Source organism: Heteronotia binoei, chromosome 10, assembly GCF_032191835.1.
Source record: "Heteronotia binoei isolate CCM8104 ecotype False Entrance Well chromosome 10, APGP_CSIRO_Hbin_v1, whole genome shotgun sequence".
Lineage (NCBI taxonomy): Eukaryota > Metazoa > Chordata > Lepidosauria > Squamata > Gekkonidae > Heteronotia > Heteronotia binoei.
In genome coordinates, this window is record NC_083232.1 from 51243524 (window position 1) to 52396956 (window position 1153433).

Sequence of the window (1153433 nt, forward strand, 5' to 3'; positions counted from 1 at the left end):
TAAATTCAGTTGTACTCATTGGTTTTTACCTAAAGGTAAACATACATAGATTGGTAGAGTGACGTAGTATTGCCTTATGCACCTAAATGGTTTTTTCAAGTGTGTTTTGAAAGGGAAAACTTTCAGAGGCATTTGAGATATGCCTACTTCGTTTCAGAACTGGGAATTGAGTTACCACTGTGTAGTGAGATAAGATACAGGGTGAGCAGTCGGGCTACAGTGCAGTGCTGGAAATCTTTGCAGAGCTGGAAATCTGCTCAGCTCAGTGGCTGGCCCTGCTAAGCCCTTGATAACACCAGCTGGAATGTGTGCAATAGAACTGTGGACAGCTGGAAAGAAAAAGGCCAGTCACAAATTAAATTAAGAGGTGTAAAATGCCCTGAGAAGAAAAACAAATTGAGATGGTGAAAACAGGTGCCAACTGACATTTACTCCCATGGTCAGTCACACTTTCTTTTCTCACTGTGTGATTAGCAGCTAAGCCGAATTAGGGCAGATTTCACGCTCCTGTGACCTCCAAGAGCACCCATAAAGAAAAAGGAAAAACACCTGCAGATAGATGTTGTTCCAAAGAGCTAAAACTGTAATATCCTCAACTACTGTTGAATTGGCTCGGTAACAGTGATATGCTAGTCAAGAGTTAAAGGGTAACTTTGCATTCAGGTCTGTGGAATCATTAGCCAGCTTACATCACTGCTTCCCATAGTATTAGTTATTAAAAGCATGATTACGTTGCATTAATGTGCAAACTAAAAAAGGGATGTAGTTGTGGCTATTCCAAGTTGTTGCAGAATTGGTTATCTTCAGACGCTCATACTTTTAAAAACCTTGCTTTTAAGATGCTGCAACAACCTGAGAGACAATACTTAACGGCATCCAGAGTAAACTGGTCTCTGTACCCACCCCACATGGCTTTTTACAGGTAAAAGTCAGACCAAAGACAAAAACCAGATTAACTACAAGATGCATACATTATAAAGAACACTATCATTTCATATTCACTAGGTCCCATGCACAATATTTGCCTAATTATGTAGTTATCATACAACTGTCATCGTCAGTTGTTTGATGGTATAACATATGGTCTAAATGAATGAAATTTGTTCCTATGATCTTCTTACTTCAGGGTATGAAAGAACCACAACAAAAATATCTTTGCAGGGACAAACCACAACATAAATATCCTTGCAGGAACAAACAAATGGCATATCAGCAACTTTGTAATATCAAGATATCCAAGATAAATGCGAAACAGCTGGAATGTATACATATTTCAAGAAGAACAATAGCGCTTGCATGCAGACCCAGCTGTTGTGAAAATAAAACGTAAGGGAAAAAAGCTAAAGGACATTATTTCACATTGTGGGTCTAAAGATAACATAATACTTTGTACAAGGTCTGCTAGTATTTATAGCTAATAGCGTGGATCCAGTGATGCGTGAGCGGAAAGTGTACTTAGTACAGTTCCGCTTGCGCAAGCAATAGCACAAAGGTTCCAGCAACACAGGACTTCAATGGTTTTTAACAAAATAATGTGCATATAGAACAATAACATTTACATATGATTTACATGATTGTTTTCAAGCCTGTATCAAAAGAATTTCCTTGTGCTATGAAGTAAGACTGAGTTAGATTAAAATTTATTCATTTATAATAATTTCTTACTAAGTGACAGTGTACTGCACATCAGCATAGGCTGTTAGTCTGTTTTAGTCAAAGCCCACAGCTCTGTGGTGCCTTAAAGACTAAAATTGCATTGTCAGATATGTGAAGGTTGATTATATATTTTATAACATGCAAACAGAAGCAGGGTGCAGAGAGGTTTATTACACATTTTGTCCATTATTTCAAGCAATGACCTGGATCTAGCCAGCTTTTTCATTCATTCTCTCTCAATTTCCCTACGTATAACAGCTCGTGTCCTTTATAGGTTTTGGACCTGCAGGTCCCATGATGATCAGCATAGCCTTTTTTTGGTGCTCCTGCCTTTGTCACCAGCAGAAAGCTGATTGGATCCACCCCAGTTATGTTATTCTTAGACCCAGATGAACAATAAAGTTTAATGCAACCTTCAAGCAAGCAACCCTGATGCCACCTCTGTCCCCCTATCTACTCAAGTGACACATTTCATATAGCTCAGTACCCCCAGCCAGACCATCATTCACCTGCACCTCCAATACTTTATGGTCAACAGTGCTCATCTGCTGTTTAAATTGGCTAAGCTGATTGCTGTTCTTCAACAAAACAATTAAAAATGGAGTCTAGCATGCAGCCACTGAACTGAAATTTATATGCAGATTCCACAATATCAGGCTTGATCTCAACAGAGATTGGAAGTGTCTAGCTCATCAGAGAAAGCAATTGTCCCTCTTTAAAAAAAAATTGGCCAGATAATCAGCAATTGGGAATGGTCCATCCTCACTGTGGTGGGAGCATTTTTTTTAAATGGGGGCTTGTTTTCATTTGTGCTCTGCAATATAAATGGAACTCATCTATTTCTTGGAATATCAATATTCTGGCCTCTACATAATAACTCCTTCCAGCCCTCCTTCTTGTATGTGTTTATATATGGCAACTGAGTGTAATACTTGAGGCATGTGACATTCTGGCTCATGAAAGCTTATGCCACAAAAAGTTTGTTAATCCTATTTACGATTATAGCAAGAACCAACAGTTTCCCCAGCACAAGTTTCCCAGTATCATAACAACTTTCTGCAGCCCTTTCACGCACAACACCTTAAAGTTCATTCTATAAAGTCACTTAAAAAAAAGAGAGAGAAACTCAAAGCTTTCTTGTTAATACTTTATTAGTGTATTTTTTCTGAGCTTTCTCTATTGAACAAAACATAATGCAAACTCCAAAGGAAAAACTTAAGAGTTCTTAGTTGTTCAGGATGGAAAAAAAACAACCCCGACCTTGCCATTCAAATTTGTTTTCATTCTTTGCTAAAGAAAAGGGGGGATATCAATAGAACCATTAGGCACACAGTTGACACATACTGTACAATGATATGCACAAGTCATTTATTAACAGCTATATTAAATGTGCTCTTTAGATTTTCTCCTTGTAATGTAAGAACCATGCTCATTTGAGCACAGGTAAGAAGGGATTTACAAGGAGTGACAACCAGACTTTTAAAACAAGTCCTTAAATAAGCCAACACAGCAGCAATAACAGAATATACGTTGTTGGTTAAGACAGTTTACCTTTTATCTCAAAACCTTTTTTAAAAAAGCTTCTTTTTGTATACAGTTATTCAAATACACATGCATTACATGAAAATATTGCACTAAAATTAAAACTGAGATTGTGGAATCCATATTTTACTTTTAAAAAATCCGACTGGTACACATTCTGGTAGCATTTAAAGTTAATCATTTTTAGTTTTAACAAACACCAGCAGCAAAGTTTCATGATGACCCATGTGAAATATTCCATCTTTATGGTTCATTTTCTTTTAATTAAGGCTAAAGTAAGTGCATTTTGTTGGACAATGGCACATTTATTTTCAGAGGCTGGTCACAGCAATTATATACCAGGACGTACCTGGCATAGACATATACACAATCAATTTTAGGGGGACTTTGAAAGGTGTAAATGACACAAACACAACTGATATAATGTGCAAGGACAACATGTGAACTATACACAACAGTTAATCAGGGAGAGACATTACGGATGGATCCTGCCTACAGACACACTCTGAACTTAAATATGGATGATGAGACCTTTATATGTAGAAAACGCATTAAATGAAGTGATACAGCATGATGCTCCATTCACACAGTTCAAGATTCTATAGATACTGAACCAACTTTAAAAATTCAACAGTTGAGTATGAATCTGTAGCCTAATATAAATGCCTACAGATAAGAGGCACTACATGTTTAATTGACTTATCATCCTCATTTTGAAGTACTGTAAACTAAACTGAGTATTAATGTATTAATTTTTAAAAAATCAAGGATTTGAAATGTCAAATGCTAGGGTTCTGCTATTATTTATATACACCCACCATGCTTTTGGTATCCAATATTCCATGTAGACTACAGTGTTTTGCCATGCTAGACATTAACTGGGCTAGAAGAACATGCAGACATCAGGGGCCAAAATACATCTTAAAGCAGATCTGGGAAGCAGTCTCCTGACATCTTTATTTGGACTCAAAAGCAGTTGCAGGAGCTCTGAACTTGTGTAACATGTAATTTGGCCCCAAGAAGTGATGTTGACCTTATTCTCAATACAGTATTAAATCTGTTACTGGGATGAATCACTTCAGACTCACGTGTGGCACAAAAGAAAAGCACATGGCTTGCATACAGAAAGTCCTGGATTCAATCCCTGGCATCTTCACTTACAGGACCTTAGGTAACAGATGCTGGGAAAGTCTTTTTTTCTGCCTGAGAACAGCTGGCAGTCAGAGGAGACAATATTGAGCCAGCTGGGTCGATATTGTGACAGTATAAGGCAGCTTCACATTTATATATGTTCAATGCTTGCCATATAAGAAAAAAAGAATCCCTGCACATAGAAAACTAGCATTCAAGTAAAAAGCTAGGACTTAACTGTCAGTTTTACTATGTGGAACGATTTCTTGTTTGTGAGGCATCAATTCTGTCTGAAGTGGTTCAGTCCTAGGACAGGTTTATCATCCTATGAGAACTAGGCCACAGACCAAGATGTGAGCCACCAAAAACGTTGGAAATATGAGCATGAGGGTCAAAATAGACTTGGATAGCTCTTCTTCTCTTTCTAAACACTTCTAAGCAATTACATCATGCTTTAATTTGATCAAGAAACCAAAAATGTGAGTGGCATCAACTTTTGCTTTCGTGGTGTTTCCCTCTGTAAATCACTGCCTCCTCCCGCAGTTGCTATTAGCCCTGTGGGAGGAAGACAGACAGCTTAGGGGTAATTCTGAAGTGAAGACAGAGGAAAAAAGGATGAAAACCCCCTTGTAAGGTCACTTTCCTGATCGAATTAGCAGTCCCATGCAGCAGCTTACATTTTCAAAAGTAAGTGGACTATTCTGATCACAGATCATGTCTAATTAAGCCCAGAGAACATTTGTTAACATTTTAATTGCAACCTTCACCTAAGAACCTGGAGAATGACAGACCAGAGCAATGATACTTCACATGTTATCTTAGCTCTCCTTTTACTGGTTTAAGAGATTACACATACAGTTTGTAGATATGAAGAAAAATGCACTTGAATACATACATGCTGTAATAATGATGGCAAAATATTTCTATTACAGCATGGCCACCTTGAAGCAGATGTCATAGTACAGAGAGGGTCCAAGTAGGGTGACAAGAAGGAAATAGGAGACCTGCTTATTCAGGCCTCAAACAGATGCCCTTTTTGGGTACACCTCACTGGACCTTCCCTTTTCTCCTCCAAGGTTTGAACTATTTTCTTCTGACTTTTAAATTACTACATAAGGATCTCAGTTCAAAGATCTTTAAGTACTGAATTTACACCCCCACTAGAATAACATAGCTTGGAAGTAAGTCCTTTGATAGAAATTAAGTTTCTTCCAAGAAATGTGCTTAATATGAGAGTATTACATGCTTCTTATTGCAGATGTTTGCACTTTCAGCTATGTAACAGGATAGTCAGAGGTTTATAACCAGTATCTAATAATTTCTTGCTTGTTGAACGTGCTCAAGAAGAGTCAGAAAAGGAGATGCTAAGTCCAAGATAAATTAAGGCTAAGCAAGTGCAGTCAATTATTACTTCATTCTCAATTAGACATTATGTTTAGAAGGAAAGAGGAAAGTAGACGGGGCTTTTTGTGTAGAAGAGGTTTTATTTATTAAAATTTTACATTATGCAAAAAAATAAAAAAGATAGTTATTTAAAAAAATATTGTAGTTGTGTCTCTTATTTTCATATATACACAATGGTGCATTCAGGAATTTGCAATTGTTTGCATATGACTGTTCAATGAAGTCCAGAAGACTTTCATGTCAGTAAGAAACTAAGTCATTTTAGTAGTTTTCCACGAGGTGTGGTATCTTAGGGTGACTTTAAATGGCATACAGTACAGTCCTTTTGAAACAGGTTCTCAAAGGAATTATAATTTGCTTCTCCCCTTTTTTTAAAACACCCCTTTTTTCTAGAGATCCACCCATTCCTTTAGTTGGTGGTTATTATGAATCTTTTCTTTTAAAATTATATACAGATTGCATATAAAGATGCTAATCCATACCACTGTTTATTTTCCCTATACTTCTGCCCTTCCCCACTGAATAATAAACCCAACCAAGACAGTTTATTTAGTTTATTTTCTAAATCCAGAAAGGGGATCATTAATAGGGATTTTGTGCCACAATTTCACAGCTTTCATTTAGCAAGTGTAGTTTTTTGGGATAACAACATTTCTCAAAACCAGCTGCTCCAAAAGACTTCCTGTGAGGTCAATTTGTCCAGAGCTGCTGATCAAGACTTAACAAAGCATCAATAGTCATAATGCAAATCAAATCACACCTGATTCTCACATTGCACAATCTCCCAGTTGCAAGCGAAGCAGTCAAGTCCTCCATTGCTATCACCATAAGTTGTGCTTTACTTATCTCCCAGTGGACAGTCTAGCATTTTTTCATTGCTGGCAATCATCAATTCTGTCAGGAGTGGAAGGAACAGATGTTCTCATAGAACAGGCTAGTATGCTTCTCAGTGTTGCATGACAATGCACCAGATCATTTAAGACACATGAACCCAGTTCATGGCATAGTGGCTGCGTTATAGATGAAGGATGAGGAGAACCACATTTCTTATGGATGTATTAATAATCTAATATGTGACACTAAAAGACTGGTGCAGAAATAACAGCATGAGAGTTTTAAGCCCCAGAGAATTTGCCCAGGACCAGGGCAAGTGGACACCAGCATCATAGTTTGGAGTGTCACCTTTTTTGTAAAGAAGGCGCTTGTGTAGATTGTGGTCTATGCTTGTATCGTTGCATCTGCTTGGAACGTGAATGCAGTTTGTTGAAGAGCTCACGGAATTTATACATTGGAAATAAAGTTTCCAAAAAGCCCTCCAGAAAGACATATACCATCCTCTTGTTGAGCTGGGTGTGCTGGAACATTTCAAAGACACGGAGAATGCCCTTTCTTGTTGTCTCAGCCCCAAGGATATGCTTCAATTCATCTAGACAAATCACAAGGTTATACAATTAAATTCTGTAACATTTTTATCTTAACTCCACTGCATTGCAGTTTCTTAAAACAAGATGTTCAAAGAAATATTACAAAGACAATGAGAATTAACACTAATGAAACGAAGTAAAATCCCTTAGAGAAATACAGTTTAATTTGACATTGAATATATTGCTCAGCTGCAAGTAAGCAAAGCACTGTTTCACTGAAAACATCTCCAACTTTGTCTCAAGTCATAAAAACAATTTTAATTCAATACTTCACACACCTGGCATTATTCCAAGCAATTTTGTTTTCCCAGCTATTCTTGTTCGCATTCTGATGGCTTTGTCTCTACGTGGAACAGCTTCAGCTAAAATGCCATTGGGCCAAAAGGCATCTCTGTAAGCAAAGTTTATGAATGAATATGAAAATCATGTTAGAGTTGTAATTTTTTTTAAAAAAACCTCACTGCATATCAAGAAGATTTCTATGACACCAACATTAGAGGCTAAACCCTAAGTAGATGAAGAGATGCTTTAAAAGATAAGTCAGTGTTTATTTCTGGATTCTCACTGCATGAGAATGGCTGCTACTGGAGGGATGTGGGCAGTGGAAGAACCAGCCTACACAAATAACCAAAGCCAATAGACTGTGCTCCCTAAACAAGAGTGGTCAGAACAAAAACGTGAAGGAACACCACCAGACTGGGGTATCTGCAATAGTTTTCCTAGATAGTTAAATGTGAAGAAAGTGACAGTCATTTTGGCAAGCCAGGGATATTAGAACCTTGAGCCATCCATATAAAGGAGAAGGACTCCCTCTCCCCTCTATATTGGAAAACTACACAACTACGGAAAATTGGAAAGTATGCAGAAGATGGCCTTAAAATCTTCTCCCCACCTCAGTATTTGTTATTTGCATTTATTTGTCTCCCACCACTATGCCAGCACCCTATCAATTATATTACACTATTCATTTTCCTGAGTGAGTACCAGTCTACTAGACAAAACACAGAAAATCAAAGGAATATATTAGAATGACAGATTGAGTTCCAGTCCAAATTTACAGACGACCCTGAACAACATGGTCTGCACCTTCAGTTGCAGTTTCAGCAAAAACAGGAATATATAGTCCCTTGGTATAATTTTTTTCTTTCCTGTTCAGAATATGTCAAGCTTGGCAGAAAGAGGAAGGGTAGTGGTAAAGCTTAGTGGTACAGCGTCTGTTTGGCATGCAGATGCCCCAGGTTCAATCCCTGGTATCTCTAGTTAAAAGATCTGGAAGAAGGTGATGTGAAAGACCTCTGTCTGAGACCCTGGACAACCACTGCCAGTCTGAGTAGACAACACTGACTTTGACGGACCAAGCGTTTTTGATTCAGTATAAGGCAGTTTCACGTGTATGACAGTTAAGTGTCATTTCTGCACTGTGGATTGCTTTGCAACTCGACAATGCCCCACAAGTATGCCACTGTAAAATCCAGATAAATCCATAACCAGATCTTTGAGATACACACAGAGGAACTTTGCACAACACACAGTGTCCAAAGAGGCCATGCTATTAAGTTGAGTATGACTAATAATTTATTTGCAATGCCGTATTACTACAAACAAAAATACTTACTCTGTATATAACAGTGGGAAAAATATTATTTTTAAGTAGTTCAGTGCTGTTTATGATAAATGTACATTCATACTACAACCAACCAAATAAACAGGCTATAAAATTACATCCAATCATCAAGAGGGAGATACATAAAGACATCATGAAAAAGACCTGTGAAACTGTACAGCTCTGCAAGCATCCCAAAAGACGGGTAAAGATAGAACTTTTCATATTGTCTCTGGAAGCCCATTCTGATGAGTGGGTACAACCACAGAAAATGTCTACGAACAGGCCATGGTAGAATGAACCAGCTTTAAAGAGGCTCCTGTGAGCTGAAAAAGCTGGGTGGAACAGAGCTGGCACTTGGGGTCAGAAGGCTGTGCAAGTGGACAGAATTACAAACCAGCATCTTTATAAATACTGACTTCCTAAAAAGCTATCTTTTAAAAGCCCAAGGTGATTTACTAGATCTAATGTAAACCACATAAGTTGTCAGTTAATATAGCACGGTTGTATATTGGCATGAAATATCTCTTGCTTTGAACACAGCATGTACAAAATGAACATACCTGAACCGTTTCACTGCATCTGCGACTTGTTCAGGAGAGGTCATCCAATCAACGTGATCAACTATTTTTCTGAAATAAAGATGGACATAAACTTTTGCTTTAATTATTTTAAACCAAAGATATTGCTTTAGTATCTTCAATATAAAACCAGTGTATAGAAGAAATCATGCAACTGTTTCTAGCCCAGCACTCCTAAGAACAATTATAACTGAAAGAGGAGAAGGGACTGATAATTCTGTCATAATATAAAATTTGGAAGAGAGAGTTAACAGGCCTGTAGTTACTGAATGTTTCTGAACCTTTGTTTGAAGGTGACTAAACAAGTTTAGCCTTGGCAGAGAACCTTTTATGTTTCTGTTTGTGGATTTCAATGGCTTCCCTGTGTAATCTGACATGGTAATTGGATGTGTTGTCCAGCATTACAGTGTCCAATTACCATGTCAGATTACACAGGGAGGCCACTGGAATCCATAAACTTAAATACAATTTCAATAGGATAGAAGAGAGCTTAAAAATGAATAGGGCATAGTTTCCAGTCTTGAAAAACACAAAATGCTCTACAGCACTACAGATAAAATTAGAATTCTAAAGCCATTTCATATACAAAAGAACCTCCTCAGGAAAGTTCCTCCATTAACATGTCACAGCCTGGGAAATTCCTACAAGATAATGACTCAGCCCTACCCCACTTGCAGCTGCTGGAATGGCCCTGAGTCAGCCATAGCTCTCCTAGCAGTTGTCCTTGAAAGGGCAGCTGCTGTAAGAGCTCTCTCAGCCCCACCTACCTCACTGGGTGTCTACTCTAGGGGGGTGGAAGGTAAAGGAGACTGCGACCGCTCTGAGATTCATAGTACAGGGTGGGATATAAATCCAATATCATCTTCTGAGTAGGTATAATTCCTAACATTTCTTTTTCTTTCCTCTCACTTTGACACAGAGAGGACTCTATCTTTCTGCGTTATACCTCTGAAAATACCTGTCACAGCTGCTGGTGAAACGTCAGGTACTACTATGCCAAGACCATGGCCATACAGCCTGGAAAATCTACAACTAATGAACTCTGGCCATGAAAGTCTTTGACAACATACAGTATGGAATGTTGTTTTATAGTGTTCTATAGTGTTATAGTTCTATATTAAATCAAATGTTGTAATTGAAATGTTATGTTGTATCTTATATTCTAATAGCAATGTCTAACAGCAGTGTTGAGAGTGTATGTGTGCAAGGCAGTGGGGTGAGAAGCATGGGAGAATGAAAAGGCTGCAGCGCAGGAGGGAGGAAAAGGCAAATCATTGCTGGCTTGTGGGGGTGGCCAAAATGGCTTAATGTAAGAGTCACATAGAATAAACGTTGGATGTTTGAGAGCTGCAAGATGGGAGGGAGGAAGATGGGGGAGGGAGAGGTGGAAAGAAAGAAACTTTAAATGCACCAGCTGGCTTGGTGAAGTGATTTAAAGAAACAAATGCCCTTTCCAAGCTAGCCGATGGGGTGGTGAGGGCTTAGAGAGCCAAACAATATGTGTGAAAGAGACACATGTGGCTGCCAAACTGAAGTATGGCCACCCCTGCCCTGGCAGATAACCATTAACAACAAGGAAGCTATTGGCATGATGGGGGGGATTGTTCTTGGGCTTGTATCTCAACCTGTATTTCTGCTACTCTCTTTAAAGAATACAAATTAATGATGCATGTGAATGAAGTATAACTGCATTAACAATCTCAGGTATTTATTTTGGGGAAATGTTAACAAATATAATAAAGTGATAGGTTCATAGGTATCAGCTATGGTTCATAGCTATTAGTTTCAGGCACAGGTTGCAAAACCACAAGGCATAAGAGAATTTTTGTCTGTGTTCAAGTAGGGTACATGGCTGTGACTTATCTGTCTGGGTCAATCTTTGGAGGTACTTTCTGAGGAAGTAGCTGGTACAATGTAGTTAGAGATGCCAGCCTCCAGGTGAGACCTGAGGATCTATTGGAATTACAGCTCATCTCCAGAATACAGAAGTCAGTTCCACTGGCGAAAATGGATGCTTTTGAGAGTGAACACTATGGTGTTGTACCCCACTGAGGTCCCTGTCTTCCCCAGGCTCTACCTCCAAGTCTTCAGGAATTTCTCAGTCAGGAGCTGGCAACTCTATCACCCATTCATGACTTCAGAGAAAGTTGCAAGTTTGGGGGAGTACACTGAAAGTGACATCATTGGAAGGGGTGGAATTTGGGAAGTGACATCAGTTGGCTGTTAACCTGGAAGTGACATCACAAAAGTGCCACAAAAGCTCCTGGCTCCACCCCCAAAGTCTCCTGGCTCCACCCCCAAAGTCTTCTGATGTTTTCTGAGTCAGACTTGGCAACCCTAAGCGGAACAGATATTTTCTCACATATCTCCCCAGTGCAAATCCACTCTTATTTCAATACATGGCACTGACTCCGAGATATTTCAATACATGGCTCTGACTCCGAGATAGTGGGGGATGGGAGATACTTATATTCCCATAATGGACCTCAGTCAGTTCATAAGCTATCTGGGTAAAAGAAAAAAAGAATCCAGAGACTCAGGAATAATAGGAAATGGATGACATGAGCTCAAGGAGAAAACTACACAGAACAGCCACGGTTCCCCTGAAGACTGTTAATAACATTGCTACAGATTAGGAAGAAGCATTCATCTCTGTTGAGGAAACACTTAGCACTGAGCAGATGGCCTTTATGCAGCTGGAATATGTCCTTGGCCCACCAATGCGACAAGACTATCATTTTTATTTTTAAACATTATTTATTCCAGTAAGAGTTTTGAGAGTTCACTTCTCCAGATGCTACATGAAGTGAGCTCTAACTCACAAAAACTCATGCCGGAATAAATTTTGTTAGTATTTAAATTACCACTGGACTTCTATTATATTTTGCTATAACAGACTAACATGGCTGCCCCTCAAATTTTATGCAATACTCACTGTAATTAAATCGCATTCTAATTAAAGTTTTTTAAAAAAACAATGCACTTAATATAACACAAAGGTTTTAAGAATTCAGAGAATAAAGGCAGTACTTGTTTAGTGTGTCTCCATGCATCGCTCTAATAAGCTGCTGTAGTAAGTTTTTAATATTTCTTCGTAACCACTGATTCCTCTCCTTCAGATCAAAGACTTCATCCATGAGTAGCAGCATTATTCTAAGGGGGATCGTGTCATCCACCTAGTAAATTGGGGAGGAAAAAACACTACAGTTTTTAAAGGAACTGAGAGGCTTTTAGTAATGCTTATCACTGAAGACAAAAATTATCTTGAAATGGTCACAATTTGGTAATGAGACAAAAAATAGCTCCAAACAACTTTTTTGTTCAAAAGTCCAAGCACAATGGAAAACTTCGGTTCACACAAACCCTACTTCTTCATGATTTGGAGTTGGGAGTAAGCAGTGAAGTGGCCAAGTTTGCAGATGACACTAAATTGTTCAGGGTGCTGCGAACCAGAGAGGATTGTGAGGCACTCCAAAAGGATCTGTTGAGGCTGGGTGAGTCGGGCATCAATGTGGCCAAGTGCAAAGTAATGCACATTGGGGCCAAAAATCCCAGCTACAAATACAAGTTAATGGAGTGTGAACTGGCGGAGACTGATCAAGAGAGATCTTGGGGTCGTGGTAGATAACTCACTGAAAATGTCAAGACAGTGTGCGATTGCAATAAAAAAGGTCAACACCATGCTGGGAATTATTAGGAAGGGAAGTGAAAACAAATCAGCCAGTATCATAATGTCCCTGTATAAATCGATGGTGCAGTCTCATTTGGAATACTGTGTACAATTCTGGTCACCGCACCTCAAAAAGGATATTATAGCATTGGAAAAAGTCCAGAAAAGGGCAACTAGAATGATTAAAGGGTTGGAACACTTTCCCTATGAAGAAAGGTTAAAACGCTTGGGGCTCTTTAGCTTGGAGAAATGTCGACTGCGGGGTGACATGATAGAGGTTTACAAGATCATGCATGGGATGGAGAAAGTAGAGAAAGAAGTCCTTTTCTCCCTTTCTCACAATACAGGAACTCATGGGCATTCGATGAAATTGCTGAGCAGTCGGGTTAAAACGGATAAAAGGAAGTACTTCTTCACCCAAAGGGTGATTAACATGTGGAATTCACTGCCACAGGAGGTGGTGGCGGCTGCAAGCATAGCCAGCTTCAAGAGGGGGTTAAATATATTGGCCACTGTGTGACACAGAGTGTTGGACTGGATGGGCCATTGGCCTGATCCAACATGGCTTCTCTTATGTTCTTATGAGCTATACATTTTGGGTTTCCTGTTCTGCACAGAAAACAGTCTTTTAGCTACTAACAGACAGTTTTTCCTTACTAAAAACTAGCTCCCACCCAAGATATAGTCCAGCACTGAATAAATTCCCATATAATTATTCTAGTCCATCAGCACTTGAAAAGGTAAGTATGCAAAAGTAGCATATAGCAATTCACTTCAAGTTCCTGCTTTTAGGAGCTCTTACATTACAGAACTTAACTGCAATGCAAATGGCACAACTGAATATCCGTCAACTCTGCATTTTAGAAAATGTAGCTCTCCCATATTATGCATTACTATAGCTCTTACACAATTAAAGACACAGAAATTTTGAATACTTCACTAAAATGAATATGTAGTCAGGCAAACTTCAGGATAATTAAAAATGCATAATATGAAAGATGTCATGTGCTAGGGGAGGCATTTGTCAAAGTCATAGTGACATAGTTGGTATACAGGAATACAAACTGGAATGCTTTGATGTAGAAAGTAAAAAAATGTGTGAAGTATAGAACAGGTGCAGATTTGTGACCATGACAAATCTGCATATAATCCGTAGTAACCTTACAGACTGTCTGTCCTTATTAAAGATAAAAGATTTTTTTCTTAACTGATTTTCACATATTCCATCAATGTTTCAACAAAAACACTTGAAAACTATACAGCTTTGAAGAACACCAGGGGTTCAGCTTTTTCAGCTTCTATATTATATTCATGTTTTCCTTCTGTGCCTTACATTTAATTATATAATGATGAGTCTCCATTCAAAATTATTTTTGTCAGGCATATACATTTATGAGAACTGTCACATTGAAACTGAGAACAGAAACAGAATTAGTAAAATTATTTTATGCTATTATCATATAAAATCATATATGCCTTCAGTTTTTATAACTATATATCGACTGGGATCAAAATAACTGCATAATTAGTTCTATAGGTTCAAGTGGGTTTAAGGCATTTCTGAAATAGGAGCCTTCAACTCCAAATACCAAATTAAACCCTTCAATTGAAATGGAGAATTTCAAAAGTAGCTCGGGATATGGTATACTCGATGACTGTTCAGGGAAATGATCAAATCACAGTGGGCATGCCCAAGTCCTTAGGTGTCCTTAAATTTGATTTTTGGATTTCAGCTATGGAATGATATTTAAGCACAACTTGCAGTAGTTTTCTAAATAAAAATGCACATACAGAAAAAAGAACATCTATCTCATTTAATAAGGCACAATCCACTCAATACTGACTTCAGCTCAAAACAAAAAGACAACAAACTCACAACGTCCTCAAGTTGTGCTCCAACACGGCTGTGTTCAGGATCAACATATGTCTTCTGCATTAAAGGAGACTCCTAAATTCCAAAGAGAAATACTTGACAAACAGCAGCCGTATCAAATGATATATATATATATACCTGCACCCACCCACGTATAAGTCAAAGAACTACAGATAATTCAACATTGCACTTCATACACAGATTTTACATGATAGAATTTAAGATGATTTTAAAACTGGAACAGAAAAGTAACACACTGAGATGCACTGCAAATCTAATGTTAATCTAAGATGGAAAAAACGGTTATGCTAATTTCCTGACCATGACCAATATTTAGTTGTGGAGGGGGGGGGGAGATCCTATGAGAACTATACACACATACAAACTCTTATTTCTAAACAGTCCACGGCAGAAAGATTTTATACTTGTAAATATTCTTAATTTGGGTACAGTACAAATCAGTCTTTTGTACTGATATAATAATCTAGCATTTTTCTGGTTTTATCTTATTATTTACAGAATATGTGAGACTTTCTGCCCTCAACAGGGTCACCACGGCAGCTAACAGATTAAAAAATACATCTTAAAAACCGGTGAAACCAAACAAAAACACATCACTGAAACAATCAAAACCAAGTTAAAGTACACACAAGATACACATTTTAATCCAGTTTTAACCAACTCTTAGGAAGATTCACTACCTAGGCTATTATTATATCCATTGTTAGATATTTACGCTTTACTTAAATTAACACAATGCTGATTCATGCAATACAAACAAGATGAGAACAAGGGGGAAAAGGAAGAGGGAATACAAGATAATCATTACGCTTGGCATGTGATTGCCATGCACCTTACTTCATTCTATTTCAAACTTTACACACTTGAAATATTCTGGTTTATAGAAAGATGCATTCGTGTGCGATAGAGCAGAAGCTGGGTTAGCAATGAAAAGGCTAAATGGGATAAGTGTACATATTCAGAGGGAAGGGAACTGATGAAAAGCAAGGTAACTAGCAAAATGGAGGAAAATTGCTTCAGACATTTTCCCCCATCCAGTGTCTTTAGCGCAAATATGCAGCCCTATTGCACTCAAGAGCTTGACTCAAGCAAGGAGTACCTCATTTATACTGATGCTAGAGTGCGCACTTCAAACACAAGGCACATCAAGCATTCCCTGCTAAGGTAGAGCAACATGTGTGCACTGGAGCCCTGCAAAGCTCTGGATTGCAGCCAGCAAGTGGAAACACAAAAGAAAGCAACCACATTGCCATAAGCCTTCATCTTGCAGTAATTTAGTCAGTGTCAGTAGGATTTGGAACAAGTGTTGAAGTAAAGGGCATGTGTACTGTTCTGAGAAGTTTGAAAGAAGGGATGAGAGGCCTGAAGCTGCAAGTACACAATTTTCAAGTTTGCCAGGAAATAGCCCCTAAATACCTCCTTATTTCTAGGTGTGTTTGAAAAAAAATCAACCCCTGTAAAATGACACAACGACATATGCAGCATGCTCGTGACAGGACAAAAAGGAAAGAACACAAGACAGACTGCCACTCATAGAGAAAATGATACTCCAAGCCTATTCAGCACAGTTTCAGGGAAATAATGGTTCCTCATGATAAAAGGGAGGCTGCTTTTATTTGCAGTTACATTGATCTTACATTCAAAAATGAGTGTTTCCCACAGTATTACATTTTATACAATAATACTCCTTATACATGGTGACCTCTCTGATAAATCAGCTGTGTTTACAATGAAAAAAGACCTGAAATCTAAAAGAATGGACAATCACCACAGCAAAATACAAGCTAACTTAGACCAGATCCAGTAAGTAACTGTTAAATTTCAATTTTCTCTGAATAATCTGATGATAGAAGGTTTCCTGCCCCATCATCTGCTATGTGTAGTCAGATGCTATATGAAACACCAGGCTTCTCAAGGTTAATGAGGCAGCAAAGAGCTCAGTGCCTATGACCGGTCTTCACAGGAAGAAATGCAGTGTACAACAGATTTCATTATCTTAAAGCAGACAGTTCTACCTTGCATTTCAAAATAATCATGGGAAAGAATTTCCAATTTTCAGAACTACTGATTTCAAACCTCCATTAAAAAACAAGCCAACTCTGTGCCTCCCATATTCTTGCTTGCTCAAAATGAGGTAGCCCCAAATCGAACAATCCGCTGTTTATTACTTCAATGCATTCTTACCTTGAAAAAGGATTGCTTTATGTCTTGTCCCAATCTTTCTGATATTTTGCCCATGTTGTCTGACATTTTAGTCATCCCCTCTGTCAAGCTGTCAGGGAGGGACTTGACAGCATTTGAAACATTTCTCATAGAATTACGCAGTGGGTTTACAAATGTGTCCATCTGAAGAGGAAAACATTTACCACGATTGCATAAATCTATGAGGATTACGACTACAGTCACCCTGTAATGTGTGCTGAAAAAGTCACACTGGTTTGGAGAACAGTAATACAAAACCATTACTACAATTTTTTTTTGTACTTTCAAAGCATCTATAAAGGCTCATTTCAACAAAGACCAACTTGACTACCAGCAGTGAAAACAAGAAACAGAAGCACTGCATGAAAAATGTAATCTGCTGCATGATACATTCCCATCACCCCTCCTGTATGGTCTATCCCCTCCTTCCCAATTTAAATTTAGACTACAGATTTTAAGGACAAGGATTTTCATTTTCCTTACAATACTATGCAACTTTCATGTATACTTATACTGAATAAATCATTACTATATCTAATAGTAAAGTGCATGGTGCCAGGCTACCCAAAGAGAAGGGATGGTTTTCAACTTATTTAGAGGACTTGATAGATATGCAGAAAATATGATTGTATAAATGAACTGCAGTAGCAGAAACCCAACCCCCTGAATTGCCTGCTAAGAATTAAGAATGTTTCAGGAGAATGTTGAGAGTAAATTAAGCTCTGAGGAGAGAGATGGAGAAATTTGTCTACTTCAAGTCTTGAAGAATTTCTATTATCCTAGATAATGAGCTCTGGATTGGGAAGGTGAGGTCCCAGATGATTTGTTCCCATTGCAGTTATTTGACCCTCAACTTGTACTAATATTTTACTAACTAAAGGGAAATTATGAAGATGTACTCAGAGATAAGAGAAGAAAATTAAACAAAGGAAAAACATTACAAATATTTCCTAGTCCAATAATCATATACTAACTATTGAGGCTCAGAATTACAGTAAACATCCTATGCACATATTATGTTATTTTGAAGAGCAAATATATTAAATAGTAGATAATACATGGGGAAAACTTCCTGGTACAATAAACAGAGGGCTGCTGTTTTCAGCAGAAATCGTGGGGTGAGTTTTTCGCTCCTGTGACATGTAGATATGTAACAGAATTTACCCATCCCCTTATTTCACGTGATTTCTTCACCACCACCAGTTTACTTGGGCCCAGGAAATACAACGTTGTGATATGAGAATATAGGTAATGTCTAAAAAACATTGTGAAAAGAGATGTGGGGATCTGAGGTGGGGCTGATGTTTTCAGCACTATACAAGTGAATTGCAATGTACAGTTGTTCAAGGTTTTTTTGCTATCAAATCATAGCTGACTTATGGCAAGAATCTCATGGGGTTTCTAAGGCAAGAGTTGTTCAGAGGTAGTTTGCCATTGCTTGCCTCTGATTCACAATCCTGGACTTTCCTTGGTTGGTCTTCCATCGAAATACTAACCAGGGGGCTGTCCCTGTTCAGGTTTCAAGATTTGACAAGACTGGACAAGCCTGGGCTATCTAGGTCAGGGCAATGTACAGTTCTTCTCGAAGCCTAGTTAAAATACTTACTTTTACTGATTTATGTGGCTATCCTGAATGTTTTCTTACAGTCTTAGAACAAGTACAGAATCTCACTGCTTCTCTCAAACTCCTTGCCTTTAAGTTAGGTTTGCAGTTTCCTATTTGTCTGAGATTTAAGTATTTATCTAAAGCTACTTTAACCACTATGCTGAACTGCAGTGCAGCTGACCTGCAGTGGGATGTTCTTAATGTGCACTGTTGCTAACTTCTGTTGCCTGCAATCACCTCTTTAAGACTCGATGGGACTCAGAACTTTCATCATCACAAAAGGAACTGACCACACCCCCAACTATAAGGCAACTTAGGACCATCTAAACCAGGGGTGTCAAACATACAGCCTGAGGAATGGCTCTGATCTATGCAGGGCTCAAATCCTTCCCTGAGCAACTTCCTTCTCCTGCTTCCTTTTCTGGGGCTGCTGCTGCAGCCACACCACAGCTTGCTCCCCCCCCCCCCCCCCAGTTTTCTCAGTGGCTTTTTGCTTCCTGTCCCCTCCCTCCCCCTCTCTCTCTCCCACACACACACACAGAGGAATAGAGAGAGCTCTGTGGCTATTTTCTGCTTTATCCGGAACAGATACAAAGACAAGACTCTTTCTCTCTCTCTCTCTCTCTCACACACACACACACACACACAGAACTTCTGGTTCCTTCTCTGGGGCTGCTCCTTCTCTTTTGGGGAAGGAGGAAGGAAAGAGAGCGAGAGAGAAAACAAAGCTGGAGTCCTATGGCAGATTCAAGACCAACAACATTTATATTCCAGGTATAAGCTTTTGTGTGCAAACACACTTCTTTGGAGGAAGGGTGGGTGGGTGGATTCTTCTGGCAAGCACAATGTACATTGAGGAAATTATTTTGGCTTATTCTAAAAAGTTGTTTAAAAAATGATTGGATTTCTCTTCCTATCTAGATTTATTTTATTTCAAAACAACTGTGATTAGGAATTAGAACACTTGGATCGGTTCTTATATCTTGGAGAGTAGAGTGATTTCAGATTCCAATTGATAAGAGCACATGTTGGTAATGAGACAAGAAAGCTAGCTTTCAGTTCAGTCCTGGAGGATGCATTGTCTTGAGCTTCATTATCAAATACAATTATCAAATTCAGCAGTCTCTCTTTTTAATCTCCATCTGAAATTCATTTATAAGAGCACTGCGACTGCTACTCTTAGGTCAGCAACTGAATGTCAGACTTATGTCCATTTATTATTTGCATCGTCATGGACGGAATCCTCCTGGATGGAAGTGAGACTTAGGTTTTCTATCTCATTACCAACACTGGTATCTCCATGCCTACTGCCCCTCTACATATCACACTAATCCAATCAAGCCTGCTATTGTCATTCACCTGCTATTTCCATTCAACATCTAAAATTACCTTTATAAAGTTTATTATCTCTGGTACCTCGTGTTACATTTTATGGCACGCATGGCCCAGTTCAAGAAAGCAACATTTATGTCAGATTCAGCCCTCATAACAAATGAGTTTGACACCTCTAATCCAAACAATAAAAACAGTTTGCAGTGAACTTCTGGGAGACAAGACACAAGGCAGCAAATAAGAACAAGAGAGATACACCTCTCTCTGTCAGGAGTTCCACACAACTGTAAAGCTTCATGAAGAGCTTGTGGAATCCTTGTGGAATCCTTGAGCTTGTGTGCTTCCTCTCTTCAAAATGTGGATAGAAAATTTAATGCTCCCATAATATGCAAATGATATTATTTTTGTTTTATCCACATAAAATTCTGACATTCTTATTTGGAAGGGTAGGGAACAAACCACAGTTTAGGATTTGGAAGCAATGAACTATGGCTAGCATTGGAAGTCCTTAATTTTCTACTCAAGCACAAGGAGAGGAAGTGAAAACCAAGGGTTTTCCAAGATTGTTCCTATGTTTCATTATTACACAGTAATCTTGCCTGTATGAGTGCTTGCAAGTGAGAAATCACAGGTCACATTCAGAAGTCACAACAAACCTCTGACCAGGATGGGCAGAGATGCATGTTGTTCTCATTCACTCTTGCCCCTCTTCCCCTGGCACACAGAGCATGACTGATATCATCCTAGTATGAGAAGCTCTGATTGAAGCTCATATTTGACCTGATGTTCAAAAATGTAGGCACTTAAGAGTTGTTTCTTCCCCACAAACTGGGATCAAAACAAGGTTTCAAATTCCAGTTTGTGTGGAGGCACCAGAACTGTAATTAAACTGTAGATACTATAGTTAACTATAATTAAATTGTGTAATTCATTGCCAGAGGACACAGTCACAATCACAGAGGTCTTGAAAAGGGGATTAGACAAATTAATGCAGCAGAGTATCCGTGCTACTCTGGATAGTATCCGTCTACTCGAGACAACCATCCAAAAGAAAGCAACATGAGAGGAAGTCCTTGGCCTCTATGCTTTGTTTGGTGGTCCTCTGGGGCAACTAGTTAGCCATCATGGGATACAAGATAGACCATTGGACTAGGATGGACCACTGGACTGTTCCAACAGGGCTCTTCTTGTGTTCTCAAGCATTTTGACCACTAGTTTCTGAGGAAAAGGTCAGAAACTAGTGGCAAGGAATTCTGGGGAAAAGATTACCTCATACCTCAAGCAAACCACAAACTGTGGAGCAACATGTAGATTAGTGGGGAAAACAAATACTGAGGAACAATAAAGACAATCTACTTGTTCTGAATAGTTAAATTAATATCTTATAAAGAAGTCAGTTCAGTTTCCAAGCAGTTATGGAAGTCTGAATATCAACACATGCACTTTAATTGGGTAATTTAAAATTTAAAAATTTATCACAGCAATCTGTACTTAACCTAAAAAAGAGAATTCTTCAGGCAAAATGAATAAACCATGCAGTGTAATCTGCAAAGGTATCAACTTCAAGCACAACTGGTGAATGATCAGCTCTGACAAAGTGCTGCATTTGTAAATTTGGTGCTTAGTGCCATAGATTCTTTGATGTGAAACAGCCTTTTAAAAAAAAGCAGTCTTAGAGGGAAACATGCATTTTTTCTTTTGCGCAGGAGAGTGGCAATTATGAAGCATGTAGCACTGGAAATGGACAAAGGATTTGAGGGTAAACAAAGGAAGGGAGTATTATAACATTCTTTTTGGATAGACAACAAATTATAAATAATTTATAATACTTTTGTACTACAAAGAACTCATTCTGGAAGTCTGGCTTCTTTGACAATAAGTGCCAATACAATAAGAGCCTTGTTAACTGTCATCCACAGGGAATTAGTTAACCAAACATGCTGGTTTACTAGCTCTGATCCAAGTCACTCAGCCAGCACACCAGTAAACTAACCTTCCTATTTCAAAAATGTAAATTCTTATCTATACAGTATTGTTATACCAATTATGCCTGGTGTAATATTAATTACAGTACATGAGCTTTCTTATATATACAGCAAATAAAAATGGACTACATCAACTAATTATGCACAACTAAGATCTACATCACTAAGATCTATGCTGGATGATCTCTTACCTTCCGAGCAAAATCTCCTTTTCCTTTATTGTAGGCCTTATTCTCCAAAAAGTCATATACACAGTGTGCTAAACCTGGGGAAGCTTTCATCGTTTCAGGAGTTAGCAAAAGCTGAGAAATAAAAGATGTAAGTAATTTTACCTAACAGTTAGGAAGGTCAATATTCAGAAACTGTAAAACAGAGCACAACTCAGACTATAATCTGTTTTGCTTCTGCTGCAGTAGTAAAAGAAATTTCTTTTTCATGCCGAAACCATGCAAGCTGCTTAACTTTTTTAGAACTAAAAATATTTGTAGAGGTACATTAATTTTAAAGAATATTACAGCATGATATATAAAGCATGTTCTGTGGAAGCATAATCATTAACTATTACAATGGTAGGAGGAAAACAAAAGACCTTGTTATCAACAGACATTCATGGTAATATATCACGAAGTTGCTGAAAATTGTACTTACTTGGGTTGGAATGCAACAATGAACTCACTGTGAGTGTTTCTAGCACTTCGAGATAAGGAGATACCTTGACTGATAAGTGATTTCTTCCACTAGGTCTTGAGACAAACTAAACAATTAGCTAAGTTGTTCCCAAACCTTTTTGGGCAGCTGCTTTCTTGGTCCCATAAACTCATCCCCAGTGCTCTCTACCCTAACCTATAAAAAACCAACAATTTGTATACAGAGCAGATAATGATCTATGGTGTTTACTGAGAACAAAGTGGAAACAATGCATACCTTATTATGGGCAGCTCAACAACAGAAAACTTTATTAACATTGAGACTTAGCGGAATAATTTTTCCTTCTTACTATGAAGCTCAAGAAATAAAAGCTCAAATAAGGTCAGTGACTGCGGAACATTTTTTTGTCCCATAGTTCTCATGTGGCTTGAAAATCCAACTACCTGGAGCAGTGGTATCAGAAATACACTTACTAGAACAATAGTTATTAACAGTGATTGGACTAGGAATGGTCAAAGCACCTTGTTATACCTGCACTACACCAATGTTGATAGACCATAACTAAACAATTTCTTATAATTTCAAGAGGTCAAATAAAAGCTCCAAAGAACAATACATGCATGCATTAAACAGAAAATGTGAATGAGAGAACATACCTGCAAGTATGTATTTAAATCTTTCTTCCTTCTTTCTAAAAATTCCCTGTCCATGTTATTGAATGTTTTTTTGCCAGGAAGCTTTAATATACTTGCTAGGTTTTCAAACTAGGAAAAAAATACAAGGCACAGCAGAATAACTGTTTAAATATATCCGTACCTAAAATTCACATCAAACTTGAATTACCATTCCTAGATCAGTGAAGATGTAACACTGCCAACCTCATAGCCACGGCTAAAACATGCGGTGGTGGTGGTGGTGGGAAATCCCTCCTTCCCTTCTCAGCATAAATCATGATATAACCAAGATTAATTATTAACTGGAGTTTCAAATAAATATTTCAATAATTTGAAAACCATAATCGATCACGTTTGATGTTAGTGCAGACATAATAAAACACGGGTAACTCTCACTAGGACTGGAAAGATTGCTGAACCTCATTTAATAGATTAGCTTGACATGTTTCAGGTGAGTACTGAGATTAGCTATGGATAATAACAAATAGAATGCACATTTCTAACTTGGGCTCCTAATTTTTGTTAAATTCAACAAAAAGGTTATTTCTACACAAAACCAATGGATTCAGCTAGGGGTCATTTCACAGAATACGAGGTGCCAGAGCTCATTGGCACAACTCATTTGCATATGCCACCCATACACACTCCTGACATCAATGGAAGGTTGTACTAAATTCTATCAGCATCTACCTTAAAATGCTTCTAGAATTCTAGTTGTCATAATAAAACCTTACTCCCATCATACTTCTTAAATTACTTTCTACGATGTGATCACAGTGGCATGATGAAGATTTCCATCCATCTGCTTTATATGTTTTGGTTATTTTCCCATTTTTGTGGGGAAAAATATTAGAAAGTTTGTCAAACCCTAAACTTACAGAGAATCAGAAACTAAGATTATAGAGCTGAAATATTTTACATATTTTATGTTTTTATATTATTCTATGGTTTATGGTTTTAATGTATTACTGGATTTACTCATGCACATGCATGTCTATGTGAGCTGCCCTGAGCCCGCCTAGGTGAGGAGGGTGGGATACAAATGGAATAAAAATTAATTAATTAATTCTTCTCCAGATCCTGTTTAATTATGTCTTACAGATTCACATATCTATTTTGCTACACAAACTCCAAGAAGTTGTAGTTCATAGCAGGTTCCTCTACTACATACACGTTTTTTCCTGGAGTGTTATATGCATTGAAGATTCTATTCAGGACCTCCATAGACAGAACATAAATTTTGCCACGCATTCTGGAAACCTGAAGTTCTACAGCACTTTACATACATACATACATACATACATATATATATATATATACATATATATATACATATATATATATATATATATATATATATATATATATATATATATAGGGGGGGGGAAATGGATTATCATTAAATGATATTAAGTATATGGCTTCAACTGAAATACATGTCCTGCTTAATTTTTCTCTTATTTATGTGTGTTAATGGAATAAAAAAAAGCAAAACAGAACTGATAACAACCAACTCTAAATTTTAACAACAATATTCAATAAATCATAGATACAGTGATGTGATAGTTACATATCTAATTACTAAGCCAGGATCCTGCAAGCTATGGCTCCAGAGCCAAATGTGACTCTTAAAAAAAACCCTTAAGGTATACTGGAAAGGTTGGTGAGATGTCAGCAAATCAGTATGTGATGGGAAAGATGTTTATGGGACAAGAAGTGTTACAGCTAGAGGTGAACCACTCTATGTGGGAACCATGCAGAGATTTATGCCTATCATACATGGTGCCCCTGTATATATTACTTACTGTGTTGCTTAGCATCAACCCTCCCCCCTCCTCTTTTCCACTGAAACATACCTGAGGGCAACAACAACATCTACTCTTGTACCCCTTCCCCCATGGGTTATTTATTTATTTATTTCATTCAATTTATATCCCACCCTACCCCACTGAAGCGGGCTCAGGGCGGTTACAGCAGTACTGTGATGCCATGACTCTTACAAAATATAGCTTTGAGCTTTTCAGGTCCTGAGTAAGGAATCTTGGGAAAAGTACAATTCCCAGGAATTCTGTAGCTCACAAAGCTGCTAAATGTCTGTCTGTCTGTGGGAACTTCATGAACTCTGGAGACCACCTTGCATTTTCCCCACTAGGAATGCAGTTGGCAAGAAGGTTGTTTGGGAAGACCTCATTATCTTCCTTATAATGAAGAAAACAACCACAAAAAGCTTTAAAAAGTTTGTAATATGCTCACTCATAGCAAATTCAGATCTAGTTTATTTTCAGTGAGTCCAGGCCAGAGGTGTCAAACATAGAGCCCAGGGGCCGAATCAGGCCCCCGGAGGGCTCCTATCACGCCTCCGAGCAACTGGCTGCCCACTGTTTTCTTCTCCTTCTCTCTTGCTTCCTTCTGTTATAACAGCTTGCTTTGCAAGGCTTTCTCAATCACAGGAGCTACAGAGCAAAGTCTCTATTTTCTCCATTGGCTGAGGCTCCTCCCTTGGGGAGGAAGGGGGTAAGGCAGAGCTTGCTTTGACAGGCTCTTTCAATCACACAGTGGAGCTACTGAACCAAGCCTCTCCTCCTTCTATTGTGAGGCTCCTCCTCCTCCTGGTCCCCTGGAGAAGGAAGGAAAGAGCCAGAGCTTCCTTTGCCCAGTTCCCAGGATTCCATGGAAGAAATACAAAGAAAGCACCTTTAAGACCAATGAGTGCTAATGTTTTAAGCATGTTTTAAGGTTGTTGTTGTTTTTTTAAAAAAAATCTTTAATTGTGTTTATCTGTGTCCTTTATAAAGTTTGTATCTCTGCTACATAGTCTTAAATAGGTACACACATGGCCTGGCCTGACATGGCCCCGTCTGACAAGGTCTCATTTATATCAAATCCAGCCCTCACAGTGAATGAGTTCAACACCCCTGGTCCAGGCCAAGAGACTCACCCATTTCTAAATTAAATTCAGGAAAGAGCTACCCAGCCATACGACCCTTTTAACTATGATAATTACCTGTTCAGTAATCCTCATGTGGAAGTCATGGAAATCACTGTAGCGACGGTATGTTTTCCACACTTCTTCACCATTTGGAGTTCGACGACGAACAGTGATAGCATACAGCGCATATGTCTTGCCATGATCATTACAAACTCCTGCCATGGCATATGGGTCACAGTCAGCAAAGACTAGCAATTTGAAACAAAGAAAAATGGAAAGAAAAAAAAAGGAGATACAGAAAAGAGAAGACGAAAGGGCAGAAGAGACATGAAATGAAAAGATGTTGAAAAATGACAAAATTGGAGACAAAATGGATAGAAAAACCGAGGAACAAAATGAACTGCCGTACAGTTTGTGAGAAATCCTTTGCAGATGCAGACATTTATCTATGCCTGAGATCTAGCACACTCCATTCAAGGAACAGAGAATACATCTTTGGGCCAATTACCTTCACTGATGGTGAGATGACAGAAAATTGTTTTCAAAAGCTGAGTTGTCATCTTTGTTTAATTAGCACAAAACACCTGACTACATTTGCCATTGACTATCCTATCAGTAACTGTGTGAACATGCATCACTGCTAGGTAAACTGGAAATTTCAGCATTGTATATGCACCAGCAGACCTTCGGGTGGGGGGACTGCAACTCAGTGGAAGAGCATCCACTTGATATGGAGAAGATGCTAGGTTCAAACACCTCCATCTCCAGAGAGCCAGTTTGGTGTAGTGGTTAAGTGTGTGGACTCTTATCTGGGAGAACTGGGTTTGATTCCCCAACTCCTCCACTTGCACCTGCTGGAATGGCCTTGGGTCAGCCATAGCTCTGGCAGACGTTGTCCTTGAAAGGGCAGCTGCTGTGAGAGTCCTCTCAGCCCCACCCACCTCACAGGGTGTCTGTTGTGGGGGAGGAAGATAAAGGAGATTGTGAGCCGCTCTGAGACTCGGAGTAGAGGGCAGGATATAAATCCAATATCATCTTCTACTTCTTAAAGAAAAATGATAATAGGTGATGTGAAAGACCTCCATTGAAGACCTTGGAGAGCTGCTGCCACCATTCTTGACAGAGCAAGGATATGATTCAGCATAAGGAAGCTTCACATGTTCATGTGATCAAAAAAACTGAATTATGGAAATGCATTGTGGAACAATACATGAAGATTTCCACTCATTTTTTGTAAAGGGGTCCATCAACCATGGGGCTTTTACCCCAGACAGGGCAACAGAAGATGTCTTTTGGAGTCTAGACCACTGCCTAGAGTATAAGCCCTCAGGACCATGAAGAGTGGCTTTTCCTATCATATGGAACTAAAATGTCAGTCATTATTACTGCTGATAGAATAGAAGGATTCCTGAATGAAAATGAGACAACTTGGATTTTACTAACATGTATCAACATATATTCTGGTCTGATCTGTTCAGTGATGACTTAACTCTAAAAAACTTTCAAAGTCACAAATAAAAAAGAATTGCCATTACTGTTTATGTTTGGACACCTTTCCTTATAGATTTTAAGAGCTGCTGTTTAATTTGTTACTAGAAAATAAATCAGGTCACAACACAGTGAAAATGTTTGCTTGGTGGAAATGCCAGATGAATGTCAGACGTGAATAAACAAAATTCTGATGGAATGCATGCAACTTAATGAAATTCATTGGTGACATTATTACACATTAATATGTTATAATTAGAAGAATAAAGTTTAATCTTAAACAGTGTTCAAGGCATTTAGGTACAAGTAAGTGGCATTTCAATAACTCAAAAAAGATTCAAAATTATCAAAGGAACTGTGGAACAACTTCTGTAAGTCCGAGGGGATTTAAGTTGGCTTTACTTAATTAGCAGTGCTCCCCAATAAAAGGAAATTTCAAAAGTGATTTGTGGTATGGTAATTGGGTCAATCTTTTTTTTAAGTCAAAAAAATCTGCTAGGCTTTGCTTAATACTCAGCAGCTCTTTGTTCCTGAGTTTAATTCCAATAACTGTGCTAAGCAAGCAGAGACCACAAAGAATGAAAGGTCATAGGATAAAGAAAAGAGATTCAGATGTAAATGATCCACAATGGTACTGAAGTACAATATCTATGTAAATATAGTGATAATGCCCAAATAACAGAACAGAATGTGTGTCAGTAGTGAACTCACCGGTATCTGAAATACATGCACGCAGTTGTACAAACTCATCAGAAGACACATTTGAAAGGTCATCTAATGACTGGAAGAAAACAATCACATTTAAAACTTTTATCATTTATTAGCAAGATAAAAAGAACTGGTTTATCAGACCAAGGGGCTCATCCTATCAGGAGTTTTGTTGCCAAAAGCCTGTTGCCTTTCATAACCAGCCAGCAGGGCACAAAGGTGATGATCAACCCTATGTTTGTCCCAGGCTTCCAGTATTCAGAAAAATAGTGCCCCTCAACATCAGCCATTTAATTATACCCACAAGCAGTCAGTAGATTCACCTTATAGGCATCAGCGCTTAAAAAAAAATTATCACACTTTATTCAACTGTTTACACCCCCTGTCCTAATCCCTCACTCCAGCAGATCTAAACTGCCAATTTAATGATAATACTGATTGTGGTTTTATTGGTTATTTAAATTAGATTGTTGATTATTGGCTAAATTGAAAGTTTGAATTGTGGCAAGTTAATTAGGGAAGAATTTATTGGGAGGGTTTTTTATAATTAATGAGCTTTTGGAACTAAAACTGATTTGTGGCAAATTAATTAGTGAAGGATATTTATTGGGAGGGTTTTTATAATTAATGAGCTTTTAGAACTAAACTAATTAAATTTTAGCTAATAATTTGTGGGAAGATTTAGGGTGGGGCTTTAGTTAAATAGCTATTTAGTTGATTGGCAGATTAGTTTTTAGTTTAGATAGATTGACTGGAGGGATTGGGGTGGAGGAGAGGGCAGCTTTAACCATCCCATCGGACTAGGTGGACATTAACAGGAGATGACTGGCCTGGGGATTCCAGTACTCCTGGGGAGGGGAAGATATGACGGTGGGACTAGGCAGAATTATAAGGGAAGGAGATCGAGACATACTAGTGCTCGACCCCCTTCCAGCCTTCGTCCCATCCCGACGGTGACAGGTAGTAGGGCCAGGTTGGATTACTCGCCTCCGTCACTGGTGTTATGCAATGCCAGGTCCATTAATAATAAGACCTCTGTCCTTCGGGAGTTCCTGTCCAAACAGGATATGGACCTGGCATGCGTGACCGAGACCTGGGTGCGTGAGGGGGAGACGGTAGCTCTCTCCCAGATGACCCCCCCGGGATACTCGGTCTTTCACCAGTCACGGACTAGCGGGCGGGGGGAGGGGTGGCAATACTCATACGAGAGGCTTACTCCTTTAGGGCACTTCTGGCCCCAGAGATTCTGGGCATTGAATGTGCTGGCCTGATGTGGGATGTTGGGGAGGGGTTGGCGATCTGGCTGGTGTACCGACCGCCTAACGCACCGGCCGGCACCTTACCATCCCTGGTGGAGGCCGCGGCGGGCTGGGCGTTGGAGTGCCCAAGGATTCTGGTCTTGAGTGACTTCAATGTCCATGCCGACGATGCGGCCTCCAGCCAGGCGATGGACCTGGTGTCATCTATGGCGACGCTAGGACTCTTCCAGGTTGTTACAACGCCCACTCATCAGGCGGAACACATGTTGGACCTGGTCTTTGCGGTCGGAATATCAGTGAACGATATTGCAATGGAAGCAGTGCCATGGTCGGATCACTTTGCCCTTAAGGCTCGTATGGATGTGTCACCCAAAACCTGTTTAGGCGGAGAGCGTATTTTAGCTCACCCGCGGAGCCTGATGGACCCGGAACGGTTCCTATTGGCCCTACGGGATACCTGGCCCACTGGCGATTCCCTGGATGATCTGGTAGAGTCCTGGAATGATGGACTCTCCAGAGCCATCGAGGTGATTGCACCCAGGCGCCCTCTGCGCCCCAGCTTGAAGCCGTCGCCCTGGTTTAACCGGGAGCTGCGGCAATTAAAGCGAGGACTCAGACGACTGGAGAGGCAATGGCGGCGTACTCGAGACGAAGTGACCCGAACATCTTATAGAGAGAGTTTGAAGGCCTATGAGATAGCAATCAAATCTACAAAGAAAGCATTCTTTGCGGCTAAGATTGCGTCCGCAACTTCGCGCCCGGCACAACTGTTCGATACAATTCGAGGACTTACAACGCTGCCGCAAGGCAGACCAAATTCTATTGAATTGGAAATAGGCTGCGAGGCTTTTGCGAAATTTTTTGCGGATAAAATCACGTCACTCCGCCCCGACCCCCCTGCCAGTTTTGAGACAGTTAGTGAAACCGAGGCCCCAAGCCTGTCTTCGGATTATACTCTGGATGGTTTTAGCCCCTTGAGCCTGGAGGAAGTTGACAGGATTCTCTTATCTGCTCGCCCAACAACTTGTAAATTGGACCCATGCCCCTCTTGGCTTATTAAATCCTGCCAGAGGGACGTTAGATATCCTGTACAGGATATCATAAATAGATCCCTGACGGAAGGGCATTTTCCAGTGCCGCTCAAAGAGGCAGTGGTCCGTCTCCTTCTAAAAAAAAATCTTTAGACCCGGCCCAATTGGCACATTATTGGCCGGTCTCAAATTTGCCCTTTCTGGGCAAACTTATTGAGAGGGCAGTGGCGATGCAGTTACAGACTTTCCTGGAGGACGCTTCCGTCCTTGACCCATTTCAGTCCAGCTTTCGCCCGGGTCATGGGACGGAGACGGTGTTGGTTGCCCTGGTAGATGACCTTCAACGGCATCTGGATCGGGGTGGCTCGGCGGTGCTGATGCTGTTGGACCTATCGGCTGCGTTCGATATGGTCGACCATTGGCTACTGACGTGCTGCCTTGCCAACGTGGGGATTTAGGGGTTGGCTTTACAGTGGCTTTCCTCTTTCCTTGATGGTCGGGGACAAAGGGTCGCGATTGGGGGGGGGAAGCTATCCCGGAGGTGCACACTCGATTGTGGTGTGCCCCAAGGGGCGGTTCTCTCCCCGATGTTATTTAACATCTATATGCGACCCCTTGCCCAGATTGCCTGAAGGTATGGGCTGGGGTGTCACCAGTATGCTGATGACACCCAGCTCTATCTGCTGATGGACGGCCAACCGGTCTACGCCCTGGAAAATCTGGATCGGGCACTACAGGCCGTGGCTGAGTGGCTCAGACTGAGCGGACTGAGACTAAATCCTGCGAAGACAGAGGTCCTTTGCTTGAGTCGTCGGGGACCGGGGGGGGGGATCCCCCTACCAGTTTTTGACGGTGCGCCGCTGACGGCGGCGGACAGGTTCAAGAGCCTGGGGGTACTATTGGAGCCTTCTCTAAAGATGGAGGCTCAGATAGCAGCCACTGCCAAGTCCGCGTTTTTTCATCTTAGGCGGGCAAGGCAGTTGGCCCCCTTCCTGGAGCGCGACGACCTAGCAACAGTGATCCATGCTACGGTCACGAGGTTGGACTACTGCAATGCCCTCTACACGGGGCTGCCCCTGTCCCGAACTCAGAAACTGCAGCTGGTGCAGAATGCCGTGGCCCGGCTGTTATTGGGTCTCCCAAAGTGGGGACACATCCGGCCGGGTCTTCGGACCCTGCACTGGCTTCCAGTGATGTACCGAGTTCGGTACAAGGTGCTGGTCATTACCTTTAAAGCCCTATATGGCCTGGGACCTGCCTACCTGAAGGACCGTCTCTCCCCACATGTTCCCCAGAGAGTGCTGAGATCGGGAACCCAAAATCTTCTCGCTATCCCTGGGCCAAAAGAAGCCAGCTCAAAAACCACTAGAGACAGAGCCTTCTCTGTTATGGCCCCTACATGGTGGAATCAGCTGCCGGAGGAGGTAAGGACCCCGCGGGACCTTGTTCAGTTCCGCAGGGCCTGTAAGACGACCCTCTTCCGGCTAGCTTACACCTAGCTGAGATGAGAAACTCAATGTAGCTTGCCAAACTCCTGTTCACATAGTTTTGGAATGTTTAATGGTTTTAAGGTTTTAACTGTTCTAAATGTTTTAATTCTATATATTCAAATATTTGTTTAATTTTATGTCTTACTAATTGTTGGGAGCCGCCCTGAGCCACTTGTGGGTGCAACTCAAAGCTGCTTACAATATAAAATAAAATAAATCATAAATAAATAAATAAATAAAATAAAGAAATGTGTCTAATCCCTTCTTAAAAACCATCCAAGGGCAGGGCCAACTATGCAGAGTGAGAATGCTTGAGACTGCAATGGAGAGTCATAGATGGAAAAAAAACCCTCCGCATAATAAACAAATAGATCATATTTAAAAGGTTTAACATATCCATCTCACTGATGTGCTGATTTTTTTCAATAACTAAGCTAGCTTCATAGCAGACATACAACATAACTAATACAGCCTGAAGAATGAGTCCTGAATGCTCAACCTGACCATCTAAGATCTCCTTCAGTGCAAGTGTGGTCACTTAGTGACTGGTGTGTTAAGAGATCAAGGTTCAAATCCTCAATCTGCCATAAAGGTTCTAGACATTCTTTCTTAGCCTAACCTACCTCACAGGGCTGTTGTGACGATAAAATTAGAATGGGCAAAACATGCAGCCCCACCCTGAGTTCCTTGGAGGAGGATGGGACAAAAATAAATTACATACAGCTATGAAAACCGGGTAGTTTTGTTTTATTTAATGAAGTTACTGTTTTATTTAAAACATTTATAAGCCATCTTCCCAGTGCAACTCAAAGCTGCTTACAATATAAAATAAAATGATTTTAAAAACACAATAAAATAATATGAATAAAACAATTATAAAAAATAAAAGGTCATAAATTAAAAACTCCAATTAAGACTGCAAATAATTTTTTAAAAAACTAAATCAGTCAAATGCAATTCTAAATAAAACTGTCTTCAGCTTGCAGTCCTAATAAAATATTTACCATCTAGTATCACAGAAATTATGCGGTAAAGATGCAGCAGGGATAAGCGACACATAAACATGTGGTTTCTATGGTGATACAGCATTTAAGTTAAAAAACAAACAAACAGGGGCACAAGGTATAAAATCCTGTAAGAATAAAGAGTCTGTCCATGCATATTATAACAAGCATTACAAACAAGCATTACAAAAGAGGTGCCCTCATACATGCAAACGTTACCAATAACTGCATAACTGCAGTGTCATTTATTCTTTTACTCCCTGGAAGATCAATTGTTAAATGTCTAAAACCTCATAAAAGAGCATGAGCACATTCGAAAGCCGTTGACATGTGAAATACAGAGTAGTCCCTGTTTTTGAAAGGGATAAGCAATTTAAGCTTCCCAATCTCAGACCTCTTAGACTGAGCTGACAATCCATTTAAGGAGGATCATAACCATTTACAAACTTATTTATGAAACAAAGGCTGAATTCATTGTCAAAATAAGCAAGAGTGTGACATGTAGTGTTTGAAGTTAAAGTTCTTTACAAATACAAAAGATCTATACCTGCAGAACTACACATATATACTTTTTTAAAAATACAATTTTCCCTATAATTTTCCAAGACACACTTACCAAGTTAATGCTTCCTGTAGGAGACCCATTAAATGATTCTGCAATAAAAAAGTATTTTATGACAAAATTCAGAACTACATTGTAGAAGTAAATAAACACGACATTCACTGTTACCTGCTGTGTGCGCGTGTGTACACAACACACACAATTTCTCTTGCTCATAATGAGATAAGCCAGGAAGCCTTGACTTATCTGCCTGAATCCTCCCAACTTCTCCTCTCAAGATGGACTGAGACTGAATATTTGTATCCTGCAGGAGCATATTGTTCTCATCAAAAACCAACCAAAGCCATTTCAGTATCTAAATGCAGCTAGCATTTAACCTAACAAAGTAGTTTAATTTTTATATACACAGAACTTATGCAGGCAAACCATTACATGCTTGCACCCAATGAACTGATGACACACTGTAGAGTAATAATGTATTCTAACTGATGTATCTGGATATACTCGTACTTAGGGAGGGACCATGGCTCAGTGGAAGATTCTCTGTTTTGCATGCAGAAGGTCCAAGATTCAGTCCCCATCTTCTCCAGTTAAAAGGACCACAGTAGATGATGTGAAAGACCTCTGCCTGAGACCCTGGAGAGCTTCTGCCAGTGTGAGCAGACAATATTGACTTTGAAGGACTGAAGGCAGTTTTGTGTGTTCATATAGTCACTAAAGAACCTGACAATCAGGCTGTCTCATTACATAGAATGACTGAAGCAAGCAAGTTGATCTTTGAAGGCTAAGCTATAATGCCCAAGTAGAATTATGGAAAAAAACCAAACTCTGCCAAAGGAGTATGCTGACTAATATTAAGTTGGATCCAACAGAAGGATGATCTCTTTCAAAAGAAGATTCCTGGAAAGGAATTAGTGGATCAATCCACTGTTTTCAAGCAGGATGAAAAATTTCCCTTGAAATTTCACAAAAAGCCAAACATCTGAAATACAGCAGGAAGGAAGTTAATCATAGCAGTGTGCATGATCCAAGGGGAGCAGCCTGTACAATTCATAGATTGTACAAGGGGCAGAAATAGTACAAAGGAGACTGAGAATATGACTGAAATTATTTTAGAAGTATGGTTTGGAGTATGAGTACAATGTGGACTACAAAAATTTACTGAAATATATGCAGCTGTTTTAGCATTCTGGTTAAAAACAGTATACTGAACTTCTTGGTTCACTAGATCTAGTCACAATTAAGCCATTAATATTATACACATAAAGCTATTAGAACAATACAAACAGAAATAAAAGAATAACGTGGTAATTCCTTGGACTAATGCTTTCAGGAACCAAAAGCAAAGGATTATTTGTGAAATCTATGAAGCTATGGGGTTCCCCCCTCATGTTCCAGACCTATGAAGCTATAGTTGAAAAATACTGGATGCTAAACATCCACTATATCACTCCCATACAATCAGAACAAGTTACAAGTGATGGAGTATGCTCCTTTACAACCAGTATATGCTAGCCTTGTCCCTCTTTGAAATTTAAGAGAAATCCACCTGTACTGATAATATGCACCACTAGGAAGCAGCAAAGCAAACTTCCAGTATTGGCCTTTTGCTGGATTTATTTAACTGTAGTGAAAGTGTTCTAAGGCAACGTAAGAGTATGAAACTATTACCAATAACAAAATTTTGGAATATGATGAACTTCAACTGAATCCTCTAATGTTCTTGCTAACCTCCAAGAAATGATTGCTGTAGCAGAGAAAAATAGTACCCTGTATGATTATGGCTGCCGAGCATGAACAATAACGGAAGGAAGAAAAACGTCATCATTGATAAATAATGTGAAAGTAAAATAAAATCAGACAAATCCCCCAAACAACAGAAGCAGTGTCTGTAGCTTTAAGAAATCAATGCCCTCAGTAACCATTGCTATGTAACCACAACAGTACTGCCAGTCTTCAAGTCTTTGTTCCTTTCAGTAAATGACAGACGTTTGGCTGCAGGCCCTTTTCCAGGGCAATTTTAGCTTTTGAGGGAAGACTCATCAGTTCCAGGGCAGCATCCACTGGGTGATGACAGTCCCAAGATGCTTACTTTATACTATTCAACATCAGCTATCCTACAAAAACCAGTTACAGATTAGGAATCTCAGAAACCCACATACAAATTCCTGCTCAGCCACAGAAACTCCCTTTTCCAAGAAAGAGAAAGAGAAAATAGTGGTGGAGAAGAAAATGAGATGCCCCCTGCAAGTCTCCCACTTGTAAGATTATAATTCAGTGCTTGGTCTGCTTATATTATATAAGCATATAATGTATACAATGAAATTCATTTAAGTTTTCCAACTAAACCCAAATGCAGATTGACTGCAAATTGCAAATGAACATGTGAAAACTCACATCAGTACTACACAAAACTTGTAAAATGAGGAAACTCCCTTGCTTTAATACTTATTTGTGCCTGGCCTCTCTGACAACTCTTTGTGTTTGAGTTACCTTTTGACAGAAAAGGATTTTGGTGTGGTTTTAAGTCTACTTTTAATAGATTCCTCCTGAATATTGTTCTTAAGGTGTTAAAAGATCCTGAGCCAACTGACTAGAGAAGGCAAAACATTTAAACAAACATAAAGGTATAAACTTACCTCCTTCACCATCATCTGATCCTCTGAAGCTAGGATCTTTCAGCATATCTAGTTCAGCAAGCATTCGTACATACAATACATGCTGTTTGAATGAAGGGTAGAATCTCTCATCCCGTAGCATCAACTCATATACCTTATGGAATTAAAGTGAAGGATTACCCAAGTTATATATATTTAAATTGTAATGAAATATCATATTCCATATATACAGTTTAGTGGCTTGTCCCATTAAAAGCTGCATGATGGACGCATAGGCTGCAGTCTTAAAGACGCCTTCCTAGAAGGTCACCAAGTATTAACATGGGACTTTCTGCTGAGTAGACCAATTTAAGATCATTCCTTAAGGATAAAATTGGTTCTCATCATGGATGTGAGACTTCGCTGAACCTCTCAACGCACAAATACATGCTGTTTGAATGAAGGGTGGAATCTCTCATCCTGTAGCATCAACTCATATACCTTATGGAATTCAAGTGAAGGATTACCCAAGTTATATCCTTCCTCAGGAAAGATAAAGCTGTCACAATTGATACATTTCAGAAATGTTGTGATATTGCATAAATTGGGCAGGTTTCTAGGCCCATGAAGCACATGGCTTCTAAATCAAAGGCAGAACAGGTTATGCATATTAAATTCAAATCCCAAATTAATGCACAGTTTAAATATGCTTCTGACTTCTTAGAAAATTAAAATTCAGTTTTAAAAATATCTTATACTCTATTAAGAAAATAATTGCTGTGTTGAACACCCGTGTGTGTTAAGTGCTGTCAAGTCACTTCCAATTTATGGCAATCCTATGAATTAATGACCCCCAAAACGTCCTATCATTAACAGCCTTGCTCAAGTCTTGCAAACTGAGAGCCATGGCTTCCTTTATTGAGCCAATCCATCTCCTGTTGGGTCTTCCTGTGGCCTTCAACATTTCCTAGCAGTACTGTCTTCTCCAAGTGAGCCTGTTCTCATAATGTGACCAAAATATGATAGCTTCAGTGTAGTAATTTTAGCTTCTAGAGAGTGTTTAGGCTTGATTTGATTTAGAACCCAACTTTTTTGATGTTCACGTCCATACACAGTGATGAGGAATACTAAAGTATGAATTTTCTTGATCTGGGTTGCCAGTGACACATCCTTACACTTAAGGATCTTTTCAAGTTCCTTCATGGCTGCCCTTCCCAGTCTCAGTCTCCTTCTGCTTTGTTGGTTGCAATTTCCCTTTTGCTTGGTGATTGAGCTATCTTGAACAATTTCAGTTTCTTTATCTTCAACCTTAAAGTTGCATAATTCCTAAACAGTCATTACTTTTGTCTTTCTGATGATCCCTGTAATACTGCTTTAACATTCATCAGTTGGATGGAATGTCGATTGAGCATTTCCAGTCTGGGGCCCACTGTTTTATTTTCCATATTTGTTGGCATATTCTTGTTAAGGTTTTGATGTTTCTCTGTATTGAAACAGCTCTATTGATACCCTGTCTACTCCTGATTTGTTTCTCCCAGCTGCTTTGAGTGCAGCTTTCACCTATGCCTCCCTTTTTCTGCACCTCAGTATCTCAGTACCTCATACTATGGTAAAATAATATGCACAGTCTTTGCTTTTTACATTTTCAAGATGGTAACCAAACAAGATTTGTTCCAATATATTTTGGAATTCACAAGATTATTTGAAACCCTTATTAAAACTAATCATTGCTGTTGTACAAACACAACACAGTATTTTGAGGACGGAGAAATCATATGTAAGAAGGGGAGGTTAGTAACTGTTAATTTTCAATTTGCACCAAGCCACAGAAAGCAAACTACAGTGGCTGTGAATAGAGGAAACTACAGCATATTGTTTTCTTGAGAGAATGTTTGATTTTACACTAATTGGCAAAATTACACTAATTGGCAAAATTGGTCCTAAATCAACAATTTTCACCAATCCACATGAAAAAGAGCTAAAACGTGCCATACCTTTCTTTGAACCTCATCAAATATTTCTGGGGTTGGGTCCTCATGATTCAGTTTTTCTGCCAGCTTTGCTACCAAGGCGTCATCAATATTAACTCTTGGTGATGCCTGTCACAGAGAGTTAAATAAATGTGTGTGCTTGTGTGACCTTATTTTAATGCCATCCATTTGGAAAAAAATTAAAACACAGCCACTGTTATTACAGAGAAAATACAGCAAGAGATAGCTCATATAAGGCAACAAATATGAAACAGTTCTTTAAATCAAAGAGAAAGAATACCCCTCAGTCAACTATCACCCTGAAGTGTAACACAGTTATGCAAGTGTAAATCAAGTTGCTTAGGACATGCTTACTAATGTCCACAATCACCACAATACAAGTTTGCTTTAACATAAAAGGTTTAAGCACTTAACATTCTTTCACCCAAACTGAGAGACACCATGGGTCCCCAGACAACGATTCAATCTGCGCCCCCATATGACCCTTATCCAAACCAAATATTATAACAAAATGAACAAACACATGGCTTATAGTAGTAATAAAATAACTGGCCTGGCCATGTTTTATTTACTTCATTTATATCCCCATTTCTCCCCAGTGGGGACCCAAAGCAGCTTACATAATTTTCCTCTCCTCCATTTTATTCTCACAACATTTTATTCTCACAAGATCTTGGGGTCGTGGTGGATAACTCACTGAAAATGTCAAGACAGTGTGCATTTGCAATAAAAAAAGGCCAACGCCATGCTGGGAATTATTAGGAAGGGAACTGAAAACAAATCAGCCAGTATCATAATGCCCCTGTATAAATCTATGGTGCGGTCTCATTTGGAGTACTGTGTGCAGTTCTGGTCACCGCACCTCAAAAAGGATATTATAGCATTGGAGAAAGTCCAGAAAAGGGCAACTAGAATGATTAAAGGGCTGGAGCACTTTCCCTATGAAGAAAGGTTGAAACGCTTGGGACTCGTAAGCTTGGAGAAACGTCGACTGCGGGGTGACATGATAGAGGTTTACAAGATAATGCATGGGATGGAGAAAGTAGAGAAAGAAGTACTTTTCTCCCTTTCTCACAATACAAGAACTCGTGGGCATTCGATGAAATTGCTGAGCAGACAGGTTAAAACGGATAAAAGGAAGTACTTCTTCACCCAAAGGGTGATTAACATGTGGAATTCACTGCCACAGGAGGTGGTGGCGGCCACAAGTATAGCCACCTTCAAGAGGGGTTTAGATAAAAATATGGAGCACAGGTCCATCAGTGGCTATTAGCCATAGTGTGTGTGTATATATAAATTTTTTTGCCACTGTGTGACACAGAGTGTTGGACTGGATGGGCTGTTGGCCTGATCCAACATGGCTTCTCTTATGTTCTTAACTCTGTGGGGTAGGTGAGACTGAGAGTGTGTGACTGGCTCAAGGCCACCAAGCAAACTTCCACTGGGAATTTGAACCTTGGAGTCACCAAGCAAACTTCCACTGGGAATTTGAGCCAAGATTTCACAGATCCAAGTCAGACACTTTAACACACTGGCAGGTATAATTAATCAGAGAATAAAGTTAGGAGAATTAAAATTGGCCACCAGGTTCAGGATGATTGTAGGAGTTTCATGGTCAAAACAGAAAGGCATGGGGAAATCCTCGCTGAGGTGAGACAAACCACCATCACACCATACTATTTGCAACTGAAGTTAAGGGACTCTATGGCAGGAATAACTCAGAAAACAATGCTACATGTTTGAAAACTAGCCACTATAGCCAGAATGATCATGGAAGTTACAGTGTCAAAAACTAAGGCAATTGGAATGCCCTGAAGCAGGTTATCATCACAACAGACAACATGTAATAAGAAAGCTTTTAAGCAACCTACCATGTATCTGTAATACTCATATCCCCAACCAGCCATGGAAGGTTGCAGGGTGACACATTCTCAGCCAGACTGTTGTGAGGATAACATGGAGGACAGGAGAACAGTGCAGCTTTGAGTTCCCAGTGGGGAGAAAGACTGTGTATGGTATTTGTTTTAAATCTAATTTTAATGATATTTTTAAAATTACATCATTTATCATATAGCAAAACAGCCTTTACAAAGAGTTATTAGATCTGCCACCAGCACAATGATAATTCTCTAATCTGATGCATCTGAATAAATACATGAAAGATATAGATAAGGTATTTTTCAAGTACTTCTTTGGCTTGGTATATACGGAGCACACACCACTAGCTCAGACTTCCCTGAGAGAACTACATTAAAAATAAATGGAAAGACATTCAACTGGATGCAGCGCGATATCCATGGAAAACTGTCTTCCCAATCTCCCTCTGCTAATCCAAAAGAAGGTATCAATTTGCCAATGTAGGTTCTATGCTGAAGTTTCAGTGTTCACAGTTTTATTTTAAGTTTGTGATGTAATATTTTTCTTTTATAATTCACTTCCACAAGCACATTCCCCAATGCCATTATAGGCTGCTCAGCTTTCTTTTAAAGGCAATTCCTACCTTCTCTGACAAATACTGGTCATAAACTCCAACTGCAGCTGTTCGTAACAGGTCTTTGGTTTGAGTTGTCTGATGCCTTCCATCTTTCTTAGGGCTTGATAGCACAGCTAGCTGCTGCTGTGCTGTAACCCTATATCCTTCTACTGTCATCCAGAAGAAGAGATGCGCTTGGCCTCCCACCTGCTGCATGTAATCTACCAAAAAGAAAACCCATTATCTAGGAGAATAAAAATATTCAGGAAAATTATGTGTCTTGATGACCTGCATGTGATAGTTTTTTAAAAAATGAAAATAGCAAAACTATGTTTTTCATCCTAGTTTTTCGACAAAAATCAGTACAAATACAATTGACACGAACTTGAAATCATCAGATTTATGACTCAGTACATAATACTGAATTCCTTACAGAAACAGCATAATGGTAACTAAGGAAGTAGAAACCCCAATTAATATCAGCAGAATTCTAGGTACACCTACTCAGAAGTACCTCCTATGCTGAAAGGGGCTTACTTCTATATAAGTATATTTAGGATTGAAGTTTATGAGTGAAGTAACTAAATCTAAAGTGGTTACAGGTTTTTCAAGGACAAAAAATACAGTAGGTTTGTGGGGGCAATTTTGCATGAAACATTTCTCAGAATACTTCCTGTCATTCCAAAAATAGTCTTTATTTTGCAGTGCTGGAGAGTGGGGAATTATTATCTGTCAGGCTCCACTGCAGCCTCAACCTGGAGGGCATTTCAGTTTGCACACCACCATCAAACCCCTGACTGGAGAAAAAAGACAACTACAGAACAGCTAGATGGATCAACAATGAAGTATTTTAAACACCAAAAGATCAGAACAGATGTGGTAGGGTTGAGTCCAGTGTTCCCTCTAAGCTGAGTTAGCATGAAGTAACTCACAGATTTTTAGCTTCCAGCTCACACATTTTGATCTTAGCTCAGGAAGGATGACCCCAGAGCACAATAAATTATGCAGTAGCTCACAACTTTAATGCTAGTAGCTCACAAGTAGAATTTTTGCTCATAAGACTCTGCAGCTTAGAGGGAACATTGGTTGAGTCTCACAAAGGCTTCCAGATCAAGCTGCTTCTGTAGTTTAACCATTCAAGGGACTATGCTGCTACTTTCCTTCCCATACTTGTAATCATTCTCTACCTTGCCTTTACCTCACTAAATCTCCTTACCCCACTCCCAGACCCTTGTTCTTCTTACTTGGCAGGGATGGACTACATCTTCATTTTGCTCTGCATATGTGATACAAAGTCTGAATTGGAAAGAGCGCTGAAATTTTAACTCACTGTTTTCTTCCCAAACCAAGAAGATGTATTCATTACTCCTCTGAAGACATCTCGGTTCATAAGAACTGATTTTTAGGACCAATACATCTGGTCAATCTTAATTTCCCAGTGTTAAAGCCTGAGAAGTAGCTGGTAAATGCTTGTGCTGAACATAGAAGGGGTGTAGGTGGGTCAAAATAATTTAATTTTTATTTCTTTGGTGAGGCAGTCCTTTTTTTCTTTGTTTTACTGCCTGTCCCACCCATTTGTTTAAATGAATACAGATATATGCTGACTCAGCCTAGGGAGCTGAGGAACTGACAAAAATCCTTTTATTCTTTGGTAATTTCACAATACTGGTGATAATTCACTTTTATGGGAAAATGGTCAGGTTGAAATCAGGTGTAGGACTTAGAAGGCAAACAGGCAATATGAATGAGGTAACTTTGTATAACATTGTTGTTGTTGTTAAAGTATTATTTATTGGATTTGCAAATTGCCCAGTCTCTGCATACACAGAGCTCAGGGCGATGTATAATGCAAGTAAAAAACACTTAAAAACAGAATTAAAATATATACAGTAAAAGATCCCAGATGGAGTCACTATATAATCTCGTGCTCATTCTCAACTGTGTCATCACCTCATGGGCACAGTAAGGAGGAGGAAAATAAAAGGAGGGTAGGGGAGAAGGAGAAGGGTGCCAGCCATGATAAAACCATCCAAAAGCCTGGCGGAACATCTCTGCCTTAAAGGTCCTGTGGAATTATAGCAAGTCCCCCAGGGCCCTGGTGGTATTTGATAGAGAGTTCCAACAGGTCAAAGTCAGGACCGAGAAGGCCCTGGTTGAGGACAGCTGGATATCTTTGGGCCAAGGGATCACCAGTAAGCAACAAGTTATTCTCAGCAGAGTATAGCATTCTCCCAGGGACATACTAGAGGAAATGGTCCTGAAAATGTGTGTCCCAGACCATCAAGGCCTTAATGGTCTACAACAAAACCTTGAACCTGACTCAGCACTCCACTGGAAGCTAGTGTAGCTGGCGCAACACATATGTGCTATCTGTGGCACTCCCATCAGGACTGGATCAGTTGGCGTTTCTGGGTCATTCTCAAGGGAAGATCAGTGTAGAGAAGTTACAGTAGTCTAGCCTAATAGTTTTGTCAAAATCAAGTAGTAGTTTTGTTATACAGACAGGTGTCTAAAACTGTGGAGAGAGATCTCTTAGTAGTCACTGCTTAAATAACCAAGCATAAGTTTCTTTGTCTCAAAAATACTTAAGTTTGTGAGGGGAGGTACATTCATATCAGTTCCAGTTTTCCTTACTAACCACTTGATAGAGATCACCCCACAAACACACACTTTTAGGTGCAATTTCCTTCAGGGAAGAGCTACTGGTCCCTCGTCCCTAATTCAGGATCCTCCTTGATCCCCTCACTCTGCTTAACTCCTTCACTATTCTCACTCTCAACTGTCATTTATGACTGACACTCTCAATTGCAAATTTCCATTTGAATTCCCGGTCACTCAAGGCTCTCTGACTGGGTTAAAGCATTACCCATTTACTGTCTGTTACAACATCCTATGAATATATTTCATAGAATTAAATTCATAAAACCAATCAGGATTTTTAAAAGAAAAAAACTAACGTTCTCTTACCCATAAAAAATTGTAGTGCAATATTGTGTACTAGAATGTTGTCCAGAGGGACTGTGCAAAGTTTTCCACATTTTACAGCCAGTTTCACAGTATCTATTTCCTGGATAAAGACCACAGGACATTAATGGGTTCCTTAGTTAAAAGAGATATCACAAAATAATAACATTTCAGAATCACCATGTATGCAATCTTCCCAATAACCTGCTCTTTCTATATAGCAACAAGAGTAAGTTCAGTACCTAATTGTCACTTGAGATCACTGGCAAGGCTTTCAAATTAGTAAACAAGGCTGGCACTGCAAAACCTTTCAAAATTTTGGTCTGTGATAACAGAATTATCAACAGAATATACTGAGCTCAGAATAATCCGGATTTCAAACTGAGTTTGTTATTTAACAAGCATGTAATAAAAAGCGGTATTGTTATAATGAAAGAAGATAAATGAATTTGTCAATTTAGAATCAAACTAGTGACATCCAATTGTCACCCTCATATAAAGAACTCAACAAGTTGGGTAAAGTGCATGAGAACGGTGAACTCCAAAATATTGATGCAATATTTTTCATTATTAACCTTTATACTGTTTTGTTAGAGATTAGCCAAAGTAAATATGCATTACTGTAAAACCTTATTGCAGAGAAAATGCACTTACTTTTCCTGTCTGCAATCTCAGTATTCTTGAATCACACACTTTCTTCACAAACAATAAGCTATTTATTTGATTTTTAATATTGTTGATATCTGAAAATAAACACATTAGTAAGTAAAACAGAAAAGCACAGAAGGAAAACTGGAATATTGTGATGCTATGACAATATAAGTATTATTTCAAGTTGGTGTTTTAAGAACACATACATTAGCGGTAATGATGGAAAAGACAACAAAAACACTGTTATTCTTGTTGAGAACAATAAATTACACAAAAGGTAGTGTTTTTCCAGGCACTTGAATGCTGGTAATGTAAACTAATGATATAGCCAGACAGTTTGGGCTTGCACTGAATTTTCAGAAAATGAAAAAGTAATAATGCTACTGGAAAGAACACTAACACCACAGAGCAGATGGTCAAATTGACTTGAGGAATTATACTTTTTGTTTGCTTTTAAATGAGCTGTATTTTGACAATGTCACTTTAGCTTCTCTTAAACACATCTGGCTAGAGGTCAGCTACTGAAATCCTACCATCAGTACTGTATGTATTACTAGATGCTGCGCCTGCATCACAAATATATGCAATTTATTACTAAGATGCTGAATTCATGCAGCCAAGAAGGTTTGCTTTTTGTTTATGGCCCTTCTGAATGCAAAGTTGGGTTTGAAAGTGCAAGGGCAAGGACCTAAAGATCAATCTCATCAACCAGATCTGGGGTATGTAAGATTTTCAGCACAGCTGTATGAGACCCCCATTCACTGAATACTCCTTGTCCCTTAAGATGACTACTACAAGAAAAGAAAAAAACCCAAACAAGCAAATATCAAGAAATCAATACATAATCCAGAACTTTAATTGTAAAGCAAAGTATATACAATCTTATATCCAATATTTGCATTTCTAAAATATTACAAGGTGTAGGTACAGTTTATATAATTTCTAGAACAACATTTGGTCAATAACTGAGATCTAAAATATGTCTATAACATCATCTTTTTAAGATCAACTTTTAAGGTAAGTTGTATCAAAGAAGCTAAACGTGTGCTTGAATATGTGCTTAAAAAGAGCAAGATTTTCAGGATATTTGGATATTCAATGTGCACCCCCCACCATCCCTATATAGTTAACTTAGGTAGAATAGCAGTGATGTGTGTGCTGAAACAGGATTGATATCCATGGGGCATGCCAGCATTCTGCGTTATCTATTCAATAATGTTTTGTTTAGGCAGTATCTCCTTTAGAGACCAAGGACTATGCCCTACAAAGGCTGAATAAGAAAGCATTCAATTACCAAGCAAAATGGTGATTCAGTAGTTAACATACTGTTTTATTTAGTCAGAGGATTCAGCTCCCATGTGACTGACACTCTTAATAGGAACGCTGAAAAGTTAAACTGATCTCTACTCCATTGAAACATATTGCAGCACAAAGTTGCAAGGAAAATTTTTTTTGCAGCTTTGCTTCCTGCTGCAGCTGGCAGACAAGAGCAGGGAACTTTGGCAGCCTTGGAGTTTCAAGGGGTGAGTGAGGACAGGAGGGGGGAGAAAAGAGACCCACAGATCTGATTAAAGTCGTGGGTGGGCTGGTTCTGGCCCATGGGACAGACATTTGACACCCCTGTTCTAGGTAAATATTACAACATCAGGGAAAAACAAGAGACTACATAGTGGACACGAAGAAGCTAGTGATCTAAGCTACCCTATAGAAGACCTAAGTGTGAATGAGAGGGAATGAACATACACTGATTCTATAAAAACAGAACTTTCAGATTTGGAGCAATGTTGTGAAATCTCATTCCACCCTTGCCCATAAACTACAAGTCACTATCACCTATAACTCAGTTGGTAGTACTGGTCTGAATCAGTCACCTACATTGGAATTCTTGCTCAACCATAGATTTGTTGGGTGGTTATGTGTAAATCACCATCTCTCTTAAAACATCATGAAAACACCGATGGCTTGTATCACTCAGTGTTTCACAGAGAAACAACCTGAAGCAGATAATTAAAAGAGACAATCACTTTAACCATATTAAACATAAGAATGACCATAAGTATGCCTTTGCAGCCTTCCTCTGTGTCTTTATATGAAATGCAACTGTTGATTTCATCAGAACTCTGATGCTGACCAATATGTTTCTATCCAGTCCCAAAACAACATCTTTTATCAAAATGTTATGAAAACTGTATTATCAGCTAGTTCTTATGTTTTGTTTAAAGATGATGCATTATAATGGTTTAGCTGTAAATGTAAAGCACTTAAAATACCAACCATCTCCAGCTGTATCTAAAGATCGAAGATACTGCAATTCTTCCACTGCTTTATCCCTTACTGCTTCCAGCTCCCCTACATTGTCACTCAGTTTAATAATGTTCATAAAGGCCTCATAGCTGCAAACGGAATCACGGATCTAAAAACACACAGAAGTAGTAAAAATATTTTAATTAAACAAAAATTAACTGTACATGTAATCATTATTTTTTCACCATACATCACAGTTACAGGGTTTTTCCTCCCTTCTCAAAAATCAGTGTTGTTAAACTTCTTCAGATTGTATTCTCTAAGAAGCAAACCTTATAATCCAACCCTTGTTATCTTACTTTATTTTAAAGGCAACCTTTATTGGCATAACCATTGTTATCTTATTATCAGCATTCACATTTCCTGATAAGGGAATGGAATTTTTGATGGTTCATGCCTCTACATTGTTTCTATTGGTTTTGGCCCCATACTGCTTTGTTTATCATCCAGTTTCTACACACATTTTTGTGCCTTTAGTTTTCACTTTGGGGTTTTTGTTTTTCTCCTCTTTCTACACCCCCCTAGTTCTTTTCAGACCACTTTTATTGCAATCTTCAATGGAATCTGATTTTGAGCCACCTTGTTCCTTGTGCAAAATAATTCTGTTGGTTCTCTTTGTCCCACCCACATCCATCATAATTTTTTTGATGACGAGACTATCATCTAACCACTCCCTCTCTTCTCCCCACTCGGAAGGCAAGTTTTTTTTAAAAAGGCACTAAAATATCGAGATAGTATTGCAATAATGGGTTAAGGGTTTGCTGAATTCCCAGTTTTTGGGGTTTTTTATAGCTCTAGCGACCCTTGCAGAGGTATATTTCATCACTTTAAAAAAATGCAGCCATGATACTAATATAATCAATATTTATCAATACACAAAAATGCATCTATCTATCTATCTATCTATCTATCTATCTATCTATCTATCTATCTATCTACCCACCCATCTATCTATCTACCCACCCACCCCCTTGAAAATCCTCATTATTTAAGGCACATGCAGAAAAAAAAAATAAACTGATTCCACAGCTGTAAAAATACAGAGGGAGGGCAGCAGAAGAACTCTGCTCAAACCGATTCCAATGCTTGTGGATCAACTGCCAAGAAAATCAGGAGTTAGTGGAGTGTGTGGGAAAACCCTAAGTATCACTGAAGGAACACAGTTATATTAAATAACTATATTAAATTAATACAGTTATACTAAAGAGTTAACAAGAGACATCCAACCAACTAGAAATCTGAAAAAAATGCTGAATAATCTCTCCTTAGTCTTTAAGACAAGCACAACCATCAGACCAGCTGTTGTACTTTCACAAAACATTTACAGTCTCATGAAATAAGTGGTCCAGTAAACAACACTGTAAGAGCAGACATGAAACACTCTTCTCATTATTACTGCATGAAATGTTAATAATTCAATGCTAGGTTCTGTTTAGATTCATGGGATAAATTTTCTCATTTTTGTGAAACAGTTTCCAGTCTAACCACAGTAAAATTTAGAAAGCTTCTGCTGGGAAAAAAAAGAACACTACAGCTTGGGAATGTTAAAAAGAACCTAAGATAATTTATTTATTAATATGTACACTATGTAAATATTTATTACATAGTCTTGAATATTAACTTTCTTTTCTGCTTCTGGAAGGTGCTTCCATCCATGGAAGAGTGGGCATTAATTTTCAGAAATTCCCACAGCAGATTCCCATTTTGCCTTATCATACTGTTTCATGGGGTCCACTGACTCCAGGGGTATGATTTTGAGGGTATAGCAGGCAGGAGCGGAAAGGCAGAGGCAGAAAATTTCTCTTCATCTAATGGAGCTCCACTTTGTATATGATATTATCCACCCCATGATCAATTTCTGCTACCTTTGAAGGAACTGAAATACACTGGGAAATTTAAGAATTGGTATGCACAGAGAGAAGTACAGTGAATATATATGACCATGGTCTACAAAACGTACCATCCATATGACATACTGATTAATATAATCAGGATCACTGAGCTGATTTATTAATGGAAGAAGAATTCCTCGAGCAATGATTTCCTGAAAAATAATGGACAATAAAATTACAGCTACCCTTCATGGTGTTACATTCTTTAAATATTCATTTTATCAATGTTCCTAGCTAAAACTAAAGTACGCAAAATAAAGTAGATACAAATGAGCAAAAATTCCCTCACATAAAACAAGAATCACAAGAAAATAAATGCATTCTTCAATCATCCTTTATGTTTCTTGAAAAATATTCCAATGATTACTAATTTTCTGCTTTCACCAACATACACTAATACCTACAACAAACCCACTACACTTTTTGCATTTTCAAGGTGGAATAAGACAATCCACCAAAATTTATAAACTCATTTATAAATTTACCTAAGCAAAAATTAAATTACGTACTTAAATGGACCACATCTCCAGTTATATTCCAGTCCCTTAGATAGCGCCTTCATTGCTGCACCCCACTACAGTTCTGCTTCTTCTTTATAGCCAGGCTAAAGCCATTTTGGTTTAAAGCACTGGTGGCAAGGAACAGCCCGCTCAAGGCAGTGTAGAGGGTATCATATCTCAATTTCTATAGGGCATGTTAACATGCATCCTATTCCAGAGAGCATTTTCAGAGGCTGTTGTGCATTTTAGGATGATTAGGTTTTTTTGTGCATGTCGTTGGGACTTATTGGTATTGATTTTACTATTCTACTAAAACTAGGTGCTAGAATTTGTAAGCTGCCTTGACTCAGAGAAAAGTGGGAAGTAAATGTTTAATAAAATGAAATATATATATTTAAGACTGAGATATAGGTAAATACTCGTCTTCAGCTAGGATTTCACCACAAAGCAAATATGGATGTAAGATATTTCTAACAGCTGCACCTCTGCAGTTGTTATTCTTGCTGTCAAACAGTGGTTTGGATCCAGCAGTGCACAAGCAGAAACATAACTGGACTTAATGCAGTTCAGCTTGTGCAAGTCCTAGAACTATATATTGCAGTACCCCCAAAATTGGTTGCACAACGTCTTGTGCAAGCTGAAATGCTAGAAGAGACAGTAAGTCTGATTTAGCACAAGTGGCTACTGCTGTCTTTTTCTTGGGTTTCTGCTTTCACAAGAGCTCTAGTGCAAGCAGAAATTCTGCGCTGGATTCAACCCAACAAAAGCTGAGGCAATGCAATTTAATATTGCAGTTAACACATTAATTAGCTAAATAACTGAAATTCATTAACAATGACCTGGTTTACAGAAATAAGATTTCATATAGGACCACTACAATCAAAGTGTCATCCTTTCCTGGGAGCATGCCCCACTGAATAGTAGGGCTCTGAGTAGACCTGCTTAGAAACGCTCTATCAGACATGAGCACTTGAGCCTCAGGTTGCTCACTCAGAAACCTGTCAAAACTTAGTTGAGCAGTTTCTGGGTGGAGAACTTGTGGTCAGTCTGAGTAGAAGTGATAATTACAGTTGAGGTGGAGCAAAGAAACTCAGCTGGGGCATGCGCAATGAAGGATAAATCCATGTATGCCAGCTCCATCCTCCTAGAGCCAACAAAATGGTACTTCCTTCTAGTTAGCATTCAAAGCTAACAAATAACATAATTTCATACTATCTATCAATGACAAAATACTGTCATCTTCATTTAGGACCCTCAATGTATGGGGTTATTTTTGTTTACATAATGGGAATAATCCAGTCTCTTGGTGGTGCAACGCTTGCATACATAGAATTCCAATACAGCCCTGTTGGCCCTCCTCCCTGCAACTGTATGTAAGCAACAGTGGGTTCTTAAGAAGAATGGAAGATTCTAGACTCCTGCCCTTCCCATCCTCTTGCATCAGCCTAATGGCCATTGATGTGAGGGTACCAGTGCATGCGTACAAGTACAAGAAGGGAAATAATAAGTCTACTATATACATGGGTGCTGAGAAACTATGCTCATTTAGCAGATCTATAGTAAGCATTTACAGTTTACCAAATAATCCCATAAAACAGCATTGTTGACAAAGATTAAAAAGGGGGTGGGGGGTGGGAATCTTTCATCAGCTCAGACCTAGACTTGGTTGCTGGTTATATATACAGTATGCATCTCTTAGGCCAAAAAAACTTAGGCAACTCCTATGATAGGGAATGAAACTAAATTTACCCTGACAAAATATCTCATGATCTTGTTCTGGAAGTCTCCAGGAGGTAGCAATAAATACAGTAAAACTTCACATAAATCCCTTAGGAACCCTAAAAGCAAAAGACAATATTGTATAATAAAATACATTGCAGAAAACATATTCCTTTCTTACCCTTTAAAAGTCAACAGAAACATATATACATTACAGGAGATTTTTTAAAAATAAAAGACACAGCAATAGCAGACCAAGTTGGCAATGAAAACATACTACACATGAAAAAAAATGGTAATACTAACTTGTAATTCATAATGCTACTTTTAAACAAATATATTTTCCACTGATTAATACACAGAACTAAATTCCAAACCTATCAAATACCAGTAGTCATTGAATCTCATTGATCCATCTTGAAATTTCAGTTTATTCCAGATAGCTGATTGTGGCACAATTTCTCACAACAAATCTAAAGAAAGAGAAATAACCTTCTTCATCTTTGGGAGATGTGCAGACTAGATCACGACAGACTTCCTTCTCCATTTCAACCTCAACTTCAAAAAAGGTATCTACAAGATCCTCCGCTGCATATAAACACAAATTGAAAATATTCACTTGATCTGAAGTATACACAGAAGCATCCATGTCTGTCATCCCTATTAAATTACGACAGCCACACCTCAATTACACCTCTACACTTATCTATTTGAATCTCATTTTTTCAGCCAGCTAGACTCCTTCAGTGATTTACCATTAACAAATCCATCATAATGTACAAATATATATGGCCGAGGACCTGCCTACCTAAGGGACCGTCTCTCCCCGTATGAACCCCAGAGGGCACTGAGGTCAGCAAGTAAAAACAAAATGACCATCCCTGGGCCGAGAGAGGCCAGGCTCCAAAGCACCAGGGTGCGAGCCTTTTCAGTTGCGGCACCTGCACTGTGGAACCAGCTCCCGGAGGAGGTGCGGGCCCTGCGGAACCTCGACCAGTTCCGCAGGGCCTGCAAGACTGCCCTTTTTAGACGCGCCTATAATGATACGGACTGCTGAGTTGCAATGAACGAAGAACCGCCATCTTTAACACCATTTAAATTGGCAGAATCAGCGCCAGAACAGCTATTACTGCCAGATATATATATAATGTAATGTAAATTAAGTATTTTAATTGAATTAACGGGTTTTTATGTGTAATTTTAATTGTTAATCTAATGTTTTACTATTTATGTTAATATATTATTTACTGTTAGCCGCCCTGAGCCGCTTTGCGGGGAGGGCGGGGTAGAAATAAAATTTATTATTATTATTATTATAAATAATAGCAACAATTAGTGAAATAAATTCTATCTGACTCACACTAGAGCTGAAAATGTAGCTATTCATAAATGTATCTATATTTTTCAACCTGGAATGTAAAGACTGCACAAGTTAAAAAGTATACTCTATCCTGTCAAAGCCAAGAAGTGAAGACAGTAAGGGAACTCATCCCTGTGCTTGGTGGTAATGGCAGACTGACACACAATCACTGCAGCTGCATTTCTTGGAACTGGGAGTATCTTGGGGAGTACGGAGTAATGGCCCCTTCAACCTTTATTTGAAAGGCTGTTTTATTTTTAAATGATGCAAATCCTCAGGGTAATGCTTAAAAACTATTCCACCTAATCCAGCCCATTAAGACATTCTTTCTCCATCCACATGAAGCATCCATGTTTGTCATCCCTATCAGAGGAATTCAAGGTATCTGAGATATCTTGCTTCTCTAGTGAACAGAAACAGTTTTCTCTAGCTAGTCATTTCTGTCCAGACAAAAAGTCACACAAGGCAATCCCCAACTATTTAATATACTGTAGTTAGTTTGTAATAATATGAACTAATAGTTGTGCTCTTGTCTCAGGCATTGTAGCCAATAAAACTTTAAGTATGCTTTTTACTACAAGTAGCTAATGATCTAATGTAAAAATATATGACATTATCAAAATAGCAGAAAACTACTAACACATGGATAACAGAGATCTGATCTGGAAGAAAATGGAGCCTAGACAAATTATTTAAGTTATCTGAATAACAAGGAAAATCTTGAATCAGAATGCTTAACATTAGGTGTTACCTTTCATTTTTTCATCTTTTTCTGTTATCCTTTGTTGAGCTTTTCTGAATATTCTGAGATGGGTGCCAAAATCATCTACAAGTCGAGTAGCAAAATAAGGCAGCCAATCTATTTCTTTTGACCTTTTAAAATAAAAACAACAAAAATGATTAAATTGTCTTTACAGTCTAAACTATTTGCAGTGAAGTGGCACAAGACAGAGGTTATTGAAAACAAACACCAAATGTCTGCAGTTTGTGGATAGAAACTTTCACTTCTAATGCTTAAAGTAGTACATACAGAAATCAGAACACTAGAGGGCAAGCTTTCTCAACTCTTTGCTCAACATCTTTAGAGAACAAAAAAAGTGATGGCATAATTTAGAAAGGATTTAGCAATTGATAAATTGATAGAGATGACATAACATAATCACAATATAACCGTATGCCATTAACAGTTATAAACACATTATCCCACTACTAAAAATAGTAGTGCTTTATTAAGATCACTCCAAACATCTCACAATACTACAAGCAAATGTTCAAGTTCTCCACAGCTCTTCATCAGAACAGATGTTAAGTATGGGAGGAGGGTGGAAGAAGGGAGTAGAAAGTATTTCAGGCCATGTTTGAGAAGGCCAAATGTCTACGGTTAAAGGTTTTCTAAAATGGTGACCAAGAGATGTTACAGACTTAATTGAACTACATGATGCAATATGGCAATCATAGTTTATAACAGGGGTGGCCAAACTGCAGCTTGGGAACCTCATGTGGCTCTTCTACACATATTTGGTTGGCTCTCGAAGCCCTCACCACCTTGTCAGCCAGCTTGAGGAAGGCATTTCTCTCTTTAAATCACTTAACCAAACCAGCTGGTAGCTTGGAGAATGCATCTAAAGTTGCTTTCTTTCCACCTTTCCCTCTCCATCTATTGCCTTCCCGTCTTGCAGTTCTCAAACATCTGACGTTCATGTCTTGTGGCTCTCGAACATCTGACGTTTATTCAATGTGGCTCTCGAACATCTGACGTTTATTCAATGTGGCTCTTTTGTCAAGCAAGTTTGGTCACCCCTGGTTTAGAACATTCCAGAGGCTTCTGGGATTTTTTAAAAAATGCAAAAAGACTCTTGCCCTTTGAAAATATAAAAAATTAGCACTGGTTCATCAAAATCTGACTTTTTTCAAATTGCGCATTTTTCTGAAGGGCTTAGAACAGCAGGAAAATGTGGAAGTTCTTGTATGATTTTTTTTAGATGCACTAAAAAGCTTGATTATTACATGCTTGAAGGGCACGTATCACCCTATAAGCAGATTTCTACTAGGAGATCCCCCCTTTCCCTCATAAATGGAGTCCCAATCTCAAGATAGCTACCGTATTTGCTGGCATATAAAACTACTTTTTTGCCCTGAAAAACATGCCTCCAAGTGGGGGGGGGGGGTTGTCTTATATGCCGGGTGCACTTCAGTTGGGATAGACATAGCTGCCCATAGTGGCCTTCCAATGCTCGCCCGGTGCCCATAGTGGCCTCCCGATGCCCGCCCACCTCATTCTACATACTGTCCAGTATCGCGCAGTATCCAGCACGGCCGTGGCGGGTCATCAGCGTGGCTGCAGCGAGCATCAGCAGCGAGACAGGGGTGCCAGCCTTTTCGGCGTGACCGGCCCGTTCTGCTCGGTGGGAAGCAGTGGCGCTCCGGCCCACCCCTTGTCTACGCAGAGCTCGCACATGCGCACTAGTGCCGGTCACAGGGAGATGCAGGGGCGGGCCGGATGTTCTTTTACCTTTTATTTGGTGTGTGGAAGGTGTGCGGAAGAGGGGGTAGTCTTATACGGCGAGTATATAACGAAGTCTATATTTTGAGTGGAAATGTTGGGGGGTTGTCTTATACGCCCAGTCGTCTTATACGACGGCAAATACGGTAAATATAACATGTATAGATCTAATTCTCAACATGGCCAGTGTGGTGTAGTGTTTAAGAATGACAGACTCTAATCTTCACCACTTAGTGGTGCATTATGCTAAAGGGCTAGAACTTAAGACTATCAGAAAATCATAGGATCTCCTGGCTATACTACATACCATGACATACAATATTTATGATAATTATTATTTCTACAAACTTGAGAAAAGTCCTGGATTTAAAGAAAAATCTGAAATATAGAAATCCCCGTAGCTTTAAGGACAATCCCCGTAGCTTTAAGAAACAAATGCCCTTTCAGTGGCCATTATGGGATTGCTAGAAAGCCACAATAGGATTGGCCAGCCTTCAAGCCTTGGTTTATGTCAGTAAAAAAGGGGTCTTTTCCATCTTGGCCCTTAAGGGAAGACTCATTAGGGCCAGGCCTGGCAGCAACTACTAGGCAACTTGATACCACGTAACTTGCATGGCTTACTCAGGACTGGCTGCTTCCTATTGTATAATAAAAGCCATCCAACAAAAGTCAATGTGATGTAATGGCTAGAATTTCAGAGTAGAATCTGGCAGAAACAAGTTTATATCCCTACTCTGCTATGGAAGTTCACTGGGTTACCTCAGCCTAAATTACCTCTCAGGGTTTTTATAAGTCTAAAATGGAGAGGAGAATGACATAAACTGCTTTAGGTCAGCAGCTAGCCCCTATCAGCACCACTTAGAAGATTCCATCAGCGTGTTGCTACTAAGGCAATGTTGGTTTTTCATTACCAATCTAGTTTTAACTTTCTGATTTTACATTGTTGAATGTAACACTGTTTTATTGTCACTACTTATGTGACCCCATACCCCACCCTGAGCCCACTTGCAGGGAGGGTGAGATATAAACAATAAAAGAAATAAATAATAAAGGGTCCCCAGAGGTTCAGTATAAATGACGTAAAAGAAATATAGTTCAAAGGGGGGGGCACCTAAAGATAGGCTGGTTATTGAGTGTGAATGAGAGAAGGAAGCAGAAAAAGGTGAAGATATGAGGGTTAACAAGAGGAGGGAAAGAGGAAATAGTGTGTGGAACGTGACACAGGGCCCAGCCCGGTATGCAGTTGAGAGTCTGGTGGCTGGCACTGTGTAACTGGGCCATGGTTCTCCCTGGTAGACTTGTCAGGAAAAGGGAAGGATGGGAAGATGAAGATGGGAGGGGGCAGATAAAGGAAGGCTGACGTAAGTGGAGAGGAGAGAAGAAAGAAGGAAAAAGGAGAGTAGCAATGGGGGCTTTCAAGAAAGGGAAAGTAAAAATAGTGGAGAAAGGATGGTGGAGATGCCACCCACTTGTTTTCCCAGACACACAAATATTATGTTTTCCAGCTTTGCAAATACAAGATTTTTCTGCTGCTCTCAACTTACATAGGAATTTGTAGGCCCAGACAGATCTGACAATGACTCTGATGAACTGGTAATTTTTATACTTTCAAGAAGAGAAATTCCAGGAGACTGCAAGATACTTTATGTGCATTCAGCAGCACAATGAAATTTTATTAAGGATGCAACACTTCCTGGTCTCTGTTGTAACAAAGTTGCAAAGTACAGACATTGGGACTCCTCCAACAAGCCCTGAAGCATCCTCTCTCTCTTTCTACTTACCCTTTTCTCTTTTTTCATTTCTGCTTAACATCTAGTCGGATGAGAAGCTCTGAGAAACTGGAAACTCTGTTATTTGATTTCTGATTTTTTTAGATTTTGGTTTTCACTAAGTACATGGATACCTTATGGTGATGTATGTACAGTCCTTTGAAATAAATCAGCTAAGAACAGAGATGTCAACAAATTCCATTGTTAAAAGAAAGTTGTATTTTACTGCCCAAAGAGAACTCACAATTGCCTAACTACAAATCCTAGATTTGTTGTTGTTCAGTTGCACAGTCGAGTCCGACTCTTTGCGACCCCATGGACAAAGTCACGCCAGGCCCTCCTGTCTTCCACCATCCTCCGAAGTCTGCTCAAATTCGTGTTTGTTACATCAGTAACATTGTCCAGCCGTCTCATCTTTTGTCGTCCTCTTCTTCTTTTGCCTTCTGTCTTTCCTAGCATCAGGATCTTCTCCAGTGAGTGCTCTTTTCTCATTTGGTGGCCAAAGTATTTGAGCTTCAGCATCTGACCTTCCAGGGAACAGTCTGGGTTGATTTCTCTTAGGACTGACTGATTTGATCCTCTTGCAGTCCAAGGGACTCTCAAGATTCTTCTCCAGCACCACAGCTTAAAAGCATCTATTCTTCTGCACTCAGCCTTCCTTATGGTCCAGCTCTCACAGCCGTACATTACGACTGGGAATACCGTTGCTCTGACTATACGGACTTTTGTTGACAGGGTGATGTCTCTACTTTTTATTACACTGCCCAGGTTCGCCATAGCTGTCCTCCCAAGGAGCAAACATTTTTTAATTTCATGGCTACAGTAACCATCTGCAGTGATCTTGGATCACAAATCCTAGATACTGTTAAGCTTTTTCCTAAACCTAGCAGATGGTGAGTTTCTTCTTTTTCTGAAAAGAAACACTAACTTCATTATCTAGAGTCAATGAAGCAGAAGTGAAAAGCCCAACTTCCTGAAAATGGAGCAGTGTATTTCACAGCAGAAACAGCGTAACATCACTTGTAGCATATTTCCATAAGAGATGGTTTCACCCAGAATTTTTTTTTTTTGCACAACCCTACTACAAACTGAAAAGCACACAGTTTCTCTTAATGGTGGAACTGAAACAATTTAATAAGATATTGAGAAAAGTTCTCTTTCTATTTGATTCTTTGTTACTGAACTTTCAACAGTTATTGAATTCATAAGATATTTCTGATACAAATTTCAGAGCTATTTCCCCTCTGTCAAAGAGTAATTTATCATTGTTAAGGGCAATAATAATTCAGTATACACAGATTCCGTCATCAGGCACTAGGCTATTGTTTTGTTATATGATCTTTTGTTTTCCACATACAATTATGAAAAAAATAATCCACTGGGAAATTTTAGGGAAAACTTTATGAGTTTGACATGTTTCAATCTTACCTAGTAGAAAATTTAATTAGTGCATTTTGAAGAGTCTTCCTGATTTCAACAAGAAAGGAATCATCATCACTTAGTGTGTAATACCAATACTGTACATAGTCTCTCAGAGAAAACTGAATAACCTAAAATAACAACAAATACAAAAATTAATCTTATGAAAACAACTAATTCTTTCTAGAGGTTTCAATAAACCCTTCCAAAAAAAAATCACCTTCTGCCACTACTTATAATGATTATAGTAGCAATTAAGGAAGGAATTAAATATTATAAAAATATCCAAAATTGTTGATAATCTGTGAAAACGTCAGGAGAGAGAGTGATCACTATTCTGAAAGTGATTTTCATAAGTGTACTTCTGGCACTCTTTTGCTAATTACAGAAATGCATAAGCTCAGCCTTCCATCTTCCATATGCATACATGGACAGGCAAAGTTTAGTCAAGGTTCTCAAAATGAACCATTGAGTAGAGACAAATGTGCAACCACCCTAGAACTTAATGAACTATATTATCTGGTCTACACTATTGTGTTTAGATGAGTGATTCACTAGGGAACTGTATTTGTCCCCCTGGAAGCTGTGAAGGAGCCAATGAATTTATAAACAGAGCATACCCACTGATTTCATTTCCCCAAACCTACACCAACTATGGTGCACATATAGAATATTTTCAATTTTTTGTGTGAATCTAAATAATTTTTGGCAACACTTACTATGTTATGTGTTTAAAGATCATACATTATTAAAGAGTTCAATTTTTTCAGTGCTATAAAGTTTAACTTATAGGGATGGACACAAACAAGGAAACCCCAGTGGCAGTGTGACCCAAACCAGTTTGTGAACCAGTTCAAGTGGGAGATGGCCCCCTGGGGTCCTAGAGACTCCAAAGTCACAGGGCATCTCCAGCCCACTCTTCTCCACCTACTCACCAGGTTTGTTGAAAATTGGACATCAGGGGTCTGAGTTACAGAACCCCAAACAAAGCACCCTAGGAAAGCGCTTTTCAGGGAGGTGTTCATGAATGTATAGAATGGATCCTGGATGATCTAGAAGCATCCAACTCGCAGCATACTTCACCAGGATGCCCCTTCACATGCCCCACAAGTTACATGCGGATTGGACTTGGGGGAGAGTCTGAGTTATGGACCCCCAAATAAGGTGCTCCCAGGAAGAGAGATGTCAGGTATGGGTTTAGAAATGCATAGACCAAACAACCTTCCATCCAATTGAAAACGTGATCACTGGGCAAGAGAAGCCTGACCAGGACCACATTTGTGGGTGCCTGCTTCTATCCAGCCCCACTCTTCCTTCCTCTGTGAACTGTCAAAGTGATGACTAGATAAGGACAACCTTCCCACCCCAGCTGGGACCTGGAAGCCTCCTACATGCTTTTAGGTGGCTGTTTCTACCTTGGCTCAACCACTGCTGACACAGTGACTGCTGGGCATGGCAAACACTCATGCCTTGCCTAAGGCCTGGGAAACCCACAGAGTTGCATCCACAAAGCCATCCTCCCTCTGCTGGGAAAGTGAAAACTGGAGAGGGCCAGCCTTTAGGCCCATGAGCCACCCCTGAGCCCACCGTCCTTCCATTAGGAACAGCATAACTGTCCCAGAGCACAGATTCTATGGCTAGGGACTATCATTCCTTTCTGGGGGGCTGTTATTTCAGTTCCAGAATGCTTCTGCTACTCCCAGAGGCTGTAACTGCACTCTGCAACCTGTCATTCCAGTCCTAGAGCACAGATTACATTCTCAGGGGCTGTCATTCTAGTTCCAGAACACTAAGCCTATTATCAGGGGATGTCATTCCACTCTGAGACCTGTCATTCCAGATCCAAAGCACTGAGCCAATTCCCAGGGACTATCATTCCACTCTGTGACTTGTCATTCCAGTCCAAGAGCACAGATTTTACTGCTAGGGACTGTCATGCAGTTCCTCTGCAACTCCCAGGGGCCATCATTCCACTCTGGGTGTTGTTATTCCAGTTCCAGAGAGCCTATTTCACTTTGTGACCTGTCATTCCAATCCCAGAGCACTAGGGACCATCCTTCCACTCTGGGGGCTGTCATTCTAGTCCCGAAGCACTTCTGCTACTCCCAGGGGCCATCAGTCTACTCTGAGGGCTGTCATCCCAGTCCCAGAGTAGTCTATTTGGGCCTGGATGCCTTAATGGAAAATTCATTCCACATGTTATTTGCAACTTTTTTTGTGCTGCAATATATTTCAATGGAGCCCATGCAAATCAACTGGCATTCCTGGCTCCCATTATTGCCAGTGGGCCTTCATTGCCAGTGTTTCCAATGGGCAATCCTGCCATTCCTTTTAGTACATCCCCTATGTTGAAGATCCCCCATGAAAGCAGCCCGAAAACAAAAACACCCACAGAGAAATCCCTCCACTACAACCCAAAGAAGGGGAAAAGAAAATGAAAAGCAAAGGGAAGGGAAGAAAAAGCCAAAAGCAGCAAACTCCAGTCAAACCAAAATGCTCCTAAGTGAATACTGATTTTCCCACCCTTTGCACCAAGCAAGCAAGCAAACAAACAAAAGAAAATGAATGGTAATTCAGAGGAAGCCAGGGAAAAGTTAAGCCCTGCCACCAGCGAGCAATGGGAAGGGAACTCTGTTATTGGCTGTCAGCATTTTCTGTCACACTTTGAGGGTCCCTATTTGTGTTTCCAGGGTTGGAAAATGTCACCACCCCCACCATTACCCTAGCATTTTTGTACCAGACATTGTGGGTGGGTTTTGCTTTCTGAGCCACTCTGAACCACACCCAAAAGCTCAAGAGATTTGTTCAGCTAATATGTGGGTGACAAACCTCAGCTTGTGAGCCTCAAATCAGGCAAAGTTCAGTTTGGATTTTGGCTTATCACCCGGTTCATCCCCTTCCCTATTAGCTTAACATCCAAACAGCCTGGTAGTCCTACCAATTGTGACTATATGAGAGTTCTGTCAATATACAGATTTTTAACATTTTTCCTGCCTCTCAGATGCCAAAAATTAATGATATACTCACTAAGCGAGCATGCAGCAACTTGCCCCTTTCTCATATTGCAATTTTTCTTACAGAAAATGAAGATATTTATACTTTTAAATTCCATAAGTATGCCAAATAGTATAATTCTATGTGCTAACTTATAAACAATTTCATATTAAGTCAGTAAAAATGTTTTGGTCTAATAAGTTAAGATGCTGCAAATACTTCATCCCCCCCAAAAAAACTTCCTCCCCCCCAAGGGGGGTGGAAACATTTTTAGCATTTTATCCCCCCCCAAATGGCTTTAAAATGTCTGGAAATTTTACAACTCTAGCCTTCTCTGAACAGAGCTAAAAACTGAAAACAAAAGGCATCTAAGGAAGAGTAGTATGTCTTGGCCACTGACTGTATTGATCGCTTGTCAATTTCAGAAGAATATCTTCTATATTTCATTCTACAATTAAACTACAGGGAAACGTCCCAGCAGGGCCTGCTTTGACTTCACCCAAGAACACAGAAATAGAAGTTACAGGTACTATGCTAATAAATTTTGTCTGTAACAAAGAGTTCTGCTAGAAAAGCACAGAACCTTTTACTTCACACAGGGAAAGTTCCTCATTTAAATTAACTCAGTATCAGACTTTTGAGGAACAGGCAAGATTTAAATAACTTAATTAATTAAATAAATCTATTCAAGGATAGACTAAAATATATGGCCAATCAGAGTATCAAGATTTCAATTTCTCAAGTTCCAAGATTCAATATAAGGGCAATGGGTGAAGAAGAAAAGTATGTCCCATGCACTTAATTCAGGAAACACAAATTCTATTCTAGGACTTTGCTTGCTGGTCTGTCAAATTTGTTTCCGGTTGTCTGCATTCACCATGTTCGTGACAAAGATCGTAAGACAAAGAGTTAAAGTCTGCCTGCTCCACACAAAATGGACAGAGATCCAAGGCCACTGAAAAGTAATCCTGAGCATACCCTTATCAGGGAGAATGGTGCATTATGTGCTGGAAATGCAGATGGGTCTGCTAGAATAGGTAGTGATTTTGGACAAGGGCATGGAGCAAGTAACTATGAAAAATTCCTGTCAGTTGCCCTCTCAGTTGATTTGTTCCCTGCCTCCTCTCCTGGAAGCTGGAAGTCAGAGTTGCTGACTGGCAAAGGTGAAGGAACTCTCTTGCAGCTAGGGTATGTTGTGGGGGAGACCTAAGTTTTCCCCAAGATTATTCAGAAAAGTTTGGAAAGACCTAGACCTTTTCTAACAAAGATATGAGGGCTGTATGCATCATTAATTTCATGTAGGTGACTAGGAAAAGAAAAGAAAAATTAAATAAATCCAATCATTATACGGAGAAGGGAAGTAGGAGGGTATGAGTGTACTCAGATACACCAACTTAACAGTTATTTCCAAAAAGAACATACACAGGACCAGCTCAGGACTGGTCAGCTCTTAAGGGCAAGTGAATCGACGCTTTAAAACTTATAATACCTTTTCCATCTTTTCCATATTACTCTCCCACATCAGAAACAGATTTGACAATGCTTTAATGTGGAGGTAACAAAATATTGTGCATATTATTATTATATATAAATATTGTTAAGACTTACTTGCTGTAGAGGTTCATCAATTATATAGGCACCGGTCAGCCTTCTATCAATTTTAATGGATTTGCTTTCTTGTTTCATTTCATCTATGCACTTTGAGAAAGGTTGGACATTTTTAGCATACATTTTCCACAGAGAAATAAAATCATGATAACTGACTAGGTTTATAATAAGAAAGCAATTATTTCAATAGTTCCCACCAGTGTGCCAGCTTCCTTCCTCTCTGAACAGCAGCCTTGTAGGCCACATCATCAGGTTTAAACCATCCTCCCCCAAAAGTCCCTTGTGATGTGGCACATGAGGGCTGCTCTTAGGAGGGGGGAAATATTGGTTTCACTTAGCTCACAGCACTAGCCATGCACTTCCCTGGAACATGGCAATTTAAAATATTTATTTCAGTGTTCAAAATTAGCTACTCTTTTTTAAAGGGGGGAAATTGTTGGGAACTCCATTCAAGTAACTCCAAGCATCATGTCTGGTTTGGCCTTTATCCAACATGCTTCTAGAAAATATAATAGCCTTCTGTTTACTTGACCTTATTTTCTTGTGGGGGGGGGGACTGAACCCAGAGGTACTGCCAATGCCTCAGAGTCTCACTCTGGACACAGCTAGTCCAGGAGTCAATGATGGGCATAAGCTATGCCTGTCACTTTCACCAATTCTGCTAAAGCATCAGGGGCATGCCTTGATTATTCCGACAGAGAAATGGCTCTGTATGCTATGCAAAATACTCTAGTGTGCTATTGTTTGGAGCATGTGCTATCCAAGTACTAAAATGAGGTTTTCTCAACCTCTTGTCTTTGTTAGTAGCTTTGGGTCTAACTAAAAAATGATTTACCCATTTTTAAAGTACTTGGAGTACAAGCATGCAATTTGCTGATGAACATTTGCTCTCTTTCTGGCAGCATCCCCCACTGGGCCATCTGCTCTTGTCTCCAGACTGGCAGAAGATGCAGTAGGGGCAGAAATGACCATGTGCTGATGTTAGGTCCAGGCAAAAACCCAGATGTAGCTTCAGTGTATCAGCCAAAGCTCTGGAAACTCTATGGCAGTAACCCCAGAGAAATTGCCATAGAGTTTCAGAAGAAGCTATATCTGGGATTCTGTCTGGTTGCGATGTCATGGCCACCCCTTACCTCAAAATCTTTTTTGGAGCATAATATTTCCTAGCAGTTAAAGTACCTCAAAGTCAATGTAAAGAAGGAGATGAGGCAACCTGGATAAAGGGTAATTTCTAGAACTGTTATCATGACAGAATGTGCAGCAAGAAGAGCCAGTAATGTACTTGGAGAACATACACACGGATAATACAATTTTGGGGGGGGGGGGGGGGGGCGGGGGGAGCTACTACTCTCATTTTATATATTTTATCTATGCCCATAAATCATTTCTGACATTACAAAATGTCACAATTCTTATTTTATTATCTCATTTTCATTGTCAGAGAAATCAACTTATTCACAAGCAGCAGAAGACAACAGAAGAGTTCATCAGACCTGGAAGAGGCACTGTGACAGAGCAGAAATACCACGAATTTCAATTTAGGAAACATGAATAGATAAAAATAATTCCAGAACATGTTGCTCATGTTGCTTACTTTAGTAATGCCAAATGATGTTGGAGGAAGGAAGGAGTGCTCACACTGTTCAAGGTACTTCTCTGAACTGGTTTTTCCAAACAAAAATGTTACCACAAATCCCCTAAGAAGAATTAAAGTATATTTTAGTCTTAGAATCTCAGACCATCAATTATTAAGATTCTCGTCAAAATAATTTACTGAAACGTTTTTTGACATTTTTGACCCTTTCCCAGTCCCACTCAATGCTAATACATTTTTGCTATACCTCAAAAATATTTCATAAAACTGAACAAGCATATTTCTGTGAAACCAACTCCTGCTTAATATCTTCATTTCCTCACTGTGAATAAATATCAACAGGTATTCCACCATATCATCTATAGAAAATTAAAATAATATATGGGTGCAGAGAAGTAATTACATGGAATAGCAGCATTCATAATGTGATACTGGTGTATAAGGTAAAAAACACAAGGCCAACATATTCATGTTCTTAAAAGTAATTTTCACGGCAATCCTAGATATGCCTACTCAGATGTAAACCCCATTACATTCAGTAAGGCTTACTCCCAGGTAAATGTGCATAGAATTTCAACCTTAGTCTCAAACCAAGCTTCAGAGGAATAGAGGTTCTAAACTATCTTAGTATTTAAAAACAACTTTTTCTTTGAATTGAACTCCAAAATTAGACTCAAGTGCATATATGTTTCAGCTGAGCGGCTGCATACAATGTATAATGCTTCATCAGCAAGATCCAGGTATAATGAAGCAACTTCTCAAATATGCTTGTTAATCTCAAGATTAGAACAAGATATAGGGATAAGTATCATCAAGCAATTTAGGTGAAGTTCCTAAAAGAGTGTCCTTGCAGACACCAAAATTTTGGGCACCTATTTAAATAACCTGTATTATTTAATGCATCTTCTGCCTTTGAGACAAATCAATTCATGACTTTCTGGTAAATTTGCCCTCCCAGAAATATCTGCAGGAGTACTGAACTCATTGAGGGCTAGCTCCAACATAAATGTGACCTCATCGGGCTGAGCCATGTGTGTCATGCAATCCCAGGTAGTGGAGATATAAACTTTATGAAGGACACAGACAAACACAGGTAAAGATTTTTTTTAAAAAAAAACTTAAAATAAAACATGCAAAAAGCATTAGTACTCAGTCTTAAAAGGTGCTTTCTTTGTATCTCTCCTGTGTAATAAAGGGAATTGGGCAAAGGAAACTCTGGCTCTTTTCTTCCTTCCCCAGGGGACCAGGAGGCGAAGCAGCATCAGCCAACAGAAAGAAGACAGGCTTGGCTCAGTAGTTCTGCTGTGTGACTGAGAGAATCATAGAATCATAGAGTTGGAAAGGACCTCCAGGATCATCTAGTCCAACCAGCTGCACAATGCAGGAAACTCACAAATACCTCCCCCTAAATTTACAGGATATTAATTGCTGTTTAAAAACCTCCACAAAGTCTGACAAAGCACTTCCCCGAGGAGCATCAACCAATGGAGAAAACAGAGACTTTGCTCTATAGCTCCTGTGTGATTGAGCAAGCCTGGCAAAGCAAGCTGTGATGCAGAAGGAAGCAAGAGAGAGGGAGAAGGAAGCAGATGACAGCCAGTTGCTTGGGGCCTGATAGGAGCTCTCCAAGGGCCCGATTTGGCCCCCAGCCCATATGTTGACACCCCTGATCTATAGTATACCAGTGTTAGTTTTAATATGGATAGCTTCTTTACATAATTCAAAATAATAACTATAACACGATATACTTACCCACCAACAAAGCAGAAGATGTAAAATATAATAAACGGTCCAAACTTTATTAAAAAAAGCACGATGACGAGGCTTCCCCATCCCCATATGGAAAGACTGGTCTGAAATAAAATAAATAGAATTAGTAATGTATATATTTTATGTCTAATAAAAAGTAATTACCACATTTATAAGGATCTGTGAAATGCACAGGTACCCATTAGAAGTTAAATCTTGAACATCTTTATAAAGAATTTAAAAGACTATTTTGACTTATTTTAACCATATGGTCATGCAGTTGAAACAAAATCACAGAAACAGATGTGAGATAGGGAAGTATGCAAGAATTGGGGAACAGAGTGAATAATTCTGTGATTAATTTCTGATCTTGGTTCCTGTTTGAGTGAACTTGATAGGTTACAACAGAATAGATAAATGTTGATTTCTATTGGTCCCCCCTTGGCCACTGGCGGATCTAGGTTGCAAAACTCCTGAAGATTTGTCAGTGGAGCCTGGAGAGGATGGGGACTTTAATGAGGTACAATGCCACCCTCCGAAATATCAATTTTTCAAGGGAACTTATCTCTGTAGTCTAGAGAAGAATGGTAATTCTGGGGGAATCCCAGGTCAAACAGGGAAGCTGACATCCCTAGTTTTTATGCTTCTTCTAAAATACAACCCCTAATCACACATATGAAAGCCAGCATTGCATAGTGGTTGGAGTGCTGGACTAGGATCTGGGAAACGCTGTTTTGAGTCCTCACTCTCCCACTGAAACTTAGTGGGTGACCTTAGGCCAGTCATGTACTTTCAAGCCTAACCTACCTGCAACATAAGAACATAAGAGAAGCCATGTTGGATCAGGCCAATGGCCCATCCAGTTCAACACTCTGTGTTACACAGTGGCCAATTTTTTTATATATATATATATATATATATATATATATATATATATATATATATATATATATATATATATATATATATATATATATATATATATATATATATATATATATATATATATACATACATACACACACACACACTGCGGCTAATAGCCACTGATGGATCTCTGCTCCATATTTTTATCTAACCCCCTCTTGAAGTCGGCTATGCTTGTAGCCGCCACCACCTCCTGTGTCAGTGAATTCCACATGTTAATCACCCTTTGGGTGAAGAAGTACCTCCTTTTATCCATTCTAACCCGACTGCTCAGCAATTTCATTGAATGCCCATGAGTTCTTGCATTGTGAGAAAGGGAGAAAAGTACTTCTTTCTCTACCTTCTCCATCCCATGCATAATCATGTAAACTTCTATCATGTCACCCCACAGTCGACATTTCTCCAAGCGAAAGAGCCCCAAGTGTTTTAACCTTTCTTCATAGGGAAAGTGTTCCAACCCTTTAATCATTCTAGTTGCCCTTTTCTGCACTTTTTCCAATGCTATAATATCCTTTTTAAGCTGCGCATTACCAAAGGCTGAGCACATCTCACAGAGGTCTGAGAGGGGAGAACAGAGCAGAGCAGCTCTGATAGCTGAGACAGCTGGAGAAGTTGCTGAGAATTTCTGAGTTTTTAAAGACTTCATTCTGAGGTTTGTGGGACTGCCTAAAATTATGCGTTGTGATAGCTGGGGAACTGCGCTTTGTTTGGTCTTTGTTTGCTCTTTATTTGCTTGAGTGGGCTAAAGGTGAAAGAGACTAAGAGTGATTGCTGCTGATTGCTTAGGAGTGCCTCTGCTCCACCCTCTTTGCATTTTCAGCTGCGCCTTGCTAAAGGCGCGAGCCTGTGGCTCTTCGCCTACGGGCTCGCTAAGGACCAGGAACCCAGATCCCTGATTTCCTTGTTCTCCCAATGAGGTAAGTTGACCCTCCAGAAGGAGAGCCACTTAAACAGCATTTAAAGAGGACTGTATATTTTAAATTGCACTGAGTGTCACATGTATGACAGAAGTCTTGGGTGTGTGCTCGATGCAAGGAGCTCCTGGTCCTCAGGGAACGAGTTCGTACCCTTGAGGCCGAGGTGACTGCCCTGGAGAAGCAGAGACGGTCAGTTAGGCACTTGGGGAAGACTCTCAGGGGTGTATTAGATGAGTCCCGCTCTGAACGTAGCAGCCCCATTGCTGCCAGAGAGCATGAGGGTCGAGAGGGAACAGGGCACCGTGCTGAGGATAAGGGGAATGCGCCCTCAGAAGGGACCTCTTCTTCGGTTGGTGAGCGGGAATCCTTTCGCGCCAAGGAACCATCCCTGGGCAGGGGGAGAGGGGGGGTTTGGTAGTTGGTGATTCGATCCTTAGGCAAGTAGACAGCTGGGTGGCGAAACCGCGTACTGACCGTATGGTGACTTGCCTGCCTGGTGCGAAGGTAGCAGACATTACGCGTGTAGTAGATAGGCTGATAGACAGTGCTGGGGAGGAGCCTGTGGTCATGGTGCATGTTGGCAGCAACGATGTGGGGAAATGCAGTTGTGAGGTCCTGGAAGAAAAATTTAGGCTGCTAGGCGGGAGACTTAAGGCCAGGACCTCCAAGGTAGCCTTCTCAGAAGTGCTACTGTTCCACGTGCAGGGCAGGAGAGACAGGCACAAATTAGACATTTCAATGTGTGGATGAGACGATGGTGTAAGGAGGAAGGGTTTAAGTTTGTTAGGCACTGGGATGCTTTCTGGAACAAGCGGGAGCTGTACAAAAGTGACGGTCTCCACTTGTCCCCGGATGGAACCAGGCTGCTGGCGCTTAATCAAAAAGGTGGCAGAGCAATTTTTAAACTAAATCTTGGGGGAAAGCCGACAGGAGATGAAATGTCTCTGGTTCGGGAGCACTTGTCTCAAAGAGATGAAGGGTTAGCTGCTATTTTTCTACCGGGTAACGGATCAGAGTTGTCCACTGTGATAGTGACAAACAGTACGGACTGTCTGCCAGAGTCTCGAGGCGGCAGGAGGAAGGTGGCGGGCCTAGCTTGCCTGGGAAATTATAGATGTTTGTATGCAAATGCTAGAAGTGTTCGAAGTAAAATTGGTGAATTGGAATGTTTAGTGTTGGGAGAAAACATAGACATTGTGGGAATTTCAGAAACTTGGTGGAATGAGGAGAATCAGTGGGACACGGTGATTCCTGGATATAAGTTATATCGGAAGGATAGGGAGGGAAGGGTTGGAGGTGGGGTGGCTCTGTATGTCAGAGAGGATATATGGTCCAGTAAGACTGAGGTCAGAGAATTAGATTCACTTTTAGAAATGCTTTGGGTTGAAATAGAAGGCCCAAAAGGAAATTTAACTATGGGAGTTTGTTATCGCCCACCAAATCAAAAGAGAGAGGATGATTATAATATGATGGAAGGCTTAAAGATAGCGGCTAAATGTAAAAACTGTGTCGTAATAGGTGATTTTAACTACCCGCAGATTGATTGGGTCAATATGTGTTCTGGTCGAGAGAAAGAGATTGAGTTTCTTGATGCTCTCAATGACTGTGCTATGGAGCAGGTGGTCTCAGAACCTACCAGGGGTGGGGCGATCCTGGATGTGGTCCTAAGTAATGCCCAAGACTTGGTGAGAGATGTAAAAGTGATTGCGCCACTTGGGAGCAATGACAATAATGTTATTTATTTCACCGTTTGTATAAATAGGGAGTTGCCCAAAAAGACCACCACAACCATGTTTAACTTTAAAAGGGGTAAATTCTCTGAGATGAGGAGGCATGTGAGGAGGAAACTGAAAGGAAAGGTAAATACGGTCAAAACCCTTGGGGAAGCTTGGAGACTATTTAAAACTATAATCCTAGAAGCTCAGATAAAATACATACCACAAGTTAGGAAAGGCACAAACAGAGATAAGAAAAGGCCTGCATGGTTAACAAACAAAGTAATGGAAGCTGTAAAAGGTAAGAAGGACTCCTTTAAGCGGTGGAAAACCAGTCCAAGTGAGATTAGTAAAAGGGAACACAGGCTGTGGCAAATCTAATGCAAGACTGTGATCAGGCAGGCAAAAAGGGACTATGAAGAGCATACTGCAAAAAACATAAAGACCAACAATAAAAATTTCTTCAAATATATTAGAAGTAGGAAACGAGCCAGGGAGGCAGTGGGGCCCTTGGATGACCAGGGGGTAAAAGGATTACTGAAGGAGGATAGGGAAATGGCTGGGAAGCTGAATGAATTTTTTGCCTCCGTCTTCACTGTGGAAGATGGGAACTTTTTGCCCGCCCCAGAACCACTAATTTTGAAGGGGTGTTGAAAGACCTGAGTCAGATTGAGGTGACAAAAGAGGAGGTCCTACAACTGATAGACAAATTAAAAACTAATAAGTCACCGGGTCCGGATGGCATACATCCGAGAGTTCTGAAAGAACTCAAAGTTGAACCTGTGGATCTTCTAACAAAAATCTCTAATCTTTCATTGAAATCTGCATCCGTTCCTGAGGACTGGAAGGTAGCAAATGTCATCCCCATCTTTAAAAAGGGTTCCAGAGGAGATCCGGGAAATTACAGGCCAGTCAGTCTGACTTCAATACTGGGAAAGTTGGTAGAAAGCATTATCAAGGACAGAATGAGTAGGCACACTGATGGACACGGGTTATTGAGGAAGACTCAGCATGGGTTCTGTAAGGGAAGATCTTGCCTCACTAACCTGTTACATTTCTTTGAGGGGGTGAACAAACATGTGGACAAAGGAGACCCGATAGATGTTGTTTACCTTGACTTCCAGAAAGCTTTTGATAAAGTTCCTCATCAAAGGCTCCTTAGAAAGCTTGAGAGTCATGCAGTAAAAGGACAGGTCCTCTTGTGGATCAAAAACTGGCTGAGTAATAGGAAGCAGAGAGTGAGTATAAATGGGAAGTCTTCGCAGTGGAGGACGGTAAGCAGTGGGGTGCCGCAGGGCTCGGGACTGGGTCCTATGCTCTTTAACTTGTTCATAAACGATTTAGAGTTGGGAGTGAGCAGTGAAGTGGCCAAGTTTGTGGATGACACTAAATTGTTCAGTGTGGTGAGAACCAGAGAGGATTGTGAAGAACTCCAAAGGGATCTGTTGAGGCTTGGTGAGTGGGCGTCAACGTGGCAGATGCGGTTCAGTGTGGCCAAGTGCAAAGTAATGCACATTGGGGCCAAGAATCCCAGCTACAAATACAAGTTGATGGGGTGTGAACTGGCAGAGACTGACCAAGAGAGAGATCTTGGGGTCGTGGTAGATAACTCACTGAAAATGTCAAGACAGTGTGCGTTTGCAATAAAAAAGGCCAACGCCATGCTGTGAATTATTAGGAAGGGAATTGAAAACAAATCAGCCAGTATCATAATGCCCCTGTATAAATCGATGGTGCGGTCTCATTTGGAGTACTGTGTGCAGTTCTGGTCGCCGCACCTCAAAAAGGATATTATAGCATTGGAGAAAGTCCTGAAAAGGGCAACTAGAATGATTAAAGGGCTGGAACATTTTCCCTATGCAGAAAGGTTGAAATGCTTGGGACTCTAGCTTGGAGAAACGTCGACTGCGGGGTGACATGATAGAGGTTTACAAGATAATGCATGGGATGGAGAAAGTAGAGAAAGAAGTACTTTTCTCCCTTTCTCACAATACAAGAACTCGTGGGCATTCGATTAAATTGCTGAGAAGACAGGTTAAAACGGATAAAAGGAAGTACTTCTTCACCCAAAGGGTGATTAGCATGTGGAATTCACTGCCACAGGAGGTGGTGGAGGCCACAAGCATAGCCACCTTCAAGAGAGGTTTAGATAAAAATATGGAGCAGAGGTCCATCAGTGGCTATTAGCCACAGTGTGTGTGTGTGTGTGTATATATATATAAATTTATATATATATATATATACATTTTTTGCCACTGTGTGACACAGAGTGTTGGACTGGATAGGCCATTGGCCTGATTTAACATGGCTTTTCTTATGTTCTTATGTTTTTGAGGTGCGGTGACCAGAATTGCACACAGTATTCCAAATGAGACCGCACCATCAATTTATACAGGGGCATTATGATACTGGCTGATTTGTTTTCAATTCCCTTCCTAATAATTCCCAGCATGGCGTTGGCCTTTTTTATTGCAATCGCACACTGTTTTGACATTTTCAGTGAGTTATCTACCATGACCCTCTTGGTCAGTCTCTGCCAGTTCACACCCCATCAACTTGTATTTGTAGCTGGGATTCTTGGCCCCAATGTGCATTACTTTGCACTTGGCCACATTAAACCTCATCTGCCACGTTGACGTCCACTCACCCAGCCTCAACAGATCCCTTTGGAGTTCCTCACAATCCTCTCTGGTTCTTACCACCCTGAACATAAGATAAGGGAATGATGCATGCTGTTTGGGGGTCCCCACCAGATAGAAATGTATAGTATAAATAAATTTTAAAAATGAAGCCTCAATAATGTAAATATAAATTATTTCCATGGATCAGCATTCCATCAAAGCATACAACAGATTAATAAATAAATTACCCAAGGGGGGGGGGACAGCAAATGAAAATCTGTATACAAGAGCTACTCAAAGTTAGGCACTTCTCATTTTCAATTTCAGAAAGACTTTGCTTCCAATGTTTGTTCATTCATTCTAAATCTACTGCCTATCCTGAAAGCAGACAGCAAAATGCAAAGAATTCACTGAAACATCTCCACCCTTTTGCACTTCAGGACCGGTGCTTGCAGGGCACAGTCCCAACTCCTAGGCAACCTCCAACCCATCTCTTTCTATTAATTTTCCCATATTTTCAGCTTTAGAGCTAACTACTGCTTAGCATTAAATCTGTACTAGGACTTTGGCTATTTGTTCTCATTGCCTTATCAGGTCACATAATATTGAAAGCAGGTGAGCATAGGGTTGCCAGGTCCAACTCAGACTATATTTGGGGATTTCGGGAATGGAGCCAGGAGACTTTCCCATTCCTTAAAATAAATAAATAAAAATACAGCAGTGCAGTTCTCCTGAATATGGTCTTCATTTCCTTATTCCCCAGCAGCTGGCTGCACTTCCACCAAATGAAAATGAACACACACACACACTCACAAAGCAACCAAAACAAATAGGGCACAGTTCTCCTGCTGAGATTTAAAGGCACACACAGAGTCCAAAACACAAGCAGTTTGCAAGTTTCTTATAAGCCTGCCGAAGTTCAAAGACACATGGTGACTGTTGGGGCAGGGCTTTCCCCCACTGGCCAGCTGGCTACAAAACTGGGGGATCCTCCACTGTGGCCTGGGGGTTGGCAAGCCTAGCTGAACACCAGTTAGAAAAGGAGGAAAATGGAAGGGGGGGGGGAAGTGGTCTGATGAAACCCCCTGATACATTATAGTATTCAAGGATGGGAAAGTTAGAATGCAGAGACCTGCATTCCCCGGCCTCAAATTCCCTCCTCAAGTCTTTCATACTCCAAATAGGAAGTAAAAAAATGCCTCCTTCCAGTGCTGTACCATTTAGCTTAACATCTGGGTGACTACTCACATGGCTTCAAGCTTCAGCAGTCAGGTCTTTGTGCTATAGCACAAGATTGCTGAGGTACAGACCTTGATAAAGAGGAAGTTACTCATCTAGTCTCAAAGCTCAACAGATATGTTATTATGCTACAGTGGCAGAGAGAGAGAAAGTGTACTGTAAATGTAGGGCAAGGCAGCTTTCCTATCATTTATTCTCTCCAGCACTTTCTCAGAGTCCCACTAACAAAAAAGATAAAAACACAAATCCACACATTTTCATGTAGCTTCATGCTACATATTTTAGTTTATCCTGAACGCACACCAATGAATTTCACTGGGTGATTCAGAGTTGTCTTGAAAGAAAACAGAAGAAAGTCTCGCAATTCACTTTGTCATGCTGCTTATCATTTTATAAACTTTTATCATGTTTTCCCTTGGTCTTTCTCTAAAATTAAAAAGACTATTGGGATGCCTTTCCTCAAAAGGAATTATTTGGGGTGACTTTTCTGGACCTCTTCCAGCTCTTTGATAACTTTAAGATAAGGGCCAAGAAAAGTCATAGTATTCAAAAAGGAGCTGTAATAGTAAAGGGGCTGAAAACAAGTGTATGACAAGTACTAACAACCTCTAACAGGGAATTTGCTTTTGTGCCAAGAAATTAGTATTCTAAATGAAGTTGTAATAGTAAAGAGACTGAATACAAGTGTATGGCAACAACCAACAACAACCTCTAACAGTGACTCATTGCACATTGAGGAGACATTTTCCTGAGGTGAACCACATAACCTTGAAATGTCTTTTCCTGGACAATATCATCTCACATTCCATGAGTGTATATGTGACAGATTTTATTTATTACATGTTTTCTGCTTTATATTTGTTTACATAGAATCTCATTTTCATTCTATTGTGTAATCTCCCAGTTTAGATACTTCTTCACAATGTGCTTTGGTTTATCACCATGAGCAATTGTTAGCAACAGCGAACCTTTGCAAGACCCCATGTACATGTAAGGCACTTAAGGCAGCAAGGCAAAAATGCCGCTTTTTCCTTTGAGGGGAGAAGGATATCCTGAGGTTTGGGTACTCCTTCTCCCACAGTCCATGGAGGCAAGATATTAGGTCACTTTCTTGCAATCCCAGAGAAGAGGAGTACCTCCTTCTTCAGCTGTTGTAAGAAAAAGCCCCCTACTTTTCATACACATGGACATCGTGATCACCAGTATGGTTGCCAGGGTGCCTGGAGTTTTCACTCGCACACATCTGCTCTAAGAAGTGGACTTTGCCCATGGTTTCTAAGGCTTATGTGGATACTATAAGCCTCAGCTTTGCAGCAGCATTCTACATCTCTGGATGGGTGTTAGCCAGAACTACAGATGAGCTTCCAGCTGCTCCCTGCGTGCCCAATCTTGGCCGCTGCAGTGGGAGAAGCCACGCCACCATGAACTGTATAGGCAAACATTTTCCAGCCTGTTTCCACGAACCAAAGGCTAATACCACCAGAATCCATCTTGTTTTCCTGACTCCATTACAGCAAAGCAAGAAACTCACGCATCCATCAGCTGCTTCAACTAATTCATAAGGCAATCAAGCTTTTCTTAGGCGTGGATCCTGCCAGACCGCCTAAGCCTTTGTCTAACGGAACTCAAGACAAAGACTGGGCACCAAGAAGAAGACAGAAGAAGAGGAAGACCATCTTCAGCCAGAGCCAAGTTCCTTTGTGTAGACCAGGTGTTACCTTAGATAACAATTTAGCCCTCTATTGTCACCTTTTAGATAAGTGTGATAAACTCAAGCACACCTCCACCCAGTGATTTCCTCCATTCTTCTATAGACTGTCCCCTTGGAGTATCCCCATCCTGGTCCATTTCAACCTGAAAGTTCACTCAGGTATCCAGGATCCAAGTCTGTTCATTGGTCAGTCATGGGCACCCAATTAGGTGCCACCAATTAACTTGCTATTGGCTACTGCAGAAATCCAGCCCTTATGGTCACTGCAGAGCCTCTCTTTTTCTGAGGTCATGTACCAGCTGACCACCTGTCATCCACCCTTGTACCTCCCATCCCCTGAGGGTCTAAGGTAGTCTATTTAACCTCTGACCCAACTCCACTCATGTGTGCTTCTAGCAGTATCCCAATTCCGCTGTCTAGATCCATCCCCGATTCTAGCCACAGTTCAGGGTCCCATTTCCCCTATCCTCTATCGTCATCATTGGAGCCTTCTTGAAGACTACGATCGGTAATTATCACCCTGTTTGTCTATCCATGTGTTGTCTCTATATCTCTCTCTATTTTTCTTAGGACTGTATGTGTGTTTTGTGAATTACTTGTCTTGTATGTAAGCCTATATTTTTCTGGAATAAATTTTAATTGTCAAAGATTTCAGGTTTTCACGGCTGGTAACATCATTAGGGTTTGTAGAATCTTTCGGGCTCAAGTGCTGTGTTCTACTGGAGAAAGTTTTCCTTCCAGACGTTTCGTTCTCAGCTGCGGAGAACATCCTCAGTGGCGTTGCAGCTGGAGCAGGCGCTCTGACTTTCTTGGCTGCTGTGCATTGAGTGGGGCCAGGGCTGCTGGAGAGCTGCTATTTATAGGCTGGAGGGGCTGTGATGAAAGGGCAATTGATTTGTGGATGTGCCCATTGTTTGGTGGGGCTTCCTGGAAGGGTAGTGATAAGGAAACTGGCTGTTGAATGTGGCCATTGTTCTGTGTTAATTGCTGGGAGGGTTGGAAGGGATGTGAAGATAAGGAAGATGGTTGTTGACTGTGCTGATTGTTCTGTGGAATGTGCTGGTTGTTCTGTGACTTTCTGCAATTTATAGTCTGTAGGGTGTTTTGCAGAGCAGGGTACCAAGATTGCAGAAAGTCACAGAACAACCAGCACATTCCACAGAACAATCAGCACAGTCAACAACCATCTTCCTTATCTTCACACCCCTTCCAACCCTCCCAGCAATTAACACAGAACAATGGCCACATTCAACAGCCAGTTTCCTTATCACTACCCTTCCAGGAAGCCCCACCAAACAATGGGCACATCCACAAACCAATTGCCCTTTCATCACAGCCCCTCCAGCCTATAAATAGCAGCTCTCCAGCAGCTCTGGCCCCACTCAATGCACAGCAGCCAAGAAGGTCAGAGTGCCTGCTCCGGCTGCAACGCCACTGAGGATGTTCTCCGCAGCTGAGAACGAAACGTCTGGAAGGAAAACTTTCTCCAGTAGAACACGGCACTTGAGCCCGAAAGATTCTACAAACCCTAAATTTTAATTGTTTTACTTTATTAGAGTCCCTAATATTTTTAAGCATTAATTTCTGGACGTGGAATCCTGTATACACAGGTAAAAGATCCTGATTAAGCCAGGAGCCCACCTGACAATTCCCCATCCTTGTTTTGAGGGCATTTTGGCTTACACGGTTTTCCTTTCTCCTTCCCATGTTCAGGACTCAGAGTAGTTCCAATTGCCTTTTGGCCTTTTTTCTGCTGTGGAGTTCTTTCTTAAGTTATCTTTCCTTTCCACATGTGCCTTAAAATTCATAATTTATTGATTTTATTGACTATCATTGTTTTAATGTTTTATATCTTGTTTTAATTGTTTGTTAATTGCCCTGAGGCCGTAACAGGGAGGATGGGATAGAAATCAAGTAAATAAATAAAATACTTAGTGTTTTTCTTCTCAACTGCCTTTGTTGGAGACGAGAGAAAAGGGGAGGAAAAAACCCTCTCCTAATCTGTCCTTCCACCTCTGCTCTGAGTGACTAGCAACCATGTTATTTGCATCTTAACTGCCTAAATTTGAAACAGCAGGCAGGTTAGCAGATTATTTATGGGTCATCATGCCAGACAACAGAGGGCTGCAGAAACAAAAGCAGAGGTGTAAACTGGCTGCTCACAGGGCTTTTGCTTTTAGAAAAAGCCCAGCAGAAACTCACTTGCATATTGCACCACACGCCCTGACATCACCGTTGTTCTATACAGGAATTAATTTGCACATTAGGTCATACCCCCTGACACCAAGTCAGTCGGAACTGAGTTCCTGTGAGTTCTTGCTCAAAAAAAAGCCCAGGCTGCTCACAAGGAAACAAGAGGTGGGGGGGAGGGGAAGAGCATCATGCTGAAATCAAAAGCAGTTCAGCCAGCTGTAAGGAGTTCTTTGGTACCAAAAATCCCCAAACCTTCTTGCATCCCCTGCATCACGTGCCACTTCCCCTGCAGCACAAACACAAACAGATCAGGAGATGGTGAGCGTGCAGGTCAGCCCTGCTACCCCAGGCCTCTCAGCTGCCAGCAGCCTTGCACTAGGTGCCACTTCCCCCTACAGCACAAATGCAAACTGATCAAGAGGTGCTGAGTGTGAAATATACAGTGGAACAAATAATTAGACTTGGAACTAGCCTGGAGGTGACTGTTGCATGGATTACTGTGGCTAGGTCTGCAATGGCTCTCAATTGTGGTTGGTACCCTCTCCTTCCCCCCCCCCCCACTCTGATCTGTGTCTCCTCTCCCCTTGCCCATAAAGTGGCCCAGTGGTCCAGAATTTGGGGTAGAAAGAAACCCTAGGGACACCATCTGAGATCTAACAGAAGAAGAAGAAGAGAAGAGATGGATGATGTGACTCAGCTGGGTTGGAGGAAGGTGCTTGTAGCTGGGACAGAACTGCTGGCAAGGGGAGTGTTAATTTTGCTTTTCCAAAACTGCTGGGGAAAATTACCAAAGGTTGCTGTGTGAGAGAACTGCATGAGGGTTGTTATGTGAGAGAACCATGTGAGTGCTTGGAGCCTGCTGGAGAAGGGTTTCTGATTGCTTTTGTGTGTTGTTTGTGTGGTTGTTGTTGAGAAAGTAAGGCCTATTTGCCTGGGGGTGGTTGCTGGCCCTGCCTGTACTGTTGCTCTGGCTGTTGAGTCAGAGATGGGGGCCTTTAAATTGTAACACTCCTCCTTGCCAGAAGTTTGAGCCAAAGGGTGAGAGCTAAAGAGCTGCAAGACGGAGCTGTTCCGCCAGGCTTATGGCTGAGGCAGTGGGCGTCCCATTATTCCATCAGTTGGCCTCCCTTGTGGTAACATTGTGCCCTACTACAGTGCTTTCTTACAACTACTACCATCATTTAACATGGGTCTATAACTATTTACCTATATGATGTGCCTTTCCTGTCGGTGGTGCACTTTATTTACTGTTTTACTTGTTTAATTTTAATGTAGTGTTTTAACTCTGATCTGTAGGTTTTTATTGTTATTATTGTATGCTGTGATCCGCCCTGAGCCCGGGAAAGGGCAGAATATAAGCCTACTAAATAAAAAAATATGTACCTGTGACTAGTTCACAGGTTTTGTGAGTTCAAAGGGTTATATGGCTAGTTTGCATTCACAAGGCTATTCAGATCATCCAGACTTAGGTGTAACAAAGTGCACAACAATAAAACCAGCAGTCATTAAAGACGAGAAAAGGCATTCTACAGTCATTTGTAACTTGGATACTCATTTCTGATTGTTGTTAGGAACAAAATTACTTATCTCAAGGAGAAAATTACAGCATTCACATATTTCTCAAGTGCAAATCAGTTTCTAGCAAAGTATTTAGATTCCAAAAGAAGAAGATGATGATGATTTTGGATTTATATCCCGTCCTATACTCTGAATCTCAGAGCGGTCACAATCTCCTCTACCTCCCCCCCCACAACGAACACCCTGTGAGGTAGGTGGGGCTGAGGGTGCTTTTACAGTAGCTGCCCTTTCAAGGACAGCTTCTATGAAAGCTATGACTGACCCAAGGCCATCTCAGCAGGTGCAAGTGGAGGAGTGGGGAATCAAACCCAATTCTCCCTGGTAAGAGTCTGCACACTTAACCACTACACCAAAAGGTGATCTCATCCAAAGCTACAAAGCAGAGAGCTTGCTGTTGTTTTATTCCAATTAAACAGAAGACAAAATAGACAAAGTAACAATTTTCCATCTTCTCTGTAGCTCAGATTAGCTTAAACCGTTTAACTCTGCATATAAAACAAAGAATTATTTAGACTAAGTTTGGATGTAGTTACTTTGCTAGAATTATGCTGGTCATTTGTGTGAAACTTTCACTGACATATGTTTTAAAGGAAAAACAAAATCTTTAATTTGGTAAGATAAAGACAATTCTGAGATATAATTACACTTCATAAAGGGGGAGAAAATGAAGAAAGCAATCGGAGAAAAGAAAGGACAAAGTGGATGAAGTGGGAAAGGGTTGGATAAGGGGAGTTCTTTCCAAACGCGTGGCTCAGCATGCCCCTTGCATGGCCCTCTCCCACTTCAGAGGGAGCTGAGAAGAGGCCGCCTCCTTCTTTCTTTGCAAGAAAGAAGGAGGTGGCCTTTTCCCAGCTCCCTTTGAAGCAGGAGAGGGTTGGGCATGGGGTGTAATGTAATGTAATGTAATGTAAAATTTTATTTATACCCTGCCCTCCCCCGCCAGAGCAGGCTCAGGGCGGCTTACAACATTTAAAATGGTGGGTGGGCTGAGTGTTCACACTTCTCGATGATGTCACTTCTGGTGATATCATTGGGCCCCGCGTGAGTAGTCCTGTGGGGAGGGGGTTGCCTGGGGCACCAAAACCCCTAGGCTCCGGGGCTGTGTTTAAATGCACCAGAGGGGGGGGGGGAAATCTCAGCATAATTTCATATATAAAGTTTAAGAAATCAATTACTATGAAAAGTTGCTAATCATTATCAAGTGGAATAATTATGCAGTAGTTTTACAGCTACAAACAGAAACTTTGACCCAGCTTCAGCCATGTTTTAAAAAAATGGTGGTTAATCCTACAGAATCCTACAAAGACCTTTTTTTCATTAAAGAAACTATGTTTAGGCTCTTTGTTATTAGATCTCCCTAGAACAAATTCTACAAGTGCCCAACATAAGGGAAGGAGCAGTAGCTCAGTAGTAGAGCACACGGTTTGCATGCAGTCCAAGTTCAATTCCTGGCATCTCCATATAAAGACTATCAGGTAGCAGGTATTGAAAAAGACTTCTTCTACCCTGTAGAGCCTCAGCCAGAATAGACAATACTAACCTAGATGAAGAAAAAGTTTGATGGTAGAAGACAGAACCACATAAAAAGAGATTGGAAGGACACAATGCAAAACTAGATTTCACACAGGCAGTGATCTGTCATGGAACAAGGAGCTACCAAAGGGGCTATGCTCTTCCTTATCCCTTCTGCAATTTGGACTAGCACAAATTTTATTTATTTATATTTCGATTTATATCCCGCCCTTCCCACCGAAGTGGCTCAGTTAAAATAGGGGCAGACAATCCCAGTAGTCAGACTGATGGCCAAGCTGAATCATTCTGCTTCACGAATTTGTGTGAAGCATGGTTCCTGTGCAAGGACAACACGCAAAATTGTGAAGCATTCCGAATCATTTTGCTTGGCATAACAACTACTCCCTTGCTCTACCCCAAAAGCAGAAGTGTAACCAATATGAAACATAGCCCTGGGACATTTGTGGACATGGTGCAGATACCTTCAACTAGTGTTCCTTCTAGTCCCTCCTCTCAGTGAATGCCAGCAACCCAAGCAATACAAGCCCACAAAGTTGTTTCTCAGTTTGCTAAGACTGTGAGAGGGAACACAGAATTGTCAGCTGTTGGTACAGCTGTCTCCCTGAAGACACCCTTTCAATCAGAGCCACTTTTATGGCCAGAAGGGATTAGGGATACCTACAGATTAGCAGACCCACTTTTAAACCAGGGGATCATCCACCATGCCCCATATGAGAGTGAAAATACTTTTGAAAATTGAGAAGATAACTATATATATTCTTCCCGTGGATTCAAACACAATTTTGGAGAAGGAAAAAAGCAATATGAGTTAAAGTGCAAGCCTTCTTTTGATGCTTCATATAGGCACCTCTAGGTTACTTACATTGCTAAGGGTTAGGAGGGTCTGTGTTATCATGCCAATATCAATCTTCTTTTAAAATAATAGATTTGCCAGGACGAGCTGTGTGGAGATAACTATAATATCCCTTACCACAAAAAGACATTAGGGCTAAAATGTATATGAAAATAAATATAAGAGAAGACAGAAATAAGTCTTAAAAGCAATAGACTGTAATGGATTACTGATTAAACCAATGACATTCACTGGTAAGCATTAACACTGCTCACATCCCACTAGTTTAAAGTCAGCCAAAATTTCTACCCTGAGAAGTCTTGTCTTAACCTAGCACCACTTTGCCAGGTTCTAATAAAAAATACTAGATCTAAGTAGATGAAGAACTACTTTCAGGAAGTACAAGAACAAACAGCACAGCTTAAACCTTACCACAATCTTATGGAGACAATTTCCATTCTCATCCAACATTCAGCAAAACAATTTCATATTATTAAATGATCAAAGATTCCAGAGCTTTGGCTTCCCCTGAAACGGAAACAGCACAAAGCATTGCTCCCAGTGCCTGAAAACTTCGTTGATGCTATACAAGAGTGAGTCAGAGCGGGAAGTTTTCTCTACAAGACAGATCACTTGCATCTAAGTGAGGAGAGCACTGCAGAGAATACCAAAAATAAAGCAAGTGCTATAAATATAATTTCATGCAAAACAGATGGAGAAGCCAAAGAAGCTTAATTATGCTAGAAAGGAAGTAAAATTTGGCTGCCAGAATACACACAAGAGCTGCAAGGCGAAATTATTTCCCTGTAAATTTCAAAAGTATAATTGAAAATGACATACACCACATAAGATTATATAGGATTCCTTCTTCCTTCACACTAAGGCTTCAGGAAGGGAAATTAGATATTCCTCTATTGAACAGTGAAACTGGGAAACTGAAGAGAAACAATAGCCCCATAGCAGCTACTGCTGCTGAATATAAAAGCAATCCTAAACAGGTCTACTCAGAAGTCTCATTCAGATGCCTTTGTTATGAAAAAATTAAATGGCAATGTATGGCAAGAAGTGATAATCTAACCACCCACTTCTCCCTCCACCACAAAGTTTCTTTGTATACCTCATCTGGTAAACATAAGGGATAAAGGTGTGTGTGTGAGTGAGGGAGGGAGTGTTTAACAGTGTTGGATAATAGAGACAAAGTTAGAATTGGCACAGTGCAACCAAAGCTGTTAGCTGTAATTCTCCTGATCTGTAACTTTTAGTATGCCTACAGTCTTACATGCCAGGATATTCATGGGTAGTCTAAAACTAGCTTGAATTATGGGGTAAGCACACAGCATAAAGCATCCTTTAGCCCAGCTATCCCAGGTCTTCTGATAGCACAAGAAACAAAAATGAAAGTCATGGTCAAAGTCTATATATACATACACGCACAGGTCTGGTGTTGGATCATCTGAGAAAACACAAGACTAGGACTATACAGTCATTCCTTTCATTTCCAGTCTGAATTTAAACCAAGAGATAAAGATTGTGCAGGTGTAATTTATTATGATTTTTGATGATCAGATTATTTCTATTTTGAGTTTAAGAAGTAGCATAGTGTTGAAAGCATCACAAACAGAGTATGATCCAGCCACAGCTCCACCAATGTTAAATCCCACTGATTTCAACAAAAGCATTGGGGTAGATCAATCATCCTCCAAAGAGCCTCCTCCAACTTTCTCTGACCAAAGAGCTGCTTAAAATGGAAGAAGACTTCAGCCTCTAATCAGTGGAGTGGACGGATAGTGGTAGAGCAGAAGTACAAATGAACCAGAACGGAGACATACTAATGCAAGGCATGCTATGGGGAAGTTACCTTGGTTAGGTGGAATGTGCTACATTTATGGGAATAAGTAACTCAGGTAGAGTAAGTGATGGCAAGAATGGAATACGCTGGTCTGGAATAACTTTCATCCAGTTTATAAGAAAAGAAACTAGAAGTCAGTTTCACTGGAAAATTTAGAATTAATTTGTATTAACTTCAAGAAGCATAGCCAATTGTTTATTGTTTATACTTATTACTAGAAGTATAAATGGAAGATAACATACACCCCAAGATTCTGCTTCTGCTGTCTCCTGGGATAAGAAAATAAAGAATTCAACAGTTTTGGAAATTATTTTTGGTTTCTTTTTTGACAATAAGATCCATCCCCACTTGCTCTAATTTATTTCACTGAAATGAAATCAATAAATCTCAGGTATTTAATCTTAGCATGTATATTTTCTAAGGAGGTATGGCCCAACTACCCTTTGTTCTAGCAGCAAACTCTTAAACATGCTTAGTATGCTTGTTTTAATATTCGCATTCTTTGTTAATCACACTGTTCTCTTGCACCACTATTTCCTTCCTCTGAATCCTCCAGACAGTTTACGTAACAGAACGAAGTCAATATGACCCATGAAAGGAAGAAAATGCTTCTAAACTTTACATAAAAAGTCAATCGTACTTTAACCTTTGCTTAAATAATTAATCACATAAATAAGCAGTTAGCACAACACTCTTAAGAGCATTGGCTGTGCTTCTTGAAGTTAATACAAATTAATTCTAAATTAATTTTGGACTACTTTATTGCATTGGTAAGAGCACAAACCATTTGATCCACAGATATAATAAAACTTTTTCTCTTCTTCCTCCATGCATGCACACAGGCAGACAATGTGATATAAGTACATCACTGGGAACTAGAAACCTGTTTACTTGACACCTAGCCACTTTAACTGACCAGCTGGTGGCAGTGGAAATACCAGAGAGAGGCAAGTACCCTTTTCTGAGAGTCAAGTGGACTAAGAAGAATGGCACAGTGCCAGGTGGAGACAGGTCAACAGTTGAACGCCTAGACACCTCTGAGGGCCAAAATGGAACGGGGTTCTCAGGACCATTCCATTACAGTTTATGGACCTGCTCACTTTACTGAAGAGAACAAGCCCAGAATAAAATATATGTTCCCTCAAATCTTTCCAACAAATTTTCTGCTATTGAGAGAAATAATCACTTTGGTTCTGAAAATGATTCTTATCTTCTACAAGCTGACTGGAGCAAATACCAGTGTTGTCTTAAATTTACATATGTACAACACAAACTACTTATACTTGATACTATGGTAACAGCCTTCTCACTTTACTTTCACACACAGAATTTGCATTCCAATTAAACCTCTTTTCAGTGAAAGTTTCTATCTTACTTTCTCTTCAATTTTTTTGTAAGATGATTTTAAGATCATTTCTACAGAAACAATATATGTGCACAACATTTTGTTGGGATTGGTCTTGATCATGGGTTTTTCATGGGGGTTGAAGATCTACAGACAGAAATCCAACATTCCAGATCACTTCTTAAAACATGATTAGCGATCATAACTTCAGTTTTGTTTTCCTTACAAGTTTTTGCTGTTGTTAACAGGAAAATATCAGTATGTCTTTAAAAATGATTCTGCAAATCTCTATCAGGAAACTGATGGCCAAAAGGTATATTTACTGGGAACTATATTTTCTCATGGAAAGAGCTGGGAGAACAATTTTTTTTTTTTACCCAACTATATGACTTTTTTCTCTCTCATGGATCACTGCCTTGATGCGGTGAGAGGGCTTGCACAGTTCAGTGAGGCTGCAGACTATGCCGTGGAGGCCATCCAAGATGGAAAGGCCACAGCAGAAAATCCAGACAAAATGCAATCCACTGCAGAAGGAAATGGCAACCCACTCCAGTATCCTTGGCCAGGAAAACCCTATGGACAGTAACAAAAGTCTAAAAGATATGACACCAGAAGATGAGCCCCTCGGGTTGGAAGGTGTCCACTATGCTACTGGGGTAGAACAGAGAGCAAGTCAAGTAACCCCAGAAAGAATGAAGCAGCTAGGCTAAAGCCGAAAGGACGTTCAGCTGTGGATGTCTCTCATGGTGAAAGGAAAGTCCGATCCTGCAAAGAACAATACTGCATAGGAACCTGGAATTTAAGAAGAGGCTGAAGTGAACCAGTTCTATGAAGACCTGCAACACCTTCTAGAACTAACACAAAAAAATAAAAGATGCCCTTATCATCATAGGGGACTGGAATGCTAAAGTAGGCAGTTAAAAGGTAACTGAAATAATGGACATTTGGCCTTGTAGAACAAAATGAAGCCAGGCAAAGGCTAACAGAGTTTTTTCAAGAGAACACGTTGGTCACAACAAACACCCTTTCCCAACAACCTAAGAGGCGACTCTACACATAGACATCACCAGATGGACAACACCAAAATCAGATTGATTATATACTTTGCAGCCAAAGATGGAAAAGTTCCTTACAGTCAGCAAAAAACAAGACCAGGGACAGACTGTGGCTCAGATCAAGAGATACTCATTGCTAAATGAAGAAAACTGGGAAAACCATTAGGCCATTCAGGTTTGACTTTGATTACATCCCTTCAGTGGAGGTGAAAAAGAGGTTTAAGGGATTAGATTTGATAGAGTGCCTGAAGAACTATGGATGGAGGTTCATGACATTGTACAGGAGGCAGCAATCAACACCATCCCAAAGAAAATTAAATGTAAGAAAGTGACGTGGCTGTCTGAGGAAAGAAGGAAAGCAAAAAGCAAAGGTGAAAAAGAATAAGACATATAGCTATGGGAGCCATTGCTCCCCCAGCATCCAGCACCCTACCATCAAGGTGTGCAAGTTGTATTGAAAGCTTCCAGCCTACACGATGTTGTATGGTTTGTTCGACTGACTACTGCTCTCGAATCTGTTGTGATGATGTTCTGAAGTGATTCATTTTAATGTTGTTTTAGTTGTTGTTTTAATGTTGTAAGCTGCCCTGAGCCCGCTAGTGGGATAGGGCAGGGTATAAATTGAAAAATCAAATTAAATTAAAATTTAAAAAGTTTACTGTGTCACTAATTTTAAGCAAAATTCACCAAATGTTTTATATGCCCTGCAGAACTGTAGTAAGTCCCGCTCTCCAGGGTTCATATGGGGCAAATGTAAAACTAAACTCAACAACAACCACCTTTATTGGCATAACAGCACCATCAACAAGGGAGAAAACATACTATTCCAACATTTGAAACATTCCTCCCCTCTTAGAAGCATAGCACAGATATTTTGCCACAGTCTCAATAATCTCAGGGTTATAAGAGGACAATTGTCATGAGCCCTGATGAGGAGGAGCTGGAAGGGTTAACAGACCTGGAAGAGTTGCCAGCCAGTTACTCAGCTGAACAAACAGCAGCTGGCCCATCAATCACTCTCCAGGCACCAGTGTCAGCTGTTGACAATCTCCTCCGAGCTCTCTTCCTCCCATCTCAAGAGTTCAAAGCAGGCTCCGGAAAGAATTTTCAGAGTGAAGACATGAGGCACGCCGATGCTTCAGATCTCTCAGTCCTGAGTTCCAGCAGAGTCACTGCCACCCAGGGAGCAGGCTTACTGAGACTCCCATATAGCTCCCAACCAGGACCTGGTAACCTTGTGAAGCAACAAGTCTATTCTCTGGATTGCATCCACGCTCCTTTCTGATCCTGACCTGCTTGATTTTTTTGGCACCCTGACCTTGTGGCTTTTGGCCATTGACCTCTGATTCCGGTTTGTGATTCTGCATTGGTGACTTGGTTCCTGCTTGACTTCCTGGACTTTGACCTTGAACTGGCTTTGGACTCCTGCCTTGGACTTTGACCTTGGACTGGCTTTGGACTCCTGCCTGCCTGCACCCTGAGAACGTGACAACAATAGTAAAAGAGCCTTACCACCATCAGATTGTCCCTCATGATTACGAAGAAGAGGATCTAAGTAAATGGCACATATATCACAGTAAAATGTACAATGCAGGAGAACGTGTTCAGTACTTTCTGTATCCCTTGAACCACAACCACAAATATGGAATATGGAATTTTCTTAAACCTCCCATACGGCACAGCAGAAGGAAGGAAGGACACCAAAGGGAGCTAACACGAAGGCTCTGCGAAGGTTAGGGGAAGTCAAGCAAGAAAGATATGTTGCCAAGGTTCCACTAGAGGCTGTGCGGGTATATGGGTCACTAAGGGAACTAAAGCAGCTTTTTTGGAACTGTCTGGGGCAGTGATGCTCTGAATTCTTGGTGCTTGTGGGGGGCAAAGTGGATGGGCTTCTAACCCACTTGTGAGCCTCCTGATGGCACTTGGGTTTGGGGGGGGGGGTTGGCCACTGTGTGACACAGAGTGTTGGACTGGATGGGCCATTGGTCTGATCCAATATGGCTTCTCTTATGTTCTTATTTAGCCAAAGTATATTATTGGAGAAAAGGTACATTGCTATCACCCCCTACAGGAGGAATCCCTAATCTCAGAGAAGAACATCTACCAGAGGCACGGCTACACAGTTCTTGCAACTCAATATCCAAGAGTAGTTGTTTAACTAAAACAAAAGCAGCTTTTTCTGACAGGGAAAGCAGCTCATCAAAGCCTATAATAGCCATCTTCTTTTCTAAAGATGTCAGCCAAGAAGATTGACAAAACTCTGTTAAGACTACAGAAACAAGACAGCTGGTTTTAAAATGCAATTTTAACCAGAATTTAAATGTTATTAACCATGACAGAGCCGCAAGTCATGAACGTCAGATGTTTGAGAGCCTGAAGGGAGGGAGGGAGGAAAATAGATGGGGGAGGGGGAGAGGTGGAAAGAAAGCAACTTTAAATGCATTCTCCAAGCTGTCAGCTGACTTAGCTTGGAGAGGTGATTTAAAGAGGAAAATGCTTTTTTCCAAGCTGGCCAATGGGGTGATGGGAGCTTTGAGAGCCACACAATATATATGAAAGAGTCACATGTGGTGCCCGAGCCACAGTTTGGCCACCGCTGGTATAGTATTTAGAACAACATATAGTGATTGTAATATAATGTAACATATAGTGATTGTAATGAAATAGACTGCACCTCAACCCAATTAAAAGAGGGGAGAGAAACGCTGTTTGTTACCATCACACTTGAAAGGAGATGAATGGGGCATCATAAAGAAATGTCAGTTAACTTCCCATAATTAGAAATGATTCTCTTACACACTTGTCTCCTATTTTGACATATTTATTGCTTCAACAGTTGTTCCCCCCCTAACTAGATCCATATAGTGGTTGACCCAGTACACTTGGCTTGTTCCTATTTTGTCTCAGAATGTCTTCATCATGTTATATGATAATTTGCTTTTCAGCCCTGTTTATGATTGGTTTTCTTCCATTTCAATTTATCTGAAGAAGTGTGCTTGCACATGAAAACTCATACCTTGAATAAAACTTTCTTGGTCTTAAAGATGTTACTGGACTCTTAACTTTATTCTTTTGCTTCACACCAACACAGTTACCAACCTGGAGATATTTGGCATATTGTCTTAGGAAGGAGAAGTAAAAAAAATAGTAATAACTGGTATAAAGGGGATCAAATTACATATATAAAAAAGAAATATAAGAATAATTTATCAATGCTCTCTCAAGATTATACAAGAAGTCTGTCTCAGAAAAAGGAATAAGAGAATATTTGTAAGACATCCCAACCTCAAAGTTTATGCCAGGATACAGGAAAATTTTAAATCAAACAATAATAATTCAAGAAAATTCCCAAGCATAAAAAATATGAAAAAAGACAAAGCTCCGGGCTCAGATGGACTAGCAGCAAAATAAACATTTCAAAGAAGTCCTAATGATACCATTACAAAAAGTTATTGTTATGATCCTAGGCAGGGGTCATTTTGTCGAAAAATAGGTGGCAGAGTCCATTAGCATAACTCATTAGCATATGTTGCCCCCCCAGCCAATAGCAACCCAATGCAAGAAAGGAGAGCCCCAGGCGAGTGAGGCCTACTTGGGCTGGCTAAAGATCCAGCCAGCCCAAGAAGGTCTCGCTCACCTGGGGCTCTCCTGGGCTGCCCCCTGCCCAGCCAAAAGGCCAGTAAGCCAACAACTGCCCAAAATCACATAAGTGGAGAAAGGGTGACGTGGGCTTCTCTAGGGGTTAATGAAGGCTGCTGGGGGCATGGCATAGCCCCTGGTAGCTGGCTGGCTGCCCACTCTCCTAATCCATGAATGCAGCTGCAATTACTACTCAATAGACAAGGTAGGTGGGGAGGAAGAGGGGGAACCATCAGAAAGGTTCAGGAGCTGTGCTCCTATGAGCTCCTGCTGAATCTGATGCCTGATCCTAGGCCTAGTGTGGCCTACTGGAGAAGCCTACCTTTGAGTTGCTGGTGGGCCTACATCGCTTAGGATCCCTTCTATCTCTCTGATTGGGGGAAAGCAGTTTTGGAGGGAAAACTGGCTCAGATGGGGATGGAACCTGGGAGGAAAGCATAAAAGGCCCAGCCACAGACAGGATGAAGATCCTGACAGCAATGAAGATCCTGTGAATTTACGGGGAGGTATTTGTGAATTTCCTGCATTGTGCAGGAGTTGGACATGCTGAACATGAGTCAACAGTGTGATGTGGTGGCTAAAAAGGCAAATGCAATTTTGGGCTGTATCAACAGAAGTATAGTGTCCAGATCACATGAAGTGATGGTATCGCTTTACTCTGCTATGGTAAGACCTCAGCTGGAGTATTGTGTTCAGTTTTGGGCACCACATTTTAAAAAGGATATAGACAAGCTGGAAAGGGCCCAGAGGAGGGTGACGAAGATGGTGAGAGGTCTGGAGACCAAGTCCTATGAAGAAAGGTTGAAGGAGCTGGGGATGTTTAGCCTGGAGAGGATGCGGCTGAGAGGTGATATGATCACCATCTTCAAGTACTTGAAGGGCTGTCATATAGAGGAGGGTGTGGAATTTTTTTCTGTGGCCCCAGAAGGCAGGACCAGAAATAATGGGTTGAAATTAAATCAAAAGAGTTTCTGTCTCAACATTAGGAAATAGAATAATTCTTCCTCCTCTCCTTTGACCCTGGAGCACCCAGATCTCCTCAGTTGGGATACTCCGAGAAGCGGTTTCTAAACTATCAACCTTACTCAAAAAAATTAAACAGTAATAACAGTAATGACAGTAATAACAGTCAGATAATATGCAACAAGCATAACAAAGAGAACTGTGAAGCAGCAAGAAAAAATGAAATAGATATGGCAGAACAGACCCTAGTATGAGCGATACAGTGTGGTGAGCAAGATGTCCTCCTGTACTCAGAGGAGAATGACCCCTCACAGTAAGTACTAATGGTCGTTCTCCCTCTGAGTTGGAGGCCATCTTGGGTTCTCCTATAGCAGTAGATTAATGATTGGGTGGGGTATCGCTCTCTTCTAGGAACACATGTTGTAGTACTTTTCTGCCAAATGCTGCTTCTGCTGAACTGTAAGCATTTAATTTGTAGTGACGAACAAAAGTTGAAATAGAAGACCATGTTGCAGCCCTGCACACCTTGTCTACCGAAGCGTATTTGTTAAAAGCCGCATTAGTTGCCGCGCTTCTGGCTGATTGTGCTGTAATCCCTCTGGGTACTTCTAATTTCATTGCCTTATATGCTTCAGTGATGCATTGCTTAATAGCATAGCTGATGGCTGGTGTTGACAACTTCTGTCCCAACTTAGGTTGTGTAACGTTGATATACATGGCATCTGTCTTCCTAATTGGTTCAGTTCTGACTAGATACGCTTTCAGACAAAGTCTAACATCTAAGTTGTGCCACATTCGCTTCCTTGGATGTTTAGGATCTGGGCAGAATGATGGTAAATGTAGTTCCTGCGAATTGTGAAACTTAGATACAATCTTGGGCTGAAAGGTAGGATCTGTACAGAGAACCACCTTGTCCTTGTGAAGAATACAGAGTTCTTTCTTTACCGATAAGGCATTAATTTCCAAGACCCTTCTTGCCAATGTGATAGCTATCAGAAATATGGTCTTCAAACATAGCCATTTTAGAGAAATATCCTGTAACAGTACAAAAGGTGATTTTGTGAGCGCGCACAGGACAGTGTGTAACCGCCACGTTGGAAATCTGTGAGTCTGTGGGGGGCATTTGAGTGTGGCCCCCTTCAAGAACCTCTGTACATGTGTGTGACTGGAAACATCTTTTCCCTGCATCAGTCCCAATACCGACGACAAAGCTGCTACTTGTCTGCGTAAAGTGTCTGGTTTCAATCCAGAATGAAGTCCATCTTGCAAGAATTCCAAAATGTATTGAATTGATGGATTTAGTGGATCCCTTGTCTTTCTGCGGCACCACCTATGAAAGGCCTTCCAGGTAGTATTTTAAATTCTGGTGGTGGACTCCTTCCTCGAGGCCAGTAGTGTGTTAGTAACTTCTGATGAGTATCCTAATTTTCGGAATGTAGACTGTTCAATTTCCACACGGTCAATTGCAGCCATTCTGGGTATGGATGCCAAATTGGACCCTGTGTCAGCATGTCTGGAGATATCTCCAACCATAGTGGCTGGGTGGTTGACAGTTTTTGAATAGATGAGAACCATGGGCGTCGTGGCCACCATGGAGCTACTAGGATAACCCATGCCTTCTGGTGTTGCACCTGACGAAGAAATCTTGATAACACCGGAATCGGAGGGAAGGCATATAATAGACCCTGGGGCCAAGTCACTGTCAGAGCATCCACTGCTGCTGTGGCGGGGTGAAAGAACCTGGTGTAAAATCTTGGTACTTGATAATTGTTGTGAGAAGCAAACAAGTCCACGACTGGTTGGCCAAACTGTTGAGCTATCTGCTGGAATACCGATGACTTCAGTCTCCATTCTCCTGGTTGTATGGTCGTTCGGCTGAGCCAATCTGCTTGGATGTTGACAATGCCCTTGATGTGTTCTGCTCTGATGGACAGAAGATGATGTTCTGCCCAGGTGAATAACGTCTTTGCTTCTCTGGCTAGAGCTGCAGATCTCGAACCCCCCCCCCTGATGATTCAGGTAAGATTTTACCGCCACATTGTCTGTTCGTACTAAAACGTGTTGCTTCTGTACTAGATTGGCAAAGAATAACAGAGCTAGACGGATCGCCCATAATTCTAACACATTGATCGGAAGTTGAGCCTCTGACGGTGACCAGCGACCCTGTGTTGGAATGTTGTCGAGTTTTGCTCCCCATCCTGACAGGCTGGCATCTGTGAACAGCTGTATCTCCCTGGGGAGGTAGTAGATTCTGCCTTGTCGGAGGTTGACATCCCTGGACCACCATTTCAGAGACTGTTTGACCTCTAAGGAGATCTTGACCTGTGGATTCTGTTTTTCCATGATCTGGTGTTGGTGGGGATGGAGGAAACTTTGTAAGCGTCTGGTATGTAGTCTGCCCCACTGAACCACATCCATGTTTGAGATGAATAGCCCCATCAATTTGGCTAGAGTCAATAGTGGGGTGTGGATACTCTGGATAACAAGGTTCACAAGTTATTTGGTTTTCAGGATCTTGTCGCTTGGCAGAAAAAGTGAATTTTTTCATGTATCTATGATCATCCCCAAGTGCTCCAACCATTGTGTTGGATCTAGTACACTCTTGGATAGGTTTATGAGAAACCCATGTTCCTGTAGACACCGGATAGTTGTTTGGATGTCTGACAGGGCTTTCTGATGGGACGATGATCTGATCGAGCGGTCGTCTAGATATGGATGAATATGGACACCCTGCTGTCTGAACAGAGCCACAACGTTCACCATCACCTTCATGAAGACTCTGGGGGCTGTGGCTAAGCCGAAGGGAAGTGCCCTGAATTGGAAGTGTCTGTGCCCCACGCAGAACCGAAGGAAGCGCCGATGGGATAAAAGAATCAGAATGTGTAGGTAGGCTTCTGTGAGATCCAATGACGTGAGGAACTCCCCTGGTTGCAGAGCCTCTGTGATTGACTTTAGGGTCTCCATGCGAAAATGTCGGAGATGGATGAACTTGTTGAGAAACTTTAGGTCGAGTATTGCTCTCCAGTCTCTGTACTTCTTGGGTACTGTGAAGAATACTGAGTACACGCCTCGAACCCTCTGCTACATGGGCACTTGTTTTATGACATTGATTTCGAGAAGATGTGATATGGCTTTGTTCGTTATTGATCTCCTTGTAGAATTCTTTCGAATTGGGGATATCAGAAAGCGCTCTGGTGGGGTGCTTTCGAATTCTATTGCATAACCACACGATACAATTTCTAATGTCCAACAATCCATCTGGGAAGCCTCCCAGGCGTCTTGAAAATGATGCAGTCTTTCAGTCGCGTCTTGATGAACTTCGGTTCTCGATCCTGCTTGTCTCTGCGGTCTGCGTTCTGTTTGGAGAATCTAGGATTATTGAATCCTTTTCTGAAGGTCTGTCTTGGCTGATTCCAGGATGATCTTTTATTATCTGCGTAGGATCTAGATCTGGCCAATGAGTGTGAAGAACGAAAGGGCTGGTTGTAAAAACCTCTTTTATCAGTTCTCCTAATGTTCTTTGGCATTGCCTTCTTTTTGTCTTTAGTTTCCACCAAAATTTTGTCTAAAGCACTGTCAAAGAGCTTTTCTCCTTGAAACAGGTAAGAGATCACAATTTGTTTGGAGTGATTGTCAGCCGGCCATGCTCTCAGCCATATACCTCTTCTGGCTACTGCCCCTGAAGCTAAACCTCTGGAGCAAAAGGTGAGCGCGTCTAAAGATGCATCAGCCGTGAACTCTGCTGCTTTAAGAAGCCTAGTGGTTCCCTCAATTAATTTCTTGCTGTTTTCCAACAGTAGTTGTGCAAGTCTCCTAGCCCAGACTATAGCTGCTCTAGAAACAATAGAGGATGCTGTACTTGCCTTTATTGCCATTGTCACCGCTTCGTGTGACCTCTTTAATGCCAGATCTATTTTCTTGTCCCAGTTGTCCCTGATGGCACCATGACCATCCTCTGAAACTAACCCCGAGTTTTGAAGTGCTGTCACTGGGGCGTCAGCTACTGGAACCTGTAACATTTCATTTGCAAAAACAGGTAAATCATATAACTTTTTCACCAACTCAGGAAATTGGCGATTAGAATTAGGTTTTTCCCATTCAGCCTTGAGTTGCCTCTCAAAGAATTGTGGAAATGGGAAAACCTTAGCAGTTGTGTGAGAGCCTGGAAAAAACTCCCTATTCCCAGTAGTTTTGTTCCTAGGATTAGTGTCAGTGCTGGTATTCTCCTCCTCAGAGGATGGATCCTGGAGTGCCAGGGCTGCCATAACTCTGGTTAACAAATACTGATAATTGTCCGCTTTAAAACAACGAACCGACTGAGGTGGAACACAGATATCCTCCACCTCCTCATCTGAAATAAAATTTTCTCGATCTTTGGGTTGAAACTCCATCTCTGACTGTGTCTCCTCTGAATCGTCCTCTAGTAATCTAGAGTCAGACATCTGCTTTCTGGCTGCCTTAGTTGGCCACCTGTCCTGTCTGGGCAAACTCTGACCTGTGCGATGTGAACGAGGAGGGGAAGGAGATCTGGATCCCACTGACCCCATGCTAATAGCCCCTGATTGACAGGCATTGAATAATTCGGCCCTAATAGTCTGCTGAATCATGGTCATAAAATCATTAGAAAAAAGCCCCTTGGGGTTGGGTTAATTACCACCCTGGCACATCAGGTCTGGATCCATCACGGAGGCTTGATCCAATAGGGGCTGGCCTCCTGGGTAGTCTCCCGGCTGGAGATTGGCAACCATGCCCTGTAATGCAGTAGATGGCTCATGGCGCCGATCGGGCAAAATGCGTGCCAAAACCGTATTTTCAAAATAGTTGCTGTCAGTCGCTCGCTTCTGAGAAGCAGGAGCCTCAAGTGCACCCGATGATGAGCCTGCATGCTTCTGCCCACGGTGACCGGAGTCACTAGAGCGGGACACGTTGCTGGGAACCGCAGCAAGCTGCAAAGACATGCCAGTCCCGGAGTCGCTTCCTGAAGTGTCAGAATGAGGGCTGAGGGAAGGTGCATCCTCCAAGAATTCATCCCTGAAGCTTTCCATTGCCGCGGCTTGCGCCGCTCAGCGAAGAAAGAAAGAGGGGGAAAAAATCAACCGCTTTGAAAATTAACCGTGGTATTGCTGCCTCCTCACAGATTGTGAGTGAAAGAGCTGGAATATAAGGTGAGAAGAAGGACAGGGCTAGAGGACTAAAGTTCAGGAAATAGTTAAAAGAAGTAAGGTTAAAGGAAGAAGAGTTAAGTAGTAGAAAAAAAAGGTAAGTTGCTTCCTATCTTTTTGGAGCTAAACTAGCTAGTTGCTCTCCCTTTAGAGGCAGGAAAGAAACTGAGGAGATCTGGGTGCTCCAGGGTCAAAGGAGAGGAAGAAGAATTATTCTATTTCCTGCCTCCCTGACAAGATGGTGGAAAGCACCCAAGATGGCCTCCAACTCAAAGGGAGAACTACTTTTTTTATTTCAAATGCTACCTATATATATATAGAAGAAAGAATACTGAAAGAGCGGCAGAGACAAATGAACAAATTTATTTGGAATGGTAAGAAACCAAGAATAAGCCTTAGAATATTGCAAGAGAGAAAAAGAGGAGAGTTAGCAGTTCCAATATAAAATTATATTACCAACAGAATCCCAATCCTGTCTCACACTCTCAACACTAGATACACACTCTCAAAACCAGAAGAGTACTGGAAATAATTAAATCCTGGATAGCTGCTGTTGTGCCTATAACTGACCTAGCATTTAAAAGCAATATATTTTAGTCCAGTAGGCTGTTGATCTGGTCACCTGTATACCCCTGCCTGGAAGAAGAACCAGACTGAGCAACATCCCACAAATGTCTGCTGTCACTTTGGCCCTTACTTGGCCTGGTTGTTTCCCACAATCATATCTTCCCCTGCCTCAACCCTATTGATCATGGCTTCACCACCTTCCTCATTTGCTCCTCTGATCTTGAGACTATGATCGATTTCACACTCAGTTTACCCCACGGTCACGATCCTCTTCTCTGCGCAGTGTCCATCCCAGTGTTGCGGGTTTCGCGCAGCAAGTGGAAACCACTAAAAACTAGTTTCCATTTGCTGTGCGAAAGCCGCAACACTTCCTGTAACTCTGGCGGAGATAGTGGGAAATCTGACGGACGCTGCACAGAGAAGAGGAACGTGACCACGGGGTAAGCTGAGTGCAAAATTGGTCTATTTTGTTGGACAACTGGGGAAAAGAAGAAGCTTATCCCATATATTTAGAACTGAGAGCCAATAGCTCTATTCTGGAATACAGTAAAGACAAATGACGATGTTAGAATGGATCTTATGATAAGCACAGGTCTGTAATAATGATCAAAACTCTTATTTATCTTCAATATCATCTTGATAATTTTTAGACTGTCATATTTTGTTTTTCTATTTCACTTTATTTAAAAAAAAAATCCGGTGGGTGGAGCCCAGATACTTGCAAGAATTCTCTTCCCTGAAGAATGCCCCAACAACAACAGCAGTATAGTTAAGAGAGGAACAAGATAAAGTACATCTAGTTCAACATGCATCTTATTCTTTAATTCCTTACATCAACTACAGCATCATATTAAAAATTAAGGACATAATCCAACCAAAATCAAATACTTCTAAATCCCATTGCATTCAATATGTTTTATTTAAACATATTTATCATCTACAAATGCAAGCACTGGAACTTAAAATCATTTAAATTTGGTTGGGCTATGTACCCTGATGGCTGAACTGGCTACATTCTGATGGGCTAGAATTTCTCTAATGTCTCAGTAACAATCCTTAAAAAAAACTTGTAGATTTTCTTGCTTAAATTTTTAAAAATTCATTTTTAAAAATTCACTTCTTCATTCACAGTCACCACCAATCTTTCACTATTCCAATTTTTAAAAACTCTGATGATTATAGGTTAGCAATGATAGCCTTCTACTCCTGCATTAAAATTATGTGCCCTCCTGTTCATTACAGCCATGTGGGACAATGACTATCAGTACAGAAAATTAAAACATATTTTAATAAAGATTTGTTCACTTTCTACTTTCAGAGAACATTTTGCACTTTAACTTGCCTGCTAAGCAACTAATGAGCATCTCTGATGTTCTCATGGCATATAGGGACGTTAGCTAGGCCTGCTGGGAATCACTGTCATATTGCATAAATTGCAAATTCAGCCGACAGCAGTGTCCCATTTCAGCTGTGTGTTGCAGGCAATCAGAAGTAGTAGTAGGCACAAGTTATCCTTCAAAGACGCTTATCCACATAAGAACATAAGAGAAGCCACATTGGAGCAGGCCAATGGTCCATCCAATCCAAGACTCTATGCCACATGGTGGCCAAAATGCATATGCCATTAGGAGATCCACCAATGGGGTCAGAACTCCAGAAGCCCTCCCACTGTTGCCCTCCACACACTAAGAATACAGATCATCACTGCTCCAGACATAGTGTTCCATCTATACCTTGTGGCTAATAGCCACAGATGGTCCTCTGTTCCATGTTTATCCAGTCCCTTCTTGAAGCTGCTCCATATGTTTATCCAGTCCCCTCTTGAAGCTGTCTACAGGACCAGATCTACATGTTTTTTGAGGGAGGGCAAAATGAAAAAATGGCACCCCCTTATGGGCTCATTCTGCCTTATAAACCCATAGAAATCCAAACCCAATTTGGCGCGCCCCCCCCCTCCGGTGGCACCCGAGGCAAACACCCCCCTATGCCCCCCCCACAGATCTGGCCCTGGCTGTCTACCACCATTTCCTACAGTAGTGAATTCCACGCATTAATTACTCTGGGTGACATACTTCCTTTTATCCACTCTAAGCCTATCCCTCATTAATTTCCTTCAGTGTCCATGGGTTCTCGTATTATGAGAAAGGGAGAAAACTGAATTTATTAGTTGAATCACACACAAAATTTCTAAAGACATAAGGGATTTCTCTCAATGAAGAACTTCCTTACCTCACCCCACACTTCAAATGTCCCTTGAAATGCTGCTGGTGAGGGGCAGGCAAATGATTTCCAAGAATAGCATGAGGGCACAGTCTGCCATAGGAAGGGGGAAATTGGCAAAAATCCAAATTCAACATCTCTCCCAACAGCATGAATTTCCATTGGATCCAACCTTGCATACACCAGTTCTCTCCTGCTACGCTCAAGAGAGGGAACAAAACTATTGAAGATAATAATCTCCTTGTTGGTACACGTGTAACATAAAGCCATCACATCTGTGGGTATTTTGAGCTGCCTTCCATCTCCAACAGTCTTCTGTTCTTCTGGTGCAGGTTGTGAACAGCAACTTGTATACTGATATAAACTTCATTCCACTTGTGAATTGTCCTTGCTGGTCCCTAGTGAAAGCCACAGTTCTAATGGTTTATGGGGGGATATATTCCACAAACGTTTGTGAGAAACTTCCAAGTAGTGAGCTTAGGATCAGTAGGAAAGGTAATAGACTGGGAAAGTCAATATGCTATAGTACTATAAATACAAAGAGCACTAGACGCAACCCACAAAAAATTTGGGAATGTTCAGTTGTACAATAAAGGCTGGATATGGACAAAAAAACTTGCCATACACTAAAATCTAGACCGTAAAACAGTAACAATGTATTACATCTGTTTTAATTATTGGTTAAATTAAAATGTTACAATTATAAATGTCTTGCTTCATTTAATATGCAACTTCTTCCCCAACATAACAATTATTTGTTTTCTGAAAACCTGACCTTATTCAGATCACATATAATTTTCAAATAAGAGCAAAATTGCTTAGCTATGTTACCAGGCTGAATTCTTTTTTTCCCTTTTTTTTAATTTTTAAAGCTTTATTGATCAATACACGGCATACAACAAACAAACATTGGTGACTAACAAACAACATTCCCTTGCATACCCTCATACACCACCACCCTTCCACCCATCCATACAAGGAGCTTAAAAGGTTTGTTATAATACAGTTTCTATTTTCTCATAACAAATCCCATACTTTTCGCCCATACATATATTGGTTCCCATGTCTCTCTACATTCTTGCAAACTTCCATCCCTTAACCTCGTAGTCAAAGTATCTAACTCAGCAGCTTCATGTAGTTTTAATAAAAATTCTTCTCTAGTAGGTATTTTGGGAGTCTTCCAATATTTCGCATATAAAATTCTAGCAATCGTAACTATATGGAATAATAATTTTTTCGCTGTTTTGGAGATGTTTTCTTTACAAATACTCAATAAATACAACTCTGGCAAATGATGGAATCTTATTTTTAAGATTTTTTGGGTCCAGATATTAATCTGGGTCCAATATTTTTTGGCGTGCCCGCATTGCCACCATATATGATACAGGGTCTCCTTATTTTTCTTACACTTCCAACATTTATTCGAATAGTTGGGATATATTTTAGCTAATCTTTCTGGAGTGAGATACCACCGATATATCATTTTATATAGATTCTCCTTAAAAACCGCTGATTTTGTCAGTTTTAGATTTTGTTTCCAAACTTTTTCCCATTCTACCAAATCAATATTAAAACCAAAATCTTCTAGCCATTTTATCCAACTTTCTTTCACCAATTCGTCTTGCATTTTAATTTGAAGTAACCAATTATAAATTTTTGAAATAAGTTTCTGATTACCTTGGATTATTGTATCAAAATCATTTAATTTATTGGGAAAACCTTTTTCCTTATCCTTGTGGTATCTCGATTTTACTTGACATTTTAACCACAAATCCAGCTTTACAGTATCATCTAGTTTCAAATTATTTTGGTTATCTAATAAAAGTCCGTAATTATACTGATTTTCCCAATCATACAAATTTGGATGCATAGCAGCCTCTACAGGCGATAACCAAAATGTAGTATAAGAATACAACATACTTTTAGTTTCCATCCACACTCGACTTTCTTATAAATCGACTTTCTTATTTCATGTCTCAAGAAAATATTGTTTTTCGAAGGGTTATGGTACCAAATATAATCGTGCCAACCTTTTGCTAGTCCTGCTCCTTCAAGTAACAATAATCTTTTGTTCTCCAGTACCAGCCAATCTTTTACCCAAACCATACAACACGCCTTATAATATAAATTCAATTCAGGTAATGCGAGCCCTCTTCTTAGTTTACTGTCCTGTAGGACTTTTAGTTTTATCCTTGGCTTTTTACCCTGCCATATAAACATTGTGACCATTTTATTGAGCTGTTGAAAAAAGCCCCTCAGAATAATAATTGGAGCCATCTGAAATAAAAACAAGATTCTAGGTAGTATGTTCATCTTAATTGCGGCAACTCTCCCCAGGAATGAGATTTGGAGGTCTTTCCATCTATCTAGGTCGATTCAAATTTCTTTTAGTATTTTTTCATAGTTATCTTGGTATAAAGTCTTCAAATCATTTGTCACGTGAATTCCTAAGTACTTTATTTTCTTTTCATGTTTAAACCCAGATTTAATTTCTAATTGAGTAATTTGTTCTTTATCCATATTTTTGGTAAAAAATTTAGTTTTCTGTACATTAACTTTAAATCCAGATATTTCCCCATATTGTTTTAATCCTTCCTTCAAGTGTACAATAGATGAATTAGGATCTTCCAATATGAATAATAAATCATCTGCAAAAGCCTGAATTTTAAATTCTTCATTCTTAATTTTGGTACCCCTGATTATAACATCCTCTCTTATTTTTTTCGTTAAAAATTCTAAAGTTAAGACAAAAAGTAAAGGAGACAAGGGGCATCCTTGTCTAGTGCCCTGCTCTATATCAATCAAATCCATAGTACATCCATTAAACTTTATTTTCGCGTTTTGTTTTGTATAGATAGCTTCTACTAATTTTCTAAAATTTTCTCTGCAACCGATCGCTGCTAAGGATCTTAAGATAAAGTTCCAATTAACGTTATCGAATGCTTTTTCTGCATCTAACATCATACCCGCAAATTGCTTCTGAGGGTGTTCTCTGTAATATTCTATGATGTTCAAAATAAATCTTGCATTCTGCCTCATCAGCCTTCCCGGTACAAATCCTGTTTGGTCTTCATGTACTATGGTAGGAATTACTTTTTTTAGCCTATTCGCTAAAACCGCTGCAAAAAAAATTATATTTAGAAGTGAGATCGGTCTGTAATTTTTGATATCAGATGGGTCTGTCCCTTCCTTGTGAATTAATGAAATCAATGCCTCTTTCCAGGATGTTGGCATCACTGCAGTTTTTTGTATATCTTCTATCACCTTTTTATATGGAATTGACAAGACATCCTCAAATGATTTGAAAAATTCAATTGGAAGTCCATCTGGACCTGGTGTTTTATTCTTTTTCTGTTTTTTAACTGCTTTGATTATCTCATGTATCGTAATAGGCTTCTCTAACATTTCTTGTTGCTCTTTTGTTAGTTGTCCGATCTTAACCTTCTCAATATACACTTCTTGAGGCTGCTTTAAGATCTCCTGTTTGTTATACAATTTCCGATAAAAATTTTGAATAATTACTTTCATTTGACCATTTTGTGTGACTTCCTCTTTATCTTCAGTTACCAGGCTCAATTCAATGTACTAACTGTCACCCACAAAACGCTTCATGGATTAAGGCCACATACCTGTAGTATTGCCTCTCCTACTATGCTCAGGAAGAAACTGCACCAAAGCCTCAAAGGAAAACTGAGAGTTTCACTGAGAACTTACCTCTCTCTAACCAGATAGCAACAATTAAGGTACTTGTGCTAAAATAGCATAGGGTGCATCAGCTTGCAGTTTTTTTCTCAAGTAAACGTTATATTTGTAATTTGCTTGCACAAAACTAAAGCTTTTATAACTTTTAAATTCCAAAAATATGTTAAACACTGCAATTTTATATGCTAAGATATAAATTAGGCATTTTATGTTAAAGCAGTAAAATTAGTGTAGATTTGATAGGACAGTGAGTATTGCATATATTTCCGTCCCCCCCCCCCCGAAATTTCCATTTTTTCCAGGGGGAAAGGGTTCCCCCATCCCATGGCTACAAAATTTCCAGAAATGTTATATCACTAGGCAATGTAATGTTGGCTCCAGCTCTCTCTCTCTCTCATGTGACCATCCACCTTAGCAACTGCTGCTCCTCTACTTGCCCCCACAGCCACCCTGAAGAGGGCACTTTAGTACACTTTCTTTGAAAGCACAAAGTCCTCTCTTTGTGGGGATTTAAAGTCCACTCCATGCCGGGTTCACATTTCTCTAAAGACCACAAGGTCTGCAGAAGAATACCTTTCTCTGAACCTGGCCCATTCTCTGTGTCTATTGGTCCATATGGAGCAAGGTTCAGCATTAAATATAGGATGCAGCATGTGTTTGACCTCTAAAATAGAATAAGCAGACCAACAATGGAAGTTAACAAAAATAACTGTCCTTAAAAAAATTATAAATATCATAACAGTTGATACTTACTATAAAGCTATACAATTCTGCTGATAGACTTGAATTTCAGCCTCTAAGATCACCACTCAAAAATCAATAGGCTGTCTTAACAATGAAAAGAAAGATATTGCATAACCTACGCCATAATAAGTGAACTTAAAAAATACTACAGCTACTCAAAATTGGTACATGACCTCTCTTAGTTCACAAGATCTGTATTACCCCCACAATTTTTTAATGGTGTGCCCTGCCCCCAAGCCACAATTTGAAAGTGTGATTTGAAGGGCAAAGCAAGTTTGCAGTTCAGGAGTTGCTTAGCTAGTTTAGCAAAAGCCTAAACTGGAGGAGGGGATCCTGTGCAAGAGAAAAGTAGAACACAAATGAGCCCACAGGAACACTCCCACAGCAAGACCAAATGATGAAACAACTATCATTTTAATCTCTTTATATCTTAATCACTTAAATTTCCCAAATAGGAAAAAAGAGAGTCCAAGACCAAACATAAAAGTTAAAAGTAAAACTGCCTTTGTCATTATCACTGTCATATCATTCTAAAAGCTAAGCTGACCTTTAGTTTTCAAAACTAAAACACAGAGTAAAATAACTCTTTTCGCTTCATATTAGCATCATATCACTATATCCACAGCTCCCCATATTTATCAGAGGTAAAAAGATGCAGGTCAGTTGGAGGAGCCTGCCTGCCAATGCTCTGCATACAGCAGAATTCAGCCTCACCCACTGGATAACAGAGCAGGGCAGTCTGCCCTCCAGACAGTAGGCATGCTGAAATAGGCCCCGCCCCAGAGTCCAGTGGCACACACCTCCAACCCCACAGTGTTGCGGGAGGGCACACCCAGCCTACCAGGCAAGGGAGAAACAGCCAGCACATGGGGTGGCTCTAAGCCTTAATGTATCAATACCAACAGGCTGAGGGAAGGTGGGGCAATCATTAAAGGAAGTGGATGGCAAGGCTGGAAGTCAGCCTAACCCAGTCAAGCCCAATTGGCAATAGCTCCTGGCAGGGGTGAAATTCTAGCAGGAGCTCCTTTGCATATTAGGCCACACACCCCTGATGTAGCCAATCCTCCAAGAGCTTACAAGGGTCTTTTGTGTAAGCTCTTGGAGGATCGGCTACACCAGGGGTGTGTGACATAATATGCAAAGGAGTTCCTGCTAGAATTCCACTCCTGGCTCCTGACAACCAACCTAGGGGGTAGGCAACCCTCAGAGAGGCAGGAAGAGGTGGGGATGGGCATACTTCAGGGAGCCTTCCTCTGAAGATCCGGGGGTTCAGGCATGAGAGAACTGTTTAGCTCTCCTGCCAGCTAACCAACTACAGGGGAGGGCTGTAGAAAGAAAGGAAGAAGATCTAGGGTATCAGGGCTTTTTTTGATCAGGAACACACAGGAATGCAGTTTCAGCTGGCTTGGTGCCAGGGGTTGTGGCCTAATATGCAAATGAATTCCTGCTGGGGGTTTTCTACAAAAAAAGGCCCTGCAGGGTACCATTAAGTCCTTCCCCTCTCTAGCCTGAGGTCCAAGGTGTGTCAGGCCCACCCAAATCTAACAGTACAGATGTTCACATTCTGCTTCTGTCCTATCTATCTGGATTTTAATCTAATAATCAAAAGCTGAATGGGAAGACAACTTAGCACAACAGCTGGCTCACTGCATATGTTCCAGATCAAGTCACACCACATATATTCACCTAGGTTGAAAATATACAAAGTTTCCTGTGGTTTAGGTGTGAAGCACAAGTACTGAAATTAATTTTTAGAAGCAGTGATTTAGTATATATTCTTGAAAGTAAACATATGAGATATTTAACAATTAGCAGACCACATGCAGTGCTATTATAGCCTTTTGTAAGAAAACTGGAGAAGAGCCTTAAACTCAACAGCACCTACTCCATCAGCCAGCAACAGTCCGCTGATGAACATCACACTAGCATTAAGAAATGACTATTTGTCAAGGCAGATGTTTGTTTTACTTGCCAAAGGCTACTTAGCATAAGGATAGTCTTTCAACCATATGCACATGGAATAAGCCAGATAGTATGATCCATTCATATTTTCCCATTCCTGTAGTGCCAGAATTTTTCCTACATACATTCATACAGAAAAAAACAAGAAGTGTGGTTACAACTGACATATTTCAAGCTTAAAGACAGATACAGGCAGATTAATCTCATGTTTACTTTTAAACCACAGATCACAGGAAATTTTCACCCCAATCATAAAGTATATTAACCAATAGAACAAACTCTGAATTATTTGGAAATAAATTCCTTTGAATTCAGTGGGATTTTTGAGTAAAAATAGTTAAAATTTCATTTTTAGTCCATCAGTGTCAGCCTAGCACTATCTTAAATATATGCACTTAGAAACAGCAATTGTTTCAATTAAACATGCTTGGAGCTTGGAAGGCAGCTTCTTATTTAAGCCCACTTTTGTATGTAGTAGCAGAAGAATTGCTAGCAAGAATGCCAATCATATTAATACCATTCTGTTTGATGAGCAGTGCACACAAAGCAATAGCCACATAGTTTGGTCTCTCCAATCTCACCCTAAACCAGGGGTGGGGAACCTTTTTTCTGCCAAGGGCCACATGGATATTTATAACATAACTTGTGGGCCATACAAAATTATCAACTTAAAAAACAGTGCTCCACCAAGGGAGAATGATTCAGGCCAGCAAAATTAATACAAATAATTGTTTTTCTATTTGAAGTCATGTGGGGACAGCCTAATCTGGCACACACACACACAGCCTGCCACCCTAGGCAAATGCATAGGTCCAGGGCCCAGCAGGAACTCAGTAGCATATTAGACCACATCCCCTAATATTAGCATATTAGGTTCCACACTCATTAGCACATTAGTCCACACCATCTGGGATAATCAATAAATAAAGAAATGGGAATAAAGGGGAACAAAGAAATGGGGGAAAGAAATGGAAAGAAAGAGAAATAAAGAAATGAGGGGGAAACTTACCTGAATTGTGACAGTAACTTTTCCAGGCCCTGCAGCAATTCTGGCTGGCCAGCCAGGCCCCTGCCAGGCTGCTGCACAGTACATCTGGGCGCTGTGATCCCTGCCTGGCCCTGGGGAGGCTGCTGCACAGCACGGCTGAGCCCCACGATCCTCGCTGGCCAGCCAGGCCCCAGGGAGGCTGCCACATAGCTCAGTGCAGCCCAGCAATCCCCGAGGGCCACACCAAGTGACCTCGAGGGTCACATATGGTCCTCGGGATGGAGGTTCTCCACCCCTGCCCTACACAAACAAACAATCCCTCCCTTAACAGTAAAAAAGTCAATGTTAAAATTGGCCTTAACTACACAGGCAGTGCTTCATATAACATCATGGACTGTAGAGTGGTACACATGAGTTAACCCCCTTAGGGTACCAGACACACACACCAGTTGAACCTGAGCTCCCACAGCCACTGACTTTCCACACAGCAAAGTCTTTCCACACAGTGACCTCTTTCCATATATTAGAGCAGAGGTGTTTTCAGATGCGACTGCACTACTGCTGTAACACATGAAGCAATTTTGAAGTGTTCTTAGGCTAAATGTACTTTGAAAGAAAGCCTGACAAGATGCCAAGATAAAGGTGAGCTCAAGATTGTAAAGCCCTATACAATTTCCATGTGGCTGCTTTCCAGTGATGATCTAATTCTGCTTATGTCCCAAATGCTAAATTAAAACAGTTAAAATATCATACTGCTTTTCTTCAGAATAAAGACATTTGATATCAACAAGCTAAGAAGTTTAATAAATTTTAATAAGAACTTCATTTAGAGTGAACAGCAGTATTATTAAGCATTATAATGTTCTAAATTACACTGGTCTGCTAAATTCTTGCTCCAGTTTACATTTATTATGGTGTTTACTGTGTGACATCAGCCTTGCACTACCTTAATAGCACATTGTTGTAGGAACAGTGATGCCATCACAGGCAAACACCACTAAAGCACAAAACTAACATTGAAAGAACACTTGCTAAGAACACATAAAGGTAGGACCACTCTACTTACCAGGTATCAGGCCTAAGGGCAAGAAACAGTGCATTGAAATGCCCTCCTATTTAACAGTAGTGTAATTATTAAAACCAAGTACTGTTCCTCACAATATCAATTCAGAAAACAAATTTTAAGTTTGCCTGTGGGAAAAGGAACAATCAAGAGAACAGGCTTAACTAGAGGTCAGGAGTAGACAATTATGTGTTATTTGGGAGGGGGAAGGTTAGTCCTCCTAGGGGGAAAAAATGATAGTTGTGAGTTTAACAATGGCCACAATCAGCCAGAGAGAAATATTGGAGACTGTAGTGGTAACAAACCACTGACCTAGAACACACTATCTCACTATCCTGAAAACATGTGCAAGTACACCCTGGGAACAATTCTTCAGAAAGAATCTAGACCACTAACTGAATATGATCTCTAACAAATAGCCTAAGACTGAACATCTGAACAAAACCACTTGGATGGAAATGGCTGGACTTAATCTAACAAGCTACCTTTTGCAATCCCACAGATTCTGTCTAGAATCGTAAGAAACTCAGCTTGCATTTTTTAAGTTACGTTTCCAGCCAATAAAAAGTACCGGAACAAGTGTACACACACATTTCAATGGAGAGCAGGAGAATCCAATAACAAAAATTGCGCAGACAAGATGTAGGAGTAGGTACTTAAAACTCCCAGAATATTTCAGCTAACAGACACAGAACAAATTTGTTAAGAATTCTAGAATACTCTTTCTGCTCTTCACAAAAAACAGCTGGGAGCCATTAAAACACTGCTTTCTGTTCCCTGTGGAAAGCCAGAGTGTTCTAGGGGAAAAGTCCAAAGAAAAAACCCCACGGACATAAATGCTCACAGGAAAAAAGCCCACACGGAAAGCAGCCCACACAGAATAATAATAATAATAAGCTTGGGAACATTGGGGGTGCAGCCAAGAGATATTGGGGGTAGAGTCAGGAGCAAGATTGTGACAAGCACAATTGAACTCCAAAGGGAGTTCACATCTAAAGGGACCACACTCCTTTTAAATGCCTTCCCTCCATAGGAAATAATGAAGGATAGGGACACCTTCTTTTGGGGCTCGTAGAATTAGACCCCATGGTCCAATCCTTTTGAAACATGGAGGGTATTTTAGGGAGAGGCACTGGATGCTATGCTATTCAGCCATGAACCGGGAAGTTAACCAAAACACAAGAATGTGGTTCATGCCCAACCCTAGTTATGACCTTTAGAGGTGTCTAAATTCCAAAGGTCTAGCAAAAACTACCTATATGATGACACTAAGAAGCACAACAAAAGTCTAACCTGCAATTCCACAATAATTGTCTACAGGCAATGATATTTTCAATAATTTGTAGCACTAATGTTGCACTGACAGATATATGAAGGCTTGGGAGGTCGGGGGAATGCATCTTTTGTTATGCTTTCCTAAGGACTTTCTTTTAGTTCTTCTGACATACTGGAAATTTCAGAAAGCTCTAAAAGCCTACTACAAAAAAGAAACCTTCTAAATCATTTATATTTTTAAATTTCATAAATATACCAAATAATACAACTGCATGTCTCAACTTGCACACACTGCATTTTGTGTTTTTAGAGGAATTTTCTTTTTTAAAAAAAGAAAGTAACTATTCCATGCATTTCAATTTTTAAAAATTTTATTCCTCCCCCCTCCAGGAGAAAAATAAGATTAGATAGAGGTCTGCCTCAACATTTACAGATTCCTGACCAAATGGTTGTTTGCAAACAATTTTATACTATGAGATGTATCAGCCAAGATGCACAATATAGCAGAACAAAAGGGATACAAGTCAAGCATGTCCAGAAAATTTCATTGTTCAGCCAAATGGGACCAAGAGGGTAATTACAGGATAGGATCAGAACAGGTTTAATAGAATCCCATGTAACAGAATGTAACCGATAAAATAATTTCACCTTGCTGGGCAAACAACCTATTTCTTACAGAAAGTGCTATTTAAAACTTACTGATACATTTCTATTCTTTGTGCATATATAAGCCCATAGGAGACAGATCTCAAGAAGTAATTGAGAAAAAAGTACAGGTGACTAATATACAGGGAAAACATGTGTTTCTAAGACTATGAAATACAATAATTCCTGTCATCATCACCTTTGAAACCACTTAATTGCGCTATGACAAGATGTGGAGAACAGATAATAGATTTATTCTCTCTGTGTACCTGGTCTATCTCTGAGTAAGCTGTCTAAGACTGCAAAGATGCAATTTACACACAAATTCTAGTGAACATAAAATAATATATTTATATTCACCAATGTAATTAAACCCACATCAAAGGATAATAGCTCTGTCCTCAACCTGGCACAAGGTATCTCAACTATTTACAGCTCCAGTTTAGACTATGAGACAGAACTCATAAAAGAAGTAGTCTCTCTAATTACCCTCTCCACCCCTATGCAGTTCAACTCTGATTGCCATGAAGGAAAGTAGCCTAAATAATGGTATACTTGTTAAGCAGCCTGCTGATTGTAAAGGAAAACATTTCAGGGAATTTATTCTGTATGATATAATGGGACAGTGTGATCTTCCTGAGGATCAATCTGTTTAGTTGTTCAGGCGCAAGACTTTTTAGTTTACTCTGTGCTTCCTTTCAGTTGAAAGAGTAAACAAACCATTTTTATAACTGATCCAATTAGAGAAGTATGAATCCATCCTCACTTCGCTATAATTCTATTCCGGTAACACTTTATGTGGAAGCAAGATATTACACAAGTGGTAACATTACAGCTCTGTTGAAACATAAATCTCCAGCTGTTTACAAAGTAAAAAAGAACAACAGCATTTTGACAACATATTAGTCTCAGTGACACACAAAGTAGTGGCTCATTACTAGGAACCTATCCCATTACAGAAATTAAAAGAGGCACCAAAAAGGGATTATTTGCCCACAGAACCCAAAACTGATTTCAGCAGATTATTTGAGTGATATAATGGTATGCATTATTGAACATTCATGCCTTATGAGTTTGGACATTATGAGCTATTTTAATAACTAATAAGTAGATTTTTTAAAGTGTGCTATTGTGAAACACTACGACAACATCTGACTGTTTTGATAGGTAACCTACACCCTGGACAAGAGGCTACTGTTAGAAAAGAATATGGAGAAACAAAATGGTTTTCAAGCGGCACAGGTGTCAGACAAGGGTATATTTTATCTCCCTGTTTGATCTGTATGCCAAACATATCATAAGGAAAACTAGATTAGATTTGGATGCTGGAGTGAAAACTGGTGGAAGGAACATTAACAATCTGAGATATGTACAAAATACCACATTACTGGCAGAAAATAGTGAGGACCTGAAATGAGTGTTTCTGAAGGTTAAAGTAGAAATGCTAAAACAGGGTTACAGTGGAAAATCAAGAAGAGTACTAAAGAATTTATCTACCATCCCACCATCTTATAGAACCAACAAATGTGGTACTTATTATAATGACCATGTTTGCAAGCAACATTGACAGATTGCCACTGAATTTTAAATTAGAAGATTCTCCATCCTCAAACCTGGCCAGAAACCGCAATGTGGAACTTGCTCTCTCCAGTCTCTTGTAAGTGTTCCTCTGTTTTAATCTTTAAAGCAAAACTGAAGATATTTCAGTTCTGAGTGCTCTTAGAACATTATTTAATACAAACTTATCCCATGCTTCCTCCAATTTCCACTCTTCTATTTATCCTCACAAACACTGAGGTCAGTTAGAGTGGGAAAAAATGGCTGACCCAAGGTCACCTATTAAGTTTCAACAGAACTATAACTACTATTACCACATCAGTGGTGTCTTTCCCCCATTAATTTATTTTTTAAAAAAATCACTAATTTTAGTTTAACTTTAGTTGTACTGCACTTTAAGCAGAATGTCTCAAAAATATTTGGCTTAAAATATACTGTTTCCACACCAGAACATCACACACACACACACACACACATTCATTTTTAGAATGCTATCTTCAAAATGATAACAAGAAAGATAAGTACTATACCTTAGTATAGTATACAAAGTGAATAACTGGAGGGTAAGAATGCATTTTGAAAGTCTCCTCTATAAAAAGCAACCTAAAAATAGCAGCACACACACTGTCATGAATGCTGTTTCTTTGTCCAGCAGCAACAGTATAGCTTTTCACTGAGAAAAATAAAAGTATCCTTGCCATCATTTCAACATTCAAAACAAAGGCAGGTATTTCTACAAACCGGACAGCTTAAAAAAAAAAGTTTGCTACTAACAATCAGAGACTTGTGAATTCAGCTGATGAAATATTTCAGAAAAAACGAAATCATAAAAATTTTAAAAAGGTAAAAAGTAAACATCACCTGTAACTCATAAGTTTGCATATTATTGCACATGAGGCATTACCAATATGCTCCTGACATCTTACTACACATTACACATTTTGTAATCTAACAGTACAATCCTAAAGAGACTTACTCCAGTCTAAGTCCATTAAAATAAATAGGCTTAGACAGGTGTAACTCTCTTTAGGATTGCACTGTAAGTCTCCAGAAGCAGCTGTCTCTATCCATTCCATCCAGTTTATGAGTGCTGTGGCTAAGGGAGAATAGGCATAGCTTAATTCAGACAAGATGGAGTTGATCCTGTTTAGCAAAACTGGAGCCTTGAAGGGGATTTGTTGTCCACCCTTGATGGGATGAGTCTGTTGATGTCTTCAGTTAAAAGTTGAAAGTTAAAAGTCTAGAGGCAGTTTTAGACACAGTTCTTTTACTAGAGTAAAAGGCCAAGGTAGCAAAAAGTGTCTTCTATCAATTACATCTAGTTTGAAGGCTGTTTTATTTCTTGGACTCAGTAAGCCTTGACACATTGATCCATGCCGACGTTAATGTCAAGAATAGACTATTGTATCTCGCCACACAGGGGGCTTCTGTTGAAGACAATTCAGAGTCTTCAAGCAGTGCAAATCACAGCAGTGGCTAGCTACTCAGCATATATAATACCAGTTTTAAGAACTCTGCACTGGGTACTAGTTTACTGCTAAATTCAATTCAATGTGATGGTTCTCATCTTTAAAGCCCTTCATAACTTATGATCCACATAGGATGCACAACTACATAGGATCTCCAGTTAAAAAGACCAGGTACGTGATGTGAAAGACTTCTGCATGAGATCCTAGAGAGCTTCTGCCTGTCTGTGTAGACAATACTGACCTTGATGGACCAACTGTCTGATTCAGTATAAGGCAGCTTCACGTATTCATGTATAAATGCTATGGTGAAACTGTGGTATAAGACTGTTTGAATTATTAAACTAGTACTAATACTCAGAAATTATTTCTGGTTCTTTGCAAATTATATCACATTTATTCAGAAAAACCTTTTCAAACAATGAGGTTAATAATGACTACTGCATAGCCTAAATGCCATTTTTGCTTCTGAGATATTTGGTTCTTTAAACTGCTACCTGTATCCAGGTACTCAGTGTCCTCTGATGTTGTTATCCACTAGTACTGCCTGGCAGCTTTCATTCTGGAATGGGCATATCTGAACAAAACAAAACTGGCAGATCAGAACAAAAAGTGCATATTTGACCTTATCACATCCAGGTTTACAGTCGCTCAGAAGCAGCATATGCATTTTGAGCATGTAGGTAAATATTACAGCTACTGAATACTGCAAACTTATCTTTTGTTTCAGCTCAGCTTTCTCTCAACAAGCAGGCAACCTTTTCGACCCTAACACATTGTTCACTGGTTGTGTGGCTGCATCATTTTATATTCTGTAGTTTGCCTTGAATTTCAGCAAAAAAGCCAAGTAGATAAATAACTGCTTGCAGAATAAACAGGAAGTATTGGAAGAATCTGGATTTTACAACACAGCTACAAGGACACACATCCAATGAACTCACTACATATAGTTTCAAGAGTACAATAATAACTACTGACTTCCCTTACAGGATCATTGTAAGGAGTATCAAGATAGTGAATGCAAAACACTTTGAATACAGCAGCATTATATACATTGCTCACAACCCTTTCAACACAGAACACCTTTTTGAACCAGTTTTGATACTGAAAAAAGCAAACAACTTTTCAAAGTTCCCTGCTGCTTACTGCTGGGAAGTGACTTCATCATATGTCTGCCACACACAGTTTCCTGATTCAAACGTTATTTGTACAAATGTAAAAGTACCTGCAGTTAATTAAACACCAGCAAGTAAGATGGTTTCAGTAATTCAAGACAACAAAGAACACAAAAAGAAAAGCTCCTTTGAAATAACTGCATTTTTAACACTCTAAAACTATTCCAGTAACATAAGATGTGCAATTGAGGACACGCCACAAGGGCCATAGATTATTTAAAAGATGAACAGGCACCTTTAGGATCTATCACTGGCTATCAGTCATGACGGCTAAATTAAATCCTTGAGCTCTGACACAGTGTGCCAGTTGCTGGGGTAGCAGTGAAGAAAGGATGCAGCTTTCATGTCTTGCACATGGACTTTTAAGACCCACCTATCTGGCCACTGCACAAAAAAACAATGCTGGCCTAGAACATAAAAAGAGCCTGCTGGATCAGACTTGTGGCTATCTAATCCAGCACTCTGTTTCACACAGCAGCCAACCAGTTGTCCTGGACTGCCAAACAAACAGGGCATAGAGGCTGCCCCCTCCCAACACTGGTACTCAGAGGTCTGCTTATATGTTTATAGAGGCTCCCTTCAATTACCATGGCTAGCAATGAGTGACAGTCTTCTCCTTCATGAATCTAACTCCCTTTTAAAAATGCCTGTGCTTGTGGTGATCACTGCATCCACTGGCAGAGAAGCCCACAGTTTAATTACTCATCGAATAAACAAGTATTACCTTTTGTCAGTCTTATTTCCCAATAACTGCATTGGGTACCTGAAAGTTCTAGTATTATCAGAGGGAGAAACACCTGCCTCTATCCATTTTCTCCACCACATGAGTAATTTTATAAACCACTCCAGTCATCTTTTTTCTAGACTAAAAGCTCCATCCCAACAAGACGGAAGGGTTACTGATGAGCAGAATGTTTGAACCAGGATTTAAAGTGCCCCCTGTTCTAAATGGGACTGTACTCCCCTTGAAGTAATAGGTCCATAATCCGGGGGTGCTCATGGAGCCTGACCTACTGCTACATAAGCAGGTGTCAATTGTGGCCAGGAGTGCCTTTTATCAACTGCAGACTTTCCTGAGCAGAAAAGATGTGGACACTGTGTTTAGATCTAGATTAGATTACTGCAATGCACTCTATGTGGAGCTGCACTTGTCCTACTATAGGGCCAACATCACTCCAGACTTGGCTCATCTGCATTGGCTCTCAATTTGACACCAGGCACAATTCAAGGCGCTGGTGTTGGCCTTTAAAGCCCTATATGGCTTAGGACCAACATATCTGAAGGACCACCTACTCCCTTCCAAATGTACCCAACTGTTATGATAATCATTCATGGCCCTACTTTCCACAACCACCCTAGCTCTTTTTCAATCTCAGACTCAGACATTTCAGAACCCATCAGTATATACATTTAAAAATAGGATTTTTCTTTGTTCTAGTATGTATCACCTAACACTTAAACACATTGAGCTTCATTTGCCAAACTGTTGCCCACTCACCCAATTCTCTTGCAGCTCTTAGTTTTCTCCATCCTGAATAATTTGCAATCATCTACACACCCTGGCTACTACATTGCTGACCCCAATACCAAATCATTTATGAACAAATTGAAACAGCGCTGATCCTAGAACTGACCCTTTTGGAACTTCACTGCTCTCTTCCCTCCACTGTGAAAATTACATGGACCAGCCTTGTATCCATTATTGTTTACTACTGCTCTAACTTGGAAGAGCAATCACTCTCTATTCCAAAGCACAGTAGTAACATTCAATGTCAAAGTCAGCAGCCATACAGTAAGAAATGCAGATCATTTAGATGGGCTGAGAAACTACCAGATGCCTGACTCTTTTTTTCCAGTCACACCTCCTCTAACAACTCGGGTTCGTTTCCCACATCTTTTTTGTACTAAGAGAACTCTGGGGAAAACACACACACCACTGACATCAGCCAATCAATTTGGCCCTTCCTTTCTAAATAAGCTTCAGGGTCACATGAGGGAAACTGAGGCTGATAAGGAAACTGCTGAATGGCACACAATGAAGCACTGGGAGCTGGAACCAGGAGTGCTCGTTTCTCAGTTCGCCACACAAAGCTGCTTCAACGTTCAAGTAATGGGCGCGGGAGACCATATTATTGCAAGAGAACAGCTGCTTCAGGTACAAAATATCCCACCTGAGCGCTGCGTCTGAAGGCAGTCTCCTATTAAAAGGCCTACAAGGGAAGGAATCATAACCTTCCGACAGGCGATAGCCCAATGATCGCTTTGATGCCTTTACGAAAACAAACACAAAACCTGCGGGCCTGGCTGCTGAGGGACGGGGACAGCCCCTGCCCAGAGGAGTGAGAGCACCAGGCAGACAGCGAAGCCGCAACTCAAGGGGAACTAGATAGAGGCCAACAGAGCCCAGCTTAGCGGGGCTGTTCTTCGCCCACCAGAAGACGACCAGGCAGCTGGCAAAGAGGCCGGAGATGTTTTGAGGCCGAGCAGCCAGCCTCCAGGGCAGCTGGCCACGGGCTCAGAAAACTCCCCAGCCGGGAGGCAGGTCATCACTAGGGCTCCGCAGACCCAGACGACAGTTTCCCCCCCGCAAGCCGCCGCCCTCTCACCTCAGCTAACATCATTACAGGCGGTGGAAGCCTCCGGCTCTAGCCCCGCCGCATGGTGGGCTCGTGCACAGCCGCAGCAGCCCACAAGATCGGCTCTCGCCGCCGCAAGGCGCACGGAGCCGGCTGTCTGTCTGGCTCCTCAGCGCTCCCTCCGTATCGCCAATCCCACAACAGCCGCCTCCGCAGGTCGCTCAGGAGAGGCGGCCATCTTGAGAAGGCTACGTGAGACGCCGACGCCGCTGCTCTCCCCGGCTCGTCCGCCCAATGGGGCGGTGAGAAGCCGGGCAGGCCCGGCCGCTTCGGCCGCCCGCCCCCTCCTACTGGCTCGCTCTGCCCCTCCTTCGTGCCGCTGTAACGCCTTCTCCGGTTTGGGTTCCTCCCCCGGTAAACGGGCTCCTCGCGTTAACTGAGGGGGTGAAAGAAAGGCTGGCGGAGGGCGAGAGTTCTGGACGGAGTGCGGCTTTCTAGTCAAGGATGGTATAGAGTAGCAGGCGGGGTGGTTGTTTGAAAAGACAGTGCTGTGGAAGCAAATCGCTGGGAAACGCTGGGCACAGGGCCACTTTAGACAGGCAAGGCACGAAGTCTCTTTCTGCGCTCAGTGCAAGTGACAGGTGGTTGCCTGCTCCCTCGTGTAAAAACAAATCCCTGCCCTGGCATGTCAGCGTGAAGGTTCGGTCTAGCAAGTTTTTTCCCGCCACCGCCTCCCTGGGTGAATGGAGCAGGGAGGAATCTTGCTGCTCGTAGCTTCTGAGCTGAATACTTGTTTTTCCTTCCTGTCTCCAGGTGTAAAGCTTAGGTGTGGCAAAGGGTATGAGTCAAAGTGACCCTGGCTCCAGATGTCTTAAAAAGGAAGGACAAGCATGCCCATTGGAGACAACTGGAAGAGCTCTCTGAAGGCTCATTTGATATAATGGGAGCCATGGATGCGAATTGAATTGAATGGGCTGTATTGAACTACAAAGGTATTGAATGGGCTGCACTGAACTACAAAGGTGCAAATAAAACAGCCACACACCCTCTGTTGGCATTTGTGGATCTCATAGCTAATTGTTCTTTAGAGAGTTCAGTTCCCATTCTTTTCAGACGCAGTTCTTGTCACTTGTTTCAGTATATTCCTCTTGGCCCTTAACCCATGGCTCATGCCTTGTGGCCTTTGATGAGCTGGTCAACTAGGCCCAAGATATGTTGTGATATTTGTTTTTGAATTTTATTTCTATTGTTGTATACTGTTTTGGGTCCCTTCAGGAAGAAAAATTAGAAATCAATAGGGTGAAGTTCTAGAATCCAGAAAAGACTTTGCCAGGTGATTTTATTTGAGCCTTCAGACTTTTAATGTGAAGGCTGAATAATCAAAAGAGAGCACATGAAGGGATATTGGGATAGGCTAAGGTGGGGTGTCAAACATGTGGCCCAAGGGCCAGATCAGGCCCCCAGAGGGGTCCTATCAGGCCTCTGAGCAACTGGTTGCCATCTGCTTCCTTCTTCCTCTCTCTTGTTTCCTTCTGCATCACACTTTGCTTTGCCAGGCTTGCTTAATGACACAGGAGCTATGAAGCAAAGCCTCTGCTTTCTCCATTGGCTGAGGCTCCTCCTTAGGGGAGGGAGAGCTTGCTTTGCCAGGCTCTCTTAATTGCACAACAGACCTACTGAGCCAAGCCTCTCTTCCTTCTATTGGCCAAGGTGCCTCAGAGCAAAAGTTGCCAGTTATCAGACTGTTAAATAAACAACATATTGCAAAAGTGCCAATGTTTTAAGCATATTTTATTTTAAGTTTTTAAAAAACCTTTAATTGTATTTGTCTGTGTCCTTTATAAAGTTTATATTTCCACTACCTGGCATTACATTTTATGACAGACATGGCCTGGCCCCACAAAGTCCCATTTATGTCAGATCCAGGCCTTGTAACAAATGAATTCAACGCTCCTGAGCTAAGGACACAATCACAATGGCTTGAGGTCAGTGAGATAGTCTTTAACACGTTTTTAAATGACTAGGTGTCATCCTGCTAAAAGGGTGTGTACTTTTTTCCACCCTTTCAGTATGTATTTATAGATGCCAGTGCAAATACTAATCCAGATTTAGTGACTAGTAAAAATTATAACTTTACCAAATTAAATACTACTGCAAGTCATCTTGTATGCATGGTGTGGGACAGCATGACATAGCAGACTTTTCCAAACAGGATGTGGCTCCTGGATTAGGTATTTCATAGAACAGACTGCTTGAATTGGAGATTGTGATTTGGGGTCAAGGGATGAGAGCTTCACAGAAGCAAGGAAGACTAGTTTGGGCATTCCAGGTTAGGAGACAAGGCTAAAAAGAGTACAGTTCATTTGAAATTTGGGTGCTAAATAAGTGTTATGGAACTTAAATTAAATATGGAGAAAAAAGAAACAAGTATAGGGAATAACCATTAAAAAATAATTGCTACTTGTGGAATTATGGTTGAAAACAGTAGGAATGAAACTGGCATAGTATGTTGACACTAAATACAGGTATGAGAGTTGACTGATTGTATTTCAAGTGGAGTGACGAGATGTGTGGAACGACATGACAGCTCCAGAATGCATCAGTGTGATGGGACCTGCGTGGGTGGCAAGGCAATTGAATGATATCTTGAGTGGAACTGCAAGATGTGGGCTGGGAGAAACCATTGTAGGATGGAAGAAATTATAATTTCCTCGATTTTAAAATGGGTGGGGGCATACTTTAACAACCTTGTTGGATGGATATGTAGTGCTTGAATATATGTTACAGTATTCCACTATTATGTAATTTACTTTAGCATGTTTCTGCATGCAGACATAAAACTTGGTATCTAAGTAAGAATGAACATGTGTAGATGGCCTGACTTCGATGTACATTTGTGCCTCTTCACAGATTTCTTCTTATTTTAAAGCAGTATTCAAATAGTACCTTACATAGTTTGAAAGTATTTAGAACACTTTTGAACTAATAAACCACAGTGTTCAAGAAGCTTGATAGCATATTGTGTTCTATTTTCCATCTTTGGTTTCCTTCTCCCCAATGAAAACGAATGTGGATTGAGTGGATGTTCAAACATGAGAAAATCATGACAAATACATACATACCATATTTTATGCTGGTATCTTGTTGCACTGCGTTTACAGCGTTCTTGATTTCCTTGATAAATGTTTGTGAGTCATACTGAGATCTTACATGAAAACATAGAATGTGGTCCTGAACGGGCACAGCAGTTTTTAGAGCAGACCTCACAATGCAATATCTTTTGCATTTTTCTCTCACACTTTGAAAATATGTGTTCAAAGCTGAGCTGGAGTAGAATTGTGTCTTGATTTTTTTGTAAATTTAATTTCAGTATTTTATAGTGCCATCCTAAGCAGAGCTACACAACCTGGGCTTTTTTTCCTGCTGGAGCCCACAGAATTGAAGCTCTGCCAGGGCTAGCCAGGACTCGGGCTGGCCTGACCCACCATGCGGCAGCCACGTGCTCACAGGCCAGGCATTGTGGCCTAATATGCAAATGAGCTCCTGCTGGGCCTTTTCTAAAAAAAAAAAGCACTGGTTACAACCAGTGTTCCCTCTGAGCAGAGTTAGTGTGAGCTTGCTCACAGTTTTTTAGCCTCTGGCTCACACATTTTTGTCTTAGCTCAGGAAAAATATCCCCAGAGGAAACTAATTTATGCAGCAGCTCATGACTTTAATGTCAGTAGCACATGAAGTAGAATTTTTGCTCACAAGACTCCATAGCTAAGAGGGAATATTGGTTATAACCTAAGTCCACTGAAATCAATGGGTTTAGAAGGATGTAGCTGTGTGTAGTATGGCACTGTCAGTGTGCAGAAGAGTTTGTATTACAGACAAATGCTGGGTGGGATGATTAAAGGCTTCACTTTGTTCAGTAAAGTAACAACACAGTCCTGTGTAGTTATCCTAGTATAAGCCAGTTGATGTCAGTGGGTTTAGACTGGAGTAACTCTGCATGGGATTGCTTAGGTTTCTTATCCAGGACCAGGTCAGACTGTGGAAATGTGAATGAGTGGTGGTAATGTGGTGGTAACCTTTGAACATGATACTGAGACAGCATTGTTCAGTGAAAGGATAAAGGAAGTGCATGGCATCCACTGTTCTCAGTATTCTCTTATCTTTGTACTTGTGCAATCACAGTGCAATCCTAAGAAGAGTAGCATTTTTTAAAGTACCGGTATATTGACTTCAGTTGACTTAGGGTATAACTGCTTAGGAGTGTAATGTAAGACTCTCATTACAAATGTTGCACTGCATTGCTAAGATGGCTGCACAACAACTCCATTAATCTATCTAGGGCACCAGATGGGGAAAAAATGGGTCCCGATAAAACTGTTAGGGCTAGCAAAATGTCCTCCAGGATAAATAGTGTTGTTCATTGTTACTGAAATAGCATATGCTGCTTCTGGTAAATCAGATCCTGCTTTTCTGTTACATTCTTTTGCCGTTTGTTCCCTTTCTTGGCTTTGGGGAGGGGGAGCTGGGGGAAATTTGAAAGAATGTGTTACAGTCTTCCAGTAATCACCTCAAGGAATTTTCAGGATGGCTACTGTATGATTCCTGCTACATGCTTCCCTTCATTAATTAAAAAAAGAATAGCTTTTAAAACCAATGCAGTTACTCAAGGCACAGACAACTTTTTCAAGACACTGCCACTGGTTAAATATTTTGAGGGAATGTAAGACCACTTGCAAATGATCAAGGATGCACAAGCACTGTAATTTGTATGCCATTCTGGCACAGAGTGGTAAAGCAACAGTACTGCAGTATTGAGGTCTGAACTCTGCTCACGACCTGAGTTCGATTCCGGCGGAAGCTGGATTCAGGTAGCCGGCCCAAGGTTGACTTAGCCTTCCATCCTTCCGAGGTCGGTAAAATGAGTACCTAGCTTGCTGGGGGGAAAGTGTAAAAGACTGGGGAAGGCAATGGCAAACCACCCCGTAAAAAATCTGCCGTGAAAACGTTGTGAAAGCAACATCACCCTAGAGTCGGAAATGACTGGTGCTTGCACAGGGGACCTTTCCTTTCCTTATGAGTAAAATGAGCATGAATTTATACATTCAGATTGGCATGCAGCCATTGTAGATCTGTGCCTCTTACCACCTTCGGGATTGTATTTTTGGATATTTTTTGAGGAGGTAAGAGACAAGTCCTTTGGTGACTGATAACTTATGGCAGAGTTTCACACATGTAGTTTATTCGCTTATAGTGGTAGCCTGCTTGTAAATAAAAGCAGATAACTTAGTGGCACCTAAAAGACTAACAAGCTTTAATTCTAATAAGCTTTCATGGGCCAGAGCCCACTTCAGTAGGTTAAGTGGTAGGTTCTTATTAAGAAAATCCACATTATTATGACAAATAAGTTGTAAATGGCAGAGTCAACGGGCTATGAAATGCAGGATATACCAGGGAGAGATATAACTATGTAAAATTCCAGTGTAGTCAAGAGAAGTATTGAAGCATTGACAACAGTAGCAATCAATAGTCCAAAGTCACCTAGTGAGCAGGAGTTTTATCCCTGCTCCTTGACCAACATTCTCACTGCTACATCACATAGTAGCATGCCACAGCTGGCACACTAATCCAGGAAGGGAGGCTGGAGGGCAGAAATGAAGGGGAAAGAAGACAGAAGAAAGAGGAAGACTTAAGACATGGCATGGGTCAGGAGACACTAACATGGGGATAACAGATGGAGATGAAGACAACAGTGCAGAGTACAGAAAGCAAGCGGAGTGCAGAGAGAAGCGGGAAAGTGAGATACCCTAGGTGGTAAGAACGTTGTAGGATGAAGAGGGGTGGCTAATGTTGAGGGATCTGTGATGATCATGGAGAGTGTCAGAGGGTGTAAAGGAAAGGTTGCAGGAAATGGGATGTAGAGCAGATGCTGGGGGGGAAGTAGATTCAGACATCATTATGGGAGGCTTGCAATGATATGAAGATAGGGTTGCCAAGTCCAATTCAAGAAATATCTGGGGACTTTGGGGGCGGAACCAGGAGCAAGGGTGTGACAAGCATAATTGAACTCCAAGGGAGTTCTGGCCATCACATTTAAAGGGACAGCACACCTTTTTAAATGCCTTCCATAGGAAATAATGAAGGATAGGGGCACCTTCTTTTCGGGCTCATAGAATTGGATCCTCTGATCCAATCATTTTGAAACTTGGGGGGGGGGGGTATTCTGGAGAGAGGCACTAGATGCTATTCTCTCTCTCTCTCTCTCTGTGTCCCTCTGAAACGAAAGCAAAACAAACCGAGGGACTGTATTGCTGACTGTTCCCATGAAGTACATCCTGCTCAACTTTAAAGGCACAGAGACACATGCACATTTTGAAATGGACCTGTTTGCAGGTTTCTAAACCTGCTGAAGAACTAGAGGTGCATTGTGGTTGTGGGGCCGGGGCTTCCCCCACCAGCCAGCTGGCTGGGGGCGGGGGAAAGCCTGTAAAACGGGGGGATCCCCCGCTGGGACCTGGGGTTTGGGAAGCCTATATGAAGAGAATGTGCACTATGAGGACAGGAAAAGCAATAGGGGTTATTAGTGGTACTGCAGGGAAAGAGTTCTCTGTGATGCTGACCAAAAGAGTGGTTAAGCAAGAATGAGTTTTCAAATGTGAACTGAGTTAAACTGTAAACATGGTTTTCTGCAACTGTCTTATAAGCCAGAGCATGTTATAGATAATAAAAATGTAGAAGTAGCCTTTAAAGTGATTTGCTGTAAATCCTTGCTCTAAAGAGTAACTGTGCCTTTGCTTTTTTACTTCTTCAGCTCAATGATTCTGGCCCCTGACCCTTTATTGCATCCATTTCAATTCTAATCTTGTTTTTGAGAAACTCATGCTGGACAGATCCTTGAGACACTCCACTAGTCACTCCTCTACAGGAGGATAAGGAACCATTAACCAGCACTCTTTGGGTGCGATCCGTCAGCCAGTTACAGATCCACCTAACAGTAACAGGATCTAAACCACATTTTTCAACCTTGTAAACAAGAATAGTAAGAGCCCCATGGCACAGAGTGTTAAAGCTGCAGTACTGCAGTCCTAAGCTCTGCTCACGACCTGAGTTTGATCCCTAGTGGGATCGATTAGTGAAAACTGGGTTTTCAGGTAACCAGGCTTGAGGTTGACTCAGTCTTCCATATTTCCGTGGTCGGTAAAATGAGTACCCAGCTTGCTGGGGGGAAAGTGTAGATGACTGGGGAAGGCAATGGCAAACCACCCCGTAAAAAGTCTGCCATGAAAATGTTGTGAAAGCAATGAAATGACTGGTGCTTGCACAGGGGACCTTTCCTTTCCAAACAAGAATACTATGTGGAACCTTATCAAAAGCCTTACTGAAATCAAGATAAACTATGTCTACAGCATTCCTCTGATCCAGCAAGGTAGTATCTTTCTCAAAAAAGGAGATCAGGTTACTCTGACATAACTTGTTTTTGAGAAACTCATGCTGGCTCTTAGTAATCATAGCCATCTTTTCTAAATGTTGAAGGACTGACTGTATGATGATTTGTTCTAAAACTTTTCCAGGTATAAACATCAAGCTGATGGGTTGGTAGTTACTTGGATCCTCCTTTTCCCCCTTCCTAAAGATGAAGACATTTTTCTACATGCCAGCTTCATGTATTGGGTTCTCCTCCATTCACTGATAACTTTTCATCTTCCTCTTGTTGTCCTCTTCCTCCTGCTGAACCTAAATCCCACATTCATAAAGTAATCTCCGCATATCAGGTTTTTATATTTACTGTATACATACACAAACAGTGCCACCCTAAACAGAGCTGCACTCTTCTAAGCACATTGACTTAGAAGAGCCAGTTGGCTTAGGCAACCAGTTTGGTGTAGTGGTTAAGTGTATGGACTCTTATCTAGGAGAACCGGGTTTGATTCCCCACTCCTCCACTTGCAGCTGCTGGAATGGCGTTGGGTCAGCCATGGCTCTCATAGATTTGTCTTTGAAAGGGCAGCTTCTGTGAGAGCACTCTCAGCCCCACACACCTCACAGGATGTCTGTTGTGGGGGAGGAAGGAGCAGGGGCGTAGCTAGGGCTTTGGGGGCCTGGGGCCCAAGATTTATGTGGGCCCCCCTATGTTTGTGCACGCCGCCAGAAACAGGATATGATGTCACTTCCTGAAGGTTGGCAACTCTACTGGAAAAAGAGTTAAAGAACTCAGGCACTACCACAGAAAAGCCTTGCCTGTGATGCCCTCCCCTTAGCATTTAAATGTGGGGATGGAGAGTAAGAAGATTACAATGTTGAACAATTCAATGGGGTGGGTCCTGCCCCTAGCCTATCACCCCATTGATCCAAGTGTATTTATTTATTACAATATTTATATCCCAGCCTTTCCTTTTGGCTCAAGTTTGAAACCTTCCTCCAATCTAAGTGGCTGTAAGTGGTACCGAATAGAGGAATATCTTACCAAACATGATATTCTCTCAAAAAATCGCTTCTCCCACGATCTGCTCTACTTTAAAAATGATTTATGTTATTAAATGTTTAATGAATAAGTGAGTTTATAATATAAATCTGTTTAACTTTATTCTTACCCTGTGGAGTTTTAAGTATCCAAGATTGTTTATTTCCATATTTGTATCCTTTGTTTTTCTCTTTGTTGTACACTATGACCTCACCAGTGCTTTTGTTTGATGTTTTTTTTGTTATATGTATATTGTTTTTTTTAAAAAAACTGATTATTATAATAATAGATACAAATAAATTTTAAAAGGAATAAGGCTTTTGACCCTTGTCTTTGGTCAGACAGTAATTATCAGAATAACTTCATCTAGGTCAGTTTAGGATAAATGAATGTGGTATAGTTATTTCAGGAGCCATGTTTAGCATTATTAGTTTGACTACAGAGCAAGGGTCAATATTTCTCACTTATAGATGACATTTTATATTATCAATGGTAATTAGGCTAATGTGGGGACCAATTCCTGTATATTTTTGCACATTTGTTTATATTTTTAATTTTTTAATTTAATTAACATTATTATTGGGCCTATACATTTATATTTTCTTAACCTTCTTGTACTTACTTCGGTTTGGATTGGGTTAAATTTATTCTCCTCACCCCCTTTTTCTTATTTTCAGTTAAGATTAAAAATGACCCATTATAAAAACTACATGTGTAATCTTTAATAATCTGTTTATATTTAGAGGCCCCTCATGATCTGAGTCCTTAAACTCAAGTTGGCTTAGTTTGGACATAAATCCAGCTCTGGTTCCTCCATACCTTTACCTGTGAATTCAAATAATCTTTCCCTATAAGGCATGCAAAGGCCAATGCTGGCACAAATTGGGGGAAGGAGGGGCTCCTATATAGTTTGAGTACACCCAAAGCTCAGCCCTACAGTTTTTTGTGTGTGGGATATTTTTGTATTTTCATGTGTGTGTGTCCACACTTGGAAGTAATGATGACCTCTGGTGACCCACCTCTACTGGAGGCCTGAAAGATATTCAGGGAGGTGGCTGAATAAGCCTGCCCCTCTCCTCCAGACTGGGTATTTCAAGGAAGTATCCCATCCAAGTACTAACCACAGTTGACCCTGCTTAGCTTCCAAGATCTGATGAGACTGAGTTTACCTGGGCTAACCAGCCATAAATCTGAATGTGTTCAACGGGGCTTACAGTCGAAGTGAGCCCAAATGTTCCAGCCTGAATCTGATCATCCTGTGTTGTCAAATCAAATAACAAAACAAAAACTAATCCCAGGGTTGCCCAAGAGGGAAAAAAGCCTCAAGTCTAGTTCTACCCAAACAGCAGCTCAGGTTGAAAACCTGCCTGTGACAAATTCCTCTGGCTCTGAAGGCCTCCCAAGATTGAAGGTTTTCAGTTTTAAATTAAAATCTCAATACAAAGAAAACTGCCATAGATGTATCTAAACCTACTGCACTGCTAACTGGCATTCTTGATGTCTAATCAATTCCACCACCACCACCACCCCACCCCCCACCCCGCCAAAATCTAGCAATCTGCCTTAAGTCTCAGCAGAAAAGCGCGGGTCACTTTAAAAATGATTACCAGAACTCCCTTCAGAGTCCAGTCCTGCTTGTCACAATCTTGCTCCACCTGCAAAGTCCCCAGATATTTCCTGAGTCGGACCTGGCAACCCTAGCGTGATGTGGGATTGTCATTGTACCTTCTTCACAACCAAGTCAATGACAAAGTAGTTTGGTTTGCCCGGGACGTAACTTGGAAGTACAAAAGAATGCAGCCTCACGCGTCTATAGAAACGTGTAAAGGAAAGAGTTCCTGCAACAGCGGCCGCTCCTTCCCCCCTCCCCTCCCCTCCCCTAACCAACCACGGGCTAGAAAGCCCCGCATCTTTGGATGTGAAGGCCGACCTGGCGTGGCAACTGCTTCCCTCTCCTCCCCCCCCCCACAAAATCCCCCCAAACCGCAACCCTGAACGCTGGGCGAGGAAGGCAGCCCGCCCTGCAGGCAAGGAGGGGGCGGGATTCACCTGCAACGCTGGCCGGGAGGCGCCGCGCTGGCTGGCAAGGTTGCGTTGGGAGGGCGGAAAGAGGAAGCGGGAGAGCTCTTGCTAGTTACCGGCCGGGGGCGGCAGCAGGCAGCTTTCCCAAGGGCACTCGAAGACGCAGCGCTTGCTTGCTTAGCGGCCGGAGCACTGAGCTGGGACACAGCCATTGTTCGGGACCCCCCTTGGCAATTGCGGGGGCCCCCCAGACCTGGGGCAACCCGCCCCCCCCGCCCCCCCTCCCTTCGCCACTGGGAAGGAGATTGTGAGCCACTCTGAGACTCTAAGATTCGGAGTGGAGGGCGGGATATAAATCCAGCTTCTTCTTCTTCTTCTTCTTCTTTGCTTAGAAGTGCACTGAGAGACTTCAGGAATGTGAATGCAACCCCTCTCATGATCTCAGACACCGAACAGAGAACTAACAAACAGGGAGTACTGGCTCCCTAATGAACATGCCTTTATAACGCACTGTTTGTCATGGCTCAGTTGAGAACCCATTCATACGTTTATGGGGAGGAGCCATTTTGCTTTAAAAATCTATTTTAAGTGCTAAGCTTCCATTTATGTGCACTTTAGAGGTATTATAAAATAATTATTTTTTAAAAAAAGATTTGGGATTGCCATATTGAGCTACATTTTGATTTTAAATTAATCCTTACTGTTTAGTCATACCAAGCATGCTCATCTCCCAACATTCCATCCTGTATTATCACATCTATAATTGTCCTCCCATTATTTTCAATTGTTTAATATGCTTTATTTTGGAACCAGCACCATATCAAAAGCAGTCATGCCATTCTAAACAAACAGAAATAGCCTTCTTCATGCTGTCATGTAACTGAGCCACAGTGCCCTCTGGGAGTGTGTGGTACAGTGTTAACTGATACGAAAGGAAAGCACAGTGAGAAGGAAAAACAGAAGTAGAACAAGTGTGTGAGAAGTGATATTAGTTTCCCTGTGAAGAGTAATCAGAAACCCAGGAGTTATCTCATACAAGAGGTAGCTATTATGACTAAGTTTGGAATGACTGAGTTGACTGTGCTGATCCTGCTAGCACATATGCAGCCTAGTCCTGCACACATTTACCTGGAGCTAAGTGTTGGAAAAGGTACATTCATGTACTATCTTGGGCATGAAACTGACAGCATTGGATTTCAGGCAAGAGGATAGAGACATTAGACATAAAATTAGGTCTGCTTTATTGAGAAGAATAAATATGAAATATTAGCCATTTTGTGTTCCATGATATCACAAAAAGTTGTAAGTGATCACAATATGTGAAACAACAGGGGCTTTATGAATTTATATTACTGCATATTTAGAAATGAAATAAGTCAATCACCAGTGGCAGGAAGTTTATGGGGGGGTCAGCAGGACTTGGGGAATTCCAGTAGCAGCTAGACAGGAGAGCACTCCCTGCACTCCCTAATAGCAGCTGCCGCTAGACTGGGACACATGATAGCCCCATGTGTTCACTGAAGATGCAGGGTTGGAGAGCAGGTGCAAGCATTCTAGCTTTGCCTCATTGCCTGGTCATCCACAAAGTGTGACGGTGCAAAGGATGTGGCCAGTTTCTAAAAACCCATGATCAGTGGTGCTGATTTTAGAAAGCTGCTGATCATGGGGAGGGAAGAGCTCCCTCAGTCATTTCCTCCATGCAGTCCCCCCTGCAGACAACCAGGTGACCATAGAGGAACCCAGTGTAGACCCCACTCTGCCCCCCTGCATATCCAGTGAACGCGGGGGCTGTCATGTGTTCCAGGCTACTGCGTATCTGTTAATCAGTACAATTTTTGAATGGTATCTGAAGTTAGAAGTACATTACATATTTCCAAAATGTAAATGAAAGGCAAATTTTGGCGACGTGCTTGAATGTTGAAACTGTGTAACCCAGCAGTTTCTAGAAACACATAGCAGGTACCTGAAGAGTGTCAGTGGGTACCATGATGGGAGTCCCTGCTATAGGCTCAAGGAAGAAAGATTGGAGAGGTCCCTACAGACTAGCCCAACCTAGGGAATCTTATACATTACCCAAGAGATTCTCCTTTCAGGAAAGTACCTCTAACTCTTCTGAGACTTTGTTATATCCTGGAAGTAAGGAGGTGATGTCTGTTTACCTAGCGATGGAACAGGACTGTGCCTGAACCAATAGGGGCCCTGGCACATTATTACAGGAACAAGCCTTGAATTCCTTAAGGTCCCCTCTGCCTTTGTCAAAATGTTTGTAACTCAAGAACTGAATATTTCTCCATGTCCAAGGAACCTTTTTGTTTGTTTGTTTTTCAAAACTGGATGAAATAATAAACTATGGTTGGTTCTCTTTCATAGAAGCCCAGTAGTCCAGGCCACAGTTTAATTCTGTTTTGGAATCCTAATTTGTAAGCAAGACTCATAATGTGAGCCTCTTGTTTCATATGTTTTGAGTGACAATGAGAAACTATTAATTGAGAATGCAGAACTGTTAATTTTCCATATATGAGAGGAGCAGGGGAGGGGTCTTATGAAACCAAAGACTTTGGTTTGCCATTATGTCATGGATATCTGTGGGGCAAGGCATCCTAAGTATCAGGTGACCCACATAATTATTTCTTCAAACATGCTTGATGGCATATAATAACCATCATAATCTTATGAAGCCTTGTAATACACTTTCATATGGGAAGGTATATGGTATCTGAGGTTAGGCTGGTAGGAATCATGTTTTTTTATTATTTTATTTCTTAAAAAAACAAAACAAAAAAGAACAAAGGGGAAAATCCAACAACTAAGTGACCCCCCCCCACACACACACAAATACATAAATACAAGACAAAATTATAACAGGTTGCAAATCTACCTATATGTTTCTATGAATGTTTTCCAAATATCTAAAAATAATTCTACATGCAATAGCTATCTGTTTGCTATGGGTTTAAGTGTTGAAAGAGTTCTAAAGTCCTTGATCCATTGATTTACCAGAGGTGGACTTTTATCTTTCCAGAATCTTTTAGCTATAGTAAGGGCACGGAGGGTCCATTTTCACTGATCATCAGTTACCCTCCAAGAGATGGGCAAATAGGTTACAAATAAGAATCCTCCAAATCAATAAACATTCTATTATGAAATTGATATGAGCAGTAACTTCTTACAAATAAAACCAAATGACTGGACAACCCAAGGCGTATGTGTAAGGGACACATCCTGTAAGTTACAATGCCAACAGCTTTATTCAGTCCTTTGCTAAAAAGACACTGTGGTGTCCAATACATTCTAAACATTTTTTTTTCCTGCTGAATAAGTCTTAAGACCCAGGAGTCATGTCTTAATGCTTGTTGTTAACAATGGAATGTGGCATAAGGGATGTAATAGTAGTGACTGGCTGAGCTGCCCTAAAGTCACAGAGGGGTTAAGCAAGCCAAGGTCCATGGATGCAATTGACAAAGCTGCTCATATCCCAGAGAAGGGAACAGAAGCCCCCTCCTAAAAATTTCCATTTAAAGAATGGGAGCTTGTGTTCAAAACTGGAACATTTCTGTTAAAATAAAACTTAATTTGCTATGACTGAGACCATAGTCTCAGGTTACCTATGGTTGGGTAATTTATTTAGGTACTTATACTCAGGCATCATTTCATAGAAAACGAGGTGCTGAAGCTCATTAGCACAACTTATTTGCATACCTCATTTGCATATGACGCACACCCCTGACATCACTGGAAGGTGTACTAAATTAGCTCAGCATCTACCTTAAAATGCTTCTTGAATTATAATTGTCATAATAAAATCTTACTCCCATCATACTTTTAAAATTGCTTTTTCCTGAGTGGCCAAAATGGAACGATGAAGATTTCCATCTGTCTTCTTTATATGTTATTTGGTTACTTTCCCATTTTTTTGTGTGGAGAAATATTAGAAAGTTGTTTAGAAATCCTATAGTTCAGCAAAATTTTCGCAGGGGGTTTGAACAATGGAGCCCAGAAGCAACTATCTGAAGAAAGAAAGAGCACAATAAAATTTAGAGCTTCCTGTGAGCTCCTGCCCAAAATGAGGTCTGCTTATACTCTGCTTTTCTTCCCAGGGGGGACATGTTCTCAGTCTTCTCTCCTCCATTTTATCCTCCATTTAGGTTAGGCAGAGGGAGAGTGACTGGTGCTGTGGCAAAGTTTTTGCAGGCTGCTCTTCTTATACACAGTAATGTATTGTAATTTAAATTTGTATTGACTTTTGACTTTTACAGATTTTAGACCCTTTTAGAATGTTCTTTTCTCTTGACTCATGTTGGCATGTTTTATCTTTGTATGCATATGTATGTACATCTATTTTTCTCTCTCTCTTTTCTCTCTCCTTTAACGCCTATAAAGGTAACTGAACTGAACTGAGTGGCTGGTCCAAGCTTCCATAGCAGAGAGGTGATTTGAACTTGGCCCTAGTCCAGCATCTTAAACTTGGCCCTTGTCCAGCATCCCACACTGGGTGGATATGGTGTAAGTCAAAGCAGGAATGGCCAGCTTCTTCATCCTGAAGACTGGATCCTACCCAGCCAAGCAACCTGGGCACTGGACTTCCCCATCATGATGTCATTGCTTCTCATCTGAACAAATGCACTGGGCAGGGCCTGGTCTTTCCTGGAAATGTTGTAGCCTGACCAAATGGAGGATCCACCCTGAAAATTACATCTCAGAAAAGAAATCTGGAAAAACAGGTCAGGAGAATAGGGGCAAGACAGCTGACCATGTGCTGATGTAAAACAATCGGTTATACTTTCGGCTGTGAGTCTGTAATAGTGTTCTGGCTGTTTGATCAGCTGTTTTTAATGTACATTCTCTATTGTCACTGCTTGGAACATTTTGGACTAGAGACGTTAAACATCCTAATAAACATTTGCATAGCAATAGTAAGTAGCTTTAAGAATAGTACCAAGACTACTACTTTACTGAGAAGATGGTAGAGGCAGAGGGGGCTCTGTAATATTTCTTCCCACTGATACTTTCAGTAAATTGTCCTGACTTCTGTTCCATCTGTCACCTAGTACACCCACTGTGCTAGACTCTGCTATCTGCAGGATTTCCTAGAACATTAGGACTCTTTATGGGAACCCCCAGGATGAAACAGATGGCAGACCTCACAGGGCATATTTATACTTCAGGAAAATGCTTGAGTTTACAGAGGGAATTTCCTAATGTTGTGGTATTAAGATGATGCTGAGCTTGTTTTATATCTTTTTTGTGCAGAAAGAAGGGAATGAATGAACTTCCTCTAGAAACTTACAGCACCTAGATAATTTATAGGTAAATAATAAGAATCCAGATCTCTAGGCTGAAAAATAATAAGAATCCAGATCTGTTAACCTAGGCTGAAAAAATAAGTTGGTAAAACTAACTTTGCAATCTTAAACATGCTTAGTAGAGATTGAATCCTATAGAACTCAGTATAACCGTATTGCTGAGTAGTCTTACTTGCAGCCTCAGCACATTTACTAAAGAGTAAACTATGAATTTCATGGGGTTTATTCCCAAATAAACATTCATGGGATTGCAGTCTTGATCATGTCCTAAGCATTTTATTGATATTTAGAAGTGATTTCCAGTGTAGTGTCTGGGACTTCCAAGTAAAAGGCTCAAGGAACACGGTCTAAAACATTTCTATAAATGCAGTTTTCACTGCTAAACTTATGAACTTGTTCTAGTGAACTTTGTCTAACTTCTCTTCTTTCAATACTTGGTATCAGTTGTCTAGCAGAGTAACTGATCCCTTGCAAGAAGCTTTACCTTGATCTAGTTCAATGCCTGCATTGCTTGTATTTATTTTCAGCCACATTTTATAGAACCTATACAGAATAAATTAATATTTTTACTGCACCTTGTATTAAATTGAGAGGGAAAATCAAATTCAGAATGACAAAAGTGTGTGGGTTTGTTTTGTTTTGTTTTTGTTAAACCAGCTGGGGGTTGATTAGCCCTAACCAGGGCTTTTTTTCTGGGGGAACACAGCAGAACGGAATTCTGGAATCTCTTCATTGAAACAAAATACTCAAAAAAACATTTAAAAGTTTATGAGGGGCACCCATGTGTTTCTCCTTCATTTTTCTCGTGACAGTTCTGGGATCTCTTTTTCCAGAAAAAAGCCCTGGCCGTAACAGTGATGGTCTAGTACCTCAAAAAGATCAAGTTGATAAAACAGTATCAACAATAGTAAGAGAGATTTACTTTGGATTACCTTGAAGGCTAGTATTCAAACCTGGAAAATTATTACAATAGCTCTAATCCCCCTGCTGGTCATTGTATTGTATTGCATATGCTAACATACAATATAGGTAGCAGGTTTTAAGAAATCAGAGAGCAACACTTTTATCCATACCACATGTATGTAATCCATACAATATTTTAATGATCACAAGCATTAACATCAACCTCTGTTATGTATTAAATAATTGAAATGTCCATGCTCAAAAACAGAATATAATCTAAATGGAGCACAGCCTTATGCCGAATGGGTAACATTCTTATACTCCATACATTTGAGCTAAAGAACCTGAATAATGCCTGAATGAGTCTTAAGCACATCAAAGAATGGGTAAATCAAGCGTACTACCGGTTACCAAAACAAACATTATCTCAGAATGGTTTTATTATGTAGAAAAATTAACTTCCTTTGACTCAATACTTGTTAAGTCTATTTTCCTTAGGATGTTGAGCTCTCAGGATGTGTAACATGGTCTTGACTCAAAATGTCTAAGCTGCTAGTTTATATTGTACAAATCCATGCTGTAGCACAAAGTCTGCAGAGTTCAAGACAGAAAACATTGTACACAAGCACAGGCATATTTCGAAGTAACAATGCTGGATGGGATTTAGAAGAAAGGTAGTTCGACAAAACAGAATTTTAGAGAAAAGACAGTGACTATTATGAGGCTGAATGTATAGAATGATTAACATTGACATATGACTCTGCCTTATACTAAATCAGACTTTTGGTCCATCCAGGTCAGTGTTGTCTGCTCAGTTTGGCAGCAGTTCTTCAGTGTCTCAGGCAGAGGTGTTTCACATCACCCACTCCCTGGTCCGTAGCAAGAGATGGTAGGATTTGAACCTGGGACCTTCTGCATACCAAGCAGATGCTCTTGCAGTGAGCCATAGCCCCTCCCAGGGGGTGCTTTTGTGATGTTTACCTCTAATCTAAGCATTATACTTCCAGTTTTTTCTCTCATGGATTTTAATATCATACCATACCATACCAAACCTTTAATGGCATAATAGATTCAGATAAAAATACACAGAATATAAAAATTTAAACATTGGAGATAAAATCAAAATAAAACCGAGCTTACAGATACATTCAAACATGCTCAGAATTAAATTTAAGGATATAAACTAGAGAAAAGTTGCTCTCTTATTCCTACTCAGAGCCACGTAGCTACCTGCTTAAAGGTGGTTTCTGTCATGGTTTTTGTACTAACAGGGAGGAAAGTATTGGTGTCCAGCATAGGGTCGCGGTAACATCACAACTATCATGAAGCCTGGAAAATGCATTTCCCCAGGGTTCCTAACATCTTTTATATGAATGACAAGTTGCTATTTGTCCTAGGGCATGATGCCAGGTACCCTGGGGCATGTTGTTTGTTGAATGCTTGACATCTATAAATGAGATCAGGTGCCCTGTAAAGGCTATTTTGATTGGTACATGACATGTTGCCATCACTGTGTCATAGCAGTTGCAAGGATGCTATTGCCACCACCAATGCTGCCATTGTCCATATGCTTGGTAATGGAAGGGAGGTTGTAGGGATGGGAAGAGATGGGACATCATAATGCTCCCAGAAATGACATTGGTTGTGGGTCAGTGTTCAGTTTTACTTCAGATAAACCGAGCTATTGCTAGGGTTTAGAAACATGGTTTTCTAGGCCTAGTACTTGCTCAATGCTGCAAATTTTGCCCCTTACTAGCTCCCATTCTCTTTCAGTTGTCTGGGAGAAGATGCCTGTGATGCACCTTATTCACAAAGAGTGCCTATCACACTCCACAATATCTCTCCTACACAGGTTTAGGGTTACAAGTAGTCAGGCTGTCACATGTTGCTACTTTTCTTGCCTCTTTTAAAATCTGTAGAAAGACAGGCCCAGTTCAACTCCCAAGTTCTCTCTCTCTCTCTCTCTCTCTCTCTCTCTCTCTCTCATATACACACAGAGAGAGAGAAAGAGACATCAATAGACAGAGTAGCCCATCCCCCTTTAAATAATTTCCCCTCACTCAAATATTGCACAGGGTTTTTGGGATTGGGATCTCAAAAACAGTTACATTCACATAGTGCCATCATTGAGTCATACCCAGAAAATATGTATAGACTAGGGTTGCCAGGTCCTACCTGGCTGCCAGTGGGGGAGTTCCCTAGCATGATTATGTCACCTGGAAGTGATGTAATTGTGCTGGGCATGTCATGCAGGGACACTCTAGCATTTTGGTATAAACACCATAGAGTTTTATACCAAAATGCTAGAGCATTCCCACACAACATGCCCAGCGTGATTTTATCACTTCTGAGTGATGTAATTGCCCCAGGCATATTGGGCACCATTGGAGCTCTTTGGGGTTGGGGCTCCCCTGCTGTCCAATCCTGTTTCCCCGGGACAGCCAGCCTACAGGGTTAAACAAACAAGAAGTTAACTTTTATTTGTGGTTGAACATAACACTGAAGAAAGACAGGCAGAGGTTACAAAGGTTTCTTTTCCATTGAACTTTTCAACTGTTCCCTATTTCAGCATTTTTTTTTTGGGGGGGGGGGTTGTTACACATTGACTCTTTAGCCAGCTTTTCACTGCTTATCACCACATCTTTGCATGTTCTAACGGCTCGCTTAACTGCCATTTTCCAACTGTTCCTCCCTAAAATTCTGTCACCTCCCATTAGTCGCTCTTAGAGAGAGGTGGAATCTAATCTGTCTATCGCAATGCCCTATGTCAGCATCAGGCACTTTAAGAGGAAAACAGCTGATGCAACATTATGTAACTCCAACTATACTAGCTAATGAGAGGCATGTGAAGCTAGTTAAGTGGGGTGTAACATAATAGGCCAGCTCCACCATAAGAACCAGCAGCCTAGTCCTTAGACTTTGCCTTGGGTTGATGGAGAGGAAGGAGTGTTGGAGACGTGGAGAGCTGTTTGATAGCAGAGACCGTTACTCTGTCCGTTTGACTGATGATGGTAATGACCCTGGTATGTGTAGACTAATCTTTGGACTTGTGACTCTGTACTTCTGACCTGGCTGGACTGACTAACTGTGCATTGACTACTTTGGACTGCCTTTAACCACTCTATTGCTGTATCCCCAATACAACTGTTTCAACTGGCTTACAGAAGTTGTGTCTTTGTAGACTTTTTACTCGAGGCTGCTCTTATCAGCACACTCACAACGCGGAACTTCCACGCACTACTGACATCGGTTGTGGGCCCAGCGTGGTCTGCGTGAGAGTAAGCACTGTCTGCTGCAGCACTCGCCAGAGGTTCTACTCGTGAGTAAGCGAACAGTTTGGGGCGTGGCACTTTGTTTGTGTTACAGGCAACAATGGAGTCCAGCGTTCATATCTCTGGCTTCTTGATACAGAGGCTTAATGGAGATAATTATGGGACATGGTCAGAGAAGGTCACCCTATTGTTGAAGTTCCAGGGGCTGTGGGAGTACGTGGCACACCCCCCAGACATAGCTACACTACATGCAGTGGATGATGCCGAGGTGATTGCAAAGCATAAGAGCAATGATGAGAAGGCGCTTGCATTGCTAGGCTTGACCTTGGAAGATTCACAACTCATTCATATCAAAGGGTCCGACACAGCCAAGTCGTGCTGGGATGCACTAAAGGCGATATATGAGAGAGAAAGTGTTGGGTCACACATTTTCTTAATGAAAAGGCTCTTATCCACACGTCTGGAGGCAGGTGGTGACATGATGACTCATCTGGAGCACATGACTCGTATGTTACACCAGCTGCAGGACAAGAAGGTAATTTTTACTCCCCTGCAGCAAGCCTACATAATCCTATGTTCTCTGGACAGTACGTATGACCAATTTGTGGCTAATCTTGACATTATTCCACAAGCTGATATTAACGTGTCCAGCATTACCCAACGCCTGTTGAATGAGGCTATGAGACGGAAGGACGCAGCTCACTTTCATTCAACAATGAATGTACCTGCCCGGGAGGTTCTTAAAGGGGCAGAGTGCAAGGCAGTAGTAGCGAAAACAAAGGCTGTGCGTAAGTGCTACTTATGTGGAAGCAGACAACACCTGCAACGCCAGTGTACTTTGTACAAGAAGAAACATTCTCCAGCTGTTACCAAAGGAGGTGGGTGCAATGTAATCATTAATAATTCCTCCTGCAGTAGCCAGCAATTCATGATTGACAGCGGTGCTACGGAGCACATTGCCAAGGACAGGAGGCTCTTTGAGACTTTTACTCCTACGCAAGGTCAGAGCGTGAAGCTTGCAAATGGGCTGACTGCCAATGTAGCTGGGAATGGTCTTGTCAACATCCCGAGCCTGGGGAGGAAATTCCCAATGCTCAATGTTCCAAGTCTGAATTATAATTTGTTATCAGTTTCTGCATTGACTGAACAAAAATATAAAGTTTGTTTTACAGCTACTGACTGCAATATATGTACAGGTGAAATAACTGCAAAAGCTAAGAGGAAAGGCGACCTCTATTTCCTGGAGAAGGAGCAAATAGTACAACATGTGAGTACTAATGAACCCCTGCATGATAACTGCATTCATCTTTGGCACCGCAGGCTGGGGCACCTTAATTTCCAGGCAGTGAAGAAGACGCTTCAGGCAGCTGGAATTAAGACCAAGCCGTGTGGGTGTTATATTGAATGTGAGGTGTGCAAGGCTGTGAAATCCAAGTCGACAGCTGCAAAATCACCAAGCAAATTTCAGTCCGATGACATACTTGACCTGGTGTTCCTTGACCTCATAGGTCCATTCCCTACAAGGAGTCTGGGCGGAGCAAAATTTGCATTATGTATCGAAGACCACTTTTCAAGGTATGGATTCTGCTACCTACTTAGGTCCAAGTCAGAAACATTCCAAGCATTTCATAATTGGCTTCGGTTTGTGCACCGCAAGACAGGGAAGTACCCTAAGACTATTTTAAGTGACAACGGTACTGAATTCTGTAATGAGCGGATGATTGCTCTGTGCAGGAGGCACGGCATTGAAAGAAAATGCACAGCTCCTTACCGCCCCCAGCATAATGCTTTCTGCGAACGCAGAAATCAAACCCTGACCAATATGTGCTTTTGCATGTTACAAGACAGTAATTTACCTATGAGTTACTGGGGTGAAGGCATGATGTGCGCTTCTCATATATTAAACCTGTCTTGGTCGTCAGCCACAGGTATGATTCCTGCAGAGGCGTGGTACGGCAAGAAACCTTCCTTAGAGCATGTCAGGATATTTGGGATTCCAGCGTACGTCCACATCCCAAAGGAGCTCAGAAGGAAAGGGAAAAATAAGGCAGTAAGATTATTGTTTGGCTATACTAACAACCATCGAGCTTTCAGGTTTTGCCACAATGGGGAGAAGAAAATAACGACTAGCGCATCGGCTAGCTTTCTTGAAAAAACTGTTGGCTGGCAACGAACGTCCTCAACTCTAATCATTCCGGCCGGAGTGAAACAAGAGCCGCTACCCGTTCCTGGGAGGGGGAGGAGGAGCCCGTCGCCCAGCAACGGAGACATCAAGGAAGAACCGTTAACTCCTACATCGCCAGGAGCCAGCGTTTCTGTGCAACCTGAGATGGCAACTCAACAGACTGTGTCTGATGCAGCTGAAGAACCCATTCTTCGGCGGTCCGCTCGAGAAACGAGGCCACCTGATCGCTATAGCCCAGGACAGACATGCGCTGTGATTGCTGAACCTTCGAGTTACGAAAGCATACAGCACCTATCAACAGCAGAGCAGGCTGGATGGCGCGCTGCAATGAAGTCTGAACTAGAGTCCCTGCAAAACCAGCACGTCTATGAGGAAACGACTCTACCTATCGGTCAGAGACTCATAGGGTGTAAATGGGTGTATAAGCTGAAGGCTGGCATAGATGGTACTACTCAGTACAAGGCCAGGCTTGTAGCCCAAGGTTTTTTACAGGGGGGGCAAGACTATGACGAAACTTTTGCGCCTACATTGAAGGCAACATCACTGTTTTGTGCTCTCACAATTGCTGCCAAACAGAAATGTTTAGTTAGGCATCTTGATGTGAAAACAGCATACTTACATGCACCACTGAGGCACAACATATATATGAGAAAACCACCAGGGGTCTCAGATGATGGTGATAATGCTAACACTTGCTGGTTGCTTAAGAAATCCCTGTATGGATTAAAGCAATCCGGGTTCGAATGGAACCAACATTTGGTGGATAACCTTAAAATGATGGGTTATAAACAAGGAGTTGCAGATCCCTGTGTGTTCATGAAGGGAACAGGGAAGCAACGCTCCATCATCTTAATATTTGTTGATGATCTGGCACTGATATGCAAAACTGCCAAAATAATGAGTGATACAATTGATGCTCTGAAAGCAAAATTCACTGTAAGAGATCTAGGAGAGATCAGGCAATATGTTGGATTGGAAATTGCTAAAGTAAAGGATGGGTACAAGGTATCACAGAGGGCAAAGATATCCCAATTACTAAAACAGTTCAAAATGGAACAGTGTAAAGGGGTACAAAATCCTATGCTACCATGTAATGAATCTGAATGTGAACAGAGTCCACTGTTTGACCAAGAAATATATCAATCCCTGATTGGAAGTCTGTCATATCTCGCAAACTGGTCCAGACCGGATATAGCCATGGCCACTAATGTTTTGGCTAGAGCTGTTAAAGATCCTAGGCAAGTGCATTGGCTAGCAGCCAAACACATATTGAGATATTTAAAGCAAACCATAGACTTAAGTTTATTCTTAACACCTACTGGTGATCTTGATATGTACGCCTATGCGGATGCTAGTTTCGCAAATGATCCTAAAACTAGACAGTCCACAACAGGAATGGCTATCTTTCTGGGTGGCGCCCTAATTGGGTGGAGATCACTGAAACAAAAACATGTGTCTCTGTCCACCTGCGAGGCAGAATACGCCGCATTAAGCGCAGTGTGTACAGAAATCATTTGGTTCAAACAACTATTGTTGGATTTTGGTATATGTCACATGAATCCCATTGTTGTAAGGGAAGACAATCAGGCAGCTATCCAGTTAGCAACCTCTCATGAAGTCAAGAGTAGGTCTAAACATACAGATGTACGCTTTCATAATGTTAAGCAATGTTTAGAGGACAAACTGATAGCACTAGAGTACTGTGAAACGAATGCCAATATCGCAGATTTGTTTACCAAGATTCAAACCCATGTAAAGCACAAAGAAAGTTGTATAGCTTTGGGGCTTAGAAAATGAAACAGTAAAGTCATGCTGTATAAATGAATGTTAAGAAAACTGATAATGTGTTATGATGACAAAATGTATAGTACATGTCGTTACATAAGGGGAGAATGTCAGCATCAGGCACTTTAAGAGGAAAACTGCTGATGCAACATTATGTAACTCCAACTATACTAGCTAATGAGAGGCATGTGAAGCTAGTTAAGTGGGGTGTAACATGATAGGCCAGCTCCACCATAAGAACCAGCAGCCTAGTCCTTAGACTTTGCCTTGGGTTGATGGAGAGGAAGGAGTGTTGGAGACGTGGAGAGCTGTTTGATAGCAGAGACCGTTACTCTGTCCGTTTGACTGATGATGGTAATGACCCTGGTATGTGTAGACTAATCTTTGGACTTGTGACTCTGTACTTCTGACCTGGCTGGACTGACTAACTGTGCATTGACTACTTTGGACTGCCTTTAACCACTCTATTGCTGTATCCCCAATACAACTGTTTCAACTGGCTTACAGAAGTTGTGTCTTTGTAGACTTTTTACTCGAGGCTGCTCTTATCAGCACACTCACAACGCGGAACTTCCACGCACTACTGACACCCTATAAACAGATTTCAGTGCTCTTTCGGGTTTTTTTATGGGTCACAGCATTTTTAGTTGAAGTGGAACAGGCTCTTTCCCACCTTCAGTGGTGACAGACCTGCTATTCCCAGTGCTGTGGTCATTGTGCTACAGCTGCTATGATACAAATATGGGCTATTTAGGAAAATAAAAGTATATGGTTATGTCTAGCTTGTATGTGCATTCACAAACTATAAGCAAATAGAAAAAGAAGAGGGAAAGGAAATACTTATTTTGAATTTTCCAATAAATATGAAAGATGCTACTTGTTAAAAGTGTTTTTGCCTGAAGATTCACTGACAGAGCAGCAATCAAAGTAAAATGTAATTTTAAAATGCCTTGGCATTCCCTGCTTAAATTGGCATGGATAATATTTCCAAAGATACTTGAGAAATCTAAATTCTAAAACAGGCCACATTCTTTAAGAAATTAGACCCTATCAAATCATAATAAATGAAATTAATAATAGTCAAAGGTCAATGTATACATTAATTGAAATCAAATGGTAAAGATTGTCTTACTGTGAAGCCATTCAGGCTTTATATATATATTCTGTGTATATATTCTATCTGTATGTAATATTATGGGGCAAAATGTTCTCAAGCAGCTGAGACACAATTTATCAACCTTGTGGCATGTCCTCAAATGAATCTTGCTTGTAATCAGTGTCAGTGTTGTACTTATTTAAGTGGTGCTTCAAGATGACACAAGACAATATGACCTGTGCCATCAAAGTTATCTTACTTTGTCAGAGGAATACATAAGATGAATTCTGCAACATCAATCTGGTTCTCAACTCTAGGTGGCAGCTTATTCCATCATTTTTCTAAAAATGAAAGAAGAAGCAGACCGTGGGTCTCTGTTCTTAATACATGTTTCAAAAGCTATGAATAATTTCAGAGTAGATCATCTGAGCAATAAAAAAAAGAAACCCATCCATTTCATTTTACATATCCCTAGATGAAAAGCACTACTTTAACCAAGATCTATTGTATGACAATATTTGGAATACTGTATACAGTTCCAGTAATCTCATTTTATAAAAGATGTTGCAAAGCAGGAAAAGGTACAAACAAGGACAGCCAAAACTGGAGCATCCTTCCTATGGGGAAAATCTTAAAGGGTTTGAACCTTCTCAGTTTAGAAAAAAGAAGCACATAAGAGAGGGCAAGGAATGATAAAGAGTTCTGATATTATATTTCATATGGATAAAGTGGAGAGAGAACCTTTTCCTCCCTCTCACCAAGATGCCAGAACCTGGGAGGCTTCCAATATACTTGATTGACATTAGACTTAGGGCAGAAAAATAAACTATTTCTTGACTCACTGCATAATTAATTTGTGAAGCACAGTGCTGCAGGATACACTGATGGCCACAAGTGTAGGTGACTTTAAAATAAATTAGTACAATGCAAGAATGATAGTTATGAGCTAGGATGACCAAGTAGAATCTCCATGTTTTGACATACTGTATCTCTGAATAAAAGCTCCTGGAGGTGCAACAACAAAGCAAGGCTTGGCCTCTCTGTCTCTGTTTGTTGGCCTACCAGGGCACCTGGTTGGCCACTTTGGGAAACAGAATGATAGACAAGATAGGCCATCACTCTGATTCAGCCAGGTTCTTCTTATGATGTGAGTGTGCTTATGCTTTCTTAACTCAATCTCCAGTTGGTTGGAAGAAAGAAAAAAGTACCATGTTATAAGTAAGTTTCCCCCAGATTCCAGGAGCCAGGCTGAAATTGTTTTAAGGTTACTTTCCTTGTCTACTCCACCACCAGAGACCGAATAGTGCAGCAGAGAGAAGTATGGGTAAGAAAAGCAGATGATCTAGCAGGATGAGGAGCATGCGGTTACAGAAGAGGAGAAGGTCAGAGCAAATGGATTTGTAGGGATAAGGAGGAAGGGGATAGAAGATAAGCAATGGAGAGGCAAGAAGCAAGAGGTAGCTAAAGGGGAGGACAGCAGGAGTCTACTTGCAAGTTCCTCCCTTCTACATTCCTATTTGTGCATAAACTGGACTGATTGTGATTAATGAGACTATGTGAGTTTATAATAGTGCCACTCTGATATTTGCAGAAGTAACAGTAGTGTTGATTCTCAGTGGTGGACTTTGCATGAACACACTTTTCTTCATGTTTTGGGTCCCTGGTGCTCTATGAAAGGAGGTTCACAGCATTAGTCACTACTGCTTATTCTTTACTTGAGGTCATAATCCTTGCTTTAAAAAAAATCTTAATCTTTTTTCCATTGCTTTCAGCTGGAATGTAAAAAACAAAGGATTATGACTCCAATTTCTGACCCCACTGTGTTTTGTAGGAGCTGTGAGGATTCAGTACTAGTCATAGAAGCTTGGTTACCTTCTATGGGACTAGTAGCCGGAAAACAGAATAGTCTGGTTCATCTGTTTGTAGAATGGACTGTTAAGTCGGACTACAATCCTGACCACGCACTTAGTGGGGAATTGGAAGTAAGAACCACTGGGCTAAGAAGACATGCGTAGGCTCAGACTATAGCAGTAACCCATTCTTAGCTATTAGTCTAACAAGACCTAGTTAGTCACTCACAGTAAACAATGTGCAGTGCCCATCTGCAGGGGCTAGTACAGGGATCTTTCTATTATCTTAGCTGAACAACATGAAGCCCATGTCTTGGGATTCTCTGGGATCATACCTAATTCATACCATGTACTTACTTAACTGTCACATTTGATATAAGTAGGGTTGCCAACCTCCAAGTGGTGGCTGGAGATCTCTCACTATTGGAACTTATCTCTAGGTGACAGAAATTGGTTTACCTGAAGCAAATGGCCACTTCAGAAGATGAACTCTATGACATTTTACCCTGCTGTGGTCTCTTACCTCCTCAAACCCCACGCTCCTCAGTCTCCACCCCCAAAATCTTGATGTATTTCTCAATCTCAAATTGGCAACCCTAGATAAAATATGGGCCTCCTTTGCCACTGATAATTGTACTTCATTTGCATGCATTCAACTGCTTCTGCCAAAACTACAGTATTAAAACTCCTTTGCACTTTGCTGTAGAAATCCTGTTCCCTGTTAAACCTGGTGACCCTTTATAGTGGAATAGTTCCAGAATATAGAAATAAAGTTGCTGTGTATCATTTCTAGGTTATCACACCTTTCAAGAGTGTTCAAACTCAAAGCAAGCTCCCTGGGACTTACAGCCTGAAATGGGACATAAACACAGAAAGAGTGGACAAACAGGATAAGAATCTCAAGGAAAAAGCAAAGCGAAGCCAGTCAGCATAACAGGAAGTGGATGTGACACATTTGTACTTAACAGTAAGGCTGCCTATAAAAAGCTACATTTTTATTTCACAATTCCTGTGTCATTCAGCTAGTGTTTCCCCTTCACTCTGAAACTATTTCAGTTCTTTCCCCAAATCATAGATCTGATGTGATGCATTTTCAAATCTAAGGATTGCTAATCCATGTAAAAAATTCCTTGTAAATTCAGTCAATTTATCCAGGGACCACAGGCAGGAAAGGTAACAGGCTCAGGTATACAGAAGAGTGGATCAACTTTTTCTCGGCAACATTGTTGTGACTTCATAAGGGATAGTGAACCTCTATTGGTTCCACTGAGGAAAACGTACAGACAACCCTTTGTAGGTCCTTCAACAGGACGTCCCAAGGGGTGAAGGTGGTACCAAATTTAAGAATTAATCCACCTTGGCTACTGTTTCAGTATGAATCGTGGAGGGGACATGACTGCTGTACTTACTCCCCCTCCCCCCAAAATGGAGACTTGGCAATTCACCGATCTCTCAGTGTTTCATTTAGTTCAGTTGTAGCTTAAAGGAACAGACATGTTCAACATAGTTGCCCATGGCTGAAATGGTATCATTCAATGGTTTTATTTAAGGTGGCAGGGCTGCAAACTATTCTACATCTCTATTGATTCAAGATAGGTTGCAGTGTTAGTCTGTCTGTAACAGTAAAAAAGAGCAAGAGTCCAGTAGCACCTTAAAGACTAACAAAATTTGTGACAGGGTATGAGCTTTTGTGAGTCACTGCTCGCTTCTTCAGATTCAGCTAGAATGTGAGTCCATCTATCCTCTATATTTGAAAGTGGAGTGATTTCAGATGCTGAATGACATTAGCAGGCAAATGACAATAGCAGGCATGATTGCATTAGGTGTGTATTGTATGATGCTGTGAGCTGCCCTGAGTCCGCTTGTGGAGAGGGCGGGATATAAATTGAAAGTAATAAATAAATAAATGAGGTAGTGGTCGTTGAAAAAGATGATATTGGATTTAGATCCTGCCTTCACTCTGAATCTCAGAGTCTCAGGGTGGCTCGCAATCTGCTTTATCTCTCTCCCCCACAACAAATACCATGTGAGGTAGGTGGGGCTGAGAGAGCTCTCACAGAAGCTGCCCTTTCAAGGACAGTTCTGTGAGAGCTATGGCTGATCCAAGGCCATTCCAGCAGCTGCAAATGAAGGAGTGGGGAATCAAACCCTGTTCTCCCAGATAAGAGTCTGCACACTTAGCCTCTACACCAAACTGGTTGGTAATGAGACATGGTTCAGTTATGGGAACTTGTAGGGATTCAGAAGAAGGAATGGAAATTTCACAATAACACTTCCAGAAAAACAACCTTTCCAAATGACCATTTGTTTTCCCATCTTATTTATGCACGTGTCTAAGTAAAAGATCTTGATTATATACCCTATTTTCACACTAATTGCAGCTGAAAGTGATTCAGTGAACACAAATTTCCTTCAGGCTTACTGACCTGACAGTACACTGCAGGCAAGAAACTGGACATGAAAAATGAAACAAAAACCAGTGTCTTCCAAGAATTGTATTCACAGCCTTTTGATACCTATTGCCTTGAAAGTTGTTCACTTTAAAAGCACAGCTTATTTAGCTTGTTTTCACTAAACAAAGCAAGAAACTATCTGTCTATTAAAAGAAAATATTTTATATCCACTTGGATTTTGTAGTTTCTTCACATAATATAATAAATCTATTAATTTTTTTAAAAAATTCCAATATACATGCATTGGTATTTCTGAAAGGATATGAGCAGGCCTTGAATTCAGTGCAGCTCCTGAACCTTTCTGATGGCCCACCTCCTTCTCCTCTAGGCTTCCCAATCCCCAGGTACCAGCGGAGGATCCCCCAGTTTTACAGGCTCCACCCAGTTCCCACAGCCACCATGTACCTCTAGATCTCAGGCAGGTTTAGAAACCTGCAAACAGGTCCCGTTTTAAAATGTGTGTGTGTGCCTTTAAATTTGATCAGGAAGCAGGAAGTACTTCAGGGGGAAGGGTCAGTAGGAGAGCCTCCTGAGAGCACAACCCCTCAGTTTGTTTTGCTTTTGTTTCAGAGCAAGTAAGTGTGTGTGAATGCGTGTGTGAGAAAGAAAGCAGCGTAGCCCCTGTACTTTTCAGATGTCCTTGTGGAGGAACCATAGCCAGTAAGTGTGTGTGAGTGTGTGAGAGAGAGAGCACACATAGCCCCTGTACTTTTCAGAAGTGTTTGTAGAGCCAGTAAGAGTGTGTGTTTTTCCGTGCTTGTTTTGCATTGTTTTCAGAGTCTTTGTGTAGGAACCTGGAGAACTCCACCTGTCTCTCTTTTTATTTGCCAGTGTTAGCTTGAAGAACAGCAGTTCCTGTGAGTAAAGCCCCAGTGAGATCACAAAAATGTGAGCTTTCTGACTCTGCATTTTGGCTGCTTTTTGTGTGTTTACACTTTCATTTACTAGAATTGCACCTATTGGGGGATGAGGAAATGATGACTATTCAGGTGAACTGCACTGCTGTATTTTTATGTATTTATTTTGGGAATGGGAAAGTCTAGCTCCACCCAAAGTTCCCTGGCTCCACCCCCAAAGTCCCCAGATATTTTCTGAATTAGACTTGGCAACCCTGTCCTCCTCACCTACCTTGTCCATTGAATAGTAGGTGCAGCTGCATAACAATCCCTGGTTTAGGAGAGCAGGCAGCCAGCCAGCCACCAGGAGCTTTGCCACACCCCCAGCAGCCCTCATTAACCCCTGGAGAAGCCCGCACCACCCTTTCTCCACTTCTTATGTGATTTTGGGCAGTGGGTGGCTTGCTGACCTTTTGACTGGGAGGGGGATCAAGGAGAGCCCCAGGTGAATGAGGCCTGCTTGAGTGGGCTGGATCTCTACCACCTATTTTTCTACAAAATGACCCCTGGGTACTCAAAGCTACCCAGCACACAAATGTTTCAGTGACATGTTGAAACATTAATATGTATCCTCCAATTCAAGAACAGTCAAATTTTTAAGCATCAAAGGCAGCCCTACTGTGTACACAGAGACTTGGAGAACATATTATAGCTATTATAGATATGTAATTGTTTTTTTAAAAAATTTCTATAGATTCCGGGGGAAAGCAGACCTGCAGCATTTTGAAGTATTTTTAAGCTGTACCTTGTAGAAGCCCTCAGGAGGGTGCTTTTGCTGTAAATGTCAAAACAGTTCAGTAGCTATTGGATAGTGCCCGTGATACCATACCACTACAACCCACTTACAGAAGTTCAAGAACATAGCTTGGAGAAACTTTGCTTTTAATTACAAGGCAGCATCCCTTGCCTTCTGTAATGTTCTTTCCAGGGGATAAATCAAGGGGGAGGGAGACAAGCTTGTTCAATGTTTTCCTCAAATTAAAACAAAACAAACTCCACTTTGCTGTTGTTGTTTTTTCCTCAGGGGGCAATGTAAAAGGAGGCAATAACACCAACACATTCCTATGTGATCCCTGATTGGCTAGAATCACTTGCAGAAGGAGAGAATAGAAAAGGGAAGTGGCATCAGATAGCAGCAGTAGCATGACAAGATGATAACGGAACAGTGCCAAAAAAGGTTAAAACAAACAATTTTGGGCCCTCAAATGTGAAATATTTATCCAAAAAAAATTTGTTGGCCTTCATTTGGAACATCTAAATGCTTCTGGTACTCTGGCTAAACATCGTAACTCTCAGTTCTTCACCAAATGAGCACGGTAGAAGTCTGGCAACAAAGATTTTGTTCTTGCGTTTCTATATCCTCCTTGATAGTGCAGAATGAATAACTATAATTGTGACAGTGATGATGCCAAGAAGTCACCATGATGAGAAGTCATAGAAGAGGAAGAGGCTTGCACGAGGATGCAGCACTACCTATTTCTCCCATAATACCCATTCACAGGGTCATTGTCTCATACACTAGTTCATTATTTTGTATCATTTGTTTTAACCTTGGCATGTCCTTAAGACATCTGGTCTCCTGCAATTAATAATGCTGATGAAAATAAATTGTTGAAGGGCAGTGCTGCATTGCATGACTAATTAGTCTCCTAAATTATGTGTTCATAAGTTTTTTAAAAATGTTATACACACACACACATACAAATGAAAGCTTGCTAAATTCTTCAAGTGTGGAGTAGCAGCATGCTGGCCTAGGTGATTTTTCAGTGGGAGTCCTTCATTTGTTTTACTCAGAAGGCCAATTGAGACAGGCGCTACCATAATGGCCTTCCATTCACATTCAATTCCTGTCTCTTTTGTGGAGAAGAGGAGTAAACTCATTTAAAATGATGAAAAGATACCAAAAAATGTATTGTTATGGTTCTGGTCAGAAAATATTTTGCTAAGCTTGTCCTGATCTGGATAGTCCAGGATAGCCCAGTCCCACCAGATCTCAGAAGCTAATTAGGGCTGGCCTTGCTTGGATAGGAAAACACCAAAGCAGCCCATGGCTACTACTCTGAGGCAAGCAATGGCAGAACACTTCTGTTCATCTCTTCCCTTGAAAACCCTACAGGGTCACCATTAAGTAGGCTGTGACTTGATGGCACTTCCCACCACCAAGCAGAGCTTGGCTATCAATTGTATCTATGGATACTGATCTTCTGCAACAGTAATTATTATTGTTAATAATTGATACAGCTAAAAATCCTGCTAGGATCAATTCTGATTCAGTTCCACTGAAAGTATTCAACCAAGTCAATTCTTATGCTTACATGAAACAGCCTTATATTGAGAATGGTCACTTGTCCTATTGTACCTGCTACTGTAGGTTCTTAAAACAGAAGATGTCAGCAATTGTATCTGGGACTTTCTTCATACAATGAATTTTATTTATTTATTTTAAAACATTTTTATGCCACTGTCCACCCAATCAGGGTCCACAAGGTGGCAAACATAAAAACATTTAAACAATTAAAATATAGTTAAAACATAAAAGTCACAAACACTAGAAGGAGGGCAAAAAGCATTAATGGGGGTATTCCAGATGAAACAAATAAATCTTCACCTTTTGGAACAAAACACCAATAGAGGGCAAAAGATGAATCTCTCTGGTGAGGGTGTTCCAAAGTTTTGATGCCAGGACAGAGACAGGTCATCAGCTTTCAAGCCTCAGATGGCAGGGCAACCAAAGCAGGGCATCTGATGATGCCCAGGGAGAGACTGTAGGTTCATATGGGAGAAGGCAGTCCTGTGTTAGTCCCAAGCCAGAAGAAAATTGAAAGGCAGTGTAGGTGAAACAAGGCTGGAGTGATACCATCCCTGTAACCCAATCCAGTCAACACTGGGTAGCTGTGTAGCATTCTGTACCGACTGTAGCTTCCTGATGGTGTTCAACAGCAGCCGTACATAGAGTGCACTGCAGTAATATAATCTAGGTGTCACCCAGGAATGCACTACAGCATCAAGATCTTTTCTGTCCAGAAAGAGTCGCAGCTGTTTTACCAGTTGAAGCTGGTGAAAGGCACTCCAACAGGAGGCCTGTCCAGGAGCACCCTCAAAGTATGAACGAGCTCCTTTAAGAGAAGTACAACCACACCCAGAACAAGGGATAACCCGTTTCCTAAGTCAGACATTCCCAATCTGCAGAGCCTCCATTTGGTTGTGATTAAGTTTCAGATTTTTAGCTTTCATCCATCCCCAAACTGTTCATGGTTTGTGCAGCCTCTTTGGGATCTGCTGGTAGCATAAGATAGAGCTGAGCATTGCCTGCTGGCAGCTCAGCCTAAATCTCCAGATGACCTCTCCCAGAGGCTTTACATAGACATTGAAAAGATGGAACCTTGGGGAACACCAAAGACCAAGGGGCAGAGCAGCAGTCCCCTTGCACCACACTCTGAAACCTACCCATGAGATAGGACCAGAACCACCACAGAACAGTGCCTTCCTGTCCTAGTCCAGAAAAGCAATCCAAAAGGATAGCATGATCAATGGTATCAAAAGCCACCAAGAGATCCAGAAGAATTAACAGGGTTGCACTTCCCCTGTCCTCCTTCTGGCACATGTCATCCAGTTGGGTGAGCAAGGCTTTTTAAGTCCCATAACCAGGCCTGAAACCAGATTACAATGGATTGCAACAGTCCTCTTCATTCAGGAATCTCTGAAGCTGACCAGCTACCACTTGCTCAGTAACCTTGCTCAAGAATGGTACATTTAAGATTGGACATTAGTTATTCAACCCTCCTTTAAGGGAAGGATATTTAGGAGTGGATGCACACCATCCACTTCAAAACAGGACTGACCACCTAGGGCTGCCAACTCCCCGATCCTGGTGGGGAATCTCCTGCCTGGGAGGTTCTCAACCTGCCGGCCCACATTGGGCTGGCGGGCGGAACCTCCCTCCAAGTCGCTGGTGCAATGACGTCACCCGGAAGTGACATCATCAAAATGGTGGTGCCCGTGCAGGGTCACTCTAGGAATTTCCAGGAAAACTCTGGTTTCCCGGATGCTCTAGCCATTTGGGAGGTAAAACTCTATGGTGCAATGGGTGCCATAGAGTTTTAACCTCCCAAATGGCTAGCGTGTCCAGGAAGACCTTAGAGTTTTCCTGGAAACGCCTAGAGCAGTCCCGCACGGGTGCCGCCATTTTGATGATGTCACTTCCGGGCTCTGTCATTTTAGCGCGCAGCATGTGCATGACTGTCCCCCGCTGGGGAAAGAAAAGGACTTGGCAACCCTATGACCACCCCATCTCATAGGGAGGCATTTACTGTCTCCTGGGTCCAGTTTGCCACCCCCCACCCCAGGAGCAGGCTCATAATGTCTTGCATTATGTAGTTTTATTACCCAAGCAGGTAGGCAGTTTTTTTAGGTGAAGGTTTTGTGTTTTATCTATCACTGTGCATTTTCCTTTCTGTAATTCCCTTTTTGTTCTGCAAATTGCTTAACTTGGTCTCTTCTCTGATTATTAAATAAAAATCATTTATGTTTAAGAAGCTTATTCCCCCCATTCTTTTGATTATTGGTCTGCATCTGGATTTTGGTATAGACAAGGCTAGATCCCAAGTATTGAAGTACCCCAAATACATATGTTTTGCTCCATGCTGGCAAGGGGACACCTTTGCAAGTTATAGGCCCTACATGTGTATGCTGATTTGGGTAACAGACTACAGTAACACTACCTTCCTGCCCGCCAACCCTATGTTGATGCGTTGCTGATTGCCCTGAGTTAGCACCTCTCCCCTCTTCCAACCAGGTCTCAGTGATACATGCTAGGTCAGGCCCCTCATCCAAAATTAAATTTTGGGTGGCTGCCATTTTACCATTAACTGACAGCATTTAAAGGCAAAATTATTAAAGCCCAGTGGTATATTTCTGTAATCAAACCAGTGTTTCTCATTGAATTTGTGACTAATAAATCCATTTCCTTTCATTGGAATTATACCCCAGTTAATTTTAGCCAAATTGACACCATATTTTATCTTTTTCTTTATTTTAAAAAATGTAATCCTCCAAGTCCAAGAACAAAAATAAAAACTATACAAAAACATAACTCTAATAACAAAATTAAAATCTATCAGAAAAAGGGGGTTTGAGAAAAAATCCTGGTGCCCACAAAGCAATCCCCTTTAGGCTCTTCTGAAGAATTCTGTTTTTAAAAGCCCTCCATCACTGAAAGAGAGACCTCCTGATTTCCTTTGGAAGGGAGCATTGGAGCAGTCACAGAAAAAAGCCTGCAATCTGACAGCAATGGAATGTTCCCTTGAAGGGCTCACAATGACTAAAAGGCATCGATGCCCTGAACATAGCTGCAGCTTAGGCTCATTTCAGTGCTTCAGGTATGCCATTAGAATGCCCATCAATTGTACCAGCAGAGATGCTGCTTTGACACAGCAAGCTATTTCTTTATCGCAACTCGCCTTGTGGGCAAACATAGTTTGGCATGCCACCATGGGTTGGATTCAAGCTTAATATTCTAACAACAGAAGGGGTGGAGATAATTTCACCCAATTCCCTTTTCCTGCTGCAGACCCCCAATTTCCCTCATGCTGTTCCTGAGAATCCCCTGTCTCCTAGGAGCAGTGGTCCGCAGTGAGATGAGGAAAGACAGGTATTTTCTGTTCTTCTGACAAAAATGCCTTGTGTGAGTAGAAAAGTTAGTCTAGATCCCACCCTGTGGTTTGTGAAGGCCTGCAAGAAGGAGCCAGTGTTGTGTAGTAGTTAAGAGTGCTGGAGTAGTAGTAGAAGAAGATGATATTGGATTTATATCCCACCCTCCACTCCAAAGAGTCTCAGAGCGGCTCACAATCTCCTTTACCTTCCTCCCCCACAACAGACACCCTGTGAGGTTGGGGCTGGAGAGGGCTCTCACAGCAGCTGCCTTTTCAAGGACAACCTCTGCCAGAGCTATGGCTGACCCAAGGCCATGTCAGCAGGTGCAAGTGGAGGAGTGGGGAATCAAACCCGGTTCTCCCAGATAAGAGTCCGCACACTTAACCACTACACCAAACTGGATCTGGGAGACCCAGCTTCAAATCCCCACTCATGCCATGGAAGCTTACTGGATCAGTCACACTCTCTCAGTCTAACCTATCCTACCTCACAGGGTTGTTGTGATAATAAAACAGAGAAAGTAAAATCATGAAACCCATCCTGGGTCCCCCATGAGGAGAAAGGTGGAGGGCGGGGTATAAATAAAATTGTATCACTATTATTATTATTATAAATGAATTAAATAAATAAGGGAAAAGTGGGGTGTGTAGATGAGCAGTTTATTGGGCAGTTTTAATTGCTCAACCACATGGCAATTTTTAATTTCTAGTAGCTGTTAGTGCCTTCATCTTTGTCAGTTACATTTACTGGGGGGGGGGGTGTTTCCTATCTGAAGAAAGAAGAACAGGTGACAATAAGAAAATATAACTTTTGCAGTAAATAAAAGCTAGTGTATTAGCTTGACAAGAACAACATTATACAGTTAGCCAAACTAGCAGCATATGTGCATATTAATTTTTTTTTATATTTTCAATAGTATATTACCACAACATTAGTCACATTTGAATTGTATCCATACCCTTCAAAATACGTTGTATACAGCAGTGCACAGAAATAATCATCTACTGCTTAAAAATCTTCACATCCACCACACATTTAAAGTGAGTAAAACCTTGTCTTAAAAAGCATTTTAGTATGAAAACCCTACAGAAGATTCCCCTGGCAGTGCTCTCCAGATTTTTTATTTTTCTCTTTTGGAAAACAGAGGGGGGAAGAGTTCTTGGGGGAAGGCCCCTCCCCTGTTCCAATTATGTTTTTTTTTCCCCCTGGGCCTTTACATCTTTATTTTTCATCCAACAACATGATGCATCTTCAAGCCATTTCATATTTAGCAATTAATTTTCTTAAAGGATGGATATTATATTCAGTTGATCGCTAAATTGGTTATCTGTTGTTACAAGAAGCAGAGTGTGAATTGCAAGCTTGAGTTGTTTAAAAGGAAATGGTTTGCCAAGTGGGATTTGTAATGTACTCTGCTTTGTTTTCCATCTGCAAAGTAAACATCCTTGCTCAATAAAATGTAAAGAGAAAAGCTGGATCTTCTACATGTTCACCAAGCTTTTAAAATATGTTACTAGACAATTTGCACTGTATGGCCTATTATGTATGGGTATTTTCCCTTGCTTTTACTGTGCATGTCCATCGGGTTTTCTTTGTCATTCTGCATTTTCCGTCCTCCCTTCAGCGCTCAGTTCACTTTCTGGTTGCTTTTTCTCTGGGTTTTCTGAGAGTGCTTTTGTGCTGATTATTCCCTTGTTCTAAGCCAAACGTAATTCAAACACATACAGATTCCCTTGGATTTCTCCTCCATACCCTTTTGCTGCCCCTTGAAGATCTCTCCCCTGCCCAGATCAAGGTAATTCCACCTACTCTGTACCTTCCACCTTCTTTCCCCCTTCATCAGTGTACATGCTCTATTTTCCCTTGATGTTTTAATATGTTGACTTTTTTTTACAAGCAGCATGAGTCTAGTGATATAAGACTGTTGCTAGTCTCGGAGTGTTGAATTAAAAAAAAGTATAACAAGGGGGGGAGTTTAAAAAGAGCCACATGAGGTTTAGTTCCCTGCTGGTATTAACTTGAAGGGCATTGGAGAAGAGGCAAATGGCAATGTCCTCAGTGTGAAAAAAAGAATTTCAGTGCATGCATGCAAACAAAATAAAAGGGGGTGAGGATCATCAGTGCAGAATGAACTTGACAGCAGAGAATCCCCTAATGTTTGACGATATGGAAAATGAGGCTTCACAGCTGCTTGTTAGTTAAATTTTTTTGTCAATTTCAACATCAGGTTTTCCCCCTTTGCTGCAGTTCTTTCTGTTCCCTTTCATTCAATGAGCTAACACTAAAATGTGCACACAAAACTTGAACCATGAGGATTTAAGGTGCTTGCTGGAAGCTATTGTGTAGCTGCAAATCAGCAAATGCATTTTAAAAAAAACCTTGGCCACTATTCTCCACACATCACAAGTGACATTGCACCCTGAGAACTTTAACCACAACCACATTATTACAGGGCCGGATCTAGGAGATGGGCAGAGGGGGGTGCTTGCCCCGGGCGCTGACGGAGGGAGGGGTGCCAAATTGGGCATGGAGTCCATTGTATCCTGTGGGACCATAAAATAGAATGGCCCATAAGGGGGTATCATTTTTTAATTTTGCCCCCCCCCCTCAAAAAACATGTAGATCCAGTCCTGCATTATTATTTGGAGTCCCAACACAGAAGGCCAGAGTAGGCAGGACTGCTGAGAACTGTTGTGAGCCCCCTGGAAAAGATTCCCTCTGGATTCCCTCACACTACCCTGATCCAAGCCAAATACCATAAGAGAGCAAATCATATGACTTCCCCAGCTCCATGGGTCCCTAGATTTATAAAGGCCCTAGAATTTTGCCCTTAGTCTCTCCTGCTTGACAATCCTAACCACAGCTAAAATATCACCTGTACTGGTGGTCATCATGACTCTTTCACAGATCGCTTCTGTATTGGCTCCATGTTGTACCTGAGTTTTCACACATGAGGAATCTGTAGTTCTTCTATAGTTCTTCAGTGAATATGTATAAGTAAATAAACTATAAATAAATAAGTAAATAAATAAAATCACTCCTTTTCCAAGCTGATAATGTTACGGACAGTAACTTTTCATGTTCATGTTTTGCCAACCCTTTAGGAACCAATATACACAGAAAACTGTGGAAAATAAATTACTAATGAGAATTTTACTAACAAATACACAAATTGCAGATGGTAAGTTCAACAGGTAAGTTCAGCTTGAAGGTAGTAAATTCAACAGGTAAGGAATCCAAATCCATCAATAGCAAATATATAAACAAATGTCTTGAATGGGGTGTAGAGAGTCTATAATGTAATATGATAGATGTGACTTCACTCCCAACAGACTTCTCCAGCATAGATAAGAAGGAAAAATCCAAGCCCAATGATCATTTCAAGGTGTTCTCCCCTTTCTCAAGATCTTGGAGTCTTATGCACATAATATTGACTGACAACATCAATTTCAAAGTAGAACAGTGAGCCTTCAGGCATTCAACAATGCCTCTGCAAAAGTTTCTTCATATGCTTCTTAAATAGAAGCATTGTTGAATGTCTGAAGGCTGGCTATTCCACTTTGAAATTGATGCACTCAGTCAATATTATATGAATAAAACTCCAAGCTCTTGAGAAAGGAGAGAACATTTTGAAATATCATCAGGCTTGGATACTTTTTACACTGGAGAAGTCTATTGGGAGTGACGCCTCATCTGTCCTATTACATTATAGACTCTATACCCGGGGCTTTTTTTGAGCAGGAACACACAGCAACACAGTTCTGGCTGGCTTGGTGTCAGGGATTGTGGCCTAATATGCAAATGAGTTCCTGCTGGGCTTTTCCTACAAAAAGTCCTATGTGAAACAATGGTAACATCAGGGGGTGTGACCTAATATGCAAATGAATTCCTGCTGGACTTTTTCTACAGAAAAAGTATTGTCTACACCCCATTCAGTATGTTTGTTTATATTTTTGCTATTGACGGATTTGGATTCCTTACGTGTTGAACTTACCACCTGCAATTTGCATATTTATTAGTAAAATTCTAGAAAAATTTAATACTCCTTAGTAATTTGTTGTCTATGGTTTTCTTTGTATATTGCTGTCTAACATACCACGGAGCTCTTTTTGTATTAATCCTTTAGGAACAGCAGATATGCACAAAGTTAGCACAAGGACGTCAGTCCTAAACTTGTGCCTAGTTAATTTTGCTTCTTTGCATTCCAGAAAGGAATATGCAATCCAATATCCTTTTAGATATCCCATAAGGTTTATGTAAGCCTAACAGCAGATTTTCCCAGTGTATGTTGAAATATCTGGATTCAGGATCATATCCTCAGAGTAATCAAATCTCATTGATCTAAATATAGAAGGCTGAACTTCTTAGTCATACATTCTAGCTTTAATGGGACAGGAGTTTCCTCTTCTGGAATCAGTGCCAGGGGAAAAAAAACCTCCAGTCCAGCAGTGCTCACAAGTTCTATTTTTGATTAAATCATCTATCATCATTAACTATGAGTCTTGTTCTCCTTCTTCCCTCCCTTTCTCCCCTCTTCTGCTGTGGTCCCAGTCAAGTCAAGTCAAGTCAAATTTATTTTTATATCCCGCCCTCCCCCGCCAAAGGCGGGCTCAGGGTGGCTCACAGACATGGAAACCATGATTTACATAAAATACAATACAATGTAAACACAAATTTTAAAATACAGTTCAAATACACAAATTAGTTAAAATAAATAAAAACAGATGTTATAAGGTGCTATAAAATTACAATCAAACATAAGATGACTAGATGGTTACAGGTCAATTCTAATTTCAATTTAGCCAGGTTCTATCTCAAAAGCCAGCTGGAAAAGATAGGTTTTGCAAGCCCTGCGGAATTGATTCAGGTCCCGCAGGGCTCACATAGTTTCTGGAAGTTGATTCCACCATCGAGGGGCCATTGCTGAAAAAGCTTGCTCCCTAGTTGTCTTCAGTTTAGCTTCTCTTGGCCCAGGGATTTGTAAAAGGTTTTGAGAACTAGATCTCAGTGCTCTCTGGGGGACATATGCGGAGAGGCGGTCCCTAAGGTAGGCAGGTCCTCGGCCATATAGGGCTTTAAAGGTAATAACCAGCACCTTATAGCGAACACGGTAGATGACCGGCAGCCAGTGCAGGTCCTGCAGCCCGGGCCGCACGTGTTCCCACCGAGGTAGTCCCATCAGCAGCCTGGCCGCCACGTTCTGCACTACCTGGAGCTTCCATGTTCGGTATAAGGGCAGCCCCATGTAGAGGGCATTGCAGTAGTCTAATCTCGAGGTGACCGTTGCGTGGATCACAGTTGCTAGGTCGCCGTGTTCCAGGAAGGGAGCCAACTGCCTCGCCCTCTTGAGGTGAAAGAAGGCGGCTCTAGCAGTGGCAGCTATCTGGGCCTCCATTGATAAAGAGGATTCCAGTAGCACTCCCAGGCTCTTAACCCTGCGCACTGGTATCAGTGGCGCACCGTCAAAAGCCGGTAGGGTGATCTCCCCTCCCGGTCTACCGTGGCCCACGCAAAGGACCTCAGTCTTCGCCGGATTCAACTTCAGCCCACTCAGTCTGAGCCAGTCAGCCACGGCCTGTAGCGCTCGGTCCAGATTTATAGGGACATCACCAGTCCGGCCGTCCATCATTAGATAGAGCTGGGTATCATCAGCGTACTGATGACAGCCAAGCCCGTACCTCCGTGCAATCTGGGCAAGGGGGCACATAAAGATGTTAAACAACATCGGGGAGAGAACTGCCCCCTGAGGCACCCCACAGTGAAGTGGGTGTCTCTGGGACAGCTCCCCCCCCCCGATTGCCACCCTTTGTCCTTGACCTTCAAGGAAGGAGGAGAGCCACTGTAAGGCTAGCCCCCGAATTCCTGCGTCGGCGAGGCAGCGGGACAGCAGCCGATGATCGACCATATTGAACGCAGCTGATAGGTCTAGCAGCAGCAATACTGCCGAGCCGCCTCGATCCAGTTGCCGCCGGAGGTCATCCATGAGGGCGACCAAGACTGTTTTTGTCCCATGGCCCGGGCAAAAGCTGGACTGACACGGGTCCAGGACGGAAGCATCCTCCAAAAAATCCTGTAACTGCAACGCCACAGCCCTCTCGATAATTTTGCCCAGAAAGGGCAAATTTGAGACCAGTCAGTAGTGTGCTAATTCGGCCGGATCTGATGTAGCTTTTTTCAGGAGAGGGCGGACCACTGCCTCTTTCAGGGGTGTTGGAAAAATACCCTCTGAAAGGGATCGGTTTATGATGTCCCATATAGGACACCTTAGTTCCTCCTGGCAGGCCTTAATTAGCCAGGAGGGACATGGGTCCAGATCGCAAGTTGTGGATCGTGCAGTGCCAAGAATTCTGTCGACTTCCTCCAAGCTGAGCGGGTCGAAGCAGTCCAGAGTTAAATCAAAAGACATGCATTGGGCCTCGAGTTCACTTACTGCATCTAAATTGGCAGGGCAGTCGTGGCGGAGCGATTGGACCTTATCGGCAAAAAATTTCGCAAAAGCCTCACAGCCTATCTCCAATTCCTTAGCCTTTGAATTGCCCTGTGGCAATGTAGTAAGATTCCGAATTATTCTAAATAATTGAGCCGGGCGCGAATTTGCAGATGCAATCTTAGCCGCAAAGTATGTTTTCTTTGCGGTCTTGATTGCCATCTCATAGGACTTCATAAACTTCCTATAAGATGTTCTAGTCACTTCGACGCGGGTATGCCGCCATTGCCTCTCTAGCCGCCTAAGACCTTTTTTCAGCTGGCGTAATTCCGGGGTATACCACGGAGCCAGCCTAATCCGAGGTCGCAGAGGGCACCGGGGTGCGATCTCTTCGATGGCCCTAGAGAGCCGGCTATTCCAGGTCTCAACCAGGCCATCAAGAGAATCGCCAGAGGGCCAGGGATCCCGCAGGGCCATTTGGAACTGTTCCGAGTCCATTTGGCTCCGCGGGCGAGCCATAATAGGCTCCTCGCCTAAACAGGTTTGGGGAGGCATATCTACATGGGCCTTGAGGGCGAAGTGATCCGACCACGGCACCGCCTCTGCGGTTATATCGCTCACTGCAACCCCGGCCGCGAAGATCAAGTCCAACATGTGTCCAGCCTGGTGAGTGGGGGTTGCAACAAATTGAGAGAGTCCCAGTGTCGCCATGGAAGACACTAGGTCCGTCGCCTGATTAGAGGACGGGTCATCAGCATGGACGTTGAAGTCACCCAGGATTATCAGCCTTGAGTGCTCCAGCGCCCAGCCCGTCGCCGCCTCGAGCAGGGACGGTAAGGCGCTGGCTGGTGCGTTAGGCGTACGGTACACCAGCCAGATCGCCAACCCCTCTCCAGCCTCCCACGCCAGACCGGCACATTCGATACCCTCGATCTTTGGGGCCGGGAGTGCCCTGAAGGAGTAAGCCTCCCGTACAAATAATGCCACCCCTCCCCCCGCCCGCTAGTCCGCGATTGGTGGAAGACTGAGTAACCCGGGGGAGCTGTCTGCGAGAGGGCTACTGTATCACCCTCCCGGATCCAGGTCTCAGTCACACAAGCCAGGTCCATGTTCTGTTCGAGCAGAAACTCTCGAAGGATTGAGGTCTTGTTATTAATGGACCTGGCATTGCATAACACCAATGACGGAGGCGGGTTATTCAGCCTGGCCCTACTACCTGTCACCCTTGGGATGGGACGCAGGTTGGAGGAGGACCGAGCACTGTCCTGTCTCTGTCCTCCTCCCTTATAACATCTGCTTCCACCGCCATACCTCCCCCTCCCCAGGAGCACTGGAATCCCTGGGCCAGTCATTCCTCGATGGCAGCAGCTGCTATCTTAACCACTGTCAGGGCTGTAATCAAGTATTCTCACACTACTCCGTCCCACTAGATCCTAATATTCTAGTCAGCTCAAAAAAAACCCCACCCAATTTCCTTATATATATTTGGCAAGTTAATTCTAATAGCGAATCAATTTTAGTCCCCCCTTATTAACTATAAATTAATTGGCTAAAAATTTATATAATCCAATCAAAATATACAATAAATAATTAAATAATTAATCAAATGAGTCAGTTAATAACAAATTCCTAATTTAACTAGTGGGTTACGGGTAAGTGGAGATAAGAGTTGTTAAAGTGCGATGTAGTGCAGTTCAAACTCTCCACGTGAGGTAGTGAGAGCACCAGCAGGGTATAGTGGAGTATTGCCAATGGGTTGTTAAGCAGACCACATGAAGTAGAAAGGCGAGATGCAGGTCAGATTCCAATTCAGATGCCAGCGACAGGAGCGCCGTGTAGATATCGTAGGCTCTGGGCGCAAGGGAATCGTAGGCTCTGGGCGCAAGGTTCGCGGTTGAGGGACTTGTCTGGTGTTTTTGCATGGGCTGGTGCGCCTGCGGTGGGTAAAGCCCCCTCTCGTGCTCCTTCGCCCTGCAGTAAGGCCCCCTCCCGCTTTGTCTATAGGGGCGAACAGATCATATACAGCCCCATTTTGCCTATGCACCCAGTTAATGTTTTTATATGTCCAGGTCACCTGCATCAGCTCCCGGCATTGTCTGTAAGCGCCTCGGAGCTCCCCGGGGCAACTCGGCCCCCCCGGCGCTCCTGCTGCCATCCCCACCACGTAGGCGTCGAAACCTCTCGCTGCACTCGCCGCTGCTCGTCGCACTTGCCGAGTAAGCGACTCCGGCCTCCACTAGCCCCAACCAGGCAGCCCAGCAACGATGCCGGCTCCACCCTCGGCCCCACTCCTGGCCCGAACGAGCGTCTCCGGCCTCCGTCAGGCCACCAGTCCACGTTGTCGATTTTATTCCTGGCCCGGGCGTCCACGTTGCCGCCCCAGTCGGGCTATCGATCTCACTGCCGCCTCGGCTGCAGTCGCAGTCAAAGCAGGTTCCCCCCTCGGCCTGGTTCGGCACGCTGGGATCGGGGTCGGGGTGCTCCGCGGCGTCGGGGAATGCTCCATGGCCGCCGGACCGCGGTGTCGGTTTCACTCTCAGCCTGGGTGCCCACGCCGTCGTCCCGGTCGAATGCAGTCCACGCCCCCGCCTCAGCCACCACCTTGGCTACAGACGCGGTCGGGGCGAGCCGCCCTCGGCTTGGTTCGGCGTTAGGAGCCCGACGTCGGGGTTGCTCCAACGGCACCCCAACTCTCCACAAGTCCTCTGGTGTTCCACCTCTCACCAGGGAGTCGGCAGCAGCCCGTCTGGTCTCCCGTAAAGAAGACCAGTGAGCAGGTAAGGACCTGGCTTGCAGGAGCTCTAGCACCTGAGCTTCCTCCTGGTCAAACTTTTGTCAGCACTGGTAGACCAGGGTCTGACTCTGGGTAATGCTGAGGTCTCAGATATGGGTGAGCTGGGTTGCTTAACCCTTGTAGTTTACTTCCAGTCTTCATCTTTCTTCCTCTCGCTCTGGTGTGTACTCTTGATCAATCCTCCCTAACCTAAACAGCTTTTTATATCCTCTTTCCCTGTCTGTGCCCATACCAAGTCCCTGTGTGTGTGTGTGTGTGTGTGTGTGAATCCCCCTGTCTATCCTCTCTTTTCCCTTCTCCTATTGGATTCTCTAATTCCCCTTTTAAGCCATCTCCCTCTGGCTCCACCCCCACATCTCCTCTGGCTGCACCCCCCCATTTGTGGCAGCACTTGGTGGGTGTGGCTGTGGCAGCACTTGGTGTCTTGTATTCCCTGCCATGGCTCCAGTCATGGTGCAAGGTAGCTACTAACATTTACTCTCCCCACTCCTTCCTCCCTCATTCCTTCATCCTCATTTGGGCAGCTGGCTTCTGCCTTGGGGACCCAAGAATACTGCAGTGTATCTCTTGAAGTAGCCAGGGCAGGCTCCTTGTTTCTCTGTGGGGCAGAATGTCATTCCTTGGCAGAGGAGGAAGAAGCTATCTCCCTGCCTGTCGTCAGGCTTTTTTGCTGGCCTGGGAAGGTGGGGGGGGGAGCTCCCTTTCCTCAGCAATTTCTTTGCTAGCTCCTGGGAGCTTGCCAGCCTCTCCAGCTCCCCAGGCCAATGTCTTGCCAGCCTGTGGGGGTGGGATGCATTTCTCCTTGATGGTCTCTCCTCTGTTGGCTGCCAGGGGTTCTTAGGCTGCTCTGCCACCTCCAGGAGGTGAGTGGGTGGCCCCATGGCATGGTAACATCTGAAGCTGGACATTAACATATGAGCTATAAAAACAAATTATCCCAGGAAGTGAAGAAATATATAAATAGGGCCAAACAGGTTTCTAGTAGTCACTTATCACATGACAGGCCAAACACAGTAAATAACAGAACATCACTTGTTGTTGCCACCTCTGTGTCTCAGATGAAATCTGTCGGATGTGTCATCAAGGATTTTGTGGATTAAAAAATCACTTGCATCCTCCCCACCTTGGAGGTCCCAGCTCTGCTTGGCCTGCTTAGAACATCTTTCTAACCGACACAGATAAAGAGGGAAGGCAAGCTATCTAACACTTTAAATATGGCTGAAGAACACCTGTTAGATATGAATAATTCCAGCCTGGGGAAGGTGGGCAAGATAAACAAACAGGCAATGATATGGGATAATTCCAGGAACTTCTGCATGAGACAAATAGCATTTTCTGGACCCATACCAGTAAGGATCCAGGGAGGAGTTTGAGACTGAAGGACCTGCCTTAGTCTCCCGAGTTGAAAACCTCCATCTAGGGTTGGACATTGCTAGTCTGCTCATTCTCATGGGCCTCTCACAGCCAAATTAAACATGAAATTGGCATACTGATATACTGAAATCAGATACACTGTCAAACTCATAAGGTGTGTGGGATTTTGAAGTACAGCATGAGTGCATAGGAAGGTAGGAGTTGTACCTCCCCAACCATGCCGTTGCCCTGTAGTCTCTGTCTTCAGGTGGCAATATCAAACTGGAAGGAAATCCTTTGGGGACAAACAATGAGGATGCAGTGATTTCAAGGGGTGGGGCATCATAGATGCAGAAGAGTTCAGGTCCTCCTTTCCATTGTGCACTTTCAATTGCTACTACCCTCTTCATATAGACTTGAGACCAGAGCTGAGTTTGCCACCCATGACATCTAGTTTGATTCTCAGCAGATATGATAGATTTCCAAATTCTTCTGAACTGCCCGAGATGGGTGGGAGTTGGAGGCACTGCTTGACGGTGTTTCTACTTCTACCTAAGGGAGGGCACAGTAGATAGATCAGAGTGACTGCTACTCTATGTGAATTAACTTGAGGGTACAACAAGATTCTGTCTTGATCCCAGTGCTTTAAAATTTGTATATGCACCTGGTAGGAAGAACAGTTAAATAGTTGTCACTGATGTGCTGATGATCCCCAGATCTATTTTCATTTTCTTCAAATCCTGAACAAGATTGTAGGCTGTAGTTTTTACAAATTAAATTTACTCCATAGATAAATGCGGGGCGGAGAGGGAATCTGTAAGAGTATCACTTAAGTAGACTTCTCAGGTGAATGCATAAGAGAGCCAGTTTGGTGTAATGGTTAAGTGTGTGGGCTCTTATCTGGGAGAACCGGGTTTGATTACCCACTCCTCCATTTGCAGTTGCTGGAATGGCCTTGGGTCAGCCAAAGCTTTTGCAGAGTTGTCCTTGAAAGGGCAGCTTCTGTGAGAGCTCTCTCAGCCCCACCTACTTCACAGGGTGTCTGTTGTGGGGAAAGAAGATAAAGGAGATTGTAAACTGCTCTGAGATTCTGATTCAGAGAGAAGGGTGGGGTATAAATCTACAGTCTTCTTGATTTATTGAGATGAATCAGCAAAGCAAACACTTATGGCAAGAGGCCTTCTTTGCCAAAACTAAAGCAAAACATGAAACTTAACTGTTATTTCTATACAGGTAATCTAATGGATTCAGATATATGTGCCAGAATTCTGGGTGCAGAAATCTAGCACCAAAATATATTTCAAAAAGTTCTCAGGTCTCTGATGTTTAGGTTAAGTCAAGGTTGCACATTCCAGTCCAGGGCCATCATCCCCTCTCTCCATCTTCTGTTTCCAAGGAGAAGTGATAACAGGCAATTTCCTTCATTGTCACCTTCCCCTGTCAGGGTCCCTTCTTCCAAGCAGTCTCCAAGTTAGTTGCTCAAAATGATTATGTAGAAAACCTAACAACTGGTTAAATCAAAATATTGTAAGTACACCAAGTGTTCATGATATATATCACAATATGCTATTATGTAAAAGGTACAGCATGAGTTTATGTATAATTCATAAGCAAAGAAAATACAACTTAGAGTATGATTCATAAGCAATGAAAATATTATTGAGAAGGTACAATTTTACTGTTAGCATTCAAAACCCTTGTCAGGAGCACATCCTGACAAAATCCAGACAAGATCCTAGTATCCAAGTTGTCTTTTTGGACAAAATGCTCAACATGGTATTTGATAATGAAGAAGAGTTGCTTTTATGCCCTGCCCTTTACTACCTGAAGGAGTCTCAGAATGGCTTACAATCACCTTCCCTTTTTCTCCCCACAACAGAGGTACGTGGAGCTGAGAGAGCTCTGAGAGAGATGTGACTGCCCGAAGGTCACACAGCTGGCTTTATGTGGAGGAGTCAGGAATCACACTCGGTTCTTCAGATTAGAGTCTGCTGCTCTTAACCACTATACCAAACTGGCTCTCCAATGTGTTCTTAGACAAAACAGATAATCAAGATCTAGATTTCTGACAAAACAAAGTGGTTTGGGTTACTGTTTCTGATGCTAGTACAATACATTTTATAACAACTTGAATCCCTTCAGGAACGGCTTTGATGGCAGAGAATGTACCACCCTTCCTACTAGGACCAATACACCAATTCTATCTCCACCTTTCCTCAGGCAACAGCCTCTTGGAATCAAGCAACATAAGCAGTATCATCAAGGGCTCATTCATCTGTACATTGTCATCATCTACTGACAATGGTCTTCTTACATATGCCAGGCAAGTCATTCTCTAAACTAGATAATAAATCAATACAATCAAACAGAATGGCAATTTCTCCAAAATAGAATTGTCCTTCCCTTCAGGTTGGGAAGTTCCTGGATATTTGAGGATGATGATATTGGATTTATATCCCACCCACCACTCTGAATTTCAGAGTCTCAGAGTGACTCACAATCTCCTTTATCTTCCTCCCTCACAGCAGACACCCTGTGAGGTGGGTGAGATGAAAGGACTCTCATAGCAGCTGCCCTTTCAAGGACAACCTCTGCCAGAGCTATGGCTGACCCAAGGCCATTCCAGCAGGTGCAAGTGGTGGAGAGGGGAATCAAACCCGGTTCTCCCAACGAAGAGTCCACACACTTAACCACTACACCAAACTAGCTCTCTCCGCAGGATGGAGCCTGCAGAGGACTGAGACCTCAGTGGAGTACAGTGCTATAGTGTCCACCCTCCAAAGCAACTATTTTCTCCAGGGGGTCAGCTCTGTGTAGTCTGGAAATGAGCTGTAATTCCAGGAGATCTCCAGGTCCCACCTGGAGGTTGTCATCTTTACTCCAAAATCAGTAAAGAGCATTTCAGACATCCTTCAAAAGACCTTGAGGTTGTCATACTCCAACACAAAAATATTTTAAGAGATATCCTAGTATGAAGTTTCTCACTCTATAAAGAAATAATAGCCTTCTCTTTAGGTGGCCCCTTCATGCATCTGACAAAATGGGTCTGGCCTACAAAAGCTTGTATATAGTATAGTATAGTATAGTATAGTATAGTATAGTATAGTATAGTATAGTATAGTATAGTATAGTATAGTATAGTATAGTATAGTATAGTATAGTATAGTATAGTATAGTATAGTATAGTATAGTATAGTATAGTATAGTAGTTTGAAAATGTGGTTCTAAACAAACCACAGTAGCCACTCTGCTTAAGATTGCACTGCAAAAAAAAAAAATGCTGCTAAACTACGTTCTTTCCGAATTTTTAGTGTGGTTTGAATGTTCTAGGAAGAAACAAAACTACCAAACTGGTCAAAGTCTTTAGTCCAGGTGACTTAGAAAACTTTGCTCTTTCCTAAGCTTATATAGGTAGAGAGACAGGCAATTTCTGGGTATTGTCTAGACCAGGGGTGGAATTCTAGCAGGAGCTCCTTTGCATATTAGGCCACACACCCATGATGTAGCCAGTCCTCCAGGAGCTTACAAGGCTCTTTTTTGTAAGCTCTTGGAGAATTGGCTATATCAGGGGTGTGTGGCCTAATATGCAAAGGAGTTCCTGCTAGAATTCCATGCCTGGTCTTGACCAATTCCACATTAGTTTTTGTCTTGGTCTTGTTGGGTGTTTTTACACTGGCAGTTTGCGACTCTCTATCTTCGCATTGTAAACTCACCTTTTACATTGCATAATGTTCTCATAACTGTTTCGCATTGTTGCTTCCCGAGGCATTTACATTTGTTCCAGTGAGATAGGTTTCGACGACGCCACAAAAGCGTTTTTCTTGAGACTGGTTTTTTTCTATGGGCGTTGCAAACTTGTATTGTAAAAGTTTTCCTGCGTTTTAAAAGACTCCTCCAAAAGTCACCACAAGGTGCAGTAATTTGCATGAGAACTGACAGCACTTGACATTTTTACATATCATTGCTTGCCTCATCAAGTGATTTAAATTTGTTTTGTTTTTGCAGTGTTGACATGATTTCCAAGCAATCGTATACATTTAACTAAGCACTGGTATTCCAGCTGCCCTCTGATCAGAGACACCCCCCCCCCAATTGAAATGCTTAAACGTAAAAGGAAAATAATTACAGCGGAACAGTGGCAGAAGAAGAAGAAGATATTGGATTTATATCCCGCCCTCCACTCCAAAGAGTCTCAGAGCGGCTCACAATCTCCTTTACCTTCCTCCCCCACAACAGTCACCCTGTGAGGTGGGTGGGGCTGGAGAGGGCTCTCACAGCAGCTGCCCTTTCAAGGACAACTTCTGCCAGAGCTATGGCTGACCCAAGGCCATGCCAGCAGGTGCAAGTGGAGGAGTGGGGAATCAAACCCGGTTCTCCCAGATAAGAGTCCGCAGACTTAACCGCTACACCAAACCGGCTCTCCGGCGATTTGAAGATTCTAAAACTCTGGATCAAACTGAATGTAAAAATACCTGTTATCAGCTCTCAAGCAATCAGGAAATGTGCAGCCCCACTCCAGAGATGCCAGTGCAGAATGCAGGAACAAGAGCCACCATGGGGTCTTGCACAGAAGGGAGTCAAGTGCTAAATGTGGAATCGGTGGTGGATTCTCACATTTTCTCCAGTGATTTATTATGGTGGGAAACCTATCAAGGTCATTTCTTACAGCCTGGATAACCAGAACTACATGCAATGGTCAATATATTTATAGATGCACAAGTGGTATTGGCACTGAATTATTAGTGGCTATATTATGCACTCCAGTCTTACTATGTCCCTGACAGGAAAAAAGCTACTAAGAAAAAAAAGAGAGTTGCAAACGCTAATGAGCAAAGAAAAGTTCTGTCAAGTCTTTCAGGAAGGGGAAAAAATAATGCTTTCCCTAAACACGAGTGCAGTTGACAAAATGCTGGATGTTTAGGTGGCAATTATAGCTCTTTTAAAGCTGTCAAATCTTGTCATAACACATGCCATAAACAAGGACAGATTTAGAGGTTCTTCATGACAGTTATGTGTAGGATGTAGACAGTTGGCAGCTAACTTTCAAGTGCAGAGGGGGGAAAAATCCCTCTTCCAAAAGATCTTTGCTTGTTTATCAGGAGGGTGTTTTCTTTTGTGAACTGAATCTTACATTTACTGCATCACGTATTTTCAGAGTTTGACATTTCCATTCAACTTTATTTGTGACAGTTGCTGAAGTGAAGATGGAGGTAAAAGCAAGGTACACTACTTCCAAAATGTGTGATGGTTTCAGAAATACAGGGCACTTTCTTCCGTTTTCTTTTTCATATTTCAATAATTTTTTCCCCTCAGTGTTCCATCCCAATTATATATGGATGACTTCTTCAGAAGAAAGCAAATGTATTTGAAATAACAATGAAAGAAGGAGGGCACATTGTGAATAAATCTAAAAAGCTGGGAGAATATTCTAGGCTCTGTACATGGCTTACAACCCACAACTATATTTAATAATAATAATTAAAGTAATTAATCATTAGTACTTTTAAGCCAGATATTTTCTAGATGTTTTGAAGTAAACACAAAGTCAGGAGCTCTAAACTTTATCTGCATAAAATGTTTGTAGTATGATGGGCCTCAATAAAAACTAGCACTAAACTGCAGAATCTCTGGATTATCAAGGCCTGGGCCTGCAACTTGGTTGGCAGTACCTCTGTGCTCACGTAGCAGGAGGCTCCATTGTTGATGAAACAGAAACTTTGGTCCAATCCAAGTAGTGATAAAAAGAGAGCTTTTGAGCATAAGCCAAGGGTATGATATGTTTGTGTTATTTGTCTAAAGAAGGAGAATGCTTTTAACAGAAAGATTACAAAGCTTATGTATCCACCAATGTACTCCGTGATGGGGGAAAACAATGATAGCAAAAGATAGTCTGTCTTTTATAGATTTTCTGGCTGTATATTCTGCAGCTGCTTGCTTTTCTGGAAGTCTGAACTGATCCTTCCACCCCACCACTTCTTGAACACATAAAGCTGCCTCATAACGAATCAGACTACTGGTCCATCAAGGTCAGCAGTGACTACTCAGACTGGCAGCAGCTCCCTGGGATCTCAGGTTGAAGTTCTTCACATCACCTGATGCTTTTAACTGAGGACAGCAGGGACTGAACCTAAGGACCTTCTGAATACCAAGCAGATGCTCCACCACTGAACCATGGCCCACAGCCTCTAACCTCTTCTGCAGTTTTGGCTATATTACCTTCCTCAAATGTTTTGCTCTATATACCACATTATTTCTATAAACAGTCCTTTAATGACACTATTGCTCCCCCACACACATGTTTGGCCCTGAGATACATGAGGAGATTTGAAAGTGTTTGGGTTAAAAGCGAGGGGGATAAAAGTACAGAATTTTGTCATAGGTTTTCTGACCAAGACCAGAAGGTAGACAAAACATTGTCCCAGGAGTTCTTAAGGTAATTGAAGTTCATAAACATAGGGCTTGGATATACCCCCCCCCAATGTTTGATAAGCAAAGAATGTAAATAAATATAGATTATATATATAATTACTGATCAGTACACACCCCAAAAGTGTACACACCAAAGTAGGCAAGCAGCTAGGGAAGGACCGGTTATCAACAGCTAAGAAGATGTCACACAGTAGAGAAGACAAGACAGAATACAAGATGGTTTGAATCTGGAAGGCTCAGAAACTGATATTAGATGTCACATGAGGTCTCTTCCAGCCGATTCTGTAATTGAAAGTCTTTGCAAATGCTGTCTTTCTAAATTAGATGCAAAATAATGTGGGGTTTTTTTTTGGGGGGGGGGGGGTGGAATCAAATGCTTGAATCAGAACTGTATGGCAGAGTATGCTTGTTTTTGTTACTATCTAATTGCCTGGCAGTGAACATGTTATATAACAAGCACCCTGAACTCACAAGATCATGAAATATTCAGAAATATTTATGAAGTCCTGGCTCAGTTCTGTCAAGTCCTTGCATTTTCAGTGGAGAGGTTAGGATTCTGAGTTGCAAACATTTTTTGACGGACACCCCCATAAATGGGGAAAGCAAATGTACCTTCCAATACATAGAGACATGTACTGTTTCGTTCAGGAAAACAATAAAGCCTCACTGGTTCATTTATATTTTTTTACCTTTAGAAGATTTCCTGCAAAACACTGAAAATGGGCCTTTGTAAATCCCATTCTCTTCCTTTCTGTTTTTCAGTTGCACAAATAAATATTTAAGGTTACCACATAGCTTATCTTGAAATGTACAATTCAATTTATCATGTAAGCTCTGTATAATACAATGTAACAATGCTTGATAACCACTGCTTTTTTTTTAAAAAAAAGTGTTAACATGGATTTGGGGAATAACTCCTAGCAGATAGAACAGAACAGGTGAGAGAATAGTAAAAGGCATTAAGCGAAAAAAAGAAGCCTGGTCACAGATGAATTTGCACAGAAAAATTATTTATTAAAACACTCACACCCCATCTTTCCTCGTGGTTCGTGGTGGCTTACAATTATAGTTACAAAACAGTTAAGTTAAAATAAAATAGCAAAACCCAAATACTTCCCCCAGGTGCCTGCCATTCAAATCTCTCAAAAGCCTTGGCAAACAAGCAAGTCTTGCAGCACCTCCTAAGAGATTTCCAAGGAGGGGGCTCCTCTCTACCCCCCCCTGCTATTAAGAGACCTGTGGAAACCTGAAATAATTCATGCAGTTGCTCCTCTGATCATGACCTGCAATTATTCATGGGAGGATGAAAGGGCATGTCTATACAGAGGTTTTCCTTTCCTCTCTTTGCTGCATCCTCACACATAGGGTTGTGAACTCCAGGTTGGGAAATACCTAGAGACTTTCGGGGTGAAGCCTGAAGAGGGTGGGGTTTGGGGAGGAGAAGGAACTCAATGGGGGTATAATGCCATAGAACCCACCTTCAAAGTGGCCATTTTCTCCAGGTGAACTGATCTCTGATAATAAGTCACCGGGTCCGGATGGCATACATCCGAGAGTTCTGAAAGAACTCAAAGTTGAACTTGTGGATCTTCTAACAAAAATCTGTAATCTTTCATTGAAATCTGCCTCCGTTCCTGAGGACTGGAAGGTAGCAAATGTCACCCCCATCTTTAAAAAGGGTTCCAGAGGAGATCCGGGAAATTACAGGCCAGTCAGTCTGACTTCAATACCGGGAAAGTTGGTAGAAACCATTATCAAGGACAGAATGAGTAGGCACATTGATGAACACGGGTTATTGAGGAAGACTCAGCATGGGTTCTGCAAGGGAAGATCTTGCCTCACTAACCTGTTACATTTCTTTGAGGGGGTGAACAAACATGTGGACAAAGGAGACCCGATAGATGTTGTTTACCTTGACTTCCAGAAAGCTTTTGATAAAGTTCCTCATCAAAGGCTCCTTAGAAAGCTTGAGAGTCATGGAGTAAAAGGACAGGTCCTCTTGTGGATCAAAAACTGGCTGAGTAATAGGAAGCAGAGAGTGAGTATAAATGGGCAGTCTTCGCAGTGGAGGACGGTAAGCAGTGGGGTGCCGCAGGGCTCGGTACTGGGTCCCATCCTCTTTAACTTGTTCATAAATGATTTAGAGTTGGGAGTGAGCAGTGAAGTGGCCAAATTTGCAGATGACACTAAATTGTTCAGAGTGGTGAGAACCAGAGAGGATTGTGAGGAACTCCAAAGGGATCTGTTGAGGCTGGGTGAGTGGGCGTCAACGTGGCAGATGCGGTTCAATGTGGCCAAGTGCAAAGTAATGCACATTGGGGCCAAGAATCCCAGCTACAAATACAAGTTGATGGGGTGTGAACTGGCAGAGACAGACCAAGAGAGAGATCTTGGGGTCATGGTAGATAATTCACTGAAAATGTCAAGACAGTGTGCGTTTGCAATAAAGAAGGCCAACGCCATGCTGGGAATTATTAGGAAGGGAATTGAAAACAAATCAGCCAGTATCATAATGCCTCTGTATAAATCGATGGTGCGGTCTCATTTGGAGTACTGTGTGCAGTTCTGGTCGCCGCACCTCAAAAAGGATATTATAGCATTGGAGAAAGTTCAGAAAAGGGCAACTAAAATGATTAAAGGGCTGGAACACCTTCCCTATGAAGAAAGGTTGAAACGCCTAGGGCTCTTTAGCTTGGAGAAACGTCGACTGAGGGGTGACATGATAGAAGTTTACAAGATAATGCATGGGATGGAGAAAGTAGAGAAAGAAGTACTTTTCTCCCTTTCTCACAATACAAGAACTCGTGGGCATTCGATGAAATTGCTGAGCAGACAGGTTAAAACGGATAAAAGGAAGTACTTCTTCACCCAAAGGGTGATTAACATGTGGAATTCACTGCCACAGGAGGTGGTGGCGTCCACAAGCATAGCCACCTTCAAGAAGGGGTTAGATAAAAATATGGAGCAGAGGTCCATCAGTGGCTATTAGCCACAGTGTGTGTGTGTGTGTGTGTGTGTGTGTGTGTGTATATATATATATATATATATATATATATATATATATATATATATATATATATATATATATATATATATATATATATATTTGGCCGCTGTGTGACACAGAATGTTGGACTGGATGGGCCATTGGCCTGATCTAACATGGCTTCTCTTATGTTCTTATGTTCTCTGTCACCTGGAGATCAGTTATAATAGTGCGAGATCTCCAGTGCCCCACCTGAAGGTTGGGAAGCCTACTCATAGATATCCACAGCAGTCACTTCTGCAGTGCACTACCCAAACTCTTACAATATGGCTCTTTCAAGCAAAGCTTACTGTGCCAAATCTTCTGTAAGCCTTCTCCCTAGAGTAACTGGCAAATGGACCCTGAAGGTACTACTACACATCCACTAGGTCCAAGGACTGGTTTAGCACAGGATACAATCAGGGCTTTTTCCCCTGGGGGAATGCGGAGGAATGGAGTTCCAGAACCTCTTTGAGGAAACAAAATTATCAAAAAAATGTTTAAAAGTTCATGAGGGGCACTCATGTGGTTCTGTTTCATGGTTCTGTTTCATGGTTCTGGTTCTCTTCAGAGTTCTGGCACCTCTTTTTCCAGAAGAAAAGCCCTGGATACAATGAACAGAAGCCTTAATCTATCTGACCTCACTTCCTGCTCAATCTGGCCCTTTTCTAGTGCATGTAATGCTTTCCTTTGTTTCTGGTTGAAAACAATATTGTTTTGAAAACATTAACAAACTAATTGTGACCAGCAGCAATTGACTATGCAACAGGTTCAGTAAAAGTTAAAACAGTAACTTAGTTTTATATTCTCACTTTTACTATCACAGTGTGGAAGGAATTGGGGGTATGACAGGTTTTTAAGATTTGGCAAGTAGCAGGATTTTTTTTAAAATCCAAACAAAAATCTTTTTGTTTTTTTCAGGTCTGCCAACTGGTGAGTTTGCAATACAGTCAAGCGGTATAATGCATTTCATTATATGAAATCACATTTTGATATTTTCTTAAACCTTCAGGGTATTGCATAATGTTCTCTCCATGGTTAAAACAAGTAGTGAATGGATTTTACTGCCCGTAACATAGGCCATCACAACAAGGATCTTTAAAAATTCATTTTCATAAAGGATACATTTTTATCTAAAACACCCAGTACATTTCAATAATTTTGTATTAAACTACAGGCACTCAACTCAGTGAGTGTGTGTGACATCTCTATAAGCATTCATTTTATTGCAGCAGAAGAATATACTACATATTATTAAAAGTTAATATGAAGTAGTCAGTGAACTGGGGGGAGGTGGAATCTCATATGGAAGATGTAATTTATTCCAGGTTAACCATGCAAGACTCCTCACTTGTTATTCTCAGGAACACCCGAAATAAAAACGAGGAAACTGTTCAGTTAGCACAATGGAAATCACAGTTGGTAGCAATTTACACTTCCTATCTTGCTATTCACTTGAATAATCCAGCAAAAATAATACATATCATTCAGAAGTTTATGTGAGACAGTTAAACTGGGGAGATTTTGGCTCAAAACCCCAGTTAGCCATGAAGTTTACTGGGTAACCTTAGGCCAATCTATCCCTAGAAGGAGTTGAGGATTTTTTTTTTTAATAATGAAGGAGTTGGGGAGGAATCTACCACCCTGAGCTGCTTTTTTTTTGGGGGGGGGGGGAGGAAAGACAAAATAAAAAGTAATGTCAGAAGAGACATTTTCCATAGCAGGCAGTGACAAGATGGGGCAAATGCTGGATCCCCCTTTAAAAGGAAATATAATATAATATAGGCATACCTATACACACATAGGAGTGTTTGTGTTTGACACATGTTTTACCTTTGTATTGAGATGATCTATGACTGTCTCTCTCTCTCGGCTTGACTTCGCCAACGAAGATTTAAGAAGGGTGCAGTAGTCCACGTCTGCTGCAGGCTCGCTGGTGGCTGACAAGACCAATGCGGGACAGGCAGATCCGGCCACAGTGGCTGCAGGGAAAAGTCTGATTTGGGGTTGGTGCTGTAGCAGTGCGATTCTTCCTCAATCTCCTTTTGTCCTCAAGACCAGCTATGCGTGCGTTCTCAAAGGAAGAGACAGCCTGGTGGATGGTGTGCCTCCATGCTTTGCGATCTGAGGCTAGGTCAGACCACTGGTGATGGTTGATGCGACAGGTGCCAAGGGATTTCTTCAAGGAGTCCTTGTACCTCTTCTTTGGTGCCCCTCTATTTCGATGGCCGGTGGAAAGTTCGCCATACAGAGCAACCTTGGGAAGGCGGTGGTTTTCCATCCTAGAAATATGCCCTGCCCAGCGCAGCTGCGTCTTCAACAGCAGTGCTTCGATGCTTGTAACCTCCGCCCTCTTGAGGACTTCAGTGTTGGTCACAAAGTGGATGTTGAGGATGGTGCGAAGGCAGCGCTGATGAAAGCGCTCAAGGAGTCGCAGGTGATGACGGTATAAAACCCACGATTCGGAGCCGTAGATGAGGGTTGTCATCACAACCACTTTGTAAACATTGATCTTTGTGCCTTTTTTCAGGTGCTTGTTGCTCCACACTCTTTTGTGCAGTCGGCCAAATGCACGGTTTGCCTTTGCCAGCCTGTTGTCGATCTCCTTGTCAATCTTGGCATCTGAGGAGATGATGCACCCCAGGTAGCTGAACTGCTGGACTGTCTTCAGTACTGATTCACCCACAGTGATGCAGGGAGGGTGATAATCTTCCTGGGGTGCAGGCTGGTGGAGAACTTCTGTCTTCTTCAGACTAACTTCTAGGCCGAATAGCTTGGCAGCCTCTGCAAAGCAGGACGTCATATGCTGCAGAGCTGATACCGAGTGGGAGACGAGTGCAGCATCATCAGCAAATAGTAGCTCTCGGATGAGTTTTTCCATTGTCTTGGAGTGAGCCTTTAGTCGCCTCAGTTTGAACAGGCTGCCATCGGTGCGATAGCGGATGTAGACACCATCGTCATCATCTAGATCTACTGCGGCTCTTTGAAGCACAAATAAATAAATGACACACACACACACACATTTGGGACAATGTTCCTTAAATCTTTTAATAGCCAAACCCCTCCTTCTAAATTTACTCTAATTTCCTGGCCCCATAACCCAGCATATTCCAATAAATATGTGGCCTCCTGCTGCATAAACGGGTCTTTAGATTGTAGATCAGGTATCTAAATAGTCAGAGGAGGAACAGGATATGCCTGACTCCCTCCTGTAACCATGCTCAAGAAACCATCATAAGAACAAAACAGCAGCTCTTTCGGAGCTGCTTCCCAAAGCACATTTAGATGATTGGGCAGCTGAGGCAATTGCCCCTCACAAAGCCAGTAGGGAATAGTGAAGGTCTTTTCCAGGCAGCATTCAGTCAACTCAAATCTTGATGGGATGTTGAGGGGGGGTGGGGAGGCAGTCTCAACCTCTCTCCTTCAAATCTTTGTCCTACCAAAGGGCATACTGTTCTAAAAATCTGTGTGGACCTCACCATCTGCAAACTGGAGTCTGCCAGCAGGGAATGTGAATTATTGCCTATACTGTTATGGCAGCTTGGAGGCAAAGAAAATGGTTCTATCATATTCTGTATCCCATCCTTCCTGCAAGGAGATCAGGGTGGTGCACATGAACACATGTGAACACTAAAGGCTTCCTAATACTGAGTCAGACCATTGACCAACCAAGCTTAGTACCGACTATTCTGACTAGCAGCCTATCAAAAATTCTCTGGCAGGTATCTTTCACAGTAATCCTGTGAAGTAGGTTAGGGAGGCTATGAGACTGGCCCACAGTCATCCAGTGAGCTTCGTGGCTGAACAAACATCTAACTTGTTGAAGCACACTTGGCTTTCTGGTCTCTGTTATGTTAATGATCAGGGAAGGTGTCTTAGCTAACATCCCAGCATGCATCTCTTGACACAAAGAGCAATGGCAGCTCACCCAGTCTTACATGGCTGCTGAATGTGGTCTGGTTCCATATTGACAAGGGGGGGGGGGACATCTGTAGATATTTATTTATTTGACTTAATTAATCACCCCATCCTGGCTCATGCTAGGCTCTGGGCCATGTACATCAGCAATACAAAATACATAAATTTAAAACAGTAAAAACATTCAAGCTAAAAACATCTTACAAACTTCCCGATGGTGCCTTATTAATTCCGTCTGTTCCATCACATGGCCGGTGTAGGGTGGGGAGACTTAGAGGGGCGGAAAATGACATGCTGAGAGATGAGGACTTTCCATTTTCTAATTCTTCAGGAATAAAAAAATGGAGGTATAACACATACTCTCTGAGAATATACACATGCCATAATATCTAAATATTGTTGCTAGTATTTTTTTTAAAAAAATAAAACAAAGTTATAATATCTGTGGGTAGAAATTACAAAACTGAGATGACAGTTCCTTTTTCTACTTGTGCTTGGTTATATTTACCCCTTTCTAATGGTGCCTTTAGGGCAAATAGGTATGTGTTGCATCTCTTGCATAAAATGCTAAAAGAAATTAATAGAACGTAATTAAGGTTATTTAACAACCTCAGATATGCAGATGATACCACTCCAATGGCAGAAAGTGAGGACCTAAAGAACCTCTTGTTGAGGGTAAAAGGAAAGAAAAGGAAAGGTCCCCTGTGCAAGCACCAGTCATTTCTAACTCTGGGGTGATGTTGCTTTCACAGCATTTTCACGGCAAACTTTTTTTACGGGGTGGTTTGCCATTGCCTTTCCCAGTCTTACACTTCCCCCCCCCCTCCCACCCAGCAAGCTGGGTACTCATTTTACTGACCTCAGAAGGATGGAAGGCTGAGTCAACTTTGGGGCGGCTACCTGAATCCAGTTTCTGCCAAACTTGAACTCAGGTCATGAGCAGAGAGTTCAGACCTCAGTACTGCAGTACTGCTGCTTTACCACTCTGCACCACGGGGCCGCTGAGGGTGAAAGAGGAGAGCGCAAAAGTAGGCTTGAAACTCAACATCAAAAAAAAACTAAGATCATGGTATCTGGCCCTATTCACTCCTTGGCAAATAGAAGGGGAAGACATGGAAGTAGGGGACGGCAAAAGATGAGATGGCTGGACAGTGTTACTGATGTAACAAACACGAATTTGAGCAGTCTTTGGAGGATGGTGGCATGAGGGCCTGGCAGGACTTTGTCCATGGGGTTGCAAAGAATTGGACTCGATTGTGCAGCTGAACAACAACAATTAAGGTTTTAATTCCTGATCTGCTGATCAGACACACATTGACCTGGGAAGGCCAACAGTGGGGGAGAGAGAGCTGTTCCAATATTAATAGACAATTATAAGCATGGTTACTGAGTGGGCATAGTGGAGTGGATGAACCCAAAATCACACATGCATTGTAAAAAGCAAGAAGGGTGAAATGTGGCTACAAATCAGCCTTTCTGCATGGCCAATCTATCAGCTCAGAAACCCACTTCAAGACTTCATTGCATTTTTATCCCATTCCGATCCTCCTTCCAAGGAGCTCAAGGCGGCATACCTCATTTATCTGTGTATTTATTAACTCCATTTATAGCCTGCCTTTCTCAAGGGAGATCACACAATATAAACAAAATAGTTAGAAAGTACAAGACATCCACTAAACAATGCAATAGGACTAGGATCGCAAAAATCAGGGGGAAAACAGTACAAAAAGAAAATGGTATCAGAGAAGATATACATATGGTGAATTTGAGAATATATCTCAGAATTCATTGTACAGAGAAGAAAACACCTAAATGATCAGAGTCTGTAGCTATCTGAAAGTGAGATGCTCTTCAACCGATACTACAGCCATTAAAGAAAGAGCTTTAGTATCCAGGATTAGCCGGGGGTGGGGGGCATGTTCTGATTTGGTGTCACATTCCAAATACAACAAATTGAGCTGGGAACAAAGTATAACATACCATCTTGAGGAGGATGGCTTCTCATTTCATTGCCTGTAGGAGAGTGAAAGTTAAGATCCAAGCAGGCAATACTAATGGTTAAAGTGTTATCACATAACTTCCATGAAGCCTCTAATACTCTTTGATTCACCCTTCTCCCATGTTTATTCTGTGAAGTAGGTTAATCTGAAAAAGAATGTCTGGCCCAAGAACCCCCTGTGAACGTCATGGAAGAATTGGACTCAAACCCAGGTAATGCTGCTGTTCCAAGACCAAATCACTGCTCCACCCTTCATTGTCTCCAAACCAACATTGTGTTCCAAACCAACAATGGGAGATGGGAGTTAAGGGGTGTGAGAGACAGTCAGGGACAGCAGGCAAAAAAAGGGACCACTTTGAATTTTGTCACCTTTACCCAGTACCTCAGGATTAATCTTGTCAGAAATAATAAAGGCACTGATAGCGTTTATAAAGTTCAAACCAAATAATAGATTTATGTACGGAAAGGCTAGGAAGGGAGAAAATGGATGTTTATAAAAATCAGTTGGCAGGCAGAAAATTCAAGTACTAGTAAACTCAAGAATGCTTTATACTGGCAGGTTGGTATTATAATATAACACAGTGTTTCCCTCACACTGGATAACACTCTTAACTAGAGAAAGACTATTATAAGTTGGTTTTGGCTTCTTGAATATGTCTTCACACTTTCTCACTCACTCAGAGGACTGACTGAACGTGTGACAGATCTTCCCTTCACAGACCCTTTTCCCTAGCAAAAAGGTATCCTCTAGGCTCTAAAGCTATACCCTGGACACTAACATCCTTGAAGGCTCTTCACACTAGCACCTCATTCACTTGTGTTAAGTCCCCTTACACAGCTAGGATCTTTGTCTGGCTTCTGTGATTTCCACACAACCACAAGAACCTTTTGTCCCTCTCTCAGTGTGTGTTGGTGTTCTTCCTTAGAACCAGGAGTCTGCGCTTTGCTCTGACAGAACTCCTCAGCAGAGTATTAAAAGTCTCACTCTGCCTTGTGACACTCTATGGGCGTTTTCGCACTGACCTTCAAGTGGCGCGACCACCCTCTTCACACCGGAGGATCTGCGCGGATTTCGCACAAGAAGCGCCGGAGCACCCAAAAGAGCCGGCGACTTCCGTCGCAAAAGCCGCTCAAACGTTTTCCTGCTTCTTGGCGGTTTCCGTTTGAGCGGGTTTCGCGACGGAAGTCGCCGGCTCTTTTGGGTGCTCCGGCGCTTCTTGTGCGAAATCCGCGCAGATCCTCCGGTGTGAAGAGGGTGGTCGCGCCACTTGAAGGTCAGTGCGAAAACGCCCTATGCCACAGCCTTGAGAGTTTACCCCAGAAAGTGCTATTATTAGTCCCTTCTCACAAATAAACTCTCATACAGACAAGAACTCCAATTCACAACCAGCTCTGTCTCAGGAATTGAACTGAACTCCCTCTCAGTCTGCTCTCAGCTCCAATCTCCAACCAAACTGAACACTGAGGAAATTTCTCCCCCTCGCTGCTTCCTCCCAGTTGATACATTAGTTACCATGGAAGTGGCTCAGCCAATCAGAGTAAGCTTCTCAACTCTCACTCAGGCAGATTAATTTCAGTCCATCACAAGAGGCATAAGCGAATCTGGCTTGTGTGAGCTGTGCTTTCTCACTTTATCCACAGCTTCAGGCAACTGTGAAAATTAGACGAATGTGGAGATAATAATATCGGCTTACCATTTAGGGCTGTTGTAAGGATTCCAATGGTAGGGAATGGGTTAAATGTGTTACTATTACATGGATAAAGGTCCCCTTCACTTTGATGTAGTGTTATCCTATACATGTTTACTAAGAAATACATCCCATTAAGATCAAGGGGATTTCTTCCCAAGTGGGAAAGAACATATACAAGAGCAATTCAAATAGCACCATAAGATATCTATCTATCTATCTATCTATCTATCTATCTATCTATCTATCTATCTATCTATCTATCTATCTATCTATCTATCTATCTATCTATCTATCTATCATCTATCTATCATCTATCTATCTATCTATCTATCTATCTATCATCTATCTATCTATCTATCTATCTATCTATCTATCTATCTATCTATCTATCTATCTATCTATCTATCTATCTATCTATCTATCTAAAATACTGATACATGATATCAGGACAAAGGATTGTGTTTTGCCATTTAACTCTATGATTTCCAGCCTAAGAAATAAAGGCTTTGGGAGGTAAAGTCTGGATCATTCATTTTTGTACATCATATTTATTGTAGATAACCACCTACAAAGCTTTTCAATGACATTGTATCCCACATGAAAGGTCACACAAATCAATTGTTTAAAACCCTTTCTTCCATTCCTAACTTGTACATATCCTGACTGAAATGACAGCACCAGGATCCATTTATTATTTTCAGACAGATTTCTGTCCAAGAGGAGTGCTTATTTTTCATAAAATATCTATTTTCACTAGATATTGGAAAACTCAATGGTGATTGGTCTAAAATGAGATTAAGTGCTTAAATTATTCATGACTGAACTATCGATATAAAACACTATTCCATGTACAATACTCATCCATAATTTTACAAATGCTTTTTGCAGGGACAGAAGTTGATGGGTTGTTCTCATGTTCCCAAAGAAGGGCTACAGAAACAAGGTAGGTGCTTCATTTGATAAGACCAAGTTCCATCTAGTCCAGCACTCTGTTTCCAAACCCTGGCTAGCCAAAATTCCCTATAAAGGTAAGCAGTGCGGGGCAAAGGTCAGAGGCTTACAAATTCACACTACCTCTAAATATGAAGACCTCATATAATAACTATGCCTAATAGACACAACACGTTCTAGCCTGATTGCATCAGATCTATGCTGCTAAGGACAGTTGGTACTCAAGAAGACCGCCAGAAAAGACTCTGGAGAAGAAGGCAATGGCAAACCACCTGTGCTTCTCTATTGTCATATTCATGCCATGAATGCTGCCATAATAAAGGTTTTGGTTTTGACACATGGGCCCCAATCATGTAATTAAACCAACCATGGTACTTGATTCCACCTCAAGTGTCCGCAGCTTTCCTGTGCCTGGTTCACCATGCCAAATTTCACTGGAGACCAATCCATGCTGCTCTTTCAGCTGTGCCAGCTCTTAGGCAAGCTCTTGAGTTATGATCATGGAGCACACAGAAGCCTATATGGCTGCCAGGACCTTTCCAGTTCTCCACTGATATAGCTTGGAAAGCTTTCCCTATCATCACACATACATTTAACAGTGCTTATCTTAATAGGTAGAAATAATTTTTTGAAGAACTTTGCACAATAACACCAATGCAGGTTAGTATATTGACAGTTGTTCATTGAGTGCCATTTCCTGATGGTAATTTTTAGCAAGTAAAATTCATTCAGATATTTGCTTAATTTTAAGAGAATGCTTTGCTATCCATTTTCAAAAAATGGAAAATTAAAAGACAGATCAACCTTATTCTTCACAGATAATTCAGCATTCTCAGGGTGAGAGACAAAACTTGATGATTGTTCTAATGTTGAAGACATTTAATATTCCATCTACAGTATTCCACACAAAGCCTATGCATGTACTCAGAAGTATTTGATCCATAGACCCAAGTAACTTATTCCCACATATATGTCCATAACACTGTAGCCTTAATTGAAAAGTAAAGTGGAAGGTCAGCTAGTTGCTTTCACATTTTCTGTCCAGGAAGGAAATGAAACTGGGGCAGGGGGGTGCTAATACCAAGGAATGTTATGTCTTTTTGCAGTGGATTTCCTCTCTTGAAATTTCCCAGTTGGCAGCCTTCTCAGGGCAGCAAAGGGAGTTATTTTAGTGTGACACTCATTATTCTGAATGCATTTTGAAGGACAGAATATTTCAGGCATTGAATATATTTGTGAAACAGTTCTGATGCAAAGGGGAAGAAATGCAATGCTGGTTAAGAAATGACACAACTAAGTTGTGTTGGAAAGACATGCACAAATTCACACCAGTCCTTTTGACTCTCCAGTGTCTTGTTTAAATGTGGCCTCAGAGTCATGGGCTGAAAAGTGACTCTCCTGCCTTTCAAGGTGATTTGGAAGGTCCAACATGTGTTGCAAATTAAGGAGCCTTGAACCACAGATGGTAGTCCTTGCAAGTTATTTAGCACATAAATTGAATGTGGTAATCTGGGGAAGGGGAGTAGTTTAGGGCTTACAGTGCACCTGTCACATCAGTGCGCTGAAGCAGCAACTCTGCTGAAGTTAATAAAACAAAAAACAATCTTATTGGAATTACTCCAGTTTAAAGAAAGCTAATGGATTTTGAGAGCAGGTAGTGACTGTACCACAACAAAATGGCTGCCATGGGGGCCAGGTCCAGTCGCAGAATATTTAGGAGGTTCCTAGCTAAACATTTTTCTGTAATGGTGGCAAGGCAGCTGTTTCCACACAAAGGCGATTATCCCCCGGCTTCTTCTGAAGCACCTCCTAAAGAAAGTATGGTCCCTTGCATTGGAGAAGAAGGCGCCGCTTAGGGAATTGTTGGCACGCGGCCTCTGCCGCCTTGAGTTCCATGAAATGCGAATGCATTTATTTAACCAATGTAATCATCATAACTTCCTTCCGAATCGTGATTTGGGGAAGAGGCTGAGTATAGTGGTTTATAGGGTTCCCGGCTCTCAAAACACCCAGTTTTAGGGGAGCTAGATTCGAGTCCAGACTCCAGTCGATTTTCGGGAGTCAAAGGTCCTTCTTCATCAGAGCCAGTTCTGAGTTGCTTTGCTTTCCTCGCGCTGGTTCTCCCCTGCTGCAGAGCAGGTAGAAATCTAACAGGAAAGCCTCTGCTTTCGGGGGGCGGGGCGACTAAGAAAACTACACCTGTTGAGCACCCCCCCCCCCTTCTGTAGCGCTCAAGGGACTTTCTGCAAAGAGCGCGTCCAAACCCACGGTCCATGTCAAGAGTCGCTTTTCTGGCAGTTTTTAAAGGCGCCTGCCCGCCCCCCTCCCCCGGTTCGTTTGAAAAAAGGAAGAGAAGAAACCTTGCAAAGGAGTGGAGGGCTCCATCCCCCGCCCTCTCCGGGAGAAGAGGCCCCCGGCCTTGCTCTGCCCCCCCCCCCACGCGGTGGGCTTCCCTCCCCTCTCTTCCCGCCCGGCGGCAGCCACGCTGTCCCCCCCCCCTTGCTATTTTTAGCAAATCCTCCCCGAGTCGCCGCAGCGGGCGAGAGGAGAGCGACGCCCCGCCCCTCGCTGCTCGCCCGGCCGCTGCTCACGTCAGCCTCCCTCAGCCGAGGCAACTTTTCCTCCGCGGCTGCGGGCGAAGAAGATGGCACAGGCGGGGAGGGCTGCGCCGACGAGGGGCCGCGCGGAGAGGGAGGGCAGCGGCAGGAGCAGCAGCCGCGGCCAAGGTGAGTGTGGCACCGCCGGGGAGGGGGGGACGAAGCCGCAGCTCCTGGGAGCGGCTCTCGGGGCCAGGCAGAGGAGGGCATCGCTGCCCCGCGCTCGGGGGACTGGTGACCGCGGCGCTGCCGGGCGCTTTGCAGCTCAGCTGCTGGGCCGCTGGTCGGAAGTTCTGCTCCGGGCTGCCGGGGGATGTTGGGGGTGCCTTTGGTCCGCAGGGGGCAGCCGCCGCAGCCAGGCAGTAGCTTCCTTCGGGAGAGCTCCGTCCCGAGCTGACCCGCCTGGCTGGTTTGCCGCTTGGGGTGGCCGGACTGGGCGAGGGGGCTGGCGGGAAGGACAGACGCGGCTCGCCGGTGTCGCAGTGTGCGGCGGCGGGGATCAAACAGGTGGGAGAAGGCGGCGCGGCGCTGCAACTTCTTTCGCGAGCTGCGCTTCGACTGGCTGCACCTGAAGGCAGGTTTGCCTTCCTCCGAGCAACCGTCTCTCCCAAGCAGCTTCTTTTTTTTCGGGGGGCTTCTCAAGGAAGAAGGCGGCCATCCTGACTGGGCTTATTTGGAAGTCTGTCCACTTGTACAAAAGCGGAGTGGACCTGGCGCACAGAATTGGGCTGCAGGTTGACCCAGAGAGAATCCGGCTATGAGTTCCCCGATAACGGCCGCCTGATTTCTTGGCTTGGACTCCTCTGATACATAGTTAAAGGAAGGGTTTTCTTTGTCTTTCTGTATCTCTTTTCGCCCCTGAAAGGAGTATGTATTTCCCCGAAGCAAACTTCCAGCCTGAGTAACTATCTTCTGTAACTATGGAAATAGATGTAGTAGCTTTTTTTTTGGGGGGGGGGGGAGGGAAGGGAGAAGCCTATGGAATAGAATGACTGCTTTGGTAATCCAACTTTAGACAAATACACAAGTCTGTGTCTATGAATAAATGTGTGTCTCAAATTATTCTGAACAGTTAAGGTCGCACTTTAACTGGGATGAACTTGCCTCAGTAATACCAAATTATTATTTGGGTAGTCTGGATTTTGCACTGCATTCAGAAGTCTTAGGCTTTATGGTAATAAAATCAACAAACTACATAAAAGTTGGAGAAAGAAAATAATGCTTGGAAGAAATGTTTCAACATGATGAGGAGAAACTTGAATGTCATAAGGTCCTTATTATATACTAATCTTGGCCATCATGAATTAAATGAAACTGGCAAAGGAAAGCAATATGCATTTTTCTGCTGGAAAATGGTTTTGGGGTACATTTTTTTAAAAAAATGAATAAGACTTTTACTAAATTCCCAGAATATAGTTTAAATATTTTGATGCACATTCTTTTTATGCTCATGAAAAACTAGAAAGGGAACGTCTTTCATGCTGCTTCTTTCTCAGGACCTTCCTTGGTAGGTAGGCAGGATAGATGGTATTCTTAATATTTATTTGGAGTATACCTGTGACAGGTCGCCAAGGATGATCTAAGGCAGAGGAAAGTAAACATAGACACCTGGTCTTCCAGGATCTCTGCCCTGTTCGGGCTTCGTTCACATTGATTCACACATCTTTTCCTCCCTCCCTTTGTGCTGGCCAAACTCTGGGTTGTGCAAATTATGGTTACTTCTGAGCTGGAACTATTCCAAACCATGGCTTTCTAGATAAGAATATGTTGGGAAGAGAATCCAAGTGGGAAGTGGTGCAAAGGATGTTTAAGAGTCACTGACAGGGATAGAAACTGCTTTACCTGTAGAAAGTCTCAGATTCAATCCCTGCTGTCTCCATTTAAAAACCATGGCAGATAGTTTTGCAAGGTAGTTATGTTGGTCTTCAGTAGAACAGCTAGCTGTGAGTCCAGTAGCTTTAGAGACCAGTATGCTTTTGAGAATTGATGTTTCCTTTATTAGGTACGAGTCAGAATGGAGATCTCTGAGTTCTTATATCCCAGTGAGGGATATGACAGAAGGTGATAAGAAAGGGGCTTCCTTGAGATGCTTGAAAGCCGCAGCTGGTCAGAACACACAACCCAGATGACTGGATTGACTTGATGTAAAGCAGCTTTGGATGTGAAGTTTGCTTATATAACATCAGATTACATCTAGTGTTGTATCTGAATCAACTATCGTGTTGGCTTGGACAAGTCAACATCAGTCAACGATAATTCTCCTTATAGAAGTGGAATAATATGATTTTGATCCTATATGCATATATACTTTGAAATGATATCTTCTTTGTTCAATGAGACTTGGAAGCAATTGGGCACTTTCACACATGCTAAATAATGTCTTTTCAATTCATTTCAGCAACCATTTGCAAGTGGATTTTGCCATTTCACACAGTACAATCCAGTTGCAAAGTGCATTGAAAGTGGATTGAAATTACATTATTTGTTTCAGAGCCTAACTACATGTTCTGTTTTCCTCATGTTCTCCCCGGGTTTGCTTGATCAAACATATTTACAGATTCCATGTTCAGAATTTAATTCCCAGGCATGTGTTGGCCTAATGTAGATAAGAAACATGGCATGCTGGGCAAGTGTGCTTAAGCCTTCCCCAGTGAGGGAGGTAGGGGACCCCTGCCTAGCCAGCCAGATCAGTCGAATCAACCCTGGCTACCAATGAGGTGATGGATATAGCAGCCAGATTACCCTCACATTCAAATTCTTTAAATTCTTTTAAACTCCCTTTTGATATTTGGTGGATAGTTATATATTCAGTTTGCATGGTCCTCTCTTATTTTATATTCTACTTGTACAATTTTTAGCTATTTTTATTGTAGATGTAATCTACTTAGATGCTATACTGGCCTGGTGCCACAATAAACCTACCTACCTAGATTGGGCTAATGTGTTCCATACTGGGAACTTGATTCCCAGACACACAGAGAACATTTTACAGTGTTCTTAAAGTTTTCTGGAGATCATGTGTTGGTGCTTACATTTTGGTGGTAGTGTTTGGGTTTCAGGCAGAGGAAGTTTTAATAAACTGACTTCTTACACATTGATATATGTTGCCATTTGCGGGGACATTATAAGGTGAGTGGGAAAAAAGCTAGTTGTGCGCAAACATGAATGTGCCAACAAATAAAAAGTGTGTAATAAATAAATCATAGTGTCTTTATATCCTGGGAGAAATGTATGCAACATTTTCCTATATATTTGTTCTGTTTTAAGCAAGAACTCTGGATGTGGAATAGTACAGTATAGCCCAATTTTGTCAGCTCTTGGAAGCTAAGCAAGGTTGGTACTTAGAGTGGGGACCATGAAGGAAGAATCTGCAGTGGAAGGCAATGGCAAAGCACCTCTGCTTCTCATTTACCCTGAAAGCCCCTTGCTGGGATTGCTATGAATCAGTTGTGGACTGGTGAAACATACATAGCGAGATCTGTCTTTGTGTGGAAGTGCAGAATATATCTTTGTGATTAAATTCCACTTATGCAAAAATCTGCTGAATGGGAAGCAATTTATTCAGCATCAGGAGCTGTATGCATACAGTTTTGGGTTGCCATGGGCTTGACTGATGAGTGGTCCTCTTGACAGTCCCAACCAAATGGAAAGACTGGTCCTAGGCAGCTCCTTTCCCCTCCTTCCTTCAAGTCACCAGCAGTGATTGTTTCATGGGCTGTGCACAAAGACTGCAGGATCAGGACCAGTATGCTCAGGAAACCTGGGTACACTATGCCTTTTTGAATGGAAGAACTGTGTTGTCTCTTTTCCCAGTGTATGTATTACATATTGTGTTATAGGAACATTCATTTCATTTATTCCTCATTTATACATGTCTCTAATTTCCTTCCATAAAAGTCTTAACATATGAAAGTGGCACAATGCGTGCATTCTGTAAGTCTTGTTATTTTTTTTTAAATTGAGCCAAGTCCTAATTATACATTTTTGACATCTACCATTAGGACTCTGGATTGCAAAGCTGTTAAATTCAGACTTTGATTTAAAAAAAGAACTGGATTAGCCAAAGGCAAGAGGGTACAGTATTCACTCAAGAGCCCAGATGAAAAGTGAAGTTTGTAATGAAGCGAATGCGGTTTGTTTGAGATGTGCTAATTGGTTAGGAAGTGTATTAGGAATGTCATGCTATTTAGTTGATTAAACTTTGAAATAGTTGGCGGTATGTTCATATGAAAGCAGGAACTGTATTAACTTCATCTTAGTAATATCTGCCTGATTTGAACAGACTGCTGTGACTTTAGTAAACTGCTATGTAGCAATTCCTAAGTTACATAGGTTGAGACTTGTGATGTCCTAGCATGAGCAGGTGGCACTTTCATTCATTCTCTGATGTGTTGATGTCTGCAGTGCTGCATCAAGTCTCATTATGGAGAGGCTGTTATGAAGGAGTGGCTTTTGGGGGGGCATGGAAGGGGAAGTAGGAAGCCTTGATTGCCCCTCTTCTTGTATTTCTTCCGATTCAAGCAATGGATTGTGGCAATATGTAGCAGATATGACAGAAATCTTTAGGACAGGAAATATATTCTAGCAAAGATCTGCATTTAAAGCAGAATTAGGTGGGCAGCTATGTTGGTCTGAAGCAATAGAACAGAGTTTGAATCAAATGGCACTTTTAAGGCCAGCAAAGTTTAATTCTGGGTATAAGCTTTGTTAGTTTTAAACTTCATTAGTCTTGAGACTAAAACTTTGCATTTAAAGTCTGAGCTCAGCACTAGAAGTTTGGTCATTTAGCTCTTAGCCTAAAGATTGCAGCTTCCAGCAAGCAGAGAACAGAATTTCTGAGCTCTGAAGCCTCCCCTTTCTATTGTTTATTTCCTCTTGTATTGTGAGCCACTTGGGTCTGCATTGGGCAAAAAACATGGCACAAATAATAAAATATTATACGCTGGAATGAATTCAAGAATTCACCAATGTGTATACCAGTTCTGTTGCCTAGTACCATGACAGTGTTTTTGCCTGGGCAGGCATTTAACAGGGCTGCAATGATCAGTTTATAGAATTAAACCCAAAGAGGCTATTTCTTAAATATGAAAATGTTAAACTAATATTAATGGAAGTTCTTACAGAAACTGTAACAGAAACCGTCTAAGAAGGAGGCACTCTTCCAGCTCTGGAAGTAAAGACACTTTAAGTTGTCTGTTGCAACACAGGGGAGGCATCAGTTTTCAGGAGCATGATTTTTCTGTTTCAAAAATATTTAGCTACATGCAGATTTAATAGATTAAAGAAATCTCAATCATGTGAGTTTTAAGCAGATGAGAACCCCAGTCCTTGCATTAGATTACTGGGTCTATTCATACAACCACTTTTAAACCATTGCCTGTTTTCTTTTTTGGCTGATCGTATTGTAGTTTCCTGTGTAGTTTCCAAGATTTCAAAAGCAGGCTTGAGCCAGAAGGTGGTAAGAACATTGCAGGTCGGTATGGTTGTCTATGCTACAGCTTGACTATCTGTTTCTGGGTGGATCTGTCCATGGCTTCTGCTCCTCTTTGCTTTCTTCTGAGTTGCTTTCTTGTAGCACTAGAAGAAAAAAGGGCACTGGTCATATCACAGCACTGTATTTACCTAGCTGAGAGAAATGGAATGGAATTCTTGGTTAGTGAGAGGAGCGCAATGTGGCTTAATTTTCTGTGTTCTGAAATGTCATGGGGCCCTTTTTGGCTTGCTATCCTAGAGAAGATAAAACTGTAATTTATATCAAGCAGTTGGACAGAGGCTTCATTATGTTGATCTTCCAGTCTATCATTTGAAGAATTGTTAAGATCCTTCCTTCTTGCAAGTTGCTTCATTTTCAGGTTTTTTAAAAAAATAACTGCCGTTTACTGTGACATCTGAATAACAAGCTGCAGTTAGCTTAGCCCCCTTAGTAGCCAGAACTGAAACCCACTTCAAAATATGCTTTCCTGTTCTGGTTTGGAAGAAAAAAGGCTGTCGTGCTGCAAGCAGTGCAAACTATATTCAACAAAGTGTGACTGCATGTGAGAAAAGAGGCGAAAGTGCTCAGTTGTCTGAACTGAGCCATGCAATCTGAAGTACGACAACAGGGATTAATTTTGAGTACCAGTATCAAACTACTTATTAAGTGGGTGGTTGCTTCAGACTGATTGGCAAACCAGCATTGTGGCCAGTGCATGTCTTCTAAGCTGTCTGCCTCTGTTACTTTGCAGAACCATGGTTTGGAGAACCATTCCTGCAAGCTGCAAAGTAACATTGTATTATAATTTGTGAACAATTGCCTTTAGCACAGATTCCAAAGCTAAAAGAAAGTGGCCAGCGGAAGGTTAATGAAACACAGAACTGAACCTAGGACCTGTGTAGCCACCGCACCTGTCAGACTTTGGTCTGCTACCCATAGGAGAATCATATACAAGCGTGGTACTGTCTACATCTTTCAAGCAAAGGAGAACTGAGACAGTGGACTGTAGAGTACTACCTTACAAGAGTGGTGTGAAATAACTTTTTGATTTTTCTGTGGACATTTAATTAATTTTGGTTTGTGATGATGATAATATAATTGCATAATTATGAAAGAAATTGCTTAAGCATTTACTTGCAACATAAAAAAGCAGTGGTTTATTTCTAGTGTTTGCTAATCAGTACACGGCAGTTTCTGGTTTGCCCAACTGGGGATTGGCAACCCTAATTTTACAGGCCCTGTGAAATGGTAAAAGGTCCCACAGGGCTCTGATCTCACGTGGGAGCATGTTCCACCAGGCTGGAGCCAGGACAGAAAAAGCCCTGTTCCTGGTCAAGGCTAAATGGATGTCCTTCAGACCGGGGACAGCCACAGATCTCGACTGGCAGAGTGCAAGGCTCTTCAGAGCACATATGTGGAGAGGTGGTCTCTCGGGTAAGTTGGCCCCAGGTCACACATGGCTTTGAAGGTCAATACCAGTTCCTTGAAGTGGATCTGGTACTCAATCAGTAGCCAGTACAATTGGCGTGACGCTGACTGAATGCGTGCTTGCACAGGCAGTGCATTGAACAGGTGCACCACCATGTATTGCACCAGCTGGAGTTTCCAGATCAGCTACAAGGACAAGCCCTTATAAAGTGAATTGCAGTAATCAAGCCTGGGTCACTGTGGCCAAGTCCGGGGGGAAGAGGTAAGGAAATAGTGGACACTTATGGACCCAATTCAACAAGACTGTTTCTGGATCAAAATATTATCTTCTATGGAATAAGGTCCACTATTCATACCAATTCAAAGCCCTACCCTCATTTAGATGGCGGTTTCACTTTGTTAATCTCTTCCAGAGATGTTTCCTTTGAGGGATGTGCTGACTCTTGGACTGTGTATCCTGCAGTTTACAGAGAACAAATCCTTCATAATTCATTTTTTCTCAATGTTTCTTCATAATTCATTTTTTCTCAATGTTTGTTTAATTTACAAAATGTTTGTTTAATTTACAAAATTTTATATCTCATCTTTTCTGCCTTCATCAGTGCCACCATAACATATTTACAAAAACATACAGAATGAATCACATCTTAACACACAATAAAACCTCACCCTTTAATGCCCTTCTGTTCCTCATGGTCCTCTCATCTGTTCTCATTTCAGATATGGGGGCATGGCTTCAAGAATTTCTCTGTGAAGCTGTGTAAAAGAAAGTGTGAGAAACAAGAAGGGTCCCCCTCATTGCTTCTTCTGCCCAGTGGCTTCTGTTAGAGTGAAGGGCAAAAAGGACATGTAGGGTACATGCACAGAAGACTGAGTTAATGTTTTGTGATCTGGAGATTCACAGGTGTACTGCAGCATCTTCATGAGACACTGTTCTTTTGCAGAAGTGGAGAGTCCTGCAAACTTGCTCTATATGCTGGAGCTCTTGCAGATGGTAGAGTTTGTTGGATCGAGGTGACTATGTGCATGCCCTCTCGGCAATGAAGTCTCCATTCTGAAAAGGTTCCTAATTCTTTTGCCAAAGTTTGCTTTGTTGCGCAAACATTTTCCCCATTCTGTGCTGGAATGAAACAATATGTTAGACTGCCACAGCAAAAGCGGTTGAGATACTGCTAATTAAATGACAACAATAAGGGTTAGCGACCAAACTGGTTTGAAATCTAAATCCTTCTAAATATTGTTGTGACAGTTACTTCCTGCCAATATGATATTGCCAAGTTTTTAAAAGAAGTGATCTAACACTGTCTGTTGTATGCACACGTGTAGAGTCTTTGCTTTAGAGATTTGTGCACAATGTGTAGCTGTACTAGCTTGGTGCAAAACAAAGGAAAAGAACAAAAGAAAACTGAGGTATTGTGTTTCAAAGCATTAATCCAAACTATTGAAATATACTTGCTTTGAGCAAGAGCTTTAGATTAAATAACGCCATGATGAGGAAAAAAGTTCCCTTTTATTGTAAAACCTTCAGATCACATATATAAAGTCAAATGGGGACTGAATAGGCTACATGGCTGAGTGTCCAGCAAATCATTTTGTCTGTAAGATGTGGTAATACAAACAGGACTGGAGAAGTGCTGAATATTTGGTATTTGGGTGTGCTTTATTTTTAATGGAAGGAAATGGAATGCTAACTTTATTGAAGGAAACTATTAGTAATGTCTTGTCCATGAGATTTATTAAACTAATTATGGGATATTATAATTATAGATTAACTTTGGCTTTGCTTCTTCTTTTTTTAACCTTTGGTATTTACTACATGGCTTTCAATGAAAACATGTTGGAATAAAGATATTTTAGCCAAGTGGTGAGACAGAGACAGATCTGTGGCAGTGAAAGATTTCTGAGTCGGTTGTGTGTGTAAGTGCTGTGTATTTGTATATGTAAGACAGAAAAGACAAATTAGAATGAAAAATGTTATGTTTTCAACTGTGGTTTATATTTTAAACATTTGAAAATTTTCAGTGCTTCACAATTTAAAATGTATAGAAGCTTAAAATACATTGAAAATAAGGGACTTAGATTGCATAGATAACTGCAGTTACATTCTGTCTCAAGGGGAGGAGGACACTTTGATAGTCTTGGGTTCCTCTTCCCACAATCCCTGGAGACAGGAAATGGACTGCACTTTCCATCTTGGGGTGGAGAGAAGAGGAGCCCACCCTCTGTCTTTTTCCTGCCTCTGCCTGAGAGAGCAATGGATTTAGAGAGCTCCTTAGGTTTTTATTTTATTAGTATATTTCTATTCTGCCTGTTCTCTGTAGGGTTCAGGGCTTCTTTAAGAAGCTCCTTTGGTTGCACTTTATTTTTCTCTTTCCATGAATGTGCCTTTTCCTTTGTTTAAAAAACAAACTTTGTTCTTCTGGCTTTATCTTTCCTGAGGCTGTTTGACTTTTGCCCACTGCTTCAGAGGAAACCCTGTTGTGTGCTGTTCAGGTCATTCAGACCATAATGGTGGCCTGGAGAAACTCCGGTTATTAGAATTTACAACAGTTCTTGGAAGACTTTTGTCAGATGGTGCTGGAGGAAACACCTGCAACCAGACATCCCAAATCTTCCTCAGGTGCTTTCCTTCCTACAGGGTAGAGTCTGTCAGGGTCTAAGAGCAAGTACTCTCTATTGCCAGGTAACTGCTCCGAGCACCATACTTTCATCAGCTAGCATCACTCTCCAGGCACCTGGTGGTGAAGAGATTTCTGAAGGGAGTTACTTTGTCTCAGCCCCCTACAGTGCACAGGTTTTCCTCTTGGGAACATCATGTTGTTCTTCAGGCTCTAAAACAATCCTCCATTAGAGCTGCTGAGGGAGGTTTCCCTGAAGTTCCTTACCCTGAAGGTACTTTTCCTGATGTAGGTGCCCATCACATCAGCAAGAGATAAGTACTCTTTCCATCAGAAAGGGCTTATGCATCTTCCATAAAGACATGGTGGTTCTGCATATATATCCGACCTTCATTCCCAAGGTCAACACACCTTTTCACAGCTCACAGGAGATATATTTACCATCCTTCTGCCCAAAGCTGTTTTATCCCAGGGAGAAGAACTGGCATTCACTTGAGCTTCACAGAGCACTTCACATTTATATTAGGACGACCAAGCCATTTAGGAAGTTAGATTCCCTTTGTGTGGCTTTTAATCCAGCAGTCAAGGGGAAAGGGTTCTTAAGGCTATGCTAAGCAGGTGGCTAAAGGACTGCATCTCCTTGGCATATGATTCTCAGGGCCTTCAGGTCCCAGAGAGGATCACAGCTTATTCAACAAGAAGTGCTTCTACATCAGCAGCATTCAACACTAATGCATCCATTGCAGATATCTGCAAGGCCGCTACTTGGACCTCTATGTCAGTGTTTATCAGGCACTACAAGATGGATCTATCACTAAGGCTGATACAGCATTTGAGCAGAGAGTTCTGCAGCAAGTCTTACTGTTATCTCTATGCTTGGAAGGTACAGTTCTTGCTGTGCTGCTGTAGCTGTAACAAGTTGTGAAAGGATCAGTTGTGAAAGGGTCCCTAGATCATAAGGTCAGAAGATGGCAGTCCTACGTGACCCTAATCGTTGTCTGCTTTCTTCCCTGTACCCCCAAAGTCTTAGTGCTTCTGGTAAAAATTCTCTTTTTGTCCATTGAAGGGAAAACTGCACCTCATAAAAAGTATCCAGATTCTGTTTTTAAAAAATGGATAATAAGGTTGTTTTTATTTTTCTGACACGGAGGTTAACTTTTACAGGGAAAAGTCTGTATTCCTTCCCATAATCTTCAGAAATTGTTACAAAATATTAATGCATTCTTTATTAAGAGAAATAATATATGTGCAATTGTATACATCTTTAATAATGCAACATCGAGAAATCTCATCAAAAGAAATATACAATTCAGAAAAGAACAGCAAATATAGTGGATAAAGCACTAAGTACGGTTCCCTTCTTGTGTTCTGTTACCATTGTTTTGCACATGTTACCTGTCTTTGAGCTTTCACCTTTCATTATAAAAAAATTACAAATGTATACCACACCTTTTTGCTGTTATGAGGGCCACCGAGGCAGCTAACGGCTTAAAAGGATGCATAAAACGTCAGCTGTTAAAACCAAATTAAAACCCATTATTGATACCAAACTAAGACACATAAAAAATACAAACACACAAAATTAAAACATAGAACAGGAAGGAGGAATCACCAGATGAAACAACAAAAAAAGATTCTGTGTATCTGTTAATTTGGTTTTGTTTCTGCTCTTCAAAGTATTGCTTTTCTTTAGATACATGGAGCTACTTACAATCAAATAGGGTTACCAGCTACCTGCTGCGCACCCCCATCACCAATCAGCTGGCCAGTGGGGGGGTCTTACCAGCACAGGAGGCTGGCTTAGGTCTCTGTTGCTAGCAATGTGCAGATGTCACTTCCAGCACTAACTGGAAGTGATGTCATAACGTTGTGATGTCAGTTTGACATTTGAGCAAAAGCACTGTGGTAAAAGCTATTTTACCATGGAGCTTTTGCTCAAATACTGGAGTGTCATAGTGACATAGCAACACACTGACGTCCCTTCTAATGCATGCTAGAGGTGACCTTGCCACATTTCTGGTGATGTAGCCAGGTTTCTCTCCTGCTACTGGTAAGTGCCCCCCACCCGTTGTCAGGAGGGTCCCGGCAACCTTAAAATCCAATGAGAAAGCAGAGTGTCATATACCAAGTATCCAATGAGAAAGCAGGGTGTCATATATGCAAATTCCCAAAAGAGGACTTTTAATTCGTTTGGGCAAATGGCTTTATGACTTTTACTACAGAGGCTGGTTTCCTTGAAGCTCAAAAGAGGTGATAGATCTCTCTCTATATGTCAGTATGGATGTCCATTAATCATGTGTTTAGGAGATGGCTTCACTCTGATAGCTTTTAGCAGTAAGGAAAAATATAGATTCTGTGGCACCTAATTTCCCTGACAGAAATGTGAGACCAGATTAAAGATATAGCACACATTCATACAACAAGATGGCACTTAGTCTTTAACCTTTGCGTTTCTGCTGTCTTTCCTGAGGGATAGCAGACCATACATACAGACCATTTGCTTAGGAGTTGCAAGGGGGTGTTTGTGTCCCTTATGTTGTTTCTTTGTTTTGAGAACAGGACTTGCAAGAGGTTGCCAAAAGGGTGAAGGAATTTTTACAGCTTTGCCCACTATATTTCCTTATCTGGGCCTGAGTTTCTCCATCCCCAGAATCAGAAAATCAGCCTTTCAGCACAGCTAAAATGTCTGCCAGGCCTGTAAACCAGACTCAGTGTCATGTCAGCCTGCATAGGGGCCTAGAGATTGGACTGGGTTTGCCTCTCTTCTGCGGAAAAGAGACCATCCCAGTTCAGGTGGGCTTTGCTATATCACAGGAATGGCCAACGGTAGCTCTCCAGATGTTTTTTGCCTACAACTCCCATCAGACCCATCCATTGGCCATGCTGGCTGGGGCTGATGGGAGTTGTAGGCAAAAAAAATATCTGGAGAGCTACCGTTGGCCACCCCTGCTGGTATATCACATTCCAGGTGCACATTGCTAAATCACATTCCAGGAGTATCTCGCTGAGTATCAGTAGTCTTTGGCAATGGGCCCTCTAAGCAGTGGAGTCTTGTGAGCAAACTTTCTACTTCATGAGCTACTGGCATTAAAGTTGTGAGCTACTGCATAAATTAGTTTGCTGTGGGGCCATTTTTTCCTGAGCTAAGACAAAAATGTGTGAGCTGAAGTCTAAAAAACTGTAAGATAGTTCATACTAACTCAACTTAGAGGGAACACTGGACGTTGGTGCCCACAGTAAAATTCCTGACGATCTGTTTTCTTGAAACATGGTGGTTCATACTTGATCTAACTGAAGGAAATTTCTCTCTTGTCTGTGGGGAAGGTTGAAAGAAATTAAAATTATCTGGCTGAAGTCAAGCAACCAGGACTGTATTTAACCTCTGACCACAAAGCAGAGACAATATAATACTTTTCTACATTTGAGTTGATTCCATTTTGGGTGGTGATTTCAGAAGCAGGTCAAGCTAGTCAGCGCTGGAAGAACTAGTAATTTCTATTGTGTTGCAAATTAGTTGTATGGGTTCTTACAGAACATAAGCTAATAATGCTTTTCCCCACTTGTGGTAGTATATCTTGTGAATGAATTGGAAGTTTAAATATAGATCACTACTGGAGAAATTCTGGAGAAATTTTTCATTTATGGAATGCTTCTTTCTTTGCCCCATTTGAAGGAAATGGCCATGTTTATCCTTAATCCTTTAAACTGAACTAAGTAGTTTTTAAAAACACTTTAAATTTAACATTATTTTCTTCAATATAGGCAGTCATCCATTAATAACTGAAATGGAAAGCTAATTTGGATTTTCCGTTCTGATATGTATTCTCTTCCTGAAGGAGGATAAAATCCATCTTTTCACAAGTCTGACCATTTAGTCAAAGATAAAGACAATAGTTGAAGAAATAGTTGAAGTTCCATCAAGTCCAGGAAATCTCACCTGTTCTAGTAGAGCACTGGGGCTGCAAAAGATGGCTAGTGCTCCCTGGAACTTATGCCAAGTGGCACAGTCTGTACTTCTACAAACTTCTACAAACCACAGCTGGATATGCATAGCACTGCTGTTCCTTGCATTGATTATGGAACACACAGGAAGAATTAAACATTTCAAGGACAGAAAGAACTAGATGCTTCCACAGCCCAAGCCTGGTCAGTCCTCACCCCACATGCCCGTGGTCCTTAAGGAGGAGACGAAACAGAAAAGACAGTGAGGCCATTACAGGCCTCTGTGTTGTTTGGCTTCCTTTCCTGTTTTGGTTGTGTATATTCACTTAGTTGTACAAAAGTGACTGGTTGGAGATTGCAATGTGATTTCTGTTGTATTTTCTAAAAAATCAATAAGGGTGGGGAATATTGATATCAGGGCTGTGGCACCTGGCATGTGGGGAGTAAACTCCCCCCCCCCACACACACCTCACTTCCTTTAACTGGAAAAGTCCTTATTATTTTTTTTTTTTGGCAGCAGTGAGCCCTAATATGGAAGGAGAATGGGCACCTTTGTCTTAGCCCCAGAGAAAGATTATGGTTCCAATCTGAATCTTTCCCTTCAACTGCTTTTAAGGGTCAAAAAACACATCAGGAAATCCTATCATGCATCTTCAGCCTAATATTGACCCAGAATTTTATTTTTTACATTAAAAAAAACTTTTCAAAGAAGACAAAACTCTTAATATCTTTGACATGGAAATTATTTCTTAAGGGGATTTTTTTTACATAACATTTCTTTGGCATCTTGATACCTTAAAGGAGTAAAAGAAAAGGGGAGGGGGGTGGAAGAGAAGAGACTGCCTGAATGTTATTTTAATAGACAAGAAGGTACAGACTGTGCTTGATGATCCATTTCCATGAATTAATTTTTTTTGTTGATTTTGTGTAGAACAGTCACAGTTGAACTTCCTTCTAATTTTCCAGGCTAGTGCCTATGACCATCAAGGTGTAGTGGGATAAGAGACATCAAAAACTGGCAGGTGAAAAATTCAATCTGGCGTACATCAGGAGGTCAGTGATGTGAAATGCTGTTCACTTGATATTCGGAATGGTGATACTGTGACAGGGGAAATGACTTCCCCTAGATGTTCCATAGGAGTGATTGCATGAGAAGGTTTTTGCAGGGAATACTTGGCTGATCCTGTTTCTGTGTGGAGTTTGAATAGTCCAGGCTGATTTTCTTATGACCAAATGTCAGTTTGATGCTGCATTTCAATGAGTGAAAACTTTTGGCGAGCTTTACTCTCTTGGGTTTTTGACTACATTAAAACAAATGTAGTCCTGTTCCTGCAAGAGCCTTAGGAGAACATTTCCCACTCTGAACTGAATGAACAGCGAGAGTCAGAATGCTGTAATATTTAGAGGCTAAGATGTGAGAGACCCACCCTGAAATCCCCTCACTGGGTGTGTGTCTCTCTTTCTTCGAGTCTAGCCTTCCTCAGAGGGTTGCTGTGAGGATAAAATGAGAAATGGAGAATGATGATCTCCTTGGTGTGTGTGTGTGTGCGTAAAAATATGGTCGAGATCCAAGCATATGCACAGATAAAGCTGCTATATTTGTACAATCTTATGTTTTCAGGGCAGAGTTCATCCTGTGTAGCTGATAACATTGCATTTTATGCTTTTGATGCTTCTTATTACAGTTGCGTGCAGATGCAGTAGGTATTAGGGTTGCCTACTTGTCTAATACATTTTTAATCCCATCTTCCTTCCTAGAACATCAGGGCAAGGAAATGATCCTCCTCTTCTCTATTTTGTTCTCACAACCACCTTTTCAGATAGGCTAGGCTGAGACTGTGTGACTTGTCCCAAGTTCATGCAGGGAGCTTTGTGGCAGAAGGGGGAATGCCCAAACTTGCTTAATGTAAGAGGCACACAGAATAAATATAATATGTTTAAGAGTGCAAGGCATGAATGCCAGATTTTTGAGAGCCACAAGACAGGCAGGCAGGCAAATAGATGGGGAAGGGAAGAGGGAAAAGAAAGCAACTTTAACTTTAAATGCATTCTCTAAACTGCCAGTTGGCTTGTCTTGGAGAAGTGATTTAAAGAGAGAAATCCCTTTTCCAAGTCAGCAGATGAGACAGTGAGGTTTTTGAGAGCCACACAATATGTGTGAAAGAGCCACAGTTTGGCCACCCCTGTCCTAGTCCAACAACCACACTATTCTCTTGGGCTGTTTGCTTTTTGAGGAGTGAGGAATACATCATATTGCACAGTTTTGTTGGTGGTCTTTTGAATTCTGTAGTCCCGTTTATGCTGCAGTGCCATTCTAAAATGTGAATCTTTGAGGAATCATAGCCTACAGCATGTCTGCTAATTAAGAAAATGAAGGCAAAAAAAAATCATCAAGTAGAGGCAATAGCTATAATGGTGCATTTATACACACTGACCATCCGCATGAGAAATCTATGATAGTTTCTGAGAAATCTATGGTAGTTTGTGATAGCAGCATACCTCCTTATTGATCTCATTTTCCCACGAACTACTTAAAGTTTTAGCTAGATATTAATAAACAAAAAAAATCCTGTTAACTGTTGCTTCAGCTGTACGGAGATATTCTTTACTAACTCAGCTGAACATGCAAGATATTTCCCATCCTCCCGTGAGGTGGAAGAAGAAAAAGAAGATACTGGATGTATATCCCGCCCTCCACTTCGAATCTCAAAGTGGCTCACAATCTCCTTTATCTTCCTCCCCCACAACAGACACCATGTGAGGTGGGTGGGGCTGAGAGGACTCTTCACAGCAGCTGCCTTTTCAAGGACAACCTCTGTCAGAGCTATGGCTGACCCAAGGCCATTCCAGCAGGTACAAATGGAGGAGTGGGGAATCAAACCCGGTTCTCCCAGATAAGAGTGCGCATATGTAACCACTACACCAAACCGGCTCTGTCCAATGTTGCACTGGCATTTGTTGATTGGCTGGCCATAGAAGGCTGCAGGAAATCCATTAAATGTTTCTCTGGTGGAGTCTTGTATTGAGTTCTTTGGAACATAACTAGAATAACCCGTAGTGGTTACCTTGTTGTTCTAATACCAAATTTCTTCTGCCTGTGATTGGCTCATAGGATCAGCCCATTAATCTAAATGTCATAACCTATGGTTACCAGTTGGAATACAGAAACACAAATGGTTTTCTTTACTGTTTCATGAGAGCTCCAACCTAATATAGAACATCAGCTTTGCCAGGGAAAATCTACTATTCAACAGGCTTCATTTAGTTCCAGCCAAAACCCTGCCATTTTTGAAACTGGAATTGGTTCCAAATGTTATAGCTGGAAAACTGACTAAGAGTATATACTATTTTGTCTGGCCATGGTGTCAAAAGAAAACACCAGGGCACACTGTTGACTCTGAAACGTTTCTCGGAACAGTGAGAATGTACACAGTGGCAAAGGACCATTTTGTCCAACTCTCAGCTCTTGTCAATCACACAGTGTTCCATGTGGGCAAGATCGTTATTTTCAATAACTTGGCCTGTTGTTCAGATAGGAATTGTAGAAAACTTGAAGTGACAATGCCGTCTTTGTGTGGTGCATTGCCAGTTTCAAAGGAAATACATATGAATGATGGACACAGTCTTGGGCATTTATGTTCTAGTCTTCATTCTGGATTTCAGTTTTACAGCTACTATTTCTTTCTCACTTGTTTTAGGTCCTTTAACAGCTCATTCTGGCCTTGGGACTCTTCTGTCTGCACCCTACTGTGGGTACAGTTTCAGTAACAACACAATTCCATTTACTGTTCACTTTTTCTACTTTTGTCTGGTATGAGTCGAAGTGGATTAGAGGAAGTTGCCTGCTGTGTACACCAATTGCTGTTTGCCATGGAACTTTCATGTTCAGAGGTATCTCTGAATATCGGTTGCAGGAGGGGTATTGCAGGGGTTTGTGCTTCCATGCCTGCTCAGAGTTGCAGGATGAGGTGACCAGTGGTGTTATCCTGAGACTCCTAAAAGGAGCCCCACCTCTCCGTCATTCTGATAACAAATATTCTGCTGATAACACATTCTGATAACACATATGCTGCTGATCATACTGGAAAGGATGGGATTATAGATGCCTTTGTCTTGAATCACTCACAAATGAACACTCATGAATCTACGTTGCCTTGAATCAGACTTATGGTTCATCAAGGTCAGTATTGTCTACTCAAACTGGCAGCAGCTCTCCATAGTCTCAGGATGAGATCTTTCACATCACCTGCTATCTGACCCTTTCAACTGGAGATGCCAGGGACTTGTGGCATGCAAAGCAGAGGCTCCTCCACTGAGCCACAGCCTGTCCCATACAATTCAGTGATGTTTGGAAGTGCATTGTTAACAGTCAGCTGGAGAGTTTTGGGATGTGTTCACCTGCATATTTGCATCAAGCCGCAGTCCAAAGCACTGTCACATATAAAGAAGTTCTAATAAAAAACAAACCAGCTTTTTCTAGAGGAATGTTACAGTGAGGTGAGAAATCTTTGTGATTCCAACCGCAGTTACTTGAAATAGGCCTACTAAAAATTAGCAGTGCTTGATCTCTGTTTTTATCTCTACTCCACCCCTTGCAGACACCTATGTAAGAACAAGAAACCATGGAAGAATTATTTCTCACTTTGAGGTGAGATTTTCTCATATTAATGTGTGAACTTCTAAGTTTAGGACTGGGTTGTAAAATATAATTTGGGTTGGTGGTTCATCAAGACATATTCTCTTCACAAGCAAAGGGTCTGCTTTCTGGCTTTCACACACAGAGGGGGTCTAATTATACTGGTCTAAACTGGTTTGTAATCCCAGTCTTGATGAATTATTATATGATTATGATATTTGTTGCTGTCCTAATGTTAATGTTTTGTGTTATGATGATTCTTATAGGATGCTGTATGCTTCCCACCAGGTACAATATGCCTTTCAGGAGCCTTAAAAAAAAGCTTTCTTAGCTGAACAGCTCACTTATCCTTATGATGGCTACTGTTATGGAGGATCCTCCTTAAGCATAATGGTTTAATGTTTAAAACAGGAGTGTCAAACTCAATTGTTATGAGGGTTGGATCTGACATAAATGAGAGCTTGTTGGGCCGGGCTGGGCTGTGTCGAGCTGGGCCATGGGTGTACCTAAGATTAGGTAACAGATATATAAACTTTTTAAAGGACATGGACAAAGGTTTTTTTAAAAAATAAAACTTAATATAAAACATACTTAAAACTTTAGCACTTTGTTGGTCTTAAAGATGCTTTCTTTGTATTTCTCCCATGGGCAAAGGAAGCGCTGGCTCTTCCTCTTCCTCCCCAGGGGACCAGAAGGGGGAGGAGCCTCAGCCAATGGAGAAAATTGAGGTTTTGCTCTGTAGCTCCTGTGTGATTGAGCAAGCCTTGCAAAGCAAGTTGAGATGCAAAAGGAAGCAAGAGAGAGGGAGAAGGAAGCAGACAAGAGCCAGCTGTTCAGGGGCCTGATAGGACCCTCTGGGGGCCTGATTTGGCCCCTAGCCACATGCTTGACAGCCCTGATTTAAAATATCTATACATTTAAATATGGTCCTATGATTTTATTGAAAGCCTTCTGGGCTAAGGCAAGACTACATGGATAACATTTCCAAATCTTCAAACCTGGAGAGTACTAGAGTTGCCAAGTCCCCCGCAGCCTCCATAGAGTTTTCCCTCCCAGATTGCTAGAGCATCTGGGAAAACCATAAAGTTAAACACCTAGAGCGGCTGGCGCACACTGGCACGATGATGTCACTTCCAGGTGATGTCATTGTGCCGGTTACATCAGGAGATTCCCCCCATCAGCCCACTGTGGGCTGGCGGGTTGGGAACTTCCAGAGCGGGAGAATCCCTGCCTGGCCCCGGGGGCTTGGCAGCCCTAGAGAGTACAAATGCAAATTGTGTGCAAATTAACCATACCCATTAGATGCATATTTTCTATCCTCTCTTTCCCACACCTCACCCCGCCCCAGTCCTGGCAAATAGTCCAAAAGTGAAGAAAGAGCAGTGGAATGATCTCTTTACCCATTTAACTTCATGCCAGATAAGAGCAGAATGATATAACTGTTATAAATTATATGTATCTGTATGAGCCAATACCAGGGGGGTGATGCAGATGCAGGCAATGGCAAACCACCTCTGAAACATTTCTTGCCTTAACAACTAGTGTAGCTTGTCAGCTAGTGTTGTGCTACACAAAAAGAGCTAGAACCTCTGGCTGCCAGACAATTTTAGGAACTCCTGCCTATACTACACACACTGCCAACAACAACAACAGTAGCAACTCAAAGTTATTTTTTTTGTGGGGTATGACAGTTGGAAAATGACAGTTGGGCTTGGAAGAGAGGGTGGAATAGTTAACAGGCTACTGTTTTCTTAGACTGACAGGAAAAGGTTGTAGAAACAGTGGAAGTGAACTACAATATTGTATAGTTTTACTTTGTAAATCTTTGTACAAACCTTCTGTTATTTGTAGGCCTCCATCTTGTTATGAAAAATTAATCCTTTAAGCCAGTGCTTTTCTTTATGTGTGGGTTAAAAAAAACCTGGTAGTATTCATAAAAGGCTGCACTAATTTCATCAATTTGCTCCTCAGGACTTTGGAGGGCCCCCCCTCCCCAAAGTGCTGGTTGGCACTCAGCACCAGTGAGTACCACTCCCCTCCAAAAGCCCCACTCTATACTGGGCTTTATAAAAGGAAAATACATTACAAACATGTGAGATTTTAAAATTTGTATATATTTATTATTCAATTTATATCCCACCCCTCTCGCAAGCAGGCGCAGGGTCGGTTATAACAGTTACAAATAAGCCAGGCATACAAACTTCCTCCCTCCTGGCAAAAACAAGTCTTACCCCGCCCCCCGCAACAACAGAAAGTAATAATGGAAATGATTTTTTTTGTATATTCAATGTGTATTTTCACTACCAGTATGTTAATAGCACATTTGTAAAGTTAATTTCTTATAGATACTTTCTTAAATTCGAAACTAAATTAATCCCCACTGCTGATCTGTTGAATTCAGCTAAGATTCTGATCAATTTGATATGAAACGAGCAATAAAGCTCTGCTATTCAGGAGAACAGTCAAATTTTGTTTGTGTCTTTTAAATCCTTTAAAAAAATGTTTCTAGGCTGAAGATCACAAGGATAGCCTTCATGTATATTGGCAAAAACGTGCGGAATCTTAGAAGGCAGGAAGAGGTGGTACAGGAGGAGTGTCCTAAATAGCTTTTTGTTCTTCCCTATTCCATTTACAGTTTTGCAAAATAAGTCAATGTTTATAATATTGCTTAACTGAGAAAAATCACAAAATTGAAAGCCTGTGATGTGATGATTAAAATTTTGGACTAGAGTCTGGAAGATCCACATTCAGATCTCTCCTCTGCCAGCGAATCTTGCTGGTTCACCTTGTGCCCTTTATTCTTTCTTGACATTACCTCCTTCCCAGAGCAGTTTTTATGAGGATAAAATAGAGGAGGGTAGAAGGGTTATAAACAACATTGTGCCCCCACTGTGGACAGAGTCCTAAATGGGCAGTTAGTTGGCGTTTGTTAATACATTTTCTTCATAGCATTCCTTTCCTGCCTTTACTAATTAACAGACTGCAACAAGGAACAGCTTCAAAGTTAACCACCCATTAAGTGGTCCAAAAGCTGCAAATAATGCTAACCCTAGCTACAGACTCTGGTCAAAAACCCCTTGAAAATGTCTTTTTATCTTCACAACAGACTTGTCAAGAGTTAGACTGTGAGAAAATGCTTGGCCCAAAGTCACCCAGAGAGTTTCATGGTGAGTGGGAATTTAAACCTAGTCGAGCAGGCTTGATTGATTCCACATAATCCTATCCACATTAGATCAATGAAAATAATTTGTTAAGACCCTCCCCCCCAAGCAAGTATCCTGACTGACTCATCAGTGCCCAGCCCAAACCCCTGGACCCAGAAACCCAAAATTCAGATAGTGCATTCCTTCCATGCTTGGCTGGTTGATGGCTGGCAGGGAAGGGGAAAGGGTTGCCAACTCCTGGTTGGGAAATTCCTGGAGATTTGAGAGGTGGTAGGATCTCAGACAGGTACAATGTCATAGACTCCTCCCTCCAGACCAGCCACTTCCTCCTGAGGAACCATTGTTGCCACTCCCCGGGTGAGGGCTGGAGATCACTCAGAATTACAGCTGCTCTCCAGATGACAGAAATCAGCTTCCCTAGAGAAAATGGCTGCTTTGCAGGCTAGACTCTGTGTTATTATACCCTTCTAAGGTTGCTTGCCTTCTGGTTTGGTCCAACCTGTGATTTCGACCACTCACAGACTTTCAGCCTAACCTCCCTCACAGGATTGTTGTGCAGACCAAAACAGGATATCAGCTCTAAACCAGAATAGGCATTTTTCATAACAGTCAGCAGGGCTTTTTTTGTAGAAAAAGCCTATCAGGAACTCATTTACATATTAGGCCACACCCCTGGCACTATGCCAGTCGGAACTGTGTTCACATAACAGAAAGTCACATAACAACACAGTTAGGATACAAATGGTTGGATCCCAATTCTTTGCCTGTGCTAAAAAAGGAATCCTTTCCACCACTGAATGGAAAGTGCCTATCTAGTCCTCCTATCTTAGTATGTATGTGAAGAGAGGCAGGAAGGTGGAGCCCTTGCTCTCTAGACAGGCACACATTCAGCAGTTGCTTCCACAAATGGCAGCTCTGTAAGCTACCTGAGGTTCTGAGCCATGATTTGAAGATGACCTCAATAGAGCCTTTTGAAACATCTGGCAGGCCTTTGGATGAGAAAATGGAACTGCAGGAGAATTGCCTGGGTGGGTGTCCACTAGACTGGATGTGACTAATGCCTATAGCCTCGAGAACATAGTTAAAGACACTGGAGTGTATTTGTAAATTGAGTGCAGAAAGTTCAACCTCTGGTGACTTGTGCTATATACAATGATACATTAAGTGAAACATAGTCAACGTGCATGGTGTCAGCAGCATCAGTTCTGTTGATTTGTACTGTTCCGTTCATCTGCAAATAACAAGCTGAATGGACAAAACCAGGACACGGCAAGATAAATGCTCAACAAACATGGGAAAGGCAGCATGCTGCTAACGCAGCAAGAAGGAATCAGAGTACACTGCAGCACAAGCAGAAATAGTTTATAACATTTTGACGGGAGGGGGATAAAATGAAATAAATATAAGACCTTTTTATGAATACTCCAAACTAAGCTGGAAACAGACAATAGTTTTATTAGTCTGAAAACTGGTTTGACAGAAACTTATCCTTCCAAGATGCACAGACATACTTTTCTTTTGACTTAATGTCACTGCTTTCTAATGAAATAGGTTCTGCATATGTTTTTAAAGGCTGCAAAATACTAAAATTCTATTTGAGTGCAGAGGCAACCCCTCCTTCCAAAAAACCTAAACGAACTGGCAGACTTGAGTGATAGCTCTTGTATCCTCTGACTTTCTTCTCTGATGGAGAAATGGAAACCATAACTCAGAGGTCTGAGGTTCTATCCTTTTCATGGTATAACAGTTAAAAATGTTGAACTATGCTCTGTGAAACTCATGTTTGAATCTCTACTCTGTCATGGAAGCTTGCTTGGTGACCTTAGGCCAGAAACATTCTTAGCCTATTCTCCTTCACAGGCTTGTTGTGAGGTTAAAATGAAGGAGAGGAGACTGATCTAAGCTGCTTTAGGTCCCCGTTGTGGAGGAAGGAAGAATATAGACAAAGTAAATAAATATTCAAAGATCCAGGACAGTGGATGTTGGGGGGAAATTAATTTCTGCTTGAGATACTGCTCCCAAGTAAGAATAGATGATAGCGGCAGGAAAATTATCCAACTCTGTATAAGGCAACGCATTGTGTGTGGGTGTCTCTAGCAAGCCCCTTTCTTCCTCAAACAATTACATCTCCCACTCTGTGTTTTTCTGGTGCTTGCTGGCTGTTGTCCAGTTGCTTGTCACAGAGGTCTTTTGCTTATTAGACTAGGAGTTTCCAGGTAAAATCCTTTTACTCTGCAGAGAATTACTGAAGGTTGGACAGCTCCAAATTGCTGCCTGAGAACTACAATCCTACTTAATTCAGAAGAACAGTTTTTGTTACAGCATCTTAAGTGTCTGAACAGCCCACTCAGATATTTTAGAAGGTGCTGAATAGTCATAAAAATGATGCTGATTATGTGTTAAAATCAAAGGGGTGTAAGAAGGACATGGAATATATATATATATATCTCCCCGTAAAGCTGCAGTACTGCAGTCCTAAGCTCTGCTCACGACCTGAGTTTGATCCTGGTGAAAGCTGGTAGCCGGCTCCAGGTTGACTCAGCTGGTAGCCAGCTTCAGGTTGACTCAGCCTTCCATCCTTCCAAGATAGGTAAAATGAGTTCCTAGCTTGCTGGGGGGGGGGGAGTGTAGATGACTGGGGAAGGCAATGGCAAACCACCCCGTAAGAGTCTGCCGTGAAAACGTGATGCGACATCACCCCAGTGTTGGAAATGACTGGTGCTTGCACAGGAACTACCCTATATATATATAATTCTCTTATCGCCAAGGCCTAACCAAGGAAGGCCATTTGCTAATATTTTGAGAACAAACGATTGGCCCGTCACATGTCAGTTAATGTCTCTGGCATACCATTGGCTGACTTCCCTGCCCTGTCTACTCAGACCCAGGAATGTAGAACAAACTGCCAGAAGCAGTCTTACCTCAAAGACAGCCACATCTCTTAGCTCTTCTCTGTCAACTGGCTTCAAAAGGCCCTATCAACAGCCCAGATAGACAGCCTCCCAGCACACACAGCCTCAGAAGGCCCCTGCAATAGCCAGGGCGCCTGGCTCTGCCTCAGAGAGTATGGCTGTCTCACCTTTACTGTCTTTCACTCCTTCTCTCCCTCCTCCCCTCAGCCTTGCCCCAAGATGGTTGCCTGAGAAGGAGGTATGGAAGCCTCACAGGGTGGTTGTTCAGATCAAAGGGGGGAGAGAAATGAGGAGAATGATGTCAGCTGCTTTGATCCCCCCCCCCCCCCCACACACACACACTGAAGAAAGACTGTCCTTTTTCTTAGAGGCTGCAGGGTTGGCAACTGCAGGTTAGGAACTTCCAGATGGCAGAGATCAGCTTCCCTTGAAGTGTGTGTGTGGGGAGGAATTAATGCCCTCACTTGGGTGGGTGGGAAGATAGCAAGTCTGGGGGGGGGGCACTCGCCCAGAGCCCTTTGGTGGTACCTTTCCAGGTTGGTGGAAAAAAACATGTGCATCTCCTGTTGCAAAGGCCATCTATGGCAATCCACTTTATCCTGTAATCTGGATGGAAATTTAAGAATGACGCAAAAGTGCATTGATTCTGGATCATGTCTTAAGGCTGTAAAGTGCTCAACAAGTGAAGCATCTATCACGTTCTTCATGCGTGATTTGTGTTCTAACATGCATGTGCGCACAGTGTGCATTGTGGAGTCCAAATAGATTTTATTACATGGACAGTGGATTATGTAAATACATTTTTTCGTTGCGGATGTTGTTGTTTCTTTTAAAGATACTCTAAAACCAGAAGTTGGATGTATAAACTTTTTGTTTGTATAGAGAGCGCACAGGTGGAACAGGCACCACATTTAAAGTGCCCTCCCATATTTTTAACCACCTCCTGTTGTACTGCAAAGTCAGATTTAATTAGAAGCTTCCCAATATTCCTGGTCCTTCTAAAACCCATCGTGGGGACTTCATGGCATCCCGAAAAATCCTTTACAACAAACCAGAATTTTCAAACCAGAATATATATATATATGACTGAACAATAACAATAAAAATATTCAGAACACACCAAATCCCTGAAAGAAGAGCCTAAATGTTACATATTCATAAGTTAGTCAATACAGTGTAACCACACAGGTATGAATCTTATAGGAGGACCATAGAATTGAACACCCTACGGCTCCTTCCAATCAGTTGGGATAAGAGATTTACATGGAAAGGGCTTGTTCAGAAGCAGGTAGGCTAGAAATGGTCAATACAGTGTTTCAAGAGCTGCAAGTCAGGTGAGAGAAGTGCTGCTTCCTATCATATACACACATTAATTCCATCCTTCATTCCATTCCCTTGTGGGGAGTGGAGTGGAGATCTAACTTACAGGGAAAACTCCTGGTAGGCCATTGCCCTGGGGAGCTGCTGAGCAAACAGCCAAGCACCCGTAACTCTGCTTAGCACTGCAGGAGCCACTCAGCCTGGCTTGCTCCAGGGCTATGTTAATTTTCCAGTCACGGACTGTGATCACAAACACTAAATGATGCACTTTCAATCCAGTTTTAATATACTTTCCAGCTGGATTTTGCCAGTTTACACAGGTTTGATTCCCTACTCCTTCACATGCAGTAAGCTGAGCGATTTTGGGTCATACACAGTTCTCTCAGAGCTGTTCTCTTGTTCTGTCAGAGCTCTCTCAGGCCCACCTACCTCACAGGATGTCTGTTGTGGTGAAAGGAAGGGAAGGATAGTGTAAACTGCTTTGAGACTCTACGAGAAGGGCAGGGTATACATCCAACTCGCCTCACCGCCACCACATTCAACTCCCCCCGACCTTCCGGGTTACGTTGCCTTGAGCTCAGGGGTGTCCGCAGATCATTCTCCCGCGGCACCATTGAATCAGGTGGCTGGAGGGGCACCACAGACATGGTGCCCCCATAGGAAGACCCTGGAGGGGTTTTCCTTCGGCATGGGACTTTTGCAGGAAGTTAGGGGCACAGTGGCAGCTGTTCCTGTCCTTCTTGCATGTCCCGAGGCTCCATCGCTATGATAGCTGACTGCAGCAGAAAAAGGTGATCGCCCGACTGCCTTCCTTTGCTCCTTTCAATAAGCTTTTGATGTATTGCTTCTCTACCCCAAGCATGGCAATTCTACTTGGCAAGTATGTGTGCTTTCAATACTACTGGCTAATGGGTCGTTTTACATAACAACAAGCGGGCAGCTCAAAGGAAGGGAAAGAGGTCGATTGTACGCCTACTTTTCCTGTGAATGAGGCCTCGAAAAATTAAAGAGCAATCTTCAGTATCGGTAACAATTTGAATTGGACTGAATACAGATACTTAAATCGATCCGGATTATAATTGGATATATGTTAAAGAGACATATATTTGGTTGCACTATGATCTGAACTTAAACGAGATATATTTTAGAGAGATTTGTCCCTGTCGTCCGACTGCAACTGAAATGATAACATTTAAAATCACAGCTGGAGGAGATTTGGAATGACAGACTAACTGGATCTTTAAGCTACTTTTCAATTTGGTTTAAGAGACTGAGTTTGCTGACAGAGAAAAATGGCACTGCTAAGCGAAATGTTTTACAAAAAAGATATACTATGGAGTATTACTTCTCTGAAACAAGATCTTGGTTCATTAACGCAGTTGATTAGAAAGCAAATGGGAGCTTTTATGCTGAAAGCTAGCGAAATCTCAAATCTACATGAGCAGAGTGCTAAAGACATTCTAGTGATGTCTGTGGAATTAGAATGGGAAAGTGATCCACTGCGAAGTGAACAAAAGAAAATCGAAATGGATCCCTATGGTGCAGATGCAAAACAAGACTGGAAACCGAGATTGAGTGAAGAGGGGTAATTAAATATGGAATTATTAATAAGAACTGATGTGTGATCTTAAAAGGTCAAGGGAGATCCTAAGGATGGAAAGGTTTTGTTAAAATGTTAGATAAATATACAGTTAATTTGGATCAATGGTTAAGAGGGCAGACAACACATTTATTTATTTTATCAGGCATATCTACTCTTAGTATGTTTGTTTGGAGAAATTGTTCATACTGAGACAGATAAATTATCATATTTTATTCTTAGCCTGTTAAGGGTAAGGGTATGGGCTCCATATGTTTATCTTAGGATGATATTATTAAATTAACAAGTCTGTTTGTGCCTTTACGATATTTCTTATGTTTACTCTAATGTTGATATTACTAAATTAACAAGTTAGTCTGTGCTTCCAATATGGTTTAGTCTAGCCAGCTAGCTTTCTGTTGAGACTGCTCTGATTTTTTATACTTTTATGTGTTGAAGAAGAATTGTTTAGACTTATATTTTAAGTAATGATTTAGTAAAAAAGATATAAAGAAAGATAAAGATGGTAAAATATATGGGGAGAATTTTATACTTGCGGGTAAAAAATACTGGGTATTTTATCTGGAGGTAGAACTGTAATTGATATATTTGTATTTTTCTTTGTTTTCGTCTTTCCCATTTTGTATCTACCCTTCCCCCTCTATACTGTATCTATGCTCATGCTTCTTTTCTTGTAGGTAAAATCATTTAAAAATGATAAATACTCAACTCCCTCCTCCTAAAATAATTTGTCTTCACCTTCAGCAGAGACATTCTGTTGATCAGGAGGGAAGTGAGAAGTGAACGTTTTAAATATGTGAAAAAACCATTTTAGCCTCATTTTTAACTTGTTTCCTCTAGTATTGCAGTCTGCTTACACAATGTGTAGCTTAAAGATCTCATGGGATGTAATTAAATGTCCACTGAAACTTCAGCAACCTGCATTTGTGTATGGATTTGAATGTCTTGTAGTTTCACCAAAGCTAAGATCTTACCAAAACATGTGGGGTGATTAAAGGTAATCTGTCCCTTAAAAAAAAAAAGAACATGGCTCTGAATGGAAGGGAACATAAATCTTTGATGTCTGCCAGAGCAATATCAGCTTTTCATATGCTTGGATAAAAGTTTGAAGGATTTGCACTTTCCCTATCTTCATCCATAATTCTTGACAAGTCAAATTATCTATAAATAACTCATGCAGACAAGATTATTTATTTAAAAAACATATACCTCCAGAATTTGTCAGCTAAAGTATGATTAGTTAAAGGTTACACTACCTTGTCATAACAGTGCATGATAAAATACACGCTTCTATTTCCTACTCATCTTTAAAACAGGTAAAATGTCCCTTGTCAAAAGCAGTCAAGAGAACTCAGGTGTAAACCTTTTGTTGATGTACAATGGCTAACACAAAAATAAGTGTCTGTGTGGTCTGTTGCATATTTTGGTCCCAGTCCAGGGATTCTCCGGTGCATCAGGATACTGTATTTTGTGCAAAGATCTAGGCAATTGGTCTTGTCTGCTCTGCTAGCTAGTGACTTAGACCCATTACACATGTACATCTTACAGCAGATTTTCAGAAAAGTAAGACTTGACTTCAGATTCTGTGCCCACCTTACTCACCATTCTTTCCCCTACAGTGTATTCTGCAGCTACAATTAACAACCACACTTTTCTGAATTGGAGTGGAATGTCACTTGTATGTGTGGGGGTGGCATCTGATTATTTAAAAAATTATGTAATTGCCCTATCACAGCTGCACATCCAGTGAAGCACCTTCCATCAAATCTTCATGGTTCAGGTTTTGTGCATGGATCTGGCAGTGACTGGCGGATCTGACAGTGACTGCTGTCTGGGCCTCCATTGACAGAGAAGGTTCCAGTAGCACTCCCAAGCTCTTGACCTTGGGCACCGTTGTAAGAGGTGCACCATCAAAAGCTGGTAATAAAATTTCCCTTCCCAGACCACGACAACTCAGGCAAAGGACCTCTGTTTTTTGACAGATTCAGCCTCAGTCGACTTAGCCAGAGCCACCCAGCCACAGCTTGTAACACCAGGTCCAGCTTGCGACACCAGGTCCAGATTGGGATGCAGCCCGACCGGTCATCCATCAGTAGATAGAGCTGGATGTCATCGGCATACTGATGGCAACCCAACCCATACCTCCAGGCAATCTGAGCAGGGGGGGCGCATATAGATGTTAAACAACATTGGGGAGAGCACTGCCCCCTGAGGCACACCACAATTAAGTAGGTGTCTTTGGGATGACTGTCCCCCAATCGCCACCCTTTGTCCCTGACCATAAAGGAAAGAGGAAAGGTATTGTAAGGCCAACCCCTGAATTCGTGCATCAGCGAGATGGTGGATCAGTAACTGATGGTTGATTGTGTCAAACGCAGCCAACAGATCTAGTAACATCAGTGCTGCCGAGCTGCCTTGGTCCAGATGCCACTGAAGATCATCCACCAGGACTACCAGTACTGTCTCTATTCTGTGGCCTGAGTGAAAGCCGAATTGGTGGGGGTCTAGGATGGAAGCGTCCTCCAGAAAGCTCTGTAACTGTAGCTATACTGCCCTCAAAATGATTTTTCCCAAAAAGGGTAAATTCAAGACCGGTCGGTTTGTAGGCCTTCAGCTTTAGCCTCTGCAAAGAGAAGGCAGAAGGAGCTGGGAACGTTGTCAGCAGCCTCGGAGCTTCACAGGGTGAGGACAGGACTGGGGAGGAGGGGGAAAAGAGCCCCATGGGTCTGATCGAAGCCCTGGGCAGGACAGTTTGGCCCATGGGCCACACGTTTTACACCCCTGCTCTAGCCTTTCCTTATAGGGAAAGTGCTCCAACCCCCCAATCATCTTGGTTGCCCTCTTTAGTATTTTTTACAACTCTTCAATGTCATTTTGGAGATATGGTGACCAGAACTATACACAGAATTCCAAATGAGGCCGCACCATAGATCTATATAGGGGCATTGCAATAGCAGCCATTTTATTCCCTACACCTTGTTGTGAGCCGCCCTGAACCTGCCCTTGCGGGGAGGGTGGGATACAAATAAAAAATGATAATAATACAAATAATAAAATGATAATAAATGGTAATAATATTATTATTATTACCTTTCTTAATAACCCCTAACACAGAGTTTGCCTTTTTCACCACTGCAGCACACTTGGTTGATGCTTTCATTGAGCTATCCAGTACAACCTCAAGATCTTTCCCCCTCTCAGTCAACAAGTTCAGACCCCATTAGCCTATACTTGAACTTGGAATTTTTTTGTCCCAGTGTGCATCAGCTTTGTTGTAAAATATTATTTGTTGCAAAATATTACCCTCTAATGAAAAAATGTTGTTTAAATGGTCAAAATATTACTTGTGGTGGTTTTTAAAAAAACAAAAAATCTGTTAATTAGTATTAAAACAGTGGGAAAGTCCAAAGGGAGGTATCAAAGTAAGAAACACTTGACGCAGAGTAATGCCAAAGCAAAAAGTATTATCAAACAAAGAATCTGTACTAGGTACTTGGCCAATGTCTATAGAGAGACAAAGGGATCTAGAACAGGCCCCTTCTTTCTTGGGGGACCGAGACCAAATATGTTATGAGGATGGCCAAGTACTTTTCTTATTTGGAGGTACCAGCTCACAGAAGAGCCTTTATATTAGCTCGATGCACAGTCATGCCCTCAAAAGTGTTAGAAGGGAAATATAGAAAAGTTCCATATGAAGATCGATGCTGTTCTTGTGCTATGGGAGAGGTGGAGTCGATGATTCATATGTTTTTTCGATGCCCATTCCACTAAGCATATAGGGACAGGTTTGTTTCCCCGTTTGTAGTCAAACCAATAGTAGATGCGGACAGGGCGTGTTTGGAGAAACTTTTGGTGGATGCAAGTCCATCTATCTCTAGACAGATAGCTAAATTCTGCCATTACCTGGTGAAGTTCCATACTAAGAAACAAGAAATGGTAGGTTTTGTGTGATCTGTTTGAATTTTAGGTTAAAAACGATTTTATATATTCGGATTTAAAGGATTTTATATTAATTTGAACTGATTCTGGATTTTAAAATTGGTTAAATTATATTTTAGTTATCCCCGACCTGTATAAGTGCGGAAAAGTTTTAAGTATTTTATTGTATTTTATGTATTTTAGGTGGGGTTTTACATGATGTGTTATAATTTTTATATTGGTCTATGACCGTAATAAAAAGTTCATTCATTCAAGTAAGAAACAAATCCATGTGTTAATCACTCTCTTGAACTTGGAATTTTTTTGTCCCAGTGTGCGTCAGCTTTGTTGTAAAATATTATTTCTTGCAAAATATTTGTTGTAAAATATTATTTGTTGGCTCCCTCCCTGGAACACGGCGACCTGGCAACAGTGATCCACACAACCGTCACCTCGAGGTTAGACTACTGTAATGCCCTCTACATGGGGCTGCCCCTATACCGAACTCGGAAACTGCAGCTAGTGCAGAATGCAGCAGCCAGACTGTTAATGGGACTACCTCGGTGGGAACAAATACGGCCTAGGCTGCGGGAACTGCACTGGCTGCCAATTGCATACCGAGTCCATTACAAGGTGCTGGTTTTTACCTTTAAAGCCCTATATGGCCGAGGACCTGTCTACCTTAGGGACCGTCTCTCTCCATATGTTTCCCAGAGAGCACTGATATCTAGTTCACAAAATCTTCTGAAAATCCCTGGGCCAAAGGAGGCTACATTAAAAACAACTAGGGAGCAGGCCTTTTCGATAATGGCACCCCAATGGTGGAACCAGCTGCCAGAGGAGGTGCGGGCCCTGCGGGATTTTAACCAGTTCCGTAGGGCTTGTAAAACCGCCCTCTTTCAACTAGCCTTTTAAGTTGAACTTAGTAGTAACATCAAGCCATCTTTATATATACTGAGTTTGTAGCACCATTAAGTTTTACTGGATTTTAGACTATTTATGTAATTTAATTAATGTATGAACAGTTTTATATTGTTGTTTGATTTTATTGTTGTTGTATCATGGTATGTACCATGTCCTGTAAGCTGCCCTGAGCCTGCCTCGGCGGGGAGGGCGGGGTATAAATAAAAATTTATTATTATTATTATTAAGGATGACAGATTTGAGCATGTTTTTCAGAAAATATGAGAGTTCATGGTTCAGATAGTTGACTTTGTTTTCTATGATGGATTCACTAAATAATGAGATGTTTGGCTATATCTTGTTTGAGAGGTGATGTTTCTGTAAAATGAAAAATGGGAAAAGAAAAATGAAAAACAAACCTTTGCCCTTTCAGTACATTTTCTGTGATGTATTCTTAAGCTTCATTGCAGCTTCTGTTGCTAAAAGTAGTTTAACGACAGATTCTCTGTACTGTAATAAAGGTGTCTCGCTTAGAGCTAACAAGGTTTTTCTGATAGGCAGAAGGCATAATACTCTGTGAGAATTCTGCTGTTTTTTAAAAAATATTCTAATCTTTTAATTAACTTTGAAGTTGTAGGCCTTCAAGAAGTGCTAAGTAGCTGAACACCTCCATTTGTTACCTTAATTAATGTCCAGATATCTTTCTCTTAGGATGCCATCCTCTTTTAATTTCTACTTGCATGTCTATTTGCTTATTTGATATTTCACAACCTTCTCTTCCTTATTCCATTTGTAATTCATAACTGATGCCATCTTTCTTATTTGAGGCTGTATTCAGATGTTATGAACAAACTGGAGTTTATTCATGAGAAGGATTAATCTTGCATATTTCCAGGTTTGTGTATTTCTCACCCATTGCACATGAACTGAAGACTGAAGACATTTTTTGTTTTTATTTCTTTTTGATTTCACTGTGTAAGATTCTAAGTCAAGGCTCATGTAGTCCAACCCCCCCCCCCACCCTGTGGAAGGCAGGAAACTCAAAACTACCCCCCACTATCCCAGTGACCCCTGTTTTATGCCCTGAGGAAGGCAAAAAACCTCCATGATCCCTAGGTGCCTGGAGGGAAATTCCTTCTTGATCACAAAGTGGTGATTGGTATGACCCTGGGCATACAAGAAGGGGTCACAAGAGCTGAGCACTGTTTCATCCCTTCCTACCCCCCCCCTCACAATCTGCCTAAATTCATAGTGAGTAGTCATAGATCAGCATTGCTGTCAGATGGCCATCTTGCCTCTTCTTAAAGACCTTCAAAGAAGGAGCCACCACTTCCCAAAGAAGCCTGTTCCACTGAGGAACCACTCTGTTAGAAACATCTTCCTAATGTTTAGCCTAAAACTCTTTTGATTCCATTTCAACCTCTTGGCTCTTGTCCAGCCTTGAGGGCAACAGAAAACAACTTCACTTATCTTCTATATGACAGCCCTTCAACTACTTGAGGATGCCTATAATATCATCTCTTAGCCATCTCAAGGCTAAACACACTCAGTTATCTCAGTCTTTCCTCATAGAACTTGGTCTGTGGACCCCTCACCATTAGGGATGTGCATTCGGCTCGGCCGAGCTGAAAATACAGCCGAATCAACGCTGATTCGGCTGTATTCGTAACTGGCCGCAGCCGAATGCCATTGCCGCCCATTATGCGGCTCCCGAACGCGGCCGCCGTATTCTCCCGAACTGCTATTCGGGAGAATACGGTACGGCTGTCAAAAGGCGGCTGTCAATGTAAAATCCCATAGAAAAGGCGGGAAGTGGCTTTTGCAGCCTCAATGGAGCTGCTTGCTTAGCTTCCCGCCTCTCCTTAGTCTCCTATAGCCTGCCTCCCTGGGATCAGGGAGGGGGGGGAGGGGGAAGAGGAGCCCCAGGAGCCAATCCAAAGCATGCATTTGCAAAATGCATTGCAAATGCATGCTTTGCAGGGCTGTTGATGTGTACTGTGTAGCTGATGGCCCAGCCATCAGCTACATTGTTATTTTGATCTTTTGCTTACTTGGGTATCCAAGTAAGCAATGTTCTCTGGCCAATCAGAGAGAGCAGTGCTATTTTTTGAAATTGCTCTATGTAGGGCCAGAGAACCTTTTTAAGGAGTCTTCCTGCTGGACTCCTCCATTGCTGTGTTGGTGTGTATGTGGTGTGGGTTGGTGTGAGAGAGATTGTGCTGCTGCTGGTGGCTGGCCCTTGGCTTCAGCTCCTGCCTGCTGCTCTCTCACTGCCTTACCAGAGACCTCCCTGGACTCAGAGAAGACAAGGTAAGACAATTTTGGGGTTCTTGTTTTAGTTTTTGTTGGTAAAAGGACTAGAGTCCCTTTACTTGTTCAGATTTGGGTGGGTGAGTGCTGGGTGGGTAGGGTAGCCTATTTGGGGTTGAGGTTAGGTTCTGCTGGGGGTGGGGAGGGGCCTGGGGTGGGGTGGTTTTGCTAATTTGCCCATATCTTAATTTAGTGAGAGGACTTTTTAAAGTGCAGTGTCCTTTTACTTCTCCTGATTTGGGTGGCTTGGATTTCTTGGGGTTAGGGTGAAGGGTTTTTTTTTTGGGGGGGGGGGAGTTCCTGTATTATTAAAAGTTGAGTTTTTTACTGTTTCATTGTTTGATTTGTTGCTGCTGTGTGTTGTGTTGCTGCTGTGTTACTTTTATCTTCAGGTTATTTGGGGGGGGGTGCTGTTTGGCCTAATTTTCATTGTTTTGTCCCCCTTTTCTGGTTCTGGTTTTAGGGGTGGGGGTGTTGTTGTTGACTGATTTGGCCTGAGTTTTCTTATTGGTGAAAGGCCACTTTTTAAAATCTTGAGTTGGTTTGCTTGGCCTCTTGTGATTCTCTGGTTTTGTTTTGGTTTTTTAAAATCTTGAGTTGGTTTGCTTGGCCTCTTGTGATTCTCTGGTTTTGTTTAGATTGTGTTGTTTGGGGGCAGGGAAGCTGGCACCTGGGTGAGAGACCCAGAGGCAGCAGGCTTTTTGTGGTTTGCCAGCTCTCCCCGTGTTGTTTGGGGCAGGGCTGGAGAGCTGGCACCTGTAGATTGTGTTGTTTGGGGCAGGGAAGCTGGCACCTGGGTGAAAGACCCAGAGGCAGCAGACTTTTTGTGGTTTGCCAGCTCTCCTTGTGTTGTTTGGGGCAGGGCTGGAGAGCTGGCACCTGTAGATTGTGTTGTTTGAGGCAGGGAAGCTGGCACCTGGGTGAGAGACCCAGAGGCAGCAGGCTTTTTGTGGTTTGCCAGCTCTCCCCGTGTTGTTTGGGGCAGGGCTGGAGAGTTGGCATCTGGGTTTGCTGCAGCCCGGTCTGCAGAGCAGACCTTGAGCAGATTGTGTTTTGTACTGCCACGACATTGGCAACTGGGTTTTTATTGGTGCCAGGCCTGCAGGGTTCATAGATTAGATAGAGGGATGTAGTGCTTTTGGGGCCTATAGAGATTCTCTGGTGTGAAGTTAGGTTTGGCTTTGGGTGCCCCAGGAATTGGACCCCCTGGCCCAATCTTTTTGGGACTTGGGGGGGTTGTAGGGGAGAGTCCCCTGCAGGTCCCCTGCAAATTTGGGGGCTCTCCCTCAACCCCCCCTCCTCCAGGCGGCTTCAAATATACCCTATTTGCCATTGATTTCAATGGCCCATAGGGTATAATAGGGCCGTATATTCGGAAATAGCCGCGTATTACCGTATATGCGGCTATTCTGAATACGGCATTCAGAAGTACAGGGGGAATCCGAATTTTTTTTCCCCGTGTACTTCCGAATCCGTGTATTTCCGATTTATTTTTTTTTTGCACATCCCTACTCACCATCTTTGTTGCCCTCCTCTGGGCATATTTCAGTTTATCAGCATCCTTCTTAGGCCCCTTTCACATATGTACTTTACCTTGGATATATAATTGTGTTAAAGTGTTCCTAATTTTTCATACTGCAACTCATTTTCTCCATATCAGGTCAATGTTGGAGTGTCTTTCTTTCTTTATTTGCGTTCTTTTCAGAGCACTTGTAGGACAATTTTATTTTTTAACTAGTTGCGAGTCAGCTTCATTCCATGTGTGAAATGTTTGAATTGTTATTCTTCACAGCAGTGATCTATGTCCCCCTTGAATATCCTACTTTGTATCCATGCCCCCTTCTATCTTTTTCATCTTGTTTCCCCCCCTCTGACACATGGTACACAGACACAGAGAGAGAGAGAGTTTTTAGTTATAATGAAGATATTTGATAATGTGTTAATGTTAGCTAAGTGCTTTTAGTTTTAGATAATCATACATGTGATTAAAAGCAACCACTGACCCCTTAACAATTTTTATTATTATTATTCTGAGTCTGGATTAGTTTGATTATTTTCCTGTAAACCCTGAGCCCGAATCTCCAAGTCTGTCTATCTAGTACTGCTTATATGGTTATTGCCTTAAGCTGAAGTTAGAATCAAAAATTATTTTAAAATATTTTACTCGGTATTATTTCTCTTGTACTTGATTATTGTGTGTGTGAATTTTGCCACTGAGAGCCTCGTCAAATCATCCCTTCACTTGCAAAAAATTCCTACTTTACTGCCAGTTTGCTAATTTCTCCAGCAGCACACAATTTTTGTGTCCCTCCCTTGTCTTTTCCTGTCTTTGGTTTTATCTTTTGGTTTATCCTGTCTTTCATCCTGGGCTACCTTTACTTGGAGTGATATGCAGTTACCCTTCGCTTGGAGTGATATGCAATTTTCAGTAGGTGGCAGTAGGGAAAACAATTTCACATTATTTTGCTGTAGATTTTTTGGGATGTTCTTTTGTGTTTATTTCAATGGACTTTCATCAGTGTGTTACTTAGAATGGTGCACGATAACACATGATATGTAGCCATGTTGTAGTAGTCTTTTTTAAATAGGGTTGCCAAGTCCAATTCAAGAAATATCTGGGGATTTTGGGGGTGGAGCCAGGAGACATTGGGGCGGAGCCAAAAGCAAGGGTGTGACAAGCATAATTGAACTTCAAGGGAGTTCTGGCCATCACATTTAAAGGGACTGCACATCTTTTTAAATGCCTTCCTTCCATAGGAAATAATGGATAGGGGCACCTTCTTTTGGGGCTCATAGAATTGTACCCCCTGGTTCAATCTTTTTGAAACTTGGGAGGTATTTTGGGAAGAGGCACTAGATGCTATACTGAAAATTTGGTGCCTATATCTCAAAAAGCAGCCCCCCCCCAGAGCCCCTGATACCCGCGGATCAATTCCCCATCATTCCCTATGGGAATCGTTCATGGAGGTGCATGATGGCTATGGGGGAGGGGCTTCCCCCACTGGCCAGCTGGCTGGGGGAGGGGGGAAGCCTGTAAAACTGGGGGATCCCCCTCTGGGACCTGGGGATTGGGAAGCCTATTTTTAAAACAAGTGACGTGTTGGGTGTTCATTCTGTTTAGTGCTAAGGTACAGTATTACTAGTGTGCCTACACAAATAAAAAGTGTGCGTGTGTAATTTAAATAAAAAGGTAAAAGGCAATGTGATGGCAGCATTGATGACATCACTGACGTTTGCTACCATTGGATTTTAAAACTGGATTGTGACTCAGTGTGAACAGAAAAACAAGCAATTTCTAAAGCAGGAAATGGTATGAAAAAAGGATGAGGTGCAGACTGCTTGGTTCCAAAACTTGAAGACTGACCACACAGGAGATAGGGAGTAAGGCCTAGGTCCAATTGGCCTTCCCTGCCACCGCATGTTGCAGTGGCCGTGCCAGCCACAAACAGGAATGCTGAGGTGGGCCTACCCTTGGTGAGAAGATACTGATCCCCCCCTTCCTGCCCTACCTCACCCCCCAGTGCTCCAACTGAGGCCATCACCAGACAGGAAGAGGCCACAGGCAATGGGCACTAAGCCTCTGAGTAAGGTATAGAGGGGGGTAGGGTTTGTCTTGTCCAGGCACCTCATTTTTAAAAAACAAAAAATAGACTCCACTTTCTACTTCAGAAATGAACAGAAGAATAATTTGAGAATTTCTGTTTTATATATTTGCCTGTTAGTTGCTTTTGGAGGTTGCTGTCTTCCTCACCGTGCTGTTTCTGGAAGAGAGAAATTTGTCAAATGGGGACCCTTTCTCCTAATGTTCCTGACAGCGAGGGTCCCTTCTATTTAGGGTGGTAGAATCCCTGTGAATTTCTTCCCAGCTGCAGAGGGGGAAAGTTGCAGTTGGCAAATGTGTTTCCCACTGGACCCAGCAGAAATAGGAGGATATAAGAAATATAATAAGAAAATAAACTTGTGTAATAAAATAATAACCATAAGCAACAAATGTGGGAAAGGTGGGTTATTTTTCATGCCCATCTATGGTGCTTTGCAGGTGCTGAAATTGCTAGTGCAGAACCATGGGCTTCAGCTGCTTTGCTTGTTAATTAAACTGTTTGTAAAACCTACCAAGAGACTGCATTGGCATGTCATTTGCTTCTTTCCAAGCAAGCTAAACAGAGTATGTTTAAACCAGAATTTATAAATGAAACAGAATGTGCTCCTCTGCATTAACACATAGAAATACAAGGTTTGCTTTTAGTGGGTCCTGAAAAATACATTCAGAAAGAATTCAGATTTTGTTTTCTGGGTTTGTGGATAAGGAGCCTGGGAATGGGGATGGGACGACCCTCCCCCAACCAAATTAGATATGTACTAAGGTTAGTAATCACATCCTCTCTCCTCCCTTGTACCATCTTTAATTTTAAGTTGAGTTAAATGTGTTTTTTTGAATAGGTTAGGCATTGTATATTATGTTGCGAATTTCTCAGCTAGAGATGTGAAGGCCTGGAAGAAAACTGGAAAAATTGACATTTTTTTCCAACAGATGTTGGAATCTTTAGTGTTACCAACTCCAGTGTGGGAAATACCTGGTGATTCTGGGGGTGGAGCCTGAAGAGGGTGGGGCTGGGGAGGGGAAGGACTTCAGTGGAATTTAATAGCATACATCCAACTTCCAAAGCAGCCATTTTTTCCCAGCTGAATTCATCTCTGTCACCTGGAGAAAAAGTTGTAATAGTGGGAGGTCTCCAGCCACCACCTGGAAATTGGCAAAACTAAAACATTGGACACAGCACTTGTTAAATATTTTCTCTTTTGGAATGAGGTAAATGTCCCTAAAACAAAGTTCTGCTCACACTGAGTATGTAGTATGAAGATTTTTGGCACAAAACAATCTATATCTTTACAGAACAATAATGTATTCTGTCAGACATGTAGATGATATTTTCATGGCTATGCTTCTTGGTTAAACTTGACTAATTTTAACCACAATATGCTGTGAAGTATGTGATAACATAGTATCAAGTGATTCCGTGTTTGAAATAAAGTCAGTACCTAAATATGCTGCTAGTCTTATTGTAACTATCCGAGACTGTTTCTGTCCTAATATTATATTTTCTTATATTTCCTAATAATTGTTCAAGATTTGCAGGGGGTTTTTTTCTTCAGATAGTTAAGATAGCATCTTGGGTTCAGCAGTTTGCAGCTGGTTTTCTGGTACTGAGTATAATTGCAGTTTTGCCGTTTGAAAACCAAGAAAACAATATTACTACATTTCAGGCAGAACAATTTCCTATGCTAGCCTAAATTATAAATCATATATGACACCTCCAGAGTGTCTACAATAGTATGATAAGTTTAGATTTCATCAGAAAGTAAGTACTGCATATATTTCCATTTCCTCTCAAAATATCTGAAGTGGAGTTACCCCTTCTAAACACTCTGCTTAGGATGCCACTGAAAGGTTCTGAGAGCTGCCACCCTACATCATTCTAGAGTACCATGATCACCACTTATACTATATTTTGTAGTGATACAGCACCATGAAATGAAATGTTTTTAAATCATTTTAAACTGCAGCTTTTTTATTGGTTAAATTGTAAACATGAATGTTGTTAGCCGCCCTGAGTCCGCTTGCGGAGAGGGCGGGATAGAAATTTAAAGTAATAAATAAATAAATAATAAATAAATAAAATGTCACATCTCTGTTCTTCATCAGTCCCTGTTATTGTACCTTTAACTGTGACTTTAGCTATAATAATTTGCTGAAGATAGTTTTTATTTCTAAGACATGAAAAACTTAATCAGCTGATTCTTTGAAATTTCACTGCTGTTAAAGGTGCAGTTACAGGAATGGGCTGAAAAGTTGGCTGCATAAATTGTAAACGAGTGAATAATTTTTAGTAATTTGTTCTTGATTGAGTTCTATGTGACTTTTGCAAGAAAAATATTATATTATGTAAAGCATACAAATTGTAAGAAGCTTTTGAAAAGTAAATATTATACAATGAGATCAACTAAAAAGTCTTTGTATGGTTGCAGAATAAGCCATGATAGAATCCCATGAAAATATTATTCAGTGTCATTTGAAATATGCCCCCAAATTTGATTTATAAAGAAGTTCTATGCTCTTTGAATGATCGGGAGAATGATATGTCTTTTGAAATGGTTCCAGTTATAATTTTGCAAAACATATGGCTAACAGTGCAAAGAATTTCTAACACTTGTGTGCAACGTCTAGTAAGATTCCAAGTGAATTAATGTATTTAATTATTTTCATTTATAGTCTACCTTTCTTACTGGGATTCAAGCTAGATTACAAGTGCAAAAGAACTGTTAATCAGGATGCCAGTTGCAAAAAATGACCACATGAATGATAACAACACTTGAATCTAACAGCAAAGATTTCTAGTACATATTTTAGCGTGGATGGGACTGAAGAATTGGAAGGAAAAAGATCCCTAATTAGGGTTGCTACCTGCCTGGAATGCCCCAAAATTATAACTGATCTACAGACTACAGAGATCGATTCCCCTGGAGAAAATAGAAGTTTTGTAGTGTAGACTCTGTGGAATGACATTCTAGTTAGGTTCCTTCCCTTCCTGAAATTCAGACCTCTCAAGGAATCATGCCTAAATCTCCAGGAGTTTCTCAAGCTGGAGTTGGCAGCCCTAACCTAACAGAGGTCACCTTCCAAGCTGATAAATACAATTAGTTTTATAGTAAATCCCAGTAGGGACTGAGTTTTCAAAACATGAAAGGCTCAGGGGCTGCATTCAGATGGACAATTTGGCCCGACACAGCCACCCCCACATTTAAAAGGCGCATTTACACATGTACATCTGGGCCCTGAGCCGCAAACACACCCACCTCATCTCTGACCAGCTCAACTCCACCTCAAAAAGCCTCTGGGTATTTCCTGGTGGAAACCTCTGAAGCACTTGCATGGTGTGTTCCTGGACTGTCTGAATGGCTGGGGTGTGCCATGCAAGTGTCTTTTAAGCACATGAGTGGTGTGACCACTCCTCCAGTTGTGCACAGCCAGATGTGTGCCGTCTGCTCATGGCTGGGCATCTCAAACTGTGCTGGCTTTTTAAAGCCAAGAGGTGGCCGCTGCAAGCTGTTCTTCCGAATCCAGCCAGGGAGAAGCAAACAGAAGGGTTTCATGGAATTCTTATTTGCCTTGCAATGCTTGCAATATTTACATTGCATTAATTTTTAAAACATTTTCACTCTGTCCTTTAATCCCAGAGTTGCTCACCACAAGCATTAAAAATAAGACAACACATTAAAAATAAGGCAACATGCACATGCATAGAGGCTGCACAGAACAGCAGATAAAAATACCCAAACCAAAAATCAAGCCTTGGTTGATGGGAGCAGCCCAGTGTTAATGGGAGAGCCAGTTTGGTGTAGTGGTTAAGTGTGCGGACTCTTATCTGGGAGAACCGGGTTTGATTCCCCACTCCTCCACTTGCACCTGCTAGCATGGCCTTGGGTCAGCCATAGCCCTGGCAGAGGCTGTCCTTGAAAGGGCAGCTGCTGTGAGAGCCCTCTCCAGCCCTACCCACCTCACAGGGTGTCTGTTGTGGGGGAGGAAGGTAAAGGAGATTGTGAGCTGCTCTGAGGCTCTTTGGAGTGGAGGGCGGGATATAAATCCAATATCTTCTTATATCTTCTTAATCCTCTTAAATGCCAAAGGTCTGCTGAAATGCCAAAGGTCTGCTGAAACAGAACAGCAGCATAGTGTAGTGGTTAAGAGTACTGGACTGTAATCTGGAGAAGAGGGTTTGATTCCTTACTCCTCCACATGAAGCCTACTGAGTAAACTTGGGCCAGTCACAGTTCTCTCAAATGTCTCTCAGCCCCACCTAGGTATCTGTTGTGAGGAAAGGAAGGGAATGCGATTGTCAGCCACTTTGAAACTCCTTCAGGTAGAGGAAAGGGTGGTATAAAAACCTTCATTATCAACTGTAAAATCACTATCAAGAAGGGAACAAACAAGGTATTCTGCAACCATCTTGCCACTTTAAGGAAGGCACTCATTTTGTTAGCCATCCATTGAATCTCTGAGGGTGGAGTAGAGTTTCCAACCTCCTGGTAGTCGCTGGAGATCTCCTGGTATTCCAGCTGTTCTCCAGAAATCCCTCCCCTCTCCAAACCCTGCCTTTCTCAGGCTTCAATCCCATAATTTCCCAGGTATTTCCTAACCTGAAGCTGGCCACCCTAAGGTGGAGGGCAGAGAAAAAAGGACTTCTATGGATTACCTCAGTACTCCATTTGGGAAGGATTACATTACAGGTGGTCTTTGAGGCATTCTAGATCCTATACTATTTAGACTTCAAAAGGTAAAAAGATTATTTGACTTTTGTTCAGAAATTCTCTGAGTACTTTTAGTATATGTGTATGTTTTCTTCGGACCAGATTTTGCCTTGCCTTACATGTGTAACTAGTGCCTGAGTGTGTGACTAAGTGAAAAATGGAGGAGGTGCCTCTGAGTGGAAAATGGAGGATTTGGGTTTTTTTACTATTGTGTGAAACAGAGTGTTGGAGTAGATGGGCCATGGGCCTGATCCAACATGGCTTCTCTTATGTTCCTTTGCACATCTCTTCACCATCCCTCACTTCCATTACCTATGGTGTAAAGTGGATGCTAAATGTTATCCTCAGTTTCCACAATTTGACTTTTCCTAAATTATTGGGAAGGGAATAGATTTCCTGCCCGTAAATTATCTGCTACTGTAAGGTGTTTTTGTCTGTGGAAAAGAACATTCCTGTTTTCCCCTTCCTACTGCAGCCCACTGAACAAAATGCTGTTCCTGGGCCACAGGGGACCCTCATTGCATGAGAGGCAAATTGGAGAAAATTACTCCACTCCTTCCATTAGCAGAAAAATTAGTCTGGATCCAACTCAGTATTATAGTGCCTGGAGAAATAGTGATGGCCACCAGCACAGATGGCTTTAAAAAAGGCTTCGACAGATTCATAGAGGGAATATGCTGGTCAGTAGCTACTCTCTATGGTGACTAAAGGAACTTCCACATTTAGAGGCAATAGGAAAGACCTTGCGCTTTGTGCCCTGTTTTTGGCCATCCAGTGTACTATGAGTGCTATGTAGGGTCATCAGCTCCAGGTTGGGAAATTCCTGGAGATTAGGGGTGGAGCCTGTGAAGGCTGAGGTTTGGGAAGGGGAGAAACCTCAATAGAGTATAATGCTAGACAATCCATCCCTTTAAAGCAGGCATTTTTCTCCAGGGGAGCAGACCTCTGTAGTCTGAATACCAACCAATAGTTTTGGTAGCTCAGGCCCCACCTTTAGGTGGGCAACCCTTATCACTGTGTGAAACAGGCTCATGGACTGATCCAGTAGGGGTGGGTGGGTGGTTGCATTCTTACGACTATACCCTGACACTGGCAAAAAAAAAAAAAAATCACAGCTTTTGCCACAGGACAATTTGTGCTTTTATGTAAAATACCTGTGTACATACTGTCTTTTCCTTTTTGTTTATTAGATTGAAATTCCAGGTCATCATCAATTGGGTGAACCCACTGGAATCAACACTCTCCGAATCTGATCTCTTTTTGTCATATCTTCGTCAACAGCAATGAGTTCCACAACACAACCAGGTCTGTTGGTCTTTGTTAGCCTTCTGTTGGTATGCTGCCTCAAAATTTGTGCATTCTTAAAATAGAATAGGGTAAGCAGTGAGAATACAAACCAGATTTCACTCTTATTCAGATGGAGAGAGAAACACGACCAAAGAGAGAGAAGAAAAACCCTTGTGTATATTTGGATAGTCTAAATTAAGCACCTCACTTGAATCTGTATTGATTAATTCTGTTGTAACTTGTCTATAGAATTTTCTTGTGGCCTCTCTGGAGCCAACTGTCACCATCAGTGTAAACTGTTATTAATTGGAAAAGTTGTTTTATTCTTATTTGTACCCTGAATGAATGAATGAATGAATGAATGAATGAATGAACTTATTTTAGACCAGCAAACAATTAATAAAAATCCAAGTCATAACAAATAAAGGGAATACAATTATAGTGTAAGATATCATCTAAAACAGGGCTGTTATGAGGGCTGGATCGGACATAAATGAGACCTTGTCAGGCCAGGCCATGTGTGCCATAAAATGTAATGCCAGGCGGCAGAGATATAAACTTTATAAAGGATACAAACACAATTAATTATTTTTTTAAAAGGAAAGTTAAAATAAAGCATGCTTAAAACATTAGCACTTGGTCTTAAAGGTGCTTTCTTTGTATCTCTGCCATGGGATCTAGGGAACTGGGCAAAGGAAGCTCTGGCTCTTTCCTAACTTTCTCAGGGGACCAGGAGGGGGAGGAGCCTCAACAAATAAAAGGAAGAGAGGCTTGGCTCAGTAGCTTTGCTGTGTGATTGAGTAAGCCTGGCAAAGTAAGCTCTCCCTCCCCCCACTTCCTCCCCAGGGGAAGAGCCTTAGTCAGTGGAGAAAGCAGAGGTTTTGCTCTGTAGCTCCTCTGTGATTGAGCAAGCTGTTATGCAGAAGGAAGCAAGAGAGCGAAAGAGGGAAGCAGACAACAGCCAATTGTTCTCTTCCAGATTTAAAGCTTTAAATCTAGAAAGGAACAGCGATGACTTCAGATCAAAGTGCTCATCTGACCTCAGCCTAACAGTGGCCTCCTAAACAGAGCTGCAACCTTCTAAGGCCACTGGAGTTAATGGGATTAGAAAAGTAATTGCTTAGAATTGTGTTGTATGTAAGACAGGGGTAGGGAACCTTTTTTCTGCCAAGGGCCATATGGATATTTATAACATCACTCGTGGGCCATACAAAATTATCAACTTAAAAAACAGTGCTCTGCCAAGGGAGAATGTTTCAGACCAGCAAAATTAATGCAAATAATTGTTTTTTTTATTTGAAGTCATGTGGGGAGAGCCTAATCTGGCGCGCAGACACACACACGGCCTGCCACCCTAGGCAAATGCATAGGTCCAGGGCTTTTTTTGTAGAAAAAGCCCAGCAGGAACTCAGTAGCATATTAGACCACATCCTCTAATGTTAGCATATTAGGTCCCACACTCATTAGCATATTAAGCCACACCATCTGGGATAATCAATAAATAAAGAAATGGGAATAAAGGGGAACAAAGAAATGGGGGGGGGGGAAATGGAAAGAAAGAGAAATAAAGAAATGAGGAGGAAACTTACCTGAACTGTGACAGTAACTTTTCCAGGCCCTGCAGCAATTCTGGCTGGCCAGCCAGGCCCCTGCCAGGCTGCTGCACAGTACATCTGGGCCCTGTGATCCCTGCCTGGCCCTGGGGAGGCTGCTGCACAGCACAGCTGAGCCCCACAATCCTCACTGGTCAGCCAGGCCCCAGGGAGGCTGTCACATGGCTCGGTTCGGCCTAGCAATCCCCGAGGGCCACACCGAGTGACCTTAAGGGCCTCATATGGCCCTCGGGATGGAAGTTCCCCACCCCTGAGGTGAGACAAAGAAGAAAAGGTGGAAATTAATCCTTCATATATTTGAAGAGCTTGACATAGTTGGGTGTGGTAACAAGAACATAACTCTGAAAACACAGGACTTTCCTCTTCATAATCCTTTAAGAATCCTTATAATGGGAAAGTGTGTGTGTTTGCATGCCTGCATGTGGATCTTCTATAGTAACGAAGAGGGAATCTGCTCCCAGAATGGAACTTTCATTTACCAGTATGGAATATGGCTACTTGTCAGTGACAGCACATGGTGCAATTCTAGCAGGTATGATGTATCTGTATTTCAACAATTTCTGTAATGATATTAAAAACTATTTTTAAATTGAAGTATATGACTAATGGATATTGTGTTTGCGACCTCTCATTAAGTGGTCTCTAGTTCAGAATGTGTTCTGCTGCAGTAACAATGGAATCCTAAATAGCGTTATGCCCTTAAAGTAAATGAGCCTAGAAGGTATAACCATGTTTAGAATTAGTATTTCTAGTCTTTAAGTTGTTACAGGACTTCCTTTTTTGCTTTTAAAGTAAGAGAATAACATGACTACTCTACTGGAAATTTTAAGGCTTGTCTATTTAGGCTTTGTGCAGATAATTAGGATTTAGGCATTAGAAAAGAAAAAAATATTTTGAAAGCAGTTAAAGAAGAAAAGCAAGAGTGTGGGGCTTTTTAATTTTTTTTTTGCTTTACCACCTTGGGAATGTTCTTCAGTTGACATTTGAGAAGATAATCTTCCTGCTGAACACCTTGTGTTACAATTGCTTATTTAATTGCATTTAGAAAAGCACAGCAAGGAATAATCAGAATTCCAAACTTTACATATTTATAGCCACATTATTCTCCTGAAATAAATGGGAGAGGCCCCAAATGGTGAGTATAGAATTCACTTTAGTTACAAAGTAGATGGGTGGTATTGAAAGCATATACTATGGTTTGTATGTTCTTGGGATTGGGTGGAATAAAAAGAAACCTGAATGTAATAAAAAATAAAAAAATGATTTTCCTGAGAAGCAAGAACCTTTGTTTTGCTTACTTGTGTACATAGGGTTCAAATATCAAAGAATTAGCTGCAATTTCATAGCATGTAGTGGCTCCCCAGGAGGAAATGAATGGTTTGGAGAGTGGAATGTATGACATTGTATCTGTCTGAGGCCCCATCCTTCCTCAAATCCCACCCTTTCCAGGTTCCACTCCTCAAATCTCCAGGAATTTCCTAACCTGGAGTTGGCAACTCTGTCTCCTTCCCTTTATTTGCCCCTCTGACTTTCCATCTCCTCTCCCTTCCTGCAATCTCTACCTAGGAAAGCACAGTCTTTCTCCACAGTGTGTGCGAGTGGGACCAAAGCAGCTTACATCATTCTCCTTTCCCCCCTTTGATCTGAACAACAACCCTGTGAGGTAGGTTAGGCTGCAAGTCTATGACTGGTCCAAAATTAACTAGTCAGCTTCTACAACAAGAACCTGGTCTGGCAGACCCTGCTCTGAAGCCTGAATTCCTATGCCACATTGGCTGTCATAGGGGAACTGCTGCTGAACAGTAGCAAGCAGCCAGGCCTAGAGTAACCAACCTCCAGGTGGAGCCTGAAGATCTCCTGATATTGCAACTGAACTCCAGACAACAGATCTCTCTCCCCTTGGAGAAAATAACTGCTTTGGAGGGTGGACTCTATGGCATTATATTCAGGGATCATTTTGTAGAAAAATAGGTGGTAGAGCTCATCCAGGGATTGTTATGCAGCTGCACCTACTATTCAATGGACAAGGTGGGAAGGAGGAGGGGGAACCGTCAGAAAGGTTCAGGAGCTGTGCTCCTGTGAGCTCCTGCTGAATTCAAGGCCTGATTATATTCATCTGAGGCTTCTCCTCTCCCCAAAGCCTGATCTTCTCAAACTCCACCACAAAATCTCCAGAAATTTCCCACCAACCTGGAACTGGCATCTCTACTCAGGATTGGCCCCAATGGGTTCTCCTTCAAAGGCCTTTAGTGATACCTTTCAGACCAACAGCCTCTCTGATAATGTTGTTGGTCTTAAGCACAGGACTTCATTCTCTCTTTCTCTTGCTTTGCCTCCCCCGCATTCTCCCTCCCTCCCTCCCTATCCCTGTGTGTGTGTTTGTGTATCTGGTCTGCTGTTGTGGGATGACATTTCTTTCCCTGTTTCTGGCAGTTTCTTTGGCTCTTTCCCTCCTTCTCCCTTCCTCAGCCAATTGAGGGAAGGCTTTCTCTCCTCTGTGAAGCAGAGGCACAGTCCTTGTCTGTCTTGGGGCTGGAGGCTGGGGGTTGCTCTCAATAGAGTTTGAGTGACAGACAGCTCAGCTAATGGGAGAGTAGGTGAACCATGGCCACTCTGTCTGGAGAATTATATTATAGGGGAGTCACTGTATACTTCCAAATGGTTATAAACTTCAAGTTGTTAGAGATCTTCCACTATTGCAACTGATCTCCAGACAACAGACATCAGTTCACCTGGAGAAAATGGCTGCTTTGGAAGGTAGACTCTGGCATTTTACCCTGTTGAAGTATCTTTCCTCCTCAGACCCCACCTTTCTCATCCTCTTCCTCCAAAATCTACATGTATTTCTCAACTTGGAGCTGACAATTCTACCCCTCCAGACTTTTTTTAAAATGTGAAAACAGACATGTCCAGAGATGCTGATGGGTGTGTTCTCTGAAACTTTTAATTAATGTATGCAAAATGTATGCATATATTTGCAGTTTCTTTAGTTCTGAGGCAAGCATGACTTCATTTGTATGCTGAAGTGTGCTGCTTTCACTTCTAGCAATTACACCTGCAGCTACATAGCTTAATTTTTTAAATTATTATTATAAAGAGTGAAAGCTATTAAACCTCCACTCAGGACAGATTTTTAATGAAGTATAGGTGTCTGAAATGACCTTTTTGCTTGCAGACAGAGAGTATTCAGAGTCTGTTCCAGCCATGAGAAGCAACCAGAGAGAGAGAGAGCATAAATAGCAACCCCCCCCCCCCCCGGTGAAACTATCTTCCAGGTACAATATATGGTTCTAATACTTAAATACAGTCATGGGGAAAAGGTAAACTTGTATTCTTCCTTCTTCATACTGGCATGTCCCTCATTATTTCTGTGTGTGAGCACGCTGCAGTATTCTGTATAATCTTTGTAATAGCTATTGAAGCATAAGATCCTTTCACAAAATTGGTGCATATGGACTTGATAACCATCTGTGTCTACTTGGTTAAGACTTCCAACCAGGACTTTTTTTTCTGCGAGAGCTCACAGGAACAAAGCTCTGGCTGGACTGGCCAGGATTCCGGCTGGCCTAACCTACCATGTGGCAGCCACGTGCTCCCAGGCCAAGTTGTGTGGCCTAATACGCAGATGAGCTCCTGCTGGGCTTTTTCTACAAAATAAGTACTGCTTCCAACTATAGTTCTGTGTAGCATGTGAGTTATATTGCTGTCAAAAGTGGGTTCCATTATAGAAAGACTGCAGATCTGTGGATCCCAGCTGTATCTTCCCCTCTACCTCCTTTTCCTTAACTTCATCTTCTATCCACTATTTTCTAGCTTCCTTGCTTTAATGATCTCTGCTGGCCTTTCTTTTAGAACTGTTGTTGTTATTGTTGTCCATCATGACCTACAGATACGTTCCTGCTGTCTTTCTGATTCTTGCACTCCATTCACATACTCCTGCAGCTTCTGCTCTCTACTTTGTGTTAGTAAAATCTCAGCCAATATTTGGAAGACAGTTCACAGTGTAAGATACAACAGCCAACCTGGGAAGAAACTCAGATGAGCTTGTCCCTGGTCTAGCAACATCATTTAGGAAACCCCCACCTCATTCTGGTAATCTCAGTGTCAGGTATTCAGCATTAATGTGATTGGCAGTTTGCCCCCGAATCCTATACAACCATATTTGATTTTCGAAGAGGAAGCTTCTAGGCAACAAGGTAATACATTGAAAGAAGGGGTAAAAAGGGCCAAAGCATTTTAGGATGCTTGGAAATCATTTAAAACCCTTTAAAAATTGAAGCCTTGCCTGAAGTAGGTAAACAAGAAGGGGTACAGTGTCAAGGAGTTTTTTTTAATTGGATTGTTTTTATTATTGTGATAAGCAGCCTTGAGCAGGGCTTTGAAGAGCCAGCAAAGAATAAAGCAAATGTTTAATAATGTAGGCAAAAGATAGAATGGGCATATTGCTAAAGATGTTAAGATAAACATAAAGAAATCATAAAAATACATCAGAACTAGGAAACTTAGGGAAACTGGGGGCATCTTAGGCCGAGTTCAGATGCACATAAACTGACGAGATGGGCATGGATGAAAGCCAGATGCATGTTGGATTTTATGTGGTTGTCCAAACATCAGCATCTGGCAATGGTTGTTGGCTCATTCGTGTCCTGAACTGCCACGACTGAGACGTGGACCTTTTTGATAGTACATTAAATCCGGAATAAGAATGCTTCCGACGACTCCCGCACATACTTTCTATGTTTGAACACTCCATTGTAGCTGACTCGTCGCGAGCGCACATCCGCTTCCCTGCGAGAGTCCAGTCCAAATGATATCATTGTGCCAGCAATTGTTAACTCAGCCTTCCAACCTTCTGAGGTCGGTAAAATATGTACCCAGCTTGCTGGGGTGGGGGAAGTGTAATGACTGGGGAAGGCAATGGCAAACCACCCCGTAAAAGGTCTGCCGTGAAAACTTTGTGAAAGCAGCGTCACCCCAGAGTTGAAAACGACTGGTGCTTGCTCAGGGGACCTTTCCTAAATGGGGGGGAGGCAGATCGGCCACCTTTGCCTTCTTCCCACCAGGCGGAGAGACGGCAAAGAGAGTTCCTGTGCTTTCCCCCATTTAAACACCCTGGTGGGGTGTTCATTTTTTTGTGACAGTCTACGTTGTTTGATGCCCATTCCTGCTTTTACTCTGCCCCGTTTAAATGGGAGGGGGGGAGGAAGATGACCCACCTTTGCTGTCTCCCCGCCAGGTGGAGAGACAGCAAAGAGAGTTGCCGTGCTCTGCCCCCATTTAAACACCCCAGCGAGGTGTTTAAATGGGGGGGGGGGAGATCACCCACCTTTGCAAAGAGAACTCCTGGGCTTCCCCTCCCTGGTCGGGTGTTTAAATTGGGGGGGGGGGGGGTAAATCACCCACCGTTTCTGGCATCTTTAAAAAAAACAAAAGCAAACCAAGCACGATATCCCACGGTACTGCGTTTGCGCGAGTACCGTGCAGAATGCCATCTCAAAAAATGAGGTCCAGTTGAGACCTCTGACCAACGCTGCTTAGAACTGAAGGATGGAGGGATGTCTGATCAGGAAATTCGTTGTAAAAAAGCTGCGAGGTATAATAGCAACGGGTTAGGGATGGATTTAATGGTGAGTGTGACCGTGGCCTTAGACAACTAAGAGGCAAAAAGATCCAAGTGGGCAGTTGTGTTGGTTTGAAGCAGTTGAACAAAGCAGGAGTCAAGTTGCACCTTTTTATTAATTTTATTATTATTATTTTATTTTTTAAAATTTTATTTATTTTTATTTAGAATGTAAGCTTTTGTTCTTAAACATAAGTTTTGTTTTTAAGAGCACAAGAAAGCTTACGTTCTAAATAAAAATTGGTTGGTCTTAAATGTGTGACTTGACTCCTGCCTTGTTTAAGAGGCAAAAAGATTAGTAAAGGAAGATGGAGCTATTGCAGGGAAACAGTCTAAATTTTTGGGTCAGTTTTCACTATGGAAAATGTGGGGCAATTACACCAATTACTCTGTTTTCAGGAAACACATTGGAAGGGTTGAGCTAGACAGAAATAATGAGATGACATTCTAGGGTTAATGGACAAATTAAGAACTAACAAATCATCAGGAAAGACAATGTTTCTACATTGCCCCAGGATATAGTGATGCCTGCTGTGTTAGGGCCATTCACTCAAGTACCTATGCGAGAATTTCCACTTTGCTTTGTCAGTGTTGGGTTTATACTCTATGAATGCTCAGGTGTTGAACTCAAACTGCATTTACAGGTAGACTGGTCAAGAGAAAAAGCTAGTTCTTTCCTTCTCTTTTCTCAGTTCCTTCTGAATTCCAAGCTGCATAGTTCAATGGCTGTAAAGGTGCAACCCAGAAAATGAAGGAGGATGCAGTGCTGGTTTACATAAGCAGTGATAGCCACAGGGGCTTAAATTCTTCCTTTCCTGGTTTTGTGTATTTTCACAAAGTGGTTTGTGGGAAGAAAAAGGGGGGCAGACATGCTTTTGAATAGTCTGAGGAAAAATGTCCAAGAGAACAGATATGATTTAGAGAATAGGCATATCTGATGGAGAAAAAGATAAACTTGATAAACCTGAAATGTACAGAGCCTGCATGATAGACTGAAACATGAAGTTTCTGCCTGTCTCTTTAATGCCACACAGGTAAGTTTAGATTTCTAGAAAGAGGATTATATGTTTACACTTATTGATTTTTAATTTACTTAAGTGCTGTAGTTGCTGTTCAACTTAGCTATTTTTCTATAAATTGCTTTTATACATAGACAAATTCTTCTTTTTTTCCTGAAGTGACCATGAAACAGCCTCATGTATTAACTCATACTTACCAAAAGATGAGAGAATAATTTGTTTAGCTGATAATATCTCTAACAAGTGAGGTTTCAAGAATTCCCTTCCTACACCCAAGTTGGCTAAATAAAGGAAGGTGTTCTGATTTTTTTTTCGTCACAGAGAGTCTTACCAACACCAGTCAGACTGCAAGGCTCCTTTCACATTACCATTCTAAACCGGATGTTATCTGTTGTTGGTCTGGTTCTAAGATAAGCGATACAGGGATGGAGGTTTCATACAGTGATTTTCATTCCATTAATGAGCTATCTCTGAAGTGATCTGGCCATTTCAAATAGCGCTGTACTTTTCCCTTGTCCTTTTTTGCCATGTGTTCTTTCTCAAACTTTTAAAAATGTTCTAAGTTGAGCACTATAGTACTAGACCAATATAGTACTTCTACGTGTATCTCAGTGGTGCCAAAGCATCTCAGTGGTGCTGCTGTAGCACTGAAGTGCTATATTGGTTTAGTGCTATAGCATTCAACTTAGAATGGTCAAAAAGAGTTTGAAGAAGATTGTGTGGTGAAAAAGGTCAGGAAAAAGTACAACAGCACAATACAGCAATTCAGAAGTGCAAAAAAGAGGCGAACATGGAAGCAAGCAGTTCAAGAATGGCTCAGCCACACTTTGCTAATCAGATGCAAGGAGCTTTGCATGAAAAGGTAAATAAAATCCATTAGCAGCCAGCTGATAAAACAGTACTGTTTAAAATGACACAAAAAATTCACTAGCAGATGGCTTCCAAAATGGATTACAAAGGCTGTTTGAAAGGGGCCCAATTCAATAATGATTGGCTGTTGGCAGTGGAGAGTAAACCCTGTATGGTGAAAGGGAATTAGAGGATAAACTGGAAGAAGTCAAATCCTTATTGTGGCCTAGTAATTTGAAGCCTGGGCCAGCTGAGTAAATCCTTCATTCTCTGTGGTAAAAACAAAGGTCAGAGGGGTTAGACAAATTCATATAAGAAATGTTCATCAATAGTTATTAGGCACAGTGACATGGAACCTCTGTGTTCAGCGATTAGATGAACATTCCTTTTGCATGCCAGTGCTGAAGGGCAGCAATTGGGGAGGCTTTGGACTCCATACTCTAGTTGTATGCCTTTGAAGAACACTTGGTTGGCTCCTGTATAAAGCAGGATGCTAGTCTAGACACGCCACTGATCTCAACCAACACAAATGCTCTTTCATTCTTAGGTAAAGGGTTTAGGTCAACACTGAACATCAAATAAATGTTAAATATCAGAGCTATGTAATTTTCAATGCTGAAGATTTCTTTTCTCTGTTTTAGGATGATGATGTAAATCCAAGTGTGCATTAGTTTAGCAGAAATAGCTGCACTTGCATCAATGATGCTGTTCAATGTTTTTAAAAGTATTGGCTATTTTTTCTGGTCCTTTTGACAGAAGGTGTCATTATTTTAGGTGCTTTCACAGAAGAATCTAGGTGTTTTTAAATGCTTTATGCTTATATTCTGTGAGGAATATTGAAGGTTTAATATAAATGTTCTTTCAGATAGAGGTTGCTTCAGAATTGCAAAGAAGCAGCTAAAGGGTGAGTGATTTGCACATTCTTTGTATTTAAGAAGGGAACATGTTTTCTTTGCATTTTGGAAGGGAACTCACTTATTTCTCCCATGCTGTGGTGTGCATACAAGTTGTACATACACCTGGCTGACCTTTTCAGGAGCTGCATTGAAAGTACCAAAAGTAGATATTCATTAACTACTTACATGTTCAAAGTTTTTTGCTACTTAGACATTCAAGACAAGTTTCCTTTCTTGCAAGGAGGACACACGTTGTAGGAGAAGCAGCAGAACTTTTTTTGGTCTGACTAGATTGCAACCAAGGTTGGTAAACTGTTTGTCCAAAAGTTTAACTATGAAGCCACTGAAAGAGATGTGTGCTATTCAGATGATCTGTTCAGAAACCTGCTTGATGATTTTCTGTTTGCCCTGCTCAGATCCACAATAAGTGTTTCCTTTGATTGCATGATGCAACAAACAGGCCTCCTGTGTAGTAACATATACTTACAACAACACAAGAACCAATTTAATTGAACACAGCTCTATGAGTCTTTAGGGACTAGGTCGTGTCTAAATGAATGGCTAATCCTTTCAGCTATAAAGCAAATGCCAAATCCCCCTGAGAAGAGGTGAATGCTTGTGTTTTGTTGTTTGCCATACTTGTTCTAAACTATGCAATCATTAAGGAAATGTTTACATCCTGTTGCTGTTGCATATTCTTAACCAATCAGTGCACACAAATTGTTCAAGGGAAAAAATTGTGTAGGTTCCTCCCTCCCTTTTAAAGCCCTGATTTCAGAGGGGGTGAATTGGTATTGCCAGGTATTGTTTGTAATTTTTTTCTGAACCTCCCCCCTCCCATTTTGTGTTTGCTTTTTGAAAGTGAGGAAATAAGTACAAAGTCCACAGGTGAATTAGCATGTTTGGAAATGTGCAGGGACCAAGGGTGCCCAGCAGTGTGTTGTATTAAGTCTTTTCAACAACAGGGATGTGGCATTTGCTTGTTTAATTCATGGGTTGTGGCTTGGGCTTTGTTTCTGGATAATGAACTTGGCCTTTGTCCACAGTGATGTCATAACAATGCCAAGTACAACCATTCATCTTAAATCATAGGAGAGTCTCTAAGTCAAACGTGTTGGCAGTGGAAATATTACTTAAGGCTTTGGTGAGAGAATTATGTCCACCTAAGTGAAGCAATTCAAGAAAAAAACAGTGTGAAGGCCTTAACATAATGTGATCATATATGAATACAACTATTTCTGAAGTGCAGGCCCATCTGCAGAAAGTTTTTTCTGATCCTTCTTTGTTATTATGCAGGAAGCAAGGTGATTTTATATGTTTCATTTATAGAACTATTTCTGAACTTGTTCTCCCCCACATTTTTTTGTTAACAGAAATATTGAATGTTTTGAGAAATAGCAAGAATTTCATTTTCTGTGTGATTCACCAAGTTTCCGGGGTGGAGGGGAGGGGGGCCAACCTTTTCTTGAAATGGTTTTGATGCTATCATTGGATGTGGAAGTGAGGGAAGGAAAATATGAAACTAATATAGTTGGACATGTTGCAGAGTTGGACAATTGTTTGTATCAAAGTTGTTTGAACGTTGAGCATTACACAGACCTTTTCCGCTTCTCTTCCCTTAGCCATCTTACAGCAGCCTCCAGCATTACATTTAATGGCATGGGAACTGCTGTGGGATGGGACTTCTTCATGATGCTCAAATGAGGTCACCTGGGAGGAGCTCACACTGCAGTTCCTTTTCTGCCAGGGCTCTCTTTGCAGGAGCAAGGCTGGCATGGGAATTAATCATGCCATGGGCTCATCCCATGTGCCTTAAGACATCTGACATTATTAAAAGAGATGCTGAAATAACTCCCATACTTTTTAAAGGTCATGTCAACAGGGTCCCTTTAAAAACCTAAGCAGGCATATTTAAGACGAAGATTGTCTCTCAGTACCTTCCTGTAAAGCTTGACGATCTATAGAGACTTTAATTTCTGACTTTGAAGGCCATACACAGATTCCCTACCTTTATTTCTACATTTATCAAGTATTGGTATTCTTTATTTTTTTGTGTGTGAGAGAGAGACAGATATCATGAATGTGTGTGGCATTTTACAGAATATAATATATTAATTTCCCAAGGAGAATCTAAAATTTTAAAGAAGAAAGACAACAGGAGGAAGAGAGGATCATGGTGCCTGTGGTATGTCAATGCATTTACTCTAGTTATAGGCTTAGGGTCAAATGTGTTTCAGTATAAATATCAGTTGTGCATATGGACAGAGCTGTGGGGAAAATATGGGCAAAATAGAGGTTCTAGGGCTAATAGCAGTATTTTGATAGGGGGAAACATACAGAGGGTAGTTTCGGTAAGGGAAAACATACAAAGGGGAAAGATGATTTTGAACCTCCCCCCCCACCCCCAGGAAACTTGCTGAATCACTGTGCTCCAGCACTGATTCTACTATAAAATATATGGTGACATCTCTCAGCACCTTTTGGGAAATTTAATGAGAATGAATCACTAAAGGCTTTGCCGAAAAGGTGGGTTTTGAGAATGAATTTGAAGGAAATGAGAAATGGGAGTGCATTGGTGTTCTGGGAAGATGTACCAGGCAAAAGAAGCAACAAGCATAATGGGGCAGAGCTGCTAAGAGTGGGGCATCTGAGGGTAGTGGAGCTTGAGGAGTATAGTTTATTGAGGGATTGTGCTAGATCTAAGTACTGTCAAGAAACCAGTGAATAGAATTTAGAGACACCTGTCATATTGTTAGTATTTTAAGAGAGAGAAATTGTTTTGGTGGAAAAATGCTGGATGGGGTATGAAACTGAAGATCAGTGAGGAAGAGATTGTGGTATTTAAAATGAGAGATTGCTAGAGGTTTTCGTTGAATGCATGGGTTTCATATTTTGTGCAGTGCTGTAAACATATGACTCACATTTGAGAAGGTGATGAAAATCAGGTAGCTCTGGTGAGGGCGGAAATGCAGGGTATACATTGTTTAATAAATAAACTAAAGAAAAATATCAAACAGACTATAGAAAGTTCAAGGGGCATGCTTAGGGGATGGATGAGGTCAACAAAGCAGTGAACTCTTAAAGTGAGATAGGAGAGAATTGAAGAAGGTATAGGAAGAGGGAGAGAGTTCGGGGTGGATAGTTTTCCTTGTTGTCGAGGAGGAGAAGCATAGGGAGATGGGCTATTGTAAACTATCAATACTGGCATAAAGGCACTGAGAATTCCTGGGGTTTGTGGGAATGAGAGAGGTATAATAGTGATATTGAGAGGCTGGATGGACAAAATCAGCTAGCTCATTGATTTTTCTCCTGAAGGTGTTCAACTGTGCAAGATTGTGAACAGAGAAATCAAGTAGAAGGAGCAAACCAGGTCTGGAAATGAGAGGGATAAATGGTTGTTTGAAAAACTGAGGCAAATTAGGTAAGGACTGGGATGAGCTAAGACAAAGACTAAAATGCCTAAGCAGTTAACCAAAGTTGTAAAAGAAAATCATAGAATCACTAGCCTGAGGTCATGGAAGAAGCAAGAGATAGGGTGTAGAGAAGATGTGTGCTTCTGAAAGAGAGAACATGATGGTCAGAGGGTATTTCATAGCAAATGTGTCTAAGATGGACAAGTTCTTGGTGAAGACAAGTTTAAAAGCATTCCTGAGAAAACAAGCAGGCAAAACTGTAGCTCTATATGCAAATTGTATAGTGTGTAGAACTAATGCACACTGGGATTATATTTTGCAAGATTTTTGCCCACCTCCTCGAGGTGCAGAGTGGTAAAGCTGCAGTACTGCCATCAGAGCCCTCCTCATGATCTGAGTTCGATCCCAGCGAAAGCTGGTTCAAGTCGCCGGCTCCAGGTTGACTCAGCCTTCCATCTTTCTGAGGTCAGTAAAATGAGTACCCAGCTTGCTGGGGGGAAAGTGTAGATGACTGAAAACGTTGTAAAAGCAATGTCACCCCAGAGTCGAAAACGACTCGTGCTTACACAGGGGACTACCTTTTACCTCTATATACATTGTAGTATAATGTGATGGATGCACATATAATCATGTATGTATGTAGGCTCAGCGATGTACACTTTACCTCTGATTTTGCTAGGTAAAGATTGTCACACATTGAAGTCTGCATACATATATGCCAGTTGGTGACCCAAAATATTATCTGAGGTAAACTTTGGACCAGGATGACGTGAACCTGCTGCTTGGCATTTTTGTACACTTAAATCAAAGCTAATATGTGTATCCTGTTTTTCTCTCCTAAAGCTCTAAAAAAAACCCCTTTAAAACATGTTACTATTTTAATGAATGTGATAATCAAACATGCAGTTCAAAAACCAGGAAGCCAAAAAGAAGGAAGTTATATTCAAGCCTGATCTGGATGGCCCAGGCAAGCTTGATCTCATTATATCTCAGAAGCTGAGCAGGGTCAACCATGGTTAGTATTTGGATGGGAGACCATCAAGGAAGCCCAAGGTGGCTACACAGAGGGAAGCAATGGGGAACCATATCTGAACATTTCTTTCCTTGAAAACCCTGTGGAATTGCTATAAGTCAGTTGCAACTTGACGACACTTTCCACCATCATCAAGTTATATCCAAATGCCCTCCTAAATAAATTGGTTTTGCAAAACCTCTCAAAAGATCATAGATGCCTTCCTGACATTCTTACAAAGGCCATTCCCACAATACAATGAACTTTGAAAGTCCAAGACCAAACTGATGGTTCTCACCTATCTGCACAAGCGGATGTAATTGATTAGCCCATTTGACAGTAAGCCTCTGCTTGTGCAAATCAGAGATTATTTAAATTCAAAATCCTAAATTAATGCAGTTCCTTGGCTGATAAATATGCTGGGTTGTTTATGTTAACTTTCTTTTTTTCTCAAAACAATCTGCCATTACTATTGTGGTTATACATAGATATAGTGCCTATTAAATCCATGCAGAAGAGCTATAATGGAAGTTGACACCCTAACAAATCTGTTGACTGGCTTTTCTGAGCAGACACCTTTTTGCTGGCAGTTGTGACTGCTTTCTCCCTCCCCTTTTCAGGCACCATGTGGTTGTGTTGCATACCCAACTGTGCATAGCTGGGATGTGAGACTTTCAACAATTCCACTGACTTACACAGGCAAAATGACAAACTGCAGAGCCAACACTGCTTGAATTTATTTTGAGACTGATTATTGCACATTCAATGTTAAGGAGTTTTTTGGGGAATAAACACTGAGAGATGACAAAAACAAAAAGGCAAATCCTTTTAATATATTTAGTTATGACTTCTCTACTGGAAACAGAAGCACAGCTACATGGTCTTAATACAGAACTCAGGAAGAATTTGGATAACAAGTATCAATGTATTTAATAAGTTTTTGACTGTAATGGAACTTGTTGATTTGAGCAAGAAAAAGATCATGCTGAAGCCATAAATATTTGCATATTAAGTCCTTTACTACAGTCCTTAAAACATTTGTTTTGGTTATGCATGGTCTTCTCATTTGGAAAAAAAATTAGCTATAATACTAAAAATATTGTCCTCTTCAAAATAAATATTAAAAAGTCCAAGACATATTTGAAGAACTGTTTGTTACCTTACCCTTTGCTTCAGGAAAAGCAGGAGAAAAAGCCCTTACACAGATCCCTCTAATTACCGTATTTGCCGGCGTATAAGGCGACTTTTTTGGCCTGAAAAACATGCCTTCAAGTGGGGGGGTCGTCTTATACGCCGGCAAATATCTGCCCAAGTGTGCTTGCACATGAAAACTTGGGCGCAGAATCAAACTTCCTTGGTTTTAAAGGTGCCACCAGCCTCGCCTGCTGCTCTTGAGCCAGTCTGTGCTGAATCTCCTCCAGGAACAGTGACTTTTGAGCAAGCATGCTCACCACCGGCCTCTTTTAACCCCGCACTTCACCATTTAGTTTATTGGAGGTGAGGATAAGGAAGAGAGAAAACTCCACGGCGGGCGGGAGGCGAGCGAGGGGAGTGGCGGCCGTTGCCCTCTCCAGGCGTTCCTCGTGGGGCGGCGGCCCCTTTAAGAGCCGGGCTGGGCTCTCCTGGAGCGGCCGCGAGGAAACCAACCCGCCCTGTTTGGCCCTTCTCAGCACCTCCCTCCGTTCCTCTTCCCCACTGCCCCCTCCGCCGATTTCCCACAGCGCGGCAGCGCGTTCGCAAGGGCTGAGGAGAAGGCGAAGGAGCAGCAGAGGGGGCGCGGGGAACGAGGCGAAGCCGTTGCCTCGGGGGCGGGCATTGAGCGGTGGGGTTCTTCTCCCCTCCCCGGAGAGGCGCGAGGGCAACAACTGCCGCTCTCGCGCCCCCTCAGCGCGGCCTGTGTGGCTTTTTTCTCCTCCCCCCCCTGCCTTTTCTTTCCCCCCTTCCTGCTTTTGCCGCCGCCTGAGGGGAAGCACCTGAGGAGAAGGAGGGTCGATGAGATGAAAGTGAGTGTATTTTGGCAAGACAGGGATAGTGGTTCCCTGTAAGGATGGACAGATCCGGGTCAGAGAGTTAACCCAGCAGGCTCTGCAGACATACTTACCGTATTTGCCGGCTTTATAAGATGACTTTTTTTGCCCTGAAAAACATGCCACCAAGTGGGGGGGGTCGTCTTATATGCCCAGTCGTCTTGTACGCCGGCAAATACGGTATTCCATAATAACTATAGAATCCAGGTTAAAAAAGGCATAGACCGGGCAGTTTTCACCATTCATTTTGATGCAGCCTTTTGCATGGGGAGTTGTTTGTAGTGATGTGGATGGAGACTTTGGTTATATAGGATCACTATACTTTGGATGAAGAAAAAAAAAAAGCCAAGTTCTGTGTGGATCACAGATTCCATTAGCAAAGCATATTAGCATCCTGGCTAGCATCTACCATACAGATGTCAATTCCTGGCCTGTGCAACAGTGACCTGCAAATGTCAACTCAGGGGATCAGTAGAAAGTTTAGGGTTGTCAGGTTCTTCCTGGCAACTGGCAAGAGATAAGTGGGAATTTACCAGGAGTGGGAAGGAGGCTCAGGCTGTGTCACTGATGATATGGTGATGCCACTTCTGGTGTGTCCTGGAAGTGATATAATTGCATTATGATGCTTCAGTAATGCTTTGGTATTTGGGCAAAAACTCTATGGTAAAATGGCTTCTGCCATAGTGTTTGCCCAAATACAAGAGTGTTGCCATGATATTGCCGATATGATGACATCAGTTCCAGTACATGCTGGAAGTTATGTCACCATGTTGCCAGCAATATAGCATGGGTCTCCCTCCTGGTAAGTCCCCCCTGTCAGGTGATCAGTGGGGGTGGAGCCTGGGAATTGGGGATTTCCTGCCTTCAGTTGGGGATGGCAAGTTTCCTCTGCTCTGAGACCCATTAACTCCCAATTAAGCCTCTTCCCTTTTACTCCATCATAAAAGAACTCTATGATTGGAAAATATTTCCTGCTCTATCAGAAGTATGAGAATTCCATTTTCTGATTGGGCCAAGAGGAAACACTCTTTCTGAGGGATACCTTGAAAATATGACCCAGCAAGGAGCAAGCTGTTGTCCCTTTTCCTATGCCCTCTTCTAGATACCGATTGGTAAAGATGATCCCTCTTTAGGAAGGAGACTTCTTAAGTCTTTTACAAGATTAAGTAGCTGTTGGTTGTTTGAGATACTCTCTAGATTATTTCCCCTTGGAAATAATCTGCTAATCAAATGCACTGTACCAACCTAAGGAAGAAAAGAGGGAGGTGGGATTAGGGGTTTGCAAAAATGGTATTTTTGAAATTCAGGTATATTGAATCTCCAAAATATTGGTATTTTCCTCTGTTCCCAAATTCCAATACTGTATGGTATTTGGATTAAAATTTTTTTTTGAAATCCCATTTTTTTTATTCCATTATGCCCTATGTGGACCATTATAGTCAATACCCTTAGAGTATAATGGGGAATAGATCTGGAGGTATCTAGGCTCTGGGGGACAGCTGATGTCTCTTTTCAACCCCCCCCCCCCAAAAAAAAAACAGTTTCAAAAAGATTGGACCAAGGGGTCCAGTTCTGTGGGCCCCCAAAGAAGGTGCCAATTGAGGGATAAAGTTATAGTTTATTCGATTTATATCTTGCCCTCCCCACTGCAGCAGTCTTAGGTGTTTAAAGGGATCATGGTCTCTTTAAATGCCTACTCCAAGCTACAAGTGATGTCTGAAGATGTTTGTAAAGGGCTCTCAGTCCCTTTAAAAGTCTTTTCCAAGTGGCAGATTCATATGGAAGATGATCCCTTTAAACAGCCTTTAACTTCAGCTATCTGGCAGTCCCAAAATTCCTGAATATTTTTGGGATTTTTGTGGCTAAGCCATTTTGAGTAGCTGGGAAAATACCCAAATCTGTAGCCACCTGAAAGAATAGTGGCTATTTTTCCAGCTCAGGTATAGCCAAATGCACTCCTCTAGGTGTGATTCTTTCTCACACATGAACAGAAATTACATTTTGAAAGAAGAGTGTTACTGGCTGACCTTTAGCAGCTGTATTAATAAACTTTTAAAACTTTTGGCTGGATCCATCCAGATTTTCTGCTGATGAAAATGGATGGTGTGGTTTCCTTTGACTATCAAAAAAGGTTGTGCTGTGGATCACAGGACTTTGGTGGACAAATGCCATGTGGCATGGGGCAGTACAGTGGAGGAGAACTGGGCAAGATTGAGTGAAAAAGCTGGCTGGATTCAACCATAACAGCCTTCACTAGGGGGCTGCATTCTGACAAATCGTACAAGTCCTGGCCAGTTTATAAGACTTACCATTCAAACTGTGGCTTGGTTCAGAAACCCTGGTTAGGTCACTTTTTCCTCCTTTTGCAGTTCCAAACAGAATTCTTGAGTGCTATCTTGAATGCTGTCTTCCCTTGCATTGGCTGGTTGCTGACAAATCATGCTTACATATTCAGCCCATTTGCTATTGGACATCTGCAATAATGGGTGGGGAAAAGGTAAGGAAGGTTGGAGCTATCAAGGGCATTTCATTTCCTAGCACACATCTGCCATAGATCACATTAGCTACTCTAGCTACAGTACAAAATAATACCTGCTGCTCATAGGAAGTACTTGCATTTGTAAAACATGGAAAAAGTCCCTTTAAAATATATTGCTCTTCCCTTTACAGACCTTATCATGTTAGGAGTCTTGTTTTTATGGACTGCTTGCAAAACTAACTCTATTTAGCATCCCACTCCAACCCGACAGTTAGAGCATGTTCCTGGTCCAGCCAGAACCATTGTACATGAAGTACGAGGCATGGCAGTAGGTAGAGGTGAACTGTTTTTGGCTAGTAATATTTTGTCTGCAGCAATATATCTGTATGATGTCTTAGAGATTGTGATCAGATATTTATCTTGCTGCTTTTTATGTTATACCTCTGGGGAGTTTGGAGCTGCAAAGTCCACGTTATGGTGATTTGTGATTAAGTACTGTTAGCGAGGCAGAGTAGTCTGTGAGGTGAACAGAAGGAGGGGGTGTTTCCTGACAAAGCACTATCAGTAGTCACTTTTGGAGCAATTAAGTTTTCTGGCTGCTCTGTGCTGCCAACTCTATATCCGGGTGAGTAGTACTAGAGGTGGTTCTATTAAACCAGGGGTGGCCAACCTGCAGCATGGGAGCCACATGTGGCTCTCAAAGCCCCCACTGCCCCATCAGCTGGCTTGGAGAAGGCATTTCTCTCTTTAAATCACTTCTCCAAGCCAAGCCAGCTGGTGGCTTGGAGAATGCATTTAAACTTAAAGTTGTTTCTTCCCCTTCCTTCCTTCCTTCCTTCCTTCCTTCCTTCCTTCCTTCCTTCCTTCCTTCCTTCCTTCCTTCCTTCCTTCCTTCCTTCCTTCCTTCCTTCCTTCCTTCTCTCAAACATCTGACATTCATGTCTTGCATCTCTCAGACATCTGACGTTTATTCTATGTGGCTCTTACATTAAGCAAATTTGGCCACCCCTGTGCTAAACAAACGGGGGTTTCTGACAAACTGAGAAACCACAGTAAGTACTAACAGTGCTGTTCAACAGTGATTTTGAATCCTGCTTTAACACCAACAAGCTGTAGCTTCTGGGTAGCCTTATTTGAACAGCATAATAAACTGGAGCTTAACAGTTTAATGCAGGCTTTAACTGTGTTGAGAGCCACTAAGTGGCCTCGTGGATTTAGAGTGAAGCAGCAGTAATTTACATATTGGCTCTAAGAACATTACTTTGAAAAAGTACATTTTTGAACTGCTAGAAATAAATACAACGAAGGGTCTGTTGTATCACCTTGGATTTTTAATCAGTGTCTGAATTAGAGTCATTGCCTTAAATACCAGAGTAATAATTAAAATAACAGATTATTTAAAACACCTAAAGAAAGCATGTTTGACAACTTTTAATTTTTTCCCCACCTACTCACCACTTTTTCATTTGTCTCTGGCAGCCCAGATGTGTGTGCTGCAGCAGAACTGATTCATTAATGAGACATACTTAAAAGTTAATGTATAGATCATGTATTTCATGAGTAGTTGGGACATAGTGCTTCAATGATGGTGACAGGACAGGAAGCTTTGGCACAGAGTTCTATGCAGGACTTCCCTAAGACATGTAAAGCACTCTTGTAAATGGACATGACGACTTATACATGACTTATGGTGGATTTTAGTCTTACTTACCTCTTTCCTTTCTTCCCTGAAAAAGGCTTTTAGTACAAAAAGGTCTCATATAGTATAGACATATAATGTAGCTTGCAATCTTGCTGAAGATGAGAAGACCTGGCTCTGATTAGTACTTGGACAGAAGACTTCCTGGGAGTCTTATCACTTTTATTTTGGTTTCCATGATGAATGAACAGCAGGGCATAAATGTGATAGCTCAAAAAATGTAAAGCTGTAGCAAATAGCAAATAGCAAGCCTTTATTGGCATAAAACAGATTTAGCAGTAAAATAGCAATATAAATAATATAAAATCCTAGATTATAGAGTACATAGGGAGCTAAAATACATAAAATAAGTAAAATATATATGAGTCAAGTTTAGCCAAATTAAATAATTTAAACAAATAAAATGTGGTCATTCCAGAACCATTCTCTGTTGTATTTCCATGGCCTGTTGGAGAAATCTAGCCACCATTAAAGTTACCTCAGCGCAAGTGTCATTTAAAAGTTTGTGGACTTTGCCTGAATCAGCACAGCCCAACATATCTGCTAAGATATCTTTCAGGTATATACAACGAATATCATCATAAAGAGGACAGTTCAGTAATACGTGGGGAATAGTTTCAATACACTTGGAATTACAAAGACAGTGTCTATTAGAGTACTCAATCCTGTTAAATCTACCAAATATGATAGCAGATGGTAATGCATTACATCTCGTTAACGAGAACGCACGCCGTTGCTGTGGAGCTTGCAGAGAGGAGACATACGACGCTGATTTCCCTACTGAGAGAGGAAGTTCGAAATTCAGCGGGGAGCAGGTCTTGTTGGCCAGGCTATATAACATTTGCCTTTCAATATCTAGAATTCTGAGCTTAAGTTTCAAAAAAGCTTCTTTTAAGGATAGCATAAGAAGTGAATCTAAATCAATGTCCATAGATTTTATTTTCCTTTCAATAAATACTAGCCAATTTGACAAATTAGATTCTGAGAGCAGTTGATATAAAAGGCTCTCTGAGTCAGAGTGGAAATGTAGCCATAGCCAGTATTTAAGTGACATTAGCCATGCTTGTGTTTCCACAAGATTCGTCCCTGTTTCTAAACACAAAACTACATATGGTATGCACTTTGGGAATCCCAGAATTTTCTGTAGGAATTTTGATTGGACACCTTCAATGTTATTATCCAAGGCTGTGATCCACACTGGGACCCCATATAAAAGCTGCCTTAAAGATTTTTAGCGCGGCTGGGATAAACTGATTGCCTCTGCTGTAAAAGAAGCGCTGGATAGCTGCAACGCCAACATTGACTGACCTAATTATACAGTTACGATGATTAGTCCAAAGTGTGTTATATTGAAAATGAATTCCTAGGTATTTGTAGTATTTTACTTGTTCTATCTCTTTGCCTCCTATTGACCATTTAGTTGGTTTCCCAGATTTGGAAAAAACAACAATTTTAGATTTGTCATAGTTCAATAGGAGCTTATTGTTGTTAAGGAAGGTGATACAGCGAACAAGCAAATGCTTTAATCTAATTCTGGAACAAGATAGTAAGACTGTATCATCCGCATATAACAGTAAGGGAACATGTCTGGCACCAAGTTTTGGACTATGATGGTCAGCATCTGACAAAAAGAGAGCAAGATCATTAAGAAAGAGGTTAAACAAAAAGAGGGTGTAAAGCTGTAAATAAAAGCATAGAGTCAAAATGTGATGCAAAGCAAAAATATAAACATTTGGGATTTGAAAGGGCATTTGAGGCACAGTGTAGCCCTGAAATCTGGTTTTAAAGCCTGGAACATGTAATAAATAATCACTCTAAGCTTATTCAAATGGGAGAATGCAAAGTCAGTTATGCACAGCCATGATTGCATCGTTTTGAGAGTACTACCTTATTAGCAATCAATCAGGCCCTCTGGCCAGCTTTTTCTGAAGCTTTTCCGTATGAATGTTGGACATTCTGTACTTTGCATACATGAAGATGATATAGCAGGGCCAGCTGTGAAAGAGATGAGTTGGGGGACAAACTTCTTGATGAAAAAATGGGGCTTTAATTCATAGTGGTCATTTACAGTATTCAAGGATATTGTTTTGGAGACAACAAAAGGAGGAAGGAGAAAACACAATCTCTGTTTCGGTTGAGCATGGGGTCTTGAAGTGGCAAAGTCTAAGCCTATTGAAATCACAAATGGAAAGGAATTTCTGTGAAACTTGGAACAGAGTGTTGTTGGTCAGGAAGGTAAGATAGTGCAGACTCTAGCACTGTAAGGGTGTCAACTAGGTTATGATGACCATGTGACGCTGCATTATACCAAGCTGCATCTAATTCTTCATTGACCACTCTGGCTCTCCAGGGACTTCCTGTCAGAGAGCCTTTAATTGGAGATGTTAAGGACTGAATCTAGGATGCTCTACCACTGAGCTATGTCTGGTCCCCTCTGTAAAACATCTCCAGCATAGAAACCAGATAATCTTCGAGGTGTCTGTACAGTCCCATACTTGGGTACTGCACCTCAGCAGGGTCCATCTAAGAGTTTGTGAAGCTCTAATGCCATGTGTCTCATGCCTTTTCCTCAGTTCTGGGGAGCAGGCAGTGTGTGCATACTTGGAGCTAAGGAAAGGCACCCTTCCACTCAGTTTAATACACATACAAAGATATTTAATACACATTGTTCTTAGGGGGGAAAAAACTCAAGAAGACATTTTTACCCTTCTCCCTTAATATATGCTAGTAGCTTGGATTCGTTGCTTGTTTGTTCTTCCATACTGTGAGGTATAGCTACGTAATTCAGGACTTTAAAACACTTCCATTGGACATTTGTTTCAAAATGAAAGCAGATTGGAATTTACACACGAGTGCAGCTTGAAGTACTAAATGATTAAGTTCAGTTTAACTGCTTATCATACACTGCAAAGGAATAAATCATAATTACTCATGCTCATTTGCTTTGCTTACTCTTCTATCTCCAACTTCATCCTCCAGTTGCTACAAACTAATTTCCTCTTCTTGCATGGATCAAATAGTGTAATATATTAGTCTGTGTGTCAGGTTGTTTATTTGCCTGCTCTGGTCTTTTGATTTATTTCCATATTGTTTATTAATCATATTAGGGGAATCACTCTTGTTTTTAAAAGAGAATGCCACAGTCAGCTTGTATAGCATCATGCAATAGATATAAGAGTCTGGAGAGCCTCTTTCATTTGAATGTTTCTTTTACATGAACGGAAAGAAATTCTGTTCTGTGAAACTTCAGAACAGGTTGTATTTGGTCAGGAAGGTCCATCATAAGGTAGTGCAAAGTCTGATGATATCATTTTTGGTTACATTAGTTTTTGGGGTTAATTGGTTTTATGTAGACCAGTTAGCATTTTTCTGTCTCATACACTGGAAGGGCCTGTATTTCCACTCTCACAGATTAACTCTCATTAGTAGATGACCGGAAGCTACTGCGTCTTTAACAGCAGCTTGATCTTCAGTGATTATTTTTTTGTGTATGTGTGGCATTGCTCACTGGCTATTTCATTTGTGTCTGACCCTTCCTTTAGCTTAGGAGAAGTGTACATGTTTCTTGCCTCCATCTTGTCAGTTCCGGACCCATACGGCTTCAATTTATTCCCTGATTTCTGCATTCATTTTTATGCCTTTTGGGGTTTTTTTGTTTCCCCCCTGTTTTTTCCCCCAGGTTCTTTTGAGACAACTTTTGCCCTGCTGTCTCTGGAAGGCAGTTTTGAGTCACCTTTCTACTTGTGTGTAATGTTTCCCAGTGGATTAAGCGGGTTATTGGTCTCCACCATCCTACCCTGACAAACATTCTGCACAGGAAAAGAGCTCTTGGACAAGCCTTTGGGTGCATGCAGATGGAAATCATCCTTTGCATCTAAAGCTTTAGTTCTAAGTGCACTGCTGCCAAGATAACTGCTGCAAATGCTTTGAAGATAAGGAGCCTGCATCAGTGGATTTCTGGGTCCAGTTCACTCTTGCAAGTTTCTGCTATGCAATTACTCCTGGCAGTCTCAAGAAATGAATTTGTGTAGTGAAAGCAACCCATGTTATCTATGGGCACAGCCAGCAAGTTCTTCAGGTAGCATATGTGAACAATTCCACAGATGTTCCTAGCTTCCTACAATCCTGTACCCAGGAAGCAGAGTTCATACATTCATACATCAACACAAGCTAATGCCTAGTTACAGAGAACGGAGGTGCCAGTCGTTCTGAATTACACAGTTGCCGTCAGCTTGGCCGAGCATCCCATGGAGACTTGGAACAGACCACCAAACCTATTTTTTGACTACAGTATGAACAGAGGTTTCCTGGAGGGGAGAAAAAAAAACTCCTTTTACATACTATGTAATCTAGCTCAGTTTTTCATAACAGTTTTTTTTTTTTTTGCTTCCTGCAGTGTCCAAATCTCCAAGGAGACTCCTTTTCAAGCAATTTTTTTTGGGGGGAGGGGGAGGGTTCCAGCAGTATATACATATATCTGTGTGTGAATGTGTTATTTAAAAAAAATAGGACAGGAGCTATTTTTCTTAGCTTTCTAATCCATCTTGCCTGATGGCAAGTCTGCCATAAGAACTGCACAAACCTTTTCTTAACGGTAGGTGGTTGTTCCTTTATTAATGTAAACACCATGTGCCTTGGATGTGCGAGCCCTAAAAATAAACTTGCAAAGATAAAAATAGATTTCTGGGGAGTTTGGGGATGCTGCTTAATCAGAGCCAGCTGCAAACTGTCTAGAAAATGTAAGTTATATGAGCCAGATGGCTTTTGCCCTTTTTTGCTTGAGACAGCATGCAATTTGGGTGACTGCAGCTTCCATAATGCATTTTGCCAGTCAAACTGTTTTGATAAACATATTTGTTTAGAGCAGACACGTTTAATTAGGAAGCTAGTAAAAATGTTAATTTATTTTAATCATTTCCTTCAGGGGTAAGTCAAAAGAGTATTTCCCCATTTATTTGTTTTTAGCATGGTATGGAATTCACAGAAACATATTGTGTGGATTGACTCCCAAAGCCATCATGTAAATATGTGGTTAAGTTCATTTAATAGGGGTACACACAATGCAATATACTGTAGGTAACACCTGGATTTGTATCTGTTCAATGGGAATTCACAAGGAGGGTGGAATTTCCAGCCTCATCCTTCTGACATGTGAATTTTGCTGTAATGGATGGTAGCAGCACCTAAGGTAGACACTGAAAAAACCATACCTTAGTTAACCAATGGCACAGCGAATTTTTCATATAACCCTGAATTTAAAGCCTCTTGCCAGTCTTCCTCCAGAAAGTCTTGTCCAGTAATTTAAATTAATATGTAGAACAGGGTGAACTGAGAATCATAGTGGCCTAGAAGCAAGATGAGAATTCTCTGTTGCACTACAAGCCAGCAGTGGAGGGTCCACACAGCTCAGACCTAGACAATGGTGTCAATGTAGGGTTGCTAACCAGGCTTTTCACTCAAGTAGGAGCAAAACTAGGCAGAATGATGTCATAATGTTACTTCTGGTTGCACCCAGAAATGACATTGTGATGCTTGAGGGATTCCTTAGTCTTTGTAGTAAAAACTATAGAGATCTGGGGAATTCTTAGAGCATCTTGACATCATTTCTGGGTACAACCCAAATATCCCTCCCCCATTTTTCTCACTTTCAAGTGAAGAGCAGTAGTAGAAGTTGTGCGCTAGGAATGGGAGATTGCTCACTGTGACAAACCTTTTCTACCAACTAATGGGGCCTACATAACTTCTTATGATTTCTGGGAACCAGGTTTGTTTAGAATGGGAAACCTACCCCTCACTTGTTATTAGAGTGGCAAGAGTAAAGGTTTTAGGTTCATTATATTTTATGCTTTCAGGTACAAACAGGCTTTCACTGACTGATCAAAATATCTCCCTGCAACATGCAAAAATATTAAGAAACACTGAACGATCCACTCATATGTCTCCCACTTAAATTACAATTCGACCCAAAGGCAGTTTTGTATGTGCCTGTGTTGATTGCCACCATAGATGGACACACATAGAATATAGCTCAGGCCTATAGCTACAGTGGGGCCCAGGGAGGGGGAGGCCACTCAGTTCAACCCCCCTTCCATCTGTATGGCCTCTCCATTGGAGGGCCTCCAATCTGCCAAGGGAGGAAGCCTTCCTTGAAGCAGAAAGAAGCCCATGCTAGCTGATTCTTGGCAGTCAGAAGCAGTGTGGGCCTTGGAATCTGAGGGGAAGCAGTTCCTTCTGAGAAGACAGGAAGAAGGCTTTCCTTTTGCCTGGCCAGATAGACCAGTGGACAGGGGCTTCAGATTGACACTGACGGCAGGGGGAGGGGGGAGAAGCCTACTTGCAGCTAGATTCCCCCGCAAGGGTTACTGAGTTAGACAAATGAGGGGGGTTGTTGCATTACTTGAGAAGCAGAGAAAGTGTTTAGGGTCAAACTGGGTGGCCCCCTGTCCTCTCAACCAAAAAATGCAGCGGACCCTCTCGAACGTGAAATCCTGGTTATGGCCCTGATATAGCTGGTATCTTGATTGGATAATGTTCCAAAGGAACACCAGAGCTACAATGCCATGTTGTTTAAAAATAAGTTAGAGATATACTTCTCTTGCTCTCACTGTCTCTTTGCTTTTGGGATCAGATGAGAGGGATATGGTTGAAAGTTAAGAGTGAAACATAACTGTATCTGTAGTCTGGGTTTATATAATAAGAGAAGAAAGTGGCATTTGCTCCAGTTTAAGATCTTTGCAGCATCCAGTAACAATAAGACATTTTGTATCCTGTCATCTTCTTTTCTAAACCCTTTCCCCCATCTAGCTTGCTTATTATATGCTTCTATTTATTACTTCAATTTTTTTAAAAAAATAATCATTAAAACTGTTGCTGGTAATCTTTGATTCAGAGGCAGCATGCCCTGTGTAAGTACTTATCTGATGAACTGCAGGCTTTGAATGTTTCTCTGAAGCCTTCATGCTAATACTTTTTCCTTGTGTCATAATAATTACACTTTAAGTCTCATGGCAGTCTTCTGTGCTCATAATGCATTCAAAAGATCTTATTTGCATCTCCATCCTGAATAAATTAAAATAATGCTGTTGGAAACGGCTTCATAGGAATTGAGTTTCCATATCTTTCAATTCCTGTTCGAGTTCTCTAATCTGGTGGAAAATGTTAACAATTCAGAGGCAAAAGAAATGCAAATACCTTTGATAGATGCATTCAGCAAGTCGCCTGGGTGCTCCTAGAGATAAGATTAATAATTAAATTTCTAAGAACTTACTAATGTTCCCCTTTGCAGCTGCAAGTTCTGGGTCGCTGATGCCTTCCTTTATCTTTAATCAGGAATAGGAACATTCTGAAGTGATGGCAGATCTTACTGTCATAGTAAGTGAAGGATAAGAGGTTGTAGCAATAATGACTAAATATTACTTAGGAATGCAGTGAAACAACCAAAGTATTTATATTTGAAACTGGAATAGTGTATCTGCCATTCTAATAGAAAACTTACAATCAGAACAAGAATCTTTTCTCCGACTTTTCAACCATGTTGGAGGGACTTTTAAAAGATTCTTTTTGTTTAACAAAATAATCAGCCAACGATTCAGTGCACCAAATGTTATCGGGCTTTGGTTTTAAAAAAAGCCAATACCAACTGGTGTCATATAATCTTAAACACATTTACATATGAGCAGGTCTTTTTGATTTTCATAGAATTTCACATACTTATGCATTGGATCATAGTTTAGTTAACTGTTCCTAATCTAAATGTACTTTTACTTTTGCAAGTAAGAACTAATTTTAATGTATTTATTTCTAAAATGTAATATCTCACTAGTTCGAGGTTCCCACAGCATATACAGCATAGGTATAAAACCAGTAAAGGATCATACATAAAATGTTATATATATTAATAATAATAATGAGGTCCAGCCAAAATAATAATAATAAAGAGGTCCAGCCATGTAGTTTACATCAGATTAGCAGCTAAAACATGGAACATTTTGCACATTTCTTGACTGGCAGGAGAGGATTCATCTGATGAGATTACCTCAGTAGGAATTCCATATGAGGGTGACACCATCATGAAAATGATGCTGCCTGAGTATCCTGCTGCAATATTCTCCACTGCTATCTGTATCTGATGATACCCAGAGTATCCCTACGGCTGATAGTAAAGTAAAGTAAGTAAAGTAAAATTTTATTTGTATCCCGCCCTCCCCCGCCAAGCAGGCTCAGGGCGGCTAACAGCATCCGAGAATAAACAATACAGTGATAAAAACATTAAATTAACATTAAAATCAATCAATACTTAATTAAAACATTACTAAATCTGACAGTAACATTGTTGTTTGACGCTATACCTGTCAGTGGTATAATGATAACAGATCCCTGAACCGGCCCATTTTGGCGTTTTCCTTTATTGTACACTTATTGTTCAGCCGTTCATAAACGCCAGTTTGAAGAGGGCGGTCTTGCAGGCCCTGCGGAACTGATCAAGGTTCCGATAGTATTCAGGAATGGGTGTTCAAGTTTTGGGAAAGTGCAGACTATAAATTCACAAAAATAAAAATTCACAAAATAAAATGGGATGCAGTTACAGGTAGTCAGTCTCTAGCTTCAGATTATCACTCTCATTTAAATTGATTAAAAAGGATCACATCAGATCCTCCTAGCTGTCTACCCTTCATAAACTCAGAATAGTCTTTCTCAGGTCTTTTTTGTAGCAGGAACTCCTTTGCATATTAGGCCACACCCCTCTTATGTAGCCAATCCTCCAAGAGCTTACAGTGCTCTTAGTACAGAGTCTACTGTAAGCTCCAGGAGGATTGACTACATCAGGGGTGTGTGGCCTAAAATACAAAGGAGTTCCTGCTACAAAAAAAGCCCTGGTCTTTACATCTGTTCATTTCCAAACCATGCCAACTGCTTTGCTTGATGGTCAGTACTCAAAAAAACTGTTCCGTTTGTGCTTTTATATATGCAGAACTCCGGTCCTGTAGGATTTACTCTATTATGTTCTTTCCTCCTCTTTTACACAAAGCCTGGACACAAATTTCTTGCTGTGTTCTTAAAGGCCTTAAACTCTTCCTCAAAAGCAGAGCTGATTTTTCTTCCTTTAGATGCTACCTCACTCATTTTATACAGAGTTTTGCTGTATCTGAAGGGTGAAATGTTTTAACATAAGTACTTTTACATCTGGTTGTTGTAATGATTTCTTATTATTTATGTTTTATCTTCTTGTGATCAATTATCAGGCCTCAGATTCAGAGGGAGCTCACAGGAGTGCAGCTTCTGAACCAGAGTTCCACCTCCTCCTCCTGAGAGATCAACCTCCTTGTCCATTGAATTGTATGTTCAGCTGAATAACAATCCCTGGTTGAGCTCCACCACCTGTTTTTCTACAAAATGACCCCTGTCATTGGCTATTGTATCATGACATTATGAAAACACTAGTCTAGGTAATATCTCTCAATGCATTTAAATGTTGAAGAACCCTAAGGAGAGCCTCCCCAACCAGACATCAGAACTGAAGGTCTTATACCTTCAAATGTTAGGGCAAATATGTTCAACCAGAGTATACAACTACAATGCAACAGAAATGCTTATTCACAGTCTGGATGTGAGGAATGTTTGCCTTGTTCTGGTCCTAATGAAATTTTGCAGCAAATCAGAAAGCAGGACAAGGATTTTCATTCACAGTACTTGAAGCTTTCTCATTGGACATTTCAGTGCTTCCCATATGTCACCCCAAGAAATGATCATCAGACCAAACCCAAAAGCAGTCTTGCAGCTATTATTTTATTTTGCTTTAATAGGGTAACATGGCTGCCCCTCTGGAGGTTATAATCTGGGGGAGACCTTCACCAGCATTGTTCGGCATCTCAGAAAAAGACACTGGCACAGCAGTTTAGCATTCTAGCCAAATGTTCTCCAGTATTAATCCATCCATGTTCTCCACTCCAGTAATAATCGATCAATGCATAAAATCAGTTCTTTCAGAAGCTGCTTCTGATAGTTTGATGCTGCCTTGTAGTGTGATTACAAATAGTATTCAGAGAACTGTTTGGGGAGAAGGTGACTGGAGCCAATGCATTAGAAATCAATTGAGCCTCTAAGTTTGGGTAGGGAAATCCATACAATGTATTCTAATTGTTTCACTACTGTTAACCCAAGAACATGTATTGGAACATATCTGGGATAGCTTTATGGAAAGTTAGGGAGTGAAAATAGAATTTCAAGGTTATGTGGAGGGGGGATGTGTTTCTGACCCTTCATTCCTTACCCAGTAACTGATGCAGAGTGTGTGAAGGAAGTGATGTGGCAAAGGGATGGTGGACTAGGGGACAAATTGAATGTGAGTGGCAAATTAGAAAAGAACTAGAGATCTCTCTTTCATCCCTGGCCACACATCGGTAAACTTGACAATCCCTTTAACTGACTAATAATATTTATTTACTTAGAAAATGTTGATGCTGCCTCCAGTGGCTTTGAAAGTTATTACGTAATTAAAATCCAGCATTAAAAACATAGACCATAAAAACAGACCACTGAGCATCTTAGTTCCCAGACTAAAAAACCACACTAAAATGGTGTTAAAGATCAACCTAGGGTTGTCAGGGCTGTGTTGGAAAATCCCTGGATACTTGGGGGTGGATCTGGGAGAGGGTGGGGTTTGGGAAGGGGAGCAGCCTAAGCATGGTACATTGCCATAGAGTCCACCTTTCAAAGCAGCCATTTTCTCCAGAGGAGCTGATTTCTGCTAGATGATGATCAGTTGAAAAAGTAGATCTCCAAGCCCCACCTTGAGGCTGGCTACCCTAAAAGTCTGGGTAAATAGAAGTGTTTAGGTGGGGTGTCTAAAGGAGAGCAATGCAGGTATCATCTGAGTCTCAAGGGGAAGGGCATTCCATAAGTAAGGTACCACTACTGAAAATGCCCTGTCTCTGGTTGCTACCTGCCTTACCTCTGAAAGTGGAGGCACCTAGAACAGGGCTTGTGAGTAGATCTTAAGTTGCTGAGTAGAGTCATAGTACTGAGCCAGATGGAAAGACAAAGTACTACTTTTCACCTTAACTTGTATCCTTAAAGTTATTGTCAGGCTGAGATGTTATGCTATCCTGATGCATCTCAACTGCTCGCTTCCAGCATGGTTTATGATTTTCAACAGGACTAATTCCTGCTAGAAGCAATTAAAAAAAAATATTTAGGGATTTTGCAATCACCAAGGCTGCTCTTCAGAATTCTGGTTCCAAATATGCAGAGCAAAAGGAGAAGATGGAATTAAATGCAACTAATTCTTCACTTTTCATTAATTTCCTTTAAATTGTGTGGGTAAAAGACAAAGAAGGATAGCTGATAGAGCTAATTAAAAACACCACCAGGAAACCTGGATTAAGTATAGATTTGGATGAATAGGCTGAAAAATCTACTCTAAACTCAAAGAGGATATTCTTACACTGAAATGGAGTCCATTATAATTGGAAGCAGTCTGAATGAAATAATCTGTTAACGAATTGCCTTATGCTATGGAACAGTTAGGAAAATATGGAAGAGTCTCCTGAGATAGTTTATTGGTTTAGAAAGATCCCAGTATGTAGTCAGTATTTGTCTGATATGGATTATTTCATTGTTTCCCACTCTCACATTCCTTTTTAAGTATTTGAGCTGGATGATATTAATTTAGTTAGAAGAAAGATGCACAGTGTATTATAGTAGACTATTGGGCTTCTGATTTGGTGCATTAAGAGGCTGAAAGCACTAGAAGATAGAGATCAAAAACAGGGTAGCATTCAAATCCACATAGAGCCCTACTTTGTATCACTTTTGTTTAATAGCGGAGATGTCTTTTTTGTCAGGAATTTTGTCAGGAAATCTGGACCTTCAAATAGAGACTTCAGGGTCATCTGCTGGGAGTTACATAGGACTGTGTGGGCTAGACCCTCTTCAGTCTTAGTGGTGGGGGAATAAGTAACATCAGCTCTTGTGATTGGCCAACAGTATAAAGCTTCTGAATTAGCATGCCATGTTCAAATACTAGACTCCTCTTTTTGCCTGGTCAATACAGCACTGTATTCTGTTTGCTGAACCTCACAACTCAAATCAGTAATCTAAGACCCTCAACTGGACTCCTGCTGCAACTGTTCCATCATAATTTTTCTCCTAAATGCCACTTGCTTTACACAAGCTTCTCTCCACACCTCCCGTCAAAGCTCCCTCTAAGCTGTGGAGTTTTGTGAGCACAAATTCTACTTTGTGAGCTTTGTGAGCAATTTGGCTACTGCATAAATTAGTTTGCTCTGGGGCCATCCTTCCTAAGCTGAGACAAAAAAATGTGTGATCTGGAGGTTAAAGAACTATGAGTTGCTCACTCTTACTCAGTTTAGAGGGAACACTGCTTTCAGTTACTATTTTGGGGGACTCACTCCCAAGAAAGAGTCTTCTGCATCCTGGGGTGAGTTAAACACACACTCTCATGTCTGCACACCAAAATGGAAAAGCCCCTTACTGAAAACTGTAAAAGGGCTTGAACAAATGTATTACAGAACTACACATATTATGCTGTTCTGCTGTCACCACAAACTGTGACCCAGTTCAGATGATATAATCAACCAATGGTTTTGCCACTGGGATTTTCCTTTGGACTCTTTCCTTTGGAGATTACTCTTCCTTGTGTGGGGCAATTCCCCCTCCCCTCTGTTTTCAGTGGTACTCTGTTTTCAGTGGTGTCTGAATCATGAAAACTATGGTTACCGTGAATGGTGGTTTGACTACAAACTAGAACCAAATACCACTGATGGCCAAGCCATTGATAGTGACATCTGAATGTGGCTAGTATCGTCTTGTGTCATACTCTGCCTTTCATCCTACAACTGACCTGGGCGTGGTCAGGGGTTATTTTGTAGAAAAATAGGTGGTGGAGCTCATCCAGGGATTATTATGTAGCTGCACAAACTATTCAATGGACAAGAAGGTGAAACTCTCAGAAGGTTCAGGAACTGCGCTCCTGTGAGCTCCCACTGAATCTGAGCCCTGGCTGTGGTTTTGTTTTTTATGCTGTAGACCAAAAACAAATGTTAGGTAATATCTTGTATGTTATTTGCTTGTATTTACTATCTGTTGTCACTTTATTGTTGTAGCCCCCCTCATCCCAGTCTTTTTAAACTAGTGAGATGTGCATGGGTAACTATAGAAATGAACAATTCTTTTAGGCTTGTGGTTTTACCTTGTGATTACATTAAGTGCTGGTGAAAATGGAAGATGCTAATTTCACAGCATGGGATGAGAGATTCAGCAAGAACACAGACTATTTAAGATTAGAAGTATCTATATGGCTGCAAGTGAAGTAATGATAATGATTATGTGATAATGGCACTGTTGCAATGCTTTATGAGGCAGTACTCTGCCCCCCCACTGGACAAACTGGGCTTACACCCTTATACCTTATCTCAATAAGGGAAATAGATTGTTTCTGAGTTACACAGCAGGACAATCACAGTATTGTCTTTATTTTACAAGTCAGTGCTTATGTAAAATGTGCTGCACACCAAGATCTGATGCAGCAAGAATGGGGGAGGAGTAGTAGAGAGAATACCAAGTATTTTTTGAGAGTGCTGAAACACAGAATAAATTATTTCCATTTTCCTTTCACTGTTGAGTCAGGTGGGTCTGTGGAAGTCTTGAACAGGTACTGGTTCTTCCTTTAAGAGCTTGAATGGTTGGGGACTAGGGTATCTGAAGGACCAGATCAACCCCTCCATGCTGTCCATGCTGCTAGTTGAGATTTTCCAGCTCCAATCTCCGCCGCCCCCCCCCCTACAGAAGTGGGCTAAGTTTCTCCCAGACACAGGGCTCTTTCAGTGGTAGGACCTTGCATCTAGGATGCTTTTCCTCTTGAAACTTACATGACTTCTACTCTACTGTTCAATGCACCAGTTGAAAACATTTTTCTTTACCCAAACTTTTAAGTTGGGGTGTGTGTGTGTGAGAGAGAGAGAGCGAGATCTTTTAATTTTATGTGCAATCTGCTTCTGGTCTGAGGACTGTTATGAGTCGGTAGGTTGCTATGGGTTTTAAGTGACTTGATTTTAAGTATATATGATAATTATCTTGTGAACCACCTTAAGCAGGTCTCTGAATAGGTGTCAGATAAATGTTTTAGATAAATAGTAAAAAAAGTTACCGATATTAGGCACTCAAATTAAGTCATTGTTTTGCTTCTGAGTGGTCACTTTGATGAGCTGCGCATTTGGACAGATAAGGGGATCAGATAGATTCATGGAGAATAAGTCTTTCAATGGCCAGTAGCCATGGTGACTGAAGGGAACCTCCATGTTCAGCAGCATTACACCTCTGCATCTCAGAGCCAGGTGACAACATAAGGGAAAGGTCTTGGCCTCTATGCCCTGTTGTTGGCCCTCCAGAGGAACTGGTTGGCCACTGTGTGAGACAGGATGCTGGACTAGATGTGCTATTGTTCTGTGTAGCAATCAACTTGTCTTGCCTGTTGCTCATTGTGATTAACTGCATCTTTTTAAAAGCCTCAAAGTACTGTACAAACAGTGTAAAAATATATGAAGAGAGCTATGACTGACTGGCTGCTCTGAACAATCTGATTGGATGGCATCAGCTGAGCAGACTCAGTCTTGAGAGAACTGGATGCTGAGGAGAGTTGGTCAGAATTCTATCTTATAATAATAATAATAATAATAATAATTTTTAATTTCTATCCCGCCCTCCCTGCCGGAGCAGGCTCAGGGCGGCTCACAACAGAAAACACACATTACATCAATTATACTTATAAAACATGGTTAAAACAATTACAAATTATTAAAATTAACTTAACAATATGGCGTTATAAACAGGTTTCAGTAAATTTCAGAGAGTAAAAGCATTTCAAGAATAAAAGCATTTCCAGCAGCATACCTAGTTTGTCACTAGTTTTCCACTAGTTGAAGGCCATCTTGAAGAGGTGGGTCTTGCAGGCCCTACGGAATCCATCTAAACATCGTAGGGCCCTCACCTCCTCAGGGAGTTGATTCCACAGTAATGGAGCGGTAATAGAGAAGGCCCGGTCCCGGGTGGCCTTCAGTCTGGCCTCCCTTGGCCCAGGGAAATTCAACTGGTTTTTCCCAGATGACCTCAGTGCCCTCTGGGGCTCATATGGGGAGAGACGGTCCCTTAGGTAGGTAGGTCCTCGGCCATATAGGGCTTTAAAGGTAATAACCAGCACCTTGTAGTGAACTCGGTATGCCACTGGCAACCAGTGCAGCCCGCGCAGCCCCGGCTGTATGTGCTCCCACCTTGGGAGCCCCAGCAACAGTCTAGCCGCCGCGTTCTGCACCAGCTGCAGCCGCTGAATTCGGCACAAGGGCAGCTCCATGTAGAGGGCGTTGCAGTAGTCCAGTCTCGAGGTGACCGTAGCATGGATCACCGTTGCTAGGTCGCGGTGCTCCAGGAAGGGGGCCAACTGCTTTGCCCGTCGAAGATGAAAGAACGCGGACTTAGCAGCGGCCGCTATCTGTGCCTCCATTGATAATGAAGGCTCCAGAAGAACCCCCAGGCTCTTGACCTTGTGTGCCACTTTAAGCTGCACACCGTCAAGAACTGGCAAGGGGATTTCCCCTCCCAGGGCACCGCGATCCAAGCACAGGACCTCTGTCTTCGTTGGATTCAGCTTCAGCCCGCTTAGTCTGAGCCAGCCTGCCACGGCTTGCAATGCTAGGTCCAGGCTTTCTGGGACGGAGCCAGGCCGGCCATCCATTAGTAGATAGAGTTGGGTGTCATCAGCGTATTGATGGCACCCAAGCCCAAACCTCCGGGCAATCTGGGCAAGGGGGCGCATATAGATGTTAAACAACATCGGGGATAGAACTGCCCCTTGTGGCACCCCGCATGCTAGTGGGTGCCTCCGGGACCGTTTTCCCCCAATGGCCACCCTTTGTCCCTGTCCTTCGAGGAAGGAGGAAAGCCACTGTAAGGCCAATCCCCCAATCCCCGCGTCGGCGAGCCTGCGGGCCAGTAACTGATGATCGATCGAATCAAATGCGGCCGACAGATCCAGCAATATCAGCACCGCCACGCCGCCTCGATCCAGATGCCGCTGGAGGTCATCCACCAAGGCGACCAGCACTGTCTCCGTCCCATAACCCGGACGGAAGCCGGACTGGTGAGGGTCTAAGGCGGAAGTGTCATCCAAAAAACTCTGCAACTGTAACGCCACTGCCCTCTCTATAACCTTACCTAAAAATGGTAGGTTCGAGACCGGCCGATAATTTGCCAATTCGGCCGGGTCTGCTGTACTCTTTTTTAGGAGAGGGCGGACCATGGCCTCTTTCAAAGATGTTGGAAATTGCCCTTCCAAGAGGGATCTATTTATGATATCCCGTATAGGATATCTAAGCTCCCTCTGGCAGGATCTGAGAGAGTCTGATATCAGCCTTAGCTGACAGTGGTTTAACACAGACAGGAGAATTTAGAATCATAGAATCACAGAGTTGGAAGGGACCTCCAGGGTCATCTAGTCCAACCCCCTGCACAATGGAGGAAACTCACAAATAGCTTCCCCTAAATTCACAGGGTCTTCATTGCTGTCAGATGGCCATCTAGCCTCTGTTTAGAAAACTCCAAGGAAGGAGAGCCCACCACCTCCCGAGGAAACCTGTTCCATTGAAGAATCACTTTAACGGTCAGGAAGTTCTTTCTAATGTTAAGCCGGTGTATTTTGAGGAAAGTGACTAGGAGGTTTTGGAAGTGTATGGAGTCTCCCATTCAGATCAAGGAAAAGGGAAAGATCTCCAGGGATATTGAACTCATTTGTTACAAAGGCTGTATCTGACCTTAATGGGACTCTGTGCGGCCGGGCCATGTGTGTTATAGAATGTAATGCCAGATAGTGGAGATATAAACTTTATAAAGGACACAGACAAACACAAAGATTATTTTAAAAAAACTTTAAACATTAGCATTCTTGCAATATTTTGTTTATTTAACAGTCTGATAACTGGCAACTCTTGCTCTGAGGAGCCTCAGCCAATAGAAGGAAGAAAGGCTTGGCTCAGTAGCTCTGTTGAGCAATTGACAAAGCAAGCGCCCCCTCCCCTCCTCCTCCCCAAGGGAGGAGCCTCAGCCAATGGAGAAAATAAAGGCTTTGCTCCATAGTTACTGTGTGATTGAGCAAGCCTGGGAATGCCCGTGATGCAGAGGGAAGCAAGAGAGAGGGATGATGAAATTGATGATATTGGATTTATATCCCACCCTCCATTCCAAATCTCAAAGTCTGGCAGAGTCTCACAATCTCCTTTATCTTTCTCCCCCACAACAGACACCTTGTGAGGTGGGTGGGGCTGAGAGGACTCTCACAGCAGCTGCCCTTTCAAGGACAACCTCTGCCAGAGCTATGGTGGACCCAAGGCCATTCCAGCATGTGCAAGTGGAGGAGTGTGGAATCAAACCCAGTTCTCCCAGATAAGAGTCCGCACACTTAACCACTACACCAAACTGGAAGAAGGAAGCAGATGACAGCCAGTTGCTCATGGGCATCTAGGGCCTGATCTGGCCCTCAGGCCGCATGTTTGACACCCCTGATCTAGGGAGAGAAGAAGATTCCTTATCCAGTTGAACAAAGAAAATAACTCTAAAGAGTGCAGACCCCTGGTCTGGTGTGAATAAAAACTGCCCATAGGGACCTAAAGAGTCCGTCAAAAACTGCTGTTTCAAGAGAAGGAGCTTGAGTGTACCAATCTTCTAGGAAGCCAAAGGAATTTGAGAGACACTAAAGAGAGTATTATGAAGTGTTAAGGGAAAATACTGGAACACAAGTCTCTCATTATAAAGTTTCAAGAAACTAAGGAAAAGCTTAAGATACTCTCATTAGCCTATATGTAAGAAATAAAGTATGTGCAAATACTGATTTTACCTCAGAAATTTCAACTCCTGAATTTTCCTGACTTTTCCCCTCTGTGTCAGATAAAATATTTTGTTCTTTTTGAATTTCAAAAACATCTCCAGTGCCATTATCGTGGTTTAAGTTAAAGAGGGCTCCTCCTTCCCTCAAGTTCCTGGGTTGTGCCCAAAAGCCAAAATACTGCATTGTCAAAGTGGGGGACAGCCAGACTTCTTAGCTAAAGAAGACATATTCCATGGATGGTTCAGTCACAGAAGTAAACAGAAAAATGGAGGGAACATGTTGCCTCTGAGGGAAGGCAGAGGAAGGTGTCTGTCATACTCACCTGTACCTTTGTAGTGGTGGAAAGGAGACTTTGTTTCGGCCACATTATTAATATGTGATTTCACCAAGGAAAAAATAGTTCTCTACAGTATGTTATGACTTAACCAGTATCCTTTGTTTTAGTTTACTACTGGCTGTGCTAGAAATAAACCACTTTTGGTAGATGTTTCTTTACAACCAGAGAGGTTTAAAATTATATGGGAAGTAAGCAAATATGAATTTAAATTTATCTTGAGCAATTTCCAGCTTGGTGGATGAATAATGTTTCAAAAATAGAACTGTATTTTGAGGCAGAACATATGTTCTGGAACAAAATAAGAATGGGCTTGTGGACAAAATAAATTATATAGGTAAATATCAGTTCCAACTGACAGGATCTTTCTGTGATAAATTAATGGAAGAAAAGGACATGGTGACATATTGAGGGAAGAATGGCAAATCTGTAGCTACCAGGAGGTAGAAATGTCCCACAGAAACAACACTGCTACATTTGTGTCTCGAGCTCTGTTAGTGCTGTCAAATGATTAATAAAATCAATGGCGTAATAAAATTATATCTATACATAAATAGAAACAGTGGGATATGGGCCAATATCCACTGGGGAGATTTTTCTGTTTAGCCCCATAATACTGTTGTAAACTTTATCTTTTCATACCCAGTGCATACACACAACACACACATTTCATTTTACTATATTTCTGTATCACTTTTCCTATATATTTTGTCTATATATTTTTATGTAAACAAACATTGAAAAAGATAAGATAGATACCACAGTGTTTCATTTATACATAAGCAGTCAAAAGCACAGAAGTCAATAAGGTAAAAAATCCATCACTTATAATTATCAGTAATGTTTAATAAATTGTGATTAATAACATTCTTCTATCTATAAAATTATTAAACAGATTTTACATTGTTAAATATAAATTAATTATATACTTTTGTTTTGGTCTGGTCTGCATATAACTACGTTTTCATTCCTAACATTCCTGATGTTAGGGTCATTGTAAAACATAAACATCATAAACATATATTGCTCAGTTCTGCCTCTTAGTCCTGGGCATATTTCAGTTTTTCATTTTTATGCCACTCTTGCTGCCATCACCATATATTTAAATAGTTCATTATAGTTCAAATAGTTCGAGGCACTGCTGTTGAAGACGCAGCTGCGCTGGGCAGGGCATATTTCTAGGATGGAAAACCACTGCCTTCCCAAGATTGCTCTGTATGGCGAACTTTCCACCGGCCATCGAAATAGAGGGGCACCAAAGAAGAGGTACAAGGACTCCTTGAAGAAATCCCTTGGCACCTGTCGCATCAACCATCACCAGTGGTTTGACCTAGCCTCAGATCGCAAAGCATGGAGGCACACCATCCACCAGACTGTCTCTTCCTTTGAGAACGCACGCATAGCTGGTCTTGAGGACAAAAGGAGATTGAGGAAGAATCGCACTGCTACAGCACCAACCCCAAATCAGACTTTTCCCTGCAGCCACTGTGGCCGGATCTGCCTGTCCCGCATTGGTCTTGTCAGCCACCAGCGAGCCTGCAGCAGACGTGGACTACTGCACCCTTCTTAAATCTTCGTTCGCGAAGTCAAGCCGAGAGAGAGAGATTATGAATTTTTGGTACATTAGATGGTAATATATTTAAAAGCAATTTTTTTGATTCATTGGGAAGTTAACTTTTAGTATCTTTTGTATCTCTTCATGGATCTTTATCTAATATTTTTTGGCTTTATTGCAAGACCACCATATATGATAGAAAGTTGAATCTGTGCTTTTGCATTTCCAACACTTGTCATTTATTTATTTATACCTTAATTTCTATCCTGCCCTCTCCACAAGTGGACTCAGGGTGGCTCACAGTCAGTTCAAACCAGTTCAGATGTTATATTTACAATTAAAACCAATAAAATACAATTACAATACCATACAATACAATTACAATTACATTGTAACTCTTATTTGCTTTTGCAATTTCTGTATCACTTTTTCTTGTTGCACAGTTGCCCAGACACCTGATGCATTAAAACATTAACACAGCTGAACATCATTAAAACTGAGAGGTACATTACTGCCTGCATTGGATGAGGTAGTCCATAGCGTTCAGAGAGTGCAGTTGCACTGTTAGTGCCAACAGATATTCTCAAATAATTGGATTAGTTATCACTGAATTGGAATTTGAGGACTCTTGCCTGAAACCAGCTACCAAATAGTTCAAACCAAAGATTTGGATTCCTCCATAATGGCACAGCCATAGTTAGCCCCAATTATTTTGGAATTCTAAGAAAATTCATTTTACTATATTTCTGTATCATTTTTCCTATATTCTTAGAAGATAGGATTGCATTAGTTGTTATGTTCTTGTAACATTAAATGTGAATAATATGAATTATAAACAGGGCTTTTTTGAGCAAGAATGCACAGGAATGTAGTTCCGGCTGGCTTGGCATCATTTTCCTACAAAAAAAATACCCTGTGCATAATAGTATCTTATACTAATTACATTTAGCTTTTTCCTTGTGTGCTTAGACATATGTTTGATATGTCATTTAAAAAATATGTATGAAAAGAATGTGTGATGTTATGTGAAGCTAAGTTCTATTAAAATAATTAGGGCTTTCTTCATGTAAACAGGTTACTAATCTCTGAAACATTTATAAACAACAGTCCTATGAATATTAAGGATAAAATTACAGTGCTGTTATAAGAAGAGCTGTACCATTCTAAGCCCATTGAAGTCAATGGTTTAGGATGGTGTAACTTCATTTAAGATTGTAATGCAAGTTTTCATTTATCCACCAATATTATCTATTGTATCTGTACATATCAATGCTAACCAGTGGAGAATTTTCTGTTTCTCAGATTACATTTTTACATTTTAACATGCCTTATTAGCTCTTTACAGCCAAATGATCCATCCAGTTTTTTTGAAAATATTCTAGTTATGCTTCCAAGGAGAAAGCTTTTGGTTTTGACTCTTTCCATTGCTAGTCCTGCTTTATTTATTCTTGGGCAACTGGAACACTCAAAGTATTCTTCCTCTCCTTTTCAGTCATCTTTCATTGCATGAAATTAGCAGTAATCTGTTTTAGGAACCAAAATAAGAGCAGAATTCAGCTACTGATCCCTCTCCTTCCATCCTGAGATTATGAGAAATTCTCAGTATGGGCCTAAGGAAGATGGTGAACAAACGAGTTCCTGCAAAAGCTTGTGTGATTCCTGGAGACTTGTGGAAAGCTTGATGTTTTTGTTGTTCTTGTTATATAAGTGCTGTGGTAAATGAGAAATCATGTACAGCAAACTGAATCTCATGAAGTATGCACCATCAACATACCAACCCTCATGCAAGAAGCACTGGTATCGGTGGGTTTGGATATGGTTGTGCTAAGAGTTTTAATTTGTAAGAAGTGGGAGAAAAGAAGTAGGAAGTGAAGACATTGATCTCATTTTGAAAGTTCTGTTCTTCTCTTGCATTTTAAAAACGTATCACTCCACTTACCTCTTTGCTCTTCTCAGCACATGTCAGATTATGCTGTGAAAAATAAGGAAATATACCTTAACAAGCAGAAACCTGTAAGGACTTGTGTATTATGTTTTTTCTTAACCACTATATTTATATATTTGTCTTCTGAAATTTATCATATCCTCTGAATCTATAGGAGACAGTAGTGGGCTGAATGGTTCAGGCACTCAGAGAAAAATGGATTATCTTCCAAAAGTGGCATATTTTTCTTGAGAATATGTCTCCAAAGTGTGTGAGTTCATAGAACTTAGGGCAGTTAATAACATAAACTGTACAATTTAAGGTCCAATTTAAAATCTAGTTTAAATCCCGTTTTCCTATTGCTTGTGTTTTTGTCACCTAATGGTGCCAGCAGGCAGCAAAATACGGTTTGCTGTGATTTCTGTGAGTCAAGGGAATAAAGTCACATACTGGTGCTATTTGTAGATAAACCTGCAAAAAGTGGGCTCCTTCCGGGCCACAAAGATCCACATTTTGTGTCAAGGAAGTCCAGACTCTGGGCTCAGAACATCTGCATTCTTGTAAGTTTCCTGACTAGTATATTCAGATTTTAGAATTTACACGCTGTAGAACATAGCTTTTCATTGAATATTAGTATCTTGAAAGTCAATGCTGGCATGCTTTTAAACCCTTCCTTGTGACCACGAGAGGGAGACACTTGTGATTCTTTTAAACATGAACGATGAGGAAAAATCTGTGTTGTGTTTTGTTTTACTTGCATTTTGATACATGAATTGCAGACAGAACTGCCAAGGGATACAATTTTTTTGACTGGAAGAGTCTGAATTCAAGCTGCCTTTATTCTTTAGCTGCTTATATTGGCAGTGAAAGGAGAATATAGCATGGATGACCTTTCTCTTTCCCTGCTTTCCAAAAAGGCAAATCTAGAAGTTGGGGAACTATAGCTGTGAATTTCAGACCATGTACTGTACTACCTCTAGGCTTGCAGGATGAGGAAAAAAGGATATAGTTCAAGCCAAGCAAGGAATATAGGGTGCTGCAGAGTTAACATGACATATTTAATAGACTTATTATAACCATTTTATGTCAGCGTGGTTATTAGTATGTTTGGAACTGTAGAATGATTGCCTTTATCTTTGTTTCCAAATTAACATTTGCTGTGTGATGATCTTGCAGGCACACTTATCCTTTCTAGCACCTGTAGACTCAAATGGAGAAGCAGAAATGTTTACAGTTCTCCCCTCCTCCATGGTGGATAAACTCTAGCTGTCTGATTACCTGCTAGCAGTTGTGCCCTGCCACCATACCCACTGCTTATCACTGCTTCTGTGTTCTTAGCTAGAATATTACAATGACCAAAATCATTGTTTCTCATTGCCAAATCAGCAGAGCCTTGGGCTACCCTCATTAATCCAACTGGGATATCTTCTTGAGCCACAAAATGTCTGTCTCATTTTTCACATTGTTTTAGTTGCACCTCAAAAGGTCGTAGGCTGTTACCTCTCTCATATTTTATGTTTGGCAACAATGGTTTAAATTGTTTTAATACTTAAAAGTAAAGGTTCTCAAATTGTGTCCATCTAGGAGCTGGGACATGAGATATCTGGAGGGGGTGGGACCAATTTCCTGAACCAGGCAAAGCCAGAAGAATTTCCTCTAAGATGCAGGGTTTTTGGTATGCTGTGGAATCTGCACTGAGGGTGTGGAAACATGTGGGAACTTCTGACCACAGCAGTGCCTCCCTTCTCCTGCTACATTTTTTGCCCAGCTGGATTTAGGAGGAAGGTCCAAAGCAAGGAGATGCTCTGTTTTCATGTGAGTGTGATGTGGGTGTCCCTGGTCCACAGATCCTTATGAGCACAGTAGCAGACTGCTTGAATGCTGTTTGTGGAATATGATGTCTTCTGAAGTCATACTGTTTTGATTGGGTGTGTGGTTGCTGGAAAGGAAAAGGGTCCTGAAAGCAGAATAAATTTAGAATGGGACCAAGGCGAAAAAGTTTGGGACTGACTTAAAGGTCATTTTAAAATGTCATTTTGTCTCCTGTCAACTATGGATGTTGTTTCATGTGAGAGAAAAATAGTGCTTTCACACATTTAAAAGAAAGAGCTGGAGAAAGGAAACAAATGTGTCTAAACTTCTGAAAGGTACACGCCTTCAAGGAATTAGGGCAGAATATGACAAATCAAACTGAAATGATGACTAGAACCCTTGTGGTATTATTATCACCTTTATTTTTAATATAGTCTAACAAAAAGAGGTAGTGGTGATTTCTCAACAGAACTACGGATGAGATTCCAGATGTTCACTGCAAAGTGAAAGTGCAGTTATTCATGATCTCTCTCTCCATATTTAGCGCATAATGCAGTTAGATGTCTAGAACAAATAGCAGAAAAATATCTTTTAAGTTAAAAAACACACACAAGCAAACCAACCATGTGGATACCTGTCATGCCATTTTTGTTTTTGTATAAAGCAACAAGTGCTTTAATAAGATTGGAGATCAGAAGTATTGCAACTATATGATTGACATCATGAGATTTTTTTTTGCTTGGTATCCTAGATATGTAGAGGTGTGAGGGATAATAAAAAATTGAGTAGCACTAGTCCATGTTTTGTCATCCATCTTTCTAGGTGTGTGGACTTGTAAGGGTATCCCTTTGAGGTGCACCAATCTGATTCAAGATATAAAAAAATGAAGCTACATATTTTATAGATATACAGAGTACTATATTATAGACCTGCCACAATTTGGGCATCACCCAGGAAGTTAGCAGTTTCGTCTGAGCAGTAGATCCAAGGAAAGAACTTGATGATGCAACTCCCCACTCCACCCAAGTCTCCACTCTCCAAAGTAGCACTACTTTAAGGAAGATTTGGTATGAGGAAGAATCCTGGCTAGCTACCACAGAATTCTAAGATTGGGTCCTAAAGCTCTACAAAGTTTTTTTCCCCAGCTGCCTCCATACAGAAGGCAGTGGATAGCAGAAAAGTACTGTACAACAGGGGTCCTCAACTCCCAGGCCATGGATTGGTATCGGTCCATGACCTTTTAGCTACAGGGCTGCACAGTGAAAGGGAGAGCAGCAGCAAGGCATGTGATGCATATCCGGATTTTTCCCTTCTTCAGACAGCTGCCTTTGCTCCAGCTCACCTCCCGCTTTCCCTGAGGCAGAAACTGTGAGAAAAAATAAGGGGCTGGGCTGGCTGGGTTCTTCCCCCTTTCGGCTGCTTTCTCTTGGTTACTTCCTGGATGCGCCAACCGGGTGCTGAAGTTGGAGGCAGTGGGCAAAACAAATTCTGACATGGAGATCTGGTCCAGCATGGAGAGGAGGGAAGGGAAGGGATGAAGAATGGTGGCAGGGTGGCTCCAGCAGAGGAAAAGTCCAACAAGCAGGTAGAAACAGTGAATATTTCAGCCTGCTGGCCGGGGCCCGTGCACTGAACGAGCTACAGCGAAGGAGCAGTGGGAAAATTGAGAGTTGTTGGCTGGGCAGGCCTAGCTAGTGCAACAGACGGGGCTCTTCTTAGAGGCATGATTTCATTCCACAGAGGGAGGGAGGCTCAGCTGGGAGAGAGAGAAAGGTCTGGTGAGCCCAAGGTGGGGTTTTGCCCAATGCAGGTGTGAGATCTTGCAGACTCCTTGCAGCCAATTTAGGAGGTGCTGCCTGCCACCCTGTTCCCTCTTTCCAGGGACTTCCTTTGGGTACAGGCACTTTGTGTTATATTCTTAGTCTGTTTTGGACCCTGGGTGGGTTATGCAGAGTGAGTTCTGAGGCATCACACCTAAAATGGCGCTGCAAAATGGATCCCCCCCCTCCTGTCTCCCAGTGTGGATATGTGGTGTGTTGTATAATTATTTCATTATATATTACAATATAATAATAGAAATAAAGTGCACAATTATATAATCCAGAAATCATCACTGCTGCCCTCCCTGCCCAACCCCCATCCTTGGAAAAATTGTCTTTCACAAAACCGGTCCCCGGTGCCAAAAAGATCGAGGACCACTGGTGTACAAAGTAAGCTGTATCTTTATGATGTCTTCTCTTTTATGAGAATGAAACTTCAGATGTCCTCTCAGCATCATTTCTAGGCATGTAACAAAATTCAGTGTAGTAGGTTGTAGCAGCAATTCTACTTTAACGCTTGCCACAGCAAGCTCATTTTTTAAAAAAATCCTGTTTTGTGTGAGTAACTTAAATTTATCCTCTGTGACCAGGACTTCAGAGGACTATCACAACTGAATTATGGTCCAGTATAAGAATTGGCCTGTGAACTGGGAATGATTATATAACAAAGAGAGTATATTGACAGTGGCAGTTAGCTTACTGCCCCATTGTGTCCACTGTGAAAATAAGCAAGTGCAAGTAGCAATGATATTATGAATAAAGTTTGTTTGCTCATTAGTATGTTTTCTAATTTTCTTCTCCTCCCTTTAAAACCTCATTGAGGAGTTCAGACCTTTCTTGGTCCACTTGAACAGAGATGAGTTAATCTGTATGGTTGCCAACCTCCAGGGGGTGACTGTTATTAGAACTGATCTCCAGGTGACAGAAATTAGTTAACCTGGAGAAAATAGCTGCTTTAAAAGGTGGACTTTATGTCACTGTACCCTGCTGAGGTCCCTCCCTTCTCCAAACCTCTTCCTCCCAGGCTCCACCCCCAAAGTCTCCAGGTTTTTCGTATCTCAGTGTTGGCAGCCCTAGTTAATCTAGGATAAGGAGTTGGAGAGACATTCTTTGGTTAACAAGACCTGTAAATGACCAAAAAATGCAGTTAATTAAGATTCTCTTGGTTATTAAAAACTAGATTCTAATGACAGTGAAAGAACAGCCTCAGGTGCGTGACTGCATTTTAAAGTGCTACATGTAACATTTCTGCAAAAGTCTTTCTTTTTTTTAAATATATATATATTTAAAATATATATATATATATTTAAATATATATATATATTTTAAAAAAAAGAAAGACTTTTGCAGAAATGTTGCATGTAGCACTTTTTAAAGATATATATATATCTTTAAAAAGTGATTAACACCTTAGCTGTATATCTCTCAGGATTTCCCCTCCCTTCTATAACACTGAATAACATTTTGAGATTTTGTTTCAAAATCTGACCTACTTGGGAAATAACATTCTGATTAACCCAACATAATATTCTCTCTGTTTTTCCACTGCCTTCGAGTAGCGTGTTAGAAAGGAATGTAACCTCATGAAGAAATGTAACCGTATCACATTTTAAGGAAGAGTGAATCTCCCCCCAAATAATGCTGCAAGTTCTGATCGTATATTGGTATAGGAATGTAGACACATCATCTCATATGATGCTTTGCTGGCATTGTGTATGTCATTTAATAGCCATAAAAAAGCTGAAAAGAAAATACAAGCCCAAAATAAAACCAAACCATCTAAATTTAATAAACAAACAAACCAAGGAACACTAATATTACATGAATAGCATACTTTAAAACAGGGGTCATTTTGTAGAAAAATAGGTGGTGGAGCTCATTAGTATATGCCGTCCCGCCACCAGCCAAAAGCAACCCAATGCAAGAAAGGAGAACCCCAGGTGAGCGAGGCCTGCTTGGGTTGCCTAGAGATCAAGCCAGCCCAAACAGACCTTGCTCACTTGGGGCTCTCCTTGGCCACAACCCCAAGTCAAAAGGCCAGCAAGCCCCCACCTCCCAAATCACATAAGAAGTGGAGAAAGAGTGGTGTGGGCTTCTCCAGGGGTTAATGAGGGCTGCTGATGGCATGGCACAGCTCCTGGTGACTGGCTGCCCACTCTCCTAATCCAGTGATAGGTACAATGAACTTCTGTTTTTTGGAAATCCCCTCCCCCCCCCCCCAAAAAAGCCCAGAAGCAGGCACTTCAGAATACTATTTTTCTGTTGCTGCATAAAGCCAAAATAATATCCCATGCTTCAGCTCCATTCTCTGCTCTGTTTTTATAAATAGCTCCATGAGAGTGTTTATTCTGGGTTTATGGGAAGCCACTAGTCTAAAAAACGAAACTCTTTGCAGGGAAGTTAAATGTCATCTTAGAATACAGGTGGAGAAATCCCAGCTAGAGATGAAATCACATTTTCTGTTTCTGCTTTGCAGCTTTTTGTATCTTGCAGTTGGGATTCTTCAGGGTTTTTAGACATATTTAGCTGAAATCGGAGACTCCGAGATCAGGTTGTTCAGTATTGAGCAGTTAATTTCAGTCCCACCCTTATTTACATTCACTTCCTCTTGGATCCTCAAACATACACTATCAGCTTCCAGCAATCTCTGGCCTCTCTGTGCTTGTTAACTTGAACACAGCTTTTCCTGTTGTGATAGAAGAACAAAAGTTATATAAGTAAGCTTTTCTTTTCTTTTCTGAAGTGAGCAATCATCTCCTTGGAGCAGTGCTCTCTCCATTCCCTCAGTTCTGAGATTCAAAACATGCTGTTTCTTGTATCTCAGTTTATTCTCCATAAAATAGTCCAGAAAGCATTTTTGTTAGATAGCTTAGACTTTCTCAGGCTGATCATTTAGGTGCGGTGAACTATAGTACACATACAAACACAATTAAGAAATCACAAAGCTCACATAATAAGAGAGTGATACCATTATTAATTTATTATTATTATCATTTAAAAAACCATAAGATATGAAATATTTCTACCAGTGTGGTACTTTTGTCAGAAGTGGAATGAAGATTTAACTGATGGTAATCTGTTGAGTGGTCTGGAAAGGTAGCCAGAAGCAAAGTGAACATTAACTTTTTGGTCAGAATGCATCTTACAAGAAATAGAAAATGTGTAATGGAGTTTACAACCTGAACTCCACATGGGCATAACATCTGCTCTCAGAGCTTTTGATGTCTCTGAATCTACTGGTTAGGTCTGCTGAAGAGAGTTCATTAAAATGTGCTATGGAGAATAATTTATGGTAAACAGAGGCTGTGAGACAGAATAATTTTTTTTTGTAAGAGAAGAAGGGAAACAAAGTCACAGAACCCAGATAGATACGTAAGCAGACTCATTTGATATCAATTACTGGTAATTGCCAATCCAGCTCTTCAGGCCTTCCCATCACTACTGGACAGCTTTATTTAACCCCAGCCCTGATAAATAAACAATTGAGAAACCCAGACCAGGAATTTTCTTGTCAGTTGTCTGGCTCCAAGAACTGGAATAGGAGTCAGAATTAAGCCAGCTCAACATAGTTGGTAGAAAATTAAATATGGCAACAGAAAGTTTAAACTTATCTGCTGCAGACCAAGCTAAAGTTGAAATTTGCTTCATACCCACCTCTAGATTTATTCTGGAGCTAGAAGCTCTTTCGCAGTATGGATTTCAACAAAGAGATAAATGAAAATGGAAGCCCGGGAAACTGAACAACTGGGCTTGTTCAAGAGGGTGTGCCTTCCTTGTGAATACGTTTTGCAAATGGAGAATAGACCTACTCTTTATTTTGCTGCATAGGGTTGCCAGGTCCCCTTGTTGCAGTGGTAGAGGAGATTTGGGGGGCATTCCAGGACATCCCTGATGTGATGACATCATCCAAAAGTAATATCATGTTAGGGATGTCTCACAGTGACTCTCTGGTTTTGGGGCAAAACTCTATGATAAAACTGGTTTCAAACCATAGATTTTTGCCCTCAATCCATAGCATCAGCATGCAACATCCCTGATGTGATATCAGTTCCAAGTGATGTCATTGTGCTGGGGACTTCGCACAGCAACATTGCTGTTTTGGGCTGGAATTTGGTGGTGGAGTTTGGGCTGGAATTTGGTGGTGGAGTTTTGGGGTGGATAAACCCTGAAAACCAGGGGAACCCCCACTGGGACCTGGGGACTAGCAACTCTGTTGCTGCACCATTTCTCAGTGTAGCACACCTACCATCTTGATGATGGAACATGCATATTGGTCCAGAAAACAAGAACAGACAACTCTCACAAATTGAGAAGCAAAAGTCCTAGTTGATGTCCAAGAACATCAAGCCATCCTTCACCTCCCTTGTCCCCCACATTGAAATGACTTGGAGACTTATCAGCGCTATTGTAATGAAAAAGTTATGCCAAGTCCTGCCCGCACCTGTGAAGAAGTCAATGACTAATATGCTGTAAGTTGGGAATTCAGGAAATGATAGAAAAGATACTCTTCGCATTACAAAACAATATCAAAATATAATTGCAATACTTTCCATTCACAACATAGTATTACAATGTGAATTTCAGTGACAAATACCATCCAAAGCACACAACTTCACTACTGTTCATAAGATGATAGCAGGTTCTTTCCAAACAGTACAGTCCGATGATGCAAAACTGGTCCGTTCTCGTTTCGGATCCTTATGATCCTTCCTCTGGGACCGTCGTATTAGTTTTGAATGCTGTATTCTGATGGTGCCTTATTTCTTTACTATACAGTTTTCTGTGAACAGATGTTACATTGTGATTATAAAGCACAGACTGAGCCTCTCTAAACCTTTTTCAAGGTTTTACTCCCAACAAGTTTGATTTTTACAAAATTGCAAACTTACTCAGGCTTTCTCTAATTCATTACTAGAATGCTACTGTTCTTTCTCCATCTTTCAGCATTTCATTACGTTCAATTTCACTTTCACAAGCTCTGGATAAATAAGCCTAGTAACACTGCACACCTGTTTCACTGTGCTGACTGCAATTTAAAGACACATTATCTATTTCTTAATAAATGTATTACAATACAGTTACAATTCATTGCATTAACATTTATACAGTAAAATCATTGTTATTCAGTTTATTAGCTTAAAAATACAATCCTACTAATACATGATTCCCATCTGTCTACATAATATAGAAATTATAAAAAACAAGACAAATCAAAATCTTGGTTCAGACCCCTGGGTTCCAATGACTGGTATCTATATATCAATTTGGCCTCTTGTTGCAATAAGATCTTTTGAACATCTTGCCTAGAATAGGGACTAGATTGATATTTATACACAATGCTGAATCTTAAATCTTCTGCATCATGTGCCATTGTACTAAAATGGCTGACCAATGGGGCATCTTTGACTAAATGATGAATGCACGATTTATGTTCCATAATTCGCACCTTTATTGGTCTAATGGAGTATCCAAAATACAGTAAATTGCATGGGCATTCTACAACATAGCACGTATTTCTTGTTGAACAGTTTCCAAAAAAGTTAAAAGAAATAGTGCCTCCTACTTGATGAGAAAACTCCTTACTTTCTATAGCGTTAGCACAGACAGCACATCCATGACATCGATAAAAACCTTTGGTAGTATTTTCCGGTATTGTTTGATGTAAGTTGGGAATTCATCTATATTATATCTGCAGCACAGTAATTGCCCCCCACGTCGGAATGAAGAGTTGGACACAAGGTATTGGTATAACTAAGGGCCACTTTATTAAGTATAATAATAAAAAATGGCAAGGGCAACTAGAACTGCAGCCTGGTCAGGGCTAGGGGTCTCAATAGACCACTCCCTGCCATTAGCGGGTGAGAGACCCAGCCCCCAGCCGGAGCTGTGTGGCACAGCTCCCACCAGGCCAGCCCAGCAAGGAGGCACGCCCCAGAGGGTCCAACCACCAGACGCACATCTCAATGGAAGGCACCCTCTAGTCGAGCCTCCAGGACGGTCTGCATTTACCCACCCCGGGTCGTGAAAACCCAAAGGTTGATCCTGCCAGACCCCTAACTCCCCAAAAGGGGGATGCTTTCTGGTCCTCCCCTAGCCCCATAGTACCATAAACCCAGTAAAAACCTGCCACTACTAAGGCCAATTCTCTGCTTAGGCCTTAACACCCACTGGGAGGCCCAAGGTCAGGGGACTGAAACTAGGGGCAGATGGTCTGGCCATTACTACAGCCAAGCCCTGCTCTCTCCAAAGCGTGCCCAAACGAGCCACAAAAATCCTCCCTTCCCCTCCAGGGAGGCAAATTAAGTTCCTGCAGCCTAGCAGCGATGCTGCCGGCTGCTAGGAACAGATTCTCCTTATTTTCAGAACTCTTTTATTGTAATGTGCTGTGAACGGCTATCTGGCTGAAGCCACTAGACAGCACAGGAAGACATCTCTTTCACTTGTTTCATTCTTCGATTCATGTGAGATTACCATTATTATTGATGTCATGAGTTTCTGCAGACTTTTCTGCATTTGCTTTCTCTTTTTTTGATCATGCATTCATTGCAAACTGTTTGATGGGAACTGCTTGCTTAACATTATATACGTTGTGTGGTTCAATATTTTGACATATCACCAGATTTATGCAACTTGAAATATTTTGACAGATGAGAGAATGTTTCAAGTTAGAAAGTAACTTGCTTCAGTCTTTTAAAAGTGAAAGAACAGGAAAGCTGCAATTCAAGTGCTGCTTTTGAAAAGAATATATAAGCTGTTATGAATTGGTTTGAAGAAGATATTGGCTTTATATCCTGCCCTCCACTCTGAATTTCAGAGGCTCAGAGAGGCTCAAAATCTCCTTTATCTTCCTCCCCCACAACAGACACCCTGTGAGGTGGGTGGGGCTGAGAGGACTCTCACAGCAGCTGCCCTTTCAAGGACAACCTCTGCCAGAGCTATGGCTGACCCAAGGCCATCCCAGCAGGTGCAAGTGGAGGAGTGCAGAATCAAACCCGGTTCTCCCAGATAAGAGTCCACACTTAACCACTACACCAAACTGGCTCCTATGAAGATAGTGGAGTCATCTATTTCTCTTGCACATGCTTTGTATTTTAACAAGAAGCCAGCTGATGGTAAAGACTGTGTCTATATCTTAAATTATTATTGACATTTCTAATTCATTAGTTTATTTTATGCCATATTTGACATAGAAATAGGCATTAAGGGTTTCTAAAATTATTTTTTGTTAGTATCACTGGGAGAAAAGGAGTGGGGACAACCCAGATCAAAAGCTGGGATTTTCAAAATATCTGACAACATCCCTAATCTAGGGTGACCATAATGTCTGAAGGCCAGCCAGGGACACCTGGGGGGGGGAGGTAGGGGTGCGCGCGCGCGCCGCCGGAAACAGGAAGTGACGTCACTTCCGGTGACGTCACTTCCGGTGATGTCATGCCACCGCCGGAAGCAGGAAGTGACACCACTTCCTGTGACATCATTTCCCCCGCGTCACCTGCCGGAAACGGGAAGTGACATCACTTCCTCTGACATCACTTCCCCCAAATGCCACTGCCGGAAACAGGAAGTGACTTCACAGCACTTCCTGTGACGTCCCCAAAAATCCCCCAAATATCACCGCCGGAAACAATTTTGTTCTCAAATCCTGTATATACTTCATCAGTATATGGGATAAGGCACTTTCTCAACTGTGCTGCATAATGCAGCCTATTTATTTTGTCCTGTTTGCTCTGTTGGCTCTATCTGCGCCACCTTCATCACTTTCGGGGTGTGGATCCCCCAGTGGGGTGCTCTCCCGACTCCCTCCGCCGGCTGTTTCTGATAGCCCTGCGCCCCCTCTTTCATTTGATATGTGTCCCGTGCGGGTGCCACCCTCCCGCCGGGAGATGCCGCAAAATGAGCCCCCTTGAGGCTTATGGCGGCAGGGCTCGGGGGAAGCGAGCTAGACTGCTGTTCTTTTGAGGGGTTATAGAGTGTTTCGAGCCCATCCCTGTGGCATTGGTCTCATCGTTGTGGGACCCAGGGGGCCGGCGCAGCGGCCCGCCGAAGCAGCCTGTCACTAATAACACAGGTCGAGATGCAGGACAGGAACCCGGAAGTGACCGACAGGCTGCTTCAGCAGGCCGCTGCGCCGGCCCCCTGGGCCCCACAATGATGGGACCGATGCCACAGGGACGGGCTCGAAACACTCTATAACCCCTCAAAAGAACAGCAGTCTAGCTCGCTTCCCCCGAGCCCTGCCGCCATAAGCCTCAAGGGGGCTCATTTTGCGGCATCTCCCGGCGGGAGGGTGGCACCCGCACGGGACACATATCAAATGAAAGAGGGAGCGCAGGGCTATCAGAAACAGCCGGCGGAGGGAGTCGGGAGACCACTCCACTGGGGGATCCACACCCCGAAAGTGATGAAGGTGGCGCAGATAGAGCCAACAGAGCCAACAGGACAAAATAAATAGGCTGCATTATGCAGCACAGTTGAGAAAGTGCCTTATCCCATATACTGATGAAGTAAATACAGGATCTGAGAACAAAATTGCACTAGAAGACACAAACACAAAGCTCCCTTACACTGAATCAGTGCTTGGGTCCACCAAAGTCAGTATTGTCACATAAGAGAAGCCCTGTTGGATCAGGCCAGTGGCCCATCCAGTCCAACACTCTGCGTCACATAAGAACATAAGAGAAGCCCTGTTGGATCAGGCCAGTGGCCCATCCAGTCCAACACTCTGTGTCACACTTAAGAACATAAGAGAAGCCCTGTTGGATCAGGCCAGTGGCCCATCCAGTCCAACACTCTGCGTCACATAAGAACATAAGAGAAGCCCTGTTGGATCAGGCCAGTGGCCCATCCAGTCCAACACTCTGCATCACATAAGAACATAAGAGAAGCCCTGTTGGATCAGGCCAGTGGCCCATCCAGTCCAACTCTCTGCGTCACATAAGAACATAAGAGAAGCCCTGTTGGATCAGGCCAGTGGCCCATCCAGTCCAACACTCTGTGTCACATAAGAACATAAGAGAAGCCCTGTTGGATGAGGCCAGTGGCCCATCCAGTCCAACACTCTGCGTCACATAAGAACATAAGAGAAGCCCTGTTGGATCAGGCCAGTGGCCCATCCAGTCCAACACTCTGTGTCACACTTAAGAACATAAGAGAAGCCCTGTTGGATCAGGCCAGTGGCCCATCCAGTCCAACACTCTGTGTCACACTTAAGAACATAAGAGAAGCCCTGTTGGATCAGGCCAGTGGCCCATCCAGTCCAACACTCTGCGTCACATAAGAACATAAGAGAAGCCCTGTTGGATCAGGCCAGTGGCCCATCCAGTCCAACACTCTGCGTCACATAAGAACATAAGAGAAGCCCTGTTGGATCAGGCCAGTGGCCCATCCAGTCCAACACTCTGTGTCACATAAGAACATAGGAAGGAAGGAAGGAAGGAAGGAAGGAAGGAAGGAAGGAAGGAAGGAAGGAAGGAAGGAAGGAAGGAAGGGAGGAAGGGAGGAAGGGAGGGAGGGAGGGAGGGAGGGAGGGAGGGAGAAAGGGAGGGAGGGAAGAAGGGAAGAAAGAAAGGAAGGAGGGAAGGAAGGAAGGAAGGAAGGAAGGAGGAAGGAAGGAAGGAAGGAGGGAAGGAAGAAAGGAAGGAAGGAGGGAGGGAGGGAAGAAAGGAAGGCAAACCCCCAACCGCCAGCCCCCCCCCCGCTTTCGGCCCCCTTACCTACGGCGGCGGCGAGTCCAGCGGCGGCGGCAGCGGCGGCGAGTCCGGCGGCGGCGGCGGAGAGGCCTTTCCGATGCCCTCCCGGGCCTCCGCCAGCACGGGGGGGGGGGGGGTGGTAGAGGCCGGGGAAGCGTCGGAAAGGCCCGCGGGGGTCGCTGGAGGGCCTCAAGCGACCCCCGCGGGCCTTTCCGACGCCCTCCCGGGCGGAGGAGGACGGGGGGTGGGGGTTTCGAGCCCCGGGGAAGCGTCGGAAAGGCCCGCGGGGGTCGCTGGAGGGCCTCCAGCGACCCCCGCGGGCCTTTCCGAAGCCCTCCCGGGCGGAGGAGGACGGGGGGTGGGGGTTGAGAGCCCCGGGGAAGCGTCGGAAAGGCCCGCGGGGGTCGCTGGAGGCCCTCCAGCGACCCCCGCGGGCCTTTCCGAAGCCCTCCCGGGCGGAGGAGGACGGGGGGGTGGGGGTTGAGAGCCCCGGGGAAGCGTCGGAAAGGCCCGCGGGGGTCGCTGGAGGCCCTCCAGCGACCCCCGCGGGCCTTTCCGAAGCCCTCCCGGGCGGAGGAGGACGGGGGGTGGGGGTTGAGAGCCCCGGGGAAGCGTCGGAAAGGCCCGCGGGGGTCGCTGGAGGGCCTCCAGCGACCCCCGCGGGCCTTTCCGAAGCCCTCCCGGGGGAGGAGGACGGGGGGTGGGGGTTGAGAGCCCCGGGGAAGCGTCGGAAAGGCCCGCGGGGGTCGCTGGAGGGCCTCCAGCGACCCCCGCGGGCCTTTCCGACGCCCTCCCGGGGGAGGAGGACGGGGGGTGGGGGTTGAGAGCCCCGGGGAAGCGTCGGAAAGGCCCGCGGGGGTCGCTGGAGGGCCTCCAGCGACCCCCGCGGGCCTTTCCGACGCCCTCCCGGGCCTCCCCCGCCACCGCCGGGCCCCGTGCGCGGGCGGGAAAGGCGGCGAGTGAGGGAGGGAGCGTCCCTGCGCGTGCGCAGGGTGATCTGCGCACGCGCAGGGTCGCTCCCTCCCTCCCTCGCCGCCTTCCCCGCCCGGGCGCGCGGCCCCCGGCTCTCTGGCTGGCTAAACCGGGACCTCTTAATGGTCCCGGTATACCCAGCCCGGGAGCCGTGAATTGGGGGCCAGAACCGTGAAAGTCCCGGGAGACCGGGACGGTCTGGCCACCCTACCCTAATCTTAAATGGCCAGATCTTTAATTGAACCTTTCTTTTTATCTATAGTTAATTGTTCTTAGCTACAAGATGAAGGGGGACTGAACCCTTGGCGTTATTTAATGAAGATAAAGGTTCTACTTTTATTGTGCCTTGTTCTACTCTAACCTGTCCATTAAACAGAAACAAATGTGATATGAGTATCTCCTTAGATGCTTCTAGAGAGGAAGTTGTAATAATGCAAAAAAACCCAAAAACCCTAAAGATCTACAACAAGAAAAAAAGGGGTATTATCCAAGCAAATTTAAATCCTTAAGACTTATTGATACTTAATATGTTAATGGGATTTCATTTAGTTACAAAACGTGTATCTGATTTAAAACAAAGCACCAGAAACCATTAATCCAACAAAAGAACAGCAATAAAAATAAATACTTTTATTAATAATGACTTTCTGAATACAAATGCAATGGCTGTCATAAAAGTTTTTATTCAGAGGAAAAGCAAGAGACAAAATCAAAATAATGTTATACAATTTATCTGTGATCAATAAAAATAAACCAGCAGATGGCCTTGGAATGTGTGAATCTGATTTATTCACATAAAATAAAGAATATTTAAAATTATGCATTACTGAGAGGACATTAAGGATATTTTGGTCTCAAATCAACATTTATTTATGGACAGCATTCATCCATCCCATCATCACTGATGTGTTGAAGAACTAGGAAGATATGTAAACACTTAGTTGCCCTTGTATAACCTTTCCCTGGTTCTTTATGTTCATGCCGTAATTTATGAGTCAAATTTCCTTTTCAAAGAAGTGTAGGACAAGCATTTTTGGAATTCATGCACTTAAAAGTAACTAGTAAATAAAACTATCAATGATATTTTTAGATGCTTAAGATTTAAAAAGACAGTTTTACTTAAAATATGAAAAGAGTAGAGGATTTTTTTGCCTTCAGATTAATAACATCTGATATACTCATATTCATCATTTATCATAATCAAATATACTCATATTCATCATCAGAGCATGCATAGGGACTGTGCATGAGCAGGCCTGCCATTGGAGAGATTTTTACAGCCTCCAGGGGGCACTGCACACAGGAGCCAAAACTTGTTCTCACCCAGGGACCACATGATCCTGTGCAGCAGTGCCTCCACCATCAGTTCCTCTATTGCTACCAAAGGAGAAGGTTGTCTTTTTGGTGTCTCCAGTTTTTTACATTGGTGAGGAATTGCTTCCCCTGTTCACTGGTGTTCTGGCTTCTGAGTTTGTAACATGCGCAGAAAGCCTTTAAAAAAAAATGCACCCACTGTGGGGAGAAGATCACCCAAACTGACTGACAAAACCTATGTCTGTATTGCTTGATTTAACAGGTATAATGCTCCCACAGCCTGCCAGTGCTTCACCCCAAAGCTCAGAGAGATAGGGCATCAAAACTCAAATCAGCATTGTGGGGGAAAACCCTCAGAACTTCAGAGACATCATCCAAGTCTGCCCCAAGAAAAAAAATTGTCCTTGCTGCATCCTCAGAATTGACACAGTTGGCTCTGCCTCCAAGATCCATGTTCCAATGGGTCCCATCTGGATCATGCTCCCATCCGTCTCATCACACCTCTTCCAAGCCACCAGCTAAGAGAGCAAAGACCAAATCCAAGGATAAGGACAAATACAGATCTGAGTCTCAGCTAGGTGCTTTTGTCCACACTCCTGTCTACCCCAACTCTTCAGGAAAAACCTAGGACTGTGTCCTTAGGTCAGAGATTCCTTTTGGTTTCAGTCTTGGACAAGGAAGTAGAAGTGGGCTTACTGGTGGGTCAAGTCCCACTTGTGACTCTGAACCAGAGCAAATGCCAACAGTTCCATGGTCTCAGCCTTGACGTGTTAAGTTTGAAGACAGGCTAGCTCAGTTTTACACTACCAGAGAGGCAATTACTTCTGATCCATAGTTAGACTAGGTTATAGGTTAGAATTTAACTTGGTTTCTCCATGTTCTTGGGTGTATGTAGTATGCAACATGGGACCTGTCCCAAACTTTAATCACTTTAATTGACAAGGGTGTGATTGAGGAGGTGTCTGAGTCCCAGGCACCGGAGGGTTTTTTTTTTTGCTGGATGTTCCTGGTCAATAAGAAAGATAAGGCCCATTCTGGACCTTAGAAGTTTGAATGTTTTTCTTCATTTATCTAAGATCCGCATGGTTTCCATTCCTCCAGTTTTACAATGATTAAAGTTCAATGAATGGTTTATCATTATTGACTTGAAATATACTTGCTTTCATGATTCCCTTCATCCTCAACACCACAAATTCCTATACTTTTCTTGTGGGGTGTGTGTGTGTGTGTGTTCCAGTACACTGCTTTGTCTTTTAGTTTGGCCATGGTGCACAGGTTATTTTCAAAGTGTTTAGCACCAGTGATTGCCTACTTTTGTTTGCAAGGTTGCCATATATTCCCTTATTTAGACACATGTTAGACTTGATCTTTGCGTCCGGGATTCTGGTGGACGGTATCGCAGTAGAAGCGGTGCCATGGTCGGACCACCTAGCCCTTAAGGCCCGTGTGAGTGTGCCCCCTCGACCCTGTACAGGCGGCGAGCCTATTTTGGCTCGCCCGCGGAGTCAGATGGATCCTGAGCGGTTCCAGATGGCTCTGCGGGACCCCTGGCCCCCTAGCAATTCCCTTGATGACCTAGTAGATACCTGGCATGACAGGTTATCCAGGGCCATCAACGAAATTGCACCCCGGCGTCCTCTGCGCCCCCGAAGTAGGCTGGCTCCTTGGTACACCTCGGAGCTACGCCAACTGAAACAGGGACTCAGACGACTAGAGAGGCGGTGGCGGCATACTCGTGACGAAGCGACGAGAACATCCTATAGAACGTTTATGAAGTCTTATGAGATGGCAGTCAAAGCTGCAAAGAAGGAATACTTTGCGGCTAGGATTGCATCTGCAAATTCGCGCCCAGCACAATTATTTAAGATAATTGAGAATCTGACCACTCTGCCCCAAGGCAGACCAAACATGAAAGAATTGGAAATAGGCTGTGAGGCTTTTGCGAAATTTTTTGCAGATAAAATCTCGTCACTCCGCCAGGACTTTCCTGCCACATTGAATGCAGTAGATGAACCCGAGGCTCTGTGCCTGTCTTCTGGTGTTACCTTGGATCACTTCGACGCGCTTAGTCTTGGGGAAGTCGACGAGGTTCTCTCAACTGTACGCCCTACAACTTGCGACCTTGACCCATGCCCCTCCTGGCTAATCAAATCCTGCCAGAGGGAGCTTAGATATCCTATACGGGATATCATAAATAGATCCCTCTTGGAAGGGCAATTTCCAACATCTTTGAAAGAGGCCATGGTCCGCCCTCTCCTGAAAAAGAGTACAGCAGACCCGGCCAAATTGGCAAATTACCGGCCGGTCTCGAACCTACCATTTTTAGGTAAGGTTATAGAGAGGGCAGTGGCGTTACAGTTGCAGAGTTTTTTGGATGACACTTCCGCCTTAGACCCTCACCAGTCCGGCTTCCGTCCGGGTTATGGGACGGAGACAGTGCTGGTCGCCTTGGTGGATGACCTCCAGCGGCATCTGGATCAAGGCGGCGTGGCTGTGCTGATATTGTTGGATCTGTTGGCCGCATTTGATACGGTCGATCATCAGTTACTGGCCCGCCGGCTCGCCGACACGGGGATTGGGGGATTGGCCTTACAGTGGCTTTCCTCCTTCCTCGAAGGACGGGGACAAAGGGTGGCCATTGGGGGGGGAACGGTCCCGGAGGCACCCACTAGTATGTGGGGTCCCACAAGGGGCAGTTCTCTCCCCGATGTTATTTAACATCTATATGCGCCCCCTTGCCCAGATTGCCCGGAGGTTTGGACTTGGGTGCCATCAATATGCTGATGACACCCAACTCTACCTGCTAATGGATGGCCGGCCTGGCTCCGTCCCAGAAAGCCTGGACCTAGCATTGCAAGCCGTGGCAGGCTGGCTCAGACTGAGTGGGCTGAAGTTGAATCCAACGAAGACAGAGGTCCTGTGCTTGGGTCGCGGTGCCCTGGAAGGGGAAATCCCCTTGCCAGTCCTTGACGGTGTGCAGCTTAAAGCGGCACACAAGGTCAAGAGCCTGGGGGTTCTTCTGGAGCCTTCATTATCAATGGAGGCACAGATAGCGGCCGCTGCCAAGTCCGCGTTCTTTCATCTTCGTCGGGCGAAGCAGTTGGCCCCCTTCCTAGAGCGCCGCGACCTAGCAACAGTGATCCATGCTACGGTCACTTCGAGACTGGACTACTGCAACGCCCTCTACATGGGGCTGCCCTTGTGCCGAATTCGGCGGCTACAGCTGGTGCAGAACGTGGCGGCTAGGCTGTTGTTGGGGCTCCCAAGGTGGGAGCACATACAGCCGGGGCTGCGCGGGCTGCACTGGTTGCCAGTGGCATACCGAGTTCGCTACAAGGTGCTGGTTATTACCTTTAAAGCCCTATATGGCCGAGGACCTACCTACCTAAGGGACCGTCTCTCCCCATATGAGCCCCAGAGGGCACTGAGGTCATCTGGGAAAAACCAGTTGAATATCCCTGGGCCAAGGGAGGCCAGACTGAAAGCCACCCGGGACCGGGCCTTCTCTATTACTGCTCCATTACTGTGGAACCAACTCCCTGAGGAGGTGAGGGCCCTACGATGTTTAGAGGGATTCCGTAGGGCCTGTAAGACCCACCTTTTCAAGATGGCCTTCAACTAGCGAAAAACTGTGACAAATCTAGATATGCTGCTAGAAATGCTTTTATTCCTGAAATGTTTTTACTTCTGAAATTTATTGAAACCTGTTTTAACGCCATACTGTTATGTTAATTTTAATATTCTGTAATTGTTTTAACTATTTTATAAGTATAATTGATGTAATGTGTGTTGTATGTTGTGAGCCGCCCTGAGCCTGCCCCGGCGGGGAGGGCGGGATAGAAATAAAAAATTATTATTATATTATTATTATTATTTAGATGACTTTCTGTTGGTGGTGGGCTCAGGAGACCAATTATTGAAGCATTGCTCCCTAGTGCTGGAGACCTACCAAAGATTGGGACTCTTTGAGAGCTAGTTTGATGCAGTAGTTAAGAGCAGTGGACTCTAATCTGGGAGAACTGCTTTTGATTCCCCACTCATCTACATGCAGCCATCTGGTGACCTTGGGTCAGTCATAGTACTCTCACACCTGTTCTCTCAAGAGCAGTTATCTTGGATTTCTTTCAGCTTCACCTTCTTCACAAGGGGGTAGTTGTAGGGAGAGGAAGGGAAGGAGATTGTAAACCCATCGTCATCATCATCTTCATCTTCTTCTTCTCCCCGCCCCATTTAGTCCTCTTGATTGTGTGATTGAATCAGATTCCTCTGTTTACCGTTGTAATCCGTGTTCTTACGTAGTAGTGTACATTTGCTAATTTCAAAGATAAAAAGGGCACAAACTGAAAACTGCTGCAAATGTACACATGTATAGTGATTAAAATAGTGCAGGAATCAACAATGAAATAATGACAACATTCCTAGCATTATTGGTACAGCTCTTCAAACATGGTCAAAAAAATTGGATAAACGATTTATCATAACAATCTTTTACTATGTATAACACTATTACAAGATGCCTTCTAAAGCCCTAACTGAACATTTTGAAACTGGCAACATTGTCAGTCAGTTTATACTGAAGTGTATAGATGCAAATTCATGCTTTCTGATCCAGTTGTACACTTATGAAGGTAGCTAAGAGGGCTTTTGGGGAGGAAGGGTTTGAAAAATTGCATAGTCCTTATATGTGATTGAAAATTTTAAATACTCATATTATGGTTTGGTTTTAAGTGTTGTTTACCATGTGGGGTAATTACCTGAATGCCTCTGCTTAATGGAGAACTAATAACTAATATTGATAATTAAGGCTGTGATGCAGCTAGGTTAAATGTTTTTATTCCCAATTGATTTCTATGGAAATTAAGCACATGCTTAAATTTCTCTCACTGGTCTGTGGAACTGAAATTGCTTCCCTTGGAGCTTGACGGTGCATAATTATTTAATCCTGAAAATTCTTTAAAGCCAAATAACCACCATTTGTGATTTAAGACTGAGTAAATGAATAATGTTGGAGTATTCAGGTATGTTCAGATATTCAGATATCTGACATCTGTTCTTGAATGCTGAGTCACAATGGGTCATTGTTTGGTTGCCATTTTGGGAGATTTGCCTGAGGTGACCAGCTGTGGTGACTCACCTATGACTCATGCTTATAGTTTCACACTGTTGAGGTATTGGGCAGAAGTTGTACTTGATGCATGATTCATCTAATTGTGAACTCCTCCTTAATATTATCAATATTTTTCTTTACCAGATTGTGATCATTTTCTGGTATCCATAAAATTCTCTGGTTTTGCATCCTGGGAACACTGTCTGAGCACACAGAAAACATTAATATAAAATATTAAAATGGGAAGAGAAAAAGCCTTTAGTAGTTTTTTATTAACTTTTGGTTTATTACTTTTATTAACTCTTGATGCTATTCACCTTTATCACTCTGCATTTTGGCTGAGAAATGTTCATGCCTTTTCTGGTGTCTTGTAAGTGCTATTCTCTCTAGTCTCTCATAGTTCTATGCAAACACAATTATAAAGATGTTATCATGATCTTTTCCATATGTGTGATTATTTTGGGGTCATAGGAATTATATTCATTACCAGTGATTACAGCAGATGATAGTAGAAGAAGAAATAAGTAATTCACTGGATAATACTGTGTTATAGCTTCAAAGGCTATAAAATAACTTTTCAGTTTAGAAAAAGGTGAGTCAGGTGACATGACAGAAGTTTATAAAAGTATGGGTTGGATGAAGTGGATAGCTTTTTTCTATAATACTTGGAGGTTTTCAATGAAGCTGAAGGCAGTAGACCTTGATTTCTGTGCCAAGTCACCTGGCTGGCTGCTGTGTGAAAGAAGTTGCTAGACTATATGGACTACTGGTCTGATTCAGTAGGGCTGTTCTTGTGTTCTCTGGAATTACAGGGTTTTTTTTAAAATTATGAATTTTCAATAGGGATACAGAAGGAAAAGGTGGAATGGAGGAAAGAGGGAAACATATAAGGACAGTTTTTTAACATGAATACTGAAGATATTTCTTATTCAGTGTACAATTATGTAAGGATATTTGGTCCAAATATCTTAACATAATAACATGGCACTATTTTATGACAATATAAAATAACACATTTATAAAGTAATATATTGTGACTATTTAAAGATCCAATATAGCCTCCTATTAAAGCCTTTATATATATTCTATAATATTCAGTAATATAATTCTATATATATTCCATAATATTCTCTTACAGTTTTATTATTCTGAATTAACATTTAGTAATAATATTGGCAGGAATGTTGTTAGAATGTTAATGTTGTTAAAATGCAGAAGGTGGAGTGTTATTTCCCCATATCTGAGTCTTCATAGTTCATATGATCCATGAAAAAACACACCACTGATGCTACATCATATTTCCAGTATTGCTTGTTTACATGTGAGGATGCAAGGCATGCTTGTTTCAAAATAAGTGCAAGAGACATTGGGTTGCAACCTGCGATTTCATTCCATTGCTACCTGCATATTCCTCCAGTGTTAAGAATGTCTACTGATATAATATACTTTTGCATGGATGGAACAAAATGTTAGGATCCAAGCCTCCCGCCCCCTTTTCTTTCTCCATCTAGTATCTTGGTGCTGACTGCTCTTGTATTTTTTAAAGATAAAATGCTTTATTTTCTCTTTAAGAAAAGAAAGTACTGGTTCATAACTAATATTCAATGCAATTCTCCAACCTTCTGATCAGAGTTTTGTAGCCTCAGATTTATAACTACAGGACAAACTGCCAGTTTAATGAGAATAGTACTGCCTTAATTGTATAAAAAGATCAGGACAACACATGCAGTTAATCTCATTCAAATATTATTCTCATTTTTAAAAGAACAGTAAGTTTTATCCTTTATCATACTATTTTAAGATATATAATATCTTTTACTGGAACAGGGGATGAATATGAGAAAACATTGGCAAATCAAGATTAAAGAGAATGTTTATTGTCTGTTTGTGATGAAGACCACAAAGGAGCTACCTCCTAGTGACCTGAAGTGGGAGTACCTACAGTCCACTCACAGCCCCATCCATAGATTGATTGTACAACTTGATAGACAGCAAGGCAGGCAATAGAGCGGAACATACAAGTCCAACATCAGAACCTGGGACAGCGCACTGTGGGAGCCTGAAAATAGACTGAGACTAGCTAGCAAGGCCTAGGTCATAGAACCAGTAACGGATTGGTTCTCCTGAAACATAATTTAATTTTTGTGTGTGTGTATATTCTAGGCTCTGCCTTCCTGGTACGTTTTCTGGTGTAACCCCAAGGCACCTCTTAACTAGATCAGCAAAGGTCAGCCAAATCCTATTGAAAGTTGGGAACATAATGTCCCTCAAGACCTCCACCTTCCCAACCAGCATTATCTCTGGTTTTCCAGGATTTATTTATTTATTCATTCATTCACTCTTATCTAGGGAGAGATTGAGGACCCCCATCACCTCACTAGAGATATTTGGGCAGGCCTGCTGACCAAACTGCCAGCCAGCCTGAGAAACATTAGTAGGGACCATGCTTGATTCATTCCTTCTCAAACAGTGGCACTGTTATTACTGCAGCCACATCCTGTAGGCTCAGTCTAGCATGGATCTATGCATGCAGCTGCTCTTGGACCCAAGCCAGCTAACAAACTGTCCTCCCAAAGCCTGCTTATGTTGTGGATTGCTCTTGTTGAAACCCAGTGTTTGTACTGTAGCAGGCACTTTTGGTGACAGGTTGACGGGGATTCAGTGTTGTCAACAAACCATTCAATGCTTGGCACACTATTATTCTGTTTCCAACATTTCACAGAACTAAAGCATTATGTGCCCTGACCTGGATGTTTCAGGCTAGCCTGATCTCATGAGATCTCGAAAAGAAAGCAGATTGGCAAGGAAGTCCAGGGTTATGGGCAATGGCAGCCACCTCTGAATGTCTCTTGGATGGCCATAAGTTGGCTGAACTTGATGGCACTTTCCAACACCACCAAAATGATATGTACTGAAGTGCCAAAGTTTACTGGGGGAGTGGAGGACTCATGACAATGGGATTTTAGATTAAAATATTTCCTTTCAGCATTAAGCTCAGAAACTAATCAGCACTTTACATACCATGTATTATGATGTTACATAACCCACTGGCCCCCGTCAGTAACAACAGTTCGAATAATGATGAGATAGCAATGCTTTATTAATGACAATTTTTTTGGCACTGATGATGGTACCACATGATGGTACAGCAGGGGAGGCCAACCAATCTAACAAATGGACGCCTGCTGCCTCATCCAAAAGCCTGGCAGAATAGCTCCGTTTTACAGGCTCTACGAAAGGCTAACAAGCCAGGTAGGGCCTGGATCTCCATAGGGAGCTGATTCCACCAGGTCAGGGCCAGGACTGAAAAAGCCCTGGCCCTGGTAAAGGCAAGACGGGCATCTCTTGTATGTTGGTCCCAGGCCACACAAGGCTTTAAAAGTCAAAACAAAGACCTTGAAATGGAACCAGTACTCTATAGGCAGCCAGTGCAGATTGCAGAGTGCCGGCCGCATGCTCACCCATACAGGTGATGCAGTCAGCAGGCGAGCTGCTGCACTCTGCACCTGCTGCAGTTTCTGGATCAACCTCAAGGGGAAGCCTGCCTTGAGCGAGTTACAGTAGCCCAGTCTGGAAGTGACCATTGCATCGATCGCTGTAACTAAGTCTTGGGGGGATAGATATGGTGCTCTGCTGTAGATAGAAAAAGTTCTGTAGATCCACTAGATTATCAGACTACACATAGTTATATGTCCTAAAGTATACAGGTTTTGCATCACAGGGATGAGCATGAACTAAACCATGAAGTAAAATTCGTTACAAATTTGAAGTTTAAAGGGACTGCACTAGACAGCCTGAAACAGCTGCTCAGCAGTTTCTTGGGCTTTCTGCAGATCCCATTAAAAAGGCCCTGTCACTGCAAGGCCATGAACCACAAACCAGTTCGGTTAGTGGTTCAGTTTGTGTTTTGGCCACAAATCACAAAACTGAACCATATGTCCTGGTTCATGCCCATCCCTAATTATATGGTAAACTACAAAGTATACCGGACATTTTTCTTAATAAAGCAAACACATAGTTTTCATGTGTTTTGTACAGATGTTGGAGCCCACATATGACCATCCATTTCAGAATACTCCTTTTGGTATCTCTTTCATAAACAGCATTTCTAATCCTGCTGTATGATCTGGAAAGGCCAGTTTATTGCAGTTGTATACTGCAGAACCATGAGGCTTTCCCTGTCTTTACTGCTGACATTATTCCCATTTTGAAGGTACCAATGTGTATATAGTGCCATACTAAGAACAGTTTCCTGTGAGTAAGACCCACTGAATAGACTTAAGTAGAATTCTTAGTAGACTTGTTTAGGATTGCTCTCAAAGCCAACCCTGGCCACTTATTTTCTGGGCACCACAGAAGGACTGGTAATTTCTCTCATAAAGATTAAAACAATAGGCAGAAAATCTGCCTTAAAATGTCCTTTTGAAAAGGTAATTGACCATTGCATCGATCGCTGTAACTAAGTCTTGGGGGGATAGATATGTCCTTTTGAAAAGGTTTCATTCAAAGTCCAGCATTGTTCAGCTAGCTCACAGTAGTTGAACAATGTAACCCTTAGCATCAATGGGAGGGCTTAGAGAGTAACATTTTAAGGACCCAAGCACTCCAGTAGACAACACAAAACTTGGACTTTTATCCCAGAATGATTAGACTTGCTATATTCATTGAGATGCTAATGAAGCTTTAGCCAGTTGGACATTTTCTGTTTATCAGTCATGGAACAGGGAGCCAGTTTTTCTTTTCATCATTTGGCTATTCTTGACCAGTTTGAGCCAATTTTCAGGATACTTTTTGTGTATCTGAACAGTAAAGTACATTACAGTGCAATTGGCAGTTTTTCACACAGCTTGATGAAAGTTCTAGAACTTTCTAGAAAGTTCTAGACCCCACTAGCCTTGTCCCGGTCTCATGCTCCTCTTCTCTGCTGGGCTTCTGTCCGCTTTTGCACAAGCTGCTCCGGAGCTGCAACTATCTCTTTCACGCGGCAAGCAAGAGCCTCTAAAAACCGGTTTCTGCTTGCTGCATGAAAGAGTTCCAGTCCTGGGGCACCTTGTGTGAAATTGGATAGAAGTCCTGCAGAGAAGAAGAGCGTGAGACTGGCACAAGGCTAGTAGGGAATCGTTCCTAATTTCCCCCCTCCTCTAAAGACTGGACACTACTTGGCAGTCAATCATAAAAACAGTGATAAAATCTGTCACCCAGTGATCATAAATAAATGTTCTGGGGTTTTTTTAGTGGTTTTTACAGTTTGTTATTGAGGTTATCTTGTGCATACACATTTGCATATAACATCATGGGAGGTGTAGTTCTTCTCCCATCTTTTAATTATCTAACACATGCATCCACGACATGGGGGAGAGTAAGTTTTATCTACTGGGCAGATGCAAAAGTATCTCCAAAGCAAGAAAATGAAATTCTACCAGCATAGCCTCTGCAGCCCCAAAGCTTTCTGATAGCTTTGTTCAACAAAGATGGCAGTGAACTGAGGTTCGGCTCATGAGTGATTGCAGCTGTCAAACACAGTATGTTCACCTTCCAGACCTGTTTGTCATAAAGTTTGTAGTTTTTACTCAGTTTTTAAAGAAAGATGTAAAACTTTATTTGGTAGCTTTCCAATTCTGACATCTCTTTCACTTCAGATAATTTTATTGGGAGCAAACATCCTTTTGCTGGAGCTAATTCTAATTAAACATATTTTAAGGCCTGGTCCGATGCCATATTACACCATTTGAAACAGATGTTCAGGATGGAATATAGGATCCTCATAGCATCATGGACTGTTCTGGCTATTCATTTATTTAGGTTGGCTGCAAGCCCTTTCTTTTAGGTTGATGATGGAGTACTTACATAATATTGCATGGCAACCTCAATGTGTGTGTAAAGTGCCATCAAGTTGCAGCCAATTAATGATGACCCCAGTAGGGGGCTTTCAAAGCAGCTGAGGTGCTTTCCTCTGCGATGTTTCCCTTGGTGGTCTCCCTTCCAAATACTGACCCTGCTTAGCTTTCAGGATTTCATGAGATCGGGCTATACCATGCCTCCTTCCTGGCAAGGCTCTATGGCGAACTGGATTTTTTTCATGTCAGAGGTGGGCAACATCTGCTGTTGTGAATTAACACTTGTCTCAAATAAATGAGATCAATACCCACTGGAAAAAACTGAAAAATCAATTTCTTACCTTTATGTTATCTTTCCTAACCATTACTATGTGACCATAAGTGGGTATTGACCATCTCTGAACTGATTTATAGTCCTTAACAAGTTAACTCAGAATGAGACCTCCACAAAAAAGGTTAATTTTTGTGTGTCATAGTAGGGCAGGACTGTGACTTTTTTTGAGCAGGAATGCAGTTCTGGCTGACTTGGCATCAGGGGGTGTGGCCAAATATTCAAATGAGTTCCTTCTGGGCTTTTTCTACAAAAAAAAGCCCTGGGCAGGACAATGGCTTTTTTAAAATTATTCCATCGATTCTCAGTAACTTTCTTGAGCCAAGATGTGGGATGTTAAGTGTTTGAGCATCACTTAATATTACAGTAAGAGCAGGTGCACATTAAAAACTTACATTCACCTGCTTGTATCCTGTGGTATGAAAGGTGGATACATTTTTTTTCTTTGCCAGATATATGCCAGGGAAGCAGTGCCTTGTGGGGTTTATGCTGTGTTAAAAAGGAGAAAACTTAAAAGAAGATATTTTAAATTTTTTAATGTAAAAAGTAACAGCTTGCTTAAACTGAAAGACTAGTACATTCATTTTACAACAAGGTTCATTTTTCTGAATATCTCAGGCTGCCAATGTATATAGAATACACCCTCTTTATTAAGTGGTCCCAGTAGGGTGGGATGATGAAAGATAGAATTTTAACTGAACTTCCTGACTAATGTTTGTGAAAGTCAGACCTCTGGAATTATTTAACCTATGCTAACTGTAACTTGCTTTTCTTTTTGTGTGTGAAATGACATGAAACAATGCAATGAAAACATTCTGGTGCAGAGGTGTGAGTGCTGAGACAACATTTTGGATGGACTACAGCCATATATCATATATTGTGTGTGTATGACTACTATTACATTGGAATGATGTATTTTTTTAAGTTAATTTCATGGTGTTTTTCCCCTTTTAGCATTGCAGGAGCTTTGTCTGGTTAGTTGCATTCATTTTCCTCCATTAGAGCCTCATTTTTGCTTCTGGGTTCTCATACACTGTTTTGTTTGTTTCCAGTACCATATTATGTAAATATATGTATATATACCATATATGTAAATACGTTTTCCATTAAGCTTCCCGGTGCTAGTGCAGCTGTTACATTTTATTGGTTCTTCAGTTTTCAAGGACTATCATTTAAGTTTTCACCTATATCCCCTTGGTTTGGGGCGGGATACAAATTAAATATTATTATTATTATTATTATTTATTATTATTATTATTACATGGCCTCTGTTTCAATCCCTGTACCCCCCCCCCCCCAAGTTAATCGGATCTCCAGAGCCCTTATTGAGATGCTCCAGGATTCAGTCAGTGGTGAACTTTGGGCTCTCATGCATGCTTTTCATCCTACATGCATCTTTTACCAATGTTTCATATCTGTTGGTTTAAAAAATGTATATGCTGCCTGTCACGGCCCGAGTCTCTGACACGAAGCTGCGGCTGCTATCGTCCTGGCAACGAGCCAGGACCTCTCGCAGACAGCTCAGGCGAAGCACAGGGAGTGGTCGTAAAACAGTCCAGTTGATTGATAACGTAAACAGGCAGGCTGGAGGGTGAGACGGAAGCTTGGTCAGGGAAGCCGAGAGTCAGAAGCCGGGGAGCCGAGCCGAAAGTCAGAAGCCGGGAAACAGAGCCGAGAGTCAGAAGCCGGGAAGCAAAGCCGAGATCAAACGATACCTAAGCCAGTCCGATAAGCAAAGCCAGAGTCCAGAATACCAGTCTATGAGTCAGGCCGGGTCAGGAATGCACAGGTTCTTCCGAAGCAAGGGGTGCGCGACGCAGACACATCCAAGGGTGTTCGCTTGTTGCCAGCACAGTTTGGCCTGAGGCCAGGATCCCAGATATACTGCTGGCTAATTGGCTCGTTAGAACTCCGGGCTCAGATCTCTTCTAGCCCGCATGCGCGCCTCTCTACGCCTGTTCCTGAATTCCAGGCGTCTCCTCTCGCGCAGGCGGGCCCCAGGTGTTGGTGAGTCTGGGGGAGATGAGCTAGTACCTGGTGTGGCCAGATTGGTTTCAGGTGGCCCCTGCTGCTGGCTGGCTCCTTCAGGACTTACGTCCTCTGTTGCTGAAGGCATCTGCACAGCAGGGGCGGGGTCAGAAGCAGGCACCTGCTCTGAGTCAGCAGGGGCAGGCATGACACTATCCCCCCCCTCAGGCCCCCCCTCATCCAAGCCGCCTGGCTTATCTGGGTAGGCCTCATGAAACTGCCGGAGCAGGTCAGGGGTATGCAGGTGGGCAGCCGGTTCCCAGGAGCGATCCTCGGGAGGGTAGCCTTCCCAGTCCACCAGGTACTGGAGTTGACCTCGGTGCAGCCGGGAGTCTAGGATCTGGTGGACTTCAAACTCTTCCTCATCGTCCACCAGCACCGGTGGCGGAGGCGGTGGTGGAACGTCCCGGTTTGGGTCCGGCGCTGCCGCTGGTTGGAGGAGGGAGCGGTGGAATACGGGGTGTATCCGGAGGTGGGCCGGAAGGCGTAGGCGGAATGCCACGGGGTTGACTTGCGCCTCTATGGGGAAGGGCCCGATGAACCGATCGGTTAGCTTGGAGGACCGGCCAGGAGTCCGGAGGTACCGGGTCGAGAGCCAGACAGAATCTCCGACCTTGAGGGGGGCTCCGTCCTGGCGATGTCGGTCCGCGGCCAGTTTGTAAGCGTCCTTGGCGCGCTGGAGCTGAGTGCGCAGGAGGGCGTGGAGCGCGTGGAGTTCCTCAAGTCGGTCGGTGGCTGCGGGAACGTTGGCGGAGGGGCCGAGCGGAGGGAAGAATCGGGGGTGCAGTCCATAGTTGGCGGCAAACGGCGTGGTCCGCGTAGAGCTGTGGACCGCGTTGTTATACGCGAACTCTGCCAGGGGTAGCAGAGTGGCCCAGTTGTCTTGCTGATAGCTGGTATAGCAGCGCAAGTACTGCTCCAAGGTGGCGTTGGTCCGCTCGGTCTGCCCGTCGGTCTGGGGATGGTAGGCGGAAGACAGGTGTAGTTCTGTCCCCAAACCGTGCTGGAAGGCCTGCCAAAAGCGGGATGTGAATTGTGGGCCCCGATCCGAGATGACCTGCGTGGGTAACCCGTGCAGGCGGAAGACGTGGTTTAGGTACAGCTGGGCAGTCTCCGGCCCGGATGGTACTCTGGCACAGGGGACGAAGTGGGCCATTTTGGTGAACAGGTCCACCACAACGAAAATGCAGGTGTGGCCCTGGGATCGTGGCAGGTCTACGATAAAGTCCATGGACACCACGTCCCAGGGACCGGCGGGAGTCGGCAGGGGTTGCAGGAGACCGGAGGGCTTGGCCGGTACGTTCTTGGCTCGGCGGCAGACCTCGCAAGAAGCCACGTAGCGACTAACGTCCGCTCGGACGCGAGGCCACCAGAAGTCCCGGGTCAACAGATGGGCGGTCTTGTGCTGCCCGAAGTGCCCAGCCGGGGGGGCATCGTGGGCCAGCCGGAGGATGCGGGATCGGAGGGGCCCGGGAGGGACGTACAACTGCTCCCGATGGTAGAGCAGCCCATCCCGGGTGGATAGTTCTCCGGCAGGGTCTTGCTGCGGTTCCTGCCGGTGTTTCTGCGCCCACGGGTCGGTGTCTTGGCTGGCCTGTATCTCGGCCACCAGGGCGGGTGCGGTCAGAGTGGCGGCAAAGACCGAGGGTGGCAGAATACTAGCCCTGGGGGCTTCGGTGGCACTAGAGGTGTTATAGTCCGGCCGGCGGGACAGAGCGTCGGCTCTCTGGTTCTGGGAGTGCGGGACGTAGGTGATGGTAAAGTCAAATCGTGAGAAGAACAGGGACCACCGGATCTGCCGCTGGTTCAGCCGGCGGGTGGTCTGCAAATGTTCCAGGTTACGATGGTCGGTGAAGACTTGGACCGGATGCCTGGCCCCCTCAAGGTGGTGGCGCCAGACCTCAAAGGCCACCTTGATAGCCAGGAGCTCTCTCTCCCAAATGGTGTAATTGCGTTCGGCAGCCGAGAGCTGCCGGGAGTAGTAGGCGCAGGGCTGCCATGGCTGGCTAGGCTCGTCCCGCTGGGAGAGCACGGCTCCGAGGGCCACATTGGAGGCGTCTGCTTCCACCATGAAGGGCAAGCTCGGGTCAGGGTACCGCAGAAGGGGACTGGAGGAAAAACTCTGCTTGAGCTGGCGGAAGGCCCGGTCGGCTTCGGGGGTCCACTGAAAGGGCTCCTTCGGTCGGAGGAGTCTGGTCAAGGGCTTGGTGAGGTCGGCGTAGCCCGCGATGAATTGCCTGTAATAATTGGCGAAGCCCAGGAGGCGCTGGATGTCCTTCCGACTTCGAGGGGCCTGCCATTGAAGGATGGCGTCGACCTTTCGCGGATCCATCTGGGTTCCCTGGGGGGAAATGATGTGCCCCAGGAACTCAACGGACTGGAGGTGGAAAGCACATTTCTCCAGCTTGGCATACAGGTGATTGGCTCGGAGTCGCTGTAGCACCTGGCGGACGTGGTGGATGTGCTCCTGTTCGGATGCAGAGTAGACCAAAATGTCATCTAAATAAATGATCAGGAACCGGTCTAGCAGGTCACGGAAAACGTCATTCATAAAATGTTGGAAGACGGCGGGGGCATTGGTGAGCCCAAAGGGCATGACCAGATGTTCGTATTGGCCATACCTGGTGCCAAAAGCGGTCTTCCACTCATCCCCGGCTTTGATACGAACCAAGTTGTAGGCCCCGCGAAGGTCGAGCTTGGTGTAGATCGTGGCCCCTTTGACGCGGTCGAGGAGCTCAGGGATCAGTGGGAGCGGGTAGCGGTTCCGAATGGTAATCTTATTGAGGGCCCGGTAGTCGTTGCAGAGTCGCAGGTCCCCGGTCTTCTTCTTAACGAACAGGACAGGTGAAGACAGGGGCGAGGTGGAGGGTCTAATGAACCCTCGGGCCAAGTTCTTGTCCAAGTACTCCCGGAGGGCAGCCAGTTCCGGGTCTGCCATGGGGTACAGGCGGCCTGCGGGTAGCGGAGCGCCGGGCACCAGGTCGATGGCGCAATCGTAGGGCCGATGTGGGGGAAGCTGGTCTGCTTCCTTCTCATTGAAGACGTCCGCGAACTCCTGGTAGGGAGTTGGGAGTGTGGTGGCGGCCCCCAGGAGGCTGGTGGTGCGTGGGGAACCGGGTTGGTTGACAGGCGGCACCTGAGTCGAGTCGGGTGGTAGCGGGGAACAGGGTGCGAGGGTACTCGAAAAGCTCAGTTCACGTTGCACCCAGTCCACATGGGGGTTGTGGGCTTGCAGCCAGGACAGGCCCAAGATAACAGGGAAGCGTGGCATGCGGGCCAAATCGAAGGTCTGCTTCCCTTGGCGCTGTTGGACCCACAAAACGAGTGGTAGAGTTTCGTGGCGGACCGGCCCCGAGCGCAGCAGACGACCATCCACTGCCTCGACCAGTGTAGGAGTTCCCTTTTCCCGAACGGGGACGCCATGCTCCTTGGCAAAGTGGCTGTCCATGTAGCAGCAGGCAGCCCCTGAGTCCAACATGGCATGGACGAAGATCCACCGGTCGTCGGGAAGCTGCAGGCGGATCGGGACCAGGAACGGGGTGGGTGGTGGATGGACGGAGCTAGAGGACCTCAAGGAGTGCCCCAGGCCAGGAGATCCGGCTAGACCTGGGGCTGGCCTTTTACCGAGGCAGCGGAGCTCGGGGTGCGCTTTGATTTGGCCGGGCAGGAGCTTGCAAAATGCCCGTCCCCTCCACAATACAGGCACAGGTTGTGGGTGCGCCGTCGGTTCTTCTCCTCAGGGGTCAGGCGAGGGCGGGCGCCGCCCAGCTGCATGGGTTCTACAGCCGGCGGTAAAGCTGGGGTACCTGGAACGGGAGCCGCCGGGGGGGACCTTGTTGGAGTAGTGCCCCTCTTCTGCCTCTGGCGCCGACCTTGCAGTCGCCCATCAATGCGTAGACACAGCAGGATCAGGTCCTGGAGGGCGGCTGGGCGGTCGGTGCGTGCCAGTTCGTCCAGGACGGCATCGGAGAGGCCTTCAGTGTACTGGTCCACCAAGGCAGCTTCATTCCAGGCCAGGTCTTGAGCCAGCAGCTGGAACTCTGTGGTATACTGAGACACAGAGTTCTGGCCTTGGTGCAGAGCCCGTATCTTGCGATTAGCTGTCTCAGCACGCACAGGGTTGGCATAGGCGGCCTGGAAGTGTGCCTTGAACCGTGTGTAGTCTGCTAGCAGCGGCGAGGGCTCTAGCAGCAGAGGAGTGGCCCACTTGGCCGCTGGCCCTTTAAGCAGGCTCAGGATAAAACAGACTTTTGTTTTGTCTGTAGGGAAGTCGCCCTGCCTTATCTCCATGTATAGTTCACACTGGGCGAGGAAGGCAGGGAACTCTTCCAAGTTTCCTGCGAATTTCTCAGGAATGCTCACCGGGCAGCGAGAGCGGGGAGCAGCGGCGGCAGCCAAGGCCACGGCATTGGACGCAGTCTGCTGCTGCAGAGTAATCACCGCTTGGGTTAATTGCTGCACCTGGTCTAGGAGCCCCGGCAAGGGGTCCATGCCTCCTGCCGCTTGGTCCGTCATGAGCGTGCCTGGTGAGTTTTGGGTGCTGGCAAGCTGTCACGGCCCGAGTCTCTGACACGAAGCTGCGGCTGCTATCGTCCTGGCAACGAGCCAGGACCTCTCGCAGACAGCTCAGGCGAAGCACAGGGAGTGGTCGTAAAACAGTCCAGTTGATTGATAACGTAAACAGGCAGGCTGGAGGGTGAGACGGAAGCTTGGTCAGGGAAGCCGAGAGTCAGAAGCCGGGGAGCCGAGCCGAAAGTCAGAAGCCGGGAAACAGAGCCGAGAGTCAGAAGCCGGGAAGCAAAGCCGAGATCAAACGATACCTAAGCCAGTCCGATAAGCAAAGCCAGAGTCCAGAATACCAGTCTATGAGTCAGGCCGGGTCAGGAATGCACAGGTTCTTCCGAAGCAAGGGGTGCGCGACGCAGACACATCCAAGGGTGTTCGCTTGTTGCCAGCACAGTTTGGCCTGAGGCCAGGATCCCAGATATACTGCTGGCTAATTGGCTCGTTAGAACTCCGGGCTCAGATCTCTTCTAGCCCGCATGCGCGCCTCTCTACGCCTGTTCCTGAATTCCAGGCGTCTCCTCTCGCGCAGGCGGGCCCCAGGTGTTGGTGAGTCTGGGGGAGATGAGCTAGTACCTGGTGTGGCCAGATTGGTTTCAGGTGGCCCCTGCTGCTGGCTGGCTCCTTCAGGACTTACGTCCTCTGTTGCTGAAGGCATCTGCACAGCAGGGGCGGGGTCAGAAGCAGGCACCTGCTCTGAGTCAGCAGGGGCAGGCATGACACTGCCTCTCCAGAAATCCGATAGAGGCAGCGCATACTATAGAGTATAGAAAATGTTCTGACACCCATCAACTCTTATTTTTATTTTTCATTACTGATTTTGCTTTTCTTAAAAGAGAAGGCACTGGCAGCTTCCTCCCTAAAAGACAAAGCTTGCTGAGTGTGAAATGGCTCTCCTTGAACATGCTTTAAGAGAACTCTGAAACCCCAGAATGTGTTGCCACTGTCAGTTTCAGTAGCAGCTGTCTCATTAAGAAATCTATCCTGTCGGGGGGGGGGGGGACGGGACTGCCAGACAGGGCAACAGGAAGGCTAGTCCTGTTGGGGACGCACTTAGCATCTGTGCTTGAGCTCACATATTGTGCAACATTGACAAACAATCTTGACAGGTATCACAAGAGAAATTAAGATCAAAACCTAAACATAAACAACAACAAATGATCCCACTTGTGTTGACTAATTAATAGTGTGCGGTGTTGATGCCCTCAATCAGAGCATTAACAGAAAGCCAGATGAGAATGCATTTGTAAACAAGAGCAAAAATGGAACTTAAGGCTAAATGGAAACAAAGTGAGCACTTATCTCTGTCCTGCTTATTTTTAAATTGTTCTTTCATTACTATTATTTCTCATCAGCCATATTCAAATTAGTTACCCAATTTTAGTCAGGCAGCCAAGTGTATAATAAATGCATGAATTCATTTCAATCTAAATATCCCCATTTAATTATCCTTTGCATTTGTTATTAATCTTGAATGTCAGAAGTATGATGACAATTCCCGCCCCCCACACCCTTGCAAGTTAAGACTATAGTGGAATTAAAGAGTGGAATAGTGCAGTGACCAACATATCCTTATTGGTTAAAACAATACAGGAGTGGCCAATGGTAGCTCTCCAGATGTTTTTTGCCTACAACTCCCATCAGCCCCAGCCATTGGCCATGCTGGCTGGGGCTGATGGGAGTTGTAGGCAAAAACATCTGGAGAGCTACCGTTGGCCACCCCTGCAATAGAAGGAAATGGTTTGAAATACAGAGGAATCTCTGTACCAAGAGAAGTAGGCTCTTGTTCATGGATGGATAGAACACAATGTCGTCTTTGGTCTATCTATGAAATTATTTCTCTTGGCCAACTTCTGTCTTTACTACAGTTTGCGGAGTGGTTTGAGGGATGTGTGTTTTTTCTCCCTCTTACCTTTCAGCATCATTGGATTTATTTGTACTTTCTTTTGAAGTCTAGCACTACTACATTAACAATGCATCCAGATCCTAATTTACATGTTTGTTTCAAGTTTTAAATTTCTGGCACAAGGACAATTCAGTGAGAGGACACCACTGTTGAGAAGGAAAAGGGGTGGAAGAAGACCTGTGCTCTTTCTGACCCAACTGAGCAGTGACCATGACACAAGGGATGTCCTTGTGGGACAAGTGCCTCTCTGCTTGATTTAGGTTGATCCTTGCAGCACATGGTTGTATCTCACTGCTATACTTGAAAGGCCAATGGAGAACATAACCAAGAAGAACCTGCTGGATCTGATAAAAAAAAAACATTTAGTCTAATCCTTGGTGGCTATGATGGTGGCAGAAAGGCAAGATATAAATCATGTAAATAAATAAATAAAATGCAGTAGGAACTTGACCACGCCTACATACATGTCAGCAGGTCTCAGATTCAGCAGGAGCTCACAGGCAGTGCTGGCACGTGGGAGTTGGTGAACTAGGTGACGGCCTAAGGCACTGACTCCCAGGGACGCCTCCCCCCTCCATGATCGCCTCCCCCCCCCACTGCCACCCTCCCTTCATGGTGCTGGAAGCCAGCGCCACACTCCACCCCCCCACTGTCATTGCTGCTGCCGTTGCTTCCCCCTCTCTCGGCACAATCGCCTCCCCCCTCCCTCCCTTCACGCTGCACTCCAGCGCTGAGCTCTGCCTCTCCAAGCCTAGGCTGGTCCTTACCAGCTGCTTCCATGTGCGTGGCTTCTAAGCCTTTGAAGGGCCCACGATAGGAGAGTTCGCTCCCCCTCACTTCCGGTTCCAGGAAGGAGGGGGAGCGAACTCTCCTCCCACGGGCCCTTCAAAGGCTTAGAAGCCGTGTGCGTGGAAGCTGCTGGTAAGGACTAGCCTAGGCTTGCGGGGGGGGAGCAGAGCACGGCGTGAAGGAAGGGAGGAAGGAGGGTGGTGGCAAGGGATCGTGCCGGGAGGGAGGGAGGCAATGGTGGTGGCAATGACAGCGGGGGCATGAAAGTTTTTTTTTAAGGAGGGGGCGGGGGGCAAATGTTGGTCTGGGGCACTGGAAACCTCAGCGTCGGACCTGCTCACAGGAGCACAGCTTCTGAACCTTTCTGAGAATTCCACCTCCTCCTTCACATCTTGTCCATTGAATAGTAGGTGCAGCTGCATAACAATCCCTGGATGAGCTCCACCACCTATTTTTCTACAAAACGAAGCCCTGCATGTCAGATGAACATAGTATCAGTTGAATTCTCTATTTTCTTGTATTCCCAAGGAAAGGCTTAGATATATATTCTCCCAACTGTACTTTTACCTTTTGATCACATTTAGTAAAGTCTAAACAAAGGGTCCATCAATGTAAAACTTAGGTACATGGATTGGTATTCAAAAGTCATAGCTGTTCATGTACATTATTTTAGTTAATATAGCAGTTTTATGAGGCATGTCAGTACCATTACTTGCATATTGCAGATCTGGCCACTGCGCCCAGAGTTTCTGCTTACCTAAGACTACCTAGAACAAATTTGAGTCTAGTGGCACCTTTAGGACCAACAAAGGTTTGCTCAAGTTTTCGTATGCAAGCACACTTCTTCAGATACAAAGAAATGGAAATTATCAATCCGTACGTATAAATACAGGGTGAGCAGTAAATCAGCATACAACATAATAAAGGTGTTTAACAGATTCAAGGGCCTTGCTCTGCTTCTAAGTTAGAATGGTAGACTGGAACATATTTTTCTGGTCTGGGAACAGTGGAGGTAACTCTACACAGCCAACTTCAAAAAAGATGCTGTAAGTTGCCTCCATGTTTGAGAGGAGACAGATGGAGAAAAATGGCAAGGTCTCAGTTAATTACTCCCAGCATTCCACAGTTAATGATACATCTGCCCATCATTCTCGAATTTTGACATATGTATTTCCAGGGCTTTTTTTGAGCAGGAATGCAGTTCTGACTGGCTTGGCATCAGAGGGTGTGGCCTAATATGCAAATGAGTTCTTGCTGGGCTTTTCCTACAAAAAATCCCTGTGTGAAACAATGATGGCATCAGGGGGCATGGCCTAATATGCAAATGAGTTCCTGCTGGGCTTTTTCTACAAAAAAGCTCTGTGCATTTCCTTCACTATGTTCCTTCCCCCCCAAATTAAATCCACACAAATAGTAACCATATAAACTAAGCTTTTTATTCTTGTTTGGTCCTTGAATCTGTTAAACATCTATATTATGTTGTATGCTAATTTACTGCTCACCCTCTACTTATATGTATGGACTGGCAATTTCTATTTCATTATATCTGAAGAAGTGTGTGTGCACACAAAAGCTTATGCCTTGAATAAAACTTCGTTGGTCTTAAAGGTACCACTGGACTCAAACTTTGTTCTGCTGCTTCAGAGCATCACAGCTACCCACCTGAATCTAAGGCTACCTAGTTAGTTTACAGTCTGAGGAAATATTTAATTCCGGATCCGGAAATATTTAATTCCGGATGCCTCTGCTTCAAACATGCAGAAAAATGAGGTGGCAGAGCCTCGATTGTTAGGAAAGGGTTCACTTCTTCCAACTACATTCGGTGATTTCTGGCTTTGAATGATCCTGTGCATAAACAACTACATGCAAAGGGAAAAGTAATATCTCTCATTTGCTTGCTCTGTTGTTTTTCAATTAGCAGGATTTTGGAGAGGGAAAAAAAACCCAACCCCGAATCAATGAGGAGCATTCTACACGGTGATGTTCTGCCTGCAGCCTGAAGTGGTTCTGTCCATTCTGCACTTCACTCTCCTGCATGTTTGGACTAAGCCTCCTACACCAGCTTCCAAATATGTAAGAGGGAGGAGGGAAGCAATACTGAAACTAGTCAGCTTTCAAACATCCCTTTTCTTTACTTCTGTATTTCTTATTAATAGAAAATATGGGCCTCCTTTATTTCACCACTGGCCACAGGGAACGTTTTTGGAAACAAGCATAAACACTTTTTAAAACGTCAGCCACAGTCAATGCGCCACCTTGTATAAGGTCCTAAAGAGAACATATATTATGTTTTCTAACATTCATTTTTAACATGAGGCAGCTTTGCTTAGAGTATTTATTTTATTTCCCCTTTTATGGCTTTGATACATTGTCATCTTTTATTATTCTGGTGGAGTTTTGAGATCAAAGGAATAGAGTTGGTTATTTGATAGCTGTAATTCCATATTCTGATAGCCTTCTTCAGGGGACAGCTTTGGACTTTGGACCAGGTGCATTCTGTTGATATCAATAACAAAAGAGAAGTCCTGGGGTAACGTAAAGACTAAACAAATTTCGTATCATAAGCTTTTGCCTGTAAAAACTAGATTTGTTAGGTTTTTTAATGGTGGGACAGCAGTTTTCTTTTCTTTACACTGTAAATATAACATCAGAGAATAAATGCAGAAGGCAGGTACAGAATTTATTTATTTGATTTATACCTTGCCTTTGTCCTCAGCAGGAACCCAAGTGGCTTAGATAGTTCTCCTCCCTGCCATGGTAGCTTCACAACAACCCTGTGAGGTAGGTTAGACTGTGAGTGTATGACTGGCCCAAAGTCACCCAGCAAGCTTCTGGGGCAAATTGGGGATTCAAACCTGGGTTTCCCAGATCCTAGTCTGATGCTCTAACCACTATAGCATACAGGGCAGCTCACGTCAATGCAGTGTCAGGAAAAATATCATTTCTTGAAACATGATTATCCTTATATCTTGTGGTGGGTAAATAACAAATTAAAAACCAGTAGAATATCTAAAATAGGCTACACTATCACAAAGCCTGAGTCAATATTGCCTTAAGCCAGGGGTGTCAAATGTATGGCCTGCGGGCTGGATCAGACCTGCAGAGGGCTCCAATCGGGCCCTCCAGCAACTGGCTGTCATCTGCTTCATTTTCCCTTGCCTGCTTTTTTCCGTCACCATTTTGTGTTTCTCCCCGGATAAGCCAGAGCAGCAAAGCAGCCTTTCCCTCTCCCCCCTCCCTTTTCCCAAAGGGAGGAGGAGGAAGGAGCAGCCTCAGCCAGTGAGGGAGCTTGGCTCTATAGCGCTGCTGGTTGATTAAGTTTGCCAGGCTCGATTAATCTGAATGAATGACTGATGGACTCGTCTTAAGTGATTCCGCCATCATACATACTTGCATCTAATAGAATAGCACCAGAAATGTTAATTTTAAATTGGAATGTTTTAAGTTGAATATTGATTTTAAAATTTGTTGTATAACTCATTGTACAGACTGATTATGTTGTTAGCCGCCCTGAGCCTGCTTCAGCAGGGAGGGCGGGATATAAATAAAATGTTGTTATTATTATTATTAATCACTGCAGAGCTACTGAGACAAGCCTCTCTTCCTTCTAATGAATGGCTAAGTTCCCCCCCCCCTCCTCCTGCCCTGGGGAAGGAAAGAAAGAGCCAGAACTTCCATTGCCAGTCCCCACCATCAGGAGAGCTACAAAGAATGCTTTTAAGACCAGCAACATTTTGGTGAAGGTATGAGCTTTTTGCCTTGCTACAGAGAGAAAGTGAGAGAGAGAGAGAGTTTTGTTGGGCTTGTAACTGGGTTCCCCTCCTCTTTTTCACTGTACTCATGCCCTCCAGTCTTTCTCAATAGGAAAGCATGTGAACTATTTAGAAGAGAAATATCAGCATTATGCTGAGAGTGTGTTCCACCCCAGGTTTGTCCAGCAAATTTTCCTTATTTTTTCTTTCACATTTTCCTTTGATTGGGGGTCTTGAGTTTAGACTTCCCAGATAGTAGGCTGACACTGATCACTGTACATGGCTGTCTCTCTGTTCTTGTAGTTGTTTTTTGGAGGGAAGTTGTATTTTTTTTTTAGTTGTAGTCATTTTTCTGGGGAAAATTATAGTTTTGTAGAGAAGCAAATAGCCCTCAGTCTGTACCATTGTGCCTTCACATGTTCTTGACTAGTACGTGAAGCAACTTCTGTACAAAAGCTCACAATGCCCAGCTACTTCATGTTCCTCTGGGTCTTAGGCTCAAAGCATTGACCATGAGATGTCTGTAATGTATGTCAATGAATCAAACGTAGGTTTGCAACTTACAGTTACAGATGTGCACACCTGAACAGCACATATTCAAGACTGGTACAGCAAAGACATTGTCTGCAGTTTTTGATGCAATAATTCATAGCAAGAGGTGACATTTATCAGAGACTGTAAAACAAAATATTGCAAGCGGGCTAATATTTTAAGCATGTTTTATTTTAAGCAAAAAAAAAAAAATCTTTAATTCTGTGTCTGTGCCCTTTATAAAGTTTATATGTCCACTACCTGGCATTACATTTTATGATACACATGGCTCGGCACAACAAGGTCTCATTTATGTCAAATCCAACCCTCATAACTAATGAGTTTGTCACCCTTGCCTTAAGCTCTCAACATCAGCAATGCAATCAGAGGGGCTAATGCTTACATATTTGGGATGTTTACAGATATGATGCTGCTACTAGCTATGATATGCTGTATCTTGCAAAATGTCCACTGGCAATCTCTTTTTGGGAGAAAACCAGATTAAATGAACATAAATATGACATAAGGGAAAAAAGTTCCAAAAACACCTGGAGATGAACATTTCAGTATCTCCACTCATGCTATCACTCAAGGTGGCCACCCTTATTCCACTATATTTCAGTGGAATTATAACAATTGAGGTGGTGGAACAGGAATTTATTCAGATATTTGATTGTGTCAGCTAACAGGGAAAAAAGGGTAACACTTCCTTCTCATAGCGTATGAACTTAAGGTAACATCATTTTTTACTTCCTTGAGTAAATTCCTTATTAGTGAATGCCCCTCTAAGAGTTCATGCATGTATTTATGCAGAACATTTGAACACTGCCACTCAAGAACCTGCTCAAGGTAGCTCACAACTAAAACAATAAAAGAATACCACCAAGTGAATAAAAATAAGTCCAACCAGTACAAATAATTTAAAAAGTCAAGCCAATAAAAATAAGCCAAAAACATTCCACCAACTGATTCTCCTTACTTGCTGCTAAACATTTTCACTATCATCTGCTGGAGCAGGTAACAGCCAAGAAAAGCTCATGTTGTCCATATAGAAAGAAGTTGTCTAAAATGAGCAATGGGATTTTCTTAATACTATTGCCTTAAGACAGTATCACTCAATGTCCATGAACAGCTACAAACTGTCTGGATTTGTACCGGTTTTTATCAGCGAGCCTGCAGCAAACGTGGACTATTGCACCCTTCTTAAATCTTTGTTCGCGAAGCCAAGCCGAGAGAGAGAGAATATATATATATATATATATATATATATATCACTCAAGGTGATATATATATATATATAAACTCTGATTAACTGTTTTTGTGTGTGCTATAAAGAAAATGGAGACTTCCACCAACGAAGAGATGCAGTTTACAAGCAGATCACGTTAATAACCTGACCATGACATTGTAGGATATGTGCTTCCTTCTACAGTGCTGGAGAAGTTATAGTTCACAGACTGGACAAATGCAGAAGTAGCTATAAGAGAGAAAGTTGAAATGTAGCTTAAGGCATGGCCAAGCTATGACCATGGAGGACAAATAGTAAAGCTGCTTGACATGGCATTTGAGTTAACTGTTGAGGCAGTCTGGTAAGGGGACTCAATTCTCATGCAAAGTTGGATATAGTAAGTTTGGCTGACAGTTGCATTGAATTTTTTGACATCTCAGGATTGGGTGTGAGGAAGTGTTGGTAATGTAGATATTTGAGCTTAGCAAGTAGATTGGATTGAAATAGAGGATTTCATTTTACTTAAATTGTGGATTGGACTTTTGATTATCATTTCCATTCCTGTTACCTGTTCTCTATTGGGTCTTTTAAAGTTAGTATTTCCAGTTATGTTTGAAGTGCTCATCCCCTCTCAGTAGTGTTTGCTGTATGATCATCATTGCTTGAAATTGAATTACCAGTTATATATAATAATCCATATGTTTAGCAGAATCTCTTTATGCTAATTACTGCTGGACCTTAGGTATTAACATAACCAGAAAGTGTTACTGTGACAGACTGCACTTTAAAAACTCATAAGTGCTTTGTAAATATACAAAGGACTGTGAAGAGTTATTGCCTCAAAGAGCCAGAGAGCTTGAATGACAGATCACTCAAATTAATTTGATTGGTTAGTATCAGTTGAGCAGAAAGACTTCAGAGCTGAATGCTGAACAGAACTTGGTCTGAGTCTATTGAGAAAGTTGGGTGCTTATGGGGTTTGTGCTTAGCCCTGACTGAGAGCAGTTTAATATGGAAGGAGAACTGGGAAGGTTGGCAGAAGGCGTGTGTAGATTGATAAAGTCCCCCATTTGGGCTAGAAAAAGGAATAGATCTTCTAGTGAGAGAAGAAATTCCTTATCCATTTTTAAAAGGGAGATAGCTCAAAGAGTGAAGTGACCCCAGCTCTGATGTGTTTAGAGACTGCCTTCTGAAACCTGAAGAATCAGTAAAACTTGAGACAGTGTACTAGTGTGTTAGTGAAGGAATTTGGAAACTGGATAGTGTATCCCTGCCTTCTGGAAACCAAAAGAGACAATTAAACTCAATAAAGTATACTGGAGTGTTGAGGAAACACAGAATTAAAAGCCTCTCAAAGATTCTAAGACTTTGTGAAAAACTTAAGAAACTCTCAGTTGCTTGAAGTATATGAATTGTAGTCTGTGCCTATACTGATTTTCCTCCAAGTTCATTATTGATTTACCTCAGATACTACCTTTGATTTCACCTGAACTTTCCCCCTGTATGTTGAATAATTTTTTTGAGCTTTTAAAAGCTCTTGATGTTCTGTTTCAGTAGTTTAAATTAAAGGGGTGATCTTGTCCCTTCCCTCACATACCTGAGTTGAGCCAGCATCAAAATATTATAGTATGACAGGGCAGGACAGCCCTAGAACTTTACAGAAGAAGAGACTAGGTTAAAATGGCTGCTCAGTCAGAAAGGGTGAGAAAAACTGAGGGAAAATTCTACCCCTGAGGAAGGGAAGTGGATGAGGTTGTCTTAGTTACAGTAGTCCTTGGTTGCTGCATTATTACACTGATTGTTGCTGCTGACTTTATGTGGTTAATTATGTATGGTGCACATTCTGTGGAGTTTGGTTAGTATCTCCACATATTCAAATGCAAGCTGCGGAACTGCAGTCAGCCACAGCTCCTTTGTGTGAGACCACTGCATATCGATAGATATGCATTGCCCCTTTGCACTCCATGTGTTCAACACTTCAACAATGATCGAAATGTGAAGATGCATGTTTTCAGATATGCAGGGAATGTGTGCTAAGGATCCATGGCTATTTACGGGTCAAGGCTTGAGTTTAATACACATCCTTGAGTGTTTGGAGACAATTATCAATACTAGTTTACATCCTGCAAAAACCCTATCAAAAATACAAATTAGGCTTGGAGTTATGTGTTGAAGTACCCTGAGTGGTTAATAATAATCTGTGTCTCTGCAGAGTGTGAACTGAATTGTTTTTGCTTTGATGTTACAGTTCTTTAAGACCCAAGGTCCATGTGTGTAGGGAGATATCTGGATACCATGTATAAAATATATATGATGTTATATGCTTATTGGATGGCCCAGGTCAGCTCAGACCTATTCCCACTCGCCTTGTTCTGGTCTTGTTGCTCCTTTTCTTGCGGTGCATCTGCTGGATTTTGCACAAGCTGCCCCGAGGTGGTGAGTTGCCCCACATCTTTTCAAGTTCTCTTCATGGCAGACAGAATCCTCTGGAAACTAGTTTCTGCCTGCTGCAGAGGGAACTTGAAAAGAGGTGAGGCAGCTTGTGTGAAATCCAGCAGAAGCCCAGCAGGAAAAGGAACAATGAGACCGGAACAAAGCGAGTGGGGAATCTATCTAGGTCTCATTGCCTCTTAGAAACTAAGTAGGGTTAGTATTTGGATGGGAGACCAGCAAGGAATTCCAGGGTTGCTATGAAGAGGAAAGTGATGGCAAACAACCTCTTGTTAGTCTCTTGACTTGAAAACCCCAAGGTCACCATAAGATAGAACTTTGCACAGACACACACACATCACACGCTCACACAGCCTTACATTTAAAAGTGAAGAACTATAATAATTAAGAAGCAGAGCTGTATGTATTTTGAGGATTTCAGTAGTAGTTTTACTCCATTGCTTTCATATAATATGCTTTGGGTATATATACAGTGAAAACGAGGAAAGTCTCTTCTTAGTTCATGGTAATACCCCATATACTGATGAATCTTGGAGTATGTAGCAAATCTTTTGGGAAGGGTGTTTAATATCCTTTTTCAGATGCAGAGGAATTTGTTCAGCTTTCTTTCTTATGTGCTTCAGTTGCATCCATTCCATTGGTTATTGCAGGCAGGTACATCAAGACAGCTCTATTGTGGCATTTTGTAAGCCTCTTAAAGATGAGCTAGTCAGTGTTTACTAACCAGAACCATGCTGCCTTAGCTTAACTTGAAACTACAGGCAGTGAAATCAAGGATTTTCTTTCTTTCTTCCTTTCTTTTTTTTTGCTGTGCTAAAGCAAACAACTGTCTTTTATTCGTCTTAGTTTTCATCCTGAGAAATTTCCATTAATTTCTCACTTGAAAAGTAGTTTCTTGCTTCCTGTTTAAATGTTGATTGCAACCCAAGTGGCTGTTATGGCGATAAGCATTTCTTATATCCCATGTTGTATTTTTTCAAAAAGGAGCTTTAAAAGCCCCAGCTTTTTCAGAAGCATTTTAAACATTTTTTAAATCCCTTTGCAAAATAAAGTCAAAATGCAGTAGTATAAATAAAGAGATGTCTGTCCTTTGTGCCACTGGATGTGTTCAAACATATTTATATTTGAAAATGTTTGCTGCATTAATGTAGTCCTGAAAGTTAAATTTGCTTGCAAGCCTGTTACCAATCAGCTGGTGGAAACTTGCCCTTGCAAGATCTAGGCAGGCATTGTGTTGTTTGAGTTGTGAGGCCTCTGCAAGTACAGACACTCTTTCTCTGCTTTTGGTTTTTTAAAAAAATCATTTAAGAACCTTTTTGCATTTTTCTATATATCAAGGGACTCCCTGTCATTTGCAGATTCCCTCCCCCATCTGTATATGGCCCCACTATATGGATTTTTTGGTTCACAGATGGGGACCATTTTCAGAATTTCATATGAAGATTATGGAACCTTTCCACATAGTTGCCTATTGTGGAAATTACATCCATACAAAGACATACATAGACCCTTCAGATGCCATCGAGCTGTAGCTCGGTACATGAAACAAAAATCCAGCCTCAGAGCAAATACAAGCTAGCTTCTAATGGACTATTATCTATAATGTATTGGCACATACATAATGAAATCTGTAGCTGTTAAATTGTTTTTTTCTTGGAACAAGCCTTGGAGTGTTTTGTTTTTCTAGGTGATTTGTTGCTTCTAATCCATTCTTAAAAGAAACAGGTTATTACTTTAAGTAAATGATAGGGAACTAATTTGCCAACTTCAAATGTTATGATTTTAGGCTTTAAGAAATCTGTGGCATGAAAACAAAATTATGGGGATTAGCTATCATGAAATCCAGTCTTTGTCACTTTTTTAAAAAAAGGTAATATAATTTTATAATAAATAAATCACTTTGCACAAGTTATGTTCTAGAACCTTCTGCTATGTTTCCTGGCAGAACAAAATGGGGTCTATCCTTGATTTACTGTAGGGCACATTTGAACTACAGAAGATTGATTGATTAATGAGGCAATGTGCAAGATAACCAGCACAATGCATATTTAACTATTCTGTGTGAACAATTTTAGTGGCAAGAAGCAGAGCCCAGTGAAATAGCATCATGTAAAGAAATACTATTGAATACTGTCCTGAGAATATTGTAATGACCAGAGCTGCCTTATACAAAGTTAAATCAAGGTCAGTAGTGTATACTCTGGCAGGCAGTGGCTCTCCAGGGTCTCAGGCATACAACTTTAACATCACCTACTACATGATATTTTTAATTGGAGATTGCAGAGATTGAACCTGGGGACTTCTACTACAAACAAAGTAGATACTGTGCCACTGAGCTGTGATGCCTCCCCAACAGTACATTCCATATCTGTATCATTATGAATTTACAAGACTACTATGCATGCTTATTATATACACTGCATGTTTACTAATTATATGAAACATCTTGTTTGGGAGACTCTTTCCTTATAACTGTGTGAAGGTTTGGATTATCCAGCCATCTACCTGTCCTCTTTCCCATCCTACTCTGAATATGATTTAGACTCTGGAAACCAACCAACAAACAAAAAAAATAAAACTTTCCATATCCCAGGCAAATCACCGGTGTCTACAGTTCCCCACAAAGCCTGTCCCCTCCAATCCCCTTCCTCAGGCTTGCTTCAGTAACATTCTCAGTAACTTCCAAGAAACTTTGGTGTTTCCTCCGCCTCTTAAGGGGAAGTCCTTAATCAGCCACTTCCTCTCTGCCCTCAGGAACATAACTAAATTCTGTGCTTTTCCTTGCAATACTCACAAGCCCTCTATTTGATTCTTGTCAAACACCTAATCAACAAGGAAGAGATTAAATGGACAGCAACTAAGAATGGCAAAAGCCAACAGCAGCTTCTCCCAACAGAAATTCCAGACTGCCAGACAGTATGTCTGCTTTGCCAGTCTACCTCACTCCTGGCCACCCTTTCCAGAAATGCACAACACAGGTAGGTTGCTAACACTTGTTCTCATCTGCCTTTGCAAATGGGAGTTTAATAGGTGGCATTAGAAGACACAATAGTATCTAGTTTTTCTGTCAGTTATGGGACAGTGGCATCGCTGGGGATGTGGTCAAGGATGGGAGGGAAGGTCTTAAAGAAATCTACCACTGCTTGGCAGCTGTTGCCTGTAATATCACGCTGAATTCATGATGGTTCCATAGCCATTAGTATGTGTGTCAGTTTCTTGAGTTAATTGTGAAAGCAGAACAAACAGGCTAACTTTCTTTTTCATACTTTCTCCCAGTTTCTCAGTAACAAGCCATACCACACATAATTAGACCAAAATTGAGAAGTTAGTGGTGAAAAGAAAAGGGAAGAGAATGTGGCTACTATTTTTGTCTGTTGACCTTGATTCTTTCTGTCTTCTCCAACTAATCCTAAATTTATCTGGCTGCAGTCGTTTGTACAATCCTGTATCACATTTTCTTCTTCCTTTATGTCTTCTGTACTTGTTTTTCCACCATTATAGAAATTAAGATTGTACCATCCTTCAGGCAGAAGCCTTTGCTTTATTGATCTGTGTTGATTGGTAAAGTGCTGTGTACATCACTGGCACTGTATTAATAATGACTGGGATCCAAAGAAGCCTATGTACATATGTGTTTCCTCATGTACATTGGAGAGCCAGTTTGGTGTAGTGGTTAAGTGTGTGGACTCTTATCTGGGAGAACCGAGTTTGATTCCCCATTCCTCCACTTGCAGCTGCTGGAATGGCCTTGAGTCAGCCATAGCTATCACAGAGCTGTCCTTGAATGGACAGCTTCTGTGAGAGCTCTCAGCCCCAGGGGTCATTTTGTAGAAAAATAGGTGGTGGAGCTCATCCAGGGATTGTTATGCAGCTGCACCTACTATTCAAAGGACAAGGTAGGAAGGAGGAGGTGGAACCCTTGGAAAGGTTCAGGAGCTGTGCTCCTGTGAGCTCCTGCTGAATCCGAGGCCTGCTCAGTCCCACCTATCTCCCAGGGTGTTTGTTGTGGGGAAGGGAGATAAAGGAGATTGTGAGCCACTCTGAGACTCTGAGATTCAGAGTGGGGGCGAAATATAAATCCAATGTCATCTTCTTCTTGGTTATGTTTCCTTACCAACAGCAGCCCATGGTACCTCATGAGTGACCACTCTGGAGAGTTCTCCAGCCTTTGGGAGAAATGTAGGAGGCTGCCATGGGAAAGAAAAAGCTGAAAATTACCTATGCCTAAGGATGACAATACTATGTGCAGCACTTTGGATCCAAGCCAGTAATTGAGTTGTTTCTATAGGTGCTATTCTGTGTGCAAAAAGCATCATCTGCTCAGAAAAGGCAAAGTTTATACCTTGCACTCATGCATTGCTTGAGAAAACTAACTCCAAAGATCAAAGTTTGAATCCAGTATAAACTTTTGTCTGCAAGCATACTTTTCAGATACAGTGAAACAAGACTAGTATATGAAGACGTGTGTATGCATATGAAAACTAATACCTTGAATAAAACTTTGCTGGTCTTAAAGGTGCCACTGGACTCCAACTTTGATCTGCTGCTTCAGACCAGCACTATACACCCAGGAGTGGCCCTGCCACTAGACAAACTAGGCGATTGTTTAGGGTGCTGACCTTCTGGGGTCCCAAATTGGGTGCCCCCCGCATGGTTAGCAGTGCAGGAGGCACCAGAAGTTAGTCTTGCCTAGGGTGCCAGATAGTCTATGGTCATCTTTGTACCCACCTGATTCTAACTCCAAAGAAGTTCTGCTTTTGTAAGAAGCTGTACAACCTGTTTCAGAAACATGAGATCTGCTACAGCAGGGGTCCCCAACCCCCGGGCCACGGACTGGTACCAGTACATGACCTGTTAGCAACCGGTCCGTGAAGCCTGGCCGACCCTCCCCCTGCGGCGCTGTGCAGCCTCACCTCCCCACCCCCTTGTGATGCCTTCTTCACCCTCTGTTTCTACAATTTGAAGGCCAGGGAAGGGGCGGTGAAATGCTGCTTTCCCCGGCTCTTTAAGGCCAACCCCCCCCCGGCGATCAGCTGATCAGTGGAGAAAACTGCAGCAGCGGCCGGCAGTCTGCTGAAGAAGTGGCGCTGCCCTTGCCTCCTCTCCACTTCCTTCCTGAGTGTGGGAGGGAAGTGGGGCAGAGACAATGGCGGTGCCGCTTCTTCAGCAAGTTGCCCACTGCTGCTGTGGAGGTTTCCCCCACCGATCAATGGGGGGGGGTTGGCCTTTAAAGAGCCAGGGAAGGAAGTGCTTCACCGCCCCTTCTCTGGCCTTAAAATTGTAAAAACGGAAGGTGGAGGAGGCGCTGCAAGGAGAGACGGGGTGAGGCTGCACAGCCTCGGGGGGGGGGGGAGGGCAGAGCAGAGAGGCTGCATGGTGGTAGGGGGTGGGGAGGCTGCACGATGCCATGGGGGGTGGTGCCAAATTTGGTGCCCCCACCCTGCCGGTTCTGGGGCCGTGGGGGGCAGGCTAGCCTTGGTGCTGGTTCCCGGTGCCACAAAGGTTGGGGACCACTGTGCTACAGAACTTGCCCAGTTTTGTCACTACTAGAACTCCTGTGCACACATTTGTGGAACAGCACTATTGGTTATTTTACTGTCACTCATGTCTTTGGTCCAGGCAATAGTGTATAAATATTTTCCTTAGTGCATCTTTACATGCATGATGGAGATTTGAGAATATTTTCCCCATAGTTTAAGAAAAAGGTTTGAATTAGTTCATTGTAATTAGGAATGTATCAACATAAATCTGCAATTCTTTCATTACAAAGTATAGGTCCTTACCAGTGTTAGCTATGATCATTTTCCTGGCAGTAAGTCCCATTGAACAGACTTGAGTAGGATTCTGAGTAGTCCTGTTTAGGATTGTTTTGTATAGCTACCAAATATGTTGCATGTTCTTATCCCTCTGCACATAGTTTCTCCTGCAATTTTTCCACCTTTATTCAAAAGTTAGACCTCTTGAGTCTGCACAGTTTACCATATAGCCTTCTGTGGCGGGGAGGGCAGGATATAAATCAAATCAAATAAATAAATGTACAACACAAGGTGATATAATGCAAGGTGATTTGATGCACTGAATGTCAAGATAACATCCAAGTTGCTAAAAATAATGATACTTTCAAACAGGCACAAAACAGAAGTTGAAAAAGAGGAACCATTTTTGGAAAAAGTGAAAAGCAAATTAAAAATGGTTCAGCATGCCTTTTTATATTTATACTTGATGAAGCCTAAAAACAGGGAGCTTAAAAATGATGTAAATCTATTTTTGTACAAAAAACATTTTTCTCCATGAATCTCACCAGGCAGCAAATGCAGCATTCTCCCAAATCTGTTCCTAATGACAGCACAGACACTTGAATTCATCTTGCAAATTAAAATACAGAAGAACTTTTATTGACTGAAAATAAAACGGTGCAAGGCAAAGAAGAAGTAGAGTTGGTCTTTATATCTCACTGAAACTGTGGTGCCTCTACCTCAAAAAGCAGCCCCTTTGAGCCCCAGATACTTATGGATCAATTCTCCATTATGTCCTATGGGAAACAATCTTCGTAGGGAATAATGGAATGCCCAGCAGACATTCCCCCCCTCCCCGCTTTCTGATGACCCTGAAGCAGGGGGAGGGCCTCCAAACTGGGGGATCCCCTGCCCCCACTTGGGGATTTAGGCAAACAGGAAACCACAGCATAATGATTGGTAAGGCAAAAATAGGAAAACACTGTGTAATTTACAAAACAAGACTAAATGCAACCATTACTCTTGCATTTACCAAGAAACAGGACATTTTTAGAAAGCAAGATATTGTTCCTGTATAGCATTGCATATTGATTTGGAACAACTATGTATATTGAGCTCAGTGAAGAGTCACTGTATTTTGGTTGAAAGTTGTGTTTGTGATGTTCCAGTGAGCTGAAAGCATAATAAGAGTGGTTGCATTTAGTCTTGCTTTGTAAATTACACAGTGTTTTCATATTTTTGCCTTACCCACCTGGGGATTGGCCACCGTACTTGAGCATTCTGAGAGACCTGTGACTGACTCAAGGTCACCCAGCAGGCTTTATGTAGAGGAGTGGGGAATCAAATCCTGTTATCCTCCAGATTAGAGTCTGCTGCACATAACTACCACACCACATTGGCTCTCAAACCAGTTACAGAAGAGGCTATTAAGCAAATCGCTAATAAATGAGAGACAATGTCAGAATATCTACTATCACACATTAAGCTGCCAGGAAAATACTCTTGTAAGATCAAACAGAATGGAGCTAATTATTTTACCTTCTTAATCTGATAGTCTGTCTTTGAGATGGAGTATCCTTTCCTTCTGACAAAACAACCTTCATCAGTGTTATCTAAAATGTATTAAATCAGGTAGTAAAGGAACCCTTTCCATCTGATTTTGCCTAAAATAAGGTGAAATGGAGAGACTCCTGTTCATTTGCTTTTCTTTATACATCTTGTTTCTGTAAAAGCTCTGTAGTGTTCAATGATTCTTTGGTTAATTTTAAAAATGTTTTTTAATTATTCCTTTTCTTAATGGAATATTTTATACTTTATAAGTATTCCTGGCTGTTTGGTTATTTTCTGTATTATTGGACTATATTATTCTGTTCCATTAGATTGTATTATTGGATTATTCTGTACCATAACAAATATGTTTGTTTATGACCCATTGGTCTGTGAGCAAGTACAGAATAAAAAAGAGAAGATATGCACAGCCACACACACACAAACACACCCTTATTCATGGAAGCAGGCCTGTAGCTTCTAGGCTTCCCAAATCCCCCACCTGGGCGGGGGACCCCCAATTTGGAGCCTCTTCCCCCCGCTGGCCAAAAATCCGGAAAGCGGGGGAATGGCGGCCCTTCCCACCCAGCCCCGATCCAGCTGTTTCCTGCCCCCAGTCAGCTGGCCGGCGGGGGAAGCCCTGCCCCTAAAGCCACCATGTGACTTACCCCCTCCCGAGGCTCCAGTCTCCGCTTCAAAAGGCTTCCTTTTGGGATGGGATGCCTGTGTTACTTGGAAGAAGTTGGCTGCAACTCATGAGTAGGCTTTTGCTTTTGACATGTATTGGCTAAAACTTGTGACTCTTGGTGGCCAAAGGAGAAAGGGCGGGAGACCAGCAGGCCTTGTGGGGGCTCGGGGTGGGGGAGAAAACCCAGTCTGTGTTTAGTGCCCTGTTCTGCCGCACTTTGGAGAGCAGAGGAGAAAGGGCGGGAGAGCAACAGGCCATTGGGGTGAGCAAGGTGAGTTTGCGGGGGCTCTGGGTGTGTGTGGGAGAAAAGCCAGTCTGCCCCTCGGAGCCCTGTTCTCCTGCACTTTTGCTGTTAGTGGCCGGAGGAGAAAGGGCGGGAGAATGGGTGGCTTGTGGGGGCTCTGGATGTGTGGGGGAGAAGAGCCAGTCTCCCTCGGTCCCCTTTTCTGCTAAACTTTTGTTGTTGGTGGCCAGAGCAGAAAGGGCGGGAGACTAGCATGCTGTTGGGCTGCGCATGGAATTGGCAGCTGCTGGGGGCTTGGGGAGAGAGAAGAGCCAGTCTGCCCCGCAGCCCCACTTTTGTTGGTGGTGGCTGGAGGAGAAAGGGCAGGAGAGCAGCAGGCAGTCGGGGTGAGTGGGGAATTGGTGGCTTCTGGGGGCTCAGGCTTGTGGGGGGGGGGGAGAAAAGTCAGTCTGCCTCTCGACGCCCTGTTCTGCCACAGTTTTATTAGAAGAGGAAGGGTGGGAGATTAGCAGGCCATCAGGGTAAGCGTGGAATCCGCGAGTGGGTTGGGGAGAACAGATGCCTTGTTCTGCTGCACTTGTTAGTGGCCACTGCACTGAGGTTGCCTGCCTCTCCTCTACCCATATCTGTCAGCACCGGTGGGTCAAAGAAGCTGCTTTTCATGGGGCTCTGGAATTGAAGTAACATCAGACATCTGCACACAGGGTCGGGCTACTGCAGGCTAGAACTCAGCCCCCTTGCTCTAGTAGCCGATGCCCAAAGCGACTCATCCGCCCCTCCCTTCATTGCAGCGCCTGAGAGCAACTAAGGCTGCTTGGCCCAGTCTTGTGTCCCTGGCAGCGCCTTAAGGGGAAGGGGGAGGAGGCGGAGTTCTCCCCTTCTGTTCCAGCAGCTAGGAGTCACTCCAGAGCACCCTTTCCTATCTGGGGTGAGCCAGTGCAGCAGAGTTGGTGCTGCCATTAGGCAAGCAGCGGAAGAGTCCTTCTTCCTCCTGGGGAGAAGCGAAACCTGCTACAGCTCTCTCGCCGCAGCCCAACTACTTTTTCATTTGGCGCCTGACAGCCTCTCCTTGCCTCCTCTGCAAGCTGCTTGCTCTCCTCGCCTGCTTAGCAGCTGGACAACTTTTGCTTTTGTTGGGAAGTTCTGCTGTGGTGGTCCCTGCAGCAGCTACTGCTGCTGGAGGAGAAGGCTAAGGCAAGCGGAATCCCCCCCTCCCAGAGAGGAAGTGGCTGATTAAGGACTTCCCCTTAAGAGGGGAGGAAACACCAAAGTTTCTTGGAAGTTACTGAGAATGTTACTGAAGCAAGCCTGAGGAAGGGGATTGGAGGGGACAGGCTTTGTGGGGAACTGTAGACACCGGTGATTTGCCTGGGATATGGAAAGTTTTATTTTTTGTTTGTTTGTTGGTTTCCAGAGTCTAAATCATATTCAGAGTAGGATGGGAAAGAGGACAGGTAGATGGCTGGATAATCCAAACCTTCACACAGTTATAAGGAAAGAGTCTCACCCAAACAAGAAGGGGCATAGGAGCAGGGCATTCCTCCTTCCCCCATGCCTTCTCCTTTCTCAGCAGCTGCTAATGGGCAGGTAGGCATGCCCCTGTGGCTGCGGAGAAGAAGGGGCAGGTTCAGGTTGTGCAATCCAGCCTGGCAGCTTGCGTTTGAATTGGGGGTGGGTTGGGCCAAACTGGGGAGAAAGCGGCCAGGGGTGTCTCCTTTACTTCCACCAGCTCCCACGGCTGCGCTCGGAGGAGAGCCGCTTCTCTGGAGGCCAGCTGGTGGAAAGAGACGCTAATCTTCTGGGGAAGGGGGGGAGAAAGGCACGCTCCTGCAGGTCTCCTGCTGTTGCAACAGACCTCAGCACGCCCAGCTCCTCAAGAGTAAAAGTGGTGTGGTAGGCTTAGGCTCTACCCAGAGTCACCAGAATTGGGGCGGGGGGTGGGGGGGAGAAGTCTGCTGAGCACTTCATTATTCCCTATGTGGAGATCGATTCTCATAGGGTATAATGGGGAATTGATCTGGAGGTTTCGGGGGCTCTGGGGGAGCTGTTTTTTGAGATAGAGACACCAAATTTTCAGTATAGTATCTAGTGCCTCTCCCCAAAGTACCCCCAAGTTTCAAAACGATTGGACCTGGGGGTCCAATTCTATAAGCCCCAAAAGGTGCCCCTATCCTTCATTATTTCATATGGAAGGAAGACATTTAAAAAGGTGTTCTGTCCCTTTAAATGTGATGGCCAGAACTCCCTCGGAGTTCAATTATGCTTGTCACACCCGTGTTCCTGGCTCCGCCCCAAAGTCTCCTGGCTTCACCCCCAAAGTCCCCAGATATTTCTTGAATTGGACTTGGCAACGCTAGTGGCTTCCCTGCACATGGTTGGTGTTTTTGGAATAGGCCTAATCTTTCAGTCTGGATCTCTCAAGCTGGTTTACACTTCCTATCCAAGACCACATGTCAGAGGAGGTCACCAACCTGCTCAAAATTAACATGGGTCATCAAGCGGGTATAGAATGAATGGATGTCCTCTGAATCTGTTTCTGACCAAGCAGGAGAGGCTCAGATTTGACCAGTAATAATAATAATAATAATAATAATAACAACAACAACAACTTTTTATTTGTATCCCGCCCTCCCCGCACAAGCAGGCTCAGGGCGGCTCACAACATAGGAATGCAATACAATATAATAAAATCACATAAAACAGTAAAATTAATATGCAGTTACATTAAAATTAACATTAAGGTGCTAATAGATCTTAATTCAGTAGAAGAGAAGAAACATACACAGCGACATTATCTTAGCTCGGTATGGGCGAAGGCTATTTTGAAGAGGTATGTCTTACAGGCCCTGCGAAATTGATTTACACATCGCAGGGCCCGTACCTCCTCCGGGAGTTGGTTCCAGAGTAGTGGGGCCGCAACGGAGAAGGCCCGATCCCGGGTGGTCTTTAATCTGGCCTCCCTTGGCCCAGGGATATTCAGCTGGTGCTTACCAGCTGACCTCAGTGCTCTCTGGGGCTCATATGGGGAGAGACGATCCCTCAGGTAGACAGGCCCTCGGCCATATAGGGCTTTGAAGGTCATGACCAGCACCTTGTAACGAACTCGGTAGACCACTGGCAGCCAGTGCAGTTCGCGCAGCCCTGGCCGTATGTGCTCCCATCTTGGAAGCCCCAATAGCAGCCTAGCTGCTGCGTTCTGCACCAGCTGCAACCGCCGAGTTTGGCACAAGGGCAGCCCCATGTAGAGGGCGTTGCAGTAATCCAGTCTGGAGGTGACCGTAGCATGAATCACCGTTGCCAGGTCCCGGCGCTCTAGGAAGGGGGCCAACTGCTTTGCCCGCTGAAGATGAAAAAATGCGGACTTAGCAGTGGCCGCTATCTGTGCCTCCATAGATAGTGAAGGCTCCAGAAGAACCCCCAAGCTCCTGACTCTGTGGGCCACTTTCAGTAGCACACCGTCAAGAGCTGGCAAGGGAATTTCCCCTCCCAGGGCACCGCGACCCAAACAAAGGACCTCCGTCTTCGCCTATAGCACCAGTTCTTTGATGTTGAGGTGGAGGATGGAGGTGACTGAAGAATGGCATCTTTAACCAGTTACAGTAGGCTTTTTAAAAGTTCCAGGATCCTTGGACTGAAAGCAGGGGAAACTCAATGGAGACAGAAAAGTCACTTACTCCTTCATATCAATGCTAGTCAAGATAAATGACAAATTAGTGGCTTCTGGCTCATGAAAGCTTATGGCATAATATGTTAATTCTGATATTACTACAAGACTCCTTTTTTATTGTGATGGCAGCAGATGAACACATTTACCCATCATAAATCAGAAAGAAATGAGATACATTTGTCAAATATCTTTGTCCCTAATTTGCATCTCTGCCTGTAGAATGAACTCCCCCTTATTTTAGAAAATGTACTGTACTATTTAACTGGTGTATCTGAAAAGGCAACCCCCCCTCCTTTGTGTGTGTGTTCTGGAGTTTGCCCTCCCTAAACTCTTATTTTTGCATTACATCCCCCCCCCTGCTGGCCACAGTGTGTTAAAATGAGTGTCTGTTGTGGTCTGTGTCTCTGATTCAGCTGGAGAGTGAAATAATTTGCATTGTAAATGCAATAAGAGTAAATTCAGAAATGTAATTGTGCTTTGCAGTGTGGTTATACAGTCAAATGATTTCAGCAGTTGTTCTTGTGCTTGGGAATTCTTTGTTAATTTTAAAAGAAACAGCGAATGATAGTTCCGAGGTGCTAAATCCTTCAAGTAATTGTTTGCATTAGAAAAGCTGTAAAGCTTTAATGTAAATACTTTGTGTGCTGGTCCTTAAGGAAGATAATCCCCCCCCCCCCCCAACTGTGTAATTTGTTTTACATAGTACTTTAAAAAACAAATATGCAAAAGAATCTAAAAGAAACACTTCACAGTTGTGATTTTAGGTGCACTTACTATTGTTACTTCATTTTGTGAGCCCCACCTAGTTTAGCTTGAGCTTTCACAACAAATAAGAGAAAAACGACAATGGAAAACAATTATTTCTTACAACTGTAAACCATCCAATTTGAGTAGCTGCTGAGCAGCAATTAAGGTCCTTGACATTGGTGCAGTGGCAAAATCACTGTCTCCCCTGATTGGGGGATTTCTGAAGAGCTGGGCATGCTGCCTGGGAAAGGCAGGGTTTGAGGAGGGGAGGAACCTCAGCAGGGTATAATACCATACAGTCTGATCTTCAGAGTAGCCATTTTCTTTGGGGAACTAATCTTTGTTGTCTGGGGTCAGTTGTAATTCTGGGAGATCTCCAAACCCCACCTAGAGAATGGTAACCCTCTAGTACATCTACTGCTCAGTCATGTGTAGGGTTTCAAAGTCCAATTCAAGAAATATCTGGGGACTTTGGGGGTGGAACTAGGAAACATTGGGGGTGGAGTTATAAGCAAAGTTGTGACAAGCACAACTGAACTCCAAAGGGAGTTCTGGCCATCACATTTAAAGGAACCGCACACCTTTTAAATGCCTTCCCTACATTAGAAATAATGAAAGATAGGGAGATCTTCTTTTGGGGCTCATAGAATTGGACCCCCTGGTCCAATCTTTTTGAAACTTAGAGAGCATTTTGAGGAAAGTCCTCAGATGCTGTGCTGCAAATTTGGTGCCTCTAACTCAAAACACAGCCCCTCCAGAGCCCCAGATACCCCCAGATCAATTCTCCATTATATCCTATAGGAATTGATCTTCATAGGGAATAATGAAGTGCCCAGCAGACATTTCCCTCCTAATTTCTGATTACTCTGAAGTGGGCCTGCTTCCATCTGAGGATTGGCATCTCTACTCACGAGTTGCTGAACTTTCAACTTCTTCAAAGTAACACAGAGCAACCAAAGGTTCAAGTTTATCTTTCCTATGCAAACGACCTTTGAAAAGATTGTGCAACCAATGCGGGGGTGGGGGCTGGGCTGCTTTCACAGCCACTGGGAGCAGCCATGTTGTTCTGTCCCCGCCCCCATTCAGCCTTAAAAACACAGACACACCATTCCAAGAGGAAGCCTTTCCAGTGGAGTCTGAAGCCTCCAGAGGCAGAAAGGCACATGGTGGCTGTGGGGGCGGGGCTTCCCCCCACCAGCCAGCTGACTGGGAGTGGGAAGGAGCCTGGGAAAGCGGGAGAACCCCCGCTGGTACCGGGGGATTGGCAAGCCTAGTAATGTGTGGCGGTGGATAAAAAGGTGTAGTACCCTCCATAAAGACTACATCAACTTGATGTCCTTGGAGGAGAGATGATATAAAAATGTTATGAACAGATAAGAAGAGAAAAATGGAAATCCAAGATTTGTTTACAGTGATTTGGTCTTTTCGCATAGCAATTTATATTGTCATGAATTAAGACCATTTCCAAGTCCTGTTTGATCTAGAAATCCTTAAATGCAGGGGAATGACAGCTCAGTGCAGGACTTCCACTTCCTCATCAAACAGGTAACTGGCAGATTGTGTGGATTCAGCCCCACCCTGGCTATCCTGCCAACTCATTGTCATCACTGCCAAAACAGCAATCCTCTTCACAGGAGCTTTCATTCTGACTACTGTGGGTCATGACAATAGCTGAGACCTTAAGAACATAAGAACATAAGAGAAGCCATGTTGGATCAGGCCAACGGCCCATCAAGTCCAACACTCTGTGTCACACAGTGGCAAAAAATGTTATATACACACATACACTGTGGCTAATAGCCACTGATGGACCTGTGCTCCATACACTGTGGCTAATAGCCACTGATGGACCTGTGCTCCATATTTTTATCTAAACCCCTCTTGAAGGTGGCTATATTTGTGGCCGCCACCACCTCCTGTGGCAGTGAATTCCACATGTTAATCACCCTTTGAGTGAAGAAGTACTTCCTTTTATCCGTCTTAACCTGTCTGCTCAGCAATTTCATCGAATGCCCACGAGTTCTTGTATTGTGAGAAAGGGAGAAAAGTACTTCTTTCTCTACTTTCTCCATTCCATGCATTATCTTGTAAACCTCTATCATGTCACCCCGCAGTCGACGTTTCTCCAAGCTAAAGAGTCCCAAGCGTTTCAACCTTTCTTCATAGGGAAAGTGCTCCAGCCCTTTAATCATTCTAGTTGCCCTTCTCTGCACCTTCTCTAAAGCTATAATATCCTTTTTGAGGTGCGGCGACCAGAACTGCACACAGTACTCCAAATGAGACCGCACCATCGATTTATACAGGGGCATTATGATACTGGCTGATTTGTTTTCAATTCCCTTCCTAATAATTCCCAGCATGGCATTGGCCTTTTTTATTGCAAACGCACACTGTCTTGACACTTTCAGTGAGTAATCTATCATGACCCCAAGATCTCTCTCTTGATCAGTCTCTGCCAGTTCACACCCCATCAACTTGTATTTGTAGCTGGGATTCTTAGCCCCAATGTGCATTACTTTGCACTTGGCCACATTGAACCGCATCTGCCACGTTGACGCCCACTCACCCAGCCTCAACAGATCCCTTTGGAGTTCCTCACAATCCTCTCTGGTTCTCACCACCCTGAACAATTTAGTGTCATCCGCAAACTTGGCCACTTCACTGCTCACTCCGAACTCTAAATCATTTATGAACAAGTTAAAAAGCATGGGACCCAGTACCGAGCCCTGCGGCACCCCACTGCTTACCGTCCTCCACTGCGAAGACTGCCCATTTATACTCACTCTCTGCTTCCTATTACTCAGCCAGTTTTTGATCCACAAGAGGACCTGTCCTTTTACTCCATGATTCTCAAGCTTTCTAAGGAGCCTTTGATGAGGAACTTTATCAAAAGCTTTCTGGAAGTCAAGGTAAACAACATCTATCGGGTCTCCTTTGTCCACATGTTTGTTCACCCCCTCAAAGAAATGCAACAGGTTAGTGAGGCAAGATCTTCCCTTGCAGAACCCATGCTGAGTCTTCCTCAATAACCCGTGTTCATCAATGTGCCTACTCATTCTGTCCTTGATAATGGTTTCTACCAACTTTCCCGGTATTGAAGTCAGACTGACTGGCCTGTAGTTTCCCGGATCTCCTCTGGAACCTTTTTTAAAGATGGGGGTGACATTTGCTACCTTCCAGTCCTCAGGAATGGAGGCAGATTTCAATGAAAGATTACAGATTTTTGTTAGAAGATCCACAAGTTCAACTTTGAGTTCCTTCAGAACTCTCGGATGTATGCCATCCGGACCCGGTGACTTATTAGTTTTTAATTTGTCTATCAGTTGTAGGACCTCCTCATTTGTCACCTCAATCTGACTCAGGTCTTTCAACACCCCTTCCAAAATTAGTGGTTCTGGGGCGGGCAAAAAGTTCTCGTCTTCTACAGTGAAGACGGAGGCAAAAAATTCATTTAGCTTTTCAGCCATTTCCCTATCCTCCTTCAGTAATCCTTTTACCCCATGGTCATCCAAGGGCCCCACTGCCTCCCTGGCTGGTTTCCTACTTCTAATATATTTGAAGAAAGTTTTATTGTTGGTCTTTATGTTTTTTGCAATATGCTCCTCATAGTCCCTTTTTGCCTGCCTGATCACAGTCTTGCATTTGATTTGCCACAGCCTGTGTTCCCTTTTACTAATCTCACTTGGACTGGTTTTCCACCGCTTAAAGGAGTCCTTCTTACCTTTTACAGCTTCCATTACTTTGTTTGTTAACCACGCAGGCCTTTTCTTATGCCTGTTTGTGCCTTTCCTAACTTGTGGTATGTATTTTATCTGAGCTTCTAGGATTATAGTTTTAAATAGCGTCCAAGCTTTCTCAAGGGTTTTGACCGTATGTACCTTTCCTTTCAGTTTCTTCCTCACCTTAATTGTTAGCAGATGGCCTCATGCACATTGGGGTTGGAACAGTTGAGCGCCCCCCTCCTGCTTGAATGGAGGGGCCAAACAGGTGTCTGTATGAACAGAAAGTACAGTTTCAGACACAGAGAGAAACAGACAGGTTCATTATCTGATGTGGGATAGTGACTCTGCTGCCTTGCAGGAGTGCTCCTTTGCTTCTATCTGTCAATTTGTATATTGCTGAATAAAACAAATAGTACCAAAATGGCACAAGTCTCCAGTGCTGCCCTGGAACTTCTCACCACTCCAGAAATTTATCCATAACAGTATACTTGATACATGGATAATGGTGATGCCATACCATTTTGCATGAGTGAACCTGTACCAGAAGAGATATGTGTGTGTGTATGTGTGTGTGTGTGTGTGTATGTATGTGTGTATATACACACACACACACACACACACACACATATATATACACACACATGCATACACACATATACACCAGCCGTTTCCGACTCTGGGGTGACATCGCATCATAATGTTTTCATGGCAGACTTTTTACCGGGTGGTTTGCCATTGCCTTCCCCAGTCATCTACACTTTCCCCCCAGCAAGCTGGGTACTCATTTTACCGATCTCGGAAGGATGGAAGGCTGAGTCATCCTTGAGCCGGCTGCCTGAACCCAGCTTCCGCTGGGATCGAACTCAGGACATGAGCAGAGAGCTTGAATTGCAGAACTTCAGCTTTACCACTCTGTGCCATGGGGCTCCATATATATAGATTTTGACAAATAAAAGGATGAAATGTTTTGAAATGCAAGTATGTGTTCCAGTCTATTCTTATGAACCATAGTGTCTAGGAATGCAGTGGGTGTTGTATCATAATGACCCCCAAACTTGATACCTTCATGTTTATCTAGATGAAAAAAATCTTTTATTCTATCATGATTACAAACCCCCCCAAAGATTTCATCAATTAAACACTTATAATGCCTGATTTAATTGTAAAAGGGATTTTTTTTCAGGATTGCATATTTTCTTCTCAAGAGCTGCTATAAATTTATGATACTTGGTGCACAGAGACTCCTATCGCCACCCTACTAACTTGTAAAAAAAATCATTAGCATATCTAAAATAGTTCTTCTCCAGAACGGTATCAATTAAGTACACTCTTGGAGAGGAGTGACAAGTGGAGTGCCTCAAGGATCTGTCCTGAGACCTGTTTTGTTCAACATCTTTATCAATTATTTGGATGAAGGAATAGAGAAAATGCTTATTAAATTTGCAGGTATGAAATTGGGAGGGGTTGCAAACACAGAAGAAGACAGAAACAGGATACAGGATGACCCTGACAGGCTGGAAAGCTGGGCTAAAATCAATAAAATGAATTTTAACAGGGATAAATGTGAAGTTCTGCATTTAGGTAGGAAAAATCCAATGCATGGTTATAGGATGGAGGAGACTTGTCTTAGCAGTAGTATGTGCGAAAAGGATCTAGGGGTCTTAGTGGATCATACGCTGAACAAGAGTCAACAGTGTGATGCGGTGGCTAAAAAGGCAAATGCAGTTTTGGGCTGAATCAACAGAAGTATAGTGTCCAGATCACGTGATGTGATGGAATCACTTTACTTTGCTCTGGTAAAACCTCATCTGGAGTATTGTGTTCAGTTTTGGGCACCACATTTTAAGAAGGATATAGACAAGCTGGAACGGGTGCAGAGGAGGGCGACAAAGATGGTGAGGGGTCTGGAGACCAAGTCCTATGAAGAAAGGTTGAAGGAGCTGGGGATGTTTAGCCTGGAGAGGACGCAGCTGAGAGGTGATATGACCATCATCTTCAAGTACTTGAAGGGCTGTCATATAGAGGATGGTGTGGAATTGTTTTCTGTGACCCCAGAAGGTAGAACCAGGACCAATGGGTTGAAATTAAATCAAAAGAGATTCCGGCTCAACATTAGAAAGAGCTTGCTGACCGTTAGAGCGATTCCTCAGTGGAACAGGCTTCTTCAGGAGGTGGTGGGCTCTCCTTCCTTGGTGATTTTTAAACAGAGGCTAGATGGCCATCTGATAGCAATGAAGATCCTGTGAATTTAGGGGGAGGTGTTTGTGAGTTTCCTGCGTTGTGCAGGGGGTTGGACTAGATGATTCTGGAGGTCCCTTCCAACTCTATGATTCTGTGATTCTAAGTACATTAAAAATAGGTGGGTATAGATCTGCATGTGAACTAAGCACTTCTGTGGTTTCTCTTGCCTCACTATGAGGAATGCTGGTATACAAAGCTGAGACATCTAAAGTCACAAAAACCGCTTCACTGGGAATGATTACATTTTCCATTTTACAAATAAAATCTTTTGTGTCTAATATACGATGGTGCTTTATAAACTAATGGTTTTAGAAAATGGTCAGCATATCGGGCTTAAAGCAGGGGTAGCCAAACTGCAGCTCAGGAACCACATGTGGCTGTTCACAAATATTGTGTGACTCTCAAAGCCCTGCCACCCTGTTGGCTGCCTTGTAGAAGGCATTTCTCTCTTTAAATAACTTCTCCAAGCCAAGCCAGCCAGAATGCATTTAAAGATCCTTCCTTCCACATCTGACATTTATTCTGTGGCTCTTACGTTAAGCAGGTTTGGCCACCCTGGGCTAAAGGTTCTGTGATTTTTATATGTACCTGAGGAAGTGAGTTGTGAGTGACTCATGAAATATCAGGTTTAAATAAATGCTGTTAATTCTTAAAGTGCCATTGGACTTTTGTTTTATTTTGTCTTTTTCACTGCCAGGGTTCTATTTTGACATTGTTTTCCTAGTTCTAAGTTTATCCAGTGGATAGGATGAAAGGGAATTCAGAGATGACAGAGAAACCAGAAGTACAGATGCTATAACTCCTGTCATCCACATAATGAGTTTCTTAAAACTATCATGTGAAATGACTAGGTAAAAATTTTGGGGATTCATTGGTTAAAGCACTTAGTTTCTAGAAACACTACAAATATTTCATGAGGTATGCATAGGGAATACCCCTAGAGGGAGCTAAAGCATTTATGTTTTGTGATGTGGCATTTAAATTTTAAAGACAATTGTTAGCTTCTCTCTGAATAAAGTTCTCAGGGTGGTATTTACTGCAGTGCCTTAACTTATATTTGGATTACTGAGGAAAAATGTATTTTTCAGTCGTTCTAAGAAGAGCAACATGATTGATTTATGTTTTGGGGAAAAATCTGAATTCCTTCAAATATTATTAATTGAAAACAAACCTATTTTCCAATAACACACGACCAATTTATTCTAGAACAGTTTTACATAGCCAGAGACTGCCTCAGGATATGTAGGTTGCAAGGTAGGTCATAAATACATGCAACTAATCTTCAAAAAGAGAATAAAATAGACAGTTTCTTTCTGAAAAGAACACTCCTGGATTTTAGCCATATATCCATTGTGCTTGAGTATGTGTTTTTCTTAGAAAGGTAGATGTTTATCTGCTATTTGGATTTGCTGAACAGATCTTGATATTACTGTAGGCTGGAGATAAGTTTTCTGTGCATGGAGAAAATTCACAGAAGTGGTTTAAAAACTCTTAATTAGCATTAAAGTGTGCCATATTGAAAAGCATGAGTTTAGTATCTTAGGCATCATTTTGGCCATAAGTTTACAAAACAGTTCTTTGACCTTTCCCCCTTTCCAATCTGACAGTATTTGAAGAAACACTGTAGTATGCCTAGCTGTGATATCATATCATTTGCATTCCATGAGTATAAACATTGATTTTATTCTGTGCAAAGCCCATCACATTTTATTTCAGGAAAGGTCACACCCACACAAGAACAGCCTGGTTGATATCAGTGTTGTGGGATGTGGGAGTCATTTGTATGGTCCTCAGGGTTGGCGACATTGTTTTTTTCAACCTCTGATGGTTCCCTGTTCATGACATTGAAATGGCTTGTGCTAAATGTCTTGAGCCCTGAGTATGGAGAAGTCTTCCTAAAAATACAATACATAAATAAAGTGTCAGAATAATTCCTGATAAAGGAATCACCAGACTCAGTTGCTATGAACTATTATGGCCATCTGGAATTCATATGAATTTGCCTTTGGTTGAAAAATTGTTTGGTCTCAGGCACGACACAAGGCTCCTCACTGTTTTCTTTTGTTTCAAATTTAATATCCATATATTTAGAAAATGTCTTTCAAAATCCATGACTTTCCAGGCAAAATTTTAATGTTGTTCCTTAGATCTCCAAAGGGGATACAGCACTGGGTGCATGAAAGGGATCTGAAAGTTCCTGCTCAGGAAGCCAATGCCTTACATGAGCTAGGACAGTGTCACATAATTTGACATTATTTTGGTGTTGCAGATACGCTAGGTCCAGCACTGAGACTTTGGGTGCTAGTTTCCAGGTAAGTCTGAATTCTTAATCCAGAATCTTTATACATGTAGAATACTAGTGGGAATGCTTTCTGGTAGGTTTTCACCATGACAACACATGTTCAAATTTCATAACTCCAGGAGTGCTGCAGAACTGAGCAGGTTATGAAAGGTTTCTCTCCTGAGCAAAATAAATGTGCTGTACAGCTATAAATCATGACATATTGTTATACTACATAGAGCCAAATAATGCTAAGCAAATGAGTGGACTCCCAGCCTGTGCTTCTGAGCCTCATTATAAAAGCTGGATTCTGTTGCTGAGTGATACAAAAGCTACTGCTGCAACCTTTTATTCCCTGGGTTCCCATGATCCCCTTGTGAAGTAACTGAAGGAAATTGATGACATAATTGGGTATATCTTGGGTATCACAAGCATGTGGTGGTGCTGGGGGGGAAGCTGAGGTAAAAGTTGCTAGTTTTCTGCACCACTTTTATTTGTACACACTTGATAAATTGCTGTAAATCCAATATCTTCTTCTTCTTCTGTTTGAATTAAGATTGCCCTTGAAATGTTTCTATGTGTGTGAAGCAGTATCTTTTGGAATGTATGATTTCCTCCTGTTTCAGAAGATGAGCAGATATTTATTCCCCTTGTAAAAACATACCAGCCAACAATTACAAATGCCAGTGATAAAATGTCACTTCATTTATACAAAACACAAAACCTCAACTCTTTCTGAACAACTTAGCTTAACTCCAAGACTGAGAGGCAGGGAGCAAAGATACTGCTGGCGTAAAGAATGACTATGACATGAAGAAAAAGGGAAGCAGAAACTTTCAGGTGTTGATATGTTGAGAGGATACACTCTTTGCATAATGCAAAGAGCTATTTTTACCACTGGTGTATGTGCCTAAATCTGGCACATGAATACCTGTGTGTTTCAGCCATTATAATTATTCAGAGGACAGTGGCCTACGTGCCTCAAAAGTTCGCAATATGCAGACCAGTAAAACTGATTCACCCAGCTCTAGGGAGAAAATTCCCCCATCCCTGGCAACCTCGTTAGGTCGTATGGAACTTTATGTATATCTCTATTTATAAGCCCCACTTCTGTTCCCCCATGACTGCTTGAGCTGCTCCCCATATTTTCCATGATAAGAGCATTTGAAGATATGGTAAGAAATAAAATGAGAAATGATAACTTCGCTTGGAATTTTTATTGAGGTAAGCATGTATTGCTGGCATCATGATAACTAAGATAATGATAAATCATACTACAGTATTCTCCATTTCTATGTATGGGTATGAAAGCTGCTCAGTGAAGAAAGCTGACAGAAAGTCGATTCAGTGAAAATGTGGTGTTAGAGGAGAATTTATAGATACCGTGGACTGCCAAAAAGACAAATAACTGGGTTCTAGATCAAATCAAGACTGAATTCTCCCTAGAAGCTAAAATGTGCATACTGAGTCTATCATACTTTGGTCACATTATGAGAAGGCAAGATTCAGGTTCATGCTAGGAAAAGCTGAAGGCAGCAGGAAAAGAGGAAGACCCAACATGAGATGCCCTCAGTTTGCAAGACATGAGCATTGATAGCCTGAGGCTATTAATGATCGGATGTTTTGGAGGTCAATAATTCATAAACTCACCGTAAGTTGGAAGTGACTTAATGGCACTTAACACACACACACACACACACACTGTATCCTCCTACTCTGCTCAGCTAAGTGTAGAGCCTCCCTCGCCATCCCCAGGAGCTTTCCTCCAGTTGAAGAAGTTTTTCCTTCAGAAGACAGCTTTTGGCTCTGAAGGAAGGCTTTATGCTTAACTTTGTGGCATGACAGAAGGACATACAAACTATATTTTTCTTCCATAAAAAATAAAAAGGTTTCACTTATTGCAGAAATCATTGACAGTGAATGTGTCATTTCTGCCTTTCCCACATGTCCTATCCACCTTATCTTGACTTCGGATTTATAGGCTAAAGGTCACAAATATACAGCAGTTGAACTATGGAGACTGGACTTCACTTCCCAGAAAGAACTGTTGTCTTTGGTTGTCTGAATTAACATACTCCACTGTTTATGAAACTTCACACCCTTTTGAAGCTGGAGGAAAGGACTGATGGTAGCTAAATGCACAGGCCTTAGAACATGAGGGTGCCAGATGTCATTTCTGTCTCCTTTGCTGGAATCAGCACTTGTTCTCCATTGAACATTGTAGTGCATTATGCGGTGAAATTTCTTGCCACGTTGTAAAATAATATTTAAAAGGGAATTCTAAAGAATATCTTCTTTAGCCTGTGTGGTGGCTGTACAAATTCAGAAATGCACCTCTTTTTTAAGTATCACTGGTGTCAAATCCTGTAGCAATAGAGAAGAAAAGAAGTAGTACCTTTTCCTGTATAGGCAAATATGGGCAGCCTTCTTGAGCCAAAATTACAAGCTCTGGTGGCAGCTTAAAAGATGCATTAATTCATTATGCCAAAAATGTTCAAGAGCCAGAGTCAGAGCACCTAAAAAAGTGGGTTGTGGATCATGAAAGCTTGTGTCACAATAGATTTTTCATCTTTAAGGTGCTACAAAAGTGTCATTTTATCTTGTATAATAATTCTGTTTCCACATTAAATGCTGCTTATGCCTCTTCCTTCTTTTTTTTTTTTGGTTTTCTGCTGTCCTTTGCTGACTTAGTTAAGAGCTGATAGGGTTCCAGCTTTACTGCTGGAGAATTAACTTGATTCAGTCATGAAAATGCTTTTTTTCCAGCTTTGTTTAGCCCAGAAGTTGCCCCCCTGCACTAACACAGCTGATCCACCCACCAAGAGCCATCCCATGGTACCGTCAACGATAGACTACTGTAATATGTTCTACATAGGTCTCCCCTCAAAATCAGCTCAGAGGTTCCAGTTAGTGAAGAATGCCACAGCTCAGTTATTACTGTGAGCTAGGCAGAGCGCACATATTGCATATTCTGCAGTCACTCCTTTGGCTGCCCACCAATCACTGAACTCAGTTCTAGGTATTGGCTATCACATTGCCTTCAACCCTCATATCTGAAAGACTTCCTCTCCACTGATGTATGCAACTTCACACCCTTTTGAAGTGGGAGAAAAGGACTGATGGTAGCTAAATGCACAGACCTTTTATTTACTGAACTCAGTCTTTAAGCTGAAAGTTAACCTTGGTCACTCTAACCTTGAATCTGATTATTGTAAATTTGATAAGAATCATAAAGAGGAAAAGCTTAGATTTCAGGTAACAGGGTATTTAAGATTGAATTCAATGCATTTGTACTCATTTAACTCTGTACTAGACCAGTGTTCCACAAACTTTTTATGTTCAAGGTACACCTTCCGAATCAAGAAATTGTAGAGGTACACCAAAGGAAAAAAAATGTTTATTTAATACATATTTATTATAAAAATTAATATAATATCAAAACATGTTTAATGGGATATGTGAGCCTGCTTAACTGAGCATAGGCGATCAAAATTTGGAGCAATCTTTGATAAGGCTGCTCTCATCTCCTCGTCAATCGTCTTCAAGGGTTCTCTTTTTTTTAATTTAATCGTAGTGAGAGTTGAAAACCCCAATTCACATAAGTAGGTCGTGGAGAATGGTAAGAGAATTGCAATAGCACGCTTTGAAAGCAATGGATACTCTTTTTTTATATGCAGCCAAAAATATGCTAGCTCCGTTTCGGAAAATTTTAGTTTTAATGTCCGATCTGTTTTTAGCTCCATGAATTCTTCCTGCTCGTTTATCAGTAAGTGTCCAAGGGTAATGCTATCTGAGAATGGATTTTGTACCCAGTCCATAGGTTGCAGGTCACACTTAGGAAAATAACTGTTCATTTTTTCTGCTAATAACTCCAAGTGTTTCACTATCAAAGCCTGCACCTTTTTTTCTGAATCGGCAGCCATGACATTTGGGAACATTTCATTACTACCATTGGTAGCGTGGCTGATCCATAACTCCAACTTAGCGCGAAAACTTTCAATCTTGTCTGATGACATTAAAATATTAGAATTCCTGCCTTGCATTTTTTTGTTGAGCTCATTTAAATGAGCGAATATGTCCGCCAGATATGCGAGTTTTGCTACCCATTCTTTTTTTTTAAACAGAGAAGCAATCTGATCCCTGGGCCTCTAAAAACGTCTGAGTTTCATTTTCTAGTATGTAAATCCGAGAAAGCACTTTTCCGCGAGAAAGCCATCATACTTCTGTATGAAACAGAAGTGACTGATGATCTGCTCCCATTTCCTGACACACTGCATTAAACAGATGAGAGTTCAGAGGTCACGACTTTATATAATTGACAATTTTGACAACTTCTTGTAAGACAGACAACAATTCCTTAGGCAGAGATTTCATCATCAGTGCTTCCCTGTGTAAAAAGCAATGTAAATTTTTAATATTAGGATTTTTTTCAGAAGCCCTGGTTACAAATCCCTTAATTTTTTCTGTCATAGCTGCTGATCCGTCTGTGCAAATGCTTATGCAGTTGTGCCATTCCAAATTATGCTCACTGAAGAACTGGTTTGTTACTTGGAATATTTCTTCTCCAGTGGTAGAATCGGGTAGTCGCAGACAAAATAAAAAGTCCTCTTTTATTTCATATTTGTCAGCGTACCTCACATTTGATATGAGATGCGCGTGACCACTGGTATTAGTAGACTCGTCGACTTGTAGCACAAAAACTCCACTAAGCCTTAATTTTTCAACTAACGTTGATTCAATGTCGCAAGAAATATCATTAATGCGACGTGAGATCGTATCTGCTGATGCAGGTATTTTTTCGATTTCCTTAGCGGCTTCTTGGCTAATCATAATCTTGACAACTTCTTTGCAGACAGGTAAAATTAAAGTTTCAGCGAGAGAATGAGGCTTCTTGGCTTTAACTAGCATATTAGCGATCACGTAGCTTGCTTTTTGCGCTTTGTCTGATGTTTTGAAAGACAAACTCATGAGAGTTTGTAGAATCTTTCGGGATCAAGTGCCGTGTTCTACTGGAGAAAGTTTTCCTTCCAGATGTTTCGTTCTCAGCTGCGGAGAACATCCTCAGTGGCGTTGCAGCCGGAGCAGGCGCTCAGACCTTCTTGGCTGCTGTGCATTGAGATGGTCTGAGTGCATTGAGAAGGTCTGAGCGCCTGCTCCGGCTGCAACGCCACTGAGGATGTTCTCCGCAGCTGAGAACGAAACGTCTGGAAGGAAAACTTTCTCCAGTAGAACACGGCACTAGATCCCGAAAGATTCTACAAACCCTAATGATGTTACCAGCCGTGAAAACCTGAATTCTTTGAATACTCATGAGAGTTTCCTGTTTCTTAGACTGGTCTTTCAAACATTGAAAAAAGGCTTTGTCTTTTTGAGCCACCAATGGAGGTTTAGTAGTTAAATGTCGTAAAAGTTTACTCGGCACCATTGAATTATTACCTAAAGTTTCTCCACAAACAAGACATTTTGGGATTGGGCATGATTTGTCTCCGCAATATATAAAGCCATAACTTACATAGCTCTCATCATATTTTCGATTAACAAGCTTAGGTTTTTTCTTCGTTGACTCTGCGTCTTTTTGGGAATCATTAGATTCACTTGACAAACTTATGGTACGTTTAACAAATTTATCCATTATATTACGTATTATGGTCTATTTATTTGTAATCAATTACTGTATTTTTCGCTCCATCAGACGCACCTGACCACAAGACACACCTAGTTTATAGAGGAGGAAAACAAGAAAAAAAATACTGTATTCTGAACCAAATAGTGACCTGACTTTGTACATCATAATTACGATAATACTGACACTAAAGTTTAATATGGCAGGTGTTTTATCATATATTTAATGCTCAAAATGGAACATCATATGTATGGTAATTTAATGAGTGATAAAAGTTTTTTTTTTTTTAATGAGGAAGGGGTCTAATATTTTGCTTTTTTTTAAATCATGGAGCTATACTAGTCACTGTTCTACACTTTGACCCTTCAGTGTTTTACTCGGAAATTTCTGTAGTTTCAACAAGCATTGATTTTACCGTAATCTGAAGGAGTAGAAAGTCACTTGGGACTAGAAGGTTACATAAAGCAGACATTCTAAAAGGTTTCATAGAGCAGGAAGCTGGATTTTAAGAACATAAGAGAACATAAGAACATAAGAGAAGCCATGTTGGATCAGGCCAATGGCCCATCCAGTCTCTCATGTGTTCATGCATACCTCACAGGATTGTTGAGCATCTGACAGCAGTAAAATTTTACCTGTTAGCCCCGTGAAGGATAGGGGCGCCTTCTTTTGGGGCTCATAGAATGGGACCCCCTGGTCCAATCTTTTTGAAACTTGGGGGCATTTTGGGAAGAGGCATTAGATGCTATACTGAAAATTTGGCACCTCTAACCCAAAGAACAGCCCCCCCAGAGCCCCAGATACCTGTGGATCAATGATTTTCTATGGGAATAAATCTCCATAGGGAATAATAGAGTTCCCAGCAGACATTTACCTCCCCTCCCCCCGCTTTCTGACAACCCTGAAGTGGGGGGAGGGCCTCCAAACTGGGGGATCCCCTGCCCCCACCTGGGGATTGGCAATCCTAGGTCAATTGCCATTTCCCAGTGACCTGGGAGGGATTTTAGATTCTAACACCAGCCTGCGAGGGGCAATTCTCTCTGCCTGCACAACTCAATGAAAACAGAGGTCTAGTTTCAGAACACACTTTACAAGCCTCCGTTCATTTATCCCCCAAACTCTGCTAGGCTAGGAGACTATCCAGTATTTTCTGTTTTAGCAAAATAGGGAAGCTCAGGCAACTCACCAAAAAGAACTTTTTGTGAAATGTGAAATGTGGTTCACAAAAGTCCCTGTCACAATAATAGGGGGCAGGGCCGCTCCAAACGTTGGGCTCGTCCGAGGAGGGGAGAGGAGAGGGAAAAAAGCCCACAGAGACCCCAGCGGCATTTCCCACTTGCGCTCTGCCAGGATCCAATTGGCTGAGGCCTCCGCCCACGCCCCCCTCCTCTTACCTTGCCGTTCAGCTCAGCTTCAACTGCTCGCTTGGCACAGTTTTTTCTTTTTTACGTACGGTACCTCCCCCCCCCCTTCCAACACGTTCCCCATTTATTTTTCATCCCTGGCTTACTCTCTTTTGCCCCCCCTCTATTTGCAAAACACATTCCTCCTCCCCCCCTTTACAAACCCCTCCTCCTCTCCCCCCCCCCCCGCGACTGCAGGGTTTGCAAAATAACAATTTCGCAAAAGGTGACAGGACGGCGCCGTAGTGTTACTGACGAAGCAAATGAAGGGGGGGGGGAGAGGAAAGCACCCCCGCTTGTGCTGCTGGCATCGCTCGGCGGCACCATTCACATTTCGCACACAATATCCTCATCCCTCTCCTCCCTCCTCTCTGGGTCCAGAGAGCCGGGGGCCAAGAGATTCCCAGACGGTTTGGCCTCCCTTTGGCAACTGTCTGGGGGAGAGAGAGAGACGGGGGGATCTTTTGCAGTTTGGAGGAAGAAGCTTCTTGCATGCATGCTCCAGGCTCGGCGGTGGCGTTGTGTGCACTTTGGAAGGGAGGGGGGTGGGAAATAGCAGCGATGGGGCAATGAGTCTAGCTTCTCCCCTGCCCAACCCCTAACGCGTAGCCATTCCCTGCTCGCTCTGCAGGACCGGTGGGGAGGGATGGAAACCAAGGAGGGAGCAGAGGAGCACGAGCAAGAGCCATCAGAGGCTGACAGACCACTTCGGCGGGCTGCCGCGCCAGTCCCCTTCGACGTACAGACATGGGACCAGCACCTAAGAGACCGGCTTAAAGCCATCTACCAGCCCACCCAATGGCGGGGACCCCCCCTCACTCCCAATGAGCCCCACTGCCATAAGCCTCGAAAAGGCTCATTTGGTGGCACCTCCCGCCGGGAGAGTGGCACCCACACCAAACAAACTCCAATCAAGAGTAGAGGTGGAGACAGCAGAGGGAGCCAGCGGAGCTCGCCAGGGGGGTACCCCACATGATGATCCACAGCCCCAAAGGGGCGCAGGAGTCAACCCTATTCAAACCAGAACAACTAGCGGCCCCCACATTGGGGGAGCAGCGAATAGACCCCTCCCCCCCACCTTCCGCATCATGGAGACAGCGGTCTACCTTGGGGACTTCTGGCGGGGGGGCAACCAAGGAGGAGCAGGCCCAACAGCTGCGGACACTGCAGAAGAGCATCCATGCCAAAGGCGACGCACAAAGAACAAGTGGGAAGTGGGGGGGGGAAGCGGCTGGCAACCGGGCGGTCCTCCAGCGGGGTGCCCCTGGAAAGGGGGGGGCCAGAGATGCAGTGCCCTACTGACAGGCGGAGGAGCAGCCAAAAGAGGTGACAAGCCTAGCAGGCACAATAGAGACCATAACTTTCTGACAAAACTTGACATTTTCCCGCAGCACACCAACTAATAACCACGGTACACCAGTGTGCCGCGGCACACACTTTGCAGAACACTGTACTAGACTGTCAAGAATTTCTTGGAAGCAAAGGGTTTGCTTGGGCCTTGTCCTACAATGTAACATGTGCTTGTGCTTCACAGTATAAAACTGAAACTTGGTGAGAAGTTGTAGTTCAGTGGTAGGTACACAGTTTGCTTGCAGAAGAGTTCATGTTTACTCCCTGACAGTGGCCAGGTCTATGGGCATAATGATGTCTCCCCCCCCCTCACCCCACACACTACCTGTTATCTGAAATCTAAGCTTCTCCTCTTTATGATTCTTATCAAATTTACAATACTCAGATTCAAGGTTAGAGTGACCAAGGTTAACTTTCAGCTTAAGGATTAAGTTCAGTAAATAATTTTTTTTAAAAAAAAGCCCAAATACAAATACATTTCTTGATATGAAATTTGAAATTGCAAATTTGGATTCTGAAACTCCAAGTGTAGCAGCTGAAATATAATTCTGATAAATTGTTATTAATCAGGGAATGCAAGATTTTGTTCCAATTGTAGCATATGTAAAACTTGACTCATGGTTAGTGTGTTGAGGTTGAGATACCTTGCATTTAGGGATGGGCATGAAGTGGCTCATGAACATAAGTTTGTGATTAATTTTGGCCACTTTATGGTTTGTGAACGAAGTTCTCAAAATGAAGAGTTGCCATGAACTTCAACTAATCCATGGTGATTAAATGACTCTAAGTGAAAAGCAATGGGAAGCAGAAAGCTGGGGTCACAAACAATACTTCCTCTAAGCTGTGGAGCCTTGTGAGCAAAAATTCTACTTCATGAGCTACTGACATTAAAGTTGTGAGCTACTGCATAAATTAGCTTGCTCTGGGGCCATTTTTCCTGAGCTAAGACAAAAATGTGTGAGCCAGAGACTAAAAACTGTGAGCCAGCTCGCACTAACTCAGTTTAGAGAGAACACCAGTCATGAACGGTTATGAACCAGTTCAGTTTGTGAACCAGTCTCACAGTTTGTATCAGCATGTGTGTGTTTGTGGTTCGGCCATGAACCAAAACAAACAGCAAAAGTGAAGTTCATCTCCATCCCTTGTGTCACACATAATACTGCAATAGCTTGTTTATTGTCATCTATTGCTAGTTTATCTTCTCTTTAATTTAGTCTCATTTCAAGGCAGTCTTCAGTTATAAAGCAGACTCCCGTACTCCTAAATAGTATGGACTTGCTGGGGAAGCTTTGACTCGTGTTGGTTCTGCAGTTGTGCAAAAGCAACACTATGCAGGGAGTCGGAAATAAAAATCCCATGACTACCTTGAGAGCTCTGTTTAGGACATCAGTTATGATTTCTGCAGACTTTAGCAATTATACTGTTTGCAGCCAAGTAGAAGCTTCAGTGCGTCTACTTTTTCCTGACTCCTTTGACATGTACGGCAGACACTTTGTAAAACACTCTGGAGTCAACAGTGGAAACTGAGGAGGTAGTATCAAGAATATTATGGTCTGCTTTTAGAGCTGGGACTGCATTTTGAAACACTAATTTGAATTGAATGCCTTCATTTCAATTTTGTTTCTCTTGTGCAACAAACTTGTATTTTACATCAATTTCTCTTGGCCAATTTTTCCAAGAAAATTAACAAATTTTTCGAAGTTATTTTTGTACCAATTGGATAAGAATTTAAAAAAATTAAAAATCAACAATGACAGCAGCAAAAGGGTGAAAAAATTTATAATAGTGAGAGCATTGAAAATAAAAATGAAACGGACTTCCGGTCTGGCTGGAAGACAGGCTGCAGCTCCCTAGATAAGGGAGATTTTATTTTCACAGTTCAGGGTATTACAGACCTCTGAGAGGGGGTCTATGCCCATTAATCCTAGTTAAGGGTTAAACCAAGATGACATTTCTTCCTTTAAGCTGTTGATATTGATCTGGAAGAGTGGGGAAACTCTCTCCTTCAGATTTTGATATCAGGCGTTAGGATTTGTCAGCCATTCTCTGCTGTGATAATATAAGTCATTAATTTGACTTAAGCCGGTCGAAAACCAGACACTCAATGACGGACGGACTTTAATTGACTTTAACTGCATGATAATGAGCTGGGGGCGTGAAGAATCTTTGCAAGGTACATTAATCTATTTTTATCTTCACTCTGAAAGACTTTGGGAGACATGGAAACTATTCTAACATTGAGTGGATTATAAACAGATGAAATAAAAAGCTACTGAATAAGAAATATTATCTTGTCAAGTTGGAACTCTGAAACTCTGAGAGTAAACAGCTGTAACAGAATTTAAAAACAAGAGGGGGAGTTCCCGGATGACGCACTAGTGAGCTCTGCTGAATATCCACTCTCATAAACTGTTGAATTTAAACAAACTGAACTGAATGAAGGCATATTTGGATAAAAACCCAGTCTGTGAAAACCAGAGGCAGTAAAAACAATAGCCTTGAAAGATAACTGAAGAAAGGATATATTGTTTTGGAATTCGGGGTTGCGGTTTCTTCATGAGCTTCGGAGGCCGCGAGATTTGGATGTGAGATCAGAGCAAGCTATAGCAGGATGTAAAAAGGACTGGCCAATAAAATAGAGTCTGTAAGGATTACAAAAGCTGTGACATCTGACCTTTGAACTAGGAAGGAATTGAGATCAAGAAAGACCTCTCTGGACTTGAGCTTTACCATAGAGAAAGAACGATTGCCATTTTAAAAGGGGGAAAAACTGCCAAATTTGTGAAAAATCAATATTTTTGCCTAGGAAAGTGGGAGGAAGACGAAATTAGTCTCATTTAAAAGAACTCATCTTAAGCTATTGGACTGGGTGCTGCATCCTAATTGGTGTTTTTTTTCAAGGTTTGGTGACTTTGTACATGTCAGAAGGAAGAGCAACTAGGGCAAGAACGCATTCATTAGACAAGATGCAGTCTCAATTTGATGCTCTGGAGGCAAAAATGTTAAAAGCTATGGAAAAATTGCAAGTGGCAATAAAAAAAGACATCAAAAAAGAAATTGGAGATTTTAAAAAAGATATAGAGGGTTTCAAGGAAGAGATACAAAATAGAGTTGAGAAGGTGGAGGTGAAAGTGGATGTGCAGGCCTCCTCCTTGTTAAAACTGCAAGAGAAGGTTATAATACATGACTCTAAGATGATGGAAACACAAGTTCGCCTGAGAGGGGTACCGGAAATGGAAGAGGCAGACTTAACGGGATACATGGTGCACAACATCACTGAATACTTAGGTGAAGACCCTGACGAATTCAAGAGGATGCTGGATGGTGCCTATAGAGTCAACTCTGCATATGCAAAGAATAAAGGTTTGCCAAGAGACATTGTTATAAGACTAAGATCAAAAGAGATGGCAGAGAAGATTGTGAGTAAAGGCTACCAGAAAGCATGGGCTATAGAAGGGAGTAAAGTCAAAATAATGAAAGAGTTACCAAGACAAGTGATCAGTGACAGGAAGAAATACAAGAAGTTAACCGATCAGCTATGTGCAGAGGGTACAAGATATAGATGGATAATACCGGAAGGTCTTGGATTTGAACAACAGGGAAGAAGGATCACAATAAGAAGCGAACAAGAGATGCATAGCTTTTTTGAAGAAAATAAAGAATCAAAATCATAATGGAGTACAAATTACTATCTTGGAATATAAATGGACTAAATTCACCACAGAAAAGAAGGAGAACCTTTCATTGGATTAAAAAACAAAAATGCAATATAATTTGTTTACAGGAAGTTCATATACAACGCAAAGACAGTAAATTTTTGTGGAATAAAAATTTGGGGTTGGAATTTTTTTCATTAGCAGAACAAAAGAAAAGAGGGGTAGTCTTCTACATCAAAGAACAACTTGAGCCAAAATTAATCTTTAAAGATAATGATGGAAGATACATCGCTGTTGAGGTGATGATAGAGGCGAAAAAAACGCTATTACTAGGATTATATGCACCCAATGGAGCAAAAGATAAATTTTTTAAAGATATAAATCGACAATTGGATGAAAAGACATATGATCAGATTTTGATGATGGGCGATTTTAATGGGACAATACAAAATAAACTTGATAGATCAAGCCAAAAGAAGAATGAAAAAGAAGGGAAGCTACCCAAATCTTTCTTTGAACTGGTTAAGCAAGAAAATTTAGAAGACATATGGAGAAAATTTAACCCTGAAGTAAAAGACTATACATTTTTTTCAGCGAGACATAGCTCTTTTTCGAGAATAGATATGATATGGGGCTCCCAAAATTTGGGCCTCATAACAAAAAAAATTGAGATTCTACCAAAGGTTTGGGCGGATCACAACCCAATATGTTGGTCTACAAAACTGCCAAAGAAAACAAGAAGATGGAGAATTAATGAGGATTTACTACAAGATAAAGACATTGTATCATTTTTAGAAAAGGAGACTGCAGCGTTCTTCCAAATAAATGAAACGGATGATATCGAATTTCAAACAGTATGGGACACTTATAAAGCAGTAATGAGGGGACTATTAATTACATTGAACAATAAAGATAAAAGAGCAAAAGAAGAGAAGTTGGCAACATTGCAAAAGGAAATAAATAATAAATAAAAGGATTTGAAAAAAAGACCAGGGAAAAAGAAATTAATAAAAGAAATTACAATATTACAATCCCAAGTTAAGCATTTGCTGAACAAAGAGTTAGAATGGAATTTAAAAAATTTGAAACAGAAATAGTTTGAAAGTGCGAATAAACCTGGTAAATATTTAGCCTGGCAATTGAAAAAAAAGAAAGAAAATAAGACTATAAATAAAATCACGGCAAATGGGAAAGAAATAGTGGATCAAGAAGGAATTAAAAGAAAATTTTTTAAATATTATGCAAATTTATTTAAAGGTGTAAATATAAGCAAAGAAAAAATGGAAGAGTATTTACGGAATATACAGGTGGCGCCTTTGACGGAATATATGAAAAAGATATTAAATGACCCAATAGAGAAAATTGAAGTAGAAGCAGCAATAAAAGCAATGAAAGAGGGTAAAGCCCCTGGACCAGATGGATTCACATCAAAATTTTATAAAAATCTTAAGGATGAAATAACACCCAAACTGTTGAAACTGTTAAATACAATAAGAGAAGAAGGGAAGATTCCAAAGACATGGAGGGAAGCTGCAATTTCTTTGATTCCTAAGGAAGATAAAGACATCACAAATGTAAAGAATTATAGACCAATTTCATTGTTGAACAACGACTATAAGATTTACTCAAGAATCTTAGCAGAGCGATTGAAACAATATTTGATCAATTTTATAAATAAAGATCAAGCCGGATTTCTTCCTAAAAGACAAATAAAAGACAATGTGAGAGCTGTTATTAATGTTGTGGAATACTATGAGAAGCATCCAGAAAAGGAAGCGGCCTTATTTTTTGTTGATGCAGAGAAAGCCTTTGACAACTTGAACTGGGACTTTATGTTTGCGGTAATGGAAAAAATTAATTTAGGGGAACAATTTATAAAAATGACAAGAGCAATATATACAGATCAATATGCAAAATTGTGTATAAATGCAGATCTTACTAAAGAACTGAAAGTGAGTAAAGGAACAAGGCAAGGATGTCCGTTATCACCACTGTTGTTTATAATGACCTTGGAAATATTGCTACAACAAATTCAAAAAGATGAAGAAATAGAAGGTTTAAAAATTAGAAGATTCTCTTATAAATACAAAGCTTTTGCAGACGATATAGTGTTTATACTGGAGAATCCGACTCAAGTGTCACCATTGCTGTTAGCCAAGATAAAAGAGTATGGAGAACTAGCAGGATTGTATATAAACAAAGAGAAATCAAAATTCTTATGTAAAAATATGCAACCAAATAAAATAAAAGAACTACAAGAGGTGACGGGTTGTGAAGTCACAACCAAAGTTAAATACCTTGGAATAGAGATAACAATGAAGAATATTGATCTATTCAAAAATAATTATGAAAAACTGTGGTGCAAAATGGACAACGATTTGATGAAATGGAATAGGCTTAATTTGTCCTTATTGGGTAGGATAGCTGCAATCAAAATGAATATTTTGCCAAGAATAATGTATTTATTTCAAACCATCCCGATTGTAAAAGATGCAAAACAATTTAACAAATGGCAAAGGAAAATCTCCGACTTTATATGGGCCGGAAAGAAACCAAGAATAAAGATGAAGATCTTAACAGATGCTAAAGAGAGAGGAGGTTTTCAACTCCCTGATCTAAGATTGTATCATGATGCAGTTTGTTTGACATGGATTAAAGATTGGATAATGCTGTTAGATAAAAAACCTTTATGGTTAGAAGCTCACGGAAATAAATTCAGCTGGCACGCGTATATGTATTATGGGAAGAATAAAATGGATGGTTTTTTCTCTCACCATTATGTTAGAAATACTTTACTAAGTACTTGGATAAAATATAAGAAATATGGGGACGAGAGAAAACCGCTGTGGATAGTGCCAGCAGAAGTAATAAAAATAACAGCTGAATCCGACGATAAAAGAGAAATGTCATATAACCAACTGCTCAAGATTCGAGGAGATAAAATTGAATTAAAATCTTCGGAAGAGCTAGACAATAAATATGATTGGTTTCAAATGCAACAAATTAAAAGCCTGTTGGAAAATGATATAAAATTGGAAGGAATTAGACGAGAACAAACAGAATTGGAAAGGGTCCTGCTTGGTGATAATGAAAAATTGATATCAAAAGTATATAAGTTATTATTGAAATGGTCTACAGAAGAAGAAGTAGTAAAATCTCAAATGGTCAAATGGGCAATCAATGTGAATAGAGAAATACAAATGGATGCATGGGAATACCTTTGGAAGAACTCAATGAAGATATCAACTTGTCAGAGCATAAAAGAAAATTGTTTTAAGATGATGTACAGGTGGTATATGACCCCGAAAAAATTGGCCAAGATGAGCAAGAAAATGTCGGATAGATGTTGGAAGTGTAAAAAACATGAAGGTTCTTTCTTCCATATGTGGTGGACATGTGAAAAAGCGAAAGAGTATTGGAAGATGATACAACAAGAAATCTCCAAAATATTGGGTTACGACTTTAAGAAAATTGCAGAGACATTTTTGGTTGGATTACAATTAGAAAAATATCCAAAGGAAGATAGGACTCTAATTTGGTACCTGCTATTAGCTGCTAGGACATTGTATGCGCAGCTTTGGAAGCAAGAAAAAATACCGGATAAATGGGATTGGACTATGAAAGTTCTATCGTGGAGTGAAATGGATAAATTAACTAGAACATTAAGAGACTATGATTTGGAGATATTTAAAAAAGAGTGGAGGAAGTTTAAAGAATACATAGAGAAAGAGTCGAATGTAAGAAGACATTGGACAATTTTTTAGTAATAATGGGGGGGGGAAACGAAGAAGCAAGAAGGGGGGGAAAATATATATATAACGAATTTTGATTAGTCAGATGTATCTTTAGTATTGAATTAGAATATATAACCTCGGGGAAGTCTATATTGGAGGGAGGGGGGATTGAAAAGTCATATGGGTTAGTATTGAAGCAACGAAGGGAAATTAAGTTCTGTAACCATATGCTATCAATAAATTGGTAAAACACGAAAATAAAAATGAAACAAGAATGGACATAAGGGAAGCTTTTCAGTGAGAACAAATGGAGCCATAGCCTCTGGTGGTGCAATCTCCATCCTTCCTTCATGATTCTTCTTCCACTTCTCCTCACTGTCACTGCCTTTGACTGACCTTGCCCTGCTGTCTCCCCTAGTGTCTGGAAGCTGGAGTAACTAATTCTTGTGAGGAACACAAGCTTTTAAAACACAATGTGAGAGGGCAGTTTGTTGTAGTGGTTAAGTGAGTGGACTCTTATCTGGGAGAACCGGGTTTGATTCCCCACTCCTCCAGTTGCAGCTGCTGGAATGGCCTTGGACTAGCCATTGCTCTGGCAGTGGTTGTCCTTGAACGGGCAGCTGCTTTGAGAGCCCTCTTAGCCCCACCCACCTCACAGGGTGTCTGTTGTGGGGGGAGAAGATATAGGAGATTGTAAGCCGCTCTCGAGTCTCTGATTCAGAGAGAAGGGCAGGGTATAAATCTGCAATTATTCTTCTTCTTCACATGCCTGCTGGTGGTGGAAAGGAGCCTGATTGTTAAGCAGCTGTTAAGTAGTGACTTGGGCTGCAGTGACAGGCAGTTTGGCCCAATATAGTTGCTTTCACCAAATGGATTAAATGGGCTTGTTCACACACCCACATCTGGCAGCCATTCCCCAGTTGTACTTACCCCTGAGCCTGTTAGGAGAGGGCAGAATATAAATTTGATAAATAAATAAATAAATAAATGACGAGTTGCCACCACTGAGTAAATAGCCACCAGAGAAAATCAAGTGCTGAGAAAATCAGATTACCATGCCTTCATTCCATGTTGCTGGATGCCTGACCTTCCCCAGTGCGCCCTCAATTGTTTGTTGGTCTGGCAATGATCATGTTGGCTGATTCTAACTGTTCAGAGTTGTGCTTATGATTCTCCATTTGTGATACTAACATCCACTTATTGTGCTATCTGTCTAAGAAAGCCTGGCAGTTTTAAGAGAGCCAAGGAATTTAAGAAAATAAATAAAACTCTTTAAGTAGCTGGTTTGAAAACAAGACTTCCACCTCATCTTTACTAAAAAGCAAAGGAAAGAGTTTCATTGTATCTGGAAAATATGCCTTCAATATTTTTAATTTTAAAAAAAATCAAATTAATTGAAACATATCCTTTCCTGTTTTTTACAGGATCACTTTTTTTGTTGTTGTTTAGTGATTTGTGGATGTTGTAGCTGTGGGTTTAGAGGTAGAATTCTTTTTCTTCTTTGTTAGTCACGCAATGGTAACTCATCACCACCTAAGCCTTTGGTTAGCTGGAGTGCATTCCTGTCTTTACAGGAGTTCATATCAAGAGAGCAACTAGAGCTGCAGCAAAAGTCCCTGGGGATCTATAGCTCTTCTAGTTGTGAGAAAACAGCCTGACTTGTTAAACTGTTTGAATGATCTAATCTGTTAGGCTTGGCTACCTGGTGTTCAGGTGGCAGCTAAGGGCACTTGAGTTTTCTTTGGACTGTTCAGAGACACAAATGAACCAGCAGCCTTGAGAGTCATAAAGCAGCAACTATTCTCTAATTGGGAAATAATAGATTTTTAGTGAACCTAGTTAACAGTTATATTATGACCATCCTAGGATTGCTGCAGGGGGGGAAGACTGTGCAGAGTTCCCAGTTCTGAAAAGAATGATTCTGATTAGAATAGATCCAGAAAATCTTAGAAATTTTGGAGCATGAGGAGATAGCAGCTTATTCTTTTCATGCTTCGGTGAAACTTCCTCAGGATTCTAGCAGTGCCCTGAGCTAATCTGTCTCAAAATGGTAATTATGTATATATGTACTAACCTGACAGTTTTAGTGTAAATGTGGTGTGTTGATAATGAAGGCCCTCTTTGTTTATAGAAAATCATGCTTGCTTCAGCAGCATATATACTAGATAACTGGCAATGGATGAACATTATTATTATTATTTTTCTTAATATGGAGGTCAGGCTCTGGAGGCCTCATAACCAACTCTAGTCCTCTGAAGAATATTGGTTGGCCTCTTGTTGCCCACACAGAGGCAAGAAAAGTATAAAGGAAGTGGTGGATGTGGCAATAAGACTTGAGGATTGGTAGATCCTGTAAAATTAATTGCCAGTAAAGCATTTAATGCTCTCCACAGTAATCTGTGACTGCCAAGACTGTACAGATGCTTTCTGACAAGGAGTTGTAGATAATCTAAGATTTAATAATTGCAAGTGTACTAAATAAGTTGCAGTCCATGGAGGAGTTTACCTATAACAAAATGGTATCTATCCTTCTTTGGTTTTAAAAACAATTTTATTGGTAACTGTGACGGAAAGCAATGGGTTAACCATAAGCTGAAGGCGCACAGGGCGCGTCAGGTGACCTGAGGGTGGGGGCAAAGTGCTCAGAGCTCTCATTTCTAGTATCACGTTGAAACTCAGGCCTTCCCTGAATCTCCTGGAGTTTCAAACTGTACATTTTTTCCTCATGTTCTCTCTCTCTTTCCGCTTCCCTCTCTCTTTGTTCTTTCTCTGCTTCCCTTTCTCTGCGTTCTCTGTCCTCTCTTTCTGATTCCAGCCTAGCCATTTGCAATTCTTTCTCTCTTTCTGCTTCCCTTTCTCTGTGTTCTCTCTCTGCTTGAATCTTGGCCATCTGAATTTCTTTTTCTGCCTCTATTCTGGCCAATTCCAACTGTATTTTCATAGCCTCTATGCTCTGACTAGGATTCTCCTCAGGAATCTCTTCTTGTGTCTGCCCATCCCCTGTGGCTGTGGTAGTTCTCTTAGGAGGAGCCATTTCTGACAGGAATTTTTCACAAATCTGTCTTAATTCCTTTACTGCAGTGTCCCTTTACTTTCTGTGTCTCTTAGTGACACTTATTTTGGGGTTTTTCTTCGAAATCCCGACACTGGCAACCAATTATAGCAGCGCCCGCCTCACGGCCTCACTGGATCTTCAGAGTTGTCACTAGGTGTCTGTGACCGTTCAGGTCTTAACTGACTCACACACACACAGCCCTCTTGGCTGGTTTTGTCGAGCTTGCAGTGTCTGGAAGACTTCCCCGTCTCCAGCTTCTTCACAGGATCAGCTGCCCTCTCAGCCCTTCTAGCCGGCACTAACTGACCCTCTCAGTCTCTGTCAGGTCCCAACACTGACAGACTTCTCTGACAGGCCTCCACTCTGTCAGACATCAACTGACTGAACTCCTCAGCAGGGCTGAGCTCTCAGGGAGGGAGGGAAAGTAGTTGAGTGAGAGAAACTGCTGAGGCAGGAGTTCAGTCAGTTGATGTCTGACAGAGTGGAGGCCTGTCAGAGAAGTCTGTCAGTGGGGACCTGACAGAGACTGAGAGGGTCAGTTAGTGCCGGCCAGAAGGGCTGAGAGGGCAGCTGATCCTGTGAAGAAGCTGGAGACGGAGACGGGGAAGTCTTCCAGAGACTGTCAGCTTGACCAAACCAGCCAAGAGGGCTGTGTGTGTGTGAGTCAGTTAAGACCGGAATGGTCACAGACACCAGGAAACTACTCTAAAGATCTAGTGAGGAGGTTGAGGGAGTGGATGTGGGTCTGAGACACCAAGAAGGGCTGAGAGGAGAGACTCCAGTCGAGGGGTGAGACTAGACACATCAATCCCAAGAGGCCAGTCCTTGGCTAGAGGTGGAGAGTGAGTTAAAGGGAACCGGTGAACTGTGAAAGATCCCAAGAAAGAAAAAGTGATTGTAAGCTTGAAACAACTAACTTTTTCCCTCCCTGAGAGCTCTGAGCACTTTGCCCCCACCCTCAGGTCACCTGACACGCCCTGTGCGCCTTCAGCTTATGGTTAACCCATTGCTTTCCGTCACAGTAACATATGGTAATAAATCTATTTCTTACATCTTTAATAATTTATTTTATCTATCCCATATATTCTACCCACCCCTCCCCCCGTTACTTGACCCCCACCAGTGTTATTTACTTAAAATGCTAATATTTAAAGGTACCCTTAACTATTAAAACAAAAATTTATATTCTTCTTATATTCTTAATCATTATCAAAAATTGTCCAATGTCCTTTTATTTTCCATTCTTTTTCCAAATATCTTCTAAATTTTTCCACTCCATCTTAAAAACTTCTAAATAATAGTCTCTTAATATTTTCTTAAATTCATATCCCAAGATCCTAGAAATTTCTTGCTGAATCATCTGCCAATACTTTTTTGCTCTTTCACAAGTCCACCACATATGGTAGAAAGAACCTTCATGTTTTTTACATTTCCAACATCTGTCTGGCATCTTATTGTTCATCTTTGCCAATTTTTTAGGAGTCATATACCATCTAGACATCATTTTAAAACAGTTCTCTTTAATACTATGACACGTCGAAAGCTTCATAGAATTCTTCCACAAATATTCCCAAGTTTCCATCTGTATTTCTTTATTTACATTAATTGTCCATTTAATCATTTGAGATTTCAGTACTTCATCTTCGGTAGACCATTTTAAAAGTAATTTATATATTTTTGCAATTAATTTTTCATTATCTCCAAGCAGAACTTTTTCCATTTCTGTTTGTTCTTTTCTTATTCTTTCAGTTTTGATATCATTATCCACCAAACTCTTTATTTGTTGCATTTGGAACCAATCATATTTATTATTCAACTCTTCAGCAGTTTTCAATTCTATTTTGCACTTTGTATTTTTAATAATTGATTATATGACAACCACTTTTCTTCACCTATCTCAGCCGTTATTTTTATTACTTCAGCTGGCACTATCCATAACGGTCTTCTCTCATCTCCATATCTCATCCATGTATTTAGCAAATTATTTCTTATATAATGGTGAGAGAAAAAAACGTCCATCTTCTTTTTTACATAATACAAATACGCATGCCAGCCAAATTTATTTCCGTGACCTTCAAGCACTAAGAGTTTTTTGTTTAACAGCATTATCCATTCTTTTATCCACACTAAACAAACTGCTTCCTGATATAATTTTAAATTCGGTAGTTGAAATCCATCTCTCTCTTTTGCATCTGTCAAAATTTTCATTTTAATCCTTGGTTTCTTCCCAGCCCACACAAATTCTGAAATTTTTCTTCGCCATTTATCAAATTGTTTACTATCTTCCACAATGGGAATAGTTTGAAACAAATACATTATTCTTGGTAGAATATTCATTTTAATTGCAGCTATTCTACTCAGCAATGACAAATTAAGTTTATTCCATTTTAACATATCTTCATTCATTTTACGCCATAGCTTCTCATAATTATTTTTGAACAGATCAATATTCTTCATTGTTATCTCCACACCCAAATATTTTACCTTGGAGGTAACTTCACATCCCATTAATCTCTGCAATTCTTGTTGCTTATTTATTTGCATATTTTTACATAGAAGTTTTGATTTTTCTTTATTAATACATAGTCCCGCCAACTCCCCATATTCTTGTATTTTGGCTAACAACAAAGGTGTGACTTGCATGGGGTTTTCATTTATAAACATTATATCATCTGCAAATGCTCTGTATTTGTAAGTAAATCCTTTTATTTTTAATCCTTTTATTTCTTTATCTTCTTGGATCTGCATCAGTAATATTTCAAGAGTCATTATAAACAACAGTGGAGAAAGTGGACAACCTTGTCTTGTACCTTTACTAATTATCATGTCTTCTGTAAGATCAGCATTTATACATAACCTTGCACGTTGTTCAGTATATATTGCTTTTATCATTCTTATAAAGCTTTCTCCCAGTTCCATTTTCTCCATTACTGCAAACATAAAATCCCAATTTAAATTGTCAAATGCTTTCTCTGCGTCCGCAAAGAATAATGCTACTTCCTTTTCTGGATGTCTTTCATAATATTCTACAATATTTACAACAGTTTTGATATTCTCTTATTTGCCTTTTGGGAAGAAACCCCACTTGATCTTCCTTTATAAAATTTATCAAATGTTGTTTAAGCCGTTCTGCCAAGAGTCTTGTATATATTTTATAGTCATTGTTTAATAGCGAAATTGGTCTATAATTTTTTACATTCGTAACATCTCTGTCTTCCTTTGGTATCAATGAAATAACAGCTTCCTTCCATGTATTTGGTATTTTCCATTTTATTCTTATCATGTTCATCATCTTCTGCAATTTTGGTATTAACTCATCTTTAAAGTTTTTTAAATATTTAGCTGTATATCTATTTGGCCCAGGTGCCTTTCCATTTTCCATTGCATTAATTGATGCTTCAATTTCTGTTTTTTCAATTGGATCATTCAAAACTTTTCGCATATTTTCTGTTAAGGGTTCTATTTTTATCTTTTGTAGATACTCATCCATCTTTTCTTTATTTATTTTAACAGCTTTAGACAACTTGGCATAATACTTTAAAAATTCTCTTTTTATTCCCTCTTGGTTAACCACCTCTCTTTCATCTACCACAATTTTATTAATAATTTAATTTTCTCTCTTTTTCTTCAGTTGCCAAGCCAAATACTTTCCAGGTTTATTTGCTCCCTCAAAAGATTTCTGCTGCAGTCTTTTCAAATTCCATTCCAATTCTTTATTTAACAAATATCTCATTTGCATTTGTAATATTGTAATTTCCCTTATAATTTTCTTTTTCCCTGGCCTTTTTCTCAACTCCCCTACTTTTTTCTTTATTTCATTTTGAATGTCCAACAGCTATTTTTCTTTTGCTCTCTTATTTTTATTATTCAAAGTGATCAATATCCCTCTCATTACTGCTTTATAGGCATCCCAGACCATCTGAAATTCTATATCCTCTTTTGAAAGAAAGCTTTAGTTTCATTTTCTAGGTTTTTCACTATTTCTTTATTCTGTAGTAAATCTTCATTCAATCTCCATCTTCTCAACTTCTTAGACAATTTTGTAATCCACATTATTGGGTTATGGTCAGCCCCAATTTTAGGTAAAATCTCTGTTTTCCTTGTTATAAGACCTAAATCTTTAGTGCCCCACAACATGTCAATTCTGGATAAAGTTCCATGCCTTGCTGAAAAAAAGGTATAGTCCCGCACTTCAGGGTTAAATTTCCTCCGTATGTCCTCCAAATTTTCTTGTTTGACCAATTTTAAAAAAGACTTTGGCAATTTTCTTTCTTTGTTATTATTCCCCCCCCCGACCTATCCAGTGAGTTCTTAATTGTTCCATTAAAGTCTCCCATTATCAAAACTTGGTCATAAGTCAGTTCATCAAATCGTTGTATAATGTCTTTTAAAAAAGCATCCTTTGCACCATTAGGCGGATACAGTCCCAATAACAACATTTTTTTTGCATTTAATATTATTTCTACTGCTACAAATCTTCCATCTTTATCTTTAAACACTAATTTTGGCTCCAATTCTTTTTTAATATAAAAAATCACTCAATTTTCTTCTGTTCAGCCAATGAAAAAAATTCTAAACCCAATTTTTTATTCCATAAAAATTTGTAATCCTTTTGTTTAATGTGCACTTCTTGTAAACAAACTATATTACAATTTTTTTAATCCAATGAAACATTGCCCTTCTTTTTTGTGGTGAATTTAGTCTATTTACATTCCAAGACAATAATTTGTAATCCATCATGGTGCAAATTCTTTATGTTCTTCATAAAATCTGCGCAGTTCCTGAGCATTTGTAATTGTGATTCTTTCCCTTGAAGTTCAAAGCTCAAACCTTCAGCTATTATCCATCTAAACCTCGTTTCATTATATGTTCTTCTATCATTTATCACTTGCCTTGCCAACTCCTTTATAATTCTTATTCTGCGGCCTCCCACTATCAATGTCTTTTCAACGTTTTTATTCATTATCTTTTCCACCATTTTTTTTGTCATGTATCTTATGACATCTCTGGGTCGATGCCCTTTCCACCAGGTACAGAGGGATAGGTTTGTTTCCCCGTTTGTAGTTAAACCAATGGCAGACGCGGACGAGGCATGTTTGGAGAAACTTTTGGTGGATGCAAGTCCAACTATCTCTAGACAGATAGCCAAATTTTGCCATTATCTTGTGAAGTTCCATACTAAGAAACAAGAAACTGCATGTCTTGTATGATCTCTTGGAATTTTAGTTTATAAATGTTTTTATATACTCTGATTTAAAGGATTTATATAAATTGGAACTGACTTGAATTTTAAAATTGGTTCAATTATATTTTAGTTATCTTGGATTGTATAGGTGGGGAAACGTTTATGTATTTTATTGTATTTTATGTTTTTTTAGGAGGGTATTTTATACTATCTTAGGTATTTTAGGAGGGTTTTATATGATGTGTTATAGTTTTTATATTGGTCTATGACTGTAATAAAGTTCATTCATTCATTCATCTCTGGGTAAATTATTTTTCTTGGCATAGAGTGAGTTCACTCTATACATATAGTCATACATATTTTTAGTCTCTTCAGGATCTTCCTCTAAAAACTCTGCAATTATTTTTATTATATATTCTTTCAAGTCACCATCTTCCTTTTCAGGTACTCCTCTCAGACGTATCTGAGTCTCCATCAATTTGCAATCATGGATTGTCACTTTTTCTTGTATTTTCAACAAGGTGGAGTCATGTACTTTCATTCTCCCTTCTACCTCCTGCACTTTTTTAGATGTTTCCTCTGTCTCCTTTCTGAGATCTTCCATATCTTTTTTAATCTCTTCTATAATTTCTTTTTTTGATGCAGTTATCATCTTTCATGCCTTTCATCATTCAGGCCTCCATTGCCTCTAATTGATCCTGCATTTTCTCCAATGAAGTAGCCCTTGTACAGGTTTGTTTGTGTTCTGACATTTAAAAACACTGAAAATTTTGATCTCACCAATTTCAAATTTGACTATCAGGTTCAGAAGATTAGAGCTTGCTTTTTACAACAAGCCTAATTTCGCCGTCCTCAGTGCTTTCCAGACCGAGATATTAATTTTAAAATTTTTAAATCCCTCAAAATGGCGGTCATGACTTTTTGCTTCTCTCAGAAAATTGTTTCCCTTTTTCTTTTAAAGGCTTCTAAAATCCATTATAAACAATATTTCCAATAGTATCTATCTTCTTATCATCTCAATTAATTCTAACAATTTTTAATGTCCCGAACACTTTAAAACATTATTTTAATTTTGACCTCCTTGCAATTGCCGCCAATGTTTCTCAATGGTATTATAGTCCTAGAGTAGGCTTTTTATCCGCTACTTCCTGTTTTCACTGGTAAAGAGATCTCACGATACTTCCGTTTTAAACAATTTTATTAGTAACATATGGTAACTAATTTCAATTTCAATAATAACTATTTTATCCCACATATTACTTTCTACCCACCCCTCCCCCCGTTACTTGACCCCCGCCAGTGTTCTCTACTTGAGATATTAATATTAAAGGTACCCTTAATTAATAAGAATCAAAATTAATATCCTCCTCCCTCTTCTACTTAATCATTGTCAAAAATTGTCCAATGTCCTTTTATTTTCCACTCTTTTTCTACGTATCTTCTAAACTTTTTCCACTCCATTTTAAATACTTCTAAATCATAGTCTCTTAAGGTTCTTGTTAACTTATCCATTTCACTCCATGTCATAACTTTTACAATCCAATCCCATTTCTCTGGTATTCTTTCTTGCTTCCACAACTGCTCATACAATGTCCTAGCAGCTGAGAGCAAGTACCAAATTAAAGTTCTATCTTCTTTTGGAAATTTTTCCATTTGCAATCCCAACAGAAAAGTCTCTGCAACTTTGTTACATTCGTATCCCAAGATCTTAGAAATCTCTTGTTGAATCATCTGCCAATAATTTTTTGCTTTTTCACAAGTCCACCACATATGGTAGAAAGAACTTTCATGTTTTTTACATTTCCAACATCTGTCTGGCATCTTATTGTTCATCTTTGCCAACTTTTTAGGAGTCATATACCATCTGTACATCATCTTAAAACAATTTTCTTTGATACTCTGACATGTTGACAGTTTCATAGAGTTCTTCCACAAATATTCCCATGTATCCATCTGTATTTCTTTATTTACATTAACTGCCCACTTAATCATTTGAGATTTTACTACTTCATCTTCCATAGACCATTTTAAAAGTAGCTTATAGATTTTCAAAATTAATTTTTCATTATCTCCAAGCAGAACATTTCCATTTCTGTTGTTATTCCTTCAGTTTTCAGATCACTCTCCACCAAACTCTTCATTTGTTGCAATTGAAACCAATCATACTTATAATTCAGCTCCTCATCAGTTTTCAACTCTATTTTACCGCTTTGTATTTTTAATAGTTGATTGTATGACATCCATTTTCCCTCTCCTAACTCAGCTGTTATTTTTATTGCTTCTGCTGACACTATCCATAGTGGTTTTCTCTCATCGCCATATTTCTTATCTTCATCCATATTTAACAAATTACTTCTTATATAATGGTGAAAGAACAAACCATTCATCTTTTTCTTCCCATAGTACTTGTAAGCGTGCCAGCCGAATTTATTTCCATGACCTTCCAACGTTAAAAGTTTTTTATTCAATAGCATCACCTAATCTTTTGTCCACACTAGACAAACTGCTTCATGATATAGTCTTAAATCTTGTAATTGGAATCCTCCTCTTTCTTTAGCATCTATTAAAACTTTCATTTTAATCCTTGGCTTCTTTCCAGCTCATATAAATTCTGAAATCTTTCTTTGCCATTTATTAAATTGTTTACTGTTTTTCACAATCGGAATAGTTTGGAATAAATACATCATTCTCGGCAAAATGTTCATCTTAATTGCAGCTATTCTCGCAAGCAATGACAAATTAAACTTGTTCCACTTTATCATATCTTCATCCATTTTACGCCATAACTTTTTATAATTGTTTTAAAACAAATCAATGTTCTTCATTGTTATTTCCACACCCAAATATTTTACTTTAGAAGTAACTTCACATCCCATTAGCCTCTGCAATTCCTTTTGTTTATTTACTTGCATGTTGTTGCATAAAAGTTTTGATTTTTCTTTATTAACATAAAGTCCCGCCAATTCTCCAAAATCTTGTATTTTAGCTAACAACAAAGGTGTTACTTGTGTAGGATTTTCATTTATAAACATTATATTGGAAGAAGAAGAAGATATTGGATTTATATCCCGCCCTCCACTCCGAAGAGTCTCAGAGCAGCTCACAATCTCCTTTACCTTCCTCCCCCACAACAGACACCCTGTGAGGTGGGTGGGGCTGGAGAGGGCTCTCACAGCAGCTGCCCTTTCAAGGACAACCTCTGCTAGAGCTATGGCTGACCCAAGGCCATTTCAGCAGGTGCAAGTGGAGGAGTGGGGAATCAAACCCGGTTCTCCCAGATAAGAGTCCGCACACTTAACCACTACACCAAACTGGCTATATCATCTGCAAATGCTCTATATTTATATGTAAATCCTTTAATTCTCATTCTTTCTATTTCTTCATCGTCTTTTATTTGCATCAATAAGATTTCAAGAGTCATTATAAACAACAGTGAAAGCGGACAACCTTGTTTTGTACCTTTGCTGATTATCATTTCATCTATAAGATCTGCATTTATATATAGCCTTGCACGTTGTTCAGTATATATTGCCTTTATCATTCTTATAAAGTATTTCCCCAACTTTATTTTTTCCATTACTGCAAACATAAAGTCCCAGTTCAAATTATCAAAAGCCTTCTCTACATCCGCAAAAAACAATGCAACGTCCTTCTCTGGATGTCTTTCATAATCTTCTACTATATTTAAAACAGTTCTAATATTGTCTCTTATTTGCCTTTAAGGGAGAAAACCCACTTGATCTTCCTTTATAAAATTTATTAAATATTGTTTAAGCCGTTCTGCCAGGATTTTTGTGTATATCTTAGAATCATTATTTAATAATGAAATTGGTCTATAGTTCTTTACATTCATGACATCTCTTTCTTCCTTTGGAATCAATGAAATTACAGCTTCTTTCCATGTATTTGGTATTTTCCCATTTAATCTTATCGCATTCATCAATTTTTGAATTTTTGGTACTAATTCTTCTTTAAGCTTTTAAAACTTTTTTTGCCATACATCCATCTGGTCCAGGTGCTTTCCCAATTTTCATTACATTAATCGCTGTTTCAATTTCTGTTTTTTTCAATTGGATCATGCAAATTTTTTTCCATATATTTAGTTAAGGGTGCTATTTTGAACTTTTGCAAATACGTTGCTAGCCTTTCTTTCTTTACTTTAACACCCTTAAATAATTTAGCATAATATTTTAAAAATTCTCTTTCTATTCCTTCTTGAGCTACTATCTCTTTTCCATCAGCCACAATTTTATTAATAATTTTACTGTCTCTCTTTTTCTTCAATTGCCAGGCCAAGTACTTTCCAGGTTTATTTGCTCCCTCAAAAGATTTCTGTTGTAATTTTTTCAAATTCCATTCCATTTCCTTATTTATCAAATGTTTCATTTGTGTTTGTAGTATTGTAATCTCCCTTATAATTTTCTTTTTCCCTGGTCTTTTTCTTAATTCACCTTTTTTCTTAATTTCATTTTGAATGTCCAAGATCTGTTTATCTTTTGCTCTCTTATCTTTATTATTCAATGTTATTAATATTCCTCTCATTACTGCCTTGTAGGCATCCCATATTGTCTGAAATTCTATATCTTCTCTATCATTAACTTGGAAGTAAGCTTTTGTTTCATTTTCTAAAGATGTCACTATTTCTTTATTTTGTAGTAAATCTTCATTTCATCTTCTTGACTTCTTAGACAATTTTGTAATCCACATTATTGGGTTATGGTCAGCTCCTATTTTGGGTAAAATCTCTATCTTCTTTGTTATAAGTCCCAAATCAATTCTAGAAAAATAATTATGTCTGTCTGAAAAAAAAGTATAGTCCCGTACTTCAGGATTGAATTTCCTCCATATATCCTCCAAATTCTCTTGTTTAACCAACTCAAAAAAGGATTTTGGCAATTTCCCTTCTTTATCAATTTTTTTTCTTCCCAGATCTATCTATTGTGTTCTGAATTGTTCCATTAAAATCCCGCATCAACAAAAGTTGCTCATAAGTCACTTCATCAAGGTGTTGCGTAATATTGTTAAGAAAATGTCCTTTGCACCATTTGGAGCATAAAGTCCCAACAATAAAGTTTTTTTTGCATTCAGTGTAATTTCCACCGCTATATATCTTCCATCTTTATCTTTAAAAACATATTTCGGGACTAATTCTTTTTTAATATAAAAAATTACTCCTCTCTTCTTCTGTTCAGCCAATGTATAAAATTCTGGTCCCAACTGCTTATTCCATAAAAATGTATAATCCTTTGTCTAATGTACACTTCTTGTAAACAAACTATGTTACAATTTTTTATCCAATGAAATGTTGCCCTTCTTTTTTGTGGTGAATTTAGTCTATTTACATTCCAAGATATCAATTTATAATCCATCATGGTGCAAATTCTTTATTTTCTCCATAGAATCTTGTGTGTTTGTAATTGTAATCCTCTTCACTTGAAGTTCAAAGCTCAAACCTTCAGGTATTATCCATCTGTATCTCATTCCATTGTCACATAGTTTTTCTGCTAGTTTTTTTATGTGTGTTCCTCTTGGCAGATTATTCTTTTTTGCATAGAGTGAGTTCACTCTGTACATATAGTCATACATATTTCTATTCCCTTCAAGATCTTCCTCCAAAAATTCTGCAATTATTTTTATTATATATTCTTTCAAATCAGATTCTTCATCTTCTGGTACACCTCTCAGACGGATCTGTGTCTCCATCAGCTTGCAGTCATGTATTATCGCCTTTTCTTGGAATTTTAACAAGGTGGAATCATATGTTTTCACTATCTCTTCCATCTCTTGTACTTTTTTTGTTATTACTACAGTCTCATTTCTGAGATTCTCTATTTTTTTAATTCTTTTTTTGAGTCCTCAATATCCTTTCTTATTTCTTTCTTATTTCACCCCCTTCATTATCCTGGCTTCCATTGCATCTAATTGGGCTTGCATTTTCTCCAATGAAGCAGACCTAGCACGAGTTAGCTTCGGGTCTGACATATAAAAAAAAATCAAAAATTTTTATCTCCCCAAATTAAATTTGGACCATCAGGTTTAATAGAGTGAAGCTTGCCCTTTTCAATACACCCAATTTCGCTGTCCTCTGAGCCTCCCAGGCTCATATATTAATGTTTAAATTTTTTATTTTCCCCAAAATGGCGGTCACAACTTTTGCTTCACTTTAAAAAAATTTCCTTCTTTTCCCTTTAACCAATTCAATCTTCTTCACCACTGTCCAATAGTCCTTATTTTATAATTGCCAACTCAATTAACTCCACCAATTTTTATTATCCCAGTCACTTTAAAAACGTTGTTAAAACTTTGTCCTCCCAGCAATGGCCGCCGATGTTTCTCTGTGATATTGTAATCCTAGAGTAGGCTGTTTACTTCTCTAACTTCCTTCTTCTTCCTCTGGTACTTCCTGCTTTTCCTGCCACCAAATCTCATTTCACTGGTAAAGAAATCTCATGATGTCTGACGTACTTCCTGTGTTGACTATGAGTGCTGCAGATCTGTGATGATGGGGCTGCCTCCTCAACCGCAGATAGACTAAACAATAAATTCCTTTCTCCTTTTAGCACTGTCTTTTAGATTTACAAAGTTCAAATTTAGCCCCTTTTCTTCTCCTTTCAGGTTTCCATTATATCCAACTTCCACCTTTTAACTTTGTTTTGTTTAGTTTTAATTAGTCCCAGAGTGAAAAGATAGCAATCAATACCATTTCTTTGTAGTTTATCCAGCTCAACACCAGTCTTTTGTAGATTAGATGTTTAAAGTTGTAAAAGAAGATTCAGATCCTGTCGAGCTTATGTCAAATATATGACTCTGGAAACTTCTGCAGATGATAAATATGCAACTTCTCTCCAGAGATCCCTCAAAGGAGCCCCCTCCGGGACTCCCTTTCAGCCAAGGTAAGTCTCCTCAAAGTATCTGTGCATATCTTGGACGATTCTCTAGCAGAGAAAAGTAGGCAGTAGGCATTAATTTGCCTTTTACTACCCCAAACAGAAGTGCCAGCCTGCCCCCGTTAAGGATAGCAGCTCAGCTCGCCATTTACTGATCCCGGAAGTCGAGATCTCACGATACTTGACATACTTCCTGTGTTGATTATATATGCTGCAGGTCTGTGATGATGGTGCTCTTTTTTCAAAACTGCAAGTAGACCAAACAATAAATTCCTTTCCACTTTTTAGCACTAAATTTACAAAGTCCAGATTTCACCTCTTCCTCCCTTCTTCTTCCAAGCTTTCTAGATTTCCATTGCCCACCTTCTGAATTCATTCTGTTTAGCTGTAAATAGTCCCAGAATGAAAGATAGAAATCTGTACCTTTTCTGCCAGTTATCCAGATTCACACCGGTCTTGTGTAGCTTTAGATGTTTAACGAAGTCCAAGAAGGTTAGGATTCTGTCGAGCTTATGTCAAATAAATGACTCTTGAGAACTTCTGCAGATTATGAAAATGCAACTCTTCTCCAGAGTCCCCTCAAAGGAGCCCCTCCCCTCCCGGGACTTCCTTTTAGCCAAGGTAAATCTTCTCAAAGTTTCCTGTGCATATCTTGGACTAATCTCTAACTGAGAAAAGTAGGCAATAGGCATTAATTTGCCTTCCACTACCCCGAACAGAAGTTCCAGCCTGCTCCCATTATGAGAAGCAGCTCAGCTAGACATTTTCCTCCCCCGGAAGTTGGTATCTATCCTTGACAAACTACAGTTAATCTGGCCTGGGTTCTTCTGTGGGGAAAGTGGCACTTTGTGTTTTGCGTAAGTTATATTTTTCTAATAATGAAGTCGCAAAGTTGTGACTCAGACTATCTGAACCAATGGGGATGTTTTAACGGTACTTTAAAAAGGGTCTGAGGGATTTTGTTTTAATTAGACCCCGTGGTGTTTACTTGAGGCAGCTTTTGAAGCTCTTTATTACAAAGCATTAGATTATCTTCTCTTTCTGTGGGAAAAGCTGGTGTTTATGCTTCTATTATAAGTGTCAACATTTCACTGTAATATTCACCTAAAATCATGGAACAGGAACTCTGTGATGGAGGCCTTTGTCCCAGGACATTTTATTTGGAAATATGTAGCTGTTTCCTAGTGGGGAAATGAAAGCAAAGCACCTGCAGACAAGTTAATGGAATCATTGCTCCCTGCTGGCCACCCTCCCACTTGCCAGACCCATGCAGAGTTTCCTATCTATAAATACCAGCAAATCCATGACAGTGGAACAAGTTAAAGCCAGAGTTATGACAATCATGTGAGGGAAGTGGGGTTCACAACAGCCTTTCCAAAAGCTGTCAAAAGTGTGTCCCCTTACCCAGCCTCAGCTGAAAAAACCATTAAGTCTTTGCCCATTAGAAATGAGACAACATTTATTTGCCTCTCATTCTAATTTGCTTCATGATGTCATGACATAGCTCAGCTATGATATCTCGCTGTAATTTCTATATGTAATTGCTATTTTGTCACACTGACTATGTGATCTCCATATGACTGGCATTGTGTATTTTCTCAGGGCTCCTGGACACCAGGATATTCCTAGCACTGTGTGCGCTAAGATGAGAATTGTAGTTTTCCAAGGCTTCTGAGTCCTTTGAAGCATTTGGAAGCCCCGGAAAAGGACTAGATTTCAGCACCACGGCACCACTGCTACTTCCTCTGGAATATTTTTCAACAGGAAAAGGAAGAGAAGGGTTGCAGCTTTTAGGAGGACTTGTGCTAGGCATATGGCTGGTACAGTTGCAAACTTCAGAAAGGTCTTGGGCTCAGGTTGTAATTTGACCCAAAGCTGAACTCCAGCTGTATCACTACCTTGAAATAACTCAGGCATAAAAAGGTAACAAAAGGTCTAACATATGCCCAACAAAATGGTGCATTTATACTGAGACTTCCGTGCTGCAATTAGTTTTGTTTGGCAATCATCAAGATCTATGGACAGTATTCTCAAATATTCATTGGACCTTGTGTTGGATGAGTGTGGCTGGTGAGCTATTTGCATTGGAATGGGTTACATTTAATCTCTTCAAGGTCCTAATGAGATGTCAGTTCAACTGCATTGATTGGAACTGGTGAATAGGCTCATTGAAATGCTAAAGATTCTTCTGGGGGGGGGGGGGCGGCGGCATACAGCTCCAAAATCACTGTTCAGAGGTTCCTATCACTTGAGCTCCGAAGCTGTAATTGCATAAACAGAACTCGCTTAGCCATCCCAACGTGTCATCATGAATTTTCCAGTTAATCTGTCCATTCATCTTAATGGTCCAGCACTTGTGCTTTATGTCAACCTCTAGTCTTTGTACCCTTCTTTGATCTCTCAAAATGTCTGTCACAGAGAAAGTGTTTATCTTGAATTATGTGTGTGTGGGGGGGGGGGAAGGGTAGGGTACACACTTTTGAAGCTTGGCATGAAATTCCTAAATAAATGTGGCTGGTCACTTCACATAATGGGCGATACAGGTTTCAGCTGAGTGCAAGGCTGTTTGTGGAAACTCTTTCAAATATGTGGCAAAATGGATATGTGGCAAAAGAACCCATCTGCAATACATGCTCCTTTGTACTAAATGAGTGCTATCACAAAAAATAGTAGAACAACAGATAAAACAATCATTACTTGTCATAACTTTCTCTTTCCCCTCATTTCCTGCTGTCATTTGCTACAGCCAAATGCCAGTCCAGACTGAAGCCACAAGCTCCCTTTGTGTATGTGTGGGTTTGAATTGAACTAATGCTGGTTATCCATCAGGCATACACACAGATACAAAAAATAGATTTTTCAGAAAGAGCAGAACTGCATGGAAAACATGCGGAAGTTAAGGAAGTGCTGGGTGCAAGTCAGTGTTTCTCAATGCAATCCCAAACAGAATTGTATCCTTCTAAACCCACTGACTTCAGTGAATTTAGAATTGTATAACTCTGCCTTGGATTGCATTTGTAAACACTCTTGGTGCAGTCCATGACATTTTTCAGGGGTGCTTTCTCAGAAAGTGTGACTCATTGTCATCTGCCCCTTATGTCAAATTGATACAGTTTCTGAAATTATATCATCTCTTGAAAAGACTCATCAGTAATGAACATATGAAGCTGCCTTATACTGAATCAGACCCTTGGTCCATCAAAGTCAGTATTGTCTTCTCAGACTGGCAGCGGCTCTCCAGGGTCTCAAGCTGAGGTTTTTCACACCTATTTGCCTGGACCCTTTTTTTGGAGATGCCAGGGATTGAACCTGGGACCTTCTGCTTCCCAAGCAGATGCTCTACCACTGAGCCATCGTCCCTCCCCAATGACTGGCCATGATAATAATTAACATTTATATGGTGATTTCAGTATTCAGAGTGTTTCATGTATATAATCCCAGTAATCTGTGTGTCAACTTTTTACCATAGGTCATTCTTTTTCCTAAAACAACTGGAAAGCAAAGAGAATCCTTGCTCACCAAAAGCCACCTGGTGAATTCTTGACTGAGGTGAAGCTGGAATCAAGAATTTCCCATCCTCACTTTACACATGCTTGTCCACAATACTGAACCAGCTGTCTGGTGGTTAAAGGAAGGGATTTCTGTCATTTAAATGGATTGCGAGTCTCAATTTTCAGCATGTCTTTAATATATTTAAAATAGTTCTAGATTTTAGTTTTGCTTCTTCCCCCTCAGATTTTTGACTGCATTTATTCTTACAAATATATTCTGAGTGTTTGGGGTCCTAACTGGGGGAAACAGAAGACTCTTATCCAACAGGTGCAGATTGGAAATTGCCAGGTTTATGTCATCTGTTAACCATGGGTTAAGCCTGGTTTACTGGTGCTGTAGTTTGTAAGGAGGAAAATATCTGAGCAGTTCTGAATTTACAGAATTATTTCTCATCATAGACACCAGAGAACATTATGCATGTCCTCATTTAAGTATAAAATGAAAGGTAAGTGGAAATCATAGAGCTGGATTATCTGTCTTCCGAGTCTGTGGAGTACTATTATACCTTTATTCAGCTCCCACTCATTTCAGTGAAGCTGAAGATGTTCCCTGTGGATTATTTATTTAGGAATAGGATAATAAACATCAGTAGAGCTTACTGTGTCTAACATTTGTAGCCTAGGATATTTATAGATGTTGTTCATCTTGTTTGGGGATGAAAGAAAAAGAAGCCCACACAATTATTTCCTGTGGTGGTTAAATCTTGGCATTATGAATATATTTTCAAGCTAGGTTAATTCTGGCAATTAACCTCTTTGATCTTTCCATTCATCATTTTATTGAATTTGCCAGTATTTAAATATAGTTACACGGAAACTTTTTTCCTCCCTGGGAAGTCACTGCAATTGTTTTTGGAGAGCTGGGGAGGGGGGAGGGGGAGACTTGAGCCTCAGCTGTTCTGAGAATGATGATTGGTGGATTTTCCTGGACTTGCCTCAATATATACTTGCTTTTTTGTAAGTGTTACTTGTGAGTGCTTTGGGGAAAAATAACAACTGTGAGCTCTCACAAAGAAAGTGTGTGTTAATTGCCTTAATGATATCCCATTTCTACATGCACATTTGCCCCAAACTTCTCCTTTTCCTGAGAGCCAGTTTGGTTCAGTGGTTAAGTGCATGGACTCTTATTTGGGAGAACCATGTTTGATTCCCCACTCCTCCCCATGCACCTGCTGATTTGACCACAAGTTCTCTCAGCTGTTTGCTCAAGATCAGTTCTTGGAGAGTTCTCTCAGCCCCACCGACCTCACAGGCTGCCCGTTGTGGGGAAGGGAAGGGAAAGGTGATTGCAAACTGCTCTGAGACTCCTTCGGGTAGTGAAGGGTGTGGTATAAATCCAATCTCATCTCTCCTTTTTTCAAATTCACACGAACAGGCCAGGAACAGTGGTGTCAGCAAAGTCTTTTCTATCTGTCCAATGTGATACCAAGAAACCCCTCCACCCAATCTTAATGTGATACCCAAATATAAAAGGTCTGACAGGCAGGCATCTCCTTCTGTATTGCTTCTTTGGCAACTGGGAAAAGTGGAGTACGAGTGGCTCCAGGCTGCACTACAGCAAGTGTCAGGCAAACCAATGCCTCCTTCTGTGCTTCTTGTCCACATCAGTGGTCTTCCAAGAATATTTCCTGTGAGTTTAGTGTTATCTGGGAATGGAGCTACATCTTTAATCCTTGAGGAGCCTTTACTCCTCTGTGGGGAAAGCAGAAGACTCCTGGCAAAGCACCTTTGCCTTTTCTTTAGTCTTCCTCACTATAACTAGCTGTTTTACTTTCCTGAAGACAACAGTAGAGGGAGACAGATGAATCTCTCTATGACACCACAACTTTTTGACACCACAGCCAAGAAGGCCCTTTCAAGGGTTACCGCACCCATCTAAGATGTATCAAATATGACCACAATGGACAAGTAGATGTTCAGTGACTTGGAGGGGGGGTGATTGCCCACTGCCCATTGTTCAATTCTGGGAATTTTTTATAGATCTACAGGAGCATTATGCCGTATATTTATGGGCCACCTGGATCTGACTATTCATTGTACAATTGTAGAAGGTTTTTATGTCCTGTTTTAATTGTATTTTTAATTCATTGTGAGATGCCCTGAGCCCTGTTTGCAGGGGAGGGCAGGATAAAAATCCAACAAACAAGCAAAAAAAAAAAGGAGAAGGTACGTTGTCCTCCAGCCATATGGTAAAGGTAAATACCAACACTTTGAATTGGGCCCAGAAACAAATTTGGATCCAGTGTAGATGGAACCAAAGTGATATGATCCATACAGCCTACTTCAGTCAACTTTCTGGCTGCAGCATTCTGTACCAATTGTCACTTTCAGACAGTCTGGCAGTACTACAAAAAGCATACTTTGCAATTACCATCAACCACATTTACTTCCATCCCTGGTGTGAGACCTGCACTTCAGAGAGGCTGTGCAGCTGACTTGTTCCTCTTGCAGTGGCTGATTCAAGGGTGGAGGGCGGGAACCCTCTGTCAACCACAAGCCCTACCAGGCAATGACCTTTCCCACTCCGCTGGAATATAGAGGAGGTCCTCCACTGAGGACCTGCGCTCAGAAGAACCACAGATGGAATGTCAAAAAGCCACAGGTGACCCTTGAGCTGCTGAGCATCATTGCCCTAAAATTTGGATTTCCTTTTGTACTGTATCATTTTTATGCTGATTTATTGATGAAGAAATGAGGAAAAATACGTACATTTTATGGGGAAAGTTTGTTATGAGAAAACAGAAAATGGAACCAAAGTAAAGATTTGCATAAGGGAGAAGCAAAACTGAAAAAGGCATTTTGGGGTCGAAACAGCAAGTATAACAAATTCAAAACCCTCCATTTTCTCCTAGCTACTCCATACCATGCCTGCTTCTGTTTTTCCACGTCCACCTTATCTACATGAAACTGAACTCAGCTTGCCTTTCCATCACATGATATTAGTTAGTTAGTTTATTCACAACCTAAGCTAGCATTTAAAACAGTAACATCATACAAAATTAAAACTGAATGACCATAAAATCATACATTAAAAAAACATAAAATGCTGTTGTAAAACTACAAATATAACAGAACATGGCAGTTACAGCAAACAGATTGGTAAAAGTGTTTAGCCATTTCCTGGCTCAATTATTAGAGTTTTCCTTACTCTTGTGGCAAGCCAGCCAAATTTTGCTAATTTATATGTAACCTCAGGGTTCTTATCAAGAAGATTCTTAAGGAGTTGCAGTTTTTGATTACTGGTAAAATGTATGGCCATGGAAAATGGAAGTACTTTGCGAAGATCATTATACGCCTCACAGTCAAATATGACATGGACTAAAGATTCGATACCATAATTGCAGAAGGGACATAATCGTTCTTGGAATGGCACTTTTTAATATCTCCCCACCACTACCGCTGAAGGGAGAACGTCTTACCTCATAAGAATAAATGTTCTCCTATAGTCATTATTTGTTAAGCGGTATGGGTAGGGCATCGGGGTCACCATGTTAATTGGTCCTGTCAGAGCTCTCCATTTGATTGTGCTATTAAAGTCATTTTGTCTATGTCCAATATTCTCTGTTTCACTATCTCCATAGTATTAGCATAAGTAAAAGAACTGAGATATTGTTTCGAAAGGCCATAATAATGAATTCTGTCCTCTATGGCCCTAATCCATTTTACGACCACGGTATCTTGCAGAATTAAACTGATCAAACCCTTAGGAAAAAACATAAGTTTCAACCAGAACTGGATGGCCAAAATCCAGAGCCTCGCTTCTACTGTAATCATGCCAGTATCTTAATTAATGCATTCAGAATGCCCTTTGGTACCTGAAGGACTGTTCTTAAACATTTTGATTGAACACTCTCCAGTTTTTTATAATTTGTAGTGATATTGATGGGGGCACCAAATGTTAGCTGGCAGAGGGATTTAGCCTTAAACAATCTAAGGGCCGCAATTACGCATTTACGCTCTTTGCCCCAGTAGAATTTTGGATAGCCCCAGCACTCCTTTTGACATTTGAGGTAATCATGTTTATATTGGTGGTTCTTCTTCCATTTGCTTAAAACATAACCCTCAGGTAATTAAAGCATGAAACTTGTTCAGTGGGAATAGAATTTAAGTATCAATGGTGTGATCTGGGTGTCCTTTTGCCAAAGGCCATTACTTTGGTTTTAGTGTAATTTACCTCTAGGTTGTTTTTCTAGGCAATATTGAGTGAAAGCTTTCAAGGCTCTTCTGAGGCCTAAGGGAGTGATCACATGATATTGTTTTGCCCCTCAATCCTCCTCAAATTATTGCATCTTATCCAAAAAAGCCCCAGCCCTGCAGATATTCACAAGAGCTCATGATGCTGCCTTATTTTGAGTCACACCACTATCAAGATCACTGTGGTCTGTCACTGGCCATATGGTGTCTGTTAGAGATCTTGCACAGAATATACTATACTGCCTGACACTTTTAACTGGAGATGCCAGGGATTGAACCTGGAGTGCTCCACATGCAAAGCAGATACCCCACCATTGAGCTGTGGCCTTTCCCTTAATTTAGCTTCAGATTTTAGATCTTCATGGAGGGGGTTAGGGAGGCATAGCATTGTCTAGTGTGTGTAGGGTTGCCAATCCCCAGTTGTGAGTAGGGGAATCCCCTGGTTTGGAGGCCCTCCCTCCACTTCAGGATTATCAGAAAGCAGTGGGGGAGGGAAATGTCAGCTGAGCACTCCATTATAACCTGTGGAGGTCTTCCCAGTAGGTATAATGAAGAATTGATCTATGGGTATCTGGGGCTCTGAGGGGGTATTTTCTGAGGTAGAAGCACCAAATTTTCAGCATAGCATCCAGTGCCTCTTCTCAAAACACTCCCAAAGTTTAAAAAAGATTGGACTAGCAGGTCCAATTCTATGAGCTCCAAAAGAAGGTGCCTCTATCCTTCATTATTTCCAAATGGAGGGAAGGCATTTAAAAAGTGTGCAGTCCCTTTAAATGTGATTGCCCAAACTCCCTTTGGAGTTCAATCATGCTTATCACACCCTTGCTCCTGGCTCTACCCCCAAAGTCCCCAGATATTTCTTGAGTCAGACTTAGCAACCCTAAGTATGTGTCATCGTGCAGCAGATAAAGTCCTTCTCCCACTATAGTAAGGCGTTTGCAACTAAACCAGCTCTTCAAGAGACACATGCTTAATACTGCTCTCATGCTTTGAATCTGTGAGGCACCCCCCCCCACACACACACTGATCATTAACATTCCTCAGCTGTTCCTTGAAATACCAGTTTTCTATGGATAAGATTCTGGTGATGTGTATGTGCCCCCTGCTTTTAGGATCATGATGTTTCTTGTAGAGAACTGTAAAGTGTTGCTAACAGATTTACTCCTTTGCTGTTTGCTGCTCCCTGAACACATCAGTCACTTTTTGCATTTGTTGCTCCAGACGTAACACTGGGGGGGCCTTGCAACTTTAACTCTTTAGAGGTTTCAGTTCTCTCCTATGTTATTGATATGGATTTTTAAAACTCAGCCCAACAATGACATTGTTCTTTAAAACTAAGAAAGGTCCTGGAGGGTGTTACAGGCAGTTGCTGAAGACAACACAGCATTGAAACAGAATGCCAGTGAATTGGAACCACAGATCTTGGTGAATTTTGCCCAGCAGCTTTAACAGACAGACATCTCAAGTGAGCCAACATGCTTATTTAATCATCTGAGGAATGCTGCACACTATCCTTGGAGCAGCAGTCTACCAGTAAAGAGGAAGTCATGTTTGCTTTCATAATAATACATCAATCAGGCTCAGGGACATTCCTTCATCCAAGTCACCTGCTAGTTACTTTAATATATTAGCCATATCAAAAATAAACTGTCTCTGGCTATAGGGTTTCATTTATAAATTCCCTAGCTTCCTGTCGCTACATGGAAGAACAAACAACCAAATAAACAACCCCAAAATGCTACAGACATCACCACACTGGAAAAAATCTTGTCTCTTTGGGCCAAGCTAGACAGGAGATTCTGGAATGGATCTTCACCTTCCTTCAAAAGGAGCCTGATTTGAATGGACCTATGACATGGGTGGCCAGTCTTGCTTAACATAAGAACCACATAGAATAAACATCAGATGTTTGAGAGCTGCAAGACATGAATGACATATATTTGAGAGCCAGAAAGAAGATAAGAAGGAAGGCAAATAGATGGGAGGAGGGGGAGGAGGAAAGAAAACAACTTTAACTTTATATGCATTGTCCAAGCTGCCAGCTGTCTTGGCTTGGAGAAGTGATTTAAAGAGACAAATGCCTTCTCCAAGCCGGCTGAGGGGTGGTGGGGGCTTTGTGAGCCACACAATATGTGTGGCTCCCGAGCTGCAGTTTGGCCACCCCTGGCCTATGGCATTAAAAATGTTTCACTTCCTCTATCTCCTAAGCTCAGCAAGAACTCCAGCCACTAAGTGCAACATTGGAGAAACTTGCAAAGTCTAATTGGGGCTTACCTGTTTTCCTGACAGGGCAAGTAGCAGCTCCAGGGGTATGGGGACAGACTGATATGGCAAAATGGTATTGGGGGTGGGGGATGAAATTCCTTCCTCACATCATATGGCCTGACCTGCTCTGAATTAGGGGCTCCTACTCTTTGGCAGATTGGTTTATAGATTTTTCCAGGTTTGCAACTAGATTTGCCTTTGACTTTACATAATTTGCTCTACATACTACATACTAGCTCTCACCATGTCATGCACGTGGCATTTAGTTGCTCACTTGGCATTTGATTTGATTTTCTGCACATCACCAGAATGGCTGGTAAATTTGGGGGGAAATTGAGGGTGATCACAGGTTGTAATGATGGAACAGCAATAGGGTTATTCCTCACACTCATTAGAAGAGTGGCAGCAGCTTCTTCTAAGTGGGTCAGGGGCCTTGGTGGCTTCCAGGCAGAAGGATCAGGCAAGACAGACTCTACCAAGCAAGCAGGACTGGAAGAGGCCAAGGCTACTGTGAACTGCCTTGGAGGAGGAGGTTACTGTGAAGAGCTGTTAACTATTGACTAGGGAAACATAACTCCCAGTCAGAGTCTTGCCCTAGACCATTGGAAATTGTTCAGGTAGCTACTGGAGAAATAGGTTTTGGGGCCACCCCTGCTACATGGCTACCACCTATGATTAAGAACTAAAGATCCATAAATGTTTATGCACTGGAAAACTGACTGTCCAGATTAAGGGACTGTGTTTTAAGAGTATTGTTATGCATTCAGCCCATATGCATATTATAGATATCTGTACTATATTTCCAGGACCCCAATGCATTGGCCTGGGTGTTTGGATTGCTTTTTTGCAATACTAATAATAGAGCAGGAACCAACCTTTAGGCCAGATTCTATTCTCAGATCTGAACAGTTAGATCCCACTTAAGTTAATGCCAATCTTACATCCTCCTGCAAGGGCAGAGTTTGTCCTTCATTTTCATATGATATTGGATAAGCAGCTTGGGAAATGAATTTTAAATGCCTTATTTTTAATAGCTAGCTTGGTAGCAGCTTCTTACAACCTACTGATCAACTATATTTCTGGGGTATGTTTTACTGCATTTTAGTTACTATGAAGGTTTTGAAGCATGAAGTTATGTATGTCTCCAGAGATGTTGCCACTGCTGGAAGAGAAATTATTTTTTATTATTCTAAGTCATTTTACTATAGAAGACTTTCTTTCTTTTTTTCTTTCTGTGCTTGTCTTTAGACCTTCTTGGGAATTGACTGTGGCAGGTTTGCGTCGGAGATGTGTCCATCTGGAGAAGCAATTTTTGCAGATGCACAAGCCTTTTTGCTTTCCAATTGGACGAGGCTGACTATATAAATGACTGCAGATGCCTAAGAAATAGAACCGTTTCCCTGATTAGTTATTCTGAGAATATATTTGGGTATCAAACTGGAGAAATTACCCAATAAGAAAACTGCTGTTTTGTGTATCGTATTTGCATTTTCACTTGGCCACACACTTTTTCTTTCTAAACGTAGATTTTTATAGTGTTTGTCTTCTGTGCCACCAGCACACAGTACCAGAAGAAGAACCTGCTGACCTGGTCTCTACTGGACCACCACCATGGATTGTTAGAAAGTGGTATTGCAGCGATGATTGCAACATGGATCAAGTGGCCCAAAGGGTCAGTTCCTTGGGTCCTGTAAAGCTGTTGACAATGCCTGGTTTTTAGTTTGACTACTTTGTTGCTGAGGCATGAATTGAGCTGCTGTGGACATTTGTTGTTCCCTTTCGTGACTTCAGGGCATTGATCCTGTAGTAGGTGGACAGGGTTTTGGAGGGGAGTTTGTTGAATGTTGTTTTCTTGTTTTCATCTTCTGATGTCCAATCAAAATTGTGTTACCTGTGTTCTAAGTGAGGAAAGGAAGATGAGACTAAAGCACAGTTGAGATTGCCCAGTGGGAGCAGCCCTTTCATCACTCCATGGCTCTTTTCTCAGCATGCCCACATGGAAAAAATGTGCAACAATTGGGAGGGTTTTGAAGGAAGAAACCAACTTAAATTAAAGTTTAGTACTCCCTTGTGGCGGTTTGCTTTTTTCTAGCCAAGTTCCCGTGTATGGTTTGCCAGGACAAAATCTGGGTTTCCTTTCTGAGCTGGACTTTGACAGAAAAGCCTCAAGAATTCTGATTACACAGGGATTGTGTAGAGGAGTTCTGAAATCTCACTATTGTTGACTGCATGCTGACATCTTAGCCCATGTGAGGGGTTGGCTCTGGGCTGTTATAACTGGTGTAGCTTCATTGATCTTCCTTGCTTTAGTGAGGCTATTCCTTTCTCAGACAATGTTGGCTAGGATCCAGTGAACGACTACTGTATGCACAAGGTTTTTACACAGACAAAAGTGCTGGAATTCCACCTTACCATCTTTGTGTATTAAAAGGATGTGATTGTATCCCCACTATCATTATCTCATGCACAAAACATGGCACAAGGTATTTATTTCCTCTGATACAGTTTCAGAAGTAAATAAATAAAATAATGTGAACTGTCATACATCCCATAGCTTTCAGCTATGTCATTTCATTATAAATTTAATATAGACACATGCTCTGTTTTATTACAGCCCTTGTGCACTAGGGGTTTCTGCTCATGTGTTACTGAATCCAACCCAATGCATGGAACCATGCTTTTCTCTGGGGATCTAAAGAGCAGGACATGCCTTTGGACTGTTGCTCAGTGTAAGTGTCAATAATGTTGACAGTTCATACTGGTTTAATATTGGCAACTGTTTTTAAGACAGGTGGAAATCCTACAGCATCTTTGGCCTGCTTCTGGGCCTTTTTAAAATAACCACTGGGATGCCCTGCCCTAAGCCATTTCTACCCCACCCATGTGACCTGGAAGTCCTGGGGATTGGAGGAAAGCACTCATTGACCTGTGCAGGTTCCTCCCACCTCAAGATGCCAGGTGCCTTTCTCTACAACCTGTCTGCAGAGCTGACCACGTGAGGACAGGCTTGGCTGACTGTTCAGGATGGTTATCCTGGCTGTCTGCAGTCATCCCAAAGAAGAAAGGAGGGGTTTGCATCGGTGCAGCGGGCAAAGGTCCTGCTGGCCAGCAGAAGTTAAAGTTGTAATGTTTGTTTTTGTACAGAATAATATGGATGGATCATGAAATGTGGAATGATAATAGTATGAAAACACACACTCTCTCTCTGTCTCTCTTTCTCTCTCTCTGCCAGAAACAATCCCATACTAAGGTGACAGGAACACTGTTTGCTTCTCACCAAAGGGCCATGGTGATTCCACACCATGTTTTCTATCAGTCTGGTTCATCCTAATGAATGAGACATGGATTTGTTCATGGTTTTGAATTTGGATTGACCAAAATTGTTTCCCCTTCCTGCAGATTTTTAATGCACATTCATCTCAGCACCTTTTTCTACTAGTCTGTAGACTAAAAATGTTACAGCAGAAGAAGTTTCAAGCATACAAATAATAAAGATCTTTAGCAAACTCAAGGGCTCTGGCATAGTTTGCATAACTAAGGATTTTTCTCTTCCGTATTTGATGATCTTCAAAGCTCAGAATTTGTTGGCAATTTGCTTTTGTAATTTTTCCCCTCTGGTTGTGGAGTCACTTGAAATACCAGTAGCTTGTCTGGCACATACATACTATTTTTTTGTTGTTGACAAATTGGACATTTTTTTTGTCCAAAAGTTTTTAAGAATGAAATTTGTAGATTGGCTGCATTCTAGTTTGCTGGTGGATTAGAAAAGTGATGGCCTAGCATGTGGATAGGGCAAAGCTTTCAATGCAATTCAGGACTAATTCCTAGTTTGTTTGTTTTTTTAAAAAAACTCCTTGCAAAAATAACGAGTTTCTGAATTGGCAGTTTTCTCCTTGGTAGTTTCTCTATGTTACCCATAGAGGGAGCTCTGGTAGAAGATTCTCCTGTTCTACTTTCAGAAGTTGATGAAAAAGTTTGCCTATGTCTGAAGCCTTTTCTGTTACTGTTTCTTGCAGATAATCTTTTGATCTTTCTTTGCCTGGCCCACAAACTTGTAAATCATGTCAGCCATGTCCTTATGGTTGGCAACTGTATTAGAGTTTAAAAATAAAGAAAGTGGCTATATATTCTTATGGCAGACATTCTGGAGCCCTCTGTTTTGGATGTAAGAGACATCATACCACACAACGGCTGATGTGGGTAATTTCTCTGTGTAAAATGATGGTAACACATGTACATATAGGCATCATATTATTTTTTTTAAAATGGAAAACAAATCTAGGATGACAGTTTCCCTGATAAAATGGCTCAAGGGCTGTTACTACTGTTGCTTTTCTTTCACAGCGCTGTGGGTTGCTTTCTCCACCTCTCTCAGGTGAGGACATGACCATTTGTTTTTTCTCTCCAGGAAGTATACATAAAGAATTTACAGTGTTCTACAAAGATTTGTTCAGTCTCATTCTCAGTTTATTTATTTTGACTGTTAGTAATAAGTAATGATTGTGGCTGATTTGAGACTTGTGGGGTGATATCAGACAGCTGGTTTGGGGCGGCTTGAGGCCGCCCCAAATAAAGCTGGCTGGAAATAGAGCACCCCGGAGCTTCCTAATGGTACTTGGAAAAGGGGCGGGCCCTGGGCACCTGGGGAACATCTGGAATGCCCACGCGTTCCGTTTGAGGCTCCCTGGTGCTTCCCAGCCTTCCAGACAGCCGGGTGCTGCCTCAGAGGCACCCCAGCAAAAAGGCACCACTTTTGACATGGTGCCTTTTTGAGGCGGGTGGATTGGCCCAGAGGACGGGGTGAGTACAGGATCGGGACAGCCACCAGATGTTACTGTGTGGATGTTTTTTTTTTTCCAGGCGCCTTCTGAGGCATCTCTGGGTCAGCCCAAAGTGCCGATCTGTTAGCGGCTGTGGAGAAGCTGGTCCCAAAGGCTGTGGCATGGCTTGTGAATATCTTCCTTAGTGGAAGCAGAGGCTGGATGACTATTTATCAAGGATGTTTTACGTTATCCTGCATGTGTGGGGGTTGGACTTGGATATTCCATAGGCCCCTTCCAACTTTTTTTAAATTTTGTGATTCTAACACCAAATGAGAAGGGAGCACTCACTGGAGAAGATCCTGATGCTGGGAAAGACAGAAGACAAAAGAAGAAGGGGACAGCAAAAGATGAGATGATGTAACAAACATGAATTGGAGCAGACTTTGGAGGATGGTGAAAGATAGGAGGGCCATGGGATTGTAAAGAGTCGGACTCGACTGTGCAACTGAATACCAAAGTGCAACTGAATAACAAAACCTGAGAAGGAGAAGGATAGATTCACACACCTCCTACCAGTGATTGACACTGTCACACCTAACTATAGTGAACTTCAGTAAGGGAATATGTGGAAAGAACCCCATCCAGTGAAGACTCTGCTTCCATGTCTGGGGACTTTTGCTTGATGTGGCTGTTTGTTTTGATTCGTACCTTGGCTATTCTGAAAGGTCATGGGATTGACAATTTAGATCTCTAGCTCCTACTGTCTGCTTGGTTCAAGTTCTCATTTCTATAGATCTGCCTACTGAGAGTCCCTCATAATTGATACTGCTTAATTTTTATTCATTTCCATGAGGTTTGCACCGAGGAGTTCTTGGCAGATTGCACTTGAATGAAGGTACAATAAACACGAATAAGGGAAGTAAAACTCGATCCATGGGATTTGGAATAATAATGCATGGTAAAACAAAGAAATGCTTTGAAAATATATTTCTGCAATGTGACAATTAAGCACTTGAGATTGTGAATGACCATTTTTAGAATATTTTTTTCAGTTTTAGTAATTAGGCAAACCAAGGTCAGCAAGTTGTAAAGAGGAAACAGGAGCCTTTGCCAATCTGAGGCTAATGTTATAGAGGAATATCGCTTTCACTTACAATAATATTTCCATTTTCTTTCCCACTGACATATTTTTAATGAAAATTCTTCAGCTTTGTATAAATCTCATCTAATCAGGGGTGGTGGTGGTGCAGCATTAGTAAACCAGTCAGAAACAATGGGAATTTATGTCAATTTCCAAAAATTAAAATCTAGTTAATTCATTGAAAACAGCATGCATCTTAAGGCAGCACTGATATTTTTACTTCTTATAACATGTTTCTCTCAAACCCAAATTATCCCACAGACAGTGGGAGACAATCTGTTAATTGAAACCTAGACTTCTTTCCTCCCTTTCTGAAGGCCTAATTTAGACTAGTTCTCAAAAGCTAAATAAACAGCCGTCTGCCTGCCTATTAAAAAATGAGTGTGTCAGGTTTCTGTGTATTTAAGTCCTTGAGTAAATCTCCATTTAGCTTTTCACAAGGGGCCTTGAAATATTAGAAAGAACCCTGAAATGCACATTTTGCTTACAAGGGAAGGATGTACATGAAAATGTCTCCCCCCCCCCCTTTTCTGTAATGAGGGAACTAGTAAGTTCTGGTTAAAGCACACACGTCTGTTATTCCAACTGCAGTACTGGCTATTAAGGCTCTGAGCTGGATTTATCATGCAGAAACCTACCTGGTGAAAGCAAGATGTAAGGCAATCTTGGTGACTGCAAAACTGACAATATACTGGCCCTTTTGCAAGCCTGAATTTGAAGCAGATTTCACCATGTCATAAAATCAATATGTGGCATTTGGGAGCAAGTGTCTGACCAGGTTCTTAGTGAAGGCTGTGCAGGTCTCAAGAGCTCTTGAAATCAGCATGACAGAAAAGCTTCTTTTAAATGACCAGCCTTCCCCACACCATCTGGGGTTGTCTACTCCAGCTTCTGAGATTCCTGGAGTTCTTGGGGCAGTGCTGAGGGAGGGCAGAGTTTGGGGAGGAGGCTCAGGGGAGATGTGAAGCCATAGAGTCTACACTCTGAAGTGGTCATGTTTTCCAGGGGAACTACCGTATTTTTCGGACCATAAGACGCACTCCCCCCCAAAAAAAAGTGGGGGGGGGAAGTGTGTGCGTCTTCTGGAGCGAAGGGACGATAGGACGTACCTTCCTTGGGGGGGAGATCCGCTGCCGCCTCCTCCGATCCCGGCGCTTCCCTCGCGCCTGCCTGCCTGGCTCCAGCTCTGCTTCCAGCAAGCACTGGGATTGCTCCACGCTGCCCCCACCGCAAACCCAGCACTTTGCGAGCACAGCCTGTGGAGGGGGCAGCGTGCTTCCTCCGTGCCTGTCTGCCTGGCTCCAGCTCTGATGCTTAAAGCAAGCACCAGGATCGCTCCCTCCGCCCTCCGATCCCGGCGCTTGCTTTAAGCATCAGAGCTGGAGCCAGGCAGACAGGCACAGAGGAAGCACCCGCCCCCTCCACAAACCCAGCGCTTTGTGAGCACTGGCTGCGGAGGGAGCAATCAGAGCTGGAGCCAGGCAGACAGAGCTGAAGCCAGGCAGACAGGCACGGAGAAAGCACGCTGCCCCCTCCACAGCCGGCGCTCGCGAAGCGCTGGGTTTGCGGTGGGGGCAGCGTGGAGCAATCCCAGCGCTTGCTGGAAGCAGAGCTGGAGCCAGGCAGACAGGCACGGAGGAAGCACCCGCCCCCTCCACAAACCCAGCGCTTTGTGAGCGCCGTCTGCGGAGGGAGCGATCAGAGCTGGAGCCAGGCAGACAGAGCTGGAGCCAGGCAGACAGGCACGGAGGAAGCACGCTGCCCCCTCCACAGCCGGTGCTCGCGAAGCGCTGGGTTTGCGGTGGTGGCAGCGTGGAGCGATCCCAGCGCTTGCTGGAAGCACAGCTGGGGCCAGGCAGGCACGGGGGAAGCGCCAGGATTGGAGGTGGAGGCAGCGGATCGTCCCCCAGGAGGAAGGTGCGTCCTATGGTCCGGAGCGCCTTTTGGACCAAAAAATACGGTAATCTCTTTAGTTTAGAGTCTGTTTGTAATTCCAGGAGAACTCCAGTCCCCATCAGGAGATGGTTAACTTTAAAGATGTTGTGTTTGGTACTGAATTCACCTTTCCTTTTCCTCTGACTAGAGCCAAGTAAGTCTAAGTCAATGTAAGGACAACAAAATCTGTGGTAATTTGTAGCAACATTTTTTAGGTACTGTATTTATAGCTTGCTTTTCTGTTGTAATGGCACCCATGCTATTATGTGGCAGGAAGGTGAGCAGTGGGTGTTTGTTGTGTTATTTTGCTCTTCCTCCAAAGAGTTCAGTGTGCAATATGCAGTTCACAACAACTATGGCTCTTGTAATGGAATAGCATGTAGGAATTTGATTTTTTATATATACTTCATATATATATGAAGTTAAAAACAAAAAGTTTTTCATAGTCTGCGTTTCTTTTCTGGCAACTGAATACAAAGTTTGGGTCTGGTGGCATCTTTAAGACCAAAAGACCAAACGTTGTTCTGCTGCTGCTTCAGACCAACACGATTACCCATCTAACTCTGTTTTCTGGCCACTATTGTTATTCATTTTATTTCATGATTATTAATGGCAATAATTTTGTCATAAAGAGGAGGGGCCCTGACCTGGATTGCCAAGTCTGATTTTGTTTGATCAGGGCCAACATGTAGGCAATGGCAAACCGCCTCTGAATGTCTCTTGCCTTGAAAACCCTACAGGTTGCCATAAGTGATCTGATGGCAAAAGAAAAAAAAAAGGGGGGGGGATTAAAAATTATCCACCCCAGGCACCAAATAGACTAGGTACACCACTGGCAGAGATAACCATTATAGATAGTCCTTTTGTATTGAGTGTGTGTTATGTGCTGTCAAGTCACTACTGACTTATGGCAAAAATGTAAATTTAGCAACCTCCATAATGTCCCATCATCAACAGCCTTGCTCAGGTCTTGCAAATCATGGTCCATGACTTTCTTGATTAAGTCAATCGATCTCATATTGGGTCTTCCTCTTTTCCTGCTGCCTTCAGCTTTCCTAGCACTATTGTCTTTTGCTGTGAGTCTTGTCTTCTCATAATGCGACCTAAGTATGATAGCTCCAGTTTAGTCATTTTAATTTCTTGTGATAGTTCAAGCTTGATTTGAACTAAAACCCTTATTTGGTTTTTTTTGGTGGTCTGTGATGCCTATAAAACTCCACATTTCAAATGGATCAGTAACCAACATAAATTGCAGTATGATTTCTAGCACTTCTTCCTTTTCTGAGTCCAGCCTGAACATTTGACTTTTCTGTTTTGATATATGGTAACAGCCTTTGTTGTGAGATTGTGAGCTTCACTTTGCTTGTATGAGAAATTAATGCAATAGTCCAATAGTTGCTGTGGTCTTTGATGTCTCCTTTTTTAACATTGGGATGTTTGCATTTTGTGGACTGCTGAATGATTCTTATTCTCATCTTTGATGTACATTAAAAGCTAGCACTATGCCATTGCAGTCTTGCTGTCTTGTCTTGGTAGTGATGGTAATGATAGTCTCCAGGAAATTATATGTGGTTAAAAATTTAGTTATGCCTTTCTAATTTTAGACTGAGAGCAAATTTAACAATGAGAAGTGTAATAGCTGCCTATTTTATTTTCTGAAAGCTCATCCATGTATCAAATTGCATGGAGAAGCATTAGTTGAATAGTAGCTGTTTGCCATTTGCACAGCTGTAGTACTTCTTTTCCCATCTGTAGTGTTAATGGAACTTGTTCTTGACAGGAATGCTCTGTGTCTGAGTGTAGCCTGGTTCTCCTAATGTTTTCTCCCTGTGATTACACTCATGGTTGTGATGGAGAAAATGAATGTCTCATTCTCAAGCATGAATTGAGCCGTCAATTGCTCTAACACAAACTATTTTGGATTAACTTTGGAAGATTATTCAGAAGCTGAATCTTGCAGTTTAGAGGGAGTAAGTGAGGAATACCAAGATATAGTGAGTCATGTATCCTACACACAGTAGCACATACTGTATGACTGTTTTTCATCTCCCTAGGAAAAACTGGGGAGGGGTTGTGGCTGAGTTGTACAGCATCTGCTTGGCATGCAGAAGATCCTGGGTTCAATCCTGGACATTCCACTTGAAAAGGTCAGGGTGTAGATGATGTGAAAGGCCTCTAGCAGAGACCTGGGAGAGTTGCTGTCCATCTGAGTAGATAATGGACCAGTAGTCTGATTCAGTGTAAAGTAGCTTCATGTGTTCATGTGTTCAATAGGGGCACTGAACATGGTAGAAAGGCTTCCTACAAGGTGGAAAGACTTCTCACTAAGCAATGGAAGTCACTGGGCCCAATTCAGCATGCATAAGTGGGTTTAGAGGGGACAGGAATAAGTGTGTGCTAATAAAATAACCCAATAATAAAAATGTTGAATCTGAGATTGTAGGTTGTTACATAAATGCTAGTAACATACACAAAAGTGGCAGTCACACATGAGAAATTCCTATACTTTACAATCAGTAATAAAAATAGGTTGGTAAAAATGGAGGGTTTTTCATTGTGTGCTTTAATCATAATGATCCTTTCCCTGAACGAAGATAATATTTCTCTTAGAACAGAACCATTCTCTTGAGATAATTAAAATTCACAACACTGGCAAAAATAATATTGTGGTAGTTCCATGCAGTGGTCTGTGTAGTGAGGTTAAATGTTGTGTGTACGCAATCCTTTGTACTTTTACTTTTAATTCGGCATGCTCCCAAGTGTTTCTGGACTTCAGGATTCGCATGCCACATTTGAGCCCAGCTGAATAATGAACCTCTGGAACCAGAGCTTTATAAGGGAAAGTGCAACTTAAGCTTAGCCGGAACAGCACCTTACAATAACACTTTTTTTTTTTAAAAAAAATGGCAAATTCCCTTGGTCCCAAGAGTGCTGTCATAGTGAGAAAGCTGTATAGTATAGTTTAATTTACCATAAATACATAACATATTTCATAATGATTTGGATATGCTGAAAAATTCACCATCTAGATTTTTAATAAAGCAGCCCACTAGTAAACTTATTGCAGTTGGCTTTTATTCCTCTTGCTAGTGGTCTCAGTGGAGAGAAGCATACGGCTTTTTAAAAAGAGGTTGGTTAATAAAAATATATATTTCCTCTTCTTTGGACTTGTTCATGAAGCTGATAAATGACGAGTCTGGCAGCTCCTTAGTGTGCGGCAAAGTTAATCTCTATGGTGCTGGAGGTGGCATTGAGTAAAACAACATGGTAAGCCGTCCACCCCTATCCAGCAAGCATTTAAAGAAGCATTCAGGCTTTCCTAAAACAAATACCAGGTTCTCAGTTGTTTCTCAGGCAAAATGGTGTAGAAGAGATTGCGCAGTGGCTTCTTGCTGATATGTCTGTCCAGTTGCTGCCTTCATTGACTGGTTGCACTGCTGCCTTTCCCTACTGCTATGCATGAATTTTTGTATGATGATTTGTTTTTTAAAAGGCCACTGTATGTACACAAAGCAGAGTGCATGCTGTGCATCTTGTGATAGTATGATACAGTTCAATGCTAAGCAGTAGGTTGGGCACAAGCTAAAAGTTCCAATTCAGTTCTGAGCAGTCCCCAAACCTGAGCCAAACATGCCCCAAACTGGCCAGCTTGGGTCTCCCTCTTTCCTGGTCATGGCTTGCCATGGCTGGGGAAAGTGGGGGGTTAACCCAGTAAGGGTTAAACATTTAAACCCAGTAAAGGTTTAAATGTTCAGGGAAGGCACCTTCCTCAAACATCAGGTTGGGGACTCCAAACTGGGCCAAGTTCTTGCTGAATGTTGGCTTGCAGACCTGTTCATAACCATCCCTAAGCAGCGTTATGCCCTTTGAAGGGTGTGCTTGGGGGGATTGCATTTATAGGCTACCAGATGGAATACAATAGATATACCAGGTCAGAAAATACCAGTCAGTCTATGAAATAGCAGTGCCATTTTTGGTTGCTTGATCACAGAGACAGCACTAGAGGAAAGAAGTCTTTTTTTTCAGCAAAGTCTTCTAAAGCGGTCATCCTGAAAACAGGTAAGATCATCACCTTCCCATAAGTGTGCATGCTTTGTGGCAGCTCTCACCTTGAAGAATGGATTCCCTGAGTATGTCAAGAAGGCTCCCATACTTCAGTCATTCCACAGAATGTGCAAAACAAATGGTGAAGATGACATTTTATAAAAGGATTATAATGGAACATTTCCAGGAGGTGTTTTTCTAAGGGAATAGGGTTTTTGTTTTGCTGTTAAGTCATAGCTTTCTTATGGCAACCCAATAGGGTTTTTAAAAGGCAAGAGACATTTCAGAGGTAGTTTGCCTTCACATTATGACCTTGTTATTCCTTGAAGGTCTTCCAACCAAATACTGGCCTAAGCTGATCCTGCTTAGAGCCACAATCTGACAAAATCAGGCTAGCCTGGGCTACCCAGGAGGTCTACTAGAATTATTTATTGCAGGGCTGTTTTGGTAGAAAAAGCCCAGCAGGAACTCATTAGTATGCGAGGCTACACCTCTGACATCACCATCATTTGCATACTAGGCCACACCTCTGGCATCTGCATACTACGCCACACCTCTGTCATTGCCATCATTTGCATACTAGGCCACACCTCTGACATCACCAAAATATATATAATGTCTTTTTGGGGTGTGGTAACAATTCTGGTCATCACACCTCAAAAAAGATATTCTAGCATTGGAAAAAGTCCAGAAATATATAGCCACATATATATACAAAGCCATAAATATACAGCAATCCCAGGGGAAAAAAATCAAATTCCAGCACACTACTACAGAGCCAGCCTGGTGTAGTGCTTAAAGAAAGAAAGAAAGAGAAATAAAGCAAACGGGAGAAAAGACTGATTGAATGAATGAAAGGGGGGAGAGAGTTGGAAAGAGAGAAGGAGAGAGAGAGAGAGGGAGGGGGTAGTGGGAAATAAGGCAAACAGGGGAAAGAAATAGTGACAGAAAGAAAGAGTGAGGGAGTGGAAAATAAGCAAATAGACAGAGAAAAAGAAAGAAAGAAAGAAAGAAAGAAAGAAAGAAAGAAAGAAAGAAAGAAAGAATGAATGAAAAGGGGGAGAGAATTAGAAAGAAAGAAAGAAAGAAAGAAAGAAAGGGATTGACAGAAAGCAAAAATGAATGAAGGAAAGGGAGGAAAGAGTTGGAAAGAAAGACTGACAAAAAGAAAGAAATAATGAATGAAAGGGAGGGAGGGGGAGACAGTTGGAAACAAATAGAGAAAAAAAGAAAGAAAAATGAAATAGGAAGAAAGGAAAAGGGAGGGAAGGAGTGAAAGAAAGGAGGGAAGAAAGCAAGAAAGAAAGAGAAAGGAAAGGAAAAAATAGACTGAAAGAAAGGGGATGCAAGCAACTCATCTGTAAAAATGCTGACTCCCACAAAGCCTCAGCTCTGCATATTGGCCCCTCGAGCCCCGCCAGCCAGCTAGACGTTAGGAGGCCCTGCCCCAGTGTGGCAGGCCTCCCTGAGCCCTGCCAGGCAGCGCAACGTCGGGAGGCCCCGTGCAAGTGCTGCAGGTCTCCAAAGACACCTGGATGTTGGGAGGCCCCAGCGCAAGCGCAGCAGGCCTCTCCAAGCCCCGCCGGACAGCGTAACACCGGGAGGCCCCTGCGCAAGTGCGGCTGGCCTCCCAGAGCCCCACCAAACAGCGGGGGAAGTCGGTGAGGTCGAGCCGGAATGCTGCCTGGGCCAGCCAGAACGGCATTCCGGTGCATTCCGACTCAAAAAAAGCCCTGATTTATTGTATGTATCAGGGGTGGCCAAACTGTGGCTCAGGAGCCACATGTGGCTCTTTCACACATATTGTGTGGCTCTTGGAGCCCCTACCATCTGCTGGCTGGCTTGGATAAGGCATTTGTCTCTTTCAATCACTTCTCCTAACCAAGCCAGGTGGCGGCTTAGACAATGGCTTTAAAGTTGCTTTCTTTTCATCTCTCCTTCCCTCCATGTCTTTGCCTTCTTCCCTCTTGTCTTGTGGCTCTCAAACATCTGACATTCATGTCTTGCGGCTCTCAAACATCTGATGTTTATTTTATGCGGCTCTTACATTAAGCAAGTTTGACCACTCCTGGTATATATCATCTTGATACTGTCTTCTGTCATTGTAAGCCAATCTATGGCTGTAATCACACACAAACACAGTTGACTAAATTGTTTTTTTTTTATATTTTGCAATCTGACTTGACTTTCAGTGAGAAAGGCTGCTGATAAATGAAGTAAATAAATCGGAGAGGAGGCAAAAACAGACCCACCAGGACCTGCTCACGAGCTAGAATGTGCTGTGTCAGGTAGATTAACTATAACTTGTTGCACAAATCACAGTTTAACAAATTGCATTCCATTGTGATGTCTGAATGAACAGAATAGTAGCTATTACAGTTTTGAGCTACATTTGTATGTCACTCGGAGATGTTGCTGAAGTTCAGTATAAGGTTGGTGGTACCACAGGACTAAAATGTGCCATGGTGGTGGTTGGTATTAGTCTGTTTAAATCAGTGTAGCTTCACCTATGGATACTTAAATCAAGAGACTGGAGTCATGAACTGGCAAAATGTGTCTTTCTACAAACTTGCAAAAAGTCTGAGGCTTGCAGAAAAATCTGAAATCCAAACAAGCAAAAGGTACATTGGGGGCCTAACTCGCCAAATAATAGAAACAGCACCTATACCTGTAAGAAACAAACATTTTTTGAAGTAGGCATTGTGAGAGTGGCTAGGCAACCACAACAATATTGCCAGCCTTCATATTTTTTATTTTTTTTTTCAGTAAAAGGCAAGGGTTGGGGGAGGGCTTATCAGGGCAGGCATAGCAAGAGCCACTGGCAGGCCTTGCTGCTTGCTACAATTTAACAGTAGCCGCTGTATGAAAGCCTGTGCAGAGTAGTGGTTAGAGTTTCTGACTAGGATCTAGGAGATCCAAATTCAAATCCCACCTCTGCCATGGAAGCTCACTGGGCCGGTCATACACTTCCAGCCTAACATACCTCTCAGGGGTATTGTAAGGATAAATGCATGACAGGAGAATGATGTCAATTGCTTTGTGTACATTTTGGGGAGAAAGGGGAGATATAAAGGAGAGTAAATAAATATTCAATATTGCTGGGGATGGGAGTAGAGAAAATGTAGGATGGCTGGTGAGTGGCAAGGAGAGAAGGGAGAAGGAAATGGGGAGGATATGGGGGTTTCCAGGAAGAGGGAAAGTTAAAATAGTAGGTGAGGAGATACAGGGGGAAATGAGATGTTATTTTTTTGCCAACCTAAGCCATTATATAAAAAAGAGAATTGTGCAGTAAGCAAAGGTGAAATACAGGAAGTATTCATTCCTCTCCTAAAGACATTCTGGTTACCATGGGCTGTCAACACTAACACAACCGTATATTGTTAACTTATCACTTTATGTTACTGAAACAAAGCCTATTGTGATGGGATGGGCATCTTTCACTTAACCTATCATAGGTTGCTACTGAGCCACTTGGTGGGAAGGGCGGGATATAAATCATTAAATAAATAAATATGTTGCACATAGGGCTGTTCCTAATATGTTTGTCTACAGGATTCTAATTTTAATTTGTGGAGAAGTGGAAGCTGGGCTTGCAGGCACGAATTTACCCCATAGTATATCTGGGGCTGACTGGGATTATCTGAGTTTCAATTGATCCTTTAGGATTAGGCAAATTCCACCAGACAGTTGAACAGAAGCCATCATGGGTTTCACTGAAAGAATGACCAGGGCTCTCACAGAAAGTTTTATATGTATTTTCCAGCTAATTAGAGCAAAGGAATTTAAGAATGCTGGAGAGCCAGGTCAAATCCCCATTTGTGCCATGGAGCTCACTGGGTGACCTTGGCCAATCACACTCTCTTGACCTAACCTACCTCGCAGGGTTGCTGTGAGGATACAATGGAGGAGAGGAGAATAATGTAAGCCATGTTGGGTCCTCACTGGGGAGAAATGTGGATGTAAACTAGACAAATACATGATCAAGAAGAAAAAGCTGGGCAAAATTTCTATAATCTTTCCTACTCACAAACTCACCACAGCTTCCATCTCTGGATCTGTAAGAAATCCTATAAACAATTGTAGCTTAATACTGACTCTCTAGAACTTTTTCACTTAAGAAAATTTGAAATGCTTTTGTCATCTGCAAACAGAAATAATCCTAGTGTTCGTTACTTTTTAAAGTCACTTTACCGTGCATAAATTGAGACTGCATTTTTTATTACTTTGCTCCATTTCCTCCCTCCTTCCCACTTTTTCTAAATATAAATCAGATCAGACCTGTGACTGATGGCTTGAATGAAATATTTTCTACAGTTGGACAACTCTTGCGAACCATCTACATTGTATAGCTCTGGAACTTTACCTAGTTGTTAATTGGCAGGTTAAACTTTTATGGGTTTCTGGTACCCTGGCGATACACGACTATTAAAAATTGCAGGTGGTTCATGGGGGAGGGAGAAGTAAGTTCCTGTGCTAGTAATATATCATAAAACTGTGTATTTCATGTGCCTGTTGTGAAAGCGGAGACATTAATACTCTTGTACAATGTAAGTCAATTAAGGAATGTTTATTGATCTCATTAAAGTATTTCCCTCCCTCTGGAAATACTGAAAAGTGCACTGCTTGTGGACAAAACCAGGGAAAAATAATTAGATGGAGTTGTGTCTCCTTTGAATTAAGAAAAACAGCAGGGCATTTAAAGGCACCTTTCAATTCTGAGTTCAAAAGTTTGTCACGTGAAAAGAAAAAAAGAGGACTCCTTCCAGAGATTTGAAAGTTTGCTTTTGATTTTTCCTGGTAGATAAGTCCTAAATAAGTACAATGTTGTTGCATCTGCCCTCTCACACAAGGAAGCTGGTCTCAAAGCACTTCCTGTATTTTAGGATTTGCAAGTGGTGGTAAGCAGTATTCTGTGAGTGGGCTGGTTTCTTAATTTATGGGTACATAGCCAAAGGTTTCCTCTTGCACACTTGTGGGATCTCATGGCAAGTTCCGCAACAGTTTTCTTTTATTTAAAACAAAAAACCATTTTAAAAAAGGATTATTTTTCCCATAGGAAGAAGAGAGTCACCCATGCTATGCCAGCTTACATGTGTAAACACTCCATCAAACTGGGGGTTCAGTAGAAATATTTCTTTCTTTTTTGGCTTGTCTTTTAAAACATATTTAAGCTTTCTTTTTTGACTTGTCTTTTAAAAACATATTATCATATGTTTATTTGAAGATATGATTCATTGAACATGTTTGCATGTACTTTGTTCTCTATATTTAGAACTGACTTTTTTTTTTTTTTGGCAGCTAGCATTGCTAGCTCCTAACCTGGGAACTCTACTTGCTTCTTTTAGATCTCTGAAGCAATAAGAGTCCATTCCTGGCCTGATTGTTCCAAGACTTCCTTTGTTCTACTCTCTCTCTCCTTGCCTTCTGCTAGGGGGAACTAGAGCCCTGCCAGAGAGGCACGGAAGGTAGATGAAAAGGATGGAAAGTGCTGGTCCTGAAGCACCACACACTGCTTCCTCCAGGTTATTAAAGCACAGGCAGCGTTCCAGATATGGACCTGGGAAACCTGTCTGCATTTTATATAACCGATGGAAACATTAATAATTAGTGGGATGGCTACAGTGTCCTGCTTGACCCCAAAGGAGGACATTCTTGATCTGACCTTGTGGCTACCAGACAGAAGGTGAAAGTTTTGACTCTATACCTTCATGTCACCATTAGGAATAATTGTGTTTCTATATACCACCTTTCTGGTATCAAGGGTACCATGGTAGCTAACAAATTAAAACTTACTTAATAAAATCACATTTTGAAAACATTAAAACCACCCCCTTAAAAACACCCTACTGATAATTAAAACAATTAAAGCCAAAGAAACAACAATTAAAATATTGGGCAGTAAAGAGGAATCCCTGAGGAAATGCCAAATACAACAATATCAAAAAAGTCTTCATCCACAGGTGTACTTGTGGCTTTCAAGTAACATGATAATGTTTTGTTTTCCAAATTTACATATAATTTGTACTAGAGCTGTTAAAAATAAAATTAGAATTAAATAAAATAAAATTAGAATTGCATTATAAAATAAAATTAGAATTGCATTATAAAAATCCTTAGAATTGCATTATTAGTTTATCAGCATAGGCATTAGCATTGTAAGGTAAAAATATATATATTGAAGAGTATGATATTGAGTTCTTGGGTAACTGGGAGAATTCCAACTCCAGTATTTAAGTAGAACTGCTAAAATGCAGTTTCCCCCTTCCTCTGAGTACTCTAACCCGCTATAGTTAGTAATACATTTTGCATCATATCCTGGAGAGAGGCATCAGAAGTCACAGGACTGCAGATGGAAGGAATCTATTTCGTCTATAAATTGGTAATTCCTACACAACAGAGGATTAAGGTTGCAGATGGGTTTTAAAGAAACAGAAATACAGGTTCACTTACAGGCAGAGCAAGGTTGATGATGGAGAATATTCAGAGGGCATCTGTCAAGGGCTGTGGTTCCAGGTCAAGACAGGCACTATTCTACCAGCAGACTCAATTGAAGCTTCATATAGTAGAGGACAAGGAGATATACGTCGTCGTCTTCTTCTTCCTCTTCTTCTCCTGTACCCAAGTTTGTGTCTTCTGAAGTATTGGCAAAGTGGAACAGACACCAGTTCCCATGATTGCCAGCTCCCATGCAGCCAGTCTTGAAAACAGGTTACTTCCCTCAAGATCTGTTGATAACAAGGTTGTGGGGATTTGGGTGATCATCTTGCTAAGGAGCTGGCCACAGAGGTGAGGTAAAAACTCTTAACAATTCCATGTACATGAATCAGAAGATGTTCATGAATCAGTCAGAACCATGGCTTTAGCAGTCTGAGACCCTCATACTTTTGGAAATACCTTCCCTATTTTGATCCCTGTGTACCCTTCATTCATCCTCATGAGGCTTGCTAGTGGCCCTGGGTCCTGGAGTACCACGACTTTGTTCCAAAAGAGGGAGGGCCTTCACATTTGTGGCACCCTCTCAATTGAATGCACTGTCAGAAGACAATCACAACAGGACCTAATGATGTTTCAAAGACTCTAAGGAAGAATTATTTCAATATACCTTTTGTTTGTAATATCTCTTTATTGTGAAGTATAGTTGGCTTGTGGGTAATTTTTGACATTACTTGCAGGGGTTCCTGTGGTTTTAAGGTGGTAATTAGATTGGTTTTATGAGGTAATTGTTGTAAACTGCATTGAGCTTTTAGCCGAAGAGATGATATAAAAATAAATACATAAAATAGTAATCTACAACATATCAATATCATCTTTGGGAAGGAATTATTCAAATAGTGGCTGACATAAAGCTTACATTTTCAATCTTACAAAGAATTATACTTTTCTATTTAGGGCAATGGGTTTAGAAGGGTGTAACTTTGTTAGCATTTCCCTGTCAGACCCCCCCCCCCAACCATTCAAGTTGAACACACTTAATTTCCATTGAAATAAGATATCTTTTTCAAGATTATAGTGTATTTATCAATATAAATATGAATATATAAATATATTATTTAATGTATTCTAGATTATGTGTTCCACTTAATTTACCTGGCCTTAATTTTCAGTAGTTTCTAATTGTTATTTTGGGGGTTCACAAATGCATTTGATATGTATTTGTTTCATTACCTCAGAGTATAGTTGCAGAGAACATGACATAGTAACATTTCTGAAGATGAAGTCCATGAGAGTGGCATACCCCCAGAATGTGCTGACACATTTATTAGTGCACTAATAAATGCTAGATGTCTGCAATGGTAATAATCTAGTGGGATGGTTTGTGATAAATTTAGTGACTGGATGGGAATCCTTCAGTCAGCTGTTTTGAGCTCTGTGATGGAAAATCGGGATATGAACATACTAAATACATATTTTAGGAAATTAGTTAAACTGAATATTGTATAGATTGAAGTCCTAAATTCATCATTTTAATGTCACTCCTGAGTGAAGGGGGGAAGCTGTATGTTTCTAAATTACCCACAAATCTAAGCTTGTAGAGCATTTTTATTCATACTCATATTTGTTTTTACAGTCCAATTATCTCAGAACACAGGAGTTTATTCAAAACAGGTATCTTGGATTTTGTTTCTAAAAAAATATTTTGATACATTTAATGAACTTTTAAAACCCCAGAGCTGGGCATTGTAAGACATTTTATGGCTTTCTGACTTTTTTGTCTGACATGAAAAGTGAATTTGCTGTGCCGCTCACCAAAATAGAGGTCTCTGGTCAAGAGCATAAGAATCAAAGAATTCAGTGTTGGCAACGGACAGTCTTCACAGCTGTTGCTGTATAACTGAAATAAAGTGAGTTCAGCCAGCTCTGAAGCAACCAAGAACACTTTATTGCAAGAAGAAACAGTCACAAACAATCCAGACAATTCACTCAATATATACACTGTGACTGAGTTAAACACGCCCCCTTTAGTCAGCTGCAGTTACTCCATTGACTCACTCCAGAATCCTTCATTTGCATCTCTTTGTTGCAATTTTTTACATGCCTAGCATCCTGATTGGACAGTTTTTCCAGGCTTCAGGATCCTGGTTTGCAAGGAGCGCCTGTTTCAAGATCAGGCAACAAGAACCCAGTGAGATGCAATACATAACAATAACCATCATAGGGAACACATTAATATTGCAATGGAATATGTGCTTTGGAGATAGACTTCATCTGCCAGCAGAGCCTAGCAGCCACTGAAATGAGAGATCCACCAGTGTTGATGGTGCACATTACCATAAATTGACATTTCTGACTTGACTGCTTGTCTACCAGTTGTTGGTGTGCACTGAGTTACATTAATGATGTTTAAGTGATGGGGAAAATGGCTGGGAAAATGCTGATTATTTGTCTCTGCCTTTGGGTACAATAGATAGCATTGGATCCTGGCAGCCTTTTTACTCCATCTCAATCCCCTTACTACAGTCCCGATCCCACAGGGTTTTGTCCATGCATGACCCACAGCATAGTCTTTGTGGTGGTCAAGGAGACCCCCTCCCCTCTTTTTCACTAGCAGAAGAGCTGATTAGATCCAACCCATATTTGTACATACCAAAATACTTGTTTATCACTGATGGCGGAGAAAGGAGTGCTATTGACCCACAAAAAGAACATAGCAACCACAGATATGGTTATCATGTGCAGAAGCCCTAATTGATTTAGTATGATGAGCTCTTTCAGGCAACAATCTATCCCAGTGCATGCATGAAATAGATGGATTGATTTGTCCTTAAAGCCTGTGGGACTGTTTTCCCAGAAGTACTGTTTAAGGTCTATGGCATAAATTTACATTGCTTCTTTCTTTCTTTCTTTCTTTCTTTCTTTCTTTCTTTCTTTCTTTCTTTCTTTCTTTCTTTCTTTCTTTCTTTCTTTCTTTCTTTCTTTCTTTCTTTCTTTCGAGGTACTGTTGCCAAACTGAGGTGGCTTTTTTGTTGTTATAGCTTAATTACATCTGCGAATGCCCAAAAGATTTTAGTTCATAATTTTAAGGGGGCTTCTATGACAGTTTATGTTTATGCTTTTCCTGATGTATATGTATGCAATCGTTCCATTTTATCTTTTTTTTAACCATATATATTTCTTTCTTTCTTTCTTTCTTTCTTTCTTTCTTTCTTTCTTTCTTTCTTTCTTTCTTTCTTTCTTTCTTTCTTTCTTTCTTTCTTTCTTTCTTTCGAGGTACTGTTGCCAAACTGAGGTGGCTTTTTTGTTGTTATAGCTTAATTACATCTGCGAATGCCCAAAAGATTTTACTTCATAATTTTAAGGGGGCTTCTATGACAGTTTATGTTTATGCTTTTCCTGATGTATATGTATGCAATCGTTCCATTTTATCTTTTTTTTAACCATATATATATATATATATATATACACACACCAATAAAGGCTAACTTGACTTGACTTGACAGTTTGACATCTTCTGCACATTCAGACCTTACAAGGTTTGATCAGGTATAAAGTTGCTTGCTATAAATTTTTATCCTAATTTCCATAAGTCTAGAAATCGGAGGTGCCATCCACAGTCTGTTTACTTCAAGTTATTCCCATTAAACTTATTAGAGCTTCAGTGCCATAGGTGCTTGAAGGCAAAATATTTCAAGTGAATTTGTGATGGGGAGCATGGGGAGGTAAGAAAATCCTCCTATTCCTTTTATTTACCGCCATGCCTTTTATTCCAGTATGCTTTATGAATCCACAAATTATTGCCTTTTATTGAAATAGCTATGTGTTGTTCAAGATTACTTGTAAACTTCACTCCCCTCTTCCTAAGCAAGGGAAACAGGAAATACCAGAGAACATTAGACTCAGCAAACCTATAAAATTTGAGAATGTAACCCATTATTTCTAGCAACTTTTCACATAACACTTGGGAAAGCAATGACTAATTAGTTTTTGGCTTTAACAATAACAGTTTTGGGGGCTTTTGTGTTTTGTTTTTATGGCTTTCATATTAAGTCGGAAGAGGGGAAAGTGGCTCTGAGTGATGAAATATTGGCAGGGTATGCACTTGTTTCTCAGTAGGAGCTCCACTCTTTGATCCCCAATACAATTATATTGGTTGGCCAGGCTTTATGGCCATTCCAAAGAGCTAACAAGCAGCTGCTGTAGTGACTGCCCCATCCTAATAGACTTTGGCTTCAGATCCACTGGAATACTTCGAATTAGCACAAGAGATTCTCTAAATTTTTCGGTAACAGCTGAAAGTTCGCAAGCATGGAGTTTCACAACAAGATGATGTGTCACAGCAAGCCTCCCTGTAGCTGCATAAAAATGCCATCTTTTCTTATTCTTTTCCATGTAAATATAGCAGCTGGAATGTTGCTTACGTCTGTGCTAGGCTTGTTAGTGTAAAATGCTTTGAGCGAACTCCAGTCTCTAGGTATGGCTTGACAGAAGCCCAGGAAGCTCCCTTGATCAGTCTACCTCCTATTGCCTACTCTGAGTATGACCATCTCTGGGAACCTTGGGCAAAGAAGAGAATCAGTAGTGCAATCTGGTGCAGAGTTACTCCATTCTAAGCCCATTCATTTCAGTGGGTTTACACAGGAGTAACTGCATAGTACATTGCAGAGCCAGTTGAACAGCTTTAATATGTCTTTTGATAAACTTCAGCTCAGAGGCCCCTCTGCAGCTGGATACTATCTTGGAGGTGCACTCTACAAACATGTTGAGGCCTAACCAAAGCATGTTTGGTACTCGCATAGGCATACCAAGTCTCCGACAGTTGTGGGAGATCTCCCATACCTCTTCCACTGCCTTGCATCTGTGGGCAGCAGAAGAAAAACTGAGAAGTGGGATGCGAGAGCAGCTAGTATGATAGCATCACTTCTGGCATGACCCAGTGTTCTGGCATTTTCTAACAACTCTATGATTAAACAACAGAGTTTGGGGCAAATGCTCCCGCCCAAGCATGATGCATTTCCTTCTTGGTCACAATGGAAGTGACATCATCACTTTAAGAATGCCACCAGCCCAGTAAGTCCCCGTCTCCCCCTTCTTCCACCAGTTGCCTGCCGTGAACTGGCAGCCCTATCTGGTACAGCAAGCATAGATCAACTCAGAGTTATACCCTTCTAAGTCCACTGAAGCCAGTTAGCTTAGACAGGTGTAAGTCTGTTTTGGATTGCACTGTTAAGTGTCTACCATTCTGTTTGCAAGTCCCAATCTTTTTTAGTTCTACTGAAAATAATACCAGAACAGATAGATTTTAGAAATTCCATCTGTCCTGATAATGAACCACAGCACTGAATTTAGTTAAAATGACTGCATTAAGGCCACTGGAAAATTATAACTCCCTGTACTTTTTATTTTATTTTTTAAAGTTTATTTTAGAAATGTTAGTGCTAATGCAATAATTATTGTGATAACTACTATACAGAACAAGGCAAGGTTCTTGATATCTGATGGGGAAGGGCAATATGTGAGAGGGATGGAAATGTCTGACGTTGTGCTCTGGAAATTCTATACCAGATAGAGCTAATTCATTGGTGTATCTGCCTAAACACATTAATAAAGCTAAAATGGTCAGAGGGACCTAATGACGCAAGCAGGGCTTGGGGGATAATGAAACAGTGGAGGGGTTTACAGAGGATCTGTTCCACTGGGAACAGAGACTTTATATCCTAATTAAAGCCCTGTAAACCCCCATTTAGTTCTGGAAATCCAGTATCAAGTGTGCTGAGCTGATTTTAATTAAAGCTGATGTTAGCCCCACTTTCATTTGGATTCCTGACTAAAATAATCTTTAAGCTGTTCTATAAAAGAAGATGTATGTATCCAATAGCTTTTCTAACTGGGGCGGCGGGGAGGGGATGTGTGTGTGCTTACTTGTGACTAAATGCATTTGTCTGACTGTTATGCTATAAACAAGTTTATTTTATGGTTTCCTTATTGAGTAAACACCAATGCCGTCCTCTTTGTAATTTTAACAATGGCATTTTGTCTTTAAAAATATTTTAAGCATATGCTAATGTAGATGTGTAAAGTGCCGTCAAGTCGCAGCTGATTTACGGTGACTCCAGCAAGGGCCTTCCAAGGCAAGTGAAAAGCAGAGGTGGTTTGCCATTGTCTTTCCCTGCAGAGTCTTCCTTGGTTTCCCTTCCAAGAACCAACCCTGCTTAGCTTCCAAGATCTGGCATCTACCATGCTGTTTTACCTCCAATATGCAAATGGTTAAGGGGAAAATGCAATTTGCTTTCAGTATTTTCTTTATATTTTGAACCCCACTAGAATTCTACAGTTCTTTAAGCTGTATTTCCAGTTTGGGAACATGGTTAATAAGGATGATCCTAGGGAATAGCAACTAAGGTTGGAAAAATATCTTATCACATGATAGGCTAATCATAATTATTTGTACCCTTGAGTACTTACACCCATCACCACTACCTTTGGCCATCTCTCAAGAAACCTTCTCAAGGAAATAAAAGAATAAAATCATAAAAAGCAATAAAATCATAAAAATCACCTATAAAGTTGTTAATGAAACCTCCATGAAAGGGCACAAACAATATAAAAACATCAAGTTCTTTCAATAAATTTAAGTAGAAGCCATAAAACCGTGGTAATCATAAAAACAGTACTATGCAGACAATAAAACAGCCAGATGAGAAAAAGGATAAGGTAAAACTTTGATTCAAAACCTGGGTAAAGAAAATCATTTGGGGCCTGAGGCCTGAATGACAGTAGGGGAGATGTCAGATAAGCCTCATGGGGAAAGGCATTCCAAAGATGATATGCCACCACTGAGAAAGTCCTGTCTCTGGGTGCCAGCCATATCACCTCTGCAGGCAAGGGCACACAGGGCACAAGAGGAAGTTAATGGATCAACTGGACAGTATGGGAGGAGGTGGTCTTTCAAGTACCCTTTACTGAACCCATTTGACTAGCATCTGGAATTGTGCCTGGAAACAAACAGACAGCCACTGAAGATAATTTACCACATGGCGTATACAGTCCCTGTATCCAGCCTTCTACAATATTCTGCCAGATTTTGGACGAGCTAGAATTTCCAAACTGATTTCAAAAGCAGCCCACATCTCTGGCAGTATTTCCTCTAAGCTGAGTTGGTATGAGCTAGCTCATGATTTTTTTATAGTCTTCGGCTCACTCATTTTTGTCTTAGCTCAGGAAAAATGGCCCCAGAGCAAACTAATTTATGCAGTAGTTCACAACTTTCATGCCAGTGGTTCATGAAGTAGAATTTTTCCTCGCAAGATTCCAGAGGGAGTATTGATCACAGGATAATGTTGTGTCCTCCCAGTATACTCTTGTCTCAAGTGCTACTTGATATTTTGAGAAAAAGGGGGACTCTAGTCTAAAAAAGTCAGGTGTGGCCTCCTCCTGCTTCCACTGGTCCATTTCCTTCTCTTCAGTTGTGACCACTCATACCACTAGAGGGCCTTCTGGGTTTCAGTGAGAAGAGGGGAAGGGGTTGCAACATCAGGATTGTCCTCTCCCCTGACTTCTGGTCCCCAGTACCCTGTGCAAGATCATCTACATACAACATTCTTGCTTGCATCTGAGCCCTTTTAAAATAATCACCTGTCTCAGTTGAATCTGGCTGCAGTGATTCATACCATGGTCCCCTCCAGACTACTGCAATTTACTGCCCTCAAAGATGCTCTGCCCTCAAAGATGCTCTGGAAGTTTCAGATTATCCAGAATGGAGCTGCTTGACTTTTGACCAGTTAAGTGTGGTCCCCCATAATGCCCCTGTATAAATCGATGGTGCGGTCTCATTTGGAGTACTGTGTGCAGTTCTGGTCACTGCACCTCAAAAAGGATATTATAGCATTGGAGAAAGTCCAGAGAAGGGCAACTAGAATGATTAAAGGGCTGGAGCACTTTCCCTATGAAGAAAGGTTGAAACTCTTGGGACTCTTTAGCTTGGAGAAACGTCGACTGCGGGGTGACATGATAGAGGTTTACAAGATAATGCATGGGATGGAGAAAGTAGAGAAAGTACTTTTCTCCCTTTCTCACAATACAAGAACTCATGGGCATTTGATGAAATTGCTGAGCAGACAGGTTAAAATGGATAAAAGGAAGTTCTTCTTCACCCAAAGGGTGATTAACATGTGGAATTCACTACCACAGGAGGTGGTGGCGGCCACAAGCATAGCCACCTTCAAGAAGGGTTTAGATAAATATATGGAGCACAGGTCCATCAGTGGCTATTAGCCACAGTGTATGTGTGTATATAAAATTTTTTGCCACTGTGTGACACAGAGTGTTGGACTTGATGGGCCGTTGGCCTGATCCAGCATGGCTTCTCTTATGTTCTTATGTGGTCAACTCAGTACTTGCTGCACTGATTGCCAATTGGTTCTGGATCAAATTCAAGGTGCTGATCTTAATCTTTAAAGCCCTAAATGGTCTGGGGCTATCATTCCTGAAGCATTGCTCTTCTGCTGCAATCCCCACCCCCCCACCCCATGTTGCCTGTCTTCTGCACAGAATCTTTTGGTGGTGTTTGGCCTTCTGGTGGCTTCTAGCAGAGCAAGGACTTCTCTGTGGGACCCCTGTCCCAGTGGAATGCTCTATCAAGGGACATATTTGCCCTATGGGACCTTTTTAGCTACCTCAGGGCTTGCAAGATAGAGTTCTACCAACAGGACTTCAGTTAGTCATATATATATATATAGCTATTGTTGTTTCCACTGCATCAACAACTGTTGGGTTGTTGGATGCGGCTATATTTTTTACATAGGAGTTTTATATCACTGATTTTAAATTATGTTATATTATATGTTTATTATTCTTACGGCTTTTAATATTGTGTAATGAATTGTATTTTACTTGTAAGCCACCCCAAGCTTTGCTTGTCAAGGGAGTGTTGGGGTGTAAATTTGATAAATAAATGAATAAATAAGGCATTATGCCAGATGCCTTTTCCTGCCACCTGTCTGCACGGCTGCCTCTTTCTTCAGAGGCTCATCTGTTGTTTACAGCGCTGCCCCTGCCAGATACCTGCTAAGCTGCTTCTTGCCTCAGGAGCAGTCACATTGGTACCAACCCAACAGAGCACCACTTGGTCAGTGGTGCAAGAGGGTTGTCCTGGCTGTCTGCTGATGCTATGGAAGAGAAAGGAGTAGCTTGTATTGTTATTACCAAACCCTCTCTTCCAGCTGTTCAGATCAGGCCCTGCTGCCCCAATACCAGAATTATCTACTTTTTTGGTAACTTATTGGTTTGCAAGTAGGAAATAGCTTGGAATATTAGTCTTTGAGGGACTGTGGTATTGTCAGCCTGCGAATCACAACAATCACACAGCCCTGTTTGGGCCATTTCTCCTTTGTGAGCCTTTTCTACCTGCTCATTGCTTCTTTATCTGCTGCATTCCTTTCCTTTGCCAGTGTGCCCTATGCCATAATCAAATGACACATTTGCCTTCAAAGTTTCTGGCAGAACTCTGTGGTGAGGTTTTAATCCAGAAATTTCTTCCTAGTTTGAAACTAGCCATGTTGTTTGTAATAGAACAATTTGATTCCAGACTGGCAGGACTCGAGAGACCAACAAGATTTTGGAGGTATAAGCTTTCAAGAGTCAAAGTTCCTTTCAATCATATAGGAATCCATTTTCTTTGTCTGGTCAATGAAGCCAGCAGTAATTTCTGCTTGTTCGACTTTATGCTGCATCTGATTTCAGAAACCCTAACTAGGGAACAGTAACTTTCAGGACTAAATTTGTGTTTGGCCACATGCTGCTAACCTCTTACCTTGGGGGGTGCTTCAGATTTGCCTCCTTTTCCTTCTTGGTTTCTTTAGCAGTGGCTTGGAGAGAGGATGGGAAGAGATGTTGTTCTCCCAGAGACTTCTTCCTTCTATTTCTCAACACTTTCATAACTGTCTCAGTTGACCTTTCCTCAGGAGACAAGACTATCTCCCAAACCAACATTCATATTTCTCTTTATGGCCTGAACACAAGGAAAATATCCTCATGCACAAGTTGGGGAGCAATTTCCTTTCCTCCAGCAGCCTTCAAACTCTCCCCTCATGTTGCTCCTGGGATCTCTCCCCCACCCTCCTGCAGGAGAAGCAGTCCAGAGGGCACTTTGGGCTACTTTCAGCAAGGAAGAAGCAAGGAAGTTGTGTTTCCATCCATGGTATTTAGATTGGATCCATCCCCATAATAATAGCCTGTGCTAAATAAAAAGAAAGTGCTTTATGGTGCATCATAATTTCCCAAAACAAGAGGATTAAGGGATAATGACAGTGATATTTGCAGACTGGAAGACTGATTGTCATGCTATCAAACAGCTTAGTCAATGGAATTGTACTTCATCAGTAATGTCACTGGTGTGTAGATTGCAGGATAGCAGGCAGGGCTCCTGACGGTATTATTCAGAGGGAAGCCTAAAGCTGCAGCGAAAGCTAGAGTGACTTCTTTGTAATATAACAATCTTGTTTCAGCCAACAGATTACCTATTTAATCAAGGGTAATCGGCTTTCTCAAATTGCAGAAAGGTAAAATTAGCTGCTAGTGTCAGGACACAACTTTCTTTAAGTAGCACTCACCCAGTCTAATTATGGCAAGTACCTCTAAACTGGCTGCTTTAATTCTCCATTGTTGTTCACAGAAGACTTTGTTGAACTTGGGGCTATTTATAGTGGACTTGATTTGTTATTCTTTTCTGCCTTAACACTTGGAAAGAACAGAGAGATTGGTATTTTTATATAAATGAGTTGCATGGTTAAAAAAAGATTTCTGAAGATATTTTGGAGTAGTGAAAGTCACTTTGTACATGTTTGCATACATATGCAATCACAAAAATGGCCTTGGGGATGCTCAAACCTGTTCAGAGAATCTCCAAGAATGTAAGGTGCTCTTTCCCTTAAGGTGCACTTAACAAATGTTTTGGTGTCAAGCAGGGGTGGAATTCTAGCTGGAGCTCCTTTGGATATTAGACCACACACCCCTGATGTAGCCAATTCTCCAAGAGCTTACAAAAAAGAGCCTTGTAAGCTCTTGGAGGATTGGCTGCATCTGGGGTGTGTGACCTAATATGCAAATGAGCTCCTGCTAGAATTCCATCCCCAGTGTCAAGCAGTGCAGTCAAGGGACAGAAGCAGCGTCATCCATTTTCTGTAGCTGGAGAAAGGAGCAACTAACTTCTTTCTCTTCAAGAATATATCCATCTAAAATATGAATAAAAAGTGTAGGGATTGGTTTGCTCAAAGAAACTGGTGTTACCTCTTCATAATGTCCCTCTAGGAGATGTAGAAGATCAGAGGTTGGTTAAAAGTTGCCTAAAGAGGCAGATTGTGTTACTGAATCTAAGGGTGTCCTAGGACAGAAGAGCATGACAGCTATAGAGATTTAGGGCCATAGCCAGCAGTGGGGCACTGGGGGTGAGGCCCCCTATGGAACATGCATCACCCCACCCATACTTCCCTGATCTTCCATTGCAGTGCAGTTTAGTGAAAGGGAAGATTGGGGAACACTGGGTGGGGGTGCAGAAGATTCTATACAGAGCACTACCCCAGTGCCCCCTTCTGGCTACAGCCCTGCAGAAATTTCATCCAAACAGCCTGCCCAAGGACTACAGTTTTGAGCATCAAGAAATGCAGTTAGGACATAAGCTTGCCAAAGCCTTTAAAAGCTGTTGCTAAAGATCTAAAGCAGCCAACTAACAGGGCAATCCTAAACAGAGTTATAGCTGTCAAAGTCCATTAAAGCCAATGCTTCCAGACTGGTCTCTAAGGATCTAGTAGACACTACTCCAGAAATATATTGACAAACCTACATATTTGTTCGTGATTCCAGTGGCTCACAGCATTCTTCTCAGTGATGATACTGAATCCATAGCAAGCTTCATTTGCTTGCTAAAGGGGGATGGGTCGTGATGCTGTGGAAGAAACTCACACAGATGCAAGAGAAAACATGGCCAAAGCTTTTTTTGTATAAAGTCAAATGAGTATTTGTGCAGCGTGTGGACAGATCCCAGCACCGGGCTACCTGCCTGCTGCCCAATATTATTTATTTATTATTTATTACCTTTAATTTATGTCCTGCCCTCTCCACAAGCGGACTCAGGGCAGCTAACAATCAGTTCAAAACTTCAAACAATAAATGCAGTTAAACAGTTCAAAACTTCAAAACTTCCAACAGTAAATACAGTTAAAACATTCTAAAACATTTTATGGTGCTGTTAAGCAACAACCTAGGCAGGATCGTCCTTTACTAACAGTGAGCCTGTAGTGATTCCAGTTTCTCAGTAGTGTAGAATGGCAGTCCTCTCCCAGTTTAGGTGCCAAAGGTCTGTCGAAATAACTTGGTTTTGCAGGCCCTGAGGAATTGAGAAAGGTCCCACAGGGCCCTTATGACCTCCAGGAGTGCATTCCATATTTCAGGTGCTGCCACTGAGAAGACCGTGTAGAGCACAGCCTGACCTCCCTTGGTCATGGACAATAGATGTTGCATCCCTGAATGCAGTGCTATCTGGGGAACATGTGGAGAAAGGCAGTCCTGAAGATAGACAGGCCCCCGATCCTATAAGGCTTTAAAGGTCAATACCAACACCTTGAAATGGACTCGGAACACAATAGGTAGCCAGTGCAGTTTTTTCCGCACTGGCTGAATGTGCTCCCATCGAGGGAGCCCCATTAACAGCTGCGCTGCTGCGTTCTGCACTCCCCCAGCCTGCCTGCTAGTGATGACACTATGGAGGAGCAAGACCCCAGGATCCATGAGGCAACAAACCTCACCCACAGCACACCTGACCCAGGCCTCTGCCAGAGGAAAGCAGTCTTCAACTGTTCTGTTGGAACTGGACTGTGTCAAGGGACAACGCACTATCAGGCAAGGTTATGCCATTGAGTTTGTCTCCTTCCCCCGCGCAAACATTTCTGATATCCCTCTTGTTCCAGCTGTCCTGCAAAATGACATTACGCATTGGGGGCAACTAATCAGAGAGGCAATCCTCCAGCACCCCCCCCCCTGACCTACCTCTCCACTGATTTAAGCAGCCAGGAGGGGCAAGGGTTGTACAAGAACGTGGTAGGTTTCAAGCTTCTAAGAATCCTGTCCATGTCCTCAGACTGAACAAGCTTGAATGGCATACCAATAACTAAACAAATTGGCACCCTGGGGCCATATGAGACTGCACAGATAATTACAATTTTTTAATGCCATTGTGTGTATGATCTCACTTTTGTCTCCTAAATTATGGGACCGAGGTTGTCTCAGAGAAGAAGGAGAGAATAAAATGTGCTGCCTCCTGTCCATTGGCTTCTGCCTCCCCTATTCATAGTGGCATTACCACTATGCATTTTTTAAAGGTGAGCCCCAAGATCCCATAATAAACTTGTACCCTTTCACAAAGAATATTAAAATTAAAACAGGGCTTATTTTTCAGAATTAAGGACAGGAAACCAAGTTAGAACACCATCTTCTTCCTCACTCACACACACACTGTTCACAAGGCTGCAGCACTCCTTACATGAAGAACTTTCACCTCAGCATCTCTCTCCTTTCCCCCTCAGAAATCTCCCTTTCTTTTGCAGACACTCTACATCTACCCCACAAGGATGGCAACTTTTTCCCTGCCAAAATCCCCCAGGTGGGCAAACACATAGAGAAACATATGGAATCCATTTTCAAATGAAAATAACAGTGACTGATTATATATGCATTATATATACATCCAGAACTGTTTCTGCAGGCACATGGATTTCTACCCACACAGTGTGAGTCTCTTTAGTCCTCCCTCCCCCAAATGTCCCTCAGTTGCATTTCAGGCTGTTGTGGGAGGGAAGAAGTGAGAAAGTTGTGCTCTGGAGGCAGAAATCCTCACAGCCACAAACACACACACACAAACTGTTCTGGATCCAAGCCAGACTCTTTTAAATTGGATGTGGCACAGGATGACCCATTGTAGATGCAATGAAACAACAGTTCCACAAGTGTGTAGTATAGGTTGTTCATCTATTTACGCATTAGAAAGAACTGGGGGAAATGACTTAGTATGTTCCCTTAAGCTGCCAGTCCATGTTTTCTACTAGGGGGGAATGGGTTAAAAGGTACTTGGTAGTTATGGAATCAAGCCATGCTGGGGAGTCCTTGCCAGAGAATATTAAGAGGAAATTCAAAGGCCATATGTAGAGTTAAGATCTCCGGATATAGAACTGAGGCCTCAGTAAACTGTGTTTCTTTATCACACCATGGCCAAAATGGTTATGTGTATCTGTTGCTTTTAGCAATATTGTTCTAATAATTGGAAGTGATTATACTGTATGGGAAACTATTAAAAAGAATGCAAACTTACTCTCTGATCCCAATTCAGATTTACGCAATTATTATTCAAGAAAGAAACACATTGTTTTATTCTCTACATTTTGCAGGAACTGAGTTGCTGCCAATGCTTGAGTTTATGGGATTAAGGTTTTTTCCCCCTGCTTTGCTATCACACTCACTCTATCCCTTTTCATTCTCACTCCAGTTCTATTTCTAGCATGGAATGTGTTATGAAAAGAAAAAAAAAATCCCTATAGGTACTTTTTCCCATGCTGCATCATAATTTTGTGTTTGCCTGTTTTTACATGATATGTGTGTTTTTTTTAACTTTTATTCTCAATGACTGTGGGATGCACCATTTCCTATCCTTCTCTATATCACAGTTCATTGCTAAAGGAAACATACTATGTTATCATTCATTTGATTTATTTGAACATTTTCTATCCTACTTCCAAACAAATTACTCTCAATCAATAATTGAAATGGTTTTTCAAAACCTACAATTGATAACAGAAGCAAATTAGAAGAATCTCAATGTTCCAGGAGTCCAAATGTCCACATTTGCAAATTGCTTATATCAGATCAGAGAGAAAAGGTTGTTTTGCAGTCCCAAAAGGTGCTTTCCAAGCTTCTTTTGGCTGCCAGTTTCATAGATGTAGTGCTACCACTGTGGAGGAAAAAAAACCCAGAGTTCTTTGATTCTGGAGGAGGGGATCTAGGTCATCTTACTGCTGCCACATGTTCTGCAAGCAGGACTATACTTATCAAGCTAGTTTTTACTAGCCAGCAGGTGGGAGTAGCATTCCAGCTCTGGTCCTGCATGCTCCACAGTTAGATTCATCTCCTCTTTAGTGTCTTTTCTCATCTTGAACTTTCTTTTCCCTGTCTTCCCATTTTTACCCTCATTCTTCTCTGCCTTCTTAATCTTTGACCATCCCAAAACAGGGAAAAGAGAAGAAGAAGAAGATGATGATGGTGATGATTTTGGATCTATATCCCACCTTCCACTCCGAATCTCAGAGTGGCTCACTATCTCCTTTATCTTCCTCCCGCACAACAGACACCGTGTGAGGTGGGTGGATCTGAGAGGACTCTCACAGCTGCTGCCCTTCCAAGCTCTGCCAGAGCTATGGCTGACCCAAGACTATTCTAACAGGTGCAAGTGGAGGAGTGGGGAATCAAACCCAGTTCTCCCAGATAAGAGTCCGCACACTTAACAACTACACCAAACTGGCAACTGAGCAAATATCAGTAGAAGAGAAAGTTTCCAACAATGGCATCTGAGGTTTCTAAGGCCTGCTTATCCTTTCCCACACAACAGCAGCTTAGTGGGACCCACCTTCCCAGATGTCACTGGAGAGGCTCCAGCCTGACTAGGCTGAGATATGAGCATTGGATTGCCAGTGACATCTATGGGGAAAATGACTGATGTTCCTGCAAAGAGGCAGCAATGCTTGAGCCCTTGTGGCAGAAGCTGCCTGTCAAGACCCACCATGACTAGGTGAGTGGAGGAAGCCCCCAGTTCAGGAGCAGAAGTTCTGCAGGCAGTTTGAGCACCATTCCCTGACCACTCCTAACATCAACGCTTGTACCGCACTGTGAAGGCAGCACTTTAAAAGGATCAACCCCTCTCCACACACTTCTGGAAGAAGATCTGCTCCTTGTGTGGCGCCAGAGCATGCCATTTCTCACACCATTAATCAAGGAGAAAAGTAGTACCATTCACACTGAGACTGAACCACGGTTTGTGGGGAGGAAGCAAAGTCCAATTTGCCTAGGTGCTCACATTCAAATATGGCACCCAACTGGAGTTTGACCAAAGGCTTCCAGAAGAGCCGCACACAAGGAGAGAAGGGACAGTGAATCCATACATAGCAATAAGCTGTGTTTGTGCCTGCCATGGACTGAGATTTGCCATGGCAGCCGAATATAACCTGAGTGAATAGCCAGCCACTCTAACCCACTCCAGTTAAGGGGAAAAAGGCAGTGACTTTTCTGACATGTTCTGGTTGGAAAATAATTACAGGTGATAGTGTTATATGATGTGCATGCAAGAGAGAAATGCACTGTCATGAAAAGTTGCAAAGGCAGAGATTGCGTTTAGGATTAGTGATCAGCTTTCTTCCTTTCATAGGACTTGATCCAACCAGCTTTTCTATTGGTGGGAAAGGAACCAGTGGTTCATCTTTGACCACCCAAAAGGCTATGCAGAGGATCATGGGTTCTGTATGGGCAAAAGCCATGTGTGGGGAATTGGGGGAGATTCTGGCTAGATCCAGCTCACAGCTGGTTGCCTGTTGAGTGGAAAAGAGAATGTGGAATCCCACACTTCAAAATAAATACCCAACTGGAGAGGTGCTTCTGGACAGATGCATTTTAATTATTTATATAAATACAGCATATAAAATATATTATTAATTATCTATTCAGAAAGAACAATACTATGAGTTCATTATTGAAACATTTCTGTAATAGCAATATGTTGTTAGGGATGTTTTAATCTGGATCTAGGGCACTAAATAGCAAAAGTTGGATCACATCCAAGGATCTTCTACTGCAAGAATTTATGCCACCTCTTACACAAGCAGAAACCTGAAAAACGACCTATTGTATTCTGTATGAACTCTTGTGCAAATCCTTTAGTAACTGTTTTCAGAATTTCATCAGTTATTGTCTTTCCACTCACTGTTCTTTGGATCCACCCCATATTGTTTGGCAGATTGCAGCAAAAAAAAAAATTGTGATAAAGAGCCTTTCACATCTAATTTTCAACTATCAGTAGAATTCTGTTCGCTGAAATTCATTTTTAAAAATTAAGCAATTGATTCCTCTTATTCTTCTTTCTTTCAAAAGAGGAATTTCTCTTTAATTTGTTTTATTTCTCTTTGTAGTTTTGTGTTACACCACATGGTGGTGCTCTATGCACCCTTTTGTAACTTTAGCTTTTGCAAAGTTTTTGTTTTCTAATATTACCCCAGAGTGGTGCTGCAGCAGGAGGCTAGGAAGGTTTGATAAGACATTGCCTGCATTTGTGTCTGTAACCCGCCCTAAGCCTGCCTTGGCAGGATGGGTAGGATGGAAATTCCATCAAATAAATAAAAATCTGAGTATCTGCTAGTGACACTTTGCAGAGAGCCTCCCTTCCTACCTTTTCTCTCTTCTAATGTCTCTATTGATCTAAGCAGAATTGATTAAGAACAAATCCAGATTCCTAGAAAGCATAAAGAAACAGATTATTGGATTTCAGTGAGAAATGGATAAAGAGGAATTAAGAGAACTGCTCTTAAAAATGCTACTTTTAGACCCCCCCCCCAACCAATGAATAATCAACCATTATCGACTCTGACTGCACCAGTTAGTGATTTGGGAGTGGCGGGTGCTTGTTTCTAGGACTCCTTTCCCTCTGGATGAAAGGATAGAGCAGGGCAAATGGTGTTAATGTTTGAATAAACAACTTTATTTACTTGGGCATTATTAACATGGAAGATTCAAGCCAGAGTTGTTGAACACTGCACAGAAAATGTTAAGCAAACATTGAGATAAATTGTAGAGTGTATTGAAAAGTGTGTCACAAATGAGTAACATACAGGATAATTATTTTTAAAAAGATAAGGCTTGCATACCTATAAATGAAATATCACTTGTGCATATCAGAAATGTTCATATATGGTGTAGGAAAAAATGGAGAAATTTCATATAGATTTGAAATTTTATTCCAGCCACAGTACTGTATGCACCATGATGTTCATCTATTTTTTTTACACAGCTTAGGAGGTTGTTTTCTCTAAAGTTATTAATAGAAATCTTTAAAATCACTTTGTACTAGGTGAGAGAATCTCAGCTACTAGGCAACTGCAATCCCCATTAAGTTATAGCTACATGAATTGCAGTTCCTGAGGGAACCTTTGTCTGACTTCAAAATTCATTTTCACTATGGTATATTGTAAGAACTTATTTTTCCTCTGAGATCAAAAACAACTGCATAAAAGTTATTTCTACTCATTTGGTGTTTCTGTTGATTATGTTTCAATCTGAAGTCTTTCTGCTCTGAAATTGATCCTTTTGATGGCATATAAGTTCCGGGACTGGGTCTCTTGAGTACAAACTTTTCAGGCTTTTTCAATCTGATCATGTAAATTATTGAGTTGGTGTGAACAAGCCACCAGGGCAATGTCAGATGCAGAATTTATTTTTTCTTCATTTATACGCCACCTTTCTCCCCAGTGGGGACCTAAAACACCTTCTGTCATTCTCCTCACCTCTGTTTTCTCCTCACAAAAATCTTGCCAGACAAATGAGACTGATATTGGTTACTCAGAAAGGTTCCCTGGCAGAGTGGGGATTCAAACCTGGGTGTCTTCATTCCTAACCTAACACATGGCCAACACACCATGCCAAGCCTGGCCCTCAGTAGTGTGAAAGTTGCTTGAAGTTGCTTGAGCTTTAATGTTGGCGGGGTTGCTGAGTTGGTGGGGGTGGGAGAAAACTTGAGAGATTTGTTCCAGGTGTCATGGTCACCATGAAGGCCCACAAAGCCAGGCCAGTGATGTAATTTCTTTTCATATGCTGCTTGGGCTGAGTCTAAAAGATATGATGAGAAACTATAAGGGAATCATTGTCCATGAGCCTTTGGTAACTATGTGCAGTTCTGACTACTGGGAGAAGAATAGTGCTGCTAACTGCCAGTTGAGGATCAGAATTACAACTGATCTCTAGACAACAGAGATCAGTTACCCCAGAGAAAATGGCTGCTTTGGAAGGTGGACACTATAGCATTATACCACACTGAGGTTTCTGCCTTCCCAAAACTTGACTTCCCCAGGCTTCACACCCAAATCTCCAGGAATTTCTCAACACAGAGTTGGCAGCCCTAGAGAAAAGGTCACAGGACATTCATACTCAAGAAACCATGTAAATTTTGTACCTTCAGAACTAGAAGTTGAAATCATCCTACTTATTAAAGTAATTCAAACATATTTCCAAATAGTGGGCTCATCTTCCTTTACCATGTATTAGAAGATGCAGTGGTTTCTTGCAGAGCATATCTGTAATAAGAAGGTGTATATCTTTTTTTTTCTTTAAGTGTTGCCTCTTTCTTCATTCTGGTTAGAGGCATTTTTAGTTTTTTCTGTTTATTATGTTTTATTTTTTATTAAATGTTGCACTGTTTTATTTTGATTAAGAACTGTAAACCTCCTTGTGGGAAAGTGGGTTATCAATTTTCAAAAATCTGTGGCAAAAGAAGAGCTGTAGAGAAAATATTCTGCTTGTCGATGTAGGTGTTGTCCACAGTTGTAGCAGTAGATCTATGAAGTATTACATTGATTATGACTAGAACAGAATGATACCAAATATAGTTTCTTGAACAACCTGGTGTTTCAGGCTATACCACAAAGGACAAATATGATAACCCACCCAGCCCCTGTTCCTATGTAGTGCACTCTCATATGTTCAGATTACATCTTCATGAGCTATCACAGATATAGTACATAGTTTTGCCTACCTTTTGTCATCTAAGCAGGATAATAAAGGAAAGAATTCCACACTGTTGCTTTTGGCAGTAGTCTTCCTACATTTGTTTTCAAGTCAGGGAATTACTGTCTGTATTTGCTTCTTGTTGAAGAATTTATGGAGTTGAGAGCTCAGCTTTTTATTGCCATTTAGAAGAGTCTTACAAGGTGTTCTTTAACAAAGGTATCAGCTGGAATGAAACACTTCAGAGATGTATGCTTTCAGTGGATCAATTTGTTAGAGGCACATCTCTTTGAATAAGTCTTGAAACATAGCTGTAAAAACAGTCACAAGTACCCACAAGTGCAACTTATTTTAAGTTGAATAAAACAGAAGTTAACAAAAAAAAACCACATAGAAAGAACTTAAGTATTGCACTACTAGTGTCATTGTCACAACAGGAGGTGATTCTACTAAGTAAGGAATCATCTGTTAGAAATGAATAGTTCCCTTTGGATGCAGGCAAGCTTACAATGAAGAAAGCAGAGGGAAATAACTGGATGCGACACAATGCAGTGGGGTGGAGCAGAAGACCACAGAAGAGTGGGTGACTTGCCATTTCAGATCAAGTAGGGTTGCCAGCCTCTAGGTGGGACCTGGAGTTTTCCTGGATTTACAGTTAATTTCCTTACTACAGATATCAGTTCCCCTGGAGAAAATGGCAGTTTTCAAGGGTTGAATCTATGGCATCACATTTCTGGTGTTGATTTCTTCTGACTCCTCTCAGTCCACTGAGCACACTTGGCATTGTATTCCTGACTAGGGATGGGCATGAACCAGGAAAATGGAGGTTTGTGGAGTCTCATGAACTTCTAAAAACCATTCCTCCAGTCCAAGGTTTGTGGTATGGTGCAGCTTGCAAAAACCATTTAAAGGGTTCCCTTTAAAGGCTTTTGCAAGCCAAGTTGCATTACTGCAGTGATGGCATGCAGAGCCATTTAAAGGGATCCCTTTAAATCACTTTTGCTGCTTTGCAAGCTGTGCCACTGTGACTGTGGCTCAACTCACAAGTGAACTTGCAAGTCGCACCACAGTGATGGTGGTGCAGCTTTCAAAAGTGAGTTAAAGGAATCCCTTTAAATATTTTTTGCAAGTTGAGTCATGCCATCACAGCTTGGGAGAAGGCATTTAAAGAGACCATTCCTGCTTAAAGAAGTTTAAGTGCCCTTAAGTTTTTGTGATTTTTAAACTATAGTTTTAATTCTGCTTTTCTCTCGATTAGGGAACCAGAGTGGCTTGCAAAAATACACTTTAAATAAATTTATATACAACACAATATAAAAACAAACACAAAAAATAAACAAGACAACCTGGGTTAATGTCTACTAGGTAAGCTGTCTGATCAAGCTGTCAGCCTCAAGCCAAAAGCCATTGGCCAAGTGTCCTTAGTCTCATGCCTGAGGCCTAGCAACTTTCAAGCTATAAATACCTGCAGCAAGAGAAAGGGGGTGGGGGGGAAGCACTCAGTTTACATGTTTCAAGCTGGTAGCCATCTTCCCTTAGTTTCTCTTCCCTCACCCCTGGCTGCCTTCTCAGGGTTAAGTTTGCCAACTCTGGCTTGGAAAATTCCTAGAGATATGGGGAGGGCAGAGCCTGAGGTGCCTAGGGAGGGCAGAGCCTGAGGACAAGAGGAAACTCAGTGCGCCTGTGATGCAAGAAGTATGCCATTTGCTCTTTGGGAATTGATCTCTGGTCTAGAGATCAATTGTAATTTCAGGATAATTCCAGGGCCCATTTCTGCAGTTGGTATCTCTGGATGTTGTTGGATTCAGGCCTCTCCTGTGTAAAAGTTGGTTCCAGTGGTACCCACATCCAAGGTGAAGGCTGGTTTTTTAAGAGGAATGTATAACTATTACTTTGGGCTTTAATGCCTTTGGTGACCTGTTAGAGTTGAGTTAACAATGAGAAATAAACAGGGAAATGATATATTATATGAAAAATTTATGGCACTGGTTAAATGATGGCCATGTTCCATCCACTGTGGCTTCAGAATAGCACCATCAGAGAATTTAAGTCAACTAATGTATTCCTAAGCATCCAAATCCTTCAACAGCCATTCCCTTTGCTGTACATTTGATATGAATATGGTAGGGTAGAGTTCCCAATCCTCAGTTGAGGACAGGGTATCCCCCAGTTTGGAAACCCTCCTCGCACTTCAGGGTTATCAGAAAGTGGGGGAGGGGGGTATGAATGTCTGCTGGGCACTTCAGTATGGAGACAGGTCTTCATAGGGTATAATTGAGAATCTATCTGGGGCTCTGGAGGGGCCAGGTTTTTTTTAGCTAGAGGCACCACATTTTTAGTGCAGCTTCTGGTGCCTCTCCTCAAAAAGCCCCCAAGATTCAATAAAATTAGACCAGGGTTCCAATTCTATGAGCCCCAAAAGAAAGTGCCCCCATTGTTCATTATTTCCAATGAAGGGCAAGGATTTAAAAGGAGCACAATCTCTTCAAAGGTGATTGCCAGAACTCCCTTTGGCGTTCAGTCGTTTTTGTCACAACCTTGCTCCTGGCTCCACCCCCAAAGTCTCCTGGTTCTAGCTCCAAAGTCCCCAGATATTTCCTGAGCATGATCTGGCAAACCTATTGTAGGGGTACGATCAAGTAAATGCAAAGGAAAGTTGAAACAGAAGCATTATGAATGCTATTCCACTCATCCCCCTCCCCCAGTTCTTTCTCTAAAATTATGTTCTTGGATTTCTGTATAGTGGATTCATTGGTTTTACTTTAAAGTTACATGAGCAATGAGTTCTTGCTGTGATGCTATTACAATCAATTTTGTCTTTGGAGAATTCATTAGCATTTGAAGCAGCAACAAGCAATACACCAACATTTCAGAAGAAAGCCTTTTATTGTGCAAAATTTAGAAGAAAACTGACAATTATGTTGTCAGCTCCTATCTCCAGGTGGCACAATAAAGTATTTAGAACGTGTAGGTTTATGGTTAAGAGATATTTATTTATAACCTTGAATTTATTTCTGTTTTCATATCAATATATCTAATTCTCAACATGGCTTCCTCTGTGGATATATAAATCTGCAAACTGGGGCCATGTAAATTCAAAGCATGTATTTCTACAAACCTGGGGAGATACCTGGTTTGGTTTGCAGAAAAATCCTAAAATAAAAAGAGGGTTACAAAAACAACCTGAAAACAAAAAACAGTTGACTGTGCTGGCACAAAGAACTGATACAGACAGATATACAAGATGGAGGAGGAGGAGCTGAAGCTGCTGCCCATGCCCCCATCAACTATTGAGGTGCACCCTTAGAGGAGGTGTGGGAAGTAACAACAAAAACCATTGCTGGCTTTGGGCTGCAAAGGCCATAGCACTGGAGGAAGGTAGGGGAGGAGATGAGGGATCCACTGGTGCTGGAGGCTGGTGGAGGAATGAGTAGCAAAAGCCCCCGATGGTCCCTTGTACCACAGTTGCAATAGAGCTGCAGCCACTGCTCCACCACCACATGAGGCATGCAGTTGGGGGAGGCATGCACCATGAGACTGACAGGTGGCAGCACTTCTCCTAGATGGGCTGACTTGCATGTGACCAGCCAGGTGAGCCAGCATTTGGTTATGGATAGAATTCTCCTCATCTCTGCAAGTGTCATAGGTCCCCCATCTTATAGAATGAGTTGTGCTGCTGTTTTGGAATAGCTGATAATTCTTCTAGCGCCTGTGCTGCTAGCCTAAATTGTTGAATATATTGGTGAATAAAGTGGGACTCACTTCTGAGTAGATATGAATATCTCTCTCTCTCTCTCTGTGTATTCATTTTCAGCCCAACAGCACCCTCTCATTAAAATATTAAACTGTAGGTGAGGTTAAAACTTAAATTCCTAATTGTGGTAAGGGTTTTTAAAACCAAAAACCCCCTCAAGAACATAATGTTTAACACTCCTGCTGTGGGGACTTGCTGGACTATAGCCAATGTCTGTAAAGGGATCATTGTCTGGGGGTTCCCTGGATTCTCTGTAGATTTGGGTTCAAAGTGGTAAGTGCCAACATACAAACTTCTTGATGTCCTCCCTTTATTCTCATTATTATGTCTTTGCTTTTTGAAAAGAAATAGTAATTCTCTCTCTAATTGTATATGTAATATAAGATCAGTGTCAGCAAGACCCTTTGACTGAGCTCTGTTCCCAGGTAGCTAAATGTGTAGGGATCATGTTACTGTTCATAGCAGGATTCTTCTAACCTTCAGACCTTGGAATTTTCTTTAAATCAGACAAGGAGGGGGAGGAAATTATAGTAATATTTATCACATATGGAAAGGAAAACATTCAGATAGATTCCTGAGATGTGATGTAATGCTTCTAGCTGGTGTTCTTCTCTCCATCCTCACCAGCATGCCCATGGATCTCAGCAAGGGAGCTGCTAGAGCTGAAACCAATAATATACTCTAGGTGTGACTTGGCTTTGTACCATGCATGCCTCTCATATTATGCAGCAATGCTTATTTTTGGCTCATCTTTTAATATAACCTAGCAATTTCTTGGCCTGTTAAGGACTGAACCTGCTTGTCCTTTGCACACCTAAACATCAGTATTGCATATCCAGGTAGTGTTCAGACCTTAATTCAGCATGAGTTACTAAATTAGCTCCAGTGTCCTGTAGTGGTTTGAGTGTTGGGCTACAACCTGGGAATCTCAGGTGCTAAATCTCCACTCAGCCATGTACCTTATTGGGAGATTGTGAGCTTAACCTGTGTTACAAGCTTTTAGAGAGGGGGACAGAGGGAGATGGGGGAGAGAATGACATGTGCCACCCTGAGCTCTTGGAAGAAAGATGGGATTAAAATGTAATTAGAGCCACATTTGTAATGGTTCTGTCTCAAAAATCTGTTTGAATATCTTTTTTTGAGTCATGTATGGTAAATACAAGCTCTTTCAAAATGCATTGTTGTACTGATAGGGGGACAGGGAATGAAGCACAGATTGATAAATGCACAAATGAAAATGCTTAGTAAAACCTTGGCTTCCGAACTGCAGAAAAGTAATGTGTTTGATCTGGGCTTTCTGTGCTCCAGTGAATAACCATGGCCAAGAGATGAAACAGTCTCCAAAGAGTTTTCTCACTGGCCATCCTATCCCTAACAGAAAGTGCCACTTCCCTACTTGGGAAGACCTTGTGTCCTGTAGCCATAGTTCTGTTTCCTGTTCTCTAACTACTGGTATGTAGATGCTTCAGTAATGCTGGTCTCCATTAGATGGATCAATATATCTCCTCATGACCAGCTGTATCAAATGTTTACCAGTACAGCAATATCCTCGAGCCAGGCTGAGAACAGCAATTTCAGTTCTATGATTTTATGGCCCTACTAAACAGGCTCATTTACTACATGTGCAGCAGGTACCAGGTAGTGACAAAAGTACCTGATAATTTTTATCACCATTGTAACTTGTTATAGTTCTGTTCTTTCTGCACCAACTTATTCTCCTTACCAGAGCTAATGAATCATACATACTAGCCATACACTCCTCAAAGATTAAAAATACCATGGTACCTTAAAATTTGGGCTTACTTGATTTCAGACAAGATCTCAGACTGGGTCAACTAATGTGAAAACAACACATGTTCTCAGTCTGATGGATAAGTGGTCCCCATTAATTAATGAACAAACTGGTCACTTTGCCTATAGAGACTGCTTACACCTCATTGAAGACTGTTCTCATTTTTATTTCATTGACTGATTAGTTCCTGTACTGCATGCTGTACACCGAGTCTGCTGACCAGCATGACTATACTGACAATGGATTCTCATACTATTTGTTTGATATTATACCATGCTATCTTGACACTCTGTACGGAGAGTGTATCATTTTCTCTTGAAACATACTTATGGTTGTAATATTTCTTCAAAAATGCAATAAAGCATTATTTTATTTTGTTTTTAAAAAATGATCTGGAAAAAAGGTTAAAAATATCTTGACATATTCCAGAATAAAAGGGGGATGTGATAACAGCAGGTTAGTAATTACCTTAACCGGTCAAATGATATGGAAAATTTCACACTCAGATATCCTTAGGAAACTCAACTAGACTTAAAGCTGTTTCAAACAGTACCTTATCCTTATCCCTTCCTTGTAGATCCTCAGTTTGAATATACCAGTCTGTCCTGTATGAGTCAATTGAATGTTTTTTGACTTCAATGTCCTATATTTCTTCCTTGCCAAGGGCATGGGTGGGTTGCAATATGGGCTTATCTTACTTTACCTTCATAATAACTAGGTGTTAAGTGAAACAGTGATAAACTGCCCAAGGCCACCCAGTAAGCTTCATGGATGAGTAGAGAAGGTTTGAATATCACTTCAAAGTCATTTTTTCTTCCATTGAAAGAGAACCCTATTACAATTGGTTTTAGAATATTGTGTTCAGTTTTGGGCACCACAGTTTAAGAAGGATATAGACAAGCTGGAACACATCTACAAGAGGGCAATGAAGATGGTGAGGGGTCCGGAAACCAAGCCCTATGAGGAAAGGCTGAAGGAGCTGCATATGTTTAGCCAGGAGAGGAGATGACTGAGAGGTGATATGATAAATATCTTTAAGTATTCGAAGGGCTGTCATATAGAGGATGGTGCAGAGTTGTTTTCTGTTGTTGCAGAACATCAGGCCAGGACCAATGAGCTGAAAACTCGAAAGGGTTTCTGGTTAAATGTTAGGAAGAACTTCCTGACAGAGTGGTTCCTCAGTGGAACAGGCTTCCTCAGGAGGTGGTGGGCTCTCCTCCTTTGGAGGTTTTTAAGCAGAGGCTAGATGGCCATCGGATAGCAATGCTGATTCTATGAACTTAGGAACTTATGAATTTCCTGCATTGTGCAGGGGGTTGTACTAGAAGACCTAGAGGCTCCTTCCAATTCTATGATTCTACAGTCTTATATTTTGGGCTCATAAACAGCCCCTCCCATCTACTCCTTCATGCAGGCTTGCATGCCTCATCTGGGCCATGCATGGGCTTGAACCATCTACCACCATCTGAAGGTCCCTGCCTCAAACAGATTAGTTCCATGCCATTTTTCCTGGTCCTTGAGAAGAACTACTTGCTGTACTTATTAGCTGGTCAAAGGATTGAGTAGGGTGAGTTTTGTGGCAAGGGTGTGAAGCTTGTCATTAGTATGCTGCCTCTGCTTTGTTTCAGTAGCTAGATTGTTACCAAAACCTTTTGTCAGGATGGATATATCACCTGTCAAACAAATAAATGAAGCTTGCTTCCCTTCTGCTAGTTAATCTGCCTTTTGCACTGTTCTAAAACACAGCTCACATAGAAGTTCTCCTATATGAGTCCCACTTACTGGAATGAGAACAATATAGTAGCACTACCGGGTTCTTGCTGTTCCTTTTGTGTGTGCAGGAGCACTTTCTAGTGAGGCATGTTCATTAAAGACTACTGTGGTCTGTAATTTCCTCACACAGGAAAACAGAGATCATCTACTGCTCTTGTGTAGTGAAAGAGAGAGTGACACTTCCAGTATCCTGATGTTAGCATATCTAAGGAACCATCTCTCCCCATATCCCCCTGGAGAGCCTTGTGCTCCATGAATCTACAGATCAACATTTACTGGTTGTCTCTGGCCCAAAGGATGTCCACTCAGCCTCAACCGGGGCTAAAGGCCTTTTATGTCGTGGCCCCACTTGGTAGAACATGCTCCCACTTGTTGCAGTTCTGCAGGACCTGTAGAATGGAGCTGTTCAACCAGGCTTTGGGTTGAGGCGGTGGACTCCCAGTTATTTGGCCTCCCTGCATAGAAATTGCCCTCACCATCTGCCCCATGTGGAGTTTTGATACAATATGAGTGCTGTACTTCTGTTACCATCTGTCCAATTTATGGGGGAATTTTGAATTTGTTCTTTCCATTCTGAATTTGCTCTTTTAATTGTTCAACTGATTTATCTGTTTTTAATGATTTTATATTAACTTTTAAAAAATGTTGCTTAACCTAATGTTACCTGTCCTGAGAACATTTTGGGAAGGGCGGGATATAAATTAAATAATAGCAATCACAACAGTAATAATAATAATACCATTTTGATTACTTTACATGGCTATACATTGATTTTTAAGCAATGATACAAGGGAAAAATAACAACTTGATTTTTGTCAGGGTACTGTATTTAATCAAAATTAAATTAGTCATAGTTGTATAGCCACTTTTTATGTTTTAAGAAGGCCAAAGAACCAAGTCTGACAAGTGCATATAGTTCTAAGACAGCCATGGTGAAATTGTAGTTGAATTAGTGTTCCTTCATTAAAGGCTTCATGGAGGGTTAGCATGATGTTTTCTGGCAGATTTTTTAATAGGGTGGTTTGCCATTGCCCTCCCCAGTCAGCTACACTTTACCTCCGGCAAGCTGGGTACTCATTTTACCAGCCTTGGAAGGATGGAAGACTGAATCAACCTTGAGTCAACTACTTGAACCCAGCCTCTGCCAGGATCGAACTCAGGTCGTGAGCAGAGCTTGGACTGCAGTACTACAGCTTACCACTCTGCACCATGGGGCTCAATCGTAGTTGATTTACCAGGTAGTTCATTTACCTCCATGCTATGGAAAGCTTCCAACCCATTACCTCATACTATCCCTCTGTTAAAGTGAGGGGACTTTTTAGGCTTGCCAGTCCCCATGTCAGGGCAGGGGATCCCCTTGTTTTTCGGGTTCCTCCCCACTGCCAGCCAGCTGGCTGATGGGGGAAAGCTGCACCCCAACAGCCACCATGTACCTTCAAACCTCAGCAGGTTTAGAAGAGGCTTGCAACTGCTTGTGTTTCTGAATGTGTGTGTGCCTTTAAATCTGGCAAGAGGAAAGCTGCAGGAGGGTGTGATGAGTACACAGAGCCATGTTGCTCTCAGTCCCTCTGTTTCTTTGGAGGAAAACACCACCCCCTAGGCTGTTCTTTTGCTTTCCTGTTAGTCTGAAGTAGTTGGTTGAAATAGAGCAGATGGTTATATTCAGCAACCTGACTAAATTGCTCCAGTAAGATCACAAAATGTGTGCTTGATAACTGTGTTCATTTTGGCTGCTTTGTGTGTGGGTGTGTGTTCCAGGATTGGAATTCTAGCAGGAGCTTCTTTGCATATTAAGCCACACACCCCTGATGTAGCCAATCCACCAAGAGCTTACAGGGCTTTTAGTACTGTAAGCTCCAGGAGAATTGGCTGCATCAGGGGTATGTGGCCTAATATGCAAAGGAGCTCCTGCTAGAATTCCACCCCTGGTGTGTTCACTTTCATTTAGTGGAAGTTTAGTGGCTGGGGGATGAGGAAATGATGACTGTATTCAGAGAACCTTCACTGCTGTATTTTTTTTTTATTTTAGGGAATGGGAAAGTCTCATGATTCCACCCCCGAAGTCCTCAGATATTTTCTGAGTTGGACCTGGCAACCCTAGGACTTTAAAGTTCAGGCCTGGTGTCAAACCTAGTTATAGCAACAAAAATACTCTGCTGTCCTACTCTTGCAGTGTAATCCAGAGCATGTGAAACTCACAGCTTACCCATCCTCAGTGACAGCCCCATAGGTAGCAACTTTTTGCTCAGGGGACCCAAGTAGGGCCAGCTATTATATGTCTGTGTGGAGCTGTCATACAATGCTTATACTTATAAATAAATAAATAATAAATACAAGTGGTTTATTGCATAAAAATGTTTCAGGGTTTATTATTTATTTGTTCGATTTATATCCCGCCCTACCCCACCAAGGCGGGCTCAGGGCGGCTTTTTATTATTATTTTTTATTATTATTATTGTTACAAATAAAAGTGGTTTATTGCATAATAATGTTTCAGGTTTGTTATAATTTATTACAGAAGGGAGAATCGATGGAAGTAATAGGAGGCTGAAGTTGGTTCCTTATTTCCAGTTCTTTATTAATTTCTTATTCAACCAAAAACACAGAAGAGCGTTTGAAAGCTCTGAACATCAAAATAAGGGGTGGACCACTATATAGTATACATCACCATATTCAGTGGACTTTCCCTTTCTAGGAAACATGTTCTGGTTCCCTGTCTAAAGAGCAGTTCTCATGCCAGCTGCCCTGAAGCAGAGTGCCTCCAAGACAATCACACAGACAGACACTTGGGCCTGGCTGCACCCCAAAACAATTTTTGGACTACCCCAAATGACACATCCCCACATTCTGGAGACTGTGTCCTCCAAGAAGTCATGCAGTGGTGCCAGTCCAAACACTGTTTGCTCTCTACACTCCAAAGTAAGGTCTGGACCACCGTATATCACAAGGGTGGCTAAACTGTCGCTCAGGAGCCACATATGACTCTTTCAGATATATTGTGTGGCTCTCAAAGCCCCCACTGCCTTGTTGGCCAACTTAGAGAAGGCATTTCTCTCTTTAAAACACTTCCCCAAGCCAACCAAGCTGGCAGCTTGGAGAATGCATTTAAAGTTGCTTTCTTTCTATCTCTACTTTCCCATCTATTTGCCTTCCTTCCTCCCTTCTCTCCCTCCCTCCCTGTGGCTCTCAAATATCTAACATTCATGTCTTGTGGCTCTCAAACACAAGACATGTTTGGGGTGGTCCAAATATTGTTTTGGGGTACAGCTTGGCCCCAGTATCTGCCTGTTTGAGTGTCCTGGGGGCAACTTGCTCTGGAGCAACTAGCATGAAAACTGCTCTTTGGACTATGAGACAGCACATGTCCTCTTGAAGGGCAGAGTCCCCTGAACATGGGGGTATATGAGATATGGTGGTCTAGATTTTATTTTGGGGTTCAGAGCTTTCAAACCCTCCTCAGTGTTTTCGGTTGAATTCATGAATAAGTAGCGAAAAAGGAATGATAAGGAACTGGGAATAAGGAACCAACTTCAGCCTCCTAGCAAAAGGCAAGATTTACATATCCCCAAGGCAGTATTTACAATAGATGGAATTTAGGCAGAGGCCTGAGAACAAAATAAGCGATTGATCTGGGAAATGGTTACTTTTATGGCTCTGAAGGTGTCAACAAATGCTAATTTCAAGGAGACATGATCTTGCAGCTGGAATTGGGAATCTCAAATTGCACTAACCCAGAGCTAAAACACCAGGCTACATTAGTCTGCGTTGAAAACACACGGAAAAGGAGTCAGACAGGCTCAATAAAGTGCTCTACTCAGCATTCTGTAGAAAAGATGAAGGGGGTGAGAGTGGGGAGGGGGCCTGTAATAAATGCTAGGAGGCCATGCTCTTTTGGCCCCTGGATAGGTATAGTGCTGCTCAGTGAAACTTACAGCTTACCCATCCTCAGGTTCTCCCAGCAGCTACTATTTAAAGCCTACCAACCACAAGCCCTACTGGGCAATGATATTGCCCACTTTTATGGAACATGAGAAGGGTGCCACATTTGGGGAAAGCCACAGGTATTCTGTCAAAGAGCCACATGTGAGTATCACTGATGTAGACATTGTCTATGCTCATGTCTATGCTCAGTTGGAATGTTGACTTATTGGTGACCTGATTTATCAAATGATAGTGTGGTGGTAAAATTCTGTCTGAATACCTACTGCTGCATATTTGCTTACATTGACCAATATCTCTGCTTTGCTTTTGTATACCTACCTACAGCACAAACAATGACAAGCTCTCAAAAATAACCTCAGCAGAGTGAGGCACGCAAGCGCGTAGACCCTTTAAACATTGCTGTGCAAATCTGAAAGCAGCTATTTTAAGTCAACACTTCCTTTTATATTTAGAGTCCTCTGCAGTATAAATTGTTTAGCATTTCTCCTCTCTCTTTGCTGGGGAGGGGGGGGGGGTAGCGGGTACTTGTACTGTAGCTTTCTGCTGTTTCCCATGCTGTGCTGTAACAGAAAGCTGACATTAAGGGGAACAATTCACTTCAAAAGCAAAGTATCATTCTTTGTGAGATGCCTTTTTGTCTCCTTGGGGATGTGATGGTTTTCCATCAGCTTCAACTCCCCCCCCCTCCCCAATTGCCTGTATATCCTGCAAGTAAAAGGTGCCAGCAAGATAGCAGCACTCCAACTTACTAATGGCAGCGTAGCCAGAGAAACAGGCAACCAAAATAGAACATCCAGGTTTGCTGTGCGTGGGTGAAGCAGAAACCACACTCTGAGCAGAAGCTTCCACAGTTTGTTATTTTAGAACCACCAGCGGGCTCTGGTCCCCTTTTTTCTCTCTTGTCAGAGACTGGCTGAAAGGGGAGGGGGAAGCATGCACTGTAATGAAGCTGGCTAATCATGGGCACACACAGGCACACTCACACACGGCACTGGGGATTTGGCGATAGGTTGAGGGACTCGCTTCTGAGGGATCGCACTTGGAGACCTGCCGCTTGAAAGACACAGACTGGCCAGCTGGGTTAGCTGAGGTATTTTTAAATGCATTCATGCAGGCTCCAATCATCCGGCCCTGCATGACCTATTTTTGGCTCCAGCCAGCCATTGTTCTATTTCTGTTGCCTGTGGGCCAGGCTGTTGTTGATCCGTATGCAAATGAACTTACACTGCCTGCTGCCAATTTTGCAGAGGGAGGGAAAGAAAAGAGGAGAGACAGAGACACTTGCCAGGGCAGGGAGTAATTGAAACTTAAACCCCTAGGGAATCAAGTCCCTAGAAACTGGGCTTGCTTGTTGTTGTTTTTAAATGGTTTTATTTCTCTCACTGGCCTCCCAAGAATAACCTGAGGGAGAGCTATATCCTTCTTCCACCTGCTCTTGGCTTGCAGAACACAGCTCGCTTCAACCAAAGAGGTGCATAATAAGCCATGCCTTTTACAAATATATAGATTATTTCTTGTTATTATGTAGCAGCAGGGTGGAATGATCTCCAAACTGGATTGCTGTTATAACTAATGCCTTTTTTTAAAAAAAAAATCTTGGCATACAAGTAGCATATCTCATTTGGATAATTTGTGCAATTAGTATTATTTTTAAAGATCCCCTCCTCCCAAGGAGGAGGAAACGAGAGCAAAAGGGGTCGTTTCCAATGCCTCTAAACGGCTGGTGATGAATCTTTCATGTAACTGAAGTGCAGACTGATTGGGATATGCTGCAGACAATTGATGAGAGTGAATCGTGTCTTTCCTCAGATGGAGTTTCGGGACGTGAACGGCTCCTGGCTCAGCAAAGAATGCACAGCATGATCAGCTCAGGTAAGGAGACCCTACATTGACTCTCTGCCTTGAGATCTCTTGATTTCTTTAGGAAATAAACCTGTCACCAATGGAGAACTTGCTGTCTGCAGAGCTGGGATCTGTCATCCCCCCCCCCCCTTTCGTTTTCAGCTTCTTGTTCAGGGAGCAGCTTCACAACACAATTAGGTTACCCTCCTGCTCTTCTTTTGTGGCTTTTGTTTCCCACTTCCAAGCAGCAGAAGTAATGCAAATGTCCTTTCTTGCATGTTTCCTTTCATGTCTGTGATGGGAGGGGAGGTTGCTGAGTTGTAGTCTGATACACATTTGGATGTGAGTCTTTTGGTTGCAATCCTCAGCACACCAAGATCAATCCAAATCAGTGATGTTTACTTCTGAGTATATATACTTACAGTTTTGGGACCAGGTTGGAATCTTAAAACTACTTTGTTGTATGTTACTTGTTTGCATGAGTACCAATGCTAATAGCTACCAGCAGAATTGGAAGGGAGAAATGGTTTTATTCTTTTGTCGTGCAGTGTAGTTCCAAAAGTAATGGTATGTCTGAAAACATCACAATAATGCAGAGACAACTTTTTGGATACCTTAATGGTGTCTTGAAAGGTTACTGTAAAGTTAATCTATTTGTATCAATTTGCTGTTCATTTCAGTTACTTTTAAAAGTATTTAGGAGTATTCAAATGTTAGCTGGGATGACAATCTGAAAGGAGTAGAAGCAGGTCGGTGTTTCAAAGAAGTAGTCATAGAGCTGCTGTTAATTCTTTTCTTTTCTTTTTGATAATTTGGCTGGCTTCTGTGATGCCTGTTCATGTGATCTGTGGAAAAACATAGCAACTGATTTTGGGGTTGAAAAAATTACAGAGAAATTGTGTTTCATAATACAATTAAGATATTAATAAATATGCAAATAGTCTGGAATGCAAGCTTCAGTAGCTGTCCTTGTTTGGACTAATGTGATCCAATCGAGTTTATAATGTTGTTTGATTATAATGAAGTTAGCTGCTTTGTGCCATAGCTGCAGTTCTCTTTGTCATTCATTTTTAATTGCTTAAAGCTTGCTGATCTGGTCTGTTGGATCAGTTGCATACTCTTATTCAAACCTTCAAGTGGCTCGCAAGTGTAATTTTCTGCAGGGAAAAGAAAGGTTTGGTTGACAACCTGCCCGTTATAATGTTCTTACTGCCAGGGCACCTGGTGATAAGGTTCCAAAATAGCTGTGACTTGATCACCTGTTGCCCTTCTTGTTTGGTAGGTAAAACTAAGCCTGGAGATGGACTCATGGGTAATTTCAGAGGATATGTTCAATGGGCAGCTTAAGCCAGAAGTGTAAGGGACAGGATATACTGCCTGGTGCCTCTAACAGCTGATGCCTCTTGTTTTGTTTTGTAGGCTCAAAGTGTGACTCATGACACGCTTATTGTGCTTAGCTTTGTTTCCATGCCTTTAACAAATGCATAGCAAGCACAAATTAGCAGCAAATGCTTTCCTAGCATACCTACTCATATCTGTTGATTTCTGACTGCAGTGCCTCAGTTAAAGGGAGAAGGCCTCTCTGACCATAAAGAAGTCAATTGTCATTTATTGCACAGCCTGTGATTATTGTTTCTTGTGGTTTTTAGATGAGGAGAGTGGGGGCCATAGACTGAAATAGTACATTCTGCCTCAAAGATCTGATGAGGCTGTACCTCATAACAAGCTGCAAAAAGAAGCAAGTCAGAAGTGTATTTGGCATTGTAAAATTGAAAATATTGAGAAGTTTCTTCATTTGAAATGATCTGATTTTGTACTTTACAGCTGCTGTATCAGAAAGATGCAGCTTTGCAGACTTTGATAGCACTAAGGCATAACAACATGATACCAAATGCATTTGGGAATCCATCCATTATACTCAAAGGTTAGCTGTTCCTGTTTGACATGCACTCTTAACTCTAGCAGCTGTAACAGTGCAATCCCATACAGAGTTACTCCAGTTGAAACCATGGTTTTAAATTTAGGTTAAGTACATGGAAGCCATAGATTATTAAAAATGAATAAGACTTTCTAGTTTAAGAGAATAATAGTTTCTTTGTGTGTGTGTACACACACACACAATCTTAATCTAATAATAAAAAATCAGAGGTATCCATTTCTCCTCAAATCTGTTGGTTTATGAAGAATTATTATATCTATATATAGAAATAGGGATATATTACAGTCACATGACTCCTGTAGTCTATGCCAGGCAGAACTATAAGCATCAGTTCATGACTTCTTAGTACTACGAAAACAAAGCCTGTAGTTGCAAGCACTTATCCTTAAGTTAATGTGAAGGACCTCCAGTGTAAGGTCAATTTATGTGTTAGTTGTTTACTGTAAAGTTTAAGATTACACAGAGAAAGGAGGAAAAATAGCATGTTTAGGATTATGCTCCCCTTGTGGACTCTCTAGTGCCCACTTTAATAATGTTTTTAAGGGAGTTTGTATCTCTCAAAGGTGGCAGGAGAGTCCTATGAATGTCAATAGATTAGGAAGAATAGGAATTAGCAGAGCAAAATTGGAGATAATACAGAAAAAGAGAAGACTGTGAAAGAAGAGATTACAAAAAAGGTGCTAATAAGTGAGACTGGATGGAGTAGCAGGAAGGAAAGGGGTAGCAAAGGACACTAAAGGTATAGAGGACTGAAACTGACAAGGGTTGCTAGCAAAAGAATGGCAATTGGCAAATGGAGTGACCTATGGTCTCTTTTGCCACTAGCATTGCACACACAGCTAGTCTAAAAACCTTCAGGCTCCACTTGAGGAAGGTAGCAAGAGGAGAAAGCATGTGGGGTTGCCTGGCAACTGCCAAAGTGCTTGCCTGCTGTTTCTGGGTTGCTGCATGCTTTCTGCTTCCACTGTCTCTCTTGGAAGATGCCCAGGCAGACACGGGGCTGATGGCTACAGACTGCTCAATATAGAGTGGATGGATTTGGTATGTGTATCCCATCATCACGTCCTAGTATAGGGTGGAAGGGATTTCCAAGGACCCTCACAAGCTGTTTGTGCCTTTTTAACTTCAGTTTTCAGCTGTTAGTTCTGCTTTTCTTGCAGTAGGCAAACCATCTAACAGAGTTTTAACAACTACAGAGATAACTTGAAGATCTGTACATTCCTTTTATGTAGCCTTTATAGCTTTTGTATACTCTTGTGCAAGAAAGCATAGTGAATACGACTGCTAGCTATCATATGCTAAATGCATGTTGGAGTGGTGTTCAGCTGGTATAAAAGCTATAGTCTGAATGACCATGCATTGAAGCATAGATATGTTTGTTTTCTACAGCTGCTTATTTTCTTATGCTATGATCCTGAGTATGCTTCCTTTGAAATTTGGGTTGCAATCTCCAGGCTGGGAAATTCCTGGGGATTTGGGAGTGGGGGCTGGAGAGGACAGGGTTTGGTGAGGGGAGAGGCCTCAGTGGGGTATAATACCATAGAGTCCAGTCTCCAAAGCAGCCATGTTCTGCATAACCATAGAGTTTTGCCCAAAATACTGGAGTGTCACTGTGTGATATCCCTGGCATGGTGATGTCACTTCCGTGTGACATCATCATGTTGGGAACATCACACATGGTAACGTTGCCCTGTCCCTCACTCCCAGAAATCTCCCTCCCACTCACCTGTTAGGACACAAGGACCTGGCAACCAATACTCCCTCTAAGCTGTGGAGTCTTGTGAGCAAAAATTCTACTTTGTGAGCTACTGACATTAAAGTTGTGAGCTACTGCATAAATTAGTTTGCTCTGGGGCCATTTTTCCTGAGCTAAGACAAAAATGTATGAGTTGGAGGCTAAAAAACTGTGAGTTAGCTCACACTAACTCAGCTTAGAGGGAACACTGCTGGCAACCCTATCGGTAGCATGGAGATCAGTTATATTCCAGAGGATCTCCTTTTTGAAATATGTTCCCATGAAATCACAGGGCCTTCTTTCAGTATCATTGTGTTTAAGATTGCTGCCAATTTTAAAAAATGGTTTGTTTGTTTGTTTTTCATTTTTCTGCATGTCTGCCTGTTGTAGAACTGCATGTAAGCTCCCTAATTGTCAGAGCCCTAATTGTTTGTGTGCTTGTTGGTTTTTCTATGAAATGCTTCATGCATTGATGGTGCTGTGTAGATCAGTGTTCCCAATAGCAGGGTTGAGACCCGGCACCGGGCCACGGAGCCCTCAACACTGGGCTGCAGGGCCTCCCATCCCTGGCTGCCTCCCACCTCCTCCCACATCACGCCTCCCCCCACGGCATCGCATCCCTCTGTGCCTCCTTCTCCCTCCCTTCTCCACTGCAGGCAGGTCAATTTCATACTGCGTAAAGCCCCCCCCTCCAACCGATCAGTGGGAAATTGGAGCAGAGCTCACTCCGCGCTGGGCCAGCCGGAGGCAGCTCAAACAGACCACAGCTGAAAAGGGCGTGTGGCTCCTCCCTTGCCAGCACTTCCTTCCCATCCAGGAAGTGCCGGCAAGGGAGGAACCACGCACCCTTTTCAGCTGCAGCCTGTTTGAGCTGCTGCTGGCTTGGCCCAGTGCGGAGTGAGCTCCGCACCAATTTCCCACCAATCCGGCCATTGGTCGGGGGGAGGGGGCTTTACACTGCATGAAATTGACCTGCCTGCAGTGGAGAAGGGAGGGAGAAGGAGGCACAGAGGGATGCGATGCCATGGGGGGAGGTGTGATGTGGGAGGAGGTGGGAGGCAGCCAGGGTTGGGAGGCCCTGCAGGCCAGTGTTGAGGGCTCCGTGGCCCGGTGCCGGGTCTCAACCCTGCTATTGGAAACACTGATCTACACAGCACCATCAATGGGGAAGGGAGGGAGAAGGAGGCGTGGAAGGGTGCAACGCCATGGGGGGGGAGGCACAATGTGGGGAGAGGCGGGGGTGGCCAGGGGACGGGAGGCCCCACTGCCTGGTGTTGAGGGCTCCGTGGCCTGATTTCCCACCAATCAGGTGTGTGTGTGGGGGGGAGACTTTACAGCCTGAAATTGACCTGCGGTGGGGAAGGGAGGGAGGCGGCGGTGGGAGAGTCAGCTGCATGGTGAGAGTGAGCAGTTTTAAAGGTGAGTTGCTCCCATCCCATTTCTTTCTGTTTTTCTTTTCTTTTCTTTTCCTTTCTTTTCTTTCTTCCTTTTGTTCCTCCTTTCTTTCACTCCTTCCCTCCCTTTTGCTTCCTTCCTTCCTTCCTATTTCCTTTCTCTTTCTTTTTTCTTCTTTTCTATATTTGTTTCCAACTCTCTCCTTCTTTCTTTCTTTCTTTCTTTCTTTCTTTCTTTCTTTCTTTCTTTCTTTCTTTCTTTCTTTCTTTCTTTCTTTCTTTCTTTCTTTCTTTCTTTCTTTCTCTCTCTCTCTCTCTCTCTTTCTCTCTTTCTTTCTCTCTTTCTCTCTCTCTTTCTTTCTCTCTTTCTCTCTTTCTTTCTTTCTTTCTCTCTTTCTTTCTCTTTCTTTCTTTCTCTCTTTCTTTCTTTCTCTCTTTCTTTCTTTCTTTCTTTCTTTCTTTCTTTCTTTCTTTCTTTCTTTCTTTCTTTCTTTCTTTCTTTCTTTCTTTCTTTCTTTCTTTCTCTCTCTTTTTCTCTCTCTCTCTTTTTTTCTCTCTCTCTTTCTCTCTCTCTTTCTCTCTTTCTTTCTCTCTCTTTCTTTCTCTCTCTCTTTCTCTCTCTCTTTCTTTCTTTTCCCCTGCCTTTTTCCCTTCTCTCTCTCTCTCTCTCTCTCCCCCTCTTTCTGTCAGTCTTTCTCCCTGTCTTCCATCCTCTCCTTCTCTCTCTCTTTCTGTCAGTCAGTCTTTTCCCCTTCCTTCCTTCCTTCCTTCCTTCCTTCCTTCCTTCCTTCCTTCCTTCCTTCCTTCCTTCCTTCCTTCCTTCCTTCCTTCCTTCCTTCCTTGTCATTGCTAATCCGAGTAGACCTGGGGGGGGGGGGAGAAGCTTGAAATGCCCTGCCATTTCATGTTTTCCCAGGCTAAGACCATTTTATATTTTTATTTTTCTGCTGTGTGGTCCTTGTGCTTTTTCTTAATGTTTTATTTTTAAAATTGCATTTCAGAATCCCACTATTCTCCTACCTTTCCTAAGAGTTTTAGACTTGTTTGTACATCATTTCCTGTATCCTGGTTCCACTCCCAAAGTCTCCTGGCTCCACCCCCAAATTTTAGTGGGCCACAAAGGAGAAATGGGCCACTGGGGGGGGGAGTTTGGGAAACCCTGGTGTAGATAATATTTACTGAAGGCAACCTGGAATATCTTCATCACCTACTGTAAAACATAAAAAGTACAGAATAAACTCAAATTAAGCATGAACTAAATAGATTCTATTTAAGTCACAAAGCCTTAAATAAACCACAAACATTCCTCAGCTTAGACCTCTCTCTTTAAATATATTCTATTTGAATTGCAGAGTCTTAAATAAGTAGTACAGAAACATATATATACAGATCTAGTTGGCATTTGATACTTGTTCACAAACTAAGCTGTCGCAGGAGTTTCTGAGGCTATGAGGGTCATGAAATATTGCTGTCATCTGAAGCAGCACTTCTAGAATTCCCTTAATTACTGCTTCCTCTGTTTGCCTCTCACCCTGCAGGGCATATTATGAATGGGATGAACTGGATAGGTACCAATCAAAAGTCAGGTTATGAATAGGACATTCTAGACAGGCGCCAAAGAAAGACGCATACAGGCTACTGCATGATAATGGGATTATTAAAGATGTTGCTGTAAACTTGCTCTCTCTCTTAATGCCATGCAATGTTTGCCAGTAGGAAAAATGTTAATCAGAATAACTTTGTCAAGTGTCTATTATTTTAGAGATAAAATGAATTCCTAATAAACAATAAGGGGGGATCCTAGATTCTTCTTACAATGTTTTTCACAATAGTAATCTTAAAAGTGGCAGTCAAACAACCAGATGTCCCTTGATCTTAACTCTTGGACAGTGCAGACTTGCACAAATTTTAAAGCTTCTGAAAATATTAGTGGTTGTGCAAAGGAAGGGCAAAGTAGTAGGAAGTATGTTGTGGTCGTTGCAAGCATTGTTGAAAGAAGAAGGCCACATATCTTGTTGATCACAGGTGGATTCAAACAAATAGAGTGGCAGTGAATGCCCATCTAATCCCATACCTGGGTCAAGTTGACAGCACCAAAGCAACTCAAGACATTGATGAAGCATGGATGTATTACAGAAATATTCCAGCCAACCAAGTATCTTCAGGTGGCTCAAGCAGGTGAACCAGTCACACACACCCCACCTACATCTTTAGTGAGTTTTGCTAGATTCAGGACTCTTTTCCAGGTCGCTTAAGTTCAAGCTGACATTCTCTTCAGAAGGCAAATAATATTTTCATCAGGGCTCTTTTTCTAGCAGGAGCTCCTCTGCATATTAGGCCATGTCCCCCTGATGTAGCCAATCCTCCAAGAGCTTAGAGGGATGTTAGTACATGACCTACTGTAAGCTCTTGGAGGATTGGCTACATCAGAGGACGTGGCCTAATATGCAGAGAAGCTCCTGCTAGAAAAAGAGCCCTGATTTTCATGATGGGAATAGCATGTTGGTCCCACAAAATGCTGTAAACCTCATCAATGCTGTAAACCTACCTAACTGTATATGGTTTGAGGGAGAGGGAGAAAAACAACTGAGTGTCCAATAATTCCAGTAAATCTCTTACAGTTTTGCTTCAGGTGCATGCCATGTCTTATTTTAATTTTTTAAGACATTATCTACTGGGCAATTCCTTGTTTTCCATTGGGAGATTACGCATTTTATAGATCTCATATTGGGGAGTAGGGGCCGGGGCTCAGTGTTATAGTATCTTTTTTCCATGCCAAAGGTCTCCAGTGCAGTCCCTAGAAACTCCAGTTGGAAGGATCAGGCAGTAGGTGATGTGAATCTAAATCCCTGGAGAGTTGCTGTCAGTCAGACTGAATTATCTGACTCAATATCAGAAGTAGCATCATGTGTGCATGTGTGATGGACTGCACTTTGAAGAAGTTTAGAAGTGCTGTACAAGTAACTAAAGGACTGTGAAGGTTTAATTCTTCACAGAAACTACACTCCACTTGATTTTAGCCAGAAGACTGAGCAGCGATTCTTCACAGAAGCAGAGAGCCTAGAGTGATAAGTTCCTCCAAGTAATCTGATTGGTTAGCATCAGCTGAGCATAGACAGGCTTAAGAGCTGCATGCTGAGGAGAGTCAAGTCAGATTTCTGCCTTGATGGAGTTGGGTCTGATTTCAGTCTTAGCTAACAGCAGTTTAACACAGATGGAGAACTGGAGGAAAGTTGTCAAGGAAGTTCAAGAAGTAGGCAAAGGAAAGGGGATAGATTTTCTAGAGAAAGAAGAAAATTCCCTACTCAGTCAAACAGAGTTAGCTCTGAAGAGAGTGTAGAGATTCCTGGTCTGGTGTGGTTAGAAACTGCCCTTGGAGATCGTAAAATCAGTTAAAAACTCAATATGAGTACTGGTGTTTCAAGAAAGGGGTTTGAGTACTGGAAAGAGTGCACCAGCCTTCTGGAAACCAAAAGAGTTAGAAAATACTCAAATAAAGTCAGGGATGGGGAGAGGCGACCCCAGAAAGGCTGATAGCCATCCCCAATCCGCCCCCAAACAGAGAATGGAGCCAATGATGGGCAGACCATCAAAGGCAAAGGAGAGACATCCCACCAACATGGGGAGGGAACAGGAGTGAGGCTGGCAAAGTAGAGATGTCCCACCAACATGGGGAGGGAAGAAAAGTGAGGCTGGCAAAGGAGAGACGTCCCACCAACACGGGGAGGGAACAGGAGAGAGGCTTGGCATGCGTGCACAAGAAGCCTGGCTTGGTGGCGAGGTGGGGGTGGGGGCCAGATAGGCCCGCACGGGACCATGGAGAAGCCGTCAGTCCCCTCACACCCTTCTGCCGTCAGAGACTCTGCCAATGGCAGGCAGACAAGCAGGAAGTACCAAGTGCAGGAGTTCGCTATCATAGGCAGCGGCTAGAATGTGTGTCTGGGAGTGAGCAGACCAGCAGCAGACACCCCCCCCCAGAGACCCCCTGTGTTGCCCTGACGCCCCCTGCTATCTGCATGGAACACCTCCCCCAGGGGCTGCAGAACTCAGAGTGCGAGTGCATCAGCCACAAAACTCTGAGTCCACTTCATCAGCCCCCTGTTAGTGCTCTGCACACAACAACCCTGTGGGGTCGGGTAGGCTGTCAGCCTGGGCAGGCTGAGGTACGGCACTCTCCTTCCCTGTCCAGCCACATGGGGAGCAGCGTGGCGGCTCATAGACCGTTCTCCCCCAACCAAGTCTGCCCACCCTCCCAGGCATTCCCTCAGAGAGGCCACTGACAGAGGGGGGGGGGTTGCCCAGGGAACATGCAGCACATGCCAAGCAGGAGAGACAACAGAGGGCACAGCTCAGACTTTATTTTTCCGGAACAGAGTGCAACAGTCTCCCTGGTGTGTGCTGGGCAGTCTCACCGTGGGCGGGGCTCCATTCAGAGTGGTGGGCAGAAACAGCTAAGGGAGTGGCCAGGCAGTGGAGCAACACACACGGAAGCCTCTGTGTTGGAATCCCACCTGCAAAATGGTGAGAGAGATCAAAAGCACCTGCAGGGGCGGCAACTGGAAGAACAGGCTGCATTTCAGCTGGGTGCTCTCTTAAAGGGACAGTCTCTGACCCACCTCCCCTCAATGAGGCAGCTGGCACACACACACACCCTGTGTCCTGCCAGGAGTGGGGAACGTGGCAGAGGGCAGACCAAGGGAAGGGAGCAGGTGGCAGCACAGGGGAGCGGGGTCAGCAAATGCCCCCTGCAGGAGCCCACTGCCTGGTTCAAGTGCCAGAGACGCTCGCACACCAAGTGGTCGAGAGCAACAGGAGGGGAGGCTGGGGGGGGGCAGTGGAACTTACCCAGCCATGGCCGATAGTCCTCGCATGCAGAGCCTCCAGGAGCCTGGAACCTGTGGAGACCTGGAAGAGACCTCTCTCTCTCCCTCGCAAGTCAAAGATACTGTCAAAGGAACCGTGCAGTGCAAAACCCATCACCAACATGCCTGCCTGTCCCTCACTCGAAGTCTGTATGGCCAGGAGCTCGCTTGCAGAGTTTCCCGCCACGTGCTCATCTCCCTAACAACTGGGTTGTACAAGGCCAGAGCGGAAGTATTTCTAGGAGGGGGGAGACTGCAATTGGGTGCTGGGGAGGGGGCTCATCAGCCCAAGGCACGAGGAGATTGGTGAGGCAATCACGCCGCTCCCTGAGGGGTTTGCGAGCTTCCCCAGCAGCAGAGGCGACCTTTGTTTTTGGTTTCAATGAGTGCCTATGGGACACGCCGCTATTTTTGCCGGCGTAACGTTGCGCCTTCTGGGGGGGGCATGTCATGGGCCAACCTGCTCAGGAAGCCACCTAAGCCTGGCCACGCCCCCAACTCCACCCCCTCCTCCACCTGAACGCCGTGCTCCACGTCACTTCCGCCCACGCTCGGGTAAAGCTCTCAGACGCTGCTGCCCTCGGGCGGAGCGGAGCTCAGGCGGCCCCCCACCCATGTAACTCTCCTCCACTGTGGCGGTGCCGGTCGTACATTGGTGCAAACCCTTCCTGTGCCCATGTAGCGGCTTGTCTGCTCCTAAAAGACTTCCCCCCCTCTGGATTGTGCTGTTAGTCAGAAAGGGAAAGAAAAATGGAGGGGAAATCTTGCCTCTGAGGGTGGGAAGTGGATGAAGGCTGTCATAGCATGCTACATATTTTAGATGTCTACTGTCCCCAAATTTCCCTTAATCCCTTCTTCTATCATTGTTCTGATGTAGCAGTTTGAGCCTGCTGTTGCCATATGAATATCTGCAGATGTGGTTGAGGTTTTGCTTTTGTGATGTAAATACTTGTCTATATGTTTTCTTCCCTATATGCCACTGCAACAGACTATATCAGTTCCTCTTTCAGCAGCAACTGGCAGATGCAACACATTTTTCTGTTGTTGGCAAAAAGGTTCCGAGCATTCATGCATTCATAATGGCTGTAGTTCTGAGGTTCCAAGACTTTTCCCCAGGAGCAAATATTATAGTCCTGGGGTTCCAAGGCTTTTCCCCAGGAGCAGATATTAGCATAACACATTCTGCAAGTCCAGCAAACAAATCACTTGTATCAATAAGGCAGTCCTGTGTATTTTTGTGAGTCATGTACAGAGTTATTATACAGACTTTGGGACTGTAGTTAATATATGCATAATCTTATTCCATCCCTTATGGAAATCTGTATTTTTCACCTAAGAGATTTTCAGACGGGTTTAGCAGGCACAACATGTCCTGTTTGTAAATAAACACGTAAGGCTTGGGTTTTGTGAGAACATCTGTGGTTTCTTCATTTTTGTTGAACATTTTCCCTGAGCGATTATATCTGTGTAAATATGTTGCACAATGCTGCATTCAAGAACAATAAATAGGCTTTAGCATGAGGTAAGTCTGCTTGGCATGTTGAAATTGTCTCTAGTATTATTTATTATTTTATTATTTCCAAAATGTTTACATCATCTTTCTGTCCAATAAGAGCCACTAAGGTGGCTAACAGTTAAAATAAAACATTATGGAAATATATTATTAATATAATTTATAAAAAAAAATGTAAGCCACCATGAACCAAGAGGAAAGGGGGGATATAAATGTTTTAATAATTTTTTAAAAAAAATAAAAGCAAAACTTAAATACATGTTTCAAGCATATACGACAGTAATTCAAATATAGGGTAGGGTGGAGGGTGGAAGGAAAAAAAAAGGCTTTATCTGCTGGTGGAAGACAGTGAAAGAAGAGATTAGAGAAATGGGGGAACAGTTCCTTAGTTTGGTTGCCACCCTCCTAATATCCAAAGGCATGGTATTAAAAGCAGGGCCTTGGAAGTTGACCTTAGCACTTTGGTAAGATTGAATGAGGGTCCATTAGGAAGGCTGGTCCCAAGCTACTTCAAGCTGGTCTCAAGCTACTTCAAGCTTTAAATGTCAACATTGATAACTTGCATTGGGCTCAGAAACAAATTGGGAGCCAGTATAGAAGAGACAAGACTGGAGTGGTATGGTCGAATGACCAGTGTTCCCTTAAGATTTATTAATGTGAGCTAGCTCATGGTTTTTTAGCCTCCAGCTCACACATTTTTCTTAGCTAAGGAAAAATGACCCCAGAGCAAACTAATTTATGTAGTAGCTCAAAATTTTAATGCCAGTAGCTCACAAAGTAGAATTTTTGCTCACAAGACTCCACAGTTTAGAGGGAGTATTGCCTATGACCCACTCCAGTCAACTTCTTGGCTGCAGCATTCTGTACTGATTGAAGTTTCAGAACTATTCAGACCCATGAAAACTGTATTGCAGTAATTTAGTCTAGATGTTACTAGAACATGTACCAGACTTGCCAGTTCATTTCTCTCCAGGAAGGGCTGTAGCTGGCTAACTAGTTGAAACTGGTAAACACCACAGCTGCCATCTTTTTATCTAGCAGCAGGCCCAGGCAACTAGTATCCTGTGTAAAAAAAAAAAATACTGGAATATTGTTTCTCCCTTGTGATTGGAAAGACTGTTTTTGAACTGTCTTCTGTGAATATCTTTTTGCTACATGCTCTTGTTTATTTGAAGTTCTATGTGCAAGCTCGGTCAGAACACCACTGACCTCTACATTACACTGTCTTGTTGTTTAAAATGTATGGTGTCTCTTAGCATTTTTTTACTTACACAGCTATATGCTAAGATCCTATAGTTTCACTACCTGGAGGTTGGCAACCCTACTTTATAGACCCGACAAATTTATTTTTCACATAGCAGTAGATTGCATTTTTGAATATCATTTAGCCAAAAATCTAAATTGTTTTGACTTACTCCCTTTTTGGATGAATTCTGATATCTGGGATTTATCCTAGTATAAAGTGACCTGAGTAAGTCTAATATCTAGTGTTTGACTTTATTGCATGTTCAGCTCCAAGTGGGGCGAAGAGCAGCCCTGGGGTGTTGGATGCTTTGGCTTAGGAAAATGACATGGGGAAAGGCAGAGGCCACTTCTCCCTACCAGGCCATAGTTGTGAGCCAAAGTGGACCCTTGAAATGCTTTAAAAAGCACTTCGTCAGAGTTTCCCTGTGGTTGCAGAGAAAGCAAGTTAGGTCTGAGGACTCTGAACCTGGCTCATTAGAATACATAATATGTAGTATGGCCCTTAGAGTTATTTTTTAAGGGCATGCTACAATATTTAGCAAGTTATCCAGTTCAGGCCAGAAGGGTTGCCAGTCTCCGGTTGATTGTTTTTGTTGTTACCATTGCTCCAAGCTGTAGCAGGAAAAAATAAATGAAAAAAATAGCTGCATTGGTTCTCTGCTTCTTGATACAACCCCAAAATGACAATGGGGTAGCTTTAGGAATGGTCAGAAGCTCTATAGTAGAGTTGTGTCATAGAGTTTCCAGTGATTCCTAGAGCTACTCTTTGTCACTTCTAGGTCATGCCCTGAAATGAAGTAGTGATGTCACTGATGTCACATACATCCATGTCCCTGCGCTCCCCAAACGCTAGGCCTGGCAACCCTAATAGAAATGCAGAAAAAAAGTTGTAAACAACCTTGTTGGTCCACAGAAAATCCAGAACAAGAAAAAAAATTATGTTACACATTTTATGACTCTGTATTAGGGAGCCAAAATGACACAAAGCATTGTGCAAGCTTTCAAGCTCATCGGAACTATTCTAACCTGATGGACTCAAAAGTAGAAATGTGCAAGAAAAAAGTTGGTTGTTTTTTTTTTAAATTCAGGATTGTTGGCCCCCAAAATATTGGTATTTCCCAATATTCCTGAATCCCAGGGTCAATATGGTATTCAAATTTGGTAATATTCTGGGGATGGGGAGGTTTGAGGGAGATGCACCAAATCTGCTGTTTAGCTTCTGGGACTTCTCATCAAAAGAATCCCCAAGTTTCAAAAAGATTGGACCAGGGTGCCAGTTTTATGGGTCCCCAGAGAAGGTGCCTCCATCCTCCATTGTTTCTGATGGCGGGCGGGATAGCAAAGCAATACAAGCCCAGCAGAATGTCCTAGAGAATCTCTAAGTTTGCAGTGGAAAGTTAAGTCAGGGGAGCATGTTGCAAGTCCAACAGCAGAACCAGTTCAATGTGCCCAGCAGAACAAGTGCCACTGTGGCAGTGCCAAAACACACAGGACTAAGCTCAAATCTGAGAGTCTCTGAAGTAGAACCTGAGTTGGAGGCATTTCTGCAAGGTCAGCAAACCAGTGCAATGTATTAGTGCCCAGTTGCAAACCCCATCGCCAACCTACAAGTGCCCTGCAGCAGAACCCAGTGCCATTGTGGCAAATGCCAGCTCAACAGACCTGATGTCAAGCACAGAATCATAATCCAAGCAAGGGGGAGGGGGATTGCAATGCAGTAGTGCCCAGGAGCACAACCCAATGCCAGCCTACTAGTGCTCAGAAGCAGAACCGAGTGTCATTGTGGCAAATGACAGCTGAACAGGGCTGATGTCAAGCACAGGACTGAATGAGGGGGAGGGGGGGTTGTAAGGACAGCAGAACCAGTGCAATAATTCCCATAATGCAACCCAGCACCAACCTATTAGTGCCCAGCAGCACAACGCATTATAGCAAATGCCAGCTGAAAAGGACTGATGTCAAGTACAGAATGACAATTTAAGCGATGGGGAAGGGAGGGACGGTGGCTCAGTGATACAGCATCTGCTTGGGAAGCAGAAGGTCCCAGGTTCAATCCAAAAAAGGGTCCAGGCAAATAGGTGTGAAAAACCTCAGCTCGAGACCCTGGAGAGCCACTGCCAGTCTGAGAAGACAATACTGACTTTGATGGACCAAGGGTCTGATTCAGTATAAGGCAGCTTCATATGTTTATATTGAGTTCTCAAGGACAACAAAAATGCTGCAATGTACTAATGCCCAGCAGCACACACTTGGAACAGTGTGAGCCAGTTTGGTTATAGTGGTTAAGTGTGTGAACTCTTATCTGGGAGACCTGGGTTTGATTTCCCACTCTTCCTCATGCACTTGCTGATGTGACCTTGAGTCAGTCACAGGTTCTTACAGAGTTGTTCTGTTCAAAAGTATTTCTGGGATAACTCTCTCAGCTCCACCTACCACACAGGGTGTCTGTTGTGGGAAGGGGAAGGGAAAGGAGACTGTAAACTGCTCTGAGATTCCTTCAGGTAGTAAAGGACAGGGTATAAATCTAATCTCTTCTTTTTTCCTTCAAAAAAGAACAAACTTCTGCAATTGGCTAAAGATCAGTGTTCCCCTTAACTTGAAATCATATTTGCCAAATTGCCAGTGCTCCTTTTTCCCTCCCTCCTGTTCCCTGGGAAATGGGTGGGGAAAGCAAGGTGGTTACTTAGTTGGACTTTACGTTTGAACTCAACAACCTTGCAAGTTGCAAACCTGCAATACAATGCTATTTGCAAAAGCATTTCAGTGATTGGTTCTAGGGCACTACAGCTCCCCGTAAGATGCGTTTTTTCATTGGGCTGCAGAGATGCCTCTTCCCCTTCCCTCCTGTTGCCCTGGATACCAGAGCAAAATGCAAGAAAGAGCCCTAGAGGAAAACTGAAAGTCTCTCTGCAGCCCTTTAAACCTCTCTACCACTAGCTATCTAGTGTAGCCAAATATACCCCAAAAGCACCCCCCCTCTGCCCCCCCCCAAATAACCCAGCTTTATTTGGGATCAGCTATAGCAGTAGCTGATCTGATTCTCTGATCTGAATTTTGCTTTAAAAAAAACCCCATGGTTAAGATATTTTTCAGCTCAGATACAGCTGAATGCACAACCCTACTCAAAAGCTTGTATAGTGTTGTGTCTTTGTAACAGAAATGCAGACCTGCTTTGTTCTATGTAAAACAGGAATACAGAAATAGTAACCTACCTTTCAGGTTTGCTGTGGGGACCAATGAGATAAGAAAAAGTTACTAGCCCTGAGCATTAGGGTTGTCCTTTGGGATTAAACAGAGGAGTTTTCAAAAAATAATTTGATTTTCTTTTTCATGTTTTTGCATAATATTTGAAAGCAAATTCTGTAAGAAGGAAAATAACTTAATACTTACAAAAACATTAATGCACATTCTTGGTAGTGGTGGGGCATTGTTCTATAGAGTTTTGTATGTATAAATGCACATTCAGTCATTTCAGTGGAACAAGGTTGTTTGTCGTGCAAATCTACAGCATGTCAATTTAGACTACCTAGATATGGTCTACCATCTTAATTTTGTTTTTTTTAAATATTTTATTATGCCTTTTCCATGTCTTCCATTATATCCTTCTAAAGCAGTCTGGTGGCATAATAACATAAATTATTTTGTATTGGATGCTAATCTAAAGCAGAGTTTTCTGTGGAGCAGGCAGACTCCTCTGGGTCAGTTATTCTTAGCTGAGTTTATTTATATCTTATGGCATGTCAGGTCTAAGATTAGTCGGTTAGGCGTTATCATGCCATCTGAGTTACCTCCTAATATAACTCTACACCGGAATGATTATTTATAGACAGAGCATTCTGTCATTTTTGAGTTATTTGTAGTAGTTTAAATAAAGGAGAGTAACAGTGAAGAAAGACCACAGATTCCTTCTCACTGACAGAATAATGATAACTGCTTGTCAAGGGGGCAATGATATTGTTTCAGATGTGTGTTTGGTAGTGGATATGACAATATCTCCACCATTTTTGACTAAAATGAGATGTCCTGGGGGTATAGTTCTATGTTGTTTGAACAGAGGAAGAAGACCAAATTGAAACAACCTGTCAGAAAGAACAGAATATCCTGGTTGATGATGACAACAATGGACAACCAAGGTCTATTTTTAGGTGACATCTTGGTTGACTTCTGCTTTCAATGCAAGCATGTCACATAGGTGTAGCTCCTCCAATATCTAGTTCCAGTGTGGTGTAATAGTTAAGAGTGATCTGAGAAACTGGGTTTAATTTCCCAGTCCTCCACACAAAGCCTGCTGGGTGACTTTGGGCCAGTCACCGTTCTCTGAAAACTCTCTCATCCCCACCTACCTCACAAGGTGCCTGTTGTGGAGAGAGGAAGGGAAGATGATTGTAAGCCACTCTGAGACTCCTTAATGCAAAGAAAAGTGGGGTATTAAAAAGTATTCTTTCTGGTGAAAATCCACTAACCACAGAAAAAATATGGTGCTGTGTTATATAGGACAGCATCCTCATGTATGCATTGTAACTGTCTCACACAAACAGTTGTTGCACCATTGTTCATCTCTTGTCTTTTAATGTGACAAATACCCACAAGCACCTACACTGGTTTCTTACCCCTTCTTCATACAGCACAAACTCTATGGCCTTATTTGTTGACTTAACCCTATAGGCTTTATGCTCAGTTAAGCCTAATTACACTTCCCTTTTAAATTAATCCCATTACCTTTCCCTTCCCTTAGTTTTGTTTCAAAATCTTGATGGATCAGTTTGTGGCATAATAAAGAAAAGGCCAACTTGAGTTGTCCTTTTTCTGTCCTTTTATAAACCTTCACGTTTGAAAATGGCATCGCCATAGCAAAGCCTTCACCTCTTCACTGCAACATTTACAAATGTTGTATGAAGATCATATAGAATATTCCTTCCTCTGCCAGTAGCCATAATTTAAAGGGATAGCTATTATGTAATGATTTCTATTAACTGATCTGTGCAAAATAGTAAGCTTTTTATAGCATTAACCAGGTGTTTCAGTAGCTACCATTATGACTCCTGTTTGAACTAGGGATGTGCTAAAAAAAAATCCAGTAAAATTTGGATTCAGGGTAATTCAGGGCAAAATATTTGGGGGGCCAAATGTCCCTGAATATCAGATTTGGCAACCCTCGGGAGATATCCAGCTGTTCCCAAATATACTGCTCCATTTTATTCTATGGGCCGTTGAAGTCAATGGCAAAATAGGGTATAATGAAATGTGACTGGGGGAACAGCAGGTTAGAGGGAGAGGCCTCAAATTGCAGGGCAGCTGCAGGAGCCTCTTCTACACAGAACCCTTAATTTCCAAAAGGATTAGAACAGGGTGTCCAATTCTAGGGGCGCCCAAAGAGGGTGCCATCATTGTTCCCTATCAGCCATTGAAATCAATGGGAAAACATAGGGTAATGTATGGGTGCTGGGGAGGAGGCAATTTGAGGGAGAGGTCCCAAATTTGCAGGGCAGCTGCAGATGTTTCTCCTCCACTGAACCTCCAGGTTCCAAAAAGATTTGACCAGGGGTTCCAATTCTAGAGGCACCCAAAGAGGGTGCCCCATTCCTCATGCTTTCCTAAGGCAGGGGGAAAATGTGAGAATATGCCCCATGGTGGGAAAATTGACAAGAGGAGAGGGTTCGAGGGAAAGGCACCAAATTTGCAGTGTAGTTGCAGGAGCCTCTCCCCCAAGGAACCCCCAAGTTCCAAAAAGATTGGACCAGGGGTTCCCATTTTATGTCTCCTATGATGGGAAAATAACTTGCAAACACAGGCAGCAGTCAGATTCTTCTAGAGAATCTTTGCAGTGGAAAGGTGAGGATGGTTGTTTGCAAGGAGCATAACAGTACTATGTGCCCAGCAGAACAAGTGCTTTTGTGGCAGTGCCAGTGCTACACACAGGACAAATCTGATAATCTCTCTGAATTACAAACCTGGGGGGGGGGGTGCTTTCTGCAAAGGATTCCAGCTCCCAATCCTGGATGGTACATCTTTAGTGCCAGCTCAGAAGGTGAAGAGCTTGGGAGTGACACTGGAAGCCTTAATTTCAATGGCGGCACAGGTCACAGCAGTTGCTCGGTCTGCCTTTTATCATCTTTGGCAGGTCAGGCAGCTAGTGCCCTACCTATCCCCCTGGACCTAGCTACAGTGATCCATGTGATGGTCACTTCCAGGTTAGATTACTGTAACTCGCTCTACACAGGCTTACCCTTATAACTGATCCAGAAACTCCAGCTGGTGCAGAATGTCGGGCACACATCCAGCCACATCTGGTGCAGAATGCCAGGCACACATATAGCTAGGCACACATACAGCCAGCGATGCACAAACTTCACTGGCTACCAGTTGAGTACCGGATCTGTTTCAGGGTTTTAGTCTTAACTTTCAAAGCCTTACATGGCCTGGGACCAACATATCTACGGGACTGTCTTTCCCATATATGCCCCAGAGAACACTATGATCTGGCACCCAACATCTGCTGACTGTCCGGCTCAAAGGACATCTGACTAGCCTTGACCAGGGCCAGGGCCTTTTCAGTCTTGGCCCCAGCCTGGTGAAATCAGCTCCTCTCAGAGATCTGGGCCCTTAATGAATTGTTACCTTTCTGTAGGGCCTGTAAGACGGAGCTATTTCACCAGGCATTTGGTTGAGGCAGCGGACGTCTTATCTCATCGGCTGGCTCTATGCTGCAATATCACCTCTGCTGAAATACTGATTTTATCCTATCTGATGTTTGAGACTTCCAGCAGGGCTCTTTTTCTAGCAGGAGCTCCTCTGCATATTAGGCTGCTGTGCTTAACTGAGAAACCAAATTGTATTGCTTGCTTTCATTGGTTTTCATTGTTGTTTTACTGTTTTTAAAATGTTGTTATCTGCCCTGAGCCCATTTGGGAAAGGGCAGAATATAAATTATCTAAAATTAAAATAAAATAAATAAGGACCATAGTGCAGAAACAGTGTGTTGAATGCACTGGTGCTAAGCAGCAGAGCCCTGTGCCAACCTAATAGTGATCAGCCCAGTGGCACAACCCTACCAACTACTGAACCCAGTATCTTTGTGGCCTAGGTATACTAAAAGATGAATGGACACAAATCTGAAATCAAGATTTGCAAAGCTGAGCAACCTGTTTTACTGCAACATCATTTCAGAAACAGATTGGAATAGGAGATTGCTGAATTACAATCATTACAAAACTCAGAGCACTGGAACCCCCTAGCACCCACAGAAGTTGCCTCCATTCCCTCCATGGCCTCCTATGGTTTTCTATGACAAACAACTTTTTAATTTAAAGTATAAGCTCCTGTGTGCAAGCACACTTCCTCAGATACATTGCAATAAAAAAGGCAGGTGCCCAAGTTTACACAGTAAATCAGATTTCTTACATGCAGGTAGGGGTGGGTTAGTAGCCAGAAAGAGCTGATTAGAGTCAAGATGCATAACTAACAGAGCAATAAACACAGTAAGATTGGAATAACACATTTGCTAGGACATGTAAAGGCAGCAAATTGATATTCAGATAATAAAGGAGTTAAAAGCATGTATGAGAACCAAGTTTGAGTCCAGTGACCCCCTTTAAGATCAACCAAGTTAAAATTCTCTGTATAAGCAAGAAATGAGTGATTTAGCTTGTGTAGTGAGATGAGAAGCCAATATGTCTTTTGGGCCCTGGGTGTTCCATTGCCCTGAGTTTTGCAATGATTTAATTCAGCAATTGCCTGTTCCAGTCTGTTTCTGAAATGATATTGAAAAGGAGCCACTTACCTTAGATTAGAAGATGGAAAACCCCAGAGCAGTCTCTGAGGATAACTTTAACCAACGTTGTTTTCATATGTTTCTTATACTAAAGCATCTGACTCCTATTCTAGTCTTAGCTACCCACAAACAAGATACTGAAAACTGAGAATCTGAGAATCTATTAAAGGGGAAAAAAGGCGAAAGAAAAATTAGCCTGGTAGATTATTGGGAGATTACAGAATCCGGTGTGTGTGGATAGATTGAGGTTGGGATTTCCCAGTTTTCTTCACTCCTCAGTGATTCCTTGCCCCCCCCCCCCCATTGTTATTCCATCAGGAGATTGTGAGCACTTCCAGTTCAAAATTTTACTTCAATAAAGGCTAGGAAGAGTTTGAACTCTGTTGTCAGTCACAATATCCTTGAAACACTTTATCTGATTATAGTGTTCTCTCTCGGCACTAAGGACTACAAGCACAAGTCAGGAAAATGTAGTTTGTGTGTCAGGTCATGGTTCATTGCCAAACCATGAACCAAATCAAACCAGGACTTGGATTTCACAAATTGAACTAGTCCATGGTTCATGGCCCCACAAACCCTGTTGAAAGGGACCACAGTCCCTTTCAACAGGGTTAGCAGAAAGCCCCCAAAACAGCTGAGTGGCAGGGAGCAACCTGCTCCCCATTGCTCAGCTGTTTCAGGCTGTCTTGTGCAGTCCCTTCAAAGTTTATGGGGAGTGAATAAGTAAGCCCAAAAACAGCTGAGCATTTCCTGCAACTCAGCTGTTTTGGGGTCCTGTCTTGTGTAGTCCCTTTAAACTTTAAAGGGACTGCACTTAAAAGGACTGTCCCTTAAACTTTAAAGGGACTGCACAAGACAGCCTAAAACAGCTGAGTTGTTTTTTGCCGCTTTCACAGGAACAGAAAGCGGTAGTGTAAAGAGACCTTAAATCCTTGTAATTCCCCGCTTTCTGCTCTATCCACAGACTGCCATCAACTGCTTTGAAAGTTCATGGAAGTTCATGATGGTAGACCTGTGTTCATGAATCATGAAGAGGGCAAAATTTGTGATGAATTTTACTTCAGTTCATGCCCATCCCTACCAATGTTCCCTCTAAGCTGTGGAGTCTTATGATCAAAAATTCTACATTGTGAGCTACTGTTTTATTTATACCATTCATTTCTACCCAGTGGAGCCCCCACATCAGCTCACATTGTTGTCATCTCCTCCATTTTATTCACACAACAATCCTGTGAGGTAGGGTAGGCTGAGTGTGTGTGACTGACTCAAAGTCACCCAGCAAGCCTCCATTGCAAAATGGAAATTTGAATGTAGGTTTCCAAGATCCTAGTTAGATGCTCCAACCAGCACTTTGCTAAAGTTATAAAATCGACCATTATTTAGGAGGCTGGTGGAGACCAATGCAAGTTGGTTTTGTCTGGTACACCTTCATTCTTAGTAAAATGACAGAATATAAAATTAATTTAGTCAAAAAGCCTTTCTAATCTTTTTTTTTAAAAAATAATTGCAGGTTAGCATTTATTCCCTTAATGCATGCTGTTGGAAGTGCACATACTCCAGGGATGGATGGTAGCAATTTAGTTTGTGTATTTTTGGAAAGGATTAAGGAATAATAATTTCTCCCATTTGTGCTATTCTGTAATCCAGGCTTCCTCATTCCTTCATTGTTCTAAAGGCCAACACTCTTTTTTTTGAGCTTGAGAAACAAGGGTAAAAATAATAATTTAGAATGCGCAGTCCCAGTATTTCCAAATATTATAGATCAACTGTATTGGCATTTTCCTTTCATTCAGCACAAGTATAACCTATTAGAAATAACAGATGTCGTTAAAATTGAATCTAAGATACAGCAATCAGGTGATAACTGTTTATTTCATCTGGCATTCCCTCAGTGACCCCTTCTTTCTGACCTAAATTTTAATTTTAATATGTCAAGTTTCTTCTTTATATATGGATTTTAGTTTTGCTTTTAATTAGTTTTATGATCGGCTTTTAATTGTTAGCTGCTTTAGTGGCTCTAATCGTGCAGAAAGGCAGGATATAGAATTTGTAAATAAAATAGAGTTTAAGTAACTTGTGTAAGGGCGAGGATCATCTGCCACTTAAAGTGACTATAACTGAGGGTCCAAGTGAGCAGCAGTGAGGGGAACATTTTCACAGTCTAGGGGCTACCGTGAAACAGGCCCTTGCTCTAGTGGCCACCTGTTTGCCTCTGAAGGTGAAACAGGGTCTCATAGAGCATGGTCTCTGTCAAACAGATTTTTGGCAGGTTGGTAAGAGAACCAATACCCTAGTCTTTACAAGGCATCATTACATCAGCATCATCAGTTCAGAGTAAAATTGACAACAATTCCTGGAGATTTGGGGGTGGAACTTAGGGATGGTGGAGTTTGGAGAGGGGAGGGAGCTCAGCAGGGATCATGTGACACCATAGAGTCCACTCCCCACCCAATGGCTACTTTCTCCAGGGGAACTGGTATCCATAGTCTTAAAGCAAGTTGTAATTTTCCATGCCCAGCCTGAAGGTTGGCAACCCTGTTCAGTACTCTTTTATATAGCTTTAAAAAAAAAAAAAACCCTAAATGACTAAATAATCTATTCATAAAGATGGTTGTTTTGACAGTCCTATTTGAATCTGTTAGAAATTACTTGGGAACTGTCTAAGATGTGTTTGTCTTTTGTGAAATAGCGTTTAAATTACAAGAGCAGCTAAGATGAAAAGCCTCAAAATGCATGCTTTTTTTGAATTGGTGGTAAGATGAATAATTTAATGACAACATTAATATCTTGGTATCCAAGTGTTGACAGGGAACGAAAATTACTTCTGCGAGATTTCATGAATGTAACCAGCACAAAGTAATGCTGCTATAGGTGGAAGGTCTAGTTTACCTGTGGGAGGAATCCGGTATTTGTTGTCATTGTTTCTCCTAGGCATTTTCTCACAGTTGCATCTTTAAATTAACAGCAGTAGCTTAAGTTTTGGGTTATTTTTTTTTAAATCATTGTGAATTGCATATGAGTTGATTTTACCCACAGGATTATCATTAGGGTAATTTTGTCTATATTTAATGATGTGTTAACATATGAATCACAGGTCAATATTGAAGATTAGAAATTTTCTCCAAAGGATTCTAAAAATCTGCAGCACCATAAAGAATCTAAAAGAAAAATGTTATTGTTAGGAGGTTTGGCGTTTTGATAGAAAAATCAGGGATGCTTAAAATTTTTAAAAGAAACCTTATAGATGAGGGGAAGATACTTTGTTGAAAATATCTGTAAAAATATTGCCAAGTATATAACTATGTAAACTGTATGTCTAAAGTTAATGTGGTATAGTGGTTTAGAGTATTGGACTAAGATCTGGGAGACCCGGGAAGTTCTGCCATGGAAGTTCTTTGGGCCACCTTGAGCCAGTCACACACACTCAGCCTGTGGTTGCCAGCTCTAAGTTGGGACTTGGGGATTTGGGGGGTGGAGCCTGAGTAGGGTAGGGTTTGGGTGTAAGGCCATAGAGTCCATCTTCTAAAGCAGCCATTTACTCAAGGTGAACTGAACTCCTGAAGTGGGAGATCTCCAATCACCCCATAGATGCTGGCAGCCCTGTCTCAGCCTAACCTACCTCATCAGGTTGTTGGGACGATAACATGAAAGAGAAGAGAACAAAGTAATTTGTAGGTTCTCACTGGGGAGAAAGGTATAGGATATAAGTAGAGAAATAAATTAAATATTGGAAATATATCTTATTTACTTTTATACAGGTTAGTTTGTTGCTTATGTCCCTCTTCTGTGCCTTATCTTACTGTGCTTTGATACTTCCAAAATTTTTCTCCTAGCCTAACAAGTACTGGAAGAAAACTGCTGAAAACACAGATGGATACTTGTTTAGCTTCACTGGTTCACAAGGTCTCATCTTGTGTTAAAGCTAGGCCTCCATCTCTTCCTCCATGTGAAATGCAAGTTGCATGTCTTTTACCTGTACTTGGTCTAATACCAGCTGCTATTCCTCATGCATTGGGGAACATGTCATGGCTATTTTTATGTCAAATTAAGGACATCAAGAGAGCTTGTAGATTCCATCCTTACAAGTGTAGCTTCATAGAGAGGGAGAATTTTGATATGTAGCAAAGAAGATCTCTTGTTCCTTCTGTTGTTTTCCTTTGTCTGTGATGGGGAGGGGGATGCTTACCTCCAGGTATCAACAAGATTTGAGTTTTACTGCATTTGTAAGATAAGTTGATAGAAAATATGAGCAACATCAGTAAGTATTTTTTTCATGTGGCATGTGAAGAATATATATATATATATATATATATATATATATATATATATATATATATATATATATATATATATATATATATATATATATATATTATGATTTTCTGTTTGATTAAAGTGCTTAAGGGGGGAATCAGGTTTTTGATTAATACATTTGAAGTATAGTACAAATTCTCAATAGAGAAGTGGAAAGAAGAAATAAAAGAAACATATTTGACTTATTTAAATCTATTGGAAGAAATGTGTGAATTCGGGGAGCTGTGTAGGTAGCCCAAACCTGAAATCATCTGGCTGGAAGTATGGATTTTCTCACACTGGTGGGGACAGCGGGCATCGTGGTATAGACTGATTTTGTCATATCTTGAAAGCTAAGTAGGGTGGGTACTTGGATGGGAGACCATCAAAGAAGACGCTGCAGAGGAGGGCAATGGCAAACCACCTCTGCTTCTCACTTGCCATAAAAGCCCCTTGTTGTGGTTTCCATAAGTCAGTTGGAACATGACTGCACTTATATACATATGTATGTATTTCCAATTGGTGCCATCTTGTACGCTGCTTTTGTTCCTTTCTAGTTCATGTCAGGGAAGAATCCCCTTCCTCTACAATGTTTGCATCTTAGGAAAGGGAAAATATCATTTCCCCCAGGATGCCTCTTTGTTTGCAAATGTGTGAATCTGGCTAATTAGAGATGGGATGGGAGGCTAAGGTTACCAGGCTCTCTCTCTCTCTCTCTTTCTTGATGGGAGTGTGGGGGATGGGGGAATGGTATGCGAGATGATTGCTAGAGCTACTAATGCTGCTTCTGGGTATTCCCCAGAAGTGATGTCATCCATTGGTGACACCAATGAGCTTTTAAAATGTTTAATATATCTTAATTTTTAATCTCATATGGCAGCAAGGAATTTGAGTCAGGGGATCCCTTGCCCTAACCTGGGGCTTAGCAGCCTTAAGAGCTACCCATCATTGCTTACTAAACACAATGAAGACAGAGCCAGGGCTAGCCATGTTGGTCTGAAGCAAAAGAAAAAAGTTAGAGTCTAGTGGCATCTTTAAGACCAACATAGTTTTATTCAAGGTATGAGCTTTTGTGTGCATGCCCACTTCTTCAGATATAATGGAATTGAAAAAAAACCCATTCAGACTTATACACAGAGACTGAACAGCAAATTAATTTATTACATGATGAAGATATTTTCAGATATGCGGAGACAAAATAGGAGTAACAAGTTAAGTTATAGGGTCAACAGTTGTAAGTGTTTAATTAAGGGGGAACAAGCGTTGAAGCAATGGACGTTGACAACCCTATCAGTAGGTTATGATGCCCCATCCAGAACAGCCATTTTCTCTAGGGGGACTGATCTGTATAGTCTGGAGATCAGCTGTAATTCTGGGAGTCTCCAGGTCCCAACCAGAGGCTGGAAACCCTTTGCATGAGTGAAGCGTCAAGCAGCATCATATACCCAAATCCCATTGGCTACATTATACCCTACCATCACCCTAGTGTCTGGGGTATAGAAAAGAAGATGAAATGGCATGGCAACAGGAAGAAGTGCTGTCAGTGCAGCCTGTAAGAGGGGCAAAACCTTTGCTCCTGTTTGCGTGTTCAAAATCCCCACTACCGTCAACTTAGCTTGCAAACAGGGCTTCAAAGCAGCGGGAGGGGACATTTCGGCTCAGCATTAATGAATTCCATCATTATTACATTAGAACTACAGGCCCAATTTCATTCAGTGTTTCTTAAATGTCAGTAAGATTAAAATAAGCCAAGTGTAAATGAGGTTGTTTCAGCTGTTGCTGATTTATGTAGAAGAATGTGTGGGTGATGTGTATCTCTTTATTCATAACACATGCAAAAATTGTCACATAGCTTTTCCTGGAAATTTTCTTTCTTTCTTTCACATCAGTAGAGGTTAGTTTGGCAAGACAGTTTTAAGGCTAAAACAGCCACCTTTTAGCCTCTAAATCTGCATATGTGGGATGTATTCATAAGACATCTTTTGTTGCGCTGTTTGCTCATCCACTTCAAAATGTATATTGTCAATTTTCATGGTAGATCTCTCTCTCTCCTTACTTTTTAAAACATCTTGCCATTTAAACACATTAATAATCCTAGGTAAGTTAATACTAAAGCATCATAATTTAAATGTATGTAAATATAAAGGGATTTTTTTTGCTTTGCTCTGGAAATGAGGGATTTTATTGAAAAATCATCTGTTAATCACTAAGCCATATGAGAACATGAGCCATTTTCATATCCAAATAGTCAAAAAGACTTTTATTATTATGATTTCAATGGTATAGAGGCAACTCTGCTTTTCTCTGTACTGGAAGGTGATTTTATTTAGAATGGGGAAATATAATTATGCCATTCTGCACAATGAAATTTCTGGTCCAGGCAATTTAATAAGGATAAAGGAAAACTGCTGAAAAATACAGCTGAAAGTTACAAAATCTGATAGGCTGGAGGATAAAGCATGTGTGTGGGGATTAAGGGAGCTCTATTTATAAAAAGAGAAAGCCGGTGGTTGGGGAGAAAGCATAATCATCTACTATAAATAGCTCTAAGGTAGCAATATAAATGAAGGGTAGGAATACAGGCTCTTAAAAGACAGTGTGAGCTGTAGGTTTGGCCTGAAGCTGGTTATTAGGCCTCTCCCCTAATGATAGAACACATGCACACAAAAAACCCCCTGTGACACAGTCCATGTGAAGTCACTGTTTAGCGTGGAATTTGACGCACTTGAGCCCTGTTGATTTTAAAGGGTCTTAAATGTACATAGTTGGGCACAGGATGATGAACACCTATCTGTTTGATACTTGTTTTGTTTACAGTAGGCATGAAAATAACTGCTATGCAGATGCCAGCTTGGCCAGTGTGCAAAGTTGGGTTGCCAGGTGTGACTCAAGAAATATCTGGGGACTTTGGGGTTGGAGCCAGGAGACTTTGGGGGTGGAGCCAGGAGCAAGGGTGTGACAAGCATGACTGATCTTTGAAGGGAATTCCAGAAATCACATTTAAAGGGACAGCACTGAGAGAGTTTAGAAGTGCAGAAATGAAAAGTGCCATGCAAAAGAGAGAGGCAGTGTTTTTTTTTACACTCACTACCATTTATCTCCTTGAACATAAAGCCATCCTCAGCAGACAGATGATTTAGTTTTAAATTTTGGAATAATGATCTTTGTGAATATTTTATATCTAAGCCAATATTCATTGTTTTTTTCAAGCATTATCCAACAAATGTTATTCAGGCCACAATGATTTACAAGTGTGGTGTGTTGGTTAGAGTGTTGGGTTAGGAACTGGGTTCAGATCTGGACTAGGAATGGACCCAAACTCGAACCATGAACCAGGCTGGTTTGTGGTTCGCAAACCAGGGCTTCAGGAAATGTGCCTCCCATGAACCTTCCCTGAACCTCCCATGATTTTTGCCTACCCTTGGCTTTCCCAGGCACCACTGCTCCCAGCATCAGCTTCCACAGGCACCCCGATCCCAGAGGGGGGCAGTTTAAACTTCCCCAGAGAAGGCAGTTTGAACTGCTGTCCCTCTTGGGATCGGCTTCTGTAGGCACCCTGCAGATTTAGAGCACTTGTGGAAGCCAATCCCAGGAGGGGAGGCAGTTTAAACTGCTCCCCAACTTCCCAGGGTCTCCCCCCGGGGGAGGCAAGGGAAGGCAGCTTAAACAGGACACCTGTGGAAATTGATCCCGGGAGGGAAGGCAGTTCAAGCTGCCTTCCTTCAGAGCCCCAGCTGAGCCCATAGGGAGACCTCTCCCCAATCTTTCTTCCCTTCCCCAGCCAGTCTGCCAGAGCTGCTTGACTGAGGAAGTGAAGAGAGAAGGAGAGAAAGATATCTCCGTTGTACCCTATGAGCCTGAAGGGTACAATGGAGAGATTGTGGGCTGGAGAAGGGAGTGGTGGCATTTAAATGTTGCCTCCTTCCTCCGCCAACCATGCCAAACCAACAAACCACAAACTGGTTTGGGAAAAATGATGGTTAATTTGCTTTGTGCAGTCAAATGAACCACAAACCACCATTTTCCTGGTTCATGCCCATCCCTCGTCTGGATTTAGCCACGAAATTCACTCAGTGACCTTGCATAAGCTACTCTCTCTTGGTGTGACCTACCTCACAGGGTTACTCTGAGGCTTAATTGGATCTGGGAGAAATGCAGGATAAAAATAGATAGATTTATTACTTATTGCAAACTTTTTTCTTGTTTATTTTCTCCTCTATTTTTGTTGTTCTGCAAGGTTGAATGACAAATATGCACCTCCATTCTGACAGTTTTCACAAGATTAAAGGAAGCATGGGTTTCAAAATCCAGTTATCGAAGACACAGCATAGTACATATCAATGTTTAATTACATTTTGAATGAACCAGCTTTTCTATTGTTCTGCAGCCAAGGGGCATTTCTCTCTGACTGTAAAAATCTTCATCATTTTGTGTAGTCATTGCATACTGATGACTGCAGTAACTGTTTCATGTAAGTTCAGACTTTATTCTTATTCTCATTATTCTTTCTTTCTGACATCTCTTCTCCATAGTTGCAAAATCAATTATAATGTGGTCTGAGTATATGGATATTGTGGAAAGCATTTTACTCACATGGGACATGGTCGAAGTCCATTGATATTGTTTAGGTAATATGCTTCATAAAATACAAACATGATAGCTAATCAATTTTTAAGTGGTTTCGTAAGTAGGTTGATAAAATAAATGTCTCCACTTCCCATTTTTGCTTAGGTTGTAGTTCCAGCACAAAATCTTCCTGGTTTTGATAGCACTTTGAATTCCCTATTCATTGCCAAATTTCTAATTCAGTATATTGCAATGTAATCATCTTTAATGCTTGAAAGGCATGTCATTCAGAATAAACAAAACACTCCTCCTTCAGACATTATGATCCAGGTTGAGTGTGCATTTGGGGCTAATTGTTGCCCATGAAATGCAAGCCCAAGATGTTCTATAGCAAGTTTCTGTGTTTGTTGTAATTGGCCACTATATAATAGCTCATATAATTGGTTTTCACGTGATTCATTGTGGATGATCTACAAAACTCAGTATGTGCCAATTCATAAGTGCAGCTAAAGAAACTTTGCAAACAGCAATACTTCAGATTTTCTTTAGGGGTATTTGAAGAGATCTGTGCAGATACTGAGTTCCCTAATTTCTCAGTCATTCTTTGTATTAGTTCATCTTTTCTTTCATTTCTGTAGCAGAGGCCCCATTTTGATCTGAGAAAAGGTTTGTCCCTGCTTTTCTGTGTCTAGCAATGGATTGCACATTGGATGTGTGGAATATTCCATTGAAAGGGATGAGCAGTCCTTGTTAATGGCACAAACCCTTTGGATTAGCACCTGTATGATTACAAAGAGGTATTTAAATTAACATTGTAAAGAAGAACCCTGATGGATTAAACCAGCGGTCCATATAGTTCAACATCCTGTTTCACACGGTGGCCCTGATGATGCTTTCTAGCACTGGGTTTCAGAGGTTTACCAACTCTGGATACTATCTATTGATGAACCTCTCCCCCGTGGACCTGTGTCTGCAATACCTAGAGTGCAACTCCCTTTTAAAACCATCTGTGCTTGTGGCCATCAGTCTCTCCACTAGTAGTGAATTCTGCAATTCAGATTGAATGAAAGTATTTCATCTGTCCTGTACCAACCAACTTCATTGGTTGCGCCTGAGTTCTGGTATTATGGGAGAAGAAAAAATTCTCTCTCTTCAGTGTCTTTACTGCATGCATAATTGTGTAAACCACTATCATGTCCTTCTCAGTCACCTTTGTTTCTGAACTAAAGTGTTCCAGGCTCTTCAGGCTTTCCTCATAGGCCTGGCCATCTTGGTTGTTCTCTTCTGTACTCTTAAGTCTGCAATATCCTTTTGTACACAGTATTCCAAATGAGACCACACAATATACAAAATGTATATTAAACTTCAGAAACAAAGCCACAATTATTTCAAGAGATAATCTATTTACAACATAAACTCAAATGCAACAGCAGAAAAAGAACCTTGTAAACTCTTGGAGGATTGGCTACATCAGGGGGTGTGGCCTAATATGCAAAGGAGCTCCTGCTAGAATTCCACCCCTGCTGGTGGTCATATAGAGCTCTCAGCTCAAACTGCTTCAATGCATCACTAAAAACCTACAACCTAGGCTGGACAATGATACTCCTCTCTCACAGGCATTGGAAGGCAAACCTATTTTTGCCTACAGACAGCCATCTAATCTTAAACAATATCTCACATGGATACTGACTGTGGGAACAGGGCCTGCAACAAACCAAGATGCCATAACTGTCCCTATATTCACTCTGACAACGCAATCACTGGACCTAACAACACTAGCCAGTACCATTTCAGGTTTATTAACTTATTCATCTTCCAGTGTTCTGTATGTCATCAAATGTCAGCAATGCCCTTCCACTCTGTACTTTGGACAAACAAGCCAGTCCCTACGCAGAAAGAATTAATTGACATAAATCTAACATTAAAAACCCCAACAGCAAAAAATCAGTGGGAGAACATTTAATTTTAATCTTCAAGTAATTCCACTGCTGAGCAAAGAGTGACAATCCTCAAACAGAGAAGCTTCAAGAGGAGACTGCTGAATGTGAGTTCTTCCTCAAGTTTAAAACAATGGAACCCCACCCCTGCCCCCACGGCTGAATAGGAGCATAGGATTCTTATCTCAATAGCTATGCTAATTTTCTTCCTCCAAGCATTTCCCCTGCACTCTAATCAAGCTGATTAGAATGTTTATTGTACTTCTGTATCCTCAGGTTTTATTTCTTTGAAAGCTCCCCCCCACCCACCCCAAAAAAGTAAGAAAGATCTCCATTCAGATTCATATCTGATGAAGGGAGCTTTGACTTTCAAAACTTTATACTCTGAAAATCTTGTGGGTCTCTTAAATTGCTACTGGACTTAAATCTAGCAAGTCACTTCTGGATTCTCTATGTGCGTGTGGGGTGAGAATGGGATGTCATTTTAAAACCAGGGTCCTCATATGAAATAGCAGCTAAAATCAGTGTTAGTTTGTTTTAAGCAGGAACACACAGGAACACAGTTCCTGCTGGCTTGCCATCAGGGGTGTGGTTTAATATGCAAATAAGTTCCTGCCTAAAATATAATTACTAACCTGATGCAAATATCTATAAATATATTATTAAATGTACTACAAAGTTATACACAGTATTAATAGTACAGAAAAGATCTAGGTTTGCAGAAAAGCTGGCCATGAGACTGTGTCTCTGTAAACTTAGTTGAAATACATCTAATTAAATTTTCTAATTTTCCAAGAAAACACATGAGTGGCTGAAATATTGTTCATTATAGAAAATAGTATCTTTGAAATATTTTTGTGTTGGTTAAAAATTCATACTTTTTATTTTCTATTGTTTGTGAATTATGTGAGATTATCACTTTCGGCTCATACTTGGGGGGACTGAAGTCTACTTTTTAAAAAGCAAATCAGGGTAGATTGTCATTTATTCAAAAGAGTTTTTGTTGGTTGGTTTCTTTGTTGCACTATTTGGGTGTTCAGTAATACTGTGTCTCACTTTTACAGACTGAAAGTGAGAGGCATATCTCAAAAGCTTTAATGCTTCTATATCTCACAGTGATGGTTTTAACTGGAGATAACCAGTAGGGCAGCCTGAATTCTAGGTCTAGTGCAGGTCATTAGAAAGCTTTCTAGCACAGAATATTATTCTTCCGTATGGATCTGAACTTCCAGTTTAGGTCTCTTTATTATTCTGTTTCTCCTGCTTCTCATACTATAGTTTACGATAGTCTACTGTAAGGTTGCCAGCTCTAGGTTGGGAAATACCTGGAGACAGGGGTGGCCCAAGGGCAAATGGAGTCCTAGGCTAACTCCGTTCCCCCCGCAGCGCCCCCCCCCTCAGCAGGGCTGCTGCACCCCGCCTCCCCCCCCCATGGCCGCACCTCTTCCTCCTCTTCCCTCCCTTGTCAAGTTCAGTGCCTGGAAACCGGAGCTCGAGCGCCGCACTCCCTGGTGGGCCATCTAAAGCCACCGCTCCCTGCTGCCTCCAAACACCTGATAAAGACTGCAAATGTGAAAGACTCACTCAAAGTCAGTGCTGTGGGGCCAGCCGGCTGGCCGCAGCGAGAAGAAAAGGGCACGCACTGCCACCGCCTCCCACTTCCTAGATGGGAAGGAAGTGGGAGTAGGGAGCGGCAGCGCGCACCCTTTCCTTCTCGCTGCGGCCAGCCGGCCGGCCCCGCAGTGCTGACTTTGAGTGAGTCTTTTGCATTTGCAATCTTTCTTGGGTGTTTGGAGGCGGCGGCAGTAGGGGAGCGGCTTTAGATGGATCACCGGGGAGTGCTGTCTGGGGCAAGTGATGCTCTGTATTCTTGATGCTTGGGGGGCAACAGTGGGATGGTTTCTAGTTTCCTGACCCCGCTGGTAGACCTCCTGATGGCACCTGGATTTTTGGCCACTGTGTGACATAGTGTTGGACTGGATGGGCCATTGGCCTGATCCAACATGACTTCTCTTAGGTTCTTATGATCAGGGGATCAGGAAATGCTGAAGAATTTTCTGTGTTTTTAAAGAATTTAGGCTTTTTTTAATTTCCTGTAGTGTTACCTTTTGAATTACTTAGTCCATGGCCACAGAATGATGGTCAAAAGAACATGATACACTGTGTATTCTTCTATACAGCTACAGAGCCAGTTTGGTGTAGTGGTTAAGTGTGTAGGCTCCTATCTGGGAGAACCGGGTTTGATTCCCCACTCCTCCATTTGCACCTGCTGGAATGGCCTTGGGTCAGCCATAGCTCTGGCAGAGGTTGTCCTTGAAAAGGCAGCTGCTGTGAGATTCTTTTCAACCCCACCCACCTCACAGGGTGTCTGTTGTGGGGGAGGAAGGTAAAGGAGATTGTGAGCTGCTCTGAGATTCAGAGTGGAGGGTGGGATATAAATCCAATATCATCATCTTCTTCTACAGGAGCAAACACATTTCTTGTCCAGCACTATTGTTCTAGGTACTGATTTCAAGCTGTATTAACATCTAGGTCTGATCATTTTTTTTTGTGGGGGGGGAGCTTGTTTAGCCCAGCACTATGACATTTATACAGAAGTGTCTCTGGAATGGCTGACTTGGACATCAGTAAAGAGATTGGGCCTTTAGTTCAGTTTTTTGGTCTTTCGTTAGACACATGCAGGCCTGCAGTTGGGTTGAAGAGACCAAAAAGAGAAATATCTGGCTGTGGTAAAGAAGAGTTGTATGCATAGCTTCAGATTACTTTCCCTAAACAACACTGGAAAGATTTTGGGGATTATGAAGGCCAGTATTTGCAGAAATGGACTCTTATTCTTACTGCCATGCCATGATAAATTCATGTTAGTTCTTCTCAGAATAGCAAATTTTTCATTGAAAGAATGAATGTTGCCTAAAATATAGAAGGAGATTATGGGCGTTTTCCCACAGAGTTTACCTTGGAGCGACGTCCCTCTTCACCGCGCAGCATCTGCGCGGATTTCCCACCAACTGCTCTGCATAACCAGGAAGTGCCGGACCTTTTGCGTCGCAGATGTAAACCGCTAAAAACCAGTTTACGCTAGCGACGCAAAAGCCACGGCTCTTCCTGGTTATGCGGAGCAGTTGGTGGGAAATCCGCACAGACGCTGCGTGGTGAAGAGGGACGTCGCTCCGAGGTAAGCTCTGTGGGAAAATGCGCTATGACAAAACAATTGCTGAAAATACCTTTCCAGACACGTCCAATTATAGACTTAAGCCAAATCTTCATTTTATAAGCAAGGACATTGAGTAGGCGGTAGAGCAGGGATGGCCAAACTGTGGCTTGGGAGCCACATGCAGCACTTTCATACATATTGTGCAGCTCCTGGAGGTCAAGGAGGAACTTAATGCAGGCTTACTCTCAAGTAATCATGCTTTGTATTGGGACCTCAGTCAGTCTCTGAGCACTGACCTATAGGTAGGCAACTATTTCCACTGTGTGTGAAGTGGAAAAGGAGAGTAAAAAAAGGCAGGCTTGTAAACTTTTCTCCACCCCCACAGAGGTCACCCAGATACCTAAAGCAGGGAAAGAAAGCTCAGGAGCTGAGGGAGCCACTGGACGGAGGGACGGAATTAAAGAGTATGGCTCAGGGTTCCCCTTTAGATTCATAACTTTTGTAGGAGCTGTATTTACTAACCTTGATGCAAACAGTGGTCAGTGATTTATATGGTATGTGTGTGTTTCCTTCTCCCACTGGTGCCAGTAGTTGTAATAAAGATGTTTTAATAAAGAGTTTTAATTAATAGCTTTAATAAAGGTGTGTATGTAATATTTGTTTATGTCTTGCAGCTCTCTAACATGTCATTTATTCTGTGTGACTCTTACATTAAGCAAGTTTGACTACCCCTGTAGAGTTGTCAGCTCTGTGTAGGAAAATATCTGGAGGCTTTGGGGGTGGAGCCAGGAGATGGTGGGGTTTTAGGAGGGGCCTCAGCAGGGTACAGTGCCATAGAGCCCACCCTCCAGAGCAGCCATTTTCTCCAGGGGAGCTGATCTCTGCCAGCTGGCGATCAGTTGTAAAAGCAGATCTCCAGGCCCCACCTGCAGGCTGACAACCCTACCTGTGGTAGAGCAACTTCAAATGTATCTGGGGGACACACTTCCCTTAACCCATTTCAGTTGGATAATCTCTGTTTATAAATGCACGAGGCAGCCCTTCATTAATAATCCTTTTCAGTCTGACTGCAGATGTTGATGGAGCAGATCATTCAGTCTTTTTAAGTATTTGGAAAGGGGGTTTGGCTCATATGTACAGTTTTCCAATAGTTTCTATCATTTTTTCCCCAAGAGGACACACAATTCCTACTGGGGAGTTGGGAATTCCCAGTTTGCTGATGTCACCCAACTATGTTGATCACAATGCCCCCAAAACTAGTTGTCTTGGTCTTGAATGTCTTGCAGTGGTGCAAATAGATGGAGAGCAAACTGAAACTGAAATGTCTTGCTTCTGGTTCAGCAACAGGAATAAAATGGGAAGGAGCTGCAGTTGTGGCTCTTCTGTGACATGGTTGGCATGCTGGGCTAGCAATCCCCCCAAAATCCTATGGTTAAATCATAGACATGTGAGATTGCTAGAGCATCACAATGTTTCTATGAAGGCACAGTTAGATGTCACAGTTGCAGAACTGGAAGTGATGCCCCAGAGCTGTGCCTTGCCTAGCCCTGCCCCCAAATCTCCTGGGAGTTGCTACTTTAGGACTAGCACCATATTTATAACCTGTAGCCTAATTTTTTTAAACATGCTGTATGTAGGATAGCTTTAAAGTTTCAGCTAGTACAATATGTTGCAGTCTTTTGTGCAAGATAAAGCCACTCAGCATGTATTAAATCAGCTGTGAAGCAACCACACTGGTTACTGTCTTTTAATGTTTCTAGGTTAAATCTAAGTTGCTGTTTCTAACTTTTAAAGCCCTTCACAACCTAGACTCTGAAGGAATACGTCATCCAATACCAACCATCCAATAACTGTGATCCTTTTCTATTATTGGAAATATTGCCCAGCACCTTGTATGCTAATATTCTTCCATTTATTTCGTATTTTTTTTCCTGACCAAATGAGACCAGTCAGTAGGAGACAAATTTACCCACACCCATCCTCCCAAGTGGAATTGTTCACCACCTTGTTAGAACTTCTAGTACCTCTACTTCAAAAAACAGCCCCTCCAGAGCCCCAGATACTCACAGATCAATTCTCCATTATATCCTATGGGAATAGTCTCCATATGGAATAATGGAATGCCCAGCAGACATTTCCCTCCCCCCCGCCCCCGCTTTCTGATGGCTCTGAAGTGGGAGGAAGGCCTCCAAACAAGGGATCCTCTGCCCCCACCTGGGGATTAAGTAACAGAGAAGAGAAACGCGGAAAGTGGAGCAGGAAAAAAGGTAAATACCTCCTTGAGTAACCAGCCTCAAAACAGAAAAACTATAGAAAAAGAATAAATATTTATAGCAATATGACGTGAAATCAGTCACAATATAGAAGCCATACCCGCACCCCAGTTTCAAAAAGGCGAAATCGTCCAAAATTACAGTGCAGAGGTCTGAGTTCTGACAGAGCAGTAGCATTCACAGGAGTCCCAAGCTCTAAATCTTCTTTACAACAATTTGATGGAAATATTCCTGTGCAGCGAGGCACAAATACAACGCTACAGGGTTGTACTAAATTCCCTGTTTCACAATAAAAGCGTCCATGAGCTTTAGTTTCTTTATACATTTTATAAGAGCACTAGGCTTCAAAATTCTTGGCTCTCACAGGAGCCCAATCAGATGACATCAGATGAAACAGGGAATTTAGTACAACCCTGTAGCGTTGTATTTGTGCCTCGCTGCACAGGAATATTTCCATCAAATTGTTGTAAAGAAGATTTGGAGCTTGGGACTCCTGTGAATGCTACTCCTCTGCCAGAACTCGGACCTCTGCACTGTAATTTTGGACGATTTCCCCTTTTTGAAACTGGGGTGCGGGTGTGACTTCTATAATGTGACTGATTTCATGTCATATTGCTATAAATATTGATTCTTTTTCTGTAGTTTTTCTGTTTTGAGGCTGGTTACTCGTGGAGGTATTTACCTTTTTTCCTGCCCCACCTGGGGATTGGCATCCCTATCACAGGAGCACAGCTCCTGAACATCCAGCGGGGGGTCTGCATGCAGTGGGGAGTTCTCTCCCTGCTGGACACAGATCCTGGGGCATATGCAACTGAGACATGCACCTTTTTTTCTACAAAATGACCCCTGACTAGAAGATTTCTGTTTTGAAGATCCAGAATAGCAAAGTCAGGCATAGTTTAAAGATGATATTGTTGATGAGAGAGTAGGCTTGCTAGTCCCCAACTCCAGGTAAGGAATCCCCAGAGCTGGTTTTTTTAGCAGGAACTCCTTTGCATATTAGGCAACACACCCCTAATGTAGCCAATCCTCCAAGAGTTTACAGGGCTTCTAGTACAGGGTCTGTAAGCTCCAGAAGAAGAAGAAGATATTGGATTTATATCCCGCCCTCCACTCTGAAGAGTCTCAGAGCGGCTCACAATCTCCTTTACCTTCCTCCCCCACAACACACACCCTGTGAGGTGGGTGGGGCTGGAGAAGGCTTTCACAGCAGCTGCCCTTTCAAGGACAACCTCTGCCAGAGCTATGGCTGACCTAAGGCCATGCTAGCAGGTGCAAGTGGAGGAGTGGGGAATGAAACCTGGTTCTCCCAGATAAGAGTCCGCACGCTTAACCACTACACCAAACTGGCTCTCCAGGAGGATTGGCTACATCAGGGGTGTGTGGCCTAATATGCAAAGGAGCTTCTGCTACAAAAAAAGGCCTGAGAATCCCCCAGTTTTGGCTGGCAGGGGAAGCCCCACCCTAATAATCACAATGTGCCATTCCACCTCTGACTTGGAAACTTGGAAGGGGTGTGTGCCTTTAAAACTTACTAGAAGGAAGGCTGGATGGGTATGGGGTGAGCCAGCAGAACTATGTGGCTGTTCTCAGAGTCTGTGAAGCTATGAGAAAGGAAGGGAAGGCAGCCCAGACCCTTCCATTGTTTTGCATTCCTTTCAGAAGTTGTCTGCATAAGAAAGGGTTTAGTGGACATACAACAACTCATGAGTAAACTGCCCCAGTGAGATCACAAATGTGGATGCTTTGCAAACTGTGTTTATTTTGGCTGCTTTGTGAGTGTGTGTGTATGTTCACTTTCATTTAGTGAAAATGTAGCCAGCTGATGGGGAACAAGGAAATGAAAACGGTATTCTGGGGAACTGCACTGCTGTATTTTCATTTATTTCTTTTAGGGGATGGGAGAGGGTTTCCCCATGTGATTTTACATGGGTTCACTGTCCCAATTCAAAACCACACAAAGCAGCTATGCCTGCTTAGTTTGCCCAGAAGAGATCGCAAGTATTGTGCCTTACGGGTATCATGCCAGCATGCCAACAAAGTAAGCTTCACTGTTTGCAGGGATTGCTGCACAGTTAAATTAATAAATTACAAAGTCATATTTGGAAGTGCCTTCCTTTCCAGCCTTACATTTATTAAGAATGGCCTCAATTTATCAGTTAAACATTACACAGAATGAGGTGGCAAAATTTTGAACTGAGGTCTGGGATTGCATTTGTAAATGCTTCCTCAGAAAAAAGCTCCCTACATGTAGCAAAAGGGAACAATAAACGAAGAACTGTGATGTGCTAGCTTGCTACATAGATAGGGGTTTTTTTTTAAAATGATGGGATGTTTCCAAATGCAACCCCCACCTGCAGCCTCAGGTGGCATGGTGCACTTCAGAATTCTACCATTTTATTCTGTTATCAACACTCCTTGAATCAGTAGGCCACAGTGTGGTACTTCCATTTAGCTGTGCCAGGCTGTTAGTGTTCCCCCCACTTCAGATAATTATAAGTAACAGTGTTTACTCCACTGAATTTGATTTCTCACAACTAATTAAGCTGTTACGTGCTCTCATGCTGTAAATGGCAAAGCTACAGGATTGCTTTGGAACAGATACCATCGTCCTCAAGAGTCAAGCATACATCAAATCGAAATGTTTGAACAAAGTTTACAGACTGAACTAAAAAAAAGGAGAAAACTCAAACGCCATAAAATGGAACAACAAATTAGCAGCGGCATGGCAACCTTCGAGTTTTCTCAGGACTGCAAGAAAAAGAAAAAGACAGACTGTGGGTATTACTTCACTACTTTGCAGCAACTTACAGAAGACATTGAAGCAAAAATGTCATGTCTAATTGGTTTTCCTATTACAAGAACACAATGTAATTATTTATTTTAGTTCTTTTGTTGTTGGATAGGATTTCTAGCAAGTCTCACTGGGGCATTGAGTTCTAGATGGAAATCCTAGAGTGTCTCACCAGCTTGCAGATGGAATCAGTACCAGGTCATAGAACCATATTTTCAGCACAGTATCTGGTGCCTCTCCACAAAACATCCCCCAAGTTTCAAAAAGATTGGACTAGTGGGTCTGATTCTGTGAGCCCCCAAAGTAGGTGCCCCTATCCTTCATTATTCCAAATGGAGAGAGGGCATGTAAAAAGTCCTTTTAAATGTGATGACCAGAACTCCCTTTGGAGTTTAGTTGTGCTTGTCACACCCTTGCTCCTGGCTCTACCCCCAAAGTCTCCTGGCTCCACCCCCTGAGTCCCCAGATATTTCTTGAGTTGGACTTGGCAACCCTATCCTGTGCGCTCCTGCTGAATTCAAGCCCTGATTCTAGTAAAATGATAATTGCTTGCTATTTGAGCAAAGCTCTTGTGGCGCCTTATAGACTAGCAAATTTATTCTGGCATAAATTCAAGTTTCAAGTCTATTAAACAGCCTATAGGCCATACACTAGTTTTTCTAAAAAGCTAAGAGTTACGAATCCCAATAAAACAGAAATTTGCCATGTCGACAATACAATTTTCACAGAGGCTGCTCAGGAGTAATCAAACTCATTGGGTATCAGGAATGGTTAAATATTTCAATATCCATTTTCTGAGATATCTCTTGAGCTGCTGCCAGGGCTGGGGCTAAGGGTTCTGCCGCTAGAGGCAGACCCCCACGCCATGCCCCCTCATGTTTTTTTTTCCTGTGCGTGCAGAGCATGTGCATGCCATGATGACATCACTAAAAGTGACATCATCATGAGGGGGACTAGAGTGCTGCCACTTTCCCCCTGCATTACAGCCTTGGGACCAAAGAGTGTAGTTTTTAAAAGGCAGTCGGCTGCTTTCGGGTTGGAAGTGGCTAAGTGGCACCTTCATGGAAAGGCGCTGCTCGGCCACTTTCAACCCAAAGGCAGCCGGCCACATTTAAGATACCGTGCACTTTGGAGAGCGCAGTGTTTTAAAGGCGCCCAGCCACTTTTGGGTTAAAAGCGGCCGAGCAGCACCTTTCCATGAAGGTGCTGCTCAGCCACTTTCAACCTGAAAGAGGCCAGCTGCCTTTAAAATACTGCACTCTTCAGAGAGCACAGTGTTTTAAAGGCGCGTAGCCACTTTCGGGTTGAAAACGGCCAAGTGGCGCCTTCATGGAAAGGCACCGCTCAGCTGCTTTCAGCCCGAAAGTAGCCGGGTGCCGCTAAGAAATTACACTCTTTGGAGGCTTCCAAAGTGTAGGGGAGTAAGGGGGTGCCTTGTAGCATCCCCAGGTGGGGTAGTGCCCGAGGCCACCCCCTACCCCACCTACTCCCACACGCCAGCCCTGGCTGCTGCATACTTTGGGCAATAAAAGAAAGTGTGGGATAATGAATCAAGTTCTGCCAAAACATAGTCGTTGAAGCATTGGTCTGAAGGTATCTTAAGGAAACAGCCCTTATTCTGGCATAAGCATTTGTAAATAAGAGCTTCACCAGGTCAAATTAAGTAGGCTGTGTGACTCACAAAAACTTCTGCTACAATAAACTCATTAGTCTTTAAGAGGCCGCAAGAGCTTTGTTACTTTTGTTGCAACAGACAAACCACTCTGGAATTTTTCATGTTAATGGAAGCTTTGAAGTTACTAAATGTTCAGCCCTCATGGTGGAATGACCAAAAATGAACCTGTACAAGTAAAGATATATTCTTTGACCTTAGCTTTAGTCATGAAAAACTGGTGGATTTTGATCAAGTTGAGCCTATTTCTGGTTCATTGTGGTAATAGAAGCAAGCATCCAAGGTCATAGCTAAGGCTCTGGCATATTTTGAGGAACATATGTTTTATAATTCAGAAGCATATCATGATGATGCATCTCAGGGGGTTTTTTTGTGCCATTACCTTAGCATCCATCTAGTTTAGCATTCAAATTTCTACAGTGGCTAACCAGGTAGTTTTGAGAAACCAATAAACAACACACAACTGCCCTACTTTCAACTGCCCTACTATCAGCCTAAAGCAAGTGGTATTCCAATATACACAGCCTTTGCATATGGAGGTTATATTCTAGCCTTGACCAATTTCTCCATTACTTCATCTAATCCCCCACCCCCCCGAGATTCTGAGAAACTCACTCCAGTAATGATGAGGACATGTTTTACTTGATCAACATGTATATGCAGTGAAAAGAAATACCAAATAATGAAAGACATGGAAGATGCTGTTTCCAGGGACAGGTCTTGGTTGCCAAAATACAAAAGAGAGCAATGGAAAGGACAGAGGCAACCATTAGGGAGGGCTGGCCTGTGACCCACTTTCAGAGGCTTCGCAACCTAATTTTAGGTTTGAACCCACAGGCTGGAAACACTGCCTAAGTCTACATACCTGGTAGGCTTACTGGAATATGGAGGAAAAAGAGATATTCCATCTCATTTTGTTTCCACTGTAGTCTGGTCCTTCCTCTAATACCTAGAAGTCAGGGTGAGGCTTATAGGGTGACAACCTCCAGATGTGTCTTGAGATCTCCCACTATTGCAACTGATCTCCAGATGACAGAGATCAGGTTCCCTGGAGAAAATGGTGGCTTTGGAAAGGAGGACTCTGTCATTACACCCTGCTGAGGTCCCTCCCATTTTTAACCCCTGCTGTCCGCAAACTCCACCCCAAATCTTCAGAAGTTTGCCAGCCCAAGTTGGCAACCCTACTCTTCAAGTCCTTTATGGACTCCACCATTTACCAGTGAAGTCAGTCTCTTGTAGCAGCATGTTTGCCTGCAGTAGGAATGCTGAACATGGTAGGACTTGACAACCTGATAGCCTCCAGATTAAATGATTGCCTGTAGTTCTGATGGCTATTTATTATTCTTAAAATACTCAGGAAAAGGGCAGTTACAGCTTTTATAATAGAGACATGGGAAATGGTATCCGTATGATTCTCCACATCCTCTATGAATAGATAGCAGCCAGTGGAGGGGGGGGGGAGGAATCTTGCAGAGAACTGAGCCAAATAGCAGTATTATGCTTTATGTAAGAAGATAGTTTATAAAGCTCAATCTCTGCTTTGCTGCATTGACATATCTGGAGCTCAAAATAAAGTGGAGTTTCCTGCTTTAGCTATAGCCAACCCCTAAAATAACCTGAAGAAATTATAGTTCTGATTACATAGAAAGGAAAGGACTTAGAGCATTTTCCTAATAAAGACATGAGAAGACAAAAAGTCTGAAGTTATTTTGCAGTCTCTTTTTTTGTTGCAAAGAGTTCAGAGAGGAAAGCAGAACCTTAACACTGAGTTATTTTATTTGTGGTCAAGCATAATTATGAAAGACCACTCTCTGCTTTTGTTCCAAATGAGAAAATGAATTAAATCTCCATTCCTCCATATGAAGGAGCAATATGAAGGAGGGAAGAGAGAGAATTCATCTGCCTCTTGATATGGAGGAATCTTTTTACACACACTCATGGAAGCGCAAACTAAAAAATTGATCTGGGTAAATTCTCCATCATTTTAATATTTGGGGCTCTGTGTACAATTGCACAGTTAGTTGCTCTGTGTGCCTCCCTTCATAAATGGATTTTCTTTCCTCAGTCTTCCACACATGAGGCATTTTAGATATTGCATGCACTGTAATCTGTAGGAAATTTCTATGGGTCATAATCATTGCACATATTAAGGGAAGAATATTTCTTAATGGATCCAGTCATTTCAATGTATTTCCCTCATAAGTTAGAAAAAGGCACCACTGCATATTGTATTTCAGAAAAACGTATTATCAGCGACTTTTAAAATGAATTACTAAATAAACATTAAAATGTGCGTTTGCATTCCTAACATTGGATAATACTTTTTATCTTTCATTCTTCCATGCATTCTGAAGGTGCTGTAAGTAGTTCCATCTCTGAAGCTAAGAGCCAAAATGCATTACATTTGTCCCATGGTTGCCATGGGGACTTGCAGGCATGTGCCAGCTGCAAATTATGCACGTGAACTCTGTTTAGCAGTGTGGCCAAGCCCCAATTTGAACTGCAGCGGGGGGGGGGGGGGGGAGGAAAGGCTCCTGCCTCCCCACTGCCATTTTACCAAATGAAAACTATGACAGGAGCATTATTTGCTATCACAGAGCTACATGTGCATATTCAGTGCACATTCAGCTGCCCAGTGGGACAAATAATGCCTCCTTAGCTGTCAGCTTCAGAAAATGATGTTTGAAATATGTATCTGTTCTGTATGTCCTTTGCAATGTTCTAAAGTTCCAGTCATTATAGGGTTAACACTGTGCCTGATTCCCTATTGTCTGCATGACCTGGGAAGAAAATACTGACTGCTGTCAATCAAGGTCTAGAAGTGGGAAAACCTGTTTTGTCTGTTTGGTCAGTTAGGTGACTTCCTTTGTTCAGGCAGAGAGGTCAAGAAGGAGGAAGTAGTCTCCATTAAGCATATGGTTCTCAATGTAGTTCTTTAGTGTTCGTTGTTTTATCTCCCAGTACCCTTTCCCTGTAGAAATAAATACATTTTTGCTTTTTCATGTTAAATGCCTCTCAATGATTTTTTTTGATCCAGTGATTATTTTTGATCCAGTGATCTATCGCACTGTTTGAGATAAAGAAATAGAATTTCAAACAGAAATCCCTAACAAAATTGGTAGCATGGACGGGTTTTTTTGAACTCTACATGATTTTAATCTGGATCGCCTTTGAGAGCAATTGGGAAGCAAAAGCTGCAATGCTGTGCAGTCAAGCCTCATTTTTTAAAACAATGTTTTTTTTTTCCTCTGGCCATTACTGAGAGCATTCTGACTTAAATGAGCTTTGAATTCAGATTGTCTCGATCTGGAAATGCTGCTACTTTTGTCTAAAAGCCTCAGATGTGCTAGAAAGGAAATTTTTGGAGCTTTTTAACCCTTTTTCTGTGGATTATGTCAGAGACCTTGGAAGAGCTTTGCTGCAACCATGCGCGCACATTCAACTGCCTTTTCTCTCCAATGAGGAAGGAAGAATCTTTAACCCTCCCCTGCCTGCATGCTGTGAAAAATGCCGAACCCAGAGAGAGGAGCCACTGGATCTTCTGTTTCCACATCTTTAGGAACAGCCACTGCAAATCTTGGTTTTGGTACCGTGCGTAACCTACCAGTGATAGGATTTAGTACCCTGAAGTTAACTAAGAATAATTTCTCATTCTGGCTCTCGCTCCTAATGCAAAGACTTGAGATTTATGGAGCTGAAAGAGTTTTGTCTGAAAATCCCCAAGAATGAGCAAGAAAAATCAAATTTTAAATGGCTAGATGGTTTTGCAAAAGCTCTCATTTTAGAATCTCTAGAGGCATATGAAATTCCTGAATTGCACACTCTTAAAACTGCAAAACAAATGCTTGAATGCCTTAAAGATAAATATAACAAAACTCCCATAAGCACTAGTCTTGATTTAAAGGGCAAAATATTTGGTTTTCAAGTGCAAGAAGGGGAGAATGTGACTAAACGTCTGAAGGAACTTATGTGCATGCAATCCAAACTACAGGAGTTTGGTGAGGCTATTGCAGAACAAGACTTAATCTCAACTATATTGAAAGCTCTACCCAGTATTTACAAGCCAATTAAGATGATTTTGAGACTGCAAAAAGATTTGAGTCTGGAAGGCCTATTAAAATGCTATCGAGGAGGAAGCAGTCTCCAGATCTGGGGACAAGGACACTGAACAAAGGAAAAGCAATTTTAAAGCACGTTTCAAATTAGGGAACACGGTTGCCATCTTGTGGCCATAGAAATAAAGCAGCCAGAAATTTTTAAACCAGAAATTTTCCAAGCCACATGGCCCAGATGGGAACAAAAAGAACAGAGAAAGTACCATGCATGTTAATAATGTGAATTTTATTGGTGAAAGAGGAAGATTTTTGATTGATAGTGGATTTTCTATGCATATTTGTTGATATAAAGGCATGTTTTTAGAGTTGGATGAAAATCAGAGACCTGAAATGATAGGTGCCAACCAGAAACCCTTACAAGTTTGTGGTGTGGATGAGATCAAAATGAAATTGCTTACCACTGATGGAGATTTAATGCCAATAAGACTGAAAATGTAGCTTATGCACCTGAATCAATTGAGAATTTACTTTCAAGCCAATTACTTATAAGAAATAATTATGCTGTATATCTTGATAAAGGAGATGATGGTGAAATTATTCAGAAGAATTCTTGAAATAGCTTTAAACTGGATGAAAGAAATGGAGCTCATTATATTATGGACTTAAGTGAAAGGTCACATGCTGTTGATATTGTGGAAAAGACTGTTTGCCAGACTGAAGGCAAAAAGTGTGACCATAGGAGATGTGCTTATGCTTGGCATGTAAAGATAGCACACAGAGTGTTGAGAAGTTGGTAAAGGATTGTGGACTTGATGTTGTGCATTGTGATAAAGGAAAGCTGTGATGTTTGTCTGACAGCAAAAGGAACTGCACCTTGCTTCAGTGGAAAAAGCAGTGTGCATAATGAAAGGTTTTTGGAAACAATATTCAGTGATGTTGTTGGGCTTATAAAAGCTTCAATTGGGAGAAATAAATTTTTCTCAGTATTCACAGAGGCAAAGACAAAATATAGTACTTTCTATATGCTCAAATCAAAAGATGAGACTCTTGATGAAGTTAAAGAATATGTTGCCATGGTTAAAAACAGATTTGGGCGTGCGCCTCAAAGCTTGCTGACAGATGGTGGTGAATATTGCAATACTGAGTTTAAGAAATTTCTGAAAGCAGAAGGGATTGAACACAAAGTGACTGTCCCATACACTCCACAGCAGAATGGGAGTGCAGAGAGACTTAATCGTGTGTTACAGGAAATGACCAGAGCAATGCTGATGCATTCTGAATTACCTAAAGGCCTGTGGGCTGAAGCTGTAAATACAGCAGTGTATATCCACAATAGAATACCTTCAAAAGTAACAGGAATTACTCCGTTCCAGGCTTGGTTTGGCAAGAAGCCAGGACAAGCATATTAAAACTTTTGGAGCAAAAGCCTATGCATATTTTCCTAGAGAAAATAGAGGGAAGCTTGATGCAAGGACTGAGGTTGGGTTCATAGTAGGATATCCCTCAGTGGGAAAAGGCTACAGAGTCTATGATCCAAAACTGATTAAGACCAAACATTGTAATGTTGTGTTTGTGGATGACAGTGATTTGCCTAGAGCACCCTGTGTACCTGAATCTGATCCTGAGGTTACTGATGATGCTTCTGAAGAGTGGTGTACCTGGTTACCTGTAATGACCACCGGTGAACCGGCAGGTCTACCTTCTGAAGACTCTATTGAACCAGAAGGGGAAATGGGGACCACACCGCAGGGAGCAACAGAACCTCCACTCATTTTAAGACGATCAGAAAGGAGCACAAAAGGGCAACCACCACGAAATATGGATACTGTGACACTGAGAGATCTATAGAGACTGTGAAACCTAAAGAGGAACCCAAGAACGAGAAAAAAGTGTGTGATTTACCTAATGAAGAAAAGGAGAAATGGATTTAAGCAATGGAGCAAGAGATACTATCAATTTATGAAAAAGATGTATGGACTCTTACAAAGCTACCTGCAGGAAGAAAGCCTGTTGGATGCAAATGAGTCTACAAAATAAAGTACAGAGATGATAGAACTATAGACTTGTACAAAGCAAGGCTAGTAGCCAAAGGTTATGTACAAGAATTTGGAACTGATTATTCAGAGACCTTTGCACCAGTTATCAGTAGTGCTACTCTTAAAATACTACTGAGTGTGGCGTCATCTAGAAATATGCTCGTAGAGCACCTAGACATTAAGACAGCGTTTCTTAATTGTGAGCTATCAGAGGAAATCTATATGGAAATACCTGAAGGTTTTCAAGTCCCTGGCAAAGAGAACTATGTTTTCAAATTCAACAAAGGACTGTATGGTTTGAAACAGGCCGCAGAAAGCTGGTAAGACAAAATAACTGGACTACTACAGCAACAAGGATTTGAGCAAGGGAAAGCTGAACCCTGCATGTACACTAGACTCAAAGATGGAGAATATCAATACATTCTGGTTTACGTTGATGATTTGGTTGTCAGCTGCAAGAACAAAGAGGACATTAAAGACATTGTTGAAAAGCTGAACAAAGAGGTCGAAGTCAAAAGACTTGGAGATATTAAACACTATCTAGGAATACAGACTGAGAGACTTGAAGATGGAACCTTTCAACTGTGCCAAAGACGAAAGATTATGGACTTTATAGAAACTCTTGGCATGAGAGACTGTAAAGAATCTAAGATACCTCTTGAACCTGCATACCTGAGAGCTCAGGGTGGTCAAACACTCAAAGACATTGGAGAGTACAGAGAAGCTATAGGAAAACTCCTGTACCTGAGTAAAACTACCAGACCTGATATCACAGCTGCTGTTGGAATACTGAGCAGAAAGGTAAATTCGCCTAATCACCATGATTGGAATGCAGTAAAGAAACTTGCCAGTTACTTAAAAGGGACTATGGATTTAAGACTGATCATTGAACCTTCTGAGAATCCCAGACTAGTTGGATACATGGATGCCAGCTATGCAGAAGAATCATGCAATTACAGATCAACCAGTGGATACTTGTTCTTCTACGGAAATGGACGTAGAATGGACTAGCAGAAAACAGACTATAGTGACACAATCTACAGCAGAAGCTGAGTTTGTGTCAGCAGCCAGTGCCTGCAGTGAACTTGAATGGATTTTTCATCTACTGAAAGACTTCAAGATAGAGGAACCTGTACCTATTGTAATGTTTGAAGATAATCAAGCTTGTATTGCTATATGTAAAAGAGAAAGTAGAACAACCAGAAGTAAATCTGTTGGTATTAAATGTGAGCTAGTGTAAGATCTACACCAGGGGTGGCCAACAGTAGCTCTCCAGATGTTTTTTGCCTACAGCTCCCATCAGCCCCAACCATTGGCCATGTTGGCTGGGACTGATGGGAGTTGTAGGGAAAAAACATCTGGAGAGCTACCGTTGGCCACCTTTGATCTACACCTAAAGGGGCTGATTAAATAGAATATTGTCGTACAGAAGCTATGGTAGCTGATATACTTACAAAGCCATTACCTTGTGCTAGATTTGATTGTTTACATGAAATGATGAATCTAGTTGATGTGAATGTTACAGTGAATAATGAGTAATGACTATTGAATGTATAATGACTTGCACATTAGGCATTGAGAAGGGGTGTTGGAACTATGTATCTGTTCTGTATGTCCTTTGTAATGTTCTAAAGTTCCAGTCATTATAGGGTTAACACTGTGCCTGATTCCCTACTGTCTGTGTGACCTGGGAAGAAGATACTGACTGCTATCAGTCAAGGTCTAGAAGCAGGAAAACCTGTTTTGTCTGTTTGGTCAGTTAGTCAGGTGACTTCCTTTGTTCAGGCAGAGAGGTCAAGATGAAGGAGGAAGTAGTTTCCATTAAGCATGTGGTTCTCATTGTGTCAGCATGTAGTTCTTTAGTGTTTGTTGTTTTATCTCCCAGTACCCTTTCACTGTAGAAATAAATATGTTTTTGCTTTTTCATGTTAAATGCCTCTCAATGATTATTTGATCCAGTGATCCATCGCACTGTTTGAGATAAAGAAATAAAATTTCAAACAGAAATCCCTAACAAATGGCCCTTGAGGGAAGTCAGGTACCCTTCTCCCCCCGTGCATAGTTCCAACCTGAATTGGGACCCTGTAGTGCTTTTACATAGAATTGCCTCTGAGGACTTCCCAGGGCTTCTTTTTAAGCAGGAACGCACAGGAATGCAGTTCCAGCTGGCTTGGTGTCAAGGGTGTGGCCTAATATGCAAATGAGTTTTCTCCAAAAAGCCCTGTGTGAAACAATGGTAATGTCAGGGGGTGTGGCCTAATGTGTAAATGAGTTCCTTCTGGACTTTTTATACAAAGAAAAGCCCTGGGACTTTCAGTGGCAATATGGGTGCCTGTGCCTGTTGGGAACTCATGTAAAACATCACACCTAATTTCACCTTCAGGAGATTTTGAAGCTGGGTAGGAGGGTAAATGGGAGCACCATACATGCTATTCTGAGCAGAATTAAGTGCAATGAATAAATAAATAACATTCTTTGCAAACAATAAAACAATCATAATTACCATAATAATTTTTTTAAGTTCATTTTTTTTAATCGGCAGGCTCATTGCTGTTGCTAAACTTTAGCCATAAAATGTCATATGCCTAGAGACATGTTTGTAGACTGATAGTCCCTAATTATGGGTTTCTGGAATCTAAAAATAAATGACAGTCTAATTCCATGTCCATGCCCTCTAGTTTTTGTGAATTGCTTTCCCCCCCTCTGTATTATGAATCCTCATTATAGTTCTATATTGTTATTTATTCTGTTTCTTTTGGTATTTAAAATACAATTAAAAATATAAATAAAATGTAATATTCTTTTATGTTCCATGAGGCTACTGAGACAGAAATTCCATGTCTAAAAAAATCCAAGAAACCATATCCTTGTAAAGTAATGATTGCTTGCCACTGCTAGCCAGTATGACATGGGAACAGGCTTCTGTGGTTTCTATGTTGCTGAGGTGCCTGCTCATGCTGATGAAGTGCAGTGGCAATCGGGCTTCCCCAGGGCAGGTTTCCTTGTAGTTTCCTTGTTCCAGTTGTTAGGGGAACTGCTCTCAAAATGAGATTGGGGAATTAGATTGAGAGACAGTTAGCCCCACAACGGAATCTTTGTTATCTGTGTATACGAGGCTCAACCGATCAGAGAGTCAATGCTCAATAAAAAGACTCTAATTTAATAAAATCAATTGTGGTTTATTTGAAACAATAGTTCTTTCATTCAAGGTACAAAATCAATCACACATTCACACAGGTCTAAGAAATATAGAGAGATCGATAGGGGAACATAAAGGATGGACATACAGGGTAATACTACCTCTCGCAGACTCCAAAGGAAGGCTCCGATGGCGACGAATGAGGGAATGGGGGAAAGGTCCCGAAACTGATCAGGAATCGGGGGTGTAACTACACAGCGGGAATGGGGGTTACTGAGTAGAAGGCACACCTGTGGGTAGCTAGTCCACAGGTTATATAGAGTCACCTTAGTCCTGAGGGGATGGGAGGTGACTGGGAGTGGTAATGGGAGGTTCTGCTGATGACCAAGAAGGCTGGACATCGGCTGGACCAATGGCGAGTCAATGGCGACACCTGATTGGGTGTGTGCTTCAACCAATGAACATCACCTTCATCCTGGGCATCCTGGAAACTTCCAGGTTGCAACAGGGCCTGAGGCGGCTCCGTTGGTATCAATGTGGGAATGGTTGGGAGATTGGGAGGAGATGGGATTAACTGGGAAAGGGACAATAGAGAATCAGATATGCACCTAGGTATTCCGGTGTAGACAAAAGGGCTTGGCTGTATCAGGAGAGATCCTTCCTCTTTCTCAACTCTCTGGGGTGAAGACAGTTGTTTAGGAAATCACTGGGCAATCAGGATTAATAGTGGAGCCATTAATCCATTCATAGACTAGGTGAGTTGCTTGCGGGCTAGGAATGACTCAAAGTGTGTACGTGAGGTTCCCACATAGAAGGAATGAAACCCAGTCAGGCAGGGAGATGGCTACATGTGGTGTTAGCGAAACACAGTGGTTTCCATGCTTAGCGCTTCAACACCGTTCGCCTGGACAGCTCCGTGGCGGCGTAGCCTCCTCCTCGCCATGGCGGGTTCCACGCGATGGCGGGGAGACGTCAGAGCGCGGCTGCAGACACTCGGTGCCTGACTCAAGCGCTTATGTTCTTGTTAATAGGTACACGGGAGTCTCACACAGTCCCTGGATAGCTTTGCTCGCATACACTGGCCAGGCGGATGCAAGCTTACTTCTCCAGGCGCCCTGGCAACCATGTTTGTGACAGAGGGGTCATTTTCTCACAGTTCCCCCCCTCGAGACTGACGCCACCGTCTAGTGGCAAAGTCTCGCATACAGGAAAAATAGGAAAAAAAAGGAAAACGGGGGCTTCAGTAAGCGGGCGGTGAGCCCTTGAAGCGTGAAGTGTCTACTAGGGAATACCGGCTACCTGCAAAAAGGTTGGAGCCACTATCTTAAAACTACTCAAAACATAATTTAAAAATGCCAATGGGCCATCAGATCCTTCCTTGGGGTTCATGCTTACAGGGAGGCCTTCTGGGATACATTGTACATATTCGGTATTTCATATAGCATTATTAAAATCCATAAACACATGGTAAAATTTCATAATACAAAGTATTTGAATCAAAGGTTACTTAAAAGCAGAAATCATGTGTGCAGTCTAGGCCGGCTAGGCTGCAATAATTGATTAGGCAGGCAATAAGCATTTCATATTATCCACGGATTCACAAGGCAAATCATTTTAAAATCACCGGGTTACATTTCATACATATATATATATATATATATATATATATATATATATATATAAAAAACAAATCCTACCACTATGCTAGTACATAACTCATCTGTCTGGCCTTTGGTCTTCGGGCTTCTTCTTCTCCCCCCCTTGATAACTTCCACGCTGGGGATAGGGGAGGCTTCCCTTCTCATTTGGCTTGTCTGTAGTCTCTTTCTGGAGGGGAGGAGGCTGGCGGCGCCGAGGAGTCTGCGGCGGATATCCCACCCCCCCTTGTATCCAGGCCGCCCACAGTGAAGCCAAGTTACACATGGAGCATGCCCAACACGGAGGCCTCCGATCCTGCTCGGACCCAGTCGGGGGCCCGTTCACATGGTATGGGGAGACCCTGTCAGAAGGAGTTTCCTGTATATTTATGTAAATGTCATGGACAAAGGATTCTGGGAGAGATTTTTGCAGGTTTTTGTCCAAGTTTATACAGTCCTAGTACAATAATAAACTCTTCAGGAAAAACACTTATACACAGTCAGAGTTTCCTATGATTTTGCAGCCCTTTCCAGTTTGTCCCCGGACAGTCCTCTTCAATCTTAAAGTGAGTCCATTCCCAGGCCCTCTAGGTTTGGCAGAGGGGGAAAGGCATACGATGGACGTGCGGACCCATGGGTCAACACCCCGAACCGGGGAGTGCGGCCACGGAAAGGCCTCTCCTGGTGTAGTAGGTTCGGGGAAGTTGACTCAGGGATCGCTTCCCATATTTTAATCGGGAGCCCGTGTGGGCTCCGGAGAACCAGCTATAAGCGTGGTTCTCTTTTAGGGCCTCTTGGAGTCCCTCCCTGGCTGGGAGGGGGGGACTCCCCCTTTATTTGGTAAAAGATAGAACACAAGCAAAAACAAACACATAGGGGAAAACTTCGGTTCCCATTGACACTTAGCCTAAGGGTCCCTGTCTGTCAATCAAAGTTTGGACTGGCAGGGGCGGGTTCTGCGTTGCCTGATGGTTTCCACTTCCTGTGGAGTCGTGCCCCTAACGTGGTGCCAGTAGTCTATCGGTGGGTGTGGGAGATGCAAATGACCCCTTGCAAAGCAGCGTGGGAGATTTTCCCATTCCTTACGCTAACCTGACCATGCGGTGGAAACCATGGGGAGGAGGGTTTTGAGTTCGGCCAGTTACTCCGTTGGGTAGGCTTCTCCGAACCTACACTACCAGGAGAGGCCTTCCGCCAGGGAGATGTTTCTTGGTGAAACGCGGAAAGAGCCCGGCATCCCCACGATGGAGATGCTTCTTGAGAAAGCTTGATGAAGCCCTTGTCAAAAAGGGCTAACTTGCTTCTCTGGCTCTTCCGCCACCACACTCTCCGGTTCGGCCTTGTAATTCTCAACCCCTCTAATTTTTGAAACCAGCCCACCCGCAAAAGGGTGGGCACCCTTCTTTTGGTCAAAAATAGATTCATAACATCCTATAAACATAGATAAACATGGCTGGTTGGTCGAAATCCCATTTTCCGTCACTCCTCCCGCCCGGGAGATGGCAACGGGTAGACTGACACGTCATGTCTTCCGCTGAGCGCTGCCTTCTACTGGCAGACAGGGCGGTTTACAGAGGCGTCAGGCAATGAGGACATACAGTTCATTAAGCAGACCAAGTGGGAGGCACATATGCAAATACCCTTTTGCCTTGAAATGGGTTTCTTGGACCATTGTGGGGCACCCCCTTATTCAGAATCGCCCAAAAAGGTTTGCGGTCATACTCCAGCGGTTTTCCTATTATTGGGCACTTCTTTCTTGTGGGGAAAGCCAGAGTCACTGTGACTTGAAGGTGCTTCGGTGCGTTTGGCTCTCCCGGTGGGGGCCGGGTTCAAGCATTCTGCCTGGTCTCGTGTGCGCCTTTACAAACTCAGGGTGCCCCTGCAAGTATGGCACCTGGTGCAGAGTCTGTTCTGGCCCCCTGAGACCCTAGGTGGGCGGAACTTTTAGCTGGAGCTCCGCGCTCCGGAGGGCAAGTGTCAGTGCCTGCCCTCTTTTAACCCTCGGGCTGCTTCGGCGGCCCAACCTTCTCTGGTAAAAGATGGACAAGTCTTAATAACAACAGTTCATTACCCACATAGGGTGTTGGAACTCTAAGTCCCAGGTGTCCCCAATCCTGTGCCTTGGGTTAGTGCATGCGCATGATGTGTTTATGCAGATGAACTAAGCCCAAGGCATGTTGGTAATAGGATATTATAAAATATTTTTCAAATATATATGGACCTAGGTTCGGTCCGCTCCTGTGGGACTAATGGCTTGTGGAAGGGTCATAGTTCAGGTGTATTGGTCCCAAGATCGCTCTACACCCACATTGTCTCTTTAATCTAAAAGGCAGTTGACGGACACAGGGTGCCCGCGGGAGGTGGCTTCTCCTAAGCTCCTCGGTTCGGGTGCTCATGCACAGCCTGAGTCCCTTCCACAGTTATGTGGGTAAGGGCTGCATGCTCAGGCGTCCCAATGGGTCAGAACAGAGGCTGCACCAGGTCCCTGATGCTTTGAGTGTCTGCAACTTCTTCCCCTCTCCGTTCCCTGTGTTCCTTCAGGATCACGGAGCGCCGGAAGAGTCACAGAGTTCAAACACTGGACTGCTGGGAGTCTCTCTGGGTCAGAACAGGTTCTGTCCCAGAGTCACTTCGGGCCTTGTAGTGATGGATCACTTGGTGGGACTGTTATCTAGACCATCAAGAAGCGATCCAACACTTGCAAGAATGCCCTGAGTTTGTTCTGCCCAATTTGGGCTTCCTCTCACCCCATCCCCCTGGGCCAACGAGCCCACCCTTTACTTGGTAAAAGATAGAACTTCCCATAGGAACAGAGCGGGGCTGAGAGGTACTGACATGCATAATGTAAAGGCTGGCTGTGGGGACTACATTTCCCATCGTCCTCCGATTCCCATCCCAAAAGTTGGGGCATGTGCAGGAGAGATTTATGCAAATGCCTCAAATCCAAGGCGGCCTGGGAGCGACGGGGCAGTGAAGTTTTCAACCATTAAAAGCCTTATTCGGGGGTTAATGAGGAGGGAGGTATTCCAAATCTATAAACAGGATGTATGGATTTAAACTATATATATATATTGGGCCGAGCCTCCATATGACTCCCAGTGACCTTTTAGTCACTTGGTGGGATTGAGGCATCAGAGGGGGTTGGTCGGGCGGCTTTAGCCTGTGACCCGACCGGTCCCCGCTGTTATCAAACATGTGGGGCTGCAGAACCGGGGGTCCCAGTGGGCCTGTTGAACTGAAGCGCCCGGTGCAATCCAGCTCAGCGGCCCAAATCCGGGGCTGCCTGGAAGATCTCGCAGGAAAGCTTATGGAGATCCTCCAATGCACACTTCCGTTTCTTCTTTGAAACAGAAAAGTTTTGGAGTGATCGCTGGCACAGTCCACGGTTCGGTTTCGTCGCCTTTCTCCCCTCTCCCCTTCCCTTGGGCTTCACAGCCCCCTCTTACAAGTAAAAGAAAGATCTTGAAAAAGGAATAAGGAACGGGGAGCCTTCCCCCCCCCCCTCGCACGAGTGGGGAGAGGATTCAAGGCGGTTCCTTTAGGGCTTTTCAATGACGAGGGGACGATATCTCCACATGGTTTGGAGCTCGTCCACCTTCTTTAGCTGCTTTCTCAGCCAGCACCCCAAGACAATTATTACAACACAGAGTATAATCTGGAAGACCAAAATGACCACAATAGGGTGCAGGGCTACGTTAAGTATCGCTGACCCAGTAGGGCTCCAGCCAAGGAGTGCGTCAAGGAACGAATGCTTTCCCGTGTCCTTGATTTGTGTTAAAAGCCCGGAGATTTCCTGTCCATCATGTTTAACCACCATGGACGCAGTGTCTCCGCTCCTCTTGATTTCTTGCAAGGTCTGTTTTAAAAGGGGATGAGACAGCAGCGATCTAATCGCCCGCAGCCCCATGCCCAGAAAAACTGGTTGAATGAATTTGAACAGACTAGGGGCCAGCAGGATTTCCTCCCTAGTCCATATGGGGACTGTGAATTCTATATCGCATCCCACAATGGAAGATAGGTTGCAGAAACATCTGTTGACATCTGGCAACATGGGTTGGATGTGGAAGGTATTTATGATGAGGTACTCACAATATGTCCTCACGCAAGCACACCCTCTTCCCAAGTACACAAAAGCGGAGGCATTCTCTTGCCTAAGCGCATATTTGCATTCCTGAGGGGAGTCCCTTAATGGGTTCACACAGGGGTGGTGAGTTTGTAGAGTTTGCTCATCACAAATAAATCCCAAGTTGTCTTTGTGTACACATGCCTTGAGATCCACAGCTTCCCAACTTCCGTTGTCATTCCTGGCCCATTTATCTGAGTCCGAAGAATACAAAACTTCGGTTGGTCCCACTTGCAGCCCTAGTGGCACAACGGGGTGTACATAAAAGAACCTTTGTGCAGTGGGCATCAGGATGAGAAGTCTCAATTCCTGCTTGTCCACTGAGAAAGATGTATTCACCAGAGTCCACCAGGCTTCCAATTCCAGTTGTGGGGTGGGAATTTCTGGTCTAATTAACTGCTTGATTTCCAGGGGGATATTTCCCTCCGTGGCTTGCCTGATCATGCCCATGGTCACTGCTAAATTCATAGCTTGAGCCTGGGTGCATGCCAGCGCTAAAGAAATATTTAACTGTAGGGATTGAGTACCTCTCAACAGTAAGGCAAAATCTCTTTCAATTTGGTTTTCCCAATTTACTAAAATGGAGCTGATGGAATGCTGGACTTCAGAGATGGTGTGGAAAGAGTCATTAATGGGTTTTCCCAGCTGGGAAATATAGGAGGTAGCGTAGGCAAATTTATTTGCGAGGGTTTCTATATTTATAGAATCTAAAACCGCTACTCCTCCAGCAACTGGTGCAACCCAGTCTCCTACAGATCGTTTCAATCTGCGAGGCGTGTTCCCCACCCATAACTGCAGCCAAGCCTCCCAACCCTTCTTACTGGGTTCCAAGTAGGGAGCACATTGTGGCAATTTTTCGATGGTATTTAATCCCGTCAGGCTGACCCTGATTTCCTTTAATACCATCTGTGGGCGAATTAAAACTTGTTCCCTTATATCCCGCTTAATCACATGGGAGCCAATTATGTGAGAGTTGGCACTTAATGTACTCTCAGCGTCTGGAATGAGAGGGTTGAATTGGAGCTGGGTAAAATTCCCTATCGTGAGGGTGTAGTTTCCTTCCTCCGATGGAAGCTCTGTATTGAAGGTGCCCAATTTGGTGAATTTCATTCCCATCGCGGACTCCCGCTGGCATAGAGGGTCTATTACTATAAACCAGTCAGGAGGTCCCTGTGTCCCTAACTCCGAATCAGTAACGATCCAATTTTTATTTGACCATGCGGTTAGCTGGTGATGATGCGTCTCTCCACTAGGTGTCTGTATTGAGAACGCAAGCGGTTTTTCTATCCTCGAGCCAATTGATAATATAAATTTGAAAGGGTCCTTTGCGCTCCATACTGCGGTCGACACGATTGCAATTTCACAGTATGGCCCCATGTCCTCAGTAAACCCTTTAGAGGCTGGAGTAGCGCTAGGAGTTATTGTGGGAGTTGTTGTTAATTTCCGTGGGCCCTTTGGGACATAAACACAATGCATTGGCACTAGAGGTCTCATGGTGTCCTCATGAGAAAAACAGTACAGTTCCTGCGTTAACATTCTAGTCCCAGCACATAACAAAATCATATTAGGTGGTCTAACCCACTCTTCATCACAGCTGCGAAAGTCATAGCTGCTTCTGGGGAGTCTGCTGTCATTTTCCCCATAATTAGACTTTATGACTTTGCACAGCATGATTTCCTTGGGGTATAGGCTTGTTTTACATCTCCAATGAGAGAATGGGACTATAGTGGGCAATACTGCTCTATCAGCTGTACATTTCTCCAGCATTAACATCAACACTAAATACATTGCATACATTACTTCCCATAAAAATCTCACCTTTGTTTTCTGGTAATCCATATTGTGTACCTAGAACAAAAATAAAGTTGTGCTGTAGACCCTTGTTGCTGCTTCTACACACAGTGAGGGGTTTTTATAGGGTATGAGGGGAGGGTAGGAAAGAGAAAAAAAGGGAAAAAAAAAACTTGCTGCAGTTCCTAGCATTATATAGCTGTGTTTGTATTTCCTCCACCCCCCCTAGATTTCTGTGTACAGGTCTCTGTCTCAGAAATCTCCGTGTGTTTTAGCTCGCTCAGGTTACTCCTATAGAGAGGAATGTGTCGCTTAGGGAGAAGTCTACTGGTTCGGGGCATGGCATGACAGAGATTTGTCGGATCTCCGCCCTTTTCTGTGGCGGCGCCACCTCAGGTTGCTGAATCGGATTAGCGTTGGCGGGGGCAGCTCCCTTCCATTCCTTGAGTTGGGAACAGTGGAAGTACTTTCGCCAAGTTTCTCCGTTCTTTTTCTGGATCTCCACTTGGTAGACTGCTGGGCTGATCCTCAGTGTTATCGGGACCGGACCTAACCATTTGGCTTCCAAGGAGTGCTCGTTTTGCGAGAATCTCCTATATAGCACTAGCTGGCCTGGATCCCACACTCGAGGATTTTTAACCCAGCCTAGTCTCTGATCCATTGCCTGCTGTGTTTTTCCTAGTTGTTTAGCTACCTCCAGGTGGATATTGTGGACCTCCGTGACTAGCGATTGCACCCACGCGTCATTCACAACCACCGGCATCCAGTCAGATGGAAGTTGTGTTTTGAGCCAGAAGGCTTCCGGCAACACCATTTTCCTTCCTGTCATGACCATATGCGGTGTGTGACCATGGACGGCAGTAGTTCCCCTCAGCGCCATCAGGATAATGGGTAGCTTCTCGTCCCAATCCCTGCCTGTGGATTTTACTACTTTCCGTAGGGCTTCCTTGATTGTCCGGTTAGTCCTCTCAATTGCCCCTGATGCCTGGGGGTGCCCGGCAATGTGAAACCGCTGTTCCACCCCCAAGGCTTTGCACAATTCCTTTGTGACCTCCCCGATGAAGTGTGACCCCAAATCCGAGTCCATGACCCTCGGGATTCCCCATCTCGTCCATAGATGGTTGAATAAAATTTTAGCAGTTGTAGCGGCAGTATTATATTTACAAGGGAAAGCCTCCACCCATTTGCTGAAAGGATCGATCACCGTGAGGCAGTATCTATTTCCTCTTGCTGTGCGGGGAAGGGGGCCGATAAAATCAATTTGTATACGAGCCCAGGGTCCCTCTATTCTTTGGTGTTGGATGGGAGCTTTGGGTCCTGATGTGTCGGCATTAACCATAGCACACGCAAGGCAATTATTAACCCATTGTGCGACTTCCTGGCGCATGCCCGGCCACCAGCCCGTCTCCTTTACCCGTTCCAAAGTTAGATTTGCACCGCGGTGTCCCTGCTCGTGCACAAACTTGATTAAATCCCCTCTGACTTGCAGGGGCACAATCCAGTGTTGCTCCCCCTGGCTATCTACTGCCCAGTAAATGCCCTCTTTCTGAATGATGGTGTATTTCCCCGTTTCATCCTTCTGGGCTTTGGCAAGCTCCAGGATCTCTGGGTCGTCTCTCTGGAGCTCGCCCAAATCCATCAGGATTTCCCTCCCTTTGCTCTGGTTCCGGGTGGTGACCGGGTGTAAAGGAAAGGTGGGGGGTGAGCGGAAAGGATTGCTGTCTGCGAATGCAGCTTCTTTGGCAATAGCGTCTACTCTATTGTTCCACATCCCTTCCTCTGTATATTGTCTCTGATGTCCCTTAACGTGAGTCACGTAGGTGGAGTCAGTTCGCGCCTCTATTCTCTCCGCTATTTGCAGCCATTTCTGAGAGTGCGCGACCGTTTTCCCCTCGCTATTCAGCCAATTCTGTTTCTTCCAAATGGGCAGCCAGGCCGTGATCGCCTGCACCGTCCAATGAGAATCTGTAAAAATGGCTAGGGGAACATCCAGAGGCTCAAACTGGAGGATTGCTAGCACTGCCTCCACTTCTGCGGCTTGGCTAGAATGAGGGCGAACGGTTCCTTTAAGGATTAGGGAATCCTGCACTCTAATGGCGCCGTAGCCGGTTCGAGCTGAGCCATTTACATGGAAAGAAGATCCATCGCAAAACCAACAAACAAGCTCTTGTTGTCGGGCTTCTGCTAGGGTTATTCCTCCATTAACTGGCCAGGGTATATGTTGTACCACTGGCAGCGGACACTCATGCTCTTCCCCTTCAACTACGAGGCCATAGGGCGAGGGCGGTTCCTTTTGCTCCTTCTGGAAATCTACCCCTCTATTAGTTAACGCCAGCGTCCACTGGGCAATCCTTTGGTTCGAAACTTGCCCATCTTTAACTTTCCCGGAGAGAATATACTTAAGAGGGGAATGAGTGGTTTGAACTACCACCCTTGCTCCTCCTATTATAAACTCCCAATGGGTTAAACTCCAAACCAGAGCGAGGCAGACCTTCTCGCAGGGGGAGAACTTCTCCTCCACGGAAGAAAGGTTCCTGGAGGCATAAGCCACCACCCGCTGAGATCCCGCTCGTCTCTGGATCAAAGTAGCCCCTAGACTGTGCTCCGAGATAGCCAACTGAATGAAAAACGGCTGGGTAACATCGGGGTGGGCAAGCGCCGGAGCCTTTGCGAGGTCATTTTTGAGCTCTGCAAAAGCCTTTTGCTGCTCCGGTCCCCAGTACCACTGCACATCCTTCTTCAGGAGCTCATAAAGAGGTCGGGCTTTCTCGGAGAACATCTCGATGAAATCCCGGGAAAAGTTAAAGGTGCCTAACAAAGCTCTTAGCGAATGGGGGTCTGTGGGGGCGGGGAGTTTAGAAATCACTTCTACTCTCTGTGAATCCGGTGTTCTCCCTTCTGCTCCTAGTGTGATGCCGAGGTACTTCACCTCGGTCTTTACTAGCTGGGCTTTCTCCCTGCTTGCTTTGAAGCCCGTTTCTTGGATGAGGTTGAGGACCTCCTCAGTGACCTCCCGGACCTTCTCCTCTGTCTCTGCATGGATCAGCACGTCATCTACATAACTGAGCACGCAATCCTTTGATCCAGGCAGCAGTCGGTCCCACATCTGTACAACATGCGCGTGACAGATGCTTGGGCTAGAATGGAAGCCCTGCGGTGTCCGCTTGAACACGTACTGTTGGCCGCGGAAGGTGAACGCGAATTTATACCAACAGGATTCGTGCAAGCGGATCGAGTGGAACGCGTTGGCCAAGTCCACCACGCTGTAAAATTTAGATCCCGCTGCAATGGCTGCCACGATTTTGTTGTATTTAGCGACCACCGGGGCCACCGGGGGAGTCACTGCATTGAGGGCTCTGAAGTCCACCGTCATCCTCCAAGTTACTTCATCTGCCTTTAAGACCGGCCACAAGGGGGCATTGCAGATGGACTGCATTGGGAGGATGACATCCCACTTCAACAGACCCTCAATTGTTTTCCCTATTCCTGCTTCCGCTTCCGCGGGGTATTTGTACTGACGCTGGGGAGGAGGATCTTTGCCCTCTATGAGAACACAAGCGTTTCTCACAGTCCCACACTCCGCCTTGTCAGTAATCCATACCCCGGGAAACTTTTGAGTCCATAGATCTCCCGTCACTGAACACACAGGGAAGGGAGCCTTTAAAGCGGCACATCGGTGTATAGCATTAATAAAGTCCGGGCCTCCCGGGATGTGCCACAGGAGTCCGTTGGCTAAATCCACAGTTAAATGGTTTTTCTTTAGGAAGGGAGCCCCAATCATCCCATCGTCTTCTCCTGCATTATTACAGGCTGTCATGGTGGCTTTGAGTCTCCCTACAGTGGTTGGAATCTTTTTCCAGATGTGTGAGAGGTGGCTTCCTCCCGCGTACCCAGCCAGTTCCAGAGTTCTGTCTGTCTGAGTTCCCTGAGTAACTAGCGTTGGATGGAGCACGCTAATCGATGCCCCTGTGTCTACTAATAGAGTGGCAGGTTTAATGTTCCCTGGAGCCCCAATGCCTGCCTTTACCATTGGTCTCCCCCAAGTGTCTGGCTTAAGTTTAGCCACTACTCCTTCGGGGAGATTAGTGGGCCCCGGGCACCCCTAGCGCAAACCCTGTTCCTCATATTCGGGATTGCTGACGACTGCTACTTGATTAACTGCCGCCACTGGTGCTGTGTACAGTGAGACGGTAGGGTACATTGGAGTAGGCGGGTTCTGGGCCACTGCAGCTACGGGTGGTGAATACCCTTGAGGTGCCGCAAAATGAGGTTGGGTTGGCGGAGGTGGGGGAGCAGACGGCTGCTGATTTCCCCACCCCTGCATCACTTGTTGTTGCCTCTCTATCAAAAGTGCGGTGGGTGCTAGATCCATATTGGTCATGTCGCACCCTGCATGGAGTAAAAAGTTCCAGAGCGCTTTTCGCTGAGTCTGTTCTTCGGGCGGCATTGAATTCCAAAAACGAGCTCGCTCGGCCTTTCTGTTATAGGAAGGCTTGTACCCTCGACTCTGATTCTGCAGATCTTGATATGCCTCCCCATAAGGGCCCGTCATTATGTTAGGCTGTGGGGCCGGAGGTGGCTGCACTGCGGGAGAAGGAAAAGGGGCCGAGGGCTGCACGGGTGGAGGAGGGGCTCTCGGTTGATAGTTAGGGTTCCCTCCCCCCGCTCCGGGTTTCTGCCTGGCCGGTTTCCCATTGTTCCGCGCCTGAGCGTGCTTATTTTGTCCTGTTGGAGGATTGACTGGAGGCTGCGATGGGTTATAGGGGCCCGGATTAACTTCCCTCTTCTGATACTGAGAGTGAGGCCCGTTGTTAGCATAAGTAACTGTATTAACAGCTTCCTTAGCCCGGTCTTTCTTACTACTCTTTTTCCCTTGCGCAACCGTGTCCATATATCTGCTAATATTTTCCAGATTGGCATGAAGTGTGCTCCATTTGGGGTTAGGTGCATGTGTGGGTCCTAGTGCCTGCCGCGTTTCTGGGTTGAGACCTTTAATGACATCTGTTATAAAATCAGCGTCATCGTAGTCGGGCTCCTGACCCTCTTCCTCCGGGAATACTACGTCGGCAGCTAAGGCTAAGAATTGTTTCTTTGCTAGATAGACCATAGGGTCTTCATCTGGACCTTGCACAGTCTGGGTATACACATATTTAACATTCTCTTCGTTCCAAGTAATTCTCAATAGTTCAGCTATCCACTCCAAAGTGGTTATGGCGCCTGTGTGAGCGACTAGCAATTTTTCTCTCACCTTTTCTACATGAGGGCCGTTTACAGCCAACCTCAGGACCTGATTTAACTCCCTGATGGTTATGTTTGGGTATTCACGGTACATTTGCATCATCCATCGGATGGAGGTTTCTCTATTATATGGGCCAAGAATTTGGTGTGCCATTTTAATATTTTCAATTTTCCAATCCTTAACCTCCTTAGTTATCTGCACCGTCTCTTTACCGTTCCCCTGTCTAGTGGTAGTTTGCCGGGTGACCACCGGGCATACGGGGGCGGGGGCAATCTCACAGGGTTGTATTTCCTCCTCATCCTCACTTTCCTCATCGGATGAAAACTCATAGAGGCCAGGTGCCGAGACGGCCGCTATGAAGGTTTTCTTTAGTTCTAATTTCTTCTGTAAGGCCTCTATTTCCTTTTTACACGCTTCGTGATTAACTGCCTCCCTTGCCTTCTTATTTTTCTCGGAGGTGTATTCTAGCGCATATTGCAATTTGTCATTTCGGTCTTTGGTTTGCTCTAGCTCTTTGCTCAATGCCTTTACTTGCAATTGGGCCTTCTTTAGAGCTGTTATTGTATCTTGATATGCTATAGCTATGGTGAGTTTCTCAGCCTTAATCTCCTCTACGGTCCGACTTGCCTGTTGCCAGTCAAGGTCCAGGGTATTATTCTCCTGCGCTATCCTATCTATTTCTGCAGCGTGTCTCCTGTGCAGCTCTGCCTTTTCAATTTCGTGATCCTGCTGCACTTGTTCCAATTTTTCCGCATGGCTCTGGAGTAGGAATTCCCTTTCTGCAGTCTGCCTCTGGAACTCCCTCTCCATCACCGCCGCATGGTTTTGGAGTATTGATTCCCTTTCAGCATTCTGCTTTTGGAATTCCCTCTCCAGCACCTCTGCGTGTTTCTTAAGAATTGTCTCCAATTCTTGTTCTTTCTTCTCTGCCTGCACTTCGTGCTGCTTTATTTCCTGATTTCTCTGCGTAAGCTGCTCCCTGAGTTGTTTAATCAGGGCGGAGCTATCCCGCAGGGCTTCAAACAAACCCCACGTGGCAAAAAGGTCTCTTTTGCCAGTGCTAATCGTTTTGTTATTGCAATTTTCTTCAAATATATCCCTAAAGGACTGGAGGGGATCAGGGCCTTGGTCAAAGACTCCCTTGTGCCAAGGGTTGTCCCCTTTCTTTAACAACCATTTTTCCAACTTGGGGACTTCCTCCTTTTTTGCGAAAATCTCCATTTTAGCGTGGATGTGGGTTTTTCTTTTTGGTTCTACTTATATTTTGCCTACTGCCAACCTCCGGTGGTGCTTCAGCTAAGGTTACGGGACACCGAGCCGATCCAACGATCGCGTCTCGGGTGAAAAAGGGAGCCACGGGCCGACCCAACGATCGCGTCTCCGGGCACAGTTTTAGGCAATGAGCCGACCCAACGATCGCGTCTCAGCCAAAAGGGAATCCACGAGCCGACCCAACGATCGCGTCTCGGGTGAAAAAGGGAGCCACGGGCCGACCCAACGGTCGCGTCTCCGGGCAGAGTTTTAGGCAACGAGCCAATCCTATGATTGCGTCTCAGCCAGAAAAGGGCGCCACGAGCCGACCCCACGATCGCGTCTCGGGTGGAAAAGGGAGCCACGGGCCGACCCAACGATCGCGTCTCCGGGCAGAGTTTTGGGCAGCGAGCCAATCCTATGATTGCGTCTCAGCCAGAAAAGGGCGCCGCGAGCCGACCCAACGATCGCGTCTCGGGCAAACAAAAACAAAATAAAAGTTGCCCAGCAGTCAGATTGCAATGGTCCTGTGACCCGCCTGCCTTCTTGACTGTCGGGTGCCTTAGACTAGCCTTGGCCTAGACTCGTGTAAGGACTTGGGTGTGTGTGTGTAAGTGTCTGAGAGTGTATGTAGTGTGTGTGCGTGTGTGCACTAAGCTCTAAAGAAAAGGGAGAAGGGAAGGGTGCTCTATCCAGATCTTAAACAATCCTAGCCTGTCCTGACATTCCCTCCCACGATAGACGCGTTTAGAAGGCCTCGGGACGGCGGCCGGACTTCACGGGACTCCCCCCTTGCGTTCTATCGGGCTCAGTCCTCTTTCGAGGTGTCTGGCCTCCTAGGGGCGGCTGAGGAGTCCAACGCTGAATGATAGAAAGGGGAGCAGCCCAACCCACAATTTATAGAAATGCTCGCTAGAGCCGTTCACACAGAACTCATCCACTCAATCATTCATGCAATAGCCTCGCTAGCAAGACTTTCTGAACGGTGCAACCTTACATCTGTCTGTATGAAGACACGCGTGTCGACTCGCGTGCGTTCACACAAACAGGATAATGCCCGCATTCTCCACCAATTTCTGTTAGGGGAACTGCTCTCAAAATGAGATTGGGGAATTAGATTGAGAGACAGTTAGCCCCACAACGGAATCTTTGTTATCTGTGTATACGAGGCTCAACCGATCAGAGAGTCAATGCTCAATAAAAAGACTCTAATTTAATAAAATCAATTGTGGTTTATTTGAAACAATAGTTCTTTCATTCAAGGTACAAAATCAATCACACATTCACACAGGTCTAAGAAATATAGAGAGATCGATAGGGGAACATAAAGGATGGACATACAGGGTAATACTACCTCTCGCAGACTCCAAAGGAAGGCTCCGATGGCGACGAATGAGGGAATGGGGGAAAGGTCCCGAAACTGATCAGGAATCGGGGGTGTAACTACACAGCGGGAATGGGGGTTACTGAGTAGAAGGCACACCTGTGGGTAGCTAGTCCACAGGTTATATAGAGTCACCTTAGTCCTGAGGGGATGGGAGGTGACTGGGAGTGGTAATGGGAGGTTCTGCTGATGACCAAGAAGGCTGGACATCGGCTGGACCAATGGCGAGTCAATGGCGACACCTGATTGGGTGTGTGCTTCAACCAATGAACATCACCTTCATCCTGGGCATCCTGGAAACTTCCAGGTTGCAACAGGGCCTGAGGCGGCTCCGTTGGTATCAATGTGGGAATGGTTGGGAGATTGGGAGGAGATGGGATTAACTGGGAAAGGGACAATAGAGAATCAGATATGCACCTAGGTATTCCGGTGTAGACAAAAGGGCTTGGCTGTATCAGGAGAGATCCTTCCTCTTTCTCAACTCTCTGGGGTGAAGACAGTTGTTTAGGAAATCACTGGGCAATCAGGATTAATAGTGGAGCCATTAATCCATTCATAGACTAGGTGAGTTGCTTGCGGGCTAGGAATGACTCAAAGTGTGTACGTGAGGTTCCCACATAGAAGGAATGAAACCCAGTCAGGCAGGAAGATGGCTACATGTGGTGTTAGCGAAACACAGTGGTTTCCATGCTTAGCGCTTCAACACCGTTCGCCTGGACAGCTCCGTGGCGGCGTAGCCTCCTCCTCGCCATGGCGGGTTCCACGCGATGGCGGGGAGACGTCAGAGCGCGGCTGCAGACACTCGGTGCCTGACTCAAGCGCTTATGTTCTTGTTAATAGGTACACGGGAGTCTCACACAGTCCCTGGATAGCTTTGCTCGCATACACTGGCCAGGCGGATGCAAGCTTACTTCTCCAGGCGCCCTGGCAACCATGTTTGTGACAGAGGGGTCCCCAGACAGCAGTCATCCCTTCCCCCTGCCACCAGGACTTTGCCAGGGTTTTAAGAAACCCAGCAATTGAATATTGCTATATCCAGGGCTTTTTCTGAGCAGGAACGCAGTTCTGGCTGGCTTGGCATCAGGGGTGTGGCCTAATATGCAAAAGAGTTCCTGGTGGGCTTTTTCTACAAAAAAAGCCCTGGCTATATGACCATAATAATGTCAAAACAATCTATGCAGTTTCTCTGCATTCCTAGATTTCATTTTTGAACACTTTTTCTTGTAGAGATATAAGGAGAAAGGCATAGCTATAGAATGTGAAAGGGGCTAGAACTTTTCAGCGAACCTGATAATTGATAGTTATTAATGTGTGTTATTCCCAACATAGCCAAATCTGTGGACATTGATATCTGTGGATCAGAGCCAAGTACAGACCAGCAGGCATTTTCCTGCAAACTCGCAGCACTCCTAAAGTTTGCAGAAAAATTGGAAACCTGGGGGGAAATGGGTGGTGATGAAATCACTCCAAAGAAAGGAGCATTTGCATGTGCACATGTGCATACCTCTGTTGGAACTGCTGCTGCATTCCTCTTTCTCCCTTTCCTCTGAGGAAAAAAATCTGCTTCCTCTAAGGTCAAGAGAGAAGTGTTAGCTGGGTTGGGCATAGATGAGGCAAAGGGATACAGAGAACCTGAAATGACCCTAGTAAGTCCTAGTGGGTTCTCTTCTTTTAATATTATACTGGGATTCAATTGCCCCATAACGCAGAGTGGTAAAGCTGCAGAACTGCAGTCGGAGCCCTCTTCTCATGACCTGAGTTCGATCCCAGCGGAAGCTGGTTCAGGTAACCGGCTGCAGGTTGATTCAGCCTTCCATCCTTCCGAGGTCGGTAAAATGAGTACCCATCTTGCTAGGGGGGAAGTGTAGATGACTGGGGAAGGCAATGGCAAACCACCCTGTAAAAAGTCTGCTGTGAAAACGTGAAAGCAACGTCACCCCAGAGTCGAAAGTGACTGGTGCTTGCACAGGGGACTACCTTTACCTTTTTTATTCAATTGTCAATTAAAACAAAATGAAACAAAATGAAAAAAGCCCTTGGTGGCAAGAACAGAGGAAATGGCCACTGTTAGGACAGGGGCAGGGAAAATAACTACTGTGTGGAAGGACCACAAAAATCTCAATTTTCTCACCTGCACAGCACCCATATAGTCTTTTCTGTGATCTTTCCAAAAACTTCAGAGCAAAATGTGTTTGGGAAAATGAAGAAAAGGTGGTGGGGGGAACTATTTGGTAACATGTGGTACTACTACCATAAGTCTGTACCTGTGTTGCAGTCACATTAGTCTCTGGAATTATTTGCTGTTTACATCACAAAATATGATGTGAAAGGTTGTTGCCTCTCTGATGCTTTCTGAGGGAGTAATAATTGCCACTAGTTCTGGGTTGTCAGAGTGATCTTGTCTCCAACAACCAGAGTAGCTTGCTAAATGCAGCATCAGGGAAGCCTTCAATTAAGTGTTTTGCTTCTATTTGTGGTTTGAAAAACACAATCAAACTATACAGTAGAAGTTAAAGGGGACTGGCAGACAAGCTGTGCCTTGCCTTTAGAAAGCAACAGAAGAATTGCTGTCATCAGTAACTAATTCAAACATAATATGGACTGAGCTCAACTTATCTAACAGCAGTGAAGGAGACTGTTACGCCTCCCTTTTTGCCTCAAACCCACAATGCTGTTATGACAGAATCCGAATTGCCAGTGACCTTGGAGAATGTAATACAGACATTAGGCAGCTGGAAAGTACATGTCCCGGGGTTCTGGTGCCATGAGTCCTGGAATATAGTTTTCAAGGTACCTGATGTCCATGATGAGGACTCAAGTGCTGTAGAAAAACATTTTCCAATGTCATTACCATCAGGAATGCTGTAATCTGGTTCATAGAAGAACTCTTAGTGGAGCAAGCATCACCTCAAACTGAACAAGTGCATTTAGAGTCACCAGTGTTCACATTTCAAGTTGGGTTAATTATGAACTTGAGTGGCCTTGCTTTCTCATATCAGGCACATGCCTGTATGAATAAAATCTGTTCAAGGTGTAACTGCACAGAATAATGCCGGGTGCAGTAAGGTGCCTATCAGGCTAATCTCAAGCATGCAGGATCTATTTCAATTGAATCTTTTCCCAGTTATGACTACAAAACTTATGTTTCTATTCAGACTAGGCAGAAAGTCTTTGTGGTCCAAATTTGAGGGTTTATATAACTCTTCCTTCTCTAGATACAGTTTTTTAAAAAGACCTTTAAAAATAATTCATTTTCTATGTCACTAACATGCTCTGGCAGATGGGCGGGATGCAAACTATGGGAATAAATACATTTTAATGTTAGTGATCTAAAGATAATGCCCAGCCTCCAGTTGCAATTAGACCTTCTAAATCTCTCTAATTCTCTGTCATAAACTGTCCACTGAATCACCATATATAATTTACTGTGCTGCCAGATAACCTCAAGTTCCAGATCTGAAAATGTGATCTAATAAATGTGTGTGAGAGAAAGTAAGTGATCAGTTTATGTTAGTTAAACTGGAAATAGAAAAGCCAGAAATTAATAGTTTAGGGATATTTACATTAGAGATTGCTTGTACATTTTTTTATAAAATCGTCTCCAAATTCCATTGTCTTGAGTTGTTGCAACATAAAATTCCAGTCTAAGTTGTCAAAGGCTTTTTCGGCATCTAATAAAATCAAAGCCAATTGCTTATCCCTCTTCAACTCATAGTATTCCAAAATATCTAAAATGTTAGATCTCATATGTCTTTTTGGAAGAAAACCTGATTGATCCGAATGGATCAGTACATTCAGAATCTTCTTCAATCTGTTAGCAAGAATAGAAGCATAGATCTTATAGTCGACATTAAGTAATGCTGTAGGTCTATAATTTTTAATTTCTTCATGATCACAATCGACTTTCGGGATGAGGGCTATATTTGCTTATCTCCAAGAATCTGGTATCTCAGCAAATGACCACACTTCCTCTATCATTTTTTTAAATTGTAAAATTATACTTTCTCTAAATACAATATAATACTCCGCAGGGAGGCCGTCTGGACCAGCCGCTTTATTTTTCTTTAGTTTGTTCCACGCCTCTTCAACCTCGAACATCGTGACAGAACTATTTAATACTTTCTTCTGTTCATCCGATAATTTAGGAAGTGATCTACTTTGGAGATATTCCTTTTGTTTCTTCTGATCTATTTGCACCACGCCAAATAATTGAGAATAAAAATCCTTAATTATCCTTTTCAGATCTTCCAACAGAAATTTATGTTTCCCCTCTTTATCCTTCAATACCTTTATTGTTCTTTTCTTGCGCTCTTTCCTAATTTTATATGAAAGCCATCTTCCTGCTTTATTGGCATTCTAAAAAAAATATTGTTTCGCCAATCGTACTTTTTTCTCCATTTCCTCCAAAAACATCACATGTATCTTATGTTGCAACAATTTTATCACGTTCTTCGTCTCCTGTATGTTTGGCTTTTCCTTTAATTGCTTTTCCTGATGTTTTAATCACTCAGTTATTTCCTCTAAGTTTTTATTATCTTCCCTTCTCTTATATGCATTAAAATTCATAACTAAGCCTCTAAAAATTAATTTTTAGAGTTTTATCGGTTTTATCTGTTTTAATTGTCTATTCCCTCACATGTTTAAATATTGTTTATTGTTATGTGGGATCTATTGTTGGAAGCCGCCCTGAGCCATTCGTGGGAAGGGCGGGATATAAATTCTAAATAAATAAATAAATAAAGCCTTACTTGTTTCCCATATGGTTTTCGCGAAGACATCCTTTTGATCATTAAATTAAAAAAACCATCTCATCTCTTCTATATATTCAATAAATTTCTTATTTTCTGTTAATCTTGGGTTCATCCTCCATCCACTTATTTTCCTTACCCCTTTCATAGACAACAGGATTGGATTATGATCAGCCAATGTGCTTGGGAGAATTTCAATATCTTCGACTAGTTTCACCAACCTCACTGACAACCAACACATGTCAATACGTGACCATGCATTGTGTCTATGGGAAAAATACGTATAATCTCTCCTTTCCGGATTTAGAATACGCCACAAGTCAACCAACACAAATTCTTCAGCCATCTTGAAAAAAACCTCAGGTAAAATGTTACTACTACTAATCTTCAGTTTATTATTCCCCCCCCCCCCCAAAAAAAAAAATTTCTATCAATTCCCGGACAGTTTACCGCGTTAAAGTCTCCAATTATGCACAAATTGTCATAATCATAGGTGCCCACAGTCTTATAAAGATCTTTGTAAAAAACTCCCAGTTTCTCATTTGGTGCATAGATATTTATTAATAAAAATTTCTGCTTTCCCCTCATTATTTCGATACCTTAATATCTCGCATCTTGTGAGGAAAAAATCAAATTGGTTTGAATATCTCCTTTAATGTAAGTAACCAATCCCCTTTTCTTTTTCTCTACCTCTGATGTTATTATCGCCTTCCCTAATCTTCTATCTTCTAAAAACGATTCATCTTTTTGTTTTATATGTGTCTCCTGAAGGCAGATAATATCCACATTCATTTTCTTTAGTTGCAGCAACACCCTTTTCCTTTTTCTGAGGAGAATTTAGATCATTTACATTTAATGATAGTATTTTCAGTTGTTTTGTCATATTTAACTTTACAACCCCCTAAAACTCTTTTTGTTGATTTTTCTTTTTTTTCTGAAGTCTTGTTTCTATCTGGCTTGATTCCTCTCCAGGAGTGACCTCTCCCTCCTCTTGTTCATACCTATGCAATGGGTCTACCAAATCTGGTGATTCACCCGACCCCAGCCTTCCCACTGAATCTTTTAAATTCTTTTTTCCTATTCTATTCATCCAGTTCTTAGCCTGGTTATTTAAAAAGTCTTCTAACTTGGGTATAGAGTCAATTTTATATCTGGTATTTAAGAATGTAAGCAGTAACCCCTCTGGGATAAGCCATTTATACATTATCTCTTTTTCTTGTAACATCAACGCCAATTTCATATATTCTTTCCTTTTGTGTCTTATTGACCATGGAATTTCTCTCATGATTTTAATTCGTACCCCTTTAATTACCAGTGGTTGTTCTCTCATTAATCTCCACACTCTCTCCTTTATCGCTTTCCGGGCAAACTTAAGATGTATTTCCCTAGGTAAATCATTCTTCTTTGCATATAAAGAATTAACTCTCTACATATGGTCAGATTCCTTTTCTACCATTTTCTCTTCCATCTCCAAAATAGGCATCAACGCTTCTCGAAATAATTTCATCAAATCCTCATTTTTCTCCATGAAACATTCAGAAATCTTAAAGTATAGTCAGCATTCCCCATTTCTATCTTAGCCATTTTCTCAGGTAACTCTAACTGTTTTGATTCTATTATACCCACACGATGATCAGTAACCCTCAATTTATCTTCTATAGATTTTGTAATCCTGACCAACTTCCCTATGTCTTTTTTTGTATCTTTGGCACGATTATCAAGACTTTCTAGCTTATCTGCCAATCCATTCATCTGCTTACTCAATGTTTTCTGCATTTGATTTAAAGCTTCCATAAATGTCAGTTGAAGTTCTTTGACCGTCTCTTGAGGTATTACAGCCCCAACCGACTTAGGTTGTCCTGGGGAGAACTTAATTTTAGGTAATTGAGACATCCTAATTCCTAGAGCTTAGATAAGCAATAACCATAAACAATAACTAAGTATGTTTGATTAATTATTCACCTGCCAGTAAACATTTTCAAACTAAAGAAAGAAAAAAAGAGAAAATGCCTTCCATATAACACAATATCAACCTGAAGTCCCTTCAGTTATTACCCCCTTTTCCTCTCTCCTGGGTGTAGTAGAAGGACTTTCCCCTTTGTGTACAGCAGCCAACACACTTCCTCAACTGACTCTTTAGTCTAAAATAAACGCTTCTGTCATTAATATTAAGTTATAACACAAATCATTTATAATAAACCAGTTTTTCTTCAACACCTATTCCAATTACACACCCGTTTTCGCCACAGTCATAAATGTTCAGAATACTGTCTTCTTATCTGTCCATCGATTATTTGCGCACTACTTCACACCTTGTAGATTTATTCTCTCAGCTCACAACTCAGTCTCACACCGCTCTGTATTACTTCTTCGCGTCACGTCTCTACCTTCTGGAGATCCTTTCACTCGCCGTCTACCGTCTTCTCCATCTTCCATCTCCGTTCTATGTCACTTCAAATCGAAACCGTCCTCAGTTCTTCAGATCTCACTCCCGACATAGCCCGCTCCATACCAGTCCTTTCAATATATACCAATCACTCAACTCTCACCCCGCCCACAGCTCGACCAAGCAGAAGCCACAATAGGGCAAGTCCAGTATGAAGGGCGGAAGAGAGAGAGAAAAAAAACAGAAACAGAAAAAGAAAAACACCTTCAAGGAGGTTCTCAGAAAATAAATAAATAAACAATAGCACGGCACACGAATTGGCTCGGACCCAGCAAAGTCGACCACGCCCTAGTCCGTATCTTTTTCTGCGTGCTCTCCGATTCGTTCCTTCTTCTATAGCTTCACAAACAACGAAGAGGTTTACTGGGGGTCCTTGCGCCACCAACAAAAAAAGAAAAAAAAAACCTAAACCATTTTCACACCGTCTGCGGTTTTCCACCTCTGTGTTCCGGATATTTACATTAGAACCAGCATTCAGATCTGTTGAGTTATGCAAGTTCTGGAAATTTTGCAATATTGAAAGTCCATATATCGTATCTTCAGTAACAACCTCAGAAACTGAACTTGAGTTCAGATGTAATGCTGAATTTTGGTTTGGTGGTGTTATTTGAATTAATTTTGGGATTGCATGTTCCTTCATTCCTCACACAATCCATTTCCTTTCCTGATGTTTGTTTCACAACAATTCCTGGTTTGCTGTTGAATTAACTATGGTTTATTATTACAAACCAGAACTGGAAATCTGAGTTTGATTGTGGCTTCCAGTTTTGTTTTAGGTGGCAGGCCCAAACCATAATTTGGCAATTTGGGTGTGAAAGCCAGGGTTTATCATGAAAGGGAAGAAATCTGAGGGTGTGAGGGGATGAGGAGAAGGGGAGATATATGAATGAACCATGAGGGCTGATGAGATAAAGTTGAAAGAAACAATCCGTGTGACTCCAATATATGCTGGATTTCACCAGACAGGATTTTTAGTTTATTAGAATTAGCATCATGATCAAAGTCTAGAAAACTATTTTTAAGAAAAATTGCAGTTTCTAAATCAATTCACAATGCTAATCAAGTTTCAGCATCAGGCACAAAATGTGCTGTTCAAGTTTATCTTTAGTCCAGTTGCTTCTTTTGTTGTTCAGTCACACGGTCGAGTCACACTCTTTGCGACCCCATGGACAAAGTCATGCCAGGCCTCCACCATCCTCCAAAGTCTGCTCGAATTTGTGTTAATTACATCAGCAATGCTGTCCAGCCATCTCGTCTTTTGCCATCCCCTTCTTCTTTTGCCTTCTGTCTTTCCCAGCATCAGAATCTTCTACTCTGACAGAACTTAACAACTACCCCACAAAGAGGGATTTTTAAGGTTTTATTATATAAAGAGCAAGTTCAGGAAAAGAGGAGTTCTAGGAAGAAAAGTTGTTTGCAATCCTGAAGTTTATCTGGCTAAGCAGTGAAATCATGTATTATGTAAAATATAGGATTTTATATTGCCATTGGCTTGTGAGCCGCCCTGAGCCTGCTTCAGCAGGGAGGACGGGATTCAAATCTAATAAAACAAACAAATCAGAAAGCAGCAATATGATAAAATCTTGCTGTGTTTTTCAGTGGTGTGAGTTACCTGTGTGGTAAAAAGCCATTGTTTTATGTCTACCGAACAGTCTCACATCATCGCCACCAAAGCTCTTACATTCTTCACTATATATGGATTTTTAAGGCATCTCTTTTGGTGGAAGGGAGGAGCTAGAAGTAGTAAAAGGTAACACAACTTATTTTTTAAAATTTCTCTGTTCATGAAATAGATATTTGCTGTTTCACATTTGTATTCTCAGTATGGCACAGCTCTTTGGCAATGTTGCTTCCTTGTTTGTGTGCAAGAGACAAGAGGAGCAAAGAAGATACTGTATAACAAAGAGTGTAAAGTCCTGGTGTCAGGTAGAGTAGATGGAGAATTGTTATCATTGCTGGCTCTTGACATTCTGCTGGCTTAGATGGAGCACAAAATGGAATCCCCACTCATCATCTGTACTTGTCTATCATGTCTCCTTTAAATGTTCAAGCACCGTTGAGTATATGCGCTTTTGCTGCCACCATATCCATATGGGATCTGGAACAGCTGATACTCCTGGCCCCTCTGCTCTCTTGAAAAAGAGCACAGCAAGCTACTTAAGACTTCCTGAACTCAGAGGAAATTTTTCCTCGTGTGAGAATTTGAGCCATCATTTTGGTTACTCTGGTAACCCAGCTGATTACCATGGTTACTAAGGAAATCATAATGAGGACCCGGCTCCTATAAGAGGAACAAATCTCATGGGAAGATAAGAGCCCACACAATCTAGGAAGGCCTATAGGCATGTGTGGCCATAGCTGTGGCCATCACTACATCCTCTGTCAGCAAACTCCACATTTTAGTCACATGTTCAGTAAAGAAGTATTTCCTTTGATCCATTCTGAATCCATAGTCCATTGACTTCACTGGATGCCTTCTAGCATTTTGAATAAAAACGTTATCTCTGTGCACTCTGTCTGCATGGGGCATATTTTTTTTATGCCCCCCTTTAGTCATTTTTTAAAAAACTGAAAAGTCCCATATTTTTCATTCTTTCCTCATGGGAAAGATAATCCAGCCCCTTAATCATCCTGGTTGCCTTCTGTACTTTTCCAGCTCTGCAATATCCTTACTGAGAAATGGTGACCAAAACTGCACACAGTATTCCAAATGAGGCTATGCCATAGATCTGTTTATAATATTGATGTTTTATTTTCAGTCTCTTTCTAATAATTCCAGGATAGATTTTGCCCCTTTTTTTTCCACTGCTGCAGCACACTGGGTTGACATTTTCATTGAACTATGGTGTAAACTAAGCCAGTGCTTTAGTGGAAACTTAATCAGCAGTGATAACAACAAACCTACCCTGCAAAACAAACCTGCACTACAAAATGGCGGCGAGGCGAGGGGCTCCGTACTAAGAGCTCCAGCTATAGCAATAACAACTATTAGAATGCTGGAAACGCCACCATAACATCTATAACATCTATCACTAAGATAAGCTACATCTTCGGTGAACTAATTTGCTGCTGATACGAACGGAGCAGACTGAAGTGCCTACCAACGAGGGTGGAGACGACTGAGACGGCCCCGGCCCCCGGCCCCGACGCTGAGACGCCGGAGACGGTTCTGCTGGAGGTGCGGTTTGAGCCGGGTTGTCGGCTGATGACGCCCGCGACTGGCAGCTGCAGACGTGGGCGAGTGGAGACGATCGGAGAGGGTGAGAAACGGTGTGGCCTGAGGAGCGGATTGAAGCGGGCGGACGGCTGACGGCGCGGCCGACTGGCGGCCGCGAATGTGGGCGAGCGAAGACGGCCAGGAGTCTGAAGCGGGAGTTTGAGGTGGTGGAGCCCGCAGACTGACTGTTTGGGGACTGCCCGCTTGGGAACCAGCCGCCTGAGTCTCCGCCCTGCCAGAGACCACGCCGGAGATTGCACAAGGCGGGGTGCGAGGCGGAGAATGTGAGAGTAGCGAGGAGCGCCTAAGAGCGGCATTTGATTGGGAAGATTGTGGTTTTAGGGTGTTTGGAGTCAGCTGTGGGTGAAGGGGGGCGAAGTACCAGGTAGCTAGGCTACCAGTGGGACGACGGCCCTCCCTCTCCTCCCCCCACCCCCTTCTTCCTCTTTTCTCCTCTCTTCCCTAGCGGAATTGCAAACACCTGGAATCCGCATACAGGGTGGAGAGTGAGCTGAGGACACCCAGTGGGAGAAAGGGTAAACTACAACCTACCCTGTAACTGAGATATTAGGGCGGCAGCCGCACGGTTGTGGGAAACAGGGAGGATTAATACCCCCCCGGAGCCCTAGAGCTGGGTGGAGGCTGCCTGGGTTCTCAGACTCTCCCACCTCCCCAACAGGAACATCAATGGGAACATCAATACCAGCAATTATAAGAACTATGCAAATATACCAGTCAAGAATAAGATCAAGACTGAGAACTAATTTTCACTTCCTTGCCGCCTTGCACCTACTGGACACTATCGCACTTTAGACTTTGCCGCCTTACACCTCTTTGGACACTACCGCCTGCACCTCTGTGGACACTACCGCACTTTAAACTTTGCCGCCTTGCACTTTTTGGACATTTTTTGCACTTTAGGTTTTGAGCTTTATAACATAAGAAGAACTGCACTTTAACACCTTGCACCTACTGCCCCGTAGTTTGTACACAGCAGCACTTTACTTCCGAAGTACTGCTACCATCAGTCGACGAACTGGTGTCCACTATAGAAGATGACTGGCCTGGGGATTCCGGTACTCCTGGGGAGGGGAAGGTATGACGGTGGGAGTAGGCAGACTTACAAGCGAAGGAGGCTGAGACATGAGAGTGCTCGACCACCTTCCAGCCTGCGTCCCATCCCGATGGTGACAGGTAGTGGGACCAGACGAATTCACCCGCCTCCGACACTGGTGTTGTGCAACGCCAGGTCCATCAATAATAAGACCACTGTCCTTCGGGACTATCTGCTGGAGCAGGACGCGGACCTGGCCTGCGTGACCGAGACCTGGGTGCGAGATGGGGAGACCGTCGCTCTCTCCCAGATGACCCCCCCAGGCTACTCGGTCTTTCACCAGTCCCGGACTAGCGGGCGGGGGGGAGGAGTGGCATTACTCATACGAGAGGCTTACTCCTTTAGGGCTCTCCCGGCCCCGGAGATTCCGGGTATTGAATGTGCCGGCCTGATGTGGGATGTTGGGGAGGGGTTGGCGATCTGGCTGGTGTACCGACCGCCTAACGCACCAGCCATCGCCTTACCGTCCCTGGTGGAGGCCGTGGCGGGCTGGGCGTTGGAGTGCCCAAGGCTATTGGTCTTGGGCGACTTCAATGTCCATGCCGACGACGCGGCCTCCAGCCAGGCGACGGACCTAGTGTCATCCATGGCGACACTAGGCCTCTCCCAGGTTGTTACAACACCCACTCACCAGGCGGGACACATGTTAGACCTGGTCTTCGCGGCTGGAGTACAAGTGAACGATATTGCAATGGAAGCAGTGCCATGGTCGGATCACTTTGCCCTCAAGGCGTCTATGGATATGTCACCCCAAACCTGTTTAGGCGGAGAGCGTATTTTAGCTCGCCCGCGGAGCCTGATGGACCCGGAACGGTTCCTGACGGCTCTGCGGGATACCTGGCCCACTGGCGACTCCCTGGATGATCTGGTAGAGTCCTGGAACGATGGACTCTCCAGGGCCATCGAGGAGATCACGCCTAGGCGTCCTCTGCGCCCCCGCCCTAAGCCGTCTCCCTGGTTTAACCAGGAACTGTGGCAATTGAAGCGGGATCTCAGACGACTAGAGAGGCAATGGCGGCGTACTCGAGACGAAGCGACCCGAACATCTTATAGAGAGAGTTTGAAGATCTATGAGATGGCAATCAAATCCGCAAAGAAGACATACTTTGCGGATAAGATTGCGTCCCCAACTTCGCGCCCGGCACAATTGTTTGATATAATTCGGGATCTTACTACGCTGCCCCAGGGCAGACCAAATTCTTTTGAATTGGAGATAGGCTGTGAGGCTTTTGCGAATTATTTTGCGGACAAGATCGCATCACTCCGCCTCGACCTCCCCGTCAACTTAGAGACAGTTAACGCAACCGAGGCCCCGAGCATGTTTTCGGATCATATTCTGGACGGTTTTGGCCCCCTCAGCCTGGAGGAAGTTGACAGGATTCTCTCAACTGCCCGCCCAACAACCTGTAAATTGGACCCATGCCCTTCCTGGCTTATTAAATCTTGCCAAGGGGATCTCAGATATCCTATACGGGATATCATAAACAGATCCCTGACAGAAGGGCTCTTTCCAGCGCCGCTCAAAGAGGCTGTGGTCCGTCCCCTCTTAAAAAAACCATCTTTAGACCCGGCCCAATTGGCACACTATAGGCCGGTCTCAAATTTGCCCTTCTTGGGCAAACTTATCGAGAGGGCAGTGGCGAGGCAGCTACAGACTTTCCTGGAGGACGCTTCCGTCCTTGACCCACTCCAGTCCGGCTTCCGCCCAGGTCACGGGACGGAGACGGTGTTGGTTGCCCTGGTAGATGACCTTCAACGGCATCTGGATCGGCATGGCTCGGCAGTGCTGATGCTGTTGGACCTATCGGCGGCGTTCGATACGGTCGACCATCGGTTACTGACTTGCCGCCTCGCCGACGCGGGGATTCAGGGGTTGGCCTTGCAGTGGCTTTCCTCTTTCCTTGAAGGTCGGGGACAAAGGGTCGCAATTGGGGGGGAGCTATCCCGGAGGCACACACTTAATTGTGGAGTGCCTCAGGGAGCGGTTCTCTCCCCGATGTTATTTAACATCTATATGCGACCTCTTGCCCAGATTGCCCGAAGGTATGGGCTGGGGTGTCACCAGTATGCGGATGACACCCAGCTCTATCTACTTATGGACGGCCGACCGGTCTGCGCCCCAGAAAACCTGGACCGGGCACTACAGGCCGTGGCTGAGTGGCTCAGACTGAGTGGACTAAGACTGAATCCTGCGAAGACAGAGGTCCTTTGTTTGGGCCGTCGTGGTCCAGGGGGGGAAATCCCCCTACCAGCTTTTGACGGTGCGCCGCTGATGGCGGCGGACAGGGTCAAAAGCCTGGGGGTGCTACTGGAGCCGTCCCTAAAGATGGAGGCTCAGATAGCAGCCACTGCCAAGTCCGCGTTTTTTCATCTTAGGCGGGCAAGGCAGTTGGCCCCCTTCCTGGACCGCGACAACCTAGCAACAGTGATCCATGCTACGGTCACCTCGAGGTTGGATTACTGCAATGCCCTCTACATGGGGCTGCCCCTGTGCCGGACCCGGAAATTGCAGCTGGTGCAGAATGCCGCGGCCCGGCTGTTATTGGGCCTCCCAAAGTGGGGGCACATTCGGCCGGGTCTTCGGGCTCTGCACTGGCTTCCAATAATATACCGGGTCCGGTACAAGGTGCTGGTTATTACCTTAAAAGCCCTATATGGCCTGGGACATGCCTACCTGAAGGACCGTCTCTCCCCACACGTTCCCCAGAGAGTACTGAGGTCTGGGACGCAAAACCTTCTCACCATCCCCGGGCCCAAAGAAGTCCGTCTCAAGACAACCAGAGACAGGGCCTTCTCTACAATGGCCCCCACATGGTGGAACCAGCTGCCGGAAGAGGTGAGGGCCCTGCGGGATCTTACTCAGTTCCGCAGGGCCTGTAAGACAAGCCTCTTCCGGCTAGCCTACGCCTGACTAGATTAATGTGGCTTATCAGACTTTAGTGAAATATACGGCATAGTTTTAATGTTAAGATTTTAAGGTTTTTAAATGTTTTGACTTTTTAACTGTAACAATTTTGCACTTTGTGTATTGTTTTATCGTTTGTTGTGAGCCGCCCTGAGCCATTTTATGGGAAGGGCGGGATATAAGTCATAGAATAAATAAATAAATAAATAAAATGCACAGCAGAGCTAGGTGTGAGGAATTCTGAATGTAAATGTTTATGATTATAGTTTATATAGGGTTGCCAGATCATCCCTGGCAACTGGCAGGGGATGGAGGGGACTTACCAGGAGTAAGAGGGAGGCCTAGGTGATGTTGCTGGTGACATGGCTATGTCTGTTCCAGCATGCGCCTGATGTGACACCATCATGTTGCACCATCACAACACTCTGGTATTTGGGCCAAAACTCTATGGTAAAAATGGTTTCTACCATAGAGTCCCCTCCAAATACCTGTATAATCATGACATCACTTCCGGTGTGCTCTGGAATTGATGCTGCCATGTCCCTGGTGACATTGCCTGGCTTTCCTCTTTCTCTTGTTAAGTCCCCCCACCAGCCAGCTGATCAGTAGCAGGGGGCAGGGCCTGGTAGTGGGGGATCCTCACCTCCATAGGCAACACTAAGTTTATAAGGTTTGGTGTCACTTATGTGCAGTTCCCAGTGCTCTCTCCGTTTACTGATCAAGTCCATGTCTTCATTTCTTCAGCAATGCCACAACAGCTGGTGGTACTGATATAACTCTTAAAGCTGGACTTTTTCCCCAGGGGAATGTGGAAGAATGGAGTTCCAGAACCTCTTTGTGGAAACAAAATTCTCAAAAAATGTTTAAAAATTCATGAGGGGCACCTGTGTGTTTCTTCTTCATTTCCATCTTGAGAGTTCCAGCACCTCTTTTTCCAGGAAAAAAAGCCTTGCCTTAAAAAAGAATTCAAATAATATCTATTGATCTCAAATGTTTTAAGCTAACTGTAAATGCAACAGGCACTATGACTGGTTGCAGGAATCAAAACAATGGTTTTGAACATTTGTAAGACTGAAATGTGGGAGAGGATTTGGTTATTCTATCTGACCTGGGACTCTTTGCTCTTCAGCATCTCAGCTTCACAGCCAGATTGTTTTACAGTAGTCCTGAAATTCAATGCTTCTACCACTTTACCTTAGAGTAGTGTTATTTGCTTGTGGCAGTTTTTATTGTAAAATAAAAAGCTTAAAGAATCCTACTTTCAGGATGCACCCCTTTCCTAAAAGAAGATTATAGTCACTCTGAAGAGAGAATGACTGGATTTAATGGGACTGAAAGATGCAATGAAATATAAATCAAAGTAATTGTATATTTCAAGAAGAAATGTTTAGTGGGTACATTTTTATGGCAACACAAACTACAGTCTCCAAAATGCCTAATAAAACCATTAGGGACATAGCGTGCTAGAAAATGCAGTCTTTTGGATCCATTAATCACTTTATCAAGCAATTACAGTAATGTGCTGACACTCAAGGGATTGTGGCTGAAAGTCTTTGGTGCTTGTGGTTGGTTGGGAACTGGGAATGGTGGTATTTCACCAGGAAGTTTATGCTGGTATTGAACATACCTTGGGATACTGTATAAGCTCACTGCAGAAAGGGAAGCCACACAGGAAAAGAATAAATGAGCTCTGCATCTACAGACTACTTTTATCAGGGCTTCTCACATCATCACAGCCTGGAAAGGTCCTACTGGTTGTTCTTTACGTCTAGGAAAAGTGGAAATGTACCATTAGAGATAATTGACTCTATTTTTAAAATCTATGCAATAAGATAACATAACTGTGCAAGTCACTGTTTCCTGCTACATTTTTAGATCTCCCTGTTTATCTTCTGGAGGCTCTATTCTGAACGAACTTATTTTTCATCTTCCTGTCTGCATTTCTGCTTCATTTGTGGCTAAGGAAAGAGACACATGAGTTGGAACTTCAGTTCATTCAAATTAGTGGAAGTTTTGCTGCTGGCTCACAAGGACTATCACTTACATAAGAACATAAGAGAAGCCATGTTGGATCAGGCCAATGGCCCATCCAGTCTGTGTCACACAGTGACCAATATATGTGTGTGTGTGTATATACACACACACACATATATATATATACTGTGGCTAATAGCCACTGATGAACCTCTTCTCCATATTTTTATCCAATCCCCTCTTAAAGCTGGCTGTGCTTGTAGCCGCCACCACCTCTTGTGGCAATGAATTCCACATGTTAATCACCCTTTGGATGAAGAAGTACTTCCTTTTATCCATTTTAACCTGACTGCTCAGCAATTTCATTGAATGCCCACGAGTTCTTGTATTGTGAGAAAGGGAGAAAAGTACTTCTTTCTCTACTTTCTCTATCCCATGCATAATCTTGTAAATCTCTATCATGTCACCCCGCAGTCAATGTTTCTCCAAGCTAAAGAGCCTCAAGCATTTTAACCTTTCTCCATAGGGAAAGTGTTCCAAACCTTTAATCATTCTAGTTGCCCTTTTCTGCACTTTTTCCAATGCTATAATATCCTTTTTGAGGTACAGTGACCAGAATTGTACACAGTATTCCAAATGAGACTGCACCATCGATTTATACAGGGGCATTATGATACTGGCTGATTTGTTTTCAATTCCCTTCCTAATAATTCCCTGCATGGCGTTGGCCTTTTTTATTGCAATCGCACACTGTCTTGACATTTTCAGTGAGTTATCTACCATGACCCCAAGATCTCTCTCTTGGTCAGCCTCTGCCAGTTCACACCCCATCAACTTGTATTTGTAGCTGGGATTCTTGATCCCAATGTGCATTACTTTGCACTTGGCCATATTGAACCTCATCTGCCACGTTGACGCCCACTCACCAAGCCTCAACAGATCCCTTTGGAGTGCCTCACAATCCTCTCTGGTTCTCACCACCCTGAACAATTTAGTGTCATCTGCAAATTTGGCCACTTCACTGCTTACTCCCAACTCCAGATCATTAATGAACAAGTTAAAGAGCATGGAACCCAGTACTGAGCCCTGCGGCACCCCACTGCTTACCATCCTCCACTGTGAAGACTGCCCATTTATCCTCACTCTCTGCTTCCTATTTATTAGCCAGTTTTTGATCCACAAGAGGACCTGTCCTTTTACTCCATGACTCTCGAGCTTACTAAGGAGCCTTTGATGAGGAACTATCAAAAGCTTTCTGGAAGTCAAGGTAAACAATATCTATTGGGTCCCCTTTGTCCACATGTTTGTTCACCCCCTCTCAAAGAACTGTAACAGGTTAGTGAGGCAAGATCTTCCCTTATAGAACCCATGCTGAGTATTCCTCAATAACTTGTGTTCATCAATGTGCCTACTCATTTTGTCCTTGATAATGCTTTCTACCAACTTTCCCGGTATTGAAGTCAGACTGACTGGCCTGTAATTTCCCAGATCTCCTCTGGAACCCTTTTTAAAGATGGGGATGACATTTGCTACCTTCCAGTCCTCAGGAACGGAGGCAGATTTCAATGAAAGATTACATGTTTTTGTCAGGAGATCCACAAGTTCAACTTTGAGTTCTTTCAGAACTCTTGGATGTATGCCATCCAGACTTGGTAACTTATTAATTTTTAATTCGTCAATCAGTTGTAGGACCTCTTCTCTTGTCACCTCAATTTGACTCAGGTCTTTCAACACCCCTTCCAAAGTTAATGGTTCTGGAGCGGGCAAACACTTCTCATCTTCCACAGTGAAGACTGAGGCAAAAAATGCATTCAGCTTCTCATCCATTTCCCTATCCTCCTTCAGTAATCCTTTGACCCCCTTGGTCATCCAAGGGCCCCACTGGCTCCCTGGCTGGTTTCCTGCTTCTAATATATTTGAAGAAATCTTTATTGTTGGTCTTTATGTTTTTTGCAATATGCTCCATAAGCTTGAACCATAAGCATTGTTGCCAGTTGTGAGCACCATTTTCCTTTGCCTAGGTGATCCTCTGCTGCATTGTGCATTCCTCCAGCCTTAGTCACTTGCACTGATTAAGATCCAATGTCTTTCAAAGAGCAAAAAGGGACTTCCTTGGAGGAATGCTGCAACTGCTTCTACAATGGGCAAAGACGGATGTAAGCAAAAACAAAGGTTAGGATTCAAGTCTATAGATTTATCCCATCATGGTGTGTATGAAAAATATAGCTAATATACTTTGTTTCAAATGCTATCAAGTTGCTTCCAACTTCTGGCAACCCTATGAATTAATGAATGTATGTATTTATTTCCACCAAGCAGGCCTCAGATTCAGTGGGAGCTCACAGGAGCACAGCTCCTGAATCTTTCTGAGAGTTCCACCTCCTCCTTCTGAGAGTTCCACCTCCTTGTCCATTGAATAGTATGTGCAGCTGAATAACAATCCCTGGTTGAGCTCCACCACCTATTTTTCTACAAAATGACCACCAAGCATTATATTCTAGGCAACCTGCACAATAAAAACCATGGACATGGTCTGTGGACACACGATGCAGCTGCATCTCTGAACTTAAGTCTAGGTTTGGTTAGTGTCTAGATGGGAATACTTCGGGTGTGTTCACACTACACTAAATAAGGCATTTTGCTGTTCTTACACAGTAAAAATCCAGTTGCAGTATGCATTATTTAGTGTAGCGTGAACATACCCTTTGTGGGAACCATATGTTATATAAAAAAGTAGAATACTGGACACAATCAAAGTTGTGTCTTTTTTGTCCAATTGCTTTTGAGAGAAAGGTGGAACAAATGTTCAGTTCTCTTCCACTGAATACAGAGGTGCTTAAGCATTTGATTTTGGTAGATTGAACCAAAAAAACAAACAGAAGCACAATCAAACCAGTACAGGCAAGGAATAACCATTTGAAAGAGCTATGCTATTTAATGAATGCTATTTATCTGAATCTGTCTCTGTGTTTCTTCCTAAATGAATAACCAACTGTGTGTGCAAACAAGTGTGGCATGTGTGGTTCCTTTCTTCTGCAGGTTTGCAAAAGCTGTGTGTGTAGAACTGTCTCCAAAAAGCCGTAATCACACCTATTTGGTATTAATGTGAGTGAGGAGGATTCGTATTTATTATGAAGTCTGCTTCATAATGTGCTTTAGCACAGTTACTGCTTTTTGAAGAGGACTCCAAGTACATACTTCAGATTGCAGCCTTTGTACATAAATTTGTGATGCTCTGTTAAGTAAGACAACAACATATTTTAGAAATGCCATTTTTTCCTACTGCAATTCATATTTTTATGGCATTTTCAGCAAAAAAAGAAATTATTAAATATGCTCATAAACGAAAGTAACAGCATTGTGAAATGCAGAGGAATTTTGCAGAACATTGTGATGACTGCATAAACTGTGTGTAAAACCAAGCGTTAAATAAAAGACTGTTTTATACAGCATTTTCATTTGGGTATGCTATCACTGTTATTTATCAAATAATAATAATAAGACATTGGATTTATATTCCGCCCTCCACTCAGAGTCTCAGAGCAGCTTACAATCTCCTTTATCTTCCTCCCCCACAACAAACACCCTGTGAGGTGGGTGGGGCTGAGAGGGCTCTCACAGCAGCTGCCCTTTCAAGGACAACCTCTGCGAGAGCTATGGCTGACTCAAGGCCATTCCAGCAGCTGCAAGTGGAGTAGTGAGGAATCAAACCCGGTTCTCTCAGATAAGAGTCTGCACGCTTAACCACTACACCAAACTGGCTCTTGCCTAAGGACAAATGAATAGAGGACAATTGCCTAAGGACAATTGAATAGCGGGCAGAAGCACCTTATAGCCTTGGAGTACCTTTAACTATATGTATTAGAAGTCATTCCCTACTTTTGTATGTATTATTGCCAAGTCCCACCCACCCCCATTAGGGAAGATTTCTATAGTCTGGAGATGAGCTGTAATTGGGATCCCCAGGTCCCACCTGGAAGCTGACATCTCTACTCCAATGTTAGGAAATATCCAGAGATTTTGGGGGTACAGCCTGAGGGCAGGGTTTGGGGAGGGGGAGCAGGATATAGTGCCACAGAATCCACCCTCCAAAGTAGCCATTTTCTCCAGGGATACTGATCTTGGTTGTCTGGAGATAAACTGAAATAGTGGGAGATCTCCACACGTCACCTGGAAGTTGGCAACCCTAGGAACACAGCTTAATAAGCAGGGCCAGCTCTCCCACTAGGCAAACTAGGTGGTTGCCTAGGGCGCTGCCTAGGGCGCTGGCAACCCCCTAGGCAAACGCCTAGTTTGCCCACTCCCCAGCTTCATCCTCCCTCCCTTCCCCACCCCAGATCTATTTTAATGCCCAGAACAGCGGTCGAGCGCCACGCTTCTGGGCTATCTAAAGGTGCCCCCCGCCGATCAGCTGATCAGTGGGTAAAACCGCATTGTGCGCTCACTGTCTGTCAGTGCCGGGGCAGGCCAGTAGCAGCAGGAAGAACCAGTGTCCTGAAAGGGTGCTGCCACTGCTGCCTCCTCCTCACTTCCTGGATGGGATGGAAGTGGGGAGGAGGCAGCAGTGGTGGTGCCCTTTCAGGATGCTGGTCCTTCCTGCTGCTACTGGCCTGCCCCAGCACTGACAGACAGTGAGCGCATCACACGGTTTTACCTGTTGATCAGCAGGGGGGGGGGCTTTAGATAGCCCAGGAGCACAGCACTCGACTGCCGTTCCAGGCATTGAAATAGACCTGGGTGGGGAAGGGAGGGAGGAGGCATGGGGGGCATGGTGCCATGGGGGAGGCATGGGGGACTCTGTGGAGGGGGGTGGGTGGGCTGCGAGTCTGCCTAGGGTGCCATGTGCCCTTAGGTTAGTGCTGTTAATAAGTCAGGTTCTTTCTCTGTGTGGAACTGCAGTGACAACAATTTCCTTGTCCTCTGTTTCTGCCTACACTAGGACCCAGAATGGACCAGGCTAAAACATTGGCCTGAATTAAAGGAATGGAGGTGCCAAAAATACCACATCTAAAATTTATTCTTCTACCTCCCTGAAGAAGAAAAGTTGGTTTTTATATCCCACTTGTCACTACCTAAAGGAATCCCAAAGCAGCTTAAAACACCTTTCCTTCCTTTCTCCACAACAAGCATCTGGTTAGGTAAGTGGGGTTGAGAGAGTTCTGAGAGAACTGTGACTGGCCCAAGGTCACAGCAGGCTTCATGTGGAGAAATGGGGAATAAAAACCTGGTTCTTTAGATTAGAGTCTGTCGCTCTTAACCACTATGCTACACTGACTCCCCTAAAAAGGGGCCAGCCCTTAAAAGAGGACTTGATCCATCTTTACACAAGTTTTATTCTTAAAGGAGGCCCATCTGAAATCCGCCAGGGACAGGGCCTTTTCTGTAACGGCTCCTTGCTGGTGGAACCAGCTGCTGGAAGAGGTGAGGGCCCTGCGGAATTTGGCCAGTTCCGCAGGGCCTGTAAGACAGCCCTCTTCTGGCTGGCCTATAATTAACTGGCATTAGAAATTCTATAGAAGGTTCAGTGTAGTATTTTGATAGATCGCTGTTTAAATGTTTTATTATTTTACTGTTTTAACTGTTGTAATTGATGTATTTTAAATTTAAAATTCTATGTTAGATTTTATATGTTGTGAGCTGCCCTGAGCCACTTTGGTGGGAAGGGCGGGATATAAATTGAAATAAACTTAAACTTAAAACTTAAATGCGTCCTCTCACACGCTGCTTCAGCAATTGTTACTGAATTGCTTGAGTAATTGTTAAACTTCCGAAGTATCTTATATGTCATTAGTAGAGACTAATGATATAGTTCAATGTGTGCCTAGTTGCAACTGAAACTGTCATAACAATATTTTAAAATCTGAACAGGTTATTTCCTTTTTTCTCCATTTCAAATGATGCCCTCAAAATGAGAGGAAACACAGGGATTTTTAAATAATGTGGCTTCTAAAGATCTGAATAAGGTATTGAGCAACATGAAGAAAAACAAAGCACTTCTTAGGTCACCCTGACATTTTCTTCAAATGAATTATTGTTATTTAACTGCTTTTAGCACTGATTAGTATTATAGAAAAACTTCCATGGAAAAAACGGTTTGAGCAAAAATTGTACAAAAAATTGCAGAAGTCATTTTGAGAGACAGGCTTAATTAATCATCCAAATGTCACAATAGCAAAGTACAAGCAGAACATGGTGGACAAGAAACCAAAATAAACTCTATTAGAAGGATTTTTAGCATCCTGTTTAGGCAAAAGTATTTAAAGAACCCAAGCCCTACCACACCTGCTAAATTTCACATAAAAAGTTACAGTACTTGATTTATTTTGGATTATTCTGTTCAGATGATGGGCAGTGCAATCCTTAACAGAGATAAGACCTTGTAGGTGTATTGACTTCAGTGGATTTAAAGGAGTGTGATTCTGTTTACAACCACTGTAAAGATTCAAAATCTGATGGTGATAGTTACAAAGAGTTGGTCTGTGTCTCTTACATTTTCTAATTGGTGATGGAGTGTGACACATGGTCTGTTCTGCTTACTGTCACCACTTGAGATTTCTGGCCCCCCATAACTCTCAGAATTAGAGTACTGACATAACTAAGGAGTTATCATGAGAAATTAAAAAAACAACACCTAACCTAGAACCCAATGCCAAACAGATTTTGTCACTGTTGGCTCTTCCCACATTATTTACATAGAAGGGGATAGAAAAAGAAGAGGGGAAAGACATGGGATTAAATCCTTTCCCTTATTCCTAACTAGGCAATCAATTCTATCAGAACTGATCACATGTACTGCCTGTTGTAGATGTGTGGTTGCATGTGAACACAATTCAACAAGGGTGTCTGCAACATGTTAGATGTGAAATATGTCAAGTACTCTCATACAATGCACAGCAAGAATGTTTCATGTGGATGAGGGTGGTGGAGTTTAAGATTAGGCTTTCTTTTTATATGGGATTCAATGGAAATCAGTAGTGCAGAGGCACTCCTATGAAGCTTTAGTTATTAGATCCAGCATGTTTTTGTCAGAAAGTATATTCTTGCCAAATTGCCTGACTGTGAAATGTGTAGAGATAAAGATGCCTGAGGATAAATAAAGCAGCAGGAGCTCCACTTTGGGCCATCTTTGTCAAACTAATTTGTGCAGTTTGTAGAAATTGTCACTGTGCTTCAGAACAGAGATTCACAAAGGGTGTTAGAAATGATTCCTTGTCAAAATGAGGGGAATTTTTTTTTTTTGGACTCTAAACTGCAGCTCTTTTCTCCAAACTGAGATATTTTCCCACAAAACTTCCATCTGTAGAATGTTACATTATTAGAACATCTGTTGGGCATTTAAGGATTGGAGGTGGAGCTTCTGGATGCTATGTGCAATAGCATCCAGCCTGAGTCAGTTTGATTTCTGTTGGTTGCAACTTGTGTGCAAGTATCCACCACATATGTCAGTATTAAAGCCTTATATTGATATATCTAATTTTCAATATGGCCCCATCTGTGCATACATCAATCTGGAGATGGGAGCCATGGACAGGCAAAATAGATATTTCAACAAACCTGTGGTTAAGTCTTCCCGAAATAGCAATTGTAGCTTTAAGAAATCTTGCCAGCTCTGGGTTGGAAAATCCCTGGAGATTTTTTTGGGGTAGAGCCTGATGAGAGCAGGTTTTGGGGAGAGGAGGGACTTCAATGGGGTATAATGCCATCGACTCCACCTTCCAAAGATGCCATTTTCTCCAGGTAAACCGATCTGTATCACCCAGAGCTCTGTTGTAGTCCTTGATGATCTCCAGTCACCACTTGGAGGTTGGCAGTCCTACAGCCACAGCTGTATTGCTGGCCTTGGTTTCTGTCAGTAAAAGGCAGAAGAATGGGCAGGGTCCTTTTAGAGCAGTTTTGGCCTCTGAGCAAAAACTCATTAGGACAACCAAAGTGCTACTTGTTAGCACCTGACTTGCATGACTAAACCAGGCCCAGTTGCTTGTTATTGTTCAACAGCAGCCACCCAATGAAAGCCAGTGTGGTACCATGGTTAGACGTTTGGACTAGGAACCCCATTCTGCAAAAAAAAAAAAATCTCAACTGGGTGACCTTTGGCCAATTACTCATTCTGATTACTGAGTTGTCATGAGGATAATATGGAGGAAAGGAGAATTCCGTAAGCTACTTTTGGTTCCCATTGTGGAGAAATGGGATATTAATAAATTAAATTAAATTAATAATAAATATAGCTAATGATAGCGATGTGATACAACATCACCCCAGAGTCAGAAACAACTGGTACTTGCACAGGGGACTATCTTTACCTTTTTAATTATAGGGATCATACAAAAGTTTGATGGGGGTGAGAAGGAGGAGAGGAAGCATAGAAAGAGGATATTGAGGTTGCCAAGAGGAAGGAAAGAATAAATGATGTGGGGAAGGGAAGAGATGACCCCCCACAAGTCTTTGCAAGTTTAGCACCATATAACAGGGCCAGTAGCCAGCCCAGTCCCTGGAACCATGTTGTGTTTTCCCAAGAAGAAGTTGCCAGGGAAGGAAAAGAGGGAAAGCTGAAGAAAGGGGGTAGATGAAAGGTAGGCTGGCTGGTGGGTGGGTGGGATGGAGAGAAGGAAGCAGGAAAAGTGAAGGGGTTTTCAGGGAAGGAAAAGTTGAAATCATGGGAAGGGGAACATGAGATGACCCCACCCACAAGTCCTTGAGGGTTTCCCCCTTGTAATCTATGAAATATGGTTTGTTCATAAATTTAGGAATTAATGATATATTCTGCAGGAAAATGTATCAAATGTAACATATTGCTAAGTTATGAGAAAATTAATGCCACTGCTTTAAGGGTCATAGCTGAAAAGGTTCAAAAGTCTATCACATTTTCATCCCTCCCAAGAAGCGCAAAATTTCTTCATTTTATCCTCATAATAACTCTGTGAGGTTGGTTAGATAAAGTAACCTGTTCAGGTTCTAAAAATCTGGTGATCCCTGTCCTGAGAGAGATCTGGCTGTCCTTAAGTGGCTGTTGCACTTGCCTGGTGGAACTCTCTGCCAGAGAACATCCGGACCCTGCAGGATTTACTACTTTTCAGCAGGGCCTGTAAGGGGTGGATGAGGAGTGTCAAACTCATTTGTTATGAGGGCCAGATCTGACATAAATGAGACCTTGTTGGGTCGGACTATGTTGGGTTGGGCTGACCCATGTGTGTACCTATTTAAGATTATGTAGCAGAGATATAAACTTTATAGAGGACACACACACACACATTTAAAAACATGAAACATGCTTAAAATGTTAGTGCTCATTGGTCTTGTATTTCCCTCATGGGATCCAGGAAACTGGACAAAGGAAGCTGTGACTCCTTCCTTCCCCAGGGGACCAGGAGGGGGAGCAGCCTCAGCCAGTAGAAGGGAGAGAAGCTTGGCTCAGTAGCTCTGCTGTGTGATTGAGAGAGCCTAGAAAAACAAGCTCTGCCTTCCTTCCCAAGGGAGGAGCCTCAGCCAGTGGAGAAAATAGATGTTTTACTCTGCAGATGCTGTCCAATTGAGCAAACCTGGCAAAGCAAGCTTTTATGCAGAAGGAAGCAAGAGAGAGGGAGAAGGAAGCAGATGATAGCCAGTTACCTGGGGGCCTGATAGGAGCCCTCCGGGGACCTGATTCGGCCCCCAGGCTGCATGTTTGACACTCCTGGGGTAGATGTTCTGCCAGGCCTTTGGCTGAGGACAGCAATGGGACAGGAAGCAGTCTAGCACTCTCAGGTCTCCCATGCCTGCTTACCTGCCAATTAGAGGTTTGGAGGCAGCTTTATTTCTATCCAAATTAGTCACCACCTTGGATTTGCTTTATACTGAACTGCACTGTGTTTTTTAAGTTGATTTAATTTAACTTAATATTGTTGTATTACATTCTGATGTGAGCTGCCCTGAGCCCTGCTTACAGGAAAGGGCAGCATAAAAGCCTAAATAATAATAAATAAAATAAAATAAATGACAGACCTCAGCTGATGCAGAGAATTTCATGGCAGAACTTTGAACCCAAGTAGCCCAAGTCTCAGTCTAAACACTGTAAATGCTACCCCACACTGAGTTTGCTTGAAGTCAGCTAAGCATCAACTGGAACCATCAGAATTTCGGTTAATATACATAACTTTTTATGGTCATAAGCAGGAACAATATTGAGGAGTTCAGACTGTAGAGTACAGAAAATATATCTGCTGTCTACTGGTGAAGATGCCCCCAAATTGTTGTCATTTAAATGCAATACTATTATACAGCTCTAATTGACTTGTCATTTGTGGTGCGATAGGGAGGGGTTACAATTAGGAAAACTGAGCAAATAGGGTCCCCATTGTCTTTACACATAGATTTAATTCTGAACTTAAAATAGTGTCTTAATAATAGTAATAAAGGAGAAGAGACAGATTGAATTTTTACTGCGTCTATAAAAAGACAAATGTAATTGTAAGATTAGATTTGCCAAGAACCAGAAAACAACTAATAGGAAATAATTTTTATTCCTCTGAAACACAGTGCTCTTTTTTTGGTCATACTTTACATTATCAAGTTTATTTTTAAATCTGCTGTATATAATATACATTTGTGTTTCCTGTTACCAGTGACTAATTTGTTTAGAGTGTTATGGAGTTCATAGAATGATACATTTTCAGAATTACTGTATGTCTGTGTAAAAGTTCTTAATCCACTGGAAAGCTCCCGTTGCTTGCTTGTCCTGAATAGAGTTTATAAAAATAGATACATTCTAGATAAATTTCACCCTTATGTTAGATTCTTCGCCCTTGTGTTAGATTCTTTAAAAGACAACAACCCTGTTAGTTAGCAAGATGACAATAAAAATGATCTGGACAGACAGCTTTCTGTGTTTGTAATTTCTGGAAATGCCAATGTGCCATCTAAAATGCTTGGATCAACAGCAATGGCAAGTAACAAGAAGTGAAGCAACAAGAAAATGTGTTAGATGAAAAATTGATAGTGCTTTGCTGACACTGTCAGGCCTATACAGTCTGCCAACCATTATTGCTGAGAATCATCTATCAAATTACTGGGGCTTTCTTTGAGCTTCAACTCAATGAAACAAGGTTGCAAATTAGCAACATGGAATGGCTTGCATCCCAGGCTGTGATTCTTTTTTCTTTCTTTTTTCTTTCTTTCTGCTTTCCTCAAAACTTGCTTAAAAAGTATGATAAAGTTTGAGTCCATTGGCACCTTTAAGACCGACAACGTTTTATTCAAGGCATGAGCTTCTGTGTGCATGCACACTTTTTCAGTATGCATGGACACACACAGTATCTGAAGAAGTGTGCTTGCATATGAAAGCTTACATCTTAAATAAAACCTTGTTGGTCTTAAAGGTGCCACTGGATTCAAACTTTGTTCTGCTGCTTCAGACCAACACAACTGCCCACCTGAATCTGCTTAAAAGTATGTAAACTCTAGAGCAAATTTTCTTTATTTTATGTCTGAGAAACAAACAGCACTTAAAATGAAACTTTCCTGTTCACATTGCTGTCTTACTGATGCCATCTGGCTGATCCTTAAGAATCAAAGTGCAATATTATTGCTCCAGATTACAGGATTTTAAATTGGATGCTTGATTTAACTTGAACACCTAGAGGACTGTGAGCCAGATAACAAATATCAATTTGTGCTTACAGCAAACACAAGCAGTATTTTCACAGTGCAATCCAAAGTAGTTACACCTTTCTAAGCCTATTGACTTCAATTGAGAGCCATATTATTTTCACTTTGATTATATATCTGAATGTTAAAGAAGACCCTGGATATTTCTTGGTTTTCCTAACTCAACCATCCTGCACTGATCTGCTTGCACCAAGGAAACTCTGATCAACTACTGAAGCAGAACTTTGATCTTGGTCTTTCTAAATTAAAGAATACAAGGGGTATTTTAGTATAGGGTGGTTTTATTTTGAACTTGTGGACTTGCATTGAGTACCTTATTCCTCAATTATGTGGCTTAGTAAAGAGCAGATGAAGACATATTAATTACACTTATATTAAGTATTACTTATATTAAGTAATGCTTATATTAAGTATTGCTGCTTGCCATTCCCATTTGTCTGATGAAGTCTGCTTAAGAGCATACAAAAGCTTACATTCTAAATCAAACTTAGTTGGTCTTTAAGGTGCACTTGTCTACTGCTTTCTTCTACTGCTTTTTGGTTGTATCACTTAAGATTGTGTTCTCTTCTATGCACAATTTAATTTCTTGCCCAAAGAAAAATAGATATTAGAGGTTCTTCTAGACCAGAGTTCTTGCTGACTCCCTCATTTTCTATACACTTTGAACTGTTTCTAGAAAGAGCAATCTATCACCTGTCCCTGAAGTGGTAATGTTCACACTCAGATCTTACAACCTCATCTGCTGCTTGTGAAAGTTAATAATTTGCAAATTTAAACCCTGTCCTAGTTGACTGGCTAGTTAAATGTGCATGTATTGAAAAAAGCTAGTGAATATAAATTGTAATATACCTTATTTTAAAAGTCCTTACTAAATAATGTGTTTATAGTATTTACAATTATATCAACATGTTTCTTGCATTTACATGCATTTGTTTTGTATATAACTCCTGAAATGAGGTCAGTAGTATAGGGCAAGCAATCTAGGCCCGAGTCTCCTGAATATTTAAGTAGTTGGCATTTCACTCTAATTTGGTGGTGTGGGTTTCTTGGGCAAGAGCCCTAAAACTTTCTGCAACAGCATGGAAGGAATAATGAGATCATTATGTAACGGAATCATGCATTTCACAATTGCTTTACATAACTTTAGTCCCAAAGTCATTGAGTCATCTGCATCACTGAGGTCACGGGAAACCTGACCTCAGTGACCTATCCTTCCTTGTGAGCAAGTCCTAATTTGAACTCAGTGAAACTTGCTTCCAACCCACAACATCCATGAATGCTGGATTTGGTGATACTTAGTGGCATGCAATTTTCCAACCGCCTTGGGTCAGTAGGACATCTCAGCTGCAATCTAGATAATATCCTTGTCAGTGACTTGAGCTGCCAGTCTCTCTCTGGTTAAGTCAGACAGAACAAACATAGGGGGCTGTTAGAATTAGGGGATGGGCATGAACAATAACATGTGATTATGTTCTGTTTGTGGTTTGTGGCATGTGTGGCTAATGAACCGAACTTTTAGCCACCAAACAAATTGGTTTGGTTCATGATGCAGTAGACACACACACACCAGCATCTCCTTGCTGGTGCTTTCTTGTTCTCTGGCTTGCACTGGATAAGCAGAACAACAACAACAAAATCATTATTTATTTATTTATTTATTTATATTGTACTATCTTAGAAACAACAGTGCAGCTGGAATAAATTTGGGGTAGAAAAGGATTGTGTGATATCTCTAGGGGGGATTGATTAATGAGAACAGGAATTGAATTGCCTGGTATTAGATATGCTGAGTGCTTTGTCCCACAAGCAACTTTCTGATATTGCCCTTCTTCTTTTTCCTGATGATATTCCTAAAAGATCTCTAGAGATCTCATCCTGTACATTTAAAACACTACTATCCTATCTCCCCAAATTTTTCACTTACAGGTATCCCACCAAATCAGTCTATACTCCTTCCCTGTCACTATATTGATATATATATATATTAGTCAATATATCATATTATAGAGGATCCTCCCCATCTGGACCTGGTCACTACCCAGCACCACCCATTTTGCTGAACGTTTCTTGAGAATTTGCCACCAGGCATTATGATGCTTTCCAAACATAAACCCTATGGCTGTTGGTAACAGGGCAGCTGAGATGGAGGATGCCTAACCAGCTGCCATGCTCATGATAACTTCGGCAAACAAAATGACAAGCCAGTTTACGGAGGCAATGATGTGTTGACACTGAGCTTCCAAAGAAACAAACCAATGTGCTAGGGACGCAGCTATGTGGTAATGTGGCATGCTTCCAGGAAGCAAAAGTAAACCACAGAAGTAAATTAGTGACAAAAAATAGCAAAACAGTTTAAGAAGAGTGTGTGAACAAAAAAAGTAGTTGAAAATAGCTGTTGCCTTTTGCAGATAGGTTCACATGTGGGGAGAAGGAGGAGTTCAATTCTAAATCACAATGATATCACTGACATCAGTCAAGTGACAGGGAACTACCTTAACCTTTTACCTTTGCTTTTTCCTTAGGTGCTCATCATCATAGTTTTAATGATCAATAAAAAGGTAAGGGTAGTCCTCTGTGCAAGCACCAGTCGTTTCCGACTCTGGGGTGACATTGCATAGCAACATTTTCACAGCAGACCACAAAAAAGAAAAAGTCCTGATCTTAACTATAGGCCTAAACTAGTTAAATTATAATAAAGAAAACAGCCTGATAGGATGGCTGTTTAATTACCAACTATTTATCTAGTGACCCCTGCCATAATACAAGTGTACAGACAACATCAGGAAGATCACCGCCGTTTAAACTATAGAATGATCCAGACATTTGGAACTGGTTTTAGATTGTTGTTTTAAATCAATGTATAACTTAAATGTTGTTTTAAATTACCTTATACGGTATATTTTATATTGTATAATTTTATCGAACTCTTGTCAGCCGCCCTGAGCCTGCCTAGGCGGGGAGGGCGGGATATAAATAAAATTTATTATTATTATTATTATTACTTATAGATTATGCTGGCATAATATACAACAAACAATCTTATTTTGTGATCACTTTTGAGAGACAGAAGGGACCACAGGTTTCCTTTTCTTTTAGTATTCATGTGAGGAAATGGTCTTGTGAAAAGGACTGTCCAAACGGTAAGAGTGTATAATGTCTGGGATGTGAAGAGTACTATGTGCATGCCATATAAGCATGTCTAGGCATGTATGGAAAAATGACTGGTGTCCCCTACTTGTTGCATCTTAGTGTGTCACATGGAAAGGAGGGTTTGAGGAACTATCCAAGTTCCACAGGGCCTGTAAGATGGAGCTCTTCCACCAGGCTTTTATTTAATCTAGCAGGTGTCCTATGAAGCCATCGCTCTCCCAGCATACAGCACCCTGCACCCTACCAACAAGGTGCGCAAGCTGTGTTGAAAGCTTCCAGCCTACACGGTGTTGTGTGGTTTGTTTTTCTGACTACTGCTCTCAAATCTGATTGATATTTTTGTAGTGATGATGTTTTGAAGTGATTCATTTTAATGTTGTTTTAATGTTGTAAGCCACCCTGAGCCCACTTACAGGATAGGGTGGGGTACAAATTGAAAAATTAAATTAAATAGTCGGAAATGAGGTCAGAAATGCCTAGGCAGGGTGAATGGTTCCTTTCATGTGTAACTTTTCTGGACCCTTACAATTTTTCCGGCAGTTATGGAAGAGAAAAATACCAACAAACATACACAGAAGCCATTCTCTTGACTAAGGCAAGGGTTATTTTTGATGGATTTGGATTGTCAAAGAAGCGTAGTGAGGCAAGGTACCTTGGCAACACAATAGAGCCAGTTTGGTGTAGTAGTGTAGTGGTTAAGAGTGGTATACTCTAATCTGGAAAACTGGGGTTGATTCTCCACTCTTCCACATGCAGCTGCTGGCTTCAATGCATACAGGTCTTTATATAGAGCTACTTCTTCACATGTGGTGTATGTTGGGGAAAAAGGTAAGCAACACAGCTGCTACTTTACTACCACTTGGGAAACATATAAGCCACCCCATGGCAATAGTTCATTGCTGAACCTTCTCAACAACAAGTTGCTAAAAGTGTAGGTTTGAGGGCAAGAACTCCATTGCTGGTGTGGTGTCTTCACATATACTTGCGTGGCTTAGCACTGTGATGCCACTAATGTCCACAACCCTCAGCAGAGATCATAGCATATACGTCTGTTTACAATGCCAACTAGCTGGCAGCATAATGACAACTTCTAAAGCACTCAAGTAAATCTGAAGGTTAATTCCATATTTATCTTGGCTTATTTTTATCTTGCCCATAGAATAAGATAGCAGTGTGAAAGATGTACAGGTTCCTTGTAAGGAAAACCAGTTTTCTTTGAACAATGACAGTTAGTCAGTTGGCAGGACAATGCAGAAAAGAGTGGGTCTGCTGAAGTATTAAAAACATCATAGAGGCCAAGATATATTTCAAGTATGTAATACTGTTGGCACATTGTTGTAGATTTGACACAGGATCTTGAATTTGTTCCGCTCAGACTCTCCGGTTTCCTACAGAGGACTGACTTGAAACTTAAATGCAGGACAGGAGGTCAATCAGTTTTCTCACTTCTTAGTGCTCACTAAGTGAAGAAGAGCTTCTTTGAGTGCCTGAAATCAGGAGACTTTCATGATTGGGCTACTAGGATTTGTTTGCATGTACCCAGCGGTCACTTTGTAGAAAAATAGGTGGTGGAGCTCATCCAGGGATTGTTATGCAGCTGCACGTACTATTCAATGGACACGGAAGTGGAACTCTCAGAAGGAGGAGATGGAACTCTCAGAAAGGTTCAGGAGTTGCACTCCTGTGAGCTCCCACTGAATCTGAGGCCTGCATGTACCCAAAGAATACAATAAAGGGATTCATCTTCAGGCTGCCAGCTCTTCCACTTCATAGGTGGCATTTCTGTGCCTCTTAGTGATAGCTTAGAAGTATGTGGTTCTTGAGAAGTATGTGGTTGTCTCTATTTCCCTTTCAGATGCTTGGGCGGTGGGGGGGGGCACCCTTGAACTTCAAAGTTCTGATCACTGTTTACCTTTATTTACTGCTGATTTTTGAAGTATATACTAACATTTACAGAAATTATGATGGGGGAATCCAACTGAAAATAGAGCTTTGGGGAGGGACTGTGGCTCAGTGGTAGAGCATCTGCTTGGTAAGCAGAAGGTCCCAGTTTCAATCCCCAGCATCTCTGACTAAGAAGGGTCCAGGCAAATAGGCATGAAAAACCTCCGCTTGAGACCCTGGAGAGCCACTGCCAGTCTGAGTATACAATACTGACTTTGATGGACTGAGGGTCTGTTTCAGTTTAAGGCAGCTTCATATGTGCATGTGCAGGGACTTTTTTCATTTATCTCTCCAGGTAGTAGTTCCAGAAGCCCCCCTCCCATTCACAGATTGAGGGTACTCTGGAATGATGCAAAAGGAACTGCAAAGTGATACTGCTAGACAGGACTTTTTTGTAGCAGGAACTCCTTTGCATATTAGGCCACACATCCCTGATGTAGCCATTCCTCCTGGAGCTTACAGTAGGCCCTATACTAAGAGCCTGTAAACTCATGGAGGATTGGCTACATCAGGGGTGTGTGGCCTAATATGCAAAGGAGTTCCTGCTACAAAAAAGCCCTGCTTTTAAATGAAGGGGGAAAAGCCAACACTTTCGCCATTCAAAATCATTCAGTATGTTTTAATTTGTTAAAGTGATTGTGCCATTTTTGTGGTCGCCATTTAATTAATGCTTAACCAGTGCTGTCATTGATAAAGCATATTCCATCAGTTGGCAGAACCCCTTCCCCTCGGTGGATGTGGACTTGAAGATGTGGGCAGAATTCTTGGAAGTTTGAGACCTACTGCCTGCATATATGACCCTTGCCCCTCCTGGTTGCCTTAATTTGCTGGGATGGGGGGCTGGCAGACTATGAGAAAGGGAGTTCAGAAGAAACATTGTATTTTCACAGCACACCACAACCCACAGCAATGAACTCCACCATTGGAGGGGTGGCCATGCATCAATTATTTCTGTCCCACAGCAGCAAATCTGTATATCCAGAAAGAAAGAAATGGACTGCTGAGGCAGCAGTGAATATATTAGCAGGGCTAATGGAAGTGATTCCTTCCTAAATTTCTGCCATCAACTTGGGACTGAGCCAGTTCCAAAAGTAATTAATAATCGTAATGTACACAACCCCAAACCTATCAGCAGCTTGCTAATGCAGGTAATCATCAGAACCTGTAACCTCTCACATACTTCCACCCCCCAAAATCTGATTGGTCCTTAAAGTGCTACTCAAATCTAGCTGTTCTATTGCAAACTAACACAGCTGCCCTTTGAAACTATTATATGTCCAGTTATCTTTCTGGAAGGATGTCTTCTGCATTGTTGTCTTGGGATGGATGTAAAGATTCTGCTACTAAGGGCGGCATCTTCCTTCAGTGCAGTGATCATTCTGGCTGTGCAAAATGCCAGTTTCTTTGGAGGAAGACTCCAAAGGACCTTTGGGTCCTGCCCATCTTCAGCTTGGCTTTGCATTTTTTATGACTGCCTAGAATATAGGCCACTTAATTGGTCACCAAGAAGTTTAGGTGTGTAGTTCTTTTAGGGAACACATTAAAGTCCTGGGATTTTTTTTTAAAAAAAAACCTTAATGGTGAAGAATTGTAACTGTGAATGAGTGGGTCATTAAGCTGATACATTAGGAAAGGCTTTTTAAAATGTAGTGTCACTTTGATGACCCTACAATTTTCCCTGTTCTTTTTAAAAAACAATCATGTATATGTGCTTTATTTGTAACATGTTCCTGTTTCAGTATCTGGAATATGTCAGATTGAGCTGTGAGTGCAGAGAAGTCTGGAGGAAGGGAAGGAAGGAGAGATTTTCACTCAAATTGTGGGGTTCAGTTTGCCCCCCCCGCCAATGCAGCTAGATTTCGCAGTGCTCAGGTAACTTGTGTTGTTCCCGGCGAGGCTTATTATATGGCAGAACGGATGTAAGAAAATCCATCTCTCCACTTTAAACATGATAAGCCTTTGTCAAATACAATGCAATTAATGCTAAAAATAGAATGCCGCCTGTGATAAGGCTGTGACTTGAAGGGGGATGAGCCACCGTCCAAATAAAAAAAGGCTTATCTGCAGGGCCGGAGAAGTCAGCCTCCACTGAGCTGTCAGTTTGCTGATTGCCATTTCTCTGTGAGTTTGATGAAATATTCATGTCTTTGCTCTGCTCTCTCCAAGCACTATTGATTTCTTGTATAAACGCTGCTAAATTTAGTCTAGACAAATGGAATGTGGGTTGCTGCAGAATAAATTGGATGAAAAGGCTGGGATCTTGCTGTCCGCTTTCTTTTCTTGGGCTAGGACAATTATTTATAATCAAGGGTAGTTTTTGGAACTTAAGGGTGATTTTTTGCAATTTTGTGATTAGTACAAAAGCCAGGAGTTGGCGCAAGATAATACCCTCTGGGTCAAAAACTAGGCATGCAAATTACTCCCTAGGATTCACAATAGCTGTTCTGAATTTTTTTTTTAAACCCTCTATCTGTTTATTGATAGAAAAAGTACAAGGCACTCAACACCTCCCCACCATTTTTTTCTTTTCCTGGTTCATAAGCTTAACAATACTGATGCAAGTGTGTGTGTGTGTGTGTGTGTACACACACACACACACACACACACACACACACACACACACATATATATATATATATATATATATATAAAGAACTCTGCATTTGTATTGCATGTTCTTGTTTGAAGAGCTTACAAATCATGTTACTGCCTAACGTTCCTATTAGATTTTGAGTTCCATCTTCTCTGTCGTGATCTATTTGAGAAAATGTAAATTAAACAAGAAAAGCAAATGTTCTATTTTGTGTGTGTGGGGGGGGTTTAATAGAGAAGAATCTTACTGTCCAAATCCACATTTCTCTGATATGTACATCTGGACACTGAGCCTAATGAATAGTTTTTGTTTTGCAACAGCTGGCTGATCTACTTGTGTACTACTGCCCTCTACTGGATGAAATGTCACTTCCATTTTGCTCCATGGGTCCTATTCTGCTCACAATTTTCTTTTGGGGCAAACAATATGGAGAATTCTGATTTTATGGCTAAATCAATGACAGTTGGAATGAATTCTAAAATGTTTCAGTGGTAAACTTCCCACTGATCTTCATTATGGAGTTGCTGGTCCCCATTAGGGAGTTGCTGGATGATCCACGGGTTGTATAAATGAAAAGTCAACTCTTATCCCTTGTGATACTGTGCTATTGGACTTAATTATGTTCTGTGTTACTGCCATAATTTGAGGCAAGGAGACAGCCTTTCCAAATGACAAATGTGGGACTACTCTGCTGATTCAATTTTAGTTTGCATGGTTCTTAACTAAGGCTGTTTCGTGATATTCCTGGTTGTGAGCTGCACTTAAAGGTAGTGCTCTCATTGGGAACAAACACTGCAGCACCATAACAGAAACCTTCATGCTTCTTTATCCTTCCGAGAAGTAGAGGGAAAAACCAACACAGATTTTGTTCTCCCCAAACCTTGCTAGCATACTGTAGCTCAGTCCTCTGTCTAAATATAGAACCATAATGGTTTGGCTTGGATGTCAAAGTAGGAAGAGTGCAGAGGAGTGAGTGAGAGAGAGAGTGTGTGTGTATGAGAGAGAGTTACCCTTTCTAAAATCTTATTTGTGTTCCAGACGTTGTTCCTATTCATGGAAACCAGGCTGAAATCCTGCCTTTGGCAATAAACCCCTTTCCAAGCCTTAGACATACTTCCCTCACTTCTGAGAACCTGAATTTAATTCCTCATCAAAGAGTGTTTTTGCTCTGGAAATGTTCCCACCCTCACATCCCCCTCTTTCTCCCTACCTCCCACAGTGCTGGGAAGTGTCACCACAGCAGTTCCTGTCCTGAAACATGCTTGTAGCAAGCTGTGAGAAAGTGTCTAGTGGCTGCAGAAAATTAATTAATTGGATAATTAAAAGTTCCCCTGAACCCTGAAGTATCATTGCACAGAGAAGGCTACCCTCTGCATCTCTGTTTACGCTGCTGCTGTAAGTAGTGTCCTTCCAATCAGTCTCTGCTGAGGTGGCAGTTTGGGTGGCTAATTCGGTTGTAGATCTGCAGTGGGTGTGATCAGAGCGCTCAGTCACTTCAGATGCAGGTTTACCCAGTTTTCCAGGAAGCTTGCTGTGGCATTTCCCCTTGAGTCCTGGCTGTTGCTTCACTTGCTTTCAGTTGGGAGGCGTAGCTGGCTCCTGTAGAAGCATTGGGGGGGGGGGGGGGGGTGTCCTGTGCATAGTGGAGGAGACCTAAGCAGAAATGAGTAGGGCCAAGCTGAAGTTGCTGATTGCCCTTTCTCTGCTAAGGGATGAAGACACAGGACAAGCATCTGACAGGAGAGGCTTTCAGATGAAGAGCCCAGGGAAGTGGAGGGAAGTGCCAGAAGCAAGGTCTACGAGTACCTGTTTGGCCACAGCAGCCGCCAAATGAATTCCTATCTGTAGCCCTGACTCCTCCAGCCTCCCTTCTATCCTTCTGTCCTGATATCCCAGGGAAGCCTGATCTCGTCAGAGCGCGGAAGCTAAGTGGGCTGATCCTGGCAAGTACTTGGATGGGAGACCTCCTTGGAATACCAGGACCGAGAAGCAGAGGCAGGCAGTATCAAGCTGCTTCTCTGAATGTCCTCCATGTCCCAGTAGGGGTCGCCAGAAGTCTTCCAAGCATGTATGTACACACACACAAAATACTAAAAATACTAAAAACAAAAGGGAGAAGGCTCCTGAGGCTGTGAAGCATTAGACTGGGGACCTTGTCCCACAGTAAGATTCCTACAAGTAGGATTCCTGAAGTACCCATAAGAATGAGAAAAAGAAAATAGAACTGTTGAGAGCTGTTGACAAGTGAATGGGGAACTTACAAGAGAGGCAACTTACAAGGCACAGCTCAGTCCATCTGGGCTCACGTATACACCCTCTCCAGAAGTTTCATAGTAGACTTTTCTACTACTAGGGATCTACTTCTACTAGGGACAGGTAGTTCTTACTTTTATAGATTATGAGGCAAGCCTCAAGAGTGGGGCAGTGAAGCACACTTCCAGTTTCACTGAATGCCATCCCTGGCTAGCAGGTGGAACACTGTCTTACACCAATAAGGGAAGTCATTGCTGTATGCATGTAACTCAAGAGCAGTGGAAACCATAAAACCTTTTAAAGGTAGCTGCTGAATAGAATACATTCAGTAGCTAGCATGAACATTATGCATCATTCACATTATGCATCATTCACAGTGACAAACGAAGAAAATCTCGTTAGATTGGGGGGGTCTTTAGTACATAGTGTAAATTTAGCCTTGTCTTCATTATTTCTAAAACTTTTAAATGTCAGGAAAGCCTTGTGGGATTCAGACCAAGCATCCATTTAGACTAGCATCTCACTTCAAAGAGTGGCTTGCCAGATGCTTCCTGGAAACCCACAAGAGGGCTTTGAAGGCAAAACCCTCTTGTTAGTTCTCCAACTAGCCATGGATGGTCCTGTTTTCCTCCATGAGTTCCTCTCAGTTCTTTCTAAAACCATCTAAGCCAGTGGACTTCTGCCCATTGTATGATAGCAGATTCTGTAAGCTAATTTAGTGCTGCGTGAAGAAGTGCTTCTGTTTGTCACTCTTTGTTTTCCTCCATGAGTTCCTCTCAGTTCTTTCTAAAACCATCTAAGCCAGTGGACTTCTGCCCATTGTATGACAGCAGATTCGGTAAGCTAATTTAGTGCTGCGTGAAGAAGTGCTTCTGTTTGTCACTCTTTGTTCCACAGCCTATCAGCTTCAGCAGCTAACCCCAAGTTCCAGACGCAAGGGAGAAAAATGTGTCTCTACCCTCTCTCCACACTGCTTGGATTCTTGTAAACTTCTGACATGACAATATCTTTTCTACTTTTTTCTTTTTGCTCTTACCTATTGATAGAAGTGAAGTCAGAAGTACCACTGGGATTAGAACCAATCACACCATTAGACTTGCGAACAGATCTCAGGATGATGGTTCCCATGGTGGACCCAATTCTGCGGGAAAAGCAGCTGCAGCAGGAGCTGCTACTCATCCAGCAGCAGCAGCAAATTCAGAAACAGCTCCTCATCGCAGAATTTCAGAAACAGCACGAGAACCTGACCCGACAGCACCAAGCACAGATCCAGGAGCACATAAAGGTAGAAAGGTGTTTCTTCTCTCTCCCCCCCCCCCTCAGATTCCACCATAATGAGATTAATGTTGAAAGACTAATGGTGAGGAATGGGCAGGCTCATGGGAAAGCTTTGTTCAGTAACTGAGCTTGAACTATGACTTTTAGACATGAGCACAGCATGCAATGAAAGTGGATGCGGATGATGCTTTGGCTCTCTTTTGTAAAGAATGTCTTCAGGAGCACACAGTAAATGATACTATCTGAACTTGTTGGTCTTATAGCAAGCCTCCCCCCCCCACCCCCTGAACAAGAGATTCAGAATCACAATATCCTGAAAACCTTCTAGCCTATTAGGGAGCTCAGTTAGTGCCATGTTGATTTTTTGAACGTGTGTGTTTCGTCTCTGCTAAAATCACAGCTCATGAGGCCCATTTTTACTTCACTGTCATATGAATAATTTATGCTATACAGTTTGTATTGAGAACGGCAGCCAGATCTGTGAAGTGTTTAGCTCATAAAATAAAAGTTGTGACTTTTGGAAGTTCTGAGCACCCTTCACTAAGGTGTATGATTGCCAAAGATACGCAAACATGCTTGGCTCCCACATTGTCTTCCATTTTGTTCATATATAATATCTTTGGGCTGTCTGTTACTGTTGGACTGCCTGCACACATAAAAATGGAAATAGCTAAAGTGACATTTTATATTGCCTCCCAAATAAGAATAAAATTTAACTGTGGACTTTCAGTGAATCAGTGCACATGGATGTTTGACTGCCTCTTGTGCTTTCTGTTTGTTGCACACAAAACTGTAAGTAGTTGGATGTGCAGAATTTCTTGTTGCTTGAAGACAGCAGTCAGAGCTGATGGCCGCTGTGATGAATGTGCAGAAAGTGCCCACAAAAGTCTGGCTGTTAGAAGAAGAACCACTAAGGGAAGCCACATTTACTATGCTGTATCACTTTTAATGGCATATTTCTCTTTAAAAAACAAGAGGAACACTAAACTAGAAGACAAACATGAAATTAAATAATAGAGATTGATTTTCAGCCCTGGTCTGTTAAAGTTAAGCATTTGGTCAGCACTGAGTTCCCACTGATTTAGTGGGGCTAACTTTTGAATGAACATGCATAAGATCAGGCAGTAAGTTCCACTGAAATGAATGGCACATGAGCTGTAACTAACGTGTCCCATTTTGTTTGATGGGACCATGATGCTTGACTTTAATTGGAATGTAGCCACCGTCAACAAGTAGAATGAAGTTGGTTTGGCTTGTGATTTCTCATGACTTTGTCATCTTTGCAAGTTACAACAGGAACTCTTGGCCATTAAGCAACAACAAGAACTCCTTGAAAAAGAGCAGAAGCTGGAGCAACAGAGGCAAGAACAGGAACTGGAGCGGCACCGCAGGGAGCAGCTTCCTCCAATCAGAAGCAAAGAAAGAAGCCGAGAAAGTAAGATCTGCTTAGCCAAGGCCCAGTTTCTGTTGGCCCGCTGCTGCCTATACCACTCCTGCCAACTATTAGCAATCAGAATTTATCAGCCATTGCATATCTTAAAACATGGCCTGTCAATGGAGTTCTGTTTGGATTCACTGTGCACCAGTTTCATCCTGTCCATGAACTGCATTGCTAGGATTTGCACACATCTATATATCATTTGTTTTCATGTGTTCATTGGTATGCAGCTACTCTTTACATAACTCTGTAGCTTGGTGTGTGAATGTTAACTGACTCAAGCCCCTCTTACTGTGTCTTTATGGCAAATAAATTCAAAAAAAAAGGACAAGACTGGAATGTGATACTCACTAGGGGGAGGCAGATACATATAATTCCCCTCAGATATGGGAGTGGAACTCAAAATAGTTCCTCTGCTTCAGAATGCTAGTTGAGGAAGTAACCAGTTGGAACCACCCAACAGATTTGTTGTCAATAAAAAATATCTGGGGATAATGAAATGTGTGTTAATTTTCAACAAAATAGAAGACTTTATGGCATACTAAAAAGAGATGTTTAGCTTATATGAGAAATCATATACACTAAGCAGTAACATGCCACCAAGTTCTGAGACCAGATTCTCTGGGCTCTGTAGTACTTTGCTGTTCACACTGGCACATGTGCTTCATGGCAGATGTCTCCAGTTTGCACTGTGCTTTTGAAAACTCTCCTCTGCAATCATGATATAATGTTCAGACTCTAATCGGCATGTGGTTGTGGCTGTCTCTTCCTTTCCATGTGAAGGGTGTGCATGCCCTTTGCTAATTAATCATGGATAATTGTGTCTTTGCATTGAAAGAAGAAGCTCATATAGTCGGTGAGAGTCTCTTCTGACATCAGGGCCATTATCTGCAAATTTTCCAGAAACTGTTCCACAGTTATTTATTTACTTAAAATTTTCGTGCTGCTCTTCCTCCTGAACAGGACTCCAGCACCATATAAGCAAATCAGATACATTCATACAACCATTATCCATTCCCCAAAATAAGAGCCATCTAATTAGGTTTAGCACTTCTGGGTTGGGAAATATCTGGAGATTTTGGAGATGGAGCATAATAAGGAGGGCAGAGTTTGGGGTATAACACCACAGAGTCCATCTTCCAAAGCAGCCAGTTTCTTAAGGTGAACTGATTTCTGTCACCTGGAGATCAGCTGTAATAGCAGGAGATTTGCAGACACCACCTGGAGATTGGCAACCCTACATCAAATCAACAATAAATTAAACCTCTTCTTTACCCCAATGCCTGTTTTAAAAGCACTGTCTGATTATTGTTATTTTTACCATCTATGAGGAACTCTTCTTGCAAATGCTTCTTGGAAGAAGCCATATCACTGCATTGATTTCAGTGAAGCTATGCCAGACAATCTCCTTGTGGATTTAATATGCTATCTACAGTTGCCCGAACCAAATCAAACTCCTTGCTACAGAATTTATAATTTGAATGGAGTCTGTGGATGCAAACCTTATTGGCACATGGCAGGGAGGACTTTGAAATGCTTTTTGTGAATGTTGTTTCTGCTCAACAAGCAATTTATGTCCCATGTGGATTGCATACTTTTGGGGGGTGATCTACAGTGGTGTGGCAAAAATGCCCTAAACCTCATGGTGAGCCAGTGCATATAAATAGCTTATTGAGCGAGACCATCGTTATAAGGAACAACTGAAAGTGATCTCCACTTGGCATCCATTTTGTCGACTTTGGCTTTTAGCTTCAGATCATCCAGCAATTATAAAATTACAGTTTTGCAGGAAGCCACCTTGAACCACTTCAAGGGGCAGAGAGAAGTCAGGAGAAGACAGTTACAAAGTGGTATGAGTATTGCTTGATTCCACAGAAATCATCTTTTTATGGGTAAATCAAAGCAATGCACAATAGAATATATACTTTAATAAGCCTCTTCACCTGTATGATATTTTTATGAATTAGGTCCAGAAATTGTAGAGAAGACAGAAGGCCTAATTTAAACCAAATTCAATATAATGGCTCTTTCATTGGACTTTTGGACCAGGATCAAAAGAACCAAGTTGCATGGAGAGGCATCATTTGATTAGAACTATTGCTTGACTGTCATTTTCACATTTTTTCTGACAATAACTGATGGATGTATTCCTAAAAATGAATTGTCAGCACTCCATCTTATTAAACCATTTTAAACACTTCTGTATGTTCTAGGAGCAGTGGCCAGTACAGAAGTGAAGCAGAAACTTCAGGAGTTCCTATTGAGTAAATCAGCAACAAAAGACTCTCCAGCCAATGGGAAGAACCATTCCATTAGCCGGCACCCTAAGCTTTGGTACACGTATGTTCATCTTTCTTCTATCTTGAACCTGGCTTAGCAGGCAGTGTGGTCTGAGCGGGAATGCACAGGAATGCAGTTTCAGCTGACTTGGTGTCAGGGTTGTGACCTAACATGCAAATGCACTCCTGCTGGGCTTTTTCTAAAAAAAAAAAAAACACTGTGCAAAACAATGGTGATGTCAGTGGGTGTGATCTAATATGCATATGAATTCCTGCTGGGTTTTTTTTCTTTTTTTAAAAAAAGCCCTGTGGCTTAGCATTGTCTGATCTGACTGGAAGTGGCTTTCCAGGTCTTTCCCCTACTATCTAGAGGTCTTTTACACCCCCTGCTATCTAACATTTTCAACTGGAGATCTTGCGAACTGAACCTCTGCCCTTGTACAGGCAAAGCATCTATACCATCACTGAACCATGGCTCCACCTCAAAATCTCTAGTCTTCCTTAAAGCATCTGCCTAAAAGGATACTGGAAACTTGCATTCCAATGAAAGCTAAAAGCCTAACTAATAGTTAGTAGATTTTTGCAATCTCCATATGCATGTTGTAAACATAAATATGTTTTTTTTTATTTTTTACATTTTTATCTCACCATTCCTCCAATAAACAAAAATGTCCCAGTGCAATTTTATCTTCACAACCCCATAAAATACATTAGGCTAACACACTGGACTTTACAGCTGAGGGAGAGCTTGAATCATGTCTCCCTGATCCTAGCCCAACTTTCTTAGCAGTAGTGGTACTGGTAGTAGTAGTAGTACTAATAATAGTAATAATAATCTTAGTAGTGATAATAATAACCATTAATCAAAAATGGGTATCAAAAAGAGACTTCCCACAGGCAAATACTTTATATTCCACATTTCAGTTTTAAGGCTATGGCCAATAAATCCATTACCACTGAAGGAAGGAAGGATCCAAGCTTTCTTAATTTCTTGTATATTTCTGTAATAATGTGGAAGATGTAAAAAAGATTTCCAGCTCTATCTTGAAGGTTCTTTTGATTCATGTAATTAAATCTTTATGTATTCAGAATGCAAATAGGAGCTGGTCTTTATTAATCTGGTATAGATTAGAAAGCATGACATTGCTCATCCAGTGGCAAATATTGTCTGCACTATCACAGCATTTATCCAGCATGTCTTTTGTAAGCTGCTTGGAAAAAATGATCCTATAAAACAGATTGTTGCTTTTTTTGTAAAATCAGAGCTATTGTATGAAACATTCACTTCTGCCCACTTGGAGAAAACAAGATGCATTGCAAATGCAGCTGAGAGATGTGTTCAGCATGGTTTCTGAGTCACAAGTTAGCTATGAATTGACCATTTATGTGTTGCTTCTGTAGGGCTGCCCACCATACCTCATTGGATCAAAGTTCTCCACCCCTTAGTGGGACATCTCCTTCCTACAAATACACATTACCAGGAGCACAAGACGCCAAGGATGATTTCCCACTTCGCAAAACAGGTGAGTAGAAACAGCTTGTGTTAAACTCCTAGCCATTTCATTATCTAGAATGTGGCTTGATTTCACTCCTGCGTCCTAGTGGACATTAACAAGATTGGCAAATATTGAAAGGGGAGTTCATACTGGCTTTGTAATTTGAAAATTCTCCTATTGTTGCCACATAAACAGCAGTGATTGAGATCCAAGAGCTACTTGAATAATGCCTATGGGCTTGAGAGTGCTGAAGAGGATTCCTGACTTTCTTTTGTCCAGTAGCAGACCTTTGTGTCATATCTCAAGCTGCTTTGAAAAATCCTTAGAGGTTTACCATGTGGAATGCAGGGCTGCTATTTGAGAAATAACCCCAAACCTCCTTAGAAGTACAAAATTAGTTGCACTGGATCCTGGCCAGTAGCTCTTCTGCTTGCATTAGCTCCCAGTTTATGTATATGCATCTCTGCTGTCATTGGAGCCATATGCAAAAAAGTGCTCTGTTCATGGGGCTAAGTCTGTGTACTTGGGTTGCCACATGTATTTGTTCCAGTCACTCAAGCGGTGCCTAAAAGGGAGATTATCACAGTTCATGATTAGATTTGCCACTCCAGTCAAATTCTTAGCAGTCAGACCTCTCCTGCAAATGGGAAGCTTAAAACAAAACAACTCTCTTTAAATGTCACTCCCCATATGTGTACTGTGCAGCCTGGTCTAGAAGAGGAATCAAAATTCTGCTGGCATAAACAAAATGGATGCTGGTCAAAGACAAGCCTGGAAAATGTATTTTGGGAGGTAAACTTGGGCAGCTGACTCACTAATGACTCTCTGCCATAAATGAGGTATTTAATCTCAACAATGGCTTTCTCAGGAAAACAACAACAACAATGTCCACCTTGACACACCTGGTCATGCTTCCCCTTGCCCATTTGCCCTAATTAACAGGCTATTCATATAACCTGGTAGCCCCTCAAATCCTGCTGAGAACATTTACACCAAACAATCTCATCAATTTATAGCTCAACTCATGCAAACTGTCACGTGTTTCCCCAAGTCTTTGTCCACTCTGGGAGAATTCATCAAGATATTGTTTTAGGGGCCAATGCATCAGACTATCCCAGGGCTAGTTTTGCCTATAAATGGACACACTCTGCACTGCAGATTTTGTGTGTGTTCTTTCAGCACCAAACATCACTCCCACATCAATTGTGGGCTTCCTCCTTCTCTCCGGGAAATGCTGGCTGTTTCTCTCACTGCATTCTATGGATCTCGCTTCTCCAAGACTTGGTAAATATCACCTTCCCTGAATCAATTTCCCCACTAACCCTTTAATTTTTCTTCTTAAATGATTTCTTTGTTTCCTGTTGTGTTTCAGCCTGGTTTATTTGAGAGTTCCTAAGGAATAATCCCCATAAACATTGGTGGAGATTCCCTAGATATCCCCTCTTGCTTGTCTGCAGTTATGCTAATTCCCTCAATTAATTATGATACTACCAGTTTAGGTAACAATATGGTTGTAAAACTGAAGGACTAAATGGGGGATTCTGCATCCTTTCATATGGGTAAAAGAATAGTGTGAATTAAGTTTAAGGAGGATTTGAGTTCAGACGTCCTCATTCCAGCATTAAGGACTGCACTAATTGCACTAGTTATCAGCTGAAGACATAGGCACACACAGCAAGGTGTAACTGTGTGCTTGTCTCTGGCTTTGGTTTGCAGAGTCTGTTGAAAGCGTCACACAGCGGTCAGAGTAGGTCTCAACCAGACCTGCACAGTGCCAGGGCTGACATGAAAGAAAATAGAAATTGAGACTTGCAAGCATTCAAAAGATACTGTAAAATGTATACAATGCCCAATAACATTTGTAGAAGTTTCTTTTGCAAAAAAACCAAAACCCAAAACAAATCACAAGCTGCTGGACTGGTCAACCTGCTTTTGATGTGCTGGCAAACATGAGAAACTGCTACAAAACACTCACTTAGTCTCTCTCTTACAGCTTCTATATGAAGGATGCCAAGCCTTTTTAATGCTTTGTTTCGTTGTATTTCCCTGGCCACAACATGGTGCGTGTACGTCTGAATCATACTATATTTAGGAAATGTAGGGTTCCCTCCCTCCCCCTTTAAATATGCATTTTTAAAAAAACAGAATTATTGATATTTATGAGGTGCAAAATTGTTGATTGGTACAGCCAAACATTTTCAAACATTTGAACAGTAACGTTCTGGTGCAGCTGTTAATACTTTTACATCTCTGTGGGGGTTTCAAAATATTCCTTAATTCAATTCTCATTGTCTGTATAAGAGGACTGCAATATAATTGAAGCCAGATGTTTTCTATACATTATTCCAAATATTTGGGCACACCATACGTCAGCTACAGAGAGAACACACAACTCTGGGGTGCTTTTAAAAACACAGCATATGACATACATGGATGAATAATGAACTGATCTCATTTTGGTCACTTCTGTTGTTGTTTAGGTGACAGGCTTTCAAAGGGAACGTATAAACAGAACATCAGTACAGTAGGCCACGTGCTAGGGAAAAAGAACTTTTTTGATGACAGCTCTAAGGATTGGTTCGCATATGACATGTATCCTGTTTAAGTCACTGCCTTTTGCTTACTAATTGAAGGGACCTCATGTCAGCCCTCAGCAATAGATTGACAAAGCTCCCAATGATTGCTTGCTGGTTTTAGGGGGGAAAACAACAGGAACCAGGATAACACAAGTCAAATGACCCTAGACTGATCAGAGTGGCCATAGGGCTATCCCTTAGGCAAAAGGGACATTCTGGAGCCTACAACATCCTCATGGGGCCACTTCAGACAAAGCTTTCCATGAAACTTTCCTATACAGAGACAGGTTCTTTCCCTGCAAATATTTGACCTTTGTCCCAAGGAGAGGAGATCCTTTTTTTAAAAAAAATGCAAATGGTTAGTGCTATTTCAATGAGCACTTCAACCAATGTGATATTTTAATCTTATTTGGAAGCTTCTTTGCTACAGACTAGCATATTTTGTAATATTCAGTTAATTCACAAGACATTTCTAGGGTTAGAAAGATGAACTTATTAAGAGCATTGTGCATGGACTGTCTCCAGATGATTTTGTATATACCCATTGTAATTGAGCATGGTGGATGGATTTGAATTGCTATAGGGCTTGCTACTGCACCCCCCCCCCCAGTATTATCTGCATGTGCAATCAGAAGCAAAACAGGATGTATTATGTGAATGACAAAAGCAATGGGATCCTGGTGGAGGAAATATCTAATATGTTGCATTAGACCTGATCCAGCATTTGACTTCAATCCACTGGAGAATTTCCACATGCTTTGGGGGCAATTTGTGCCAATCCTCCCTCCCAAGGCAGAGCTCCAGATCCCTCTCATGCTGTTCTGGGGGTCATTTTGGATAATAGCAAGAGGGGTGGGTGAGGAAGTCAGACTCCACAAATGGAAATTCTTTCAGTCTTCCAGTAGATACAAGCCCTTATCCAGAGCATAGACAGAAGTGCTTGTGGCTGGACTGGATAGATTGTGTGAACAGCAGGGAAGCTGCTTGAGGTCAGTAGGAACCATCTGAATATGGCTTGGAGGCTGACAAGAATATCTAGAGCCAAAGTGATTGAAACTGGATAAAATCTTGTGAGCAAAACTGAGGATTGTCATCCACTTTCCCAGGAAAGGTTACATGATGCTACTCATATTACCTGTTTTCCTAAAGATGAAATCTACTAGTTATACTAGAACCAGCCCTGAGGCCATACAGTATAAATAGAGCAGGATAGCTTGTTGTGCTAGAGTCTTGTAAAATATCACAGCCAGATTTTTTTGTAAAAAAATAACTACATAACAAATGTTAATTTCCTTTGAGGTACACATTATCCCTGAGCAGAAGCACAGATAGTCTAGGACTAAAGCCCAACTTCAAGTTGATTTTTAAATGAATAGACTCTTGGGGTTGTGGAAGAATTGTGGATATCATAATCAGAAGGCAGTTTTGAAAATGTTTCTTGTTGAAAGGTCTGAAGAACTTGGAATGAGAGAGATAGTTTTATATTTGCCTTAAATCTTTGTTCTCACATACCCTGTGATACATAGGGTGACTGCTTTAATTTTTAGTCCTGAAGTAAAAATTACATAGTGTATCAACTTAGTAGAAAACTCCAGTTATCTGCACCTACTGATTTTTGTGCAGTTAGCATTGGTGTACAGGCTCGGGTATGTATGCATCTCATAACTTCCAGTTTCATTTGACAGACCCTTTGATCTCTGCCTGATCTTCCTGCTGGCCACAGCCAGTCCTGCTGCTAGCAGCAAATGAAGAAAAAAAGGCAAAATATGATGGGTGAGGCCAATTGCAGTTGGTAGGGCATGCTTCATGAGGGCACTGCCATATACTATTGATAGCAAGTCCGATAACTGCTTGAAATTCAGTCTGTGTGCAAATATTTACTGCGTACAGAATAACATGCCCCTTTTATTTCCTTTTAATTCCTGTGGTTCCTAATCAAGGTATACTCATAAGTATTAATTTCCTAATTAAAAAGCTTGTTCCTTTCTTATGTCAGTTAATTTGCATGTGCCCCATGTCTTCATTTGCTTGTTCTCTGTATTACTTGCATTGTTGACCAATGTCTGATTCTTACAATGTGAAGCCATCTTCTCTAAGGAGAAGGGTATGGGCAGCTTTCTTAGTCCTCTGAGTAATGTTTTCATTGGATCAGATTGCTTATCCTATGATGCACAAAGTTGCACATTCTGAGGACCTGATGAATCAGTCTGATGGTTCAGGAATGAGAAAGACTTATAAATGAAGAGAAGAATCATACAACCCGAAAGCTCCCATAAACCTTAATGTGCTCAGGAGTATCACTTCTAAAATAAGGGAAGCTTTGGCCCATGAAATGGTATTCTGCACTCTGCACAGCTAAGGGCAACTTGGTTTGTGGCCATGATGCTAGAACTTCTCAAATAAAATATGTTGATTATTGATGAAAGGCATTTCTCAAGTTATTAAGACACATGTGTATATATGCGCACACTGTTTGGTTGGGCTCACAGATGTGATTAAAGACTCTTTCTGCCAAATCAGATGTCTTGGCCAAGTATTTTGGAACTATTTATGAAGAATGACACTAACTTTATAGTTTGCTCTTGATTTTCTCATGGGAAAGTAATATAAATGAGAGTGATTCCTCCCAGTTGGGTTTCACTGTTAGCAATGCAAATCATGCTGAAATTGTACATAATTCTCTTCCAAAGAAAAGGAAATAGCATTTCAATGGTTTTCCTCAGTGTCTCGTTGACTTATGGTGGTATACAATTAATTCTGTGAAATTACTCTACCAGATGGAGGGTTACATTGTATACGAAGCTAATTAAAATTGCACTGGTATTATATTTCAGACATAAAAGACCCAAATCTGAAGCTAAGCTTGCTTTAATCAGTTTTCTTACTGAGGTAAAGCCCCTCTGCTGTGAACAGGTAGCATTTCTCCATTGCTTTTAACAGCATGCCAGAATACAAGTTTTTGGACCCCATGTAGAGACCACTTCATATTGCTCTGGCAGCTTTTTTCCACTTGGTGAGCTTTCCATGTGGACCAAGCCATTCTCTCCCTTTCACCACACGCCTGGACTTTGTGATGATATGCAGAAAATGGCCCAATTTACATGGTGGTGAGCCGATGCACATGAATGGCTGAAATTTCTCAATGCAGCACCCATGTTCACAGGCTCTAATTTTGTAAGAATAGAGTACTGCTATCTGTAAAAGTAAAGGTAGTCCCCTGTGCAAGCACCAGTTGTTTTCGACTCTGGGGTGACGTTGCTTTCACAATGTTTTCATGGCAGACTTTTTACGGGGTGGTTTGCCATTGCCTTCCCCAGTCATCTACACTTGTAAAAAGTGTAGATGACTCCTATCTGTAGAAGGATATAATTTTTTTAAAAATTGTGAACTATTCCAGCTTGTAAGGAATGCTTTTGAACAATAGTCATTGGATGAAATAGTCCTCTATGTAGCAGAACTTCTGCCTCACCTTTGAGCAGCTCTAAGCAGCATGCCTCTTTAGCTTTCTGTGATAGCCCCAGTTGTGAAATCCAACAGTTTTTAATGTATAAGGAAAAAGTGATGGAGTTCATTACTTGCCAGCAGTTGGCAAAACATATTGTATCTATCACATTGCATGTTGATGATTATTCTTTTCATGGATTAAAGTCACTAGAGTTTAATCCTCATATTACAATCTTTTCTCATTAAATAAGGGTCTGGGGAAATTAGTATGCTCTGAAAAAGAATATAAGCAAGCACTTGGGGATCAAATTATATCCACCTACAACATCAGGTTGGGATTTTTGAAGAAACTGTGGTGGTACTTCCAAGTGTTCTTATACCTGTAAATCCTCTGCGGATATATAGGAGGAAATATAGAGAAAAAAATATAAATGCTATGCAGCATGTTGAACATAACCTTGGGGAAATTAATTCCAAAGCCCTAGTCAGTCATGGACTTACTATGCAAGTCTTTTCTTCATTTGTCCATGTGTAAATCAGGAAGAACAATTATTGTCAAAGGTATAGCATGTAAGGTGTAGTCTAAGTAACGTAAAACTCTATGTCCACTCATTGTAGCAGAAGCATTCTGATAGCTCTGCTTGATGTTTGCCTCTGAACATTCAAAGCATGTGTGCCTCTCTTGCCCAACCATAGTGAACATCTATTATTACTTCCTTCTTACGTACATTTAGGTTCCATTTGCCTTTATTGATGGTAGTAACACTGTATAAGACCAATAAAATTGCAGTAGTTCAGCTGGCAGTGCTTATTGTTGTTCAAAGATCTGGACAGGCAGATTTAAGAATTGGGGAGAAGGAACAGAGTGGCTTATTTGTACACTGGCAGCAAAACAGTTGCAATAAAACAGGCATTTACATCAGTGGCCCCTGGCACTAAAAGAAAGATGCTATGCAGCCTCTTGCAATGTCATCTTGGACCCATAATGACACCCCTGGCAAGAGTGAGTCAGTAACTGAACAGGACAGTACGTTTGTATGTATTGAGTCCCTAGATCACTCCAGGTAAGGGAATTTGAGTAGCAGGGTTTGAGAAAGATCTTTGTCTGGAGTCATTAGAAAGGTTCAGCCACTCAGGCTAGACAGCATTAGGCTAAGTGGACTATGTGAGTGACTGGCAATGCAGTCCAAAGTATGCATGCACCCTTCAAAGCCCATTGACTTCAGTGAACTTAGAAGAGTATAAGTCTGCTTTATATTGCACTGTCAGCATATTAAATTGGTTCCTTATAAAACTTTTATCACTCACACAGTACTGGCTTTCACTTGTCAACCTATCCCCCTTCTCTCTTACCTTTCAAATTAGAGTCCCATACGATGCTGACCCTGCCCTGTCAGCTTTTAAGTGGCAGCAGCAATCTGCAGGGCTACTCCATCTCCCCTGTATATTTTATTCAACTATCAAACACCTACATGCTGGCACATATACTGGAATTACAACTGAGGTCATGATCCTAACTGAAAAACTGAAAGAAATAAATAGGAGGTATCGCAGCGCCAGCTTCACGGCCTCACTAGATCTCTAATTTTCAGTCTCTTCGGGGTATTTTACTTGTTTCGATGGATGGGACCACTGCAGCTTTGTGGTTTTTCTCACACAATATAGGCTCACGAGAACTTGAACTTAAAACCACAGATTTATTGTTACAAACAGTCTTAAACTGGGGATATGGGAGATATTTACACAGGTTACTATTTTGTTTCAGGCTTCACGATTACTTTTTCTTTTGTTTTGAGTCTTTCACCGTTACACAGTTCACCTTCAACTCCCTCTCCACCTTTTGTCGAGGTCTGGCCTCTTGGGATAGATGTGTCTAGTCACACCCCTCGACTGAAGACTCTTCTCTCAGCCCTTCTTGGTGTCTCTGACCCACATCTACTCCCTCAACCTCCTCACTAGGTCTTTAGAGTAGTTTCCTGGTGTCTGCGACGGTTCAGGTCTTTAACTGACTCACACACACACACAGCCCTCTCGGCTGGTTAGGTCAAGCTGGCAGTCTCTGGAAGACTTCCCCGTCTCCAGCTTCCACTCAGGATCAGCTATCTTTTCAGCCCTTCTCAGGCCCCAACTGACCCTCTCAGTCTTTCTGTCAGGCTCCAACTCTGACAGACTCCTGACAGAACTCCTGCCTCAGCAGTTTCCTGTCACCAACCAACTTTTTTTTTCCCTCCCTGAGAGCTCAGAGCACTCTGCCCCCCCACCCTCAGGTCACCTGACGCAGCCCTGTGCGCCTTCAGTTTATTCTTAACCCACTGCTTTCCGTCACATGTCCCTCCCCCTTTTGAGACATTGCGCAAGGCGAAAGGTCTCAGCCTTTTGCTGAGCAATAGGACATGGGCACACTTGCTTGGGTTACACTACGTTATAACACTTTTGTCATAATACCAACTTCAAAATTATATACATTCTTACTCAGTTATACAGTCTAATACTCTTTAACATTACTATACAAACAGACTTTTAACACTTCACATTCTTCTTGATAGCGCATCTGCTATCACATTTTGCTTCCCAGGGATATGCTGGATGTCAAAGTTGTAATCTTGGAGCTGTAAACTCCATCTTATCAGTTTGCTGTTCGTATCTTTAACTTGGTTCAACCATTTCAGGGGAGAATGATCTGTACACAGTGTAAACTTCCTTCCCCATAGGTATGGTTTCAATTTACCTATTGCCCACACAATCGCTAAACACTCTTTTTCAATTACTGAGAGGTGTTGCTCTCGGTCCAATAACTTTCTGCTCAAATACAGAACTGGATGATACAGTCCTTCCTCTCCTTGCTGACTTAAAGTTGCACCAACCCCAACATTAGATGCATCAGTAAAGAGGGTAAACTCCTTTGAAAACTCTGGAGTTTTCAACACTGGTTCCGTGGTCAGAACCACTTTCAGATGTTCATACGCTTGTTCACACTCTGAATTCCAGATTACTGGATCAGGGTTCTTCTTCTTGGTGCACTCACATAGCGGTGCTGCTATCGTGCTAAACTCAGGTATAAACCTCCTGTAGTATCCTACTACACCTAAAAATGCTCGTATTTGTTTCTTGGTTTGGGGTCTAGGCCACTCATGTATGGCTTGCACCTTTCCCCAATCTGCTTTGATCTTACCTCCTCCTAGCACATGCCCTAAATACTTAACCTCGGCCATGGCTAGTTGACACTTAGATGCCTTGATGGTGAGACCCGCATCTTTCACTCGCTGTAATACAATGGCCACATGCTGCAAGTGTTCCTTCCATGTAGCACTGAAAATAGCAATATCATCAATATATGCGAGCGCAAATTCTTTCAGTCCTACTAGCATTTTATCAATTACTCTCTGGAATGTGGATGGAGCATTCCTTAACCCAAATGGTAACACAGTAAACTCAAAGAGTCCCTCCTTGGTTATAAACGCTGTTTTCTGTTGATCTTTTGGATCCATAGCTACCTGCCAATAACCTTTTGTCAAATCTAAGGTGGTAGTAAAATTGGCAGCTCCAATTGTCTCGACTAACTCGTCTATGCGAGGCATTGGATACACATCCGGTACTGTTATTTTATTCAATCTCCTGTAGTCTACACAAAACCTCATAGTTTTGTCTGGTTTGGGGACTAGGACTACAGGTGAGGCCCACGGACTTTCTGATGGTACAATTAAACCCAGTTGTAACATCTCTTCTACCTCCTGCTGTACATACTTGGCATTCGGGCCAGTCACTCTGTATGGTTGGAGTGCTACAGGCCTCGAATCCCCTGTGTCAATCTTATGACACGCTAAGTTCGTCTTCCCTGGTACATCTGAAAAGATTGTCTTGTACCCTCCCAATATCGTTTGTAATTGGGCTCTCTGTTCTCCATTAAGAGAAGGGGCGAACTGAACCTCCTTAATGGTTTCTTCCTGGGATATTTTCCCCCAACCCGACAATTCAGTTCCCGCACTCACTCCCTTCTTTGCAACTAAAACCAAATTACCCCTGTCAAAATAAGGTTTTAGCATATTTACATGGAACACCCTACATTGTTCCCCATCTTCACTTAAGTTCACTACATAGTTCACGTTGGAGACCTTATGGGCGATGGTATAAGGTCCCTCCCAGGCCACATCTAACTTGTTCTTCTTTCTGGGCTTCAAAACCAGTACTCTGTCTCCTGGCTTGAACTCTCTGTCTCTGGACTTGGAGTCGTACCACTGCTTCTGCCGTCGTTGTGATCTTCTCATGTTGTCTGCAGCAGCCGTCCTCACCTCCTGCAGATGCTGTTGTAGTTCTTGTAGGTAAGAGATGACATCTGTCTCCTGGATGTCCTCGTTCCCGGACCACGCCTCTTTCAGAACATCAAGGGGTCCTCTGGCTTGTCTTCCATACAACAGTTCAAATGGACTGAACCCGGAACTTTCTTGGGGTACCTCCCTGTACCCGAAGAGCAGATGTTGCAACCTCTGGTCCCAATCGTTGGGATGCTTGCATGCGTAAGTCTTTAGCATATGGTTCAGGGTGCCATTAAACCTTTCATTGAGTCCATTTGCTTGTGGGTGGTATGCTGTTGTGGTCACATGCCGGATTCCACAAGCTCTTAACAATTCTTGCATCACATTTGACATAAATGTGGTGCCTAAATCAGTCACCATCTCTTTTGGGAAACCCAATCTTGAAAACACAGTCAATAAGGCTTCCGCCACTGTCTTTGCCTCAATGTCCTTAAGTGGAACTGCTTCTGGAAACTTGGTGGCATAATCTACGATGGTCAGGATGTACTTGTTTCCCCTTCTGGTCACTCTGGAGATAGGACCAACAATATCTACTCCTATCTTCCCAAAGGCTTCTGTGACTATAGGGACTGGTTGTAATAGACCCTTAGTTTTGTCTAGAGCTTTCCCCACCATTTGGCAGGCCTGACACGATTTGCAAAAAGCCCTTATGTCCTTGCCCATATTTGGCCAAAAGAACCGTTCTTGCACTCGGTCCCTTGTCTTATTGATGCCAAGGTGAGAGGCCATGGGTGATGCATGAGCCAAATCCAACACTTGCATCCTATACTTTCTTGGCAGGACTAATTGCTTCTTTCTTTCCCACACTATGTTATGTTTTCTTTTTAAAGCCACCCGGTATAGTTTCTGGTCTATCACTTTAAATTGGCATGGGTGTTCAATTGTGATCTCAGTATCACTCACCCCAGTTCTCTGCCATAGTTCCCTCAGGCTGTCATCTTGTTGCTGCTCTCTGAGGAATTCTGCAGCAGGGATGGTCTGCAACATTGTTTCCTCTTCTTCTGCTGGTTGCTGTACACACACCTCAGTCGTTGCTGCTTCTGGCCTGCTTCTTGTAACAATGTTGACAGGATTAGCTTGCTGTCTCTTTAACTCATCAGCTAAATCATTGCCCAATAGAAGCGATGTTCCTATGTCACTCAGGACTCCCACAATCCAATCACCTTGGAACTCTCTATACTTGATAGGAACTTCTGCTAGGGCCACTTCAAATGTAGGTCCTTTAATGCCTTTTATGGTGTAAGATTTTCCAGGCAAATACTGATGACTTTTTACTAATTCTGGCTGTACTAGGGAAACCTGCACCCCTGTGTCCCTATAAGCCTTGACTTCCTCGTCATTTACCATCACAGTCTCAGTATATTCCTCACTCAAGCTTTCCTGCACTTTCCACACCTTCAGAACACTATTGGGTCTTTCCGGTGGTGTGTTCTCTGGAAGTGAGGGGTTTGTTTCTACTTCTTTCTGTTGACTTTGCACTATTTTAACTGTCTTAGCTGGTGGGGTCTTTTTCCCTTTTTCTGGGCAAAATTTGGCATAGTGCCCAATTCCTCCACATTGGAAGCAAGCAGCTTGGGTCTTCCTGTATGGAGGTGGACTGTACCGCTTTGCAGGGTTGTTGTTACCCGCCCCAGACTTCTCTGGAGAGTTCCAGACTCGGGGGTTTTTAGTTGGAGCAGTCCACATTGATCTCCCTAGATCTGATTCAATCTCATCTAGAATCATAGCTGCTTCTTCTACTGTCTTCAACTTCTTGTCTCTCAGAACCCACCTATACTGAGAGGGGACTTGGTTATAAAACTGTTCCAAGCCCACTAAGTTTTTCAGGTCCTCTAAAGTGGAAACTTTACTCCCTTCAACCCATCTGTTCAGGGCCCTGTCTAACCGACAACCTAGTTGAGAGTATGTTTCTCCAGGCTTTCTTCTGATTTCTCTAAATTTTTTCCTGCTTTGCTCTGCTGTTAAGCCAAAGCGGACTCTGACCCTTTCCTTATACAATTGATAATCAGAAGTCTCCTCATCCCTCAGTTCAGAGTAGATTTCACTCAACTCTCCACAGATCTGAGGTCTCAAATAAATCATTCTGTCCTCATCAGCAACTCTTAAATCTTTACATGTTCTTTCAAAATTAAACAAAAAAGCTTCTACATCATCCCCTTTTTGATACTTGGGGAATTTCTTTTGTTCTACTGTGAGGCGCCTCTCATTTCTAGTATCACGTTGAAACTCAGGCCTTCCCTGAATCTCCTGGAGTTTCAAACTGTACATTTTTTCCTCATGTTCTCTCTCTCTTTCCGCTTCCCTCTCTCTTTGTTCTCTCTCTGCTTCCCTTTCTCTGCGTTCTCTCTCCTCTCTTTCTGATTCCAGCCTAGCCATTTCCATTCCTTTCTCTGATTCCAGCCTAGCCATTTCCATTCCTTTTTCTCTTTCGGCTTCCCTTTCTCTGTGTTCTCTCTCCTCTCTTTCTGATTCCCTTTCTGCTTGAATCTTGGCCATCTGAATTTCTTTTTCTGCTTCTATTCTGGCCAATTCCAACTGTATTTTCATAGCCTCAATGCTCTGACCAGGATTCACCTCAGGAATCTCTTCTTGCGTCTGCCCATCCCCCGTGGCTGTGGTAGTTCTCTTAGGAGGAGCCATTTCTGACAGGAATTTTTCACAAAACTGTCTTAATTCCTTCACTGCAGTGTCCCTCTACTTTCTGTGTCTCTTAGTGACACTTATTTTGGGGTTTTTCTTCGAAATCCCGACGCTGGCAACCAATTATCGCAGCGCCAGCTTCACGGCCTCACTAGATCTCTAATTTTCAGTCTCTTCGGGGTATTTTACTTGTTTCGATGGATGGGACCACTGCAGCTTTGTGGTTTTTCTCACACAATATAGGCTCACGAGAACTTGAACTTAAAACCACAGATTTATTGTTACAAACAGTCTTAAACTGGGGATATGGGAGATATTTACACAGGTTACTATTTTGTTTCAGGCTTCACGATTACTTTTTCTTTTGTTTTGAGTCTTTCACCGTTACACAGTTCACCTTCAACTCCCTCTCCACCTTTTGTCGAGGTCTGGCCTCTTGGGATAGATGTGTCTAGTCACACCCCTCGACTGAAGACTCTTCTCTCAGCCCTTCTTGGTGTCTCTGACCCACATCTACTCCCTCAACCTCCTCACTAGGTCTTTAGAGTAGTTTCCTGGTGTCTGCGACGGTTCAGGTCTTTAACTGACTCACACACACACACACAGCCCTCTCGGCTGGTTAGGTCAAGCTGGCAGTCTCTGGAAGACTTCCCCGTCTCCAGCTTCCACTCAGGATCAGCTATCTTTTCAGCCCTTCTCAGGCCCCAACTGACCCTCTCAGTCTTTCTGTCAGGCTCCAACTCTGACAGACTCCTGACAGAACTCCTGCCTCAGCAGTTTCCTGTCACCAACCAACTTTTTTTTTCCCTCCCTGAGAGCTCAGAGCACTCTGCCCCCCCACCCTCAGGTCACCTGACGCAGCCCTGTGCGCCTTCAGTTTATTCTTAACCCACTGCTTTCCGTCACAGGAGGGAAAGTGGAACAAAACATCCTTAGACTCCCCTAAGTAAAGAAGGCCTGTCCCCTGCAAATATTTGCATCACCTCTACAGAAAAACACTCTTGCTCTGATATGATCTGTCTTCAGAAGGCCATGATGCTATCCACAGCATTGATGACCTGTCCAAAATAATTCTTTGGAAGTGGACACTTCCCAGAAGGAGATCAGATTGTGAAGCAATCTCAGTAGAGGTATTTTTCTCTAGGATAAAATTACCTTCCCACCAGTTTGTGCTTGATCACTGGCAAACAATTTGCCTTTTAAAATCCTCTGTAGTGAATATGCAGTACTCATATTGTTTTAAAATGTAAGCATGACATAAACACACAGATTCACCTCAGTTCTTTTTATCAAGTTGGTCTAAATTGTTGGGTGGGTCTGGAGAGATGAAACTGATGCACTGTTATTTATCTCCACACTCTCTTTGCATAGTCCTGAACTAGAAATAGGAACATCCTGTCTGTCTTACACATACAAATTTTCTAGACAGTGCTAATGTCTAATTATATGTTTAGGTGTTAAAGCACAACAAAATAATTCTTCAATATGTTCAGTTCATTATGTAGATAACTGACAATATCTTACTTTGTCCTGAAAGCCAACTACTGTTGTCCAAGAAAAGGCATCCCTTTCCTCAAACATGTAGCTGTAAATTATGGGATCATTCAGTTAAGAAGAATTGTTGCATAAGTTCAGTGACACGGTCTTTCTTTTTTTTTCCTTCTATTTTATGGACTTTTATGTTCCTGTGATTTCCCAAGCACAGCCTATATTTTATATCCATCTTAAACCATGACCAAAGGTCAAGACAAAGGATTTATTCACTGTATAGCGACACCATCCACTGTTTCCTGTGCAACTTCATTACATGCTAAGATACAGTTGGGGTTATCTCTGTTGATTTGAAATGTTGCATAGATCCTTGGGAAGCGACATCCTATTTCTTATCAGAGATCCAAGAGAAGCATTTCCAATTAAACTGGAAATATTTTAAGTGCTTCTGGGGGAAGATGGAAGGAATGGAAATTCATTCCTGGGAACTGCACAGCTGTGGGTGATAGCTGAGCCAAGAAGCAGGCCTCTTTCCCTCTTTCAGGTAGGGCTAATAACCTTTCACCTGCCAGTCAGGAACTGGTCAGATGACACAGCACCTATGGTGGGGTTAAGGGAGGTGGCTACCTACTCTGATGCCTTTTCCTAGGGCCATTTTAGCTAGAACCAAATAACCTGCCCCTGTCATTTGACAGCTGGGTTGACCTGTAGCTTGTTCCTTGATCCTTTTCTGATCCCATGGGTAGTCTGTCTTTTGGTGACATGTGTGAAGAGACAGCCTATGCCAGGTAATTAGAAGCTGGTTGCTGCAGTGGCTGCTGCCTGCACCTCAAAACTGTTTATGTCAAAAGTCTATATTCAGCTGTACCTGGCCCTGACACTATAAAGTGGCTGTCAAACTCTGTTGCCTGTTTTGCATGATTTTTTCTTAAAATGCTGAAGATTTCCAAGCTGTATTTTCCTCTGCTGTCTCAAACCAAATCAACCTCTGTGTAAATACAATAATCACACTAACTCATCTTTTTCTTGTCCAGTTTCCATGATCTGTTGAATCTCTCAAAGGGTATTCTGGGTGTGGCATTTCTGAGACACTTGTGGTGGTGCTTTTAAAGCTGATTTTATCCCTTTTCCTTTTATTATAAAATACTTTTCATTTCCATAATGGCACTTTGTCTTTTATGGAAGGGTTTATCTTTTCCACTGGAGCACAATTCCAGGCAGCTACATAAAGACCGTCTTCTCTGTTTATGCGATTGATTGAAATGCATGGAGTGATGGGGTAGGAGGTTAAAAATAGAAAGGCAATCAAAGCAGCTGGGCATGAAAACACATTCAGAGGCAAGTGGGGCTTCTCCCTGGTGAATGCTGAAGAGCTCTTTCTCTACATCCAGCATATTACATCACATTATTCAGGCACTGACTTGGAAATCATCTACAATTGGGGAGCATGGAGAGCTATAAATAGAACATAACCCTAAATGTAAACCAAGTCAGTGCCAGAAATTACTGTACTCCCCATTGCAATTATTGCAAAGTTGAAAAATAAAAATAGTGATAATTCAGTTTCATCACATGTCACAGAGCAATTTAATGCTACGGAGAGCATTAATCTTAAAAGCAGAAATTTCTGTACCCTTAATAGACCACTATAGTGTTTAGTGATAGGTGAAATGACAAATATAAAAATAGTATTTTGATGCAAGGTGACAATTCGGTTCAGAGCTGGAGCTATGTTAAGGAGTCATTGCAAACTATGGGAAAGATTTTGCCAGCCATGATTTAAGTGTACTAAACTTTTTTTTTTTTCTTTCAGACAGTAGCCACATTGGTCTGCAGTCAAACACCTAGATTAAAGTCCAGTAGCACCTTTGAGACCAACAAGATTTTGGGGATATGAGCTCTGAGAGTTAAGGCTTCCTTCATCAGATACCTTTGACTCTTGAAAACTCATACCCCTAAAATCTTATTGATCTTTAAGGTGCTACTTGAGTTGAATCTTGCTGTTTGACTGTAGACCAGCACAGTTACATTTTTGGTTGTTTTCCAAGACTGACTAGCATTACAGCAGCTCACTGATCAAACAAAATATCAAGAGGAGGAGGAATATGTATAGTGTGGTCCAGTGGAAAAGCTTTTGGGTTTTGGTCTGGAAATGGCTGTAATGGATTCAATGTAGTCTTTGGTCTCTTGATCTCAGAGGAATAATGTTGCTGTCTTGCAGGACTCTTGGGTGGGTAAGCACAACGAAATCTTAGAACAGCTTTGTGAATGAAATGTTCAATATAAATAAGTAGTAGATGTAAATGAAAACTTATTATGCTTACTTATTTGCTTGTGATTGAAGGAAGAGGAATCAGCTATTTCTATTTTCTAACTTCCTGCAGTTTTTTTAATGTGGTAATGGATATTTTTGTGGTCTCCCTTTTCAGCCTCAGAGCCCAACTTGAAAGTTCGCTCCAGATTAAAACAAAAAGTAACAGAAAGGAGAAGCAGCCCTTTACTCAGAAGGAAGGATGGAACAGTTGTTGGCACATTCAAAAAGAGACTGTTCGAAGTTACAGGTAATAGAGGGCTGGAATGTTTATCCAAACATTTCCTGCTCTAAAACAGTTTGTTGAAAATGCTATTATAATTGATTGCATGTAAGTTTACATAACATTTCAGAGATGCAGGTAAGATTTGTCTTTTGCTCTGTGATCTAAATAAATACATTACTTATAGGCTGCTTTTTGATGTAATGACAAGCCATGGTTTGCTGTTCTGGGAAGGAAGGAGTCTTTGAAGTTTTTAGGCTCATCTATGGCTCAAAGATTTAACACTTTCTGATTTGTGACAAGCCAAAGGTAACATTCGGACCAGACAAAATTACAAACTATGGTTTTCTTTTTTGAGGCAAAAAAGGTCATTTGCTGTTTCACCAAGTTCAGATGCTCTTGTCAAGCATTGATTTGTTGCAAAACAAGAAATCTGTAATCTCCAAACAGTGTGTGAATCGAAGAAGGAGGGAAAGCAAGCAAATGAAGGAATTTCAGGGCTTGTTCTTGTAACAACAAACTATAGTTTATTTTTACAGCTGATTCAAGGTATAGAGAATCTTTGTTTCTTGCCATGAACACTGTTTAATACAAGCACAGTACCTTCAAAGATTATCAGGAAAGGCAAATCCCATTTTCCTTTTTCTTGCAAGGGCCTGGCCTTCTTCTATGTGACTGCTGGCCATCTAATGAGGGGGGGCCAATGAAAAGAAAGCACTCAAGGAATGCTGTCCACTGGTTTTGTAGGAAAATTTCCCCAATATGTATCTGCTCACATTATGCAAATTTTATTATTCGCGTGATAGATGCCAGATTTGAACTTATTTATACGATAGGTGTGCTACAGACTAACAACGGAGTGTATTCTATCAAAATATGATCCCATTGTCACTGTCTGCCTGAGAGCATTTGGCCCTTGTTCTGGATTACTAGACATACAGTTTTTTGTTTGTGATGGCCTTTGATTTAAAATAAATAAATAAACATAGCCAGAAAGATTATGCACACATTTTCAAGAAATAGTGCCAAAATAGTCTTTCACATAGGGTTCAAAATTTCTTTTTATGGGTGATGCTGTAGACCCATCTATTGATTCAATTCAAATGGGACAGAGATTCATATGTTTGCTCAAGGCAAAGTAGTGGCACTGAATCACATTGAACTGGAAGAAGCATTATTTTTATGTAAAAAAATAACCAATTGTTCAGTAGCTATCTTAAACTTCATTGTTTTTTTAGGCAGGTGTTCTTTTCTTAAAAGTTTTTTTTTAAAGATCCACTAATGTTAACTGAAATCTGTGAAGTCTTAGACAGATGGACAAAATAAACAGTGTTGATCTTTGTTCTTTGCCCATCTGGAAAAATGAACATTTGATTCCTTGAGACATGTTGCCCTGACTCTTGATGCTGATGAAAGAGATTGGACAATTTTATAAAATGAAAGGATTTAATCTATGGATGGTTCAGAGCATTTTTAAAAAAGCAGTTTTCACTGCAGTTCCTGATATGCTTTGTAAGAGTTGTGGAATTTGCTATGATCTGAAAAACTGCGTAATCCTCCATAAATATTCAGTGCCAGATTACCAATCTCAATAGAAATGTCTATTAGTAATTCAGTAAGGGGGAAAATATATTATTTTGTAATATTATAAGAGCTGAACAATATGAATAATTTTAGGCCACTTAAAATTGTTATATTTATTCCATTAAACATAGTTACTTGTCTCTTCTTTAAAATACATCAGAGTGAGGGCAAAACCAGATGAAATTTAGGAAGTTCTATTAATGAAACTCCCAGTGATTTTTCTTCCTCTTTAAAAAGTACACATGGAACAAGGGAAGGACACACACAATTCTGATCTGGATCATGGTGCACTGGGAGGAAGGCTTACCTGGTGTCACTTTTGTAACATAAAACAGCCCCACAAAGCCAATGCTTGTAGCATCAAAGCAAGCATGCATGTTCTAATTTAGGAACTCATGTGTTTGATTTTTGAGTGAAACAGTGGTTCTGTGAGTTCTTTTCAGGTACATTAGGAAGGCTTAAATCCTCTGAAACCTGGGTCTAATCAGAATTGGATTTCTGTGTACTTAATAAATGATTGAAAAAGATGCTGGAACTTTATTGCTTGTCTGGTTTGCCCCTGAGGTAAATGTGAAATAAAGGATGCACATCAAGTAGTCTGAGGACCAAACTAAACATAAAGGCCAACATGTGACCAGCACAAGTTTGCTGTCACCATTTTAAAGTTATTTTGAAATTTCATGAGGGCCCAATCCTGATTGAGCCTAGGTTGCAGAGCTCTTCTCTCTCATACCTTTTCAAGTACCAAAAGAGTCATGAGGGTGGCACATCTTTAGCTCTTGAAAAGTCACAGTATGGGGGCTAGAAAGAGCTCCATGCTGCAGGCCCTCACAGCATTTTGTGGTCACTTTAAAATGGTGACGAACTCATGGTGGCTATGAGTTTACGATCATGTTTCATTTGGCCCTGAGTGCACAGATACATGTGAACTTTGGTTTATATAAATAACATACCAGTGGCTCCCTTTCAGTAACTGAGTTCTCTTCCTCCAGAAAGTGTACTTCAAACCAAGGAAGCCTTCTTCTGATGGAACAAGGATTTCCCATACTAGACTTGGCTCCTTCTACTGGAGCAAGACCTCATTTAGTGGTAGGGTGTCAGTGGATCCAACCCATTATAGCTAATATTGTTTGTTCCCTTTTCTTTCCAATTCATTCTTGGTTTTCAGTATAAGAAACAACAGTAATTTTTTTTAAAAAAAAAATGATTATCCAGCAATGCTGTCCAGCAATTATCTCTTCATGTGACTTATTGTAGTTTCTTAGGGTGCTTTCACACTACACTAAATAATGTGTTTTGCAACTGGATTTTTGCTGTTCTAACACGGTAAAAATCCAGTTGCATAATGTATTATTTAATGTAGTGTGAACGCATCCTTAGATCAGCTAAGGATACTGCATATTGGGGTTAGACAGCAAGAACGTGCAAAGAAGTGGTATCTGTACATTTCCTTAATATTATTGTTGTATTTCTATTGGTTTTGACATGTTCAGTCGTGTTAGTGAATTCCACATGCCCTTAAAAATCATGTGCTATTGTTTAGATCAGTTGCCATAGAGGTTAAGCCCACACATTAAGCTAGATGAGACCTCCGTATTCAGAGGCAGCACACATCTGAATACCATTTTGGAAGCTATGGCAGGAGGCATTTAGTTGGCTATTGTGGGAGGCTGGACTAACTGGACCATTGGTCTGGTCCAGCAGGGATCTCCTAACCCTACTATCTATCTAATATAGGGGGAAAATTGACTTTTGAGAGAGAGAGAGAGAATAAGCAATAGTTCCAAAAGATGCCTCAAAAACAATGTTGTCTATTCATTAGTTTTCCATCAAAGATTCTTTGTAAAATAAGTACTTTTGCATGATTGATCACATCAGTTTAAGTCTATGATGGTATCCTCCTTGTCTCCATTAAGACATTTTGCTGGTATCCATCCTTCAACCACTGTATGCAGTTCTGCTAACAAAAGAGAAGGTTACTGTTTATTGTTAGCAAAGCATGCAGGATGTTCTGTCGCAAAACAAAATAAGATACAGCCATTAAAATGCTAAGACATTTCCAACTTCAGAGTTCATTGACAGAGATGCACTGCAAATAAGGTATTGTTTTTTATTAGTTACTCATATAAAGGCTGGTTCACAACCGAGTCCTCCAGGGGTTTATCCAAACAGCCTAGGAATGGCAGTAGGCCTCATGAATTGATGACATGTTTTCATGACCTTTGAGAGTCCAGTATCTTTGTCATGCTGATCTCTCACAGAGGCAGCAGAAAATGCAGCTAAAGGTACTTCCTTTTCCTTTGCTCATTAGGCATTTCTTTTACAATATCTTGCCTGCCACTGAGTAACCTGCCATCTCTGAGGGAGGGAAAATGGTCAAGTAATAAATTATGGCCTTTGTATATCAGAAACATCATGAGGAGGGGGGGAAAGCAGTGAATAAAGGGTATATTGTAAACTCATGTTGTCATATATGCTGATGTTTCCTAATTACTCATCTGTGCTTATTTTTATTTTTTCCACAGAATCATCAGTCAGTAGCAGTTCTCCAGGATCAGGTCCTGGTTCACCAAGTAATGGTCCCACTGGAAATGCAGAAAACGAAACCCCAGCATTACCATCTAATTCCCAAGCTGAGGTAAAATCACAGCTCTATGTAACAGGGGAGCAGCATTTATGAGGCTGGAAATTGGTTTGCTGATGCAAGCTGCCTTGAAGGCCCGAGAGACTGAACATAGATGAGAAAAGCTGGGATGGCTCAAGAAGTCTGTTTAGTTAAAATGTATATCTGTCTTCTAATTCATGACATTGAATCTCAACATGGCTTGCATAAAATTAAAATATACAATGAAATCAAGGGGAAAAATCATTTGTGCTTTCAGTGAAAGTAAATTAAATTGGCTTACATTGGTCCTTGGCATAGCTGTTGAAGGAATATGGGGGTTATGATAAGGCCTTCTGTGCTCAAGTTATGTAGACAAATGAAGACAGAATGGGGAAGACCACTGTTGTCTTTTACTTTGTAGCTCAGATGTCTGAAAGATTATATTGTTTGGGGGATGTTGTGAAATACTCAGTAGAATCTCTTCTGCCCATTTGCAGATTTGCAATAGTATAGATATTTCTTTTGAATTCGATCCATTTACTAGTGGTAGCCAGGAAGAAGAGACTGCAAGTGGAAGGAATTTTGAACAATCCTAAACTATACAAATGACTTTGTTGTAATATAAAATAGAAATTGTCTGCATATGTCTTGGAAGATTTATTCAAGTTTTCCTGAGAATCTGATCAAAATTATCAACTTTCCAAGTTTCACCCAATGCAATTTTTTTTAAAAAAAATTCCTAGATGTAATATTGGACAAAGCTATTGCTTTTGATATAAAGGTGAATTGCAAAGAGATGCATTTCTTTGTAAACAAAGATTGCAAAGTGAAGAAGGAATAGGGAAAAGGTGAAATGATCTGCATTTACAAGAGTTGAGGATGAGGGAAAACCTTCTTTCCTTACTTCCTTTATACCTTTATGCCTTTCCCCCAGTGGAGACCTGAAGTGGCTTATTTCATTCTCCTTTCTTCCATTGTAGCCCCACAGCAACCTTTGAAGGCAGGCTAGGTTGAGAGTGTGTGACTGAACCAAGGTCATCCAGCAAGTTTCCATGGCAGTGGGTATTTGAAACCAACTCTCCTAATTCCTGCTCCAAGAATCTATCTATAACATCACTCTGACTGTCAGAGAGCTGAGGGATTTATTATAGTGATCACCAGCAGATGAAAGACCTGGGGAAATCACTTATCCTTTCCTTTATCAAACTTTACAGCCCATTCCACCAATTTTCCCACCTCTGATCCTCTTGCTGTAGCTGTCAAATCAACCAGGCACAAATACCAGAGTAATGTTCTATGTAAATATAGCTTGCTGGTTTGGGGGAGGGGGGGATGAATGCAGGGAAAGATAAACCTATGGCAGGACAATGAGCACAGTTCTACTTAGAGTTTCTAACACTGTAAAGTGGTTGTGTGATTTTGTTGCTGCTGTTCATTCCTTAAGCAGTATTTACTGCCCTAGCTTTCTGGCTTAGCGGTGGCACATCGAATGTAGGTTGAATCAAAAGTTGGATACAAAAGGCAGTCATGCCATTGTCATATGTCCAGGTTTTGCGTGAGTGTTTTGAACTCTGAACATTCAGTCTTCATCATGCTTTAATAGACCAGTTTACATTCTATGAGGAACTGGAAGTACTTCTTTATTTGTTCATATCCCACCTTTCCTCATGGCTCAAGACAACTTAAAAATCACATTTCAAAACATATAACATACAATCAAAAATACCCCTAAAGTATTCAGAAGAGTTCATATATCTCAAAACTGAGGACATTTCCATAAAGAGGTATTCAGAGCAGTTTTCATATTTCCAGCATCTGTAAAAGAGTCACATTAATCTAGGGTGGCCATAATATCTGCAGGCCAGCCAGGGACACCTTGAGGGGGGAAGGAATGTGTGTGTGTGCGCGCCGCCGGAAACAGGAAGTGACGTCACTTCCAGCGACGTCACTTCCGGTGACGGCATGCCACGCCGGAAACAGGAAGTGACATCACTTCCTGTGGCATCATTTCCCCCGCACCACCTGCCAGAAGCAGGAAGTGACATCACTTCCTGTTACATCATTTCCCCCAAATGACATCATTTCCCCCAAATGCCACAGCCTGTCACTAATAACACAGGTCGAGATGCAGGACAGGAACCCAGAAGTGACCGACAGGCTGCTTCAGCGGGCCGCTGCGCCGGCCCCCTGGGTCCCACAACGATGGGACCGATGCCACAGGGACGGGCTCGAAACACTCTGTAACCCTTCAAAAGAACAGCAGTCTAGCTCGCTTCCCCCGAGCCCTGCCGCCATAAGCCTCAAGGGGGCTCATTTTGCGGCATCTCCCGGCGGGAGGGTGGCACCCGCACGGGACACATATCAAATGAAAGAGAGGGCACAGGGCTATCAGAAACAGCCGGCGGAGGGAGGAGGGAGCCCACCCCACTGGGGGATCCACACCCCGAAAGTGATGAAGGTGGCGCAGATAGAGCCAACAGAGCAAACAGGACAAAATAAATAGGCTGCATTATGCAGCACAGTTGAGAAAGTGCCTTATCCCATATACTGATGAAGTAAATACAGGATTTGAGAACAAAATTGCACCAGAAGACACAAACACAAAGCTCCCTTACACTGAATCAGTGCTTGGGTCCACCAAAGTCAGTATTGTCTACTCCAGGGGTGGCCAGAGTTGCTTAACAAAAGAGCAACACAGAATAAAGGTCAGATGTTTGAAAGCCGCAAGACATGAACATCGGATATTTGAGAGCCACGGAAGGAGGGAAGGAAGGAAGGAAGGAAGGAAGGAGGGAGGGAAGGAAGGAAGGAGGGAGGGAAGGAAGGAAGGAGGGAGGGAGGAAGGAAGGAAGGAAGGAAGGAAGGGAGGAGGGAGGGAAGGAAGGGAGGAGGGAGGGAAGGAAGGGAGGAGGGAGGGAAGGAAGGAGGGAGGAAGGAAGGAAGGAAGGAAGGAAGGAAGGAAGGAAGGAAGAAAGGGAGGAAGGAAGGAAGTAGGGAGGGAAGGAAGGGAGGAGGGAGGGAAGGAAGGAAGGAAGGGAGGAGGGAGGGAAGGAGGGAGGGAGGAAGAAAGGAAGGAAGGAGGAAGGGAGGAGGGAGGGAAGGAGGGAGGAAGGAAGGAGGAAGGAAGGAAGGAGGGAGGGAGGGAGGGAAGAAAGAGGGAGGGAAGGAGGAGGGAGGGAAGGAAGGGAGGAGGGAGGGTAGGAAGGAAGGAAGGCCGGCCGCCCCCTCCCGCCAGCCGCCCCCCCGCTTTCGGCCCCCTCCCTCCCTCCTTGCCTGCCGGCTTACCTTCTCCCAGGGCGCGGCCTCCCCTCCGGGCGGGCGGGCTGGCCAGGAGGCGCAGCGGCGGCTGGTGCTGCTGGCGGCGCTGCTGGCGGGGCTGGCGGCGGCTGAGGAGGAGGCGGCCGAGCCCACCTACCCGGGGCCTCATGCCGCCGCCGCAGGCGCCACTGGCCCGCCTCCCCCTCTGCCGCTGCCGGGGCCCTACGCCAGCGAGAGGAGCCGGCGGGCCCCGTGCGCGGTCGGGGAAGGCGGCGAGTGAGGGACTGAGCGTCCCTGCGCGTGTGCACGGCGGTGTGGCGGGCCCTACGCCGCCCACTCTCCTGGCCCCGCGCATGCGCAGAGCCCGCCACACCGCCGTGCGCACGCGCAGGGATGCTCGGTCCCTCACTCGCCGCCTTCCCCGACCGCGCGCGCGGCCCGCCGGCTCCCCGCTGGCTAAACCGGGATCTCTAATGGTCCCAGTATAGCCAGCCCGGGAGGCGGGAATTGGGGACAGAATCGGGACTTTCCTGGGTGACCGGGACGATCTGGCCACCCTACATTAATCAGAATGTGTGTCTGCCTTCAAAAGTTAAAACTACATGTGCGAAGCTCAAAAGTGATGCGTTGGTCTAGGCTCTTATCTCAGCCTGTGAACTTAAGCAAACCAGTTTCCACTCAGCCTTAGGCCCTCTTCTGTAATACAGAGATAATCATACTGTCCTTACTTATGGGACATTTGTAATTATCATAATGATGATGAAATGGAATATTCAATATGAAATCTGAGTTTTATTATAATAGCAAAATGCCCATGTTTATGACAGGTGTGTTTTGGGGTGTGTTTTTGTGAAGGGGGGGCCAGTGGACTTTCATATCACAAGGTCCCTGGGAAGTATATTGCTTTCTGGACAATGCACCTCTTACTGGACTCCCCTGGGAAGTCACAGACAGCTTTCAAAGGGAATTTTAAAGATAGATTCATGGAGGATAGGAGGCTACTAACCATGGAGACTAGTCTAGAGGCAGTACCAGGAATCCCATCTGAGGAAGGCCTCCAGAGGAACTGGTTGGTCACTGCATGAGCCAGGATGCTGGACTAGATGGACCACTAGTCTGTTTCAGCAGGGATCTTCTTGGGTTATAGTTTTAGTGTCTAGGCAATGCTGTCACTGCAGCAATGTATTTAGAGTAGAATTCTGACAGGAGCTCCTTTGCATATTAGGCCACACACCCCTGATGTAGCCAATCCTCCAAGAGGCTCTTTTTTGTAAGCTCTTGGAGGATTGGCTACATCAGGGGTGTGTCGCCTAATATGCAAAGAAGCTTCTGCTGGAATTCCATCCCTGAGTGTATTTCAGTACTCTAATTATTGTTTCCCACAAAAATTGATGCCAACATTTTTCTCTTTGTCTGCACAGACTGATTTCCTTAATCTTGGGCTCTTGGTCATTCAAGAACTTGACAGAATATTGGTAACCAGACTTTTAACTTTATGTGGTAGACAGGTGGCACCAGTAGAGATGGATATTTCTTGCCTTAGTTTTCCCAAGCTGCCCTAAAGACAATGCCAAGGGTTGGGGGAACCCATGTAAATTAAAAACTGGAAAATATAGGAAGAATACTAAGGAGGGAAAATTGCAGGGCATTTTTTTTTCTGGAGCCCACAGGAGCAGAGCTCCACCTGAGCTGGCCAGAGCTCCAGCTGGCTTGACCCACCATGCAGCAGCCACATGCTTCCAGGCCAGGTGGTGTGGTCTAATATGCAAATGAGCTCCTGCTGGGCTTTTTCTACACACACACACAAAAAAAAACCCTGTAAAATTGCATTGAATTTTCCCTGTCTGGCTCTTTGGTCCTCCAATGGATGTGTCACTGGAAGCCTGGATGAAGAAGCGATTTCATCCACTTTCTCTTCCTCAGCGCAGCCACCCTTGTTGTGTGGCTTTTGTTCCAACCTCAAGTTTTGTATTTTGAGGGGTTTACAGACAGCTGCTGACAGGACAGGAAATATGGTGAAAATCTGCTTCAATCTGTATCTTTATATGGTGTAAGTGAGCGTTACTACAAAGCATTCTTACCAGCACCCTAAAACAGACACTTGTTCTGCAGCCAGAAACACTTAGACATTCCTAACTTGTACATATGAGGAGATGTAGATTTATAGTAGTATATCCCTGAAGGTCGTGTTGGCTCACCCTTTTTGCAAACCCATAGTATGCCTGATTTATGTGTGATGCTGATGAGGCAAAATATTTGCCTTTCATGAACAGCCTCTCATCTCAGTTGGACTGCTAACTGCACAATACACCTTCTCATGCTTAGTTAACATACTTGATATCTGTAGCCCAGTCTGTACCAAAGCACTTGTAGCTGCTTTGCAGAGTAGTTTAAAACCGTAGCCCAGTTTTAAACAAGGAAGTTCAATATACTTTCAAGAACAATAAGAAAATGTTAAGGAAGTGATGAGTGTAAATGTTTGTTGGTAAAATTACGGCTGGCTAGAGTAAAATAGTGAAAAACGTGTGATGAAAACATGACTCATTGGATAGTGGTCAATCCTATACAAATTGCTCTGCTAGATTCCAGTGTTATATTTCATGGATAAAATATTTTAAATTTGGTTTTATGTCTACACAGTGGTGTCACAATGGAGACATCTGAATTAGAATCAAAACTGTATAAAGTTATTTTTTTTCATAAGGATGCCAGTCTCCAGGTGAGACCTGGGGATCTCCCAGAATTTCAGCTCATCTCCAGACAACAGGCATCAGTTACCCTGAAGAAAATGGATGCTTTGGAGGGTGGACTTTATGGCATTGTATCACACTGAGATCCTTGTCCTTCTCAGGCTCCATCCCAAAATCTCCAGGAGATTCCAAACTTGGATCTGGCCATCCTAGCCCCCAACCCCTGCCAGTGGCCAGGAGGACCTGGCAACCCTATTGTTCACCATATTAGACAATATCCTTCACACACGGCTTGCTAATCTTATTTTTGCAAGAAATATCCAAAATTTCTTTGCAGATTTGCAGCCCTAGGTGGCTAACTCCTGAATAACTATAGCAGCACTAGTCTATTCCCTGTGGACATAAGTTATGCAACAACCAGCAGACAAAGTCAGCAGGTTAGCAATGTTTTTATTGTAATCAGGGTAGCATCTATAGCAACCTCACTTCTGTGGTCAGTGGAGGTGTTGTGTGGAGGTGGTGGCACTATGATAAACAGAGCCAGCAGAACCAATCAGGGGCCATATGGCAAGGGAGTGGAGTCCAGAATCCATCTCAGGCAGGGGCAGAAACGGGCGGGCCACAGGAGTTCCACTCATTTCCAGGAGCCTACCCCCTTAAATGGACCAATGCTTGTCAGCAGATCCAGGCACCTGATGGTGGGGAAAGGGTTCAAGCTGTCTCCCCCAAAGGCATCTACAGTTGCTTCAATGCCCACACAGAGCACAGGGTCCTCAACAGACAGAAGGAGAAGGTGGGTTGTTGTTTCCACCCTATGCATTTGCTCACTCAAGGGCATGCTTCCCAGAAGCCCAGCTTTATTGCTGGGGAAACTCCTGCACTATCCTTGCTAGTGGTGGAAAAGAGAGGGCCACTGGGGCGGGCTCAGATGTGAGGACATGCAGGGATCCCCCAGTTTCCTCTTTAATGGAGCAGAGATGGTCTTGGAATGGAACGGCCATCGTTCCACTCTAGGTTCTGTCATTCCAGTTCCATAGAAATCAGTGTCCAGAGACTGTCATTCCAAATTCATTCTGCATTCATCATTACTTCCATGTGTGGTGGTGGTGGTGTAGTGATGTATTGCAGTGGAAACAATGCAAATCATGCGTCATTCCTGGCTGCCAGTATGTCCAAAGGACATACCCCCCCCAAAACCCACCCCTTCCAAAATCATCAAGTCCACCACTGTATCAGCTCCCTTCAGCCACTGACTGTGAGAACCCTATGATCCCCTGCCCCCTCACAGATGTCTTTTCCTTGGGTGACAGACTCCACCACCTCTTCCTAGAGCAGGCACACAATTATGAACTTCAGACAGACAGTCTATTTATTTCCCTTCACATCAGACCCAGGGTCCTCCTAAGAGCCAACCCCCCAGAAAAACCAGGCAGGAATTTCTTGACAGAAGATACAACTCTGTACCTCTTGGCATGAAAGGAAATTTCAGCACACTACCCAATCACTCTTGCCAGATCACCATCCCAGTTCTGGAGCCTGTGAAAAAGTATGTTTCAGCTTAGGCTGACACTTAGACTCTGATTTCTGTTAATGAATTATTCCTCAGGATAGGAATACTACCGTTAAGGCAAAGGAGTCTTTTTCTTTCACTCTAAGGTGAACCTGTCTCACTTTTCTTGTCAGATTCACTGACTCCAAACTCAGAAACCAACTGACTGTCTTCAGAATGGTTCCAACTGACAGAATCTCCAGAATGGAAATAAATAAACTCAAACTCTCTCTTTAGCACTGGGCTGATCATACAGTTTTTCTCAACTGGCCTGACACTGGCCAATCAGAGACAAGGAACAGGCTGTCTCTCAAACTTTCCATTCCAATGAAGTGCCAACCCTTCACTTCCCATATCTCTGATTCTGCTACACTAGTTACCTGGTTTTTAAGTGCAGTCTGTCACAGCGTCCAAAGCCCCATCCTTCCTATACCAGTTATTTACCCCCCTCCACTTAAAACAAACATTTAAAAGGAGGTTTCTGTCCTGCTCCCCATCTTGTCCTGATCCATCATCCCATTCTTAGACTTTCATACTCCTAACACCCAGCTTGTGAGCATGCTAGGATGGCCTGCGAGAGTCAAACATTCCACATTAAGTGGATCTTGGATAGAAGTCCCAGATAAACAGACAGAATTTGTATCTTCTCCCTGTAATAACTTGAGAAAAGAACTTTTTACTTAGTAGCAGACATTGGTCCACAGCCTTTTTAATTTATTTGATATTGGGAAACATATCCTGATATTCTTGTTTAACAAATGTTACTTTGATGCTACTAGTGTTCTGGCTGCTGTTGCTACCATTATTTCATATTTATTTGGGGACTACAGCAGAGACAACACTCATGTATATTTATGTCTATTATTCCAACACCTGTACCTTTCTACAGAATTTCTGTTGTGTAGGGCCAATTTTTTTTTTTAAACTATTGCAGGGGTAGGCATGTTTCTAAAATTGCAAAATACCTCTAAGCAATAATGCTCTGTGCACAGATAGTTGTTGATTTTTAAAGCTGCCATCCTCTGCACAGTCACCTTTATGCAATTTCTAAAGTGTTCTGTGACCCTAATGTGTGGGTCGCTGTGTGCAGGAGTAGAACCCACATAATTTTCTGCTTCAGGAGGGGGTGGGGGGGGACAACATAAGGGAAAGTAATTTGTCTGATACAGAGCTAATGGGATAATGTCTCCAGGTCATTGGCAGGACAATAACCTCTGAAAACTGGAAAGCTCAGCTCAGTCTCCAACAGTGACTTTTCTTAATAATGAATTAATTGTGTGTGTGAACTCTGATCCAGGGGGCAGGCGTGTGACCTCTTCACACTGATAAGTAGCTTCTCTTTGGCCCAGAACAAACCCCATGCCCTAAAAGGCTACATTGATAGCTACCATGTGGAGTTTTTGGATTCATAATCCTCTGGATGAGATTCCAGGAAATTCAGACTGTGTAGAACTTAAAACAGAGGCTATTGCATTCCATTGTGTTCACAGCTCAAAGAGTTCTATTTGGACAGCTAAATCACACTGTAGTACTTACGCATCTTCGATATGAAAGTTCTTGAAAAGTAGGGCTTCTGGAGAAGCTCTACTCCACATCCCTTGACTTTGAAAAGTAAAATCTTATCATATTTGGATATAGGGCTTCTCAACCCTGGTCAGGAGGGTTCCCAGTTTCCTCATAGTTCAGTCTCAGGCAGCTTGTTAAAATTCTTTGAGGGAAGAGAAGACAGGTTCTTACAAATGCTTCCAGGAGTGTACCATTTTTTAAAAGGCATTGTTTGCTTTATGTCATCTGTTATTGCTTTGTGTCATCTGGTATTGTCACCTGAAGTAACTGCTAGAAAGTAACTGCAATTTAAGACATTTTCAGTAGGCACTATAATAATTTCTAAAAACAATCAACAAATTAAATGTGCTAAGAAATATACAGTTATAAAACCAGCTTAGCCAGCAGAAACTAATTAAAACAATCCAGACAAGCACACCAGGAAGAATAATCACTTTGCTGTTGAAGGCTAACTAAACCAAGGCATAATAAAAGCACAAAAAATCTTGCTCATTGCCATTTACTAACAACCTGGGCAAATAAAAAGCTCAGCATCTGAAAACCAAGAGAGTATGCATCAGATAAGTCTCCAAGGGGAGATCATTCCACTGATGGGGCACCACCTCTGAAAAAGCCCAGTTCCTAGTTGCTGTCCACTCCAGTTGAATGAATGGTGGCACTCAAAGTAGGGTTTGGAATTAAGATGTGGTGAAGAGGATGATAAAAGAGAAGGAAATCCTATACTGTGCTAGAAATAGGCCTATGTGGTGCAATAGTTAGTCTATTGGACTAGGATCTGTGAAACCCAAATCCCACCTCTGCCATGAAGCTCAGTATATGACCTTAGGCAGGTTACTTTGTCTTAGCCCAACTTCCTTCACAGAGTGGTTGCTAGGATAAAATGAGGGTCCTAGGTACACCTTTTTGAGCTCCTTAAAGGAAGGGCACCATAAAAATGTACTAAATAAGAAGATAGAAATAAGATTGAACTACACAATGTCCCCTGGTAAGCTGTTCCAATATAAAAGAGTATCTCTGAGCACTTTTCTAGAGGGTTTTCAGTTTTCACACAATATACTGTTTAGCACTGTTGGTATCAGTGGAGTTTCAGTGAAGAGGAAATGAGTTGGAGGATAACAGATGGCACACGGTAGTTGCAATGATCTTCCTAATTTCTGTGCATATATCTGTATTATTAAATAACAAGCCTAGTTTTCACAGAGGAGGCATGTCTGGGGCTGAGCTGTACCACTTCAATTAGCAGATGAGCTCTTACATGACTCTCCCTCGTACTTGTCAATGTAGAGAGGGTCTTGTTAGGGAGATCTGTGTAATGAGTCTCCCGAGATAGCAGCCATAGGGGCTTCAGATTCAGATAGGGAGGGACACGAGGAAGCGAAAGTATCCTTTTCCCTCTGTGATGTTTTCTTCTGCTCAAACATCCCTGTACTTTCAATTAAACTGATATTTTTCCCATTAGGAAAAATCTGTTGTTGTTTTTCATTTATTTGTTTATTCATTTATGATATTGCTATGCTACCTCTTTAGAGTCCTGAAGATTGTCTTATGTTTCCTGCAATGTGCAAATAGTGATTCTCTAAGCAGTTGAGGTCAGAAAAACAACTAGAGGGGGTTCTGTTCTATAGCCTTTATCCAAATATAGCAGCTATTTACCAATACAAATATTGGGAGATCCATTCATGTATGCTAGGTTGCTTGGTCATGCCTGGTAAATGGGAGAAGTTTAGGATATGGGGTCATGGGGGGCAACCTTGCATGCACCATGACATCACTTCTGGGGGATACTAGAAGTTAGGTCATCATTGGATTCATAGAGCTATATGACATAAGAAGAACCTGCTGAATCAGACCAATGGGCCATCTAGTCCAGCATCCTGTCTCACATAGTGGCCAACCAGCTCCTCTGGAGGGCCAGCAATACCCCCTGGCACTGGTATTAAAAGGTTTATTATCTCTGAATGTGGAAGTTGTCTTTAGTCACCATGCCACTGATAGACCTATCCTCCATGAATATCCCTAGTCCCCTTTTATAGTTGGCTATTCCCATAGCCATCACCACATGCACTGGTGGCAAATTCCATGTTTCACATTATGTAAAGAAGTATTTCTTTCTTTCTTTCCAATTTCTCCCAGAAGTGACATCATGCTGCACACAACAACCATGGGTTTTTGTTTGTTTTAGAAAATTCAATTCTACCACTATCCTTTCCTTTTGTACCCTTAAAAGCTCATTGATTCACAAATCTTGAGCAGCAGAAGACACTTTTTTCTTATTTCTTGATTCAAAAACTAAAAGGATTGAGACAGATTTAGCAATTGCTAGCGTGTTCTTAGGATCCTTATCACTGAGCAAAAGAACCAGGGTTTTCTGTAGTGGTGGGGGACAGTTGGTTGAATAAAGGCTCAATATAGTAATCCCTCATAATCTCAAAAATCTGCATTCCAGTAGAGCATGAAAGGATGTATCAATCCTATTATAAAACCACAGGGGCAGATTCTCAGTGTAAGGCCTATTCAAAAATCATTCCCACTTTTCTTACAAATGGTGGAGGGCAAGGAGAGGTGCTGGTGGGAGGCCTTCTGCCATAGTGGAAGGCCTGGCATCCCAACATGGATCTCCTAACATCTTGTCCACTTTAACAGAGTCAATATAGTATGCTGTGCTGTGTTTACAGTGTCTTTGGAAAGATGGCTGTGACGCTAGCAAGCTTCTGAATATTCATGGGATCCTGTATTCACACATCCTCTTCTCTCCTGCCAGTTTCAGCCATATTAGCCCTCTTCTCCTGAGACCTGAAATGTGTCCAAAAGGGTATTTTAAAGCTCCAAATACTGGAACCACACTTACAGCTCATTGGCAGAGATCTTAAAAGCTGAAACCACTGCTTTCCATTTGTGGCTCCACTCAGAAATTTCATCATGTGTCTAGTTACTTGATAGTTAATGTTGTGGTCCTGTGGGTTGAAACATTTTTCCAAGGACAGTCCATTTGATTTGAGTAAGCTCTCTTTTGATGGTTTAAAGGCAACCAAACTGCAAAGAATTTCCTAGTTCTACAATTGACTGCTGGTTCTCAGAGGTTAGCTCTCAAATTGATTCTTTGTTAGACTCACAAGGTACAAACATTTCTAATAATAGGTAGCATTTTTTTAAAAAAAAAATCATTCACCATGTCACTGTTTCCACCATAATCCTGCCTGACTCATTCTTTTGTTGTTTCATAATAGTTGTTGTGACAGTCTGCTCTGAGTGTGACTTTCACATCTGAGTGGGTGGATGCTGCTGTGGTTTTCATGACAGCAAGAAAGACTGGGGGAACAGACAGGTTGCTATGACAGAAGAATCATTTGCCAGCAAAAATATGAGTCAGTATTGTAAATGATCACTCTCTGCCATTTTTGTAGCAGTTTTCTCTCATTTACTATCATTCTGCTGTTCTATTTACAAAGTAATTGGACTTTAAGTGCCCTGCCATAAAGATTATACAGGTAACCATGTTTTTTTTTCTAGAAACACATTAACAGATAATTCCTTGCTAATGCCAGGGATGAGCTGATAGGCCATTTCTTTTTCTTTTTGGTTTTCTGTCTCACCGTTGTCATTTCCTTCAGCCTGCCACATTTTCATTGCTGTTGTTGACATTTCTTTTCTAAATACCATTTGTACATATGCACCAAATGTAATTCATTTTTATACCATTGATGTGCACCTTAAGTACAAATAGTACTGAAAAACACATGCATTTTAAAAGAGAAATCAGCACAAGGTAACAGAAAATGGTTCAAAAATTGTGGACCAGCCTTCATTCTAAATGAAGATGGAAAAAAGCATTTTTTTTCCACAGCAGATTTAACTTGCTTCTCCAGCAGTCATGCTGGGTCAAAAATAGCAGCCATGAAGGGTATCCATTCAGATATGTGTGAGGTAAAAGGTTTAATCCTTCCCTGATGCTATTTCCTGGTATCACAGGGTTCCATTTCACCATCAAGGCACTGCTTTGTGCCTTGATAGTGAAAACATAAAGGTTGTCAATATGTTTCTACCAGCAGAGCACACAAGAGAAAGGTTTTGATGTTGGGAACAGGACATGATCAAAAGAAGAATCTCCCATGCACCACAACCTTGATCTTTATCAAGCCTTCCTGTGGTGGCTATTTACCAACCAAAAATGTCCTGGAGATCCAATTAAATGTAGCTTTACAGTATCTCACCTAGTTTGGACCTCATATGTTCAGATTTTAATGTCTGATTTATTTATTTAGCATCCAGACTAAAACAATCCCATTGAACAGAAGCGTCAAAGTTGACTGAAGCATCCTATTCATTTGCTGCAGTGCATCATGTAGACTTTGAATGAACTGCTGTGCGTGGACCACATCCAAATTCTATTGCTTATTCACAGCTAGCTCTGACATCAGTAGGATGAGGAACAATTTCCCTTTTTATGTTCCATGCACTGTGGACTGCAATTTGGTGGAGAACATTACATGGAAGAGAACCATCTACCTATTAATTAGTCCCTGGCCAAGACGGACTAAAGAATTTTGTTGGCAGCCCTTACGTGTATCGAGACCACCCTTTTCATTATACAGTATAGCTCTAAAGTTCTTTCCTGCCCTACCCTTCCTTTTTTGCCATTGCTCTTCTTTTGCACCACTGCTTCTGCTGATTACCCCGCTGCCCAGTGAAGAACCCTTGGCTCCATGTGTTCCATAGGGACCCTGAGTGGCTAGATGGCAAAAGAGCCACTTCTTGCTCTTCCATTTCTGCCAGCAAGACTGAGAGAGCCATGCTGTCACTTCATACCAGAATGACTACTCTGGAGCATTATTGGCAATAACAACTATAATGAAATATACTGGAAAATGCTGAGTTTAAATTAAACAAAATGCAGTTGACTATTAGCAAGAAAATAACTGAAACGTGCAATTAAAGTGTGCTCAGCTTTTAAAATCTATATGCAAGTGCCTTTAATAGCCAACTGCTCTGACGTAATATTTAAAAGATGCTTAAAATGTTAAGGATCAGTATCATCTATGTGTGTTCTAAAGTATAAAGAAAGAAAAGTTGTGCCTTTTGCAGTCCACTCTGTAAGCCAAAATGCCCTCAAAACTGAGGTTGGGGAATTGTCAAGTGGGCACCTGGCTTAATCAGGATCTTTTACCTGTGTATACAGGATTCCACGTCCAGAAATTAATGCTTAAAAATATTAGGGACTCTAATTAAGTAAAACAATTAAAATTTATTCCAGAAAAATATAGGCTTACATACAAGATAAAATACTCATAAAATCATTCACACAGTCCTAAGAAAAATAGATAGAGAGATAGGGGAACACAAGGGTAGACGAACAGGGTGATATTTACCGATCGTAGTCTTCAAGGAAGGCTCCAATGGTGACGAGCGAGGAAGTGGGAGAGGGGACCTGAAACTTGGCCTTAGAATCGGGGATGGATCTAGGCAGCGGAAATTGGGATACTGCTAGACGCACACCTGTGGGTAACTAGTCCACAGGTTATAAGGACTACCTTGAGCCCTTAGGGAATGAGAGGTACGAGGGAGGAGGAAGGTGGTCAGCTGATGCATGACCTCCCAAAAAGGGGAGGCTTCGCAGTGACCATAAGGGCTGGACTACTGCGGGAGCCAATAGAAAGTTCATTGGTGGCACCTAAATGGGCGCCCATTCCTGACCAATGAACAGACTTGGATCCTGGATACCTGTGTGAACTTTCAGGTTGAAATGGACCAGGGTGGGGATGCTCCAAGGGGACAGTCTAGAGAAGAATGGGGGAAATCACTGGGTGGAGGTGTGCTTGAGTTTATCACACTTATCTAAAAAGGTGACACTAGAGGGCCAAATTGTTATCTAAGGTAACACCCAGATTACACAAAAGAACTTGGCTCTGGCTGAAGCTGGTCTTCCTCTTCTTCTGTCTTTTTCTTGGTGCCAGTCTTTGTCTTGAATTCCGCTGGACAAAGACAGTGGCGGTTGGGCAATTAGCCACGCCTGGGCTGGGTCAATTGCCTGCAATCACTGGTGACATCTGGCAAGTACGTGATCTGTTCGCTTCGCTGGAATAGAGTCTGGCCTGGTAGGAAGATGGCTGCATGTGGTGTTAGCCTTTCACAGTGGATTCCATGGTCAGTGCTTCAAAACCGTTCGCCTGGATAGCTCCTGGCGGCGCAGTCTCCTCCGCTCCACGGCCGAGATGGACGTCATACAGAACGACGGAAAGCCCTCTGTTCTCCTGGTGGGCACTCTTGTACCGGTCTTGAGTGCCTTTATAGCGTTATGGCTGCTAGTACTGCATGGGTCCCTGGATAGGTTTACTCACACTCTCTGGCCAGACGTGTGTGAGTCACTTCTCCAGGTGCTCTGGCAACCAAGTTGGTGATTACGATGTTCTGTAAGGGGTTTTTCCTCACAACTCCTAAGCAGAGTTACACCTTTCTGTGCCTCAGTGGGTCTAGAATTCAACTCCATTTAGGATAGTGCTGCAAAATGTGTTATTTAATTTTTCTACATAAGCCACAGAATTTAACAGCCATTCATTCAGTTAGCAAGCAAAGAGCAGTACTTTTCTTAGCATGCAGTTAGTATAGATGGGACCATGGAATTTGTGTGTATTCTGTGTCCGTTTGATGTGTAATCCCTATCTGATGGTATCTTTATTGCACATGAGCATGATTAGAAGTGTGTTGCTGGGTGTTTTCAGTTCTGCTCTGGTAGGAAATCAGTAAAATATAGGAGCAGTACCATTCTTTCTCTCTCAGAGTGCTTCCCTTTAGTTTCCTAGAATTCTGATGTTGGACAGCTGAGGCATGGGAGGGATGACATATCTTATAGACTAGTTCTGTTATTATGTCAGTGATAGGTTTAGTCTCCAAACAAACTGCATGGGAAGGTTATGTTTTGGAATAACATCCTGTGTTTTTGTGCTGCTCCAGTCAGTAATGACAGTCTGAGGTTGCATTGTATTAGCCCAAGGTATTTTCCAAAGTTAATTGATATCCCAGGTTTGTCCAGAGGAAAATCTACAGCTCCCCACAACATGCTTGACAAGTTATTATATTTATTTTAGTCAAAGCCTGAGTGCACAGGATCCCTCATGGAGGTGGTCTATTATTGGAGTCCCATATGCTTTTTGTTTGGGAAGAAAGCAGTCACTGTGTCATACTGTTACACAAGGTATTCTTTTTCAAGGATGTTGTTCCCTGGAGGACCATATCATGCCAGAGTTCCGAAGTCTAATAAGACCTTTTGTAGCTCTTATTGTGTAAAGGGTCTGGGAGGGAGACAAGCATTAAACAGAAGAGGGTAATTCAAGGAACTGTACTAGACCACATGTTGAAGAACATGAATTTTAGAAAAGTAAAGGGCGAAAGTATTTCAGAAACTATAAAAAATAATTCTACATAGATTATTGTCACAGATGCCACATTCACACACACACTTCATTGCAGATGTGATAAAATGGTAAAATTCCAATTATCTGTTTCCTGCGTGATATCAAAAGTGCATGAATAGTAAAAAGTTTGGGTGAAAATGAGTATGTAGAGACATCAGGCTGCATGTGAAGGCTTGTGGTAACAAAAGATCAGGAACATATTAAAATGAGAAGCAAGAATATTTTCCCTAAAAAGGGACAAAACCACGGTGAGAGACTGTGGAAAAGGCAAACTTCAGCTTTGTTCCTGTTGTACAACTGCTGACTAACCAAAGCTAAACACAGCACAACACTCATGTTGTGGCAACACTCACATATGGCCCACTGACCACTTTTATGGTTCCTCAGATTATTGCAGTTCCAAGCAACAAAATTTTCTTAGGCACTGGTGGGCATGACCACTAGACTGTGTTCAGCTTAGCAGGTCTGCATTACGTTCAGAGTGTGGTCTTTTGATCTGTATAAGGCCAAGGGTTCTGCACAAAACCAGAAGTCATGAGGTGGCCATGTGATTCTTCTCATGGTGCCTTTTGGCTCAAATGTTCACTGCTGACCTTTAAAGTAAGAAGCTACCTTCAAGACTTCAGATTTTAGGGAGTTAATTCAGTTTTGAGGAATCCTTCTATGCACAGATGTCCTGAGTTTAAGACCTGTATTCAGGAAATTATGGTCTGAAATTTATTAAGCTATTTTTCCACTGTTAGAGTTTTAGCAGGATACATAGGTCCATGTGAAAGATAAATACATTTCTTTTATTTGCACAGCACTTGGGTGGAAATCTGTCTTCCCCATCAGGATATGATTTTTTTCCTTTTATTTTTCCACAGCATTTGGTTCCACAACAACGCATTCTTATGAATGAAGAATCAATCAACCTTTTGAGCCTCTATACATCCCCTTCTTTGCCCAACATCAGTTTGGGACTTCCAGCGGTTCAGCCTCAACTTAGTGTAAGTAATTAACTAGTATCTTCATTGGGTTGGCTTTAATTATTTTGAAATTGGTTCTTTTACATCTTATTATCATCCTCTTAGGATATTACTTCAAGAAAAAAAGTTTAAATAAGGTGACCTGCACTGTGAAATTCTGCACCATAAAGATGTTTGAAGGTTAGGGGGGTGGTTTTTGTTCTAAACCCTTTCTTAGTAATGCTTGTATCTTACAACATGTTTTTTTTTTTTTTTTTTTTTACAATTAGGCTATAAGAAGTCATTGTCTTCCAAGTGTTTCAGTTTTTGCTGCATCATAGTATGGTTCATTGGCTGACAATTGCCTATTACTTTTCAACTAGATTACTTCTTTTTGTGTTAATGTGCGCTAAATTTCTCCTGCTCATTCCTTTTCAACACTTAAATCAAGTATCAGCTCTCATTGGCTTCAGCTGAACTGTACAGCCCATTTACAGCTGGCTTTAAATAAAGGACAGCCAGCAGCCAGGAAAAAGATTTTTTGCATGGGGAGGAGGGGTTGGAAAAGGAAGATTTAACCCAGCTGTATTGCCAACTCTAGCAGTCTAGCCTGGCACATCTAGTGTACCAATTGTCTTGTTATGGTGAAAATAAGCTATTTTCATTTTTTTACTCAACTGATGAGTACCGGATGGAGAAAAGGGCCCTTCATTCCTGAGCCAGTGCTATAAAAACATCATAGATGTCCCTTATGTGTGAACTCTAAATGGATTCAGATGATCAGACTCCATGTGGGAGCTGTTTAAAATGATACCACAAGGTGCAAGGGGGAAGCAATCATTTGTAGCCTCTAACCACAAGATCAAGCACAGCATAGCCTCTCTTCCCCAAATGCTGGGAAAGGGAAGGGATGGTGTCTAATGATGGGGAAGCTTCCTTTTATTTCACTGTAGAAAGGATTTGGCTTAAATGAATTACTTTCCAAAAACTCAACCAATACATTATATTTACATTTGGAAAGTTGAGCTCTATTGGACACCTGATGAGATCTTTAGGAGTGCAGCAAGGTCTTGGGTTTCCCTGCAGCACTCTCCTATAAGCCTCCTCCCAGCAACCAACCTTGAACCCTTTCCACCAGTGATGTCGGAAGCCTCATCATGTCAAGGAGCATCCTCAGAATTACTGCAGCAGAATTATAGCCTCCCTGAGCCTGCTTAGGTGGGGAGGGTGGGATACAAATCAAATACACTAATAAACTTTTGTGCATAACCAAGTCAGAGGGTGTAAGAACATAAGTACAGCCTGACAGATCAAACCAGTGATCCATTTTAGTCCAGCATACTTTCATACAGCAGCCAACATGTTGCCCTTGAGGGCCAAACAAAATGGGCATGGAGGCCTCTGATGCTGTCTCCCAGGTTTGTCACCTTATGCCACCACTGCGTAAGCTCAAGTGGAAAAGGAAAGCTGGCAAAGCTGGGACTGATCCCATAATGAACCAGGCTCCATCTTCAGAAAGAGTTCTGGCTTAGGAATGGCCTTAGGAATGCTGAACTGGGAGAATTGGTTTCTGAACCTTTCCAGTTCTGAAATTTACCTCTATCATCAGCAGTATGTCAGCACTTAATGAGCCATCGTGCTTAAAGAGCACTTAAACAGCAACTGGTTTGCAACCCACCATGCTGTTAGAGTAAACTTCTAAGTAGCAAGGCTCCTGCTGATTTTAGGGTAGAGCATGACATCATTGACAAAGAACTACTGCCAGAATCAAATCATGCATTTTCCTCACACCCACTCTGCATCCCCGATTGCTGTTTGGGGGAACAAACATAAGATGGTCTCTCTCTCTCTGTAAAATACAGACTTCATCAACATCATTCAAAGAAAAACAGAAATGTGAAACTCCAACAATCAGACCAGGAGTGGTTTTGCCTGGACAATACAGGGGAAGCATCTCTTCACCTTCAGCACCTCAGCCCATCGTTCTAGAGGGAAAGCCAAATAGCAGCCACCAGGCTCTTCTCCAGCATCTGTTACTAAAAGAGCAAATGAGGCAGCAAAAACTCCTTGCTTCAGGTATTTATCAATGGGATGATTCTTCTGAAAACCCACTTGATTGCATTTCCTGCAAGTGTTTTGTTTTTCGGGGGGTGAGTATGTCAGCATAGAGTTGCCAATGTAGGGTTGGGAAATACATGCATATTTGGGGGGAGAGTGGACTTTGAAGAGGGGACGGACCTCAGCAAAGGTATAAGGCCATAGCGCCCACCCTCCTAAGTATCAGTTTCCTACATGGGAACTAATATCTGATGTCTGGAGATCAGCTGTAATTCAATGAGATATCCAGGTCCCTCTTGGAGGTTGACAACCTTGTGTAGGCACAGCTTTTGCTGTTGGATTACATAATATTGGTTTTTACTTCTGTGCTTTATTATGTAAAATCTATCTTAATTTGGGAAGGACATTCCATATCCAATGACTACTTAGGGATACACCTTAAGTGAAGTTCTCAGGCTTCTCTTCCAACCCCTGTGTGAATGTAACATCATAACAAGGCGTTTGTTTTGTTGGCCGCCTTATTTGATGAAGGAATGTCATTGGCTTGCAGGTGGGGTGCCTCTTCATCCACAGTCACCTTTGGCAACAAAAGAAAGAGTCTCACCAGGCCTCAGAGTTGCACACAAGTTGCCTCGGCACAGGCCGCTGAATCGAACACAGTCAGCTCCACTGCCTCAGAGCACTTTGGCTCAGCTTGTAATTCAACAACAGCATCAGCAGTTTCTGGAGAAGCAGAAACAGTACCAGCAACAGATCCACATGAACAAAGTAAGTTTGAACACTGGAGCCTAGTTCACAATATGAGGATTTGTGCAGGTGAGAAAAATGAAGGGGGATGGGGGGAGTTCCCTAAATATCAGCATTTCCACTTGCAATGTAGTAAATTTGTAGCAACACTGTGCAGATATCGTCACCAAAAAGTTCAGAGCTATGCTGCATGCTATATTTTCCGGATATACTGTTGAAATTTAATTAATAGATTTACATCCTACTTTTTTATTTGTGTGCTCAAAGTGGCCAACCTAAAAGTAGTCATAAAAGTTATATTAACTGAAATATATTATGTAATAAAAGTAGTTAAAGTCCTAAAAATGCAGCAGCAGTAAAAAGCCAAAGAGAATGGAATAGACAGTAGCAGACAGCTCTCTTAAAGGACCGTCTAAAGTTGGGGGCCAGAAGGGAAAAATTCCTGTCTCTGGGAATCATCTACTTAATCTCTGAAGATGGGGGAGGGGCTGGAAGTGGGATCTTAGTGAATGGGCAGGAGAAAGTGGTTTTTTGTCCACAATTATTCCTTTGTTAATATTAGATTTTTTGTAATGTCTTAGTAACAAGATTTCTAAATAGCAATTATTACCAATTTGCATTTGGTGTCTAACACATGCCAATATAAAGCTTTTGCTGTAAATTTATTGAGTAGGCTTAATTTGCATTCTCAATAGCACTTGAAGATTATGTACCCTCTAAGCATTTCATTTTGTATCATTCTGTAAGAAATCTGGCATGTGTTTTGGGTCTAAAGATATATTGTAGAGCAGGGCTTTTTTGGTAGAAAAAAGCTCAGTATGAACTCATTTGCATATTAGGCCACACCCCCTGATATCACCATAGTTTTACACAGAGCTTTTTTTGTAGAAAAAAGCCAGCAGGAATTCATTTGCATATTAGGCCACACCCCCAGCACCAAGCCAGCTAGAACTGCGTTCCTGTGTGTTCCTGCTACTGGGCTCCTATTCTTTTCTACATCATCCAGAGTGCTAGAAACTGAACATCTGGCTTTCAGTGTAGGAAATCATGTTGTAAAATTTGCAGTGCAATCCTAAGTAGTGATAGCCTTCCAAGCCTCTTAACATTCTATGGATATATAGGATTGCACATAACATGATAAATGTAACTGAACATGGTTAGGATTTTCAGATGCATAGCTGTCCATATTAATACAAATGTGGTGTCCTGTTTCCTGCTGCATTTTCTTGAGGGATAAACATTGAGGTCCTGTCCAAATAGTGGCTTCTCAACATTTCCCACACAGATGCTTATCCATGTTTGTAACATATATATAACTATGGCTGAGATAACGACCAGTATAGCTACTTTAAGATTACCAAAGTATTTAACGCAAACAAGGTAGAATTAGTTCATGCCATCATCTGTTGTAATATGTGAGTCATCCTGTGACTTGCTGGCAAAATGACAAGCTGATCACACCTGCTTTTTATGGTTCTACTGTGCTTATTTCCATAGGCCAAGTTATTTAGGCATTCCCAAGGCTCCTACATGTAACAGCATAACACTGCAATCAAGGTTAACCCGCTCAGCAATCAATAGTGCTTTCTCCTTTCCTTTGCGGCAGTAGATGTAATCAGCAATCACATGAAAGAAAAGAGGATGCATTTTTTTTGCTTCAGAAAAAGCATGTCAATAGGAGTGTCTCCTGTGGGGTGCTGATTTCTTGGAATCTCTTAAAAATTCCCAACCAAATTAAAAACACAACCTTGAAGTACATGGTTTGTACAGTGGGTTTGGTTATTAAATCTCATTTTAATTAGGAAAAATGAAGACTTGAGAACTTCAAAGTTCAGAACTGATCCTTGCATGTTAACCCCTCTCAGCTCGGGTGTTTTGATTACTCAAGTCTGACTCCGCTTGGCTTTCCATTGACTATCTGTTCCATATGTTTAATCAAGAAGGCATAGGTACATCTTGGAACTCCAGGTTTTCAAAATATTTCACCTTCCCTCAACAGTCTGAACAAAAGCAAAGTTTTTATTGCTGGTTAAAAAACAGACCCTCTGGGAATTTTTTTTTCCTCCAAGGATATCCAGAACAAATAGTGATTAGCTATCATCCAAGTTTTCATCCTAATGGCTAAGCTAGCATTTCAACCCATATTTTTTTCTCAAGTCTTTTTTTTTTATTATATCAAGCCTGTACAACTGGTGTTCAGCTAAGCAGTGCTTATAATCCATCTTCTCATTATACTAGCCTTTCAAGTGCTTACCCTTGCCTTAGATTTTTGTACTACCAGGCAAGCATAGGCTTCCCAACCTCCCCGCCCTGCTGGGGGACCCCTGGATTAGCAGCCTCCTCCCCCGCTCTCCAAAAATCTGGAAGCGGGAGTGGGGAAAGGTGCCATGTCTTTTTCCCTGCCTCCCTCCCTCGCAGGCTTCAGGCTTCTCCCTTTCTCCGGGTCACAAAGACCCGCCCACAGCTGGCCTGCTATTCGCTCTAGTCTGGCCTCCCTTCGCGAGGTGCATGCTGGGACTCGTAGTCCTTGCATCCTCTCTGGCTGCCAGGTGGCGTCTCCTTGGGGAGTCTGGCTGGCAGAGGGGGGGGAGCTCCGCCCCCAGAGGACCGTGTGTGTTTCTACCTCCGGAGGCTTCAGTCGCTGATTGAAAGGCTTCCTCTTGGGATGGGGTGTCTGTGTTACTTTGAAGAAGTTGGCAGCAACTCGTGAGTAGAGAGGCCAATCCCCCTTCAGTGTTGCCAGAAATGGGGGGGGGGGAGAGTCTGCTGAGCACTTCATTATTCTCTATGTGGAGATCGATTCTCATAGGGTGTAATGGGGAATTGATCTGGAGGTTTCGGGGGCTCTGGGGGTGCTGTTGTTTTGAGGTAGAGGCACCAAATTTTCAGTATAGTATCTAGTGACTCTCCCCAAAGTATCCCCCAAGTTTCAAAATGATTGGACCATGGGGTCCAATTCTATGAGCCCCAAAAGAAGGTGCCCCCATACTTCATTATTTCCTATGGAAGGAAGACATTTAAAAAGGTGTGTGGTCCCTTTAAATGTGATGGCCAGAACTCCCTTGGAGTTCAGTTATGCTTGTCACACCCTTGTTCCTGGCTCTGCCCCGATGTCTCCTGGCTCCACTCCCAAAGTCCCCAGATATTTCTTGAATTGGACTTGGCAACCCTAGGCAAGCAGCGTAAACAAGAGGTGAATTTTGCCCCAGTGAGCCATTGTAAGTAGCATGTAGGATGTATTCGGTTTTGTGAGCCAGAGGTTGTACAAATCTGTTTTATGTGGCTGAATCTTAAGAAGCCTATACCAAATAGAATAGTGAGAGAGGAATTGAATGCATTCTAACTGATTTGAAAGAGTGTTTAAAAGACTATTACAGTCTATCCCCCTCCCCCAAAACTCTTGTCTTCAGGTTACTCAGTGTGGTATGCATAGTTCCTTTCACATTTTGTCTTCTGTAGCACCCCGATGAGGGTGGTTAGATTGCTCATGAGTGTGGTTGGCCCAGAGTCTCTCACTGAGCTTCATGGCAGCTGGGAACTCAAACCAAAGTCTGCCTTTCCCTTTTTCTTTTAAATAATTTTATTATTAATTTTGTAACAGAAAGATAAAAAACAAAGGGAAAGAGGGAGAGATATACAGAAATAGAAAAATATAAAGACAAGACTTCCAATTTTTTTCCATGACAAATATAAGTGACACTGTAAATTTAATGCTCTATTATTGCAACCAGTGTTCCCTCTACGCTGAGTTAGTGTGAGCTAGCTTACAGATGTTTAGCCTCCAGCTCACATATTTTTGTCTTAGCTCAGGAAGGATGACCTCAGAGCACATTAATTTATGCAGTAGCTCATAATGCCAGTAGCTCACAGCTTTAATACCAGTAGCTCGCAAGGTAGAATTTTTGCTCACAAGACTCTGAAGCTTAGAGGGAACATTGATTGCATCCAAATATTAATTATCTTTTTCCAGGTATTTACAATTTTTTACTTTCTTACAAATCCGCAAATCATCAGTTCCCATTTGGCAATAAAGGTAGATAATGCCTTTTCTCTGATCAAAGCAGGAAGTTTAGCCATCTCTATACGTTCCATTATTTTGCATCAACCATTTGTCTTTTATAGGTAATGTTGGGACTTTTCCACTTTTGTGCATATAGTAATCTCACCACCATTGTCATGTATAAAAACAAATTTCCATAACTTTTTCCCAACGGTCTATCCACTAGGCCCAGAAGAAACACCTCTGGTTTCATTTGTACCTTCATCTTTAATATCTTCTCAATTAATGAGTGTATTTGCATCCAATATTTTTAACTTTATTCAAGTCCACCATAAGTGATAAAATGACCCTTCTTGTTGTCTACATTTCCAACATCTATTTGAGATATTTTTATGCATTTTAGCTAATTTCTCTGGTGACATATACCATCAGTTATTCATTTTGTTAAAAAAAATTATCTTTAAGACTAGAATGTAATATAAATGTAAGACCTTCATAAGAACATAAGAGAAGCCATGTTAGATCAGGCCAAAGGCCCATCCAGTCCAGCATTCTGTGTCACACAGCGGCCAAATATATATACACACACACACACACACACACACACTGTGGCTAATAGCCACTGATGGACCTCTGCTCCATATTTTTATCTAACCCCCTCTTGAAGGTGGCCATGCTTGTGGCCGCCACTACCTCCTGTGTCAGTGAATTCCACATGTTAATCACCCTTTGGGTGAAGAAATACTTCCTTTTATCCGTTTTAACCTGTCTGCTCAGCAATTTCATCGAATGCCCACGAGTTCTTGTATTGTGAGAAAGGGAGAAAAGTACTTCTTTCTCTACTTTCTCCATCCCATGCATTATCTTCCTTCCACGTATATTCCCATTGTTCCATTTGTATATTATATTCAACTTCTTGCCTGTTTATCATACATTCTTTCCCTCATTCTTCCTCAGTCTTGAATTTCAATAGTAGTTTATACATTTTAGCAATAACATGTTTATTGTTTGTACTTAATTTAATTTCAATTTCAGTTTTAGATTGTTCAAAGCCATAATTTTGCTTGTCTATTTTAAATCTGTATAGTAATTGTGCATAAAAGAACCATTGACAAGCATATCCTTCTGTTATCAAGCCTTCTCTTAATTTTTTTTTTGTATTTTTTAATGTGTGCACTTGCATTCCTGGAAGTCATGATGACTTCTGGTGACCCCTACTGGTGCTATGATGTTTCAGAGAGGTAACTTGATTGCTTACCTCTATGTTCTGGCCCTGGTATTCCTTGGAGGTCTCCCTTCCAAGTACTTGCCAGGATCAGCCCTGCTTAGTGTCCGATATCTGATGAGATTGGGCTTGTCTGGTCTATTCAGGTAAGGGCAAGTCTTCTCTAAATTTCATTTTACATTCCACTTGAGAAAAGTCTACTATATCACAGTATGTTAACCAATTATGTTTAGTTATCATTTCTCTTCTTGTGTAGTTAGTCATAAAGGTGTTTTGGGACATGACCTAAGTTTATATTTATTCCATACTTTCAAGATGGCACATAATGGTTTTTAAAATCCACATTAACCTTAACTTTATCATACCACAACTGTGCCAACCAAATCTCAGATCAGGGTCTTCTAACTCCTGTAACCTTCTGTTTCTCAACAGTACCCATTCTTTCATCCATAAAAGTTTGCTTTTTCCAAATCTACTTTACTAACCAAAGCATCATACTGGCTCACCAATCAACCAGTAGAGAGAAATTAATTGAGAAAAAAACCCACTTTTTTACATGTCCAATGATTCCCATCCTCCTTAGTGCAGAAAGTGGTGTTTGTCACCCTTTCAATAGACATGTAATCTTGGGAATCATCAGTGAGGGCCTTATCATTTTTTGCAACCCTCTGACTTCTTCCCAGTCACCTGAAAGAATGCTATTGGGTGGGGCTGTCTGAGCCATGTTCTCCCACCTTTTCCCCTGTTGCATGTCTTTGCAGTGATGTCAGAACTGGGACTCAAAGTTGCATACTTTCTATCTTTCTCTCCCCGTATGAACCCCAGAGAGCACTGAGGTCAGTAGGAAAGAACAGACTGACTACCCCTGGGCCAAGACAAATTAAATTACAGAATACTCGCTCTCGGGCCTTTTCGGCCGCAGCCCCACATCTCTGGAACCAACTCCCAGAGGAGGTGCGGGCCCTGCGGAACCTTGATCAGTTCCGCAGGGCCTGCAAGACCACCCTTTTTAAATTAGCTTATGAATAACGGAAAATCCGCCATCAGCATCAACTAGAAGAATGTCAAGGATAGCGTCATAAAATGTTTTAGTTAATTGTTTTAATTCAGGCTTTTAAGGTTAGTTTAATGTTAATTTAATGTTTTTAATGTAACTGTTTTACTGTTGGTGCACCATTGGTCACCGTATTGTTAGCCGCCCTGAGCCTGCTTCGGCGGGCGAGGGCGGGGTACAAATAAAATTTATTATTATTATTATTATTATTATTATTATTATTATTATCTTTCTACTGTCATCAAAAATATTGGCGATCCAATGTAATGTGTGAAAAGATGCCCATGGCACTTTAACTACATAAAGGAAAATGAAAAATAGAGATGTACACAAGTAAATTGCCTCTTTGGTGGCAGCCAAATACATAAATAGTTTGTGAATCAAGCTACAGTCCCCATCTGTCAAGGGCAAATGGTTACAGCTCCCATAGCCAGCTATGAAACTCAAGCTACTACAAAGATAAGAGTAGAGAATCTGTGGCTACACTCTTGGAAGTCATGGTCCACTTGTATAACTTTATTCTGTATTGAAAAACTGTGATGTAATAGTGAAGCAATCTAAAGTGACGTCGGAAAACCTGACCTCTGAAAGAGTGCCTTTGGAGTTTTTAGTCTCACAGCACTGAATACATCAGTCACATTCTTGCTCTTTGATAAAGTCCCAGTATTCAGTAATAAGCTTACATTGTGATTGGAGTGATAAGTAGTAAAAGCTAATGCAGACCAAAGATAAAGTTAGTCCCCCCCCCCACAACAAATTGTTTCTGCTATAGAAAGAAACAATCAGTTGGCTCATGAAGTAGGCTTTACTTCTTTGTAGCTGGAGAGGATCCCCTATGGTTTCCTCAGTCATTTGTCAGAGGCCATGTTTTTGATGTGGGAAACAGTATACCTTCTCATTGGAGGCTGACGTTTATACCTAGGGGATGCAATACACTGACCTTCTCAAAACATTCTAGCTGAAATGCAAATTTTGACATCTCATCCAGAAGTCAGCGGAGAGTTTTGCCCTTGCTTTTGAAAAATGAATTTGTGGTAACCTGAACTGGGCTTTCCTTTTAAAGATAGTATTTGGTGTTGCCAGATTTAATATATTTCTGTCTAGATGACAGCTTGTTTCCTTATAGACTCCTTTGATCACATTTTTTAAGAACTCCATTCCACCCAATAAAAGGGATAGGATGTCTGGCAACCCCAGTTAAGCTAATTGTCATAGGTACCAAAAGACTGACTCTGCAACAAAACTCTTACTGTTTTGACTCCTGTAAATTATCTCTTCAAATAACTTAAAAGAAGCCATTTTAAAATGTTCTCTGTGTACCAGGCTGTTGGCACTTATCTTGACACATTAGAGGTGCTAGGAGAAGAGCAACACAGGTGATCTTTTGAAGAGCCTGAATAAGCAAGTAATATATACTGGGCATCCTGGATTGTGTTTCATATCATATTATCATATATACTGTATAGTATAATGATTAAAAAATGTTGCATTGTGAAAGGAAGTGTAGTGAGATTGTGTTGGAACCTATTAACCGACTTTATTCTGTCCAGCACAAGGAACCTTCCACTTGTGCAAAATGTCCTTCTACTGTTGTCTTTAATGTCCTTTGTAGTCCACCTTTCTCACTGAGACTCAGATTAGATTAAACAATTGACAGCAATGCAATCAAAAGCAATATAGGACATACAATCATCAGGAAAAACCAAACAGGATTACAGAATAAGAGAGCTAAAATTAACAAATTGGATCCAGACTAAAATTTCCACTAACGGAAGGGGTGGAATAATTTCCACTAATTTTCTCTTCTGGATGCAGACCCCTGGTTTGCCCCCATGGTGTTCCCTCAAGGCCTGCTGTCCCCAATGAGCAGCATTTGGGGAGAGATCAGTAGACTGCTGTGAGATTGGAAGGAACATTGTTTCACTGACAGAAATCTTTTGTGTGAATGCATACCTAAGTCTGGATCCAGCCTAATATACCCAGTGTACACATATGGCAAGACAATGTATGCAATAATGAAACAAAACTGGATGACAGAATTAGAGGCAGTCCAACAGTATAATACAAAGCAATGAAAGCTACCTAAAATTTCCAATTATGTTTTAATAATTATAATTTAAAACTTTTAAATGCTTTCTCCTAAATTCAGAATGCTTATAATAATTTTTGTAGTCCTTTAAACAACCATGACACAGAGCTGGTATCATTTCCATAGTATAATACAGGATCAGATATATAGACCTTGCCTGATCACTTAATGTGCAGTGAGAACCAGAGAGATAGCTTTATTTTAACACTGCTGCTCTAGACTGCTATTTTTGTTCTTTGTAAGTATTTGATTTGGAATGCATAGGTTACCCATAATATATATTTTTTATTTTTTTTAAAAAACCCTAGAGGTAGGAATTAGCAGTATGATCTTTAGAAATAGTTACAAAATACAGCCAAGACATTGGGTGATTCCACACTCAGCTTGCTCTGAGGCAGGCTTCCTTTTCTGCCTGGGGCAAGCTGGCGATTTCGCACCAGCTGCTCCGCACCGCCATTTTGCCCCGGAGCAACCTGCAATTTGCTGCGCGGCAGCGTAAACCTGAAAAAACAGGTTTAACCTGCTGCACGGCAAATCATAGGTTGCCCCGGGGCAAAATGGCAGCGCAGAGCAGCTGGTGCAAAATCGCCTATGCATTCCAAAAGCTACTTCCAAGGGGGAACTTTGTAGAATATAGGATATATTCTGGCATATAGGATGTGACTCTAAAGAAGGGCACCTGGAGAGGAAGAATCAGCGAGATCTTTTCCTGGTAGGCAGAGGTGGCTTCAGTTCATGAAAGGAACTGTCTAGATTCAAATGCTGAATCCAATATTTAGTAATTACTACTTAATAAGAATTTGTGCATTAGTTTGTATATCTCTGGGTATACATTTGCTGGGTAGATGGTATACATTTGCTGTTTCTATAATTTTGTATACTGTTCCTATAATAACTCCAAGCTTTTTATTATTATGAAAAGCTGCTAGAACAGTGATATATTAATCCACCCTCTGTAAAGTATAGTTTTAACAGAATGTTCAAAATACTGAATAGGCTAGGGGTGTGCTGTGCAAAAAAAAGTATTTTTCAAATTTGGGTGTATTGAACCTGAAAAATATAAGTATTTCCCAATATTCCTGTATCCCAGTACCATTATGGTATTTGGATTTAGTAAATATTCAGGATTACCATTTGTTTTGCTCCATTATACCCTATGAGGACCATTATAGTCAATGGGCTGCATAGACTATAATGGAGAATCTGTCTGGGGGTATCTGGGGCTTGAGGGAGCTGTTTTTGAGGTAGAGGCACCAAATTTGCAGCATAGCTGCTGGTGCCTTTCCTAAAAAAAAAAAAAAAACTCCCCACGTTTCCAAAAGATTGGACCAGGGGGTCCAATTGTATGAGTCCTCAAAGAAGGTGCCCCATCCTCCATTATTTCCAATGGAGGGGAAAATGCATTTAAAGGAACAACATTCTTTTAAAATGCCTTTTGCAAACTGTGCTGTGAATTAACTCCAAAGCAATGAGTTTACCTGGGAGGTGTTTAAAGGGAAGGGAAGTCCTTTAAACACCAGCTATCCCATGACCCCGAAAAATCCTGAATATTTTTGAGGATTTTTGAGGCTCAGCCATTTTGGATAGCTTTAGACAATACTGAGCTTTATTTTTCAGTTGAAAAAATATCTGTAAAATACCAATAAGGTATTTTTTTCAAAGATTTCAGGTTTTCACGGCTGGTAACATCATTAGGGTTTGTAGAATCTTTCGGGATCAAGTGCCATTTTCTGCTGGAGAAAGTTTTCCTTCCAGACGTTTCATTCTCAGCTGCGGAGAACATCCTCAGTGGCGTTGCAGCCGGAGCAGGCGCTCAGACCTTCTTGGCTGCTGTGCACAGCAGACAAGAAGGTCTGAGCGCCTGCTCCGGCTGCAACGCCACTGAGGATGTTCTCCGCAGCTGAGAACGAAACGTCTGGAAGGAAAACTTTCTCCAGTAGAACACGGCACTTGATCCCGAAAGATTCTACAAACCCTAAGGTATTTTTTTGCTCAATTTTGCCCAAATCCACACCCATAATGGAGAGCAGTCTGATTCTTCTAGAGTCAGTTGCAGAATCATTGGGGGGGGGGGGGGTGGGGGGGGTGGTACACCTTTCTGAAGGATCTAAACCACTATGTGGACATCACACATTTCACAATCAGAATGACTGTTGTGAAATTTAGTTCTGAATATGGAAACTGGGTACTGTGAAAATCTTAAAGAAAAACATATTTCTTGTCCTTCTGATTACAAAACAGAATTGAAATTGTATCCCAAGGGAAAAGCATGGGCTTTTGCTGCTGTGAAAGCCTTTGAATTCACAGCATCAAACCTGGGAATTGTCCCTGTGTGAAAGCAAACTAGGAAATGTTGGATGTTTTGCTTCTGTTTTGCTGTGTCTGTGTAGGTAGCTAATCTTGAAAATCATTAGTAGGTTTCAGTGAACAGAGAAGCTTTAATTGAGACAGAACAGCAACGAAAAGGCAGTGTTTTTGTTGGATGGGCAAGTGGCTGCTTACAGCTACAAGTGTGGACTGATTTGTGCATAACATTGGTTTTAGCCTGCCTAGTATAAACCATATCCCTTAGGAATTTATGTCATGCTTTTTGGATTAGCCTGCAGACGGCATATAGGCCAGCTCATCACTGCACAGACCTCTCCGCTGTTCCTGCTAGTAGATACACCCTAACTGCTTTGTTCTTTGAATGTGTAGGCATTTCATTTAAACGGTCTCAGGAAATTATGGATTTTATCAAAGCTTCCACTTGGGGAAGGAAAAATGAAAAGACCAGCTAGGAGTGAAAGATACATATAAAGGCCTGGGTTCTGTAGCCAGTTTATTTACAATGAAACAGGTATGGATGCCTTTGAAGTCCTTTCTTGGATGGACTAATTTTTCAAAATACCTTCTCTGCTGCTACTACTATTGTTTACTTTGGCTTATGCATATGCCTGACTGTTTAATTTCCTGAAAACAAAGGTAATAAAATAAAATAGGTTCCATTTGCTGGAAGCTATTCATTAAGTAGTGTTTTTAATGTTGCATAATTTACAAATCCTGATTTGGAGCAGATTGGTTTGTATAATGTTAGTAATTGATGTGGGAAGAAGAAGAGGAGGAGGAGATTGGATTTATACCCCACCCTTCACTCGGTGGGGTTTACAATCTCTTTTCCCTTCCGCTTTCCACAGCAGACATCCTGTGAAGTAGGCGGGGCTCAGAGAGCTCCTTTGAGAACTGCTCTTGAGAGGAACAGCTCTGAGAGAACTTGTGACTGACTCAAGGTCACATCAGCAGGTGCATGTGGAGGAGTGTGGAATTAAACTGGATTCTCCCAGATTAGAGCCTATGCACTTAACCATTACACCAAACTGGTAATGGTCATTCAAATATGCTTCAAATATTGTTTCATTAGTGTCCCAGTTAAGGACTCCAACTGGACTGATTTTCATTCTGTATTCAATGTTAAAATCCTATGAGTGTGATGACAGGCTAGGTGTGATCTGACCAAGCCTCTATTTTATCTGGTGTTATTTATTCCAGAGAGGTTTGTCCAAACATGCCACCCTTAGCCTGACTCACTGCACACTCACTCCATGGTTGAGCATTCAGATTATTGCTGCATGGTAGCCATGTTGGTTTACCATGGGCAATTGGGTGGCATCCTTTTTTTTTTTTGTCTTTCACATATGTGCATAAGTGTGCATTAGTGTGTATTCTAGGCTCTGCCTCTTTTTTGATAGCTCCACAATCCCTCTGCCAAGTATTGTGGCCCTTTTCAGATTTCGTTGTTTAGAAGTGTAGGCATTATGCAGATTTACATGACAGTAGCCCATTAACTTCAGTACATTTATACTCATGGGATGCTCTTATTAAACAGGAACCCTTTTTCTGCTAACACAATTTGTATGAGGGAAAGTATGGGAAGTTTGCATGGAGAGTAGGGTTGCCAGCTCCAGGTAGGAAAACTCCTGGAAATGGAGCCTGGGGAAGACAGTGGGTTACAATCAATGTTTCCTCTAAGCTGTGGAGTCCTGTGAACAAAAAGTCTACTTTGTGAACTACTGGCATTAAATTTGTGAGCAAGCAATTTGGCTACTGCATAAATTAGTTTGCTCTGGGGTCATCCTACCTGAGCTAAGTCAAAAATATGTGAGCCAGAGGCTAAAAAACTGTGAGCTAGCTCACACTAACTCAGCTTAGAGGGAACACTGATTACAATGCCATAGAGTCTACCTTCCAAAGCATTCATTTTCTCCAGGAGAAAAGATTTCTGTAGTCTGATTAACATCCAAGTCCTACTTTAGCCAAGGTTCATGCCCAGAAAACCCTGCACACAATTTTGGGGCAGATATTCAGCACAAGTTTACTCGGAAGCAAGTCTGCCTGAATTTTTAAAATGTTTCCAGCTTTACCCAAGTATCCCTGAATGAGGGATGCCAGCCTTCCTAAGTTCCTTGCTGGTATAGGAGCCTAACTAGGATGTATTTCCATGGCTTGCCAATCCCAAGTAACAGGAGAGAGGAGTTTTTGTGTGTGGGGGGGGTGGGGGATTGCTCCTGATCTGGACAGAGTGTTGGGGTACAGAAACACACAAGAGGTTATTCAAAACCCTGGGGCAAAAATCCATTTATGTACATATCACTAACTGATTCCCTCCCCCCCCCAACAAAACAAAACAAAACAGGAGGCAAAAAATGGAAGGGATGGGTCAGACTTCCCATCTGGCTTGACTTCACAACAGGGAAGTTCAGAAAGCCAGAAATGTGGGGTGAAAGTGCTGACATCCATAAAGACTGGACTTTCCCCAGTGCCTAATAATTCCAAAAGGCAGGTCAGAATGGGATGTCAACGACTGGGGAACAGGAGGCAGATCTCGCTTTCTGATTATGTACTTTAAATCCAAAGGGAACAAACTCCTCATTTGACCACAGCATTTTTTTCCAACCCTAATATCATACAGAGTTAATTAAATTTCTTCCATTAAAACCCAGGGAACTTTAACCGCAGTTGGATCATACATATTCCACAGGTTTTTCTAGAATAAATTATAATATCAAACCACCTTGTAATAGTTATGAACAAAAATATACATGGAGACCACTTCAGATATAGGAGCATGTGCCTGGAGCCAACACCAAGGTATTGTGTACTTCGTGTGCCCAACATTTGCTTAGAGTTTCTTGTGATACTTTCTTAGATTCATTTTAATATATGATTAATGAATCCAGAATAGCTGCAGTGGGGGGCAGGCAGGAGAGTTCGCACAACCTTTTCCCTACAGCAAAGAACAAAGAAGCTTTGTCAGTGCCAAGTGGATGGTGGGTTGTTGAAGCTAACTTTCCAAATAGCTATCCAAGAGGAATTGCCAGAATCTGGCTTGTAATATATTATGCTCTCTCTTATGATGAGCTTATTCTCCTCTAGCCACTCCTGATTATCTTAAAATGGCAGAAATCCTGCTTAACCTCTTCTTCAGAGTTGCTTTGCTAGCTGCCAGTCCCACTATATAAGCCCTATCAGGACCATTATGTTTCACCATCTGTTGCCCAGTTTTGCCTACTAGATCAAATGTGCCATATTTTGCAAAGAAAAAAGAAAATCAAATTTTGGGTTCCCTTGTGCTGGCTTTGATTCAGCAAAAATTAGTGTCAGCATTAGTTTTTAAGCTGCTGGGAAAATAATTCCTAATTCCAGCTCCCATCCCACAAAAACAGGTTTCATTTTCAGTAACTTTCCACCGATCACCATATGTTGCCCCTGCTGCCCTTAAAAAAAAGAAAAGAAGTCCTGATCTGGAACTGGAAGCATCTTGTGGCAAATACGTGGAAGGAAGTACTCAGTTACACTTGGAACAGCTCAAACGTTTGCTTTTTAAAATTTATCTTTGGACACCTTAATTGGATCATCTTCTGAATGTCATCACTAAGTTGCAGTAAGGCCTTGAAAAATATGATCATCATATTTATGAAACAGGGACAGTGATACTTTCCTTTGTTTTAGAAATGCATCGGTACGTTCTTTGTGGATTTACAAAACACTTCAGAATAAATTTAAACCTTTTTGTAGTTCTTAATGATAAGGCTGCTTTTAGCGTGCTCTTTACATGAACTACCCCAGATGTCACACGAGGGTTGCAACATCTGCCTTATCAGGTCTGCAGAAATAGTACCATAATGCATCACAAGAAAAGAAAGAGATCCCCACTTTGAACTTGAAAGCATGCAGAAGGAGTGCAGTGAGGAAATAAATATGTTTCCTAACTGGGCTGCAGTCTGGATCTCATTCTCTCTTGGATTGTCTTTAAGGGTAACCCACCTGATGCTGAGCAACTGGCATATGGAATGTTTTACAGATGGCCCTTCTGCATCAGTGACTCATGTAGCTGTAGATGATTATCTGCCACACAGATGTTTTAGCTTGTATGTTTCAGCTAGCCAGTCAGCAGCCAGACGTTCCTGGTGGCTCAGCAACAGATGTTTCAAATGTCAAAATATCTTGTCCATACTGAATAGAAAAGGTTGGCTTCTTTTGTGTACTTGATCATCATCTTCAACTTTCAAAACAACCAGAGAATACCTGTATAAACAGGGAGGGGGGGGGGTTTCCCCCCTATACCCATGTTTGCATCAGGCCATTTCATCATTAGACGTTCATCAAAGATTGGTACCTTGTCTACAAGGAAAATATGTTTCAAACAACTGTTTCATGAAGACAGTCTGTGAGTGGATCATTGCAGGGAGTATGAGCTTTCAAAAGTCAAAGCTGCTCCCTTGGTCAGATACAAATAGGGATGGAGGTCCCTGTGTCCTTATATACCAGAAGGTGGGAGGGATGTTGCAAAGGAAGGAATCAAAATGCAGAGGTACTATGCAAAATGTAATCGGCTTGATTAGAGTAGGGGAGAAATGTTTGGGGACAGAAGATTAGTGTCTGTAGTGAGATAGTGAACAAATAGGCCATGTCCCTGTTCAGCTGAGGGGGGTGGGTGGGTGGGGAGGGACTCTATTGTTCTGAATTTCTGAATGAACTCAAGTTCAGTAGTCTCACGTTGTAAGTTGATTGTGTTGTCAGATCCCTGTTAGGAAATGCATTATTGTGGATGAGAAGTTGTTTAAGGTCTGTGGGCAAGAAAGGGCTTGCCTCTTGTGAGAGAGGGGTATCACTGTCCAGCAAGTCATTAACAATGTGCTAAACTGATTTGAGCTGAAAGCTGCATTGTTCATTCCAATTGTGGCCAATAGGTTCAGTGTCTACAAGCAGCCATAGACTACAAATAATTTTATGCTGTGATTTTCTTAGATTTACTGCCAATAAAACAATGGGTGTCCTCAAAGTTGCTGTTTTGCTGCAAAGGAACTTCAAGAACAGAATGGAGAGGGGAATTGCTGAATTACAAATTATTATGAAACTTGGAACAAACACCTCCCCAGGACTGAACAGGGATATTGTTTTTTAATCTCATTACATATACTAAACCCACTTTCACGAAGTATATCCACGGTATTCCAATGTATTTCTCTTTTTAGAATAGTGTATCAGAATAATGTTTTTTGTATTGACATACTCAAATAAGGGATATTGTCTGTTTATCTCATTACGTATACTAACCCATCTTCCACTATATTTTAATGTATTCTTTTTTCTAATGGCAAACTAAAATTATGTTTATATGTGTGTTACATGTTTAAATTAAACCTCTCAGAAACTTATGCCCTCATTTTAACCCAAAGGTAACATTACAACAGACTCTCATTTAATGCACTTCACACCCAGGATATTTAATGACATAGACATCAATCTGCTAATCCAATTTATATTACCCTTCATTGTTGTTTCAGCCCAGTCAACACAAACTAACAAACACCAGACCCCAACTTGTGATTCTTTTAATCTGCTAAAAAACATTTCCATGACTTTGCATACTAACTCACTGCTCACTTTCTCTATATTTAAGACCGCTTGCCATTCCATACTATTGTCTGATGAAGTGTGCTTCTAGCACATGAAAGCTTACATTCTGAATAAAACTTTGTTAGTCTTAAAGGTGCAAGTTGTCTCCTTCTTTGTTCTGCCAATAAAGCAAGCATTTATGTTTGCCCTGAAATTACTCAGCAGCCAGGGCAGACTGGTCATTTAACTGTCCTCATGGGCCATGGGTGGCTAGACCAAGCAAGCCAAGCTCTAGCAGCAGTGTCAATGTCTCAGGGGCCACTTGGCTCAGGTTTTTTATTAGCAGCTGTAATACCTCAGTGGTCACTCTGCTTGGCTTGTTTCAGAGCTGTTTACAGTTCCCAGTCCTGCTCAGCAGAGGTGTGTGGACCATAAACTACAAGCTTATGGCCAGAATTTGCTTGGCCAATCTTGACTACTATAGAAAGGATGAGCAAACCCTAATAAACTGATTGCTATTTGTTTGTTTTTTAAAAAAATCAATTCAGCAGAAAATGGATTATTTTGCATTCCATTGTAAATTGTGGTATACATTATTATTACTGTTAAGTCTTCTCTGTGGCTTTCCAGTGTTAGAAGGAAATAACAGGACTGATTTGGTGCAACTGTAGTGAGAAATCTGCCTCTGGAGAAAGAGTGGAAGTGATTTAAATAGACCTTTGCATGCTACTCATAAATTCTGTGTCTACTTGGGGTGAATGTCTGTTGTCAGTTTTGTCCTTGCCATGTGAATCAATTTGTTTCCATTATAAACATTTTTTAAAAAAAGCACATAGCCAGCCTTGGGTTTGAGAGGATGTTTAAAAGTTACCTTTGGTAGCTGTTCTATTAATGTCATCATTAGTCATAATTTCAGTAAGACTTGTCAGTATGCCAAGGCCTTTATCATTCTCATCTAGTTTCCTTCTGGTATGAATTCATTTTCATTTTATGTCGAGCTCCGGTTCCAAACCATAAACTGTGTTTGTTGAAAATACTTTGTACATAGTAATGAATATGGATCTTCAGACATCAATGTTCCAAATTACTGAAGATAAGTTTCCTTGATAAACTGGTGTCAGTGGGTTGCTGACATGGTAAACTGGTATTTTTTTTTCTAAAAGGAAGGGCTGAGCCCACAATTTGCTCTTAATAGGCAATGGGCAGCTGGGGGGGGGGGGCACACAGGCAAGTTGATCTTTCAAAATGTGATCCTCCAGCCCTGTCTCTTGAGAGGGAGATCTCAGGCCACATAATAATAATGATACACCAAACACATGAATCATACAATGACAGCAGTTAGAATAATCTGATGGGAAAATGGAGGTCTGGTTTTGGATTTTCCTTCAGCTACTGGCAGCTGATGCCTTCCTGTGGCAGCAAAAACAGTGCTGACAAATGGTTTTGGTTCTCACAGAAAAGCCAGGATGATGCTAAGGAAAAGGCTGCATTAGAAGCTAGGAAATGTTATGCTTGTGTGAATGAAAATAAGCCATAATAGGAAAAACTCAGGTGTTCTGCTAACCTCTTAGGCTGGAAGTATAGGCAGTGTTAATTAGGTCACCTGAAGCAGGAGGCCTAGGCCTCTGAAGTGATGGGTGCACACTACCCCAGTGGGTACACCACTGTCAGTAGGAAGACACAGACTCCACAGTGTTCCTGATGCAGATTAAGAACTCTGCTGGAAGGGAGGCACTGTTGTATAAAACACTACAAAAGCAAACCGTGGCCAAATAGTAAAAGCAATATGTGAACAAATGGTAAAAATGGCAGGGATATAGAAACAACAGGAAGATATATTTGGCTATAGAAAATCACTTTGGATACATAGGCACATTGGGGATGGAAGGTGGCATGGTAAACCCAATCTTGTCAGATTTCAGAAGCTAAACAGGTTAGTATTTGGAAAGCTGACCACCAGAAAAAACTCAGCAGAGAAAGACCACCTCTGCTTTTCAGTTGCCTTGCAAGCCTCTTGCTGAGGTTGTCATAAGTTGGTTGCGACCTGACCACATTTTACATGCACATAGGCAGTGAGTGCGTAAGAAATGACACTACAGTACAATCCTAAATCAGTTCCCACTAAAGGACACACTAGATAGTGGAGAAACAAGCCATAAATTAGTATGCATTGCGAATACAATGGATGCAAAACATGAGTGCAAGTTGAATGCGTGTTTGCTATTCTGCATATTTAAATATTGCCTGCTTATTTTATTACCCTCCTGCCCTTCTAGTTACAGCTCAGTTCCCTAGCAAGGAAAAGCAGCTTCATGGTTATCTATTCAAGGATCCAGGATGATTAGAGAGACAGGACACTTTCAGGTTTATGGGCTTCTCAACCCTCACACTCCTGATGGCTTGGAGGCAGGTCTCAGACACAGCAAGACTTCCTGAAGGCAGTTGGACCTTAAAAAGAAAAGAATACTCTGTGTCTGTTTTTCTCCTGGAGTTTTTCTGGATTTCAGGTAACTACCATGGTAGTCACTCACTTCTTAGAGTTAAGGACAGTATTGGTTACTTTGGCATCCAGGGGACAGAAGTCCCTATACTTATAACATTGACAAGTATCCGCCCCCCCCCCCCAAAAAAAAAACCCCAAAAAAACAAACCATGCCTATCAGAGCTCTTCTCAGAGGCTATCAGTCATGAGACTGTTCTTGCTTGTCAGAATTGCTGATGTACCTTTGTGTCCTGGGGGCTTTTTCACTTCCCAGTAACCAGCAGCTAGGGCTGAAGGAAAGGAACTCCTGTATAACTTACTTTGGTTTACGCATGGTCTGTGGGTCTTCCCCAATTCTGTGAAGTCTGGTTGCATGTAACATTGGTTTCTGATGCACTAGGACTCCTTTTGGCATCTCAGCAGCTGCTTATATTAACTCATTTGGCCCATTTGATGCACCATTTTCTGCCCTCCAGAGAGTCTCACAAAGCCATTGGAATAGTTGCACCAAATAAAGTCAAAGGCCAGCATATTGCCCCCCAAACCATAATATCCTGCAGGGCCATACATTGGTGATGTCCTGTGCAGGGAGGGCATCTTTTGCTGTAACCATCTGTCTGCACAAACTGCCCCTCTGAACAAAGGTTTTTTCTCAGTTTTATTAAGTCCCTTCCAAGTGTTTACAGGTACTTGTATGAAGGTTTCCCATGGAATGGGGGTGAGAGGAATGACCTTGTACTATATTGCTGCAGTCCCAGCAAAAGTTACAGTTTCTTGTGAGAAATTATAGAGTCAAGATGTGAAATCAATTTTGTTCAAAGGTGGGCCAATCCAGGGCCAAAACCAGCGAGACTAACAGACAGTAAGTTATAGACAATGAATCTGATGGAGTGTCTGGGCATCATTGACAACTGCAGCCATGATACCTTGACAATGTTCCCAGGTGTTTTATGCTTACTTTACCCTTTCAAATTCATTTGCTTCCCCACATTTCTTCCTCCTTGTCCCATTAATATCATAATTCATAGGCATTTAGCTATTTCAGCACTAGGGAAGCACTGCAATAGCCCTTGAGCCCCTGATGAACTCTCCTCTCTTCCCATCTTGTCCTGCCTTGATTTCATAGCCATGCAGCTTGCTAGTGTGTCATGCTCTGGGGATCCTGGGTTGGCTAGTGGGGAGTTCAGTTGATCCATGGTGTGATTTTTCCTCAGATGAAGTGACACAGCATCAGACCATGGGAGGAGGGATAGCTCACCCTGGTCCCTCTCTCCCACACATGGATTCAATTGCTCTTTCTAGATAGCAGGTTTGGTTTGAATTCTGGGCTCTTCCTCCCCAGATAGTCTTTCTCAGCTGAATGAAATCCTGCACCCCTCACCTGCCTCTCCCCCCATTACCAATCCTGGGGCCAGACTACAACAGGGAGAGAAATGGACAGGAGCCAGGACCACTCCAAGGCTGGACATTGGCCCTGCCTCCCACCTATAGCCTTGGCACTGGGTCGGATGTACAGCCCAGCCCAATCTGCCTCTCTGGCTCCATTGCCCCTGTGTGGGCATGTTGGCTGAGGCTGCTAGGTGGACAGGCTTGTCATCCCTTTTTTTCCACAGCGGGGTCTCCCTTTGGCTCCCTGGTTTTCCTCTGTGAAGGGCTTGTGCTCCCACAGTAGAATGAGGCAGGAGGTATTTCCTCCATTGTGGTAATGTCTCCATCCTCCTCTATAGCTGTGTTGGTATGTGAAAGAGCCAAGAATAGAGGGGGTGGGGGGCAGACCATTTCTGGTCACAGTGGTTTAATACAGAGGACAATGTTGGATTTGTTCAAGTGGAAGAAGGAAACAAGGATTTCCAATATACTGAGATTGAGAGCCAAACACTGGACCTTGAGCTTTAATGCTACTATATACATGGTTGGTTTGTCAAAACAATCCTAGATTAATGCTGGGGGGTAGGGAGGATATAAACACAAAAAAATCTTCAGAAATGTGTGCGTCAATATTTCTGGACCATCCTCAAAATATAGGTGGAATTCAATATGAGTAAAGATGGTTAGTGTCACACCAGTACCTGGAAGATCCAGCTGTGAAGTTCACTGGGGGTGCAGCCAGACGTACCATTAGTGGCGATACAGCTCCATCTCGCTGACGGATTAAATGTGTTCGTTCAGACATCCACATCTGGCAATCAAGCGTATTCCAGTACCATCCCGGCTTGCTACGCATCTATGGCGCATTAATTTGACAGCTCATAAAGTCCGGTCCTTTTTCAAAAAAGCTGCACAAGATCGGCTTTTTCCTGTTTGGACAGCTCACGTGCAATACTGCCTCTCACCTTTTTTTTAAAAAAAAAAAAGCCCCAGCAGACATGCGCATTGCCAGATCATCCGGGAATTTGAGGTGACGCTTCTGCTTCTCCAATCAACACAGGATCGGAGGGGGGGGGGAGAACATTATCCCACTATTTAGAACAGGAAAAAGTCTCTTTTTTTCAATGTGGAGGATTTCTGGAAACTCCCCCCCTCCTCTGAAGTAACGTTTGATTTCCCACCTCCAAACAGTTGGGCACATGTTCAATGGACCCCCCCTCCCAGAAATCACCACCTGATCACGCATGCTCCAAGAAAAGAGCGTGATAGTATTGGATGTCTGAACGCTCAACAACAGAATGAGTTGCCTTCTTGGATGCTCGTCTGAATGGCCCTGCATCGAATCAATATTCAGCTGTTCAAATTTGAGCGCTACGCACACGCTTTTAATGTGAGGTGTGACCGCACCCACTGTGGTACAGGCATATTCTTAACCTAATCTATCTCATAGATAGCTGTTATAAAGACAAAGTGAGGGGAGAACATATACATCACCTTAAGATCCTTGGAAAATTCGTGGAATAAAATGAATATAAAATAGATTATCTGCATCTATTAATATCGCTACATGACCAGTGGAAGATTAAAAGAAAGCCATGGGTACTTTAAGTGGAAGAAATGCAGGAAAGCAACCAGCCAACAACAACAACAAAAGATAGCCAGCAATACTGAGGGAGCATACATAGTAATGTATACTTCTGTTGCCCAGTGCATAATTCTGACTGCAATTATGCATGACGTTGCATAGGATGGGCTAAAAAAATTAATTTGTCAGCATTGCCAAATGAATAATTATCCAGATGAAATAGATGCAGCTGCATATCAGTTGCTCTGTTATCACACATTTTTGTTAATAATTTTCATGTTATTCCACACAGTGGCACACTAGACTGTAATAAGAGAAGAATATGCAGTCATTGTTACTTCAGGTGAATTACAGTAAATCTAAAAGGTTTAAAATCCAATTTCAGTGTTTAGCAATACAGCTGCCTCAGTCTGCTTTATTTTACTATTTTATGCCTGTTCATGTTTGGGATAATTCCGCATGCTGAGCATACGGTGGGATAATACACTCAGCCCCTTTGATCTTTACTTTAAACTTGCCTCACCTCCATGCTTTTATCTGTAATATATAAACAGTCTAATTTCATGTGTTTGGGGGTGTATGTGTACAGTAGTGCATGTGCCATTTATATGATGCAGCAACCATGTGACAATTTGATGGTGGCCTGGTGTGAGCTCATTGAGAGATGTTTGGTATTAGGGTTGGCATGTTTGGTATTAGGGTTGGCAGGTCTGTGTTGTAAAATACTTGGAGACTTTGGGGGTGGATTTGGGAGAGGATGGGGTTTGGGGAGGGGAGGGGCCTCAGCAGGATACAATACCATTGAGTCCACACCACAAAGCAGCCATTTTCTCCAGGGGAGTTGATCTCTACCTGCTGGAGACCGGTTGTAAAAATGGGAGATCTCCAGGCCCCACCTGAAGGCTGGCATCTCTATTTGGTACATGCTATATGTTGAGTGGGTGCAAAGCTCCTTGGGCATTTCTTGGTAATGCTCACAAATAGTGTTATTTACTTACTTACTTAGCCCACCTTTCTTACTGAGACTTCAGGCAAATTACAAAATATAAAATCAAGTAAAGCAGACAGTGTAAGATGTCCAGTAAACAGTGCAATTAGGACTGGGATTACAGAAACCAGGATACAATACAAACAGAAAGCTGTCTAAGGCTGAGAGCGGCTTACAAAGGTAGAAGACGATGCAGTAAAAGCAAGGTGATACATACAATCAGAATTGCGGTAAACTTCAGGCCCATGCTCTGTAAACAGTGCAAAAGGAAAAAAAAAACCTGTGTTAAAAGACAATGCAGTAAAAAACAGATCATACATCAGACAATGCCATAAACTACAGCCATCCTGAACAACTCCATTTTACTATAGCTCCTGGGCTTTTTTTCTGGGGGAACACAGCAGTACAGAGTTCCAGAATGCCTTCGTTGAAACCAAATTTTCAAAAAATGTTTAAAAGTTCATGAGGGGAACCCATGTGTTTCTCCTTCATTTCCCTCCTGAGAGTTTTGGCAGTCCAATGTTCCCTCTAAGATGTGGAGTCTTGTGAACAAAAAATCTACTCTGTGAGCTACTAGCATTAAAGTTGTGAGTTACTACATAAATTAATTTGCTCTGGGGACATTTTTCCTGAGGTAAGACAAAAATGTATGCGCTGGAGGCTAAAAAACTGTGAGCTAGCTCACACTAACTCATCTTAGAGGGAACACTGTTTGGCATCTCTCTCTTTTTTCAGCCCTGCACAGACCTATTTTCATAAAAATGCCCTCTGACATCTTCATTTGTGACCTCTGTAGGGAACTATGCAAAGTAGATATTTCATTTTTTTGTTACTGTGTCTGCTCCCTCTGCCCCCATCTTCTTTCTCTCCATTTCAGATGCTTTCTAAATCTATTGAACAGTTAAAGCAGCCTGGCAGCCTAGAAGAAACAGAAGAAGAACTCCATGGAGAACATCCTATGCAGGAAGAAAGAGCGCCCTCTGTGACCAGCAGCATTAGGGATGACAGCAGTAGTATTTCTTTGGATGACAAACTGGAGCAGCCTTTGGGGGCTGTGAAGGTAAAAGAGGAGCCACGGGACAGTGATGACGATATTCAAACTCACCAAATGGAATCTGGGGAGAAGGCTGCTTTTATGCAACAGGTAATAGGCAAAGATTTAGCTCCAGGTTTTGTCATTAAAGTGATTATTTGAGTACTACCCTAATGAGTGCTTTTGAATCCTTGATGAACAAAAACTGTTTTTTCCATCCACAGAGATAAATTGAATTGCATTTTATTAGCGTTCAGCGGATGTAGCAAAGGCAGAGACGTGTTTGCAGCCTCAACATAGTGAAAAAGTGCTTGTTAAATCAACGAACACTCGTTGCTGTGTAAGCCTTTGGGTAATGCTTAGAACTTGTATTAGCTCAAATGGATTCTACCACATTAGTTAGTTCTAGTGACATGGAACTCATTGTTGTATGAATTTATTGTGGAAATCAGCTCCAGCTGGTCAGACCCAAGAATTGCTTTCTCTCTCTCTCTCCAATGCTAAACTTCTTTGACTTGTCTCTCAATGTATGCTTTCATCAATTTGTATATAATGTACCATACTATAGTCCTAAACACTGTTAAAGGGGGGCGGATGTTTCCTTCCCTTGCTAGACAGGTACTGGTCCTAATATTGGTGGTCTGAGCTTTGTATATAGAATATGATCTTGAGGAGACACAGATGGAAGGCAAAGGAAGAAAATCATGGATGCACTTTGAAAAATGGAATTATTTTTCCTTTCTGGATAAATTAGATTACTGCCCCATCTTTGATCTCTAGCCGGGTCTGTTTTATTTGAGGATATTTCCATGTGCAACCTTTTATGGTCCAGCCAAATTCATAATAATGTCTTTATTAGTAAGGAGCAGGGGTGGGAGGCAACAAAATAGTTCTCAATTTAGTCTTCATCAGTTTGCTTCTGTAGTAGAGATGAAATAACATGATATGTTTACATGCATACTAATGAAGTTAAAGGGTGACAAATTTATAAGGTTTCCAAAGCCCCGATTTTGGAGTCAATTTTTTCTGATTGACTCCTCTTCTAGTTAGAAGGGCAATAACCAATTCATTCCAGAGTATCCTATCAAAGCACTGGGACTGCTCTGAAGTAAATTTGGTCTTAGTGTGCTTGACTCATCCAGAATCCTGTCCACAAGTGAATCCCACAATGTGAAAGAGCAACAACTTCAGTTATTGTGTGTACCAAGGCCAGGCAGGGCCAGACTTCCTCGGAGAAACTTGTCCAAGGATGTATAAAAACAGAAGCCAGGTTGGCAGATGGTATTTAATGGTTTGCAGTGTACTTAAGCTGCGATTAAGGCATGCCTGAAGTTTTACATCATTGTGACTCCAGAAGGATCATAGTACTTTTTGAAGGCTATCAGATCAGAACAAATCGGTATGCAGTAGAAGTGGCTGTTTACTTAAGTCAGCACTGTGTCAGGTCCCTGCTGTTCTCCAGCAAAAAAAGTAATTTTGTGAAGGTGGACAGGAAATGCCTTATGGAAACAGGAAGTCCAAGTGATTCATGCATTATGGAATGTAAGAGGGGGCAGGGGATAGTGTTTTATTCTCTATTTTCTAAAGGGCACTCTATGAGTTGATTTATTGTCAGAGAAAATAAGAAAGCAAGTAGGGAAATTGTTAAGGAAGCTTTCCAGTGAAACATTTCCTTTATATTCCCTTTTGATATGTTTACTTTGTTATATAGGTTTACTTTTGTTAAGCTACAGATTCATTGTATTAAGACCCCTGTAATATGAATAATCCAAAACTGACCTGGAATTCTTGTCAGTTTTTTTCTATTAAAATATTTATATTTCTAACGTATTTTAAGGTGCAGTATCCTTTTCAAAAGAGAGAGCTGTTTTGCCAAATGGAAAAGATGTTTTAATATAATCAAGTGGTGTTTACATTTTCTCTTACTTCTAGAAGCTCTTATGAAATGTTACGATTATTAAAGGTACATTATCCTTTTTCCCCTTTAAAAAAATAAGTATTTGCAACAGCACAATCTTCAGAACTATGGGATCAGCATATAAGGCCTGTTTCACAGAGGGAAAAGGCATGAATGCTATAAGCAGGGCTTTTTTTTGTAGCAGAAACTCTGATGTAGCCCCCTGATATAGCCAATCCTCCAAAAGCTTACCGGGGTCTTAGTACAGGGTCTACTGTAACCTCCAGGAAGATTGGCTATATCAGGGGTATGTGGCCTAATCTACAAAGGAGTTCCTGCTACAAAAAAAGCCCTGGCTATATGTATGCTGTCATGTGTGATAAACGTCTACACATAGAGAAGTGATGATAACAGTGGCCATTGCACCTTCCCATCACATCTCTGTAGAGCAAAACAAACACATGTATTTGCATGTGATGACGTGCATGCAGTTTTGTGTACAGAAGTCGAAAAATAAAGATGTATGAAGAAACCTCAAGAATTTAGGGAATTACAATAGTACAGCAATCTTAATATGTTCAGAAGGCTATATTGTGGCAGTCAAGGAGATCTGTTCAGCATTCCTATTCTCTGGAGTCCAGCAGAGTAGGGAGCTCAGTTGGTATTTGTCCTTAGCAGGCAGTAGTCCTCAGCGATTCTCATATTCTAGACAGCTAGCTTTCCAGAATCTCTGTAATGCTCACTTACGTTCCTGACTCTGTGCTCTGCTGCTGAACCAGAAGCACAGATAGTTCTCTAAACATGCAACACTTATTTTTCTTTATTGGTGTTGCAGGTAGGCATGCCACTGGTGATAGAGATCACCCAATGAAGCCTTTGCTGATCATGGTGAGGTTTGAGGGCTTAAATGCTACCACATAATATGCTCTTGTTCCTTAACAAAGAACTGCTAAAACTGGCATTTAGAACCACAGCACAGTTCCAGAAAGGTGTGGGTTGGATCCCAACCAGTTTTTCAAAGAAGACTTTGCTTGGGATCATAGGACCTGCATGAGCTGTAGTATAGAGGGGAGTTGGGCTAGATTGAGTGGAGATGCTGGCCAGATACAGCCCTGTGTTTGCTTCTTGTATGGATTTTAAAGTCACACAATCTGATTTTAGCCCACTCAAGCAAACGAACAAAAAAGGATAGTGCATCCTTTAAAATACATTTTATTTGGGTAGGAATCGGAATACATGCAACCTTTTGTACAAGTTTCAAAAAGATAAGTGTAACTACAAAGATATTTTTATAATGCAGTTGAGGGGAATGACCTAGTATAGCCAGAAGGCTTCCATGCCACTGAAATTTTTAAAAGTGAAGCTACCTGGAACCAGTGAAAAGGAAAACTGGGTTTAAGCAACCATATTTCTAATTGCTAAATGTCACATTTTAAAATCTACTGTATTTATTATAATTTACACCTTTGGTGATCTCTTGTTTTGTGTTGTAAATATATTCTGTTTGTATGTTCCATATTTTGCCTTCCAATACCAGTCTATATATTTCTTTCTCAAATAAAGTTTTTTTTTCTCAAAAAATCCCTTTCACATACTTGGCTTTGTGTAAAGTTTATAAATCAAAGTAAGTACTTTCTCTTTCATATAGGCAAATATGTTTGCTTATTATTATCAGAGCTGATTTAGGACCACATGTCTTTAAACTACACAAAGTCTGTTTTTGGTCTGTTACTTGATCCCACTTCAACCATTATGCATTGTACAAAAATGGAAATCATATCTGTGCATGTTCACTTCTCCTCATCCCATTTGTCATGTTCATGTGGATCAGCCAAAGTATCTTCTGGAGAACCACCACAAAAGTCAATGCCAATGGCATGCACCATTCCCAAGAGTCCCCTAAGTGTCTCAGGATAGGGATCTTCAGAGGGAAGGAGAAAGTGACAAAGATCCCTTCTACAAACTCTGTTCAGAGCTATTAAGATACAAGCAAGTGATTTAAAAATGTATGGTTCCAAATCCAGAAGCCATTAGTCACACTTAAGCTCTATTGAAACCAGTGAGGCAAGTTAGCCATGACTGAGTTAAAATCCCAGTAATGTCAATGCAGTTGAAACACAGTTAAGTTGGAGAGTTTTCTGAAATTAGAGTCAAACAATGCAGTTGCCCTCCATCAAAGTATACACTTATTTCTTTCGGCCCATGTGCTCTCTGATCAAAATGATTCTTGAAATATTGCAAAGATTGGGTAAAAATGATGGTATAGGTGTGATAAAGGCTCCATCACTCTCAAGCTTTCTGAAAAACTCTTTCCTGCCTCCAGGCTTGTTTTCATTTAGAAATCAGGAGTCCACCACCATCTTCCTATAAAGGACTTACTTTCAGTGTCAGCATTATATCACAATTTGGAAAGTGGGACTTCCACTACTGTTGATATTCCACATCCAGGCCTCAGATTCAGTGGGAGCTCACAGGAGCACAGCTCCTGAACCTTTTTGAGAGTTCCACCTCCTCCTTATGAGAGTTCCACCTCGTCCATTGAATAGTATTGCAGCTGCATAACAATCCCTGGATGAGCTCCACCACCTATTTTTCTAGAAAATGACCCCTGTCCACATCCATGAGTGTCAGAAGTTTTAGGACTGAATCAAAGCTATGTCCATTGTGCCTGGAGTGGGGACCACCTAATGGGGGAAGGGGAGAAGGACAACACAGACACACTGTGACCGGAAGAGTCAGCCCACAGCTTTATGGATTACAGCTTCCACAGTTTTATTGATTACAGCATGGAGTAAGGAGAATGGGTGCAGTTGGCAGCCCAGCTGCTGTCAGCACTTTCCCCAACGTGCATGTTGGGTAACAGAGGGAAGAGAAGCTCTATGGAACATTTATATTTAGACTGACAACAGGACCACTGGGTTTTATTATCTGTGCCAACAACCTAAAGTGAACTTACTAGGAAAGGATCGAGATAGACTTTACCTTCAAATCAATCATATATAAGAACTGGGCCCAAACTGATCGGTGATGATGTTGTACTACTCTTGATAACAATCCACGCCTCCTTATGGTGGTCATCCTATGTATGGCTTTTTAAAGTTTCATATTATTATACTGCTTTATATATGTTACTGTGATCTGTATATTTTGGAGAGCTATTTCTCTAGAGTTTTTTTATCATATTAATTGGACAATGATGTAAAAATAAGCTGACAAGGTAAAATTAACAGTCTGAAGTCTAGATCTGGACTTTCAGTCCTTTTCTGTGGATTCCAGCTGTTAACATATAGGAAAATGTTTCTGGAAGAAGGTTCTAGATCCTACCAAAACTGCTTCCACTCTTAGATCTTCCAGAAATCATCCACTGCTAATGTGTTTGATGCACCTATGATTAATTTGGTGACAGTCATAACTTTTAATCATTCACACAAAAGTAGTAATTGCATTGAATTAAATGCAATTTTATTTGTCTTTACCATCTTCATTTCCATCATGCTAGTTGCACTGAATCAAGGAACCGCATCTCTAATGATTTCTGTGCAACTAAATTTCATTCAGCATCCTTATTTGTATCACTTTTTGAAATCCAGGTTGCCATGAATGAAGCAGCCATGATATGACTGTTTCTGTGTAACTAGATTTCATATATCATCTTCAAAATTCAAGACATGGACTTACTGCTCATGCCCTGTTTTATCTTCACTGGCACTCTGAGGTACTTTTAAAAATGTTTGTTCCTTGCAAGAACTGAAATATCAAGATATTCCTTTCCCCCCCCACCACCCATATGTTAGCATACAAAAGTAATCATTTAAATGAAATTTAACAGCTTTAAAAAATTAACTACCATATTCTTTCATTCAGCTATCCACTGTTTGCTACCAATACTCTTCTGATTGCTTCATTTAGTTTCTGGTCAGACTTCCTGTCACTGGGGTAATAAATTCTGCACTGTGGTTAGAATCCAAAGAACTGTTGTGCACCAGAGGTGGGACAATATTCCAGATGGGGAAACTGCTGCACTAAAAAACAACCAATGAAGGGTAGTTGTGCAGCTCATTCATCTTCACTAGTTGTTTGTATCTTGGGTTGAAATAAAAAATGCTGGTCTTCCAAAATAACGGCCCTTCCACTTGCAAAGCAACACTTCCATAGGCAGAAGAGAACAGTGAGTTTTTGCCAGTTCTCCCCTTTCACCGGAAAGTCCAAGAGCATGATCGGAGTGGCTGCAATGGCCGTGGAGGAAGTAGGAACTCTCATTCAATGAGCTTTGCTCTTTTGGGTCTTTGAATTCAACTCCTGAAATAGAAAGGGGGTTGCTTTGAATTTGTACAGTTGTTATAAATGTCAAGTTATAGTATCTTATCCTCCCAGTAAGTTTGCATGATATAATGCTGGCCACTGTTGATTGTTGCTTATCAAAAGTGAAAAACCACATCTGAGTTGGATAGTATTGATTGATGCTTATCAATCATTCCATTGCTCTGACTTGAGAGAGTGATTGCAGTCCTGCTGTTTCCTTACATTCAATCATTTCCAAAGCATATAAACGACAGAATATCTTCTGCATTCTTCTTCCAGTTCTGCAATCATTTATCATTTTAGTTCCCAGACCTTTTGTGGTCGAATCTTAGGAGAAGAACTGCTAATAGAGAATTCTGTATACAAGCCTGGAGAGCAAGTGTTGCTATCAAATTCTATCTGCAAATATACATGTTGCAGATACGCAGTCCAAAAACTATTTATCTCAAAGATTTAAAGTCATGTAAGCAGAATTCTGTGCACAGAGCCCTACTTAGATGGCAAACTATGCATGCAAATTGACGCTGTATGCATAGTTCTGCAACTCACTGCATAAACTGGCCTATGTACTACATACAGAAATCCTGGAGCAGGATTTCCCAAAATTTTCTTTCCTGGGGCCCAGTTATTTTTATACTTTGCCTTCATGGCCCACTAAAATTTGGGGGTGGAGTCAGGAGACTGCGGGGTGGAGCCGGGAGATAGGAATTATATCATTTCCTGTGGTGTCACTTCCAGGTCAAGGGCCAAGTGATGTCACTTCCAGGGCACACTGAACCAAAACTCCACCTATTCCTGTGATGTCACTTCCAGGGCACTCCCCCAAACCTGCCTCTTCTTCTGAAGTAACTTTGTTTTCAGAAAAATCTATCTGAAACTCATGCTGAGCCAAAATGAGTGTGGAAGGTGGGTGGTCTGCAACTTTTTCATATATTCCCAGGGTCCTCTCCTTCCACCCTCACACCTGCATGCACCTATCTGTTTGTGTGTTCTTCTCCAGCTTGCAAGCATTCCTAATACTCATGTTCAATTGCCTGCACCACCTACACACCCCTTCCTCAACAGCACTGGCCAGTGTGCAGTTGGAAGTGCTGCTGCCATTGCCATCAGGAATGCCAGTGCTGTGTACCACCCACACTGGGCCCTGGCAGCTGCTGTACCTCAAAATATTCTGAAACATTTAGTAGGCCCTTCTTTCAGCTGCTACTACTGGAACCCTTCCTCTAGCTACAACCAAGCTTGCTTGGTTTCAAGAAAATCTTTTGACAGCTATTTTTCATACTTTTCCTTGACTGAAACACTGGGAAATTACTGTGAAAGGTAGCAGAGAATTGTACTGCAATTAATGAATTAATTTCAAGTTATATAAAGTTCATACAAGCTTTTCTGCAGTTATCCCAAAAAAGATATTTACGAGGAGCTTGCAGTTTTTCATTGACAGAGCTCCTATGTCTGCAACAACAGTATGATGAACAGAAAAGTTTCATCCAGTAAAAATGGAAGGAAAGAAAGAAAGGGAAAGAATGAAATGGAAGGAAAGGAAAAAAAGACATGGAAAGAAAGAAATAAGAACATAAGAGAAGTCATGTTGGATCAGACCAGTGACCCATCCAGTCCAAAATTCTCTCATACGATGCCCCAAAAGCACCAGAATGTCCACCAGAGGGGCCAGGGCACTAGAAGTAAAGTAAGTAAGTAATTTTTTATTTATACCCCGCCCTCCCCGCCAAGGCAGGCTCAGAAGCCCTCCCAATGTTGTTTCCCTCCACCCCCAGCACCAAGAATACAGACAGCATCCCTTGCAGAGGGAAAAAGGAAGAAGAGGGGACAAAGGGGAAAAAAGCCTTACCATCAGATTACCCCAGCCAGCAACAATTCTGCCCAGGGGTTGTTTGGTAAAAATAAAAATAGCTACTGAAATGCCCACTCCCCGCCCCTCCCGGCTGAAAAAAACACACACCCCTTCTTTGCCGCCCAGGTCTCTCAGGGAAATCTCCCCAAAAGAACATACTGCAAGGCACATGAAAACTCATACCTTAAAAAACACTTCATGGATCTAAAGTGCCAGTGGACACCAGCTTTTCTCTCAAACACAAGGAGAGGGAGAGAAGGAAGGAGAGGCAGCCCAGCTCCTCTCTGCACAACACAGAGACGGGGGAAGCAGAGGTCATGCTTTGCTGGGGGCAGGACTAGCTTTGGCTTTTCTTGTGACATGGTAGTGAGGCTTCCGTGGCCCGGTACCAGGTCCCGACCCTGCAAATGGGAAACAGCGATCTGGAGGGTACCAGTTAGCTCTTCGAGTGCAAGAAAGAGGAAGACCTATAGTTCCCTCTACCTACCTCAAGGGCAAATAGCGTTGTTCACATAAACATGCACATTTACCTTTATAAACCGTTGTGGGAGACTTATTCATTTTTTATTTTTATCAACACAAAAATAACTACTATCATACAAAAAGAAACATAAACAGTTAACAAGTGACATAAACAATCACCTTATACAGATGATTATCTATGATCTACATCTCATCTACAACACCTAAACATACATAAATACATAACAAAACTAGATGTACAAATAAAAACTACCCTATAATCAGAACTTACTTGAACAGAACTTCTATTTAAGTTTTTCTTCTGTCTTTCCCTAAATGCTTCATATCCAACAGTGCATTTTTAAAAGTACATATTGCCTGACTCTATCTTCTTGTCATATTCTACTTTAGCAATCTAACAGCTTGCTTTTGATTTTCAGCTATATAATTTTTTTAAATGCTTTCAATTTTTTCTGAAATTCTAAAATAGCTCTACATGAGATGCTAATCTTGCCATTGTCACATAATCATTTAACTTATTTCCCCGTTCCTTCAATTCTGGACATTTTTCTGCCTTCCATTTTGCAGCAGATGTAACCCTTGCCACCATCACCATATAGTTGAATAACTGGGTGTGCATTTGTGTAATATTGCTTGGTATGATATTTAATAACATACTTTTAGGGTCTATTACAAACTTGAATTTTAGTATCTCTTGCATTTCTTCATGTATCTGTGTCCAATATTTCCTTGCTTTCTTACTTGGGAAACTCCTGTTCAGATCACTTCTCTTACAAGCAGTAGGAAGTCATGCCATTTTCCCACGTTACTAAAGGTTCCCCAGAGCTGCAGTTTATTTTGTGAAGGGGGCATATGTAGGCATTACAGAAAAGCAGCTCTGGTGGGGGTGGGGGGCATTTCAAGTATGGAAAACAGTGTGATTAGAAGAAAGTCTCTCCCCCATACATTTAAATTGGAGCCTTCCGTGACTTGTATTTCTGGTAGAAAAACATGCTGGAGAGCTTCCAGCGTCTCATCTGGTTTGGCCTGAAGTCTAACCCTTCCTCTGGACTTCAGGATATGGACTACAAGAGATTCAATTTGGCTTTTTAGGCATCATGCAAAAATAAATGTAACTGGCATGTGCACATTTGTTACTAAACCTTGTGAAAGTACATTAGAAAAGCTCTTGGGCAAACAAAGGTTTTAGTCAGCCAAGCAGGATTTCTTCACCCTTTATGTTAAACACATTTTTCTAATGATTGCTGAGGTTCATTGTCTATGGGAAACACGCTGGCCATTAGACATCTCTTCGAACACAGAACTGATCAGTTTGATCTACCGCAGTGACAGTCATTGATGAGTAGCTCTTTCCAAAACAGGTTGGGAATCTTGGCAGATGAGTCCTTAAAATGTTACCAGTGACCTAATCTGGCATCCTCATGCGCTGAGTAGTCACCTTAAATATTACATTTACCAGCACAAATTTGAGCTAGTTTTTGTAACCAGTGCCAAGCAAAACCAGCAGTGAAAAATTATTTTGGACCACTAGCAATTCCATTGGAAATATCAGAATGTGCTGATAAATATACTGTACTATTAAGAGCCAACATATAAATATATTCAGGGAAAGGCAACTTTTTTGACTCTATCACTTCAGAATGCAAGAAGGCATATCTCTCAATGTTCGTTCTAAATAAAAATAAAATACATGGAGAAGAAAAATTAATATGTCTGGGAAAAGATAAGTGTTGAACACTTCTTGACATGCTAACCTTGGACAGACAAGTAGATTTTGAGAAGAGGGATCATTTGACCATATGATTACTCTATCTATGTTCTGAAGAACCAGGAAGGAAATATACCTTGCCTTAATGCATTGATCTTCTACATGTGCATGGGACTTTCTTTTGCCCATGTTCATGGGACTTTCTTTTGCCTCCAGTTCAGCACTTCAGCAGACACCTGGGGGTCCTGCAGGATATTCCAGGGGACCTTTGTAAACACAGATAAGAAGCCCTTCTCACATTCATCTAGCTAACATTGAAAATGGAGCCCTTTGGAGTTTCAAGGAACGGTGTCATGGGGAGGGGACTCTCCACTTAAGGGGCAGAATCAGTTCCCCTCTTTTCAAAGGATTGGAGCTCATAGAGTTGTCACCATGCACCACCTAACCCCCCAATAATCTCAAAGTACAACAGGCTGATTGCTTGTTGAGTAGTGCTAAGCAAATACAGTCCTGATCAGTGTTCTCTCTAAGCTGAGTTAGCATGAGCTAGCTCACAGATTTTTAGCCTCCATCTCACATATTTTTGTCTTAGCTCAGGAAGGATGACCCCAGTGCACAATAATTTATGCAGTAGCTCACAACTTTAATACAAGCAGCTCACAAAGCAGAATTTTTGCTCACAAGACACTGCAGCTTAGAGGGAACATTGGTCCTGATATAGTTATTTCCATTCCATTATAAAATTGAGCTGGCTTTCACACTACTTTTCAACTCAAAGGACTGAATCTGGGAGAGAAAGAGACAGACCATAACTAATGGCTGTTTTCAACTGAATACCAGAGTTTTTGTGTTCTTGGCCTCTTCCTTTCTCTATAAGTAGCTCTGAAAGTTGTTCTAGGCTCTTTTTCATGCACAGTTTTCATTTAGCTGGCCTCTGTCTAGAAGTTATTAAACAGAAGAATAAGAATTGATTTTATACCTACTTTTCTGTACCTTAAGGAGTCTCAAAGTGGCTTACACAATCCTCTTTCCCTTCCTTTCCCCACAACAGTTATCTGTGAGGTAGGTAGGGCTAAGAGAGCTCTGAGAGAACTGTGATTGGCCCAAGGTCACCCAGCAGACTTCATGTGGAGGAGTGCGGAATCAAACTCAGTTCTCCAGGTTAGAGTTTGCTGTTCCTAACCATGTGACCACACTGTCTCTGATGCAAAATCCCTTCCATTCACTGGGTGAGATTGATTAGAACTTGAGCTGGGGCATTTTAAGTTGTGACTCTATAGACACAGCTATTTTATGAGATCCAGCAGTGTAGGCTGCACACAGTTGATCAAAACATTTTCCTTAAACTTGCTGGTGTGTAGCTAACAAGCAACCTCATAGTATTGTATTGTTTTGAGAAGATGGAAGCCTCCATGATATATATGTTGTTTGGCACATACTTTTTGAAAAGGGACTGTGGTGGCAAGGAATGAGGCATGAGCTATGTGGGGAAAAAATCAGAAAGTGGAGTCTCAGATTGCTAAAGCTTGAGAACCACTTCCCTGTCTGGGGATAGGGGTGGGGATAGTGCATAAGAACACAATGGACCAGTATTTTGATTTGCATTGGGCAGGCTGATCTCTTGTTAGTCCTACTGTTTCACCACAAGGGTGTGCTTATCATGAACATCAAGCCTGCCTCATATAGGAAAGCCTTTAAGCTGAACACTCAGGAAACCATGGTCTACTGAGGAATCACCAGGGGCAGACTGGGAGGCCCATATGGCCCTGGAAAAGGCTGCTCCAAGGTGGAGAGGGGGAGGAAGAGGAAGAACAGGTGGAAAGTGAGGCTGCTGGCTTGTGGTGGCTGCCACCTGCCTTATTCGGGGCTACCCTGTATGAGGCACATCACATCTTGCTTGGGAGACAGGAAGTCTCTAGAAGCTAAGCAGCCCCACACTCACCCCAGCCATCAGCCACCCAGGACTTTTACTGGTGTCCTTTGTAGCCAGTCTAGTCCTGGGACTATAGACCAATGTCAATGAATCCATATTCTGTAAGCAAAGATGACAAAGCCTAAAATACTCTTCACAGTAAAGCAGATATATTGCATAACTTCCAGATCACAAAATGTCATAGTTTTGCTGTAAACGATTACATGGCACCATAAAAAAAATATAAAATATATGGTATTATTTGGTGATCATTCTCTCAAGTGACCCCCATGATGGATCTACTAGGCTGTTGTCTCCCCCTCTTTCCTCTATGCAGCACAAGCCACCAGGAGTGCAGAGCTGATAGAAGACTTTGATTTGCCCTGTGGGTGCATGCCAAGCACTCCTTTTAGGCTTGCCAACTAGATGCATAGTACAAAAAATGAGAAAATGGTAGCAGGACTCTCCTGTCAATCATGTTCACATATAGGGCGTCCAACAGAGAGGGACTTGGGACAAAATTGGGGGAGGGGAGTCAGCTGGAGGAAGGCCCTTGAGTCATGCTGCATCTGTCCAAATATCTTCACATTTTTGTGTTTTTGAAAGATCTAATAGCCCTTTGTAATGTCATGAGAAATTAGTTTTATAACAAATGTCATACCCAGTGTTTCTCCCCAGTGGGGACCCAAAGCTGCATTGTTTTCCTGTCCTCCATTTATCCTCACAACAATCATGTGAGGTAGGTAGGTCCCAAGTCTGTGAGGTAGGTCTCAAAGTCTTCTGGCTCCACTCCCAAAGTCCCTGGAGTTGGACCTGGCAACCCTATTCCTGATGCAGAGCTGGCAATGCTATCCTCACTGGGGAGAAAGGTGAGATATATAAAAAAGGTAAATGAATAAATAACGAATGGACAGGCAGGCTGATTCTTCTACTATTATATATTCATGATAATGGCAAGCCAAGGGATTTCCTTTGTTATGGTATTTGGTTTGAATCAGGATCAGATGGGAGGGGGGCCAGGTGGAATCTTTGTCCAGTGACCCATAGTGGGTCTCGGCAGCCCTGTTCACATACAAAACATTTTGCCAGCAGTACATTCAACTTGAATTAACTTGAAGATGTGAAAGTTCTTGAGTCTTTTGGTGAGCGGTTCTGATTTCCCAGACCATTGTAGATTGCCAATTTGACCTTCTGCACCCCTCCCCCCCCCCCCAAAAAAAGCTTATGCATGACATTTGGGCACAATGACTGAGACTTTGTGAATAATTTTTTTTATTATTCTTAACTTAAAACTTTATTTTTGTGGGCATCTTACATTTCTACAACGATTACACTTTTCCCAGCACCAATAGAGTATAAAAGATTTACTGTTACAGTTTGTGTGTGGCCAGGCCATGGCATATGGAAAACATGTTTCCTGCTATTTAATTTAATTACTCCAATCACGTGCCAGCCTGAGGCATGTCATTCTGGACCTGTGAGGCTCTTTGTCTGTCAAAGAGATGGACAATATCTTGGCTTTGTTTAGTTGCTCTGCAGGCTGCAGATAAAAAACATTGGAATACTGACTGTTTGTTTAACCAAACTTTGCATTTTTTACCATTTGGCTTTGATTTCTTTTTGTTTTACAAAAAAAAAGAAAGAATGACATTTTGGCCTTGTTGAGCTGTAAGGGAAACATTAGGGATAGGAAGATGAACTGTCACATTCTGTGGTTTCCTATATGAAAAAGTTTTCTGGTTAGAAATGAGCTTTGTTAGCAGAAATTAAAGACATGAATCAGTGTTTATTTTAGACTTGACTGCTAGCGTGGCATAACTGAAAAAAGCTCCTCTTTATAATTGTTTCATTATAATGAACTTAGTTTTGAATTAGATTTTGGTGGTCTGGGAATACATTTAAGCTTATTTTCATTCATTTATAGCAAGTAAAATATAAAGGAAAAACATGTAGTATCACTGTGTTTCAGCTGCCTCCTGCTGTACTAATTCATCGGATTGATGGGAAATGTACTTTAAAAGAATTCTGGAAGTCACGTCCCTGTTATGCAATCACAAGCAAACACTTGCAACCCATCCCATTGTAAGTAAAGCTATCCCCTCCAAAGCAGGGTATAGGATACTGCTGCTCCTGTATCACCCTATTGTTACACCTTCCATTTGCCACTTGCCTCCTCTGTCTACTATGGAGCAAATAAAAAGTTCTGTCTCCTGTTGCAAGTTGGGCAACAGGACATATGTTGGGGTCAACAGAGTCTGGCTGCATTCACTCTTGATGACATTGAGAAGCCTTATTAAAAGACACGGGGCAACAAATGAGAAAAAGGTTTGTTTACTTTTCATATTTTCTGTTTGACAGATGACAGAGGGGTTGGGTGCTTGCATAGATTAATCATTTTTCCCTAAGTACACACTGAGTATTACACTTCTACAGATTAGGTTTAGATATGACCCTCTATAGCAGAGGTGTCAAACTCATTTGTTACGAGGGATGAATGTCAACTTTTTAGGGGCAGGCCATGTGTGCCATAAAATGTAACATGGGGTACTGGAGATATAAACTTTATAAAGGTGATTTCAGATGCGAAATGACAATACATTTGATTGGATTAGGTGTGATATGCAGAGGGGTAGTAGGTATGGAGATATCATCATTGATAATGAGGCAGGAAACCTAGGTCTCAGTTTGGTCCAGGAGGATGCAAAGAATAAATGGACATAAGTCTGAAGAAGCAAGCAGTGTCTATACCATGCCACAAGTTTTGTTAGTTTTCAAGGTGCTACTGGAATTTTATACTTTCTACATCTATAAGAAAACACAACATTCAAAAACCAGTGTGTGTGGGGGGCATTTTAACCTTCCAGGACATTCAGTTGCTGACCTAAGAGAAGCCGTTCTCTTACAAAGGGGAGATTAGAAAGAGAGACTGCTGAATTGCAACTGATAATGAAGTTCAATGTATCCTCCGGGGCTGAATTGAGATCTAGGTTTCTTCTCTCATTACCAATGGCTGCTAATTGTAATTTGACATTGAAATCACTTCACTCTCCAAGATTTAAAGACAGATGGGCTCACATTCTAGCTGTATCTGAAGAAGTGAGCAATGACTCACGAAAGCTCATGCCGTGCCACAAATTATGTTAGTCATTAAGGTGCTACTGGACTCTTGCTCCCTTTACTAATAAAGATTGCAAGCTATGCTGTTAGGTTTCTTTTATTATTAGAACTGGAAAGGGGGATCTCTCCAAGTGAAATAATGTGTTGCTTTCAAACTGGACAAAATCCACTCACTGCTAGTGATGACAAAAGTTTGAAAGTGCAAAGGGGGGAGGGCTAATGTGAAGAAAGGCAGCCAGTAAGGTGAGAGGGGACAGAAGGAGACCACATGCTGAACTGGAATATATGGAACAATAAATCTATTTTTAAAATACTTAGCCATCTACTTCCAGTCATTAAACGATGGAATCCAATCCAAGTGTTATAATTCCTAAACAGGGTCTTTTTGAAAGCTTAGTGATTAAATTGAGCTTAGTAATTAAATAGTCTATAGTGTGAATTAATTGAGGTTGTATGCACATGTTAGCTAGATCATTGGATCTGATAGCAGTGCATGTAGGGAACCATGCCAGGATCAGGGTTTCTGGTCATATGGGGGCAGGGGAAGTATGGCGGTGGGACTAAGCCTCAGGGCATTGGAAGAGACTGGAGATATGGAAATGCTCGTATCTCTTCCCAGTACATCCCATCCCTAGACATGTTGATTGTGGGGCTAGGAATTCTCACCCAACTCTGAGATTGATATTGATCAATGCCAGATCTATCAACATACCCAATTTGGCACCCCTTCTGGGAGCACCTGGAACAAGCACACACACCCCATCCTGCTTCCCCCTAGATCCGGCCCTGGCATCAAGTCACCCAAAGGGTGCTACCAGGCCTAGGGTAGCCAATTCCCAGGTGGAGGCTGAAGATCTCTTGGTATCACAACTGAACTCCAGACAACAGATCTCTCTCCCCCTGGAGAAAATAACTGCTTTGGGGACTCTATGACATTATATTCAGTTGAGGCCCCTCCCCTCCCCAAACTCTAGCTTCCGTAAACTCCACCACAAAATCTCCAGGAGTTTTCCAACCTGAAGCTGGCAAACCTAGTTAGGACTGGCCCCAACGAGTTCTCCCACAACGGCCAAAATAGGCCTGGAAAGGGCCTCCTCCCCCCACCTTTTACTGACAGAACCAAGCTTGGAATACTATGGTTGCCTAGCAACAGCCACTAAGGAAAAATGGAGGACCTGGCAGGATGGGCCAATGGGACATGATGGCAGCTTCCCCAGTGGCCCAATCTTTGTCTGTCCTGGGACTGGAGGCATTGAGTGACACATTACTCAGCCAAATGAAGGACGGCTTGGCTTTTATATCTATAAGATAATGAACACTAGTCTACATCTGTCCACTGTGCACAGGTTTCTAGACGATTGTGCCCCATTGATTGCTGGCTGTTGATTGGATTAAACAAAACAGAAGACCAGTGACCCTTGTAACTGTATGACTCAGTTCTATATATCTTCAAGCAACCTTATAAGAAACCCTATAGCAGTTATTAGCATATAAAACATTTAGTACCCCACCTGCTCTGATATAACCCATTAGTCATTGGACATGTACAGGGCCAGAATGAAGAAAAAAGAGCTGATATTTTTGCAGCAGTTTATAAATGTTTGTGACTGCCTGAAAAGGATTCTGAATCACTTCGGATGACCAGGCAACTAGCCATCAGTAAGCCAATGTCTGAGTCAAGTGTGGTAGACCAAGCCACCTGAGATGAGTAGAGAGTTGTATGAAATCCTTTGCTGAATCTTTTGTTGTGCTGTGCTGTGACCCTCTAGAAGCAGAGCAGTTCTACAGCTTCATCTTTCTACATCTAAATCTCTTTACATATTCCATGAAATTTGGCTCAATTTATGAAACTCCTGTGTTAACCAAGACCTGGCTCTCCATGGAATCTTCATTACCCAGCTAGTTACTGAAGTGCCCAAAAGACAAATTGACCACTGATTTCACTTCTGCTAGGAAACCAATTTGTAATACTACAGATAATGGCTACCACTCAGAAAAGGGAAACAGCATTTATCTCAATAATTGTAGTAGTGAAGCCAGTAATGATTTAAACATAGCTTGGGAACAAACTTCTTGTGTACTGAGACTGAGCCAAAACCCCAAAAAACATAGAAGGCATTCAATCCTAATCAGTCCTAATTTATTAAAGGCATTCTATATGTTTATGTACATGAGCAAAAACATGGGTAAGAGGTAGCTAAGCAGGAACAGAAGCAACTTGTATAAACCAAAGCAATCTGTCCCCTGACAAAGCTTTGAGCTGCAATTAATAAGTAAACCCCAATGGATCTTTAGTGCTGAGTAAATTCTTTGTCCTTGATGAAGCTAATGTTAGTCATGATTAAGTCCCATTAAACACAGAGGAAAAAGTTATCTGCAGCTAAAGTGTCCCTTCACTTTCAATGAGGTTGAGTTTAGTGAGAAAAGATCCAATGCAAGCCAATTCAGTAATAATAGTCAATGTATTTGTTTATTTAGTGCATTTTATCTGTCCTTTTCAAATCAATGATTCATTAAGCACATGTTTACAGACCATTGATTTCCATAGTACTTGAACTGATGTAACTTTCTCTATTTTCAGCCCTAATTTAAAACATTGTAGCCCACCTTTCTCCAACAAAGAACTCCAAGCATCTTTGATGTCACCCATTTAATTTGGTTTCATCTGGTCGGTTGCATCTGAATACAAAGAAACAACAAACAAAAGCCCAGTGATCCATGAACATAGCAGTTAGATTCAAGTCCAGAGGCACTTCAGCGACCAACAGAGTTCCAGGGTATAAGCTTTTGAAAGTTAAAGCTCCCTTCATCAGACACAAGAAATTCTCCCAACAAAAATCCCCTCTAACCAGCGAGTCTCAATCCCAACATCATATGAAAGCAAATCGTTTGACTTGTGCAGTTTCCCAAGTCCCCAAAATGCTGTCTTTCCCAAATTGCAAACATTAACTATTCTTTCATTTACTTTTTCTACATAAGATTTCTTGTTTCTTTTGTCTCAAGCACAGAAGGTCTGTGTATGCTTTCTTATAGTTCCTGCTTTTTCAAATGATCTGCAATTGAACCTTTCTTTGAAGGTATTTTATGGAGGGAGTAGATCCCCACCTTCTTTGTGGTTCACCACAACTTCTAGAAAGGTTAGCAGGCCTCCACTAAAATAATAGGATGGGCTGGGGCTTTGCTGGCATTCACTTCTGTGAAACTGCCGCAAACATGTTTCAGAGTTCTGTATAACAGACACAAATGGAGATACCAAGGGGCGGGGACACACACACACACTCTGGATTTTCCACGTTACCTTGAAAATACAGCACAGACTGAAATTGATGCTTGTGTGTGAAACGTCTTCATAAAACCACTAGGGAATATAAGCAGAATGTTATATTAGTGTTATGTTAGGTGCCACCAAAAATCATGGTTAGAGTTCAGTGGAAATGCTGTCAAAATATTTTGGAAATGGCAAATGGCTTTTTCATCAAACCGAGTTTCTGGGACGAAATACTCATTTGTCACTAAGAGGTCAAAGGCCATGTTAAATTCTATGTGCAGTTCAGGCAGGAGTCCCTGGCCACAATCCTCTTTTTACAGAGATCCTGTTTAAGGGATTAGTATTTGTGTAAGGCTACATGTAAAAATAGTCTTCCTGCCAAGTCTGCACTTGTTGCTGAGTCTACATCTCACTTTCAGAACAACAGTAAAAGCTCCAATCAGTTGTTTGTGGTGGGGAGGGGCTTGGGTTTAGTCTGCCCATCTACCAAATAGTTTGTCAGAGCAACATGTTATTTTTGAAAAGATTATGTACTAGAATTGTAGAATTGGAAAAGGTCATCAGCCATTGAGTCCAACCTCTGCTCGCTGCAGGAAATCCAAAGCTAGCCCATCCCCACAGAATCTTAGAATGTAACCCTGAAAGAAGTGGAGAGAAGCCAAATTGCAATTGACAGTGCTTTTTAACATATTTGCTGCTGCCAAAAATAATACCAGTGCTGTGTCTTCTTTACTACCATCTATTTCCTCCTTAATGTTGGGTCAGATTTGCCTATGACATTGATTGGAACATGGGTGGGAATAGGTGCCTCCATGTTGCAATGGGTGGAGGAAGACCTTGACCCCAGGCTTCCAATTTTGGTTGTAGCCCAGGATGGAAGCTTATCAAGTAACCATTGGTCAATCATAAGGGTGAAATTCTAGCAAGAGCTCCTTTGCATGTTAGGCCACGCCCCTGTGATGTAGCCAATCCTCCAAGAGCTTACAAAAAAGAGCCTTGTAAGCTCTTGGAGGATTGGCTACATCAGGGGTGTGTGGCCTAATATGCAAAGGAGCTCTTGCTAGAATTCCACCCCTGGTCAATCATGATCCCACAATGCTACCATGAGGATAAAGGGATCCCTAGAAATGCTGTTCTGAGCTTCCTGGGAAATTTAAGAAATGCAATAAGTGGTTTCTTTATCCCCAACTCTGGCTGAGTTTAAATATCCATCTGATTTTGCGCAAGAGAAGCAGTGGTACATACAATCTGGTACATGATCAGGCTAGTAGAAAAGAAATATGGCAGCAGGTGGTGAAAGGACCACATTTCATCTAGAATCTTGCGCTCAGCCATAGGTATATCAGTCCAGCAAATTTCCATATCTGAAGGATATGGAGTGCACTTCTGTAAACCAAGCGCTCCATTTTTACATATCTGTGCATGAAATGTGTGGGGTGGACTAATATAGGAAATATAATGCAAGATGTTTTGAAGGCAGTGGATGCATGAACCAGATTGAGAGCACATACTTCTAGCTGAAATTGTTGAAAGTACTGGGCTTTTAAGGTAGCAAGATGTTTCTAAGATGGGAGATTTAAAGCCTACACCAAGCATAATGGTATGGAAGCATTCAACTGCCAAGTGGGGGCTGTGATTTAAAGAGGGCGCCTTTGGTTTGATAGGTGGTGTATTTATTTTGTGGCTAGAATTCACTAAAGGGAGGTTTTTCTGATGCACTGGCCAACGATAACTGTCTGGGAAAATGGAGAAATCCAAACCCTCTGAGTTTTGGTGAGATGGCAGAATGAAATACTTGGATATGGAAAGGAAAAAAAGTCTGATTCTATGGTGATGTGGGGTGGTTCAATTGAAAGAGCACTTATGTGGTTTATCACCTTTAAAAAGGATCCAAATCCAGGCAGTTTAAAGTAGTTAGTGGCATTCTTTGCTTTTGAGGGAAGGCTGCCTGAACAGTGGAGACAGTGTTTTTGGAACCCGTCCCTGAGATTTTAGGAGGAAACGAGTCTTACTACTTGGCTCAGTTTTTAAAACTGTTGCCTACTTCTACATCCTTTCAGCAGACTCTCACTCTGTTCAGATGACCAGCATGAATCAACATGCAGCAAATAAATGCTATCAATTCCCATGTATCTTATCAAGATTGCATTTGATTTTTTAGCATCAGAAATATCAACAGAAGCAAAATGCTTCATAAGACCAGGGACTTTGGCTGTGATTCAGCTCTTAGAGTAACTTGAAATAAAAACACTTGCAGTTCTCACACAGAAAAGATGTGTCTGCTCTGCTCTGACCTAGAACAGCAACTTTGAACTTTGACTGGGACTCTCCCTTTGCCCAGGAGAACAAAGTTATGTGTTTAACATCTTATCCTTATAAATCATTTGCTTAATGGGTTCCCCTTTTCTTTTTGGACTCTTTTTTCCCCAGAGCTAATGCTGGTCTTCACTGATAATGTCTGTATTTCTTCTTTCTCACTTTGCTTTTTCCTTAGCTCTTTGGAACGCATCTTTAGAACTGGCAAAGATCATTGCAAGTTGTACTGAGCTTGAATTTATTGCAAAGCACAAACTCTCCCAAGCCTTTGGTGGGAAGTGTGTAGGCAATTTGAGCCCTTGTATTGTTGGAAAGGAAGATGATGAGACTAAACTCCATAACATTTGTTACACATTCAAAGAATTCTTTACTTTTGGTTTCCTTCTGTCAACCTTACTTAACATAATTCATTTTTTAAAAATGTACTGCATGTGATGTTTCAGTAAACAGCTGCTGTACTGTATGGTTGCTTTGTTCATATCATGTCCCATTATCTTCCTTATAGCAAGAGCTTCTCAATCATTCCTGCTGCTTTGTGTGCTACGTCACTGTAGATTGGCAGCCAATGTGTTGGGAAAAAAATGTATCCATATTTTTTTTTTTAAATCCCAACTTCTCTATATGGTCATTTCATACTTAAAAGTGGGCTTTAGTTACCTATGGCTGATATGTTCACACGTGGGCCATTTATGAGATGATGCAGCATAAATTATAACAGCCCTTTACCATGAAGTGGAAATACACATATTTAATACGGACATATGTGTGAGTGATTTTTAAGGTATCTAATTAGGAGTGGTATGGCATAAGATCACTGCTATTCCCTTTGGGCAAGGGAGATACAGCACAATGCAAAAGAATCTTTAGAGGGGTTGAATGCTGAAAATACAACCTGTCCTCTGCTTGCAGTGTGTAAAACAAGTAGATTTATTTAACAGGAAAATATTTTCAAAGGGCTGCAGACTTTATGTGTTGGTAGCATTGCAATACTCAATAGTTCCTGGGGAGTAAGGTCCTTTAACTTCAACGAAATTTCTTTCAAAAGAAGCAACATTCAATTGCTTCATCTTGCATTTCAGTCTGCTCAGGCTTTTATGGGCTGGGTAGGTGTAGTAAGCGGCATAATCTAAGGTTATGTTATTTTTTCCATGGGCTATTAATATCTTGTTACTGTGAGACTAGGCTGGTTGGTGGTTTTTTGCTCTGTGGTATTTGGCTTCAAGGTAAAGGGAAGAAACCAAGACCACCTCCAATATGAATATTTACCTCCAGCTGCTACTTAACATAAATTACCATTGGTTATTTCTATACTTACGTTTCAACAGAAGCTGAGCTTTCAGTGGCTTCACAGCCAACTGCATGCAGTTCTGCAGAAACAGGTATTGTGTTTAGCATCTCAGCCAGCCTGGGCTCATTTCTAAATGCTGGAAAACAGCAAACTGCTACTCTTAAGGCAAGTTAGACATATTGGTTGTGATGTCTCCAGATATCTGTTATGTGAGAGCCAGGTGATGATCAGCTGTGTGTCCTGATTGAATGGAGAGTAGAAAATCAACACAGGTTTAGAAAAGAAGGGGTGTCTTAACCTTTTCCCAACATGACGTTTTTTCTGCTAATGACCATCATACCAAACAACTCATTGCCTTACAAAGAAAAAGATCCTTTCAAGGGCATGAGGAGGAGGAGGAAGACAAGAAGCACTGAATGATTGCATCAGAAGAGGTAAAGATAAACTTCTAGCTGAAACATACAAGGCAGACTTATTTAAGGTTGCAGAAACCAAAGAAGGTTACAAAAAGGTTGAAATCAAAACTTATTTTGACAACTGGAAACAAAAGCACTTGTATGGGCAATATTTGAAAGACATAGAGAGTAAAGTTGATAATGGAAACACCTGGAAGTGGCTCCAAAATGGGCACTTAAAGAAATGGAAGGAATTTACAGAAGAGCAGGCACTCAAAACTAATAGTATGAAAGTCAAGATCAGGGGCAGCCAAACTTGCTTAATGTAAGATCCATACAGAATAGATGTCAGTTGTTTGAGAGCCTCAAGACAAGAAGAAAGGAAAATAGGAGGGGGAGAGGTGGAAAGAAAGCAACTTTAACTTTAAATGCATTCTCCAAGCCACCAGCTGGCTTGGCTTGGAGAAGGAATGTAAAGAAATGCCTTTTCTAAGCCAGCCGATGGGGTAGTGGGGGCTTCAAGAGCCACGCAATATGTCTGAAAGCCATATGTGGTTCCCAAGCTGCAGTTTGGCCACCCCTGGCCAAGATTCAGAAGACCAATGATGAAAGCCAATGCCGACTTTGCAAGACAAAAATGAAACAGTCAACCACATGGTCAGTTCCTGCCGTAAAATAGTCGAACTGACCATAAAGAATATCAGGATAGAGTTACAGCTATGTTGCTCTGGAATCTTTGAAAAGAAGTATGGTTTACCATCAGAAATTCATGAAGAAGAAAATATTGGATTTATATCCCGCCCTCCACTCCGAAGAATCTCAGAGTGGCTCACAATCTCCTTTACCTTCCTCCCCCACAACAGACACCCTGTGAGGTGGGTGGGGCTGGAGAGGGCTCTCATAGCAGCTGCCCTTTCAAGGACAACCTCTGCCAGAGCTATGGCTGACCCAAGGCCATGCTAGCAGGTGCAAGTGGAGGAGTGGGGAATCAAACCCGGTTCTCCCAGGTAAGAGTCTGCACACTTAACCACTACACCAAACTGGCTCTCCAAGTTTGTGGAAGCACAAACCAGACAAGATAATGGAGAATGATGAAAACATGATTCTTTGGGACTTCTGACAAATACCCCTGATGTCACAATTGTAGAAAAAAAATGATAAATTGGGTTTGGATTATTGACATTTCCAGGAGACAGCAGAATAGAAAAGAAAGAAAAGGAAAAGATCATGAAATACCAGGACCTATGAATAGAGTTAGAGCACCTCTGGGAGAAGAAGGTTACTATCATGCCAGTTGTCATTGAAGAAGAAGATCGCAGATTTATACCCCGCTGTTCTCTCTGAATCAGGGTCTCAGAGCAGTTTATAATCTCCTTTATCTTCTTCCCCCACAGCAGACACCCTGTGAGGTAGGGGCTGAAAGAGCTCTCACAGCAGCTGCCCTTTCAAGGACAACTCCTACGGGAGCTATGGCTGACCCAAGGCCATTCCAGCAGGTGCAAGTGGAGGAGTGGGGAATCAAACCCGGTTCTCCCAGATAAGAGTCTGCGCACTTAACCACTACACCAAACTGGCTCTCTTGGAGGAAACTGACACTCCCTTGGAGGATTGTCTAGAAGTCTCAAGAAATACCTGGACAAATCTATGCATTGAGCAAATAACTCTAGCTCAGCTTGGAACAGCAACAATCCTGTGAAGATACCTCTGTAATTCCCAAGAACTTGGCTCGATCTCAAATTGCAGAATATCATCTACCAGTGAAATATCTGACTTTAACAGTTTATCACCATCATCATAATAATCATCATCATGATAATCGGATGAAGACAATTTCCAGTGTGCAGAAGGGAAAGGGAAAAGTCTAAGGACTCCCTTGCCTGCTTTCCCCACTGTTTTTTCTGCTTCCATTTGCAACCCTCATAGCAGCATTTTGATTTTTTTACAAGTTGGAGACAAATTGCATGCTAGTGAGCATCACATCTAGCTTGGACACAAGTCAATAAGAATCACAGAAAGGCACTTTGCCAGATTAAGTCCATTAGGTTTTGTATTTTTTTATGAAGTTGCTTCAGGATGGGCTATAATCTACTGCAAAGTGCCTTTGGCTCCAAGTTCATGTGGTGCGGAGCATTCTGAGAGCATGCCAGCTAGCTAAATGTAGCGTTCTATGCCAAGTCTCAATTAGACAAGATGATTTCCCTTGCCCTGCTTTTCAGCTGAGGAGACACATAGGCTCATGGCAAATCTTGCCCCTGCTAGAATGATTAATTAGGATATAAAGGGCTTTCCGACCCAACAGTTGCTGCTGTTTGTGGAGATGTTTCCATTGGACACAGGAGAGGAAAGGCAGTTAGGTTTCTGCTTGTTGGGAAATTTAAGACAGCCTAGGGTTGCCAGCATCCAGGTGAGGCCTGGAGATCTCCCACTTTTACAACAAATCTCCAGCTGACAGAGATCAACTTCCTTGGAGAAAATAGCTGTTTTGAAGGGTGGATTCTGTGGCATTGTACCATGCAGAGACCCTCCCCTCCCCAAACCCTGCCTTCTCCTGGATCTGCACCCAAAGTCTGCAGGTATTTTCCAACACAGATCTGGCAACCTGAAGACAGCCTTGCCAGTACAAGGTTTTTAGGCAGTGAGAGTGCACAGAAACACAAACATGATGAAGCTCATGGATCTCCATCACTTTGTAAAAGCAAATTATGTACATGTGCACAGTGATGACTTGAATCAGGGCTGCACAAGAAGGGGAAGAAGGGAGTTAGAAATGACAACAGTACAGCATTTTTCAATAAGCACAATGCTTGACTACAACTAGCCAGTCAAACAAAAAGCCAAATGACACCTACTTCCTTGACAGTTCCTACTACAGGCAGGAGGAAGCAGAATCCACAGAATTTGGTAGCACAGTGCTGGGGACACTGTAGCAAAGGGTCTGCTTCAAGTCTTTGCCTTGCATAGAGCAGGAACACAAAGGCAGGATTTAGGAGTATAAATGACATAAGACACAGTAGTGGGAGAAGCATTCTCTATATGTGTGGGACCTAGACTATGAAGTACTTTACCTTAACACAAATTGATTGGTTACAAAAGGTCTATTTCCATAAAATCTATTACCGTAATCTGAGACTTACTCATTCAAGGTATGAAATCTATGTGTAAGTTAGGGTTGCCAAGTCCAATTCAAGAAATATCTGGGGACTTTGGGGGTGGAGCCAGGAGACTTTGGGGTGGAGCCAAGATCAAGGCTGTGACAAGCATAACTGAACTCCATCACATTTAAAGGGACAGCACACCTTTTCAATGCCTTCCTTCCATAGGAAATAATGAAGGATAGGGGCACCTTCTTTGGGGGCTCATAGAATTGGACCCCCTAGTCCGATCGTTTTGAAACTCGAGGGGTATTTTGGGGAGAGGCACTAGATGCTGTACTTAAACCTTGGTGCCTCTACCTCAAAAATCAGCCCCCCTGGAGCCCGAAATACCTGCGGATCAATTCTCCATGATTTTCTAGGGAAATAAATCTCCATAAGGAATAACAGAGTTCCCAGCAGACATTTCCCTTCTCTCCCCTCCCCCCGCTTTCTGTTAACCCTGAAGTGGGGGGAGGGTCTCCAAACCGGGAGATTCCCTGCCCCCACCTGGGGATTGGCAACCCTAGTGTAAGTGGTGGTAAGAATGACAGTGCTTTCAAAGTGCTTTGCATAAATTTCCATCCTATTTTTTACAACAGGCCCATAAGGTAGGTGAGTGTGATCATTCACATGTTGCCGATGCAGGGTTCAGGCAGAAAGCTACCTTAGAGAGTTGGGGGCTTAGATATTATTTGAACCAGCAATTGCCCAGATCATATCTCATTATCTTACCTACTGTGCTGTGCTAATATTGTGGGCCAGTGCTATTGTTGTGTTTAATACATCTGGATTATTACATACACAGGGCTTTTTTTTTTTTAGCAGGAACGCGGTTCTGGCTGACTTGGTGTCAGGGGGTGTGGCCTAATATGAAAATGAGTTCCTTCTGGGCTTTTTCTACAAAAAAGCCCTGTGTGAAACAATGGTTATGTCAGGAGGTGTGGCCTATTATGCAAATATGTTCCTGCTGGACTTTTTCTACAAAAAAGCCCTGTATATACACACATGCATACTCCATTTAAAAAAAAAATCAAGGTTATCAAAATTTTGCATTAAAAACATGAATTCTTTGAGTTGTGTGAATTATGCAAATAGAATAAATACCCTCTGTGCATAATGTAGCATACACAGCACCCCTCTGATGCAAGTACTGAAGCAACCATTGCCCATATACCTTCTTGACAGCCATGAGTGCTTGAATTCTTCAGCAGCTGAACTGGGAATTCAATATTACTCTCTTCTAGTGCATAGATACATCTCAGCTCATGGTGAATGTGTTGGATTATATATGAAAATATACAGGGCTTTTCTTTTTGTAGCAGGAACTCCTTTGCACATTAGGCCACACCCCTCTTATGTAGCCAATCCTTCAAGATCTTACAGGCTCTAATTACAGGGCATACTGTAAGCTCTTGGAGGATTGGCTACGTCAGAGGTGTGTGGCCTAATATGCAAAGGAGCTCCTGCTACAAAAAAAAAGCCCTGAACATATGAAACTGGTCTATCTAGCTTGATATTGTCTGTGGTGATTAGTGGTAGCTGTCTAGGATCTCAAGCAGAGGTTACCTTCCAAAACCTGTCTCTGATTCTTGTATTGTTTTCCCCCTCTATTTCATTCTCTCAACAACAACAACAACCTTTAATGGCACACAACAGCATCACAGACAGACAAGGAAACAGCAGTAATAAATCACTGACACTTATTAATACTGTCTCTCCTCTTGGCTGCCAGATACAAAAATTTGGCCACCATTTCCATAGTCACTATACAACAGTTAGAGAGTAGAAAAAGTGTCTTCCTCTCATCAGGTTGATTTTTTTTCCATTTTCTCTATCAAAGACACTTGGGGCAGTTTACAATTACATACAATATTGTTACTGTTGTTATAATCATCATCATCACATTTCTATGGGCGGTAGCCCATAGCTGAAGCTCTCTGGGTGGTTTACAACAGATATAAAACAGTAAAATATAATCAATAAAAACAATAAAAACAATAAAATACAGCAAAAATAGTAAAAGCAGCAATTAAAACAAGAAGAAGCATTAGTAAGGGGATACAACAAAAGACAAAATAAAAAAGTCTCCACTGGCTGGTAGAATATGATATATATAATAACCAACAAAACATAATCAAACAAAAGCTTGCATAAATAAATAGCCTCCAGTGGGAAGTTAGAAACCCCCTTGGTGCCAGCAAAATATCAGTGAGGAGGGCCTACCACATAAGATGCCTAGTTTCTCAAGCCCATTTTCAGGTTTCAGGTGGCTGCAGGAAACAGGCAAGTCCTTCTGGGAGTAGGAGATCCTTCAAATATCCATCTGCCATGGCTAAACAAAAATCCATGGCTCCTTAAACAGTCACAAAATTTATTTCAGCATAAGCTTCCATGAGTCAGTTCTCATTTCATCAGATGCATTTAGTGTACAGCCACAAGATGTGCATAGGCTGTGCCATAAATGCATGAAGTGTGCATCCATGTATCTTTTATGGATGTACACTGAATGCAACTGACAAAGTGAGCTCTGGTTCTCAAAAGCTTTGTTAGTTTTTACGGTGCCAGTGGACTACTATATGATTTTGCTGCAGCAAATGAATATGGCTTCCTCTCTGGAATCCGTATACCAAGAGGCCATCATATACACCCTCCCTGGTTTTACTAACTGAACCCTATTCAACATATACACTAGAAGAGCTACAGGTGCAAACCCACTGAGATTTCCCACTAAATGCAAGATTCTCAAAAGTGGACAGAGTTTAAAATGCAAAAAAGTGGAGGAAACTGATACCTCCTCTCTTTCTCTTATGTTCTCCCAGTGGGCAAGTCTAAGCACAGCATCATCCAGCGTCCAGCAGGTGTTGCTGTACAAGCAGCAGAGTCTGCAGCCTTTTCCAAGAGAATCAAATGTGATCACAGACTGGGACTCCCAGGTCCACTATAAAATGCAGGCATCTTGCTTGGCAATGCAGGAGGCTACTGCTGTGCTACTGGAGTGACCCCACTTCTCAGGATCACCCTGCCAAAGCTTGCAGCAGACAAAAAGAGAAATTGATCATAAAGAGAGGGCTATTGGGTTGGAGACTCTTTGGCATCCTACCATCCTCTTAAAACACAGCCTCATCCAAAGATTGCAGAGTTAAGTTAAGGAATGGAGATGTACCATGGTGTGTGTGTTTTTTAACCTTCACATAAAATCAAAGTGTCATTAAATTGTTTTAAAATGCAAATTTCCAAAATGAAATTCAGGGCAATACTAAGGTAGCAGCCAACAAAAGCAAGAGCAGCTGGAATGCTAGTGACTGATGGAGGGTCTGGAATCCAAGCAAAACATCTTGAATTGCTGGTACTGTAATAAATTACAGTTTTCACTTTCCTATTTTGCAAGTGAAACAGCACTACATCAAACCGGAGAAACGGAGACTAAATGATGACCTTTTCCATCTGCCCTCCCTCGTTTCTAACAGAGCGGTTCAACTACTGCTGCATGGTGTGTTCAGCAAAAGAGTGAAAATAAATACACACACACTGAGCGGGCAAGGCTATCTCTTTCTCTAGCTGCAGCAAAACAAGGTCCTTGTGACGCTGAAAGCCACAGTGTCCACAAGATGGCCTGTTCAGTGGCTGTTAATTTCATTTTCTTCCCCAAGATTAATTGGCTCTCTTTAACTTTAATGAGATAAAAGTCTAAGGGTGGGAGGTGGCCATGGAGTGTTCAAAGGGCAAGAAGTGGTCAAGCGCTGGTTTATCTCAATCTTTGATTAGCCCATTTGGGAGCTGATACAAGGGAACCTGCTTGGTTTAATGAATGAGGGGTCCCTCCAGAGGTGAATGACTGGGAAATACTGGCCTCCCCCAGCCTTGTAGCAAATCAGGACATCCCGCTTTTAAAAAGGGCATCTACATTCTTTATGGCGACAGTGATTTATTTCTCAATTGCGTCCTGGACTGTATCCATTTTGATTGACTCCCTTGATCTTGGCTTAAGTAACTTGGTTTTCAGACAGATGAAGAAAATACTAGATAATGGAAGAGACATTAGAAAGAAGTCCTCAGAGTTTATTGTAAATAAAACTATCTTCAAAGGCAAAGGGTCTTGAAGTGGCAAAGGACAATTATATACCTCTACTCTTTTTGCTTTTCTTCTGGTTGGAACTAGGTATCTACAGTTATCCTCAAAATTATGACTGTAAGTAATGGGTGATATAAAAAGTGCCTTAATTCAGACATGGTATATTTCTGGTTAGTGCATGCTAAGAAATTATGAGAGGATGAATGTTGGCATAGTATTCTCCTTTACGAACCTTCTTGAAATATTTGGCATCTCTCAGTAGGCAACATATGGACCAGATCAAAGGTGCTTGCTGGGAAGGAAGATAAAGGGGTTGGGTGGGTGCTCTGGGCCCTTCCAGACAGACCCATAGCAGAGTGGTGGCAGCCTGTAGAGGCCCTCCCTGGTCCCCTGCTTGTGACAGGCTTCATTATGTAACTCTGAGGTCTCCAATACAGCTTTCACCTTAACTTAGAAATAAGAATTAAGTGTGAATAACTGGAAGTGCACAGCAATGCTCATCAGGAGCCCACCAAACATCAGAATGTATCCCTATATAGGTCACTAAAAGCATGCAGCAAAAGAATGATTAGAGCTGAACGGGGCTACTGTCTATACCAGAGGTGGCCAATGGTAGCTCTCCAGATGTTTTTTGCCTACAACTCCCATCAGCTCCATCGGCTGGGGCTGATGGGAGTTGTAGGCAAAAATATCTGGAGAGCTACCGTTGGCCACCCCTGGTCTATACATAGCTGTACATTGGTTTGTTCAAACTCATTCATTTTTATGATAAGCATGTGGCATAAAAACCTCTTTGGAATAAGCTATTTACATAGCTTCTTAAGCAAATAACCTTTTAGGAACTTTAGTACTTGGGGGTGGGGGGGGAAGAGTTATCACAGTCAACATTAATTACACCCAGAGGAAATGGTAATTACTGATTTATATTATATCAATAAAGTGATCAAGGACAGTGCCAACTGGTGAAAGCTTCATAGGATGATGAAGAAAAGAAACGTTCAGAGACACCCAGAAAGAAACTATCAATCCAAACCTACACAAAGTTAGTATGGTCTAAATCCATTCATTTAAATGGGTTTAGGCTAGAGTAACTCTGCATAGAACTGCATTGTGACAGAGCTTCATTTGAAAAGTCACACAGAAATTATGGAACAGAGAAAAGAAAAACATGAAAGAATGGGAGAAACAGATAAAAATCTAGGAAAATAAGACATGGAAGGTATGCTTTGAAAAGAAAACTCATATGTGATAGTATGTTCCAAAATAGGGTTGCCAGTTCCAACTCAGGAAATATCTAGGGACTTTGGGGGTAGAGCCAGGAGACTTTGGGGGTGGGGCCAACAGCAAGGTTGTGACAAACACAACTGAGCTCCAAAGGGAGTTCTGACCATCATACTTAAAGGGACCACAATCCTTTTAAATATTTTCCTTCCATTGGAAATAATGCAGGATGGGGGCACCTTCTTTTAGGACTCATAGAACTGGACCCCCCCAGTCTAATCTTTTTGAAACCTGTGGGTCATTTATTGTAAAATAGATATTTGGGTCATTGTACAGTTTCCAATCTGTATACATGTTGTTTGAAGTTTCACCTACGTGCGAGTGACACATAGGCCGTTTTCGCACTGACCTTCAAGTAGCGTGACCACCCTCTTCACAACGGAGGATCTGCCCGGATTTCGCACAAGAAGCGCCGGCGCACCCAAAAGAGCCGGCTACTTCCGTCGCGAAACCCGCTCAAACGGAAACCGCCAAGAAGCAGGAAAACGTTTGAGCGGGTTTCGCGACGGAAGTAGCCGGCTCTTTTGGGTGCGCCGGCGCTTCTTGTGCGAAATCCGGGCAGATCCTCCATTGTGAAGAGGGTGGTCGCGCTACTTGAAGGTCAGTGCGAAAACGCCCATAGTGGATTTTTGGAAAAAATATGGATTTTTGATTTAAAAAAAAACAATAACTGGGGATTGGCAACCCTGTTTCAAAAACCCAGTATTCCAAAGAAAGAAACTATAGGCAACCCTATTCCAAAAACTGAACATATTTTCATGGACTTCAGCAGTATGTTTGGTATGTTTCAGTATGTAACTTAATGAAGTATGTTTCAATGTGTCACTTCACAGCAAAGAAAAACTTGAACATATTAATTAGACTAACATTTATCCTAGAAGTGACCTCCTAGGAATATAGTCTGTGCAATTAGCCTCTCCGCAATGGCTCCTGCCAGATTTCTCCTGGACCAGAGAAGAGGAGCACCTTTGCAAACAGAGAGGCATGGCTTGAATAGTCTCCATTCCATTATGAGCACAATGACCCCTGGGGCCCCACTGCTTGCCATAATGCCAATTACCGCACTCATGTAACCCCCCCCCCCAAAAAAAGCCCTGCACACAACAGGCCGAAAGTGTTTTTTAAAAAATCACCAGCAAATCCAAGTGCACTTTCCAGATGGCTCTTTCAAAAGCAACAGAATTTCTCTCTCTGCATTCCTCTTGGATCCTGAGCAATATATTTCATTATCATCCAAAACAATAGGGATGCCAACCAAATATTTTTAAAAAACAAAACAAAACTGGTTAATCATCTGCCTTTAACCATGTCACATTGTTTCAGAAGAATACATTTGCTTTTTAACAAAATTTCAGAACAGATGCATTTGGGAGGTATCATAGAAAATGTGAGAGCTAACTTTTTAATCAAGAAAAGTAACTTTTCACTGGTGGGAAATAAAGTCCAAACAAAACAAAGTGGGCATGTTTAAGCCACAGCTCTGTTGGGTAAGATTAGCCCTGATTCATTAATCAATGAAGGCAGAAGTAGATTAACACTTAAATTGACTGAAACTTGCAGCTCTATAAAACAAAGTTGAAAACGTATTAGCCATAGAACTTACCTTGTGTTGCCTTTGCAAGTTTATTCACATTTATGTAACAACAGTGATGGCCTTGAGTCTGCCCTTTTAGGTTATCTCATATGTGATGTCTGATCCAGCCACAACCCAGCCCTGAGAAGGGAACTGATGTTTCTGTAACCTGGGGTGTGAACGGGGAAGAGGCATTCATAAGCAGCAATGAACTCTAAGATTGTTCTTGCTTTCAGCTATGAAAGCAAGTCTCTGGTTACTCCTTCTGCAAGTTACTTTTACAACTTACTCCTGATTTTCTCAGCAGTCAATCCACAAGCACTGGAATCAGTCTGAGCAGGGGTCTTCCACACATCTGCCCTCCCTCTGTATTTTCACAGTTGTGGAGGTTGCTTCTTTTCTTCTGCATGTGCCAAAAATAATGAGGATTTTCAAGGGAGGGTGCTGTTGTCATCAGAGGCATCACAGTGCTCCCCACCTTTTGTTTTCTGTGCATGTTTATATCAATATATCAATACAGTGGCTACATCTTTTAAAAACACAACATATAGTGTTGTAATGGCTTAGAGTGGTAAGTTGCAGTACTGCAGTCCAAGCTCTGATCACAGCTTGAGTTTGATCCTGGCAGAAGCTGGGTTCACGTAGCCAGCTCAAGGTTGACTCAGCCTTTCATCCTTCTGAGGTCGGTAAAATGAGTACCCAGTTTGCTGAGGGTAAAGTGTAGATGACTGGGGAAGGCAATAGCAATCCACTCTGTAAAAAATCTGCCAAGAAAGTGTCATGATGTGATGTCACCCCATGGGTCAGTAGCAACTTGGTGCTTGTACAGGGGACTACTTTTACCTTTTATCTTTTAATGATAGTTTAAGCAAGTTCTCTGAATTCCCAGCTTTCTTTTACTTTCTTTCTTTTTAAAGTAAGCCTTTAGGCCTTTCCCTCATGGATATATGCCTTTTTTCTTATATCTCCATGAAGGAAGGGGCAAGTGACTTTTTTACAAATGAAATTTGGGAACTCAGGAAACCTGTCTAAACATCATTACAACACTATATCAATATATAGATAGTTTAGTGTGTTTTTTTAAAGCACTCATCTTAAGGGGAGAGGAGAGGGAGTGATTTAACTATGGCAGTCCAGTCATTGAAAATTGGGCTGGAGGCAGATGAGAGTGGACAGGACAAAGAAAACTGACTGAAACATGCACAAAGAAAAAGTGCAATCTGCTTCCAGGAAAAGACCGAGGTAAAATCAAAAGAACCAAACCAAACTAAAAGAACAACAACAAGTGTAATCTAAAGGTACAAAAATACGTGCAAAAATAAAGGGATAAACTGAAGCGGTAAGGGGCCAGAACTGACGGGGAAGGGGGAACCATCTAGAACAACTTTTGAACAGATGTAGGACAGGCAGAAGTGCAAATAATCTCATTACTACATCTTGCAGGGATGTGTTTACCTGTTGGGTTTCTAACCATTGTCCATCTGTTAAAAGCATAGAAGCCCTAGCAGAAAAGCTTTTAAGCCTTTTTGATGTGCAGAGTTAAGACCTGAGCAAGAGTATCTAGGATCTTTCATTACTGCAGTATGTGAAGGACAAAATATTGCACCCCTAGGCAGTACTTACCCATCACGAGGCATTTCATTATCACAGTCATTCCCTTCTGTATTGCCTTGTCCTGAAAAGAAAATCCAGTTGTGGGGATTATTGCCATACCACAACAATACCGAAAGATTTTTAATGGGTACAGTAGAGCAAGGAGCAACTCTGGTGATTCTGGGGACATGAGCAAAAGTGATTTGGGGGACAGGACCTCCAAATCACTGCCACCCTCTGGCTCCTCCACACGAGCCTCATGCAACATGGGACTTGGGCGGGCATGCATGGCAACCACTGAAGTGGCCAGCTGCTGCCCAAGCACTGGAGGGGACAGGTAGGTGCAGTGAGTGCTGAGTTGGCCAGCTGTGCCTAAGATCAGGGAGGTAGAATGGCTGTTCTCCTTAGTTCCCTCTGTATTGGAGGAGGGGTGGGGGCAATGGGTCATCAGAGCCTGCCCAACCACAGGCCAGGGGCAGCTGTGGCTAAGACTGTCCCTGGAAGCAGACTGCAGTGTCCGTGCTTTAGAAACAACAAATAGACCTACACAAAAAACACAGCAGAAGCCATTCTCAGCTGGTCTACTCAGAACTAAGTCCTGTTTTGTTCAATAGGGCTTACTCCCAAGAAAGTGTTCATAGGATTGAAGTTATATTGTGTGCAGATTTTCATGTTTAAAAAAGCATTCTCCGATGATGCTAATTATTTCTCAGAGTGCACTGAGAGAAGATTGCTCATCACAAGCTGGTAGATCAATGTTGGCATGAGGGTTCAGGCTCCAGGTTGCGTCCATGATCCCTCCTTGTATTTTTACAGTCAGTTTAAAGGGGTGAGTAGATTAAATATGAAAGCAAGAACAAGTACTGTACATTCATACACTGAAAGGATGGTTTAGTAAAGGGTTGTCCGGAAATATTGCCCCTGTGTGTCTGCACTTGCCTCTTTTTTATGGAAGGCATGCTTCAGCTGAGAAGAAGCAGTCATTAAGATATGTTCAGAGGTATCCATGTCATGAAGAAGTTTCCATATGAGATAAATTGGAGCATTAAAGGAAGGAGGGAGATAAATTATATATTTTCTTATGAGATAACTGTTTCCAAATCCTGACCAAAGCAGTAGCAACAGCTTGTGACACAATGCTGCCACTGTAGTGACCCGATTCCCCCCCCAAGCATATATATATTTCTTTAAATTTTGCTAAGTTTTATTTTCAGATGAGGTTCCTGGCCAGTGGCCTATCAAGGTCTTAGTGGTGCCAAACAGATATGTATGCAGCCAAGAGATGTGGCTGGTGGCCATGGAAAGGGTGCAAATAAGCAGATGGGCTGAAACGGAACCTGCTAGAACCAATCAGAGAAGAAATGCTCAGTGCTTCTCTCAGCATGATTAACACAGGTCTTTTAAAATGTAGCACATTCTTTTTCTTGGAGAAGAGACAGAACAGAGATCATAGACCCAAATATTCTGTATGCTCAGAATGTAGTGCTATCATTGGTTACAAATGTATTGATTTTGCTCCATGCACCATACCACAACATATAGTTCCACAGCACTGGGTTCCATAGCTCCCAGACCATTCCCTTGGCCTAGGCAAGTTTTAAAAGAGTGACATCCCATTGATTAGTATGAGAGAGCTTGACTTTGGTTGCATTACACCAAAAAAGTGTTTTCCAAACTTCCTTAATTTTTTTACACTTAAAAGAAGGAGGTTCAGATAAGTAATATTATGCAGAGCCTAGTCTTATGTTGATTCTAAATAACTCAAGGAGAATCCTGTCTAACTCAAATGCTTGCAGTCTGTTTTATAGACTAGTTGATCCAATAAAGTGTATTTCCTCACTCAATTCCTGTTTCTCGTACATGCCAGGTAATTTTCACAAACACTTCACTGTGAAATTCTAATGGCGTAAGACAATTTTATGCCAGAATTGCAAGGGCTATTTTTTAAATCTCATCTTGGGAAGCAACTACTGTGACCAATAAAAAGATATTTTCCATTTCTGCATGTGGTTTCCCCCTTTTGCCCCCCCAGTCGGAAGAACGAGACAACATGGTAATTGGATAAAAACAGGGCAACTTAATTGAGCTATGCAGCCTGGGGCAAAACTAAACTGGACCTGGACAGGCCAAGGGAAACACCCCGGACCCTACCCTGTCCGGATGGGCGAGCCACCCTGCCCCCGGCAGCAGCCAGCTAGAGCCGGCTGCGGCCAGGCCGGCGAAGGCCAGGTATACCCCTAAGGTGCGGCCGCCCACCCAGGGACGGCCTGCCAGAAGAGGTGACCCGATAGCGGGCAAGACAGTAGAGGGCCGTTGAACCCAGCTACCATCCCATCCCGCTACTTCCCTAAATCAGGGAAAACCGTGGGTGCTCACCGAAACCTCTAACCTAATAAACACCCGCCAACAAAGTTACCAAACAAGACCCACCTAAAAGGAGGGATGAAAAATAGTACAAGGTAGGCGAAAAACATCCCAGCAATGGCCAATTCGCTGAGATGAAAAAATTCCTACCTGGCCCCGCCAACTGGCGACCAGAAAACCTGTATTATTAGAGGGTGGGAGGGAGGGCCAACAACGCAACGAAGTGCGTGCTCTCCAACGTGGCTGGGCTTATAAAGCCCCAGCCACGCCCGACAAATGCCCGGATGAGCAGGGACCGTTTGCCTCGTTCCATCTGGGGAGGCAAAAGTCGCCCCCCGCCCTAAGCCGCCTAAAGGCAGCACGGGCGGGAAAGGGCCGGATTGCCCCCCCATTTGGAAGAACGAGACAACACGGTAATTGGGTAAAAACAGGGCAACTTTATTGAGCTATGCAGCCTGGGGCAAAGCTAAACTGGACTCGGACAGGCCAAGGGAAACAAGCCACCCTGCCCCCGGCAGCAGCCAGCTAGAGCCGGCTGCGGCCAGGCCGGCGAAGGCCAGGTATACCCCTAAGGCGCGGCCGCCCACCCAGGGACAGCCTGCCAGAAGAGGTGACCTGATAGCGGGCAAGACAGTAGAGGGCCGTTGAACCCAGCTACCGTCCCATCCCGCTACTTCCCTAAATCAGGGAAAACCATGGGTGCTCACCGAAACCTCTAACCTAATAAACACCCGCCATCCCAAAGCCAAGCCTCTGCTTAGGCTATTGGGCCCACCGGCAGGCCTAACGCCTGCCGCAGCCCCAGCTGCAGCTCACTCAAAAACGCCCTGTTTCCAGCCACGGACAGATGGACCCCGTCCTGCCGATACAGGTCCGCCCGATACGATCTGATGGCCGGGTGTGGCACAAAGATGCCCAGGCCCCCACAGAGCGCCTTCCTACTCGCTCTGTTGGCCTTGCGCCTGGCTCTCTCCAACCCTGCTGGGTCCCAAGCAGCCCGCCACACCCGCCGCGGGAGGATGGCGGACCATATTATCTGCACCTCGGGCCACCTGCTCCGGATCACCTTGAGGTCCTCGATAACCTGGCATGACAGGGCCCTCCCCTGAACCAGGCCCAGGTCGTTGCCTCCAAGGTGAATGACAAGAACATGGGGCGGAGGACCGTTCCTCCCCCGAAACAAGAGTGGCAGGAGCCCGTCCCAGCGAAGGCCCCGACGACCCTGCCACTCAACGGCTGCCCACTCACTGAGCCCCAATTGCGATCCGATAGATGAACGCTGGGCCTGGTGGGCAGCCCAAAAAACCATGCTGTGGCCAGCGATCAGAATCCTCTGCCTCTTGCCATGCACCACAGCACCTAAAACAGGAAAACAAAGCAACAACATTAACCACAATCCGGCTAATAGTTACCGGGCAGAATAGGGCAGACATAACCCTTGTACGCCAATGACCGCCATCGTCCCACCTGCTGAATGGCCGGCCCCGGGTACCCCATGGCTGCCGCCATTGAGGCAGCACCGATACGGAACGAATGAGTCCCAAATCGTAAACCAGACAGCCCAAGCCTCTCCAAGGCCTGGCTGGTGACTGACCAAAATTGAAATTGAGTCAGCGGGGACCGATCCTCATGCCGGAAAAAGGGGCCAGCGTCATCACCACGAACTGCCATATAGTCAATCAGGGCCGTGACCGGACAAATATCACGGTCGTGGCACGGACCCAAGGCGATGGTAACCCCCCGCTGGGTCTGATCAGTCTTGGACCTGCGCACCCTGATGGATGCGCAGTCCCCAGTAATTTTAATATCACCGGCCTGGAGGGCCCGACCCGAACTATCCGTGCGCGAGCGGCCACCAGCTCACTGACCCTTAGCGCACCAAAGAAGGCAGTCATGGCAGCGGCTTGAAACAATACTGCCTCAAACTTTGAAAAACAAACAACAGGCCAAATTCCATGGAAACCCTTCAACACCTCAGGTGAAAAGGGTTGCCGGGTGTCAGGTCGCGGGCCATGCTCACGTGACCAGCCTTCCAACATTTTACGAAGCCTGAAGTCGTTGGACGCATCAGAAAGGCCCCACACCTTACTGGTAAAAGCCAATGCGGCCAACTTTGCCCTAATGGTTTTAACCAAAAGCCCCTTACCTTTCAGCTCAACGCAGAACTGCATAAGATGAGCCGCTGGAATCGGCCACACATCGGCCAATCCTACCTGCTCCCTGAAAGCCGTGAACTGCTCAACGGAGCGATCATAGGCCTTCTGGGTAGAGGGGGCTAAGGCCAGCATCATTGCCCGGTCGGCCTCAACTCTCCAAGCCTCCACATCTCTGGGGGCATCCGAGCAGGCTGGAGGTCGGCCTCCGGTGCGAGAAGTCGAAACCGCTCCATCTGCCGACGAGACAGAGCGTCCGCGACCCCGTTGCACACACCGGGCAAGGAACAAAATGTTTAAACGTAAACAACGTAAGGTAAAAAACCTAACCAAGCGCATAACCGGGGCTGATCTGGACGTGAGGGTATTGATCACCTGTACGACCGCCATGTTGTCGCACCAAAAGTGCACGACATGGTTGGCCAACTCCTCACTCTACAAACGTACAGCCACAACAATTGGGAAAAACTCTAAAAAGGTTAAATTGCGACACAGTTCAGTGTCCCGCCAAGCCTCAGGCCACATCTCCGCGCACCATCGTCCACGAAAATAGACCCCGAAGCCAATGGCACCGGCAGCGTCGAACATGATCTGCAGATCGGCCTCGATCCACATATCGTCCCTCCAAAAGGAGACCCCGTTGAAGTCGGAAAGGAAGTGTTCCCAGACCTCAAGGTCATCCCGCATTCCCTGATTAACTCTGACACGATGATGGGGAAGGCGCAGGGCCCCCATAGCATCACACAGATGCCTCAAAAAAGCCCTTCCAGGGGCCACCACTTTGCAAGCAAAGTTCAGGTGGCCCACAATCTGCTGAAGCTCGAGCAGCGAGATCTTATGTTTACCCTTGACCCCGGCCAGCCGCTGCCGTAGGCCATCAATTTTTTCGGCCGGCAGGCAGGACGCCTGCCTGACCGTATCCAATTCGATTCCCAAGAAGGTCAAAACCGGAGAAGGACCCTCCGTCTTTTCGTGGGCAAGCGGGACCCCAAGGTCCTCAGCTAACTGGAGGAAGGCACGAAGAAGATGGGCGCACTGCCCAGAACCCCGGGGGCCCACAAACAAAAAATCATCCAAGTAATGAACAGTATTGGCGGACCCCACCCGTTCCCGAAGGGCCCACTCTAAAAAGGTGCTAAAGCGTTCAAAGGCCGAACACGAAATAGCACACCCCATGGGCAAGGCGCGGTCCATATAAAACTTACCCTCGAATGCAAATCCCAGGAGTTCGAAATCATCCGGGTGCACCGGCAACAAGCGAAATGCGGATTTTATGTCGCACTTCGCCAGCTCAGAGCCTCACCCACAACGCCGGATGACCCGAACAGCCTGGTCGAAGAAAGTATATCGGACCGTGCACAGAAAGTCCGGGATAGCATCGTTCACTGACCCCCCCTTTGGGTAGGAGAGGTGATGAATCAGCCGGAATTCGCCCGGCGCCTTCTTAGGTACCACACCCAAGGGGGATACCCGTAAATTGGGAACTGGGGGAGAATCAAAAGGGCCCAAAACCCGGCCCTCTCTGCACTCCTTTGAAATTTTTTCCTTTACAACTTGTTCCATTCCCTTAACTGACAATAGGTTCTTGGCCATACAGGGTCCACGCGGACCCTGAAATGGGATACAGAAACCAAACATGAAACCATCCCTTAAATATGCCCTATCCCGGACTCTGGGATAAGTCACTAACAACCTATTGAGAACCCTCACCTTGATGGGGCTGGGGCCCTTTACCAGAGCCATGGGCTCCAGCCCCTCCCCCCGGGTGCTTAGGGCCTCCCCGCGGTTTGGATCTGCTGCACGCTGACAATGCATGCGTCCCTCCGCACAGTGGGCACTCGTGTTTGTACTTGCAGGTCTTGCGGTTACAGACTCCCTGCGAAGTATACTCCCAGCACAAAAGCCAGGGTTGAACCAGCTGCCCCGCACCAGTGCGGGGACCAGACGGACCTGCTTGCTTGCTGACCAGGTGCCCACTGTCGGATCTGTCACCCGCATTGGGCTTTGCGGGGGACATCAGCTGCAGCCATAGCTGCTGGTTTATTTGGTCCCAAGGCATGGCGGGGTTGAGAGCAGCTCTCATCCGGAACTCCTCGTCGTACTGCAGCCACGCAGCACCCGAGAAGTCCGTGTATGCCTTGTAAACGATGTCACAATACTGGAATAGCAGTGCAGCCTGTAAAGGCTGTGCACGCGCTATCACGCCAGCATAGATTAGAAATCCTGGCAACCAATTTGCCCAGTTCCTTTCCACTTTCCTACACCTAATCTTTTCTTTGTCCCTCTCATCAAGCTCATCTTTTTCCTTCTTCTCCAGCTCCCTGTAGAGAAGGCCAAAGATGTCGACATACTCGCCCCTAAGTATCTTTTCGCGGGTGGCGACCGTCAAGTGGTCACCCAGGGGCATAGCAGTGTCGCCAAAGGGGCGGCACTGAAACGGGACAGCCCCCAGTGCAGCCTGGGACCAACCGCCCAGGCCACCCTGATTGCCCGCCCAACCAAAAGGCCACTGACCGCCCCACAGCTGCCCCCAGGGCAATGATCCGCCCTGCAGCGTCTGGCTTACGGCGGCCTGAGATGTGGAAGGCGAGCCAGCCGCAGGAGCAGGTGCGCCATCCCACGGCAAAATCTGACTCTGTCCATAAGGGCCCCAACTACAGGTGGGCGCTGCCTGAGCTAAAGACCCCTCTACAGCGCCAACCGCAGACGATGGGAGGGGTGCAGCAGGCGGATAAAGTGGACCCCAACCACCCCAAGGCCATGCCCTAGACGACCCCGACCCGCCAGACTTACCTTCTTGATCAGCCACACCGACCGCAAGAACAACCGGTGTAGTACTGCTGGGACCCTCAGCTGGAACACGGCCCTCAGGCGGAGCACCCCCATCGTCAGAATCCAAGGCAGGTTCCGCCGGTCCCTGGGACAGCTCAGAGGACGGGCCCGGACGGGCGGCCATGTCCTGTAAAGTAGAGAGACGGGTGAGGACCTCCTGCTCGAACGCCCTGGTGGACGCTCTCGCAGCCTTCCGCCCCTGGGGTAAACCTGTGGCACCAGGGTCCAAGCCCTGCTGACGCTCCAGCGCCTCTAGGCGCTCCACTATGGCCTGTCTAGTACGAGCCTCGTCATCCTCCCCAGGTCTGCTGGGCGCAGGCCTCTTGCCAGGGGCCTTAGCAGGCTGCTTGCCTTTAGAAGGCCCCTGACCTTTTTTAGGTGCCATTCCAGAGCGTAATAATTAACCCACCAAGCTGCAAAAGACTGCCTGCCTGCACCCAGAAGCTGAGCAACGCCAAGCTTCGAAAGCAAGGGCCCCACAGCCACTGAGCAGGTGCCCACCCCTGAGAAAGATCCCACACCCAAGCCCAAGCCTCACACAGTGAAAGGAGGGGGGGGGAGAGGGGAAAGGACAACTGCCCAAAGCAAGAGCTCAGTGGCGGTTTGCCCCTGCGCAATAACAAAAGCCGCTATGGGAAGCCCCGGGAAGAGCCCAAAGGGAAGCCCCTGGCCCACTGCTCCCCAACAGGGGCCCGCACGCGGCCGGAAGCCGCAGTTACCGCCTCCTACGAGCAGAGAAAGATGAGTTGCCTGGACACCGTCGCAGCGCCGAACAAAGCGGCGCTGAAAGAGCCACCTTCGTTGCCGCCAATCAGCTGATCGGCAGGGAGCCGTCCGCGTGCCGCGCCAACCGCGGCGAAGGAAGCCCGCACGCTGTGGGCCCGGCAGGCCAGGCGACCGACGAAGAGCGCAGCGGCGCTGACAGGATCAGCTGTTCGGCGGGCGGGGGGAAGCGAGCCCAATGCAGGCACGGTAGGCCCAACGACGCAGCCGAAAAAGCCGACCCTGGGAGAGCACGCACTCGCCGGACCAACAACGCAACGAAGTGCGTGCTCTCCAACGCGGCTGGGCTTATAAACCCCCAGACACGCCTGACAAATGCCCGGATGGGCGGGGACCGTTTGCCTCGCTCCATCCGGGGAGGCAAAACTCGGCCCCCGCCCTAAGCCGCCTAAAGGCAGCGCGGGCGGGAAAGGGCCGGATTCCCTGTGTGTGTTAATCCATAACATTGATTCAGTCTCCAGCTCAAAGCCACAACTACTTCTGCATTATGTTTTCACTGTCTTTTGATGTTCCACAGTGGTACCAGTAAAAAATGGATAGTATGGGAATATTGCCTGCCTCTACCCATAGAAAGACAGAGGAGAGTTTGTTGGTGATGTGAACCTACACAGGTGTTGAGTGGGGATGCTATTAAATACATTATTTCAATTTGTTATCCTCAAAGATTGGATCAGGTTTTAAAAAACCCTCGAAATTACTCTGAAAAAATAATAATCTATAAAATACTACAATTAAAAAAAACCCATTCTTAACATTCAAGATTTATATTTAGACTGCGATCCTAAAAACACTTACTTGCAACTATGTGTCTCTTTCCTGACACTGTACGGACATCATTCAGACACAATACCAACTCATGCTTTGTCATTATGTTTGAACCAAGCCTATCAATCTCTTAGGGGAAACGGGCCAGCCAACACTACTCCTTCAGTCAGCTTCCTCAAACGCATCATCCCAGGATGGTCAGTTGTTGTTTATGTCACATGTCGAAGAGGAACAGAGGATAAAAGTCAGATTCCCACATATTGATTGCCCAAATGAAAACATAATGCTGAGATATTTTGCACACATCTTGTCAGGAGTGTATGTGTGTTTGTGTGTGAAAGAGAGACAGGCAGAGAAACACACACACACACTTGCAGCCATACAAAATGTCATTTCTTGCATACTCTTTTTTCGTTTTGCCTTCTGAACTGCCGCAGTAACCAGATAGGGTTTTCTACCCTCAAGTTTAAAGGATCTTATGAAAATTCCTGCTTCTCAGTACTCTTAAAAATGCATGGCTTCAGAAAATTAAATTACAAAAATGTTATCTGTTTGGGATCAGTCTTGTTTCCTCCTCTTTGTGTTTACTTTCCTGCAGTAGCTCACATCAAAATGTTTTCTGGAATGCCAGGGCTAAATAAGTTATGCTTAACTCAATATCTAATACAAATAGCTCCTGGGAAGCTTTAGCCACACAATCATAAAAGCTACATTTTCTTTTAATAGCTCGCCACACTTTGCTGATATAGTATTTCTCTAATCACCAATCTTTACGTGCCTTCCTGACCTTGCCGCTCTCTGCCCAAATAACTAGGCGGGTATCAAAGGTCTGTGTCATTGGAAGAGTGAATGGCTTTCATTTTCCCCTCTCTTGAAACTTCCGGTTCCTGGCATCTGCAAAGAATTATTCCAAGGAGGGATTTTGCTGCCTTGCGGCAACTGCCCTGTAGTGGCCTATTTGATGGAAGCAGCTTTTGCCAAAAAGGATCTTGTGGTCAGCAAGACACGGACAGTGCAGTGTTTTGGGTAGAGGCTGCCCTGCTTACTCCTGCAATTCTCTTTAGCTTTTAGCCATCCCAATGGCATCATGGCTTTGGGAATGATGCTGGGATAGAAGCATCTTTGTTTTTCTCCCCAGAGAAGAATCCCCCCCTCCATCTTGTCAGTAGGTTACATCAGAGCAATGCAGCTGAGACAGTATAGCAGAAAGGAGATACTGGCACGATGCCCTGAGAAGCATTCTTCTCTGCTAGGCAGTGCTGAACCCAGATGTATTGCAGTTGCAAACTAAAAACAGACAAACACTTTTCAGGCATAAAGCCACCCTGGACACTTCTTTTTTTTTTGGGGGGGGGGGTATTTGGGATAGGAATGTTCTAATAAATAAATAAACCAGCAAAGTCATATTTAAAAAAATTTCTGTTTCAGGAAGCCCGTTTTACAATACTTTTTTTTTTAAAAAAGTCATGTGTGTAGAAAATTTTTGCATCTACGCACACTCAAAGAAGTTACAAGTTTGATGAACAAAAAACAAACTGTAATTCCATTGCAGACTTCCTAATTTATAATTTTGCAAAGTTAGCATTCAGATAAGCTTTAGGCAAAGATGCTGTTAATGTTATACTACACATACAAACAGTGCTATACTGCTCACTATTTCATGCTCATTACATTAGAATTAATACTGTGTCCTTAGCTTCTCAGGGCACCAACACAGATTCGAATCCCTATTCTGACTATAAACACTTCTTAAAAGTGTAAAAATAAATCCACACAGTTGCCAGAGTGAGAGAAAGGAAAAAAAATGGTGTTTGGGGTAATAACTAGGCCATATAGTGATTTTTTTAAGTAAATGACACAGAATTTGTGATGGATCCATTCCAAACTGCACAACATATCAGTGTACATGAAATAATCACCAGTGAGTCCACACTGGGTTTTATAGTGGTCAAAAAATCCAGGGGACATTCTGGAAGAAGGTCAGGAAATGGGCTGTTTGGTTGCATGAATTGTGACCCAACACATTATATTCTCCAGCATACTTGTTAATGCATTAGGCCTCAATGCCAGTTATTTCTCTAGTATAAAAGAATATCACAACCAATGTTCCCTCTAAGCTGCAGAGTCTTGTGAGCAAAAATTCTACTTTGTGAGCTACTGGTATTAAAGTTGTGAGCTGCTGGCTTAAAGCTGTGAGCTATTGCATAAATTATTGTGCTCTGGGGATATTTTTCCTGAGCTAGGACAAAAATGTGTGAGCTGGAGGCTAAAAATCTGTGAGCTGGAGGCTAAAAATCTGTGAGCTAGCTCACGCTAACTCAGCTTAGGAGGAACACTGATCACAACGAGCCTCTGTGAGTCAAGGAAAAAAAGGCTAGAACCTCCTCCAAGGATGCTATTCTCCTCTATAGTATCCTCAAAGAGCACATGGTAAAGTTATTAGAAACAGGAATGTCAGCCTTCAGGTTGGACCTGGGGATCCCCCAGCATGATAGCTAATCTCCAGACTACAGAGAACAGTACCCATGGGGAAAATGGATGCTTTGAAGGGTGGATCTGATTACATTGTATCCCACTGAGGAGGTCCCTGTCTTCTCCCCAGGTTCTATCCCCAAATCTCCAGAAGTTTCCCAACCTCAGTCTTGCAACCCTCCCCCATCCCTCACTGGTGGCCAGGAGGGACCAGACAACCCTCGTTAGAAACAATGAATGGACAGAACCCTGCGTTCCTGCTTGGTCAGAGCTAGATCAGCAGCAGAAGTGTACAAGAGCAACTGACCTTCATTTTAAGATTCCCTGTTCAAGTTTCATTTTGAGAAGTCCTGATGTTGCAGAAAAAAGACTTGGATATATCTGGGCAGCATCTGTTGCCGGGTTTGAGATTCTCAAAGATTTCCGCTGTATTTTAAGTGCCCTGCATCAGTTCTTACCCTGTCTCTCCTGGCAACTATTTTCTTTTTCCTGCATTACCCTTCTGAGCGGAATGTCTGTGTACTTCCTTTTCTACAAGACATGGGGTGCTTCCCCCCCCAAGTTTTGGGAAGAGCTGCAACCATCCAAAAATCACCTCATGTGAAGTTACACGGCTCACTTGAGTAGACCACTAACACCAACAATTTATTCCCCCCAGTTGTCCGCAGTAAAATATGGGCCAGCTTTGTAATTTTCCACAAAGCATGCAAAGGGATCTCCCTTTAATCAAGTGCCTTCTGCACCAGTAACTATTAGGGTTCCTTTACATAATTAACTGTCTAAATGCACACAGATGTCTTCTATAAGAGGTTGCAAGCCTGCAGTGAAAAAAATCAAATTATATTCCCTTTTTGACATTTCAAGATTTATTTTTGTTTCTATTGTTTGTTTGTGTGCAGATCTATCAGTTCCTCAAGATATTAAGGCTCAGGTCTGCTTACCACTATGGTGACATACTGCTAGAAGCATCCACCCAAGGTGTTATGTAGTCAAGTGAAGCACAAAATGTGAGGAAGGGGTGTATAAATGGAAACAAAGAAAAGGATAGATTCTTGTCATGCAACTGAACTCCTGACCCTACCCCCCATCTCCTTAGCCAGCTCACAAACTGTAATCTCAACCTTAGATATGAAACAAAAGAAAATAATACATTCAGAAAGCCATTTCCCCAAAATAAACACTAAAACAAACAGAAACCCCACCAGCCGCAGGACTTTCTCTCTTCCCCTCATTCATCTCTTCCGTCGTCTGTCTTCTCAGCAAAGGCTCTGTTATGAGGACTGCAGGGCCCACCTGCTTCCCTCTATGCCTGGGTCAGAGGCCATTGTGGTTGCTTTCTCCTTTTCCATGGACTGTGCAGAAGGAAGGAGCAACTGTGCTCAGTTAAATACCCTGCTGGTTGTTTCATCTTCCTCCCACCTTCTTTACACGACTAACTGATAAAAAAAAAAAAAAGCATTTTGCTTTATGTTCCGGCATCATTGTTTTCATAGCTTGCTCGCTGAATGTCCTAAAAGACTCCACTCCGTATCAGATTCTGTGGCAATTCATCCTCTCATTAGAAGAAACAGCCACATTGGAATGCTGTTGTTTTCCACAGGAACTGCAAATGTGGAATGCCGTTTTATTTCCAAGTTTTTCTGCAGTGTTTCTAATTTCTAATTGCAGTGTTAGGACTTCCAAAGTGTGACTTCCTTAATAATCTGTTAGTTAAAATAGTTTTGTTCCACCTTTCTCCTCCAAAGGAAGATTGGTGGGTATCTGTATGCAAAGGTTCTCTATGGTAGTCACAGTCTCTGGATTAGTCTACTTGACGAGGTCAGGAAAGTTCTGACACGGTTGTCATTTCACACATTGCATCAGATTGAACTTTTCAGACCAGTTTTTAAAAGAAGGATAAATACAGTCTCCTTTATGTTTTACTGCATTTACAAAGGGTTTTTAAAATTTTTGTAATCTGCCTTGAGCCTTGATGAGAAAGGAGGCTTGCAAAGGTGCTTACAAATTGAGAAAGGTATTTACAGATTGAGAATATCCAGCATCTCCAAACAGTAAAACAGTTGTCCTGTGGCAACAAGGAAGCAGCAAGACCATTAAAAACAGACACAACACATGAAGTCTCAAATGGCAAGCAGATGTCTTAGCCTCCACCTAGTTGCCACTGACTGGAGAATCCTTCCCAAAACAGAGTGCCTGAGCTGGAAGCTAGGCAGTCACAAATGCTAGATGCTAGAAACCATTCTCCCTTGGGAGTCTCCCTGACTGCTCCAGGTATGTTGGCAGCAGCCTTCTTTTTAGGCAAAAGCTGCATGGGAGAGGGGGTGATGAGGAAAAGAAATCTTCCCACCCGGCAGACAGAATTACTATATATATTATAAGCCCAGATCTTCTCAATAGCATATAGTGCTTTTTATCAGCTTTGGCTGATTCCCCAGCTATGGTCATTCCTCCAAAAGCAGGATCTGGCTATGGGGATCTGATTACATCCAGGTTAGATTACTGTAATGCATTTTATATGGGACTATCTTTGAAAATGGTCCAGAAACTTTGCCTTATCCAAAATGCAGCTGCCAGGCAGTCTATTGTCAGGCATGTGGTACAGAGATTGTAGCACCCCAGTGTGGAAAGATCTGCACTGGCTGCCCATTTGTTTTTGGGTACAATTCAAAGAGCTGGTTCTTATTGTTAAATGGCCTTGGACCAAGATACTTGAAGGACCACCTCCTCCCATATTGTCCATTTCGCCAGTTAAGATCTGCCTCACAAGCCTTGTTCATTGTGCCCTTCCTTCAGAAGGGAGGTAGGTGGCTGGCAAGCAGAGACGGGGCTTTTTCAGTAATGGCCTCCAAAGGAAGTTTAGAATACTGAGGGGCCAAAGGTTAAAAACATCAATGGTTATAGACAAAAGTACTTGTGTTTATTACAAAAAACATATAAAAACCTTGTAGGGGCCCAAATGAAGCAGCAAAAAATTATTGAAGTGACAAATGCACATGAAAGATACATATATGACCTAACATGTTCCAACCTGCAGAGGCCTTCTTCAGAGGTCAAATACAACAAAGTCCCAGTTACACTTATAAATCAATAAACAATTAATATAGGACCCAAAATGGAATGTTCTGAAGGAGAGCCCCTGAATAATTAATACCGCTAGAATAATGACTATAAGGATTAAGAGCATGCTTTGCCTTTAACATGTTTGAAGTAATTTTTTGTTAAAATGCTGGCCACAGCATAGTGGGTGTCAGCACCAGCTGGATGATTAGATAAGAGAAAGGGCCCCTTGGAGGTGCCTTGCTGAAACAGATAAGTGAAGGAACTTGGTCATGGAAATTTTCCAGGGAGAACTCAGTGGAGGCGGGATCCTTTGAAATCAGGTAAGCTAATGTGCCTGCTTGCTTGCCTCTGTGTGAATAAAGCTGTCTGTATGCAGAATGATGGGAACTCAGTCTTTGGGGCAGCAAGCCCAACTGGGTCCTACTTTTTGGTAGCTTTCTTCACCCCAGTGGAGGAAGGTGTTCGGTCTGCCAACCAAGATCACGCGCCTGGTTGAATTGATGTGTGCAGGGAATTGGAAGATCTTCAGGATTGTGAGTATGAACTGTCTGGAAATTTGGAATTACCTCTCCTTAGGAGAGAAGAAGGGTCTGATCACCTCTTAAGCCCTGTTCAGTAGGCTTCGCTCTGGCGCTGAAGCACAAAGGCTAGGATCTGGGAGGATTTCTGTGGGGTGTGTGTGTGTGTGTGTGAATGAGAGGAGGCATAGCCTCTAAGCAAACGTGGACTCTCTTTTGTGCATTTCCCAGTAGGGTGACCTCACTGGGTTACGAGAGAAAGGAAGTGAAAACCCCCAGGGCTCCCTGGCTGTCCAGACTCCTTACTGGCGGCTGCTGTTTTCTGTTTTCCCTAGAAGTGTCTTGTCTAAACGTCTGGTGCCATGGATGGAAATCAGTCAAAAACTCCACTAGAATACATGTGTAAAAACTTTAAGGAATATTTTTGTGATGATTATGGAGTCAAACTGACTCCTGAAACTCTGAAAGTGTTATGTCAGGAAGACTGGGTGGCCTTACATGTACAATGGCCGCCCGAGGGTAGCTTTGACCAAGGCTTGGTTCACAAAGTTTATAAGAGTGTAGCACAGTCCCCAAGTCAGTTCCCCTACATTGACAGTTGGGCAGCAACGGTGCAGAATTCTTACTGGTGGCCAGAAAAGTTGCAAAGGATGAAAAAGGAGTGGGCTCAGAGGGCCGCTGATAAAGCTGCAAGTCAAGTTATGGCTTTGCACCAGGACGTGTTAACAAAAACAACTTCTGCAAAGAAGGAAAAGCCCCCAGTTTTGATGCCGGACCCTAAGACCCCTTGGCTAGTCGCCCACCATATGTTCCAGTGTACCCACCACTCCCGATGCAGCAAGGAGGAGGAGGTGCCGGGACAGCAGGGAGTGAGGTTGAAGGTGAGAGCCAAGCACAGCCAGATAAAGGCACTCCAGAATCCTTTGATGAGGAGAACCAGGAAGCAGAGGCAAATGAGGGAGCCGGGGCTGTGAAAGGGTGAACAAGATCCCTGCAAACTTTAAATCCAATCCAGCAGCTGTTTTCGGAACGATCATTTCATGCAACAGCCCCCCGTTACTCCAAGCCTGTGTTTAATATCCAGAGGTTAGCTGCACGTTTTAATTCGTCCCTAGAGTTTTCATCCAACACTGAACTCTCTCCCAGCACTGAGCAAACTTCCGGCTCCTCCACGACCTCCCCCTCAACTTTTCTGGGTTTTATATCTGGCATAGAGGGCTCACTGTTAGCCTCCCTTTGGGAAGTTGACATTCCTCAACAGCCTGGCCCTGGCATTGAGACCCGATATATGTATGTGCCCTTCACTTCAAGTGATCTAGTAAATTGGAAAACCCATAAGGTTGCATTTTCTGACAATCCTGCCCCAATGGCAAATCTGCTAACCAGTATTATGGCTACACATCAGCCTACCTATGCAGACTGTCAACAGCTTTTACTGGCCCTCTTTACAACAAAGGAGAGAAGCCATATCCTGCATCATGCCTGAAAACATGTAAAAGGAAAAGTTCCCCCAGAAACTGCAGATAGAGAGGAGTGGATAAAGGCCCGTTTTCCTACAACAGACCCAAATTGGGATCCCAATGGCCGTGAGTCCAAAGAGCGTCTACCAGAATACAGACAGGCAATATTAGAAGGGATGAAAGAGGCAGGCAAGAAGCCTATTAATATGTCCAAAATCAGTGAAGTTCTCCAGAAAGCAGATGAGAGCCCTGGAGCTTTTGCTGCATTTCGAATATATACTCCATTCAATCCAGAGGCTGCAGAAAACTTGCACATGGTAAATATAGCTTTGTCACCCAAGTCTGTGCTTACATCCAAAAAGGCTCCAGAAGCAAGATGACACCACAGCATAGCGGGTGTCAGCACAGCTGGATGATTAGATAAGAGAAAGGGCCCCTTGGAGGTGCCTTGCTGAAATAGATAAGTGAAGGAATTGGTCATGGAAATTTACCAGGGAGAACTCAGTGGAGGCGGGACCCTTTGAAATCAGATAAGCTCATGTGCTTGCTTGCTTGCCTCTGTGTGAATAAAGCTGTCTGTATGCAGAATGATGGGAACTCGGTCTTTGGGGCAGCAAGCCCAACTGGGTCCTACTTTTTGGTACCAGAAGTAAACCTCGCTTCAAACCAGAAATTCTGTGCGGACCTCATTATTTTTCTGCTACAGTTCCAATATGAATGACATGAGTTTTGGAAGGCCACAAATGTTATCTGGCCTTTTGTCAGCAGCAATTACATATACAGCAAATAATAATATTGCAAATATGCACTTCCCAGCTTAGGTCCTAAAAGTAAAATCCCCTTATCAGGGCCAGTGTAACATCAGTATGTATCAGGCCCCTACAAGATTTTTATGTTTTTGTAATAAACACATGTACTTTTTCTATAGCCATTGATGTTTTTAATCTTTGGCCCCTTAATATTCTAAACTGCCTTTGGAGATTTTTGCTTGGTTGGTTCTCTTTCTCTACCCCTCTTTTTGTGGTTTCTTTATGGACTCTCTTCCCTTTGAGGCTCACCTGCTGCCTATATTGCCCTGTTAGAGGCACGGCAACAGACCAAAATATTTCTGTTCACCTAGACTTTTACTTAAGGAACAATTTTCTAAAACCAGTACTTTAAATTGTCTTTAATAGTCTTTAAATTGTTACTTCAAGCTGACTATGGTCTGTTTTTATGGCCTGTGTTTTTATGATGGGCTAGGGCATTTAAAATGTTTTATTTTTATTATTTTAATTACTTTAATTAATTAAAATAATAATTACTTATTATTTTAATTACTGCCTTGGGGAGGTTTTCAGGGAAGAGACGTAACCAGGGCTTTCATTTTCTTTTTGAGCAGGAATGCACAGGAACACAGTTCCAGCTGGCTTGGTGTCAAGGGTGTGTGACCCAATATGCAAATGAGTTCTTGCTGGGCTTTTTCTACAAAAAACCCCCAAGAAACCTCTGGGCATAACATTTTAATACAAGCAGCCATTCTTCCAGTATGAAACTCAATGTGGAAAGAGAACCCCCATTTTAGACCTTGAGTAGATCCAAAGTTGCATAAGTTTAGCAAACAGGGGTGCAGGGGACAGACGGGGGATCAAAATTCCCTGGCCCCAAGTTATTCTAGAGGCCAGAGAAACCCCCGGAATAGTTCACTTGCTTCCTTTGGCTGTCTTGTCAGCGCTTAGTGAACAGCCAGCTGTACAGGGTTTCTTTATCCATGAAAAACATCTCTAGGAATCCATAATCACTCACTTGAACCCTTTGCTTAACAATGGTTTGCATTCCTAGCAAGTCATCCCTTAACAAGGAAGCACTTGCCAGGTTCTCCAGTTAAGTGAAGGATTACTTCTGCATTCTGAGAGGGCTTTTTCTTGCTCTGTTGATCAGGCAGGGGTGACTCCTGCATGTCTGCATGCATGAGAGCAAGGCATGGGGGTGGGGGACATGCTGAGATCCCGCTGAGGTAAGTCTGCCTTATTTCAGCACCTCCTTCTCTTCTTTTCCTTCCAAATCTTGTGTTTCTTTAAGTGTGTGAGGGTGTGTATAGAGGGAAACTTTGTTTGTGAGGTGGGGGGGGCATGGTGGCTTTTGGCAGCACTTCCAGTAGATTCCTCTAGCATATGACTTGCATGCCGACGGGTAGATTTTCTAAAGAACTCACTCTAGGAAAGGCTGTATGAGGGTTTTCCCTCTGCTATTGTAACACTTTTTTCAATCTGTTATTACTCACCATCCAGATGTTGTTTCTCTGAACTCCTTGCTTTCCCACGTTGTCCTTATCTTATTAATTTCAAGAGCTGATCTGTGGCGACATTTTTCACTTCAAACGCAAATGCAGTGCTAGCAGCACATATGCGTATGCTTAACGTGCTTTTAATATATCTGGCTGGAAGGATGGCCTGGTGACGTAGCTAGGATGCCCTCAGGTTTCCTGGTTGTACTGCCATCACATGCCCTATAATGTTACTTACTCTCTCTCTCTCTCTCTCTCTCACACACACACACATTGGAGGATGGGAAAAGTGGAAGGGTATCAGATAGGGTTGTCAACCTCCAGATGGTAGCTGGAGATCCCCTGCTATTACAACTGATTTTCAGGCAACATAGATCTGTTCATCTGGGGATAATGACTATTTTGGAAGGTGGACTCTATCACATTATACCCCATTGAAGTCTCTCTCCTCCCCAAACTGAGCTCCAATCCACAGAAGTCAGTTCACCTGGAGAAATTGGCCACTTTAGATGGTAGATAGTTGTATGGCATTATACTCTACCTTCCCAAACCCTGTCCTCCTTGGACACCACCCTCCAAATCTCAAGGTATTTCCCAACCTGGAGCTGGAAACCCTAGTGTCAGAAGATTTGGGAGAGGGAAGCCTGCTGGCTGGGAATATGGAAAAAGGAGCTGAGTCTGGCTCAGGATAAAGGCAACTTCTTTGCCCTCTCAGATCAACATCAGCAGTGGCAACCTTCATTGGCCTGTTGTGTATGTCTGAGGGTGTTGTTCCTTTTGGTTGGGGTTATTTGTTTCTCTTCAGCTCCTGTACTTTAGGAAGTGGTTGAAGAGAGAGGAGATCTTTAGCGGTATATTGAGACAATATTTAATGCCTGTTGAACTTCATTTCTTACCCCAACCCAATCTAGCACTACTGTTAGCCATTGGTGGCCAAGAGTGTGTGTGAGTGTGTGACAGAGAGAGAATGCAGAGGCTCATCAAAGACAGTAAAACATGCTGCCCTCAGCACCTGACGGGCCATGACACCTGAGTGGCAGCTAAGGAGCTGGAGATGCTTTCCTCCAGAAAGCACTCAAAGGCAGCATTTCAAATAAATACAATGCTGGGAGAAGTCCAACTCTTTTTTAAAAAAAACCTTTCTGCATATGCTCACAAATACAAAATAATTAAAATCATTTTGCTATCTTAATCTCCTTCCGGAGCAGATGCTCAAGCATGACTTAAGAGGTTGAATCTTAACTTGTTTCAGATGTGCCAGCCACAATTAGAGTCAAACAAATACTCCCATCTCCCTATTTACAACTCAGAAGTTCACAGTTTCTTACTTGGAGCTCTCTTGGTGTTGGTATTGAGCATTGGTACCCTTTGGGAATCCCCTAAGTCCCGATGGGGTAACTAGTGAAAATCAACACAGCTTTATATATGAATACTGACACCATTTTTTAAAAACAACAAAGAAGTACTGGTCTCACTCTACTGCTTCCCATCAAAAATGGAATGGAGTGAGGCACCAGGTTCCAACAGAATGCCAGTATGAGTCTGCCTATCCATTTCTACCCTGTCCTTCCCCCAAGGATGTAAGTTCACCTTTTCCTGTTTGGTGCCTGCACACATGTGATGGCTCAGGTTCACCCAGTGAACTTGACTTCAGGTCTCCTAAGTCCAACACTCTAATCACTATATCATACTGGCTCACCAGAGACTGTGACTGTGGTGATGGGATATCACAAGAATTAATGCACTATATTGATAGCAGTGTCAAACCACCATTTCAGTTCCTTTGATCCCTTCCTCTGTTACATTAATGAATTTTTAATATAAAATAAAGTATTGTTTAAAAAAATTCCACTGTCAATTAGAGGTGGTTGTGGATATTGTCTCTTTGTGCCCAGAAAGCTCTTCAAAGTATCAGTAGTGTGTTTTAGCGTTAGTTTAAGCAAATTATCTGAATTCTCACCTTTTATTATTAAAAGTAAGTCTGTAGCCCTTTGCCTTAGGGAGATAAAAGGGGGGGAAATCATATCTCCTAAGGGGAGGAGCTAGAGTCTTTTAAAAATGAAAGCTGGGAATTCAGACAACTTGCACTACAACACTGTATCAATATATCAATACAAACATGTGCAAAAAATAACAGGAGGGGTGTTGTGATGCCACCAATGACAACAGCACCGTCTCTTTAAAATTCTCATTATTTAAGACAGATGTGGAAGAAAGAAGCTTACTCCATAACTGTGAAAATGTGGAGGGAAGGCAGACATGCATTAGAATCATGCTTAAAGTGATTTGACAGCTTGCAAATCGACTGTCAAGAAAATCAGGAGTAACTTGAGTGTGCAGAAAAGCCCTTCATCTCTATTAAGTACTTGAAAATTTGACTTCAAATTTAATGTGTTTCTTTTGCCATTTGTCAGCATTTTTATGTACCTAAAGCCAAGGGCATTGAAGGAAAACTACCCAAATTCATGCCAGTCTAATTTTCTTAGGGAATTAATGACTACACAACCTGGAGAGACATGGTTGATGCATTATCAGAATGGTGAGGGCCTCAAGCAAACAGTATAGTCTCACAAAAAGTATCAGTTACCTTCTGCATAAGACTCTTAAGCACTACTTGAGGATCTTCATTGATTCAACTCTAAAGGACAAGTATATGGATAATCATTCCCAGTGAGCCCACACTGTTAACTCATGGGAAATGTCCTTAGACATTGGATGCCTTGATCAGCCATACTGGAAAAGGGCCCCTGGGCAATCGGCCTGATCTCCTTACTTCCCCTTAATTTGAGCTGGCAAAGGCCTAGGGACTGCAATCAGGGTTGCTGATGATGCTCAAAGCCATAGGGCTGCATAATTAGCTGCAAGGTCAACTGGGCTTGAATCTTAAAGGGAAAAATGGAAATTTCAAAGTAGCTAATCAGTTGATTCCAAATAGGTCTCCAAACAACATGGCTGTTCATGATAGAACACATCTTAACATCCTTACTTGTGTCCAGCTGGGGAACTGAAAAGTGTTCTTCTAATTGTTTGCCAGGCCTCTTCAGACAACATAACTCCTGTCCAGCATAGCCAAAGTTAACAATAAGGTGGGAATGTTATCTGAATCACCTTGTACATTAAGTAGTAGGTCTGGGATCATATTCCTTGACAAAATTGCTTGAAGGTCAGTTCTATTGATTTGCTAGAAATTGTTTTCAAATAAATGTATAAACAATTACTATAAGAAATTTATGGATTTACTGTTATAACACCCACTGAACAGACTCTGGATTCTGACTCTGAAGCCTCAGAGGAAGAGACTGAGGAGCCAGAAGCATGGCCTGGGGAAACCCCTGCATGGTAGATGACTCTGGCCCTTCTGTTTGCAAAGGTGCGCCTGAGTACTCTGTAGTTGGACCGACTCTACCAGAACTTGCCCCTGAAGAGCATACAGTTAGAGGTTCTACTAGAACTTCTGTCTGTCTCCCCAGGTCATGGGATAACTAAAGGACAAGCCAGCACCTGGTCTACAAGCCCTTCAGGATCCACTTCCACCCACCAGAACCTGTAAATACAGCAGTATTGTGCTGAATTAACTCAGTAGAGACACAGTTCTAGACTTGCAAACTCTAGTCCTTCACTTGTAGAGTTACCAGCCCCCAGGTGAGAGTGGGAGATTCCCCAATTTTTCAGGCTCCTTCCTGCCACCAGCCAGTTGGCTGGGGAGGGGAGCCTTACCCTCAACAGTCACCACCCAGCACGATATCCCCAGTTTAATTGCATCATACAAAAGTAACATCTTCCGCATGATGTTATTATGCTGGGGTGTCACATGCAGCAATGTTGCCCACCTCCACCACTCCTGGAAAGCTTCCCCTACCACCAGTGATAAGGTAGGATCTGGCAACCCTATCCTCTTGGGTCAGACCATGGTTCCAATGGATGTAATCCTTTGTAGGATTCTAGTTCCAGTCAAGTCTCAACAAGATTAGTCCCAGGTGCTGCTTACAGAGCAGGTGGAGCTGCTTCCCTCTCAGCCTATTTAAGCTTTGAGTTGGAAAGGGGATCATGCTGGATCAACCAATTTATAGGGTCAAATCCTTGGTTGCTAGATCTATTTTCAGACCCTAACAAGTAATCACCAGCAGGTAAGTCCTGGTTCTCAAGGACATCAGGAAGTCTGAGGCCAGAAGGTCTACTGATTAGTGATGACTGTCAATAGTGCCTCTTACCATTATGTATTGTTGCTTGCTGACTAGTGGTAATCTTGGGGATTCTGCTCTCGCTTGTTATCTCTGTCCCTAACGAACATAAGTATTTTCCAACCAAACTCTAGACAAGCCAAGGTCAATTCTCTGGTTCTTGAGATATGCTTGCACCTGCTTCAAGGGGGCCAGAGGAAATGAACTATGGGGGGTGGGAACTGCATTTTGGTGCCTAATGATTTGAACTGTATAACACTCACCCCAAGGTATATGTAGAGGGCACCTGCCCACCATTTTCAGTTTTTGCAAGAAGCATCTTGCTTGAAGTGTCTCAGTATTTCAATAAAGTTCTTTTACCAAAGAGGTTAGCCAAAATCGGGGTCCACCAGTCTAAATTAGCTTTTAGAAGCTCTGCTGTAATATAATCACTACCTGGGGCTTTTCCGCTTTTAAGATTTTTAATATAAAATTCCACCACCTCAGATGAAACTGGATCCCAAGTTGTAGCAGTATTCAGATCCTTCAATGGGAAAGGTTCCCTGTTATCTCCTTTATATAGTTCTTCGAAATGATTTTCCCATATTCTTGCGGGGATTATATACTCCCTGTTGGCATTACCTACTTTCTCAGCACCTGCAACTATTTTCCAGAATCACCTATGATCCTTGTTTTTAGCTGTTATATGTTTTATTTTACTGTTTTAACTGTGTAAGATGTTTTAAATTCAATAATTTTATGTTAGATTTTATGTGCTGTGAGCCGCCCTGAGCCACTTCGGTGGGAAGGGCGGGATATAAACTGAAATAAACTTGAAACTAGCTGCCTCTATTAATATCTTCCATTTAAGCTGTGTGGCAGTGTTCTTCTTACTTCTCAAAAGATTTTTATAGGCCCTTTTATTAGCTTGTACTTCTAACTTATTTCCAATCATGGGTGCTCTATGAAATTCTTTAAGGCTCCTAATAAGTCTCTGTTTTGCTTGCATGCACTCCTTGTCAAACCAGCTTTTATTATGGGAGTGCACAGACTGGGAGTTACTAATCTCCTGTGATAGGAATGAGGATAAATGGGCCGTTAGTTGAGCATAGTTATCAAGAATAGAGTCCTCATGGTTAGAGCCCTCCTCCACCATCAGAGAATATAAATTTCTATGAATAACTCTCCCTATATCAGACTTTGTCCATAACAGAAATTTATCATTCAGTTTGGAACACCAGTTGATTTTCTGCCTACCTGGTATATTTTCTGTTTCTAGAAAGGTACCATGGGCATTATGTAGGGGGACCGCCCCTACATCCCAACTTAAATTGAGAGGCAGATGGTCACTCTCAGCTCTCTTTTCAATATGAAGGCACTTTAACCTTGCAAGCATATCATTAATGGTTATCAGGTAGTCAATAGTAGAATGTCTGCTACCAGACCAGAAGGTGTATTGCCCAGAATGATCTCCGTGAATTACTCCATTTAGGACCTTAAGATTCAGTTTGTGAATCAGCTGGACTAAACATAGCCCTGCATAATTCACAACTGAGTCCAGTGAACATCGATCATTTAACCCATTCGTATTTTCCCCTCCTGTTGGATCTATCCCAAACTTGTCAAATAGGATCTCAAAACACAGCTCTACAAATACGATATACTGCAGATGGTAAGCTATCGAAACCCATTCAAGCGCAAAAAAGTGTAAGGCAGGGTTGCCTTCTTGCTCCCTTTCTATTTAAATTGTATGTCAACTGTTTGATAACCCACCTGCATGAAATTGACAGTTTAGCTCCCATTTTAGGCAAAGGAAGAAAGATTCCTGTCCTAATGTACGCAGACGATGCCATGCTCCTCTCATTATCTAGAGGGGGTCTAAATAGGGCAATGGAAAAATTTAGCACTCAATGCCAAAAAGAGTCACTTGCAATAAATTACTCAAAGACAAAGATTATGCACTTCCATAAAAAATACAAAGAAATGAAATGGATAATGGATGGGGTCTGGGTAGATAGGTTAAAAATTTTAAATATCTGGGATTAACTTTTACATTTAATGGCAGGGCTTCCAGTCATATTCAATATACAGCATGTTCAGCATAAAAAAGTGCAAATGCTATATTGCACTTCTTTAGGAATGAGGGAGCCCAGTATGTGCCCGCTGCTCTTAAACTTTATTTGAGCAAAGTTCTCCCTCAGATGATTTATGGAACGCAAATATTGTCTGTGAGTAAAATTAAAGAATTGGAGTTAGCGCAATCGAAATTTCTTAGAGTACTTTTTTATACCCCGAAAGGTACGCCAAGTTTGATATTGGGACAGGAAGCTGGTTTATCTACAGTCACATTGAATGTCTGGATTCAGAGGTGTAACTATTGGGTTAAGACTCATCTGAACCCATTGGAGCTTATCCCTGATTTTCTGACATCAACTTTTTATCCCCAATGGTCTCATAGAATAGTTGATAAACTGAAATCAATTGGGTTAGATCCTGAAAATTTATTAGAGGGAGGGCAGAAGTATGCAAGGAGTTTGATTTCTCAAAGATTTAAGGATATCGAAGCACAAAATGATTATGCAGCCCTACCTTGTTATTACAAGAAACTGAAACTGGGACCAAACCTAAGATCCACATCTTATTTTGGATTTATAAAAAATCCTAATCATAGATGGGCATTTACTAGAGCCCGTTTCGATGCGCTCCCATCAGCAGTCCTTTTTGGTAGATATACCCGGACTCCCATGCATCAGAGGATTTGTTTTTGTGTGTTGCATCAGGTGGAGTCAGCTGCCCATATATTTCTTCATTGTCCTATATATGATGAAGCGAGACAGCAGCTGCTGATACCCCTTCTCTCACATTTTAAACCATTGGCAAATTATTGTAAATATGCCGAGGAACAAGTAATGAAGTTTTTATTGGCTGACAATTATGAATCCGTCTCATGCTAAGTATTGTTATCTGGTAATTAAAAAGTGTAGATCGTACTGTAAATTGAGTTATTAGTGAAGGATTAGTTTGGTCCGGAATTTTAGGAATTATGGCTGTAACTGTCTATTGCCATGTTCTTATACTGTATTATCTTATATTATTTTGTATGCTGGTTTTATGACTGTTTTTAATAAACTTTGCTTTGCTTTGCTTTTACCAAAGGAGTGCATTGATAGCTGGGAACCCTGTGGGACTTTACATTGGCTGAGAAAGAGAAGGGAGGACCTATGGTCTGCAGCCTTTGACACACACATACTTTTTGCTTTGTCCTGGGATCTTAAAAGCAGACTTCATTGTTTGCAAAATAATCTCTGTCATAGAGAAGAAAATACTATCCATAGCTTTGAAAATCATTTGGATGCCATGTAAAGATACTATTATTGCAAACAAGTTGTGTTACATAAAGGATTCTGGCTAAGGCAATTCTCCAAAACCACATTGTACATGCCACTGTATTCAGGAGCCCACAAAACAGAAGAAATTTCATACAAATGTGTAGAAGAAAATTTTCACAGTTATATTGCAGAAACCTTGTCCAACTTCTTCTATTTACCAACCAAAATATACAAACCAGGTGAACCATTTCAGGCACTGTTACTAATGGTAGGGATGTCTATCTATGTATACTTCACACTCAGGCCTTATGATACCATTATTGCTAAGTATTTGTGAGAGTGGTAGCATTCTCCTAGTAAACTATTATTTTGATCAACATGGATCTAAATATTACCATCTATCACAAAATAAATGCCACTGTGAATGTTATATCTTGTGACAACACAGCACATCTGGCCACAAAGTGTTACTACTTTGCTCTTACTTACCATTATTTGAGATTTTATGACAGCTTAATAGTGCTGCCATGGCTACCAGGCGTGGCTCCACAATATGCAAGGTAACCAATACTTAGTTCCTTTCCTCAATGGCTTCTCCTATACCCAAGATACATTGACAACATCTTCATCATCTGGATTCATAAGAAGGAAGACACTGATTTTTTTAAACTCAAAAACGTAATCATTTTAATAATTTCAGTGTTTAGTTTGGGCCAGTCTATGCAACACATTCACTTTATGAGCACCCCATAGTGCAACTATGTGACAGAAATATAAGCACTACCTTATACCAGCAACCTACTGAATCTAAATACTGGTACTTACAGTTACCTTCCAGAATATATTAAGATACATTTGTTTTCGTTCTTTGGACAGGGATTCACATGGAGGATTTACATCAGGCACTCGTAAACTGTAATAACCAATGAAGTGTGGAAACACATTGGTATGGGTGGCCTAGTAGCCAGGTACATCCATACTATATTATGGAACAGAACTTAGAATAGAATATGTCAGAACACTATCTGTCACCTGCAACACCCAAGTGAAACTATTCCATTGATTTCCAAGTTATCCTGGACAATGATAATTTTCTTTCATGGGTCTTGAGTACTAGGTCTGTCCTTGTGGTATATTTGCTGTATACGTTACAATGATATTTGTGTGAGCTGGTTTAGATTCATGGGGTTAAGTCCCTGTTGTTAGCCTGAAAGATGGCCTACTGAGGCTCTCTTCAATTTGTGCCAATAATTTAAAAAGGCTGTGTGTGCACATGCCCAAAGAGAAGGAAGGTCCAATTCAGCTCTCAACAACACAGCTGGGGTGATTGGAGGTAGTACCAATAACCTTTTCAGGAAAAGGTTTTGGAGTCTCTCCAGGTTTGCAATCAGGGCATCATTCCATCCCCAAACCTCCACATCATAAAGAAGATGGGTAATTGAAAGAGCTTTAAGGCTGGGTCTATCTGGAAAACCTCTCTGGAGCAGTGAAATTTGAGAATTGCCCCCATTTGCTGGAGGGCTGTTGATTTTGTAATTTCTGTGTGTGCCTTCCAGGAGAGTATATCACTAAAGGTGATACCAGGATATTTAAAAGTTTGACATTGATTGACAGGGGACCCATGTATTGACCAGCGAGAAGAACACCACTATTTTCCAAATTAGGTTCAGTTCCTGAAGATTTGGGGGAATGCTGAAGAGGAGAGGGAAGTCAGCATAGATGTAATTCCATAATCCTCTACACCTGTCATTTGCTCCAGGGAAACTGATCTCTGTAGTTGTTTGGCATTCCCTTAGTGATCCCTTCTTTCTAACCAATGTTTTAATTGTTACAAACCCTAATGTTTTAAGAACATAAGAACATAAGAGAAGCCATGTTAGATCAGGCCAATGGCCCATCCAGTCCAACATTCTGTGTCACACAGCGGCCAAATATATATATATATATATATATATATATATATATATATATATATATATATATATATATATATATATACACACACACACACACACACATACACACTGTGGCTAATAGCCACTGATGGACCTCTACTCCATATTTTTATCTAACCCCCTCTTGAAGGTGACCATGCTTGTGGCCGCCACCACCTCCTGTGGCAGTGAATTCCACATGTTAATCACCCTTTGGGTGAAGAAGTACTTCCTTTTATCCGTTTTAACCTGTCTGCTCAGCAATTTCATCGAATGCCCACGAGTTCTCGTATTGTGAGAAAGGGAGAAAAGTACTTCTTTCTCTACTTTCTCCATCCCATGCATTATCTTGTAAACCTCTATCATGTCACCCCTCAGTCGAAGTTTCTCCAAGCTAAAGAGCCCTAAGCGTTTCAACCTTTCTTCATAGGGAAGGTGTTCCAGCCCTTTAATCATTCTAGTTGCCCTTTTCTGAACTTTCTCCAATGCTATAATATCCTTTTTTTTTAATTGTTGGTTTATATTTTATATATGTATTTCAACTTTGTTTTTAATTGTTGTATTGATATGTGTTGGGGGACTGATTTAAAATGTGGTTTTATTGTGTATATTCTAAATTATTAGCCATCTTGGTGGCCTTTGCAAAGACAGAAAGGCGATATACAAATAATAACAGTCTGACTGATTTCGCACTCACCTTACTCCGCTCTCATGTTCATCTTCTCAGCGCAGCTTCCTCCCGATTTCCCACTATCTGCCCCGGGGCTGCAGCAAGGATCGGCGTTTTTGTGCAGCAAACAAAAACTGGTTTTCAGTGGTTTCTGTTTCCAGCATGAAAACATCAATTCTTGTTGTGGGCCTAGGGCAGATAGTGGGAAATCAGGAGGAAGCCGCACTGAGAAGACAAATGTGAGAGCGGTGTAAGGTTAGTGCGAAATCGGTCTCTGCCATTCATTTCTAGGAGAAATCAAGGTCCCACCTGGAAATTCTAGGTGCAGTTGGTGGGCTCATGAGATAGGGCTGTTTTAGTCACAGTCTTCAGGATCTGGAATCCCCTAACCCAAAAGTTCATCTGGAAGGAAGCAACCTTCTGGAAGGAAGATAGTCAAAACAGTTTTTTTCCAGAGGGCTCTTGAAGGGTGTTGAAGCCAGTGTTATTTGCACTGACTTGGCCAGTAATGCTTTACCGTTTATTGTCTACAGTGTTTTTATTTTATATCTCATAGTGCTTTATTATTTTTAATTCTGCTTTGTTGGCTATGTTGAGGAATTTATTGTGTGGGGTATAAAATTTTAGCATTCTCTCCCCTGCCTTTTATCCTTTAAAAAAAACTTTTAAACTTTTTGGCTGCCCTTAGGGACAAAGAGGAGGGGCACTTGGCCTCTGACTCAAGCTTAAGAGGGCCTCAAATGTAGACATTGGAGTGTGGGTGTGTAGATTTGATAAGTTTCACAACATATGTCTCAATTTTTGGTGCCTTATTTTGTTTTTGTGCGTCACCATTTCTTTATTGTTTAGAATATTTTCTTATTTTTATTGTGGGTAGTAGGGCCTCAAAAGCTGGAAGTGCCCTGGGCCTTTCTGGACCTCTGAGATGGTCTGGCTGCCTTGGATACTTTTATAGGAAGCTGGGATACAAATGGAGTAAATAAATGAATACAATAGAAAAGTTCAAAAATGGTTAGGGGGTCTAATGGATCAGTGCCAATAAGGGAGTAAAAATGTGTTTAGTAGTAAGAACAGGCCTGCCTTTCAGCATATAAGGATTTGCAGTTTGTGAGGTTTTCTTTTTAAATTTCCAAACACTGGATAATTTAGTTTGTCACTTGTCCCAAATGAGAACTCTCGGGGACAACTGTAATATTTCTCTGAGTGAACACAGGGCCAAGATAATTAGGAATAAAGAGGTGAGCTTCAAGAAGAGTTGTCTGCAAAATTTCACTTGGTAAAAGTGAGGGTGGCAGGTAGGAAATCTGTATAATACCAAGCTTGTCACAAACCAAGGCCAGCTAAATAGAACAATTAGAATTAACATTTTGCCTCAGCTGGGATTTCAGATGCCTGACACTTTTACTATATATATATATATAGTTGAAGCTTATTTTTTAAAAATGTATCACAATATTGGCATAATCCAACAGGAAGTTCTAAGAAAGCCTTATTTAAAATCATGAGAGTGGTAGAAGAACACACTTGTGATGCTTTGATTTGAATGAATTATCTACTTTCAAAAGCTGTTATTTAAGCACCAGCTGTAGTTGGAGTATGTTTGAATTTTATTATTTTCTTGTAAATGAGAAAAATGATGACAAAACAGCCCTACTTAGTGGGGGATATTTCTAACATTCTATGGTATGTTTTCTCTGTGGGGGCATATAGCAGCTCAGTTTGGGCCAGAGATTTGAATATGAAAAGCAGAAAAAGGAGTGGGCCAAACCCTGCCTTTCCCTGCTTTACTGCCCACGATCCAATTCAAGTGGGCCCTACAGGGCTGCCATTTTTCCACTGGGGCATTCCCTGTCCCAACTGTTGTTTCCGTTGTTCGAACTGATGGCAGAATAAATAAACAAGAAAATAGCTGTCAGTTTCTTTCAAGAGGTGTGAGATGACTTAAGGGTTTCCTCCAGAAGTGGCACCACATTTTTGCCAACAGTGCCCCTCATATCCCTGCCCCTGACTACTGCTGGTTGTCAGTCCAGTTACTTTTACTTACATAGTTGTTGAATTTCTGAAATTCATTTGAAAGTATCATGTTGCAGAGTGGGGATGAATGAGAAGCCCTTTTAAAGAACAGATATTTGCAATTCTGAGGCATAAATATTAGACAGGTTGACTAGCCATAGCGTATTGTTGGGACTCTCTGTCTGGGGCAGTGATGCTCTGTATTCTTGGTGCTTGGGTGGGTGGGGGGCAACAGTGGAAGGGCTTCTAGTGTCCTGGCCCCACTGATGGACTTCCTGATGGCACCTGTTTTGTTTTGTTTTTGTTTTTTGGCCAATGTGTGACACAGAGTGTTGGACTAGATGGACCATTGGCCTGATCCAACATGGCTTCTCTTATAGGGTTGCCAAATCCAACCCCAGAAATATCTGGGGACTTTGGGGGTGGAGCCAGGAGACTTTGGGGATGGAGCCAGGAGACACTGGGGTGGAGCTAGGGGGAGGGGGGAAACGGCGCCGGGGAGCGTGGCGAGCCGCCCTGCAGCTGCCGCCTCTGCTCCGCTCGCCGTGGCTGCTCCTCTGAGATGGGCTCAGCCTGAGCCCATCTTGGAGGAGCAGCCACGGCGAGTGGAGTAGAGGCGGCAGCGGCACGGCGGCCTCTTCTTCGCTCGCCGTGGCTGCTCCTCCGAGATGGGCTCAGGCTGAGCCCATCTCGGAGGAGCAGCCATGGCAAGCAGAGTAGAGGCGGCAGCAGCATGGCAGCCTCGCCCGCTCCACCTCTGGGATGGAAGCGGAGGGGGGGTGGAGGCGGGCCGGGAGCGTGGCGAGCCACAAGTCCGGGTCCTAGAAGGGCCCGGATTCATGGCTCGCCATGCTCCTGGCCTGCCTCGCCTTCCCCTGCACTGCTGCTGCCTCTTGGGTGCTCCTCCGAGATGGGCTCAGCCTGGGCCCATCTCGGAGGAGAAACTGCGGTGGGTGGGGAGGGGGCGGCAGCGGCGCGGCGGCCTCGCCGGCTCCAGGATTCGGCAGCTCGGCGCCGTTTCCCCCCTCTCCCCCCGCTTCCATTTTTTAGGGGAGCGGGGGAAGAGGGTGGAAATCCTGGGGTCCCCCGCCAGGGCGGGAGGGTCGGGAAGCCTATTCTCTTATGTTCTTATGTACCTGTGGGTTTTCCGAGTCTTTCTCCTATGATATCATTTTGGCTCCATTGCCATGTCTCTTGCCTTGTTTGTCTACTGAAAGAGCTTCCTTTCCAGAGTTGCTCCTATCCATTTCAGAATTTGTATTCAACCAGAGCTTTTTTTGTAGCAGGAACTCCTTTGTAAATTAGGCCATACCCCCCTGATATAGCCAATCCTCCAAGAGCTTACAGTAGGCCCTGTAAGAAGAGCCCTGTAAGCTCTTGGAGGATTGGCTATATCAGGGGTGTGTGGCCTAATACGCAAAGGAGTTCCTGCTACCAAAAAAGCCCTGTATTTAACTTTCTGCATTGGTCATGTCTGTTTAGACAAATACATTAAACATTTATTAAAAATGGCAAACCACCTATCCTTAAATTTATTGTTATGTGGAAATTGTGTAATGATTATTTAGATGATGGCATCATCTCAGAGCCTAGCATAAAAGGTTTGGTTACTTTATACTTTGTACTATTCGGCTTCTAATCAATATCTTTGCCTTTGGTCACAGACAATAATCATTAGTAAGTAACTTAAAATATATATTTGGGGATGCAAATATTTTCCAGTTTAGCATTTCTAATAATTAAGAATTTATTCTATTTTCCTTTCTCCTCCAGGAAAAAAAACAACACTTAATCTTGGTCATTTTATAAGAGATAATGGCTGTATGGTAATGTCAGGAGCTATTCTGTAATGTCATTTGTTTGACCACAAGGAAAGCCAATGGACCAAAATGTGAACAGTGTCAACAGTGGTCATTTTTGAGTGTTATTGCACATTATGAATCTTAATTGAGGCTATCATAAGGGCTGATATCTGTTTTTAATTTACTTTTAAATAAATACATGCATATTTTGTTTATGTTCATATTTATTAATTTTAAATTTGACTAATAGAATCATTGGGCCTATATATTTGTATTTTCTTAACCTTTAAGCATGGATGGAGCCCTGGGGATAGAAAGGAAATGGCAAGAGAAACAGGGAGATGAGGGAAGCAAGTGGGCTGGGAAAGGCTGTGAAGGCAGAGAGAAGGGAAGAAGAGGAACCTAGAGGTGCTTGGAACTTGGGCAAGATAAGGCAACCAGATCTGGTCAAGCCTGGTGAAACTACTCAAAAGCAGAAGGCACAACTCAACCCCTAAGATTTTAAAGGGGCAAAGTGGACAGGTGATGGAAACTATGCTCATGTGAATACCTGTGTGGATGTGGTTCTTGACAAGAAAGGGACTTTAATGAGTCCAGGTGAGTCTCTGCTGATAATGGAAGACACTTATGATGTCCTGCTGCCCCTGGTGGGGCCACATACAGCTTCTGGCATATCGGACATGTGAAGAAATCTCTGTGTAAGTCGCAGGTACATCATAAATTGTGGCAAATACATATATGTTTTTTTCATTGCAGGCAGCAATTCATGGTATTTGGAAATTCCATTTACTTTAGGTATTACAGGGGTAGAGAAGTTGACTTAGTGTTGTGTCTTGCATTTCAGTCCCAAAATTACAACACAGCAGACGCTACGGAGGTGACCAGTGGAAGTCCAATGGTCCCCGGATGTAGCTCCGCAAATATGCTCCGCCAATCAAGATCTGTGGCGGAAAGTTTAATGGGCCAGGATTGGACCTGGCCAGACTGAGGGTTGTTCCGGGGTATGTATATAATCGGGACTCGGCCCACGTTGCCTTGCCTTGTGATGTCCTTGCTAATAAAGCATGTTGCCTTAAACACGTCTTGTCACTCAGTACATTACAGTGGCTACGAGGATGGGGTTCTAGCCAGGTAACTCCCCAGGCAGGACTTTGCTGACCTGGCCAGAGACGAGGAAGGCATGCATTCGAGGGAGAAGGAAGTGCCCGTCTGCCGCCATGGCTAACCCAAGTGGGACAACGGGCCACCTTGCAGAGTTTGACCCTGCCAACCCCGATAGGTGGGAGACCTACACGGAGCGGGTCGACTGCTACCTACGAGCGAACATGATTACAGACAACAGCCGTAAGAGAGACGTGCTCCTGAGTATCTGTGGGGAGGCCACATTCGAGATCGCAAAGGGTCTCTCGGCCCCTATGAAGATCACGGAGAAAATGTACGAGGAGATAGTCAGACTCCTGACTGGGCACTTCTTGTCCCAGCCTTCCATCATCACCCACCAATTCCTCTTCCACAAGAGGGATCAAGGGGTGGGAGAGACAGCCGCCGTCTACCTGGCTGCCCTCCGCCAGATCGCGGGGAACTGCAGCTTCGACAAGCTGGATGAAGCCCTGAGGGATTGCTTCGTCTGGGGCCTCCGAGACGAAAGACTGCAGCAAAAGCTCTTCACAAAGGAACAGCTCACCCTCCAACTCACCTTCAATGAAGCCACACGTTCGAGACAGCAATCAAAGCTTACAACAACCCGTGAGTGGAAGCCGTCCACCAGGAGGAGATGGCACCGGGCAACCCTGAGGAGAAGAAGGCAAACCAGCTACATTGCCAACCAGGAATGGGGCCGAGAGCGCCCACTTGGCCACGAGCAACAGAGAGACCAGCCAACACCAAGTGCGCCAGCTGTGGGGATCCACACGAGCACCGGGACTGTCCCTATTGCAACGTGGACTGCAGGAACTGCAGAAGAGTGGGCCACATAGCGTGACCTTGCCAGGCCAAGGCCACCCGCAGACGCCAGTCCACCAACCACGACTCGACCGATGCCTACTCGACCGCATTGACTAGCCTGCAGGTAATGAACTTGCCCCTCACCACCCCAGATAAGGTCAGGGTGTCGGTCCTAATCGAGGGCGCTCCATGCCTAATGGAGCTGGACTCGGGCTCCTCCATCTCCATAATTTCAGAGGAGTCTCTAAAAAAACGTTGTCCCCGTGGCCGGCCCCGTCTGCGACCGGCGGACTTCATACTGGGGACTTCCAAAAAAACCCTGTACAGATTTTGGGTTGGGCCACTGTAAGGGTAGAGTTTAAGAACTTTAAGGGCAAGCTGGACATTCTTGTGGTCGAACGCCAGCTCACCACATTACTGGGGCTGGCCTGGTTTCGACCTCTGGGTATTCAAATAGTGGGGGTGCAGCAGATGCAAATGCAAAATTTCGAGCAGGTGCCGGGAATTCCCGGAAGTGTTTGATGGGTCCCTGGGGTGCTACAAGGGGCCTCCCATCACCTTACCCCTCGATCCCCACGTGAGACCGATAAGGCTGAAGGCCAGGTGAGTTCCGTTCGCTCTTAAACCAAAAATGAAGCGGAGCTGGACCGCCTCACGGCCCAGGGTGTGCTAGAACCGGTATCCTATGCTGCATGGGAAACACCCATAGTTACTCCAGTGAAGCCGAATGGAGATGCACTGATTACAAGTGCACAATAAATAAGGCACTTCAGGACAACCCATACCCCGTTCTGGTGGTCAGCCATGTACTGGCAGCCCTAGCAGGCTCTAGGGTTTTTGGGAAACTGGACTTGGCCCAGGTGTACCAGCAACTCCCATTGGATGCCGAGACAGCCGAAGCCCAGACCATTGTGACTCACAGGGGAGCTTTTCTGCTGCGGCAGTTGCAATTTGGGGTTAGTGTGACTTCGGGGATTTTTCAGAGCATAATGGATTCTCTTCTCAAATGGATCCCAGGAGTGCAACCATTTTTTGATGACGTTTTGATCGCCGCCTCGGATGCTGAGGAGTTCAGCAGCCGTCTGCGTGAGGTACTCCGCTGTTTCCAGGCGGCGGGACTTAAAGTAAAGCGGGAGAAGTGTTCCCTCAGGGTGTCGAGGGTAGAGTTCTTGGGGTTTGCAGTAGACACCACGGGAATCCACCCGACGGCTAACAAGACCAGGGCTATTGTCCACGGCCCGGCCCCCACGTGCAAGACAGAGTTACAAAGTTTCTTGGGATTATTACATTTTTATCATTCATTTTTGCCCCACAAAGCGGCCATCTCAGAACCCCTTCATAGGCTCCTTGATAAAAGCGCCCCGTGGGTCTGGGAAAAGAAGCAGGCTGCCACTTTTCAGGCAGTCAAGGACCTCCTAGTTTCCAATGATGTGCTCCACCATTTTGATGAATCCTTACCAGTGATTCTGGCTTGCAATGCTTCCCCATACGGGGTGGGCGCTGTTCTGGGGCACCAACTCCTGGACGGGAGGGAGGTTCCCATGGCCTATTATTCGAGGACCCTGACCCCCGTGGAGTGCAACTATGCCCAGATAGACAAGGAGGCCTTGGCAATAGTGGTGGATGTGCATAAATTCAACAACTACCTGTACGGTAGGCGTTTCACAATCGCCACGGACAATAAGCCGCTACTGGGCCTCCTCGCCCCAGACTGCCAGACACCACAAATTCTGTCACAGCACGTCCTGTGATGGAACCAGTTCCTCAACTCGTACACATATGCCCTGGTCCACCACCCCGGCAAAGCTATGGGACACGCGGATGCCCTCAGCCGCTGGCCTCTATGGACCCGGATCCAGCCCCCGCCCACCATGTGATGCTTATAGAGACTTTACCAGAGAGGCCCCTCCATGCCGCTGAGGTAGCTAGGGCCACGGGTAGAGACCGCATCCTCGCATGCTTTTTAGCCTGGGTGGGAAGGGGGTGGCCCGCGGGCAAACTGGACGCAGAATTCAGGGCATTCGCATCGTGCAGAGAAGAACTGTCCATGCACAAGGGGTGCCTTCTCTGGGGTAGCAGGGTTGTGGTTCCCCCCCCCCATTGCGGAAGCAAGTGCTGGAAGCCCTACATGAAACACACCTGGGGATGGTGTGCATGAAGCCCCTGGCACGTAGCTATGTATGGTGGCCGGGGATGGGCAAGGAGATAGAAGGGTGGGTTCAAAGGTGCCATCCCTGCCAAGAGTCCTGACCTCATCCACCCAGTGCCCCTGTCCACCACTGGGAGTCCAACAGGAGGCCGTGGTCCCGGTTACACCTAGACTTTGCTGGGCCAAACCAGGGCCAAATATTCTTTATCTTAGTCGATGCATACACCAAGTGGTTGGAAGTAATTTCCATAGCTTCAACCTCCACCACAGCGGTGGTTAGAGCCTTGTGAAGGGTCTTTTGCACTCATGGGATTCCCGAGACCTTTGTCACGGACAATGGGACCGCTTTCACCTCCCAGGAGTTCTTGAATCGGTACCCCATCCAACACATTCAGTTCGCCCCTTTCCATCCAGCCACCAACGGCCAAGCAGAGCGCATGGTGCGCACCACTAAAGAGGCCATGGGTCACATTGTACAGGGAGATTGGGATCACCCTTCCTGGCAGCTTTCTATTTGATAACAGAATCATCTCCAACCCTATCACCGGGTTCAGCCCTGCTGAGTTACTAATGGGGAGGAAGTTGATCACGAGGCTAGACAGGTTGCATCCTGACCGGGCTACGGACCTCCGCAGTTCCCTCGAAATCAGGGAAGCTGCTAGGGGATTCTTTCCAGGGGATCCGGTATACGCAAAGAACTTTGCAAGCGGGCCAGAGTGGTTAGCTGCCTGGGTGCTGCGGGTCACAGGGTCCCACTCCTACGAGGCCTCGTCGGAGGGGGGCCAGATCCTAAGGAGGCATATTGACCAGCTGCGCCATTGCACATTTCTGGATAAACCGACAGCAAGCCGGGAAGCGGGAAGCAGGGGAGTACTAACAGCAACACCCCCGGAAGCTGCCCAGCCTATGCTGGCCGCACCAACTATGCGGGCGGAAGAGCACCACAGCAGAGGGACCCCCCCCCGAGAGGAGATTCCGGAACAGCAACAGGCAACGGACAGCCCTTTTTCGGCGTCACCCCACCATGAGGAATCAGCCGCCCCATCAGCCACGGTGGCTGCTCCAACTCCTCAAATAACCCCGAGGAGGTCGACCCGGGAACGCAGGGTGCCAGCCTACTTGAAAGACTTCGTTTCTTGAACTAGGGGGGAGGAGTGTTGTGTCTTGCATTTTAGTCCCGAAATTACAATACAGCGAATGCTACAGAGGTGACCAGTGGAAGTCCACTGGTCCCCGGATGTAGCTCTGCAAATATGCTCCGCCAATCAAGATCTGTGGCAGGAAGTTCAACGGGCCAGAATTGGACCTGGCCAAACTGAGGGTTGTTCCAGGGTATGTATATAATCGGGACGTCTCGTCACTCAGTACATTACACTTCCCAACTCAAAAGTGTTTTCTGCTAAGTTTGGAGTGTACCTTGCCTTTACTGAGACTGGATGAACCAATAGTACCACTTGCCTTGTAGACAGGTGTGACCTGACTGTCCAAAGGGCAGAATAAGTTTGCTATATTGATTGCTAAGTGAACAAACATGGTTAGTGGCCAAGTCACACCAAGGTCACAGTGTCTATTAACTTTTACAAGTACTTTCTTGTACATTCCCACAGTTCCTTTGGGCAATTGCTAAGATTACTTCAAAAAGTATTCTGCTTTCCTTGGTCCAAAATCAGTTGGAGGCACCAGAGGTTGGAAACTACACTTTAACATGCAGCCTGTAATATAATATGTGCTAACACAGCCCTAATTTTATTTTCCACATTTTGATCCTCTAGTTATACCTAGGTCAGCAAGTATAGTTACTCCTCTCTGCCCAACCCCAAATTAACTCACCCTGGCAATGACTAATCTCACATTAAATACTATAAAACCTGTCCTAAAGATTCCGCTTTCTGAAATGGTGAACACATTAAAGTTTCTGCACGGTTTCCAAAAGAGCCACATTCAACCTTTACTTAATGGCTCACTACAGTCATCAAGATGTCTGTAATGTACTGAAGTTGGATATGTTCAGATGGCTACATGCTTTATTAGCGAGTACATCACAAAGACAACATGACAGAGCCAGGTCCCCTGCTATATACATTTCCCGGAACAACCTTCTTCCTAGTAAGGTCCAATCCTGGCCAGTTAAACTTCCCGCCGCTGATCGTCATGGGCGGGCTGCGTTTGTCTTTTCCAGGCATCGCCCACAGGTGTTCTGTACTTTCCAGGACGAATGCCAGACACAACACTCCTCCCCCCCAGTTCAAGATACATAGTCTTTCAAATGAGCGGGCAGCCGCAGCTCTCTGAGCAACCACTGAGGTTCAATCTGGGGAGCTGGGGCTGCTGTCTGGGGTTCTGTAACCGCTGGTTCCTTGCTTTGTGTCGCAGTTGGCAGAGCGATGCCTTGAGCCTGCGGAGGTATCTCCCCCGCCCTGTACTGCGCCTCCGTCAGCAAACCCAGTTCGCCTCCATCAGCAAACCCATGCTCTCCCCGTTCCTCACTCCCCCTGGCCCTGCCAGTTCCTCTGGCAGGGTACAGCAGCAGAGTTGGTCTGTGTGTCTGTGGAGGAGCTGCCCCCTTTCCAATGAGACCTTGTATGAGCAGGACCCGGTGAGCTACAGCACCCAAGCTGGAATCCATTCCAGCCCACTTGCAAAGTTCTTGGCATAGATCAGATCCCCCGGAAAGAACACCCTAGTGGCCTCCCTGGTCTTGGGGGAGCTGTGGAGGTCTGGGGCCCGGTCGGGGTGTAGCCTATCGAGCCGGGTGGTTAACCACCTGCCCATGAGTAACTTGGCAGGGCTTATGCTGGTAGCCAGGTTGGGGTTGATCCTGTTCCCAAACAGGAAGGCAGACAGTCAATGGTCCCAATTCCCTTGGACTATGTGACCCAGAGCCTCCTTGGTTGTGCAAACCATACGCTCTGCTTGGCCGTTAGTGGCCGGGTGAAAGGGAGTGGACCGTATGTGGCAGATGAGGTACCTATTCAGGAATTCCTGGAACTCCTGAGATGTAAACGCAGTGCCGTTGTCCGTCACTACGGTGTCCGGGATTCTTTGGGTGCAAAAAACCCTCTGTAAGGCTGTGACTGCGGCCGCGATGGAGGTGGAAGCAACTGGGATGACTTCCAGCCACTTTGTGTAAGCATCCACCAAGATAAAGAATATTTGCCCCTGGTATGGTCCCGCAAAGTCTAAGTGTAGCCAGGACCATGGTACTCGATTGGATTCCTAGTGGTGAACAGGGGTGCCAGGAGGATTTGGCCTGGACTCTTGGCAGGGAGGGCACCTCCTAACCCACTCCTATATCTCTTCATCCATTCCTGGCCAACATACATAGCTCTGCGCCAGAGCTTTCATACGCAGTATCCCCAGGTGCGTCTCGTGCAAGGCTTCAAGCACTTGCTCCCAGAGTGGGGGAGGGACCACCACCCTGCTACCCCAAAGAATACACCCTTTGTGTAAAGAGAGTTCTTCCTAGGGGGAATTCATTTTTTTTTTTTTTACATTTTAACAAATCCTTTATTTAACAGTTCCATATACAAAAGAAAACTATACATAAACATAAACAAACCACCATCCATCCCTCCAAGCCAAGGAGCTTAAGGGGCTTCACCATAACACAGTTCCGACTTTCTCATAGTAATTCCCATGCTTTTTATCCATACATATAAATAGTCCCATGTCTTCCTACAGTCTTGTAGATTTCCTCCTGTTAATCTTACAGTTAATGTGTCCATCTCAGCTGCTTCAAATAGTTTTTGTAAAAACTCATCCCTGTCTGGTAATTTAGAGACTTTCCAGTATTTCGCATACAGGATTCTCGCGACAGTTATTATATACAACAACAATTTTTTTTCTTGTCTGGATAAACTCCCTCTAAACACATTCAACAAGTATAATTCCGGAGTATGTTGCAGCCTTATTCTTAATATTTTTTGTGCCCAGAAATTAATCTGGGCCCAATATTTTTTTGCATATTCACACTGCCACCAAATATGGTAGAGGGACCCCTTTACTTTCCTACATTTCCAACATTTGTTTGAGTACTTAGGGTATATTCTGGGTTTTTTGTTTTGCCAAATAAATATGGTGATCAATTTATTTAGTTGATGAAAAAACATTTGGGACAAAATGATTGGTATCGTCTGGAATAAGTACAAGATTCTTGGTAATATATTCATCTTGATTGATGCAATTCTCCCCAATAAAGAAATGTGTAGGTCTCTCCATTTGTGCAAATCTGATTGAATTTCTTTTAGGATCTTGTCATAATTATCTCTTTGTAATGTTTTTTTAAATCATTTGAAAATACTTGATTTTCTTTTCATGGATAAAGCCAGATTTCATTTCTAATTGGGCAATTTCATTTTTGGGTCAAAAATTTAGTTTTCTGGATATTAACTTTGAAACCTGATATTCCTCCATATTCTTCCAATCTCTTAATCAGATGCTCTATTGAAGAGATGGGGTCTTCTAATATCAATAACAAGTCATCGGCAAAGGCTCGTACCTTGTATTTCCCCCCCCCCCCCGATCTTAGTACCTTTAATTCCATCATCCTCCCTTATTTTTATTATTAAGAATTCCAATGTTAAGATGAAGAGCAAGGGAGATAATGGACATCCTTGTCTAGTACCCTATTCAATTCTTATTGCTTCTGTAAGATGCCCATTAATATTTATCTTTGCAATTTGTTTGGTATAGATGGCTCTCACTAATTTAATAAAAATTTCACCACAACCAATAGCCACTAATGCTTTTAAAATAAGGTTCCAATTGACGTTATCAAACGCCTTTTCTGCGTCGAGGGCAATGCCTGCAAACTGCTTCTCGGGATGTATCTGATAGTACTCTAGAATATTCATGAAGAATCTTATATTCTGTCTCATCATTCTCCCGGGAATGAACCCCGTTTGGTCTTCATCAATGACCATAGATATGACCTTTTTAAGCCTGTTAGACAGAATTGCTGCAAATATTTTGTAGTCAGCATTTAAAAGCGAGATTGGCCTATAATTACGAATCTCTGTAGAATCTGTCTCTTTCTTATGGATCAACGATATCAATGCCTCCAGGATGAGGGTAAATTAGCTGTTTTTTTGTATTTCCTCTACTACGCTTTTATAAGGAATCAACAGGATCTCTTCAAATGTTTTAAAAAATTCAATTGGTAGTCCATCAGGACCAGGTGACTTATTACTTTTCTGTCTTTTCAATGCCTCTGTTATTTCATGTATAGTGATAACACTCTCTAATCCATCTCGTTGCTCTCTTGTTATTTGCTTAATCTCAACATTTTCAATGTACTCCTCCTGAAGTTGTGCGATCTCTTGCTTCTTATAAAGATTCTGATAGAAGTCTTGCACTATTATATTCATTTGGGATTTTTCTGAGACTTCTTCTTTATCTTCATTCTTGAGTGATCTTATAACTTTTCTCTCCCTTTCCTTTCTTAATTTATATGCTAGCCACCAACTGCGAATCAGTCCAACATAAAATCACATCTCAGGGCTAATCCATGGAGCTCTGCAAGATACTCGGCGGCAGACTCAACTTGTCTCTGCTGTCTCATGTAGAACGTGTGCCTGCATGTAAGATGAGATGGCTGTGGTGCCATGTGGTTCGTCATTGCCTTGACCAGTTGGTCATAGGTAGCCCTTGCGAAGGTGGTCAGCGTGATGAGTCGCTTCATCAGCTGGATGGTCTCCACCCCACACGAGCTCAGGAGAAGCGCCTTCTTCTCAGCCGCTGCCTCCATTTTGTGCAGCTCTGTATTGTAGTTGATTTGGTCCACCCATGATTCCCATAAATTAAGGTTTTTAGGTTTTAAACGCTTTGACTTTTTAAAATGTAATAACTTTGCACTCTGTTTATTGTTTTATCGTTTGTTGTGAGCCGCCCTGAGCCATTTTATGGGAAGGGCGGGATATAAGTCATAGAATAAATAAATAAATAAATAAATAAATAAATCGGGCCGGGTGACATCAAATGCCGGTAGGGTTTTATTTATTTTTTATTTATTTATTTAAGATTTATATCCCGCCCTTCCCACAAGTGGTTTGTCCGGAAACAGTAGCCATGACCTCAACCACGGAAGCACTAGAGCTTGGAGTGCTGTAGGCTGTAGGCTGCTCTCTGCTCACCGGAATCCCATCCTTGTCACCAGTGTAATGTACTGAAGTCAGAGACATTCAGATGGCAACTTGCTTTATTAGCAAGTACATCACAAAAACAACATGGTGGGGCCAGGTCTCTTGTTATATACATTTCCAGGAACAACTTTCTTCCTGGTCAGGTCCAATCCTGGCCAGTTAAACTTCCGCCACTGATCGTCATAGGTGGGCTGCATTCGTCCCTTCCAGGCACTGCCCACAGGTGCTCTGTAGTGTACTTTCCAGGATGAACACCAGACACAACAGTGTCTTTTCAGCTCCTTGTGGATTTGCTTAAATTTAGATCACACTTTTCTACAGTATCTCATTGCAAACAAGTCTTTGCTGGTGCTTGAGGCAGCCCCTGGCCTCAGGAAACTTGACTTCTTCAGAGATGGCAATAAGATTTGGAAGGCCTGATGCAGCTTCCAACAACTATGTGGAACGATTTCTGGAGCAATTAATAGTAAAGCGATTTCTGTGAATTCCCCTTCGTGGCTTCCCCCTGTCCACTGCATCTCAGGACTAGGGGTGAGGCTGTGGTGGGATGGAACAAAAATCCTCTCTGTGAACTTTCATTCCGAGTTTCATTCCTAGTACTAGAGGACCAAAACCAATTATTATTACTGTGGCACTGTGTGATGCAGTAGTCAAAAGGAAAATGACTGTAAAGCATACATAGGAAGCAGGGCAGCATAGACTGCCTTCTTGATACTCAGTTGTTTATAACTACCTGATACAGTCACCAAGGCTTGGACAGACAAAGAATCCAGTGAAAATCTACTCAATACTCCATTAAAAGTCTCCTTTCCTTATAATGGGTTGGATCCAGGGCTTTTCTCCTGGGGGAATACAGCAAAATGGAGTTCCAGAACCTCTTTGTGGAAACGAAATTCTAAAAAAAAAAAAAAGGCTAAAAGTTCACGAGGGCACCTGTGGGTTTCCCCTTCATTCCCCTCTTGAGAGTTCTGGCACCTCTTTATTCTAGAAAAAAAGCCCTAGTTGGATCCAACCAGCTTTTCAAGTGGTGAGAAAGGAATGAGGAGTCCCATTTGACTACCCAGAAAGGCCACACTGGGGATTATCGATGGACAAAAGTCATGTAGGATAGTGGCTGCAGCAAGGAGGGAAGCTGGGCAAGGTTATATGACACATCTGGCAGAGTCCAACTCAGTATTTGGGATCTGTGGCAAATGGTCATTACCAAAATATTCTCTGGTCACTGGAGAGGAAGAAGCATGGCTATATGACCATTTCTCCTTTGTGTGAATGGATCTGTGCCCTCCATTGCAAGTCAGAATGCTGATGGAGTGCTCCCAAGCCCTGCATGCTAATAAAAGTGCTGAAGTTCTGAACTGAAGTATCAGGATTCCAAATGACACTTATTGGGCATGCACAGAGGCAACTCTAGAAAAACTAATGAAGAAGGAACACAGATGCGTATGAAATCTGTTGTTATGGCAACAAGGATGTTACTGCATACAAGTTTTGAAAAATACACTCGTCACTGGCTATTGTGCTATAGCTGCACCACATGACTAGATTTTCCTGCACAGATGATCGCTTTAGTGCAGTATTCATTTCTGTGTGGATGCTGCCTAAATAATACTTTACAGAATGAGGGTAAATTATATATATCAGTGGTGGCCAACGGTAGCTCTCCAGATGTTTTCGCCTACAACTCCCATCAGCCCCAGTCATTGACCATGCTGGCTGGGGCTGATGGGAGTTGTAGGCAAAAAACATCTGGAGAGCTACCGTTAGCCACCCCTGATATATATGAATGACATGGTGACCCCTCAGTGTTTTCAAAGCAAGAGACCTTCAGAGGTGGTTTGCTTGCCTCCTTGTCATGATCCTGGTATTCCTTGGAGCTCTCTCTCACTCTCTTTCTCCCCCCACCCCCACCTCTCCCTAACAGTGCATGGATAGTCTTGCCCACCCTTGTTCCTGAACAGGCAGAGGCAGCTCAGGGTTGGTTTGGCTGATTTCTGTCTGCTGATGGGTGCAGGATGGGAGTTTGTGGAAGCTTCTAAAACCTGAATCCATGCTATAGGAATTCCATGTATTGTGATTGAAATCTGCCAGGTAATATTAGTGCTAACCCTGTTGGAATTGTCTCTGAGCTTGTATGAATGGGCATAAGGAGTTCTGAGCTACAACATTAAGATGCCAGACAGGTTTAAAGTGCAGTCCTAAATAGATTTATATGGTCCAAAGTCCATTGAAATCCACTGGCTTAGAAGGTTGTAACACTACATAGGATTGCACTGTTAGATGGGCATTTGTAATATAATTTATATTTCCAATAAATCTTTAGTCATTTGCATACCTTTTATTGCTGTGTGGCTACCTTATTCTTGAAGTAATGACCCTATTGAGTGACAGAAGTTTTTTTTGTTTGGATTATTTTGTTTCATTTAAGATCATCAGTGAGTGTCTACTATTTTTGGGCACCTGCTTTCATCTCTGAAGAGTTTTCTTCCATATCGAGCTCTTAAGGATGGAGAACATACACAGGATATAGGCAGCCAATCAGGATCAGTGTGAACACATCTGCTGGACAGATTTTTTCAGTAGGTCTTAGGTGGGACTTTGTTGGATCCTGTTTAATACAGCCCTGACCTAATGAATTTAATTTGTTGACACTTTCCCACCCCCACAGTCTTCTGCTTGATCTTTTCTCACATTACCCTCTGCTGTGCTTCTTTCCTGTCAACAGCAAATTCTAGAGGGTCACCGTATCCAGCAATTGCAAATGTACCGGGCTCAGATGGCTACAGTTGGCATGGCGCGATTGGATAGACGTCAGTCTGTTGCCAGGACACAGTCTTCGCCAGCAACTCCAGCATTGCCTCACCCAGCTGTGGACCAGCCCATACAACATAGCCTTATGACTGGTACGGCTCCCTAAAGACTCCATGTAATAGGCAGAGTAAATGCACAGTTCATGTAGGATCAGTTGATTTAAATGCCGTACATGCCTCTTTACTCTGTAGCAGTGAATTCATTTTTAACTCTATCCTATTGGACTTTATGATGTTGTGTTGGCTTTAAGTCAACTAGTGCAGCTGATAAGCCACATGGATAATATTCACACACTCATAAATTAATGCTGTTGACTGACTCCACCAGTCAAGCAACAGGTGCATTCAGGGTGCCATTCAGCCCGTTACCATTTTCCCTTTTATTTCTCTTTGTCATTCATGCTGAGCTTTTTTGCACAGACCACCAACAAGCTGAAACAAGACTACCACTAAATAGCATGACTGGGATAGATATTCCCAGAGCTGTCATTTGCCTCCAGTAGGATGGTCACTCAGGGATGCCAAAGATAGTGTTTGTCACAATGGAAAACCCAGCCATGGTTGAAACACAATGACATAATCTAAGAAATAGTGTTTTGCTATCCACAAAGAATAGCTGGCATGTGTTTGTGGCACTTGCAGATGATGAAGTTCTTCTAACCACACCCACTGCTTGATACGCTTTGAGAGGCTGCCATTCTTCTTGTGAAGGCTTTTGCTTTCCCTTTTATACGATATACTAGAGGTAAAAATCCACACTAGCACTGTCATAAAGATATACTATTTTGGGACTAATACATTTTACAGAGCCTGTACAATATCCACGGGTGAAAGATGAGACCAGACATGTATTTGCATTCTTTGAAACCTCATTTGGACTAAAATGATAAAACCCCAACATTTATTAGGTTTAACAGAATTTATTTTAATTCCCACTGAGAAACTGAAATGTTATATTTTTAATGTATTGCATGTATTGTTTCGAGCATCAAAAGCCACTTGATTTTTCTCCTCTATTAAGACTGCTGCCAAGCTGGGACTTTTAATTATGCACATGCAATAGTATTATTGTTAACTAGCCTTTTATACCAACATTTTAGAACTTCCTCTGTGACACAGTATCTTCTCTAAAGATCACAAATGACTTTGATATGTTGGAAAGAGGGTTATATATATTTGGTATTTTTCTCTCTTGCTGACTCATGGATGGTTTTCGCACACAGCTAACCTCGCAGTCACAATCCTGTTCCCTCCGCAGCGTCCGGTTGGATTTCGCACCATCTGCGCTGGAGTTACAGGAAGTGCCGCGGCTTTTGCGTAGCAAACGTAAACCGCTAAAACCCAGTTTATGTTTGCTATGCAGAAGCTGCGGCACTTCCTGTAACTCTGGCGCAGATGGTAGGAAATCCGACTGGACACTGTGAAGGGAACAGGATTGTGACTGCGAGGTAAGCTGTGTGCGAAAACTGCCATGGCTAGCATCTAGCACAAATGTAATGATAGCAAAAGAATTTTTCTGAGCCTGGACCTTCCCACAAGAAAAATAGGACAGGAAGCCATTCTTCATAAAGCCATATATGTGCAAACATTTGCACAAATAACCTCCTTTGAGACTACATCTTCCAGTATGTGTTTGGAATCCAAGCAAAGGAGACTTACTCTATCCCAGAGTATTCCATTAGTTTCGGGGTGTGCATGTAGAGTGTTTGTGAGCAGGGGGTACCTCATTCATCTTGGTGAAGGGAGCAGCTTCACACAGGAATGTTCACATGGCTCTGTTTTCTCCATCAGCATGAAAAGGGAAGTTCTTTCAGGTAGAACTCAGTTTGTGCACCAGGCTTCCTGGACCATTTGAAATTTTAAAAATGATTGGTGAGGAAGAAGATCTTAAATAAAAATTCATGAAAGAAAGAAATGGATGGTTTCTGCCAAGTACCAGTCATGTAAATTGATGTCATCATTCCAAAGTGCCCCAACTGTTATCCCTCTGACAGCATTTCCTCTCCTATAACACATGCTATAGTCAACTCAGGAGAGACTCCACATGTCCCAAATATCAGTACTGAATTACTGTGAGAGGAATTTTTATTGATTGCTCTCCAGTTGTGGAACTTCCTTTCCACAGAGAATCAATCTGGCGTATGATGAGTGGAACCACACAGACCGTGGCAGTCATTTGATTGCTTCACCAGCCATCCAGCTTGCAACTCAACTAACCTGTTTCATGGTGGGGTAATTGTGGACTGAATTGTGAGTTGGGCATGGAGTGAAACAATTGCACAACCATTTGAATAGATCACTCGGCCCACATTCATTATATAGCCATTTGGGCATCAGAAGTTTGATTCTCCTGCCTGCTTGGCCTCTAGTGGTATATGTTGTTTTTCAGCTTGGCTGACTCTCACCTTGCCTTTTACTCTTGTTGAAGTATTTGTGTAAAACTTACCTCAAATGCTCCACAGGCAGCTGTGCATACTGTCATAAAACTTCACATTTTTGTTTGAGTGATACTGTGCCCAATCATGATCTGAATCTATCATGCTTCACTAGGAAGGTTACACAAATTCTACATCAAGAAGGTAATCTTGTTTGGAAAAAAAAAAAAGAAAGAAGTACATCAGCCTTTACTCAGCATATAGTTTGACTGTTTTCTGATAGTGATATAAAACTTTTGACTTGGGCAGGCATTTGCTGGCTAGGGAGAAGCTTGGGATATTTTCACTCTATATTTTATTTCCATTTTCAAGAACATTCATAAAAGTTGTCACCCACTGTGAGTCTTAAGGGTAGTCACAGTATATATTAATGTAAATGTATATTTCTCTCTGGAGAACAATTTTCACCCTGATGTATATGCATGGAAATTTAGAATTTACACTCCAGCTATTTAGATGAGAATCTTACTCTCTGCAAAAAGAGACAGAGCTGCTTGAAATCTTGGCCCGTCCAATTTCAGTAGGAATTTTGCCATTGGCTTGAATGAAGACGACATTCCAAGCAGAATAATTATCTTCCACCAACATTCCAGAGCAGCCAGCAATTGAAAACAGTTGTCTCTTCTCTCTTTACTCTTTGGGGGTGGGGGGGTATTACCGGCTGGATTGTGTTAGGGAATCCTAGAGTCTATTTTTAGAAGGCAGTTCTGTTGCTCTGTTGTGGTACTGCAGCACACGTGCTGTGTGACTCGCAGCTGCAGAAGTGAATTATTTGCACATCCTAAATCAATTTAGATGTTTGAAGTGTATGAAAAAGTACATTTGGATTTCATTTGAAACTGAGGCATCTTCTTCATCAGTACTTTATGCAGTGAAGAGAAGGAAATGCTTTTTACTAGGAATAAGCACGAACCAGGAAAATGCAGTTCAGTTTGGTTCATGGTTCGTGATGTGCCTGGTATGCACACCATGGACCATCATAAACTTTTTGATGGTAAATGAACAGGTTCTCTTCATGAGGTCAATCATTTTTTCAATTATTTTATTTATATCCCACCCTTCCCGCCGAAGCAGGCTCAGGGCGGCTGAGGTATGTGATGGGATACAATGCTGCCATTCCCCCCCACCCCGGGTGCTAGAGACACCAAATTCACAAGGGATCTCTGGATGGCTCTCCTCTACCTGTCTTCCAAGGTTGGTGAAGACTGCATTTACAGGATCTGGGTTACAGTCCCCCAAAGAGGGTGCACCCAGGAAAGTGCTATCTGGGGAAATAACAGGATCAAGAATATATAGAACAGATTCTGTTAAAGCTAGAGCCACCAAACTTGCAGCAGACCTTCAGCTGACTCTGCTCTACATGGTCTCCAAGATATGTGCAGATTGGATTTGTGGAGTCTGAGTTACAGTCCCCCCCCCCAAGAAGGTGCCCCCATCCTCAATTGTTTCCAATGGAGGCCATTCTTCCACCCAAGTGCCAGGGTGCAACCTGCAAGCTAGATCAGCTAAAGAGAAGGAGGAATGGGGGAAACACACAGGGGGACAACAGGAGGCCTGTGATGTCCAGAGAGGGATAGGCAACAGTGGAAGGTTGACCTTCAGGAAGGCCAATTTGTTCACCCTGGCTGGGTCCAGGTGGGAGCAGTGGGGACTGAGGACATTTCCCAGATTAGAGAACACCAGTTCACTCTGGACACTGGTGAGAGGTCAGGAGAGGAGACTCATGGCCATGCAAGAGAGTTCAAACCAAATGGCAGCCTTGTGTGATCAGTGCTCCAGGGGATTGATGGAGGTGGGCTCAGCAGCCACACTGTTGCTGACTTCACAGTTGGCCACTGAAAACCAGTAGTGAGCCTTCACCCTGGTTGAGCTCTTCAAGACAGAGGTGCCAGGCTGTGGCTCCTCCTCTTTCTCTTCCTCGGCCTCTTCCACCTGCTCTGTTTCCTCTGGCCATATCTGCTGTCCTATAGCCTCCAACCTTCTTTGCAAACTCATGCTTCCATTGCATGAGCTTTGGATTCTGGAGAACAATGCTGCCTTTTTTCCAAGGGTCACAGATATAGGCCAGTTTGTACTCCCCTTTTTTGCAGAAAAAAATGCAGCCTGGTGGTGATGTCCTCCTGCAGCCTCTGTGCCAAGGTGGAGAACAGCCATCCCCTTAGGACTTGGCTCCAGTGTGAATGCCAGTGCCTGGTCTAGTGCTCAGATCAGGGGGATGACTTGCCATATAGGCACAGAGCTGGTTGGTGGTGTCCTGAAAGGTCTTGAGAACATGCATCATTTGGGAGAGGGTCAGTCAGTCATTGGAGCTGATGCTGAGCTTCTCTTCTATGTGTGCAGGATGGTCATGGAGGAGATGCCATCTTGCACCATGCTCTTCTCCTCTACCAAAGAGCATGGTGCAAGTAATTCTGGCATAGGTGGAGTTCCAGTGGGTGGGTAGGTCAAGGATGAGCCAGTGTTCAAGCTTATTCCCCTCCCCCTGCCTCTTGTGCAGCAAACAGGCAGACCTGATACTGCATAAAAAGTGGGCAGCCAGGCACTGGTAGATCTCCAGCAGGAACTGCACCTCAAGGGGGATAGCATTCCAAGTGGCATTGACAGTGCTCTCCAGCCACAGAGCATCCTTCACTACCAGATGAAGCATTTGTGCCAGGCAAATGATGCCCCTGATGCACACAGCCTTCACCACTACCAGCATTTTGGCACCAGTGTCCATGACCATGCAGCCACAAATAATGTTGTTGCCACCCACCCACTCCCTCAAGCTACTCTGTATCACAGCAGTGTGGTTTTGCACCATGTGGTCTGTATCCATCCCCTGTGCATGGAGCAGAACCTCTTTGTTGCCTGGTGGCAGGACTGTCCCCTCCTTGGGCCTGGGCCATGTCCGAACAATCTGGACAGAGAGGCCACGAGTGGTGGTAAGGGAAAGGTTACTGGCTGCTCCAGAGGTCTATAATAAAGTACACTATTCTATCTTGCATTCTGGAAAGCTTACCTTTTGCCATTGCCACTGCAGAGCGGTGCATGGCGAGCAAGACTTGTCAGCTCATGGTCCTCCATGAGGGTTCAGAATGCCAGGGAGACAGGCATTGCAGCAATCTGTGAAAGGCTTGGCCATCCACAGCAATCATCTTGCCAGTGAGGCAACTGACTGCTTCCTGGCCCCTCTACATAACCCTTCTGGATGGCATTGTCAGTGTCCCCAAGGGAATGACCTCTTGGAGGGTGGCTTGCCTTCATTTCTCACTCACAGCGACCTGAGTGTGGGAGCGTTTCTCGTCGGGGCCTTCTGCTCCCCCCTGATTATCCCTACTGAGAGGGAGTAAGCCTCTTCTTCCTTCCACTGGCCGCCACTTTTTTCTCCAGCAGCAACTTAGAAAGGTGCACCCTTTGCAGGATGGAGGATGACAAGTGTTTGGAGTTAGCATCCCTCCAGATTGCACCCCTGGCACTGTCACACAGGTGTCACTGTGGATTGGAAAGATGGGAGGAGCAGCTGTTTTCTGGCACCGGCCTGGGAGGGGCCACAGAGGGGTTTACTCGAGGCAGGAACAGCAACAGAGAGTTGTATGGAAGGGAGGATGCTCTCCTCCCCTCTGAATCACTGTTAGAGCACACCTTACAAAAGAGTGTTAGCAACTGCTGGTCACTGGGCAATGCTACGAACTCTTTTGCCTCTGTGGGGTGCCCCAGTAACATATTGGGGAAAGGAGGCTCTGAGAAAGGAGGTGATGCCCTGCTAGAGGTGGGCTTCAGTGGATTGGCAGGATGGGTTTTGGTGCCCAGGGATGGGACCCTGTGTACAAGAGGATGGAAGACATCTTCCCCCATAGTGAGCACCCTTTGAGCCAACCTTCATCCTCATGACACAGTTGTTGTTCAGTCGCACAGTCGAGTCCGACTCTTTACGACCCCATGGACGAAGTCACACCAGGCCCTCCTGTCTTCCACCATATAAGGAGGGGTGGGAAGGTATAAAATGTGGGTCATCACCTGAGGCATGTAGTAGCTAAGCCCCTCTGCTCAGCATGAGCAGAGAGATGGGGGGGGGCTCAGTTCTCCCACCTCTGTGACTTCCCTGTTTGCCCACATTTCTTTATTTCTGATTTTGTCTTTTTTGCCAGTTCTGAAATTTTGCAACCAGTTCCATAAGCCTTTGGAATGAGGTGGGCATATTGAATTGCTAATGAACTAGGTCAATCATTATGTAACTTTTAATTGTTTTTAAAAAGTGTTACTTATATTTCTTATGTTGTCTTTGTGCTGAAGGTGTTGTGTATGACGCACTAATGTTGAAACACCAGTGCTTGTGTGGCAGTTACAGCAACCACCCTGAGCATGCTGGAAGAATTCAAAGCATCTGGTCAAGGCTGCAAGAAAGCGGGTTGCTAAACAAGTGTGAGGTAATCCAAACAACAACCACAGATGTATGATCATTGTTAAGAATCACAATATTCTGTCCACTGTGTGAGCAGCACCAAACAGATAATGATGATGCAGGGTTGTTGTTGTTTTAGCAGAAATGCACAGGAACATTCCAGTTCCAGCAGGCTTGGCATTGGGGGTGTGGCCTAATATGCAAATGAGTTCCTGCTGAGCTTTTTCTGCAACCCCCCATGTGAAGCAATGGTGACATCGGGTGTATGGTCTAATATGCAAATGAGTTCCTGCTGGACTTCTCCTACAAAAAAGCCCTGCAGGAAACTATGATGATGTCAGGGGTGTGGCCTAATATACAAATGAGACCCTGCTGGGCTTTTTCTCCCCCCCCCCGATTATATGGACTGTTTACAATACACACAAATGCAGATAAAGAGTTTTTGATATATTTTTTAAATAACCTCATATGTGAGGTTAATGATGATAGAATTCCTGGATCAGAACACTGAACATATGAGGTTGCCTTATATTGAATCAGACCATTCATCTATCAAGGTCAGTATTGTGGACTCTGGCAGATAGTAGTTCTCCAAAGTCTTTCACATCACCTAGTTACTAGTACATGAGCCTTTAAAAAAAAACTAGACATGCCAGGGATTGACTGTGGGACCTTCTGCTGGCAAAGATTGCTTCAGTGGAGACAGTCAATTCAAAGTATTTGTTACTACTTCTGAATGGAATGGCATCTCCATTAAAGTCAATGGGGAGAAGCTCCCATACCTTTACAGTTTTGCTGGGTCAGTTTATAGTATTCCAAAATGAAATTTAGATACCTCTGCAAGTCACCTTCATTAGTCCATATATACACTGAGATACTAATATTGTTGCTTTTTTGTTGTTGTTGTTGTCAAATCATAGCTGACTTATGGCTACCCTGTGGGCCAAAAGACATTCAGAGTTGAGGCTCAGAGTGATCGTGATTAGAAATTGATCAGGATAGGGCCAAACTATACATTATGCTTATGAGTTGCTAACAGGAACATATTGCAGCTCTGAATCTCCAGTGTCAACTCTTGCGTCAAAGTGCAGCAGGGGCCCCAGAGAACAAAGCTCCCAAAGCTGTACAAGAAAGAATTCTTATTATTATATAAAACTAGATCAACAATAGCCAGTACATGGAAAATTGACAAAACTCCATCCTTAAAAACCTGGTACAATCAGCTCTGGAATTTTTATGTCCTAGCAAAACTTAACGACAAATCAAAACAGTTAAGGGATTCTAACTACCATTCTGATATAGTGACTGTCTGGTTTCCATTTTTAGAATTCCTACAAGAAAGATCTGAGACACCTACTGTTATAGAAGCTTTTTATTTATGGTAAATGGGATTTATTTTCTTGTAACAATAAGTCTGACAAAAGTGACATGGAAAAGTATTTGTTTGTTAATACCGTTAAATAATAAGTTTGTATTGCTACATAACAAAACGACCAATAAAAATTATTGGTGGGGGGGGGGAAGAAGTGCAGCAGGGGCCCAGCTCAGATTGAGAACATGTCACTGGGCGCTCCTGCCTTGCTTCATGCACAGTTGTTGGGGACAAAACTGCTCAGGGGCAAGGAGGGCATTATTTTGCCTTTTTGGTGGGCTGTATATGTAAACATTCAGTGCATGTGCAGATTCCCCCAATGGGGCAAATCACCCCATCCCTGCAGCCCCTGGGGCTGATTTGGCTTTCAAAAATGACCTGGACCAAAGTGAACCCTCCTCCCATTCTTTCTCCCTCCACACCCTGGTCCCAATACAAATCGGTTCCTTTTACACAGGAATTATTACTGGAGACTCATAGCTATAATATGGCTGCAAAATCCCTGTGGCAAACTCCTGTAAAGCATATTATGCAATTTGGTCCTCGGATAGGTGAAGGTTTGTAGTAGATGCAACAGACAGGTGTATTATTATTTAGACAGGAGTTAAAACAGAATGACTGTCTTACCATTTAAGATCCTTTCCTAAAACCCCCAAACTTAGGGGGGAAATACTGTGGTTTGGTCATATTTCATTTTTTTAGGTCCATCATCATGCTGACATGCTTGGTTGATCCCATAAAGATGGCTGTAAAATATTGATGTGATGGATGTTGGGTAAGGAAGCCAAGATTTACTATGCCACATGCTCTAACTATGGTCAACGTTTTATTTTAAGTTATCCCTGTCCTGTGCTGATCACAGTTCAGTAAAATGCTTATATTCAATTAAGCAGGTAGAACTGCTCTATTCGCCTTCAAAATACTTGTGGGGAGCTTTTTTTCCTTTCTGGTCAGGGGCTAGATTTGTAATTCTTTACATTTTTTGAGCATGGGACAGCTCACCCATTAGCTGGTACACTGGAAGTTACGCATGGTGCAGGAGCTGAGGAAGATGAGCTCCCTTTTAAATTAAATGAATGAGACATGCTCATTAAATTTGGTAGGGTCTTATATACCCTGGTTTGTTTTCTGGGGGATTACTAATAGAATAAATAGTTTGCAGTTAGGCTTGGCCAGTCCTTAATTACGGGAACTGAAAACCATCACATTGAGGTGAACATAAAATTAGGTTTGCAATCCTAAGCATACTTTTAACTCTGTGGGACTTAGCTCTAGGTAAACATATTCAAGATTCAGCTACAAATCATTCCAAAGATCTTTTAAAACAGACTGGCTGTTGTTTTTCCTCTCTTTAGGTACAGTGAGGTTTATAGCACTTCAGAGTGTCTGGGTTAATAGACAAAGTGCTACAATGACTAATAATTACCCCATCCTATTAAATATTTTAATTTGCTTTTCTATAGCATATAGAGTTCTCAGTAGAAGTGAGGGGCCTTCCACAGTACCAGCCACCTGGGGTTTTCTTCATTGATTTGCTATGCAGTCATCTGAAGTGCATTCCAGGAAAAACATTTATATTGCACCACATCCCTTTTCCCTTCCATCAAGAAAATGCATATAACTTTTAAGAGAATGAAAGAACATTATCAATCACCTGACATATGAGGAACAGTGAACTTTTATCAGTCCCGCCACCATCCCACAAGAGCAATTATGAAGTTTGTTGTCTCCACAAAGTAACCTAGTTTCTTGGTGTTATACAACTGTGTCTCAGACAGATACTATTCATCTGCCACAAATTTTCCTCAGGACTGGGAGGCTGCATTCAGACACCACATTAAACTATGGCTTGATCAAACTCCTGTTAGCTGTGAAGTCTAAATCCAGGCAATCTGAGAAGCCAGGATTTGTCAGTGGACATAAACAAGAAGTTTAAATTAGGCATTTTAATCTGTTTTATTAACCATAGTTTGTACTACTGAGGTTTGTTGTGATGTCCCAATTCACAAATGTTGAGTTTGTTTCTTGCAGCATCCTGGTCACAGAGATGATAGTAGAGGATATTTTCTCCATTGTAAGGCAGAGAAGAGGCAAATACCAGACAGATTAGGATTTGTGCACAGACCAGGATCGGGCAGAGCATCCAAACTTTGTTACACAAATCACAGACTACAGTTTATCATGATATCTGAATGCAATTAGAGATGCATACAGAAAAAATAGTATTCAAGTTCTATCATGATGTCATTTAGCCCATGTTATCAAGCATGCCTAGTTCTGAGAAATTATACTGAAATGAGAGTTGTCATGAAAATTTTGAAGTTCAGTTTCTAACTCTTCCCTAGACAAAGATCTCACAAATCCTCAGGGTGCAGGAATGAAGACCAATAAAGCTACCAAATTTTATTTGATTGATTCTGCATATCTCCATGTTTTAACTATATTTTACATAAATGAAACTCAAAATAAGTTTAGGGTTTTTTTCATCTGAGGAAATCTGACAGAACCTGAAAGGATTGCAATAAGACTAGCAAAATTTCTCAGGGGGGAAAAGTAGATATTATTAGATTAAGTTGTTTAGGACTGAAGTGTAAGTCTTTGGATACTGCCCTAAAGCGTATTTTCCATTTGGTCGCATGTTCCAGTTTTAAATTGGTAAAGGAAAATAGAGACTTCCCCAACTTCCTTTGGAGACCATTTTGCAACTAGGTCCAAGTATTAGGCAATATATTCCGATTCTGATTCAGGAAAAGAAGCACAAATTCAGTTCATTATGTATATTGACCATCACATAATATAGTCTCTTTTTCTTCTTTTTTTTTGTCTTTGAAAATGACTAATATTATCATTAGAATTCTGCTAGGGATCTATAAATCTTTCTGATGGTCATTTTTTTGTGGCTCATGTTTTAGAGACATTTAAGATCTTGTCACCAACAGTTAGCTAAAATACTGTTTTCCAGCTAGGCAAAGCCTCCTTAAATTTCTCATAAGCGAGACAGAGTTGTTGTTTTAAAGAAATACCCTGCTTTTCTCTAACTTAAAGAATTTTGAAGGCTGAATCCAGACCAGCATATTAAGCTGGCACAGGGACGGGATGTGGACAGACCAAAAAAGTGTGATCAAACATTCACAGCTGTCTGCCGTCCTGCACCCACACTCACCCCATCCGAAAGTGTTTACCTTCTCCTTCCCTTCCTCTCCCCACAACAGGTACCTTGTGAGGTAGATGGGGCTGAGAGAGTTCTGAGAGAACTGTGACTGGCCCAAGGTCACTCAACAGGCTTCATGTGGAAGAGGACGGGGAATCAAACCTGGTTCTCCAGATGAGAGTCCTGCACTCTTAACTAGTATGCAACACTGGCTCTGAGAGAAAATTTAATGCAAATAATTATGAAGACAAGATAGTAAATATTTATTGACTTCATTATAGTAGGGAATTCTGTGATTCTTGAATTTCAAATGGAAATATTTATGCCACTATATCAAAAACCTTTACTGAATTTTACCAAACAGGCAAAAAGAGATTTTACTGCTGTTAGATGAGGGTGAAATGTTTAAAAACCCAAACCAAGTTTGGATATTAAAATGGTTCAGGAACAAGTTGAGTGACCCTTATGGACTGCTTGGCTTGGGCCCAGCTAGCAGTGATAATCATGGGTGTTAGCTCACCCATTGCTTCCTCTAGCACTCCTACCAGCTAGAGTGGGGCTCTGCACAGGGGCCACTTGGCTCAAACCCAGCCAGCAATGGCAAAAACAACAGTTTAGGAGAAGGCAATGGATAAGGCTGCACCCATTCTGGTTGCTGCTGCTGGGTCTGAAATGAATGGCCCTGTAGTACTGCTGGTTCCAATGGGGTATGGCTTGACTTGCTCCTGGCCATCAGCAGCCCTCCCAGACATTGGCCAACCAGAAATTTTCTTTCATTGCAAATGAAAGAGCTAATTTGTCCATGAGCCAAAGTGTATTTCAATCCTGCACAACTTGTGACTCACCACCTATCATTTATTTTAGTCTTCCAGATTTCCTCCTTGTTTAGGGTTAGGTAACAAAAAAGGTTATTTAGTCCATGGATATATACTAGATAAATGTTTGGCTTTAGTAGGGCTGCTCCATTCCATGTTGTCAAAAAACTATACAGCTTAAAGCCTGTCCAACTTCCTATGCAACAGCATCAATCCACTCATAGAGTAGAATACATAGAGTCATAATAGGATCTCTGATTGTGAATATATGAACTTGATCAGGGGTTTCTTTAGTCTAGCATTGTATGCTTTGACTGGCACCAAGATCTAAGGTATTTCCCAGTCCTGATAAAGATGCTGGGGACAGATGAACCCTCTATATTCAGAGCAGGTACTCTGACAGTGAACTATAACTACTCAAAAATTGGCTTTATGATGGGAAGTCACATTTATATCTTGCAGAATAAAAACTGAACCCACCTGTATGCTATATGTCTCCTTCCTGCTTATATGGCCTGTTCACAAAAGGTGGGATGTCACATTTTCCCAATTCATGGACCTGTTGGGAATTGAACACAAGGGGACTCATACCTCAAAGCAAAATCTGTGATCTTATACTAACAAGCCTGAACAACAAATCCCATTTTACAGCCTTGTAATCTGTAGTGGACTGCTCTTCCTTGCATTCCAAGCCCAACTATGCACTCACAACCAATTGCTCCCAACTGAGTCTCAGCAGTCAAGTCCACCTCATCTAACTGACCCTCCAACCTAGACCTATAGCTTCCACATCTCATCCTCTCAAGCAGCGTGCAGCCTTAGCTTCTGCTCCAATTTCTGCCTTTCACCCTTGTTGCTGATAAGTGCATGAACTCAGGATGCTCTCATAGAATTCTATCCCTATTGTAGTACCCCCATAGTTATTGGATATAAGCCAGTTCAAGTGTTTGGCCCTAAAAGTGCCCTACAGAATTCTTTGCAAGGTCACAAAGAATTTTGAGAGGTAGGTCATGCATGGAGCCAGTTGCACCAGATGTTTGAATACCCTTGGTGCATACTCAAACCAATTTGGAAGTGTGAACCTTTAGTTCTGATTTCACCGTTCTGTTTTTTAAAATGATAGAGCATATGTGCATGGGCACACACCCAATAATTTTTTAAAAAGGTCAAAGTCAATTTTTTAAACAAAAAAATAAGACTAGGCTGTGTTCTAGCATTAATCTGAATGGTCAACCATGGAAGAAGTGCACGGTGCAGCCAAATCAGGATGAGAGTCTGATCAAAAATATCTCTTAAAAAAACCCAATGGAGTACTTAGCACCACCTTCAATACACCCCAGTATTGACCACAGCCTAGGTTACCTGAACATTCTAGCTGGGCCGATAGAGAACTTCTTAAAGCATACTAGTTATAACTTCTGCAACTTTTATAGGCACCTTATTTCAGCACCCATTTTTTTCTGGCGTCAGGTTTAAATATACATTCTAAAACTGACAACTGAATTCAGACACCCTTGGGTTTCTTTTTGGAGACACTGTAGATTTGTTCTTCACAGAGAGTGAAATAACTTGTGTGAGGGAGGCAGGTAAATCTATACTATGGAATTTGATGGTAGTCCACTGTGGGAACGGTGGGTATGTGTTTAGCCCATTGGCTCCTCCAAGTGGCTCTCCTGTCAAACTAATTTTAGACCAGCCTAGTCTACTGTGCAGCAAGCAGTCACACTATGTCCTGCTGTTGTCCAGACATTAATGCTGTGGAAAGTAACTTGCAGTTCATATCATAGTGCAGGTTGTGCATTTTGATGTCTACCAATATATGTCAACTGTTTTCATAGCACAAGGAAGTGTATTCTGAAGCCTCGTGATTGAAAAACTATGCTGCTTTTTGTGTTCTTTTATCTATTTGAATTAAATAAAAAAAACAAACAGAAGAGACATTTATTTATGACATGTAAAATATCGCTTTATTAGATCATACATGATTTACCATAAAATCTGTGCATTTATTAAAAGCTATCCATGCTTTTCCTTTTTTCAAGTTAGCATTCAACAAATCAGTTTCACATTCCTGCATTATGCAATTGCAACCTATTATTAATCCTATTAAATGTTATTTTGGATTTGCTTCTTCCCCCTCCTGCATATATTATCAGTGGAATATTGTAGACCTCTGCTGCTTTCTTTCAGCGGATCCGAGGTCGAAAAGCCAGTCTGGAGGAAATACAGCTGGTTCACTCTGAACATCATTCACTGCTATATGGCACCAGCCCCCTGAACAGACAGAAGCTGGACCCCAGGAAAATCCTAGGTCTGTAAGGACTCTATTCTACCGAGAACAGCACATTCCAACAATGTCATTAGTCATAGCTGGTGTCAGTTTAAGATACTTGGCAAGCAGTGTAAAAAAGAAAAACAAAAGTATTAACTTTTTTTCCAAATGAATTGCATTGTGGAAAGAGAATGTTGCAGTGGCAGCCAACATAGATTAGGGAAAGGGCCTTGCTGGAAATCAGCAATAGAAGTGTCTGCCTGTTTTCCTGTAGGATCTTGATATTAACCCTTGATGGAAGACTAAGCACAAATATTTGAACATATGTTCATATGAAGCTGCCTTATACTGAATCAGACACTTGGTCCATCAAAGTCAGTATTGTCTTCTCAGACTGGCAGCAGCTCTCCAGGGTCTCAAGCTGAGGTTTTTCACACCTATTTGCCTGGACCCTTTTTTGGAGATGCCGGGGATTGAACCTGGGACCTTCTGCTTCCCAAACAGATGCTCTACCACTGAGCCACCATCCCTCCCCTAATTTATAGCTGAGATTGCAATAGATGGACGTGAAGACTCTCAGGATCATATTTGATTCATATCATGACCTGAAATTTTTCTGCTCATATGTAAAGAGCCTTAGGAGGGGAAGTTTGCCAGACTGTCATTTGTGGACTGCTGATACTATTCTAAAATGTCTTTTATGGGCATGGAAATCAAATGATAAAGGGTACCGGAACTTGATTTGCCTTTTTATTTTAGACTTAGCATTTACGTTTGCACAAGGGACATTTCATATTTCCTGCAAAAGTGAAAAATTAACCCTGAAAGACGTTTGGAACACAACCTTCAATAGATAGCTGGAAAAGAAAAGACTAGCTGTTTTTATATAATTTGATTGGCTTGAGTTCTAATGGGCATATTCTTCATCAGGTCAATGTTATGTGAAACATACAACTCACATAAAACTTATGTGATACACAAATTTAATTCAACATGCTGTAATTTGAATTTGAATTAATAAATATCTTTGAGAAAACTTTTATGAAAAAAGCCTAACATTTGAAGAAACAATTCATGTTGGGGATGATGCTCTGGTTTGTGGGCAAAACCTCTATGGTAGAATTAACTTCTGCCATAGAGTTTGCAAAAAAAAACCCAACCCAGAGTGTTTCAACCCCCTTTCCCCTCGATGTCACCAACATGCCTATGTCACGTCACTTCTCGGTGATGTAGGCATGTCACATTTATTTCCAGCTGGGAGGAGGTAATTCCCCCTGCTAGCCACCTGGCCAGAGTGGAGAGGAGTGCTCAAAATCAGGGGACCCCACCTCCACTAGGGAGTCTGGCGTCCCTATCCCAGTAACATGACAAAGACCTTCTATATTGTACATCCTCAGATTCCTAAAAGCATCTAACACAACCTCAGGTATCTCTCCCTGGCTCTCCAGGGCTTTAAGAAAACTATATTAGTTTGGAAAGGAAACTAATTTTGCCTCTTACAGTGTTCTTTTGGGACAGGCACTCATCTGTATTATGAATTGCATCCTTAAGGCTATTTTTTTTTTAAAAAAAAAAATCCTGACTCACCAATAAACATTGATTTAAGTATATGTTAATTACTTCAATCTGCCACAAGGGTGCCATGTGCATTATTTGTGTTGATTTGTTTGGCAAAATCACTGGATTCCAGCTATCAAGTTTTTTTCTATACAACTACAACCAAGTAGATTATCTGCCATGTTTCTTTTCTTTTTTTAAATGCTTATATTAGAAAATATTGGACCTGTTCTACTTGCCACTAAAGTTGTAGCCTGCATGAGCTACTCAGAAGAAGTTAACTACTGGATGTCTGAGAGCCATGTATGGGTCTCCCATTGACTATAATAGTTTGGTGCACTGGAGTTTTCTTGGAAGCACTCCCCCATCATGGCAGGAGGAAAGGGGAGCTAAAAGGCCCTCTTAAGTCTTTGTTAAGACCAGACTTATCTGTCCCAGCCCAGCTGGTTTTCTGCTGCAAAGTCTGCCCAACATTGTTCTTCAAGATTAGGATCAAATGGGGAAATGAAGGACTCAGGGAAGAGCAAGGACGATTGGGGTGTGTGCGGGAGTAGGATGAGACAGGAGGCATAAAGACTGTGCCAAAGCTTGAGCTACTGGGGCTTTTAAGAGATTTTTGGTGAATCTGTGAATGAAGAGAGAAACCAGGAAAAACAGGGAAACAGGTTGCACAGGGGCAGAAACAGAGAGTCTGCAAAACCAGAAGTAACATGGATAAAAGCAATGCAGCCCTGGGGCCTGGTCTGGAAACCAGGGCTCAGACTGGGGAGAGAGGCAGCCTTTAAGCTGATGGAAAGCTTCCACTGAGCCCATTCATCTGCCCTTGGCTGGGGAGCAGGCAGGAGAAAAGTGGAATTTGGCCTTAAATGAGCTTTGAGTGAACCAGGGAAGAAAGGACAGAGTGAAAAACGCAGAGACAAAAGCTTGGCAGAAAGTCAGAGAAATCTGAATTCTAGTTACTTCACTGGAGTATCCCCCCTACCCCAGCAAAGTAACTGGGGGTGCTTTCACACACACTAAACAATGCACTTTCAATCCACTTTGCAACTAGATTTTACTGTGTGCAATGGCAAAATCCAATTGCAAATGGTCATGGAAGTGGATTAAAACTGCATTATTTAGCATGTGTGAAAGTGCCCTAGGAGTCCAAGCTCTGTCACTGGCCCTTTTTGTACACTTATTGGTGTGAATAAAGCTGATTTAGTTGATAGAATAGTCCAAAACAGAGACTATGGAGGGGCAAGAATGGAGGCAAATGGGGCTAACATCTCCCACAGAACCTAATGGGGCAGCTGCCCCATATCTGGGTGATATGGATGTGGGAAAGGATGGCTGATGTTCAACACTGTCTATTGTATGCAACTTTCTGAAGGATGTCTTAGCATTTTTTTTCCTTCTCTTTGGGGAAAACATGATGACGGGTAGACATCATAAATGGCTTGAGGATTGTGACCTTTGAACAGCATGCTAAGGGAGCTAACCACTGCAATTAAAGTTACCAATATCTGAATGTCTACAGCAGGGATAGAAAACATTCCTAGATCGTTTATAGTTTTACTAAGCAAAAGCCACTATTTGTTGAAGGACAGAAAGTATTTACAATTTAATGGTATGTCCTAATTAAATGGAAACTGCTGGATTAAATAACAGTCCCTTGGTTTCCTCCATCACTCTGCCCTTACACACATCACAGATGCTTCCTAGATACTCCACTGGGGATCTAATGAAATGCTACAGACAGTAAAATAACATTTATATTGCACAAAGCTCTGCTATTTGGTTAAAGAAAACACTCAGATTTTATGTTGCATTAACAACAAAAGGGGGAGTCAGGTGAAGGAGAAAGATACTCAACACGACTTACTGCAAATGGTTTTTACAGGTGGCTAACAAACTACATATTTAGCATCTTAATTTAGGAATGCAACAAGACAAAGGGGAAGGCAGTTAAATATGTGTTTACATCCTACTGAAGTTGATAGGATTTAACACAGTGGTTGTAGCTAAGCATTTTACTTAAGGAAGGACCTTCTCGCTTAAACAAAAAGCAGTGTTGCTGCTACAAATTCATTTTAACTATTACACCACCTTTGAGAAGTGTGTCATTTGATGACTTGTATTTCATCACGTTGCCATTCCAAACAGCATCACATATTATTCTTCCTGTAATGGAAACATTCATGATATGCAGACTAATATATTCAGGACAACTGAGAACAATTGCTTGCTTTGAGGGATTTTCTCCACCTCACTAAAAATAAAAATCCTAAGAAATCAAGCATTCCTAATGATGGCAAAGTTATGAATGCCAAAATATGTGTGTCGGACCATATGAATGGCTAAATGCTTCGTTTTAAGCAGAACTGACACGCAAAGAGTTCGTGTAATACGTGTGAATATATTACAGCTTCAAGGCACCTTTTCATTTTCATACCAGCCATTGTTGACCCTAAGGGATAATAATGAAAACCACTGTAGACCCTAAACCTTTCCTGGTTTCTATTAACATGCGAGCAATTGCATATATGCTCATATATAAACACTGGCAGTGAAATACCAAACCATAAACATTCAACAGAACTAAAATTTCAGAAGGCCAGGGTGTAGCATGGATTCTGCCTCTGAAATCGGTAACTGCATTTTGCAATAGGTTGAGATTTCCTGAATCAACGTAGAATAACCTACTGCCTTGCCAATTTCCTAAAAGTCAAAATTATTTTTATTGTTATTGATAGCTTTATAAATCCATTATACAGCACTAACGCCGGAGTCAGAAAGGATATTGGTCCTAGAAGATCTTAGATCATTTTCCCTTACACTTTAGCATTGATTACTTTAACTGAGATCCGATCTAGATGTTGCTTCTTTCATAAGTTTGTCACAGGGACTTGCAGCCATACTGTAGCTGCAAGTTCCCAAGAATTTGTGTGTAAAAAAAACCAGATGGGCCCAGTTCTGATCAGAACAGCAGAGCAGGGGCAGGAAGCCCCACCATGCTGTTTTCAGCAACCAGAATGACCTGGGTGTGTGTGCAGGGGCAGGTTTAAATTTACCCCATTGGTAGGCTTCACATGCAAGCAATCAGAGAACTTAAAATAGATTGAAAAAGCTGGATCCAATCCTTTTCTTTTATCTATTATGTCTCTGTTCTAAAACTTTCCATGGGTTTTGTATATCATTGCAGAGTTTCTCTTGCATTTTGCGGTTGGTGATGATTTAAGTGCTTGGTAAATAATTATTGCAAATGATTGTCATTAAATTATTGAATAACCTTAAGGCTTACTGTTTCTCCTCTTTGTGACACACAGGAAGTGTGCCTCAGAAGCTTTTTTCACTGTTGCCCTGTGGAGGACTTGGGGTAAGTAGGTTTTGCTTTTGTGTAACAAGATGGTGGGAATAGCCTGCACTGTATTGTTCAATGGCTAAAACAGCAGCACTTAAAAGAGGTTGACATTTTAACTACATAGTCCTTATCATGATACCATACAGTTAGGAATAGATGAAGCTGCTTAATGAGGCTGATTCCACATTAGCCTTTGCGCCGGCTCCGGCACTGTGTTTTTCTCGGGGCAGATGTTGGTTTCCGCATATCTTGACCCGGAGTGGCAGTTTGACCCGCCTCCAAAGTGGTGTTGCCCCACATTTAGGAGATCGGCAAAATGCGAGAAGCTTATTTTTGATGTGGTTTCGGGGCTTGAAATTTATGTGTGGAACTCACACCATTGCGCTGTCAAACTTCTTGCATTGGTAGAACACACCCACATAACTCCACACCCACGATTCTGCCCAGTTATTTTGTCATACTTCCTTAATTTTATGCCCTTTGAAAATTATCCAATGTTTTCCTGAAATAGAGTAATTTTTTTTAAACAAATCACGTTTCGTGTTACAACGTGAAAAATATATAATGATGTAACACAATTTTTTTTACTGAATACATTCCTTGCTTCCACTCGCCTCCATTCTTTATGGTATTCCATGTTATTTTAATAATGTGTCATTGCATTGTGATTACTTTCTTCCCCCCTCCGATAAAAATCACTGCTGACTATAATAATTTTTTTCCCAAATAAGATCGTTACAACGCAACTAAATAAATAGCAATGTTACACGAACTACTTTAAAGATGTGCAATTGCCACCTTTATTGATTCCCCCCCCGCCCCCCGCATGACCTCAAACGGGAACGGGAATTTGATTATGTTTATAGGTTTATATTTTTGATAGGATGGGGAAACTTTCTCCCTTAACCCCTCTGCATAAATCTTCCCCCCCCACCACCTTCATGCATCTGTTTGTAATTTGTTATAGCTTTTAATGGAAAACTGTGTGCTTAACATTCAGCGTGTGTGGATAAAAATGGTGGATCGCTGACTCAGATTTCCCGGGGCTTAGATAACTGCCAATGGCAGAGCAAAAGGAAAACACGTGACTTTGCCAGTATTATGCCTCTGGCATTACGTTGTAATGCAAACAAAGACAGTTGCGTTGTAAAGTGAACATGCATGCGTGTTAAAAAACAAAGGAAACGTATGAGGGAGGGGGAAATTGCTACGATTGTGGGGGAAACTCTGGGAGCAGCAGTAATGTGGAATCAGAACACATGGAACAGATTGGGAATTGAATCCAGGAGAAATCCTCTAGTGCGGAATCGGGAAATCACACCTGCATGGAATAACCTCGGAGCCAAAGGGAGGCAAACACCAAATGCGGAATCAGCCTGAGTCAATCCATGCAGAATTGTCAACCCTTATTGCCAGCAGCTCTCTAAGGTTTTTGAAACAAAGGGCCTAACTGCATATTCAGATTTTTTTTAAAAGTTGGGTCTGGGTACCCGTCCCTGACCCAACTCAGCTTCTCCTCAAGTGCGGGAACTGGCATTTTTAGAATAAAGGCAAGCCTAAATAGGCTCAGAACATTGTTGAGGGGAAGAGGAAAAACTGCTGCCTTCCCCATCAGCTGTCTTCTCATGTGGAAACAGTGCTGGGAGGAGTTATTTCCCCATTTTTGCTGTTTCACACACAGAGAATACTTTATTTGTTAATTAAATGCAGCCAGTGTTAGTTCCCAAAGGAACTTGTGGAAATAAAAGGTCTAAATGACATTAAAATGCTATACAAATGAGTTGGATCCAGGCCAGTGTTCCCTCGGGAAGCCCCATTCAGCAGCAGTCTGGCGTCACACAGGGTCTTGCACTGCCCATTGCCCATTTTAAGATTGCAGCAGTTATAGTCTGCTCAGGATGTGAACTGCTCCACTCAGAAGGTGGAAAAATTAGAAGGAATATCGACAAGCACTCCTTTTGATGGTCCCATGGATGGCATTTTGAAACAAAGGGTGGGTGAGGGCTTCTTAGAGGAGCTGAATCCTGGAACCATGAAGGGGTTTATCTGAGGACATCTTCATGGTTTATGGATGGTGCTATGGCTTAGAGAGCTGAATGTGACATTGCAGTGCCAGCATGCATACAGTGAAAAAGTGCCGCAGAGTGGAGAACTGTGGGAGGAAAGAGCATGTGGGTGTAAAAGGGGTTGAGGTGATACTCTGGTAGTGGAATTGCAAGGCTGCATATCAAGGCTAACAACTGGTCAAACAGTTTTTCATAAGGATATCCCTGCTGCTGCTGCCACCGCCACCACCACCACCACCACCACCACCATCTGGTGGAAGACTTTTATCCACTGCATAAATAAATAACCATTGTTTTGTGTTTCTCCTTCTACTGCGGTCCACATGTGTTCTTCCATACTATTTCCAGTAGGCCCTGGAGAAAAGAGAATAAACCACAATATCACCCTGCTGTTGACCAACTTGCTCTTTCCCCAGCTGTCCGCCATGGTGGTAGTGGTGGATCTGCTCACTCTGCTCTGCAGTCAAGCTTGCTTTCCCCAGCAGTTGCCCAGGTGCTTAGCTGCCAGTGAAGAGGGTGCAAAGAAGGGTGGGCACCACATTTTGGAATGGTGCTTAGAAGAGTCATAAGCAGCTTCTAAAAGACCCACAGTAAGCGTTCCCACTTACAAGCAGCCTGCAGGTGCAAGCAGGCAATCTGCTGCCAATGCTGCTCATCCACTGCATTAATTCAGTGGAGCAGTGGGGGGATATGGGGGGACACACTCACCTCCCATGCCCTGCCTCTCAAAGCTTTCTAGCTGCAGTAGAGCAGCATGCCTCTGTTGAGATATGCAGAGAAGGCAATGAATAAGTATCACTGCTTTACATGTTCCTTCATAGCCACCCGCTTCTTCTCTACTTATACTCATTGCATGTTATAGATCTAGGTGGGTAGCCGTGTTGGTCTGAAGCAACAGAATAAAGCTAGAGTTCTGTAGCACCTTTAAGATCAAAGAATAAAACTTTGTTGGTCTTAAAGGTGCTACTGGACTCTAATTTTATTTCATTGCACATTGTCAGTTCTATGTCCTATCTTATCTCATTTACTGAAAATGGCATCAGAACAGCAAGTTCTTCCCCCTTCCTGGCAGAACATCTGGGAGCACTTGCCTAGACATAATATCCTCTATTGATGATCCAGTGATGGTGCATGGGTATGGTGAAGCTCACAGTGCTGTAGTGGTTGGGGTATCAGTCTAGGATCTGAGAGGTTTAAAGCCTTGCTCTTCCATGAAGTTTGCTGGGTAAACTTGGGCCATTCACTCTCTCTTGGCCTAAGCTACCTTGCAACATTATTGTGAGAATGCTGTATAGCATCCCAAGCTCCTTGGGAAAATGGCAGGATAAAAATGTACAAAATAAACAGACTGTGTAATGGTGTTACATCATACGGTGAGTACTCCCAGACATTTCCTTATGATGAGAAACTGCATTTTCAGCACCAGTCCTACGGTAGGTATAATGAAGTGCTCATGTTCACTGTAAACCCTTTTGGAAGATAATATATTTTATTTTTATAGCATATGCAACATGAATATTAAATATTGATGCAATATGAATATTAAATAACAGAACAACAGAACAAATACCACATATCAGAACCACATTGTTTTACACATCAGGCATATTTAATCTCAGGAAATTCTGAAATCACTTCATAGTCTTGTTGGTCTTTTTTTTTTTTGTTACGCTGATAGGCATAGATATATAAATAAATAAAAGAGGAGGAAGAGCCAGCTTTTATGATAATATCATCAGCTTCCAGCTTCAAAGCTTCTGCGGCTTTTGAGTTGTCATTTATAACTTGGAACTGAACCTGCTCAGAATTCCCTGGATACAGTTAGCAAAATTGATAACAGACTGGCTCTTTTATGACTCAGAGGAGGCAACACCAATCACATCACTATTGGCAGTCAATATGATTTTTGACATGCTGTAAAAAAGCATGAAAAGGTCTTATGGCATTTGTTTGGATGAGGAATGGGCTCTCAAGCTGTGCTGGGGTGAAGTTTGGGTTTGGGGCTTGGTGCCCCCAGGGACTGCCCTGCAGACAAAAGAGAATTCCACATTTATCTTATAAACTGAGGCAGCTGCCCAAAGCTGCATTGCTAAAAAATAAAAGAAGGAAGGAAAATGAGAGTAAAGGTAAAGGTCACTGTACAGTGTCAGACCTTTCATTTTAATGAAACCAAGTGAAGGGACAGCCATCGTATTTGTACTAGAAAAGTGTTAATTTAGGATTAATTTTGGAAGTCATCGTGTGCTAAATACCAGAAAGTTTAGCCAACCTAACTACTTCTGGCCAATCAGAATTATTTGAGGTGTGCTACGAATGTGCTGCACTAAAAAACGGTGTTAATGGAAAATGTATCAAACCTGCTGATTGAGGTCAAATTCTATTAATCTAGGAAAGACTAGGCAACATGTTATGATGAACCAGAAAGCTGTGGCTAATTTGCATGGTTTATTTGCATGTAATTAGCATTAGCTGCTTATGATATCCATGAACATGGCAGGTGCCACAGCGGATGTCTCTGTTTTGAGAGTGTTCTATAATTCTTTTCCTCAGAGTGTGAAAACAAAACTTAGCCTTTGACAAATGCTCGAGAAAGCTTAGAAATAATAATAACCTTAGGAAATTAAAATGTTTTGAATAATAATCTTCCAAAATCCTAGAAAAATAATAACAATGCTTGCCACCTCTCTGTGATTTATTTATTTTATTTTATTTTATTTTATTTATATCCCACGCTCCCTGCCGGAGCAGGCTCAGAGCGGCTCACAACATAGAAATCCACAATAATAAAATAGTAAAATATACCAGCTATAAAATAATTCATTGAATAAAATTATACATTCAGAATTAAAATCAGCATTACATATTGTTTGGTGCTAAGATCTAAGTATTATTCCATTTTTCAGTGTGACGGCATTCCATCTGCGCTGTAGGCTGCTTACAGCTGCTTTTTCTGAAACCATAAAGGCTATAAATGTTAGACATGTTTTAAATGAAAACTATGATCCAGACGGAGGTTCAGAGTTGGATAGGAGAAACTGTGTGTGTGGTTGCATGATGCTCAAGACGGAACTAGATGGTGGCTGTCAACTCCAGGCCTCATTCTAACCTCCTACGCCCTGCTTGCAAGGGCAATACAGCCACTTTTAGCAAGCTTGGCTAATGCTGACTTTCTTTTCCCCTCAAACAGGCACCATGGACTTAATTCAGGTTGTGGCAACAATCTGAGGCTTGTAGCCAGCAGCAACGCTGCTCGGCTGCGTTAGCCTGTTTGCCGCCCGGGAAGGAGAGAGTTTGCGTGCGCTGTTTGGGCGCGCAATGCTGTGGGCGGGGCTTGGCAGTGCTAAAGGCCAGACCCCGCGCTTCGCTGGCAGTCCTGTGGACGATTGGGACTGCGGAGGGCAGCTTGTTAGTTTGCACGGGTGTGGGGAGGCCTCCGTGTCGGTGGTGGCTCCTTTTTTGAGTGTTTTAACGCTTGGCGGTGGCGGATTCCTTGGGGGGTCCCTGAGGGCTGCGGAGAGTAGCTGAAGGCTCGGCGGTGGCCTGTTCCTTTGGCCGAATGGTTTGCTGGGCTGGGGGGTTGGCTGAGGGCTCTGGCTGGAGTTTTCTGTTGTGCTTGGGGTGGAGTTCTCTGTTGTGCCTGGGTGGAGTTTTCTGTTATGCCTGGGGTGGTCTGCTCTCTCTCTTTCTTCGTAAGGGAGATTTGGGCGGTAGGCTTGTGTCCCAGGGGGTATATAGGGTGGTTTTGGTGGCTGGGGCTGCCTTTCATTGGTGAGGATAGAGTGTAGTCAGCCATTTTGAGTCCCTTTCTTCGAGGGGAGGCAGTCATGGTAGAGAGCACCTGTGAGCGGCCATTTTAAACTCCTTTCTTGTCGGAGGGGAGGCAGCCATTTTAGATAGCACCTGTGAGTGGACATTTTGTGGGTATTAATGTGCCTGTGAATATGTCTGGTGGTAACGGGTCCAGTAGGTCCAAGGGCAAGAAGCCAGCGCCCAAGGCACCCAAGGTGCCAGCTGAGAGGCCCCCGCCCCCATTATCCTCATCTGACGAGGAGGGTGAGGTAGCGGTTGACGCCAATATTATTTGTAGGTTGCATGAAAAGAGACCCATATATTTCATCCTGGACAGCAGTGCTTCTGTCTAAACTCAATCAATTGGGGTTAGAGGTAGATGATTTTTCTACCGCTGATGAGTCATATATCTTCAGATGTATTAAACTGAGACTATGGGAATCGGAGGAAACGAAATTACGGCCAACTGACCCTTATATTTGCTCTCCAGCTTCCTTAGGTCTTTATGCTTTTTGTGGCAAAATGCCCAATTATCTATCAGACCTAACCACTCCAAGTCATCGCAGGGCATTTATGTTGGCTAGACTAAATGTGTTTCCCTCCAAAGTTTTACAAGGGAGATATCAGCGAATCCCTTTAGCCGACAGACTTTGCTCCTGTGGAGCAAATACCCCTGACTCAATCCAGCATATATTGCTTGATTGTTCTTTATACCATAACCTCCGTAAAGATTTATTTGGCAAGCTTTCTTTTTCTCCAGATTTGTCTATTCTGCCACCCTGTTATTATTTATTGAGTGATACTGAGGGGGTGGTTAGTGAGGCTGTGGCAAAATTTCTGGCTGACATCCTTAAATTTAATTCTGACCATGTTTGAATGCATTTGTAAGCTCGGTTTTATTTTGATTTTATCTCCAATGTTTAAATTTTTATATTCTGTGTATTTTTATCTGAATCTATTATGCCATTAAAAGTTTGGTATGGTATGGTATTTGTAGGTTGCAGGCTTTGGAACAGGCATCAGGCATTTCTTCTCCTGGAGGGGTTGAGGGTGACAGGGCTTCTAGGAAGGGGTTGCAAGCTAATATACTAACCAGGCTGTCTATACTTGAGGGCAGGTCTGGTGGAGTTGTAGCCAACAGAGATGCTGGTTCAAATGGTACAGATGTGGGTACTGTGTCAGCATCTGGAGTAGGATTGTCTTTGGTTCCTCCTGGATTTGGAGGTAAGTTCGGGAACAATTGGCAGGCTGGTGCTGGGCAGGTGTGGCCATGGGGACCATGGGGTTTTGCCTTGATGGCTGGGCAGGGTTATCCTGCTGTTAGTTTGGGGGTGCCTGCTTCCTCTGGGTCGGGGTCCCTGTTGAATTGGGCTTGGCCTAGCAGGCAAGGTGGCCCTTGCGGGGCTTGCCCGGGTGTGGGGCACCTGGGTATGGCAGGTTCCTTATGGGTGCACCTCCTTATGGGATGGTGCCTTTTACATCTTTGCTGTTTGGGGATGTCGCCTTGCCATTAGGGGATCACTTGCTTCTGGCAACCAGGGAAAGAATCCTGAAAGGGGAGTATGTGGACATTTTTTTCTCTGCTCTTTCGAGAGTTGAAGAAAAAAGATAAGTAGGAATTGGATGAGAAGGAGAAATTAAAAAAGCAAAAGGTGGATAGGACTTGGGCAAATCGGCTTCCGGGGTTTTGTATTTATGCTGGGGTGATTGCCCGGGCACAGCCTTGGCAGGCAGCTGCCCTTTTCCAATATCTAGATATCATTTATAAGGGCTACACGGCATTTAGCAGCCCTACCTGGTTGCAGTATGATCAGGAATTTTGGATGAGGGCTGCCCTGTATCCATCTCTTCAATGGGACTGTATCCATCAGCAGCTGTGGCTGCAGGTCATGTCTCCGGCTAGGCCTAACTTGGGTGATCGCTCTGATAGCGGTCACCTGGTCAACAGGTCATCCACAACATCTTCGACTTCATCAGGCTCTCCCCGTGGTTCAGCAGGGCAGGCGGTTCAACCCCACTTGCTCTGCTGGGAATTTGGCTCTCTGGGAGTGTGTAGCAGGAAGGCTTGCAGTTCAAGCACGAATGCCCCATGTGCGGTGGGTCCCACTCCTTTGGCAGCTGCCCCAGAGCTCGGGGACATAAGAATGCAAAGAAGCCTGGTGGGGGTGGAGGATCCTATCAAGCTAGAAAAGGGGCCCACCTCGATAAGGGTGGGCCCTCTTGAGCATTGGCTGTTGGGGTACCCTCGAAGGGCAGACAGTTTGTATTTGTTGGAAGGTTTTAAAGTTGGTTTTAGGATCCCTTTTCAGGGGCCTCGAGTCCCATTTATGTCTGGGAACCTTAAGTCAGTTAAGGGGTTGGAACAGGTTATTAGAGACAAGATTGCCAAGGAGTTGGCGGAGGATAGGATCTTGGTTCCCTTTTTACATCCTCCAGTGGGCACTCTTAGGGTTTTGCCGTTGGGTGTGGTGCCAAAAAAGGTGCCTGGTGAACTTTGTTTGATTCACCATCTCTCCTTCCCCAGGGGGAGGTCAGTGAACGATGGTATTCCCGAGCACTTATGCTCAGTTAGGTGTACTAGCTTTGACCAGGCGGTAGCCGTGGTGAGGTGCTGCGGGATAGGCTCTGAGTTGGCGAAATGTGATATTAAATCTGCATTTTGCCTTCATCAGTGTATCCCGATGATTTTTGAGCTTCTGGGGTTTTTCTTTTGAGGGTCAGTTTTACATGGATTAGAGCATTACCAATGGGCTGCTCTGTATCATGTTCTGCTTTCGAGTGTTTTTAGCACATTCTTGGAATGGGCTGTGCGGGAGAAAGTGGGTTTACAGGAGGTCGTTCATTACTTGGATGACTACCTTTTTGTTGGTCCCAAGGGGACTGGGCATTGTGGGCTGCTGCTGTCTGGCTTTTTAGAGCTGGTGGCGAAGCTTGGGGTCCCTTTGGATCCAGAGAAAAATGGAGGTTCCGACCCAAAAGTTGAGATTTTTTGGGGATCGAGATTGATACTGTGGCACAGCTGTCCAGGGTACCTCTTCAAAAAAATAGTTGAATTGAGGGCTAGGATTTTTGCCTTTCTTCTTAAAAAAGAAGGTTACCTTGTTAGAGTTGCAACAGTTAGTGGGGCTTCTCAACTTTGCGTGCAAAGAAGGCTATGTGATGCTATGGCAGGGTTACGCTTGCCTCAGCATAGAACACGGGTTACCTGCAGCCTGAGGGATGATTTGAGGGTTTGGAAGGAAATTTTTGGAGTCCTTCAATGGAGTCTCCTTCTAGAGAGAGGACTTGAGGCTTGAAGCTGAGCTTCAGGTCGTGTTTGATGCTGTAGGGTCTTTGGTTTTGGAGTCTATTTTCGTGGACATTGGTGCACAGATAGTTGGCCAGACTCCTGGATACAGGTAGGTGTGAATCGAGATCTTACGTTTCTCAAGTTCTTTCCCATTTTAGTCGCGGTTTGGCTGTGGGGGAAAGATATGACCAATCACACCGTTCATTTTTGGTGTGATAATATGGCGGTAGTCCATGTCATTAATTCCCTTTCATCCAAATCTCGGCGGGTTATGAGGTTGGTAAAGGCCTTCACTCTGCATTGTTTGCGGCTTAATATTTTGTTTTTAGCCAAGCATGTTCCTGGGGTGAGTAACGGGGTGGCTGATGCTCTCTCTTGTAAACAGACGGAGAGGTTTCGTCAGCTGGCCCCAGATGCCAACAGAGAGGTGGTGCCAATGCCCCAGGAGCTATGGCTGATTGGAGAACCGAGGCCTGCAGAGCAATAGGCCTAGCCATTGCGCCTAGCACTAGGAAGTCTTACAAACGGGCTGTGCGGCAGTTTGAAAACTTTAGGGCTGAGGTAAGGTATCACATTGTTTGGCCCCTCCTGGTGGAGCAGTTGCTCCATTACTGTGTTTTGCTTCGAGGTAAGGGATTGGCCGTGCGATTCATTAGGGGACACCTGCCTGCGTTGGCTTTTGCCAGTAAGGCTCTGGGTTATAGGGAGGAAACAGCTGATTTTCGTATTCGAAAGATGCTGGAGGGGTGGATCAGAGAGGCCGGACCCAGGGTAGATACGCAGAATCCTATGTCTCCGTCGATTCTGCGGGGTTTGAAGGGGATTTGGGACGTGGTGTGTGCTTCTTCTTTTGAAGCATGTTTGTTTCATTCCGCATCTTTAGTAGCCTTTTTTGGGGCCCTTAAGAGTTAGCAAGCTGGTGGCATAGTCCAGAAATGATATTTCTGGTAAGGCTCTGTTGTTAAGGGACCTGAAGCTATCTGAGGGTAAGGCAGTGATCACTGTCCGTCGCTCTAAGACGGATCAGTTGCAAAAAGGTACCATACTTGAACTGGGTAGTTTTTCAGAGCTTGAGCTGTGTCCAGTTACTGTGTTGGCTGCTTATTTGGCAGTCCGGGGACCCAAGGATGGGTTTTTGTTTTGTCATTATGATGGTAGCCTGTTGACGAAGCATCAGTTTTGGGCGGTGATGTCACAGGCTTTGGGTGAACTGGGGTTGACTGGGGTGCGGTTTGGGACCCACTCCTTTAGAATTGGGGCAGCCTTGACGGCTGCCGCCATGGGGTATCCTTCCTCCTCCATTCAGCGCTTGGGCCATTGGCATTCATTGGCCTACAAGTCTTATGTTCGACCTTTCCTCAGGCCTTAAGTGACTTGTTTGTTGGACTGTTACTGGTTCTGTTCTTGTTTAACTGTTTTTTCTCTTTCGATTCTATTGTTCCTGGCCAGAGGAGCTGGGTTCTCATCTGTGGCCATAGCCACGTGCTTTGGGCCGCTCATCAGGCGCAGAGAACTTTGGTTGGCTCTCAGCTGGGACTCAGCCAACATGTTTGTATTGAATGGTGGGGGCGCTGGGGCCTTCAGTGGCCGGGCCTGCTGCCTTTGTTATTTCAAGATAGTGTGGGTCCTCCTTCTCAGGTTTTAAACGTTCACCTGAGAGGTAATGTTCTGAGGCTTTTAAAGGGCAAGGCCTTAGTTTGGCAGGCCCATGATGATTTTCAGTATATTAGGGAGCGATGGCCTGGGACCACTATAATTTGGTCAGCCATGCTGCCCCGCCTTGTTTGGTGCTGTGCTTGGGACCCTGCATCTATTGAGAGGGCCCAGTATTAGGCTAATAAGGAGTTTAAGAAGGTGTTGGAAGGGGGAGTTGGGCCACTATCTGCCCCATCCGGACATTTCGTTGAAATTTCCTGACCTCTACAGAGGGGATGGGGTACATCTCTCAGAAAAGGGTAATATGCTTTTCCCGAGGGATTTGCGGCAAGGGTTGCGGGTGGCTTTGGGCCTTCCGGTGGGCGCTAAGCCCTAATTAGAGACTTGGCCTTAGTAGTGGCACGTTTTGGGGGTTTAGGGCACTATGCGGCTGGAGAGGACTGTGAAGCATCCCCCTTTTGGGGAATTAGGGGTCTGGCCTGATCAACCTTGGGGTTTGGTGACCTGGGGTGTTGAGAATGCAGACCGTCCTGGAGGCTCGACTAGAGAATGCCTTCCATCGAGACGTGTGTCTGGGTTTGGGCCCTCTGGTGCATGCCTCCCTGCTGGGCCTGCCTGGCGGGAGCTGAGTCACAATGCTCCAGCTGGGGGGCTGGGTCTCTCGCCCGCTAATGGCAGGGGAGCGGTCGCAGTGACCCCTAACCCTGGCCAGGCCACTGGTTGGGTAATAATAATAATAAAATTTTATTTATATCCCGCCCTCCCCGCCAAGGCAGGCTCAGGGCAGCTAACAACATGTCCATACAGTAATTATACAGAACTTTAAAATCAGCATTAATCTTAAAACTATTCTAATTTACAGTTAACATAAATTGGCAATAACAATAGGCATTTCTGGTGCTATTCTGTCAGTTAGCATGATGGCGAGAGTCACTTAGGCGAAAGTCACTTAGACAAACCCGTCAATCCATCAATCCTTCAATCAGCAATCCGCAAAGGCCATCCTGAAAAGGGGGGTCTTGCAGGCCCTGCAGAATTGCGGGTACCCTTGCCATTTATTATGATGTTTAATAAAAGTGGCCCAAGTTTATACCAATACATTGTGTCTGACTCTTTATTCCAACCTTGGGAGGCAACCCGAGGCTTGCAGCCAGCAGCAACGCTGCTAAGGCTGCGTTAGCTTGTTTGCCGCCCGGGAAGGAGAGAGTCTGTGTGCGCTGTTTGGGTGCGCAATGCTGTGGGCGGGATTGGCAGTCCTAACGGCCGACCCCGCGCTTTGCTGGCAGTCCTGCGGACGATCGGCTCTCCCGCCCGCCATGTGTGTTATGTAGGCGGTTGCTGGTTGCCTCATTTGGGGAGCCGGGTAGGAATTTTTTACGCCCCAGCTGATTGGCAGTTGCTGGGGTGTGTTTTTTTGCCTACCCTACAGAGCAGTGCAGTGGATTTTGGATTTGGCTATCGGGAGGTGCTGTTAAATAGGAGGTCACTTTAGTTGGCAAGTTTTGGGGGTTTAGGGCACTATGCAGCTAGGGGAGGACTGTAAAGCATCCCCCTTTTGGGGAATTAGGGGTCTGGCATGATCAACCTTGGGGTTTGGTGACCCAGGGTGTGGACAATGCCCGATCGTCCTGGAGGCTCGACTAGAGGGTGCCTTCTGTCGAGATGTGCGTCTGGGTTTGGGCCCTCTGGTGTGTGCCTCCCTGCTGGACCTGCCTGGAGGGAGCTGAGTCACACAGCTCTGGCTGGGGGGCTGGGTCTCTCACCTGCTAATAGCAGGGGAGCGGTCACGGTGACCCCTAGCCCTGGCCAGGTCACTGGTTGGGTACCCTTGCCGTTTATTATGATGTTTAATAAAAGTGGCCCAAGTTTATACCAATGCATTGTGTCTGACTCTTTATTCCAGCCTCAGGGGGCAAAACCTTTATTCAGCAGCTACACAGCAGACAAGGTAGGATTGTCATTCCCTAGTTGGGGGAGGGGGCCCCCAGTTTGGAACTCCTCCCCGCACTTCAGGACTATCAGAAAGCGGGGGGAGGGGGAAACAACTGAACCCACAGGATATAATAGAAGGAGGAGGAGGATTTATACCCTGTCCTTCTCTCTGAATCAGAGACTCAGAGTGGCTTACAATCTCCAATATCTTCTCTCCCCACAACAGACACCCTGTGAGGTAGGTGGGACTGAGAGAGCGCTCACAGCAGCTGCCCTTTCAAGGACAACTCCTGTGATAGCAATGGCTAACCCAAGGCCATTCCAGCAGCTGTAAGTGGGGAGTGGGGAATCAAACCCAGTTCTCCCAGATAAGAGTCCACACACTTAACCACTACACCAAACTGGCTCTCTTGGAGGAAACTGACAATCTATGAGTATCTGGGGCTGTTTTTTTGTTTTTAGGTAGAAACATAAAATTTTCAGCATTGCTCTTGGTGTCTCTCCTCAAAGAACCCTAAGGTTTCAAAAAGATTGAACCAGGGGGTCCAATTCTATGAGCCCCTCTATTATTTCCAATGGAGGAAAGGCATTTAAAAGGAACATGGTCCCTTTAAATGCAACAGCCAGTTCACCTGGAATTCACTTTGGAGTTCAGTTGTGCATCTTCCCTCCCCTCTCCCAGAGCCTTCTGGTAAGTCTCTCACTGGCTTGTCAGCTTCAACTGACAACCCTGAGAAAAGGGTACCCAGTGCAGTTCTATGCACTCCCTTTCTCCAGCCCTTGAGTTCCTTCCTTACCTGCACTCATGTCAACACCTAAGAATGTGAGTTGCTCTCACCTTTTGCTGCCCAACTCCTTACCATGACTTCCTTTAAATTTTCTCTTAGCTTTAGCTCATCCTATGGGGTTTTGGGGCAGAGTCCTTGTGCATATCCCGCTCTTCAGCTGTGGAAGAAGAAGAAGAAGAAGAAGAAGAAGAAGAAGAAGAAGAAGAAGAAGAAGAAGAAGAAGAAGAAGAAGAAGAAGAAGAAGAAGAAGAAGAAGAAGAAGAAGAAGAAGAAGAAGAAGAAGAATTGCAGATTTATATCCTGCCCTTCTCCCTGAATCAGAGACTCAGAGCGGCTTACAATCTCCTATGTCTTCTTCCCTCACAACAGACACCCTGTGAGGTGGGTGGGGCTGAGAGGGCTCTCACAGCAGCTGCCCTTTCAAGGACAACCTCTGCCAGAGCTATGGCTGACCCAAGGCCATTCCAGCAGGTACAAGTGGAGGAGTGGGGAATCAAACCTGGTTCTCCCAGATAAGAGTCCGCACACTTAACCATTACACCAAACTGGCTCTCAAGGAGAAGAAATGTGTGTGTCACTCTGGAAAGAACATGGGATCTGAAGATTAGCATATAACCCTCTATCATGTACAAATATGGTAGTTCTGTTTTATATGCAACAGCAGAAGAACCCTGTGCTAGAGCATCTGTGTCTCTCTCTCTGCAACATGGTCCCCATCTGTGGATACCTAAATCCAAAGATCAGGGCCACCCTGACACTAACCAGATTTTCCTGCAAATTTAGGGGATGACTGGGAGCTCCAGCAGACAGGGAGAGGGTGGGGGGGGGAGTGATAAGGGGGAAAGGGATCTCCCATGTATATCGCCAGTCCCCACTTGCATTTCTTTTATTACTCACATAATTTAGATATGTGATATTTAAGAAGGAAACCAGCTTTTTTGGTGATTTTATGGTGATTATGAAATAAATTGTTGTACTCGCATGAGTGGCTGAATGTAACACGACTGCTTTATTGCAACCAACTTCAGACTAACACAGAAATGAAAAGTAAGAGAAGGAGATCAGTCCAAGGGGGTGGAGTTTTCCTCCAGCCCATTATTAGGTTCCAGTTAACTCTTTACTATCCATTTTACTACAAGCTTGCCAGTAAAAAATAGCTTCCTCTTCTTCATTGAAGGAGCAATCATCCATTAAAGAAACTCTTCAAACATAATGTGTAAATCTTTTCATTTTCAGCTAAAGTGAGATGAAACAAAAATAGAGAGGCAAGACAATTTTGTTTTGGGGTGGGTATTTGTTTGGGGAGGGGTTTTGGGGGGGAACCATAGCAAAATGCAAGGAAGGATGTCTCCAGTAATTTTGCATGAATGAAATTCACTTCAATTTTACGATTATTTACATGGATGTAATCCCACTGAAATTAATGGGACTTGCTTTAGAGTGAATATGAGTTTAGAAAGATCAGGCTATTAGAGCCATTTTCTGATGTAATTGCAGCTTGAGCAGACCCACATGGTTATAAATGTTCCCACTTAAAGCTGGAATACAGCTAGCTGGAAGAGCATTTCAGCTACACTCACATGGCAGTAACATTTGAATCTATCCTTCTAGAATGGCAGCAGGCATATACTTCAGATCCAGCTAGCTCTTCTAGAGGCATGGACTTTCACCAAAAGGCTCTGGCACTAGCATTCCTGGAATGACAAGCGCTTTGTTGGCAGCCTTGTGTAAATGCCACACACGATTCTTAAAGGCAGGAATGCTTTGGGGGGAAGGATTTAGTTTCTACTTTCTTGCCAGTAAAAAAAAAAAGAAGTAGTGTATGTGTGTGTGTATGAAAGAACTGTATTTGCTCTGGAAACAAATGGCAAAATGTGAGCCTCTAAAAGCTTTTGTACCTCCAAAGACACATGGATTCAGTAAAGAGAACATAAATCACTGAGTGACATAACAAATCCATAATTTCCAGAATTACTTCTTTATTTTATGATCTTCAAGCTTCTTCCACAAAAGCTGACAACTTTCTAACTTTGCTAATACTACTTTTGGCTTCTTTATATTTATGGCTTCTCACCATACCATGTACACAGAGGCCATTGCTGTCTCTAACCTTCTGTATCTAGCCATACTTTGTGTACCATCTAGATAATGGGGACAGAGAGAAACCTCCTGAAATCAAAGAGGAAATTGTTTGTGCTATCTGGAGCACAAGGAAGCCAAAACAAAAGACTAATAAACTGGTGGTTAAACTGCACTGACATTCTAAGCATGAGGTGCTGATATTCAAACTTACCTGTATATTGTGCACACTCATCTGCAAGCCATGAATACCCCCAATAGTTAGGTCTTACCTAAACAGCCTTCCCAACCATCATTGCACAGCCCAGGCAATAGTGACTCAACTGCTGGTTGTTGTTGCTGTTGTTGTTTTGGGGGGTGGGGGTTGGTATTATACTCTCTGGGATGTGAAATGGTATAGCCCAATGGTATATAGCATAGCCCAATCTCAGGAGCTAAGTGGGGTTGGTACTTGGAAGGGAGACCGCCAAGGAAGACTCCTCTGCTTATCTGATGCTTCTGATTGATACAATTTCTCCTTCTACAACCTCTAAACCCTGCAGTGCTTGGCAGATGTTGAGGGATTTTGTCCATTGCATGCCGGATGGCAAGTTTCCTTCTTCCATAAGTACTGAAAAGCAAGGCAGCTGCAATACTGGGCTGGGGAATGGTTATTTATAAGCCCGTGTGGTATAGTGATCACAGTATCAATAGATTAACAGATCAAAAGCCCAGCGCTATGAATCTTGGGCAAGTCACTCTCTGTCTCATCTACTTAACAGGTTAGTTTAGGGTTGCCAGCTCTGGGTTGGGTAGTGCCTGGAGATGTTGGGGATTTGGAGCCTGAGGAAGATGGGGTTTGGAGAGGGTAGGGATTTCAATGCCACAGAGTTCACCTTCCAAAGTAGCCATTTTCTCCAGATGAACTGACCTCTGTTGCCTGAAAACTAGTTTTAATCCAAAGAGATCTTCCAGCTACTATCCGGAGGTTGGCAACTCTAGGTTCATTGTGTAGACAAAAAGGAGAGGGGAAGAGTTCTGCCTGCTACTCTTTGTAGTAAGGGTAGGGAAAATGTAACATAGCTCCCACCCCCAGGTACAAAATATTGCTGAGAAGTATAGTGTGAATGGCTTAGTTTCTCTTTCAGAAGACAATACATGTGCCTTTTACTCCAAGGAGGGGGAGAGATCTGTATGCTGTAGGTAAAAATTCAGTAGCTTACATATGGGATAAAATGGAAATTAATTTTTATTTAATTCATCCAGTCTTTTTTAATAACTCCATATCCACTTTGGGGACAGGTAGTTTAATTTCTATCATCTGTGGCTTTACTGAGCTCTAGTTTTCTTACACGTGCCAGTGATTGAGTTATGTTAACTGTAGTTGGAAAAAACTTGCAACTACTATATTCATTCAGGAAACTCCAAGTGAAGTAAATCCATATGTGCTTTAAAAATCTGAGCCTTCAGAGTAGGTCTGTGTATTCTGGCTTGTAATATTGTCCTGAATGATTCTGCCTCTTTGAAGTGTTGCTGACGTATGAACAATGTTGATGCTGCTTCAACATTTAGCATGGCTGTATTTCAAAAACAGCTTTTAAGGAAACTGGTTAACACTTTTTGTTTGCTGGGCTAACAAGAGTCACCAACCCCAGCTTGGGAAATTTCTGGAGATCTGAGAGCAGTGCCTCTGGAGGGTAGAAGCTGGGAAGGAGTTTAGCGGGGATGTAATGATGCAGAGTTGAATCTTCAAAGTTGCCATTTCCTTCAAGGAACTAATCTCTGTAGTATGGCTGTCAACTGTAATTCAAGGAGAACTCTAGTTCCTACTTTCAGGGTTATAGTGAACCAACATAACCAATAGAATGTGTAATGTTGATGGTCATTTCAAGACCTTCTTAAGGGAAATCTTCCAGAAAACACCCTTACCCAGGCTGCTCCCAGCCCACTCCTGCCTGCAGTGTTACAGATAAACAAGTCCTTCCTAGCAGAGGGCTCCCCCCCTTGAGCTTTAAGTCTGGCCTGTTCACACTAGAACAGTAAATTGTTAGACATGAGGTTGTCCTTACTGCTCCCTTTGATCCCCTGTTTGGTCAATAGATAAGAATCCATTAACAGGATGGTTTATCTTTATTCTTTTCCCCAAGGAGGTGGGAGGGGGAAGAATGAGGTATCAAGGACTGCTTCGAATGGAGAGATTTTAATGCCTGCCAAAGTCCCCGGAAATGAGGGAATTTCACCATGAACACGTTCAACACTTGCGAGTAAATCACCTGATCCTGTTGGGTTCATACTAAACAATCATGAATGCCTGGCAAACCAGTTTACACTTAGTTTTCATTTACACTGTGCATCTGCAAAGATGCTACTCAGTCAAACTGACTAGTAGCCATTAATGCAGGAAGAAGAAAGAGCATATGCCTGGAGTTTGGCTGCAGTGGTTGCAGATTTAGTTAATTAGAAAATACCGAACAGTAAAATGTCTCATATTTTCTCAGTTTGCTTACTGGACAGAAAGGGAAAAGCTGGGCACCCAGCAACCTGATTTGCATCATGGCAAATAAGTCCTTGAGCCAGCAGCCTGGCAAATGCTAGATTGTATTGAGACCCATAGTGCTCGCATGAACTTTACTTACCTGTTTACTTTTTTTGAGTAGGGGCTTTAGGAAAAGTGGGCATGTGGCAAGATTACTCTTAGAGAGGGATGATGGCTCAGTGGTAGAGCATCTGCTTGGTAAGCAGAAGGTCCCAGTTTCAGTCCCCGGCATCTCCAACAAAAAAGGATCCAGGAAATAGGTGTGGAAAAACCTCAGCTTGAGACCCTGGAGGGCCACTGCCAATCTGGGTAGACAATACTGACTTTGATGGACCAAGGGTCTGATTCAGTATAAGGCAGCTTCATATGTTCATATATTCTTAAAATTGTTTTAGCATAATTATAAGGGAACAAAATGGGAAGCAGGGTTACCACTTGCCAGCCAGCATCTGTCAACTGGCAAAAATCTGGGAGGGCAGAAAAGGGAATACAGCAAAATGAATTATATTGTATCTCTAGTTCACTTTTAGTTTGTGTTTTATTTCTTGTATAGTTGGAGCTGAACTAGTCAAGATGGCAGGAGATCTGGGATCAGATGTACACATTTTTTAAAAAGTTTTAAAATCAACCACGGAGGGTCCTTAATTGTGTTGCAGAAACTGCTTGGGATAGTTTAACCTGTTTCCCCTGATTTAAGTTGCCTTTGAAGGCAACTGTTCTACAGGGTTTTCAAAAGATTCAAGATCTTTCCTCCTAAACTTATATGTGCCCCTCCACTGAATGTTTTAAATATTGCAGGAGATCCCATGATACACATCCAGTCTTCTCACCTTGTTTGGTCTCTGCTTTTTTTATTATCAGATTTTATGGTGTTTTTTATAATGTTAATGTATTAGGTTGCATTTTGCACATTGCCTTGAGCTACTACAATGAGGTGACATAATTAAAAAAAAAATCTAGAGTACTATTTTTTTCAGCAATAGCTTTTTGCAAGTACACATTGTGGAATGACAATCTGGAAAATGCTATACATCAGCAACTAAAATAGCCCAACAGAGAGGAAGTACATATGGATTCAACAAACCACTGCAGAGGCACAAGTAAAATGTGGTGCGGATTCTGGTTGTAGTTCCTCTGGGTGTAGTTATGGAATCCATTTCTAACTCTGGAGTTATTTTTCCATGTAGTAGCATTTAAAAACACAAGCTTCATGTACAGTAGAGGGCACTTAAATATACAGGACAAGCAGGAACTTACAAGGACTTTGGGGTGAATTTCCTCCTCTTTCACTATTTCCAGTCTTGAAAGACCCTTTTTAACATCTTCCTTGAAAGATCCCATAGCCTCTCCCCATTTCATGCCTTCTCTCCTTCCTGTTCACCAGCCATATTTTCTCCCTGTCTTCAGTTTTTCACCCTACTAACCTTAACTTTTCTCCATCTTCAGTTTTTCACTCTATCCTACCCCTGGCACTCTTTATCCGGGTCCAGTTGTGTGGTGCTAGTTGCCAGGGTGCACCCAGTTCACAGTGGGGAATCTGCAAGTATGTTCAAAGGCCACCTAATTCTCTCTGTTTATTTCTCTCTCAGGGCTCTTAGTACAGGGCCCACTGTAAGCTCTTGGAGGATTGGCTACATCAGGGGTGTGTGGCCTAATATACAAAGGAGTTCCTGCTACAAAAAAAGTCCTGATTTACTTCATTTATAGCCCAACTTTTACCCCAATAGGAATAGAAAGCACCTTACTTTATTTTTTTTTGTCCTCCATTTTATCCTCAGAATAACCCTGTGAGCAGAGGCAGTCTGCAAGTAAAAAACCCTGGAAAAGGTCCCTGACCCCGAAGGAGGGAGGCAGTCTGTCTGACCCTGACCCTACCTCCCAAAGTGGAGATGGAAGGAAGGAAGGAGAAAGGAAGCAGCCTGCCTAACTAATTGGCAAGGTGTTGCTTTCCTTACCTTACACAGGCCTCAGGTGGGCCAAGTGCTGCTTCCCTTGTCTCTCACAGACTGGACACTTGAATGGGGCAACTGGGTGCCTCCTTCACTTCACACAGGACTCAGCCTGGTGCCGCCCTCTGCTTTGCTTTGCCTAGCATATGGCTCAGATGATACCAACCGGGGATTCAAGGTCCTAGCTGAAACTAGAGGGGGGAGGACCAGGGGATCCTCTGTCCCCAACTGGGGATTGTGCAACCCACAAAGAGCAACGCAGATAGTGGAGCAGGAAAAATAGGTAAAAACCTCCGTGAAGACCAGCTTCCTATTATATACAAAATACAGATTTACTTACAAGTTAGTAATGGCACAATTATACACAGTTAATACAAATTATTAATACAAAATAAGGAACATAAATGCCCCACCCACAGTCATTTAAGAGACAAATCAATGTCCAGAATTCCTTATCAGTTGGGTGCAGGTCAAGCTTCCAACAATGCAGTTTTCCATGGAGACTGATGCTCCTATGTTCAGTTGTACAGCTAGGCACACAAAGTGATACGCGATGCAGTAGTACTCCCATATTTCGCTATTTGCTTCTACAAGCTTTTCAAAGACTTTTCAAAATTCAAACACTGCTGCTTAAGATCGCTTCCATTTGGTACCGCATAGAAACGATCTTAAGCAGCAGCATTTGAATTTTGAAAGGTCTTTGAAAAGCTTGTAGGAGCATCGGTCTCCGTGGAAAACTGCATTGTTGGAAGCTTGACCTGCACCCAACTGATAAGGAATTTTGTATTAATAATTTGTATTAACTGTGTATAATTGTGCCATTACAAACCTTTAAGTAGATTTGTATTTTATATATGATAGGAGGCTGGTCTTCGTGGAGGTTTTTACCTATTTTCCCTGCCCAGCTGGGGACTGGCAGCCCTAGAAGGGAGTCATGCCAAGCTGGGGCAGTGGCAATGACTTGTGGACAGGAACCTCAACATTCTGCCCACCTAAAATCCTGCCCACCATGACTGTTTTCTTCTTGGGCTGATATCTTCTCAGGGCTGAGTTGAGGCCAGAGGCAAAGTTCTTCCAGGCTGGCCTCTTTGATTGTTTCTAGCTGGAAGGAGGCTTTCTGGAGCTCAGTGGTAACTACTGTGATACCAGGAGTCACATTAACTGCGGTGAAGGGGGAGGGGGCTGGCTGAAGCCTTGTGACAGCTGTTGTATTGTCTCATGGCCTGTCTACAGCAGGTGGGGAAGGGTCTTTCAGGACCCAGTTTCACCAGCCTGTCCTCTTATCAGTTGTGAGGAAAACCCCCCTTACAGAACATTGTGATTACCAGCTTGGTTGCCAGAGCACCTGGAGAAGTGACTCACACACGTCTGGTCAAAGAGTGTGGGTAAACCTATCCAGGGGCAAAAAGGGACTTATGCAGTACAAGCAGCCATGACGCTACTAAGACACTCTAAACCGGTATAAGCGTGTCCACTAGGAGAACGGATGGTTTCCCGTCGTTCCGTATGACAGCCATCCCAGCATTGGAGCGGAGGAAACTGCGCCGCCAGGAGCTATCCAGGCAAATGGTTATGAAGTTCTGACCATGGAATCCACCATGGAGGGCTAACACCACACACAGCCATCCTCCTACCAGGCTTGACTCCAATCCAGTGAAGCGGACGGCTCACATATACATCAGGTGTCGCCTATGCCTGCAAGCAACCTACCCACCCCAGGAGTGGTTAATCGTCCAACCGCCACTTTCTTTGTTTAACGGAACTCTAGACAAAGACTGGTGCCCAGAAGAAGAGGAAGACCATCTTCAGCAAGAGCCAAGTTCCTTTGTACAAACTGGGTGTTACCTAAGCCATGATTTGACTCTCTATTGTCACCCTTTTAGATGTCCATTAGTAATAAGTATCTCCCCACCCAAGTAATCTCTCTATTCTTCATCCCAACTGTCATTTTCGGAGACTCCCCCATGTCTGTTTCAACCTGAAAGTTTACTCAGGTATCCATGATCCAGGCAAGTCCATTGGTCAAGAGCAAGCACCCAATTAGGTGCCACCAATGAACTTTCTATTGGTTGTCGCAGTAGTCCAGCCCTCCCCTTTTCATGAGGTCATGCACCAGCTGACCACCTTCCTCCTCCCTCGTGCCTCCCATCCCCTAAGGGCTCAAGAGAGTCCTTATAATCTGTGGACTAGCTACCCACAGGTGTGCTTCTATCAGTATCCCAACTTCCGCTGCATAGATCCATCCCCGATTCCTGATCAGTTTCGGGTCCCTTCTCCCACTTCCTCGCTTGTCGCCATTGGAGCCTTCCTTGAAGACTACGATAGGTAAATATCACCCTGTTTGTCTACCCATGTGTTCCCCTATCTCTCTATCTATGTTTCCTAGGACTGAATCTGTGTTTTTATGAGTATTTTATCTTGTATGGAAGCCTATATTTTTCTTAATAAATTATAAGTGTTTTACTTAATTAGAGTCCCTAATATTTTAAGCACTACTTTTCTGAACGTGGTAATTCTGTATACACAGGTAAAAAGATCCTGAGTGAGCCAGGTGCCCACCCGACAATTCTCCAACCTCGTTTTGAGGGCATTTTGGCTTACACAGTCCTATCCCAGCTTTTTTGCCAGGGTACCTCTCCCACACACCCCAGCCCCATCACTGCTGGCTTCCTCACTAACTCATATCAGCCGCTTTGGTTTTGGGGGCATTTTGGTCTCTTGTGATTCAGTGAGAGATGGTAGGATACAAAAGGCTACCTGACTGTGGTGGCAGGTACTGGAGGCCACCTGACACCCATGGTGCTGGAGCCAGTCCCATGGAACCCACTGGAGTGGGAGAGGATGGAGTGAAGGTGCCTTCACCCCACACAGTACCACTGCAGCTGACTCTCTCAGTCACTGAGCCACCACCTCAGAGGCTAGTGCAGAGAGGGAGCAATTGTGTGGCTTTACATGTGTGCCAAAAATAAGATGGGGGGAAGGTTAATATTCCCCAATCCATTTTCGCTAATTTTTAAAAGTATTTTTTTTTTTTTTGCAAACAGGGGTGTCCCCTAAATCTGCAAAAAATCCCACCGTCCCTTCTCCTTATCTGGCTTCAGTTCATGAATTTAAATATCCACAAATTGAACCAAAATGAGGATTAGATATATTGATGATATCGATGTTGATACTGATGTTAAACACAGGAGGTATTTATGTTGCAGTTTTCATTGAAGTTTGTACACTTGAAGTTTGTGAATAAACTCAAGATGGAAAAAAATGTTAGTCACTGAGGTCCTGTTTTACCACTCTTTTAGTTATTAATGCTGATTCAGTATTAAATTTGTATGTAGAATAGATTAGATATGTTTTAAGAAAATACGTTTGGTTCTGCATGCTTTATTAAGTACATCTACATAAAAATAATGCAACTTTGTCCCTGAGCTGTGGGTAAGCTTCAATCAGCTTCAGTCCCTTTCCTCAAGCATCACCCAAAGTGTTGTGTGTCCAGCTATGTAGCCTACAAACTGGGTTACAATATATAGAGTGCGTTTGATCCAGACAGGTGATCATGAGTATGTTCAAAATAAAATGTGTCTGATTACAATCTAGTGGGCTTTCACAACCCTCATGAATGAAATGTAAAGCCCTGAAATGATTATGCTTTTTTATTTCCACAACTTTTTCCATGGTACCATTCAGATGACACAACTATCACATAGAACAAAGCAGGAGTCAAGCTGCACCTTTAAGACCAACCAATTTTTATTCAGAACATAAACTTTCATGTGCTCTCTAAGCACACTTCATCAGATGAGGCGATCAGGTATCGTAAGCTGAAATACAAGCAGTTTGTTGATTAAGAGGGCAAACTAACTGATCACATGGTCACATAAAACAGTGTGGCTTAGCCATTTGGTCTGGATAGTCATGAAAGGTAATAAAATTGCCTGCCAAATGGTGTTTCTGCAAATCTAGGTAGATCACAAAAGGACATATACTGAATCAGACCCTGGGTCCATCAAAGTCAGTATTGTCTACTCAGACTGGCAGCAGCTCTCCAGGGTCTCAAGCTGAGGTTTTTCACACCTATTTGCCTGGACCCTTTTAGTTGGAGATGCCGGGGATTGAACCTGGGACCTTCTGCTTACCAAGCAGATGCTCTACCACTGAGCCACCGTCCCTCCCATGTATATCACAGTTGTAGTCCACCCAATCTACTTGTCAACATCAATCTATACATTATAAACATCATTCTAGTCTGCCATTAGAAAACAAGAATACATAAAATGAAAATGGGTTAAGTATATGTAATGAGATAAATAGCCAATATCCCTTATTTGAGTATATCAATATATCCAGACCAAATGGCCAAGCCACACTGTTTATGTGACCATGTGATCAGTTAGTTTGCCCTCTTAATCAACAAACTGCTTGTATTTCAGCTCAAAATACCTGATCCCCTCGTCTGATGAAGTGTGCTTAGAGAGCACACAAAAGTTTACATTCTGAATAGAAATTGGTTGGTCTTAAAGGTGCAACTTGACTCCTATTTTGATCTACTACTTCAGACCAACACAGCTGCCCACTTGGATCTACAACTACCACGTGTTAGCTGGCCTGTTCACATGCCCTGAATTATTGTATGGTTACCAATTCATATTACAAGTGCCTTTAAAATGCCTCTTACTTACAGTGTATAAACTGTAGCTGTCCTTTTTTGAAATGCATTTGTCACAGCTGAGTTCATTAAAATGTAGCCTTTCTGTAAACTTTGTTGAAGCTTTTGTTCTGGCAGTTGCAAAAACCTGTTGTTTCCTTAGAAGTAAGAAGATACAGAATATATATTGTATCCAGTGCTGTGCCTGATGTCTAAGGGCTCCGAAAGAACTAGCCCAGATCTGGCCTATGTAATGCTGTTTGTAATGAGAAATCTAAACAGGGAATGGCAGTGAGGCATGACAGGAATGTGTTTCCATTGGAGAAGTCAGTGTAGAGAAAAAGTATAAGCAAAGCCATGTCCAGAAGGCCTTTTCAGCTGGCCAAGACGGAAGACTAATGTTATTGTACATTGGCTGTCACCCTGCCAGCCCTCCCTCACTGATTTGTTTTCTCTTATACTCTCTCTCCTTTTCTCTCCCCCCCCCCCCCACAACCTCTGTGCTGACTGTTTGCTCAGGTGGACAGTGACACCATTTGGAATGAGCTGCATTCGTCCGGTGCTGCACGCATGGCTGTTGGCTGTGTCATCGAATTGGCTTCCAAAGTGGCCTCAGGAGAACTGAAGGTGAGGTCTGGGTTGCATTGTGTGTGGGAAAACGAGGGAAGAAGCTGAAAGCGATTTTGTTATTCTGGGGTTGAAGAAAGGGGAGTGGAGAAAGGCGAATGGGGAAAACCATGGGTCACAAAGGTGTGGTAATCTAAATTGTCTTCCCTGGTAGACAGGAGATCATTTATTGCTTTCAAAAGCCTTCAAGTTGACCAGAAACTGTTTTCTGTCACTACAATACTATGGTATTGTTGAAGTTATTTTAATCTAGAGATTAGGTACCTGTTATCCATGTTAAAATGATAGAGAGGGCATAAAGATCTGGTGTGCTGTTCTAACATTCCCCTTTGAGATGATTTTATTATTGAGTTGTAAATAGAGCTTCAAAATGCCACCCAAAGTGAAGAAAAGTAAATAAGGGACCTGTGGGCTTTGAAGAAAGAATGGGATTGTTGATGAGAAAGGAAATGGTGCAGAGTATGGCTTTCCTTCAAACAATCTGAAACTCTGAACATTTCTTTCCTCCCTCCATATTTGAGTCTTGTCTCTACATGAGCTGAAAAAGAATGAGGTGCAAACCCCAAATTATCCCCAGTCTAAACAATTTATAAATTCTACAAACTTGACAGAGTTTGACATTTTATTTGGTATTTTAATAAGTCTATTGAAAGATAGACCATGTACAGCCTTGAATGCTTGGTTACTCCAATAAACATTGCTGGAACTAACATATTGTCAACAAAAATGTTTATTAACTTTTTAGACCAAACAGCAGTGAGTTTCAACCAAAGAGCAAAGCAGAAGTACAGAGTTCAGATTTGACAACCAATAATACATTGAACTTTAATTTTAATAGAAATCAAATTATTACTATGTAACTTTCTGTGGAATTCTCATAGTTTAATTTATATCTTTTTATTTTTAAATAATAATAATAATAATAATAATAATAATAATAATAATAATAATAATAATAATAATAATTACTTATGCTAAAAGTTTCAATCTCTTCTTCCCCATCACTGGTGAATTTTATCAGTGAGTGTTTCTGTGTAATATTTATGAAGGTTAATGTGAGGGAATTTTTAATTTTACCACAGGCTAAATGATTAGTGCAAATGTATTTCAGAATTCATACCAATCTATTCATTTGTTTATTATTTTTATGCCACATCACTAACCTGCCTTCTTTTTCAAAATAAAAATTCAAGGTGGGTAACAAATACAAAACTGGTAAAAGCAAGCCAACAGAAATTGTCTTGCTATTTCTCCTGAACAGTGGCTGGTGGCAACTATATTTTCAGAGAAGAACGGTCAGGTGACTGTTGGACAAGAAGGCTGATAGAATTAGCCCTGCTTCCCCCCGCCCCCACACACACACTTGCTCAGAATGGAGATGAATATTTTAAGGCAGGAACTAGAAACCAAAACACCATTCTGCACATCTTCCTCTTTCCTAATAATGCAAAACACGTGACATGCCATAACTATGCTACTTGTTTCTGTGCCCCACAAACAGCAGCCAATGAAGGATGGGAGAACTGACATCATGGCAATGTGACATCACACATTTTATATTAATAGAAATTACCAGGGGAGAGAGAAGGAGAGATGAAGGGCTCCTGTTTTTGGCAGCTGCCACACATCTGCTGTAACATCTGGTTCTGATGTAAAATTCAGACCCTGATCTTTTAAATGTGTTTCAAAATTTTCCTTAAATCAAACACATTTGTACTTAAGATACAATTGAAATCCTGAATGCAGAGATCATTTAGAACTCCTGAATGCTATGACTGAGAACAACTTCAGTTGTGAGGATAGAAAATGGGACCTGGGAAATCGCCTGGTGATGTGGTAGACTTGGACACCATCCATTGAAACCTGAACTGTATTAAACACTGTTTACTTAAATCCCAGCAATTTTAGTGTGACAGGCATATCTAATTTTTTCTCTGTTTTGCCTGTTCTGGCCTTGAGCAAGTCACGACTCACTCAGTTTTAGTTCCCCATCTATAATATGTAAAAAAAAAAATCATATATTTCTCATAAGGATGTTATATATAAAGTATAACAATAATAAACTTTGTCAAGCAATTACTCTGTATCTCATCCCTTCATTAACATCAACTTTAATATAAGCTTTTCAAATTGGTGGCTACTTAAGGACAGTGGCGTAATCCTACATAAGTTTTCTGCAGGTAGAAATGAGGTGAATTTTGACAACTTCCTTCTCCTGCTGCAGCTCTCCATGCCCCTCAAATTCTCTCCTCATTGGTCAGTTAACCCCTGAAAGCACTGTGAGGGCTAAGTGGTGGTCCACAATAGGAAAGGGAGATTAGTAAAACATCATCCCCTCTTCCACAAGTGGAAAATGTGGGTCAGATCCAAGCTATGTTTGGCAAGAAACATCACATGAGGAAAGAGCATATTTTTAATATGTGGATAGTCCCAGATTCAGTGCTTAATATCTCCTAATAAGGGCTCTTGGGTCAGGACCAGATATATATGTTTTTTGAGGGGGGAGCAAAATTAAAAAAATGTCGCCTCCTCATGGACCCATTCTATTTTATGGGCCCATAGAATAGAATGGACTCCAATTTGGCACCCCCCTCTGGTGGTGCTCAGGGCAAGCGCCCTCCTCTGCTTCCCCCTAGATCTGGCCCTGTCTTGGGTAACAGCAATTGAGAAAGATTTTTCTTGACCTATTACCATGAAGACACACAGGGTGCAGTCAGATGGACAGGTTGCTGTGGCAGTATCTTGGATTTTTAAAAAGTTACTTGAATTTGGGATACGTTGCATCAATCAGACAGTGCTGGCTAAACCATCATCATAGCACTGCAGGCCTGTGGTTGGTTGTTCGCATTGTTAACACACCACAACCATGGACCCACAGTTGGGCTATTTTTTCCTGTGTCCTGCTCTGCGGTGCACAGAAGCAGACAAGCACACATGCACTCCTGCCTGTATTCTGTGGGAGCACTGAAGCATAAGTCACAGTGGGGTTGAAAAAAAGGGCACACCAGAAATGAAGTAGAATGATCACACCACTCATGCATTTCCATGGCACTCCTGGGTGATCAGACACCCAGAAACCCACCATGGAAGTGCTTTGCCAAGGTAGCCATCGGAATTTCCCAGTGGCTATTTAATCCCTATGGGAGTTGTTTTAATGCAAAGGATGAGTGGGGCATGGCAGCTAGATGTGCCCATTTGATCCAGAGGGGAGGGGTGCCTATGTCAGGCCAAACTGCTCATGTGATCACACCCATAGTGTTGTGGCTATCTAGATATTCACAGAGCTAAGTATTACTAGCTATAAACTGTCATATCTTATATTCTTCATATTTTTCATGGTTGCAGAAACATGCTGCCTATATGAGCCATACTGCACAATGTGCAGTAAGTTTTTTTTAAGTGGCCACAGAGCTATATTCATTTGTAGGAAATCATTATCTATAGGTTGACTTGCACTCTCAGAGTAAAGGAATTTAGATTTTTTTTTGCACATCCATGTTTTCTGTTTTGAAATATTGTTATGGGGAAAATGAGTGAATTACACATTCTTACCTTTTAACAATGTAGGCTTCCTTGATATATCAGAATTTAAAAAGGAAGGCTAGATAAGAATAATCAGACATGCTTTATGTGCAGTTGACACAACTAGGATTTGTTGCAAAGTCTTTATGGCTTATCTTTCAGGATTTATGGCATTTTCTCATGGTGGATTTACTCTTCAATGGTTATATCGGTGTAATGAAGAGCTTAGAAAGACAAAATTGTCAGTCTTCTTTTTCAATGCCCACTGAAGTAGCGGCAGTAAAGTAGCAAATGCTCCATAGATGTGTGTGTTTTCATCCATATTTATTCACAGTTTATTTTTAAAAAGATTTAAAGAATTATGAGTGGGATATTTGTCTGGAGTAGGGATGGGCATGAACCAGGAAGATCTGGTTCATTTCAGTTTGTGGTTTGTGGTGTGTCTGGTTCATGATCTGCAATGAACTTCAGTTTGTGAACCACAAACCAACCAAAATGCATCACAAACTTTTGTTTGTGAGCCAGTTCATGTCCATCCTTAGTCTGGAGTTGAGCCTTGTAGATTAATGTCATTGCCCTAGTGTTAAAGTGCAATATCAAACACTTCACTGTTTGAGAGTATAGCATAGTTTAATAGCATGGGACTGGTAAGTATAAATCACTCTTTATTTGTTGTCAAAAGCATGAGACAAGGAAAAAGATAGCCACGGGGTCATACATTTTCATTTCAAATGAATATATTTATGTGGGAAACTATTACCCAACAGTTCTGTCTTATTTATTCAAAATAACTATACTCTTTTTTCTCAGATGGGTTAAGGCCCCATACAAAAAATTCAATACATCACAGCAGATAAATATTTAAAAATTATCAAAACAATAGATGGTAGGCAGTCACCACAGTCCAACCAAATACCAAACATTTTGGGGGGCCCAAAGGCTCTCGTAGACAGAACATCTTTCCTATTGTGGCTTAGTTATTGCAGAGTATAGAAGCAATTTCAAAAAATATTCTAGAATAGACTGGCACCTCTGCATTGTTTTCAAGGTCTTCTGAATGACCATAGAAAGGGAACCACTAGTTGTAGGATGTGATTTTTTTGGTGTGAAATATCTCCCTGATTTGACTTAGTCATGAGTGAGACAGTGCTTAATATTCCTAGCTAAAGTTTTTTTGGAACTGATGATGTAAGCATGGGTGTTTGCAGAAGTGGCTGTCTGGGAATCTGATGCATGGTAGGCTGTCTGTATATAGGTGCCTTTGTCATGTTCTGCTTGTAAATTTATTTATGAATTCTGTATTTAATTCATTTATATCCTGCCAGTCTCCCCAATGAGGACTCAAACCAGCTTACATCATTCTCCTCGCCTCCATTTTATCCTCATAATAACCCTGTGAGGTTAGGCTGAGAGAGTGTGACAGGCCCAAGGTCACCCAGCCGGCTTCCATGGTACAAGTGGAGAATTTGAGCCTGAGCCTCCTAGTCTGTCACTCTTAACCACTATGTCAAACTGGGTTTCAGAATATTTGCTGATATTTAAATTTGTTGATAAATAAAGTGGATATTCTGAAAACATCATTCTCTCTCCTAAACAAAACCAAATCCTGTACTGCTATGGAACTTCTCATCACTGAAGGAAGTGGAGAGTTCATAACAATTTCTTTTTTAGAAATAGTCACATTGTTTTTGAAATCACAACAGAGAATACAAGATAGTTGTCTGGATTTTGTTTTCAATAAATACTGAACTCAAGCTATTCCTAAAAACCATTCCTCAATAAATTAAAAGTGGTGATGTAGCAAATAGTTTCCTTAACCTATGTGTAATCAAAGAAAGCTTAGTGGATTTCTAACTATTTTGCTAGAGAGCTTTAGTAGCAACTTTTGGGTATAGATTTCAGTGTGGATTCACACAGAATGCTTTTTAATAATCAATCTACCCATGCAATTTGTCTCCTGTACATACTTTTAGAAATCAGATATGGTTTCACAGTTTGCAAGATGTACTGCTATTTTATCAATTTAATGTAAGGAGAATGACTTAACAGATACACTGGCTCAGTTTAGACATAATGCAAAACCATGATTTATTTTACATATGGTTAGTTTGTAAAGTCAAGATTCAGCTCACATTCAGGTTTGCCTTGACAAATGCCTTTGTTCTTTTCCCAGAATCTCCCCACAGAGATCCTGCTGGTATCTTGACCTGCATTGTTGCAAGGGCAGTGCCAGGGAACAGGCCAGGAATGAGCCGGGGTGGTTGCACTTATACATCATGCAAAGCTATAGTTAAGACAAGCTGTGGTTAGTAAACCAACTTCAAATTAGAATTTCATATCCTGGTCTGACATACTTAACTAATCATAGCTTATGCAGTGGCCCATGTTTAGATGATCACATTAACCATAGCTAACAAAACATCAGATATTAACTGAGTCAGTGGCTGCATTCAAAAATCAAGAATATTCCACAGTTTGTTCATTTTGTAAAGAAACCTGAAATTCTGTCTCTCTTCCTCCTCCCATCATGTGCTGTGCCAAGGATCTTCCATTCAACCTTTATTTGCTGATATGCCTGAATTCAAGCTCTTTAACAATCCTGAGTTAGAATCCTGATTCATGGCAGGAAACAAACCTTAATTTGTTGAAGTTCTCAGTTTGGAAATCACAACAAATAGTGGTTAGACTGAAAAATTTCTGACTTAGAAAGTCTTTAGTCTTGGTTCCACATGCAAGGGGAAGGGGCTTGTGGCTTGCAGGATGTGAGAGGACATGCACAGTCTCATAGAAATATGTGGCATAACTGAACAGTGGGTTCATTTACCAAATTCTGGACTTACCTCACCAAGTACCTGCCCAGGTATGCCATATACATTCAATAACCTGTAAATGGGACCCTTTAAGCTTTTTTAACTAATCTCCCAAGTCCCCTCTTCCATTTTATGGAAGACTTAGACTAGCAGCATGACTTGATAACTGACCAAAACCAGGCAAATTTAAAATGCTGTATCTGTAGCTACAATAAACATCTCTTCATTCCATTTGAAATCCCTTGTGAACTATTTGGTCCTTTTATTGTTTCTGGCTAGTGGACAAAGTACCAGCTGTGAAACTGTAAAACAATACAGTCTACTTGAATCTCACTTTAAGGACAGATAGTAAATTATTCCTTGTTGTAAAAGGGGGGAAGTTGCCTCTACCTGTAGAATCTAAACATGGGTATTTTTCCAGTGAATGTAGCAAATTCAGCTGAATGATCCATCACAGTTGAGCTTTATTCTATTGTTAGGTAAGCACTTTGAGCAGATATTTAGCATGTCACTCCAAATGTTAACGGCCTTAGAGTACAGCAAGCTTAGCCTATGGTGAATGATGAGTGTTCTAATGAGATTGTTCTCTTTCCATTCCATTCTATTCTTATCCTGAGTGATGTGACATCAATTAACCTTTCTTGACAGTTTGTTCTTGAAAGAGATGAGCCTAAAGGAGATCTTTAGACCTTGGCTTTTAGTGGAAACAAAAGCGTTTCTTGTGGCCTCTTGAAGACTAGCAGATTGAAGTGCAGGTACTTCAGTCTATGCATTTAGATGGGAGTACCCTGCATTGGACTGCATTGTTACTGTGGCAGAAAGTTTTGTGTATTAGAGCCCACTTGCATGAATATAATGAATATCATGTGTCTGATTTAAGTCTACTTGTCCACAAAAGCTTATATCACAATTAGGGGTGCACACAAACCACAACAATGTGGTTCAGTTTGTGGTGAGCCATACAGACTGAACTGGGTTCATGAGGTTCATGCCCCCAAAGAGCCATTGGGCAGCCTGCTCCCATGGCTCAGTTGTTTTGGGCTCTAAACAGCTGAGCTGTGGAGCAGGCTGCCCCCACAGCTCAGCTATTTAAAGGGGCTTTCTTGGGCAGCTAATCCCAGAGGCTGAGCCACATGCTGCCCAAGAAAGCCCCTTTAAACAGATGAGCCATGGGAGCAGTTTGTTCAGCTAGGCTCAGCTGTTTTGAGTCATGGGAGTAGGCCGCCCCTCAGTTCAGCTGCTTCCAATCATTTGGTGGCTTTCACAGGGAGGAGAAAACAGGGATTTAAATCCCTGCTTTTTAATCCCCACGAACCTCCACAAACTGTTTTATAAGTTCATGGAGGCTCATGACCAGTTTAGGAACTTCAGTTCACAAACCACAAAGGCCAAAATTCATCACGATCGAAGGTTCATGAGATGTTTTTTGTGCATACAATAAAACTCTCAGTCCTTAAGGTGTTACAAGGCTTCTTTTGGTCTGTTCTTGTTGAAAAAGACAAACAGCGCTACCTCTCTGAAGCCTCTTAGTGGGTTTCAGGGCACTTTTAACCATCCTTGATCTGGAATTTCATCCTCTTAAAACCACACGAAGGATTAATTTCTCTAGGATCAGTGGGTCTGCAGTGCAGTTCAGTAGAAGTTGTTGTGCATGAATGTTTTGTTGTGCTTACATATATCACTTATTAAAATCATTTGGCACATTAAAGCTTAAGAATGCTGACACACTAGGCTGTTGATTGTATTTGAACTGCAGCTTGGGATTCATGTTGTTTTTTGCTGTCAAGTCACAGCTGATTTAGGGAGACTCCATGGGTTTTTCAAGGCAAGAGATGTTCAGTGGTGGTTTCCCATTGCCTGCCTCCATGTCACGAGTATTCCTTGGAGGTCTCCCATCTGAATACTTGACAAAGTTGACTCTGAGATTTGATTAGATGAGGCTAACCTGGGCTATCCATATCAGGCACTGGAATTCATAGGGTCTGTAAAATAGGAAAGATCAGTGAGAAATTTTTAAGCATTAACAGATATTCTGAAAATGCACAGTACCTTTTAGTTCATTTGAGCCTGCAACAGAAGATCTGAGAAAGATCTTTATTGTTCTTAAAGAAGAAACATGGCTTCAGATGGAACATGGCTTTTGACTACTCTCTTGACAATGGAAAAAGGCAGTGCAGACACATGATGTTAATATCTCCCAACTAACTTGTGTTCTTGACAAACATTCTGATCTTATGGGGCTGCACTGAAGTGATTGATGGTGGTCACTGTTTTATTGTGAACTGAGAACACTGGAAAAGAAAGCTAAGGACCCAACACAAATAACATTGCCATGGAAAAACACATTATGGCTGCAATCACACACATTAAATAATGCACTTTCAATCCAGTTTCAATGCACTTTCCAACTGGATTTTGCCAGTTCATACAGTAAAATCCAGTTGCAAAGTGGACTGAAAGTGCATTATTTAGTGTGGGTGATTACAGCCCAGGATTAAGGCTAGAGTATCTTTAAAAACAAGCACTGGCCACTTTTCTCACACCTGTTCTCTGAAAACAGAAAAGTGAAATGAGACTGTATTAATTATTTGTGCAAACATGGCTCAAAATTCCAATTAGTCTGCCTGTTTTGCAGTGTGCTAGTCATATCTGATTCTGCCACATCACTGTGGCTGTGACATACTTTCTTGAACAGTGTTCCAACTTCTTGATCAAGTGCTGGAGGAATAGGGATAACAGTGGCCAACCGGGGTCTGTAGGTCTCAGAGGTTCTAACATAGCCCCTTCTACCTGACTTCCTAGATTTTGGCCCCCTTGGTGCACGGTAGTATAGAAATGCAACAGGTGCACCATGTTAGGCAGTTATGGGCCCTTTCCCCCATCTTTAGAAGATAAGGTCATGTGCAGGAAAGCTCCAAGTTTGCCACTGGAACCTTGCTTGCTATTGCTGTTGTTCTACTAAGAAAAAGAAAAGCTGCCATATTGAAAATGGCCATGTGGCTATGTCCCATGTTTACATGATCTGTCTCTGGATCGTAGCTGTTCCTGAGCCACATATTTTTTGTGCTGCTTTAAACCTTCTTGAAGGGCTTCACCATCAGGTAGCACAACTGAAAGATCTCTGAAGCAGTCTTTACAATAATATTAGCATTTATGCAAGATTTTCAGTGTACAACAATGCTTCAAACGCATTATATGCCTGTAATCTTTGCAGTTTCCCTATAAGGGGACGGAATTTTTGTTGTTTCTGTATTTCAGGAAGTGGAGGGGCTGAAATCAGAGAGTTAGTGAGTGTAGCTTGCCTAAGGTTGTCTAATGACTCCATGGCAGAGACAAGATCTGTGCAAGGGACCTCCCAGTTTGCAGCTTAGACTCATAGCCACTATGCTACATCAGCTCTCAAAATAAATGTAATAGAAAGGAATTTCCCAGCAAGCTGTAATAAAATTCCACAAGCTAAGAACAGCAGTGCAGTGGCAGTGTGGAGGGAAGAGAGAACCCCCATGATAAGGTCTGACATTATCTTAAACATCCAGTTGAACTGAACCAGAACAAGCACGGTGTCCGTTCAAATCCCTCTTCAGATGGAGTGCATACAACTGCCCTCTTGGTAGTCAGGGATCATTTGACTGAATTAAAATAGTTTGAAATGAATATCCTTGGAAACTAAAACTGTAGGCTTTCCTGGGATGGTTTCTTTTGATACGTCAAGTCTGATCAGTATCAAAACAATTTTTGCTGTATCCAGTCATTGTTACCCTGCTGTCTGTTTGCTATTTCAGTGTTACATGAATGAAACATAAAAATTGCTATTTCAAATAAGTTTCAATATTGTAAAACCTTCTCTGTGCAGGTCAAATGCAGAGAGCAAAAGTCCCAGAATGTCGATCTGTCCGAAAGACTTACAGAATGTTGTTTTAAAGGTGTTTCTCAATCAGTGATAAATCCCACTAGGAAAATTCTTTTTCAACACTTCATTTCAGGTAGCATAGTTAAAATTTGACTGAGGAAGGGATGACAACAGCTCCTTCTAGTTCAGCCATTGCGTAAATATAATAAGAACTATTAGATATAAGACAAGTAGTTGAGTGTATAGACATAGAGCGTCTTTCCATCTCAAAACACTTTAAATCTTTTTTTCTACATGATGGGCAGTGCAATTCTAAGCAGACTTACCTCCTTCTAAACCCACTGAAGTCAATTGTTTTAGAAGGGTCCAACTCTCCTGCACTGTGAGACCTGCTATCCCCTTCTGATTCTTAGCCCACTGAAATCATGGGACAGCAAACCACAACTTTCAACATTCTGAATCTAATCTACAGAATGACACATGGTGGTTTTTAGATTCTCTGAATCACTGTTCCCCATCTGTCTTGTAAAGCAAGTATTATAAACTATGAGATGGTAGACAATTTGTTTGACATTTCTGACAGCTTGCAGTTTGATCAACAGCTTAGTGTTGGAAGCTGGATGTAATAATGATATTGTTTCAGTTATTAAAAGAACTGAGTTAATAGTTCTCTGGATAGAATATTTTATTGCAGGTAAATTGGTGGATTTTTTAAGAATATTTCTCCCATTTTCTAATAAATGCTAGTGACATACAGCACCAGAACCACTTTGAGGGTCTAGATATGGCTAAAGGGCATATATCACAGCAACTCTCCTGAAACTAAGCAGACTCAGATCTGGTCAGCAGATGGATGAGAGAGTTCTTTGTGTAAACCTTTTTGAGTTCCATGGTGAGAAAGAAATGCAGTAAATAAGTAGTGTAGCACTTAAGCTGTTATGATTGAAATCTGCACATGAATTAACTGGTGTAGGGTGGGTATGAGGCTGTTTCATGGATCTTAACCACATCCTATGCATGTCATTGGTGTTTTCTCTCAGATAAGTGTGTTTAGGATTGCATTTCTAGTGAGGTGTAGTGTACTGTACTGTACTGATCTGAATACCAAAATTTGAATCTAGAATAACTGATGTGGCTTCCTACTTGGGAAATTACTTTGACCAATACAATTCCCTGAAGGGTAGTAGGCATCTATCACAGGAGAAAGTAAAGAAGAGGCTGAATAAGCCTCAATCAGGGATGCTGTAGTATGGATTTCCTGCACTGAACAGGAAATTGGACTAGAATGGCCTTTCCAACTTGCTGAGCCTACTTCAGTTCCATGTGACACTTCATTTGGTATAATGGATAAAAGGGAAAATAGTCTCAGTTCCTCACTGGGGGCTGAGGAGGGGACTGCAACTCTGAAAGTTAAAAATAACAGAATATTCTTTGCAGGTATATTTATTTCTTTAGAGAATTCGTATCCTGCCTTTCCAAAATCTGTTCTAGGGACCTGGTTTTTCCAGTTGTTTTTAAATAGTTATGATCCTTTACTTGTAGCCTTAGAGAACCTGTTGCAAGGCAACCAGAGGTAGATCACCTTAAACTGGTAATGACATCATTTCAAGGTGTTGAGACTTCCAGAAAAGGGAAGCACATATATAAAGGAACTGTCTGGAGCTTTGGGGGTAGCCAGGGACTGATATTTAAGCTGGTAGGACTTTCTGACTCTTCTCCAAAGAAAGAATCCTTCTCAAATGCCATCTCTGCTGCCAGAGGAATAAGAGGCAGTGAGAGAGGGAGATGTGAGCAGAATTTTCATTGCCTGAGGAAAAAGGTGATTGTCTATGGCAGACTGAAAATTCAAACACCGTCCTCCTGGACCCCAATTCAGCCCTCTAACCACTGCCCCACATGGGTATCTTTTCTGCTCAATTGTTTTCATGGCTTCATCACTATGAGGAACAATTTCCTAATATACATCTAAATTTCCTTTTTGGGTTTGAACCCATTAGTTTCTTTCCCAAGCTGGCCTTGGCAAAAAGACTCCAAGATGGTTTCCTGCCAGTCTGAAGTCTCTAGTCAGCCACATTGATAAAATGTTAACAGGGTCTCAGTACACCTACAGAAGCCATATATTTCCATTTGGCTTCTACTTATTGTTTGAGAATTGATGAATAAAAAGAAGAAGATGGTGGTCATGGTGTACAGGAAAATAAGCAGCCTGTTTCATATTTAGCACACAAATTAGTGAGCTTTTAATAAATGAGGAAGTTCCCATTTTCCCTTCCAGTAGTCCAGTGATAGAACTAAACAATGACTTTTCTCCCTGGAGTAAACACTTTGTTGCACTGCTGATTTCTTATTACACATTCAGGCTCTTCTAGACTTTAGACCATTTCAACTCAGTCCTGAAGTTCAAAAAGCACAGGAATCAGGCTTATAATGACAAGGACATGAATCTTTCCTCTAATGTGCATTTCTGTCAGTCAGTTTAACCTTCTGTCTATGTATAATGGTGTCTGTATCCTAGTATAAACAAGAGTCTGTGTAAAAATGCTTTGAATTTGTGTGTGTTGGCTACACTTTCAACATACTGCTTCGGTGTTAGACTGTCTATCTCTGGAGTATATTTTTGCTTTTCTGTCTGACCTTCACCCACTGTTCTGAGATCACTGTCTGGTATTTAGTATTGCCCAAATAAATGAATTCACATTCCCTCCTGCTAATATGGGACAATTTTGCTGAGAGCCAGAGGAAGTGTCAGATCTTTCTGACAAGGGAACAACCTCTGATGAAGTTCAAATAAGGGATTAATAATAAAACCTGACTAGTGGTTACATGGTCTGGACTCAAAGTGGCCTGGGGTAGTAGAAAATGGATCTGTAAAGGTTTTCTTTCAACAAAACTTGGTTTGACCTGGCTTAACACTCCCACCCAGTTCTGCAGCGATGTACAAAACTGCAGTTATAAACCAAAGAGAACTTTGGACCTGATGCATTTTCTATGGAATGTATATCCCCCTTTTTAATAGGGGAGAGTAATGTATTCAAGTTACATGGGGAAACGTTTGGAGGCTCAGTGAGCCACTTCCTCCTCTACCAAAGAATTTAAACACCCCTGACTTCTAACAATATATTTTCTTGCAAACTGAAAAGGACATTCTCACATTTATAATATACTTGTTTTCCGTTGGAACCTCATTTTCAAAGCATTAAAATATCATGTACCTTAGCAACTCAGTGTCCCTTGCTAAGTGATGGCATTTTAAAGAGGTACTGTTTTTACTAAGCTTTGTGTTAGTACATATATTCCATGCTGCATAGAAATCCTCACTCAGCGAGGAAATAGGGACTATACTGGATAGTTATAATTAGAAGGTATGTGGATGAGGCCAAATTTGTGTGGAAGTCTGGAAACTAACTTTATTCTCAATACTTACTGGTTGTAATCTGTAGCCTTTGGATTGTGTCTTCTGGTTGATTTTTAAAAGTAGACACAGAAAAGACATGAGACGTCACATTTTTTAGAGCCATGCTTCAAATGCGTCCTTCCTTTCTTAATTTGAAGGGAATCTGAACAGATTTTTTTTTTAAAAAAACAACAGTAATAGAGCACCTGTCTTAAGCCACTTGGAACTCTAGAAAGTAAAGGAAAAGCATATTGAATCCCCAACTGAGGTTATGATGCCTTCCTGCAATACATTTTATGTGTCAGTTGGGGGTTTCATTATTTGTAGTATTATATCTATGTAGGTACATGAGTTATACTGGGCTGCAGAAGCAAGAAATGGCAAGAAAGTAGGAAGAGACCAGAATGTCATTCAGATTAATGCTCTAGTATAAAATATAATCATCCCTCTGCCAGCCTCTCAGACGTCCACCTGCACAATCCAAGGTAAAGAGTGTCATAAACCAGAAAAGTTACTCAATAAAATAAGCCATGCTACATGCTGCAGTAGGAAGGCTATAAACATACTAAAGAAAGATAATAAAAAACAATTAATTCCCCTCCCCCTATAAAGGAAAATCCAAACAAAAACTGACCTGGGAAAAGACCTTCCTGCTAAGCATAGCAAAGCATCATATCCTGAGAAAAGCCCCATCCATTTTGAGAGAAGGTAGGTATCTCTCTGAAGAGCCCCGTGGCGCAGAGTGGTAAAGCTGCAGTACTGCAGCTGGTTCAGGTAGTCGGCTCCAGGTTGACTCAGCCTTCCATCCTTCTGAGGTCGGTAAAATGAGTACCCAGCTTGCTGGGGGGAAAGTGTAGATTACTGGGGAAGGCAATGGCAAATCACCCCATAAAAAGTCTGCCATGAAAACGTTGTGAAAGCAAAGTCACCCCAGAGTCGAAACGACTGGTGCGTGCATCTTTACCTTTAGGTATCTCTCTATTTCTAAATGATTAAGAGCAAGTTACTTTGAGAGAATGCTGTGGAGGCCAGCAGGCATTATATTATTTAGGATGGCATTTAAAAAAAAATGAAGAAACATGTATATCGGGAGTACATTTCAGATATCTCAACAGATCTCTTTTCTTTGTGACTAGTGTGGACATGGTTTGTTTGCCGTGCTCACACACTGCCTCTCCCCTTCCCCCTTGCACACAGAGGCATGATTGAAAGCTTCCTAGGGTGGGAAGTCTTCAGTCAAACATCAATTTGACATGATGTCCAAGTGTCAGCATCTGGGAAATGTAGAATGTTTCCTTCCCACAAATTGGGATTTAAACCACAGTTTAATCCCAGTTTAAAATCTTGGTTATTGGGGAGGAAATTAATTCCAGTTTTTTCCAGGCACATGCATCTGAATGTCACAACAAATTAAAGTTTGAAGGTTAGTTAAACCAGGAAGCTTTCAGTTGTGCTCTGCACATGAGGGTAAGAGGGAGGGGCAGGTGATCACTGCAAAAAAAAAAAAAAGTCCTTGTCATGAACAGAAGTTTATTGTGATGTCTGAGGGTGATCTGTGACTGGGCTGTAAGGTGTCCTAAAGCCTCTGAAGCATGAAACAGAATGCCTGACTCTACTACCACCATTATACATAGACATACAATGTGCACAGTAACTGCCTTCATAAATCATGGCAAAACAGTTTTGTCATTATTGAGTAACAAACCTGAGTAATTTTCTCCTAACCAACCCAGATTCTAAACTGGAGTCACTTTTAGATTTTTTTTTTTTTTTTGGGGGGGGGGGTAATCTCATAATTGGGATTTTTATTACTTAAAATGTTTTTATCCCATCTTTCTTCATGATTCAAAGTGGTTTACACTAATTTTCAGTTGAAACCAAATATAAAAAAGCAGATTCCAAATCTCAACCTATCTCCTCCCTGCCGTGAATAGCCCCTCAAAAGCTTTGGCAATCAAGTAAGACTTCTGAAGCTCTCCAAGGAGGGGACTCCCTTCACTACTTCAGGAAGCCCATTCCATGGAGCTGGAGCAATGATAAAGACCCAGACTCTGGTCAATGCCAGATGGGCCACCCTAATTGGTAGAATAGAAAACAGATGGCTGCCTGATGACTATGGTTGGTGCACAGGGACACATGGAAGGGTATTATGGCAGACTGGAGACTGGCCAAACCAGGAAGTTTTCAATCAAGCACTCAAGAAAAGGAGGCAAATGGAATGAGGAAATGGAATTTGCAAGCTCAGTAACCAACTGGTGTTTGTGCCTGATGCCAACAACACTGCTTAACTGGAGCTTGCAAAGATATCTGAATGTAACTACTGAGACTCTTTAGTTTGGGTGCTCAGTTCAAGTTTGCTGCCATGTTCAGACTATGTGAGTGAAGACAAGCTTACCTGGCTTTTTCTATATGTTTATTTACAGCCAGCCATGAGTCTGGAGGTGATCACTGCAACCTGCTGGGGCACTAGCTTCTATGTTTTTTAACTATGATGGGTGGCGTGCACAGAGAATGAGTTGTACATGTGGGATACTGTACATATAACTACAAAATCATTAATTCATTCAAAGATCTATCAGAGGTTGGTTAACAGTATGATCCTTATCAGCAAAGATTCTGCATCTGCAACCCCTCTTACACTTCTGGGCAGTAGTTATTTAGCAGAGATTTATAGGCCTGCTCTGTACTCCATGGTGCATTGGGAAGAGACTTGCTGTAAGCAAAGCAACGCAATGAATCAATAGCTTCAGTAGGTCTTCCTTGAACAGCACAGCTCTTGATGGCTGCTCTGTATGAAACCCGTCTATAAAATGTCCAGAATGTGTGTTATAAACTGACTTAGGAAATACAATAAAGTTGCAAGCTTTGGCAGGCTTCTAAACTAGATTTATAGTCTAGTGAAATATGGAATTTCCATCATCCTTCTTCTTATCTCCCCAGTGACCTTTTTTGTATGCAAAAGTTTATCAGCTCCTTCCCACTGAAAGGAAGAAGCAACTGCATGCAAATACATATCTTTGCATAATTGTGAAGATGTTTATATATTGCACAATGTAACAGTTAGTTAATGAATTTTGAACTGATGGCTGATGTTTTCTTTCAATCACGTGTCCAATGGTCTGCTGCTTGTGCTGCTGTTTTGCTGTGCATTGATTGGCTTCACTGAATGAGTTTTATATGCAGTTTTTGTATGGGCACACCTGGGAATCACACAACCCCAAAGCTTCCTTCTTTAAAGATTTGCTGAATTGCAGGGTGGGCAAATCATATTCTTAGTACCACAACAAAGTGTGAGCAAACAGAAATCCCACACTAACCCCGTGCCTGTTACCCCATTCCATTGTTGTTCGGGCCCAAATGAGTGTATTCTGCTGTTTCTCTCTCCTCTTGCTTAAATGTGTAATCTCTGGGGGAAATTTTAATTTTCCTCAGGAGGTGGCAGATAGAACATTCCCAGCCATGCCAAGATATGGTTCTTTTGTTCTGGGATAGCCAAACAAAATATAAGCAGAATCCTTTGCAGCATAGACATCAGTGAATGAATAGGGAAGAAATAAACTGAGCTTGTCTTGTGCAATATAAGTATTCAAGTAGGAGAATTCTAGGTGGCAGACATAATAGTATGTAGCAAAAGAATAAAACAGGAATCCAGTGTCACCTTAATGACAAGCAAAATTTACTCCAGCATAAACTATTGTGAGTCACAGCCCACTTCATTAGGTGCATAGAGTGCTCATTTATTCAGCAGATGTGCAGAAAAGCAGCAAAAAAAAATGTGTGTGAGGGTGATGTTATAAGAAGAGACATGATTAAAAGAGGATCCAGTCAAAAGATATCAATCCACTCAGATTGGGTGAAAGCATAGTTGAAGACTTTCCGCAGAGCAATTCGTTGCTTGCTTGGGTCACAGAGGCCGTTTTCCCACTTAGCGTTTGCTCCCCTTATTCCCCGGCGCAATTATCTCCGGATCATTTTTCTCGTTTTCCCACTAGTGACTCTTTGCGAAGTCGCCTTCCCTGAAGCCCCGGCTCAAATCGTTTTCCCACTGGCATCGGCTTGAGTTCGATGCCCTGTCAATCATTTTTTTTTTAAGCGCAAGTCTGGTTGCGTAATGACGTACTAACGTACTAACGTAACATCGAGCTGTTCCCTCCCCTTCATTTCGTGGACAAACCGCATCACGTGTGCTGCTGCTGCTCATGGATTGGCTGCAGCTGTAGAGTCCTCCACAGTCCTTTATGTATTAACAGAAGCATTCCTAGCACTATATTCCCCCCCCAAATTCTGAATTTGCGAAATATCGCAATAACGAAGAGAGAGAAATCGAGGGGTTTGTGTGCGTGTGTGTGTGTGTGTGTGGCAGCTTCTTCCCTTCGCTCCCTCCCGGGTGGCGAAGCTGGGATTTCCTCCGCTCTCTTTCCCCTCTCCGGCTGGCGCTTGCAACGGGGGACCTGACTGATTCCTGCTGCCAGAGCTCCCCCCCCCGCCCCATTCTCTCCTTCCCCTTCTGTGGCGGGTGTAAAGAGCGAGCTCCGTCTATTTTCTAACCGAGCGGAATGTAGCCAGGGAGAAGAATGCAGGACTCCAACTTCCCATTTTATACATGGCGATTTTGTGCAGGTCCAGAAATCCTGGTGGCACAGCTGAGGGAGGCATTCCGTTTTTAACACACACACATGAACGCTTTGGCCCGCACCGGCACTAGATTCCCCCCCCCCAACAATGGAGAAGCGCCGCCGCCGCCAAATGTCTCTGGGCGGCTGGGCTCCCTTTGCCAAGGCGGCGGCGGCAGCGGGAAGCCGGCGGGGTCAAGCGGGGCGCAAATGGAAGTGAAGTGGGGGGGTTTGAGCTGGGGAGACTCGAAGCTGCCGGGGCCCCTCCGCCGGCCCGCTGAAACCGCCTCCTTCCCGCTCGCCCTCCCCAAACTAGACCCGAAACGAACTGGCTGGAAAAGGCCTGCTGGGGGGGCTGCCGCGGTCCCCCCACCGGGGCCCCTAAAGGGAGAAGAGGCGGGGGATAACGCAACAGCGAAATAACGCAACTATTCCAGGAGGGTTTTTTTTTTCCCTTTGTTAATTTCGAAATATCGCTATTACGCAAAACTGTGAAGTTTAAAAAAAAAAATGGCCGCGCCGGCACTTCGGGGAAGCGCCGCGAAAGGCTGATGATTGGCCAAGGGGGTGGATGGGGTGGGAGGACGGAAAGGGAGAGGGTGCCGCCCACAAAGCAGTCGATCCGGCGTGGATGGATTTCCCACAGCAAACTCCGCTGAGTGGATCCGGAGTGGATCCGGAGGTTTTCGGAAACTCCGGCAACATGCTGAAAAACATACTCCGGCGTAAAATCCCTGTAGCGCCGGAGCAAACCGCAGCGCCGGAGCAAGATGTGCGAAATCCAAGAGAAGATCCGGAGGTAAATGGGGCGCTACGACGGAGCAAACGCTAGTGCGAAAACGGCCAGAATGTTACAGATGCATGATACGCATGTGGAACTTTCCTTGATGTTGAAGAGAATGGGCAACCCCCTGCTTACATACAGCTTCATGCTGGGGACATATGGATCTTTGAAACTGTAATCATTGGAGAGTAAACAAATCAATATCTACAAGTCATTATAGCTAAATGACAAAAATTTCATATGCAGAGGAAGGAAACCTTACAGTATCAGGGGCCAAGTGCTATATCAGCTTCATGCCTGGCTTGTGAACAAAACATCATACATGTACAGCTAAGATCCTATTCATTGCTTCAGCTCCTTCTATGAAGGGTAACAAGGACAGGTATAAAACAGTGCTCAGTTGCTTCGAATAGATTCCAAAATCTGTTTGTTGCTGCCATGTAGAAAGACAACAGAAATCCCCCCCCATCCCCCATTCTTCTTTTAAAGTCTGGTAATTGAAAACCTATCTTGTTCTTACAGAATGGTTTTGCTGTTGTAAGGCCCCCAGGCCATCATGCTGAAGAATCAACAGCCATGTAAGTACCAGGGAATATTGCCCATCTTGGAGCGCTAAGGTTACTGGCAATCACCTGCAATGTGCACGTCTCTGAGGAACTCTAATTGTTAGCAGATGACTGAAAAGGCTTTTGAGGTACTCCCAGAAGCAGATTTATGGTCTCAGAGATCATACAGCTTTTTTAAATACACACACACACACCCAAATGCCCAGAACATTATTTATAACTGTTTTCCTGACTGATGTGCTTTGTAAAATTTCTGTTCTTCTCTATTCCACAGGGGGTTCTGCTTTTTTAATTCGGTTGCAATTACTGCCAAATACTTGAGAGACAAGCTAAATATAGGCAAGATATTGATTGTAGATCTGGTATGTATTATTGGCAAGCATCATCATTTTAGTACTTTTAGATTTTAAAGGGGAGGGCGGGAAGAAAAAAAGTTTTGTATTTTTTCTTTTATATGTCAGGGCTTTCCTGCCTTTAATACTTATAAGTAATAAAGGTGTGTGTTTCCTCTGCATTTGGGAACTCATTAAATCCAGGATGGCAGGACTGAAACCATAAACATGTATGTTTCAATTTAATGGTGTTAACTGCAATTTAATGAGAAGAAGGCGCAGATCGGGGTGACTTTTATGATCCTTAAATGAATTGATACTTCCACTGTTAAAATGACCCAACAAGTACCCAATTTACTTTTCCCTACAGAATATAAATTTGAAATAGTTAAATGACATGGCCTTGGTTACCAGTTTGGCTTTCGTTCTTAAACTGTCATAAACTTGGCTAATTGTGCAATCCTGACCCTATTGAAACAAATGAAGACGATCTGGTTTTCAGAGAGCTTTCCAAATCTGTATGCCAGCATGGAGTGACTCTGTGTAGGAAAACAAATTTCATAATGCAAAGCTGGTGAATTAGATTTATCTTTTGCTCCATGCTAGAGTTTCAAACAAATGGTTTCTTCAAGCACAGTTGTCATTTGGCCTGTTGTCTATACATTCTGCTTGTGAATAATGAATTGGAGCTTTACCTCCTACTTAAGGTCCAGCTCCATCTACAGCCTTAAGGAAAAGCCAAAGGTTGATTTATGAGCACCATTTTTGTTTTGCCTACACTTCAGGAGGAGGTGTAATAAGTTGTCTGAAAAAGCATAGACAGGAAATGAACCCTGGCATCCAAACCTAACCTGTTACATCTGCATTTAATTAATTTTTGCAGGTGATAAAAGATTTAAAGACAAAATATGGTCAGGTTTCTTTTTTAAAAATTAGGGCTTAATACTTTAAATTTTATCAATATCAGTCCTCATAATTAAATCTTATTGCAAAGTCATGGCCTTAACATCCAGTATCTTTTCCAATTAAACAAGTATAACAAAAGTTAAAGGAGGATCGAAGGATTCTATTGCTAGCAGTTTGTAACTGAAGGTAATAACTGAGAATAGTTTCTAGGCATCATTTATTTCAATGTAATATGAATATGCACAAATGGACATGAGAATTAGTGTGGAATTTTTTTGTGCAGCTATTCCTACATTTAATCAGTTACAAAGACAACATAATAATGATAGCCATGGAGATAAAAGCCACTGTAGTTACAGCAGTGAACATGCTCATAACATGTTCGTTCTATTATGATGAAATCATTCTCTGATGATGTCCCCACATGAACCATACAGCAGGACAGCACAACCATAAAGCACAAGGAAAGCTCAGCTTCAGCTTTCACACCAATTAATTTTTCTTTCTTTGTGCTGAAAAGTGAAAACAGCTGAGTCAGGGTGTCTGCTCCCATAGAGCAGAATGAGAGCTCTTTGATTGGCTCCCAAAGTTGCCAATCATGCTATGGACAACTGCTGTGGGTGTTTCTAAGGCTCTCAGATGTCCACCCCCAGCGTTGCCTAGGAATTGATTGAATCAGCACCAGGCTGTCTGGAAAAATGAACCAAACAAACCACCAAGGGGGAAAAAGGTGGTTCATTTTCTGGTTTGGGCATGGTGCAACCAAACAAACTGGTTCAAAATGAACCACAAACCAGCCTAGTTCATGCTCAAACCACAGTTCATTTTTCAGTTTGTGACCATCACTAATAGCTTTACTTTGTTGCTACTTTTCTCTTGGGGGAGTGGAGAGAGATCCAGGTACTTTTTGCCTTGGGGGGGGGGAAATGGGTTAAGAACAGCCAAGCAAATTAAGTACATAGCATGTAGTCATGCAAACATACTCACACATCTTTCCTACAAGCTTTTAGGACCAGTTGTATTATGGGCAATAGAAAGGCTGTTTTCTGAGCTGTGTTCTGAGTTATAATATCTAGACTTAATTGTGTAAACCACTTTGAGTTCCAAAGTCTGGCAGAAAAACAGACCAAAACTATCTTAAAATTAAATTAATATTAAAGCAAAATATGAAGACTGGCCCCATATTTTGTCTTGCCTGACCATAAAACAGCACTTTTGGGTTTTACATGTGCATGCAAATAATAGGAGAAAGGTTCAAAAGCATTTTATGTTGGAGATCAACCTGAGCCTTACAGGAAAATTAAGGATATGCCAAAATGTAGGCTATAAATGGTAAACAGAAACTGTATTATTATTATCCCTCAAGCAGTGGTGGTACATACCTTAGAACAGGAGTGGCCAAACTGTGGCCCAGGAGCCACATGTTGCTCTTTCAGACATATTGTGTGGCTCTTGAAGCCCCTACTGCTTTTTGCTCTTTATGTCACTTATCAAAGCCAAGCCAGCCGGCTGTTTGGAGAATACATTTAAAGTTAAAGGTGCTTTTTCCCACCTCTCCCTCCCCCATCTATTTGCTTTCTTTCCACTCTTCCTTCCCTCCTTCCTCCCTTGCGGCTCTCAAATATCTGGCATTCGTGGCTCTCAAACATCTAGCGTTTATTCTGTGTGGCACTTATGTTAAGCAACTTTGGCCACCCCGTCTTAGAATCAGTTCAGTGAGGCCTATACAAGTTCCCATTAGAGCAAACTGAGATTGTGCTACACCAAATCAAGATTATGAAACATACAAGCATCTGTAATATCACAAACATTGTTCAAACTGGGAGACTGGTAGGGTTGCCAATCTCCAGCTGCTACCTAGAGATATCCTGCTATTACAACTGATCCCCAGGTAGCCCCCCAGCATCTAGGCTTCCCAATCCCCAGGTCCCAGCAGGGGATCCCCCGTTTTACAGGCTTCTCCCCGCCCTCAGCCAGCTGGCCGCTGGGGGAAGCCCCGCCCCCCACAATCACCATGTAGTTTTAGAGCTCCTGCAGGTCCGTTTTTAAAATATGTGCCTTTAAGGCTAAGCAGGAAACAGGAAACAGGAAGGCCTTCAGAGAACGGCCCCTCCCATTGTTTTGCTTTCATTTTCAGATCAAGTAAAGTTCTGCAGGAACAAGACCCAGTAAGTATTTGTGTGTGAGAGAGAGGGAGGGGGCAGGGGATTCCCTGGTTTGGAGGCCCTCCCTCCACTTTAGAAAGCATGTCTTTAGAAAGGGAAATGTCTACTGGGCACTCTATTATTCCCTATGGAGAACGATTCCCATAGGGAATAATAGAGAATTGATCTGCGGCTATTGGGGGCTCGGGGGGGGGCTATTTTTTGAGGTAGAGGCACCAAATTGTTACTATAGCATCTAGTGCCTCTCCCCAAAATACCCCCAAGTTTCAAAGCGATTAGACCAGGGGGTCCAATTCTATGAGCCTCAAAAGATGGTGCCCCTATCCTTCATTATTTTCTATGGAAGAAAGGCATTTAAAAAGATGTGCTGGCTCTTTAAATGTGATGGCCAGAACTCCCTTGGAGTTCAATTATGCTTGTCACACTCTTGTTCCTGGCTCCACCCCCAATGTCTCCTGGCTCCACCCCCAAAGTCTCCTGGCTCCACCCCCAAAGTCCCCAAATATTTCTTGAATTGGACTTGGCAACCCTACCAGCATCTGGCACTCAAACATCTGGCATTCATGTCTTGTGGCTCTCAAACATCTTGTGTTTATTCTATGTGGCTCTTACGTTAAGCAACTTTGGCCACCCTTGTCTTAGAATCAGTTCAGTGAGGCCTATACAAGTCCCTATTGGAACAAACTGAGATTGTGCTACACCAAATCAATATTATGCTACATACACATATCTGTGATATCATAAACACTGTTCAAACTGGAAGACTGGTAGGGTTGTCAATCTCCAGCTGCTACCTGGAGATATCCTGCTATTACAACTGATCCCTGGGTAACCCCTCAAAATCTTCTGGTATTTACCAACCTAGAGCTGACAACCCTAGAAAATGGTGTTGTGCAGTATTTTAAACTTGAATCAGGAAGTCCCTGGTTAAAATCCCTATTCAAGAATGAATTCACAAGCTGGTCTTAGGTAGCCATTATTCCCACAGCTCAACTTAACTCTTCCGCCCCCAAACCACTGGAAGTACAGGAATGATAATTCTGAAATTTCAGAGAAGGTTCTTTGGGTGATTACTGAGATCATTTATGTGAAGTTTTCTGAACACTGCAAAGAGCTATTTTATTATCAGGAGTTGGGCCATGCAGAGTTGACTATGGCTCCATGTGATGCAGAAGATCATGAAGTACAATACTATCCACTCTTCCAGGCAGTGATGCTCTAGGGTCCCAGGCAGAGAGGTTTCCTAGCCTTGATATTGGAGTCTCTAAGGAAAGGACATAAGATCTTACACCTGTATCATTGAACTATGCCTCATCTGCTTTTCCAGGTTTATACTATGGATTTAAATGGTCTATCATGGGAGTATCACACTGGGTGTTGGTGCAGTGGCCCAAGCTTTGTCCCACAGCATGGGTTCCCAGCCTGGTTCTTCCTGCTGGCTTGCCCAGTGGACCACCTCCTTCCATTAACTCAGTAGAGTCATGCCAGCGCTGTCTTCATGCTAACACTGTCATAGTCCTCTCTCCAGTAGCCCCAGGCCAGCTCCTGGCTGAGAAAGGGGCACTTGCAAATCCTCCCAGCTATACCCACTTATACAGAATACCTATAGAAATCTCAAAGAATTGTTCACTAGGCTAATTTTAGTGAGATAGGCAGAACACAAGACCAAATCCAACCATCTTCAATTAATGCTGAGGGATCACCTTTATTTGGGCTGGCTTTTGAAGGCTTCCGTTAACAAAAATTCTTGTGGGAAGAGGGTCTTTAGCTTTGAACTAGATTTTGTTTCATTTGCATATTTTAAGCTATCATTTCTTTCTTGTGGTTTCATGAGGGGCAGACTACATTTATACAAAGAATGAGAGATTATAAAATTTCACAAATGATTTGACAGTACCACACGGTCACTTGACCAACAGCTTTTTGGTGTAGTGCCAGATTGGAGTAGTGGTTAAGTGTGTGGACTCTTAAGTGGTTAAGTGTGCGGACTCTGGGAGAACCAGGTTTGGTTCCCCACTCCTCCACTTACACCTGCTAGCATGGCCTTGGCCTTGGCCTGCTAGCATGTAGCCCTGGCAGAGGTTGTCCTTGAAAGGGCAGCTGCTGTGAGAGCCCTCTCCAGCCCCACCCACCTCACAGGGTGTCTGTTGTGGGGGAGGAAGGTAAAAGAGATTGTGAGCCGCTCTGAGACTCTTTGGAGTGGAGGGAGAGATATAAATCCAATATCTTCTTCATCATCTTCTTCTTTTGTTTCAAGAGCAGCACCTGTGGCCTGTGACATTTTAAAACCAACTAGTCATATGATCCAATAACACCACACCAGAAACTGAAAACAGGAGAAATCAAAGACCACCAAAGCACTGCAAGCCATGGAGTAAACTTTGTTAAAACCTAGCCTAGATGCCTTGAACAATTGTAATTTCTTTGTAGATGGAGAAAAGAAACTGTCACATTCATTGGCTCATCTTGAACCACAGTGCTTAAATGCAAAACTGAAAGCCACACAATGCCTTTTATTAGGACCAACAAAAATTACACAAAATTGTGTGCAAGCTTTCATGTTTTCCAGAACTCTTAATCAGGTTGAGTGGTTTAGTTTTTTTAAAAAAGTATTTAAATGGATTCTCTTGCACTGTGACAGAGAAAAAGCACGACTCAAGTTTATTAAATTGCCTTTTGAAGTTAATGAAGAAGCATATTTCTGTTGTATTTCTGTCATCTCTATTCCCAACCCCCACCTCCCTTCAGTGCTGCCTGTTTGTTTTTCTATCCCTTCCATGTCTTCAGTTCTTTCATTTATGATTTGGGATGTCACTATGGTCCCGTGCTGGATTTGTTCTTCCAGGCACTCATGCCACATGTCCCACCGTGATCTGTAGTCATACTGATAGAAATGTTGGCTGACCATTCATGGGTGAGATTAATGGTTCAAAATGGTTAGCTCATATATTTTCAATAAGAACTGATTGTTAAGTATACATTGGAACTTGGAGAAGGTATTTCTTCTCAGCTAAAAAGAGAGGGCGGGAAAGGATTTTTTTAAAAAATACTTTATGTAAAGGAATACATTATAATTGATAAAAAAGCATAACACTTAATTTAATACATGGGAGGTGCTCATGAATCCAGCCTCAGTGTTTGAAAAAACAGGCTGCGGTGCAATTAATAGCTGCATTTAGTGCAACAATTCTTTCCTTTCTTAAACTCAGGCAACCTGATCACATGAATCCATACTTTTGTTACCTCATGGTTGGATTACTGCAATGCACTCTATGTATTTTGAATTGTAAATTGCCTTGAATCATGAGAGAAGGGTAGGGTTGTAGATAATAAATAATAAATAGTGTAGAACTATTACCCAAATTTGTATTTTTATTTTTTTAATGGGCAAAACAGAGGATCTAAAGAACTTCCAAAGGACTGGAAATGTGGAGGTTCAGACATCTCCAATGAAGGAAAGGGAAAGGAGATTGTAAGCCATTCTGAGACTCCAGGTAGTGAAGGACAGGGTATAAATCCAATCTCCTCCTCCTCTCCTTCCTTTGTTCAAATAACATAATATAATGATATTCTAGCACAGGGGTGGCCAATGGTAGCTCTTCAGATGTTTTTTGCCTACAACTCCGATCAGCCCCAGCCAGCATGGCCAATGGCTGGGGCTGATGGGAGTTGTAGGCAAAAAACATCTGGAGAGCTACCATTGGCCACCCCTAGCAAATGGTACTTTAAGAATCTCTGTCCAGTGGGGGTTCTTCTGTTTTTTTCCTAGTTACATAGTAAAAATGGCAACAGGAAAAACCTACACAATCCAAAAATACCATCTATTATATTTATTCATTTTATTTATAGACTGTCCTCCCCTATGCAAATATGGGAGAATTATAAAGAGCTAATATAATCAACCCACTGAACAGGGAAAATGTGCTCAGAAACTTATTCTGTCTGAGAACTATGTTTTTCTCAGGGGGTCGGCTTCACTGATCATAGCCTATATATTCTTTGTAAAATATTTGTGTAGGTTTTGTTGTTAATTTATGTGAAGCCACAAAATTGATTTTTGTGCTCTTCTTAGTTTGACAATATGTGGCTGTAACTCTCATACTTTTTATTTAATTTGGGGAATGAGGGCTCAAACTGATGAGAGGAAACACACAATAATTTAATTCGTAGAAACATCATGCACAACCGATGGTGCAGAATGTTGATAACATGCATGGGGAAAATCTTGTTTCTCCAGACTAATTTCATACATAGAGCCCAGAGTTTTGGCCTATTTCCTGCATTTTATACACTTCTATTTTTCCTTGTTTATCTTGCTATCAGATAGTAGTTGACCTTGAGCCATGTCTGTTGCAAAAAACCTTTCTGAAGCATAAAGTTGCTTTATACTGAGATAGGTCATTGGGGTTTTTTGACTTGGCATTGCCTGATCTGATGGCATCAGTTCTCTGGGATCTCTTGGGAATCCTACTATCTGCTACCTGAGAGTCCCTTCTGTTTACTGGGGATGCTAAGTATCTCGGCTTGAAAAAAAAGCTATGCGTGCGTTCTCAAAGGAAGAGACAGCCTGGTGGATGGTGTGCCTCCATGCTTTGCGATCTGAGGCTAGGTCAGACCACTGGTGATGGCTGATGCGACAGGTGCCAAGGGATTTCTTCAAGGAAGTATACCTCCTGTATGATAAGCATGCACTCATAGCCCCTCCACCATTAGTGCCTAATAGCACTATTACTTGCTGTTCCTTTAACATTTCAGGTTTTTCTTACACAAGAATGCATTTATTTAATGGAAATATATCATATTTGGCTTACTGGCAGTGTGACAGAGAAGCAGCAAATGTGCACTGGACAATGTATATACAAAGACAGCATATATCAGGTTAATGGTTCCATAAGCTCTCCAACTTATCTGAGAAAAGGTATTTCGAGGTTCTGGAGCAAAACAATATAATTATGGGTTTCAGGCAATGACCTAGCAGAATTTTGGCATTGACCTTTACAAGTAAAGGAGCTTTTATATACTGAACCTTTCTCTAAAAACTTTCCTTATTCACTGCCATGGAGGTAGCAATTCCATTCACATGAGCTGCCCTCTTCTCTGAACTGAGAAGTTTATATGCTCTAAATGGGTGGGGTTCTGGATGAGGGGTGATTGACATTAGCCTCAACAAAGTAGAGAATACAGAAAAACTATTATACAGCCTCGCTTCCTGCTATCTCCAAATGTCAATTAACAACAGGCCCAAAGGGGACCCCATCCAGGCCTTCCTGAAGCATTTCATTGATCAGTATATGGGAATAATGACCTAATAACAACATCAATATGTACTTGTAGCATTCAATTTACATATCTTACATTGAGAGTGTGGCATTGCATGAAGTGTGTGGAGTTGCAGGGGAAATGTATATGTAAACTGTTTATCTGTCCTATCCTCACCTAGTCAATTGCTACCTGTGGTTAAAGCAGTTTATTCATTAATCCTGCCAGTCACTACAAAATATAAACAATCATGTAGAAATGGAACAGCTTTCATTTTTTTAATATTTCATGCAAAAAAATAGAGGCAAATTCCCCACTGCCAAACAGTTCATGACATTTTTCTGATGTCATCCATGATGTTGAACAAGTAGCATCCCCTCTTTGGTCTGCTCTGTCGGTTCTGAACTGGTGTTTTACAAATGTAAGGATGTGAAACATGCATTGAGTTGTTCTTCCTTGAATCATGCTGAGGAAGATATCTTGAAACAGAGATGTCAAACTCATTTGTTATAAAGGCCGAATATGACACAAATGTCACTTTGTTGGGCCAGGCCACGTGTGCCATAAAACATAATGCCAGATACCAGAGATATGCACTATATAAAGGACAGCAGTTGGTAAGCTCTGAGTTGTATCCTCACAGCAAGGCTCAATGGGTTGGGAGGGGGGTACAAATGAAAACCCACTGGGCAGACGCCCCCATGCTGCTTGACTGCTGCAGATGAGGTTGTGCCACAATGCTGAAGCCACAATTCTACTGCAGTTACACACATTAAATAATGCACTTTCAATCCACTTTCAATGCACTTTCCAACTGGATTTTGCTGTGTGAATTGACAAAATCCCACTCCCCCTCGAGTAGTCTCCTGTTCCCTCTCTTGCACTAGTTGTTCATGGGCTAGATGGGCCTTATGTTTGACACCCCTGTAAAAGAGTGGCAGTGCAGTAGAGCAGCATGTTTACGGACAGAGAGAGAATCTGTAAACTGTACTTGGTACTGTGCATAAAAGAACAATCTTTTTTTGCCCATTTTTCTAGATTAAGTCAATCTGGAAGAGAAAAAATTGATCACATATAGAGTACTTATATGCATTACGGAATCCACACTTCTTCAGTAATGACTTTGGGGCATGTAACGTTTTTGATAGCCCACTATAATTTTACCAGATTTATTAAATGATCCTAGCTCTCAAATTATGCCATATTCTTTTGCACTGATGAAGCACAGTGTTGGGGGCGGGGGGCGTTAAGCAAACAGTAGAGTAATGCAGACTCCAGCAGGACGCTGCTCCAAGAAGTACTGTGCCTTAGGAGACAGAGACAGACCTACCTGGAATCTCAGTCTTATTGTCCCCATGACATTGCTCCAAAAGATACCCTTTCTTCTTGTTTTCTGGCTCCATAGCCCAACAAGGGAAAGCATTTTTACTTATGCTTTCTGCATCCAGTGTTGAAGGAGATATGGGAGCTCTCATGTCATATATCAAGCAATACAGCATGAGTGACATTAGTCTGTCTCCTTGTTTATGGAACTCAGAGCACCCAAGTGGGAACTTAGTGACAGGTACATTGGTGAAAGGGCATTTCTAGGAACAACAAATAGCCAAAGTTCACAACAAAATGTGATTCTGCTAACAAAACATTTGTGGAAAACATTTGTTTGTGTTGCTTGAGGATTCACTCTGCAACCGATCTTGTAAAGTGTGAATGTTTCAGCCTTCTCTGTTCTTCTAAAGGTTAGCAGATAGAGAACCCTTCCCACATGCGTATCTTTTACTCATCTGTTTTGGGGATGAGGCATGCCTCTTGGAAGTAGAGGTAGTGGTCCTCCATCATAATATCACATCATGGTTCAAGATGTCCCTTTACCATTAAATATGGGCTAAGGTCCTGCATCTTGGTTAATACCATAGATAAAAGGTAAATGGGCAGCATATTCCCCTAGCTCCAATCTTTCCTGGGTTACTGCTCATGTGATAATTCATCAGTCAATGCTGTTACCATGAAGTAGAAGTCATGATCAATATCCATCAGGAAAATAATCAGCAAATTCTGATAATCAGCTGGATCAAGATGAAGAAGTATGGCTGGATGCAAAGAAAGACTGGGCAGCATGAATTACAGCCTGGGGAATGATTCGTTATCTAAAGGAATCCATTGCATCTAATTGTCTGGCCTTATGGATGAGCATCTTGTACAGGCAAGGAAATGTATAACTTGTGAATGGTGATAATCACCAATTAAAGCAGGAGATTATTTTCAAATGAAAATTAAAGCACTTTAAAATCGTGATTTTTTTTTTTTTTTGGTAATTTCTACAGTATACCTGATTCACTGGTTGTTAAACCAACATCCAGGCAGCAGATTCAGGCCTTCCTATTCTGTTAAGATTTCTCTTTTGCATCAAGCAAGCATCTAAATGATAAATTAATTATTTTCCATTGTTAATAAATGACTTCCATAGACTTATGGTGCAATCTTAAGCAGAGTTACAGCCTTCTAAGAACATTGAAGTCCAGAGGGTTGGAAAGGGGTGACTTCGCTCAGGACTGTACTGCAAGTACTGCAAGTATTGCAAGTACAGTTCTCAAATTGTAAGTACTGACATTTTAAAGATTTGGTGACACACAGACTTATAATAAAGGCTACAGGCAGATGACGTTTGGTTTCGTTATATCTGGAAACTTTTGAATGACATACTGTGATATATTGCAATGATTATATGCACAATGGGCCATTACAGCACCTTGGGAATAGGTTTTGCTGGATGTACTAATGAGCTCACCATGAATACTAAAATTTCTCAAAATATGTTTTGTGGTTTCACTTTCCCAGGAGCTATTTTACTTAATGAAATAACATGATCTCATTTCAGCATTAATTTGAACATATCAGTAATAGCCTAATAATATTATAGATTCATAAAATATCCCAAAGGATCACCAGGTCTGTATTACCCCAAAACATAGCTGAATTTGAACCTCAGCTGGGAAAAAGAGCAGGCAGCTAGTACACTCAGGTTTCACAGTTTTGGAAGGCCACTTCCCCTCAGCTGCAGAAGACCTTTAATGACATCAGGAGGGGAGACCCAAGAACTCCAGGGTCACTCACTCCTCACCTCTTTACTTGGTGTGTGGCTTTATGGAATCTAGAGAAATCTCAAAAATATGTGCAACAGAGAAATGAAAAAAAATACTGTTCTCCTTCAATAACTTGGTTAAATTATTGTTTTTAGTGCCATTTTGGTGCAACTGTGGAGAGTACTCAGTATGGTTTTATTGCACGTTCACTGCATGTCTTGACATGTGGTATTTCTCATTTTCCACATTATAATTTACATTCTTGGGCCAGTGGTTATCAATTTTTAAAAACTCTGATCCCTTGCAAAATGTGATCTGCTTTCTAGCATCTTCAACCCAGTTCTGATAATCTCTTCCATAGGTAAACATGCAGGAAACCATTTGTATAGCAAACTAAACTGGCAATGTCCACTGATTCTCCCTTACTGTGGCAAATGTACCCCCACCCCTTACATTCCTCAGGTTGGCTTTTCATGAAGATCAGTGGGCTGCAGTGGGAGAGGGAGGCAGGGAAGTTCCATTCTGGCACTGGAAAAATCAGTTTAGATTACATCCTCATTTTGCACTGCCCAGACTTCATGTGCCATGCTCATTACACAGAAATATGTTAGTCCCTGTAAGTGCTCACACTTCCTTCACCACTCACCTACAGGGACCTCTTTTCTTCCAGTTCAGTGGAGATTATGGACAATCCCCAAAGGCTAAAATGAGAAAAGACACTGGTGGAAGTTTGACTTGGGCACAGGAGGGTGGTCTCAGAAGTCTGTAGAGAGATCTGATATATGTTGGTAGACCATTTAATAGAGTAGCAGTGCAATTGTAAACAGTTACATTTTTCTAAATATTTCGAGTTTACAAGGGTGTAATTCTTCTTTAGGATTACACTGTGATTCCTTACTCAGCCCTCACGCAATAGGAAACTGAGATGACATGATTGTCTCTGGACTGTTAGGTCTTTAGATGGTTCTTGTATGTTTGAGTGGTATTCATGTAATTTACTCTTTTGACCAGTGTTTATCATTGGTCTCTTAATGGGACTGGTCTATATGCCAACTGAGACACTGTATTTCATTAGGGGCTTCTTTCACAAGATGGTGATTATGAATACATTCACTCTAGCCTAATTCTACATGCATTAACTTGGAAGTAAGTCCTTTTGATTTTCACTGAGAATTACTTCCAAGTAGGGTTGGAGCAGCTTAGGGTTGCAGTACAAAAGAGCTAGATAAATTATAGTTTCCAGTCATCCATATGAAACAGCAATATCTGGGGGACACAGATCTTTTAGGCATATTGACTACCCTTTGCAGGAGAATGTGCAACTCATTCCTCTAAATTCCCCACCAGTGTATGTCCCTTGCAATAAATGGCACTTACAGCCTTTTGAGGATCAGAGTGCTCAACACTAATGAAGTCATATTCTTACATCTTCAACTGCAGTCGTTAGGATTTTACAAACATGAAGTATGAAGTCCTTTCTGCATCTGGGTTCCCTTTTGATGTGGATCTTGCTGCTGAGGGACAGCTAACTGAAATGTGTATTTCAAGGAAGCCAATTTACTCAGCTGGTTGCAAACCCTTTGACCTCAATAGTAGAACTTGGCAAATCAATGAATTCACGAATCTTTGGTGTTCTTTCAAAGGTTTGCGAGAATGCACTGTAGTCCACAGATCCTTCTGCAAAGTACTAGTTTGTACTTTAAACATTAGTGTTTTTTTAGGCCAATGAGACTAGTTAATTAAGCCTGAGGGGTTATGAACTGTTGGCAGTTAATAAGTCATAAAATTCCTCCATAAAACAGGATGCTAGATTCCATCACTGAGACAGAGAGTACAAAGAGCCGGTGTATAATATCTAATTGTACAAAAGGACTGGGATTTCTCAGTGACTGCTCATCTGGAGTCTCAAGGGCATGCTCACTGTGGTTTCCTGATTTTTAGAAGCCAGTTTAAAAAATGAGTGTATTAAAGAGTAATTTGCCTGAAAGTTCAGGAAGTTTGGGGTGGTGAAGGGCGGGCGGGAAGGGGAGAGAGAAAAGGAAGGAAGGAGAGAAGAAGGGAGAAACACAAAGAGCGGGAGAGGGGGAAAAGACGAAAAGAAAGCAGGAGGGCTCTCAGCACACAGGCTTGGACATGATTGCATTTGTCATCTGTTTTCTTTCCCCTTTAGGATGTTCACCATGGCAACGGTACACAGCAGGCTTTTTATGCTGACCCCAGCATCCTGTATGTCTCCCTCCATCGCTATGATGAAGGCAACTTCTTCCCTGGCAGCGGAGCCCCAAATGAGGTTAGGTTTATTTCTTTAGAGCCCCAGTTTTATTTGTATCTTTTCAGGTAATTGCATTGCATGATTACCCCCTAATTTTCTCATCCTCCACTGGTGCTTTAAATTGCACTAGATTACCAAATAGTCCATGGGGACTGGGGGACTAGGGTAGAACAAGTGCATAACCCAGAACAGTCCTTGTCAAGCGGGGCTGGGTTGACTTGACATACTGTTTGATGTTTGTTTCAAAAGGACATTTTTGTATGTTTTCTTATTTTGATTTGCTCCCTGCCTTTCCTCTTCCATTCTCCCTCTGGCACTGCCCCCTCCTTCCCCTCTCCTTTTAGGTTGGAAGTGGACCTGGTGAAGGTTATAATATAAATATTGCTTGGACAGGTGGCCTGAATCCCCCAGTGGGAGACGTTGAGTACCTCGCAGCATACAGGTTGGTTCTTGTTCCCTTCTGAAAGTGCCAAAGAGAGGCAGCTGCCGAAACTTACAAAAGTTAGAACTGTGGCAATCTTTATAGTCATAAAAGTGACCTGTAGATCTCTTGTTATGTGGCAGTGACGTTCAGAGATTTTGTTGAATTTAATATTTTATTTATTTATTTTATCATATTTATATCCTGCCCTCCCCTAACGGGCTCAGGGCAGCTAACAACAGTTAAAAACAGCATATAAAGTTAAAAGACAGAATATACAATAAAACCATTTTATACAAATTTACAATCCCTAAAAAATCCAAGATGGATGTCAATGTTACTAATTGTTGTTTAACGCTACATTCATTGATGTTGCTGGATGTTATTTAGCACTCTACAAGTACAGTTGTATTTGTGTCGGTAAGGTTCTCAATAATAGTCAATGTTAATATTTCTGGCCACCCACAAGAAAAAATATAATCATGTGATACCTGAAGCAGTTACAAAGAAGCTTAGCTTGCTGTGATTTCTTTTTCCCCATCACACTTGTAAACTGATTAAAAGGCCTGTTTCAAATCCAAGGAATATAACTAAATATAAAAATCTTGTGAAAAAAACATTGGAACCATGATCTAAACAGAATTTGCTGCATGTCCCACTGATTTCCATGGAACCTGAAAGTGTCTTTGAACTTCATTCTTGGGCCCTGCTCAATGACAAACTTGTACAAGGCAGCTTTCAGTAGTCTTGAAGTGCAGGGTGCCATTTGCCAGTAGTCATTGGTGATCCTGTCATTTTAGGAAGGTCTTTACACAAGGATCCTTTACTATATTTTTATCCTGTTTGTCTTCCAAGGAGCACAGGGCAGCAAACTTGGTTCTCCCTTTCACATTTTACCCTTTCCACAATCCTCTATGGAAGGTTAGGTTGAGGGAGAGCAAAAGGGGGAAGGTCATCTAGCAAGCCTTATGGCAGTGTAGTAGAACTGGAACCTGGATCTCCTGGATCCCAGTTTAACCATTACATCAGATTATCTTTTGAAGGATATCATGCAACTCCACTTATCCAAATAAGGATATAGTCAAAAGTATCAGTGATAGGTTCCATATATCGCCACAACAAAAATGTTGGGGGATTTTTTTTTTTACTCTAAGAACTCTTTGTTATGGGAAGAGGGGAGATGTTTTGTTTCCTATATTTATTACTCAGATAAAACTCTACTACAGTTTATTTACTTGGGCAACCGGGCATTCAAAGGACTATGCAACACAATGTTCAAATTGTGGTTGAGGTATTGATTTTAGCCATTTGCCATTAATCTAGGAAGTGGCTTTTCAGTGGCAAAATAATAGTATCCCCACTATGAATGAAATAAATACATACAAGCACATTTCACACAACAATCACAGTGAATGTAAGACTGCATTTCCTGAATACAAAATATTGTTGTTCAGAAACTATTGATCAAGAAGAACATCCTGTTTGCAGTCAACAGATGAGCAATTACTGACTGAAGTCTGAGAAAAGGCCCAAAAGATTCACTCATTTACAATTTGACACTAGCCATTGTCAGATGTTATAACTACACATACCACAAGCTCTACAACTTTATGTGTTGGAAGTACACACTACCTTCAATGCTCAGAAAACATGTGGATGCCATTTTATATGAAGAGGACCATGTGCAGGTTTTTTTTAATGCATGTACAACTTCAGTACACACTATGCAAAACCGTGATAATACTGTAGTTAGTTTGTGCGTACAGAAGCATACTTCCATAAAAATGTGTGTTATCTCTATTCAGACAACATTATTTATCATTTATTTATTTCTTTCTTCACATTTCTTTCCTGCCCTTTCATGGGGGCCACACACATTGACGAATCTCCATGTTCTTGAGAAGCTCCTGATATGTTTGAATGTATTGCTGAAAAAGTCTACTGCCCTAAGCAGAATGACACCCCTTCTAAGCCTATTGATTTCAGTGGATTAAGAAATCTGCTGTTTAGGATGGCACTGCTAAACTCTCTTCCAGCTAAAAAAGAACCCAAAAGATGTCTGTCACTAGGCATCAAACTTGTCTGCTGTCCTGTCTTTCATATATCATTTTCTACTGCTGCAATTAACATCTTCTCCTTCTACGGTGAAAGTGTTTGATGAAGTCATGCATGCCATCAGTGACCAAGCTGTTAAAGTTTGGTCAGGAACAGCAGGTCAAGGTTGTAAAGGTTACAGCTCCAAATTTTGCCAACTGACAATGAAGCCACTAATTTTTACTTTGGCCACTGTAGAAACTTATAATTTCGAATGTTATATCTAGCACATATTTCTACTGCACAGCAAATATACCACAGAATCTATAAAACTTCCTCTCCCCACCCCCCCACCCCCAACTCTCTTGGGTGGTCCATGAATACACAGTGTTGAGATGGTTTGGTGTTCAGGCATAACACACCTGAATTTGAAGCCTGACAGCAACCACAGAAATAGTATAAAACCACAGTCTCGCACTGTTTCTGTGAAATGGGCTTTGATGTTATGCACATCATTTGCCTAGCAAGGAAAATACCTGATTAAAGATCCAGTTATTTCAAGACACTGATCGTAAGCCTCAAGTGATATCTACTCTTAGACTTTTTATTAATCCTTTGCCAAAATCAATTATGATCTTTGAGGAGCTTTCACACACACACCAAAGGAGGGTGTTTGCACGGCTCAAGAGACTAGGGCTTGAGTTCAGCTTGTCTCACCTCTAAATGCTTAATTCACATTCATCCGGCCAAGGAAAGCTGTAGCACTTAAAATATTGGACTAGCAAGTACCTTTTGCAGTGCATTCCTATGTGATGGGGGCAAGTCCCAGATTACACCTGAGGTATTGTGTGAGCACAAACTTATTTAATTGCAGGTGCTTGATGGCAGCTTTAAACAATCTGAGACCAACAATCTAGGTTTAGGCTGTTGAAACTAGAGTTAATCTCAATGTTTGTGATTTCATGCCATTTGTTTATGGCTTGATAAAACTCCTCCCCTCCCAGGACTAACTCCCCTAATTCTTCTAGACAATTTTTGCTCATGTTGGGTCTCCACAATTGACTATAAACTGTCACTACTGGGTTTCTCCAGTATAGTTCTGCTGAACCTTGGCTGTATGGGATACGTCTATACAAGTTGATAGAGCACAAGTTTTATATGTCCTGGTAGTGGAGAGGAGAAAACAAAAGTTTGTTCCCTCCAGTTACTCTGAAATACTGCAGAGCTTTCACCCTAACATTACTTAATGTCCTTTTCTTTTCTCAAGGGGAGACATGCTCATACTCTATGTATGTTGTCTTTATCCATGATAATCTGGACTGGTAGAGACAATTGAGCACATTCTTATATATTGTCATTTTCATCAGGAAATCCAAATTAAGTATATCACTCTAATTACTACTGTCTTTCCAGGCAGGCCCAATCAATTTTATTCTGCTTTCCTTTTAGCTGATTGCTGCAATGAAACTACCGCAAAGGTAGCAAGATTTTATGCCCTTACAGCCTCTTTTAAGAAAATTAAAATTTATTTACTTAGCACATATTCATAATATATGCACAGGTAAAAGAGAGATTTAATCAATGTATTTGCCATATATTAATGTATATGCCATTCTAAATTCTGATTTTGGATTGTAATAATCAGGGGTGGAATTCTAGCAGGAGCTCCATTGCATATTAGACCGCACCCTCCTGGTGTAGCCAATCCTCCAAGAGCTTACAAAAAAGAGCCTTGTAAGCTCTTGGAGAATTGGCTACATCAGGAGGTGTGTCCTAATATGCAAAGGAGCTCCTGGTAGAAATCCACCCCTGATAATAATAAATTTAAACTTCATTTTTATCTCGTTCATGTTAATCTCATTCTAGACAAAGGAACCTTATCAAAACCTGCTTTGCCTTTTCCAATTCTTATCCCTGATCATCCCAGGAAGGGGTGCATTATTTTCTGATTCAGAAGAAGTAGGAATGCTAACTGGCATAAAGAAAATTCTGAGTAGGAAGCTTTTCATGGCATGGAGGTAAATAACATAGACCATTTTCGCACACAGTTTACCACGCGGTCACGTTCCTGTTCTCTCCGCAGCGTCTGACAGATTTCCCATTATCTGCGCTGGAGTTACTGGAAGTGCCGCGGCTTTTGCGCAGCAAATGTAAACTGGGTTTTAGCGGTTTACGTTTGCTATGCAAAAGCCGCGGCACTTCCTGTAACTTCAGCGCAGATAATGGGAAATCCGATGGACGCTGCGGAGAGAACAGGAATGTGACCCCGTGGTAAACTGTGTGTGAGAACGGTGTTAGACTCTTAATATTTTTCTCCAGGCCAGTTGGCAACTCTGTGAATAACAAACATGCTATAATTCTTCTTTTCACACCAAATAGCCTGACAAATCTTATGCCAACTTGTTGAACAATGACGTGTTACAGTGGACATTTATCTCCAAAGTTAGTTGAATGACTAACAATGCAATCCTAAAATGGCTTTCCTGGGAGTAAGCCCCATAGAATAGACCTGAGCAAGATTTTGAACAGATTTGCTTAGAACTGGTCACCCTGAGGAGGCTTCTGGGCAGATATGTTTAGAATTCTTTATTAGGAATCCTAAGCAGGTATACTCAAAATCCTACTCAAGTCTACTACCTCTCTGCATATCGCACCAACTCCAGTCACACCTTCAATTGTCATTTGACTGCTAATGTCATTTGGCCTCTGAAATCATTCCACTTTCCAATATATAGGACAGATGAACTCATATTCTACCTGTATTTGAAGGAGTGAGCAAGACTCATGGAAGTTCATATCCTATCACAAATTTTGTTAGTGTTTAAGGTGCTACTGGACTCTTACTATTTTCTACTGCTCAAGTCTATTCAGTGAGACTTGATCCCAAGAAAGTGGATCACACAGTTTATGTTCATACAAAAAGTAGAGTGTTAATACACCAATGGTGTGCAAGTTCTCTAGCAAATACACAATGGTGAAATGATTAAGTGTTAAGACAACTTTAAGACTATAAAACCCATGATACAATGTGGCTATGAACAAGAATTCTTGCACCCGGATCTGAAATCACATATATATTGTAAAGAGCAAAAAGGCTGAAGTATGATTGTAAATCAGCTCTCCTCTACTTGCTATCAGTCAGTTCAGAAACTCACTGCAAGCTCATTAAAATTGCTTGCTTTCACAAATCAGAAATCTGATACTTGTGCATGAAAGTGGTTTCAGTTTTTTATACATTTAAGACAACAGCAGGAGAGGAGTTGTGAAGTGCTTTAACTGGCATGTGTGAATTTGGCCTTAATATCTAGGGAGCTGAATTAGGAAGAACAATTCAAAAAGCAGTGAAGGATGGAGATCCAAATGGAATATTGCTTTGGGCAATAGATTTTTTGCATAAATTAGTCCAGGCAGAAAAACAGAATTACTAAAGGATTTCTAAGAGTTCCTTACATACTCCAAATGTAAACTCCTTCAACTTGCTATATAATTTTTTTTTAATAATGCAAGAGATGCTTTCGCCTTTCACATCAAAAATGAGCAAATATGTTCTTCATTTTTAAAGGCATACAGAAAAAAAAAGGTTGCTCACTTTTGATTTCCTGAACCTCCTTGGGTGGAGTAAGAAAGTGGAGCCAGGGTATTTGAGAAAGGAACGTGCCACATCAGAGATGGAGCTAGTTTGGTGCTTGAAAGGTCAATAATTTGGTAGAAGCTTGCCAATCACAGACAGAGCCTGACAGAATTTGTGAGACAAATCTAGAGTAGACCCCAGCAGATCATGTATGGGATCAAGATCTGAAACATGAAAATTGGAATTAGGTGGGTGAAAAACATAGCCTTGGAGAATCTTGTGGAACATGAGTGGAGCCTTTTGGGGTTCATTGAGGGGTCAGAAGCAAAATGAAACACCTTTATTAGACTGTCATCTTTTTAAACTTGTAGTAATAAAAAAAAAATCTGTTTACCAGCTGAATGTTAGCACAGTTATAAGAATTACTGTTTTGAAGTTTTTTTTAAAAAATATTGAAAATCTACAATCTTAAGAATTTTAAATATTTTTCAGTCTCTGATGTGTGTGTGTATTCTCCTCTCTCTCTCTCTCGACATTAATCCATTTGTTTTTTGAGTGTTAAAGCTGCAGTACTGCAGTCCTAAGCTCTGCTCATGACCTGAGTTCGATCCCCAGTGGAAGCTGGGTTTTCAGGTAGCCGGCTCGAGGTTGGTCAGCCTTTCATCCTTCCGAGGTCGGTAAAATGAGTACCCAGCTTGCTGAGGGGAAAGTGTAGATGACTGGGGAAGGCAATGGCAAACCACCCCATAAAAAAGTCTGTCGTGAAAATGTTGTGAAAGCAACGTCACCCCAGAGTTGGAAACGACTGGTGCTTGCACGGGGGACTTTTCCTTTCCTTTCCTTTTTGAGAGATCCCCTCCTCCAGTCTTCCATAGGCACTGAAAAAAACCCCATCAGGGGTCTGTCACTGATCAATTAGCATCCATAAAAAAAATGTTAGTGCTTTTATAACTTAGTTCATGCCTTTGAAGGATACAACTAGCAGAGTAATGTCAAAATCACAAAAGAAAAAAAACCCAGCAAAGGGATGTTTGTTTTTAAGCAACAAAAACAGATATTAATTTAGAATAGGAGTTGAATGTGATCAATTGTTGAAGATCCATACTTTTAACAGATCCCACATGACACAATATTATTCAAATCAAATTGGCAGCTAGATTTATATCTAGCTGAATAATCCAAGAATCTATTCTGTGCTTCCTTGTGACACACTTGACAGAAAAATCTGCCAGCATTGAAGTAAATGATTCAGTTTCCTTTCATCTATTGGAGCATTATGCACACTGGAGCAACACAGAATTTTACATGTTTTGCCATGTAAAGAAGAATGCCATGGTGCATTCTGTGGAAACAATGTTCCAAGAATTGTGTCACCCTTATTCAGACCTCCAAATGCTCACTTGCTTGCATATGTAACAGAATACCCTTGAGTAGGTTGCCAGTGGAGGGAACTGAAGCCAAGTGCTAGTTTTATAGCCATGGCCTTCTGGTGTGTGAGATAAAAGATCCAGACCTGTTAGTTTGGAGTCAGCAGGGAGTTCATAAGCGATGTCTCCAGCAGAAACAAGCTAAGGGCTATTTAGAAGTTCAGGAGTTGAAATCACTCCCTACTTTATTTGTTTTTGGTAGTAAGGGTTTCTTGTGACAAATGGGGAAACTTGGATGGCTCCTCTTCACTTCCCAAGCATAGGAGTCTTTTAAAAACTGCCCATGGTATGGGAAGTAAAAAAGCTTTGAAAGATCAGTTGAGTCATGGGATTTTGTTTTTAATTGTCTGAAACATTTAAATTCATCTAGCAGCTAGCTGTTTTAGCATGTGCATGCATAGCAGTTTTGCATTTATCTACACATTCTGCAATCTGTTTGTCCATATAATGTTTCTGTAAGTCAGATCACCCTTATTCCCATTTTGAGGATGGGGATCTAAGACTAAGATGGCTAATTTGCCTGGGGACACAGCGAATGGAGCTAAGGGGGCTAGAACTTGGAGCCTTAAGATGCATGCTGTATGGGCCAGAGTAGCTTTGCCTGCCTAGCCAGCATATTGGTTTTCACTGATCTGACAGGGGTATAAAAATTCTTGAGTTACTGCTTGTTTTACCCTGGTAACAGTCAACATTGGCCACACCTGCTAAACCAGGCTCGCTCCATTAAGACATGAGTCTGTTTTACCGTAAGGCAGACTACTGACCCATCATGTCCAGGAGGCAAAGGCAGTTTCTGAGATCTTCTACCTGAGATTCCTTTTTAACTGGAGATGCTAGGATCTGAATTTACAATCTCATGCATGCACTGAGTTCTGTCACTAAGCTGGGGGTTAACTGGCTTTACTTTATTTTGAGGGATTTGTACTTTTTGTTCCTGACCCTGATGACCCTCTGTGCCACCTTCTGTTCAGCATCACAAGGATGACAAAGGAAGAAAACAAATTCTGGTTTCTCAGGCCCAAAAAGCAGCATCTCATGAGATAGGTTGTGGAGAACATCTCAAACCTTATTGATGAATGCTACTGAATCGTCTGTGCCAGGTTCCATTAGCAGCAATATTGAAGCTGGTAAGGACCAGCCTAGGTGCAGCGGCAGGGAGAGAAGGGAGGCGAGTGGAGTGAGTGAAGGGAGGGAGGGAGGAAGAGGGCGGCTGCGCCGGGGTGTGTGGTTTGGCTTGCAGCATCAGGATGGAGGGAGGGCGGGGGAGGGGGTAAGGAAAGTTTATGGGGGGGAGGGGAAAGGAGAGGGCAGGGGGCAAATTTTGGCCTGGGGCACTGGAAACCTCAGTGCTGAGCCTGACAAAGCCAGTGTGGTGTAGTGGAAAAGAGTGTTGGACTACTGTCTCAGAGGCTTAGATTCAAATCCCTGCTTGTGCCATGGAAGTTTGCTGGGTGAGCTTGGGCCAGTCACACTCTCTCAGCTTAATTTACCACACAAGGTTGTTGTAAAGAAAAAAATGGAAGAGAGGGAAATGATGTAAGCTGCCTTGGGTCCCCAGTGGGGAGAAAGGTGGGGTATAAATGAATTAAATAAATGGATACTTGTGTTAAATTGAGCCTCACTGTCTCCAAGTCCAATGCCTGGGCCACATTGGCTGTGAAACCATCTTACAGTGCCATCCTAATCAGAACAACGTTTGAGTCTAGTGGCACCTTTGAATTTTAAGCTTTTGTGTGCACCTAGTGTCTGAGAAAGTGTGCTTGCACACAGAAGCTTGGACCTTGAATAAAACTTTGTTGGTCTCAAAGGTGCCACTGGACTCAAACTTTGTTCTATCCTAAAAAGAGTTACACTTGTTTAAGGCTGAGACCAACAAAGTTTATTTCAATGGATTTACAAATATGTAACTCTGTTTAGGATTGCACTGTTAATTTGATTTGGAAAAAATAAAAACCATGCTTTTTTCCCCTTAAAAGAAAGAATTTCTAAAGGCAGGGAGCTGTGTGAAAGCAAAACAGGAATATTTTCAAGATGACATTTTGAAAAACAGCTAGATTCAACTTTAACTTTTGAAAGGTTACTACCTTCCTCAAATTTTGTTGGTTTCTGCAGTGCTGCTGCACTCAAATCTCACATTTCTAGCACAGACCAACACGGCTACCTTTGGAAACAATTTTAGAAAAACAGTGTCTCTCGGTATCTTCTTGGCCAGAGTGACAATAGCTAGCAAGCCTTGACTGCAAAGTGAGCAGTATGAGAGCTGCATACTGTGTTTGAAACTGAAGAGAATTTGGGATTGCCAGAATACATTTCCCAGAGCTCCGCAATCATCACATTCTCTCTAAATTTATCCTTGTTTCCAAGTTTGTTCTCATATGTTGTAATCAGGGTGGAAGAGTGATGAGGAGATAAACTTTACTATTTACTTACTTGCTTGCCCTGCACAGCATCCCTGTTATATGTGCAAATTACTTGAAAGAGGTTTTGTAATGTCCCTATTTTGTATTGTAGTCCTGATTTACCCCAAAAGTGAACATTTCATTGCATCACCCTTTGACACATGACTGAAAATGATCTCTTGCCTTTGCACTTCAGAGGACAGTCTCCCCTAGCAGCTTGTCCATGGCCATGAAAAGCACCAGCTGCTTTTGGGAAATGGTGAGCAGTCCTGAAAGGGGGCCCATGCCGAATAAGAACTTATGCAGAATTTTCCTAACAATTAATTGGAGTATATATTTCTGTCGAGCGAGAACTGATCTCCTTGAATCTTTTGGCAAATGAAGTTGTTACATGCCTGGAATATGTGTCTTAATTTTTTTAGTCTTATTATAACATCCAAATGCAATCCTAAATACAGTTACACCCTTCTAAGCCCTTTGAAGTCAATGGGTTTAGAAGAGCATGACTCTGTATAGGATTGCACTGTAAAGTTCTTTTTTGATTTGTTTTTAGAAGAAGGGATAGGAAAGTGGGGGGAAAGAAGGGGGAGGAAAAAAGTTAATTTGGAGTGCAACACCTAGAGGTCTTGTGAACGGCTTGTTATACTTCAAAGTTTACAATAAAATTAAACCAGCAACCAGCTTTTATTCTATGAAACCCCCCACCCCATTTTCTTTCCCTTCTCTTTATTATTATTTTTGTTTGGGAACTCCAACTTCTTCTCACCAAAACACCTTTAACTCTCTTCTCTTCTCTGTCTGAAACTAACTTTTAAAAACAGCAGATGAAGCTCATTTAATCCACTGGAGCTCCAGAAAGAAACCTTTTCATAACAGAAATTAATTTGTGGGACTTTAATGTCCTTATAGATGCACTTTTTCTTTTATTGACATGGTAGTGTAGGAGTGCAGATAAAGGAGAAAGCAATAAACAGGCATGGATCTACTTTATGTGGCCCATGTTCAAGATGATTTGCTGAAATCCATAGCCTATAGATATTTTTTGAAAAACAATAACAATATATTTGACTGCATCATAAACTTGCAGAAAATAAATTACTGTAGATACATGAGCAGTTCAGTTCAGTTCAGTTTGCTTTATTACGGTCCATGACCAAACACATAGAACAATGCAGGCCAACAACAACTACATAAAAATTGTAAAAATTGTAAAAATCAAGATGGACCTAAATATTTAAAAAATAAATGTGAAAATAAAATATAGGACATTAGTATGAATAATGAGTTATGACAATTAATAATATATTTGACTGCATCATAAACTTGCAGAAAATAAATTACTGTAGATACATGAGCAATAAATCAGTCCCACTTTTTCCAGGCTGGCTGATGGTGAGAAGAGAGATATCACCTGCAACAACTTAGACAAAGGGGGAAAATCACATTGGAATTTCAGAAGACTCAAGGAAAACTTGGGTGCTTTCATCTCTGTGTTCTATAAGACTCCCCACACAGAAGTCCTTCCAAGTTGTGGCTATCAGAGTAGTTTCTGGGCAAGCGAAGAGTGATATAATACCCTGACTAACCACAAAACAACCTGACACCATCATAACTGAGAATTTTGTCATGTTCTGCTCTGCATGCAGGACCAAGCAAAAACCCAGATTATTTGGAGCTGCTGAGATGTTTGAAATCTTGACTGCTTAGCTCCTCAGTTCTAATCTAAAAATTGTCACTTTATAGCCTTTTTAGTAAATTATATTTCAGACACTAAAATACTCACATAGTCTAGAGCAGAGATGGCCACAAACTGGCTGATGAACTAAAGTTCATCATGAATTATGACAGTTCACAAAGTTCGCTAACTAAAGAACCACCACAAACTTCCATTAATCTTGGTGCGGATTGTGGTGGTTCATGAAGAGCCTGCTTTTACCCCTGATTTCTTCTCTTCATGAAAAACAGCTGTTTGGAAACCCCTGCTTTCTGCTCCCTGTGAACACTCACCAGGAGCAGAAAACAGGGTTTAAATGGTGCAAAGCCATTTAAAACAAACAGCTGAGTGGTGGGGACCCCTGCTCCCTGCAGCTTTTCGCAGGGAGCAGAAAGCACAGTTTCGCAGGGAGGAGAAAGCACAAAGCTATTTAAACCAAAAGCTATGGGAAGCTGAAAGCAGTTGTTTAAACTTTAAATGAACTCACAAACCAATATGAACCAATACGAACTGGGTCATTTTGTGAACCAACCTCTCAGTTTGTATGGGTTCATGGTTTGGTTTGTGGTTCAGCCATGAACCGTGAATCAAACCACAAAAATGTGGTTTGTGCCCATCCCTAGTCTAGAGAGTAACACCTTTTCAACACTGCACCGTGATGCTTTATATATATTGTTTAACTGCTTTCCTCTGGTGGGTAGTTTCATTAGGATTCCGTATCTAATATGAGAAGAGCAAGTCATTTACAAAATGGCAGAAAACAGAGCCTTTTAATGACATTCTTTTTTAATATATGCCTTCTGTCGTTTAGTTAATGAGACTACATTCATTTATTATTTCTCCCTTTTTTAATTAAAAAGAAAACCAAAAATGAGGATGCACCTGTATGGAGGATTGCCTGTATCACAGGGCATTTTAAGTTATGACTATTTATTATAGTTTATTATCATTACAATTAAGTTATGACTAATATGTATTGGTTGGCTGGACAGTGTTACTGACGTAACAAACACGACTAATATGCATTGGTTGGCTGGACAGTGTTACTGACGTAACAAACACAAATTTGAGCAGATTTTGGAGGATGGTAGAAGACAGGAAGGCCTGGCATGACTTTGTCCATGGGTTCACAAAGAGTCGGACTCGACTGTATTTTATTAGATTTGTTTTTATTTATTTAGAATTTATATCCCGCCCTTCCCACAAGTGGCTCAGATTTATATCTCACCCTCCTCATAGCAGGCAAAGGGCAGCTAGAGATATTAAAATATTGCATGCATTTGGGTGGATGGTCATCTTCAATACATACCATAGATGAGCATTCCAAAATATATAGTGCCAGGATAGATATTCTTTCTGTGAGAAGATTCACTATAGTTTAATTAGTACAAATTAGACTTGAGAGTTTAAAATAAAAAAACAATCATTTGTATTATACTTATTTCAACAGTAATTCGTATTATACTTATTTAGACTTATATCTAACTCTATCCCTAAGATTTAGTGTGACTAATAAAGGTTACGTTTACCCCCAGTCCTTTCGGACATCCTTAATAAGCAGATCATTATTGGGCCATCCTATTAGCTCTTCAGGTCCTTTCCAGCCTCTTTCTCCTGACGGAAGGTCTATCAGTTACGGCAGATATTCAGGGAATTGAAAAAGGAATGCTGTGAAAAATAAAAGATAAAGATATATAGTGTGGTTAATACATAGCTTAACAATGCCTGTTGAAACCAAAATCAAGTGATGCCCTACATATTTTTGGTAGCTCTTTTCTGTATCTTTAGGATCCAAAGGAATCTGAGTGGTATTTTCAAGCTTGAAATGTAATTTAGTTATCTGGAAAGAGCAGGAGATTAAGGTCATTCTTTGCAGGAAAGTTTGGCAGCACAAACTCAGTTGAAATTAATGAGAACTTCCTATATACCTCAGAGTAATCCCACTGAAATTGAGCCTTTTCAGTGGTTAGTGGACTGTGGATTGAAACCATATTTATTTAGTAAACAGATGTAGTAATATTTGTTTAGTTGAGTGTTTCAGAAATTATGCAAACACACCCTCCAACATTCCTGAGACGAAATAGGGACATGCTTATAACATCCCAATTCTCATACCCAGGCTCACTGCCCAAGTCTCTCACCCCGCTCCCGTACTACTAATGATTCTACTCAAATCTGCTGTATCAGTGCACTCTGTGGTAGCTGTTGATTTAAAAGGCAAGAAGATGATTGCTGTTTTCATTAAAAGGATATCAACGATTTAAAAGGGACTCCAGCATTTGCATTTTCCAAAAGCTCTAAAAACATACAAAATAACAACAGAACAGTAATACAATTATTTGCATTCTACCTTACGCATACATGAATGTATACTATATAGTACACATCTTTTTTTTTCCATTTAGAGATTCAGCTTCTAGAGATTATAGGGAGGGATTTTAATTTCCAAGAATGACAACTTTAGCAACTCAGACAATATTCTGACAAAATAAGGTTGCCATATTCGGACAAAATAAGGTTGGGAATTTTCTGGTGATCTGAGAATGGGGAGAGAAGGGACCTCAGTGAGATATAATGTCATGGGATTCACCAAAGCAGCCATTTTCTCCAGGGGAACTGATCTTCGTAGACTGAAGATCAGTTGTAATTCTGAGAGATCTTCAGGTCCTACCTGGAGGCTGGCAAACCTAAAGCAACCAAAAATAAAATTAGGGACCTAGGAGGATAAGAAGAAACCTGATGGATCAGACTAATGGTCAATGCAGTCCAGCCTCCTGCTGCCTATAGTGGCCAACAAGGTGACCCAGAAGATATACATGCGGACACACCAAGAACAAGGCTTCTTCCTTTTGTATCCCCCAGCAACTGGTGTTCAGAGAGATACAGCCTTTAAACATGAAGGTTCCATTCAGCCATCATGACCAATGTTCCCTCTAAGCTGTGGAGTCTTGTGAGCAAAAATTCTACTTTGTGAGCTACTGGCATTAAAGCTGTGAGCTACTGCAAAAATTAGTTTGCTCTGGGGCCATTTTTCCTGAGCTAAGACAAAATGGTGTGAGCTGGAGGCTGAAAAACTGTGAGCTAGCTCACACTAACTCAGCTTAGAGGGAACACTTATCATGGCCATTCCTCCATAAATTTGTCTGGAACCTCCTCCATAAATATTCCGGAACTTCAAGCTCATTTGATTTCTATAAATTCTAGATTTTAAATTCACCTGTAGTATAACTAACTCACCTGTAGTATAACTAATTCAGCTTAGAGGGAACACATATCATGACCATTCCTCCATAAATTTGTCTGGAACCTCCTCAATAAATATTTTGAAACTTCAAGCTCATTTGATTTTTTATAAATTCTAGATTTTAAATTCACCTGTAGTATATAGGACACTTTTATACAAATTCTCAAGAAGAAATAGGCTATTAGAACAGAACCACATCAGAAACTTTATACATGTTTGGGTAGTTTATTAGAATGTCACTTTCAGAAGCTAGAACAAATATAAGGATCTCCCCTCCCCCTGTATTTTTTTTATTATTATAGTCTTATTTCCAGCACTATTTTCAGACAAGCCAAGTAAATTAGTGCATGTATTGGACCTTTGAGGCTCGGGGCAAAGAATGAAAAAAAATATTTACTAAAGCTTGAAAATATTTAATCACAAGAGGCAGGGGGGGCAACAATGTTTTAATTATCAGTACCTTAGGCCATTGGCTGGCTGGAGGCTTTCTCAAACAACCAAATGCACTGAATAGCTGTTTGCCAGCCTTAGGGTCAGGCCTGAGATGAAGCAGATAAGATAATTGGCTCTAATGAAATCCAGAAGGTCTTGGCTTTCTTGTTTGAGCTTGGATTTGAAAAGTGCGTGTGGAAGTGAGGCTTAATTCAAACCAGTCCTGAACTAGGCCCATTTCTCAATGACTTTGATATTGTTTGAAGTTCTAAAAAGTGTTCGCCACACCACTGGCCTGCTGGGCTGGGCCTCCCCGGTTCACCTTAATTACTAAGCTTTATTGCTGACTTTACTACACAGGAAAGGAGCCATTATATGTTCCATCAACATCAGCTCTCCTCAGATTGGAGGAAAGGGCAGGGTGAAAGGCCACTGTAGGAAGGCAAAAACTTCACTTTGAGGTAGTCAGATCATTTACCAGTGTTGAATTTCACTGTGCTATGTGTGGACATTCCTAACAACACAGAAGCCAATTTTTTAAAACCTTTTTTTTCCAAAACACACAAGTGATTACTTTTCAAAACATTTTGTTTGCACATGATTTGTGAAGGAAGCCTTTGTTTTTGTTTTTTAAAAAGTGAGGGATTCTAACAAAAGGGCTAATGAAACACCTTTAAGTTAAAAAAAGATACCCAAAATTAAGATGTATTATAAATAGAACTGATTATTAATGCTTCTTTGAAGTGGAAATGAAAGAGGAAACCCTTACAGTGAGTGTAGAGGCCTGGCACCCCACAGGACTGGTTCTCCTATATCTGTAGCAATATCTTTAGTGTCATGTGAATGAATGCAAGGTGTTCTGCAAAAACACAGGAGATCCTGTGAGAGTCCCTTAGTGGGAGGAGATGACATGTACTTTCTTTTTTAAAAAAATGTTTATTGTATAGTAGTATTTTAGTTCCAAAACTGTTAATTTTAGCATCTGGGAAATCTCTTCAGCTGTTCCTCCACACTCCACAGCTGGTTTAATACGGATTTACAGAACAAAAAAAAGGTGTAATCTCAAAAGTGCACAAGAAATAAAGCAGTTTATTGGGACCCCACATGTTTCGAGTCAAAGATTCTTTCTCAAGGGCAACCACTGAAGGTGAGGTTGCCAACAACCTGGAGGGGAAAAAATATCCTGTCTCCTTAAAAGAGGCTTGATGAGGTGTTGTTTACCAAGTGATGTTATTTGTATCCATGCCATAAAAAGTTTCAACTGCCCATTTCTACATACTAAGCATCTATTAAAAGGGCAGGACTTTTTTTTCCTGCAGGCTACTGGCAACCCTAGTCACATCACTGTAGGAAGGGGGGAGCAGAGGGGGCGTTTGCTGAAACTTGTTATAAATAAATATTAAAAAGAGAGTAGAAGAAACAAAACGTTTGCTCTGCCCTCCTCAAGACATGCTTCTGTCTCAGAGTATAGCATGAAGGCACAGCCACACAAGCCTCAGCACATCTGCCACGATCAAGTAGTTCAGCCCCTTGTGGGCAAGTGGAACACTCCCATGTCAGCTTTATGAGGGAAGCATGCATAATTAGTACTGCAGCTGCCATAGTAAAAAAAAGGAGCTATATGAGCATGTAATCAACAGACAGGACTTCTACCCCATTCTATTTGATGAAATGAGGCTACCCCATTCTGTTTGATGAAATGGGCAGCACTACATGTGCTTGCAAAAAAATAAAGTGGTCCCTTTTTCAGAAGCAAATAGAGCATCCTTCACAAGCAAATGACTCTGTGTGAACTGGACCCCAAATTCTCACGATGATTTACTGGATCAAAGTGATAGGTTGCATTCCACTGGTGCATACAAAGCTAACCATGTGCTGTGGGAGATTTCCTCAGAAGTTATTATCCAAAAATTACTGCACAGGTACTATCATTCATGCCACTACCATTAGAATCCCTTTCAGAAGCTCCATGAGTTTGGGATTCAGCTGGTTGGGCTGCTGTTAAAATGTTGTGTTTGGAAGGGTCATTTTTTACTTGTTTAGCAGGATCAGAAAAGGAGAAAAGGATTATTCTACAAAAGGAAGGTCTCTAGAAGGCACATTAAAAGTGCTTCTTTCTGCTTTGGAATTCAATTTTAGTGAATATTAGCAAGAGAATATTTCACTGCTGAAAAACAGAGCAGCGGATAAATGAGTAATTTCTAAGCAAATAAAACAGTAATCTTTTCAAAGCAACTGGGATACTTTTCTTTAATACTATGTAACTGCCAGATTCTCAGAGATTACTTTTGTATGTGTGATAGAGAAGATCAAAGACAAGTATTTTTGCATTCCTGACTGCAATGGACATGAAAGGACAAAAGGGGGATAATGGGGAAACCTCTCACCAAACAAATGGTAGCCAAGCCAACTTAAAGGAAAAAATAGCTAATAAAAGCTGAAATAGGCCTAGCACACGTCTATATTTATTTAACTTTTGGTGCGAAGACTCACATGTACTTGTTAACAAGGTCAAAGCTAGCATTGAGAAGAGCCATCTCTCCAACACATCTTGCTTCTGCTTGCAGCTTTGTGCCTATGAAACTGAATTGTTCTGATTTAAATTATATGTGTGCTATGCCATAGTGACAATGAGGGATGAAACAAAAAGGATAAAAGAAACACCATGAAATTGAAAGGACAATTGTGGGGAAAATAGCTTTCAAAACCAAAAACACATACACAAAAAAGCAAATAGGATGTCACTTACAAGCTCTTAATTGAGGAGGAATTATATTTTAAAAAAATGTCTATTAGGTGCATTATGCAGTAAGCAAAAAAACTGTAGCAGAGCAAAAAAAAAAATTAAAAATGAGAGATTAATCTTATAACCAATACTTGCCTTCATTCAAAGAGCAAAATAAAGCAAACAAGACCTGAATTCAGCCTGGTGGACATAGTGATTGCCACATGTGTAGAACTCATCCCATCTGTGGCATGCATCTGTTGAACTTAGGAGAAGTGACAGGGCAATCCACTTTTCAACAGAAATCCCAGTTTGTACAGCAGCATTTTAAAACAGTTTGGAATAGCAATGTACAGTTTGAACAGTTAGTAGTACAAGCTGCGATTAGAGACGGCCCAAGGGCTTTTCATTCCCTGGGCAAGCCACTAGCAGCACTTGGCATGTTTAGTTTCATTAAGCCAGCTAGAGGGATCATGATGGAGCTGGCACCTGCCTGCGCTTCCTCCCTCTCTTCTTCCTGGGGGAAGATAGGTGGGGCAAGCAGAGCAGCCCAGGTGGCACAACTGGGACTGGGGCTGCTGTTCAAGGCTATAAATGATACCACTGGTGAGCTGCTGCCAGCCAGAATAAATAATATTGAGCTAGATGGACCAATGTCTTACTCTGTATATGTTTATCGAGAGCTTCTATGCCTGAGAAATTATCTATATGTTATTATACAGGGCGGGTCTCCTTGCTTGGCTGTAACAACTAGCAAAGCTCCTCATGCAAGGTCCCCAAAGCACAAAAAGGACTTCTTCACCGGCACTGGAATTTCCTAGAGATTTCTGTCACCATCATGGAAACTCACCATGAGAGTTGGAGCTGTCCAGAGTAGGCATGTACAGTGGACTACACTGTATATGAAACTGAAGTAAACCTCCTAATGTGTGTGTGTGTGTATGAGAGAGAGGATTTATTTTTGTTTTTTCAAAAGGATAAGGATTTATCCAGTCAGAATGTATGAAGCTTTTGAAATGGCAATTGAAACTCTTAATACAACAGTGCATTAGCCTCCTTAGGTCTGCTGATTTAGTTCAACACATTGTTTCAACATAACAAATTACAACCAAACAAAAGCACCCTGCCCTTTGCTGAGTTAATTCACACAACCAAGCCACCATTTTGAGCACTTGAGTCAAGGGGATCTTAGCACATTTCACTGTATGGTGAAATTGTTGCATTTGACATATAGGGAAGCTGCTAACTGGGGCTCAGCTTGGCTTGCTCCAAGGCAAAGACCCACCAGGAACTCTCACAGTAAGTCCAAAGGACAATCTACCATTTGGTATGATTGGATCATTTCTTGCCCCAGACTCACAAAACAACCCGCATTGTAATATTATGCTTAAAATGGTCTAAAAATGATGCCACAGTTGTGACTTTCACATTGCTGGGATTCACATAGAAACCAAGCAGGTGTTAGAAATGCAAACTTTCTGCTGTAAGGGGGTCCTGGTAAGGGGGTACCTGGGGGATGTGATAGGGAAGTAATATGTGCCTGGTTACAGATGATTGCAGAAGTTGGGTGGCAGGTATGACCTAGATCTGTTGATAATTACTAGAAGTTGGGCTGGCATCCCTTCCTGGGCTCTTGTTTGAATTTCCATGGAAGTTTACTTTGTAAGGGAAATTCTAAATGCCTCCTTATTGTCCTACTCATTGCCAGAATATGAGGAGCTTCATAGGGTCATACTAAAAATAGCCTTGATTAATGTTCCCTTGGAATTCCTAGGCAGCCAGGGTATTTCCTCTAGAAATACCTGAACTAAGAGACCCTGCCTTGATATCAAAGGCTGGGTTCATTTGCACTTCTGATTTCAGAAGACCAGATGATCTAGAAGACCACAAAGACACAGTTCTTGGATGCGGGAAGGGGGGGAAGTGGAGGGGAGGGGAGGGCGGAGAGTCATGGCAGCAACATAGGAACCATCTGATAATAGGAAACAACTTTTAAAATAACTTTCCAAAACTTTAAAAACGTTTTATCATGTTAAAAGGTTTCCTGGTGGTGAAGCAGCACAAAAATTTTCTAGCGAGAGAGAGAGAGAGAGAGATGGATAGATAGATGGATGGATGGATAGATAGATAGATAGATAGATAGATAGATAGATAGATAGATAGATAGATAGATAGATAGATAGATAGATAGATAGATAGATAGATAGATAGATAGATAGATAGATAGATAGATAGAGGGACGGACAGGGTGTCTGTTGTGGGGGGGAGGTAAAGGAGATTGTGACCACTCTGGGACTCTGAGATGCAGAGTATAGGGTGGGATATAAATCCAATATCTTCTACTGTTAGCAACTGTTGTTTCTGGGCAGTGTTAACAATTTTGCCCCTTTGGAGAGTCCCAGGAACAAATGAAGGGAAAGATCCAGATGGGCAGTCATGTTGGTGTGAAGCAAGAAACTCTGAGACCCTGGTGATGCCCTCCTGGCAGGATGGGTTTGGTGTCCAGATGTGGGAGCCTGTGGTATGCAAGGGGGGGAAACGTCTTCCTTCCATGATGAATACAAGTTACAGATATGCATAGATATAGGTATAAAACTATATATTTCACTTATGTTTCTTGATGTTATTCTTTAAAGGGTGACACACACATGTACATTAATCTACATGTACACACACACACACAAGTGGGGAGCAGTTTTTCAACTCTTTTCTTGAGATTCTGGGACCTGGAACTACCACTGAATCTCTTTAGAAATACTCCAAAGAATATGGTATTTGAAGCCTGCTGGCACTTCATGTCTTGCATCCCTGCTGTCTGTGTTTAATTCTTGGCTAATCCTGCTGGCCTTTTAAAACTGTTTCTCTGAAGACTATACCAATTAAATGGATTTGTAGGGGAGAGGACTGTGTCATAGTTCCAGTGAGAAGTCAGCAACTCTACTGAGACTCAGAAAGGCTAATACTACTGGCTGCCGCTGCCATCTCTAATGTCAGCATCTTCCGGCCTTAGATCAGACAGATTCTTTCATAAGTGGGAGTAAATTTCCATATCATTATTTTCAGCTTCTTCATTGTTGCACATTTGGATTTTTCAGGAGTAAAGGAAAGCCACAAAACATTAATTCTTAGAAACAATGACTTCTGAGAAGTCAAGAAGATCAACTTCAAATCAGTGACGCAACTGCCAAATTCTTTCCATTCAAAGGCTTATTGAGCAATGGGAATGATTCTCCAGAAAGGTTATGAAATCACTAGCACAATTGATGAATAGGTAGGCAGAAAAAAAATAAGAGTAACTTGGAAACTATAGACAGAGGTTGCAGGTAGCTACATTGATCTGAAGCAAAATATAAAAACAAAAGTCACATAGTAGCACTTCAAAAAAAATAACCACCAAAAGAAGATAAAACAGTGCAAAATTTGCAGTTCTGGTCTAAGCAGAGTTAAACTCTTCTTAAACCCATTGACTTCAATGGACTTAGACGTGTGTAACTAGGATTGCACTAAAATATGAGCCCATTAAAACCTTAAAAATCCCCCTGCCCCCCCCCAAAAAAAATCCATGGAATAAACTTTCCAGAGTAAAAGCTCACTTTGTCAGATTACTATTAGAGTTCTCCAGTATTCATCATAATGGATGTTTTAAAAACAACAACAACAAGGGGCAAAGCAGGGGGAAAGAAGTTGTGCACACTGTCATTGCATCTTGTATAGAATGCCAGCCAAATCTGAATAGATAAAGTGGCATAGAATTAGGGTTGCCAGCTCCAAGTTGGGAAATACCTAAAGATTTTGAGAGGTGCAGCCTGAAAAGGATGGGGTTCAGAGAGGGGAGGGACTTCAATGGGGTATAATGCCATAGAGTCCACCTTCTACAGCATCCATTTTCCCCAGAAGATTTCCAGATACTACTTGGAGGTTGGCACCCCCATCAGAATGGCAGTTGTATTAGGTTGCATGTTTAGCCTTCTCGGAAGATGGAGTAATAGAGTCAATAACTGGAAATACAGAAACTAGTCATTGAAAGAATACCAAGGGCCAAGCACATAAGGGAAAAGTAGACTTTATGTTAACTAATTATATTGGAGAGTAGTGTTTCATGGTGCACTAGAGAAAGAATCAATGGAAGTCAAACCAGATTCCGTTTTTCCATATATATATTTTTTAAATCCAGCCCTTGTGAAGAGAAGGGAACTGTTGTATGCTAATTTATGGAGACAGCAAACTCACAGTGTGTCATAACAGTTTATTAGTTCCAATGACATAAACTCACCGTCTGTCATTTGGGAAACAACATTTAAGCTTGAAATATAAACAATTTCCTTTGTCCACAAAATTTGCCTCTATTTTGGCTAATGCTGAAAGTAATTTTAAAACACAGCAAGCCGGTAAACCAATTTTATGTTCTGGAGTTTGACAACAGAGTAAAAGAACACAAATTCATTTTGACAATCTTGCTTTCCCCCACCCCAAATTCCTGAAATAATTTACTTGAAAACTGGTCCTGATCCAAAATGAAAAAGATCCTCAGTTCTGAGAAATGTGTATCTCACTCTAAACTTGTGATCTGCCTGCTTGATAAGGATCAGATGTAAAATATAATTTAGAATTCCTTAAATTTAGATGAACTGTAATTTCAGAGTTGAATATTTTATTATGGTCCTTAAAGCACAAACTGCATTTTTTTCACTCTTGTATTTCCATATATTCTGGATTGTATATCTGAATTTACATCCTCTTTGTGTTATTAAAGGTATCCTGCTCCAGAACTACAGGAAAGATTCCATGTGCTAGCAGAGCCCTCCATATCCATCTATTACATTTTTAGTACACCTTTCTTCTAAACTACTCAGTATTCTCTCCTCCAACACCTTCATGACGCAGATCATGCTGAGCCAGTGTGATCAGCTCAAGGCCATGTCACAGCATTTAGAGAGCCAGTTTGGTGTAGTGGTTAAGTGCACAGACTCTAGTCTAGAGAACCAGGTTTGATTCCCCACTTCTTCACATGTACCTGCTGAGTGACCTTGGGTCAATCACAGTTCTTGAAAGAGCTGCTCTCAAGACCAGTTCTTGAAAGAGCTCTCTCAGCCCCATCTACCTCACAGGGTGGGGAAGGGAAAATTGATTGTAAGCCACTCTGAGACTCCGAGTGAAGGGCAGGGTATAAATCCAGTCTCTTCCTCCTCCTCCTCTTCTTCTTCTCAAAACTGTATTGTTCTTATAGATCTAAGAAACTCTATAAACCAAAATACGTAAACGATGTATATACACACTACCCTATACCCAACCATGGTCTCTATTGTGTATATTTTTTCTCTAAGTTTTACAAATAGATATACAAACTAGATATATTGGGAAATCTGCAAATATTTTTAAACATTAGATCAGGACTATACTATAGGTGTTTCATGCTTTTTCTTTTTTCTTCTCGCCTTTCTTTTATTTCAAGCAGTTCTAGAGAAACACAGTTTTCATGTTACCTCATTATCTGTTCATTTTGTGGATCTTTCTCTTTCATTTTTTAAAACCTTTTTAAAAGAGAACTTTGGAGGCACTGCTCCTGCACTGTAAATTTCCAAGATATGAAAACAAAAATAAAAGGATGATCACTACCAATTCATCTGCCTTACCTCCCCTGTATTAAAGTATTATTCTAATCAGATGAAAGCCAAAAAGAAACAGGTGGGAAAATACCTCTATAGTGCTCCTTCCCTATTAGCAAAAAATGATCTGGTGCTATTGTTACAGTATATGTGCTGTGCCTCCAGTAATCAAAGCACAGTAACCTTTACAAAAGCTCTGTCTGGTAGACCAGTGTTATTCCCCCATATTGCAGGGGATCTCTGCAAATGTTTACAGGGATTGTTCCCCAAGAGCTCTCAGATAAGTGGACAGCAGGGCTATAGGAAAGGTGTTTTATTATCAAAAGAATAAAGAGCAATCATACATACAAAGCACAGTGGTGGAACACACTCACTAACTAAGAGGAAAATAAAAAGGGAGTAGTGGGGGGGAAATGACTGGAAAAGGTGATATTTAACAAGTCTTGGAAGATAAGGTCTGCAGAAGTCAGCAAGACAAAAGGCCTGCATTTCCTGGAGAGAAAGAGAAAGCCCACAAGCAAACTTGTGGGATGTGATGTTTGGCACCAAGGGAACAAACACTCTTCACTGGGCAGAATGTATCCAGTTATAGGAAAAATGGACCCTGGGGTGGTCTAACTTATGTTCTCCTAAAACAATATCATGATTAGTTTTTCAGTGGTAAAACAGTGTGTTGAGAGAAGCTTGATGGCTTTCCCGGAAATAGACAAAGACCTGAAGAAACTCATGACAGCATGAGCTTAGCTAAGGGTTTGTGATGTACTAGTTTGTTGTAATCTGAAAATGTTAATGTTCTTGTGATGTCCCTTGAATACAGGATGGGAGAGGCTATCACACTGTAATTAATTAAGGTGAATTAGTAAGTGAAAGCAAGACCAGGTGTGGGAGAGATTGTCCCCCCAGTCGGAATGATGAGGCACACACAGGAGTTGGGTTTAAATCAGGGCCACTTTATTAACAGTTCTATAATGGCATGGGGCAATCAACGACAGGACCAGCCCAAGGTATTACCATACCCTGCCTGGTCCTGTGTAGGGCGAGCCACCCTGTTCCTGGCAAGAGCCGTTTCCACGGCTACTGCTGAGCAGCTGAGTCAGGGTCGTCCTCCCTAGCCTGGCCTCCTAACCAAAGAAGCCCACAAAGACGAGGGCACCCAAGAGGCTGGCCATCACGACAGAGAGCCGTACAGCCCAGCTGCTGATCTGGCCAGCCTCATGCCCCAAATGGGGGAGGATCCTGAGTGCTCACCAATATGTGAAATGCCCCACCTAACTTCTGCCAGCGCCAAGCCTCAGCTTAGGTGCTCAAGCCCCACTGGGTGGCCTAAAGCTGCCCGTAACCCTCTCTGGAGGTCAGCTAAAAAGGCCCTGTTACCCAACTCAGACAGGTGCCTGGTGAACTTGGATTCCTGGGTGTTCCAAATAGACCCCCATCCTTCCTTCCAGTGCCTTCCGCATGGCCTGTTGGCCTTACGTCTGGCCCATTCCACCCCGGCCAGGTTGAAGGCCACACGGCAAACCCACCAGGGCAACATGGCCAACCATAGAATGAGCACTCCTGGTCCCCTGCTCTGAATGACCTGTAAATCCTCCACTGCCTGTAGCGAAAGGGCCTTCCCTTTTAAGAGGCCCAGGTCATTCCCTCCGAGGTAGACCAGGATATGCAGTGGAGGGCCGACCCTCCCCTGGAACAAGAGCGGCAGCAGCCCGGCCCAATGAAAGCCATGGCATTCCTGCCACTCTACCACAGCCCATTCACTCAGCCCCAGCTGCGACCCAATAGCAGACCTCCAGGCTTGATGGGCCACCCAGAATATCATGCTGTGTCCAGTAATGAGAATCCTCCGTCTCTCCTGCCGTGCCACGGCACCTGCGAAGAAAGAACAGTTAAAGCAGGTAACAACAACCCAACAAGGGCTAACAACCTGTGCATAACCACTCACTGGTTGTCCAATGGGTGTATATACGATCGGTAGGCAGACAACCGTCAACGACTAACCCGCTGAATCACCTGGCCCGGGAATCCCATAGTCGCAGCCGTAGAAGCCGCGCCAATGCAGAAGGAATGGGTGCCAAACTTGACCCCCTCAAACACCAGCTTTGCCAAGGCCTTTGTGGTGACCATCCAAAACTGGTATTTCATTAATGGCAGTCCGTTACTGTGCTGAAATAGAGACCCTTCGCCATCACCCTGAATTTGCATGTACTGTTGGAGGGTTTGCACCAGGGAAAGCTCCTTCTGGTCGCATGAGCCCAAGACTAGCACAGAACCCTCTTGTCTCTGGTTTGTCTTTGATTGCTGAACCCGAACCGTGACCTGGTCACTGGCAAACTTCACGTCACCGGCCCGTAGTGCCCTCCCTGACCAGTCACCCCGAGACTGGACCACTAGTTTGCTAACGCGCAGGTCCCAAAAAAATGCTGTCAGTGAGGCCGCGTGGAAAAGCACAGCCTCAAAACGCATTGTACATACATCGTGCCAACAGCTCTGGAGTCCCTTAAGGACTGTAGGGGAGATGGGTTGCCTAGAGTCCACTCTAGGGCCCTGCTCACTCCTCCACCCCTCCAACATTTTCTGCAGACAGAAATCTCCAGTGCTTTCTGTAAATCCCTGTGCCTTATTGGCAAAGGCCAAGGCTGCCAACTGGCCCCTTAAAGATTTTACAGCCAGCTCCCTACCTTTCAAATGCATGCAATACTGCATCAGGTGTGGGACCAGAATGAGCCAGCAATCATGCAGCCCTACCTGTATTTTAAACTGGCAGAATTGAGCAGCTGCCCGACCATATGAGTGCCTTGTGCTAGGGGCTAACGCTAACTGGATTGCCCTATTCACCTCAGCGTGCCAAGAAGCCACAGATCCTTGGGCATCAGTGCAGGCTTGGGGTCTGCCTCTGGTGCCAAGAGACGAAACCGCTCCATCTGTTGGCGAGATAGAGTGTTCGCCACTTCATTAGACACACCAGGAATGTGCTTGGCCATGAACAGTATGTTGAATCTCAAGCACTCTACAGTAAATGCCCTAACCAAGAACATGACTGGCTTGGACCTTGATGACAGGGTGTTGATCACATAAACGACTGCCATGTTATTGGACAAAAAGTGGACCACATGGTCAGCCAACTGGGCCCCCCATAGTTGAACTGCAACGACCATGGGGAAAAATTCCAGGAACGTGAGGTTCCTACACAGCCCAATGTCAGACCACTCCCTAGGCCACTCCGCCGCACACCAGTGTCCATGGAAATACACCCCGAAACCAACTGAACCTTCCGCATCCGTGGTGACCTGGAGGTCCGCCTCAATTCTCATATCATCCCTCCAAAAGGAGACGCCATTAAAGGACTCCAAAAACTTTCCCCAGACCTCCAGGTCAGGCCGCATGCCCCTAGTCAGGTGCATTTGGTGGTGAGGCAGCTGCAGGGCACCCATGGCATCACATAGGCACCATAAGAAAGCCCTACACGGGGCCACCACCTTGCAAGGAAAGTTAAAGTGGCCCACAATTTGCTGCAACTCCAGCAGTGATACCTTCTGCCTTCTCCTCAAAATTGAAAGCTTGGACTTAAGGCCCAGGACCTTATCCACAGGCAGCCGTGAAGTCTGCTGCATAGTGTCTAACTCAATCCCAAGGAAGGTCAGCACTGAGGTGGGACCTTCCATCTTTTCATGAGCCAAGGGGACACCCAGTTCCCCCATGAGCTCAACAAACGCAGCCAGGAGACGGGCACACTGTCCCGACCCTGCGGGGCCCGTGAACGGAAAGTCATCTAAATAATGAACCATGTCCTGGGACCCCGTCTTGTGCCGGAGGACCCACTCCAAAAAGGTACTGAAATGCTCAAAGACCGCACACGACACAGAACATCCCATAGGGAGGGCTCTGTCCATGTAGTACTGGCCCTCGAACACGAAGCAGTTCCCAGCAGCTTGAAATCCCCCAGGTGAACCGAAAGCAGCCGAAATGCAGACTTGATGTCGCAGTTTGCCATTTCTGCACCAGCTCCTCAACAGCGGACCACCTTGACAGCCTGGTCAAAGGATGTGTATCGCACAGAACAAAGGTACTCTGGCATCATTCACTGATCCCCCTTTTGGGTATGACAGGTGGTGAATCAAATGAATTTCACCAACAGCCTTCTTGGGGACCACACCTAACAGCGAAACCCGCAGGTTAGGTATGGGTGGAGCAGCAAAAGGGCCCAGCACTCCGCACACTCTTTGGCAATTTTTTCCCTGACCACTTTCTCCATTCCTAAGACAGAACGCAGGCTTGGTGCCATAACAGGGCCCCTAGGGCCCTGAAAAGGAATTCTAAACCCAAACTTAAAACCCTCCATTAGTAGACCCTGTCGGCCATCCAGGGGTACTCAGACAGGAGGAGCTCAAGCACTCTCAGTCGTATGGGACAGGGCCCCTTTACTAGTGTGCTGCGGGCTGCTTGCCACCTCCCTTGGACTTTTTTTTGCTGCACGCAAAGAAGGTGTGTGCCCCACCGCAAAGCGGGCATTCATGCTTGTACTTACAAGCCTTTCTAGTGCATACCCCCTGTGACATGTCCTTCCAGCATAGCAGTTGGGGTTGAACCGACTGCCCCGCCGAGGTGCAGGTTCCCTGGGTGGACGTCTGTTTGCTAACCAGATGGCCACTGTCTGACCTGTCGCCAGCGTTGGGCTTAGCTGGTGACATCAGCTGTAGTCAAAGCTGCTGGTTGATCTGGTCCCATGGCATGAGGGGGTTAAGTGCTGCTCTCGTGCGGAACTCCTTGTCATACTGCAGCCAGGCAGCACCCAAGAAGTCCATATATACCTTGTAAACTATATCTAAATACTGGAATAGCTGAGCTGCCCGTAGAGGCTGTGCCTGGGCTATTACCCAAGCATAAATCAAAAAACCAGGCAGCCAATTGGCCCAGTTCCAGTCCACCTTTTTTTGCTTCAGCTTCTCCTTATCCTTATCGTCTAGCTCCTCCTTATCCTTTTTCTCCAATTTGCGATAAAGGAGGCCAAAGACGTCTACAAATTCACCCCTTAATATCTTCTCCCATGTGGCCACTGTGAGGTGGTCCCCTAATGGCATGGCAGTGTCACCAAATGACTGAAGCTGAAAAGGTACCGCCACATAAGGGGTCGGAGGAAAACCCCATAACCCCCATGCATGATAAGGCCACCCTGACTGTGGCTGCTCCTGGGGGTGCTGTCCCCATGGAAGTGCCCCACTGGATCCTTGCTATGAGAAGCCGCATCCCGACAGGACTCACCCATTAAGGTGCCCAGGCAAAGGACCAGGGCTCCATGCATAAAACTGGCCCATCCCAGCAGGGGTGTCTGCCCTAGCAGCACTGGGCTGCATAAGCATGAAACCCGCTCCACTCTGCCCAGGCGCTCCCATGACCACCCCAGCCATGCTCGGCTGACTTGTGGGGGCCGCTAGCCAATGCCCCCACGGCCACATTCCAGTTTGCTGTGTTGCGCTGACCCTATCTTCAGCATCCGCTGGTGTCACTGCAACCACCACTGCCACTCTGCCTGCTGACCTGTCTGGCCCTGCCCGCATACTACGGGAAATGTTCCTCGCTCCGGATGTCCCCTTGTCGCCTTCCAGCAATTCAAGCTCCTCATCATCATCCTTGGGTTCCCCATTGGGCTTTTCCTGTAAAGCAGAAAGCCTGGCCAGAACCTCTTTTTCAAATGACTGGGTTGAAGAGCGGGCTGCTTTCTGACCCCTGGCAATATTGGCAGAGCCCGCCTCTATACCCTTATCCCTTTCCAGGGCCGTAAGCTGGTCAATAATGGCCTGCCTGGTGGCAGCCTCCTCCTCCTCCCCAGAGGGGTTTGCAACTGATCCCTGCTTGCTCGGTCTACATAGGGGCTGCTTGCCCTTGGGAGGGCCTTGGCCCTTCTTAGGGGCCATGCTATCAAGTGGTAGGGCACCTGAATCACCCTAGTAAAAGAAAAAAGAGGGGGAGGCCTGCACCCCTTCAAAGCCAACTGCCTGCACCCCTTCAAAGGAGATGGGGGGGTGGATGTTTTGCCCCCACCGAGAACCACAGTGGGTGGGCCCCCTAAGGCTCTGAGGGGGGGTGTGGAAGGCACCCTTCAGAGGCCCTAGTCAACCGCCGGCCCCAGCAGGCAAGCCCTACAGCCTTCCAGAAGCCGCCCGACATCTCCCTTGCCACTGTCCAATGCCACCACCGCTCAGGCCCTGCTACACAAACCACTCGCCTTCGGATCACCCCAGCTGCCTCACACTGCACCGCAGCCGCTCGACTGTCTTGCGACCCCTGCGCCACCACACAGGTCGGAATGGGGAGGACGCTAAAGCACGTCCTTCCCCGCCGAGATCCGAAAGAGCACTGCATGTTCTTGGGCGTGGTTGGTGCTATATAAGCCCCCAGCGTTCCACCCTCTGCCGATCCCCGGATGGGCGGGAAGGCTGCGTTAGCCTCCCCTCCTTCCTGGGAGGCAATAACGGCCCCCAGCCTTAGCTGTTGATGCGGCACAGCCAGGAGGAGGCCAGATTCTCAGGAAACCTATTGTTGATTGAGATGGAGTATCTGTTTTTAGGGTGGCGGTGGGGAGATCAATTAGCAAGTCAGCTGCCCTGAGTCTCCTACTCAAAATAGTTTTCCAAACTTGTCTCTGACCTGCATCCATTTTGTTTGTTTGTGATTTTGGGGGTGACATTTAAAGAGGGATGTCTCATTTCAAACTGCCCTTCCACACGAGGGGTCTGACTGCTACCATGCATAAGAACTTGTTCTTAAAGCATACATAATAACTTGGCATGAAATGGCTCAACGTCATTGTCAAACATGGAAAGGTTTTAAAAACAGGCTCTTTGAAACCAACTGCTCATTGTTTGGTGGTTTTTCCCTCACAACTAAAATAATTGTCAAAAATGTAACTTTCCTTAGAGTTCCATTTACTGCTTTTTCACCTTTGTAGACTATAGGAACACCAAAAGGTATTATTGGGTTTTTTAAATTGGCAATTAGATTGCTATAGTTAGGGATGCCAGCCTCCAGGTGGGACCTGGAGATCCCCTGGAATTACAATTCTTCTCCAGACTACAGAGATCCATCCCCCCTGAGAAAATGGATGTTCTGGAGGGTGTAGTCTATGGCATTGTACCTCATTAAGGTCCCTGTCCTCCCCAAACTCCATCCTGGATCTGGATCTGGCAATACTTCCCCCTGCCAGTGGTTGGAAGGACCTGGCAACCCTAGATATAGCACAATGACAACATGACCTTTTGCCAGCTTTCATTAAATAACCGCTCTTATATCTCCACAAAATGAAAAGAGCTAGAGATAGTGGGCGATTTCCCACACAGCTTACCGAGGAGTGAAGTCCCTCCTCACAGCGCAGCGTCTGCTCGGATTTCCCACCAACTGCTCCGCGGATTCAGGAAGTGCCGCACGTTTTGCGTCTCAAATGGAAATCGCTAAAACCCTAGTTTACGTTAGCAATGCAAAAGGTCCGGCACTTCATGAATCTGCAGAGCATTTGGTGGGAAATCTGAGCAGACGCTGCGCAGTGAGGAGGGACTTCGCTCCTCGGTAAGCTGTGTGGGAAATCACCCAGTGTGTTATACTTCTAACCTTACAGTGATAGGTCAGTTTCCATTTTTTAAAAAAGTCATAAGAGTCCTCCAGTGGTGATAGGATAAGATGGTAGCAATGGAGGGCTAAGGCAAAGTATGTGGCAGGAAAACTTCTTTGCAGATACTGGAGGGTCACTGTCTTTGCATTTGTAGCAGGGAAACTAAGTGTAAAAAGCTAATAACAAGCAACCACTGTGATTTATGGCTATTATTTTGTATAGTTAATGAGAATACAAATGGTTCTTTCATATTATGTAGATAACAGGAAAATATCACAACTAATAATGTGATCCTGTATCGCAAAATTTAGAAGAGGTAACAAATAAGTTTAAATAACACAGCATTGCCCTTTTATATAATACTAATATTCCATTCAGCTACATGGTGTCTCTAGTGTTATAATGACTATTGGTAGTTTTTGGGAGATAATTTCTGAGGAAGATCTACCATGAATATAATTATAGAATGGGGGGGGGGGACTTGTCTTGACTATAGTATGTGCAAAAAAGATCATGGAGTACACTGAAATGAGTCAGCAGTGTGATGTGGTAGCTAAAAAGACAAATGCAATTTTGGGCTGCATCAATAGAAGTATAATGTGCAGATCTCATGAAGTGATGATATCACTTTACTCTGCTCAGATTAGACCTCACCTAGAGTATTGTGTTCCGTTTTGGGCACCACAATTTAAGAAGGATACAGACAAGCTGGAATGTGTTCAGAGAAGGGCAATGAAGATGGTGAGGGGGCCAAGTCCAATGAAGAAAGGTTGAAGGAGCTGGGTAAGTTTAGCCTGGAGAGGAGACAACTGAGAGGTGATATGATCACCCTCTTCAAGTACTTGAAGGGTTGTCATATAGAGGATGGTGTGGAGTTGTTTTCTGTTGCCCCAGAAGGTCAGACCAATGAGTTGAAATTAAACCAAAAGAGTTTTGGGCTCAACATTAGGAAGAACTTCCTGAGAGTGGTTCTTTAGTGGAACTGGCTTCCTCATAAAGTGGTGGTTTCTCCTTTGGAGGTTTTAAACCGAGGCTAGATGGCCATCTGACAGCAATGCTGATTCTGTGAATTAGGCAGATCATGAGGAGGAGTGCAGGCAGGGTTGCATCAGTTCTCTTGGCCCTTTCTTACATGCCCAGGGAACTACTGCCCAGGGAAATACTGATGCCACTTTGGAGTCAGTCAGCAATTTTTCTCCTGGCCAGTTTGGCCACGGAACCTGGAATTTTGTTTTGTTTTCTGCCATCTTCTGGGCATGGACATTGGTCATTGTGTGTGTGTGTGTGGGGGGGGGAAGGTACTTGTGAATTCCCTGCACTGGGCAAGGGGTTGGACTAGATGACCCTGGAGGTCCTTTCCAACTCTATGATTCTATGAATAACATTTGAGGAAGATCAACTGTGAAATGGGCTTACATCTAGATGCTCATCAACTTACTACAACTTATTACAGATATCACAAGGATGGGATTTTTCTACATTTTGTGATACGGGATCACATTATTAGTTGTGATATTTTTCTGTTATCTATGTAGTATGTAAGGACCATTTGTATTCTTATTAACTATTAAAAAATAGTAGCCATAAATCACAGTGATTCCTTGTTATTAGATTTATATATGCAGCAGTGAGACTACTTGAAAAGCCATTAATGTGTGGAAGCAATAGGACTTCCTTCTATTTCTTTGGTAGCATCCTCACCCAGATGAATTTCTACAAATCTTGTGACAGAGGCAGATTCTTAGGAGCGTCTCTTCCATGTGTTGTAAACCCACAAAAGCTTGAAGAAAAGAATTAAAAGGAGTAAGGGTGGAGAAGGCAGAGTACCAAGTGAATGAAGTTTCTTTTTAAAAAGAAAAAAGAAACACCCTCTAATGTCTTGCATCTTACATTCATACAGTTAGAGAGGGGTGGATCACATACTTAATATTTTCTCAGTGACTGTTTCCAACTGGAAACCATCCCATGACTTTTTCGCAGACAGCAGGATAACCCAGACTGAATGCATTAATGCTGGGGGGGAGGAGGGAGTGGGTCTTTTGTGAAGCTAAATTAATTTCTCCAGTTTCCCAAGTGTATGTTACTGTACCAGGGCAATGGGCTTAAAATACTTGGAGGAAGCAGTCCCCAAATGGCTGTAAGGTTCCTGGGTTTCATTGATGAGCCTTTCTGCTCGTATTCTAAAAAGTTAGCAGTGTGGGGAAGGCCTATCAGAATAAGGAAACTGTAGGCAGGCTATGACATAAAGACACAAAACATTATGCCACACACAAAGTCACAGAAACACATACATCTTTTTCACAGAAACTTCTCTTGAGTAAAGAGGTGGGGGTTGAATCATAGTAAAACTGTAATGTCATCTCTGTATTCATTTTTAATCTAAAGGAGTTTAACTGTGAGGTAGGACAACCCTTGGATCCGCTGCCTGGAGAATTATTACCTCTCTCTTTGATCTGCTGGCCATTCAGGAACTATCAGAGTTCTGTAATGTCCACTATTTTTTTTCTTAGGCTATTTCTTTGGAAATGCTCCAAGGTTGTTCTGTTGTGGGTTCTGTCTATGCATTTTCAATCATACCTGATGCATAAAGCCATAACATTTTTTTTAGGAATGCTTTGGAGTAACAGATTTGGACCAACACAGCTAGAACTATTAAAATCTGGATATCATCAGGGTCCATAACATCAGATTTATTAGGCTTAACATTAAAAAAAAAAAAAAAGATTAGGCACCCTGTAGATGGCATTCTGAAGTCTGGTAGATGCAGGCAGTATGTATGGATACAGACTATTGCAGTGTCCCCCTTAATTTGTCAGAGGTGGTAGTTACTTCTTTGGTCCTACTGAATAAGAACCATTATTGGATAAAATATGCAAGGTGGCATCATTTATTGTGTCTGTCTACACAGACACAATAAATGCGCAAACCTTTGAGTTCTTTTCAAATATCAGAAGGCTGATAAATGGTTGAATGTACTTCAGAAACCAGCACACCCAGATCAGTGTTCCCTCTAAGCTGAGTTAGTCTGAGCTAACTCACAGCTTTTTAAGCTTCTGGCTCATACATTTTTGTCTTAAATCAGGAAGGATGGCCCTAGGGACAAACTAATTTATGTAGTAGCCAAATCTCTCACTCACAACTTTAATGCCAGTAGCTCACAAAGTAGAATTTTTGCTCACAAGACTTCACAGTTTAGGGAAAACAATGATCCAAATACATTTTCAAAACAGATTGATTAAATATAAGATGCCACTTTGCCTAGCTGGATTGCTGATATTAATATGTTTGTTTCAGAATTAGTCATATCCTATTGTACAGTATTAATCACTGACCATATAAACATGGACTTGCAGTATGAATTATTTAAATTATGTGATTTTAATTGTCTTTGAAAGTAAACAAAATCTGAATGGCTAAATATAAACATCTGATCTCTCAAATATATTACTTCTAAACATATCATCAGGATGCAAACCCACAAAATACTAATTCAAATATTACTTGTTTAGATTGGCAATTTATTTTACATTGCTTTGAAATCTTTTTCATACCCATGAAAAATAAAATACTATCAAATAGGGTAATATGAAACCACAGAAAGGGAAGAGTTAATAAGTTAGGACTGGGGATGCAAATCCATGAAATTTCTTCCTGAAACCAGCAGGGGGTGCTGCTACTGGTTTGTGGTTGTCAAATTCCTGCTATGCATGACCTTAGAAAAAGCCTGACAACAGGGCCTGGCTTTGATTATGAGAATCCAGCCTTTCCCTCTATGAGGATAACCCCCCAGCATGATAAGCTTTTTTTAAAATGCTAAGAGGAGGGGATAAGTTTGGAAAGCAAACATCCCCCCCCCCAAAAAAAAAGTTTATAATTCAAATTTACACCAAGTTTGTACTAACTGGAGCAATCCAAGTTTCCACTGAGACCTCCGAGTTCTCTTTGTAATCCATTAGTCACTTCCCTGGAAGATTTGGTCTTTATGGGCAGCTGGGTAAAATAGGCCCAGATGTGACTGTAATGTTAGATGCTTTCACATGTACCTGCAAGTTATTGTTCTAAAATCCCTAGAAAGCAGAGGGCAGAAATTGAACAAGGAAGTAGACTTTGAAGAAGGATGGGATGCTGATCTGTTTCGAGAATGGAGACAAAATCTCATGATGTATTTCACAAAGCCTCAGATTCATTGCTGCTTGTCTATTTTTTCTCTTCAGGACCGTGATTATGCCTATTGCTTCTGAGTTCGAGCCAGACTTTGTCTTAGTATCAGCCGGCTTTGATGCTGTGGAAGGCCATGACCCTCCTCTAGGGGGATACAAAGTGACTGCAAAATGTATGTATCACATGTTTTTTTTAAAAAAATATCCTTCTATTGTTCTGGGCAGAGTTTGAATATGCTGGATTTCTTCTTTCTGCTGTAATCAGTGTGGTACAAAGTCACCATAGAAGTGCACAGATGGAAGAGTTCAATATGCATGGGGAACAACCAGTAACATTGAAAGTATAAAGAACGTAACAAATATATATTTTCCTTGCAATGCTGCCTCTGAGGAGCTCAGAACACTGCTCTTTTCTCTTCCATTTCATCCTCACAACAACCCTGCGAGACAAATTAGATTGGGTGTTTCTGATTGGCCCAAGGTCACCTAGAAAGCTTCCATGGCAGAGTAGGGAATCTGAATCACATGGATCCTGGCTGAACACTCTAACCACCACACTACACTGACCACATGGACTTTACAACTTTTGAATGTAGGCAGTGGTAGACTGGAAAGGGTGTCAGCTTGCCCAATGGCAAGTGGGCCCCTGATGAAGTGGGCCCCCTTAAGCATTAGATAATATGTTAAAAATGTTAATGACCTTTTAGTAGCTTGAAAATATAACAGACGGTCCAATATTATTATTGTAATGCAACTAAAATTTATGTTGTATTTAGGTTGCCAGCCTCCAGGTGGGGCCTGGGGATCTCTTGCTTTTACAACTAATCTCCGGTTAGCAGAGATCCACTCCCCTGGAGAAAATGCAATCTGTATTTACATTTAGTATCTACTGTATACTGCCAATAATATGTACAATTTATTTTGCAAAAGTTTTAATTGTACCTTTTTTCCTCTTACATATTTTTGAAAAAAATTATTTATAAAATAAAAATTAAATGATAGCCTTATAGTTATGGGTGGGCCCCCTATGTCTCCTGGCAACCAATATTTTTAGACCCAGTCCACCACTGGGAGGGTTGCCAAGTCTATGTTGGAAAATACTTGGAGACTTTGGGGGTGGATCTGGGAGAGGGTGGGGTTTGAGGAAGGGACGGGCCATTGAAAACTATCTAAACTGTGACAGCTCTTTAAAAACTCCATCCATTCAAATCTGCAAGAGCATTTTGGTTAAAACTTGCACATAACTTTAATAAGTAGAATATTTATAGAACACTTTCAGAATGTTCACAACACTTGACATGCATTAAATCATTGTGATGCTTACAAAAACAATCCTATAAGGTAGGTATTATTATTCTTTAGCAGATGCAAAGTTGAGGTTGAAACAATGTGTAGCATCATAGAATCATAGAGTTGGAAGGGACCTCCAGGGTAATCTATTCCAACCCCCTGCACATTCAGGAAATTCACAAATACCTCCCCCATGCACACTCCCAGTGACAATTGCTCCATGCCCAGAAGGCTACTTAGAGAGTGCACATCAGAGGTATCTCAAGTACTTATCTGTTGAATTCTCTGGACCTGGTACTACTGGGGAGCCATGAAAAAGTAGCAGAGTGCTCAAGGCTTTAATGCAGTTAAGCTGTGGCAACAGACTACAGAGTTACACAGAGTCAGCAATTAGTTCTAAGACTAATAAACAACTTTTATTAAAGAAAATACATGCTGGAGAGTGCAGGTGAGAGATAGGGGTAGATTACCTATTCTTGCTAACCAGATGGTATTAGATGCTGGCCACATGTCCAGCCTCCATGGTGCAAGATGGAGAGCTCATGCACTTTCTTTTTGTGCATGCAAGTGAGAAGGAGTGTGAGAGAGTAGAAACAGGGGAAATTGCCCCTAAGAGAAGCATCCTACTTCAAAGGAGAGAATCAGATAGCAGGAAGGAAAGGACGCTCTGTGTGTCCTGGCCTCTCTTATCTGGCTAAACTCTTTGGTGCCATCTTGACAAGTCTGAGACAGGAGACAGCGCAAAGTCTTCCAATTCCAACATTATCCATACTGTCATAGTATATTAATACTGTCATAGTATATTAATACATGCAACCTTGCAAGAATTATTATTATGAACTGGTAAACTTCCTCAATTGAGAAAAATCCATCTCTTGCTAGGTTTGTTTTCCCTATTTTCTTTCTAATCGTACACCATATTGGATTGCCCAGCCAATCCCTTTTTGTTGCTCATATAGAAGTTCTCAGAGATAATTAAAAATTAGCAGCTCTCTGAGTCTGGATGGCATACACCCAAAGGTTTTGTTGGTTTGTTTGCCATCAGGACACGGCTGACTTATGGCAACCCAATGGGGTTTTCAAGGCAAGAGATCTTCAGAAATGGTTTGCCTCTGCATAGGAACCCTGCTTAGCTTTTGGGATCTGATGAGATCAGGCTATCCAGGTCAGGGCAAAAGTTCTTAAGGAATTCAAATGTGCAATTGCTGATATTCTAACCTGTTTATGTAACTTGTTGCCAAAGTCAGCTTCCCTAACTGGAAAGTAATAAATGTGACATCACTTTAAACACATTGGGGAAAGTAGTGTGAATGATCAAATGAATAAATCACTTTCTCGGCTCCTGGCTATTTACGTACTGCTCAGCTCTTTTTAAGATTAATCTTTATAAGAAACTCCTTTAGGACATCTTCATCCCTGCTCAGTTTGGTGATTACAGGCACAACCTTCTTCTTGAACAGGTACAAGGTGGAAAGTAGCTTTGCCATTTGATAGAGTGGAGCACATGACTCTCTCATGCTTCTTTGGCAACAGGGAAGTGTTGCTAAGCACCTCTTTAAGGTGGCCACGCAAATTCCAAAGCAGAAGTGGAGGCCCATCTGTGGATCTGACATCTAGATAGTGGATGATGGACCCATAAGGGCTGGACTACTGCGACAACCAATAGAAAGTTCACTGGTGGCACCTAATTGGGTGCTTGCTCTTGACCAATGAACTGGCCTGGATCCTGGATACCTGAGTGAACTTTCAGGTTGAAATGGACCAAGGGGAGGCTCCAAAATGACAGTTGGGAAGAAGAATAGAGAGATTACTTGGGTGGGGAGATACTTAGGCGATTAGACTTATCTAAAAGGGTGACAATAGAGAGTCAAATCATGGTCTAGGTAACACCCAGTTTATACAAAGGAACTTGGCTCTAGCTGAAGATGGTCTTCCTCTTCTTCTGTCTTCTCCTTGGCACTAGTCTTTGTCTTGAGTTCCGTTGAACAAAGAAAGTGGCGGTTGGACGATTAACCACTACTGGGGTGGGTAGGTTGCTTGCAGGCACAGGTGACATCTGGTGTGTGCGTGAGCCGTCCGCTTCACTGGAATGGAGTCAAGCCTGGTAGGAAGATGGCTGCTTGTGGTGTTAGCCCTCCATGGTGGATTCCATGGTCAGAACTTCAAAACCGTTCGCCTGGATAGCTCCTGGCGGCGCAGTCTCTTCTGCTCCATGGCTGAGATGGACATCATACGGAATGACAGGAAGTCTTCCGTTCTCCTGGTGCTGGTCTAGAGTGCCGGTCTTGTACCGGTCTAGAGTGCCGGTCTTCTACCGGTCTAGATTGCCTTTGTAGCGTTATGGCTGCTAGTACTGCATAAGTCCCTTTTGCCCCTGAATAGGTTTACTCACACTCTCTGGCCAGACGTGTGTGAGTCACTTCTCCAGGTGCTCTGGCAACCAAGCTGGTGATCACGATGTTCTGTAAGGGGTTTTTTCCTCACAGTGGGGCAGTGATAAACAATGACCAGTTTTAAGGACTAACTTGATCTGTATAGGCAGGTTGGAGTCTCATAGCAGTCCCCTATGCCAAGTCCTTATATTCAACATGCCAGAAAGAAAACCTGTATGAAAGTGTGCGGGGCAGCCAGTTAACTATTATTCCATTGCCAATCTGTTAATAAATATTTCCTATTTTCTCTATTATGTGTCCTCAATCCAGAGTGTCAAGGCAATATCTAAACAAAATACAATCCATTGAAGAGGGTGTTTTTGAAAGCAGAGATTATTCTTCAACTATAATTCTTCAACGGATGTGTCTCCAGTCCAGGAAAAAACCACAGAAAATGTTTCATTGACTTATTTGGTCAGATTTAAAAAAATATATATTTTAAGGATGCGCAAACCGTTGGGATTTTAAACAACCTTTTTCCTGGCCTTTGAACCACAGTCTCCCATGCCAGATCACAATTTGCTTTTGGAAATCCCTACAGGCTCAAAAGTGAACGTAAGAGAAGCCATATGTGATCAGGCCAATGGCCCATCCAGTCCAACACTCTGTGGCTCTGTTCACACAGCTTGTTAAGTCTGTGTTAAACTGACCTGGTTCTGTTCTGGATATCTTTGTTCTGATATTATTGATTAGACAGCCATACTGCAATTCAAATCACTCCGTGGTGAAACCGTCTTCTGTGTCCACATGACAGCACCATGCAGTTCTTTTTTTGTTTCCCCCATAATTATGCACATAAGCGCATAATGCATATAAGCACATCATATGCATGTGCACATATGCGCATAGGTCAGAAAACATTATGTGGTTATGTGGTTATGCGCATATCACTAAGTAGTAAAAAAAATGGTGACCGTAAACAGGATATCTGATGCTCCTTTTGCTCTGGGACAGCCTTCAGACATCCAGAAGTTGGTTAATATCGCAGCAGAACTATCCAGATGGATAAAACTACGAGGTGAAACCGGACAACTAAAAAAAGGAGCGGGTAACAAAATAATCTGGTTTGGAGAAGGATTTTTTTTTTGGGGGGGGGGGGGGGGCGACAACGATTGACTACCGGGAGGCAGATGTTGCTGTCTGATCAGCCACTTTAAATCCAGTAGGAAACAGCTGTGACAATTGATTAAACTGTATGTCTGAACAGGCCCTGTACCACACAGTGGTCAAAAAACCCCAGGTGCCATCAGGAGATCCATCAGTGGAACCAGGACACTAGAAGCCCACCCACTGTTGCCCCCTCCCAGGCACCAAGAATGCAGAGCATCACTGCCCCAGACAGAGAGTTCCAACATTACACTGTGGTTAATAGGCACTGATGGACCACTGGTCCATATGTTTATTCAATCCCCTCTTGAAGCTGTCTATGCTTGTAGCCGCCACCATCTTTTGTGGCAGTGGATTTCATGCGTTAATCACCCTTTGGGTGAAGAGGTACTTCCTTTTATCCATTCTAATCTGAGTGCTCAGCAATTTCATTAAGTGCCCACGAGTTCTTGTATTGTGAGAAAGGGAGAAAAGTACTTTCTCTACCTTCTCTATTCCATGCATTATCTTGTAAACCTCTATCATGTCACCCCTCAATCATTGTTTCTTCAAGCTAAAGAGCCCGATGTGTTTTAACCTTTCTTCATAGGGAAAGTGTCCCAACCCTTTAATCATTCTAGTTGCCTTTTTCTGCACTTTTCCAATGCTATATCTTTTTTGAGGTGTGGTGACCCAAATTGTACACAGTACTCCAAATGAAGCCACACCATCAATTATACAGAGGCAATATGATACTGATTTGTTTTCAGTTCCCTTCCTAATAATTCCCAGCATAACGTTGGCCTTTTGTATTGCAGTTGCACACTGTCTCGGCATTTTCAGTGAGTTATCTACCACAACCCCAAGATCTCTCTCTCGGTCAGTCTCCATCAGTTCACACCCCATCAACTTGTGTTTTGACAAGTGTTTTGACAAGTGGCATGGGAGACTGCTATTTTGGAAACATTGGCCCAGTGTCCTCTTGGGCATATAGAACTGATAGTGCGGTCTTTTGGTCTTGGTCATTTGTCATAGCTCCCTGATTTGGATGGTATTAATTTCTCAGTGTGAGGGCTGCAGCTTTAAAAAATTTTTAATGTCAGACAGTTTTAGGAGTAAAATTGATCCTATATGTAATGATCAGCAAAAATTCATTGCATTGACCATTGCATTTCTAGCTCTCTACCATTTTCATTTAAGGCTGTAGGTGATGTCAAAAGGGATTCAGCTTTTTCAGAATTCATCCCAAATTCATCCCAAATAGCATCATAATGAGTAACACATATTAGGCTCATTTTAATTTTAATAGTTAATTTTAATAATCCACATGGAGGTTCTGCAAGAAAGGCAGCATATAAATGAAGTAAATAAAATATATGGAATCTCAGGTGGCAGCCTGCTTTGTACTTCTCTTTTATAGTCTCATTTCTGTACCACAATAATCTCAAATTTTAAAACACTGAATAAGTTTAATTGGCTATGATAGTAGTTTTATATTTGTGGTTCAATTTTGTTGACAGTGTTTCTCATTGACATTGTCATCATTTTACTTTTGTTCTAAAATTACTACTTTTTTGTTTTCCACTTTGAGATTCCATTAACTGGAATGTAGAGCATACAGTATTAATTTATTATATTTTATCCTAACACATAAAGACCCCTGCTGGATTAGACCATCTAGTCCAATATCTTGCGTAATCCAACATCCAGTTCCTCTAGAGGACCAACAACAGAGCATAGAGGCCAAGGCCTTCCCCTGATGTTGCCTCTTGGCACTGGTCTTCAGAAGTTTACTATCTCTGAATGTGAAAATTCCCTTTCGTCACTATTGCTAGTAGACAGTGACAGACCTCTCCTCCATGAATCGATCTAATCCTTTTTTACAGTGGTCTGTGCCTATATCCTCTGCCAACAAGTTCAGCATTCACTCACTCACTGAGTAAAGAAGCAATTCCTTTTGTTTCTCTTGAATCAACTGCCTGTCAACTTCATTTGATTTTCCTGAGTTCTAGTGTTTTGGGAAAGAGAAAAAATTCTCTACTTTCTCTGCTATGTACATAATTGTATAAATATCTATCAGAGAACTTGTCCCTTGAACATTTTGGTGCAAAATCTTTGGGGCACAAGCCACCCAAAGTCCCATGTATTTAACCTGGAAACATAAACGTGCTTAAATGCCTCCCCTTTAAACCCATGAGGGCTTCAAAGAGATTGTTGACTGGCTGGTGCCCTTTGGATTTGCTTTTATCATAAAATTCTCAAGAAGAGAAATGTTCATACTTAAAATTCTTTATTGTCAGGGGCAGCGGTTGAGCAATTAAATGGTAATTATCACAAAGATGGTAAACAGCAAAAGTGTCAAGGTAAACATGGGTGGTTTGGGGAGGCACTGCCTTCCATTAAAAAGGCTGAACCCAGGGACTTAACTGGAGCTTTGTCTCCTGCTTGTTCTTTATTTTCTCAAGGAAAGTATTTGGCACCATGGGGCAAAGAGGGAGGATCACTAGTAGTAAGGAAAGAGGTTCCTGCAAGCTTTTATTCAGAGGGTGCATCCATCAATGTGGCATCAAATTTCTACTTTCTGCTGCGCCCAGTGAGTGAAGTCACTATATGATAAATTGATTTTCAACTATAAGCAGTGTGGGCCTTTTCCTCTGATAAGTTTTGAAGTTGCAGTGTAGGTAAATTTAAAGGAAGAATCCTAAATTGCCTTCCCATCAATGTCAAAACTGATCTGCTGTCACTATGGCACTTACGAGGGGAAGAAAATTTGTGTTGATCCTCCCCTCCCACTATGGATCCCTAATGCAAGAAAAGCTGTACCATGCTAGGCAAAATCCCGCCCCCCCCCCCCCACAACCACCACCACTGTACCAAAAATGTTCTTTGGGGTTCAGTTACCTGCTGGAAAACATTTCAGACAAGTACAGTGGTGGTGGTTGTTGGGGGGGGGGGCGGGATTTTGCCTAGCATGGTACAGCTTTTCTTGCATTGTTTAGGAGCCAAACCTTTGCTCTATGACATTTTTGGCCAATTTGGAATAATGAAGGGAATCTGAGTGCCATTTTCTCAATAGAGATTGCTTCCTCTCAATTACTATTAGGCCTGGTAGAACGAGAAAAAAAGAGAGTTATCATGACTGTTTATATCAGAAAAACTACATGGGGCGGGAAAACAGCTAACTCTCTTTCTAGCCCCAATCTAAATTGCCCTCCCCTTTTAAGGTTACATATAAGACCATTATTGGATCCCCAATATAGCATGTAGATTCCCTCGTAAAATGCTTCATTGACATCTAGGTGGAGAACAAAGAAACAATCCAAATGAGAGTACCAACATCCTGATGGCAAGTTTACACGCTATAATAATCATAGGACAATCTTAATTATCACTTGATAAGATGAATGTGTGAATCTGCAGCTTTCACTTATTGTGTAATAGATCATTGCTTTGTATTAACACTTGAAGAGAGTTGAAGATAGCTGATCACATTCACAGGTTAGTGACAGGCTGTCAAGCAGACAAAAATTATAGCAGTGTGTAATCTCAGACAATGGGTGCTTTCACACACATTAAACAACACACTTTCAATCTACTTTCAATGCACTTTGCAACTGGATTTTACTGTATGAAACGGCAAAATCCACTTGCAAATGGTTGCTGAAGTGAATTGAAACTGCATTATTTAGCATATCTGAAAACACCTAATATGTATCATGTCACAAAAGATTTATAAGATCTGAAGAGAAACCAGAGCATGTATCATCTCATATTTTGAATGTATGCTTTTATTTAGAATGCATCATCTCCAGGGCTTTTTTGAGCAGGAACAAGCAGGAACACAGCTCCGACTGGCTTGGTGCCAGGGGGTGTGGCCTAATATGCAAATGAGTTCCTGCTGGGCTTTTTCTACAAAAAAACCCTTGATCATCTCAAATGGTATGTTTGACATAAAGAAGGATCTAAAGGCTCTTGTGTAGTAAATTGCTAGAGCCAACCTGTCCAAGCTGTGTTGGGAGGATACAGGACAAAGAGGGAGGCTTTTCAGGGAGAAATTATCCTTTCTCTCCTGTCTCTGGGAGGGATAGGAAACAAATAGTCAGTTTTGACAAGAAAGGCTTTTAAAAATACCAAAACAAAAAGGCCCAAACAATTGTTTCTCATTAGGACAGAAAATTAGAGTAAACCCAAATTGGATTATACTTTATTTTCTAAAAAATTCACATCCTTGCTACTTAAGGGAGATCTTAAGATCTTTATTTGTGGACTCTGCAAATAAACAAACAGTTACGGTATTTATTTATAGTGGGTAGTCCTGAACCCAGTAGGGAATTAGCAGACTTAGAGTTCATGGTTCCCTGCTGAACTATTTAGGGTTCTATGGATTGTTACCTCAAGTATGTTACAAAGCAAACACCTCTTATCTACAATGATATTCTCACACTACCATCTTGGCCATGGACTTCAAAAGCAGAATGCGGGGAGACTGGAGAGGCAATAAACCTTAATCTGACCGAGACCCTCCTGGTTAGGACAGACAATCTAAAAGTTAAGGCGCCTCTGGAGTCCGTTGTGGAGTGTTTAACCGCATGAGGTGATTACAGGCCATCTGTTTCAATGGTCTGCAAGTTAATCTTTTCTACATTCTCCTACTGTCAAGTTTCCTTCATTCTTAACTAGTGCCACCATTTGGGTTTCTTCATTAGTCAAGTGACTTTTTACCTCAACTGATTGACTAGGTTTAATTTGTAGAAAACAAAATAGTCTTCTTTAAAAAACAAAAACAAAACTCTTCTTAAGTATAGGAGAAATTAAAAGAAGATGGCAGGTATTTGGGTTGTGCTCACAGTTTTCTTTTGATTTCGACATTGTTTTCAGAAATCTTTTTTAAAGCTATGTTTTGCCTTACAGGCAATGAGCTTGCTTTGTCCAGGATACAGACCTGAAGTTAGTGATTTGAAAATTTCACTGTGTTGGTTTTCTCTTCACTCATACATGAAATACAATTTGTCCCTTGAGGTCCTCTTCATCCAACGGACATCTATAAACCACTAGAAATGTTATCATGTAGACAACAGTCCTACCACACCCTCAAAAGTTGTGAGAGGTTCAGAAGAACTTTTGGCACGGGTAGTATTTACTCAAGAGAAAAAGGATATTGGTTAAACATCCATTGATGTAAATAATTACTCTTGTGGTCAGGGAGTATTTTTAATTGTATGTTTTTTTCAAAGATCAGTTATGATGCTAGTGGACACTGACATTTACTGTTAAAAAACAACAGCAGCAACAGATAGCTTTTTAGAATGTTTAGTAAATTCAGTATGCTGCCAATTTTAATATTTCTTGTGGTTTTATTGGAACTTTGAAAAAGCAACAGCAATGTTCTTAATAAAAAGAACATGTTTTAAATGCCAAAACTTAATCTGACCTTTTATACACATCTATCCCCATTGGTGAACACTCACAAGGAACAATGGAATAACATGTTGTGAAGAATAAGAGATTGGATTTATACCCTGCCCTTTACTCAAAGTCTCAGGGTGGTTTGCAAACTCCTTTCCCTTCCCACAACAGAAATCCCGTGAGATAGATGGAGCTGAGAGAACTCTCCCTAGAACTGCTCTGGAGAGAACAGCTCTGAGAAAACTTGTGACTGACTCAAGGTCACATCAGCAGGTGCATGTGGAGGAGTGGGGGATGAAGTCTGGCTCTCCCAGATTAGAGTCTGCGCTCTTAGCCACTACACCAAATTGGTGTTACCAGCCTCCATGTGGGGCCTGGAGATTTCCTGGAATTACAGTTGATCTGTAGACTACAGAGATCAGTTCTTCTTAAGAAATGGCAGCTTTGGAGATGGCATCTATGGAGTTATCCAATGCTGAGGTCCCTCCCCTCTCCCAAATCTGCTTCCAATCCCAAATTCCCAAGAATTTCCCAACACAGTATTGGCATATCAAGCAGAAAGGATGTACAGTAGGGTTGCCAAATCTGGCCTGGAGATTTGGGCATGGAACTTGGAGTTAGAGGGAGGGTTTAGGAAGAGAAAGTACCATAGTGTCCATGCAACAAAGCAGCCATTTTCTCCAGGGGAACTGATCTTTGTAGTCTGGAAATGAGTTGTAATTCCAGGAGATCTCCAGTCTCCATCTGGAGGCTGGCAAGTCTGTGTGTGAGTTTTTCCCTTCCCAAATCCTCCCTTCCTTCTATTGGCTGAGGCTCCTCCTCCACCAGTCCTCTTGGGAAGGAAGGAAAGAGCCAGAGCTTCCTTTGCCCAGTTCCCTGGATCCCATGGGAGAAATACAAAGAAAGCATCTTTAAGAACAATAAGTGCTCATGGTTTAAGCATGTTTTTTTAATATAAAAATATTTAATTGTGTTTGTGTCCTTTATAACGTTTATATCTCTGCTACCTAATCTTAAATAGGTACACACATGGCCTCTGTCGGTGCCCAGGGCAAGCACCCCCCTCTGCCCTCCCCTAGATCCGGCCCTGTTGACACCCCTGCCCTAGCATGTCATGATGTATGACTGATCCAGGCAAAGTAAGCAAGAAACAGTTTATTAAAAGCAAAAAACAAACAAAAAACCCTGTAACAGTGAAGTAACTCAGAGAACAGTTGGACCCACAATACAATCAGATGGGGCAAAACACACAGAAATAAGTAAAATCTAGGGTTATCAGCTCTGGATTGGGAAATACTTGTAGATTTTGTGGGTGGAGCCTGGGGGAGGTGGGGTTTGGGGAGAGGAGGGATTTCTGCAGCATATAATGCCATAGAGTCCATCCTCCAAAGCAGCCATTTTTCCCAGGGGAACTAGGGATGTCAACCTGCAGGTGGGACCTGATCCCCCATAATGAGTTTATCTTTAGACTACAGATATCACTTTCCTTGGAGGAAGGGGATCCTTTGGAGGGTGAACTTTATGGCATTGTACCCCACTGAGGTCCCTGTCCTGCCCAGGCTCCATCTCCAAATTTCCAGGAGTTTCCCAACACAAATCTGAGTGACCTGGTAACCTTAAGAAAAATTGATCTTCATTGTCTGGAGATTTTTCAGGTACCACTTGGAGGCTGGCAGCCCTAAAAACAACAAATCTCCTTAATGTGATTGCCTTTTTTGGTTCCTTTTTTAGTGCTTCCAAGCTTCCCAATGTAGTGGGAGACCTTCAGCCAGCAGCTTCATTGTGTGGTAGGAAATCATTTCACTCTAATACTTCTGCCATAATTTTACCATAGTGTTTTTAGCAATGTCTAGCAATGTGACATCACTTCTGGCTTTTCCCAGAAGTGATCTCATGCCTCACAATGACAAGCACTCTACACCCATCCCCACCCGAAAGCTTTTGTCAGTTGTCAAACATGGCCTGGCAACCCATTCCTTACTCAATACCTGATCCTAGTTGGCCAGACTCATCCCCATCATGGGGTGAAGAATCAGGTCTCTCCAGAGAAGTCTCAACCCTGTTCAGCTTCAGGGAGTGGACACCATCTTCTGTCTGCAGTGGCTTAAATGCTTTCTGACCAAGCTCTACTTCCTCACCACTGATTCGCTTCTGCTTTTCCCTAATCTTAAGGCTTGAGGGCTAGTTGCAAATTATAGGCTGCTGAAAAAAGTATACAAAGAACTCAAGCTTTTGTAGAAGAGAGGCTTCCTGAGGCCTGCTAGTCACTTATTCTTCAGCCTTAGGCCTATGATTGACCATTTATGGTCAATTTCTGCACCAGGATTTCCATGGAGGGGAAGCCATTAATATTTGGTGAATTATTGTGCAGAAGAGTATTCCTTATGGTGTGTTCCAACCTCACTCTTAAAGTGCTGAGGCATGTTTTTGGTGACTTTGTGTGTGTTTTCATGTGTGTATACACACACATACACCATGCAACTATGTACTGGAAAGAGACTCTATGCAATCAGTTTTGCTTCTTCAGTACTTTAACTATTCTTGGCACTATATCATTGACAATAGGATAGTAGGCTTGCCAATCCCCAGGTCCCAGCGGGGGTTCTCCCACTTTCCCAGGCTCCTTCCCGCTCCCAGTCAGCTGGCCGGGGGGAAGCCCCGCCCCCACAGCCCCCATGTGCCTTTCCACTGCCGGAGGCTTCAGGCTTTGCTTGGAAAGGCTTCCTCTTGTGTCTGTAAGGCTGAATGGATGGTGTGTCTGTGTCTTCAAGACTGAATGGGGGCGGGGGGGGGGAGGGGGGTAAGCAGAAGAACATGGCTACTCCCAGTGGCTGTGGTTGCACAATCTTTTCAGAGGTTCTCTGCATAGGAAAGGTAAACTTGAACCTTTGGTTGCTCTGTGTTACTTTGAAGAAGTTGGAAGTTAAGCAACTTGTGAATAGAGTCATCGGGCGGGAGGGAAATGTCTGCTGGGCATTTCATTATTCCCTATGGAGATGGATTCTCATAGGGTATAATGGAGAATTGATCTGGGGGTATCTGGGGCTCTGGAGGGGCTGTGTTTTGAGGTAGAGACACTATATTTTCAGCGTAGCATCCAGTGCTTTTCCTCAAAACGCCCTCCATGTTTCAAAAAGATTGGAACAGGAGTCCCAAAAGAAGGTGCCCCTATCCTTCATTATTTCTAATGTAAGGAAGGCATTTAAAAGGTGTGTGGTTCCTTTAAATGTGATAGCCAGAACTCCCTTTGGAGTTCAATTGTGCTTGTCACAACTTTGCTTATGGCTCCACCCCCAGTGTCTCCTGGCTCCACCCTCAAAGTCCCCAGATATTTCTTGAATTGGACTTGGCAACCCTATAGGATAGTCAAGAAGCAAAACTAGTTATATTGAGTCACTGTCCAATGCATAGTGACACAATTATACACATTCAAATTCCATTGAAAGAAGTCACTCATTGTGTATGGGATCAATTGCTACATATGAGGTGAATTGATTAAATGATCCAGCAGAAAGCTGAGCCAAGAAACCCCCCTCAGTCAGCTCAGATCTGATCAGGGGAAGATATAATGATGGTGATAGGTTCACCCATCACTTCTTCCTGTACCACCACGGACTGTTTGAGCTGAGTGATCCTTGACACTGCTAGTATCACTGGGGCTGTGCTTAGTTTGATCCTAGATGTTGTTGTCTTCCAGAACAGCTGCCCACCAGAAACTTTCCCCAATAAGTTAAAAGACCAATCCATCCCTGTGTGTGCTTCATTCTGCACTGGGCAATGGTCAGAGTATTTCTTGAAATTTTCTCTACTGTAGACCACTCTTGAGATTAGATGCTAGAAGACTAGGGATGGCATGTACCCACTATCCCCAGCTCTCATTGTCCACTGCTGTTCCTAAAGTTGACAGGAGAAGAAAATGGGGAGGGTGTGTAGGTTTATGCCATGGAGTTTCTGGCAAGATTTTTCCTGGAAATGACCTAATGCCAAAGCTACCCTCTCTGGCTCCTGCCAGTTACTAGCCTCTGTAGGGTCACTGATTGGTATGCAGGCATTAAAGATTACTTTTTAAAAAAAAACAAGAAGGGATTTTCTATCAATAATATACTTTCTGATCATTACCTTGATTTACACAGGCTCCATATGAGTAATAAGATTTAATTACAGACATAAGAATCCTTGTTGCACAGTTCCCTGCTTTTTGAAAATGGAACAGAATTTGCTGTCTAAAGAAATCATCCATGAAGTTAATCATGCACAAGCATTCTTCAGATATGTTACTCTATCCCAATTGCCCCCAGGGATGCATTCATGAGTAGAACATAGATTGTAATCTGTGCCATTCACAAATTCAGCCAAAGCTTCCCGGCAGAGATGTTTATGATCTCAGCAGCAGTTTTCTACTGGGAACTGTTTCCACAGAGCTGTGGCTGTATCCATGGGTAGCCAGAGTCACACCTTACATTCTCTCCACACCAAAATATCCCTGGAAATAGGTGGGGCACATTGGATGAAGAAGTTTATTGACTGCTTGAACCTGCCCATAGATACTTCAGCAACAAACACCAGAAGGCAACAACTTAAACTTGGACCACAACCCAGCACCAGTTCCAGCGTCTGTTAGCCCTCACCTAACTGAGTGTTGGGTGTAGCCATAGTTATTAGCTTATTGCATTTGAATTTTCTCTTTTCTCAGATCCTTTTAACTTCACAAAATCCCATGAAAAAAAGTAGACCTTGTACTCCAGTTGCCCCTGTTTAATGAGGGTTGCCCCATATTCTTATACCTGCCCTAGGAAAAACATTATTTCTGATGTCCCTGTTTTGTCTTATAGGGGAAATTGCACATGTGCAGAAGAAGTCAATTCTGTTTTTAAACCATGTTATCAAATCAAAGCTGTGGCTAAGTGGTAGATTTCCCAGTTGCACAAAGGGATGGCACATTGTTTCCTCTGTTGCCATGTGTGATCAGGAACATGTGTACCCTTGACATCTGCCTGTTTGAATGTGACTGCATTTCAAATTAGAATCCACATCCAGACCAAACTGCTCTAATATAAGGAAGCAACTTCCCTCTTTGGAGCCCCTCACTCCTTGCCTAGGGAGATACTCATTTGGATTTGATCTCTGGCTATCACCCAGAGCAGTGATCTGCATACTGGTAATAAAGGATCTGTGATGAGGTGATGAAGAACCATCACAAATCTGAATGGGATACAGAAGTGAATTTCCAAAATAGTGTTCAATAAAATGAATACACTACATCAAAACGAAGATAATGCTGACTACCTCAGGAAATCCATTCAACAAATTGAGGTGGGCATGGGGAATGTTCTTGAGTAGGTGGTTGCCAAATGTGCCTGCTATAATGAGGACACTGGTGGAAGGTACTGCTGAACTAAGAATAGTTCAAGTGCAAAGAGTATTGGTCTCTGTTTTCATGTATAAAAACTTGGACTGTCCGAGGGAGTCATGGGATTTACTGGATTGCTTGAGACTATTCACCCAGTGAATTTCATACCTGGGGAGGACTTTGAATTGGAGTTTTTTAAATCCCAACCTAAAATGTTATAATACAGAGAGAGTTTCCATGGGTGCAAGGACTTCCTCCTGTGTAATGCTGCTTTCTCGGCTCCCCTTCCTGCAGCAGCCCCAATTACTGGGAGTAGATACAATATTTGGGGGGGCATTTGGGGCTGCCATGGGAAGAGCTGAGAAAATCACAATCTGCTGGTGCACCCATGAAAAAGTGGCCTTGTATGCAGCCTCACATTAGAAAACTTGCATCTTCACAACAAAATTACACTATGTAAGAAAGAAGCATCCAGTGTTATGATCTTCCATTCAAGAAAAATAACTATCCCCTCCCCCCAATGAACTCTTCTTACCTCTTGCAAAACAGAAAGGTTCAGGAGAGCATTTTTTATTAAAGGATTAGAACTGTAGTGCAATGGAACAGCTCAGGAGGTCGCATTATAAGGCAGAGATTGTGGTTTACTGCAGTGTTTACGGTATGTACCACCTTCCTTTAAACTGCATGGTATTATAATCTTTGTAACCCACTTTCAGCATTCTATGGCATTGCATGCCCTAAACAGTGGTTATCTTCTCTTTTGCTTTGTTTCATTGTTCTTGGGGTTGTTGGTATTCATATGATCTTCCAGTTATGAGATCCGACTGCTTTACTTATTAGAAGTCCTTGCTGTCTGATTGAATTCTTTTTAAAGTTTGTAATCCCCTTTATGTCTCAGTGAGAAAGATGGGCTATAAAGTAAGTAAATAAAACAAAACAAATGCTTGAAACTAAATTACGTGCAAATATTACTAATGAAGAATACATGGAAAACATACCTAAAATGATCAGGAAGTTTTAATGCTGGTGTGAAACTTTATACCAAGCATTGAACTTGAGGCACAGGGCTATGAAGCTACTGGATCTTCTGATTATTAATGTGTTGCCAGACTCCAGTGACAATTTATGAAGATAAGTTTTTTAAATTGCAGTGGTCTTTGAGAGGTAACAGGAAATGAAATGGATCTGTCTGCAAAAGCCTGTGTCCATATGAGGCTCACCCTTATTGGATTACAGTGAGAATCAGAATCTTTTTCCCCCCTTTTATAGTTCCATCTACATTACATTGGGATATATGCATTTAATTCATGGAGGCCAAGAGGGGCCACAAGATTTTGGAATTCTGTGGCTGAAAATTGGTTTTACAAAACAGCTAACCTGTGTCAGAATCACACCAGCACGGGGGAAAAGATTGTTTAGGCAGCATCCAGAGAAAAATTTCCACTTGCACTGGATGTGCAAGTGAAAAAGCAAGGGGAAAAGCCATGGTAGCTGCTTGCTCTAAGTCAAACATCAATTGTATCCCAGTTTGTGTTTCTGCTTCTGCAGGATTTTGTGCAACCAATTTCTGAGCATATATAAGAGAATCACTTTCATATTGTTTAGATTTCTTTTTGTGCATCACTGGAACTAAGTCATTGACTTGTTCATCAATACCATCTCTACATCTGAAATTGCCCTCTCTTGGACTACTTTATGATAGGAAAAAAGAGGTACACATACTGTGCCTGTCTTTTTTCTCACAGGAACTTAAATCAAGGGGGGCATTTTTCCATTGTGAAACAGCTCGGAGGGGGGGTTATATGACTTGTCCCCAATATCAGGACCCCAGTCCAGGTTAGCCTCCTACAGCAACTGTTATTAGGACCAAATAATACACTGAGAGGTCCAGTCACAGTCTCTCCAACATCATGACTGAAGTTTAGACCACTGTGCAGGGGATATTGTTTGAGAGACTGGTCCCCATAGGGTACAATGGAGAGTTGATTTGTGGGTATCTGAAGCACAGGGGGCTGTTTTTTGAGGTAAAGGCACCAAATTTTCAGTATAGCATCTGGTAGCTCTCCTCAAAACCCCTCCCAAATTTTAAAAAGATTGAACAAGAGGGTCCAATTCTATGAGCCCCAAAAGAAGATGCCTCATCCTCCCTTTTTCCCAAAGAAGGGAAGGTGTTTAAAAGAATTGTGGTCCCTTTAAATGTGATGGCCAGAACTCCCTTTGGAGTTCAAAAGTGCTTGTCAAACCTTGCTCCAGGGTCCACTCCCAAAGTCTCTTGGCTCCACCCCCAAAGTCCCCATATATTTCCTGAGTTGGACCTGGCAATCCTATGCAAAGGCCAGTACCATTCTCTCTCTCTTTTTCCAGCTGCAGCTTCTTGGAGCGGTGGCTGGCAATGGTAACGATCAGCAGGAGGCCTCTCCCCATAGCCAGAGGTTGAACAAACATAAGCATTTTTTATGTTTGTTCAGTAAATTTTAACCCAATCATTTTTATGAAGAGCTCCAGATGATGTACATAGTTCTCCTCTCCTGTTTTATCCTTAAGGCAACTCTGGGAGGTAGGTGGCCTCAAGGTCACTCGGTGAGGTGAAGTTCATAGTAAACCACAATTTGAACCTGGGTCTAGGCCTATAGAGTACAGTATTCCTTAGGGGGAGTGAGGCAAGAAGCTCTGGACTTTCTTGATGGACTGCACGCCTGATCAGTAGGATGACATGCATGTGTGAGAGATCCCAATCTTTGTATGCTTGTGTTTGTGCACTTATTTTTGTGTAAGAATTAAACTTGTGTTGGAGTTTGTTTCATTTCTTCCATTTTTGTTATTCATTCTAAAAGGCACTGTTTCATTATTAGGTTGTGTCAAGTTTTGTTCCATTATTGTTTCTTTCATTATTGCTGTTTCATTTTCATAATTATTATTTCCCACTGGTTTTAATGGAAGATTTTACCTCCTGCCCTTTTGTGTACCTTTGTAAACTGGACAAAACTCAGGGAGGTTATAGTATTTCCCAAAGACACACACACCGCCAAATTCCAGACAGATGTGTAAAACCTCCCCCCCTTTGAAGTAATGAAAGGCACCCCATATCTGTGGGAGAAAAACTCTAAAAACTATCATAGATAGTACTGTAGCCACTGAGTCTGAAGAATGGTAGAATGAAGAAAAGGCAGACTGACAAGGCAAAGGCATTTGAGGGCACAAGGAGAATAAGGCATCTGGGCAGACAGGCAACAGGAGGGGGATCATGAGGTAAATTTTCTTGAACAAGGGATACATTTTGGAGATACAGTTGCCCAGGCCGATCCTGACAACTAGCAGTAGAACTGAAGGTAGAGATACAGGAGACTGGCATAATGAGCATGTTGATGTCACTTCTGGAGAAAATCCGAAAGCGAAGGCAATATGGTAAAAACCATAGAATTCCTGGTGATTCCTAGGTTACTGGTGTCACTTCTGGATTTTCCTTGGAAGTGATGCCATCACATTCATGATGCCATTGAGGTATTTTCCACCTCCCCAACTTGGGACTCGGCTGCACTATTTGGAAAGCAGCAGCCAAGCAGAGTCAGATTGCAAGGGGAAATTTGGCACAGCAGGTCAGACATTTGGAGGAGAGAGGAAAACAAAGTCCCCATCCATATTTTTCAGGATTGGAATATCTCACACATGTCTGTAATCCTAGTAACCAGCTTGCTGTCAATTAAGAAAGTCCAGATCTTCCCCATGTTGCCTAAGGGATACTGTGTTCCTTCTATGACTTTATTAAGAAAATCCTATCTCCTGTAAAATGAAAATAAAAGTGGAGGCAGAGAAAGCAATAAGGATAGAAACCAGAACAAAAGAAAAGAAAACTATGGATTTTTCATTATAGGCTCATTAGATTGGGAATTTTTTTCATTTTCAAATTAATTACAATAATTGCAAAAAAGGTAATTATTATAAAGAATAACCAAAGAAACACGCAAGTCTGGCATGTGCCTCATTCCCTCTACTAATTTGTGCATGAAATGCACAGTTTGTGCACTGCTTATGTGTTAAATTGGAAGTGGCCCCGTGGTGCAGAGTGGTAAAGCAGCAATACTGCAGTACTGAGGTCTGAACTCCCTGCTCATGACCTGAGTTCAATTCCGGCAGAAGCTGGATTCAGGTAGCCGGCCCAAGGTTGACTCAGCCTTCCATCCTTCCAAGGTTGGTAAAATGAGTACCCAGCTTACGCTTGCACTACAACTCTGAATCGGGGAGCTATAGCTCTCAAATGCTCTCTGAATTTAATTGGTCAAATTGGTCAGCACAAATTGAGAGAAAAATAAAAGCAATGGGTTTATCCCTAGAACTATTGTCCATGCTGTCCTTCACCACTGCAGTCCAACAAATTAAAAACAGGTTGCTAGATATTGAGCGCCAAGACCTATACAGTCTGGCTAAGAAAACTTGTTCCCCACTGAGTTTTGAGCTCTTAGTACTGGGAAAATGGCCTCATATCTATCTGTCTTGTAGGTGCCACAGCAGCGTAGAGCTTTTTCCCTTGCCAGATGTAACGCCATGCCCTCTGCCATTCTTTATGGCAGATTTAACAAGGCAGCCTACTCAGTCAGATACTGTCTCTGTAAGCAAAAATGTGTGGAGTCAGTTACTCATATTCTTCTTTATTGTAATTTATATACAGATCTTCATCACAAGTATTTACATCCTCTTTTAGTTAGCAGGGTTGATTGTTCTGATGCACTTAAGGTCTATAATCTTTTGAACGATACTTCATCTAGTGTCACTGAGAAAGTGGCTGTTTCTTTATTCTGTTTTAAAGAAATAGTTTATGTTTATGCTTTTCCTGATGTATATGTATGCAATCGTTCCATTTTATCTTTAAAAAAAAAAACAATTTGCTCTGATATATACATCTATATATTTTATGCCAATAAAGGCTGACTTGACTTGACTTGAGTACCCAGCTTGCTGGGGGGAAAGTGTAAAAGACTGGGGAAGGCAGTGGCAAACCACCCCGTAAAAAATCTGCCATAAAAACAAGTACTGGGTCCCACGCTCTTTAACTTGTTCATAAATGATTTGGAGTTGAGAGTAAGCAGTGGAGTGGCCAAGTTTGCAGATGACACTAAATTGTTCAGGGTGCTGAGAACCAGAGAGGATTGTGAGGAACTCCAAAGGGATCTGTTGAGGCTGGGTGAGTGGGCGTCAACATGGCAGATGAGGTTCAATGTGGCCAAGTGCAAAGTAATGCACATTGGGGCCAAGAATCCCAGCTACAAATACAAGTTGATGGGGTGTGAGCTGGCAGAGACTGACCAAGAGAGAGATCTTGGGGTCGTGGTAGATAACTCACTGAAAATGTCAAGACAGTGTGCGATTGCACTAAAAAAGGCCAACGCCATGCTGGGAATTATTAGGAAGGGAATTGAAAACAAATTAGCAAGGATCATAATGCCCCTGTATAAATCGATGGTGCGGTCTCATTTGGAATACTGTGTGCAATTCTGGTCACCGCACCTCAAAAAGGATATTATAGCATTGGAAAAAGTGCAGAAAAGGGCAACTAGAATGATTAAAGGTTTGGAACACTTTCCCTATGGAGAAAGGTTAAAACGCTTGAGGCTCTTTAGCTTGGAGAAACGTCGACTGCGGGGTGACATGATAGAGGTTTACAAGATTATGCATGGGATGGAGAAGGTAGAGAAGGAAGTACTTTTCTCCCTTTCTCACAATACAAGAACTCGTGGGCATTCGATGAAATTGCTGAGCAGACAGATTAGAACGGATAAAAGGAGGTACTTCTACACCCAAAGGGTGATTAACATGTGGAATTCACTGCCATAGGAGATGGTGGCGGCTACAAGCATAGCCTGCTTCAAGAGGGGGTTAGATAAAAATATGGAGCAATGGTCCATCAGTGGCTATTAGCCACAATGTGTATATATGTGTGTGTGTGTGTGTGTGTGTATGTATATATATGTGTGTGTGTGTATATATATATATAAATTTTTGGCCACTGTGTGACACAGAGTGTTGGACTGGATGGGCCATTGGCCTGATCCAACATGGCTTTTCTTATGTTCTTATGACTGGTGCTTGCACAGGGGACCTTTCCTTTCCTATGTGTTAAATGCATAGTGTGTGTATGTGTGTGTATTGTTCTCATAAGGTACCAGTTAGTGGGAAGAAAACTAAAAAAAATAAGGTGCCAGTTAGGAAGAGTGTGAAACAAGGCTGCATATTTGCTCCTTTATTATTTATTTTTTCTATAAATTTCATGGTACAGTCTCTAATTCAGATTTCCCCCAACTATTGAGAAAAGACCCATCCCCGTGCTTTTATATGCAGTTGATACAGCTATTTTGTTGTACACCCAGGGCTTTTTTTGTAGCAGGAATTCCTTTGCATATTAGGCCACACACCCCTGGTGTAACCAATCCTCCTGGAGCTTACAGTAGGCCCTGTACTCAGAGCCCTATAAGCTCTAGGAGGATTGGCTAAATCGGGGGGGGGGGGGGGAGTATGGCCTAATATGCAAAGGAGTTCCTGCTACAAAAAAAGCCATGTGTACCCTGAAGTATGCTTGAGAAGAGCCCTTCATGCACTTTCAACGTATTGCAATAAGGAGCATCTAACTATAAACTTATTGTTTTGCCAAAAGGCCTACGATACGTAGGTGGCAATTAGACAGATATGGGATGGAACAAGTCCAAGTGTTTAGATCAGGGCTCTCAAACTCCCAGCCCGTGAGCCACACCTGGCCTGCCCAGGGTGTCGATCAGTCCTGTGGCAATTTCACTTTTGCAGCATTTTTGGCCGGTTGAAGCTCCTTGCAAATAAAGGGCCAGTTTGTCTCTGCTGAATGGCTCTGAGAACTGGCACCAAGTGAGTACTCTAGCCTGGGAAACCACAGCCAAAGGGGGATATTACACTGGAGAGCCATTGTCAATCTGAGTAGATCTGAATGTGGGGAGAACCTTGCAATGCACAGCCCTTTCATATTTTCCTAGACTCAGAGCATTCTATATTTTTAGTTTCTGCTGTGATCCTTGTGCTTTTTCTTGCTGCTTTATTTTAAAAATTGATTGCCAAATCCCACTATTCCCCCACCTTTCCATTTTAAATAAAGTATCAAAAGAGTGTTAAGCATGTTTGTATTTTAAGATCTATCTATCTATCTATCTATCTATCTATCTATCTATCTATCTATCTATCTATCTATCTATCTATCTGTCTGTCTGTCTGTCTGTCTGTCTGTCTGTCTGTCTGTCTGTCTGTCTGTCTGTCTGTCTGTCTGTCTGTCTGTCTGTCTGTCTGTCTCATTTGTGTTTATCTGTATTCTTTATAAAGTTGATATCTCTGCTACCTGGCATTGCATTTTATTACATGCATGGCTCTGCCCCACAAAGTCCCATTTGTGTCAAATCTGTCCCTTGTAACAAATGAGTGACACCCTTGATTTAGACATTTGGGAGTTGCATTCCAATCCTCAGGCCCATGAACTGCTCACTTTTCCCGGGTCATGGAATCTGCCTCAAAATCCGAGGCTTGCACTGCAGAGACTTTTTTGCTTGGATTACAATTAGAAAAATTTCCAAAGGAAGACAGGACTTTAATTTGGTACTTGCTCTCAGCTGCTAGGACATTGTATGCGCAGCTTTGGAAACAAGGAACAATACCAGAGAAATGGGATTGGATTGTGAAAGTTTTATCGTGGAGTGAGATGGACAAATTAACTAAAAATTTATGAGACTATGACTTAGACTTATTCAAAAAGGAGTGGAAGAAATTCAAAGGATATATGGAGAAAGAGTGGAACGTAAAAAGACATTGGACAATTTTTTAATATTAATCAAAAGTATTATATTTTGATAGATTAGTGGTACCTTTAGAATTAAATTCAAATTTATAACTTCGGGGAAGTCAATATTGGAGGGAGGGGGGGTGAAATATCATATGGCTTAGTATAAGAAAAAGATAATTAAATATTGTAACCATATGTTATTAATAAATTGTTAAAACAAAAATCCGAGGCTTGCAGCCAGCAGCATTGCTACTAGGTTGCGTTAGCCTGTTTGCCGCTCGGGGAGGAGAGAGTCTGTGTGCGCCGTTTGGGCGCTCAATGCTGTGGGTGGGGCCTGGAAGTCCTAACGGACAGATCCTGTGCTTCGCTGGCAGTCCGGTGGACGATTGGCCCTCCCACCCGCCCTGTCTGTTATGAAGGCGGATGCTGGTTGCCTCATTTGGGGAGCCAGGTAGGAATTTTTTACGCCCCAGCTGATTGGCAGTTGCTGGGGTGTGTTTTTTGCCTACGCTACATAGCAGTGCAGTTGATTGTGGATTTGGCTATCGGGAGGTGCTGTTAAATAGGAGGTCACTTTAGTTGGCAGGTTTTTGAGGTTTAGGGCACTATGCGGCTAGGGGAGGACTGTGAAGCATTCCCCTTTTGGGGAATTAGGGGTCTGGCATGATCAACCTTGGGGTTTGGTGACCCGGGGTGTGGAGAATGCAGACTGTCCTGGAGGCTCGACTAGAGGGTGCCTTCCATCGAGACGTGCATCTGGGTTTGGGCCCTCTGGTGCGTGCTTCCCTGCTGGGCCTGCCTGGCGGGAGCTGAGTCACACAGCTCCAGCTGGGGGGCTGGGTCTCTTGCCCGCTAATGGCAGGGGAGCGGTCGCGGTGACCCCTAGCCCTGGCCAGGCCGCTGGTTGGGTGCCCTTGCCATTTTATTATGATGTTTAATAAAGTGGCCTAAGTTTATACCAGTGCATTGTGTCTGACTCTTTTTTCTGATCTCGGGGGGCAATCAGCATTTGCAACTTTGAGATTTTTCCATACAAAAGGGGGAGCTTACATTCCTTGTACCCTGAAGTTTTTTCAGGGTGAAATCATACCCTAGTTTATGTATGGCACACAGGTAATCCTTGTATAAAAACTAATCTAAACTTTAAGAAATTCAGTCAAAATTGTTAAGATCTTTATCTGGGGTTCCAAGGTGTGTTCCCAATGCTTGAGACTGTATTAGTATCTTTGGAAACCCGGGCTTGGTTTCATGCCATATGATTTTGGTTAAATAAAAATTTTCTCCCCCAGGATTAATTTCTTTAATCCTCCAAGATAGTTTGGTTCAAGCTGGGTCTCCATAATAGAACATAAATTGTCACTGCTGGGCTTCTCTAGTACAGCCCTCCTGCACCTTGGATTCCAAGGAGCCAGAACAATTATTAAACAGAGATTATGGGTCACCTCTCTCCAAACGGATTGAGCTCAGGCTTCCTGCATCCTAGTAGTGGGGAATAAAAACCAAAATTTTGCTCCATCTAGTTTTTTTTTTTTTGTTAGAACTCCTGACATACCACAGAGCTTTTACTTTAGCATGATTTAACACCTTCCCTTCTGCTCTCCTTGAGGGGAGATATGCTCACATCCTGTATGTAAACCATCTCTGACCTTGTAAATCTGGGCTGGTTGAGATAATTAAACACATATTTTTATTCTGTCAGTTCTATCATGAGATTTGGACAAAATACATTACTTCAATTATTGCCACCTACCCAGAGAGATTTAACTGATTTTATTCCACTCTTCTTTTAGCTTATTCCTGTAACAAAATTACTGCCAAGGTAGCAAGATTTTGTGCCATGGCCAGCTTAATCAGATAGAAAACTACTGTCTCTTTTAAGAAATTTTAAATATATTTTAATTCTAATCATTTTTATCCATCTAAGTGCTTGCCTGTATTCATTGTTTAGCCATGTTTATATAATTAATGCATATACTATATATTAATGTACTGTTTGATCTTGGATTGTAATAATAAAACAGTACAGTATACGTGCGTTTATCCTGATGATGTCTTCTCAAAGATGTTTTATGTGCATGACTTTGTGCAAAGTTTGTGCCTGTGTTCAAGGTGGACAGAGGAGACAGTTGCAGGGCCATCCTTCTGCCCTCCCTCCCTCCCTCAACACCATGCTGAACTATTACACATTCCTTTGTGAATAATCATAACATGAATGCACTCTCATGGACACTGCTAAATTTAAGGTCTGCATCTCCGCTTTGAACCTTCCCATCCACTTCAGTCATCTTCAGATGTCCTGCTTGGGTGCTCCCATCAGCTAAAACTAGACTGGTGGCAACCGGAGAAAGGGTCATCTTCTTTATGGTGTTAGAACTTCGGAACTCTCTCCCCAGGGAGATAATCTGTCTCCCTCTAGCTTTGTCTTCTGCCACTGTGTGGAAACTTTTTTTTGTTTGGCATACCCCCAATAATTGTTACTGGCTCTCCTGCATGGTTTTGGTGTTAGTTGTGTTTTTGTTTTTATTAAGTTGTTTTATTATTTTGTGTATGTTCTATTTTGGGAGGGCAGAGCATGGTATGCTTCAAAAGCTAAGCAAGGTTGATATTTGGAAGGGAGACCACCAAGGAAGACTCTGCAGAGGAAGGCAGTGGCAAACCATCTCTGCTTCTCACTTGTTTTGAAAGCCCCTTGCTGGGGACTCTATAAATCAGTTGTGACTAGAGGTGTGTGTTCAATATGTACCAAGCTGAATAAATACTTGAAAAATACCCTATCTATTTTTTTTCTGTATTTATTCAGCTGAATACAGATTATACAATTTTATTCGGCTACCAAAGTAGCCATGCCCAAATAAAAGCTGATATCATTGTTTTTATTCAGGCATTGCTAGAAAACATTTTCCTTCTGAGTTCACTTGTTGAGTCATGCCACAACAGCTTTAAACAGAACTCCATTATACTCTATGAGTACAGTCCCCATAGGGTATTATGACGCTGAATAAATTCAGTTTTCCTGAATATTTACCCAAACCCCAATACAATACAGATATTGGGATTTGAGAATATTTAGGAATACCAATATTTTTGGGGTCCAATAGACCTGAATTAGAAAAATACCAAATTCTTTTCTTTTTTTTTTTGCACACCCCAAGTTGCGACTTGACAGCATTATGCAAGTTTTAAATGGTGTTAAAATAGCTTAATTTTGTTTTAATATTTTGATGCCCATCACTTTGGGAACCCTCTTTTGGGTGGAAAAGTGGCACAGAAGCTTTTAAAATAAACAATTTTAGGAATTAAAGTGGGGGGGGGCTAGAGTGAGGAGGGGCATAACATTGAAATCTAGAGTTACCAGGTCTGGGTAGGGAAATGCCTGGAGATTTGTGGGGTGGAGCCTGGAGAAGGTGAGGTTTGGGAAGGGGAAGGACCTTAGTAGAGTATAATGCCATACAGTTCACCTTCCAAATCAGCCATTTTCTCCAGGGGAACTGACCTCTGTTGTCTGTACATCAGTTGTAATAGTGGGAGTTCCTCAGGCCCCTCCTGAAAGTTGTTTTCTCCTGTTCTGAAAAGGCAGCTGCACTGAGTGGAGGGTGGAGTAAGTTAATTGCTTTGGCTCCCCTTGCTGCACCTCACTGAACCTCATGGCTGTTCCCCCTACACAGATCGTACAACCTTGAGAATGAACTCTCTGGGGTTCAAAAAGATAGCTAGAGAGGAATGTGGGGAAACCCCACCCCCACCGCCATGTCTTCCACACACAGATGGTAACATGCTGCCCATTGAATGAGGAATTGTGACCTTATAAAAGCCCCATTGTACCCTTAGAAAGAAATGATTTGATGGGAAGGGTTGATTTTGTTTTCATGAGCTCTGGGGACTATAATGACATTTGAAAAACTGAAATGGCCACATGTAAATTAAGAACACAAAAACCCAGTTTTATGATTTGGGTTGCAGTTTAATTCCTTTCTATCTTTCTTGCCATTGTTTAAAAGAGCAGTCAGAACATCAAAGGGAAGTGGCATGTGTTGTAAATCAGGACTTCAGTACTAGAGTATGACAGCACAAAAATTAAAACTAAATAAATGTGCTGTTTTAGCTCTCATATTTTCCTCAAAATTGCTTCTTATGAAATCAGTTTCTTTAAAGACATGATGGTTTGTTCTTTTCTCCCTCTCTCCCTCCCCCCTGCCTTTATTGGGTTTGATCTTACTTTGCAAACTCTAATATTTGTGCCATGGTGAAAGACCAGTTTCTTTTCCCAAAAGGTACAGCAATAAAATTGGCAGTTGTCACAATATGGTTGAACACCTGATCTGGGCTGTTTAGCAATTTCTCCAGCATGCAAGGACTAAAGTATTTGTATTCCAATGTAGGCTGTATTGTGACTTGAGGGACAAGGATGAACAACAATTAAAAAAAAACCCAGTTAGGATACAATGGTGATGTAAAAGTAATGACTGAAAGTGGTTTTAATTATTGTTTTCCAGGATTCTGGTTTTCCTGGTCCATTCATATTTGTTAGGTGATGTCACTATTCACCCTTGGCTAAGGAGAGGGAGTGAAGAACCATTTGTCAGGAAACCTGTTTGTATAATGATCACATGTTACCGAGAGGGGCAGTGGGTGTCACCTTTTTCTCTCCCCCCATTTCTCCTCATTGGACAAGTGTTTGATTCTTTCAGTGACAAGTTCCTCAGCTCCTATGGGATGCTAGAGAAAAGTATTCCTTGTTTCCTGTTGCTTAGGTTTAGGTTTACATTTTTAGAAGTGTCTGAAATCATGTATGTTGAGAGAAAGTGGAGAGAGAAAATATTTTATTCCTTTTCCAAATATATTAGAATTGGGAGGCAGCCAATGAAATTGATGAGCAGGGAATTCAGGGAAAAAAGCTAATTTCCTGCACAATGCATAATTAACTTGTGAAAACCTCTGCCTCAGGATGAAGTGATGGCAGCTAAAATAGGTTTTTAAGGGGATTAAACAAACCCTGCAACTTGAATTGCCCTGAGTAGTCCAAGCTTGTCAGAGCTCAGAAACTAAGTGGGGTTAGCCCTGGTTAGTATTTGGATGGGAGACTCCCAAGGAAGTCCAGGGTTGCTGTACAGAGAAAGACAATGGTGCACCTCCTCTGCTCATCTTTTGCCTGGAAAACCCCACAAAGGGTAACCATAAGTTTGTTGCAACTTGACAGCACTTTGTTACTTATTATTAGATAAATTAATGGTGGGTAGGCCTGTCAGTGGCTATTAACTATGATGGCTTAATAGAACTTCTGTTTTCAGAGGCAGTATATAATTGAAAAACAATGATGAGGGATAAGAAAAGGGAAAGGCTTTCTCACCTACTCAGCCACTGTGGGAGCAGGATGTTAAATTAACTAAACCTTCGGTCTGATCTTTAAAGGGTTTTTTTGTGTGTGTTCTTATAAAACTGTTACAGCCAATAATCTCTTGGCAGGGCACCACAAGCACAGCACCAGAGTACATGTGCATGTACAAACTTTTGCACTGGATTAGTGTGTCCATGGAAGTGACTTGATGGGAAAGCTTTACAGTTCCAAACCGAGCAGTGTGATAGGCTGTAACGTAAATTTTCTAAATAAATTTGTACAGACAGCATCTGGGAGGAGGGTTTTTTTCCTTTCACAGGAAATATTAGTACAAATTCATGAGTAGTACTTTAGGAGTTCTAGGGCTAATCCTGTGAATTAAAAATAAGATCCACAACTCTGTGTTGGTTCAAATGAAACAATTCCTGTGTGTGATCTACAGGGTAACAACAGGGTTGTGACATTTCAGATCTTGTCCACCAAACATTGGTTTAATGAAAGGGGCCATATTTAATTATTGTTTCTTTCATTTGGTAGGACCAACTGTTTACTGGTCACATACTGATCACAGACTTCCCTCAGTTTTGTGAACATTCATATCATACTGAAGCAATAGAATGGACCTCAAATAAGATCGCAGCCTAAATGGCTTCCCTAAGATTACAAATAATATTTGTTTTATGGTGTGTGTGACAAGGGCTTATGTTTGCTGGGTTGTAGCTCAGCAGGAAGCAATGTAATCCTACTCAATGGAGCGAAACAAGAGTCCCTGGACAAAGAATGAGGTTTGTTCTTTTCCATGGTGGCAGAGATCTGACTTTCCTAAATTTGTTTCCCAATAATCCTAATATCCTTCAACAGCATTGAAAGGTTTTCCAGCCTTCCTCAACTACAATCCAGTAAAGGTCTTGCTGGTTATTATCCTTGAGATCCGCCCCCCCCCCCCCACAAGAGGTAGACTAGAAAGCTAAATTGTGATCCACACTCGCATTAAATTGTATGACATTCCCAGAAGGTCATGGGAATAATATAATCCCTGATAAAGGTTCTATAAGAGCCTAAGGCCAGTGGAAAAAATATATAAAAAGATTCCATAATATTTTCCACATTTATTTCCCTTTCCAAGAATGTCTCTTATACCCCTTGTTTGCAAAATCAGATTGTAGGGATTTCCTTTCAAGATGTTACTGCTTCTAGCTTCCAGATCCCATGACACCTTCTTAACAATAACTTTTTGTCCTTGTTTCAACCCTACATGTGAATTTAACATATTCACCCATTGAGTATCTTCTTTTGGACTTGCACCAAGATTTTATCTAATGATTCCAGACCCAGGCTATCCCAATCTTGTCAGATTTCAGAAGCTAAACAGGACCAGCCTTGGATAGTACTTGGAAGGGAGACCACCAAGGAAGTACAGGGTTGCTACATAGAGGCAGACAATGGCACCTTGTTTGTCTTTTACTTTGAAAACCCTATGAGAAGTCGGTGTAAGTCAGCTTTGACTTGACAGTACGTTCTACCACCAATGATTCCAGAATGTATATGGGGCTCTAATGCATACTCACAACTTTTATGGTTCAGTGTTCAGGAATTATTGGTGTGCAAGCAAAGCCTCATGAGATGCCATTCCTGTTTATGATTCCAACTACTGCTGCAGGAACCTAATATACATGGCTCTCCAGAAAACCTCCAAAACACTTCTAATATTCCACTGAGAACACTTTCAGACATTATAGGCCACGGTCACACTCACCATTAAATCCATCCCTAACCAGTCGCTATTATACCCTGCAGCTTTTTTACAATGAATTTCCTGATCAGACATCCCTCCATCCTTCAGTTCTAAGCAGCGTTGGTCCCGTCGTTGGTTGATCAGAGGTCTCAACCGGACCTCATTTTTTGAGATGGCATTCCACACTCACGCAAGCGCAGTACCGTGGGATATCGTGCTTGGCTTTAAAAAAAAAAAAGGTGCCAGAAAAGGTGGGCGAGCTGCCCCCTCCATTTAAACACCCCACCGTAGTGCTTAAATGGGGGGGAGCATGGCAACTCTCTTTGCTGTCTCTCTGGCTGGCGGGGAGATGGCAAAGGTGGGGGATCTTCCTCCCCCTCATTTAAACACCTCGCCGTGGTGTTTAAATGGGGGGAGCACGGCAACTCTCTTTGCTGTCTCTCCGCCTGGTGGGGAGACGGCAAAGGTGGGTCATCTTCCTCCCCTGGCCAGGAGACAGCAAAGGTGGGCAGTCTGCCTCCCCCCCCCCATTTAGGAAAGGTCCCCTGTGCAAGCACCAGTCATTTTCAACTCTGGGGTGACGCTGCTTTCACAAAGTTTTCATGGCAGACCTTTTACGGGGTGGTTTGCCATTGCCTTCCCCGGTCATTATACTCCCCCCCCCCCGGGTACATATTTTACCGACCTCAGAAGGTTGGAAGGCTGAGTCAACAATTGCTGGCACAATGATATCATTTGGAGTGGGCTCTTGCAGGAAAGCGGATGTGCGCTTGTGACGAGTCGGCTACAATGGAGCATTCAAACATAGAAAGTATGCGCGGGAGTCGTCGGAAGCATTCTTATTCCGGATTTAATGTACTATCAAAAAAGTCCGCGTCTCAGTCATGGCAGTTCAGGACACGAACGAGCCAACGACCATTGCCAGATGCTGATGTTTGGACATCCGCATAAAATCCGACATGCATCTGGCTTTCATCCATGCCCATCTCATCAGTTTATGTGCGTCTGACCTCGGCCATAGAGTAACAGAAACTGTGAATGTCTCCATAGTGAGATGTATGGACAATAGGTGCTGGCACAGATCAAAGTAGCTCCTCATGGGGAAACATGCAAATTCCTTCTTTGGACATTACACCTGAAGTATATAAAGCAGATGAAGTCAGTCATAAATCTGTATTTTTCCAGTCCTTTGTAATGTCAAAAGTTATTCAGATTTTTTTGTGAATTGCAATTTGCTGATTTGATGCATGTATGTGTGAGCATGCACACATTGCTGAAGACAGAACTGGAGATAACTCTGGGGGTGCAGGAGTGCTGTGTGCACTCAGTGTGCCCTTTTCTGGATAATGTCCAATGTGTACAAGATGAGGACACTAAGTATTTTCTCACACGCACTCATAATATTTCTTTGGCTTGTGCCTTTATCATCTGTTACATTAATTATCTTACTCATTTACTGACACACCACAGACAGTTTATTCTTTTGTCGACACACCCTGAGCAATTCATATAAGCACTCCTCTTTGGGCTGCCAACATCCACCTACATGCATTCACTTAGGAACTATATCAGGATAGGGGAGAGTTCGTTTTGTGATGTTTGGATCAGAGCTTATATTGAAATTTAGATCTGGAATGTTAGATGATTAGTTTCTCACTCATACGGTGAAACTATATTTAGATATCCAGTACAGAGGAGATTAGTTTCACTCACATGCAGCAGTCAAGGGTGTTTCCCCCAGTCTCCAGTTATATTCAGGCTAAGCATGTTAGACAGTTTAATTCTGTTCAAACCTATTAGCAGCTAAAGCCTTGGTGCTAACAATTCTGTGCAAAATATCATTTTTGGAGAATGTTCACCACTTTCCATTTTAAAGTAACAGAAGTGTTTTTGTAATGCTGCATTCAGACTCCTTACCACAACCTCTTTTGAGCTATGCTGAGCTGGAAAGCTTTCTGAATTAGGAAATCTTCAATCTGTCCATCATTTGTTGTGAAATCCACTTTCGGGTACTTTTAACAAGTCAGTGTTTGTTTCTTGTCACCAAACTAAGTTTCTAAATGAGAATTAAACCATGGTTGAAAACAATGATCCCCAGCATGGTACTGGAGGGTTCCAGAGTACCTGCCAGTGTGCTTCCTGGTACCCACTTCCTTTTTGCTAAAAGCACTGCTTCCTCAGTGTAAACAGACAGTCCTGGCTTTTCTCTGCCTCATTGAAACAGAGTTTGCTGCTGAAGAACCCAGGAAACACATACACACCCCTCCAATTTAGAAACCGCTACCTCCATCATAAGATGATGCCTGGCATAGAACCTCCAAACTTTTTGTGATTCGCTCATCCACCGGTACTCTGAAATTCTGGAATTCTAAAAAGCACCCAAAGACTCAACAAGTTTGGCCACCCATGCTTTGGAATCCTAGTTTGTGGGAAAGAAATAAACCACAATTTTGTAGTGCCTTAATCTGGACTTCCCAGCACATCATAATTAGATCAAGAATGTTCTAAACCAGGAACTATTTTTAGCATGACACTCAATGGGAGGCACAATGAAGCACACAGGCTGGAGAAGTTCAGGTTCTTTCATGACACAAAGTATGGTTTGTTTGTGATGCCTTAATGCAGCCTAAGTCATTTCTATGTCTAAAAATGTAATTTTGTAAAATAAACCTACCTGTTTCTTGGTAAGGTTAAATTCTATTTATACACGGAATGTAATTAGATGTGTACATTTGCAGAGGGGGCTCCATTCATCCCTCCATTTCTTTCTCTTGCACCCCAGACAGTTTCCCTCCTTTTTTGCTCCCCATTGTTTGTTCCTTTCCCCCTACTCCCACCTTCTCCTCCTCCTGGGCTCTGTCACCCTCTACACTACCTCACCTACATGCCAGCCAACAAACCCATCTCACTGAGCCAACTCACCACCTGCTTGTAGTGCCTCCTTCTCTGCCTGACTAAGGTTGCCAGGTCCAATTCAAGACATATCTGGGGACTTTGGGGGTGGAGCCAAGAGCAATTGGTTGTGACAAGCATAATTGAACTCCAAAGGGAGTTCTGGCCATCACATTTAAAAGCACTGCACAACTTTTAAATGCCTTCCCTTCATTGTAAAAATGAAGGATAAGGGCACCTTCTTTTGGGTCTCATAGAATTGGACCCCCAGTCCAATATTTTTGAGACTTGGAGGGTGTTTTTAGGAGAGGCACTGACTACTATTTTGCAATTTTGGTGCCCCTATCTCAAAAAACCTCCTCCCTGCTCAGCTTCAGTTACCCACAGATCAATTCTCAATTATACCCTAGGGCAGTGGCCCCCAACCTTTCTGGCAACAGGGACCACCCTAGGGCCAGCCCACCCACTGCAGCCCCAAGGCAGGGAGAGTGGGGGCACTTCACTAGGCAGGGGCAGTGAAGTGCCTCCCGGGCTCTTTAAAGGGTGACCCCCCCATCAATCAATTGATCGGCAGGGAAAACCATGCCAAAGGCTGGGCTCCTATACCCCTCTGGCACATTCACGATCAGCACTGGGGGCATCACTGCCTTCTCACCTGCCCCCTTGCTATTTCCCCCTTCCCCATACCACATTGCTGGTCCATTCTCCCCACCACTCAGTCCAGCCATCTGTACTCCTCTGAGGGGAGTGACAATGACAGCAGCAGTGGGGTGGGCCTCCGGCCCTCTCTCTCCTTCACTTGCCTGCAGCCAGGGCAGTTCCCCTTCCTCAAGCATCTCCCACACATAGCAAGGAGGCTGGATGCTGCTGTGGGCCAATGGAGGAGCATTGTCCACTCAAGGGAAGACAATGTTCCTGTGTTTTTGTAGATCTGGAGGGCTGTTTTTTCCCAACAATCACTTGTATGACAAATAAGCCCTGCAGTGAACTCAGCCCAGAGGACTATAAACTTGGGCCATTCCTCCTGAAGGACATTTCCCACAATATAATGCATGATATTTTAGATGTCATAGAACAGAATAATAGAATCACAGAGTTGGAAGGGGCAATCCAGGCCATCTTATCCAGCCCCCTGCTCAATGCAGGATCAGCCTAAGCATCCCTTCTTTCTATATGGGAGAGATCCACAGATCTGTATCCACAGATGTTGATATCAATATAACTGTTTTGTAATTTTCAGTTTAAAAATTATTGTGAGCTAGCTTTGGATGTTTTCTTGAAAGGCAGGATATCTGGAAGAAACGGGTTTCACTCCCCACTCCTGCTGGAATGGTCTTAGGTTACCCATAGCTCTCGCAGAGGTTGTCCTTGAAAGGGTAGCTGGTGTGGGAGCCCTCTCAGCCCCACCCACCTCACAGGGTGTCTGATGTGGGGAAAGAAGATAAAGGAGATTGTAAGCCGTTCTGAGACTCTGATTCAGAAAGAAGGGTGGGGTATAAATCTGCAGTCTTCTTTCTTCTTCTTTCTGTCTTTAGACTTATATTTTGAGATGTGTACAAATATAACGTTTGTATTTCTACTAAACTTCAACAACATGCATTGAGCCAGTTGCCTTCTACTCTCATTAGACCAGGGCTGGTTCAAGGCAGAGGATGTTACTCCAAGCAAGACTCTTTATCTAAGGAGGTCCTGGTGGCACACACAGTTCTCCCCTCCTCCATTTTAGCTTTACCACAACTCTATGAAGCAGGTTAAGTTAAGCTAAGACAGAATAACTGACCCAAGGTAACCTAGATGGATTCATAGCAAGTAGGGATTTGAACTTGCCCCCCCATTCCTAGTCTTAACTCTAACCACTAAACCAAAGTTATTTCTCACTACCACCCTTTGTTTCCTACAGCATCGATGGCTACCAATAAATTCAGCCTATGCAATGGGTTTTAGTGCCCTCCTCATTGTGCTTCCCCAACAATGACTTCTATGACAAATAAGCCCTGCAGTTGACTCAGTCTAAAGTAATATAGACTTGGGCCATTCATCCTGAAGGACATTTCCCACAATATAATGCATGACATTTTAGATGCATGTGGAGGAAATGTTGTCAGAAAGGGCTCTACAAGTAATACCTCCCTGAATGAAAGCATAAGCATTAATTTGAAAGCAGGAAAGGCTCTGATTTGGGCCAAATTTCATATGTGATTTATGAGGTATTTTCTTTAAAGGAGCAAACCTATGGCATTCTGCTTCTTTAGGACCAGAATCTAGAAAATACATTTTTATTGGATCATTTCTCCTCTCAGTCCTTGTTCCTTGGTTACAATATTAATTGTATTCTGCATGGATATGGAGTTTGTATAATGTCATGTGACAGCTAAGGACCAAAAAATTACGTGGTGTGCAGGATTGTTGAGGTAGGGGTGCTGCCAATATGTTTGTAGCATTGGTGGAGGGGGGCAAGTTTATATTTACACATCTTTCACTTCCAGTTCAATCCTATGCAGAGTTACTCCAGTCTAAGTCTATTGAAATCAGTGGTTTTACACTGCTACAACTCTGCATAGGATTGCAGTGTTGCATCATTAAGGTGTTTCCCAGCTGCTCTTTGTTCTGTAGGTGGAATTTATGGGGACATTTCCCCCTCCATGGAGCAAATAACAATTCTGGTTGTTGGGGGCTTCCAGTTTGCAGCAGTGATGGGTATGGGGGAGAGGAGTCTATTCCCAAGACTCCCCCTCCCCCGATCCAAACTACTCTCCCTTGCAAAGACTATTTTCCTTGCAGTTGTGGGCGGGGGAGGAGGAAATATAGTACAAAACAGTTGCATTGGGGATTATATCTATCTGCATATGGCCAAGGAAAACCTTAAGATTCTTCAACCCTTTACCGCTGCTGTAAACATTTCATTTAAAACTCAGATCAAGCAATATGTATTCTTGGCCCTACAAATGTGAGCTGGGGAATCCTCAACTTGGATCTAACATAAGTAGCCTTAGGCAAGCCACTAATTATTCTCCCTGACAATACCACCAGTCTGCTATAAGGGGATCACAAAAGATCTTCCTGCTATATAGGGTAATTGTGATTTGAACTCTCAAGAAAAAAATACTATATATGTTGAAACTAATTTGCCTACTTTTGCTGATGAAGTGTACCCCTTTGGGGATCTCTTTGGAGAGTAGAGGGTTACTAAAAGGATTCTGAATTTCAAAACATAAGCCTGTTTCCCTTGGGTACATATATACTCCTGGTGTGCCTTCATCATTCTTCCTCATGATGACTTTGAGTCATCAGAGATCAGAAGTCATGAGAGATGTTTTAAGGCAGGACAAGAAATACAGTTTTCTGTGCCTTTTTAATTGGTAAAAAAACAGCTGGGAATTGCATGGACTCTTAGAAGGCGGCACATTGCTTTCTTCTTTTAAGAAACCACATTCTTATGTTCACTCCAATAATTCATTTCTTAACATGAAATTGTTCTGGTTTAGGAAGGATTACTCAGAACATTTTGACAATAAAATCTTAGCAATATGGAGATCCCCCCCATGTTTCTTAAACACCCAGCCACTTGAGGGTTGGCCTCTAGTTTCCTAAAACCTAGGCTGTGGAATCACAGGATTCTACTACTCACTAATACAAGGAAAACTGGTAGTGATAGAGCCAGTTATATTATCTGCAGATCAACCATAGTTTTAGTTACCTTGGGGGAATGTGTACCTAGTAACTCAAGCATCCAAACAGCTTCTCAGTACCTCTGGATGGATTCCAATGGGCTATATAATGTTGGCAAGAACCTCCTGCTTCACTTGACACATCTTTGTAATAGAATGCAACAGAAAGTTGCTCAAGATGTTTTATTTGGAAATTACAATTAATCAGCAGGCTGAGAGAGGCCCAAACCCAATTTCAACACAGTTTCCTCTGTTTTGCTTAATTTCATCCATTACCTCTGCAATAAAAAATGACAGGCGGTGCATTTCTGGCTGATTATGGCATGTGTCAGGTGGATCTGAAAGGCCTGGCGCCAAAAGGAAAGTGACTAACTACACAACGTGTGCAGTCATCTCTTAGCAATGTGCTGTGGTTCAGAGTCCCTCTGCTCCTGTGAGAGAGAATTGATTAAACACAGAGGCCCACATCCGGAAGATACCAAGCTTTTGACAATCAGTGGAAGGGTAGGTGCTAATCAGTGACAGGGGATCGAGCATTATCTCCAAAGCCACTGGAAAAAGAAAATTTGTTTAAGTTCTACTTAAGAGAGCCTTGGAATGTACACATAAGAATTGGATGAGTCCTATGGATTAGGGTCTTTGCCTGAGATTCAAGAGACTCTGGTGTTTGCCCAACCACAGCTATTTGATAGAACACTACTAGGGTCAGAGCCAGATTTTGCAAAGCCATTCTTTTAGGGTAACTGATACATGCTTCCAAAGGTCAAGAGGAGCTGTCCGATTCTGGACTCTCTGTGCTTTCAAATTTTTAGGAAACTCAGCTGATCTGAACTTTTTGGGATAATCTGGCTCATGGGTTCTGAATTATCCCCCCGTAACAAATTTTAAAGAGATCCTGGTTCCTATCAAGGAAAAAAAAACCCATGGCAACACACTATTCAGAGATGTTAAGAAAATAAAAGGAAGGGAAGGTGACATGGTGTAGCCTGATTTTGTCAGAGCTCAGAAACTAAGCAGGGCCAGTACATGGAAGGCAGACCTCCAAGGAAAACTCTGTACAGGAAGGCTATGGCAAACCACCTCTGTTTCTCACTTGCCTAGAAGGCTCCTTACTGGGGTCACCATAACCGAGCTCTGACTTGACAGCACTTTACACACACACACACACACACAAATCAGGCACTATGACTGGTTACAGACACCCCAGGGATGTCAGGCAAGCGGATCTAAAAAGCACATCCAAATGTGCACAGCTGCCTGCCATCCCCATCCTGTACGTATCCCATCCTGACCAGCAGGATGGGATTTCTTAGCATGAAACATTTCTTAGCTTCCAAAATGGTACCTAATTTCCAAGGCAGCTCTGAGGCACCTCCCTGGCCATCTGGATGGCTGGGAAGCACCTGGGGAGTGCTCTGGGAGCAGCAGATGGGCACATGAGCGCTCTGGACGCTCCTCCAGGGCGCACACAGCCTGTCCCTGTTCTGGGGGCAGACTACACACCATTTGGATGTTCCTGGGCACTCTTCTTTCCACTGACTCACTTTCAGGCTGGCTTGTTGCTGCCCTTAGCTGGCAGTGTAGACCCCGCTGAATAACAGTAGACACCAGCTGAATAAGGAAGTCACTTGTTCCCAGATAGCGGTTCCCAGACTCCTCGCCATTCACAGCAGCAGCCTAAATTCTTATGAACAAGACATTAAATTTATTTCGTGCCCATGAGTTTATTATCTGCTTGTTAAAATTCCCATTTCATTAACTTCATTCTCATCCTGTGGTCACATATTTATCACTATTGATATTTCAGGAAAGGGAGCCTCTACCATTGGCCCATTCTTTTCTATCACAAGTAGTTGTCTTAAATGAGAGACATGGATTTCAGCGCAGGAGAAGGGAGGGCTAAAACCATGGAGGTTACCATAGGTCTTTGTATGCATAAGGTGCCTAAGGTTCAGTAAGTAGTCTCTCATAAGAAGGCCTGGGTGGGTAGTACCTCCACATGAGATCTTGGAAAGGTTCTTCCATCCATGATAGATGGTACAAGACTAGGTACTTCAATTCAGTGTAAGGCAGGTTGTTATAGGTCAGCATTTTGTATCCAATCCTCATATGTTTTAAAGCCTCTGTTTAAATAATTTTTGTTGTTCAGTCACACAGTCAAGTCCAACTCTTCACAATCCCCATGGATCAAATCACGCCAGGTCCTTCTTTCTTCCACCATCCTCCTAAGTTAACTCCAATTCATGTTTGTTGCATCAATAACCTGTCTAACCATCTCATCCTTTGCCATCTCCGTCTTCTTTTATCTTCAATCTTTCCCAGCATCCGGGTCTTCTCCAGTGAGTGCTCCCTTCTCATTTGGTGGCCAAAGTATTTGAGCTTCAGTTTCAGTATCTAACCTTCCAGGGAACAGTCAGTGTTGATTTCCTTTAAGACTGACTGATTTGATCTCTTTGCTGTCCAAGGGACTCTCAAGAGTCTTCTCCAGCACCACAGTTCGAAAGCATCTATTCTTCGATGCACAGCTTTCCTTATGGTCCACCTCTCACAGCCATACATTACTACTGGGAATACCATTGCTTTGACTATGCGGACTTTTGTTGGTAGTGTGATGCCTCTATTTTTTATTATGCTGCCTAGGTTTGCCATAGCTTTCCTCCCAAAGAGCAGGCATCTTTTAATTCCATGGCTGCTGTTACCATCTGCAGTGATCTTGGATCCCAAAAATGTGAAGTCAATCATAAGATGTTTTTATTTGGTACAGCTTTTGGTGGTCAAAGTTAAGTGAAAAGGGATGACATTTTACTACATGTATTTTATCAGTTTTGTTTGCTGTTTTACACATGTTAATGTATTGTTATTTGACTGGACTGAGCCTTCAGAATAAGGTGCACTGTCTTTTGGTTAACTAAGGCTGGAATCCTTTGCATGCTTTTTCTGGAATAAGAGTATTCAAAATGAGTGAAACTAACTTCCAAGTGAACATGAGTAAGATAGGCTTGAAACTACATTCATGTGTTTTCATTTATCCAGAAGGCAACCAAAAGGCAAAAATCAGTTTCTGTTTGTCCAATTGCAAGTCCTGTCTGCAGGAGTTATATTGCCCTATGGCAATGAGACAAATGAAAAGCCTGGATAACACAGTTCAGTAGTCTGCAATAACTGAACCTTGGAGAATGAATGTATGGCTCTGTTTACTATGGATTTGTTAATATAGGTTACTATTTGGTAATTAAAGATTAATTATTGAAAACAAATTACTGGTAAGTCCAGCAACCACATAATGAAATGATTTGTTCTATAAATGGTGACTTCCTGCAAAATATATTTTAAAACCACTATTATTTATTTAATGTACAATTACTGTCTAACACAATCAAAATTAAAAGCTTGCATGGAACATATAATTCAAAATGGTTACTGTGCTTTCTATCCCAATGAGTTTTTTTAAAGAGAAAAATACCATTTACTGGCCAAAGATCTATCTTTTATAATGAGGTATTTTAGCTCTTGGATTAATAGCTTGAGCTGTATGGAAAATGTCTGACAGAAGAATATTCGTAGCACTGATGGAACCATGTGGTAACCTATTAGGATAATGATCATTTGGGAGTAGGAATGCCAACCCTGTGCCCACATACTCCAGGAACTGTTTGAGGGTAGGACCCAGGAAGGGGAAGCATCATAGGTGCCATGATGTCATTTCTGGGTGAAGATCCCAGTGCTCCAGTTACCTCCCAAACTCTATGGTAAATACTGTAGAGATTTGGTCAGTTTGCCTGTGGAGAGTAGAAGGGCAGTGACATCATATCCTGTTGTTCACCAGGAAGTGGTGTAAAAACATCAGTAGCAATATCCACGTCTATTTTCCACTTGCTGCTCATTGAAGCAAGGGCATACAAGAGAGGGTAAGGGCAGGACTTTGCTCATCCTCAGCAGGCACCTGGAAACCCTATATTGGGAATCTGGCTCTGTATCTTCAGTAACTATACCTCCTCATCCTTACCATTCATATTAATGACTGAGGTTTTGCAATAACTTTTTATTGGTGGTTTGCTTCACATTTTAGTTATTTTGGCTTTTATAGTGATATTATATTTTCTGTGTTATTGTGCATTTTCTGAATTTATGCTGATACTACTTTTTATTTCATTGTAAGTTGCCTTGGAGAATCTCTTTGTTCAAAAATTGGCCTACAAGTATTTTAATAAAGACAGGACATTTTTGTAGCAGGAACTCCTTTGCCTTTTAGGCCACACACCCCTGATGTAGCCAATCCTCCTGGAGCTTATAGAAGTCCCTGTACTAAGAGACTTGTAAGTTCTTGGAGGATTGGCCACATCAGGGGGTGTGGTCTAATATGCAAAGGAGTTCCTGCTACAAAAAAAGCCCTGAATAAAGAACAAAGAAAATTTGCTGACACTATACACCATAATGTATTTTTTTAAACTTCCTAGTTTTTGTGAACCCCTTCTACATGCATATATTTACTGAGGAATCCCTGAACTTCTGGCGTAGGTACCTATTGTCTCACAGAGAGTTATGGGGCATGTTCCAAGGGCATGTTTTCACATTCTCATGTGAGGCTGTTAATTCTGACAGGAGGCATTGAGGCAGGAGCCATGGATCTGCTGTCCCATGTGGAGAGCTGCTGAAACTACCAGTCAGAATGTTCCTGGGCAGTGAAGAGTTACTGAACTCTGAAGTAACTCAGCTCAGAGGAGCTGTTGGGTTTTCTTTCTGCAGGAGGAACTATGGCTTCCTGTGTTGCATGTTGAGCTAGTAAAATGGACTGTACCTCTCAAGGTCTCAGGGAAGGGTTCATATTTTACAAAATCCCATAGAATTAATGATTATATAGCTAATACTTCTCTGTAAGTGGAAAATTAGCATTGTGTCAAGAGGCTGGGCTAGAACCTCCCCCCCACAATGTTCCAGTTTTTATTGTCACAGAGTTTTTCTATCTGGGAATTAATGTGTGATTCCCTACTAAAGTCTGAAATGATACAGCCTATTTTACCCCTCACTCAGTATTTGCCTGCAGGTCAGTTCTGACAGGCCACACCAATAGAGATGGACTACTTTTATGCTGTCTCATAGGCACGTTTGCAATGATAGACCAGATTTTCTTTAGGGCACCTGGTTTGGCACTATTGATTTTCTAATTAAGGAACCCTGTTAAGCTCTCAAGGAACTCCAGGGTTCCCTAGAATACCATTCAAAAAAACCACTGGAGCAAATGGGGGAGGGGAGAGACACACTGGCCTATAAGCCAGGACAGTCTCTTCAGTGTTGGCGAGTTTCGGCCCAGTGCTGGAAGGGTGGACTATCATTTCATTCTTTTGTGGATGTATTTATTCAGGACACAGAGCCTGATGACTCAGGAAGTTATGTAAAAACTGACCCAGTTAATTTTAGATGCTATTGTTGGAACCATATCAATGAAAATTAATCAAATGGTCATTAAAGAACCACAAGGATAAAGTGCAGAACACTGGTGGGTGGGAAGACTCCTGGCAGTGGCCAGCACAAAAGGTTTAATGAGAAGAAAACACATTCTCAAGCAAATTAAAGAGTAATGGTATGATCAAATGATAAACAATGGTTAAGACGATGACTCCAGTACAGGGAGAGAAGAACTAAGTTTGAAAAGGGATTCTTTTCCTGTGTATACTGAACAGGCATCTCATTTCCCAGTTCTTTAACATGGACTTTAAAACTCTGTCAATATAAGGAAGAGTAAGACCTGCAGTAGTAAAAGCTCCCAGGAAGGAGTGCACAGGAAATAGAAAATAAAAAATCCCTAAGGACAAGAAGCAGCATGCATGGAGGGAGGTAAACAGTGGGACCATGCCTTGTGTGGGTTAGCAGTGAAGGACTGGGATATTAAGAGAGCCCACCCGAATGTTGAGCCAAGCAGTCCCTACCAGCCTGCCTAAATTGGCAGCCTACCCAACTCCACAGGGCTGTTGTGCGCAGGGCACTAAGGGGGGGGGGGCTGATGAAGTGGACTCAGAGTTATGTGGCTGATGCACTCACACTCTGAGTTCCGTGGCCCCCAGAGGAGGTGTTCCGTGCACATGGCAGGGGGCGTCAGGGCAACACAGGGGGTCTCTGGGTGGGGGGGTGTCCGCTGCTGGGCTACTCATTCCCAGACACACATTCCAGCCGCTGTCTATGACAGCGAGCTCCTGCACTTGGTACTTCCTGCTTGTCTGCCTGCCATTGGCAGAGTCTTGGACAGCAGGAGGGTGTGAGGGAATTGACGGCTTCTCTGTGGTCCTGTGCGGGTCTGTCTCATCCTCACCCCCACCTCGCCACCAAGCCAGGCGTCTCATGTGTGCATGCCCAGCCTCACTCTTGTTCTCTCCCCATGTTGGTGGGCCATCTCTCCTTTGCCTCTGATGGTCTGCCCATCATTGGCTCCGTTCTCTGTTTGGGGTTGAGTTGGGGATGGCTATCAGCCTCTCTGGGGCCACCTCTTCCCATCCCTGACTGTCATGAGTCGCGGTGCATGCACCAAGACTGGCCTATGGGGGGGGGGCTGATCCTCCCCTCTGGCTGCCTCTGCCTCCCTTGTGCCTGCGACATTGCCATGGCGACCATCTCCCTCACGGCAAGCTATGCCTCTCCCCTCCCCACACTCCAACGTGCTGAAGTCCTCAGGAAGTCTACTAGCGGTGCAGAAGCTACGCCATGGCCAGCTGCCTCTTATCTCTGGATTGGGCTGTAATTTACTGATGATGGGATTTAGTTGACTGAAATAATAATAATTATTTGTTATTAGTTCGTGTTGTTATTAGTTAATGCACTATAAAATGTTATATAGATTTTTTTAATCCTGCCAACCCCATAAGCTTAAAAACTAAATAAAGCAACATTTCCAAATTAACATTTCAAATTCCTTTTCTCCATCAAAGCATAAAGATGGGAGCACAAAATTTGGTGGTGGAGTATAATCACAGATTATTGCCCTCTTTTATTGATTAGAAAGCTTGAGTTAAATTTATTAATCAACTTAATTAAATGCCTTAAAGATCTATTAGGGATTTCTGTGGGCAGAAATATTAGTAAACTTAGACGAAAGCCATTGTGCAAATCATTTACTTGCTTGGATTCTAATGTAATCCTACTTTTTCTTGAGCAGCTCAGTGAAATGGTGTCTGTTTAAGGCTAAGCCAAAAATTCATTTTCACCCCTGAGCCATTTCAATTAATAGCAAATGCCATCTTGCTTTACATCTTCTACCTCCTTTATTATTTAGTACTTGCCATCTCTTTTAATATGTTTTTATTCCTCCTTTCATCCATGAAGCTCAGAATAATGCACATCATTCCTCTTTCCTCTATTTTATTATCACCTGCACCCTATGAAAGTAGATCAGTTTGAGAGACAGTGACTGGCTCATAGTTACCTAGTAAGCTTCATGGCAGAGTGAGGATTTGAACCTGGATTTCCCCATCTTAGTCTGACACTCTTAAGCACACTGGTGCTCTCTTTATATTGAATTAAAACAGGTTTAGTGAAGCCCTATGAAAGTAGATCAGTTTGAGAGACAGTGACTGGCTCATAGTTACCTAGTAAGCTTCATGGCAGAGTGAGGATTTGAACCTGGATTTCCCCATCTTAGTCTGACACTCTTAAGCACACTGGTGCTCTCTTTATATTGAATTAAAACAGGTTTAGTGAAGCCATGGTCACAATGGGCACAATGGCCTCTGAACGGCTTGAACTTGTATATGGTCTTAGTTTCTGAAGACTTGTACTCAGAAGGTAAGGGAGAAAGAATATTCCCTCTTTGACCCTGTTTCTACTTAATCAAAGCCCAATCTGATAGTAAATAATCACTTGGGGGAAAAACAGAATCTTCTCACAGTGCTTGTTCTACCTCTCTTTTTCTTAATTATTTGGCACAACCTGAAGCCTGTCTGTAACCATACTTATCTGGAATGTGTGCTCCAATGTTTTGCTATTTTTCATTACCAGAAGATGTCCTTTAAGAAGCTAATGCCTTTTGGGGGTTGTTGAAGTGTGCAGGATCCAAACCTTTAAGAATTTCCATTACAAACTACTCAGAGCTGATGGTTAAAATAATTTCCATCTGTACAACAAAGCCTTCTAGTGTACCTTGTACAATTAGGCTGAAGAAAGACTCTGTCATTATTCTGGTAACTTGTAATGTTACTAATAACAGCATTTTTCTACTGGGAAAATTGTGGTTGCTGTGTAAGCATCATCCAGGAGAAAATTTAAGCTTGGGCTCATCCAGTTTATCCTAGAACTTTTCATTTCAGTGGCTTGTGACATGTGAAGAATAGTATTCCTGAGCATGTTTAGGGTGTCTTTCCATTGAATAAGCAAATGAGCAGACCATGTCCATACATCTAAGATTATGATACAGGGCTTCCAGATGTTATGGCTTACACAGAAGACTTGGCAGCTGTCCTTTTAAAACTAACATTTGGCGTCATCTCCTGAGCAAGTAGCAAATATTCCACACTGATATTCCTGGATGCACCAGCAAATAGATTGCTTTCAACTGAAAGGGGGGAAAGAAGGATCTATCATTTATTCACATTCTCTGATTTGTCCAGGAAATCTGTAATTTGTGGTACCTTTCTCAAGGAATATATCCCACTGGTCTTTCTGGGAAGATGTTTCCCCTTTTTTATTTACCACAGCTGCCAGAAACTTAATTCCATAAGCTTCCCTTCCATTGATGTCACCAGTAAAGCTTGTGGCTGAGAACGGGCACTGCTAACTCCTGAAAAAAATGTCACCAGCCTCCACTGCAGTGGACAATCTGGTGGTTTGAAAAGAGGATTCTCAGATGATATTGCATTACCACCAGGAAAGTGGGATTCTCTGCAAACCTTTTGCCCAGTGCAACACCTGGAATTTTATCTCAGTGTCATCATAGCTTTCCTGAACTTTTGTGTCAATCTCAATATGTCCTTGATGCATCATTGATGGAAGAAGGGAGAAACTACATTGAAAATTCTGTAAAGTTGCAGTGAAGCTCTTAGAAACATACATTATTCAAAGTGTGCCTTTAGTGCCCTTGTATGATGTAATAAAATTGAAGAATGCAAGCAAAATATTGGATTGAGGTAGATTTTCCATTTTTAACAGAAGCAACTTAAAAGAAATAATGAATACAAAGTATCATCACATTTCTTACATGGCATTATGGTCAATAAAAGCAAGTAGACTGTTTAGGGAGCAATCCTGTGCAGATCTGCTCAGAAGCAAGTCCAGTCTTATTCAGTGGGGTTTACTACAATAAAAGTGTTTTTAGGATTGCCACACTTTTGTGGGAGGAAACACCATCAAATAACATAGGATTTACTTCTGTGTAGAGCTGCCTAGACTCAATCTCTTGGTCATTTCTTTTTTGTTGTACAGCAAAAACAGGTTTTGCTGTGCCCTGTACAATATTGTTCATATGTGTACCATACAGATGGAAATATATCCTCAAGGTAAAAGAAAGTGGAAATTGGCTAAATATCAGAGGTTACTCACATGACATTCCTTCCTTGCTTTTTTTTATTAGCCTGTCTAAATTTAGTCTTTTGTAGACTTTTTTTTTTAAATTTCCACAAGGGAAAGTTAAGATTAAATGACAGAATTAAGTTATTTTTATTAACCTGTATGTAATTTCAAAGTAGTAAAATACTGAACCCATCTAAACTTGAAAGCTAGTTCTAAAATATTTTAAAGTGGAATGAATAAATAGCATTTTTTCCAAAAGAGGAGCTAAGCAGTGCCCCTCCCCAGACCTGAATCAGGACTATGGACATATGAAGCTGCCTTATACTGAATCAGACCCTTGGTCCATCAAAGTCAGTATTGTCTTCTCAGACTGGCAGCGGCTCTCCAGGGTCTCAAGCTGAGGTTTTTCACACCTATTTGCCGGGACCCTTTTTTGGAGATGCCAGAGATTAAACCTGGGGCCTTCTGCTTCCCAAGCAGATGCTGTACAACTGAGCCACCGTCCCTCCCCACTAGAAGTCTCACATTTGAAAATAAATGATGCAAACTCAAGTATAGTTTGCAGATGGCGTAAAACGATTTAAAATGATAACAACTGAATAAGCTGTGAAGAGCTCCAAAAATCCCTCCAAACTAGGTGAGGAGGCAACAATACTACAAAATATGATTTTACACAAGTAGCTGTAAAGTCATACATGTTAAGGCAAAACTCCCTAACTATACACATACACCAGTGAGACTTAAACTGATGACAATTAACCAGGAAAGAAATCTTGTGGTCTTGAATGAATCTGCTCAGTGAATAGCTATGGTAAAACACACATTCTGTGCCAGGGACTATAAGAAAGTGGACTGAAAATAAATCTGTGATATTTTAGTGTCATATTTGGAATATTGTGCACCAGTTCTCAAAATGGATATCAAGTTACAAAATGTGCAGGAAATGATTAAGGGATTAGAACACTCTGCCTGTGATGAACAACTAAGGTGTTCATTTCAGGGGGATGGTTTACTGTAGGGGAAAAAAACCTAAGGTGTGAGTATCTTTACTACTTTTTCTTTTTTTCTCTCCTTTTACTGAAATTTGGGTCACTCAAAAAACTTGATGGACAGCACTAGACCATTCAGAACAGATGAAAGGAAGACCTTTTAATATAAATTATATGGAATTAATTTGTATACATGTATCACATAATTAATTCCTGGAGTTCACTACCACCACATTTGGTGTTGGCTCTCAAGGTGGAATAGACAAAGTTTTGGGAGATAAGATGGCTATTATCCCAAATGGTTAAAGGAGCTCCGTGTTCAATGGCAGTATTCCAGTGAACGGCTGACGCTGGGGCATAACAATGAAGGACAATTGTAATCATGCCTTACTTCCTGAGGGCATTTGGCTAACCAATGTGGGGGAAAGGGCATAGACTTACCCTTCATCTGTTATAATATGGCTGTTCATATGTTGTTAAGCTCCAGAAGTCTCTGATTGGCAGACAAGGGGACACTACATCACAGAATTATTGGCTTGTAGCCCACCATGCAGTTCCTCCAACAGAATGGCATTTCCATATGCAGAAGATATACTGATGATTCATACCTCTTCCTCCTCCCACTACAGAGCCGCATTTTACCCTCCCCCCCCCGCACTGTTCCTGAGGATCTGCTGTCCCCCAAGAACAAAATCGGTAAGGAGATCAATGGGCTATAGCAGGAAGTGGAAGCTGGAAGGTCTCAATGCATAAAGTCTACTAATGATCTTTACAACCCTGATTCTGTAAATTCAGACATTCTCATCTTCCAGTGCTGCTTCAGTATTGGGATTCTACAGTTATTTTTAGGTCAAGTTGGTGGCCAAGCTTAGATTGTATCAAAAGCATATGCATAACTGCAGCAATGCTACTACATACTATTATACCATAACATACAGCATGTACTTTGTGTACTCATTCTCATGTATTAATCTGTATGTTTTATTGGCACACCAGGTTTTGGTCATCTCATCAAACAGTTGTTGACACTAGCGAATGGTCGCATGGTGCTGGCCCTGGAGGGAGGCCATGATCTTACCGCCATCTGTGATGCATCAGAAGCTTGTCTAAATGCTCTACTAGGAAATGAGGTAACACATCTGTCAAAAAGTTGAGGAGACAATATAATGTTCATGGATATTTCAATACCTGGCAGATTAATAATTGATATGAAAAAGTACTCATGTGAGGAGGGGTCCTCTTATATGGCTTCAAGGAAGAGAGATATGTGCATTGGTGTAAAGTAGTATCAAGTGGCAGCTGATTTATGGTGACCACAGCACAGGGCTTTGCTCTGCAGAGTTTTCTTGGAGATCTCCCTTCCAACTACCAACACTGCTTAGTCACCAAAATCTGATAAGATTGGGCTGTCCCATGCCACTTTCCCTCTCAAGAGAGCAGGAGCAAACCTATGTCTTCTAGCACAGGTTGTCCTGAACAAGTGCAAAGTCAGGGTGGAATTAGTAATTTCAAGTGGAAAAACTGCTTGTGGGAAGGGAGTCACATTAGGGATGTAGTTTATGGGGAAATCAGGAGAAATCACTCTTCTTTTCTTGTGAGAGTTCATCTCAAAACAAAATAGGTGCTTTTGCAAATATGTGTGGCAGCAACTTCTGCTGGTTCCTCATTCTCACTGCAGAACTTCCAAATCATAGCTTTTTTCAAGGTCCCATAATCATTTTGGAAACTGCAGAGGATTACATAAGACAGGGGAAAGATCCATTTCACAAACTTCTTTCATTCGCATTTCACTGGCTTCAACCTGTCATCAAAACCCAACAGACTGCCCCAAGACCTTGTTTTCCAATGGTTTGTTTTATTCAGAGCCAGCTTTTAAAAAGTGCATTTCAATGAATAGTCACCAAAAATGGTTAAATGGAGTTGCCAATTATGATAATTTGAAGATACAATTCTCTCCAAGTGATTAATAGGGTAATTAGAACTTATTTTACAGCAATTCCCTTCTCCAAATAGTGCTAGTGCAGCATTTGCCTTCCTTGAAAAACATTGGCAAGGCCAACTGTGCTTCTCATCACGGCACATGCAATTGAACTCAAATTAGGAAGGTCGAGAAAGGCCTTTGTAAGGCACTCTGCAGTTTGTCAGATGTATTTATTCATGTGCTGAGGATTAGAATTCATAAACATGAATGCAGGGGGCTTTGGAATACTTTTGCTTAGATTTTGTTGTTCTTGGCTGAAACTTGTCAATGCAAGACATTGCTCCAACCATGCTACTATCAGAACATACACACATACACACACTCAACAAAACAGGCAACTGTAAAACAAGCAGTGACTTCCAGCATTCATGGAGAACCAGGCAGGGGAAGATGTAATGTCAGAGGCTTAACAGTGAGGAGAGCTTGTTCAAATTAATTTGTCTCAGGAATCCCTGGAAGGAAAACACTCTAACACCCAAAATGGATGAAGCAAATGCCAAAAAGAGTAATTGGTTGCTGCATAAAAGTTAATAATTTAGCAAGATGCATGTTGTTCCCCTCAATAAATATCCCTCTCAAGAGAAACTATGCAAATAAAGCAGTCTTGCATGGTATTGCTGTAACCAGAAAGGATCTTCTGTTCTGCTGAAGTCTGAAGCATCATATACATTCTAATTACTCTGTAATGCATTCACAGTCTTCCAGAACAAGTTCAAAATGTACTGGATGTCCCCAGCACAAATGGAAAGTGCACATCAGAACCTTCTGCAGCATCCTGTAAGATTGTTTGGTACATTCCCCATTTTCTTGTGGAGCTAACCATCAAGACCCATGTGCAGTCCTATCATGATGGATGCACTTCAGTTGCATGGCCACAAGCAAAAGAAACAGTCCAGTCAGTCCTGTTTCTTTTGAATCTTATGCCTCAGTTCTAAATACATTTGACTTGGAAGTAAGTCCTGCTAATTTCAGTGTATTTGATTTCCAAGTATGTGTGCTTTGGATCATAGCCCAAATTTGGAAATTACACAGAAACTGAACTTGAATCCAAGTCACACTTACTTACATTCCAGTGAAACCGACAGGACCTACTTCTAAGTGTAAACTTTTGTAAGTTTCAGTATAAAATTGAAAACCAGCAGCATTTATCCAAAAAAAGACCGGTATCGATTTATCATCACTGTTTATAAATGATAGATTGTGGCTATCTGGGTATCCAAGTCCAGTTGTTCTTGTTGTTCTTAAAGGATTGCTGTCAATATATAGGAACCAGTGACTTTTAAAAAGAAAATACTAATCAGAAACCTCTTTCCTGTTTTCACACTGTGGGTAGCCTCTTAAGAAGGAAATCCTCTTGAGAGGTGTGAAAAGATCAAGCAGTGGGATTCTCTCACCCCTCCCCCAAACTAAAATAAAAATACCCAAATCCCTAATTCAGGTATCAAAAAGTGAGGTTAAGCTGCTGCAAAATATCCCTGAAATGTTCTGTTAGTGATTTTAGAACACGTCTATTATGCAGGCACCTGTCAAAACAAAAGGAGTGATGGGTTCAGCTAATTAGAAAAAAAATACGGCTCCCAACCCAACAAGTTGTTCAGATTATCATATAGCTTTATGTAGCAATTTGAGAATCCTAATTTAGTGGAAGGGCAATTTTTCATGGTAGCCTTTAAATTAACCTGTCAAAATTTATCATTATACTCTAATCTGTTTTTTTATCTCTTAAAGAAATACCTATAACAAGACTACAGGGTACCTGTCATTTGGGCAAATTGTAATTAAATGTTGAAGACTGGAGGTCAATCATGGGCAGAATCTTTTCCCTAATACTAGAATGCACTTATTTGGAAGTAAGTTGAATCAAAACAACTGAGTTTACTTCCAACTAAATCATGTTTAAGAGAACCTGCAAAGAATTAAACAAAACATGAGATCCATGTATATATTTGCTGACATGGATGAGTTTTGGAAGCCTAGAACAAAATGCAATTCTGCTTGGGAATGGGAATTGGATGTATTTGGGTAAAAAAGCTAACCAGTTCACTAAGGAGAATTCCAGTTTTACCTTTTCTTAATATCTCAGTGATAGAGCACATGCTTCAAGACTTGTTCAATTCCTGCCACCTCCACATATTCAAAAACACTCTCCAGTGACAGAAGGATCTCTATCTGAAACACTGAAGAGCCAGTGTTGGACAGAGTTGACAGTATTGGACTAGTAGATCAATTGTATGCAAAGCCACTCCAGTCTAAACTGGATTTCAATGAGTTTAGACTAGAGCAACTCTTCATAGGATTGCACTCTAAGTGGATAACAGGTTCTAGCTGTTCATTCAGTCTCCATTCACCTTTTCCATTTGGTCAAAGAGTTATATGTCTCCATGATATGGCAGTGCACATGTGTTTCTGATGATATTCTGTAGATTTGAAGTAGTAGTAGTAGTTTTTATATCTTGCTTTCCTGTACCTTCAGAAGTCTCAGAGCATCTTACAATCTCCTTCCCTTCCTCTCCCCACAATAGTGACCTTGTAATGCAATAGGGCTGAGAGAGTTCTGAGAGAACTGTGACTGGCCCAAGGTCACTCTTCATGTAGAGGAGTGGGGAATCAAACCCAGTTCTCCAGATTAGAGTCCTCTGCTCTTAACCGTTATACCATGCTCTTTCTCAACTTTTGGCAACCTTTACCTGGCTGTTTGGAGGTGTCATTTCTTGGTAAATCCTCTGCTCGTGCACAGGGCTTTTTTTGTAGCAGGAACTCATTTCCAAATTAGGCCACACACCTCTGATGTAGCCAATCTTCCTGGAGCTTACAGTAGGCCCTGTACTAAGAGCTCTGTAAGCTCTTGGAGGATTGACTACATTAGGGGTGTATGCCCTAATATGCAAAGGAGTTCCTGCTACAAAAAAAAAGCCCTGCTCATGCATACAGATTTCTCAGGAAGCAAAGCATCAGAGGCCAACTGGGCTAGCTTGGAAAAATATTCCTCAGTGTGCCCTTTCAAAGACATCCATCAAATGGCTTTGTTGCTCCTGCGCTAACCTTAGTCAGTTGTTTGTGTAAAATTCTTTTATAAAGATGTATCTCCAGTTCTTTTGCAGTTTTTGCACTCTTTGGCTCCAGGGCTAATAGAATGCCAAGAAGTGTGGGAGTGAAGGTGACGGTGTGATGTCTGTCAGTAGAAGAGTGATTCCTTTTGTTCGTTCTCTGCTGGGTCTCATGATATTTTCCAGGGACAACCTCTTGTCTATTTAGTTTAATGATAAAAAAAAAAATGGATTGCAGCCATCAGAAATTATTCTCCTAGATGCTAAGTCTTCCCCCATCCCCAGAAGATATGGCTTGTTACAAACCACTGACTTTTATTCTGTAAAAGTGTTTTCATAACAATGGCGCATCTGGGTCAAATGGGGTGTAAGTGCAATGATCCTACTTTCTGAGCCTGATGAGGTTTTACTGACATGGAACAGAAGCTGACAGAAGAACAAAGGTCATCTCTTAAGTTCCAAAATGTTGGGAATTTTACAGGAGAAAACTTGAAATAGAATCATAGAGCTGTGTCAGCCCTCCACCCTAAACTTGGATCCTTTTAGGCCTCAACCCACATTTGTCCTGCAGATTATTTCAAATACATATAATATTCAAGTGATCTTGTGCAGCAGACAAGGAACAGGAGTGTACAAGTGTCTCATGCCTCGGGTTCCTTCACAACACTTTGGGTTGTGCCCCATGAATCCATTCCACTGGATCCTATGACTCTCTTCTGCTAAGTCTTCAAGGGAGAATGACTTCCACCAGAGCTGATGGAGAAAAGCCTTTACTGAAGGAAGCCTTTCTCTGTTGGAGGAAGGCTTGGTTGAAGATTCCAGTTTAGTGGAAGGAAGCCATAGTATCCAAACCTATGCATCTGCACTACAAGCTCATTGTTACAGAGGGCTGGTTCACACATTCCTGTTCATCACTTGATTACCCCATTCAATGTGTGAACAGCATTCAAAGATCTGAGTTTACAGTTATAAGCTGCTCTCACAAAACCTCAGAGGCACTAGCTGGGATTCAAGCGTGCAAACACATGACAACTATTAATATACAACTATAAAGAAACCTGGGCCCAGAAGACTTGAATAAACACCATCCAGCCTCAACTGTTCAACAAGGTGATTTAACAAGTAATGCCCAGCCAACCTCAGAGATTCCTGAGTGAATTGGATTGTTTAGATCCATTCCAGTCTGGTTGCAGGCCTGGTTATGGGACTGAAACAGCCTTGGTCGCCCTGGTGGATGGCATGCATCAGGAGATGGATAAAGGGAACATGACCCTGTTAATTCTCCTGGACCTCTTGGCAGCTTTCAGATCCATCAATCAGATATCCCTCTGGATCATCTTTTGGGACTGGGAATGGAAGGTACTGTTCAATGGTGATTTCAGAGTGTGGTGCTGGGGGGTTCTGCTCTTCCCTTTGGCCTTTGGCATATGGGGTTCCCCAGGTTTCCATCTTGTCTCCTGTGTTTTTCAACATCTATGTAAAGACACTGGGAGAGGTCATCCAGAGATGTGGGCTGAACTGCTGCCAATTTGCAGATGACACACAGCTCTATATGACGCTACAACCAGATCCCAGGGAGGATGTGGAAACTGAACAGGTGCCTGGAGACAGTTTTGGAATGTATGAGGGTTAACAAACTGAAACTTAATCCTGACAAAACAAAGATGCTACTGGTATGGGGTGAATGTCTGAACCAAGAAATAGGTTCTTCCCTGTTCGGAATGAGGTTGCACTCTCCATAAAAGGAACAGGTTTTTAGCTCAGGAATACTCCTGGATCTGGGCCAGGGGTGCCTTTTACCAATTTTGGCTGGTGAGCCGGCTACAGCCCTTCCTGGACAGAAAAGATTTTCCTTCTGTGGTGCATGTCCTGGTGAAATCTAGATTATACTGCAGTGCACTCTACAGAGCCAGTTTGGTGTAGTGGTTAAGTGTGCGGACTCTTATCTGGGAGAACCAGGTTTGATTCCCCACTCCTCCACTTGTACCTGCTAGCATAGCCTTTGGGTCAGCCATAGCTCTGGCAGAGGTTGTTCTTGAAAGGGCAGCTGCTGAGGGAGCCCTCTCAGCCCTACCCACCTCACAGGGTGTGGGGGAGGAAGGTAAAGGAAATTGTGAGCCGCTCTGAGACTCTTCAGAGTGGACAGCGGGATATAAATCCAATATCTTCTTCTTCTACATGGGGTTGCCCTTGAAGACTGGAAAGCTGCTGTTGGTACAGAATGTTGCAGTCAGAGTATTAAATGAAATGGGTTGTAGGGACCATATTACTCCAGTCTTGTTCCATCTACATTGCCTTCCAGTTTGCTTCTGGGCTGAATCTGAGATGCTGGTATTGACTTTTAAAACATTGTATGGCTTGGGACCAACATACCTTAAGGACTACCTTCTCCCAGTGGACCTACCAACTCACTCCAGATCTTTGGAGGTCCTGCTTTGGTTCACCTGTCATCTGAAGCTAGACAGGTGGCAACCTGAGAAAGGGCCTTCTCCGTAATAGTAATAATAACAATAAATTTATATCCCACCCTCCCCGCGGCAGCAGGCTCAGGGCGGCTCATAACATAAAAACACTTCAACAATTAAAACAATACATATTATAAATCATAGATTAAAACCATTTTAATAATAATAATCATGGTACCAAATCTTCCGAACTCTCTCCCCAGAGAGATTCACTACCTTTCTCTATTGGTGTCTTGCAACTTTTTTTTTTCCATTTGGCACAACCCCCAATAATGGTTATTGTACCTTCTTCAAGTGTTGCTTGTTTATGTGTTTTAGTTGAATTAAGTTGAAATGAATTTAACTGTATTGTAATTGTTTAAATGTCACTACCTTGTGAACCCTGGTTGGGTGGAAAGGCAGCATAAAAATGTTTAAATAAACAAATATGTGGATCCCTCTTTTGAAATTACTGATTGTAAGTTCAGTCCTAAAAATAATTATATACTTTAGCCCTGCTGACTTCAATAAACTTAGAAGGGTTAATTGCTTAGAGGTGCACTGCACATCACACATTTGTTGACAGTGATGCAAATACTCGTTTTTAGAATGTAGTTCTATGGAAATGCAGGGCTGCCTATTGGTGTATCTGGCATATGGTGCCATACACTAAACTGAACCTTTATTGTATTCCTACTAGGGAACCAGCTGATAAACTAAAGTTCATCATAAATTTTGGCAGGTTCATGGTTTGTGAAGTGATGTTCATGAACTGAAGAACCACCATGAATTTCCACAAATTTTGTTGCAGTTTGTGTTTGTTCACGGTGGTTCAGTAAAAACTGCTGTTTGGTTTAAATGGTTCAGAGCCATTTTAACCCTGCTTTCTGCTCCCTGCCAAAAGCTGTGGGGAGCAGAAATGGGGGTTTAAATTTTAAATGGTTCAGTTTGTGAGCCAGTATATCAGTTAGGGGATCTGTTCATGGTTCACCTATGATCTCTAACAACATGTGAATCTAGCTATTGTACGTTCCTCAGGTATATGAGGATGATATATGGGCCAAATCAATGCTATATGGGCCAACCCTCCCCCCACCCCAGAAGCACTTTCTGTGGAAATAAAATATGCATGAATGAAATCTCAGAACACCTTTGGGGATAATGGTCAATATCTACAAATAATATATCATTGGTACATCCAATTTTGTATGTACTTATATATTATTCTAGGATTTGCAGAATATGGTATATGTTGTGATTATATTTAATTTTTAATTTTCTCTTCTGTGGATGATGGTTACATTGAAGGATGATAGAAAAATAAGGATGGAATGTCCCCTTTATTTCCAAGGCAACTTCAGCAAAGTGTTATTTCAGCATACAGCTGCACATATATACACAATGGAATTTGATTTGTGAGGAGCCTTACAAACATTATCCAAATAACTAGCATTTCTAAATGACTAATACACAGACATGCACCTGCTTAAGAGACTCCATAGATTAGTCTTGCAGCCACTGGAAAGACCCCCTGGAATTCAATTACATGGCTGAAAAACACAAAGCAACATTGCACCCTCTCCATTTAGTGGGAGGGATCCCAACAACTTGCTAGTTGCTTCTCTGGCTGAGCGTGTCACAAGGATTCAGCTCTTCCAGTATGTTGTGCTTCCATGTGGCTTATTGTAAATTCTTACTATTTTGTACTTGATTTTTTTTTCTCTTCTTGTAGCTGCAGCCCCTCCCCGAAGAGGTTCTCCACCAGATTCCTAATGTGAATGCAATGATTTCTTTGCAGAAGACCACCAAAATCCACAGTATGTTTCATGATTTGGTTGTTCTTCAAAATATAATGTTAGATCTTAAGAAGAAAACAGTTTTGGAAGACTGATGAACACAGAAATGTACATGCAGTTCCAAAAATCTGAAGATCTCGGGGGTTCATATGATAACGTGGGGAAACTGAGTTGCAAGCACTTGTTTCTACCTAATGCAGGAGTGAGAAAGTTATTTAGCCATTCTGGCTCTTCAACCCCACCAGGATCCTTTTCCTTCCATCCTATTTTTCTCTCTCTTTCTCTCTGGATAACTGCCACCATCAAACCAGAGTTTACTCTGCCAGAAGGTTTGAGCTCAGTCCCCCCTCTAGTGCTTTGCCACTTAAAGGCTTAGCACTATGTTTCTGTTTCCCCCTCCTTTCTCACTCACTGTCAAGGGAACTTCTTGAGCACAGTAGGGCTCTTTCTGCTCCTAGTACCCATGGACTGAACAGGGGATTAACTTGGGTCACAGAGATCAAGCTGCTTTCACTAAAAATAAAATAATTTAATTGGAAGCTAAAAATTGCACACCATGTTGGCAAACACAATGAACAGAGCAAGCAAAAAGAAAAAGTGATAAAAATCCTCTAAGCTCCAATTCTTACATATCCCTACATATCTTGATTTTTGCAAGCACTTAGAAATCACCTTGGTATCAGCACTTGGGGCATCCCTGGCTTTCTGAGAACCATGTGTTCATAGCTACTTCCTCCTCCTTGGGGTGTAAAATGGTCAAGTGAGATAATCCTCAACATGCTCAGGGGGGTTATTATCTGCCTTCGCCCACCCCTCCAGCAAACTATTCTTATCTTCATGTCTGCCTAAAGCTTCACTCTTCACTATGGTCTCCTAGAGCTCTATGGTTGCCAGCCTCCAGGTGCGGCCTGAAGATCTCCCACTTTTACAACTGATCTCCACTGGTAGAGATCAGCTTCGCTGGAGAAAATGTCTGCTTTGAAGGGTGTACTCTATGGCATTGTACCATGCTGAAGCTGAGGCCCCACCCCTCCACTCCCCACCCCCCCCACCCCAAACCCCAGCCTCTCCCAGATCCACCCCCAAAATCTCCAGTTATTTTTCAACACAGACCTGGCAACCCTATCTATGACTTTGGGGATACTCTAGCTGCCTTTGGTCCTCCTTTGACCAGGGTTGTCACATTCCTATGGCATTGGATGACTCTATGCTTGAGAGGTGTCTCATAATAATTTATCTCTCCTTCTTCCCTCCCTTGCTAATCAACTTTGAGTCTGTAAAGAATTCAGATCCATGAATTATCCTTTGGGGCTGCAAAGTTTTGCACTGATTCTGGGGTGTAAAGCATTTCATCTCAGGCACAACCCAGTTGGTTGTTTTGTTGTTGTTTTTTTGCAGCATGCCCATTCCACCATGCTCACTGACTTTGAGTTGGATAGAATCCAACAATAAATCAAGCATTATCTACACATTCACAGATATGCTGACATCAGGTTGTATAAGTCTATTAATTTTGTTCAATGAGACTTTCATTATTTTAACAACACAACTCACATATGGTTAGTTGCATGTGTTTGTAAGACGTTCTCATATAATATATTCCGTATGATCCTGTGCATAGGTTTGCAAGTCTAAGCCCATTGATATCACTGGGCTGTAGTAATTGTCCATAATAGAATTGAGTTGTCCACACAGAGTGATCCATTAGCACATGATTGCTATAGCATAACAATAGTGGATACAGCCCACAAAGATTACTGACATTTGGACTTTCTGCATTAAGCCACAAAATATTAGGATGCATCTACGCTATAAATACTGAATTGGTCCAAACCTGGGATTGGAACCAAAGCTTCTCTTCCACTTCTAGAAGAGCACCTTCCACTTACAAAGGCACCTTCCAGTAAGGCACCTTTGGAACTAGCCCCATGATTTGAATCTCCATATAGAAACAGTATAAATTATGCATCTAGAACAGTTTGCAAGTAATCAGTTGGTTGAATCTATTGGCAAGGGGAATGCCCATGATCCAAAATAGTACACACAGGAAAGCAGACTCCTGCATGTGCATTGCTGTTTCTTTATTTTATGAACACCCTTGAAATACTCCAGCAGCGAACATGGGTTCATTTCTTTTACAGCCAAAGTCTTATTCCTATGCCAGCAGATCTGGTTTTCTTGCACATCTGTTTTTCTAGCAAACCCCCCACCCACTTGGTGAGCATTGAAACCCATAAATAATGGGTTTGAATTGCTTGTTCATTGCAAAGTCTGACTGTTGCATGAACATTCTGTGGGAACAGTGTGGAATGCCTATATTAACCTTTTTATTAATTTCTTGTTTTGTTTTAATGAATAGAGATTATAGTCTCTAAATGTGCCATTAAATAGAGAATGTTTGTCTTTTTGTGTGTGTGTTTTTTAGAATTTGCCAGACCCAGCAATTGTTTCATGCTTTATATACACAGTTTTTAGTCATGGATTTTATACCTTTGGAGAAAAGCCAAGATTCTATCACTTAATCTTAACTTTCTAGATATCTAATATACTTCAGACATTATCCCCCTAAAATTCTCTGTTATGTAAGGATCCTGCTAACAACTCACATGGTCATGGGGCTACATGTCAAAGAAACCACCATCATATCATGCTACCCATTGATTAAGCAAACTGTCCTTTTACTTCTCAGTTTTGTGACTTCTGCTGGCAATACCAGTTCCATTTGTTCATAAAAGAAATCCCACTGCTGGAAAGGATTCAAGCTGTATCCCAAATTATAAGTGAAACCATTTACATCCAGCTTAGTTTTCCTGCTGCCTACTGAACCCTTTCAGCTACACCATAAATACAGTTTATCCCAGCTCTCATATTTGCTGCTGAAATCCTAGTACAAATCTCTTGCTTTTTCTTTGCTTGATGGCCCAATCCCAAGTAGAGACACTCTTTAAATACCATTGATTTCAATTGACTTCAAAGGGTGTAACTCTGCTTAGGACCTCACTGTTGACGTTCTTGAACTATTAGAGAGTTTGTATCCGTTGGTCTAGGCTTAGGAAATGGCTTGACAAGGTGACCCTGCCAAGCTTCCCAAAACCCACAAGCAGGCCATGGGGCCATGTTCTAGAAGTACCAGGGGTGATTTCACTACATTTGTTTTGTATGGCACATACTGAATCACATAGTAATAGATAACATTTAGTATGTGAAGAAAAACAATGCTGAAAACTCGATTTCAGCCTAGGGTGGTAAAACCCAGGTCTGCTGCATGAAGTTACATTTCAAACACAAACCATTTGCATTCTGAAGTTGGCTTCAGTTTTGAACTAATTCATTCTTTTCTTTGGGTCTTTCCAAGATGATTCTCTCTGTTAAGGTATCATTTATAAATAGGCAGATTCTAAACTCTTGAAAAAGCTGAGGAGCAATTCCTGTCCAACTGACCTCTGTCTATAGCCCTTTGTGCCCCAGCCTTGTCTCTGATGGCCCCTTCACCCACCAAAGGTTCCCTGGTATTCAAGAGGGGTTCTTTGGGGGGGACACTAGAGGAATGTGGGAAGGTGGCAAAAAAGTCTTTTCATGCTTTGTTTACCGTCTTTTAGGATCCCCACCCATGCCATTTGGTGGATTCAACCTTCTTGCTGAATTAGATGGGTTGCTTAAGGAACAGGATCACCATTTGATTCTTCTGATTCATAGCAATTTCCACTAGAGGGTGAAGATTGTTTGGACTTTTGAGAAATGCATCCCCTTGCCACAATAACTATAACTGGAGACCAACTGCTAGTTACTGGATATACATTCAAATGTAACCTGTATTATTCCAGCAACTGACATGTCGGTTGGCCTTCCAGTACTTCAGTGTACTCTTCTAAATTCCAGGTGCCATCCATCTGGACATCAGTAAGCACTTAAAAAGTTATGGGACCAGGGAAAACACATGCAGGCATACTGGGATATTCACGGATTACTTTGCCGCTGATGGACCTCAGTTCTTTCATGATGTTACACTTGTGAGTGATGATATTGCAGTCACCCAGATACTTTGCTTCACTTTTCAAATGCTTTCTCTGTTCAGCAAGTGGATGAAAATTATGTTTCTATTATTGTGCAAGTCCACACACTATAGAATGAGCCAGTACTCCCTTCCTACCTTTTTCTGAGTTTTCCTACTATATATGGCTGAGCTCCAACATCAGCTAGCACATTTATATGTATATACAAAAAATAAATTATTGTGCTAGCACACACCCTGAGGTTAGAGGCGAAAGAACATCCAGGACTAACAAAACCCGATGGTTCTGGCAACATCACTGTGTAGTCTCTCTTCTGGCGGTCCTAACTTCTGCTCCTGTTACAGTCATCTCTGATTTTCCTCTTTGGAATTGTATAAAATGTACCAGCTATTCTTACACTCTCCAGCTTTGCAAATGCTGTTGCAACAAGCTCTCGCTGTGCAGAAAGTAATGACAGCCCTACTGCCTCTCAGATATTTGGAGTTAATTAAATGGTATCCTGTTCTTTCAGTTTATGAATTTCTCAGGGAGGCTGTGACATAGACCTTGGAAAGAGAACACTTTCCAACTTGGCATCATGGGATCCAGCAACAGCCTTCATCGCAAGCCATTTGAAATCCCACTCGCAATAGCTCACGTACTTCTAGCCACTCTTGTATTGGACCTAAATTTACTAGGCTTATGCCACCATGCTAGCTAATAATAATAAAAAAATCTCATACATTATTATGTATTTTTTAGGTAAGTATTGGAAGTCTGTGGAGCCTTATGTTGTACCAGTTAGCTGTAAGCTGTCTGAGACTCAGAAACAGGAAAGAGATGAGACAGAGGCAGTATCAGCTATGGCCTTACTCTCCGTGGATGTTGAACATTCTTTTCCAGAACAATGTTGCAGGTATGTGCAGATCCTGGCAATGCTAGTGATTAAAGTCTTCATACCTATATTGTACAACTGTTTAAAATCAAGTTTTTTTTTTTTAAATCCAGGCACTTTTAGCATGATCTTTCTTGACAACCAGGAAGAATCTACATTGCCTGAAGATTGTCAGGCTATTAAAGACTTTCGAATGATGTTGCTTTGTAACCATGTGACTTGTTTGCCTGGAGAGTACGGAAACTGTCCTTAGGTCTTTGTCCTCACACCTCTGTCACCACTTATTAATATGGCCACAATGCATATCGTTGGTAATGCTTCTTCAGATTGGGGCATGGAGTTGTTGTTTTTTTAAGTCACCAAACAAGAGTCAGCAATTTTAGATTACATACTGAAATAACAAAAAAGGTATCTAGGTGTAGTTTCCTGTAGAAAATCCCACAAGCATAACCATGCTAGTCTGTTGTGCCAGAGATAAAAGGGGAGCCTTGTAATGTTTTAAAGACTAGTGTGCCTTATTCTATCTTGAGTTTTCAAGGACTGCCGGTAGTGGAAATTGCTGTCAAGTAACAGCAGGGCTTTCAAGGCATGAGACAAGTGGAAGTGGTTTGCCATTGCCTCCCTCTGCATAGTAGCCCTCACTTCCTTGGTGGTCTCCCATCCAAGTACTAGCCAGAACAGAACCTGCTTAGCTTCTGAGATCTAAAAATACAACAATACAAACTATTGTGCACAAACAAACACTCTTAACTGGTGTATATAAAGTTCTATTATAATGAAATGAACAGCCTACAACAGTGGGCATACATTCATACAGTATAAATAGAAAACAACAGTCTCAAAACAATATACCAAGGAGGACCCCACACAGTCACTGAGTTTTCAAAATGAGTACACAGACTCAAAAATAATGTTCCACAGGAGTCCCTCCGTTGTTTGTTGACTTCTGAAGGACAAATTCTAGCCTTCACGCAAACCCTGGATTTGATTGCGTTCCGCTGCTCCTGCAGCTTCCTCGTAAGTCAACTGAAAACTCCAGCCAAGTTCTTTCTCAAACGCCCATTAAACGCCCATGGGCGTTTGAGAAAGAACTTGGCTGGAGTTTTCAGTTGACTTACGAGGAAGCTGCAGGAGCAGCGGAACGCAATCAAATCCAGGGTTTGCGTGAAGGCTAGAATTTGTCCTTCAGAAGTCAACAAACAACGGAGGGACTCCTGTGGAACATTATTTTTGAGTCTGTGTACTCATTTTGAAAACTCAGTGACTGTGTGGGGTCCTCCTTGGTATATTGTTTTGAGACTGTTGTTTTCTATTTATACTGTATGAATGTATGCCCACTGTTGTAGGCTGTTCATTTCATTATAATAGAACTTTATATACACCAGTTAAGAGTGTTTGTTTGTGCACAATAGTTTGTATTGTTGTATTTTTGGATTTCATATATTGTGCTGCCACTGTTCTTTTGCATAGCTTCTGAGATCTGGCAAAATGGAGCTAGCCTTGGCCATCCAAGTCAGGGGTTCCAAGGGTTATGGGCCACTTTGTTCTATGCATGAGATGGATCCCACCTTGTGTGTCTGATGACATGGCCTCTAGCCCACAGACCTTTATGCTAGAATTTAAAATGGTTGACCTCTAAGGAGCAGCAAGAGTCCAAGCAAAAGAGAAGAATATCAAAAAATTGGCATGCTCTCCCACTGAAGGGTCATTACCCAAGAGCTCCTCTCTGACACCTACCACAACCCACCTCCCCAACACTTTATACAAACTATATGAATCCACCAGATCCTCATTTTAGAATCTTTTCAGTTTCACTCCAAATTGAGAAGGCCTTTTCAGCAACTTCACTGGTGATATGTGCTCCTCTGCTGGAGAAGGAAAAGGCACAGCTTTCAAGGATTAATGAAAAAGATCTGCAGTGAATGAGTCACTTTGACTTTTCTTTTGTCTAATGGAGTATATTGGCAGCCATTTTTAACTATTGTCTCCATATATTTGTTTTAACTGTGAGAAAATGGCATGTCAGTGGTGGGTCTTTGTGTGATTTTATAGGGATTTCAGCAATGGAAAGAATGGAGCCAATGGGTCAAAATTATGTGAGACCACAAAGTGTGATCCTGCATAGCATCCTGATATGAACTATAGTCAGCCTTGTTCCTCTGTTTGAACTGAAAGTGGCTGTTAGAATTAACCTCCTGAGTAGATATGCTGTTCAACAGGTGTGTTGTAAATTTAAATTGCCATCACTTGGATACAAAAAGGACACGTAAGAATTGCCTCCATACAAATGAACTCTTTTACTAATGAAAACATACTGGTTCCCTTGGATCTGCTTGGCCAAAACTGGGAGTTGCCCTGTGATGAATGAGCCTAACTATGCTTTGTTTCCCACAATGAAGTTCGATCAATGGATAAAGGAGGGAGGGTTCATTTTCCACGTCTGTCAGCTGTTGTTCTACACTGACCTAACACAATTGACTTGGACATGAATGTAACAATTCTATAAAATGAAAAAAACAACTGCCAATGTACTTCACTGATCAAGTATTTTAACATGATGTGTGAAGAGTTTCGTGTAGTGAACAGCGAGCAGAGTTGATCCAGTCAAAAAGTGACTCTGTAAAAAAGGACATTATAGAGTTCTTAAGATTTATTCAGGTCAAACCCTTCTAAGCAGCAAAGTAGTGTTCAGATTAAGTGGAACTGTTCTGAATCCATCACGTGAGGGAAGGGGGAAGATGAAGATAAAAAACCCCAAAACAAATCCCATACAGGCTAAACTTCTCCGGAAACCTGAACACACAATTAGTGGAGTGGGTTGTGGACATTCCCCAAAGACATCTTCTGCAGTCTGTGTAGTTAAGTACCACAGAAAGAGATCCCCTGTTCAAACCAGCCCAGCTGTCATTGACCAGAGCCTGTGTTTTTTCTGTCCTAGCTCTCACCCTATGGAACAGGTTCTCCACAAAGGTATTCTGAAAAGGGTTCAAGGGCTGCTGCAAGTCCATTTTATTCGCTGTTAATGGGGTGAAGAGGCATAATTTTGGGCTTCATTGTATTTTGTATGTTTTTAATTTGGAGTTGTATGTTGCCTTGAACTGTAGGGAAAGGCTGGTTATAATTTTTTAAAACAAATTAATGAATGAATAAGGCACCTTGTCATTGTTCACATATTTCCTGATGTTCCTTAGTCTGGGTGACCTTGGGTCAGTTGCACAGGATCAGCCTAATCTACCCCACAGGGTTGCTGTGAGGATAAAATGGAGACGAGGAGATTTTGTTTGCGATTCAGTTTCAAGCTTGTTAGCTCATATCCATTCCAAAATTGCCCCCAGGTACCTGTTCTTACTGTTTCCACATCCTCCCTGGGATCTTCTGGCAGTGCAAGATAGAACTGTTATCTGCATACTGGTGGAGCTGATCCCAAATCTCTGGATGAGCTTTCTCAGGGATTTTGAATAGATGGTGAAAAGCATGGAGGACAAGATGAAACCCTGGGCCAAAGTTCAAGGGACAGAGCAGCAGTCTTTGATCTAACCCTCAGCATGTTGTGAAAGTTGAGTTTAAGTAGTTTATCCAACTGAAGTTTATCTCTTGCCCACAAGCTTGGGTTCTCAACCATCATATAACCCTGCTTGAGAATCTCATTGCAGGGAGGGGCACAAAAGAACTCCCAATTTATTAATGAATCCCAAGATCAAAACAAATTGACATAGGGAGGGGGAAGGAGGGAAGGAATTCATGAGCCTGAGAATTTCAGACTCATTCATGAAATGGACAAACTGTGGTTTGTTCATGATGCCTGAGTATGACCTTTATGTGTTTTCTGCACTATCAGTGACTTACCCATAGCATAGAATCAGATGGGCAGCCATGTTAGTTTGAAGTAGCAGAACAAAGTTTGTGTCCAGTGGCACCTTTATGACTAACCAAGTTTTAAGCTTTCATGTGCAAGCATACTTGACAGATACGGTGAAACAAAATTTCCTCAACCATTACATATAGAAAGGAATGGGGGCTAGTTGCCAGGAGGTTACAAATCTCTTCAAAAGCTATAAATGTGCACTCATATAAGGTGTTAAAAGCAAATGCAGGGTCATTCATTTTCTGGGACTTCAAAGATGAATGCTATGAAGTAAAAAAAAATTCTAAAACTTGGTATGCATTAAAGAGTTCTGCAGTTCATGGGAGGGTCAGGGTACAAATTAACAGAAATAAATAAATAAGCAAAATTGCTCAAGCTACTAGTCCTTATGGATGACTAGATTATTTTTTTTAATAAAACAGGCAGTGTCTACAAATATCTTCAGTGGGCAGAGGGCAGAACCTCTGTGCCTTGAATGAGTATTTATCCTTTCCTCACATCCATCACCATTTGCCTCCCACACATCCCTCTGCTCCTTTATAAGAACAAGCAAAAACAAAAGAGCAGAACCTCAGCAAAAAAAAAAAAAAAAAACCGAACTGGGAAGGGAATAAAGCATGATAGGTTTTCAGATAAGCACATATACATAAATGTTTCTTGCATGATTATTTTGAGAGGGAATTTTAGTTTAGACTTCTTTGTATCAGCCCAGGATGTCAATGCAAAGCATCTTTTGCTAATGTGGAAAAGTCTGAAATGAAATATAAACTGCCATTTAGGTCTGAGTGACCTAATTTCTATGGTCAAAGCCAAAATTTTGGACTCAACAATGAAGTGTAATTAGTTTGGCAGATCAAATTACAGAGTTTAAACTAATTAGCAGCTAATTGTCATATTTTGAGAGTGTGCTAATTTGAAACCACTGCCACTTAGCAGTAATTGATTTGCTAAGAACTTAAATAAAGCTGCCTTCCACCCCCCAGCAATAGATTTGCTTGTGTAAATATATTAGCTAAGCCATCATAACATCACATGTGGCAATTTCAACCCTGTTCCCCCCAGCCAATTTTTTTTTTTAAAAAACTTTGCATAAACTAAACTGGGACTGGAATTGAAAGGAAGGGCAACGGGGGAAATAGGACACACACAATAATACAGATAAAGTGGAATTCAAGCAGCTGCCATATTCATTATAGTTTCCTGGTCTGGATGGGAATCAGGGCACATTCATCATGGTGAACTCTTCTGTGGAAAAATGGCTTCCCTTGAAGGATACTTGCTTTGCTTAAGAGCCTCCTCAGTTTCTTTGTTGGCACTTCAGGAACTTATTCACCACAGCCAGCAGGGCCAGAATTTCTTGAGATGATTCAAATGTCAGGGGAAGATATATCTGTTGTATCAGTGTGATTTTCCACAATTGTGTCCAGAAATTTGTCTGTTTACAACTTCTGCTGCCCAGGAAGCATGCAGATGGCGGAGAAAAAGGAGGGAAAGGGGAAACAGAGGGGAAAGCAGGAAAAGCAGAGTGAAGATGACTAAAAAAAAAATTGGTTATGTTAAGGGGTCATTCCATAGAAAAAGAGGTGCTGGAGCTCATTAGCATAACTCATTTGCGCAAATCCACAAGTGGGTTGTGCTTTATGAGCCAGGAGAGTCCCAGAATGAGGGGAAAGGGGGGCATGCGAGCAACATCGAATTGTACTTGCTCATGATGGTGTTGGAACTGGAGTGTGACCAGGTGGGTCTCCTGGGTCACTGGACCGGAGGAGAAGAGGTGCCCATCGATGGCTTCAACCAGGATCAGGGTGTCTTTGTCCTGCAGCGGGATCTGGTGTTGCTTCACAAAGGCCATGTCGACAAAGCAGCGGGCAGCCCCGGAGTCGACCATGGCGTAGACGAACAGCCAGCGCCTGTCTGGCAAGCCGAGTGTGACCGTTATGAGGAACGGGCCCTGGCTGGTAACATAAGGTTTTAGGGGACCCGGCTAGGTGCCCCAAGTTGGGGGGTCCACTCAGACTTGGGGCTGGTCTTTTACTGGCGGCGGTGGCATGGTACTGGACTGGGTGTGCTTGGTGGGGAAGCCGGAGGAGAAGTGCCCTGCCCCTCCACAGAACAGGCAGAGATTCTGTGAGAGGCACTGTGCTTTTTCCTTGGGGGTGAGCCGAGGCCGTGCAGCCCCGAGTTGCATGAGCTCGGGGTCATCAGTCTCAGAACTGGTGTGCATCAGGGTTGTCACTGTCGCTAGGCGACGGGGCAGCTGAGAGGGATGGGCACTGCATCGTGCTTGGAGGCGGCTTTCCAGGTTGCCATCGATGTGGAGACACAGCGTGATTAGGCCTTGCAGTGTGACTGGTCGGTCTACTCATGCCAGCTCATCAAGGACTTCAGCCAGCCCCTCCGTATACTGGTCCATGAGGGCAGCCTCATTCCAGGTCAGGTCTTGGGCCAGAAGCTTGAACTCGGTGGAGTACAGGGAAACCAAGTCCCTACCCTGCTTCAGGGTCTGGATCTTCAGATTGGCGGTGGCTGCTTGCTGGGGTTAGCAAAGGCTACCACCATATGATCCAGAAAGCCCTGGTAGTCAGTCAGCAGGGGTGATGGGACTAGAAGCAAGGGGGTAGCCCATTTAGCTGCCTGCCTCTTTATGAGGCTGACAATGAAGCATACCTTGGTCTTTTCGTTGGAAAAGTCTCTGGCACGTAATTCAGTATGCAGTTTGCACTGTGCCAGGAATGCAGGAAACTCCTCCCCAGTGAACTTCTCTGGAGGAAGCATCGGGCACTTGGGTGGGCCAGCGACAGTGGCTTGCTGCTGCTGTTGCAGGTGAGCCACCATTTGAGTGAAGTGCTGTACCTGAGTGAGCAAGGCTGCTAGCTGCCCAGAGCCTCTGCTTGCCTCCTCATCCATCATGTGGAGTGAGTGTGTGTGGTGGAAGCAATCTGTCACTTTCTCAGGGTGCAAGCAGGCAGGAGTCCAAAGCCAGTCCAAGGTCAAAGTCCAGGAAGACAAGCAGGAGCCAAGTCACCAATGCAGAATTACAAACTGGAATCAGAAGTCAATGTCCAAAAGCCAAAAGGTCAGGGTGCCAAGGAAATCAAGCAAGTCAGGATCAGAAATCAGGAAGGAGCTTGAATGCAAGCCAGAGAATAGACTTGTTGCTTCCACAAGGTTACCAGGTCCTGGGTGGGAGCTATATGGGAGTCTCAATCAGCCTGCTTCCTGGGTGGTAGTGACTAGAACTCAGGGCTGAGAGATCTGAAGCATCGGCGTGCCTCATATCTTCGCTCTGAAAGTTCTTTCTGGAGCCTGCTTCAAACTCTTGAGATGGGAGGAGGAGAGCTTGGAGGAGATTGATCGTCAACAGCTGACACTGGTGCCTGGAGAGTGATTGATGGGCCAGCTGCTGTTTGTTCAGCTGAGGAACTGGCTGGCAACTCTTCCAGGTCTGTTAACCCTTCCAGCTCCTCCTCATCAGGGCTCATGACACTCAGCTGATCACCAGAAAGATTCAGGGGCCCATTCTTTAGTTTTGTCAAGGACCCCAGCATCACTAAGAGTGCCACTGTTGTTACAGGTGAAGCCTGTGCTTCCTGTGTCTGGCTACCACTAATTTGGCTACCAACACCAAGGCTGCTTTCAGTCCAGTTGATCAAACAAGCAGATTAAAAAAAAATTCTACATAACATTGTGCTCTAATTGTCCACTATCCTGGTTTTTCCTGGCTTTCCGGTAATCTTTTTTCCATTATTTGATATGATATTTTGTAAAAATTGCCATTAAAGCATGTTTACATGCTGTGTGGATAGAAAGGTACATATGGACATTTTCCTTGTCCCAACCCTCCCCATGCCACCAGAGGACTTTGGGGCGGCTTTTGTTTTTTTAAAAAAATGGTAATTGGCTATCACTGATTTGAAGCTATAGCAATATGTCAATTACAAAATATAATTACCATATATCTTATAGCAGTATGTCAATTACTGATTTTGTTTTTAAAGCCTAACAAAGTTCTCTGGTGGAACAGGAGAAGATGGTACTTGTAACGGGGCTGAGTCCAGCAAAGTATAAAGAAAACCACTATTTGGACAGTCTGTTGCCTCTCCAATGAGACCAAGACCATATAGAAGCAACTCTAGTCTTTATGAGTAGGGCAGTATTGACAATATTGACCAGATATAACTCCAGACTTTGAGGACTGAGCCTGGCTTACTGTACCTTCCTTGGAAGGGGAATTATATTAAAACAGCTTTATAGTAATTTCTCCTCTCATGTGGAAAAAGTATAGTTGCCCTTCCCATAGTCTTCTTCTAACTATTCGGAAAGGTGAAGGATTCTCTGTGAATCTGAGTAATGAAGATATCAAGTGACAATCATGCGATGAACCTTACAACACTCCCCCACACACATGTTGGCAATAAAGTTAAGAACCATAGTTTTCTAACTTGATCTTTAACTATGAATTCCGACATGAAGCTGCTTTATACTGAATCAGACCATTGATCCATTAAGGTCAATATTGTCCACTCGGGGCCTGTTCAGATGCACAGTTTAATCAGTTGTCACTGCTGTTTCTTCTGTATTAAAAGTGGCTGATCAGACAGCAACATCTGCCTCCTGGTAGTCAATCATTCCCCCCCCCCAATCCTTCTCCAAATCAGATTGTTTTGTTACCTGCTCCTTTGCGGTGTTTTTTGAGTTGTCCTGTTTCACCTCATAGTTTTCTCTGTCTGGATAGTTCTGCTGCAATATTAACCAACTTCCAGATATCTGAAGGCTGTCCCAGAGCAAAAGGAGCCTCAGACATCTGGTTTACGGTCACCATTTTTTTTTACTACTTAGTGATATGCACATAACCACATAATGCACATAATAGTGGGGGAAACAAAAAAAAGAACTGTATGGTGCCATCGTGTGGATGGCAGGAAATGGATTCACTGCAGAGTGATTCAAATTGCAGTATGGCAGTCTGATCAATAATATCCGGAACAAAGATATTCAGAACAGAACCGGATCAGTTTAACACTGACTCAACACACTGTGTGAACAGGGCCTCAGATTGGTAGTGGGTCTCCAGGGTTTGGCTGAGGTCTTTCACACCACCCACTGCCTGGTTCTTTTTTAACTGGAGATGTGGGGAATTGAATCTGGGACCTTCTGCATGCCAAACAGATGCTCTACCACTGAGCCATAGTCCCAGGTATTCAGCACTGGGGATATTCAGATTAAGGGGGAAATATTTTTTACAAACAAATTCAAAAGAAGAGAGTTTGCTTCAAATGGGGTTCCCTGTAGTCATTTCATATCAGATATACTGCCCATGCTTATTCTACTTTTCCTTGAAAACATCCAAGGAAAGAGACTCTATAATATGTTTGGGCAACTTTTCATGTGTCTAAATTGCTACTATCTTTTCTTCAATATCCAGCTCTCAAACCCACTTTCCTGTGGTTTAAAATGAAAACTCCTTGTCCTGTCCTTGGTGGATGGGTGAATAAGCAACTGTTTCCTCCCATTTCTTTGGAGATCCCTCTTAATATTTAAAACTGTCAGCATATTGTCCCATTATGTTTAGTGCTTTCCTATTGAAATACAGAAGCATTATCCCTATATTTAATAGTAAACTGGATGGCTTGTTCTAGTCTCAGATGTAGCCATCTCCCTCTCATGTAGCCAAACCCACAGACCAGGGGACATCTGTATACTTAGGGAACTCTTCAGGTATGCTGAAACAATGACGTGGGAAAGCCATGACTTCTGGATTCTCTATGTGGTGTATGGTTGTGTTCTGCTATGTACTTCAGATTACTTTTAAACTGTTTTAACTGTTTTCAAATTGTTTTCAACTGTTTCCTAGTTTTGTTTGGTGAATGAATCAATGACTTTATAATCCAAAACAAAAAGATAAACTGAATTCACTGCTAATGAAGGAAGTGATGGCCATGACCATAAATTACTTTAAAGGGTGGGGATAATAGAGAGATTCGTGGAGAAAAACTACATTAAGGGCTACTAGCCATGGTGACTGAAGGGAAATTCCATATCCCGAGGCTGATCATACCTCTGAAAACCAATGCTAGAAGGCAGCATCAGCATGTGCCCTGTTTGTTGGCCCTCCAAGGCAACTGGTTGGCCACTACTGGTGTCCTTGAGTCTGCCACAGGGGTGCCACCATCATTTTAAAGTGATTTTAAAATTCTGTGAGGGACCAGTCCTGATGGGCCTGCAGCATAGTAGACTGAAGTACTCTTGTCCCCTGTCCATGCCTTTTCAACTGCTGAAATAGCCACCACCACCACCCACAGCTGCTGTAGCACTTGAAAATATGGGGATTAAAAAAAGAGTTGACTTTGTGTGAAGCAGGATATTGGACTAGATGGACCACTAGTTTGGTCTAGCAGGACTCTTTATTTTCTTAAAGATTTGCAGACCCTTCCTCAATATCCTATGAGGAATGAATATGCTCCAGAACATATAAAATATGGAGAGCATGGAGAGAGTTAAAGAAAGGGGGGGGGGGATTGGCCTGCTTAAGTCCCCCAAAGCATATAGACTCCTCTGTGTATGGATTGGAGATTTACACATTGTGCCTCAGCACAGCTTTCCACAGAATGCACAAATCAAAACAAGGGTAGCTGAGATCCTAGTCATGCTGGCTAACTAATCTGTTGAAAACCAGAGTATAGAATCAGGCTCTCATGTGTGTTTGTGTGTGAGAGGGAAAGAGAGTAAGGGGGAAGGAGGGGGAGGGAGGGAGAGGGAGAGAGTAACGTTTCCTTAGCAAGAAACTTGCCAGTTATGTTGGAGGCTATCCTGATTTTCAGAGCTAGATGACTCATTTCCAACTCAGAGTTTGAAGAAGGTGGCTCTTTTCCTGGCCAACTACTATCTGACTCATTTACCACTGAGAAAAAGAGAAAACGGTTCTGGCTATGCACCCTTCTTAGGGGTTTCTCCCCCTCTCCCTTGTTTTCTCCCTCTATTTTTTTTCAAAGTGACATCATCGAGTAAACAGTTATTTCAGTTTGATTTATTCTGACATGCTGAGAGAAGCAGACTTCAGGGGGAAGCTGTGATTTTCTGGATGTTTTAATGTTTTGTTTAGTTAAAATAGAACTCTCTGTGGTTCATGTGCAGCAGAAACTTAATTGAAATTGCCAAGAGACAAAAAAAATAGGTAACAAAGATGTGGTTGCTGGGAGATGAAAGAATGGGGATGAAAAAGATGCTACTATCAATTTAAATGAAAAAGATCATTCGGTAAACAGCAAGGGGCCTCAAAAGCTTTGCACATCATATGTGCTGATAAATATTCGTTTTGTAAATGAGATCTACACTGAACTGATTAGAGCCTTGTGTTGGACAGACAGATGCATCAGTAATCATTTACTCTGAAAACATTTCAACAGGGAACTTGCCTCTGAAAGCAGTTTTTAGGACAGATGGAGGTGAGACTTTCAAGAATTATACCACTGTTGTCTTTGCATTCTTTACTGCTCAAAGGCCTTACAGTTTCTATTCCATTCATGATAACAATATAGGTTTGCCAACCTCCAGGTGGGGCATGGAGATCTCCTGGCCTTACAATTCATCTCCAGACAACAGAGATCAATTATCCTGGAGAAAATAGCTGCTTTGAAGTGTGGACTGTATGGATTGTATCCCATTTAGATCCCTCCTTTCCCCATACCCTGCCCTCTCCAGGTTCCACCCTCAAACCTCCAGGAATTTCCCACCTAGGAACTTTCAACCCTCTCAAAGTAACATGGAGACCAATTCCTATTTGTTCATTCATTTACATATCACTTTTGTCCTTTCTGGGGACCCAGAGTGGCTTATTACTGTCACACTGGCTAGCCCCAGATAACAGACAAGCTGCTGTATGTTTCACTAACTGCGTTTCTGGATTGTCTTCAAGGGGCAGCCCCATGTAGAGTATGTTATAGTAAACTAGCTTGAGGTAACTGAAGCATGGAACAGCATTTCCAGATCAGGCATCTTCAAATAGATACCTAGCTTCCTAACAATATGTGACTGAGGGGAAAGCATCTTTCAGAGTCAAGGACACTTTATTCTCCAACAGGAGAACAGAATTCAGCAACACTCACAAGTGCTTAACTGAGTATTTCAGCAAAAGCTGCATATTATCAGTGGTATGGAGCACAAGATCATTTAAAGCAGTGGTCCTTCCAGCTAGCATCAGCTCTATCCACTTCAGTCCTTCCTCAGGCATTTGACCACTTCCATCATACTCTGGGCCATATATTATTGCTGCATTGTATGGAAACCATATTGAGCTGTAAAGGAAAGCCGGAGTTCTATAGATACAATGTTTGGCTTGGAACTGAGGAGCATCAACTGAAATTATAGCTAAATTATTATTTTAGTGGTTAGCTCCCTTAGACCAGTCATTGGATCTCAGTACTCCACATTGGCAAAATGGAAATTAGAATAACTTCTATGGGGCTTTTTTTTGTAGCAGGAACTCTTTTGCATATTAGGCCACACACCCCGATGTAGCCAATCTGCCTGAAGCTTGCAGTAGGCTCTCTACTAAGAGCCCTGTAGGCTCTTGGAGGGTTGCCTACATCAGGGATGAGTGGTCTAATATGCAAAAGAATTCCTGCTATAAAAAAGGCCTTGAACTTCTATAATCTGGATCCAGAATATATTAACATACCACCTTCTCCAGCATGAATTTATCTGCATTTTGAGATCTTCCCTGGGAGTACTGTTTTTTGTTTACCTGTAGTCCAAAGCATGGTGTCAGTTTACTCAGGAAAGGATCTGCTCAGTAGTAGGGGTGTGCAAAAAAAAAAATTGGAATTAATCAGATTTGGAAATATACAGGGCCAAAATATTCAGAATACTGTATATTTCCAAATACCGGTATTCGGAATAGCCATATATATGGGAGATATAAGGCTATTTCCAAATATACGGCCCAATTATACTCTATGGGCCATTGAAATCAATGGCAAAATAGAGTATATTGGAAACTGCCTGGAGGGGAGGGTTTGAGGGAGATCCCCCAGATTTGCAGTGGACCTGCAGGGGACTACCCCTATGAACCCCCAGAGTCCCAAAAAGTTTGGACCAGGGGTTCCCATTCCAGGGGCACCCAAAGAAGGTGCCCCTATCCCACCTTTATACCCTATGTGCCCTTGAAATCAATGGCAAAATAGGGTATATTGGAAGCCACCTTGAGGGGAGGCAGTTTGAGGGAGAGCCCCCAAATGTTCAGGGGACCTGCAGGGGACTCTCCCCTATGAACCCGCCAGTTCCCAAAAAGATTGGGCCAGGGGTTCCCATTCCAGGGGAGCCCAAAAAGGGTGCCCCTATCCCACCATTATGCCCTATGGGCCATTGAACTTGATGGCAAAATAGGGTATAATCAGAGGCTACTGGAGGGCAGAGAGTTTGAGGGAGAGCCCCCAAAACTGTATGAAACCCTCAGACTCCGAAAATAGCTATAAAAACATGAAAGTGACCCACCCCACACACCAACCCCCTCACACCAACCAGAGGTAATTAAAAAAACCAAAACGTGACAGAAAGAAACTTAACTTTTAGCACACACACACACACACAGAACCAGGAAAAGGGAGAACAGGACAGGATGCAAAACCAACAGTAACAGATCCAAACAAATCCGAGAAAAGGCCAACGAACTCAACTGTTAACAAACTTAACTTTTTAACAATAAAAATTAGGCCAAACACCCCCCCCCCCCAAGAACCAGAACCAGAAGAGAAAAGGAACAACAGCAGCACAACACAGCAGCAACAAATCAAACACAGAATCCTTTTAAAACAGTAAAAAACTTTACTTTTAACAATACAGGAATGTAACCAGCCCCTCCCCCCAAAAAACCCTTCACCCTAACCCCAAGAAATCCAAGCCACCCAAATCAGAAAAAGTAAAAGGACACTGCACATTTAAAATATAATTTATTAATTAATTTAATTTACAAACCACCCTCCCCCAGAAGGCTCAGGGTGGTGTACATCATAATTTAAAACATGCAATAAATTAAGCATACATATATAATTTAAAACATGCAATAAATTAAAGAAATAAGAAAGTACTACATATTCTTGATTTCATGAGTAATCTATCAATTTCCCCTCAAATGAGAGCCCAAAGTGAACAGTACACAGTGCTGAGCCAGATTATATTCAACAGCTGTTGCAGAGATTTCTCCATTTTATTTATTTCCAAACCTGCAAAGTAGGGTATCACAGCCCTGGAGAGTACAGGGAATTCTTAACCTGTGATTTAGTACCACAGTCAGTTTGTTTCTGCTAGTATTGAGAAAATGCTGCCATGAGCAGCACCTGAACAATCTTTTCCTCCACCCTTTTAGTGTAGTGGATAAGTTTGTGGACTCTTATCTGGGAGAACTGGGTTTGATTCCCCACTCCTCCACTTGCACCTGCTGGAATGGCCTTGGGTCAGCCATAGCTCTCGTAGGAGTTGTCCTTGAAAGGGCAGCTTCTGTGAAAGCTCTCTCAGCCCCATCCACCTCACAGGGTGTCTGTTGTGGGGGAAGAAGATAAAGGAGATTGTAAATCACTCTGAGTCTCTCTGATTCAGAGAGAAGGGTGGGGTATAAATCTGCAATTCTTCTTCTTCACATTCCTCAGTATTATCCAGAGCTGAGCAAGAGCAGGTATATCCTATCAGACAGATGTGCATGTGAATTTAAGATCTATATGCTATATAAAGAAATCACCAATGTGCCATTCATAAAAGAACATAAGAGCCCTGCTGGAACAGACCAGTGGTCCATCTAGGCCAACATCCTGACTCATGCAGTGGGCAACCAGTTCCTATGGACAGTCAACAACAAGGCAGAGAGGCCTCCTGATGTTGCCTCCTAGTTCTGGGATTCAGAGGTTTAGTGCCTCTGAACCTGAAGGTTTCCTTCAGCTTTGGAGAGCCACTGATAGACCTATCCTCCACCAAATCCTATGCCCATCCTCTGTACTACATACTACATCCTCTGGTAGCAAATTCCACATTTTGATCACTCTCTGTATAAAGAAGTATTTCCTTTTGTCCAGGGGATACTAGGGACAATATCTGGCATTAAAGGGACTCTCACTTCCTTGCCCCTGTCATTCTAGACAAGCTCCCAATAATAAACTTTTAGGACATTAATGAATTAATGTAAAATGGTTCATTTTTGACAGATGCAGATTTTCAGGATACTTTCATCAGTGAAATCTCAATTGAGATTTCACTGATGAAAGTATCCTAAAAATGTGCATTTGTCAAAAAAGAAGTGTGCTGCTGCTGTTGTGTGTGTGTGTTCTCTAGCATCAATGCAGGATTAAATTCCTATTTCTGACCTCTCATCCTGTTGGCAGTGCAGCTTTAAAAATAATGTCTGATCCTCTACTCTCCAGAGCCGTTGGGTGAAGGGAATGCTTTATTTTCTCTTTTTTGCATGTCCAACAGCCAATTTAGTTCAGCCTCTTGGCAAGTCTCCCAGGTGATTGCTAATAAAGATGATGTGCATAATCAGATTATTTATTATTATTAGATACCTGCTTTTTGGCAGTGGTCGGCTAATCAGATTCAGAATTTAAGCTCGGAAGTTTTAAGCAGGCAAGCAGCCAATGGCCGTCTTAAAAGCAAAGCAGCACAACCAAGGAATCTTTGCTAAATTCCTTGCCTGTTACCTGATTTTGAGGAGAGTATCCCATTGTTAAAAACTGGGTCCATAAATGTTACTTTTTTAAAAAAGCAGAGAGAAAGGGTTGCACATTTCCTCCCCATTAAATTATTTGATTTTTTTTTTTTTGCTGACACAAAGCATGTACGTTTCTGAACCAAAAGGTATAAAATATTCTGACAATTTTAATATAAACAGGAACTTTGTGCAGTGATTGCTTGGATCGAAAATGTTTTTCCACTTGACATTTGTTTATACTTCCTAGAAAAGGAACTTTATTTATGGATAACTGAAGAACACAAATAAACATGGGGGAGAGCTGAAAAATCAGCTTTGATTATGCATGAAAATCTACAATGTCATTGTGTACTCTGGTTCCGTATCCTGATTGCCTGTTTATTTTTCTAGAGCTGCTGGCGAGCCCATGGAAGAAGAGCCAGTCTTGTGAAGTGCCAAGTCCTCCCCTCTGATATTTCCTGTGTGTGACATCATTGTGTATCCCCCCCTTTCCCCAAGCACCCTTAGACGTGTCTTGTCTGCTGCCTGGGTGGCATGGATCAGATGGAACATAAACACTGGGCACAAAATTCTGAACAGCAGCCCCACTTGTTCGTTGGATGGACTTAAAAGAGCCGTCCGAGGCTCCTTCAATGTAACCGCTACAATTCTAGAGTTACAGTAAACCAGACCTTGCAGAAGAGACAGCCTTGAGCAGGGTTTCGTAAGCGGCGTGATCCACTCGCCGACTTCAATGCTAGAATAGAAATATTAAAAGTAATTAGGCATTCTTGACTATGGTTGCCTATAAAAAAGGGAACAGCCTGCAAAACTGGGGTGGGGGGGAGGAGAAAAACAAAAGGTTCACAAATTGCACCACGAACATTTTGAACACATTTTACTAGACTGAGATTTTTTTTTCACACTGTTAAAAATAGTTCCTAGGATTTGTTTCCTTTACTGTTCTTAATGTCATGAAATGTTGGTTGTTTCTTTATGGTGCTGTCTGAAAAGATGGTTTAGCAATTAATAAACGGGGGGAAATGGTCAGGAAATTGGTTGAAATCAAACTCTGCTCCACAGCTTTCCAAACCGAACTCTGTTAAGCGTCTCTTTGACTTTGTCTCTTTTTTTGTTTCGAGTTCCCCCTTTAATGTGGCATTTGGTAACACTAGCAACGAAATGCACACTGCAAGCAGCAAGGGATGGTTTGTTTCTCATCAGATGCTGCACAATCTGGAGTGCACACTTAGCTGCTTATGGATCAAGAGATTCCAGTAGGCTCCCCCAAAATTGAATAGCTTGCCCCTGCCTGATTTAACCTCACTTCAAATTTGGTGTGTGTCTAAATAGAGGTAACCAGAAGGAATCCTCCTGAAGTCCACTCAGAGCTCAGGTGCTTCTATAGAACCAGATGGAAATGTCAGCCACTCTCTTCTATTGAGACCCACTGAACTCGGGGGCAGGGGGGGATGCTTAATATTAAAAGGATTGAAGAGAGCTAGGCCTCTCTTTTAATTTCCTCTTGCAAACGTAGCATGATTGTGATGCAAGTAACTGCAGATCTGCGCGTGTTACTGAAGGGTTGTGCCTTTTACTGTTCACGAACGCTTAAATTCTTACACATGTTGCCTTATCGTCACTGAAGGGAAAGAGGCTATGGCATTGACTCAGAGCATTTTAAGGGACACAAATAGTGACAGGGGAGTTAAAGTAGTTATGAACTCCCCCCACACACACTAAGAACGTAACATATTGTCTTCCATCAGCTATTCTACATTGCATTATAGCCGTCATTCTTTTAAGCGGCAAGTGATGCTCTTGTTTTATATATTTTCCAAGCTCAAAGGGTACATTAAAGCCATAAGTGAACACTGTCATGCTTTTTATTCAGAAATCTGAAAGAAACCTTAATTAAAACAAGGTTTGGGGGGAAAGCCATGGTATGAAAGATATGGAACAATATGGTTCTAGTTATAGCAGACTCGAACCTGTAAATCAAAGATGAAAGATTTCACTCAAATAGAATTATATAAGTCTCTTTTGTTATATAGGCAGCCTGCATTCCCCCCCCCCAACATGTTTGAGTTTGTTTACAATTAGCATTTTAATTGGAAAGACTTTTTACCACTGTATGGAAACTGCCTGATATATCTCAGAAATTTGAGACCGTCTTTGAAATAACGAGTCAGGAGGAGAATTTAACCCAGTTGAACGTGAAGTTGTCTTTTGTTATGAACCCATTATGATGAAATGGATACTTACAATTAATTATTAGAAAAATCAAATCTTACTTAACATTTATCACCCAATTCCTGTTTTCCTGACTAATAAAAGCAAGCTGAAGAATTTAAAACTTCTGAGGGACAAATAATATTGGATCCTTTGATATCAATAGGGTTACATCTGTGAGTGAAGCAATATATTCTGAAAACTTGCCAGAGTGATTCTACTTGACAAGTTACTCCAATTGTCCAATAATCATCCTATAAACTGTGTTTCATATTAAAAACCACCATGCCTGGTGGTGTTTATTATTTAAGTTTCATGGTTTAAACTAATATGGCATCATATTTTAAATGGCAGTGCTGAAAACTTCGCTTTATACTTATAAAACCCATTTTCCTTTTTTTGAAGCCTAAGCTAAAATGAATGCTTGAGAGGAAATATGAACAATGAATCCATATCGGTTTAGCTTTGTGTTTATAATGAACAATTCTGCAGATTTTAGCTGGATAGCTTAACACAAAATGGAACCAAAAATAAAACAGGGCTGCTCTTCTATGTATACTTGGGAATAAGTACTGTTGAACTCAATGGGCTACCTTCAGAGTAACAAGCCTATGAGAGGGCTAGGTATTAAACTCCTTTTTTGTTTCACTTGTGCGATACATTCTTCTGTTTGCCTTATGTAAAACCTAAACAATACCAAAGGGACAGCACCAGTATTTGTTGAGTGGATCTGTTCAGAAAAGCCAAGAAAAAGAACTTCAGCTAGTAATCATTCCTTTATTTTTGAACTAGTCTTGCATAGCCTCCCTTTGTTGGTGGCTCAGTAGGAGTAACCATCTGGTCATTATTAAAAACAGCAGAAAAATGACCATCCATTTCAAATTCCAATCTCCAAAATTCCAGAAAATAAATGCCTACCCATTCGTTATTACAACGGTGGTGGTGGTTGCTAATGAAGTGCCAAATTTTGCTTATATTTAAATGTCATTTGCTGCTTCCAAAAGGTCACCTTTGCTGAACCAATATGAGAAGGATACTTTCCCCAGTGTTCAAATCTGATACAGTTGACGCAAATAGAGAGCTGGGACTCCAAGAAGCTACTTTGCATGAACCCAAGAACTTGGTCACGGCAAATGAAGTGTTTGGCCTTTTTCTTGAAGCAATGTACTTGCACCCATGAATGCACAAGCACACACATACACACAGTCTGTATCACAAACCACTTTTTAAGCTCCCTTCAAGATGATGCTGTGAGGTCTGGGGGCCATCTGTTTCAGAAATGCAAGCCCAAAGCTGCCTTAGATGCACACGTTCCTTTGGATCCAGGCCAGGATGCTCTTCGTCTTTTACATCTGCTGCAGTACATTTATATTGGTGGACTCATACTAGTTCAGTTTGATTCATAGGACTATGGAAGGGGACGACATTAACAGTTGCTTCAAATTTCAGATTTCTGGGTCTGGAATTTAGTCAACTTTTCAATGCAGTATCTGCAAAAGCATGCAGGGAAGAAACCCCAGATGGCAGGATTTTTTTTAAAAAAAACCCAAAGTTTCCAGTCTAGCTAAAGTTGCAACTGAAAATGCAGTCCAATGTACTCTTATTTGTGGATCACATTAAAATGAAAGTAAATTACTTTTGTACATTGGATTGGACTCTGTGTGTCCTATTTGAAGATATACGACTTCAGTTGCGACTCGCTCATTCTGTTGGTTCTAACAAAAAATTATCAAGGTTAACTTGAACTGGATTGCAACCTTTACCTTTTACTATTAAGTGGGACAGTTGGATGAGGAGGGGTATTAAAAGACTCAGCTATCCCTTGAATATATTATTTCATGTTCCTAAGAGTTTGCCAGTATACTAAAGTATTACAGCAGACCAAAAAAAAAATGCAGGATATATGAAAATCAAACTATTTTACAGCTAACTACAAGACGCAATGCCCTCCACAAGTAAAAGGTTCTTGCCTCCACCAATAATATATATTCATGTTCCAAGGGTGGCGGGGGGGGGGGATTTCTCAAAACTCTACTGCTAGTGTAGGTGGCCAATAATTTTTCTCTGCTGAAATGCACAGATTCTCTCTCTGAATTTTAGGGTCTTCCCAATGGTATTCATTGCATTCCAAGCTGACATGAACATCTGCAACAGTGGAATCATGTAGAGCCTCATCCAAATTCATTTGAAGTTAACTAAGCCTTGAGATGACAAACAATAGTTTTTAAGAAGTCAAAAATGACAGGGGAGAGAATATGTACATGCACATCTCATGCATTCAGCTGTTGTTTCTGCTCAAGCCTGTATTGGAAACAAACCCCAACTCTGTTATTGTTGTGTTTTTTTTTAAAAAAAACCCACCTCCACTCTGTTTACTAAAGGCAAAGGCAAGAAGAATATACACAACACAAGCAGTTATCTCTCTTTCAGGTTGCTTTCAGTACTGAAAATACAACCATCTGACTCCAGCCCTGCAAGTCAAGAGCTATCTGCAGGACTGTGGCATGGGAGTGAGTGAGGTATTTTTAAATTAAAATTTATTTGAAACAACAGCACAAGTAAGTAAATGAATTAAACCTAAATGCAGGAACTTAAGAAATGTTCAGACAGAGTAAAGCAGAACTGAAGGCATAGCCGTGACATAGCAGCTTGTTCTGTCTCTGGGACCTCTCCATAGAACCATGTTGAAGTTTTAATTGTTACAAACAAACTTAAAAAATAATCCTCTCTTCCTCCTTTTGCTTGCAACAAGTTTCACCATTTTAAAATATGATGCCATAGACAAAAACAATCCACTTGGTGTGTGCTAGCGCAAGGGGATGGTCATTTCTTTCAGCAATTTGCCTCAGTCTACATAATTTATAGATATGTCTTGTTTCTAATCACATTCTTGCCCACCCCACTTGCTCGCACTCTGTGTTTACCTATTATAATCACAAATTGAATGCGAAATAATCACATTATGCTCCGCAATTCATGGTTTCTCACTTTCATCATAAGGATAACCTAACGGAGTAAAAGAAACTTTGCCTATTATTAAAAGCTTTCTTGCCAGTGGGGAAAATTCCTAAGAGGTCAAAATTATTCTTGCTGTAAAGGTTCATACAGAGGAATAGCATAGCCTTGGCTGAGAAGAACCTGTGGACCACTGTTTTAATTATTATATGAATCCTGATTTGGGGTATCTAAAAGCATCCCGTGCATAATTTGAAAGTCATTGCCGTGCTCCAACCCTTTGTTGTAAATATGTTTGCTTTGGAATTGCTTGAAGTAGTCTTCAATCAGGTTGAACAAAGTTCCTTTGCTCTTGTGTTTCAAATAATTATTTGGCTATAGTCTCATCCATGTGTGTATTAAAGAACCCCAGTTTGAAATAGAGCATTTGATGTTTGGCTGCTTTATATGCATTCAGAAGTCTGGATTACATAGATGCTTTGGAAGCAGCCAGTTATGAACTTGCCACCCTCATTGAATCAATAGGAATCTGGCTGTTAAAACAGAACGAAGCTGAGCGCCATCCAAATGGAGACCATGGGGGGAAAAGAACGGCAACCATTAATGTGAAAGTAACATGACATGTCAGCCCGCAACCCACAGAAAGACAAGAAAAGCATCTGAGAGTTGAGACTGCAACTTCAAGTTCTAGACTTAATTTGGTTCATTATAATGTATTGAGTTTATTATATGTATACCCCTTCTGCCTTCTGTAGAACTCAAAGCAGCATATATAGGGATTCCAGACCCTGAACAACTCCAGCTCTGCTTAGCTCTAGCAAGGTTGTCCTGTTATGCTCTTTCTGTATGATTGCCAACTGCCTGGGGAAAAATAAAAAGCCTTGTCCCTTTAAAAGAGGCTTCATAGGGTGCTATCTCCATGCTGTGCCATGAAAGGTTCATCTGTCCATTCCCACATATTAAGCCCCTGACAGAAGGGCAAGACATTTTTTTTCCAGGCTGGCAACCATATTCTTCAGAACAACCCCCCGGACATTTGGAAAAGATATCAAAGGCTCAGCCTAATTTCCTTTCTCTCTGCTTGAAAGATGCTGTCAAACCACAGAACCCCTGGAAAACTTAGAGGGGGAAACGGCTTTTCTGCTGCCCAGCTCTCCCTCCATCTCACATTTAGCTAGTTAAACATTCAACTGTCTGAGGCAACAGCACTTTTCCAGGATGCTTTGCATCTTGCACTCTATTATTGCAAACGCATTGCTTTATGATGCCAGTTTAAACAAGACGCCACACAAATCCAAAATCCCATCAATCAGCCTTGACTACCTCAGCTGTCTTTTGCCTGACCATAATTGGGGTCCCAGCCCCCAGATCAATCTTTCAATTCCAGTTCCAGGGTTTATGTTTAGGTTCAGGCACACCCAGCCCTGTACATACAGACGAGTCACTGGCCACAAATGTTCAAGAGTCACTCAGTCCATTGCATGTGCTGTGAAAGAGGGACAATCAATGTGATTGGATATTCTTTGAACAGAACAGTCTCTGGAGTTATTTTAAAAAAATTAAATGTAATTTGCATGATTCACTCTGTTTGTTGCTGTTAAACTCCTTCAAAAGCATGCCTTAAACATTTGGCTATTATTTAACAGTATTAGATGGTCAATTGACCAAACGTTGTGTTAGTCAATCAACTGCCATCTCCAGGAGAAAGAAAACCTTCTGGATTTCTGAGTTCTTTATCAATATCAGATTGTATCTTATAGACAGATTTAACAAATGCAGGAGAGAGCCTCCAAATCTCTCATTAGTTTCATTGTATGTCCATGCCCTTGGTAAGCAATCATATGTTCTTCATTGGATTTGTACATTGCTTGTTAAGTGCACATTTCCTAAAATAAGCCTCTTTGATAAGTCCATAATGCAAATGAATGATTTGATTTCATGTATTTCATTGAATTGTTCATGCACTGTGTACACAGTCAAAACAATCCTCTTTGTTTTTTCCTGAATCTGGTACTAAGAAGGAGGTAGGTCTTATAAACATGAAAATCTTCAGGATGTGATTCATTTCAAAGCAGGCCACATTTTGTTTTCGTTGAGAAGCAATTTTTAATTCTTTACAGTAAATAGATCCAGAAGTAAAGTCATTCCTTCCTATGAAGTGCTAGAAATGCTATGCTAGAACCATAGAGTTTCCAGTGATTCCTAGAGTGGACTTACGTTACTTTCAGATTTCCCTTGGAAGTAACATCACATTGTCACCTGACAGCAACTTTTAAAATATTATTTCTCTCCTGCTGGCTACAGGACTGGCAGCAGGAATTGGGAACTGGGGATGGGGAATTTCCCATCTCTGGTAGGAAGCTTGCAAACTTCTTTCCAACTCCTGAATTCCTGAGGGGGGGAATTGGAGGGGAGGCCACAGTAGAGAATGAGTTACATTCAGCAACTTCTCAGAATAAAATCTTTTTTCCTTTTTATTTTTTGAGATGGACAGACCAAAGCAACTCATAGACAGATTTCCCACTCACCTTACGCCACTCACACATTCGCCTTCTCAGCAGGGCTTCCTTTCAATTTCACACTATCTGCCCCAGGGCTGCAGCAAGCATCGGTGTTTGTGCGCAGCAAACAGAAACCACTAAAACCCAGTTTCTGTTTGCTGTGCAAAAATGCCAATGCTTGTTGCAGCCCCGGAGTAGATAGTATGAAACCGGAAGGAAGCCCTGCTGAGAAGATGAACGTGAGAGCGGCGTAAGGTGAGTGGGAAATCGGTCATAGTTTCATTTCAAAGAGAAAAGGAGATAAGAGATTGTAGAGATGTGACTGGAAGATCTTCATTTAGAAGGGAATCATGACAGAAATGTTCATAATTTCAACTGATAGGCCTATTAGGAGCTCCGCTCACCACTCTCAGCCATCCCAGCTGAGAAACCCTTTTTCCAGAAGCCCCATTTGAGTAGCAGGATAGAGTGAGCAGCAGAAAGAAAGTAGTCGGCCACAATATGCCAGGCTGCTTGGAAATCCCTTTGCAGCTGGAAGAGCTAAACATCTGGCTGAAGTAATGAGTGATTAATCACAGAGAGTGATTAAACTGTGGAATTCATTGCCAGAGGATGTAGTGATGGCCACAGGAATAAACAGATTCATGGAGGACAAGTCTATCAATGACTACTAGTCACGATGACTGAGGGGAACCTCCACATTCAGAGGCACCAGGCCTTTGAATCCCAGAGCCAGGAGGCAACATCAGAACATCAGGGGAAGACCTCAACCTCTATGCCCTGTTATTGGCCATTCAGAGGAAATGGTTGGCCACTGTGTGAGACAGGATACTGGAATAGATGCATTGGTCTGATCCAGCAGGGCTCTTCTTGTGTTCTTATAAAGGAGATACTAAAAGGTCTTAGGACACTGCAAGGAAAGTCTGCATTTAGGATCAGAAAGGAGGCGGCCAAAGAAGACTAGTTTCTGGCTCCTGCCTTATTCTGGAAGACAAGGCCAAGAAGAGAACAGGGGCGTACTGAGAGACTGACATTCTGATCCTTTCTCAATTCTGACTCATCTAAAGGGGAGAGAACATTGTGTGGGCCAACTGACCCAAATTGTGCCAAGGCAAGAGCAACAGTGGATATTTTGGCTATTCCACATTGGCAATTAAGGATGCTGTGTCCCCCTTGGTCACTGGGGGTGGGGTGGGGAGTAGGGTTGCCAGTGCCAGGTTGGGAAACTCTTGGAGATTTGGGAGGTGGAGCATGGAGAAGACAGAGACCTCAGTGTCCTCCCTCCAAAGCATCCATTTTCTTCAGTAGAACTGATTTCTGTAGTATGAAGATGAGCTGTAGGGATCTCCAGGCCCTACCTTGAGGCTAGCATCCCTATAAAATGTCAATAAATTGTTCAAGGCAGTATAAATTGAGAGCAAGGTAATACAGTTCTATCCTTACAACAACCACACAAGGTAAATTAGGTTCAAGAGCTTCATGGATGCACATTGAACAATTTTGTCCACTTTGATACCATACTGGATGAAGAATATGGACTAAAGGTGTTCAGTGGGATGCATCAAAGGATCACAATTTCCAACAATGTTAGCTTTGCCTTTGAAAAACCACATGTGGCATGACTTGCTATCCCTGAAATAGCAAAGGAGAGGAAGCCATTCTTCCCATTTTTATTGTTATATTAAATGCTGCCACCCACACTTTTGGTATCTATAATACTTGTTTGTTAAAAAACAATTGTCCAAAATAGAGGCACATGAGAAAAGAAGTTCCATATGCCCCAAAGTGTCATATAAAAATCTTCTGAAGTCAACAGAAGACATCCTTTAACAATCAAGTTCTCTTTAGCTTCAAAGTGAGGTTAAGAGTGAGGCTCAGCAGATTGAAATTTGCCCCCCTCCACCCCTCGTTTATTCCCACTTGATTTCATTTATTTTTCCACTATAAATTTTGGCTCGCTTCTACTATTGTTTCCCACAAGCTAATATCCTACCATACTGAAAAGGCTTTCTTTCTCAACAAGTTTTTTTTTGTTTTTGTCTTCTCCCAAGCTGAAGGAAATCAGTGCATACATTACTGTATAAATATGTGCAAATATATGCACCAAACATGAGCCATTCATTTTATCATTTGTAGCTCGAGCGCCGTGATTATTGAAGTGGTCATAAGTCAGTGTTATGGCACGCCTCAAATTGCAGCACTAAAATTGCTTTAATCTATGTATTGGCTAGAGATGTGCATGAGAACTCTTCAGCAGAAAGCTAAAGTTCACAGGGAAAGCAGAAGGGTGGGGGAGTGGAGCCTTCCTGTTTGAAAAGCCTATGATGTGTTTGTAGAAAGTCAGTGCATACATGGCATTGCAACTGGAGCACTCTGCTATATAGGGCAAGCCCTGGGCGGGAGCCTGTATGTGGGCTGTGCTTATCATTAAAAGGGGTTTTCTTCTCTTTAGCAAGTGGACTAGTGGGGGTGTGAAGCAAACATAATGCACCCCAAATAGTCTGTGAGAAAATATGGCTTTGGATGCTACAGCCTGTGAACAGCCAACTTTCTGCACTGAGGCTATTCGTACAAGGACAGGAATGAAACGTTGCATTTCTAGACAGTGATGACTGCATCCAAGTTAACTCCCTTTCCCTATCATAAATTTCTTTATTGATATGCTGAGCATTTTTTTCTTAAGGGTTATTAAGGATCTGATTTGAAAGTGATGTTTTGGCCTAGAACAGTTCTGAAGTTCTCCACAAATTCCTCTGAATACCAGCTGTGGGAGTTGGGGGTAGCAGAAAGCTGCTGTCTGTATCCTACTTATAGGCTTCCAGAGGCATTTGGTAACCTACTTGGAAAACAGGAATCAAGAAGACTAGATCGATGATGGCAGAGCTGGGACATGCATGCAGATATTCAAGATCCATGTACACTATTCTAAGCATCACAAGAAAGGGGATCTGGCAATAGTGATTCGGAGACTGTAAATCCAAATAATATTCTACCCGTAATCGGGAACAAGCCCTAGCCTGAAGACTTTGTACATCTGTGGATGGTAACTGATACGAGACATTCCCTGGAAAGCTTTGTTATATATCAGTGAGAGTGGAAGAGAGGAGGCCGCTTTAAGAAACGAGAGCAAGAAATAGATACATCTATGAGTCTCTTTCTCTCTGAGGATATGATGTAGTGTAAAAAAAGTAAAGTCCCCTGTGCAAGCACCAGTTGTTTTAGACTCTGGGGTGATGCTGCTTTCACAACGTTTTCATGGCAGAATTTACAAGGTGGTTTGCCATTGCCTTCCCTAGTCATCTACAATTTCCCCCCAGCAAGCTGGGTACTCATTTTACCGACCTCAGAAGGATGGAAGGCTGAGTCAACCTGAGCTGGCTGCCTGAACCAGCTACCATTGAGATCAAACTCAGGTCATGAGCAGAAGGCTCCGACTGCAGTATTGTAGTTTTACCACTCTGTGCCACGGGGCTCTTATGATGTAGTGTAGAAGTTGCTTTTTGACTCCATCTGTACTCTGCTGGTACCCTTATAAAAGGGAACCAACTCAGGCAGTTCTGCCCCTGGACCTTGCTGCTGCAGAAATGGTATGTACACAACACTATATAGGGTATTAGTAGCTTAGCAGTTCCTCGTTATACCAAAGTGGTTTAAAATATAATTTTCCCCACTTCCATTTAATCCTTGCAACACTCCTATGAGGCAAATTAGGCTGAGTGAAAGATACAATGACTGGCCTAAGGCCACTTATCCACAAGCAACGAAGGATTTGAACCTGGGTCTCCCAGATCCTTATCAGCATTCTAACCACGACCTCATGCAGAAGAAATGCAGACCCAAAAGGAAGAAGGATACTAGACCTTATGTCCATAGTCATGGCAACAGCCTAGCTCCACAGAGTAACACAATACCGGTGGCCGCAGAATAGACTCCAGGACCTGACAGCTAGACATGCACAAGTTGTGAAATGGCAAGAACACAGTGAAAAATATGCCAAATGCTTCTGCATTGTGATCAATAAAATTCACTGGGTTCCTTAAAAACTCTCTATTCCTGAGAACATGGCCATTGTTCCTTTAGTGACTATTAAGGGTGTAGGTTACATTCCCAGCTGCAAAACAAAATGCTAGAAGACTCATTTGCACTTCAGATAAAAACCAATTTAATTGTCATTGATTCTGCACAAGGGATTTTGAGAACTGGAGTTCTAGCAGGGGATGACAACTCTCTTGCAAAGGGTTCTCAACACCTGCATGAAAATACAGCTCCCAGAATTCCCCAAGGAAGGGGATGAGTCTATATTTTAAAGAAGTTTTTACATTTCCAGAGTTTCCTTCAAACTGATCATACCCTTTTTAGCAGGTTAAGATGGTGAGACAAGGAAATTTAGGTAGTACCTTTGTGCAGAGATAAAAGTCTAGTATACAAATCAAGGTACTGGCGTCCCACAAGGTGGTCTCTCACAGGGATCTCATAGAGTGCTATAAACAGTCACCTCATTTCTACATTGGTTGCCAATTCTAGTTTTCCCCAGGACACAGCATAGGGGTAGGCTTAGCTTTTTTTTTTTAAATCAGGAACTCCTTTGCATATTAGGCCACATACCCCTGATGTAGCCAAGAGTACAGGGCCTACTGTAAGCTCCAGGAAGATTGGCTACATCAGGAGTATGCAAAGGAGTTCCTGATACAAAAAAAGCCCTGGGGGCAGGGGTGCTTGAACACCCACAGTTTCAGATCACATTTTGTTCACTGTCGCAGAGACCTGATTTTTTCAACAAATAGTTTGATGGTCTGTCAGTCTTTTGTGGGTGTTCTGCAAATTGTTTCACTGTATTCCTTACTAACCATGATCAAATGCTATCCTTCGGTGTTTAAATAGTCTATAGTGGTGATAATGGCTACTGATCAGTTTGAAATGGCAGTTCAGGGAAAGCCTAATGCAAACTGGTTCAGCAGGCATTTGTGGCTGCTCAGTGTGAAATGAAAAGTCCAACGGATTGGCTTACCTCTGATCATTACCTTTGAACATGGTAACTTTGACCATATTTGCAATGAAATTTGTAGCATCCCTGCCCTGAGGGAGTGGGCAACTTTAAAAAGTTAAGACCGTTGCTGATCAAATTCCAAGTTCTCACTGTTCCTGCTATTGTACAAGAACTAGCTGCACCTGTTGCATATCTGATTTTTTTCCCCCTTCCAGGCATTCAATAGCTAAATCTACTTTACTGTGGTTGGTTGCAGGCATGGGACCATGGAGAAATTGCAGCTAAGGACTAGACTACATCTGACATTCCTGAATTCCAGGACTGGATCTCCAGACGTGTCACTTGCTTCTAAAAAGCAGCTGTTCATTGTCAGTGTGTAGAGATACGACAGCACTGAGGCAATGGGTTATCTCTTTCACCAGTGACACTTTCCTGATTTTTTTCTCTCTCTGCTAGGACTTAAAGGCAGCTTCAGGGGGGCATCTGAGGGAAAGAGATAATCCTTTTCCTTCCCTAGTCCTGTAGTTCTGCTTTAAATTGAATCCCCCTTTCTGCTTTTTTTGTTGTCAAGTCCTCTCTATCCACTTTCTCCACCCCATGCATAATTTTATAAACCTCTGCTGTGTCTCTCTTTGGTTGCACTTTTTCTAAACTGAAAATTCCCTTTAGCCTGTTCTCTTTAGCATTTTCTTATAGCCTGTAGGCTTCACTCACAGCACTGCAAAGACAAACAAAGCAAACTATTTGCAAGAAGTCTATAAATTGTAAGAAGTACAGACTGGGACATTTCTCTGCAAAGTTCAGCTGTATGCACTATAAACACAGTGACCGTTCACAATAACAGTAAATGTTTTAGATCAGCATGTTTATAACAATGTTGTATTTCGAATTTAGCCCAAATGATTCTCAGGATCAGGCAAGCTGTATCATCGCTTCCAGCGCCAACTGGCTTACAGGCTGCATCAGGCCCAGTCTGCTAATAAGGATGAAGAAGAACTGTTAGGGACTATAAAATCCTCCTTTCAGGCTTGCTGCACTCATCATGATGGGAGGAGGGTCAGTCTTGGGAGGGATCTTTTTTTTTTTATGGGACACACCCTGTGTTTCCAGCTGCATGCTATTCTATGGCACTAAAACAATTCATAGTCACCTTCTGGTTGAACCTTTAACCATGATGCTATCAAGTGGTTGTATGTAAACACTAGCCATGTGTCTCTGAGAGTGTAATTTTAATATTGGAAACTCATCAGGAGAAGACCTTCTTTTTTTGGAACACTGGAGTGGAAAGACCATTGCATGCAAAACAAAGAGTATTCTGCCAGAAAAGGCTTTCAATTTGAATTATGCATTTAAAAGGAACTTCTGCCTCCTGTTGAAAAGTACATAGAATTTATATTCTTTTCTTGGCCAGCTTTTATCTCTGCTTTTGAATCCAGCTCTGCAAAATCAAGTGTGTTGGATCGCTTTTGTTCCTTTCTCAAGTTTTAACATATATGTAGTGCACAAGCAATGCATTCGTTTGGACAGCCTCCATCATTTCTAAGTCATCCATGACCTTTCTATGCTATCTGCCCTCTCTTGTCAGTTACAAATAATCCAGGATGAAAAGAAAGGCATAGATTTCTCCTCCAATCAAATAAATTAATTATGTTCCCAATTATTTCCTAATACTACATGTTGCAAAAATTATATTTGAAAGCATAATAATTTTTATTTTCAGCTCAAGATTCCAAAATTGTAGTACACTAATGGAGATGGCTAGATCATTCTCAAAACATGCATGTAAGATAGTATGGCATTAACACAGTCTCTCTCTCTCTCTCTTTCTCTCTCTCTCCCCCCTTCCCTCCTTCTCCCCCCTCCTCCCCATCTCAGAGTCCTGGAGTTATGATCCTTCCAGAAGATCTGTATTTAGTACAACTAATGTACAATTGTTGATTTTTTGATCCATAGAATCCAAGCATTTCCCTTTTTAAAAAAAAAAAAATAAATCTGTTTATAGGGATGTTTGACCAGTTTGGCTTATGTTCTGCTCACCAGTAACAAGCAGGAAGCTGAATGTTCATCTAGCAGTTCAACTGTTTGTAAGCAGCTATATCCTTGCTTGTCAGGTTACCTTTCACATAGTCAAACAATACAATATAGAGTGCAAATAGCAGTATTTCATGCATGCATGTTTTCACACAGCCTGATGGGAGCCCTACTTTCCCCTTCCTCTGCAAACAAGCCTTCTCTGTATACTGCTTGGCAGCCAGTTGTATGAAAGTGAGAAAAATGTCAGCCAAGACCCCAAGGGAGGACCGATTTCACCTACTGCACAGCTGTACAAAGTGACTGCAAGCCTGAAGGAAATGAGATGCCATCATCACAGCTACTGCACATCCTCAGAGCTGTTCAGCAGCTCTTCAAGTCAGATAGTAGTGAGGCAAAAAACCCAAGGCAGGGCTCATGAGTGGAGATGGCTGTTGAACATACTATGTTTGCCTACTGAATGCATTCATTGCAAAGTTTGTTCCATTCTTTTTACCTTAGCAGTTTGGCTAGTCCGCTAGTGATCATGTTCGCTGTCTCAGCATGCTTACTGAGAGCCTACACATGGTTATCTTTAAAACCTGGCATTTTGACTTATCACTCTATATTTCCTTGCCTGTAAATTGAATGCAAGTGAAATCTTCCTAGTATCTACAGTCAACATTCATTGAACGCACTCATTGCATCCCTTAATTCGCACAGAAATATTAATGAGTAAGAGGACAAGGCATCTGAAATAGCAGCCTACGCATTTATATAGAAGTGTTATTTTCTTTGCAAAGGATGTGAGCTGTCAAGGGGGAGGAATGATTCATACTTAACACCTGTTTCACCCAAGAGACTCCTACCATTAGAATGTTCAGAACATCACTAATATCAAAGGGAAATTAATATGCATCTTTCTGGAAACATGATGGATGCCTCTGTGCAAAGTCCAAAACAAAAGAAACCTCCATAATTGGAGAAATATATTTTTGACATCCCGGTACACTGTGGGGAGATGTAAATCTTCATTCTTTTATCGCCTGACTTTCCTTCTGTGTATTGCTTTCATAGGTTTTTCAAATGGATTTACTTAGGCTATTGCATCATGATCTTAAAATAGTGCTTATGGGAGTTTGTGTGACTGACATGGCAATCCCGTGTAGAGTTACTTCAGTCTAAGCCTACTGATGTCAGTGGCCTTCAACCAAAGTAACTTTGCATAGGATTTAACTGTTGTTTATGCTCCAGTTTAGAGAAGGAGTTTTTGCTCAAGATGTCATGATTATACAGTCAAGGGGTCAAGAATCTGTCAGTTTATGGGTGGAGCCAACAACTCCCACCCCTCTGTGAATAGAACAGCTACTCAGCACCCACCCACAAATATAGGCTTGGATTTAAGAGAGAAAACCACTGTGTTTATATACATCGAGGCGGGCACCTCATGTGCCACAGGATGAATGGAAGGGAATGCAAATAAATAAATTTCTGTGAGAGGCAAACCAACAAGAAAGGTCACGGCTGTCAGAGTGCTGGGGAATAGGTAAAATAATATTCTCCCCACAAAGAACATACTCATCAAACAGCATTGCTTTGTCAAGTGTGTAATATTTCCTGACAGCATCAGTTGTCACTTTCTCACTGTATTTGTTTTCTCATTTGTAATTGAAATGAGAGCAGAGATCCTGTCTGAGGAGGGCCATGCATTCCTTGCGAGGTCCCACCTCCACATCTGTTGCCTCTGCTTAAATCCATCATCTAAATTATTAGCCGAAGTTCAACAGCATCCATAAGTTTCCCCAATTAATCCATCATTTAGCAATTCCCAATGGGCCAACCTAACACACTTGGTGGATGAAAACCCCAAGTCCTTAAAAACAAATCGGAGAGGTAATTTAAACCAAACCAAACCTTTGCCTTAATTGTCTTTTGCCCGCAAAAGCTGGTAAGTTTGTATAACACCGCAGCAAAAAATTACAATTAGACAATAACCAGGTTTTAAAATCCAAGGCAGAGATGAGCTTTAAGGGTTCTGTCAGGTCTCTCAAGGCCACAATTAGCAGCCCATTCTCCCCATCCTCATTACCTATTTAATATGGAATAATGTCCCTTTCATACTTCAATTCTCCTGTGGTTCTTGATTGCCTTCTTCAGCATGATCAAAAGGCCCAACATAAATGTGCATGATTGTGTTGCTTGCTCTCCTCAATGGCAATTGATTTAAATACGATACTCTGCAGGGGAAGGCTGTTCAAAGAAAAGGCACACCAAGCAGTTTATCATTTCCATGCAAGGTATTTAAGAGTGTGCCATCTTGAAAGCTTTAGAAAGAGAAGAATAAAAAAGCAAAAAAGAGAGAAGGTTAACATAGTGATGTAATGTGAAAGGCTGTTATCTATAAGATGCAGCAGCTAAAGCCCAGAGATTTGGGAGTACATGTCTGTGTAGCACAGATCAACCTTCTAGCCTAGAAAGGGATGTCGGAGTGCGGCTTTTGTCATCAGTATGGAAACATGACATTGTAATGCACTGGTGGTGACTGAAGAAAGTGAAGGTGCAAGATCAGCTCTGTAGACACAGGTTTTCATCCATGTATGCCATGTTTTGAGTTGATATAAATAAAAATATGGATTTAAAAATATTGGGTATGAGAGGTCAAGGAGCCTATATGGGCTATAATTTAATGAGTATGTGAGATCTGAGCATGCAATTAAGCACACACATCCCATTCATTTCAAAGGGTGTGGAACAAAGATGCCATGAACTTTGCCACAAATGAGTTTGCCAGACAAATTTTCCATGTTTGAGAGGAGCACTTATAGTGGTCTGATCCTGGGATTGATCCCCTGGCACAGCAACAGTCACAAACTCTTTACAGATTGGTTGGCAGCTGCACAGTAGCTTTTTTTTTTTTTGCTACAAGTCAAACTATTTGATTGACCTCCATCCATAATTAAGAGACAGACCCCAGCACCCTGGTGAACCAGGGCATTCTAGATCTGGAAGGAAGTGTGTAGAGAGCAGACCTAATTAAAGGTGTGTCATTGATTGACATATTTGCTCCAAAATATGATCCCACAACTTTTTAGAAACCATCTGCATCTTTATACAGCACAGGGGAAGGTGGAGCCAACACTTACTTTCCTGGAAAAGGGAAACATGGGAAGGGAGCATCTTGTCCAGTGTTGAAAATGTTTCCCATTAGCATAAAGCACTCCTAAAATGTCATTAACCAAGCAGTGGGAGGAGGGTGAATTTCCTGGTATTGGAGCAAGATCCAAAGTGGAAGACAGTGCAGGGGGGGATTTCCAGTGCTGAAATGGATCCAAAACTGGAAGCAGATAATTTTCAGTGGTGGGTTCCCAATGCAACCTGATATGGAAACATTTCATTAACCATCATTAACTTGTGCCGGGGGGGGGGCGCTTTCCAACACAGAAACAGACACCCCCAAATGGGAAAAACTTCATACTGTAGTGATACACAGCAGTGTAAGGAGTGCTTCATACGCTGAAATTAAGCCCCAGGTAGGAAGGAATTCATAAACTAGACCCTTCGACTGCTTAAATGAACACCCCAATTTTTTTGGGGGGGGGATTTACTTGTGGGGACAGCTTTCCAGCACATAAAGGAAACCCCACAATGGGAAGAAAATCCACTGTTGAAAGCAGCCATGGGGAAAACACAACTCCCATGCTCCTTTGCTAATCCATGCATGACACAGAGTACATGCTTGAAAGCCGACTACACATTCATGAGTATTGTTGTGCTAGATGTGCTACTGCACAGCAGACTCTGATGAATGGCTGACTGATCACACAATCTGATCATTGATCAATCTGGATCATCTGGAGATTTGCAACAGGCAATTATAACATGAGCCAAACCAACAGGACCTTGGGAGTTCCTAAAAAGGAGATATCAGGAAGACCAATCTATAAAACATCCTTAGAGTTTAGCTCAATGTTATCTATTCTAACAATAGCTCTGCAATTTACAGAGAGAGAAAAATAATCCCCAGCATCTGTTATCCGAGATTGTAGGGAAGGAACAATTTACCTGGAGATTGGAGGGAAGGAACTTTTTGCTTGTAAGTTGAATTTTAAGTGTTTATTTAGAACCTTTATGTGCTGCCTCTCCAGATACTTGCTCAAGGTAAATAAACAACATTAAAATCATAAAAACAACATAAGAATGTTAACAAGCTATAGGAACAAACCATTGAAATAATCCATAAGAACATGCTAAAAGAACATCCAACAGCCTAAAATTATATCCATAGCCTGTCCTCAGGCTAGGAGCACACCATAAAAACAGCATTAAGAGATGAAACCCAGTTAAAATCCTAGATAAAAAGAAAACATTTTCATTTGAGACCTAAAGGGCAGTAAAGCAAGAGCAAGATGAGCCTCTAAAGGGAAAATATTCTGAACTGAAGCCAAGGTACCACCTCTTTAAAAAAAATTGTCTCTGGTTCCCACCTGCAGGGACAAGCAGAAGAGAAACACTACTGAAATGTAGCCCCCTCCTTAAAGAGCATCCCTGCCTCCCCTCCATTCTGCCAACTTCCAGAAGTACATACTCCATAATGCAACTGTGAAATCCATAGGACTGCCTAGACTCCCCTGTCCTGGTCATTTTCCAGGCAAAGGAAAGTCCTACAACTAAAACAATTTCTTCTCCAAGGCTATCCCAGCCCTAGTATGCATATCTGCTATCTCTGAAAGATCCAGAATTATCTTAGCAGTGGATCTGCATCTCATTGTTCCTGGAGAAGATGCTCACTAGATGCATCTCACAATATCTTTCATCAGAGAAGCATGTGGAACCAAAGTATTCTGAGGTGAGTTGAGGATGGAGTGTCAGCTCTGCATTTCAGCTTTAACTCTCTATTTCCTGGCTCTTTGTGGGTTTTAAGCAGACCCTTCACGTTTTGCAATGTCTTTTTTGTGGTTTAATATTTCTAAAGGCAGTAAATTATTTCCAGCATACATTTAAAAGATGGGGGGAAGACAAATTTCTCCTGTGGTTAGTGACCACAAAACAAAACAAGAAACAGAAATCCACGAGAGAACAGTTCTCAAGAAAAGGTTACAGGACTTTAAACCTTGACTTTGATGTCTCGGCAAAGGGAAGGAAAGTTCAGTCAAACCTGATGACTAATTCCTTTCTGAAGCAGCGTAGCAAATAAACATTCCCATATCCATCATTTCAGCAAAAGCTTTCTGTCTCTGGATGTGAGTGAAAACAATCAGAGACACTGTCCCTCCAAATTCCTTCCAGCATAAAAATGAACTGCTGAAGAACAAATCTATCCAGATTAATGAGCCTAAGAACTATTACTGTCAAAATATGAAGAACAAGACAAAGTCAGTAATTCTCCTCCCCCCAACACATGCACACACATTTGCCTTTCTATACAAGAAGATCCTGTCATGATACATAGCCATATAGTATTCTTCAACTGATGATGTTAGAGAGTTGCAGCATCTGTGGCATGGCTCATCCTCTTCACCACTACTATCCTTTCACCCACTGATGTAATCAACATAGCCTGTGATAGGGAGTCACTAGAACTATCCGAGGACAAATTACCCAAATACCTGTAATGGAAATTATACAATGTGGTAGGTTGAGTGCAGTGGGGGGAAAGATTCCTGAGATATGACAGGTAGGTTTTGACTGAGGTGATGAACCATATTAAATTGAGCAGAATAGACACTTTAAATAGCCAGTGTGATGGAGTGGTTAGAGTGTTTGAATCCCTAGGCCGCCATGGAAGATTACTGGGTGAGCTTTGGCCAGTCTCTCTCTCTCTCTCTCTCACTCTGTGTAACCTAACAGGGTTGTTATTATGAAGATAAAGCAAAGGAGGGGAGAAAGATGTAAGCAGCTTTGCAGCCCCATTGGGTAGAGCAGCAGTGCATCAGTATTAAATAAAGTATGTTTAGCCTCAATAAGAACCTCAGTAAGCATTCTCTGTAGCTGCCTCACCACGACAGATGGTCTACCAGTGGAGGTGCCAGAGCACCTGATCTGGCAAAATGTTAGAAATTATTGAAGGCACTTTTCTTTCCTTTGAAAATTGAAATGGTTGTACTGCTGGATTAGAGGGAGTCGGAGGCTTGAGGATGGGTCCTGATTCTTGAACTAGAGGAGCCTGCTTTTTTTTTCTTGTTGTGGTGGTGAGTTTAAGAGCCTAGATTTTCATGATCTCATGTGGGACTTCTTTCCTGCTTGGTTTGAGGGTCTGTTCATGGTTATGAGTGCTGGTGTTTTGGAAGCATTGTCCTCATTTATGTAGCCTAAGACTTCCTTGGCCATATAGACCACAACATTGGATGGGTGACTCATTGCGTGTGTGGGTTTTTTTAATGTCCAAAATGCAGCTCTTATTCAGTCATTTCCAGGGATGGGTAAACACTCTTTTATTCAAATGATTAGGAATTGCAAGCAGACACTTAAAAATGGAATTTTATCAAATTCTCACAAGTGTACCACAAATGTTTTGCACATGTGCACCCTTGCAGTATTTTCCTGATATTGTCCCTGTCCCTTTTCTGTTCACCATCAGGTCTAAATATTCTAAAAGAGAGAATATTAAATTATAAAAGAGGGGTTTTCCTTGGCTGCCTGGAAACTGTTGAGATAAGGAGTGTGATGGTTTGGGGTCACATTGCTTTTCTCTTTAGTATTTCATCTGTGCCCATTTTGCTGGAATGGCTCCTGAAGCCAGCTGTGTTCATCAAGTGTTCTTCTAAACTGAATTGCAAATAATGTCTATCACCTACTGAAAACAAGCAAGTGCATAGCTTCAAAAGCAGCACACTTACTCAAAATGTCACATAAGTATTGAATAACCAGACCATGAAGACCCTAGGTCAGATGTCCAGCCCACCATATATTATCTATTCCATCAGTTAAGATCTGCCTCATAAGCCCTGCTGTCTGCTCCCCAGCTTTCAGAAATGAGCTGGGTGCCAACCAGAGACAGGGCTTTTTCAGTAATGGCACATTGCTTATGGAATGCCCTTCCCCTTAAAGCTTGCCTGGTGCCTACATTCATTTCTTTTAGGCATCAGGCCAAAAAATTTCTGTTCACCCAGGCTTTTAATGAAGAGGTTAATTCATTTTAAACACTGTTTTGGCCTGGAAACATTTTGAGCACTGTTTTAGCCAGTCTGTGGTCTGTTTAAAATAATCTATATTTTCATGCTCAGGTGGAACTTTTTAAATGATGGATGTAATTAATATATTTTAATGGTTTTTTTTATTATTTTTTATCTTGTTAAGCACCCCTCCCTCCTGGCAGGCTCCTGGAGAGGCAGCATAAAAATGTTCTGATTATTTAATCAATAAGTAACCTAAACAAGCCAACAAACTATGAGCCCATGCCAACAAGGACTACCTGGATAGATGTCATAGCGAATGCTACCAAACTACTCTAAACATTTCTTGTTTTAAATAGCAAGTCCCCAATGCAATCATATGGGGAGCCTGACTTGAGAAGAAACAGGCTCTATAAGCAGGGTACAATCAATTTTTGGATGTCATTAGCCCTTTCCCCCTTTCCAATAGACTCCAATATTTGTAGAGGGAAACAATACTGTCTGAAACAGGAATAAAAGTGATAATGCAGCCCCTTGCCAGCTGAGTTGTTGCACCAGAAGGAGGGAGAGGCTAATGGCATTTCCCAGGCATCCGGGGTTCGGCAAGGGAGAGGAGCACTGGGGCTATATTTACCCCAGCCCCGCCCCAACTGCACGCAGTTGCATTCTCTCAGTCCACCCGCCTGCCCTACAGCAGTACAGGCATTAGCTGGTCGACTTTTTAACAGGGGCCGGGTAGGAATTTTTCTACCCCCACCCCCATTTTCCACCTATTGGCTGGATTGGGGGGCGGGGGTTGCCTACCTTGTACTGCTTGTCAGTGGATTGGGTAATTGGATTGGGGGGTCGCTTAATTTGGTCACTTGGCAGGAGGGAGCCATGGGGTTTAGGTGGTAAAGGCAAGCACCCAAGGCTTAGCCCCAGTTTTGGGGGCAAGTGGTCGGCCGGACTGGGAGAGGGGCTGTACAGCTCCCTACCAAGAGGGCGGATCACATGGGACCCTCCCCTGCAGGGATCCATCAGGAGGAGTGGGGCCTGGACGAGGGAGGGACTTGGTTGACCTGGCTGGCCTGATATTAGCCATCTGGGGATGGCTGGTGCTGAGGGCAGGGTGGCTCACCCACACAGGACAAGGTAGGGTCCAGGGGTGACCCTTAGGCTTATCCTGCTCCTAAGAACCCCCTTGGCTGTTTTATTATGTTCAATAAAAGTGGCCTGTTTGTTACCCAAAAACCTGTGTGAGTCTCTTCATTCTGACTGGGGGAGCATACATGTTGGATCTATAACTCAGAGAACCAATGTTAATTTGGAATAGACCACTGATCAGATGGGAAAACTTATGAAGAAACAAACTACAAACAGTGTTCAGACCCACCAGAAAAATATATCCGATGCTACGATCTGCAAAAGACAGAAGAGACCCCCTCACCTCTGCAGGAGTATACCACATACCATGCAGTTGTGGACAAGTTTACATTGGGACCACACAACGTAGTATCCAGACAAGAATAAAAGAACATGAAAGACACTGCAGACTTGGCCAATTTGAAAAATCAGCAGTGGGTGAACATAGTCTAACTCAAACAGTACACAGTAGCTTATTCCAAGACTGTAATGCTGGACAACACATCCAATTACCATGTTAGATTACACAGAGAAGCCATTGAAATCCAGAAACATAAACACAATTTCAACAGGAAGGAAGAAAGTTTAAAAGTTTAGAAATTAATAGGGCATGGCTTCCAGTCCTGAAAAATACAAAATGCCCTACAGCTTACAACAGCACTACAGATAAGATTAGAATTTCAAAAGCCAATCCATATACAAAACAACCCCCTCAGGTAAGCTCCTCCATTAGCATATCACAGCCCAGGAAGTTCTCACAAGATAATGACTCAGCCCTTCCCCACCTGCCTGAGTAGATCTAAATTACATGCCTACCAACTTCTTCTCAATTTGATCCAGAGAGAACTTCAGTTTTCTGGGTTACACCTCTGAGGATGCCAGTTGCAGTTGCTGGTGAAATGTCAGGTCTCACAATGGCAAGACCATGGCCACACAACCTGGATAATCTACAACAACCAACTTCATGAACACTGGAATTTGCAGGATATTTAGAAGAAAGTTATTGTTCCGAGTATTGTAATTGCAGTTTCCCTTTCCAGTCTGGAACAAGGACAGCAACAGAAAAGACCCAGGTTCTGGACATAACAGATCATATAAGTAGCAAATTTTATTATTAACAACCCCCACTACTTCATCAGTTCTGCTACCCAGTTGAAATGTCAGGTCTGGCCTTTGAATATATGAAATAAATAAGAAACAACTAGTGACTAAACAAATGCAGAATCTGTTGCTGATATCTCTGAGAACCCAAAGTGTTCTCAGTGGGTCAGCCATTTTTCCTTCCCTAGTAGATCTGCCATTTCTTGAATAGCTACCCTGAAGCAGTTGGCTGGTTACTATGGAACACAGGATGCTGGACTAGATGCTCCATTGTTCTGATGCAGCAGGGCTGCCTTTATGTCAGCCCTTAACGTTGCAATCAACAAGTGATGAGCATTCATGCGTTAAGCATCTGCATAATTGCTAAAATGTCATCTCATGTGAAGCAACCCTGAGCAGATAGTGAACAATCTTCCCTCTAACTATGATCATAAGTGATAAAGGCATGGGCTTTCCCCTCCAACTTATGGGAATTTGGTGTTCATGTGTCACAGGATGCAAGTAACACCTGGCATTCCCCATGAGCCTGAGCTCTGACCTGTCTTTAGTACTAGATTTTGAGGTCCTGTCAGGACTGATTAGAGTTTCAGGGGCTAGCATTGCCTTTGCAAGGGGAAAGAGAGTGGACAAGGTCTTGACCAGCAAATATGAAAGTATATTGTTCACTTTCCCCTCAATATCAATACTGAGAATCACTATTTTTTTTCCCTGGGCCTTGTAAGTGCTCCCATATGTTTCAGAAATAATTAAATTTTTAACTGACATCTTGGCCTCAGTCCTAAAAGCGAATATCCTTCTCAGCTGCTAAACATTTGATAGGCTTGAAGTTTGGGGAAGCATTGCTTTTAAAATTCTCTCCAAATCATACACGAAACAGGACAAAAGTGACCTAAACCTTTTGATCTGCTTGGTGAGTATCTGAGGGGGATGCCTCAACTATTTTTTTAAAGGCCAGAGTTGCCATTGTCAAAGAAATAAAGTTGGACACAATCCCATGATTGAGGTTTATATCATTTCAACACCATCTAGTAAAAATCTGATTCAATGCGTTAGCCAACCTCTTGGCAGCCCCTTGCTAACCTGCTCTATTGAACAAAAACAAAGTTTATTTAGGTGAGGGTGAGAGATTGAATTTATCTGATTGGCTGCTAATATATTTTACCTCCCAACTCTGGGCTAGTCACAGCCACTAAGCCAAATCGTTAAAGCTGAAAAATGTGGTGTGTGTGCATATTTAAATATTGCTTATGTAGCAAATTTTCAGTATGGAGAAAGAAGGAAAACAGACAGTTGAGGTGTGTCCATGTAATGTTTCTGTCCAATTCTGTAAGCCATAGAGCAAGTATTTCTCAATTCTCCCACATCTTATCACTAGTAAAATCATTTTCAAATTCCCGTTGTCAATCTCTTACCATTTGGCTCCAGACCCCCTTCCCTCTTCCACTTCCCCAGGTTCCTTTCCAGCTTGCCATTCCTCCCTCCAGAACTCTTCTCTATGCATTTGATCAAGCTCTAGGTTGCCCACCATCTGTCTGCTACTCAGCCCAGCAACACATTCTATATATAATGGACTGATTGGTTCTCATGGTATGAATGGACAAATGAGGAGGGGCTATAAAACACCTGTAACAAGAGTTTGCAAGCTGACACAGTGGAATGATCCGTTACTGCTGGAAGACAAGCAGCAACTACAGAATCTCTCTCTCACACACACACAAATCAAATCAAATCAAATTTTATTCTTATATCCCACCCTCCCCCACCAGAAGGCGGGCTCAGGGCGGCTCACAGACATGACACGTCATGATTTAATTAAGACAGATAAACAACATTTTAAGTATAGTACAGTTACATAAATAGATTAAAATAGATAAAAATAGGTGCTATAAATTCTGTCATCCCAATTACATACTATCAAACATCAGTTTCAGTTACACATAAGATGGCTAAAGTTACGATGATTTAATCAGTTTAGTCTGGTCCTAATTCAAATGCGAGCTGGAAAAGAGAGGTTTTGCAAGCCCTGCGGAACTGGTTCAGGTCCCGCAGGGCTCGCACCCCCTCTGGAAGTTGGTTCCACCAGCGAGGGGCCATTAATGAAAAGGCTTGCTCCCGAGTTATCTTCAGTCTGGCCTCTCTTGGCCCAGGGATTTGTAGGAGGTTTTGGGAGCTAGATCTTAACGCTCTCCTGGGGATATATGGGGAGAGGCGGTCCCTGAGGTAGGCAGGTCCTCGACCATATACACACACACACACATTCACCCCTCCTCTGGCTCTGTATAACTATTGATGGTAAAACAGAGAAAGGAATAGCAGGCGAAGACTTTGGAGACCAAAGATGTTAACTGGTAGCTAGATGAGAGATTGATAAGTGTGACTAAGGCAATAAGACAGAAGAGGGACTCTTGCTGAAGAAGGTAAATGCTCTTCCATCAGAGACTGAGGAAAAAACTCTTGTGCCTACAAAGAAGGTGTGGGCCATAGGTATAAACTTTGGGGAGGGGGGCTGAAGAGCCCAAGACCCCCAGATTTGGCTGAGCCTTCCCTGGGTAACCAGTGCCAGGCAATATTGAGGGACAACTCACAAGAGGTACTCAGTTACAAAGGCAGTTGAAGCATAGGACTCCCCATCCTTCCTGTTGTATCATATTACAATTTCCATGATTATTTGGGACTTTGTTCCTTTTTTGTAGTATGTGTGTGTTTATTAAGAATGTATCATAAAAAAGGAGTTGTGGTTTATATAAACAGTTTACAAATAAATATTAAAGAAGAATTAAGAGACTCTGAAAAAAGATATATGATTTTGATTTTGAAAATCAGGATCCTGAAAAGCAAGATTTGCATACTAGCAACAGTATCCCAAACAACACAAGAGAATTTTTTTTTAATGAAAATGTTTTCCAATCCATTTTAGATTTTCAAGAAAGAGAGATCATGATTCTTGGAGGCATGAATGGGATAATGGATTTTTCAAAAATAGTAAAAAAACCAAAGGAGGCAAACTTCCCAAAAATGTGTTTAATTATATAAAATGTTACAATTGGAAGATGCTTGGAGAATCAAAAATTCAAATACTAGAGATTATACTTTCTTTTCTGACAGACACCAAGCATATTCAAGGATTGGCATGTGCAGTATATCAAAAACCTTAATGATCAACCTAGAAAGTGCAAAGCCTTTGAAGAGCACAATCCATTAGTAGTAACTTGGCAACAAAACAGAGACAGAAAGGAATGATAGAGATTAAATGATAATCTTTTATTACAAAAAGACAGTAAAAATGGTTGTTGTTCATATAATTGACCATTTACAATATCATTGTTTATTGTATTATATGTTTACTCTTTCTTTTATTTTTTTCTTTTGATGTAATTATAATTGTGATATGATTTTTATTTTATTTTTTCTGTTCTTATACTTATGAAAAAGTATTTTATATAAAAAAGAATTTATACACTGCCTTAAAAAGGTTGTGTCTGTGGTCCACGAAGGCTGTGATCACACACACTAAATAATGCACTTCCAATACACTTTTAATGCAATTTCCAACATGATTTTGCCAATTCACACAGTGAAATGCAGTTGGAAAGTGGATTGGAAGTGCATTGTTTAGTGTGTGTGATCACAGACACAAAGCAGCTTAGTCTTTAACTCTAGTCTACAGAATTAAACAGCAGCTGGTGTACAAATAGCATTGTAAATGCAAAATAATCACCAGAGCAAGACAACACTTTCGAAAGATAACAAAGTATCTATATTACAAGAAGTCAAAGTTAAACAAATAATATAGACACCGCTAAAAAAAGTTTGTCCACAAACGATAGCTTCCATTGTTCCATGGGAAGAGAGATCTGCTCTGCTGGCCTGTTGCAGTGATGAAAAGACATAACACTTTGTTTGTTCAACTGATGTTTACACTGTGGCTCTGTAGAAATATTACATGAGCGAGAACAGAGAAAGGCTTCGAAACCACCAGCAAGTTCTAGATGTGGTGAGTTCTCACCTTCTCTTTTGGATTTATTTTGCCGTGAATGTTCTCTTTTTAACGTTAATGAAAGCCTTTATGACTCAAAACAAGACAAACTTTCTTATCTACAGAAGTTACGGCTTGGAATTTAAAGTGGGACTGTTGGCCCTTTAAGAGACAAAAACCAACGGAAGCTATCTTTTGTGAACAGACTTTTTGTAGCTGCCTGTGTATTATTTGTTTAACTTTGACTTCTTATAATATAGATACTTTGTTATCTTTCTATGGTCTTTAACCTTGGCTGGCTCCACCCACTTTCAATGTAGCTACTGTCAGACTGCAAGGCCTGTGTTGGGCCTAACATATCTGCTTGGCTCCAGTTTACATTTGAGGAAAAAGTAAGTCTCTATTTATTTTTCAGTTATGTTATTGTCACATTTTATTTTGAAAATGAAAAAGAAGGAAGAAGTTGTTTTATAACCCACCCTTCATTTCCTGAAGGAGCGTTGAAGCAGCTTCCATTCACCTTCTCTTCCTCTCCCCACAACAGACACCCTCTGAGGTAGGTGGGTATGAGAGAGTTCTGCAAGAGCTGTGACTGACCCAAGGTCACCTAGCTGGCTTTATGTTGAGGAGTGGGGAATGAAACCTGGTACTCCAGATTAGAATCCACCACTCTTAACCACTAAACCAAACTGGCTTTCCAGGATAGAGCCTATGTTTCCTTGTTGAAATAGCTTTGTTTGTTTGTTTGTTTGCTTGCTTGCTGCCCCTCTGCTGCAGCAGCATGATTACATGATCACACTGAGGACGGTGTTCCAGGGACACTCTAGGACTCACAATAAAACGCTATGGTACCATAGAGTTTTATTGTGAACCCTAGAGCATTGCACCAAAGATGCTGTAGGATTTGCAATAAAGCTCTATGGTACCATAGAATTTTATGCAAATCCTACAGCATTGCTGGCACTACGTCCTGGTTTGATGACATCACTTCCAGGTGACATCATCATGTCAGGGATAGTGCATGGCAACAGGGCTCTTCAGGGGCAGAGATCCCCCCAGCGGCCTGCTCCCTGCTGGCAGGTTTGGGCCCTCCAGACTGGGGGATCCTACGCTGGTCTAGCTTTTTGCTGGTGTGGGATGGGTCATATATCCTTATTGAGAACAGGTCTGTTTTTGTTTTTCATGGTAGTGAGGCAGAGCTGCTTCAGCCACTCCTAAGCTCTTCTTTCATTTTAAAATGGTGAGGTGCTATCTATTGAAGAAAAGGACAATTCCTAAAATGACACCCTGGGTGCTGTCTCTCTGAAGCAATGAGAAAGCCTATCTGCATGAATAAGACTGGGAGGTGGGATGCAGATCAGAAGCCTTTTAAAAATTTCCTTTTGTCTTGTGTACAGGTCAGAGAGAACATTTGCAAGGAATGTATTTTCTATACATGTTCATGCTCTTCATTTTGCTGTTACCTAAAATGGTGTGGTACAGTTTCAAACAGGTAACCAACAAGTTAATGCTTAGATAAGAATTTTTTAAAAAACAAACAGTTGAGTAACACTTTCAAAACTACAGCAAATGTATTGCTATAGGATTTGGGTTTTTTTATGGTAGGTAGATATTTTGTGTCTTCTTCAAGCCTGTGATTTTCTATGTTTGCTGAAGAGGATGCTAAACCAGATCCTTTTAAAAGTTAATGCCCCCAGCAAGCTGGTTAAGCATTCTTTTTAAAGAACTGGAAATATGCACCTACTTGATCAACTAAACATTAATACTTTAGTTGGTCAAGTAAAGAATATAATAGTACTATTGCACTGTGGCTTCCTTTGCATGCTGATTGTTTGGATAAAAAGCTATAAAACATGTTGGCAAATTTGAAATGCTATTACAAAAAGTTAGAAGATGCAAAGGAGAATACAAAGCAACTGTGGAACAATTTTAAACAGTTCTGGAGACAGGCAGTCATGACAGCAACCCCCCCCCCAAAAAAAAAACCCTTAGATTTAGAGAGTCCTACTGTTCCCAGGTGCAGAAAGCCTGCGTGACATGTTGATGCTGGGTGTGATTCTCATCAGTTCAATCTTCTAAGGATTTCTACAGGAAAATCTTTTATGAAATCCTTGATAATATCTACAGCACTTTACACAATTGCTTTCCGTCAAATGTATCCAAACACATGAGCAAAATTGAAAAGTTTGCCATAGGAGAGGATGATAGTACATACCTCCTAAATTACAAAACAGATACTGTCCGACTATAGCTTCATCATGATACGTTTTGGATATTGCAAGGAAGCAGAAACTTTTAGCTCTTTCTGATGTGTTTCATCAAGGAAAATGGCTGCATAAGTTACTGCCAGAATTGGCTAAACTTATCAGAATAGGCCTTACCATACCTGTTTTCTCCTGCACCTCAGAATGGTCATTCTCATGCCTTCATAGGAAAAAGACCTTTCTATGGTCGAGTGTGAGACAGACAAGGCTCAATCATATGGCCATTCTTCATGGACTTAAACAAATATCTCAGGAGAGCAAGGTATATACAATCCTAGGTGGCATAACTGTGAGTTTTTGGGGGGATCATGGTTATTGGCACTGTTCTGAATTCCCTCAAAATGTGCTTGTACTCACTTATAGGATATGACTTTGAAGTGAGAAGAAGATTGCTACTACCCTGAACTCTGTACATTGTCAGAAATTAAGTGCACAGCAACTGTTTTGTGTTCTGCCCTGGCTCAGAGAGTTCAACCATGCATTTATCAAATGAAGGCATCTGTGATGCCATAATTTAGTAAATTTCAATACTAAGTCACCTTTATGAATAAGGCAGAAATAATACTCCTGTAAATTAATGTCCAGGAAAACTTAAAAGATGTTCCCCTACAAACTTTTCTGTGTTGTCTTTCTCAGTGTGAAATTTATGACCATTAGTTTGTCCTATGCACATGGTGTGTATATTTGCAGTTCTAAAAGTAACTATCCTAAATGTGAATTTCAAAAACAGAACACAGCAGGAAATTGCTGAAATACCACTGTAACCACTGGCCAGCTCTTACCTTTTCCTTGGTTTGGCCCGACCCAGAGATGTTAGAAGGTTAGAAGATGTTGTCAGGGGTGGCTGGGCTACCCTAAATGTCTGGGGAGCACCTCCTGAAATCCTCCATGACCTCACCTCCATAGATAGTGGCAATGGAAGTTTCCTTGTGATGTCACTGACTCCTCCCTATGATGTCAATGGGCCACAGGTTTTTTAAGGACCTAGCACAGCAATGCCTCTGGCCTAGCCCAGTCCCCCAACCCTGGAAAACTGGAAAGTCTATGCCCTTGGTCTGAACTATAGATAAAGAGACACTTGGAACCAGCCTGAAGCCCTTCCTGTCATCCTTCTCGAACCACATTCAAAGTTGGGCAAAGGAACTGAAGACATTACCATTACTAGCTAAGAAACATAGAACTGTGGGAAACACTTTACAGGTGGGGAAAAGGGACATTTGTGTTATATTTGTTGTTATTTTTGTTCTTTCCTCTGTTCCCTCTTTTGTTCATTGTGTTGTAACCACCTATTTACATTCTCAGCTATGATACGGTATGCCATTTGTAAACTGTTCCTTTGTGTTGCTTGAGTTACAGTGTGATCCAAAGCAAAGTTGCACCCTTCTAATCCTATAAACTTCAGTGGAATCAGAAGATTATAACTGTGTTTAGGATTGTACCTTTATTTTGGATTCAGTGTTTGTGAGAGCAAAATTGACACATGGGAAACTGTGTGCTTTGTCTTTTCTCCCAGAGAGCCAGTGTGATGTAGTGGTTAAAAGTGCAGGAAGTTAATCTGGAAAAGTGGGTTTGATTCTCCACTCCTCCTCCACATTAAGCCTGCTGGGTGACTTTGGGCCAGTCACAGCTCTCTTAGAACTCTTTCAGCCCCTCCCACCTCACAGGATGCCTCTTGTGGGAATAGGACAGGAAGGTAACTGTAAGCTGCTTTGAGACTCCTTAGGGTAGAGAAAAGTGGGGTATAAGAGCTGACTCTTCTTCTCTTTCTTTCCCACCTCAAAGTGCAAATCTACCTGGCTCTGGACTGAATGTAGATTGTTGCTCCTCTGCCCATGCTTCAGATGCGCTCAGGCTCACAGACTTATGTGGTCAAATGTCTATCAGTAGACTTACTTTTCTTTGCATTTTACCTTGCTTCTTTTGTGCACAATTAAAATCTGCTCCAAGATGGAGGGACTGGGGGGGGGGGGGCGGGGGGGGCTTAATGACTGACATAAGTGTTATGCAAATTGGCTTCTGCTGCAAAGCAGGGAGGGGATAAGATGGTACATATGACTAAAGGGTAGTGGGTGTGCTTCCACAGTGAGCTTGTCATTGAAACTAGGAACATCTGAATGCCCGCACCCTTGCTTCAGCTCTAACAGCAGCTACTGAAGGAGGAACTTCTCTGTTCCTGTTCATCAGGTCGGTCAATGGCCAGAGCAGCCAGGTGGATCTTGTTGCCTGGCAAAAGAGACAAGGAGAGGCATGGGGGTGGGGGGAGGCAGCACTCCTACTGCTATTTTTCAACTTCACTGGCTTCAGTCTTCACATTCTCAAATGTAACTGCAGGATGAGCACTGCTGGGCTCCCACAATCTTCATATCCACCTGCCAAACAGATGGCCAAAGCCAAGAGAGGAAATCTCCAGAAGAAAAAGTTTAGAAGTGGAGAGGGTCTGCACATTTTAAAGATGGTATACCACTAAGTTCACAAGTTGTGTCAGCATCCCATGTGACACCACAACCTTTTGTTTTAAATGGCTATAAGGTTTAGGTATATTGTGTTTAGGTTCTTAGCCTGCATCTGAGAATTGCAAGTGGCTTGTAGACATCTGGGACACCCATCCCAGGGCCTCCTTACCCCAACTTGGCTTCCATTTGCTGTGGCTTCTTTTGTCACTATGGATTGAATGCGGAGCTGGTGAAGTATTGTCTGAATCCAGCTTTCAACACTTAGCTAACAATTCATTAAATCAATCAGTGTTTGGATCCATGGTGTGGGGGAGACACATGCAACGATTCCACTCCTTCACTTTCAAGGCCCAGAGACAAAAAGTCATCACAGATGGAAAATAAATCCTGCAAAGGGTTACTAAATTGGCCAGCAATTGGAGAGAGATCTGCTTATGGGGCTTGTGCTGATTGTGGAAGTCAACTGTGTTTTTTAAAAAACTTAGCATAGCAGAGGGTGGTGTTGGCCCCCTCATCCCAAGACCTAAAAGGAACACTGCAAGCTATTTCAGCTGTGTAAAATAAAAAAAAAATCTCAAGGTCTCTTTAGTAGCAATTCCAGAAGGATTTACTAGAAAGAAAGAGAAGACATTGTCTGCTTCCTCCCAAAAATTGACCCAGTGTCTTTCCAAAGAAATTTTAAACAATGGGCAGATTTTCCCCTCATATACCTTTTGACTTACACAAAGGATGCAACACGCACACAGAGAGAGAGAGAGAGAGAGAGAATCTTTAGCATAACAGGCAATGGTCACACAACTGTCATAAGTAAAGTTTAGCCTATGAAATACACACAGAAACAAATAATAGTTTGTTTGACAATAAATGACCATAACACAGAATGCTATGCCCCACATTAATAATTACCACTAGTGTTCAAAGTGGGCTTGCCTCAACTTCCAAAACAAACACAGTCTCACAATCTAAGCTATCCAGGTAACATGAAGCAAGCCATGGCCTTCTCATGGCCCCCTCATGGCCCTCCACTCATGGACCCCAAAGCCCATCAGAAAGGTTCCTCTTTATAGAACCCCCAAAACCTTTGCAAGGTCTCAGTCCCAGAAAGCCCCTGTGCCACCCAGCAATCCCAGCAGAAGCCATTCTTATGGGTACAAGTGAAGGACCAATCTGTGGTCTGATAATGGAACCCACATCATGGGCATCAATGGGTGGAGGTGATAGCATATGAATTTGCATGTACATTCTCTTGTTCCAGATGGTATAGTTGAGATCAAGAAATAAAGGCCATCTAATGAATGTGTGGCAAGGGTCGCATTTGGACCCATGACCTCCCCGATCACACCTCGTTCACTGTGAGATGCTGCAAATGAGATAGGTAACCATACTGCAGCTATGTCTCCAGCCTTAACACATGGTCAGGGTATGCAGAGGGCACAGATCAAAATATAGAGAATGGGCAGGTGTATAGCCAGAGCTTGTGTGGTGTAACATAGTGGCTAAGAGTGTGAGCTGGGAAATCCCTGGTCTTTAACCAATGTAAACTATCCCTTCCCACCTCTGAAACAGCTGTTGTCTGCAATCTGCTACCAAGAACAGCTGCAGCAAGCATTGAACTCAAGTCACCTGTAGGAATTGAACCTTTATAATGTCCATTTTCCAAGATGTACAACCAGCCTTTTTTATTTTTGAGAAAGTACACTTTGAAGTACACTCACACCTACTCTTTCATGAGATAGAAAAGATCCCCTACCACCATTCCTGGGCTTTTTAAAATCCTTGATTTTATGCTTCCCAGCAGGCTACACATATTAGTCATAAGAAATGCCAGAATATATATATGCAAAATATAATAGATATTTGCAAAATTTGTAATCAACGGGGACAATGTATCTTCAAGTCCAAGCTCGAGGACACTGTGGGGCAGCTCAGGTGGGTAGCCATGCTGCTCTGAAGTAGCAGAACAAAGCCTGAGTCCAGGGGCACCTTTCAGACCAACAAAGTTTTATTCAAGGTATGAGCTTTTGTGTGCAAGCACACATCTTCAGATCTACTTGCACACAAAAACTTATACCCAGAATAAAACTTTGTTGGTCTGAAAGATGCCCCTGGACCAGGCCTGTAGCTAGGATTTTTTTTTGGGGGGGGGGGGGGGCAAAATGATGTCACAAAAATAAAAACAATAAAATAAACCTCCTGGCTGGTGGCAGGTGGATGTCAGACTCAGACTTTGTTCTATTATAGAGCGGTGTCTGATTTCTATCACAATAACTGCTGGGCCAGGAGCAGGTCATTGCCTTTGGTTTGCAACCCTCGCTGCCTAAATGTAAGGATAGGCTGCAGTTACTCTGTGAAAATGCAAAGGCATTTATGTGGCATGTGCTCAAGGGCATTTGCTTCACTATCTGGCTGTTATATACCAAGGCCAACTACAGGTGACTTGACTTCTGAGACATAAACCCCAGATTCAGCTTTCTTTCTTTCTTTCTTTCTTTCTTTCTTTCTTTCTTTCTTTCTTTCTTTCTTTCTTTCTTTCTTTCTTTCTTTCTTTCTTTCTTTCTTTCTTTCTTTCTTTCTTTCTTTCTTTCTTTCTTTCTTTCTTTCTTTCTTTCTTTCTTTCTTTCTTTCTTTCTTTCTTTCTTTCTTTCTTTCTTTCTTCGTTTTTAATTTTATACTGCCCAGTGCAACAGGCAGGGCTACGCTAGTTTATCCTTACAACAAAACTAGGTTAGGCTGTGGATTAACAATTCACCCTGTAGATTTAGAGCTGCATCGGAACTGAACCCCAGGCCTCCTTTGCTGAAGCCCGACAGAATTAATTTAATACCCTCAGCATCAAGAGGGGGCTCCGAAGCACTTCCCCCGAACTCAGACACATGAAACGTCCCAGGAGTTCAGCTATGATTTGGGAGGCAGCAGGGGGAGCCCTTTGGACCACGAATCCAAGATCTGATCCGAACGCTTCTGGCTGCTGCGGTGAACCCATCTCGGATCCCTTCAGGCAGAAGCTGGTGAGGAAGAAAGTTTCCCTTCCCTCCCCGTCCTGCTGCAGGAGAAGAACTTCTACATCTGGCCCTGTCAGAAAGGAGCCTTGGCTCATAAATCACGGCGAAATGTGCTCCCATCATCTCCCGTGCCTTGGGAGCCCTCAAGGGGTTCACCCCCCAGGTTTCCAGATGAAAGGAGGCTGTTCCTCCTGCCTGAGACACCTCCGAGAGGCAGAGAGCCATCCCTCAAGAAGACGCACCTTCAGCTGGGGGGGGGAGGGGGCGAGCGCTGGTTTTCTGCCCCAGTAAGGTATTTCTCATGTCAGCTCTCCACTGCTCTTCAAGATGAATGAACAGAAGATCGCTGGTCACTATCCCCCCCCCCCCCGCACCTTATATACGTCCATGATTTTTTAAAAAAAATCAACAGCGGTCTGAAGGTTTTTGTTTCGTTTTGTTTTTCCTGTGCATGCAGAATCAGCAGTCCTCCTTGCATTGCTCTGCACACGGTTTTGGTTTACCCGGAAAGAATATTCTGGATGTTTGAATTCTCAGAAGGACCAGTGGGAAAGAAATCACCAGTGGGAACTATTTTTTTTTCTTTTTCGAGGAAGAAAGGAGGAGAGTGGCTTTATAATTCACTCCTTCACTCAGAGTCTCAGAGCCAGGGAGGCAGGTGGGGCTGAGAGAGCTCTGAAAGAACTTGCGACTGACCCAAGGTCACCCAGTAGCTGCATGAGGAAAGCGATGAGGCCGGTCAGTTCAACCCCGGTTCTTCCTTTCTGAGCCCCGCTCCCGCCCCGTGACTAGAAGCCTGGGCAGGTCTTTCATAAGTAAAAATGGGAAAGAAAACCTGCCTGGGCATCAACTGTGCCACCCAGAGCAAGAGAGGCGACCGTCCAGTTTCAACACAGGATCAAATGTAGAAGGCCTTTCTGCCACCCTCCATGCATGAAGGCTTCTGTGGCTTTAAAAAGCTTCAGGGCTGAGGGGGGACTGGTCATTCAACAGACCAAGGTGAAAGAGTTCCACTGACAAACTGGGCAGAGAGAGGTTGTTCTGAAATCTTCAGGGCGGAAGCTTCTGTGACATCAGAGCGGGTCAGCCAACCAACCCAAAGAAAGAGAGGTCCAGAGCAGAGACTAGAAAAAGATAGCGGGGCTTCTGGCCCTTCATCCAAGGACTCCACGAGGTCCCACTCACCTTGGCATCCTCCCAACACTCCCAACACATTGACTCTTCACGCCGGCCTACCGGTCAGAGTCATCCTACCCCACCATGTAGAATCTGGGTTCCAGCCCCACCTCGGCCAGGATGTAGCTTTGAGCAACCTGTTTTGTCTCTCAGCCGCCCTCTCCTTCTGGTAAAAGGGGATCAATCGTCAGGATTGTCAGGAGAAACAAACAACAAAGCATCAAAGCGCTTTGACGATGAAATCGAGCAGGCTCGTTATTCGTGAGCCTCTCACCCCCTCCAATGGCATCAGCCACGCCAAGAGGCCATCCCGAGAGGCTCAAGTCCTTCATTTTGGCTGAACTATGCCCAACACGGTCCAGTTCATTCAACGCTGTTTTCGGATAGGACTGTGGCAGCACTGGAGTCATCGGAGAGTTGACACAAAGCCAATGGAATTAAAAAAACAAAACGCCTTTTACACGTTTTGCGAGAAATCACTCAGACGCCCAGATCTAGCCCCCCCCCCCCTTTACTTGGAAGCACCTCCCGGGGATCGCAATGGGATGACTTGCGATCAAAAAGGGCCATTCGGGTTACAAAAAGGCTTACAAAACGGTCATTCGGGTTTTTACTTTTAACATCTCTGAGAGGGAGGGCAAAATCCCAAAAATACGGAGGGAAAACACCTGCTCAATTTAATAGCTGGGTGGAGGGAAAGAGCACATCTAGCGGGGCCAGAGCTAGTTGGAAGGCACCTCTTTTCTTCCTTGGGCGAAAACCAAAGCGCAAAGAGTTGCGCCCCGCTGTGCAGACAAGGAACAGTCACCTGCCCTTGAGGCACCAGCAATGCCCAAATGACTCCTCCAGCCGGCAGAAACCAGAGCATGCTGCTGAAGAATGGGCCAGTGCACATCACTGGGATCGTTTCATGTTTATTTTAATATTAACCCTTGGCATTGATCATCATCCATACTATAATAACTTACAGTCTAATACATTGATCATTATATATATATATATATATATATATTAAAATTAAAGCATGACTTCTAACAAGCTCACATCACCTGTTATTTAGTTTTCTCCCATTTTGGGGTTCTAGTTTTCTTTGATCAAGACCTTAGCAGGCTTTTCCTAAAGCAAAGGTGCCGTCCTTGTCTCTCCCCCGCTTCGTTTTCTTTGCGGGAGGGGGTGGCGGGGGGGAGAGAAACTCCGCTGTCATTATCCCCATTTCCAGATTCCAGTTTGAAATTCGCGATTCAAGCCGGAGGACATTTAATAGCTGCCTGGATTAAATACTGCAGACTCCAGCTCCGAGTCTCTTTGAAAACGCAGGTCTCGAGGTTGTGCGCCTAAATTCGCAGGATGAAAACTGATCTATGATATATGTTTTAAGTTTAGATCTGAGAGGGGCGAGCGAGGTGGGGCGGCGGCGCGGGGAGGCCAGAGCGGCTCTGGTCTGGATCTGGTTTATATTGGTGTAAAGCCCTTGAAGTTGAAAGGTGCTCCGGGATGCTTGCAAAGCGAAGAAAGGAAAGGGGGACTGGGGGGGGGGGGAGAGGGGGACGCGGCGCACCAGCGGCGCAAGAGGCATGAAAATAAAAATCGGTCCTATTTCCACGTGGCTCCAAAGCCCCTTTGCCTCCTTCGCGGTCGCCAGCGCCGGAACCAAAACGCGCCACCGCTTTGTGGTCGCTACAGAACCTGCCTCCTGTCGGGAAGCGACGCGCCTCCTCCATCAGCGCCCCAGGCAGCAGCCCTCCTTCAAGTTCTCCCCCCGGAGCTGCGGGGCCCGACAAGTAACGCAGGACCGCCAAGAGCCGCGTCCCCAAGGGCTCCGCGAGATGGACCGCCGACTTTTACTCCGCTTGTTCTGGTGGCTGCCGAAGCGGCATACAGTCCCCTTAGAAAGTGGCATACTGTCCCCGGCATACAAATGGCCCGGCTACTCTTGCTTAAGTCCCAATAGGGAAGGGCTGGGTCCAGAGCCAGAGGGACTGGCCTTTGACGCTCTTCGCTTCCTGGGTTCGGAGCTGCAAAGGGGTCTTCTTGACTGTGGCGCTCCTGCGAGCAGCAGCAGCTGGGCTCTGGCAAGAGAGGACAACAAGCCCTCCGGGGAGGGGAGGGGGGTTTCGCCTGGAGCCGATGCGGCTCTTACTAGTGCAGATTTCGCAACGGCCCCAGGACAGAGGGGGCGCCGAGAGGGAGTCAGGCGGCCGAGCAGTAGCCCTGCTTTCCTTCCGACCTAGAGGTGCATTCAGTTGGGCATCCCTCTCGGAAGGCTGGAAACCGACCGAGGCCGGGACTGAGGTTGGGCCGGGCGCCGCCGCGCTTCTCTTGTCTTGCAGGAGGCGAGATCAGGCGACGCAGCCAAGCCGGTTTTCTCTCTCCCTGAGGCAGACGGAATGGGGTGGCGGGACACACAACTGCAACCGAGGGTGGGGTGGGGTGGTTTGGCATCAGGAGTGCCCTGGGGGCGCCGGACCAGCTGCCCACTCACATGGCCCTCCTCCTGAGCGCCTTCCGGGGTTCCCGGTTCAAAGGCGAAACCCAGGAAGCAAGCCCGCAGGTCTACTCAGTAGTAAGCCTCATTTCATCTAGTGCGCGGTCTTAGGGTTGAAGCCACCCGGAGACGCCTGGACGCTTTTCTTCCCGCAGAAGCGGCCCTGGACTAGAGCTCACTGCTTCAGAAGCTACCAGGGGAGCCTCCTTAGGCAGCGCTTCTGTACCGGAGGGCTAGAGACAGAGGCGCCGGGGCATTTCCCCTCCCTCCCTGCTCCATCCAAGGAGGTCTCCACAGCACCGGAGGGCCTGGGCTCTCCTCCGCCAACTGCCGGATGCTGGAGGGAAACTCGTGCTCGCGAGACGAGTTTTATTCCGCTTATTCAGCTGCAAAGGGCTAACAGGGCTCATCATCAGGGGAGGTTCAAACCGGGACGGGGCTAAAAGCCCGAGGGGACCGCAGCAGCCTCAGCCTCCCCCCGAGGTGTTTCTTTCGCGTCTAACCCGCCTCTCTCCCCAGTGGCGGCCCAAAGCTGCGCACGGCTCCTGCCTTTTAGCCTCATCACCACCCTGTGAGGCAGGTTCGGCGGAGAGCGCGACTGGCCCAAGGTCACCCAGCGAGCTCCCCTGACAGAGCGGGGAGTCCAGCCTGGGGAGGCCTTTTTCTCGCTCCAGGCTGTTGGCAGCCCTGCTCCTACCTCCCCCAACTGGCCTGGCCAAGAGTGGCCAGAGAGAGACCTGCTCAGAAGCTTGGGGGCCCTGCGGGACCAGGCTCTGTGAAGCGGCTGGGCCAGAACGAAAATCAGGGTGGGGGATGTGCAGAGGATCTTACTCTTTGGCAGCACGGCCTAGTGGTTAAGGGACTCCCCTCTGCAAATCCCCTGTTGGAAACTCACCTTGACAAGCCCCTCTTTGCTTTTAGCCTTTCATGTGTCCCAGAGGGCTGTCCTACAGTCCTGTTGTATCGTATTGAGGAAGATTACGGAACGCGAATCCATCTCGCTGGTCTCCTGGTTTGACTGCAGCTGGGGGACAAGGTCGGGACCTGCTTTTCTCTCCCTTTCTATAAAGAGCAAACCCCACCCTTACAGGTACCACAGCTGCTGGGATATGCCTTGTTTGGAGAGGCCAAACTGGGATGGACTCAGGTTCTAGAGGTGCGGAGCTCTTTCTGGGAAGGGTCGAACACTGGTCGGGGCTTCTAGACAGAAGCTGGCCCGCTGTTATTTCACGCAGCCTAGTGGTAATGGTGCATGGGGTAATGGTGAAAAGCAGCGGCCTCTCGTCTGGAGTGCTGTACTCGCATCTGCAGAGGAGGGTTTGATTCTCCACCCCTGATTCCACATGGAAGCCTGCTGGGTGACCTTGGGCCAGTTCCAGTTCCCTCAGAACCCTCTCAGCCCCGCCTCCCTCACAAGGCGCCTGCGGGGAGAAGGAAGGGAGATCTCAAGCCGCTTTCGTACTCCTGAGGTTAGAGAAACGCGAGATATAATAAAACCCTCATCATCTTCTTGGTCGTCTTCTTCGCCTCCTTCCCATCAAGGGTTTCTGGCGGTTTAGAGCCAATCCCTCCTCCCTCCCCACCATCAGCCCGAGCAAGAAGAAGGGTCGCCTAATAGACCCCAGCCGGGATCTTCCTAAGCCCAAAGAGATCTGTTCCCCGGAGTCAAGCAGGCAAGCAGCGCATCGCAGACATCCACCTGGGCGCGGGCAGGCAACTGGAGGAAGAAGAGGCGCCTAGAGGGAAAGCTCTTCTCGGTTCATTCTCACTGTCGGGTTTCAAAGGGGTTTAGTGGACTGCAGAGGAGAATCCGGCAGGGCTATCAATCCCCCCGCCTCGTTCCCCAGTTGAAGCTCTGCTTCTTGATCTTCATTTGACTCATCGGTGCAACACGCCTTGTCCCCTATTTTACAGATGGGGAAAGTTCAAAAAGGCAGCTTGCCCGACGAAGGGGCAGACCTCCAGCAGCTCAAGGCTCCCCGCCCACCCCCACCTGTTTATCTGGTGCATTACAGAAAGGGGGTCCTCAAGCCCCATTCTAGGCACATTCACTCAAAAGTAAGTCCTCCGTTGTTCAGGAAAGCTTTCACCTCATGCTGCCATCTTGTGCACACTTAGGATGCGATCACACACGCCAAATAATGCACTTTCAATCCACTATCAATGCACTTTTCAACTGGATTTTATTGTGTGAACTGGGCTGGCAAGTGCATTGGAAGTGCATCATTTAGTGTGTGTGATCACGGGAGTAAACCTCACATCACTCCATGGGCACGATTCAATTATGGCCATTTAAAATCCTACTGACGACGTGCTTCCAACTTTCCCACTGCAATGAATGTGGATGAACCAGCAGCGCCGTTCTAGGAACTTTTACCCGGAAATAAGGACCACTCTGTATTCCACCATGCTCACTCGCATACAGGCATGTCCAGGTTTGGGGAGAAAAGCTCTTCTGTGGATGGATCGGGTTCAAAGGAACTTAGCCCATGTCTGTATCCCTTTCATCCATCTCCTATCACATAAATGACCGACCCACCCCCAGCTCCACCTGTCTCGACGAAAGGGCTGCTGCGCAAACTCAGAAGCGGGACCCGGAGCAGAACGAGTCAGTCCCGTGCAAACCCCTTCCCCTGATTCAGGCAGGGAGGCTGGCGCCCGGATTCTGCGGACCCCGTGGGAGCAGCGCCGCTTGTTCTCAAGTAGTGGGGAAGTAGGCGGGGATCTTAAGGAGGAATTCTTGTTTCAGAGATGAGGAGACCCAGAGACTTCGATCACAGGGCGGGATCGATTGCCCCTCCCCCCGCAGGATAGATGGGGGACCCCAAATCTCATTTTCACCCCGCCCTGCCAGATCGGGCTCGCCTTCTCTTCCTCCTCCTCTTTCTCTTCCTCCGCCTCTTGGCGACTGCCGTCGTAAAAACCGCTTTTCGGGAAGTAAAGCCCCACTGGACACACAGCGGGGCTTCTTTCGGACCGCTGGGCCTGCTACTTAGGATAATAGGATTGGGTGTATTATCGGGCCATTATCCTCTTGCCCTTCCTCCGAGGAGCTGAAGGCGGCGGCCTCCTGAGCTCTGGCGTCTTCTCCGGAAGGGCACCAAGCCAACGTCGGGGCAAGCAATCAGGTCCCCTTCCGTCCTACCATTGCACCACCAATCATTGCACCATCCAACCACTGCACCACCCTTCCTCTGCTTTTCGCTCTACTTCTCTTAGGGGAAAGAAAAAGCGAGCCAGACAATGCGGGGACTGACTTGGAGACAGGGGGTGCATTCACACGACACTCAAGAATGCATTTGGCAAGTGGACTTTTGCTATTCTTACACAGTAAAACTCCAGTTGCAAAACACATGATTGAGTGTAGTGTGAAGGCACCCAGGATGCGACACACTTGGGTCACAGCTCAAAAGATGAGGAGGGTGCGGGGAATAAGGAGGCTTTCAGACCCAGATGGGGAAAGTGCGCAGAAGCCCCGCTCCTACCTGGATTGTGCAAGTCAGTTGACTTCCAAGTAACCTTCAAAAGAGTGAACTGTGTGAACTGGCACAATTCAGTTGGCAAGTGCATGGAAAATGGATCGAAAGTGCCTTACCTAGTGGGTGTGACCACAGCACACAACCTCTCTGGCCCGAGGACTATTGGAGAGGAGGGGGCGGGGTCAAGTCCTCTCCAGTCCCTCGCCCTACTCAGAGATGTGGGTCACAGAACCCGGAGCTTGTGGAGGGGGAAGAAACTCTGTCCTTGCCCAGAGGTGCTCTCAAATCCTTGTACACTCAGCAAACATCCAGAACCCTGTGAGCCCAGCAACACCGGCCGCCCGGCTCTTCTGTCCACTGGAAGGGACATTGCAAAACCCCTCCCCAGAGGAAGGCCCGCGTGGCCAAGGTGGTGGTGGTGGGCCTCGGGAGGCTCCTACGCTGCCCCCACCCCCCGGACTTCCTTGGCAGCTCCCCTGCACCGCTTGCGCTGCTGGCCCAAAGGAAAGAGGGCTCCTACACCTGTTCCTCTCCGGGTTTCAACAGCTGCTCCGAATCAGGCTCCCGCAGGTAGCTGCTGCAGCTGGCCCCCCAGCCCCGGCCTTGGAACTGGCCCTCCCCCACCCCACCCCCACCTCTTCCCCTTCGTGGGTCCTCACTTTCTCCCCCGGGCGAATGAGGGGAAAGGGCTGAGCAAGCGGACAAGTCCGCACTCGGGTCCCTGGAAAGAGGAGAGGTGATGGCCGGGAAAGCGCCGCTGTCTCATCCCCCCGCCCGATCCGAATCCTGCCCTCCCCAGTCTACTTGCCTAAAACTTCCAGTGGCTTCTGAGCATACTTATCTAGTGGGTTCGCCTGGCACTGAGGTCATCGGATTTTCCTTCAGGGTAAGCACCACTGCGTCCATAGTTTGAGACTTTCGCCCCAGGCAAAGGAAGGAAGGAAGAGAGAAAGAAAACATACGTTCTTTATGCGTTATATGGCAAGAAAGCCAGCTCCTCTTTTCTCTGTGTACAGGCTGACAACAGGACTCACAAGGCTGGCTAAACATCTGGTTTTAAGACCCCGACATCCAGACTTCAAACCGATTTACTAGAAACTTCTGGCCTGCATTTCCAGAAGCCTTCCTTCCAGGCAAAGGAGGAGAAAGCGCTTATCTCGCTGACACCCGCTTGACCAGAACAAGGCTGCGATCCTAAAACCAGGGAGTAAATCCCGTTTCCGGATTGACTTCCAAGTCCATGTGTTGAGGTTCCTTATGCAGATCTGACTTTGGTGCATCATTCAACCCAATTCTGACCCTCCTCAACAAGCTTTTCTAGGAACTTCCTAGTAGAGAATCGAGGGAGAAGGGCGCACGGGGGAGCCCCGGTTCTTATTTATTGCGGATCGTTTGCTTGAGTGGACTTAAGAAGGACTTACGTAGAGATGAAAACGACCAGCTACTTTCAGGTTTTGCTTTTGTTTTTGCAGTTTTCAATGGGAGAGAATTTACAGTTTCTTTCACCTTTTCCGATCGTCTTATTGGAGAAACGCCACTGTTCTCTCAACATGCAAGGACGCTCCTGCACTGGATGCGCCTCTGAGGACAACGAATCAAAACCAGGAAGATACAAAATATGGATCAAAACCAGACAGATGCATCCGCCTGCAGAAGACTGTCTCGACCAGAGCAACAAAAGAAGAGCCTTTAAAAGAGCAATAAAATTGATTTAGCTTGCCAAGGCCCGCCAGCTTTCAGGTTAGGCAGAACTCTTCCTCAAGAGGAATAGAAAACAAACAAGATACAAGGATGGCACAAACCGAAGAAAATGCCCTTTTCTTTTTTAAAAAGAAGAAAGACTGAGCAAGAGCCCTGTGTGATTCGAAATCTGACACACTATTTGGATTATATTAGAGACTGGTTAGGACTGGCATCTTCTAATCCAAGGGCAAACAGCGAAGCTGAAGCTCCGCACTCATACCGGTTCCCTGGGCACAGAAGAGCAGTTCTGTCGGATCAGATTAAGGCCGTCTTGTGCAAAAAGGAAAGGTGGGGTATATATACATGGTTTCGTGAACAATAAAGCCTCTATCTTGTCTAACATCCCGTGGCCCAGTTGTAGAGCATCTGCTTGGAATGCAGAAGGTCCCAGGTTCAGTCCCCGGCCTCTCCAGTTAAAGAACCTAGAAGTAGATGAGCTGAAAGACCTCTGAGCCTTGCATGCCCTGGAGAGCCGCTGCCAGTCTGAGTAGACAATACTGACCTGGATGGACCAATGGCCTGATTCAGTACAAGGCAGCGTCATGTGTGTTCAGTACAGTAGGAGTTCATCGTTAAAGATCGACTCCTGTGTTCCTCATGTTCCCAGTTCAGGAGAGTCTAAGTGATCGCTGGTGCCCTTCAATAAAGGGGGTGCGTGCAATAAACACTTTTTTTGAACTCAGTCTAATCACTGGGGAAAAAAGAACTCTGCAATCCCATTCGCCCTACTGTTACTGAGAATTAAATCCCGTTGAGTTCGAGGAGGAGACATGTCCGAGGAGCCCCTGGTCTTCTCCCGGAGGCTCTTCTCCACCGCCGTCTGCTGGAAACACGCGTTTACCGGAGAGGAGCGGACGAACCTGAGAGACCCAGAGATTAACTGGGAATGATCGTGATCTCTGACTACAACTAGAGCGTCTTTTTTATTTTTCGGCACACGCAAAAATACTGCTTGTTCCCACGGGGCAGCAATCCTTTCCACCTTCGCATCACGTGTTGGCCCTTCTAAAGTGGAAACAGGGTCTGCTCTGGAGGGGAGGGGAGGGGGCCTTTGTGCGAGTGATTTTAACCTGCTCCACCTTCCAGTGACCTGCCAAATGCTCTTTCTTATTTTATAGACATCTGGGAATTCCATACATGCCTTAAACGCCAATTACACACCTTCTTCAAAGGACACGTGCTTTGATTTGCCAAGAACATTTAAGTCGACCGAGGTCTGAAAGAAAGAACGGGCCGCAGAGGGGAGACGCTTAATGTTTAAAGGGGGGGGGGAGAAATTGGGGGGGAACACCTTGGTTCCTGTACAGTGTTTTGCTGTTGGAAGAAAGGAAGGGGGGGGGAGAAATATGTCCTTTAGAGAAGGAATGGGGCGGGTTTGGGATACAAACATGCAAAAAATTCTTCAGCAATGCAATCCTATGCAGAGTTACTCTGGACCGACCCCATACATTTCAATGGATTTAGACTGGAATCACTGAGTAGAATCTCGCTATAGGTTTACCAGACGGGCTTCATTCTCTGAACTCGCGGAAGAAAGTGGCCCCATCATGGTTTGCTGGCTTGCCTAGAAACAAGCCCGGCTGAAATTCCACCAGGTTCGAGGGGACTTCGGGAAACGAAGTTGACGGTGCTCTAGCAAGAGGACCAGCCCCGCGCCCACTGAAGCCGGCCTTTGTAGCTTTCCTTCCCCCCGAAGAGACACTTGCTTGCTTGACTCCGCTCTTCTCCGCTCTCCTGCCGGATCGAGGGCAGATGGAGCCAAATCAGAGAAGGCCGGTTGCTGAGGGCAGGCCAAACGTGGAGGCGTGGAAAACAGGCACGGCCCGGGTCAACAAAGGCAAGGAAAGCCACCTTATTCTCGCCCTGCCAGCGTGCCCGCCCCTCTTCTAACCCGCGGCACCTCAACCGTTTTCCTTGGCTGAGTTTCAGAAGACCCTTCCTAGAGGGGAAGGAGGAGTCATAGCTCAGAGTACCTGATCGTTTGAGACTGCTCGGATTGGCAGCGGCTCTCCAGGGTTTTAGGCCGAGGTCTTTCCCATCATACTCCCTGGCCCTTCAACTGGAGATGCTGGGGATTGAATTTGGGACCTTCTGCGTGCAACGCAGGCAATCTAACCACTGACCAAACATTTGCAGGCACAAGACTGCCGCAGCACCCTCAGTTTTAAAAGATGTTTAAAGGGGGTAAGAGAAGACCTTTCTTGGACCCAAGGAAGTTCTCCAGCTTTCAGTTTCCTACCGATGCGTCCCCCTGCCCTTGACAGGCAGCCGGCGTTCCCTGGCGCTGCTGCAGACGCCATCGGTTTCAGGAGTTCCTTCCAGCAACACTTCATTTGAACTCCCTGGATTTCCATGCCCAGAAGGTCTTTGGGGTCAACCAAAACACGCCCCTCTGGGAAACTCTCAAATCAGAGAAGCCTTTAAGGCGACGTCAATATTGACACTTCTTCAAACCTCTGCATGCTTACTGAGACGTATACGCCACAATGGGGCTTACTCTCAGGTAAAGCGTGCCTAGGAGCGCAGCCCTTAGTGCAGGAGACCGCTTTTTGCCACAATTATTTCGGCTGTGCTGGTTTGTGGATAGTTTTATACCTTTACTGCCTCTTAATCCGGGTTAGAAACGCGCTCGATTTACTTGTGATCCAACCTCAAACTAGGCTGGGACCCGACCAAATTTGCAAGCAGAGCCGCGTTCCTGCGCTCCCTTACTCAGAGGGAAAGCCCCACTGGGTGGGACAACTACTGTAAAAGCTGCTCGCATTCAGAGCAGAGGTGTCTTTTAAGGCTACGTGCTATTTAGCCTTAAACCCCGCTGAGATCTGGCAGAAGTTACTCCCGAGTAAATACATCCGCACAGGATGGCGCTGCAAGATTCGACACCTGGGTTGCCCCGCCCCCCCCCCCAATCGCACAGCTCCTAGGCCTGGCCTGGCCTGCCCGAGACCCCCTCTGTCCTCCCAAAGGAAGGCGCTCCTCTCCCCCCCTCCCCCAGTCCCTTGGATGTCCGTCAGGTTTCCTTGCTGCCCGCCCGCCCGGTTTGCTTTCCACCTTTGCGAGAAATTACAGAGGCCGGGAAAACCGCCTGACATCATGAGCGCGGGGACAAACGTTCACTTTGAAGGGCTGCCGGGCAGGACTTCAAGTGAAACCGTACGCCGGAGAAGAATTTGATCCGGGCCTCGAGAAAATAACTAGGTCGGCCTTTGCCAAACCGTGGAATGTGCAGGAGAGAAAGCGCTGCCGGCTCGCCCCAGGCCGCCTTCCAAGCTGCTGCTGCTGCCGCCGCCGGCGCTCCATCGCCTGACTCGGGAGGAAGCCCAAGGGGGAGAGAGGCCCTAGAGCCCACTGAGCCTGGCTCTCGTGGCTGCCCCCCCCCCAAGGACTCAGGCCTGGGCTGCCATCAGGACTAGAACCAGGGCAGCCAGACACAGGTCCTTCTTGCCTCTGGGGATCAGACCAGTAGAGAGGAAAGGTCAAGAACTCGGCTGCTCAAGAGGCCCTGGACAAGGCCCCGAGGGAAACAGCAGGCTCCCTTGTCAGGCATGCCTCCTCACCTGACATTCCTTTGCTCTACCTGGATCCCACCCAATTGCCAATCCCCACCTGAGTCTCTGAGAAAGCCCAAGGAGAAGAAGTGGAGATCCCATCCAAGATCCCTTTCCTTGTCAGCCTCATCCATCCGAGACTGGTTTTCAAAATGGATGTGACTCCAATTAGCCCCCGCCCCCGCCTTCGCCCCGCACCTCTGCCAAATGCTCTGGGGGCCTCTAACAAGAAAGCGAAGAAAGAGCAAAGTCCAGTGGCCGCCCTGGTCAGGAAAGCGCCCAGCCCTGCGTTGTTTGGATCCCCTCCCCCGAGAATCTGGGAAGGTGAGAGAGCCCCTTGCCTAACAGGGATCCCCAGCCCACCCAATGCAGCTTTGGCCAGATGCTGGATTAGTCTCATGGAAGGGTCTTCCAAGGTGGGCAGCTTCACCTCCAGGGGCTGCACCCCTCGTGCCTGGTTGAACATGAATTCACTTGACTTCCGAAGATCGGGCGGGAAGAGCGACAGACTTTCCAGCGCTTGGAAATCAGCGGGACTTCAAAGCAATCTGGATGCAGCCACCGACTCCAATCAAGACGCTGGCGTGGGAGCAAATCCCGCAGACGGGGCCGAGAGTCTTGGCGCTGAAGTGTGGCCAAGAGAGTCCCCTGGCCTCCCACGGGTCTTATTCCCCAGTCAGCGTGCAGAAGGGCCGACCCATCTTTGTTTACTCGGAGGCGAAGTTGGCCTAGTCTAGGATACATTTCTGGCCAACCTGCACCATTTGAGAAATCGGGCTGGAAACCCTCGTGGAGGAATCGAGCCGGCTGGAATCAAAAGAAGTTGCTGAATGGGTTAGAGTCCAAGTGAGGACTTGGAAACCGACTCTATTCAAATCAGCGCGACTCGCCCCGGGAGGAGAGAAGGTAGACCTCAGTTGGTGGAGAGGGTCCGATTGGAATAATTCCCCCCCAAGGCAACGAGAGAGAGAGAGAGAGAGAGAGAGAGAGAGAGAGAGAGAGAGAGAGAGAGAGAGGGAAATTCCTTAATGCAGTTTTCATCTTACCTTCCCAATAGCAGGCGGAAAGCTCTGTTCTCGGCTCTGAGTTCTAGTTCTGGTCCCGGCTGGAGGTTTTCAAGCCATCTGCTGTCTGGATCTGGCTGGGCTGGCCCCAGTTTAGCAAATCCAGTGGGGTCCCGAGTGCCCGTCTCCGGGCGAGGCCCACGCGCTGCTGCCTTCGCCCCCTTCTCTCTGACACCGGGAATTGGATTGAGGCTTGCGGTGGTCCCAAAGTCCCGCCTAATCCCCTTGAAGAGCAACAAAGGCTGCCGGGCCTTCTGGGCTGCGCAGAGAGCGCCCCGCCTTCCGCTCCAGCCGCTCTTGAAAGGCGCAGGGCTTCCGAGGCCGGGCCGGAGAAGGCAAACGGGAGGCTGGGAAGACAAACAAGCAAGGCCCCGCCACCTGGCCTGAGCAAACAAGGCTCGTGGGGAAGAAACACCCCCTGCCAGGGCTTCCAAACGGCCGCTCTCTGGGAAGGGAAATCGATTTGGCAGGAGGCAGCTCTGGCGTTGGGGACTGGGGGAAGGCCATTCCGGCCAGAAGACTTCAGACCCCACTTGGGAGGGAGCTTTCCCCGGAATGGAGGCACCCAGCTGAGCCGGAGAAAGGAGACTTTTTCGCCCAAGAAAGCCGAACCCACCGGGCGGGAGCCCCATCTCAGGCAGCTTTGCTCGAGAGCGAGCCCCCCCCCCACCTTTCGGCTTGCGAGATGGAGGCAGACCTGCCGCTCCGGAGCTCCCCTGGGACTGGGCCCGAGCCACCTCCGTTGTCATCAAGGAAGAGATGCCACCAGGAATGCCGACCAAAGGAGGATCGCGCCCACCGAGCTCAGGGTAGCCCAGAGTCAAGCCGTCGACTCGGCTGGGGTCGGCTCTGTCAGGCAGGAAGCTGCGCAAAGGGCTGTGGCTGCTGGCCTCACGTGCAACACCCGGTTCTTTCCGTGGTGGGAGAAGAGAGGTCTCTCTCTCACGCCTCAGATCCAGCACTGCCTCCAAAGCAAGCATCTCTCTCTCTCTCTCTGTCTCTGTCTCTCTCTCTCACACACACACACACTGTAACCCCGGAAACAATACTGGTGATCTTTCGGGTCAATTGTTGGACACACTTCTAGGAAACCACTGGTGGTCAAAGGAAAGGGGCTGTGTGAGAGAGAGAGACAGTGTGCAGGAGAGCGCGAGAGAGCAGAGAGCGAGTCCTTGTCATGAATTGGCGCCCATCATCGAGTTCCCTTTGTGATGGCACCCCGCCTATTAGCCTTGAAGCAAAGCAACAAAGAGCATCCCAGTTTTGGAGCGGGGCAGGCTGGCTGGCGGGCGGGGAGCGAATCTGCAAAGACAAACAGTCCGTGACTACCAAACTCCGAACGCCGGTCTGCTCTGAACCCAAACGCCCCAATGTCGAACAGGAAACCCTTTCTAGCCGAGTCAAGACCTTGCTTCCTGTAAATCGGTGCCGAGGACTGAAGCGAAACTCCCCAGCCTCACAGACCCAAAGCTGCATGCAGGCCTGAAGAGGGGTCTTCTTAACCCGCCCCACGCCCTCGACCTTCCCTCCACACCAATCTGGATCGGACCCCGAACAGCTTTCTCTACCAAAAGATTCTAAGAGTGGCATAGAAGTGAAAAGTGAACTTTAAGGGTTAGATCAGAGGCTTTTAAAAAAAGAAGAAGAATCATGCTCTAGTTATTTACCGTTAACCATGCACCGTTTTGAGTGAAGGACGGAGAGAATCCGAAATCCTGCAGCCCCCCCCAGCCAGACCCATAAAGCTGTCTCGATAATTAACACTCCCGTGTCTGTCAGTAGCCGGTTTGTTTGCGTTTTTCTCGCATTTGTTTAGCTTTCCCCTCCCTCGCCCCCTGCTCTCCCGGGCAACTTCAGATCTCTCCGATCAACTGTTTACCTCGAGAGTCGAGCCTGCTTTCTCGCACAGACCAAACTTCTTCAGTTCTCTTTTAACATTTCAATCATATTTATTTATTGCAGAAAAAAATATACAATGATATTTACAAAACAATCATAAAAATAGGAATGCATTTAGACACCGGATCTATTTGCATTTTAATATGGGTCATTAATAAATAAATAGAATGTTTCATTTGGGAGGGGGGGCTTTTCCTCCTCCCTGCAGGAAGAATTAAAAAAAACACAGAAGAGGAACCAGATAGGTTTGCATATTAAGAGTCTGAGCCAAAAACGTCCCCCCCCCCAGCCCTTTGTTTAAATAGATTTCCCTTTCCCACTGGCTCTCAAAGGGGTCTTTCGATTTGGATTGTCACTAGATCTGTTCAAAATGAAGGCGGGGGCCGGGGGGCGGGGGGAGTCCACAGCAAACATATTTCCTTTCATCAGTGGCTCATAAGATCTCTCGGGAATGCATGCATGCAAGAACAACAACACAAAATAAGGAAGTAAGAAAAAGTTAAAAGTCCAACATTCTTCGTCAAAAAAAAAAGGTGAAACCGGTTCAGATTTCGATCCGAATGATGCAGAGATGAGTGGTGGTCAGTTCAGCCGCCGCACTGGATCAGCCGCCTCCCTGTCCGAGGGGCCTTGAGGTCTCTGGCCTCCAGTGCTCCTCACGCCCTGCTCTTTGCACACTTTGCCAAGACGCTTCTACATTTCCAAGAAAATCCTTGGCATTATTGTCTTTAGTGGAAAGAAAGGAGGCAGGGGGGAAAATCCAAGTGCAGAGTCTCAACGACTGTCCATTTTCTCTCCTTCTTTGGGAACCAGGTCATCTGCAGAAACCCAGAGAGAGGAGGAGGAAACGTCGTTATTCCAAACGGAAAAACTGAGATCGATTTTTTTTTTGTTTTATTTCAACTTTTTATTATTAAAAAAAAACTTTTTAAAAAGGTTGCTCTCCCCCCCCCCTTCGGTGATGAAAGCGAGAGCGCTGAACAATGGGCGTGTGTGTGGATGGAAGGGGGGGGAGGGTGAAAGCACAAAGGCAGAAGGGGGAGGGGAGGGGAGGGCTGGCCAGGCATGAAATTGGGAAACGCGCCAAGGGAAGTGTCACGGGTATCTAGGCGAATCGGGCGGCTGAGGGGACCCTGGATTCCCCTAAGAGCCCAAGCCGAGTTCCTTGGCAGAGAACTCCCTCGGCCTCCAGGCAACTGACTCCCAAGGAGGCTGCGGCCCTCGCAGCTCCAGCACCTTGAAAGCGGCCTGGGAAGCAGCTCCCCTCGACCCCCAGAGTGCTTGGGGAGGGTTCGAGTCCCGGGGCTGCAAGCCAGGGCTCTTGACGCGCCGTTTCGTTGTTGTGCTCCTCCGTGCGCGGTTGGAAGCCAAATTTCTCTTCCGGAGCACGCAGGACCCAGGGTGCCAGAAGCGGGCCTGGCCAAAAAAACACCCTTGGCTGCCTGGGAGCGCCTGCACATCTGGACCCAAGTGGAGGAGGGCCTGCCGGACGCGGACGCCTCCTGCAAATGGCAGCTGCTGGCTTTAGCGCCGGGGAGCCTGGAGGGACAACTGTCCGTGCGATCCCCCAGGCAACTGTGCTGCTTCTACATGTGAAAGCTGGCGCCGCAGTGCTTTGGGGCTAGCACCAGAATCGCTTGGCCGTTTGACCGACCAGGTATCTTCTGCAGCACAGCCCCCGCCTTTCAACATTAGGAGAGTCCAAAAAAAGTTGAATGCTGGAATCTCCACGTGATGTCCAAGGAGCTCGTGTGTTTGGGACGCCAGGCTAACCGCCGGGAGGACCACGATCCTGCAGTCCAGTTCTAGGCAAACTCTACGGAGCTCAGTGGCACTTCCTCCGAACTAACTGTGCAGTCCTAAAAGCACTTTCCTGGGAGCAAATCCCCTGAAATAGGGCGGCTCTCATTGGGCATAGAATTACAGCCACGCTGCCCAGTCCTACAGATGTTTACGCCGAATAAAGTCCCGCTGTCCTCCCTAGAACGCATTACTCATCCTGCGCCTTCTCAGGGTTAGTGATTTGGGAAGAAGACCCATTGCACTCAGTGGGATTGACTTTCGGGTAAACATGCCTAGGATGGGTTCCTTGCTTCTCTTTCTCTGTGAAGTCTCCCACGCTACCCTGGACACATCGACTTGGAAGGGGCTCCCGCCAGGGTCAAGGAAAATGACTTCCTCATTTCTGCTTAGTGAAGTGAAATAGCGGCCCTTTTCTCGGGAAGCTGATAGGCCGCCTGAGTGGAAGTCCGACCACTGTCAGGACAAGCAGTGGACTCGCATGCAGAGATGGTCTTTCTACGACCCAGAAGAGGTGACCCTGATTTACCTCTGAGACCTCTCTTTACTTTGGGGCTTTTTCGCTGTACAGTTTTAGAGATAATCCCAGCCCAGGCTAGTTATACTGGAGAGTCAGGAATATTAGAGTGATCTTTCTGAGCTCAGGAGATTTTACTACGAGAGTAAGGCTTCCGCCTACGCACACTGACTGGGAAGCAAATCCCACTAATATCAAGGAGACTACAATTACTTCCGAATGCTGGAAAGTAAGTTCCTCTGAGCGCAATGGGGCTCACTTCCGGAGAAATGTTCAAAGGTACTTAGGACCAGTTGTGAGGCTGTTGCTCACTTCGACGGCTACTTATTTACTCGTGCGTAAGCTGCATGGAACACAGCGGGAGATACTGCCCAGTAAATATGCAAAGGATCAGTTCGTCCAACGCCTAACCCCTTTACTTGCTATCAAAGAGTCACCGAAATTAGTAGTAATTACTAAAAGATTCTAATCTTAGAGAATGGGACCCTTGACTTTATCCCCCCCACGTCATATGTTTGTTTATTTGTTGGCGAAGAAGGACGAGGGATTGGCTGGAAATATGAATCCTGGATGTACAGTCTCTTCCGGGAACCCTAAAGAAGTCTCTAGTGACTCAGTCTAACAGTGCAGTCCTTTTTTTTAAAAAAAGTTATACCCTTCTAAACCCATTGACTTCAATGGGTTTATAATGGTGCAGTTCTGTTTAGGATCACGCTGTTACTGGTTAGATTTGGAAGAGTCTTTTTTTTTTTTTCGCCTGCCCCGGAAGCCTAGGCCCTTTGGCGAACAAATCACTCCAAAATGTAGGTAGGAAATCCGCCTGTTGTCGCAACCCTCATCAAACTGTTGGAAAGCCTATCCCACGAGAACTCAGGAGATTTTCTCGCGAGAGAGAGAGAAAAAAATTCTAGTTAGCCTCTCAGTCTTTCTCCTGATAGACCACTTTTTCCTCGGGGCACCAAAGTCACTGGGAACTTCTTAAGGGGCGTCCCCGGGAAATCCTGGTTTGTGTCAATCAAAGGGTGCAATTTACTAAGGAGAAGTGCTATTAAACCCAAAGACCCTTACTCTCGAGTAACCCTGCAGCACATTGTTTTAGCGGGACTTCTCGAAGCTGCTTTAACAGCGTGGTCCTAAACAGAGTCTTCGAGATATTGTATCCTGTTTAGGATAACATTGCAAAACTCAAAAGACTCGCCTCTTGACTGGATGCTTTGAAGGCCACGGGCTGCTTTCCCGGCAAGTTAAGGACCCCTAAGCAAGCTAAACATACCTGAAGTCGAGAAGGAAACCCCTACAAGAAAACCAGTTCTGGGCGCATCGCTGGAGAGGGAACCCTTTCTATTTATTTTGAAGAAATCAGCCATTGATGTGGAAGGATTTCTTGAATGGGCTTTGCTTCCACCAAGGAAGTCCTGGCAATCGTGACCTCCCCCACCATCCCCCAAACGAACGTGTCCAGCAGGCCAGGATGGATCTCACTCCAAAGAGGCATCATCTCCCCGTGGAGATCTGGCCGCCTGGTTCTGAAGGAAGCCGCCGGCCCGCCTCGACTCCAAGCGGCATTTCCTTCCAACAACCCGAGAATCCCAACACAGCGGCCTTTGGAATGCGCTTTAATCCGGGTCTCTGATGGAGGCCAGAGGGTGCAGCGAGCCAGGCGAGGAGGAAACCAAGGAGGAGCGCCCCGCTGGCCAAGGAAGCGGGATCCCAGCGGGAGAAGGACAGCGGGGGGGACCCCCTCCATTCAGGGGGCCTCCGGGCGCCGGAGCCAGCTCCCCCCCCCGCCCTCCAGAAGGACTCTCTGCAGAAGTGGGACGGATTGGCGAGTCCTCGGCAGGCTGTCTTGGAAAGCAGCCTAGTTGAAAGCAGTGGGGAGGGGGGGGCGAGGGGTGTTACTGGCCCGCTAACTACTTTTCCAATCCTCAGGAAGCAGCCAGGAGTCCGGAAGGGCTCCAAGTGAAAGAAGAGGCATGCGGGGGGGGGGGGGGGATGGTGGTGGTGGTGGCGGCTGCGCTCCCCGACTGCTCAGGAGTCGCGCCTCAGGGTGGGAGGGGCGAGCGCAGGCAGAGGCCCACCTTCCCTCCTCCTCTTTGAGGATCCCGGGGGTGACGGATTGCGCGGTGGCGACCCCCGGCCGGCCAGCCCTAAAAGCTCCAGGGGACTTCCTCTCCAGCCGGTGTCAGTTCCAGCCAGGGCGAGTGGGGAGCCGAGAAAGCGATCCAGCCAACCTCCTCGAGGCCTCCAGGCAGAAAGGAGCCCGCGGATTCCAGTGTGCCCTGGCCTTTCCAAGCTGAGGCTCCTGCGCCCCTCTGGCACAGTTGCGAGCTTCCTGCCTGGAAAGCCCGAGGCCGTCGAGGGCCTCTGCCCCGTCACCGGCGGGCTGCCCCCCTCCTCCTCTTCCCACTTCCTCCCTCCCTCCCGTCCCCCCCCCTTGGGGGTGGCCTGCTTACCTCGGCCGGGGCGGGCGGAGCGGAGCGGGGCGCTAGTGGGAGGCGGACATGGACCAGGCGCCCTCCATGCGCCAAACCGAGAAGGCGTAGCTGAGGCGCTCGTGGGCGACGTAGCTGCAGCTGGCCATCTTGGAGTCCAGCTCGTCGCTCTGCAGGACCTGGTAGAGGAAGTCGATGTAGCGGGCGGCCAGCTTGAGCGTCTGGATCTTGCTCAGCTTGTCCGAGGGCAGCGTGGGGATGATCTTGCGCAGCGCCGCGAAGGCCTCGTTCAGCGACTGGGTGCGCTGCCGCTCGCGCACGTTGGCCATCACCCGCTGCGTCTGGAGCTCCTCGTAGGACTGCGGGCTCCCGCCGCCGCTGCTGCTCCCGCCGCCGCCTCCTCCGCCGCCCCCGCCGCTGCCGCCGCCCGACTTCTTGCCTCGCTTGCCCTGCGCCGGGCTGCACGGCTCGTCGGCCGAGCCTAGCCCCGCGCCCGCGCCTCCGCCGGCCGCGCTCCTGCGACTCGATCGCCTCTTGCGCCCGCCGCGCTTACCGGCGCCCTGGAGCTGTTGCTGCTGCCGGTCGGGCTCCTCCTCGCTGTTGCTCAGGCTGTCGTCGGCGGGCGAGACTGGCGAGTTGGACTCGTCGGGCGGCTGCTGCATCATCTCGGGGCCCGGCCCGCAGCGCGCCCAGCGGCCCGAGGAGGGGGCGAGGCAGGCGGCAGGGGGGGACGCCTAGCCAGCCAGCTCCCCCCGGCGGGATCCCGGGCCTGCCCAAAGGAAGACGACCACGACGACGACGAGGACCGGGGTGGCAGCGCCGGCGGCGGCCCTAGGAGCGCTGGAGGGGGGGACCTCACTGGGCAGGGCGGGGGGAGGCCATCGGGAGGCAGAGGAAGACCGCGGCGGCCCAGGAGGAAGCCTCTCTCGGACGGGGGCAGCTTCCCTCCCGATGGCTCCGTGGAGCTGCCTGGGAGTCGGGCGAAAGTGGGCGCCTGGGACGCTCTTATAGCTCCTGCTGGCGGAAAGGTTGGGGGCAGCGGTGTCATTGGCTTGACGAGGAGAGGAGGGACTTTGCCGAAGTTTAGAGGGAAGTTTCCGCTTCCCCCTCCCCTCCTCTCCCAAGCCTGCCTCAGACCGTTAGGCGAGGATCTGGTTTCGCCCCCCTGCCCCAACCCTCCCCGTCTCCTCCGGGGCTAGCTGGAGGTGTCTTCGCAAAGGGGCTCGCTCCCCACCCCTTGGGAGGGGAAGGGGAAGAAGACCTCCCCCCAGCCCCTTTGAAGTCTGCCACAAAAACCCGCTTCCTTCCTCGCCAGCCTGCGAGTGTTTGGCCGCCAGCGCCCGGGCCCGTCGCCTCAGCCCTCGCTTGGGAGCCTTTGGAGGCAGGCAGGGCACTGCTGGCTCTCTTCTTTCAGAGAGAAAGGAAAGTAGCGGTCGGGGATCGGGCGACTGAAGTCCTTCGCTTCCCAGCGAGATCCCTGCCCTGTGCGGGGAAGGCAATCTGGCTGGGATCAAATTGCAACTGACGAGTAATCCAGCTCAGGCAGGACCAGTCCCCATCCGCCCCTCCCCCATCCTAAACCCATTTGCTTGGAGAAGTAAGGCAGCCCTCCCAAACCGACTGAGCCTTCTCCCGAGTAAACACGGTTTGGATCGGCCTGCAGACCGCAAACTCTCTCTCTCCCCCCTCCTTTCCTCCCTCTGTGTGCGCGCGCTTAGTGTCCCGTGTAACTTGAATCCAGTGACGTGTGAACTCGGGAACCCCTCTGTGGTTCTAAACCGTTTCAGGTGGCACAAAATTCCATTGCCTTAAATGAGAGATTAATCCCACCGCCACAGGTACTCTTAAATTCCAGAACGCCGGCTTGAGTGCCTTGCGTCCATCCTCACTCCTTTTCCTGCTCGGAGCGCCTCTGTGCCGGCTTTCGGAGGCTTCAGCCCCAAGTCCAGTCACCGGATCTCTTGAGCACCGGAGTTGTCACCGGCCGGGCAATGTCACAGGCGGCGAAAGGGCCGGGGGAAGGGGGGCTGTATGGATCAGAGCGGAGCAATTTTTCTGGGTCATTTTCCCTCGACAGCTTTTCTAAAGATGAGTGTTTAGGATCTTGCTCATTTTCAGAAGAGCTGTCAAAAAAGCAAGAGATCCCCGGCGATCTCCAAATCAAACACGAGGCCCCGCAAATGCACTGAAACTTCCCACCCATATGCTCCTAGTCAAGAGCGATGGGTCTTCTGAAGAATAGGGAGGGGGAAGCTTGTCCTACCCCCCCCCCCCCACGCAGGTTGCACAGAAAAAAACAAAGGAGGAGGACACCAAGCCCCCTGGCCTGCAGTAGCCTGAAAGACCTCCACTCAAAGCTAAGTCGAGATACCAAGGAATTCAGGTTTGGGGCTCCCCTTAATCATTTGCGTCATACCCAGAATCACTGACAGTGTTTGAAACTCTCATCCTAAGTCCGCAGGATGTACCCGTGGGGTTCTGTGGGGCTCGCTCCCAGCTCCATTGGCATCGGAGGGCAGCCTGCTCCCCACTAGCCCGACCCTAACCCGCGGGAATCCTTTCATCCATCCATCAGTGCTTTGCGTTGCTGCCGCTCTGTGAACTGACTTCTTTGCATTTTGAGGACTTCTTGTGGAGCAACAGTCTTTTCTTTCATCTTGCTGCAGGAGAGCAGGTGATGTGTCTCTTCGGTCATCTCTTTGTTCTTCTTTCCAAAATAAGGTCAGCATATAATATACTCGATATATACACGAGTTGTTGCAAGAAGACTTTGCAGTATCTTTGTGTTGATCACGTTTCAGCGTTTTTCTCGGAAAAGGATCCGCCATAAAGTGTCACGTTCCAACTTTCCACAAAACACACACAGAGGCAGAGAGAGAGAGAGAAATCCACAATCTGCTGTGGATTTTCAGAGAACGCAGAAATCGAAAGTATCTTAAATTCTCTGCTACCCTCTCCCCCCAAAAAATTGCTTTCTATTATTAAAAAAAAGTATCACTTTCTATTATTCCTCTCTTTCTAAAACCGAGAATCATATATTAGGAAAGGTAACCCAAATGGAGAGTGAAGTTTATCTTCGCTAAAGTAAAGTCTCCATCCACCGAGGATTCCCGGGCTGTTTTGCAAGAGAAGGAGGGCAATCCATACCAGGTCTACCCAGAATTCAGGCCCATTTTATTCCAGGGAAGGGTTTTTAGTATTGTAGACAAAGTCACCTTTTTTTGGGACGACTTCAGGAGGTGAACTGTACCGGCAGGTCTCAGTTCTGGCGTGGAGACAGGCATAGCTTCCTCCTTGGTCTCCCAAAACACAGGTGGGCCTTTCAGAGAAACTCGCAGTTTCCTTCTCTCCCCCCTCACCCCTCAATAGAGGCAAGAAGTCCCACCTGCCTACCCGCCCCCCCCCCTCATCCTCTGTGGGATACCCAGGCGAGTGGCAAGGCGAGTGAGGCGTTTCCCTGGACAGTCACCTGGGACATTCCGGCAAGGAGACTGGCGTCGCAGGCCCTCAGCCGGTTAGGCGAGGCGGCGAATTCATTTGCTAGACGTAAAAGCCACGCCCAGCCCTCCAAAGAGTTCCCAGAGGGTGGCAGCGGGCACACTTTTCAGCCTGCTTGAGGGGGGCATCGCTTGGGGGCCAGAAGAGCTCCCCACCCTGAAGGAGTCCTCCAGCCTGCACCGCAGATGAGTAGGAGGGAAGGAGGCCGCCGGCGGTCCTCACCTCTCCTCTCCACCTTTCCCAGTAATCACCCTCCCTCCCCCAGCCCCAGCAACACCGGCAGCCCTTCTAAAGTCTGGGCACACAAAGCGCGCTCATTTCCGTTGGGGGCGACTGCACACTCCCGACACCCTGAGCCCGAGCACTGGATGGGAAAGGCCGTTTCCCCTCCCTGGGATTTATTTCCAAGGAAAGCTTTTGAAGTCTCGTCCAAAGGCCTTCTGGAGTCCTTCTCCAAAGGGCAGCAGTCAAGCACCTGGCGCGGCGTCGAAGCCTCCCCGAGATGCTGCTGGAGAGGGAAACGGGCCCCCTGATGATGAAGCCCCTTCGCAGGGGGGCAACGCCGGAGGGGGCGGGGTGGGGTATATGTGGGAGCCCTCTAGGCTCCCCCGGCCAACGGCAAGGGAACAAAAAGTAACACGCATAGTAAACAGTAAAGGGCTGGGGAGAGAAAAGGAAACGGTGAGGTTAGCCAGGACCCTGGCGATTTGGCCAGGCAAAGGACAGTTGGTACCCAGTCCAGTTCTGACCCAGTTTACTTAAGGCCTAACTGCGCACTAAGAGAGGGATTTGAAGCAGAAAATGTAGGAGTGGAGAGGGTGTTTAATCTCGTCTCTAAAATCTCTCCCCTCCCTTTCCTTTCCGCAGAGTTTCGAAAACACTGTTGTGCCTCCGCGACCTCTTTGGTTTCCAAGGACGTGGCTTTATCAGCAAGTCGCATCGAGAGGCCTGCCTGGCCTGGCCCCAGGAGCTGGTTGGACGTCGGACTTGATTCGGATCGGGTGCAGGCGGCGCCCTAAGCACACATGCTCGGATACGAACTCCCTCGACCTTTGTTTTGCCGTGCCCCGGTGACTCCTCCTGGGCAAAGCCGCCTGAGAACAGCAGCGTCTGAGAGTCATGGCTCCTCCCCTCATCCAATGGGCCCCTCCTTTTCACACGTTACAGAAGTCGGAGCCCCCATTCCTCCCCTACGGGTCAGAAGGAGCGGTCCCTGAGGGCAAACTGAAGGAAGGCCGCTAGAGTCCTCGATTTCTCGCCGTGGACTTCTTAGCACTGGACTGAACGTGTGAAGCGACTTTACTGAAACGCATTGCAGTGGAGGGGATCTGCGACTCAGTTTTTTAAAGATCTGTCAGAAGGCCCATTCACACATGGGCAACATCACGCAAAGGGGCAGTTGGCAAGCGGCCACAAAAGTTGTGTGTTTGCGCGCGGCTCTGATGGTACTGAAAGGCCACGCGTTAGAACCCTCCCGAGAGCTCCATTAAACAAGCTTCTCCTTCCCTTCCAGACAGAGCTAAGAAACTGCCCTGGAAGCGTCTGGGCCATGAAACTGACCAGAAGTAGACGGCCAAGGGGTGTTGAACCATCCCCCCGAGTTGCCTGCACAATCCACCGGCCGCCACCAACAGGCCTGCACTGAAATTGACCAGGAAGACGTAGAGTTCTCCCTAAGTAGGAGGCTGCCATATCCCCAGCCCTCCCTCCGCCCGCGCATCTCTCTCTTGCAAATGCCCCCGGTTGCAGGGATTGTTCTGCAGCCACGGGCCAGGGCAACTGCATTATCTGGGATTTACCCACTCCGATCTAATAGAACCACCCAACAAAATACATCAAATGGAGTTTTTAATAAGCCACAAGTCAGATGGCGGAGGGGAAAAGAAAAAAAAAACGGAACTCCTTCAAGTGCTGCCAGAGAGAGGGAAAAAAGGTCTCGCTTGGAAACTGAACAGAGCCCCCACCCCTCCTTCCGGCACGTGAATACCATTGCCAGCTTTGTGGCTCGAGTTAAACAGGGCCTGCCCTTTTTCAGAAACAGCCAGACAAAGAGTTTCAGCTGTTTGCTTGCCTACGTTGGGAGGCTCCTTTCTTCAAGAAGAGCTGCGAGGTTGTCTGCGTTCCCAGAGGATCGTGGTGGAAAGAGAAAGGCGTCTTACAGGCAGCCCGCGTCTTCACCAGTGGCACAAGGATGATTCCTCACCAGATACTCACCCTCCCCCACCCCCACGGTAAATGTGAATGTGAAATCTACATTACCTTAGCCAGACCGGACCTTGGCTTTTTAAAGGGCTCCCTTCCAGCTTGCATTCAATAAGGCGGCATGCAAAAATGACCTCCCCCCCAACCCCTCCCCCCATCTTATTAAGATCTCTGTTGGATCCGTCCAAAGATCCACTTTGTCAGCATCCTGCTCTGACCCTGACCAGCCAACCACTTCAGAAATGTCATTAGAGCATCAAGACGGCAGCAGTTTGTTTGTTCCCCAGCAACTGTCCCTCACTGAAACACTGTCTCTGAACATGGATGTTCTTCGTAGTGATTTGTTTATCTATAAAATATCTGTCACTTTTCCAGATAACCTTTCCTGGGAAGCTTACAAAATGAAACAAAGTTAAAAGTGCATAATTACTGTATAATTTACTGTTAATAAATATATCCTACTGTGGTTTCTGAACATGTTCAAGCAGACTACCTTAAGGTCAAATATCCCTTTTAAGCAGCATAGGGTTTCCCATCAGAATCCCAAACTGCAAAACCTGATGTCTGTGTAAATTTGTGAAAACAGCCCTAGAGGCAGCTTCTTCTTTCATACCTGAGTAAGTGGAATGAATTGGCAAGAATTAGGACTAGATGTCAGAAAAAAAACCAGATAAAAATTCTCCTACCCTTTCTCACCCTGTCCCACTTAGCAGGGTTGTTGTTGTAAGGACAAAAAACATGAACTACCTTATCCCCATGTTTGTTGTTCTCATAGTCGAGTCTGACTCTTTGTGACCCCATGGACAAAGTCACACCAGGCCCTCCTGTCTTCCACCCCTCCTCCCCCCCCCCCGAAGTCTGCTCAAATTCGTAGCAACACTGATCCCCATGTACATCACTTTTATATTTCTTGGGGAAGGGACCAATATGATACATTAGTAAATACATCAGTAAATACATTAGTAAAGTTTGAGTCCAGTCCTTTAAGACCAACGAAGTTTTATTCTGGGTATAAGCTTTCATGTGCAAGTGCACTTCTTCAGTAAATACATTTAATCATCTCTCCTGCTGTTAACACACATGGATTTACACTCTAAATAGCCACATTCAAAATGCCTATAGTTAGTTTCATCAACCAAATTGGCTCTTTTTGAGACACAGAAGCTTGCTGAGTGACCTTGGGCCAATTACACACTCACAGCCTAACCTACCTCACAGGGTTGTTGTAAGAGTAAAATGGAGATGAACAATGTAAGCTTTTTTGGGCCCCTGTTAGAAAGCGGGTGGGGTATAAATTAAATAAGTAAGTAAAGGCTGCAATGCCAAGCAGCTGACATGAAATTATGCCTAACTGGGATTAATAGGATATATATTTAATAAATGTGAATTGTTCTGATTGGACAGAAATTCTTTTGAGGCAGGACTGTAAGATTGTGTGGATCCATTTAAACCCTTTCAACAGCATTTTGTGCTGGAAATCATTTTGTAAGCATGTTGAAAAGGTTGATCATTTGCACCTTTTTGCAATAAAAATGGAATTCAGAATATATGGCTATGATCAGAATATATGGCCATGTTTTCAGCTGGGTGGCTGAAAACAAAAATGCATTAGAGACTCTTAAATGAAAAATTTCCACAGCATATTTGTTTGTTTTTTAAAAAATGGAAATTATAATTTTACAATTGATTGAGTGAGAGTTACATAGCCTGAATTCAGCAGCAGAATGACAGGACTGAAAATAAGGGGCTCCTTTCCTACATTTCCCCCCACACCAGGCACAACTCTGGTCACACTTAAGTCCACTGAAATGAAATGTCCCTAGAATGGAATAGTTAGAGAATCATTCAATTAAAATGTACTGAATATTGGTCATAGAGCATACCTCTAAGTCACTAATGACATTAGTCATTTTATTTATTTGCTTATTTAGATACTTATACCTCACTTCTATCACCAGTAGAAACCAAAAGTGGCTTACAATATATCCTTCCTCCATTTTATTGTTACAATGGCAACCCGATGTGGCAGATCAGGCTGAGTGTGTATGACTGGTCAAATTCCCAGTCATGTAATGGAAGCTTGCTGGGTAATCATGGGTCAGTCCTTCTCAGTATAACCCATCTCACAGGGTTGTTGTGAGGATAAAATGGAGGAGAGGAGAACAATGAAAGTTGTTTTGGGTCCCCCTTGGGGATAAAGGTGGGATATAAAGTAAGTAAATTCTAACTTCTGTTCTGCATTTGTTATCACTGAGGTAGATTAACATTTATTAACATGCATGTTAAGGGTAGAGGGGGAGAAGTAGCATCCTTTTACTACTTTAATAGATTATGAGGAAGTAGTAACTCCCCCTTCCATTCAAAATATTGACAGTGGTTCTATATTACCGTTAACTACATTCTAAGTTGCTAATCAGGATGGTTGAGAAAGCATTAAGATTAAAAAATAAAGGGGGGGGGAGGAGAAAAATTAGAAGGCATAGATAGATGAATGGCAGATCATGAAAGGAAGAGAGCAAAATGAAGGAGATGTGGACAAGAGAGAAATGTAGGAAAAGACAATGGGAGGTTCTTTTTTTTTTCTGCTATCACACACTAACAAGGTTTCCCTGGCAAGATCTGGCTGTGCAGGAGCTGGGTAGAACTAAAGGAAGAAAGAAACCATAGTCCTTTTTAGGACACTGCATCCTCTCCAGCGTTCCCTCTAAGCCGAGTTAGCATGAGCCAGCTCACAGATTGTTAGCCTCCAGATCACACATTTTTGTCTTAGCTCAGGAAGGATGACCCAAGAGCAAAATAATTTAGGCAGTAGCTCACAACTTTAATGCCAGTAACTCACAATTTTAATTCCAGTAGCTCACAAAGTAGAATTTTTGCTCACAAGACTCTGCCGCTTACAGGGAACATTGATCCTCTCCTGCCTGGTCTTCTCTTGCTCCATTGCAGGTTTGACTGATGGTTTTAGCAGGATCTAATCAGCAGTTTCCCTCAGCCTCCCCACAAACCTTGCAGAAAGGCCAAGCTCTTTGCTGTGCTCTGCCTTCCTTGTGCCCTTGTGGCTGCATTAGAATGTTTTTTTAAAAATGCATAGCACCAGCTTCAGGGCCCAGCAGCTGACTTGGGCCCCTCACATTTTGTCCCCTCAGTCCCCCTCCATCAGCAGCCCTGTCCATCGATGGCCCTGCATAACTCTGCTTAGGATTACACTGTAAATGCAGTTCATCTGCACTTACCACTGTGGCCATTGTTCTGACTATGCACTCAAGGAACCATCTTTGACGTGTCTATTTCTTTAGAGATGTGGATATCCCAGCCTCTAGTAGCCATGTTGTAACATTGCTGCAAAAAGCCCATTTTCACTGGAGGGTCTAAAGTCATTCTGGCAGGACTTTGGACCTTCTGTTTATTGGCCTGGGCCTTGTCCAGAACAACTTCTGCATAGTATAGAATCCCCTCATCACCAGTCTTCCTTAGATAGTTACCTGGATATCTGCCAACTAAGCCATAAAATGAAGCATGTAGCTATCTAAAAATCCATGACGTCAAATGTTTTTTGAAAATTAAAGTGAGTTTTAGGACAAAGGGGTCTTGGGTAGGCTATTGCCATAAAAGAAGCAATAACCAGCTGTGTCCGCGAACACAGACAAGCTTGACCTTGGTCAACTTGACCTTCATCAAGTTCCTCTTTATTTTCTTGGCCCAGCCAAGGCCTGGATAAAAGCTTTAAAAATGATTATTACTTGAAGGAAGTGGTCTGCAGAGATAGAGGATCACTGATACGGCAATTAAGCTGGAGAGTCACTACGTGGCAAAAGAGGGTCTTTTTTTCCATTCCATTCTTTGATGGGATAGGCTAGAATTCTCCAGGGATTTAAAAGTGGTTTCATTGCCTTTGTAATGCCAAGGAAATGATTTCAAAAATCTAACCTTGCACTCATTTTTAAAAATAGCTACAAGTGTTCTTTCCAAGTCTATCCATGATCTAGGCAAAATGGTTCCCTCTGCAAAAATCCCTGCAGGTAGGTCAGGATTATTAATGGCAATAGGAGAGTGGCTTGCCTCAGCATGCTCAAGACCTAAACTGGGAACTTCCAGATTTCAGTCACATCATGCCAGTCCTCCAGCACATTTCTAGACAGCAAACCTTTGCCTAATATAAACATTCATTTTATTTCTAGAACTATAACAGGGGTGACCAAACTTGCTTAACGTAAGAGTCACATAGAATAAACACCAAATGTTTGAGAGCTGCAAGACATGAATGTTAGATGTTTGAAAGCCACAAAACAGGAAGGAATGAAGGGAGGAAAATAGAACGGGGAGAGGAAGAGGTGGAAAGAAAGTGACTTTAAATGCATTCTCCAAGTCACTGACTTGGAGACAAATACCTTTTCCAAGCCAGCTGATGGGGCAGTGGGGGCTTCGAGAGCCATACAATGTGTGAAAGAAAGAAAGAAAGTGGCCACAGTTTGGCAGCCCCTGAACTATAATCTATAACATGTTACTTAGAAGAAGTTCCTACTAAGAGATCCTACTAAGAGATCCAAGTCGAGCCTGTATGGCATGGCAGCCCTGGCTTCTGAAAGGAGAGTACATTCTGCCAGGGGAATTCATCAGCTCTATGCATGATGATAGCTTATGCTTTACATGTCTGGCATTTGAGATTGTTGACATCTCTTCCAAAGACTGACAGAATTTGTGGGTGTTCTCAAATTGTTTGTTAGATGCCTCTTCTATTGATAAGAAAATCCAATGACACATCTTTCCTGCAATTAATTATATATTCACCTATAGTATCACCATATCAATCCAGATATTTCAGGGCAACACAATTTTAAATACTTGAATAATTTATTTATTTATGGGGTTTATATCCTGCCCATCCCACCAAGGCAGGCTCAGGATGATGAGCTGACAATGAGAAAGTGTGGGCTGCTAGCAGCACAGTCCTGAACAGTCACCTGGATGTAGAAAGTGGATAACTCTGCTTAGGACTGGACTGTCAGTCAAATGAGCATTTTGTTCCACATAAGAAGATCTCTGCTGCTGAAACTTACTGCAAAGTCTTCACGTTCACTTGACCTGATCCCTTGCAGGTTCATGAACTCAGATGGGCACAAAGAACTTCTCTGCACAATCTGATTTCTCCATAAACTTTAGTGGAAGAAGCCAGTACATATGAAATATGAAGCTGCCTTATACTGAATCAGACCCTCCATCCATCACAGTCAGTATTGCCTACTCAGACCGGCAGCGGCTGGCAGTATTTGGAAAGACCTCCATTGCATTGAACTGAATGGGGAAGACTATTTGCAGAGGAGCTCTGTATATACCACCAAGGACATATGGTTCAGGATTATGAAAGCTGTTTATATCCCATGTCACTGTAATTTTCTGTGGGTTGCACTTCCATCAGCCCAAATCACTCATTAATCCAAGATTTTAGTCACCATTCAAATCATTTAGTGAAACAAGATTATAGATTATACTGTGATAGAATTATAGCTTTTAAACTCTAACACAAAAGTATTCAACTGAGTGGCAAATGAGGAGGTTAAAAAAATAATTGTTTTAAACCATATTTCTTAGTTCTTTGTTTACATTTTCCTTTGTATTTTTTCATGCTATCCATTATGATTATTGATGATCAGGTAAAAAGAAACAAATCAATAATAAAATAAGAATTAAATGTTAAATTTAGATATCACTTGTTAAAAATACTTCATTCAATTCAGTTGTTCCGCAGTCTGAGACTGTTTTTAAGATCTGTGTTATTTCATATCAAAGGTCGAGTAGTGTAAGATATTGTGTTGTATTACTAATGGCCACAAGAGGACACAATTTCCCAGAGAACCCCGTGTTAATTAAAGACAAGTGGCTCAAGAAGAGCATAACAAGACAATCCACTAAGTAAACTGTCACAGTTACCTCTCCTTCCATGCTGCTTTGAAATAAGCATGTAAATTTGCCTCTAAGGAAAGAATGTCTAGGATAACTCTCTAAACCTCTGTGGAATTATGTCTGAATTACATTGGTGTTTCTGGCAAATCAATCAGATCTTTTTTGCACTTCAATGTTTTCACTTGAGTTCTGAGTGGAAGTAGATCACAATAAGGCAGAGCAAACAGTTACTTTAGAATGGCACTCACGGTAACCATATGGTCCTAGTTCCATCCTATAACAACTCAGTCCTGGATAAATTTCTGTATGCAATGATTCTGGAAAGGGTTGTGACAACTGACATTCACATTCAAATTGGGTACAACATGGGGCTGAAATCCTGTACCAAGTTTCGATTTAATACTTACAGCACAATCTTATATATGCTTATTCAGAATAATACCTGATTGAGTTTGGAATTTATTGTCAGGTAAGTGTGCAGATAATCATTAAATTTTGAAGCTAGAATGCTCAGACCCATTGATATCCATGAGACCTATCTTAGGATGCTTCCACATTCTACTTATCTGAATATCTCCAGATGGTGGAGTTCCAGATTAGTTTGTCTTGTTTCCAAAACAGTAGGAATTCTTCAGTCTACCTTTAAAAAATAATTCTGAATGGAGTACTGTGCATATGCAATTTACTGCAACTTCTGATTCATTTTTCCCAACCCCACGTACCTTGATAAAACACTTGGTGGGGGGGATGGTTGTTGTCATTGTGCATAGTGTTGTATAAACAGTCTTTTTCTTAGGTGCTTTCGCTATGTGCAGGAGTCTCTGTGCCCTATCAGTTAAACACTGCACAAGGAATTACCCAGATATGAGGACAGTATTCCGATTGCTTTTTTGTAATGTATTATCAATGCACAAATGGTTCAGTTCTGGAATTCACTAGATTACATCTAGATTAGATTACTGCAATGTACTGTGGTGCTGCTCTTGAAAAGAGCTCAAAGTTTGGTTGGTGCAGAATGCCGCAGCCAGGATGTTGACGGGAGTGGATTTTAAAGACCATTCTCACTCCAGTCTGGGTTTATGTACACTGACTTCCAGTGTGTTTCTAGGAACCAGTAAGGGTGCTAGTGCTGACATTTAAAGACCCATAAGAATTGGAGAAACTACACCTAGTAGACCACTTACTCCCAAATGAATCTACTCAACTACTGTGGTCATCTTTGGAGACACTGCTTGAGGTGCTGCCCTTCTGAGATTAAAATAATGTACATTGGAACCAAAAATCCTAACTATAAATAGATCAGGTCCAAATTGGTGGTAACTGACCAGGAGAGAGATCTTGGAGTTGTGGTAGATTACTCAAAAAAGATGTGAACACAGCAATAAAAAGGTTATTTATTTATTTTTGTTGATTTACATTCTGCTCTCTCTGCTAGTGAGCTCAAGTTAATGCTATGCTGGAGATTATTACGAAGGGAATTGAAGGCAAATCAACCAGTATCACAATGCCCTGTGTAAATTTATAGTGCAACCTCATTTGGAATACTGTGTATAATTCTGGTCACCATGCCTCAAAAAAAGAAACTATAGCTTTGGAAAAGAGCAACGGATAAATAAGGGGATGGAACACCTTTTCCATGAAGAAACGTTAAACTGGTTAGGGGGTTTTATCTTGGAGAAATAATGATTAAAGGGTGACATGATAGAGGTTTACAAAATTATGCATGAGATAGAGAAGGTAGAGAAAGAAGCGCTTCCCTCTCTGTCTCACAGTACAAGAACTTGTGGGCACTCAATGAAATGAATAAGCAGAAAAAAATAAAAACAAGTACTTCATAAACCAAAGGGTAATTAACATGCAGAATTCACTGCCACAGGAAGTGGTGGTGGCTACAAGCACAGACAGCTTTCAGAGGAGATCAGATAAACATGGAGCAGAGGTCTATCAGTGGGCTATTCGCCACAAAGTATATATCAAACCCTATGTCTGGGGCAGTGATGCTCTGTATTCTTGGTGCTTGAGGGGGCAACAGTGGGATGGCTTCTGGAGTCTTGCCCCCACTGGTGGACCTCCTGGTGGCACCTCAATTTTGGCCACTGTGTGGTACAGAATGTTGGACAAGATAGGCCACTGGCCTGATCCAACATGCCTTCTCTTATGGTCTTAACCTGGGGGAATATCTTTTCAGTCATGGCACCAAGGCTCTGGAATTCTGTTCCCAGGGATATTCTTCTGTCCCTTTCTGTTGCCATCTTCCACCAGCAGGTGAACACTTTTTTTGTTTGTTTCACTTGGCATTCACCCAATGATTCCTCCTTCCTCCCAAATGTTCTGTATAATAATAATAATAATAATAATTATTATTATTATTATGTTCTTATTTTAATAATAATAATAATAATAATAATAATAATAATAATAATAATAATAATAATAATAATAATAATAATAATAATAATAATAATTTATTTGTATCCCGCCCTCCCCACCTAGGCAGGCTCAGGGCGGCTAACAGCATTTCATAAAACATACAATAATAAATAAAACCTTTAATTTTAACAATATAAAACTTTAAGATTAACAACATTAAAAACCAGTCAATACAATTAAAATAGCTTGGTCTGACAGTGCCGATGGTGTATGACGCTAGTTCTGTCAGTTTATACATTCTATACAGTTTACATAGCGGTATAAGTTTTAAATTAGAATAAGATCCTTAATTAACAGCCTTCTTCAGCAGTCCGAATATGCAAGTTTAAAGAGGGTAGTCTTGCAGGCCCTGTGGAACTGGTCAAGGTTCCGCAGGGCCCGCACCTCCTCAGGGAGCTGGTTCCATAGGGCAGGGGCCGCGGTTGAAAAGGCCCGTGCTCTGGTGTTCTGTAATTTGATCTCTTTCGGCCCAGGGATAGTCATTGGATTTTTCCCGGTTGACCTCAGTGCTCTCTGGGGTTCATATGGGGAAAGACGGTCCCTCAGGTAGGCGGGTCCTCGGCCATATAAGGCGATGACCAACACTTTGTACTGGACCCGGTATATAATCGGCAGCCAGTGCAGTCCACGTAGACCCGGCCGTATATGTTCCCACTTCGGGAACATATTGGAGAAACAGCCTGGCCGCCGCGTTCTGCACTAGCTGCAGCTTCCGGGTCCGGCACAAAGGTAGCCCCAAGTAGAGGGCATTACAGTAGTCTAATCTTGAGATGACCATTGCATGGATCACTGTTGCGAGGTCCCGGCGCTCAAGGAAAGGGGCCAACTGCCTTGCCTGCCTCAGATGGAAGAATGCTGACTTGGCAGTGGCTGCTATCTGGGCCTCCATTGATAATGAAGGCTCCAGTAAAACACCCAGGCTCTTTACCTGGCGCGCTGCTTTCAATGGCGCACCGTCGAAGGCCGGGAGAGCTATTTCCCCTCCCAGAGCGCCGCGACCCACACAAAGGACCTCTGTCTTTGCTGGATTCAACTTCAGCCCGCTCAGCCTAAACCACGTCGCAACAGCCTGTAAAGCCCAGTCGAGATTCCCTGGGGCGGAGCCGGGCCGGCCGTCCATTAGTAGATAGAGCTGGGTGTCATCTGCATATTGATGGCAACCCAGCCCAAACCTCCGGGCAATCTGGGTAAGGGGGCGCATATAGATGTTGAACAACATCGGGGAGAGAACTGCTCCCTGAGGCACCCCACAATCCAGTGTGCGCCTCCGGGATCGCTCACCCCCAATAGCCACCCTCTGTCCCCGACCCAGGAGAAAGGAGGAAAGCCATTGCAAGGCCGACCCCTCAATCCCAATGTTGGCGAGGCGGCGTGTCAGTAGCTGATGGTCGACTGTATCAAATGCCGCCAACAGGTCTAACAACATCAGCACCGCAACGCCGCCTCGATCCAGTTGCCGATCCAGTTGTGGTGCACACACACAAACAATTTAAAGAGGCCAGTAATTAATTATCCATTTAATTTTGTGGAGGATTTTATTTTTGTGTAGGAAGTACTTGAAGACTAGTGAACTCACACTCATCCCAGGAACATACAGATGTCTCAAAAGTTGAATTTTAAGTTGTGGTTTTAAATTATTTTAATGCTGTGTTTGTATGTTTGTTTTAATGGGTATTAAAATGAGATTTTAGTTTGTTATATTTTAATTCATTAGCTGCCTTAGTGGCACTATGAGGGAAGAAGGGTGGATAAAATTATTGTTATTATATAAACATGCAAACAAATAAAACTTCTTAGTTGATTTGGAATTCAGGAAAAATGGAATGCAGATTCTGGTGCACACACACAAACAATTTAAAGAGGCCAGTAATTAATTATTCATTTAATTTTGTGGAGGATTTAATTTTTGTGTAGGAAGTACTTGAAGACTAGTGAACTCACACTCATCCCAGGAACATACAGATGTCTCAAAAGTTGAATCGCTACTTTCTATCAATTTGAATTTTTTTTTTTTTTTTGCTTTTACTAGCAAAGATGTAAAGTAGCAGCCATTGTAAAGTTGTCATTATGAAGGCTTCCTCACTCCCATGTTCCCTTTTTTTTGATTGCCTTTTGGCTCCTTCTATATCAACATACAGAACTAGGTGACAGTATGAGACTGTTAAAAAAAATTGAAGATGAGAATCCACCCCCAAAGTGCTGATCCAAAAATCATTTCTTGAAAGTAAGGACTTTTAAAATCAAAACCATTGAAAGGATGGCTGGATGAAGAATGGAAAAGGTGCCTGTTCCCCATTATTGCAGCTTGATTGCTCAGAAGTGCTATTTGGAGAAAAGATATGCTGCCATATAACAATTGATTGTGAGATTTATTGTTTGAAAAATCATTTTAAAAAGCTCAAGGCAACTAGTGAGTTCACAAGGATTTGAATTCAAAGCTAAATTTTGACTATCTATGCTGGATGACACCGGCTGTATGAAATATCAGTTTGCACATTCTGGCCAAAGTGAACTTTATTTGCCTTGTAATAAAAGGCAAGGGGGTTCCCTCCCTTCCAAATATATGGGGAGAGAGGACTGGGGGGACTGTAGAAGAGACGGACTAGGAAAATGTCAGCCCCCCCCCCCGAAAGCAAGTACCGTAGTACTCAAATGCTGGTGTGAATGAAAAGGAACAGAAGCTTGTTGTCCCCAAATGCACATATGCCCTTATGGGTAAATGGAAATATTTTCCAGTCAGCCAAGCTGATTGGAAGCCAATGCTGGAGCTCTTCCAACTCCTCCTCCCAGCCGAGGACCACACAGGCAGATTAGCCTGGCCTTCGTGAACTAGGGAAGGGAAACTAGTTTGAAAAGGGAAAGATCAAGTAAACAAGACCTGATTTCATTCCTTCCAGTACAATCATGGTCCTTCTCTAGACCTGGAAAGCATCCTTCATTGTCTGCCAGAATGCAACACAAAACTTCTATCTAAGATACAGACAAGATGAGTCCACACCCATGTGTTTTGGCCCCCTCAGGCTCCACAACAGAGCAAAATGACTGTGAATTGTTTTAGAGGGAGAGAGAAAGTACAGAAACAATGACTAGGTCCAGGTGTCATAGAAAGTTACTGACAGAGGCCCTGTGAAGCTTCAGCATTATAATCACAGACTCCCAGGAAGGTGTGGTGCAGATACTGGCTCAGCAGGGATTGGGTAATCCTAGGAGAACAGGAGGTGTTGGCTGGCCTTCCCATAGTGTTGATTCTGCCCTTTCTCCAAGACTGCTGCTTCACTGCTGTTGGCTCCTCATCTAGAAAACACCACCTCTGGTTGTGAATAAATGATCCCTCTGTATAGTCTCTGAGGGGGTGTGGAATTGCATGGCACAGCCTGACCTTGTTAGCTATCAAAAGCTAAGCTTGAGTGGGAGACCACCAAGGAAGACTCTGCAGAGAAAGGCTGTGGCAAACCACTTCTGCTTCTCACTTGCCTTGAAAGCCCCTTGCTGGGGTAGCTATAAGTCCAACTCAACCACATATATTATAACATCTAGTTTGTTCGGAAGAAGAAAGAATGTACCTATTGAAAGACTGAGTTTTCTATGTGCAGCTTTTTTTTTTTAATGGAGATATTTTCACTCATGAAAGCCCCTTCTGGCAGTCAGTGGTGGTGCACCCCAGACACAGGTTTGCTACTTCATTAAGAACTAACTGCTCATTCCTTAATAGAGTTGCACCCTTGTACGACCACTGAAGTCAGTGGGCTTAGAAGGGTGCAACTCAGCTTAGGAATGCACTGTGAATCAAAAGCAGAAATAAATTGCCATCAGAAGACGATGTGAAAATGGGATGCATAGCTCATGCTGGCGTCACACTTTGTCTCATCAGCAGTGCACATGGCTGAAGTCCACTGCACATGGAACACAGGTGCTGTCTGGCTTGTGGGATTGAGATCTATTGGAGAAAGTCCCCTAAAATGCCCCTTTCAGACATGGTGGAGTGGAACATAGTATTTTATCAAGGTTCTCCCAACCATATACCATAAAGAACAAAGGATAATGATACATACCCTGTACTGGGAAGTAATAATACTGTGTGCATAAATCAAATGAAGAGTTAGGCAGATTCTGTTTGTGTGATGCCTTCATTTTCTTGGATTATTGCTCATTTTTTCCCATTTTTTAACGTTTATCAATTCAACAACAAATGCAAACAGTTCAATATGACAAAAATGATAAAAATAAAACCTACAAACAAACAAGATACATAGTTGTCTTTATACCAATATAATATAAAATTAGTATATTTTTGGTAACTTACATTTAACTGAGTTGCTTGATTGAACATTTTCCTGTAACATTCTCTTTCTTGTGGGAATTTCTTTTTGCAAAATCTGCATAGTTAACTTATTGGAAATAATAATATCCCAAACTTTAGTGATTCAAACTTTTAACAAGAATACACCAAACAGTATGGAACTTTCCTGTTAAAAATTGACAACAAAGGGAAATCAAACTTTGGATAATTTAACCAAAGGAACTTGGAAAACATTCTCCTCTCACTTGCTTACATTCTGATTTTTGTCTGCTTTTGAGTTAAAGAAATTGTGAAGTTTTCTAAAAACATTCTGTTAGCTGCACATTGCAAATGGGCTAATGTGGCTCTTGGTGACAGCAGGTGTTTTGAGTAATTGAAAGGTAAGAATCTTGCTGGAAAGCTGAATAAGTCATGAATCAGTGAAATTTACATCATCTCTTGAAATAACCCTTTCCAGAATAGCAATGGAGAGTATAAAGGCAACTCCAGCAAGATGTTTCAAGTAACATATTGAAACTGTTCCAAGAGGACATTTGCGTCAGTGGAAGGCTGGCAACACAATCATTACGAATGACTTTATTAATCCCAAATTAAGCTTGGAGCTCATATAATCAGTAATAATGTGGGGAGACGAGGAATTGATGCATCAAAGATAAACAAAAGAGAAATATGGAAGTTGGTTTCTTATTTCAGGGTTCACATTCTGAAGCTCTGAAACCAGCTATTTAATGCAACTGGATAAGGCGGTTTATCTGTCACCACCTTGCCTCTCTTCACAGTTATTTAATGCTTATGCTTCCATATTTGCCAGTACTTGTTGCCACCAAAATTTGAGCTAGTACAAATTTACAGTCACAAACAATCAAAATAATTAAGAAGCAATTCATAGTAAATTAAATGAGAACCTGGAATTTGAATTCCCAAATCTGAAAGTCAGTTTTCTTTATATGCAGAGGTATGGATCTCAGTCTCAAAATGTAGTTCTGCTGCAGTAACTCTTGATATTTATACAGGATATATCTCCAAGGACTGACACATATCACATCAGTGTCATGTCATTTTTCCTGGAACAAACCCCTGAGCTAGCTGAGATCTTCCCAGAACTTCCTTGAATATCCCATCCCTGAAGTCTATTAGATCTGTGGAAGCTTGAGCAAATTCCTTCTCAGCTATGGGACTTCTTGACAGTCTCCCAGAGATGGTAGGAGTACTTCCACCTTAGAACAGTTCTGAAGACACTTTGAGGGCAATTGAAATATTGAGACATTTGTGCATTTGACTTTGTATAGTGGAAAGAACTGCCTTAAATAGCTGGTTTCAGAGCTTCAGACTGTGAGCCCTGAAATAAGAAATCAACTTCCACATTTCTTTTTTGTTTATCTTTGATGCATCAATTCCTTGTCTCCCTTCCCACATTATTATTGATTGTATGGGCTTCAAGCTTAGAGAGTCAGTTTGGTGTAGTGGTTAAGTGCGCAGACTCTTATCTGGGAGAACCGGGTTTGATTTCCTGCTCCTCCACTTGCAGCTGCTGGAATGGCCTTGGGTTAGCCACAGCCTTTATAGGAGTTGTCCTTGAAAGGGCAGCTGCTGTAAGAGCTCTCTTAGCCCCACCTACCTCACAGGGTGTCTGTTGTGTGCGTGTGTGGGGGGGGAGGGGATTTTTAATACATTTGTGCCATGTGCCTCATGGCTGCTTTTGTAAGCTGACTTTAGCCACTCTTTAATATGGGGAACATCAACATATAAATACATAATAAATCATCAAATAACATTTGGATATTATCGACCATCACATCACCATAGTAACAGCAGATAGATCCTTTTACTGTACGTTTCTGTTGAACGTTCACTGTAATTTTTGCATGATATTCCCATTATACTGCATACACAAACAAATGTGTGACTGACTTCCAGCAGTTCTGTATATAAAAGGCAATTTTGTTATATTCTGACAAGTTATTAGAATCTTCATATTCTGTAAAGAGAGTGTGGAATAGCCAAGAATATTAGCATTAATCATTTCCCCAGTTCTAGAGGAAACCACACAGGTTTGTAATTATGAAGTTTTCAAAGTACTATACAACCTGGAATTGGTTAGGGATAACTTATGTAGTAGGTTGTGGGAACTGAATTTCCTCACATGTCATCTTAAATGGATGAAGACTGAATGGGCATTCCTGTTGTGCCAACAGAATATCAAACATACCACTCTATAAAATATACAAGGAATGTGCAAGTGGCTAATTCACCACTTTTCCAGACTGGGGAAACATGGGACATGAATTGATATAATATCTTAGCATGGTTACATGGTATCAGATGCTGAACTGCCTATTGAATCTATGCTGCAACTTTTGTGCTAAGACACAAAGAAAATATTGCTTGGCTAATGGTTAATTCCACATCCACCCCAATTAACTGTTGTATTTTGTGTATGGAGGAGATTGCATCTTAAGAGGAGCTAAGGTGTCAATGATCATTTGGCAACATTTCAGGAGATCTGATAAGATGTTGTGGAAATTCAACACTGACTCCAATGCAGAATAAAATTAATTCCATGCAAAAGGTCTCTCTCTCTCTTCTTTAAACAACCAACCAAACAACCAAGATGCTGATAATTTCTCCCCTTACTCCGTGCAAGATTTTTGCTATTGATTCTCTGTACCACATAGACCTCCACCGTCTTGGATATGCTGTCCTAAAACAAATGCCAGGGGAAAGGCAGGCTGCTAGCAAGTGGCTTTTCCTCCAGGGGTGCACAAGGCAGTAAAGGATTCCCCTGGTGACCAGGTGCTGGGCAATGGGAGACACAGAAGTTGGGAGTCCTGGCCTTCCCAGTGGGCAATTCCTTACAAAGGACAGGTCCTGGCAGTGGTTACCCAAGAGAAAACACAAAGGAGCTAGTACAGCCTTGGTGGGCAACATGGAACAGGGCCTGCAGGCCGAAGTAGGCCTGTTCCACCACAGTGGCAAATAGTGATTTTTTTCTATTCAAGAAACAGAAAAGCTATTTCAAAACCCATTCTATATTTTTTCTTAGTTCCCCTGTGATATCAGAAAGGGAAATCATTTTAAAGCTCATAAAATAAATGTGTTGCACTAAGACTTTCTTTCTCAAGTTTCCTCTCATGAGAATTTAGCAGCTGAACTGCAAATATTGCGCTTTACAATGGAAACACTGATAAACATGGTAATAAGCATCAACCCTGGGGTCCTTACTAAGACGGTCAGGATGTGACTGCAGGAGTGATGTTTCCATACTTTGCTCTGTTCTGTGTACTCATTTTGCTAAATTCTGTTCATAGCTTAACATTTTAAAGAGTTGAGCAGGTTTTCAGGAGAGGTGGCATAAAAATGTTCTAAATTGACAAACATCTGTCTGAGTATGGATTGCAGTTTTATTCTTATGTCATTCAACTGTCTCGGAAAGCTGATACTGTCTTTCAAAAATGCAGTTTGGTTTTCACATCCAAATGGTACTGAGGGGTGAACTCTGCATTAAACCCAGTTTAACATGCATCTGTGAATCAATCCTAGATATAGCTGTCCTGTACTACAGCAAAGTAGTGTGGGTGTTCAGCATATTTTTATACCTGGCTTGAAATCTGCATTTATTTTAAAAATTTATACCCACATCTTTCAGCCTCCTTAGTCCCCACATGAACTTGCAATTAAAATGTAGTGCAACTAAAATGGCACTGGAGCAATGTGTCAGAAACTGATTGATTGCTTTTGTTTTTGGGAGTTTTACTTTTGAGAGAGAACAGAATCCTGAGCTATTGGATAGAATGTTGGATAGATTTGATTCTTGTTTATTTACTTCATTTATATCCCACCTTTTCTCTACAAAGCAGCCATAAAGCATATGATGTTATCAGGGCTGGCTCTGCCACTAGGCAAACTAGGTGATTGCCTAAGGCACCGGCCTTCTGGGGGTGCCAAATTGGGCAACACCATGTGATTCAGTGACATTATCAGTGTGGGGTGGGGGGGTGCCAGAAAGCCTTGCCTAGGGTGCCAGACAGTCTAGGGCCAGCCCTGGATGTTATCCCCTCCTCCATTTTATCCTCACAACAACCCTGTGAGGTAGGTTAGGCTGAGAGTTTGTGACTAGCCCCAAGTCACCCAGCAAGCTTCCATTGCAAAGTGGGGATTCCAGCCTGAGTCTCTCAGATCTTAGTCTAACACTCTAGCCACTACGCTACACTTCAGGCTTATGCCTTAGAGTTCAAGGACATGTTAAAAAGGATAGCGCCCTTACTCCAAAGTGCTCAATTCCAGTTCTCCCCCCAAGCTGCTTGCGAACCCAGCTGCAGCAGCAATTGCTGCTATCAACTGCTACTATTCTGATCCCATAGAGATGTCAATCTTAACAGTGAGAGGGTGGGGCATACTCAGACCAGGCTGTTGACGGGTAGCTCTTTCTTCTCCAGGCAGCAAGCAAGCTTGGGTGAGATGATTCAAATTCTTCCCCCCTCCACACACTTCCTCCTCTGCTTGCCCTGGCTCTGTGCCCGCCTGGGCGCCCCATCGCCATTGCTGTAAAAGTGTGCCCGAAAGCGCCGGCCACCTGTAGAGGCGGAGAGGCTGGGAAGGGGGGGGGGGGTGGAAGGGGTCCCTTAAGCCTCGCTCATGCTCTGGCGCCCAATTTGGCAACTCTCCCGTGGGCAAATGCCTCCGGCAAGAGACTGCCTTGCGCAAAAACCCATGGCGGGGAAAAACTGCTCCCGAAACTGCCCCTCTCCCCCCAAAGGTTGCTGAGCTTCCCTCGGGACCTTCCCCCGGAGTCCCTCCAACCTCGCAAATCCACTGGAAGAACCCCACATGGCCTGATGAGAGCTCCGTCTGCACGTCTGATTCCAAGCTTGCTTTGGGAAAGACTGACCCGGTAATGGCATTTCTGCCATACCTGGCCAGCCAGTCACCTCCCGGATTGGCTAGATCTCCTGCTCCGTATCTGAATAGGCTCATCCCCCCCCCCCCCATGGTTTCATTTGATGAAATGGGGTGTGGTCAATCTCCGCAACTGCTCTATGGCACCCATCAGTTATGAGTGCAGAAGCTTGAGCCTATAAATATAATCATGGAATCACTGCCTAAGTGCATTTCATTAAGATGGTAGTAGGTTGAGTCTCCAAGAATAGTCTTTTAGCATATGCAGACATATTTGCCTAGCATAGTCTGGCTTCAGTCTGTATTTGGAAAAGGTTTCCTGAATTACCTTTGTGGCAGGACAACTGAAATACTAAGGTTTCCATTATACGTTCCATATCAACAGAGGAAATCTTAGCATTTCTCCAAGATAGTGCCAAATTCCCAGTGTCTTCATTTGAACCAGATTATCACCTATTGAGATGAGCAAATTAATGTTCTGAGGATTACAGTTGCTTTAGAAAGTCATTCCATTCAGAAGATGCTCAACAGCTACAAGCTGCTCAACCTGAAAATCACACGTGGGAGTTTAGCCTGCTGCTCAGTGCTCCTACTGGACCCACACGCCTGCTGCACTCAAAAGCTCTGGCTGAGTCATGCAATTGTTTTAAGTATTGAAAACACCATCGGTCTTCCTTTCAAATTCTTCAGTGAAAAAATGAAAATAATGTTCCAGTGCTGTTTCATTGAGCCAAGAAAGGAAAATCAACAATATTATCTGGCAGAGGCTCGCTTACATGGTGTATATCGGAACTTAAAGTACTGTGGACTGCAGTACTCTATTTTTATGAAGTGCTAGAAACACTACAAAGGTCAGCTTGGTGTACAGTTGACGTATGTAGTGAGCACAGCAATGGCTTTCTGAAACCAAAGCAACGGTAGCCTTCTTGTCTTTCTCTATGTTAATACTTTCTATACTGACAGAATGCAATATAATTGGATCATCTGGAGACAAAGGATTGATTTGTGAATGCATTCTTCATTTCCTCTTTTGTAGTAAATGTTCTGGCGTGTGACACTTTTCAGTTTTACCAAGAGGTTGAAAGTACAAGACATTCTCTAAGGGGAAATACAGCTAAATAACCATGGAACCAACTGGAATAAAAAAGTGGCCCGTTTTTTTTAAAAATAGGGGCAGATTTATAAATGGGACCCTAATAAATGCATCAATACATTTAAAATGAAATTCATAGGGAGGAGGAACAATAAAATGATGTTGCCCATCACTAAAACAATATCAGGACCAGATTTAGATCTCAGCTAAATTGGAAACCCAAGGATGTCTTTGCTGGTATAGTTCTAGACTTATGCTCAGCAAATAGAGATAAATCTAAACCATTTCTGAATTCCTATTTATTTGCCAGCTTCAAGAAAACCAGACAGAAACCACTGCAGCCATGGATGCACACACGCAGCTAGATATAAAGTTACAGCTTTGTCTGTAATTCAGAGCAACCGAAGTACCAGGAAACACATCAGAAGCCAATGAGATTAAGACCACATCACCTGATGCAGTTAACTTCTACGCTGTATTGTTTAATGGGTGCAGGGTGGCTGGAACACTTTGAGGTGAATCCTGATACATGAGGACCCAAGGAGAAAAAAGGACATTCATGCAGCTCATCGTACCTTACAAAGTACTTTCATCTTCCATTTAAAACTAAGTGCTTAGAATTAACTCTGTTGTGAAAAGAACACACACACAACACATGCATCTGAAGAAGTGAGCTTTGACTCATGCCAGCATCTTTTGGAATCAATTTTGTTAGTCTTTAAGGTGCTATTACTTGACTCCTGTGTAATTTATACATGCAGATTATTTATTCCAGCCTGAAATAATCATAATTCAACAGATCAAATCAAAGGTTATGCTTTACGGAATTTTAATTGTAGCAATGATACTTCATTTTAAGATAAGAAAAGGGGAAAATTGGGAAATCCAGCTTCAGTTTCTTCTTGTTCTTTTCAAAGGTCATTTTTCAAAGGAAAGGGGGAACTGCCAGGCAGTGTCTCCTGTCAGATTCTCTCAAACCATACAGTCAAACGCACACCCTTGCCCACGCTGTCCTGATGGTCTGCCAAACCTCAGTGCTGCAAAGAGAGGTGAACCAGTCGCACAACCAGTGCTCAAGCAGCCACACTCTCTTATGTCTGGGATGGGAGCCCTGGTTGCCAAAGTGGCCACTGTGGTATTCCTTGGCCCTTCCAGCGTTTCCTCCTTGGCATCCCTGGGGGTTCTGGGAAACCATTCTGGCACCTTCCTCTAGGAGGCCCATAATTAGGATATTTTCTGGAGGGGGCGCTGGAGGATGCTAATTTAATTAGCGAAGCATAAACAATAGGAGAGGGGGGCTTGGGGACCAGGAGAGGGTGTGCCTGACAGATCTGGGAGGTGGTGCAGCCTCCACGGCCCCTGGCTAGTTACAGCCCTGTCCTCTAGCACCTCTCTGTGGTATGCAGCCCTGTGCAGGACCAAGCAGAAGAGGAAGCTCAGGGAAGGAGAAGAAACTGGGGGATATGGATGCCAACCTCCAGGTGAGGTCTGGAGTTCACCTAGAATTACCACTAATCTCTAGACTATAGAAGCCAGTGGGCTCGATGGCATCCCGCCCCTGCTGAGCTCCCTTCCCAAACTTGACTCTCTCCAGGCACCCCCATCAAGTCTCCATCGATTTCCCCAGCCAGAGCTGGCAGTCTCAGCAGCCTGAAAGGAGAGGAAGCCAGGACCCGAGAGTTGGACTGTCTTTCCCGGCTGGCCTTGGCCAGACTTTCACTGATGCAGGGCAGGGTTGCAACCTGCAACGGATCTTTGGGGTGGATCTGCCTGAATTCTGGTCTGGCCCTGCTGCAAAGAGTTCTTTTTCGGAGGCAGAAGCCGATGATGCTGGCTGGCTTAACGCAAAAGAAGCCGCGCCAGCTGTCTAGGGACGTCCAGTCTTGATAGATACGGGTTGCAAGCAACAGGATGAGGGCGCCCATTCCGTGGGCTGCTGGACGACGAGGGTAAAGCCCAAAGTCCTGGCAGCCCACTCCACACTACACTTGCCCAAGCTGCACCTCCGCGACCTTTCTTAGGTCTCTCAGCCACCAAACCCTGCAAGTCTTTCGGAAGCCACACACACCAGTCCGATATCTCTCTTAGAAAAGAAGAAGACGGTACCGTCGGGCAACCAACCCATGGTGATTCCATGCATGGGGCGTTGGTTTCACTTAAGAGAGGAGCAGATGTGGCTTGGCCTTGGCCTCCTCCGCGTAGCAAGCCGTCTTTCTTGGTGGTCTCCTACTCAAGTGCTGGCCGCGGCTGACCTTGCTTAGCTCCGGAGCTCTGACGAGTCCAGGCTAAAGCTGAGCAGTTCTAGCTGCTGCGCCCAGGAGACCTGCCTACCTTCTCGCCCCTGCCTTTCCTTACTGCAAGGAATGCAAGAAGGTGCGTCCATCCCACATCCGGATGCCCAAAGGCCCCCTCGCTGCATGCCTGTCAACCTCGGTCTCTTGTCTACCTTCTTCTGCAGAGGTCGTCCCAGGCCTTTTATACTCCGCTTCTCAAACGATTTCAAAACAGCAAAAAAACAAAAACAAAACCCAGATTGTTCTGAAGCAGACCTTCTAAGCTAGGTTCTGACCCACCGATTTCACATCCTCCAGGAAGCCTTTTCTCTCAACCGCGGGCTCCTGTGATCAGGCCGACGGAAAGGAACGGCGCCACTTGCCCAGGGCGCCCAAAGAAAGCCTTTTCCTTGCCGGTTGCCAGTGGCACAAGGCAGCCCGCTTTCCAACACGGCCCAGGCTTTCTTGCAAGCTCAGCAGATCTGTGCTTAACCAGGAAGGCCGCTTTGGGGCCCACCAAGCGCCTTTGACTGGATCTCATCTCACGCACCCTGAGGCCAGTCTCCCAGCTGGGCGCCATCCCTGCATGCACACCAAAGTTTCCATTCTGAATAAAGCTTCGTTGGTCTTAAAGGCGCTACTGGACTCCAACTTTCTTCCCTCGGGGAACAGTTTGCAAAGTTTCGAAGTAAGCAAAGGCCAAGGCTACGAAACTCATACACACCCCAGTACGCAGACCTCGTTCCCTTCCCTCGCCCCGACGGGCGCATCAACTCTCTCCCGGCCCTGCCTTCCTTTCCCGAGGGTGGGTGCTTCGCCTGCAAGAAATGTGCCACCGGCTCCTTCCTTCCCTCATGGGCGCGGGGCTCCCTCTCTCGCCTCCCTTCCATCCTGGCTGGCCCCCCAGCCCGGCGCCTCTAGCTGGCCCCTTGCTTGTCGCAGCTGTCCAGCAGCTCGGTCATGAAGGAGATGTAGACGATGGCCAGGCGCAGGGTCTCGATCCGGGAGAGGCGCTTCTCGTAGGCAAAGGTGGGCACCTTCTTTCTCAGCTGGTCGAAGGCTTCGTTGAGGTTGAACATCCTCTTCCTCTCCCGGACGTTGGCCGCCTGGCGCTGTGCGTAGGTGATGACCCGCTTTCTCTTGGGTCTGCCCAACAGCGAAGTCCTCCTCGCTCGCCCGCCTTCCTCCTCCTCTTCCTCCTCCTCTTCCTCTTCCTCCTCTTCTTCCTCAGGATCTCCATCGTCCAGCCGGGAGAGAGGCAGACCTGGGCCGGTAGCGAAGGTCCCCTGGCTAAAGGGAACCCCGGCCGAGAAGCCGTAGAGCTCCAGGCAGGAGATGTCCCCTCCTCGGGGGGGATCCTCGGCCGCCAAACCGAGCACGGAGGGGCCCCCCGGCTGTCCTTCCGGGCGGGCCATTTGCTCATCGAGGAGCCGGGGGTTGGCTTGAGGTCTCAGTCCCCAGACGGAGCCTGCGGTGGAGCGTCTCGGCCCCCGGTCCCGGTGGGGCCATCGCTCGTGAGAGCCCGAGATGGAGCCACCAGCTGAGGAGGAGAAGGAGGGCTGGCCGCCGGGCTGAGGAAACGCCGCCGGCAAAGGCCGTCGGGGAGGTGCCAGTGAGAGCCTCTGGCCGGGAGGCAGCTTCGCCTTGCCCCGAGAGCAGGGCCAGTTCCTTCTTGGCAAGAGCCCCGGCTTCCACCTGCCAGGGCCCTTTTCTTCTCTCCCTCAGGCACGGCCAAGGGATTTTCAGCTTGGCTAGAGCTGGAGGGGAGGGGTGGAGAGGAGGCGGGGGCGGCCCGCGGGGGTCTCTGAACCCGGCGGCCAGCTTGTCCCCTGGATGTCAGGCAAGCGCAGGGAGGCTGTTAATGATGTCCTGAAGAGGGGACCTGCGCGCCAAAGGTCAGCGGGGAATGTTTGCCCGGCTTCCCGGCGCGGTGGGAGATGAATGACCAGGGCCTCCATTAGCCTAAGCAAGCAGGGGCGGGAGGGGGGCCTCCAGGACATTCCCAAGAGTAACTCAGGGAAGCCTCCGGCTCCACTGGCGACGGGGGGCCACGATCGACCCAGCAGGGCAGCAGCACGCCGGCTGGCTGGCTGACTGGCTGGCCGGGAAACCTTCGGGCTCTCCAAGCCACGGGGCCACCTGGAGATGCGAGAGGCTCCCCCTCTCCTTCAGAAGAACATTTCGAATTTCTCATCTCCTGAAAAGACAGACGGGTCGTCCCTCCCCCGACGTGCAGGGGGATCTTGCTGCGAATCCTAATTCCTCCTAATTTGAAATCTCTTCCTAACTTTCCTTCTGTCCCTAAACCTGAAACGGGACCTCTGACTTGACCGGAAAGATTTTCGGTGTGGGTAGGGGACAGGAACTTTGGGGACAACCCTGAACAGGTCTACTCAGAAGTGAATACCTGTTGATTTATACTCCCAAGGCGCCCCTTGTTGTTTGTAGAGGGACATATTTGTTTACCCACCCCACCGCTTTTCACCCCAGGAGGGACCCAGAGGGGCTTACAATATACCTCTCTCCCTTCCCCCATGTTTTACCCTCATAACACCAATCCTCTCAGGTAGGCAAGGCGTGAGTGACTGGATCGAAGTCGCCTAGTCAGCTTCCAGGGATTTTAAACTGGGTCTCCCAGATCCTGGCACTGCACTCGAAGGGCTATGTCACGCCGCTTTTCAGAGAGGTGGTGATGATGGCAATGGCAAAGCAGATGCAATTTATATTGCCCACATCTACCTCTGGAGCCCTCCCATGAAACTAACGTCAGCAGGACAATGAAACTGATAAGAAGCTCTATTGCAGGGGTGCGGAACCTCTGTCCGGAAGGTAGTATAGGGCCCTCGAGGTCACTTGGTGTGGCCCTCAGGGATTGCTGGACGGATTGTCATGTGGCAGCCTCCCTGGAGCCTGGCTGGCCAGCGAGGATCATGGGGCCCAGCCACGCTTGTGCAGCAGCTTCCCAGGGGCCAGGCAGGGATCACAGAGCCCAGATGTACTGTGCAGCAGTCTCCCTGGCTGGCTGGCCAGAATTGCTGCAGGGCGTGGAAAAGTTACTGTCACAGTTCAGTTTGCACTTGATTATCTCAGAGGGTGTGGCCTAATATGCTAATATTAGGGGGTGTGGTCTAATATGCTACTGAATCCTGCTGGGCTTTTTCTACAAAAAAGCCCTGGACCTATGCATTTGCCTAGGGCTGCGGGCCATGTGTGTGTGCGCGCCAGATGAGGCTTTCCTCACATGACTTCAAATAGAAAAACAATTATTTGCATTAATTTTGCTGGCCTGAATCATTCTCCCTTGGCGGAGCACTGTTTTTTTTAAGTTGATATTTTTTTTATGGCCTGCGATTGATGTTATAACTATCCATATGGCCCTTGGCGGAAAAAAGGTCCCCACCCCTGCTCTATTGAGTTGAGCTTGTTCTTCGTCGCCATTGTGTGTAGGCGAATGTGTGTGTTCCTTTAAAAAACACACACACACACACACAAAACCCTGTCTTAAACTAGCTCTGTGATTTGCTGTTGGGTTTTTGCTTCCCAATCCCATTTTCGACTGGAATTGTGTAGCATGATTCAAACGAAGAGGCCATCGGCTCCCATGGCAGGTGCACGTGAATTTGCCTTTGCGGCAGAGCAAAGTTAGAATCGCGCCTGCTTGGCTCTAGGTCAGTAAGCATTCCCCGCCTGGGACAAGAGTGGATCCCCCTTGCAGCACACTAGGCAGCTGTTGCAAGTCAAACAGCCTTTTGCTGAAGAAAACGAAGAGAAGCAAAGATTAGTCTTGACCTCCCTTTAAAGGCGAAGCAAAAGGATTACCTCTTCTTCCCTTCCCTTTATTTTTTTTTGGGGGGGAGGGGGCGGGGGATGAACAGTCATTGCGGATACTGACGGTGGGAGGGCGCCAAGCATGATGTGGTAACTTTGGACAGGTCATCGTTTACAGAAACAGGAAGGAATACAAAGGGTTTGCGAGGTACATTGGACAGCTCCCGGAACTCAGCCTTATCCAAGACGGATGCAACAGGTAAACAACATCGGTACAGCCTGCTTGCTCTAGTAGTCCTTTCTCTCATCACACATGAACAGTAGGAGTCCTTCGGTTGTGATCCCTATAAAAGTAGCCAACTTCATCCTAGCAGTAGATTTTTTTTAAAGAGGAGGAGGAGGTGGAGGTGGAAGAGGAGGAAGAGGTAGAGAAAGAGGAGGGAGGGAGGGAGGAAGGAAGGAAGGAAGGAAGGAAGGAAGGAAGGAAGGAAGGAAGGAAGGAAGGAAGGAAGGAAGGAAGGAAGGAAGGAAGGAAGGAAGGAAGGAAGGAAGGAAGGAAGGAAGGATGAATTCAGCTTGATTATGCAGGATGGGGTGCTGGGGACCGAAACTCTAGTGCTGCTGTGTGTTTGGTATCTGCTGGACTGGGCCACCAGAGAGAGTTAAGAAGATCCTAAGTAGCAAACTACTTTGCTGTTTGTTTGCAAACAGAACAAAATAACAGTAGAAATTATTGTAGTTATGCATCACTCACATGAGATTCCAAGAAGCTGGCACATCCAGCTTTATTAAAATTCAAGTCGTTTTTAAAAAATGTTGTGATATTGTAAAGGTGCCTGGCAGAGTTCATTAACATGGTAATGGACACATTTCTATGTAGTAATAGTAAGACAATGTGAAATTAAAGGTAGAGATAGACCATTTGTTCATTTGTTTGTTTGTTTATACCATAACTTTTTCCCCACTGGGGGTCCAAAGCAGCGTGTGTTATTCTCCTGTCCTGCTTGTGAGGCAGGTCGGGCTGAGAGAATGTGACTGGCCCAAGTTCACCCTTGGCAGAGTGGAGGTTATGACTTTTGTTGCAAGAACAATAATTAAGAAGGATAAGTGGGGATTCATACCTAGTTCTCCCAAATCCTGGACTTTGTAACCACTATGCCGTAACTACACCAATAATTGAAATCAGAAGCATTGACTAAGGATATGGTTAGATTTCCCACTTACCAGTTTCTTTGATTTTTAACAAAAAGATATGCACACACATACATAAAACCCCCTCATATTCAAAACCATTGAAACTAACAAAAACACACCTTTAAAACAATTTAAACCAGAGCTAAAATTCTTTAAAAACACAACAAAAAATAATGAAAACACTGGACAGGAAGTAGAAATCACAAAATGATTGCCAAACAAAACAAATACTGATACATTCCTGATAATACTTTTAGTCAACTATTTTTCATGTAGTTAGTGTCTTTAAGGCCATGGTTTCAGGACTTTAAGGCACTCTGTGGATCTATTGTTGTTGACATCAAGTCACAACTGACTTATGGTGACCCCATGGGGTTTTCAAGAGATATTCAGAGGTGGTTTGTTATGGCCTTCCTCTGTACTGCAATCCTGGTATTCCTTCCTGGTAGCTCATTCAAATATTAGCCAGGGCCAATGTTGGGTTTTTGATGCAATTTCACTTCCTGTTGTCATGAGTTAATTAAGTGTTTGTATATGCATGCTGATGTTTAGCCAGTGAGTAGGTAGAGCCAATGAGAATGTTTGCACATACTTCCCACCAAGGCTAGGTGTCAATATGCATAGTGACCATTGAAGGAGAGCCCTAATAGGCTAATCCATATATTTGGGTGGTTGTCTAGGGGAAAACATTTGGTCAGTTTTATTGCCCTTTGTGTTAAGCCCTTAGATCTCCAGAGCAGTTGAAGTTAGGATTCGGGAGAGTCGAGATGTAGCCTAGAATAAGATATTGAATCCTTCTTTGTTTTCTAGATATTAGAAATCTCTTGCTGAATCATCTGCCAAAACATTTTAGCTCTTTCACAAGTCCACCACATATGGTAGAAAGAACCTTCATGCTTTTTACATTTCCAACACCTGTCTGGCATCTTGTTATTCATCTTTGCTAATTTCTTAGGAGTCATATACCATCTATACATCATCTTAAAACAGTTTTCTTTAATACTTTGACATGTTGCGAGTTTCATAGAGTTCTTCCACAAATATTCCCAAGATTCCATCTTTATTTCTTTATTTACATTAATTGCCCATTTTATCATTTGAGATTTCACTACTTCATCCTCTGTAGACCATTGTAAGAGTAATTTGTATACTTTTGAAATTAATTTCTCATTATCTCCAAGCAGAACTTTTTCCATTTCTGTTTGTTCTTTCCTTATTCCTTCAGTTTTGATGTCATTCTCCACCAAACTTTTTATTTGTTGCATTTGAAAGCAATTATATTTATGATTCAGTTCTTCAGCAGTTTTCAGTTCTATTTTCCCACTTTGTATTTTTAATAATTGATTATATGACAGCCACTTTTCTTCGCCTATCTTATCTGTTATCTTTATCACTTCAGCTGGCACAATCCATAAAGGGGGCGATATCTCAGCCCACCTTGATAACATCCTGGCCCTTGTCGCTGAATTAAGATCAGCGGAGCTATGGTATCCACCAAAGAAATTCAGGCTGTAATTGTCTCATCATTTCCTGAAAGTTATGAGAGCATTCTAGCCCCTGTTGAATCTAGAGAAGAGATTGATATTGATTTTACAATTGCGTATTTAAGAGACTTAAGTGTTAAATGCAGATTTTCTAGATTGTCAAGCCAAATGCAAGCATTGACTGTAAAGGAGGAAAAAGGGAAGAACACAGAGTTTGTTATAGATGTTTGAAACCAGGCCACATAGCGAGGTTCTGTGACTTGAAGCAGAACAGCCCTAAAGGCAAGAGCCCTGGCTCCTCAGACAAAGGAGAAAGAGCTGTGTTTCAGCAGGGGGCTGCTGACTCACAAACAAAGGCAATGCCTCGTGGTGAAGTCTCTTACATGTTGAGATCTGGTGACGTAGATGCCAAGAAAGCTTTTATGCTTGACCACATATATGTAGATTTTGTCAATGGTTTGTTTGGATGAAAGCGAGAGGAGAACTTTGAAACTTGCTAATGAGGATACTTTACAGACAAATGGTGTGGGATCTGTGGGGATCTCGGTTTATTCAAAGGATGGAGAGCTAATTGATGTGTTGTTGAAGGACTGTGTTTACTCTGAGCAAGCAGATCAGAATTTAATCTCTGTAATGAAATTGACAGATCAAGGAAATGTGTTTTTGATTAAAGATAGACAATGCACCATTGCCCACCCAAGAAGTGATGTGCTTTTTGAAGCAGTGAGATTTGATGGTGCTTACTATCTGGACCCTGTAGAAATGGGTCATGCCTATCAGGCAACAGCAAGTTTGTGTCCTCATAAGGAATGCTTTTATGCCTGCCATAAAGGGCTGGGGCACAGGAATGTGAGATCTGTTAAGAAGTTGCTAAATGCATGTGAAGAAAAGTTTGCAGGATGTGACCAAGAGTTGCAAGCTTGTAATGTATGTGTAAAGGGGAAAGGCACAGTGCCACCCTATGGCAAGAGAAAGCCAGTGCACAATGAGAAGTTTCTAGAGATTGTAAAAAGCGATGTGATGGATCCAAAGACTCTGTTATCTAAAGAATGCAATGTTGTGCATATTGATGAGAGCAGTGTACCCCTGATACCTGAGACAGTGAAGCCCACAGTGTAGGAAGATCAGGAAACTGATGCAGGAATGTCCCTCACTGAAATGGTCAATTGGCTGACTGCCAGTAGCGCCGACCCTCAAGGTAGGCCAGAAAGCACCCCAGAAGCAGAAGGGGAGGCAGATCAAGCTGGACCAGAAAGGGAGACAGGCAGTACTGTGAGGCAATCTCAGAGGAGCAATAAGGGAGTACCACATGCCAGATATGGACTTTGTAATGTTCTGCAAACTGCAGAAGAATCCTCAGACAATGAGGAAATCCCAAGGGAACTGACTGTAAAGTATGCCACTCTCAGAACCCTACTGAGTATAGCAGCACAGAAAGGAATGCATGTGCAGCACCTTGAGATTGAAAAGGCAAACCTCAAGGAAAACTTACCTGATAAAGGATTGAATTAAGTGCTAACTGCTTTTCTGCAGAAGCAAGGGTTGCAGCAAGGGAAAATAGAACCCAGCCTGTTCTTCAAACTGAAGAATGATAAATGCCAGTATGTACTGATGTCAACTGATGGACTGTTGTTATGCTGTCAATGTGAATCTGATGTGATAGTTGACAAGCTGAATGCAGAAGTGGAATGTTTTGGGATTTTGAAACACTATCTTGGAATACAGATAGAAAGAACAGAGAATGGAGGGTTTTTCTGAGTCAAAGAACCAAAATCCTGAATCTTGCTAAGGCAGTGAGCCTGGAAGATATCAAGAGAGCAAGTTTCCCAGTTGACCCATCTTACCTCAAGCTGGAAGATGGAGTGCCACTCAAGGACAATCATCTGTACAGAGAAACTATTGGGAAACTACTGTATCTAGCTCAACTCACCCAACCTGACGTAAGTGCAGCTGTTGGAATCTTGAGCAGAAAGACAAGCTCACCTAATCACCATGATTGGAATGTGGTGAAGAGACTTGTTAAGTATCTTATTGGGACAGCTGATCTGAAACTGAAGATTACAGCTGATGATGACCCAAGATTGGTTGGGTACATGGACGTGGATTGGGCCGAAGACACTACTGACCGCAAATCAGTAAGTGGGCATCCGTTTTTCTACGGAAGCAACCTGATTAACTGGACAAGTCGCAAGCAGAGTACAGTAGCGGAGAGAGCAATGCGCACGCGCTAGGACTCGGACGCCTCGTCCCCACTCTCCCTAAGAAAACAAAGATACAAGCTGTAAAAGAACGTAATTAAAAGCGGGAGTCATCGAAACTGGCTGCGAGACGTCTAACATAAGGAGGAGCAGAGTGAAAAGATAAGTGGCTTAAAGATAAGTAAGCTTAAATAAGCAATAATATCAAAGAAAAGGAGGGGAGGCTGAGGAAGCTGAGATAACATGGCGGTCACTGTGAAAAGCCTCTCAGAGCAATTAGCACAGTTCCAAACTCTAATGCTTGATTCTCAAGCTAAAGTACATGCAACGTTGGCTGATTTAACAACACAGATGCAGAGCTTAGGCGCAGAACTTAAGACAGTCGCTGGTATTGCGACAGAGGCAAAGGCTCTTTCACTGCAAAATAAAGGGGAAATTGACCTTTTGAAAAAACAATCCACAGAACTTTCAGACCGAAGCAGGAGGAAGAATGTTATCTTCTTTGGCATTTCAGAAGAAGTTAAGTCTTGCGATTTAGAGCAAACACTGGTGGATTTGTTATTAGACCAGGGCATGGAGATACAACTAGAAGAAGTAGAACGTGCTCACAGACTTCAAACAAGAAGGCAGGGCGGGGCGCCCCGCCCAGTCATAATGAAACTAGCAAGAGAGAAACTGCAGCAAAGAGTCCTCAAAACACTGAAAAAAGCCAAAGACTTAACTTTTAAAGGCAGAAAAGTTTATGTGAAAGAAGACTTTTGTAAAGAAACATTACACCAAAGGTCTCAAATGAAACCCTATGCACAGAAACTTAATCAAAGCGGCATTAAATTTAGCTGGGCATATCCAGCGTCTTTAGTTATCTACCAGGATGGAAGAAGACTTTGTGCACGGCACCCTGAAGAGGCACGGGAGCTATTAAAGACATTGGGAGCAGATGAGAGGAGCAGTGATCCAATGCTTATGGAGGAACCTCACCAACCCCACTCACAGGAGCAGGACCCAGGGGAAGGAGCATCCACTCGATCGGAGAAAAGGATAAGACTGTCTCGAGACTGAGACATATTAAGGGAAGTATCCAAATAAAAACAAAATGGTTAAATAAGTAGTAACATAACCCGGGAGGGGGGGGAGTGCGCTTGCTCAAGGTGTAGAGAAGGGATGAGTGATCATCCTCAGTCTATGGCTCTACACAAAGGGGGGGGAGAGATGGGGAAGGGGAGGGAAGAGGTATTTGGGAATGGGAAGGGGTACAAAAGTAAACTAGGTATTCAGCCAGGGGTACAAAAGAATGGTAGTTTTCGATCTAAATATGGATAAAACATTAAGGATGCTGACACTGAATGTCAATGGCTTGGGATCAGACTTAAAGAGATACAAGCTCTCTAGATTCCTTAAACAACAAAATATAGACATAGTTTGGCTCCTGGAAACTCATAAATCTAAAAGAGATAAAAGACCCTTGATTAGTGACCCAAATTGGGAAATTTTGGCAGAGGCACGTGGATCAAATAAAGCAAGGGGGGTAGCAATCCTAACTCATAAAAGGTATGATATAAGAACAATAGAGGTGATAAGAGATGCTGAAGGGAGATTTGTCATGGTTAAGTGTTTGATTGAAAATAGGTTAACATCATTGATAAATATATATGCTCCAAATACAGGACAGAAAACCTTTTTATTAAAAGTTCTAAAAAAAGCTAGTAAATTTATTGAAGGGGAGGTGATATTAGCGGGTGACTTTAATAAGGATGTTAATAAGGATAAAATAATAAATTGGAGACAATGGAACTTTATTGAAGTATATAAAGCTCTTAAATTGGTACCTGAACCCACATACTTCTCAGGGAGATATAAAACGACTTCATGTTTAGATTATGTATTAATTAATAGAACATGCAACTGGGAAATTAAAAAAGTTATTACCCACCCAATATGGATATCGGACCATGCCCCGATAAGTGTAGAATTTAAAACAACATATAAGCAAACCAAAAGAATATGGAGATACAATAATATGGTTATGGTTAAGGATAAGGATAAAAAACATATTATGGAACAAACGAAGCTATTCTTTCAAGAGAATAGAGGTACAGTGGGAACAAATATCTTATGGGACGCAGCTAAGGCGGTGATCAGAGGACAATGTATTATGAAAGAAAAGGAGATAAAGAAAAAATGGTATGCAGACAGAGAAGGCAGGCTTCAAGAATTAGGTAAACTGCAAAAAGACCAAGTTCAGAAGTTTTGCCCCATTAGACACAAGTTAATTAGGGATTTACAGAAAAAACTAGATGATCTAGACTCTATGGCATTATGGAGGAAACAGGTCATGGTAAAAAATGAATACCAGAGAAATACTCTTAACTCAGCTAAGAGACTAGCAAATTTTCTAAAAAATAAGAAACAAAGGCAAAGTGTGAGAAGTATCAGAGTGGATAAAAAGCTAACACAGAATTCAGAGGAAATAAAAGCAGCATTTGAGACTTTTTATAAAGACTTATATGGAGAAAAAGGAGTGAAGGATTTTCAAGAAGAGATAGGAGTAAGGTTGACAGATACAGAGCAGAGAGGATTAGAGGACAATATAACAAGACAAGAGATTGAAAGAGTGATAGATAGTTTAAAGGTAGGAAAATCTCCTGGACTGGATGGATTCTCAGCAGAATTTTATAAGGAAATGAGAGAAATATTAGTACCAGAATTGCAAGAAGTATTTAATAATATACTTAAAGGGGGCATAGCTCCAGACACATGGAGAAAGGCAGAAATCACAGTGATTTTAAAACCCCAAAAGGATCCTCAAGAAGTAGGATCATACAGACCAATTAGCCTATTGAATCAGGATTATAAAATTTTTGCCAAAGTAATGGCCAATAGGCTTAAAAATATTATACAAAAAGTTATAAAAGAAGATCAATATGGTTTTGTAGAAGGTAGGAACATTGCACATCCAATCCGAAACATAATAAATGTCTTGAGCCATAACAAGTCCGGGAAATTGGCGTTATTGAAGTTAGATGTTTATAAAGCCTTTGATACATTGTCACATAATTTTTTGTGGACAGTTATGGATAAATATGGGATAAGTCAATCAACAATAAGGGCATTTAAGGAGATATATAGAGAAGGTACAGCTGTAGTTAGACTTAATGGAGAACACACAGCACAATTTGCAATCCAGAGGGGAGTTAGGCAGGGATGCCCGATCTCCCCCTTTTTCTTCATAATGGCAATGGAACAGTTAGCCCAACGTCTTAGAAACTCGGGGAGAATTGAAGGATGTCATTTAGGCAAGGAAGAAATTAAGTTGAACTTGTTTGCAGACGATCTGATTATAGTCATGGTTAATCCAAAAGAAGCAGTAAAGGAGATACAGATTATATTAGAGGACTTTGAATCAAACTCAGGACTAAAAATCAATATGGCAAAATCAGAAATAATGTACATTAATGTAAAAAAAGAGGAAAGGAAAGAGATTCATGAACGAACGGGGATAGGACTAGGGGTCAAGAAAATCAGATATTTAGGAATAGACTTAGTCAAAAATGTTAAAAAGTTGGTAGAAAAGAATTATAACAGAATATGGAGTACGATAGTAAAAGATATGAAGAGATGGGGCAAGAAGATGTCAAACATAACAACCAAGATTAATACAGCGAAAATGTTTTGGACTTCGAAACTATTGTACTTATTCCAAACGATACCTTTAGAAATTAAAAAACAAAAACTCGATAGTTGGAACGCGAAAATAAAAGAATGGATATTCGGTAGCAAAAAAAGTAGAGTTTCAAGGCATTTCATATATGCGCATAATACAAACATGGGTTGGGGGGCCCCAGATCTGAGGAGTTACTATGAGTCATTTCAATTAAAAGCATTAATGGAAATAGGAGAGGAAAGGGAGAGGAAGTGGGTAAGAGTAGAGAATGAGGCAAATAATGGAATAGGGAATTTAGGGGTTTTCACTGGACGCAAGATCAAAGTTAACATATTAGAAACAGGACCGAGGAAAACAGCACTAATGATTTGGAGAAAATGGCAATTAAAATGGTTAAAGGGAACATCTAAACAAACCCCATTAGAGGCCTTGGATGAAAAGAATGACGATAAAGGATGGTGGAGATTACTCCGTAAAAAAGGGTATAACAAGCTACAAGATATGTTAGTTGGGCAGACACTCAAACCATTACAAACGCTATACGATGAAATAGGTAGGAAATATTGGCTGAAAATAACAGGATTATATAACAGAATTAGGAAGACAATAGAAGACAGATTGGTGACTGAAGGAGAACCAATGGAGGAGTTGTTAAAAGGGATGATAAAAACAAAGAAAGGGACAGTAGGAAGGATATATAGGAAAATGACGACGGATAAGGAGGAGATAAAAAATTTAGTTAAAAAAAATGGAGCTCTGAAACCAACTTAGCAGATAATGTATTTGACAGTCTCAAGAAAGGTATACATCAGCTCAAAATGCATAAATTTAGAGAACTGGAGTTAAAGTTCCTCACAAAATGGTACAGAACACCAGCAACATTAGCCAATATGTTCCAGGGTTTGAATTCTAACTGTTGGCACTGTGGAAAGAAAAAAGGATGGTATTCCCACATGTGGTGGGAATGCTCAGAAGTTAAACCCTTTTGGGAAAAGGTAATAGAGCATATCCATAACTTTTTTGCTATAAGACCAACGATAGATCTAGATTTAATGTTCGGGAGCATATTAAATAAATACGGAATCAATAAAGAAGGGCTGGATCTATTCAAAGCAATGGTGCTAGCTGGCAAGGCTGTAATAGCCTTTGGCTGGAAGGATAAAACCAAATGGACGGAGCAAAACTGGCATAATTATTTATTTGAATATGTTCAGTCGGACATTATAGCTATGCTTAATCGTGATGAACAATGGGGGTCAAAAACAAAAAGGATAAAGGAGAAATGGTATCCATATTTAAAGTGGTCACTAGAAGGTCAACGGCGGGACATTCGGTGGAAGCTTCTTAATTTGTGCCCCTGGCTAGAAAGTTGAGCACGCAAGGGAGGGAGGGAGGGATTAGGGAAGAGAAAAACAGATTGATGAATGTGATAGGAAATCAAATCCTATGTATTAAAACATTCTCATCCCTATCGTCAGGGCAGGAAAAGCTCGGAAGTGACAAGAATATGAAGGTGAAAGAGAAAATGGACTTAATAAGGCCTAGAAGGAGAAGACTAAAGAACGACGGTACTACTTGGAAGCAAGAAGACCTCAATATGGACTGATATAAGAACATTTAAACTAAAAGGACCGAGCAAGAACACTTTGTAAAGGGAGATAGAGATTCAGATGTATACTCTGTATGAGAAAAAGGATAAGCTCAATGTAAATGACTAAAACAATAAATATATTCATATATAAAAAAAGCAGAGTACAGTAGCTATGTCCACAACGGAAGCTGAGTTTGATTCTGCAGCAGGTGCCTGCAATGAGCTTGAATGGATCATACACCTACTGAGAGACTTTGGAATAGAAGAGCCTATTCCAGTAACCCTGTTTGAAGATAACACACCTTGCCTAAGTTTGATCAAGAGTGAAAGTGTCAAAGGCAAGACTAAGCACATTTCTGTGCGATACCACAAGGTGAGGGTGTTGCAGCAACAAAGAACGATTGAAGTAAAGTTTTGTCCTTCGGAAGAAATGATTGCTGACATCCTGACCAAGCCGCTCACCAAGAAGAAGTTTGAGCACCTGAGAGAGAAGCTGAAACTTCATGACTTCAGTTCGTGAACTTGAGAAGGGGATTGTTGGGTTTTTGATGCAATTTCACTTCCTGTTGTCATGAGTTAATTAAGTATTTGTATATGTGTGCTGATGTTTAGCCAGTGAGTAGGTAGAGCCAATGAGAATGTTTGCACATACTTCCCACCAAGGCTAGGTGTCAATATGCATAGTGACCATTGAAGGAGAGCCCTAACAGGCTAATCCATATATTTGGGTGGTTGTCTAGGGGAAAACATTTGGTCAGTTTTATTGCCCTTTGTGTTAAGCCCTTAGATCTCCAGAGCAGTTGAAGTTAGGATTCGAGAGAGTCAAGATGTAGCCTAGAAGCTAGATAAGATATTGAATCCTTCTTTGTTTTCTAGAAATCCAGGTTATACCTTTTCCTCATTAGTAAAGTAAACTACTTTGTTTCTTAAGCTAAACTGTGTGCCTGGCTGTTATTCGTGGTTCTCTCCACATTACTCTGCTAATCGTATATCTAAACCCCAACAGCCAACCCTGCTGAGCTTCTGCAATTTGACGAGATCAGACTAGCCTGGGCTATTCAAGTCAAGGCCGTGGATAGAAGTTGCCACTTAAGACTACACTCTTCATAGGATTGATTTTCCTGGGACTAAAGATTAACTTTTGAAAATCCTACTGTGGACTTTTGGAGGACTGCTATATTTGGAATAGTGACTGTGTTCACTTACTTGGACTTATGAGAAATTTTCTGAGGCCCTCTATGTTCTTTTTATTTTGTACTTGGTCACTTTTTAGCCTAATTTCCAATTTTTCTTACATTTATAAAATCAATTGTTGCTATATTCAAAATAGTTTCTATATTCATATTTGTGCACACACAGTTGTTGTTTTGCTCATTTCATACTGTGTTTCTGTTTCTGTTTCTGCTTCTGTTTTTTGGGTTATCATACCATCTACAGCACAAGAATCATTTTGTCAAATTATAATTCTGCCTGCCTGCCTGCCTGGGGCAATAAATCATAATTCTGAAAGATTATCAGAAACAGTTTCCATGTGGTTATTGTGAGATGGGAATTGGGACTGTGAAATATTTAAAGAAGACTTGCACATGTCAAATGCTCAGATAGAGTTTTAAGAGAATACATTGAGTTGGATAACACCTAACTTCCAAAAAGGGAGGTAATTTTCACCTATCCCCCCCCTTCAGTAGCAACCCCAAATGCTCCCCAATACTTCTCCTGGGAGATGGGAGTACCCCCAGGAATAATTTGAGGGTGGAATTGAAGCTCTCCCATGGGAAAGGAGATTGGTGTTTCCTTTCTGTTCCAACAGAAATCTAGGCAGGATCCAAGCCAATGCTAAATCAGTGGTTAACTTACAAATTGTAGAAGAATTATGTTAGTACGTGTCATCAAGTCACAATCAATTTATGGTGACCCCAGCAAGGGGATTTCAAGACAAGTGAAATATAGAGGTGGTTTGCCATTGCTTTTCTCTGCATAGTCTTCCTTGGTGGTCTCCCATTCAAGTACTGATCCTGCTTAGCTGCCAAGATCTGATGAGGCTGCTTACTCCACTTTCCATATTAGTAATATTTTCTAACAAATTATGATAAATAGACTGCAAGGAATAATAGGCATTAAACAACTGAAAACTTACCCCCTCAAAAAGCTTTCTCTAGGATTCTCTAAGCTTTCAGGTTCTTGAGCATGATTTTCTTTTAATTCCCAGACCCCTTTAAGTGATGCCCCTGCTCTCAATATTTTGAGAGCATTAAGCATGCTCAGTCATTATCACACTTTTTAATTTGCTTTTTCTTTCATTTAACTTGCAGTCATATTTTCTGCATACCTGGTAAGCTGTCAAGAATGTACAAACACAGACATCTTCCATGGTTTTCTTGGTTTTTCTACTTTTATTATTGTTACAAGCCCTATCCTTCATAAAGTGACAGTGATATACGGCACCATGAGAAAAAAGAAAGACATTACTTCCTGGTAAAGTCTCAGTTATTTTCTTTATGTCTGCTCCTACAGTAAACATCCAACACTGAATTCCATAACTGTGATGCCGGATGAGTGACAGAGAAATTAAATGCATGGCTGTGTTGGTAGTGTGCTGTGAGTCATTGTATGTGCAGTTTTATGAATGACACTTTATTCTTCAATCACATTTTTCAACAGGATAATCAAAACAGGGCATGTATGAAGGAAGGAATGTGAACCTCAGTTTTGAATTTCCTGGCTTTATATTAGCCTGTGTGAAAAATGCAATGTTTTTCAAACACAGAGTCTTACATTTGAGTTCCTTTATTTAAATATTGCAAAGTGCCACATCTAATCAAATGCATTCTTGGCTAGAACTTTAGCATGATTGAAAATAATTTTTAAAAGTTATGTACAGATGTTTTAGCTACTTCTATTTATCTATTCTTAAGGAATCTCTAAACATTAATGTCCTGCTTGTTCAAAGGCCAGCTATCTGATTCATGTATCAAATGCTTGAAATCTTTTTAGGCTCCTTTAAGTAAATTATAAAGAACGATTGGCCCACTCATATGTGTGTTGGGGTGGTGGAGGGAGGACAAACTATAGAAGGATTTTAATGGAAAGATTTTGAAAAGAATTTAGCAGAAAAGCATGCTCAGTTTCCACAGACCTAGCTTACAAAATTGCCACAAATACCACAATAAAATATTCACTAACTCCTGGTCCAAGAGACATTACTTGAAATTAAATGTTAGTGATTCCAAAGCGATTCAAAGGTTGTTTACACAGGTGCAGTTCAACTGACAGAAATGTGACAGAGTTAGCAGTGACTGACCTGTTCCTCTGAATGTGTGAAAGAGGAGCGGGAAAAGAACAGAAACATTATCCCTGGTAAAGTAAAAGACCACTTCCCTGCAGTTTTCTGTAAGGAAGGACCAGTCACGCATTGATCTTCCAACCTCCCCATTGGCCAACCTTCACAGATCCTGAGCTGGAACAGATATACTTCACAAACATATGGGGAGGGACGGTGGCTCAGTGGTAGAGCATCTGCTTGGGAAGCAGAAGGTCCCAGGTTCAATCCCTGGAATCTCCAAAAAAGGGTCCAGGCAAATAGGTGTGAAAAACCTCCGCTTGAGACCCTGGAGAGCCGCTGCCAGTCTGAGAAGACAATACTGACTTTGATGGACCAAAGGTCTGATTCAGTATAAGGCAGCTTCATATGTTCATTCCTTTTGAGCAATAGTCAATTTGCTTCCTTCTTCCAAATTTGAAAAGCTGAGAGGCAACAATCAGGGCAATTTAGCAATAGGTAGAATTAACCAGGGAAATCAGCTGGTGCACAGAGTCGCTATAAACTCAATAAGTACTGGGGACAATTTCACAAATAAATTCACAGAAACATTCCAGTGCATGTGCAGGAAGGCCAAGCATGAAGTAGTGATATCTAGTAGGAATGGATGCCACCAGAGGATTGGAAATTGGAATTTGCCCTGAGTTTTCTGGTAGGGAAGGCATTTGAATCATACCAGTTCTGTAAGAACATCAATTAGATTTTGCAAAGGCATTTTGGATTAGGAGGCATGGCTTTCACTACAAGGAATGTGACTTTCTGGCAGGGCTTGTACCAACCTACTATAGGACTGACCAGTTAGATTAAACAATGAAAATAAATTAGTTCCTTATTTTGTCAGCAGATTAAAAACAAATTATTCATAATTTGTCAATGTGTGTTTGTTGCATTGGTGGTTTCCTGAAGTCAGCATCATGGTATCCAGAGAGAAAAGAGGTCTGGTCCCCTCCCCCTCCCCGAAAAAATATTTTCCATGCTCTACCACCCAAGCAAGAGGGTGCATGTTCTGTGATTATCTTTCACCTCCTTGGGTTGTTTATAGACACATATTTCATGCCATTTTATTTGGCATTTTCATGCCAGGTCACTAGAGCTGGTCAAGCAGATTGTGTTCTGAATGTGCTTCCTGGATGCCAGTCTCAGTGGTGGCTTGAGATCAAGCTGTGCAAGTCTTTTTGGATGTCATAACTGGTGCACTCACTGAGAAAACCGCTTGCATGGAATAGCACAGATCATCCCATTGGTCATGGAGTGTCATTGACCTGCTAGGAGCCTCTTGCTACTTTCACAGGTGTGTTAGTTCTCCTTCAGCATTCTGGTAAGCTTTCACTTGCCTGTGTTTTTGAAACTGAGCTAACTAGCAGGTGCAGGCACTTTACATGGCCGTGCCTCTCAGTGGACTCAACCTTGCAGACTGAAGCCAGGGTTTCATTTCACTGCTTCAGAGACTTGCAGATGCAACCTTGTCATTGCCATTTGTCACACATTTTTGGTGTTCTTTTATCTTACAGTGGGCTCATTGCTGAGGCCATCACACTAGGATGATAGCCGGGAACAAAGCGCAGCCACAGTCAGCACTGAGCAGAGGTGAAATCCTGCAGGGAAGATTCATGCACTCATGAATTATGCTGACAATCCCATCCCTCTTCAGATGTGCAAGGGTTACACTGCTTAGGAAAGCTGACTGCACACTGTTGCCAGAGCTGTTCTAACATCCACCTTGGCCATATCCCTGTTGCATTTACGGTCTGAAACTGGAAGAACACAGATGTGAAACACAGTCCTGTTGAATGCCCGCATGCTGAACTGCTACCATGCAAGCATCAGTTTGTTTCAAAGAACATTATAATTCATTATTGATTTTTGTTTTTCATAATGCCATGCCATCATGCATTTATTCAGGAGTACTGATTTTGCATGGCTTGTTACTGTAAGAAATACCCTGAAAGTTCAATGCAATATTATGTACTGAACAAAATGCACCTCTTTTTTATGTCCATAATCTAATTCATTGCATGGTAAACTGTAACCAAAGCCAAAGCCAAACAATACTTTAGGGTTTGTAGAATCTTTCGGGATCAAGTGCCGTGTTCTACTGGAGAAAGTTTTCCTTCCAGACGTTTCGTGCTCAGCTGTGGAGAACATCCTCAGTGGCGTTGCAGCCGGAGCAGGCGCTCAGACCATCAATGCACAGCAGCCAAGAAGGTCTGAGCGCCTGCTCCAGCTGCAACGCCACTGAGGATGTTCTCCGCAGCTGAGAACGAAACGTCTGGAAGGAAAACTTTCTCCAGTAGAACACGGCACTTGATCCCGAAAGATTCTACAAACCCTAATGATGTTACCAGCCGTGAAAACCTGAATTCTTGATGACAAACAATACTGCTTCTTTTGTAATCTAAAGCCTGTTTCAAAACATTAAACATCTTCTCTCTAGTATATTTTAACCATAACTAGTAGCAAAGATTAAGTTACATTCACTATAGTAGCCTAGATCAACTCAATATCCATCAGTACATAAAAACGAGTACTTTCCTATGCACAGCTTATAAAACTTAGACCGTTTTCGCACATAGCTTACCTCGCAGTCACAATACTGTTCCCTCCACAGCGTCTGTCGGATTTCCCACCATCTGTGCCAGAGTTACAGGAAGTGCCGTGGCTTTTGCGTAGCAAACATAAACTGGGTTTTAGCGGTTTACGTTTGCTACGCAGAAGCTGCGGCACTTCCTGTAACTTCGGCGTAGATGGTGGGAAATCCGACCGGACGCTGCGGAGGGAACAGGATTGTGACTTCGAGGTAAGCTGTGTGTGAAAACGGTATTAGTGTCACATACCTCTGAGTAAGCATTTGCAGGATCAAGCCATGTCTCCAGGCTATTTCTTTTAAACCGGCTACTATGCTACACTGATTGTCTTGTTGCCTTAAACAGATGTTTGCAACTAGGTATACTCTCCCCCCCCCCAGTCGTGGGATAATGTCCAGCTGCATTATTTTGTCATACTAAAAGTTCCATCTTTTTAGATGTTTTACAGACGGCTCCTAGCCTGAATACTATCTTATCAATATCATTTAGCTTGCTTCATTTTATATGCTATTAAGCCCTGAATTGCTTTCTATTGGCTGTTTTTAGTTGCATGAACTTTTTCTTGACCTTGATCATTTTATTGATGTATTAATTGGTATTATCTATTTTTATTGTTTTAATCTATATAATCTATCTATTGATGGGTGGCCGGTTTGGCTGCGCTCTGGGAAATCTGGACCTGGCACTGCAGCCCATGGCAAAATGTCTCAGGAAGAGTTGTCTGAAACTGAATCCAGTGAAGATGGAGGTCCTGCACCTGAGTCGCGGTGGTCTGGGAGGAGATATACCCCTACCAGCCTTTGGGGCACCTTTGATGCCAGCATCTAAAGTTAAGAGTCTAGGGGTCCTCCTGAAGCCTTCACTGACAATAGAGGCCCAGGTGATGGCTACTGCCAGATCCGCCTTTTATCATCTTAGAAGGATAAGGCAGTTTGCTCCCTTTCTAGAGCACAGCAACTTGGTGACTGTGATTCATGCTACGGTCACCTCAAGGATAGACTACTGTAACACCCTCTACACTGGGCTGCCCTTGTCTCAAATCCAGAAGCTGCAGCTGGTGCAAAATACAGTGGCCAGGTTGTTAGAGCTACCTATATGGGAGCATATTCAGCCTGTGCTGAAAACACTGCATTGGCTGCCTGTGGCATTCCGTATTCCTTTCAAGGTGCTGGTGTTCACTTTTATGTTGTGAGCCGCCCTGAGCCTGCTTCGGTGGGGATATAAATTAAATGTTATTATTATTATTACTATTATTATTATATGGCCTGGGATCTGTCTACCTTTGGGACAACCTTTCCCCAATGTGCCCCAGAGAGCACTGCATTTAGGATCTCAACATCTTCTAATGATTCCCGGGTTGAAGGAAGCCTGGCTGACTACCACCAGGGCCAGGGCTTTCTCTGTGGCAGCTCCCACATGGTGGAATGCAGTACTGCAAATCATCAGAGCTCTACGGGACATTTCACAGTTCCACAGGGCTTGTAAAACCAAATTATTCTGCCTTGCATTTAGTGATGAATGGGAGATAGCTGTTAAGTGACCACATAACTGCGTCTTGGCCAACATTACTGTACCAACACCTGACAGAGACTTATACTGATTCAAATAAATGGTCCACTGAAGTTAATATTGTCTGCCAGTAGCTCTTCAGGGTCTTAGGAAGAGGTCTTTAACAGCCCATGCCTTCAGCATTAGAAAATACAAACCTTGATAGGTCTGATGCAATATGGCAGATTGGTGTTTTCATGTCTTCATTTGCAATTAAAAACTGAAAGAATAATTGCAACCCCGTATAAGTACAGTGTAAGTATAGTAAACCATGACCTGGATAGCTCAAGCTAGTCCAATCTCATCAGATCTTGTAAACTAAGCAGGGTTGACCCTGGCTAATATTTCAATAGGAGACCTGCAAGGAATATCATGGTCTGACACAGAGGCAAGCAACGGTAAACTATCTCTGAACATCTCTTGCCTTCAAAACCTTACAAGGTTGTCATAAGTCAGCTGTGACTAGATATCACTTTCCACTACCATAAATATTGTAATTAATATAGCCAACAGTCTCCTCCTCTATTTTGTTTTCTGTTTTGGCTTACTTGTTCCTTCCTCTCCAGTTTCACGTTTCCAATTCCATTTCATCTTATACCTTTCAGTTTATTTCCCCCTCCCCCAGTACTGGTACCAACTGAGAATTTTCAGCAAAATTGGAAAGTCAGATCTGTGCTGTTTAAACTTTGAACAAATGTCTTTACTTGTATGCATGCTTCAGGAATATTAATATTTCCTTGGCTATTATTGCTGATGGGCAATAATCAAACAGAGTAGGATGGGTTTATCGCTTTTGGAAGAAATGAAGTATTGACAGGATCTTTTTTTTTTTAGTCTGTCCTTGATTTTATACTAAATTTAGATATTTACAGTTTAAAATGGCATTTTATTCTATAATATAATTATATTGCCTCCTTCTTCCTGCTACTTATGAACAAATGCCTAATAAAGGTTTCAGTGTCAGTATCAACCAATAGTCAGAAGTTAGAACAATTAGTCAGGGTCCAAACATATGATAGGTGAGAAATAAGTACGTTTTACTATGGCCCAGACTGCAAGTGCAGCATATGAACACATGGAGCCATCTTATTCCAGACTCAGACCATTTATCTATCAGAGTCAATGTTGTCCATTCTGACTGTTGAAAATTTTTTAAGGTCTCTGGCAGAGGTCTTTCACATTGCCTAACTTTACCCTTTTAACTCAGGGCAGTCCTGAATCCAGGACTTTTTGCATGCAACCTGAATGTTCTACCATTGAGCCACCATGGTTCCCCTTATCAAATTACTACTGGTCACAAATAAAGTAAAACATTTGATAATCCATGAATTTGTAGGTATGGAATGAGATTGGAGAAGGCTGGCAGTTTACTAATATGTCTCACACAGAAGAACAATGATGACAATAATCAATAAAGCTAAGGCTTACTAATTCTTTAAGTTCTAGACTTGGTTAACTGATACATTTCTTGTAGTGAAATAGAAAGTAATTATATGGATTTATTGATTTAAGTATTCATACCCCTTTTTTCTCCCTGGTGGGATTGGATCCAAAGCATCTTACAACAGGATAAAACCATATAAATAAGCCATATATAAATAACCATATAAACAAACTAATTAACAGAACCAGTCCAAGATGTAGTTGATGGACACATCAGCAGGCTCATTTGAAGACACAGGCTATGAACCATGGGCTAAAGGCCAAAGGATCAAGAACTTTTTGATTCTTGCCCCTTGACTCATGCCCAATGGCTTGCACCTCTGGCATGCCCCAAACTTTATAGGGTACCTGAAACAGGAACAAAAATGCCAATCCTCAGCAAAGATGTTAAATAACGGGTAAAATGTTCCTTCTGATCCCTCCCACCCTGCTAAAACTCGTTGGATGTAGAGATATCTTTGGACCAAGAGTTACTTCATTTCTGGCCATAAGGAAAACAAAGGAGGAAACAACATCATCACTCTTCTTTTTCCTGATAGTGTTATGTCTTAAAAAACCTGGCAGCACTTCAATAGGTGCAACTTTCTCCAGCACATAAATATTATTATTCTATTATTATTATTTGTTTGTTTATATTCTGCCCATTCCCCATAGGGGCTCAAAGCAGAGCACGACATAAATAATAAAATCAACATAACAATAAAAACGATTACAATGTTCAGTCCAACAGAATGGTTCAGCAGGATCAAGATGGCGTAACAATACAATGCAGCAAAACAGGGCAGTAGAATAGTACAGTAGGGGAGGCCAACCGATCTAATGAATAGATGTGGGTGCCTCATCCAAAAACCTGGAGGAACAGCTCCATATTATAGGCCCTACAAAAGCCTAACAAGCCAGATAGGGCCTGGATCTCTATAGGTTGGGGCCAGGACCAAGAAAGACCTGGCCCTGGTAGAGGCAAGACAGGCATCTCTTGGGCCGGGGACACTCAGAAGATCTTTGGAGGCCGAACAAAGTGACCGGGGCATATACGGAAAGAGATGATTCTGCTGGTATGTTGGTCCCAGGCCGTGTAAGGCTTTAAAAGTCAGAACTAACACCTTGAAGCAAATCCGGTACTCTATAGACAACCAGTACAGGCCGCAGAGCACTAGCCGCATGCTCACCCGTACAGGTGATTCAGTCAGCAGGCGAGCAGCTGCATTCTGCACTCACTGCAGTTTCCGGATCAGCTTCAAGAGCAAGCCAGCATACAGCGAGTTACAGTAATCTAGTCTGGAAGAGACCATTGCATGGGTCACCGTAGCCAGGTTTTGGGGGGAAAGATATGATGCAAACTGCCCGATCTGCCGTAGATGGGAGAAGGCAGACCTGGCAGCCGCTGTGACCTGGGTATCCATAGAAAGTGAGGCATCCAGGATCACTCCCAGACTCTTCACCTGTTGGGTCAGCACTAACACAGCACTGTCCAAGGTTGGGAGCCAGGTGCACAACCGCCCCCCCCCCTCGATTCAGGCACAGGACCTCTGTCTTAGTTGGATTTAATTTTAGTCAGCTTTGCTGTAACCATCCTGCTACAGCCTCTAATGCCTCAGACAGATGTTCAGGGGCAGAAGATGGTCTGCCATCCATCACCAGATAGAGCTGGGTGTCATCAGCATACTGGTGACAACCCAATCCAAAACCTCGGGCAATCTGAGCAAGGGGGCACATATAGATGTTAAATAATATGGACGATATGTTTGCTGATAGGAAATATGTTTGCTGATAGGAAGAATCAGAGTAAGAGGCTGTTGAATAACAATCTGAACACATCTTCATTTGTGTGGAACATCCTTGGGGACTCCTTGTTGTGATTTGCATACCACATTCTCCTGAGAAATTTGGTCTAGAATAATCTTTGATAAAATAAATAATTATATGTTATTTATTCATTTGAATACTTTTACCTTGCTTTTCTCCACTAAGTGTAAACTCAAAGTGGTTTACAATATGGGAAAGCAATAATAAACCATCAAATACAACAAACCTACCTGACACTGATGTTCTAATCCACAGGGGAAGACAGCATTGCCAATGACCAATGTCAACAGTCTTTCCTCAGGTAATTTATATTTTGTCAATGGCTTCAGAGCCTCACTTTTTGCTGTTAGAGGTTTCAGAGGTATTTCTATTGTGTAAGCATATTGTATAGCTTTTATATACAATTTATACAGTATTTATCCATATTGTGCGGGTTGCATATGTTGTAATATATGTGATGCTGACTTATTGTTATTACTTTTATTTCACATACAGAAATAGAAAAGATTTCATAAAAATATAAATCACAACATTAGTAATTTACATAAAATATTAAGAATAAAAACAACTAATAGAGAATTAGGAACATAAAGATAGATATTAGAATTAAACAGTTTTATGCAGCATATTATTTAGTGATGTTATTAGTGAGAATATTAGTACAAAAGATGTACAGTTAAAACCTATAATGAGAAAAATTCAGTGCATAAATTCCCTGTTCAGACCTGGGTGACTTGCACTGAGGTCAGTTTTGTTCATTTCAGTGTAACACATATCCAGCACAGCCTAACACAGAAAGAGCCAGCCATATGCTTTTTAGAGTGCAATAATTGGTTCACCCCAATTTTTTAAAACCAGCTTTTGTGATGTGCGTGCACATCACTGAGATTCTTTGTAACCCATCAGCCAATTTAACTTAAGCCAAATAAACTTGATAAGACTGATGAAAGGTTAATTGAAAAGACTGAAAGCAGCCACCAGCCACAGAATAAACACAGTCATGGTAAAGGGGAGGGGGGGGCAGTGGCAGCAGCATTTTACAACATTTAAAAGCAGCAAAGATAACTAGGTAAAAATCAATAGTCAGCAATCAAATCTACAGAATAAAACAGCATCAGGGTTTTTTTTTTTTTTTTTTAAATACCATACATCCTCTGGAATAAAATCATTTTCACATGTTTCCAGAAAGCCAAAAGGAAATAAGCCTGATGGATGTCCTGGAGTATGGAATTCTATGATCTGGGGGCCATAGGTGATGTCCTGTGACTGCATCCTTCCCTATCTCATAGTTAATGTAGGCATATGCAGTGAGGCAGAGTAATGTAAGTAAATCCGACTTCCCCTCCCCCTCCAGTTTCCATCTATTAAAATTACTAGCATGATGTAAAGTGGCCAGAATATAGCTGAGAATAAAGAGCATGGGGATATGTATATGTGTCTGTGGATAAATATAAAAGAGTGTCAAGATGTTTTTGTTGTGTATTTGTTTCAGTTCTGGTACTATACAGGATACATTCCTTCTGCATTGACACTGTTCTCTCCAAATGAATGATAATGATATAATGGTGAGTGGGTATAAAATGTATACAGACTTGATCATTCCTGTCTCTTCATCTTGCTATCATTCACAATCTATCAATGCATTTTGTTTTATCTAGCCATCCATCCAGATGGTTGATGTTATATGTGATTGCATGAAAGCTCCGATATAAAATGCCTATGGCTTACTGGATTACCCTTTGGCCACATGTTTTAAATTATTTTTTAAAGAACCCTTGCAATCTTGCAACAAAAGAACAAGACTTTATTGTATAACAGGATTGCAGATGTGGAAAGGTGCTTATAATAAAGTCAAAATATTTTTTTCATTGTGCATCTGGAATGCCAAAAGATCTCTGAAGTCACCAGAAACTAATACTAGACAGTTTTGGGTTTGTGATTAATTTAATATTCAGAGAAATGAGTCTTTTTAAAATAAAAAAACCCCTCTGTACCATTCATCATCATATTGTCATTTAGGTAATTCCAAAATGATTTACAAAGTCAAGATTTTTTTCCTAATTTTTGAAACAATGTTAAGACATCAAAGAGTTTCAGACCCAAACATCAAAGGGGCAGGGCAAATCAGAGATTGCTGGCTAAGACAGTTTAGTTCATTTAATATCCTCTGGTTTTCTAAAGATTAAGTTACAGCATATAAAATTCTTGGAATCTGGTTAAGGAAACAGTACTGTATATTTATTATTTATTACAATATGGCTGTTTTGCAGGGCAAAAGACTTTGCGGTAGAGAGAATGCCATCTTTTCATTTTATCCCAGTTGGAAGTGAATTTCTTTGAACGTTTTAGAAACAACAATATAATCTTATAGGGGATAAAGCTATGTTATAACAGAGGAAATATTTACATATCTGTTAGTTGAAATTCAATGAGCAATATTTCAACCAGTCTTATTAAATAAGAAATCTAGGGTGTAAGCTATTTAGCTTCTGTGACTTTGCTGCCTCAATTTATGTGATTTTAGCTTAATTCTTTTGTGGATGAAAATGATATTTTTAGAGTTGTTAGAGAATTTAGGGGCACTAGGAGTTTTGGACCTATTTCAGATGCTTGATTGAAGTCACCATGTAGGGTTGTCAACTTCCAGGGTGTGGCCTGGAGATCTCACAGAACTGATCTCTAGGGGAACTGATCTTTTTAGTCTGGAGGCAATGGCTGTTTTGGAGGGTGGAATCTCCTCCCCAAACCCTTCCCTTCCCTCCCCTCCCCAATCTCCAGGGATGTTCCAACCTAGACTTGGCAGCCCAACAGATGCCTGAAATGTGCCACAAAGGTTTTGGCAAGATCCAGGCTTTCCTCACATGCCCGAGGCTTCAATGTGTACCTGGGGAAACATGCATTACAGGGCAAGCACATCCCACAAGGGAAGGATACCAGGGCAATTCCCATTGTGGGAAAGGAAGTGGAAAGGCCTTACTCATGCCAGGAGGGCTGCAGAAAATTCACAAAGCTCAAGGCATTCATGCTATGCTGCTCTCTATCACTGATCCAGGAAAATACAATTTAATTAGATTTGAAATTTTGAAAAAATCTAAAATCTCAGTGTTCTTAGGATCTGGGAAATGTTTTAATTGACATGTAAATAGTAATGCTATTGAAGAAGTCAAGCATTTCAAATATCTAGGAGTATAATAATAGCTGGGCAGGCCAGAGGAAACAAGTAGTAAACCTGGCTAAGTGTAGGCTGTCTGTGATTGGTAGGCTTTTCTATGTGAAGGGCAATCAATTTGTCCCTGCAGCCATGCAAGCTTTTAATGCTGAAGTCCCTCCCTGTCTGAACTGGTTTGAGCAGATCCAGGCTATGTTTTTGTGGCATATCCTTGGAGTGCCAACTGTGTAAAATATGGAGCTGTGTGCCTGGAAACAGGACTGCACCTCCTAGTGACCAGAGCTTGGCTATTGACCTTAAAATTCTGGTTGCATCTTCACTTTAGAACAGAACCTGAGAGCTATAGTTGCCCACTGCTCTCAGACTCATTTACATCTAATTGGTCAACCTCAGTACTGAGAAAAATACAATCTATTGGTATCTCCTTTGACTCTCTGCTCATACTAGAGAAATCTCAAATCTTTAGAACTCTTAAGACAGAGGATCCTTGACAATGAAAAACAAACTCTGATCCAGTATTACCAGCTCCCCTCTGAAGTTCAATATAACACTGAGAAATTGGCTTACAGCCACCTATTTTTCACAGTTTACAGTCCCATCATCAGGGCCAGCCCTAGACTGTCTGGCACCCTTGGCAAGGCTAACTTCTGGGGGCCCCCTGCACTGATAACATCACTGAGTCGCATGAGGGTGTACCCAATTCAGTGCACCCAGAAGGCCAGCGCCCTAGGCAATAGCCTAGTTTGTCTAGTGGCAGGGCTGGCCCTGCCTATCATTAAGATGACTTTTATGCTTGCATGCTTTGATGCTTTACCATCAGCAGTCCTTTATGGTAGATTTGTGAATGTTCCATACCTTGATAGGACTTGTCTCTGCAGTAGCAGAAAAACATAAACAGTTTTTCATATCTTGCTTAATTGCAAATTCTATGACAAAATATGGGATGTCTTAAATAGTCCCCTTTTGATCAATATGCACAGTTGCCCAGAAAAGAGACTTGTATCCTGCCTTCTATCAGAGCTCTGCCCCTATATTACCTTTGCAGTGGTGAGGTTCCTCTCTATTGTTATGAGGATTAGGGAATGCAAGGTTAAAGCTCTGGAGAGATTACAGTCTTTGCAAATTTAAAATTTGTGGTTATTATGATGTGTTTTTCTTCCTATGCCAATAAAGTTTTTGATTTATTGATTGATTGACATAAAAATGCAGTTGAAATAGCAGCTTTACAAATGGCAACAAGAAGAGGTTATATGCAGAAAGAAATGCATCCAGTCCTAAATTTCTACAAATATTACCACTTACTAGAGTATTTTTAGGTGAAAATAATATGGGGATTGACTATCTTGATCGTACAGTTCTGAGATACTTTTTGTGATTTCAGTGGAGATAACTGACTCCAGGTATCCAAGAATGCAACAGGGTCATCTAATCACACTCTTAAAAGCACTCTGCAATGTCTTTTGTGGTCAATGGGCAGAGATGATCTAACTTTACTTCATTATATAGAAAGTGTGGGAAATGTAGGTGGTTCTGAGCAACCAGGATATTATCTGCCTGTTCAGGTCCTATGGATCTGTCAGTTGCATTACCCATGCGCTAGCCCTTCACGGTCATAGATCAACTGTGCTGAGGGAGACCTTCCCAACCACATCTCAGTCCCAAGCCCCTTCCTCAAAGTTGGCGAGAAAATCTAGCCCCAAAGAGATTCCACCCCAGCCAGAGAGGCAAGGAAGCTTTCTTATTGATTTACTGGTTTATTTCATCTATATTCTACCTTTCTCCACAACTGGGACCCATAGTGGCTTACATAATTCTCTTCTCTGTATTTTATCCTTGCAACAACCCTGTGAGGTAGGTTAGGCTGAGAGCGTGTGTCTGGCCCAAGCTCACTTTTGTCATCAGTAGACACTAAAAGTGGCTTACAATACCCCTTCCTCCATTTTATTTTTACAATGAAAACCCTATGAAGTAGGCTAGGCTGAGAAAGTGTGAGTGGTCCAAGCCAGCCAGTGAACTTCCACGGCAGAATGCAAATTTGAACCTGAGTCCTTCGAATTCCAGTATTCCCACCATTATACCACACTGACTCCTTAAATTCCAGATGAAGGTTACCCATAGTTAGCTTCCCCAAAAGCAGTGACAGAGACCCCTTTTCCCTTCCATTAGCCAGCTGTAGTGTAGCTTCTTCACTACAGCTGAGCTCAGTGTCCTTCCAGTTCATGTGGTGGAATTAAGAGTAGCAAACTTCCTCAGTTACACAAATACAAATATTTGAGGATGCCCATCTTTAAAGTGCCTTACAAGCTTCTAGCTTGATACCAAGTCTACCTACAAAGATGACATTTTCCCATTGATTTAATCTGTATTTTGAACAATGCTTCTAATTAACAATACAATTATAATAAACTTTGCTGGAAGTAAACCCTATTAAATAGACGTGAGCAAAATCCTGAGTAGAGGGAAGGTGGCATGGTATAGCTGACCTGAGTGGAGAGAAGGTGGCATGGTATAGCCAACTTTGGAAGCTAAGCAGGCTCAGTATTTGGAAGGCAGACCACCAAGGAAGACTTTGCAGAGGAAGGTGACCACCTCTGCTTCTCACTTGCCTTGAAGGTCCCTTTTTGGGATCACCATATGCCAGCGGTGAATTAACAGCACTTTAAACATACACACACAAGATTCTGAGTATATCTGCTTAGGATGGCTCTACAAATTGCCTCAGGTGATTGTGTAAGAATTTTGTGGGCTCAATGTGTTTTGAGAACCCTCCCAGTCCAACTCCTATTCAGATTCAACTCTATTTGGGGCTTCAAAATAACAGAAACTATGCCTTCCTGATGAGCCAGTCAGAAATCATGGCCTCACTAGTGCACAGATAACTCACATACTTTTTTTTAACAGAATGTACATTTAGTCCTTGGGTTACAGTTTTGAAAGAGCTGACATTAATGTCTCCCAGAACTGTCCCTTTAAGACTTGCTGGCAACAGCAGCACAGGCCAGATTCATCCTGACCACCCCTCTTTCGCCTAATTGCTGTCATTTCAGGAAAAGATTATCACCCCCAAAGTAATGGATAGGCATGATGGTAAGTTTCATATTTCAATAGGGAGGCTGTTCACTCTTCATCTCCTGAAAGTCCTGGGAATTTAAACCTGACCACTGCAAAGACACACACACTTAACTTTTGGACTTCCTTTGAGGTCATGTCTCTTGTAAGTACAGACTTGGCTCGGAGAACTTGTGCCAAATTGCAAAACTTTTTCACTCACAGAGATGCTTTACCAGTGTTTTCCCACTCCTATTATCATCTTGTCTCAACAGCTCTGTGGGGATTGCTGTGGTCTCATTATTTGCAAGATGTGATACAGTTTGGGACTCGGTTTTTAAAAAGACTTTAAGAGGTCCCCTGACAATTGTCTAAGGCAGACCCATCAGCTTGTCAGACAATTCATCTGGTAAATGTGTTTATGTGAGCTCAGTCCGGTGCTATAAATCTCATTCCCTGTTCTGTTGGGCTCTTCAAGGTGTTTTAGACTTGCTCGTTTACCATGACAATTATGTCATTACATTCTTTGAGATAGAAAGGGCTGTTAAAGCCCTGGCAGAAATGATACTGGCAAGTGGATGGAGATAGACCACAGCAAAGACAGAGTCTTCCAGCCAGAACATAAAGCATGGCTGTTGGTAATCCTCAGACAAATCAATAGTTTTACATTTTTAAAATTAGTACGGCACATAAAAGAGGATTTATGGCAACAGCAGCACTGAAGAAGTTTCAGGATATCACAAGAGAAGGATGGTATTTCTTACCTACTTTTGTCTTGCACAGATTGAGACAAATGATATGGAAAAAGGAATACATAAAAAGGACTGGTTAAAGTGGCTCTCTCTTAACAAAAATAAATCTAAAGAAATCAGCAAAAAGCTATATTTTTTAAAAGTGCTTGAAAACCTAAATAGGGCCAGTAGTATGTGCTTTCAAATTCTGGGGATGGGAAAGCTATTGTTCAGTACTACAGTTGGGCATGAACTAATAAATGAATCATGATTTGTGCACAAATCGGGCCGATTGGTGCTTCATTTTGAACCAATTGTTTGTTTGCAAGACTGCCTGGAACTAATTCAATCAATTTCTAGGCAGCTCTGGGGATAGACTTCTGGGAGCCCTAGAAACACCCAAAGAAGTTGTCTATAGCTTGATAGGCAGCTCTAGGAGCCAACCGTGAAGCTCTCATTCTGCTCTATGGGAGCAGACTCCTTGACTCAGGTGCTTTCATTTTGCAGTACAAAGAGAGAAGAGTTAGACCGATTTCACACTCACTTTATGCCACTCTCACATCCATATTTTCAGTGCGGCGTCCTCCCAATTTCCTGCTATTTGCATCGGGGCTGCAGCAACCATGGCAGTTTTCACACAGCAAACAGAAACTGGTTTTTAGTGGTTTCTGTTTGCTGTGCGAAAACTGCAATGTTTGCTGCAGCCCCGGTGCAAATAATGGGAAATCAGGAGGATGCCATGCTGAAAAGTCAGATGTGAGAGCGGAGTGAGGATGAGTGCAAAATGAGTCTTAGTTGTTGTGAGAGAGCTAAAGCTGAGCTTTCCTGGGGGCACCTGCTTTGGGAGGACTGTAACTCAGACATTCCAAATTCAATCTTCATCAGACTTGGAGGGTGGAAGAGAGCCTGCTGAAGACTTCTGGTAAGTCTTGTGTCTCTAACTTGCAAGGGGGCTGTTCCACACCTCCCAAATCAAACGAACCAAACCAACCATTAAACAGTTTGAGAAATCAAATGAACCATGAACCAGCATAACCCAAAAGTTCAAGCAATCAAATGAACCACAAACCAACCAAATCACCATTTTTCCAGTTCATGCCCATCTCTATTCAATAGAATTGTATGCTACCTGGATCCCATAATGTTAAGGTGTAGGGTGCAGAAAATAGGGCTGCCAGCTTTGGGTTTGGAAATACTTGGAGATTTTTTTGGGGGGGTGGGTGGGGAGTAGAACCTGAGGAGGGTGGGTTTGGGGAGGGACTTCAATGCACTTTCCAAAGTAGTCATTTTTTTCCCCAGGAGAACAGTTCTTTGTCACCTGGAGATCAGTTGTGGTTTCAGGAGATTTCCAGCCACCATCAGGGAATTGGCAACCCTAGGAGTAAGACAGAGGATAATTTCTGGGGCACCATTGCACCTAGTTGTCTTGTAAAACAGCATCCTTTGAGCTTGTTGTTTTTGTGTGCAAAGTGGGTGGTAGTAGTATTCCTTTCCTTCCTGGCCATCTCAAGGCCTCAGAAGAAAGCTGACTGGCTTTCACACTCCTACCTCAAGATCTGAGTCCCAGACACTTAATCCTCCTTGGCTACTCCTTCCTCTTGAGCCTGATAGGCTGCTTTCCAAATGCAGCCATTTCCTCACTTCCCTTCTTCCATACATTCCCTTCTTCCATACATACTCCTGAGTTAGGGTTGCCAGGTCCGTGTTGGAAAATACCTGGAGACTTTGGGGATGGAGCTGGGAGAGGGCAGGGTTTGGAGAGGGGAGGGACCTCAGCATGGTACAATGCCATAGAGTCCACCCTTCAAAGCAGCCATTTTCTTCAGGGGAGCTGATCTCTGCCAGCTGGAGGTGTTTTGTAAAATTGAGAGCTCTCAAAGCCCCACCTGGAGGCTGGCATCCCCATCTTAAGCAGGTTGGAGTCTGGGGAACCATCTCAGGCTACAGGATCCACAGTCTTCCCTTCATTTGGATCAATTGCCAGAAAGATATAGCTTCCCATGCCTGCCTAGCCAGGAGGCTGTTCCCACCATAGTTTATGCATCCACTCCCTCTGCTGTTTTCTTCCCCCCACTTCCCAGCATAGGCCCCTATCTTGTGGTCCTGTTGTGAAAGGGGTAACCCCTAACAATCCTATGCCCAAATCAGGTTGAGTTGTGAGGATCTGAAGAAGAGTGACACCCTGCTAAGTCCATTGACTTCAGTGAATTTGAAGGGTGTAACTCTGCTAAGGCTGGCACAGCAAGCTGAAATCCAAACATGCTTAACTGGGTATAAGACCCATAGAACTGTGCTGTAAGTCACTAAAAACTAGAAGAGTTTAAACCACTGAAATCCTCTTTTTTAATCCCTACATAATTACGACAGCCCCCTCCCCTTTTTTGTATTTGGTGTTTTATTTATTTCATTCCCTGAAGAGCGGGCTCAGGGCAGCGTACATCAGAATCATACAAAAGATATATCATCAACACAATCTAAAAACAGAAGCCATAAATCCTGACGTCTACATGGCACCATAGTACAGAAATGTTTGGTCACCTATTTAAATTAACATGGGGATGCAGGGGGTGAGAAGCAGCTAGTAAACTGCTTGCTGTTAAAAACCATTGCTATCCTCAACCGTATGCTTGATGGAACATCTCTGCCTTATAGGCCCTTCAGGACAAGTCCTGAAGGGTGATGTTAGTAGTCAGAGAGTTCCACCAAGTCAGAGCCATGTCTAAGGACAGCCAGAGGGACTTCCAAAAGATGTTTGGGCCAGGGACTTTCAATAGATGTTGATCTCCTGTGCATAGTTTTCTCCTGGGGACATACCAGGAGAGGGGGTTCCATAGGTACATTGGGCCCTGACTGTTTAGGGCGTTGAAGGTCAAAACCAGAACCTTGAACCTGACCTGGTACTCAACCTGAAGCCAGCACAGCTGTTGAAGCACAGATTGTGTATGTGCAGTTGATGAAGTCCCTATAAGGACCCAAACCCCGGTTTTTTGGATAAGTTGTAACTTCTGGATCAGCCTCAAGGGCAGCCTTGCATAGAGCAAGTTACAGTAATGGAGCCTAGAGGTGACCATTGCATGGATTACTGTGGCTAAATTGGGGCAAGGCAGGTAGGGGGCCAGTTGCCTGATCTGATGCTGTTGGAGAAACACCGGTTTGGCAATGTGTGTGATCTGGGTTTTGTTTATCCATAGGTATTGAAGGTGGCATATGTTGTGGTTAAATAGGCTATTAGCAGCTTAATGGCTGCTGAATTCTTAAAAAAAAGAGCATTCATTTGTGCCCCTTGATTGGAAATTCAAAAATGCTCACATTATGACTGTAAAGTCAATTGAATTAGGATTATTCCTCTGCTGAAATTATGAAATCACCTTTGAGTCTGACAATGTCTGATATCTAGCCCAAGACTGTAAATTCTGATTTACAATGGACTAGGCATAGATGTCCTGTTTGTGCCACCTGCAGATACCAGGGATTGAACCTGGGACTTTATACATGCAAAATCATGTGACTTAACCCTGGTCTCTAAAACATCTCAAAAGGACTCAAATAATCTTATTTTTTCCAAAGTTGAATGCCTTTTGATGTAATCCTATGCAGTGTTTCTCCAGTCTAAGCATACTGATTTTCATGAGTTCAGACTGGAGTAACTGCATAGGATTGTATTGTCCTGAACAGATCAGGGAGCAGAGCAGTTTTCCATAAAAAGTCAGTGTGGGCTACCTTCAATAATAATGACTCTCCATAGGTTTAGGATAAGTGTTTATTGCAAGATAGTACTGACACTGTTCAAGCCAGTATTAGAACTGGGATACAACTGCAGGTGTGCTAGATATATACTTTCGTTGTGGTCATTACAAATGCACCTTTTGTGCTAGGTGCGAGATTAATTCAAAAGCAAAAAGCCCACACAGAATAATTCATTTTGTTTCTCACACTACAAAGCAACATATACAATCACCAAGAGATAACATACTGGAGTAACCTTGAAGGCCAGGCTGGGAAGGAGTACAATAGCCTCCCTCGTGGGGCGCTTGAGTTTCAGTTTCTTGTAGACAAAGACAAAGCATGCACAATAAAAATGGCAAGGGATTTTGACACCCTCCCCCACCACAATGCCTTCATGTTTAGTGTGCCAGTGTCCTGTCATGAGTCGTTGGCCATCAAGGTAGACAGCCACCTCCCTCTAAATGGAGTTCTCTACATGGCTCATGTTGCTTATAATTTACATAGTCACAAGTATGGAAACTCAGTCATACAAGGAGATAATATTAGTTCTATATATACAAGGAGAAAAAGGTCTGGACACTCTGTGATAAGATTTCCTGTCTTTTTGATCTGGCTTGCTCTCATTCCCTCTTTGAAAAGTGGCATTTGTGTTCCTGTTTTTCTCTCAGCATATCCTTATCTTGGATCCTTTGTGAACATGAGTTATCATTGGACTTTCTGGCAAGGAATTTCTCAGATTACCATTTGCAATCTGTACCATTTGCACTGAAATGATGATAGTAAATGGGTTTCTCTATTTCAATGTAGTAAATGGATATTTGCAAAAAAAAATCCCATGTAGCTTGTGAAACACATCTCTAGCAAAGCGATATGGACAAGGGACAGTTATAGAGGGGATCGGCTTTTAGTGTGTCAAGCTCTTATAGCATGGATTTGAAGTATCATAACTAGAAATATACCCTGGTTTTGTTTTCTGTTATAGCTCTCCTTCCTGATCCATTGGGAAGAAGCAATCTTAAGAACCAATCAATTTAGTACACTTTTATCCTGCCCTAGTTTGAAGGATCTCTGGGTAATATACATGGATCTTCCTTTATAATGTTATCCTCACAGCATCTCTGTGAGGGAGGGGGCTAGTCCAATAGAGGGTGGCCCAAGGTCACACCACGAGATTCATGGCATGGTGGGTATCAGGTGGGTATCATGTCTCCCAGATCCTACTTCAGCAGTCTAACCACTACATCATACTTCCCCTCTAATGCCAAATCAAGGATGAATTAGAAGAGAAGAATTTAGTAGCAAATTTCAATTTATATTTACATTCAGTGTAAAGCAAAGGCAGTTTCAGCAATGCAGGCTATCCACGACAGGTCTGTTTCTTATGGTTTATGTTTAATTCTATAATATACTGATTTATGCTACTGTAATTTACAGTGGAAATATTATCCTTCTCCAAAGTTGTACCAGTTCACTGCTGTACATAGCACTGATCCAACACTAAATTCACCAGCAGTTTTTAGTGGCGATTATACAATGGAGATGAGTGCAATGATGTCTTATATTTGCACAAACCAATACAAACAACTTGTTTATACAAGATTGACATTTGAAGAGTCTGCTGAAACCTGCTTTTAAAATTATCATTATTATTTTACTGCAGCAGTTCCTTCTGCCAAGATGACCTGTTGCTGCTCAGTTGGAAGAGTGGCTTGTCTATTTGGTGATGGGAAATGCAGCAGAAACAAAAGACAAAATTCTGCCTGAGCACACAGCTCTATCATTCCTCCTGAGCATCTCCCAGTTTAGTTTCTTGGACAAGACCTTTAAATGAGGCTGGAATTGTAAGCATCTTAACTGGCAGAGCAAGAGACATCATGGTTAATTAAGCCCAATATGACATGTTGATTATATTATTCACCAGAGGTCTCTGAGCCAACTGACTTCACATCTGAGACTTAAGAGCTGATCACTTTCCAGAATTTAGTTACTGGCATCCGTTTGGATGTCGTGGCATAGAACGTTCTTTGCCACACTCTTTCTTTGCCAGTTCAGTGTATAAACATAGAGAACTCCACAAAAATACTTTTAAAAATATCAAAATGTTTGATTCCTCTTTCTGGTGCAGCTTTAGAGTCTGGAAATTCTGCAGTCACCTACACTGTTAAAATGCAACTACATTTAACACTGAATAAGCTCTAGCCTACACAGTTTTCAACAGCTCTGGCACACACAAGAAACTCAAACAGGGCTGTATTGCAATTCTGAGGTTGTGGCCAACTTCTATCAAAATACAATTCTCCTAAGGCATTTGTTGTCATAAGGATGTTTCACCAGCAATTTTTTAATAACTTCATTGGTGTTCACAGACAGAATAGCTGAGCACCACACTTTCAAATGTTTGAGATTATTCACCTTCTCATACTTTTTTTTTTTTTTACAAAAAGAGAAGACAAGTAAAACAGTATTGACACACAAAAATAAGATATTTATTCATCTGCAGGTTATAGAGAAAATGTCCTGTTTTTCTCTGTACTTCAAAGAAACTGTTCTTCTCCTTATCAGGGAGAGCATCCATAACCATTCTTGATAGTTTAACATCTCATTATAAAGTAAGAATATTGAACTGGACCAGTTTTAATATGAAGACTGAACTGGACCAAGAACAATACAGGATCCGGATTGCTCCACTGATTGGCCTACATACCTCCCCAGCTTCCAGCATGAGTTGAAAATATGACTTTGGGCCCAGCTACAAACAACTTTCCCCCCTTGCAGACTTTTCTGCTGGAAAAAGGGCAAAGATTTAAACAATTTTTTTGGCTGCTTGTTTTGACCACCCACCTTCAGAAATTCAAATCCCTGGATAGTTTATTGAATGGCACCGATATACCTTCAGTCATTTTACAAAAGTTTGGTTTCCTGTAGTCTTTCCTGTGGCATTTGCAAACATTGCTTAATTTGTATGGTTCTGATAAACAAAGTAGAATGTATCGTTTGATGATATTTCAGGTTTATTCTGCATCATAGGTGACTTGACTGCTTGCTGGCAGAACAAGGGCTTTGAAATAATTTCTGAGTTTCAACATAGCAATGTAAAATGTACATTTTCAGTTCTTAATTGCACTCACTCCAAAAGGCTTTTTTTTTTTTTGGTCTTTTGGTGGGACTGGGGACTTTTGCTTTACTTATTTTCTTAACAGAAAGGGAAACACAATGCTTACATTCCAGGCATTGCTATGGTGACAGCAAGAAACTGCAGCTGTAGACCTGAAATAAAAAAAGAGGGGGGAGAGGGAAAAAAGAAGTAATTTTGAGCCCTGGAGACTTGGTAAATATTAACTATGTTGAAGAAAGCAAAGACAAGGTGCCAAAAATATACTCCCTTCCTCAATATTGATGAGTCAGTTTTTCAGGGGCTTTAAAAAAAAAAAGCATATCTTGAGATTAGTTGTGACATTTACGTAATTCATATGGCTGCTTCAAAAATGTATAGGATGGCAAGCTCAAGTGTGCAGGTTGCCAGTATTTAAATATTTGGCTTCAGCTTCAATTTTGCTGAAGTGTAAGTTTTCAATTCTCTTCTCAGAGCCAAATGACTTATAGCTAGATCACACTGTGCAGGCAGTTTTTGCTCTTAGGGGTGCAATCCTGAAGTCTGCCTGTAAAATGGCTTCATATAGCAAGTAAACTCTATGCTGCTGTAACTCATAAATATGTCAACATAATGCAGTATTGACAGTGCAGTGGGGTAAGCCTGGTGCAGTTGTGTGGGCATAGGGGCCAGGAGGAGGGAAGTGCAGTGGGGGAAGGACCAGAACTTCACCAGTATTCTGCTTCTGTGGCTGGCCTGATTTTCTGCTGGCAAAAACACCGGTGTAACTATAGAAGAAAAAGAAAAGTTGTTTTTAATACTGCTTTTCTTTACCCTAAGGAGTCTCATAGTGGCTTACAATGGTCTTCCCTTTCTCTCCCCACAACAGGCACCTTGTGATGTAGGTGGGGCTAAGAGAATTCTGAGAAAGCTGTGACTTACCCAAGGTCACCTAGCAAGGTTCTTGTGGAGAACTGCGGAATCAAACCCATTTCTCCAGATTAAAGCCCACCGCTCTTAACTACTACGCCATGCTGCTTCCTTACAAACAGTGCCATTGAACTCAACGGGAATGACAAAGCCCCTCTCCCTCCGGCTTGTCTCTCATCACATTAGCACAGCCATAGTGGCACAGCCATAGTGGCATAGCACAGCCAGCTTTTCCACTTACGCAAGAGGCAGAAGCGAGGCCCTTCAGGTCACCAAAAAGTCTGTGGGGCTCCTGAGTCATACATAAATAAAAACCATGTGTGACAGGGGCTTTATTTAAGAGGGAAAGTGATTCAGATTTAGTGAAGAAACTGGCTGGATCCAACCATAAGTGTGCCGCCAAACACAATACACCTCACCTGCATCTCAGATGACAGGATGCATGACATGGGGCGACATTTTTCTCTCTTTCCTTCTCTTGAGCTAAAATTAAGAACCACCAGTTTTACTAGGGGCTGGCTATCACACAATGAGAAGGTGCCCTAAATTTTTGCAACCCAGGTTTCCAAGGGCAGTTTTTCAGGTGTTTCCCCACCCTTTCATAGTCTAAATCATCCCATCTCTCTCTAAGCCTTGCTGGTGAAAAAATACAGATAGGTATGTGATATCTCTATTTACTCCTCTAGTGGGGCGTATAACATTTCTTTATTGGGGGGGGGGGCAGATTAGATCAGGAAAAAATTTTGACCAACACTCCTCCAACTAGATTCTGCCATTTCAATGAGCAGCCCCATTCCAGATGATTCAAAAAAAGTTTGAAAAGGTAAGAGGTCCTGGGGTGGACCCAATCATCCTCCAAGTAGCCAATTGAAGTGCCTCTTCCTCCAGCTTAAGTTGCTTTTCCTATAACAGAAGAATCCCTTAAGTTGGAGAAGGTCTGTTTAGATTGGAGGAAGACTTCAGCCTTGAGCTGGGGTATATACATAGTTCAATAAATAAATGAATGAACTTTGCTCAGTGGAGTGATAGGACAGAGGAAGGATCTACCCCCCCTCCCCTGAATTAATTTGAGTTCTCATTCAAAAAAAAATGAATAACTGGAAAAGACTGTACATTCTGAACAACTGGCAATTTACTAGCAAATATCTCTGCATGTGATGTTTGTTAGTAAATTGTTACTTTTCTTATTGCACAATGAGAAGGTGCCCTAAATTTGGGTTCTGGTGCTGCTGCCTGTAACAAACTATATTCTAACCAACAACCACTCCAGGATCCACTGAGGGCACAAAAACCCTTACAAAAGTTAGGCACTGGATAATGAAGAACATTAATGTAGGAGGAATGTGGCAGTACTATCTACTACTGGAATTCACTGCCAAAGGAGGTGGCGGCTACAAGCATAGACAGCTTCAAGAGGGGATTGGATAAGCATATGGAGCAGAGGTCCATCAGTGGCTACTAGCCACAGCGTATTGTTGGAACTCTCTGTCTGGGGCAGTGATGCTCCATATTCTTGGTGCTTTGGGGGGGCACAGTGGGAGGGCTTCTAGCCCCACTGGTGAACCTCCTGATGGCACTTGATTTTTTTGGCCACTGTGTGACACAGTGTTGGACTGGATGGGCCATTGGCCTGATCCAGCATGGCTTACTATCTATTTATTACGATGTCATGGATCCCACTTGTTTCCTCGCTCACAACAATTCTTTGATGTAGGCAAGGTTGAGACAGTTACTGGCCTGAGATCACTCAGCAAGCTTCCATAGCAGCATGGGAAATCTGGAACTGGGTATCCCAAAAGCTGGTCAGACACTAAACTTACTATATCACACTGGCTCTGCTTGCTTTAGTTGTCTTACTTCTTTCATGAATGACCAAGCTGGGTTTGAAATCTTCTCTCCTTTTTGTCACAAACAGTCATAATATTCCCATTCAAAGAGCAATTCTAGTAGGTTTACTCAGAATCCCACTCAGGTCTAGTCAATCAGGCTTACTCTGAGGAAAGTATTCTTCAGATTTCACTGACTATATTTTAAAATCTGATTAACTCAGTTGTGGTTTTTAAACCTTTGTCCATCGATTCTCCTACAGCTAACAATGTAATCTGCCATGCAGTTTGGAATTTTTACTTCATTGTATTCTTTGGGGCATTTTTAGGTGTACATGTAGTTGTTTTTCTTTTTGCTTATGGTAAATAGAATACATTTTTGAGGGGAGGGGAGTAACAACCATCTGAAATTATGCTGTAACAACAATTGGCTGTGATTGTCTAGAGCATAGGAGAACAGGTGGTAGAACAGTGCTGTTGCCAACATTAAGAATACTAGGTGTAAGAGTCTGTAAATCTTGGGTCCTGCGGCTGCCAGGGAGAACAGGGGCTTTTAAAATGCTGTGCTATTCAGGCCTGTGAAAGAACCAGCTGGTAGAGTTTTGCGATGGTGAGACCCAAAGGGACTGTATTACATAGTGTTGATCGTGTTTTCATCTGTCAGTACTGTAGGTGGTGGGAGGGGGGAGATTTAAATACAATGAACAAAACCCGAGCAGAAACATACAGTAAGGAATTTTGAGAATGAGCTGTGTGTGAAAACACAGACCTTTTATTGGCCCAAATGTCCTCTTACTTAAATCAGTGAGAGCTTTGCTACCGCATTTGAAGGAGACATGAATACAGCACTGCTACCATCCTATCCTATCACAGAACATGTGAGCCTCAATGCCCATACAGCACTTCCCCACCGAGAACACATGAACCACAAGGTTCACTTGGAACTTCCCCACCAAAAAACACACAAACTGCCACACACACACATAGCTCTATCACCATGGACAAGTGAACTGCAATGTGCACATGGAGCTCCCGCACCCACAAGAGGTACCTCATTTATTTCAATGGAGGATGAATCTTGACACCTGTAAAACAATAAGGCTCTACTCCCTCCTTCAAAGTGAAGAGGTTGGGACAAGCCACATCTGCCAGAGCCTCTGCAGCGCATCGGATAGGTGAATTGAGCTAAGTACTTGCGAAGGTGCTCTTTTAAAATCATGTCTCTTTCACCATACAGAACCATCAGTAATATTTTCTGAGTGCCAATTTCATATTCTCTCCACAGACACAGAGAAATTCATAGAGAACTGAATGTGCTTGCAATTGCTTTTTCAAAACACGCACACAAAAAATCCAGACTAGGGGTGTGCATTCATTTCGGCCGAATCACATAGACCACCGAATCACCCCTGATTCAGAAGTATATGGCACCGTATAATTCCAATTTCATTTTCAGGCCATTAAACGGGAGCCGTATATGGCTCCCCGTATACTTCTGTATAGATATTCGGAAGTATACGGAATTCAATGCAAAAGGTGGGAAAGGGGCTTCTGCAGCCTCAAGGGAGCTGTTTGCTTCCTTTCCTGCCTTTGGAAGCCTTTTCCTGCCTCTCCCATAGCCTCCCTAGGATCAGGGAGGGAAGGGGAGGGGGAGAGGAGCCCCAGCAGCCAATCCAAAGCATGCATTTGCAAAATGCATTGCAAATGCATGCTTTGCAGGGCTGTTTTGTAGCTGATGGCTGGGCTAATCCACCAGCCATCAGCAACATTGTTGTTCTTTTGTCTATTTGGGTATCCCATTAAACAGTGTTATCTGGCCAATCACAGAGCAGTGCTATTTTTTGAAACTGCTCTGTGTAGGGTCAGAGAACCTTTTTAAGGAGCCTGCCTGGCTGGACTCCATTTCCATTGCTGTTGAGTTGGTGTGTGTTGGTGTGAGAGAAATATTGTGCTGCACTGGCCCTTGGCTTCAGCTGCTGCTGCTCTCTCTCAGCTTTGCCTGACCTGCCAGACAGTGACTGGAGAAGAGAAGACTAAGGTAAGAGTCTTGGGGCTTTTGTTTTTATTTTAGTTAGTTTAAGATTCAGAGTCACTTTACTTATCCAGATTTGGGTGGGTGAGTACTGGGTAGCTTATTTGGGGTTAGGGGGTTCTGCTGGGGGTGGGGGCCTGGGGTGGGATGGGGGGTTTGCCAATATGCCCGTATCTTACTTTAGTGAGAGGACTTTTAAAAGTGCAATGTCCTTTTACTTTTCTTGATTTGGGTGGCTTGGATTTCTTGGGGTTAGGGTGAAGGGGTTTTTTTTGGGGGGGGAGGGGTTGGTAAAGTTCCTGTATTGTTAAAAGTTAAGTTTTTTGTTTTTTTTTAAGTTTTCTGTGTTTGATTTGTTGCTGCTGTGTTGTGCTTCTATTGTTCCTTTTCTCTTCTTGTTCTGGTTCTTCGGGGGGGGGGGAGGCTGTTTGGCCTAATTTTCATTGTTTAAAAGGCCACTTTTTTAACACTTGTGTTTGTTTGCCTTCTGTTTGGATCTATTGTCGCAGGTTTTGCATCCTCTTATTCTGGTTTTAGGGGGGGTATTGTTGACTGATTTGGCCTGAGGTCTCTTATTGGTGAAAAGGCCACTTTTTAAACAGTTGAGTTTCTTGGCCTTCTCCTGTTGTCCCTATAGCAGCGCCCACCTCACGGCCTCACTGGACCTCTTTATTTCAGTCTCTTCGGGGTATTTTACTTGTTTATTTGATGGGACCACAGCAGCTTTGTTTGTTCTTCCCACAAAATATAGGCTCTTGAGAACTTTAACTTAAACCACAGATTTATTGTAACACAAAGTTCTTAACTTGGGGATCTGGGAGATATTTACACAGGCTAATACGTTGTTCAGTTGTTTCAGGCTTTACATTCACTTTATCTTTTCTTGAGTCTCTCACAGTTACACAGTTCACAGTTTCCCTTTAACTCACTCTCCACCTCTAGCCAAGGTCTGGCCTCTTGGGATTGATGTGTCTAGTCTCACCCCTCGACTGGAGTCTCTCCTCTCAGCCCTTCTGGTGTCTCAGACCCACATCCACTCCCTCAACCACCTCACTAGATCTTCAGAGTCGTCTATAGGTGTTTGTGACCGTTCAGGTCTTAACTGACTCACACACAGCCCTCTTGGCTGGTTTTGTCGAGCTTGCAGTCTCTGGAAGACTTCCCCGTCTCCGCCTCAAGCTCCTTCACAGGATCAGCTGCCCTCTCAGCCCTTCTGGCTGGCTCGAACTGACCCTCTCAGTCTTTGTCAGGTCCCCACTGACAGACTTCTCTGACAGGCACCTACTCTGTCAGAAGCCAACTGACTGAACCCTGCCTCAGCAGTTTCTCTCACTCAACTTCTTTTCCCTCCCTGAGAGCTCTGAGCACTTTGCCCCCACCCTCAGGTCACCTGACGCAGCCCTGTGCGTCTTCAGTTTATGGTTAACCCATTGCTTTCCGTCACAGTCCCTTTTCCTGGTTTTGGGTTTGGGGGAGGGTTAAAACTAAAAAGTTAAGTTTCTTTCTGTCACATTTTGGTTTTTTTTAAGTTACCTCTGGTTGGTGTGAGAGGGTTGGTGTGTGGGCTATGTGGAGTGGGGTTTTTATAGAGTTGTTTTTGGAGTCTGAGGCTGCTTTCAGTTTGCCTAGGGCTACTAAATAGGCTGCCCTACTAATAAGGGTGTTTTTAGGGATTGTGTTTTTTGAAATTAAAAAAAAAATTAATCCAGTTTAGGGCTTTATCTTCTTTCAAAATTCAACTAGGCCACATAGGGGCGATTTAAAAAGATTTTAGGTTTCTCATAAAAGGCAGCATTGACTACTAGGCCACATCAGGCTCCCTTTTAAAGAGATTAGGGGTGCGGTCACACTCACCATTAAATGCATCTGCAACGCACCTCTATTATAATCCGCACAACCAATTTTCTGATCAGACAACAGCCAGGCTCCTGTTCTATCCCATGTGGGTCCCGTCACTGGTCGATCAGAGTGCTCTACCGGACCTCGTTTCGTGAGACGTCAATCTGCATTAGTGCAGGCGCAGTGATGCCCGCTATCTGCACTATTGAGCAGATCCAGCGTCTCCTCCCTTTTCCACGAGAGACCTCGCACACCCACCATGACCTCGTTCTTAAGGGCGGGGATGCACATCGCTTTTAAATGCGTCGGATCACTAACAGTTTTGCTAGTCCGTTGGCACTACTTTTCCAGCATGAGCACTACGCATGGAGAAAAAAACCCAGGAATTCAAATCATAAGAACATAAGAAAAGCCATGTTGGATTAGGCCAATAGCCCATCCAGTCCAACACTCTGTGTCACACAGTGGCAAAAATTTTTTATACATACACACACACTGTGGCTAATAGCCACTGATGGACCTCTGCTCCATATTTTTATCTAAACCCCTCTTGAAGGTGGCTATGCTTGTGGCCGCCACCACCTCCTGTGGCAGTGAATTCCACATGTTAATTACCCTTTGGGTGAAGAAGTACTTCCTTTTATCCGTTTTAACCTGGCTGCTCAGCAATTTCATCGAATGCCCACGAGTTCTTGTATTGTGAGAAAGGGAGAAAAGTACTCAATTCACATCTAGTTTCAAAAGTGAGTTTTGTTTCTTTTTTTTTTGTGACCAAACTTTTTATTTTGCAATATATTGAGATCAATTCATCTCTACAAATTCAAATATATTTCTCCAATACATTACATATTTTCCTCCCCCCCCCCCACTCTTATTCATGACCTCCGCCGGTACTTAAAACAAATTAAAAGCATATTAAAGGTAAATTCACACTTGTAAAATCTTTAAAAAGAAAAAAAATATCATTCACTAACCTATTCTCTAATAATCACTTAGCACTTATTAAACACAACGCTCATAGTTATTGATTCAGTTCCAGAGTTCCCCCTATCTTAGTCTTATCTTAACTCTCATATATATATGTTTACCAAATAACCATGTTCTACTAATGCTTTTATCACCATATCACAATTCCTCTTTATCATTAAAAGTTCAATTAATGTTATCAAACACTACTAAATATCTTTTCACCATTATAAAATTTTTATACAAAAAGTAATTTTTCAATAACCTTTTCTCTATAATTCGCTTGGTATTCATTACGCACAAAACTCATAGTTATAAAATCAACTCCGGAATTCCAGCTATCTTATTCTTGTCTTAACTCATATATGTATAATTACCATGTAACTATATCTTACTAACTAAATAATCACAATTCCTCTTTATCATTTAAAGTTCAGTTAATGTTGTCATAAAAGACTAAATGACTCTTCACCCTCCATTATATTTCCACGTAACTTTGGGATTTACTCCAGTCTTCTTTAAACTTCTCCAAATTATGTCATTTAAGATTCTAGTAAGTTTGTCTATTTCACTCCAGTTAAGAACCTTTAAGGCCCAGTCCCATTTTTCAGGTATTCTATCTTGCTTCCACATTTGCGCATACAGTGTTCTCGCAGCTGAAAGTAAATACCACAACAATGTTCTGTCTTGCTTCGGAAAGCTTTCCATTTGTAATCCCACCAGAAAGACATCTGGTGCTCTCCTAATATTATAACCCAAGATTTTAAAGATCTCCTGTTGAATCATTATCCAAAATTGTTTCACAACATCCCTGGGTAGTTTACACTTTCTGGCATTGACTCTGTATGCATCATCACATAAACGCTCCATCTCCTCCGGAACTTCTTCCAAAAATTCAGCTGTAATTGTGACAATATGAGTCTTCACATCCTCTTGTTCATTCTCAGGCACTCCCCTTAGCCGAATCATATTCTCCATCAACTTACAGTCTAGTAGTATTTCTTTTTCTTGCATTTTCTTAATGGTGGCATCTTGATCTCTAATTTTCACTTCTGTGTCAACACTCTTTTTAGCTATTGCTTGAGACTCTTTCCTTAGGTCATCAATTTCCTTCTTAAATTCTTTCTTTACCTCTTCAGCACTGGAGTTTATTTCTTTAGTTAATTTCTTCTCACTTCCAGTTATTAAATCACTCATTGCCTTCAATATTCTTCCTTCCATAGCGTACAGTTGATCATAAACTTGTTTAGACATTTTACCCTCTCTCACTAAGGCAGCTCTTAACCTTGTAATTCTTGATTCCAATTTTTACTCAGACATTACTGATTGTCCATTACAAATAATGGGTTTTTAATTGGTATCTTCACTCCCCACTCTGATAGTTGCATTTAACAGAACAGAGCATGCCCTTTTCAACAAGCCTAAAAACGCCGTCCTCGAAGCTTCCTAGCTCAAGATATTAATTTTTAAAGTTCCAAGCCTCTCTTTTTAAAAAGTTTTCCTTTTAACCTCTAGGGCTTATTTTCCAATTTCAAGCACATAGTCCATGTTATTTAGCCCTTAGGGGATTGTTTATATAAATTTTGAATCCTTTTATAGTCCACTTTCAAGTTATTTAGTGAAAATATTTTGGCCTTTCTGTAGTTAGCCTCCAATGTTTCTCTGTGGTTACTGACTCTTGCAAGTATCCGGATACTTGGATGCTCCTCTTCACTCCACACTTACTTCCTGACTCTCTAGCGTTGAAGTCTCATAATGATTGCAGAAAACGTCACTTCCTGTTTTGAGGAGAGAGACTGCAGCTTTGTTATGACTGGGTTTTTTTTCCGAAGCCACAGGAATTCATAACAGCAAGTATTTTTCTGCACTTTTCTGCTTTCTTTTGAGTCCAAAAAACCCACTTCTACCCCCCTTCCACTTCTCCTTGATTTTCCACTTTGAAAAATAGTTCTGGGTCCCAGATCTTCCCTTTTAACAAGCTTAAATTGAACCCGGAGGAGCAGATAAGGATTATTATCTTATTACCTTATTAACGACGTCTATTCTCTCATTATCCCGTCCACTTTATCTCAGATGTTGTTATAGTCCATAGGAAGTTGAAGCCTTAGTGAGTTTATGTCAATTTAATGACTCCAAGGATTCTTTGTAGGCGATAGAATGCAATTCTTCATCGGGGGAATCTTCAAAGCCGAACCCCCCCCCCCTCCTGGGATCTTTCGTCAGCCAAAGTGAATCCCCCTCGAAATAAACATGCATGCCGTAGACAATTTCCTTTACTGGAAAAGTAGACAGTAGGCTTTATAAAGCCTTTTCTGTCCAAAAACAAAGATCCTGGTCTGCTCCACACAGGTTAACAGGTCAGCTCACCAAGCTTCAACCCCGGAAGTGAGTTTTGTTTCTTGACATAGGGGTGGGTAAATGATTTATCAAGCCAACATTCGCTCGCTCATTCATTGGTGCAGTGATATCACTTGCAGGGGGCTTTGGGAGGGAAGCGGTGGTGCGCTTCTGACGGGTCGCCAATGATGGAGCATTCAAACAGAGAAATTCCACTCAGGAACCATCAGAAGAATTTTGTTCCGGATTTAAAGCAGTATCAAATTAGTCCGTGCCCCAGTCATCTCAACGCGGGACTCGATCAAGCTAACCACCATTCACAGATGCTGACATTTGGACAACTGCTTAAAATCAGTCATGCTTCCGGACTCCACATGCCCATAGCGGGATTTTCTGAATGTCTGACCTCACCCTAGGGTTGCAGTGCATCTTGCTTTCAGTCACTGAAAGCCAGTGCATCCTTAGATTTCCATAGGGTAAACCACAGCTTCTCTCAAGTTATAGGGGACACCTGATTTCTAGTTTGCAAGGAAATCTGGTTTGTCCCAGGGTCTAGTTAGGAGAAATTTCACTAGGAGGATATAACAAGGATTGCCTTCATCTCAAGGTAGCCTTTTAAAAACTGTAGCCAGGTAGAGGCAGGATCACCTAGTCTCCTAAACTTTACCAGATCACTATTACCCCAACCCAAAGAAGGACAGGTTAGGGACCAAAGAAAAAAACAAACAAGTTTTGGTGGGAGGGTTTTTAAAAAGAAGTCAGGGCACCTGTTGGTTCAGGGTACAGTGCAGTGAGTTAGGTTTGTAAAAAAACCCCACTCTCAGTTCAGGTTGTGTGAGACTGGCCAAGGGTGACATGAGTGACAGGCAGCAGAAGAGGGGCCCTGGGGGCAAGGCTAAGGAGAAGACTAGAGGGGTGGAGGGGAGGGGGAGGACCCAGGTCTCCCCCCCATCTGTGCGTAGGGCCACTCCACAGCCACCTTGCAGCACTCCAACCTCTGGCCGGAGTGTGATGAGGAAGAAGGCCCATCTTGGGCCCTTCATCAAGGATGCTGCTGGGGCGCCCCCAGCAGAGGTGACATTAGGTGCTGGCACTGAACAGGGGTCTGCTACTCAGGCAGTCTCTCCTCCAGCTGATGTCGCTCGGCCTCAGCAGCCGGAGGAGGGGCAGCAAGAGCAGCCCTCCTTGGAGATGAGCTTTGGGGACAGTTTTCTGTCCAAAACGATCACCCTAAGGAGGGTGCAGAGTGTCACGCAGGAGCTGGAGAAGAAGCTGGTTGAGGAGGACCAGCCCCCTTCTTCGGTTCCTTTGGGCACCAGCAGTCCTTCAGGGGATGGCCAGGAGGGGAGGCCGCATGGGGTGGAGGGGGAAGAGATGGAGACACACGAGGTGCCTCCATCTCTGCCCACTTCCTCCCGGTCAGCCCCTTCTGCCACCCCAAGACACTATGTGTCTGCCCCAAGCCCCTTACAGGAGGTGGCTCCAGTCACCCAAGCTGCCAGTCAGCATGGGCATCCGTACACCTCAAGGGGAGCCACTTGTGGGAAGGGCGGGGTATAAATCTCGAATAAATAAATAAAAATAAATAAATAAATAAATAAAAGTCTGGAAGTATTTCAAACTTATGGAGGATCCACGCTATGTGCAGTGCCAGCTGTGCAGGGCCTGAATCAGTCGTGGGCGGAACCCTGCCACCTGACTCCGGGGGGGATGCGGAAGCACCACCCGGGGGTGCTTCTTAAGGGGGAGAAGCAGGCTGGTGCTGTGGTGCCCAAGCAGCCAACATCAACCAGCCAGGAGAAGGTCTGTCTCATCGCGAGTACCTCCAGAGCTTTCCAGGAGCGTTCCGTGGGAGTACAGGAATGCCAGCCATCTCTGCCTGAGATGTTTGGTAGGGGTGGCACCTGTGTGCCAAGAGGGGGAATCAGGTACGGCAGGAGGGTGATCACCTGGAACCTTGCTAGGTTGATCGCCCATGGGCTTCCATTTTCTGTGGTCGAGAGTCCTGGGGTGCTAGGGTTGCTCGAGTACCTGGTGCCCTGGTACAAAGTTCTTGCTAGAACCACCCTTAGCAGGACCATTGTGCCAGCTGTTTTCAGGGCAACCAGATCTGTGGTGAAAAAGCATTTGTCCTGTGCTGCCGGGTGGACTGCGCATTTCACCTCAGATATCTGGAGCTCCCAACATGCGTTCGAGGGGTATCTCTCCCTGACTGCGCATTGGTGGCAACCCAGTGAGGTGCAGGGTGGGGGTGGCAGTAATGACAGGCAGAGTCAGGGCCGCCAGGCCAGCTATCACTGGGCCTTGCTGAACACCAAAACAGTTGATGTGCCACACACGGCGGACACTTCAGAGCCATCCTCTCACGGCAGTTAGAGGGCTGGGTAGGCAGCTGGGGCGTTGCCACAGGCTTCGTGGTAACTGATGGTGGTTCCAACATCAAGGCGGCTGTCTAGCGTCAGGGCCTAAAACGCCTTCCTTGCATGGCCCACCTTCTCCACCTCATGGTTAAGGATGCATTGGGCCAGACGAAAAGCCAGGATCGTCAGTATCTAGCCATGACCCATGAGTACTGACTTCTGCTCCAGAAGTGTCGACACATCACGGGTTACTTCTCACGCAGCAATACGGACTCGTATCTGCTGCATGAGAAACAGACACTGACAGGCGTGCCAGGGCAGCACCTGATCGGTGTCGTCAGCACATGCTGGAACTCCACCTGTGCAGTTAGAGGGCTGGGTAGGCAGCTGGGACGTCGCCACGGGCTTCGTGGTGACTGATGGTGGCTCCAACATCAAGGTGGCTGTCCAGCGTCAGGGCCTAAAATACCTTCCTTGCATGGCCCACCTTCTCCACCTCGTGGTTAAGGACGCATTGGGCCAGATGAAAACCCAGGATCACCCAGGATAAGGTCTACATGATGGCGACCATGTTAGACCCGCGCCTTAAGGGCACAGTCGCCGAGCGGGCCAACGAGCTCAATCGCTGGCGAGACGAGCTCTTTCAGAAAGTCGAGTGTTGCAGAGTCGGGGGGGGGGGGCAGTGCCGGTAACTGAGGAGGAGGGGGGTGGAAGCAGCTCATCTGCCACTTCCACTGCTGTTCATCCCCAACCTCCCCAGTTAGGCATTGCTTCCCGCCAGATTCACGCCACGAAAAGTCCTGAGATGACACTCATCGGGTGGCTTGTTGGCCCCTCTGGAAGCAGTAGGCCCCTGAGAGCGAAGACGGGTGCTGCAATGGTGAGGGATTATCTTTCGAAGTCTAACAAGTCACAGGAAACGTCTCCATTGGACTACTGGGTCACGAAGGAGGGGGTCTGGCCGGCCCTCTCCTCCGTGGCCAAGGCGTTCCTCTCATGCCCACCAATGAGTGTGCAGAGCGAGCGCGTCTTTTCGCATATGAGTGACATTGTCTGCCCACATCGTAATCGCCTGCAACCCTGGACAGTTGAGCAGTTGGTCTTCCTGAAGGTCAACTTGCCTATGTTCGGCTCCCCAAACGTAGACTTTGAGAGTGAATGAAGTGAGCACCTACTTGTGCCTGCATCCTCTCTTGGCCCGCGCTTGGAAGATAGTTGTAAAATGCTCTCCCACTAAAAATAGACTACAATCCAAAGACAAATTGATTGGCAGTGCACCTGCCCCACCCCTCATCCATCCCCAAACCAAAAGTGAATGCTGGTTTAAAAACTGTAAAGCGATCCAAATTTCCCCAGTCCCCATCCACACATGCCTAATAATACTGAAAGGGCCATTGCAGCCCCCAACTGTAACTGACAGCACCCACAGGCCCAGCCCAGATAACCCAGGTTTTTTTTCAGGGGCAGGAGGAAGAAAGAGGGAGGTGCCAGTGATGATGACAGGCAGCCAGCAGCCATACCAATGCTGAGGTCCCTCTAATGGGACAGTGATGCTGGTGTGTTGCTGCTGAGCTGAGAGAGAAGGAATGGTTGCCTTCCTCTCACACAATCTGAGGCCCTCCCAGTGATCTTTCTCATTTGGGGTGCAATTCTGGCTTGCCTCCTCGTGGTGCACCCTGCGTAATGCAAAAGAGCCTGGACCAGCCAACCATCCATCACTCAAGGTAAGTCAAAATGCTTCTTGCTTTGTGTCATACAGATTGATGTAGAGCTAGGTGTGGTGGTCCACCATTTCTCATGTTTGAGAGTTGTGTTGTTTGGGGCAGGGCTGGAGAGCTGGCATCTGTAGATTGTGTGTTCTATGGCAGGGAAGCTGGCACCTGGGTGAGAGACCCAGAGCCAGCATGCTTGTGCTTGGCCAGCTCTCCCCGTGTTGTTTAGGGCAGGGCTGGAGAGCTGGCATCTGGGTTTGCTGCAGCCAGGTCTGCAGAGCAGACCTTGATCAGATTGTGTTTTGTATGGCAGTGATGTTGGCAACTGGGTTTATATTGGTTCCAGGCCTGCAGGGTTCATAGAGTAGATGGATGTAGTGCATTTGGGTCCTATAGAGATTCTCTGGTGTGAAGTTAGGTTTGGCTTTGGGTGCCCCAGGAATTGGACCCCCTGGTCCAATTTTTTTTTGGCCTTGTGGGTTTTGTGTGGGACTGTGCCCTGAAGCTGCACAGCAGTTTGGGGGGCTCTCCTCAAAACCTCCTGCTCCCCAGAGCCACTTTTCCCACAACAATTACAGTGAGGAAGTGGCTCTAATTGGTTTTTTCTCACCATTGGGAGCAGTGTTCCTTTTGGGGTGCCCACAGATGGGTGCAGTCTTTTTGGGCCAGGGGGTTTCATGCTGGGGAGTCCCATGAAGCTGCCCTGCAGTTTTGGGGCCTCTCCCTCAAACTCCTCTCTAGCCAGAGCCACTTTCCCCACAGCAATTATAGTGGAGGAAGTGGCTAATTGGGCTTTCCCCATCATTGTTGGCAATGGGCCTTTTGGGGAGCCCCTAGCCCAATCTTTTTGGGACTTGGGGGTTTTGTAGGGGAGAGTTCCCTGCACATTCCCTGCAGTTTTTAGGTCTCTCCCTCAACCCCCCTGCCCCCCAGTAGCCTCTAATTATGCCCTATGTTGCCATTGATTTCAATGGCCCATAGGGTATAATGGTGGAATAGGGGCACCCTCTTTGGGTGCCCCTGGAATGGGATCCCCTGGCCCAATCTTTTTGGAACTTTGGGGGTTTGTAGGGGAGAGTCCTCTGCAGGTTCCCCGCAAATATGGGGGCTCTCCCTCAAACTCCCTCCCCTCAGGTGGCTTCCAATATACTCTATTTTGCCATTGATTCCAATGGCCAAAGGGTATAATGGGGCCGTATATTCGGAAATAGCCACGCATCTACCGTATATGCGACTATTCCGATTACGGTAATAGGAAATACATGGTATTCCATATTTTTTGGCCCCGTGTATTTCCGAATCTGTGTAATTCCGAATATTTTTTTTTTTTGCACACCCCTAATCCAGACTCATCATTTGAAAGAAAGTTTTGTAGAAAATGCTCAAATTCCTCATGGATTAACATGTGTCTCATTATAGCATTTTTCAGCTCTACTGTTATTGCACAGTAACCTCTCTTTCACCTTTGTGCATGCATTTGTAGACATGCATGTACCCCCCATCCCCCCCTAAAAAAAAAAAGGTATACACAGCATGCAGTTATATTTTCCACTCAGAACCAATCTTCCCTTTTCATAATGAGGCTGGGAAATACTGTATTACACAGAAATTTTTTACTCCTCATAAAAGTAACTCCTTCTGAGCCGGCCTCTTGTGCATGCTCTGGACCACCAAGTCTTTTTCTTAATGAATTTCCACACTGTTGTAATGAAACACCGTCATTCAGGGAGTTCTAGCAATATGTTTGCAGAAGAACAGAAGTCCTTCACAGACTGTGCCATACATCACTGTGATTATATTATGGACTTAAAAAAAAATACAACCTCTCTGAGAAGCCTAAAAGGAAGGTGTGCATTGCCAGTGCCGCTGCTCTTATAAACTGTGTTTTCAGGACCCAACCATCAAACTTATTTTGATTGTTATGTGCTTTCCCCACCTCTTTTGGTTATACGTTATCTTTCAGCTTACCAAGATAGCCAACAAAAGTAAAAAGTTAAAAGCATGCACAACATTCAAAGCATTAAGAATATCTTTAAAATATTATAAGCATTCATTCAGCAGCTTGGGAATACTCAGTGGGTGTCACCTGAAGCTATTTTCAGATTGTGATTTTGGTGCTCTGGCTATAACTGTGCATAACAAGAGTGCACATTATGCATGATCCTCCTGGTATGGGTGGTCACCATTTTGTGTGAATGGGGCAATGCAAGTATTGTTCTGGTCACAAGATGAAGAGAATATAAAAACAATTTTCTTTGGAGCAGGACTAGAAGAAGAGTTGTATTTATATCCCGCCCGACTCAGAGTGGTTTACAATCTCCTTCCCTTCCTCTCCCCACAATAGAATACAGTCATAAGCAGAATACAGTCCCTCAAAAATCTAGGGTTGTTTGTATGTCCCAAAGCTGTATAACACATGGAAAATATATATGCTACCCCATTCATACCAAATGGTTGTGTGTATTGGGAGGATTGTGCAGCATGGTATAGTGGTTAAGAGTGGTGGACTCATTATCAATGGAGGCCCAGATAGCAGCCACTGCCAAGTCAGCATTCTTCCACCTGAAGCGGGCGAGGCAGTTGGCCCCCTTCCTGGAGCGTCGCGACCTCGCAACAGTGATCCATGCAACGGTCACCTCAAGATTGGACTACTGTAATGCCCTCTACTTGGGGCTACCTCTGTGCCGGACCCGGAAGCTGCAGCTGGTGCAGAACGCGTCGGCCAGGCTACTATTGGGGCTCTCGAAATGGGAGCACATACGGCCGGGGCTGCGCCGACTGCACTGGCTGCCAGTCACCTGCCGAGTCCAGTACAAAGTGTTGGTTATTACCTTTAAAGCCCTATATGGCCAAGGACCAGCCTACCTAAGGGACCGTCTCTCCCCATATGAGCCCCAGAGGGCACTGAGGTCAGTGGGTAAAAATAAAATGACCATCCCTGAGCCGAGAGAGGTCAAACTCCAAAACACTAGAACACGGGCCTTTTCAGCCACGGCTCCTGCACTGTGGAACCAGCTTCCGGATGAAGTGCGGGCCCTGTGGAACCTTGACCAGTTCCGCAGGGCCTGCAAGACCGCCCTTTTCAGGCAAGCCTATAGTGATATCGACTGCTGAGTTGCTAAGAACAAAGAACCACCATCTATAATACGATCATGGAACTATTTAAACTGGCAGAACCAGTGCCAGAACAGTTATTGCTGCCAGACACATTTAATGTGATTTGAATTATGTATTTTAACTTAACTAACTGGTTTTTATATGTTTAATTTTTTAATTGTTAACTTTAAAGTTTTATCCATTTATGTTAATGTAAAAGTTGTTGTTAGCCGCCCTGAGCCGCCTAGGCGGGGAGGGCGGGATATAAATAAAATTTATTATTATTATTATTATCTGGAGAACCAGGTTTGATTCCCCTCTCCTCCTCCATATGAAGACTGCTGGGTGACCTTGAGACAGTTACAGTTCTCACTCAGCCCCACCAATGTGCCTGTTGTGGGGAGAGGAAGGGAAGGCATTGTAAATTACGCTGAGACTCCTTGAGGTAGAGAAGAGTTTTTTGGGGAAAACTACTCTTCTTCTACATAGCATGTGTGCCTGTTATGTGTGGTTGACTTAACCCAAGCATCTAAAAAGGGCTTAATTAACGCAACCATCCTTATATTGACCCCATAAAGTCAATGTCATTGGTATTTCTCTTAAGAGGGTTATGTGAAAGGCAAAGAGAGAGAGAGAGAGAGAGACTGACCCAGGGAAATCCAATAAACTTGATTGAAAACTAGAGATCTGAATACAGGTCTTCACAGTTCTCATCCATTGCGTTAATAAAATAGTCCACTCTTGTTTAACCCCTATGCAACTTGTTTGATACTGAAATGTCTGGAGGGTTGTTGTTGTGTTTGCTCAAAAGGTTGTTTGGAAAGATCCTTTCGGTTAGAGGGAAGCAGATAGTTAACAAAAAAGGCAGAACTTTGTCTTGGAAACTGCAACAGGAGGAAATGACTGGCATAAAATACAAAGCCACACCACTAGCTTTGTAAGCCATGACCTGAACTGAATGGTAGTTGCTTTCTGGATGGAAAACTGTTCTTCCAATGAAAGTACCACTGAAAATTGGCACCCTGCAATTATTTGCGTGACATCTATGCCAGAGATAAATGCCTCTGCTTCTTGATGGCATTTTCACTTCAGGGAGAGCTGCTTTGTGGAGGCTTTCATGCTTGAGATCCCCAAATTGTCATTTGTAGCACCTCATTGAACATCACTTGTTGAGAAATGAAATCTAGTTTCATAAACTACATAAGTTAAACTACTTATGTGAGCCTGGACCCGGCAACCCTAGAAATGAGGCTTCTCATACTTTGGCACTATTTATGTGTGGAAGAGAATAAACAAAGCCAGTGGTGTGATGGCGAAAAGTGTTATCAAGAGATGTCCAGAGGTAGTCTGCCATTGCCTACCTCAATGTCTTTCCCCTGCTATTCCTTGGAGGACTCACATCCAAATACTAGCCAAGGAAAGCCCTGCTTAGCTTCTGAGATCTAACTAGATCAGACTAGCCTGGACCATCCACATCAGGGTGAAGCCATACTAGCTAAGTTTGAAGCCAGGGTTGTTTTGTCCAGAACTCTAATAGCTGAGGTAAACTACTTGTTAGCACCAACTCACACTGTTCAGGGATATTGAACTGATGTAGATCAGCCATTAATAAACCGGTTAACATGCATATAATCTTGTGTCCTTATGTAAGGATACTAGTACAATCTTGAACCAAAGAGCATTTGCAGGTGCAATCTGCATTTATTACCTTGCTCTCTTCTTCCAGTTCCCAGCATCCTCTTGGTGTCTCTGAAATGCTGATAGTCATGACAGTTTACATATTTTTCTAAAGGAAAACTGTGTGGATTTAGAAGCCACTGTTGCAGGTGAAAGATAGTAGCTGAGATTTTGGAAACATGGATTGTTTTCTTCAATGTGCACCTTGTATTCCTGTGAATAAAATCCAGCAGCCTTAGTACGACCTAAGAGGAATACAGTGGATGCGTTCACACTACACTAAATAATGTGTTTTGCAACTGTGTAAGAACAGCAAAAATCCAGCTGCAAAACGCATTATGTAGTGTAGTGCGAATGCACCAATGTCTGCTCAGACTCATTGTGTAGTATCAAAAGAATGCCAGTCAGCAAGTAGCTGAGATTTTCTGAGAACAGTATACAGCAATTCTGGAGAAGGCTTACCAAATGCCAGCTGACAGGCAGTGTTGTCAAAACAAATTTGTTGCCCATAATTATATATGTACTGTATAATAATGGATGGTCCATCTTCTTTGGGAAGCCACTGCTGGCTGGATAGCTATTCAAATGGTCAGCTTCTGAAACTGCAGACACACAAATGAAAGGCACTTTGTTTTATTTATGAGGCTGAAAATGCATTTTAGGATTCTGCGCTGTAAACCGGCTGCCACAAATGTTATATCTCCATAGCATTCCGGTGCTGATTTGGCTTTAAAGCATTTTTTGCTGCCAGAAAGAACTCCACAAAAACCCATGTGCTTAAATAAGGGCTTGAGGAAGTCTAGTGGGTGTTCACAAATTCTTTGAACTAAACTGAAGTGGCAACTATATCCTGCCATTATGAGACTGGGTGCTAGTGTTAGCCATTTTAGGGTATTGTGGCAAACATTCATGGGACAGTTAGCTAAGGAAGGATATAATGAATCTTAATAAAGGAAACATATAATGTTGCGTTGCCTTAGGCCACATCCCAATAAAAGCAAGATGATTGACAACTACCTGTGTCACCTATATTTGCAGTGATTTAGCTACCTAGTCCCAGTGGTATAGCCTGTCCTCCAAGAATTTATGTTATTCAGAAAGTCCCTCAAAGTACAGCTAAGTTTTGGCCAGCCTCATACATAAAAGACCATTTTCAATTCTCTCTGGTTCCTTCAACATATTTGGCTTCAAGCATAATGCTTTTTCATTCTTTTTTATTTTCCTCTAGAAATCAAGGAATCCTGCTGTTTAAAAATCAGTATACAGCTGCAAGACTTTGTCTTTTTCTTCTCCCATATAAATCTGAGTCTTCAGGCTAATTCTGAGGCAAAATAGTTCAGTATCAGAACCTTTTTTTAAAAGAGTGATCTTTCTCAACATGTTTCTTGATTTCACTTTTTCAGTTGCATCCTTCCCCTTTGTATTTTCCTTAGTGTGAATGGTCTAAATGTTTTTGGCTGTTCTCCTTCAAAATCACCACACTGCAATTAAATAGGAAAGGTTTAAAAAAAAAATAAGAAAAAGAAAAAGAAACAACCAAAATTGTTAGGTTTAGGGCAAAGCATGTTTGCAGGCTGATACTTTGTAGACAAAGTTAGCATTCCTTTTGGCTTTATAAGGCAGTGTGTTTTGCTGAGCAGCATTATTCAGCCGAAGGCTGTCCTGTCACGTGGTCTGACACAATGCTGACACGTGTGATATCTGGCATTTTGGAATGCAACAGAAAAGACTTTCAAACAAAATCCTTTCTGTCAGTGGTTGTCTATAAACATCCTTTACTGGGAGTCACAGCTGGAAAACTGGAACGCAGTCAAGAGCACATCAAGTAAGCTCATTCCATGGATTTAAAATGAGCTTCCAAACTCAGCCACAGAAACTTGAGTTTTAGCAAAGACTTGGTGTCTTATAACAGTCAGCCATAAAATATTATTTCCTAGCTAAACAAAACAAAACACTCCAGGGTTTTTTTTTAAAGCCTGTTTTATTTATTTGCTTTTTTATACAAGGCAGCAACAGGCATATATGAGAGGGGCTTAAAAAAAAAAAACTAATCACGTGCATTTTGCACCAGTAGCTGAGCAAAAGTAATTTCATGCCCAAGTGAGAATGAAATGGTAATAAAGGAAAAGGAACCAGGGCTACGGCCTACAGGAAGAGCACCTTGCTATTATTAATTGGGAATCATGTGATCTGGCCGCACTTTGATTTACCAGCTCAGTCCATTCCCTTGTAAAGTCAACTTGGCTTTCCCATACATTATTATGTGGATTTTGTACAACCACTTCCCTTTCTGATTTTTCCAGAGACAGCGTATAAAGTTTCCCCAAATGCCAATAAAATGCAAAATGCAAGCCCAACTCTGTCGGTTGGCTTTGTGTAGTCATCTTCTAAAATAAGAACCAGGGGGAGAAAAAGTTTTGATTTTGAACATGACCCTTTTCTATTTTTACATTCATTCAATAGTTACCATTCTTCATAAACATCACAGTTATTGTTTCAACATTTAGATAGTTCAGGAAAAAAATAACTCTTGAGTTTAATACTGAGAGAAATAGAAAGTCTTTCCTTTCTTTCCTGAGAGAAATAGAAAGTCTTTTCTCATTCAATGTGTAGCTAATTCTTATCAAAACCAAATGAACACATTCGATTCTCTGCAGTAGGTTAGCTGTCAGGCAGTTAGCTATACAGGAGAGAAATCCTTCAGTGAATAATTTTTGCATACTATTTTTCTATTAACATTTATAGAGTAACTGAAACTTATCCAATCTGTTTGTGTTATTGTTTTGCAAGACAATACCCATCACTACGGGCAGCTTGTGAAGGTTTGTTTTCAACAAGGAGTCCCAGGCTGCCCTCTACACTGTCAGGCATGTTGAACACTGACTCAGCTTGGAGTTTTTACTAGGAGATGTAGTGATGACAGTAGTCATTATTCTGCTTATAATGCAAATAATATGGTTGTGTGGAAGTGATTGGTGGGCAATAGCACCTCCAAGCAGTAATCATTTGGTATGATGGCCAAAACATTTGCTGTTAACAAAATATTGAGATCTGGAATTATCCAGATTCTGCCAATCTATGTGTGTGCTGCAGCTGTTATTGCAGTCATGCACATTCCTAGACTGCTTGGTTTCAAGTAATCTGATGTATTTCAGTAAGGATATCCATCCAAAAGTGAATTTAAAGTTGCTCCCTTAGTCACCATAATAAGGAAAGGCAATCAAAGGTTTTGATACTTCATTCTTACAGTGAATGAAGTAAAATGAAATATATGATAAAGATCTTTGCTGGTTCTTTTCTTTCTTCCTCTGCAAATCCTTACTCCCCACTAAAAAAAAAAACTAATCTGGAGGGTTAGTGGTCCTTAGGAATGGCATGGGAGGAAGACTATGGCAGAAAGGAGGAGAAAAGTTTGGGGAGGGGAGGATCCTGGTGCTGCACATCCTTTGTCAGTTCTACCTTGAGAGGTTTGCAGTGGGGAGTTGTTTTTTTTTTTTTAAACTTCCCTGAGGCAACTGGTTGCAGAAAAACTTGAATACTCCCTTAACAATTTTGACACAAGACTGTAGTGACTCAAAAAGGATATTTTATTGTGTGTATACTTTTCAAAAAATTCTGTGATAGGGTTTTTACCTGGCATTTTACAAGAAAAAGAAGACCCTTGAATGTGGTCTCCTGAAAGAATTTCATACAACTGCTGAGGGTCTCATGGGTTGTAGATTGCTCATGAATTTAGGACCTGTATTTTGTGGTGTGGTGGTTAAGAGCATCAGACTAGCATCTAGAAGACCCTGTTTTGAATGTCACACTCTCTCAGCCTAACCTACCTCCCAGGGTTGTTGTGAGGATAAAATGGAGAATGATATCAGGTACTTTGTGTCCCCATTGGGGAGAAAGGTGAAGCATAAATGAATCTAATAAATAAATGAGCAAACAAATAGTAGCTTAATTACACTGATTCTGTTCAATATAGAGCATGGTGGGGGAGGGGGGAGGTGCCTTCTCTTGTGACTCTTCACCTCGCTGAAAAAAAGAAATCTGAGGCTTCAACGGTGTGATCTAGATAGAAGGTGGAAACTGAAACCTGATAACTGTAAGTTTAGTCTGGCTATCTCTAAAGTTAATAACATACCATAAGTTTTATGAGAGCTTATTGTTAGAGCTAGGGAAAGTGGACTGCATTCATCACCGTTTTTATTTCATTCTTCTCTCACATGTTTATTCACTATATGATGGGTTTAATTACAAGTAAACTTTTCTTTTTATGAAAGTGGTGTTTGATTATGGTCATTTTGCCCCGCTCTCGCCAAGGTACAAAGAAAACTCCTGCTTGGCTTTGAACTACTACAACAGGATGGGCCCCAGTGTCTCGCCCCTACAATTGGGGTAAATTTGCATAGGTAGACAACTAAATGCCTGTGATTGTTAAATGAATGATAGTAGTACTACTCAGAGCCTATTCAGACAGTTTTGTGACGACTTACATTTTCAAAGAGTTTGTGATTGATTGTTAAATTGTATTGGCTTTCTGAAACATTTTAAATATGGGCTGTAGTCACACTACAGGCTTGGCATGATCTGTCTGTGCCTCTAATTACACTGTTTTATTTTGTAACAGGAAATTTTGATCAGACTGAACCAACTTCACAACACACTTGCACCATGGTCAATTACTCTGGTTATTGTGCCATTTTTTTAAAAAAAATCTTTCACCTATGTGCATAAGCATGTATCCAGTGTTCTGGCTCGTTTTTGACAGCTCCACAATCCCGCTGCCAAGTACTTCAGCCCCCCTCAGCCTCCTTCCCTTCACCTCTCTTCCTTGGAATATTGGGGAGGGGGGGTAAAGTGCAGATTTACACAAGAGTAGTCCCATTGCAGTCAAATGCACTGACCAGTATGTTTACCTTTGTGTCAATCATAGGATGCTTTCCAATAGCAACTCTGATGTAGAAACAAGAGAGATAGGTTGGGGGAGTTGTCGCTCAAAAACAACTCTGCCGGGGACTCCCAATTCAGAAACCCCAATTGGTTGGTGATTGACAATGCCAGGGGTAATTATGCACTTATGTGCAAATTGCTACCTGATCCAAAAGAGAAAAAGGAGGCAGAAATGGATGGGATGGTTCAGACTTCTCAAATGGCTTGTCTTCAGAAGAGGGGAGTTCAGATAGCCAGAAATGCAGGATGAGCTAAAGTCTGGACTTTTCCTGGAGTCTGTTAACTCCACTTCAGACAGGGCAGAACAGGGTGGCAATGATTGGGACATGGAAGGCAGATGGCACTGTCTGATCATGCTCTTTAAATCCACAATGATATCAGATTAAACTGCTCACCTGACCACAGACATAATGTTAACCTGGTCATCCAAAGGCGCACCATGAAAATGGAAGAGACTGCAGAAGAACAATATATGATTGTACTTGAAGGTATATAGCTAATAGAACTGGAAGAAGAAGAAGAAGCAAAAGTGACTGTATTGTTTATTTATTTGTATTCCATAGTTTTAATAATTTGCCCATGCAGATTCTAGATACCATTCAGAAACCTGGAATTCATACAGTGGAACAAAAACATGATGTAAGCCTATTTCTCCCATTATTCCACTTTATGTATATTGATTGCGTGGACTAGTAAATGTATACATTTCCATATTTTTGCAGGCTTAATAAGGCAGGAATAATTGCCTTCCTTTTGCCTCAGTTCTCTTTTGCTGCCACAGTTGGACTTAATTTTTTTCTTTCTCTTATCATTGTTTCAAAAACATATATACCAGTTTTGTTTTGTCATGGGGGGCACTTTGAATGAACCTTTTACCTGCATTGATCTGGTTTTAGCTCTTTCCAGGAAGCTCTTTCCAGAATGTCTGCCCGGAATAAGGCAATGGAGTTAATGAGTAGTTTTCAAGAGGGAAGAAAGAATAGGGAAAGTTCAGTTTACCAAGGCCATTGCTGAAAATTGAGGATGCTTATGTAAATATTAGTAAACTTATGAAAGAACAAAGCATGCCATGAAATGAACTTTAAATGAGGGCCACACAGCTTTGTACAGCTGGCTTGCTGCTAATTGAAAATTAGGCAGAATTGTGGTTAGCTTAATGACAAGGCGAGTGAGTGGATCTTGGGCCGATGGCAAAGAGGTCTAAATCCAAAGATAGACAAGCTTTGCTTGATTATAGTGATTACATCATGCTCATTAGAACTTTAACTAACTAACCCAAACACAGACATCATATCTTTATTTGATAGCTGCAGTCTAGTAAATAGTGGGAAAGGATGTTATGTATGGATTAGGCTTGATGAAATGAAACCAGACATTCTTTTTGAACCTGTCTGGCATCGAAAATGAAAACTTCAAAATCAGGCAGTAAAGTTAACTTGTAAAGACAGAGGCCTTTGATTGGGAAGCATCTGCACAGTGTTTTTTTGACCATGCTTTGTTTTACAGGAAAACCACCTCAGCAACTGGGTATGAGACATCCGTGCACATTTCTGGAATTGCATAAGATGTCTGTGGGAATCCTGGGGTACTAAGAATGCTCTCCTTTCTGCTTCATGGCAAGAATGTGTTCCTCACCATTCGGTGACTCATTAGAAGCTGATTTCTAAACTGAGCCATTGCCAGGACTAACAGTGATAAAAGATGTTTGACAAACATTAATTTATTCAAATCTATTTTGAACAGTCCATCTTATTATTTCTTAAAACATTATTGATTATATACAACCATGCTAATTTTAATAAGCAGTCAATATTCTTATAACTTCCCATCCTAAATTACACTTTTGCCCTTAAAAACAGTACAGTCTTAAGCAGACTTACACCCTTGTAAGCCTGTTGAAATCAATGGGCTGCGAAGGGTGTAACTCTGCTTAGGACTGCATTTCTTGTTATTACAGTTTAGCCCAGTACTTATACTCAACCATACACCTAAGTACTTTGGCATCACCCTGAACAGGACCTTGAGCTATAAACATCATTTTAACAATATGGCAGTGAAAACACACATATAAAACAATTCTCCAAAAATTATGTGGTACAACTTGGGGTGTGTCTGTGTAACACTTAGACTCATAGAAACATAGAGTTGGAAGAGACTTCCAGGGTCATCTACTCCAACTCCCTGCACAGTGCAGAAAACTCACAAATATCTTCTCCCACAAAAACACAGTGACTACTGTTCCATGCCCAGAAGATTGGGCTGGGTGTGTGGGGTGTGGAATTCCAGGATCCCTGGGAAAACAGGTCTGGAGAAAAACTGCTTCCTGACCTCAAAGTGGCAAACAGTATTTCTCTGGGCATATGAGAAAGGGCCATGAAAGCTAAGCACTGATGCCATCTCTCCTTCTCATGATCTGCCTAAGTTCACAGAATCAGCATTGCTGTCAGATGGTCTTCTAGCCTCTGTTTAAAAATCTCCAAGGAAGGCAAGCTCACTGCCTCCCAAGGAAGTCTGTTCCACTGAGGCATCACTCTAACTATCAGGAAATTGTTTCTAATGTTTAGCTAAAAACTTTTTTGATTTAATTTCAACTTGTTCATTCTGATCTGACCTTCTGGGGCAACAGAAAACAACTCCACACCAGCCTCTATATGACAGCCCTTCAAGTATTTGAAGATGGTGATCATATCACCTTTCAGGACTTGGTCTCCAGGCCCCTTGCCATCTTTGTTGCCCTCCTTTGGACACATTCCAGCCTGTCTATATCCTTCTTAAATTGTGGTGCCCAAAACTGAACACATTACTCCTGGTGAAGTCTAACCACAGCAGAGTAAAATGATACCATCACTTCATGCAATCTGGACACTACACTTCTGTTGATACAGACCAAAATTACATTTGCCTTTTTAGCTACCTCATCGCACTGCTGACTCATATTCAGTGTAGGGTCCATTAAGACCTCAAATCATTTTCGCACATACTATTGCCAAGACATAATACTGTCTCCTTTATCCTATAATTATAAATTTGATTTTTCCTACCTAAATGCAGAACTTTACGTTTATCCTTGTTAAAATTTATTTTATTTGTTTTAGCCCGGTTTTTCAGCCCCCAGCGCTAGTTAAAGGGCCCGTGGATCAGCTGGGGGCTGCTTCTGCTGCTAACCTGCGCACTATTTTAATGGTGGGGAAGGAAGGCTGGTGGAAAGGGCAGCTCTCCCTGTCACTCTTGCCACTGTCCTCTCTTCCCTGCCACTAAAATAGTGTGCGGGGCCAGGGGCAGAAGCAGCTGAGGTGGTCTCTTTAACTCCTGCTGATGACTGCTTCTGCCCCCAGTCCGTATACTGTTTTAGTGGTGGGGAAGAGACGGCGGTGAGAGCAGCAGAGAAGGAGGGTGAGGGGAGTGAGGAGAGGGAAGGTTGTGTGGGGCGCTGGGGTGTGTGAGTGCCACCTGAAAAATTTAAATGCCCCCAACCTTCCAAATCCTGGCTATGGCCCTGGATGGAACTCTTTAAACTCTCCCCAGCTGTGATTGTGTAGATTGAAAATCTAGATAATAGTTTTGGAGTGACTGGCCAATTGGTCTGCATACCCATTGTATCAACTTGTTACATATTTTATATTCTTATATACTTCCTGTGTGTAATGCTGTCATATAATAAAGAAATAAACCAGTACAAACAATTGAAAGCTGTCTGAACAACTTTTCTATCACACTGAAAGCCACAGAATGCGGCCCTTCAGCTTGGGGTTGCCAACCTCCAGGTAGGACTTGGAGCTCTCCCCAAATTACATCTGGTCTCCAGACAGCAAAGGTCAGTTGCCCTGGAAGGAATGGCAGCTTCAGAGGGCAGATTCTAGAGTATATCACAGATTCTAGGTAAAATCCCTCACCAAATTCCCTCCTTCACAGGCATCTACCTCAAATCTCCACTAATTTCCCAGGCTATAGTTAGCAACTCTATTTCATATGTTCAATAATTCCATTTTTTGCAGTCCAAGGCTGACATAACTACTAGCAGAGTGTTATATGTGCTGTGTTCAACCATGTGGTGAGTCACATGTCTGGACCAATTGGATTTGAAACCACTTTTTTAAAATCCCACAAACTGATCATGGAAGAACACTCAATTTCATGATGTATGGTTGGATACAAATTGATGATACAGTGATGTAATGTCATGGTACAGTGATGTCACTTCAGGCATTATGATAGCCTATAGGTATCTAAAATTTTGGTCATACAAAGCTGTTTGTCCATCACTATATGAAAGTTTAAGTAAGCAGGGATTTTAAAAAAAATCCTTTGAGCCTTTGCAAATGCTAGCCTGATTATTTTGATCATCAGTATGATTAAAAAACCAGAGGACACACTCTACTGGAAAATCCCTCTGTACAAGCATCTCTATGGAAAGAATGAAAAAAAAATCAGAGAGTATTTTGAAGGACTGGGTCCTGAATCTGCTTCTGTAGCAACTTTATGGTGAGATGATTTTTTTTTTACTTTAATGGTCTGTGGGCTTCAGTTTATGTAGCACCACCACAAACTTGTCATAAATCTGCTTATTCATTAGGTTTTACTACATAGACACAATGTTAGGCAATGACTAAAAATAGAGATCAAGATATATTCCAATGCATGGGAAGTAGCCAGTGAGGATATGACTCACAATGTGGTGGTAAGATTCAATAAAGGAACTAATTATCCTCTATCCACTGGAGTTCAATCTAAGTGATCATAAACCAGAAAAATAAACTTTCATATTGGTGAAATTAGCCAGCCTTTTTAAAAACCACTTCTTAACCAGGTATTTCTTTCCATATTGGGGATCTTGTGTTGAATCATTGGGGAGAAAAGGTGGGTATAAATGAAGTGACTAAAATAAATGTAAGGCTGCAAATGACTTTAGTCGGTATACTTGGAGGATTGCCTCCTTCTCTGTTATCCAGCCTGCCAGTTAAGATCTTCCTTACAAGCCTTGATCTCTGTGCCCTCATCTGAATTTCTGCTTTCTTCCAAAGACTAGTAAATTCTCTTAATTAATATTTTATTTCTTTGGGATTGCTATTATGATGTTCTATACTACTCTGATGTTATTTAACTTTTTAATTAAAAACATTTCCTTTGGAAGAACATGCACTATTATTTCATTTTCTAATTTAGTTAAATGTATTATTTATATACTCCAAATGATGCTGGACACATAATAAATTTAAAAGCAATAGCTTGTATAACAATTCAAATCCAACTGCCATCCAAATTCTAAACATTTCTTCCTGGAAATGCAGCAGTTCAATCCACACATGGAGCCTGTGGCATAAGAAACTAGTTTTGAATTTCTCTACCTAAAGACACATTTTCATCCTGCCAATCATTCTGCACAAATAAAGAACAGTGTCCCTATGAACAGTGTCCATAGTAGCATATATCCACATGGACCACACAGCCCTCACTCTTCACTATAGGAGCCCATTACAGCTCTTGTCAGTCTCTCATTTCACCAACACTCACAAGGTCCACAAAAGAGAGAAGGACTCTTGGACATGGGGACCTGAGTTCTTCCAGCTAACTGGAAGCTGTCTATGCAATATATGTGGAAGCGTGAGACCGTACATTACAAACAAACTGAAAGCAAAGCTTTTGCTATGATGACAGAGTTCTTTGAGGGGGTGAACAAACATGTGGACAAAGGGGATCCAATAGATGTTGTTTACCTTGACTTCCAGAAAGCTTTTGATAAAGTTCCTCATCAAAGGCTCCTTAGTAAGCTTGAGAGTCATGGAGTAAAGGACAAGTCCTCTTGTGGATCAAAAACTGGCTAATTAATAGGAAACAGAGAGTGAATATAAACGGGCAATTTTCACAGTGGAGGATGGTAAGCAGTGGGGTGCCACAGGGCTCAGTACTGGGTCCCATGCTTTTTAACTTGTTAATTAATGATTTGGAGTTGGGAATAAGCAGTGAAGTGGCTAAGTTTGCAGATGACACTAAATTGTTCAGGATGGTAAGAACCAGAGAGGATTGTGAAGCACTCCAAAGGGATCTGTTGAGGCTGGGCAAGTGGGCGTCAACGTGGCAGATGAGGTTCAATGTGGCCAAGTGCAAAGTAATGCACATTGGGGCCAAAAATCCTAGCTATATATACAAGTTGATGGGGTTTGAACTGGCAGAGACTGACCAAGAGAGAGATCTTGGGGTTGTGGTAGATAACTCACTGAAAAAGTCAAGACAGTGTGCGATTGCAATAAAAAAGGCCAACAATATGCTGGGAATTATTAGGAAAGGAACTGAAACAAATCAGCCAGTATCATAATGCCCCTGTATAAATTGATGGTGAGGACTCATTTATACTGTGTACAATTCTGGTCACCGCACCTCAAAAAAGATATTATAGCATTGGAAAAAGTGCAGCAAAGGGCAACTAGAATGATTAAAGGGTTGGAACACTTTCCCTAGGAAGAAAAGTTAAAATGCTTGGGGCTCTTTAGCTTGGAGAAACGTTGACTGTGGGGTGACATGATAGAGGTTTACAAGATTATGCATGGGATAGAGAAGGTAGAGAAAGAAGTACTTTTCTTCCTTTCTCATAGTACAAGAACTTGTGGACATTCAATGAAATTGCTGAGCAGTCAGGTTAGAACTGATAAAAGGAAGTACTTCTTCACCCCAAGGGTGATTGTGGAATTCACTGCAACAGGAGGTGGTGGTGGCTATAAGCACAGACAGCTTCAAGCAGGGATTGGATAAGCGTATGAAGCAGAGGTCCATCAGTGGCTATTAGCCACAGTGTATTGTTGGAACTTTCTGTCTGGGACAGTGATGCTCTGCATTCTTGGTGCTTGGGGGGGCACAGTGGGAGGGCTTCTAGCCCCACTGGTGGGCCTCCTGATGGCACTTGGGTTTTTTTTGGCCACTGTGTGACACAGAGTGTTGGACTGGATGGGCCATTGGTCTGATCTAACATGGCTTCTCTTATGTTCTTATGACAGTAGCTCTCTGATTACTTTTCTTTTACTTTCATTATTTTGTCAATCATTTTGATTTAAGTGGAATAGATACTGGATAGATTGGATCCCAAGAATCTTTTATTTCTGCAAGTGTTTGGGGCTGTTGAGGTCCCTCTGCCACTATAACCCCTTTAAATTACTGCATAAAGTTGTACATCCTCTATAGGCTTTTCATGCACTTTACAGCCTTGCAGAGTGCAAAAAAAGTGTATGGTCATCTGTGAGAGCTTTTTTACTTCTAAATAGAAGTAAAGGGTTTTGGTTTTTTTGCTTAGAAGAGAAAATGTGTTTGTATTTCAGATACACTTGATTTATGTGCTAATGTTAGTATTCCCACAAATATGTCAGTCAAATACCTGTCAAAAACTAGCAGACCACTTAAAAGAGCTATTTCACCTTTAAAATATATCTTCTAACCATTCAAGGTAGTGCTGATTGAAAAAAGAAAACAGATTCGATTTTTTGATAATATAGGAAGGAAATATTATTTTCACAGCTCCCAATCTTTTAACAGGGACTTCCAAATAGGGCAAACATTAAAGTCAAATAGAAATTCAATTACACGAAGATTTTCAACTTGTCAAAAATAATTGCATTAATGTCAGCAATGCTAAATATTTTAAACAAAGTAAGCATTGTAAAATGTCTATCGGGGGGGGGGGGAGATGAAAGCTATTGCACACTATACCTTGTAGCAGAAACTTATTTTATTTGTTTAAATTCTGAGGTCAAAGTCCACAATGCCGTCCAAAACATTAGTTGATTCAATAGAGCTATTATCATATATTGACCAGGAAATACTAATTATGATAAACCATTTCATTATCTCCCAAAATGAGTTTAAAAACTGTAGCATACAATAATATAGATAAAGTTGAGCTTGTGGAAAGAGGGTTTACCTTCTGATTGAGAACTTTTTTGTTTTTCATGTGCTGATATCTTTTTGCTATGAGCTTAGATGTGTAAAAATGGATTAGATAAATTAATTCAGACTAGGCCCATCAATGGCCAGTAGCCTTGGTGACTGAAGGGAATTCCACACCCAGAAGCAATACATCTCCAAATACCAGTATAACATAAAGAGGAGAACCTGGCCTCTGTGTTTTGATAGATGACCCTCCAGAGCAATTGGCTGGCCACCGTGTGAAACAGTATGCCGAACTACAAGCACCACTAGAGTGATCCAGCAGGGCTTTTCTCATGCTGTTACGCATTTGGTCCCTAGACATTGGCTGCTTAAGGAGAGCTGGATAAAAGCTACAAGTCAACAATGATCAACTGGTAGAGTTTTTCTTTTGCTTCTGATTCATGTAGTTTTTAATTACACCTAAAATTTTAAGGGGTGTCCAGTGGCACAGAAAACCAGGGATGAAGAACATAGGTGTTCAGAGTTATACACATATATGCATATATCTACCCATGTTCAGCATTCCTTGAGAATTGCTATATCTCACTGATTTTTATCTGTGATGAAGGTCATCATTTAAAATTGTGCCTATCAATTAGCTAATTTATGCTCACCCGTGGAGACTAATGGATCCAACAGGGTTCCTGAATACTCTATGGGATCTGATGCCTCCTAGTGACTCATTGGATGAGCTGGTGGAAGATTTTGGAAGCCATCGATGATATCACTCCCCAACACCCTCTTTACCCCTATGCCAGACAGGCCCCATGGTATGCCCCAGAGCTTTCTATGAGGAAGCAGGAGCTAAAACAGAATGAAGGTGGCAGTGTACTTGTGACAAAGCTGCAAGAACATCTTTTAGGATGCTTATGAAAACCTATGAGATGTCAGTGAAAGCCTATCTCAAATTATCTGCCACTTTGGAACTGTGTTTTTATTGGAACTGCACTGTGTTTGATTGGTAATTTAATTTAACTTAGGTTATTGTGTTTTTATTCTGATGGCAACTGCCTTGAGTCCTGCTTTCAGGGAAGGGTGACCTAAAAGTCCTAATAAACAAAATGAATAATGTTGCTGGCACTCATATACAGTAAATATTTGAGAGTCAGATGCTCCATTTTTTTTGCCCTATCATGACTCAGCTTTGTATAGATGGATCAGTAGTTTATCTGCATCTTGGTTACAGTCTCATTAAATCAAATACTAAAGTCAGACTTCCCAGTATCCCAAGTGGACCTGCTTTAAAAAGAAACATAGATATGACAGGGATACTCCTATCACTTCAGCTATCTTAATGGAACCTGAGTACTGTAAACCTTTAATTTGTATTGTTGTTTTGAGATCTCCAGACACAAGCTATCTAGGAAGACACATGAATACATAAAGGTGACTTATACTGAACCAGATCATTGGTCCATCAATGTCAGAATTGTCTACTTATTCTGGAAGCAGCTCTCCAGGGTCTCAGGCTGAGGTTTTTCACATCACCAATTGCCTTGTCCTTTAAACTGGAGATGGCAGGGATTGAACCCAAAACCTACTGAATGCAAAGCAGATGCTATGCATTTGAGTCACTGTCCCCCCCCCCCCCACACACAAACACCTTTCACTTGGGAACAGCCAATGCTTCTGTCATGTGTTCCTCTGCCTGAGCTGTGGGTGAAAATAATTGGGTGAGAGTATCTTCCCATTGTGTAAAGGTGTATATCTAGTTCATTTCTAGGAGGTTTGCTTGGCTTTCAGAATTACAACGATTGCAAGGAGCACAAAATTTTAAAAGAATCTCTTCCTAACAACTTAAAATTTATGGCTGTGGCTTACATAGTAGCCCAGCAGCTCACATATGGCTTATGTCAATGGCAGAAACCATGTTGTTTTCTAAATCACATTGATTTGTTATGTGGTACTGAAAGATCTTAAACAGAATCATTGTCCATAAATTATGGGATCTAGTCCTTGGCATTCTTATCTGTGCTTTAGATTCGTCAAAATGAGCCCAAGAGTCAAGTCTTATATGCACACAATGCTACCAGTCAAAGAATGAGAACTAAGACTATTCAATTTCCTCCCTTTTTGGAGCAATGCCAAACTAACATTTTCCTTTCTGTTAGTCTTGGCAACGGGGAAAGAGAGGGGGGAGACCTTACTGCTCTGTTACTGATGGTTTTTTTTATTTTGTTTTTATTAAAAATGTTGAAACATGGGCCCTATGTCAAAATTATTTTATTATTGAAGGCTGGGTGGAGTGAATGAATGAACTGGCAGCTGTTCAGAAAGCCATTAGCAGTACTGATAATGGTGAATCTTAGTCAGCCGCTACACTGCAGCATAGTTTAATTGCAATAAATTTTGCCGCAGTTCAGTGACGGATGTGCACAGTTAATGAATTGGTGCAGACTCAAAGGTTAATCTTCTGGGAGGTAACAAGTTCTGCCCATCTGATATTGGAACCAAAATATGATATTTGTTAGTTACATGATGATATATTTTGGGCATGGAACAAAAAGAATGAGTTTTTATTGGCTGCAGATTTGTTAGGCCTTGAAGACCAAAATATTGAAAAAGCAACAGCCCTAATAGCAATGCTTGAACCAAGTACAAAAACTGAACTATATTAGAGGTGAAATGTGACCCACTGAATAAAATATATTGTTGAACATCAAAGGAGTTGCATGAGAAACAGAGTGTTCCATGAAGAAAGGCTCAGATGTGTGTCAGAAAGGCCTCACGCCACAAACAACTTTCTTCACTGTCAAACTATTGAGGAATTTTTAAAAAAGGGCAGTGTTTTCCTCAGGGCCAAAAAGACAAAGGGGTTAAGACAACTTGAACATGAGCAAATGTAAATACTGTGAACTTGTGAGTACAGTTCTCAGTTTGTGGGGCCATTGTTTGGAACAGGATTAGCACTGCACTCTGTCTTAATACTTTATTGGAGCTGAATGCAACTGTTGCCAGGAATGGAATTTGGTGGCATGAGGTGAATTGTGGCCTACTAGGGATGACTGGCCAATTTCATCCAATGCTTTCTGGTTGCTGCAGTTCTTGCAGCCACTTAACACAGATCAGGTATGCCCTAATTGTTAATATTAATATTAATAATAATGATACCCAGAACTTTTTTTGTAGCAGGAACTCCTTTGCATATTAGACCACACCTCCTGTTGTAGCCAATCCTCCAAGAGCTTACAGGGCTCTTAGTACAGGGCCTACTGTAAGCTCCAGAAGGATTGGCTACATCAGAGGTGTGTGAACTAATGTGCAAAGGAGTTCCTGCCACAGAAAAAGTCCTGATGATACCTCAGCTGTCACACGGTGCAATTAAAGTATCATTGGGGTTTGGAAGGAGCCTGGTGAAGGAAGCATACCATGTAAGACTAAAGTCAGTACACTCCTGGCATATGGAATGTGTATGATTATCATGGAAAGAAATCTCATTTTCAGTTCAGAACCATGGTAGAAAACTCCTCTACATCCCCCCTCCCCCACTTTTTAATATAAAGTCAAAATCTGAGTAACAAGTGCCCAGGTCTGGCATCACAGCTAGCCATAGTGGCACATTTTAGGACAAGAATCTCTCTCTCTCTCTCATCTATGGTTAGCAGCAGATAGAAATATTTTCTCTTTTCCATGTTGCCATATCTGTTCCAGATTTGTTTCTAGCATGCTAGGGAAGCATTCTGCAGCATCATTAACCTCACTAACCGAACCAGTTCATTTAGTGCCAAAAAGGTTGTGATGGTTCATGGTTCACAAACCTTTTTCTTAAACAATTTTATTGATAACATATGGTTACAATGTCTAATTATATCCTTACTATCTCTAACCCATATGATATTTTCAATCCCCCCTCCCTCTGTTACTAGACTCCCGCCGAGGTTATATACTTAAGTTTAATTATAAAGGTACCCTTAACCAATCAAAATTCAATGTCTTTCTTTTCTCACATTCATATTAAAAGATTGTCCAATGTCTTTTTACATTCCACTCTTGCTCTATATATCCTCTAAATTTCTTCCACTCCTTTTTAAACACGTCGAGATCATAGTCTCTTAAAGTTCTTGTTAATTTGTCCATCTCACTCCACGATAAAACTTTCATGATCCAGTCCCATTTCTCTGGTATTTTTTCTTGCTTCCACAACTGCACATACAATGTCCTAGCAGCTGAGAGCAAATACCAAATTAAAGTCCTATCTTCTTTTGGAAATTTTTCCATTTGTAATCCCAGCAGAAAAGTCTCTGCAACTTCCTTAAAGTCGTATCCCAACATTTTAGAAACTTCTTGTTGTATCATCTGCCAAAACTTTTTCGCTTTTTCACAAGTCCACCACATATGAAAAAAAGAACCCTCGTGATTTTTATATTTCCAACATCTATCCAACATCTTTTTATTCATCTTTGCCAGTTTTTTCGGAGTCATATACCACCTATACATCATCTTAAAACAATCCTCTTTAATATTCTGACATGTTGATATCTTCATCGAGTTCTTCCAAAGATACTCCCATGTATCCATTTGTATTTCTCTATTCACATTAATTGCCCATTTAATCATTTGAGATTTTACTACTTCTTCTTCTGTAGACCATTTCAATAGTAAATTATATACTTTCGATATTAATTTTTCATTATCTCCAAGCAGAACCCTTTCCAATTCTGTTTGCTCACGTCTAATTCTATTAGATTTAATATAATTTTCCATCAAGCTTTTTATTTGTTGCATTTGAAACCAGTCATACTTGTTGTTTAACTCTTCTGCAGACTTTAATTCAACTTTATCACCTTGAATCGTTAGCAGTTGATTATATGATATCGCTCTTTCTTCATCAGATTCAGCTGTTATTTTTATTACTTCTGCTGGCACTATCCAAAGCGGCTTTCTCTCATCACCATATTTCTTATATTTTATCCAAGTGTTTAGTAAGCTATTTCTGATATAGTGGTGAGAAAAAAGACCATCCATCGTACTTTTCCCATAGTACAAATAAGCGTGCCAGCCGAATTTATTCCCGTGAGCTTCTAGCCATAAAGGTTTTTTATCTAACAACATTATCCAATCTTTAATCCATGTCAAGCAAACTGCATCATGATGCAATCTTAAATCTGGAAGCTTAAAACCTCCTCTCTCCTTAGCATCTGTTAAAATTTTCATCTTAATCCTTGGTTTCTTCCCAGCCCATACAAAATCAGAAATCTTCCTTTGCCATTTATTGAATTGTTTGCTATCTTTCACAATCAGAATAGTTTGGAACAAATTCATTATTCTTGGCAAAATATTCATCTTAATTGCAGCAATCCTGCCCAGCAAGGACAACATGGTTCACAAACCTGGCACACCACGAACCATTAATTGAACCACATTTTCCTGGTTCACAAGCCCATCCCTACCCATAAATACCAAGGGAAATATTCAGCATGAAGCTTTTTTGAAAGAATGAGAATTAAGTGCATGCTTAACAGAGCAATTCTAAACACTCTTTAAAACTCATTGGTTTCAGTGAACATAGAAGTGTGTAATCAATGGAACTTAAAAAGCATAATTTTTGTTGAATTGTGCCAAACATTACTGTGCATTAAGATATATTTGAGCCCACTAGCACTTTAGATACTAACAGGATTTTCAGGGTATAAACTCTGAAAAGCCAATGTTGCCTTCATCAGATACAACACAATAAGGGGGCTTCTGGTACTCCTATTAAAAAGTTAGAATGAATGAGGCACTCATTGGATGATAGGGAAATCAAGAAGCAGGAAAGTGAAAATGCACTGTGGGCTTGTGTGGTGCAGCTGATTCAGTTAAATATCTGGTGTGTCACAGAAGTCAGGGCAATATTGTGGGAGGTCAGGGCAGTTTGAGGGTGGGGCAGGGCAGACTTGGAAGGGGTGTCACCCTGTGGCTATGGGTCTGGGCAAAAATATTTTAATAAACAAAAATAAAGGAATATTGGGGGGGGGGGGTGTCAAAGCCCAGCCTGCTTCTTAGTGAGGATGCCATGATTTTCACTGTGAAGTTAAACTTGCTGTGCTTGATGTTTGTGAAATGTGGTGACTGATTTCCAGATTTTCTTGCTTGCTCAACAAACATCTCAAACTACTTGTGGGGCAGTTTGTGGCTGCACAGTAGCTATGTTGCTTGTTACTAGCTGTACTAGAGTATCTTCTTGCTTGTTTTGTGCAAGAGCTAGCATTGTTATGCTGCCTATGGACATTTTATTTCATCTGCTTTTGCATATGCACAGTTATGAGTTGCCAACTTGCATTTAATATACCAATTGGTTTAAAGATAAATTTTAAATGAATTTTGTAAACGTTGGTTTACCATCAAACAAGCAGTGAGGATTGGACAGAACAATAAGTCAGGTATCTTAAAAGTTATTCTGGTAGATGTGTGTGTGTAAGAAAATCCAAACAACTAACATGGTAGGAAGCTACTAGTTTTATGATCCTTTGCAAAACTATGCACGTGTGAAAACCCTGCTGAACCATAAGTATTGGTTCTCATACAGTATAATGAATTGATCTGTGTGTATCTGGGGCTCTGGGAGGGCCCCTGTTTTTTGAGATAGAGGCACCAAATTTTTAGCATAGCATCTGGTGCCTCCCCTCAAAGCATCCCCCAACTTTCAAAAAGACTGGACCAGGGGGTCTAAGTCTATGAGCTCCCAAAGAAGGTGCCCCCATCCTTCCTTATTTCCAAATGGAGGGAAGGCATTTAAAAGGTGCACAGTTCCTTTAGATGTGATGGCCAGAACTCCCTTTGTAGTTCAATTGTGCTTGTCACAACCTTGCTCCTGGCCCCACCCCCAAAGTCTCCTGGCTCCACACCCAAAATCCCTAGATATTTCTCAAGTCAGACCTGGCAACCCTAGGTATCAACAGAAGTATAGTGTCCAGATCACGTGATGTGATGGTATCACTTTACTCTGCTCTGGTAAGACCTCACCTAGAGTATTGTGTTCATATTGTGTTCATTTTTGGGCACCACATTTTAAGAAGGATATAGACAAGCTGGAATGGGTCCAGAGGAGGGTGACAAAGGATTGTGAGGGGTCTGGAGACCAAGTCCTATGAGGAAAGGTTGAAGGAGCTTGGGATGTTTAGCCTGGAGAGGAGGCAGCTGAGAGGTGATATGATCACCACCTTCAAGTACTTGAAGGGCTGTCATATAGAGGATGGTGTGGAATTGCTTTTTGTGGCCCCGGAAGGTAGGACCAGAACAAATGGGTTGAAATTAAACCAAAAGAGTTTTCGGCTCAACATTAGGAAGAACTTCCTGACTGTTAGAGCGATTCCTCAGTGGAACAGGCTTCCTTGGGAGGTGGTGGGCTCTCCTTCCTTGGAGGTTTTTACATAGAGGCTAGATGGTCATCTGACAGCAATGAAGATCCTGTGAATTTAGGGGGAGGTGTTTGTGAGTTTCCTGCATTGTTCAGGGGGTTGGACTGGATGACCCTGGAGATCTCTTCCAACTCTATGGTTCTATGATTCTGTGATTCTATGTATAAACACCAATAATATGTGGGAACAGGGAAAGGTAAGATCTACTTTAAAACTAACCCATTTATACATTCATGACAGATTTAAATTTGGTTGCAAAGAAAAGACATATGCATATGCAGCAGCTTTACCAGGCTGTAACAAACAATGTGCTCATGTGAAAGCCAATCACCCTTGTGCAGGCACATATACTATACTTGATTGGGAAACATCCAGAGAAACTCCAATGAACTGTTTAGTGAGATTTCAATATGATCATTGATAAATTGGTGGCAGATGGGTGAGTAGAGATCAGTATGTGAACTGAAGGAGTTCAGCATCCTTCCTTATTGGTTGTCCATATACATCTCTAGACCTATTGACAGTATTTAAGATCGTTAAGCTCACAACACCAATATCTGGAGAATATTTTGTTCCTATCTGTTCAATGAAAGTTGGAACAAGAATTTAAAAGATTGAAGTAAGTATCCAAGTTTGGTAAGCTGTTTTAGCTCCTGCTAGTGTTGTGATCAGGCTTTGAAGTGACAATACACTCATGCTAAAGTAGAGTGAAAGACAGAAGAGAACTTCTTTAGAACTTGTTATGCAGTTGCCACTGTCTGGAACTGTGAGAAGTTCCAGGAATGATTTGGTTCCTTTTGGAGGAGAAAGCACTGGACTCTTATGGTGTTTTTGCAGTATTTGTTTTATTTAGAAATATACACACAGAGTCCAAATTGAGGCTCAGAGGCATTCATGTAGGGCAGCAGATCTTCTACCTCACATATTTATACTCCACATTTCTCTCCAGTGGGACCAAAATGGCCTACAACACTTTTCTCCCCTCCTCCCTTTTATAATTGCAACAACCTCATATGAGTCCACCTGGAATGTAACTTTTTAGTTGGGTCTCAGAGATCCTGGTCTGTTACCCCAGCCACTACACCTTGTTGTTGTGGAGAGACCCTGCATCCTACACATGTTTCACCTCACACAGAGTGGCCTCAGTCTGCTTACCTCTCTGTTCCTTCTTGTCCCTTCTTTCAATATATGCAAACACCTGCCCACTTCCTTCAGCCAACTGTGGGGATCATCTCCTTCAGTGGCTGCTAGTCTAGAGCCATTACAAGGGATATCCACAATGATTAAGACACAGTCTGATTTCTTTTGTCATGTCTGATGAACAGAGCCACACCATCAACCCCCCAAATCCTGACAGTATGATCAGATTGCAACTCTGCTTTGAAATCTTCTTGTCAAGCACAATAAGGTTCCTACTGTCTGAAGAACTTCAGAGAAATCACCATATCCTTAGCCTGGCCTTTGAAGTCATCAAGACAGTATTGCCTGTGATAAAAGAGTTTATTTATAACTTGCTTAGCTTATGTCTTTTCCCATTGAATCAGCAGGCTCTCAAAGATTTGGGGATATAATTTCAAGGGCCGTTAAACCTCTCTCAGAGTTTTGCAGGCCTCCTATGGAGCTGAACTATCTAACTTTTTGCTTGCTATGACAGAGCTTCATGTGAAAACGCTTGGAAACCTGACAGCTTCAAGTGCTCGTTTTTGTAACACCGAGTGGCATTTAATCTGAAAAATAACATTATCCAAATCAGCATATAATTGGCCTTCTATTTCCTGCCCTTCCTGTCATTGCTATCTTATGAAATAAGTCAGCATAAAACTCTGCTCTTTTCTGATCTCATTGAAAGAAACCTCCTTCTGGTGGTGGTTGGGAGATTCTAAAAAGTACATATCAGAAGAATGATTCTAAAAGCTGCCATTGCATAATGCATCATTATCATAGCACTTTAGGGGGAAAATCTCACATCTCTGGCAGATACTTAAGTGCAGCTTCTGATCAGGATGCCAGAGTATTTCAGTACAAGATTTATTTATTTACTTTTTTTATAGTCCACCTTTCTTGCTTAGACTCAAGACAATTTGCAGGATAAAGCAGTGCAATTAGACGGCATAAAATAACCAATATCCAAAGCAATATGGATTACAGAATAAGAGAACAATTAAAACAACACACAATCAAAGGCAAGGTATACTATAAACAATACAGAAAGTGGCCAGTGGTGCAGTAAAAGCATGGTGATATCTGTGATGATTATTGCCATAAACTACAGACATCCTGTTATTATACTGAAGACTTCCTGAACTGTTCCGGGTTCGACACAGAGGCAGTCCCATGTAGAGGGCATTACAGTAATCCAATCTCGAGGTGACCGTTGCATGAATCACTGTTGCTAGGTCCTGACGCTCTAGGAAGGGGGCCAACTGCCTTGCCCGCCTTAGATGAAAGAAGGCTGACTTGGCAGTGGCTGCTATCTGGACCTCCATTGATAGTGAAGGCTCCACTATAACTCCCAAGCTCCTGACCCGGTGCGCCGCTTTCAGCGGCACCCCGTCAAAAACCGGGAGAGGTATTTCCCTCCCCAAAGCGCCCCGACCCACGCAAAGGACCTCTGTCTTCGTCGGATTCAGCTTCAACCCACTCAGCCTTAGCCAAGTTGCCACGGCCTTCAGTGCCAGGTCCAAATTCCCTGGGACGCAGTCAGGCCGGCCATCCATTAGCAGATAGAGCTGGGTGTCATCTGCATATTGATGACACCCAAGCCTGTGCCTCTGGACAATCTGGGCAAGGGGGCGCATATAGATATTAAATAGCATCGGGGAGAGAACTGCTCCCTGAGGCACTCCACAATCTAGTGTGTGCCTTTGGGACAGCTCACCCCCGATTACCACTCTTTGTCCCTGACCCTCGAGGAAGGAGGAGAGCCATTGTAAAGCTGACCCCCTAACCCCTACGTCGGTGAGGCAGCGGGTCAGTAGCTGATTGTCGACCATGTCGAACGCAGCCAACAGATCTAACAGCATCAGCACCGCCACGCCACCTCGATCCAGATGCCGCTGGAGGTCATCTGCCAAGGCGACCAGTACTGTCTACATCCTGTGACCTGGACGAAAGCCAGACTGGCAAGGGTCTAGGATGGAAGCGTCATCCATAAAATGCTTTACTAATCTTCAATACTAGTGTCCTGTTGTTGTGAGACACTGCCAATCTCCCCATCTTCCCAAAGGGAGCTGAAACAACACTTGTGATTAGTCAGAATTGCTTTTATCTTGAGCTTGAAAGATAATGCCCTTTAAAATTGATTCTTAGACTTTGCACTTAGCTGAAATTGACAATGGGGACTCAGTCTCACTAAAGACAGTAGGATTTTAGAACAGGGACCCACAACCTCTTCAAAATCAGTTGAAATTCACAAGACAGCAGTGAGAATGGGGTTCCAGATATATGCCTGTTTTAAATATTAGATCTTCTTTGAAGCTCTGAAGCTCAAAACTGGACTAAGGAACTGAGTAATACAATACATTGTAAAAATCATCTTTCATTGCTGTGCAACAATTGCAATATATGAAGTACAGCATGAGACAAACATACCAAATGCCTACTGGTATTCATATAGTATACAGCAAAAATCTCCAACTCCTTGATAATTCAGTAGTAGCCTTCCCAATTTTCTAGGACCATCTAAGCATCCAGTTATATCGAAGACCAAATACCAGTGCCTTTTAAGAACCCTTTTAATAGAAGAGAAAGAAGAGAAGAGAAATAGAAGAGAAAGAAAATAAGGCATATGGAAAACTATTTGGATTGGAATGTTAATTATCTTTAAGTAAAGTTGCTCTGGTTGCCGCATAAGCACATATCTAAGCATGATGGATAACTTCCCTGGTATAACCCTGGTTTATTAATTGCCTTTCTAATCTCATGGAGTCTGTCATGAAATCATAATGTTCACCTCATACTCATAATCTTTTGCATTCAATACAATAATGTCATCCCCTTTGTCAGCTTCCTTAATGGTTGTAGATATATCATTAGCCAAAGCATAGAGTGGATGCTGTTCACATTTACTTAAATTGGACTTGATCTGTTTCTGAGAATTTTCCAAAGTTAGTACATCGCTAAGTACCATAGTTTCAAATGCTAGTATAGAGACATCCAATACTTGAGGTACAAAGGTGAAATAGGGGTGGGATCTAGTGCTTTCCTGTTCAAAATTTCAAAAAAAAAATTCTTAACTTTATTAATCTGATGAGCTTAAAAAGATCTACCTGACTTTGAAAATTGATATAATGTGGTCTAAAGACAAAGCCTAGACCTAAATTAAGTACCTTCCTTTCAATTGGTGTAAATACACAAGAGGAGATTTTGACTATTAGGTCCCCCATCTTCCTCTATGTGGCTGGAGGGAATCAGGGGATCATCTGGGAGTGGGCTTCTCTGATCCCCCAGTAGGTATACTGGTTGGCTGGGAATTGGTCTCTGACAGACCATCACATCCAGGAAAACAATCACTGAGTCCAGCAACACAACTTCTTCACTGTGTCCCAGCAATTTTTTCTCCCTGTAGACTTCTGCCTGTGTGCCCAAAATCCTGGGATGTAGGGAGAAGCTGAGGGAGTGGAAAAACAAACACCGAATCTTAGATGATCAGTTGAAATGTGGGTTCTCCCCCTTCTCCAGCTTCAGATGAGATCAGAAGCTGAAAATGAGCTTCTGTTGAATGAGCACATTTTCTCCCCACCCAAAAAACTTCTTGCTGGGTCCCTACATGGATGGGACACAGAAAAAAGCTTTCTGTTTCTTATGAGCAGGCAGGAACAGCCCAAGGGCTCATCAAACAATTGGTTCCCTAATCATGGAATCATAAAATCATAGAGTTGGAAGGGGCCATTTAGGCCATCTAGTCCAACTCCCTGTTCCATGCAGGATCAGCTTAAAGCATCTCTGACAAATAATTATGACTGACAAATAGTGAATAGAATGTAACTTAAGTAACATGTTCAGGCATCCTTGTTCCCAGCTTATTTGCAAGCATCTGGTTCTTGGGCATTAAATTACAAGGAAAAAAGGGTGACGGTTCTTTTTGTAAAGATATACTAGAAAAACACATTTGTCCTCCAAAATGCCATTGACAGTTCAAACTATATATAGACAGTTTCATCATGTGAAATGGTAGGCTGGTAACTTAGTTTTCACGTGCATGCATGGGTATGTTTTAAATAGCAGTTGGATAGGATTTATATTTTTATTTGTATTTTGATATGTCTTAATGTTATTTACTTATAGTTTGTTTACATATGTATCTATATCTGATATTAATGTTATGTTATGCTATGTTATGACCTATGGTTGTCACATTAAATTCATGCATGTATGCATTTATACCTGAGAGTTCATCCCACTTCATGGTTGTCTAGTATTTTCTAGTATCCCCACTTTCATGGTTGAAAGACCTGAGTCGGATTGAGGCGACAAGAGCGGAGGTCCTATGATTGGTAGACAATTTTAAAACTGATGAAGCACCAGCCCCGGAAGGCATACATCTAAGAGTTCTGAAAGAATTTGAATGTGAACTTGTGGATCTCCTGACAAAAATATGTAATCTTTCATTAAAATCTGCCTCCATTCCTGAGGACTGGAAGGTAGCTAATGTCACCTCCACCTTTAAAAAGGGTTCCAGAGGAGATTTGGGGAATTACAGGCCAGTCAGTCTGATGTCAATACCAGATTAATTGGTGGAAACTGTTGTTTAAGAGAGAATTGATGAACAAAAGCTATTGAAGAAGACTCACCATGGGTTCTGTAAGGGAAGATCTTGTCTCACTAACCTGTTCTTTGAAGGGGTGAACAAACATGTGGACGAGGGGGACCCAATAGATGTTGTTTACCTTGACTTCCAGAAAACTTTTGATAGTTTCTCATCAAAGACTCCTAAGTAAGCATAATAGTCATGGGGTAAAAGGACAAGTCCTCTCATGGGTCAAAAACTGGCTAATTAATGGGAAACAGGCAATTTTCACAGTGGAGTGTGGTAAGCAGTGGGGTACTGGAGGGTTCAGTACTGGGTCTGATGCTTTTTAACTTGTTCATTAATGATTTGGAGTTGGAGTGGCTAAGTTTGTGGATGACACTAAATTGTTCAGGGTGGTGAGAACCAGAGAGAATTGTGAGGCACTCCAAAGGGATCTGTCAAGGCTGGGCAAGTGGGTGTCAGTGTGGCAAATGAGGTTCAACATGGCCAGGAGCAAAGTAATGCACATTGGAGCCAAAAATCTTAACTATAAATACACTTTGATGGGATTTAAACTGGTGGAGACCAATACTCTCTCTAAGCTGTGGAGTCTTGTGAACAAAAATTCTGCTTCATGAGCTACTGACATCAAAGTTGTGAGTTGCTCCATGAATTAGTGTGCTCTGGAGCCATCCTTCCTGAACAAAAACAAAACTGTGAGCCAGAGGCTAAAAAATTGTGAGCTAGTTCACACTAACTCAGTTTAGGGGATCACTGGTGGAGACTGACAAAGAGAGAGATCTTGGAGTCGTGGTAGATAATTCACCGAAAATGTCAAGACAGTGTGCGACTACAATAAAAAAAGGCCAACGCCATGCTAGTAATTATTAGGAAGGAAACTGAAAACCAATTAGCAAGTATCATAACGCCTCTGTATAAGAAGACTGCAGATTTATACCCTGCCCTCCTCTCTGAATATGAGACTCAGAGCGGTTTACAATCTCCTATATCTTCTCCCCCCACAACAGATACCCTGTGAGGTGGGTGGGGCCGAGAGGGGTTTCCCAGCAGCTGCCCTTTCAAGGACAACTCCTATGAGAGCTATGGCTAATCCAAGGCCATTCAAGCAGCTGCAAGTGGAGGAGTGGGGAATCAAACCCAGTTCTCCCAGTAAGAGTTCACATACTTAACCCCTGCACCAAACTGGCTCTCTATAAAATGATGGTGTGGCCTCATTTGGAATACTTTGTATGTTTCTGGTCACCACACCTCTAAAAAGATATTATGGCATTGGAAAAAGTGCAGAAAAGGGCAACTGGAATGATTAAGGGGTTGGAACACTTTCCCTATGAAGAAAGATTAAAGCACTTCGGGCTCTTTAGTTTGGAAAAACAACAACTGAGAGCTGACACGATAGAGGTTTACAAGATTATGCATGACATAGAGAAGGCAGAGAAGGAAGTTTCTCCCTTTTTTCACAGTACAAGAACTCATGGGCAGTCAATGAAATTGTTGAGCAGTCAGGTTAGAACAAATAGAAAGAAGTACTTCTTCACTCAAAGAGTGATTAACACATGGAATTCTCTGCCACATGTGGTGGTGGCAGCTATAAGCATAGACAGCTTCAAGAGGGAATTAGATAAACATATGGAGCAGAGGTTCATCAGTGACTCTTAGCCACAAGGTATAGATCAGGGGTGTCAAACTCATTTGTTAAAAGGACCAGAACTGACATAAATGAGACCTTGTTGGGCTGGGCCATGTTGGGCCAGGCCACGTGTGTACCTATCTAAGATTAGGTAGCAGAGATATAAACTTTTTAAAGGACAAAGAGAAACACGATTAAAGATTTTTTTATATAAAAAACTTTAACATAAACATGCTTAAAACATTTGCACGTTGATCTTAAAGATGATTTCTTTGTATTTCTCCCATGAGATCCAGGAACTGGGCAAAGGAAGCTCTGGCTCTTTTCCTCCCTCCCCAGGGGACCAGGAAGCAGAGGAGCCTCAACCAATATAGAAAACAGAGGTTTTGCTCTGTAGCTCCTGTGCAATTGAGCAAGCCTTGCAAAGCAAGCTAAGATGCAAAAGGAAGCAAGAGGGAGGAAGAAGGAAGCAGACAAGAGCCAGTTGCTCGGGGGCCTGATAGGAGCCCTCCGGGAGCCTGATTCAGCCCTCAGGCTGCATGTTTGACACCCCTGGTATAGATGGAACTCTCTGTCTGGGGAAAGTGATGCTCTGTATTCTTGGTGTTTGTGGGGGGCAACAGTGAGAGGGCTTCTAGTGTCCTGGCCCCACTGATCAGCCTCCTGATGGCATCTGGTTTTTTGGCCACTGTGTGATGGTATGTTGGACTGGATGGGCCACTGGCCTGATCCAATATGACTTCTCTTATGTTCTTAGTAGAAACAAAATGTTTCCACTGTGATGGAGGAAGGTAAATCCTGAAGAATAATTCAAGTAACTCACAATAACAACAACAATTAACATACTATTTCCCAAAGGCAATTAACATAGACAATGCTTTGTCAGGGGACCACATTCAAAAAATAAGAACTGTCCCTGCAAAACAGGACTAATTAGAGCATATATGGCTTGTGTGTGTTTGGTGATTTCACATGTTTTTGTCCATAACCAAGAGAACATACTTTCAATTGTGCATGATGTGTGGGATGGTTAATTCAGAACAGATCTTTCTTCCCCCTTTTGCACCAGTAATCTGCTTGGTGAGAACGTGAGGGGAAGGTTCCAATCTCAACCTGCAGGCCATCAGATATATGATGATTTGCATCTCCCTAGGCTTGAAACAGATTAATCTATCAAATAAATGCAGTTGCCATGATCATATCTGTTTTTGGTGTGCAGCTATTAATAAAACGAGTTGCTCTCAAAATGTGGTTGTACCCATGCTAGATTTAGGTAATGACAGCTATGAAAGTCAATGTATATTTTAATCAGGAAATGACTCAGTACATTTGAAGTCTTACTTCAAAGCCCATTCCTTTACAGTATGCTAAAAATGATATCATATCTTCAGAATGTTAAACGGAACAGTGGTGCTGAGGGTAGTTTTCGTAGTATCTGGATCAACATCCTACCTATTCACTGGGATATAGAATCACCTCCCATGATGATATTTGTCAAAGTTTGGAAATTAGGGATTTGAGTGCTTTACATATTTTCCAGTTCTATGACACCTCTGGCAATAATGCATGTCAAGGCTCCTTTATAGTACAGCATGTACAATTTGCACAAAGTGTCTTAGGATTAGCAGAGTTATGGTTTTATGAATCTCCTGATAGTACATCTTGTTATTATTTTAGCTGTAACAGAATCCCTGCAAGTACAGACAGTATTAAAAGAAAAACAAGCCAGGCAATCTGAATAATTGTTACAAATGGGTAAATGACAGGAAAATATTTTAACAGAACAGTGTTAATGTAGCTCAATACCAGCTGGAATCTAATCTTTGCAGCAGAACCTAATTTTTGAGGGAAAATGTAATCTTTGAGAGAGGAAAAAGTCCTCTTCTGGTATCTTGGATATTCAGGTGCAGTTTCTAATAAAACTGCTGTCCATTTGCTATTGCAGTTCCAGATACAACTTTATGAAGGCTGATTCCTATGTTACTTTTGTTCTATTGTAGGGGGGCATTCTTAGTATAAAGAACATCTGCTCTCATATACAATGATGTATGAAATAAATGTGTGCAAGCTGCCACTGGATTTTTGTTTTAGTTTTGCTCAATATCTTTCAGTATCCTTAGAGGAAAGGCATAAGGCTGGGTCCTAAAGAACTACAAATGAAATTAAATCATAATGAGGATTTTGCAGCCTTGTCCTCCTCATTTCAGCTATGGAAAAAAATGCTCCTGGGAAGTCAGGAAGCTTTGAAAAATGGAGTGGGATGAAGAAGGAAGAAGGAAACAGCAAAGTTTGATCCTTCATCTCTTGCATGAGCTCTTCTGTGATTAACATAAGAGGGATGTATGTACATGTGTAATAGACTTGTTCATGGGACTTTATTTCATTTCTTTCATTGTTGTTATTAAATTCCAAATGAGACTGTTTTATTATTGAAGTTGTTTTGTGTGATTTTGTTTCATTATTGTTTCTTTTGTTATTATTTCATTTTCATAATTCCATTTTGTCTCCTTTCCCATTGCTTTCAATGAAGCGCCCCCACCTTTACTCAAGTCTGTACCCTCATGGTTTCCCACCCAAATTGGACAAAACTCCAGGAGACTGTAATATTCACCAAGGACACCCACGTTGCCAAATTTTAGATAGATAGAATTAAGCCACACACACACCTTTTGAGGCAATGAAAAGGATCCCCACCATGTTTAACACTAAAATCTATGAGAATTGATAGGAAAGACTCCAAACAGTAACACAGACAACACTGCAGTCACTGAGCTTGAAGAACTGTAGCACGAGGGAGAAGCAAAAGTGATTAGGCAAGGGGGCTTGGTGGTACAAGGAGAGCAAGGCATCTGGGCAGGCAGCAGGAGGAGGATTTGCTTGGACTGAGAGGTTTTGAAAGCAGCAGCCAAGCAGGGATGAGCAAAGGGGGAATTTGGCACAGCAGGGCAGGCACAGTAGGGAGGAGAGAGGAAGGCAGAATCCCACCCTGTATCATTCAGGACTGGACTATTTCACACATATATTTAATTCCTAGTGGCTATATCTTGCAGTCAGTCCAGAAATCCCAGAGCCTATCTCCCCATTCCACCTAAGGGATACTGTTTATTAGGAAAATGCTCTTTAAAGTGAATTTTCACAATTATTACAATTAATAATGAAAGAAATGCACAAGTCTAATCTGTAACTTTCGCCAGCTTTCCCTTTGGAGGTCAGACCTCTGTGAAACCCCCAAGGGTACCCTGACCCTCAGGAGTTCTATATTATGGGGAAAGTTGGGATGCAACAGCGGGAAGAAGAAAGCAACAGCAATCCATTCTGTTTCTTTTCTTTCTTTTTTCTTTTTTAATAACAGGATTTTGATTACAAATATCCATGGAAACACAGAGAATAATTCAGCATTCCCCCTCCTCCATCTCACTTTCTTAAAAAAAAATCATTTGGATAGACTCAGACTCCATTAAGAAGGCTCAGACAGAGAGTTAAACCCAACTGAAGAACTTTCTAATTGATTTCAGTTAAGTAGAACACTTCTAGAATATAAAAAATTGATACCATTCTTTTTAAAATTAATTTCAACATCTTTCAATATGTCATATTAATGTGTATACCCATAAAATGATAGAAAAGGCAATGTCTGGTGTACAAAGAAGAAGAGAAGACCCTGCAGGGGCCAGCAAGAAGACAATTAGATAGGATAGTGAGGTCAGCACCTTCTCTCCTTTTAAATTATCTGTCTGCAGATATTATTATTATTATTAATTGGATTTATATCCCACCCTCCCCGCCAAAGCAGTAGATTGTTACTATCAGGGCAATTTCCCCCTTCTGCTCAGAAGTGCCACACTCAGACTTACACTTCCTCTCAGCTAGAGTGAGGAATCTATCTCTGTCTTTTCTCTTTCCTATCAAGTATGTTAATTCCAAAATAAAACTTTATTCTTTAATTAGGTTGTGCACCATTGCTGCATTAATTATTTTGCCAACATAAAATTCAAGCATTGTTTCATCACACTATAGTCTAAGTGAGGAAGGCAGACTATAAATTAAGCAACTAAAAAAGTAAATAAGTAAGCATATGCATTTGTTAATTGGTTTCCTATTTAATTTTCAGTGATTTTAGCATTATAATTAGTCAAACTTTAAAACATGTACTTATGTATTACACAAATTTGATGATTCTGTATGTTATTATGTATTCTGGTACTATTATTATTATTCATTTGTAAATGTGCAACTGGAGACAGTGGTTGTGAATTGTTATATTTTAAATACTAGATTCCCTATATATATAGTTCTGCTTTTGGGTCTGTTTTGCATTTTGTTCCTCTTCCCTCACCCCCAGCATTTCTTCTCTTTTTTCCCAGTGCATATTCTGACATATCAAAGCTCAGTAGTGAAAGAACACCTCTGCACTCCCCTGGATTTCCTTTGAAATTTGGGATGAGCCAGGAGATGGTGAGCAGTGACATGTCAGCACATTCATAGGGATGGTCAGCATGTGGTGGCTTCACCTTCGCAGTTGGAGGGCGACTTCAAATGTAGCTGTCATGTGGAAATCCATACCTTGATGGAAGCTTCATACAATGATCATAACATTTGAAAGCCACAACATATGAAGAAAAGTCATATTTAATCTTTTGTACTGAGCAGGCATCTGTATTACACAAATCTATCTCAGGCTGTAATGAGCCCAACGTATGTGTTTACTATTGAAAGTTCCAAGAAAATTAACAGGGTTGCACTCCCCCATTCATCTCCTGGTGCAGGTCAACTACCAGGGTGACCAAAGTCAAGTCATTCCAATAACCAGGCCTGAAAACCAGGCCTTGGAATGGATCCAAAAAATCTGCTTCATTCAAGAATCCCTGAAGTTGCCCAGCCACCATTTGTTCAATAATCTTTCTCAAGGATGGTGCATTTGAGACTGGGACTGATTTCGCACTATGTTTGTTCTGGGATGGAGAGCCATTTTGTTACTGGGGCTTCTCTCTGTTTTTGCACAAATTGCCCCGGAGCTGCAAGTTGGCACACTGCTATTCCGCAGCAAGCGGGATACATATCTTGATGGGGTGCTACTAACACTAATGCCTACCGTCAAGAGCTTAAGAGTGACAGTGGACACTTCACTTTCAATGGAGGACCAGGTCACACATTGCCAGGGTGGCATTTTTTCATCTTTGTCAAGCTCGGCAGCTAGCTCCCCTCCTATCTCGCTCAGACCTAGCCACAGTAATCCATTCAACGGTCACCTTCAGACTAGACTACTGTAACAAGTTCTATACTGTTCTATCCTTGAGTCTGATCCAAAAGCTCCAATGGGTTCAGAATGCAGCAGTGCGAGTCCGGACAAGAACACTACGGACAGCACATATTCTACCTGTGCTGTGCTAGCTACACTGGTTGCTGGTTGAGTACTGGGTTAGATTCAAGGTTTTGGTTATGACCTTTAAGGCCTTGAGCAGTCTAGGACCAATGTATCTACAGGACCATCTCCTTCACTATGTCCCTGGAAGGACATTGCGCTCCAGAAGTCGAAAACTGCTGGTGATCCCTGGCCCAAAAGAGGTCCGGCTGTCCTCAACAAGGGCCAGGGCTTTTTCAGTCCTGGCCCCAACTTGATGGAACGCAGGGCCAAAAGACATTAGGGACATTAGGGCAGGATCTTTTACAGTTTTGCAGGGCCTGTAAGGCAGAGATGTTCCACCGAGCCTTTGCATAAGGACAGCGACAGTTGCCGTGCTGGCACCTTTTCCTCTCCACCCCCTCTTGGTAAGGATCCCCCCACCCCTGATGTGATGTACTGACAAAGGACACTTTAAAGATATCATCAGAGTTCGTAATTTTTTACTGTAATTTATATATATATATGTATGTATTTTTTTTTTACTGTTGTACATTATTCTGAGCCTGGCACTAGCTGGGATAGGGTGATTCATTAAATAATAATAATAACAACAACAACAATTAGTGTGAAATCGGTCTGGGTGTTATTCAACTGTCCTGACCCCACAGTAAGTTTCTCCTGAAGGAGCTGCACCACTTCCTGTTTTAAGGCAGGGGGAACCACCCATTATCTTGGGGAGGCACTTACTCTCTTTTGGACCAGGTTTACAGCTCCATCCTGGCAGATTTAAGTAGCCAGAAGGGACAAGGGACATACAAGCAAGTGGTAAGTATCAAACTTCCAAGAATCCTGCCTGCATCCTCATAGTGGACAAATTGAAATGAGTCTTCCCTTGTAGTGGCAGTACAGCTCCAGAAATACTTGTATGAGACATCTGTCCTGGATATTTTTCAATCTAACCTCAGAACTCGGTTTGGGACAGAGACAACTTTAGTAATGCCTTCAGATGATTTCTGTAAGGGATGGTCTTAGTAATTCTAGGATCCTAGGCAAAAGTTCAGAATGGATGCGATCCCCAAAACTCCCTTTATACCCACCCAACCCATCTGAAGAAAAAAAAGGATAGATTTTATAATGCATGACATGTCTTTTCAAAAACACACTGCAGTTTGCATTTGGACTTAAATCTATTTTCCAGCACCATTACCATCAACCCAGCCAGTCATTAAAGCCCCTTCCAGACCATGGCCCTAGGCAGTTGCCCAAGCTGCCTGATAGATAAGACTGCCTTTTATCTTTGTCTTCAGCTGGACAAACATAATGTATCTTATATTTACTATAGTTAGATCCATCAGCAGCCCTTAATATGGTAGACCATGCAATACTTATGAGGCACTTGGAAGGTGAGTGGGCTATGAGCCAGTGTTGATATGGTTCTGATCTTGGGACTTCACATGGGAAGCACATGTACTATGTCCCATGTTATTTAATATCTTTATAATAAAGCAACTTAAGTTTTGCCGTAGGTTGTGATCAATATGCTTGCAACACCCAGCTACATGTTACTCTAAAAAAGCCACCAGCTGCTTCTATTTCTGTCCTGGTCTAGCATCTGAATGTGGTGATCAAGTGGCTGAAAAAAAAATAAACTGAAGCAGAATACAGAAAGATGGAGATGATGCAGAATGGAATCTCAGCTTTCAGTGAAATTGTACTTCCTACTATCAGTGATGTGCAGCTTTTTTTGAAAGACTTTTTCCCAGCTACATCTAGTTAGGAAGCTGGCTCCCTATTTGCTGATGCCTGATCTGGTCATATAGGTATATGCTTCACTAACTACAATGCTAGATTACTGTAACATACACTACATGGGGCTGCTCCTGATAACAATCCAGAAACTGCAACTTGTGCAAAATGCAGCAGCATGTTTGTTTTCTGTGGCTAGTTTGAGTTTCCTTCACTGTCTGCCAGATAGTTTCTGGGTCCAATTCAAGGCGCTGGTGTTTATCAATCTGGGGTCCACTTAGGCTGGGTCCAGATGACCAGTTTAAGCCAACACAGGGACAGCTAGCAGGTAGATTAAAATCAAGTCCAAACATGCAGATCTGCCACCCGTCTTGCTCCCATACTCACCCTGTCCTTCAGCGTCTCTGAGGTGGCTCAAAAAGCTACCACTTAGGAAGTGGTAGTCAATTTTTATGCCACATGCCATCTGCCTTTCCAGGCATGTGGATGCTGGAGCATGCAAGCGAGGTGGATTGGCAGTGTAAATCCACCAGGCCACTCCAACCCACTTCTAGCTTAAAAAAAATAACAAAAAATATTCCTTCTAAGTGCATGGGTGCATATACACATGGCCAATAAATGAACGGGGAGGGGGGAAGAAACCCAAATCAAACTATGGGGATGGTGCACAGCACCAAAGCACATCCCACACAGCATACGGGCGCTTTGCAGGGGAGCATCTGAATGGGCTTTGGCCACTCCATTTTAAGCCAACCTGGTTTGGAACACTTCTGGTGCACCTTAAATTGCCAGTCTGGACCCAGCCTTACTGTATATCTATGCAGCAGCTTCATTCTTCCCAACAGTGTCTATTGTCAGTACTCCTTTTTTCCAAGAAATGCTTGACAACAGTGTGAGTGCAAACCTTTTCAATAGCTCTGAAAGCCTCTGAAACAGGCTCTTGGAAGAGGTTAGGGGGGCTCCTACCCTCCTGGATCTGTGGTGAAGCTGCAGTGGGAGCTAGTGAAGTGGGAGCTAGTGGGTGGAGTAGATTGGGGAATGATTTAGGGGTAGTGCTAGTCGGCACTAAAGGCGGTGGCTATTGACAACGACTCCACCAGCGGAGATGACGGGCCCAGGGATTCCAGTGCTCCTGGGGAGGGGGAGGTATGGCGGTGGGAACAGGCAACGACATAGGGGAAAGGGGCTGAGATCAGTCAGTGCTCAACCACCTTCCAGCCTGCGTCCCATCCCGACGGTGACAGGTAGTGGGGCCAGTTTGGATGACCTGCCTCCGTCATTGGTGTTATGCAACGCCAGGTCCATCAATAATAAGACCTCTGTCCTCTGAGAGTTTTTACTCGAGCAGGACATGGACCTGGCTTGCATAACTGAGACCTGGGTTCGAGAGGGAGATACACTGGCCCTCTCACAAACAGCTCCCCCGGGTTACTCAGTCTTCCACCAATCGCGGATTAGAGGGCGGGGGGAGGAGTGGCGTTATTCATACGAGAGGCTTACTCCTTTAGGGCGCTCCCGGCCCCAAAGATAAAAGGTATTGAATGTGCCGGTCTGGCGTGGGATGTTGGAGAGGGGTTGGCAATCTGGCTGGTGTACCGTTCGCCTAGTGCACCAGCTGGCACCTTACCGTCCCTGCTCGAGGCGGTGACAGGCTGGGCGTTGGAGCACCCAAGGCTGGTGATCCTGGGTGACTTCAACGTCCATGCTGATGACCCGGCCTCCAGTTCGGCGATGGACCTAGTGTCATCCATGGTGACACTAGGGCTCTCTCAACTTGTTACAGTCCCCATGCATCAGGCTGGGCACATGTTAGACCTGATCTTTGCGGCCGGGGTTATGGTGGACGACATAATCGCAGAAGCGGTGCCATGGTCAGACCACCTCGTCCTTAGGGCTCGTGTGAATGCTCCACGCAAAACCTGTCTAGGCGACGAGCACATTATGGCTCGCCCGCAGAACCAGATGGACCTGGAACGGTTCCAAATGGCTCTGCGGGATCCCTGGCCCTCTGGCGATTCACTCAATGACCTGGTTGAGACCTGGCATAGCCGGGTCTCCAGAGCCATTGACGAGATCGCACCCCGATGCCCTCTGCGACCCCAAACTAAGCTGGCGCCATGGTATACCCCGGAACTACGCCAGCTGAAACAGGGCCTCAGACGTCTAGAGAGGCAATGGCGATGTACTCGTGACAAAGTGGCCAGAACATCTTATAGAGAGTTTATGAGGTCCTATGAGATGGCAGTCAAGGCCGCAAAGAAAACATACTTTGTGGCTAAGATTGCGTCTGCAAATTCGCGCCCGGCACAATTGTTTAGGATAATTCGGAACCTTACCACATTGCCACAAGGCAAACCAAATGTTAAGGAATTAGAGATAGGCTGTGAGGCATTTGCAAATTTCTTTGCAGACAAAGTCCAGTTGCTCCGCCGCGACTGCCCCACCATATTAGATACAGTATGTGAACTCGAGGCTCCGTGCCTGTCTTCTGGTTTGATTCTGGACTGTTTCGACCCACTCGACCTAGAGGAGGTTGACAGGATCCTCTCTACTGCACGCCCAACAACTTGCAATCTGGACCTGTGCCCCTCCTGGCTAATTAAAGCTTGCCAGGAGGAGCTAAGATGTCCTATACGGGACATCATAAATAGATCTCTTTCGGAGGGTTCTTTTCCAACCCCTCTGAAGGAGGCAGTGGTCTGCCCCCTCTTGAAAAAAGCTACATCAGACCCGGCCGAATTGGCTCATTACTGGCCAGTCGCAAATCTGCCCTTTTTGGGCAAAGTTATAGAGAGGGCTTTGGCGCTGCAACTACAGAGCTTCCTAGATGACACTTCCACTCTTGATCCATTCCAGTCCGGCTTCCGCCCGGGCCATGGGGCAGAAATGGTTCTGGTCGCCCTCATGGATGATCTCCGGTGACACCTGGACCGAGGCGGTGCGGCGGTATTGCTGTTGTTAGACCTTTCGGCTGCGTTTGATATGGTCGACCACCGGCTGCTGACCCGCCACCTCGCCGACGCAGGGATTCAGGGGTTAGCCTTGCAGTGGCTTTCCTCTTTCCTGGAGGGTCGGGGACAAAGGGTGGCAATTGGGGGGGAGCTGTCCCGGAGGCACCTACTTAATTGTGGGGTGCCTCAGGGAGCAGTTCTCTCCCCGATGTTATTTAACATCTACATGCGCCCCCTTGCCCAGATTGCCCGGAGGTATGGGCTGGGTTGCCACCAGTACGCTGATGACACCCAGCTCTATCTATTGATGGGCTGCCGGGCTGCTGATGTTCCTATAAATCTGGACCGGGTGCTGCAAGCCATGGCAGATTGGATCAGGTCAAGTGGGCTGAAATTGAATCCAGCGAAGACAGAGGTCCTGTGCCTAGGGCGCGGTGCTCCGGATGGAGGGATCTCTCTTCCTGCTTTTGACGGTGCATCACTGGTATCAGTGCGCAGGGTCAGGAGCTTGGGAGTGCTACTGGAGTCTTCCTTGACAATGGAGGCCCAGGTGGCAGCCACTGCCAAATCCGCCTTTTTTCATCTTAGGCGGGCAAAGCAGCTGGCTCCCTTCCTGGAGCGCAGTGACCTGGCAACAGTGATCCATGCAACGGTCACCTCGAGGCTAGACTACTGTAATGCCCTCTACATGGGGCTGCCCCTGTGCCGAACTCGGAAACTGCAGCTAGTGCAGAACGCAGCAGCCAGACTGCTATTGGGCCTACTCCGGTGGGAACATGTGCAGGCTAGGCTGCAGGAGCTGCATTGGCTGCCAATTGTTTACCGAGTTCGTTACAAGGTGCTGGTTATTACCTTTAAAGCCCTATATGGCCGAGGACCTGTTTACCTTAGGGACCGCCTCTCTTTATATGTTCCCCAGAGAGCACTACAATCCAGCTCACAAAATCTCCTGGAAGTACCTGGGCCAAAGGAGGCCAAACTAAAAATAACTAGAGAACAGGCCTTCTCTATAAAAGCACCCCAATGGTGGAACCAGCTGCCGGAAGAGGTGCGGGCCCTACGGGACCTTAGCCAATTCTGTAGGGCGTGCAAAACCGCCCTCTTCCGGCTAGCCTTTCAAGATGGAGCTTGAAATAAACATCACGCCATCACTAATACTAATAACTGAGATAACAGCGAGCAGAGAATATTTTAGACTGTTTTTAGATTGTTTTAGATTATGTAAAAAATTTAATAGTAAATTGTAATTTTATTGAATTGTATAACTGTTTTATTGTTCAATGGCTTTGCCATACCTGTAAGCCGCCCTGAGCCTGCCTTGGCGGGGAGGGCGGGGTATAAATAAAATTTTATTATTATAATTATATTATTAAAAAAGACCTGTTCCAGAGAGCTTTTGGGGCAGTCAAAGCCTGGGCAGAAGAGGAATAACCATTGATGGGGGCATAAGGTGGTTTTAGATCTATCTATCCAGGGCTTTTTTTTTGTAGCAGGAACTTTTTTGCATATTAGGCCATGCACCCCTGATGTAGCCAATACAAGCAAGCAAACAAAAGGAATTGCAGAGATTGACGGGATGTGAAGTTGCTTCCAAAGTAAAATATTTGGGCTTGGAGATAACAATGAAGAATATTGATTTGTTTAAAAATAACTATGAAAAGCTATGGCATGAAAGCTATGGCATGAAAAGCTATGGCATGAAAAGCTATGGATGAAGACTTGATGAAATGGAATAAACTTAATTTGACATTGTTGGGTAGAATAGCTGCAATTAAGATGAACATTTTGCCAAGAAGAATGTATTTGTTTCAAACTATTCCGATTGTGAAAGATAGTAAACACTGCAATAAATGGCAAAGGAAAATTTCAGAATTTGTCTGGGCTGGGAAGAAACCAATGATTAAAATGAAAATTTTAACAGATGCTAAAGAGAGAGGAGGATTCAAGCTACCAGATTTAAGAATATATCATGATGCAGTTTGCTTAGTATGGATAAAAGATTGGGTGACGCTGTCAAATAAAGAACTTTTAATGTTGGAAGGTCATGGATATAAATTCGGCTGGCCCGCTTACATGTACTATAGGAAGAAAAAAATGGATGGTTTTTTCTTTCACCATTATATAAGAAATAATCTGTTAAATACATGGATGAAGTAAGCCATTATGGATAGTACCAGAAGAAGTGATAAGAATAACAGCTAAGACTGATGAAGAAAGAGGGTTGTCATACAATCAACTATTAAAAATACAAAGTGGTAAAATAGAATTGAAATCTGCGGAGGAGTTGAATAACAAATATGATTGGTTTCAAATGCAACAAATAAAGAGCCTGATGGAAAATGATATTAAAGCTGAAGGAATAAGACAAGAGCAAACAGAAATGGAGAAAGTTCTTCTTGGAGATAATGGAAAATTAATTTCAAAATATATAAGTTACTCTTAAAATAGTCTATGGAAGATGAGTAGTAAAATCTCAAATGATTAAATGGGCAATCAATGTAAATAAAGAAATACAGATGGACACATGGGAATATCTTTGGAAGAACTCTATGAAACTTTCAACATGTCAGAGTATTAAAGAGAACTGTTTTAAAATGATGTACAGATGGTATATGACCCCTAAAAAGTTGGCAAAGATGAACAATAAGATGCCAGATAGATGTTGGAAATGTAAAAAAAACATGAAGGTTCTTTCTACCATATGTGGTGGACTTGTGAAAGAGCAAAAATGTATTGGCAGGTGATTCAACAAGAAATTTCTAAGATCTTGGGATATGAATTTAAGAAAGTAGCAGAAACATTTCTGTTGGGATTACAAATGGAAACATTTCCAAAAGAAGATAGAACTTTGATTTGGTACTTGCTTTCAGCAGCTAGGACATTGTATGCGCAGTTATGGAAGCAAGAAAAAATACCAGAAAAATGGGATTGGATTACAAAAGTAATAACATGGAGTGAGATGGATAAACTAACAAGAATCTTAAGAGACTATGATTTGAAAGTTTATAGAAAGGAGTGGAAAAAGTTTAGAGGTTATGTAGAAAAACAATGGAAAATAAAAAGACATTGGACAATTTTTTAATAATGATTAAGTATTAGAAAAAAGAAGAACATGAATCTAGGCTTATATGGTTCATATGGTTTAAGGGTACTTTTAAGTGTTAACATTTTAAGTTTATAACACCGGCGGGAGTCAAGTAACGGGGGGAGGGGAATTAAGAAAATAGCATATGGGGAAGAGGAAAAAAAAGTTATTAATGGATAATGTTACCTTATGTTATTAATAAAATCCTTTAAACATATCCAGGGCTTTTTTTTGTAGCAGGAACTTTTTTGCATATTAGGCCATGCACCCCTGATGTAGCCAATCTGCCAAGAGCTTACAGTAGACCCTGTAAGAAGAGCCCTGTAAGCTCTTGGAAGATCGGCTACATCAGGGGTGCATGGCCTGCCTATCTATCTATCTATCTATCTATCTATCTATCTATCTATCTATCTATCTATCTATCTATCTATCTATCTATCTATCTATCTATCTATCTATCTATCATCTATCATCTATCTATCTATCTATCTATCTATCTATCTATCTATCTATCTATCTATCTATCTATCTATCTATCTATCTATCACATCATCATTATATCATTTATTATCTTTTGTTTTAACCCTTGTCTTATATTATTGTTTTTTAACATTGTTGTTACCTCCTACTGGTATCCTGGCCCACACTGTCATGTACCATGGACTAAGTGGGCTGAAGTGCTTTATCTTGGCTTCAGACAGAGATAGGTAGAGACTGGGTGCCATCCTAATCCACTTCCGCTCCCCTAGTTCTACTTCCTTCTGATTTGGGAGCCACAGTTGGTCTGTTCTTCTTGGCCTCATCCTTCAAGTCTAGCATATCCTTGATAATTTCTGACTCATGACTACTCTTCCCTTCCCCCCACAATGGAGCTTTCCAACCGCTGATTATGCCCATGTCTGGGTACAACACAAGGATTTTCAACCATGTGCTGTAGGTTCCTCACTAGGAACTTTCCCTGGGTCAGGAGCCACATGTATAAACATGCTGTTTCCATGAATAGATTGCCATATCTATATTCTGGGCTGAAAATGTGGTTCTAGTTTGGGTTTAAACTGTGTAATCACTGTAATCAGATGGTTGGCACTGTCAGCTTTGGAAGTGCTGAGCATCTGTTTGGGAATGGAGGAGACTTAATTCAGGTGAATCTCCCTTCTCCACCAGGTTACCAGTGCTTCAAAAGGTGACAATGATGGTCATCTGACCGGTGAAGAGACATGTAGTTATATTTTTACACAGCTGTGCTCATGTGTCCTGTTTCTACTTCTGCATATCTGTGTACTGGAGCCAGAACTTTTAAGGCACTGAAAATATTGTCTAATTCAATTTCTTTCAAATGTCCCCCCCAAGAAATTCTATTATAGGTAACAGATTTTGATATTTTAGCCACTGATATGTGGATATACACATCAAACAAGGTCTTAATATGCACAACTTATGCTTACAGCCTTATCCCCAAACTAGTTCCTTCAATTTAAATAAACATATTCTTGTTAAAGTCAATTTGAGAATTGTCTGCTTTAACTAAGTTTGTAAGTTATGGTTATAGTACTTTATTCTCTTGATGGAGAATTCAAGTGAGCTGATTCATCCTTTTATGTAGGCATGGGGGTGGTGGGGTGGGCAACATAAGGAACTCATGTGGGAAGAAAATAAAGAGGCTGTTAATGACACATCAGCTTAATTGGAAGCTTCATCCAAAAGGGGAGAAGGAGGTTCAATACTTTTTTTTTAAAGTATTGGAGGATTCTTCTTATCCTTTAAAAAGACTGGAGGATTCTTCTTATTCTTCCCTTTTATAACATTTGTTTTAGTGTTTAGTAGCAATTACTGCTTACTATCTTATAGGTTATATTGAGAAATACAAGGGGTTTAACCATATGCTTTCACAATAGGCTACAAGCCACTTTGAGCACCTCATAGCAGAAAACTGGGGTATACATTTAAATATAAAATACATTGCTGCCTTTTCTACAAATGCCAGGCAACCATAATAGTTTCATTATCCCTGTAATTGATACTGAAAAAGAATTTCTTATCCCCAGTACTAACATGGACTTAAAGTCACTGTCTTGGACTGTTAACTTCAATTTCAAATTAATCTCAGTTAATGGTAAATGAATACATGCACCAAACCTGCAAAGAAAACCAAAGACTAATCTCTCTGTTTGCTTTTTAATCTGTCTACCACCCACCCATCCACTCACCTCTCTCTCTCTCTCTAATTTTTGTTCCACCCTGTCTCCAAAAGCACCTTTGACACATCCACATTTAAATTAGTGAGATTGTTAGGGTTCCTAGCCTCTGCTAGGGTGGCCAGACCGTCCCGGTCTCCCGGGACATTCCCGGTTCTGGCCACCCAATCCCGGCTCCCGGGCTGCCTATACCGGGACCATTAAAGGTCCCGGTTTAGGCAGCCCCGGAGCCGGTGGGCCGCGGGCGCCGGCGGGGAAGGCGGCGAGTGAGGGAGGGAGCGTCCCTGCGCCATCGTTGTGGGGCCCAGGGGACCGATGCCACAGGGACGGGCTCGAAACACTCTATAACCCCTCAAAAGAACAGCAGTCTAGCTCGCTTCCCCCGAGCCCTGCCGCCATAAGCCTCAAGGGGGCTCATTTTGCGGCATCTCCCGGCGGGAGGGTGGCACCCGCACGGGACACATATCAAATGAAAGAGGGGGCGCAGGGCTATCAGAAACAGCCAGCGGAGGGAGTCACGAGACCACCCCACTGGGGGATCCACACCCCGAAAGTGATGAAGGTGGCGCAGATAGAGCCAACAGAGCAAACAGGACAAAATAAATAGGCTGCATTATGCAGCACAGTTGAGAAAGTGCCTTATCCCATATACTGATGAAGTATATACAGGATTTCAGAACAAAATTGTTTCCGGCGGTGATATTTGGGGGATTTTTGGGGATGTCACAGGAAGTGCTGTGAAGTCACTTCCTGTTTCCGGCCGTGGCATTTGGGGGAAATGATGTCATTTGGGGGAAATGATGTCACAGGAAGTGATGTCACTTCCCATTTCCGGCAGGTGACGCGGGGAAATGATGTCGCAGGAAGTGATGTCACTTCCTGTTTCCTGTGGTGGCATGACGTCACCGGAAGTGACGTCACTTCCTGTTTCCGGCGGCACGCGCTTTGCGCGCGCGCGCGCCTACCTCCCCCCCCCCATGTGTCCCTGGCTGGCCTTCAGACATTATGGTCACCCTAGCCTCTGCATTAATATGGTCTCTGGACTCCTATAGAGAGAATGCTGTGAATTAATGTGGGTAATAAACCGTTTTGATCTTTCATTGTCCATTTGGCCATACACATTCAATCTTTGCAAGATCATTTAATCTCAGCCACATAGAATAGTTGCTTTTATAGTCATTGCATTGTTCATTCTTGATGCAGCTGCAAATGACTAGCAGGTAAAAATACCATTATATACAGCTTCCAAATGGTCCATATTAAAATTGGGGGGGGGGGATTGCTTTAAAGTCAAAAAGGAATTCTCATATTGTTTCCTGATTCAGCATTTTTATGTGCAGCCATTACATTCCTACTTGTGTATGTTCTCTCCGATTATAGCTGAGGAAATATTTATAGCCAGACGGTTGGAGGCAGATTCTCGGCGGCGCTCCAAACCGTTTACATGCCACCAGCAGCACAATGTCATTGGGTCCACTGGCAGAAAATATTCATAGAGGTAAAAGTGTAAAAGTGCTATTAGAACACCTGGCAGTGAGGTTACTAAAATATATTAAGACATGTTTAAGGAGGAGCATGAGGACACTTTGAAGTAATAGACTTTTCCACAACGCAATGCCTTGTGTCCATCATGAGGGCTTTGGAAAAGAAGTACAATGGGACTTTTGTGCCTGTCAGACATATTGTTCCTTTTCTGCTTGTGACAGGAACACATGACTATGGTCATGGCCTTCACCTCTGCATCATTTTCACATATTCCCATATCACCCCATTGGAACTACTATAGCCTGTAAAAAAAAACATGTAGCCATGTGAATAATATGATTTGGATTGGAGTCAATAGTGGGCCTACATTGCAATTCAAGACAACAACAGTGTGGGAGAAGAGTCTAAAATGGCTTCTCCACACATGCTGTGGTTGCAAGCAGAGAAGGGCTAGCAAAATCTCCCAGCACATGTCTGATAAAAATCCCTCTTACTAAACAGGAGGACTTTGCACTGGGTAATTGTCAATGATGTCCACTACATTGTAAATCAGATGCCTGACTGGCATCATTTTCCTCAGAACAGTCAGGGTTCATCTGTACAAAAGTTAGGAAGATATATTTTTCCCTATCCATTTAGCAGTCTTTGGCCCCAGACAAAGGTCTGTCTTGAAGAACTGCTCCACAGTTTACATTTCCCCAAGTAGGCATTTTGCTTCAAGTTACTCTCACACTTGAAAATGCAATGTGTCAGTACTGAGTGCCAAGCATGTTCCCCAGTTAGTTTTAGATCTTAGATATAATCACCTTCCCATACTGCATTTTTAGAATGACTTATGTCATGAAGCTAAAAGGCATGGAAACCACATTTTCACACTGTGTACTGTCTGGTCATCATGATCTTGTCTTGCAGAAACTCCATTTCCACAAAGACTGGTTGGACAGCATTGGGACAGTGTGAGACAAATGTGTGTAGGCAGGGGTCGTTTTGTTGAAAAATAGGTGGTGGAGCTCATCCAGGGATTGTTATGCAGCTGCACCTACTAATCAATGGACAAGGTGGGAAGGAGGAGGTGGAAATCTCAGAAAGGTCCAGGAGCTGTGCTCCTGTGAGCTCCTGCTGAATCCGAGGCCTGTGTGTAGGGCTCTCCTGATTTTTAAGTGAAAACTACACACATTACTGTGATATGCCATTATCTTTGTACCATTTAATAGAGCACTGCTTATATGGATGAAAAAATGTAAAAAAAAAATCTCATTCATACTTGAAATGTTTATAATCTAAGCTAAAGAGGGAGATGCAGAAGAGTACATGAGGGGATACACTTTAAGTGTAAATGAGCCTGCATGTTGTTGTTTTTTAAAGACGAAAAGCACTTCGGGGGGAATTTATAAAGAATAAGTGACACAGAGAGGTGATGCTCAGCCCTCACCTTCTATTTATTTCTCTGCTCCAAATCTTTCCCAAGTGCTTTTTCCTATGTCCAAGGTCCCAAAAGTGTGTTTATCTTAGAAATAATGAAGGAAAGGAATACAGCCATTGCAATTTATAAAGACTAATGACAGTGGTCCTGTAATCACAGTTATTGTTTGGTTGTCATGACCATTGATTGTGGCTGGACCCATAATGGTATAGAAACATTTTTGTCTATATGGAATACATAAATGTAATGGGTATTATTAAATATATTGTTCACATGTTACTGATTGGTTTGCATTTGTCTGTTTTGTATGGGACCCATAGGGTTACAGCAGTTACCTGCAGAGCCTGTAAAGTATAGCCCATGAATTTTAGCATCAGAAAATCCTGCCACAATACAATTTCCAGATGTTCAAATCATGTATTGTCTTCCTCATTTCTTGACTACTGTGCATTTAGATTTTCAATTGTTCATCTCTTTTATCTAGATGTTTGGGATCTTCTGATGCATACCGTATAGGGAAGAATCCTGGGATCCGTGGGTCTGCGGTCTAGTGAACTGAAAGCATTACTCACAGATTTGTCAAGCCTCTGAGGGATGATATATGCTCAACTTTTGAAGTGGGTCTACAGATGAATATTATGCTTAAGAAGAGTACATTGTAAATAGTGCAACTGACATAAACGATGTTCCATTTCAGTGGCCAAACTAACCCTGTATGCAACTAACCTCACATCATAAGCATTACTGGTGTCTGCAGAATTCTGCCAAAAGTTCAAATAAAAATTTGAAAGCCAGCAGATCGTTTGACATGGGGAACTCAATATACTCAACTTTTAACCATAAGAAGCATGCCGGATGACTTTGGGTTAAAAGTGACTTTCTTTAAATCATTTTAAATTAATTAATATTTGGGTTACTGCTGCCAAGCAAAATTTCATCAGTAAAGAAGCTAGAGTTAATTCCCCATTAATTTTGATGCCATTAATCCATGTTTCCTCGACAAAGCTTACCATAGTATTTTCAGTACCAGAACTGTAACCACCTCCTCCATTTATCTCCATCTACAGTAATTTGTTCCATATGTAACTAATTAAAATCATTTTTTCTCTATGCACAACCATCCTGGAGAGGCATCTGTTAGGAATTGGAACCCAAAATGTAGCCCAGAGAGGCGAACACTTCTGCTCCCTGCCTAGTTGCAAGTAAAAATGTATTTTCCTCCATTTATTTCACAGTATTTTGTTGCTAATTGTACTTCCATGTTCTTTCCTTTGAATCTTGTGAAATTCTGCAAATGGATCTGTCAATATTTTAGCATCATCAATTTCAAACCATTTCCCCACAAAACTGCTTTGGCAGGACTGGCACCTTCCAAGTGACAGTAACTTAGGTTGAACAGAAAATAGTAGAAAGCAAAAGAAAAGCTAGCTGAAATTTGAAGTAGTGCTTCTAGGAGGGGAGGTAGTGCGATCCAGTCTGATCCTGTCAGAGCTGTGTCATTAGACTGTATTATTCTGTACCATAATGGATTGGTTAGCTTAGATGGTATTATTCTGTACCATAACAAATTTGTTGGCTTATGACCCATTGGTCTGTGAGCATGAAGTATAGAATAAAGGAATCCTGTCAGATATTGGAAACTAAGCAGTATTTGTACTTGGATGGAGGGACAACTGAGGAAGGATCTATAGAGGAAGGCAAGCCACCCCTGAGAGCTCTTTGCTGGGGTCACCAGAAGTCAGCTGCAACAACAGCACTTCTGTACTTTAAAATATTCTGCCAGGTGCTGCGGGCCTTACAATAACCCCATGAAGGAAGGAAGACTGAGGGAGTATGCCTGAGCCAGGGTGAGCAAATGAGCTCAATTTCTGACTAGGAATTTGAACCTAGGTATCTCTCCAGTTCTATCTGATGCTCCATCCATCACACCATGTGGGTTTACAGTTGTTTCAACCAGCAATGTCTCCTGAATTTGCCAGGAAAGTCTGGAACCAAGGGGGAAAAAGGAAATCAAAGTGAGCAGACAAAGCTGGACAAACAGAATGCATCTTATATTTACTCTTATTACATCTGTCATCACCTTAGATACTTCAGTAGGAAAAGGAAAGGAAAGGTCCCCTGTGCAAGCACCAGTTGTTTCTGTACTTTGGTATTTAATGTTCAGGAGGTACCTTGAATGTGAGCCCATGTTGCTATGGTTCTGATCTTGGAACCTGACATGGGAGGCACAAAGCTCTATTGTTACCTTCCATATTGTTTAATATCTATCTAATAAAGCCCCTTAATGAGATTGTCAAGCTGAGTGGCCCATGGAATGATACGAGACAGCCCTCAGAGAAACCTGACTTAGGAATACAAATAATATGTGCTGACTTTCCCATTGATCCTCCAATTCTACCACCAATGATTGTGTAGGAGGGGGGGGAACTGGTCAGCTAGCAGAGCTACCAGGATTTGAGTCTACTTATTGCACACCGCCAATGGCCTCCCAGAACAGCAACACACTAGGAATGTTGTCTGTAAGGTAAATAGCCAGTCTAGTCTTACCTAGAGCAGTGGTAGGGAATCTTTTTGGCCTGAGCACTGAATTAAATGGTGTGTCTACTTGTGAAGATGTTGGTGTGCTGGCAAACAAAAGTCAGGAGAAAGATGGGGATGGCTGTCCACAGATGTGGAAGTGGGTGTGTGTGGCAGTGACAGCTTCTGCTCTTCAATAAGATGAAGATGATAGCTCTGCATTTGTAGCTACTCCAGACTCACAATCCAAGGACCCTGAGCAGCAATACCACATGCCTGTGCAGCACTACACTATTAATAGCAGCAGGACTACTGGTCCTTATATTTATATGAGATGTGGTGCTGGAGGAGAATCTTGAGAGTCCCTTGGACTGCAAGAAGATCAAATCAGTCAGTCCTAAGGGAAATAAACCCAAACTGTTCCCTGGAAGGTCAGATGCTGAAGCTGAAGCTCAAATTCTTTGGCCACCAAATGAGAAGGGAGCACTCACTGGAGAAGATCCTGATGCTGGGAAAGACAGAAGGCAAAAGAAGAAGGGGACGGCAAAAGATGAGATGGCTGGACAGCATTACTGATGTAACAAACACGAATTTGAGCAGACTTCGGAGGATGGTGGAAGACAGAGGGCCTGGCGCGGCTGTGTCCATGGGGTCGCAAATAGTTGGACTCGACTGTGCAACTGAACAACATATGCACTCTATACATTTTTCAGCATGAAGGATGCTCCATTGTATCAAATTGTGTATCATTTGGAACAAAGAAGCTTTATTACCACCCAAAGGCCTCATTACCACCCTGATCCTGACATGCATTCTCAGGTTTCACTGATTTCAACAAAACTTGCTTTCAAACAACTTTGGTTAAGATTGAAGTAGAACTTTATCTTTTTGAAGGATTGCCTTTGTTTCACTGCATCTTGTGACAAGGCACCAAGCCTGGATTTAATAGAGTGCAATCCATTTTATTTCCTCTTTCCCTGACCAAAGGAAGAAAGTACTGTATTTACCCAAGAGGAAGATGACCCTGAAATTAAGACAAATGCCTTCAGGGAAACAGTTAAACATGGAAAGTTTTTTTTTTTTTTTAAAAAAGAAATTACTATACATTCCTGTAACTTGTTAGCAAACTTAAGGTGGCACCTTTTTTTTCTGGATAGCACATGTGGGGGAAAATAGCCTTCCTTCTGCATAAATAGGGTATGTTAAACATCAATAGAAGTCAGTCCTCTGAACATTATATTGCTTCACTTTCTTACAAAGGAAAAAAATCAAGGGGGGGATATGATGTGCTTTTAATGTAAAAAAGTTATTGCTGAGGAACAACCTGTATGTGAAATAAGTATTTACAAGCAACTGGGGCTGATTAAAGTTTTAAAACACATGTATATATGCTGTAAAATGACATTCACTTACACAAATGAGGCAGTATGAATTCATCCCTTCCACTTACTAGTCTGCCACAATTCCTTCACCAGCTACCAGCAAAAAGTGTTGCTTTGGCTTCTCATCTTTTATTAGAATTCTGAATGGGCTCAGGTAGCTCCACTGAAGAGAAACATCAAAGAAGACAGGAGATTATGTGTGTAGACAGGCACAAGGGTCTCAGGGAGAACTTCAAACACTTCGAGTCCAGCTAAAGTTCCCCAAGAAAAACAGTGCTGCTTTTATGAAACTTGACCCTTGAAAAAATGTTAATATATTTTAACACAATCACTTCACTATCTGTTGTCCTGCAGCTTTTCTAGAGGTTTACTCATCATTTCTATAAACAGAGGTGCTTCCTGTCTTGCGTTTATTGGTTGGAAAGAAGTGAGAAGCAAATGGTGGTTAATATCTGTGGTGGGAGTAGTAGCTCTGGGATAACTTGTCTAGTCTCAGAAAGGCATTATGAAATGAAGTGGTCACTCTTTTAAAATAAGTTTTAAACAGACACTGACACTCAGGTTATTGTTTTAATTTCCTTAGCAAAAGTTGAGTAATTCCAGAGGGATAGCCATGTTCATCTGCTGCAGCTAAAATAATAGAGTCTTGGGCACTATAAGGGCTGTCAAAGTGGCCATACAGTCTCACAGGAGGTGATCTGCAGATCTTTGTGTGTGGGAGGGGGATTTGGAACCTTGTGGGCCAATGGAGAACATTTGACATTTTAAGCAGTTCCTTCAGCCACCAGCAATGGCTTCTGGCAGCAAGGGAAGGAGGGTTGTTTTATACAGCTCTCCCCATCCTACATTTCTCACATAGGTCTTTTTTTTTTTTTTTTTAAAAATGGTACACTGCAAATAAGAATCAAGCTTAACATTAAGGAGCTAACTGTGCAAGGCCTTCCTTTGAACTGTCCATTCAACCATAGTGAAGACATTTTCAGTGATGGCTCTGGCATTATGGAGCATCCACTTCAAGGAGGCCCAGTTAATCTCCTATGATTAACTGCCTTCCTTAAAAATTGTGAAGATGTTCCTTTTCAGGTGGGCATTCTGCAGTTAATTTAATAAAAAGATTATTGTTTTAAGGCAATGTTCTTTTTTAAAAATGTTAATTGTCACCTGAAGTTCAGGTTTGTTTTTTAAGCTGCCTTGAACCGCCACTGGGAAAGACAGCAGAAGGATTTTTCAACAAATAAACAGGATGGAAATAATTCAGATTCTTTGTAGATACAATTGTCAGCACAATAGTCAAGTATTAATGGTTAGAGTTCAATCAAAATTGTTTTCAATAACATTTTTCATCTATATGGTTCTGTTTTTTTAAGTTTCCAAAGGGAAAAGTCTAACATTAATCAAAGAACAGAGACAATTACACTTGAGAATTCTGAATGAAACCAGCCTGAAAGACAGGAGAGTACATGCAGGGAATCTAGGACAAGTTTGTACATTAGTTATTTTCCAGTGAATATGTGTAAGAAGGATACCAGTGATCATGGTACCCCTGCTCCTCACCCACATTTGTTTTAATGCTAGAACAGAACTCTACAGCTGTAGAAAGGTATGGCTCTTGCAAATGACTGGAGCAATCAGGCTTCCAAACATGTGGAGAAAGCTCTATGAAGTTTTCATCAGATGACTTATGTGGAGTAGAAGAGAAGAAGAGATTGGATGTATACCCCACTCTTCATTCGGAGTCCCTGAGTGGCTTACAGTCTCCTTTCCCATCCCCTCCTCACAACAGACACCTTGTGAGGTAGGTGGGGCGTAGAAAGTTTTGACAGAAACTGCTCTTGAGCAGAACAGCTCTGAGAGAGTTGATTGGCCCATGGTCACTCCAGCAGCTGTGTGTGGAGAAGGGAATCAAACCCGGTTCTCTGTGTGTTTAACCACTGCACCAAATTGGCTCTCTATGTACAGGGAAAGTGGGGATGATTGTAGTCACCCCACCTGCATACAATTGCTGCAACAGCTGCATGTACAAAGCGTATGCATGTAAATTTGTCACTGAGGTTATTTAATTATGTATTTTATTTACACCCTGCCTTACCCCCAGTGGGAGCCCAAATTGGCTTACATTGTTCTCTTCTCTTCCATTTTACCCTCACAATAGCCCTGTCACCAGAAGGTGGTTTACATTTGCCAGAGGACACTGATCAGTTATTAGGGCTTGCAATTGCAATCCCACTCCCCTGCACCCACCCATGCACTTTAATTAATGCTAATGGGTGTCCAAAGAAATAAAGTGGGAACATGATCAAAAGATGACCAGACAACGTTTATATGAATGTATATTGGAGGTAATTTATCAGATCTCCTAGACCTTGGGAAGTATCACTTTTATGAATGAAGAAAATACTTTTTAAAAAGAGCTCCAAATTGATTCTTATTTTTGCATATATCTATTCTTGCGTGTGTTTTTAGAACTGTAATGTAGGCAAGCAACTTACTGTCTAAGCAACTACACAGTGCTCCCTTTCTCTCCATGTGTGCCATTTGCCCACATTATGTCTTGGCTCCAGGGCTTTTTTTGAGCAGGAACACACAGGAACACAGTTTCCGCTGGCTTGGTGCCAGGGGGTATGACCTAATATGCAAATGAGTTCCTGCCGGGCTTTCTCTACAAAAATAGCCCTGGATCCATGATTGGATTGATTTGATGTGATGAGTGGGATACCCAGAATGATACCCAGAGAAAACTTGTTACAAGACAAACCCTAAAGAGATAATAACATAACACTACTAGTGGTCAAACAAAACTCTAAACTTAAAACAGTTCAACGTATCATCAACAACTTACAACCTCTATTGGACAGTGACAGCTCTCTTTCAAAAGTACTGGGGGAGCAAACCTTTTCTTGAGCACAGACAGCCCCCCAATCTCAAACTCCTCACCCACAACAATACAGCATCTCATCTGAGAATGGACACCGGTACCAGAGCTTGCAATTAACCCAAGTGCCAACTTTGCTGCCACATACACCCAGACAACATAATCACTGGGCCTAACAGCATTAACTACACCATCTTTGGCTCATTCACTTGTTCATCTTCCAACATTATATATGCCATTAAATGCCAACAATGCCCTTCATAGGGCAAACAGGACAAACCCTGCGCCAAAGGATAAATGGACACAAATCTGACATTAGGAATTACAGAACTGAGAAATCTGTGGGAGAACACTTTAACCTTCCAAAGCATTCATTGGGTGACCTCAAGGTAGCTGTTTTACTGCAAAGGAACTTCAAGAACAGAATGGAGAGATAAATTACTGAATTACAAATTATTATGAAACTTGGAAGAAACACCTCCCCAGGACTGAACAGGGATATTGGCTATTCATCTCATTACATATACCTAACCCATTTTCATTTTATGTATTCTTGTTTTCTAATGGCAGACTAGAATGATGTTTATAATGTATAGATTGATGTTGATAAGTAAATTAGGTAGCCTACAACTGTGATTTGCAAAAACACCAATTGGCAGGGAACTTTATTACCTTTTATGGCTATCCAGACCACACTGTTTTATCATGTGACCACAGCCAGTTTGCACTCTTAAACAACAAACTGCATGTATTTCAGCCCACAATACCTGATCCCCTCATCTGATGAAGTGTGCTTAGAAAGCACATGAAAGCTTACGTTCTGAATAAAACTTTGTTGGTCTTAAAGGTGCCACTTGACTCCTGCTTTATTTGAGCGGGGACCACGTTGGTGCAAAAGAGGCACATGAACTCAAAGTACATTTTAGATATATTGTTCTGATGATCTTGCTTGTTCCATAAGCATTTTCCAGATCCTGGAGTCAGTTCAGACGAGCAACGAACTCTGCTTCTTGGAATGCCTTCAAAACAACTAGTCTTTAAACACCACCATTGCAGCTTTTACTCCAAACACTGCTCCAGTAACAGGGTCAAAGGGGGATTAACGCCTCACTATAATTGGTGCATTTTCATCATTTACAGGAGTGACGTGACTCCCACTGCTCTCTTTGACTTTGTTTCATAAATCCCAGGTGTGAAATTACCCTCATGTATTTGGAAAGATTGTTATGGGTGCAAGCAGCAACATTGGCACACTATGGCCTGCGTTTCATGTGCTGACCCATATGTTTTATTTTAGTTTTCACTGAGTTTAAGCCACCTGATTTTCATTTTAAACTTGGTGTGTTTCATGTCCCATTACTTTATTTCACTTCTTTTGTTTTTCAGTGTGTTGCACTGCTTTCGAAGCTATAACTCCACTGTGTGTTTGGAGGTGCTGGGAATCTGTTTTAAAAGAGGTCAACCAGAGTTCAGAAATGTTTGGAAAGAGGTGGAAAGTAGGGGGGAAGTCTGAGAAAGATCTTTTTTTGGAAGAGATGATGATGGCAGCTCTGTTATTTCCAGGGTAGCTGCTGTTCAAAGGATGCTCTTTCAGGACATTGTGCTGCGTATTCCTGATACTTCCCCTGTGACTAATGAAGATGTCTTCCCATAATACTGGATTACAACTGCGAAACCAGTAAATATTTCCTACAGTGGCCAACTAGAACATTCCACATAAGCCTCGGCAATGATCTCCAAATGAGTGCAACTATTATTTGTCTTTCCTAACTCTGAAATAAAGTATAAGAATTATAAGAGAATACAATAGCTTCCAGTTTATGAAAAAGTTATGTTTACTCCATATTGGGGGAATAAACTCCCTCTTAAAGCATTTATTTAATACTCTCCCCCAACCTCCCCCAAACATATTTTGCCCTTGTCCATGAAAGTCTTCAAAAACACACAACTTTTGCCACAGTTTCAGAAAGTCTGCAAAACTGATTCAGATGGACTTCTCTTGATAGGCAGCTCCATTGTTACAGAGCCACCACTGAGAACTGCTCACTGTTGCCTTCTTCATACCTGGACACAGTTGATCATCCATACTAGAAGTGTTCATTCGGGAACAGAAGATCACTTTGCTCCCTTTCTGAATTTTCAGTAGCTATAACCGACAATAGAAGAATGAGCTCTATTGCAGATGCCACATCTCTTAGGATCCATAAATCACACTTTTTCCTTTAAGGGGGCACTTTGCCAGAAACCCCAGATGCATGTGTGGGATGAGTGAAGGGGAAAAGGGAGGGAAGGCATAGTGCTAATTGGAGACTGAGGAAGTAGAGGCAGGCAGCTGTGGAAGTGGAAGGCAGTTGACTCCTCTAGTGGGTCAGTACCCTGAGAGAGGCCTATTCATGAGTAATAGGTGCTTGTAAATAAAGACCTACTTGTGAATGAGGACCTACTCTCAAGCAATGTAAAGGCAGCAAGAAATGAGCATTGCTAGAGAGCTTATGAGAATGAGTAGGAATGAATGAACCAACCAACCATTAAGGTGGGAAGAACCTCCCTTTCTCCAAACAGTTTCCAAAGAAACAGGGCTCAAACTTGCTTCAGCTTCACCCTTACAGAATGATACAATTTTGTGTCTCATTCTTATTTTCCATCATTTATTCTTATGCTATGCACTAGGAGCAGTGTTCCCTCTAAGGTGAGTTAGTGTATGCTGGCTCCAGCTCACATTTTTATCTTAGCTCAGGAAGGAAGATCCCAGAGCACATGAATCTATGCAGTAGCTCACAACTTTAATGCCAGCAGCTCACAACATAGAATTTTTGCTCACAAGACTCTGCAGCTTAGAGTGAACATTGACTAGGAGATGCAAAAAATAATACAAGCACTGAAGTTTAATCTACCCACCAATAAAAGTTCTCTCTTCCTGAGGCTTCTTCAAGTACATCAGCCACAGGTTTGCAGGATAGAGCAAACACACACAGTCTTAGCAGTCTTTTAAAAAATGAAAACAGAATCAGATCTGATCAAAGTGATCAGGGTTGCCATTGCCTTATGCTAAACTGAGAAATGCTACAGCCCTGCTCATAGTTATTGGCTTCCAGGTAAAGCTGAGGCCCAGTCTTTTCTCTTTAGCAATTAAATTATTCCCTGAATACAACATTAATTTTCTTTACACAAAGCTCTTCTTGAATGTCAAATACTGCTGCATCCCTATTAGAGATAATCAGGTGTGGCCATACACACATACACAATTGACACAAAAATAAACAAAAAAAATGAGAGAGATGAAGAAAAAACAATGGTGCTGTGGGAAGACAATTTTATTCCAGTATGTTAATAACTCCTCTGCATTTCACATTGCGCTTCTTTAGGGAGATATGCAATTCCACAGATCCCCCTGAGGAAGCTCAATTAACATACTGGAATAAAACTGTCTTCTCTACTGGACCATTGTTTTTGCTTCATCTTCATCTCTTCACTATCCCCGGGCCAAAAGAAGCCCGCTTGAAATCCACCAGAGAAAGGGCTTTCTCCGTTATGGCCCCCACATGGTGGAATCAGCTGCCGGAGGAGGTGAGGGCCCTGCGGGACCTGGTTCAGTTCCACAGGGCCTATAAGACGACCCTCTTCCGGCTAGCTTACACCTAGCTAGGATGAAAACTCGATGTAACTTGGCCAGACGTCTGTTTATATGTAATCGAAATGTTAACTGGTTTTTAAGGTTTTAACTGTTTTAAATATTTAATTGTTTATATACTTGAATTGTTTAATTTTTATGTTTGACCAATTTCTGGAAGCCGCCCTGAGCCACTCGTGGGAAGGGCGGGATATAAATCACGAATAAATAAAATAAATAAAAATAAATCTTTTTGCTCCAGTTGGTGTGGCCCTTCATTCTTTTCTTTATACAACTAGCTGTGAACTTCATGGAGCAGGACTCTCCTGGCCCCACTCCCTTGATGCAGCCCCCTCCTCCCAGTTTTGTTCTTTGAGGTTGACAGCTTCTTTAAGAACAGCACTGGAGGGAAACTGGGGGTCTGTAGAGGGAGGAGAATCAGTGGAAATTTCCACCACCTTTTGTACAAATAGAAATGCTGTTCTGCAGGAGGAAAGGTATGGCTGGATACAGGCCAATGCTGAAAAAGGTGTTTGGGGCATGTGGAAAGAGAAACTGGTGTGAACATAAAAAATCATAGGTCAATTTCTCACAAGAGAAAAAAGAAATTGAGATGGGGCTATTGGTTGATTGATTGAAATTTTTATATCCTAGCTTTCTCCCAGCAAGGTAGGAGGAGTTGAGTTAGATGGCAACATCAGTTTAAACAATAAAACACCACCATTAAAATTTCAACCAAAAGCAAGTCGAGCAAACATATGTAACAAAGGTTGCCAATTTTAAGACTTCAGGTTGATCTCCAGAGAATGCTGTGCTTTTAACCAGCTTGGCCTTATATGTCCTGGAAACCACCACCCCCCACTGGAAAATGGAATGCTTTCTTATGTGCTCAGGGAGGCTGTTCTACTGTATGGAGGCTGAGATAGAAAACTCTCACAACACTTAAATCATACTAGAGGCCTTTCAAAATTCTGTCTCATCTGTAGTCCCAAATGAGAACCAGAATTGTTAATCTAGTTCTGCCCACACCAGTTCGTGTAACTTTAAACCCAAACTTCATTTGCAATAGACACTAAGTTAATAGTTCCTTCTCCTTCTCTTATTGGCAGATAATCAAGCGTTCACCATTATGCCATTTCAAACACCTCCTAGTATTAACTGAGGGATTATCTTGCTAATAGGAAATCCCTCTGCCTTTCAGGGTGGTAGTGGTGGTAAAGGGAGGAAATGTCTGGTTACTGGCTGAATTGAAAACATTTGTACAAAACTTCTAGCTTTTGCTCAGGTACAGCTTTTGTGAGGGGCTTCGTAGGTCAGATAACCTCAGCTGCTTCAGCCTTTGCCTGCCCAACTTTAACAAAGCTTTGCCTGTGTTTGTACAGCTGTGCTTGTAGCGGTGGGAGTTCCACAGATCTCACATGCCTTCAGTTCCTCTGCCTCCCATTTGCCATTTACTAGCACACAAATACACATAGATTTGAAACTGTAGGAAAGCTGTTTTACCAGCACAGGTTTAAAAAGTCTACAAATTCAAGTCCTGTTTATTTTCATTGCTTGATTTCCTGTTGTCACAGTAAGTAAAGTTTTTTTTCCATTTTTTTTTTATGTTGCCTTTTCTACCTGTTTGACTGTCAATGTCTGGATGCAAATGAAAGAAACCCAGCCTTCCAGATTCTTTCATAGGGCTTCAAGGAACCCCCACTGTTTATGTGCTACGCTGGATTCTCTGGTGTTTCACTCTAGGGTTTTTTTTTGGGGGGGAGGGAGAAATAAATGGTCAGAGACCGGGGGGGGGGGGGACACAGGTAGATCTACTGTAGCTTCATGCTGAGGAAAAGAACTATTCAAATTAATATGAAAGCAGAGAAGTCCAATAAATACATGTTACTCAGTGGCAGAATAGCAGTTCATATTCCTTTTGAATGGCTGCCATGAATTACAAAGCTTAACATCTGGGGAGGTATTACATTTGAAAATTTATAGAATGAAGGAATCAAGACACACAGCTTTAAAAAGTACCAGCCAACTCTAGTCAATCTTTTGTTCAACTTTCCATCCTTTTAAATTGTAAAAGAATACAAGTCAAACATTTTTTCAGCATTATTAACCTATTAAGCTAATAACGGCTGGACATTTCACACCGAAACTAAACCAGCATTGTGAGTGATTTCAAAAGAGGCCTGATTTACCTTTCACATATTATTGCCATTCCCAGAGGCAACCAGTTTCATAAAAGGGAAGGTCTAAATCGGGGGGGAGGGGTATTAATCACAATGGGCTGAAATCCTTTCAAAATGAGAATATCATTAATGAATTCTTCACAGGCATTTCTTATTAGGGAACTGATCACTCTCCATGATTTTGCTTTTTCATTTGCAAGTATTTCCTTTTTAAAATAAAGTTTATTTCAATGTGCTTTGAAGCTTCATAAGAGCACCCACCACTTTAATGTCACATTTTTCAACTTATGAAAACATCTAACACACCTGTAATCTGATCAGGAAATGACCAAAAGTTCGCCAATGTGTCTAAATAGTTATGTGAACTGATCGCAAGCATCTTGCAATGAGACCACTTTGGGTTTTCAAAAACAAGAACTTTCCAAAATGTGAGAGACATTTTAGATCCATGGTTCCTCCCATCCTTCCTTCCATTTGTCTGCCTGTCCACCCTGATTTTCTCTCACATTCAGGATTCAAAATGGCTCACAGAATGAAACACACATAAAACTGCAATTTAAACAAAAACATGCAAGACAATATGCTCCCTGCCAATCTTAAAGCAGGCACAAGTCACTTCTCTATCTCTCTTCCCCTTAACATTGCTGGGTACAAAGCAAAAATTTCCCAGCAGATCAGAAGCCAGCTTGCAACTGATCCCTCATCAAGTAGCCTGTTCCTGTGAATACTTGAAAATAGCTAAACAGTTATTCTGCTGGGAAATTAATTGATTGCCCACTGGTGAATGGGAAGAGAGCTGAAGTGGCAGGTAATTGACAGGGCCAGATCTAGGGGGGGGCAAAGGGGGGTGCTTGCCCCGGGCGCCACCAGAGGGGGGGTGCCAAATTGGGTATGGAGTCCATTCTATTCTATGGGCCTATAAGGGGGTGCTATTTTTAATTTTGCCCGCCTTCGAAAAACATGTTGATCCGGTCCTGGCATTTATTATTTATTTATTACTTTAAATTTCTATGCTGCCGTCTCTGCAAACAGACTCAGGGCAGCTGACAACACTCATATTCACAAGTTAAAACCAATAAAAACCAATAAAACAGAATTACAATTTAAGATTTTAAAAACATTTTGTGGTGCTGTGTCACTACAATATAAGTGAGTTCTTCTTTTCTGACGGTGATCACCTAGTACTCTATATGATGTCGGGTGGCAGTTCTCTCCCAGTTAGATAACAAAGGCCTGTCGGAACAGTTCGGTCTTACAGGCCCCACAGAAGGTGGAAAGATCCTGCAGGGTCCTTATGGCCTCCGGGAGAGCATTCCAAAATTCTTGTGCTCCCACCGAGAAGGCCCTAGCTCATGTCGAACAAAACCTAGCCTCCTTTGGTCCAGTGATGGACAATAGATTTTTTGTCCCTGAACGCAGTGCTCTCTGGGGAACATGTGGAGAAAGGCGGTCCCGCAGATAGACAGGTCCCTGACCATAAAGGTCTTTAAAGGTCAATACCAACACCTTGAAATGGACTTGGAACACGATAGGTAGCCAGTGCAGCTCTTTCAGCACTGGCCGAATGTGCTCCCCATTAACATCCATACTGCAGCGTTCTGCACTAGTTGTAGTTTCTGAGTCAGCATCAAGGGTAGCCCCATGTAGATAGCATTACAGTGATCTATTCCTGGATCACCATTGCAAAGTTGTCATGCTCCAGGAAAGGGGTCAACTTCCGCACCCGCCGAAGATGAAAAAAGGCGGATCTAGTAGTGGCTGAGCATCCCTATCCAAAAATATGATGCACACCAAATTCAGCGTGCGGTGCTTGCATGCACAAAAGAAGAAGAGAAGAAGAAGAATTGCAGATTTATACCCCGCCCTTCTCTCTGAATCAGAGACTCAGAGCGGCTTACAATCTCCTATATCTTTTCCCCCCACAACAGACACCCTGTGAGGTGGGTGGGGCTGAGAGGGCTCTCACAGCAGCTGCCCTTTCAAGGACAACCTCTGTCAGAGCTAATGGCTAACCCAAGGCCATTCCAGCAGGTGCAAGTGGAGGAGTGGGGAATCAAACCCGGTTCTTCCAGATAAGAGCCCACACACTTAACCACTGCACCAAACTGGCTCCAAAAGGTGCATGTCATAGCACTGGCAGTCATGACACAAAGTCAGCATCAATATGCAGTGGTGAGAAGACTGTGAGAATATTCATAAATGCTTGTGTGGGTCAGAAAGGAGTATTTTCCCTCTAAGATTCTGTGGGTATTTTCTCCCCCTGAGATAACAGCAGTAGTTCTCTCTGAAGAATGGCAATGCAAAAACCTCAGTTTTCATTAGCCACAAAGCAAGATGTTTAGAATAAATTCTTTGAAGGGTGGACCATCAGCAGTGTTCACAAGGCCCATGTGGATGTCACATTCATGTGAATTGGGAGTCCAACTGTGGCATATTGGGAGCATGCATTGTCTGCAATGTACCTGATATGTGTGCTAACCATATTATCCAAATTGGACAATACATTGATTGCACGTAGATTTTTCATACATGCAAGCCAGTAACCCTGATACATGCCATAGGTGGGCTCCCATTTTTGTGAATATAACATTTGCAAATGCAATATCCAGACCTTATTTGCATGTTATTAGCTGCCATATTAAGAACTGATCAAGATGACTGGGCCTCCTTTGTAGCATGTACTTTAGTGATATGGATAAATTTGCTAACATTTCCTACAAAACCCCATAGTCCCTCTTGGTCTCTGTTTGTGGCATACTACTATCACTTTGAAAGATCATGAAACATTCTGCATTCTGTGAGATATTCTTAAAAGGATCACTCCTTTGAGAAACAGGTTCAGTGAGATGAATCTGTCATGGTCTGGGAATAGGCATATTTTTAGTTTTCTGGTGGGGATGCATCTATTATTTTTCATCTTATCTTACCTGATGCACATTTTATTTGAATTATTCTCTGATATGACTGAATGTTAATTTGGTGCTGAGCCACAATCTGTCCTAATCCAAACCCCGACAGTCCTCTTAGTAAATGGGAACAAGCATTATTAGTAGTTCTCTTCAAAGTTCATCCAAGAAGTCATCATAGACAAAATATTATGTCCATCATCAGTGGAAGGAACTGGTGGAAATGCATTTCTCACTCTTACCCTGCCCACAGCAGCCTTCTGTGTGCATTAAGAAGATGTCAAGAGTTGAGAAATTGATATATGCAAAAGCCATGGAGCACAAGCACCTGCCATAACAGGCAATATTGTCCCTCTCTGCTTCCTTCAGCAGCAGAAACATTATCGGTAGAAGAGGCAGAGTAAGCAATTTTGCCTAACTACAAGTTACATTTTCGTTTATTCTTCACTGCACAGGTCCACTGCCCAGTCCTGTCAATCAGATATGTACTGTGAATCATGTGCTTGGGAGCATAACATTTCAGAGACTTTTCTCACCTGCCTATTTCCAGAGTAAGGGCAGGCAATAAGGCATGAAGGCATGGCAATCCTGGGAATTGAGGTCCAAGGCATGGAACTCATAGCACACTTCTAATTGACAGGACCTAGGAAGGATGCAAGGAGAATACTAAGGACAAGAAGCTTGGCACAACTGAGTTGAAGGGTAGAAGGTGATTGTAAAAGCCAGATAATAAGAAGAGAAAATGGGCATAGGTGTAGGTAAATTGTAACAAACTTCCCCTAAAGTAAGCAGGAAATATACTTTCCCTCCAGTGGATGAAAAACTGAAGGACAGTGAATAGATGCTGGCTCTACAAAGCAATTGAAAGCATAAAAGTTTGAATATGACAAGAAGGCACACTGAAGCACTCCACCCTCACTTGAGATACATTTGGAAATAGATGGGTAAGCACACTGAACAGATGGGTAGGCACACTATTTCTCCCCCACCCCTTTCCATTTTCCCTGTGTTTAGTTTTGTTATATTGAAGTCCTGAAATAAGACATGGGTATAATACAAATTCCTCTGATGTGACTGAAGATGCCGCCATACATGTTAATCAAAACAATACAGGCACATTGAGTTGCATGAACAGTTGTAATCTTGCTAAAAGGAAAGATTGTTACAAAGACCTAGCTTTGAAGTGGGCATGGAATGGGAGAAAGAGCAAATGCCGGCAGAACTAAACAAACACAAGGAGGGAAAAAAACATTAAAGGGCTCTTTGTTCAAGGCACAAGAAGTTAAGTGCCCAAGGTTAAAAAAAGAAACCAATCCAATCGCTGCTCAAAGCCCAGACAGTTTCCAAGAGATCTGGTACTGCAGTACCCAGAGACCCTTCTTTACAATTCTAATGCTTTCGCTTGACTAACATAGAGCTCAAGGAACAGGATTTATTCAACAAAGAGGAAAAGATAACCAGAGAGGAGTAAAACAAAACAATGTCTGTCAAGACAAGGCTTAGACTAGAAAAGGGCCTTTCCCATCAGGCTAACAGCAGGCTGGCAGCATGGCCCTCAGAGGCCGAAGGACACATGATACTCAGTCCACAGTATAGTTCTGATTTGCTTTTGTCTTCTTGTGTTTTGTAAAATGCTGCCAGAGGAACTGCAAATTGCAGCCGAAGTCCTATACGCTTGCTGGAAAGGGAAGAAAGGAATGGGCTTTTTGATTTTTTTCTTGCTGTCAGTCTTTGCACTACTCCAGATGTTGGGGCAAGAGGCAGGCAATCAGATTTTTCACCCAGTGGGGAGAAAAGCAGGTACTTCCCCTACCAGACTTTAACAGTTTTCCCCTGGAGACAGAACAGATATATGAAACAGGGAGTTACAATTGCATGGCAACATCTGCAGGTTGTTGCTGGCTGTTATCTTTTCCCAGTATGGTAGAGTGGTTAAGGTGTTGGACCAGGATCTGGGAGACCAGGTACAAACCCTCAGTCTGCATCAATGGAAAAGGCAGAACAGAAATCCCTTGACTTCTTCGGTAGTCTATAATTTATTTCGTTTTATTCATTTTAAAAAATGCCTAACCTGCCTCTCTGGACATTAAAGTGGCATATGACATATTGAAACAATATGGTACAATAAAAATTAAAAGTGTAATAAAAAGAGAGCATTGCTTATAAAAAGCTCTAAAACATGTTTATACATAATTGAGAGAAAAGTACCTGTAAAACCATCAGTGCCAAGACTAGTAGGAACCGTAGCATCTATTTAAAAATCTGTTCTTAATAAACAATATTAATAAATAACAGTTTTTTTAGTAAATAGGAATAGAAAGTAATTGTTCTTAATAATTTTAATAGATAATTCAAGCTATATTATTATATACTTCCTGTTTGTAACTCTGCCATATGATAAATAAATGACAATAATAGTTGGGAGAGGAGAGCTAACAGTAAAGGAAGGCAGAAATAGGAGTCATAAGGGATAAATGTATACAAATAACATTAATGGACAAAGGCTCCATTTCTTTTGAAAAGAGGATGTCAATCCTGGGGTGGCTGGGTCCAAGCTCTATGGAGCAGGGTCCTCCAGGATGCAGTTTTCAGTTACCTGGCTCAGCTTTGACCTCAGACAATGCAAGAAGAGGGAGGTTGACAGGCACCTGATTCTCTCTCTCTTGCATGCATTTTCCCTGATGCTCTGCTGGAGTCTCTAGGTTTCTCCCAAGGTCTTATTCCGTGGACCCCTTCAAAGTTGGTGAATACATGGGTGGGGAGGGCTATCTCCAGACAGAGGACTAAGGCATTAGCCATTATTATACTCAGGGATAGGGGTAGTTGTTACAAAGTTCCTGAGCCAAAGATATACACAAAAATCACTCGTTCAAGTGATTACCATAATTTTCCAGAATGGTAGGTATGACAGCCCCCAAGACCTTGTGTTTCATGTGACAGCAGGGTGCTCCTGACAACCTGGTCAGAAGTGGAGTCAGGGAGAAGGGGGCATGCTGTTGCTGTTGAAAAAGCAGAGCCCATCTAGGATGTGAGTGAGAATGGAATGGTCCATAAGGGGTAGCTATTTTTTGCTTTTGCTCCCCCTCAAACAACACGTAGATCCGGTCCTGGGAACAATCTATGTTGCTTTTCATCTTCAGGTAGTGCTATAGACATGATTCATGCTTTTCTTTATTTTAATATGTATGATGGTCCAGGGCATCTTTGATTCTACTGCTGTCTTAAGAAACGGTGTTTTCCCCTTCCAATCAGATACTTGCAAGGAAGGAGCACAGAATACTTCAAGCCAATCATCTTTGGAGACAAGTCACAGAGAACTACAGTTCTCTTTCCCTCCCTTCTTTGTGAGGGTGGAACTCTTTTGTTCTTTGTGAGTACTATGGATAAGAAAATACACAGCTGAGTGCTGTTTGTTCAGGTACCTGTAGAATTTGATCCTGTGGTCCAATTCACTTGAAACCTGATGATTCTTTAGTGGACAGGCCCTCACTGTATTACAATTTTGGTGTTGTTGGTTGAAAACCAGTCCATCAAAAGTTCCCCGTAGAAAATAATGGCAGATTGATAAAAAGGGATTGGGGGGGGGGAGGTTGTTTCTGGGACAAACCCCCACTTTCCATTTATGAAAGGGAACAAACAGACCACAAAAAAGGAAGTATGGCAAATGCAGAGTTTTCAGTTGAAAGGGAAAAAAAATCAGTCAGTCAGGCATTATAAAAAACAGGAAACTTAAATGAATACAGATAGGGATTTTTATTTCAATGTCATGGCCCACTGGAGCTCTTGTGCTAGGAAGGCACTTGGTAGCCATTTTACGAAACAGTAGAGAAAAGAATGGCTAAGCTACCTACTTTTTTGTGGCGGGGGGACTGTAAAATCACATCCTGTTATTTGATCTGCTTGAAATTTAGGGGGTCTTTAGATTAGAGGGAGGATACCTTTTGTGCCCTTATCTTTATAATCAGCTGCCCTGGACCATCATACACATTGAAATCAAAAATCCTAAAATCTGGAAACCCCTCCCCCCCAAAAAAAAAGATAGGGAGAGATTTGAATCCTGAACTGGCAAAGTTCTACCCCCCTCCCAAATAAGCACTCACTGTAAAAGTTTCTCTCAGAAGCCTGGAGTCTGGGCACATACCCCAACTCATGGATTATTCCTTGGGGTCCAAATCCCAGAATGGCTTGAGTGATCCCTTCCCTAAATTATCTGAACATCTCAAGGAATATGGAGTATGGAAAGGTCTCTAACTATCTTCAGCATGGATGAAACAGGCTCTCCACTTTCCCTGACACCTGTAGAGAATCTTGGGAGGAACTAGCCTTTATTTTTTAAAGGTTTTTTTTTCAAAGAGGGTGTGTGCTTTGGAGGCCATCCACTTTATGAATGGACAGAGATTATCTTTGTGTCATCAGTTTCATTCCCAACATCAGGTAAAGGATCTCATCTGTTTCATCCATCTGACACTGAGAAGGAGTGATAATCTCTTTCAGAGCACCTGCAGGAGAGGAAGAGTCAAGAGAAACTGCAAATAAGGCCAAACAAAATTCAAAGGCTGAACAGAAAAGATGGGTTTTGAAGGTAGAGACAAGTAGTACCATGAAAGAAGAGAGAAGTGGTACATGGAAGTTTTAGACATAGAGGACAGTAGAGGAGAATAGTTGATCAAATGAGACACTATGACCGTAAACTGGGTTTTAGTGGTTTACATTTGCTATGCAAAAGCTGCGGCACTTCCTGTAACTCTGGCGCAGATGGTGAGAAATCCAACAGACGCTGAGGAGGGAACAGGATTGTGACTGCGAGGTAAGCTGTGTGCGAAAAAGGTTTATATCACCATAAGATACAGCTCAGTCTAACAGATAAAACCATGGACAATATATTCACTTTCTTCATCTTTATCATAATTGCAATTAATCTCATGCTTCCTTCACAGACACATAACTCACTGCAACCTGAACTTGGGCATGTCAGCAGTTAATATTTTCCATGAATGTTACATCTGGAGATGTTCATATGTTAATCACAAAACTGAGGGCGATCTTTAATCATTCTGCAAAGCTGGGGTAGTGTGGTTGAAGGAACTGGTGATCCATCATGGCATCTTTCCCCACCCCCCACGATTCATTTTCATATTCCTTCTAGCAACACAGTAACAGACTGTCAGTTTAATAGCTAGTTGTATTTCTCAAATCTTATGACAGGGAAATGGAAGTGGTGCTATTTTCCTTCAGTGAGATCTCTGAGGAGCTCAGCCCCAAGTGGAATTGGCCTGGCCCTGCCATTTCTCAATGGACTGTATTTTTTCAAAAGGAAATGGAAGGAAGTACCCACTGGCAGAAGGAAGTGAAAGAGAAGGGAGGGCTTATATGAAGGGATGAAGAGTAGGGATTCTTCAGAAGTTGTTGTGGGAAAGGATCAAAACAAGAAGATATATAATCTTTGATTTATTGTTATTGTTATTTAAACTTATTACTCGTCCCATCTTGGTTCATGCTATGCTCTTGGGTGATGTATAATATACATCATAAAAACAATATATAGTTAATACCAAAATAACAAATTAGATGAAAATTTACAAAAATCCCAGATGGCACACTATGAGCTTTTGTTTATATTCTGGACTGCCAGAACATTGGAGGGGGGTGCGGTTTGGAGAAAAATTTACGAAGTGTCTGGGGGTGGATGGTGATACCAGCTGATGACAAACTGCTGCTGCCCTCAACCAAAAGCCAAGGAGAAAATCTCTGCCTTACAGGCCTTGTAGAATTGCATAAGATCCTGCAGGTACCTGGTGTCATCCGGCAGAAAATTCCACTAGGTTGGGACCAGGACAAAAAAGGCTCTGGCCAAGGTCAGCCAGACCTCCCTAAGGCCAGGGATCACCAGATAATTGTTACTGTAGAGCAGAATGCTCTTCCAGAGACATACTGGAGGAGATGGTCCCACAGATACACTGAGTATCTTCATAAGTACTGTTGATATCTTTGTGTATCTTAGTAAAGAAGGGAGTGGTGTTTTAATGGATAGTAATTGAATGAGGAGATCATCAAAATTAATTGTTATCTGTTAAAGTTTCAGCAGACAACAATAAATTTCAAATGCCCTATGTCCCATGGTGGAGCGCATTAAACATGTGAGTTTATTTCTTTTTTTTTAAGGAAACATGTGACTGTCTCATCACTTCAACTTTTGTGGATGATTTATTCTATCTTGATCCATCTTAGTCAGGCTTCTGGCCTTGCTTTAGCATAGCCTTTCTTTGATAGGTCAGGTACTTGATCTGGTGATTAACCAGGGTGATACATCGGCCTTGACCTTCTTGAATCTCTTGAATCTTTGATATTCTGGACTATCAGATTATGGTGGGGCCTTGCAAATGTTTAAATGCCTGGTCTGTTTAAATGTTTAAATGCCTGGATTGAGTCCAATTTTATTGCTTTATCTAGAAAATATATATGCAATCTCTGAAGAGACGTGCTTGAGGCAGCTCACAAAGTGAGCAAGCAACAACTAGGATTGCCAGCCTTGCTGGCCAGGACACAGAGAATAGTGCTTGGGAGCAAGTGGATTGTCTGGGAAGAAGCAGTCTTTCAAGCATTCCTGCTCCAGGGCATTTAAGACCTTCAAAATAAGAACCACTGAAGCGTACTCAGAAAGAAATTGACAGCCAGCATAGGCCTTCTAGGGGCCCCATGGCACAGAATGCTAAGCTGCAGTACTGCAGTCCAAGCTCTGCTCACAACCTGAGTTTGATCCCAGTGGAAGCTGGGTTCAGGTAGCCGGCTCAAGGTTGACTCAGCCTTCCATCCTTCTGAGGTCAGTAAAGTGAGTACCCAGCTTGCTGGGGCTAAAATGTAGATGACTGGGGAAGGCAATGGCAAACCATCCCATAAAAAATCTGCCGTGAAAACGACGTGATGCAACATCACCCCAGAGTCGGAAATGACTGGTGCTTGCCCAGGGGACTTTACCTTTTTATAGGCCTTTCAGTACAGTATAGTTGGAGTGTCTGTTCAGACAAAAAATTGTATCCAGGAGTTATTCAGGGCTTCCACAGATCGATCCAACTCAGTCAGGTATTGGAAGAAGTCTCTCTCTCGGCTTGACTTCGCGAACAAAGATTTAAGAAGGGTGCAGTAGTCCACGTCTGCTGCAGGCTTGCTGGTGGCTGACAAGACCAATGCGGGACAGGCAGATCCGGCCACAGTGGCTGCAGGGAAAAGTCTGATTTGGGGTTGGTGCTGTAGCAGAGCGATTCTTCCTCAATCTCCTTTTGTTCTCAAGACCAGCTATGCGTGCGTTCTCAAAGGAAGAGACAGCCTGGTGGATGGTGTGCCTCCATGCTTTGCGATCTGAGGCTAGGTCAGACCACTGGTGATGGTTGATGCGACAGGTGCCAAGGGATTTCTTCAAGGAGTCCTTGTACCTCTTCTTTGGTGCCCCTCTATTTCGATGGCCGGTGGAAAGTTCGCCATACAGAGAAATCTTGGGAAGGTGGTGGTTTTCCATCCTAGAAATATGCCCTGCCCAGCGCAGCTGCGTCTTCAACAGCAGTGCTTCGATGTTTGTAACCTCCGCCCTCTTGAGGACTTCAGTGTTGGTCACAAAGTCACTCCAGTGGATGTTGAGGATGGTGCGAAGGCAGCGCTGATGAAAGCACTCAAGGAGTCGCAGGTGATGACGGTATAAAACCCACGATTCGGAGCCGTAGATGAGGGTTGTCATCACAACCGCTTTGTAAACATTGATCTTTGTGCCTTTTTTCAGATGCTTGTTGCTCCACACTCTTTTGTGCAGTCGGCCAAATGCACGGTTTGCCTTTGCCAGCCTGTTGTCAATCTCCTTGTCGATCTTGGCATCTGAGGGGATGATGCACCCCAGGTAGCTGAACTGCTGGACTGTCTTCAGAACTGATTCACCCACAGTGATGCAGGGAGGGTGATAATCTTCCTGGGGTGCAGGCTGGTGGAGAACTTCTGTCTTCTTCAGACTAACTTCTAGGCCGAATAGCTTGGCAGCCTCTGCAAAGCAGGACATCATATGCTGCAGAGCTGATACCGAGTGGGAGACGAGTGCAGCATCATCGGCAAATAGTAGCTCTCGGATGAGTTTTTCCATTGTCTTGGAGTGAGCCTTTAGTCGCCTCAGGTTGAACAGGCTGCCATCGGTGTGATAGCGGATGTAGACACCATCGTCATCATCTAGATCTACTACGGCTCTTTGAAGCATCATGCTAAAGAAGATCGTAAAGAGAGTTGGCGCGAGAACGCAGCCTTGCTTTACACCTGTGCCTATTGGGAAGGGCTCCGAGAGGTCGTTGCAGTGTCTGACTTGGCCTCGCTGGTCTTCATGTAGCTGGATGATCATGCTGAGAAACCTTGGGGGACATCCTAAATGTTCCAAGATTTGCCACAGGCCTTTCCTGCTAATGGTATCGAAAGCTTTGGTAAGGTCGACAAAAGTCACATATAGACCCTTGTTCTGTTCCCTGCATTTCTCTTGGAGCTGCCTGAGAACAAATACCATGTCGGTGGTGCTCCTGTTAGCTCTGAAGCCACACTGGCTCTCTGGGAGGAGTTCTTCTGTAATGGTGGGCACCAGTCTGTTCAGGAGTATTCTGGCAAGGATTTTGCCTGCAATGGAGAGCAGGGTTATCCCCCGGTAGTTGGAGCAGTCTGACTTTTCCCCTTTGTTCTTGTGTAGAGTGATGATGATTGCATCGCGAAAGTCCTGTGGTAGTTTGCCTTGTTCCCAGCAGGTGACAAGTACTTTGTGAAGTGTGCTATGTAGTACTGTGCCCCCATGCTTCCAGATCTCTGGTGGGATTCCATCAACTCCCGCTGCCTTGCCACTTTTCAGTTGCTTGATAGCTTTAATAGTCTCTTCTAGGGTGGGGATCTCATCCAACTCTGTTTTCACTGGTTGAAGTGGGGTGAGGTGGATTGCTGAATCTTGAACTACGCGGTTGGCACTGAAGAGAGCCTGAAAATACTCCGACCACCGGTTCAGTATGGATGCCTTGTCTGTGAGGAGCACTTGGCCGTCTGCACTACGTAAGGGACTCTGAGCCTGATATGATGGGCCTTCAGGGCTTCGTATACTGCCTTCAGGGCTTCGTAGAACCCTCTTAAATCACCAGTGTCTGCACACAGCTGGGTTCTCTCTGCAAGCTTGGTCCACCACTCGTTCTGAATGTCTCGAAGCTTGTGCTGGACGTTGCTACATGCAGCGCGAAAGATTGCTTTTTTCCCAGGACAGGAGGGCTGAGCAAGATGTGCTTGGTAGGCAGATCTCTTTTTCGCTAGTAATTCTTGGATCTCTTGATTGTTCTCGTCAAACCAGTCCTTGTTTTTCCTTGTGGAGAACCCAAGGACTTCTTCAGAGATCAACAGGATGGTAGTTTTTAGGTGTTCCCAGAGTGCTTCTGGAGAAGGGTCTGTGGGGCAACTGGGGTCCTCAATTCTTGACTGGAGTTTTGCCTGGAAGGCAGCTTTAACTTCGGAAGAAGTAGAGCTGGGGGTTATTTGCATATTGGAAGCATCTCATTCCAAATTCCTGACAATTTCTCTTAGTAGTTTCAGGCAGATGTTAGACCAAGAAGGACAAAATAACCTCCTATCCAAGAATGGCTGGTTGGTCACTGGGTGGTAATGATTTAGATCATTCTTGCGTGATGGGTAAAATGGCGATGACACTGGGAACTGGGTTTGGAATCACTGTTGTATAGCATCTCTATGAAGTCTTTGGAAGAAATCACCCAGAAGCTCTGAGATTGTGATATCATGAATATGCTGATGACTACATTTATTATTATTTTTTGTGGCTCATCCAGGAGCAGCAGCAGTTACAGGAACAGTGAAAACAGAACATTCTCTGCCATTTTCAATGGAAATAAAAACAATAATTAAAAACAAAAGCATTATGAGAGCCCATGGCAAGCTGAAAATTAACCATGTTTGTTGTTTGTTTGTTAGATTTATATTCCGCCCTCCCTGTCGGAGCAGGCTCAGGGTGGCTCACAACAGTAAAAACATTTACAATTCCAAATTTCAACAGTTAAAACATTAAACAATTAAAACAGATTAAGACAATTTTGGTCCTAGTGTCATTAGTTTCCCAATGTCTTCCAGTATCTTCATTATCTCCAGTATCTTATGCAGCTGCCTGGATCGTGTCAAAAGCAGGAGACATAAACAAATATACAAAATTGGATGCATGTAAAGAGATTTTTGCTTTTTTCCTGTCTTTAAATGCATGGAAATGAACCCTCCCAAGCTGCAATACACTTTGATGCATTCAAACATATTTTTGCCAGCAAAATAACATTTTTGGAAGAGGAAAGAATTCAGGGCAAATTAATTGTCTTTTCGTATTTTCCTGTAAAATAAACATTAGGTGAAATATTTCAAGGACAGTTTGTCACGGGGCTATTTTGGTAGGTGTGCGGTTGGCTCTCGTATTGTTCCTTTCCTTTCCTCTGAGTTTGAAAGCAAGACTGCCTTAGCCCAAGCCGTCTGTTTCCAGTCTTCACTTCTTTAATCACGGCAAATGCTAAAAATAACAAAAAAAGTCCCATTTAGTGATTTGTCTAAAACAAACCTCAGCAATTATTTATTGAGATTGGCCTGACTACAACAGAGGCAAGAGATGTGTGCCAATATGCCCATTACAGGTTTTTCCCTCTCTAACATCTCTTAGGCTAAGAACAGAGTTCATTAAATAAGTCTTTAAAAAAAAAAAAAACCAACCCCCCCCCCCCCCCCCGATTATTTTGGGAAGTAGTGTGGCTTGTATTTTTAACCTTTGCACTCAGAATGATGGTTTGCATCCAGCTCTCGTTGGTAAGACTGTACGGGCCTTTCCAAAGGGCTGTTTCACTGCACAAGGTATGAACAAGCCTTTTGGAGCTGTTGGGGTGGATCCTTCTGGCTGTTTTTGGCCCAGTAAGCTCAGTTGCATGGAAATTCACTTGCCCAGCTTTCAAGCTGCTATTTGTTTTCCTATGGAAACAGGATTATCTCCCACCGAGCATGGGTCATCATATCAGATATGCTTGATCCTTGAATTACCAGTGTTGGGCTATTATTCAGCTCCCTGAATTTGTGATAGAAAAAGGGGATTTAAACTTTCTATACCTTCATTGTTTCGCTAACTGAGGCTGACACACACACACACACACACACACACAGGGTCATAACTCTTTACATTAAAAAATGCCAAAAGATGAATATTTGTCAGTCTTTTTCAGAGGGCTGGTAGCAGTTTAATTAGTGAAACAGTACAGGGTGCAGCTCTTTCACCTCTCCAAGTATGACCAGTCTGGACAGGGGACCATGGTGTAATTCATCTTTAAACAACACCCAGCATTAGGATTGTCAGATCTGGCTTGGGAAATTCTTGGAGATTTGGGGGTAGTTTTTGGGAAGGGGAAAGAGTTCAGTTGGGATATGATGTCCCCAGAACACATTCTCCAAACTTGATATTTCCTCCAGGGGAACTGATCTTTGTCAGCTGGAGATCGGTTGGAATTCTGGGAGAATGCTCAGCCCCACCTAGAGGGTGCCAGCCCTACTGACCGTCCATGATCTCTATTACATCTAGTTTTCTCCTCACACTTAATTTCCCCATACTCTTGTGAAAAAAGCAGTAGCCAGGGTAGTATCAGTTCACCTTCTCAGTCACTGGGAACTCTCTGACCTTAACCCATCTTTTGCCCCCATAAAACTTTCTGCCCTGACAGCTGCAGGTGGCCCTTTCATGCTTGGCTCTGTGTTTCATTGGCCACTTCCTCCAATCACACTGGTTTAAAGTGTTTGCAGTCAATTGAGCTGTAAGTACATTACAGAGTGTTGTTTTGGCTGGATGACTGGAGAGATTTGTGTTTCTGTGTGTGTCTCTCTGTGTGTAAGCAAACCTGCATGCAAAGAGATAACATCGATCTACCTTTCAGTAGTGTTCTAAAGGTTACAACAAAATATTTCCTATGCAGATCAGTAAGCAGAGCATCACAACTCTTAATTTCATGGCCATTTCAGCTGCAGTGTCATCTGTAGGAGCATCTTTAGTGGAATGGGCCTTGGCTAAGTAAAAAAGCACACCGTTTGCATGCAGGAGGTCTGAGGTGAAATTCTTAACATCAGTTAATGGAGCTCATGATACTAAGAAAGCAGCCTCTCTTCAGCGTACGAGTCCAGTGGCACCTTTAGGACCCATCAGGCCTCATTTTGGGCAGGAGCCTGTAAGTTTTATTGTGCTCTTGCTTTCTTACCCCCCCCCCCAAAAACAACAACAACAACAACAACAACTTGCTTCTGGGCTCCATTGTTCAAATTCCCTGTGAGAATTTTGCTGAACTCTGAGATCTGACAATTTTTCTAGTATTTCCCCCCCATTAAAAATGGGATAATAACCAAAACATATAAAGCTGACAGACGGAAATCTTCATCATGCCACTGTGGCCACATAGGAGAAAGTAATTTAAAAGTATAATGGGAGCAGTGTTCCCTTTAAGCAGTGTTAGTGTGAACTAGCTCACAGTTTTTTAACTCACATATTTTTGTCTTAGCTCAGGAAAAATGGCTCCAGAACAAACTAATTTATACAGTAGCTCACAACTTTAATGCCAGTAGTTCAAGGAGTAGAGTTTTTGTTCACATGACTCCACAGCTTAGAGGGAGTATTGGATGGGAGTAAGGTTTTATTATGACTGTTCAAATTCAAGAAGCATTTTAACATAGATACTGAGCTGATATAATTTAGTACACTCTTCTGGTGATGTTAGGGGTGTGTGGCATATGCAAAGGAGTTATGATAATGAGTTCTGGCACCTCTTTCTACAAAATGACCTTTGGGACACACAAAGTTTAATTCTGGGTATAAGCTTTTGCATGTGTGCACACTTCTTCAGATACATTGAAACAAGACTTCCTCAACCATTAAATACAGGTAGAGAGTGGGGGGTTAATTGCCATTTGCCAAGAAGGGCTAATTAGACCCAAGATGCATAAGTAACTGAGTGATGTATAGCTAAAATTGGATTAAAGCAGTTGGTAAGACCTGTGAATAGAAACAAATAATAAGAGTTAACAACAGATATGAGAACTAAAATACATTATTGAATATTTGGGGACCCATTTTTATTTTTCTTTGCTCAAATATTGGGTAATTATGTTGAATCTTCAGGTCTAGTGGCAATCTGCTTCTAATCTCTTAAGTATCCTTTGTGTTCCCAAATATTCCATTTTTTTTAAAAAAAAAAAAATCCCAACACCCTATTTTGCTGACATGCAAAAAGGTATTTAAGAAGAAGAGTTGGTTTTTATACCCTGCTTTTCTCTACCTTAAGACATCTCAAAGCAGCTTAAAATTGCCATCCCTTCCACTTTCCTCCACAGGCACCTTGTGAGGTAGGTAGGCCTGAGAGAGTTCATATGAAAGTCAATGTGGTAAAGTGGTTAGAGTGTTGGACAGGATCTGGGAAACCCAAGTTCAACTCTCCACTCTGCCATGGAAGCTCCTTGGATGATCTTGGGCCAGCATATTCCCTCAGCCTAACTCACTTTGCCCATATGAAGTAGGTGGGGCTGAGAGAGTTCTGAGGCAACTGGCCCAAGATCACCTAGCAGGCTTCATGTGGAGGAGGGCTGGGGAATCAAACCCTGTTCTCCAGATTAGAGTTTGCCACTCTTAACCACTACACTATGCTGGCTCTCAGATCTTAAGAGCCTGATAAGAATATAAAATTGAAATATGAGTCACATCCTTCTTTCTGACCTTCATCAAGTAAAAATAAACAGCCAAATATGTGCATTCCTTAATTATTCATGTCCAGCCATTTCTTGGACTCTGTTTTAAAGACCAGTGACATTCATCACCAGTGCAGCTGAATATGCAGCACCATTAGCAAAGCTAGCAAACCAAGGATCTATCACTTATCCATCTGAATTTCTGCAAAAATCAAGCAGATAATGTCAATTTTCTTGTACAGAAACCTTTTCAGCTATTCCATCAAAGCCTTATGTGTGATATAGAATCTAAACCTGATTTCTGGGGACTTAAAACAACTCCTGGGAGTATTCAAAAGGGAAAATGTGGGGAGAATGGGTCACTTTTCTTTCTTTCTTTCTTTCTTTCTTTCTTTCTTTCTTTCTTTCTTTCTTTCTTTCTTTCTTTCTTTCTTTCTTTCTTTCTTTCTTTCTTTCTTTCTTTCTTCGTTCCTTCCTTCCTTCCTTCCTTCCTTCCTTCCTTCCTTCCTTCCTTCCTTCCTTCCTTCCTTCCTTCCTTCCTTCCTTCCTTTTCAAACATAAACTTTATTGAAAATTTTGGCATGCATAGGAAATAAATAAATAGTCAAAATATTCCCATACCTTGTTTTGCCTCATTGACAGAGTTAGGGGTGTGTGTTATCCCTCCATTTCATAGCAATCATGATTCTCACAATAGCTAACAGGATGAAGATCAGAATTTGCTTGCTTTTGTTACCACTAACCCAGGACAGCAAGGATAAAAGGACTGTTTCTGGTAAGGCTGGAATATTAATTCCTGCAATAATAAAGATTTGCTGCAAAATTTGCTGCCAAAATGTGTTTATGCAGGGGCACTACAGCCAACAGTGTAGGTAATACTTATTTCACTCTCAAAGCCACAATCACTTCATATACCTTGGCCTTTGGCAGGGGAAAACCTCTGTATCTCAAAACAAACTGTAATGAGATTTCTATTCAATAAACAGTTGGTCCACAAAACAATAATTTCAGTATTTCTGTTTATTATACTTTGGACTATTTATTTCTAGCTTTTTCCATGCCATTATTTCTTATTCCTTCCCTGTAGTTAAAAAAAATAGTCTCAGATATTTTTTTTTTGTGCATGTATTTATGAGTCTAAAGATAATGGCTTGGTTATGGCCATTTCACACCCTTCCACTGTCTTCAAGAAAAGCTTAATTGAGTCCCAGGCAAGGAACAATAAATTCCCCTTTAGCAAAGTCAACAATTAACTGCTAAAGCTAATTTAGGACAATGAATATGCATATACTTGGGCAGGTTCCTGAAGAGGTGCTGCAGTTTTTTTTTGTTACTAAATCAGTAAATACATTAGTAAAGTTAGTGGCATGCATCCAATCATGTCATTCCACTGACAGAATGAGGGGGTGGTTATTTTTACTAATTCCTCCTTTATACCACAGACCCTCACTTGGCCTCCTGTGCTGTTCTTGAAGGTTCCCCAATCCCCAGGAACAAAATTTCAGAGAGTTCAGTGGGAGTGGTCTGGAAGGGGGAGAGGGAGAATCTTTCTGTTCCATGAAAATTACAGGTGGCTGTACTACGGGTGTCTTACCATTAAAGAAAATATTTGATTAATAGAAAAATGATAGGTACTTGATGTATGGCCAAAGTTAGATTGAGTGGGCCAACAACAAGAAAACGTCTGGGTTGTTTGTTGAGGTTGGTTCCCATTCACATTTGGAGCTTTATTAATTCCTGAAATAGAACCTTTAAATAAAGAAAAACTGTCAGTGTGCAATAAAATAGGCCCAACTTTCTGCAGATTTAGTGTGCAAAGAAATTTTGCTTAATGTTTGGTTCTAATCTTCATCTGCAACTGTTACATGATTTGTACCAGATGAGAGAAATCATGGGAAACAAATACATTGTCAAGGTGAAGAGTTTGTATTGTAAAGTGGCTTCACAATTCATTTCCTCTTTCCTTTGTATTTGCATTACAGTCCTTCTAATCTCAGAAAACTTCATCAGGATTTAAGAAAAAATAGACTTAGAACATAATAAATAACTTGGAGCCAATCTCTGAAACTTGTGAGAGGACTAGGGTTGCCATGTCTGTGTTAGAAAATACCTGGAGGGGTGGAGCTGGGAGAGGGTGGGGTTTGGAGAGGGGAGGGGCCTTAGTATGGTACAATGCCATGCCTTCAAGTCCACCCTTCAAAGCAGCCATTTTCTTCAGGGGAGCTGATCTCTGCCAGCTGGAAATCAGTTGCAAAAGCAGGAGATCTCCAGGCCTCACCTGGAGGTTGGAAACCCTAGAGGACATGGTAATGATATTCATAGGCAGGCAACTTTCAATCCAAGTTTTATTCAGTCATAAGAAAAGCAGTCCTTTTGGATCAAATCAATGGTCTTCTAGTCCAACATTCTGTTACACACTGGGAGACCTGCCAACAGGGCATGGAGAGAAAGGCCTCCTCTGTTGTTGCTCCCACTGGCAACTGGTAATCCAAAATAGTCTGTCTCTAAATATGGAGACTCCATTTGGTTATCAGTTTAAAATGTCCATTAATTTGTTCTATCAGCTGCTATTTCAATTGTCACCCTTCCATGAGATCTTGTACATATGAGCGATACTCATCACAAAAGGACATGAATGTAGAAACTGAATTAATAGAAGAAGAGAGTAAATACTTGCTAAGAGCTGCAAGGCTGGTCTTCGCTAGTTTATGGAAGACAAAATATCTTTTAAGTAAACTGGACTGATTAAAGAAAATTTAGGTACTGAAGTTAGTTATGCTTATTGCTTTGTGAGTAAGAAAGAAAATAAAGGTTAGGAAGCATATAGAATTCCACTGTTATATTATGTTGAAAGGAATAGTTGGAAGTTAAAAAAAAGTTAGTTTTTTTGTATTGGTCTGTTTTTAATTATATTTAATAGTGTAAGTAGCTTTTTATTTACATCTATTATCATCTATTATACCTCTCTTGAAAAAGAGTACAGCAGACCCGGCCGAATTGGCAAATTACCAACCGGTCTCAAATTTACCATTTTTAGGTAAAATTATTGAGAGGGCAGTAGCGCTACAGTTGCAGGGTTTTCTGGATGACGCTTCCATCTTAGATCCTTACCAGTCCGGCTTCCGCCCAGGCCATAGGACAGAGACAGTGCTGGTCATCTTGGTGGATGATCTCCAGCAGCATCTGGATCGAGGTGGCGTGGCAGTGCTGATGTTGTTAGACCTGTCGGCTGCGTTCGACACGGTTGACCATCAGTTACTGACCCATCGGCTTGCCGACACAGGGATCAGGGGGTTGGCCTTACAGTGGCTTTCCTCCTTCCTTGATGGACGGGGACAAAGGGTGGCAATTGGGGGAGAGCTGTTCCAGAGGCACTTGCTAGATTGTGGGGTGCCCTCAGGGAGCAGTTCTCTCTCTGATGTTATTTAACATCTACATGCGCCCCCTTGCCCAGATTGCCCGGAGGTATGGGCTGGGGTATCATCAATATGCAGATGACACCCAGCTCTATCTACTAATGGACAGCCAGCCTGACTGTGTCCCAAAAAACCTGGACCTGGCACTGCAAGCCATGGCATGTTGACTCAGGCTGAATGGGTTGAAGCTGAATCCAACGAAGACGGAGAAATTCCTTTCCCAGTTTTTGACAGTGTGTCACTGAAAGCGGCACACCGGGTCAAGAGCTTGGGGGTCCTACCGAAGCCTTCATTGTCAATGGAGGCCCAGATAGCAGCCACTGCCAAGTCTGTGTTTTTTCATCTTAGACGGGCGAGGCAGTTGGCCCCCTTCTTCAAGTGCCAGGACCTAGCAACAGTGATCCATGCAACGGTCACCTCAAGACTGGATTACTGTAATGCCCTCTACATGGGGCTGCCTTTGTGCCAAACTCGGAAGCTGCAGCTGGTGCAGAACGCAGCGGCTAGGTTATTGTTAGGGCTCCCAAAGTGGGAGCACATACAGCCAGAGCTGCGTGGACTGCACTGGCTGTTGGTTGCATACCAGGTTCGGTACAAAGTGCTGGTTATTACCTTTAAAGCCCTATATGGTTGAAGGCCTGCCTACCTGAGGGACCGTCTCTCCCCATACGAATCCCAGAGGTCAGTGGGAAAGAACCAGCTGAACATCCCTGGGCCGAGGGAGGCCAAATTGAAGAACACAAGGGAACGGGCCTTCTCTATCGCAGCTCCACACCTGTGGAATCAACTTCCGGATGAAGTGCGGGCCCTGCGGAGTCTTGAGCAATTCCGCAGGGCCTGCAAGACTACTCTTTTTTAAGATGGCCTTCGCTGAATGCTGAGTTAATGATAGATTCGCTGCTGTTGTATTCCACCATCAATTTATTAAAAACCTGAAATTTAGCACCATAAATGTTAATTTTAATTGGAATGTTGATTTAAACGATGGTTTTATAATGTAGTATTTATTGAATTATATGATTTTATTGTATTATATTGAATTAATATGTTGTGAGCCGCCCTGAGCCTGCTTCGGCGGGGAAGGCGGGATATAAATAAAAAGTATTATTATTATTATGTATGAAATAAAATTAAAATTAAATACAAATTAATTTAAAATAAAATAACGTTGAAGAAAGCACTTATGAGGAGAGGCTAAAAAGACTAAATTCTGATAATCTCCTCTTCCAAGCCATATAAAGATTATCTTTCAGGTGAGAGGGATACAGCATAAGGAAAGAGAAAGCAATATTTTAACTCTAGAAGCTCTATCAAGATTTAAACTTTAGAATATGCCTTATATACCAAATCACACTATTAGTTCTTCTAGCTGTATATTATCAACTCTAATTAGCAGTGGATCTCTAGAGTCCTAGGCAAAGAAGTCTTTTTCCCAACACCTGCTACGTATCATCACTTAAATGGAGATACCAGGGGTTGAATATGAGACCTTCTAAATTCAAAGTGTACATTCAACCAACAGTCTGAGGAGCAAACCCTAACTGTTTCTTATCTCTGGCATTGTTTCTTCTGACCCATATCAGCTCGTAGCTCAGCCACAGACTTGCCAGCTGACCATCTTGCCAGCCAAGCTGTTTTTTTCCTAAAGTTTCTTACCGCACAGTATTGGTACAATTAAGCCACCCCCTATGGTGCATGAGAGAGAGATGTTATATGTCTCTAATGCGATCTTTGTTTCTCCTTTATCACTGGGAGACTTCAGCTATGAATATATTTGAATGAGTCAGCATGAGCAAATAAACAAGGGACTCCCCCCCCCCTTGCAAGAATTGACATCTTTCTTCATCTGCTTATGTCCCCTTTCTTTGCATGCTTCCACACTGCACCATGACCTATTCTGTGATGTCCAAAGCTGACCTCCTGAAAAAGCCATCATTCCCTTCACAAGCAGATCAGAGAGACATGATCCTGTCCATGTTTATGTTTCATAAACTGGAGTGAGAACAATACCTCTGTTCAACACCAGCTGTGTAATTTTAGATAGCACTCAATATCCAATTGAGCAAGATGAATTCCAATCTGTCAGTGTTGTGTGCTCTACTCCATAGCAGAGAGTGTTGTTTTTGGAACCATGTTGAGCAGCCACTGCCATTTTACTGTCTACTGACAGAAATTAATAGTGAAGGTCTTATAGAGCAATTTATCAACAGCCATTTGAATTCACACTTTTTCCAAGGTTCATATCTCCAGACTAGGGAGCACTTTCCTGCCTATTTATGTCAAAATGTCAGTGGATGGTAGAAATTGACCAGGGTAGACTCCTGGGAGTAACTGATCTTCGTGATGCCGAGTTTGGTTAAACTCCTGGAGGACTCATTTTGAAAGGAGCTGAAAGGCCCCAGAGCAGGCCTCTGACTGATCACAGAAGATATGTAAACACAGATGCAGCCGGCAAAAGAGTACCAAAGACATCGTAATTAGCACGTTGTGAGAAAAGTGCCAGGACAGGCTCTTGGAAGTAAACAGTCTCTTTTTAAAACTAAACTGTGCAATGCAAGGGGGAGAGCGGAAAGCAGGGAGACAGTTCCCCTTCACTCTTTTGCAAAAATATACATTCCAATGGGAAGAAGAAAGTGAAGGTTGGCCATCAAAAGCTTTTTCCAAGCACAGTTTCCTAAAAAACACAACTTGGGCTATGAATTAGCATTTGTCCCAAATTGTATTCTGAAAGCACAGCTGACCACCTAATGCTATTGGAACCCAGGGAGTCCCTCAAAGCATATTAGATTACCGGTGGTGTCAGTTCATTCACAAAGAAACAAGGAGTTGGTAAGGCACTATACATATTTGGGGAATGGGCCACAAAGAATACCCTGAAAAGAAATCTGACATTTATGGATGGATCGTACTGATTTCCAATAATTCTGTTCATGATATAAATTAGAAATTTTTTTGTACCATCAGAATTCCTTATCTTAGTGAGGTGAGATATAGAATATTAATTTATCAAAAAATACTTTAAAACATTAACATGCCACTTCCCTCCTCTCTATTTTTGTTAAATACAGTCTACTGGGGAGCTAAACATACAAAGCTGCCATATATCAAGTGAGGCCATTGGTCCGTCTAGTGCAGCATCATGTGCTCTGATTGGCAGCTGCTCTTCAGGGTCTTTCCCAACATCTGCTACCTGAGCTCACTGAACAGCAGGGGCTAAAAATTGTACCTGGAACCTTTTCAATGCAAAGAAGGTGCTCTAGCCATGGCCCATTCATATTGGCTTTTAATACTTTTCAAATAAATGGAAGCTGCACAACAGCACTGCTACACATTCCCTTCATTTCAATGAGATGGTGTCTTTAAAGTGCCATCAAGTTGCAGGCAGTGAAATTATGAAAGCAAGGGGTGTTTAAGGCAAGTGAGAAGCAGAGGTGGTTTGCCATTACCTTCCTCTGCAAAGCCTTCCTTGGTGGTCTCCCTTCCAAGTACTGACCCTGCTTATCTTCTGAGATCTGATGAAATTAGGCCATATTATACTGCCTTCCCTCCCTCCATGAGAGCAGCATGAAAGAAACTACAAGTGTGCCCCTTGCAAGCTCAAATCTGGCCACCAAAAACAGTTGTCATAGCCCTTTTAAGAAATGGTCAGAAATGTCTGTCAGCAAGTTTCAAGGGGGAAAGACAGTTCTGTAAATAGGGAACACCTACTCTGTAGGCTCTTTGCCTAAGGATATGATCCTTCACTTTAAACAAAATGAACATCAAATTTGAACAAGCTGATATTTAAAGTTGAAGTCAAAAGGTTCATTTGAATACACAAGATGAATAAAGCTAATGAAAATCAAATAAAAATACCTATTTATGCAGATTGTATAAGTAGAGATGGCAAATTAAATAGTAATACATCTGTGTGAAAGCTGTGGAACATTTATCTTGAGACAAATGTATGTACATTGTTTATTACATGACCCAGTCCCTTTTTTTGGCAAATAAAATTATTTTACACACGTGGAAACTTTTAAAGTACCTTTTTCAGTAGTAAACTTTATTTGCAGACATTTATCTTGTACTACTTCCTTTCTTTGAATGTAACTTTTACATGAGGGATAACAGTGAAACAACTGGAAGAGAATTTCGGATAGCAGGAAGAGAAAGCTGCTATCATGTGTAATAAAGAAATATTGCCCTCAGTGTCTTCTAACAAAAAGCTGAATTGTACAGGATGAAAATATATGGAGATCTTTGACTTTCTGGTAATGTCATGCAGAGCCTTAATTTTTCGATTTTCACCAAAAGATCAAAAGACTAGAAAAACATAATAGTATAAATGGCAAAGGAAGTGCACCCCTTTGCCATTTCCAAATTGCATGTTTGTTCAGAAAACACCATAACTGTGTTTGTTTTATTAAAATAGTTATTAACATATTTTTAAATGCTGCCTTTGCCTAGCATGAACTAAGGTGACAGCAGCCCCACTGAAACAAAGTAGGTCTAGGTCTTATTGGTGCTCAGAGGGGAAAATGCCAAAGAATCCTATAGAAGTTACTTTATGTTCTATCAAGGAAGAAAGATGGGATATAATGTTTTACAATTTCTATGTCTGAATTAATTTTTCGCTGCTTTAAAAATATTTTCAAAATCCTTTTGGAAGCATAGATGTTAACCCCCTTCCCATATACAGTCCCACACTTTTTTGCTGAAAGGACACCCCCACCTCTCAATTTCCCCAGTGTTAAAAAAATGGGTGAATCCAATTTATCATCTCTGGTTGCGTTTTTTACAACCTTCATGCAACAACAAAACCAAAGAAATAAGTATGACTATTTTATAAAAGATGCCTGTATCCAGGCCTTGGATTCAGCGGGAGCTCACAGGAGTGCAGCTCCTGAACCTTTCTGAGAGTTCCACCTCCTTCTTCCCACTTTGTCCATTGAATAGTACGTGCAGCTGAATAACTATCCCTGGATGAGTTCCACCACCTATTTTTCTACAAAACGATCCCTGCCTGTATCATATCACCTTTAGGTCTTGTAAAAACTCTTGTTTATATCCAGCCCCAATCTGTGCTTCATATATCCAATCTGCAATGGATCAAATGGTCTACCTGGCCAACTCAGTACTCTTTCTGTGGTATATGGCCAGCAAATTAAGCATTTGGAAAAGTACTTGAAAAAATAGGGAATGTTGCAATCCATTGCCTGTTCTTCACTCAAAGCTTGTTGAATAAAGGCTTGTTTTCATACCATCAGCTTTTCTTTTTTCTTTTTTTTAACACCCTAGACTTGTGAGTCCCTCAACTTGACAGCAAATTGCAAATAAGAGGCTGAGTCCAGACCAGCACTTTAAGCCACCCCGGGGATGGCAGGCGAGTGGACAAAAAAAGTGTGTCCAAACACGCACATCTGCCTCCTGTCCCACCCCCACCCTCAACCGGTCCCTACCTGCAGGCTGGCTGGCTCAAAAAGATACCACTACTGAAGTTGTACCAAATTGCTGAGGTGCCTCTGAGGTGAAAAACCTCAGCTCGAGACCCTGGAGAGCTGCTGCCAGTCTGAGAAGACAATACTGACTTTGATGGACCAAGGGTCTGATTCAGTATAAGGCAGCTTCATATGTTCATATATGTTCAAGTGCCCGGGGAGCAGTAGAGGGGCACATGACAGCTCTGGAAGCTCCTCTGAGGCACCTGCAGCCCATTCCTGTTCCAGAGGCAGCCTACACACCATCTGGATGCTCCAGGGTGCTCCTGTTTCTGCTTGCTCACTTCCGGGTCAGCACGCTGCCACCCTGAGCCAGCAGTCTGGACACAACCAGAGAGTTTCATACCTGCTCATTGTTCTTATATTGTGAAACAAGAACAACATAATGATAAATCTCAACTTGCCTACGTACTATCTGTAACTGTCTGGAAGATTCAGACTATGCAAACAAATCACACACAGACTTGTCTATGTTTCCAGTTCTTCCACTTCAGGCCTTGCTTTTCCTGCATCCTTTATATGCTAACAACACACTGTCTACACCCAACTTGCAGTGCTGCAAAACTGCTGCAGAGCTGCCATAAAGCATGTTCCTGGAAATTATTGTTATCCTGGTCCCTATGCAATAAAGCCATGATGTATTGGGAAATGCCTTTTTGTTTAATTTTTCCTTGAGAGTACTTGAAACAGCGTTTTCAGGATTTTGTTTAGTTTAAGTCAAGATTAAAGTGGTTTCCCCCTTGAAATTTTCCTTCTGCACAAAATTCTCTGCTCTTGTGAACTTTTCACCCTACCTAGGAATGAAAATAAATCTCAAAACACTGTAGCACTTTATAGAAAAGAGTTTCCATTTTGCAATCCACCCTATTCAATATTGATTTGGCATCAGACGGTTGCTACTGGTTTCAAGAGGGAGCAGGAGAATGACAGAGCCATTAAATCAAACTTTATTAACACACCAGAGGAATCTCCTTTTGGGTGGGGTTCCAAAGAATTGTATGGCAACCTGTTATAGTGGACTTGACTTCCCATCCCAACTCCGAAGAGTATGATATAACTTGCTTCTGTGTTATGCATTATTTGACAAAGGAAGCAATAAATAACTCCATTTATACTAACCTAGTCTTTCTGAAGCCAATCAGCAGAGCTGTTCACAGCCCTCAATAAAAAAAAAATCCAGATTCTCTGCCAAGAAAACCCAAATTCTGTGCTCCAAAATTAATGATGCGAAGCCACAAAATTTGTGCCTTTATTTTGTATTAATGTAGCTATTGCCGTATTTTATCCTCAGCTTTGGAAAAGGAGAGGAGTAGGGGCACAAGAGAGAAACATTGCTCAGGAGCAATTCTAAACAGGTCTAATCAGAAGTGACTCCCATTATATTCAGTGGGGCTTACTCTCAGGAAAGTGTTCTTAGGATTGTAGCCTAGTTGAGGGACTGTAGAGCCTTAAGGGTGCATAAACCTGATGGGGAAGGAAGAGGTGAAGGGTGGGTGAGAATTTTTGTAAGGCGCACTGTATCAAGCAACCATGGTAGGAAGTTGTGGTTTTCCTAAGTATCAATAACTGAACTTATCCTATGCTCATGTACTGCTTCATACAACAGCCACTTAGAGTTCTAGAATTCTCATGTTATATCACAGAAGACAGGTTTCCAGCCTCTGAGCATGGCCTGGAGAACTGTTTGTGCCTTTTGAGCAACTGACCAGATTTTCGGCATTCATAGAAAATTGAGAACTGGTTCCAGATTGTGAATCATTGATTGAATGCCACTGCAGCCGCTAAGGAGAACTGTCTGCGCCTTGTGAAATTGACTACTGTGCTTTGCATTCATTATGAATTGAGCTGCAGTTCCAGAATAACTAAATATTTTGTTGGATGAAGGACGAACTGAAACATGCCTATTGTTGCTGGAAGCATGTCACTTTCATTATTCTGGAAGGAACGTCGGCACCTTTTCCACATTCATTGTATTAGAGGAAATTCAATTCGCCCAGAGTTGGTGGACTCTATTCTTCACAGTAATACATCTATATGACTAAAGTGATATTGCAAAGTAATTGTTGCATCTTATTGTAATATGAATTGATAATTGTAATTATATGTTCAGATATATTCAACAACCAGAGTCTTTAGTAGCAAATTAGTGTATATTGTATCTAGTAATAATGACTTATCAACATGGTTATCTCCAGGTCTTCAGCCTCTGAGCATGGTCTGGAGTTCTCCCAGAATTACAACTGATCTCCAAATTATAGAGGTCAGTTAGAAGAAGGAGCTGGGCAAAGTATATTTTCCCAGCAAATAAGGTCCGAAATATGTGTAATGCCAGGATAATTTTTGCGTGGGGGTTGCTGTTGCAGCAGCAGTGGCACCAGAGGAGGCAATTTTGTTTGATTTCTCTATGGTAGGCCATTTTTGCAAACAAAATGCCATCCTTTATGCTTCTTTCCAACCTACACGGAGGGAAATACAGGACTGTATTGATCACATGATGATGGAAGATACCCATAATGACTGGAGTTCTATGAATTGAGCCACTAGGTTTTTCCCCCTGTAAAAAACCCCTAGGCATGCAGAAGCTCAATTTTTAAATTAATTTAATTAAAATTTTAACAAACTACATAAAAAAAGAATACACAAAATTTAGAATTAAGAAAATCTAGAAAAAGAACAAAAAGACATAAGAAAAAAAGAAACCAATATATCTTGATTTTCATTTATGACTCGTACAACTCAATCACTTTCTCTATAGGTACATTAAAAACCCTCTATTTTGTCTATAATCAATTTCACATCCTCTTATTCTTCAAAACCATAAATCATCAGTTCACTTTTTTCTGTTTCATATAAAATGTCCACAAGGAGTTTTCAGTTAGCTATAAATGTAGTTAATACGTTTTCTCTAATCCAAGTAGTTTAGCCATCTCTGCAAGTTCTATCATCTTCATTATCCATTCTTCTATTGCAGAAGCGCAATTTGGATAGTGAGCGTAGCATGAAAAGGTTAAACTTCCCCATCCCATGCCATTTTCTCAACCTGCAGTGGCCCAGAGGGAGCTGGGCTTTGACCTGCTGGGGAAACATACAGTCTTAGAATCATAGAGTTGGAAGGTACCTCCAGAGTCATCTAATCCAACCCCCTTCATCTAGTCCAACCCCCTTGAATTGAATTTATTAAACTAGTGGCTGATGTGATCTCCCAGTTCAAAAGGCTCTGGCTTGGCTAGAGATGTTTGGCTGCTCTTGCAAGCACTAGCATTACTTTAAAGAATGTGGCCTCAGAATCACAGGGAAGGTGTCAGGACCATTGGTCCCCACCATACTGAGGTCCCAGAGTCACACCTGTGCTGCAGTTTCCCCAGTTTCATTCAGGGTGCCATTGTTGTGGTACTTATATCTGGTTGTTAGATCCTTTTCAGTGTTCCTGTACTAGAATAGCAGCTTTTATTCACATGCTGTTGAGCATTCAAGCTGTCTCTAGAGATGTATGATAAAGGTTTGGACAACGGCTTCCATCGAAAACTCTTGCCCTTCCTTTCATCTTATTGATGAAAATGGTGCAGTTATGCATTCTGAGTAACAGTTAGATCTTCCTCTTTTGAGCTGTATTTTATTTTTTAACTTAGAGATGGAGGGGGAAGCAAACAATAAAATAGCCTCCGAATGCCTCTTTTTTTAAGCTAGCAGAAACAGGCAATGTTATATTTTCCACATCTTCCTTCATTGGAACAAATAAAAGCTTCCTTGTCTTTAACAAAAGTTTCAGCCCAATAACCACTTTACCTTCTCTGCTGTCATACAACATGCAAGTCAAAATCTCATTACAATCCTCCTTTACAATTGCAGAGTTTAGTTTTGGCTTGAAATTTAGTTTAGTTTTGAAATTGAGTTTAGTTTTGGCGAGGATTGAAAAAACAGTTTAGGGACTGGAGAAATGGGGAAATGGTATTGAGGAGGCATCATTGTGATTGCTTGTGTGAGAGAGGTTGGCTTGTGTGAGATGGAAAGTTGTATCTTTAACTACAGATAAAACCAAAAGCCTTAACTATCTCTGAGAGGATGTGACCTATTGCTATAAAGGACTGCCACTTCCAAAGTCATCATTACAAAAATGGGATCAAAATGATGGCCTTCAATTCATGTTAATCATGACAACCTTGGAGGCTGCATTCCTTCAAACCAATATTCCACAAGAGGAAAGTTTGGAAATCACAGTTCAGCTTCTGTTTTACACAGACAATGAAAAGGGATGCCTCCATTTTAGCTGATGGCCAATTAAAAAAATAAAGTCAGGAACCAGCTTCTCTATTTGCCATCAAAAAATAACCTTGGTGATTCCCCCCCCCTCCCCCGAGCAAAGCTTGGTAATCAGGACATGCTTTTGTTCTTAATACCTTGACAATTGTATAGCAGCTAACTACTATAGACTCACTTGCCCAAAAGACGTTCAAACAGAAGAGTGCCCAGAGTTGCTTCCTCTGTTACAGTCCCCCAGCCTGTGCAAAATCCTTTGAGGACCTTGCACTGGGATTTGGATGTTTTTCTTTTTCCCTGAAGGATCAAATGAAAGAAAGAAAGAGGCAGGCAGGAGCTGCTTCCCAGGTTATTCTGGTTTCAAAACCCTGCCGTCTCCTGCTGCCAGGTCTTTCCTTTTGCTTTGGTGCGACATCAGAGTGTAGAAGCGGATGACCCTGTGCACTTGCTTCAAATGAGTGTAAATAGAAGATGATATTACTTGTCTGAATGAAGTGGACTATCCCATGGAGGAGAATAATAGCTGTCGCCTAGCACCGGGGCTTTTTTCCCCTCTCCAAAAGATGAGGGAGAACTTAAAAGTCAAGGAGACCCAAAGACGAGGGTGAAAGTTGATTACTTTAAGGATTAAACTGTTACCCTGGTGAAGTCAGCAAATACTGTTTCTAAGCAGTGATTTCAATGTCTCTTGAGCACTATGAATCTCAGCTCTGTGATTAGGAATGCAACGTTTTAAAGATATAAATATCATTTTATGAGACCCTAAAATGTTATTTGGTGTTTTGACTTTTTTAAAAATTGCATTCTACAGCAATGTGTGACACAAGGGAATTCCACAGTCATGTATGTTTGAAAGCTATATTAACGAAACATAAAATAATCCTTTGAAATGTTGTAAAACTCTTCATTTGCAGTGTTCTCTGAAGAATGGCCACACTTTTAATAAATATATTGGCACTATATGTTGATTTCTTCCTGCTTCTGGTTAATTGAATTTCCATAAGCATCAGTGGCTGTGTAAGAGTGCTGCCCATGCTGGAATTCAGCTATTTCTTGGCAAAGCTTAGATTATTATTTCATTAAGAACCTAGGTAGATATTAAAGCTTACCCAGATGGTTTATATATCATAATAATCTTCTTCATAGAAATTCTCACAAAGACAATAATTAAGCATAAACACACAGTGATCCTCAAAAAGCCCAGTGTATTTTAACTCAAAATCCCATAATGGCTATGACCTTTAACCCCAATGTAACTGTTTCTATCCAGACTACTCATGGAAGGCACCATATAATGCAAGTGAATGAAAAGGTTAACAAAGTTAGTGGACCAAACAAACTTGATACTGAGAATGAACTTTCACATACAGCAAGAAAATAAACGTATCTGTCCCCAGTCTGATCTACACAGGAGGTTTGAGATACCAAAATATTAAATGTTATTAACTGCATAATCTCTATTTTACAGATCACGGTTTACTCAAAGGGTTAGTATTTTTGTAAACTGATGACATATCATTTCTTCAAAGAATTTGTATGTTCGGGTGCTCCAAGGGAGATTGTGTTAGAGTTGCTCTTTCCCAAAGGCTTCCTAGTATAAGAACAAAAAAAGAAAGAAAATGACCCTTCTAACACCTGGTGGTACCTTGGGTCAAGGGGCTTTGATCCAGCTCATTTTTTCAGAAAACTGTGCAAGAAATATGAGCTCCTGCAAGCACACGCTGGAACTGGGTTTCTTAAAAGAGAGCTACACTGGTTTGTACCTTTTCTATTTTTTTTTCCAACTCACTTTACTACACCACTGATGCTCTTTTGGCAGCATAAGCATTAGGTAATGCTTTGTTAGCTGGGTTCAGCAGTGCAAGTCATTCCCATTTCTAAGCAGAATGCTGGTAATCCCCTGAAATGAAGCTAGCCGTGGGCAGAAGAAAAGCAGCTCTGATTCTGTTCCGGGCAGAAAAGCAAGTCTTGAAAAACTGAATCTTTATCTCCTTGGACTGTGACATGCCAAGCAGTTTTATTTTCCATACCTTCTAACCACTCAGAGCAATGAAACAGACACTTCCATGTGACTCAAAATATTTTCTTAGTGGGATAACTGAAATCTCTTTAGTGGGTACTAACAGCTAGTGGGAAGTTAGTATATTTTCAGGACAATGCTGCATAGAGTTGCTCCAGCCTGACCCTCTTAAGTTAATTAAGAACTCCCTGGTGAATGTCATTCAGCCACATAAGCACCTTTTCAAATTCAGTGTTAGTTCTATAACTGCGCACTCTTTCACCATGGTTGTTATGATTTTACTGAAGCAATTCGTAAAAACAATGCTTTGGGTTGGTTAGGCATAGATATCTCTGCTATACCTTTTTCATTGAAGGCCTTTGTAAAGAATTTATTTCACATGAACTCACAACACACATGAAGCTGCCTTATACTGAATTGGACCCCTGGTCCATCAAGGTCAATATTGTCTACTCAGATTGGCAATGGCTCTCCAGGGTCATAGGCAGAAATGTTTCATGTCAGCTACTACCAGATCATTTTAACAGGAGATGCCAGGGACTGAACCTGAGACCCTCTGCATATCAAGCAGAGACCCTACCACTGAGCCACAGTCCCCGTCCCTGTATTTTGCCACTCTGCAGTTTCCCTGTGCTGGATCTTACAAAACTCCAGCACAAAGAGGTTTCAAAAGGCAACCATCTCGCTCCATTTTCACTTTCCCCCAGCAGCCTCCTGGGATTTTCAAAAAGCCAATTTTGAAGATTGGGGAAGACCCTCCTTGTGCTGGTGGTTCATAGAATGCACCCCTTCCTCCCAGCTTTCTTCAGGACACTTAAGCCATCACTTTAATCATGTAGGTAACTTTGCCTATGACTGGAAGTACCACATGAATGCCCAATTTGTGCAAATCTTCACTTCAAGAAGAGGTGTAATTGCATTTATCAAGAGACCGCATAGGACAACTAAGGTACTTCCAGTAATAGGATACTAAGGGGGAACCCTGCACTACCCTCTTTAATTCTGTCTCTTCTCCCAATGGCTCCCTCGGCTCCTGTGCTTTCTTGCCCCACTCTTGGTCTCTGAGCGACATCTGTGGTGAAGAAGAGCTTGCAAGTCTGCCTATTTTCCCCTCCTCCCCTGTTTCACATACAGCGGAAATAGTCACCTACCTATGGGTCAGCACTCAGAGGCTGACTGAAGTCCCAATGCTAAGCACTTACTTGAGAGTTGCATTAAGTTCCTCCTTGACCTCTGGGAGTCATACAATATATGTGAAAGAGCCACATATGGCTCCGGAACTGCAGTTTGGCCACCCCTGATCTACATGATTGCAGCGGGGATTAAGCAAAGATCGCTTTGCCTAGACAAATGACTGTATCCATGTCTATTCACTCTTACTGAAATACCAGGATATAGACTTATCAAATCAGACTCTGGACAAAATCTCTTGTGTTCTCTGATATAGAGGCTTTCTTCCTTAGATGGAATTTGCAAATGCTTTATGGGTCCTTCTGTTGTTGGTGGGGGGGGGGGGGAGCGAGGGAACGTAATATGTTGTTAATTCTAAATACATTTGTAATGTGTTTCTGAATGACTGGTGACAATACACAATTTCTCCCCTGTATTACAAGTGAACATAAAGCTGCCTTTTACTGAATCAGACATTGGCCTACTGTGACTGGTAGCAGCTCTGCAGGCTCTCAAACAGAGGTCTTTCATACTGTCTACTATCTGATTCTTTTAAATAGAGATGACAAGGACTGAATCTGGGACCTTCTGAATTCAGAGTAGATGCTCTACCACTGAACCACAGGCCCATCCTGCCTCATGCAATTTCAGCCTTAGTCTGGTTGGAGTTAGGCTTCCCAAATCCCCCGCCTGGGCGGGGGACCCCCAATTTGGAGCCTCCTCCCCCCACTTGGCAAAAATCCAGAAAGCGGGAGGAATGGCAGTCCTTCCTACGCAGCCTAGAACCCAGCAGCTTCTCCTCTCCCCTTCCCACTGATCCCTGATGCTTCTCCTCCTCCCTTCCCTTCCCTTCTCACCTCTGATCACAGCAGCTTCTCCTTGCCCCTCCCCTTCCCACCCAGCTCCATCGCAGCAGCCGGAGCTTTCTCTGGCTGCTTCCTGCCCCGCTCCCAAGGACCATGTGCCTTTGCACAGAGCTTTCCCAGGCTGCTTCCTGCCCCGCCCCAAAGGACCATGTGCCTTTGCACAGAGCTTTCCCAGGCTGCTTCCTGCCCCACCCCAAAGGACCATGTGCCTTTGCACCTCCGGAGGTGGTGAAAGGCGTCAACTTTCTGTGTCTGTGTCTATGTCTTTGTTGCTGTGAAGAAGCTGGCTGGTGAGTAGAGAGCCAATCCCCTACATCAGATTTGCGAGAGGGGGTGTGTGTGGAGGAGAGGGAAACGTCATCATTATTCCCTATGTGAAATATTTCTCATAGGGTATAATGGGGAATTGATCTGGAGGTTTCGGGGGCTCTGGGGGAGCTATTTTTTGAGGTAGAGGCACCAAATTTTCAGTATAGTATCTAGTGCCTCTCCCCAAAATACCCTCCAGGTTTCAAAACGATTGGCCCAGGGGGGTCCAGTTCTATGAGCCCCAAAAGAAGGTTCCCCTATCCATTATTTCCTATGGAAGAAAGACATTTAAAAAGGTGTGCTGTCCCTTTAAATATGATGACCAGAACTCCCTTGGAGTTCAATTATGCTTGTCACACCCTTGTTCCTGGCTCCACCCCCAATGTTTCCTGGCTCCACCCCCAAAGTCCCCAGATATTTCTTGAATTGGACTTGGCAACCCTAGTTGGAGTAGAAGTCTTTAAAGAAAGAAGAAAGATTGCTTGTTTGGAAGTGTGGAAGGCAGGGTTGACACATAGCAGAATTGGATACAGTCCTCTTGTCACCAAGCATGATCTATTTATTGCTAATATTCAATGCCTAGTCCAATGCTAGGAGCCAATTTGGAGCAATGGATGCAGTCTTGGAAACCAGGTGTACAACAGCACCCTTTCAATTTGTGTGACATTTTATCAGTGCCAAATAATATTCTTTATTCAGTTCCAAGATGGTGTGAATTATTTTTATGTATTTTGCATTCAGGACCTATTTAAAACTATAATCCTAGAAGCTCAGATAAAATACATACCACAAGTTAGGAAAGGCACAAACAGGCATAAGAAAAGGCCTGCGTGGTTAACAAATAAAGTAATGGAAGCTGTAAAAGGTAAGAAGGACTCCTTTAAGCGGTGGAAAACCAGTCCAAGTGAGATTAGTAAAAGGGAACACAGGCTGTGGCAAATCAAATGCAAGACTGTGATCAGGCAGGCAAAAAGGGACTATGAGGAGCATATTGCAAAAAACATAAAGACCAACAATAAAACTTTCTTCAAATATATTAGAAGTAGGAAACCAGCCAGGGAGGCAGTGGGGCCCTTGGATGACCATGGGGTAAAAGGATTACTGAAGGAGGATAGGGAAATGGCTGAAAAGCTAAATGAATTTTTTGCCTCCGTCTTCACTGTAGAAGACGAGAACTTTTTGCCCGCCCCAGAACCACTAATTTTGGAAGGGGTGTTGAAAGACCTGAGTCAGATTGAGGTGACAAATGAGGAGGTCCTACAACTGATAGACAAATTAAAAACTAATAAGTCACCGGGTCCGGATGGCATACATCCGAGAGTTCTGAAGGAACTCAAAGTTGAACTTGTGGATCTTCTAACAAAAATCTGTAATCTTTCATTGAAATCTGCCTCCATTCCTGAGGACTGGAAGGTAGCAAATGTCACCCCCATCTTTAAAAAAGGTTCCAGAGGAGATCCGGGAAACTACAGGCCAGTCAGTCTGACTTCAATACCGGGAAAGTTGGTAGAAACCATTATCAAGGACAGAATGAGTAGGCACATTGATGAACACGGGTTATTGAGGAAGACTCAGCATGGGTTCTGCAAGGGAAGATCTTGCCTCACTAACCTGTTGCATTTCTTTGAGGGGGTGAACAAACATGTGGACAAAGGAGACCCGATAGATGTTGTTTACCTTGACTTCCAGAAAGCTTTTGATAAAGTTCCTCATCAAAGGCTCCTTAGAAAGCTTGAGAATCATGGAGTAAAAGGACAGGTCCTCTTGTGGATCAAAAACTGGCTGAGTAATAGGAAGCAGAGAGTGAGTATAAATGGGCAGTCTTCGCAGTGGAGGACGGTAAGCAGTGGGGTGCCGCAGGGCTCGGTACTGGGTCCCATGCTTTTTAACTTGTTCATAAATGATTTAGAGTTCGGAGTGAGCAGTGAAGTGGCCAAGTTTGCGGATGACACTAAATTGTTCAGGGTGGTGAGAACCAGAGAGGATTGTGAGGAACTCCAAAGGGATCTGTTGAGGCTGGGTGAGTGGGCGTCAACGTGGCAGATGCGGTTCAATGTGGCCAAGTGCAAAGTAATGCACATTGGGGCTAAGAATCCCAGCTACAAATACAAGTTGATGGGGTGTGAACTGGCAGAGACTGATCAAGAGAGAGATCTTGGGGTCATGATAGATAACTCACTGAAAGTGTCAAGACAGTGTGCGTTTGCAATAAAAAAGGCCAATGCCATGCTGGGAATTATTAGGAAGGGAATTGAAAACAAATCAGCCAGTATCATAATGCCCCTGTATAAATCGATGGTGCGGTCTCATTTGGAGTACTGTGTGCAGTTCTGGTCGCCGCACCTCAAAAAGGATATTATAGCTTTAGAGAAGGTGCAGAGAAGGGCAACTAGAATGATTAAAGGGCTGGAGCACTTTCCCTATGAAGAAAGGTTGAAACGCTTGGGACTCTTTAGCTTGGAGAAACGTCGACTGCGGGGTGACATGATAGAGGTTTACAAGATAATGCATGGAATGGAGAAAGTAGAGAAAGAAGTACTTTTCTCCCTTTCTCACAATACAAGAACTCGTGGGCATTCGATGAAATTGCTGAGCAGACAGGTTAAGACGGATAAAAGGAAGTACTTCTTCACCCAAAGGGTGATTAACATGTGGAATTCACTGCCACAGGAGGTGGTGGCGGCCACAAGTATAGCCACCTTCAAGAAGGGTTTAGATAAAAATATGGAGCACAGGTCCATCAGTGGCTATTAGCCACAGTGTATGGAGCACAGGTCCACCAGTGGCTATTAGCCACAGTGTATGTGTGTATATTACATTTTTTGCCACTGTGTGACACAGAGTGTTGGACTTGATGGGCCGTTGGCCTGATCCAACATGGCTTCTCTTATGTTCTTATGTTCTTATGACCTTGTTATAAACCTCTCAGACCACTATTCATACAAGCCAGGTGTTACAAATACAAGGCTAAGGATTGGATCCTAGGATTTCCTTCCTCTAAGTTAAGAGGTATTCTGAAAGAAAAGACCTCTTCCTCCAGAGCCAGACTCCTCACTTCACAGGAGCAGTAAAATGCAACCAATAATAAAGCTAACAAGCTATGATTGGCAGACTTGCTAATCTCTTTCCCAGTTACCATCAGAAGAGTTATTCTGGGGTCAGCTTGTTTAGGAGTGATACTCCTAACCTATCTGTATCTAGGTATTTATTAATGAAATATTTATATCTCACTTTCCTTGTTGCTCCAGGCAGCTTCCAAAACTACAATTTAAAACAGCACAATTTACAGCATAGGAAATAAAACTCCAAATTACTCCCTTCCATCAATGAAAACCTGCAGTTTATATACACCATTAAAAGTGCTGGCTAGTAAAGGCCTTGTGATGCTGCTTGAAATTTTCTAGCAATATAACTTTGTGTTATATTTTCTAAAACAATGCTAAGAAATTGGACGTGGCAAACCTGCTTTATCACACTTAGCAAATTGACATGCAGGAGTCCCTTTGATGTTTTACTAGTTTTGTTTGATATTGTGTTAAGCTACTAGAATTCCTTTTTAGAAGTATTGATGTGTGCATGTGGAAATATTCATTCCCTAAAGAGGTGATGGCAAACAGAGATAAAAGAACATGTCAAATAGCTTCTGGACCACTTTGATCCAAATAATAATTGTTCCTTGGGTGTTAGGAATATAATTTTCAATATTCTATTCTTGTTATGTATTTATAGCATTTCTACCCTGTCCCTCAGCTGAAGATTCAAAATAAAAATCCACAAAAATGACATGGGTGAAGTAATCCAATATAGAGAAAATAATTAAAATGTTAAGAACAGTGAAATTGCCACCACAGGAGATAAAAACAATGCACAAAACCGAGCACGCATCACAAAAAGGGGAGGGGGAAAGTAACATTCCCCAAACAATCCTTATCAAACAAAGTGGGGAGGAGGCAAAAAGTCAATGAATAAACAGCTTCATCCAGCTACTCTGCTGTTTGTTTTTTTTTAATGCATTTTAACAGACCAGGTTATGTGCACTGGACTCTTTGGCTTATTTGGATTAATTGAACTGTTCCTATCTATGCATGCCAAATAGCCAGTTTAACTGCTTAGTTATTTTGGCAAACATTGTAGGTGTTGATACAACCAATTGGGAACCTCCTCCTCTCAAAGAAGTAGATTACAGAGTCCCAACACAGAAGAAAAAGTGGCTGAGAAGAAGCCTAGATCTGCCCAGCCCACTCAGATTGGCCAAGAAGTTAAGTACTGATGATCTGCTAAAGAAAGTATAAGTAAGTGAAATTTCTTTCTTCGCCTCTAAGAAGCACGAGGCTTTGGATTAAGATGGGGAGTTAATTCTTCCAACCACCATTTCCCATTCACTTGTGCCTGATGAATTCTACCAGGGAAACAAATAAAATAAAAGCCTTGATGAATAAGGTAATCTTATTGAATGAGAAGTTCAATATCATTTCAGTCCTGGCAGCCAGCTTAATCATTTTGCCGCTTTTCATTCCCACCTGGCCAAGAAGACACAGCATTATAGTCCAGGGAACCAAGAGTTTCCAACTCAGAGAAGAGGGCGAGAAACAGCAAGTATGAATGCCTCTGGGGCAACGTCAGATTGGGGGAGTCAGAATATCACACATTTCCCCAGGGTGAGGAATTCACCATAACTCACAGTTAATCTGATTCCGCCCCCCGCCCCCCAAAAAGCCCCTACCATAAGCACAGAGTAAATTTTTTTGCTACTTTTTGGTGGTTGTGGGTGAAGGTTGCTTCCCAGTAATACCTTGTTAAAGAGGTACAAACCTCCTCTGGAGAATAGCTTCTGCCAGTTACTTGGCTCAACTTTCCTTCCATTTTTTAAACACTGAATTTAGGCTCTATGTGCCCATTTGCTGTAGACATCTTTTTATCTCTTCTGCTGATTTAGTTTTGCTAATGTCTTCTCTCAGATTTCTAAGGTGCTGCTGGGCTTTAATCTAACTGTTCCACTGCAGACCAGCACACCTACCCTCTGCAAGGATCTTCTCTCAAGGTTTCTCTTTGGGGGTCTTAGGTGGACTCAGGGATCTGAACCACCTGACTGTGCTCATGATGAGGACCTATATTTTATATCCTTCCACGCCTCCTGATTATGAACCAACCCTTCCATGCCATGAGGGTGAAAGTGGGTACAAAAAGGGGGGAGACACGCTGCACCCATGGCATGCCACAGGCCCCCATCCCTCGGCACTCATCCTGCCAGCTCACAGGAGCCCACCCCTAGCAGTGGTTGCTAACACTTTTTGGAGAAGTCTCTGACAGCAGTGTTTCAGAGTGGGGAATGCATCCTTCCCTTCCACACAATTTCCTGTTGCTCTCCTGTCTCCAGTACACCCACTGCAGCCCCTCCCAGTCCAGTGCCAGAAAGCAGTTGCCCCTCCTCCCACCTTCTCTAGTTTTGCTGAGTTGTTTCAACTCACACTTTGGAAATATTTCCACATCGCCCCATGATCCCTGAGTGCTAGGTGTGCCATGCCCATGTCTGGATGGGAGCAAACCCCCAACACTTGTCCTTCTCTATCCTCCACAGGCACCTGCAAAGGATACAGTCTGGTATGTAACCACCAGGGGGGAGGAGAAGTGGCAGCCAGTGGGAAGTAGAAGAGGCCCACTTCCTCTCAGCAGGGGGGAAAGGAAGCCCCTCCAAGAAAGGCTCCCCCACTAAGAATGCCATGAGTGATGGAAATCAAGACAGGCCACTTTCCAAGAGATCATTCCCATGAAGATGCTGACAATGCCATCCAGAAGGGCCCAGGAAGCAATCACTCCCCTTGTTGGTGAGATGATTGATGTGGATGGCCAACTCTTTTTCCTCATGGAGGATGTAGCCTTTTGCCAGCTGCTGCAACACCTGGCTCCCTGGTACTCTGTCCTCTCACAGAGGACCATGAGCCAACAAGTCCACTCTACTGTGGCAATGGTCTAAGCTCTCAGAATGCAAGGCAAAACTGTGCACTTCATGGCAGACCTCTGGAGAATCCAGTAACAAAACTACCTCTCCCTCACCACCCACTGGTGGCATTCAGAGGACCTGTCTGTCTACACTGTTGGGGCATGGCTCAGACCCCAGGAGGGGAAATTCTGTCACAAGGCTACAAAGTGGCTTTAGATGAAGACCACATGATACAAAGCATCACTGCAGTGATACAGAGCTGCCTGAGGGACTGAATGGGTGATGGCAACATCATCCATGGCTACATGGTCATGGACACAGGTGCCAACATGCAGGTAGCAATGAATGCTGCATGCCTCAAAGGCATAATCTGTCTGGAGCACACACTTCACCTGGTGGTGAAGGATGCTCTGGGGCTGGGGAGCACTGTCAGGGCCACCTGGGATGCAGGCCTTGCTGGAGACCTGCTGGCACCTGGCTATTCACTCCTTGCCCTGCATCAAGTCTGCCCATCTGCTGTGCAAAAGACAGGGGAGGAGGGAAGCCCCACTGGAACCCCACTTATGCCGTGATTGCATGCTTAGTGTAGAAGAGCATAGTGTCATCTCCTCCATGACCATCCTGCATGGGGAAGAGGAGTTCAACATCAGCATCAGCTCCAATGACCAGCTGACCCTCTCCTAAATGGTGCATGTCCTCAAGCCCTTCCAGGACACTACTGGCATGCTGTGCACCCATATATCCAGGCACTTGCCACCATGCTTCAGCTGGACCCTGAGGGATACCTGTTCTCTCACAGATCAGGGCCTTGACCAGGATGTTGTAGGTATCCTCTCTGCAATGAAGGGAAGTACAAGGTGGCCTGTATCTGTGACCCTTGGATAAAAGGCAGCATTGCTCTTTAGAAGAGGTCTTGCAATGGAAGTGTGAACTTTGCAAAGTGCAGAGGCTACAGATCAGAAGAAACAGTGCTGGCTTTATACCCTGCCCTTAAGTACTGGAAGGAGTCTCAGGGTGGCTTCCCTTGTTGAAGGCTTTCACAGCCAGAGTCCACTGGTTGTTGCAGATTTTCTGGGCTGTGTGGCCATGGTCTTGGCATTGTGAGGCCTGATGTTTCATCAGCAACTGTGACTGGCATCCTCAGAGGTCTAACCCAGAAAACTGGAGTTCTCTCTGGGTCTCTCTCTCTCTCTCTGAAGACCATGGCCACACAGCCAGGAAAATCTATGATAACCAATGGTTTCCCTTCCTCTACCTTCCCTTCCTCTCCTCAGAACAGATACCCTGTGAGGCAGGTGGGGCTGAGAGAGCTCTGAGTGAGCTGTGACTGATCCAAAGTCACCCAGATGACTTTATGTGGAGGAGTGGGAAATCAGACCCAGTTCTCCAGGTTAGTCTGCTGCTCTTAACCGTTACACCAAACATGGCCAGAGGGAACAATGGGTAGGGTGGAGAGAAGGAGAAAGCAGAGCCATAGGCCAGCACCTCTGCTTCCAAAAAGCCCAACCACAGAGAAGCCTTGCTTCTAGTTGTTAGTAGTGAACTGGGAGGTCAGCAGTGAGGGAAGGATGCTGGGCATGTGATGTGATGGTGGAGGATTTGGCAGAAGTGATGGTGAGGGACTACCTCACTGAGTCTCCCTGAGTCCACCTACACCAGTTCCCTAGATTTCTGGTCACATAAGGCTGCCATTGGGCCTGATCTCTCTTTTCTGGCCATGAGTTTCCTCTCTGTCCTCCCACCAGTGCCCAGAGTGAGTGGGTGTGCTCCCACTTGCAAATTATTCTCAACAATACTAGATAAGATAGACCCAGCCAGGGTGGACAAATTGGCCTTCTTGACAGTTAACCTCTCCCTGCCTGGTTACTGCTGTCTGGCCCTCACAGGGTAAGATCTAGGCCTCCTGTTGTCCCCCTCCATTCCTCCTCCTCCTCTGCATGAGCTAACCTGCAAGTTGTGCCCTTGGAGCTTGGGTGGGAAGATGGCCATTGGCTGCCACTGTTGAGTGTGGGCGGGTGCCCTCACTGAGCATCTGCCTCATGAAACAACATCTATCTTAGAACACAACATCTACCTCATGATCACTTTAAATAAAAAACTCTGGAAGGAGATTCCCAGGTGAAGTTTCTCTGTGAGTTTAGTATCACTGGCTTGGTTGTGGGCTGTTCCATATAGACTTCTATAACTGCAACTGCATTACCAGAGAGCACTGGGGAGACCTTTTGGGGGGGTCCATAACTGGGATCTCAGAAATATAATCTGCTCCTGACTTGGAGAGACTGTAGAGGAGCAGGCAGCAGGGTGAGGTTCCCTATGCATTTGGTGTTTGTAGCTTGCAAGGTGTCCATTTTATACACTTTTGAATCTGTGCCTGACATGTCCCCCACAAGCACTTTCTTGGCTTGACCTTAGTCCTGTTGCATTTGTACTGCCACATTGACAATGGTTCTGCTGGGCACATTGCACTGGTTCTGCCGGACTAGCAAAATGTCTCCCACCTGCAGTTACTACTGAGAGATTCTCTGGTTTGACCTTAGTCCACTGGAAACAATGGAGGATGGGACACCTTCTTTGGTGGGCTGTAACTTGGTCCCCATAAATCTAATCATCACCAGGGCTGGGAAAGGAGAGTCAGCCAGAGATCTGCAGCAAGTTTCATATCTCTACCTTGCACAGGGTCTGTTCTATACACTCCTGAACCTCTTGAGCCTGTATCTAATTTCCCCAGAAAGCACTTTCATGGGGGCGCCTTTTTTTGGGGGGGGGGTGCATAACTCAGACACCATAAATCCAATCATCATCAATGTTGGAGGGCAGGTATAGGGGAGTCAGCCAGAGATCTCATGTGTCTCTAGTATGCCAGGGGAGCATTCTACCTCATCACAAACTTAATGAACTGAACCATTTCTTCTAGCATCAAAAAGTTTGTGACAGTCCATGGCTTGCAAACCACAAACTGAACCACATTTTCCTGGTTTCTGCCCATTCCTAAACCCTACCCATATATTTCAGAGCAGATGGGTATTTGGTATTGCAACAGTAGACTTTGACATCCTGGAGGTGTGAAGCTCTCAGAGTGAAGGAGAGGGGGAAAGGCTGCTAGCTGGTGCTGGATTTTCCATCAATTAATACATATGTTAAATCTAGTTCTAACTGGAATTGTTTAAGGAGAAGCTATGGCTCAGAGGTAGGGCACAGATGTTGTCTGCATAAACCTCCCATCTGCCAAATAGAGGGAAAATTCTGCCTGAGACTTTGGACAGCCTAGTAGACAATACTAGATGAGATAGACCAATGTTTGGAAAACATAAATCAGTTCATATATTCATATGTTGTGATTTCTTCAGCAGCAGAAAGATTTCCTGTGCTCAGTGCAGACTAAAAGTGCTAGGCCAAGGCACCCTTATTGAATTACACTCCAAATATGAAAGTTGGCACAAGACAGACACACACTAACCATTTCAATCACAAGAATACTGATTTCTGAACGTTTCTGTATTTACAGGGAGAACTGGAGTTCTCTCCCCACCCCAAGCTAAACTTTGACAGCTGGGGAGGTCATTTCCCTAGTCCATGAAGTATTAAGGTAGACCAACACAAGTTCCTTATTCTACACGTTTTCCCGTTTTAACAGCATAAGATCTCTTTTCTCAAGTTCAGGATCCTTCTTTGAAGATTCAGAAGCTGTTAGTCTTATGGGGTGGGGGGAGAGGATATTGAATAATTCCTGCCTTTTATGAAACTCAATATTCTCCAGATGGTTCTTTTAAATTCTATTTTAAAACACGTTTAAAAATATCCTGCATTGTGATTGACTCCACAAGTCACAGCAGCTGTATACTGTTTGCAACTGATTTTCACTTGGTGTCAGTTTTAAGACTAAAGCAATAAAGCAGTAATAAAGACAAAACTTTTGAATTCCTAACCTGCAGCAGTATTTTGCCGGCTGTAGTAGGGAAATAAAAAGGAAAAGAACTGTGATATTGATTGCAGTGGCTGCTGGTTAGCTTCCAGCCAAGTCAAGGTATAGGTATTTACTCTCTGATTACCTATAATAAGCTACATTAAGGAAAACCTGTTCCTATGTGAATAGCACCACCTCCATTAACACTGGACAGAGGCAGAATTAAACCGTGATGCTATAATTCCTCCCAGAGGATACCTTTTTGAGTTTAACCCTACAGTCATTTAGTGGGCACATCAATATTTCTGTTAATTTTTAAAAATCCCTGTAGCTTATTTTTCTTCTGAGTAGAGACTTTCTTTTTATAGGTGGCTTAGTTTTTACAGGATATGGTTGGATTCCTCTGACTCTTTTTATAGACTTCGTGACTTTACTGGTTGGCACCTCACCTAGCTCCATGTGACCAATGTGGGAGAGCCTCCTCTGCTCCCGCCCCCATGCCACATAGCACAGTTGGGCTATTGCAATTACAAGACATTTCAAAAGTAAAGAGAATGGGGGCAGCAGCCTGCTGTTTAAAGAAGAAAAATCATGTGATGAACCTAAATACTTGGACACACCAAAAGTAGTTCTTGGGCTCCTGGTCTTATCTGTGCTTTAATCGTGCTGTGTTAGTTGGGTTTTTTTTTTTTTTTTTGGAAGGCTCATAGGTTAGTTACATGAGCTTCATCAGGAAGGAAAGCCTGAGTACAAATGGATTAATCAATCAATTCTTCATTCAATCAATCCTTCATTCAGCTAAAAAACTATTCATTAAATAGGTTTGTTTTTATGAGAATAAAATAAAGGAGGGGAGAATTGTGAAGGAAGTAGTTTTGGGTTCTCTTTGAGGAGAAAAGTGACTTGTGAATATCTGTTACTTCGAGTAGCAGGTCCTCCTGCTTCATCACAGCCTGTTTTTCAAACTTTCCTCTGCTTCAAAAGTAGGTTGCTCTGTGTGACACAGAAGACCAATCCTCTCTTGGGCATATAGAAATGGTTACCTAGGTTTTTGGATCCTGACCATCAGCTTTTACTCTCCCCACCCCTACATCACTCTGATGCTTATAGGTGCTTCTAAGCAATGTGGCTAACTCATGAATGATGGAGTACAGTGGTGTCTTTGACCACAAGTCTTCTTATGGAATAATAAACTGGGGTCAGCAGTGTTATAAAATCCATGGTCCATGCAGACAATAAACCAAGTGAGTACATGGGATGTCTCTGGGCACCTCATTGGTAAATGGAGGTTGGACATTACAGAGGAAAGATGTAAAGGAAATAATAAAGTCAAATATGGATAAATTCTTCTGATTTGATATATCTTAATAGCCCCTGGGATTAGTTGATCAGTCATATGGGACACACTAAGTTTATATCAGATGAATAGTCATTAATAAAACATTAGAATTAAATAGAAAATTAATTAAACAAGAATCAGTTTTGATAAATTCAATTCAATCTCAAGAAATAATACATTAATTTACTAATGTTCCAGACTTCCATGACAAAATTGTGCTTTTGAAGGCTATGCTATAGTTGAAAAGAACATTAGGGTATGATAAATGCAATCATTTTGAATGTGAATTTGGCAATAGTTTGAAGTTAGCTCAAATTTTGTAATGGGATGAAGGAAAAGTTTGATCACATTGTTTAATGTGAATGGGAAAAGATTAATATAATAGATCAGTTCTAAATTGTCAATGAGAAATAACATGCGTTTGAACAACCTAGTAAAACAACTATACATTATTTTCTTTAAAAGATTAACACAATATTGAAGGTAAGTCAACCTTCTAGAGGTGTGTTTTAAATCATAGTAACTGTCATTAAGACGTAACAAATAAATAAAGCCCCAGGACTAGATGGATTGATTTCTGTATTTTATTTTAAAAAATGCTGGCAAAATTACAATTCTCTAAGAGAGCCAGTTTGGTGTAGTGGTTAAGTGCGCAGACTCTTATCTAGGAGAACCGGGTTTAATTCCCCACTCCTCCACTTACACCTGCTGAGATAGCTTTGGGTCAGCCATAGCTTTCATAGAAGCTGTCCTTGAAAGGGCAGCTGCTGAAAAAGCACTCTCAGGCCCACCTACCTCACAGGGTGTTTGTTGTGGGGGGAGGAAGGTAGAAGAGATTGTGATTGCTCTGAGACTCTGAGATTCAATATAAATCCAAAATCTTCTTCTTCTTCTTGCTTGTAATTAATAAGATTTCTCCTTTACAGAGAATTCCTGATTCCTGGAGAGAAGCTAAATTAATCGTAATTTCTAAATCAGGGAAGATGTGTCTCAGCTGGGGTCAAAAAGAGTATTTTCCAAAAGGCTGATAATGTTTCATAAACTTTGTATATGGTTCATTAGATTATGGAAATAGAAAATAAGTAATAAGATCTATCTGTTCTTTTTTTTTAAAAAAGGTAAAGGTAGTCCCCTGTGCAAGCACTAGTTGTTTCCGACTCAGGTGACGTTGCATCGCAACGTTTTGACGGCAGACTTTTTTATGGGGTGGTTTACCATTGCCTTCCCCAGTCATCTACACTCCCCCCCCCCAGCAATCTGGGTACTCATTCTACCAACCTCGGAAGGATGGAAGACTGAATCAACCTTGAGCTGCCTACCTGAACCAAGTTTCCACTGGGATCGAACTCAGGTTGTGAGCATAGAGTTTGGAATGCAATACTGCAGCTTTACCACTCTGAACCACGGGGCTCTTCATCTGTTCTTATTAGCCTTTGTCAATGCATTTTCTGTGATTGTCTCTCCCCCCCTCCCCTAATATAGAATAAGAGAAAGGGGACAAGGAAAAGCCTATGATAAGCAGATCATCAAGTTATAAACCATGACATTAGAAAACAGAGTATACTTTTCTCTAAGATGTGGCATTGTAATAGAAACTGACCAGAGTGATCAGCTGGATTGACAAATTGCTCTCATGAGCTAAAGATCTATAAGCACCTTACAAAAGATAACCAAATACGAGTATTGATACTACTGTACTTACCTATATTAAAGTAGTGGCCAGAAACTCAAATTGTGACTCTACTTCACTTGGAAGGGAAAAAGCAAGACTGCCTTAAGAGAATTTGAGTTATCATACAAGTCATCCAGAAACTTGATTTATTATTGGATTTTCCTTCAACCCCATAGTTAGCCTGTGTTCCATAGTTTCAATTTAATATTACTAATAGTGCCTTGGAAAAAAACAAAAAACCTCCAGGATTAACAACATATTTGAACACCTGCAAAGTTCATTTGATGCTGGGAACTGCAAATGCTGCAAATTTTAAAATATATTTAACATATTTGCAGTTTAAATGTTAACCCACAGCTGCTTGAACACTGTGGGTTAAGAACCTCAGCATGTACATATTTTATACATTCCAAGGAGTAGGTCTGATTGATTGCTCCTTCATGTCAACCCTTTTTGATTTGCTGGAAGATATAATGAGGAATATGGCATCACTGGGTGGATTTGGGGAGAGCTGCCCAGCCAGTAACCATTTTTATAGCTAGCAAAAGGAGCCGTTGTTTGACAGACTTCTGGCTTTTAATTAGAGTCTACTGAGAATGGAAGAGAGGATAAATTAATGCCATAAGAGAGACAGAAAGGGAGAAATGGTTCATTAGTTTACAGAGAGGATCCCCTCCTGCTCCAGTGGATTGCCCTGTGGTTGACCTCAAAGGCTGATAAAGCATGGCTCATACACAGCTGTACTTATGTCACCTGCAGGTATTTCAGGGTCCACCGCCAAGTCGTTCTGTGGATCATTCACAAATCTTGCAGAAGGACAGAAGCCTCTCCAGTCACTGGCATCAATAACATTTTTCCACAGTACTCAGGAATTGGCTCAGAGCCACTACACACACCTCTCAGCAAATTCTAAGGGCTTCATTCTTCTCTCAGATCCACATTACTCCAGTGGTTTTAGTAACATTACAAAGCTGTAGGCATATCCTTTGGGCCCCTGAAAAAATACCATTCCTTTTTGCTCTTAATATCCTTTCCCAACCTTCTTTGTCAGAGTCTTGTTTTGGCACTGAACTCTCATTTGTTTTTGCTCTTTATTCCTCTAGGCAGTCCCTGCTTTCTGAGCTGGGTTTTAGAGCACAGGAACTCCATGCAACTCTCAGAATGCTGGGAAAGGCTGTGATTCAGTGGCAGAGCACATGGTTTGCATGCAAAAGGTTCCAGGTTCAACCTCAGAAATCTCAACTTAGAGGATTTCTGTTGGGAAAGATCTTCTGCTTAAAAGTCTGGAGAGCTGCTGTCCATCAACAAGCACAACATTTTTTAAAGAATGGCTTTGGTATAATGTAAGTTCATACATGCAGACTCATAATAATTTTTGGGGATATGTCACATTACCTTTTTATACCAATGAACCCAACACCCATTCACAAAACTGGAGGCATAAGCCTGGGTCCAAATAGTGGAAGTGGCAGTTTTGCATCCATTCCTCTCAGAGAATTGGAGCCATGAGACCCTGGGGTTGGCGAAAGCTTTGGGCAGTGTGCATTCTGCAGTGCAGCCAATAACAGAAGAATACTCAAAATGACTTAAAGTTGTTTCCTTGTTGTTTGGCACTAGGGTCGCCAATTCCAGCTTGAGAAATTCCTGCAGATTTAGGGGCAGTGTCTGTGGAAGTACAGTGTACCATAGAGTTTCCCCTCTAAGGCTGCCATTTTCTCTAGGGAACTGATCTCTGTAGTCTGGAGATCAGTTGGAGTCCCAGAAGAACCCCAAGCCCCGACTAGAGACTGCCATCCAGTATGGCACACTTTTTTGCTGCAGTGCTCTCCACTCTTCCCTCCCCATGGTGACACTGTGGAATTAACTGGTTGTTTCAGGGTTGATCAGGAATGTTTGGGCCCCTATTTATCTGTCTGTCTGGAATAAGGAACCTTTTTTTCATCTGCTTCAAATTTGTTGGGGGTTGGGTTTTATAAACAGGACAGACCCTGAGGGATTGGCATGGCCCCAACTGGGGTTGGCAGAATATGTGCTGGTGAGGCACTTGTTGCTTAATTAAATTGGCAAGCACCCTGAGGCAGCCAAGAATAGGTGAAGGTCCCCATAGCAGTCACTGTTGACTGCATGACACAGGAGGCTGATGGGGGTAAGTTCCTTAGTGCTGCACATCAGCACTGAACCTTTAGATTGCATGGTGTGTGTGTGTGTGGGGGGATGAGGTTGATTGGCAATATCTCTGTGAACAATTGTGAGGAAAAGCAGGCGAGACCTGTGGCTTTGCAAAGCTTGAAGCCAGGGTGGGTTGCCCAAATGCTGGCAAATCAAAATGGGTAGCCTTTTAGGAAGCCTGCAAAATGGTGGGGGGGGGGGGGGGAGGGTGAAAGAGTTTAGTATGCAGGTTATATGACGACCCATGCATTTTGTCCTGTGCCTTCATTTTGTGACAACCCACTCTGGGGTGGGAAATTCCTGAAGATTTGAGAGTGCAGCCTGGGTAGGGCAGGGTTTGGAGAGGGGAGGAAGTTCAGCAGAGTGGAATGCCATTGAGTAAAACCTCCAGAGCAGCCATCTTCTCGATCTGGAAATCCATTGTAATTTTTGAAGATCTCCAGGTCCCACCTAGAGATTGGCAACCCTAGCTATGGGGATTAGCACAAGTCCACCAGGATCCACCAGGGCAGATAAATTCCACAGCAGGAAACGGCAGCTTTGAAGAGCAGAATCTTATGCTATCACATCCCAGCTGAGGTCCCCCTCCAAGTCTGCCTTTCCAGGCCCCACCTTTTAAATCTCCAGGAATTTCACAAGGATTGACTACCTCAATTAAAGCATTTATGAATGTAGTTGGTTTAAAAAAAAAAGAAATCAAACTGTTAATTCAATATTAGAATAAAATACAATACATTACAGTTACATAATGATCAATAGGGTTGTATGAAAACAAGGATTATCATTACTAGCTTCAACAATGTAGTTGTTAATATGACTACATTACATTCAGTTAACTTTTAAAATCAGCTATATAATGAAAGTGGTTTAAAATACTTTCTTATATAAATGACACCTGTAACAATTGATCAAGTTAGGGACAATTATTTCAAGCACTTCCTCTTTTGATTTTCCAGACAGAGTGCTCAAAAGGAACGCACCCCAGATCTCTCTGTGTGGTGAGTGAGCTGGGAGAGTGTGCCAGATAGACTGGCCCACCCACTGCATGCATGTACCCAACCTCCAAACAGGGGTTTCAAAACTGAAGTGGAAGTATGCACATAAAGACTCTGGGTTTAGGTGGGAAACTACACACACTCACTGTATATTAATACATCCAATGTGGATGTATTCCTCATGAATGTTGAGAGGTATAAGCTGGGAAGGACCATCCTGTATGACCTCATTCCCATTGTCCAATGCAGCCCACAGTGCTACTTTCCAATTTTTCAGACCTGTGGAGGCATAGGCAATGAATTGACTTGTAATTTTTGCTATTCCTACTCTGAAGGGGACACTAGTATTCTCCCTTGTTCATTCATCATCATCATCACTGTTGCCATGACTTTGGTCTTACTCTAAAATGTTTACTGAGGGTAAAGCCTAGGGATGTAAATAAAGTTCCTTTTCTTAATCTCTACCCTTTGTTCCATGAGACACGTGTTTGACATTTGAAGACACTCGCTGCAAATTGTTACACTTTGCATCCACCTTGCCAGAGGCTCAGCTCTGATTTAACCCAGACAGGGACGGGATCAGCTCACAATTCCTTGCTGGCACCAGTTCTAGAGGAGAGGTAAGCACACAGGGTCTGCTGAATGGGGGAACATTACTATCCCGTTTTGCATCTCAGGCCCAGCTGAACTAATTGAAAGTTGCTGAGAAGCTGAAGAAAGGCATTCTGGCTGAAAATTGCTCGCTTTGCTTTGTCTCATTAGGGACCAAACCTCAGAGTGGGCCTGGCTCGTTACACTGCAAACATTCGTTATTTTCGCAGCATATCAGGCACGCATCTTCATCCCACTCGAACTTATTTTTGAGTATCACTATTTCCATTTTGACATTAGAAAAATATACATCCCAAATCTATAAGACTTTGATTAAATGTTGATACAGCTGATTTCAACGCAGCCAAAGCCAGTGACCATACATGGAATCTAAACAACAGCTAGTAATTACAATGTCAAAGGCATGTATACACTGTGTGTTATGTTTCATTGTCTGGCATGCAAATATAGCTTTGGTTTCCTCTGTGCTATTTCCAAAGTATAAAGAACGCTAACCAGAGAGTTCTGTTTCATTTACACAAAAGAACAAGGTTCAATCATGTTTGATAAGTTGCAAATTACTGGTAATACCGCAAGTGTTGTTACAGCTGCGCAGAGTGGTCAGTCGGATGTACAAACTGCAGCAACGGCATGAATCAAAAGAAAACGTCTAAACAATGTTGAATGATAGTATATAGTATGTGCTAACTTTAGCCTGGTATTGGGGCCTATCTGCAGAATCTTGAGAGATATGCAGAATAAGTTGCTGGGCTCTTTAGGTTTTAGAAAAACAACCGCTTTTTAAACAAATGATCTTAGTTGTTTTGAGGATGTGGAAGCAAAAGCAGACTTGGGGGCACATGAACCTCTTCAGCTTCTTTTATGAGATTCAGATCTCCATTATTTTACAGATTTACCATTGGGAGAGATTTTACAGATTTACCATTGGGAGAGATTTTACAGATTTACCATTAGTGTAGATACAGAAGTCATGTGTTGTTGAAACCTGCTTCTGCTGTGCTGCATGAGATGTGAAGGAGAACTTCATACAGGAAAGGATGTGTGTATTGAGGATATTGCATACAAATTTTACATTCTCTGTCAAAATTCAGAACATGTTATTAGCCACTGATATACACTGTGATTTTCCCTTGAAAAAAAACATTCCAGCCTGGGAGCAAGAAATGTACTTGATGATCAGATGTGTTAAAAACTGATTGATTCTATCTGATTTGCAGTGCAGCCCTCCTGCCAGATGTCCAGAATGGATTACACAGAGGTATCTCAGTTTATTCTTTCAACAAGCCTGCAAGGAAGATTAGACTGAGATCTTGAGAAGTTTTCCCTGTCAACTGCAGAGTTTAAAGATTTGAGCTCACAAATTCCTTCTACAAATTGATATCTGGCAAAGTGCACTTTGACTCATGAAAGCTCATACCCTGGAAAGTTTAAGGTGCTACTGGAATTTGACTCTGCTACTACAGACTAACACAGCTATCCACCTGAAATTAAATTCCTGTTACATATCCAGCTCTCTCCTCACCCTCTCATCATTTAACTTCTATTGCACCATCAGTTACTTACATGAAATTCACTCAAATGCTGATCAGACTTAGATTTTAACAAGAAAAAGATTTAGAGGGCTTGCAGACCATCCCTTAGCGTCAGCATGATGGTAGTGGTGCAAAGAGCTGTCAAGACAACTTATGGCAAGCCCTGTAAGGTTTTCAAGGCAAGAGGCCCACAGAGATGGTCTGCCATCGTCTGCCTCTGCACAGCAACCCTGAATTTCCTTGAGGGTTGTGTTCCACATACAAAATCTTAAACTGCAGGACTGTGAATTTTTAAAGGCATCTGTATTTCCCTGCCATGTCCGTTGCAGCCAGCTAGGTGCACAGGGCAATAGTAAATAGTGGCATGGTCTCAAGTGCTTTGCTTTCAGATTTCTTAAAATCAGTTGCATAGTGGTTTCAAAAGTATTGTATCAATGAGAAATGATAATCATTGATTCTCACCCCAGTCCTGCAGACATATGTAGATGGGACAGAGGACAGTTTGGTGTGCATGGAAGAAGCCACAGCAGCATCCTCTGAACCTAGAAGGCTTGCCCATGTTGTGGGCTACTGAAGCCCAATTTTAGACACATACCTTGGCACTGATGTTGGTAGCTCAGGATGAGAAATCCCCACTGTTACTCATCTGTCCTAAAATGCATGTCAAATAGAAGTTTTGGGCATTTTCTCCATGACACATCTGGTGAGGAATACAGTTGCTGCTATAGCAATGCCTACCCAAGCAGTTGTACTGTTGTGATTCTTGTGGTCTGTGCCAGTCTGACACTGTGATCTAGGGCCTCACTGATTATTTAGCATATCAGGCCCAGATTTTCAGAGCAGTTTCTTGAATAGTCGTATATGAACCTATGCCTGAGCTCTCTCATAATAAGCTACCCGTTTTATCCTTCCTAGTTCAATTTTTATTTCCTTGAGCCTCAGCTCAGCCCTGTGAGGCAGATTTGGCTGAGAGATAGAAAGCGGCTCATGGCCACCCAGTCAGCTTCATGGCTGAGAGAGATTTGAACCTGTCCAAGCCCAGCACCATCTAGTGTGTAGTCCTCATACCCCCTGACCCATTTCTAAAAGCCTGTGGCTTATTCACTCAGGCTGCAGTCCAACTAGAACAGCTTGCAGTGGGTTAGCCCCTTGGGAAAGCTCTAATTTACAAAACCCTGTTTAGAAAAATCAGATATATTTAAAGGCATTACAGTATAAACATAAACTCCCTAATGAGCTGTAGTGAAATGGCTTAAGGCTATAACTTGTGAAGTTCAAATGATTTGGTCCCCCCCCCCACCCCTGCCATGTATTATTTTCATTTAATCTGCATCACAAGGACTGTAAAGAGGCCAGCTGTTCACAGAGAGTCTTAACAATCCCAGCCAAGGGCCAAGGCTGCTCTGACGGTCCCGTCCTTTACAGTGTTTGGCTAAAGGCTTATTAATTGATAGATCAAATGGCTCAAAAGTATAAAATGCAAGGCAGGCATTTGACTTCAATGGAAAGAAATGCAGATGCTTGAAAATGTTTAGCAAGAAATAGGGTCTTAGTAAGAAAAGTTCCTAGGCTGGAAGGAAAGCTCCACTCCTATTGATGTCTTTGCAGAATACTAGCAGAAGATCCAGTAATATAGACCAGTCAACCTTGACTATATCTCTATACTTTACATAGGATTTACATAGAGCCAATGTGATGTAATGGCTGAAGTACTGGTCTGCGGTATGGGACCAGTTTGAGTTCCCCGTCTGCCACAGAAGCTTGCTGGGTCATCTTGGGCCAGTCACCACATTCTCAGCCTAACCAACCTCACAGGATTGTTATGTGGATAAAATGGGGAAGAGGTGAACAACATAAGTCGTTTTGGGTCTTCACTGGGGAGAGAGCCAGTTTGGCGTAGTAGTTAAGTGTGCAGACTCTTATCTGGGAGAACCAAGTTTGATTCCCCACTCCTCCACTTGCAGCTGCTGGAATGGCCTTGGGTTAGCCATAGCTCTCACATGAGTTGTCCTTGAAAGGGCAGTTGCTGTGAGAGCTCTCTCAGCCCCACCCACCTCACAGGGTGTCTGTTGTGGGGGAAGAAGATATAGGAGATTGTAAGCCGCTCTGAGTCCCTGATTCAGAGAGAAGGGCGGAATATAAAACTGCAATTCTTGGAATCACAGAATCATAGAGTTGAAAGGGATCTCTAGGGTCATCTAGTCCAACTCCCTGCACAATGCAGGAAACCCACAAATACCTTCCCCAAATTCACAGGATCTTCATTGCTGTCAGATGGCCATCTTCTTCTTCTTCTTCTATTTACCTGTCTGTTGTTCACCCTGAACAACTACTGAACAGCTTCAAAGCATGCCAGAGCTGTGGTGGAGGTGGAGATTTTAATTTCCTTGTGTTGTGGGGGCTTTTGCATCCTCATAGTAGGTAAGATGGTTCAGTCAAGGATGGATAGATGGGTTAGATAAATGACATGGAATGACACTGCTCCCATAAGGTTGTATGAAAATATGCATAGACATTAGACTTAAATGAACACCACATAACAAGACTATAGAAAAAAAATTATAACTGAGAGCAAAATTTTCTCATGGGGCGTTTTTGCACTTACCTTAAGCCGGAGCGATGTCCCTCTTCACCGCGCAGCGTCTGCACGGTTTTCGCACTAATTGCTCCGGAGCACCTGGAAGAGCCACAAAGTCCCGCGGCTTTTGTGTCGCAAATGTAAACCGTTTTTTGGCGGTTTACATTTGCGCCGCAAAAGCCGCGGGACTTTGCGGCTCTTCCAGGTGCTCCGGAGCAATTAGTGCGAAAACCGTGCAGATGCTGCACGGTGAAGAGGGATGTCGCTCCGGCTTAAGGTAAGTGCGAAAACTCCCATGGTTATTTATATGATTAGATGCTGAGTGACATGCTGTGACAATAGGACTGTGGGGCAGATGAAAAATAGAACTCCATCAGGCTGAGAATGCACATACACAGAACACTGCCAATTGCATTGTTCTGCAATGAGTAAAAAGCAGCACTTTGCTGCTGAACTGTTTGATGAAAAATTGGCTCCCTGTTCACAACTAGTGAACAAACCAGGAGGCAAACCAGTGGATATTTGAGCATCCATACCCTTTGAAAGACACTGTAGCCTGATCATGATTTTGTGATGAATAACTACTTAAAATGTGCTTGTGATAACTCCAAGCAATAAAAATAGACACTGTACAACTAGAAGCATCCAGTGAAGAATTACTCTTCAGTTTGTGTTAGCATGCAGTTATGTACACATTCTTACTTAGCTTAAATACACACCGTGAAATAAATGTCAGTCACTGAAATGTTTTGTTGCTTTTTCATGTAATTACCCAACCCATTATTTCCATATTTCTGGAGGAAGTAAATGAATCAGCTTTTTGGAAAGGAAAGTGCTGACTTTACAGCTTTTTTACTCAGCTTGCTAATGGATGGTGTCAGAAGTAAACTGAATCTGCTTTGAAAATACATCACTTGTTCTTTCCTAAATAAGAGAGGTTCAGTTCAGAATTCAGGGTGTACAGTCAACAGCTTCTGTATGGTCTTTTCTATGGGAAGCATTTGGGACTGCTTACAACTCAGAAGGGATAGCATGGAGTAAGGATGGCAGCCTCCAGATGGGACCTGGGAATCTGCAGGAATTACAGCTCTTCTCCAGACTACAGAGATTAGTTCCTCTGGAGAAAATGGATGCTTTGGAGGGTAGGCTCTATTGTATTGAACCTCACTGAGGTCCCTGTCCTTCCCAGATACCATCCCGAGTTTCCCAACCTGGATCTGGCCACCTTAACCTCCTTTCCCCTGCCAATGGCTGTGGGGAGGGGACCTGACAACCCTAGCATGGAAGTGGTAGTTATTTGAACTGCCATATCATAAGAACATAAGAAAAGTACTATTGGTTCTGACCAAAAGTTCAGCTAGGCCAGTCTCTTGTTTCTTACAGCGGCCAATCAGATAATTCTGGAAAACAATCGTAAAAATAACAGCAGCGACTTTGTCACATATACACCCCTCAGCAACTGATATTCAGAGTTGTATTTCCTCTCCACATAATTGGGTGCCCTCTTCTAAAGCCAACTAAACTAATGGCCATGGACACTGAATTCCTAGAGTTAATTATAGTGTTTTCAGAAGATCCTTTTTTTATTTTCTGTCATGCATTAACAGCTTATTATCTTCATTGGGTGTCTCTGAATTCTAATATTATCCTAGAGCCAAATTAGACATGATGACATCTCCCAGTCTGACAAGGGGACACATCTGTCATTTTAAAGCCTTATACAAGCAATTTAGAAATGTTGCAAAAGTCCGATCAAGGATGAGACATTCATGTTTCCCCTGCTACTGCTCTGGCACTTGAAAAGGCATTCAGGAGGAGTGCCTTATCCTGCCACATTGTGGGTCCAGTCAGGATTTTTAACTAATCCATGTTTTTACAGGAGCCACATTAGGCTTTATTTATTCATTTAATTTATATCCCGCCCTCCCCACCAAAGGCAGGCTCAGGGTGGCTCACAAATCAATAAATAGTGGCAGCTTCCATGGGTTGTACCTGGGGATACTCTCATGTCTAACTTTGCCCTGAGAAGGAAAAACGAGTTCTCTCCACTTTCTCTATACCAGGGGTCTCCAACCCCGGGTCTGTGGACCAGTACCGGTCCATGGTCTGTTAGCAACCGCGCCATGAGTTGTATAATTATTTCATTTTATATTACAATGTAAGAAGAAGCAGAAGACAATGTCAATGGATTTATATCCTGCCCTCCACTCCGAATCTCAGAGTTGCTTACAATCTCCTTTATCTTCCTCCCCCACAACAGACACCCTGTGAGGTAGGTGGGGCTGAAAGAGCTCTCCCAGAAGCTGGCCTTTCAAGGACAGCTCTGCGAAAGCTATGACTGACCCAAGACCATTCCAGCAGCTGCAAGTGGAGGAGTGAGGAATCAAACCCGGTTCTCCCATATAAGAGTCTGCACACTTAACCACTACACCAAACTAATAGAAATAAAGTGCACAATTTTACCATCCTGAAACCATCCACCACCACCACCCTGGTCCGTGGAAAAATGGTCTTCCACAAAACTGGTCCCTGATGCCAAAAAGGTTGGGGACTGCTGCTTTATACCATGCATAACATTATAATCTCCTTTCATGCCCATACTACTTCCATGTTTTTTCTTAACTAAAATGACTCAAATGATTCAGCTTTTCTTTTTTAGGAAAAATGCCACAACCTCTTAAGCACATTGGTTGCTTTTTCCAGTTCTATGGTATTCTTTTTGAGACAGGGCAACCAGAACAGTACAGTTTTCCAGATGTATCCACAGCATAGATTTATACAAGGGAATGGCTATATTAATCATTTTATTTTCTGTTCCTTCAACAATAATCCTTAGCAGGGAATTTCTCCTCCCCCCCCCCTTTAGTGTTGTTGCATACTGAGTTAACATGTACATGACATATTTAGGATCTCCAAATATCATTCCTGGTTATTCACCACCAGTTCAGATCCCATCCACATAATATATGTCAAATTGCATTTTTTTAGCACAGTGTGCATAACTTTACCTTTACTGATATTAACTCATTTGTCATCCTATGACCCAAAGCTGTTTGGGGAGATCTTCTGAAGTGCTATACAAGATTTCAGGAAATGGCACAGCTGTGTATTTTAGGCACACATTCGAATGAACATAAACATCTTGAGGAGGGGGTAGTGAAAGCTAAAATAGTGTCCGCTCATCAGCAAACCAGCAGGTTCAGTGGATCTCTACAGAATCTCACTGGCAGTGAAGTTGTGGTGCCATGGCTTCATTATGTATCATTGCAACTGTACTGCCACTTTCATCACACCTTCAGAGACCAGGTGTATGTCAGATGAATTTCCTACTGACTATAAAGTATTCACATGATCATCCAACCACATACTTGATTACACATCCTTTATTTGTGTTTCCCCATCCTTCACCACACCACTCACTGCCCTGCAAATTCAACTTCAAATACTGTCATTTGACTTGGAATGCATGTAGCATACATTCCCCACTTTCCCACTGAAAATTACCACTCCCAAACTGCTTTTACCCCACTGAGAAAAATGTAGAAGTACCTGTTTTCTCATTCCCTCCTAGAAAGAATTCTCTTTCAATCCCCAGTAGTTGTCCTCTGGCTATTTGAGCTTCAATTAACTTAATTCGGACATTGTCAAACTGAGAGTCCCCCTTTACCAATTCCATCCATCTCCCCTTGTGTGTGTCTTGACTTTAGCTTGTATGCCTGAAGAGGGCTTTTTTCTCTTTTCTGATATCAGCTGCTTTGGAAGACAACTGCCTGACAAGCTGGCTGTACATCTAATAAATGGACACAATGAAAAGAGGATGCAGGGCATTGCAGAGTGCCAAGCAAAATTGCCCTGTGTATCTATGAAGAAATCAGTGCTGCTAGGGCATAAGATGAACTTATTAATGACTTAAACCAGTTACTTTCTCATTTAGAAAACAATACAGACTGATCCTGCAGGAAAAAAAGGGGGGGGAGCATCAGCCAAAAAATGCAAATGATCATTTCTTTAAAAAATGAATCATGGGAGAATTAGTTCTAAGGCTACTTTTTTTGCCTACATCAGCTATCATCTTTTTGAGCATCACAAGGAGAAGTCAAATTTAAAACCATTGATGGTGTGAAAAACTAAAGTCCTTTTATAATGAACTAATTGGACATAATCGGTTTAAAAACTCTGCTCTGTCCCAGTGCAATTGCCACAGTTCCCGGTGAATGGGAAATGTGTGACAGCATTGCCAGACAGCTTTCTTGCAGTTCAGTAGGCTTGCTCAAGAGATTTCACAGTAGATTGTGCCCATTAGGTTCTTGATCTCATGGGACACAATATTGGTCCACACTTCTTCCTAGAAAAATGACCACATTGAGAAACTTTGCAGATCTGGGTGGGTTAGAACCATTCTCTTTGCCATCTAAAGTTTTCTAGGGTGCAATTTGTTGTTCTAAGAAGGAACATTAAATTATATGAGCCCCCACCTGCCCTGTTAAGTAGTATAGCCAAGGTACAGGTTTACCACCTCTGTGAGAATGAGGTCCAGGATTAGTTTGCATCCTGTGTTTTGGCTCCCCCCGCTCCCCCCCCCCCCAAATAGTTGCTTTCAGCATATATGAGATTATCCCACTGTAGGTTTCATTCTTTAATCTGTTTTTTTCCCTAATGACTTAACTCAATTGAAAGATGTATGAAGTAAATGAAGATTATGGTTAACCAAAGGCAGTATTCATTACAGCACTACTGTATAAATTAGCAATGGTAGAATCAGAAGGGGCTCTGGTCTTGATTAAGCTTTGGTCTTGGCCAAAAGCTTTCAGTGTGCATTTCGATTTGAATCCAAGCCAGCACCTGCTAGAAGATAATAGAGCAGAGTAAAACCACATTTTAAAACTCTTTAATCAGGAAACAAACTAGCAAAAAAAAAGAGCATTGATTTCCCACCCCAACACTCCTGTATGAATATTTACTACTAGAAAAACAGAACTGGTTGGAGTCCACACACAATGGTTTTAACTTTAAAATCTGCCATTCTTTCGCAATTCTTTTTAAAGGCAATGCAAACATTCCTATTTTAGCAGTTTTCCAATATCAGTCCAGAGTTGGATCAAAACCAGTGTGCTGGGCATAAATGAAAGATCCCTTCCATAAACAGAAGGCACCTTAGATGACCAGAAGGGTACCTTTAGACTCAACTCTATATCTGCCACATGATTATATTTTACAAGATTTTTTCATAACATGTTTCCTGAGACAGTAGAATGGTTTTCAGTAGAATGCTTTTCAGTTTAGATCCTGTCTCAGTTTAGTAATTGTCCCAGCATCATTCCCCAAATAAAGACACAGGACAACTATACTATGTGTTTAACTAGCTTATTAATATTTTAAAAATTCTGGCTTCTATTTTACTTGCCTCATATTACCTCACTTGTGATAGAAGTGGCAAGCTCCATCAACCTCACCCAGCATGCCTTAGACCATGGAGTTGGCTGTTGCTGCTCAGCACTAAAGACAACTCAACTCAACCTGCCATAGGAATGAATGATGAACTGCTCAGCACTAAAGCACTTAACTCAACCTGCCATAGGAATGAATGATGGACTTAACCTTCCATCACATTTGATGGTGCAGGGTGCTCACCAATTTGTCCTATCTATCATAAGTAACTCATTTTATTCCTGACAAGTTATGACCTAACCAGTCAAAAGACCACGTCTATTTATCCCAAGCCATTCCTGGGAAAAATGCAGGTAAAAAGGACCTTCTAATGAGCTAATAATAAAAGTCCCCCCAACATTCCTGCTTGGTCATCAACTAGCTAAACCTGTTAAGCTAATAAGGAGAGCAGATGGGTCAGCAGTACACAGTAAATGCCTGCTTGGGAAGGGTGGGAAGTCATTTCTATGGCTTATTCATGGCCATTGACCTATAGACTGGCAAATTAATTGTCCCAGCCAGTAAGGTCTTGTTTTATTTGCAAATAGAAGGGTGATTACAGCATTCATGCTGACTCTGGGTGGGCCTGGAGTTTTCCCAGAATTAGAATTGATCTCCAGAGTTTGGTGAAGTTATTCTATGGTATACCAGAGTCTAGGAGAAACTGAGATCCCGCCCCAGACACTGCATCCAATCTCCAGGAATCTCCCAAGCCAGAGTGGACAGCACTAACAGCACCAGTTACTTATTAATGAACCAAGTTATTCATATTTCATTCTCATCAGGAAAACAATAGGCAACCAAATACGTTCTAGATTTGTGCCATAAATTAATTGCATTAAGATCCTCTGAATTTTTTAATTGGATTTCATTGATGCATTTACTTGATTCAAGAACTATGAAATTCTAGAGTTCTAGAGTCAAGCACTATGAAATTGTGATTAACAATTACCAGATGAACCAATGCAAAATAACTGTAGATTTCAGATAAATATGGATATAATTTAATAAATCAGTGACAAGAAATCTAAGGAGCAAATCAGGTTTAAGCAATGGAGCTAGAAATTTCAGACTGAATATTGTGTTATATTCCATCGCACTCATCAGAATTTTCCTTTTGATGTGACAATGCATACAGTGATATATACAACTGTGCTAAGCAGGTCTGGGTCTGATTAGTGCCTGGACAGGAGACTGCTGGGGAACTCTATACACATTGCTGAGTTCCATGAAAGAAATGCAGGAAATAAAAATATATTAATTGATCTAATTGTGTCCCTAGATGATACTGAGAAGCATTTTTTTTGTCAGTAAAGCAGAATATAATGGAATTTATAATTCCAGGCAGACTGATGAATGTGTACAGTGTGCCCCTAAAACATTACTCCCAAGGTTTTAATCAAATATTTCTGTTTATAAAATTCTGGCCAGTCAGGTATTACAGCAATTGGGGGCACCTATGATTTGGGATGCAATCCAATGCACACTTGCCACATCAGTGGGACTTAGTTTCAAGTTAACATGCCTAAGACTGGACTGTTGAAAGATTCACCAGAGGGATTTATCCTTGAACTCTAAGGCTGTATTAATCTAACACATCCAAACCTGTTGCATGACAACATGTTTCCACATGCTAACATTTATGATCTTCTGCCAGCAATTTTATTCTGATGTGTTCAATAAAAGAAATAGGTTTTAAAATTCTCTACTGGAGACTGAGGACTGTTCCCAGAAATGGTCATAACACTGAAATCCTAAAAGTGGTGAAAGGGAGCTTAGGGCTGATTCACAGGACCAATTTCTATATAGTAAAGTTGCTTCCAACTGGATAGACTGAGCTGGACTTGGAAATTCTCCAGTATGTGTCCAGATGGTTATTCACCTCTTCTTGAAAAGTCTTTTGAAGTGATTAAATCAGTTCAAGATGAGTCATGAAGTGGACCTGCATCAGACTATGAACAAGACCAGTGCAATAGCAAAACAAAAATCTTCTGAACAAATCGACCAATGAACTTCTTTATGTAAAAAATGGCTGAATGAACCAATTCTCAACATAAGACCTCCTCCACTACTCCAGCATGGTGTAGAGGTTAAATGCAGTGGACTCTGATCTGGAGGGCTGGGTTTGATTCCCCACTCCTCCACATGAAGCCTGCTGGGTGACCTTGGGCCAGTCACAGTTCTCTCAGAACTCTCTCAGTCCCACCTACCTCACAAAATGTCTGTTGTGGGAAGAGGAAAGAAAGGTGATTGTAAGCTGCTTTGAGACTCCTTAAAGTAGAGAAAAGCAAGCTATTAAAAACCTACTCTTCTTTTTCTCATTGGCCATCAGTAGAAATGCAGATCATATTTTGCAGTACTGCAACCGTATGTTGCAATCACAGAAGTGATGTTCTGTCTTAGAATCATAGCATTGGAAGGTACCCCCCAGGATCATCTAGTCCAATTCCCTGCACAATGCAGGAAATTCACAAATATTTCCCTCTAAGATCACAGGATCAGCATTGCTGTCAGATGGTCATCTAGTCTTTGTTTAAAAACCTCCAGGGAAGGAGAGCCCACCACCTCCCAAGGAAGCCTGTTCCACTGAGGAACCACTCTAACTGTCAGGAAGTTCTTTCTAATGTTGAGCTGGAAACTCTTCAGATTTAATTTCGACCCATTGGTTCTGGTCCTTCTCAGACACATTGCTCATGGATGATTGCCATTGACTTGAGTTGAGAAGAATAAAGATACCTGTTTTAATTTAAGGTGAAAGCATTCAGTGACTAGCAAAGTACCCAAGGATCAACATTAGTATCCAAATATTCCTCCTAGACTACTACCAAGTTCCTGTAATCATTTGTGGCCATTAACAAAGTTGAAGTGCCTATTGTTCTTTTTACTTTCTTGCAGGGCACTGACAAGGGCTATATCAGAAAAGCACAACCTACTTTCACATCTGTATATATTCAATCAAGTATAAATAATCCCCAATGAATGATCTATGATCGCGTATCGATAGAATACTGCTGAGTCCTATTCAATGTCAGCATGTGTAACCACTATGAACCCCATGTAAGCCCTATATGAGCTTTCTAAATGAGGAATGGGGTAAAAATGTAATAAAGATATATTAGTGGTACAGGTCTTGTTGCAAAAAGAAACATAATGTTCAGTGGTGGTGAGGTGTCTAGGGGCAGTGCTACAGGGCTGGGCATTCTTCAGACAAGACTGTACTAGACATTCATGGCATCTTTGCAATGTTGAATTTACTAATGTGCATGCAGAAAGCACAGTGCCCCTACAGCAGACAGCAAAGCCATAGATTCTGCATCAAATCTCCCATCCAGTTAGCCAAAAGAAAAAAATATTCATAATATAAAATACAGTACTTATTTTGGAGGGTCACCAAAAAGACAAGAGGAACCTCTTTCCTATGTGCCTTTCTCCTGGAGGCCAAAGGGAAGCCAGCATTCCTCTTTCACTCTTCTTTTCCTCCCTCCTCCTAGGCCTGACCAAGCAGAAGCTGTCTCTGTAGCCTCTCTTCCTCCACCACCACCCAGTAGCCCAGCTGGGAGAGTGGTGCAGTGCAGGGCTGGAGCTGGCTGGACTGCCTCCTGCGGCTGCTACAGCTAGAACCAACAGGGGGAGAACAGCCATGAAACCCCAAAACTGCTGAGCTTATCTATTTTTATGTTTACATTGTTCATTTTGAATGCTCAGTAAGTAAAACATTCATTTTAGACTTCTCACTTTTGTCTCTATTAAAGGGGGACAAGTCATACTTGGCCTAGGGTGCAAATAAAGAAAAAGAAGCCTGTAACTGATTTAGCTGTCCCTCAAGTGTCAGGAAACAGCTTTATCCAAGCCTTGAGGGGAATAGATCTGTCTGTGAAAAGAAAGGCGGGGAGAGGAGCAATGTGCAAAGTAGAACAGTTTATTAGACCTTTTGGAATCTAAAAGGTCTAATAAATTGCTCTGCCTTGCACCTTGTTCCCTTTTTTTTTTGTTCTACCTACCAGTACAGACTTATTTTCTTCCTGGGAAAAGAAAGCACATCAACTAGTTTCTGAAGAGAGAGAGGATGAGAAGCAAGCCAACTTTGCAGAGGATTGGCTGAAGCTCCCGCAAAGATGCAGGATCTCTCTCTCTTTCTCTCTCACACACACAGGATGGTGGTAGACACGCTTCCGTATAAGAGTGCCAATGTACCTCTATCTGTGGTCTACCTGTGAATACTACAAAAACACTACACGTTTCCAAAGTTCTCTCTTTCCTTCTCACCACATGGAGAAGTAAACAGCACATGATACTTATGTTAGAAGTATGTTTTCTTTGGAGAAAACTTGAGTTGGTATGACTGAGCTGGAGTGACCAGCCATACACTCCTGGAACAAATGTACTTGCTATGCCAATAGCAGGGTGCCAGGCTGCAGTAGCAGTCAACAACAAGCTCCCCAGCAAAGGGAGTCTTTGCAACGGTGCCTGGCATCTCAGCACCAGGCATTGAAACCCACGCTTATTTTAGCCAATTGTGTGTGTGTGTGGGGGGGGGCAAAGCTGATCCCAGAGGCCCAGCTACAGAGTAGCCAGCCAGGGGTGGTTGAGGACATTCAGGAGATGCATGAGCATCTGATGAGTTTGGATTGTGGATCTGTGCAGTCAGTGGTTAAAGAGCAACAGGCTTGGTTTGCCCAGGATTTAGTTAGCAGAAATGGGAGTGAAACAATGGAGAGAGAATGCACATCGTGAAAGCAGGTACCTTGGAATTTGGAGAAAGAGTTCTTATAGACTTTTTTATTTCATGTGTACCCATGGGAAGAATGTCCAGAAGAAAAAGCAAGACAAATGGGCCAGATGGAGCTTGGATTTATGAGTGAGAAAAAATCCTTTACATACTTCTGTACCCCAACTGTTCCCCAGAAAGACCTTAATAGGTGAGATCTGAGAGCCAATTTGGTGTAGTGATTAAGTGTGTGGACTCTTACCTGGGAGAACAAGGTTTGATTCCCCCTCCTCCACTTACAGCTGCTGGAATGGCCTTGGGTTAGCCATAGCTATCACAGAAGTGGTCCTTGAAAGGGCAGCGGCTGTGAGAGCCCTCTCAGCCCCACCCACATCGCAGGGTGTCTGTTGTGGAAGGAGAAGATATAGGAGATTGTAAGCCGCTTTGAGTCTCTAATTCAGAGAGAAGAGCAGGGTATAAAACTGCAGTCTTCTTCAACAGCTAATGCACCTGAAGGACATACTCATCCTATGGGAGTTATGGGTGCAAAAGGGACCACAGGATCAATCTCTGTATTTTGAAATCTCACCCTACTTAAGTGACTGGGATGCTGGATAGACTGAGTGCTTATGCCCTGGCCTGTTTGGATCATCTTTGATAGTTCTTCAGAATGCACCAACAAGTTGAAGATTAGTGAGAAGATTTACTGTGCAGTCTTAAACAGAGTTACACCCTTCTAAACTCACTGACTTCAATGGGCTTAGAAGGGTGTAAACCAGTGTGAGGTAGCATAAACTAGATCTGAAGTCTGGACTAGAATCAGATTTGGCTGGCTCAGAGAAACAGCTCGAGAACAGGAGAAAAGGAGGAGACAGATCCTTTGCATAGCTAGTACCACAGAGAGATTCTGATCAGAAATTCCACCTGTTCATTTTGGAATTGTGCCTGGATCCTCTTCTGCAAGCAGCAGGGATCAGCTCTGCAAAAAAGGAAAACACTGACCTCAGCAAAAAAAACAAAACAATGTTTTAGGGGAGGGGATGTATTTGGGATGAAGTGTTTTGGTAACTTCCTTACCGTAAGGCAGTAGGCTTTGAGACAAACGATTATGTAAAGGGTTCTCATTGTTAAGATTTTTATTTTGTTCTGAAGGGAAATATTGCTGGATTGCTTGAATGTGCACCCACAGTGGTCAGGAAGTTGCTGAAAACAAATACAAATGAGACCAAATGTCTAAGATTAAGCAGCGTCTGTCTTTTCAGATTTCGGCTCTTCCAGAAGGATTTTTTCCCCCTCATCTTCTTGAGCACATTAGATGTTTAGGGGTTTTGCTGTGTAAGGACCATTCAGAAGAACACTAGGGTTTGAAGAAGCTTAGGTGATAAATGGCAAAAGAGAGAACTGGAACTGGAATCTTGACACAGCCAGAAGGGTAAGTGAACACTGACTATTTGTGTTACTAACAGAAAGGCTGAATAGCAGTTGTGGGGTAGAATGTCAATTGCTGAATGTCATTTAACATGCAGTTTTTAAACCAATGTGGGGAATTTCACTACTATGGAAACAGTCTATATGAGGAACTTAGAAAGAGAGCTTAGAGAAACCTAGATGAGGAGATCTGGGGGTGCAGGATATCCTAATTGTTCCTCCCTCCTGTGATTCATCGTGGGCCACCAACTTCTATATTTAAAAGAGCATCATCTATTTTTATTTGGAGACATGACCATATGCTTTAGAGTCATGGCAATGGAAATAATCCTTGAAATCATATTGGCAAAATTCTATATTGCTATATTGATTTTAACATTATTTCACAATTTCCACATCAGTTTCCAGTGGCCCTGATATAACCAAAGGGTATCAAAATATCCTGATTGGAACATTTTAAGGAATGAAACATGATTCATATACCATTTTGAGAACTCTTCATTTGTTAGTATTTCCAATTATGAGATCAGAGCATGCCAGAGGAATGGAAAATTAATGTAATGAGATCTTGCGCAATTGTATGAGATCCTCTGCAAACAGCTTAATGAGATATGAAATTTCCTTAGGACTGCAAAGTGTTGAGAGCTCAATGGAAACATCAGGATCACTCTAGCTCATGCAAGAACTGATGAAATATGAAAACTTTCTATAACAGCCTGAACTAATGAGAATGCAGCAATTGTATAGAAATTAATTTAACAAGTCAAAGTCAAAACCTCAATGGAAGGAAGCAAATATTCCCAAACTGATTTTCAAAGGGAACACTTGCTAATTGCTATAGAATGCTGCCAAATAAATGGCCCATAAGTTATCCTCCTCTGGCGATTGCCTGCTTTGCTCAACAAATATGTTGAGCAAACCAGAATAAACAGCACTGTTCACCATACATTTGTCTTGTAAAACCTTCATGGAAATGATGGCTCTGTCAAATAGTACTGTACTCATGAATGCCATTTGAAATTTTGGAAGTGGGAAGTCTTCTTTATTCATGCCCAGTTGAAAAGGTGCAGCTATCAACATGTGCAGGGTTGAGTTTTGCACTTCAAAACTGCAAGAAGCTGAAATATGCAAGGACTGCAGGTGGCATTGGTTGCATGAAGCAGTTATAGAGTGATCCAAGAGCTCAGTGAAAGAGATGCTGAGAACTTCAACATGAATATGATCAGTCTTTCAACCTACCATGATCAAACTGTTTGTTTATAGGCAAGTAGTTGAACCTCCAGCTTCAATTGCTGTGATGTTTAGCTTGGAACCATTGCAACTGCTATTTCTATGCTGTTTCTCCACATAAATTATTTGGTATGCAAAAGGGTCAGAAAAACAACAGCAGAAATACAAAAAAACAACAGCTTCCATGAGGCAGTGTGAGTATGCGCATGCATGAATTATTCCCAATCTGAACATTTTGCCTGCCTTTTCTATTAACAAACACCAGTTAGTGTCGAAGAAAAATTAGTCATGCAGCTCTGAGCAGCCTCTTTTCTTAGTTTTATGAAGAATGTTAGGGGTAGGAGGTAGGTATTGGGATTCCAATGAGCACTGTGAGGATGTGTATGTATGAAATGATTTTGATCTGGACAGTTCAGCTGCCACTGCCAGCACAGCTTTGTTTTCAGGGCTTGTTTTATTAAAAATAATTCTTATATTGTTTGTATTATTTCTTTGTACCGTTTAACTTTATGAACCATCTTGAGCTGGTCTCTGGAGAGGCAGTAAGTAGGTAAATAAAGAAATGACCACTGAGACCCATAGTAATAAGAGACACAAGGAAATATTTCTCAGCTGTAAGTCCCTATCTGTAAAATGCTAATGTTCTGTGCACTTAAGAGATTTTTTCCCCCTTCCAGGCCAATTTGGCCACGGATCCTGGAGGTTTTTTTTGCCATCTTCTGGGCATGGAACAAGGGTCACTGCCTGGGCATGAGGGGAGGTATTTGTGAATTCCCTGCATTATGCAGGGGGTTGGATTAGATGACCCTTCCAACTCTGATCCTATGGTTCTGTATACCAAACAGTAGATGAGGAGGCAGTGGTGGTGACAAATTATGGAAGAACAGGGTTGGACAAGGAAAGTTGTGGGACAGCATTATGTGACTGCATATACCCAGTTGCCTTTTTCCAAATGACCAAACATATGCAAACTGTTCACATATAGCTAGACAATTTGTTGAACGCTGCACCTGGCAAATGGACTGTCAGCCAAATCAGTTGCTTATCAAGCCTCCTTGCTCAGCACCAGAAAATTCTCTCCTCATTCACAAACTCATGATGGGGCATTACCACTTGAGTATTTCATTTTCTCACATGCAACATAAAGTTTCAGACTGTAGATATTTCAAGAATATGTAATCATGGGATGACGTTTGCAAGCTTTACATTTACTAAGCACCGAGCAAGCCTTCTTTTTACAAATAATAAACCTGCAAGGGACAGCATCACTTCAAACTGCATTTCAACTGTCATATGATCGGATGCTACACACACACAAAAAAGAATTCCTAGCAGACAGAAAATGAGTATCAGGCTAGGCAAAATTTGTGCTGGGAATTTGATTTTGTTTTTTTCCTATCAAGTCATAGCCAACTTATGACAACCCAAAAAAGTTTTTGTAAAGTACTGGGGTTGGCGCAGTAAGAGACCAGAGTCGGAGAGTGATTTCAGCAAGCTTTACTTCAGGAACACACACACAGACTGAGCTCTATTCAAACTTCCCGCTCTTTTATACAATTCTTGCCCCCTTCTGATTGGTCCTTAACTATCTACATGGATTGGCTATTTACAGGGCCCTAAGGGCCTATCAGGGTACAGTATGAGCCTAGATGTTGATTGGCTACTTATGTTTCAATCCTTCCCCTGATTGGGCACGCTTAGGCCTTCTCTGGAACCCTGGTGTGGAGTACAAGCTTTGGCTTGTTCAGCTTCCCTCCAAAAGTAACAGTTCCCTCCAAAAGTAACAGTTCTCCCATTTAAGCCTAGGACACAACAGTTTTCAAGGCAAGATTTGCCATTGCCTGCCTCTGTGTAGTGGCTCTGGACTTGCATGGTGATCTCTTATCCCAGCATCAACCAAGGCCAACCCTGCTTAGCTTTTGAGATCAGATGAGATTGGGCAAGCTTGATCACTGCATTTGTTTAACACATCAATGATGCCTTACAAATTCATATCTATAAGGTGTTAGGAAACAAACCTGCAACAAATGTCCTACAATTTCACCCCTGCCCATAGTCAAAAAGTTCCATAATAGATTCATGTCTTACACAGTGAGCTTTGTGGATCATTTTAGGAGCACACCTAAACAAGTCTGGTCATAAGTCTCATTTTATTCACGCCAGGAAAGTGTTCTTAGGATTGCAGCCTTTGTTGCCTTTTAAAGGCTGAAATAGGCAAATAATCTTTGGAAAACAAATACAGCCTTGGTTATAAACAGTCAAATGGCTAAACAATAGGCAAGTATGTCAAAGGCAAACATTCCTTTGTTTTGAACTGTATGTGTTACATGGCTATTGTTTATTGCACATGGTAGTGAAATTCCCCCCACCCCCAGGATCAGAAAGAAGGAAGGAGAGGCAAGAGACTTGAAGGAGGAAGGGAAGTTTAGCAGAGAAATAGCTCACATGTATCAGCAAGGAGGAAGGACAGAAACAGACACAGAGGATGAGAAGAAAAAGTGGAGTTCAGGTTAGAATTCAGGGGAGATGACAAGAAGGGAGGGGAAAGACTGTGGATGGAAATCTTATTGCAAAGAATGAGGAAAAGATGGGCAACAGACGGTGTGGGAGGAGTACATTCTTTCATGGTCAGTTGTTTGAGAAGAATGATATTGCACGTGTGTGTTTACCAGTCCAGAACTTGTCCTACACTCATAAGATTAAAAGAAGTATCCAGGGCAAAGACTTTCAAAATGTACTGATTTTAATTTACAGTTTAATCTGAATTTATCCACAAGTGGACTTTTAAATATTTATGTAGAATCTCACTCCTCCAGCTGACATTTCTCCCACCCACCAACCCAAATCCCAATTGATACCACTGGTATATGTGATTAAAGACCTCTTCCCACCCAGCTAGCTTGAGATTATTTTCCTTTCAACATGACTTTAACTTATCAAGTTCATTTATTGCTTAGGTTTCCAATATGGGTGGGGGAAGAATTGACGGCTATGAGACTGCAAGTTATGGCCAAAAATAGCATAGTTTTGGCTTTGCTTACAAAGAAAATCTTATTTTAAACCACATAAAAATGCTCCAAGAAAAAAAAATGCCATGTACATACTTAGTGAAGTCAAGGAAAATAAAATACATCAAGAAAGAGAAGTTGGAGGAGTTTTAAAGTTGTGCCTGTATCTCCTAACCTTGTGTTTATGATATATAATGCCTTTATGAAATCATTATCATTAGTTCTAAATTGCATATTAAATGAACAATCATTGCCTAGAGAATACAGCTAGTATATGCAATCACAAGCAAGCTGTGAAAAGCAGTGGAATATTACACTTTAAAAAACAACCCCTGCCTTCACTGTGCTCAGTAGTTTTCAGGTCTGGTTTGATTTTCTTTCCCCCTTCTTCATTCCTTATGTCCAGTTGTAGTGTAGAGGTAGAATCTGGGAGACCTGGGTTTAAGTCTTCACTCTTCCATGAAGCTCACTCAGTAACCTTGGGACAGTCTCTCTCTCACACACACACACAGCCTCATCTGCTTCACAGGGTTACAGGTTATGATAAAAAACAGGAAGGGAGGATGATGTATGTTGCCTTGAGCTCCTTGAAGGAAAGGCAGGAGAAAAATGCTCTTCATGCATAAATGAAAATTAAAAAGTCTGCCAACATATATGAGAAAATCTATAAATACTGACTGAGTAGTATCCCAAGAGAAATTTATGGGAAACAACAGGGGCTACTTTAGGTACCACAGCGGTTCAAGTTCCTATAAAATATTCCTATGGTGAATAGTCAGAGCCCGGGCAGTCAGAATGAAGTGCTATTGCAGTGTTAAGACTGAAAGGTGCAATATGAAGACAATGAGCTTAGAAGGGTATAGCTCTGTTTAGGATTGCATTGTTATTCACAAATTGAACTGGGTGTCTACCTGCCTTGCATTTCATTGCCTGGCTTTCTGATCTCCCACCCTTATGTCCATGTTATGCTCAGTTAAGGACACACTGCATGCAAGTCACCGTGAGGACTCTGGTACACAGAAAGGCTTATGCCACAATCAATATTTTCATCTTTAATGTGTCATGAAGCTGCTTTTTGGTTTCGCAATTGCAGTGATAACTGTGCAACAACAATAAGGCACTTCAGTACTGAAATAGGAACAATCTATTTGCAAAACTATCTGGAAGCTCCAGAGAAAACTTACCAAGTCATTTTAGAAAAACAAGTAATTGGACAAGTCATAAACTGTTTCAGGACTCTCAATCAAGCCTTTACTTTTGATGGACATGGTCGTTTCTGAAGGGTCTTCCCTGTATTTCTCTGGGCTCACTGGAAACACTTCCTGTTCCAATGAAGTGGAGGAAAGTCAGGATTGGCTGTCTGTTTTGGAGAAGAAGGAAACAGATGCCAAGAAACACCCTGGCAGGCACCATGGGCACCATGTTGGAGACCATAGCCTTACATCTTGGAATATATCATTCCAAAATGAAATGAAGGTGAAATACTTCTGAAACAACAGATGTTCTTTAATGCAGGTTTTTTTTTTAGCAGGAATGCACAGTAATGCAGTTCCGACTGGCTTGGCGTCAGGGGGTGTGGCCTAATATGCAAATAAATTCCTGCTGGACTTTTTCTACAAAAAAATCATGTGAAACAATGGTGACACCAGAGGGTGTGGCCTAGTATGCAAATAAGTTCCTGCTGGGCTTTTTTAAACCAAAAAAGTCCTGCTTTAATGTGTTTTTCCTAGCCTGAACAAAATAAGCATTTCAAACATCATTACTGCTGTATTGCAGATACTTAAAATGTTCTTCTTAAAATGTTGGTGGAATGATAATGTTTTCTTTTTAAAAAAAATGCAGTGGGGTTTTTTTTAGCAGCTCTAAGCAAGAATTAATCAACTTGCATGCAAAATATTGGGTTTGATCTGCCAGTGAAAAAGATATGGATTTGACCATCAATTTGACCATCAGAAAAGTTCTGTGCTGGGGATTGTGGAATCTGTATGTACAAAAGCCATGTGCAAAGGGTGTTGTAATAGTAGAAATGGGTGAATGTTAATGAGAAATTTAGCTGGACTCAACCCACTGAATGCTGCCGAGTGTAAAATGGTGAATGTTAAGTGTCCAATAAAATCAAATGTCAAAAGTTGACATCGAACACTTGATACTGAACTTCAGAATCCATAGTACAAAAATATGAAAACCAGGGGCAGTCTGGAAAGCCAAAATGGCCCTGGAATAAACCAAACTGAGTAATCCCTGTGGCACTATAAGCCAGTGCTGGAGGAGCCACACAGCTCAGACCCAGCCAGTGGCACCAACAATGGGCTGACCTATAGCCTTCTTCCACAAACAGGCAGCAGTGAAATAGCAGGCAATTGCTGAACTAATAGCAGTTACTTTTTGCCACTGAAGGGCTTGATGCAAGTGGTCTCTGAGACTCTGGCAGTTGCAGAGCTTGGCTTTGCTTGCTTCTGGCCACCAAAGGCCCTCTAGGGCAATAGCCCACCAATAAATCTCCACTACTCCTGTTGAGAACAGACCTTTTTATCCTATGTTGATTTCCTCAAAAGTATGCCTGATTGAGTTCACTGGAATTTCAAGAAAAATGTGCATAACACTGCAGCCTGAGGAAAGAAACTGGTGTCAGTTCTACTTAAGATCTTTGCCCACTGGCACTTGGACCTTAAACAAAACCCACATAGTGATGACTTCATGTAGTCTGTCCCTGACTGATTAAACACTTTATGTGTCACACAGAATCTTTTGCAGGTCAAAGCAACCTTCTAATGATACCTGAATTTTAAAATGATATACAGTTATGGGCTAATATCTCCAGTTTCAGGAAAGGTTAAAGCCATGGAGCTTGTAGGCTGAAGCTCTTGGGAATCTGCCAGGAAGGGATGAAAGGAGGGAAAAGAGAAGGGATAAAAAGGATTCTGTGGGGATACTGTTTTTCCTCTTCTACTTCCTCATGTTTCTGGGATTCAGCCAGTTGTTCAGATCTTCGGAAATATGTTCCTCCTTGTCCAAGAAAGAGATTTCATAACTTCTTTTACAAATACAATGCCACAATCCTGTTTCCATTTGCTGAAGCCTATGGATCTCTGCAGCCAGGTCTGATCACTATACACAATGTAGTCAAATGTCTCAGTGGAGCAGTGGGAGGTCCATGCTTCAAGTGTGAAGGTGTGACTTGAGGCATGGCTAGTTGGGATGCTGCTGGGAAAGGAAAGTCTTCTGTCTCTCTTTGTGACTTGTTTATTTTATGTAGCTAAAACATTTCTATGCCACCTTTCCACCCAATTCAGGGTCCCCAAGGTGACAATAATTAATTTTTTTCAAATATTACAGACATTAGAAACCATGTAAGCATATGTTTGTATGTGTGTGTGGGAGGGACGGAGGGAGAGAGAGAAAGAGATCAGCAGTGAACTCTCAGCAGTGTGACAGCAGTTAACAGTCTGTTGTGGTCAGTCAGCAGTCTACAGAGTATGAGAAGCAGTCTTCTGATTAGAATCCCATACTAGTGCTGTGAAAGGCATTAGGATTCTAGGGAAGAAGAGTAGAATACTTTAGAGGATATATTAGGATTAGATAGAGAGCCAAAATATTACAGGGGTTTGAGGGACAGAAGCTGTCAGAAAGTTGAGTTAGGAAAAGAAAGGAGGATTTGAGAGTGAGGAGTGTGTGAAGTGAAAGAGTCACACCCCAGTCAGAAATTATTATTCACTAAAGAATTAAGCTATAAACAACTTGAAACCAATATGCTTACTTACAAATAAAGTTTTATTTTGTTTTATATTAACCTGGAGTCTTATTATTTTAAGGACATAAGAGTCTGATCCTCAGGGCCACATAGTCCGATGAAGAAGCCTTAGAACTTGGGCACAATTCAGTGGGGAATGTTAAATAAAGTGTTTGGAATTAAATTCCTGGTGGCAGCATTACATGCATAAAGAGGGAAATCATGACACATGAACACACAAAAAATACAAGCATATACAAACACTCAAACTCTCCAAAAAGGAATCTCAGCAGTGAAGTCCATAATCCTCATAAAGAGACTTTCTTCTTGGCCCAACTTATCCAGTCTGCTCCACAAGCTTAGACCAATTATGGTGGATTCAGAAAAAGACATGAATGGCATGAAGAAAGTGAGGCTTTAGGACCAACTTTTCTCTCTGCTTGTTTTATTCAGAAGCACAACTTTTTTCTGGGTGGCTGGAAGTGAAGGGATAGGCCAGCAGAGGGAGACAGTCTCATTGGCTGACAAACTGTAGAAATCCAACTGAGGCCTCCCAGAGAATGAAAAGAAAGACTCATGCCTTCTAAAAACTAGAGAACCCCTGAGCTGTGAATGAAGACACTTCAGGGGACTGCTCCTCTTTTGGCTGCATTTTATTTCCTTGGTGTACTCTTTACTGATAATTCAGGCATCATTCCGTAGCAGGAATGACTCCCTGGGCTTTGGAACCCAACAACAGCTAGCCATGGCAGAACAGTGCAGAGATGCACTTTTAAGACTTCTTTTCAGCAGAGAGGAAGAATCATGGCTGCCTTCCTTGTAACACATGGCATACTATAAATGACCTTTTAAAAATCCCTTGAGTTTTATAAGGGTTTCCCATGTGGTAAGAGGGAGGGTAGTTCTGTAGTCTGAGAAACACAGCATCCATGGATGAAAAGGACTAGTGAAATTGTTCTTTGAATCCAAGTCCAATTATTGAAAGCCTCCTTTACAGAGAAGCTGTAAAATGGTTTCTCCTACCCACGCACCCCATTTGAAGCCAGTTCCAATGCTACTGCAAATTAGAGTCATATAAAAGATTGTTTTTCTGATCAGTAACTCTTGGGATTGTGTTGAGTGCCCAGATGCTTTTGGTGAATTCTTAAAATACAATTTGACAGTGCAATAATTGTGACCTAGTGCTGTTCCAAGAGAAGTATTTTATAAAGATATGAAAAATTTCCACAGAGGTTTCTCTATAATTTTCTCTTGAAAATTAATTTTTATAATGCTTTCCATTGATAAGGTTCTCAAGTTTCATATCACTGGGTTCTTGAGTCTAAACATATACATACGATATATACAGTCATGCACACACCTACCTAATGGCTTCCATTCTTCACATATGGAAAATCCTAGCTGAACGGTTGTAGTTTCATGCATGAGGGGGGGAAAGCTGGCTGTCATTCTCTGCATATGGGAGGCAACTTTATAAAAGCCCCATGAAATAAAGAATATTAACTAAATGCAGTTACTTTGCAGTAGGCTCAACTAACTAGAGTAATCAAGCAAATTTAGTGGCCAATATCTGGTTTGAATGTTATTTTTATGTATGAACAGGGGAAAAAATAATAATCAATTGAGGATAACGAAAGCCAGAAATTATTTTAATTTTACCCAACTAATAATTGAAAATTCCCTATTTTTCACTGTTTTTCTCAATTAAGCTTTTCCCTTTTTGGTTGAAAGTAATATTAAATAGCCTGTCAAAATAACCAAGTATAAAGACCATCTACAACAACAATGTACGGGCAGATGTTTCCTTGCAAGCTGCATGGGCCCTGGTCCAGGGAAAGTTGGTAGTACTAAAATCCCATTGGCTCACTGCAGCTTAAGTCCCAGTGATACTACTAAGACTTAAAGGGCCTGTTTCTGTAAATGCGGATCTTGCACTCTGCTCTAGTAAAGGTCTGTACAAGGTTTGTACTTGGTTTCTCTCTACATTTGTTCTGATAGTCTACATCTGACAGTTTGGGTTACATGTGTGATTCCCATCAACAACAGCCCTGGTGAGTCACATGGATAGCTGGGAAAGTGCATTCAACTCACAAAGGAATCCGATCTCTGTAAGACATGGAGAAAAGTCGACTCCCAAGACCACTGTCTGTTTTCTCCACAATGAGAATACTTTCTGTAGCTACCATGCAGTAAAGTTTGATTTTCCTAACTAGGAATGGCCATGAACTGGGTCACAAACTAAAGTTTTTGATTCATTTTGGCCTGTTCATGGTTTGTGAACTGAAGTTCATGGCAGGCCAAGTGGCATGAACTTTCAAGCAGCTTGTGGAAGTTTGTGCGGGTTTGTGAATGTATACACTTCCAAACAGACTGTCTCCACTCAAACAAAATGTTTACCAAACTTCAAAGCAACAGGGGAGCAGAATTTCATAACGTTATGAAAGCTATTGACTCTTCCAATCATGTAGTATAACATTTTGGCATGCTGCTATAAAAATCCAAACTTTCAAGTCAAGTCAAGTTAGCCTTTATTGGCATAAAATATATAGATATATATATCAGAGCAAATTGGTTATATATAAAAAAGATAAAATGGAATGATTGCATATCCATCATATCCATCATATATATACATATACATCAGGAAAAGCATAAGCATAAACTATTTCTATGAGATCCTCTGGCGTGCCTTTAAAACAGAATAAAGAAACTTAGCCACTTTCTCAGTGACACTAGGGGCATTTTCGCACTGACCTTAATCGGCAGCGACGCCCCTCTTCACCGCGCAGGATCTGCGTGGATTTTGCACTAATTGCCGCGGAGCACCCGGAAGAGCCGGAAAGTCCCGCGGCTTTTGCGGCACAAATGGAAACTGGTTTTTGGCGGTTTCCGTTTGTGCCGCAAAACCCGCGGGACTTTCCGGCTCTTCCGGGTGCTTCACGGCAATTAGTGCGAAATCCGCGCAGATCCTGCGCGGTGAAGAGGGGCGTCGCTACCGATTAAGGTCAGTGCGAAAACGCCCTAGATGAAGTATCGTTCAAAAGATTATAGACCTTAAGTGCATCAGAACAATCAACCATGCTAATTAAAAGAGGATGTAAATACTTGTGATGAAGATCTGTATACAAATTACAATAAAGAAGAATATGAGTAACTGACTCCACACATTTTTGCTTACAGAGACAGTATCTGACTGAGTAGGCTGTCTTGTTAAATCTGCCATAAAGAATGCCAGAGGGCATGGCATTACATCTGGCAAGGGGAAAAGATCTATGCTGCTGTGGCACCTGCAAGATGGATAGATATGAGGCCATTTCCCCAGTACTAAGAGAGATTTCAAAACTCAGTGGGGAACAAGTTTTCTTAGCCAGACTGTATCGGTCTTGGCGCTCACTATCTAGCAACCTGTTTTTAATTTGTTGGACTGCGGTGGTGAAGGACAGCATGGACAATAGCTCTAGGGATAAACCCATTGCTTTTATTTTTCTCTCAATTTGTGCTGACCAATTTGACAAATTAAATTCAGAGAGCATTTGAGAGATATAGCTCCCCGGTTCAGAGTTGTAGTGCAAGCGTAGCCAGATGACACCCTTCCACCCATTTTCTCCTATCCAAGATACTCCAAGGATAGCCTTCTAAATTCAGCAGGCATCTGTCTTACCAAATTCTGTATGCAATACAACAGAATTTGGTTAAACGGTTTGATCGGCTACCCAAATTCAGGAGAATTCACCTTTGTCTCCCTGAGGAGCTGTAGCGTAATTGATTACATTTTAATCTCTCCTCTATTGAAACCTTATGTCAAAGATTTTACATTGGGGGATTTTATTATTAATGACCACTTTCCCCTCATTTTGACTCAAATTGGTCCTTACATTTATCCCTCCTGTAACTTGTCCTTGCAACCTTACAAGACTGACTTATTGCCCAGAATTCCATGGAATGATTGCACAGTTTGAAAAACCCAACAGCTCTTCAGATCTGGTCCCGTTGTAGAATACAGATCCTCTTTAATATGTGCATCTGACCTAATGTATCTGTATCAACTTACAATTCTTTAACATCTTATATCTCTGAATCACTGAGTGTCAGTTCAGAGTGCCCAAGCAGAGGTGCAACTATTCTAGTAAACTCTACACACCGATGGTTCGACAGAGAATGTAAAGAAACAAAAACATGCTACTACTTTAAACAATTCTAATAAGTTCTGGGCCATAGTCTCAGGTGCATTCCAGGCCAATGACCCATCTATGTCTGCCATTTCCTCTTATGTTTGGTTTCAGCACTTCTCAGTTCTGTTCCATCAAGATCTAACTTGTGCTGAACCATCTGATTTTCCTCTAGCCGATTTACCTGACTGACCTCCTGTCCCTCCAGAGGAAATAAAAGAATTAATTACACAACTGAAATTAGGAAAGGCTCCTGGCCCGGATGTCATTTCTTAAAATTAGACCCAGACTGGTGGGTTTCTCCCCTTGCATCTCTGTTTACAATTGTAGATCAAACTGGCATAATTCCTTTGGCATGGTTGAATGCAATAGTGGTCCCGCTATACAAAAAAGGCAAGCTTTACTCCAAATATCTACTAGTCAAGCTCAATCTCTGAATGTTGCAGGAAAAAATTCTAGGCCCTGAACAGTTGGGCTTCTGCAAAGGGAAGACAACTTTAGACCACTGCATTACCCTATCCCATCTAGTCAACAAGTGCACTGTGCATAATAACCAGAAATTATTTGTTGCTTTTTTAGATTTAAAAGGTGCATTTGATTCAGCTGACAGGGACCTCCTCTGGATTAAGCTAGATAAACTAAACATGGATAAAAGACTCCTTATGCTTGTTAAGAGATTACACACTTCTACCACCTGCCAGATTAAATGCTCATTAGCAGGCAACCTAACACAAAGACTGCTGCCAATAAGGGTGTCAAACAGGGTTGCAAAATCCAAACTTTGATGATTGGAAGTTGCTGTTGCAATCCTGCTGTACAAATGAAAATCTATTTTAAAAAAGTTTGCCATGTTTTACTAGACACATGGGCTCCATCTACCAGAGAGAGGGCCTTCTCGGTAGCAGTCCCCCACTCGTGGAACCAGCTACCAGAGGATGTGAGGGTCTTGGGGGACCTCGCCCAGTTCAGCAAGGCCTGTAAAACCACTCTTCCAGTTAGCCTTTAACTGATCTAGAGTTACCATTATTGTGGGAGAAAATGTAAGAACACTTGAAGCCATCGGATGTGAAACAACTACATATGATATCAGCACTAGATTGTTTTAATGATTGTTTAACTATTGAATTTTAAATTGTCGTTTTAATATTATGCAATTTTTAAACGGATTTTTTCATTTTATTGTTGTGAGCCGCCCTGAGCCTGCTCCGGTGGGGAGGGCGGGATATAAATCAAATAAAATCAATCAATCAATCAATCAATCAATCAAGAGAGCATTAAAACATTAAAAGTTGGGACAGTTGTTTATCTTTTTAATACTATGTCTGTAAAGCAACAATTTGATTTGCAGAACTGTCCAGCATTTCTAGAACATCTACTGAAAAGGAAAAGCCTCATCTGAATCCTATAGCATCACAACAGCACCATGACATCACATCACTTCTTGATATTTATTGGAAGTAACATCATGCCATCAGTGTAACTCTGGCTTTCCAGTTATTCTCTCCCCCACCCCGCCACTGCCATCCTTCTGAGTGGTGGCAGGCAACAAAGAGGGAGGCTGCTAAAGTGAGAAACCTAGTCTCCCTACCTGTGAGGTAGGCTAGGATGAGAATATGTGACTGATCCAAGGTCACCCAGTGATCACTATGCTAGAGTGGGGATTTGAACCTGGGTCCCCCAGATCCTTGTCTGAAATTCTAACCATTACACCACAATTGCTTTTGTGGTATGGCTGCTGTTGAACATTAGCAAGCATGGATGATAGCAAAATTGTCTAGTGGTTGCTGCCAAGCCTGGCCCAATGAATTCTCCTTCAAAGAACCAGGAAAAGGCTCTGCCCCCTTATCCTGCCATTTGCTGACAGAAACCAAGGCTTGAATACTAGCAATACTGTTTAGGTTGCCTAGCAATGGCCACAATGGCCACTGGAAAGGCACTTATTTCTTTAAGCTACAGACACTGCTTCAATTAGTTTGAGGAGTTTTAACCCCCCTTCCAGATTTTTCTGCAAAGCCGTGGTTTTTCTTAGGTTTGTAGAAATACCTGTTTTGTCTGTTCATGGCCCCAATCTCCAGATTTAATGTGGTCCTTTTGAAAATTAAATATATTGATGAAGAAGAAAATGTAAATGCTTCAGCTGACTTGTAGATTCTCTGTTTCCAGTGTGGGATTTAATGCATGAAAAAACTGCTGCTTGAAGTTACAAGCCCTTTGGGTTGTACTTTTGCCACATGGCACCATTTTGGGAAGATTGTTTTGGATGCAATTTTTACCTCTGTGAAAATATGTCTGATCAGACTGTTAGCATAAGTAGTTTAGGAAAGACATCCAAGCTCACATTGCTATACTATCTTACATCAAGGCAGCCTTTCATGTTCTCCAAATCAAGGTTAGCCAGATGCTCTGTTCTCAAAATAGCAGTAAATCAGCATGCCATTCCCATATACCTGTATTACACAAATGCCTTATCTATACAGAATGTTTGAGCTCTTAAGTCTTATGGCCCATCTTCACCTTTTTTGCCTAAAACTATGATTCCTTAATCCCAATTATGCCTCTTTTGCCATCTAATTCCCACAGTGACACCAATCAGATGGGATCTTTTTAAGTCTCTGATTTTGCCCTTTCACTTCTTATTCCAAATGGGTAGAAACTGCAGTCTTTAAGAACTTGGTCTGGAAGTACAAATGTTTTATGGCTGGGAATCCATTCCATGGCCCAAAAGAACCCTTTTGAAACAAAATGTTTCAAATTGAACAATAAAAAATGTTTCCCATTGAACCAACTAACCTGAGAATTCCTGTTACTTTCCTCCTTCATATGTCACTCATAAGTTTCTGAGGACAGGTACTCTGGTTTGTAGTTATTTTTGAAAGCCCATCTCATACCTTCCACAATGCAGAATTGTGATTGCCTTGCTCTGGCCAAATAATCAACACACATTCCCAAAGAAAATACAAATGAGGTTAAACTGTGGAATTTTCATTTGGTAAAATGTTGATACTGGAGCAAAGTAAAACAAGAAGTCATTTTACAAGCGCCTTTAGTAATTAGTCCAACTTTTGAATTACATATTGGTTTCTAAATATTACTTCAGCAAGTTTATTAGATTCTCAGGGTTCGGTTATGGTTCAGCCATTTCCCTTGAATTATTGTTTAATAAAGGCACATTACTGTGATCCAGCTTATACGGAGAGGTAAAGAGCAAAGGTGCAAAAAGCTTCCTTTAGCATACCTTTACTAGTTGTTTTAATTTCTTGATCATACATCAGCCTATGCATAAAAAGAATTGACAAATGCAGAAGACCATTATTATGGATCAAGTCTGGTTCAGGTTATTGGGAGCGCAGTCCTATGTAGAATCGATTTCAAACTAGCTGAAATCAATGGATGCATACTAGAGTTACACTGCATAGGATTATAGTTAGTCTATGACTCTTCTTTTACTCACTATAAGCAAAATTGAATTCAAATAGCAGTTGGAGCATGGGTGGCTGAACAATTAACATGGCTGCCCATACCTGCACTGGAATTGAGAATCAACCTGCCTATCATGCCTCAACAACTGGTCATGCATAAAATATGCATAAAATATTTAGCTTTTTGTGCTTTTATTATACTTACTAAGAGAGATCAGAACTTGCAAAGACCGGTCTTCTGTCTTGGGGGACCCATTGCAAAGTGACACGTCCCCACCCCAGGTTGGATTGCCATGATCCCTATTTTAAATTATTAAATCATCAGAAACAATACATATGATTACAAAGAGTAAAAAAACTTGCAATTTCAATATTATATAAATAGTTATTTCATTTATTTACTTTAGATTTATATGCTACCCACTCTTAAGTGGGTATTTCTCACAAGTTTGTACTAAAAGTACAGGGCTAAGCAAAATTATACTCTTCTGTCCATGATGACAATGGGCTTTAGAAGGGTGCAAAGTTTGTTTAGGATTGCACTCTAGGTCGTTTTTGTTTATTTAAAAAGTCAGATACCAGACCCTGTTATGTGAATTCTTTTTTTTTGGGGGGGGGGGTGGGTGGGCAGGGAATGGTGAAGTCAAAGGAAACACTCAAAGCACATCCTTGCTGTTGTCAGAAGCACTCCATTAATTCAAAATTGACTCTAACATATTCTTTACATATCTCAAAAGCTGTATTTTAAGATCATGAGATGTCACAATCTATATTTTCTTTTAACATTTTCAAAATCTGCTTCCAAGATTCAGCTGATTTCACTCAGAAGATTTAAACCATCTGACTCATGCACTTCCTGTCAAGTCTGCTGTATTTTTATTAACATGTTTTCTAACTCTGGTTCAGAAGCAAGGGATTCTGGGCTCATACTGAACACCGAATGCTGCTAGCTACCTCTCCTTCCCCCCCCCTCCGCTTAGCTATGCCTTTGTTTTATAGTCTGCTTTGAAATGCTGATATGTGAACAAGATAGTGGAGCCTTCTCAAGCCGGGTGTCTGTGGGAGTGTGAAGAGCCAAGGCCTTGGCTTGGGAACGAGGGAGTAACATCCTAGTGCGAAAATATACTGCATAGAGTGCCCCGCCCGTAGGAATCCTTTGATCTATACCTTAAATGCTTGGTTAATGTCTATGTACCCCAGTCCTTCAATCTCTATCATGGTCTTCAGTTCTGCTTTCAATAAACTAGCAACTTTGTTTCAACCAAAGACTCGTTATTGAATTCAGCCGACTTGACACTCCCCCCCCCCTCCATTTCTACATGGCATTGTCCCCTATTCCCACACAAATTGTTGATAGGCCATTCTTTCCACAGAAATACATTAAACACACACACAGAACATTTATTTTTCCCAGCATGACATTTTCAGGTCCACCATTTTCTGGTGTCTGAAACCGACTGTATACCTTGTGGTAGGAAGCATCCCAACCCTCTGCATTTTCACATTGAACTTGTTTGTTTGGGAAGGGGGAGGGAGTCAGGGAACATCATAGCTGGGGTTGCCAACCTGCGTGTGGCTATTCAGAAAACAATATGGCTATAAAGAAAAGTTATATTGTAATAAAAGGAAAAACTGTAGAGAAGTAACAATTGTTAATACAAGTCCTGGCTTGCTATTCTATATTTTGAAACAAAAAAAAAATGATCTCAGTATTATTAACAAAGAACACTGGAAGTCAGAATTTAAAAACAATTGGCTAAATTGCAATAGAAGGTTGATATTAAAGCAACAGCAGCAATGGATTGCCTAGGTAACTATCCATTTCATTTGCTGCCTTCAAGTTGCAGTACACTAAGTAAAGCCTTGAATTCAATGACTGAATACCCAGTATTTCCTTCAAATTTGTGCTTAGGACACTCTCCAGCTTTTACAATAGCTGTGTGGATAGCTGCAGTTGGAGACTCAGAGATCAATAGTTTTCTATTAGGGGTTACCTTTTGTTGGTTCAAAATGTCTCTGTACTATATAAGGAAAACAAGATTCTCAACCGGCAAGTTATTTTAG

At 42.4% G+C, this 1153433-nt stretch overlaps 4 protein-coding genes across 12 annotated transcripts; 1 reads left to right on the forward strand and 3 right to left on the reverse strand.

Annotated features, from left to right (window-relative positions):
- Positions 1–2793: 2793 nt before the first annotated feature.
- SNX13 (sorting nexin 13) lies at positions 2794–115596 on the reverse strand. Of its 6 annotated transcripts, none has more exons than XM_060248608.1 (26): positions 115160–115596; positions 65914–66014; positions 64162–64264; positions 62568–62657; positions 57975–58096; positions 53026–53147; positions 51407–51502; positions 50945–51033; positions 48764–48847; positions 46774–46912; positions 44503–44591; positions 43852–43951; positions 40912–41105; positions 38415–38519; positions 36463–36595; positions 33878–33915; positions 28481–28550; positions 26357–26529; positions 23335–23442; positions 22222–22332; positions 17090–17251; positions 14888–14959; positions 12372–12517; positions 9324–9392; positions 7436–7548; positions 2794–7159 (listed from the first exon to the last, which is right to left on the reverse strand). In XM_060248608.1, the coding sequence occupies exons 1-26, from the start codon at positions 115172–115174 to the stop codon at positions 6912–6914; spliced, it is 2892 nt and encodes a 963-aa protein (XP_060104591.1). In that variant the 5' UTR covers positions 115175–115596; the 3' UTR covers positions 2794–6911. The 6 variants fall into 6 exon arrangements, with proteins under 6 accessions (XP_060104591.1, XP_060104593.1, XP_060104592.1 ...); XM_060248610.1 differs by having other exon boundaries at positions 65918–66014; positions 115160–115442; XM_060248609.1 differs by having other exon boundaries at positions 26357–26496; positions 115160–115440.
- A 66593-nt stretch (positions 115597–182189) lies between these two features.
- HDAC9 (histone deacetylase 9) lies at positions 182190–872173 on the forward strand. 4 transcript variants are annotated; one of them, XM_060248614.1, is made up of 27 exons: positions 182190–182314; positions 225907–226021; positions 425434–425496; positions 530303–530541; positions 531822–531969; positions 534186–534312; positions 535653–535774; positions 552641–552772; positions 556855–556967; positions 574273–574395; positions 576216–576429; positions 576962–577179; positions 600705–600971; positions 680588–680765; positions 687383–687516; positions 695020–695140; positions 699967–700016; positions 725226–725333; positions 744829–744884; positions 745147–745234; positions 758785–758904; positions 759231–759328; positions 794277–794395; positions 842683–842816; positions 850891–850975; positions 855709–855862; positions 871792–872173. In XM_060248614.1, exons 2-27 carry the CDS (start codon positions 226000–226002, stop codon positions 871829–871831), a joined length of 3273 nt encoding a protein of 1090 aa, XP_060104597.1. In that variant the 5' UTR covers positions 182190–182314; positions 225907–225999; the 3' UTR covers positions 871832–872173. The 4 variants fall into 4 exon arrangements, with proteins under 4 accessions (XP_060104597.1, XP_060104598.1, XP_060104600.1 ...); XM_060248615.1 differs by lacking the exons at positions 182190–182314; positions 225907–226021 and adding an exon at positions 424428–424714; XM_060248617.1 differs by lacking the exons at positions 182190–182314; positions 225907–226021; positions 425434–425496 and adding an exon at positions 425824–425902.
- A 55090-nt stretch (positions 872174–927263) lies between these two features.
- On the reverse strand, positions 927264–928012 carry TWIST1 (twist family bHLH transcription factor 1). Its single transcript, XM_060248619.1, has one exon. It carries the CDS (start codon positions 927904–927906, stop codon positions 927295–927297), a length of 612 nt encoding a protein of 203 aa, XP_060104602.1. The 5' UTR covers positions 927907–928012; the 3' UTR covers positions 927264–927294.
- Positions 928013–954751: 26739 nt separating this feature from the next.
- FERD3L (Fer3 like bHLH transcription factor) lies at positions 954752–955249 on the reverse strand. Its single transcript, XM_060247701.1, has one exon. It carries the CDS (start codon positions 955247–955249, stop codon positions 954752–954754), a length of 498 nt encoding a protein of 165 aa, XP_060103684.1.
- Positions 955250–1153433: the final 198184 nt, after the last annotated feature.

Coding starts and splice junctions, on each gene's coding strand:
- HDAC9 (XM_060248614.1), top strand. CDS start 226,000: ATGAGTTCCACAACACAACCAG. Junction 576,430..576,961: donor GCAAAAACTCCTTGCTTCAG/GTATTTATCAAT, acceptor ATTGGCTTGCAG/GTGGGGTGCCTCTTCATCCA. Junction 855,863..871,791: donor TTTCCAGAACAATGTTGCAG/GTATGTGCAGAT, acceptor TTATTTTTCTAG/AGCTGCTGGCGAGCCCATGG.
- SNX13 (XM_060248608.1), bottom strand. Junction 62,658..64,161: donor CATCATTTGGCATTACTAAA/GTAAGCAACATG, acceptor CCTTTCTCAAAG/TGCATAGATGAAATGAAACA. Junction 26,530..28,480: donor TGCATGTATTTCAGATACCG/GTGAGTTCACTA, acceptor TCAAATTGCTAG/TCTTTGCTGACTGTGACCCA.
- TWIST1 (XM_060248619.1), bottom strand. CDS start 927,906: ATGATGCAGCAGCCGCCCGACGAGTCCAACTCGCCAGTCTCGCCCGCC.
- FERD3L (XM_060247701.1), bottom strand. CDS start 955,249: ATGGCCCGCCCGGAAGGACAGCCGGGGGGCCCCTCCGTGCTCGGTTTG.